A 1153433-nucleotide genomic window follows, 5' to 3' on the forward strand; every position below is an offset into this window, starting at 1 on the left:
AAACCATCTTAAAAAAATATAATAAGACTCATGGTCTGTTGGTGGTCAGAATCATTGTCGTCTTGATCATAGCTGGTTCCATGTGGGGTGTGTGTCTGTGTGTGTGTGTGTTTGTTTGTATACATAGCTTCCTTCCTTATCTCTGGGTCCTTAAACTTAAGGCTAAATGTTGGGGAGGGGTGTCAGGTTTTGAGTAAGGTCACTTCTGCTAATGGTGGGGATTGGATGGTTGAGAACAAAGATATTTCTCTTGTGGGGGTAGATTGGTTTTGAGTGAAGATATGAAGCAACCCTGGCAACAGCAGCAATTTTTTAAAAATTATTGGATATACAGATCAGCCAAGATGACAGTAGAAGGACACTCATAGCTCACCCTACTCTACAAATACACCAAGACTGACATCCACAGACCCATCCAGCCAATCAGAGAACCTGCTGAACTTTGACAGAACATTGCCTTCTTCAAAAGACAAAATACACCATGAGCCTAGTAGGAGAAAAGGAAAAATGAAAGAAGTAAAAGCAAAATAGTGCATGACCAGTCCCATGGGTAGGAAGCAGCTAAGGAGGACTAGTGTTCATTCACTGGATCTCACCCTCTCCAACAGAGAGGTCAGGGAATGAAGGGAGAACCTCCAAGTCTTGGATATGTACAGAAAAGTCCTTGACCTACATAACTAGGATAAATGGGCACAGAGGGTCTCCATGACCCCCAGCTCAAGAGGCAAAGCAGTAGGTGAAGGAATGGGACAGGCTGCCCAAGCCAGGTACAGGACTAGGGCAGGCTGTAAAGAGCAACCCCAGGGGACTGCAGTGTGCTGTGTGCCATAGCTGGGAGGGTATACAGATCAGAATAACCTGGACCCTCCATAAAATATGAAGAAAAAAAGCCACATGGCTGGTGTAACCTGGGGGGAAGGGTACCATAGACTTTGTCTCTGAAAACCCACTGAACCAGTACTGGCATGTTCTCAGGAGAAGAGAGATGGATTTCAACCACAGCCCCATATCCTCTCTGGTGCTTAGCACCCAGATGGGGGTGGGGTCAAAACCTGAATCCATACCTAGGGGCTTAGCAACCTCATAGTTGGGACTGAGACTTGTTTACAGCCCAAGACAGATAGGATCCTTCTGCCTTGGTGCCTCTGTGAACTCCCACCTCTAAGACAAATGAACAAGTAGGAGAATTCTGGCACAGGGCAGAGGTGAGTGCTGTTCCACAGTTTTCCCTGAGCCACCAAAGAAGCACAGACCCAAGGAGGAGCTGGGAGCTGTGCAGAGCAGGGGAGTGATCATGGCACTGGGAGAGGGCATCACCTGCCCGCCTAACATGAAGGAGTGCAGCACCTGACTGCAGTGTTGAGAGGGAGTGTGAACTGCCTACAGACCAGCACTGGAAGCAACAGAGACTAGGGGCGAGAATAGAGGGCTTCTGGAAACAGCGAGCCGAGTCCATGCAGCAGGGTGAGGGCAGGAGTGGTGACAACCACAAAACAAAAAGGAGGCCCAATTCAATAACATGGGCAGGCTCTGAGTATCAGGTCAATGGCCACCCTCCTAAACAAAGCAAAGTAAGACTTGGCAACCACTCATACTTAAGAAGGACCTCTTGACAAAATCGTTAAGATCACACAGTCTCCACAGGAATATATCGACTATTTTCTCTGTTCTGTTTTATTTTACTTTTTAATTTTTACTTGTTATACAATTGTATATGTCTCTATTTTTAAACAGTTTTAATTTTTTCTTTTAAAATACTTCTATTATCATTATTTTAAAAATTGGCCTCAATTTCATTTTAATTTCTCTTGGTTTTGTTCTCCTATTATTGATTATACTCAGTTTTCAAATATTTCTTTTCTCTTTTAAAGTTTTTAAAATATGTTTGAACTCGACTTTTATTTTGCTTCCATTTGTTCTTCTGTTATTGATTATATACTGTTTTCAAAACTTTTTCTTTCTTGTTTTAAATTTCTCTTTTTTAGCTTCATTTCCACATACACTGTAGATAGATGAATAAATAAACTCCTTAAGGACCACAGTAGATAACTGATACTCCATAAGCAATAGTGCCAGAGAGATATGAGCAAAATGAAGAAGCAGATGAACCATTCCCAAAAAAAGAAAAAGAGAAATTCCCTGAAGAATGATCAATGAAACAGATATTGATAGCCTACTAGATCATAATTTCAAAAAAGGAGTGATCAAAGTACAGAAGAAACTAAAATAGATTGTGTTTAGAGACAGAGAATATGTTAAAAATGTAATTGAAGCCCTAAAGAGGAGGCAATTAAAGTTGGAAAACTCATTTACTGAGATGAGAGCTGATCTAAGGGCTGTACAAAGCAGGCTAGATAATGCAGAGGAATTAATAAGAGACAGAAGACAGGACAATACAAATCACCCAATCAAAATAGCTGAGAAGAAAAAAATAAAAACCAATGAAAACAATATAAGGGGCTTATGGGTAATGTAAAGCATGCCAATCTATGCATAAGAGGGGTTCCGGGGGTGGGGAAAGAACAAAGGGGATTGAAAAGGTATTTGAAGAAATCATGACTAAAAGTATCCCAAACTTAAAAAGGAATCAGACATCCAAGTACAGGAAGCTCATACGGTTCCAAAGAGGAAGAACCCCAAACAGACCCTCAGTAAGACATATTATAATCTGGATGGCTAGGGTTAAGGATGAAGAAATTATCCTAAAGGCAGTAAGAGAAAAGCAAAGAGTAAGTTACAAGGGAACCCCCATAAGACTCTCAGCTGATTTCTCTAATCAAACAGTGCAGGCCAGAAGGGAGTAGGAAGATATATTCAAAGTACTGAATGAAAAAAAAAATCCAACCTAGGATAATTTATCCATCAGATTATCCTTTAGAATAGAAGGAGAGATAAAGAACTTCACAAACAAGCAAAACCTAGAAGACTTCATCAACACTTTATGCTAAAAGAAATATTGAAAGATCTACTCTAAGCAGAAAAGAAGCAGGATGCTACAGAAACAAGAAAACTATAACTGGAAAGATGATAACTACTGTGAATTAAAACAGAATAAACATGAAATTGTAAAAGAAGATATCTAAATCATTAAGAGTGGGAGAGGGAAGCAAGAAAATATCAAATTTTTTCTTTTTAAATTTTTTTTTGTTCTCAGTAGGATGGAATTGAACTTATATTACTATCTGTTTAACACAAACAATTATAGTAATGGGTTAATATACACAAAAATAAAAAGGGAACCACAAGCCAAAAACTTACAATTGAGTCACAAAAACTAAATAAAGTCCAAGATAATACAAAGGAAAATAATCGAACCACAAAAGAAAAAAGAAAGGAAAAAATAGGAAATGCCAAATCCACTGCAAATCTAAGTTCAAAATGGCAATAAACACAAATCTACCATTAATTACTGTAAATGTCAATTGACTAAATGCTCCAATCAAAAAACATAGAGTGAGAGACCAGAAAATAAAACAAGAACCTTCAATATGCTGTATACAAAAGACCCACTTTATGGAGAAGGACACATATAGATTGAGAGTGAAAGGATGGAAAAGGATATTCCATGCAAATGGAAAAGCCAAAAAAGCAGGTGTTGCAGTACTGATTTCAGACAAACTAGACTTTAAAACAAAATCCATAAAGAAAGAGAAAGAAACACATTTTATAATGATTAAAGGAGTAATACAAGATGAGGATATTACACTCATTAATATATAGGCACCCAATATAGGAACAACTAAGTACATCAAGCAAATACTAACAAAGAGGGGGAAATTGATGAGAATACAATCATTGCTGGAGAATTTAACACCGCATTGACATCACTGGACAGATCTTCCAGAGAGACAATAAACAAGCCAATAGAGAAATTAAATACTACAAAAGAATTAGACTTGGTTGATATTTTCAGAGTATTGCACCCCCAAAAATAGAATATACATTCTTTTCAAGTTCACATGGAATATTTTTTAGGATTGATCATGTACTGCACAAAAGAAGCCTCAGCAATTTTAAGAAGATAGAAATTAAATCAAGCATCTTTACTGACCACAATGCCATGAAACTAGAAATCAACTACAGAAAAACAAAGGAGAAAAATAATGACAGCATGGAGATTAAACAACATGCTACTAAAAAACCAAAGTGTCAACAATAAAATCAAATTTGAAATTAAAAAATACCTTGAGACAAATGAAAATGAAAACACAACTACACAAAATGTACGGGACACAGCAAAGACAGTGCTAAGAGAGAAGTTTATAGCAATGCAATTCTTCCTCAGAAAAGAAGAACAATCTCAAATAAACAATCAACTCACTGTGTCCCATAGATTTTGAGTGGTTGTGTTTTTGTGTGGTTGTGATAACTCATGAATTACAAATAAAATAAATATGAAATATAAAAGAAGACATACAAATCATTGAGAATGAGAGAGGGAGGCAGGGAAATAAAGAATTTTTTTTCTTTCTTTTTCAAATTTTTTGTTCTCGGTAGGATGGGTTTGAGATTATGTTGCTATCAGTTTAATAAAATCATTTATAGTAATGGGCTAATAGATTTATGAAAAAGGGAAACCACAAGCCAAAAACTTACAAGGGAGTCACAAAAATTAAATAAAATCCATGATAACACAAATGAAAATTACCAAACCACAAAAGGAAGAAGAAAGGAACAAAGAGGATATACCAAATCAACTGCAAATATAAGGCAAAGGCAGTGCTAAGAGGGAAGTTTATAGCAATACATGCTTTCCTCAAAAAAGAAGAACAACCTCAAATAAACAATTTAACCCACCAGCTGAATGAATTACAAAAAGAACAAAAAGCCCCAAAAGGTAGCAGAAGGAAGGAAATTAAAAAGATTAGGGGGGAAATAATACAAAAGAGATTAACAAGACCATAGAAAAAATCAACCAAACCAAAAGCTGGTTTTTTGAAAAAGTAAATAAAATCGACAAACCTCTAGACAAACTCACAAAGAAGAAAAAACAGAGAACACAAATTAGCAAAATAAGAAAGGAAAAAGGAGAAATTACAACAAATAAAATAGAAATACAAAATATCATACGAGAATATTATGAAAAACTATATGGAGCCAAACTATATAACCGAGAGGAGATGGACAAGTTTCTGGAAACATACTGTCCACTAACCCTGAATCAAGAAGAAACTGACCACTTGAAAAAAACCGATCACTACAAATGAAATAGAAATAGCAATTAAAAACCTCCCTACAAATAAAAATCCAGGACCGGATGACTTCACTGGCGAATTAAACCAAACATACAGAGAATACATACTAGTCCTTCTCAAACTCTTCCAGAAAATTGAAAAGGAGGGAATACTCCCAAACTCATTCAATGAAGCCACCATCACCCTGATACCAAAACCAGGCAAAGATACTGCCAAAAAAGAGAATTATAGGCCAATATCACTGATGAACATAGACACCAAAATCCTCACCAAAATATTAGCAAATAGTATCCAACAGCGCATTAACAAAAGTATTCATCATGACCAAGTGGATTTCATCCAAGGGACACAAGGGTGATTCAACATATGCAAATCAATCAATGTAATACATCACATCAACAAGAGAAAGGACAAAAACCACATATCATCTCAATAGATGCAGAAAAAGCACTTGATAAAATTCAACACCCATTTATGATAAAAACTCTTGCCAAAGTGGGTATAGAAGGAACATATCTCAACATAATAAAAGCTATATATGACAAACCTACAGCCAGCATAGTACTCAATGGTGAAAAAGTCAAAAGCTTCCCACTAAAATCTGGGACAAGACAAGGCTGCCCACTATCACCACTCCTATTCAACATAGTTCTGGAAGTCCTAGCTACAGCAATCAGGGAACAGAGAGAAATAAAAGGGATCCAAATTGGAAAAGAAGAGGTTAAAGTGTCACTATATGCCGACAACATGTTACAATACATAGAAAACCCTAAAAGATCCACACAAAACATACTAGAGCTGATCAACAAATTCAGCAAAGTAGCAGGTTACAAGATTAACGTTCAAAAATCAGTTGCATTTCTTTACACTAATGATGAATCAACAGAAAAAGAAAGTAAAGCAACAATCCCCTTTAAAATAGCACCCAGAGTAATAAAATACCTAGGAATAAATCTAACCAAGGAGGTGAAAGAATTATACACAGAAAACTATAAACCATTGATGAAGGAAATTAAAGAAGACTTTAAAAAATTGAAAGAAATCCCATGCTCTTGGATTGGAAGAATCAATATTGTTAAAATGGTCACATCTACAGATTTAATGTAATCCCTATCAAATTACCCAGGACATATTTCACAGAACTAGAACAAATCATAATAAAATTTATATGGAACCATCAAAGAACCGAATTGCTATGACATTCCTGAAGAGAAAGAAAGAAGCTGGAGGAATAACTCTCCCAGGCTTCAGACAATACTATAGAGCTACAGTCATCAAGACAGCATGGTACTGGTACAAAAACAGATGTATAGACCAATGGAACAGAATAGAGGGCCTGGAAATGAACCCAGAAACTTTTGGTCAACTAATCTTCGACAAAGGAAGCAAGAATATATAATGGAATAAAGACAGTCTCTTCAGCAAATGGTGTTGGGAAAACTGGACAGCAGCATGTAAAGCAATGAAGCTAGAACAGTTCCTTACACCATACACAAAAATCAGCTCAAAATGGATCAAAGACTTAAACATAAGACAAGATAAAATAAACCTCCTAGAAGAAAGTGTAGGCAAAACATTATCTGACATACATATCAAAAATATTCTCCTAGAACAGTTTACTCAAGCAATAGAAATAAAAGCAAGAATAAACAAATGGGACCTAATGAAAATTACAGGCTTCTGCACAGCAAAAGAAACCATAAGTAAAACAAAAAGACAACCTATGGAATGGAAAAAAATGTCTGCAAATGAAACCGACAAAGGCCTGATCTCCAGAATATATAAGCAGCTCATATGACTCAATAAGAAGAAAATAAACAACCTAACCCAAAAATGTGCAGAAGACCTAAACAAGCAATTCTCTGAGGAAGATATACAAATGATCAATAGACACATGAAAAAAATGCTCAATATCACTAATTATCAGAGAAATGCAAATCAAAACTACAGTGAGGTATCAACTCACACCAGTCAGAATGGCCATCATTCAAAAATCCACAAATTACAAATGCTGGAGAGGTTGTGGAGAAAATCGAACCCTCCTACACTGCTGGTGGGAATGCAGTTTGGTGCAGCCACTGTGGAAAACAGTATGGAGATTCCTCAGACGACTAGGAACAGACTTATCATATGACCCAGGATTCCCACTCCTGGGCATATATCCAGAAGGAACCCTACTTCAGGATGACACCTGCACCCCAATGTTCATAGCAGCATTATTTACAATAGCCAAGACATGGAAACAGCCTAAAGTTCCATCAACAGATGACTGGATAAAGAGGAAGTGGTATATTTATACAATGGAATACTATTCAGCCATAAAAACTGACAACATAATGCCATTTGCAGCAACATGGATGCTCCTGGAGAATGTCATTCTAAGGGAAGTAAGCCAGAAAGAGAAAGAAAAACACCATATGAGATTGCTCATATGTGTAATCTAAAACAAAGAAACAAAGCATAAATACAGAACAGAAATAAGAGTCATAGACATAGAATACAGACTTGTGGTTGCCAAGGGAGTGGGGGGTGGGAAAAGATAGACTGGGATTTCAAAATTGAATAATAGATAAACAAGATCATGCTGTATAGCACAGGGAAATATATACAAGTTCTTATGGTAGCTCACAGAGGAAGGAATATGACAATGAATATATATATGTTCATGTATATTTAAAAAATTGTCCTCTATGTTGGAATTTGACACAACATTGTAAAATGATTATAAATCAATAAAAAATGTTTAAAAAAAAACAAATCAATTCACTATCTAAAAGAATTAGAAAAAGTAGAGCAAAAAATCCCAAAATTCAGCAGAAGGAAGGAAATAATAAAGATCAGGGAGGAAATAAATAAAATGGAGATTAAAAAACAGAAAAAAATGAATCAAACCAAAAGCTGGTTTTTGGAAAGAGTAAATAAAATTGACAAACCTCCGGTGAAGCTCACAAAGAAGAGAAAAGAGAGAGCACAAATTAGCAAAATAAGAAAGGAAAATGGAGAAATTGCAACCATTAACACAGAAATACAAAATGTCATGTGAGAATACTATGAACAACCCTTTGAAAACAAAATGGATAACCTAGAAGAGATAGACATGTTTCTGGAAATGTACAGTCAATGAAGACTCAATCAGAAGAAACTGACCACTTGAACAAACCGATCACTAAAAATGAAATTAAAATAGAAATTTTAAAAAACTCCATACAAATAAAAGTCCAAGATTGGAAGGCTTCACTCAGGTATTCTAACAAACATACAAAGAAGAATACATACCAGTCTTTCTCAAACTTTTCTAGAAGACTGAAAAGGAGGGAATACTCCTAACTCATTCTATGAAGCCACCATCACTCTAATACCAAAACCAGGCAAAGACAATATCAAAAAAGAGAATTACAGACCAATATCACTGATGAACATAGATGCCAAAATCCTCACCAAAATATTAGCAAATAGAATCCAACAGCACATACACCATGATCAAGTGGGGTTCATCCCAGGGACACAAGGGTGGGTCAATATATGAAAATCAATCAATATAATATATCACATCAACAAGAGAAAGGACAAACAGCATATGATCATCTCAATAGATCCAGAAAAAGCATTTGATAAAATTCAACACCCATTTATGATAAAAATCCTCACCAAAGTGAGTATAGAGGGAACATATCTCAACATCAAAGCTATATATGACAAACCTACAGCCAGCATAGTACTCAATAGTGAAAAACTCAAAAGCTTCCCACTAAAGTCCAGGATGTACAAGGCTGTCAACTCTCACTGCTCCTACTAAATATAGTCTTGGAAGTCCTAGCCACAGCAATCAAGCAAAAAAATAATAAAAGGGATCCAAATTGGAAAAGAAGAGGTAAATTTTTCACTATATGCAGGTGACATGATGCTATATATAGAACACCCTAAAAGGTCCACACAGAAACTACTAGAACTAATCTAAGAATTCAGAATGATAGCAGGATACAAGATTAATGTTCAAAAATCAGTTGCTTTTCTTTACAGTAACAATGAATCAACAGGAAAAGAAAGTAAAGAAACAATCCCTTTAAAATAGCACCCAAAGTAATAAAATACCTAGGAATAAGTCTAGCCAAGGAAGTTAAAGACTGATACATGGAGAACTATAAAACATTGATTAAGGAAATTAAAGTAGACTTAAGAAAACTGAAAGATATCCCATCCTCCTGGATTGGAAGAATCAATATTGTTAATACGGCCTTACTGCCCAAGGCAATCTACAGATTTGATGGAATCCCTATCAAATTACCCAGAACATATTTCACAAAACTATAACAATCATAATAAGTTTTTTTATGGAACTGACCTAGAACTGACAAAGCATTACTGAAGAAAAAGTAAGAGGCCGGAGGAATAACCCTCCTAGTCTTCAGACAATACTACAGAGCTACGGTAATCAAAATATTATGGTATTGGTACAAAAACAGACATATGGAGCAATGGAACAGAATAGAGAACCCAGAAATGAACGAACAAACTTTTGGTCAACTAATCTTTGACAAAGGAGGTAAGAACATACAATCGAATAAAGACAGTTTCTTCAGCAAATGGTTTTGGGAAAACTGGACAGCAGCATGTAAAACAATGAAGCTAGAACACTCCCTTACACCATACACAAAAATAAACTCAAAATGGATCAAAGACTTAAACATAATGCAAGATACAGCAAACCTCCTAGAAGAAAACATAGGCAAAACATTACTCACATACATCTCAAAAATGTTCTCCTAGGGCAGTCTACCCAGGCAATAGAAATAAAAGCAAGAATAAACAAGTGAGACCTAATGAAACTTACAAGCTTTTGCATAGTGAAGGAAACCATAAATAAAACAAAGCAACAACCTATGGAATGGGAGAAAATATTTTCAAAAGATGCAACTAACCTAGGCTTGATCAAAGGCTTGATCTCCAGAATATATAATACATAACAGCTCATATGACTTAATAAGTAAAAGACAAACAACCCAATCCAAAAATGGGTAGAAAACCTAAACAAGCAATTCTCCAATGAAGACATATAAATGATCAATAGGCACTTGAAAAATGCTCAGTATCACTATCAGAGAAATGAAAATCAAAACTACAATATGGTAACACCTCACACCAGTCAGAACGGCCATTCACAAGTGATAAATGCTGGAGAGACTGTGGAGAAAAGGGAAACCTCGTACACTGCTGGTGGGAATACAGTTTGGTGCAGCCATTGTTGAAAACAGTATGGAGATTCTTCAGACTAGGAATAGAATTATTATATGACCCTGTAATCCCACTCCTGGGCATATATCCAGAAAGAACCCTTCTTCAAAAAAAAACCTTCACCCCAATATTCATAGCTGCACTATTTACAATAGCCAAAACATGGAAACAGTCTAAATGTCCATTGATAAATGACTGGATAAAGAAGTTGTGACATATTTATACAATGGAATACTATTCAGACATAAAAAATAACAGCATAATGTCATTTGCAGCAACATAGATGTCCCTGAAGAATGTCATTCTAAGTGAAGTAAGCCAGAAAGAGAAAGAAAAATACCATACAGGATCGCTCATATGTAGAATCTTAAAAAAAAAGAAAAAGACAATTGAACAAAAATATAAAACAGAAACAGACTCATAGACATAGAACACAAATTTGTGGTTGCCAGTGGGTAGTGGGGTGGGAAGGGACAGACTCAGAGTCAAAATTTGTAGATACTTACAGGTATATATAGAATAGATAAACAAGATTATATTGTATAACACAGGGAATATATACAAGATCTTGTGGTAGCTCAATGTGAAAAAGAATGTGACAATGAATATGTGTATGTTCATGTATAACTGAAAAATTGTGCTCTACAATGGAAATTGACACAACAGTGTAAACTGACTATAACTCAATAAAATATAATTTAAAAAATTATATATATAAGTTATTGTTATTGTATTCCCAAACTTTGAAACCTGCTTCCTAAGCCCCAGCCTGATCCCAGGGAGGGAGAAATGTGAATTATCAAACTATAAAATAAATACTTATAATATTTTTTTGTTTTCAAATTATATCTGTATACAATTAGATCTAACATATAGCACAAACCACCACATTATGCTATTTGGGCTTGCTATGTGTTTCTTCTTTATCTTTCAGAAAGAGTGGATATGTTTGCACAGCAGGCTCTCTCCCTTGTTCTTATAGTCTGTCTCTTCTCCACATAGCAGCCAATGAGATTCTTTAAAACAGTTGTTCTCAACAAGAGTCAAGTTTGCCTAGCAAGAGACATTTGGCAATGTTTGGAGACATTTTGGATTGTAACAGTGAGGGGTGGGAGTGTATGGGCATCTGGTAGGTAAAAGGCATGGATTCTGCTAAACATCCTACAATGCACAGGAATACTCTCTATAACAAAAAATTATCTGACTTTAAATGCCAATAGTACTAAAGTTGAAAAACTCTGGTATAATCATGTCACTTCTGCTCAAATCACTCCAATTGCTTTCTATAATATTAATAATGAAATCCAACTTATTTTTAAAAGAGTGGGTTTATAAATATATAAAACAAAATAGTTAATTAATTATTTAATGTTGAACAGCAAGACTTGTTTACCAACTTCCATAATCTTGTTGAAAATTATATTAAGTTTAACCAAAAGTGATGGGGATAAACATTACGTGATTTAGACAGAGAGTTCAGATGTAAAGTTTACTGGATTAATATGTGCGTTACTTATGGATGAAGGGCATTTTAGGTAGCGCCTATTGAAAAGTCAGGTGGATTTACTGTAAGGGGTTTTGAAGGTCACAATGAAGTTTTTTAGTGAGTGAAGCCATTGAATATTTTCAGGGCAGATAAATGGTTGAAATCTGTGTTTTAGATAGATTTTTCTGGCAGCACAGTACAATACAAATTAAAGGAGAATTACTGGAGACAAGAAGTATTGAAAATAAAAATAATCTGAAAGTAATGTAACTTCTAGTTGATTGAGAGTGAAGGCAGTGAGAATAGACAGAAAGGGAGCAAAATATTCTTAAAGGTAAGGATTTAACAATTCACCCAGCAACAATGAATGTGCCTAATAGGCCAGAAAAAACTTGGCACTGAAAAAAATTGAATTCCTTATTTCAAGATCTCTTCACTCAGGAACATCATGCATTCACTCATTCTTTCATCATTAAATATTTAATGGCTGCTTGTATGTACCAGGCAATATTCTAGGTCTTTGTAATTCAACAAAGAACAAAACAAATGCTCCCTCATGGAATTGATATTCTGGTGGGAAATACAAGTGGTAAACATGTATGTAATGAACTGCTAGGAGAACACAAATATTTAGTTCTATAATTTTAGTGAGTACTTGCTGACAGCCTAGAATTTATTCAGTATTCTTGAAGAGAAACAAAAATATATTTGAAACAGAAGCTTGAAGTCTTGCAGTCTTATAGAGCTAATGTATAGGACACATAAAACTATGGAAAATGTTATAGACACCATATAGTTTACAAAACTTGTGATGCTTAACTTATTTGAGGCAACTCTTTGAGGCAAGTATGTTGATGTCCCTTTTACAGAAGAAGAGAGAGAGCCTCAATGATTTAGAAATCTAAGGCCCCAGAACTCAAAAGTGGCAGAGGCAGAACTTGCATCTACCTCTCTAACCATGGAGGCTTTGTCATGCTCACACAGCAGTAGATGCCAAATACCACCTCCTGAAGCCAGATGTGTACACTGATGTGTGCTTGTTTGCTAATGCAATTTTAGTTTCAATCTGTAAATCAGGTGGGATCTAATGACATAAGGTCATTCTTAATGCAGTGCCTAATTTTGGATTCTGGTTCCCACAGTGACAGACTATTAAAAGATAATCAACTTCTGAGTTTCTATGGGTAAAGTGAGTTTGAATAGGGAGGCAGGAAAGTAACAAGCATGTGGAGGAGTAAAGATTTGCTCATTGCCTTATCATATCATCAGGGTCCACTTGGGAAACTGCCGTTTAAGGTATGGTTTCCAGACATTTATTTTAAAAGCTCAACATTCCTTTCAGAAGTGTCATTCATTGACAGAAAGATTAAAGAAGCATGCATTAGTGTGTTTAGTGCTATGTAATTGAACAGCCCAAAATTAGGATCAGAAGATCTTTATTCAAGCTTCTTCATAGTATGTGAATTTAGGAACCAAATAACCTTTATCAGCCTCAACATTATCATCTGAAAGTGAGTATTATGATAATTAAAAATCATTAAAATCATTTTCATAACAATAAAGCTGTATAACTTTACTGTTAACTTTGGTTACATTGATATTTTTCTTACAATCTCTGCATTACATGGGAAAAATAAAAAGATAAATAGAATAAAAAATGACCTATCCAGGTTGTTGAGAAGATAAAATGAGGCAAGTTTTGTAAATTATGAAAGTATGTATTTTGCGGCCACTATTGTTATTCTCTGAGAAAAAATCTGCTTCACAAGGCAGTGACACCTCTTAGGATTTTCTGTTTCCAAATACAGTGTATTTTCTCAGCACCAAAGAGTGGATATCATGAGTTTAAGCATATAGGCTTTACACTTAAAAGAACTGAGAGTTGAATTCTAGCTTTGCCCATTTCCAAGTATTTAAACTAGGGTTATCTTCTGGGAATCCCATTAGAGTTATAGTGTGATGTATTAGTCTTTCACTCATATCTATTCAACTATTTTTTGTTGCTTTGTCTCATAATCTGGAGGATTCTTTAGTTTTGTAAATTTATAGAAGATTTCTTTCTAAGTGTTTTCTTCATAAATGTCATTGATTAACATTTCTGTTCTTTTTTTTAATTTTAGAAAGTATATTCAAGATTAAATGAATTAACCATTAAACCCTCCAGGTTCATACACGTTGTTGCAAATGGCAAAATTTCATTCTTTTCTATGACTGAGTAATAGCTCATTTTGTGTGTGTGTGTGTGTATGTATACACACATATATATCATTGTACATATACATTGTATATGTACATATACATTGTGTGTATGTATGTGTGTATATGTGTATATGTGTGTGTGTATATATATATCGCACATGATCTTTATCCATTCATCTGTTGAGGGATACCTGGGTTGCTGCCATATCTTGGTTATGGTAGGTAATGCTACTATAAACATTGCTGTGCATATATCTTTTATAATTATTGTCTTCACTTTTTTCAGATATATACCCGAGAGTGGAATAGCTGGATTACATGGTAGTTCTAGTTCTAATTTTTTGAGAAATTTCCATTTTGTTTTCTCTGATTTTGTGCCAATTTATGTTTTGACTAACAGTATACTAGGGTTCTGTTTTCTCCATATCCTCCCCAAACATTATTATTTGTTGTCTTTTTGACAATAACCATTCTGATAAGTGTGGTTTTGATTTGCATTTATCTGAAGATTAGTGATATTGAGCATCTTTTAATGTGCCTGTTGGCCAGCTGGATGTCTTCCTTGGAGAAATGCCTATTTAGGTCTTCTGCTGATTTTTAATCATATTTTTTTTCTTGATGTTGAGCTGTATGAGATTTTTGTGTGTTGTAGGTATTAACCCTTTATCATAGATGCACTTTGCAAATATATTCTCCCATTCATTATGAGACCTTTTAATTTGGTTGATGGTTTCCTTCACTGTGCAAAAGCATTTAGTTTGGTCACATTTGTTTATTTTTGCATTTGTGTCCCTTGCCTGAGGAGACAGATCCAAATAAATATTATGAAGATCCATGTCAATAAGCTAATTGCTTATGCTTTCCTTTTAGGAGTTTTATGGTGTCCTGTCTTACATTTAGGTTTTTAATCCATTTTGAGTTTGTTTTTGTACATGGTGTGAGGAAATCTTCTAATTTTTTTTTTTGCAAGTATCTGTCTAGTCTTCCCAATGCCATTATCAAAGAGACTGTCTAAATTGAAGATTTGCGTGTAGGCTCATTTTTGGGGTCTCTATTGTGTTTCCATGGATCTATGTGTCTTTTGTGTTTGTGCCAGTATCATACTATTTTGATTATTGTCATTTTGTAGGATAGTCTGAAATCAGGGAACATGATACTTCCAGCTTTGTTCTTTTTGTCAAGATCCCTTTGGCTAAGCAGGGTCTTTTGTGGTTCTGTACAAATACTAGGATTATTTTGATAGGGCTTGAGTTCCATCTATAGATTGCTTTGGGTAATATGGATACTTTAAGAATAATAATTCCTCCAATTCATGAACATTGGATATCTTTCCACTTATTTATATAATCTTCAATTTACTTCATTAATGTCTTAACACTTTTCACAGTGTCAGTCTTTCAAGTCCTTGGTTAAATGTATTCCTAGGTATTAATTTTTTTGATGCAATTGTAAATGGGATAGTTGTTTTCTACTTTTGGTAGTTCATTATTAGTGTATAGAAAAGCAACAGATTTCCATATATTAATCTTTTGTCCTGAAACTTTAGTCAATTGATTAAGTGATTCTAATAGTCTTTTGGTGGGGACTTCAGAATTTACTATAGACAGTATTATGTCACCTATGAATAGTGACATTTTTACTTTTTCCTTTCAAATTCAGATGCGGTTTATTTCCTTTTCTTGTCTAATTGCTGTGGCTAGGACTCTGTTAAATAGAAATGGTAAGATTGGAAATTCTTGTCTTGTTCCTGATGTTGGAGATGAAGCTTTCAGCTTTTCATCATTAAGTACAATATTAGCTATGGGTTACTCATTAATGTCCTTTATTATGTTGAGATATGCTCCCTGTATACCAATTTTTTAGTTTTTATCTTGAATGGGAGCTGAATTTTCTCAAAAATTTTTCTGCATCTATTGAAATAATTTTGTGAATTGTATTCTCCATTTTGATAATGTAGTATATCACATTGATTTATTTGTGGATATTGAACCATCCTTGCACTCCTAGAATTAATCTCAGTTGATCATAGTATATGATTCTTTATACATATTGTTGAATTTGACTTATAGATATTTTGTTAAGAATTTTTATTTATTTATCAGGGTTATTGAACTGTAATTTTCTTTTTGTGTGGTGTTTTTGTGTTGTTTTGGTATCAGGGTAACAGTGGCTTCTTAGAATGTGTTTTGAGTGTTCCCTTATCTTTAATTTTTGAGATTATGTTGAGAAAAATAGGTATTAACTCTTTTATTAAATGTTTGGTCAAATTCCCTGTGATGCCATCTGATCCTTGGCTTTTGTTTGTTGGAAGGTTTTTGATTACCAACCCAATTTCAATACTAGTACTCAATCTGTTTATATTATCTTTTCTTCCTCATTTAGTCTTGGGAATTGTGTTTCTGAGAATTTATACTTTTTTTAGGTTGTCCAATTTGCTGGTGTACAACTGTATGTAGTATTCTCTTCTGATTGTTTGTATCCGTGATTTCATTGCAACTTCTCTTATTTTTTATTTTGTTTATTTGAGCTTATTTTTTGTTAAAGAGTCTGGTTAAAGGATTTTCTCTTTTATTCATCTTTTTAAAAAACAACTCGGTTTTATTTGTCTTCTCCATTGTTTTTTTACTCCATATTAATATTTTTCTGCTCTTATCTTTATTACTGCCTTCCTTCTGCTGACTTTGGGCTTTGTTCTTTTTCTAATTCCTTTATAGGGTACATTAGGTTATTTATTTGAGATTTTTCTTATTTCTTGAGGTAAGCGGTATTGCTAAAAATCTTCCCTCTTAGAACTGTTTTTGCTGCATCCTATAGATTTTAGAAAGTTGCGCTTCAATTTTCATTTGTTGCAAGACTTTTTTATTTCTTCTTTGATTTCTTAATTGATATATTGGTTTTTTAGTATTATATTGTTTAGCCTCCATGTGTTTTTGTTTCATTTTTCTTCCTGTAATTGATTTCTACATTCATACTGCTCTGTTTGGAAAAGACGCTTATTGTAATTTTTATCTTCTTAAATTTCTTGAGACTTGTTTTAAGGCCTAGTACATGATTTTGGAGAAGTTCATGTAAACTTGAGAAGAATGTATATTTTACTCTTTCTGAGTGAAATGTCCTTTAGTTATCTATTAAATCCAAATTGCCTAATTTGTCCTTTAAGACCACTGTTTCCTTACTGATTTTCTGTCTGGATGATCTTTTCATTGATGCAAGTGGAGAGTTAATGTCCTCTACTATTTTTATATTACTGTCAACTTCTCCATATTTGCTATTAATAGTTTCTTTACATATTTAGGAGCTCCTCTATTAACTAGGATATATGTTTATGAATATTCTATCCTCTTCTTGAATCAATCCTTTTATCATTATATAATGCTTCTTTGTCTTTTATTATAGATCTTGTTTGAGAGTTTACTTTGCTTCATATAAATATCGCTACCCCAGCTTTCTTTTCATTTACATTTACATGAAATATATTTTTCCATACTCTCACCTTCATTCTGTGTATGTCTTTAGCTCTTAAGTGAATCTTTTGTAACCAGTATATAGATAGGTCTTTTTTTTTTTTCAGTCATTGACTGTGTTTTTTAATTGTAACATTTAGTCCATTGACAAAGTGATTACTGACAGGCACTTATTGGCATTTTGTTACTTGTTTTCTGGTTGTTTTTGTAGTTCTCTGTTAATTTGTTTTCCTTTTGGTCCCATCCCTTGTGGTTGATGATTTTGTTCAGTATTATGTTTGTGTTCCTTCTTCTCTAGTTTTTGGATATCTACTGCATGTCTTTGATATGTGGTTACCATGAAGGTTATATGTGTTGACTTATGTTTTAAACTGATAGATATTTAAACTCAATGCTCAACTCAAACATACTAAATGATCGAGTTTTAATTCCCCACCTTGTTTTGTGCTTTTATATTTTACAACTTTCTCTCTTTTTTAATAGTTTAGTTATAGTTGATTTAAAAATTTTTGTCTTCTAAGCTTTGTACTAGCTTAAGTGGTTGAACCACTGCCTTTACTATATATTTGTCTTTACCAATTGAATGTTCCCCTTTCTTTGTTTTCTTATTTCTTGTTATAGTGCTTCTTTAAACTTAAATAAGACCTTTTAACACTTCTTGTAAGGTTAGTTTAGTGGTGGTGAACACTTTAAATTTTGCTTGTCTGAGAAACATTTTATCTCTTTTTCAACTATGAATGATAACCTTGCTGAGTAGGGTATTCTACATTGTAGGTTTTTCCTTTCAGCACTTTAAATATGTCATGCCACTCCCTTTTGGCCTGCACAATTTCTGCTGAAAAATCAGCTGATGTTCTTATGAGGATTCCCTTGTACATGACTTTTTGCCTTTCTCTAGTTGCCTTTAAAATTCTCTCTTAATGTTAACTTTGATATTTTAATTATACGTATTAGTGTGAGTCTCTTTGGGGTCATCGTGTTTGAGATTCTCTGTCCTTTCTGCACCTGAATATCTATTTCTTTCTTTAGGTTAGGGACATTTTCAGCCATTTCATTAAATACATATTCTGCCCTTTTGTCTCTCTCTTCTCCTTCTGACACCCCTATAATTCAAATATTAGTATGCTTACTGTTGTTGCAGAGGTCCCTTGAACTATCCTCATTTTTTAAAATTTGTTTTTCTTTTTGCTGTTCTGATTGGGTGGTGTCCACTATTCTATCTTCCAGATCACTTGTGTATTTTTCTGAATCACCTAATCTGTTGTTAATTCTTTTGAGTATATTTTTCATTTCAGTTATTGTATCCTTCAACTCTGACTGGTTCTTTTTATATTTTCTAGTTCTTTGTAAAATTCTCATTGTTTTAATCTAATCTTCTCCAAAGTTCAGTTAGGATTCTTATTATTATTGCTTTGGAATCTTATTCAGGTAAAATTTTAACTCTGCTCCACTAAAGTATTTTTCAGGGGTGTTTGCTTGTTCTTCTATTTGCAACATATTCCTCTATTTTCTCATTTTGTTTAACTTTCTCTGTCTTTATGAAATTTAGTGAAACAGTTACCTATCCTAGTCTTCAAGATGTGTCCTTGTGTAGGAGTTTCCCTACTCAATCTGCTGTTCCCTGTGGCTTTGGTGGGAGAACTGGATTTGAACTGAGCACAAACTGCATCTTCCCAGGCTTGCACTGGCAGCCACCACCTTGATGGGATGTAGTGATGAATTCAGAGAGGCTAGAGCCAAAGCCAGCTGTGAGCTGGGGCTTTTGTTGTGCTCAGTAGCAGTCACTGCAGGTCTAGGCCCAAGGGACTAGAGCAGGATCCCTGAGGGAATTGGATTTCTCCCAACTGTGATGGTAGTCTGAGCCTTTGTTGGGAGTGTAACTGGGGCCTAAGAGCTTGGGGCTGCACTTCTATGCTGGTTTCATTTTTTTCCCCAGGTGTGCACAACATAATTGGAGGCTAGGTTAGGACTAGAAGGTTTGGAGCCACACTACTGAGCTGATTTTCTCCTTCACACATCTATGCACAGATGTGCATTCCTGAAACAGTGACCCCTGTCCTATAGTTTGTTCCACTCCCTCCCATGTTTGTGAATGAATATGCATGCCAGCAATGGCAACCTCCATCCTGGAGCTGATTCACCTTTCTCCCAAGTGTGCACACAGATGTGTACAGTGGTAATGATAGCCTCCTTGGAGGCTTGGTTCCATTTCTTCCCAAGTGTGTGCATGGATGTGCCCACAGGCAGTGACTGCCTACACTCTGGTCAGAAGAAGGGCCAGGGCCTGAGCCAGATCTATTATCTCCAAGTGTGTGCATACTCTTTGGTAATGGCAGCTTCCACCTTAGTGGAGAGTAGCACTAGAGCAAGAACGGCTGGAACAGGAGCTTGATGTAAGCTAGGGGGTGCAATGAGGTGGTCCTGGCAAATTGGCCAGTTCACCAGGAAGTGTTCAGCCTGCTGTTTCTAAACTGAGACCAGAAACAAGCAAGTTTGTGCATGCACTTTTCAAGAGTGGAGTCTTGTTTTTTTTTAACATCCTTCCAATAAGCCCCACTGGTTTTCAAAGCAGCTAAAGGGGCTTATCTTCTCAGGGTTGGAACACAGGGCAGGGATGCCTAATATGTGGCTCAAACCTCTTGCTTCCCAGGGAGGATACCTGAGCCTGAAATATCTCTTCCTCTTCTGGGACACCCCCTAAGGGTATGGATCCTGACTTGATTGCTTTTACTCTACCCCTACCAGACTCTGTGTGGTTCTTTCTTTATTGTATTTGTTGTAGAAGAGCCATTCTGCTAGCCTTCAAGCCAATTTCAGCAAGAATTTCTCTCTATATAGTTGGAATTTTCATGTGTTCATGAGAGGAGGAGAGCTCAGAATTCTCTTACTCCACCATCTTGTGATTCCACCTCTCCATATCTTATTTTATCATTTGTACATTCATACATAGTTAACACCCATACTGGAATGTCCTATTTCTGAAATTCATTGCCCATGATCTCTCTACTTTGCTCTATCACTTGAGCTTTGCATAGCATTGTATGAAACTTGATCCTGGACCTCTAGTGGGTAGGGCAGTGTCTACAGGCCTTTGTGGCTTAGGAAGTCTGCTGATGGGTGGGGCTGTGTTCCCACCCTGTAACCCTGTATGTTGTTTGGACTGAGGCTTCCCTACAAGCTGTTGAGTGGGGCTAGGTCTTGGTGCTGATGATCCAATCAAGATGTCAGCCTCCAGGAAAACTCACATAGTTGAACATTCCTAGAATGTTCACCACCAGCTTTTATGTCCCGTGGGTGAACCACAGACGTCCCCTACATCCCCAGGAGATCCTCCAAAACCAGCAGTCAGGCCTGACCCAGGTTCCTTTGGACCTGGTGCACTCAAGATTCTATGTATGCTTCCCAAGAGAGTGAGATTTCTGTTTCCCCTAGTCCTGTAGTGCTTCTGGAGTTAAGCCCCACTGGCTTTCAAAACCAGATGTCTCGGGGTCTCCTCCTCCTCCCAATGCCAGATCCCAAGGCTGGGGAGACTGAAGTGGGGCTTAGAATTCTCACTCCTGTGGGAGAGCCTCTGTGACTTATTCTTAAGCTTGTGGGTTGCTTACCTAGAGGGTATGGGGTCTAGTTATATCACGAGCATTCCCCTCCTACTGTCCTGCTGTGGTTCCCTCTTTATGTTTCCAGTTGAAGATAATCTTCTTGGTTAGGTTCCAGTCTTTTTATTTCAATGGTTGTCTAGCAGTCATTTGTATTTTTGTTGTATTCATGAGGAGAAGTGAGCTCGTGGTCTTACCACTCCACCATCTTGACTGGAAATCCCTAGCCAATGATCATTTTGAAACATGGACACAGAAGTCAATGAAAAAGGAAGAATCTAATCATAGAACAGAACTTGGAGCCATCAAATTAACTGACCAAGAAATCTACTCCTTTATCAGAGATCAACATTCCTACTTTCTGACCTGCAGGATATAATTGCCATGGATGCATGACCACTGTATATTATTTATCAATAATTACTTCAAAGAGGAGTTTTACATTATCTATACCAGTTGGATGAGTTAGTTGTGGATAAATTGATAATTTAGACATATATCTAAAGACAAAGAGATACTGTATCCCAAAGTGACAAAGAGAGTTACATATCAGCTAAGGAAGAATTCTGAACTTGAGTTTTCTCCCTTTAGTGAGTTTTATGTATGGAAAAGTTGGTGTGTGGTATACTTTGAACAGTACAGGTTGTACTTTCTAGGATGCCTGTCTTTTCTAGCCCAGCATCTACTTCTCCTCCTTATGGGAAAATGATTATGAATTTCCTTGGGAAAACTACCCTACCTCCTCTCTCAGTCCTGTGGATTGGGTTAGATTGACCACATACTTGCTTAATGGGCGCTAACTAGGTTAAGTCAATCAACGAACCCTAACTTCACTAGATTTGAACTTATAATTTGATATCATTAACGCAGTATGTATCTAATGTCTATGAACTTACTTGGTGGTTTGTTTGCTCCAAGATTTACACTACAATTTAAAGAAAATATTTTGATCAATTTCCACACAAAGATGAACACTAATGTTAAGCTCAATGTGTAGCTGTCTCTGTGACATAAAACTCAGGAGCAGGTTAATCAAAGGACACCTATCTGTGACATATATGTTGGGGAGAGGGGCAATTAAGACAGTGAGAAATAAGAAAAAAAGTCTTGGTTATGAAGGCAGATTTGGTCTGTATAAGTTCTCTTCTAGTTCTGAAAATCAGTAAGTGAACATTAAGATTTTCAAATGAAGATTTGTATTAGTGTTCTTTTCTGTCAAAACAAACAGGTAGACATTTAATGGCTTAAGACTAAGCAAATTTATTATCTTCAGTCACATGTCAGCCTGTAAGTCAGAAGTTTGACATTGGTCTCATTAGGCTAAAATCATAGTATTGGCAGCCCTGTGTTTCTTCTGGAAACTCTAGGAGAGATTCCATTTCCTTAGTCATTCACATTGCTGGCAAAATTCAGTTCCTAGTTTTTTAGGATTGAGGCCCCCAGGTTTTTGCTAAGGGTCAGTTGAAAGCCATTCCAGATTTTAGTATTTGCCTGCATTCCTTGATTAGTGGTCTCTGTCTTCCATTATTAAAGCCAGCAACATTGTATTCAGTCCCTTCCCTTGCAAGTTCCCTCTTATTTTTTACATCATATCTCTCTGACTCACTTTCTGCTTTCCTCTTCCACTTTTGCTCAGATTTAGCCCATCCAGATGAGCGAGGATAATCTCCCCATCTCCAAGTCCACAACCTTATTCATACCTGCAAAGTCCCTTTTACCACATATTCACAGGTTCCAGAGATTAGCATATGGCCATATTTGAGAAGGGGCATTATTCTGCTTGCCATAGCATTGCTATAGTAATTTTTAACAGGATTTTAATGAAATTTGTTTCAGAAATAGAAATCACAGTGGCAAGAAGCAACTCAGTTCACTATCTTAAAATTAGCATGTTGCTTTTGACACTTGCAGGAAGTGAAAATACTGCTCATTACCCACACATCCACTGATGTGTGACATACACCACTTTACCTTTGAGTGCCATCTACAGTACATAGTGTTACTTGCACAGGAGAGAAGTTTTAGATTCTTCCCCTCTGTAACAAAAGGACAGTAGTTTAGGAAAACTTACAGGTTGGGTCATTGACACAGAAAATCCATGCATTATTCCTCTTTTCCTAAAAGATTGTCATATCCCAACCTCCAAGTGCTGTTTAGCTGGGCCAATGAGATTTTAAAATATATATATAAATTATCATCTCCATATTAAGGTTTGCCATAATTTGGTTTATGTTGTCTATACCAAAGCCAGATGCATTGTTTAATTTATTAAAATCCAAACACACCTACAAAGTGAGTAAGAAAAAAAAATAGCACTAGGGATTGAGAGAACAGAGTTTTAATTTCTACTCCACCTTGTGTCCTTGGGTGTGTCACTTTACTCCATGGGTTTTCTCATTCGCGGAATGAAAGAGATGAGAGAAAATAATTTCATTTTCAGTTATGTAAGTCTATATGTAGTAACTAAATCAGATATTGAATCCAGAGAGGGACCTTTGAAACTCCCACTCTCATTGAATTTACCAATTTAATCAGTACCCTATGGAAAAACTATCTTTTAATATATTAAAACACAAAATAATAAATAAAATTTTAAACATTAAAAAGGAAAAATATAATTTATGCCATTAGTTATTGAATAGTGCATTTTGTTTTTTACAGCTTAGCTTCTGGAAGTTATTTCTCTGAACTGTTGAAGAGAAGAGAGTGCATGTGTCCTTTCTACAAAAGAAGTTTTACAGTATAGTTGTCAGGTACATATGCTCTGTCTGTACCAGACTACCTGGGTTCAATTACCTGACTCAATAGCTGTATAATTATGGAAAGGTTACCTCCTAATTCTTTAGTTTCTTCATCTGTGGAATAAAAGCCATGATAATAGCCATTCCACAAGTATATGGGATGGAATAAATGAATACACAGGTCTTACTACAGAGCCTGCATATATAGCAAATCTTTGATAAATATGAGCTATTATTATTTAAAGACACACAGATTCATTTTTTTATAACTGAAAGGTCTACCTTGAAATAGTCACAAGGCCCATTTTTAAATTTGAACCATCCCCAAAAGCCTGGGATCCTCTAGCCTATGGCAAATTTTCAGGAAAAAAAAGAGAGGGAAGCCAGGGAAACACACACACACAAAGAAACATTCCTTGTACCAATAATGGTAAAACTTAATTAAGCTAAGTTTTTTTGGGTTTTTTTTTCCTGTTTGCATTTTAAACATGTACGTGATTTTAAGTAAGACTTGGATCTGACAGAACAAATTAGTGTCTGGTTCAAAAATTAAGGCCTATGATTCTATACTAACAAATAGGAGGATGAAGATGAGAATCATTGTTAAGCAGGCTCTAAAATGTTCTGGGAGTCCTTACACATTAGCCATTACTAATATTTAGGCTAGGACTAATGCTTTCTATATAAGCTCTGGAGTTTAACTGCAGCTTCTAAAAAGTCCTCATTTGTGCTTCTTTCCAGACATGGTCTAATCACTCCCATTTGTAAATGAGTGGCAACAGCAAGCTGAAAGTGCATCTCCAATTACCCTGTTCTTCAAGGGTGTTTGCTAGAGCCTAGTTCTCTGCAGAAACAGCATAGGAGCAGTTGTGATGATCAGTTCAATCCATGGTTTTTTCTGGGTCTCCTCAAAATCAATTGTCTAATAAGAAGAAGCATGGTAGTTATAGATGAAGGTGAAGAAGATGATGATACTAATAATAAGAAGAAACATTTTTATTAGGTACCAGCAGCACTTTGGACACATTTATATAGCTTGATCCCTGTAACAAATCTGTAAGTTGGGAATATCACAGTTATCTTCTGTGGAAGAAGACCAAGGCACTGGTCCAAGGTCATAGCGTTATTTAAACCTGTGTCTGTTTGAGATCAGAGTCTCTGATATTGACTACTGTATTTCATTCCCTCCATAAAGACCCCAGGGAGGCACTCATTTTCACCACATCCCCAAGGTTGTCTTTCCTTTGTCTTATTTTTCTTTAGCATCCCGTTTTACTATTTGTGTTTACTTATGAAGGGTTTTGCTCTGGTGATTAAGAACCTAAAGCAGATAATTACCACATGATTTGTAAGCAGTGCAGTGGCTGATAGTTCTCAAAGTAACATCGCCATACAAATATTACCTATATGCTGTGTCGGCCTACTGCCCACCTTGAGAGCAACTTTCCTGTTAGCTTTATGGCACATTAGGTCCCCTTTTGAAATAAACTGGGTTTGTATGTGTGGAACTGGTTACATCAGGATAAGAGAGTAAACAGTCGATGACTGAAAAGCCACATAACAGAAGCACTAGGGAAAAGGAAAGAAGAAGGTAGGATGGGGTGGAGAGGCTTTTAAAGGAGACCTTTAAAATGATAAACTAGTAGAAACTGGGTGACAGTTTAAGAAGATTATTCTTAATGCAGAGAGTGTGACTGTTGCAACAGCGAGTCAGAGGATGAAATAACAGCTCTACAGAAAGGAAATTACTCAGGGAAGGGAGAGGGAAGAAGAGAAACGTTAGGTTTATTAAATGTCTATATGTTTCTCCCTGTAACTTTAAGCCAGCTTCAGGGTGGAACTGGATTCCTCTTGAAGTCTTTTAACTTGTCTCCCATGTGCTCCACATTATCCAATGCCAACAAGTGGAACAGCAAAGGGGAAAAAAAAAAAAGAGGCTTAAGCATCAGGTGCCAAGCGTTAACACAACCATATCAATGCTAAAGGGTATATTTTCTCTGTGAGTGTTTTAACCACTTGAGGCCAGAAAACATCTTGTGTATCTTGGTATACCAAATACTGGCATGAAGCTAAGTACTTGTTTATTCAAAAGAAAATATGATTGTATTAAGCAGAAAATTCCCTCATAAAAGGGCTGACAGAACTGGATTTTTTGGTGAAAATTTCAGTAGCCATTCAAATGCAGTTTCACTTACTAATCACAGAATACTGAGAAAACAGGGTTTATATATATATAAATTATATATATATATATATATAATTATCTTTTTCTTTGATTTTTTTTCTGCGGGGGAGGTAATTAAGTTTATTTTTATTTTTAGGGGAGGTCTTGGGGATTGAACCCAGGTCCTTGTCCATGCTAAGCATGCACTCTACCACTTGAGCTATACTCTACCCCAGGGTACAGATTTTATAGTCAGAGTCCCTAACTTAGAAAATCTTTTTTTTTTTTAGATTGATTTGTGTTCCAGGTATGAAATTATTTAAAATACCTAGTATAAGAAATATAATATATCATCTGTTTATTGTTATAAAGGGGTCTTTATGATATATTATAAGTGAAAAAATGTAAGATGGAGAAAAGAAGTGTTTAAAAAGAGTGTACAAACATGTGCACTGAGTTTGCTTATTTTAAAAAATAATTGATATATTGAAAAATTGAAATGGTACCCTAAGGGAAGGAAGAAGGCTGTAGGGGACAGAGATTAAAGCTAGAAGTCTCGAACTATATCTTGTTTTATATGCTTGATCTTGGTATCAAATATTTAAAAGAATTAGAAAATAAAAATAAAACTTAAAAAAGCAGTTTCTAAAAATGGAAATCACATGAAACAAAAGAACCTAAATGTGTATTTAATTGGCCAACTCAATACAACATAGAATAATTATTTTGAGAAATTTAAAACATTTGTTATGCTGAATATCTCTAATAAAATACATCCAAGGACAGTAAGATTAATAATTAAAAAAAAATCTTTGTAACCATGCCTTCAAGGTACCATTGGTGTTGTTATTCTGAGACTGTCATAAATCTTAGAATTTAAAAAATTAGTAATTATGTTAGTGACACTAGGAACAAAAACTTTTGACATGAGAGAATGATACATATATCGTCTATCATTGTAAGATGTAACATAGATGAGATTAAGTGAAAACTTAATAGCCTAAATTTTAATTCAAATTTTCATTTTAATTGGAAGTATAAACTTATAATGTGCTTTATCTTTAAATATAAATATACAAAAATTAATACATATGTATATGTGTACAAGACACAAATGTAAATATATACATATATATCAATGTATATATGATATAAATATACTTTTATATTTCCCCCATAATTCTGTCCCTGAAAAGGCCTAGAAACAAAGGCCAATCCAGGAGCAATGAACAACCGTACCACACAGATTATGAACTTAAATACCAAAGTTCTTTAAGAAATTTTTGATTCTAGCTCTTGGATAAGTTGTATAAGATAAGCTTGTAATATCTCATTATACCAGAAATTTACCAAAGATCACATTTTTTTTACACATTTATGCTGGAAGCAAATAGAAATTTTTTTTCATTAATCACTGTTTTGTGTTTATACTAGTCTTTCTACCCATTAGTATAACACAGACAGAGACAGACAAACACTTTATGAATTTATGGTAGATAAATATACACATGATTACATTTGAAGGAAAAGAGTAAACCCGCTAAAACTTCATTTAGATAAATAAAAACTACCCTTTACATCCACATAGGGTCTCCTGAAATCTATTCTCACTTAAAATCATTGTCATATGTTTTGATTAATTCGAAGTCTTGGCCATTCACTGGCTTTGCATTTTAGTTTGTTTTCAAATAGTATTTTCAGTTTCTTCTCATTTTGTTCACATTCTATACTCTGCTTTTCACTACTTAATTAACTAAGCAATAGAGTAATTTTTATGCTTTTACAAAAATCAATAAAGGTTTATGTTGCCTTTGAATATAGAGGAAACTGAATAAAATCAGCTATTTGACTGTTTTAATTACACAATTTATAGTTACATTTAAACTTTATAATTTTTTATTTTCTGTTTTAAAAGTTACATTTAAAATACATTTGATGATTTATTAATTGGTATATAAATGTTCACAATTATTATATCTTTACTGAAGATTGTGTCTTTAGTAGTATAAAATAACCACATTTTTTGACACTTAATTTTACTTACTTTGAATTCTACTGAGCTGGAATAAAAATTTTCACCTATGCCCTTGTTTTCCTGGTGGACATTTCTTAAGCAACATAGGATTGAATTTTGCATTTTATCCAGTCAGCAAGTTTGATGATAGCGATAGTTCTCAACTGCCTGTAGAATTTCAGCAAGGAAAAATGCCCCAAATAAGAAGAATTAATAGAATCATCTCAACTATGATGCAATGAAGGGGAAGAACCTGACTACATACCCTGTTGCCTCTTAAGAGATAGATATTCAAGTGTGATCTGTGACTAACTGTATCAGATTCACCTGGGATGTTTGGTAAAAGATGAGCCGGGAGCTCCACCTTAGGCCTTAATTCTGAATCTTTGTGGGATGGAGTCATGGGGTCTGCATTTTCATCAAGTTCCATAGGTGATTCTTATGGTCATTACAGCTTGAAAACCGTTAACCAAAAGGATAACAGAAGGGTATCATCAAAATAAATTCACTTCTTATTTATTTGGTTGATTTTAAAAGGAAAGTTTACAAATGAACTTTTTTTTTCCTGTGCAGGAAGAGTGAAAGATTTAAAGAGAAGAATTTCACAAGATTCACAAATTTTTTTTGCCCAGTCTCTCTCACTAACCCAATATTGGAAGAGGTGATGTTCGAATTTGCCCTCTTTCCTGCTCTAGATTTTTCTCCCACTTTGAATGTTTCCTATTTCTCCTTCCCCTCCATCTTTAGCTATTGCTGCTTTTCTATTTATATTCCTTAATTTTGAGCTATAGACTCTTTTGTATAAACAAACCAAGATTCCTTCAGATTTTTTTTTTTTTACAAAAAGGAAAAAACATATTTGAAATGATAACAGTGTGTTAACATGCTCTGATTATACAGTCAAGGTTTACTTTTTTTTTTTTTTATTCACATGTAACAGAGTTTTAACTTACCAGGCCAAACATCTCAGTACTTCTGCCGTGAATCAATGAAGCTATAATATGTAACTCAATCGTAGTGCATTCCTTCCCCCTCTGAACAAACATTTACTGACTTTTTAGATTAATCTTTTGATTGAAGAAACTGAAAACATTGTCAAACACATACTGGTGTATAATAACTACATTGAGCTTCTTCCCTCTGCCCAAGGCGTTAGTGAGGCAAATTTCTATTTATTCACTCTGTTTTATTAGGTCAGGTCATTAAAATGAGACTCTGTGCAAGCTTTAAATGATATCTCAATTCATTGGGCGCATTCCTAATAGAATTCTATACACTTTTCTCTCAGGAAACACTTTCCATATGAAGCAAAGTCTCCCCATGTCACTAATTGGTTCAAAATATGTACTAGCAAATAAAGGTCATGTTTAATCTTTCATAACATATGCACAAGTGAAGTAAATGGACATTTAGAGGCATCTAGTTTACCCTTTAATTTTTACAGGTAAGGAAATTCAGATATTTCTTGCTTAGGGTCAACTTATAAGTGACAAGGCTCAGAAAGGTGGGTTCTTAGTCCAGTGTTGCATTTGCTATGCCATCTTGTCAATGACACGTGTCAGGATATTATTGTTCACATTAGTAAAACTTTTTTGGACCTACTGATTCTTTACCCACTTACAAAAATTGATATGCATGTCTTCCATGATGAAATTCTTAGCCGTTCTATTTCTTCCATCTTTATAACCATCAAAAAGTCCTGTAGATACTACCCTTGAAATAGATCCCAAATCTAACCACTTGCCATGGTTTAAGACTCCAACATCTTCTGCTCTGATACTGTGAGTTATAATAAGAAATATATATTTAGTATTCCTCTCCCTTCTGTCACAGAGCTCCTAAAACCCTTGAAATAATCCTGAGTGATAAGAGCAATTAAAGTGTCTTTTGTTATGTAAATGAAGTGATTTTTGGAAAACCCTTAGGTAACCTCATATGAGGACTGGTTGCCAGGGGATTAGCAGATGAGTTGGGAATTTCTGTTCACCCCTTCATCATTCAAGGTGTACAAGCACAGTCTGGACAACCACTGATGGATACAACTATAGAAAGAAATTTAGTATTAAACAGATAATGGCAGAAGGTTGTCTGAATGGTCCCTTCCAGTCCTGAGTTATTCTAATATTGAGATTCCACCCATATTATCACTATTCATAACATTTCTAAGATCTGTCCTGGAAATTGTTTCCAAAGCTAGTGATTCATTACTTAGACTATATTCATTAACAGCAAATTCAAGTTTACTGAAGAAAGTGAGTGATAAAATCTGTCGATACATTTCTTATTTTTAAAAAATGGTTGCAACTGTAAAATAGTCATTTTAGTTATAGCATGAATGTTTTTAAATCCATTTTCAAATAAGAATTGTCATCTTATTTTGCAAAATGATGGCATTGTTGAAAAAGTCCTTTTAGACGTTCTTCCTTTGAAGAACAGTTATTCTAACATGCAAATTTTGTTTTATGTGAATTAAAAAAAAAACAATGTAAGATACTAAAGTCATCAAATTACATTATATTTCACCTCTTGTGTAACAATCATTAACTTCTCTAATATATGCAAAATGCTTTTTAAAAAATCTCATTTTAATGTCTTCTTAACAATAATATTAGTGTCTCCATTTTTCTTATGTGTACATTGATGATCAGAGACGTTAGGGTATTATTCATAGTTACATAGTAAATAAAAGACAGTGTGCCAACCAGGTCCCAAACTTTCTGACACCAAGTTTATGGTCCTATTTTTCACCCATGCTCTTCTAATGTCAAGACTTTCACCAACATTGAACAATTACAGGCCCTGTCAAGGGTATATGGAAGACATAATTCTGGGAGGTTTACCTTTTCATTTCCCCTCAAGCCTCGCTATATGAGAAGCCTCCTATTCAGCCTACTTGTTGGACTTTTGCAGCTATAAAGCACAATAAAAATGTCAAAAATTATTTTCCTCTCCTGTAATGAGGAACTTTTTTGTCTCAGTGTAAAAGTAATGCTGAATTTTCCCACACGCTTTATAAATTGTCATACCCTCATTATTTTGTTTTCCAAATCTATTTACATTCCATGGCTTTATGTTAAGCTTGGGTTACTAACTCACGTATTTATTCTAAACTTAATTGAATTTGTATTACTTATGATAAAATTGATGTTTTGCAGTTTGTACAATATTTCTCTGTTATAGGCTTTCATAAGGTACAATTACACTTGAGTAAGAGCCTGGGGCAATTAATTATTAATAAATGGAATAAAGATATTAATGTCTATCTGTAGCAAATAAGAGGCTACATTTGCTTCCTTCAATCTTCACAGCAGAGCTTGAATTTTGATGCCCTTTCCTTGTATTAATTAGTAAATTCCAATCACAGGATTACCACAGACAGATTATATTAATCTAGATTATGTTAATATTAAGTCACTTCTGAAATCAAAGTGTGTGTGCGTTTGTGTGGGTGTATGTATTTATATATATATATGCCTACATATATATAGCTATACATATAAAATATGCATAGTTACATACATATACATACATGCAGATGTATACACACATACATAAAGTGTTCTGCACTGATTTTTTCATAAGCTCTACTACCCAGTAGCCCTGTGAAGTAAGGAAACTCAGTATTAATTTCTTAGTTTTAAAGGTGAAGAAACTAACACCTAGAGATTTTAACTGACTTACCCAAGATCACAGAACTGGTAAACAGCAAATCGAGGACCCAAATTTATATCTCACTGATCTGTTCACAAAAACTGAGTGCTCAGGAGCTGACAATGATGGCTCCATGCATTTAGGGCTTACTGTTATACCAGGCATTTTGTGTGTATTATCTCATCTGTTCCTTAAAAGAGCCCAGTGGGGTAGATACTAATCTACCTAATACAGTAAAATAAATAAACAAATAAAACTGTTGCAGAGTTTTTTTTAAAAAAAAAAGTCAAAATGAAATTAAAACAACAACTGAAAAACCCAGACTGGGAAAAGTTAAGTGACTTTCCCAGGTAACTTCTAAATGGCAGAGCAGTGATTTTAACCCATGTCTTCTGATTCCTATTTCAGTTCTCCTTCAAACCTTATCTTCCTGATGTTTTTCCTCCTTGATAAGAATAAGAAAAAAAAAGGTTTAGTTAGTTAGTGCCAAGTAAATATTTGTTTTTGCTTAAAATAGAAATATCTGCTTGTATGATTGTCTACTCCCCTTTACTTCACCTTCCCTAAACAACAAACCCAACCAGCTAAGCAAAGATCATTGTACTGGCTGGCAGAGGTGGGTGGTGGGAAGGACTGTAGAACAGGATGCATGAGAATCATAACTTGATATATGCTGTGTCTAGTATTTGATGTTTTAAAATTCATGGTTGGCATGTTTCATGAACCAGATATTGCATTTTCCAATTATAATTCTATATAAATTTATATTAATAATTATTAAGTACCTATCATGTGTTAAATGTTGTTATTTATACTAGCCCATGGAATTATCTCAATAATTTTATATGAAAGATGTTTTTATCCTGTTTTTGCAAAGAAATTGTGGCTTTAAGTGTTTTTGAAGTCCTTTTGAAATCCCATAGCTGATGAAAGTTATATTTCAGATTCAAACACTAGCCTTCTGATTCACGGTTCAGTGACTATCCACTGTGTTCTATGCAGTGCCTAAGTTTAGTACAGTTTTGGATTTAGGATGACTTACCTCTGCTATCAAGCTTTGCTCAACTATTATGGTTCATATTGGACATTCCTTCTCTGAGTTCCTATAAATGTCTTTAAGTCTGTAGGTCAGCTTTATTACTTCTTTAACTCAGATGACCTCAGAGTCAAGTCTCCAGACCAGAAGACATAACTTTTCTTTTTGCATCTATTTTGTTTTCTGGCAGGTTCTAGGAATATGGAATTGAGGCACCATCCTTGGTGCCTCTGGCTATTTTGGAACTGATTAATCAACTGTGATTATGAGGAGGGTTCAGCCTTCAACTATTGTGGAGCAAATGAAGGCTATGAGATGCCAAATTCAAAGGCAGGAGAAGAGACTGCAGGGTAGCCTGCTTAGTTTCATAGGGCAGTGAGAGAATAACATAGAAATGAGTTTTGGAAAGGCAAATATTTATGAAGATATGGGTAAGACAACAGAACCACTGGTGAATTACAGAGAAGAGCACTGCTTCAGTCTCATCAAGCACTGTGAAAAGCAGCTGAGAAGCAACCCTTCATTTTCAAAACCCCAGACTCTAACAACTAATGTAGTTCTACCACATTAGATAGTATTTTTTCCTCCATCAAAGTCCCGTCATTATTAGAATTAGCGGATGTGTCAGTTATTAAGCTATCATATTTTAGTTCCAAATTCTTCCATACTCTTGTGATACTGTGGCTGGGTCTTTATCAAACACATCTCTTCTGTCTCTGTTAGGTTTTGCCAACAGAGGGTTACTAGAAGGAGATTAGAAGGCAGGAGGTGGGAGAAAGGACTTGATCCATTCAGTTTTTACAAGTGTCTCCCCAGCAACAACTCTTGCTTCAGCAGGTAACCATTGGTCTGCTTTCCAGTTTCTTCCAGCAGTCTCAGAACCAGCCTTCATCAGAGCAAGTGCTGCATCAGAGATATAAGCACAAGTTGACTAACACACCCTCCTCAGAGGTACAGCCCCTCCTCTGAGCTTCTAAAGTAATAGTATCAGTGGGAAACACTTTCTTCTGAGAGGTATAGGTCCCAAATTATCAAGAACCCCTCCTTCAGGCTTCTAGGCTCTGATAACCCTAACATCTTTGCTTTGTCTTCCCAGTCATAATGGTGGTGGCTGCTTCCTACAGTTACTCTCTCTGGGTTAGACTTGCCTGTCAGCTTTTTAGTTCTCCAATACCTGTTCAACCAATTCTCTACACTAAATTCTCTCAGAAAAATAACAATTGTTTTTTTGTTTTCTTGACAGGACACTGATTGGCTGATTGGGTCTGCATTTTCTAGTTTGGGTTTCCACTAGAGTAATAAGAAATGTCCTCCCCTCAGTAGAAAATGGTTAGGTTGAGGTTCTTAAGTTCTTTTATGGCTAGATACCTTCATTTTAATTTTGGTCATTGCTTCTTCACAGGAATAAAGTATATCCAGCCTGACTCAAGGCTGTACCTGGTGGTTTAAAGTAGACAGTTGGTAGTGATAGAAGAGGCTATCCCTTGACAGAATTCAGTGGCAAACAGTTTGGTTAAAAGTCAGTCTCTGAATCATTATAGATCCAGTTTCTTTATGCCAATGGACCTTATCCAAGCTTTCCATAATTTGACTTGTGACACTATCACCCTGCACCTCCTTAAGAGTTCAAGAATATTAAAATCAATTTTCTTAAAAATATTTAGGAAACTATTGAAAGAAAATGGGGACTCTCTGGGAATGGGACTCACATTTTGCTTTATACTCCTTCTTTAGTTAAAGATGATTGTTGAAAAAAAACTAGATCAAGTAATTATGGATTGAACTAAATCCAAGAATTCAAAAATTATTATGGCAACACATCGAAAATTACCATCTTCTTCTGAAATTTACTTATACAAGAGGAAAAAAAATAGGTCTCGTTCCATTATTTTTTTTCTAACAAAAAACCTGAAGTGAAGATGGCAAGATGCCAATATATTTCATGTTTTACAGGAAGGATAGTGAGAAGCAGCCACCAGAAATTCCTGGTTTATTATGAGAGAAGTTAGTGACTTGAAATGAAAATATTTTTTTAATAGCTGATCATTTAAATATTTGATTCATATTCATTTAGTTCATCTTCCTGTAGAAATACCAACTTACCAGAGATTTAAATGAAACATATTTTCACAAGTAATGCTTATGTCTTTCTCTCTCCAAAGGGGAAATTCATCATAAGGTAATATCAGCTCATATGGGTCTTTAAAAATTCATTAAGATTCAAAGATTCATTAAGAGATAGTGTTTGAACTAGTGAGTTGAAAACCATCACTTGATTATAAGTTTGTTATATTTATAGTATCCCTGATATTTTATAATACCTGACAATAGCATGTTTATATTTCTGTAATGAAAATTCCAGTCTTACAACCCTCTTTGATCTCAACAGTTGTTAATTCTGTTGGAGAGTATGGCTACTCATACCGCTCCTGTGCTACTTGGCATGAAGTTCTTTTTAATTTAAAGAATTTTCTCTGGTCCTCTATTTAGCAGCAATCAGAGAGTAGAACTTTGTGGGTTTCCTACTTCAGTTAACTCAACTCCTGCTTTATTAAATCCACACAGTGGTATCAGGGAGAAAAATTCTTGTTGAAGTTGGATAAAAATCTGAACATCTCAATTGCAGGAGAAGAAAATAAGCTAGATGTGCAGACCCCCTACAGTAGGGTCTCACATTCTGTGTTGATTTGAAAATGGAATTACTTTTAAAGCCTTCCAGTTACAGCTTCCTCACTCTTGAACATCTTCAAGCTTTGAATCTATTCAATATTTTTCACACAAATATTTGATGTTTAATACTATTGGGTGAAGGGAGGGGGCAGCGCTATTTCCTCAAGGGTAGACCTCAGTGCTGGTGAGTGCATACCTAGGACTGAAAGTATGACCAAGGATTTAAGTGTGTGTGTAAGAAACATAGGCTTGAAGCATCTCATATAAACATGAAAGACCCCACTTGAGGCCCCTGGCAAATTGATTCAGTGCCAAGAGAAGGAGAGAGGGTCACGGGCTTGAGGATGAAAGATCCATCAGATTTACTCTTATCCTGGGCCTTCACATATTTGTGATAGGTCTGTTTGCCACATTCATTATTTGTAAATTCTCCTAATAAATAAATGGGATGTATGACTCTATAATCCAGCATGTAGAAAATGCTGAGTAGTAAACCAGAATATGTTTTTCAAGAGCAAAATAAAAAGCTAAATACTTATAATTTTAATGCTAATCATTAGGGAGGCAATGTGAAAAAAATGTTGGCCAATTATTTTTAAACCTAATGCTAACTCCAAAATTATACAAGCTGAGATGGTAGCAGACTGTTGTACTAATTAAAGCTTTTCTTTAAACCTGAGAATCATTATGGAACTAAAATCCTCTATATTGATCTATACTTGCTATTTGAAGCAGCTACTGCAGCTGGCTTAAGGAGAAAAGGAGAGGATTCTTATTGGTATAAAACTTCACTAGAAAGTGTTTAATGTAAAACCGCAAAACCAAACATACACACACACAAAGTGAAGTGGAACTGAAAGTGTTCTGGATGAAAAGCAGAAAATTTGGGTGAAGAATCTTCCCCAGAGCTGAATAATTGTGGATAATATATTTATTTCTGTATTTTAGCTGCCACAATGTATTACTCGGTAACAGCAGAAAGAATGATGGGGATGGAAGGTCCTTCGAAGAGGTAATTGAGAGGACATGACCAATAGTTGAGCTGGCAGCAGGACTTTGGCAATCAAGGCACCTCCCTGTCCTTGGAATGTTATGTTCTGCTCACCTTTCTAACAGTGGGAGCCTTTTAAAGGATGCAGTCTTGAGAGAGTAAGGTGTTGTTGAGATCAACTGGGCTGAAAATGTGACTGAACCCCAGTTAAGCCCTCTATATAAACTTGTAAGATCCTGGTTGGCAGGTATGGAGATATACTCATTTTGCAGCCACCCAAGACAAGCCTCTTACATAAGTTTCCTTGCTGATTAAAACTGCCACTTCCTAGTCTGGAGTAGCCAGCCTTTTTCTTTGTTCTCTGTGTCCAGGAACCAGTTCAGGAAGCAACACAGGTTTAAAAATAAATAGGAACGCTGGAGTCAAACTCTGCCTCTGCCTCTGCCTCTGCCTATATTTGAACTTGGACACATCATTTAAGCTTTACACCTCCCATCTTCTTACCTGAAAATTAAGGAAACTGGATTGGGTCAGGCCTGAAATTGTATTAAAGTGCACTTGAAATGTTCCATCAAATCCATGATGCAAATGCAAGAAATACGAAGTTATTTAAATAAACAAATAAACCTATTCAATTTTTCAGAAATCATCTACAGAGTGCCTGCTATTTATTCATTGCAAATAAGTCTTCCACTTGTAAAATCTCAAGTTCAGAAGGCTGGATACTTGAAAGAGAGATTAATTGTAATGAAAAGAAGAAAAGTGTAGTTATGGGTGTCACTAATTTCCAAACTGATGCCCAAATTATTGACCAAAATGCCATAAAGTTAGTATTAGTTCCTAGTCATTATTCATCTGTCAAAATTTAAATAACAAATAAGGAATAGCATTTTATAGGAATAAAATATCCACTGTCTCCTTTAACAAATAAAATTCCTCATGTTGGTTACAAATTATAGTATGGATGAAAAGAAATCCTATTTTAAAAATATGTTCTATTTCAAAAAGATGTCTACACCTTAATCCCTAGAATTTGTGAATACCTTACCTTACATGGTAAAAGGGATTCTGCACATGCAATTAATTTAAGGATTTTGAGATGGAGAGATTATCCTGGATTATACAGGGGATCCAATATAATCACAGAGATCCTTAAAAGGAAAAAAGGGAATTAGGGAGTAAAAGAAGGGGATATGATGATGGAAGCAGAGGATGCATTAAAGCCTTGCTGAAAGGCAGCCATAAGCAAAGGAATGTAGATAAACTCTAGAAGCTGGAAAAGGAAAGAAACAAATTCTCCCCTGAGACTCCAGAAACAGTGCAACCCTTCAGACTTATTTCAGAATTCTGACCTCCAGAACTGAAAGATAAAAAGTTTGTGCTGTTTTAAGCCACTAAATTTTTAATAATTTATCACAGTAGCAACAAGGAAACAAATGCACTGCTTGATGGTCTCAGCCTGCATGTTGGATAGTAAAATCCTAGTCCCCCTTTTGAGGTTCTTCCCTCCCCACTACTAACTCTTGAGGAGTCCCTGTAGGGATAACCTATCTGTAACCATAATCCATGTCATAACCAGGTTCTTCACCTGCCTCTTTCTTCCACATATCTCTCTGTTCTGCCAGTGGTATGCCTTTGTGTCACTTTCCATCACACTCTGCAGTTTGGCATACCACCAAGAGTTTGCCTCTGCTACCACCTCTACTCTGGTTTTGGATCTGCTGCAATTCCCCTTATCATTGTAGCCCAAGCGTCAGCACACAAATTTCCCCACAGTATGTTGCAGTGTTTATCAAAAGTCACTTGAAGAAACAGGAGGAAGGAAGAGCATTCAGAGATTAATTTTTAACTGGTTACTAGATAGGATTGCTTTCAGATTACAGAATTATACACCAGTCTTATTGGTTTTCCTCAGGGTATGTTCTGCCTTACTATAAGGCTTCCTCCCTGCTTAGCTCATAGCCCATATCTCAGTGCCAGGATCCAGCCATCACCATTAAACATGCTCCTGAATGTACAGAGCCCTTTGCCTCTCATCCTAACTCAGTGAAAAGAAGTATTCTTGTTCAGCTCCACTCTAAAGCTCATCTTCCACTTTTTTTTTAAATTTCTGTCCCAAGATCTGCCTCTCTCCAGGAATGACTGGATAATTTTTACTACATTTAAGAAAGATCTCCCCACCTAATGCTAGGGGAGCTTATCATATGTTCCCAACAGGACAGTTATATTTTAACATAATAGTCTATTACCTGTAAAACAGATAAAGATGCAGGTACAACATTAGAGCTACTTCTTTGAATGACAATTTCCAAATTAAAGAACAACTCCTATAACTGTCAGTATTTTTCAAAGTCTGGGTAATTTTACAGTAATATTTCACATAGAACAGCAACAGTGCACTAAAGTTGAGCTTCTCTAAGCCTAGTCCAGCCACAGCTTATTAAATACATCCATTTGATTAATTATGATTATAGTCTCTCCCTCTATTTGTGAAAGCTAATGATCCATTTTGATGGATAATCTTTAGATGTAACTAACATAAAATAAACTTCACATGTTTAGGTAATTGTCCATGGTTCCAAAAGCTCTTTGGAGGGAATCTGTTCTTCTTTGGCAAACTGCTTTCTTTTCAGTCCCTCCAACAATCCTTTTTTGGGCGGTGGACTTTCATGGCACGGAGGACCTCCCCGACCCAAGTATACTTCCCAAAAGGGCTAATTCTCACTACTTCAGATTCTTTCAATATTTTGAGGTCTCTTGTCTTTTTTGCTGAGCCTGGAAGCTCTCTACATAAGAATCCTGGATTTCCTTCATCTGGGCCTAGATTTTTTTTTTTTTTAATGTGCTGACCACCTGGAGTCCTTAGCCTTCATCTCAGAGACCAGATAGCTCAGTCACACCTGAGTTTTAAACAGTAGGCAAATCAGCCTGTGGTTCTTTTTTCGAATCCCTGAAGGCAGCAGAACTACGCAGCTGTGGCTCCTAACGTCTGCCAAGCCCAGGAAGCTCACCCGGGCATAGTCACAGTGGCTGCTCTGCTCAGTCTCCTTGCTCTCCCACCCCTCACCCAACAGCCGCTCTGCAAAAAGACCCGCGGTACTCCTGAGCGGTTGGAGTCGGTTAAAGAACCCTGGGAACCCTGCAGTATAACTCCTTTGGTTCTAACCCCGCATTCTCAGATGCCTCACAGCCTGGAAGCCTTACTAACTTGACTGTGAGGATGAACGGTACCAATTTCCCTTCCCCTTCGCCTTCTCCATTTATCCAGACTTTATGTAGTTATTTGACCGAGCCTCACACTAAAATGGCTTCTAAACAACAAAAATTAAAAAGTGCAAAAAATCCCCTGCGGGTTAGGTGTGTTTGTGTTTGTTGTGTGTCCATCCGCGCTTGTGCAAAATCTCCAAACGTCATAGTTTGCAATCTGAACAAGCTCTCCAAGATATGCAAGATCTTTCCAGGGATTTCCCCTACCCTGTCTTCTTCTTCGGCACTTCAAAAGAGGTAAGTCTGGGCTTTCTCGAACCTCTACTGCAGCCGTAGAGGTAGTGCCAATCTGCTATTTTTCCTGTCTTCTCTCGCTGCCAGCTCTTCTCAGGCGAACAGTCCCGAGCTCAGGGTTTCCTTCCGATTCCCTTGTAAACGGTTTACCAGGGCAAGTCCTTTCCTGGTCGCGGCGAGATCTCCTGCGGACCAGCGGCTCCGGCGTCGGCCTGGGACTGGGTCATGAATAGTGCTCATGCAGCCCCCACCTTTCCCCGGGGCCTTGGGGAGCCGGGCTCTGGGCGTGTGTGTGTGTGCGCGCGCGCCCGCGCGCGCGCCCGCCCGCGGTCGGTAGGGAAATCTGGGGAAGCTGCTGAGCGTTGCTGCCAGAGTGTTCTGGAGCTCAGCAAAAGCCTCCAAAGCACTTAAGCTTCCCGAAAGAAAAACGGAATAAACGAAACGAAAAGAAGGGAAGCTTGTTCCCCTAAAGCCGGGGTTTCCAGTAGTCCTGGAGAGGCGTAGTTGGCAGCGGCCCCTGCTCACACCCGGACTTGGAAAGACGGTTTTAGCCGGTTTCGGGAGGAGAGAGGTGAGGGACTTGCAGGACCTGGTCTAGGAACCTGCAGAGAGAACTCTGGGGTAAGTAGTGTTCAGGCACTGGAGCGGAAAGGGAGAAGGAGGAGGGGGCAGGAGAGGAACGACGGAGAGGGAAGGGAATGAATTATGAAGGAAAAAAAAAAAAAAAACCACCAACCAATATTCCGCAGCAGAGGGAGAGCGCAGCACAGCACTCCCAAGATGAGTCCTGCCCAGGTCTCCCGCGCCTAACCAGCTGGCGCGAAGTTCTTTTTATGGAGAAGAAAAACTCCCCAAATCCTAGAGGGTGATAGAGGCAGCCGGGGCGGGGCGGAGTGAGGAGCTGGAGCTCAGCACTGGGGCCCTGGCGGCTGCTGTGGTGGCCCGAAGCTCCGACGCTCAGCCCTCTGCTTCTCATTATGGCCGCGTTAAGCGTCACCTCCCAACCGCATCCTGCTGCCTCCGCCCCCGGGCGCGGGGCGGCTGGGTTGACACTGAGGCTCCGGGCGGCAGCGAGGACGCTTACCTGGCGTAGCCCACCTCCCTCCTCCTCCACCCCTCCCCCACCTGCCCTCCACCTCCCCTCAGAATCGGGAAGCGTCGGGATCCATAGGCGAGGCAATAACGACCCCTGCAGTTGCATTGCGGAAAATCGCGGCGGCGGCGGCGGCGGCAGTGGCAGTGGCAGTGCTAGTTGCGGACGATGGAAGCGAGGCAACTGGCGGTTCTGGGGAACCCAGGAAAATAGCAGAGGAACAGAAAGCGCGCGCGCAAGGTAGGGAGCCCGCGGGCTCCCGATGCTCCTGGGTACCCGGCTCCCCACGGTTCCGGCTCTGCGCCTTGGACGCGCCGCCAGAGCCGGGCTCCGAGGCGGCAGGCTGCGCGCGGACTTGTGTAGCAGGGAGGGTCGGCGGAGGCAGCTGGCAGCCGGCAGTTTCGGACAGTAATCCCTGCCTCTTTCTGTCTCCCTGTATTCTGTCTGCTCCTCCTCCCGGCGGAAGCAGGAGGAAAACGGCCCCGGAGCGGAACAGCCACCGTCTGACCATGCCCCGATGAGGAGGGCGGACTTCGAGGGCAACTCGTCGCGGACTGCCTGGGCTTAGCCAGCAAGCTGCGAGCTGCCAGCGGCACGGAACTGCGCGGCACGGCCCGGCGGGGTCTATCTTCTATGTCTTCTTGGGGCGCAAGGCGGATCGGGGTCTCATTTTTGCAGGAAGAGCCCTGCACTGGTGGCTTCAGGTGGCTGTCGCCGCCGCTGCTAGTGCTGTTTCTACCCCTTGTGCGAGGAGCAAAGACCGGCGAGCGGGGACACTACCCGGGCAGCGAGGCATCGGATATGTGTCAGCACATCTGGGGCGCACATCCGTCGAGCCCGAGGGGAGATTTGCTGGAACAATTCAAACTGCGATATTGATCTTGGGGGTGACTGTCCCTGGCTGGCTGTCTGGTGGGAGTGCGAGTGTGCGCTCGCTGGGAAGTGTGTGCGCGTGTGCATGTGTGTGTGCCGTGTGGGGGCCCCCCTTTCCCCCCTGTTTTCCCGTCGAGTGATGCACTTGGAATGAGAATCAGAGGATGGAAATAGTCTGGGAGGTGCTTTTTCTTCTTCAAGCCAATTTCATCGTCTGCATATCAGGTATGGGACGCGCTGGAGGCACAGGCGGGATCGGGTTATGTTGTGATCTTCGGAATGTATGAGGTTTTGTTGTGTGTAGATATTTAAGTAGCCTCTCGGGGTGGGACGGGAGAGAGGTGGTGGCAGAAACCTTTTCAGCTTTGCAGGTTTGCTACTTTCAGAATTGAAAACCTTCTAAGCCCAACAGTGTGTGTGTGTGTGTGTGTGTGTGTGTGTGTGTGTCTTGTGGGTAGTATCTGAATGGAGTCCTAGAACATAGTAGGGGTGGGGGCCCCCTGAGAAAGAAGAGGCAGATCGAGCTGATTTTCAACTGCTTTCCTGGTTGAGAACTCTGGCATGGAAATCTGATCCTTGGCAACCCCCACCACCATCCCCTGGCTTTCAGAGTTCCCAAACTCGGCGGTTCCTGTCCGAAAAAATGGATGCAGAGCCCTGCCCTGGTATCTAGGCACTTTCAGGAGACTGCAGGAGGATGCGGGGCCTGGAGAGTACCAGCAGGGACTAGAGAGATGTAGAGGTCCTCCATGCCTTCCCCAAACACATCAGGACCACCTCAAATAAAAGCAAAACTCATCTGAAACAACACAATATTATAAATACCACTTTGGATCCCAGTCTTTCCTAATTCCCAGTGGCAAGAATGTACTGGCTCAGACTTACTGACCTCAGGTTACTTGTGCCAGTCTGTGGTTTTAGGAGCCAGTGGGAAGCCAGGGCATTGAGCTGAAGGAAGTAGAGCTTGTGCCTGCCAGTGCTGTGTTTCTGTGTTGGAAAGGATTCTGATTTCCAAGCAATGTCTTCGTAAGTGCAGGGAGTTGCAGGTGTGGAGTGAAGATGTGAGAAAAAGCCCCAGGATCAGCAGTATTCTCCAGTTCAGTTCAGTGCCTCCTTTCATTGACAACGTCCATACCATTTCCCTTCACACTTGTCATTTAAGCACCCAGAGTAAGGCCCATTTGCACTACTCCCTTCTGCCTGCATTCCCTCTGCAGAATTGGGGACTCAGCCAACTTCCCATGAAGTCAACAGAAGAGGAGAGCAGAAACCTTGCCTCTGTGAGCAGGCATATTTGAGCTGTGTTGGGGTGGAGGGAGATGTTTCCTGCATCTTCCTTCAGCCCAGCCAATCCCCACCCTTTAAGCCTGACGTGATTCTGGATATTAAAATCCCTTCTCTGCCCTTATCCTGGACCCAGTTCCAAATACCATTATTCAGGGCAGGAATAGGGGAGATCTTTTATTTGAAATCATTCTGTTTGGGGCTTGACCACCTTACTTAGAAATTTGCCTCTATAATACTTTAGAGATATGTCGTGTACCAAGAAGACAATCAAAAGTGCCCTGGGGCTACCCCATATCTTCTACTCTTTTCCCCATGCTACATCTAAGAGAAAAAATCTGCAGGTGACTTGTAACGGTTTATATCAGTCATATGTCCAGGGATAGACTGGGTGGTGTCTTATATGGCCACATTTTACATCTTTCTCTTCTACTTGTTTCTTATAAACTCTCTCTTTGTTCCTTATTATTTCACCAGTTATAAAATAGCCTTTCCCTGTCTCTTTCCAGCATCATAAATAATTTTCAAATCAGACAACCAGGGTCCCTTTAAGATCTACAAAAGGTTAACATTCATTAAGGCTCTGGACCTCCCCATCCTTTGTCCCCAACCCCTATTCTGCATTTGGTCAGGCCGGCACAAAGGGAAACCAGCTGAGAATGCATTCTGGTCTTAGACTCCAAAAGAGGCATTAGTGGGATGCTTGTCACAGCTATACTTGGTTTGGTGTATTAGCAACTAAATTATATAAATAGAAGCATTAGGAAGATTTTTTTTTTTTCCGACCCAGGAGAGGTACTATGGCCTTTCACATGTATTTACTAAATAATCACCATTGCTATGTAATGAGGAGATAAAAGTGTAAGCAAAATTGCTAGCTATTAACTAAACATGGAAAACTAGGTTAGCGTTCCAGCATTAATTTTACTTTATGAAGACATTTAGGCACAGATGCAACATAATGTACTCTATATTTACACGTCCATAAACTTTAAAAGGTCATTCTTCCTCCAGGGCCAAGGTGGCCTCCTCTCTCTATAAGCAGAACTGTTCATTCAGAGATGTCCCATGTATGTCACAATTCCGATTAGTAATATATTTATGACTCACATTTGCCACAGTTTGGGGGACTTTGTTTTCCCATATGGCAGCCTTAAGGGGTATAGGAATGCAATGCACTACAGTTAAATAATTATGGCTCAGGCAGAGTTTAGTGGAACTATCATTTCTGTTTCCATGATTTGCAGTTTTAGTTTAATCATGACTTAGCTTTACCAAAAGGAATATAAGCCTGTATTCATAGAACCTACTCAACCTTAAATTAAAAGAAAAAAAAATATCTATCTGCTATTTGGGATGAATTGTCCTACCTAGTAAATGGGTACTAATTCTTACTGAATTACCAGGCATCAATGATTGATGCATTTGTAGAGTTGGTTTCATTACTGAGAAATACCAGACAAGAAAAGGTCAGCAAAAGTCTGCAGTGTAAACATTCTGCAGAAGAAAAATTTTGGAAGTAAATTTGGTCTGTAGAAGGTATATTAACCGAATTTCAATTGGCTTTCAGGAACACTCTGGTACTTTGTAACTTAGTGTTTTGTTAACCAAAGCTTCCCACTCTCATCCCACCTCACCCCCTAAATTTAAATTATACCCAAAGGAGTTTTCTCTCTGGTCTGTGTGGCAATATTGCTTAAAATACAGACACCAGGGCTTATTTGTTTGCTAGCTCTACATTAATCATTTGGTTCTGATGAAGCTGGGGGTCTGCTAGCTAGCTTAGTCAGGCTTGGGTGGATGCTGGGGAGGTAGCATGTGTGCCTTCCATTTGAGAGAATTTGGCTATTTAAACACAACACAGCTAGTCTGAAGAGGGAATGCCATGATCTGGAAGTTCTTGGGGCTCCGCGTTAGATCCAGATCTCATTTTACTGAAAACGTAAGGCAGCCAAGATCTGTGGAGATGGGGGAGGGAGAGAGAGAGAGAGAGAGAGAGAGAGAGAGAGAAAACCAGGATGATATTTCCCTGTGCTAGCAAGAGCACCACCCCTTTCTTACAAAAGCAGCTCAGATCAGCGAGAATGATACATAGCAGCACCAGGAGAGAATTTCCTGGTCCAAAGACAGCTGTCTGATTTAATTTACACAGCACATCTGACTTCCTTATAAGTAACTTTACATCCTTGTCAGTTTATTCATAATAATAACAGCAATAGTAATTAGAATTATATGGTACTTTCACATGCATTACATAATATTGAACATATTCTAACTCATATAGTCTCAGAATTTGTAGGGCGATTTTATAAATGAAGCAACCAAAGCCCACAGAGGTTCAGCTTGGAGGGTTCACACCCGGTTCTGAGTCAAAATTTAGTATATCACTTATGTTTTGGTGCAAGATTTCTTTCAAATGTTCTTATTAAGTATTTTTTATTTTGATGTCTCCAATTTAAAAAGTAGGTTGCATTTAAATGTTGTAATTCTTAGAGAGTTTGGAAGTGGAAGTTTAGTGTGATTACAGTCTAGGGCTGGAATTAAGATGGTGTTTGAGTTGTACATGACTCTGTCATTCAAACAGATGAGACTGTTAACCTGTTTGTCCCCAGTGCCCTATGATCAGCAATACCTATAGGAAAGGAATATTTCATACATTATTTCCTAATCTGAAAATTAAAATGATTTCACATCAACCTCTTTACATGGAAGAAGGGGATAATAGTACATACCTCACATGTTTGTTCTATGATAAAATGATAATATGGTTAATGCTTTTCATTTAGCACAGTGTCTCAGGAATAGTAAGCTTGCAATATATATATTTTTTTTCCTACAAACCTGGCATTGCATGAGTTTATGAGGAATAGGAATAGAACCTTTACTTCCCTCCCTAACAACTTAAGAGCAAAAAAAAAAAAAATCGTTAGTGCATTTTATAACATTGAGCACAAATCCTACTTTCAATAAGGTCTTGGCTTAACAACTTTGAAACGTCTCAATTTTCTTTCTAATATGGTAACATTAGGCTTTGGTGCATAGTTAGAGTATAACCCACTTTATCCCTGTAAGCCCAATATTGAGGTGAGGCTTGGAAAATTTCATCACCTGAGAACCTGCTTATTCCCAGGGGAGCAACAGAATTTTTTTTTTCCTCTTTTTGCTTGTAAATTATAACTCAATATAGATCCAACTTTAAAGTGCTTCCAAAATGGCAGACTACATATGCTGTCAATAGGATTTGAGATAGAAAATCCCATTAAATAAAAAAAGAGCTCCACCCCAACAAAGAATCTGATGATCTTATTGGCAGTATGGTTTCTTTGAGTCCAGTTTCCCATGTGATGTCACATAGTCTCATCATTGACAGAAATCATAGATGAGGCTCTCTTGGCTGTGAGACAAGAGGCTTCCTGAGTAATACAAAATCCCAGGGTCGGGAAAGAATTGTCAATATTGAGAAACATTTTCTTACGTGGGGAGAGGGTGTATGATTGCCACCCTAGGCAGTCAGTGCTTAACATCCCAATTTTTCACCTTAATTAAGCATTACATATTTGGGCCTGGGGTTTAGGTAAGGAAGAGATCCAGGGATCATAAATGTAAATGGTAGCAGGCCACTGTAGAAAGGAAATGGAAGTTAGAAGATCCACCCTGCAATCGAACTCTGCCTTAGTTACTTACATGACTGGGCAATTCTCTTAACCTTTTAGAGTCTCAGTTTTCTCGTCTGTGAAATGAAAAGTTATATCTTCTTTGCCTATTTCAAATAATTGTTGAGGGAAACATCAGAAAATGACCCTGAATCTTCTTTGTGTTATGTAAATGTAAAGTATCTCTCTCTTTACTGTATTATAGAATGATCCATGCTTAAGATATAGTTACAAAACTTGAGATACATACACATAATGTAGAGTGATTTAAAATAATATGAATAATGCTTAATGATTAAAATAGTTATGAAAGCAAAGTTGTCATACACAAAATGTATCATGATATAAGACAGTATGAATAATGCCTAGTTGTCTGATAAAGAACATAAATGCTGTGGAAGAGAAAGATCCAGACATGAAGGAAGAAGAGGATATTAGATAGTAGTTAGAGGTTAAGAGAGAAGAGATAGAGGGGACCACATCATTCAAAGGAGTGGAATAGGAATGAGTAAGATGTAAAGAGAAGACTGTCCTAGTTGGAAAAGAAAAAACAAATTGACTTTAGGAAATACTGGAAAGTTGGGAGGAGCCCACTTAGGGAGGTGTTGAATTGAGAGAATATGGAGTGTCCTAATATATTTAATTTCCTGGTAATTTTTATTTTTTTAATTATAGAACTTACATGAATTCAGTGGATTGAACTTGTGAAAAGTTGTTTGAAATTCTAACATTTCTTTATTTTTAAGTTTTGTTCCATGTCTCCAACTATTGCTATACTTCACATAGCTTGTAGCCTATTTGAGGTTGTGGACAGTTGAGTTTTAGGAGGACTTTAGCGTTCTCATCTGTAAAATGGAGATGATACTTATTTACCAAAGTTTTTGACCTTACAGGGTAATTGTAAGAAATAAAACAAATGCCTAGCATGGTGTCTGGAATACAGTAATCACTGGCCAAATCACACATATCGTATGAGAGTAAGCATGGGCTTTGGAACCAACATAGGCCGAAATACGAATACTCCCTTCAGCATTCACTCTCTGGTCTTGGAGAAGTTGTTTACATTCTCTGAGTCTCTGTAAAATGAACACTGGGGAAAATGTACATGAGATTCTGCCATGGTGCCTGACATGTGGTAGTCACTCAGTGGACTGGAGATACTCCCATAAAATCATCATCCTCATTGCCATCAATAATAATCCTTATTTTTGATACTTTGGGCCTGTTTTTGTAAATTACAATTATTCAGTCACTTCTTCTGTGTTCAACAAAACAGTATTGCCAGCTAACTACATGCCAAGCCTAGGAGTTACAAAAAAGAGCAAACGACACTTGGTCCTTAGAATTTACAAGATGGTATACATGTTATGTGATAGATGTGTGTGCAGAGTACTTTGGAATTATAAAGAAAGAGCAATAAATTCTGTTGTTAGAAGTTGGCAGATGCAAGTGGGGAAGGGGAAGGGTTGATGGAGGAGAAAACAATTGAACTAGGGCTAGAAGGACACATGAGATTTCAAAGGAACAGGAAAAAGAAACACACATACCTTGAGGCAAAAATACTATATTCTAGACAAGAAAGGATGGAAGAAAAATCCCCAAAGTATCAGAAGTATGCTGAAATGAGCATATAAAATAGATGGGTTGGATTAAATGACTAGATATAAGGCTAGAATTAAAACTTGGGGTTAATGTGAAGGAGCTTGCAAGCTAAGGTAAGAAGTCTAGTGTCTATCTTTTAGTTATGAGGAGCCAAGGTAGAGATAAGGAAAATGACATTCAGGTTTGTGTACAATTTAATGATACTTTTATACTTTGATTGCAATAAGCAATAACTTAGAAATGCAACTATTTGTATGCTTGTCAACCTTTATTCTTGCCCATAAAACCCATTAAAAAATTGGTCTAATAGATCAATTAGGCCATTATGGGACATTCTGAGGGAGAGACAAAAAAAAAATAAAAGACCGTTGTCCTATCTCTTATGGACCTGCTGTACCATAATCTTTGAGATTTGGTATTTTCATAATAAGTAAATGCAGATGTCTCCAATTTTGTATTTGAATAATAATAATAATAATGCCATTAGATAAAGGCTAATGAATTATCCACACACATCTTTGTGTTGTGAAGAGTAATTGTGTGCCAAGCAATAGATGAACAGTTTGGCAGGAAACAGATGCTTGAAGCATGGCAAAGCCCTGTAGGGCTGCTTTACCTTATTGTACTCTGTACAGCTCTCATTTCCAATAGATTGCATGTTCACTTAAGAGAGTATATTCATGGTCCACTGAATTATATACCCATTTTACCCTTTCAGTGGTCTAGTTAATATACAGTCCAGAGACCTAAAGTGAAATGACTTCCTTTGTTTACTTAATCATTCAAAATTTATTGAGGGTGCACTATACTTAAGGTACTGGAGATCCAACAGGAATGAGTAAGACAACTGACCTTTCTTTCCAGGAATTCATTATCTTCTAGTAAGACACTGATTTTAAACATACTAGTAGTTATAGCAGAATGTGATAAGAATTGCAGTGAAAAGAGATACAGCAGCGTGTGAGTAGGGCAGAGAAGCGGTGTCTAAGTCGTTCTGGAGGTGGGAGGAATAGAGGAAGGAGAGTAAGTAGTGTCAGAAGGTGTGTCAGATGAGTCTTAAAGGAAGCTAAAGAGTTGGCTTTGGGATATTTTTGCTGATTGACCAGGGGTTTGATGGGGGAGGGATGATCATAGGAAAAACAGCATTTTCAAAGACAAGGCAATCAGATAGGACATGATGAACTCAGAGGACGGTCAGGAGGTGGAGTCTGATGGATGAGGCTGAGCTAGAAGACCACTGAGGAAATATGATTCCAGTAACAGTAATATCTTACATATAATAATAATCAGTGAAAACTACCCATTGCTTCTCTGTGCAAGGAGGGCATCTTTTGAGGCCCAGGAGGGTAGGTCTAGTTTATACCTTTCTCTTCTTTAGGAGCAGACCAATCAGGGTTAGATCTTTTGGCTCTTGTCCAGCTATGCTCTGTTTGGCTCAGATCACTAGTTATTTTCCAGTATCATCTCTAGCTCCAGGTAGCTTTCCAGAAGCTTTTGTGATAATGTAGGTTTAGCTTACAGAATTTGTCTCCTTACTTAGCTTGTATCCATGCATTTTTACTCTAGGAAAAAGAGCCAGGACTTTGCTGGTTGACTGGATTTTGCAGCATGGCAGCTATCATCTTATTCCCTTTCATAATTGAATCTTTCCTGAAACTTTTTGCAATTTTCATTTCATGTAACCTTAAACAAAACTTTGAGGGATTTCTAGCATGTAGGGGTGGGGTGGGGTGCTGTGTATGCTAAGAAATGGTCTGGGATTGACTTTATAACAAAGCCTTAATTACTTTTATTAGCAAGATTGGACTGGTAATGGGGTAGCCAGTGTTTGGGTTTGATTTTATTTGCATTAAGGTGCTATCAGGATCAGGATAGAGGTGGAAAGATCTTTAGTGGTTGTGAAGGAGACAGCCTACAAATGCCTTTCCCTCCTAACCTGGGAGAGGTGGAGCCTTTGTCACAGTAAATGCAGAATTAATCTTTAATTTTGTCCAGTACTTCATGCCCTGAGGCCAAAGGGGCTTGCAGTAGGAAATTAAGCCTGTGCCTTTCAGGTGAGCTTTCCAGAGCCAAGTCCTGCTGTCTTCATGACACATTTGGCAGCAGTGCCAGAGTTGGAATAAACATATTTACTGAAGGATATGAGTCAACGTATTCCTCCTGTGCTCCCTCTTCCTGCTGTACACACAGCTACCTTTCACCCTCAAGGAAAACAATTTTGATGGCAGCATTTATTGAGTGAGCACAGGCCATTCCTCCTCCATGATTTTGGAATAATAATAAATACCTTATAGTATTTTTGGAAAGGACAAATACAGGTGCATGTCTATGGAAGGGCCCTCTGTCACTCTGAAAGGGTTTAATGTCTTAGTTTATCAATCCCACAAATGCTAATAAATCCCTCCTATGCATGAGGCAGTGGGCCAGACAGAAGATAAAATGTAGTAAGCCAAATGACTGTGATGTTTACCCTTGTAGAATGTATATTTAGGGATCACATTTTTTCCCCAATGCCCAGCCCAGTGCCAAGCATTTTCGTAGATACTCAATAATGAATGACTGAATTAATATATAAATGAATAACAAGGAGTGATTCAGAATGGCTTTCCTGTCTTCACAGGAGACTAGGAAACAGGATTCAGATTTTGTATAGAGGCTGAGGGAGAGAAAATGAAGAAGACATCTCTGTTCGCTGCCTTTTTGCTTCTATAGCATGGAGGTCTTTTAAGCATGCAGAGTCAGAACCTGAACCATCCCAGGGAGCAACTTATTGTAAACTTTTTTATTTCCTTCTCAATCTCAACTGTTATCTGCATTTGACAAACCAGTGTTAGTTGGAGCACTCAATAGTTGTTTAAAATGTGTTTCTGCTCCTCTGTATTTTGTGATACCACACTGTAAGACTTCAACTAGGGCAACTGAGGATCAATAGATGCATTGTTGTTCTTTGTCCATGCCATCTCTGTTCCTGTTAAAGGAGATTGCTTAGATGTGGTGTTTTCTTACTGGGTTCCAGCTGAGGAGAAGTCAGCACTTGAGAAAGTTCACTGTTCTTTAGTTAGTAATGAACTAAAATGCTTCAGGGGAAAAGCCTACCCACCCTTTAGTATTGACTGATTCGGAACAACACAGGAAACTGGTTTCTAAGGTGTTTTCAGCCTTGTGTGAGAAAACTTTACTTCTCCTCTGACCTTTTATAACAGAACTATGGTGCCCACTAGTTCTTACTATAAGGGAGAGTCAGGAGCCTAGAAATTTAAAGAACATAGTGGATTTGCTAATCTTGGCTGCATATTCTTCCTGCAATCTCTAGTTGATCTTTACAGCTTTGAGGAGATGGTCAGTTGGATGGTTTATTGTTTGTTTGTTTGCTTGTTAATTTAATTATAGAGAAAAATAAGGGGAGGTTGTAGAAGAAAGACTCCTACTGTTAATCTTGCAGTAGCTATATGGAGATTATACTGGTAGTTAGAAAGTGAGGCATCTATGAGTAATACATGTCTGTTAGATAGCCTGGATGTGAATGGAAGTATGTCACTGGCGTCTGTCTTGCAGTACGCTGTAATGGTACCAGCCCTTTGTTGTTTGCATCCTGTAGACTGAAAAATAAAGTGGTGAGATCATTATTTTCTGTGTCTGTAACAGGTTCCACCTCGGTTTCTCCACTGTGGTGAAGATGTTCTTTTAGTTTGCATCTTTGAATTTCTGTGCTGCAGTGGCTAAATGAGAGTCGTATGCAAATAAAATAGTGCATGAGTTGGTGCAGCCCCCCCCCTTTTTTTTTTCTTCCTTCTGCTCTTAGAACTGCTGAAATTAGGGCCTGATTGAGCCAGGTAAAGTTTTATAATGTGCCGTGTCTAAAGGTAAGATATGTTGAACAACTTAAAAATGAGAGTTTTATTTATGCATTTGCTATTTAGGCTAATTGTGTGTTCAATTGAAATATTCCTCCTTGATCAGTGCTCCTTGCAAGCCAAGGACTGTATGTGCATGTGTGTTACTGTCACAAACATGAGTGATACTAGAAGTCATTGAGTTAATTTTAATGCTAAATATGGAAGAATAATAATATGACAGAAAATTTAGGAAAACAGATTTCTCATAGACTAAATTTTTATTTACCAAAGTTTGCAATTATACTTTTTCCCTTAAAAAGCTTTATACTTAAAAAAAAAAAAAACCTTTTACGTTGTATCCTAAGTATTCCCCCATGTTGCTTCCTGGTTGTGTTAGATCAGGAAATCCAGGACTCTGGGACTGGTAAACCCCCCAATCTCAGTAACAACACGGTAGAAGCTTACTTCCCGCTCACATTAATTGTCTAATATGTGTGTGGGTGTGTGGTGGTGTATAGAGTCTTGGTGAGGGGGAAGGGATAAAGAGAAGGAATCCTGTCTCTGTAGTGACTTGGGAGTCTCAGGCTGATAGAGTCTCTGCTATCTCCAAGATATGCTTCCAATGTTATTCTTAGCATCAACATTAACAGTTAGAAAAGAGTATGAAGGAGGATTATGGGAGAGGTGTTTATGGGCCTAACAGGAAAATTGTGTACATCACTTCTGGCAGCATTTTATTGCAAAAGAGATTGGGAATTGTAGGCTTGTCTTGTGCCCAGAAAGAAAAGAAAAATGTTTTGGTGAACAACTGGCTACTATCTGCCACTTTAACATTTATAATTTTCATTGTAATAGTTCCATAATAATTTATTAATCTAAAATAGCATTATTTATATTTTTCCCTATTTTTGAGCATCTATGTTGTTTCTAGTTTGGCCATTTGGGGCAATTTTATTGTCTATAGTATTTATCTATATTAAATATTTATCTATAATAAATATTGATAAAAATTTTTATCAGTATTTATTTCTATTGAATTATTTCTTTAAAATAATCCCAGTGTTGTGATTACTGGGTAAAACAGTATGAAATTCTTTATTGTTTTACCATGTTATATTCATAAGTAATGTATAACCTGTTCATAATTCTCCAGAAATATGCTTGAATTCCTCAGAGTAAACAAGTATGTAGAACAGTGATTAAGCTTTCAAAGATATGTTTAAAAAGTTCAACCAAGTCAGTTTTAAAGATACTATTGGTTTTATTCAGCAGTTCATAAATTGAGCAGAATCTCATCTAGCTAATAGAAAGGAGCTGCAAAGAACTATACAAAATGGAAAACCTTTTTTTTCTGAGGTATAGTCAGTTTATAATGTTGTGTCAATTTCTGGTGTACAGCACAATGCTTCAGGCATACATGAATATACATATATTCATTTTCATATTCTTTTTCACTGTAAGCTACTACAAGATATTGAATATATTTCCCTGTGCTATACAGTATAAACTTGTTTATCTATTTTATATATACCAGACAGTATCTGCAAATCTCGAACTCCAGTTTATCCCTTCCCCTCTCTCCCCTGGCAACTACGTCTGTGAGTGTTTTTCTGTTTTATATATAAGTTCATTTGTCTTTTTTTTTTTTTTAAGATTCCACATATGAGTGATACCATATGGTATTTTTCTTTCTCTTTCTGGCTTACTTCACTTAGAATGACCTTCTCCAGGGCCACCCATGTTGCTGCAAATGGCATTATGTTATTCTTTGTTGTGGATGAATAGTATTCCATTGTATAAATTTACCACTTCTTCTTTATCCAGTCTTCTGTCGGTAGATATTTAGGTTGTTTCCATCTGTTGGCTATTGTAAATAGTGCTGCTATGAACATTGGGATGCAGGTGTCTTTTTGAATTAAGGTTCCTTCTGGATATATGTCCAGGAGTGGGATTGCTAGCTCATATGGTAAGTCTATTTTTAGTCTTTTGAGGAATCTCAATACTGTTTTCCACAATGGCTGCACCAAACTGCATTCCCATCAGCAGTATAGGTGGATTCCCTTTTCTCCACACCCGCTCCAGCATTTTTGTCTTGTGGACTTTTGAATGATGGCCACTCTGATTGGTGTGACGCGATACCTCATTGTAGTTTTGATTTGCATTTCTCTGGTAATTAGTAATGTTGAGCATTAAAATGGAAGACTTTTATAGCAGAAGGGAGTGGGACAAGAACGTTACTAGCAAACAGTTGATTGTTTCAGGCAGGGTCACCTTCCTTCTGTGGATGACAGGAGTCTACCTGGTGGATTACCTTATTAGTGCTGACCAGGAAATTCCAGAGTGACTAGTTAAGACTATATTCCTGGCAGAGACTGAAACTGCAACTAAATTAGGTGTTAAGTCTCGATTTGGTGACATGGGCCTTAGCACAAATGACTCCATTTTTGGCCTTCTATTTCTTTTGTGACAGATCCTTTCAACAGTGGTTCACTGCCAAAAACTATTAAGCAAAAACCAAATAGCCATGGCATTCAAAATGTTATTTTTGCTTGGTAAGTCAAACCAAAGACAGGAAACCATGGTTAAGAATAAGCAAGTATCTTTCCTAAGTCCAGAATTTTTAGCCTTCTTAAGTATCATTCCTAGAGCATATTTTTATTAATTACAGGAAAGAATGGCATAGGTGGTTTTCAGAAAAGATTACTGAGATGGAAATTAGAATATGTTGTAGTTAGTATTTGTTTTGCCACTGTGTTGTGTTGTGGGGGAAGTCATTTTACTGGTCTGAATCCCAATTTTCTCCTTTTAAACAGGGATATTGGACTAGGTAATTTCTAGATCCCTTTTCAACTTGGAAATTTTATAGTGTTAAGAGACTTTTAAGAAAGTTATCAAAGTTTACTGTTGATGCTAAACTTTTCCAGTTTTTGAAATGTCAAGGCAGCAATATTAAATTACAGGAAGAACTTTGGAGTCTGTGAGTGAGCAGAAAAGTGGGAAATGGCTTTTGAGATAGACAAGTATAAGGATAAGGCATAATGAGAGACTAATCCAAACTATAATTGTGGAATGATGATCTTGTAGATCTCTAGAAAGGTCCTGGGAAAGATTCCAGGGGTCACCACTGACTGTTCCATAAAAGCATTTGCTGAAAACCTTGGGGGAGCAGTGGTCTGTATATTAGAGCCTTAGAATTTTATCTCACCTCTACTGTTACTTGTGTGACCTTAAGAAGTTACTTAAAATCTCTAATCCTTAGTATCAGCTGGAGGTAGTAATATCTATCTTTTGAGTTAAGGGAGACTGAAATTTAAAAATGCGGCATAATGTTTGGCATATGTACTTGATAAATGGTGGGTTTTATATTGTGATAACTGAAGCTAAAAGAACAAAAGACATGTGGGGCAAAATTAGGAAGGAATTTGCCAATATAATGTAAAACATGAGGATTAAATGAGCCAATTCATGTGAAAATGTTTAGCACAATGCCTGTGCATAACACATAATCAGTTAAGGTTGGTTGAATCTGATTCACTAGGGGAAGCTAGGATGTTTGAGGAATATTGTAAAGATAATAAGAAAGAAGACCATCATGTCTTTTTCATAAAATGATCTTCAGAGATAATTTACTGAGTCTGGCCCACATTTTTCTTTAATAATAAAAAAAAATTAGTGACATATTTTCATTTTACAGCTAAGGTTTAGACTTATCAAGGACCCTAATATAAGCGTATGGTCTCATGTGACCCAGTAAATTCTCGACCTTGACAATGACAGCATAATCAAAATCCTGATTCAGGAATTTGCTCATCGTTTTTCTTGCTTGGTACATTAGTAAATACTGGCATATTGACCAGAACAATAAAGATAGCATCATGATCCAATCCATTTATAATAAAATATATAATATGTACATGTTCTAAAACTTGCTATTTTTTTTTCACTAGAATTTGGTTGCTCTCTTTTCTTTTCATTATTCAATCTTGCCAGCTTCCCCAAGCACTAATTTACACTCATGGTAAACTTAATCATATTTTTTTTCAGTAAATTTTCAACCTGAAAAGATAGTTTTGATTTATGTTTCATGTTCAGTTGAGCAAATGTTTTTTTAAAACATGATAATTAAATGCTAGGCCATTTGTGGGAATGCACCATGATTCCTTTTCAAATATATCTGTTCTGAGATTTTCAGCAAAACGCATAAAAGAAAAACCAACAAGAAATAGGACAGATGACAAACGCTGTGTTGATGTTAAGTAAAAACAAGCAAACTGTGACCTAAGTATGTCAGTCTCTAGGGAGCTGGCTTTGGAGCTTTACTGAGTGGGTTTTTGTGGAATTTTTTTTCCCCCAATCACTTTGGTAGAGGCTGGATTACAATTGAGAAAGCAGAGATTAATGGCCTGTTGTGACTAATCCACTAAGCCCCTACTCTTATTTCTCTTAAATTGATTGAATTTAGGGAAGCCAAAGATAGGCCCACACCAGCTACCCTGATATTAGATCCGAGTGAGTTAATGATAACTCTTAATAACTCTAAGTGCATGTAACCAAGAATCATGGAATCGTCATGGAACATAGTCACTTTTCACATTAGGGAATTCCCTTATTAGTTGCTTATTAGAGTAGATCCCAATGTGTTGTTTCATAATCTTTTGTTTTAAGAGAATATTTTCTCATGATTACATTTTAAAATTATAACACTAGTAGAATTCAATTTTAATTAATTTAGAGAATAAGAGAAAAGAAAACAGATCTCCTGTAATCATATAACTTGAATGCAACTGTTGTTAACTGTTTGTTCCCCTCTAGGTTTTGTTTATAAGCATTTCTACTTATTTTAAAATTTATTCCACTATTCTGTGTAAGCAAAAAGTCATGTGAGATAAATATATGGTTTGTGTTCATTAAAGCAAGGCTCACCTAAAATGTAGACAAAAACAAAGTGAAAATAATTATAGAGAGAGATGGATAGCTCTAGCATTGATTTTTTAAAAATCACAATTTTATGTTAAATTAGTGAGCTCAGATTGGATACAATTTCAACAGAATTAAAATTTCTAAATTTTAATTATGAATCTGCTGCTCTTTAAAAAAATAACTAAAAGGAAGATAAAAAGATGAGAAACATAATCATAATACTGGGAATTTTTGAGTAGGAGAAACACTCAAAGAGACAATTTTGAAATGAGGTTTTAAAAATGTTTTATTTAACTATTCAAACATAATATGTTTAAATGCACTGAGAATCTATTTAGGAGAATGGTTAAAAGCTTACAGGCACATAGACCTAGGTTTAAATCCCTACTCTGCCTCTTCCAAGGTGAATGGCTTTGGGTAAGTTAGCTTCTTTTGCCTCTCAGTTTTCTAATCTGTAAAATCGTGATAAAAATAACCACCTAGTGATTTTTTTGTATAAGTGTTAAATGGCATATGATAGTAAAGCACTTAGTATGTTATTATCAGGCAGATAATAATAGCTTAATAAATGTAACCCATTAGTAACATCACATTCATAACATGTAAGTTGCAGCCAGCCACATCGTCTTTCTAAAGGAGGAGGATTCCTTGAGTTGCCTGCTTTGTAAGTAACATTGTACTAGAAGCTCAGAAATATTCAATACCTCCCACTAACTACAAAAAGTTCACATGGTTTAAACTTATGTTTAAGAGTCTTCTATGATACTGCATAAACACTTTTCCAACTGTGCTGCAATCTACCTACTCACCATTCTGTGAGCACGTTTTATGAATACTTACTTATGCCTTTATTCATGTTGCATTTCTCCATCTGGTTTTCACCCACCTGAATCATACCCATCTCCCAAGTTCAGCCAGAGGTCTCCTTCTCTGTAAATGCTGTTGTGATCAGTCCAGTTAGCAGTGGTCTCTGGGTTCTCTACACCCCATTAGCTTTTACTGTATCTCATACTGCTCATCACTGACCTGTCTTTCTTCTTTTATCAAATGGAAAACTCACTGTGGTCAAGATTCATCTAGTCTACTTGTATATCCCGTTCCCACTCCTAGCACAATGTGCTGATTGGTTGGATTTTACTCCCTAATCTCTAATGATGGTTACAAGATTACCTGCAGATATTCTGAGTAATATCTGTTAACCTAAGTTTTATTTTTTCTTCCCCAATCTACCTAGTTCCACTTAGGGATACCACAGCTCAGGACAGGGCTCAGCAAACAATAGCCTATAGGTCAAATCTAGCCCACCATCTAGTTTTGTAAACAAAGCTTTCTTGGGACACAGTCATGCTCATTCAATTATACATTGTCTACAGCTGCTTTTATATGACAGTCAACACACTTGGGTAGTTACAGCAGAAACTGTATTGTCTGAAGTGCCTAAAATATTTACTATCTGACCCTTTACAGAAAAAGTTTGCAACTCCCTAATACAAATGATTGATTTAAATACTTTTATTCAATGAAAACATTTTCTTCTGTAAAAGGTAGGTTAAATTTTAGATGAAATTACTCAAAACAATTTTTTTAAAACCTTGAGGCTTTAGGAACCCCAGAATTATCTTGACTTTTGTGGAAGTCTTGGCAGTTTTTACCACCCTAAAAAAGTTCTGTAAGTTCCTATCAGTGTCGGGAACCAAAAACAACAAAACAAAACAAAAAAGAAAGAAATCTCAGTTTGTGCTGATTTGGATTTTTAAAGCTCCCTTTGTTGTCAGAGGAGCTTGAAGTAGCTCTGGACCTACCCAGCCAAATATTTTCAGAGGAAGCCTTCCCTAAGGGATGATTTGTGCTGGGGATGGCAGTGGCAGAGAAGGAGTAAGCTTTAAGAGTACTGTTCTGCTGCCAGTTCTTGAAAAAATAACCCTTCTCTTTTGGGAATGCAAAGGTCAGACCACATTCAGAAATAAGAACATCAGCTGAAAAGATAAGCAATTTTAGGAATGACAACTTAAAAAAGAAAACCTTTCCCCAGTGATTGAGATAGGCCAGACACATCACCTGAGTCATGATCAGTTGTTGCACTTGGATAGAGCATTTTCTCCCAAGTAACAAAAAGAATGAGCTTTTTGGGCCTCTGGGAGACAACTGTCCTCTCTGAACAGATGGGGAACTTGAAGGTGGGAAACAGCAACTTAGCCTAGCCACAGAGGGGGTGGGTTCTGGCAAGGACCCCACAGGTCTCACAGGAGCTAGATTCCTCAGCCTCTTAGACATGGCATTTGCACTGAGAAGCTCCTAAAGCAGATTTCAGAGTGCTGCGTGACTGACTCTTTTGAACTGTAGAGCAGGGTTTGGCAACAATGGCCCACAGACCAAATCTAGCCTGCTGCCTGTTTTCATAAGGCCAGAAGGTAAGAATGATTTTTACATTTTTCAGTGTTTGCAAAAAAAAAAAAGGAATATTTTGGAACACATGAAAATCATATGAAACCAAATTTCAGTCAAGAAACAAAATGTTACTGAAACACAGCCACACACATTCATTATTGTATTTTGTCTAGGGCTGCTTTTGAATTACAACAGAGTAGTTTTAACAGAGCCTACGGCGAGCAAAGCCTAAAATATTTACTGTCTGTCCCTTCACAGAAAAACTTTGCCAACCTCTACTCTAGTGTGCATGCAATATAATAATGAAAATCAACTTTATTGAAGTATATATAAAATGCACTTATTTTAAATCTACTGTGTGATGAATTTGGAAAAAGAATTTAGGCATGTAACAACTGCCACAGTCAAGATAGAGCATTTCCATTGTCCCCCCAGATTTCCCTGTGCCCCTTTGTAGTCAGTTCCTCTCTTCTCGAATTCAGGCAGCCATGGATCTGACCTCTGTCAGTAGTAGCAGCTTTTGAATGTTTCCTGAGTATTTTGGATCACTAGGGACTGTATTAAAGGAGGGCGATAGTGGTGGGGGCGGGGTATGAAAACATGAAGTTGATTTTATTCTCTCATTTGGTAACTTCTTAATTCACTCCAGGTACCCACTGCAAATGGCCACATAACAGTTTATAGTATTAGTAGCTAACAGGCATTGTGCAGAGAGCATGCCATCTCATTTAATCATTTAACCTTATAAGGGAATTCTTATCCATCTCCCATTTTTGTTGGGAGGAGACAGAGACAGAGACAGAGACATGCTGAAGGGCACACAGTTGTTACCTATTATTTGAACTCTGATATGTCTGAATCTAGAGCTTGAGCTTGGCTACCAAACCACACACTTACTCAGTCTTCTCTACAAGCCTGCTTAGGGGTGTAATACCAACATTTTATAGAAGAAGGAAGCTCAAAGAGATTAAGTAGCTGGTCCAAGTCACCCAGCTACTAACTGCCACAGTCAAATTTGGACTCCTCCTAACTGTAAGGAGAAAGCACAGGACACAGAGAAAATTAAAGAAAAACAAAAATGTTATTTTGAAAAATCAAAATCACTCTGTCCTACAAAGAAGTGAACTAAGGGCTTGGATAAATGAGCTGTAGATAATGCAGTGGTGAGAATGGCACTGGGTGAAAAGCAATCTTAAGTCAGATGTACTTTTGCTTTCTAAACTAATGGACATTCCAAGACTGTTTAATTTCATATAAACAACTAATGGGGTAAAGTGCTTTGAAGAACACTGAGGGATGCATCCATGCTGACCAGCATCAATAATCAAAATGTCCCTTCCTATCCCTTCACAAACAGCATTATATTTGTATTGGTCTGTTTAGATTGAGAAAGTCTGAGTAGAGCTACATAAGGTGTTCTCTTAACGTTCTCCTCCTTACTCCTACTATTACAAAGGATGGTGCATTTTACCATCCCTTAGTTTGAATGATTGCACAGCAGTTCTTCAGAGCCTTTTTACTAAGCACTTGGCATCTAAGAGGCACCCCAAAATATTGTTTGTTGTCCTGGCTTTCTAGGAGTACTCCATCAGCCTCTCTGCTGGCACTTCTTACAACTCAGGACTGGAGGCTTGTATCCACTGGGGTCCTTAGTTGTAAATAAAAGAACCCCTTCAAGAGTAATATAAGCAGAAAAGAAATTCATTAAAGCAGGTGCTCACTGCGTCTATGACAGGGACAAAGAATCAGATTTGGAGGCTACACTTATAAGATGGTTCTATAGATTGTTCTAGAAAAGACCCCTGTCTCTGCCACCATTGGGCAGAGACAACCAGATCCCATCACTGATGTGGACTGGTCACCAGACACCATTGGTGTCCAGAAAGTCGCACAATTCTGCCACCAATCTCATCAGAAAATGGATTCCATATCAGATCTACTTTCTCATGTTGTTCGCTTCAGAACTGAAGTCTCAGGCATCTCAGATTGGCCAGATTCAGTCACATGCCTGTGTCCTATCAAAAGTAGAGTTCAAGATTCTACCCAGGTGAGATTGAACACTAAATGGGAGAAACATAGTGGTTTGGCTGAATAATGCCCCACCCCCACTTAAAGGTGTCCACATCCTAATCTTGGGAACCTGTAAATATGTTACCTTGCATGATAAAAGGGACTTTGTGGGTGCAATTAAGTTAAGGCTCTTGAGATGGGAAGATGGTCCTGGATTATCCAGGTGGGCCCAATGTAATCAAATGGGTTCTTATAAGAAGGAGGCAAGGAGATCAGAGTGAGAAAAAAGACATGTGATGGCAGAAGCTGAGGTTGGAATGATTCACTTTGAAGATGGAGGAAGGAGACTGGGAGCTAAGCAATGCAAAAGGTCTCTAATAGCTGGAAAAAGCAAGGAAACAGATTTTTGCTTCTGGAGCCTCAAGAAGGGACACCAGTCTGCTGACACCTTGATCTGAGCCCCCTAAGACTCATTTTAGACTTCTAAACTTCAGAACTATTAATAGGTTTGTGTTGTTTAAAGCTACTAAGTTTGTAGTAATGTTATAACAGCAATAGGAAACTAAGACACATAGGAAAACATCCAAAATGTGATGGGACACTAGAAAGAATGAAAAATGTCCAGCACGGCAGAACTGAAGGAAAGCTAGAGAAATCGTTTCCACATCCAATTTATAGGGTTTCATCTTTCTACCCTTTGAGAGCATTTTAAGAGTCCTGAAGCTAGGTTGGGTGAACAAGCTGAGTAAATTGCTTGTCCACCTACTTTATTCATTCCATGATATATTCAACAAATGTTCTACTCATTAAATAAATATTTGCTGGGGTTAGTGTCAAGCACTGTGGAAGATATTATGGTTACAAAGAGAAATAAGAGAATAAGACTAGAGCTAACAGTCAAGAAGTTCACAGACACTGGGTTTAGATTTAACTGCTTTTCAGTTTTCTCTGTATTATCAACTCCCACCAAAAATCCACATTTAGGCCATTTGGAAGAATGGGAGTTACGATGTCCAGATGATTCCAGAAAAGGAGCTCCAATAATATAATGCCCCAATAAAGGCATTATAACTGGTGTGTTTGTGTGTGTGTGTGTGTGTGTGTGTGTGTGTGTATAATTAAATCTCTGTTATAGCAGCAGTAAACACCTGTTGACTCTTCTCTGTGTTAAAATAATGCTAAGTATTTTATATGCTTTATTTTTATATAATTATATCAACCCCATGTGGTGTGGATAGTTATTATCCCCATTTTACAGATGAAGAAACTGAGATTTAGGAAATATGACCAAATTCACTTTGCTAGGTAGCAGAGCTAGAATTTGAACATCAGATCAAATTTGAACATCAGATCAGGGTTTGAATATCTGACTCTGGATGCATATGTTTTGTCACCCTGCCTGCCTACTTGTGTACTAAGCACTGAGTTAGAGACAAAGGATTCACATGTGTAAGAGGAAAAAATCTCCAGATAAGTGAACCTCAAAACTTAGTACATAAAATAAGCTAGGGAACACAAACAAAGAATTATATAGCTTTCCAAGGTGACTGATTTATACACCCTCACTTGGATGTATAATTTCTGGTCCACCTGGTTAAAGATCATAGTGCAGCTGAGGTAGGAGCAACCCCTAAGTTGTTTTCACTAATTTAGGTACAAAATATATTTTAGATCATTTCAATTTTAAAATCATGTTCCATAAGGAATATATATGAATCATGCATTCCCCTTTCTCTTCCTTCTTTCTACCCTTAGCTGTAAACTAAGGTCAATGCTTTGGTGAATGGTATTGTTTACAGTAGTGTCCCTTGAAGCCTCTTGCCAGAAAGTGTAAGGGCCAGGGATGTAGCCCTCTAGCACCCTGTTCTAAGCCAGGTGCCTCCCCTTTGCAATGGTTCATCAAGTACTCACACAGAGAATGTTGAGAGTGGGCTGGACAGGGAGCAAAGACACACATATGTCAAGTGAAGAAAAACACACAACCTAAAAGTTGTGAGTTATGTTTTATTTGGTGACCTTACTGAGGACTATAGCCTGGGAGACAGCCTCTCAGATAGCTCTGAGGAACTGCTCTGAAGAGGTAACAGAGGAGCCAGGCTATCTAGGGGGTTTTGCTGAAGAAAAATAAAAAAAACCCCAAAAACCATGACCATGTAGTTGAACATCAAAAGATTATTGCTAATCACAAAAACCAGACACCTCAAGTTAGCGATTTTAGTGCTTTTCTATGTATAGGAAAATGCAAGAGTCTGGGTTCATTGAAATTATTCCTGGATATGTGTTTTCACTGTCTAGGGCCAGTATCTTATTTTTCTTCATTCTGAATTCCCTTTAGGGCACACCATCCAGGGTGGCTGCAGTGGCTGATGGCTGGATGGCAGACAACATTCACTGTTGACTGGAATGGCAGGCAACATCTTGTTTTTGTCCACACATATCACTTGTTGTTCCTAGGTTGAGTAGTTAGAGTGTGTAAGATCTTTTAACCACTGAGCCAAGGGCTATATCTTACCCAAATGGCACCAAAGTATTCTACTCCTTGGGTTCTTGGAGCTGAAGTTTGTAAAGCTACCACTCAGCAATCCAGTTGACAGATGGTGTGCCTTGCTCATTAAATTGGAGTTCTCTCCACTCTGAAGGCCCCAGGCATGTTGGGAGACAGACTTGGTAGTGTTTTCTAATGCTGAATGGTCTGAAGCTCAAGGGTGTGAAGATAAATATTCTACTTCATTGTGTATCCACTAACTTAAGCTTTACTCAGTCTATTCCCTTCACTTTGACAGGGCACATTTAGAAAAGTAAAATGAAGTGCTTTTAGGCACTCATCTCCTCCATCCATCACTTTCTCTTGTGCTATATCAGCTTGGCCCTTTCTTCTGAGACTTGTCTTCACACAGGGCTTAACATCAGTTACATACAGTATCCTGAACCAAAAAGAGACCCTCCTAGTCCAGAGTTCAGAGCTTAACTTTATTTTTGAGACAGTATTCTACAAAACCTGTTTCTTCAGAGAGACTGTTAGAGGAAATGATAACAGCCTAGGCAAAGAGGAGGCCCTGATAGAAACCAGTGTGGCTCCAACACAGATGTGTGGCTTTAGAGAACAACCTTGTTAACATGCTGGGTGTTTATCCTCAGAGAAATGGGAAACCATGAGAGGGCCTTAAACTGGGTGGGAGGTGTGGTCCAGATGGTCACATCTGAGTTTTAAGGAGCCCTCTCATGCTATAGAGTGGAGAAGTGAGTGGGAGTAAAGTGGGGTGAGGGAGACAGATAACCATGAGAGGGACAATCGATAAATTGGTGGCTGAGTTAGAGATGGAGGTAATCTGATGAAGGTGGTGGTGGGTATGGAGAGTAATGGAGAGAATCAGGAGCTGTTTAGGACCTGTATCAATAGAGCTTAATGAATTGCATGTGGCAAGTGGGAGGGAGAGTGGTAGGTTACAATGTGTCCCAGATTTTTGGCTGGTGAGCTGGGTGGATGGTAGTGGCATTTGTGGGTCAAGGTCACAATAGAAGAGGGGAACCATGATGCATAGCATGCCTCTGCATTGAACCACACAGAACTGAAAGACTCCTTGAAGGGGAGAGGAAGATGCAGAGTTTGGGAAGGGGGACAAAAGGAAATAATAATGAAAGAAAGAAAAGTGTCCTCTATCAGAGAATATACCAGGCCATAAACACAAACAAACCTACTATTACTACTATTTTAAACTGGTGTTGGCAATACCACTATCACTGGCTGCTACTGATTGCTTACTATATGGCTAAACCTTAAATAGCTTTCAATTTTTACAAAAAGCATGTTGATAGGCATCATTCATCATCCTATACAGCTGAACAGACTGAGGCTCAGAGATGTTAAATAGTTTAGCTGGAGTTAGAAAGCTATCAAATGGACAAGCTATGATTTGAATCCAAGTTTGTTTGGTTCTGAAGAATATACTCATAACTTTTAGGGAAAACTGACCACCCCAAGGGACAAATAAACAAGTGCAGGGTTAGAATCATGTAAATTAAGAATAAAGTACCGAGATAATAAAGAGTCTGATAGGAAGTCATTTTAGGAATGTTTCTTGGAAATGCTGAGGTCTGCTGATTTTGAATAAATATGCCAAATCTCTGGGTGCAAGTACATTAGTCTGAACTAGGGAACAAACAAATGAGGTTAATAACATGCAGGGTGAAGAGGGCATTGGAGGTAACTTTTTGAAATGTCATTCTTTCGGCTTTATTACCTTTGATTGTGCTTCTTTGCCAGTGTGATAAAGCTCCAATGTTTAGCTTGAACCACATGACTCTCAAGATGCGCTAAGATACTTTTATGGACTCACATCCTGCCTCCCCTCTGTGCACCCTGTATTTCAACTATAAAGTTGAATGAAATTTCACCTATAACTTCTTCCTCCTTTTCTCCCTCCCTCCCTCCCTTCCCTCTTTCCCACTGTTTCCTTCCTTCACTTTTTCCCTTACTCATTCTTTTTTTCATCTGTTCAGTGATCATAAATTGAGCACCCATTGTGTACAGTGCCAGGAACTGTATAAGTCTTGAGGGTCTTGGACATGTTAAGATGAATGTCCTCTAAGGAGATCATGGGTAGCTATAATACTTGGAGTTTAAACTGTACTTTGAAATACACTATTATAAACATTGGGTCATATGAAAACAGACCAGATGAGGATGTGGCTTTCTCTAAAGGAGGTGAATTTTGAGGTAGAAACACATAGAAATGGAAAATGGAGAGTAGAAAACAGTGTTCTACAAATGTAGATATGAACGGTTTCTGATTTGTAAGTTATTTTCCCCCCTTGTTACCAACCTTTGCATTTCTCTTTCAAAATCCTGAGGCCTCTTCTTCCACTGTCTTTTCTTCTTCCTTTCACCCTCACTGGCTCTTGGGATTAAACTCTTCATTGTGGACCCCTGAAAATTTCTCCTCTGCTTTGTTAACCACTTGAAAAAAATAGACATTTAAAAGCCTCTGTGTGTCTCCTGCTATGTTATGGCTCTCGTGCTGTGTGAATCGATGCTCCCCACCCAGAGGATGTGTGCCCCACAACTGGGAATCCGGAGGCTGTGAGACTTGCTGTCAAGGTTTGTTCCATGGTCTGTTCCAACTGACAGCTTGGCTTCGGTTTTCCAGTCAGTCACCTGCCATGTGCCTGCCTTCAGCAAAGGGCACAGCACCAGACAGCTTGCTCACCAACAGGGTGAGGCCTGAACAGGGCGCTGAGGCAGCCCCATTCAACATGGATCAGGTCCAGCCTGACTCCTAGCTTTTTCTTACCTTAGTGCTATATGATCCCTTCCTTCATGCTCAGCCTGCCTGGGGTTCTCAGGGCTGCTCCTGAGTGGAGATAGGGCTGATTTAATCTGCCTCACCCCATATATTGGGTTCTGCTCTAGGGCGACCTTGTTGCTGTCTCACTCTGGCCTTTGGCTCAGCTGAGCCATGATATTTCACCTGTGTCCGGAATGAATCCTCAGTTTGTGGCTCGGTTCTGATGAAAGGCTTCTCTTTTAACCAAGCAAAGGCTTATGTACCTGTCTGCCGAACAGAAAGCCAAACTCTGACAGGCGGTGTTTGCAGCAAAATAAGGATTTATTGCAGGGCACCAAGCAAGGGAGTGGGTGACAAGTCTCAGATCTATTCCCTCTTGGTATTTGAGTTAGGGGTGTTTTTAAAGGGGAAGAGCAAAGAAGGTGGAATTAATCACTGTCTTATGACATTTTTTAATTGTAGTTTCAGGGGGTCATGCTGTCTCTGGTTTACAATTCTTAGGCCAGGTGGTCCTTGGCTTGGGGCCCTGTTAGCTTATCTTGCCCTGGAGAAACAACCTGAATTTGTGCATTAATGATAATATTTACAACAGCAATTTTAGTATGTTAGCAATGTTATCGATAACAACAATCTTAGTCATCTGACTCTGGTTGATTAGTGTTCAGTTAGCACAGGATTGAGGTCAGAGGGGACAAGAAAGGGATTGAGGTCAGAGGAGACAAGCAAGGGAATACAATTTTTGATAGAGATTAATCACAAAGGGAACTTGGTTTTAAGGGGGCTCAATTTCAGTCTCCCTGTACTTGTTGCCTTCCTTTCTGCAGGCATTACACAGGGACTTTGATCTCTAGATTTAGGGCCCAGTGCCCTCCCTGAATTTGATTCTGCTACTTTTGGGCTAACCTCACTAGAACCCATTGGATTCAGGTAAAGATGCTGAATTCTGAATGTCCACCATGCCTTTATTCCCCGTTGCTGCACCCCATATACAAGTCAGGAACCCATTTATCAGAAATTGTTCTTTATTCATTATTGTGTATAATATTGCAGTTAACACATAAAGTGCTGCCCATTACTGTGCTAGACACTTGAGAAGAATTATCTCACCTGGCTTCTCAATAGCTCCATGAGAAAGACACTTCATGGCACTAGGATTCCAGTTCAGACAGCCTTGTTCCAAAGCTCAGTGCCTTAAACAGAAGGCACTTTATTGTCTGCCTCAACTGGAGTGTGTTCTCTTGTTGTCGTGCTCAGTGCTTTTCCGGCCATACCAACTTCCTGGAAGCATCTTCTTCTGGGTCTGCCTCTCCAATGGGTCAATAGATTTGGGGGGCAAATCTTGATCCAGTCTGATCCCTTCCTCCATAATTGGACAATGGCCTCTTAAGTAATTGGTCAATGTACAGTTGAGTCTTAAAATGATTATAGAGAGGACTTAAGGACACTGAAAGGACCACTAGTGCCAAATTGTATACCAAGTGTACAGTGAATTCTTGTTGGGTATTACTTCTATGCTCAACTTTTTTGGTACAAAAAGGGATCACATACAAGAAAAGATCACAGTGGTTAAGCTCATGGGCTCTAGAAACAGACTGCCCAGACCTGAATACTTGTTTCATCACATAGTATCCATGTGACCTTGAGCAAGTTACTTATCTCTGTGCCTCAGTGTTCTCATCTGCTAAATGGAGAAATTATAGCACCAGCCTCATAGGGTTCTTGTGATGATTAAATGAATCGATTTGTGTAAAGCATTTTTACACACAGCAAAGTGTTAATTAAATATTTGTTATGATGTTGATGACAGTGATTAAGGAGAATCTGGCAATATGACCCCTGTTTCAAGAAGCTTTTAGTTTAATAAGGCAGGCTGTAAATCACATTAAAAATGAGATCATATATAATTAAACATCAGAAGTTTAAGAAGTTTCTCAATAATTTGCAGGGAGGAAATTGAGAAAGGAAACATGGAGGAGGGACTTGATCATAGCTTTGGGGATTAGTCAGCTGGAGAAAGGCAGAGAGGAAAGTGGTGGTTTAGTCTTCTTGACACGAGGGTTGCTTCCTTCACTGGAGCACTGATGATCCTTGTTACCATGTTTGTTATTACCTGTTAGCCAGATTTCCATCCAAATAAACAAGAGCCCAAGATTCTTGGTGTAATCTGAAATCTTGATGGCTAGCATTCATCATGAGGGTAGGGTAGAGTGTGATTCTCCCTTGAGCAGCAGAGCATGGACTGAAAGGTGAATCAAGAGGTAGTGTCTGGGCTTGGAGCTGACCTGGAAACTGGACAGCTCCAAGTCCATCGAATTAACTTTCCACTCAGCAATTGAGTTGAAGGCAAGCTAAAGGCCTGACCCAGAAGCTTGGAAGCTGAGGATAAATGCTAGAACAAAAGGACTTGGTATGAAAGATGAAAAACAGAGCATAGAGATGGTAAGCCACAAGCTGTGATGGGCTTCAATTGATAAATTAAGGGAAATAAATTCTAATTAAGGCATTGATGAATTCACTTAAATTAGAGCATCAGCTCCTGCATCAATGGAGCCCTAGGGGAATGGGCCACAAAGCAAATGGCTCCTAATGATAGACATGGGATTAACAACAGAGAACCACGTCTAGAAATTCTGATGTGGGAATCGGCCCCAGGACAGATGTCACAGTAAGTGACCCATGAAGGCCATTGTCAGATTCAGTCTGGGGGACACTCAGTGATCTTGGATTGTAGGGGAAGAAATGTTATGATATTGAATAGTGAGTATGTCTTTCTTTCAAAATATATTTATTAACTTTCTACTGTGTTTAAGGTACTGTAGTTTTTGAAACAGTGGTGGGGATAGAGGTGACTCAACCAAGCATCTTTCCACTGAGAAGCTTACAGTCTAAAAGATGAGGTAAATCTTATTCACAAATAACTAATACGAGGTAGAAAGCAGTGGCTGATATAAAGAAGGCGGAGATAAAGAGCTTAGGAAGGCAGAGCAGGGAGTTACTGCTTGCAGTGGAGCCTGATGGATCATAGCCCAGGGCAAGCATTGGAACCATGAAGCCTGTGTCTAGATTTCCATTACACCACTTAGTAATATATGTTGTGACTCTGAATAGGTACATGTATCCTCTCTGACCACATCTTCATCTGTAAAATGTGGATCAAAGTAGTTCCTATTTGACAGTTATTTTGAGGATTAGCTACAATAGTACATGCAAAATGTGCCACTTAGTAAATGATAGTTGCTATTAATTTCAGTGGGCTGTTTCATTATGGTCATATCAAAGGGAAATATAGGTCCAGAGGATTCTGATATCAGATATCTAGGGTCAACTGAAAATGGAATAACAGGATGGAGTAGCATAAAGGAGGAATTAACTCTAGTATAATAGAAAGAGGAGAATTATCACTAGGCTGAACTCCTTCTACTCCCTCAGAATTTACCTGCTAAATGCAGGCATGGAACCCCCAGAAGTATTGCAGAAGGGCTAGAAATCACCAGTTTCTCCTTCCTTACCCATTTCCTCCCTGAATAGCACAGGGATGCCTCCTAATTGGAGTAGATCCTGGTGGTGGAAGTATGCATTAGTATTCTGTTATTGGAGAGCAAGTCTTCAGTGTCTATTAAAATTTAAATGAAGAAAAGTAATGAATGCTCCTGAAGCCACAGTTATACCTCTCAGTGTATACTCTGGAGAAATATGCACACAGGTGCACTAGGAAACATATACAAGGTATTCACTGTTGTATGGTTTGAACATAAAGACATCAGAAATAGTCCAAGTATCCATGCAGAAGGAATGAGACAAACTATGATAAACTAAGGTAAACTATGGTGGGTCCCCATCATATAATACGATGCAACATTGCAAAGTATGTGGTAGAGCTCTGTGTCCCTCTATGACAGTGTCTCCAGAACATATGTTAATAAACAGACTTGCTGGACAGTATGCACAATGTGCTATTTATATAAAAATACATGTGTATGTTTAAAATTGTATATTAAAAATTATTGAAATTATATATTAAAAAGTCGAGAAGGATACACGTTAAATTTATAACAGTGATTACCTCATGGGTGTAGTGAAGTTATGTTGGGAGTAGCGAGGTACCCTATAAATCTATATGTATCTACAGTATAGGTACCCTATAAACCTATAAAGTTACTGTCAGAATTACTCTGAGGATGTGTTCACATTTTATTGTATAATTGCAAACAAATTAACATGTATGAAAATGAAATACTAAAGAAGCCCCAGATGTTCACTCCTATTTGCTGTATCTTCACCTCACTGCTAGGCACCTTGCAAAATGGTGGATAATAAGTTCTTCATTAGCAAATGCAACATAGAAAAAGCATGTCTTAGTTTATTTTTGTGTATTAACCCCATTACAGCTAATAAAAAATAAAAGCATGTCGCCATTTTAAAAACTTTGCAAACAATTGCAAATTTAAATTTGATTCCTAAGTTTCAAGGAGAATGAATTAATGTTCTCCTGTACATTTCTGATGTGCACATATGTCCTAAATAAAAATGAGCTACATGGAAATTTAAATAACATTTGTGTGAGAAGGACAGTCTTGTTTACCTTGTTCTCCCAGACAGACATGAAAATGTCCATTTTAAATTTACATTTAGACAGGAAAATTACCATTATCTCAATAGTATAAAGAAAGATAATAATCCTAAAGGGTGATGCTTTCAAGTGCACAGCAGTAAATTCATGACTTTTCCAACCATGCAGATACAATAACCAAACATTTAGGTGAAGACTGAAGCTGTCAGCCAGACATTTGTTTATTTTAAAATATCTAAATGACTAATGGTTTTTTTTTTAAAAAAAGTGCATGTATTGGCTCTTGGAGAGGGTAAATAGAGATGACATTACAATCAAATTAAAATAACAGTAATAATAATAGCTTATACTTGGTATGGTTTCAAAAGTATCTTAATTTTCCTGTATACTTGAACTTCATAGGAACCCTACTGGTTATTTAAAGCAGATAGTGTTAGCATTATTTTACAAACTATAACATTTATTTTCAGAGAGATTTGATGAGTTCATCCAGGGTGACATAGGCAATGTCATAACTATTTTTGTCCCTTCTGGAAAATCCAGTGAGGCAAATGCAAGAGGAAGAATCTGTGGGACAGATCATCAGTTTGTTCGCCAATAGATACAAATGAATAGAGATGCTCCATAATGTCTCTTAATGATTCTTGATAAGATACCTTTTTTTTTTTTTAAAAAAAAAAAGGGCCTAAGGCTCTTTATCTATCTTAAAGGCACACTTATCCAATCTTGATACCTTTTGGAGTGCATTATTTGTTAAAAGAATGGTGATGAAATAACAAAGTCAGAACTTATATATTTATTCAATAAATATTTATTGATTCTGTCCTGGGAGGGCACTGCAGGATGTTGGGGCATACAGATGATTCCTGGAACTCAGGGAGCTTACTTACTTAGCTTATTCTAACAGATACTTTGAAAAGCATATAGAAATGGCATTTTCTTTTTTTTCTTTTTTTTTTGTGGGGGGAAGATAGTAGATTTATTTATTTACTTTTTTTTTTTAAATGGAGGTGATGGGGATTGAACCTAGGACTTTGTGCGTGCTAAGCATACACTCTACCACTGTGCTGTACCCTCCCCCCTCCCCAGGAAATGTCATTCTCATAGACATATAGCAAGCTTCAGTGTTTGGCCCCTTGTCCTGCTTACCATATAACATATTCATGGTCTTCTACTCAAGAATATTTGCTCAGAAATATCAGCTCTCTTTCAATCTTCCCCCATAGCTGGTTTGTTTTCAACATAACAGTAGCTCCACCTTGGGGGTCTTCAGGCCTTAATGAGATGAGGAAGTTGGTAATGAGATCTAGCTTCCTTTTCAAATTTTAAATAAAAACATTATGTAATTTTTTAAATTATCTCTAATTATACTACTAGTACACCAAACTATTTTTCTTTCTACATATTTATTATCTTTCTATAAACCTAGGTGAAAACATGGCTTAGCTATCACTTACATTATGCTATTACCTTTAATTAATATTTCATCATAAATTTTTGAGAACTTTTCAGAGTTTCAGAATATCTGACATAAAACTTGACACCTTTGATGAAACTGCATGGGCTAACTTGCAGGATAAGTGTCTCTCCCCTTGGTTATAATTGTGTCAACTCAGCCTGGAAATCATAGGTCATCTTCCACTGATCAGAAGATATGATTGGAAAATATAGATATCTTAGCCTATTAGAATGATGGACAGTATTTATTAATAAGTGTATTAATACATGTTTAACAAAAAACATTTTTCAAAACCCAGGGCATGGTTAGAGGTAGGGAGAAATAATTAGTCTTTAATGGTGCAAAGACTGGGAAATACTGATTTAAAAAGAACTTGTTTGCAAAGGAAGACCCATAATGGAACAGAAATGGAGAAGTAATGCTAAATTTAGGGCTTTCCAATAATAGTCTTTCTTGAACAGAAGCCATAGCATTTGAACCCCAGGGGAACGTTTAAGCTTTTTAATAATGCTTGAATAGGAACCAGCCTCCATTGCACTGTAACAATTCTGAAGCCTCTGTTTATGTTTTTTGTTTTAATGAAATGGGCATCAGGAATTTGGAAGGCTATATCAGAAGCCAATACCCTTGCTCTTCCTAGTGATACAAGGATCCTTAATAATATGGGGAAAGTCAGGATTGCAGGTAAGATAAATGATGTGTTTGCCTTGGGTGCAGATTTAAGGGGGTGCCTAAAAACTTAGAAATCAAGATAAGTAATATTTTAGTGAAATATTTTTAAGAAATCAAAATTAGTGTTAAAAAATACCCCATGATGAACAGGATATACAAATTTCTGATAAAGACAGGATTCATATTACTAATTTTTCCTTTGTCTTAGGCTTCAAGATGTTCCATAAAAGTACTGTTGATTTTTGTTCTTTTATTTTTTTAACATTAAAGCATAATTGACCTAAAGCACTATGTAACTTCCAGGTATACAACAGTATTCTATACATTACAAAATGATCATTACAGTAAGTCTAGTTACCATCTGTCACCATACAAAGTTATTACAATATTATTGACTATTTTCCTCATTCTGTACATTTCATCCCCGTGACTCATTTCTTTGTAGCTGGAAGTTTGTACCTTTTAATCTCCCTCACTTATTTAATTCATCACACCACACCTCTTCCCTCTGGCAACCACCTATTTGTTCTCTTTATCTATGAGTCTCTTTCTGGTTTGTTATGTTTATTCATTTTGGTTTTTAGAGTCTACATTTAAGTGAAATCATATGGTATTTGTCTTTTTCCATCTGTCTTACTTCACTTAGCATAATACTCTCTAGATCCATTCATGTTGTCACAAATGACAAGATTTCATTATTTTTTCGGTGGAGGAATATTCTATCATATGTATATATTCCACATACATTCATCTATCGATGGACACTTAACGTTCTTCCATATCTTGGCTATTGTAAATAATACTGAAATGAACATAGGGATGAATATATCTCTTTGAATTAGTGTTTTTGATTTCTTCAGAAAAATATATGGATTATATGGTAGTTCTCTTTCAATAATTTGAGGAGCCTCCATCCTGTTTTCCATAGTAGCTGCACCAATTTACATTCACACCAACAGTGCATGAGGGTTCCCTTTAATCCATATCCTCAGTAACACTTATTATTTGTAGTCTTTTTGATAATAGCCATTCTGACAGGTATGAGGTGATACCTTCTTGTGGTTTTGATTTTTATTTCCCTATTTCCCTTATGTGCAGTGATATTGAGCAACTTTTCATGTGTCTGGTGACCTTCTGTATATCTTGTTTGGAAAAATGTCTATTCAATCCATATGCTCATTTTTTTTTCATATTTTTCTTTTTTACTATTTTTTTAATAAATTATAGTCAGTTTATAATATTGTGTCAATTTCTGGTATACAGCAAAATAATTCAATCATACATATACATACATGTATTTGTTTTCATATTCTTTTTTGTTATAGGTTACAACAAGATATTGAATATAGTTCCCTGTGCTATACAGTAGAAACTTGTTGTTTATCTATCTTATATGTAATAGTTAAATATCTGTAAATCTGAAGCTCCCAATTTATTCCTTCCTACCCCCTTCACCCACTGGTAAACGTTAAGTTTGTTTTCTCTCTGTGAATCTGTTTCTGTTCTGTAAATAAATTCATTTGGCTTTTTTTTTAAGATTTCACATATAAGCGATATCATATTGTATTTTTCTTTCTCTTTCTGGCTTATTTCACTTAGAATGACTATCCCCAGATCCATCCATGTCGCTGAAAATGGCATTCTTTTATTATTTTTTACTGAGTAATATTCCATTGTATAAATATACCCCAAATTCTTTATCTAGGCATCTCTCAAGGGATATTTAGATTGCTTCCATGTCTTAGCTATTGTAAATAGTGCTGCTATGAACATCGGGGTGCATGTATCTCTTCACATTAGAGTTTCCTCTGGATATAGGCCCAGAAGTGGTACTGCTGGATCATATGGTAAGTCTATTTTCAGTTGTTTAAGGGATCTCTGTACTGTCTTCCATAATGGCTGCACCAAACTGCATTTTCACCAGTAGTATAGGAGGGTTCCCTTTTCTCCATACCTTCTCCAGCATTTATTGTTTGTGGACTTTTGAATGATGGCCATTCTGACTGGTGTGAAGTGATACTTCATTGTAGTTTTGATTTGCATTTCTCTGATAACTAGTGATATTGAGCATTGTGCCTATTCACCATTTGTATTTCTTCCTTGGAGACATGCTGGTTTAGGTCTTCTGCCCATTTTTGGATTGGGTTCTTTGTTTTAATGTTATCAAGTTGTATGAGCTATTTATGTACTCAGGAAATTAAGCCTTTGTTAGTCGCATCATTTGCAAATATTTTCTCCGATTCTGTTTTGCCATTTTGTTTCTGTTTGTCATTTTGTTTTGTCTGTGGTTTCCTTTGCTGTGCAAAACTTATGAGTTTAATTAGGTCCCATTAGTTTATTTTTTCTCTTACTTCCATTGCCTGAATAGACTGCTGTAGGAGAATGCTGCTAAGATTTATGTCAGAGAATGCTTTGCCTATGTGTTCTTCTAGATTTATTGTGTCTTGTCCTATATTTAAGTCTTTAAGCAATTTTGAGTTTATTTTTGTGTATGGAGTGATGGAGTGCTCTACCTTCATTGACTTACATACTGCTATCCAGTTTTACCAGCACCACTTGCTGAAGAGACTGTCTTTTCTCCATTGTGTATTCTTGCCTCCTTTGTCAAAGATTAATTGACCATAGGTCTGTGGATTTATTTCTTGGCTCTCTATTCTGTTCCATTGATCTATATTTCTGTTTCTATGCCAATATCATGCTGTTTTGATTACTGTAGCTTTATAATATTGTCTGAAGTCTGGGAGGATTATTCCTTCAGCTTCATTATTTTTCTTCAATATTGCCTTGGCAATTCTGGGTCTTTTGTGATTTCATATAAATCTTAAGACCTTAGGATCATTTATTCCAGTTCTGTAAAAATCATTTATTCCAGTCCTGGGTAATTTGATAGGGATCACATTATATCTGTAGATTGCCTTGGGAAGTATGGCCATTTTAATAATGGTTCTTCCAATCCAAGAGCATGGGATATCTTTCCATTTCTTTAAGTCATCTTTAATTTCCTTAATCAGTGTTTTGTAGTTTTCCATGTATAAGTCTTTCACCTCCTTGGTCAGATTTATTCCTAAGTATTTCATTGTTTGGGGTGCAATTTTAAAAGGGATTTTTTTTCTTTACTTTCTTTTACTGTTGATTCATTATTAGTGTAAAGAAATGCAACTGATTTTTGTACGTTAATCTTGTATCCTGCTCTCTTGCTGAATTCTTTCATTAGCTGTAGTAGTTTTTTCTGGAGCTTTTAGGGTTTTTTATGTATAGTATCATGTTGTCTGCATATAGTGACAATTTTACCTTTTCTTTTCCAATTTGGATCCCTTTTCTTTCTTTTTTTGTTTTTTGTTTTGTTTGTTTGTTTAATTGCTGTGTCTAGGACTTCCAAAACCATGCTGAATAGAAGTGGTGAGAGTGGGCAACCTTGTCTTGTTCTAGATTTTAGTGGGAAGATTTTGAGTTTTTCACCATTGAGTACTATGCTGGCTATAGGTTTGTCATAAATAGCTTTTATTATGTTGAGATATGTTTCCTTTATACCCACTTTGGTAAGAGTTTTTTTATCATAAATGGTTGTTGAATTTTATCAAATGCTCTTTCTGTATCTATTGAGAAGATCATGTGGTTTTGTCCTTTCTTTTGTGGATGTGGTGTATCACATTGATTGATTTGTATGTATTTAACTATCTTTGTACAGAGCTGCAGTAATCAAAACAGCATGGTATTGCCACATAAACAGACATATAGATCTATGGAACAGAATAGAGAGTCCAGAAATAAATCCACAGAACTATGGTCAATTAATCTTTGACAAAGGAGGCAAGAATATACAATAGAGAAAAGACCATCTCTTTAGCAAGTGGTGTTGGTAAAACTGGATAGTAGCATGTAAATCAATGAAGTTAGAGCACTCCATTATTCCATACACAAAAATAAACTCAAAATCACTTAAAGACTTAAATATAAGAATAAGGCACAATAAATCTCCTAGAAAAACACATAGGCAAAACATTCTCTGACATAAATCTTAGTAACATTCTCCTTGGGCAGTCTACCCAGGCAATGGAAATAAGAGAAAAAATAAACAAATGGGACCTAATTAAACTCATAAGCTTTCGCACAGCAAAGGAAACCATAAGCAAAACAAAATGACAGCCTACAGAATTAGAGAAAATATTTGCAAATGATGTGAGGCTTAATTTCCAGAATTCATAAATAGCTCATACAACTTAATAACAAAATACAAACAGCCCAATCCAAAAATGGGCAGAAGACCTAAACAAGCATGTCTCCAATGAAGACATACAAATGGATAATAGACATACGAACAAATGCTCAATATAATTAATTATCAGAGAAATGCAAATCAAAACTACTATGAGGTATCACCTCACACTAGTCAGAATGGCCATCATTCAAAAGTCCATACCTCATAAAAGCTGGAGAGGGTGTGGAGAATAGGGAACCCTTCTATGCTGTTTGTGGGAATGTAGTTTGTTGCAACCATTATGGAAAACAGTATGGAGATTGCTCAAAAGACTAAAAATAGACTTACTTGGGTTTTTGTATTCATTCAGCCACCCTATATCTTTTGATTGGATCATTTAGTCCATTACCATTTAAAGTAATTATTGACTGGTATGTACTTATTGCAATATTGTTGATTGTCTTGAATTTCATTTTTATTTAAAATTTGTATATATTGTTCACAATGGGTTTTTTTGCATGAAGTTTTTTTTTTTTTTTCAAAATACAGCATTAGAATATTGTTTTCCTTGTTTGCTAAGTGTTTTGGCACAACTTTTATTTTTGCCTCATCTGCTTCACTCTCATCACCTTAGTCCCCAGCACTTGTGGTTCTTTATGCAAATTTGACTCTGTAGCCCTTTGTCTTTTTAAAAAAAAATGTTTTTCTTTGTATTCTCTCTCTCTAAGTTTTAACTGCTTTGGAGTTCTGATTAAGAAGTACATAAAGGGATATTTGCTGCAGAATAAAAACCAGGAAGAAGTGTATTTGTGGAAGAGACTTTGGTTTCCTGATCTCAGTGCTAGGATAATTAGGATTATGTTTTGGGAGATGCAGCAGAGATGGGGGAGGAGTGAGTAGGTCAGGGCTCCTAATGAGCAACTTCTTGCCTATAGGCTCCTGAAGGTGGTTGGATGGGAGGGCAGCGCAAGTGTGCAATAAGGGCAGGAACATTGTTCGGGATACAGGCTTTCTTTTTACAAGAGAACTCGTGCTGTGTGTTCTGAGTTGTAACTTTCTAGAATTCAACTACTGCTGCTCATTCATGCTGACTCTTGGGGGGCTGTTCTCTGAGTTCTGCTATATTCATATACTTCAGTTTTTGAGTTCTTTAACTCTGTTCAGGACCCCATTCCATCCTCACATCCTCACTGTGGGAGCTATCCTCTTCTCAAAGCTTCACCATACCATGTGTCCTGATTTCCTTCTGAATCTCTGGGTCCAACTTACACATTTTCTCCAAAAATATTACAACTGAAGTTAGAAAACAGTGTTCAGTGGCTGGTTAACACACATTGTTACCCTGGGAAGCTAGTTAATAAATGTTTGTTTTAAACTAAAATACCTTAAATTACTCACTTGAAATACAAATGCATGTTTAATTTTGGCATTTTATATTCAGTACGAGGAAGTTGGAAGGCCATTTCCTCCTGTTTTGGTTAACAAATCGATGTGTCATGTGGATTTTATTTTCCTCTGAAATTTGCATAATTCTGTCTATCTGAAGAAAGCATTTAGCAATTGATTACTTATTACATGGTGGTATATTTACCATTGTTATCTTATACTGTCATTGAACTCATTAATTGTTATTTAACTTTTCATAGACTTGTCTTCCCAAATGGATTATTAACTCCCTGGGACAGGAATTATACCTCATGGGGTTTTTCCATGGCCCCCAGGACAGTGTCTTGCACATATGCCTGTCAGTGTAAGTTGTTTACTCACAACACTGACCTTTTTTTATTGAACACTGCCAGAAAGAGACAGGGAAATAAAGAAGGATATATAGAGAGAAAAGCAGGGAAGAAGGGAGAGGAGTGATCTACTTATCCATCAGTGTTTTTCAAGGAGGTGGTTATTCACAGCTTAGACTAATTTTACCTCCTGCCTTACATTCCTACTTCACAGAGAGGCTGGACCCTCTATGCATGTTGAACAGCGAATCTGTATGCATTAATAAGCACTCTTAGGAATTCGGAGTTGTTGTTTTAAGCCACAGTCCCTGAATCATACTGTGTCTTCAGCGTCCCTAATTGATTTTAAAGGTGAGAAAACACTGTTAGTTGGGAAAACAAACCTGTCATTTTATCAGGGTTGTTAGGCTGGCCATTGAATATTTCAGTAGGAGACAGAGGAAGGTTTCAAAATCTCTGTATGAGCTTTTAATTGAGGTCCTCTTTCAGAAATAAAGTGAGGAAAGGGAAAAAGTAGGTTCCCCTCTGCATGGCTGCTGGGAATATCTAGAAAGTGATCTGTCTGCACTCGCATTATGTCTCTGTGTGGGAAAGGACAGAAAGGTGTCTAGGTGGTTCTGCTGATAGAAGAGCCAATGATGTATAAGAGGAGAGGGAGGTTTCATCTTGTTGTTTATACTAATAACAGCTAACAGTTATTGATTCAGTAATGTATTCTAGACATTGTTCTGTGTGCTTTGAATATTTAAACTCATTCAGTCTTCACATCAACCTTATGCAGTTAGTAGTGTTAGTTTCCTCATGTTAATGATACTGAAGAAGATTCTCAGGTAACAACTAAAGTGATAGAGCCAGTATCTAACCACAGGGAGTTTGACTGTAGAACAGGAGTCAGAAAACGCTTTCTGTAAAGGACCAGAGAGTAAATGTTTTTGGCCTTGTGGGCCAAAATGGTCTCTGTCTCATCTACTCAGCATCAGCTGTGCTGTTGTGGTTTGAAAGCAGTCATAGAAAATATGTAAATGAATAGGTATGGCTGTGTTCCAACAAAACTTTATTTATAAAAGCAGAGGGCCACATTTGTCCCCCAGTTTGCCAGCCTCTACTCTAGAGCTCAACTATTTGCCCTTCCAAATATAGGGTCTGCCCTTTCTTCCCATTACTATGAGTTTCCATGTGAGGGATTCATTGTTTTGTGGATTACCCATAGAAATAGTGGGTATTCTTTTTTTTCCTTCTTCTTCCTTTCTCAAATGCCTCATGGTCCTGATTGACAGAACTAAAATGAGATCTGGTGAGTTGAGGCAAAAGATCCTCTTGTTTCACATACATGAATCTTTCCAAACTCAACAACTAGTGGTCGAGCATTCACTTCCCTGACGTAATGATGGAGAGGGTGGTGTCCAGAATCCCTATTACCTTTACATATGATTCCTATAGCCTGCTGTTAAGGGTCTTCTAACACTTGCTTGGACATGTTTTCTGAATTCAAGTTGGTTCCTGCCAATAGATTGAGTCTTAGATGAGAGTGCAAGAAAAGAGCTGAACACTCAGTCTGGTTGTGCTCCTTTTTGTTTGACCCCAAGTCACTAGAACAGAAGCAGAATCTCTGGGAGGGGCTGATTAATTCAAAGGCGATGTGAGGTCAATGGATTTAGAGGGCATTGAACATAAGGTTGAAGGTAGGAGAATTAATATTAATATTAATAGTTGACTTTTATAAAGTACCTTACAGTTTACAAAATGCTTTCTCTCCACTCCCACTGATGACCAGCCCAGCTCTCACTTCCCCTTCCCTCCTTGGGTGCTTGGGGATTTGTTCTAATGGTGTTTCAGAGTGTAAGTCTGCTGATACAATCTAATCTGAGCAGATACTGGGTTCTGAGCACATTACTTATGCATTTGCTGGCAGAGACGGAATTTCAAGCTTGACATCAGTGCCTTTACATCTTCTATCTCTTTAAATCTGGGTCCTTGCATATCAAGGAGCAGAAGTACATCATTTAAAAGTGCATCTGTCACTTATGTACTTGGGAACATGTCACAGTGAGTGGTGAAACATTGCTAATTTCTTTTGCCCTTAAAGAATAATTCATGCATTTGCAAATATAATCTGCATCACAATGGAATATTTGGATGTAAGTGTAGGTGTAATTAACATCAGAAAAATCTCTGAAACAAGGGAAACAGAGAAATTCACAGTTAAGTCAGCTTCAGAATAATCAGTGTGGCAGGGAATTTGGGGACATGCTATAAGCTGGGGAAGTCTTGGTAATTATAGGGCCAGTAAAGGGGAGAAAGGGGAGAAATGGGAGAACTGCCTCCAAAACTTTTAGACCTGTGGATGAGACTTGAGTTATGCATGCTGGTTTTGCATATGCTCCATAATTTGGATCCTTTCATTTAATTCAGAGTGATAACTATTTACTGAGTACCTGTCATAACAAAAGCTCAGATCTAGACATGAGATGATACAAATACAAAAATGACAGTGTGGTAGTGAGTGCTCCCATACGAGATTGCTGTGAATATTGGCTGCTGTCAGCTCACAGCTGTCCTTTACTCCAGAGAATTGTCCTTAGCCAAATGGGAGCTGCCTGGCCGTGGAGGATATGTCTTCCTCCTCACCCTCCGGGGGGCAGCCTGTAGCCAGTGACTGATTGACATGGAGGGCTTGGATGGCAGGAGGGTACAAAGGACTGGATCCATTCCAAGGTGGATCCAACTCTGGTGCAGTTAATGCTCTGCAGTGCTCTTCCTGCTTCCCTATCTTGCTTCCCTCACTCCCTTAATCCTGAAGTTTCTCCCTCAGTTAAATCACAGGCACCCAAATCCCTACTTCAGATTTTACCTCTGGAGAGTCCAACTAAACACACAGCGCTGTCACTTATTGCATCAGTTACTAGGGACAAGGCATTGGCTATGCAATTTACATGCATTATCTCATTTGATCTTAATAACAACTGTTTTGCTGTTGGAATTGAGGCTCAGAGAGGTTAATTAGGGGCTCAAAGTCCCACAGCTAGTGGAGCCAGCTTTCTGGGACAGATCTGTCAGACTCCATAGGTCTCATTCTATCCAGCTGCCTGATTGAGTGAGGCATACATGATCATGCATGCTCCATACCCACAGGAACTTAACGGTTCAACAGGCAGAGAAAGCAAATGCAAAAATATTATCAGAGAGATACAAGAAAGGTTATGGGGGTTCGGAGGAGAGAGAGCTCATATCCAGTTGAAGAGCATGACTGTAAAGATTTTTTCACATGCTTATACAGAGATCATGCTGATCTCCAGTTTTGCCATCTGGACTCATGCTGGTGTCCAGTCTGGTGTATTTTAAGCTTTTTACTTGAAGAACAGTCATTTGGATGAGGCTGAGTTATCGTTATATTGTATGACCCCCTTATAAGCCTGTTGCAGACTGAATTTTATGAGCATGATACCAACAGAGGCATGGCATGGTTTGCCTTCAGATTCCAGAGACCACAGGACAGAGTCTCAAAATGTTTAGTATTCAGGAAGAGGACACCACCTTGATGCTCCATTCTCTGAAACTGCCCACTTGAAAGTCATGAAACATACTTCAGTGGTCTTATCTTTTAGACCACTTGTCTAGATAGTATTAGTAGAGATGGAGAGAATGACAAGATTTGGGACATTTTGAACTAGAGGTGATAATTTTTTTAAGGACATGCTCATGGGGTTGGATGTGATTTACATTAAGTTTCTACTCCCTTATTTTCCAACCCCTGGGAACTATAAGTTGGCATTCTGTCCACAGGTCTCATAGAGAACAGAATTTAGCCTGCATTAATCTGCATAGATTATTTCCCAACTAGGCAATGAACTGGGGAGGGGTTATGGCTTCCTATGATATTCCTCACACAGAGGATGTGCCTTGTAGGTGCTCAGTCAACTTCAGGGTGAGCTTCACATTGAATAGGGCTCTTGTTTTGGAGAAGTCTGTGCATAATCAAACTCAAAAGTTTTCTTCTCCCAGCTCTATTGCTCTGGTTTTCCCCTAGTAATCTTTGATTTATTTCTCTTCTGCTCTCCTTGGAAAAGAAGATACACACACACACATACAACACTAACAACCTTAGAATGATTTACATGTTTTTCTCAGAAAATCCATTACAGCATGATTTTAAATATCTGAAAATGATACTTAATATCTGTGTGATTTGGTCTTTGTAGGCAAGGTACATAATCCCTTCAAGTTTCATCTACAAAATGGGCCTAATAATGCTCCCGTCAACCCCTTCCCTGTGTTGTTTTAACAACTGTGCAATGCAAGTGCCTGGTAGAATATATGGATAATTAAATGTAAGGAAATTATGATTTTTGGTTTTAATTCTTGTAACTTCGTGAATTTTCATTAGGTGCTGATCATTTCTGGGTCAATTAATTTTACATTGAGTAATGTGGCATTTTATTTCCCTTGCAGTAGCAAAAGAGATTCTTCTAGTGTTGCCTTGCTCTGACATTCTTAAATCCTTTCAGCATTTGCTTTAATGCTGAAGGATTACACTGTGCTTACCTTGTGTGAGCTAATGGATCCTTTGCACTGTGACCAGGTACTGGGGAGTCAAGCACAAACTGATGGAAGCAAAATGTTGCTGATCATATTGTAGGTCTACTTTGTAGGGTTAAGTAGTTGGGTTTTTTCCTAAATGTTTCTATGTGGGTACTTAGAGGCAGCTGTTCTTCCTCAAACTTGAAGGGCCTCATTACTTCATTTCTTTCAGATTATAAGAACTTGATCTAGAATCTGGCGTTGGATATTTTTTCCCTCCTCTATATTTTAGATAATAAAAACGTTAGGGTTTACGTGGAGACAACAGTTTCAGTTATAAGTGGCTATGTAAGGGATAAGCTCTGTGTTTTCTAGAGAATTTTCATAGGGGAAAAAAAAACTTAAAAGGGTTTTACTATAATTATCCTTCTGAGAATTTCTCCCTGTCATTCTTAAGCCTGAGCACATATGTTTATATGTTTATATGCGTTCAAGCTTAACTATGATTTCGGTCATAAATAACACGTTAGAACTCAAAGGAACCCTAGAGATCCCTTCCCATCCTTTGTTTACTTTACAGCAAGAATAAAAGTTAGAATCAGGACTGGACCTCAGGGCACTGCACTCCTAACCTGGCGTGTAGTCTCTATGCCACAGCAGTTGGAAAGACTGAAAAGGAGCCTCGGGTCTGTCTTACCCCAAACTGCCTTTCACAGTCGAGAAGGCAGGCCCAGGTGAACTCAGGGGCCCTTGGCTCCTGCCCATGTTTCTTCATAAATCATCAACTGCATTAGGTCAGATGACCTCCTTTCAGGAACCAGAATATTAAAAAAATAAGGCAGACGGTTTGGGGTTTAGTTTAGATGAGTCTCTCTCCTTTACTTATAATTGACCTATAGAAAGTATTTTGGAGTTTAAAAGCCTAGTATTTTCTGAAAATAGCTGTAGGACCTGTTCAAAATAAGTAGTACTTTACCTAACGGCCAGTAGAGGGCGATCAAGTTAATACAATTCTTTTGAGCTGTTGGGCTTTCAATTAAGTATGTATATGAATAGATAAAACAAAGAACCAAATTAGCCTAAATGTTTTAAAACAAACCCTTTAGTCAGTATCCGCTATGTGGAGGAAACACATTTCACTTTATATACTGTAGCCATTCATCAAGAAGTATTACAGAATTATAGAACTGCTAATAACAGTTTATTAATTAAGCCCCTGAAATCAAGGCTGCTTGCTTCTCCATCACTGTCAGCACTCTGGTGGCCCTCAGGTAGAAGACACAGGCATGGGACTTGCCATGTGTTTTTGTAACAATTTTAGAGTTTTCATATTAGCAGCAACAAACAGTTATAGTCTGCCAGAGTGAAAGAACCTCATCACAAATGTGATGGGGAGTCGTCTTTAAGTCATTCTTCATACCACCTTCTCCCTCCCTATATGATTTTCAGGGACTCAGCGATAAACAAACCAGTGGTGGAGGATTCCACCTCCCTGGCTTACTCCACAGACGGCATAAATCAGGTCTGCTCTTGATTACAGCCATGGGCCTCGTGGCAGCATTTGGAGACAGAATGAATGGCCCCACGGCCAGTGAGGTTTTTACAATCTTGAGACATGGGCAAGATCAGTTTGCGGGTGAAGGCAAATACAAATCCCCCGGTAATTCATTTCGTTCACATATTTGGGAAATATTCATTGAACCCCTGATGTGTGCCAGCCACTGTGCTAAAAGCTGGAGAAACAAGCACTGTAAGACATTTTGCTTCATTTAAGTGGCCAACCTGGACAATTTTTTTAAACATTTTTTATTGATTTATAATCATTTTACAATGTTGTGTCAAATTCCAGTGTAGAGCACAATTTTTCAGTTATACATGAACATATATATATATTCATTGTCACAATTTTTCTCTGTGAGCTACCATAAGATCTTGTATATATTTCCCTGTGCTATACAGTATAATCTTGTTTATCTATTCTACAGTTTTGAAATCCCAGTTTATCCCTTCCCACGCCCTGCCCCCTTGGCAACCACAAGTTTGTATTCTATGTCTATGAGACAATTTTTTTAAAGAAAATAAGTTTATTAAAATTATAAAGAAAAAAGCCAGAGGAATTTCAACTTTTATTAAAGTTCTACTATTATTTATAATTATAACAGCTGACATTTATTAAACATTTACTGTGTACCAGGCCTCTGCTAAACACTTTGCATGCGATGTTCCATCCTCATAATACACTTAATCTATAGATGCTGTTTATAGTCTCCTGATACACAAGGATATTAAATAACTAGCCCAAGGTCGTACAACTGGAAGTTAGTGACTATGTCATATGTATAAACAATATATATAAATTATTATAAGTATAAGCATTGCACATGTAAGCTAGGGTTTGAACCTTAGTCTGACTCCAGAGCTGGAGAGCTTAACAGGAAGCCAGTGGATTTTTAAGCTGTAGTGTTTGTGAGAATCACCTAGGAGCAGATTCCTGGACCCCGATTTTAGTGGCCTAACCGTAATCATCTATAAAAATCACTTGGAAAGCTTTTTAAACTTACCTGTTTGGCCCCACCCCAGATCAGTTGAACCAGAATCCCTGGAAGTATAGTGTAGACCCTCTTCTAGTGGGTCTAATGCACAAGCAAGGTAGCGAACAGTTGACTCTTGAACAACGTGGGGCTTAGGAGAGCTGACCCCCCACAGAGCTGAAAATCTGTGTGTAAGTTTACAATCCGCCCTCCACATCTGTGATTCCCCATCCGCAGATGCAAGCAACCATGGGATCACGTAGTATCTGTAGTAGCAATTTTTGAAAAAACTCTGCTTATACGTGGACCTGAGCAGTTCAAGCTGTGTTGTTCAAGCATCAGCTGAACTTTTTAAGGTCTGGGGTAGGGCTCAGGAACCTGTATTTTTTTAACATGTTTATTGTAGTATGGTTCCTATACAGTAAACTACACATATTTCAAATGTACAGTTTGATGAATTTTGATAGATGTATAAACCAATGAACCGCTACCACAATCAAAAGCTAACATTTCCATCATGCCCCAAAAGGTGCAATTTTCAAATTCCTGATTTATCCCTTCCCACTCTCTTTACCCCCGGTAACCATAAGTTTGTTGTCTATGTCTGTGTCTATTTTCCTTTTGTAGATAAGTTCATTTGTGTCCTTTTTTTCTTCAGATTTCACATATAAGCAATATTATATGGCTTTTTTTCTTTCTCTTTCTGGCTTACTTCACTTAGAATGATGATCTCCAAGTCCAGCCATGTTGCTGCAAATGGCATTATTTTATTCTTTTTTATGGCTGAGTAGTATTCCATTGTATGTATATTTATACCACATCTTCTTTATCCAGTCATCTGTTGATGGACATTTGGGTTATTTTCATGTCTTGGCTATTGTAAATAGCACTGCTATGAACATTGGGGTGCATGTGTTTTTTTGAATTATATTTTTCTCCAAGTATATGCCCAGGAGTGGGGTTGCTGGATCATGTGATAAATCTACTTTTAGATTTTTAAGTAACCTCCATACTGTCCACCATAGTAACTGAACCAATTTACATTCCAACCAAGAGTGTAGGAGGGTTCCCTTTTCTCCACACCCTCTCCAGCATTTGTAGACTTTTGAATGATGGCCATTCTGCCTGGTGTGAGGTGATTTCTTATTGTGCTTTTGATTTGCATTTCTCTAACAATTAATGATGTTGAGCATCTTTTCATGTGCTTGTTGGCCATCTGTCTGTCTTCTTTGGAGAGATGTCTGTTTAGGTCTTCTGCCCATTTTTTGATTGGGTTGCTTTTTTTTTATATTAAGGTGTATGTGTTGTTTGTATATTTTGGAAATCAGTCCCTTGTGAGTCACAACATTTGCAAATATTTTCTCCCATTCTGTAGGTTGTCTTTTCATTTTATTGATGGTGTCCTTAGCTGTGCAACAACTTTGAAGTTTAATTAGATCCCATTTGTTTATTTCTGTTTTTATTTCCATTACTACAGGAGCTGGTTCAGAAAATATATTGCTGTGATTTATGTCTGAGAGTGTTCTGCCTATGTTTTCCTCTAGGAGTTTTATAGTATGTGGACTTACTTTTAAGTCTTTAATCCATTTTGAGTTTATTTTTGTGTATGTTGTTATAGAATGTTCTAAATTCAGTATTTTACAGGTAGCTGTCCAGTTTTCCCAGCACCACTTATCGAAGACACTGTCTTTTCTCCATCGTATATTGTTGTCTCCTTTGTCGTAGATTAATTGACCATAAGTGCGTGGGTTTATTCCCAGACTTTCTATTGTGTTCCATTGATTTATGTGTGTGTTTTTGTGTCAGTACCATACTGTTTTGATTACTGCAGCTTTGTAGTATAGTCTGAAGTCAGTGTAATTCCCCCAGCTGCATTCTTCTTTTTCAAGATTGTTTCGGCTATTCAGAGTCTTTTGTGTTTCCATACAAATTTTAACATTTTTTGTTCCAGCTCTGTGAATAATGTCATTGGTAATTTGATAGAGATTGCACTGAATCTGTATATTGCCTTTGGTAGTACAGCTATTTTAACAATATTGATTCTTCCAATCCAAGAACACAATGTATCTTTCCATTTGTTTATGTCATCTTCAATTTCTTTCACCAGTATCTTACAGTTTTTGGAGTACAGGTATTTTGCCTCTCCTTAGGTAGGTTTATTCCTAGATATTTTATTCTTTTTGGTGTGATGGTGAATGGTATTGTTTCCTTAATTTCTTTTTCTGCTATTTTATTTTTAGTGTGTAGACATGTGACTGATTTGCATATATTAATTTTGTATCCTGCAACTTTACCAAATTCGTTGATGAGGAACCTGTATTTTTATATTCACTCCAGTGAGAAAAGTTTCCTGAGCTCTACTGTTAATTAATTTAAACTATATCTAAACTACTAGGAGAAAGGAAATGGTTGTCCTCAGTGCAGCACGTAATGAATTGAGGGAATGAAATTCCCAGCAGGTCAGGACTAGAGTGAGGTACCTTGGGAGAGCAATTTAAGGAGGCAGTTGCTCTCTGGGTTGTGTGAATGATTGAGCACCTCCTTAAATTGTGTACCCTAAACTTGCCTCACCCGAGTCCACCATCTGAGAGCTATTCAGGGGAGTCACTGAGAGAGGAACAGAGGGTAGATATAGTTGGAGATTTTAAAAAAGTTGATCTAGGGGTGGGGAAATGGATATTTAGACAAAGTTCTCTCAGTAATTCTTGTTATTTTTGCTCTCCTTTGAGGAAGAAAGATAACAAGAAGGCATGGGGTGTGATGTGGGTTCTGCCCTCCTGTGTAAGGGGAGCCAAAGGAAGAAGGAGCCTGTACTAAGTGTCATATGTGCCTAACATAATTTTGTTTAGTTCCATTAGACTCCCTCCTTAAGCAGTTATTGTTTTATTATTATCTTCATTTTATAGACACCAGATGGAATCTCAGTCGAGGGTGGTCCACGGCCACTGGCCCAAGGCCACAGAACTTTAAGTGGTAGAGCTGGGATTTGGACCCAGATCAGTCTGGCCCCAAAGTCTGAGGCCATGACACTACTTCAGGCTGGCCCCCTGCACATGTGGAGGCATTTCCTGTGTGATGCAGCATCCATACCAGTGTGAAGCCCTATCAGACTACTGACCAGGTGAGGAGACCACCTCAGGTGGTAGGGAGAAACTTGGATCACGGGACTGAAACAAATGAGACAGCCCTGGAGGAGGAAATATGCTGAGCTGCATTCTTCATTTTGTGTGTGTGTGACTCACTCACCAAGCAGTAGTCCCCAGGTCCATGGCTGAAGGAAAACTTTAAAGCTGAAATCACCACAGTCCATTTAAGCAGCACCTCACTGCCCAAACAGTCATGGTGCATCATTCCATTTGTTTATCCAGTCAGGGAGCTAACGAAGGTCGAGGTTCCCTAATTTGAGGGTCAGAGTTTCAGGCACAGGCAGGTTAACTGAGTCCCTCTGAGTAAGAAGGGGCTGACCTATTCTTACTCTTGAGCATGTGGACTAACTCCGGAGGGGCAACAAGAATGAGATTGGTGACACCTAATAAAATGACAAGCGAATATGCAGATGACCACAGACCTGGCTGTCACTGTAGACTGTGCTATGGACACCTGGGAGAGTGACTAGAAGGAAGTTGCTAAAGGAGCAAGTTGTACTTATGGTCACTGAAAAGCCTTGTCTCTACCCGATCACAGGGAGGCAGTATACTGGCACTTAAAGAAAGAAAATCATAAAGCTTTCCTCCTCTACCTCCTGTGCTGTGTAGCTTACTTGAGGCCAGGCACCAAAACTAAAACCACCTTGGGAGATGGTTTATAAAATGCAGACTTTTGGTGTCACCTCTCAGCTGCTGATTTAGAAGATCTGGGGAGGTTCCTGGGTAGTTTCAAAATCTCTCCAAGTTATTCTTATCTCCTTAGACTGAGCCCTACAATTCTAAAAGCTTAAAGTCAAGGCTAACAAAAAGAAGCGAAGAGGCTGATCCAGTAATCCTGCTTCTGGGTGTATTATCCAAAGGCAATGAAAACAGGATGTCAAAGAGATACTTGCACTCCCAAGGTTTATTGTGGCATTATTACCAACAGCTAACATGTGGGAAGCATGAAAAAGAAGGAGAGCCTGCCATTTTTGACAACATGGATGGACCTTGAGGGTTAATGCCAAGTGATATAACCCAGACAGAGACAAATACTGCATGATGCCACTTACATGTGCAATCTTAAAAAAAAAAAAAAAGTCAAACTCAGACAGTGGAAAAGTGGGAAAGTGGTTGCCAAGGGGCTGGGACTTGAGGGGAATTGGGAAAGGTTGATAAAAGGGTACAGATGTTCAGCTATAAGATGAATAAGGTCTGAGGATCTAATATATACCATGACTATAGTTGGTAACACAGTATTTTGCTAAGAGAATAGAACTTAAATGTTCTCATCAAAAAAAGAAAAAAGATAAATATGTGAGGTGATATGTTAATTAGATTGGGGGATCCTTTCACAATGCATATGCATTGATATGATATGCAAATCAAATCATCATGATGTACACTTTAAATATCTTACAATTTTGTCAACTTTATCTCTATAAGCCTGAAAATTTTTTTAAGTTTTAAAATAAACTTTTAATTTTACAATAGTTTTAGATTTACAGAATTATTGTGAAGATGGCACACAGAATTCTTATGTACACCACACTCAGAAACCTGAAATAATTTTTTAAAAAGAAGTGAAGAGGGCATGTGGATAGCAGGAAAAAAAATCTAATAAATGAAATCCCTGGAATATTTATATTGTATTCATGCCAAGAGTAAGTTTCTTCCGTATAGGGTGCAGGATAAGTGAGTGTGTATCTGGGATGACATCCATTTTGGATTTTGCTTAGGGCTTAATGATTAAGAATTGTTTCTCATTTTTAAATCTGTAATGCAGTGAGAAAATTTTATTTACCAGCATGACTCTTGAGGAGAACACTATTTGTTTTGGAAAAATGCTGAGAAAAATCGCTTTGTAAGGGGTGGGGACATGTTTCAGTGCCTTTGTTTTCCTGAAAAATCTTAGCATTTGGGTTTACAAGTTAAGAATCAAGGGAGTGGTATACTGGGAGGCAGAAAGCAAAGGAAAGTAATTTGAAATTCCACAAGAGAGGGAACAGGATCCAGGACAAAAGAGCCATATGTGGCAGGGTGGAGAAGGCGGGATTCTGGAGAACAGAATTGTCTCTGGATTTTAATTTTTAACGAAGTGCTATGAACTCCAAAATATGGTCATTCTTGATGACTCCATCACTTTTCAGTACAGACCACCAAGAAAAAAAGAGCAGAAGAGAGGGAGAGAGGGAGGTAGAGAGGGGGAGGAGAAGGAAGGAATTCATTAACTCATGTGTCTACAGATTACTTTAGAACATTCCTATTTAAATCTTGTGCTATATGTGTTTAGCTTAATTTTATCCATACCCTGGGAATAGCTAACATTTAAAATGCCTTGGAAAAGAATGCACACTCCAGGGGGTAGCATTTGAAAGACACTGACTAGGCAAAGGCAGCCAGGACAAGCAGTCAGCTCTCCGTATCTAAATCTACACCTAGACACTTTGTGGATTAGCACAAGAAATGTTAGAAATATTTTTTTTTTATTGTGAAATACATAGCATTCGAAGTTTGTGGGTTGGCTAGAAGTACCACATGGTCCCCACTGCCCTTGAGGGAATGAGCTGTGAAGATCTAGCAAGCCCCGAGGCCTCGCATTCCTTCCTAATAGTGGTGCCTTCAGCCTGGGGCTCCAGTTAAGTCCTACATCTGGCTACTTAATAAAGAATTTGGTTGCCTGATCCCAACTAGAAGATTAACCGTGTTGTGCTGCTTACAGTGTCACATTTGGCTTAAGTAACCCTTTCACACAAGGATCCTTCTGAAAGTGCCTCAAAGAACAGAGAGACGAAACTTTACCGCCTCACAAAAAGAATATCAACTTTTGTGTACATGCTCATGAATATAGGCCTGTATATGTTATAGAAATCAGTTTCTATTGCAGCATCCCATGTAGTGACCAGGTTATAGGGGAAGAGACTTAGTCCTCACCTGTATCTCATTACTGGAGGACATTGATATTCACCCAAAAATCCTGCTAACTGAATGGCAGCACTGGCTTAAACCATTCTCAGGCTTGCTGAGACTATACTTCCTGTGGGAATCTGTTGAAGATCCGAGTTTGGCAACTGTGTGTAAAGGGAACAGTTGATACTGTGACCATGAGTCAGGGTAGCAAAAAAAAAAAAAAAAAAAAGAAGGCATAGTAGGTAATCAGGAAAATTATTTCCTTCAAACAATACAAAAATATAATATAGGAAAGACTGCTAAGTGATGTTATAAGACTGAGAAATCAAAGGAGGACAAGACAGGTACCAACGATGGAGGGCACTGAGTGGACATAAGGAAAGGCTTGATGGAGGAGATACATTTGAGGTGAGCCTTGAAGGATGAGAGAGATTGTCAGCATAACCAAATGAGAGGCAGGGTATAGAGAAAAGGGCACATTTCAGGAAGGGGATATTTCAAGTGTCAGGAGTGGTAATGGGGGAAGTGGGATACAACAAGGCCTATTTCAAGAGTTTTGAGAAGTTTAAATGCTGTAGGGTTTATTACATTTCCTTTCCCCGATTACTCTCTTTAGAAGCTGCTTGCCTCTCTCTTGCTCACTTTCACATAGTGTTGTTTGTTTGCTTGTTTTCCTTTGTAGTTATGGTGGTGTCATGACCAGTGCTGGCTTGTCTGTTTCTCTTGAGAGTGCTGTTGCACTTGAGAATAGGTTATACCTTTTTGATCTCAAACATAGAGAAAATGGAGGAAGGTAGGAACCCTTCAACTTTTCAATGCCAAAACCACCCGTCTGCATCTATCTACTATCTCTTTTCTTCCCCTCCTATTTCTATGAAGACAGTGTCTATGTACCTATCAAAAACCAATCCTAATGTTTTTGATCTAGATCCCAATCTCTTTTACTTTCTCAAAGCTTTGGCTCCTGTGTTTTTATCTTTCTTCACTCATGAACCATCACATTATCTTTCTCCACTAGTTCATTCCCCTTATCATACAAATATGCTCTGGGATGTCCTTTGGAAAAAAAAAATTGATCTCTTGCTTCCCTTCAGCCATTACTCTTTGATCCCTTCACATAAAATCTTGAGCTATTTGTCTGAAATCATTATTCCCACTTCCTCACTAGCATTCTCTTCCCAACTCACCTGATAGACTTCCTTCTCCGACACTCCTCTTTAGCCACTGTTGTCAAGGTAACCAGTCTCTGTGTTGCCAAATTTGGCAGGCAGTGGATGCTCTGTTCTTTACTATGGTGACCTTACAGTAGCATCAGATATGGTCAGCTGTTACCTCCTTGAACCACTTCATATAGCTGACAAGACTCCATGTCTTTACTCTTCCTCTTCTTTAATTGGCCACTCTTCAAATTCCTTTGCTGGCCTTCTCTAATCCATCTGTAAGTGTAGCATCTCTAATGGGTCTGCCCCAGGAAACACCTCGGTTCTTTCACTCCACCTCCAGCAGCTTGCCAGTTCTCCAGGACTCTATTTCCCTTGGCTGACTTGGCATCTATGTGTGGCTGTCCAGCAGGCACCTCAAATTTACCATGGTTAAATGAAACTCTTGCCTTTCACCCTCAAACATCCTCCACATCACAACATTCCCCAGCCAAGTAAATGGCCTGGACACTCAACTGATTACTGAAGCCAAAAAATAATAATAATTCTAGATACCTAGGAATTCAGTATGAAGGCACACTTTCCAGATTCTACCTATAAAGCAAATACAATGATGTCAAGGATCTCTAATGGCTGCACATGACACTTGGGATAAAATCTAAACTCCTTACACTGCCTTATATAGCCCAGCAGGAACTAGCCCCTTCCTACCTCCCTGACGCCAGTGTGTACTGCTCCCTGTCTCACTCATTGTGCTTAGGCAGCTTATTAGCCATTTTGATATGTGAACATGTTAAACTCTTTCCTGCCTTAGGGTCCAGTACCATCTATTTTCTCTACCTGCAAAATGTAAGCTCCATGAGAGAAGGGACTTTTTCTCAGTACCCAAAACAGTGACTGACAGGTATGAGTGCTCAAAAACTCCTTGTTAAAATACTGAATGAAACATTAGTGGTTTGTCTTAGAACCTAATCTTACTTAAAGATTGCTTTAATTTAGCAATGGGCCTTTAGACAGGGTAGCAGAAGCTCAGGTGCATTGTTGGAAGCAACTTTGGGTGTACCTTCTCTATAAACTAACCTGGTTGAGTAAGAACCAGGATGCACCATCACTAGTCTCCAAATTAGTGTGAACCCTGCACAAATGAAAGATGAGAAAGAGTTGACTTTAACCTTAACCCCTTATAAAAAGACTTAGAAGACTTAGGTCAATATGTGTCCTTAGTACAACACTTGCCAGAAAGTTGACACAACATTGAGCTGGGTTGTTAGGAGTGTTGTGTCAGAATTAGGTTGGTCTTAGTCCCACTATATTCTAAGCTGGTAAAACTCTCGCTACTCAGAATGTGGTCATACCAGAAGCATTGCCATCACCTGACAAGTTGTTTGAAATACAGAATCCCAGACCTTCTGAATCATAATGTAATTTTAACAAGATCCTTAGATGTTTCATACACACAGTAAAGTTTGGCAAGTATTGTGCTTAGACCATTTCCTCATAAATTTAAGTATTGTTTTGGGTGCTATAATTTATATTTATAATTTATGAGAGATGAAGACAAGCCTGATGCCCATCAGCAGATGATTGGCTTAGGAAGATGTGAGATACATCTATTCCATATACATGTATATAGAATGGAATATTACTCACCTATAAAAAAAGAATGAAACATTGCCATTTGTAACAACATGGACGGACCTAGAGAATATTGTTTAGTGAAACAAGTTAGTGAAAGACAACTACTATTGATGCTCCTTATTTGTGGAATCTAAAAAATAATACAAATGAATCTATATACAAAACAGAAACAGACTCACAGATATAGAAAACAAATTTATGGTTACCAAAGGGAAATGGGAGGATGAAGGGATAAATTAGGAGTGTGGGATTGACAGCTAAATTACTATACATAAAATAGGTAAGCAACAAGGATTTACTGTGTAACACAGGGAATTTTATCCAGTATCTTATAATAACATATAATATGCAAATAAACAGAATCACTATGCTGTATGTCTGAAACTAACACAATATCGTAAATAAACTATACTTCAATTAAAAAAAGAAAGGACAAGCCTGAAAGAGAATAACTAGGATGGTGAAAATACCTGAAACCAGGTCACAAGAGAAGGTAGCCCCCTCCCAAAGGAGACAGTCATAAGATGTTACAGCAGGCCTAGACACCAACCATTCAGAACAGAGGTCAACTCTAGCACAGGAGCAGGGTCCTAGAGCACTCTTCACTCATGACACTCCTTCAATTAATATAGAGATGTTGGGAGGGCTATCCCTTGAAGGGGTCAGGGTGGCAAGTGATTAGGGGAGGAGATAAACAAGGGACTTGAGGCAATGGCTGTTTATCACAAATTTTATGCAAATGTCTTAATATTTATAAAATTGGTGTAGTGAAATAGTAAATATTTCTTGAAATCATCCTCTTTCTGTCCTTTGTCTCTTGTATGTGCCACTATTACTGGTCTTACCATGTTATTGTGTTATTAGTTGATTCAATGTCTGTTTCCCTACTAGAGCAGATCTCCTTGATGGCAAAACTCATGTCTTGTACCTGATCCCAGTGAGTCCTTAATTCGCTTTTGCTGAAATGCATGAATGAACAAACAAATAAGCAAGTGAATATGTAAGTCAGTCATATAAATGAAAGATCAGATAAAATTTTGTCATCCCAGAATGCAAAACCAGTGTACTGGACGGAAATAATAGTGCAGATTTGGGTTTAACCTTAAAGAAGAAACTTCTATTACAGGTTTAAGGAAATGAATTGAGCTTTTCTAGGAGTCAAATTCCCTGGCACCAAAAATATTCAAATAATCTAATAAGCCATTTGCGCACAAACTGTATAAACAAGCCTGTTTATAGATGATGAGGCTCAAATAGCTATACGTATCTGAAAAATTTGCTCAGCCTCACTGGGATTCAGGGGAAAGTAAAATTGCAGAAGCACATTTCAGACTCATCATATTGGCACATATTTTAACTTTTTGGGGGGAGGTAATTAGGTTTATTTATTTTTTATTTTTTATTTTTCATTTTATTAATAGAAGTACTGGGGATTGAACTCAGGAACTCTTGCATGCTAAGCCTATACTTTACCATTGAGCTATACCCTCCTCTCTTGGCACATGTTTTAAAATATGATTACATCAACTGTGGACATAAGGTATAGTGGTTTAACCACTTTAGAAAGACCTAATTTATTTCACAACAGGCATATTCTACAATCCAGCAATTCTACTTTTCAACATCCATCCTAGATTTTTTAAAATGGGATATCCTAGTGTATAAATAATGAAATATACAGAAGAATATTCATGGAAGCACAATTTGCAATGGCTGAAAAGGGGGGCATAATCCAACTATTTATGAATAGAGGAATGGACGAATCAATGATCATTAATACACGGGAACACTATACAACAGTTAAAATGAATTGAGTCTGCAATATGATGAATGAGAAAAGCAAGGTCAAAAGGATGGATATGATGGCTAGATACATAAATTTAACAACACCTCAAACAATAGTTTATGAGGATTATGGGTAGAAAACCAAAAAGATGCGTAACAATGATTTACATCAACTTTAGAAGTGAGGTACCTCAAAGGAGGGGGAGGTAAGGAGAAGTATGGGGAGTGGAATTTCAGTTCTACTTGTAATATTAATTTATATTTTTTTAAAGAAAGAGATCCTGGAACATTTGGCATGTCAGCTTCTCTTACAAAAGAGTGACGGAGACATTGGTGTCCATTATATTATTGCCTGGTCTTTTTGGTATTTTACAACATATAATGCATTTTAAAAAATTAAGGGGAGCCAATTGTCATGCAAGTTGAGGGGCGGAGGATAGAAGCATCAGCTGGATTCTGTTGGAAGCTTGTTCACTGGGGTGACCTGGAGCTTTTCCTCTAACGGTCGACAAAGACAGGTAGAGCTGGGGTGCTGAGTCCCCTAGTCATCGCTCAGCCAGGCCTTTTAAGATACTTTCACAGGCTTCTTGCTGAGTCCTCGGTTCCTGACAGCAGCAGCTCTGTTTTCATTAGAGGAAATACCCACCAAGTTCCAAAAAAGGAAGTGTGACAGACAGAGATCAATGAGGTCCTCAAGCTGTGGTGGGGACCCTCAGACCTGTGTCTTCACTGACCTCAGCTCAGGCACCCCTATATGGGCAGCCAGGTGAACCTTATCACCATGCCTCCTTGTACTTTTCATAAGCATTAGCCTGTCATATATTCCAGAACACCTATGAGATAAGTCATGCCTCTTGATTTCACAGGTGAGGAGGCAAAGGTTTAACAAATTAAGTGATTTGCTCACTATCAGGCAGTTAACAAAAGGAACTGTAAACTTGTACCAAAAGTTTTCTGACTGAATGTTATTCTCTTTCTACCACCTTCCAACTTCTGTCCTTAGCACCTTGTTCATTTAATATGTTGTTTGTGTTATTTCCTTATCTGCATCCAACATAGTTTTGAGGTGGTGAAAGTCATACACATAAGATATTTGTCAAAATGGGAATGGAATTTGGGGACTGAGGAGCAAAAAAAGGGAATGGAAATAAATATACTGAAACCAGGCCAGGAGAACAATTCATTTAGTATTGAATTAGTGTGTGCTTCCTGGCACAAGAGAGGTATATGGCTTTAATGTCTGATAAAGGGAAGCTTGTCATGGGGGAGGGTAAGCTCAAGAGGTAGAGCTCGTGCTTAGCATGCACAAGGCTCTGGGTTCAATAGCTGGTACCCAAAAATAGATGAATTAAGTAACCCCCCCAAAAAGTAAACAAACAAAAAATTTAATTAAAAAAATAGAAACTTGTCAGTGTGACAGGAGAGACATGTTTTCCCCTGGATCTTGATTATAAAAAGGAGAGAGAACATAAGTCCTTATACAGGAGACCATTATAGATACAAATACATGGTAAACTTCATTTACCATGTCATCCTTATCTAGAGAGAGAATATTGTTTTATTTGTTAACTGCTTTTTTATTGAGATAGAACATATGAGAGGCACAATATTAATTTTGTACACATATGTATAACCATGTTAACTACCACTCACATCAAAATATAGGGCTTCCCAGCACCCACTATGTTCTCCCCTACTCCTTCTTAGCCAGTCCTCAACCTCTCTGCTCTCGCCCCATAGTGGTAAAAACTGTTATGATTTTTATAAACATTGACTTGTTTTGCTTGTCCTTAAACTTTTATACAATATCATACAGAATATGCTCTTTGTGCCTTGGTTCCTTCACTCAAAAGTTTGTGAGATTCACCCAGGTTGTTGCTAACACCAATTTTTCATTCTTCTTAATTGATGTGTAGTATGCCAGTGTATGAATATATAAAAATATATTTATTCATTCTGCTGTCACTGAGCACGTTGGTTGTTTACAGTCTTTGGCTATGGTGAATAAAGCTGCTGTAAACATTCTGGTACAAGTCTTTTGGTATACACGAACACCAGTTTCTTTTGTACATATACCTAGGAGTGCAATTGCTGGGTTGTGGAATAGATGGAGTTTGTGGTTTTGACTCTACGAGATACTGCCAAACAATTTTCCAAAGTGGTTGTGACAATCTATACTCCCACCAGCAGCATATGAAAGTTCCGGTTGCTTAACATCCTTGCCAGTACTTGGTATTGTCAGTTGTTTTAATTTTAGCCATTCTCGGGGGTGTTTGTGGTATCTCATTGTGGTTTTACTTTGATTGGAAAGTAATGACTTTAAGCAAGCTTTCTCATGCTTACTGGCCATTTGGAAGTCCTCTTTCATGAAGGGCCTATTCAAGTCTTTTGTCCATGTGAAAAATAGGTTGGTTCTCTTCTCTCTATTGATGTGTAGGAGTATTTAATATATCCTGGATAACATCTTTTGCCTAGATGTTTCTTCTTTCAATTCATGACTTGCATTTTTGACTTTGTAATGATACTTTAGGTAAACAGAAGTTATTGGTTTTAATGAAGTTCAGTTTATCAAGCTTTCTTCTACAAGTGGTTAGAGCTATTTGTGTGTCCTGTTAAAGAAACATTGGCCTATCCCAAGGTCCTGAAGATATATTTCTATGTATTCTTGTAGAAGCTGTATTGTTTAGTGGGGCAGAATTGTAAGCATATGAATTTTCCAGTCAAATTCTGGTTTCAAGTCTCAGCTTTCCCTACTTACCAGGTAAATAACCCTGATCAAGTAATTCAGAGCTTCAGTTTCCTCATATGTAAATGAGATAAAACATACTTTATAAATCTGTTGTGAGAATTAACAACATATACATATAAAGCCTCTACCATGGACACATAGGTGAAGCTCAGCAAATTTATTTATCACCTTCCCCATTCTGCCATATAAATGTTAGTAATACTTAGGATTATTTGTCTCTTGCACTTAAAATATTAATAAATTAAATATTATTGAGTATGTACCATAAGAAAAGCCTAGTAAAGACATAAAAACTAAGGCATGCTTGGTTGAAGAGACAGTGACAAGGGAAATATGAAATAACAATACAAAAGTAATAATTAAAACACCAAAGATTATTCACAGAAGAGCACAGGGTAAACAGACAAACAGATTTAAAAAAAACTGCCATAAATATTCGAAGAGCAGTGATTGTTGGAGACTTTCAGTGGATTGTGATGATTTGAGCCAGGATATGAGCAGTATTTGTAAAGGATGGTGAAATATCTCAGATGGAGTCTGCTGGTTTAAGCAAGAAAACACATGGCCATGTAAAGGAGGCACTCTTCTGGTTGGCTGGAGTGGAAGACTTGTTGAGATGAGAATTGGGAAATAGTGCTATGATCTGGTTCATTCAAAATTCAGCAGACACTTACTGAGCATCCACTATGTGCTCAGCTTGTTGGTGCTTGAGTTTCTCATCTGTGTGCTCTCATTTAATTCCCTGACATGTTTGTGCATGTGTGCATTATCTACCTATCTATCTATGTATCTAATCTCTCTATATATACTATATATATATATATATCTTTAAAAAGGAAAAGATAGAATAATACATACATATATACACAATATACATACATATGTGTGTATATATTAAATATTATTTACCTACATATGTGTGTATATATGTGTGTGTATATATATATAATTTTACTTTTTCTTTTTTAAAAATAATAAATAGAAAGTGGTTGAATACAATACTACAGAAGCTAAGGACAAAACTAGTTAAGGTGAGCTCCATGGTGGTCAATTTTTAGAGACAGTAAGTACAGTAAAGTCTGGGTCATGGCCAGTGGGTCTTCAACATCAGAAGACTCATGGAAGGATAAGTTTAGATTGCTCTAGAAGCAAAAATCTCGTTGGAGGAAGGTTAAAGAGAGCTGATGGGAAGGCAGTGGAGGTGGAAGGGAGGGAGGGCTGATTGCTTTGCTGTCTTTCTCTGTACTTTTGGGTAGGTCAGCTCATATCTTGGGCCATAGATTTCCCAGACTGTCAATTAGGAAAAATAAGCCCATCTATCACAGAGAATGCGCTTACTCCAAGTGTATCCACAGAATAAGACCGTGTTACTCCAGAGGGTGACCACAGGGCTCACTACCGAACAGCAATTTTCATCTCCTGTGAGTAGACAGTCCACACAGACCAGAGACCAAACCCTATCTCCATCATTTACCTGCGATTTTGGACAAAATTCTTCCTGGAGCTTCAGTTTCATCCTCTTAGGTAGCTTAGGTTTAAGCTTCTTTTAGAGTGGCTTGAACAAAACAATGCACAAAAAGTGGCAAATGTTGTCCCAGGCAGACTAGGTGCTGTATTACCCCACCCCCAATTGTTTTGTTTAAATTCCATGTACAAGACAAAGGAATGTTGTACAGAGAAAGAGGCAGGAAGAAACACTGAGGAAAACACAAAGAAAAAGACAGAGACACACAGACAGAGGCAAAGTTTAAAAGATCGAGTCAGAAGGAGACAGAGAAGGGGGGAGAGAGAGGAAAAAATGTAGAGAGAGAGACAGACAAAAAGACAAAGACAGAGAGAGGGGTTGTTTCAACTCATGCCCCCATAGGGAGATATGTCGGCATATTAGAGGTTTGTGCAGTGTTTCAGAAGCACTAGGATGTGTGAAAAGCATAGACCTCATTCACATTTCACAGGTTAACATTTATCTCATTCCCCATTCATTTCTCTTCTGCACCCTTTATTCTGGAAAACTCATGAAACTTCATTCACTGGGCAGAGGGCAAGTCCTTCCAGGGTCCATTTCACTGAGCAGCTGATGTCCTGTTAGGAAGACCTCTTGTCATGGAGATGGTCTTTGGGTTTGCTAATGGTATTCAAGATTTCCTGGTAAATTGAATGCTGACATAAACCATGAGGCTCCCTACAGTGAAGTCCTGGGTCATTTATAGCAGCAAAGTGAAATTGAGTCCTAATGTAATCACATTTCCTAAGTTTAGGACTTGAAGTAATACTCTGTGTTTCCTTCGTTAATAATTGCCCTTAAGGAGCTTTCTCTGATTTGACATGTATCTTTTATGCATGAGTCAAAATAAGTAACTAAGAATGGGGGGAAATTGTTTAGCCAGCAACATAGTGGCCAATATGTGAGAGCAAGAAATTATGCTCAGGAATGATTATCCTTTGTGTTTTCTTGCTCTCTTCTGTAGGTCTGAAAATTAAATATTGATATTGGGGAAGCTTCTTATTTTAACCATAAGAAGAGAAGTTGTTAGGATCATCACTGAAATCTGGGTCACTGATTTTGGGAAGCTCATCACTCAGTGGGAGGTTATGCCTTTTACATTTTTTATAACGTTTTTTGTCCTAATCATTAAAAATAAATACATGTTGCAAAAAATGTTGTAAATGTAGGAAAATTAAAGTCAGAAAATTAACTCCACTTCATAATCTTACCACCTGGGAATAACTTTGTGTAATGTATGGCTCCATTTCCTTCTAGATTTCTTTTGTCTCTTATGAAAATTAAGATCATATTTTATATACTTTTTTTTCCCTTTGTATCCTGATTTTTTCACATAGTGTTTTTTGGTAAGGATTTTTCTATATGTTCAAACAGCCTTCAAAAAACATGACTTAATGCTCCCTTGTAGGGATGTTCCATTATATATTTAGCTAACACTCTATTCTTCAACTTTTGGTTATTTGTAAGTTTATTAATAAGAGTGTAGTCAGCACCAGTGTTCTTTGTCTTCATTGGCTCATGGTAATTTCCCCTAACAGGTTCGTTTTCTTCTTTTCTTAGGGAACCTCATCCCATCAGATAATCTATAAAGAGTCTTTAACCCAATTTTAAACCAGGTTTTTGTTCACCTTTCACAGGCGCATGACCAGCCCTTGTTTCCATTTCCCTGCATGTTCTTTGAGGGTTAGGCTGCTGATCTACCTGAAATGCATAAACAACATTTAGGTTTAGGGGAGGAAGGTGACCTATATTAACTAAAAGTGGCTTTATTTTTGAACTGGAAAAAATTTTTTGATTTTATTTACTTTTTTTTTTACATTTTATTTTACATTTAACTTTTTAATCCATCTAGAACTAGTATTGTGAAAAACATATCTGATAATCTTTTGTTACAATTAGTCAATTTTCTTATTAATTGTTGAATAACCCACTTCTTTGCAATAGATTTTGGTATTTTTATTGTTATATCTTATTAACAAATATGCTAACATTACTTCATTGATCTGTCTGCTAATTGCTTATCATATTAGTTATTGTACTTTATAAAGTTTTGATGTCTGAACATGTAAGACCTTAACAATATTCTTTTTTAGAAAGTCTTATTTGTTTATTCTTCCATACAAGCTTTGGAAACAGGTTAAGTTACTAAAAGAATATCTTGATGTTGAATTAGATTATCATTAAAACTGCACATCCCCCCATTTAGGAAAAATTGGTATCCATTCAGTTTCACTTCTGAAGCATGAAAGAATCTCACTGGTCTCTGTCTTACTAACTTGTCTATCTTACTCTCCTAAGGTTATTTATTTCCCAGCTGATTTTCAAAAATAGATGTTTTAAGTTTACCTAATAACATGTTCATTTATATTCATACCTATTTCTCCTTACCTATTTTAAAATTAGGAATTATTTTAAGTATACTAGAAAACTGCTAAGAATATGTCGAACACTAACATACCCATCATTCTGAAATAGCAAATATTAATGTTTTGCTGTATTTGCTTCAGATATTTTTAAATAAATGCAATTTGTAGTAATCTGCTTACCCCTTCTCAGTTCCATTCCCCACTCTCTCCTCTTGAGATAATCACTTTCTTGAATTTAATATGAATCCATGTTTTCAAAACTTTATATACATGTGTGTATAAAATTTTAGTTTTTATTTTGTGAGTTTTAAGATATTATGAATATCTTATATAGTTTACATTGTATATACATTTTAAATTATCAGTATCTTTTACAAGTTGCTTTTTTACTTAATATAATTTTTAGTCCATCTTAATACTTATAGACCTAATTGTTTTGTTTTAAATACTATATAGCATTTCTGCACATAAATATGACAATTAATTGACCCGTTCTTGTATTGATGAATATTTAAATTGTTCCCATTATTTACTTACAATTTTTCTGTGCCATTTTATTTTAGGCATATAATTAGAATATAGAATATCTAATTTTTTAAAAATCCAATATGAGTTTATATCTTACAATAGTTGAGTTTAAATCATTTACATTTATAGTAATAACTAATATATTTGAATTTATTTTCTCATTTTATTTTGCTTTCTATCTTTGTAATTTACCTTGCTCCTCCCTCCCTTCTTCTCTCTCTGCTCTGTGTCTTTCTCTCTCTTTCTTCCTCTCTCCTTTGTCCATTCTTGACTCTGCTGGATTTTTTTTTTTCTTTATATACACTCATATTTAAATTTTTGATCAAGGTAGTCGCTTTTTTATTTTTTAAATTTTAAATTTTAAACTGATTTTAGCCTTGCAGAAATACAAAATATGGAAATTACAAAACACAGAGTTTCCATCCATCTCTTATCCCACTTCCCTTATCATTAATGTTGTATAATTTAGTACAATTATCAAAACCAAGAAATTAACCTTGTACAACACTATTAACTAAATCAAAAAATTTATTGGTATTTCACCACTTTTCCCACTAATGTCCTTTTTCTATTCCGGAGTCCTATCCAGGATCCCAAAGTGCATTTAATTTTTATTTCTTTTTAATCGCCTGCCATCTGTAATAGTCTTCAGTCTTTCCTTATTTTTTTAATGTTTTTAACACTTTTGAGTAATATTGATCAGTTATTTTGTCAAATGTCCCTCAATTTTGATTTGATGTTTTATGATTATACAGACTACAGGTATGCATTTTGATCAAAAATACTGGAGAAATGATGCTATATCCTCAGTACATTCTGTCATGGGATTCATTATATTGATACATATTAATACTGGTGATACTGACCTTAGTCACTTGGTGAAGGTGGTTTTGGCAGGTTTCTCCATTGCAAAGTTAGTATCTCTCCCTTTATAAAAATCAATATCATGAAGGCAGATTTCAGACAATGCTAATCCTACATCACCTTAAACTTCTGCCCACTAATTTTAGCATCCACTATGGATCTTGTCTATAGCAATTATGCTTTGTAATGATTATATTCTATTTCACTCTGTTTTTCTACATTTATTAGTTGAAAATGAACTGTAACAAATGCTGCCTTTCTCCCCATTTATATACTTATTTATTAAATCAGGGTGGACTCAGGGATAGTTATTTTTAACTTACGAGATATAATTTAATATCATCATCATTCATGTTCAAACTGTTCTAGCTTTGACGTATAGGTGCATGTGTATGTGTAATTTAGCTTTGAGAGAATAAGGTGTTGATAAGACTGTCCAGACAACATGTGGCTGAATTCAGTTAAGAATTCTATATATTTTCTATATATATTATTCTATATATTTTTAAGATGCTGGCGGTAGTATGCCGAGATCTAGTTGTCTTGGAGCCACTCAAGACGAGCCTGGTGTGTAAGTTCCTTTGCTTATTATTCTTGCTGCCTGCCAATCTGGAGGGGTCTGCCTGTCCTGGCCCTTTTTCTGTGGGAGTCAGTTTCAGATTTCATCAGGAAGCTCCTTAGATTGCAACCCAACAGCAACAAGGGGTCTTTTTTTTTTTTTTTTTTTTTTTTTACTGTTTTCATAGTTTTGCCTTTTCTAGAATGTCATATAATTGGATTTATAAAATATATAGCCTTTTCAGACTAACTTCTTTCACTTAGGAATGTGCATTTAAGGTTCATCAGTGTCTTTTGTAGCTTGATAACACATTTCTTTTTATCAGTGAATAATATTACATTGTATGGATGTACCAGCTTGTTAACTCATTCACCTATTGAAGCTATCTTACTGGCTTCCAGTTTGGGCAATTATGAATAAAGCTACTATAAACATTTTTACTGAGGTTTTTGTGTGAATAAAGTTTTAAAATATGTTGGGTAAATACCTAGGAGTGAGATTGCTGGGTGATATGACTATATTTAGCTTTGTAATCAACAGCCAAATTGTCTTCCTAATTGGCCAGGCTGTTTTACATTCCCACCAGCAATGAATGAGAGTTCCTGTTGCTCGTCATCTTCTCCAAAATCAGTATTGTCAGTTTTCTGGATTTTAGCTAAGCTGGATTGTTTTTTTTTCATTGCTTTTGTTTGTTTGATTGTTTTTCTTAGCTGATTTGGAAATTATGCATTTCATTTGACAAGATACAATATACAAATAATTTTTCCCACTTTTTTCAATAATTATGGTTATTATTCCCAATCCCCTCTATTTATTGTTTAGAGCTTCCAGGCAAAATGGAGTAAAGCCCATGAGTTTTAGCATCAAACAGATTTCCTTTAGAATTCTGGCACCCACAGAAGTTGGAAGCTAGAAGAGCTTTATCCCCCGGAGCTTCCAAAGGGAATATGGCTTTGTATTTTCCTGTATCCTAGTAAGATTAACAAACTTCCACTCTCCAGAACTAGGAGAGGATAAACTTCTGATGTTGTAAGCTATCAAAAAAAAAAAAAAAAACCACAAAATAGACTTTCTTTAAATCCTACATCTGCCATTTAATAGCTTATGACCTTGGACAAGTTATAATGTTTTTGAATTTTAATCTCCACAGCATTTTATTTTGCAGATTTGTTTTGGTTGAGGGAAAGGGCATATTTGAAATGCCTAGAGAGTGCCTACAATGTAAAAGTCACTGAATAAATCGTAGCATTTACTTTTTCATCATAGTTTTAATCATCCTTGTCTTATTTCTAATTAGACTTTGAATTCTCATTGATTTAAGTTATTTCTCCCCTTTGACTCAAATAATGTGTATCCAAAAGGATTAACCACAAATGCAGTAAAGCTTTATTCACAAGAATGTCTTCGTAGTTTTCTGAGTAGTTGTGATAAACTGATCCAGCAAGAGGCGGAGGACAGTGGTGCTGGAGTGGTGATTTGATCTTTTCTCTTGAGTGTCCGTCTGAATCTATGTCTTGACATGATGAATTTTTAAACATGGCCCCTGCTGTTTGCCTGAGTCTTCTTGCTTCCTGCCTGCCCCCTTTTTAACTCTGTTTCTCCAGGCTTTCAGACCTCTTGGCTCACTTGCCATCTTGAGTCATGTTTGACCCCTTAGCACTTGGTGACCTTTTTTTATTTTTTATTTTTTTTTTTGATTTTTAAAAATTCCAGTTATCTAAAGAAAAACCTTGTATTTATACTCTGGCTCTTGTGAGGAATTAGGCATAATGGTTAAGAGCACAGTCTTGGGAGCTGTACTACCTGACTGTAAGTTTCAGCTCCACCACTTACCACCAGCGAGACCTTGGGCAGATTACTTAACGTCTCGAATCTTTGTTTCCTTCACCGACTTCCTCAAAGAGGATAATGAAAATAACACTAAGCAAGGTTTGTGTGAGTTTAATGAGTCAATATATGTAAAGTACATAGGACAGTGTCAATGTATAAAATCTTCTTACCTATTAGCTATTATTATTATTATTTCTTCTCTTTACTGACACTTGGCTGTTAAGCAGACCTTCAAATCCAACTCCAGCCCAAAACCTAATGCCAGCTAGCCCTGGTTCAGGTGAGGGCATCTTCACACATTGCTCACTCACCAAAGCCAGAATCTTTCCATTCAGCAGCCATACACGAGTACACTTGTGAAACAAAAACAGTTACACTAGTGACACAAAAACTCAGCTAAGGTCAACATTGGCATATTTCATGTGAACTTCTTTAATCTTCTAATCCTGTGTTTTTGAACTTGAATGTTTAAAGCACAGCTTTTGCTTTAGAGCACACATACTCTCTGTGTCTGGTTTTGCCTGCCTTTTGAAAGTCACAATTACGTGACCCTGGATGTTCCAAAGGAATTGGGTTTGCAGAATTGCAGAACATTAACCTAATAATGAGAGAGCATTTGCTTACTACTAAAGCAGTGGGAAACTAACTAACCTCTCTGATGCTAAAATTGTTTGCTGATTCTTTCTAAGAAATCCTGCAGTCTGCTTTCTCTCTTTCACTGCTTTTATGCTCAACAGCCCCCAAACTTCTCCCTTACATTCTTTACCAAGAATATCTTTAACCCAGAAGCTGTGCTCCAGGAAGTAGGTAATGGGCCAGTAGTTTCAGAAGAATGGACAGACTCTCCAAAGTTCGTCCATCAAGGTTAAAGAGAAATTTAGCGCACCCTGTAAAGCGCCCTGATTGTTTTCACCACTTCTGTTCCAGACAGTTTTTCTGTAAAACCTCGAGACCCCAACCCCAAGATGGGCTCACAGTCTCTAAGGCACTAGCCTGCCTTAGACTCTCTTCTGCCTGGTAAAGCAGTAATGCTGTTCTTTTCTAATGCCTCCTTCCCTGCCTCTGAGTCTCAATCCAGTTTTGGGGATACAGAGGCTGGTTTTGTGTCAACACTACTAAACAAAATATGGACTGGAGAAAATCTGGCCAGGATGATGAAGACATTTTATTGACTGAGCTGTATGCAATTCTCAGTATATTTTCCACTTTTGTGCCTGGTGATTTTTTTTTTTTTTTCCTGAAAAGCAAGGGTTCTGTGGCTTCTTCCTTTCCTGTATGATAAAATAGTATTTGTTTGTAAAGGCTTACCTTATTTTCACTTCTTGCTTTTGTTATGATTGCATGCAAAGGATGTTCTTGGCATTCCCAGAAACACCTATTGTATAAGGGGAAAAAATAGTCATTTTAAAGTACATTTGACTTTGTTCCTTTAGAGAGTAACTTTTGGAGAGAGTCTCAGAGAAAACAGGCTCCCATAGGTTCTCTTTTCCTTCATAATAATCTCTCTTTGATTTATAAGTGAGGAGACCTTGAGGGGACATTGCACAGAGTTCTGAAAGTGGATGATTGAAGAACAGAGGGAGCTTTCTGTAACTTATAACTCAGGAACTTGTCAAATTCTGTACTTCCACTCGGTTTTCCTAGGCAAAGAGTGCACATTCTGTTCCAGGATCCCTTTCCACGTGGCAACAAGGCAAAATCTCATCATTACAGATTTCTTTGGTGGAATTAGTGCATGTACTATCAGAAAACCTTGGAATTTGCTGATGATTGAATGGATAATCCCGAATAACTGAAGTTGGATAGTCTGTTTAACTGACGACTAATTTTTTTTCTTTCACAACTCATTTAAAAACATTTAAAATGTGCGTAGTTGGACAAGCAACAATTTGATCAACAGAGGCCTTAGGTCACAATATTGGCTCCATGCTGTTAGTTCTTGTGAAGGCTTTTACTCTTCTGGGTCTTAGTTCCTCCATCTGATAAATGAGGGGGACAGAAAACAGGAATTTCAAACTCCCTTCCACATCTATAATTCTGTGTAATATTTTCATTTTTCTGAACAGGCTAACCCAAGTTTAGAAGAAAATTAAATATAATTAGATAATTTATTTATAAGATAATTATAGTTCATTATATTTGATCTCTTATACTACAACTCATTCCAGCAGTGATTCTCACTGTACAGGAGTTGAAGAAAGCATTGAGGGTCATGTTGAAAACCATTAATAAAGGAAGGTTACTCAGAGAAGGGGGAACCCTCCCTCCACTCAACACCATCACGACCCAGTCTTTAATACCTTCAGTACCTTCAATAAGCTTATTTCCCTGAAATTTCCTTCTTTTCATCTAATATTTAAGTAAAACAAAAAGTATCTGGGTCATCAGGTTTCTGGTAGCTGAGTCTGGAGTCAAATAAATTGGTTTTACTGATTTACCAGCTGGCAAATGGGGATGAGAACAGCAGTGTCCACTGAAAAAAACACACAACCTGAAAGTTGAGAATTAAGTTTTATTCAGAGTAGTGCTGAGGAATAGAGCCCAAGAAAGCAGCCTCTTAGATAGCTCTGAGGAACTATTCTACAGAAGTAAAGGAGGAGCCAGATATATAGAAGTTTTTGCTGAAAAAAAAATGTAGTCAAACATCAAAAAAATTATTGCTGATCATAAAAACAGACATCTCAAGTTAGTGATTTCAGTGCTTTTTTTATGTATGTGAAGATGCAAGAATCTAAACTTATTGAAATAATTTCTTTGCTATGCATCTTAACTATCTAGGGCCAGTATCCTGTTTTTCCTCCACTCTCTATTCACCTCAGGGTGCACTATAGGGGCAGCTGCAGTGGCTGATGGCTTTATGGCAGAAACATCCTTTGTTTACTGAAATGGCAGGCAGCATTCTTTGTTCACAGCAGGTGAAAGAAAAAGAGATTATAGGAGGGGAAGGAGAAGGTACACATTCTTGATTTAAGATAGACAACACAAATATATGATGAAATATTCATTAATATGTGGCTGATCTGATATGAATCTAAGTGCCCTACAGGCAGGGTCTTCCAAATGGCTAAAGCAACATGTGGCAAAGACTGCTATGTGTGGAGATGATCATATAATTTATCATCTAAACTAGGACATTTTTGAGAGAAAAAGAGGGCCCTATTTATAATTATATTGAGACAACAGGGTAAACTGGGAATATCCAGGGAAATCAGAAGTTATAGCCACCCTGTCTTTATATTCTCCAGGACATATTTCCTCCTCTTTTTGGTCCACCCTAGAGGAATGGGAAGCTTTTAAACTTTCTTCAGTATCACTGTTACTGAACTCAGGTTTGGCTGCTCACTGCTGAAAAACCAATACTCAAGAGACAACTGTTGGTTGGAAAGAGAAGATTCCTGTCAACTGAAAAAAAAAATGTACAAACTAAAAGTTGACAATTATGTTTTATTTGGTGGATTTTCTGAGGACTTAAGCTTGGAAGACAGCCTCTCAGATCACTCTTAGTGACTGTTCCAAAGAGGTAAGGGAGGAGCCAGGATATATAGGAGTTTCGCAACAGAGCCCAGGTAGTCATGGCAAAGAATAATTAATCAGTTGATCTAAGAAATAAATGGAAAATTTTATTCAAGCAGTATTTGAGGATTATAACCTGAGAAGAACATCTCAGAAAGACAGCCAATTTGTCTCCATCCTGAGTTCCTTCAGGGCTCATCTACAGGGCTGTGGTAGTGGCTGATGGCTTGATGGCCACAGCATCCTTTGTTTGCTGATATGGCAAGCAACATTTTTCATTCACATTGCTTTATTCAGGAGACTGGCAACCTGGGAAGTTGGACCCATGTCCAAAAACCAACTCCTAAAGATTCTGTTTAACCAAAAAAGTTTTTAAAGGGTGAATCACTTGAGGATGGGGGTCAGGGTCTTCATTATCTTTCATTAGTTTTAACACAGAAAATGTGCAGACTTTCTTCTGCTTGGTTGGTGGTGACAAGGTGGTGTTCCAAGAATCTTGTACTCAGCTTGAAGTTACCATCCTCCACCTGGGTGGGGGATTTGGTTCCTGCAGAAGAACTCAAAGGTATTGCTATGTATATCCCTTGAGGAGGAAACAGGACTCTGCCCCACAGCTGCACTATTGTTTCTTGTCAAGGAGGCTAAATGAAACCTATTTCCTACAAATAAGAAATAGGGGACACAGAAAGGATTTGTACCCGATAGGTGCTCCCCAGGATCCTGCTCTGTTTCATCACTGTGGGGTGTGGAGGGTTCTGTAGACTTCTCTTTGTTCTATTCAGTCAAACACCATTGTGCAATCCGCAACTGGACAACATTCCCCTAGCTTCTTTTACATTTAAGTATATTCAGAAGACTAAGCTATAGTCAATGAAATGTGGGCAGAAGTAATGAGTATCCTTTCTAGGCTTATGCCATGAAAACAACTTACAAGAGAGTTTCCATGTTCTTTTCCCTTCTGGTCTGATGTACACAGCATAGTAGTTTGAATTTATATGTTGCAGATAGCAGAGCCACAAGACAGAAAGTCTGGGCCCTGAATTGGAAAGCTTTGTAACAGTTAGGAAAACAGTTTGGGATTTTACATATGTGAGAAATAAACTCGTACTATTCCATTGAGATTTTAGGGTTGACTTTTTATAGCCAGTAAACTAGCATTATCATCACTAGCATTATCTTAACTAATATATTGCATAAATGTTAGCCTCAAATATATTAAAGACATCGCTTTCTTCCTCATTGAACTGTGATCCTCTCCAAAATAGAATCCTAGAATAAATAGGTAGTCAAATACAGTGAGTACATTCTAAATATTATTTTTGGGTTGGATTGGATTGAGTCAAATCATGTTGAATTGGATTGAAATGAAATAGATTGTACATAAAGTGGTAATAAACCATCAGAGAAACCATCTTTATCAGAAATAATAAAGCTTTCTTCCAGCTGGAAGGACCATGGAAGTTTTCAAGCTCTTTGAAAAGTGGCCTTTGATCTGAAACTTGAAGAATTGAATTACTTTGGATATACAGTAAAGAAAATGATGTTACAGGGAAAATAAATAACATGAGCAAATGACACACGAACAAGAGAAGACAGTTTAGTCTGACTAGGACATAGGGTAAGTCAGTGAAAAAAAAAGTTTAAATTTACTTCAGTTTAGAAATATTTATTGGACACCTGTCAAGATGACAAATTCTTGAAGAGATAATTTAAGAGAATAATACATACAATAAGGAAGAAATATATAATAAATACTATGAGAGAACAAAGAAGTGACCCTCAAAGGAGACTAGAATGAGTTTTGAAAACAGGTAAGTTAACCGCATTCCACAAGCATTGAAAGCCTCAACAACAGGGAAACACATTGAAGGATTATTGCATTGATCCTTGAAACATGATCAGTGAGTCTGAATATTTTGTAAATAGTTGGAAGTTTTCAAAGAATTTTGAAGGGCCAAAGAAAGACATGAGAAAAACACTGCTTTAGGAAAAGGAATCTTAATAGTGGAGTGGTTGTAGGGACAGTAGCAGTGAGCATGGAGACTAAGAGTCCTGTTATTAGACATCTGTAATTGTCCATTTAAGTAGTTGTTGAGGGCCTGTGTCTAGGACCTGTGTTTGGGTAGTACAAATGTATAGGAAAGGATGGATTAGTGCTACAGAAGAGGTAGAATCAGTGCTTTAATTCCTTGGGTATTGGGTGTGAGTGTTTATCAGTTTGGATTAGTGTCAACTGTGACTGACAGAAAATACCAAATGAAATGAAGTTCTATTTCTCTCTTCTAAATGTAGGCATTTCAGCTCCATCTATCTTGCTGTTGGAAATGAGGTTTTTGCTTCCTGGTTCAAAATGGCTACTTGAGCTCTTGCCATCATGTCCCCATTCAAGTATCTGGAAGAGATGAAAAGCGGCACAGCGTTCCACTTTAACGTTTCTTGGATATCCTATACACTAACATATTGTTGCCAGAACATATTCATATGTCCACACCTAGCTGCTACAAGGGAGGTAGGAAAATGTAGTCTTCATTCTGAGAAGTCAGTGTGCCTTGCTAAAAACCAAGGCTTCTCTCATTAAGGAAGAAGAAGAAAATGGATTATTAATGCTGTCTTTGGCACAGGGGCAAAAGAGTGATCATGAAGTCCTGGAAAATAGTGATACCTTATCTAGTGGACTGCTGAAAAGATTGGTTAGAACTAGGATGAAAAATCCAGGTGAAAAATATAAATTTTTGAGTCATTCTCAATGAAATAGTAGCTGAGATAGGTAGAATGAGAAAATCTTCCCAGCTGTGGCTCTCCAGATAATTCAAGTTTCAAACTTTTCCTTTGTTTTTTTATTTAAATAATGAGACTCTAGTTGCCTCATCTGCACAACTCAGATATACTCATAATTCACTGGCTCCACTACTTATAAATTATGTGACAGCACCCATCATGTGAATGATCAGCAAATACTGAGTAGACCAGAATTTGAAAGGTGGACAGAAAGATGTTGAGCTGCTAGTATATGAAAAAAATTAATTAATAAAACCACCTGGCCTTTTCCTAAGACTTGCCTCTGGCCTTGTGTCCCACCACACTAATTGATTCCAATGGGTCATTTTGTCTGCTTTCCCTGCAGCCCAGTGGGCGTTGCACTTTGCCTAGGCTTTGTCCCAGCAAATAGTGCAGGTTCCCTGCATGAGTTCTCTGGATCAGTTTTCCTGTTTCAGGTCTCATGTGCTGTTCCCAAAGGTTCCTTGGTGGCTATACTTGGACTTGCAAATGTTAGGAGTGTCATCGGGGGCTTTTGAACTCTCCCTGCTGGGTCAGGGAGGGCTCTCTTTTCCCTTTCATGAGTTGGCTCAGAATGTAGAGGATGGAGTGTGCAGATCATGCTTCTTCAGACCATCTTTTTTTTTTTTTTTTTTTTTTTTAAATTTCAACCAGATTCAAGAAGAATTGTGCCAGGGCTCCTGGTTTCTTTTTCTGAGCAATTTTCTACTTTTTATCTTTGCCAGATTCCCTTTCTGCCTTTGGTTGCACATACCCTCCCCCCCAACCCAATGCACCATCACTAACATTAAATAATATAAGTAATGGATATTATATATTGAGCAAAAAGTATTGTTTTATATGCATTAACATATTTAGTCTTTTTAACAGTCTTTCAAGGAGGTTATTCCCAGTTTTCAGATAAGGACACTGAAGTGTCTTTTGTGTCTTTTTTTTTTTTTTTTGAGCATTTGAAAGATGAAATTATTTAAATTTGGGATTCAATTACAGGTTGCTGTATGTTTTCCATTATTTCACATTGCCTTTCAAAAGACAACATTTCTGCTTGTTTCCTTTCTTTTCATTTGACAGCCTTGCAGAGTTCAAGCTTAAGAGAGATACAAAGAGATTTTAGTCTCATTCAAAGCTGTCAGTTACGATTGCAAGTTTTGTGTGACATGAGATTAATCCCGTAATTGACTAACACTACTGATTTTAGAAATTATCAATTGTTTATCAACTGTGGTTTAAAAATTGATTCATTGTATCAATACCCTTTTAGTATTTTGAATACAACATGTACAGTCTCCTAATTGCTATGATTTATGGGAGGCCAAGTGACCCTGGGCATGGACTTGAGCTTTGGGGGTCTGAAGTTTCATCTATCTGTTTTAAAACATGAACAGACTCTACTACCAAGCTGCTGTATAATATTTATGGAAATTTTCTATACCTGACTGCAAGATGATAGATAATATTTTAAAAAAGTGAAATACAAGAAGTGTCCTAACTGATGAAATAGTCATCTCATAAAGTTGTGATGGGAAACATTCGTTCATCAGACATAGTTACAGTGCTTCTTCAGTGAGTTGTCTACTCGTCAGAAATCAAATTGTTTTTAAATAATTGGCATTATTCTATCATTATTTATTTGTCTTAAAGTTACCCCAATATTTTCCTTTAAAAATAATCACTTACATTACTATGGCAATGCCAATTGCCTTACATTTTTTACCAAGTAACTTAACAGATACAGTATGCTTTGTTCTTTGACCCTGATTTTGGCAAGCTGTGACTTTTAGAAAGATTCTAAAAGAGGTTAGAGCAGGGGATTCTCTGGAACTGGAGAAGTTAATTCATTGCAGTATTCAAGTAACCAAATGGCCAATAGAAAGGGAATAATTGGAAAATTATGGCATGCTTATTGAAAGGACCACTATGTGCACAGTAAAAATAAGAATGGAGAAAACAACTCAGGACATAATGTTTGGTGAAAGACGCAGAAAACAAAATATAACTACACTGTTACAACTGCACAGATTACAGCTGATCTTTTTGTCCCTTTTCTTTGTTTTCTACTGTTGCTATTATTTTAGTTACATGATTCTTGAAATCTAGGGACTATTTATCATTAAACTTATTTTAAGAAAAATGGGGAGAGGAGCCTGAAGGATGGGTATTCCTATAAAACCTGTGAATAGCATTTCTAAATGGAGCTTCACATGTCTTTCTCTCTTCATAGATTTATTGAACAAATATTTATTAAGTACTGTGCCCAGTAGACCAAGTGCCTAGTAGACAAAGCACATTTACCCTTGAGGTATTTTTAATTTAGCTAGGGAGACAAGGTTAATTGGAAAATTACAAATTTAAAATATATGAAGAGATTGTTGCAGCCACAAAAAGGCTAAGGAGACATGACAACAAAATGTAATGTGGGATCCTGGCTGAGATCCAGGAACAGAAAAAGGACATTAGGTTCAAAACATAGGAAATCTGAATAGAGTGTGGACTTAAGCTAATAATAATGTGTCAACACTGGTTCATTGTGAGAAACGTAGTAATGAAGGATGTTAACAATAAAGGGCATTGGTACTGGGATTCTATGGGGATTCTCTGTACTATATGTGTAATATTTCTATAAATCTAAAACTATTCTAAAATAAAAATAAAATAAAAAATTCGAAAGACAGAGACAGAGAAAGAATAAAGAAAGGAATGGCACCAGACTATTATTTTCTCTTCTGTTTCTTTTTATTCTCCAACTTCAGTGGCCTTTCCCTCTCCATCTCATTTTAGATTTTCCTCCTATGTTTAACCTCTAAATATTGAACACCTCAAAGCTCCATTCTGTGTCCCTTTTGGTCTCTCTCTACATACTTTCACATTCTTCTTGACCTGTTCTAAACTCATGGTTTTAAATATCACTTATATACCAAAGAATCATAAATGTATATCTCATCTTGACCTCTTCTCAAATCTCATCTTATATCCAGCTGCCTATTTAACATCTCCTCAAGTTGCTCACTAGCCATGACAAAAGGAAGTCTTCACGTTTCAAAGCTATTCCTCCCCCAGTCTCCATGCCATCTCAATAACTGTCAGCATCTAGGCAGACAGGCCAAAAAAAGGTGGTAGTTATCCTTGATCTATGGTCTTTAACTTTCCTCATCAGCAAGTTCTATTCACTCTTCCTTTAAAATATATAGGAACTATAACTATATGTATATATTTTACATTATATGTGTGTGTGTGTGTGTGTGTGTAGAGAGAGAGAGTCCACTGACTTCTACTTTCACCAATACTATGCTAGTTGAAGCCACTACCATCTTGCTCTTGGACTAGTACCTAACTTATCTGATCTCATTTTGGAACTTTCTCCCCACACATCCCCTATGGTTCACCCATAATGACCACTTTGATGTCTCTGGAGAAAGCCACTCCTGCCTGACTTCTTAGGATCTTTTAATCCACCTGAAATATTATCACTGTGATTTTCAGAAGGCCAGATCTTTTCTGTCATTTACATCTCAGATCCCAAAATTTCAAAGGCCGTCACTATTATACAATCTAATGTGTCTTTCCTGTCGTTCTCTGTTACCTCACCTTCTTTAATTATACTGCAGAGTACTTTTCTCTGTCTAAAATTCTTCTTACAGTTTAATACTTTTTTTTTTTTTTTGCTTTTTTTCTGTCTCCTTCCAGTAGAACGTAAGTTCTTGGAAAATAAGAATGTTGTATTCTTTTTTTTTAATTTTAAACACTTTTTATTGATTTATAATCATTTTACAATGTTGTGTCAAATTCCAGTGTAGAGCACAATTTTTCAGTTATACATGAACATATATATATATTCATTGTCACATTTTTTTCTCTGTGAGCTACCATAAGATCTTATATATATTTCCTTGTGCTCTACAGTATAATCTTGTTTATCTATTCGACATTTTGAAATCCCAGTCTATCCCTTCCCACCCCCTGTCCCCTTGGCAACCACAAGTTTGTATTCTATGTATATGAGTCTGTTTCTGTTTTGTATTCATGCTTTTTTTTTTTACATTCCACATATGAGCAATCTCATATGATACTTTTCTTCTTTTTCTGGCTTTCTTCACTTAGAATGACATTCTCCAGGGCCATCCATGTTGCTGCAAATGGTGTTATGTTGTCGGTTTTTATGGCTGAATAGTATTCCATTGTATAAATATACCACTTCTTCTTTATCCAGTCATCTGTTGATGGACATTTAGGCTGTTTCCATGTTTTGGCTATTGTAAATAGTGCTGCTATGAACACTGGGGTGCAGGTGTCTTTTTGAAGTAGGGTTCCTTCTGGATATAAGCCCAAGAGCAGTATTCCTGAGTCATATGGTAAGTCTATTCTTAGTCTTTTAAGGAATCTCCATACTGTTTTCCACAGTGGCTGCACCAAACTGTGTAGGAGGGTTCCCTTTTCTCCACAGCCTCTCCAGCTTTTGTCATTTGTGGACTTTTGAATGATGGCCATTCTGACTGGTGTGAGATGATACCTCATTGTAGTTTTGATTTGCATTTCTCTGATAATTAGTGATACTGAGCATTTTTTTTTCATGTGCCTATTGATCATTTGTATTTCTTCCTTAGAGAATTGCTTGTTTAGGTCTTCTGCCCATTTTTGGATTGGGTTGTTTGTTTTTTTTCTTAGTAAGTCATATGAGCTGCTTATATATTCTGGAGATCAAGCCTTTGTCAGTTTCATTTGCAAAAACTTTCTCCCATTCTGTAGGTTGCCTTTTTGTTTTACTTATGGTTTCCTTTGCTGTACAGAAGCTTGTTAAGTTTCACAGAATGTTGTATTCTTGATGCTTAGAAAACTGCCTGACAATCATAGGTACTCAATAAGTGATTGCTGAATTAATGAAAGTGACAAATAAGGAATGGGCACTAATGTTCTGATACTCAGGGAGATGAGAGATTATAGTGGAGATACAAGATCAGGTGAAGTTTCTTGAAAGGAGTAAGAATTGGTAAGGTTTGAGAATTGAGTAAGACTAGTCAATAAATAGGTAAACAGTGAATTCCAGGGGAAAAAAAGTGTAGAAAAAAGGTATGAGAGAGTAATAAACATGGTGTACTTGAGGGCAGCAGGTGGACAGAAATTTTGTAGATTATGACATCAGAATGAATGGTAAATCCAAATTGCAGAGATTCTAGAACACCAGGTTCAGAATCAGCAATGTTAAGAATGTTCCTCCTGTGATTTTCAACTCCAGCTACCTTTGAGCCTTTTAATCAACGTCTCATATTAAGCTTTTGGGTGAAAGTAACACAGGCTGCCCTACCACCAACTTGTTTTCTCTCTTCATCTCCCAGTGCAAGTATAATTTTGATGTTAGCTTGCTTGGGTCTGGCCCAGTGTATAAGGTGATTCTAGGTTATACCTATCTTCTGTGGTCGGAACAGTCATGTTGTCACCAAGTTAGCCAGGACTATCCTTGATGGTGATCTGAATGTTTTTTTCTAGTTTTTGTGGTTAAGTTGGGGGTCACATAGGGTAAAGGAATTTAAATGAGTGTCATCCTTATCTCACAACTTACAGAAAAATTAAAAAATGGCAGAGATATAAATACTCTCAAGAATAACTTCTCCCTCTATACTTTTAAATGAAACTCATTGAAATAAATAAAAGAGTTCACTATAACTTTGTTTTTCCCAGCTAGAGAAAAGCAGTTTCTTTGGAAAGCAACTGTCCGGGCCCTTACTATCACATTAAAACCAAGTAACCACAAGATCACATGGGCTCTAACTACCTTTCCCATATATTTGGCTCCATCTTTTCTTGTCATAGACCACCTGACATAATTGTTCTGACCCAGGACTTGGGAGCACATTTTTGAAATGTGTACACTTATGGTTTGGTGTATTTTAACTGATGGTGGAGTTTTGTTTAAAAACCTCCCTTCCCCTGCTGGTTCCTTTTGTGAAGCTCCTGTATTTGCTTTTCTACTGTTTCCTTCCCTACCATACCAGCACACTCTCAGTCATTTCTCTTTTTCTTTTTTTAACATATCAGTTTTGTTTAATATATATGTATTTAATTAAGTATAGTCAGTTTACAATTTTGTGTCAATTTCTGGTGTACAGCACAATACTTCAGTCATACATGAACATACATATACTCATTTTCATATTCTTTTTCACCATAAGTTACTACAAGATATTGAATATAATTTCCTATGCTATACAGTATAAACTTGTTGTTTATCTATTTTATATATATATTAATTAGTATCTGCAAATCTCTAACTCTCAATTTATCCCTCCCCACCCTTTTCCCTCCCTGGTAACTATAAGTTTGTTTTCTATGTCTGTGAGTCTGTTTCTGTTTTGTAAATAAGTTTTTTTCTTTCTTTTTTTTTATATGCCACATATAAGTGATAGCATATGATATTTTTCTTTCTCTTTCTGTATTACTTCATTTAGAATGACATCCTCCAGGTCCATCCATGTTACTGCAAATGGCATTATTTTATTATTTTTTATGGCTAAGTAGTATTCCATTTTATCAATCTACCACAGCTTCTTTATCCAGTCATCTGTCAATGGACATTTAGGCTGTTTCTGTATCTTGGCTATTGTAAATAGTGCTGCTATGAACATTGGGATGCATGTATCTTTCTGAATTAAGGTTCCCTCTGGATATATGCCCTGGAATGGGATTGCTGGAAATCCCATTCCTGGGCATATATTCATTCAGTCATTGCTCTTGAGTTTCTTTTACACCAGATCAAGAGACCACTATGATTTGCACATGGAGATGCTCTGCATTTGTGTTTTCTTTGAACCTAAGATAGTTCAGTTATATAACTCTGTCTTACAGCTAGTGATAGGGATTTTCTCCTTAAAGTAGCTCACTCCTAAACATTTGAGTAGGAAGCCGGACTAGATGGCAAAAATCCTTTCCAACTCTAAGACAGGAATCAGAAAACTGCAGCCCACAGACCAAATCTTCTGTCTGTGTTTGCAAAATAAAATTTTCTTGGCACCCGCACCCATTCATTTATAGATTGCGTGTGGCTGCTTTTGTGCTACAACGACAGTTGAGCATTTGGAACAGGGACAGTACAGCCTTCAAAGCCTACAATATTAACTGTCTGACCATTTGCAAGAAAAGTTTGTTGACTCCTGTTCTATGGCCTCACACTTTTTAAAGTGGCATCCCTTCTCTGTGCCTCAATTTCCTCATCTGTACAAGAAGAGATTGGAGCAATGAACTCTATGTCTCTTTCCAAATCCTGAGATTCTGAGTTTTCTTTTGAAACTCACAAGTTCTCAAACTGACACAACAACAACAACAAAAAAAAGGAGAATAGAAGTGAAACAGATTTTCCTTACTATCAAAAAGGAGCCTTTGCTATGTATATTTCCTCATCTGGCTGTGATGACGGCTTTTATTGTCAACATGATTTTTTTTACTAGATACCTGGATTTCTCCCAGGGACTGGTTGCACAACAAGTAAAGGGATCCCAATTCATAGGCAAAGAGAAGCAGAGAATACAGTGGAAGCTTAGGCTGCTTTCTGTTCACCTGTTTGCTCTGAGGAATTCTGAATTGGAAATCAGATGAACAACAAGATGATTGTTGAGAATCTGGCTGGGAGGCATTAAAATGGAAATCTAGCTCTTCTCTTGGTGCCCTATCTCTGATAAGCCCCTGAAGTACTATAGCAGAACTTTAAATGGGGTACCTTTTAAATGTGCTGTCCTGTCTTTCCAAATTGCCAAGCAGTATGAGGCCAGATTGGGCGTACAAGGGCATTTGAAAATATATTACATAAAATGCCTTTATTTTCTTCAACTCTAGCCTGTAGCTATCATATTTTGTAATTTATAGGCATCAAATGAGCCCTGCTCAGGCTGATTGATTTTTTTGTAGGGTGAATTTGGATTATTCACAATGCATGTCAAAGAAAGCTAACGGAAACTCTGCAGTTCCATCATTCTAATAGACTTGATTCAGATGGTCTGATTGTCTTACTGCCTGCTAAACTCTTACATAATTCCATGTCTGAATGGATAGGGTAGCTGAAGAAGCAATGATTGGAGATGAAGAGAGAGCAAAGTTTTTTGCAATTTTCTGATGGTACAGAGACTTTCAATGCCACTTTTGTCAGTTGCTGCACTCTTAATTATCCAGGGGCTTCTTTTTCTTTCTTCCTTTTAAATGATATTTATTGAATTGATGCTTCAGTCAGACTGTTAGGTCTTCCTTATAGGGATATGTGTGTATGCCTGTGTGTGTGTGTGTGTGTGTGTGTGTGTGTGTGTGTGTGTGTAACGGGCAGGTAAAGAAAAGACGTGAGTCAGAGGTAGAGATAAGTGATGGGGAATTCAAATAGGCTTAAATACATAGTTACTGTCTATTTCTCTTCAGTAGAAGTATCTTAAGTGTTTTTTTTATATTTAAAACTCTACAATAATGTCTTTTACAGGTTAATAATCTATTTGAAAATAAAGAGGAGGGAGGTTGCTGTTGCATTTTGTAGTATGACTTTTGCGTAGAAAAGAATTATTTTATGTACCGACACTCTCCTTGCTTGGACAGCCAGGACACAGTACTTCTCTGCTATCATCTTAGTCTGTTTTCTCCTTTCTTTTCCTATAGCTCAACAGAATTCACCAAAAATCCATGAAGGCTGGTGGGCATACAAGGAGGTGGTCCAGGGAAGCTTTGTACCAGGTAAATACACATATATTCTTGTCACTTTATTTTTAAGAAAAGAATTTGAATGATATATAATATTATTTCCAGAAATTTGCATTTGCTATCCGGCATTGAATGTATTGCAAAAGGCAGCAGAGTCTGACTTATATGTTTGGTGAACACTCCATTTAGAGAAAATGTATTAAATGAGTAGTAATTTAACCAAGACCATGTTTTTCCATCTGAGCTTACATCTTAAGGTCTTTCTATCTACAGGTGGCTGTCAGGGAGTGGGTAATGGAGAAGTCAGCATTGAAGTTCTATATGCTGAAATTTGGTTAAGTGACAAAGAGCCATTTTTTTTTAATGTTAATGAAACAGGAAGTCTGGAAAGACTGACCATGGCAACTGGCAACAGGCTTGCTGGGATGCATGCTGTCACTGATGTCACTTCAGTAGCTTTCATGATCAAGACTTAGCAGATTGGGCCAAGTACCAACTAAAAATAACAGGCAAAGTGGATGCTGTCAGCATGGGGAGAGAGGACTGAAAACTGGTTAGAGCCAGAAACATACCGTAACTTTAGTTCTGAGGCAAGGTAGAGGGTCCTTGTCTTCCCCCAACAGCTCTTATCCTAATCATAGTCCTCATTCTTCTTGAAAGACTTTGGAGGGAAAGAGGCAAGAGAAAGAGTGTGAATGTTAAAGCAAAGGACGGAAGGGAAGGCAGGTGAAATATTTCAAAATATTTTTAATTGCTTAGATGTGAGACGGTAAGAAATAAAGCTCTCAAAAAGAGTCAGTGTGTGGTTCCAACTCAGGCACTGAAAACGGAGGGCTCCAAGTGTCACTTGAGGTCTTTGTAGTTGGCGGCAGCTGGCAAGAGCAGTGACCCAAGGTCACCTAGTTCATTCTTGGCTGCTATGTCTCTTTTTCCTGTTTTTCTGTAGAAATCATTACATCAGCTGTGCAGAGCTAAGCAAGTCGCTAAACCCCTCTGAGCATGACTTTTCAAATTTGAATTGTGTGACACGTATATGTACTCTTGGAACTTCTCAACAGGAGGCAAGCAGGCATGGTAAGGGAAAGTGGATGACCCAGGGAAAAGCCAGCTGACTGCCATAAGTCAGCATATTAACTTGATAAATTTACTATGGTACATTTATTCCTTGGCCCAGTGGGCACAGAAACTGGGTTTGATTAATTCACTCATAAATGATCAGGTTTCTAACAACACTGTTATAATAACTTAATTGACACAGCTGTGTTCATATGGCATGATACAGATACATGACATTTTGTACTTACAAGTGGGGGCATCTCTTTCCAATGGATAGAATCCTCGTGTATTTTTTTCTCAGGAATCTGCTTATTATATTCAAGATATCCCAGAACTTACATTTATAAGTACATTTCTGTGCTTTCTGATTATTAAATTTGAGCAACGTAGGGCATTCTGTCAGATTATGATAAGTCTTGTTAAACTAGTAATATCCTCTGTAGTGACTGAAATGCTCATGGATAACACTGGATAGGTTCTGAAAAAATTTGCTTTTCTGCGCTATATTTTTTTGATGTTCCTCCCTGTTGCTGCATTCTTTTTTTACATGTATTCAAGGCCGTTTTCAGTTGATTGTTGATTCTAAGACAACCACAAGGAAGAAGTTTTATCTTTCCTTTAAGTGTTGATTTAAAATCATTTAGCTTTCCCTCAGTTCCAGTTTTAAATGAGATAATATGTATAAAACCTGCTACACGGGGAGCAGTAAGGTGTGCAGTGCTGAGCACGGACTTGAGTCTGGGCTCTATAGCTTCCCTATGGCAGAACTGTCAGCAAGTTGCCTGCCAACTCTCAGTCCCCTATGTTCTTCGTCTGTTAGAATGGAGATTAGGACCAAATAAGCCTTATGAGGTTTTCTGAGGATTAAATTGCATAATGTAGGTAGAGTGCTTACGGTAGAGTCTGGTGCATGGTGTAAGTCAGTTCATGTCGGTTCCTGTTGGCATAACTATCATTATTTTATCAGTAACAACATAACTACATATTTTATACTTCTCTTTTTGAGAAAGGCAGAGAGCTGTATATTGGAAAGGGTAATAATTCAAGTGATGGTCTCTCATGATACTAGAACATGGAAAGTGCTTAATAAATGTTCCTTGAACTTGTAAGCTCAAAAAGAGTCTCTACACAGTAGTGGCCATTGGAGAGGTAACTTACCATACTCTGGATTTAACAGCCCCAAAGCCCTTATGCTTCTTGGTTAAGAAAACTGGTAACTGATGATCTCACTTTCTAAACTTTTGGAAACTCCAATGCTCTTAAAAAATATAAGAATCATAAAAATTTGTGAATTAAGTAATTGGACCTGAGGGTCTAGCATCTGACAGACTCCAGAAGACCCACTTTATCTGAATTGTTGCAAAGGCAATGGTCCCTATAGCTCATATTATCATTACTGAATATAAGGTTAAGAATGTTCTTTGCTTTGCCACTGGGGTATTTTTTCAGGTTATGGATATGTAAAAGAGAAGAGAACCTCATATGACTGGATTATTTGGACAAGTTTTATTGTCCCATAAGTTTTTTACAAGAGTGTCCAGAAATGATTCTCACTTGGCATAAATGTTAATCTGTGATTCCAAAGAAGACTGTGGTGGATAGAAATACATGATTTCTTCAGCAGTGTCAAACACAGGTTTGATTTAGCATCAAAATCCCTGACTTTGGCCAGTTCAGTAGTGCTTAAGGAGTAGCCACCTGATACTGGGAACCATGTGTGGGACAGTTGATAAAAAGCTAATTGACACATGATTCTTATTCAAGGACAAGCCGACAGTCTAAAGAGTCATAAACCTGTAACTTAGTGTAAGGGCTCTAATAAGGCTTATGGAACATAAAAAGGAGGCCATGAAGTGTTGGGATTCAGCCTGCCAAGTGTTTAACAGATTTTGTTGTTTACCTGTGCAAATCCAACATCACCTATAACCAACAGTCTGCCTTATGAACAGAGCCCAATTTTGTTTGAGTGCTTATCCTCCACACAGCCATGTGCTCAGGAACGAGCCCCTCCCAGGCCCAGAAGGTTACCCTTGGCTAATACCTACACCAATCATGGTGATTTCAGCCTCTTTTTCTTTTCAGCTTTGTCATGATGGCTAATTTTATGTGACAACTTGGCTGGTCCACAGTACTAAGATATTTTATCAAACATTAATTTAGAAGTTTCAGGAAAGATATTTTTTATATGAGATTAACATTTACATTGGTAGACTTTGAGAAAAGCTGTTTACTCTCCATAATGTTGGTGGGCCTCATCCAATCAGTAGCAGGCCTTAAGAAAAAAAGGCTGAGGGAAATTGTGGTTCCAGAAGTTTTTGGCCTTGAGCTGCAACATCAACTGGGGCTCTAGCCTGCTGACCTACCTTACAAATTTCAGATTTGTCAGTCTCCACAACCTTATGAGCCAATTCCTTAAAATAAACTTCTTTCTCTGTATACAGACACACACACACACACACACACACATACACACACACACACACACACACACACATTCTTTTGGTTCTGTTTCTCTGGAAGACCCTAACTAATACACAAATATGGACATGAACATATGATAAACAGTTCTATCCATGGCTTGTGAGGGGAAGTCTGCTCAACAAACTCAGGAACAAAAGCCACACTAAAGATGGCAGAACAGAAAGTTGAAAAGAACACAGGTTGTTTGACCCACTTGATCACTGAATTAATCATAGAACTGCCTCATCATTTTTTTCTCAAGTGAGATAAAATATCTTGTTGTTGGAGCCACTTTGAGTCAGGTTTTCTGTTACTTGCAACCCAAAGCATTCTTCAGATTCATATTTCTCAGTACAAGGGAGAAGGAAGAAAGGAAATTGGAACTGGGTCTTAACAATCTTCAGGATTACCCAAAGTGGATAAGGAGAAGAATGTGAGGATTACCAGAGTAAACAGCACTGGCAAAGAGGAGTCAAAATGCACTTTGGGTTTGGGGTGTGCCGGTACCTCTGAGTGTCTAAAAGGCAGGATACACTATGGAGCATGATGAGTGAGGAGGCCAGCAAAGCCATCAGGGGCCAGGCTGTAAAAGTCTTTGTGTTCCATAGGCAAGAGCGTAGGCACAGTCCCTTTAAAAATAGAGGAACTATAGGACATTATTAAGCTCTGGGGAGATACAGTCAAATGCATATTTTAAAAAGCCAGCTATGGGCCAAATGGCCATGGACATGTCAAAATTACAACTATTTACAGTGCAACTATTGATGAAAAAGACTGGAAAACTAGCATAAAAGATCTACAACTAAAGCTGTAAAGAAGGAATCACAATAAGATGGGGGGGGAACCGAGATGCAGTATAGTCAAGACCCATATCCCCAGGTGGGTGACAAACAAATGGGAGGATAAAAACAATTTCAGGAGTTCTCCCTAAGGAACAAGGGGGTATGAGCCCCATGTTAGGCTCCCCAGCTTGGGGATTCTGCACCATGAAGATAAGCCTCAGAATGTTTGAAGGCCATCAGGACTTACTTTCCAGTAAGCCAACAGGCTGTGGAAAATGGAGACTCCACTCTTAAAGGGTGCACACAAAATCTCACACACTTCAGGACCCAGGCCAGAAGAGTGATTTGAAAGGAGCCTGAGTTACACCCATCCGTTGATTTAGAGACCCTCCCACAGAGGCAAGAGGAATTCACCCTGGGGATGCAGACACTAGTGGCAGTCATTTTTGGGAGCTTGTTCTACCTCAAACCATCCGGTTCTGGCAAGTTCCATTTTGGAATCCTCCCTCTAGCTTATTAGTGCTGAAACTGGCCCTGCTCACCAGCAGGGTGGCTGTCTTAAGACCCCCTGAGCCCACAGCCACCCAGCAATCTGGCTCTGACCCCAGAAGGCCCAGGACCTAGCCCAGCACACCAGTGCACTGACATTAGCTCTGGGACCAGCTTCACCAAACAGTGGGCAGGCACCAACTTCAGGATCCCCAGGGCCCTGCAGCCAGAGACACTGGGACCCAGATCCACCCACCAGTGGGCCAGCATTAGCCCAAGGAATCCCTGGGGCTCTGCACAACCACTTCATGACCTGGTCTGGCTCTGACCACCAGGGAGTGGTAGCCTCCTCACAAGGCAGGGCTGGCAATGAACCAGACTGGGGGTCAAGCACACCTACCAGACTGCCAACAGAAGGCCCGTGCAGCTCATGTAGGGGCACACCTAGAGCATATATCTCTGTTGATCAGAGGTGAGTGTACTGCTGGGATGCCTAGGACGTCTCCTACAGAAAAACCAGTTATCCATGGTCAGGAAACATAACCAACTTTCCAAATACATAAAAATTAAAAGTAGCAAATTAACTAAAATGAGTCAACAGAGAAATATGTTCCAAATGAACAAAATAAAACCACAAAGCCAAAGAACTTAGAAGAAATTTTGATGAATAGAGTGTGAAGTTAGAAGTTTTAACAAAGAGTTAGAAAATGTAAAGAAGAAACAAACAGAGTTGAAGAATACAAGAAGTGAGGTAAAAAATACACTGGAAGAAATCAGTAGTAGATTAGAGATACAGGGAAACAATTTGGTGAGATGGAAGACGGAGTAGAAGTCACTGAAGCTTAACAACAACAAAGAAGAATAAAAAGAAATGAAGAACGTTTAAGAGACTTTGGAAACAACATCAAGTGTAGTAGCATTCTCATTATAGGGATCTCAGAAGGAAAAGAGAGAGAAAAAGGGACAGAGAACATATTTGAAGGCATAAGAGCTGAAAACTTACCTAACCTGGGAAAGGAAACAGACATCAACATCCAGGAAGTGGAGACAGCCCCGAACAAGGTCAACTCAAAGAGGACCACATCAAGACACAGTGTAATTAAAATGGTAAAAATGAAAGATAGAGAATTTTAAAATCACTAAAGGAAAAGCAACAAGTTACATACAGGGAACTCCCATAAATCTATAAGCTGACTTTTCAGCAGGAACTGCAGGCCAGAAGAGAGTGGCACAATATATTTAAAATGATGAAAGGGAAAGCCTGCAGCCAGGATTACTCTGCTTGGCAAAGCCTCATTCAGATTTGATGAAGAGATCAAAAGTTTTACAGACAAGAGAAAGCCAGGAGTCCGACACCACCAAACTAGCTTTAGAAGAAATGTTAAAGGGACTTCTCTAAGCAGAAAATAAAAAACCACAACTAGAAATATGAAAATTATGAAAGTAAAAAAATCTCATTGGTAAAGGTTACCATATAGTAAATTTGATAAATCAACCTCATATAAAGCTGGTAGGACAGTTAGAAGATAAAAGTATTAAAATCATCAATATCCACAATAAGTAGTTGAGTTATTTACTACACAAAAAGATGTAAAATATGATGTTAAAACAGTAAACATGGTGGTGGTGGGGAGTGAAACTGTAGGGTTCTTATGATATATTTGAACATAAGAGTTCAGCAGCTTAAACTAATTACATCTATATGTGTGTGTGTGTGTGTGTGTGTGTATACCTCATAATAACCAGAAACAAAAATCTGTAATTGTTAGGCACACATAAAAGAAAGAGGTGTTCAAACATAACATTAAAGATAGTCATCAAATCACAAAGGAAGAAAGCAAAGAAGAAGAAAGGGGGAAAAAACTGCAAAAGACAGCTCCAAAATAAAAACAAAATGGCAATAAGTACATACCTATCAAAAATTACTTTAAATGTACATGGACTAAAAATTCCAATAAAAAAATAGAGTGAGTGAATGGATACAAAAACCAATATAGACTAATATATATGCTGAAAACAAGAGACTCACTTCACATCTAAAGATACACTCAGGCTGAAAGTGAGGGTAGGCAAAAGATATTCCATGCAAATGCAAATGAAAAGAAAGCAGGGTTAGCTATACTTATATAAGACAAAATAGACTTTAAAACAAAGACTGTAACAAGAAATAAAAAAAGACATTACATAGTGATAAAGGGATCAATCCAGCTAGAAGATAGAACATTTGTAAATATACATGCTCCCAACATAAGAGTACTTAAATACATAAAGCAAATATTAACAAACATAACAAACATAATGGTAACACAATAACAGTAGGGGACTTTAACACCCCACTTACATCAATGAACAGATTATCCAAAGAATATTAATAAGGAAACAATGGTGTCGAATGACACATTAGACCAAATGAACTTAATAAATGTGAATAGAATATTCCATCCAAAAGCAGCAGAATACACGTTCTTTTCAAGTGCACATGGAACATTTTCCAGGATAGATCACATTAGAGGTCACAAAATATGTCTAAGCAAATTCAAGAAAATTTAAATCACATTAAGCATTTTTTCTGAAATCAATGCTATATGACTAGAAATCAACTGTAAGAAGAAAAAACTGCAAAAAACACAAACACACAGAGGCTAAATAAATTCTACTGAACAACCAGTGTGTTTGTGGTGACTATAATTAACCATACAGCACTGTATACTAGAAAGTTGCTCTCATCTCACACACACACACACACACACACAATGGTTTAAAAAAAAAAGCATATATTAGCATAACGCTGGCTCTACCAGGCTCCATCTCAGTGCTTTACAGAACTGATTTAAGCCTCACACCAGACCAGCCTTATGATCACTGAATAAACCAAAGAAGTGGAAAAAAAAAAAAACCCTGAAGACAAATGAAAATGAAATCATCCAAAATCTGTGAGAGACAGCAAAAACTATTCCCAGGAGGAAGTTTGTATTGATAAAGGCATACCTCAGGAAACAAGAAAAATCTCAAATAAACAATCTAAGCTTACAACTTAAAGAACTAGAAAAAGAATAACAAATAGAACTCAATTAGTAGGAGGAAAGATCATAAAATCAGAGCAGAAATAAACGAAAGAGAGCCTATAAAAAATAAAAGATCAATGAAACTAAGAGCTGATTCTTTAAAAAGATAAACAAAATTGATAAAGTTTTAGCCAGACTTATCAAAATAAAAAAGGGAGTCTAAGTCAATAAAATCAGAAATGAAACAGAAATTACATCCAACATCACAGAAATACAAAAGGATCATAAGAGATTACTACAAACAACTATATGTCAAAAAATGAACAAAGTAGAAGAAATGGACAAATTCCTAGAAATGTACAACCTCCAAGACAGAACCAGGAAGAAATAGAAAATATGAACACACCAATTACCAATATTGAAATGAATCTGTAATTAAACAACAAACAAACAAACAAAAGTCCAGGACCAGATGGCTTCACAGTGAATTCTATCAAATATTTAAAGACCAATTAACTATTCCAAGAAACTGCAGAGGAAGGAATTCTTCTGAACTAAATCTATGAGGCCAGCATCATTCTGATACTAACATCAGACAAAGATATCACACAGAAAAGAAAATTACAGTCCATTATCACTGATTAATGTATATGCAAAACTCCTTCAATAAAATATGAGCAAACTAAATTCAACAACACATCAAAAGGATCATTCACTGTAATCAAATGAGATTTATCCCAGGGACGTAAGGAATTTTCAGTATCTGCAAACTGTTCAATGTGATACACCACATTAACAGACTGAAGAGTAAAAGTCATATTATCATCTCAATAGATGCAGAAAAAGCTTCTGGCAAAATTCAACATCCCTTTATGATTAAAATTTCTACAAAGTTGCTAGAGAAGGAATACACTCGACATAATAAAGGCCATATAACAAGCACACAGCTAACATCATACTCAATGGTGAAAAGCTGAAGAATTTCCTCTAAGATCAGGACTGAGACAAGGATGGCAACTCTCACCATTTTAATTCAGCTTATTATTGGAAGTCCTAGCCACAGCAACAGACAAGAAAAATAAACAAGGAATCCAAATTGGAAAGAAAGAAGTAAAGCTGTCACCGTTTGCAGATGACATGACACTATACATAGAAAACCCTAAAAATGCCACCAAAAACCTACTACAACTCACCAATGAATTCTATAAAGTTACAGGATACAAAATTAATATACAGAAATCTGTTGCATTTCTATACACTAACAAAAAACTATCAGAAAAAGAAAGTCAGAAATTATTCCTCTTACAATTGCTTCAAACAGGATAAAATACTTAGGAATAAATCTAATCAAAGAGGTAACAGATCTGTAGTCAGAAAATGAGACACTGATGAAAGAAATTGTAGATGACACAAACAGATGGGAAGATGTATCATCTTCATGGGTTGGAAGAGTTAATGTTGTTAAAATTACACTACTACCTATGGCAATTTTCAGATTCAGAGCAATCCCTATCAAAATACTAATGGCATTTTTCACAGAACAAGAACAAATAATTGTAAAATTTGTTTGGTAATACAGAGGACCCTGAATAGCCAAAACAGTCTTGAGAAAGAAAAACAAAGGTAAAGATACCACATTCCCTGATTTAAAACTATTCTACAAAGCTACAGTAATCAAAACAGTATGGTATATGCACACAATCAGACCCATAGATCATTGGAACAGAATAGAGATCCCAGAAATAGTCAATTAATCTATGACACAGGAGGCAATAATATACAATGAGGAAAAGACAGCTTCTTTAATAAATGACTCCGAGAAAACTAGACAGCTGCATGCAAAAGAATCATACTGAACTACTGTCTCATGTCATACACAAAAATAAACTCAAACTGGTTTAAAGACTTAAATGTAAGACCTGAAACCATAAAACTTCTGGAAGAAAACATAGACAGTAAGCCTTTTTACATTGGTCTTAATAATATTATTTTTATATGCCTCAGGGAAGGGGAAAAAAAAGCAAAAATAAACAAATGGGACTACATCAGAATGAAAAGCTTTTGTGAAGTGAGGGAAACTATCAACAAAATAAAAACTGCCTACTGAATGGAAGAAGTCATTTGCAAACAATGTGTCTGATAAATGGTTAATAGCCCAAATATACAAAGAATTCATGCAACTCAGCATCAAAAAAATGAGAACCTGATTAAAAAATGGGTAGAGGATCTGAATAGGCACTTTTTCAGAAAGACATAAGGATGGCCAACAGGCACATGAAATGATGCTCCACCTCAGCAGTCCTCGGGGATATTCAAATAAAAAACCACAATGTGTTATCACCTCACACTTGTCAGAATGACTATTATCAAAAAGACAACAAGTGTTGGCAAGGAGGAGGAGAAAATGAAACCCTCATGCATGGTGGGTGGGAATGTAAATTGGTGCCGCCACTATGGTAAACTGTTGGAGGTTCCTCGAAAAATTAAAAATAGAACTAACATTGATCCAGCAATTCCACTTCTGGGTATTTATTCAAATAAAATGAAAACACTAATTAGAAAATATATGTGCATCCCTATGTTCAGCATTATTTAGAACACCCAAGATATGAAAGCAACCTAAGTGCCCATCAATAGGTGAATGGAGGAAGAAAATGAAGTATGTTCACACACACATACACACACACAATGGAACATGACTTAGCCACTTGTGATAATGTGGATGGACCTATAGGGTATTATGTTAAGTGAAATAAGTCAGAGGAAGACAAATATTGTATGATTTGACTTATAGCTGAAAATCAAAACAAATGACCAATCATAACAAAACTGAAACAATGTTATAAATACAGAGAACAAACGGGTAGTTGCCAGAGGGCATGGGTGTGGGGTGAGGAAAGAAATGCATGACGGACATTAAGATGCATAAACTTCCAGTTGCAAAATAAATGAGTCATGAATATGAAATGTATGGTGTGAGGAATATAGTCAATAATTATGTCAATATCTCTGTATAGTGACATATAGCTAGACTTATTGTAATGATCATTTTGAAATGTATAGAAATATCAAATCACTATGTTGTGTGACACGATCAATACAGTGCTGAAGGTCAATTATATTTCAAAAACAAACAAATAAACTCACAGAAAAAGAGATCAGATTTGTGGTTACCAGAGGCGGAGATGTGGGTGGAGCGGGGATTGAATGGGTACAGTTGAAAGGTACAAATTCCAGTTATCTTATAACTGGAAGTACTAGAAGTGTCATGTATGACATGATAAATATAATTAACACTGCTGTATGTAGTATATGAAAGTTGTTAAGAGAATAAATCCTAAGATTTCTCTTCACATGGAAAAATATCTTTCTATTTCTTTAATTTTGTATCTATATGAGATGATGTATGTTCACTAGATTTATTGTGATAACTCTTTCACAATGTATATTAAGTCAGATCATTATTCTGTACACCTTAAATTTATATATTGCTGTATGTCAATTATATCTCAGGAAAACTGAAAGGAAAATAAATAAAAAGCCAGCTATGGCTGCAGTAATAGAGATGTACAGTATTTCAATGAGAATGTCAAAGGCAGAAGGATCCATGAGGTGATTTTTTAAATCATCCAGCAAGCAATGGCAAACATCTATGCTAAGACTATAAATACAAACAAACAAAAAAATTGTGTTAATCATGGATTCAGCATGACCTTTGTTTTGTGGCTATACATATATATATACACACACACACACACACACACACGTATGTAACATGTGTATTACACATGTATGTAACATATTTATAATTTGGCATAAACATATTAATAAACATATTAACATGTTTCAGAAAATTTATGTCAAATACTATCTATTCACATCTCATTTATCCAAAACATTAGAGAAATTGAGCATTCCCTTTAGAGGGGGCACTGTGCCAGGAGTTGGAAATTCAAAAAGACATGGCTTCTAACTTCTTGGAGCTTACAATCCAGTGGGAGAGACAGCCTTTAATAATGGTGAACAGCCTTTCACCCCCTGTACCTTCTTCACATAGCAATGTTTGGGCGGGGAGTTTCCTTCCTTTTCAGACTAGGACATCAAAATATGGTGGCTTGCTTCCATTTTAAATCTTTAAATCATGACTGTTGGGGTATATATTTTTCCAACTTTTTGGAAACTCTAGAGCAGGTAAAAAACCTCTCTTTCATTTTGCCACCTCGAAAAGATCACTCCCAGGTCACTGTACATGAGTTCTTGAGCTCACTCAACCAGCAAGCTCTCATGTGCTTTCAGCATCACCATACTTGGTTCTTGGTGAGTAAAGACACAAAAAAGGACCCACTGTGACCTCAAGAAGCTGAGGATAGCAGGAGAGAAACAGAGCCAAATGTCCTCAACCTTATAATGTTTCCGGGATTGCCATGAAGGATATTTGGGGCTTCCTGGTCTGAGAGAACACAGAGGACATCCCAGATAGGCAATTTTCTGGAGGCTGGGAAGAGAGAGAAGAGAGGCTACCTGGGGCAAGAAGGCTCAGGGGATTAAGGGCCAAGGAGGGCAGCATTAGTCTGAGCATGTAAGGCTATACCAGTCAGAGTTTGGATTTTACCCTAATGGCACTGGGACATCAAGGGAGGGATTGAAACTAGTACAGAATTCAGGGTGAGAGATGAAGGAGACATGAGCTAGGATAGGAGCAATGGGAAGGTCCAGTTTCTAGAAGCAGAAACTTTATCTCCTTCCACTCCTCCCCCTCCAGGTCATAGTGCAAACCTAGCATACAGTAGCAGTTCAACATTTGCTAAAGTAGTTTGGATCAGAGCAGAAGAATTATTGCCCCTTGAAGCCAGGTGTAAATGATATTAATGATAAGCAAAATAAACAACTCACTGCAAATGTCACTATGTGCTGTAAAGGGTTTTGAGAAGTACAGCAAGAATAGTCTGGAGATCAGGGAAGACCTTCCTGCAAAAGCCATGGCAAGCTGAGACTGGAAGAGTAGGAGGGACATTACCAGCAAAGAGTGGGCTTAGAAGAGGGTTCCAGGACGAGGAGTGAGCCTGAATGCATGGGTGTGACATAGATAAGAAACAGAACAAAATCCTCTGTGGCTGTAGAGTGCAAAGTGGTTTGAGATTGGAAGTGGTCAGGAGCCAGATCACACTTTGTGATGCAGTGAACACAGTTAAAGAGATCCTAGGAATAATGGGAGGTCAGTAAACAATTGTAAGCAATTTACTCTTCCTCAGGGATCTAGCAAGTATCAAGGGATCATGAAACTGAGTTTCTAACCATCTGAAAGGTTAATAGAGGAATTTGCAGCTTATTTCTGATCCAGATTGGATTAGGAGGCTGCTTGGTTCATTGTACTGGCGCCTTCTTTAAAATTGACTAGAAATGTTTCACCCAGGTGAATAAACTCTCCCAACATGCAGTTTGCACCCCTACCTTGTTGAGTTGTTTTAAAACCTCAAGATTGTTAGAAGGTGAAAGTAATATATCTATTGGCAACCACCTGTAGTTTAGCCCTAATTACCTGTGTTGTTCAAATGGCCAGTTTTCTTTGCCTAAGAATGGCTCCTATTAGACATTGGTACAAACATGAATTCCTGTCTCCCAGCAGTCCTCCTAGGAAGGAAAGCAGGCTTGATGGTGAAGATCCTTGCTGATCTAGAATGGCCTGCTTGGGATCATGCATGCCCCTCATTCCTCCATCTAGTAAATGACACCTATGTTAATTTTCTATTGCTGTGTAACAAATTACCACACATTTAGCAGTTTAAATCAATGCACATTTATTGTCTCACAATTTCCTTGGGTCAAGAATCTGGGTATGGTTTATCTGGGTCCTCTGCTTATGGTCCTCTCTCAGGGCTGCAAAAGGTGTCAGTGCAGCTGCATTCTCATCTAGGGCCAAGCTCATGCGAGTTCTTGGCAGAATTCAATTACAGTTGTATGACTGAGGCCCTCAGCTCCTATAGGTTATCCCTTGTCCACAGGCTTTCATAACATGGCTAATTGTTTCAAGGCCAACAGGTGTGTCTTGCTTTGAATCTCTTCTTTCCCTTCTGTGAAGGCCTGGACTCTCTTTTAAAATTTAGGTCTACTCAGTGTACTGTCTCTTTTGATCAGCTCAAAGTTAACTGAAGACCTCATTCATAGCTGAAAAATCCCTTCATCTTTCACATATAATGTAACCTAATCACAGGTGTAAAATTCCATCATACACACAAGTCCCATCTGTACTCAAGATGGGGGGATTATAGAAGGTGTGTACACCTGGAGGTGGGAATCCTGGGGCCATCTTAGAATTTGGCTTTCCACAGTGACTCTCATTCCTCTATATGGTAAACAGTGCCCCACGTTCTTCAGTTATAGTAAACTGCCCTTCACTCCTTCATATAGTAGGAAACCATGAAAGGCTGCTGAAATGCTCAACCCAAATCAGTCTTGGTGTGGCGTCTGAGGATGAAGTAGGCATTGTTTTAGGCTGACATTTTCAAATTGAGAAGTAGGAAGTAATATTCTTTGGATTGGATATTACTTTTGTTGTCTTTATATGAAGTAAACCAAAACCAGCTTCCCCCACCCCACCTCAGATTTCTCAGCCAATATTCCCAGATTTATAACAAATGTAAGGGGCAAGAAAGAGGGAGGGGTTTTTCCCTCTGGCTCCCTGGTTTCTAGTTTGGACAATTTATTGGAGAGTGGAGCTATTCTCCACTGTGGAGACATAGAAAATAAGCAGTTAGGTGAGTGGTACAAGGTATGTAGAAGCTACCTTTTGACAATAGCCCTCAGGGACTCACCAGATGTCACTTCAAATTGTTCTTCCAACCATTTCCCCCACCCTCGTATCCCTGGCCCTTTTATCCTCTTGCCTCGGACTCTGGCTTCTGATGCCTCTCCCTACTCAGCCCTGTGTCCTCATGTTTGGTACACTGTCTTTGGTCAGCTGGCTCAGGCTCAGTGTTTGCTTTTGTCATTATCAATCTTCTTCCTTCTTTGGGTCATAGAAACAGCAAGGAGTATTGGAAAGTGCTTACTGGCTTGGCTCATCCACTAACAAAACGTGAACTCTTAGGCAAGTTACTATCTCAAGGTCTTGATTTTCTCATGTATAAAATTGGAGTATTGAGCTGCATGATTTTCAAAGACCCATTCTGCCTCCAGTATTCTGAGAGTTTGCTAATGTGATATAAGATTGGGTTGGAGATATATTTAGCAGCATTAAGAAATAGAATATTGATTTCATTCACAGGATAATTTTATTATGTTCTCAAAATCAGTGTTTGGAAATGGAGTCAGTGATATAAATGTTTTTCTCTAGATTTCTGATACCTCATCGCTAAAAGAAAGCAAATAGAACTTAGTGGCTATATTCTTAGTATAGGAGAGTGATGTTACACTGACTAACCTTCAATTATAAATGCATTTAATTATATTTTTTACCAGAAATTGAGATGTGTAGAGATTGAAATTTACTCTGAGCCTAATAGGTGCCATACACCCTTCTTGACACTGGGAACATAAATTAAGAACAAAATAACACTTATGATCTTAAAGAGCTCAGAGACAAGTTTAGAGACAGACATGCAAATCAGGGTTTATAGTTTAGCCTGGAAAAGGAGGTGAGAGTGGAGTGGTGAGTCAAAGGACAAAGCAGCTAACTCTACCTTTGGGGTTAGAGAAGGCTTTGCAGATGAAGACTTCTTTTGAAATAAATATTAAAATATATGTAAGAATATTTCAGGTGGACAAGATGGAAAAGGACATTGCTGCTGAATTAAACATAATGGAATCTAATGTACTACTAAATACAAGATTGTAAACTTGTAAGCAATAAGCACTCCTCTTTATCATTTCATATATGACACATCTATGTTCACAAACTTTGTGAACTGCAAAGTTGATGCTTTCTGTCTCACTCTATCATGTACCAACTGTACGATGTTTGGAAATCACCTAATTTCTCAGAGTCTCAGTTTACTCACTTGTCAAATGAAGACAATAAAACCTATGTCCTCAGATATTTTTGTAAAAATGAAATTGTGTATTAGACCTAGACATGCTTTATAGACTCTGAAAATCCACAAAGGTATTACTATTTCTGTTATCATAATTTTGCTTTATGCTATTTAAGGTTGCAAGGAAAGAACCTGCTCAGTTGTACTACTACTCTGAGTTCCTTAATAGAAATCCAGGAAGGCACTGTAAGCTTGTTCAAGATATGTTAACAATAGCACGTTGTGTGCAAAGATGCAACTTAAGCACAAGTATACATAAAACATGCAGGGGTCAGGTTACTGGGGTCAGGTTGTGGTCATCCAATACGGAGTACTCCTGCTGGATGGGCTTTTGCACCAAGCCTTCTCGGAGGTACATGGCTTTCCTGGTGCCACACGTAAATCCCAATCAACACAGGTGCCCTAGCCAAAGCCTCTTGGGAAGTACATCTGGAGCTTCAGGACCTATCCAGTTGTATGAAGGGAACTCAGTGGCAATGGCCCACACTGAGTTCAGGCAGTAAGAGGGCACATTGTCTGCACAGAATTTAATAATAATAGAGAAACTCACCAAAAGTTTGATCTCCATTTATTATCCCCATGTGCTGGAAATTCTAAAAATGCCAATGATAAAATACTCCTCCTCCAAAATGTTTTATTAGCCTAAGCTCTAAACAATTCCTGTGTTTGCTGTTGTGTTTTAATAATATATGTGTAATCTTCAAATTAGCACATTTTTGCTACTTATCCTTTAATTAGCACTGTATTTTACACAGAAATTAATTGGAGGAACTCTGTTATTCCATTAGCCTCTGACACACAGGGGCTTGGATACATGTGTTTGTTTCAAGAGGACATTTCTAAGGACTCAGGATTGGAGGAGTTAACTGTAGGGCAGCCCCTGGACTCCAGTGTGTAGTACTACGTATTCTTGAGCTTAAAGAGTTAATTGAAAATAGCAATAGTACTGATTGTAAACACAAAGAAACAGAACTTGAATTATTTCAGTTATGTCCTTCTGTGTGATTATACTTCTCACAAAATTGGCCTATGTACTCCAAAAAGTGGATTGAAACTCGAAGCCAGAGTTTTGGGATGATTAGAAAAGAACAGCTTTATTACCTTGCCAGGCAAAGGGGAATCACAGCAGGTTCATGCCTTAGAGACTGTGAATCCATCTTGGGGTTGGGGTCTTGAAGTTTTATAGAAAAACTGGATGGAACAGAAAAGGTGATACAATCAGGATGCTTTACAGAGCACTGCTACATTCCTCTTAACCTGGGTGAATCTTTCTAGCATCATGGGGGAACTGTGGCAGATCTGTCCATTCTTCTGAGAGTACTAGCCCATTACCTTCCTCCTGGAGCATAGCCTCTGTGTTAAAACTATTGTAAAGAATGTGAGGGAAAAGTTTGGAGATTGCTTAGCACAAAAGCAGAATGGGAGAGAAAGTAAATTGCATGATTCATTAGACAGAAAGATTCAGCAAATAGTTTTAGTATCGAGGAAGTTAGCTCGTTTCCTACTCCTTCACTTGGAGTTTTTATTTGTACTTAAATTTTAAAATATTGAAGCTGAATCTGAACTGCAAGGTGTAATATTTTTGTTTGGTAAGTGCAGGTTTCAACTCATCCGTGGAATATTTTATTGATCTGAATAACGTCTTAACCATTGAAAACTTTAAATTTAAATTTTAAAGAAAAATTATTGTTATTGACGATTGTTTGGTTATGATTAAAATTATAGTGTTGCTTAGAGCAGTGAGTATTAAAAAATTATCTGCCCAAGTCAAATACTTTAGGTATGCCACTATATACAACCTTAGGTCAATAACTTTACATTCACTGGATAAATAACCCAAAGGCAGGGGTGGGCAACCCAAAGGCAGAGCCCATGCCTGCCTTCTGGCCATGAAACACACATGGCTTCTCTGAGTGAAGCTAACTGGATTAACATCCATAGCATTGGCCTCATCACCTCCTGGCTTCCCTGCTAGCTGAAAATTCACTCTTCTTTCCGAGCAAAGCTTCTCCTTTGAAAGACATGCCTAGGTTACCTTCACAAGGCACAGAGCTTTATTGAAAAGCAACTTGGTGAGCTGTTGGGAGGTACTTGTAAGGGTAAATACTGTTCACTGAGTTGTTGTGTGAAAGTAAGATTGTTTACAGAATCCACTTCAGGGTGCTTCACCTTCAGGTTGTATCTTTTGTCAGGTGGGAGGTAATCAAAGGCAGAAGGACTATAACCTCCAACCAGGAGTCCTACTTCTTACATCTGCAAAAGGATGACAGGGAGGTGCCTGTGGCTGTTACGGAATGTAATATTCTAGAACATTCTCAAAAAGACAAAAGCTTTCATGCAACAAGTATTCAGCAAAGGATGCTCTTACTGTGAAAATTTAGTAATAGAAAGGATCCAACTCCCATTCTCTGACCCCAGCCTGGGTTGCAGAATCCCAGTGTGAAGAAAAAGGCTTACCCCCCACATCCCACTCCATGCCTTCTTGTGACTGACCACCATGGTAGCTGTGACAATTTTTTACATTCCAACTCCAAATTTCCTCACTGAAAAAAATTGGGTCACCAGTTTATGCCAGGTTCCAAACTATTGACTCCTTTTCAGCCTGGACTCTGATCACCAATGATCCCTTTCAGACACCTCTTTCTTTTTGGAAGAGTGCACATTTCTGGACCTACAGTTTCTGGATCTGAGGGCTCTTTTGCAGCCTTCCATGGCTACTCTTCCCCATGTCACCTCCATGGATTGTGTTCCAGAACTTCTACCTTTGCCTTCTCAGCTCCTCTCACAGACTCAGCAGTCACTTGCTTTATGTGAACAGCTCCAAAATCTCTAGCACTAGTTTTAGCCTCTTCTCAGTCACGGTTTCATTTTCTAAGCTCTTGAACACCCTTACTTCCTCATCTTTTGAGCACCAGAGCTTCACAAGATGTAGCTAATATCAATTATAAACTCTATTATATTTTATTTCAGGCTGTCTGCCTTACTCCTGGAGAGCTGACTTTTTTCCTTTTGATATTTTTTTTCCCCTAGAATGATCTTTCTAACATTATAGCAGTTGCCCAGAATCATGCCTTATTTTAAAATGTTTTATAATTAGACCACACCTTTCTCTTTGTTTTTCCTAGGAAAATATTACTTTTATTTAGTTAATCAAAAGAAATTATGCCTACATCTCATCAATATAAAAATATATATGTAATACATCATATTATTAAAATGCATTATATGATATGTCATACTATATCAGTATCACAATGTATTTATACTTCCTGACTTTTAATTATACATTTTGTGTCATAGCAGCTACATTTTCTTGAGACATTCTTCTCGGAGCCCTCTAACATTCTGTTCCATTATAGACTGATTGCTTTCTAAGCTTGTTGTTCAGCTATCACACTGACTTATTTTTTTAACCTCCCTGAGTTATTTCTACTCTTTCTCATATATTGTGTTATACTTTTGAATTCACTTTATAATTTTCTGAACTCTGTATATCTAGGTTTTGCATTTTTGTTTTTTATAGAAAGAATATAAGGGAGATCAATTTTATAGGTCCTCAGATGTTCAACAAAAGGTCTTTCTTTTGCCCTTAACATTTGGATGATTGTTTGTTAATAGAATTCTAGTTTCAAAATTACCTTTGTTCAGATTTTTCTGAGTATTACTCGACTGTTAGCTTGTAAAGAGTGTCCAAAATGAGAAATCTGATGCCTTTGTATCTAATGTCTCCTACCAGCCCAAGCTCCTATCAGCTTTTAGGACATTATCTTTATCCTTGAAGTTCAGAAATGTCATGAGATGTATCTAAATGTAAATGTCTTTTTTTAATTATCTGTGCTCAGCTTACTTAAATGAAGGTTCCAATAGGGCAGATATTTTTTTTTTTCTATTTTGTTCACTGATCTATGGATGCTGAGAACAGTGCCTGACAAAAAATAAGAAGCCATGGAATCTTTTTGACTAAATGAACTAATATTCAAGTCACTTCTTATTTTAGGGAAATTTTCTTTTATTATTTCTTTTATTATCTTCTCTCATCTGTTCCCTCTGCAATTGCATACTAAGTCTATCTTCTAAGCCTTTCTTTTCTTTCCATCCACAATTTCCATATCCTTTTTTGCTCTCATAATTTCATTCTCTTTTTTCTTTTAACATTAAGTTCTAGGAGGTTTCCTTTACTTATCTTTCATATTTCTACTTTGGCCCTCAGCAACTTCTATTCTTTTATGGAGAAGTTTTATTAAACTTTTTAAACTTGATAATCATAATTTCTAAGTATTATTTTTGCTTTTTGCTCTCTATATTTGTGAGTATTAGTTTATAGACACCTTATCTCTTAAATCCCTGCAAAGATATTACTTGTATTTTTTTTAAGTTTTCTTTTGTCTTCAGTGTTCTCTCTCTTTGTTAATCTTGGTTCTTCTCTTTCATGCTGTTGATTTTCCTCAAATGTCTGGTTATCTTCGGTTGTCTGTTCAAGTTTTAAACAAAGGACTCAGTTGTTTAGTAACTGGAAGCTGGTGTGATTTCCTCTGAAGGTATGCCTATTAGTTTCTATGATAAGTCTCTTGAATGAGAGGGTGAAAAATGGAGAATGCTGATAGACCATTGTCTCTTCAAGGTCTATGAATACAAGATAAAAAAGCAAAGTGGTGAATCTCTGTCTCCAAATTAAGGAAGTCTTTTTTTTTTTGAGGAGTGGTATATATGGTTTTATTTCATTCCTCTGCAGAATTTCCCTTCTTATTCATCTCTGTTTTAGATATGTAGTTCTGAAGTTTCCTTAGGTTTGGTCAGCTTCTCTTTCTGGACCCAGGCACATACTAAGCACCACCACCCCACTACCACACACAGAAATAGTTGGTCTCTGCTTCGTTGGAAGGGGCTTCTTATGGCTTCAGAATGGGAGTAAATGCCATATCTAACCTTAGCATAAATATATGGTGGGGAAGGAAAGACAGCTCAGTGCTTCTGTAGGCTATACTGTATAATCATTACCTTATATTTGGCATGCTTCTGTTCCTTATACTTTTACCTGTAGGTTTTACCTTTCTGTTGGGAGCCAGTGAAAAGTTTGGAAGAAAGATTGTTACTACTATAAGGAGCTTATTCTCTCTTTTATTTATTTAATCTCCTATTAAATCTCATCCTATCTGCTTGATACCTCCTGAAAACTCAAAATGTCTGGCCCTGCAAATAGTACTTGTTCATATTTATCTAAGTTGTTTTATATTTATTACTTTTCTAATATATTTTCTGTACCTGTATCTGGAAAGTATGGGTGGAAGAGAGACTAAATATGTGTGCCCTGAATGATAATGAGCAAATACAGGAATAAATCCCCTTTTCCCACCAAACTAATTCTATCCTCCCCTATACCTTTATTCTTTTAATGGCTTACCAGTTAAAAGAAGCAAAAATCAATGTCCATTCCATACTTCCCAAGACAATATACAGATTCAATGCAATCCCAATCAAATTACCAATGACATTTTTCACAGAGTTGGAATAAAATTTGTATGGAAACACAAAAGACCCCAAATAGCCAAAACAATCTTTAAAAAGAAGAATGGAGCTGGGAGAATCAAGCTCCCTGACTTCAGACTGTAATACAAAGCTACAGTAATCAAAATAGTATGGTACTGGCATAAAAATACACACATAGATCAATGCAACAGGATAGAAAGTCCAGAAATAAACCCATGCACTTATGGTCAATTAATCTATGACAAAGAAGACAAGAATATATGATGAAGAAAAGACAGTCTTTTCAATAAGTGGTGCTGGGAAAAACTTGACAGCTACCTGTAAAATACTGAAATTAGAACATTCTATAACACTACATACAAAAAATTCAAAATGGATTAAAAACTTAAATGTAAGTCCAGATACTATAAAACTCCTAGAGGAAAACACAGGCAGAACCCTCTCAGACATAAATCACAGAAATATATTTTCTGAACCAGCTTCTGGAGTAATGGAAATAAAAGCAGAAATAAACAAATGAGATCTAATTAAACTTCAAAGTTTTTGCACAGATAAGGATACCATCAACAAAACAAAACAAAAAAACCCCTACAGAATGGGAGAATATATTTGCAAATGTTGCGACTCACAAGAGACTGATTTCCAAAATATACAAACAGCTCATACACCTTAATATCAAAAAAACAAGCAACCCAATCAAAAAATGGACAGAAGACCTAATTAGACATCTCTCCAAGGAAGACAGACAGATGGCCAACAAGCACATGAAAAGATGTTCAACATCACTAATTGTTAGAGAAATGCAAATCAAAACTACAATGAGCTATCAACTCACACCAGGCAGAATGGCCATCATTCAAAGGTCTACAAACAACAAATGCTGGAGATGGTGTGGAGAAAAAGGAACCCTCATACACTGTTGGTGGGAATGTAAATTGGTGCAGTTACTATGGAGGACAATACAGAGGTTCCTTAAAAAACTAAAAATAGACTCACCGTATGATCCAGCAACCCCACTCCTGGACATATACTTGGAGAAAAATATAATTCAAAAAGACGTATATACCCCAATATTCATAGCAGCACTATTTACAATAGCCAAGACATGGAAATAATCCAAATGTCCATCAACAGACGTCTGGATAAAGATGTGGTATTTATATATATATATAAAATATATTTATTTATTTATGTATTTATTTATTTATTTATTTTATCTATCTATCTATCTATCTATCTATCTATCTATCTATCTATCTATCTATCTATTTATATTCACACACAAATATACAACGGAATACTTCTCAGCCATAAAAAGGATAAAATAATGCCATTTGCAGCAACATGGATGGACTTGGAGATTGTCATTTTAAGTGAAGTAAGCCAGGAAGAGAAAGAAAAACACCATATGATATTGCTTATATGTGGAATCTAAAAAGAGAAAAGGATGCAAATGAACTTATCTGCAAAACAGAAACAGACTCACAGACATAGAGAACAAACTTATGGTTACCTAGGAGTAAAGAGGGTGGGAAGGGATAAATTGGGAATTTGAAAATTGCACTTTTTGGGGAGTGATAGAAATGTTAGCTATCTTGATTGTGGTAGTGGTTTCATTGGTGTATACATCTATCGGAATTCATCAAATTGCACATTTGAAATATGTGTAGTTTTCTGTACAGGATCCATATCACAAAAAATGTTTACAAAAATCAATGGCAATTGATCAGTGTTGGTGAATGTCATTCTCTGTCTCTCTCTTTCCTTTCCTTTCCTTCCTTCCTTCCTTCCTTCCTTCCTTCACTCCTTGCTTCCTTCCTTCCTCCCTCCTATCCTTCCTTTCCTCCCTCCCATTGTTACTTCTTTCTGTCAAAAGATATATCACAATCCAGGCACTGGAGAGGGGCTGGGTGTATACTCTTGAATAAACAAATACGGTTTTGCCCTCTCAGGAGTTACAGTCTAGTGGGGGAGGCAAATATCAAACAAATAAGCACACAATTTGAATCTATATTTACAAAGTATAGTACACTCCCTGAAGGAGGTATGAGTGAGAAGGCCTTAGTGGGGAAATGTCATTGGATGGACCCTGAAGGGTAAGTAGAGTTTGGCTAGCAGACCAGCAAGGTAAGAAGGTTGTAACAAGATGGAGTACAAACATTAGAGGTCCTTGAGGTAGGGAAGAGCTTGGCATGTGGGAGGATGGTAGAGAAATCCAGGGAAAAGACTGAAGTACCAAGTAACATGTGAAAAGAATGAGAAACTGGGATAAGGGGCCTTATAGGCCATGTAAGGAATTGAGATTTAAGCAATAGAGTATTAAACAGAGGAGTTGCATGAATGATATACGTTTTTTTTAATGATGACATTAGTTATTGTGGAGAGAACAGAGTAGAAAAAGGCAAGAAGGAACTTAGGAAACCAATTAGAAAACTGTTATTGAACTGCAGGTGAGAAATAATGCCTCTCAGGCGAACTGGAGAGGCAGGAGTGATGATGGAGGCAAGTATACTGATTGTGTATGTGTTTTTGAACTAGTATGGACAAGTCATACAATGGAAAGAGAATGATAAACGGTGAATCTTAAATGTGAAGTTTGAACAACCTGGTGAATGGTGGTGCCATTATGTGAATTGGTGAGCTGTGGCAGATGCAGGTTTGGAGTGGAGAGAGTCCAATGTTGTGTTTTAACCATGTTAATTTTGACATACTTGTGAAACATTCAAGAAGAGGCAACACATTGGCAAGAAAATTCTGGGGGATATATACATTTTCCTCCTGCCAACATATAAGCGATATTTAAAGCTACCGAGTGAATGGGATTACCTAAAGAGAAAACATAGCTCACAAATAGATTTGAAACTGAGAAATGCCAACATTTTAGGAGATGGCAGAGGTGGAACGTGTTTCACCTACTATGACGACTCATTAGTAAAGGACCACGTGAGCATTTGTATGTTTTAACAAACATTTAGACTACACTTTGAGCCAGGTATGATTCCAAATGTTCCTATGGAAATGAACTTTATAAATGTTATACCTTGTTTATTTCTCACAACCACCCCATGAAGTAGTTGTGATTATTAGTCCTTATTTACAAATAAAGAAATACATGCATGTGGAAGTTTAGTGTATTACTCAAGGTCACATAGCTAGTAAATGAAAGAGCCAGGTCTCAAACCCAGGCTGTCTGGCTCTAAAATCCATAGTCTTATGTACCCTGCTGTGGTACTTCTCAGCGTCCTGTGGTCTCACCTGGAATCAGTGAATATGGGATGTGGGAATGGAAGTATATCTGCTTTTGTTGTCCTTCTAGACCTTAATTCTTTCTAACACTTGCCACTTAAGATCAATCTACTGCCAAAACCCATAGCTTTTAACTCTAGAATAATTCTTACATCAATCATTTCATTATATCCCTTCTAGTATCTGAATTTCCGACTTTTTTTTATTGAAGTATAAAGCATAAGTATAAAGTATTGAAGTATAAGATTTACAATGTTGTGATAAATTTCTGTACAGCACAGTAATTCATTCAATATGCATATGTTCCTTCTCATATTCTTTTTCATTATAGACTACTACAAAGTATTGAATATAGTTCCCTGTGCTATACAGTAGGACCTTGTTGTTTATCTATTTTACATACAGTAGTTAGCATCTGTAAATCAAGAATGTTGTGCTAAACCCCTAAATGGTTTTTCATTTTTCCTGCTCCAATCACTTTTCCTCATTGCAACCAGTAATCAAAGCACAAACATGTCCTGTTGTCTCCTAGATCAAAAATCTTCAGTGACCTCACATTTCTTACAGAGTCATGTCTACAGTCCTTTCCTGGTATCCAAAGCCACCTATAATTTGATCTCAACTTCCAAGATCGTCAGTCACAATTCTCCAGTATATAGCTACTGCCACTGTGAACTTGGGCTAATTAACTATTCTCTGAGTATGTCATTGGCATTCTCAGCTCAGCCACTTTGTCATGCCTCTCAGCACATTTAGAATCTTTTCTTTACTCTGTCATACCCCTAAGTTTCTTATCCCTGCCTATTGGAATCTGATTCATCCCACACAACCCATCATTAGGGTCCTCCTTTTCATGATTCCTTGATTTTTAGGTGGAATTGATCCAATTCTCTTCTGAACTCAACTTTCTTTGTACTGTTTATATTAGTCATCAGATTCTAAACATTATAGGATTTTGTGTGTATAGATTGTCAGGTCCTGGAGGGGAAGTCATCTGTATCTTTTCACCCACCTTATAATGCCTATATTGTTTCTGGCAAACTGTTGCATAAAGTACTTGTGTACTCAGTAAACACATGCAGGCTCTCCCTCTCAGCTGCTTTTTCCTGTCTGATTAGTACCTGCAGAACACTGCTCCATTGTCTTGCTTTCCAGTGGAATGATTCTGCTACCCAAATGCACTTATATCTTGGAGCAAGTTATTACACGTATTTCTCAAACATACACTAAAATCAAGGATGAAAATATCTGACTCCCTAGTTAAGCCTTTTGCAGAAAGGATGAACTCTGGATAAGACATCTTTTACCCTAGTTTGGCTCTCAGCAAACTGCCTCTCAGATGCTTCAGAAAAAGAAATAAAATCCAAAAAAATAAATTTTTTTTTTTTTTTTGCCAGGATCAGTGGTGGTGTATCATTTATAAATGGGAACTGAGTACTGAAAACTCGTTTATTTTCATCTAAATAAGAACAAAGGGAATTTTATCAGGTTTCTATTTTACAATGCAATATTTTTTCACCATGAAACATATTTTCTAATTGGAATTTACTTTTAAGTTGAAGAGGGGTATTTTACAATACTTAACGAAATAGATATTTTAAGGTTTTTGACCAGCAAAATATACATCATATATATTGTCTTAACTTTACAGTTTTGGTAATAAAAGCAAGATAGTAAATCAAATATACAATATGATTCAACTTTTTATATTCTCTCATAACTATATATATTTAAAAAAAAACCTGGAAGGAAAACCAGCAAAATAAAAAAAAGCGTGTATCTCCATGTAATAGGGTTATTTAGTTTTTGTAAATTTCTCCATTTTCTAATGTTTTAATAATTAGAAGATATTATTTTTATGTTAAAACTTTATTAAAATACAGTTTTTATTTTAATAGAAGAATTATGAGAAAGGAACAGTATTGAGAGTTTTTTATAGACCCTATATGAAATTTAAGACTTGTGAGAATCTCATAGTCTTCTTAAAATACATTTTATTGAGGTATAATTTACAGTAAAATTCTCTAATTTTAAATTTATAATTCCATGAATTTTGACAAATATACATAGTCTTGTAACTAATATCACAGCCATGATATATAACATTTCTATCATTCTCCAAAGTAACTTTTGTGGTTAATTGATAAAGTTCTCCTAACCCTTGGTTCCTGAAAACCACTGGTCTGCTTTCTATCAAGATCCCATCTTCCAGAGGTTCAAATTGATGGAACTATAGGCTATATATACAGTCTTTTGTGCATGATTTTTGTCCTTTAGCGTGATGTAAAGTTCATGTTTTTGATGGTATCAGTAGTTAGTTCCTTTATATTGCTAAATACTAGGTTATTCTATACATATACCACATTCACTTACTGATGGACATTTGAGTTGTTTCCAGATTTTGGTTATTTGGAATAAAGCTGCTATGAGCTTCATGTACAAGTCCACTTGTGAACATATGTTTTTATTAATTTTAATTAAATACCTAGGAGAAGGATTACTCTGTCATTTGGTAAGTGTATTTTATTTTACAAGAAGCTGTTAAACTGTTTTCTTCTTATTTCTTTTTCTTTTTTACTATTGTACTTGACATACAGTATTTTATTATTTTTAGGTATAATGATTCAATATTTTTATACATTGTGAAATAATCACCACTGTTAAGTCCAGTTACCATCTGTCACCAAAGTTGTGACAATATTATTGACTGTGTTCCCTGTGTTTACATTATATCCTTGTGATATTTATTTTATAGCTGAAAGTTTGTAACTTTTAATCCCTTTCATCTATTTTGTTGGACCCCCCTCCTCCTGTCTGGCAACCATCAGTTTGCTCTCTGTACCTATGAGTCTTTCTGTTTTGTTTTGTTTATTTGTTTTGTTTCTTAGATTCCACATATGAGTGAAATCATACAGCATTTGTCTTTATCTCTCTGATCAAACTCTTATTTTAAATGCCTGTACCATTTTACATTCCCACCAGCAGTGTATGTGAGTTCCAGTATCTCTACATCTTCATCAACACTTGGTATTGTCAGTCTTTTTATTTTTAGTTATTCTAGTGAGTATTAGTAGTAGCTGATTATGTTTTAAATTTTTCATTTCCCTACAAGTTAATGATGTTGAGCATCTTACTTTGTCCTTATTAACCATTCATATACTTTGTTTAGTGAAGTATCTATTTGCTTATTTAAAAAGTGGATTATTTTCTCATTTTTATTGATTTTTAGATCTTTATATATTCTGGGTACAAATTGTTTATTGGATACTTTTAAAAAATATTTCTCTGATCTGTGATTTGTCTTTTCATTTACTCAGTTTTGAAGAGTAGATTTTTTAATTTTGAGAAAGTCCAACTTATCATGCTATTTATGAGCTAGATTAAAAATGTATACTTTCTTTTTGCTTTTTATGAGCTAAGAAAATTTCATTTAATCCAAGGTTAATTGTTTTGCCAATGTTTTCTTCCAAAAGTTTTATAAATGTAGATAATGTTCTGGGACTATGATATATCTTGAGTTAATTTTTATATGTTGTTCCAAGTAAGGGTGCATATGAATAGTCAGTTGTTTCAGTTTATATTGAAAACACAGTCCTTTCCCATTGAAATAACTTGGGACTTTTGTTGAAAACCAATTAACTGTATCTGTGTGTGTATATTTTTGGACTCTATGCTGGTGTACCAATGTCTCTTAATGACTGTAGCTTTATAAAAATCCTGAAATCAGGTGATGTAAATCCTGTAACTTTGTTTTTCTTTTTCAAAATTGTTTTGGCTCTTCTTAGATCTTTTCATTTCCCTAAAAGTTATATAATCAACTTGTCAATTTCTAAAAAGAAGTCTTTTGGGATTTTGATATTGATTGAATTGAATCTCTAGATCAGTTTAGTAATTTAAATCCTAATACTGTTGAGCCTTCTGGTCCATTGACATACTATATGCCTTTACATTTATTTAGGTCTTTTTTATTTTTCTTAGCAGCAAATTTGTGCTTTGCAGTGTACAAGTATTTCACATAGTTTGTTAAATTTGAACCTAAGTATTTCATATTTTTGATGTTGTAAATTGTACTCATTTTCTTATGTTTAATTTTTGGTTTTTTATACTACCTAGAAATGTAATTTTTATATGTGGACTTTTTATCCTGTGGCCTTTCTAAAGTCACTGGTTCTTAATTTTTTTTTTAACATTAAAAGATCATGTTTTTTAAAAGATAGTTTAACATTTTCCTTTCTATTGCAGATGCCTTTTATTTATTTTCCTTGCCTTTTTCATAGTCATTGCTTCCATGACAGTGTAGAATAGAAGATTTGAGAGTAGATATTGCCCTCATGTTTCCCGTATTACAATACATTCAATATTTTCCCATTAATTATAATGATGGTTAGAAGTTTTTAATAAATGCCCTTTATCAAGTTGAGGGGATTTCCTTCTATTCTGAGTGTTCTAAGAGTTTTTTTCTTGAATGATAATTGAATTATGTCAAAAGTTTTTTCCTACATCTATTAAGATGACCATATGACCTTTTCAAATAGTTAACATGGTGAATTACACTGATTGATTCTGGAATGTTGAATCCAACCTTGTATTAAGGGGATAAACCATACTTTGTCATAATCAATTATCTTTTAACATATTTTGGATTTTATTTATCAGTATTTTTCAAAGATTTTTGCTTTTTTGTTCAAGAGGTATATTGATCTAAATATTGTTTCCATATTAATGTGTTTGTATGATTTTTGACATCAGGATAATGTTGATCTGATCTTATGGAATGAGTGTTCCACCAACCTCTGTTTTCAGGAAGACTGAATATCTGGTAGAATTCATCAGTGAAGCCATCCAAGCCTAGACAATTTTTATAAAAAGGTTTTCAACTGCTAATTCAAATTCTTGAATAGTTATAGAGCTATTCAGGTTCTCTATTGCTTCTTGAGCAAGCTTTTGTAGAATGTGATTTCAGGGAATTCGTCCTTTTCATCTAAGTTGGCCAATTCATTGGCATAAAGTTACTCATCATGATCTCTTATTATACTTTTAGTGTCTGTTGGTTCTTAATGGTGACCTCCTCCCCTTTGTGCTGTAGATAATTTGTGCTTTTACTTTTTTTTTTTTTTTTCTTGGAGCAATCTGACTACAGGCTTATCAATTTTATTCATTTCTCAAAGAATTAGTTCTTGGTATCATTTGTGTTTTTCTATTTTCTGTTTCATTGATTTTTTTCCTCCAATATTTATTATTTTCTTCCTTCTCTTTAGTTTGGGCTCAATTTTCTTTCCTCTTTTTAGTTTATTTAAGGTAGAAGCTAGAAATCTTGCCTATATTCTTCTTTAATGTAAGAATATCCCCTTAGGTCTATCTTAGTGACAGTCCACAAATTTCATTATGTTGTGATTTAATTTTCATTTAATTCCAACCATTTCCTAATTTCTCTGTGATTTTTTCCTTTAACCCATCAGTTGTTTAGAAGTATGTTGTTTAATTTCTAAGTATTGTGAATATTCTTAGGTATATTCCTGTTATTGGTTTCTAGTTCATTTCTATTGTGATAAAAAATATTACTTTGTATATTTTCAACCTTTTTTAATTTATTAAAACTTATTTTACTTCTCAGAATATGGTCTACTTTGAAAATGTTCCATGTGCACTTGAACAATTTGCATTCTGCCCTTATTTGGTGGAGTGTTTTATAAATGCCACTTAGATTCCATTTGTTGAAAGTATTGTTCAAGTTTTCCATATATTAACTGATTTTGTCATTAATTGTTTATGAATTATTGAAATAAGAATGTTAAAATCTTCCATTGTAATTATGGGTTTGTGAATTTCTTCTTTCAGTTATATCAGTTTTTGCTTCATGTATTTTAAAATTATTTTATTAGTATATGAGAACCTAATAACAATATACAGCCATTTCCCTTCTCCTAGGATGATGTTTCAGACATTTCACTCCTGCATATGTTACAGACCCTGTTATACAGTGTTATTTTTGCTTTAAACAGTCAGTTATCTTTTAAATGTATTAAAAATGAGAAAATGTATTGCATGCATATCCGCCTATTTAACTTTTCTAATGTTCTTTATTCCTTTGTGCAGATCCAAATTTTCATCTGCTGTCATTTCCTTCTCATCAAGGAAGCACCTTTGGTACTTCTTTTAGTGCAGATCTCCTGGCAATGAATATTTTCATATTTTGTTTTTCTGAAAATACTTTTATCTTTTATTTATAAAATGTATTTTGACTGGGTAACAAATTACAAGTTTGCAGATTTGTTTGATTATATTTTCCTTTTAGTACCTGAAATTGCTCAACTCTTTTTTGGCTTCCATAGTTTTAAATAAGCTCAATGTCATATTTGTTTCATTGTACGCAATATATTTTTTCCTCCTCTGGCCACTTTAAGATTTTTCTTGTTATTATTGGCTCCCATCAATTTAGTTATCAGCTTTCTTACCATGGTTTTCTTTATGTTCAACTGTTCATGTTTCACTGAGCTTCTTCAATGGGTCATTGAGCTTCTTGGCCTTCATACAATTTGAAAAGTTCTAGGTCATTATTCCTTTATGTTTTTAACTACCACCGCCTCATCCATTCTACTACTTCTGGGATTCTAATTACATGTATCCTAGACTTTTGATATTATTTCATAAGTCTTTAAGATTCTGTTCAATTTTTAAAATTCTTTTTTTGTGTGTGTGCTTAATGTTTGATAGTTTCTACTGTTAATTCTTCAAGTTCATGGATTTTTTCCTTCTGCTATTAATCTCATGAAGTGAATTTTTTCATTTCAGCTATTTTATTTCTCATTTCTTGATGATCCCTTGTTGTATTTTTTAAAGCTTTCATTTCACATCATACTCATGTTTTCTTCTACTCCCTTGAACATATGGAAAATAATGATAATAGCTGCTTTAATGTTTTTGTCTGCAAATTCTACTGTTTGTGTATTTCTGAATTTGTTTCCATTGACTGACTTTTATCCAGGGTACAGGCTGTCTGTTTCTTTGCTTCTTTTTATGATTTTCTATTTTGAATTGAAGGCAGATAACTGCAAATTTTACATTTTTGATTGCTAGATTTGGTAATATTCCCTTTCTTGTGCTGGATTTTGTTCCAGCATGCAATTAGTTGCTTGCAATCTTTTGGTTCCTTTGAAGCCTTGCCAGAGAAGCCTTTATTTTAAGGCTAATTTAGCTTTACTAACAAGACTATATCCTTCTATAGGCTCTACCTGATGTTTTGTGTATCTCTAGATATGCATGTAGATTTCCACTTTGGATGTTGGGGATTCAAACTACTCCAAACCCTGTGTGAGATTAAGAAGTTGTTGTGACTTCTTTCCAGTGTTTTTCCCTGCTCTGGGTACCTTGTGATTAGTACACAGCCAAGGACTGAAGGGATCCCTCTGTACATCTCTGGAACTCCCTCTTGGTTTCCTTGTTTCCTCCTCTCAGTAAGCTAATCCACAATTTCTAGCCCCCTTAGCCTCTCCAGACTAAATTTTGTCTCCTCAACTGAGTGAAACCACCAGATTCTGTTTGAGTTCCCTCCTCCTGTTCTTTGGCCTGAAAACATCTTTCAGCTGGTTATCTGGGGCACTCGCATGACTCATCTTGTTTCTTTTCCTTCTTCTAGGGATCGCTGTCCTACACGACATGTCCAATGTCTGAAACTCATTCTTTAATGTATCTATTCCAGTTTTCTTATCATTTAAAGGCAAGAGGATAATCTGATCCCTGCCATTCCATCATGGCCTGAGATGAAAGTTTCTTTATCTATTCTCTGTTTTGAGTCTTACATTTAACATCTATAGAATAAAGAGGAGCACTGAAAGACAAAACAAGAAAGAAATTACTGTGATGGAAGAGGATCTGAGGGCCCAAGTAGCTCTAATACAAAAGACATCTTTAGTGCAAAACAAAATTATGAGTACTCATAAATAGACCAGGTGCCTGACATTAATCTGGAATTAGAATTCCATGTTTACAAATGAGCAATGAAACTCACAGTTCCTCTCCAATAGAGGTGATGATTTTTCTAAGTTATTGATTTTGAAAGTCACTTGAGAATACCTCAAAAAAGAAAATGGGTGGTGGGGAGGGAGTGTGACTCTTAATGCTAAAGCAAACTTTGTTATTTCCCAACCATATCTTATCTGATAGGCGGCCATCACTCTCTGCTTATACATGTTCTATGCCTAGTCAGTGCCACCTCTAGGAAGACCTGTTCTAATATAGGAGTGCCTGATTGTTTGGAACCTTCTCTGTATCATTCAGCCAAATAGTTCTTTATCTTCCTTCTATATTTCTATTCTGTCTACCTGAATAATATAGAATATATTGTGATAAATAATAGATGACCATAACCACCACCTCTATTGGAGAGGAACTGTGAGTTTCATTGCTCATTTGTAAACATGAAACTTTAATTCCAAATTAATGTCAGGTACCTGGTCTATTTATGAGTACTCATAATTTCATTTTTTATCTAGATTAAAATCCTCTGCTTTCTTATAAAGAGCATGGCTTTCGGACCCTCTCACCATTTTACTCATTATCCTTTAGACAAACTCTAATGTGTTACTTTTACACTTAACATGTGATTGCCAGAAAGAAATACTCTAATTTAAATACAGAGTGAGTGGGTCAGTTATTTCCCATGGCAAGGAAACTAGACTTTATTAATGCAGCTTTAGGTGGTATTAACTTTTCTCAAATGTACCATCTCTCTGAAGCCACAGGTAATTTAAAACACATTTATTTCGTACCCCATTGATAGATGGGCAGCAGAGGCGATCACAGGAAGCCCATTGGTTCATCCATTTGTCTAAGCTTTGAGTGGAGATTTGTGCTGGTTTCAGATCACTTAAAAAATTCAATGTAACTTTCATTCCCTAAATTAAAGCAAGTACCTGCTATTTAAGTTGATTATTTCTATCCTGAAATTTCTTATTAGCTGCCAGCTGACAAAAGGTGCTGTGGAGTATTTTTTTTTTTAATCCCTGTCAACAGTGATAATGTGGAATCAATCTAATATTTAGAAGTGAAAGTTGCTCATCCTGGATTTCAAAGCTGTAGTAAGGATAACCCATTGACAGAGAAAGTTGTCTACTATTCATTTCTTTTACCAGAATCATTTTAGGGGCAAGAAAGCAAAGATTTCTCCAGATACTTTGGAACTAAGTTGGAAAGAAGGAAGAATGATTAAACCATGTTTCACACATCAAGTTGATTTCAGAAGAGCAAATAATCATAAAATGCAAGATTTGGAAAAGATTTTAGAAATCATTTAATTCAAATCATTATACAAGTAAAGAAGGTGAGACCACGAGAAGGGAAATTATTTCCAAATGGTCACATAGTTGGTTTGTGGCAGAACAGGCCTTCTGACCACCGTGCTCCCAGCCAAAATTTCTACTGTGCTATTTAGGATGTTTCTCAAAAGTGACCATGTCTTTTAAATTATTTCTAAACAGGGCTCAGAAAAAACTCATGGGCTTAATTGTAATTGCATTATTGTACTTAGCACAAAAAGAGAAGGACAAAACATTTCGTAAGATAAGTGTTTCAAAGAGTGTAGGGTGGGGAAGAATTCAGGATGCTGAGAATTAATTATTCCTTGGGTACATATAACTTGTTTCAGTTTTCAAAATGATCGCAAAACATGTTGTCTTATGTGCTCCTGTCACAAGTCTGTGAGGAAAGTAGGCAGGCAGGACAGATCTAATTTCTTTCCTTTACGAGGACCTGAAGGTTCAGAATGGGTTAGTGATTTGAACAAGGTAACTCATCTATAAGTGTCAGAGACATGATCAAAGTCTAGGTGATTAAACCTTGTTCAGGGTTGTTTTCACTGCACATTTTTGTTCACACAATGATTAATCCATCTTCTAAATACCAGTTTAGATGCTCTTGTGTCGGCAGTACTGCTGACTTTTACTAGATCAAGTAGTAGATGACGAGTCTCTAGTCACAACTTGTTTAATTTTTAATTCAGTCTCCTCTTGTGCATTCTAATTCATAAAAGCAACACGGTATCATACAATGCTATGGTTCTGTAGAATAAGACTCATTTCAGTGCTGCCATTTGTTAGCTGTTTGATTTAGGCAACAAATTAGTACCCTGTCCAAGCTTCTGTGCTCTCATTCATGAAATGAGAATAACACCTACTTCATAATGTTCATGTGAGTAAAAAATTACCGATGATGAATATGTCTAGTAGGTACCTTGTTACGTCCCTCCCTTTCATAAGCCTTCCCTACTCCCATGTGTTCTCCCCAAACTTCAGTTCTGTTTATCTCACTCTACTCTCTAGTATATAGACATCACTTCTTCATGAGTTTTCTTATGCTCGTCCTAAGTTATTTCACAATGCTTTTAAAGTATGACACATTGTTCCCTTCATCCAATCAGTAACTAGTTATCGAGTGCTTTCTGTATGCCAGGCGCTTGCGTGCAATAGGTACAACTGGATAGAATTTAGACCTAGACTGGTGTGGTTCTTCACCTTGTGGTGCCACAGAAGAAACAGAGATCAGAAGTAAATAATGAAGTATAGTTTGTGAAAAAATGCTGTGAAGGAAATAAACAGAGTGTTGGGGTAGAGGATAATGGTGGGTAGGCAAGGTGAGAGGGTCTGACATGGCATAGAAATCAAGCTTAAAGTATGATTAGAATTTCTTATTTATAATTTTCATCACTTTTGGGAAAAGATGAAAGAATTCTAGGCTGAGGGAACAGAATGACCAAAGACCTGGAGACTTGAAAATTCATGGCTTGTATGAGGAAAAGACAGACTATCAGTGTGGCAGGGCAATCTTCATGGAAGGGCAGGGCCAGACTAGTGTTATCTACAGCCAGGTCACAGACAGCCTAGAATGTCACACAGGTTCTTGGGCAGAAACTGAGAGTAAAGTAATTAAATCATTATTCTTGAGGTTTCAGGAAGAGGGTTTTTGATTGTTTATAGAAAAACATTTTGGCTCTTTGACTAATTACTGTTTATCCTCTTTACCTTTTTAATGCAAACCTATAGTTCTTATAAAATGTCTGATACAGCCCACCTAGTTCAAAACAGACTTTAAATTTATATCTCCTGGTTCTAAATCCAGGTGTCACTCAATGATCCTTATCCAGCTTGATCTCGAGAGTATTCTGTATTGTTGACTGTATCTCCTTAAAACTCTTCTGTCTTAACTACTAGGATATGTTTTACAAATCTTCTCTCCCACTTCTCAGTGCTGACACTGTAAGTATTTGTGTGGACCCTTTTTTCTACATAATATCACTGGGTCATTGAATTCACATCTATGAATTCGATTTCCCACTGAGTGGTCCCAAGTTTGCATATCTTTCCAGAGAGCTCCATTTAGATATTCCACCTATTTCCAAAACTGACTTTGTCATCTTCACTTCAAAATCTGCCCCTTCCCTCTGGATTATCACATCAGCTGTCTGTATCATCTGTCCTTCCTCCAGTTATAATGCAGACCTCAGCACGTCATTCCTCTTCCTAAATTCTTCACTGGTTGCCTGTTGTCTTCATGTAAAAAGATACTGTTGCAGACAGTTTTTCATTGTCCCACTTTGCCTGCCTCTGTAACAACACCCATACCTCTTACTCCAGGTCTGTTCATGACTGTGACTGCATTGTGCTCGGACACACTGCTGCACTGTGGTAATAGTGTTAATAATAATTGCTCAGATTTATTAATGACTTAGTTGTGTTTGAGGTGCTATGCCAAACCACTTTTAATTCATTATCTTATATAATCCATACATCAACCCTGTGTGGTAGGTTCTGTTAGTGTCTCTATTTTGGAAGAGGACACTGAGGTTTGGAGGTTAAATAATGCACTCAGGCTCACAGTTAATCAGGGATAGAGCCAGAAAGCCTACTGTTCAGCATGATGCTGTGTTGCTTCTCACATGCTTTGCACAAGCTGTTATCCCTGCCTGGAATTTCCTTCTCCCACCTGCTTATTTTGACAGGTTGACTACTATTAATCCTTCAGGATGCCTAAGGTGTCACCTCCTTCAAGAAACCAGGTACTTCTTCCTGTGGTCCCATTGCTTCCTGTGGCACCAGGACTTGTAAACACTGTATCTGCTGTTATCTCATTTCTTCTGCTAGACTTCTAGCCCATGTCACATTCATCTTTTCATACCTAGAACCTAACATGGTACTCAGGATATAGTTGGAACTTCATACATAATTTTAGAATAAATAAGATTTTGATTGAAGCCCTGGTTCCCTCACTTACTGGCTGTATAAATTCATGTAAGAAACTGAATCAATATATCTGGCATTATTCTCTTCATGTATAAAATGAAGAAGTTGAATCATAGCAGTGGTTCCCCAAGTGCAGTCCCTCACCAGTAGCATCAGCACCACCTGGGAACGTGTGGAAATGCAGATTCTCGGGCTCCCAGACCTGCTGAATCAGAATCTCTGGGAGTGGGACCCTGAAACCATGTTTGTAGCAAGCCCTTTAGGTGATTCTGATACACAGCATTCTTTGAGAAATTCTAGACTGGGGTCGAAAAACTATGGCTTGGGGATCCACAGGCCAAATCCCACCCAAGGCTCGTTTTTGTACAGAAAAACCCAGCAACCTCTGCACTGAATAATGGGATCACTGAGGGCCCCTCCAGTTCTACTGGTTGTGAGTGCATTGTGACATCCCTGATTGATGGTGGACTGCCAGTCAGGAGGCCTGGGTTCTAGACCATCTGTTTCTCCATGTTGTAAGTTATTCCTGTTCTCCAAAGCTCAGTTTTCTCACCGTGAATAATGACAGTGGGGTAAGGTTGCTGAATCAGTCAGGGTCCAGTTAGGAAAAGAGAAGCCATGCCAGCTGTCTCAAAAGGAATTTAGCACAGGAAATTGGGGTACACAGATGTTTGAAAGTTGAAGGCAGAAAAAGGGAGAACAGAGGCAACTTTGCATGAATAAAACCAGAGCAACTCCCAGCCTTAGAACTTGGGGAGCAGAAAGGAAGAGGCCGCAAAGAAGAATTTGGGAATTGGAAGGTGGGTGCTAAGAGACCATAACTTAAACCTCTAAGGTGATGGCATGACAAGCTGTTGCTCACATTCCTAGGAAGGTGATTTCCTGTGGCTGGTACTCGAGGGTGCACAGCTCTATGGCTTCTTGGATTAATAAAAGCATGTAGCCCAGTAAGTGCTTGGGATGTCAAGGAAGCTGTGGCCCAGCAGATACTAGATTAGTCTTGGGGGTGCAGCTCTGAATCCAGAGGCTGCAATGGGACAGTATTTCACTGAGGCAGGTGAGGCCTTGCAAAGCTGCTCCTGGGATTTCAAGGAAAAGCTGAAAAGTAGAGTCGTAACTACCTTTTGCTGTTTCTGCAGTAAAGTTGACAGGTACTGAGGCTGGAAAGGGGCCCCCTCTCCCTTCCTCCCATCTTCCAGTTTCCCACCAGTGCCTTTCATTGGCAGAACCTAACCTGAAACCAGCCAGAAGGGAGACAGGAAATACAGCATACAGAGTCCCAGCCCCAACATCACAGAACAGAGAATAGAAAGGGGGAGGGAGGGTCTTGGAGCTAAGAGGTGGGCAAATAGCCAGCACAGTCAGTATGATGATCTTCCAGGCCCCTCTCTACTTGAAGAATTGCATTATATAAGTATATCGGTTACACATATATGCTATGGGTCAGCACATGCCATCCTCACTCACTTCAGATATTATGAGACATAACCATCCTTTAAGCATGGTATTAGTCATTAGGCTCTGAAAGGGCCTGTTTTACCGCTGGAATATTTTAGGTTGAGAGAAGAGTAAAGAAAAAAAAAATGCACTTTTTTTTTTTTGAGCAATAGTTATGGCCCAGGTACTCTTTCAATGTTAACTAATAGATTGGATTTTAGTCCTTTCAAGAATGTTCTGAGTCCAGACTCTTCTTTTGTTATCTTTATTCACCCTAGTTCCATTTGACTTCAAGGGAGGCCTACCAGCTTCTAAGGCCTTTGCTTCTGCCCTAGGATACCTCTCTCACCCCATCTTTCATCATCACTCATCCAGACTATCCTGTTCTCTACCTATTTGAGCTGTGCACTAGACTAATTTTTTTTTAACAAATATAGTTCTTACTTTGTGTTCTAAGAACTTTTCAAACACTAATTCGTTCAGTCCTCATAGGAACCTCCTGATGAGGGTGCTGTTATTAGCTGTATTTTATAAGTGACGTGTTCAGACTTGAAAAAGCAAAGTTATTTTCCTACGGTCATACACTGGTGAAATGGGATAGGCAGGATTTTGACTCAGACAGTCTGGCTTCAGACTTTTCTGATCACCACACAATATGGTGGACTCCCTTGCCCCCATCACCCAGCCCTGCCACATCTGAAAGCACTGCCATATTTGCTTCATCTCTCTCTTTCTCTTCTAAGAAATAAATCTGCAATTACTGTTAGAGGCATCTGTGTACCTCTCCTTAATCCTTTTTTATTTTCTTTCCTACCTTGAGAAAACCACTATCCAAAATTTTATATTCCCATGAAAACTTTTTACCATATACTTTTACTATATTTGTATATATGCATCCACCAAACAATTTAAAGCACTATTACCATGCTGTTAATCTTTACTGGTATGATACCCTATAATATATATACTTCTGCAGCTTTTTTTTTCCCTTTCAGCATGTTTCTGAGATTTATTTTTGTTGGTAGATGCATTGGTTTTTGTTCACTTAACTGCTGGATAGTAATTCGTCATATGAATTTACTACAGTTTACTTTTTCATTCTGCTATTGATGAACATTTAAGTTATTTCTAATTTTTCACTGTTACAAACAATGTACACTAAACATTCTTCTATATTTCTTCTTGGTCCCACATGTACATTTATGTTATTTCTGGATTATAGGGTATACGCATCTTCAATTTTACTGTATACTTCAACAGTGCTCTCCAAATTGGGTGCACTCATATATGAGGAGTTAATCCGTATCCTTACTAGGCTTTTGCATTTTCTAAGGGTGATGGGGCTGAAATGACATCTCTTGGTTGTTTTCTTTGGGTTCACACAAGTATGAGTCATACGGTGCAGTTTTGCTGCTTCACATCTTTGTGCTTGCTATTTCATTTTGCCTGGAATGTTTCCTGTTTCTCCATTTTGCAACATCTATTTTTTCCTTCATTACCCTAACTCAGAAATTTCTCTTAACCCCCTAGTGATCCACTGTCTTCCAAACACATTTTACTGCTTTCTCTTTTGTTCCACAGCACTTTGATCCTAACTAGGATAATGTTTATGGCAGTTGTTCTTGCATAATTATTAACAGTGCCATTTCTGTTCTCAAAAGTGACCTAGTTTGGACAATAAATCAATAGTGACCTTTATGTTAAGTCCATTATGACCTATAATGCAGTTTTTTGACATCCCATGTTTGCCCATTTTTTCCCCTTGCAAAAATGAACTCTCCTAGACCTCTGATATCTTCATCCAAAATGCCTGACTTCTTGTCATTTCTTAACAAATGTTCCAGCCAGCCACTCCTTTGTCATCTAGAAGGAAGGTTTTTAGTCACTCATGTTTTATTTTCTTCTAATAGGGCCTGACTTGGCCCAAACCCACCTTCTTCTTTCAGAGAAGTGAGGAGAACTGTTTCTCTGCAGCAGGCATATTCCATTTCCTTATTAGCACTCTGCCAAGAGGCAGGCATCATGAAGTCAATAACTAAAGTAAAAGAAGTCTGCTTTATGTTTTTACTTCAAGTTTTATTTAAGAGCTGAGTTTCACAAGATAATTAGAATAAACCGTTGTATTTCTAGCATGTGAAAAAAGTTACAGTCTTATGGGTTAGAATTATTCAGGGAGGTATCACATGGACCTATGCTGGAAGGGAATTTCTCTTCAAAGATGGTGTCTTGAAAAGTGAAAATAATAACAGTAAGATGATATTGATAGCCTCTGGTTGCCATGGAAACTCTAGTTCACTTGCTCCTGTTAGGTATTGGGTGGCTTCATTTCACTATGTTAGGTTCAATATAAAATCACATACCCACCTTTATTTTTTCGTGGGCTATAGCGGTAGTAGATAAGCACAGAATTACGCATTTTATTTTGTGCATTAATATGACTTCCCTGCTGCGTTTAGAAGGCATAACAGTCAGTGCTTTTAACCTAATCCTTTTTATTTGTGTGTGTGAGATTAGAGATGTTTGCTGTGTCTGTGATTGGCACCTGTAATTTTCAGAGTGCTTACAATTTTAAATTCCTTCCCTTCTGTTAAAACTCTGTATTGCAGTGAAAACGCGTTCACCGCAATTATATCACAAAGATTCCAAGGGAGTCAGACATTCTTAATTTATAACACTATGTCCTTTATAAACACATTCTCAATTTATAACACTGTTTGTTCCACCATTCAATCTGTGGTTTGAGCATAGTGCAAAGGGGGATTTTGGGGTAGGGGTGGGGAAGATAGTAGCATTTATTGAACCCATGATATGACCAAGTTCTTCTGTGTGAAGAACTTTACAATTATTTTTGTCTTCAATCATTAAGATATTAGAAACTCTTGATTTTTTAAGAAATGTTTTGTAAAACTCAGTACTAGAGAAAGGAGGTGATTTGCATACATTCTGTCAATATGATTGGTGACAGAATTCAGTGCCATTCCCAGTGTATGGTGGTGAATTGGTGAAATTTTTATATTTTTAAAAGTATAAAAATTTACATTATTGGATGCAGTTCATTAAATTTGTTTATGCTTTGCATCTCAAAGATTTGGAGTCATTGTCAGCCACCTAATTAGAAGCCAAATATTTTATTTATCTTTGATCATGCCTTAATGTATATCTGAGGAATGTGTATATGGAGTAAAGACAGAAATGGAATCCAATTTGTACCCCTTTGCTTCCGTGTGACTTCTCAGTTCCCATAGGACTAAAGCAAGTTACCTTTGCCGTTCTGAACGTCCCTTTCTCACTTCTTGCCTTTCCACTTCCATTCCCTCAGCATACACTCTTTCTTACTTCATTCCATTAATGTTATCCAACCATTTTGCAACTTATCATTAAGACAGAAAGGTCGACAGGCCCTACTGCATGATCTTTAAAGGCTGATAATGTCAAGATAAATACATTCTCTTAAATCTGTTTTTTAAGGCCAGACTCACTCATGCATTTCTGGGAGAGGATAATGACATCAAAATTATTACCACAAGCCAGTCCTTGCAATCATGGGGGCCAGCTAGGGTTCATTGCTCAACGGGGCAGAAGCCAGTTTTAGGGTGTGAAGAGGAAGCCATGACTCTGTATTCTGCAGCAATACAGTATGTACTCTGTAATGAATGGACATAAAATTTTTGCTTGATATAATAATTTTTGACTTAAAAAAAAAGTCTTTCTTTCTAAGAGTATGCATATAAAGTGTGTGAGATAAATACACATATAATACTGTGATATAGAATAAATCCACTTTTTAATTCAGCCACATGTCTTTTCCATACTTGGATATAAAATTGAACCTACAAGTAAGGAGTTGTAAGTTTTTTAGAAATATTTGTGATCAGGTTTTAGTGGCTCATTCCTCTCAGTTTTCTTGGCTTCCCTTCAGAGGTTCAGATTCAAGGTGATTGCAGTGCCCATTGTTGGCCAGACGCCATGCCAGGTCCTTTGTATGTTACTCTTCCACAATAATGACATGATTATTTACATGATAAGATAGGAATCTTTGGTATTTCATAGTTGAGAAACAGATGTGGGCTTGAGAAGTTGAGCAACTTGCCCATGGCTATGTGATTTAAGTCTTTTCATGCCCAAGTTCTGAATTCTATCATTGTACCATTGCTTCAATCTTATTGTCAAAGTAAAGCAACATCATACTCTAAAGCAGTGTTATTCATTCTAGAATCAGAAAGAGTACTTAAAAGTTGTTTGAAATGGTTGGATTTGTTGAGCAAAGGATGTTTTGAAATCATCTCTTGAAAACTTAAGCTTGAAGTGATAGTTATCCATTTCCTACTATGGTCATACCTAAATTAGGCAAAACAGGAGAACTGGCAACCTAACTGGGTCCTTTTTGTTTCTTAGGCTAGAGGAGACATGAGAGAAGGAAAGACTTAAGAGAGCAATCTCTTAGACCCTGACATGTGTAGGCTATTACAGCCCCCTCAGAAGGAATTATCCAGTGGTTCTAAAGAGTATAAATGTACAAGGTTGGGGCTGTGTGTAAAATCAAAGAAAATACGTTCTCCAGGCTGGGGAAAGTTTTAGTGACTGACAGGCTATGTGGGAAAAATGGTAACAAAATGTAAAAGTTAGCCTTAGCCACTTCATGGCCTTAAAAATCATGTCATCAAAGTAGAAGTTTCATGGGCACCCAAAAATATGGAATTTTGTGGATGCACATTAGAGAAGTGGACAGTCTATCTCATTCAAGGTTATGTCCACAGTCCTGTCTTGACTAGCAAACCCCTTGGCAATTAAGTGTCTCACAGCACAAGTGTGGTTCCCTTCTAATACCCAAGTATTAACTTTAGTTACTTTTATGGGTTCTAAAGCCAGCCTAAGGTAGCAGACGACATTTATAAGTGATGTAATTGGTTGGTAGACTCCTTCCAGGAAAGACCCACTGCTAAAATCTCAAATGGTAACTTCAGTTGTACCTTACTTTGTACCAAAGATGTGCCCTTAAAAGGCTTTGTGTCATTATTTTCAATCCCCATTTCACTGAACTGCTACAAAGCATGAAACATATCAAAGAAGAGTTTTTAATAAAATTCAGAGTAGTTGTATGAAAGCTATAAATATAAAATCACCTTTTGCTATACTTTTTTTTATTAATAGGGTTTGCATATAATATGTTTGAAAGCAGGAGCAACCTGGTTGTCAGTTTCATTATTACTAAATACTGATTCCACATCTATGCTTCCCTCTGAAAAAACTGGGGGTCTAAGATTTTGGCCAAATATAACAGCAGGCCCTGCATTTTGTTAGTAACACCATAATACCCCATAGGGCTTTTAGCACCAGTTTTAAGAGGAGCTCATCTGGTTCTCACCTTTATTACTTCATTTGTCTTCCCATCCCTGGGAGGCATGGAGTCACATATTATTACTTGCATTTATAGAGGGGAAATTCTGAAAGGTTAGCCTGAGTAAAGTGATGGTGAGCAAGAGAGTTCCAGGGAGAACTCAGGTGAGCCAAAATCAGTCCAGCCCATCAGTGTCTGTTAGAAGTCTGATCTCAAAGGCCCTTTGCATAGGGGCCCAAGGGAAATGAAGTTTTATCAGGTGATTGCCCTGGTCTTCTGCTTGTTCTCCTCTGCCACTTAGAGACACTGTGACCCGAGACAAATTACTCAACCTCTCTGAGTCACAGCTATATCACAGGAAAAGTGCATAGAATATCTGCCTCATTTCCAGGGAGTCTTTTCTAGGAAAGATTAGCACTGACTCTGGGTAAGAGTGAGGGGAAAACAGGGTGGATAGGCCTGTGCCTTGTTTTCTACACACCATGGCTAGGTCACTCCTGTGCTACCTTGGGGATTCCTTCTTGCCTTCACAGACTTTTTAAAGTTAACTTTTATGTGAGTGTCTTCTCTCCCCATTTTTATTGAGTTCCAACTTCCTCAGTATTTCACCCTAGAACCTAGAGCAACAGAACTTTGAAAATGTATGCTGGTCTAAGAAGGTTGGAGTGATTTTCAGTCTTTGTATTTAACAGGAAGACTCAGAGGAAACATGGGATCCTAGACTCCCAGAGTATCTGGCCGGGATAGACTTCAGAGAATTATAGTCCAAACTCCTCCCTTTATAGATAGAGAAAAAAACTGAGATCCAGTGAGGAGATTCCAAGAAGAAATTAATTGCAGTTAATTGCATTCCTTTCCTCAGTGAGGTTTTCTCCTTTCACCTGCTTTTATTTATGAATAATTGAGGTCACTGGAAGGATTAGAAAAAGAGGCGCAGCAGTAGGTGCTACTGAGTAGAGGACTGTGGGAGCTGTATGAAAGAGGAAGATAGAATCCCCAAGTCTGGAAAGACAGCGTGGTTTGGAGGAGACCCAGAGATGATTTAATTTCATGTAAGTGCACATTTATTGCACACTCCATGTTGTGAAGCCGGATCTTCACCTAACTCTGCTCTACTTCAGTGGGAGATCCTTTAGATTTCTACTACTGTTTCCTTAGTCTTCACTGAGATAAATTCACTCATGAATGGGAACCCATATCTGCCACAATCTTAATCTTGGCCAAATTGGAAAAAAGGTGTTGATTTCCCTCAGTTTAAGAGATATTTTCCCTTACTATATGTACATACACACTATATATACATATATGTGTGTGTGTGTGTATATATAATATTATATATACATCATATATATATATATACTTTGTATACAATATTTAAAATATTTATTTTTATGTATATCATATATACAGAAATTTTTACCTTCTACATGACTGTAAAAAAAGAACATAAAAGTACATCTGGTGAAGTTTTGATTTCTCCTTTGTTACCTGTTTCCCAGACACCTGTGTGTGTCTCACCCCTTTCCTATCATCATCCCCCTCTTTATCCACAGTTTGAAAAGCAATCATCAAATCAATTTGTCTCAACAAAGTTGCCTATCACTTTCTGAAAAGGCTGGTATGTTATGCACGTTTCACTTCTCTACAATCAAAAATATTTCAAGATAAATGAGGACAGGAAAGGTGTTCATGAATAGAAATAGCAGTGCCCTGATTTTATCTTTTCCCATCATGGTGCCTTACCTATTTGGTTTAAGTGGCAGTTAGATTTTTTTTCATTATCCCTTTTTTAAAAAATGCAGTATATTAGAAGAAAAAGACCATCTTGTCCTGTGTGAATGAGTCTTAGGAAAATTGCTTGCTATTATCGATATTTTTCAGCAAGAGCCACAATGAAGAATGTGTCCATTCTGAAGTATGTGCTGTTTCTCCTTTGAGACCTTACTTATTAATCATTGTGAAATTCTGAGCCATATAAACTAGCATTGAGTCCTTCTCTGAGCTCTATCACAATGAGTGAGGGCTTTATTCCCTTCCTGTTACTGTTAGTTATGAGGGACAGTGGGGTGGGACCATGGCTGTGACATTTCATGTGTCCCACAGAGACTGGGGTTCTGGGAGCAAGACCACTTTAAGGTAGAACAAATGTTTTAAAGGCAGCAAGTACTAGACTTCCCCTTTTGTCTTAAAAAAAAAAAAAGAAAGAAAAGCAAATTCAGCTATAAAATGTCAGGACCAGGTATTCTGATATCCTCTGACTTCTTTCTGATAATAATGATAATGATTTTCATTTCATAGTAATCATCACCACAATCAGCAATATCTTCAGCACAATCATCGTTATCACCATCATCATTACCATATCCCCGAATTGTTAAGTGATTACTGTGAAGGAGACACTAGTCTAAGCACTCCGTATATTTATTATTTCCAATCACTACAAGCCTGTAATGTAATTATTTATGATTATAGTCATTTTAAGAAACCCGAACTTTAGAGACAGGAAGCTCTCTCCTTTTAGAGGGAGTTCTGACCTTCACCTGTGGATGAAGAAATAGCTTCTAAGGATCTCAGAGTGCTTTGGGATATCTTCTGACACCTCTCCCTGCATTTCCTTTGACCCTGTTCACTTCCTCTGCTTCTCTTTGGTCTGAGAGTTCTGTCAACGGCTTTGCCACACCTGATCCCAGCTTGTGATTTGTCAGCTCCGGTGCCCACGCGGGTCATAGTGCCCTAGTCCCATGTGAATGAGCCTTAGGCAAAGTGGTGACTAGGACAGCGGACAGCCTAAATTTTATTTAATAGGCTTGATACTATTGCTTCCTTAATATTGGCTCCCATTTCACATATGTGAGCATGTCTAAGGAAGAGTAAGCAGATAGTGTGTTCAGTCTATGATTGGGGTTAGTACAGTGTAAGAAGTCATGAGGGACTGCTATCTTTCTGGCTACTGAGGATTAGCTTATATCAAATTGACGCTTTTGCTGGGAATTAGATAACATGCAAAAATATTTTTAAAACATCTCAGAAGGGATTATAGAATGACCTTAGGTCATTTGGACCTTAGGTTGCCAAGACTTAAGAGGCCAAGAGCCTTAACAGCCAGGAGAACATTACCTTTTGAGCAATTTTAAGTAATAAATACACAGAGCTGTTCACTTTGTGAAAATTCACCAGGCTGTACACTTATGTTCTATGCACTTTTCTGCACATGTGATATATATCAGTTTAAAAAAGAAAGTTAAAGTAATATAAAAGTAAAGACATATGTTTAGATTATTCCTTGCAAAAAAAAAAAAAAAAAATCCCCGAATAGATTTCAGCTGCTGAAGGCTGTTAGTGGGGATTGGCTAAGTTAAACAAACCAAAACTAACCCTTCTCTCCAGTATTCAGAATGACTAAAGCAGTGACAGGTTATCTTTTTGGCAAAAGAATCAATTCAGAAAAACATTTAAAAAAATTTTTATGAGCTACAAAATTAAAACAAAAAACTATACTGAATTTCATGAAAAAAATGTATAATTTTACAACTAAGATTACCTCCTTTATTAAAGAGAATAAAGGCATTAAGAAAATGACCCCATTTTTAAACCACTAAAATGCCCAAATGTTGGCATCTGTAAAAAAGAAAGTAGAATTAACTGTTTCCAATCAGTGTGACATTAAATAAACGGCCACTGAAATACCAGGCGCTCTGCTCTGCACTGGAAATATGGAGTAATAAAATGGTGGGGGTGGTCCTTCTTCAAAATAGTTATCCCTCTCCTGCAGTTATAACCTACATTAAGTCATGACCCAACCTCAGCATGCTGCCACTACCAAAGGAAAACGTCAGCAGCAAAAAGTAATCAAGCACTTTTCTTATTTGTCTTTAGAGACTTTTTTTAAAACAGAAAATACCATTAAACAACTAAAAACTTCTCAGTTCCATTTTCTCCCCCTTTGTCAGCAGAATAAAGCACTCCACTAAATTTGGCGCATCATTTTTATTCTTGTTACCTGTATCTGTTTATAAACATTGCATCATGTCCTTTTGCAACTTGCCTTTTTAATTCATATTATGTTTTTGAAATATATCCATGTTTATACATGAAGGTATAGTTCATAAATTTTCTCTGATCCTTAGGATTTTATTGTATGAACATACTACAATTATTTATCTACGTTCTTCTTTGAAATTTTTTGGCAGTTGATGGCAAAATTTTGCTGATGGATGTGAACTGATACATTATTGTTGTTTAAATGTGCGTTTCCCTGGTTTACTAGTGAAAGTGAGCATCTTTTCACGACTGGATATCCTGTGAATCTTAGTACAAATCTTGCCTAGTTTTTATTAGTGTGTAAGGATTCTGGATACTAATATACTAATATACTAGTATGTAGACTTCTTTCTGTACCTTGATCTAGTGGTCTACAGATTACACTTGTACAAGTCCCAGTGTCTGCCATCATTCCTTATACTTTTTGATTTGTCTTAGTACTTTACTCTTTCATATAAATTTAGGAGCTGTTATTTTATTAATTTAAAATGTATAATTTTGATTTTATAAAAAATGGTATCTTATATACTTTTTTACCATGAAAGTTTAATTCTACTTTTATTTACTATGATTACTGATATATATGGTCACATTTCTACAGCCTTCTAGTATATTTTTGCTTGTCATGAGTTATCTCTGCTTCCTCTAGTTTCTTAGAATTCTAATTTTTATTTAGTCATTATCCTCAAACTTATACCATAAATTAACAACATCTAATCAGTATACAGTATTCTACTCTTACATGTTTAAGTACCTTATACATTGCAAATGTAAAAGTGAAAGTTAGTAAAATATTTATCATCAAAGACATGAGAGGAACAAACCACAAGTATATATCCAAATAGATTATTTGTTTCTTGGAAGGTAATCTCTTTCTATCCTTTATGTCTCTGAAACTCTCTTTGTAAAATTTTTATAGTTTCTCTGTGTGCTGCATTCTATGTGACTTCATCACATCTATTTTCTAATTCTCTAATTCTCTCTTCAGCTGAGAGATCATATTTGTTTAACACATCCATTGAGTTCTAATGTTACTCATATATATTCAGTCTATCATCATTTATTTTTAAATCTGTTGTTTTTCCTTACATGGCTTCCCTACATGATTTCTATCTCTTCTTTTTCTTAATTTTTTTTTTTTTTTTGGTAATATGCTATCTCAGGATTTTATATTATTTCTAGTTCTTGCAGGACAAATTCTCACCTTCATTTTAGCTTCTGATTCTTCTCCATGTTGATTCATTTTCTCATAATGTTTCATTGAGTTTAAGAATCTTCTGTTCAGTAAATGCTCTTTTACCTGTGGGAATTTTTAGTGTGGATGGTTATAAAAGTGATTCTACAGATTTTCTTTCTTTCTTTCTTTCTTTCTTTGTTTCTTTCTTTATTTCTTTCTTTCTTTCTTCCTTCCTTCCTTCCTTCCTTCCTTCCTTCCTTCCTTCCTTCCTTCCTTTCTTTCTTTCTTTCTTTCTTTCTTTCTTTCTTTCTTTCTTTCTTTCTTTCTTTCTTTCTTTCTTTCTTTCTTTCTTTCTTTCTTTCTATTTTTCTGTTCCAGGGGTTTGTTACTTTCTCAGTTTAGCAACTCCTTACCATGCTTAGTGCAAAGTTTGGCTTAAAATTTCTTACTTGACACTGATGTCTATCCATATTCCCAGCCAGCAAACAAATTACACTGATATTTTTTCAGTTTTCCTACTTCCCTGTGTATGAGCAGAAAAAGCACTAATAGCTACTTAACTTTAAAACAGAATATTTGATAATTAATACATTCCCATTTTCTCTTTATGTTTAAACTTACCATTATTCAATATTCTGGTTTTACAAAGAAAATTCATTTGATATTGAACAATCATTAGACTATTAATAAGAAAACATTAAATTTGGTATTGTGAAACTACACATGTGGGTAGGACAGAATAGACTTCTTTGTGTGTGACTGCCATCTGTCCCTTAAACAATTATTAAACATGTTGAACATGGTTTAACTTTGAACCACTCCCTTCTTGTGGAGTATTTTCTCACTAAATAAGTAAAAATAAGTGTAAAGGATAAAAAGTATCAAAGGTCTTTTTCATCTCTAAAATTCTATAAAACCTGGGCCTTTGTGGAAGGAAGAACTCAATTAACATTTCAGCTGACATAACCACTACCATTTAGCAGCTTCTGGCATCATAAGAAGCAGTATGGTACCCAAAGTTGTAGCATACATATGTATGTGACTCTATGCTTTCTCTTTGGTCTCATGGATCTGTATTTAAATTCTGGCTCTTTTATTTATTATCCATGTGCTCTTTTATGTATTACCAATATTAAGTTACTCAGCCTCTATAAATATTGGTGTTCTCATCTGTCAATAAGATTAATAGCTTTGAACTTACAAGTTATTGTGAGAATTTGGGATTTTGAGAGAATCAGGGCAAGTTCCACTTTGTCCTTGGTTTTCTCATCTGTGAAATTGAAATAATCATCATCACAGAATTGTAAGAATTTGTAAGGATTATAAGAGACATTGTAATAAATTGCTTAGCATTTAGTTTAATAAATGACAATCTACTGTTACTAACTCAGTTCATGAAATATTGGAGCAGAAAAGTAGAAGGTCCTCCTGGCCAGCCTTCTTTCTCACCCCAGGCACATGCTTCCTGATGCAGCCCAGTGACTCACCCTAAATGTTGGCTTCCTTTCAGTTTGGTCTGTCCTCATAGGCAGTTCTGGCTTCTTGTCCATGGATGATACTGAAACACAATTGTGTTCACAGCCATACCCTGGGGGCTAGTTACCTGGGAAAACAGTTCTCACTTTTATTGAATTTCCACTTTCATTTCCATGATTCTGAAGTCATTTCTCCATCAACATGTACTTCTGGTCTCTATTCCCTTGAAAACTGTCTTCCCCACAAATCCATAGTCCCTTTTCTGTATCCTGATCCCCTGGAGCTTTTCCTGGGTCATGTCACTTACAATATATCTACTCCTTGTATAGTGTTTCATGTGTATTTCACTGTATTTCCATTATAAAGTGTGAAACTGGCTATTCCATGTTATAGACTCTTGACATATAGAGAAGGGGAGAGGATAGGAAGGAGAAGAAGGAAGGGGAAGAAAAAAAGGGGGGGGAATCTAACTGTACTTTTGCAAAGTAGTCTTTTTTTCTCATTTGCTTTAATAAAGCATCTCATGTTTTATATATTGGTTAATATAACTGAATAAAAAGTTTTAGCATTATCTTTCTTGTTATGATGAACTATTCCACTTTATCATGATCAGCTCTAAAGGAATTGAGAATGTAATATAAATTACCCAAAGAATTTGCACCAGAGCATTGTTCATGACCCTAAGGACAAACTGCTAACTTCTACTTGATCAAAGCAGAAGCTCAAGTCTAAATTTTTAGGGCTGATTCTGTGGCCTTTAAGCCTATGAGAAATTGCTGACTTAGTGAAAAATTCCCATCATCATCATCATCATCATCATCATCATCATGTAATGATAAGTGGTCATGATAATTGACTACAAATTAAACCATAAATGATGGGTGCATAATGCAGTGTTAGGAGCCATACATATTTTTCTGTAACCCTCACTAACATTCTGCAAGGTCTGAATTTCAGTTCTCAGTTGTTAGGCACAGAAAGGAAGGCTCACATGGCTAAGCGACCTTCCCTGGTGGGGAGTTAGCCACCCAGGACAGGAATCTTGGTCTTCCTGGCCCCACTGCTTGTGCATTTGTATCATCCACTCTGCATGCTGCTTCTCATCATTTTCTACAGAAAGTTTGTCGAAACTAGACTTTGTTTTCTGATCACAGAACTTAAGCTTTATTTCTGTATGTAATGGTAGAATGAATTAGGACTTCACTTGATGACATCAGCTTTGATAAATCTAACTGGAACTGGACAACATGCATTTTCTGAATAAAAATATTAATAAATACTCCTTGAACAAAATATAAAAATCATATAGCTGGTTTAACATTTTGGTTTCAAATATGAATTTTGAGTCTTAAACCTTTCTCATCCCTCTAAAATTAAACATCTCAAAATTATAAATTCAGAGGAGAAATATTCTTACAGATTACATTTGATCATTGCTTTAGAGATCCTCTAAAAGCCAGGAGATTGTGTGTATCCCTGCTACAAAGCAACTATTGAGAAGTCAGTTAGAAAACGAAAACAACATTTAACGTCCACAGGGTGTCTTTTCTCCAAGTGACATGACAAATCCATAGTTCAGGAAACTTTATGAAGGCCCTGTAAACATAGTGATTAAATAGTGAAGTGGAAAATTCTATCTTTAAAATTCATGTTTTATACTTTGTATTCAGTAAATGTTTATAATTTGCTTTGCTATGTATAAAACACAAATTAGATACTAGTATAAGTTTTATAGTCCTATAAAAAAGAGAGTCTATCTCCATAAATCACTGTCCTATAACACAGAAAATATGTGGCATAAAAGAGAGATATTAAACTGCTTTACAAATAAAAAGAGAAAAGAAATGATTTCCAGTTGGGAATATTACCCTTGATCTTAGCCAAAAGGCCGAGAAGTGATCCTTGGGAATATTGAGGGCTTAGTAATAGTGGCTGATTCCTTCAGGAGTAGGATTTAGACTTGCAGCGTGTTTATGGTCTAGTATTCATGTTTTTAGGCATGAGATAAACTAATATTGTCAATGGCCATACCACCCTGAACGCACCCAATCCTGTCTGATCTCGGAAGCTAAGCAGAGTCAGGCCTGATTAGTACTTGGATGGGAGATAGATTAATATTAGTGGCAAAAGGAAGCACTTTTATCTGTCCAAGAAATATTCATTGAACTCTGTGCTAAGAACTTTACTAGGTGCTAGAATGAAAACTATAAGAAGTACTTCCTGTCTTCTAGGAGCCCTTAGTTTAATGTTCAGGTGGGGAATTGGGGAAAGGCGAAAGAGTGTGGACACAGGCAGAAAGCGGTGTCAACTATTCTTTTTGAGAAGGGAAGGTGCTGCAAAAGTGGGAGTGAGAAATAGATAGGAAGGCTACTGCATTCATGTTTAATTTGTTTTTAATTTAGTAAGTTCAATGAGACACACATGTATATATATGTATATAGTCTAATGACTCTCAGGACTGAGAGTGTCTTTCAAAATTTCTTTAAGTGGGAGGGAGCTACTGGAAGATCTGAAATAATGTCTCCTACTTGATTTCTAGTCAAGATGGCATTGTAAGTTCATATTTTGAGCCTGCCTTCTGCTTCAAACACATGGCAGTAACACAAAAATATAAAAAGAAAAATTAGAAAGACTTAGACAAAGTCCAATCTTAAATGTTTAACATACTTAAAAAGTAAAAGCCAAAATGTGAATTGTTTAGTCTCTCTACACTGTTACCTCCAAAAAACAATTATGCATTATATTAGACACTTTTTGCACTCCCAGCTTCCTAGTTATTTTTGTTTAAAGCTTTATCTTTTCAATAAAAATAGTTCTTATGATATTTCTGATCTAGTCAAGGATTCTGAACATTCCCATTTAAAGTTTATTTTTAGTTTCCTCTATTATTTTCATTCCACATGGAATGTATTCACATCTTAATTACTAATCTTATTGACTTCCTTTCATTAACTTCCCTCAAGTGTTTTAGAACTTTGCAAAGGAATCCTCTGGAAAGAAACTAATGAAATAGGAAGCAAACAAGAGATGATCAGCAAACCAAAACTGGTCTTTTGAAAAATGAACAAGCCAGATTGGATTACAACATAAGTGAGCAAGACTGATTAACAAATAAGAAGGGCTGGACAAATAAATGGTATGAGTAATGCAAAAGTAATGTAACAGTAGGTAGAGTGAAGAGATCAGAGAAAGTTTGATATTATTTGTTCATAGAAAATTATAGAGATAAATGGATTTATGAGTAATAGATAGTTCTCATAAAATACAATACAAACTGTATCAGAGAATAGGAAAATAAGGAAAGCTGCCCAGCTTATTATATGAAGCTAATAAATATTGACACTGAAGTCAGGTTACAACAGAAGAGAAAAAAGAGTATAAACGATTCTCAAGTATGATCACATATGCAAAAGCTTAAACATTAGCAAATTAAATCCCACATAATATTTAAAATATACTGTATTATTTTTTTAAGTCACTTTTGTCCAGAAAAGTGATAATGGGCCAATATTATTAAAATCCCTCAGTATAATTCCCTACATTGATTTTAAAAAATTACATGGTCATCTCAATAGAAGCAGAAAAGAAGTCTAAATTTTAGCATTTTCATGCATATTATGGATAATAATAAAATTCTTTTTGAAATATGGATCAAAAAAACTTCCTTAATCTATTGAAAGGAATCCACCAAAACCTTGTATCAAATACCTTACTTATGAATGATATATAAAAAGCATTTCCACTGAGGGCAAGATATTCAGTGCCACTGCTAGCATTTAAATTGTTACTGGAGTTCTCAGCCATGAAAAGACAAGAAAAATAAATAAGCTGTAGAAAGATTGGGAAAGAAGAAAAAATATTATTTGAATATGATATAGCCAAACAGTTAAGAAGAGTATTTAACAGATTTATTGGATATAAGATCACTATGCAAAAATTGAAAGTAATTTTTTATATCAGCCATAGCAAAATAAAGAATATAACAGGGGAAAAATGGTATCATTCACAATAATGACCATAAGGAGCCTATAACTACATAATAACATGTGTGAAAGGCCTTTACGTCAACCAAAAAAATAACAACATATGATTGAGGGACCCAGGAGATTGGATGAAAGGGAAAGAATCACAATGTACCTGAATGGCAAGAGTTAATATAATAAAGACGTTAGTTCTCTCCAGGTGAATTAATTCAATACTATCTTAATCAAAATTCTAAAAGGGTCCAAGAACTGCCATTACATTTTTTTAAAAGACATGTTTATGCAGGAATACTTTATCACTGCACTTAAAATAAATGAACTAGATATACCCATATCAGCACATAAATCTCAACCAATCTTGTGTGAAAAAACAAATGGCAGGATAAATACTATTTGATTACACTCATGTAAAACTTCAAAAAATATTTTAAAAAATCATCATGAAGGACATAAAACAGGTCTCCAGTGAGAGAGGGGAAAAGTGGGCTTAAAAAGCAGGAAAATGAGTCTTCCACTGAATTTTTGTTTTTTCACAAAAAAATTTTGTTAATAGAATGTCAAATGTTAGCATTTGTTAAATCTGGGTGTAGGGTTATTCTCTGTGTTTTCTATAATATTTGTATTGCATATTTCATAATTTTAGGCAAAAGTATGCCCCAGTCCCTTTTTAAGTTTAGCTGTTTGGCACTAGGGAGCAGAGAATAGAGTAAGTTGTACACATGACTTCATCCTTTCTTCTATAGGGACCTACTGGTTTATTGCTATTGCATTTAAGCTCCACCAACATGGGATTTCAGGTTTAGGGGAAAGCAGACATCACATAAGGTGCTACTTCCTTCTACAGAAATAAAGACTAGGATGTCTAATCATTTTGCTGTTGATCAGGGATTTTGGAGTATGTGCTTTCTGCATCTTTTTCTCTCTGGAACTCATTACTTCACAATCTACATCAGATAATGAAAGCTGCAATCTGACTTTACCTCTAAGGCCCATGGAAACTCTGTGTGGGATAAAAAATTTTATACTTTAGGGCTATTTTTTCATCCTCTTTTCTCCTTGAACCCTGAAATCAGTTTCCCCTTATCTTTCCAATCTCTTCATTTATCACTTTTCTCCATGCCCAGATATTGAAAGTTAACCTGTTTTATGGAGCACCATTTACCAGCCCCTGGTTGTTTCTCACATGACTAGAGTATGGGCCAGGAGAGTCAAAAGATCTGTATATTTTAGAGAAAGTTTTCTGAAACCATTAATTTGTGAGGGTATAAAAGGATATTCTTGGAAAGTTTATCATTACATCAACATTGAAGATCAAATCCCCACTAGCCCCCAGTTTAGCTATTCTGTACGATGAAAGTCTGATAAAGAATTGACCTTCCATGAAATGGCTTAGACAATTGCTCTCCAAACCAGTGAAATAGAACCAAACCAGTGAAATGGAACACTCATCATGTTTACTATTAGCAAAGTGCCCTAAAAAGCCATAATGTTTGATGAGTATAATGCCAAGAAGTATGGGGTAGAAAACACACAGTGTGTATCTAGCAGTGGAGACAATCACTTGGCTAGGAAGTGGCCCTGGTAAACTGCTGGCCCTTTTCATTTCAGTGAACCTTGGAAGTTATCTATTACTTACTGCTTAGAGAATAATTCTCAATCCCTAATGGAGATAAAAAAAATTTCTTTTAAGATTCCAGTAAGTTCATAGATAATGTTAGGACGGTAGCATAGAACTATAACATAGAAGCATAATGAAGTGTAAAATTCATTTTTAAAGGAGAATTTATTTCTATGGCTTTATAAGTGATTTTATAGATGTGTTTATAGAATCATTAAGGTTCTGAACAGTTAACTAAATTGTTTTGTTATACTTTACTACATTTTATGGGGAAAAAGATGTACTGTGGCGATATTCATAGCTTTGGGGATTTATGAACATCCAGTTTCTTAGTTATACACTTCAGAGTAACTTGCTAATATACCAGTGAAGTTCAATGCATTTAAGTATTTGAGAATCTTAAGGCTTTTTTTTTAAAGACAAGTTTGGTATTTGAATAAGAAAAATAAGAGCCTTATTTTTGACCTGGCTTTGAGATGTCTGGAAGCAATTAGCAAATTTCTTCAAGACTAAAAATAAGTTAGTATTTTAATAACTTTATACTAAAAATAGAAAAATTTTCATTATTGAAGTGTTTTATTTATCTGTTATCTTGTAAAACAAGAACCAGACTGATTGACAATAAATGCTATTTTTTATCACTACCTCATTCTTGTTTCTTGAGATATTTTCCTAAAATCTTCATGCTTCAGTTTCTCTAAAATATTGGGAATATATTTATTAGTTATTGAAATATTTATATATCTTTATAGAAATAGTGTTAAAGTAATGTAAGGTGGTGGCATGTCAATTAATGCAAAATTCATAATTTTATTCTGGATCTTCATGTCACTTCATTTCAGTAGCTTTAACTTTTTTGTTAATGTCTAAGGCATAGAATGGCTAAACTAAAAACTCTATTGTCAATTTCCAAGAAAACACATACATGTGTCTTTTCCATAATATTGAAAATAAATCACAATTTTGTTAGAATCAGCAACATACTGCAATTATTTCAGAAATATACAGCTGGCTTTATTGTTAACTGGACAGGTTTCTTGTTCTGATTCTAAAATAGGTTAGATACTACTCTTTGTACCCTTTGACTTAATAAATTGTGATGTGAGAAATTTGTTTCATTAACTCTTGAAATGCATGTGCATATATAAAATTCATTGTCTGCAATTGACTGCTAAGGGATAACATAGGGAAATTATATACTAATCATGGGGATTTATTCTGGTGCTGAAAACAAGATGTTAAATTATACCATAAGAAGAAGCATAATTCAGTGAATTTTTATGATCTGTAGAGATGGGCAAATTGCATTGCAAATGATAAATGAATTTTCAGCATCGAGATCTATAAATAAATCATCATAAGTAGATATCTTGATTTATTAATATAACTAGGAAGCAGCCCTTTGGGATATGCATGTTATTTTCAGTGGTTATCCTAGTAAAAGACAGCTAACTTATTTATGTGTTGTTTTGTGTTTTTTCCCTATAAGTAACTACTCTGAATATTTTGAGGGAAGAGTTTATCCCCTTAGAAATAAGATTCCTTGCACAAGAAAGTGGGAATGGATGCTAATTTGATTAGATCAGTACTAACACATTGTTCACAATTGATAAATCCAACAGGGCGATTGGGAGGTCTTCCTCTCTGATTTATCCTTAAAGGAAGTCATTTTATCTAAATGCACCCATTTTCCTTATGAGTAAATTCTGGGTGTTTTCTTTTCTACCTGAGTTGCAACGTTCCATATCCATATCCATACTCAGTGTCATTGGAAGAATAATGAGCATTCAAATGTGTGTTTCCTTCATCAACTGCTATCCAAAACTGTGTCCTAAAAAATCATTAAACAGGAAAAGAAAAGTTTTCATTTACTCATTCTTTTAATAGATACTAACTGACTGCTTATAGGTCAGGGACTGTGCTAGAGCTTGGAGGAACAGAACAAACAAAATACAGCCCCTGCCTTCAAGGAAGTGACAGTAGAGTGAGAGAAAGAAATATCCAAACTGGCTATTATATTGTACTGTGGTGTGTGCTTGATAGAGAGAGGACAAGGCACCATGGGACAGACATGTAAACTGGAGGGCATTCTTGAGGGACTGGGGTTGTTGCCACGATTAAAAGGGTGATGAGAAAAGACTTTCAGGAAGAGATGTTGCTCAAGCTGAATCTTGAAAGATGTAAAGAGCAGTTAAGGATATCCCTGCAAAGGGAGTGGTTATGCCATGGTCCATAGGTTAAAGGGAATACATTCAGGGATCAAAAAGGAGATCAATCTATTGAATGGTCCAGAATGCAACCGGAAGAGCGAAGTGAAAGTGTCTTGGAATCTAGAAAGAACAAGAGACTAGGAGACAGCAAACCTTCCTTTTCTAACCTCTCTTTCCTTATTTTTGAAAGTAGGATAATCCTACAGCTCCTCCTTGTTCCCTATACAGGGAAAAAGGGTTGTCATATGGCAGTCAAATTCTACCTTTAGAAACATGCCCAACCTTTTCAGCCTCAGCTTTCTCATAATGTTAGAAAACAATAACAATAACTAAATACATGGCAATAAGACATAATGTTGGGATGCTGACATGAAAGAATGTGGAACTGTCTAGATAGTGCATGACACATCCAAGTTTCTTAATGCATTTTAGTTTCCTTTTATTTTTGTTTTCTGATTTCTAAAACAGAGGACTTGAGTCTTTCCCCATAGACAGATCTTGAAGATCAAGTAAAATTATGTGTGGAAAATAACCAATAAATTAACTTAGATGCATTGCATATTCATTATTTATTTATGTGTATGGGAATAAATTTAGAGCATGACAGGTAGAAGATCCCTATAAAAATCTACTCTTCTACAGTTATTTATTCTCTAATAGCTTACAGCAATGTGGGACAGCAGTAGGGTTGCTGTGGCAGAGCACATCTGGTTTCTTACTCATTTTTGTTCACTTCACTGAAAAATGCCAAACAGAGCTTTCTTCTGCCTCTTTCACTCTTCCCTTCTGCCTTCCATGATCTATTCATTCTTTAGGTTGGAGTTCCACCTTTTTTTAGAGTAAATCAATGTTGCCTTTCTGGCTCTTTCAGTTCTTTACTTCAAGGTCAAAGCAGCAGCATGATATAAGACCATGGGTTGGCAAACTTTTCTGTAAAGGGCTGGATAGTAAATATTTTAGAGTTTGTGAGCCACATAGGTCTTTGGTTGCATATTCCACATAGGTTGCATATTCTTCTTTGTTGTTGTTGTTTTTGCAATCCTTTAAAACTGTAAAAAAAAAAAATTTTATCTCATGACTCATACAGAAACAGTCCTCAGGGTGGATTTGGGACAAAGGACATAGCTTCCTAATCCCTGGTATAAGCAATGAAAGAACCACCTGCACTTAGACTGAGTATGGTCTGTTGGATGAATCTGCAGACAAAAAAGGAGTTCTCAGTATGATATAAGCATCTTACGCATATTAGCTTGTTCAGTCCTCAGAGCAACATTATGAGACAGGTTACTATACAGACACACTATTAGAAAGCTGACGCTGGGAACATCATGCCCACGCCACCCTCAGCCCTCTGGTCATCTACTGTTCAGATTTTAGTCCACATTTACTGCTTACCTGCTGTATAACATAAATTAGGTAATGAAACCTCTCATAATCTTTATATTTCAGTTTCCTAATCTGTAAATAAGGAATAATATCGTTGCCTTTCTAGGTTGTTTGTTTGTTTGTTTCTTGGTAAGTATTAAATAAGCTAATATGCATTGGCAATGTCAACACGTCATATGTGCTCCATACGTATCAACTTTCTTTATTTATACATATCAACATACATATTATCATTTCAGGAGATCAGGTCCTTGTTCTATCACTTGCTATTGGTCCTTGTGAGCACTTGGGAGCCATATGACCTTCATCAAGATATTTATATGCTTTGTGTTTATTTCCTCTTAAATAAAGTAACAATATAGCATTTCAATACCCTGAAGATCGAGTGAAGAGAGCTAGCAAATGTCAAATAAATATACAAATTTAAGAAATAAAAATTACCACTTATTCACTATTATGTGCCTAGCTTCATCCTGAGGTCTCCATATCTGTTATCAATGTGTTTCTTATAGCAATTCTATAGCAGGCATTTTGATAAATGTGAGTACTAGCTGTAAAAATACTTGAAAGAAGTGAAGTGTTAGACACATGTGTGGATTTATTGCTTTCACTGAACCTACACAAAATGAGGACACTCATCAACCACAAATCTTGCTCTCAAACTTCATCTTCATCACACACTTCTTCACACAGGTGGCACAGGGCTTGAGGACTCCCTTGAAATATTATCCACATCATGAAGTTCAAGACCTAGTTCTGAATGATTACTCTTATCATTACAATAACATCACCTTTTAATTTAGTTCATGATTATCCATAAATAAATTACCTATTTTGTGATTTATCTGTGAACAAAAACAACAACAAGAACAAACCCTGAGCACAATTCTGAGTCACTCTTTGATTTCACCATAGAGCCAGAGGGGCTATTTACTGATTAAGAAATAGTGATCTGAAGAAAGGAAGTGATTTCCCTAGGATTGTTCAGTGATTGTTCAATGATAAGAATTTGATCAAAGAAGCAGACCTAATAGAAGCTGTAGATAATAAGGGATTATTATAGGGATTGGATCTTATGAAACTATGTGGGCTGGTTAAACAGTTCATGTGCGGCTTCTGCTTCTGTGTCTGGTACTGGAGCCTAAAGTCCACATTTAAAGCAGTAGAGAAAGAAAAATGAATATGAAGTGGGGGAAGCAAGGACAAAAAGGGCGAGCTCGAACACATGAGGATAACCTGAACCCATATCAGTCTCTCACCACCACGAAGCTTTCAACTTTGATGATGGAATTGTCTGCAGGAAGAGCTGGCATTCTTCTTCATGGAGCTAAACACACATACAGTGTCCAGTAGGAACTAAGGTGGCTGCAGGTCTGTCTATCGCCCCATGCTAACAACTCAAGCCAGCAGATAAGCAAGTGTTTGAGCCACAACTGTTGCCTCATACTGTGCACTAACCCTGCCCACATAAAAAGAACATGGTTGCTGCTTCACTTCTACCTTCCACATCCCAACCAAAGTGTCCCCTGTGACCCGCGCTAACTTGGAACTCTGCAGCAAAAGGAATTTTGGGAAACAATTTAGCTCAATACATATCCTCCAATTTCAGTAAGTATATGATAATACAGAACTTGAATTCTGTTTTTTCCCTTAGTCCTGAGATTTTCCCACAATGCTCTGCTGCCTCTGAATTTCATTCTATATAAACTGGAAGTCATGATGTCATCCTCAAAGAGTGATTGGACAAGATAATATTTATAAAGTACCCCAAACAATGCCTGACATTCTAAAAAATGCTATCTCCTTTTTCTTGATGTCTACTTGGGGACCAAGAAAACATAATTAATAAGAAAGACAAATCTTTTGAGAGGGAAAAAAGTATATACTTACTGTATTCCTCAAGAAAAATATGATTGGTTTGGAACCAGTCATTGTTTTAGATTATTCCATTGATTCCCAATACTAGTAAGGATAATGGAGATTCAGGTGACAATTTCACCAGAGCAATTGAAAACCTGGCTTTCACGCCAGTTTATGTGGAGTGGAAGAAATATGTTATTCCATATGGAAGAGAGAGGAAACGGGGTGGGGGGGATAGATTCATTTGGTTACTCTCTGATTACAGAGACTACCTGACACCACTGGATAATTACTAAGAATTATTCTGTGACCAAAATAAGTTGATTAAAACCAGAACCTGCCCCTGAAGTGAAATTAAGCTACACAGTGTGATTTAATACCAGGCTCTTTCCTTGTGGTGTGTTGCATAAGAGAAACCAATAGAAAATATAGATTAGGACAAATAAACATAAATAAATTGATGCAGTGTGCAGACAGTGGCCCAGGGGTAGCCTGCAGTGAAAGGTGGTACTTTCAGGGTTGAGAGCAGTGTTTTTTAATTGATAAAAGGGAAATAGGAAGGAAGAGAAATACATCAGAGAAAGATGGGATGGTGCTGTAACTCTGTGAAGTTGGTGTTTTACGGGATAAGGAATTCCCAGGGACAGGCATTAAAAGATAGTAAAGTGAAATTTATCCTTGGCTGACTCACTCCATTAAGAAATGCAGGAGAACAAACATTTGTATCTGATCCTTTTCTGGATGTTCTTTCTGCCGTTTCTGTAGCACCTGTAATCTGTAAATGTAATTGAGTACAAAATTATTTCACTTCTTTTCTTGTTCCTTCATTTTCTCTAATGGTATATCTTCAATCCTTGTTCCTCAGAATACAGCCATCTAGGGTAGATGAACAAAAACACGGGCAGCTATATCCTCTGTAAAGAACTTAGGCTTTGACCTGAGTCTCCACCAAGAGGAAAACTGAACCTCCAAACTCCTTCTTTGTCTTTCTTCACCAGGCTGAGTGACCAGTGTGACCTACCTTTTACCTTGGCAGATATTATAGTTAACATGCTGCTCTCCAGTTTCCTATTTGGTGACCATAATCCCCAGATTCTTCTGTCCCTGTGGTTCCCACCAGGAAGGTGACCTTGGGTTTGCCACTGGAGGATGACTGTCAAAAAACTTTTACTCCCTTCTGTTTCTCTGAATGCTTCTCTCATAAAGAATTAGGTGAGATATTTCCTCAGTGGTGTCAATTTTGTTTGGGGATCCCGAAAGTATTGCCCTGTGCTTTGAGTTTCTTGGAGAATTCTGTTTTAAATATGAGAGTGTTTCTTCCATGTAGGGTCAAGTACTATTTAACTGTTGCCACATTGGTACCTCTAGAAATATTTCTTCTTCACATAAAATCAAAATGTTTTATGGAAGAAGCCAAGGCAGCTTGACTGTCTTCTACCTCAGGATGGATTTCTGTCTCTGGGAGAGTTTGGGAATTATTTTGCTGAGCTTGATTGCCAATTTCAAAGTTCTTTTGCCCTTATTTCTCTCAGGACTTCCATGGGGTCATCATACAGACAAAACTCTTGAAAAACCACTTATCTGTCCTGATTTGTGTAGATCTTCATCAAATTATTGATTTCTCCAGCAACCAGAATGTAATTGTGAGGGACATATAATCTACTTTTTATGTTTTCATGTTATCATGTTATGCATCGTGTTATCATGATGCAACATGGAATTGTAGTCATTCAACTCATATTTGTTGAGACTCTGTGCCAGGCTAGTGCTGGGTGGGTTTGGATGAGTAAAACAAAGGTAGTCCCTATCATTATGGACTTTACCAACTTGTACAGAAAAAGACAATAAATAAACAATAAATATAATGATAAATTACAGTAAGTGTTATAAAGGAAAAGAACCAGATTCTATGGAGAAAATGATAATAAGGATGACCTGAGAAGGACATTTAGAGAGATTTCTTGGTGTTTGAATATGAATTGAAATTTGAAGGATACATAGGAACTAGCCATGCAGAGGAATTGAACGTCAGGAGGTTTAGAGAATAATTCAGTCCTTGTCACCTAATAGCTCTGAAACCCCAGGATGCACCTGTTGGCTGTGAGAAAGTTACATATTTTGAAAAATGTATTAAATCCATAGAAAATAGTTGAGCATTTTATAGCAGCTGTCTTGATGATATTTTTACCACTTGTGAATGTTTTGCATTTTGCCAAAATGTGGTCCTCAGCTGTTATTTAAAAATCATGTTTTTGCCCTCATGGCCTGCAGTTGTTTGGTGAGTGGTCATCTGGTATCCCTTTGCAAGTTGGGTGCTGAAGTGCCGAGTGAGGGTGATTTTTGTTATAAGGATAAGGGTTTTCCCAGGAAGGTGGAGTCAGGAAGAAAGGTATGCCAACCAGAGGAGAGGGAATGCTCAAAGCTACAGATAATAGAGAGAACATGGCAAATTGAGAGACCAGAGAAGTTTGGTGTAGCCGGAGACTGATTATGGGATATGAGCTGGAGAAGTATGTAAGAGCCAGATTGGGAAAAGTTACATGGGCCATGCTGAAGATATTGAACTTAATTTCATGGAAAAGTCAGAGCCAATGGCAATTTTTGAATCAGTGCATGTTAAAATTAATAGTAATAATTATTGGAGGGAAGACAGTAGTGACAAAAATGTTATTGTAATTGTCCAAGCAAGCGATGTTGAGGTCCCAGTTCACTGGCAGTGAAAAGAGATGCCAGAGAGATTTCAAAAGTAGAAATTGCACTTGATATGAGAGGTTAGAAGAGAAGAGGGGTATAACTTTGAAGTGTTGGGGACAGGGTAGGTGATGACACCATGAATAAGAGTTGTGGGAGAGTCACCTCACTCCCATTTGAATGAGCTACTTCCTTTTCTATGCTCTTATAACACAAATCTTTCTCTTCAGTGAACATCTGCTTACATGTTTGCTTCTCTTGGTTGACTGGGAGCTCCTCAAGGGCAAAAATGCTTAATTACTGAATCCCCAGCACAGCTGGCAAGACATATTTGAGGAGTTCAAAACATAGTAGCAACTATTATTATTAGGCTTTTAATAGTTGTGTTTTAGTGAATGCATGACACATTTTTGACAGTATAATGGTGTATTCTGAAGGCTCCATAGAGAATGATAGGGAGTTGATTGAGAGAAATGACTTTGATTCTTTAGGTGAATTTATTTCAAGGAGAAGAAAAGTGATGACTCCTAAGGGAAGAAGAAATGTAATACATGAAGGAACATAATAGCTGACCTAGTTTGGTTCCATTGCTAAAAGGAAGCCATGGGAGAGGTTTTAAAGCAAGAATAATACAGGAAATGAGTTCTGAAAATCTGACCATCTCGGTTGGGTCATTCTTAGCCCTGGATAGGCAGAGAACCTTTTCACAAAGGACACACAACTTTCTCAGGTATTACAGAAATTTTAGAATTAACCTCAGCTACACTTTTTTCCATTTACATCCTCTTTTTGTTAGACCCAGTTCCTTTAGTTAGAGAATGACAGTGAATGTAAGGATTGAATATTACTTTAATAAAAATGTTTATTTGGTCTGCTGAGAGTTTAAATTTTTTTGAATGGACAAACAATGTCTTCTCCTAATGATCAAACTTCAATTATTCGGTTAAGCCATTATTTGCCTAAGCTTGTTGTTTTGTTGTTGTTTGAGTAAGAGAATTTACTTAAAGCTTTCACTTAAAGCAAAGCTTTTAGGAGGAACTGTTGATTATATCAAAACATAGAAGAAATCTAAAAATATTATTAGATATTCATGCTCTTATGTTTCTTTAAGAATTCTGCTGTGTTGTTCAGCTACCCTTCCTCTCTTCTTTTTCCCTTGGGAAATGAAATCTGATGGCTCTGCTTTGTTCTCCATTATTTTTTATCTCCATGCACTCCCAAATTCTTATTAAGTGAAATGTATAGGTAAATACATATACACATAAATATGTATGTGTATTTCTCTATCAACTCATAATTCATGCCATCAACACAGCATCATCTATTCCAAGAAGTTTTCTTGTATGTATATATAAATTTATTGATGTATAGTCAGTTTACAATGTTGTGTCAATTCCTAGTGTATAGCACAATACTTCAGTCATATAGAAACATATATATATATTCATTTTCATATTCTTTTTACCATAAGATACTACAAGATATTGAATATAGTTCCCTGTGCCATACAGTATAAACTTGTTTATATATTTTATATGTAGTAGTTAATATCTGCAAATCATGAACTCCCAATTTATCTTTCCATTCACTTCCCCCATTAGCCATAAGTTTGTTTTCTATGTTTGTGAGTCTGTTTCTGTTTTGTAAATAACTTTGTTTGTCTTTTTCTTTAGATTCCAAATATAAGTGATATCATATGGTATTTTTCTTTCTCCTTCTGGCTTACTTCACTTAGAATGACATTCTCCAAGGACATCCATGTTGCTGCAAAAGGCATTATGTTGTCATTTTCATGGCTGAGTAGTATTCCTTCATATAAATATACCAAAACTTCTTTACCCAGTCATCTGTCGATGGACATTGTCTTGGCTATTGTTAATAGTGCTGCTATGAACAAGGGGTGCAGGTGTCTTTTTGAACGAAGGTTTCCTCTGGATATATGCCCAGGAGTGGGATTGCTGGATCATATGGTAAGTCAATTTTTAGCCTTTCGAGGAATCTCCATACTGTTTTCCCTAACAGCTTCACCAAACCACAGTACCACCAAGAGTGTAGGAGGGTTCCCTTTTCTCTACAGCCTTTCCTGCATTTATTGCTTGTGGACTTTTGAATGATGGCCATTCTGACTGGTATGAGGTGATACCTCATTGTAGTTTTGGTTTGAATTTCTCTGATAATTAGTGATATTGATCATTTTTCCATGTGCCTATTGGCCATTTGTATGTCTTCATTGGAGAATTGCTTGTTTAGGTCTTCTGCCCATTTTTGGATTGAGTTGTTTGTTTTTTTCTTACTAAGTTTTATGAGCTGTTTATATATTCTGGAAATTAAGCCCTATTCAGTCTCATCTTTTGCAAATATTTTCTCCCATTCCATAGGTTGTCTTTTTGTTTTGCTTATGGTTTCCTTAGCTGTGCAAAAAGCTTATAAGTTTAATTAGGTCCCATTTGTTTATTCTTGCTTATATTTCTATTGCTTGGGTAGATTGCCCTAGGAGAACATTGCTGAGATTTATGTTCAGTAATGTTTTGCCTGTGTTTTCTTCTAACAGGTTTATTGTGTCTTTAAGCCATTTTGAGTTTATTTTTGTGTATGGTGTGAGGGAGTATTCTAACTGCATTGATTTACATGCAGCTGTCCAATTTCCCAACACCATTTGCTGAAGAAACTGTCTTTATTCCATTGTATGTTCTTGCCTCCTTTGTCAAAGATTAATTGAACAAAAGTTTGTGGGTTCATTTCTGGGCCATTTTGTTCCATTGATCCATATGTCTGTTTTTGTACCAAAACCATGCTGTTTCGATTGCTGTAGCTCTGTATTATTGTCTGAAGTGTGGGAGGGTTATTCCTCCAACTTAATCCTTTCTCTTCAGTAATACTTTGGCACTTCTGGGTCTTTTGTGATTTCATATATTTTAGGATTATTTGTTCCAATTCTGTGAAAAATGTCCTGAGTAACTTGATAGGGGTCACATTAAATCTGTAGATTCCTTTGGATAGTATGGCCATTTTAACAATATTAATTCTTCCAATCCAAGAACATGGGATATCTTTCCCTTTCTTTAAGTCGTCTTTAATTTCCTTAGTCAATGCTTTGTAGTTCTGCACATATAAGTTTAAATGAGATTGTTTCTTTACTTTCCTTTTCTGATATTTCATGGTTAGTGCAGAGAAAAGCCACTGATTTCTGTATGTTAATCTTGTATCCTACTACCTTGCTGAATTATTTTATTAGCTCTAGTAGTTTTTGTGTTGAGCCTTTAGGGTTTTCTATATATAGTATCATGTCATCCACATATAATGATAGTTTTACCTCTTCTCTTCCAATTTGGATCCCTTTTAATTTTTTTTTCTCATCTAATTGCTATGGCTAGGACTTCCTATTCTATACAGAATAGAAGTGGTAAGAGTGTGCATCCTTGTCTTGTTCCAGATTTTAGTAGGAAAGCTTTCAGCTTTTCACTGTTGAGTGTTATGCTGGCTGTAGGCTTTCCATAAATAGCATTTATTATGTTGAGATATGTTCCCCCTATACCCACTGTGGTTAGAATTTTTATCATAAATGGGTGTTGAATTTTATCAAATGCTTTTTCTGTCTCTATTGAAATGATCATGTGGTTTTTGTCCTTTCTCTTGTTGATGTGATAAATCACGTTCATTGATTTGTGTATGCTGAACCATCCTTGTGTCCCTGGGATGAAACCAACTTAATCATGGTGTATGATTTTTTTTATATGTTGGATGCTGTTTGCTAATGTTTTGTTGAGGATTTTTGCATCTATGTTCATCAACGATATTTTCCTGTAATTTTCTCTTTTGGTAGTGTCTTTGTCTGGATGGTGGCTTCATTGAATGAGTTTGGGAGTACCCCCCTTCTTTTCAGTCTTCTGGAAGAGTTTGAGAATGACTGGTATGAGTTCTTTGTATGTTTGAAAGAATTCCCCAGTGAAGCCATCTGGTCCTGGACTTTTGTTTGCAGGGAGGTTTTTTTTTTTATTGCTGATTCCATTTCATTTCTAGTGATTGATCTGTTCAAATGATCTATTTCTTCTTGATTCAGTTTTGGTGGAATGTATGTTTCTAGAAACTTGTCTATTTCCTCTAAGTGATCCAATTTATTGCCATATAGTTGTTCATAGTATTCTCTTATGATTTTTTTTTTTGTATTTTAGTGGTGTTGGTTGTAATCTCTCCATTTAAATTTCTTATTTTATTTGTGTTCTCTATCCTTTCTTCTTGGTAAGCCTGTCCAGAGGTTTGTCAATTTTGTTTACTCTTTCAAAAAAACAGTTCTTGGTTTGATTGCTCTTTTCTTTTATTTTTTTAATTTCTATTTTATAATTTCTTCCCTGATTTTTGTTATTTTTTTCCTTCTGCTGACTTTAGGTTTTGTTTGTTCTTCTTTTTCTAATTATTTTAGGTGGTACGTTAGATTGTTTACTGAATTGTTCTTTTTTGAGGAAGATCTGTATCACTATGATCTTCCCTCTTAGGGCTGCTTTTGTTGCATCCCATAGATTTTGTGTGGTTGTGTCTAATATTGTTTTTTTAAGCAATGCACAAACAGAATTCTTAGTTGAAAATTCAACAATTGTGTTTTGGGCAGTTTCCTGAATAATTTTATTTATTTGCAATAAGCAAAGACCTGCATAAAAGCAATTAATTTTAATTAAAGAATGACTTTTTTTCTAATAATACAAACGCTAAGTTTTTATTTTCTTCTCTTGAGGCATTGTTTATATTATTTTATGAACTTGCAATTTGAAAGCTAAAACACATTACATGATTTTACTCCTCAAAGACAGCTTTGTGTATCAGTCATGATCTTGAAGTCTTATCAGCTTTATTCCCGTTCTTTTTATATAACTATGCCTATTTATTGATTTCTGAGTTGCCACATTCAATTCTATTCAAGCATCTTCCATAGGTCTATTATTTTGCAAACCATGGGAAGATAATTTTTTATATGTGTTAGAATCCTAGTATTAGAAGATGTAGGTTGGTAAGTAGAAACAAGGAGCTTCTAAGAACTTAGCTATATTCAAAGTAAGATTGTCCTCTCCAAATTTAATTATCAAATCAACTCATGGACCATTAGAAATAGGCAGTTATCTTAAGAAGGAATGCCCCATAAAGTTGTGGAGAATTTATTGAGGGGTCATTATCTATAGACAATATATATTTACTGAGATCTATAGGAAAGAGAAATTGGTGAGTAATAAAAGTTTAGAGGAAAAGAAAGTCCGGGAGTTGAAAGTTGTCACTGACTCTTTAACATTGTGCTTAGGAAGGGATTCCTGGTCCAGCCTAACTAAACCAGTTCCCCTTGGTGCACTGAGATAGGTGCTTTCAGGACACAGTGTCATAAACATTTAAATCATTCAACTCCCTTCGCTTTGAATCCATGCTTAAATAATCTTTCATTATAATCTAGCTTTCCCAATAGTTCTCCTATGAGAAAATTTCAAGGTAGGCTGAAAAGAAGATATATTATAAATCAATAACTTTAATCTCATAAATTTAGTCTGTGTAAATCAAGTTCTCAAGTCCAAATCCCTGTAGCACTGATAAAAGGAAGTTTGTGGACTTGCAAAATGAGAAGCCAAATGCTGATCTCTAGTAAATTTGCCAAGATGGCTTCCAGCTTACCTATTCTGAAGACAGAACAACCTCATACCCCACTATTAGTCAGAATGTCTACAAACCTTCCATAGGATGTGTCCTGACCAAACTCCTTACATGAAGGTTGAAGAAAGTAAAGCCCAGACTAGGAAACTGACTTGGCTAAGGTCACATCCAAATTTGGCCTGTTGCCTTCTTCCTTCATTGTACCATGTCACCTCATAATACACCATCATCCTTGGAGAACTGATCTTATTCAGCAAATCTTATCTAAATCAGAGGGGAAAATAAACTCCTGAATTATTTATTAGTCTTATCCCCACTCCAGTACCTCAATGCATGGTGGGTCTACATGCCACTAAACTCACCCTGTACCCTTTTCCTTCCCTTTGATGGAATCAGGACCTGAAAAATTCCTACGCACATTTCAAGAGTCACCTCATTTGTCACTTCCAATTTCTAAGCCTTCTCAACTTCCCCCAGCAGGATTTGTCACTCCCTCTTCTGCACTATTCATATGTGTGCCATGAATTATCACATGAGATTAAAAAATATGTATTTTATTGCCTATTAAGATGTGAGCTTTTGTAAAAGAGTAACCACAGCTTTTCTATCTCTGTATACCAGCACCCATTACAGCATCAGGCACCTAGGAAATTTCAAAATAATAAGAGAGATGACTGAAAAGAAAAAAAGAAGGAAAGGAGGGCAGGAGAGAGGGAAGAAACTTGAATGCATCTTTTGTAGGGAGAGGCTTTGTTTCCTAACAGATGTTACTGGGATTGCATGAGAAGAAGGTGTAGAAAAATGTACACAGAACCATAAACGCAGCTCAAAAAATAATTTTCCAAACTGACTAGGAAGACCTTGAGTTATTTTCGTCCTATTATTGTACAGAATACAATTATAAATTTTAGACTTTTTCTTCACATTCTGCAATGGATTTAAATAATAATGCCCTTAGAATACTGGAAGCATTGGGGAAGATTTCTGCTCATGGTTACACAAACGCTAATAAGTAACTATCAGTTCTCCAAAGTGACCTCATGTCAGAGCTGAAGAGTATTTGGTTCCAGTAGTAACTGAGATGCTACATCAGTCAAACAGATGGAAAAGAATCAAAATGCATGCTTAAGAAGAGGTTCTTATGACATTCAGTGTCAGAGACAACAGTGGATGTTAATCCAGCAGAGCTAATTTTATAGTGGGGAGTGTAATATTATTTAATCAGCAGTGCTTCATACATAATTCAATTAACTGCCTTCACTCATCAGTATTAACGAGAATGGAAGCCTGGATTAATGTGCAAGAAACTCATAAAGGAGCTCCCAACCTACCTAAGTGCTGCCAAAACTTAATAAAGTACTGCCAATCAAATTCTGGAATCTGGACCCAATTCATCAGTGCACTGATATTACAAATTATTCTGAGCACTTCTCATTGTTTTCTAATTCTTTAATTATGCTGATCTTTTCACTAAAATGTTTAATTAGTGTATGGGGGGAATGAGTGAGAGCTTGCTGCCTTCTTGACTGTTGGTATTCAATGTCGAGTAAACAAAGGAAAATTTTATTGCAAATAATATTAAATGGCAAGTTCTGCTTTTTTGTGTCTGTAAATCTCAATAAATGAATAGGAGACAGCACATTGGGTTATAAAAAATGAAGGACCTGCTTTTATCTTAAGAGGATATTGAGACTACTGGGTGCACATCTGTTCAATACATGGTCATCTTTTAGCTCAGCTTCTGAACTTCAAGAACCTTAAATTTGTCTCATTCTCCTCTGGAGTCAGATATTGGAGAAGAATAAGTGATACTAACAAACAAGTAATCAGGAATTAAGAAAAAGAATTGAGAGATTAGCACTATCCTGGATTTCTCAAGATGAAAGAATACTAATCTTCATATTATGGTTAAATTCCTGTTTTAGACAATTGGTAAAGGACTGTGCCTAATGTGTTTTAAGGCTGCCTGAAATCTGAGAATGGATGGCCATCATTCCAGTCTTTGTAGCATTCATTTACTTTACACATTTTTTGTGCTGGCTATGTATCATGAACTGGGTTAAGCTGTGGGTATATAGGTTTTGAAAGTTCCAGATCTCAAAAAGAACCAAAACTCTACTGAAAGAGACAGATAAATTTGCAGAGAAAAGACAACAGTAGGGAATAATAGTAAAGAAGAAGGAGGAGGAGAAGAAATAAGAAAATGACAATAATGATGACAACGATGATGGTGATTATGAGAATGCTATATCTAACTTCTGCACATTTAACTCATTGTCAACCACATTATATATTTTATTTCATTCTCATAACCCTGTAAGACAAATATTATTACTAAATTTTTACACAAAGCAAAAAATGAAAGTTACAGACATTACAGGACAGTGGTTGCCTTGGGAGAAGAAGGAAGAGAAATAGGGTTAAACCTATTTAAACCAGAACTTGAATAATATATGACAAAAGGTCAACATGTATGAAATCTGAGTGGTAAAGACATGGATGTTTTACTTCTCTGTATGTTTGAAATGTTTTATAATAGCACCTGATTCACAGGAAGTAAGATGAGATCTGTGATGGAGGACAGGATGGTGGGATGAGAAGGTAGAGCTGGAGTAGTGACCAAACTGAGGGGTTCATGGAAAGTTTTCCAAAGACATTGGTGATACTTGTCATCAACAACAGGGCTTTAATAAGTGCCCATTTGTTTCTGGAATTGCATTAGATGACTAAGAAGGAAGACAAAACTGACCCAGATTCCATCCTAGATATTTCACAATATGGTTGTTACTAAGTAAATAAAGTAGAGCACTGCATACAAATATTATTTCACATGAATTGCATCTGAAAGACAAATGCATCTTGGAGGGAGGGGACATGGAAATATTTCTGTTAGCAACTGGAAGGTCTAAAAAGCTGAAGCCCCAAAACTCGTGTGGGTAAGTAGGAAAAGGATTGCAGGAGAATGATTGTATTATTTACCCCGTGCCAGGCTCCACACTATATTTTTTCATATATTTTATTCTCAGTTAGTGCTATCAGACACCCTAGGATGTAGGTTAAAATGCCACATGATTGTAGATGAAATCTGAGGTTCATAGTGTTTAAGTATATAGTCCAAGTTTACACAGTTAAGAAAAGTAAGATTGAGAGTCTGAGTAACATGCCTCTGGGAACATAGCTTTTAAGTGACAGGAAGTGTATTCACACCATAGTCATCTCTATATCTTATAAAAACAGACTCTTCTCCGTCTTGATGGAGTCACCTTTTCTTGGGGTAGATACTGGCACAATCTCTGATGGTTTTCTGACTCGGCAGCACCTCCTTGAAAAAGCAGCTGGATCTTAGCAGATAGCTTGAAAAGGTAGCAAAAGGCACAGGATTACTTCCCTACCCATGACTCCAAGTCCTTGAGAACATCCCAGCTACTGCACTGTGATCAAGTGAGAAACAGAGAGTTTAAAATTCCAAAGGAAGAAATTAGAATTGGACATTTTCCATAGGTCAGAGATGTTGACTGAGGGGAAAATAAAACATAATTAGATTGATTAACTTAGAACAAAGCAAGAGAATGGATGTGCAATAAAAGTCATCACCTAAATATCAAAAAGGCCAAGGTTGCTTGGATTCGGAATTATCCAGGCTTCTTACTTTCTCCCTTAAATCTCATTATTATTCTATGGTCATTTCATTAGTTTTCACAACTTCCTCTTAAAGAACTCAGACCTATTAGATTATCAACTAGATAAAATTTATCTTCTAAATATTTAGGTCCAGGGTGAGGGTTGAGATTGTGCGTTTCCTGCAAGTTCCTCAGTGATGCCAATGCTGCTTCTCTGTAGAGTATACTTTGAATAGCAAGGATATAGAACTACACTGTCCAATCTGGTAGCCAATATCCACATACAGCTATTGAGTATTTGAAGTGAGTATGAGTTTAGATGTGGTACGATGTGAAATACACACCAGATTCAAAGACTAAGGGAAAAAAGATGAACTAGCATAGTTATATTTTTATATTGGTTATGTGTTGAAATAATACTTTTGATGTATGGGTTAAATAAAATGTTATTAAAACTTTAATTTTATCTGTACCTTTTAATGTTTTTCAATGTGCCTACTAGGAAATTTAAAATTATATATGCTGCTTCCATTGTATTTCTATTGGGCAATGCTGCTTCATAACATTGTTGACAACAGGTTTTCCTATAATATGTGTAGCTGACACTACTACAAAGCTAGACATAAAAATGTATATTCTTGAGTAAGAGTAAAGGGTCTGATATTTTAAGAATAATGTTCATCATTTCATTTCTTATTACAATGGTGTTGCATACTTATTGCAGAACAGTTAGGAACATAGAAACAGAAAACCCAAAATTAAATTACCTATAAACCAACTGCATTGAAACAACTACTGTTAATATTCTGTTGTAGATGTATTCAACATTTTGTTTGAATTTTTAAATATACATTTTACTCTTCTTTTATGAGACTCTTCACTGGCATTTTGGAAACTGTTTTCTCTTTGTTTTTCTACCTCACTGATTGCTACTTTTCATTTTCCTTCCTGATTTCGCTTCATCTTCCCCACCTACTGGACTTGCACGTTTAAAAAGTTTCTCAAAGTTAGTGCATCTAAAACCCAGCTATTAATTCTTGATTTCTGTCATTATCCAGAAAATTTAATTTTTAAAAACTTTTTAGTAGTTGCCCTAGACTTTGCAAAATGCATTTACAATTAATCCAAGTCCACTTTCCAATAACACTTATACCACTTCATGGGTAGCGCAAGTACTTTAGAGTATTCCCAATTCCTCACTCTTATCTGTTAACATTGCTATCTGTAAAGTCACTTATCCATAAGTTATAATCATTGAATACATTATTTTATTACTCTGACCAAACTATTATCTGTTAGAGTAATTAAGAATGAGAAAAATAAAAGGTTTAATTTTGCCCTCATTTATTCCTCTCTAATGCTCTTCCTTTCTTTATGTAGGTAGATCTGAGTTTCTGACCTATATCACTTTCCTTCTTTTAAGAACTTTTAACATTTCTTGCAAGGCAGATCTGTTGGTGACAAATCCCTCAATTTTTGTTTTCCTTCTGAATTTCAGTTTTTATGTATTTATGCTTTACTTCTTCCCTTTCTTAATTAGCTTGGTGAATAGTTCATCCATTTTTGTTTTGCTGTTACTTTTTTTCTCCCTTTGAACAAAAGTCTCAGGTCTAGTCCTAAAATCTGCAATTTTTCTGTCCTCTATTTTCTTATTTTATGCTTTTGTCTGGCACATAGAAGATCCTGAATAAGCATTTATTTTATGGATTCTTAATAAATCTTTCTTCATGCTACCTATTTTTTGTTCTTTTTATATCTTCTTAGGTTGTGACTTATTGATTTAATTTTCTAAGCTTTAAGTAGATCTTAAGTTATATTTCATAGGTCAAATATGTAACATTTCAGCCATTTTATAGGTAATCTTTGATGAGTTTAATTTCCTTTTGGACACAAGAACGAGTAGAGGAATTTAATTCTAAATTGCTTGTTGTCTCTTTTAATCATTTTTTATATTAAAAAATTTTATTGATGGTGTTTGTGGTCTAAAAATATGTAAAAAATTAATTTTCTGTTGGGTACTCATAAGGTACAGTATAGAATTACACATGCAAGAAATGCAAACACAAATTAGATCAACTGTTAAAATTATGTTAGTTTGATGTTTCATTTTCTTCCTTTGCTTTGCCTTCATAATCTGTCAAAACCAGAGAAAGAAATATGAAACTCTCTTACACCAAATAGTTTCCTCAACTTTCTCCCTAAAATTTTCCTATATTATCTTTTTATCATCAGTGTTTCAATGCAATATTATTTAGTATATAAAAGTTCAGGGACAATCATGGTTCTAATTTATTATTTTACACATGAAATTATCTCCTCTTTTCAGTTGAATGCTTTTTTGCCTTGAATTCAACTTGGTTGGCTTTTCATATTGTGACACTGAATTTCTTTTTGTTTGCATTTTGCTTGTGTACTTCTGTCCATCATGTTATTCCCTAAAATTGTACACAGAATTATAGATGGGTACCTGTGCATTTTTGGTGTAAAGATGCAGTGCTTCAGTTAAATTAGCCATCTAATGAATCTAAACTCCATTATAGGTTGAGAAGTGCCACCATAATAGGAATAATTTGAGGAAAACTAATTGAAAGGCAAGAACTATGATAATGTACTATTCACAGTTAATTCTCATGTAGAAACTTCAGGTTGGGAATATTTGCCAAGAAGAACAGAAGTTAAAACACTCTTACCCAAGCAGCTGAGGAAATTCTTTCATTTCGCTATGTGGTAAACTCCCTGTCCCTTTCTGAGCCCTAGGCTTAAATAATGGGCTGTTTCTCCTGGTGTAATTGATTTCATCTTTACCCTTTCCATCAGTCCAGTTTCTTTTTAACATAGGTGGTATTTTGCTTCACCTGCACATACCCTTTTTCGCTCAATCATATTCCACTGTATTCTGTATTCCAACCACAAAGCTCCTATAATCACAGTGGTAAGGGGACCCTGTGATGAACAAATAATCCAGGGGAACATGGCAAGACAGATGCCCCCCTGAAAATTGGCCTCCAAAACATTCTTTTGCCCTTACAGAAGAGGCCCTACTATTAAATGTTCTTTATTTTTTGGCATAGCTTTTTTTTTTTAAATTAGATACAGATACATAGTACAGCTATATATATCTTCAATTATGAAGGTCTCAGTGAATAACAAGTAGTCATTGACTTCTGTTTCCATTGTTGAGTAACTAGACCATCTTATTGCTGGAGCTTTGTTTGCTGAAATTTTATCTAATTATAGTATTCTTTTCATGCTTGATACACAGCCACAAGCAGTGTCTTGTTTTGCTTTTGCCTAAGATTTTAAATCAATAAAAAGTAAACAAATAAAAGGTGAAATACACATGCAGTCATCTGGCAATAAACTAGAAGAGCTGGGATCCATGAAAACAAATAAGGCCTGTCATCCATTTCTGAAGTTAAGTAGAGTATATTATTGCTTTTGAGAGGCAAAGAGGCACTCTATGTGCAGATAATTTATTAAAATGTCCATGTTACTTTTGATGTTGCACAGTATAGTGGAAGAAATCAATCAAGAAAATCAGAAAGCCCAATGTGAGAAAGATTGTGTACATTAAACCCTAATTTGTTTTTAGGAGAGAAAGGAAAGTAATTTGTGATGGTAGAAAGCACTCTCTCTTATGAATATCCTGGATAGGAATACAACTTGAGAAGTGCTCAGGTTTCCTGATGCCCAGAAAAATGACAGGGAACATCTAACAATGAGTAATCTGGACAGAGTTAGTTTCATGGTGGATAAATGACATACACTATTAAGGGTAACCAGATATAAAACACAAAAGAGTTTGGAATCAAGAAAATAGAAAAAATATATATGTCATTTCCTTTGGTGAAAGTGAAAGCTGATTCAAAGATGTGAGACCATATTAGGCTGGAGATAAAAAGCAATATTACTAGAGGAAGACTCAATTTAAAAAGAATCCAAAACAGTTAAATATCTCGAGCTGAAAGTATCTTCATGAAGTTGACAACAAATTATAAGGGTGATGGTGTTACAAAATCTCTGCTTCAGATAAGTTCATTTTGTCCTTAGTCAAACAATTATTTAACACTTACTGTGAGCTAGACCACAAGAACACAAAGATTAATATTTCAAAGTACATTTCCTCAATGACCTCCCTCATTTTCGAGAAGAGAGAGAGATTCGAGCAATTACATTTAAAATGCCTAAAGATGGTAAGATAATTTGTTGGGCAGAGGCTGTGATATTTGCACAGCCCTGAGTGAAGAGTAGGACTTTAACCAGCAGAGAAAAGGAGAAAGAACATTCCAAGCAGAAGAAAAGAGATGAAAGAGCATAGTGAGTCTTGAATACTGTGCATAGCTTAGAATGGCCTTTGCAGTTATAAATTAATCCAAGCATTATCTTCTCTGCTTAATACTTTATCCTTGAAGGTTGACATTAATTAAGGCATTACGTTTCTTTCCCCTGAACTCTTTTAACTCATAGATGCAAGACACTTCATAACATTTGATAGCTTATAGCTGAATATATGCACAGACTCTATATGCTGTTGACAACAGTGATTTGAATCCTTCCTACTTACCTGCCTTAGGTGCCACCCCAGGGGAGGTTTGTACACAACTGATGTGCTGGTTAAATACCAGGAAAAATAATCACTGAAGGACACAATGCCTGTACTATTTATGCATTGTTTTTCATTAACGTTTACCTAAGCCACCATAGTTCAGTGTTGGAGGTAAGAGAGAGACGTAAAGCTCAAAGGAATTTTTATAGCCTACCAGTGAATTACAAGTTAATATTCATGATTGGGAATCTAGCTCTACATCAGGTATTTGTTTAATTGCTTGTAAAGCTGAATGGAAATTTTCCAAGCATGCCTTAAGTTCTAACTATCTTTACATATTGTATTCTGCTTACCTGTGGAATATGTTAGGGAAAGGAGGTGATAGAAAATTCAGTTGACTCTCTGAATTCAGCCTATTCCTTCTTAACATTTAAATGAGTTATTTTGTCTTAAGAGGTATATCCCCAGTAGGTCAGATCAATTTCAGAATTGTCATAATCTGCTATTTTTATTATCATTTGATATATATCTCAGCAACAGAAAAAAGAAAGAAGAGAAATTAAGTTCTGTCTTAGGGCAGGCAGAAGCAAATCCAGGTTCTATTATTAATCATGTGTGTAGCCTTTAAAAGAACTGAGATATAGTATACTTAATGTAAAATGCATATACCTTAGCTAAATTTCAATGAGTTGTGATAATTGTAAACACTTATATAACAAATCCCGATCAAGGTATAGAAAATTTTCATCACCCCAAAAAGTTTCTTTGTGTATCTTCCCAATATTCCCCCCTTAAGAAAGAACCTACTTTCTGAGACTTTTCTTTTTTAAAATTAAGATATAGTTGATTTAAAATATTATATTAGTTTCAGGTAAATAACATAGTATTAAGTATTTTTATAGATTATGCTGCATTTAAAGTTGTTATAAAATTTTTGCTATATTCCCTGTGTTGTTCAGCATATCCTTATATCTTATTTATTTTATACATAGTAGTCTGCACCTCTATCTTGCCCCTTCCCCCAACCCTCTCCCCGTTAGTTTGTTCTCCGTATCTGTGAGTCTGTTTCTATTTTTTGTTATATTCAGTCGTTTGATTCCTCTCATCACAGATAGTTTTGCTTCTTCTAGAACTTCATATAATGGAGTCATTTAGTAGGTACTCTTTTCTGTTTGACTTTAATATTTTTGAGATTCATCCACGTTGTTGCATGTATCAATAGTTCTTTGCTTTTTACACTTGAACAAATATCCCATTGTATGACTATGTCACAGTTTATTGATTCTCCCAACATTTGTGTACAAATCTTTGTGTTGACATATATCATTTTTCTTGGGTAAATACCCAAGAATGAAGTCCGGATCATATGGTGGATATATCTAACCTTTTAGGAAACTGACAGAACTTCTTCCAATGTGGTTGTTATATTTTATACTTACACCAGCAATGTATGGGTGTTGAGTTGTTCCACCTTCTCACCAGCATTCATTGCTGTCACAGTTTTAAATTTTATCTATTCTATCAGATGTATAGTGGTAACCCACTGTGTTTTGTATTTGCATTTCCCTGATGACTATTGATGTTTGTCATTATGATAGTCAACATCATAATGATGTTGAACTTTCATATGCTTATTGTCCATTTGTATGTCACCTTCTATGAAGAGATTATGCAGATCTTTTGCACGTTTTTTAAAATTGGGTTATTGTTTTGTACTAGTGAGTTATTTACCTATCCTGGATGCATTAATTTAATTACATTAATAGAATTTTGTATATTTAACTTACCTGGAATTTCTGGTTGAATTTCTAAATATTTCATTGAACTTAACCCTAAATGTTTTATGTTTTCAGTGATACTGCAAATGACCTTATTGTTTTTAGTTTTTCAAATGTTTATTGCCATTAAATAGGACTCTAATTGGTCTATCTATATTGGTTTTATCTGTGATATTGATAATTTTTTTAGTTTGTCAGAACTAAAAAGTCCTTTGTCAAGATATATGTTTTGCAAATATTTCCCAGTCTGTTACTTCCCTATTCATTTTCTGCCTTTTGATGAGCAGAAAATTTTTGTTTACATAAAATATAATTTATTTATTTTTTCTTTAATGATTAATTGTTATTATGGACTACTTTATGTTCAGGAAGATATTCTCCTACATTTCTTCTCTAATTTGTATAGTTTTAGCTAGTTTATGGTTCAGCTAATATTAATTTTTGTTTATGATATGATGTAGAGGTTGAAGTTTACTTATTTTTTCCCACTTGGATATCCAGTTATATCAGTACCACCTGCTTAAAAGAGTTTTTTTTCCCCACATTGTATTGTTTTAGTGCCTTTGCAAAAAAAATCAGCTGAACATAAAAATGTGCGTCTAGTTTTGGAGTCTCAATTCTGTTTCATCAATCTATTTGTTTATATTTATGTAAAAACCTCTTTATTTTTATAATTGTGGCTTTATACTAAGCTTTAAAGTTCTCTAACTTTGTTCTTTCTCAAGATTGTTCTAGTCTAGATTCTTTGCATTTCTGTATAAATTTTAGAATCACCTTGTTTATTTCTACTACAAATATTAGCCTGCTGAGACTTTTGATTAGAAATGCATTGACCTTTTTTACTGCTGCCGTGTGCCGCGTGTCTCAGCTCCTGCAATTCTTGGCCTGCTGAAGTCCACGCCCATACTCTGTCACACCCGGCCTTAGCCTCGCAGCCACCGGCGCCACATTTGGCCGGGATGCCTCCTGAGGCTGCGGGATGTTAAGCGCAGCACGGAGGACCAGGCCTGCCAGCCTGGTGGGGCCGAGGTCGGGAAGGCAACGTTGGCCGCATGCGCGGTGAGAGCAGCCCCAGCTCGTGAGGGTCGTGCCCTGCTCGCGTCTCGGCCTGGGCGGTCCTGCGCTCTCGTCTCCAGAATGTCCCAGTAGATGTATTGGTGACACGTCCTGATGCACAGGATTTAGCTGTGCCAGATGGAGAGTCCACAATGACTGAAGTTGGTATTTCTGGTGAGTGAAGACTCGTCATGACAGTGATGACAGAGACTAGAGTCTCAGGACCTGGTTCCCCCCTGGATTTTACCTGCAGTGCCTGATACTAAATGATATCAGCTTGTTTCTGGAGCTGAATCTCTAGAACAAGTGAAACTGTCTTCATCTGTGATTGTGGATGTGCAGAGTTGGGGGAGAAACACTATGGGAAGAGACAACAGGCTCTTTTAAGTGGAAACCATGACATTTTTTGGTTGATATTTGTACCTGGCATATAAGTGACCAATAAACTCCTGCATATCTTGCTGGTTTAAAATGCATGCACACCCATTCATGGAGACAATTTAAAATTAACTGGAGAGATTGAAGAAGACCTTAATAAAATATGAACACATCTCTTGTACTTGAAGACAAATACAGATGGTCCTCGATTTACGATGGTTCGTCTTAATTTTTTTTCAACTTTACAATGGTACAAAAGTGATACACATCAGTAGAAACTGTCCTTGGAATTTTGATGGTTTCCCAGGCTGCAATACGTGGTACAACACTCAAGTGACGCTGGGCGACAGCAGCTCCTGGTCAGCCACGTGGTCAGGCAGAAATTGACAAGCTGATCATAAAATATATATGGAAATACAGGGGACCCAGAATAGCCAAAACGATCTTCAAAGTTCAAGGACTCATATTTTCCCATCTCAAAACTTACTAAAGCTACAGTAACAGACTGTGGCAGTAGCCTAAGCACAGACATACAGATCAGAGGAACAAGATTAAGAATCCAAAACTAAACCTATACATTTAGAGTATATTGATTTTCAACAAGGGTACAAAGACAACTCAATTTGTAAAGAATAACTTTTTCAACAAATGGTGCCAGGACAACTGGATAACTACATGCAAAAGGATGAAGTGAGACCCTACATCACAACTTATACAAAAGTTAACTAAAAATGGATCAAAGTCCTAAATGTAAAACTATAAAACTCTTAGAACCAACAACTCAACAAAAACAAAAACAAAAAAAATAAATAAAAAAAAAAATCTCTTAGAAGAAACAGGTATAAACAGGCAATGGTTTCTTAGATATGACACCATGACCCCAAAAGAAAAAATAAGTGGACTTCACATAAATTAAAAACTTTTGTGCTTCAAAGGGTATTATCAAGAAAGTGAAATGATAATTCATAAAACTGGGGAAGTAATTTCCAAATCATATATCTGATAAGTGACTAGTATACAGAATAGAATATAAAGGATTCTTACAATTCAACAATAAAAAGACAACCCAATTTGAAAATGGGCAAAAGACTTGAATAGACATTTCTCCAAAAACATTTCTCCATACACATGGCCAATAAACATGAATGAAAAGACACTCAACATCATTAACCATCAGGGAAATGCAAATCAAAACCAGAATGAGATACATACCAGGATGGTTAAAATGTAAAATAGTAACTATTGGTGAGGATACGGAAAGACTGCCAAATGGCTCTGGCTGAGTCTGCTCACCAAGGTCCACCCTTGCTCCTAACTCACAATGGAACCCTGGGCAGATGAGGTGATGGCCAGCTCCCCATCTGTCAACTAGAGCTCCTGTATCTTGCCCAGCCCACTCCCCAAGGTCACTGCTGTTAGAATCAGAAGACAGCATGTATGTGAAAGAGCTACAAAGCAGAAAGCCTGTTCTTTCCGGGTGATGTTTCTCTGAAGGATATTTGCTTACAGATCACACTTTCCCTGTGACCTCTTGAAGAATAATTCTTAAAATAGATTTTAAACTTTGAGGCTTTTACCTGAAAGTTTTATGTACACAGAAATCAATAATGTCTGATTTTACAACAACTGTTATTTTACTTCTTTAAGACTTAACATCTGTTCAGAAACATGGTGAAAAAAAACCTTTTAATTGGTTTTTATAGTTTTTCCAAACCGTAGTGAATCCTTTAAGGTGTATGAATATCTCTTTTGGAAAAACATTAGTCTGAAGGTTAGCAATTCTTTCAGTTTTACTTTTCTTTTTCTTTAGTTAAATTCAGTAAAAATGATAAATACTTTTAATTAAAAAAAAAGAAATGCATTGAATACTTATATCTATTTGGGGAGAGAAATTTCTAATATTGAGCCTTCTAACTCCAGAGCATGGTATATCTTTCCATTTATTTAGGCCTTCTTCAGTTCCTCTCAGCAATATTTCAAGTGTCAGCATAGAACTCCTGTATAGCTTCCATTAAATTTAACCCTAAATATTTTATACTTTGTATGATATTGTAAATGGGATTTAAACTTTTTTTTAATTGTTTATTGCTAGTATATGGGAACCCAATTACTTTTTCTATATTGGTTTTTATCCATGGTATTGATGAATTCACTTTTTCTTTTGTCAGGGTTTTTTTTTTTTTTTTTTTTTGGTTTTTTGGTAGATTTCTTAGGATTTAAATACACACAATTATGATATCTACAAAGAAGGCTGGCTTTACCTCTTCCTGTACAACCCATATTGCCATTTGTTTGTCTTTATTGCATTGCGTAAGATCTGTAGTAACACGTTAAATAGAAGACCTGCCAGTGGACACCTGTTCCTCTTTATAGATCTTATGGGGAAATATTTAAATATTTCATAATTAAGTATGCTATTAATTGTAGGCTTTGAGCAGATGCATTTTGTTAGGTTGAAGACATACCCTTACACTCATAGTTTACTGAGAATTTTTCCACGATTGTGCTGAATTTTATAAAATTAGTTTTATGTGGCAATTGAAATTATTATGTACTTTTCTCTTTTAATCTTTTGATGTGAAGAATTACACTAATTGAAGTTTGTGTATTTAACCAACCTTGAATTCCTGGACTAAATGTAATTTTGTTATTACATATAACCTTTTCAAAAAATGTGTTACTATGTTTGTTTACTAATATTTGGTTAAGGACTTTTGTTTCTAGATTCATGAAAGATATTGGTCTGCATTTTTTTATAATATCCTTTTCTTAATTTCTTATTAAAGATATGCTACCATCATAAAATGAATTAGAAAGTTATCTCATATCTTCTATTTTTCTAAAAAAGTGAATGTAAAATTGATACATACAGTTTTTAAACATTTGATAGTATTCATCAGTGAAGCCATTTGTGCCTGAGTGGGAAATTTTTAATAAAACTTGTTTCATTAATAGATATAAGAATGATCACACTTTCTATTTCTTATTGTATCAGTTTTGTTTAGTGGTCTTTCATAGAATTTGTCCATTTTATATAATCGTAGAATGATTTGTTGGCACAAAGTTGTACATAACTTATCTTTATTGTCTTTATAATGTCTATGAAAATATCTCCTCTTTCATTTTTGATAAAGGTGATTTTTGCTTTCTCTTTTTTTTTCTTGATTAATCTTATGTATAAATTTTATTAACCTTTTCAAGAACCAAATTTTGATCTTTTTTATTTATCTGTCTCATTTCACTCTTACTTTTATCATTCTCTTTCACTTATTTGAGTTTAATTTGTTCTTTTTTCTATCTTCTTAAGGTAGAAGGTAGATCATTGATTTTTATGATTTTTTCTTTTCTAATGTAGGCATATAATACTATACATTTTCTCATAAGAATTGTTTTAGCTTCATCTCACAAATTTTGAAATATAGTGTTTTTATTTTTACTAAGTTCAATAATTTAAAATTTTCCCTTGGGATTTCTTCTTTGACACATTACTATTTTAAGACTATGTTGTTTAGTTTCTAAGTATGTGTGGATTTTTCTCAAAATAGCATTGCTATTAATTTTCTAGTTTAATACCACTGTAGTCGAATAACATAATCTGTACAACTTTGAGTTTTTGAAATGTATTGACACTTATTTTTAAATTAGTACACAATCTATCTTGAAAAGAATATTTTGCTGTTGTAGGATGTAATGTTTTATAAAAGTTAGTTAAGTCAAATTTATTTATAGTGCTTTTTAAATTTATATCTTATTGAATTTTGTTCTAACAAGTACTGAGTTAATGTTTCCAACTATGATTGTAGACTAGTCTAATTCTCCCTTTAGTTAAATCAATTTTTGCTTTATACATTTGAGAGATTTCTCATTAAGTGAAATATTTATAATTTATGTCTTCTTGATGAATTATCACTTTTAGTATTGTAATATTTTCCATTTTGCCTGTTACTACATTACTTGTTGAAGTCAAACTTTTTAGATACTGATGTAAGTACATTGGCTTCCTTACGATTAACTTTTGTACAATATGCTTTTCTCCATCCTTTTACTCTCAGCTTTTCTGTGTCTTTATGTTTAAAGTGATTTCTCACAAAAAGTAAATCATTTACTCTTGTTTTTTTATCCAGGCTGACAATCTTTGCCTTTTAATTATAAAATTTAGTCCCTTTACACTCAATGTAATTATTTATAAGTGTAGATTAAATACACTTTGTTTATTTTTTCTAGTTATTATTTCATGTTTGTTTTCTATTTGTCCTATCTGCTCTTTTATTTCACTTTCACCATTCCTATCTTTTTTTTTTTTTTTTTTTTGGTGAACTAAATAATCTTCAGTATTCCGTTACATTTCTTACGTTGACTTTCTTGCCATGCCTCTTTGTGTTATTGTTTAGCTGGTAATCTAGACATTATAAAATGCATCTTTAACTTCTTGCAGTATATCTTCAAAAATCTCAATTATCAAAAAGCAAAAAGTTCTATTTACCTACGTAGTTTGCCATTTCTTGTGCTCTTCACTCTTTCAACTAGATCTGTGTTCCATTATTTTTTAACACAAAAATATTTAACATTTTTTCTTTTTCAATTTTTCTTGACTAGCTTTTCTGGAAATGTCTTTGTTTCACCCTCATATTTGAATATTTGGTTAATTTTTTTTTCCTGCCCATTAAATGTGTCCCATTGTCTTCTTGCTTCCATTATTTCTAATAAGAAGTCAGCTATATTTTTTATTTTCCCTTGTATGTAATGTGTCTTAGAAAAGACCCTGACTGCTTTTAAAATCTCCTTTTTATCTTCAGTAAAATAGGTTTTCATTATCTTGACTATAGTGTGCCTATGTCAAATTTGCTTTATGTTTTTTTTAGCTGCAGTTTTATTCAGCTCATTGCATTTGTGAATTGAAGAATTTTTTAAATTAAATTTGCAAATTTTTAACCATTATTTCTCCAAACATATTTCTGCCCAACTTCTCCCTCTTCTCCTTGTGGCATTTCAGTTATACATGTTAGATGCTTGATAATGTCCAATAGGTCAATGAGGCTCTATTCCTTTTTTTAAGCTTTTTTTTTTTTTTGAGCTTTAGTTTATATAGATTCTTTCATCTTGTCTTCAAGCTCACTGATCTTTTCTTTTTCATTGTCCATCGACTATTGAGGCTATCCAATAATATTTTCATTTCAGCTATTGTAATTTTCAGTTTTAGAATTTCCATTCAGTTCTCTTTTGTAGTTTCTAATTTTTTACTGAGACTCTTTTTTCATTTATTCAGTCTTTTAAAAACATAATATATTTATAATGGCCACTTTTTAAATAATAGCCACTTTTAAAATCCTTATCAGCTAATTTCAACATTATTGTTATATCTGAGTCTATTCCTATTGACATTTTTGTTCCGAGTTATGTGTCATATTTTCCTGCTTCACATTCTAGTAATTTTTTATTGTATGTTATATATTGTGGGTAACCTCATGTTTAGAGTCTAAATGTTATTGTCTTTCTTTAAAGAGCATTGACTCTTATTTTCTGGAAAGTAGCTTTATACTGCCAAGGCTGTTTGGGGTTTTGCTAGGATGGATCTAAAGGATAATTTAGGGCTAGTGTATCCCTACTTTTATTTGAAATTTGTGTGAAATTTTAACTGAATGCTTGGGGCAGTTAGTGAAACCTTCCCACTCTGAATGACCAGAACTACCTTCAAACATTCTGTTAAGCTTCAATTTCCCAGAAGTTATTCTCTGCCAAGCCTCATGAAGTCTAACCCTTTGCATGCCTAAGTGACTCCAAAGCAAATTTCCGGGGCTCTTTATCTGCAGAACATCCTTCACTTCACCTTGCCCTAAAGATTCCAGCCTTATCATTCACGTAGACTAATTTCTCTTTCCTTCACCCAGTTGAGAGTGCTATTCTTTGCTTTGTTCCACTTCTGTATGTCAAGGCTTGGAATATGCCTTCTGACAGAAATTTTGGATAAATGTGGAGCTCACTTTGTGTCTTTTGCTTCTCTCAAAAATCACAGTCTTGGGCTCTGTATTCTCAAGGCCTGAAAATGGTTGTTTCCAGATGTATAGTTGTTTATGGCAGGAAAGTTAGATATTTATTACTCTGTCATGTCAGGAACTGAAAGTCCTGAAGCTTTATTAGATTTAGACCCTGTCGAATACTACCTCATCAGTTGGTCAGTTTTGCAGGATTTTCTATCCTATTTGGCCAGGCAGTGCTGAGCCATATCAGCCTGAAGTGAGGTGAATGAAAGTCTCTCCTTGTGATTCTTTATAGCTATATTTGCAGTTTTCTTCCTTTTTGTTTAGGTGGCATTCGGATGGTTCCTTGATTTAAACAATCACATGCCATAGATGATGTCACACACAAAAAGATTAAGCTGGTCTTCATGTTTTGACTCCTTCAGTGCTGCCTAACATGTTTTCATTTTTGTGAGAGTTTTCTTGGGTTTTTTTGTTTTCTTTCATCATTTTTTACATTTATTTTTTTCTGTTGTCTTCAGAGGTGGAAAGAGCAAACCTTATGCTAGATAATACTCTACTTTTTGATCACCTGCTTTAAGATGGTTTTCAGGAATGCATGGTAATTTCAAACAACATCCTTCTTTTGCTCCCTTAGTACCTTGTTCTCTTGTCACAGAATGTTAAGTTTATATCTGTTTATGAGCTTGTTTCCTTTAATTTATGCCAAAGAGTCTTGTCCTGTTAATCTCTATTATCATTAGCACTACTGTTGTCTTTCAGATATTTTAGCTGTTCAGCAAAGTACCTTATACAGCAATTCAGAATTTATTTATAATCTTGAATATTCAGAAGTATAGATACAGACTCTAAAGACTGAGGATTCATAAATATCAGTGAACTTAAAGAGAATAAGACAAATATGATCACAGCATTGTTTTTCAGTTGGTCTCCAGAAAGTTTTACAGCCTTCAGTATGAACCTTTCCAGGATCATGAAAAAAGAGAGGGCCCAGAGTAAATCTCACATCTTTTCTGAAACATTTCTTTTTCTCTAATTCCCCAAATAACATCCTTCTCTTATATAACTTTCATATCACCTTTTCTATAATTCCTGATTCTACTTGGTTTTATAATTGTACATGCCCATCTCTTTTTCTTCCTCCAAAACTGTAAGGTGTTTGATATAGACAATAAGCTTAGACTTTTTATTGCCCCTCTACTTTGATCAAATGTATAGTCTGAAAATCAATGGAAAGTCAATGTTACTTGGTAGAATAGGGAATAATTCATATGAACTGAGAGATAGTTTTAACTAATGAAAATTTTCAATTTAAAATACGTTTTACAATTTTTAAGAAGAAACATTTAAAATTATTTTAATATGTGTTATACTAATTTAGGATTATAAAATAGATCTATACTGGCTTTATTCTATAATAAACATGCAACAATAACTTTTTAACATAAAACTATGTAAAATATGAGTTCTTTTTAAAGTGGTAGAAGTGAAAAGCTCAAAAATACATCAATAAATCTTTTAAATTGTTCCAATACTTTGCTAAAATTCTCTGTTTTTATTAGTACTAGAAGTTAGCTAGATAACTTTCACTCCCACATCAATGTTAACTGAAATATCATAAATTCTGATAAGCAAATGTTAATTTTCTATTGTGGTTGCTGTCAAGATTGATCATCCCCAAGTAATGTTGACTAAGCTTGCTCCTACAGCAATAACAAAAAAAGGTGATAGACTTTCTGAACACTCTGTAATAAGGGGTCCATATCACAGATACATTTTTTATTTAGCATGCCCAAGGATAGATTTAAACATAACCTCACTAAGCAGTTGTGCTTCTTAAAAAGAAATTGTTTGGTAGGTAGAAGTATGGTATGTTTTTTCTGTTCCTAAGGCTGTGTAGATAATAAGCGTGATGTTGCCATCTATGGATAGGAAACTGTGAGCTCATAGCTGCCTGTAAATATGAGTATCATTATTTCTAGGTTCATTTTTAGACTCTCCTCATTATTGGTCTGAGACAAATGAACAGCTCTCTAAATCATTTATGACAATTTCCCAAATGAGTCGATAAACTTATCTAGTACTTATTTTATAGTGTATTTTTAAATCCATATTTAGATAACACCCATTAGCAAATTAACTTCAATTACCATATAATACTGTATAATACATTAACCATATAATATATTTATAATACATTTCAAATATGAAATGTTTAGAGAAATACTTCATGTGCAGGTTTATGATGTAGTCAAGTAAAGTTTCATCACTTCTTGTCCACTTTCTCTATGGCTTCTCCTCCCAGCCTCAAATCCACTTATTATTGCTGGTTGCTTCTTGACTCCTCTCTGTTTCTATTTCCTTTCTGGAATGTAGATGTTTTACCTTCCAATACATGTATTACTTTATTTTTAAAAGGATCTAGTAGCAGAGCAAATGAAACTTATTCATGACATTTGATAAGTAGAAATAAACAAAACAACGGAGACTTTTAGAACAAAATTTGAAAGAGTCTTTGAAGAATTTGCCTTAGTAACTTTGGAAAGGCTGACAAATTAGATCACAAAGAAAAAGATTATCCTATCATGCTTATCCTATGTGGGCTAATAGTTCAAATGATTCTGAATAAGCCAAATAGGCATTTTAGCATTGAGCTGTGCAATACGTCTATGATTTCTCTACAAAAAAATGATCTGGGTGATAGTAGAATCACTTTTCCTCTGTTAAAGGTACATAGCATAACACTTTTTTAAATGTGCTGCAGTGGTAGCTTTTAATTCAGATTTTAAACTTCCCATTCTTGATTCCACATACACAAGAGGGAAAAATAATAAAACTAAAAGATTCCTTTTACTTTGTGGAGGGCTTTTTCTTTCTCCCTGAAGAAAATGCTTTTCTTTGGGTAATCCCTTCTGTCTTTCATATTCATTTTAACCCATATTCCCATAAAATTAAATTGAAGAATTAAACTTTCTAGATATCATAAAAGGATATTTGAGAAGATTGTACTTTAAAAGGATTTAAGTGCAGTTAAGATTTAGCCTGGGTAGCTTGGAGGTCGACAAGTTTTGCTCAGCCTTGCACAGTAATTTTTTAAATTAAAGATGCTGGAGACATTTCATTTGAAGTAAAAAGAACTGCACTGGCCTGAGATATGTGTTCTCTCTCTCCCTTTCCCACACCTTGTGTTGGCTAGCTATTCCGTGTACTTCTATTACTCTACCAACAGCCTACTCAGTAACTCTGTGCTTTGGCTGCCTCACCACAGTTAGTTCACCCAATCCCCACTGTTGGAGACCTGGAAAGGGAAGCAAAAAGAATTTAAGTGGCAGAAAGGATAGTTTCTCAGAGCAAATATTTCTTGTTCTTTTTCCATTTCTTTGTTTACACAGTTTCCCTCTGCCTGGAATGGGCTTTTATGCTTATTCCCTACTCATTCTCTAAGATCTACACAAAAGTTCCTTAAAGATTCATTTATTCATTTTAATTTTGGGTCTAATCTTTATTGCTTGACACAATTCCTGGCTCTGAGATAATAGAAGAGAAAGGAAAGAAAGAAAGATAGAAAGAAAGAAAGAAAGAAAGAAAGAAAGAAAGAAAGAAAGAAAGAAAGAAAGAAAGAAAGAAAGAAAGAAAGAAAGAAAGAAAGAAAGAAAGAAAGAAAGAAAGAAAAGAGAGAGAGAAAGAAAGAGAAAGAAAGAAAGAGAGAGAGAGAAAGAAAGAAAGAGAAAGAAAGAAAGAGAGAGAGAGAGAGAAAGAAAGAAAGAAAGAAAGAAAGAAAGGAAGAAAGAAAGAAAGAAAGAAAGAAAGAAAGAAAGAAAGAAAGAAAGAAAGAAAGGAAGGAAGGAAGGAAGGAAGGAAGGAAGGAAGGAAAGGAAGGAAGGAAGGAAGGAAGGAAGGAAGGAAGGAAGGAAGGAAGGAAGGAAAGAAAGGAAAGAAAGGAAGGGAGGAAGGAAGGAAAGAAAGGAAAGAAAGGAAGGGAGGAAGGGAGGAAGGAAGACAGGAAGAAAGAGAGAAAGAAAAGAGAGAGAGAGAAAGAAAGAGATATAGATAGATATAGATACAGATGTAGATATAGATACAGATGTAGCTGTAGCTGTAGATGTAGATAGATAGATCTGCCCCCATTCCTGGCACAGAGCTCCTAAAACCCTTGTAAATTCTTAACTGATAAGAGCCCTGGGAGCATCTTTTGTTCAAATATTAGTCTTTGACCTTATCCACAGAGACAGAACCTCCTATGCTTCCCAGACCTTGCCCTATGTATCTCTTCATCTGATTGTTCATCTATATTCTTTCTCCCCTAATAAACTGGTAAATGTCGTAAATATTTCCCTGAGTTCTGTGAGCTAATCTAGCAAATTGATTGACCTGAAGAGAGGGTCTTGTGAACCTCCAATTTATAGCCAAATCTGACAGAAGTTGTGGGTAACCTGAGGGACCTACTATCTGTGATTGGCATCTGAAGTTGTGTGGGAATAGTCTTATGGGGCTGAGCCCTTAACTGGTGGGATCTGACAGTATGTCAGGGTAGATAATGTCAGAATTGAGTAGAATTCTAGGACGCTCAGCTGGTGTCACAGAGAACTGCTTACTGTGGTGGAAAACTACCACACATTTGGTAACCAGAGTCAAGTGTTCTGTGTGAGTAGTAAAGGAGTTACACAGGGAATAAAAACATGATAAGGAAGAACTGAATTTTTCCCTACTCAGAAGGAGGAAGACTGAGTTTTTTTCCTAATTACACTGGCATATAGTGGGTGTTCAAAAAATATCCATCTAGGTGGAAGAATAAATGTATAGTTGAGTTCAAGTAAGAACTAGGCTGTTTCTTATGGTTCAAATCTATTCTTTCATTCAAAATGCTCAGCACATTTCAGGGAAGATATTTTAGAGGGACACTGTTCTAAAATATATTTATTTTAGCCTTTCAACTAATTAACTTTCTTGCTTAAATAAAATGACTTATAGACTTGAATCATATCTACCTTGCAGCAGCATCTAGATTCATGTTTGATTAAATAATGAGGACAGTAGCCTAGCTAAGTTGACTGCATTACATGTAATGTTTTCATTTTCATTTATTCAAAATATTTTCTAATGTTCCTTGATACCCTCTTTGACCAATGTATCATTTAGAGGTGTTATTTAATTTTCAAGTATTTGGGGTTTTTTTCCCAACGTTTTCCTGTTGTTGGTTTCTAGTTTAATTCCATTATGGTCAGATTCCATACTTTGTGTTATTTCAATCACTTACAATTTGTTAAGATCCGTTTTATGACCCAAGAGATTGTCTATCTTGGTGAATGTTCCACATACATTTGAAAATACTGTATATTCTGCTGTTGTGTTGATGTTCTATACATGTCAACTCAGCTGAATATTGTTCAGATCTATATCCTTGCTGATTTTGTGTTTACTTGTTCTATTAACTACTGAGAGGGGTGTTTACAATCTAACTATAGTTTTTAATTTGTCTATTTCTTCTAGCTTCTTCAGTTTTTGCTCTGTGCATTTTGAAGGTCTGTTGTTTGGTGCGTAACATATAAGATTGTTATGTCACATATAAGATTGTTATGTCTTCTTGGTGAATTGAACTTTTCATCATTGTGTTGTGTCTTTCTTTATCCCTGATAATTCTTGTTCTGATATCTGCTTTATCTGATATTAATATAGCCACTCCAGTTTCCTTTTAACTAGTGTTTGCATGGTATACCGTTTTTCCTTCTTTTTACTTTTAACCTATCTATATAATTATATTTAAAGTTACTTTCCTATAGACAGCATATAATTGAGTCTTACTTTTTTCTCCCTCAAATTTGGTCTTCTGTCTTTTCATTTTGCCTGGTTCATTTGCTTTAATGTAATTATTGGATAGATTTAGGTCTGTAATTTTACTATTTGCTCTGATTTTTTTCCTTTGTTTATTCTTTTCTACCTTTTTTTGGTTATTTGAATATTTTTAGTATTCAATTTTAATTTATCAATTTACTTTTTGACTGTGTCTTTCTTTATAGTTTTTTTAGTGGTTGCTCAAATTATTAAAATATATATAACCTATCTTTTCATAGTCTACATACACTTAAAGAAAAATATGCAAACATTACTCCTGTAGGAGATCCTTTATGCTCCCTCATTTATGCTGTAGTTTCATCTATACAAAACTGAAAACCCCATCAAACAATGTCATAACTTTTACCTCGAACAGTCATACATACTTCAAAGAACTAAGAGAGGGGGGGAAAAGGCTATTTTTATTTACCCAGATAGTTAACATTTCTGTTGTCTTCTTTCATTCCTGGGGTTCCAGGATTCCCTGTAGTATCATTTCTCTTCTGCCTGAAGAAGTTATTTTACATTTCTTTTAGGGCAAATCTGCTGCTATGAATTCTATTAGCTTTTTTTTTTTCCACCCAAGAATGTCTTAATTTTCTGAGGGATATTTTTGGTGAATATAGAATTCTGAATTAACTATTTTTCTTTGCTTTCAGCCATTTAAATTTAAGTTATTATACTGCCTTCCTACTTCCATGATTTCCACTGAAACATGCTGTCATTTGAATTGCTCTCCTATATATAAAGTGTAGGAGTTTTTAACTTGTTGCTGTCAAGAATTTTTTCTTTATCCTGAGATTCCAGCAGTTTGTTTATGATGACTCTGTATGTTGTTTTCTTCCTTTGGGGGATTCTCTCAGCCTCTTAAGAGTGTACATTTATACTTTCACCAAATTTGAGAAGATTTCAGCGATATTTTTTCTTCATCAATCTTTTTTCTCCTCTTCTAGGACTCTAGTGACACAAATGCAAGATCTGTCCTACATGGCCCTAAGGCTTTGCTTATATTTCTTTCAAATTTTGTCTCTTTTATTCAGAAGAAATTATTTCTATTGATCTGTTTTCAAGTTCGGTGACTCTTTTTCTGCCACTTCCACTCTGCTCTTGAGCTCATCCAGTAATTTTTTTTTTCAGTTTTAATATTTTTAATCTCTAAGATGTCCATTTGGGTCTTCTTTATATCTCTTATTTTCTTTCCATTCACTTCAAGTTTTTTTTTCCTCTCACTTAGTAAGATATAGTTGAAGTATTATTTTTAAAGTTTTGTCCAGTAAAATTTCAATGTGTAGGTCATCTTAGGTATTTGTGTCAGTTGATTATCTTTTCTCTGGAAAGTTGTTGAGGTTTTCCTGGTTCTTATGTCTAGTAATTTTGGATTGTATCACAGAAATCTGGTAATAACTGGTAAAAATCTGTTAAGAAAGTGTGAGGTAATAACTCATCATGGATTTGGTTGCATTTCTCTAATAATTAGTGATCTGAGCATCTTTTCAGGTGAATGTTAGCCATCAGTATGTCTCCTTTGGAAAAATGTCTATTCAGGACTTCTGCCCATTTTTTTATTGTGTTATTTGTCTGATATTGAGTTATATTAGCCATTTATAAATTTTGGATATTAAGCTTTTGTCAGTCATATAATTTGCAAATATTTTCTCCTACTTTGTAGATTTCTTTTTGTTTTGTCAGTACTTTCCTTTGCTATGCAAAAGCTTGTAAATTTAATTAGATCCCATTTGTTTATTTTTGCTTTTATTTCTGTTGCTTGGGAGAGTGATTCAAAGAAATATTGCTAAGATTTGTGACAAAGAGTGTTCTGCCTATGTTCTCTTCTAAGAGATTTTTGTTTTCAGGTGTTGCATTTAGACCATTAATCAATTTTGAGTTTACTTTTGTATATGGTGTAAGAAAATGTTCTAATCTTATTGATTTACATGTGGCTGTTCAGTTTTCATAGCACCACTTGTGGAAGAAACTGTATTTTCTCTACTGCATATTTTTCCCTCCTTTATCATAGATTAATGACCCTAGGTGTGTGGGTTTTTTTCTGGGCTTTCTCTTCTGTTCTATTGATCTATGTGTCAGTTTTTTTGACAGTACATGGCTTTGTAGTATAGTCTGATGTCAGGGAGCATGATCTCTGTTTTTCTTTCTTGAGATTGCTTTGGCAGTTCAAGATCTTTTGTGGTTTCCATTTGAATTTTAGGATTACTTATTTTAGTTTTGTGAAAAATGTCTGGGTGTTTTGATAGAGATAGCATTGAATATGAAGATTGCTTTGGATAGTACGGACATTTTAACAACATTAATTTTTCCAATCCAAAAACATGGGATGTCTTTCCATTTTTAAATATATCTTCAGTTTCCTCTATCAGTCTTATATGGTTTTCAGAGTACGTATCTTCTACATTCTTGGTTAACTTTATTCCTAGGTATATTATTCTTTTTGATGAGATTTTAAATGAACTTTTTTGTTTTGCTTTGTTTTGTTTTTTCACTTTCTCTTTCTGATACTTCATTATTGTCTATAAAAACTATAGATTTCTGTGTATTAATCTTATATTCTGCAACTCTGCTGAATTCATTTAGTAGTTCTAATAATTTTTGGGTGGAGACTTTAGGGTTCTCTGTATATTGTGCCCTCTACAAATAGTGACAGTTTTACTTCTTCCCTTCCAATTTGCATGCCTTTTATTTCTTTTTCTTGTCTGATTGCTGTGGTTAGTTCTTCCAATATTATGTTAAGTAGAAGTGGTGAGAGTGGGCATCCTTATCTTATTCTTGAATGTAGAGGAAAGGCTTTCAGTTTTTCACCATTGAGTATGATTTTAGCTGTGAGTTTGTCATAAATAGCCTTTATTATGTTGAGATATGTCCCCTCTATATCCCTTTGATGAGGGTTTTTATCATGAATGGGTGTTGACTTTTTTCAAAAACTTTGCCTGCATCTATTGAAATGATTACATCATTTTATTTATTGTTTTGTTAGTGTGATGTATCATATTGATTGATTTGCAAATGTTGAACCATTCTTGTGTCCCTGAAATAAATCCAACTTGATCATGGTGTATAATTCTTTTTATGTAATGTTGGATTCAGCTTACTAATATTTTGTTGCGTATTTTTGCATCTATATTCATCAAAGATATTGGCCTGTAATTTTCTTCCTTTTTTTCTTTTTTTGTTTTTGTTTTTTGTTGTTGTGTCATTGGTTTTTGTATCAGAGTAATGGTGAACTCCTAGAATGAATTTGGGAGTGTTCTATGCTCTTCAGCTTTTTTGGAATAGTATAAGAAGTATAGGTATTAGTTCTTTATGTTTGGTAGAATTCCTCTAAGAAGCTGTTTGATCCTGGACTTTTGTTTGCTTGTAGTTTATTATTTTATTATAAATTCAATTTCACTACTGTGATTGGTCTATTCAAATTGTCTGTTTCTTCTTGATTCAGTCATGGTAAGTTGTATCTTTCTAGAAATGTGTCCATTTCTTCTAGGTTGTCCAATTTGTTGGCAAATAACTGGTTGTAGTATTCTCCCATTTTTTTTTTCCTATATCTGTAGCATTGTGGTTTTTACCTTTCCTTTTTCATTTTTTATTTTGTTTATTTAGGCACTCTCTCTTTTCTTCTTGGTTAGTTTAGCTAAAGGTTTGTCAATTTTGTTTACCTTTTCAGAAAAACAGCTCTTGATTTCATTAATGTTTTCTATTGTTTTATTGATCTTGATTTTATTTATTTCCTCTCTGATCTTAATTATTTTCGTTCCTCTGCTGACTTTAGGCTTTGTTTGTTTTTCTTTTTCTCATTTCTTTAGGTGGCAGATTAGGTTGTTTATTTGAGGTTTTTCTTGTTTTCTGAGGAAGGCCTATATCACTATAAACATTCCTCTTAGAATTGTTTTTGCCACATCCCATGGATTATGGAGTGATGTGTTTCCATTTTCAATTTTCTCAAGGTGTTTTTCAGTTTCTTTCTTGATTTCTTCATTGATTCATTGGGTTTTTAGTAGTGTGTTGTTTAGTCTTCTACAATTTTTCTTTCTGTAGTTGATTTCTCATTTCATGCTGTTATGGTTGGAATAAATGATTGATATGATTTCTGTCCTCTTAATTTTCTCCAAACTCTTTTTGTGGCCTAACATGTGACCTATCATGGAGAACATTCCATGTGCACTTGAAAAGAATGTGTATTCTGCTGTTTTGGGAGGTAGTATCTTGCATATATCTATTAAGTCCAACTGGTCAGTTGTGTCATTTAAAACCACTGTCCCATATTGATTTTCTATCTGGATGACCTGTTCATTGATGTAAGTGGGGTGTTAAAGTCCTCTACTGTTACTGTGTGTTTTCCAATTTCTTCCTTTATGTCTTTTAGTATTTGCTTTAGACAATTATGTGTTCCTGTATTGGATGCAAATATGTAATGAATGTAATGTCCTCTTACTGTATTGGTTCCTTTATCATTAAATAATGCCCATCTTTGTCTTTTGTTATAGCCTCTGTTTTAAAGTCTATTTTGTCTGACATGAGAGTTGCTACCCCTGCTTTCTAGAATTTTCATGTGTATGAAATATATTTTCACATCCTCTCACTTTTAGTCTGTTTCTGTCTTTAGCCTGGAAGTGGTCTCTTATTCGTGGTGTATTGAAAGGTTTTGGATTTTATCCAATCAGCCACCCTGTGTTTTGATCAGAGTATTGAGTCTGTTGATATTTAAAGTAATGATTTATATATATGTACCTGTTGCCATTTTACTACTCATTTTCCAGTTGTTTTTGTAGTTCTTCTCTGCTCATTTATTCTTATTTTTGTTTCTTGCAGTTTGATGATTTTCCTTAGTAGTATGTTTATATTCTTTCTTTTTTTTTGTTTTTCTATATCTTTTGTAGATTTTTGATTTGTGGTTAACATAGGGTTCATATTTGTTGACCTATAACTTTATTTACTTGTTTTAAACTAGTGGTTATTTAAGTTCAAACACACTCTAAGAAATCTACATTTTTATTTTACTCCCTCACATTTTGTTAAAAAATATTTTTTTTAAATTTGGTTAGGGTACAGTTAGTTACAATGTGTAAATTTCTGGTGTACAGTACAATATTCCACTCATACATATACATACATATATTCATTTTCATATTCCTTTCCATTAAGGATTATTACAACATATTGAATATAGTTCCCTGTACTATACAGAAGAAACATTTTTTTAAATCTATTTTTATATATAGTAGCTAATATTTGCAAAACTCCCAAATTTATCCCCTCCCACCCTCTTTCCCCAATAACCATAAGATTCTTTACTATGTCTGCAAGTCTGTTTCTGTTTTGTAGATGAGTTCATAGTGTCCACTTTCTTTTTTTTTTTTTTAGATTCCACAAGTGAATGATGTCATGTGGTATTTTTCTTTCTCTTTCTGGCTTACTTCATTTAGAATGACAGTCTCTAGGTCCATCCATTTTGCTGCAAAATGGAATTATTTTATTCTTTCGTTATGGCTAAGTCATATTCCATTGTATAAATATACTACAACTTCTTTATCCAGTCATCTTTTGATGGTGCTTTAGGTTGCTTACATGTCTTGGCTATTGTATACAGTGCTGCTATGAACATTGGGGTGCATGTATCTTTTTGAATTGGAGTTGCCTCCAGATATATACCCAGAAGTGGGATTGCTGGATCATATGGTAAGTCTATTTTTGGTCTTTTGAGGAATCTCCTGACTGCTTTCCAAAATGGCTACACCAACCTACATTCCCACCAGCAGCATAGGAGAGTTCCCTTTTCCCCACACCCTCTCTAGCATTTATTGTTCATGGACTTTTGAATGACGGACATTCCTACTGGTGTGAGGTAATACCTCATTATAGTTTTGATATGCATTTCTCTGATAATTAGTGATGTTGAGTATTCTTTCATGTGCCTATTGGTTATTTGTATGTCTTCATTGAAAATTGCTTGTTTAGGTGTTCTACCCATTTTTGGATTGGGTTGTTTGTTTGTTTTATTATTAAGTTGTATGAGCTGTTTATATATTCTAGAAATTAAGACTTGTCAGTTGCATCTTTTACAAATATTTTCTCCCATTCTGTAGGTTGTCTTTTTGTTTTGCTTATGGTTTTCTTTGCTGTACAGAAGCTTATATGTTTACTTAGGTCCCATTTGTTTATTTTTGCTCTTATTTTTATTGCCTTGTTAGAGATAAGTCAATTTTATTTACTGTTTCAGAAAACCAGCTCTTGGTTTGCTTAATTTTTTTTTTTTTGCTCTATTTTATTTCTTTCCTCTCTGATCTTTATTATTTCCTTCCTTCTGCTGACTTTAGGTTTTGTTTGCTCTTCTTTTTCTAATTATTTTAGGTGATAGGTTAGGTTGTTTACTTGAGATTGCTTTTTTTTTTTTTTTTTTTTTAGGAAGGGCTGTATTGCTCTGAATTTCCCTTTTAGGACTGCTTTTGCTGCATCCCATAGATTTTGTGTGGTTGTGTTTTCATTGTCATTTGTCTCAAAGTATTTTTTAATTTATTCTTTTATTTCATCATTGACCCAATGGATTTTTTTTGTAGCATGTTGTTTAATCTCCATGCTGTCATTTATTTTCTCCTTTGATTTTCTGTGGTTGATTTCTAGTCATGGCAATGTGGTCAGAAAAAATGTTTGGAATAATTTCTATCTTCTTAAATTTGTTGAAACTTCTTTCGTGCCTGAGTACATGATCTATCCTAGAGAATATTCTATGCACATTTGAAAAGAATGTATATTCTATTTTCAAGGAATGTAATGTCATAAAAATATCAACCAAGACCAACTGTTCTATTGTGTCATTTAGTCTCTCCATTTCACATTGATTTTCTGTCTTGATGATCTGTCCAGTGATGTTAATGGGGTGTTAAAGTCTCCTGCTGTGATGTGTTCTCATCAATTTCTCCCTTTGTTAGTATTTGCTTTATATATTTAGGTGCTCCTATATTTGGTGTATATATGTTAATGAGTGTAATATCCTCATTTCATATTGCTCCTTTAATCATTATATACTGTCCTTCTTTATCTTTCTTTATGGCCTTTGTTTTAAAGTCTATTTTGTCTGATATGAGTATTGCTGCTCCTGTTTTTTGGTCATTTCCATTTGCATGAAATATCTTTTTCCATCCTCTCACTTTCAATCTATGTGTGTCCTTCTGCCTAAAGTGTGTCTCTTATATACAGCGTACTGTCATTTCTTGTTTTATTATCCAATCTTCCACTCTATATCTTTTGATTAGAGCTTTCTTTTTTCATTGACATTTATGGTCATTTTTAATAGATATGTGTTTATTGCCATTTTTTAACATTTTTTATTGATTTATAATCATTTTACAATGTTGTGTCAAATTCCAGCATAGAGCACAATTTTTCAGTTATACATGAACATATATATAATTCATGCTTTAGACTGGTAGTCATATAAGTTCGAATGCATCCTAAAGAGAAAGAAAAAAAGAGAAAAAAATCTGTATTTTCTTGCTTCCCTCTCCCACCCTTAATGATTTTGATACCTTCTTTTACATCTTTATGTTTTTCTGCTGCAACTCAGTGTAGTTATCACATTTCCAGTTGTGGTTTTCTCATTTCTATATCATCATACCTCTATTCTTTTTAGGGTAGACCTTTCAGTATTTCTTTTAGCATAGGTTTTGAATTGCTAAATTCTTTTAGTTTTTGCTTGTCTGTCAAATTCTTTATCTCTCCTTCTATTCTAAAGGATAGTCTTGCTGGATACAGTATCCTAGGTTGCAGCTTTTTCTCATTCAGATCTTTGAATATATCTTGCCACTCCCTTCTGGCCTGCAATGTTTGTGCTGATAAATCAGCTGAAAGCTTTATGGGAGTTCCCTCATAACTAACTGTTTTTCTCTTGCTGCCTTTAGAATCATTCCTTTATCTTTAACATTGGACATCGTAATTATTGTATGCCTTGGTGTAGGTCTGTTTGGGTTCCTTTAGTTGGGGACCCTCTGTACTTCCTGTACTTGGATATCTGCTTCCTTCTTTAGGTTTGGAAAGTTTTCAGTCATGATTTCTTTAAATATCTTTTCAATCCCCTTTGCTCTTTCTTCTCCTTCTGTGGTCCCTATTATATATAGTTTGGTACACTTTATATTATCCCATAGGTCCCTTATATTGCTTTCATTGATTTTTACTTGCTTTTCTGTCTGCTGTTCTGATTGTGTGACTTCTGTTTTTCTGTCTTCTAAGTCATTTATTCCTCCCTCTGCATTATCTAGTAGGTTTTGACTTCCTTTAGCTTGGCTTTTATCTCGGCCATTGTTTTCTCTCTTCAATTGGCTCCTCTTTATAGTTTCCACTTCCTTTTTGTAGTATTCTCTGTCTCTATTCATATTCTCTTTTATTTGCTTCAATGCTTTTATGACCCTGTTTTTGAATTCATGATCTAGTAGACTACTGATATCTATGTCATTGATCATTCTTTCAGGGGACTTCTCTTATTCTTTTAATTGGGGATAGTTTCTTTTCTTCTTCCTTTTACTTATATCTCTCTGGCAGTTAAATTATGGAGTATCAGTTATCTACTGTGGTCCCAAAGGACTTTTTTTTGTTGTTTTAAAGAGAATGTGTTCCTGTGTAGACTATGCACCTCTAATAAATTTTGTTGTGAGGGCTGTTCTTAGTATGGATAGTTGTCACATCTTTCTTTCATGTGTGATGGATGCCATCCCTTTGATTCGGGGTATGGCCAGTATTGTGGTGATAGCCTGCCCTAGTTGTTGAGCAAGGCCTCCTTTTTTGTTCTGTGGTTGTCACAGCACTGACAGAAGCTTGGTCTATTCTTCTTTTGTTGGAATGGTGGCTTCCAGACCCATTTCTGAGCTGTGGTGCATGGTAGGTGGGGTTGGAGTGCTTTAAGTGTTCTTTGTTGACACTGTCATTGTCCCTGCTTTAGCAATGGGAATGTCATTGCTTTACGCTGGTGTTCCCCAGGTTCTCTGCCCTCAGAGCTACCAGTGCAGCTCCACCAACTTCTGGGTCACACACCTGGATCATGGGGCACTATTGGGTCAGCGCTATCCCCAGCACCAAATGCTCCTCCTGCACTCTCCCTGTGTGTACTCTTAGAGCCCTGCACTGGTAGATCCCCCAGCCCTGCAGCAACTGTACAATCATACTACCAGGTCAGTAGCATCCCCAGCACCACATCCACATTCAGAAGGAGGCTGCTGCACCAGCCCTCACCCCTGCTCTGTGCCAGAACACTGCTCTTCGCTTGTTTGTCTTAGCGGCACAGGTATACAAAGACACCCATTGAGCAAAATGGCCTCCTTGGCCTGGGGCTGTAAACAAATCTCAGTCTGCCCTATGAAGTTGCAGAGCCCCTGGGTAAGGATTCAGGTTTCAAGCCCACCTCTACCCAGGAGACTCACAGCAGTGAATATGGTGTTTATGGCCAAGCCTTACCTCTCTTCTCCTGTGAACATGCCAGTCCCATGGAGGCAGGGGCTATGGCCCAGCCACATTGTGCCCTATCCCCCAGTGTGCACCAGCAATGTTATTTTCTTTTTTTTTCCTATGGGGACTCAGGCTATTCTGTCCTGTACACACTCCCAGCCACAGTGCACAGCACACTCCAGTCTCCTGAGGCAGCCTTTGTGCAGTTGGCCTCAGCCCTCCCCCCAGCTCTGGCAGCCAATCCCAGTTCACTGCCACTAGCTCCTGTCTAGGGCTGGCAATCACAGGGATCCTTTGTGCCCATTTCTCTTAGTTCTATCAGCCAAGGGCTGCTGTGCATATATCCAAGCCTCAGAGGGACCCCTGCCTCCCCACTGATCTCTCCATTGAATAGAGTGAGTCCCAGTGTAAAAGCACTATTCTGCCTTTGCCACTCCCTTCCCATGGGACAGGTCCCTCACTGATTTATTTTTCCTAGTGTTTTTTCCCCCTACCAGATTTGTGAGGAATTTTGTCTTTTGAAGAAAGTGATTTTCTGTCAAAGTTCAGCAGGTGTTCAGAGTGAATGGGTGGGTCTTTGGATGTCTCTCTTGGTGTATTTGTGGGAGAGAGTGAGTTAAGAGCATCCTTCTACTCCACCAACTTGGCCACGCCCCACCATTTTGTGTTTTTGATATCATATTTTACGCCTTCATGCTTATTTCTTAATATTTTATTATACTTGCTTTTACAATTTTTCTCTTTTAATCTACATACTGGCTTATTTAAGTGATCGATCCTCAATCTTTATATTAGCTCAATCCTCAGTCCTATATAAATATATAGGACTTTCTAAGAGGAATTTTCCCTTTCCTATAGATGTTTAAAATTTATTTTTAATTAAGTATCATCAGTTTACAATGTTGTGTCAGTTTCCAGTATACAGCATAACTTTCAGTCTTACATATACATACATATATTTGTTGTTATATTCTTTTTCATTATAGGTTACTAAAGACATTGAATATTGTTCCCAGTGCTATACAGTATAAATCTTTTGTTTATCTATTTTATGTATAGTAGTTAGTATCTGCAAATCTTGAACTCCCAGTTTATCCCTTCTCACCACCTTCCCCTACCAGTAAGCACAAGTTTGTTTTCTATGTCTATGAGTCTTTCTATTCTGTAAATAAGTTCACTTATGTCTTCTTCTTCTTCTTCTTTTTTTTCCTTTGGAGTCCACATATAAGATATATTCTTACTTCATTTCCATTTGGAAAAGACCCTTCAACATTTATTTTAGGGTAGATTTAGCATTGACGAGTTCTTTTAGTTCTTACTTGTCTGAGAAGGTCTTTATCTCACCTTCTATTTCAAATGATAATCTTGCTGGGTAATATATCCTACATTGCAGGTTTTTCCCTTTCAGCACTTTGAATATATCATGCCGGTCCCTTCTGGCCTGCAAAATTTCTGCAGAGAAATCAACTGATAGTCTTATAGAAATCTCCTTGTATATGACTCTTTGTTTTTCTCTTGCTGCCTTTAGAATTCTCTCTTTATCTTTAACTTTTGTCATTTTAATTATGACATGTCTTGCTGTTTGTCTGTTTGGGTTCATCTTGTTTGGGACCTGCTGTGCTTCCTTTACCCAGACATCTGTTACCTTGTTCAGGTTTGGGAATTTTCAGCCATAATTTTATAAAATAAATTTTTTATCTCCTTCTTTCATTCTTCTCCTTCTGGAACCCCTATAATGTGAATGTTGGAATGCTTAATGTTATCCTAGAGATCTCATAAATTGCTTTCACTTTTTAAAATTTGTTTGTTTGTTTTTTTTCCCTGCTTTTCTGATTGGGTGATTTCCATTATTCTGTCTTCCAGATCATGTATGTGTTCTTACATATCACTCAATCTACCATTCATTCCTTCTAATTTTTTAAACTAATGAATTCTTCATGTTTTATTGGGTCTTTTTTATATTTTCGATTTCTTTGTTTTAATATTCATTGTTTACATCAATTCTTTTTTCTAATTGAGTTAACATTTTTCTTACTGTTTATAATATTAATGATATTATCATTGCTGTTTTGAATTCTTTATCTGGTAAACTGTCAATTTCTTTTCATTATTTTTTTTCTCTTGCCCTTTTAATTGAAAGTGGTTTCTCTCCCTTTTCATTTTGCTTAACTTTCTCTGCCTCTATGAATTTAGGTGAAACTGTTACCTACTGTGATCATGAAGGAGTGTTCTTATGTGGAAGCATCCTTATATAGACTGCATGTGTATGATGTCTTTGGTGGGAGAGTTGGCTTTGACATGGGTGCCAGTCACGTCTTTCCTCAGGGTGTGCTGGCAGGTATCACCTTGGTAGGTGGTGTGGCTGGAGGGGTGAGAGTTAGTGCACAATGTGAGGTGGGACTTTCTCTCTGGTCATTGGCTGTTACCACACTGTCATGGCATGATCTGATCTCAAGTTGCTGGATCAGAAGCCCTGAGGGTTGGGCTCAAGCTGGCTCTGTTCCCTTTAAGTGCTTGTTTTTCTGCCTCTTCCTGCACCAGAACTTTTGCCCCAGAAGAGGAGAGTGCCTATATAATCTCCATTTTCTTCTATAAGTCTTCTCTAGGGGTACAGGTCTGACCCAATTGCTTCTCTTCCCTTCCTACACATTTATGTGTGTATCTTTATTACAGACGTAGTTGTCCAGGAGTCCTGACAGGTTCCAGTTAGTTTTCAGTGAGGAGTGTTTCCTATATATATGTATTTTGATGTGTTCATGAGAGATAATGAGCTCCATGTCCTCTTACACCATCTCTTGATCTCACCTCTCTGCAGTATAATGATTTGACTTACATACATTGTGAAATAATTATCACAATAAATTTAGTGAACATTCATCATCTCATATAGATACATTTAAAAAAATAATTTTCCTTGTGGTGAGAACTCTTAGTATTTACTCTCTTAACAACTTTCATGTGTTACATACAGCAGTGTTGATTATATTCATCATGTTGTACATTGCATCCTAAGTGCTTGTTTATTTTATAACTAGAATTTTGTATCTTTTGACTGTCTTTATCCTGTTATCCCCTGACCCCTCACCTCTGGTAACCACAAATCTGATCCCTTTTTCTCAGTTTGTTTGTTTGCTTTTGAAGTATAATTGACCTACAACACTATTCCTGTTATACAATATAGTGATTTGATATTTCTCTTCATTTCAAAGTGATCACCTCAATAAGTCTAGCTACAATATGTCACCAAAGATACTACATAGTTATTGACTATATTCCCCACATTGTAGATTTCATACCCATGACTCATTTATTTTGCAACTAGGAGTTTATACTCCTAATCTCCCTCACCTATTTCTTCCCCCTCCCACCCCATTCCTTCTAGCAACCACCTGTTTACATGTTTATTCTCTGTATCTATAACTGTATTTCTCTTTTGTTATTTTTGTTCATTTGTTTGGATTATTAGATGCCACATACAAATGAAATCATATAGTATTTGTCTTTCTCTGTCTGACTTATTTGATTTAGCATAGCACCCTCTAGGCCCATGCTGTTGAAAATGAAAAAAAAAAAGCCCTTAAATCTGTATAAAATAGCAAGATTTCATTCTATTTTTATGGATTCCATTGTATATATACACCAAATCCTCTTTAGCCATTCATTGATTGATGGGCACCTTGGCTGTTTCCATATCTTGGCTATTGTAAATAATGCTACAATGACAAAAACAGATGGAAAGATATATCATACTCATGGATTGGAAAAGTTAATATTGTTAAAATGACCATACTACCCAAGGCAATCTACAGATTCACTGAAATCCCTATCAACATTCCAATGGCATTTTTCACAGAGCTGGAACAAATAATTAAAAAATTTGTATGGAAACACAAAAGACCCCAAATAACCAAAACAATTTGAGGAAGAAGAACAAAGCTGGAGGTATCACACTACCTGATTTTAAACTATACTACAAAGCTACAGAAATCAAAACAATATGGTACTGGCACAAAAACAGATACATAGATCACTGGAACAGAACATAATGAACTCACACTTGTAATGGCAGTTAATCTATAGCAAATGAGGCAAGAATAAACAATGGGGAAAGCCAGTCTCTTCAATAAATGATGGACAGCTACATGCAAAAGAATCAAACTGGACTAATATCTCACACCATATACAAAAATAAATTCAAAATGGATTAAAGACTCAAATGTAAGACCTTAAACTATAGAACTTCTATAATAAAACATAGTGTGCTCTTTGACATCAGTCTTATTAATATTCTTTTTGATATGTCTCCTCAAGTAAGGGAAACAAAAGCAAAAATAGACTAATGGGGCTACATCAAACTAAAAAGCTTTTGCACAGTGAAGGAAAGTATAAAAAAATTAAAAGGTTACCTATTGAATGGGAGAAGGTATTTTCAAATGGTGTATCTAATAAAGGGTTAATATCCAAAATACTCAAAGAACTCATACAACTGAACTTCAAAAAACATCAAACAACTCAATTAAAAATTAGACAGAGGATCTGAATAGACATTTTTTTTTCCTAAGAAGACAGATAGATGGCCAACAGACACATGAAAAGATGTTCAATATCACTTATCATCAGGGAAATGCAAATCAAAACCACAGTGAGCTGTCACTTCACATCTATCAGAATGACTATTATCAAAAAGACAGCAAATAACAAGAGTTGGTGCGGATGTGAGGAAAAGGGAACCCTCATGCACTGTTGTTGGGAATGTAAATTGGTGCAGCCGTTACAGCAAATGGTATGGAGATACCACAAAAAAATTCAAAATACAACTACCGTGTGATCCAGCAATTCCACTCGGGTATTTATCCAGAGAAAACAAAAACGCTAATTAGAAAAGACCAATGCCAGTTTAGTTTTAAAAGCATCCATAGTGATTTTCTGTCTACTCTATGTGTATACCATCCAGTGATCAACCTGAGCTTTTTTTTTTAAACATCATAATTCAGTTCTTGAAGTATTTGCTATGCTACCTCAGGTAAGTTCATTGCATGTGCAACTCAGTGGTGAGCCTAGGAATTTATACACACATTTAGGAGCACTTCTTCTCTATTACCTTCCTCTCCATAGCTCCTCTTCTCTCTCATGTCCCCACGGGTTCTTCTCTCAGGTCTTCTAACTTAAAAGTCAAGATTTTAGGTTTCTTATGTCATTTCATGCTTCCTATCACTTGGTTCACCCTGGGGGCAAAGCAATGAGAGAGAAGGGGTGAAAAAAATTAACAATGATTTCACACACACACACACAAACACGCACTTTGGATCACAGGGACTTAGCTTTCCAGTTCTTCTCAAAGAGAAAGAATTTCTCTCAGTTTTAGATATATGAATGGCTGCTCTATGTATAGTTTTGTGACTGAGGTTTGTCTTTGATTGAGTAAGCCAGCTGAGCAAAACAAACAAACAAAAAACAAAGGGAGGGATTTCCCTCTACAGTCTCCATCCCACATACCTTCCTTCTCAGGCCTCTGGACAGAAACGTAGAGAGTAAATTGGGGAGATTCTTTTGGAGTTTTTCCTCCCCAGACCTGATATGCAGTTCTGGAATTTGTGTGCCCTGGAATCTAAGCTGTGAGATTATGAAAAAAAAAAGAAAATATCAGTAAACTCACTGCCATATTGATCATAGTTTCAATTTTGATTTCTTTCTCCAATTCATCTGCTATTGTTTATTTTTCTGGGTCCTCAGATAAATGTCTTTATACTATGAGTAGTAATCAATGGGAGATACAGAATGTTGTATCACCAGCACTGGAACCAACCAAAATTACACGTTGCCATTCCTTCTATGGGCACTCTCATTTATCTCTTCTGATTTTGTTTTGTTTTTGCCCATCTCTTTGTTTGCTTCTTTTGCTTTGTTTTGTTTTTATATTCTGAATATATTAGCCTGATATGTTTGAATTTTAAAATAATTTTCAGCCTTCCTTGCTAAGGTATGTTTCTCTTTTCCTATAAATTTTCTAGAGAAAATAGGGGGAAAAAAACAAACAGTACTAAAGAAAAAGCCATTCACAGTTGTTTCAAGAAATGTAATAAAGCATAAAGCTGAGGGGCAAGTAATAGTCTTTAAGCTGTCTAGTGTTTATCTTCTTGCCTTTTAAATTTTCTTTGGCATACTTTTGTGCTATTTATTTACTTTAATAAAAATAAACATTTCACCATATGCTATCAAAGGAAGGGGAGGAATCCAACAGGAAATGGCCTACCCTGAACACAATTTGTAAAAGAGATCCGTGAGAAATACCCTCATACACATGCTCAAACATACACCACTTGGCTTTTGGCCCAGGGAATTGAACCTAGGACTTCTAGGTAGAGCTGAGGGACTTAGTGGCAATTATAATCAACAATAACAACAACAAAAAAATTCCACAGTTACTTTCAAAGGAATTATATCCACTTGAAGTTTAAGGCAATGGTACTACTAGGACCCACTGATTACTCTAATTCCCAATGCCAACTTTCCTTTTCAGCTATGCAGCTCATTTAATGGACTTCACATTGAACACTTGCTACATGTTGGCACTATGCCAGGTACTGAGGGGAGTACAAAGATGAATTAGTTGAATTCCTGTCTTCTCAGAGCAGAGGACACAGAGCCGCACACAATTTATGAGGCTATTTGTCAGACTGTGCTGAGTGCTGTACTTTACAGACGCAGAAGCCGCCTTCTCTGGGGGAGCGCACAGGGATGATTCACCCCCTCCAGAGGGGAGTGAAGGAGCTTTCCTAGAGAAGTGATGCTTAAAATGAACTTTAAGAATGCGTGAGGCCACAGAGAAATGGAGCACTCAGAGAATGTCATCCAAAGTTAAGGGTATAAGCAAGGCTTGGAGACTTGAAAATTCAGGGTATTCTTAGGGATAAACTGTAGCTGGTGTATGGCACACTCCATTTTGTTTTATTCTCTTGAACCAAGTTGTGTTATTTCTCCTATATCACAGTTTGGGTAGTACTGGAATTGACAAAACTATGGAAGATGGGATTTAGATTCCAAGCAGATCTACTACTGAAGGTGTTCCTTACAGGCAGTGATTGTTACTATACCACGCCTTTACTTAAATGCCCCCTCTATGTAGAATGTACTTCCTTTTCGAAAAAATAGGAAATTTCAATCCCCTGCCTCCCCATGCCATCTCGCTTTCTCTCTTTATAAAAAGAAAATTATGTTTTCACATATTCAAGGAGTGGCTAGGAGCCTCTTAAGAGCAGACACTGCCTTATTCACCCCAATGTCCCCAATCCTACCACCATGCTTATGAGATTAGATGCATTAATAATAACAAGAAAGAAAAAAGTGATAAATACAAATATTCCAGGGGAACCAAGGGGAACTCTGAGTTTATACAAGGCATATATTTTTCTGCCTGAGCACCTCGTAATAACATTTCTCACCTTCCTTGCAATTTGTATAAAGTCATTAAAAAATAAAATCTGAGTTCTGCTTTATAATTAGCTTATAAAATAGTTGAGCTGGTCTACTCCCCTCTTTTCTGTAGAATTATTTATAGACATATTTAAAACTGTTTTTGGAAAAAACAATCATATCAGGTGTATCCTGGGCTTGTTTTTTTTTTTTTTTTAAAGAGCTTATTATTTCAACAGAAGATTGAAGCAATCTGGGCCAATGTTGGATACTGGAAATTAAAATTTAGAAAGCTAATACTCCAGGTACCTTTTGGACTTAATCATATCATTGTGTATAATAGAATAAATGACATCTTCTACCCCCATTCTTGAGATTTAGAATTGCTTGGCAGAGGTTAAAGGGACCTCTGTCAGATGTGTAATTCCCTGAAAAACACTGGTGGGTTCCCGTTTGCTTTTTATGGACTAAAGAAAAAAAGGACTTTTGCTGAACCAAGAAGAACAAGAAACCTCTCACCACTGCCAAAAGTATTATTTTGATGTTTCTAATGTTTTCCTCCTGTCAGAGCTTGAATGGTGCTCCAGAGTGGGAAAGTTTAAGAGTGATGGGTTAATCCAGATCCACTTCCTGGTTTTGCTAATAAAATCAGCGTTTCAGTGTACGTTGTGTTTTTCTCTTTGTCCACACAAACAAAACAAATGGGAAACTGAAATTTCTAGCAATGAGTAGAGTAAATGGTTGTGCATTCATATAATAAAATACTATACAGAAGATTAAGTGAATGAGTTAGATCTACAAAATCACAAACACATATTAAGTGAAAAAGCAAAATATGTACAACTGATTGATGTATACAGAATGATGCCATAGATGTAAAGTTTGACAATGTACAAAGAAATCATATATATCTTCTGGGATACGTATATATGTAGTGAACATTTAAAGCATGCCAAACAATAACAAATGCCAGATAAGGAGAGTGATTAATTTTGAGGCAGAAGAAGGATTGTGATCAGGGAGAAGCACACAGAGGACTTTACAAATAACAGTGATGTTTTGTCTTTTAAAAAAAATCTGAAGCAAGATAGCAAAATGCTGAGATTTGGTGAAGATAGGAGGTGAGAAAAGTATTTGTAACACTACTCTTTATATGATCTATAAAATATTTCATAATTCTACAAAGCATTCGGTGGGGGGTCTCTGTACCGTCTCTGCAACTTTCCTGTAAATCTAAAATTAGTCCAAAATAAAAAGTTTTTTTTTTAGTTACTATATCTGGTATTGGTTTATAAATGGCTTTGTCTTTAGATCTTGTCAGAAGAACCACAGCTTAAAATAGAAGGCTCTGAGCTGAGCCATAAGGAAAGAGCTCAGGTTGGGGAGTGGTTCATTCTGACTGGAAGATTTCTCACAGAAGGAAGCTTCTGAGCTGAACTTTGATTCTCAGGAGAATTCTGATTGATGAAAGAAAGAACAAAGGATATGCCCAAGGCAGTGGCAATAAGCAACATGTTTGTTAGGTGACAAGTGGCCAAGTGTGGCTGAGACATGAGTTATCTGGAGCAGTGAAGCAGGAAATGAGGGTGGAGCAGAAGCCGGGTTTCCAAGGACCTGGCATGCCATGCTGAGGAATGCAGACTTTACAATGTGGAAGTAACAAAGGTTTCCAAGGGTGAAGACAAAGCCTAACCTGTTGAGCAGTGTGGACAATGGGTGAGAAGAGTTGAGAACATCAGGAAAACTGTCAGAGGTAGTGAGGCCCTGAGGTGAAGAGATAGCCACTTAGAGGTCCAGAAAGAGCCAGGAGCCGTGAGACCAGCTTCGCCGCCTTTTCCTTTCCTGTCTCTTTTCTACTCTTTATCCCTTTCAAGACTTCTGCCAAAGCTTTCAGTTTCTTTATGAAGGCCATCAAATGCTCCACCCAGGAGTGAGGCTATTTTTAAAAATGAGATGTAGCATATTCTGTGGGAAGGTCATCAGTAATAGAGCCTCAAACTTCCTATCTCTTTTGTGAATCTTAACAGCCAGAGAAGAGGCATACATTATCTTTCACACAGACTCCCTGGAAGGAACTGATGTTCTTTCCTCTGGAGCTATAATGGGGTCTCTGTAGAAAGAAGCCTCTCCCACGACACACGACCTCCTTTCATTCCCTTACAGAGGAGCTCTTTTGTGCATGCGAAAGGCACTGGGCCGCCAATTTAATAATTTTGAATGTCACCGTTGCATAGAATTATACTCTTTGCAATCTCTCTCGTGCATCTTTAATGACCTTTCTTGCTTTCAGAGAAAGTGGGGAGCAAGCAGTCTGATGAACACTTTCTTTCAGCCAGTCATTTTCATTGAAATGTTGACAGGTGTATAATCATCAGAACACTGGCTGAGAGGATACTGGGTTTTTAACTTGCTCTAGGACCTAAGGTTTTAGTTTCCTTATCTGTAAAACAGAGGGCATTGTTTAGAAACCCTCTAAGTTCATTCAGATCCTGAGCTTATGTGATTGTGACTCCCTCAGGTCTGAAGAGAGACTGTCATCATTTACTCACATTTTATGACCATCTTCTGAGTGCAAAGCAGTGGATGCCTCAAGTACTTGGAGGTGCTATTAAAGAAAGAGGGTTGGCCTGTGAGAAATTCTCCCAAATTTACATTTCAAAGGAGAAGTAGAAAAAAGTTGAAGGAAAATGCTAAGAATGTTATGAGCTTTAAAAAGAAAAATAAGAATTTAGTTAAAAAATAAAGCACTGGAATTTGAATCCAAACTTGAAATAACATATACGCTTCATAAAGTCAGGCTGTAATACTTTAGTTAAAAAAAAATCATTTATCTTTGAACCTCAGTTTCTCTTTCTGTCAAATAGAAATGATGCTTGTCTCTCAGAGTTTGCAGGGGACATTAGAGGTAATGGATTTGAAAGCGTTTTATGTGATAGAAGCTCTAAATGCATGTAAATAATTCTTTTCACTGCTGAAATTAGTTTAGCTTATTAATTCAGACTTTTTCGGAGTGCAGGGGAAGTGCCAGGTACCATGTCTGGCACTCAGGTTTATTTTTCAGTACTCACACCTAGCTTTTCCTGTCTTAATTTGTTCTTTATGGATGACCCTCACAAAGCAAGCTACATCAGTTTGGGGCAGGTTTTCCAGATTAGACAGGTCACTGCTGCTGCTGCTCCCCACTCTATACATGCAAAGGAGTCTCAGCTTTTGGAAGAATAAAACTAAATGCAGTGTCATGTGCTTATGAAAGCTCCAGAACCAGAGCCAGAGCCCTGTGTCCTGGGTCTATGTTACTAACTCTGCAAGAAAGCCCTGGACAAGTCACTTTATCTTTCTATTTTTCACTAAAAAATAAAGGAGTTTAATACAATGGTCTCTTAGCATCTTCTTGACCATTTGTTATGGGTTGAATTGTCTCCTTCCACCCTCCGCCAAAAAACCTCCTGTTGAAATCCTAACACCAGTGCCTCAGATTGTGACCTTATTTGGAAACAGGATCATTGCAGGTGTAGTTAGTTAAGTTGGGATGAGGTAGGGTGGGCTGTAATCCAACATGACTAAGGGAATTTATAAAACGGAGGAATTTGGACACAGATATGCACACCAGGAGAATGCTACGTGAAGGTGAAGGCACAGATAGGGATGATACAGGGAACCCAAGGAACACCAGCGGTTTCCAGCAAACCACCAGAAGCTAAGAGAGAGGCAGGGAACAGGTTTTCCTTCATAGCCCCTCATACTTTGGAAAGAACCAACCCTGCTGACATTTTGACTTCCAGCCTCCAGAGGTGTTAGGCAATACATTTCTGTTGTTTAAGCCACCCAGTTTGTGCTTTGTGGTACTTGCTACGGCCGACCTAGAAAACTAAAACACCACCGGAGAGTCAGACCACTGCTAATGGTGGGAAAATATAAATGTTGCTGAAGTTCAAGTGAGAGAAAACAATATCTTACTTTATGAGAGCTATTTGGGCAAGCTAATATATTTTGGTTGTAACAGAAAGCGGAGTTCCATTTTAATACCACTGGCAGTTAATTTTCTCTTTTTTCTAAAGACTGTTTGAACATCACAGTGTTTTGACTCACAGCTCAAGAAATTTAAAACCACATGAGAAAACTCTTACTCATGCCACTATATATAGCCAGAGATGAACACAGCATTTAAAGATGGAGCCACATGAACGTCTAAGTTATTGTGTTTACAAAATATTTCCTCCTCGATGCATGATTCAGCAGTTTCTTGCCACTTATGTTCTCCCTCCAGAGCAACCTCAGCAGGTTCCATAAGGTTGGCTTGAAGATCAGGTTCTGTTCAGTACAGTAGCGACTCTTCTTAGAACCCAGCTGCATTTATCGATTAATGCAGAGGAAGAAACTCAGGCATGTGAAAGCTGATCTGGTTTATCCAAAAGTAAAGTACTGGGCATGTTTAATAGTCATAAAGCAATTCAGTGAGAAGTCATCACAAACATTCATACTGAAGGACAAAAAGAGATTTATGTGTTTCTGATTTTTTTTTAAATCACCTTCTGTTTAATTAGCTATTCTGCTATTAGGGGTGTTGCTACTAAAGACAACTGTTAAGTCTGATCCAGGCAACTAAGCCCTAGAAGTTATAAGTTAATTAACTACTCCTGCACTGTATGCAAATTAAGTAGCCTAGTAAGGAGCAAGATATTGAGTGACTTTCTCCTGTTGTAAATCAGGAGGGAGATGGCCAAATCTGTTAACTCAAAGACATCACAGGAAGGTAAACTAATGAAGTCTTTCCCATGATTGCCTCAATATCTGTCAGGGCCATTATTATAGGAATCTTGTGGGAGGCAAGTATGATCTTCCAGGAAGATTTGATACTAAATTACATTTTTAATGATTTAAAAATAAAGCTTTGTATTTGATGGGAATTAGACAAAATTAGTCCAATAGTTAGTAAAATCAGGCCAAGAGCAGTATATATTTGAATCTTAAGCTAGTGATTTCCAAAATGGAATGTGTAAGTCAAACCATAGGAATCCAGGAGGGAAATATTATTCATTTATTTATTTGACAATTACTTGAATACCTATTATGAGCTGGAAACTGAGGGTGTAGCAGTGAACAGCAACAATAAAAACAGATGAAAAAAATCTCAACCCTCAGGAATTTTGCATTCTAATGAGAGAAAGCATATTATCAATATAAATATTGATAGTAAGGGTCCTGGAATTAATCAGTTGGCACACTCAAGTAAGTAATTGAGCAGAGTTTAAAGAAGAACAGTTTATAGAGGACTAGGCAGGGTTTAAGAGAAACCAAAAAGAAATGGTGAAACTCCCCAGGGGCTACCAAGAGTAGGAAGCTACCTCTCCCAGGGGAGAAGGAACGTCCCAAATCACCCCAACAGCTGTAGATGTAGGACACTCATTAGGAGGTGTGGCTTTGGGAAAGGAAAGTAGCCATTTCCAATGTGCAGCCCAGCAGGGATGGTTGCTGAGGGGATAAATGTCCACGCTTCTCTCTCCTCTCACCCTCAAGTCCCAGCTGGTGCCTCTCACTGGCAAAACTCAACTGGAATCCAGAGTGTGTAGGAGCCCAGTGGATGTAATCCATGAAGGACAGCCTCCCAGGTCACAGAAAAGGATGGAGAAAGGGGAAAAGGCATCCCCAGGGTAAATGGAGAACACCCAGCAAAGTGCTCTGGAGAGAAATAAAGCAAGAAGAGGGAGAAGGAAGGCAAGAGAAGCACGGGGAAAGATTTTAAATTTAAATAGGGTGGTCAGGAAAGGCCTCTGAGAGCCTGACATTTGAGCAAAGATCTGAAGTAGCTGACGGTGTGAACTGAGTGGCCCGCTGGAGAGAGGGATCAAGGGTAGAGACCGTGAGGTAAGGACATGTTTGGCAAAGTCAAGAGTCAGTTAGGAGGTTGGTGTGGCTGCAGATGAATGAGAGAGGATGTTGGCTGATATCCACTGTCTTCAGAGGTACCCAATATGTGTAATAATCAGGACCATAGCATATCTATCTAATTTATGAATAAATATAATATTTATAATTTTTCCACTGATAGGGCTCCCCAAAATTTTGGCAACCACTGCCTTAGACTAAGTTGCTTTAAGATGTTGCAGGTAAATACACTTACTATTATAATGGCAGGCTTCTGGAGGGCAACGATGTCTAGTAGTCCAATGCTCATTTTCAGATTATGATTAGCCCAATGTTACACTAAAGAGCATGGCCTTGGACTCAGGTCTCCTAAGTTCCTGTTCAGGACTTGCCTCCCTACATCATGCTTTCCTCCTGTTTTATCATGTGTTGAAGGTCAACTAACTTAATAAGGAGTTCTATTTTGGCTTACACACTAAACGAACATTCTCTGGATGTGGAATCTTGGCCACATTCAGAGACCAACCCTGTTGCTCCTGCCTTAGAGCCTCACCCACACAGCTTTAGTTGAAATTTTGACAAAGGAATCAAGATGTAGAAATTTCAAAGCTAAGTGCAAATATTCAAACACTGTCATTTTCTGACAGGTGCTTACAGCTTGATTGAAGGCAGAGGCACAGAGTTAAAATTAATTCATGAATGGGCTTGGAAATAGAAGTGTAAATGAGACCATAATTAAAGTTCCTGCTAATTTTTCTTCTCAGCTATGGACTTTAATGTGGGTTGGTTTTAGCTATATTTAGCCCCAAAGTTAAATTTTAGAAGCAGTAGCATGTATGCCTTTAAATTATTCATATTATATAAATATTTAGGGTTTCAAATTGTGGCAAAAGCATCAAAAATTGCACCTTAGTTTTTTATAGTTATTACAGTTTCAGCTAAATATGGGCAAAATATGTGTGTGTGTATGATATACACACATATATATATATATTTCTGTTCTAATTATATATGTTAAAGATATTTGAAGAGTTATTTTAACAGGAATAATATTCTCTTAGAGACCATAGAATCCTTTTTAATCATTTCCTTTATTTTTCTCTAATTATAAAATAAATGTTTGCCACTTATAAAAGCATTTGCTTTTATCACTCAGTATATCATGACTATCTTTCAGGACAGTAATAACAATCTATAATGTTCTGTTTAACAAATGCAGATTACCTGTGCAGTTTTAGCACATGAATGAATACACCTTCCAAAATATAAACATAACAGCAACAATAGAATAAGAAGCTCTGGAACTCCATTATAATTCATAAATATCAATTAGGGCCCAGTAAAGAAAATATAAACCACATAATCATTTCAATAATTTAATAAAATTATAGTTAAATTCAATTTAATAATTTAGTATAAAATAATTGTTTAATCAGAGTTGGAAAGGGGAATAAAGGAGCCCTGGTGTCTCACAGGAGTCATAATAATACAAATGAGCTAGTAACCCAGGACTAGGAGAGCAGGAGGAAGACAGGATGAGAATTTGGAAGCCTGGTGGAGGAGGCCACCTAACGGGGTTCAGAGTAGGGCAGCTGTTAAGGGCTTTGGAGCTCAGAGGAGGTCCCTGCAAACTGGGACCCCAGACCTCCAGGGAGTGCTACCAGCTGGCTGATGTTGGTGTCTCAACAGAGGTGTAATGAAGCTGGATCTGGGAGTATGGGAGGGAAGACCTGCAAAATGGAACAAATGCTGCTGCCAGAGTGAAGCCCCATCCCCGGCGTCATGCTGACAGGAACAAAATGCAAAGCAGAAGGAGCAGGTCCTCATGTCAACCTTCCAAGGTCCCTTTAGATCTCCCTATTACACTATCTATAGAAGTGAGCTGGTGAATCATCAGTGTGGCTACTGAAGCCCAGCAGTGACCCCACAAGCAGAGTGGAAGCTGCCAGAACCTCACATGGGTGGTTGTCTCATGTTAAGTCCCAGGGTTGTTGGGATTGTTGCTCAGTCCCTGCTTTAAAAGAAATTCCATTGTGCCTAAGTTCAGGCCCAGCTCAGTTTCCTGGGCCCCTTCTAGTTGAAGTTCTGAAGGACAGTTATCTGTGATCACCACTAGCAGACAGATGGATCTGTCTATTGAATGCCAAAGCCCCCAAGAATAATTCTAGATGTCTGTTTGTTGTCTAAAACCCATCCACCCATTTCTTTTTCTTTGAATTTCTTCAGCCTTCCTAATATCTTTGGAAAAGGCATGGTTTCTATTCTTCTGTGAACAGACTCCTATACAATTAAAAATAAGTCATGCTAGGTTATTCTGTAGGGATTTGCAAACAAAAGCGTTTAAAAGTTCTCAGAGAGGCTGAAAAATGTCATCACAGACACTTTCCGCATCATCTCATGATTACCAAGGTCTGCTAGGTAAACCATGGCTCGGCAAATGACATTGCCAAAAGGGGCTTGAAAGAAACAGCAGAAAGTTTTTATTCAAAAAGTGGTAATGACTTTACACTACAAAGTGCTGTATTGTTAAAATAAGCATACGTGTTTTTACTCTAGCTCGAGAAAGGACCCCCGTCTAACATTAAGAATTCAGGCTATAGTGTCATATTAAGTGAAGTTGAACATCTGTCTGTTTGCTGGGAGAATAATTTCCCTGAGTATAATGTGCCTTTACAACTGAGAATGAATATTTGCACAGCCCTAATATAGTCTGCAAAGAGACCCTCACAAGGTCATGTCTACACCGACGAGAACCTGAGCTCCATTTACAAACCTTAGGTAGGTGACCCTCCAGCAGGTTTAATGAGGTCCTCCCAGTTACCACTCTACAGCAATCTGGGCTGCTTCTTCCAGCCTTTCACCACTACACAGAAAAATGTGGCTCAGGAAGTCTAAGAAAGTCTTTGACTTACTTTATGCCATGTGAAGATGTATCCTAAAATCAAGATTTTGCAATGTAATAAGTGTCTCCCTCTGTGGAACAAGGTAGATTCTATATATAGAAATTCATAAATAATTACATTCTAAAGGCTAAGTAGAAAAAGATCTGTCCTATTTGAGAGAATGGAGCATTAATCATATGAGTTTGTTTTTACTCTTTTTCCTTCTGCTTATCAATCTTTTACTTTCCAATTAAGATATCTGAATTGTTCCTACTGGCAGAAATGATGTGTGTATATGTATGTGTGTTCATAGGGGAGCAAAAGGGAGTCAGCAAGAAAACGAGAAGGATCCATCAGTGTTGTGTGGTGGCATTCGTCATCGTTTGTGTTCAGGATTCCTCATTCATTCATCAATCAATTGATATTCCATTATCACATTATAAACTGCAGGGAGTGTTAGGACATAAAAACATAGTTTCCACCAGTATTATAAGAGATATTATAAGAAATGGTATACGAGAGACATTGGATACAACAGTAAAGAGTATAACTTCAGGAGGCATGGATGGAAATTCCGAGTCCAGCCTTGGAGAATGAGTAGGATTTTAATGAGTAGGCATACCAGGCAAAGAGCATGGTATGATGAAGAGGGGAAAGCCCCAGGACACACACAGTTCTTGCTCAGCTGAAGAGCAACATGCATGAAGAAGAACAATGGGAGATAAGCCCCAAGGACAGGCTGCCTCCAGACAGTAGAGGATCTTGAAAGCTACACTAACGAGGTCCCGGTGTGCCAGAGGCAATGAAGCATTAGACCCAATGCAGGGAAAAGGAAGCAGGGAGAAACCAAATGCCGTGCAACCTCTTAGTGGATGATTGTTTTAGATTTTCAGGAGGTTAAAAAAGATGTACAGAAGCAATGGAAGGGAGAAATATAGAGGAGACTTCATTCTTCATTTTTTATAAATCCTGGGTTCTTCCCTCTGCTGTCCTTGGAGTCCTTTCATTTGCTGTAATGGGAGAATGACTCAAGCTTTGGGGTCTTTGTCAGCCGGTTTTGAGGTCAGTGTTGATGGTATGTTACCTCTTCTTCCCATACGCTCTTTCTTTTCTTATTCTCTTCTATTTTTTCTATTTATTGATTTATTGATTTATTTATTTTACTTTTCCTGCCATCATTTTAAGATAGTTTGGATACAGTCCTTATCTGGCCTGAATTTCTGATCTAGCACCAGTTTCAAACATTCTGCCACCCCTCCTAAGAGTGTGTTTGGATGTGTCTAATAGGTGCTGAGTTGTAGTTCAGACCGTACGTAATAACTGTTATTGGGAGCTGGAGAAGTAGTCTGAAAGGAATTGAGAAAGGGAAACACAGACTGCCTGATAAGGAAACAGGGCAGAAGGAGGCTTAAAAGACGGGTGAAAACATGTGAAAAACCAGTTTAGCCTACCTCAAAATTTTGCAAAGGGGCTAGCTCCACAAAGTGATTTAATTCTGATACTTGGATGACAGTCCAGGAAATGGGATGTTAATCCCTACGTTGTATGGCAGAATTAATTGGTGTGGGGAAAGAAAGAGAAAACTCAGTTGAGATGAGCTTAACTTGCACCTTCCAGAAGGCCCTGATACTCACATGGTACAAGAGCCTCAGCCATGCTGAATATTCAGTTCCCAGCCTGGAATGACTCTGCATTTGCTTAAGCTGAATTCAGTATTGGATGACAAAATTAAGTGTGTGCCATAAGTTTCACTTTTTCTTCAAGGAGGCAGGAAAGCCTGGTGTGTTCAGCAGGACACTTACCCCTTCCTTGATGGAGCCTCCACTTTCTGGGGAGCTAATTCTCTGTGCCTAAGGACCTCTGACCTCCAGACACATAAAATACAATCTCCTTGAAACATCAATTAGCAGCTGAAACCTCCTGTTGTTTGTTTCTTCCTCTTTGGTTTTTCTTGAGATTAGAATAGATTTGTTAGCCAATTAGGATGAAAACCACTCAATTAACTAAACCCCTATTAACTTCTCATGTCTAAGGACAAGGATGAAAGGAAAGAGTTCTTGATCAATATGTTGAGATTTCTCATGTCTCCTGTTTGGCAATTGCTAAGTATGACCATTGACCATTGTTTTCTTCCTTACAAGGGGAAGGCTTATCACCTGTATTTAATTCCCAGATCATCCCAGTCAGTCAAGAAATTTGGACAGTGTGTGCATGCAGGGAGGCAGACATCATTCCCACACTGAAAACAGATGTTATAAGAAAATTAGTCTCAGTTTAACAGAATATAATTCTTCAGAGGGTTAAAATTTGGCCCAAGTAAGCAGTCTTTAAAAAAATTTTTTTTGAATTGTGAAAGTACTACCTGCTCATTGTGGAAAGCTTAGACTATATAAACACACTTGTATATACATCAGTATTTGCCGGTAATTGCATTATCCAGAGATAACTGCTGTCCACATTTTGGTTATTTTCCCTCTAGTGCTAAAACATTGTTTTATATATTTGAAACAATAGTCTATATAAAACTTTGCTTTATAGTTAAAATTAATGTTAATGACTGCACAAATATTCTTTATGTGAGTGTACCTTATTTATTAAACCATTTCTCTATTGTTGCACATTTAGGTTGCTTCATTATTATAAATTATGTTCTGGTGAACATCTTTATGCACAAATTATTTTTGCTTTTTAAATACAATTCATGGTTTCTAAAGTAATGATAAGCATGGGCTCTGTTTCAGTAAAGTGGAGGGTGGGGGTTGCTACAGATGTAGGCCATTGAAAGGTATGGTCTGGTTTCTGGCAGTGCCCGTCAGAGGCCACATGCTGGTCAAACCTTCATCATGGCCCAGTGTCTGATGCACAGATTCTCAAATCAAGAAACAGGGTGTTCTTAATATATCCACAGATGATCTGGCCCTTGGGGCTTGTTGGTTCTCATTAAAATAGCACAAGATGATGAATAAGCCATCATAGTAATTTACTTTATAATGGGGAAATTGAGAAGCCCACTCCCCAACCCCTGCCCCCAGTAGCTGAACTATTTCTGGCCTCCTTCTAAAACAACATTTTTCCTTTTTGAGATTACAATACTTGGGAATGTTTATCTGAGATTTGCTTGGTGGACAAGAATTAGAACAAAGAAGGTGAATAAAATTGAGGGCTATAGTGAGTTCTGATGAAATATTCCTACGCTTACCAAGAAGCACCTTTCTGTGCCTCTCTCATGTGACAGAGCAGGAAGCAAAATTCAGATGTTTGTTTCTCTGTTTTATTCCTTCTTATCAATTATTTGATTGATATTCTTTTTTCTTTAGATGTGTCATTATTCAGGTCATATTTCTGAACTTGTGTATCTGGGAGACCTGCTTTCTCCCAACATATGTCAGCTTTATCAGCTGTTATTTTTTAACAATTATTATGGTCTATGAGCAACCTGCACTGGAAGCACCTGGGCTACTTGTTAATAATGTAAATCCCTGGATCCCACATAGAGTTACTTAATCAGAATCTCTGGCATGGGGTCTCTAATCAGCTCTTTTGACAACCTCCCCCCATTTGATTGCTGTGTATATTTAAAGAATCGAGTTGAATAAGATCACATGGAGTTTCAGGGGTGTAAGTTCTGGAGCCAAATTGCCTGGCTTTGAATCCCAGTCTGACTTCTTACTGTCTGTGAAACTTAATATAATCTCCGTGAGCCTCAGTTTCCTCACTCATTAAATGAGGATAATATACGTGATAGGACTGTTGTGAGGATTAAACTGGAACAGGGCCTAGAATTGAGTTAACACTTAATAAAGCAGCAGGTCAATTCTCCATTTAGAACATCCTACAAAGACCTTTGACCCTTTAACTTTCTTTCCTTGATCTTTCTTTTCAGTTACTAATCCTCTCCCTCATTTCCTCACTGAACCAGTATTATCTGCATGCCTTCTATGCTCATAGCTTCTTGCTATTCTCTGAAATTAACACTTCATCACTACACTAAGCTCCACTGGTGTATGTTTATAGCTCTCAGTAATCCGTCACCTCTGATTACTTCTGGATTGTGGTTTTCTTCCTGCTTTCTATGAGATCAAAGAAATGTAAAGAGTCGCCTCCTCCTGAGAGAAGGGGGTGTACATTCTCATGTTTGGTGACCCGGATTTTGCATAAGGGATTTTTGTTGAACTGAAATTATTGATGAAATTGTGTACAGCTACATCAGAGAGCACTGGGATTGTGTGTTTGGGTGAAATGCTGTGTAAATCTTTAAGTGTTGCAAAAGTGAGGGCTTTGCCAATTTTCCTTGATTTCCCAACTCATAGACAAAGGCAGAAAGGTAGGAGGGGTGGCCAGAACTGAGAGGTGAGGCACAGGCTGCTTACAGAAGAAACTTTTAAGGATCTATTCACTATTGATTAAATTTTTGATCAGTCCTTGCTGCCTCTCCTAGGCACCTGGGCCTTTAAAACCCAAATGTTCTTTTAATCTCCTGTCACCACAAACTGGTGTTTCCTTGGGGCACTTCGAGTTCTTCTCAGCTAAGATGAGGGAAGAAAGTTCAGATTCTTGCTGTTTCAAAAAGATGCCAGACTCTAATGTCCCAAGCCATTGATTTGAGAGAGTCTTCTAAGCGGGATTAATCTCTAAAAGAATGCTTCACTTATATCAGCATGAATTTATTTTGCTGTGTTGCTGTCGATTTCCTGGGGAGGCTGAAAGTTGGAGTGTGGTTTATTAAGCACCTCTAAGACATTCCTTAAACAATGCTATCTGTTTGAGCAAGCATTACCACAGAGATCTATTCCTTGTACTTAGTACACAATCTTGAGTTGTCCTGCCAAGGGAGCAAAAATTGTACTGAAACACAGGGACCCAACTGACCAAGAAAGTACTGGTCATTGAAAGCATATTGCAACTTAAATAAGAATAATTCAAAAATTAACAATGTACAAAAAGTTTACAAAGCACTTCTACATTCATTATTATTGAATCTTTGTACAGTGCTCTATGAAAATGAGAAATATCTTTAAAAATGATAACATAAGTAACAGCATGGGTAAGCATTCTTTTATGTTCTAAAGCCATATTGACCAATTACATGGTTTTCTGTGGTGGTTTCTAGTTGTTCTATTTTACCTCTTCTTTTTTCAATATGATCATTTAATCTTCAGTGTGCCTTCCGTGGATCCAGTGTCTGCCCGGGCTATACTTTTGAAAGCTCAGAGCATACCACACTCATGGACAAAGAAATGAATAAAATGCTTCTCTGTCTCCTTACTGTCTGACTCATGAAATTCCTTTATTCCTCTTCCTACTGCCTGCTGCAAGACTCCTCATTCATCTACTTTATTCCTTTGATTTTTCATATTGAATCATTCTTTTTTCTTGATTCCATTTGGTAACCCAATTTTGGATTTTTGCACTGAGAAGAATGTCATCAAATCTCCACCTTGTCTGATAGTTTTACTTCACAACTTAGATAAATAAGACTATATATCCCTGGGGTTTGGGCCTTGTCTTCATACTTCATCTGGGGAGAGTGATCAGACATTAAATAGACATCCTGAGTAAATGCCTGATACTGGGCCTGACACAAAGTACATACTCAGTAAAAATGACAGTCCTCCCCGCTTTTGCCTCTTCTTCCACTAGTGCTTATCAAGTCTTTTATTATTATTATTATTTAAACAGCATTACTTATGAATTTATTATATACTGGGCACTGTGTGTAACAATGGTGATTTAGAGACAGAAGTCTCTTTTCAAACAATGTCCCTTGTAGCTGGGGAGACAGGCTCATACAAAAGTACACTATGTGAGCATTAGAATAGAAGCATGTCCAAGCTGCACAAGGGAGGGGCATGTGATCCATCAGAAGGAGTGGAGAGTGGAGGGAGTAGTAGTAACAGATGGGGAAGCTTCCTAGAGGGAGTCTCTTGACCTATATCTTGAAAGATGAGAATATACTTCCGCATGGACTGTTAGGAAGGGCATTCTAGGCAGTGCAACCACTGTAGGCAAGACACATTAGGGAAAATGCAAAGAGCATCATACGGCTGGGCATATGTTTGGGCACCAAGTGGTGAGAAGTGTCAAAGTATCATTAAATCCATTTCACTGCTGGTGTCTTTTCAAACGCAAATGCTTTTCTTTAAAAGCCCCTTAGATTTAATCTTGGTCAATCACTTCATGAATTATCTTTTATAGGCCGAGGCCATATAATCAGGTGCTGTGCCATGTTCAAGTCTTGGTTCTTGAGGTGCTTGCTTCTGCTTAGAAAATGATACTAGTGAATTTGCAAAACAATGAAGAATATAGCCCTGAATGATTAAATATGAAATTACATGGCATCTAACCAGCATCTCTAGAAATCCAGACAGATGACTTAACCAGTAAAGGATGACTTAACGGCTGGACTGGGATTTAAATTAGGAGTTATAGGATGTATAGGATTTGACTAGGGGAAGGTCAAGAGAGAAAAGAAGAATAAAAATGTGGAATCTAAAATTTAAAACCTATAGAACTAGAGAGTAGAATAGTAATTGCTAGGAGCTGAAGAGTGGGTGTGGGGACATGTAAGACAAAGGGTACATGCATACAGTTATAAGATGAGTAAGTTCTGGAGCTGGAATCAACAGCATGGGGATTAAGTTAATAATACTGTGTTATATACTTGAAATTTGCTGAGAAAGTAGGTCTTACGTGTTCTCACCACAAAAAGAAAAGGTAACGATGTGGTTGTGTTAGTTAACTTGGTTGTGGTAATCATTTTACAATGTATATGTATATTAAATCATCACATTGTACACCTTAAAAAATCCTGTTGTACAACATAAATGTATGAGTTTTTATTTGTCAATTATACTTCAGTGAAGGTTGGTGGGGGAAAAAATGCACGAAACTAGAAATGAGCACACTGTGTCGTTGAGAGTATGGAAATGAAACAGAAGGATGTGCATCCATCCATTCCACAAACTGTACTGAAGGGCTACAGTATGATAAGCACTGGGGAGAAAAATAGTACGCAAAGCAGACAGCATTGTCCAGCTTTCTGTCACCCATCCATCCATTTATCCTATCTACCCATTTGATAAGTAGTTGTTGAGTGCTTACTCTGTGCCAAGCACTGGAATGGTGGTATCAAACCAGAGCTCTAGGGCTATGAGGGAACCCAGGTCTAGAGTGATCTAATTCTGACCCTTTCTGTGCACCAAATTCTGCTGCAGGCCACAGATGTAGCCCACTTTTCAGTCCTGGTTCTTCCTTGCATGCTCTGTTCCCATATCATTTGCGATATGGAACTTACCCTGGAGTTGGGGGATTTATCTAAGGAGTTGTTGCAGAAACAACTGTTTGTCCTTTATGTACTTTAGTACATGGAATTGGGAATGTGGATTAGGCTAGTGGTACTGAGGTTGAACAAGAATCATTTCAAAGCAGAGACCTCACCCAGATTTGATCTTTGATAAGACTTTGAGGATGACAGAGATCTACAGTGAGTGAGATGCTGCGTGTTTTCTTGTCTGCTAATAGGAAGCATGTTGATGCAAAAGTCAAAGAGGAAAGTTAAGAGGAGAAGTTAAATGTGTTGGTAGAAGTCACTATGTCCTAGAAGCTAAATCTAGTATCTCAAGAGAAAATATGCTGCAGGCTTATTGGACAATTCACCCCAGTGCAGAATTGGGAAAAGACCAGCAGATCATTTGAGTGTGTTTGTTCCCCATTTAGTGACTGATTCTATTGTGCTTGGGCCCCAAGACTCAGTGATGGCATGAAGATTATTTTTCCTGATGTATCATGAGGATAATTGAGCCCTCAAGAAATTGCCTTAAATGCATGCCAAAAATAAGACAGACTGAAACATCTGGAGATTTCTGTGGAATTACACAAATGTGAACACACTAAGAAGTTGCAAAAGGCCAAGATGCCCACCGCTAGGATGGGCTGTGAGGCTGGGCTAAGCTGATCTCCACACACATCTGGGTGGCAGGGCTTTTTCATCATTTGTCTACTTTTGACATTCGTGTAACAGAATAATTTTGTGCACACATACAGAGGGAGTGAGAGTTAGAGGGAGAGAAGGAGGGAGATGTGTACATACTCAAATACATATGGATAAGGGACATTGTATCCCAAGCTATCCACATGTTTTGCAGGACTTTAAGTGTTTCACCAGATGTTTGAATTTATAGGTAATTGTTGCCTAATACTGTGTTGGTGAATTTTTCAGAATTTCTGAAGGCTGAAGTTCATCTACTTTCAGTGGCTATATGCTTCTTCCTTGGTGGTTGATTCTCATGCCTCAGGTGGTTTTAGCATTACTGATATGTTCTTGAATCCAAGAGAACACAGCTTTGGTGTAAACTTCAAGTAGGTTGTGTGGTTATCCAGAGGCATTAGCCTGGTCATTTTCTTCGAAGTTGAGTAGGTGGAAATAATTAATGGGCTGGTTTATTGACATGCATTGAGACATTCTTCTCTTTGTGGTTTCAGTTACCAGCTTCAATAAACTAATTTCAGATTTTATCTGAAGCACCAGTAATTACGTGGGACAAGAAAATTTTCCACCCCAATGTAATCGGATAATGCTTATCACTATTGTCAGGCTAAATCTTAAACCTAGGACTGACACACAAGGCTTAATGCCTACATAAACCAGACTGTGTTTTACGCCTTCCTGAGGGTTTTCAAAAACAAGTTATCCTGATTCACTGACAAATGAATTCTGAGAAAGCAAAATAATGAGGAGAAAATGTTAGCAGCTTAGTTAAGCTTTGTTATGTGTTGGATGTGAGGAATAGATGAGAGCAAAATGAGGATGGGAGTTAGACCTGGGTTCAAATCTCCAGCTTAGCTGCATACAAGCTAAATGTCCTTGAGGAAGTTACTCAACTCTCTGAGCTTCAATTTCTCGTCTATAAAATGGACAAATAATACTCACCTTTGAGGACTACACTTGTGAATAATTTGGTGTGAAGCTAGCCTCTTTCTATCACCATTGGCATAATCTGTGAGTTCGTCAGTAAGTGTTACTGGCTGTGATGTCTTTAACTTTTGTTGTTCTAATTTTCCCTTTCACTTAGATGTAAACAAGTATCCAGCAAATTGTATCTTTTTATGATCCTGATTTTACAGGTGAGGAGACTAAAGGTCAAGTTTGGCTCAATGCAGTGCACCAGGATAGGAAGCATAATACAGTTATTACTATTATTGAGTTAACATCAAGGATTTGGGCCAGACAGCCTAAGTATTGAATCCTTACTTCACCACTTGCCAGTTATTTTTTGTTTCTCTGTTTGTCTAAATCTTGGGCAAGTTATTTAACTTCTCTATGGCTCAGTTTCCTGTAAGAGCCTGTAAGAATCAGGATAATAACAAGATTTACCTCCTAGATGTTTAAATGAGCTAGTTAAGGGGAAATACCTAGAACAGTGGTCAGCACATGGTAAACACTCAATAAATGTGACTATTATTAGCAGAACCAGCCTGTTTCTGCCAGCTCAGGACCTAGTTCTAATGGCCCTAAATGCAATGATATTTCCAGCATTTTGCTCTGACTTCCAAGAAGTCAACTTTGGAGCTTCTCTGAGCACGCCCTTCACTCTTTCAGTGCTTTTTGAGGAAAGGGGAAAGCACCACCCTCTGTATCAAGTATGACTCAAGTACATCACTACCTGAAGATGTGAAGATGGGCCAGATAACCTCTAATGATCTGGTGTCCCAAGAATACTACATCTGTCTTAAGTTCCTAGAGTCACTAAAACTAGCAGTTTTCCTTGGAGCATTTATAGTCCCATAGCAGTAGCAGAGGAAGAGAGCAGGCTTTTTGATCAGGAAGCCTGCTCTTATAAATTAACTTAAATGCTACTATACTCAAAACAATATGGCACTGACACAGGGATATAAATATAGGCCAAGTAACCTAGAAAGCCTGGAAGCAAATCTAATGTATATGGAAATACGTGATAAAAGTAACATTCACCTTGGTGGGGAAAATGGTTTATGTAGTAAATAATAATAGCATTATTCACTTTCTATCTGGAGAAAATCTTAGACCCTTATATATATACCAATTAATCTCTGACAGATTTTGAAAGTGAAACTGTAAAAAACTGTAACAATGAAAATATTTTTAACATTTTGGAAAGTATTTATAAACCTGTAGTTAGATATGTAATATCAAATAATAGAGAAAACTCAAAAAATTTATTCACAAAAAGATCAATAAATCCAACCCCCATATAATTTGAAAATCCCTAGATAACCAAATACCAAAAATGAAGTTAAAAGCTAGATACTAGATGAGGAGGAAATGTTATAGCATGTGACAGAGGGCTAATATTTGTAGAATTCAAATGATAGCTAAAACTTACATGATAAACACAAGTAACCCAGAGAAAACTTCATGAAGATGTTCAGAATAAAAATGCAAACAGCTAATGAGCATATGAGAAGATACTCAACCTTGGCAGTAGTAAGAAATGTAAATTAAATCAGTGAAATCCCGTCTTTCCTGTTGGATCACCATAGTAAACAAACAAACAAATAAATAGCATTCAGTGCTATGGAGGTTATGGGGAAATGGACATACCACACATAGCTGGTAGGAGCATAAATATTCATAGATACTGCCAGCAGCTTTTAAAGTCACCTGGCAGCATCTATTAGAATAAAAAAATGTGCATACCTTGACTAAACAATACTACCTTTAGGAATCTTTCCTACTGAAATGAAAGCAGTATTATGAAAAGTATACATTTGAAGACATTTATTGCAAACATTTATTTTCATGGTAAAATAAGATGGAAATAACCTTAATGCTTTCATTTAGGAAATGGTTTTAAAAAGTAGGGTGAATTCAAAGTTCTGTAGCCTTACACATGAATGAGTAGCTTTATGAGGAAGTGACATGGAGGACATTTGTGGCATATTGTTACTTGAAATAAAGAGTAATTTTTATAAATAGAACTTCTCTATGTGCAAGTGTATTTGGGTGTGTTTGTATGAAAATAGTGAAAGATGTTGACTGATGCCTAATAAACTGTTCATACCAATTACCTCCTGGGTGTCACTGAAAGGAAGGAGAGTGAGAGGACTACCTCTTGCTTTATATGCCTGTGTATTGTTTCACATGTTACCACATATGCATTACTTTGTATCTTTTGTCTGTCTGGTTGTTTACTTTAAAGAAAAGAACTGATCTCAAATTCTAGTCCCTCAATTTACTGACCAAGTGACCTTGGAAAGTCACTAAACCTTTTTAAGCCTTATTTTTCTCATCTGCAAAATAATGATAATTTTATTTCACAGGACTGTGGAAAGGATTAAGCAAGATATGTCAAGTTTCTAGCACAGAGCTTATTATGGTGAATGATAGCAAATGAAAACACTCCCTTCCTTCCCTTTGCTTCACCCTCAACTGATGTGTTTGCAGGAATGCAAGCCTGTGACCATATTAGAAACAAGCCCAAACAGGAGGATGAAGCTATTGTACTAACAATCTAACAACTTCCAGAAGCTAAATTAAAATGATTTTCTTTGGAGATAAAGCATCCCGGATGACCCCATCCCAGTGCTCACTCCTTCCATGCATCCAGACATGGAAAGTTATAGATCCAAAAAATAATTCCACATGGCTCATTAAAATTTTGCATGAGTTTAGTAACCAATACTATGTCCCAGAGTGTGCCTTGCTCTGAATTCAGGTTGGGTTGTGTGGGCATCTGAAAGCTGCCTCTCCTCCCTGTCCTGCCTGGAACCTTTACACTTTCTGTCTCTGGAATCACAGTGTTGGTGGCCACACCATTCCCCAGCATCCCCTCACTGGACTCCTTCTTCAATGTTCATTGAATACTTGTTATAGAAATGACATTATGTTAGGCCTTTTATAAACCTGTTCTCACTTAAGCTTCTCAGCAACTCTGTGGAGTGTCATCTTCATTTTATAGATGGAGCAACTACAGCAAGCTACAGCTGTAGAAGGTCTAACCCACTGCTTGACTGTCTTCCCACCGTTTGAGGTGTCCGTTAGAATGGGGGCATTTTTTAAATCTAGCTCATTGGGGATGTTCCATTAATTTTTTAGACAAATGTACAAATTAATGATTATGTATTAAAAGGGATATTTGCAACTTTTTAGAGGTCCTCAAGTGAGAGAATGAGAAACCTAGTTAGAGGCCCTCCCTTTAATATACATATATCAGATTCCCAGCAACGGAAGAAGACTCCAGCATCAAAGGAGTTATTCAAAGCCAATTCCCCTTATGAAATAAATTTGAAATCAGAAAGGGGCCAAAAGCCTGCAGCAGTGGGTATTTTAAACATGCTCATTAATAATGGCTCAAACTGGAGATTTATTGCAGTTGAGAACAGGGAAAGGGACAGTAAATCAGCTTTGGTGAGGAAAAGAGCAAGGAAAAGATATGAGTTCTTATTTAAAATGTATTCATATGCTTTATAACCCTAAAGTAGAGATTGCTGTATTGAAGTGGAAGCCTTTATTTGTAGGATTGACTTCCCTGAGAATATGTTTTATGCCAATATTCATTTTCCCAGCTTTCATTTGCTTTCCTTTGGCCAGAAAGTTGGGGACTTAGTTCATTGCTTGAAAGCAAGAAAAGATTGCCTTAGCTTAGTCTCTTTATGAAAATATTCCTTGCTTCAAATGATTACTTGTCTCGCACTAGTTGGATCATAGGAAAATGCTATTTTATTGGCACATATGTTGACGAGAAGTTTTTAAAACATTCAATTAGCTGTGCCTTCAAGATAGAATTTAAACAAACCCAAAGCAATAGGATTAAATTCACATAAAAACCCACCTGTTGCTTGGAAACCAATTATTTTCCCACTCAAACTACTCCACGGGTAATCAAGCTCACTCTTGGCTGTATTCCAACCAAGACAGACTACATGCTTTTAATTCATAAATCAGACCATGGTTCTCCCTTGCCCAAAACCTTCAGTGACTTTCCAGTATATTAGAGTAAAATTCAAATGCCTTATTGTGGTCTGCAAAGCCCTGAGATATCTGTCCCTGATCAACCTGGCCAACCTCATCTCATCTCACTTTTCTTTTCATCTGCCTCATCAAGTTCAAGTTAACCGGCTTCCTCTCCATTCCTTGAACACATCAGCCTCTTCTCTGCCAAGACCTGTTCCTCTTCTCTGTGTTGGACACCCTCTTCCCTGCTGCTCTTCAAGAGAGACTCCTCCCAGTCCTTCCAGGGTGTGCTGGATGTCACATCCAGAGAAATTATCCCTGACAAATTATCCCTACCTAGGTTATCTCCCCCATCTACACTGTATTTTATAATTCATTACTGTTTAACTGTTTCTACAGCATACTTGCAAAAAGTTCTAATTACATAGATATGCATATATAAACTTGGAGATGAATAATATCTCCCATTTTCCCCACTAGACTTCAAGATCCATGAGAGCAGGAGTCACATTACTGCTTACCCAGAACTGATGACAGTGTCTGGCACCTAGAGTAGGTCCTCAGTAAATGTCTGCTGCTTGAATTCTAATGTCTGACACATCATCACATAAAATGAACACTTTTTAATTGAGTTTGTCTTGTTCCCATAGGATTGAGCAATTCACATATTGCATAAGTTAATTCCAAGTGCCAAACTCCCTGCCCACAACAGCATGGAATTTGCAAATTCTGCTGAGATGACAAATGACAATTCAGGACAAATGAATAAGTAGGATGCCTAAAAGCTCAGACTGACTTTGGAGTATCTTCTCTAGGATAAAAATGTCATCAAAAAATTTTTTAACTCAATATCAGACTTGATTCCTCTATTTTGAACTATTTCTGCCTCTTTCTCTTTCTCTCTATTTCTTCTCTCTACTTATTTGAATAAGCAGCTGATAGGTTTTGCTTTGAGTTTTCCATGGCTCATGTTTTACGCAGCTGAAGCCACAGTCACTGAGCATCTTTCATAGCTCACTGGACCCAGAGCCAAGAGACCGTTTGGGATTTGTAGTTTATGGTAACAATGACAGCATTGCTTTGGGGAAATGTTTTGGCAAAATAACACATAGCTGTGAAGCAGCAGTGAAGTTCCATTGTTTAGGCTCCATGAAAATCAATTTGCAAAAATATCCAAGTCTAGTGTGTGTTCTAGTTTATATGTAAATTAAAAGATTGTGTGGAAAGGATTCTAGAGATGATGCCATTTAAACATTTCAGAGCCATTGTCCATTAATTAGAGTAATTCTCATTCAATTTTACTTTATTTACATTTATATTTTTCTCAACAATAAGCTATATCAGTCAAGCTAGAAAGAGACACATTAGCTAATAAACCATAATGACTGATGCTTTAAAAAATGACAGAAAGTTTAAAATTTTGATTTATTTAGACAACTGTAGAAATTAAGAGAAAAATAATTCAACAATAATTCTCTAAATTTGGAAACAGAAGTAATGCCATAGCATTCTACAAAGCCACTTCTGTCTCAGGGGTGACATGAGGTGCTTATAAACCTGAAGGATCAAAAATATGGAACATAGCTAAGTATTAGAATCTTGGGGATAACTGAGAATTCTGCATAAATCCAGAGGGAGCATTTCTTACTCTAAATCTTGAAGCCTTAGCTTGCTTGTCCAGCCTTACGCTTCAGGTAAAGTCTGTTGGCTGACTCCTATGCTCCAATAACTTGGGCACCCCACACCTCTGTTTTCACAGCCTTCCTCCCATAGCATTTCCCTAGAACCTAGATTACATCACATTTATAGACTTATTCCTGTCTATTTGGCACCTGAGTTCCCTGGAGTAGCTTTGACACCTTAATTATTGTCCCAAAATGTAATAAGGATTTAAGAACATTGACTTCTTTCATCTGGACTGAAACTTGCCTAATCCAGCTCCTCACGAGCAGTCGCCCCCATTAGGTCTCCGTGGGACCCTACAGATGAGACCCAAACACATTCTCTCTTGCCTAAATTGAAGCCTTTTTCTATCTAGCCAAAGTTGAACAGCTTTTTATTTTAATCCTAACTTTATTTGGGATGATTGACATTTAAAGAAGTTTGATTTGAAACTTTGTACTTGAAATTTATTTTATCAAAGTCCTGAATGAAAAAAAAAAAGATGCAGCCTAGGATACTTTACCCAGCAAGGCTATCCTTTAAAATAGAAGGAGAGATAAAGAATTTCACAGACAAGCAAAAACTAAGAGTTTAGCAACACTAAAACCATGCTAAAAGAACTATTGAAAGTTCTACTCTAAATAGAAAAGAAGCAGGATGCTACAGAAATGAGAAACTCATAACTGGAAAGGTGGTAACTACCATGCATTACAAATAGAATAAACACAAAATTGTAAAAGAAGACATCTAAATCATTAAGAGTGGGAAAGGGAAGCAAGAAAATATAGAGGTTTTTTTTTCTTTTTTTTTAATTTGTAGATAATGTTACTCTTGATTTGCCAAAAAGAAATGGTAGCAAAAGACATTTAATGGCCATGACAACAATGTAACTCTGAAACTCCAGATCCAAAAATCTGCTCATGTATGGAGCCTGCTGGGGAGGAAGGGAATTAGAGCAGTGGGGGTGTAGTAGTACTTGGAATCTTGAGACCTGGGTATTGGGTCTTACCCTTTCCTTTCCTATATCTCCCTGGCTGTGAGGACTTGAGTACTTTTTTCTGCCTTTTAGGCTTTAGTTTCATGTATTCTATATGAATTAATGATTAGATGATCTCTAAAGTGGCCTTTGTTTCTGAAAGACTATTAATTTGTGGCTGATTTAAAATGAGTAATCTAATGGTGAATCAACTTTGATACCCCTTCCAGAGTGGAGCTAATGAGGGACACAGCTGAGCAAGAGAGAGTGTTTCTTTGTTATTCTTCAATTGGCTAAGCAGGTGGTTAGAACCAGACACCCAGGCCTCGATAGTGAAGTGGGCATATAAAAGCCCTGAAACTGTCATAAAGAATGCTATGCCCAATGAAAGCAAAGGCAGATGTTCACATAAAGTTTTTGCCGTTCATGTTTTTGTGGAGGTCCTTTTGGAGTGTGAAGTTTATTATCAATGCACAGCAGCATCTGCCTACCCATGTTGCCTTGTAATAGCAGTCTTGCAAACTATTTATAGGGTTGGAATTATTTTGTTAATAATTTTTATTGGAGTAGATGAAATGTAATATGCACCAGCTGTTACTACATTTATCATGCATCTGCCTGCCAGGGAAGGCCTCCCAGGACATCATGGATGGCCTGATTGTCAAAGAGGTTATTGTCTCGCAGGCTGTTAAAGACAAAAGGGGACTGTATTCATTTCCTATTATGATTCTAACAAATACTCTCAACTTAGTGACTTAAAACAGCACAAATGTATTATCTTAGAGTTTGGGAGGTGGTAGGTCTGGAATGAGTCTCATGGGGTTAAAATCAGTGTCAGAGCCTGGTGTTCCTTTTGGAGGCTCTAGGGGAAAAATCTGTTGCTTTGCTTATTCCAGTTTGTAGAGGCCACCTGCATTCGTTGGCTTATGTCCTCATCCTCCATCTTCAAAGCCAGGATCTTCTGTCCTCTCTGACCTCTCTTTCCAACCTTAAATATTTTCTCTGTATCTCTGACCCTCCTACACCTCTTTCTTTAAAAAGACCTTGTAATTACATTGGGCCCAGATAATCCAGGATAATCTACTCATCTCAAGATCCTTAACAATTTCTGCCCAGTACCTTTTACAATGTAAGGTAACATATTCACAGGTTCTGGGGTTAGGATGTGGACATCTCTGGAAGGGGCCATTATTCAGCATAGAGACAAACCAAGGCCCAAGAAATAAATGGCTTATCTAAGGTCACACAGCTGATTTGTGGCAGTGCCATGACTGTATCCCCGGCATCGTCATCTGCCATGTTTATGTGTCACACTGACAAAAAGAGAGGTCGGAACATGCACTAATGGAGGTGTTATTTTTATAATAAACTTGAAATGATTGAGGAATAGTATAAAATTGTCAGTTATTTTAGAGATGATAGACGTTTGTATTTTTTTAAATACATTTTAATGAGCTTTCTTAAATATTATAATTACTGCTAGGTCATGGTACCTTCTAAAGAAAAACTGACTTGCAGTGATAAAATAGCTTAACTAATGTTGGGAAATGGAAGTGCCAGGGAAGCACATGTACATATTTTTCTCTCCACTCTTCTTTCCCCTCCTTCTCTTTCTCCATGTTACAACTCTGGCCATTGCTGCCATTTTGAAAATCAGTTACAGCTGGGCAGCCAATTCAAACTTTTTAAATTAAAGAGAGTGGAACCACCAGAGGCTTATTGCCATAGGTTAAACCAAATTAGATATTTGCCATATTTCATAATGAAGCTCTCCTTATTTTGGTATTGAAATATTTTTTTAAGAATATAAGGAACTTAGTTTTAGCTCTCCCATTTTGGCTCAATAATTGCCTGTAACAATTAAAAGGGTTACAGAATTTTGGGTTTAGATGAGACTAGACATACCATCTAGCCCAATTCGTCTCTCTTTCACAGTATCCTTGGCAAGTATTTGCCATACTCCTCTCTGGCCTCAGTTTTCTCTGTCCATGACACAGGAAGGAATGATGGCTACTGTAAATTATAGGGCATATTAAGTTTGAGTTTTTGAGAGGACAGGTACATTTGAAAGTATTGTGACTTTACTGTTAAGCTCATATTCTCTAGGAATTACTCCTTGGTTCCATCTCCATTGCTGCAGAGTTTGGTGCCCCTCATCTAGAGTTTCATAGTACACTTGATTTAACCTCATCCCACACCCCACCCTCAGTGTGGTAATTATATTCCTTCCTTGAAATTCAAACCTAACTTAGTGCTGGACATACAATAGGGGCTCACTGTACTGTTGATGGATGCTGTGGATGGATGAGTGAATGATAACCATATAATCTCATAGGCATATAGAGGACACATGGATCCAAAGCCTTAATAATGATACTGAAGGGACAAGAAAAGGTTGAAGACATAGTCTCTTACCTTTATTGACATAAAATTAGTAGATTGGCTCCCCACTGCTTTGCTAACCTACTTAAAAGGAAGAAAATAGGATTAGAAATTACTTTAGAAATTTATTTTAGTAGATTCTTTAATGTGACACTGAAGACAAGTAGACATTTTCCCTTTGGATATTTATACTTAGCACTCAATGTCATCTTTTTCTGCTTATCAGTGAACACATCCTTCAGCTGCTGGTACGTTAAGTCAAGTTTCCAAGCTCCCGTCTGGCATTTGACTGGGGATCATAAAATAATTCACTCCCTCTGCTCGGTCTTGACAACCCATAGAATAATACCTTGTATATGTCAAATGCTACTTTCATTGAAAAGCTTATAATGCTTTGTATCTAGAACTAGGTTGATTCCCATATCATTCCTGACAAACAGAAAAGCAGAGCATCAACTCAGGGGTTGCTAAACATTTAGTGCACCTCAATGTGAAAAGATGATGGGGCTGGACTCTGCCATTCTTCCTGCTGAGGCATTCATCTTTAGACATTATGAAGTTAAGACTTAGAGAAATTGACCAAGATTCAGGCCAGGAAACTGCCATAGCAAGAGCCAAGGATCTCTAGGGGTGGGAAACATTAGATGGCTGTCTTTGATTTTATGACTTTTGTCCATAGCTCTTTTTATATCATTTCCCCAGCCTTCCACCCAGCCTGATTCTATAACTTCTTTTTGTTTCTAGTTCCTTCTTTCTGGGGATTGGTGAACTCAGCTTGGAATCTTTGCTCTGTGGGGAAACGGCAGTCTCCAGTGAACATTGAGACCAGTCACATGATCTTCGACCCCTTTCTGACGCCCCTTCGCATCAACACTGGGGGCAGGAAGGTAAGCAGCCATGTTACTTCCATTGTGAAGTTGAGGAAGGGAGAGATGCTGATTCTGGAAGCCAGTCGTCCAGTCCTTCATGTCTGCGATGAGTTTCTTTCCACCCAAGAGTAATATCGCAGTCTTCAGGCCTACTTCCAACAAGTATAATTATGTCTAAATCGTGCTTTTTCTGCCTACCTGGTCAAACCCTCCCTGGCAGTTGCCTGATGTCCTGCCCCTTGGTAGCCAAGAAAGGTCAGGAAACAGTGTTGCCTCCCCTGTATATCATGCTGGGAAAATTCTTCCTCTCAGAAACCCCTTTACTGTTTTTTGGGTTTTTTTAATTCCAATAAAGTAAAAAAAAAAAAATTAACAAAAGTAAAATCAAACATTTATCATCCTGGAAGGAAAAACAAATAAAAATCACAAATGATTTATAAGAAAATCAATAATTAATCTTCCTATGGTTTGCTGGCTAAGAATCCTAGCTGCACAGAGATGCTGAACTGTGCTTTAAGGTTCTCACACCAGCATCCCTGCCTCCCACTCCTTACCCTATGATGAGCTCCTTGTTAATTTGTGGAAGAGCATAATGTCCATGGGGTCTTCTCATCAGCGGAATCTAAAGTTTCTCTTGGTGGTTTATCTATACTTGGCTTGGCTACTTTTTACTGTTGAGTAGATTGTTGAAGGTGGAAAAAAACACACACAGAAAGTTGTGTTTGAAGGTGATATAGCTTTTGTGAACCAAGGAGGAATGGAAAATCATCTGTGTGCAAGAAATTGGGGTTAAAATTATGGATAACTTTTGCTGCTGTGGGCAACTGATTCTCCAGGGTTTGAGCTCCTTGGGCTCTGCTCTCTACTCTGCTTATGCAATTTGTTCACCTGAATCACCACAAGTTTGTAAGTAATCTTTTTGCCTTCTGATATATTAGAATATTTTTCTCTTATCACATAGTTTTCACCAAAAAAAGAAAAACAAAAAGAATGACTCATCAAAGTGTTGCTAGTGACTTTGACTTAGGTCACAAGGCAAGATTTAAAGGACTTTGCACATGGTTGAGACTATTTAGCTAAGTTGTGTTTGTGTACTGTTTTAAATATGACTTAGGAAGCATGTTTGTAGAAAGGTCCTATATAGCTCATGTAGTTTGTTGCTCTGATTCCATAGAAAACTAACCTACCTTACTTAATGTTTCATTTGCACTTTTACTTTTACAAACCTTAAAGGGAACTTGACTTGCAGTCTACATATACCTCCCTCCAAAAGGGTGAATCATTTAAGTCAAGTAATGAGCATGTATAGATTCACTGACCAGTATTCAAGAAGCACAAGTTGCAGTTTTGAGTATTCAGCCATTCTTTCTTTCTTGGAGACGGTGATGGAGGGAATAACTGTATTCTAGGCAAAAGGAAAAATGGTGGGGAAAAAAAAAAAAAAACACAAACTAGAAGGAAGACTGGTACCTGAATTCCAGAAATTGCCTGAAAGATGGCCAGCAAGGCTGAAGCATAGAGACCAAAGAGGATGTGGTAGGGAGATAAGAATAGAAGAAGAAGGCAGAGACCAGATCCTGAGGCCATGTTAAGGAACTGGATCTTTTTTGTAAGAGTATGGCAAGAATTTGAAACATTTTAAAGTAAATAATACATAAGGAGTTGGATGGAAAAGGAAGTAAGCTAACACAAATAACGGTTATATAAGTTTCACTTTCCATCAGACTATCATAGAAAAAAATCTTGATGTGAAAGAAATAAAATTTAAAAAAAAACTAATTTGAGCAGCTTCTCTCTAAAATTTATTGGGAAAGAAGAGAATGATAGCCTGGAGTTAAAAATCACTCAGAAGTTATATTCTTTTTTGGTGTTTTTTGTTGTTATGTGATTTAAAATATATACTTTCAATTAAGTAAAGTGTACCTGATCCAAATCAATTTTCAAATGCACTGGAGTTTTGAATTTTGGAAACATTTACTTTTGGCAAAGTAAATATTTATATCTGGCCTGGTTTGTGTTGTCAGCTGTTTGAAGAGCTGAAAACTGTCTGATGGTTTCCTTTGCATTTATGAAAGGTGGAAAATAAAATTTAGACGGTAGTAGGATAAACTAACTGGTAATAAAATGCCTAAACCTGGTAGACAATAGATAAATCATGTTTGTAATGTTCTTGAGGATAGGGTTTAATGAGTTAGACACTTATTTTGAGAGTAAGAATTCAAATCACTGACTCTGAATTTAGTTTTTCCTTGAAGAAATGCGTCTCCAACTCAAAAGGTTTAAAAACCTCCCTGAAAGACTGGGAGGTTTTGTAGAATTTGGGCAAGCTGCCATATTTTGAAATCTGACATCAACTGGGTATCAACATCTTAAATGCGTCCCAGTCATTATGTATTTTATGTCATATTTTTATCCATGAGCATTATTCTTGCTCATGTTTAATGTACCTTATTTACAAACCCTTGAAGCAGCTCTGCTGCAGTCCCTGAATGTGTAACTGTGTTGTTTGAACATATTTGACCTGGCATAGGGCTTGGATGATGAATTAGAGGCTTTTTAAAGCATGAACCAGGACTGAAATTCAATGTGAACACAAGAATACAAAGAATAGTAATAGATGAAAATAAAAACACATCGTGTTTTGGATATAAAAAATATTTATTTTACTTGAACAATATGGTTTCTTTTACCTTTTATGTTGCTTATTTGCAATGGTAAATTTTAAACGGTGTTTGTTTTTTCTTGAAGAAGAGTACTTTTTACCCAGTTGTCCATATCTGACACATAGGATTCTCATGGACAAAATCCAAAATAATTGTACTTTCAAGCAGTGCTCACTTATGGTTGGGTTGTGTAGGAATATAAGAATCCTACTTTGGGAGAAGTGTGGCCAAGATGGAGTAGGAAAACCCTGAGTTTACATCTTGCCATGGGCACACCAAAATTACAATTATTTACAGAGCAACTGTCTACAAAAATAACCTCAAGAATAGTTGAAAGACTGTCCACAACTAAAGAAGGAACTACAATGTGTTGGGTAGGAAGGGTGGAGACATGATATATAGTTAAGAAAGACACCCCTGTGTAGGCAATCACAAATGCAGAAGTTTTCCCCAGGAAGCAAAGGGGAAAAGCCCCATATTATTGGTCCTGCCCAGCTAAAGGGTCCTGCACCAGGAAGATTAGCCCTCAGGATGCCTGGCTTTGAAGGTCAGCAGGGCTTGCCTATGGGAGAGTTGGAGTGCTGTAGGAAATAGAGACTCTGCTCTTAATGGATGCATACCAAATCTCACACACTAAAGATCCAGGGAAGAAGTGGTAATTTGAAAAGAGCCTGAATCACTTGCTGATTTTGAAGAGCTTCCCAGAGAGGCAGAAGGGAACTGGGGCTCACCTTGGAGACATAGATACTGGCGGCAGCTGTTTGGGGGATCTTACTCTACCATAAGGACACTGGCACTTGCAAGCACCATTTTAGAGTTTTCATTCTATTGTATCAGTTCCAGGGTCTTAGACATCAACCAGTGGGCTAGCACCACTCTAAGAGCACCCCAGACTCCAAAATCAGCTGCCCCAGGAGCAGGTCTAGACCACCAGCAGGACAGCATCATCCCAATGACCCTCCCAGGCCGACGAAGCCAGCTGTGCTGGGACCCAGGCCAACCCACCAGAGCCAGCAGTCATCATATGAAGCAGGGCCTGGTGGCCTAGCGGGCAGAACCCAGCCCCACCTACCAGCATACCCACAGTAGTTGACCCTGCCACAAGAGAAGGGCCCACGCAGCCCACAGATGGGGCATATAGCTCTAGTTACCAATGGAGAAAGTGCTGCTGGGCCCCGTAGGACATTTCCTACATAAGGCCACTTCTCCAAAATCAGGGAATATTATGAAATTTTCTATATAAAGAGAAATAAACACAGAGAGTAGTCAAAATGGGGAGACAGAGAAATATGTACAAGAAAGGAATAAGACAAAACTGTAGGAAAAAAATTAAACAAAATGGAGATAAGCAATCTACCCAATAAAGTTTTCAAGGTAATAATCAAGATGCTTAATGAATTCAGGAGAAGAATGGAGGAACACACTACTGAAAAGTGTAACAGAGTTAGGAGATATAAAAACGAACCAAACCAAGCTGAAGAATACAATAATTGAAATTTTAAAATATACTATACTTCAATAAAAAAGATAAAAATCACAGTGGAAGGAATCACAATAGATTAAATGATACAGAGGAACAGATCAGCAAACTGGAAGAGAGCAGTGGGAATCACTCTAGCTGAAAAGAAAAGAGGGAAAATAAAGAATTTTATAAAATGAAAATAGTTTAATAGATCTCTGAGACAACATCAAGCACAATAATATTCATATTACAGAGGTCTTAGAGGAGAAAAGAGGAAGAAAGGGACAGAGAACTTATTTGAAAACATAGTAGCTGAAAACTTCCATAACCTGCAAAAGGACACAGATATCCAGGTCAAGAAGCACAGAGAGTCTCAAAGAAAATGAAGACAAAAAGGGCCACACCAAGACATTGCAATTAAAATAGCAAAAATTAAAGATAAATACAGAATATTAAAAGCAGTAAGAGAAAAGCAACTAGTTATGTACAAGGAGCACCCCATAAGTGTATCAGTGGTTTTTCAGCAGAAACCTTACAGGCTAGAAGGGAATGGCACAATATATTCAAAGTGATTAAAGGAGAAAATCTACAACCAAGAATACTCTACCTAACAAAGCTATAATTCAAATTTGAAGGAGATAATGAGTTTTAGAGACAAGAAAAACTAAGAGAGTTCAGCACCACTAAATGGCTTTATACGAAATTTTAAAGGGACTTATCTAAGCAAAAAGAAAAGGTCACAACTAGAAATATGAAAAATGTACAAGGAAAAATCTCATTGGAAAAGGCAAATATGCAGTAAAAGTAATAAATCAACCACTTATAAAGCTAGTAGAAAGGTTAAAAAACAAATGTAGTAAAATTATACCCACAATAAATAGTTAAGGAATACACAAAAGAGAAAGATGTAAAATATTAAACATTGTGGGGGAGGTGAAAAATACAGAATTGTTACAATACGTTTGAGCTTAGGAGACTATCAATTTTAAATAATCATATATTGCTATATATAAACCTTATGGTAATCACAAACCAAAAATCAATAACAGACACACACAAAAGAGAAAGGAATCCAAAAGTAGCACTAAAGATAGTCATCAAATCACAAGGAAAGAGAGCAAAAGAAGAAAGGAACAAAAAAAGGACTACACAAGACAATGCCAAAACAACTAATGGTGATAAGCACACACTTATCAATAATTACTTTAAATGTAAATGGACTAAATGTCCCAATCCAAAGACAGAGTGAGTAAACAAATAAAAAACAAGACCCATATATATGGTGCCTACAAGAGACCTACTTCAGATTTAAAAACATACACTGACTGAAAATGAGGGATGGGAAAGTTATTCCATGCAAAAGGAAATGAAAAGAAAACAGGAATGGCAACAGACAAAGTAGAGTTTAAAACAAAGACTGTAACAAGAGGCAAAGAAAGATATTATGTGATGATCAAGGGAAAAATCAATGAAGATGAAACAAAGATAAATAGAAAAACTGACAGTAACTCAACAATAAGGAACTTTAACAACCCCACTGACATCATGATAGATCATCCAGATAGGAAATCAGTAAGGAAACACTAGCCTTAAACAACACATTACATAAGACAGTACAAACAGATATATACAAAACATTTCATCTAAAAGCAGCATAATACACATTCTCTTCAGATGTATATGGAACATTATCCATGATAGATCACATACAAGGCCACAAAACAAATCTCAATAAATTTAAGAAGTTTTAAATTATATCAAGTATCATTTCTGATCACAAGGGTTTGAGACTACAAATCAACTACAAGGAAAAACTGCAAAAAACACAAACATGAGGAGTCTAAACAATACAGTACTGAACAACCAATGAGAAATCAAAGAATAAATTTAAAAAGTACCTAAAGACACATGAAAATGGAAACACGTGGTCTAAAATCTATGAGACACAACAAAAGCAGTTCTAAGAGGGAAATTTATAGTGATACAGGCCTCCCTCAGGAAACAAGAAAAATCTCAAATACACAATCTATCCTTACACTTAAAGGAATTACAAAAAGAACAAACAAAATCCAAGGTTACTTGGAAAGAAATAATAAAGACCAGAGCAGAAATAAACAAAAAGGACACTTTAAAAAATAATAGAAAAGGTCAACAAAATTGAGAACTAGTTCTTAGAAAAGATAAACAAAACTGATAAACTTTAGCAAGACTCCAAGAAAATAGAGGAGCCAAACCAATAAAATCAGAAATGTAAGAGAAGAAGTTATAACTAATACCACAGAAATACAAAGACTCATGAGAGAGCATTGTGGACAATTATATGACAAAAAAATCGACAATGTAGAAGTCGTGGATAAATTCCTAGAAACTTGCAGTCTCCCAAGATGGAATTAGGAAGAAACAGAACATATGAACAGACCAATTATCAGTAATGAAATTGAATCAGTAATGAAAAACTCCTAACAAGCAGAAGTCCAGAACTAGATGGCTTCACAAGCCATTCTACCAAACATTTAAAGAACAGTTAACAATTCTACCAAACATTTAAAGAATAGTTAACAATTATCTTCTCCAACTATTTCAAAAATTGAAGAGACAGGAAGTCTTTTGAACTCACTCTATGAGGACACCATCACCCTGATACCAAAACCAGAAACCACAAAATAGATTATTACAATCCAATGTCACTGATGAGATAAGATGCAAAAATCCTCAACAAAATATTAGCAAATCAAATTCAACAATTATTAAAAAAGGTCACACAACATGATCAAGTGAGTTCTGCCCCAAGGATGCAAGGATGCAAGGATGGTCCAATATCTGCAAATTGATTAATGTGATACACCACATTAACAAAGTGAAGAATAAAAAATCAAATGACTAACTCAATGGGTGCAGGAAAAGCTTTTGACAAAATTCAACATCCATCTACGATTAAAAAAAAACCCTCTCAGCAAAGTGTAGAGGGAATATACCTCAACATAATAAGGGCCATATATGACAAGCCCACAGTTAACATCACACTCAGTGGTGAAAAGCTGAAAGCATTTCCTTTAAGGTCAGGAACAAGACAAGAATGCCTTTTCTCACCACTTTTATTCAATACAATATTGGAAATTCTAGCCACAGCAATTAAACAAGAAAAAGAAATAAAAAGCATACAAATTGGAAGGGAAGAAGTAAAACTGTCACTATTTGCTGACGAAGTGATACTATATAGAGACAATCCTAAAGACACCAACAAAAAATATGAGAACTAATAAGTGAATTTAGTAGAGTTCCAGGATACACCATCAATGTACAGAAATCTGTTGCATTTGTCTACACTAACAAGAAACTACCATAAAGAGAAATTTTTTTAAATCTCATTTAAAATTGCCTCAAAAAATAAAATACCTAAGAATAAATTAACCAAGAGAGTGTATGACCTGTACATGGAATACTGTAAGACATTGACTTAATCCACTGAAGATGACACAAACAAATGGAAAGATATACCATGTTTATGGAGTGGGAGAAGAATTAATATTGTTATAATGACCATACTACCTAAGCAATCTACAGATTCAGTGCAATCCCTACCAAAATACCAATGTCATTTTTTTCACAGAACCAGAACAAATAATTCTAAAATTTGTATGGAAACACAGAAGACCTCAAATAGCCAAAACAATCTTGAGAAAGAAGAACAAAGCAGGAGGTATCACACTCCTTAATTTCTACCTATCATACAAAGTTACAGTAATCAAAGCAGTGTATTTCTGGCACAAAAACAGACACATAAATCAATGGAATAGAATAGAGAGCCCAAAAATAAATCCATGCACCTATAGTCAAGTAATCTATGACAAAAGTAGGCAAGAATATACAATGGAGTAAAAATATCTTCTTCAATAAATGATGTTAGGAAATTTGGATAGCTCCATACAAAAGAATCCAGGTAGACTGCTTTCTCACACCAAATACAAAAATAAACTCAAATTGGATCAAATACTTAAATGTAATAACAGAAACTATAAAACACCTAGAAGAAAACATAAGCAGTATACTCTTTGACACTGGCCTCATCAATGTATCTTTTTGGGTATGTCTCCTCAGGGAAGGGAAACAAACACAAAAATAAACAAGTGGGACTACAGCAAATTAAAAAGCTTTTGCATAGTGAAGAAAAACATCAACAAAACAAAAAGTCTGTGCACTGAATGGGAGAAGATAGTTGCATATGCTATATCTGATAAGGGTTAATATCCACAACATACAAAGAACTTACAGAATTCACCATCAAAAAATCTGACAATCCAATTTTTACAAAATGGGCAAAGGACCTGAATAGACATTCTTCCCAAGAAGACATACAAATGGCCAAGAGACACATAAAAGGATGGTCGACATCACTAATCATCAGGCAAATGCAAATCAAAAACCACAATTCCACTTCTGGGTATTTTTCTAAAGAAAACCAAAACACTAATCTGAAAAGATATATGCACCTCTATGTTCATTGCAGCATTATTTACAATAACCAAGATATTGAAGCAATCTGTTTATTGATGAATGGATAAAGAATATGTGATATATATCTACAATGGAAAGCCATAAAAAGCATGAAGTCTTGCCATTTGCAACACTGATGGACCTAGAGGTTATTAAGCAAAGTGAAATAAGTCAGAGGAAGACAAATGCCATATGATTTCACTTATCTGTGGCATCTAAAAAACAAAACAAATGACCAAACCAAGACACATGGATACAGAGAACAAACTGGTGGTTACCAGAGAACAAACAGGTTGGGGGATGAGAGGGAGATTCAAGGTACAAAATTCCATTTACAAAATAAATGAGTCATGAGATGAAATGTATAGCATGAAAAATATAGTCAATGATATTTTAATATCTTTGTATGGTGACCAATGATAACTAGACATATCATGGTGATTATTTTTAATGTATTGAAATATCAAATCAATATGTTGTACTCCTGGAACTAATACAATGTAGGTTTATTATATCTCAATTGAAAAAAAGTGTGTGACACCAGGAGGAAATGCATCAAAATCCTAATGATGTTTGTCTCTGGGGGGTGATGATTATAGGTGATAGTTTATTTTTGCTTTATGCTTTTATGTATTTCTTGTTGTCTGCATTGAAGATGCATTTCTTGTAAAATTAGAAATAAAACAATAAATGTCACTAACAAAATTTAAAGCTAAAATGAAAAGAAGTTAAATGGTAGTTACTGATTTAAATAACTATTTTGGGATAATTATGAAATAAGGAAACAGTGAAATTATTAATTATTAAATCAGTCATATTGACATTAATTTTTAATAGGGTAAAGAAGTTGATTTTTTCAAACCAGGCTTTAAGGGAGTGCTAAAATACTAGCTTGCATTGGAAAAGTAAGTGGAATGAAATAATTGTTTGCAGGAGGGTTTTTAAAATATTAGATAGTCTGGCTCCACATGTGGAAGATGGAAGAAAATGTAAACATAGATCCAATTTGTTATCTAAATATGTTGTGATTATTTTTATTGGATAACTGATACTAAATTTTCACAGGTAAGTGTACTTGCTCATTAATGGTCTTTACATACCATTGGTCTTTTCACACTGAAGTTCTGGTATGGAAATTGTATGTATAGTTTTCTTGTGTATTTGTGGGATAGAGTAGCTCTTTAAAAGCCAGTGAAGAAGTGAATGCAGTTCTTACGCATCTCTATTTTGTAGTTTGATAAATTTCTCGACTTTCCATATTGATAATACCCTTTCTCAGAAGGAAGTGATAAAGGGCCTCTCTATTTGGATCTAATTCTACTAATAAGGTAAAACTCAGGGGGAAAGTGGATATGTTATCCTGAGGTGGGAAGCCCCATAAAAAGACCAGCAGGACCCCCAAGCAGGGCCACTACTCTTGTGCGGGCACCATCCCGTTCCCTGGCCCAGAGGCTTTATCTCACTTTTCCCTCTGAAACGGCTTACTTACCCCTAAAATTCTATTGGTTCCCTGAGCTCACTTCTGATTGGTTGTTTCTTTCACTCCTGGTTGGTTATTACTCTCACTTCTGATTGATCCATTTGTAGTACTTCATTTGCATGGAGCTCACTCCTGATTGGTTATTTCTCTCACTCCTGATTGGTCTATTTCTACAAAGCTTGTTCCTGGTTGGTCAACTTCTGTTATACTTTATTTGCATATGATGTTGCAAAGTGTAAAACTGGCAGCCTATAAAGGCCTGTGTAAACCGACAGACAGGGTACAGAGCTTAGAGTGTTAACTCCTGTGGGCTTGCTGGCATAATAAACCTGAGTTCTCCAACTCTGTGAGTGCTGCTTGGTCTCTCGCCTGGATCCAGGTTGTTGTCACAACTAAGCTACAACACCGAGCTATAACACATTTTTCTGCAACAATCCTAGAAAATATGGCAGCCAAGGCCAAAAAAAAAAAAAAAAAGCTAAATGTTGTCAAACATGGATCCTAAGCCTTCACAAGACAGGCAGAGCTTTGAAATGTCATAGCTGAAATAGTTATGATCTCATTGCCTCATGGAAGATAACTCTGGAAGATCGACGAGAAACTCTTAAAAGTTAAGTTATGGTAATGCAATTACAAATGATCATACTAGGAAAGGAACTAGCAGGAGCTAAAGATATGGATGTGGTTGCACAGGGAGTTTTGGCTAGAAATATTTTAAAGTCACATATAAGAGATATGAGAGAAAGAGTTTATACCCAAGGAGAAGGACCAAAGATAAATAATCTGTAAAAATAGTTTCAGAGAGAATAAGGTCCAGAATAAATTGATACTTACAGAAGGAGAAGGTCTTTTAAAGTTCTGGTTAGAAGAAGTAGGAGGTTTAAGACAGTGAAGACCTTCATTTGGGGGAGGAAAGATGTCCATAGATGTTCTGCTTTGGGTTTGAATTTTTAGGTGCCACTGATCACCTAGATTCAAAAGTTCTAACCTTTCTAAACTTCAGTTTCTTCACTTTTCAAAGGGTGATCATAATAGTATTCATCTTGCAAGGTTGTGGTAGAGTAATTACATGAAATAATGCACCTATTAGTCAGGTTATAATGTCATTAAGCTAGTGACTGGCAAAAAAGAAAATGCTCTACAATTGTTAGCTACTGTTGTAGTCCACCCGGGCTACTATGACAAACTACCACAGACTGGGTAACTTATAATGAATGGAAAATTATTTCTCACAGTTTTGGAGGGTGGAAGTCCAAACTCAAGTTACTGGCACAGTTGCATTCTGATGAAGGCCCTCTTCCTGGCTCACAGCTAGTGCCTTCTTGTTGTGCACTCATATGGTGAAAGGGGCTAAGGAGCTCTGTGGGGCTTCTTTTACAAGGACACTAATCCCAGTCAAGAGGTTTTCTAACCTTTATGACCGAATCATCTCCCCAAAGCCCCATCTTCTAATAATACCACCTCAGGGATTAGGATTTCAATATATGAATTTGGCGAGACACAAACATTCACCCCATAGTAGCTACCATCAGAGATGTTGCTGTTAGTGAGAAAACACTTAACTCCTACTTGAGTTTCTCTGACAAAGTGATTAATACTCACATTTGAATCAATAACATATGCTGAGAGGTGAAGTGATTGCATTTCTTTGGGTGACAGAATTAGAATTCAGAATCACCTTGCCAGTCTCCCCAATGCAAAGGGCTGAAATTCAGTAGGCATATAAAGGTAAAATTTTCCTTCCAGGTATATGTTTATAAAATGCTACACAGATTCAGGCTGGGCTAATTATTTGTTGTAAAATCACTTCATGTAAAAATGTAGCAGAAGTTAATGGATAATGTGCTCACTGTGAGTAAACAGCACAGGGAAGATACCAACCTAATTATACAGGACGTAAGATACCATGCCCTTGATAAGTGAGGCCGTTGTCCTGAAGTAACCATCATTAGGAAGACAGTATCTGGGGTCAGTCAGATCCCTCAGTACTGACAGTTAGATTCATTAATGGAAAAGACATCAGCAAAGTGAAGCAAAGAAGGAGAGAACTAAAGTGGTGTTGAGAAGAACTAGATGTTCTTTGTTGAGTTTTATCTGTCTGAAAGAAAAATATTTTAAGGTGTAATACAGGGCCTTCTTATTATACCTGTCCTGTGCAGCCTCAGACGTGGAGAACTACGCCTGGTGTTTGGAAGTGGCTTAGACTAGACTTCAGTTCAAAATAAGAATTCAAGCTGTGTGAAACATGAGTGACCTCCATGTGTTTCGTTGAGAATCCCATCACAAAAAGCACTCTGACAGGCACTGAAGCCACTCGAGATTGTAGAACAAGCTCAAGCATCAAACAAGATCCTTGACTTGACCTGGAAATCCCCTTCCAAACTAGAAATTCTTTTATAAGAATAGTGGTTAGACAGGACACGTGGAATATATTTGTTTGAGGATTTAACTAGGATATAAACCCCTCTAAACGAAAACTGCTTTCAAACTTTGGTCTGGAAGAAACGCATTCTCCTCTTCTCCTCTATCAAAATTATTCCTCAAAGTTTTGGATACAGGACTCTTTCTCCTTCAGGATATTTTTCTCTGAGTAGCTAGAATGGAGGATTCAGGGTAAAATAAATGTTACAAGAAAGGACTTTGATTAAAAATTTTTGAAATGAGACCTAGATAATTGCGTTTATGCTCAGAGCAGAGCTGCTCGCAGGTAGTGGAGCGTTTCAGTGTATAGCACTGAAAAGTGATGAAAGTTAAGCAAAATGAGAAAGACTAAAATGCTGTGTTCTAAACTTGGAAATAGATTCAGAGTAAAGGTGTTCTGTTGTCAGTATCACATTCTCATCAGGTTCTCAGGCATGGTTGCCTGGCTAAGATCTGGGCTGAGAATTATTATTCACTGTCTCAGCAGTTCTTTGTAATGGGTACCGCTTGACAACACCCAGAAAATCAGTGCAGACAAGTCTCCCAAAGAAACACCTGGATGCTGAATTTAGTTTTTTATAACTGTATCTAGATCATATTCTGGTGAATATTTTTAAAAAATTGCTTTCCTTCCCTGTTTCTTGTTCTTTTGCTCTCTCTCTCCTTCTCCCTCCTCTTCTCCATCTCTTGGATTTCCTCTCCCCTCTTCACCTTTCCCTATACCTCTGTTCTCCCGTGCCTTTCTTCCCTCCTTTCTCCTGGTCCTAAGTACATATGACTGAGGAACTTGTGTCCTCTCTCTTCTGCATCACAATGGTATGGGCTTTCCCCTTTCATACATTTTAGAGGAATTGAAAATTGTATAATTTTGGTGACAATACTTAAATGAGAGAAAATTCAAGTTATCTGAGAACCAAACAATTTTTTATACAAGAATACAGAGACTTAACTGGAGGTGTTTACTGAATTTATAGGCAGATGCATTTCTAGAAGGAAGATTTTTCTCCAGTAATCTCATGAATTAAGTATCTGTCAGCTGGTCCCACCTGGTTTTCTGGTTACTTAACTCCACAGATAAAACTAACAGGCATTTTACAAATTAACCATTCTTTCAAAAATAGACAATAAAACAACTTATTCACATACACTGCTTACAACTCAGGTTTCTTGCTACCCAACTAAACATGGGGGAGAAGAGAAGGACAAAAGGAAAATAGTGACCTAATTTTTACAGACTCCTTCCCAGCTAGCCTCATCTCTCAAGCATTCCAGAATAAATCAAGAAGATAAAACTGACAGGGCACCTGGATGACACAGAAACAGCCACATACCCAAGAGAAGTTCTGAAATTTTGATATTAAAAATCTGGTATCAATTGTGCATTTTCTCCAAGAAGGATCTAAAATTGGGCAGCCTACTCTGTGTAAACCTGATCATGTGGCTGGATAAACCAGCAAAGCTCTCCCTGTATGAACTTTTAGAGGCCTTGAGTCCTTTTAAAGGTCTGTCATTGCCTAGAACCAAGTATTTTTGGTCTGAAAATAAAAATAAAAATAAATTGCCGTATCACTTCAGGAAAAAAAATGAATAGATTCTGTCTGAAGAACTTAAGAAAATGCTAATTTTCTTTAAGCTCTGTCTTCTGAAACAAAAGAACTAGATTAAAACTAGAATCAAAAATATGATTTGGGGAGTCTATACATCATAAACAATTTGAACATTTGAGCAATTATCAGACTTAATTTTTCCTTTTGAAAATTTAATGTCATATAGTGACAACTTTATTAATGTTGCATGAAGGACAAAGAATAACTAAAACAACCAGTCCATTTCTTTCCAGTATCTCATATTTTTATCATTTTAGAATGCAGGTGTTCTGATTCCTTGTTCGATGTATACTACAGCCAAGATCCAAGCAGTCTGTAATGTTAAGATTAGCCATTTCATCTTCCCACTTCTCCCACTTTCCTGCCCTAAAATTGCAGTTATTAGGCCTAAAAGTCTAGAGATCTAAAGTAAAGCGTGATGATTAATGTTAATAATACTATGCTGAGTACTGGAAATTTGCTAAGAAAGAATTTCAGGTGCTGTCACCACTAAAAAAAAAAAAAAGGTAACTATAGGAGAAGATGGATATGTTAATTAGCTTGACTATAATGATAATTACACCATGTATATGCACATCAAATCATCATGGTGTACACATTAAATACACATAATTTTTATTAAAAAGATAAATATGAAACTTTTAAAAAGATTAGCTAGTTCAGCCTAACATCTATTTAGTAATTTGTCTATTTAGTAATGTGTTTCAGTTTGTTAATGTTAACATTGCCCCCTTAATGTGATGAGCAGATTATTTTCCTGTTTTTAACTCAGATCTTCTTCAGATGTGATATTTAATATATTTAGTCAGTTCCAGCCCTTAGCCCTGAAACACACGTGCTCTGACCATACACAAACCATATTTACATATGATATCATTTTTACCAATAAGTGAACGCATACACACCTACACAGCATGGTGTGTAGTATTCAGTACAGTTCTATTAAATTAACAGCATCTCACCTGCCTGAAAATGTCTTTTCCCATCTTTGTAGCACAAATATACTTCACATCACAAAGAACAGAGATTTTTATTAATTTGTGTTTTCCTCTAAAATATATAGAAAATATTTACTTTTAATTGAGAGAAAGCTACTCTTCTTTCACTTTTTAGACAAGTCGCTATTTTTATTAATTTCTCAATATGAGCAAAAGGCATTCCTTGTGCTGTGAAGAGAAGGGATACACATTACGTACAGCATGTTGCTGCTTAGTGCTCGTTTGTTAGGTAGTCTTGAACATAGAAATCAACTCAGTGTTTGATGACTCCTCAGTTATTTATTTTGAGCTTGAGGAACTCTGATAGAAAAAGATTTTGGCAAAATAATCAGTTCAGAATAAGTGTTGCATCACCTTTTCAGAGTCTGATGCTCTCCAATCCTAGGCTTAGAGCCTGAAGTAGAGATTCCTATGCAAATAATTTGCTGAGGAAGTGTTCTCAAGTGAAAGCTGCAAAAGAATGGGGGAAGCAGGGTAAGGGGAAATGTTCAGTAAAGGAATGGGTCCAACTGGAGTCCAACTGGAGCCTGATCCCTCAGGGAACTCGAGTGCTGTCAGTCCCCCAGCTATCCCTGGGGATAGGGAAGCAGCCTGAACTGAGTCTAACCTCCTGGCATCCCCAGGCAAGGCAGCTCTTCACTGAGGTGGACGAGAGGACCTGGCTCACACTGGCTTTCAAGGGCCCATCTTGCTCATCTCTTCCCATCTTTGCATTCAGTGACACCAAGCTGATAACTTGAAATTCACTATGGTAGGAATGTTTACACCACAGAAATCTAGAAATGCTACACACCAGGAGAGCTGGTTGATAAACACTTAATAGTACATCACTGTTCTTACAGGCCAGGGGCAATTCCCAGGAGGAAGGTGAATTGATTGCAACCAATGCTCAAGGAAGCTAAAAGACCATCCACTGACCCAAAAAAGGGGGCTGGGATGGGTTGACAACAGCATCTGTTATGGCTAGTGTAGAAAAGAAAGTTTTAGATTTGTTACAAATACTTACATTGGAAATGACTCTAGTGACCATATTTTGGCCTCCTGAAGCATCATTCAAACTGAGTGGCCTGTGCCCTGTACGCAGCTGCCACTAACTGGGGAGGTGGGGGGAAGCACAGAAGTGATTATGTGGGACTCTGACTTCCTTAAGCTTCACCCAAATTCCTCTCTTAATACACCTTTTTTACTTGCTTGCCTCCTACAAGGCTACATTTCTCCTAATCACATCTTTGCAGAGGTAAGGTTGGCATATGGACATAGCCTATGCCTTGGCGATCATAAAGCAGTGTTCTCAAATTATTTTCCAGTTTTAGCCATCACTACTCCAGAACCAGGGATGTCTAAGGCTATTTCACAACCCTAGCCTCACTGCAGCTTCTCGTCAGTGACACCATGTTTCCAGCAGCATTGTAGTCACTGCATGCAACACTTTAAACCCATGCTGGGAAGCATACTGGAAAGTCCAATGAGAAGAAATAAGGAGGAGCTTGTAGACTTTTCCAGATGATTCTTGAAATTCAATGCATTGCCTTTTAATGATTATTTCACAGTTTATGAATCCAAAAGGTAAAATTAAAAAAAAAAAAAAAACTGAATAGGAGTGAGAAAATAGCCCTGTGCCAGGCAGTTTTGAGTCCATGCTATTCAATCAATTCAACGTATTACTAGCATTTTTCTCAAGAGTGTAATATGCGACAACTGCCAGGCTTTCCTTTTCTGATTACAAAAAGGATAAATACTGGAGTGAGCCATATTTCAGCACTGCAGGGGTATAAAAAATGAACTGCTCAAAACGGCCCAGGAGGAATGAATAGCAATAAGACATCAGTGTCATCTGTATACTGATTTGTGATGAATTTCCAAAAGGCTTAATGGTATGATGCTATGATCTATAGGGGCTCCCTGAAAGTTAATAACTGTAAGTTACCCACTTAGATGACTGTAATGGGTGAAAAGTGATCACAGATAATATATGAATAGGTGACTTCTCTGATATAGTCAAACTACTCTGTGTGTTCCATATTGCTACCGTGCGTGATTAGAAATATAAAATTAAAAAGATTGTGAAGACGAAAGAAGGTCAAGTGTTACACAAACACCGATAATTACACTTTTGGTAAGGCCTTTAATCTGTCCTTTCATAGACTGAGACACATATGGCTGAAAGGAAAAGTGTGTGTGTTGACCACTTTTAAGAGGTGAATTAACAACAGTCAAGCCCCTTGATCCAGATTCAAGTGGGAGCAACAAAACCTGGATGATCTTACTGTCCTTGCCAATTACCAGTGGTCTGGCATTTCCCCCATAGATTTTGTGCTTAAAGCATCAATAGATATGAGGCATAGGCTCTTGAATAACAGTGACCCCTTTCAACCTTCAGTCTGGGTTTCTTTGGCCCACTAATTTTTATGGCTATGGTGACAGCTTCTGGAGTGCAGCAAAGTACATGGCACAAAGAAAGCACTTGATAAACGTTTACTAAGTGAATTGATAAATAGATGAGTTAAAAAATGCCCCAGATCCTGGAATTACAGATAGATGAGAATAGAGAAAGTTATAAATATAGCAAGTACCTACCACATCCATTTATACATGCATATTTTATGGTTTTAATTCCCCAAACAACCCAAGATGGTCAGTTTTACAGACCAGGAAACTGAAATGTACAGTTGTTAAATAATTTACCTAGAGTCACAGGGACAACAAGAAAAAAAGCTGAGTTTCAACCTTAGGTTGTCTGACTACAACAGTGCTCTTTTCTAGAATATTGTGGTGGAGTAAAAACAGAAGGGGAGATGTTTTTAATTTGTATCAAGGGTTTAGGAAGAAGAGAGCATGAGATCAGAAGAGTCTTGACCTTCAGCCAGTTTCCTTCTCTTTTACATAATTTGAAAGGGCGAGGGAAAGTGGTGCCTTATACCATGTTCTCACCATGGTCAGGCTGTTAATTTGTCTCTGCAGCCTGCTTGTTTTGGCTCTAGCATCATACACATTTTATCCTTGGAAGTGGTGCTATAGGCCTGCCTTGTTATCTGGCTGCCACTCTTCCCTGGCAAGGTGGCAAAGCACATATTAAATGCTGTTTCTGAATAGGTAATTTTCCATATAAAATGGGCACTTTGCTACCTAAAATGCCCAAGGTACTTATTGTCATCACTGCATCAGGTCTGGCAGCTATAGAGATAGAGGAAAGACCTACAGATTTTATTTCTAGGATACAAATATGGGTGCTTTCTCTCTGTATAGAGTGGCAGTGTTTTCTATGTTTCCTCTGTCTTCTCTCTCTTCTGCTGTCTTTTACTCTGTGGTGAGGACACACTTTGGTGTTTCTACATCTGGACTATTCCCCTGAAGACATGAATTGTACTGTGGAAATCCTGGTATGCATATTTCCAAGTTCTGCAGAGCTCAGCGTAGATCAAGAAAAACTTTCAAAGTCATGAGCCTCAAAGGACTGGCCAGCGTTAAACACTGTCCCTGTTTCTCCTAGATAGTCATCCTTTAAGTCACTTCATATAATGTGCATAATTTAACAAGGAAGCTGACATATCCCTGCCATTCATTCCTCAGACTGCTTTAAGTTTTCTGTGGATAATGATGATGATAATGGATAGAAATTTTAGGTTTGTTCTTCTCCACATCCAGCGTTAAGACTGAAAGGAATTCAAAGGCGACCTCAAGTTGTCAAATCACACCAGGAAAAGTCCAGTCAAATCAAAGGCTTGCAACTCCCATGGTAGCCCAGCCTCCCCACTCACAAGCATTGCTGGGAGCTGACCCCAGCCGCCTGGACCCCTCCTTTCTGCATGTCCTGGGGTGACACATGCTTCCTGGGACCGTGAAGTGTGAAGGTGAGGTCACTTGTGCTTCTCTGACCCACCATTACTCTACATTTATTTTATATACATTGCTGAAACATGGTTCCATTACTCTCATCCTTGCAGTGGTATTTCTCCAAAGCAAGTAAAGGTCTTTTTCCCAAGCTTGAATGGTCTGACCTTGAAAGGACTTCACCATTTTTTTTGAGCATCTCAGAAAATAGCATGGCTTTTCCAATATCATAGGAGCCTCTAACAAAAAGTTTAAAACAAGATCCTGAGGACTTGCCTGGGAGCCATTTGAGTGACCATTCCTCGTGGGAATCAGAATCACTTCTCTCAGTCACCAACAAAAGAACACCTCACCCAAGACATTTGTTTTTAGAGTTTCTTCCTTAGAGTGATTCACCCAGCCTCTAATCCCTCAATTACCAAAAATTGGTACATTTTCTTTCCCTGCTTTTCTTGAGATTCTCACTCTCAGTTCTAAAGTTCCCTTTGCTGATTTCCTGAGAATGCCCTGAAACTTTATGTAAATGGGCTCTTAGAGGCTAGAATCAATACCCTCGGGATTCTAGAGGGATATGCAAATTAAATTAGTTTGTACAGTTGGTCCTTGATATTCCTGGGTGGATGGTTGTATTCATTGAACTATGCCATTTTATATTAAGGAAATTGAGCATCCGCACATTTTGTTATCCATGGGGACTCCTGGAACCAAGGGACAACTGTGCTTAACTCCCTGTGCACAAGAAATTCCTCCCCCACCATCTTGCCAATTGAGGGGAAGCCTTTCTTTATAAGTGGATGCCTTCCACTCTGCCCCTAAGCTTCTACCTGTCCCTTTCTATAAAGGCTATACAAAGTCACAGAGTTGAGCTTTTCCTCCTATAATTGCTCCTCTTGTAATAGAGGACATCTCTATTCATCCCTAGAACAGACTGGTGAGCTAGTGAATTTTTTAAACGTTATTAATGTGAATGCAGCATTATTAGAATGTACTTTGAGTTTTAGAAGGATATTTTATCCTTTTGTTACCAAGGCTTTTCAAAAGATAAAATATACATTATACTGCATGGAATATATGAAAACTCAGTAAAATATGATAATGTTGCTTCACGTGCTTTTCTCTTGGGTATGATATCAGAAAGATGTTTTCCTCTGACAGTCTCTTATAATGGATGAAAATATTTCCTCTCATTGCATGCACAGTGCAGGTTTTGAGGCATATTATTGAAGTCATGTAATCTGCCTCTGAAATACTGGTATTTGAAAAGCAAATTTAAGGCTTAGGACGTTTTTGCTTTATGATCACTGACATTGATGTTAGTAAACTCTTTCACTAGCTATGAAGAAAAGAAATGGCAGGCAAGCCCCACCCCCCCCAACTATCATTTGCTTTTTAGTGACTATACCATATGGAGCACAGTAAATAAACTATGAAGGTAGCAGGAGGCAAAGAAAAAAGAAATGTATTGGACTCTGACAGTCCTTAAGCAAGTTACTTTATCTCCTTGAACCTGTTTCCTAATCTATAAAGTGAAGTTAACATTAAAGAATTATGGTGAGGGTTCAAGATCAAGGTGGTGGAGTGGAAAGATGCTAGACTCACTTCCCTCAGGAACACATTGAAACTACAACTATGACCCTCACTGAAGCTGACCTGGGAACTATCAGAACAAATCTTCTTCAGTCAAGGCTGTAAAGAAAGATCAACTTGGAGTCTGGTAAGAGGGGTGGAAAAGCAATCCAGTCAGGACCCACATCCCTACCAGGTGACACAGAAGAGGAGGGGAATATCACAGACTCAGGGATCCTGTCTAGGGAGCAAGAAGTTTAAGCTGCATACCAGGCACCCCAGCCCTAGGATCTGACACCAGGAATATGAGCCCCTTTAGCTAGTTTGAAAACCAGTGGTGCTCACCAGAAGGCTGTAAGGAACTGAGACTCCTATCTCAAAAAGAGACCCAAACCAAGACATATCATAGTTAAAATGGCAAAAGTTAAAAACAAAGAGAGAATTCTAAAAACAGCAAGAGAAGAGTTATGTATAAGGGAACCCCAATAGACAATGCGCTAACATTTCAGAAGAAATTTTGCAGGCCAGTAGGGAGTGGCATGATGTATATAAAATGCTCAAAGGGAAAGCCCTAAAATGTAGGATGCTCTACCCAGCAAGATTACCATTTAGAATTGAAGGAAAGATAAAGAGCTTCCCAGAAAAGCAAAACCGAAGAGAGTTCATCAATACTTAACCCACAGTACAAGAAATGTTAAAGGTTAAATTAAATGTTTAAGTTTAAAGGAAAAGGCTACAATAAGAATTAAGAAATTATAGAAAGGGAAAAATCCTACTAGCAAAGGCAAATACATAGTAAGGGCAATTTGGTCAACCATTTAAATAAGCTAGCCCAAAGATTAAAAGACAAAAATTATTTTAAAAACTGTAATTACAATAAACAGTTAAGGGATGATATGAAGATGTAAAATAAGATATTAAAGCCTCAAAACATGGAGGAGGAGTAAACAAGTAGAGCTTTTAGAATGTGTTTAAACTTAAATTACTATCAGTTTAAAATAAGTAGATGTAATTTTAGGTCAATATATATGAACTTCATAGTTACCACAAATCAAAGACCTACAATAAATGTATCAAAACTAGAGGCAAAGGAACACAAGCATAACACTAAATGAAATTATCAAACCACAAGGGAAGAGACTAAAAGAAGAAGAAAAGAACAGAGAAGAACTACAAAACAACCAGAAGACAAATAACAAAATGACAATAACTAAATACCTATCAATAATCACATTAAGTGCCAGTGGACTACATGCCACAATCAAAAGACACAGGGTGATTGATTGGATTAAAAAATACCCAAGACCCAACTATATGCTGCCTACAAGAGACACACTTCAGGACTAAAGACACAAAGACTGAAAATAAGGCTCAGAAAAGATAATCTATTTTTTAGAGAAAGGGAAACAAAAAGATATCTGGGTTAGCAATACTTATATCAGACAAAGTAGACTTTACAACAAAGCTTATAATAAAAGACAAAGAAGGGCACTATATAATGATAAAGGGATCAAATAAAATTAGTGAACATAATGTTCTTAAACACATATGCACTTAATATAAGAGCAACTAAAAAATAATACAATAATTGTAGGGGGCTTTAACACCACACTTACATCAATGGACAGATGCTCCAGACAGAAAATCAATAAAGAAACAGTAGCCTTAAATGACACATTAGATGATTTGGATTTAATAGATATGTACAGGACCTTCCATCTAAAAATAACAGAATACACACTCTTTTCAAATGCACATAGAACTTTCTCCAGAATAGATCACATGCTCAGTCACAAAATGAGTCTCAACAAATTTAAGATGATAGAAATTGCACCTAGCATTTTTTCTACCACAATGGTATGAAACTAAAAATCAATTACAGGAAGCAAAGTAGAAGAAACGCAAACACCTGGAGACTAAACAACATGTTACTATGAACCAATGAGTCAATGAAGAATTCAAAGAGGAAATCAGAAAATACTGTGAGACCAATGAAAATAAAAACACAACTTCCCAAAATCTATGGGGCATAGAGGGGTTGAGACAAGACAGGGGAGTAGAGAGGCTCACAGCTCACCCTCTCCCACAAATACCAAGAATTAATCTACAAACCCACTGAATTGCATGGAACACCTACTGAACTCTGACAAAGTGTCACTTGCTTCAAAATACAGGGAGACTCTCATAATATACAGTAAGAAAAAAAGAGAAAAGAAAAAATCAGTATAGGACTGGTCCTGCAAGGAGGGAGTAGCATAGGAGAAAAGCACCATCACACTAGGACACCTCCTCTCCAGTCAGGAGGTCAGCAGGGACAGAAGTGGAGCTTCCAAGGCCCAGAGGAGAAAGAAGCAACCACTTGGCAGACAGAACTAAGATAAACTGACACAGAGGGTCCCTGTCATCCCCAGCTCTGTACACAACACAGAAGGAACAAGCTGGAACTAGCTACTGGAGACGAATGAGGAGCCTAGGCAAAGGGCTGGGACCCATTTCACAGAGGCAGCCTCAAGGGACCAGAGGGCAGTCTGAGCTCTGGCTGGGGGATGTGTGCAGAACAAAACAGCCAGGGACCCCCATAAAAAAGTACCACTGTTGATGGGGTATAGGGTGCAATGCAGCCACGACATAGCACTTTCTCTGCTTGGCTCCATTATTGTTGTGTTTTCATGAGAAGATAGGTGGGGCTTAGTCATAGCCATCACTGCTGCATGGAAGCGGAGCTGCAAGCTGAATCCATACCCAGCAGCCCTGCAATTTCACAGGTGGGACCGAGATTTGTTTACAGCCCCAGGCAGAGAGGACGGATTTGCTCTCTCTGAACACTCTGTGGACCCGCATCTCTGGGATGAATAGCCAGTGAGTGGAGTTCTGATGCATGATGGGAGCAAGTACAGGCATTTACAACAGGCTGGCATACCATACCATATTCAGATGCAGGGCTGGGATTTGTGCTGATCCTGTTGTGCACCATAGATTCAGGTGTGTGACTGCACTCTTGTTACATCAAGTCCTAGAGCCTGACATTGGCAGATGGGCAGATAGGTGGTTCTTGGGGTTCAGCACCAGAGTGAGTGGCCAACATTCCTGCAGCTAAGATGAAGACAAAGGCAGTGTCAACAAAGAGTACTTTGTCAGCCTGCATAACAAATGACAGATGATACTAGAGAGGGCATTTCCCAGTGAACATATCCTGCCTACTCTTCTACCTAGCTGAAGCGATCCAACCATGCCGACAACTCACCAGAGCTCAGAAATGAGTCTAGAAGCAATAAGAGAGTAGACCAGGCCCCTGTCAAGGCTATGACAACTACAGAACAAAAAATGAGGCTTGGCTTAACAACAACAGTCAGGACAAGCTCTGAACACCACAACACCAATCAGACTCCCAATCAAAGGGATAACATTCAATACTCACGGCACAAACCAACTGTAAGAACAGTGATTGCAATAAAACTATTAAATGCACACAGTCTATACAGGAATGCTCCCACTTTAAATAAAAACAAGGAAAAAATAAAATGGCCCTTCAAGAACATAGTAGATAACAGATACTCCTAAATTCATAGAGCTAGAGAAATATAAGCAAAATGAAGAAGCAGAGGAACCATTTCCAATTAAAAGAACATGAGAAGTCTCCTGAAAGAATGAAATATGAGATAGACCTCAACAGTCTGCTAGATCATGACTTTAAAAAGGGAATAATAAAAGCACTGAAGGAAATAAGAGAGACTACAAATAGAGACAGAGAATACTATGAAAAGGAAATTGAAACTATAAAGAAGAGCCAATTAAAAAAGAAAGTTCAATTGCTGAGATAAGAGCCAAGCTAAAGGCAATCAAATGCAGATTAGATAATGCAGAGGAATGAATAAGTGACTCAGAAGACAGGATAACAGAAGACACCCAATAAGAACAGCAGACAGGAAAGCAAATAAAAACCAATGAAACTATATAAGGGACATATAGGATAACATAAAGCATGCCAACCTACACATAATAGGGTTACAAGAAGGAGAAGAAAGAGCAAAGGGGATTGAAAAGATATTTGACGAAATCATGACTGAAACCTTTCCAAACTTAAAGAAGGAAACAGATACCCAAGTACAGGAAGCACAGAGGGTGCCAAACAAGAAGAATCCAAACAGATGTATACCAGGACATATTATAATTAAGATGGTCAAAGTTAAAGATAAAGAAATAACTCTAAAGGTAGCAAGAGAAAAACAAAGAGTTAGTTACAAGGGAACTCCTATAAGGCTTTCAGCTGATTTCTCTACACAAACACTATTGGCCAGAAGGGAGTGGTAAGATATATTCAAAATCCTGAGTGAGAAAAAGCTGTAACCTAAGATACTCTATCTGACAAGATTATCCTTTATAGTAGAAGAAGAGAAAGCATTTCAAAGACAAGGAAAAACTAAAAGAATTCAGTAACACTAAACCTATACTAAAAGAAATATTGAAAGGTCTACTCTAAATAGAAAAGAAGCAGGAAACTATAGAAATGAGAAAATCATAATTGAAAATGTGATAACTACAATGAGTTACAAGAGAATCAACATGAAGATATAAAACAAAAATAAAGAAAATGAAGAATGTCAAATCATAAAAAGTGGGAGAGGGGAGCAAGAAAATTTAGATTTTTATTCTCCTTTATTTTCCTTCATCCTTTCTAGGATGTGTTTGAGCCTACATGACTACCAGTCTAAAGCAAGCGGATATAGTAAGGGGTTAGCATACCTGAAAAACAGGGTAACCACAAATCAAAAGCATACAATAGAATCACAAAAACCAAAAAGAAACCAAGATAACACAAAAGGAAATTATCAAACCAGAAAAGAAAAACAAAAAGGAAAGGAAAGGAACAAAGAATAAATACCAAATAAACTAGAAAACAAAATTCAACATGGCAATAAATATACATCTATTAATAATTACTATAAATACCAATGAACTAAATGCTCCAGTCAAAAGAGTGGCAGATTGGATAATAAAAGAAAAGCCTACAATATGCTGCCTACAGGAGACCCACTTTAGAGTGAAGGACACATAAATTGAAAGTGAGAGGGTGAAAAAAGATATTTCATGCAAATGGAAATGACAAGAAAGCAGGATTAGCAATATTCATATCAGATGAAATAGACTTTAAAACAAAGGCCATAAAGAAAGGTAAAGAAGGACACTATGTAATGATCAAAGTAGTGATACAAGATGAAGATATTACACTTGTTAACATACATGCACCCAATTTAGGAGACCCTAAATATATAAAACAAATATTAACAGACGTAAAGGGAGAAATTGATGGGAATACAATAATAGTAGGAGATTTTAGCACTCCACTAACATCATTGGACAGGTCTTTCAGACAGAAAATCAATAAGGCAATGGAGTTACTAAATGACATAATAGAAGAGTTGGACTTGGTTGATATTTTTAGGACATTACATCCCCTCCAAAAATATACATTATTTTCAAGTGCTCATGGAACATTCTAGAGGATAGACCACATACTTAGGCACAAAAGAAGCCTCAACAAATTTAAGAGGATAGAAATTATTCCAAGCATCTTCTCTGACCACAATGCTGTGAAACTAGAAATCAATCACAGAAAAACAAATAAGAAAAAAAAAAAAAAAAACCAGCATGGAGACTAAACAACATGTTACTAAAAAACCAATGGGTCAAGGATGAAATCAAAGAAAAAATTTAAAAAATACTTTGAGACAAATGACAATGAAAACACAACCACATGAAATCTATTGGATGCAGCAAAAGCAGTCTTAAGAGGGAACTTCATAGAGATACAGGCCTTCCTCAAAAAAGAACAATCTCAAATAAACAACCTAACTTATCACCTAAAAGAATTAGAAAAAGAAGAACAAATAAAACCAAAAGTCAGCAGAAGGAAAGAAATAATGAAGATCAGGGAGGAAATAAATAAGAGATTTTAAAAAACAAAAGAAAAAAGAAGTCAAACCAAGAGCTTGTTTTTTGAAAGGGTAAACAAAATTGACAAACCTCTGGCCAGGCTCACCAAGAAGAAAAGAGAGAAGACACAAATAAACAAAATAAGAAATTAAAATGGAGAGATTACAACCAATACCACCAAAATACAAAAAAAAAAAAAAGTCATAAGAAAATGCTATGAACAACTATATGACAATAAATAAGATAACTTAGAGGAAATGGACAAGTTTCTAGACACATACATTCCACCAAAACTGAATCAAGAAGAAATAGAACAGACCAATCACTAGAAGTGAAACAGAATCAGCAATAAAAAACAAAACAAAACAAAACAAAAAAACCTCCCTGCAAACAAAAGTCCAGGACCAGATGGCTTCAATTCTATCAAACATACAAAGAAGAGATCATACCAATCCTTCTTCAACTCTTCCAAAAGATTGAAGAGGAGAGAATACTCCCAAACTCATTCTGTGAAGCAACTATTACCCTGATATCAAAACAAAACAAAGACACTGCCAAAAAAGAAAACTATTGGCCAATATCTTTGATGAACATAGATGCAAAAATCCTCAACAAAACATTACCAAACAGAAACCAGTAACACATAAGAAAGATCAGGCACCATGATTAAGTTGGGTTCATCCCAGGAAGAGAAGGATGGTTCAACATACACAAATCAATCAACATGACACACCACATCAACAAGTGGAAGGACAAAAACCACATGATCATCTCAATAGATACAGAAAAAGCATTTGATAAAATTCAACACCCATTTATGATAAAAACTCTAACCAAAGTGGGTATAAAGGGAACATATCTCAACATAATAAATGCTATTTATGACAATCCTACAGCCAGCATAATACTCAACAGTGAAAAGTTGAAAGCTTTCCCACTAAAATCTGGAACAAGACAAGGATGCCCACTCTCACCACTTCTATTCAATATAGTATTGGAAGTCCTAGCCATAGCAATTATATGAGAAAATAAATTAAAAGGGATCTAAATTGGAAGAGAAGAGGTAAAACTGTCATTATATGTGGATGATATACTATATATAGAAAACCCTAAAGGCTCCACACAAAAACTACTACAGCTAATAAAAGAATTCAGCAAGGTAGTAGGATACAAGATTAACAATATAGAAATCAGTGGCATTTCTTTACACTAACAATGAAATATCAGAAAGGAAAGTAAAGAAAAAATTCCTCTTAAAATTGTATCTAAAACGATAAAATACTTAGAAATAGATCTGACCAAAGAAGTGAAAGAATTTTATGTGGAGAACTACAAAGCATTGACTAAGGAAATTAAAGATGACTTAAAGAAAGGGAAAGAAATCCCATGTTCTTAGATTGGAAGAATTAATATTGTTAAAATGGTCATACTACCCAAAGCAATCTACAGATTTAATGTGATCCCTATCAAATTGCCCAGGACATTTTTCACAGAACTAGAACAAATATTCCTAAAATTTATATGGAATCACACACACACACACACACACACACACACACACACACAAAAACAGAATTGCTATGCAATTTTGAAGAAAAAGAATGGAGCTGGAGGAATAACCCTCCCAGACTTCAGATAATACTACAGAGCTACTGTAATCAAAACAGCATGGTATAGGTACAAAAACAGACATATGGATCAATGGAACAGAATAGAGAGCCCACAAATAAACCCACAGACTTTTGGCCAATTAATCTTTGAAAAAGGAGGCAAAAACATACAATGGAGTAAAAACAGTCTCTTCAGCAAATGGTGTTGGGATAACTGGACAGCTGTATGTAAATCAAGGAAGTTAGAATACTCCCTCAAACCATACACAAAAATAAACTCAAAATGGCTTAAAGACATAAACGTAAGAGAAGACACTATAAATCTCTTAAAAGAAAACATAGGCAAAACATTATTCAACATAAATCTCAGCATTATTCTCCTAGGGCAATCTACCCAAGCAGTAGAAATAAAATAAAAAATAAATAAATGGGACCTGTTAAACTTATAAGATTTTGCATAGCAAAGGAAACCACAAGCAAAACAAAAAGACAAAAGACAACATAAGGAATGGGAGAATATATTTGCAAAAAAATGAGATGGAGAGGGCTTAATGTCTAGAATATATAAACAGCTCATACAACTGAATAAGAAAAAAAACAAACAACCCAACCTAAAAATGGGCAGAAGACCTAAAACAGTTTTCCAGTGAAGACATACAAGTGACCAATAAGCACATGAAAAAATGTTCCATATCAATAATTATCAGAGAAATGTAAATCAAAACTACAATGATGTATCACCTCACACCAGTTAGAATGGCCATGATTTAAAAGTCCACAAATTATAAATGCTAGAGAGGGTATGAAGAAAACAGAACCCTCTTTTCTGGTCAAGATGACAATATGGTAGGACTATGAGCTTGCATCTCCTTGTGACTACAACAAAACCACAACTAACTGCTAGACAACCATTGAAAAAAAGACTTGAACCTGGAAAAGAGAATCATCTTCAACTAGAAACATAAAGAGGGGGCCACAGCAGGATAGTAGGAGGAGTGTGCTCACAATATAATTGGGCCCAATACCCACTAGGTGGGTGACCCACAAGCTGAAGAATAATTAATCACAGAGGTTCTCCCACAGGAGTGAGATGATGTGTGGAGCCCACATCAGGCTCCCCAGCCCAGGGTTCTGGCATTGGGGCGAGGAGACCCAAGGACCTATTGTTTTTAAGGCCCATGGTGCCAGGCGCCAGGAGCTCCATGGGTCTAGGGGAAACAGAGATTTCATTCTCTTGGAAAGTGTATGCAGAGTCTCAAGTGCACCAGGTCCAAAGGCAGAGGCAGTAATTTCTTAGGAACCTGGGCCAGGCCTGCCTGTTGATTTTGGAGGGTCTTCTGCAGATGTGGGGGACAGCTGCAGCTCACCTAGGGGATATAAAAGCTGATGGCAGACATTCCAGGAGTGTTCATCTACATGAGATTTCCTGGAAGCAGATCTTGATTGGATCATTAGCACCAAGACCTAGTCCAACCAACAGCCTGTGGGGAAGCCTCAGGTCAAACAACATACAGGATGGGAACACAGCCCCACCCATCAGCAGACTTCCTAAACCACAAAGGCCTCTTGAAAGGGCCCTACCCACCAGATGTCCAGGACCAAGCTTCACCCAGCAGTGGGCAGGCACCAACTCCTCCTGCCAGGAAACCTGCATAAGGCTCTAGTCCAGCTTTATCCACCAGAGGCAGATACCAGAAATAAGAAAACAACGATCTCAAAGTCTGTGGATGGAATCCACAAACATAGGACAGACTCTACATTAGGACTGGCTGGACTCTAGCCCTTGGGTGACAAGAGAGGTGTGTACTGCTGGGACACATAAGACATTTCCCATAGAGTGCTACCTCTCAAAGGTCAAGGCATATAACTAACCTGTGTAAAAATACAAGTAGAAAGATAAACAATATGAAGTGGCAGAGGAATATCACCCAAGCCTAGGCACAAGATAAAATCCCAGAAGAAATAAGTGATAAGGAGATAGACAATTTATCTGAGAAACAGTTTAAAGTAATGATGGTAAAGGAGTTCAGAGAACACAGGAGGAGTATAGATGCACAGAGTGAAGTTTTTAGCAAAGAGATGGAAAATATAAAGAATACCCAAAGTTGAAGAATAAAATCACTGAAATGAATAACACACTAGAAGGAACCCGGAATAGACTAAATGAGGCAGAAGAACAGATCAATAAGCTAGAATACAGATTAGTGGAAATTACTACTGCAGAACAGAAAAAAGAAAAAAGAATGAAAATAAATGAGGATAGTTTACTAGAACTCTGGGACAACATGAAGTGTACTAATATTCACATTATAGGAGTCCCAGAAAGAGAAGAGAGAGAGAAAGAACCAGAGAAAATTTTTGGAGACATAATAACCAAAAACTTCCCCAATTTGGGAAAGGAAGTGCAGAGAGTTTCACAAAGGATCAACCCAAACAGGAATAGACCAAGGTACATAGTCATCAGGTTGACAAAAAGTAAGGATAATGAAAAAATATTAAAATTAGCAAGAGAAAAGCAACAAATAACGTACAAAGGAACTCCCATAAAGTTATCAGCTGATTTTTCAGCAGAAACTCTACAGGCCAGAAAGGAGTGGCACGACATATTTAAAGCGATGAAAGGGAAATACCTACAACCAAGAATGCTCTATCCAGCAAGGCTCTCATTCAGATTTGATGGAGAAATCAAAAGCTTCACAGGTAAACAAAAGCTAAAAGAATTCAGCACCACCAAACCAGCTTTACAATAAATGTTAAAGGAACTTCTCTAGCCATCAAACCATAAGAAAAGAGAACAAAAAGAAGAAAGAGAGAAAAAAAAAAAAAGACCTACAAAAGATTGCTTTGGTAGTTCAGGGTCTTTTTCGTTCCATATAAATTTTGGAATTGTTTGTTCTAGTTCTGTGAAAAATGTGAATACTTTGACAGAGGTTGCATTAGATCTGTATTTTGTTTTTGGTAGTGTGGCCATTTTGATAATGTTGATTCTTCCAATCCAAAAGTACAAGATATGGTTTCATTTCTTTGTATCATCTTTCATTTCCTTCATCAATGTTTTACAATTTGTAGAGCATAGGTAACTCCTTGGTTAAGTTTATTTCTAGGTATTTTGTTGTTTTTGATGCAAGTGGAAATGTTTATGCCAGTTATAAAACTCTGGTTTTTGAAGTGGAAAAAAATAGTGAATGAATGGCTGCAAATGGCAAAATATCCTTTTTTCTTATGGCTAAGTTGTATTCCATTACATATATATTCTGCATCTTCTTTATCCATTCATCTGTTAATGTGCACTTGCAATGCTTCCATATCTTAGCAATTATAAATAATGCTGCTGTTAATAGCCAGGTGTATGTATCTTTTTAAATTAATTCTTATCTTGTTGTTGGCTTTATTCCTTTGATAAATATGTAAGTTAAAAAGCTAAAGATCTAAACGTTCTTAGAAACAATGAACAATACATATATGTAAATTTTAAAAAAGATGTGCAGTATATTTTATGTGTATTTATATGCAATATATTGTATATGTGCAGTCAAATTGTCACAATTTTACCTAATAAAACTGAACAACAACAAAAAAAAGAATAAAGAAATCAGAATCCTCCTACACTGGTGGTGGAAAGGTATCTTGGTGCAACTATTATGGAAAACAGTATAGAGATTCCTCAAAAGACTAAAAATAGACTTACCATATGATCCACCAATCCCACTCCTAGGCATATATCTGAAGGGAATCTTAATTCAAAAAGATATATGTACCCCAATGTTCATATCAGCACTATTTACAATAGCCAAGACATGGAAACAACCTAAATGTCCATCAACAGATGGTTGGATAAAGAAGTTGTGATATATTTATACAATGGAATACTACTTAACCATAGAAAATAATAAAATAATGCCAGTTACAGTAACGTGGATGGACCTGGAGAATTTCATTCTAAGTGAAGTAAGCCAGAAAGAGAAAGAAAAATACCATATGGTATCACCTATATATGGAATCTAAAAAAACAAAAAGGCAAATGAACTTATCTATAAAACATAAATAGACTCACAGATACAGAAAACAAACTTATGGTTACCAGGGAGGGAAGAGGGTGAGAAGAGATAAACTGGGAGTTTGAGATTTGCAGATACTTATATATATATATAAGTTTATTGTATAGAACATGAAACTCTATTCAATATCTTGTAGTAATTTATAGTGAAAAAGAATATGAAAATGAATATATGTATGTTCTTATATGAATGAAGCATTGTGCTACATGAGAAATTTATACAACATTATAAACTGACTATACTTCAATAAGATATATTTTAAAATTTTTAAAAATAAAAAAACTGTGGAAGAGAACAAATATGCCAATGAATTGGAAGACCTAGAAGAAATGGACACATTTCTAGAAAGATATGACCTGTCAAGACTGAATCCAGAAGAAAAAGACAATTTAAACAGATCAATTACTAGTAATGAAACTGAATTTGTAATTTTAAAAAACAGCAAATGAAAGTCCAGGAGTGGACAACTTTACAGGGGAATTCCACAAAACATATAAAGAAGAGTTAATACCTACCTTTCTCAAACTGTACCAAAAAATTGAAGAGAAGGAAACACTTACAAATTCATTCTATGTGACCACCATTACTCTGATACCAAACCAGAAAAAGAAACTACCAAAAAAAAAAGGAAACTACCAGCCAATACCCCTGATAAATAGAGATACAAAAATCCTCAACAAAATATTAGCAAACCAAATTCAAAAATACATAAAAAGGATCAAGCACTTTGATCAAGTGGGCTCTATCCCACAGATAAATGGATGTTTCAATATTCACAGATCAATCAATGGGATACAAAACATTAACAAAACAAAGAATAACTACAATGAGGTATCACCTCACACCAGTCAGAATGGCCATCATTCAAAAATCCACAAATTACAAATGCTGGAGAGGCTGTGGAGAAAAGGGAACCCTCCTACACTGCTGGTGGGAATGCATTTTGGTGCAGCCACTGTGGAAAACAGTATGGAAGTTCCTCAAAAGACTAGGAATAGACTTACCATATGACCCAGGAATCCCACTCCTGGGCTTATATCCAGAAGGAACCCTACTTCAGGATGACACCTGCTCCCCAATGTTCATATCAGCATTATTTACAATGGCCAAGACGTGGAAACAGCCTAAATGTCCATCAGCAGGTGACTGGATAAAGAAGTGGTGGTATATTTATACAATGGAATACTATTCAGCCATAAAAACTGACAACATAACGCCATTTGCAGCAACATGGATGCTCCTGGAGAATGTCATTCTAAGTGAAGTAAGCCAGAAAGAGAAAGAAAAATACCATATGAGATTGCTCATATGTGGAATCTAAAAAAAAAAAAGCATGAATACAGAATAGAAATAGACTCATAGACATAGAATACAGACTTGTGGTTGCCAAGGGGGTGGGGGTGGGAAGAGATAGACTGGGATTTCAAAATTATAGAATAGATAAACAAGATTATACTGTATAGCACAGGGAAATATAAAAAATCACATGATCATTTCAATAGATGCAGAAAAAGCATTTGACAAAATTGAACATCTATTCATGATAAAAACCCTCAATGAAGTTGTTATAGAGGGAACATAACTGAACTTAATAAATGGCATTTATGAGAAACCCTCAGCTAACATCATACTCAGTGCTGAAAAACTGAAAGTTTTTCCTCTAAAATCAGGAGCAAGACAAAGATGCTCACTCTTGTCATTTCTATTTAACGTAGCATTGGAAGTTCTAGCCACAGCCTTCAGACAAGTAAAATAAATAAAAAGCTTCAAATTGGAAGGGAAAAAGTAAAACTGCCACTATATTCTGATGACATGATCCTATATATCAAAAACCCTAAGGTTCCCCCCAAAATTTATTAGAACTAATTAATGAATTCAGTAAAATTTCTGGTTACAAGATTACTTTACAGAAATCTGTTTCTTTTCTGTACACAAATAATGAACTATCAGAAAGAGAAAATGAGAAAACAGTCACAATTACAATCACAACAAAAAGAATATACCTAAGAATAAACTTAATCAAAGAGGTGAAAGACCTATACTCTGAAAACTATAAAACACTGATGAAAGAAATTGAAGATGATACAAAGGAATGGAAAGATATCCCATGTTCATGGGTTGGAAGAATTAATGGAAAGATATTCCATGTTTATGGGTTGGAAGTTAAAATGCCTATACTACCCAAAGCAGTCAACAGATTTAATGTTATCCTTAACAAAATCACATTTTTCACTAGTCTGGAACAAATAATCTTAAAATTTGTATACATCCACAAAAGACCTTGCATTGCCAAAGCAATCTTGAGAAAAAGGACACAGCTGGAGATAACATACTCCCTGACTTCAGACTATACTACAAAACTACAATAATTAAAACAGTTATTGGCACAAAATCAGACACATAGATCAATGGAACAGAATAGAGAGCCAAGAAATAAACCCACATATGTATGGTCAATTAACCTATGACAACGGAGGCAAAAATATATAGTGGGAAAAAGATAGTCTTTTCAATAAGTGGTGTTGGAAAAATAGGGCAGGTATATGTAAAAGAAAAAAATCAGAGCATTTTCTCTCATCATATACAAAAATTATCTCAAAATGGATTAAAGACCTTAACATAAGACTGGAAAACAGAAAACTCCTAGAAGAAAACATAAATAGTACACTCTTTGACATACGTCTTAGCAAAATTTTTTTGAATCTGTCACCTCAGGCAAGGGAAGCAAAAGGAAAAATAAACAAATAGACTGAATTAAACTTAAAAACTTTGTAGAGTCAAGGAACATCAACAAAACAAAAAGATAACTTATTGAGTAGGAGAAGATATTTGCAAATGATATGTCTGATAAAGGGTTAATACTCAAATATATAAAGAGTTCATGTAACTCAATATCAAAAAAACAAACAATCCAATTAAAAAATTGATGGAAGACCTGAATAGACATTTTTCCAAAGAAGACATACAGATGGCTAACAGGCACACAAAAGATGCTCAACATCACTAATCATCAGGGAAATGCAAATCAAAACTACAATGAGATGTCACCTCACACCTGTCAGAATGGCTATCAACAAAAAATTACAAATAATAAATGTTGGTGAGGTTGTGGAGAAAAGAGAACCTTAATCCACTCTGGTAAGAATAAGAATTGATATAGCCACTATGGAAAACAGTATGAATACCTCAAAAATTAAATATAGTACTACCATATGATCCAGTAGTTCTATTCCTGGATATAATATCTGAAGAAAATGAAGACAGTAATTCAAAAGGATATATGCAGTCCAACGTTCAGAGTAGCATTATTTACAATAGCCAAACAGCCAAAGTGTCCATCAACAGATGGATGGATAAAGAAATTATATATATATAGATATGTAGATATATATCTTCGAATACTGCTCAACCATAGAAAAGAGTGAAATTTTGCTGTTTGCAACAACATGGATGAACCTGGAGGTTATTATGTTTAGTGAAGTAAGGCAAACAGAGAAAGACAAATACTGTATGTTTTCACTTATATGTGGGATCTGAAAAATAAAACAAATTAATCTTACAAAACAGAAAGACTCATAGGTATAGAGAACAAAGTTGTGGTTACCAGAGAGGAGAGGGTTGGAGGAGGGGCAAAATAGGGGAAGGAGATTAAGAGGTCCAAACTCCTAGGTATAAAGTAAATAAGATACAAGGATACAGCACAGGGAATATAAGGAATATTTTATAATAACTTTAAATGGAGTATAATCTGTAAAAATTTGAATCACTATGTTGTACACATGAATTTAACATAACATTGTAAACCAATTATAATTTATTTAAAGAAAAAGAATTGTGGTGAGGATCATAGTTTATTGGAATATTCCCATTATTGTACCTAGTACATAGTGTTCCCACAATTTAATTGTAATTTAACAGAGAAATAACAGACTCTGGAAATTATTTCAACAGAGGATACCTGTGTAATAATACACTCATAATTTGAAGTGAATGTTATTATTAATGCCATCAGTATTACTGTGCTTTTTAGTTCACAAAAGAGGTAAAAGATGCTACCTATAACATGGTGACATATATGGTAAATTATAAGCTTTGTAATGTAAGGGAGGAAAAAAACATCTTTTTCCTTCTATCCTCCTAGATTCCCCAACAGGGGACCTAAAAATTCAATTGACAAAAGACAGATTAACAAGAGAAAAACAGAAGCCTATTAACATGTGAACAGAGCCCGTTAATACATGAGAGTACCCAGAGATGCGTAACTCAAAGGGGTGGTTACAATTTGGGGGTCTATATAATTAACCTAGTAGGGAAAAAGGATGGGAAGAAAAGGCACTTAAGGAAAAATAAATGACTTTTTGGAAAGATAAATGGGTCTTTAGGAGAACAGGTGTGAGATATGGTAGTTTGTGGCCATGTCTGCCTGGGTGTGGTGCTGCCCCCAAAGGGAAGGTTAGAGTTCTAGGGGTTTTTGACAGTGGAGTTCTTTGGGGAGGCTCTGCTTTTAAGCAGATAAGAGATTTCAGGAACTCAAATACATTTAGCTCAAAATAATTCTTATGTCAAAGTGGCATACTTTAAGGTGGCATGACCTGGTCCCTATCCGTGATATTTTAGTCTTTATGAAGTACAGTCCTCATGTATTTTATAATGTGGCATCTATTTAACCATATCTGGTGGTCTACTCACTTACCCCTGAGGACACATATTATTTGGTTCAAAGTAGGTGCCCATTAAGTACACAGTGAAATTTTGGGTAGTCACTTGATAAATGTTTATTGCATTTAATTTGGGCTAGGATGACCAAAACAGTTTAATTAAGAATATCCAGAAATATGTTATCACTATAACTCATATCGTTACCTCCAAAGAAAGACAAGTAGATGATTCAGAATTTTACTGATTGAACAAAGTAATATCAATCATATCAAATGATTAGTGTTTAACAGTAGATCAGCTAGACTTCCACTTGAGTTTCCAAACTCCTTTTGGTAGCTCATTACTATTTTGTCCCAGTCTTTTAAGCTCCTTCTGGATTGTTGGTTTGCATCATTCCAACCAGAGTCTCAATTCGATCTCCCTCTCATGCATGATATACACAGCGCCTGTTGTAATGCACAGGGGTCTACATAAGATGGTAACTACAGTATCTGGTAGTGCTAGGCATAATGAACCACGCCTTCCATCATTCGCCTGCTCCAAATTTTTCATAATACTTTCATGGATCTGACTATCCCAGAATCAGTTCATTCTCCAGCAAGCAAGGCAGGTCTACTGAAAACTTATAAACCGTATATTGGAATAAGCATCAGAGAAGTGAACAATTTACCCTTTAAGTTTGAATATGCAAATAACATCCCTGATGATCCTCTCATTTAATCTTCAGAACAACTTTGTCAAGTTGAGTGAGGGTATTGGAAGGCCACTGCCACAATAATGCTATGTAACAAGTAACGACAAAATCTCAGTGTTATGAAACATAAACATGTATTTCTTGCTCACGAGTCTTCACGTCCACTAGAGCAGTTCTCATTCAAGCTTCAAGTTAAGTCAGATGTGTTCTGTGGCCGCTGAAGGGGCAGAAGCTGCCTAGAGCATGTCATTTTGTCTGAGATCAAAAGTTTTCAGAAGGGCAAGTAAAGCACACAATGCCAGATGAGCCTTGGATGCAAAATTGGCCCACTGTCACTCCCACCCATAATCCACTGGCCATGCTGCATGACCACCTGCAGCTTCCAACATAGTCTTTCCACTACCTCAATGTCATTGTCTAAGAAAACTTCACATAACAGAATCCAGCATTAACAAAGTGATAACTTGAAAGATCATAAATTACAGACCAAAATGTGTCCCCTTCCCCCCATCAGAAACACATTTAAGATTCATTTTGCTTTACAAAACTCAAATTTATGAACAGTTTGGGGAAAATATCTACCCTGTAAATTACTGTGGACATTTTGTAAAGGCCATTGTGTCATTGGGTCTTCCTGAAGGAAGCCCTAGGTAAGAAATTTCTTTAACACTAAGTGCTAGGAAAAGCTTGCTTCCTTCGTACCACTGATGTGCTTTTCTCCTCCATGAGAACTGTGTGACTGTGTTGTTCATCTTCCTTGAGTATCAAAATTTTCAGAGCCAAATTTTCACCTGTAATAAAATTTGTGACTTTATAATAAAAACCAGGACTTGATAACCTGCTGAATTACTCCCTGTATCCTGCCATTCTATTCCAATTTATCTTTTACTTGCTTTGATTCTTTTGTTAGACATAATATTATGTACATTTTTTGTAAGCCATGTTAAGTCTTTTGTGGAATGAGACAACATAGAAGGAAGAACAAAACAAATAAATAAAGCTGTGCATTGTCAAGGGTACCTAATTAAGAAGAGGGAATCCAGCTGGACTTTCTGCTTTCTGGTTTTATTACCATTGGTAGGAAGATATTTGGTTTATAATTAAAATTAAACTGGATCTTTGGGGATTAAGTTTTCTAAAAGAGCTTAAGGGTAGGATCAAAGGGGATCCAGTGCATTGTCTCCGAGGCTCCCCTCTGACACCATCCCTTCCTTCAGCCTCTCCTCTCCCTACCCTCCAGTCTGAACCTACAAAAGGATGTGAGCTTTCCTTTCTCCTGTTAATTCTTGTCACCCTGCTTCTGACTGGTGGGTCTGATTTAAATAGCTTCAGTCACCGGGATTTGAAAAGAAAGCATAACAGATATAAGTGGGAGCAGATGGATTAAGCAAAACAGTGTAACATCTTATTGTATGTCTATAACTTCAAATATAAAAGTGGAAAATATTCCAAGTTGCATATAGAGTGGAAGAAGCTGCAGCAGTTTCAAAGACCCAGGGCAGTGAAAATAGAGAAGGGGGGCTATGAGTTGGCCTGCAGGCTGTTGAGGAGAGGGGTCTTTCTTACCATTCCTGTTACCTTCCGCAGCTAACATCAGTGAGATGAACACATTGCAAAAGAGTGAATTCTGCAAATCTCAGAGGTAGTGAATAGTCTCCTAGGAGAAGAGGATGCTTTTTCTGGGAAGCCAAATTATAAAAAGCTGAGTCTCCAGTTGACTGTAAATGAAAAAGTTATCAAAAGAACATCTGCAGAAGGTTCCCTGAAATGGGCTCTTTTGTCTTTTGAATGGATGATTGGAAATTGACAGATTCGGTCTCATCTCATCACTGTCATTTGCTCTTATAAAAGGGGTTGCCTTTCGTTTCTAACATTTTCCATGTTTCTTAAGTGTCTTCCCATGTCTCAAAATAACTAAATAGAAAGAGCAGAGGACACCATGTATCCCTCTTTCTAACTGGTAGCGTTTACCTCTGAATTTCACCTGCCTTGTGTGGCTGTCATTTCCTGAAATCATGATAGGAAGCTCTGTACTCAGTCTGGAGGTAAATGACAACTAATTCTGATAGGCTGACCTCTAGTTCCAGAAAAGCTTGAGTTCCCTTCACTATAATTTTGCAGAAATAGAGATGGCACCTAGTTTTATTTGGTATTGCTTTAATTGGAAAATGAGTTTTGTTGTTGTTGTTGTTGTTGTTGTTTTTTAAACAGAGGCCAGGAAAGAGCTATCTCAGTACATCTTTTACATTCTGCCTCACTTGTGACTAGGAAATACATACTGACTGTAGGAGAGACAACATGGCTGCTCTGAAAAGTTGCATGCGCTTGTGTGTGCATTCGCTTGAGTTATGGTCTTCCCTGAAATACAAAGGCAGCTGTATCTCTGGCTTTTGCAGAGAACCTGATGAAGTCAAGTCAAGAAATGGGTTATGAAAGCCAAGGGCATTTTATTCAGTGAGAGTAACCTATTTTACTAATGTCCTTGCATCAACATCAGATTAGCATAATCAGAGTTTGATTCTCTCTGCATTTGGACAGATGTCACAGCACATAGCTTTCCTAGTGATTTGGTAAAGTAGGGTACTAAACACAACACTGGAATATGAGATGTGATGCTGCAAGTTTTAATCCAGTGGATGCAACAGGAGTCATTTGGAAGCTACAGCATCATTCCTTAACTGAATTGGCTTTTTATTTAGTAACTGAATTTGTATTTCCCAAGTAGTCTGGAATGAAGGAGGCCAATGTGCTCAACTATTTCTATTGACTGCCTCCTATTTTATTTTGGTGTAGAGCTAGCTTATACCAAAAGTCAAGAATAGGAAGATATGGAGTTGAATGCTCTCAGAGGAAAATTCAGTTTCTTGACAAAATCTAATCTAGCAGGCAGGAGCTGTCAACATGATAAATATTCTAGTCTTTAATATTGGTTTACCTACCAGGGCAGAAAAAAAAAGAGAAATTATTCACACACTCAAAATTTGTTGAAATGTTGTTGTCTGACTTCAAGTGACACAGGCCCAAGGAAATTCAAAGTTAAGATAGAAACCTCTCAGGCTGAGCTTGAGTCTGGACTCTCCAGGGTCCTTCTGATGTGTTGATACCATCTAAGTAATTACACTGCCACGCATGAGCTCTCCCAAGTTCCCCATTTCTAAGAATGAGTTCTTTCAATTAATCTCTGTGCCTTAGCTAACTGCAAGTCTCATCTGGTACCAGGTGCATGCAGAAGCAAGGGCACCATTTCAAATTGAACTGGATCTCGAGGTTGTTAGTTGGAAATGCCTTCGTGGTAGTGTGTGGGGCAGATAGCACTGGCTTTGAAATCTTGCAAAACTGGATCTGATACCAGCTCTACCATTTTATTCATTCATTTTCCAATTATTTATTGAATACCTCTGTGTTCCAAGCACTCTCCTAGGCTCTGACCACAAGCTGAAAACCAGTCCGATAAGGCCCCAGCACTGGTGGAGCTTAAATTTTAACCAAGTATTGCAGATCAGGTTCCTAAAGAAAAGACTGAGATGGACATTTGTGTCCAAGCAGTTTATTGGAGAAAGATTTCAAGCTTAACTCCTATGCAGAAAAGGAAAGAAGAAAGATTGAGCAACAGGAGAAGGTGGGCTGTGATGCAGCCTCTACAAAGGTTGAAGGTAACCCCATGGTGAATTCTGAATCCAGGTTGGCTCTTCAAAATGGTCCCCCACTAAAGTGAGGGGGCTCTCACCTTTAGTCCAGCACATGGGCCAGTCAATGACTGAGGGCTGTCTGGAGGATGACCTTGGACAGGAGGACCTCACCAACTAAAAGCAATTCTGGCAGCTGAGGACTCCCAGTTGCAATACTCATGGCAATTGCGTGTATAAGAATAGAGGACCTGGTCAGCAATAGATATTAAACAACAGTATGTGTGTGTATTATATATGTATATTATATATATATGAAGGGCAGGGCAGCCAGAGAGGAATGGAAATCAAAATAAGCCAATTTTTCAGACAGGAGATATTAGGACAAATTTGTATATTGATGGGAATAACCTAATTTGCTTGTAATGCTAAGGAAAGATAAGTTACCTGTAGGTGTCCAGTTCTCCTTTAAGCAAGAGAAAGTGGGATCCAGTGTGAAAAAAGAGGTGCTGACCATTGATATGTAAAGGGATAGTGCACCCCCATAGCTGGGGGAATGAAGAAGGTCTGGGTGTGAATGAAGCTGGGGAAGTAGTCGGGGTTATGGAAAGATGAAATAGCTCTGTATCTGATTGCATTATGTTATCAGTCATATAATCAAAGTCATAAATTGAGAGAAAAATGGGAATGTGAAATTTGAAGAGGGTGAGGAGAAGGTATAAAACATGTATCCCTGAATTCAGGATTGTGAATCAACTAAAGCAATATGATAGGATTTCTAGAGAGTGCTGAGGGAACACGAGAGTTATGGTTACAGGCGAAAATATATTGTTGTATGTTTTCATCCAAATTCATTCTCCAGTTGGGGTCAGGAACCAGGTAGGCAGAGAGCTAGTTCCAACCAACTATAGGCTATGCCAGGTGAGTTTGATAACGGGCAGGGGGAGCAAAGGAATTAAGTTGTGGGAAGTGCACTGATTATGGTGGTGCACCATGGATTCTAGGCAAGTAAGAGGGGAAGCCAAGGCATGATAGAAGTGCTACTTACTAGCTATGTAATCCTTTGATTTCCTTTGCCAAAAGGGAAAATGAATTTTGTCCAACTTAATAGTCACTGAGCGCCTACTCTGTGCCCCATGCTTTTGGATCCATTCTTAATTAATTCTCACAAAAAGTCTATGAGGTTGAAAGGAATTATCCTCACTGGAGACTCAGTGTGAGCTATTTGCCCAATCATTTCTAGCTGCATATCTAAGTCCCATTTTCCAATTCTAAAGTTGTCTCAGTGTCAAAGGGAGAGTCAACTGCAATTGCTGGGGCACTGATGAATAATCCTTTCTATTTTCAACCTTAGGATAAATCTTCAACCACTTACTTGCCTTAATTAAGAGAATATAGAGAACTTACTTGCATCTTTGATTGTTGAAATTCTGTGTTTCTCATAATTATCTATCACGCTGAGTATCAAAGCAAACAAAGCAGCCTCCTTGGAAGGTTGGGGACATGTAAATATTGCTTTTTAATGTTTTTCGATCTCTATGACAGTATAATGAATAAAGTGAAATTCAGGGAGATTGAGGAATTATTCCAGGCATATTCAACTAGAAAGTGGCAGAGCCAGGATCTAAAACTGCTCTGAAAAGGCGGAGAGCCCCAAAATCCATGTGGTTTATACTACACTCACTGCCTCCTATAGCCATGAGAAGTGGGAAAGCCTAGGCTAGAGATCTTCATTAAGCCTGCAAATAGTAGAGGCAAAGAGGGGTTCGGTGTTGGTTAGAGAAGGGGTGAACTGTGTCAGGCAAGCAATTAGTAAATAAGGAAACTAGATAGAACTTGCTCCATGTACTTCAAAAGTACATTTTTATTGTGAGATTTTTGAGGCCTTTTTAGCACTTTGAAAGTTTATAATCCATAAACATATTGAATCACTATGCTGTACACCTGAAACTAATATTGTAAATCAACTCTATTTCAATACAAACAGAAAGTTTATCTCATTTTTTTTCTTTCCCCTGGTTAAAAATTCTTAGAAAATATAAAAGGCACTCTGGGCCTGTTTCATGAACAGAGACTAGATAAGCCTGAGAGACTCTCCTCTGCTGCAGTGAACAGTTGACTCTACTCAGCCCAGAAGCAGTGAGGGTGGTAGCTAAGACACAAGAAGCAGGGCTAGAGGAGAAGAAAGATGATGAGAAAGGAGCAGGATTTGGACAGATGAGCAATTTTAGGAATAAGAAAAATCTCTATAGCCAAGACATGGAAACAACCTAAATGTCCATTGACAGCTGACTGGATAAAGAAGTTGTGGTATATTTATACAATGGAATACTATTCAGCCATAAAAACCAACAATATAATGCCATTTGCAGCAATATGGATGTCCCTGGAGAATGTCACTATAAGTGAAGTAAGCCAGAAAGAGAAAGAAAAATACCATTTGAGGTTGCTCATATGTGCAATCTAAAACAAACAAACAAACAAAATGAACATGAATACAAAACAGAAACAGACTCATAGACATAGAATACAAACTTGTGGTTGCCAAGGGGGCCAGGGGTGGGAAGGGACAGACTGGGATTTCAAAATTTGTAGATACTGACAGGCATATGCAGAACAGATAAACAAGATTATACTGTATAGCACAGGGAAATACATACAAGATCTTGTGGTAGCTCACAGTGAAAAAAAATGTGACAATGAATATATGTATGTTCATGTATAACTGAAAAATTGTGCTCTACAGGGGAATTTGACACAACATTGTAAAGTGACTATAACTCAATAAAAAATGTTAAAAAAAAAAAAAAAAAGAAAAGAAAAAGAAAAATCTCTGATGTTCCTATGAACAGTTAGCCTCTTCCTCCTCAATGGTCAAAGGGAAGAGCAGAGGAAACAGCTCTGACTTGGCCAAAATGACCATCTAAGTTTTTCTATAACCACAGTTTATTGAAGGTGATGAACAAGTCTCAGTTTGGCTGGGACTTTCCTGGTTTTAGCACTGAAACTCTAACATCTCAGAAACCCTCTGTCCCAGGCAAAGCAGAATGCTTGGTGCCCCTATGATTCATTCCAGATATACAGAAACTGTACTTCTTTCAAACATGTTAACTCCTGAGTCCCCTGTGAGTACGTACGCATGTCAGACCGTGGAATTCCCATTTTTGTGTAGAAGATATGCCAACCCTATTGTATCCAGGGAACAAATTTTTTCTCCTGCTTCCATTTATTCAAGAAAGAATTAAGGCCTTAGTAATATAAAATAGCTTGTCGCGTTATTCTCTCTCCTTTGCATTCCAGGAAATCCCTTCCAGCCAGAATATTTTGAGCTCTTTTCTCTTGCCCTTGAAAATGTAGTTTCCAACAAAATGTAGAAAGGGTACAACTGTTGGCTAATTGAGTTGTGACACATCACCATATCCTATGAGGTGGCTGTAGCATGCTTCATGTAGGAAAGGAAAAAATTAGAAAGAGAATAATCAGGTTTTCATTTCTTCTAACACAAGCATCCTGATGCCGTCTGTTACCCTCAGTGGAGGAAGTTTCAGGTTAGGAGGTAATGCTTTACTATGAATAATATGGATATAATTGCAATTTTCTCTTTAGGAGTGTGTTTGTGGCTTGTGGGGAAGAGAGGACAGTCCAGCTTTACACTCCATCCATAAACTGAGGACAACAGGATAAACATCTACTGCATGCAGTGGTGGAGAGGGAGAGAATGAAGCTGCAGTATGATAAGAAATAGTGAGTCCATCAAGTTATTATAATAAAAGTATAAGCATTATCAAATAGGTTACTTCTAATCAGCACCTGAAAATTATCCTGCGAATGTCCAAGCCTTTGAGAAGAATAGAAAATTTCTCACTTTTTATTATGGAGTTTTAAAGAGATTCTCCCTTGAATCAAAAATATAGCACATATGCTTTTTTACAACACTAATTAACTACCCTTTGCCACATTTATCACTTTTCTGTTTTAATATAGGTCTGTATAATCATTTGATTCATTCTGTCTTCTCCATTAGATGATAATCCTTGAAGATAAGGGTCAAGTGTTCTTTACTGTGTATCCCCAGACCCCAGCACAAAGCATGGCAACAAGAAGGCACTTGACGATTGCTTGAATGGACAAGTGGATGAGTGAGGAGCAGCATGTCCCTCTTTTGAGAGCCTATGACACCTCATTATGTCACTTTCACATTACTCTTCCCACTGTATTTTACTCCTAGATTTACTTGTCTGCTTCCACACTATAGGCTGCCTGAAAGCCACCATCACTGAATCCCCAGAACTTTTATCATACTTGACATTCAACAAATGAGTCTTGAACGAGTGACTAGGTAATAAAAGAATGTGATACAACTGGTATTCCTTTGATTTTGCCGAGAATTGCAGTATGCCAAATTTAGAGCTGGCATTACACAGAACCTTTATCTATCAATATTTTAGATAGCTGGTAGCCTGATAAGCTTGTCTTCCCTGCCAGGAGTAATCAGAACTCTGCAGACAGCTGTGGCCATTGAAGAGAGCACTGAATTCAGAGCTAAGATCAGGTTCCATTGTTGGATTTTTACTAGCTCATTGTGTGGTCTTGGCAGGTCACTATTCTCATTGTCTCTAATTTTCTGTAACATGGGCATTAATAATGCCTGGTATTCTAGTTTCTTAAGGCTCTTGTGAGGAACAAGTGAAAGAAAAAGATGAAAATAAAGTTACTGAGAAAAGAATAAATCCCCATGGAGACCTGAGGTGACTTATTTCCTTACTTTAGGATTCACCAGAGGCATCTTTCCATTTCTGGGACGTCCATGACTATGTTCCCCTTTTGGTGAACTATGAAGTAGTAGTACCTCCAAGAACAGAAGGAAATGATTTTTTGCCTGATGAAGAATGGAATCTAACCTAGGTTTCCTGGAGACCCCAAAAGACCTTTTGAGAACAAATATTTTCTAGCTAATCATATCCAGAAGAGGAAGTCCACATTGCTTGTTTATTTTAAATAGTTTTGTGTTTCCTTATAGTAAAAGTAACAAGGGCTCATAAGAGACAATCAAGAAATAAAGGAAAGAAAGGAGAAAAAAATACACACAGTCCCATCTTTAAGAATCAACCACCTTTAATATTATACTGTGTCTCTTTCTAGTTTCTTTCAATAAGTAGTTTTTTCTCTTGCAAAAGATAGAAGTTTATGTATTTTTTTACTTCTTCACTTTGTGATAAACTCTCAGTAACATCATCTTGTACTGACTGTGTAACTCAGCTTCATAAGATTGTTGTGAGGATAAAATGAGAGAGTGAATCTATTCCTAATGCTTAATGCGGGCTGCTTCTTTCATCAAAGATGACATCATAATTATTAAGATTACCACGGTTTATTTAATGTTTTCTTATTAAATTTTGGATGTTAGGAATATGTTCCATGCTGCTAACTCCTTCCTCCATAGCTAGTCCAAAATGCTAAGTGTCACTTAACTGTTGTTTTGTCGTGATTATTTGAAACCTCCCAAAATGCAAGGAACATAATATTTTCTAAAATCATATGATACTAATAATTCTTTTTCTTCTTTGCCTTTCTCGCTGGACCCACAAGCAATATACGTCGGTATTTTAGCTGGGATATCAGAAGACCTGTGAGAACTTACCGTTTTCTTGGTGCGTCTGCTGAATTTGTAGCTTCCAGCATTTATCCTTTTAGTCTGCCTTTACCTTCTTGTCATCATCATTTCCAAGCAACACTAAAAAGAAGCATCTCTAAGCTGAGCCCTCACTGCACATGCAGAACTGTTAGATAGTTCCTGCCTACCTGGGTCCTTTAAGATGAAAGGACCTAACAAGGCGGAATTTGGGGGACCGGACTAAGGCAGAAAGGGTGTTCATATTGGTAGTATACCAGTAGTTAAGCACATGGACTCAGGATTCGGGCCCATCCGAATCCTGTACGGCTTTAAGTAAGTTATGTGACCCTTTATTTACTGATGTCTAGGATGGGGATAAGAGCCAGGCTTCCCTCATAGGATTATGAGGATTTGTAACCACATGATGTGTGAAGTGCTCAGTGCGATGCCTGGTACAGAAATATGCTCAACAAATATTAGCCCCTGTTATTATCATCTTCGGTCTCATTCTTTCTCCTCCTTCTCCCCATCAGCTTCCTTTCTAGGTGGGCTGAGGTAGCATTCACAGGACAGTACATCACTTATGATCAAGAAGAGGAACTGAGATGTTAGTCTAGAAAGTGGCACCAACACCAAATGTGAAATCTTAAGGGTGAGATAAGGCTGATAATAAGAACATGAGTGGAGGGATCTATCATAGGATGGAGGAATAAAGAGTAGCCCAGGTTGTGGAAAGACATTTAAGAACAAGTTTATGAAAATTATGAGAACTTTACATCAAAGGTCTATTTTTATCTGGCTTTTATTTGACCCCAGACAATGGGTGAATCTACTGGTCAAAGGTGCTCTCTTTCTGGATATTGTCCATTTGTGACTTAAAAAAAAATAGAGAGAGAGAGAAAAAAGAGAGAACAAGAGCAAGTTAGAGAGTAGGGAAACGAATAGAGTTAAGGGAGATAGAGACAGAAAGACAGATGATAGATAGATAGGACTCAGAATTGGCCAAACGCAAACTGTTTCCCCAAAACATAACTAGGAAGTGATACCTTTATATGGTACATGCAGGTTAGAGCTCGTTTTGTCTTAGATTTGTAGTATAGTGTAAGTAATAATTCTATTGTTCCTTAATACATGATCTAGCCAGAGGTAGCCCATACAGCATACACATGGTGTTGTATAGGATATATCTGAGCTGTCTGGGGGAGACATCTGTTATGAGGGGCTTTATTCCAGATTGACTGAGAAAGAGAAGAATGTGTACACTGCCCCATAAACCAGAAACACAGAAGGAAAAAGTCAGTAGTGTTTCTCTCTCTTTTTTTTTTTTTTTTTTTTTTTTCTGGGTGAGGAGCAGAAACAATGAGTTGTTTCTCTCTGTATATCAAAGAGGCCCATGGAGCCCATAACTCTCTCAACCATAAAGGAAGCCAATTTGTGAAGAATAGTTTTTGCTGCTTGATTTTAACTAGACTCATTTTTTGGCGTACTTTTCATTCTTTCTTGCCATTGGATCTAGGCAAGGGCAGCCAAAGTAAATATTTGTAATCGGGGGCCCAGGTTTCCAATTTTTTAGCTCTTGTTTTTTCATTTATTACAAAAATACATGGTCGTGAACTTGATATTCTCTATGCCTTTTTCTGCTAGTGTGGAAGAGCGGAAAGAGAACAGACTGTATACTCAGACAGACCTTGGTTTAAATATCCATTCTGCTGCTTAACAGCTCTGTGACCTTGGGGAAATTTCTCAACCTCTGTAAATCTTGGTTTTGTCATCTGTACCTCGGAATGGCTGTGAGGATTAAATAAATAACAGTAATAAAGCACTTAGCAAAATGTCTGGAAAGTAATAAGCACTCATTAAAGGATAGCTTTTATTTTTACTGTTAGTATTCCTATAATTACTATCAAATTACTATCACTGTTACTTCTACTATTATTGTGCTGTATAATTCTGTGACCTGGTTCTCTGATATTTCCAAGAGATCTTATGACTACTGAAAGTGTAAGTTCTTATAGGCAGTAACCACAAAGCTCTCTTTTATATTCCTTTAGAATATCCATGACCTGTGGACTTCTTAGTAAGTGTGTTTTCTGCATAATAAAGATAACTACATTGTAACCATTTTGATAAATCCAAGAATGCAAGAAATGTCTAGGAGAGACTGGGATTCCAACTAATAGCCTTTGGAATGTTCTTGCTTACCTAGATTTGGAAATATTCATCATATCAATGTCATTCCCTTCTGTGATGTGAGCAAAGAGGACTATTTTTAGTGACTAAAAGGTGACAGAGGTGGGAAGACAGTATTTCCTGATTAGGGTGATAATTGCTCACAGTTTATTCAACATTATTATTGAATTAGTATTGAAAAGGTAATTTCATGCTTCATGAAGTGGTAAATTTGATTCATATGCTGTGAAGGCAAAGGAACAAATGTGACATTGATGGTAACAATTATATCCCACCCTAAAACGAGGCAAGGTAAACATTTCACATCACTTTGGCATGAAACATGCTTTCCCTTACCACCTTAATAGACTAAGGACAGGACAACCTAAGATAACAAAAGTTCCTTTGTTAGACTTTGTTGTCCTGATATTTTTCTAAATTATAAATTATTGCATTTTATTTGTTCTGCTAAATAACAAATTTGTCACTTGCTGAAATAAACAAATGAATTATCCATATTTATTTATATGTAGGTATGAGTAAGCTAGAAGCATTCTCCATGTTGGTCATCATGCTTTATACAACTTCAGTCATGGCTTTTATTTAAGAGCCTCAATCCTTGAGGAAGGAGTTTGTGGGAGAACAGACTTACTTCATCTTAAATGCCCCCAGGCTATAATTCTTTTATTCTTCATTTTGTACCAATGGGTAGTGAGTTTTTTTTCAATGATGCTGCTTCTGTGAGTGTTTCTACCTGAAGAACTTTACTTGGACTCACTAAATTTTTTCTCAGAGAAAGAGGATTTTGCTCTTCCTTGGGACTAAATTAATGAATGATTGTGGTCAGTTTCAGAAGTGGTCTTATGTATTAATCATGGTATTTATTGTGGGTAGGATCTTTGACGTCATTTGCACCAATGTGAAGCCCCAGGAGAAATTACTTTTAGACCAAAGTGCCTGGGGAAATGGTACCTCTCAAGAATATAGCACCTGTTTTGCATGGTTATTATGCTCTGACCCTTGGTTATTATGCTCTGACCCTTATACTAGTTATGTTTTCCTTCTTGCTTTGACCACTAGGAGGCGCAGTGCCGTATTTATAGCCCACCTAGCCCTGGCTTGATGTGAACTCATCTACCCACTCCTTAAGAGGACAGAGTAACCTTAAATCATTAATTAGTTAATTTCAGTTTTTGAATTTCAAAAGTAAGATTACATTTTTAAGTAAAACAGCAACAATAAACGGTTGTAAAAAGTTCAGGTTCAGGTGTCACTCTCTAGAGAAAGTCATTGTTGATAGTTCAGCATTGTGTATCCTTTCAGACTTTTCCGTAGACATGGTCACAGATAAATAACATACATATATATATATATAATACATGCATACATGTGTATATGTGTGTGTGTGTGTGTGTGTGTGCCCACACACATGCATACTTTTCTTAACTCAGCAATATACTTTTCTGTGGTATTTCATAAACACCTGCTGCATTATTGAAGTTATCTTCAATTTTTCTCTCTTCAAATAATCGTACATTGAGTATCCTTGCAGGATAGATTTCTAGAAGTAATATTGCTATCTCAAAGGATCTTTGTTTTAAAATTTTTGATAAGTACTTCTAAATTGCTCTCCAAAAAAAACTGAACCAGTTTAAACACCAGCCAAAAAGTATAAGAATATTTGTCTCCCTACATCTTAACCAAACTGATTATTAGAAGACATAAATTTTTTTCCAACTTAATGGACAAAGAGTGTCTCTTGTTCCAACATGCATTTCTCCCATCACCAGCATGAACATCTGTTGTGATGTTTACTGTCCATTTCTATTTTTAACTGGGTGAGTTGCCATTTCTCTATTGGCCTATTTTTCCTCCCTAATTTATAGGTTCTCTTTGTATGTTATGAGAGCTGAATCCTTATTAAATAGACCTCAAGCGCTTTTCTCCTTCATCTTTTAACCAATTGGTGACTTTTTCTACATAAAAGTTTTTTTGTCACCAAACTCAAATCTTTATGACTTTAATATCTCAGGTTTTATAAAATATTCTCACTTTCATTTCTAAAGAGTCTGAAGGGTCAATTTTAATTTTCTCTTTACATAAAATATATATATATATTTTAAGGAGATATATATATATATCTTATCTCCTTAAATATATATATATATATCTCCTTAAAAATGCCCAAGGATTTGATTCTCTTTTACTTTTTTTTTTTTTTTTTGGTTGGTTGGTGTTATAATTGCACTGTCATCAGGGAATGTAACTTGTAGGACTTGAGACTTCATGTATTTATTGAGAGTTCCTTTGTGGTCTAGTACATGATCAATTTTTGTAAATATTTCATAGTCAAATAAAAATAGGGTATAGTCTCAGGATGTCTGGAACAAAGTCTAGTTTTTTTCCCCCCTTCCTTTCTTTCTTCATCCTGTTGACTGGAATAAAATTCACAGCCTGAAAGTTGAGAGTTCTGTTTTTTCTGGTGGACAATTCTGAGGACTTAAGCCTGGGATGACAGCCTCTCAGATCTTTCTGAGGGACTGCTCCAAAGTGGCAAGGTAGAAGCCAAGATATATGAGTTTTTGCATCAAAGACCATGCAGTCGGAACATCAAAAGATTACTGTTAATAAAAGAAAACCAGATACCTCAAGTTAAGAAATTTAGTACTTTTCTATGTATGGGAAGGTACAAAGGTCTGTGCTCATTGAAATCATTTCTTTGCTGTGCACCTAGCTATCTAAGGCCAGTATCCTGCTCTTCCACATCTTGAATTCCCTCAGGGGCACTGTCGGGGGTGGTTGCAGAGGTGGGCTGACAGCTTGTCTGCATTCTGAGTTTCCTCTGCTCCCTGTTGGGTTGTCGGTGATGGATGATGACTTGTTGGCCACAGCATTCTTTGTTTACTGATATGGCTGGCCATATTTTTCATTCACAATCCCTTTTCCCTCCTCCCTGTTCCTTCTTTCCATCTCTCCCTCTCTTCTTTCCCTCTCCTCTCCTTCTCATTCTTTCTACACTTTTTTTTTTTTTGACATTTTTTTTGAGTTATAGTCATTTTACAATGTTGTGTCAAATTCCACTGTAGAGCACAATTTTTCAGTTATACATGAACATACATATATTCATTGTCACATTTTTTTTCACTGTGAGCTACCACAAGATCTTGTATATATTTCCCTGTGCTATACAGTATAATCTTATTTATTCTACATATGCCTGTCATTATCTACAAATTTTGAACTCCCATTCTGTCCCTTTCCACCCCACTCCCCCTGGGCAACCACAAGTTTGTATTCTACACTCTTAACTAAGTTATTCAAATTTTCTATATCCTTACTTTTGTGTCTACTTAAGTCAATTAAAAAAGCTCCCAGTATGTTTTTCAAATACAATTCTCCTTTCATTATCCTTTATTTTATGTATTGTCCTGGATATTACCATTCATAGGTGCTATAACATATTACTGTACATATGCTTTTATCAATAAAATTATGTCACTTTTTGTGTACAATGCTTCTTGTCTTGAATTCTGCTTTGTCTGTAACTCCCAAGTGGTTGTTACACTGGCATTGGCCTCATTGGCATTGGCCTCATAAATCTTAGCCCATTCCTTTATTTTTGAGTACTTTATGTGTTTTATTTTCTCTTTAAACAGATATGATGATTTTGATTTGTTGTCTGTTTCCCTCACTCAAAGCTGAGAGACCTTTAAGTGAAAACATTCAGCTGATGGTCATTCATTATAATATCTGATATGTTTGTTTTTTTTCCATGTGTTTCATACTTCATCATATTTTCTTGGTTATTGTTTCTTTACATTTTACATTTTAATAGTTTAAAAGTTCTGCCTTAAACTTTTGCTCTTCTACTGGTATCCTTAAACTCTTCACAAACAGAAACCATTTCCATTTCTCTATAAAAGGGAAGCCGTACGTAGAGCTGCCTTACGTACATAGAATAAGGGCTATATTATCAGGTATTTTATATCTTTCTTTTATTTTTTCCTTGCTACTTCTTATGTACTATTAAAATTATCTTGAATTTTGGTTCCAGATCATTAATTTTTTACTTTGTGCCTCTTATGTTTTATGAATATCATTTAAAAATTCCATTAAATTTCACTGCCATATTTTCAATAATTACTTAGTATTAACTATAAGTTTTAGTAATATCATTACTCATTTTATTGGTATGCCATGTATTTTTGTTTCTAAGCTTTATTTTGCTGAAGTACAACCAGAATTTTATCTTGTTTGGAGTTTTGTTTTCAGAAAGGGTTATGGGGATGATAAAATCACTGAGTTCTTGTATATCTAAGAATGTCATTTCCCCCCTGCTTCGTACTTTAATGATAGGACTCAAGCTTCAAAATGTATTTCCTTAGCTCTTTATAGGCGGTGCTTCATTGTTTCCCTGCTTTCTGGATTGTAGATGAGACGTTTGATGCTAGCAGTTAAGGTTATGGGTTTCAGAAATGGGCAACCTAGGTTTTAATTCCATTTCTACTACTTACTGTCTGTATGACTGCTTAACTTCAGTGAGGCTCTTCTTCCTCGTGTACATGTATAAAATAAGTATACGGTATAGGGTCCCTGTGTGATTAAAAATTAAAGTAAAATGCATAGCACAAATAAATAATGGACTCCGTGATCAGAATGATAATAGTTCTTTTATATCAACCATATATATATTTTTTTCTCTCTGGAAGCTTATAGAATTTTCTTTATCCTTGAAACTTACAGAATTTTCTTTATCCTTGAAGCTTATAGAATTTTCTTTATCCTTGAAGATATCAATACTTTTAAATTTTGCCTTAAAGGACTCAGTTGGCCCTTTTCTCTGAAAACTGAAGTCCCTTTTCAGCTCAGAGACATTTCTTCTATTATTTACTTGGTTACATCCTACCCTGTAAACAGATATCTTTCTTTTCTTTTTCCTACATACTTATTGTGTCTGCTGAATCTGTTCTCCATGTATATTAGTTCCCTATTGCTGCTGTAACAAATGGCAACAAACTTAGTGACTTAAGACAAAATGAATGTATTATTTTACAGTTCTGTAGGTCTGAAGTCTGAAATGGGCTTCGCTGAGCTAAGATCAAGGAGTCAGCAAGGTAGCATTTACTCTAAGGATCTACCCTTTAGTGGCCCACCATGGTAACTGAAATTACTTGGGAGCCCCACACTGCATCTTTTTGGGCCCTGGTACCCACTCTGGGAGCCCCTCATTCCCCCTGTTTAGGAAGTCACTCTTCCGGCTACTCAGGGGACAAATCCTGCATTAGAATTTTGAATGCTCCAGCTCCTTCAGGGCCCTATATTCAGTTACCTCTCAAATTCTTCCTGCTTCCTGATCTTGGGGTCCCTCCAGAATTTTTCTGAGAAAACTCATATTTTCTTGCTTCCTTCTTTTCCCCATTTTGTATTGTTCATTATTTAGCTCATTAAGATTCTTAATAAGTGATCTGTGACCATCTGCCTTATATCTCTCAGAAATTCCAAATATTCTGGTCTGCCAATAGCAAGCTCCGTATACTTTTCCAGTGATGTTATCATTTTTTCCCCCTATTTTCATATACCTTATGTCATTTGACGGGATATGAGTCAGGACACATACATAGCCAAGTATCTTGAACCATAAAACTTTTTTATCAATTGTTTATTGTATTGCTGTGTGTTTCTGTAAATTATAACAGACATTTTTAAAATGTACAAATACATAAAAATGATATCAAAATATGGTTGTTTATTTGATAAAAAATTTAATTTTTTAACCTCATGAATACAGAATCTCTGATTTTGTCTGAATGACCTTATGTGAGTCGATCATTCGTTTATTTAGCAAACGACAAAAGCCTAGGGCTATGCTGTGCACTGGAGCGTTTGCTACCGTTGTGTTTTTAAATAGCCTTTCTGTTCTCCTTGGTATATGTTGTTCACAGGATTCAATTTTGCACCTTAAGATTCATGCAAATCTGAGCATTTAACATACATTATAGACTAGTCATTTATCTCATTCAGTAGCTGGCTAGAGAATTCGGAAGGTCAGAGAATTCATTTCCATGGATCTTGGCTTCTTTAATTTCTAAATTCCTTACCAGAAACCAGTTTCCCTTTGCTAGTTTGATTTTCCTCTGTCCCCATGAAGACTACCTTTAAATCAGAGCCAGAGAGTCCATCTTCCAGAGTCAGAGCACTAATTATGTAGCCATTGCACAGAATTCTCCTGTAGAAATGCTTCCCTCCCTCCATCCCATCCAAGTGTGCTCTGTTCTGCATTGATAGAGAAAGTTATTTACAATAATCCTGGATTTGGGCTTATAGCATACATCTGTATAGGCAGTTTCCACCCCTGCAGAATCATATGGTTATATGTTATTCTCCATCCTTTGTGGTGACTTTGTTTCCATCTTTTCATGAGGATATCTCATATTTTCACTTATGTTTTGATTTTAGTCTCACTTGCAAGAGAACCTGTAGTTTGATGTTATCTACCTCTTATATTAGCAATAATATTGATAATGACAATAATAATAATAAGCATAATTTATTGTGTCAACTAGGCACAAAATGCTTTTATACACTATATCGAATTCAAGGGCCTTTAACTGAAAGTAATATAAAATGAAACCATGGTGTCATAAACAGGTGGTTTATTTTTGCCTCATAATGAGAGGTCTGGGGTTGACAGCTGCTAGTGTTGATCCAGTTGTTCATTGTTACTCATGATGATGCCTCCAGTATTCTCATGGCCTTTTCCTCATTGTGGTTAGATGACTGCATCAGCTCCAGCCATCATGCCCACCATCAGGAAGAAAGAAGGAGAAAAGGGAGAAATCTGTATCAGAAAATGAAAAGCATTCCTAAAGTTATAGCCAACTTCATTTGTGTCTGATTGGCCAAAATGGTAACACACAACCACCCTGGCTAAGAGAAGAAATTTGAGAATGCAGTTTCGACCACCTAACCCATGTAGGCTATGTGTTTGCCCCACCCACATTATCTTATTTTACAAATCTCTGTCACTGTTATTTCTCTTCCCATTTTATGTATAAGGGTATGGAAAGTCAAAGAAGTTATGTAACTAACCTAAAATCCTACCACTGGGAAGAGGAATAACTGGGGTTTGAGCCCACCTCTACCTTTCTCTGAACTCCCATTCTTCACACTTTATTACACTCTATCTCAGGATTGTTTATGAGACACCAGTAGGCATAATTCAAGCAGCATTGAAGGAATAAATGAGTGGTTGGCTTCCTGGTTTTGGTGTTTATGCACCAGACTCTATAAGAGATGATTCTGTTAAGAGCCTTATAGGCGCCCAGTCATAAGGCTCACGTCCTTAGAGTCTGCTTTCAGAAATGAGTGGAAAAGCTTGGAAGGCACCAGCCTGGGTTCAAATCCCAATTTCACCACTTAGTATTCTATTGTTATCAATCCATTGCTTAATCTCTCTGCACCCTAGAGTTATCTTTCTCTTTGCCACCATTCTCTCTAAGTGCAGTTAAGTTTTGCAGCCAAATGAATTGTCAAGAAGCACATTTTCAATTCTATTATTCCTCTGCTCAAAAATCAATATGGAGTCACTGTGAACTGGCCACTCAAAAGGGATCCCTAAATCTCTTTTCCCTTTGCTTTCTTTCCCACAGAGGCAGGAAATGTAAGATACTCAAAAATTTTCAACCTCCTTTGCACTAGGAATGGCATGACGTATTTCTAGGGAGATGTGAGTGAAAGCTTAGGAGGGGCTTGACCAGCATGTCCCTTTACCCTTAACCCTTCTTCCTGCTTGTAGCACAGACATGAGGCTAGCGGAAAAGCAGCCACATTATGACCATGAGGTGGCAGATATGAGGACAGAAGCTACCTATGGAGAATGACAGGGGTCAGGGGTCGGCAAATGAAAAGAGCTTGGGTCTCCCATGGCATCACGGAGCCACCGTACCAACTCTAGATTACTTGACCTCTGACTTCTCGTTGCATGGAATAAACAAACTCCCTCTCAGTCAAACCACTGTCTGTTATGTTTCTCTTTCATTTGCAGCTAACCACATTCTTATCTGATATAATTTCCTACCAGGTAAAGAAGTTGAAAAGCCTCTTTCAACAAGTTTTCCTCATGTTACTTGACTGGTATTATTTCTCATTCCTCAGAACTTTGAGCTTTTATAATCCATATCACTTTCTCTCTTGAGTTACAGTTATTTATGTATCTGTCTCATCTCCCCTTTTGTGAGCTCCTAAAAGCCTTACATAGACACACACACACACAAGCACCACCTCAGTGTCCACACGGCATCTGGCCTGGGTGGGTCCTCGGTGGTAATGGATGGGTGAGACATGTGATTGTTTGGGGTTCTTTCTCTTTGTGTGAAATAACAAAGATAATTATTGGCATCTCTTGTTTGTCCTGACTCTTGTTTGAATCTTTGCCAACTGAAATTTTTTTTTTAATTCACAAGTACATCTTTTCTGAACTGTTCTTGACCTATTTATGAAAACCTAGAAAAGAGGAGAAATGGCCTTGTTTGTGGTGCTTGGTTAGCAGGACTCTTTCCAAGCTGTCTGCTATGCACTGAACAGGCTCAAGCTTTCACTTCTCTCCTTGGCTGGCAGATTGATCTGTGCTGCTGTCATTACTGTCAACCAGTTCCAAATTCAACAGCCTCGGGATAAATGAAAGAAGTTTGAATACAAGGGCCCAAGTATGACTCTTGTCTTCTATGGAGCTTAGCACAGGGCCTTACAAATGCTAATGACCCAGTAAATATTTTTGATTGGTTTGGAATTGTGTTTTGAGTCCAAATTTTCAAATCGGGTTGCTTTAAATTACTGTTCACTCACTTGTTATTCATGGGTATTATTCATACCTTGCTACTTCTAAAACAGATTTGTGGTAACTGAACACTACTGGTACACATAACCATTAAGCCATTCAAGTGAAGTTAAAAGACAAAAACCAAACGACAATAATGACCCAGTTGTGGAAAGACAGAGTGGAGTCTTTTATTCCTTCCAACAAAACTGTGGACTTAGTATTTTTTTTACAAACAAGGAAGCCAAGAATCAGAGAGGTTGAGCAGATAGGAACAGGCCTAACCCTCACGAATTTCAAAGTCCAGGATCAAACTTAGCATCTGCTGATGATCTGCCTCAAATTGTAACAAAACTAGGATCCTGCTCACCCTGTCTGCTCTGTTCTCAAGAATAAACCAAAAGACAAAAAAAAAAAAAAAAGAATAATTTAGAAAATACATTACAGCAATTATAAATTAACTAAAATGTTCAATTCTGTGATGTCCCCTGCAAAATCCTAAGCCACTGGCACATTAACAGAATATCAGGAGAGAAGAGTCCCTAAAAATCATCTAGTTTTGCTGTCTTCTTTTTTCCAGATGAAGAAACTAGGTGAAGTGAGTCGCCTAAGATACTTAATGTAAATATTTCATCTATGCCAGCTGACTCCTCTGGGACTATTTAGTAACTGGAAGATTCCAACTCCCTTTTTTCTAGCGAGTGGGATCATAGTCAAATCTATCTCAAAAGATGGTTGAATCCAGTGGGCCCTCATCTAGTAAAAGAGCTTTCACAGATGATTTAGCAAGCAATGTTTGGTCATGTGTTTTGTTCTCTTTGATAGTAACTTTGCTTTCATACTTGTAGGTGAAACTTCCATTTAGATATTGTGGCTAAATGGTAAGTGAAACCATTACTGATCTTGTAAAGGTAAAAATCCTTCTGTGAGCAGCGAAGTTTGTTTTTTTTTTTTTAAATTGAAGTACAATCAATTACAATATGTCAATTTCTGGTGTACAGGACAGTCTCAGTCTTGCATTTATATACATATATTTGTTTTCATATTTTTTTCCATTGAAGGTTATTACAAGATATTGAATGTAGTTTCCTGTGCTATATAAAAGAAACTTTTTTTAAACCTATTTTTATATATAGTGGCTAACATTTGTGAATCTCAAACTCCCAAATTTATCCCTTCTCACCCCCTTTACCCAGTAACCATAAAATTGTTTACTAAGTCTGAGAGTCTGTTTCTGTTTTGTAGATTAGTTCATAGTGTCTTTTTTATTTTAAGAGTCCACATATAAATGGTATCATATGGTATTTTTTTCTTTTTTTGGCTTACTTCACTTAGAATAATGATCTCTAGATCCATCTATGTTGCTGTAAATGGTATTATTTTATTCTTTTTTATGGCAGAGTAGTATTCCATTGTATAAATATACCACATCTCCTTTATCCAGTCATCTGTCGATGGACATTTAGGTTGATTCCATGTCTTGGCTATTGTATATAGTGCTTCTCTGAACATTGGGGTGCATGTGTCTTTTCACATTAGAGTTCCCTCCAGATATATACCCAAAAATGGGATTGCTGGATCACATGGTAATTCTATTTTTAATTTTTTGAGGAATCTCCATACTGTTTTCCGTAATGATTGCACCAAACTACATTCCTACCAGCCGTGTAGGAGAGTTCCCTTTTCTCCACACCCTCTCCAGCATTTAACATTTGTGGACTTTTGAATGATGGCCATTCTGACTAGTGTGAGGTGATACCTCATTGCAGTTTTGATTTGCATTTCTCTGATAATTAATGATATTGAGCATTTTTTCATATGTCTATTGGCCATTCATATATCTTCATTGGAGAAATGCTTGTTTAGGTCTTCTGTTCATTTCTGGATTGGGTTGTTTGGTTTTTTGTTATTAAGTTGTATGAGCTGTTTATAAATTCTGGAGATTAAGCCTTTGTCACTCACATCATTTGCAAATATTTTCTCCCATTCCATAGGTTGTCATTTTGTTTTGCTTATCGTTTCCTTTGCTATGCAAAAGCCTGAGTTTAATTAGATCCCATTTGTTTATTTTTGCTCTTATTTCCATTGCTTGGGTTGACTGCTCTAGGAGAACGTTGCTAAGATTTATGTCAGATAATGTTTTGCCTATGTTTTCTTCTAGGAGGTTTATTGTGTCTTGTCTTATATTTAAGTCTTTAAGCCATTTTGAGTTTATTTTTTGTGTATGAAGTGAGGGAGTGTTCTAACTTCATTAATTTACATGCTGCTGTCCAGTTTTCCCAACATCACTTGCTGAGGAGATTGTCTTTTGTCCATTGTATATTCTTGCCTCCTCTGTTGAAGAATAATTGACCATACATCTGTGGATTTATTTCTTGGCTCTCTATTTTGTTCCATTGATCCATATGTCCATTTTTATGCCAATATCATGCTTTTTTTTATTATGGCAGCTCTGTAGTATTGTCTGAAGCCTGGGAGGGCTATTCCTCCATCTTCATTCCTTTTTTTTCAATAATGCCTTAGCAATTCTGGGTCTTTTGTGATTCTATATAAATCTTAGGATCATTTGCTCCATTTCTTTAAAAACTGTCCTAGGTAATTTGATAGGGATCATATAAAATCTGTGATTGCCTTGGGCAGTATGGCCATTTTAATGATATTGAGTCATCCAATCCAAGAGCATGGTATGCCTTTCCATTGCTTTAAGTCTTCTTTAATTTCATTTAATCAATGTTTTGTAGTTCTCCATGTATAAGCCTTTCACCTCCTTGGTCAAATTTATTCCTAAGTATTTTATTTTTTTGGGTGAAATTTTAAAAGCAATTGTTTCTTTACTTTCTTTTCCTATTTATTCATTATTAGTGTAAAAAAGTGTGACTGATTTTTGTACATTAATCTTGTACTCTGTAAGCAGTGAAGTTTAATTAGAAGGTAAGTAAATGTGAAGCTAGTCCCCAAAGGTGGCCCTCCAATGAACCACGATTCCCAGAACTCATTCTCTTTTGTACCCAGGTGCTGGTGCACTGGATTCTTGGCTGACCCCAAATGAATGTGTGACCATGAGAATGTGGTAGAAGTGGTATTGCATGGCTTTCAAAGCTAAGTCCTAAGAATCTTTGCAGTCTCCCCTTGGCTGTCTTGAAATGCTCACTCTCGGGAATTTCCATCTTAGAATCCAGCTACTATGCCCAAGAAGCTGAACCCAATGGGAGAGGCCATGTGTAAGTGTTTTCATTGACAAGCCCTGCTAAGCTCCCAGCCAAACTCTAAAATCAATTGCCAGTCCTGGGAGTGACCCATCTTAACATCTATCCCAGAGACTCTTCAGATGACTGCAACTGCAGACCACAACCACATAAATGAAACCAAGGGAGAATCTCCCAGTCAATCTACAGAACCATGAGTAATAAAAATAAATCCTTATTTTGAGCAATTGACTTTTAAGATGACTTGCTATACAGGAATAGATAATGGTAACATAGAAAACATCAAAAGATTATTTTTCTCTCCAGTTTCCACAAAACTGAGTAGAAAACATAATCAGTATCTACCAAGATCTAGATGATGGTCAAATTGAAATTTATTTAAACTCCCCTCCACCCCACCCCAGACTATGCTGTTTCCAGCTAAGTTATTTCTTTCAATCCTAAGTAAGACACTAGAGGTAGAAGAATTTTGAAAAAGGAATGAAATTTAAAAATATCTATTGAGACAGGTATTTTGACATTTGAAGGAAAAAAACACAGTTTACGATGCTTTAAAAGCTTTCTAATGTTTACTTTTGTATTATTTCACTCTGAGCTACAGAAAATAGCCCTTATTCTACCTTCTAGTTATTTGAAGCAATCTACAGTGGCAAGATGTACCTTTTGAAGGTTTTAATTGAAATGTGAAGTGAAACTTTTTGTTTACTGCACCAAGCTAATTTTCTTTTCTTTTAGTATTTTTCCATTTCTTTTTTCTTCTCTATCCTCTCTTCTTTTATTCCCCCTTCCCTTCCTTTTTATCTTCCTCCTCCTCCTCCTTCTTTTTCTTCATCAATTCCAACTTCTGATTACCTCTTACTAGGGAGAAGTGTCAAGGGTCATTCTGGGTGATCTCATGCACTTTGTTTCATTTAATCTTCACAGCAAGCCAGTCCCGTGGTGATGTTGTTCTCATTGTACAGATGAGGAAACTGAGGCTGAGAGAAATTAAATTTGCCCAAAATTCACTGAGGCAGAAATAGCTACTTAAGCAGTAATTAAAACCATGTCTCTTTCTCATTCCAAAGAACTTGCTGTACCAACCTATATCTGAAATCTATATTTAGTTCCATGGATTGCTAAAAAGTAAACAGAATGACTGACCAGAGTTTCTCCTCATCTCAGAATCCTTGTCTGTCTTTGGGTATGAATGCTAACAAGCTCTCAAGAGTCCCAGCCCTGTGGGCCTTCTTGCTTCAGCTTGTAGGTCTTTCTGGGTGCCCACCCTCTAAGAGGATTTCTATTTGAAGGCAGGGGAGTATTCAGAGAAACCCCAGTATGATTTAAAGACTTTATTTTCTTTCACTTCTTTCTGTCAAGAATAGGGTCAAGAGTAGGACTGACCATGATAGCTCATATAGATGGATTTAGAGGTGGCTTCATTTAAGGTAGAAGTCGTTGAACCTTAGGATGTGTCAGATTTTCCTGGGGCTCATTGACAATGTGGATTCTAGATACTGAATAGGCAGTAAGGTGTATAAATCTAGAATTTAGGAGGGCACTGGGCTAAAAGTTAAATATGAGGTGTGTTTAACATAGACGACATTAAAAGCCCTGATTGATGAAATCAAACTAGAGATAAAGCTCACAGACTAAGCCCTGGGGTACCTATCCTTATGATAGGGAGGAGTTGAGGCAAAATCAGAAAAGGAGACTAAGCTGAAGCTGCAGTAAAGGAGAGGAAAACTAGAAGAGCATGGGATTCTAGAAGAGTCAGGAGAGGAAAGTATTCTAAGGTGGAAGGAGCTGCTCGTGGGTCAAGAATGATGAACAATAAAACTGACCATTGGATCAGCAATATGGAGGTTGGTTTAAGGTCATTAATGATGTTGACAAGAGCAGTTGTAATGAGTGGAAGGAGGAAAACATGATTAGCATGTGTTTGTGAGAAAAAGGGAGGAAAGTTGCAAATGATACAGACAACTCTTGAGGACTTTTGCTGGAAAGAGCAACAGAGAAATAGGGCTGCAGCTCAAGGGGGAAAAGTGATCAAGAGGGGATTTTTTTAAGCTTAGGGGAATAAGAGCATGTGTGTAAGATGCTGGAAATGATCCAGATGAGAGAAAGAAACTTTTTATTATTTTAGTTGGTTTGCATATATGCAATATATATGTGCATACATGTATGTATATATACATATGTATATGTATATATAAGTTCGTTGATCTTTCTAAAGTAAAATCAAACCAAAGTTTAGTTCATTCAAACAACTATGAAATAAACATGACAGCACTTCTTTAACTTCCACTCCCCACCTTCCCACAGGCAGTGATTCACTATTAATAGTTGATGTGAGTCGTTCCAGACATGCTATGCACATTAAATCTATCCCATCAGTGAAGTGTTTCATCAATACCTTAGATGAGATGGGTCCCAGCAGAATTACATTTGCTGGGAGCACAACCTCTCCTTTCTAAGAGAGGTGCCAAACTCTTTTCCAGGAAAGAATAATGACTTCTGAAGATTTAAAAGGAAAACTTGCCTGGACCCCTTGGGGAATTCCCTAGAGAGGGAAGAGAGATGGCAACACTGGGTCTCTGAGCTGGCAGATTCCAGTCTTGACTCAGTGCTCTCTCCCTGGCAGGGGCCCTGGAAGTTGTAGGAGCTGAGAGAGCTGCTCACTGGAAAGCCACACTCTTCACTGATCTTAGCCTGAAAGGCATGGAGAGCATCCTCCTTTGAGTACCAAATACAGATGTCGAAGTCAGGGGGCATCATTACCCCAAGTATCACCATCATAAACCCCACTGTGAGAAGCCAGTCTTCACAGTCACATCTTGTGAAAGTCGGCCACATTCAGCTGCATCTTTTGAGGCTGGAAGCTGGATTGACATCCTCCCCAAACACACACAAAGATGCACACACAATAATACACAACATACACATGCACAATTCACAACTGACATTCATGAGGCTCTAAAGTTTTAGGGCAATTTTGAGGATGGGCATCTAAAAGCGAGAGATGTTGAATCTCCTTGTACTAAGGTATATGAGGGCTCAAATGATCAGCTGGGAAAAATAAAAAGGAACACAATGATGTAATATTATAAACTTATGAAATGGTTTTTACCAATTTATTTATATTTATATACATAAGTACATGTATTAATACAGACATCCTTATATATGTATATAAACATATCCATATATAAACATATATATGCACATATATAACATAGCTAATACTGTATGTGTTATATTATTTTGCAACTTTCTTTCATTCTGTTTTTCTTTTCTTTTTAGCCAACAGTATATGATAGGTACCTATTTTAAAGTCAGGCCATACACATGTCTTCTCTCTCTTTTCAGCCACCGTAAAAAGTATCCCACCGTATTCAACCATGCCCCTACTGATGAGCCTTTAGAATGCTTCTGTTTCTTTACTACAACAAACAATATTGCTTCTAATATTTTGCACAACTCTTTATGCATTTGAGCAAGCATTCTGATAGACTACGTTTCTAGAAGTGGAACTACAGACCCAAAAAGTCACAAACTTATCATTTTGATGGATACTGCCAAACTGTTCTCCCCTGAACTGTCTCCCTATCACAACAGCATAAGATGTTCCCTTTCCCCCTTAGCTTTGCCAACACAGATAGGATCGGTCTTTAAAATTGTTGCCAATCTGATAAGTAAAAAGTGTTATCTCACTGTTAACTGAATTTGCATTTTCCTGATTGCTGGTGAGGTTCATTACCTTTTCATATGTTTATTTGCCTTTTGTATCTTTATGTGAATTGTCTGTTCTTATCTCTTGCTCTTTTTTTCTATTAGATAAGCTTTTTCATAATGATTTTTATGAGTTAGTTATACATTATGAATATTAACTGTTTTTCTGTTTTAGGTGTTGCACATATTTTTCTGTTTTACCATTTGTCTTTTAAATGTGCTTACAGTGACTTTTCCTGGTGTACAGAAACTTCCATTTTTAAAGTATAAAATGTGTAAATCTTTTTCTTTGTGGTTTCTGAGTTTTGTCCTTGCTTGGGAAAGCCTTCTTTAGCATAAGATTATAAAAACATTATTCTATTAATTTAATCACTGTTTTTTCACATGTATGCCTATAATCCATCTCAGAATTATTCTTTGTCTATTTTAAGATGAAGAGATCTATCTAACATTTTCCAGTTACTCGATTTATTGAATACATCATGCATCACCACTACATAACTAAGTTCCTCCGTGTGCATGGGTCTGTACTATGCTTTCTCTTTAGTTTCTGTCTTCATCTACTCATGCACCAATACCACAAGGTTAATTGTTGCTATCTTATCAATTGATGTGTTTTCACACTTAACTTTTTTTAAATCATGCTTCTACGTAGTTCTTTCATCTACTTACTTATTTTTTATTACTTAAACCTACTGGACAGGCCAATAAGCAGGGTTTTTTTTTTGGAGGTTGAGTAGGGAGTTGGCAGTCAATTTCAGAACACTAGGAGTACCACAGTAAAAAAGTCTTCTCTCCTAAAATATAGTGCATTAACAGAAAACTTGAGGTTCAGTAAGTCCAACTGATTAGGAGACAAATGCTATCAAGAAGATAGTTTCTTATTCACAGTTCCCAAGGGGAGGAGGCATGCCACTTGGTGGGGAGCCCTACGGGGGGCCCCGAAGTCTGTCAGGAGGTAGATGGGAAGGAAGGAACTGTTGGCAAGAGCCCTTATTTAATGGTTTCCATGGGAAAGAAACAGGGAGTCAGAATAAAGTTCAGGATTCAGTAGTTTGAATAAATTCAGCAAGTTCTTGGGAATAAGGATTATTTCTAGTTGTCTGGCACCCGGGTGATTAGAGAGATGCATAGTGATCCTGAAGGTGGGAGTCCAGTGAAGGAGGTGGTAGAGGCATGGACTCTGGATTACTTGGCTTGCATATGAAAAACACACTCAGAGGCAAGTTATTTACTATCTAGGAACTGGCTAACCTTGGGGGGGGGGGGCAGTCCCTTCCAGATTAACAAGGGCCCAGATGTCAAAGCATCAGAATACAGAATACAAAATACATAGTTAATGCGCCATCACTCAAGGAGTGCTACCCTCAGTGAATTTCATTCCTCTGCGTGTTTTACTGCCTTTAAAAAAGAATTATTCTCTCTGATATGGATTTGGGGATCTTCTTTGCTTTTCACTCCTGCTCCTTATACTTGTTGATGTCCATATGGACGTTCTCCAGGATTCTATTGGGAACATTGGCTCTCCTCTCTGCAGGGAGACTTTCTTTGGTCCCCTTTGGTCCTCTGTTCTCTAGTCTTCTCTTTCTGACATACCTATCTTATTTGTTCTTTATTATTCAGAAATTCCTCAAAATTTCTGTTCATTCTTATTTTCCAGAGCTTTAGTTGATTTCATTCTTTGCTTTATACCTCTTTGCTCATTTTAATAATATTGGGAACTCTGTAATATTGTCTGAAGTCTGGGAGGGTTATTCCTCCAGCTTTGTTCTTTTTCTTCAATATTGCTTTGGCAATTCTGGGTCTTTTGTGATTCCATATAAATCTTAGGATCATTTGTTCCAGTTCTGTAAAAAATGTCCTGGGTAATTTAATAGGGATCACATTAAATCTGTAGATTGCCTTGGGCAGTATGGTCATTTTAGCAATATTGAGTCTTTCAACCCAAGAGCATGGGATATCTTTAAATTTCTTTAAATCTTCTTTAATTTCCTTGTTCAATGTTTTGTAGTTCTCCATGTATAAGTTTTTCACCTCCTTGGTCAGATTTATTCCTAAGTATTTTATTGTTTTGGATGTAATTTTAGAAGAGATTATTTCTTTACTTTCCCTTCCTGTTGATTCATTGTTAGTATAAAGAAATGCAACTAATTTTTGTACATTAATCTTGTATCCTGCTACCTTGCCGAATTCTTTATTAGCTGTAGTATTTTTTTTTTTCTGGAGTTTTTAGGGTTTTCTATATATAATATCATGTCATCTGCATATACTGACAATTTTACCTCTTCTTTTCAAATTTGGATCCTTTTTATTTCATTTTCTTGCTTGATTGCCGTGGCTAGGACTTACAAGACTAGGTTGACTAGAAGTGGTGAGAGTGGGAAACCTTATGCTAGATTTTTGGGGGATTCTTTTCAGTTTTTCACCATTAAGTACTATGCTGGTTTCTGGTTTGTCATAAATAGCTTTTGTTATGTTGAGACATGTTCCCTCTATACTCACTGTCAGAAGTGTTTTTTATCATAAGTGGGTGTTGAATTTTATCAAATGCTTTTCTGCATCTGTTGAGATTATCTTGTGGTTTTTTTCCTTTATATTGTGGATGTGGTATATCACATTGGTTGATCTGCATATGTTGAACCATCCTTGTACAGAGCTACAGTAATCAAAATAGTATGGCATTGGCATGAAAACAGACATATAGCTCAATGGGACAGAATAGAGAGTCAAGAAATAAATCCACAGACCTATGGCCAATTATTCTTCCACAAAAGAGGCAAGAATATACAATAGAGAAAAGACAGTCTCTTTAGCAAATGGTGTTGGGAAAACTAGGTAGCAGCATGTAAATCAGTGAATTAGAACACTCCCTCACTTCATACACAAAAAATAAACTCAAAATGGCTTAAAGACTTAAATATAAGGCAAGACACAATAAACCTCCTAGAAGAAAACATAGGCAAAACATTCCCTGACATAAATCTTAGCAATGTTCTTCTAGGGCAGTCTACCCAGGCAATGGAAATAAGAGGAATAAGAAACAAATGAGACCTAAACTCATAAGCTTTTGCACAGCAAAGGAAACCATAAACAAAACAAAATGACAACCTATGGAATGGGAGAAAATATTTGCAAATGATGTGAGTGACAAAGGCTTAATCTCCAGAATTTATAAACAGCTCATACAACTTAATAACAAAAAAACAAACAACCCAATCCAGAAATAAACAGACGACCTAAACAAGCATTTCTTCAATGAAGATATATGAATGGCCAATAGACATATGAAAAAATGCTCAATATCACTAATTATCAGAGAAATGCAAATCAAAACTACAATGAGGTATCACCTCACACTAGTCAGAATGGCCATCATTCAAAAGTCCACAAATGTTAAATGCTGAAGAAGATGTGGAGAAAAAGGAACTCTCCTACATGGCTGGTAGGAATGTAGTTTGGTGCAATCATTACGGAAAACAGTATGGAGATTCCTGAAAAAATTAAAAATAGACTTACCATATGATCCATCAATCCCACTTCTGGGTATATATGCAGAAGGAACTCTAATGTAAAATGATACACGCACTCCAATGTTCAGAGCAGCACTATATTACAATAGCCAAGACACGGAACCATCCTTAATGTCCATCAGCAGTTGATTGGATAAAGAAGTTGCACATTTATACAGTGGAATACTACTTAGCCATAAAAAGGATTAAATAATGCCATTTGCAGCCACATAGATGGACATAGAGATCATCATTCTAAGTGAAGTAAGCCAGAAAGAGGAAGAAAAATACCATATGATATCACTCATATGTGAAACTATCTTGTTCAGTATCTTGTAATAACCTTTAATGGAAAAAATAAGAAAACAAATGTGCATGACTGGGACACTGTGCTGCACACCAGAGATTGACACATTGTAACTAACTGTACTTCAATAAAAAATGATATTGGGAAGTTGAGAGGAGGTAAAGGTGTTCTCATTACTATCACCCTGAACACCATCCTAGGTTTAGTCAAATGGAAGAAAGAGAGGATAAAATCTATTTTTAGGAAGATAGTCTATGCAGCAGTAGAGGAAGGGAGAGACTAGAGATAGGGAGACCATTTAGAAGGCTTGTGCAACTATTTGTAATATTTGAATCCCTGATGATTCCAAATCTAGTGATTTATTCTGAAGAAGTAAGCAGAGCTACACATAAGAATATATGTAAAAAGAATACTCCTCATGGCATGAAGTTCAAGTGTGAATTAGTGAAACTCTCACTCAGACAAAGTACCCTGTTTGTCAGTGAATGAGCAGTTATAAATTTGAAAAAAACATTTATTGGGCCCATATCATGCATTAAAACCCTGGCAAAGCAGGGGGCCTTCAATTCATGTGACAATCTAGTTGGGTAATCAAATAAAGGTTTGGATTATAGAAGATATTGGTTCAAAGACTTTTGTAAGTAGAAGCTCAACTTGCACTAATTCCTAGGCCTTATCCTGGATCGTTGGCTTTAAAATCTCAATGGGATTAGGTCTTGGAATCAGAATTTTCAAATTTCTGCAGGTAATTTTGATGCACCATCAAATTTGGGAATGACTGTGCTTTTATACCTCTTTACCTCTCTGCATTCTTGGGAAATGAACAAGTAAAAAATGCGGAGGTTAGCTGGCTAATTAAAGACCTTCAAAACATACAATGGCTTGTAGGGGACAGGTTTTTAAATGACTTTATATTATTAATTGTTATTCAAAAGAATGCATTTTCAGCATCACAGTGATGCTGTGTCCTAGAACCCTGGATGGTATACCAGCACACCTGAGTGACAGGTGGCCAATGAAATGTGTGCTTGCTTCAGTCTGACTCTTTGAGACCAACCTGTTCTCAAGGTACTTTGAAGGAGCTGAAGTAGTTCTGATAATGCATTACAGAGAATAAAAGCTGTAAGTTTATAAATAGAAGAATCACCATGTGATAGTATAGTCAGGGAAGAGTAAATATTTATAATAATAGCAATCATTTACTGAGCACTTATTGCAAGCCAAGAACTGTGCTCAGATGCATGAACTGCATTTATATCATAAATGCTCACAATGAGCACATAGGAATTTGTCGCAGTCAACCTAGACTGGTTATAATGAGTTAGCAAACAATCCCAAAATAGCAGTGGCTTAAAATGAAAAAGGGTTAGTTTTGCCCATACCTCATATCCACTTGAGGTTTGGCAGGGGACTCTCTTTCCACGTCATTCTCACTTTAAGACATTGGTTGATGAACGCTCCACCATTTGAAATGTAACTGGTTGCCAAAGCCGAGAGAAGGAAAGACAGAGAAGAGTGATTCAGCTCTTCTGTGTGGCCACCCAGAAGGGACCCACCTCGCTTTCTTTTCTTGGCCAAGATAGTTCACATAAACAAATGCAACCAAGGGGAGCAGGAAATGAAATATATTCAAGCGTCAAGAGTCACAGAACTGGAAATACTAGTGAGCTGCACAATATCTGCCACAGTATTATATCATTATCCTTTATTTTAAAATGAAGAACCCAACTGTTAGAACGGCTACAATTCCAGAAACCTGCTAATACCAAGTGTTGACAAAATGTGGAGCAATTAGAACACTTATGTATTGCTGTAGGTATGCAAAATGGTACAGACACCTTGAAAAATAACTTAGCAGTTTCTTTTAAAGTTAAACATATATTTACCATATGGACCAGCAATACCTCTTCTAAGTTTTTACCCTAGAACATTGTTTTGGGAGGTAATTTTGCCCCCCAGTGGACATTTGGCAATGTAAGGAGACATTTTTGGTCTGGGTTATCACACTGGGTCAATGGATATGACTGGTATTTAATGGATAAATCCAGCAATGCTGCTAAACACCTGCAATGGACAGGACAGCCTTCTATATTAAATAATTATTCCACTTAAAAGCCCACTTAGTAATTAACAGTATGATGATTGAAATTTTCTGCACTAGAGAAATGAAAACTTATGTTCACACAAAAGCCTGTACATGAGTGCTCATAAAAGCATTATCCATAATAACTGAGAACAACCTAAGGTCCTTCAGTGGATAAATGGCCGAACAAGCTGTGGTACGCCATACAACAGAATACTAGTTGGCAGTAAGAAGGAACGGACGGCTGATGCATGCAACAACGTGGATGAATCTCAAATGTATCATACTAAGTGAAGGAAACCAGTGTCAGAAAGCCACTGCATCGCTTCATTTATATGACATCATGGAACAGACAAGACTACAGAGATGGAGAGTAATGGTTTTCAGGGGTAAAATGTGGCAGAGAGTGGAGAAGGAGAGTTTGAGTACAAAGGGGCCACATGAGGGAAGCATTGGAGGTGAGGGAATTGTGTCTCCTGATTTTAATGGTGGTTACACAAATCCACACATGTGCTAAAACTCATCGTGCTATACACCAACTCCCCCGAAAATGGAGTTTTATTGTATGTAAATTATTTTTTAAGTTGACCAAAAAATTTAAGTAAGAAAACACAAAGGAAGAAACCCTAAGAGTCTTGTTTGTGACCCAGCTCGAAGTCGCAAAGTAAGTAGAATCCAGGTCCATAGCGCACTTTTCCCTTTTGCATAAAGCTGTCTACATAGGGAGGGACAGTGAGCTATGAGCAATCTTAAACGACTTTTAGGATCAAGGGTATTTGCTGTTTAATTGCATTCAACACTGTTGTGAGTGTTAAGTTTACTCATGGTAACATGTATACCCTTGTAATAATACCATGGCTGTGTCTAAAACCCAGATGCAGATTAAAACCACTCTCCTCACTCTGACTGCCCCTCTCCTCACCCATGCAGGATGCTCAGGGGTGAGTGTGGAGACATGAGACATGCCAACCAGGGGAGAGGCAACAGTCTTAGGTATAGTGTACATGCTACAGGAGTGATAGAAGCGGACACCGAGTTTCATGTCATAGTGTTATTTCAACTCATATCTACATTTTATTTTTTCAGGCCTTCGTTTTGTAATACTCTTACAACTTTTAGCTCTAATAGTGAGCAGTTGCCTGAGGTGCCATAAACAAGACAAGGAAGAGCTGAATATCAATGTTTTCAGTGTATTTTGCATTTGGAACAAGGTTAATATAATGCATCATGTTAATAATGAGATTATACTAAAGAATCTATCTCTCTCTCATTTGAATTTTTGATGCATGTAGTCAGAGGCTATTCTAATCAGCTCTGGTCACCTCCTGACATTTTAATTGCTGAAAAAATTGTTATTGCTTAGGAAATAACTTGAAAAGGACTTGATTTAAAAAACAAAGAGAAGTGAGTTTGGGATTTTTTTTAAATAGTTACTCCCAAAGTAAGTGCTCAGATGGCAATTTTTCAAAAGAAGTAAATAAATAAACATTAGGGTTGGACACTACCTCCACTATGACTAGTCATAAATGACCACAAAACTGATTCTTGGAGTCCATGGAAAACTTTTCTGAATAATGCCATCTTCTGTCCATTTCCAAATGAAATGGTCTTACCTCCTATGTTCAGCAATTATTGTACAGTTCTGCCAATGAAAGCAAGCCACAGTCTTGTAACATTGTTTAGCACCCCTTGAGGATTTACATGTATAAAAACAGGCAGAGCAGTGGTCTGGTTTTCCAGGGAGTGAAGATACATTTTTCCCACACTCTGCAGAGAAAGGTCCTAAAACAAATTATGCTAATTACAAGCCATGGTGAGCTAGGTCTTTTTCTTCCACAGAGAAAAGAGAGTTGATGAATATGAAAAGAAAAGGGGACTCACATGTATTAAGAAACTGTTACATGCCAGACACAATACCAGATGTTTTAGACTTATTGTCCTACGTGCCTGTAAAATCCTCCTCAAACTCTGTTTATCAGTCGAGGTTCAATTGCAGAACACAAACACTACTTTGGTCACTCAAAGTTATTTAACAAAACTTAAACTTCACTGGGAGGTCTGAAGGAGGACTGCAGGCTGGACTTACAGGAATGACCCCAAGAACAACATTGTGGAAACCAGGGGAGCTGCTCTTGCTGCCACAGTCAGAATAAGTGGAATTGTGTCCCAAAACCCTCACAGACATGAACAACACTGGAACTCTGCTGCAGAAAAGTCCAGTGTCTCCACAACCGTACTTAACAGTAACACAAGCCAAGAAATCACACATTGGTCTCTGCCTTGCAACTGCATTTCAGATCCTACACAAATGCATCTTATTGATGGAATGTAATTCACTTCTAAATGCTAGCTGCAAGGGAGTTTGGGAGGTGTAGTTTCTAGAATTCCAGCTTCTGCAGTCCTAAGAAGACCAAAAGGATGCTGAATGCCAACTACCTAATTCACTACACCCTGTGAAGTAGTTAATGCTACTCCTTAAATGAAGAGAAGTTAGATAACTTTAACAAGGTTATACAAGCTAGAGAGTAGTGGTACCATCATTTGAACCAACGTTAGTCTATCACCAAAATTATTTACTGGGAGTTTACTCTACATTTTCTTTCTTACTCCCCTACTGATGAAAATCCTATTCCTCAGTCAAAGATCAAATGCCATCTTGTGTTTCCCAAAGTCTCTACAGTTGGAATTAGTCATTCTTTCCTTTGCTTATATTCTCTTTAAAATTACAATTCATTTTTACTGGCATTATCATTAGCTGCCTACACATGATTTTCTGACAGTAGATGGAGAAGTCTCTGAGGGTGGAGGTGTCAGCTCACTCATATCTGCAACCCTGCTTACATAGCAAAGGGCCTGTCACATACAAATGCCTGGTAAGAATGCTGGCACTGCTAACACAGTGTGCAGAGGAGCAACTGGTATTAGAGTGCATTTCCCCAAAATATGTGGGGGGAGTTAGAGAGGAAGAAACGAAGGAGAGGAGAAAGGAAAGGGGGAAGGATGGATGGAAGGGAGGGAGGAAAGGATCTCTACCTCACTTCCCAACTCATTCGTTGTTTGGCACAAAGGTGGGGAGTACATTTTCCCCCATGATCTGAGATTAAAAACATGGTTTTAGAGGAGGGCAAAGAATCCCTTTAGAACACCTTAGATCCCTTTAGAATATCTGCCTGAGAACCTTCTTTCATAACACAAGTGTAGACTCTCTGTATTTCCTATTTATGAGTCATCTTTCTAAGGATACACATGTTCTTCATGAGAAGTATTCATCAGAGGGATTGTCCTTGGTAAGGCCATTGATCAGAGGCTAAAACATTGTTTCAGTCAATGTGCCAATGCTCCTTGAAAATACTTCCATGATGCAAACACCTGCATCACTTTGTGTTTCTCCAAACATGTCAGTAAGTGCTCATATATAATATATGTATGCTTTCAGCATATATAATATATATGGACATATGTGATGTTTGGTATTCCATGCCTGAAAGAACAGCTGATTTATCTCCTAACTCTTATGGACTGTTTTATTATTCTCAACAACATCACATCCATTCTTTTTGCATGCATATTTTATAGCACCTTGATGGACTTATTTGATTTGGCTCAGTGTTTTAATGACAGCATGGCCATAAGAAGTGCACATTAACTTACACAAATCATTTATTCAAGTCACTTCAGAGTGTGATCCTGCCTTCAGGTGATTTGTGGACTGTCGGTCCTTTTATGATGTACAAAATAGCATAGCCTGCCCTATAAGGCCATGGCCCAAGAAAAGCTAGTGGTGATTCCTGGATCAGCAGGGCAACCACCTTGAAGGGGCTGCAAATTGTATACATATAGTCAGTCATTGCCATCAATCATCAGAAGTGCATCATTGGCTTCAATTCCATCTGATTCTTTTCTTCTGAATTTCAGTTTTCTTATAGGGAGAGTATAAGACAGATTATGGTGACAGTAGGTCAGATTCTTGGATTCTAAAAGACCATGTGGCAGTGGGTTGGTCTTAATGAATACTAACTAAAGAGTGATATGGGCAAGTAGGTCTGAGGCTTCACTTTGGTTAATACTTAACTTCTTTTTCCCTCTGAGTTTTGGAGAAACCAGTCCTAAACTCCAAGGTGTACATCCTTCTCCTTTTGGTGCCCTAGTTTTTGTCTGGTTAAGGGGAGTGATCTTGTACCCTAGGGCAAAGAATATTCATTTGTAATAGTGTCACTCATCCTTCTCACCATGGTGTCACCTCAGATGATCTTACCTGGCTTCATTTAAAAACATCTTTGATGTAGTGACAGTCTATGGAACTTTGCCTGATGCCCAGAGTAACTTGTCCTATTAAGGTCAGTGTTTTCTCTGGATTGCAGTATCTGAAACACATGGATTCATTTAGCACATGTATTCTTTTAGCACAGTTTCTAGGCAGTCTAGTACGTGCCAGGCATTTGATAAGACGTGGGCTCTGTTTTTAAAACCTCTTTAACATCAGTGCATGTCAGAATCACCAGTAGGTGACTACACATTCCTAGATATGAAAATCTCTAAATAGAGGGCTCAGGAGAGCACTAAACCTCAAGGAGCTCTGTGTTAAGAAGCTTATGATCTTTCCAGGGCTGTTAACCTGGATTCTAATTGACATCTCTCTAAAGTGCTATGGGAGCCCAAAGAGTGCAGTGGCAAACTCCATCTGGTGTAGCTGAGGCCAGTCTTCCCAAAGATTTGACACCCAGCCTCTTTCTCATCCCTTGATTTTTTTCAACTCTGTCAGATAAGCTGCTTTCTCCCCTTCCCACATCCTGAGTCAAAATAGCTCTGTCTGAGGTTCTGAAACCTGCCTTCTACGCGATCATCATATGAAATAATACCAAGGATCTGGAAGAGAGTCTTCTGTTTAAGTTCCAGGTGAGTTTTGCATTTCCTGATGATCTCTTTTATTCATCACACCTGGGGGCCAAACAAATAAATTAACACAACAGGAAACTCAGGCCCAAAAAGGCTCGGTGACTCAGCCTGGATCACAAAGTTCATGTCAGGACCAAGACCAGATTCCAGGCTTCATCATATTGAAGCAGTTAGTCTTTCCATGACAGTGGATCCCCTCTGATCTCCTCTCTTTGCTTTCAAAGATTCTCCTTGTGCATTTTAAATGATTTGTGATCATCAGAGGGGTTACACATGAAGATTCAATGTTCAGGACTGAAATTTTCACAATTTAACTTCAGTAGAGATGAACTTCTTAACCTTAAGACTGTATTTTGTGTGTGTGTCTAGCCTTAATTAACAGATAATAGTTTTCCTTTTGTATTAGAGTTTCTTGCTGACTTTTTTGACTTTGTATTTTATGTTTAAAAATTACTATATTATAAGCATCAGCATCATTCTTTGTCACTGTATTTGAATGTCTTTAGAGGTGCATAGTCTTTTTCTGAGTAATGTGCTCCTATTAAAAGTGATTAGCATAACTTAGATTAGACATTATCTTGACTTTCAATTTTATATACATGTGTGTTGTGTGTATGTATATATATAACATCTTGTAAAATTTTGTACAAAAAGACTGAGGCTTCATAGCTAACTTGAAACTCCTTCCTATAAGATTTCTTTGAGAATGATCATGAATGTCCAGCATCAGCCCTCTTGGGCAAGAACTGAGGAGGCTGAGTGACTACATAAACATTGAGTCATGCCCAACAGAGTTGCTCATGGTGTTGTTTGTAAGAGAGAGTCTTAAGGTCAAGCAGAAATATAAAAATACCAGGTGGTCAGATTGAGCCATGCTGGGTCAGGAAAAAAAGAGGAAACAGATCTTTTAGCTGGAGATTAAATAAGCAGCTAAATCAAGGCCACAACTCTCTTGAATTCATTAAAAGGGAGGCCAGAAGATCAGGAGGCATATCAACAAAAACCAGACAAAAATTGCCAGGGCTCCTAGTGTGGAATAAGGTCAGTTCCAGGCTAAATCTTGTAATCTTAGCCACTGAGTGCCTTTACTGGGGACTTGGCACCCTCATACTGGGCGGGGAAGAAGACAGCTGCTTTAGGCCATAGGCACCTTCTGAATAGTAGATCAGTTTCTTCCAGAAGCAGTGCCACAATCATGCATTTATAACCCACAGCAGTAAAAATAATTTGAGCATTATGAGAAAAAGTAGACGAGATTCTAGTGCTTTATGTAAAAACCTTTAAATTCCCATTTCATTAAAAATTCCTCTCTGCAGCTGGTAGCAGAGATTACCATGATTCACCATCTGTGCAGATTAATGTTTACTAAAAAAGAGAGAGAGGGAGAGAGCAGCAGTTAAGATGAATGCTTTCCCAGATACAACAGAAATCCAAAGTAGAATATCTTTCCCTAACTTTTTTTTCATCTCACACCTGTTTTATTTGAATCTTGATAGAATTGTTTAAGGAAAACTCTGATTTATTTGTTTTTAAAAGACTGAATAACGTAAACACTGTGGATCATCATCAGTTTGGCTTTACATTTATGCAAAATTCACATTGAAGGGCTTTTAGAATTTGCTGGAAATAATTAAGCACCTTTGGCATTTCACTTTTACATTTCCCTTTCTTGGAAGATTTCCCTGCTACTTGCATCTTGGGTTCACAAGGTAGAACCTCAGATTCTGCCTTGGGGGACCACTGATTGACAGTTGCCTCCAAATCTGAGGCTAATCAGTTACAAAAGTGCATCTCATCCACAGACTGACTTAGGTCAGTGGACCATTGGACTGTTGTCTTCTGGTAGCTGGAGTTTGTGGTGAACTAGTAGAACAATACAGGTAGTTTATGTTGTTTTAAGAGCACTTGTGCCATGAGAGATGCAGACTTTGCTTTAGTTTAATCCTCATAATCACCTAGAAAAGCAAACACTATTAGTAGAAGAGACTGAGACTTAGAGAGTTTAAGGAACTTGCTGCATGTCAACAAATGAATACATGTAAAATTGATCTCTAAAGTCAGATTTGTCTCCTTCTAAAGCCCATGCTCTTAACCATTACACTCTACAGTCTCATTCAATAGTTGTTATTTTCCATTCAATTTGGGTGCTTTTAGACCCAGTTTTAACACTGGGGATTTCATTTCCTTGCAAATCATACTTTTTCCTCCCAATGTGCCGCAAGTCATCATTACCAGCAACAGAGAGCGTCTTACTGCAATTACACTTGCTAATCAATTCTGCATCAATGCCCAGCATTATAAATGTCTAGTTACCTATATTCTATTGGCATGTAGCCTTGCTTATTACCAAAATGAGCAGTAGCCTCAATTTTAGAGGCCCTCTTCCTAGCAGCACAGGGGAGCCAAGGAAATATGTCAATTTTGTTGCTAACCAAATAGAAATAAACCATCGTGTCATTTCTCATGCTGGGGATTCATCAGCTGAGTGCAATCCAGGTATTTCTGAGTTTTCACTTTTCAGTCAAGGGGACTATTTGAGGAACTATACTTCTTACTGTTATTTTTAAAATTTCCCTTTAATTTTTCTCTTAACAGTTATCTAACTGGCAACAAAAAATATTTTCAGTGTTTCTCACGGGATTTAAAAGCCATTAGATGGGGCTACATTTCTACTAAGCTTCAAAAAGTAAACACCGTAAGTCATGTGACTGTATCGGAAGACACCCTGGGGTTGATTCCATGGCTATTTGATTGCCCATCTGGAAGGCAGTTTGACAGTGGCTGAGAAATAAATGAGCCAAACAGGGTGTCCTCCTGTTGCCTCTAAAGGAAAAGCTGCTGATCATAAAGTCCAGGGAGTATCCTGAGTGTCAGTCAATCCATCTTCAGGGTGCAGAAGGAGCGAGGTCTCTGCTTCTGCTCTAGGTCCAGAGAAGCCTCTTGCTGGAGATATGCTGGAAGCATGGTCCAATCTTGAAGAAAGACTGACAAGAGCCAGATGAAGAGGACACAGGAAAGAACTGGAGTTTAAAACTAGTTGCCAGGAGAAACAACCACACAGTGATGGGGAGGAAGAGGGAGGGTGGTTACATGGAGACGCTGTCACATGATCTCCAGCTCACCTTTAAGCAAGGCATGGAGATAGCACACTAATTTCAGGGCCTTCTCCCTGCTAGAGGAGTGCCTCATAGGGCTCAACCTAGCACCCCACTGGGGCTTTCTCAGCTCAGATCTGGAAAGGGGGTGTCTTTGAACAGGTGGAGTCAGGTTAGGATTAAGGACAGTTGAGGTGGGCCTACTGGAGCAGTCAGTAACTAGCAGGACATGATGGGGGATTTTTAAAACATTGCCTTTTGCTTACTAGGAAATAGCTACTTTTTTTTCTCCCTAGTTTTGCTACTTTGATCACTCATGGCAGTAAGTTTCTAGGGGCAGAGTCCACATAAGATTGAGGGAAGCCAATAGCTCACTCACTGCAGCATTTTTATAATCTTCCTGTCCAGCCTTCTGTGAATGGTTCAGAGGCACGTGGTCTCAACTTTATAAACCAATATGATTGATCTGTTTGTGCAGATTTGTCCACCTCAGTCTGTCAATATTTGACTGTGATTGCATCTTGTTCATTTTTTGTGTTCACCAAGACTTGGTGTAGACAGCCTAATGTCACAGGTGGGAAGAACATGGTACCTGAAGTCTATAGGTTTGTGTGGTTTTTTTTAAAGAATGTTTTTTTTTTAATTGGAATATAGCTGATTTATAATGTTATGTTAGTTTCAGGTATACAGCAAAATGATTCAGATATGTATTACATATGTATATATTCTTTTTCAGATTCTTTTCCATTATACATTATACAGGCTTGTGCTTAAAGCCCAGTTCTGACACTGAAAAGGTGTGGAACCACAGGCAAGCTTGTGACCACCCTTCATTTCCTCATTTATGAAATGAGAAGAATGACTCTTACTCACAGGGTTAAATGAGACAACACATATAAATTTCATGCTAAAGTGTCTGGCTCTGAGTGCTTATGGGCTCCCTTTTCCTCCTCTCTGTGGCCTGGACACCTCTCCATGCTTGGCAGCCGAGGTATTTAGCTGACTGGCAACCCTTTATGGAACATCTCCAGCCCATTCTAGAGAGCTGATCTTGTCATAAACATAGCTTTTAAAATTTTTCATTAGCAGAGAGAAGACTTAGCCAGTTGGGAAAAAAAAGAAGCCTCTGTTTGGTAGATTCATTCATTCATTGGAGAAATTATTATTGAACTCTTAACACATCCTAGGTATAGGTTTAAGAACTGGAGATACAGCCTTGAATAGAAATAGACAAAAATCCTCACCTCTTGAAGCTTACATTCTAGTGGGAGGAGGCAAGCAAACAAATAGCCAAATTATATAGTGTGTCAGGTAGTGATGAAGGTCATGGGAAGTGAGGTGAGAAGTGCCAAGGTCCAGTGGAATAATGGAATCTTGAATATGCCAGTCACATCGCAGAATGGGATATACAGACCCTGAGGAATATCATTTGGGTAAAGAGACCCTAAGAGGGAAAACATTCTGCCCATTTCCCATCTCCATTGTCCCCTAGACATTAGGTTCCTCAAGGCAAGGAACTGTGCTTTCTTATTACTGGTATCCACAGCCCCCAGCACAACATCTGACACATACTAGGCACTCAGTAATTTTTTTTGTTGAATCAAACTGCCCCTCGGATGTCTCTCAGCAGCCAAAGTGCCCTGTGGCACCTGAAATATCAGTCTGTGTTAACAACTCTACCTGCATGCTTCAGTTTGACAGGCAGTAAGTGCCAAGCCTGCAGGTTGCTTATTGATTTGACTAATAATAAATAATGGAGTGGAGCTGAAATGACATTAATATAACTTGGAGAAGAATGAACACCAGGATTGAAATGCTCTCGTGCATCAAGGCATCTTTGCTACTGAGAGAAGAATTTGATTTTCTTGCAGTGTTTTCTGTCTCACTTCCTCAGCAATCAGCACTGTAAAATCCCATTGATAATGTATGAAAGGCAAAGGCAGAATTTTAAGGAGGAACTTAATGTCTGTTTCACAGTAGTAAGAAATGACACTAGAGGGAAGAACTCAGTGAAAATAGGAGGAAGTAGAATAAGCGATTTGAGGGCTTCAACTGCCAGAAATAAATTTATCCCCAAACAAAGATAATTGGCCAATTCTCTCCATGTAGTTAAGACAATGACCTTGTCCCTGTGCAATAAAGAATTTGGCTGACCTTTGTCCCTGGTTTCTGGGAGATAAACACTAAACCCTTGGAATTTCCTGAGTGCCTTTTTTATTCACAGTGGGCCTTTTGGACCACACACCTGATAATGTATGCCAACAGGGTGACTCAGGATAGGAGCTAGCCAGGCCAGAAAAACCAGCCATGTGATTAGAAAGATGGACCTTTGGGCGACCTCATATCATCTTTCCACCTGTGGAGGGAAGAAGTGCTAGAAATTGAGTTCAACAATGTAGCTAATGAAGGAAGCATAATGAAGCAAAAATTCTGGCTACCAAAGCTGGGGTGAGCTCCCCTGGTTGGCTCCACTCTATGTGTTGACTCACACTGATGTGCCACGAGGGTAATGCATCCCTGAGGATGATGGAAACTTCTCACTTGGAACGCTCCCAAACTTTACCCTTTATGTCCCTTCTTGGGTTACTTCTGATTTGTATTCTAATCATAAGTGTAGCTCTTTCCTGAATTTTGTGAATTGTTCTAGTGAAATATCAAGCCTGAGGGAGTCCATAGGGACCCTTTTATTTCTAGCTGGCTAGTCAGAAGTGAGGGTGGCCCAGGGGACCCTGAATTTGTTGCTGGTATCTGAAGTAGTGAGGGCAATCTGGTGAAAGACTATGCCCTTAATTGGGAAGTTTGGTCTACCTCCAGGTAATCCCTCAAGTAGATCAGAGTCCAGCTAGAGTGGTGAAAAGAAAAATCATATTCTCAAAGCAGTGAGAAAGGTCTTTGCTCACAAACGTAAGCTTAGTCATGGAGAGCAAGGTAAGTGCCATCCAACTCATTGAGGATGATCAGATGTGGCCCTCTGGATAAAGTGAAATTTGAGCTGAATTCTAGCACAAATAGTAATTGGCAAAGCAAGATAAAAATAAAGAAGCATATGGGACAACTTTCATAATCATCCTGCACCATCTGAATTAATGATAATGGTACTAATAATAACAGCACAGTAGTAGCAACTAAAATCTCCTCGACTGTTTCTTATGTAAAAGAACTTTCTGTATGGACTCATTTAATCCCCACAACAACCTTGTAAGGAAGGTTTTGTTAGGGTTTCTGTTTTCTAGTGACGTATCTGAGACTTAAGTATACAATTTGGCCAAAATCACAGAACCACTAAGTTGGCATACTTTTGCTTCACAATTCGGTTTCTGTTTAGAACTGAATGTTTGCATTCCCCCAAAATTCCTTAGGCGGAAGCCCTAATCCCCATTATGATGGTATTTAGAGATGGGACCTTGGGCAAGTAATTATTGTCAGATGAGTACATGAGAGTGAAGCCCTCAGGATGGCATTAGTGCCCATATCAGAAGAAACACGAGAGCTTGCCTGCTCTCTCCATGCACATGTGCTGAGGAAAGCCCATGTGGGCACAGGAAGATAGCCCTCATCAGAACCCAACCAGGATGGCCACCCTGATCTTGGACCTCCTGCCTCCGAAACTGTGAGGAAATAAATTTCTATTGTTTAAGCCCCAAGTCTATGGCATTTTGTTATGACAGCCCAAGCAGATTAGGGCAGTTTCTGAACTCAGAACCCTTGTACGTAATTACTGCACTATATTTCCTTTGGAAAGAGTGCCTTAGCCTCTGAAAAATATGATCAGTGTCATGGCACACTTGGAGGTGGGGACGGTGCCAGGGTTGAGACCAACAACAACAAAAAAGAATAGAATCCTGCTGAATGCTGGTTCTGTCTGAAATCTCTCTAATTTGAGTGAATAAAGCCATAAATATCTATTGTACCATTTTCTTGATCACTGAACTAGTTGCCGAAGAATCCTATGAATCTCAGCAAGGAGGGCTCTCACATCTGATTCTAGATTCAGGTAGTCCTCCAGCTTAAGTTTGACTGCCATTCCTGGCGGATGACGTTTTCTTTATCCAGATCAGATCATCTGACTTAAGGAGCTGAAATTTACCTTTGTGTGTTTTCCACTCATTGATCCTGGCTCTCTTGTCTGTGAGAGAATTAAAGAAATAGTGTCAATAGCAAGAGGGTAGCTGCTGTATATGGTGGACGGTACAAGAAGTCTCGCAGTTGTGTTTTGGATCCTTTCTAGCCTTGCAGAGTCCATTACAGTTTGTTTTAAGAAGGTCATGGTACTGGACTTCTTTTCGGATGCAGCTTTTAGTGATTCCTCTTTCAGTCTGAGCCTTTGAAGTGTCTAGTAATATACATAAATAATCTTTTATTCAACTCTTATTTTCTCTGTGTGTTCATTGTTCACATTAGATTTCTTTTATGTAAATCAAGTCCCTCGATAAGAAGAAACAAAGCAAATCCAGATTAACTGCCTAATTTTCAAAGGTTTATTCTACATTAATTACAGCTTTTCCCCATGAATTTTTAATTATGTTCTCTCTTTGCTATGCCAAAAGTCGCATTTGAAACAACAGCATGTAAAGTTAGTATGTAGAAAGCTGACCCAAATCATATCCAAAAAAACAAAAACAAAAAACCCCACATATTGTGACCTATTTCTCATTTTTCCAATTCAGCGAGTTTAAAATATAACCAGGGGAAAAGGGGAGATTTTCACAGGTGTAACTTTTCCTAATGCCTTTCGAACTTTATGCTTTGCATCTGTCCACCTATTTTTCTCTCTCACATCCTCATTATTTTTCCACCCTTGCAATTTTAACCCATGAATTTAGTAAATTTAGACTAAAATCAGAGGATGATGTAGCGTTGGATTTGAAAAGAACTTTAACAATCACTTCCATTGCTGCTCAAAACCTCTCTTCTTTGGTCCAGCGGATGCCTGCCTCTGACTGATCACCTCATCTGATGAGGAACTCACACTGCTTCCCCAAGCAGTAAGCCTTCGGATATTTCTCACTTTTATAAAATTCCTTTTTAATCTTTAGCAAAATACTCTTTTTCTCCTGTTTTGGCTCACTAAAAACATGCGTTATTCCTTATCTACTTCAGAGCTCTGAAAATAAAGAAACTTAAGCCTTAGGACTTAAGACTTAAGTCCCCTTCGCTCCCTCCAAGCCCTCTCTTCTCTGGGCTAAAAGGAACGTCAGTAGTCTTTTTATTCTTGCTAATTTTATATGGCCAAAACAGGAAGGTGATACAGCTGCCAATTTTGTTTTTCTAAATCTCCAAAGTTAATGGTATTTTTGGTTTCTATAATAACTTTGCAGGAAACAGCACAATCACGTGTCCTGCTTTAAAAAGTATTTACACACACACACACACACACACATAAAATATGGGAGGCATTTTATGTTAAAATTTCAAAGAGTAAAGTGTCTACCCTTGATTTACTAAGAGATCAGCACAATATAGCTCACAGGTGGGGGTGGGGGGAGGGAGGAGGAATAAACCAAGTACTTAGTGCAGTGTCTCTTGATCCCATTCTTAGTCTCTTTTTTTTCCCCTAATTTCAACCCATTATATTGGCTGTCGCTGGGGTTTATATTCTGAATACCCCTAAATTTCTGTGGAGGAGAGAAACCAATAGCTGCTATGCTGTCATCGGCATATTTATTATTAAAAGTCTGTAGTGTGCTTCTGCTACATGGGTTAAAGCCTAGGAGGCAGAGAAAACCCACTCGCTACTGGTCCTCCAAGTTCAGGGTACTGGGAACTACTGGGGACTGCTAACATTGGTGGGGGGCACTCATTCTCTGGACTATTTCTCAGAGTAGTAAATGTGGACAACAGCCAAACCTCTTGCACTAGTCAGCTCTTTGCCTCAGGTAGTTATTCTTGCAGATCTGCAGCATGAAATGGCAGGCCCACCTCCTCCATGGCATCAAAATATATATATTGCACATTTGGCCACTCTCCTAGTCATTGCTTGTAGTTGTACTTCCAGCCACTCAATTTGACAGGTGTTTCAGGGAAAGAAAACAAGAGGATGCAGCAAATCAGGCCTCTTGGACTGGTGGGGCAAAGAGAATTGCAAATCTGGCTGTGCTCGAGCCTCTCCATAATTGGATGGTTCCAAATAGGAAGGACTCATTTCATGGGGTCAGTGCTGGGTCCCATAAAAGCATATGCCATTTAAAAATTAATGTTTGATGAGTGCTGAGTCCAAAGTATCTCAAGAGACCAGAAGAGAAAGAGTTTCCAGGAATGGGATTTGGAAAGAGCAAAAGGATGAAGTGGGATAAGTCTGTGTAGGGAAGAAAAAAAGGTAAAGAATTTCAGTTCTAATAAATCAGAAACCAGAAGAAATCTCTCCCTGACACAACTCACTGTCCATAGCTATGGAGCTGGTGTGGCCAGTGCAGCAACCCCTTCTTACCATTGTGCCCTTTCCTCATCCAACCCCATGGCTCTGACTCTTAATAAGAAATAGAACATTTATTTTTATGTCTACCATGACAATCTCCAGCCACAGAAACCCTCAGAATTCTCAATATAGGGAACTGATCAGACAGTGATGGCCCTGCTTACCAAAAGTAACAATAAGTAACACTTATGTAGTTCTTTACAGTTTATAATGTTCTTTTGTGTTATGTCTTTTAGTCTTCAAAAAAACTGTGAAATAAATAATAACATTATTTCCATTTTTCAGATGAGAAAACTGAGGCTCAGAGATCTTGTATAATTTGTCCAAGATTATGTCAATAGAGAGCAGAGTCGGAAATTGAACCCAGCTTTCCTGACTAATATTTTCAGCTTCTCAGTGGCCTTTGTGAAATGTGGCACAAGGAATCATGTGCCTCACTACTTGGGTGGATCTTTCAAGGTTATTTCCAGACCCAGCCAAAAGTATACTCCCAGACACCCTTCTAGGCCTAATAATTCCAGTGTGAGCAAAAAGGATAACAAACATGGTGACTGGGGCGGCACTGACATATGAGCATAGGATGCTGACAAGTATGCCAGATCCTGACTTCACTCACTCACAGACAAGGCCAGATAGGAGTGTAATCTTGCCATAGGCTGGAATCCTTCGATGAAGAAAGAGAAAGATAGAATTCATCATTATTAACTTTAAATTCTCTTAAGAAAGTGATTATAGACATTATGGAAAACAGAATGAAGGTTCCTCAAAAAATTAAAAATAGAACTACCATTTGATCCAGCAGTCCCACTTCTGGGTATTTATTCCAGGGAAATGAAAACTGGATCTCGAAGAGATTTCTGCACTCCCATGTTCATTTCAGCATTATTCACAATAGCCAAGATATGGAAACAACTGAAGTGTTGATGGATGAATGTATAAAAATAGTCACACACACACACACACACACACACACACAGAGGAATATTATTCAACTTTAAAGAAAAAGGAAATTCTCCAATTTGTGATAAGAAGGATGAACCTGGAGGACATTTTGCTAAGTGAAATAAGCCAGACACAGATAGACAAATACACGTGGACTACATTATTTATATGTGGAATCTAAGATGGTCCAATCAATAAAAGCAGAGAGTAGAATGGTTGTTACCAGGGGCCAGGGAGGAGAGAGAGGAGAAGGAAATGAGATGTTGGTCAAAGTGTACAAAATTTCAGGTATGCAGTTGAATGATTCTAGGGAGCCAATGATACAGCATGGTGACCATAGCTAACAGTAATATTTTAAATTTGCTAAGAGGATAAACCTTAAATTGAATCCTCTCAACACACACACACATACACTATATAGAGATGATGGATAAATTATTTAGCTTGACTATGGTGATCTTTTCACAATATATACATATATCAAAACATCAAGTTGAACCCCATAAATATATATATATATATATATAATTTTTATATGTCAAAGATATCTCCATAAAGTTGTTTTTAAAAGTAAGTCACTATAACAGAGGAATATGGTCACAAAATTTCAATCTTCCACAGATTCTAGTACCAGCTCTAATGCAGAAGAGAGAACGATTTTAGTTCAACAACAACATGAATACCTAACTTTTATTGGGCACTTTACTATGTGCTTTACACAACTTATTTAATTCCCACCACATCCTATCGGGCAGGTATGATTACTGTCCCCATTTTGCACAGGGGAACTCTGAGACTTTGAGAGGCTGAGTGAGCCACCATTCACACAGGAGTTAAAAGGCAGCTCTAGGATTCAAGCTTGCTCTGACTCCAGAGTTCATCCCCTCGGTCACTACATCACATGGCCTAGATTTGAAGTCTGTCCTCACCTTCCCCTTACTAGCCCCAGGGATTATTTCAATGTGACGTTTCTCTCTGTGGGCTTGCACAAATGTGCTGGCCATAACCATTTGCAGTATTCCAGCAGAGGCGGGGACCGAGACACATTGGAGCCAAGTGTTTTAATAACTTCCTGTGCTGGTAGTTATGAAAATGTAACTGTTGCTGCAGGTACAAAGAATTAAAACATGGCAAAGTAGAAGGAGCTCTAAAAGTCAGCTTTCAGAATGGCTTTGCCCTTGTAGACAACTTGTATATACCCTTTTTGGACTGTGTATAATGAAATGACTAACATTTTCAGCTGTAACCGGAGCTATTACACAGCAGTTGAGTGTTTTGTAGCTAGAAAGCTGAAAATTGGTGGAAGGGGTGAGCCGTGGGGTCTCCTTGCCTCGGCATAGGCACATTTTCACATCCTCCCAGTGGGAATGGCCTGCATAAAGCAAAACAAGGTAAGAACACCAGGTATATCTCACCTCACCTTGCCTTCTCAGTATAAAATGAAGCTTTTATCTGCGCGTTTCACTTCTGTTTGTAATGCCTTTGTCCCTTCGCTCTTGCTCATTAAAGTGGAGTATACGGTTTTCTTTATTTTTAATCTTCCCCCAAAGAAAACTGCAAGCTGAGATTCCAGGTGCCCACCTAGAATCTAGAAACTGATATGATTTGCATTTCTGATGGAGGTTCCCAGAGAGATCTTTGCTTGAGTCATTTCTTTTTCTCCTCTGTTTTGTGATTTACATAATAATGTGGCTATAGTTGCAGGTCACCGTTGTGAATATTCAGAAAAGGACAACATGAGGTTACTGAGCCCTTTCCCTGGAAATTCCAGAAGGTGGGCCTCAGCAGACTGAGTGATGGGAGCTAAAGAGAAAGTCCTGAGTTTCTCATTAAATCTTCACCTTAACTGTGCTAAAAATGAGTGTTTTCTCCAGGGGAGACACTATCACAGAATCAGAAGGACTGTTATTAAGCCAACTCCTGCAGACTAGACCAAAAATCATAGAATTATGAAAGCAGAATGGTGTGCCTGTGCTGTCCGCTGTCCTTAATAACATTCAGATAACAAAGACAGATGGCTCTAGTTTCAGCCCTTTCATATGAGAATCACTGCGGGAACAGAACGTGACAATGTTGTACCTCCCCTAAACCCAACAATAGTTTGTTTCTAGAATAGAAGAAAACTGAAACCATGTGTGACGCAGCCATATCATGGCAGGTAAATTAGGCGTGTATCATTTCCTGGATGAATTTACTGTGGAGTGCCTTATGGTATTGCACTGAGGATTCCTGAGGGTGAGCTTGACGAGCTATGCTAATGGTGGTGCTTCTCACTCAAGGCTCTTTATTAAAATACAATGTCATATTTTTTGTCTGATAAAATCAGTAGCACATGGTGAAACATGTATACTGTAGGTGGGAAAAAGCAGTCTTTAGAATCTTGTAGCTCTTTCTTTCATCCTTGCTCTGCCACGATAGGCAAATTATGTCCATTTTCAGAACCTCAGTGGCTGTATCTGTAAAATGGGCATCATAATACCTATGTAAGAAGTAGTGGTGAGGAGTAAATGGGATCACAGTTGTAAAATGCTGGCAATGTAGATGCTCAGTAAACAGTGCTGATTATTCTTATCATGGAGTAAATGGTGGCGTGGAGAAAAGCAGTGGTTTTGACCCATATGGAAGACAATACACTTTTAATCCTTTATTTAACTAATTGTCATGTTACTTCCCTTCTCAAAACAAACACATTGCTTTCTACTGCACATAGGATACAATCATTTTATCTGTGTCTGTCTTTCTGTCTCTCTCTCTTATCTCTCTGTCTGTCTGTCTCTCTCTTTTACATGAAATCCATGACTGAGTCACCATCCTCTGGATTATTGTCCTCAGTCATGGATTCTGCTCCTGATGCTCCAGTCACCCAGAATGTCAATTCCTCCTTCCTCTACCTGTTGAACTATGCTATCAACCGGTTCCACTCCATCTACCCTCCTCCATAGATCTTCTCACAAGCCCTCTAGCTTAAGTGAGGGATCTCCATTTCTCCAAGTAGCCTTTTGTTGTGCCTCTACCCCTGCAGTCTGCACAGGCAGCCTTGTAGTAAAGGTGTCTTGGTGCTTTCTCTCTGCCCCACGAGAATGTGAGAACTCACTGGGCACAGGAATTGTGGCATATTCCCCTTTTCATTCCTCCCAATTGTGGATGAAGTAAATGGATATTGATTTGAGTTGAAGTTTAGTGTTTGTGAAGCTCCTACCTCTGTTCTGAGTTTTCCTGTAGTTTATTTGTGATTTGTGTCTTGTCATCATTTCGTGCTCCTTGGTGGCCACTTACTTGACAACTATCTGCCTTTTATATTGAGCACTTCTAGACGACTTGTGCTCTCATGGTGAGTACTCAGGGATTTGGAAGTTCTCGTTGTTGTTTTGCTGAAATGTCTCTCTCGTCTGTTTTCTTGTGGGTGACCCCTTCAATAGCCAGAGTTAGCAATGGGAAACAAACTAAAACAAAGTTTGGAATGCAGCATCTCTTCCCCTGCTACTTCGTGGATGAAAGAAGGATCTCAAAACCACTAGGATTAGATCTGCTTTAGAAAGACAACTTACTCCAGCATGTTGGTTTCTTTTCAGGTAGAAAGCTCAGACAGCAAAGGGCATGGTTGTCCAGGGGACAGGTCAGAAATGCTTGAAGCATTGGAAAATTCCATTTCCCAATATCATCTTCAGTTTAACCCTTAACATTTGCGTTAGGTGAAGACATAAACCTATTCAGAGCTGGGAAAAATCATTGTTTCCTCCTTCAGCCTTTCACTGGCAGCCAGGTAACTGAGGTCCAAAAGTGAACCAACCAGCCCAAGTCCCATAGGAAATGAAGGAGGAAAGCAAGGTGAGGACAGGAGTCTTCAGACTCTTTCCTCTCCCACACTCCGTGGCCTCTTCCCATTTGTGGATTACTCACATAGTCCAAATTTTGTTATTTTAAGGATCCACTTAAGAAATTAATCACCCTCTTTGTCATCACCTCTTTTTACTTTGAGTTAGAGCCAGATCACCATTATTGAACTCTGTGGCTCCACAAATGAAGTGATTAGCCAGGCCTTTCTCCCTTCATGCCCCTCCTTCCACTGGCACCTGTGTGTGGCTCTTCCGCTTCCCTGTGGCCTGGGCACTGTGCTCCTCATAACACTGGTGCTCTGTCCTTGTTTGTTTGTGTTGTGTTGCTTTCCATCCTTGCTGTGGGTGATAGTCAGAAAGGAGGGGGTCCTAGATTCTTTTTAGGTTGTTTGCACACAAGTATATTAGGCTATATTTAGCATTTTAGCATCACTGAAATTGAGATGTTTTTTTATAATGGTGTGTGATAGTTTAATTGTCAATATTTTTTATTTTCTTAAATAATGGGGAAGATTACAACCTTGCCACTGTGGAGTTAAAAGTACATGACAGTTCAAATTTTTTTTAAAAAATACTTTCCCATATAATAATAAGAGCTAACATATATAGACTGCCCAGTGTGTGTCAGGCACCATGGGCTTGGTGGGTCACACTAATTTATCCCCTCCTCAGAATAACTTCAAGCTGGCATTATCCCCCATTTCATAGAAGAGGAAACTAAGGTAAAGTAATTTTGTCAAAGTCACAAAGCAGTAGGATGCAGAGTCATATCCAGAAAAGGGTCACAAAGCTCTTTCCTCTTCTCTGTTGAGCTTTGTTCTCAATCTCCTGCAGAGTCAAATGGGTGGCAAGATGGACAGTGTAAGAACACAGACTTTCAAATGACCTTCTGCAAGTTACTCAACCTTTCTATGCCTCAGTTTCCTCAACTGTAAAATGGGGATGAAAATAGCACCTTCCCACAGGCAGTTGTGAGGGTTGCATGAGATGAGCTGTATACAGCACTTGGAAAACTGACCCCAGCACACACCAGGTGTTCAGTAAATGTGAGTGATGTTAACCAAACTTTCAGAAATAGGCACCTGATTGAAATAAAGAGGTATCTATTTGGGATTTGTTAGGACTACAGACTGGAAGACACAGATTCAAGAAATACTTGAATTGGGTTCCACCAGACTACAAAATGTGGAAGGCTTATAAGGGCAAAAAATGCAAGGTTGCATAAACTATTTGTCAAGAGTTAGGATTGGTGCAGGTGAAAAGTAAGGGTGCTTTTTAAACAGGGATTGGTGGGGCTCAGAATGATTACATAGTTGCAAGGTGGAGGGACTCTTTGAAACTACAAGATTGTAGCTAGCAGGTGCTAGCAGATATTGTCTTGAAAATGGCTGGTGGTGTCTTTGAAATTGATACAGTTTAGAAAATTCAAGTTCTCAATGATGTAGGACTGCAAAACCACATCCACAGTGGCCACCGGGCTCCATTTTGGATACCTGAACCATAGTTTCTCCATTCTGATTTTTAAAAGATCTGAAATATGTCATCAGTGATAATGCCATTCCCTGGTTTGTTATATCCCCTGTGAGCATCATCTTAAGCTTAGAGTGGCCTTCAGCTCCTTCTGTCAGGTCATAAGCCATGTGCCCAGGAGTCTCTAAGGTGCCCTGTATTGTGTACCCCCTTCTAAGAGGGCAGGAGGGGAACCATGAACTTAATGCCTCTCCTTCCAGGGTCCATCTCAACAGCCCTAGGAAGATGGCCTGAGCAGAGCTGCCTTTATCAGATGCCACTGTCACTAGGAAGTGACTGCTCAGACAGCCCCTCCATTCATTCAAGTTCCCTAGCAAAGAAGAGCATCCCACAAGACTGGCCCCTAGAAACCACACATACTCTTGCTAATAAACCCAAGAGGTTGCCTGCTGCCATTTAAAAACTGCACTGAAATGCATATCTTTCTCCCCCAGGGGAAGATTTTCCAGCCACAACTCATATTGCCACCCACTGCAGTCCTAACCATATGTCTCCTGAATGGTTAGAGACCATCTGATCTCACTGAAAAGTAACGCCCAGCAGAGGTGAAGCTGCTGCCACCCTGCACTGTGACTCATTTACCTGGGCCTCGGTTTCATGTTCTGAACCATAGGTTGGCCAGAGTAACCTCCTGAGGAGGGAAAATGAAGGAAAAGTCCCACTGAGCAAGCAGACTGGCCCAGCATTCCCACGGAATCCTGATCAGGAAAATGTCTCTCTCATCCACGATCAGGCGCATGGGACCAGAGGATAAATATCTGAGGCGTGTCTGAGGGCAGGTGTAGAGACTGAGTCACAAAACACATTTGTGTAACAGATCACCAAAGCAGAGAAGGCCTGAGGTGGACACGAAGACCTCACAGGAGGGAGGAACCTCAGAGTGGAGTGTGGAAAGGCACACAGGCTGGAGTAAATGCATCAGGAGGTGAGCTGGGCAGGCAAGAGTCCTGGGCAAGGGCCTCTGTTAGGGTCTCTGTTGAAAGGTCTCCGTAGGACAAACACTCCTAGAAGCAGGGCTCCGGCATATGGCGGGGGGGCCACTGACCAGAACGGGATAGCAGTGGGGCTCCAGCCACTCCCCGCCTGCCCAGCTGGACCCTGGTCCCAGCAGCAACGCCATGGCTTCCAGCTTTATTAGACTGCAGCAGCATTTCATCAGCCCACACTCTATCCACTTGTTTCTGTGAGTTTTATTACACAGTTAAATATCATCAGGACCTTTTGAATATTCTCTTTTTTCTTAAACAACTAATATATTAGTATTCAGTCTAATGCCTTGAGGTAGTCTCAAGCTCTATTGAGTATCCACTTACCTGCTTTCCATTTTTCCAAAGACAAATGATAAAGCCCCATATTTCTAAATAGGAGATAGTCTCATTTAAAGAAAACAGGTGAGACAGATTAGACTTTCTAAATTAAAAATTTTGTAAAGCCATTGTTCTCTGAAGAATGAGGGGAATGGGGAACATCTGAATTATATAAAGAGCATGCTGTAGGAGTAGTAAATTTTAAAAGTAGTGATAAATGAATAAACCTGATGGCACACCTACTTTGTGGCAGACAGCGCACTAAATCAATCAGATGCCTTACTTCATTTAACCTTCAGTACAACTGCGAGGTGAATACAGCTGTCATTCTTGTTTTACCATGTGGTGAAACTGAGACTTGGAAAGTTTTAACAGCTCCCATAATACAGCACAGCTCTGGAGAGGCAGACCTAGAATTTAAATTTAGGTCCTTCTGACTCCAGAGCCCAAATGCTTACCACTGCACACAGTATTTAGATTCAGACCAGTATTTGAATTTCAGCTGTGTGACTTTGGGCAAGTTACTTAACCTCTCTGGGCCTGTAATATGGAGGTTCATCATCACTACCTTAATTTCTGTGGTGACTAAATTAAATAATCTATAAGCAAGCGCCCAGTACTATAATAATACTATAATTGGCACATACTTAGTATTTTAAAAAAATGTTACTCACTTCCCTAAATATAGTTGACCTTTGAATAACATGGGTTTGAACTACACAGGTCTACTTATACACAGATTTTTTTCAGTAGCATGTACTATATTCCTACACATGGTTGATTGAATCTGTGGATGCCAAATTACAGATATAGTGGAACCTCAGATAAAGAGGACTCACAAATAGGGCGGGCTGACTATAAATTATCCATGGATTTTTTGACTGCCAGAGGGTTGGCACCCCTGTCCCCCAAATCATTCAAGGGTCAACTGTAATTCAGAAAATCAATAGAGTTTTTTTGTTTGTTTGTTTGAACTTTCTCTGGCAATTGGTCCCCTCCACTACTGAGCTCTTCCCCTCTAATTCACTGAAGCTGGAATCTGCTCTAAGGGAACCAGGCTTGGTCATGGCTGAGGGTGCTCCCATCCCCATGCTGTCTGCAAGCATGGACACGCTCGATGCTTCATGGTCCTGACCCTAACCTAGGCCCCAGAAGGAGTAAAGTCTGCCTTACGCTGGGTCTTGGGTAGACTGTGTTGCATATATATTTCTTCTGCTTAATTGTATGACCCAAAGGAGAACAGCACATAAAAAATTCCTTTGTTAAGTGTGGATTTCTGGCTGGCAGCCAGATAGAAAGCTCCTTTAATTTCCCTCAAAATAAAAAGGATTTGAGTTGGAACTCAGGGTGGGGAAAGAAAGTTTCGTGAAATCTAAACCTTTTAACTAAGACACATTAAGAGGTTTCTGGCTCAATTTTCCCAGTCTGTGAAGCAGAAGAGGACAACTCATGATGAGACATGATCAAAGAGACTCCATTTTACTACTTGTCAACAGCTGGTTCAGATTAGTGCAGCAAATACTCATCAAGAACCCAGTTTCTGCCCAGCACCGAGAGGGTGGTGATAGACGGGTAAGTGGACACAGTCCTTGCTTTCTATGAGATTCCAGTCTAGTCAGGAAAACTGACCCTAAAATAGGTTTAATACAGAATAAAAATAGTAAAATAACATGGTACAAAAAAATAATTAACTATCTCTCAAGCACTAGCTACAAGCCTTCTAAGTATTTTACATGTATTAATTTACTTTGTCATTAAAATAACCCTATGAGGTACATACTCCTTTTGTTATCATGTGCAAGTGAGGAAACTGAGGCAAGACTGCACAGCCTGAGAGTGGTAGAGCTGATTTGAATTGGGTTTGTCTGGCTCCATTTGTGGCTTCCTTCTCCTGGGCACCACTTGTCCCTTGGTCCAGGAGCAGGGCTGCTGTGTTTACAACTCCAGAGGGCACCATTCACATCGCAGGTTACAGAGTGTGGAGTTGTGTGGTATGCAGCCTATGTAGTTGTGTAAAGATAACAAGATGGGTATTAATACAAGAAGACTGAGGTTCGGAGGGCTTAGATGGCAACTCCAAGGTCGTAACTCTAGCAATGCTTGGAATTGGGTCTTCTGCCTCTGAACGTCATGCTCTTTCTAGATTCTGCACTGCCTCTGCTTTGCTCCTCGTAAGCTACTTTCAGAGTGCAAAGAAGGGGCATTCAAGACAGCCTAACCAAGATAGATGGCCTGGGCAGGCACTGGAGACAAGAGGCAGCTGGCTCCTTAAACTTTGATTTCCCAAGAGGTTTCTGTAGCCTGTCCTCTAAGAGGCTGTGGCTCTCATCCCACCCCATGAATCCTCTCTTCTGTGCAGACAAGCTGCTTTTTTCCTCTCAGCACTGCCAAGACACTTTGGGGAGAACACCAGGCAGAGTCAGCTGAACCTGGGCTTGCCACCTTTACTCACTGTTCAATAAATATTTATTGAGCACTTACTAAGTGTCAGGCACCATTTTATGAGACGAGATTACAGGGATGTCCAAGACCCTTGCTTTCATGAGGCTTCCATTCCAGTGCAGTGTCTGCTGCCTATGTGACCTTGCTTACATGACTCACCTCTCTGGATGTCAGTTTTCTCATCTGTGAGATGGGAGCAGATGACTTATAGAGTTGCAGAGAAGCTGCAGTGAGATAATGGATGTACTGTGCTTTGTAGATCCCTGGACCATTGCAAGTGGTCAAGAAATCTTAGTCTGTTTCCCGCCCACCTGCCACCGTATAAAATGAATATGGCCAGTCCTTGGATCCTTCTAAGATGGTGATTATATTTGCTTGATCCTAAACAAGTTTGATAGATTATTCTAAGTCCTTTTGACCAGCATGGGTTAAAGCAATGAGCTGGTTCTCCACATTCCTCTACTTTATATACATTATGACTTTATATATGGACCCATGAAACTCAGGGCAGATTTATGCATATGACAAACTGCATATTTTCATAGAAATGTTTTGCCAGGCACCTGTAATATGCTGATATATGTGAGCAGTTTTCTAAAGTTTATTTCTCATAGATCTCTCTTAAATTGCATGTGAAGTGACATTTTATGGTTTAACTTTTGTTTTCATGACAGCCCCGATTTGCATCTTTGCTCCAGTGCTCAGGACTTCCCTGCTCACAGCACAAGGGTTTCTTCTGTCCTTGAAGCACTTCTTCAGGCCCACATTTCTTCAGGAAGCTACTGCTAAAGATCTCAGTTTGGCATCTTTCCTGGAGAAGTCAGTCCATTTTTGACTATCTTATAGAAATGGACTTGAATTATTCACATCCCATCTCCAACTTGTTTATGGGGTATTGATGCAAAGAAACAGACTGGTTCCATTCTTTGTGTGGTCAGAGCCCTTGGCATTACAGCTGCCATGAACTCTCACTGCCCTTTTCCCAAATGGTTTTCTTTGCCTGAGGTTGACTCAGACTTTCTGACCTGCACTTCCGTCAAATTCTGAAACAAAGTGGAAAGGAAGGAAATGCACATCTCCTGTGAACCAGACTCAAAACACTTCACAGATCTGTAATCTCACTAAAGACCTGTAAGTTTGGTGGCATTAACCTTATTCGAGGAAATAGCTTCAGAAAGATTAAGTTAATTGACCAAGGTCACACAGCTAATAAGTGGTGGAGACACGTTTCAGATTCAGATCTGTTAACTGCAAAATCTGATTCTCTCCAGTGCACCAAGCCCACCAGCCTCCAAGGCAAACAAAAGGATTCCAGGTGGGCAGAGTGTAACTTATCATCTCTGACTAACTTGCAGGAATTCATTAGTTTGAACAGTCATTTCACAAACATTTATGTATTGAGTGGGCCTTAACATGGTAGGAACTATGCTAGTTGCTGCATTTGAAGTAGCCACAGCAATTTTTGAATTCCAAAAGGACTTCTCACTACATCCTCCTGGTAGGTCACTGTAAATGGGCCTTATAAGGAAATACTGACCTACATAAAACTGATGATTCATTTCCTGAGTTCCCTGTTGTACCTGGTATATATTGGGTCCCTAGCACATACAGAGAAGATCCTCACTGAACATTTCAGGGTGAACTAATGAATGGATGCATTACAACACCCCTGAAGAATATATGGCACATATCTCTGTATATCGGTGTCTGCAGGCCAGTGCTGTGTCTCACCATTGTGTATCTCCAGTGCCTGGCACAGCAACCAGCAGAAACAACCAGTTTAGGCATATCAGACCAGCTTAGGCACAATTAGAAACAGTCTAACATCAGAAATTCAACCAGAGTTGAGACTAGGGTAAAGAAAGTGAGGCACTAAACTTCAAACCAACAGAAAGGCAGAGGATGCTTTGGAAGGAGACTGCTTCATTTGTGCTCTGGAGAGATTTCCCCAGGAGAAAAAAGATTGCAGTATTAGTCGTCTGATTATATTATTCTTGGATGGGTTAAGAATTTTATCTGCTTACAAAATTATTTGGAGCCAAGATTAAGGAGGAAAGAAATGATGCTGTACAGCTGATTTGAGACTGAATTTCCTTTTCTTAGCAGCTTCCACTTAACGTAAAACCTAAGGGGACATTAAAAAAAATTTATAAATCAAGATATATAATATTTTAATGTGATATTTTAAATAATCAAGACAGGATCCAACAGAGCAAAGATTAGGGTAAGGCAATGAGGTGTGTCATCCAAGTGAAGAGCCAGATCCTGTTTTGGCTTAAAATTTTGTTTTTGTATCCTGAATTTTTTCATTCATTTTGACTTTTTAAAAATATTGCATAAAAGTACTATTTATCTTGATCATTGAGATTTGGGCTCCCCTTAGGTTTTGCAGCCAAGGAAATGCTTCATTTGCCTCCCCCCGCCCCAGTCCTGGCTCTATTAGACCAACAGCAGTAACAAAGATTCTCTGATAACATATTATAGGAATAGTGTTTTATGTACATAAACTCATAGAAGACCCATAAAAGCCTCTCCTCAGGAAGGTGCTGTTATGATCCCTTTTACAGACAGGATGACTGAGACTTAACAAGGCAATACTGCCCTCCTAGAGTGTCACCAGTGAATCAGGCATGACTGAGATACTGAATGTCTTAGCCCCCCAGGGATGCTAACCAAACTGGGGCTACAGGAGCCCCAGACTGGCTGCTTCTAGTCAGAAGCAGCTTTATGCATTTACCCCAGTGTGCTTCACAAATACCAATTCCCATTGAATCCCAAGATTCCAGCCATTATATTAAACAGCATGATTTTATGTACTATGTCACTGATGCCACCAAGATGATAGCAATTGGAAAGTGCTAACAATTGAAAGACACATACCAACCTCAGAGATTTTATAATGCTAAAGAAACAGTGCCTCTTGGAATGGGATAAAAATACATTATTATCATATCCCAAATGGCCATGACACTGAAAAAAGTTTGAGGAGACTCTACGCCAGGGTGCCTTGCAATGGCAGACGTGAAAGGATTTTGGCGTGCTGTATATCTCTAAATATCCAGACCTCAGTTCGTTGAAAGCTGATGTCGTTCCTTCAGTGAGATCAACTTTAAACTAACAGAAAGGCAGAGGATGCTTGGAAGGAGACTGCTTCATTTGTGCTCTGGAGAGATTTCCCCAAGAGAAAAAAGACTGTGGTAGTAGTCATCTGATTATATTATTCTTGGATGGGTTAAGAATTTTATCTACTTACCACATTATTTGAAGCCAAGATTAAGGAGGAAAGAAATGATGCTCTACAGCTGATTTGAGACTGAATTTCTTTTCCTTAGCTGCTTCCACTTAAAGTAAACCTATGATGAACAGCAGAGATTCCCTAGTTGGCTCCCAGAGTCTAGGGTTTATTATATAACACTAAATAGTCCATCCTATTCCACACCCAACTGATCTGCCTACCCTTCCAGGCAATTATGAGCACACCTAATTAATTGCATTCCAAAATATTACATTAAAATTTATTTAAACTGAAAAACTACACAGCAATGCCTGGTCCAGGTCAGCACTGGCTTCCTATTTTACGGAATGGTCACAAGACACAAAACAGCTAAGGCTGTCTCCCCCTCATTTACTCTTTTTTAAACATATCTACCAAGCACAGACACAAATTAGCCTTATTTTATAATAGCAAGCTCTCCAGTGTTAGACCTATATGATTTTCTTGAAAGTCTTGAAATTCTGCCTTGTGCTGTATTTTATCAAAATTCCAAATCAGCTGTAGTAAAGACGGATTAATATGGAGGGTCATATGTCTGGAGACAGATTCTCCAGGTTTGAATCCAGCTCTGCCCCTTACTATGTCTTGGTTTCTTTATTTTTGAAATGAGGACGGTAATAGTACCTACCTCTTCGAGTTATTAGGTGGATTTAGTGAGCTAATAATTATATAGCACTTAGAACACCATGCAGTACTTGGCACACAACATTCACTGGCATTTCTGACCACAGATGCACCGGATCTCCACACACACATGATCATCAGAGTGCATTCATTCATCCCAAGGGATGAGCCTATAGTCCTGAGCCTGCATTGTAAGTGGATTTGTTTCTTCTCCTCTGTTCTTCCTCCTCCTCCTCTTTTAATATCAGATGGGTGCAGTTATGACCTTGAAGATGGTTCCCACCTAAGTTCCAATGGTGAACAAATCTACAGGCAAATACACTCTGGAGTAAAAAATGTTTGCCAAGTTCACCTCTTCTTGCTTCCTACTGAACTTTGTACGTATTTCCATTATTGTCCTCACCGTACTGAATGTGATGATCTTTTTACGGGATTGTGTTCTTGATGGACAATGCTGGGCCCTTATCTTATTTTCCCTTGTCTTCCCAGGACCTAAGATCCCATGCCTGGTACACAGCAGGTCCTGGATAAGTCTGTTACATTAGGCAATGACCAGTGCCTGACTCTGTGGACCTGTGTCACATCCTTGTGGGAGCTGTTTGCTCCATTCTTGGAGTCCTCTCCTTCTTTTGTATACTTAGCAGTAAATCTCCTGGGGTAGCAGAGCTGCCTTTGTTGAGGAATCAGGGAGACCAGAGGCCATGTATGTACATCCCTTGAACACCCTCTAAAACTTACAGAATGGAATGCCAGTGTTGGAATCTGCATTTAGGGGCATTTTCCAAGAGGACTGTGAGAAGCTTCAGATGATCTTCGAAACATCTGAGGTAATAAAACTAATAAATCTAATTCATGAAATTGGCAACCATTCTTTATTTAGAATCACTTTTATCTCAGAGATGACGGAGCTTTATGAGAGAGAGAGAGAGTTCTATGGTAGAAAGAAGCATACTTTTTAATCTCTCAGAAGTAGGAGGTGAATGAGCAGTGGAAATTATGTTATGGAAAATTGTAACAGCCTTGGGAGGAGACATCTCTGTTCAATTCTAAATGTATTTTGATTGTAGTTGCATCTTCAGGAACTTTGGAGGTGGGGAAATTAGATCTGAGGGAACATAGGATTAGCTGTTTGTTGCTACGTAAAAATTATGCCAAGGCTCAGTGGCTCAAAACATTTATTTTTTGAGCATTTATTATCACACGGTTTCTGAGGGTCAGAAATTTGGAAGCCGCTTTGCTGGGGTTCTCGCTGAGGATTTCACAGGAAGGTGCATTCAAGATGTTGGCAGGGGCTGTAGTCATGTGAAGGCTTGACTGGGGCTGGAAGGACCACTTTTAAGATGACTTACTTGGCCATTGGCAGGAGGCCTCAGTTTTTCATCACCAGGGCCTCTCCATAGGCTGCTTGAGTCTCTTCATGACACAGCAGCTAACTTGCTCTGGAGTGAGGGATACGAGAAAGAGTGAACAAAGAGGAAGCTTCAGTGCCTTTTATGATGCAGTCTCCAAAGTCATCCTAGACGAGTCTCCTGGGGCTGCTGTAGCAAAGGATCAAAAACTGGGTGGCTTAAAACTAGAGAAACTTATTCTCTCACATTTCTGGAGGCGAGAAGTTCAAAATCAAGGTGTTAGCAGGGTCATACTACCTCTGAAGAATCTAGGAGAGGCCTCCTTCCTTGTCTCTTCCTAGCTTCTGGTAGCCGCCAGCAACCCTTGGCATTTCTTGGCTTAAGAGATGTACCACTCCAGTCTCTGCCTCCATCTTCACATGACTGTCTTCCCTCTGCATGTCTGTTTTCTTATAAAGACACTGGACAGTGGATAAGAGCCTATTCCAATCCACTTTGCCCTCATCTTAATTAAATGTAATCTACACAGACTCTATGTACAAATAAGGTCACATTCTGAGGTTCTGGGTGGACATGAATTTTCTTCTGTAGGGAGGGATACTTTTGTTTTATTCTATTATTTGTTAGAAGCAAGCCATTAACCAGCTCACACTCAAGAAGAGGTAAATTGGGCTCTGCCTTTTAAAGAAAGTGTTGCGGAAAAATGTGTTACAGCTCCGTTGTGACAGCAACCTAGATCTGGGCGAGAGACCAAGCGGCATTCAGAGAGTTGGAAAACTCAGGTTTATTATGCCAGTGGGCCCAGAGGAGTTAACACTCCAAGCTCTGGACCCTGTCTGTAGGTTTACACAGGCCTTTATAGGCTGCTAGTTTTACACTTTGCAACATCATATGCAAATAAAGTATAACAGAAGTTGACCAACCAGGAACAAGCTTTCTAGAAATAGACCAATCAGGAGTGATGGAAGTAACCAATCAGGAGTGAGGGGAATGGGCCAATCAAGAGTGAGAGAAATAACCAATCAGGAGTGAAGGAAATAACCAATCAGAAGTGAGCTCAGGGAACCAATAGAATTTTAGGGCTAAGTAAGCCATTTCAGAGGCAAAAAGTGGGATAGAGCCTCTGGGCCAGGGAACCGGATGGTGCTGGCAGGAGAGTAGTGGCCCTGCTTGAGGGTCATGCCAGTCTTTTTATGGAGCTTCCCGCCTCACAAGAAGTATCCAAAAATTGATGGACATATTTTAAAATTACCACAAGGACAAAAGTACCACAAGGAAATGCTCCCATACCAAATGTCCTTTATGCTGGGCTTCTCTAGTCTTCTATGAGGTAATGTGGCCCAGTGTAAAGAAAGCATTTGCTGAAGTTCCATCTCACTTAACAATAGTGGATGCCTGGAAAGGCCATTCAAATTGAATTCTCTTAAAATGAGGATCAAAATTGCTTTTAAACAATGAATGAAAAAGTCTTTTGGATTTTATAATGAAAAATGATTAAAATAAGTGTATTTTACTTAAATTTGAAAAAAAAAAAAACACAGGTTATAAGTGTAACTGAACTAATTCTTAAAGAATGGTCTTGTTTTGTTTCCTCCTTTGATTTAATCTTTCCAACAAAAGCACATGATTTCACAACATATCCTTCACTTTAAGTTTGACTTTCTCAACATAATCATAAAAAGGGTTATTTTTGGAAAATTCAAGGATTTTATCATTATTCCCTAATTCTTTTGGTGTTCATGGAACTCTTTCCTATAATGCCTAGGCTGTCATTGTTTTGATGATTTCTTTATTCTGCTTGTGTTTCTGCCACATCATCATTCGTCAGCAATTCTGCATGTGATTCCAGCCATTCTTCAACAGCACTCTTTTTTTAACTTCATGAAACCTTCCACTTGGGGGAAAATTTTTAAATTTACCTTATAATTTACAAAGTATATTTGTAAGACTGTACATGAGTCAATGAGAGACTTATAATGACATTGACTAAGACTCTTCTTTTAAGTGGGGACTGATTTTGAATGGGGACTGATTTTTATAAGTGGTCAATTCAGTAAAGAATGTGTTCATGCAATTGTTACTACACTTCTCTCTGAAACCTTGCAAGTGGAGACTCCAATCATGAAAACCCAGATAACAAAGACTCCCTGACATTTTTCCCTTCTTTCTTCAACTCCACTCCCATCCTACAAAACACATCATTAAGATCTTTCAGTCTTCTTTAAAGCAATACTGTGAGAAAAATAAATAACATTAGATAGAATTAGTTTGGTACATTGTTGTAGTAAAAGGATGGTGTATATAATCAGAGACTCTTAGTAGGACTGAATTGCATCAAAAACTTCTTTACTGAAGATAGTCCCACATCATTTCAGATAACCAGAAGAAATGCCTAGGCTCTAAGAGAGCCTTCATGTGGCAGAAAAGTCAACCAGCATAAGATGATTCTAGTCTAACCTTCCCTGTAGCAGAGATTTGAAATTTGTATTTTGAAAGTTCCTTCCAGACAAAGTCTTGGACCAATGTACAAAGACAATTAAAGTGACAAAATAAAGGAGAGTCAGCCTTGTCTTATAAATGCAATGGTTTATTCAAAAGCTATGTGTTTAGAGGGCTGTCAATTAGAGAAGTTTTCTGAGCCAAATGTTAGGGGCCCAGCCATTGCAAGCTGTCAGTCTCTCATCTCTTCTTAAGAGAATGTCTCCTTCTTACAGCAACCCACTCCAGTCTCTACCTACCCACTTGAAATGTGCTAGATGCTTGGAATACATTTGCTGGCTTCAGGAACAGACTGCCTCAACTGTTGCAGAAGTCTCCACGGTTAATTTATTCCACAGATGTTTTTAGACCTTCACTCTAGCTTATTTCTGAATGAATTTGCTTGCACACTTTGGCATCTCCATCAATCCCAGCTTTAGTGCGTACACAGTGGATTTTCAGCAATGGACGTAGTCACAGTACTTATCATTTGCAGGTAACTTAACAAGGCTGGGCGTAAGCATCCCTCTAGCTCAACCTCTGGAAATAGCCCATTTGCAGCCCCCATTCTGCTCATTTTTCTGCAGTGGAAATAAGTTTTTGCTTCTCTTTCATAGGCTTATTTGAAAGCCAGCTGAAGATAGGGACTCAGGTTAGTTATATGGTCCTATGTACTGCAGTTCTCAGACTGAATGCTTAAACTCTAATTGCTTATTGATTTATTGATGTGACTTTTACTAAAAGCAAAAGTTGTTTAATAAGCATGAAAAATAAGTGAGTAGTTCCATGTGAGAGAGAGTTTCATACCATGATGCCTTATCTTTTACAGCAATATATTTCCAACAGGTAAATCCAGTAACTACTAACCTCTTAAAGTTACACATAGTAAAGCTCATATTAAATGTCAACTCTAACACTGCATACACTCCAAGAGTAAGAACAGAGTTGTCTGACATTGCAGCGCTCAATCACAGTTGTGTCTAATGGATACATGAGATATTTTGATATTTCTGCAGCTGCTGGTCATGGCCGCCAATTCTTTAAATCTCCAGATTTTCTTTATAATTTTGTCAGGCTGTCCAAAACCAGAATCCCTTGCCCAGAATCTGTCTTATTAAGCCTAGACCTATTCTAATAGCACTCTTTGTTTTTATTTCTGTTTTTCCTCTTTTAAAATAAAAAGTATTACATGCAGAGGATGGATGTTGAGCAGACCCTGTTAGCTGCCAAGTTGAAATCCGTCCTCCTATTCCTCTTCATTGACAGAGTACTGATTTTGTGGCCTCTCTCAGAAAACATAACTACTCAGGGGGCAAAACCCAAATAGTCTAAGGCCACCATGATCATCTCATACCCTTTATGAGTGACTGGATTAGAGACATCACATAATCATTTTCAGGCTTGTGAAATGAGAAAGTCATGGATGGCACTCATGGGAAATGTTCTCTTGCTCTTAAAAAGAGACTCAAGGGGGAGACAGTCTTATCTTTTCTCTAGTCATTCTCATACCTGAACATGAACCCTGGTAACTGCTGGTGAAGCAGGACCTACAGAGGAAGACAGGGCCACAGTGAAGTGGGGTCAGAGCCCTGATTCCTGGAGCCTTCCGCACTTATAGATGGCTTGCACTGAGAAATAATAAATCTCCTTCACTTTAAATTCATCAAGTGCAGGTTTTCTGCCAATATATTTTGACATAATGACCAAAATAATATATCAACACATCGTGTGTCCTTTGCTTGGAGGGAGCTTCTGTCCATGTTTACATGGAGATTTTGAAGACTAGCCATGGTGTTCAGTCTTCAGAATGGAATGAACCATTCCTTCATTCGACTTCTCATGAAACCTTGTGCATACATCCTGCATTTTATCCTATTTACTGAGGGGTCTTTGTAAGTTTGTCTTCTTAAATTCACATTGGAAATTTCCCTACCAAAGAGTCAGATCTGCACCAGAAATAGTAGGAGGGGCATGACTAAATAAAATATTTACCAGCAAAGAAGATGCATTCTTGTGTACATTGGTTTATTGGAGACTGTGCTGCAAAAGTTAGAGGTAGTAACAGTGGCATAGATACGTGTGGAGACCATAAACCAGAAAGGGGGACTCTGAAATCCAACTACCAGTATAAACACACAGATAAAGTCACATATGATGGTAAATATAAGTGACACCTGGACTGAAGACTCAGGGTAGGAGGGTGGAGCCTTGACTTTTCACTGCTACAAGAAAAGGAGGGGAAGGAACCAAGAGAGTGTGTTCTTCTTGAGGGCAGGCCAAAGGGATTTTGTGTCAGAAGAGAATCTGGCCCTCTCAGTGAAAGCAGGAGCCTGTCTATCTGGCTGATGGAAGTAAAAGCCAGTAGCATCTTTCTTTACTGCCCTCACTTAGTTCTTCAGAATATTAATTCACCTCTACCTCTGAGCAACCCCAGGGATCTTGTGAACTCAGCTCTGTTTTGCTTTCTGTTTCTTAACTGATAAACTGTTTTTCCTCACAAGATCTGCCTCTGCTACTGCTTTGGTTTCAATGTTGATCTGTTTCATTTAAGATATCTGGAGTAACAGCACACATTTTCCTTCGTCCTCAAATCCTCCTAGCCTTCTCGCTCAAGTAGTCAGTTCCCGTTGACACAGCGTTTATGTGCCTTTCCCATTTGTACTTTCCTCTGTACTCATGTAATGCCTGGGAATCTCAGACACCAATAGTTTCAAAACTAAAGCCATCCTTCTCCTCCTCAGGCTTAGACTTAACCTCCAAAGTCAAAAACATAAGAAAGAGCTGTAATGACTCCTTCCCTTTACCTATAATTTACCATCTCTGTATTATCATAGCCACAGGGAACTTTTATTAGGGCATTTTTGTCCCAATTTGAATTCTAAAAACCAATGAGAGATTGGGATTGGGTTCAGAGTTCAAACGGGACAGAGGTCCTAATAATGTGATCAGAAGAGCTGCAGTTTGCCATTTGGCCCATATCAGATATCTAATGAATGTATGTCAAATCACCCAGTTTGCCCAGAAAGACGTAAGTAAGAAAGAGCATGAGCTTTGGAATAAAGAGGGCTGGATATGAAACCTTGCTTGGCCCTTGCTAGCTTATGGTCTTGAACTAAAGAAACAGTCCACACATAATGGGTTCTGTATTGGACACTGGACTCTAAGTACCTCACCGGCCTCATCCGTGAGGTGGGTAGTATCATTCATTCACCCTTATGGCAGGTGAGAATCCTGAGCCTTGACATGATTTTTCCAAGGCCACACAGTTAAAGTTTGGATCCAATGTTCAAACCCAATTCTCCCAGGCTCCAAAGCTGGTTTCCTAACCATTGCACTGTATTTACTTTATCTCCATGATCCCAAGTTTTTGTCTGTAAAAGAAATCCAGTGCTCACTTTCTAGTGTTAGTGTAAGGAATAAGTTATGCTCCACAAGGAAGGTACCACACCATCTGACACTGAGCAACACTCCACCTAAATGGTAGGAACCCCATCACTCACTGACTGGCTGTGTGTTGCTGGTTCCCAGGATTGATTTTCATGTGTATTCCTCTGCCAGAGTTCTATCTGCATCTCTTTGAAGCTTTTTGATTTTCTTTCTGTTTCAGTCTTCCCTTACATTTAAGCTCTCGGTTTACTTTATTTTAGTTACTTGATTATAGTCCAGCCTATAGGCCCCTCCAGAACCCATCATTCCTTTTTATACCTAGTCATCAGTTAGTGTCTGGACAAGAGTAGCAGTCCACCTAACATCTGATGAACAAATCAATCATTTTTTTCATCATTTGAATATTAACTTACTTCTTCTATAAAATAGAGCCTTGGAAAGCACAGGATACATTCAAAGTCCGTCACTTCTTGATTCTTTACTCAACAAAGAATATGAAATTAACCAAGGACTATGAATCCCTGACTTCATGCATTTGTGTCAACAAATATTTTTGAGTGCCTGCTTTGTGTCAGGTACTGTGTTAGGCATCAAGGTTACAAATGTTAATAAAACATGATCTCTGTCTTTGGAAGGCACACAATTTCACAGGAGGGAAAAGCAACAAATGAAAACAAAATAACTATTCATGGAAGTCTATAAGGGGAACAATGATGGTAGATGGGAAGGAGTGATCCAATCTGTGATGAGGGAAGTAGAGAGAGTCAGGCAGGAGCAGGGTCACAGAAGATGTCAGCAAGCTAATCTAGAGACTTTGAGGAGAATTGTGTGTTTACCAACCATCTACTATCTGAGAAGTACAGGGTATGGATGCAAAAATGTTTACTATGTAAGGGGTAGGGGAGGGCACTTGCTCTGTCAGGGAATGTCTCATTGAATTTCTCTGATAGCTTTGACAATGCATCAAATCATTCCAGAAAATAATCATCAGCCTTCAAAGAAAATAAGAAACAAGGCTCTTTCACTCTGAGTAATAACTGCATTCAGCTCCTCGTGGCAATTAAGTAGTCCAGTCCCCTATAATTGAGTTAGCACACAAGCCACTGCATGAATTTCTCAGAATTTCTGAAGCTTCAGCAGTTCTAAGAGTTATATTTCCATAGGGATTTGGAAGCAAATGGGAGTTGATTTAGAAGGTACTGTTTCCATCAGGATCTTTCCTACAATAGAATAAATCAGCTAAGACAGCATGAATATATATCTAAAAGACCTAGACTAGAACCAAGACTCAGGGAAACAAACAAACAAAAAAAAGACAGTTAGTGAGAAATGCCCCAGATTCAGAACCCAGATTCAGGATCCCTGGTTCCCATCTATCATTAGCTTCTTCTGTTGACTCAAGAGGTATATCAACCATCTCCCAGGGACTTAGATTTTTTTTTAAATATGTTAATAAACATTTGTAAAGTGAATGAATTAATGGATGAATGTAAGATGAGGATCATAATACTTGCACCACCTACTTCATAAGAGTTTTAAACAAGGTAATTAATTATACATTGAGAAGATAAAATGCTTCAAGACACACTCTGATTTTTAAATCAGTGTTTGATAAATACCACTTAAAGTTTTCACTTAAAGAAAATTTCAGAGTCTGAAAATATACTGTTTCTTTCATCATCCAGATTTGTCCTTGGCCAGGGGAAAAGAAATATTAATCTGACGCATAGGTGTTATATTGTATTTCTATTTGATAATTAACTGGTTAGAAACTCCAAAAATCTAGCCTCCCAATGAACCAGACTCAAAAAAAAGTTCAGAAGTTGTAAATAATGGAAAGTTTTCAATAACACTGGAGTAATGACAGATAATCATAACAATCCTCATGTAGACATACTTGACATATATAAAATATCTTAGCATTCTCACGTACACATAAAAGACACGATTCTTTTTAAAGTAATGGCATTCTCTGTTTTCAGGGCAGCATTGTACAGTGGACAAAACATATGATTTGGAATAAAAGAGGCCTGACTTGTATCAGTTACAAAGGAGGACCCTGATTGCTGACTAACAGTGCCTCTTCCAAGGTGATTTTACATAGAACATCTCACTGGATTTATAAAAGGATTCTAGGATCTTGGGAAATGAGATCCTAGGAGAAGTAATGGCATTTTCCTTCTACAGTTTACCTTATTTTACCTTATTGTTCACCTTTGCCAGCAAGAATAGTAGATGACAGGTACAAAGCCAACCTCAGCCTGCAGACAGTCTGCCTTGCTTTTTGGTGAAGTCAGCAAAGGTTGCATTCAACCTACTCATGTTTGCTTTTCACAATCCCTTCCAAGTCAATGAGTGTAAAAATGTGTGTTGAAAACCTGTATTGAGATGTGTTGATGGTGGCTGGAAGTTTATATCTCTTAAATCTTTTTTTTTTCCATTCTGCTTGCCCTCTTCACCCCTCCTCCTCCTTGGGTTTTGATCACCAGCATCATCAGTACTACCATCATGACTTTGTTCATGCTCTTCCTTCCATCCCTCTTCTATCTGGCTGCTACTTACTCACTCGTCTAGCTCTAACATCCCTTCTCTTACCTTCCTCACCCCTTCTTTGTGCTCCAATAGTGTCTATCACAGTCTTATAGCCCTTAGTGCTAGCATTACACATTCAGTCAGTTGAGTGGCTGAATCCCCACCTCACTCAAAGGCAGGTGTTATACATTAGTTTTTTTTTTTTTTTTTTTTTTTTTAATAAAACACATAAAGGTCTACGGCCATACCACCCTGAATGTGCCCGATCTCATCTGATCTTGGAAGCTAAGCAGGGTTGGGCCTGGTTAGTACTTGGATGGGAGATCATAAAACCCATAAAGTACATAGAGTATTGTCTATAAGCATAAAACTCGATAACTGTTTGGAATGATTGTTATTGGTGTTAACCCCCTCCCACTGCTACATTCCCTGATGCCTAGAAGGTAGAAGAGAAAAGGTTTATTTTATTGAATTTAAAGATAGCAACAACAAAAATGCCTTTTTTTAATAAACCTAATTACATCTCACCTTATCCTAGTTTGCTCTGAGTGCCTGTGCTGGCCCATGGTGATACTGAGGAGGAAAGCCTGAGAGCATGTTGGGAATAACAGGCCATAGATACCTAGGATATTTAAGGAGTTCAGCCATATTGTCAGCAGACCATGGTTCTACTTCTGAGGGACCCCAGAGTCAAACTTGACTTGCAGAATATATGGATCAAGGGGAAGTGGCCTCTCTTCTTGAGCATCCAAACACAGCTTTAACTCCAATCCAAACCTTACCACCTTCTCCTCAAAGATCCCCCATGTCTCCAGCACATGTTCCCCTCAATGGGTGACTGTTATCTCTTCCAGTGGGAGGGGTTTAGACTTCCCATAAGTTGGAGCTGATATCATGCCAGGAATAAACACCCCCCTGAGGAACTGGTGTCAAGCAGCAAGATGTTTGTCTACAATCCTCTCGCGCAACTGGAATGCAAGATTAGATTGTTTTGCCACTCTTTTAAGAACCCTCTCACAGTCTGCCTGTAAAAGAAGAGAGTATCAGAGTGGTGGGTCCCACTCCCAGAATACAGCCTTACACTGTGTCCAGCCAGCTTGGCCCCTGGACAGCTCTCTACACAGAGGAGGGGGCTAGTCCTGCTGACTTTCTGCTTGCAAATTTCCCCCATAAAATCTGGTGCTGCATGACGCAGGGATGGTTGCTGTTACCTCCAGTCCCCATCAATGACTACCTTTAATTCCCTTGTTAACCATATGAAAGATGAGTTTCATCAGCCCTTTTCAGCAGTTGAGGAACTAACTGGAGCTCAATTAATTAAAGTAACTTTCTCAAGGACTCATAGTAGGTGCAGAAGCAAGGAATCCAGTCCAATCTTGTCAGACACCAAAGCCTTAGTGCCTTTGCTACCTGCCTCATTATCATGTGCCCCTCTCCACGAGGATGGGAAATGATGGACTACTGGAGAAAGGGATCCTCTGGCCAACCCAGATGCATATACTTCACTGGTCTCTCTGAGCCTGTGGTTAAAAAGGAAGTGAAACATTGGTAGCCCAACTTTATTATGACCCTTTGGATAGCGAGCAGTTTCCCTTTCTTCTAAGTAATTGCCATTGTATGTATAATGCTTCTGGGGGAGCATGGACAGAAAATCCAAGGAAGGAGGCACCTTCATGAAGAGTATCCATTCTCTTCCTGTTTTCCCTTGAAAATCTGGAAAGCACTATGTGTAATTTCACTTTATGAAACTGAAGTCTGAGATCATCTCTAAATCATTCTCATGTATCATATGCTGCTTTTCAAAGGGAAAGAATATGCATTAGAAAGATTTGCTCAATCTTAAGCCTGCCTCTGAGCATCCAAGATCAATGTAGTGGCTGATTAAGTTGTGCTCTATAGATTTCTGCAGCCAAGTTCATCAAGGCACCCATTTCTCTCCCTCTAACGATGCTGAACCCCAAGCTCTTCTCAGAAGTGCTTTAATTTTCACTGGGTCACTGTGAGAAGACAGTGATTTAATGAACTGCAAATAGGAGAAGAAAATTACATAAGTCATCTTTGTATTCTTTCGCATGGTCTTACCATGGCTGTCCTGTCATTATTATGGTGCCTCTAGTGGCTTCTCTGTACTCAGCAGTGGAAATTAAATTATAAACCACATTTTCAGCAATGTAGCACACCAATAAAATCATAAAATCATTAGGATAAATAACGAAGATAAATTAATGTCCATGTGGCAATATATTATTTTATCCTGTATTATAGTAACTTTCTCCCAGCTGATTCTTTTTTTTTTTTTTTTTTTTTTTTTGGATCTTTTAAAAACCAGTTGTCTTCAAATGTGTATATATTTCAGGACTACTATCTATCAATGTAGATTTTATACAGCCAATTCCAGGAAGAGGCTACTACACAGCATTCTTTTTTTATTCTCCGGCAGACAGTTCTGCCTTTCAAAATGATAAGATAATGAGTTTGAGGTTTGAACACAGCTCTGTGTTTTAAAGGTAGCCTTGAAAATTAGTGAAGTTTTAATTAAAGATTAATCAAAAGTGCCAGACCCTTAGTAAGTTCAGTGCTTTTTACTTAATTCTGAGTGGCCCAATTTGAAAGAGTCTTTCAACTCAACTAGAATTTTGATCAACTGGCTGGAAGTTGGGAGAACAAAAAAGAGAAGGAAAGAAACAATCTTGAGAGTAAATGCTTAAAAACGCATCAAAGGCTGTTGAAAAGTCAGCTCTTAATCTGTGTCATGTTGAAGGAGAGAGTGTTGACAAGAGAAGGGCAGGATGCATTGGTTTGTCTTGGCCTCTTGGGTGGTGGTAGTACTGAGACCCGCCAGTGAGAATGGTCAGCCTGCTTTCCCTTCAGAACAAGCTTCTCCTACCAATGCCCAAGGGAGAAGCCTGGATCCCCAAAGGACTTGACTGTCATCTCCCAGCAGACGCACAGAGAAATCAAGGGAAGGGCAGAGAAATCAAACCTGTTTGACTCCAGGGTTCCTGTTGAAGGTGGGCAGCTCTGAACTATGGCCCTGCTGGAAGGGTAGATTCTGCCCATCCCAGAGCCTTCCATGAGGCTGGTGTTGCCCTGCCCCTTTCTTTCACAAAATCTTGGATCTCAGAACTGAAAACGTCCTCAGAATTATCCAGCTGTGCTTCCTTGTCTCCGTTCAAATCATCTCTACTGGAAACCAGTGCTGCTTGATTACCTCTAATGACAGGAAACTCACTTCTCGCCGACACTACTCATTCCACTGTTGCTCAGCTCATACTGCATATTCTTCCTTTTGCTGTTCGTAATTTCTGTCCAGTAATATGATACTTGTTTTCAATCTCTGGAACCTAAAAAATATAAGTGAAATCACTATTCTACAAGCCAGTCTTGCTGATGTTTAAAGACAGCCAGCATAATGTTCCTGAGTTTTCTTCAGATTAATCCTCATTGGTTATCAAGCAATCTGCTATTGGCTTTACTGGTCAGCTTCCAGGTGCCAGGGTCAAATGCAAAGAGCCCAGGTAGACCTGATGACTAATTCAGCCACTGTCATTTACCAAATATACCCTCAGGTCCATCGTGAATGTCTTTAAGCTTCTGACTCTTCAACTGTTAAAAGGGATTGTGTGATGATTAGAAGAGATGACATGTATAACGTTTCCTCACAACATGCTTGTAAACACGCATTTGGCAAACACCTCACCTTGTAGTTGGTATAAAACTGTCTATTCTATAATCCCCAGGTTATACATTGTTAAATCCCCCTTCCTAGGAGGATTATGTCTTAGAACATTCCATATGAGTACTCCTCCTCCTTCTAAATTAGTTATTGTTCATCATGAGCAAGGAAATGTGTGTTACCAAGCTTCAGTCTTCCCAGCAACCCATGAGGCCATACTATTGCTGCCTCCATTTGACAGATGAAGAAAGAGAAGTGAGGAAGTCCCTGCCCAGGTCACACTGGGCATCTGACAGAGCCAGGACTCAAACCCAGGTCCCTCTGACAGTGGGTCCACTGGAAGATTCTGAAACATCTAGAAGTTGTTCTGGGGGAAATGGAACTAGAATCTGGTAGTAAAGCTTCCTCTTATAGGAGCAGATTCCCATTGTCAGTTCTGGCCAAGGAGAGAGCAAGCTTGGAATGTAACTGTGGTAGACATCAGCCACCTATCCAGCAGCCAACCCCTTCCTTCTCTCTTAATGATAGAATCTGGATTTTTCAGCCCTTGATAATAAATAAATCATGGTTGGTCTAAGCTTACAACGGCTTACATTTCTTTTAGTCAGATGCTCCTTTTGCAGGGAACATGGAGGAGCTTCTAGGAAAATATTTCATCTTTAATAAAAAAATTTTTAAAAGAGTGAAAGAAAGCTTGTTTTCTGCCCATTCATTTATCTTCAACTTGGAAAAACAAAGTGTGAAGATGTGATGTTGGGATCTGTTGGCAGTCGTCTTGGTCACTGACAATGACCATGAGACAACCAACCTTAAGGTAAAATGGAAACTCATGAAACTTAGAAAGATGGAGGCTGAATCCTTAATAATACTTTCAGCTGTTGCATGGATCCTGGAATCACCTACTCTTTGTCACTTGACAGCACTGGTCAGAGTTCTAAGTTGCAGAATCCCAGCATCCATTGTGGCTGGTTCAAGTGAAAAACAATTATTCTTAAAAGATGTTAGCCAACTCACAGACTCTGCAGGAGGACCAGAGAGCTGGGCTTTGAAACTACAGGGATAAGAATAGCATCCAACCATGTCAGGGGAGCTGCTTTAGTGACAGCATCACTGTCACAGTCATTGCCGCTCACCCCCAATGCTGCTCATGCCTAGATGCTAAAAGCTCTGAAGAAGCAGACACCTATGCCACAGTAATCACCTGCACAGAGAGTGCCGACATCTGACCCCCTCCTCACATTGCCCATTTCTGAATCCAAGTCTCACACAAGTATAGCCAGTTAGTAGAAGATGAGTCTCAGACCTGTACTCTAACTGCAAGGGAATCTGGGAATACAAGTTTGCTGGTCCCTATCCTTGAGAAGAGAGGACTTGTTATATGAAACATAACCAAAATATAGAGAGGGTATGGGGTGTCCACAAGAGACAGATATCTGCTAGAGTGAGACAGCCACGTGTCATCATCTCTTAAGCCAGTATCAGTCAAATACTCTGTTTCTTGGCATCCTTCTCACTTTCAGATGTAAAGTAAGCAGAGAGGTTGCACGTCAGCATCCTCACCGAACCAGAATGTCAGCTTTCTATCCCTGGGATGCTTGAGGCCCTGTGCACTCAGGCGTGTGCAGAAGGCGTTTAGTGAGGTGAATTCCTGAAGTTTTCAAGAGTTGCAGCTGGTTTGAGTTAGCTGATCATAAACCTTTCATGAATAAGGATAACGGGAGTTATAGCGCATAGAAGCATAGATTTGTAAGGTTGGACTGGACCTCAGAAAAATGGTTTCTTAAACAGCATAGTACACTTTGTAGATTGGGTGCATTTTAGAGAGAGAGAAAGAACGGTATCCCCCTTCTACCAGGCATACATCGCATGCATCTGGAATGAAGGGGCTGCTCAGAGACCCCAGCCTGTTTCTCATTCTCAGTTGCCAGCATGTATCCTCTTGATTTCTTTATGTCTGCATTGACCTCTTCTCCCTTTGAGTGTGGGGGGTCATTCCCAAAGTTCATAATGGAGCCTCAGTCACCTTCTATTCTAGGAATGATCAAAGGCTTGGGAATCAACTTAGCCTGGAGGCTAGTTCTATCTGAGTGAGGCCTTCAACAAGTCACTTGTCTCTAAATCATATTTTCCTGGTTTATAAAGCTGGATGATTAAAACTGCCTCCCTGGTCCACTATGAGAGTTGAAAAGCGAACCCGGTAATGAAGGCATCCAGCAGGATGCCTGGCACATACTAGGCACCTGAGCAAATGCTAGCTTCTCTTCTCCTTTCCTTTCCACTTGCAGTTCTTCTGGGATTGCATTGGTTTGCAATTTCATATATGCCCCTTGTGACTCCTTTTCCTAAGTATTAGCATGAGGCATTTAAATGTAGCTCCTTGCTGCTGCCTTTACTGGTGAGGAGCTGCCTTTGCCAGATGTCACAGGAGGAACCCTTTGACTCTCCACTGAACACGACCTCAGTAGCTCACTGCTCTCCTTTCCTGTCTCAGCCCAGCCCCAAAGAGTCAGCTCCAGGCACACAGTGCTTGAGTTTCATGGGAGCAGGAACTGAGGCTTCGGCAACCTGTGTATATAACGAATGTTTACAGTCATTGAAGCTATTAACTTGGTAAAGATTTAAAACACTTTAAAAATTAAAGGAAGCAACTGCAAGGAGGCTGCAATGGGCTCCTCGGAGGATTCAGAACACATTCATGGGGATGGTCTTTGAATAACTTGCATCTCTGCTGCCTGCAACCTTCATTCCCATCAAATCACTTAAGACCCTTGAGCAGGACCACATGTGTCAGGAAAATGAGGAAGAACCAAGAAGATCTGGAGAGCAGTTCCTGAAAGGGAGCCTGTTGGGCCATGAGATCAGGACTCCTGCTGCCCTCCCCGTCCTGGAACACCAGGGGTCTTGAACATGGGGCTTATACAGTCTCTCACAGCCCCACCCTCGCCATCAGTGGCTATGTTGTGCTGTGAATCTGCAGTTTTCCTGGTTAAAAGGAATTTTTGGATTCCTGGCCCAGTACAACAGCACTGACATGAGAGGAAAAGAAAATAGCCCTGGACTAGGCATGTTAAATACACGTTCTCATGTTTAATTCTTTAAAGAGCCTCCTGAATTAGGCATGACCCTTACTTTCAAAGATAAAATTACATTTTGGACATTATAGTGAGAAAACCGTGGCTCAGAAAAATTACATCTTTTGTCCAAGCTTATACAACCTTATACACCAAGGGTCAGGAGTTTGAATCCAATATTCATAGTGCTTTTCATTGTATCATACTACCTTTCAAGAAGAGATAACACCGTCGTTTCCACAAGTAAACAGCTGTTGCTCTAAAGCGGGGATTGGTAAATGTTTTCTATAAAGGGCCAAAGAGTAAATACTTTAGGTTCACGAGACACATATAACCCAGTGCATAGTCTGTTTTGGTTTCCTATACTTTGTTTTATACATTAAAAGCATAGCAACTATTCTTAGCTTGTAGAGCTATACAAACACAGGCAGTAAGCTGGACAGGACATGGTTTGCTAACCCAGGTGAGAACTAGACATCTCAATTAAATCAGTAAATAAAACTCCTGGCCCATGAAGTAATAAAAATAGCTAACATTTCGTGAGTCCTTACTGTGTACCACGTACTGTTTTCAGCTCTTTACATGCACTAACACTACATAATAACTATATTATCATGATTATATTATTTACATATTACAAGTGAGACAAAAGAAAAAGGATTAAGCCACTCAATGTTACACACTTGGATAGTTTCCAGAACTGCAGCTTTAAACCATGACCAACTATCTCAGGAAATTTATTTTAACAATAAAATATTTTTAAGCATTTTTTTATTGAGTTATAGTCATTTTACAATGTTGTGTCAAATTCCAGTGTAGAGCACAATTTTTCAGTTATACATGAACATACATATATTCATTGTCACATTTTTTTTTTTGCTGTGAGCTACCATAAGATCCTGTATATATTTCCCTGTGCTATAAACAATAAAATATTATTTTATTTCAAGAACAAAAGTATTTAGCTGTGAAATGGCCTTTCTGGAAAGTCTGTAGATGAAAGATTCTTTTGTTTTCAATGTTTGTTTTTCTGAAAATTTGATTCCTCTTCGAGTCTTGGGTTAGTTCAATTATATATTTGTTTTGAATGGTAGGATTTACTTAGAGATATTCCAAATATATGGGTAAGATCCCAAGATGCCTTACTTGATCATACAGAGTCCCAGTAATTCATTAATTCAATAAAGTATTTTTAAATATGCATCAAATGCCAGCCCCTATGTGGGGCATTAAGAGCAGGGACCTTAATCCATTAAGCTCCCTGATCTCATGCAACTTGTGGTAAATGAGGGAGACAAACATGGACATGGAGAGATGAAATGCAATTTTGCAAGTGTTTTAGTAAAATTATGCCTAAAGGAGCAGGAAGAGTAGGCCAGGGAGAAGCCAGCTCTGGAACATGGGGAAGACATTGGAGAAGAGAAGGCTGGGTGTGGAGGGATGTTCTGTGTTTACAGAGGCCAAGGCTATGTGCAGTTTCTAGCCACCAGCCATACGCCTAACACTAGCCACCCTCTGGTCACAAGAGGGTTGTGTTAGTTTATACAACACCAGCCACAGTATGAAGCAGATGAAGCCCACAGTCACAGGACCTTGTACAATAGGAATGTATTTCTTGCTCACTCAACGTCCAAGCAGCATCAGTGGGAGGTTGGGTGCAGAGGGAACTCATGTTGAGAAATGCAGGCTAATGATGTGTCTGCATGTTCAACTCAGGCCCTCCAAGTTTGTCCTGAGTGCTGCTATCCCGCCGGCAAGTGGGAGCAGAGAGCACGAAGGGGCGTTTTACGGGCCAAACTTGAAAAGAGCACACGTTATTTCTGACCACAGTGGATTAGGCAGGACTCGTGGGGCCATACCTGACTGTGAGGAAGGCTGAGAAATGCAGTTAAGTCATCTGCACAGGGGGAAATAGAACTGGGCTTGGTCAACAGTGAGCCAGCCTCTGCCACAGAATGCGCTCAACCACTCATAGGATATCTGGAGATGGGGTTAATACTGACTCTCTGCCAAGCAGGAAATTAACAATTTATAGATAAACAACAATTCAGTAACAAAGAAATGCACAGATCTTACATATGCTATTGGCTGATGAAAGGCACAGGCCAGGGTTTGCCAAAATATGTCCCTTAGAGTTCTATTCTGATGACACTTTTCTACCCCAAAAGGGTTCCTCAAATAAGGAAATTTGAAAGGTATGCATATTTTCATATTCTATCCATTTTAAGAACACTTTTTCACATTTGTGTCTCTGACACAGTAATATATTTCACAGCAGACGGCTTCTTACAATCATACAGTTTGTGTGTGTGTGCTTTCTGTCCTAGTGGTATATAATACACATGACAGCAAATGAAATGTTCTGAAAGGTTTTGCAGATAAAAAAGGGGTGGGGTGATGTAGTTAGGTCAACCTGTGAATCCCAAAGGTATCAGAATATGAAAAAAAAGTTTAAATTTCACTTACTAATAACCATTAGATCAAATATTCATTCCATTGTTTCCATGTTGGCAAAAATTGACATAAATAACAGGAGCATTGAGTTCAGAGCAAAGTGGATCAGCTCTCTGCTGGACTGGGGTTTGCTAGGAGAGCCTCATGAAGAAGGCAATATCTTCAGCAGGTGAGTTAATGCGGGTCCTAGAAGGAAATTATAATATCAATCAGGATAACTTGAGGAGGGTCTGGTAGAGGGACTGTGTATGTTGGTGTGGGGGGCATATAGAGGCACTATGGGGAGAATGCAGTGCCCAGCACTGGCTGTCACTGCCTTTAGACCTAAAGGGACAAGTGAAGGAGAGGGCCGGGTCGAGAGGTCTGCCTTATAGGGGGCAGTGAACTCAGCTGAGGGATGCAGCCAGACTCAATGGGGCCCTGGGGTTGCAAGGTAAACAATGGAATAAATACCCTGTCCTCTTGCTCCTTCTTTGCCCCAGTCTCCTTCCAGGGCCCCTCACTGGCCAAATCCAAGCAGAAGCCAGAGGGCAAGGGAAGCGATAATGACCATAAGGGTCATCCTCCCAGAGCAGAGATAGGTGGAAAACGGTAGAGGCGGGATCTAGGGAGAAAGCAGAGTATCCAGCACAAGCAGGGCTTTGGACGATGTGAGAATATGGATTGGGCATGATAAAATGCACCGGGGAAAACATAACTGCCTCCTAGGCCCCTCACTGCTTCAGAGATTATAAAGCCCTTTCCCATCGTTTATTTGCTGTCACAACACCTCCATGAGGTACAAAAAGTAGGAATAATTATCCACTTTCTACACATGATGAAGCTGCCTTCCCCACATCTGAGCTTCAAAAGTCTGGTTGGGACTTGAAGGTGGTACTGCCTGGAGCCAACCTGATGCTAATTTCACCACAGGCGTGGCACACCTTGCTGACGGTGTCCCAGAAGGGTCATCTCCATGAAAGGATGTTGCTAATCACTTACTGCTACACTTTTCAATAGTTAGTAACCTTCAGTTCTTCCACATTTATGTAGCAATTCATACTTTCTATCCACTGTATAGAAAGGTCATGAAAAATCCACAGAACCCTCTGACCTCCCAGGGGCCAGAGGCCATTTCTACTGGGCAGATCCCATTCTCCTGTTCCCTCTGCTGCGAGTACTTACTGCTGTGCTGTTTTGCACAATGCAAAGATGAAATCCACTAAATCCAATCAATTAAGAGACCGCATGTGTGTCGAGTAAAAGAACAATAAAGTACTTGGAGAGAGAGAAAAATAAAGTGCTGTGGGTTGTTCTGGGAAGGGTAACTATTTCCAGCCTGTCAGGGAAGGCAACATGGAAAAGGAGCTTTTTTTTTTTTTTCCTGAGCCTTGGAAAAGGCTAGGCTTAGGACCAGCAAAAATGAGAGAAGGACATGGGCAAGATATTGCTTCTATATGTAATGCTTATGGTATTAAGAATAAAAATAAATAAAAGCAAAAGTGAAATACATCCAATAGATCTACATGTTACTTAAGAGACTTGGTGTCCTTTAGGCTTGGATTCTGGAGTCAGACTACCTAGGTTCAAATAGTGGCTCTGACAGTCATTAGCTGTGTGACCTTGGGCAAATTATTTAGCATCTCTGGACTTCAGTTTCCTCATCTGTAATTAAAAAAAAAAAACAGATAAAATAGATAATATTACCACTTACTCCCTAGGGTTGTTAGGAGGATTATATGAGTTAATGACATAAAGTGCCTGGTACAGAGTACATTCTGGATGAATAAATTATAGTATTTAAGGATATTCCCAGAAAAACTAAAAAAAAAAAAAAAGGAATCAAATCTGATTAAACATCACCTTTTGACACAATCTTTGATAACGTACCTTTAACATTTTATGCATTCTTTAATTCTGTTGTTTTCTTCCGCATGTGACAGAGTCCACAGGCAAGTGCAGCAAACCTCTGAGTGATGCTCAGGAAGCATTGCTTTTGACATGCCTCCTGATTTCCAATTTTTGTTTCAATTATATTAGATTAGAGGACTTCCACTTCCTCTCACTAGACTCAGCTCTTTCATATCTGTTTTCCACTCGTGTTCACAAAATATTAAGGGAAATGCAATGAAATAATCCAGTAATTGAGCAACATGGCAGTGCAAGCAGTGGTCCTGAAAACCTGAACTAGTAGCTGGTGAGTGATGCCGCCCAACCAGGTGGCCATCGGTTAGTGAGGTGAGGAAATCAGAACTTGTGGAGTCCAAATAGCAGAGCAGCAATGCAAGAAAGATGTCACACCGTGGTATGTTACCAGTCCACTGTGGTTTGGAAAGCTCTGTAAAACATGCAAAAGTGCCAGTGGTTCAAGATGCGAATATCCCAAGGTCCAAAAGCATTTGAACAAAGGCCTGGAAGGAAGAAATGCCTGAAGAATGAGATTCTACATATAGCTATGAATAGAGGGCAGGGCAGGAATCAAAGCAATACCAGGTTTTAAATAAAGATGGATCAGTGCTGGGCTAAACTGCAATTGGAGCCTGAGGTAAAAGGAAAAATCAGTAATACTCTTCCTTTCTTTATTTATAATTTTGAAGTTTTGTTTATTGTGGGTTTTTTGGCACTAAGAGTTTGGATTCTTTTTTAAATAGTGCATTAAAACATTATTTATTTTGAATGCTGGATTTCTTTGGTGCCCCCTTAAATTTTGTACAGAGATGAGTGCCGCAGTGCCCCCCCCCAACATCAGCTACCCTAGGAGTTAGGGTGCTTGAAAAGATGTATTAAGAAAGACATCTTTGAAGTCAGCTGGCCTGGAATCAAATCCTGGCTCACCTCTACCCTCATTTCTTTAAGTCTTCTTTAATTTCCTTAATCAATGTTTTGTAGTTCTCCATGTATAAGTTTTTCACCTCCTTGGTCAGATTTATTCCTAAGTATTTTATTGTTTTGGATGAAATTTTAAAAGGGATTATTTCTTTACTTTCTCTTCCTGTTGATTCATTGTTAGTGTAAAGAAATGCAACTGATTTTTGTATGTTAATCCTGTATCCTACTAACTTGCTGAATTCCTTTATTAGTTCTAGTAGTTTTTGTATGGAGCTTTTAGGGTTTTCTATATATAGTATCATGTTGCCTGCATATAGTGACAATTTTACCTCTTATTTTTCAATTTGGATCCCTTTTATTTCTTGTTCTTGCCTGGTTGCTGTGTCTAGGGCTTCCAAATGTATGTTGAATAAAAGTGGTGAGAGTGGACAACCTTGTCTTGTCCCAGATTTTAGTGGGAAGCTTTTCAGTTTTTCACCATTGAGTACTATGCTGGCTGTAGATTTGTCAAAAATAGCTTTTATTATGTTGAGATATGTTCCCTCTATACCCACTTTGGTGAGGGTTTTTCTCACAGATCGGTGTTGAATTTTATCAAATGCTTCTTCTGCATCTATTGACATGATCAGATGATTTTTGTCCTTTATATTGTGGATGTGCTCTATCACATTGATTGATTGTATATGTTGAAACATCCTTGTCTTCCTGGGATGAACTCAACTTGATCATGGTGTGTGGTCATTTTTATGTGCTGTTGGAATCTGTTTGCTAATATTTTCGTAAGGATTTTTGCATCTATGTTCATCAGTGATATTGGTCTGTAATTTTCTTTTTCGATAGTGCCTTTGTCTGGTTTTAGTATCAGGGTGATGATGGCTTCAGAGAATGAGTTTGGGAGTACTCCCTCCTTTTCAATCTTCTGGAAGAGTTTGAGAAGGACAGGTATGAGTTCTTTGTATATTTGGTAGAATTCCCCAGTGAAGCCATCTGGTCCTCGACTTTTGTTTGTAGGGAGGTTTTTTATTGCTAATTCAATTTCATTTCTAGTGATTGGTTTGTTCAAGTGCTCAATTTCTTCTTGATTCAGTCTTGGTGGACTATATGTTTCCAGAAAATTGTTCATTTCTTCTAGGTTATCCATTTTGTTTCCATAGAGTTGTTCATAGTATTCTCATATGATATTTTGTATTTCTGTGGTAATGATTGTAATTTCTCCATTTTCCTTTCATATTTTGTTTATGTGTGCTCTCTCTTTTCTCTTCTTGGTGAGCTTGGCCAGAGATTTGTCAATCTTGTTTACTCTTTCCAAAAAACAGCTCTTGGTTATATTGATTTTTTCTATTGTTTTTAATCTCTATTTTATTCATTTCTTCCCTGATCTTTATTATTTCTTTCCTTCTGCTGACTTTTGGGTTTGTTTGCTCTTCTTTTTCTAATTCTTTTAGCTGGCAGTTTAGATTGTTTATTTGAGATTGTTCTCCCTTGTTGATGAAGATTTGTATCACTATGAACTTTCCTCTTAGAACTGCTTTTGCTGCATCCCATAGACTTTGTGTAGTTGTGTTTTCAATTTCCTATGTCTCAAACTGTTTTTTAATTTCTTCTTTGATTTCATCCTTGACCCATTGTTTTTTTAGTAGCATGTTGTTTAACCTCCATGCTGTCATTTTTTTCTTCTTTGTTTTTTCGTAGTTGATTTCTAGTTTCATGGCATTGTGGTCAGAAAAGATGCTTGAAATAATTTCAATATTCTTAAATTTGTTGAGGTTTCTTTTGTGCCTGAGTACATAATCTATCCTAGAAAATGTTCTATGTGCACTTGAAAAGAATGTATATTCTACTTTAGTGAGATGTAATGTTCTGAAAATATCAACCAAGTCTAATTGTTCTATTGTATCATTTAGTTTCTCTGTTGCCTTATTAATTTTCTGTCTGGAAGATCTGTCCAGTGATGTTAATGGGTTATTAAAGTCTCCTACTATGATTGTGATTCCCATCAATTTCTCAGTTTATATCTGTTAGTATTTGCTTTATGTATTTAGGTGCTCCTATGTTGGGTGCATATATGTTAATGAGTGTAATATGCTCATCTTGTATTGCTCCTTTAATCATTATATAATGTCCTTTATCTTTCTTTATGGCCTTTGTTTCAAAGTCTATTTTGTCTGAAATCAATATTGCTGCTCCTGCTTTCTTGTTATTTCCATTAGCATGGAATATCTTTTTCCATCCTTTTTCTCTCAATCTATGTGTGTCTTTCTCCCCAAAGTGGGTTTCTTGTATGCAGCAGATTGTAGGTTCTTGTTTTATTATCCATTCTGCCACTCTGTGTCTTTTGATTGGAGCAGTTAGTCCATTGACATTCACAGGAATTATTGATAGATGTGTGTTTATTGCCATTCTGAACTTAGCTTTACAGTTGATTTGGCATTTCCTCTTTGTTCCTTTCTTTTTCTTTTTATGGCTTGATAATTTTCCTTTGTATTACTGGTTTCTTTGTTTCTTTTTAGTTTTTGTGACTCTGTTGTAAACTTTTGGATTGTGATTACCCTGTTTTGTACGTATATTAACCCATTACTATATCTGTTTGTTTTAAACAGATGGTAATATAAGTTCAAACCCACCCTACCAAGAACAAACAAAAAAAAAGAAAAGAAAAAAGAAAAAACTCTATATTTTCTTGCTCCCCTCTCCCACCCTTAATGATTTAGATGTATTCTTTCACAATTTTGTGTTTATTCTGTTGTAATTCATTGTAGTTATCACCTTCCAATTATGGTTTTCTCTTTTCTGTAGCATCCTGCTTCTTTTCTATTTAGAGTAGACCTGTCAATATTTCTTCTAGCATGGGTTTAGTGTTGCTAAACTCTTAGTTTTTGCTTGTCTGTGAAGTTCTTTATCTCTCCTTCTCTTCTAAAGGATAGCCTTGCTGGATAGAGTATCCTATCTTTTTCTTCATTCAGGACTTTGAATATATCTTGCCACTTCCTTCTGGACTGTAGTGTTTGTGTAGAGAAATCAGCTGAGAGCCTTATGGGGGTTCCCTTGTAACTCACTCTTTGTTTTTCTCTTGCTGCCTTTAGGATAATTTCTTTATCTTTAACCCTGGCCATCCTAATTATAATATATCTTGGTGTGGGTCTGTTTGGGTTCTTCTTGTTTGGGACCCTCTGTGCTTCCTGCATTTGGATATGTGCTTCCTGCATTTGGATATGTGCTTCCTTCTTTAGGTTTGGGAAGTTTTCAGTCATGATTTCTTCAAATAACTTTTCAATCCCCTCTGATCTTTCTTCTCCTTTTGGAACCCCTATTTTGTGTAGGTTGGCACACTTTATATTGTCCCATAGGTCCCTTATATTTTTTCCTTTGGTTTTTATTGTTTTTCTCTCTGGTGATCTGATTGGTGATTTCTGTTGTCCTGTCTTCTAAGTCACTGATTTGTTCCTCTGCATTATCTAGCCTGCTTTTTGCAGCTTTAGCTCAGCTTTTAGCTCAGCAAATGAGTTTTCCAATTTTAATTGGCTCCTCTTTATACTTTCAATATCCTTTTTTACATATTCTTGGTATCTATTCACAATCTCTTCTAGTTCCTTCAGCACTTTGATCACTCCTTTTTTGAAATCATGATCTAGTAGACTATCAAGGTCTATTTCATTGATCATTCTTTCAGGGTATTTCTCTTGTTCTTTTAATTGGGAGTGGTTCCTCTGCTTCTTCATTTTACTTGTATCTCGCTGACACTACAGATTATGGAATATCAGTTATCTACTATGGTCCTGAAGGGGTTTATAAATTTATTTATTTATTTATCTAAAGTGGATGCATAAATAAAACTAAGAAATAAAACCTTTAAAATAAGAAAAAAGGTTTGAAAACAGTATAATCAATAACAGCAGAACAAAACAAAGAGAAATAAGAATCAAATTGAGGCAAATTTTAAAAATTAATTTAAAAATTTTTAAAGAAAATTTAAAAAAGGATTTAAAAGTAATTTTAAAAAATTTAAAAAAGAAAAAAAAGACGAATGTATTCCTGTGGAAGCTGTGCTCTTAATAATTTTGTCTTGAGGTCATTCTTAAGTATGGGTGGCTGCCAAGTCTCCCTTCCATGCCTTTTTTTCTGTCATCCCTTTGGTTGGGGGTGTGGCCAGTGTTGTGGTGGCCAGAGCCTGCCCTAGCTATTGAGAGGGGCCTCCTTTTTGTTCTGTGGTTGTTGCTGCTCCTGCCTTTGCCCTGCTATGTGAACTCCACTCACTGGTTCCAGAGACCCTCAGGTCGCACACCAGGTCTCTGCTGCTCCCAGTGCTGCTAGGCGGGTGGATCACGCCCCCTCCCAACACCACTTACTGGCGCCGCACTGGTTCACAGTAGGTGGGCAGGTCACTCCCCAGTTCAGTGCCTCTGCCTAGGGTCTGCACTCAGTAGGTGAGCTCAGAGAAAACAGCCACAACAGCCCTTGCCACTGCTCTGTGCCCACTTATCTTAGTTCTGTCGATCAAAGGCTATTCCATATAGATCTGAGCCTTGGAGTTTCCCCATCTGTCCCACTGACCTCTCTGTTGGAGAGGTGGAGAGCCAGCAAACGAGCACAATTCCTACTTTGCTGCTCCCTCCCCATGGGACCAGTCCCACACTATTTTCCTTTTTCTTCTTTCTTTTTTCCTTTTCTCCTACCAGATTTGTGGCATATTTTGTCTTTTGGAGAAGGTGATATTCTGCCAAAGTTCAGCAGGTGTTCTGATTGGATGAGTGGGTGAATGTCACTCTTGGTGTATTCATGGGAGAGGGTGAGCTATGAGTATCCTTCTACTCCACCGCCTTGGCCCTTCTCTAGCTAATTCCTTTGATTCTTCAAAACTCAGGGCAGGTGGCACCTCTTCCAAAAGGGATTCATGACCCCTCCCTCTGCCCTGTGAGATGCCCCTTCTCTGTGTTTCTAGGCACTGCCCTTTACATTCTATCTATTTATATTTACTGAGTACCTACTACATGACAGGCACAGTTTTATATACTAGGAAAACATCAGTGAGCCAAAAACAAACAAACAAACAAACAAACAAAAAAAACAAAAACAAAAATAAAGCTTCCATTCCATGGAGTGAAAGACAGTGAACACCCAAACAATTAAAAATGTATCCAGTGGCATTGAGTCCTCAAAAGAAAAAATAAGCAAAAGGTTGGCAATAATGGGAAAGTGTGGGGCTGTTTTACATAGGATGGTAAAAAATGGAATTTTGAATAGAACATGTGAGCAGAGGCCTGAAGAAAGTGGAGGAGCAAGCCACAGGAATATCTGCAGAAAGGATATTCTAGGCCAGGATCAGTGTCAAAGAAGAGCAACAACTCTAAGGTGGGCATGTGCTTGGAGGAGCTAAGGTAAAGCAAGGAGGCTGATATGTGGGCTGAGCTAAGAAGCAAGGAGTAGTAGTGAGCAGAGAGTAGCCAGAGCCAGATTGTGCGTGGCCTTGTAATCTGTGGTCGGAACTTCAGATTTTATTCTGAGTGAGCTAAGAAGCCACTGAAGGATTCTGAGCAGAAGAGTGACACGTTCTGAATTTCACTTTCACACGTTCTAGCTGGAGAAGGAGAGGGTGATGAGAAGGAGAGAGTGATGAGAAGTGGTCAGGTTCGTGATCTGTTTTGAGGGTAGAGCTGACATGATTTTCTGGGAGATGGGCTGTGGGATGTAAGAGAAATGGAGAAGTTAAGGATGATTCCAAGATATATACACTGGCTCTCCTTCTGTCCACTTATTTCATAAACCTTGACCTACTGCATGGTGGTTGGGGATTCACCTATCTTTATTTCCTTCTAGATTATGGGATCTATCAGAGGTAGGAGCTCTGTCTTATGTGGCTTTGCATATCTAGTATCTAGCAGCTGAATATCCAGCATTTAGCATTTACTGGCTGCATGCATTAAATACATAATAAGTATTTGCAGAAATGAATAATTTTAGAAGGAATTACTCAATCAAAGTCCCTCTACTTAGCAGTTTGACCTGGGGAAGATGTCGTCAAGACTTCTGCTGATTTTGCCTTCCAGCATGAACCAAAACTCAGTTATTCTACCAAAAGAAACACTTCTGGCACCAGCCAGTGGTCAGTAAGAGTAATAGCTGATGTGCAAGTTGATGCAGTGTATATTATCTAATTTAACCTTCATACCAGCTCTGTGAGGTGATCTGGGTGAGCAGTGCTACTATCTACATTTTAGAGATGAAAAACATTGAGGCTCAAGAATCTTGAGCCAGTCGCCAATGGTTACAGCTAATAGTCCCAACTGGGACTGAAACTTAGGTCTTCTGATTCTAAACTCCAGGCTTTTCTCCCCTGACAAGGTAGACTGGTATTAAGCAGTCTTTGGGTATAGGTGGAATTTTTCAAATATGGCTCAGACTAAAGGAAATCAGTTTAGATTGCTGTGTCAGATATTCCATCTAGATATGAGAAAGAACTTGTCTGGTATTCAGGAAGAATGGAATAGTTTCAAGCTTTGAGCTCAACATTGTGCTGGGAACTCAAGTTGGGGAGATGGGATCCCTAGATATATAAAACAAGATCATTACCTTCAAGGATTTTATAACCCATGGAGTTATGAAACAAATATTTATTGAGTGCCTACCATTGTGCCAGTTTGGGAGGTCCACTACAGATACATAGGGCAAGGATGCACTGAAGTGGGGATGGTATGGACACAGACTGAGGACATTTTTTAAGTGTTCACAGTTGAAGACAGTGTTACATGGGGGTTTCAGGTTCAGGTTGTGGTGTCAGACTTTTTGGATTCAAATTCTGGCTCTGCCACTTACTAGCTGTGGGACTTGGGGAAAGTCAATTAACCTCTCTGAGCCTCATCTATAAAACAAGAATGATGACAGTGACCACTTTATAAGATCCTTATATTAATAATTAAATGATAAAATGCATATGAGAACTCAGCATAGCATAAGTTGTCAAACAAGGACAGAAAGAAAAAGAGAGTGTGAAAGTGAGTCCACACTTCTGGCAAGGAGCAGATTTGAGCAGGGCTCTGGAGGTTGGATCTAAATGTAAAAATAAGAAAAAAAGGGAACCTCCATCTGATAAACCTCTCGACGCAAAGGAAAGAATGTACAAAGGGGTACCAGGAGCCCTTCCAAGTGTCCAGACTCCGGCTCAGCTGAGAAGGAAGACCATACCTGGACCACTTCTTCCTGGAGGAAATGTGAACACAGGACTTTAAGACCTTGAGAAACTGCTGGAAAGTTACTTTATTTTCACATTGCAAATCTGCTAAGTGATTTAGGTGACTACATTTCAGTTCTATTAGCTCATCAACAGTTTCTTAATGAGGCTAATTAACCCCAAACGGCTCCCACCACCACAGTGCTCCACTGAGAGCTTGGCTGTATGTAAACCAGTGAGCCCATGACCTCTGTCTGTGGCTGAGGCCTGGCTCCTGGGCAGCAATCTTATTAAAGCTTAATACTTACAGATACTTCACAGTTAAGTGAGGGCTTGTGGTGGCCCTGGATCCAAGGAAGCCACAAGTGCTGAAGACTAGAAGGAGGCTGCCTCATTGGGGACCCCATGTGAAGATTAAATCAAACACCAAGGGCCAACTCTTGCCTGGAGGGAAAACTCCTGTGGGAAATGGACCTCAGTGTGATTTTCTGGAATGTAATTTTTTTCAGTCATAAAAGTGGGCCAACACTCATGGCTACTAATGCTTTGTTTTTTAGCATCCTTCTTATAGACCTCCAGATGACACATCACAGCCTGCTTCCTGCTTCATGAGTGGATTGCATTAGAAAGTACTTGATGTAGGATCCTTACCTTAAGTTTCTAGAGCAGCTATAATATAGCTAGCATTTAACAAGTCTTACTATATGCCAGGGACTTCATATTATACACGCTTTATGAACATCATCTTATTTAAACTCTCCGTACCCTGTGAGGTAGGTACTACAGATCTTCCTTAACTTACAACAGGGTTACATCCTGATAAACCCATCGTAAGTTGAAAGTATCTTAAGTTGAAAATTCACTTAACACACCTTTCCTACCAAACACCTTAGCGTAGCCCAGCCTACCTTAAACATGCTCAGAACACTTACATTAGCCTACATTTGGGCAAAATCATTGAAGACAGAGCCTATTTTATAAGAAAGTTTTGAATAGCTCATATACTTTATTGAATACGGTGTTGAAAGTGAAAAACAGAATGGCTGTCAGGACTAGTTCTTTACCTGTTGATTGACCGCATGGCTGACCAAGAGCTGTGACTCACTCCCCAGCCCAGCATCACAAGAGAGTGTCATCCCAGGAAAAGATCAAAATTCAAAATTCCAAGTATGTTTTGTCCTGAACACTTATCGCTATTTTTTTTTTACATTTTTTATTGAGTTATAGTCATTTTACAATGTTGTGTCAAATTCCACTGCAGAGCACAATTTTTCAGTTACACATGAACATACAAATATTCATTGTCACTTTTTTTTGCTGTGAGCTTGTATATATTTCCCTGTGCTATACAGTATAATCTTGTTTATCTATTCTGCATATACCTGTCAGTATCTACAAATTTTGAAATCCCAGTCTGTCCCTTCCCACCCCCCGCCCCCTTGACAACCACAAGTTTGTATTACGTGTCTGAGTCTGTTTCTGTTTTGTATTTATATTCTTTTTTTTTTTTTTAAGATTCCACATATGAGAGATCTCATATGGTATTTTTCTTTCTCTTTCTGGCTTACTTCACTTAGAACAACATTCTCCAGGGACATCCATGTTGCTGCAAATGGCATTATGTTGTCATTTTATGGCTGCATAGTATTCCATTGTATAAATATACATTTACCGCTTTTTCACCATCAAAAAATCATAAGTCAGGAACTGTCTGCAGTATCATCCCTCTTTTATGAGCCATGAAAGACTGCAGAAGAGATAGGCAATGAGCCCAAGGTCTCATTTGTCAGAGGCACCATTCAAACCTAGACCTTCTCGAAGCCAAAGCTAGCAGATTTGGCATTGCACATCTATCCCCCAAAAGAAAGGGACACATCAACTCTGACTTTTAAGCTTGAATAATCATCACAAAATCGAGCACTCTGAACAGGTCCCTCCTTCAGGAGACAATATAGTAACAGTCCCCAGGAGTCAAGAACTGGAGTTCCAGCCTCAGCCCAAGTTCCTGGGAGACCCGAAGCAAATCACTTTGTCTCCTGGGACCCATGTTTCCTCAACTGTGAAAAGAAGGGTTGGCTTAGAAAGATCTCTTAAACTCCCTTCTAGCTCTGACGTTCTATCATTCTGACGTTACATCATGCCAAAGTAGTGGAATCAAATAAGATGTATTTTTAAAAAAGAAAAAGAGCCAGATGCTAAATTTGGCAGCCGTCAGTTCTGTGAGCCTTTAAATACTGTTTTTCCAGTGCTGAAATTAAAAAAAAAAAAAGAAAAATCTACTCAACTAATTTATTTCCTTTCTTCTTTCAATGAGTTCTAAATTACCCGGGGGGTAGGATAAAAACTGTAATTCTGTTTTGACAGTTGAATGAACTGAGGCTTGGAGAGGTTAAGTGACTTACTTAGGATCACACAGCAATTCAACAGTAGAGGACAAACAAGAGTTCATGTTTTATTTGAAAGACCATTCTGGACTGGCTTACGGCAGAGACCCTGTCAACGGCTGTACTCAGTAACCACATGCATCACACAAAAGTTCTTCGATAATGACGCTGCTGGCAGTGAAAATGATGGCAGAAAGCAGTGCTGGGCAGGATACACCTTGGTGGGCGTGGAACCAAGCTGGGTTAAAATCCCAGCTCTGCCACTTACTAATCACACCATCACATGATCTCCCCCATTCCCCGACCACCCACACCTGCTTCCTCACAGTAGGGTTTTAAGGGACATACGTGATCAATGAAGGCACTTGTCTGTGATATGGTAGTTCCTGTCTCACACTCCCTTAACCTTTTGTGATTCGTTTCCCTTAACTGTAAGCTGGTTGTGATCGTATATCTTCATTGCTATGTGCAGTCATACCACTGGAAGGATATGGAACAAACTGCCCTTGGTATTCTGCCTCCTGCCTTCCTCTGTATATAAGGATGTTTTTCCACCTGATCAACCCAAAGAAACAACCCAAAGTAAGCATCAACCTATTAAGCAAGTTCAAGCAAATGCCAAAGGGCTGCCGTTCTGGCTTGGAATTCAGTCAGTGCCCTTAGGTATCAGGGCCTGCTGTGTGTGCCCTTGGTACCCCAATGCCAACTTTCTAATTGGATTTGAAGAGGATAGCATCTCCCCAAGTTTTCCACTCATACAAAGAGGCTGCAGCTTTTCCCTCCCACTACCACCTAAATGGGAAAACAGGGTCCAGGGCAGAGGTTATCCAAAGAGCCAAGCAGTGAATATTTTAGGTTTGCAGGCCATATGGTCTCTGCCTCAAATATTCACCTCTGCCATAAAAACAGCCTCAGACAATAAACAAACCTGGGGCCTGTTTTCCAATAAAATGTGATTTATAACAACAGGCAGGTCATTGTTTGCTGACCCCAGCTTAGGGAAAAGCAGTCCCACTTGACAATTCATTATAACCCTTCTTCATCTGTGGCACGTGGTGCACAAATGACTCCTCTCAGACACCCTATGAATAGATGTGATTCTTTCCAAGAAGAAGTTTGGAAGCCAGACTGACAGCATTTGAGAGGCTCAGCAGGGTTAATCAGTATGGTTCAGAATAGGCTAACAGCTGGGGCAAAAACCCTTAAAATCTCAGTGGTTCAACACCAGGAAGGTTTTCCCCCTGCTTGTAGTTTGGCCCTGTGTGGGTTGGCAGGCTCCCCGGGGATGGGTGGGGGCCATGGTGGGAAGGAGGACTCTGATCCCCAGAGTCATGCAGAGAGCAGGGGCTCTGAACATTTTTGTGCACGAATCTCTTTGGCAGTTTGATATAGCCTATGGACCTTTCTCTGAATGATGTTTGTAAATGAATCACATAAAATCCATAGGATCACACAGAAAATAAATTTTGAAATAGTTATCAAAATATTAAAATTAAAAGACCCACGTTGTAATATAGTACTGTGTGTACTTCTTTATAAGTACATCATTAAATAGATCCAGCAGCCAGTCTGATAACTACTGTAATTACAAAGTAATGATGAGCAAAAATGGTATTTTGAGATGCTTATGTAATAACTGTAATGTGATATGAAAATATCTCTGATTTTTACTGGAAAAGAAGTCACAAGTACTATTAACACTACAGTGGTTTGGTGCTTGCGCTCATAATTGAAAAAAATGCTAACTTTCAATTAGAGGTTAGTGAAAATAAAAAGGTAGTGTTGCTCCTCCCAGGTTCCAGCATCCTGGGCCCTCTTGGGCACCAAAGGACCTAAGTTTTGGAATCCCTAATCCAATATCCAGGTCAGGCCTCAGAATCCTCCACCGGCTTCTCTGCTGGCAGGCAATGGAAGAGAGCCAGATGGGTAATGTCACATGCAACTTAGGGGCCAGATCCAGAAGTGGGGTTCACATCACTTCACCTCTGCCCATGACCAGGCACTAGGTCGCAAGTTTACCCATCTGTGTGGCAAAGGGCACGGAGGGCCCTGTTGTGTGAACTTGCCCTTCCCACCAGGAAGGAAAGGGGAACTACATCGCAGTGAGCCCCAGCAGGCTTTCTCACACTGGCCGAGCCAGGATTTGAACCCAGGACTTACAGGCAAGTGGCCAGTGCTCTTTCCACTCCTCTTCAGTATGTCAGTAACGGGGCACACACCCAAACCACCTCCCTCCCTGTAGTCCGGAGTTCCTCTACCTCACCACTATGGGCATTTTGATTTACTTGTTGTAGGGGTGTCCTGTGCCTCACGCATAGTTAGCAGCATCCCTGGTCTCTACCCACTAGGTGCCAGTAGCACTCCCTTAATAGGGACATCGGGAAAATGTCTCCAAATACCTTCAAGTGTCCCCTGCCAGTAGGTGCTGGGGGTGAATTTCTCCTGGGTGACAACCACCGTTTTAGTCCCTTTACCCAGCCCTTGGTCTTTGGTGTCTGGAGTATGTCTCTGGAATGATCGGAACTGCTTAGAAAGAACTGGTGAGACCCCAGAAGTTACGTTTACAATACATGATCCTTTTAGACTTGAAAGACTAGGGCACAGAAGTAGCAATATGCCTTTACAACTCCCCTACTCCAGTACTTTTAGCTGGATGTTTAAGCAGAAACATACTCCTGGACATAGGAGAAATCTGGACCAGCCTTGCAGCATGTGACGTTAGCTTGGTGCCAGCAACTCAGTATTTCAATGACAACAAGCGAAAGTCAATAGGGACTGGGTTGGTTGCCCAACCCTATTGGGCCAGACAGGAAATTGACCAACACAGGTGGTTAAATTTATTATGAAATATAACAAAGGGCTGAAATTTGTTTGTTTCTGCTAATGACCACCTCAACTGCATATTGATTAAGATAGAAGATCAGCTGTCCCCGGCATATCACCTTGATTAAATGCTTTAGTCCAGATGATGCTAAAAGTGAATTACACAGATCATGAGCTAATTAGAAACCTAGTTTCTTGAAATAATAATAGGTTTTCAGAAAGGGAGGCTATCTTTTGTGCTTATATAAGTTTCAGCAATTATTTAAGTCAAATCAATTCAATTTCCTTACACAGGACTTACCAGGTCCTTTCACAGACCTGGTACTTTTAACTTTCTAAGCAGGGGACATGGCATGCAGTATTTCCCACTCATCCCCTTTTTCATAGAGTATCTCCAGGTGTTGCAGAAAAATATGTTACAGCTTGGTGTTATAGCTGAGTTGTGACAGCAACCTGAATCCAGGCGAGAGACCAAGCAGCACTCGGAGAGTTGGAGAACTTAGGTTTATTTTACCAGTGGACCCAGAGGAGTTAACACTGCAAGCTCTGGACCCTGTCTATAGATTTACACAAGCTTTTGTAGGCTGCCAGTTTTACACTTTGCAACATCATATGCAAATAAAGTATAACAGAAGTTGACCAACCAGGAACAAGCTTTGTAGAAATAGACCAATCAGGAGTGACAGAAATAACCAATCAGGAGTGAGCTCCATGCAAATGAAGTACCACAAATGGACCAATCAGAAGTTAGGGAAGTGGACCAATCAGAAGTGAGAGTAACAACCAATCAGGAGTGAAGGAAATAACCAATCAGAAATTAGCTCAGGGAACCAATAGCATTTTAGGGACAAGTAAGCTGTTTCAGAGGGAAAAGTGAGATAGAGCCTCTGGGCCAGGGAACAGGACGATACCGGCATGGGAGTAGTGGCCCTGCTTGGGGGCCCTGCTGGTCTTTTTATGGGGCTTTCCACCTCACAGGAACTAATGTGCTCCCAAAATATACTTTATAAAATGGTGCTGGAGTCTCTCTAGGCCTTGGTTTCTTCCCCCTCACAAGGGGACAGCACAATCTCCCTCACGACCTTACAGAGCTATTGGGAATAAAAATGAGAAAACACTTGAAAAAGTTCTTTGTAAACTCTGAAGAGTTATAAAAGTTTAAGAGGTCATTATCAATGCATACTTATTAATAATTTACTAATAATAAAATCTTCCCTGCCTCACTTAGATGTTGAGTTGATGAATGTGATAATTGAGGTAACAGAGGCCCTGAGAGGTTAAGGGCCCAAAGACCCAAAAGGTTGATGGTGCAGCTAGAAATGGAGCCACAGCACAGATTAATTAGGATGACAAATACAGAAGCACTCTGAGCTTGGGAAAGCACTCTCTTCAATGCCAGTTGCTTTTGTTGTAGGGATGGTTATTATTTTGACTGCAGTGGAAAACAAGGCAGCAGGAAACCAAATAGTGGCATAAGCCACCCAGCAGTTTGGAAAGAATGAGGAAAGGGCGCTACACTGAGTTGGAACATGTCTTGAGCTCTTCTGAAAGCTACTTGACCTTTTTGAGCCTTTGTTCTCCAATCTACAAAGTGGAATTTTATATAATGCCTGTCTTCCAGAATGCTTGGAAAAATTGGAATATCCATGGGGTATCAGAATTGGTGTAGCAGGATATAGTGTGAGAGTGGAGGCCATTCAGCGGAAAAAGCTTTTGCTCTTACTCTGCAACTGCACACAGCTTTCTGGAGAATCCTCTAAGCCTGCAACTCTGTGATGGGCAGATCCTTAGCAGAGAATGCAGCAGAAGCAAAGGTCTGATTCCAGACCTTCAAGTGAAACACACATATAACTATGCAAAACAAAACATTGACCCAAGGGTGACTCAAGGGGTGGAGAGTTTCTGGGGTTCAAAGAAGAGCCTGGTGATCTATCTAGAAAGGCTCCCTGCAGAAGGTGGTGCTCTTACTGACCCTTCCCACTTCACATGTAAGAGTGGGCCTAGCCTCCTCGCACCTCTGGCCCTCCCCACAGCTGCCCAGGTGAGCAGTCTGGGTGTGGAATAGGCCATTGCCTGAGGAATCCAGTGGACTGGCACCAAGTCTGCAGCACAACTGTGAGTGTGAATAATGAAGCTCCACCCTGGGGTAACGTGTCAGTTACATCTCAGCATTGATTCAGTACTTTATGCTTTTGAAGTATTTTTGTAACCATTAATCACCTGGACTGTTACTCTGCCGGATGCCATCAATGGAGGAAACCCCTTCCTCAGAGCATGCTGCTCTTGTTCCTCTCCCAGTGGTATAATGTTTAATCTGTTATCTATGACTCTCTCTCTCTCTCTCTTTTTTTTTTTTTTTTAGTTTAAGCTAGTTTTTTTTAACATTTTTATTGAGTTATAGTCATTTTATAATGTGTCAAATTCCAGTGTAGAGCACAATTTTTCAGTTATACATAAACATACATATATTCATTGTCAAATTTTTTTCACTGTGAGCTACCACGAGATCTTATATATATTTCCCTGTGCTATACAGTATAATCTTGTTTATCTAGTCTACATTTTGAAATCCCAGTCTGTCCCTTCCCACCTCCTGCCCCCTTGGCAACCACAAGTCTATATTCTACGTCTGTGAGTCTGTTTCTGTTTTGTATTTATGTTCTTTTTTTTTTTTTTTTTTTTAGCTTCCACATATGAGAGATCTCATATGGTATTTTTCTTTCTCTTTCTGGCTTACTTCACTTAGAATGACATTCTCCAGGAGCATCCATGTTGCTGCAAATGGTGTTATGTTGTCAGTTTTTATGGCTGAATAGTATTCCATTGTATAAATATACCACTTCTTCTTTATCCAGTCATCTGTCGATGGATATTTAGGCTGTTTCCATGTCTTGGCTATTGTAAATAGTGCTGCTATGAACACTGGGGTGCAGGTGTCTATGACTCTTTTAATATATTCTATCTGCTCTGTACTTTTCTATTATCTGATCTAGTGTAAGTGAAATTTTAAAGCTGATTGAAAATTTTAAAAAGGAAACAAGTTGTATGTATCTCTATGTCTAAGTAAATAAGACACAAATGGTGCTAGTTCTCTCGGGTGACGATGAGCTACTTGAGAGACAGCTCAGCAGGGTCCCCTCAACCTGATGGCTCCTACCAGTGGTCTGAGGCCAGCAGAACTCCCAGAATGTTTTTTCCTGCCTTTCAAACCTAAAGCCAGAAATCAGCCTTGGAGCAGGCAAGGCCAAGAACAGTGTAAAGAGAATCAGGAAAGGATATCTAGGTACCTAAGGACAGGAATCCTATTAGGCAAAGAATACCCAAAGCATAATACTTTTCATACCAGAGGGTGGGAGAAAAATTCAGCTAATTAATTCCCTTTTCTGTCAGCTCTCTTGTCACCTAAGTAGTTCTTGACTCCACCCACTGGTCCCCTGCCCTGCTCTTAATGCCTTCGTGTGAGGCATCCATGGGGCGCTGTTTTACCAAACAGCTGGAGGAACGAAAGAAGCTTTGATTTGCAGTATTTGCCAATTTCCCTGGTACACATTCTTCCACTATGGCAAATCTCGAGCTAACAACATGACACCATTAAACGTGGAGTAGGGAAAAGGTGCCCCGTGGTAGCCCATCGCTTTATACCACTTCCACCAGACAGAAAAAATAGATGCTCATAATCTCCAGAGCAGCCACAAGAGTAAAGTGTAATTTTAAAAATTAGGAAGTAATGAGTTTTAAAGAGGCATTGCTGTTGTTCAATATAATTACATTTATGTATTTGAAGGTTTATAGAATTTAAATATTGATAATAATGTGTTTGACAACAAGCTTGTGAAATTCCTAAAAATTTAACAATAGGCCCTCATGAGCTGGTATGGGTGGACTCCAGTACCTTAATTGTTGCAAGCTTTTAGCTATTTCATTGCCTTCCAGCCAGAGGCCACCAGGAACACATCTTCAGTTGAACAAATCTAGTTTATTGCTCTTTTTAATGAGGCAGAACGGATAGCATGGGATTTCATGAGGCGTCTCAGTCAGAGGTGCTAGGAAGGGCCTATTATAGGATCAAAACTTGTGTTAGTTGCTTTAGAGGAAGGTTCAAGGAAGCAGGACACGGTCCAGAACTATGAGTTGTCAGGAATGGGGGTAATTCTAAGACTTAGTATCTTAGTGAATCTCATCTACAATGCTGAAAGAATGAAGCGAGGTTAAACCTGTAATTGGTAAAGCAGCATCAGCTACTGACACTGACCAATAAAGGGGGATGTTTAATCATTTTTGTTATTTGGACAATGTTTGTGCTTTTAGTCTGTGTTCAGACAGGATTATGGACTGGTCTTGTCTTTGACTTGACTCATTATAGTCACAGAGCAGCCTTGTCTGCTGTGGTCTGTGAAGGGGTTTATGGTCATCAGGGGAACACCAAGGCCTGGCTGAAAGTTCCAGACCAGCCCCTGGGGTTCAGGGGCTGCTTTTCCCTTTCCCAACTGGGATCCTCACCCCAGTCTTGTGTCACCCAAATGTGTCTTTCCATACTACCAAACTTTCTAAAGCACAGATCCAGTCGTATCCCATCTCCACTTAAAACCGTCCAATTGATCTCCTTTGTCCTCCTAATAAAATGGCAGCTTGCAAGTCCTGCTGGTCCTTGCCTTGTTTTGACCCTCATCTTAGGCACACCCTGCTTCACATTTTCCAGTTCCTCTCATGCCATTTTTCTGCACCATGCCTGCCTTGCCCATGCTGTTTCCATGCTCAGGAATGTCTTCTCCCACTTCCATCAGCCCTCCCACTCCTACTCAGACTCTGCAGGCAGCCCACCCATCGTTTAAGGCCCGTCTCAAGTGCCACCTTCCACAGAAAGCTTTCCCTGACATCCAGCCTGATTCCTGCTTAGGCTGGGAACCCTCCTTGGTGCTCTCGTAAAGTCAGTCAATTCATTCAACAAGTATTTCATGATGTTTTCTTTCCCGGGCTTTGTTCTAGGCCCTAAGAATTCAGCTAAGAATACGACAGATACAGTCCCTGTTCGTTTGGATTTCACATTCTGATGGACAGAAATAAGCAACGATTTTTTTTTAAAGCTGCAAAAGAAGAAACAAACCAATGCCAATAAATGTTCCATATAGATTTATAATTGGGTTCTATGGAAGTGACTGGCTGCTTCTTGAGATTGAGCCTTTTTGCAGAGAGGACAATCTGAGGTTGAAATCTGAGTGACTAGATAGCTTGTCCCATATTCTAGCCTCATTATCTGATTAAGGACCCATTTCCCTTACAAGAATATAAAATTATGGGATAATTCTTCCCTCCTGGCCTTTCAAGCTGCTGAGATTTCTCCCCTGTCATCTCCAAATACCCAGATCTCACCCATGGTAAGGACTGGTGAGGTCATTCTGTCCCTGAAGGCTTTGCCAGCTCCTGAAGAACTTGGCAGTCCTGAGCCTCAGTAACCTGCACCACACGGTGGTCTTCAATACCAGGATTTGCAGAGGAGCACCTGAAATTCCAGACCCAGCGCTGTCTTTCTGTGGGACATTGGACAAGTCATTTAATTTCTCTGAATGCTTTTTCCATCTGTTCAGTGGGCAAGCTCCCTTATGATAAAGGGCTATACTTTTTTCTTTACATATAATTTACATAGAGCCATAAGGACTGTATCTTATTTACCTTTGTAGCCCCAGCATTGAACACAGTGCCTGGCACACATTACGTGTTTATAAATGTCTGTAGAGTAAATTGATGGAATAATCATAATCACTTTCCTAAAGGAATGTTTTTGAGATAACTGATTTCAAGCATCTAATAGGAAATAGGCCAAAAAAAGAACTCTCTGTTTTCATTCTTACATTAGCCTCTCTTTTTCCCCTGTTGCTTTTGTTCCTTTTATTTACACTATTATATTTTCACTTTATCCCACATATGAGAAACCTTTGACACAAAGTCAGGGCTTAATAAACCTCAATTTACTGGTTTTAAACTATAATGAAATATGAGGCACTCAATGGCTCTGAAAAATGGAGAACACTCAGAATGTATGCCTCAAAGTTATTGAAAATCTATTAATTTGGTTTGCCTTCAAAGATGTCACTTTAAATGTAGTACACACTCATTAAAGAAAATTTGGGAAATACGGAGGAGTAGAAGGAAGAACGGAATACTTTAGTTCTATCTAAGCATAATCACTGTTGACATTTGAGAATATATGTTTTTTAAACATGCATAATTTTGCTTAGTTGAGTCATACTGTATATACAATTTTATTTGCTTTTTCCCCTTAACATACCTTAAGTACTTTTCAAGCTATTGTCTAATTTTAATGGCGGCACTATATTCTGCACCATAGTTCACTCAGGCATTTGCTATCATTGGACATTTATTTGCTTCCTATTAGATTCTATTATAAATAATACTGCAGTGAGTGTTTGTGTGGATATTCTTCCCCCAAAACAAAACTGTAAGTTCAAGAAACTGAGGTGTAGATGTAAATCTGGAATTGCCTCCAGAACTCTTTGCTGTAAAGCAAAGTGTATGAAATACTTTTTTAAAAAATGCCTTAGATCCTAACTTTATTGTTTCCACTGGTATAGGTTGAAAAGTCAGAAAGAGAAGATTTTAGAAGTTAATTGAGAAATAGCAAGCAAGTTGGGTAAACTGCCTAATCTAAACCCATTAGATAAGCATTTATTACAATACAGTACATTGATGATTGTAATTAGCACATTTATAGTTTTTAGGAAACATATTTCTCTCTATTGACTGAAGTCTTGAAATCAACAGCTTTTCAAGCAGGGCTGTGGCTGGGTAGCACGTTCTGTGGGCTAGGGAACTGGTCACCAAATTCCCTGAGCCTAACATTCCTGAGCTTGGCTTACCTTTCAGAGTTGTTGTGAGAGGAATAGGAGATGATGATTAGAACCATTGGTTGTTGTTATTATTGTTGTTTTCAATTCATCAAATCTCTTGAGATTTAACTTGCTTTCAGAAACATGCACCAATCTTAAGAGGACAATTTGAGTACTTCTTATATATGTTTACATCTGTGTTACCTCCAATCAGATCCAGACGCAGGACTTTTCCAGCACCCTGGAAGACTCCTTCGTGCCCCGACTCAGCCAGCAGCTCCCCATTGTAACTATTTCGCATATTCTTGAACTTCACATAAGCAAAATTGTATAGTATGGACTCGTTTTTTTTTTGGTCTAACTTATTCTACTTATCATTATATCTGTTCAGATTTCCCAATGCTCACCCTTTTTCATTGTTGTATAGTATTCCATTGTGTGACTATATTCATTCTACCACGATGGACATTTTTGTTATTTCTGCTTTTTGGCCATTATAGTTAAAGGAGTTGTGGACATTTTTATATGCCTTTTTGTGAACAACAGGTATACGCTTTTAGACATTTTACAAATTATTGGTGAGAACAATGGACCGAGAGCTAAGGAATCTGGGTTGTTTTTGGAGCTCTGCCATTTCCAAGTTGTATAATTTTATGCAAATCACTTCACATCTCTGGATCCAAATTTCCTTAGCAATAAAATGAGGAGTTTTCACTTTGAGAGTTCATGACTTTCTGACTAAATACCTGTGTAACATGAAGGGAAGTCATTTCATTTCTCTGGGTCTCAGTTTCCTGATCTATAAAATAAAGCAATTGAGCCAAATGCTACCCAAGATCCCTTCCAGCTGTAAATTCCATGTTTCAAAAGAATTCAATACTGTCTGCATCGCAGAGATAATCATTGCTTTCCACAAGGAATCACCAAAGTGTCCTGAATGTAGCAATTCTTTCCAAGAGCCACCATTCAGCAAAGGAATTTGGAGGCAGAAGACACGAGCTTGGTCAGCTCATATCTTAGAAATACACCTCAATCTGCCTCGGTTTTAGCATCTGTAAAATGGGGGTAATGAGGTTTGACTTACCCCTCTCAAGCCTATTGTATGCTACTGTGATCCTCAGCTTCTTCCAACAAGACCACAGCCCCATGCAGGGAGACCCTTACTGTCTTGTCAAACTCTGTACCACCCACTGACACACAACACAGTGCCTGGTAGGTGCTCAGCAAAGGATTTCCTGAATGAATGAAAGTGTTTTGAAAACTATACATTGTTTTATGAATGTTAACTTTCATCATTACTTCCTGTTATAGTCCATGTGCTGATGGAATCAAATCTCAAGGTGGATTCATTTATGCAATTGAAATTATACATTGCTTGTCTTGTGCATTAAATCATGCTACTTGCTAAGGGGCTTCAAAACATGAGGCATGATCTCAACCTTTGAAGATATGCATCACTCAATTCAACAAATATTTATTTCCTGAACACCTGTTATTGCACCAGGCATAGTGCCAGGTGCTGGTACTAAAAGGATAAATAACACATAATTCTTTTTGCTTTCTCATTGTTGTGTGTTATATTTTCCATTAATTTATTTATTTGCTGAGAATTTTCCCTTCCATATGATCCACCAATGGTATACATAACCTATAGGGAAGACAGACAAGTAAACAGATTATTAACAATCTTTCATAATTGGTTTTTAATGGAAGTGTGAATGGAGTTCTGTGGGAACAAAAGTGCAGACACTGAAAAAGCCACAAAAAGTAGGTCACATTCAACCAAACCTTAAAGAATGAGTAGAAGTCAGCCACACAGATGTAGCCCCCTGCCTCTCTGCTTCTCTCTTCAGCCCCTCTCTGACCTGGGCTCTGCAGAGCTGCTAGGAATCTTTCAAAGGAGAATCACAGCATGTTGCACTGCTGTGTGAATCCCTCAGTGCTCTCCCACCACTCTCTGAGGAAAACCCAGCCCCTCACTATGCACAAAGCCTGGACTGTGCTGGATCCTGCCTCCTGCTCTGCTCTCACCCTTGCCCACTGTGCACCATGGCCTCCTTTCTGCTCCCAAGCCACACCATGCTCTTTCCCTTCCCTGAGATTTCGCCTTTGCTGTTCCCTCTGCTAGGAGTGCTATTCTCCACACTCCTCATACAGATGGTTTATTTCCATACTTCTGATCTGTCTTAGCCACTCCCTCCTCTCATGTGCTCAGTCTTAGTGTTTCTCAGTCCAGATTCATATTAAAATTGTCTAGCAAATGAAGCGTCTAGAAAAGGCAATCTCTAGAAAGCAGATCAGGGGTTGCCCAAGGCTGGGGGTGGGGATAGGGAGCTACTACCAATGGGCAGGAGGGATCCTTTTAGGTGATGGAAATGTTCCAGAACTGAACTGTGGACAGCTGCACAACTTTGTAGCTGACTACACATCATCAAAACACATACTGACAATGTGTGATGTAAATTATACTTCGATAACTGTTTTAAAATTTTACCTGAGGTGCTTTTAAAAAATATTTGTACTTGGAGACGACCCCACGCCTAGAAACTCTGGGGATGAGGCCTGAGCACCTATACATTTTTAAAGCTCTCCAAGTGATTCCGATATACAGCTATAACTGAGAACCACTGCTCTATCTTATCAGCCTGTTTACTGACTCCATAGCACTGTAGTTAGCTTATTTACTGAATTGTTTACTTGATTATTGCCCTGATCACACATAGTAAGAGCTCGCTAAGGGAGAGTCTTTTACTGGATCACTTTCAGATCTCCAGCATCTAAGAACATAGTAGCTTCTTAATGTATGTTTATTAAGTAAATGAACAGAAAACCAGAGGATAGAAGGAAAGCCCTTGCTAAGGCACAGAAACACAAAGAATATGGCGTGTTAACATGGCGTGTTTGCCAAAGTGCTGCCCAGAATGGCAAACAAAACTGGAACTACATGCTGTGAGAATCATTCAGTCAGTGCTGAAAGGACCTGTGGGTGGTTGCATTAACCCTGCAAAGCAATGTGGAAAGTACCCAGACACAGAAAATAGAGGTGTTCTAAAGGAGTCCAGAAATATGGGAATAGAGAATTCAGGGAAAATATTATCTCTCACCTTCCTAACTCTGTACCCTCAGAGTAGGAAAATTTACATTTGAGAATTTTAAAGCCATGTGTCACTAACTCAAATATTACCTGTACTCCTATGTTCATTGCAGCATTATTTACAATAGCCAAAACATGGAAACAACCTAAATGTCCATCAAGAGATGAATGGATAAAGAAAATATGGAATATACATGCAAAGGATTATTATTCAGCCATAAAAAGATGGAAATCCTACCATTTAAGACAAAATGCATGAAACTTGAGGGCAATATGCTAAGTGAAATAAGTCAGACAGAGAAATACAAATACTGTATAATTTTACTTATTAGTGGAATCTAAAAAAAAACAAACAAACTCAGAAACAGAGAACACATTGGTGGTTGTCGGGAGCAGGAGATGAGGGATGGGGGAAATGGGTAAAAGTGGTCAAAAGGTACAAACTTCCAGTTAAAACATGAAAAAGTTCTGGGAATGTAACATACAGCATGGTGACTATAGTTAACAATATCATACTGTATATTTGAAAGTTATTAAGATAGTAGATTTTAAAATTTCCCACCACACACATAAAACTGTAACTATACGAGGTGATGGATGTTTTAATTAACCTTATTGATTGTGGTGATCATTTTGCAATATATACAGATATAAAATCAATATGTTATACATCTTAAACTTACACAATGTTATATGACAATTTTATTTCAATAAAACTGGGGGAAAAAGTCATTAAGGCAAAAAGAAAGTGCTCTTGCCTGTAGACCTATGCAAGTCCCTCGGGTGTTTTGCATTCATTGAGACAGAGCATCAGACAGATGACTAAATAATAAAATATAAAACATAAATGGCGGTGCATACATATTTAATTAGTAAAAATGGGCTAGAAAGTTTTCAGGCTCTCCCTCCCCTTTTTCAATTAGATGTGAGTAACTTCATTTTGCATTGTTGCAGATAATTTTCTCCTAGGAAAGCAAATTTATTTTTCCTCTTTGGCACTCCATCCAAGTTGGAAGAGAGAAGATGGAACTAAAGCCAAATCTTGGGAGGACTGGGAGTACAGATAGAAACAGAGGCTTATTTCAAGAGGGAGAAATCACAATGTCCAATCTGAGATCAAAAGTTGACTATGAACAGGCTACAGAGGCAAGTTGCAAATGGGAGTCTAGGACTGGGGAGATCTTCGGTGAAGAGCATAGGGTAAGCAAGATAGGAAAGAACTTGTGCCGAGCTCAGCAACAGAGTAAATGCCTTTCTTTCCTGTATATGATGCTCCTTAACCCAATTCCCTGCCTTAAAAATAAAAAAGTCTTTTGTGCTAGTTCATGTTACCAGAGACCACTTGGTCTGAAAATTAAGAAGCAGGAATTCAAGAAGGATAGCTAATAACAAATTGATCTATGGAACAGAGTTAATGAAAACAGTCCAGTTATGTTTTGGGGAATGTCTATGATCAATAATGATTTTAACCTTTAGTACAGTTGATAGTCAAACAAACATCTGTGTGAAGAGTTATTTAGCAAAACCATTGATTAGTTTTAGCATTTCCTAATTTGTGACATCATAGAAGACAATTCTTCAGATTTCTATGCCTGAGGAGCTTGCATGCAGGTGACTGCAAAGCTATTTAAGATCATAAGTATGTAAGCTAAAAATAGGTTTCCCAGTATAACCCTTTGTTACTAAATGTAATTAGCTGATTTCTCAATAATGGATGCACATTGGCCTTAGGTCTCCTAATGGAATTGCGATACAGATTTTGTCTATGTCGGTAACTAAGAATTTGCATTTTAAACACATACCAGGTCAAATTTAAAGGCCAAGAAGAGATCAATGAAATCTGCAAAGATTTTGTATTATTCCTGAAAAGTTTTCATAAATAATAACAAGTATAACAATTGTCGATAGAAAATTAACTTTGCCTAAAAAAGCCCATTTGTTCCTCAAGAAAAATATTAGCATAAGAAATCCTGACCCATTGTTAAGAAATAAACTGACCAAGTTTTTATGTTTTATATAGCCAAGTTTTGTGGATATGTGATATCCAACCAATTTCTTGTAGGCAATAAAAATCACACCCTTTTCAAAGATGGGTAAATTACATACCAAATCTATTCAGGTGTGATAATGCCATGGTGTTTATGAGGGTAAGCATGTTGGCGAGGGTCGAGTCTGCCAGTCAGAAAGGACTTGAACTCTTCCTGGAGCCAGGGAAGCCTTATCTGTTAATTAGATTATGCTAACAGTTTATTAATCAGCTTGTGGTATATGGATTACCAAGTAATCAGCAAACTTACACCTATGCTGGAAAGATACCTCCTAGTATATGACTAAGAATGCAGCCAGGGATGTAGTCTATGACTCTGCCTAAGGCTTCTCCCAGGGCAAGGTGGCCAAGGCCTTTGACCAACCTCACTTCCTCCACCCCCTGCCAGCTACACATCCCTCCACATTTTGAAAGCTTATGAAAATAACTGATCTATTGTGGAAGTGCCTCAATCATTTTAGATTAATAGATTTTATTTTTTTTACAGCAGTTTCAGGTTTATGGCAGAATTGAGCAGAAAATACAGAGTTCCCACATAGCCCTCCTCACCCACACACGTATACTCCCCTACCCTCAACATTCCTCATCACTGTGGCATATTTGGTACAATCAATGAACCAACGTGGACACATTATTGTTAACCGAAGTCCATAGTTTACATTAGGATTCACTCTTTTTTTTAATATTTTTAATTGAGTTATAGTCAGTTTACAATGCTGTGTCAATTTCCAGTGTAGAGCACAATTTTTCAGTTATACATGAACATACATATATTCATTGTCACATCCTTTTTCACTGTGAGCTACCACAAGATCTTGAGCAAATATCCAGAAGGAACCCTACTTCAAAAAGACACCTGCACCCCGATGTTCAGAGCAGCACTATTTACAATAGCCAAGACATGGAAAAAGCCTAAATGTCCATCAACAGATGACTGGATAAAGAAGATATGGTATATTTATACAATGGAATACTATTCAGCCATAAAAATGACAACATAACGCCATTTGCAGCAACATGGATATTCCTGGAGAATGTCATTCTAAGTGAAGTAAGCCATAAAGAGAAAGAAAAATGCCATATAAGATCGCTCATATGTGGAATCTAAAAAAAAAAAAAAAAAAAAAAAAAAAAAAGAACATAAAAAAAAAAGAACATAAATACAAAACAGAAACAGATTCAGAGACATAGAATACAAACTTGTGGTTACCAGCAGGGAGAATGGTCAGAAAGGGTAGCCTGGGAGTTCAAAATTTGTAGATACTGACAGACATACATAGAATAGATAAACAAGATTATACTGTATAGCTCAATCATTTTAGATGATAATGCTTCTATCTCCTTGTGACCTCTGTAACTGTTCTCAAGAAATGAACTTATTTACAAGGCAGAAACAGACTCACAGACATGGAAAACAATCTTATGGCTATGGGGGAGGTGGGAAGGAATAAATTAGGAGTTCAAGATTTGCAGGTACTAACTACTATATACAAAATAGATAAGTTTATACTGTATAGCACAGGGAACTATATTCAATATCTTGAAGTAAACTATAATGAAAAGAATATGAAAACAAATAGATGCATGTATATGTATGACTGAACCATTATGCTATACACCAGAAATTGATACAATGTTGTAAACTGACTATACTGCAGTTTAAAAAAAAAGGAGAAGAAGAAGACCTTTATCTGATCCGAATTAAGAAGTGAATTGGCAATTCAACCACTCGCAGAAACTTCAGCTATCAGACTGTCAAGGGGAAACCACAGAGAAACATTGGAAGCAGAAATATGGACAGTGACAGACCACAAATTAAGAAAGACTGGCTGACCCTGTGTGGCAGATGTTATCATCAATGAATTTAGGTTCTTGTTCTCTTTTTTTCCTCCAGGTCCATTACTAGATATTTGTGTTTTTGAATAGGCTTGATATTGGAAGAGATAAGTTCAGAAAGTGTAAGAATTGTTTAAAATCATTATAGATAACACTAAATTAGCATTTAGTATATGCCAGGCAACATTTTAAAATGTTTAAAAGAATTAATTTATTTATTCCTCATGATTAATATGAAGAAACCAAGATGCAGAGAAGTTTAGTAACTTGGTCAAGATCACACAGCCAGTCAGTGTCTAAGTGAAGCTTTGAACCAGACAGGCTAGCTCCTAGATCTCTATATTTAACTAGTATATGTTTCATATAAAATAAAATGTGGGAAGAAAAATCTCTTTTATTATTATTGTTTCATCTGCTTTTTATTTGCTGACAAAGGGAAAGATGCTAGAATCCTTGCAGCTTAGTAGCTTACAGCTCCATTTGTGGTGAAAAGTAAATTTAATTAGTTCACTGGTAATTATTGTCTGACTGAATTATACTTTAAAATTTAATATACCAATCACAACTTAATTAGCAAACAGAGTTGTAAAGTAACAAACTGGTGCTTAAAAATAACCATTGTGTAGATTTCTGCTTTTCCTAAAATGGGTTATTTCTTTGCTTATTCCTTCACACCATTTTCCCCCAATACCACGAAATAAACAAATAAACAAATACATGGAAAGGGGAAAAGGTAGAAGTAAACCAAAAATTTTCCATGGTTTGACATCTCCAGAAATTTTTTATTGTTAGATTAGATCATAAAGCTGGAAGAGGGATACAGAAATCAAGATTTGGGGAGAAGAGGTGGTAACAAGGACATGAGGTCTCTAACCAAGGCCTGCAATACAGGAAGACGTGGAGGGGAGAAGCAGTAGGGAAAGCTGCCCAGTTTCACCTGCTATTTTGGAGCAGAGAAGGAAGGCTCAGTGAGGGGAGGCTCAGTCCCAGGAGGATGGAGGGCAGGGCTACTTCTGCTTCAGGAAACTTGGACAGAGCTCCCTAAACTCATCAGCTTCTCAGAGCCAAACCTTAAACTCACTCTCCTGAACAGCCTTTCAGATAGACTTTCTTAGTTTCCTACCAGTCCAGAGGTTTGAGGACTATTCATTTTCTGGTACAGTTTCAAGAGATGTCAGGGAAAGTAAGGGAGAAAACTGCTTGTATTGTGACAGGCTCATTCCCCCATTCAAACTAGGAGTAGCATGTTGCTCCTCTAACCAGGAGAGTGTCTGGCAGTGTGTGGCAGGGTCCTGAGCTGAAAGGCTGAGACTTACTGTCCGCTACTCTGCACTCGGTGTCAGTGAGATAGCTGTTTCATTGTTCCTGGTGAAGGAATAGGGCAGGTAAACATGGGAAGATGCAGCAGAACCTGGAAGCAGATGTAATTTGGATACCTGAAAGTAGGCAAAAGTTGCAGAACTGTGCATAGGCTGTTAGGTATCATGTCCTAATGGGCCTGGGATAGAGGTGGTCAGGTCCTTCCTCACCTCAGCTTCCAGTGTCATCTGCATGTTAACTGAAGGTGGGGACACTCTATGGATGCCTTAGTCATCTGCCCCTCAGACGGAATCCAGACTCAGCAACTCCTTCTCACTTTAGACTTAATCCTCAAATGCCCTTTGACTCATATAGGAAGCACTTCAGGTTTTTCAGATATCAGGTAGGAGCCCTCCCTCTAAGCAGAGCCTGTAGAGTACATTAGGCTGAGTCAAAAGGCACTGAACTGAGGAGGAACAGTTTTCCCAAGTGGAAAGCATCTTTCTTCTACAATGCCAGGGGTTGATTGTGCTAGGGATTTGTGAGGACCCCATGAGCTAAAATATGTAAAGCCCTTTTGAACAGTGCATGGCACCAAGTGAATATATAAGAGATCATAATTGTTATTACTTCCCTTGGCAAATGAGAAAAAGCCTCAAGGAGATTAAATAAGTTGCCCTACTGACGTGTGACAAAAAAACAGAACCAGGATTGAGACCAGGTGTGACTGATTCCAAATCTTCCCCTTCTAGAATGTTGTCCACCTGAGGGAAACTAATGAGAAGCATATTAGCAGACCTTCCAGTCCTGCCATTGTTGCAGAAAAATCTGTTACAGCTCAGTGTTATAGCTCAGTGTTACAGCTCATTTGTGACAGCAACCTGAATCTGGGCGAGAGACCAAGCAGCACTCAGAGAGTTGAAGAACTCAGGTTTATTCCGCCACCAGGGCCAGAGGAGTTAACACTCCAACCCCTGGACCCCGTCTGTACGGTTACACAGGCCTTTATAGGCTGCCAGTTTTACACTTTGCAACATCATATGCAAATAAAGTATAACAGAAGTTGACCAACCAGGAACAAGCTTTGTAGAAATAGACCAATCAGGAGTAACAGAAATAACCAATCAGGAGTGAGCTCCATGCAAATGAAGTACTACAAATGGACCAATTTGAAGTTAGGGAAGTGGACCAATCAGAAGTGAGAGTAATAACCAATCAGGAGTGAAGGAAATAACCAATCAGAAGTGAGCTCAGGGAACCAATAGCATTTTAGGGGCAAGTAAGCTGGTTCAGAGGCAAAAAGTGAGATAGAACCTCTGGGCCAGGGAACTGGATGATGCCAGCTCAAGAGTAGTGGCCCTGCTTGGGGGCCCTGCCAGTCTTTTTATTGGGCTTCCCGCCTCCTGGTAAGACCAGCCCTACACCCAAGCCCTGATAAAAGCATAGATAGGCATGGGCTGTAATAGTGCATTTTTCCAGTTGAAGTTCCAAAGCAGCTTCTGAATCCTTCTCAACATGGCATGCCAAGCAGCCACTTCCCATCATTTAGAATCCTGATGAAAAATGAAGCTATTTGCCATCTCTGAGTTGTGGTGCCCAACTATTAGGCATGCAGACCCTGTGGACCACACCTCGTAATTCTTCCCTGAATCTTCATCGATTGTGGTCTTCTGGGCTTGTTCTCTGAGCAGTGTCTCCAGTAGGGCTGAAATTAAGATTTCAGAATGACAGTCTCACAAGTTTTAAGTACAAGTACTGTTATGAGAATTATACATCTCCAACACCATGATCAAAGCTTCCTGGTGTCACTGAGTTAGATACCTTTCATAAAACTTGGGTTGTCTGTCACTAGAATGCCTTCTTCCTATCTTACTGTAATTTTTGTGAAGTTATACCCTAAATCTGGAGTCATTCAGAACAAAATGCCAAACTCAGGAGAACTATCATAATGTACACATGGTATCCATAATGCTTCTAACTGTTCTGTCTAGATTTTGTTTCTGAGAGAGATTGCTTCTCAGTACTACTTTTTCTTAATTGTTTTTCCCCACAAGAACATTCTGTTGTTCCTACAAGATTTCTATATAACAAACATAGAACTGAAGAGCTTGGTTTTTTCTTTTTCTTTTTTTTTTTTTTAACTCTCCTGCATGAAAATTAGAAAATACACTCATGCTGTTAAGAAAGTGCAGAAAAGCCTGACTATGATGAAGCTATTCTCCTATCTGTCCTGAATGAGACTGGTAAATTGCAAGAAGGAGAAAAGAATTCTTCCCAGTTCCCAAGAGGAACTGCAGATTTACTGACAATCGAAAGATGGATGGGTAGTGCTTTTTATTCATTCCATTGTCAGTCAGTCAACAGCTCTGACTGCGCATTACCCAAACAACTGAACAGGTGTGTGGTTTTTCACTCTCTACTCAGTGGAAGCTGCCACTGGGGGCCAGATGTCTCTTGTTACAACAAAGCACTCTCCTTCTATATCTCAGTCACATCCCATCATGGGGGAGAGAAAAGATGCCTGAAGGACTTCGAAGGCAGAAATTACCTCCAGTCCCTGAGGGAAAGGTAGGCTTATTCCGTGCCCAGGCAAGGAGACAAGCAATACTCTTGTCCAGGCAGTCCAGGGACTCCTAGAACAGAGGGAACGGCAGGGTGGATTGGACCTGCAAGGGTAGGTACCACCTCATCTGGTCATGACTGCTGAAGTTGATGGAGACTGGGAGTCAAGAACAGATACCCAAAAACCATTAATCTAGGAAAGGTGTGTGAGCATAAAATTTGAATCTAGAAGAAAGATCTGTCTTTTTGTTGAATATAGTTTCAGATGCTACTAACATTTCTTCAATGTGTACCATATTTCATTGAATTTCATTCGTTCTAAAACACATATTTTTCCACAATTTAACATCTTTGAAATTAAAATACAACTTATAATTGATTATCTGTCATAGTTTACTGGGCAGCAGTTTTTCTTTCTTGGTGATACATAAAATAGCAGTGCATCTTACAATCTACAGCATAACAGATTTCATGAAGTATGGTTAACATTGCTAAGTACTATGCTGGGTACCTTCATAGAAGTTATGTCATTTAGTTCATTTTTTTCTGGTAGAAGCTCTACTGAGATACCATACAACTTTCTCAATTAGAGTGTACAATTCAATGTTTTTTTGTATATTCACAGAGTTGTACTACATCACCACAACAATTTAGAACATTTTTATCATCCTATGAAGAAATCCTATACCCATTAGATGTCACTTCCATTTCACCCAGCCCATCCAGCTCTAGGCAACAACAAATCTGCTTTTGAGCCCTATAAATTTGCCTATTTGGGACATTTCTTATGAATGGAATTATATTATACGTGGTCCTTTGTGTTCTACTTCTTCATTTAGTGTGATATTTTCAAGGCTCACCCATGTTGTAGCATGTATACTAATTAATTATTTTTCATGGACAAGTTATTCCATTGTATGAGTAGACTACATTTTATTTATCCATTCATCAATTGATGGACATTTGGATTATTTCCATCCTTTGGCTCTTATGAATAATGATGCTATGAACATTTGTGTACAAGTTCTTGGCTGGACATATGTTTTTATTTCTCTTGGGCATATACCTAGAAGTGGAATTGCTAGGTCAAATGGTAATTTTATGTTTAACTTTTTGAGAAACTACCAGACTGTTTCCCAAAGTGACTGCACCAGTTTGCATTCCTACAGTGTATGAGGGTTCTAATTTCTCCATATCCTTGCTAACACTTGTAATTATCTGAAATTTTAGTGCTAGCCACCACAAGTAGGTGTGAAGTAACATCTCACTGAGGTTTTGATTTGCGTTTCCCTAGTAGCTAATAATGTTAAGCATCTTTTCATCATGCTTACTGGACATTTGTATATCTTCTTTGAAGAACATTCATTTCTTGGGACAAACTGTTATCAAGTCTTCACTATATTCTAGGTATGTGGGAGACATTGCATTGAAAGCACCAATTCTTCACCCCTCTCTGTATCCATACCCTTTGCAAACTAATTTGGTACTCAGTAATATCGATTTGGTAGTACCTTCTCATTTGAACTCAGAACTTAGCCACATGTCTTGCTTTGTCCAGTGAGATGTTAGGAGATCACACCCAAGCTAGCCTGCTGAAGGATGAGATATGTGGTGAAGGGCTGAGTTTCTTCATCATCCCAACCAGGACTCTTCTTGATCAGCCAATAGCCAGGCAATCCCCAGATAAATAAGTGAACCCAGCAAATTTGTCAGAGCTATCTAAAGACTTGCAGCTAACCACAGACACATAAACAAATTCAGCTCAGATCACCTGAACCCCTAAGACTCATGAGCTAAATAAATGTTTATTGTTATCTTCTACTGAGAGGTTGTGATTGTTTTGCAGCGTTATTATGGGACCAGAAATAATGCAAGACAGTATCTTAAGTACAGAGGATAGAAAAATGAAAGACAGAATTCCTGCCTTCAGGAGACGTTATTGAATTAGGTAAGGCAGAAAAATGCCAGACAGTAATAATATAGTTCAATCTGTGCCATGAAAGATATTTGGACACTCATTTGACCAGGTAGCCATCACCGCCCATTTTGTAGAAGTTTTGGGAGCTGAGTGACAAAGCCTCCTAACTATTCCCATCAATTTCTCCACTTTGTGCATTTGACTGGCTCCCTTGATGTTCAGTGCAGTGTATCCTGTACTTACATCATGTTCTTCCTGGAGCCATTCAAAATATTTGGCAATGTGCAGAGTTGGCATAAAATTTTAATTGTGAATCTTGGCCACTTAAATTATTGTACTAGCATAACTCTAATTAAAAGTTACTGTTTCATATTCCTCCCAAGTTCTGACCTGATGAAAGGTCTATTATCCTTTCAAGTCTGTCTTAAGCCTTTCTGACTTCTGTTGCCTTTTCCTGAGGCATTTTGGTTTGGCCAAAATACTTTTGTTTCACATTAGTGACAATGCAACTTTAAGCCAACATTTTTTTTTTTTCTTAAGCTGCATTAGCTTTTATGATCATGTCTTCTATGTTGACACTTTATCAAACATTTTCACTATGCTTAGCACAGCTAGATGTGCCAAAAACCAGTCTGTTAAGCTGGCTCTCTAAAATAGACTTTTCTCTCTCTCTTTCTCTCTCTTTTTTAAGTTCTAAGCCATCTCCTTCAAAACATTAGGCAAACAACTTATCATGGATATTATAAACCAGAAGTTTTAGCCACTTTAGGTATATAGATAGATGCCTTTGAGCATCTGATGAAAGCTATAATCCCCTTCTTAAAAACAAGCAAAAATACTGTTGTATACACACATTTTCAGAGGCTAATCTCTAAAGCCTCAGGGTCCCTCTAAAGCCTTTCAGTTCCTGGCCTAAGAGACTCATGTTGTAAAGAGAATTTTAGCTTCCAAAGGGAGGTCAGGTTAAATTAAACATTTTTTGATCATTGAATATAGCTACCTAGCCAAGTGAGCCAAGTGTGCATATATTGCGTTGTAAACATGAGAAAAATAGGAAGAAAGGTTTGGCCATTAATAAAGGACAGGGCAGCATACATTGTTGGAAGGAGAACAAAACACAAGGAGTCCCTGATTTGCTTCTAGGCCCATCTCTGTCAAGGCTTTGCCACTTCCCAAGGCCATTGCATCCTCTTCGGTAAGAATTATAGTTTAATTAGATCCTGTTTGTTTATTTTTGCTTTTATTTCTATTGCCTTTTTAGGCTGTCCTAGAAAAACATTTATATCAGAGAACATTTTGCCTATGTTCCCTTCTAAGAGGTTTATGGTGTCTTGTTTTATGTTTAATCCTTTAAGACATTTTGAGTTTATTTTTGTGTGTGGTGTCAGGGAGTGTTCAAACTTCATTGATTGGCATGCACCTGTCCAGCTTTCCCAACACCACCTGTTGAAGAGACAGTCTTTTCTCCATTGTGTATTCTTGCCTCCTTTGTCAAAGATTAATTAACCATAGGTGTGTGGGTTTACTTCTGGGCTCTCTATTCTGTTCCACTGATCCATGTCTGTTTTTGTGCCAATACCATGCTGTTTTGATTTCTGTAGCTTTGTAGTGTTGTCTGAAATCTGGAAGGATTATTCCTCCAGATTCATTCTTTTTCTTCAGTATTGCTTTGACAATTCTGAGTCCTTTGTGATTCAATATAAATTTTGGGATTATTTGTTCTAGGTCCGTGAAAAATGCCCTAGGTAATTTGATAGGGATCACATTAAATCTCTAGATTGCTTTGGGTAGTATGACTATTTTTAACAATATATGTGCACCCAACATTCATAGCAGCACTATTTACAATAGCCAAGACATGGAAGCAATCTAAATGTTCATCAACATCAACAGATGACTGGATAAACAAGTTGTGGTATACACACACACACATACATATACATACAATGGACTACCACTCAGCCATAAAAAGAATAAAGTGATGCTATTTACAGCAACATGGATGAACCTAGAGATTGTCATACTAAGCAAAGCATGCCAGAAAAGTAAAGAAAAATACCATATGATATCATTTATATGTGGAATCTTAAAAGAGGACACGAATGAACTTATTTATAAAACAGGGACAGACTCACAGACGTAGAACATGAACTAATGGTTACCTAATGGTTACCTAATGGTTACCAGGGGGTAAAGGGAGTGCAAAGGGTTTATTAAAATTTGCAGATACTGCCCTTCGGCTGCCGCACAGACACCTCTGCAGCCACCGCCGGCCACGGGGCCAAGGCAGGCGCCGGCTGGGCCCAGCCCCTTCTCCGCCCGCCCCCTTCTCTGCGCCCAGCCCTGCGCCAACGCCGGCCGAGTGCTGTCAGCTCCCTCGGCGGCGGCAGACCGAGCCTCGGTGCATGCTGAGCTCCTGCGGCCGCTGGCTGCTGCACGTCCTAGGCCTTAGCTTCCAGCTGCTGTCGCACCGGCCACTTTTTCTCTGCCCGCACCGCCTCATGAGGCCGCAGGTCGTATCGTCCTCGGCAATCCCAGCCCCGGCAAGGGGACCCGGTGCGCCCACATCCTTGAGAAATATGGCTACACACAACTTTCTGCAGGAGAACGTCTTCGTGATGAAAGGAAGAACCCGGATTCATAGTATGGCGAACTCATTGAAAAGTACATTAAAGATGGAAAGATTGTGCCAGTTGAGATAACCATCAGTTTGCTAAGGAAGGAAATGGCTCAGACAACAGCAGCCAATGCTCAGAAGAATAAATTCTTGATTGATTTCCAAGAACTCAAGACAACCTTCAAGGTTGGAACAAGACCGTGGATGGGAAGGCTGATGTATCTTTTGTTTTGTTTCTTGACTGTAAAGATAATGAGATCAGTATTGACCGATGTCTTGAGAGAGGAGAGAGTAGTGGTAGGAGTGACGACAACAGAGAGAGCTTGGAAAAGCGAATTCAAGCCTATCTTCAGTCAACAAAGCCAATTATTGACTTACATGAAGAAATGGGGAAAGTCAAGAAAATAGATGCTTCTAAATCTGCTGATGAAGTTTTTGATGAAGTTGTGAAGATTTTTGACAAGGCTAATTCTAAACCTGAAAGTATCCTTGAAATCATGCTTGAATCTTTCTTTGATAGCTGCTATCACAACCCCCTTTTTAAGACAATTTTAATCTTTCATAATTACATCTCAATTAGTGGCTGGAAAGTACATAGTAAGACAAATTAAATTTTTTATCTTCAGTTGTTTGTTTTTTTTTTTTTTTTCTTTTTGTTGCTGGAGTAGACAGTGAATTCGGTTCTAATTTCACCTTAGCTATGGTGCTCACAAAACGAAGAAGGGTATTATCTGGTTCTTTGTGTTTATTCAAAATGAATATCCCTCTTATGGTTTGTGCCTTCTGTAAGCAAAACTTTTTAGTATACCCTTTCAATAATTACAACGTTTGGATTAGGGATTCCCCATGTCTTCTTTCTCTTGGAGGTTTTAAATTTCCAGCCTGTTAAGTGAATTTGTGGACCAAATTCCAAAGGAACTTTTTGTGTAGTTAGTTCTTGCGCAGTGTGTTTGGTAAACAGACTCATAAAGTGAATTCCTAGAAGTGTTTCACTATTTATCAAATAACTGACCGTTTCCTATAGAAAAGGAAGACAGCTTAGGCTTTGTTTCACTACAACTTGTGCGAAGTTGTGTGACAGGACAGAGTCTTTGTTTCCAGGGATTGGGGTGGGGGCCTGGGGATTCAGACCCTGGCAGAATTGTCAGCTTTATTCTGACATAAATCTGAGGGTGTGAGGGGCAAGGCTCACATCTAAGGACATGGTCCTTATGCTCTATTATATAGTGTTATTAATGATTAAACTGTTCTTAATGAAATTCCTAGCAGTGGAACCTTGAAATGCATGTATTTAGGATTATGGTAAAATGAGTCAGTTAGCGATTTAGTAATACTTCAAAGTTGTTTTGTTTGTTTTCTAGACTAAGCATAGGGTTAGTATAAAGCAGAAAAAAATCTAATGGTTAAATTTCCCATTTGAATTTTATTTTCTTGAATACTTAAAAATCATTGCACTTTGGTCAGAAAAAATAATAAATTTATCTTATAAATGTTTTTTAAAAAAAGATTTGCAGATACTAAGTACTATATATAAAATAAACAACAAGGTCCTACTGTATAGCACAGGGAACTATATTCAATATCTTGTAGTAACCTATATAAAAAAAGAATATGAAAGGGAATATATGTGTGTACGTGTATGACTGAAACATTATGCTATACTCCAGAAATTAACACAACATTTTAAGTCGACTATACTTCAATTAAAAAAAAATTATAGTGGTGGAAGGAGGGTATTTGGACTGCAAGCAGTGGCTTCCAAATTCCAATCTATGGATGCATGCTGGGCTGGCTACATCCAAATCATTTGGAAAGCTTGTTCAAATAGTTTTGTTTTGTGTTGATTTGGTTTGGTTTTGGGTTTTATTTTGCTCTGCCTCTAGATATTTTGATTCACTAGGTCAGGAGGCGGGGCCCAGGAATCTGTGATTTCTAAAAGCTCCCTAGGTGGTTAGTATGGCCAGTAGGTATGATTAAGTGTAGGTGCCACTAGATTAAATGACCCTTGGGTCACCTCTAGCACCACAACTGCATGAGTCGGTAATCGTGTGTGTGTGTGTGTGTGTTATGAATTAGGACAGGGTAGAATTTGCAGCTTGAGCCTGGGGAGTCCACAGAAACATCATAACTTCACACAGTGTAGACAAATGCACAACCATTTTCATGATGTCTGCCCTCATTAGCTATTCCATGCCCAAATTGGCGGTGTCAGCCACCAACAGCTGGGACTGTCTGTGACGGGCCTGCCTGTCCCCTCAATGCTGGGGCTGTGCAGAGGCTCTCTGGGTCCATCTTCCACCTGATGGGCAGCTGTTCTGGCAGACACAGCTGGCAGATTGTCTGTGGGTAGAAACCTTATTGTACCTGGGATGCTTCTGGGGAAAAGAATTAAAACAATGTCTTTAAAGGTGAGGATAATGACTGAATAATTGTTAGCAAGGTCACCATCCTCATCTTTAAAGACACTTATTCTATGTTTTATGGAAAAAAGTGTCAATGTCCCTGACAGCTGTGGGAGTTGGCTCTGCAGTGACCTTCCCAGGCCTTGGTGGCATTAGGGAAAGCAGCAGTGCACTTGGCATGGATGCTAGAGGACTTGGCAACAAACAGAACTTTGGGGAGTTGGAGAGGAAGGGGACAGAATGACAGATGCTACACTGTAATTAGGAGATGGCTTCCCTGATTTGAAGTGCTCCTGGCAACCCAGCTATAGGTAGTGAAAAAGCCCAGAGCAGCACAGTTTTATGATGATTGTGAGTTGAGCTTTAATCTCAAGCTAGAGTTGTCTGGATTTCATGAATTTTACTTGAATTACCCAGGAAAGTTTAAAGCAGAGGGTAGCAGTCCTCAGCTAATCTGTTGACTTAATCTCCTTCCTAGCTCCTTTACTCCAAAGAATACAACAGGTTTCTCTGCTGGGGGTCCAAGCATGTCCCCAGACATGGCCCTTGAACCTACAGTTCCTGGGAGTGGCAGGAGCATGTTGGTCCTCTTTGAAGACTGGAGATCCGTAGACTCTGCATACTGAAGTAAAAATGGTATTGGGCCTGTAACAGAGGAGGTGAGCTAGACCCATTTTCATTCTAGGCCTCAGTGCCCTCCTCTGAAAAAGAACAGAACTGGAACAAGATGTCTGTGAGGTGCCCTTCATCTGTAACATCCAACTCCGTGTTAGTGGTCCAGGGACGGCCCTAGGAAGGAAGGTCAAGGACCAGGTTGTCAGTGATGGCAGGAAGAACCTGGATGAAAAATAGCATCTTTGGGCTCCAGTCCCACTGCTGCCATTACTAGAAACCTCTGTTCCTTTCCAAACTGCAGTTTCTCATTCCATAAAGTAAACTAAAACATCTAGATAAATTGCTCTGACTTCTAAGACTTTACCAAAAAAAAAAAAAACTTTTATTTTGAGAGCAATTTCAGGCTCACAGCAAAATTGAGAGGAAGATACAGAATTTCACATGTACCTTCTGCCCCTGCAAATACATAGCCTTATCACTGTTCCCACCAGAGTGGTATATTTGTTACAATTGATGAACTTATATTAACACATCATTATTACCCAAATCCATAGTTTACATTAAGTAGGGTTCATTCTTTGTGTCGTACATTCTGTGAGTTTGGACAGATGCATAGTGACATGTATCTGTCACTGTAATATCATAAAGTATTTTCACTACCCTATACATCCTCTGTGCTCTGCCTATGCGTCTCTCTCCTCTCCAGGCCACCCCTGGCAACCATGATCCCATTATTGTCTCCATAATTTTGCCTTTTTCAGACTCTCAAATAGTTGTAATCATACAGAATGTAGCCTTTTCAGATTGTTTTCTTTCTTGCAACTTCCTTATCCTATGATTTTCTTGTGCTTTGAATTCTCCCCCATTTCCACCTACCCTCCAAATCCATTTTTGAAAAGTAGGGGGTATTGTACACATTCAGAAGCGTTAGCATACGTGCTCACCTTTCTTTCTTACAACTGCCCAGCACAGTGCTGCCCTATGACCACCGCAAGTTGGGTAAAGGCCTTGAAGAGGTCACTTTGTACCTCCCTGGGGTCAGCCCTGAGCTCTGTCAGCACTGGTCCAATCCAGGAGCGACTATTTTTAGTTAGAGCACTCAGTTTCTTTACCTCCTGAAGGAAGCTGATTCCAAGAAACAGACCTACATCCAAAGGCACCTTTATGAGATGAGTGTAAAGCAAAACCTCAGTCATCGGCAAATCTCACAGCAGCTATGTTACTTGAATCTTCTGGTTGACTTTTCAATGGCTAAAAGTCTTGCCAAAATGTGTAATTCCATGTTCTCTTTTGCTAAGTGGAAAAAATCACTGAAAACAAAATCTTCATTAGATGGTTGTGGCTGCCCCAGGGCCTTGTCACATCATTCTAAATATTGGCTCTCATTGTTCCATCTTATGAATAAGATGATACCAGACAGAGCTCTGAATATGGATCAAACCCAGGAAAGTCCTCTGGAAGCTCATTTTTAGAAGTGTGGGAAAGGAGTTGCTGTATGCCCGACTCCCGGCTGGGTGCCCTGCGTCCACTGTGTCATCTCACCCACTCAGTTAAGCCTTGCACTGGCCTTTTACAGGAGATGAAACTGAGCAGCAGAAAAGTTAAAGCTTCTGGAAAGTCTGGCTCCGAATCCAGGCCCTTTCCAGATGCCATCCCACCTGATATGTCCTTTGTGGACATATTCTTTGTGGTTTGTCTCATTCTCCCAAAGCAGAACTAGCAGCCTGGTTCTGATAAACTGAGAGTCCTGGGTAATTCTTCTCTAGTTAACTGCAATTTCACTCCAAACCCTACTTAAAGTGAGCATTTTTAGATATTTTTTAAAATTTTCAAGTATCTTGCCTTATATTTGTGGAAATATCCTTGATTTTACTGTAATCAATTCATTTCCTGGGTTGCACTCTCTACTTTTTTCTTTCCCTACATTCCTCCCCTACTTTTCACTCTATTATAAATGTCTTATAATATGTTATAAATTCCTTATATTGAAACTCTGACTATCTCTATTTCAGAGTTTTCACAAAGGTCCTAAATCAATATTTGTTGGAAGATTGGGGAAATTTATAACACTGTACATTACATTTAGCATATATATTATACATGATACTTGCTTGGTTTTATTTGTTGGTATCAATTTTTAAAGATCATACAATTGAATTTAAATTGTATATAAAAAAGAGCCCTGCCTTAGTAAGAGAGGCTTAGAGCCCAATACATAGAAATTAAATTAAAATTAATACTATAACATAATGGATGACACTTGCTGACCCAGGGGTAAATGACCTGGTCTCTACCGCCACCTCTACCACCAATTAGCTATATGAACTTGAGCCAAGCATGTAGCCTTTCTGACCTCAGTTTTCTGCTGTTGAAACAGAGACGGTCCATCCAGCAGCTGGTCTTCTAGCTCTTCCACGGTGTCTACACGAGCCAGTGCCCAGGCAGCATAATGCCATTTACACATTCATCTTGGTTAACAGTGGAACCAGAAAAAAACTAAAAATATCCCTTTCCCTTTTGTGATACTCAAGAAATTCAAGGTGACTGGTGTAATTAACTTCTCTCCTTGGGCCTTGCAAGACCTGGCAAAAACCCTGGCAGAAAAGCAGTTGTTTTAGTTTGCAAATACCTGTACTGCCTAGTTCAATTCAGCTCTCTCCCAAACAACTACCCAGCAGCTGTTGACTTTGCAGAGGTGGGTCCCACAGTCACTGTTTACAGTTTGATGCATTGTGTTCAAAGAGAAAAGGACTCTGAAAAGCGAATTCCCATCAGATTGCATCAGCCATCCAGAACCCGGCATTCCAGGGCAGATGGAGGCCCAGCAGGTAGATAAATGGTAACCCTACCCTGAATGAACACTTGACAAAGAAAGGTCGGAAATGAGGTGGTAAGGAAAGAAAGTACAAGGAACACCAAACATCTGTCTAAAAGATGCAAGGAGGAAAGAAATTGTCCTTCCTCCACAGATACCATGTGGGTCTGTGTACCAATTTACCAATCAGCAGCTGTTTGGCGTTTCCACTGTCCTTTGTACAAGGGACAAGTTTATTACCAAGCTACAACAAATTTTTCTAGCCCAACCTCTAGTCAAAAACTGTTTTTTTTTTAAACACTTTTTATTGAGTTATAGTCATTTTACAATGTTGCATCAAATTCCAGTGTAGAGCACATTTTTTAGTTATACATGAACATACATATATTCATTGTCACGGTTTTTTTTCTCTGTGAGCTATCACAAGATCTTGTATATATTTCCCTGTGCTATACAATATAATCTTGTTTATCTATTTTCTTTATGTCTTAGCCAATAGTTTTAACACAGGGCAAAACCTGATTTCTGTGGGGTACCTGGCCTCCCAGGGAATATGGTTATAAATCTGCACCAAATTTAAGATTATCCACAATATGGCTTCAATTATGGTTCAGTTTTGGTACATTCTGTAGTCTTTCCTCATTTTTCAACCAGCAGTGTCTTCTAGACCTTAATATATGTTTTTTGCATGTGACTAACCAAGGGGGGCAGGCAAGTAATCTTAGACCCACTATCATCACATGAAAGTGCAAACACATAGTTTCCATAAGAAGCATCTTGGTTTTTGCTTCTCTGAATATTTCCCCAAAATGGCCACTGATCCAAAGGAATTTGTCAGAAGATCTGGACTGCATAAGATGTTCATGGCCCAGAATTCTCTCTGCCCTCCTCTCTACCCCAAGTTTACTTTAAACCATAAAGTATCATTTCCTATTCCTTAACTCAGGTGGACTCAGATGTAAGGCATGATGTGTCCTCAGTAACATGGACCGTGGAGAAAGGTCGGCAGATGGAGCAGCATAAGATAGGAATAAAGTTCTCTCCATGGACCTCACTAAGAACAACAAAACTCTTGGAAGAAAAGTATTTTCTTGAAGGTCTGCTTTCTCTCTGTTGCTTTTTCCATTAACTATGGGCGACTTCAGGCAAGGTGCTGGAACCACTGAATCTCTGCTTCCTCCCTACAAAGCAGTGTTGATAACACATACAGTATAGTGTTGTTTGAGTATTAAAATCAATGAAGTAGTTGAGATTATGTTTAAGCTACAAATAGCCGCATAAACATAGGATATTTTTATTGCTGTAACAGTAGCATTTGGGCAAGATATTGATCATCCCTAAAGTTCACTCACATATGATTTATGGCTCCTATCTGCATAATACAGCCCAGACTCTCCATCGGATCTGTTTGTTCTGATGCTCATTTTCCTATTTTTTTTTCCTCTTTTCCAGATGCATAGAAACATAATTAATAGCTACCAGTCAATTTGCTTTTGATTTAAACATAATGAACACAATGCTGTGATGATGGCTTTGCACATATCCAGCAACTGAGGCTGAGCTGCTACACTGAGCTTCATTCAGTAATTCAGTCTTTGCTTCCTATTTAGATGAATTGGCTTCTCATAATGTAGTTACTCTGACAAACATATGCTGCCACCCATCTTCCATTGCTCAAGCACTTTGAAGCTGTTAAATGAGATTTGATTATGTTTAGCCATGATCGCATACCCTCTATCTGTTACTGGGTTTATCAGGTCGCGGTTCAACAGTTACTAAGTCTCCCTTATGTGCAAAGCATTAGGAGGGAGCTGGCAAAGTAGAAGAACAGGCTTCCAACCAACCACACAGAACAGGGCTCTATTTCTAGCCTCACTGTTTTCAGTCCTTGTTACTTGGAGCAAGTTGCTTAACCTCCCTGGGCTTGTTTTCTCTTTGGTAACATTGGAGAAATAATCTCTCTCAGGTGAGAACTACCCATAATATCTATAAAAGCATCTGGGATAATACTTAAAATAGGAATAGGTACAATGGAGTACTCTTCCACTTACTTACCTTTCCATTTCTCTCCCGTACACACCATGCATGATGTTTCTCTGTGTAGAGATGAATACGTGTTTTCAAAAATTTACCATCTAGCGGAAGAGAGAGAAATATGAGCAAGTAATTTCCACGCAAAGCAGAACTAAATACGTTCTAAAATAGAGGCTCAAACGAAGTTCCATAGCATCACAGAGGATGTGCATTAATATCCCAAATGGAAAGGCTGAAGTGTCTTCAAAGGCTAGCAGGAACCCAATCAGTGGAAAAGAGAGAAAATTCACATAGGTGGTTAACCCAGAAGAGCTGATTCTGCCATAGTGCCATGAAGAATTCATTTGGGTCTGGTCTTCTGAGTCGGTGACACCACGGTGATGAAAATTCTCAGACATAGGACTCCCATCTCCTTATGGGCCATGGATTTAGGTTCTTGATCACAGACAGTTCCCTGAACGTGAGCCAGAAAGAGTGGGATTGGATCAGGCAATCCCAAAAGTCATGCCAATAGCCCCCTGGTGTAGTCAGTGAGGAGGTCTAGCACACACAAGACAGGGAGCTAAGAATCCAATGGGGTGTTGTATTTAACAAACATTAGTTGAACACCTACTGTGTGTCAAGCCCTGTACATGTCAATCAAATAAATACATGGAAGAGATATTAATTGTACCTTTGTATATGAAGACGGAAATATGAGGAATCATGGTAATATTGTCATTTTATCACATGAATTAGTTTTGAATAGAAATTCAAAATGGCAAACTCTTCTACTAGCAACATTAGGCTCGTACAGTAGACAAATCATGAATGGAGGACATAGAGTTTAGTCTTCCTCTACTATTTACTAGGTATGTGACAACTATGCTCCTGCTGTTACAGTGTACTGAGAGAAACTGTATTCTAAGTACTTACATAATTTCACTTATTCTTCCTAAAGCTCTTTGAGGCATGTATCTTTGTATTCACTTTCCAAATATAGAAACTGAATCTGTAAGAAGTCGAGTAATTTGCCCAAAAATACACATCACGTAGCTGAGAGAGCCTGGACTTAAACCTCACTTTGTTTCACTCCAAAGCTTGTCCTCTTGACTGATACATTATGCTGCTTCCATGCAAGTTGGATAACTTTCCTTGCCCCCAAAGTGAAGATTATGTATACAAAAGTGGTGATGTGTTGGAAAACAGTATAAAGATGGTTATTATTCCAAGTGGCATTTAGTACATTGTTAACAGATGTTAATATGACTAGGCTGCAAAGGTTGTAGAGCCTTTAAATCAATCCACCTGCTCATCTAACCTTTTCATGGTAACAGAATGAATTTGAGATCAAGTTTATCTGACCACACATGGCAACACATATTCGTTAAGCCCACTATGTTCCCAGAGTGCAGGTAGACAGAGTCCCTGTCCTCAAGTTCCTCTCAACCTAGAGGGGAAGTGGGGAAGACACATTTGCAAACAAGTAAACTGCAATCCATTTTTGGTAAATTGAGGAAGAGAATTGTGTTCAAAGCAGAGAAGTAGCAGAGGAGAGAGAATGCTCACTTGAGGCTAGAGGACTCACCAGTCCTCATCCTTCAGAGAGCCATCTCCCAGATACCACCCAAGGCTAAGAACTAGAGACATTTGCTGGGATTCACAGGTAGAAGGTGAGTTTCATTTACTATTCTAGGCATTTTAAATGGAAAATGACAAGAGAGACTCTGTGTGTGGGTGTAAAGACCACCTGTGTTTGAGTGCCCAGCAATGCAGGCTTAAGGAACCATTGCAAGCTGCAGGTCAGGGTAGGCTTCCCCCAAGGAAATTTAGCCAGGTAGAAGGGGGCTAGGGGACGGGCAAAACTGGGCAGAGCAGCTGGTTTCCAAGCAGAGGAAATACCGTGTGCACACACTCAGAGGCAGAGGGTTGCAAGCTCAGGGAGCTGTAAACCAGTGTGCTGGAATGATTCGTGCAAGGACAGGATCTGAGGGGAATTTATATACTAGGCTTGTCTGCGGCACATCAAAGAAGCTAATGGCGAATGTACTGAACCTGTTCCTTTAAGCTGTGGCTTGTAATCTGATAGCAAAAAGTGGATCACAAATGGTTACACATAAATACAGCAGTGTAGCGTTACCATAAGGTTAATGTCATTTATTAGAAAACTAATTGAGAGCTAAATTGTATGACAAGTACTGTAAGTGCCAGTATTTCAGAGGAAAGGGGAAAAGAATGGGGAGAACTAGATTTATTCAGTTGTTATTCATTTATATATATTTTTAACTTTTTTTATTGAGTTATAGTCATTTTACAATGTTGTGTCAAATTCCAGTGTAGAGCACAATTTTTCAGTTATACATGAACATACATATATTCATTGTCACATTCTTTTATGCTGTGAGCTACCACAAGATCTTGTATATATTTCCCTGTGCTATAAAGTATAATCTTGTTCATCTATTCTGCATATGCCTGTCAGTACCTACAAATTTTGAATTCCCAGTCTGTCCCTCCCACCCCCCTCCCCCTTGGCAACCACAAGTTTGTATTCTATGTCTATGAGTCTATGAGTCTATGAGTCTCCATTTTGTATTTATGTTTTTTTTTTTTTAGATTCCTCATATGAGCGATCTCATGTGGTATTTTTCTTTCTCTTTCTGCTTTATGTCACTTAGAATGACGTTCTCCAGGGACATCCATGTTGCTGCAAATGACATTATGTTGTCATTTTTATGGCTGAATAGTATTCCATTGTATATATTCTGTCTAGGTAGGTTTTTTTATCCCAATTTTTCAGAGGGGAAAACTGAGGCTCAGGGAGGTAAAGTAAGTTGCCCAGAATCACACAGATAACTAGTGGTGGAGCCAGGACTGAACCCGGGTCTATTCATTTTTTATTAAGCCCCTCCAGAGTGGTCAGGGCAAAGCTTCCAGGAAGAAGAGAAGTGGGGATCCCTGGAAATTTTTCACAGGATATTTTGACAAGAGCCTTTTTAAACCAACACATTTTAAATGAAAACCTCCCTGATTTCCAGAACCATACGTGTTCCTCTTACCCCTTCCAGGACCCCAGCACTGCAGAGTCCTTCTGCTTGGGGGCTGGCTGGATTGGGGTGCTGCTTCCTGGCTGAGAAGGTAACATCACCCCCAACCCCAGCATTCATACAGCCTGGATTTTCCAGCCCCTGGGGGTCAGGCCAACTCATCCAAGATGTTATTCCAAAGTCTGCATTTGGCATCTGATCCTGAGCAACTGAAGCTGTCCAGTTTGCTTCCCTGCCTAAAAAATGGGAAAGATAATATTCAACCCACTGGGCAAGGCCAGGGGCAAGGGGAGAGAAGTGACATTGTTTACACAGTGCTGTCAGCCTGGCGAAGCTAGTCTGTCCTTGCACCACTGCCCCCGGAAACCAGCCTCCCAGGCAGGTGTGTCCTGTAGAACCTTCCCCTGCTCTCTCAAGGAACCTTCCCCTCTCAAGGAACTCAGGCTCTTAAGACAAGGATCCAGGCTAGCTTCCCAGCCTTGCTCAGACACAGCTCAGAGAACCACTGTGCTGTCAGCTCAGGGCCCCCTCCCACACTGACTCCATCTGTGCATCTTTGGAGAACATCATCCCCCAGCACAAGCTGTCCTCTCCCCTGTTTGCAAGCAGGAAAGGACACCTCTGGACATTCTCAGTTATCCCAGCAAGGGGGCTCATTCCCAAACATAACAGGGCTTTTCTTCATTCCATTGACTTCTCTTTTCTTCTCTCTTCTTTCTTTCTTTTCAGTCCTTCTCTCATTTTCCTCTCATCTTCTTAACTGCCTCAGGATGGTCAGTGGAACAGCATTGAAACAGAAAGGAAGAGGGCAGGGCACAGCCATTCAAGGAATGACCCAGCAGTTAACACAAAAATGGTGGAAGATTCAACCCTGGTCCCAAGGCTAACCACAAAAGGTCAAAGAGTGGAAAATGGGCAACTTCTTGGGAATCCTAGCCTCTTCCCCAGGGTAGCTAGACTGGTCTTTCACTTATTAGCATATGAAGCCACCAAGCCCATAAAAACTGGCAGCACATTGCCTTGTGGCCTCCTTTTTGCTCCCTCCTCTTCAGAGACAGCCCATGAGCTGTCTGCGGAGTGTGTATTAATCTGAGCATCCAACCCCCACACCTCATGGCCTTCCTCTTGAAACAGCCTACACTCTATGCAGTATGTATCTGTCTAAATAAACCAACCTTTACTCAACTGTGGCTCACTCTTGAATTCTTTCCTGCATGAAGCCAAGGACCCACACTTGGCAGGGCACATCCCAGGGGCTCAGCTGAGACCTGGGAAACAGCCCTTCTCATGCCCAATACCCGTTTTTTTCCTGCATCATCTCTCTGGTGCCCAACATGGGGCTTGAACCCATGACCCTGAGATTAAGAGTCTCATGCTCTCCCTACTGAGCCTTGGGACTGTCATGGTGCCTATGGGCATGTTATTCACCATGCTAATATGTTACAGTGAGCATATAATGAAGCTCAAAGTCTACTAGAAGTCAAATGTCCCACCATCTTGAGCCTCAAGGCCTCCTGGGGGTTGAATCTTCCACCATTTTGGTGTTAATTGCTGTGTCATTTCTTGGATGACTGTGCCCTGCCCCTTTCTTCCCTGCCTCAGCATGAACTGGATAGAATTCAATAACCCTTACAGTGAATTTCAGCTTCACTGTTAATCATCTGTTAGATCTTGCAAAAGTGAATTAACCTTGCTGAATCTGTTTTTCTATCTGTACAATGGAGATAATAATAGTTTGTATATTTTTTTGTGAAGACTAAATGGGATGTGCCTGGTGGGTAGTGTATGAGACAACACAGGTATAAAGCATTTCCATCATCCTGGAAAGTTCCTTTTTGCTCCTTCCATCTAGCACTCCCCAAGAGGTAACCATTTTTCTGAACTCTATTATCGTAGACCAAGGTTTCTTCACCTCGGCACCACTACATTTGGGACCAATTAATTCTTTGTTGCAGGGGCTGTCCTGTACACTATAGGGCATTTAACAGTGTCCCCGGGCTCTGCCCACTAGATGCCAGTAGCGAACCACCCCCCACACACACACCAGTTGTGACAACCAAAAATGTCTCCAGACGTTGCCAAATGTTCCCCTGGTTGAGAACAACTGCTCTAAATTAGTGTTACCTGTCCTGAAACTTCTTATAAATGGAATCATTACAGTAACAAAAAAGACTAAATGTAAAAAATACCCAAGTTTTTACCTAGCTGATAATAGGGACCAATTAATTAATTCATTAAGCAATCAAAATACTTATTGATTGAGTATGCAGTGTGTTCAAGGCACTGTTCTACATTTCAGGGATATGGAAGTGAGCAAAGTAAACACTAACTTTGATGCTTCTCTAATGGGTCACTTTAATAAGTATTTATTTTCAATTATGATCCTGCTTTGGGGACATCTACCTACTTATCAACACCCTGAAATATGGGAAGGAAGGAAGGCAGGAAATAAAAGTTTCCCATGAGCCAATGAAACAGCCCTGGGAAAAGAGGTTAATATTATAGAAAGCAGTTGACTGGGAGATTGTCAATAAAATTGCTTGTTCCAAACTGTGTCACTCAGGATTTGGTTGCAAGCAATAGAAACAACTCTGGTTGTCTTAAGCAAAAAGATTTGTTGGAAGAATATTAATGGGAGGCTAGAGGAGCAGACTTGGAACAGAGGATGCCAAGCATTGAAACAACCTACTTTGGTCAGAAGGCCATCAAAGACTCTGAGCTGTCACTGCTGCCATCACTGTTCCACCATCGCTGGGGCAGCTTACCTCCACCAAGTCACCATTTGCTACCGTGGTATGCAGTGTTCTACCCCCTGTCTGTACCAGGGAATACTGCAAGGATCAGAGCCCCAGACTTCTGAAGTGGGAGACAGGCACTGGGAATCGCTCCCCTGTAAAGACCATACACACTGGAGAAGAGGGAGATTCCCTCTTAGGGGGCTTGGATTTTGGACAATCAGAAAATTGTCCCATGTCCATCATGTATCCTGTTTCCATGGAAAATGGAGAGATGAAGACAGCAAGCGTGGCCTTTTCTTTTCAGGAAAGAATGGATCAGTGCTTAGCACCAACCACCATTATTAAACAGAGAATTCCAGTCCATTCAGCCTTGATTTCAGTTTAAATGAGAGTGTTTTCTCCAAGAAGATGCTTAGTATCAAGCCTGCTCCACAGAGAGAAAGCACTTCTGAGCTGACTTGTCATCTGCGATTACAACATCCAGGTGCTTGTGTGATGGATGGCAGGCCTATATTTTCAGACAGCTGTTATAATGCTGCTTAGCATATAAACAGAGAAAAACATTTCCACTCTTGCCATATGTCAAAGGAGTGGTAATTCCCAAAGGCCAAGAACAAGTTAGTAATGCATTCTTTGGAACATTCCAAATGACCATGGGGCAAAGGGCTTTTCAAGTTGTCTCCAGGCATTAATGAATGTCAACTTTCCCACCTTAGATTGGGTATTGAGAGAAAAAAATTCAGAAGCACAAGTTGGGGAAAGAGACTGGCTTACACAGGATAACTTGGACATCAGGAGATTGTGCACAAACACCACGTGTCATTCCAGGGCACAGTTGCAGGCTTGGGAATCACACAAGCCTGGTTCAAACCCCTGTCCTGCCACTTACTAGCTGTAAAATTTAGAGCATGTATTCTAAGCCCCAGTTTCCTCATCTGCAAAATAAGAGTAGTAACAACACCTACCTCACTGTTATATAGCTATATTGTTATATAATATCTATCTCATATTATATAAGATGAAAATGATGTACATAAATGTTAAGGATACTGCCTGGCATTTAGTGAGAATTTTTTTAATGTTACATTTCATATTGTCATAAGATCAAAGGTCTACACAGCATAGGAATAAAGAGAGAAGAGAAAGAAGGTGCCACATACAAATGTAATGACAGACACAAGCATCTCCATCAAACAATAATTGAGTTCTACTGCGTGCTGGGTGCTGTGGTTGCAGAGATGAATGGTCCACTTTTAAGGAGCTCACATCCAGTGAAAGAAATGAACAAAGCCAAAAGTAGATTTGTTGGAAGGATAATAGTGGCTTTCCATTAGGCTTAATGAAAACAAGTTCAGATAATAAGAGGCCATTTGATCTGGAGCCTCTGGGGAGATATCCCACTTGTTCTCTGGACTGGTGGCCAAATAGCTTCTCTCTTTATTAACCTGCTGGTGGCACTTCCCTCATTGATTCTATTCTGAACCTGTGGCAACTCTACATTCCCATCTCTATATAGTACTTATGGAGCAAAAGCAGCTAATATTTTGTAGCACCAACCAACTGGACTAGATATATCTAAGATAATATCCACAACAGTCCTTCTTGGGTATTTACTTTTATTCCCATTTCATAGATGAGGAAGCTGAGACTCAGAAAATACAAGTAACTCACCCACGCATGTCTTTACCATATATAAGTCCCTTTTTGATCTGGTTTTTACCAAGTTGACCTGATTCATCTTTTGTCATATTTTCCTCCCATTTCTTCCTCCGCCAGCTCTATATTTCAACCATTGTAGACTACTTCTGATATATACTGCAGAGCAGGGGTCAGCAAACTTTATCCCACTGGTCAAATCTGGCTCTCTGCCTAATTTTATTGGAGCACAGCCATGTCCATTTGCTTACATATTGTGACTACTTTTATGCTGTAACAGAGAAGAGTAACTGCAACAGAAAACATAGGACCCAAAGCCTAAAATCACTACTTCCTTGCTCTTCACAGAAAATGTTTGCTGACACAGGCACCAGAGTTTTCACTCCTCCAGACGCTCGCACCTGCTGTTCTTTCTGCCAAGCGTGCTATTTCTTTCATCAGGACATGATGAGCTTTAACTTTTGACTCAAAAACTTCTGAGACTTTCAGAAGTCTCAAGAAATGAGTGGCTTCCTCTCTGGGTTCTGTGTGTACTTCTACTTTGCATCTGTCCCATCACATTTCAGTTGTTCACTTATGTGTCTGTGTGGCAGCAGTCTTATTTTATGTGTCTCTGTTTCTCATCATACTATCCAGTTCCTTGAACACATTGGATTCTCATTTAATACTTACTGAAACAAGTTGAAGTTCTCCCTGCCATCCATGCTCCCTACCATGTGGTAGCCATAGCATCGGAGGACCTCAGAGGCAGTAGTTGTGCCAGAAGGAGGCACTGGCAGCCACAAGCTAATGTTCCGGAAGCACGGTGTCTCTCCTCCCATCTTTGATTCTCTCATTTCATCACCTGAGTGGACTTTGGCAGGTGCCTTCACCTCTCTGAGCCAGGATACCCTCATCTGCACTATGAAGGAGCTGGACTCCATTGTCTCCAACGTCCTTCTTGCCCTAAAAATTCCATGAGCCAGGGAGGCATGGAAGTCACAAACTCTTCTCTCTTGTCGTCAAGGGAGGTTTTATATGCAAGAATGCCAAGAATGGTCCACGTTAGGTGTCCATGATTGCCTTCACATAACTATTTATTTTTCTCTCCTGTTCATAAAAAAATAGAATTAATTAGCAAGTCATGATGCCTTCTTGTTTTCATGCTTATTGGATTAAACCACTACTCACTTAGCATCCACAGAGAGATACAGCCACTGAGACAACATATGGTAAAGTCAAACCAGAAAGGGATAGTAAATGTCCCACCATCATCCGTCCCCAAAGGTGGCGTTTCACAGCCACGATCAGCTTCAGCCTGCACTTGGAACACATTCCCCAAACTTGTCTCATGACAAGAATCACATGAGTTACTGTTCAAGCCACAGATTTCTAAGCCCCTCACCCCAACTCCTTGAACTTGAACCACCGGGAGTGGGGCTGAGGAATCTATAAATTCACAAGTGATAATTCAACAGGCAAGTCTGGGAATCCTGACTTAGAAGTCTGATTCCAAGCCTGAAGTTCTCCTGAATCCTAAGCCACAGAGATCCATCATCAGCTCCATTTGTCACCCAGAAAAAGGGTAATGTGTGGAAAGCACTTGCTGGAGGGGAGGCATTTTTCAAGCCCTGCTGAAGTGCCTTCAGGTAGGTCTCATTTGCACACCTGCATATTTTCCCCAATTTTCCAGCATAACCCTCTGTGAATAATTGCAGTTTTGCTAATTGAATCTGAGAGCACCTGTTTCTTAATCAATATTAATGCAGCTCATGGACACAGAATTTATAATGAGTCATTCTAGAGGGGGAAATGCTTAAATAAAAAAAGAATTCAGTGTTCATCTGCAGGCCAGAATCCTGCATAAGAGGGTGGAGGGCAGAAGGTGTTTGCTAGACTGGCAGGGAGCCCTGAGATGCCAATCCCCTTGGCAGGATTCCCATCCAGGCACTACCACCCACTGATCTTTCCCCCATTTTTGGAAAAGGGAAAACAGTGCCTGTGACCTACCTGCCTCTCAACCCCTCACCGTTGCCCCTCCCTGGCTCCTACCGTGGATTGCTTTTCAGTTTCCCTGTAATCCAGGTCTTGTACTTCCTTCCACAAACTCTCTCTTGTTGCTGTGGATGAAAAAGTGCCCAGCTCAACAGTCTGACATACAGTAGCAGCTTCCAGGAGTCAGGAAATGGGGGTTCCTTGGCTCCCAGGGACCCTCAAATCTTTGACTCTAGAACACGGAGGTCCAGTGCTCGTGTTCCTCAACAGTTTCATCAGAGGTCACTATCTCCAGGGAAATCACCCCATCTTCCCCCCCTGCACAGCCAGAGCTAGGAGCCTCATTTCTGTGAGCCCCTTCACTGTACCTTCCAGCACATTCCACCCTGGTTGTCTGTTTATTGACTCTCCCTCCTGAGCAGAAGCAGAAACAGCTCACCTTTGGGCTCCCATTCCTGGCACAAGGCCTAGGGAAAATGTCAGCATTTTACAACTTCAAGTTGAACAAATGATTGAGCACTGGATTATTTCCTCTCTGTAAAGGTGTTAGATGTGATTTTACAGCTCTCAGGGCTATTATTATGTGGTCAAGGCAAGTTTTCTGCAATCTCATCTAAACTGATGGAACAAAACCTTCTAACAAAGTGTGAAATCCTGTAAGACCTCATCATTTATTTCACCTAGAGTGGCCCTGTCTTTGAAAAGCTGTCCTCAAGGTCCCCAGGCAATGATTCATATCCCTGAACCCACCTACAAGCCCACAAGCCAGCCAGCCATGCCTGACTTCCATAAAACACTGGGTCTAAAAAACTTGCAGGCTGTGCCACTGGTCCTCCTCTTAGCATCAGTGGAGTCTGGGGAGAGTTGCCAGTGAGCCTAGTCCCATGAGCCAGGATGTACAGAGTTGATGGGCCAGGGAGACTCAGCTAAAAACTGACACTCAATTCAATTATCGGAAAACTTTTAAGTATGTTTGGTACAATTCAGGAGAATGAATCTGCTTTTTCAACATTAAGTTTTGTGAAATCTAAACACAGATCAAGTATTTCCAAAGACAATTTGGTGCTTGTCCAAACTGAGTGTGTAAATACACACTGGATTGTAAAGATTTAGTATTAAAAAATGCATGTAGAATATCTTTTTAATATTTTATTTTGGGTACAGTGCAGTGGTTGAGTGCATGCCTAACATGTACAATGTCCTGGGCTCAGTCCCATTGAAAAATAAATAAATGAATAAAATCCTAATTACCTCCTCCCAAAAAAAATTCTAAAAAGATAATTTTTATTTAGACTACATGTTAAATGATAATCTTTGAGATCCATTAGACTAAACAATATATATTCTTAAAACTAATTTTACCTTTTTTTTTTGTGCTTTTCTTAATATGATGACTATAAAATGTCATATTACATATGTGGCCCTCATTATATTTCTGACAGTGCTGCTGTAAGGCATGTGTCCTGGCAAGATCAAGTTCCCGTTACCAATATAGTAGCTTGGTTACTCATCTTTACTGACCTCCTTCGGTTCCTTATCTCATATGTCTTTCTTCTACAGGTGTTTGCAAATAAACACTTGCCAAACAAATTGCTGTACTGGAATCTCAGAGTTTGCTTTGGGAGCAGACCAGACTCAGACACCCAAACCACTGCAACAGGATGAGTCTCTGGTCCTAGCATCATACTTAGACTGCTGCCTTGGCCTCCTAGCTGGTTTCTGGCTTCTGTCCACGCTCTTCTTTAATCCGTTCTCCACACGGCAGCTGTAGGGTCTTAATGAAACCTAATCTCAACATACTCACTCTTGCTTAAAAACCTTTCAGTGGCTTCCTGTCTATCTTAGAAAAAAAACATAGAATATCCTAAATTGAACCCACAGGATCCTGCCCAAGTTGGCCTCCCGTACCAGCTCCATCTTGCCATGTGCCCCAGTTCCTTTCCATTTTTCTGTTTCAGCAACACCTGCCTCCCTCGAGGTTCCCAAGTGCCTTGTGCTAGATTCATTCTTCATCCCTCTTCACAGAAGTACTTCAGCCAGTCTCCTGCTTAGCCCTCAAAGTCCGGTTTATGTCCCAGGGCTCAGAGAAGACAACCTTCAACTCCCAGACCGGACTATGTCAGGCCACGCATCACACATTGTCTGAGGGTCATGTGCTTCTTTACTTCATCTTTATGACAGCGTAATCGTAGTTTTAATTGTTGGAAGCCTTTCTCTGCCGTACACACTTGACGAGAACTCTTCGTTTGAAGACCTATGCCTGGACGCCTAGTAGTCATCCAATAAATCTGTGTGGAATAAACAGAAGAACAGCCTCTCTATTTACTGTTTAATCTTGGATTTGATTTTTCTTATCTGTGATGGAGGGACTAAATAATAACATTTCCTACACCCCACCCCACCCCCATCCTGTATGGTTTAAATTAAGAGATAAACCCAGGCATCAGAGAGTGGGAGACTAAAATGTCCGCTTTCTTAATGATGAAAACTTCGTTGGAGGATGTGGCTAAGGTGAGCTGCAAAGTGATTTTGAGAACACTGAACACCAAACACCGCCCCCCCCCATTGCGTGTAAGCCTGATGTCAGTGGGGACAAGTCTTTACCATGGAAGTCCCAGCATGACCAAGAGAACCAACCAGGGTTTCCCCTCTGTGGGGGGGGGGGGCATTTTGAGTAGAGAGTAAGGCACCAAGCTTCGCAGGCCAACTTCTCTCTCTCAGACACACCAGAGAAGCCCTCTCTTCCTTGGTGAGGAGTGAGGGTGACAAAGGGACCAGAAAGGTTTTTCTGGGAAGAGTCCCGCCTCATGACTTGAGAGGCAAGGGAAACAAGAGCCCCTCAGGACCTGAGAATTTGCTTACACATCTGTAAGAGAGTGAAAATAAATGCCCATGTTGGGAGGGTCAGGGCGTGTTTAAGTGCCATGAAAATATAAGCTATTGTTAAGAAGCTTTATACACACCTAGGCTAGCTGGCATCTTGCTTCCTTTCTTCACCATTCTTTAAATAAATAAATGAATAAAATTTTTCATTGTCTGAGAAACCAGGACTCTGGCCCATGGCCTTGAGCCAGAAGGTGGCCTTGAATGAAGCGAGCTTTCCGCTCACCCCTCCCACCAACCCAGCGTTATGTTGCCACCCCACTTAACAGAAGTAATAGCCAAACAGATTGATCTGCAAGCGGGTGGGGGAAGAAAACCCCAATTAAAAATGTGCTAAAGTCCTTTGAAAATTCTTAAGTCACAGCTAAGAATCTAGTCTGGTGCCTCTATTCTGACAGTCTGACAGCTTCATTGGTCGAACGCTTTTGAAAAAGTAACTTTGAAACTTGCACAAATTGCACCTTTTCTATTTTGAGACACACAGGCATGACAACATGACTATTCATGACTTTGGAAAATGTTCTTGACGACAAGAGGACATTAATATCCACAGCCCTACACCAAATAAATAAGGAGCCCCAAGAATCAGAGAAAACAAGCAAGCAGAGCCCCCTCTCCACAGGAGGAGAGGGAAGTCTGTGTTTGAAATGTGCTGGGGCCTGGGGAGTCGCTTGTGGGAAGACAGGTGTGTGTTTCTGGCTCAGAGCTGATCAGCGTGCTCAAGCAGAAGCTGCTGAGACTCGAGTCTCTCCACCGGCAACTGAGAGGACTTGGATTTGCTTTGTGGTACAATAGCAATTGGGCCTCTGGGAGTTCTTAAATGAGGAAGAAAAGGTACCCAAGATGCCAGAGACACAGAGATGGAAAACCCAGCAGAGTAAAATAGAGGTAGAACCTAACATGACAGCTGCAGTTCAAAGAGGGTGTATGTACTACGTGCTCAACACTGTTCAGAGGACATGGAACCCTGAGGAAGGGACTGTTGTCCTCATTTTACAGAGGGGGAGGCAGAGGCCAGGGTTACACAATGTTCCCGCAGTCGCACTGATTATAAGGGACAGAACCAGGATTTGGATCCTACAATCTGGCTCCAAAGTCTCAACGAGCCACTCCTGATGCAGGGCTCTGCAGAAATCGAGTGATTCTCCACCAGGCTGTGGGGGTGTCTTTACTGAATGCCTGCTTCATCCTTCCCTCTGCTTCTCAGGCAAAAAATGACGAGCCTACAGTGCCCGAGTTTACATCCCCTTTATCTAAGAGATCAGCCCAGACTAAGTCTCCTGGTCCTAGTCCCAAATTATTGAGAAAAAAAAATCTAAACAGCCCAGCTTCAGTAAGGGGTCCAGACTTAACCAAATCACCTATGCCCAAGGGTGGGAACTTGAAGCTTAATCCTGGCTTCCAGAGGGTTCTACATATTGAGGACATTCTCAGGGGTTCTGGCTTTACTTTGGTCCAAAAGCAACTGTTGCCTCCTCCCTAGTCTTGCACACCGCAGAATTTCTCCCCCTTCACCAGGTTATTCAGTTGACACTATGCACAAGGCTGTATGCTATGCACCATGCAAATGCAGCCCTGACCATGCCTTCAAGGAACTTACAGCCTGACTGCAGAGATCACTCGCGTGTACATATAACACAATGGTGCTGTGTGTGAGTGCTGTGTGTGCAAGTGTGTGTGTAAAGATACCCCAGGCTCTAAAAATTGAGAGAGGGGATAAATCACAAGCTGCTCTTCCATGATGCTCCCTAGATTATGTTATTGTTGGTGAGACAGAAAAAGAACGGGCTTTGGAGTAAAATCTCTGTGCTGAAATTCCATTCCTTTCTCTAACAAGTTGTTTAACTTCTTTGAGTCCCAATGTCCTCATTTGTAAAATGGGGATAATTCCATATATCTCACATGACAGTTACTAGAATTAAATTGCATGATTGTGTTAGCAGGTTCAGTAAAAAGAAATTACTTCTCTTCTCTCTCTTTGCCTCACCTCCTCCTCCCTGGTTCCTTTGCATCATTTTAACCTGCTTACTTGTGTAGGTATCTGCCGCTCCAGCTTTCCCATTTGTGATTTTCCCAAAGATTTAGTCCATATTTCAGTCCCCCTTGCGGCCTTAGTTACTGAAACATAAACTGTGAGAGCTGTTCACCAAAAGCAAATTGGTGGAAACCTTTTTTCATATCACTTTTTTACCCCATATCACTCAGCACTCTCATTTTATAAGCAAGTGCTTGCGCTCATTTGCATGTGTTTGCAAGTTTATTTATAACTTTTTTATTTGTTGTGTGGGGATCATAGCAGTAGCAGTGACAGCAATATTAATAGCTAACCTTTAGTACTAACTAATACTGGTACCTAATGATTGTTAACTAATTACGGTATCAGGCACTTTTCTAAGTATTTTTACGTGTATTACCTTACTTAACTTCACAACAAACCAACAGCTACTATTGTTCTCCCCACTTTGCAGGTGAACATGAGGCACAGAGAGGTGAAGTAGCATACGGGGGTGAAAAGGAAGATAAGGAGTGATAAGACTGTAGCAGCCATGCAGAGCTCGGCGTGGCATCACATGGGTGGTATCAAACCCTGATTCTGCAAGCAGTGTGGCCATAGAAGAGTCACATAAGCTCTGTGAGAGGCTTGATCCGCATTCATGAGATGGGCTGTCTGCTCCCATTTCAGAACTTCCTGTCTGGAATCCCTAGGGAAATGGGCATGTGAATGCTGCGAATGTGCCCTGTAAATGACAAGGAGCCATAGTGACGGTCGCCAGCTCTGTACTGGTCAAGTCTCACCTCACTGGTTTCCTCCCCTCCTTGCCCACTCCCCCACCCTGGGGCCTAGGAAGACACGGACACACAGCACAGGCACATAGCATGTGCTCAATCAGTGCTTGCTGAACAAACCAGCAAAAAGCCAGGGCCGGCCAATGCTTACTTTCTTGAATGTAGGAAGACTAGGTGACAAGGCTGAGATATGGTGAGCCCGCTGCCTGTGACAAAAAAGGGAAAGTTGGAACTTCAAAGAATTCCAAGGGCATGACTTGAGTTTCATGAAAAGTCAGAGGACCCCGAATTCACCACAGCCATTACAGAGAACAGGCACTGCCGAGCCTGACAGGGGGAAACGCCCTTGACTGACTTCTGGGCCTCCCATGTGGTAGGGAGGAGGCTTTGCAGCAGGACAAGGCTGCGTTGGTGACTTTGTTCCATTACCTTCTAGCTGTGTGACTGTGGACAGGTCGGCCCACGATCCGAGTCTGAGCCTCAGTTTTCGTATCTATAAAGTAAATATAACATCGGTGCAGCTCACAGGATTGCTGTGATGAGCCAATAGGGTGTTGTGCTCAGTGCAGGGCCAGGCACATAGGAAGCATTCGATACAGTTTAGCAAGTGTTAGTATTAATATCTGTATTAGTATTTGCATTAGATTAGCATAAGCATTAGTGTTAATGTTCATATGATTTTGTGACCCTCCTAGCTCTCAAGGAGGCTTTATATCTTACTGGCTTTGGTTGTTTTCGGATTCTTTGTTCTTCCATAGTGTGCGCAAAGAACCTGGGATGTTATAGCCGCTTGGTAACTTGCTGCTTACCACAGGTAGCTATGACTCGGAGACCATGGAAGTCATACCTTGAAAGCTTCTTTATTTCTGGGGAGAAAAATTCAGTTTCACAAACTACTGTGCATGCCTATAAATTAAAAAAAAAAAAAAAAAACAGGCAGTCCTAAATGGCTCTGGGGAGATAAAAAAAAAAAACACTACCAGGGTTATTTTTTTTAAATGTTGATATATTTTATTTAATATCCAAAATATTATCATTTCAACATGTAATCAATAACATTATTGATTAGATATTTCACATTCTCTTTTTTCATTCTAAGTCATTGAAATATGGTATATATTTTAATTTACAGCATACCTCAATTCAGACACAAAATTTTCATCAGAAATAATTTGATCTGTATTTAGATTTCATGAAATTTATAGTTGAAAAATAGATTTACATACCCAAATTGTTCTAAACATGCCTAGAAGTTTTCTAGCAACTGAACTGAGTACAAAAAAAAAATTGTTCCTTTACATATTTACATACACATTTATAAACCTGGCTCATCTGTTTTAGAATAATTTATTTGACTTTGAGTTAAAGACATATCTGCCTGAAAACTATATCCAACTTAAATAAATTCACTAACTCTAATTCAGAAGGGTATTGCAAAATCGAAAAGCAGCACTAAATCTATCAATAGCAACAAAAAGTTCATCAAACTTTTCTTGTAGTTTTTACAGCCAATTTACATGCACTGTCAATTAAAACTAAAATCTTCTACATATTGACTTAAATTAGAAAAAAGTGTAGAATCAACATTGATTTGTATTGTAAAGTTTCCATTTCAATATAAATTGTCATACCTGTTAGCTAGTCACAAATATGCTATTCCCATCTCTGGAGCTTCAAATTTAGCCTGCTCATATGTAGAGTGATATTGGTGAGAAAACATTTTTGGTTATTGAGCATTTGACAGGCATTTTTTTAAACACATGTATTTTGTGGTATAGTTCCTGTACAGTAAACTACACATATTTCAGATGTATAATTTGATGAATTTTGTTCAATGTATACACCAATGAAATAACTACCACAGCCAAGATAGCTAACATTTCCATCACTCCCCAAGAGGTGCAATTTTCGACTTCCCAATTTACCCCTTCCCACCCCCTTTACCCCTGGTAATCATAAGTTTGTTCTCTATGTCTGTGAGTCTGTTTCTGTTTGTAGATAAGTTCATCTGTGTCCTTTTTTTCTGGGCTATTTTTTAAAGGTTTAACCTGAGTCCTTTAAAAGAATAGTAGAGATACAGATCTTTAGATTTGGAAGGAAGCCTCCTAGATCCCTTGTCTAGCCCTCCTGTACCAGATCCTTCAGTAATTGGCCTAAAAGAAAAAACCCCAAAGTACCAACTCATGACATCAGATTAACGTAGGATAGATCTGCTCCTTAAGCACAAATGGACCCTCAGATTTTGATCACTGCTTCACATTGCTATTTGCTTGGTGCCTGAGGGGAAGTTGTGGCTGCCACAGTTGGACAACATTATCTCCTCTTGTACCTCAACTTCAACTGGTCTGGGGGTGAGCCAGCAATTCTTTCTGGTCAACTATTTTAAGGTGCACAAGTGAGTTCCCAGGAGATAGTGCTTAACTTATTAGCTATAAATTGAATGCTTTTGCTCTCTGGTCCAGTTAAAACAGATGAAAGACTAAATGTGTAACCTTGATGACTTATACGATCCATCTGAGCCTGCACCCAACCTTCTTTTACATGTAGCTGATGTCCATCAGTTCTACTAGGCTCAGATCAGCTTTCAGCTCCTTCAGGGAAACTTTTAGACGCAAGTGTAGACTGGGTCACTTTCCATGTGCAAATTGCCCTGACTTGATGGTTTAACAGGATTTTTTTACTTTACGATGGTGCCAAATCAGTATGCATGCAGTAGCAATGATACTTGTAATTTTGAATTTTGATCTTTTCCCAGGGTAGTGATGTGCAAGACGACACTCTCTCTTGTTGCTGGGTGGGGCATCTCCGGGTTCGCCCCGCGATCACCAGGGAAAACAACCAATATGCTGACAACCACTCTGTACCCATCAGCCATTCTGTTTATCACTTTCAGTACACTATTCACTAAATTACAACAGATATTTAATACTTTATTATAAAACAGGCTTCGCATTAGATGATTCTGTCCCACTATAGGCTAACAGAACTTCTGAGCAAGTTTAAGGTAGGCTAAGCTACGATGTTCAGTAGGTTAGGCGTGCTAAATGGATTTTGACTTAACCATATCTGCAACTTGTGATGAGTTTCTCAGGATGTAACCTTGTGCTAAATTGATGAAAATCTATATTCCAATAGCATCCTTTGCAAACCTCTGTTAGGGAAGTTAACATCTCGTATATAGTTACAGATTTACTGCTTGGTCCCCACCAGCCTACAGAGACTCTCTCTTTCATCTTCGTATTTCCAATCCTAGAACACTGCCTCCCACACCATAGTTGCTTAAGAAATGTTGGGTGAAGGACCCAATTTGCCTAATAGTGGCAAAGCCCTGCCTTCAGCTCTGCCATCCCACTAGCCTGCCAGGGATCCTGAGATACTATCTCAAAGAAAGTCATCCACCCATTTAAAGACTATAACGGGCTAAATATTAGTCATCCAAATATTATTTTCTCATTGAGTTGCCTTAACAAATGGCAAGAACAGATGGCATTCAAGGCATGTTGTCATTATAAAAGTATGAAAATGTTATTTGGTTTTTTAAAAAACCTTTAGAAAGAACTCGCACATTGACTGCAGTCTATTTTGAGAGGAGCCCTAAGAAAGCTGGTGTGGGGGGAAACACTGCTTCGACTCCCCCTCCCCTCCCCCACCCCACCCTGTTCAGTCTTGCTGCATCATCGGTTTTCCACAGTGGCCCTTTCCTTTCTGTAAATATGATAAACTGTCAAAGTTGAGTTCGGAGACAAGTTTGATTTTCTTTGGTTCTAGGACGAAAGGAAGCATAGCTACCATGGAGATTCCCAGGGTTCCTCTTTTTTACAAGCGTTAATGAAATTTTACTATAAAGTTAAGGCAATGGAGAGAAGGTAGCTGTGATCAGTTTGGATTTGCTGTGGTGCCAGGAACTGAAATTTAGAGTCAGGGACCCTGACCTCATAAATGTCCCTGCCCATGGAAGTACACGACATCTTCCTTGCAGAAAAGTCCCAGCCAGCAATTTTCAGCAGAAAGCTAAGCACTAAGATCAATAGAGCAATATTTTACAAAATTCAATTTATCAGAAGATTTGACGCTTTAAAGATGATGGAATGGCTTATTTATTGGCAATCATGGAAACTTCAGGAAGGTTTGGTGCAGTGAATACTAAAGCCCGAAGTTGATTTGAAATTTCCTGTCCTTGAAAGAAGACAATGATGGAGAGTTGCTTTTGAAAGCTGAATCTCAATCCAAACCTTCCCAGCAGTGGTACAAACAAGCCAAGATTCTGAGCCAAAATGAAAGTGTCATTTGCAGTGAGTTTTAACTGCTTCTACCAAAATCAAAATCAGAAAGGAACAAACCCAAAACCAGTATATCTTTACAAGTGGGTACAGCTTACAAAAATATTAGTCTTTAAACTTTATCCCTGCCAACCTTCTCCCAAATGAAGTTGAAATAAATATCAGGTAAAACTGACAACCACTAAATGCAGTGTGGTACCCTGGATTGGATCCTGGAACAGAAAAATGACACAAGTGGAAAATCTGATGAAATCCAAATGAAGTATGAAGTTTAACAATTTCTTAATTGTGATAAATGTAGGTTGGTTATGTAAGACGTTGGCATTAGAAAAATCTGGGTGGGGGTATATAGGAACTCTCTGTACTATCTTTGCAACTTTTCTGTAAACCTAAAATGATTCCAAAATGTAAAGTTTATTTAAAAAGTGTAAGGAGATCAAATCCAGAAATCACTGAGGATGAGATGTGAAACACAAAAAGAATATGAGGAATGGAATCCATCCAAAGGCACAAATATGGAGTGCCCCTCTCCTGTTATTAGCTGTCCCTGTGGTTAAGTTCTTAACCTACTTGAACCTCAGTTTTCTCATCTCTGAAAACAGGCATAATTAAACCCTCTTCATGTAATTATCATTATGATTAAATGATCGAACATACAAAAAGAACTTGCAGATTGTAAATGTTCACTGCACACTTGTGGAATTAAGCCAAAGTCCAAGATAAAGTAAGTGTCAAAAGCCAAAGAAGAGGTTTTGTTGTTTTTTTTTAATAGTGGAAAATTCTCACCAAGCCATCTCCCCTGATTTCTGGACAACCAAAAAAGTCTCATTTCAAGGATGGGGAAAGTTGAAGGGCATTGCCAATGTTGTCCATCAGGGACCTCTGGCAAGAATTTTCATAAAGTTGAATTTGACACAATCCATTTCTCACCTTAAGTCAACACTTGCAATTAATGTATTACTATTTCAGTCCTCTGATTAATTGAAAAGTCCTTTTTAGACAAATTTATTTTCAAATTACTTAAATTAACAGCAACCTGACCTTCCTAGGTAAGTTCCTCTACAGATAAGAATTGCCTCAAGAGAAAGAATCCTGATTCTGTTTGTAACTTATTTTTTTCTTATCTTTGGTGTTGGAGAAATAAATTGAAAATAAGCAAAAAATAAGCAAACTGACATATTTCTTTATCTCCCCATCTCCTTTGAAATAGATTGTCCAGCACATTAAATGTTAGTTAAGGAAAATACAGCTCAGAGAAGTTAAGCAACCTGCCCAGCATCACTCAGCTAAGAGCAGAGGAGTCAGAACTTGAACCTGTCTCCTCTGTGTCACCTGTCTACTCCACTGGAGTCAAGGTGAAGAATATTGGTGGAACTTAACTTTCCTACCTGGTTTTTCCCTCCAAAGCCCAGCTTCCCAGCATGGTTGAGTGGTTTGTGAGGGGATCATCCACTCCTGCATGGAGACTTGTGAAATTTATTCCATCTACTTCTATATTTAAAACCAAATATGTACCTTTTTGCCCTTGAAATCAAGCAATTCCAGCAAGCCTGACTATACTCTATAACCTTGCTCTTAAAGGAGCTATCTCAAGGTTAGAGTCTATTAAAGAGACACCCCCTGGGCTGAGTTACCCTTGCCCCCATCACTGTAAAATACCTGGTTATTCCTACACGGCACAGGCAGCCCCAAGTCAGCATGAGTTCCCAGCATCCTTTCTTGCTTCCAGGCCTGGGCCCTGCACCATTTTGCTGTTTAGCTCTCCTGATTTTCTATTGAGTCCCGTTCACTATATTTAAAGGATCCCCTGCCTTTTCAGCCTGGGTTTCACACTTGGTACTGCTTACCCAGTAGAAACCTCCACTTCTCTTTTCAGGTGTGATGTCAGGGCTCTCAGACTATATACTCTTGACTTCCCCAGGTATCCATTTTTCTGTCTGGCTTGAGCCATCTTAACCCTCCAAACCATACCCCAGAGCCCTCCCAGGTTCCTGACTTTCCTGCTGGATTGCCTGAGCCTAAGACACACACACACAAACACACACACACACACACATACTCACACACACACACACACACACACACAGCTGCCTGACTTGCAAGCACTCATTAGCATTAAATGCCAAGTTTCAGGAATAACCAGCCTTCTTGTTACAAGTAAATTGGAGATTGCTGCATTAATGCAGTAATGGAAATGTAATAAAGGAATTTATTGTCCCTGAAAGACACTGTCTGCCACACAAACCCCATGGGGGATCTCCAGAGAGTAAATACAGCTCCGTGCCTCTAATTCCTCTGGTCCATGATTATCTCAGGAGGACTGTGACCCCGCAGTTCTCCCTATTAAAAGTGTATTTCCTCACAAAATGAACTGTGCTTTATTGAATTGCATCATTTTGATCACTGGAAATTGACATATTGGGCTCATTAGCCAGGAAGTTGGATAGTTAATTTATGAGGTTTCCTCAGATCCTATCCCAGACCACTGAGGGAGCTAAACAACCCATGGTGAGCTGGAAGAAAGTTACTCCGGCAGAGAGAGGTGCATTGTATACCTCTCATTACAGAGATAATGAACAGAAAACTTCCCTGGTGCAGATCCCGCTTCCCTCCCTTTCTCGCCCCTCCCACCTCAAAATGATTTTGCTTTATTGCAGCCCCATACCATTTGATGGGCACAGTCTTATTCTGCTCATTAGCACCATTTTTCGTTTAAAATGCTTCAACTGCTGAGATGAAAAGGCGATCTGAGTCTTTGCCTTTATCTTTAATATTTAAAACTGTTCACACAACCTTTTAAAAATCAAATATTGATGATGCTACCTGTTGTTCTTCAAAGTGGAGCAATTATACTGCAGGCCCTTCCCGGCGAGCCTGTCTTTATTAGAAATGAAAATGGGGATGTTAAGGAGGCATTTCTTCCCCTCTCCACGGCCTCCCCCTTCCGCCTAGGGTGGAAAAGCTGAGAAGAGCATTCGGCTCTTATTAAAGAAAAGCGCTGAGGCAGCCACCCGAAAACACCTAGTGGGCGGGCTGACAAGGGACAGGGAGATGCAAGAAGCATCCTCAAAGTCGAGTCTGCAGAGTGGTGCGGCCCCCTTGAAACTATGTAGCTTCCGAGGCTCTCAGTCAGTTTGCCCACAGGAGGCGGGCTTCCTTCAACCTACATTCCTGGGGAAGAGCGGTTCCAGGCTCGGGAGTGGTTCCACACTGCCCCCTAGTGCCTGTTCCCAGAAGCTACGAGCATCGTGCCGTCCTCACCTGCATTCAGCCTTATCTAACCTAGGACAGGCCATGTGCCAAGGACCAGGGATATTGAGGTGAACAAGACACGCAGCCTGTCTTCAAGCTCCTCACAGTCCTTGGAGGGGAGAAATACATAGGCAGATAATTACAAAGAAATGTGTATATGTTATTACGTATGAGAAATTTCATCACCAACACTGCAGAGCCTCAACAGAGAGTAAGTGATTTGGAAAGATGAGAAAGGGCTTTGCAAGCAGAGGAAAGGAGAGGAAGCGCGGGGACTGCCGTGTCACTACAAGAGTGTAGGCATGAGCAATTAGGAGACGAATGTAAGTTTAGTTGAGGTAGTGTGTATCATCAACTTTAAAGATGCACATGTCTTTTCACGTTTTAACATCTTTGGGGGGATGCCTTCTATAAATGGTGGTGAGTTATCATTTTATTCATAGTATTTTCTCTTTTCATGTTGGGACATGAAATCATGGTGCATTTTACAAATCTATGGCTTCTGAGGTTTGAGGAAATGCAGTAAAATAAGGGCTTAAATTAGTGGCTGGGGGAGGGGTGTGGAAAGGAGAGGACAGCCTAAAATAAAGGGACAGAACAAGATGAGGTAATATGTGTGGAGGCAGAGTGAAGGGGACAGTTCATAGAGGCTTTTAGGAGGTAGAATTTTCTTGTAAGTGTTGAATGGTTGCAAGTCAGAGACAAAGAAGAGGAGAGGTCCTCTGTGGAGTGTGTGTCTATAAACAACTGGAAGAAACTAGTAAAAATGGGCTTTGCTGTGAGTATTTCAGATTATTTGACTATAAAAAAGGTGGGTGGGGTTGCATAACAGAAAAGCGCCAGAGATGACCTGATTGGATGGAAATCCGCCCGGGTTTTCAACGGAATCGGATGATGCAAGCAGGACAGGGAGGGGTGTAGGAAAGAACTGGATGATTTCTTTTTGGCCTTCTGGGTTTGAGATTGTCTTCTGCTAATAGTAAACCGGAGCGCAGCATTGCCTTTCATTTGCTCTAATTCATCTGGCAAATATGCTCCTGATAACAGCTGCGTTGATTGTACAAGTAAATTTTGAGCCATTCAACACTTTTGTCATGGATGCGATTGAAGAGTACCATTTGCTTCCCCATGCTGGATACCCAGTAAGCTGATTTTAGGATCCACAATAAAACTCTCCACCCCCATGGCGCACACACCCCACCACCTTCTTTCAGTCGGCATTTCACTATATTAAGGACCCAAGTTGGCTGATGTAACTGTTGCTTTAGAACCATGAAATCGAATATCAGTTGCCTAAAACTGAGCCATGTGTTTCTGAGATTTTGGTTATTGCAGTATTTATCTTCTCATCCCTAAGGTGAGATTCTAGCTGGTGCTGCCAGCTACTTAACCATCTCTTTTGGGCTGTTATTGGTTGTTGTTTTTAGATTTTATTCCTATTAGTAAAGACTGGGAAGAGTTGGAGAAGAGGGTTGGCAGGGATGGCAATGGTGTTGGTAGTGGTGACAGGCATTACAGAGGAAGGAGAGAGCAGGGGCTTACTCTGATATAGAAATGTGGCAAATCAGAAGAATCAGAACAGTAGAACACAGCATGCCAGCAGGAAATTATTTTTTAAGAAAAGTTCATTTTTCTAACATAATTTTGCATTATAGTGAAAAGAGTGGGACAGACATGCACTCAAACCCTTCCTACTTTGCTTGCTGGCTGAGTGAGCTGGACAAGTCACTGACCCTCTTAGAGCCTGAATTTCTTTATTTGTAACACAGACAAACTCACAGCTTTTGCTAAAAAGTAAGGACCTGTCACACTCTGGCCTCAAGACACCCAGGGTCACCCCCACTTTGGTTGCTCCTGTTCCAGTCACTCCAGGAACGCTGACTTGTCCCTTCTTCCATTCCCTTTGCTTGTCTTGAGTTTTCCCATGCCCAGGGCTTCGTTATCCTAGCTCTCTCTAGATATCCACACCCTACTCATTGCCAAGGTTCGTTTTGGATGCCAGCTCCTCTGGGAAGCATTGCTGGCACTGCTGAGCAGGAATCACCATTCCCTCCTCAAAGCCAATGTAACAGCTCCGTATGCAGTCCACACGGGCCCTTTCATATAGACTGTCTCTGACACTTCCAGCTCTGCGACCTATTTACCCTCGCTGAGCCTTAGTTGCTTCATGAAAATGGCGATAATAAAAATATCTGCTTCCCAGGGCAGTGGCCGGGATCAAGTTGCTAATGCATGCACAGCAGCAGACACACAGAGCTCGACAGACAGTAGTGAGGATGATGTGGCTGAAGTAGTAGATCTAGATGTGACCTCGAGTCAGGAAAATGTCATTTCCTTGGCTACTTGCTCTAGAAAGGACGCATGCTGTTTCTAGAAATTGGTGTCTTTTTTCACAGTCACCCCTCACTTGTTAGGGGCTGCAGAAGTAAATGGCAGCAGTGATGAATCCAATAAAGTATGTGCCTCAGAGGTGGAGTCCCATTTGGGTTTCAGTTGTGGATTATATTTACTTATCAGCCAAAGACCCCAAGTCGTTCCTCCATGGCACAGGAAATCTCTGTTCCACTTGCAGAGCCACTGAAAAAAATTCAAAGCACAGGAAAACTGTGCAACAATGTGAACACACAGTCGTTAACTGAAAGACGAAGAGCTTTGATGAAGGTAGAATAAATGACCTTCGTGTTGGGAAGAGAGGATGTCTAATCCTGGGATGGCAGCACCTGGGAATTCTTCCATGAGCTCTCAACAAGCACACCTGTGAGCAAAAGTTGTCCCACCTTCATGTCATTTAATTTCTCAGCTTATTTCATGATTTTCAGATCCAGCCAGCTTCTTAGGAGGAATATTAAGAGGTTTACAGTTTAGATAATGGGACATTATATATTCTTAGTAAATAGTACGAGGCCACGCATTACTGGGTTTCAAGGTTAGTAGATTCTAAGCACCAATACCGGCAACTGTCATTTGTCTGCTCTCATGCATGGTTGCCCCATAAAATTTACTATATGAATCACAAAAAAGAAATGAGGAGGGGAGACAAAAAGAGAAAAGACAAACCTGAACAGGGAGCTGTGTATTTGGGTGGGAAACAGATCCAAGTTACTGATAATATATTCCTGATTTATTCCTGGGGTGTTTAACGGTCCTCAGAGTCTAGCATCTCCAGCATCTGCCCAGTTGGCCCACCCCCTCATACAGGAAAATGAGGGAGAACAGATTGGGAAAGAAGACTGACCAGGCCATACCGTCCAATATGGTAGTCACTCACCACATGTGGCTACTTAGTACTTGAAATATGGGGAGTACTTGAATATTCCTGAATTGGAATTTGCTTTGAGTATAAAACACATACTGATTTCAAAGACTTATTATGAAAAAGTGATGTAAAACATCTCGTTAGTAATTTTTGTTTAGGTTTCATGTTGCAGTAATATTTTAGATATATTGGGTTAAATGAAATATGTTCTTGGTGTTAACTTTACTGTCTTATATTTTTTTAATGCAACTAGTAGAAAATTTAAAGTTGCAAATGTAGCTTGCTTTCTATGTCTATGGACAGCTGCTCTAGACTAGCTCATTGGCCCATATCATAACTATTGTACCACAGCCAAGATTTAGCATCAGATGTGATTGTCCACAGAGTACCTTATTTAATTTTAAAAAGTCATTTTGTTTATTCTTAAAATTCAAACAATACAAAAGAGTACAAGATGAAAAATGAGTCTTGCATCCCCCGCCCCCTCTTTTTCTGATCCCTCTTGGTTTCTCCCCCAGAGGCAAGCATCATTCACTCTAGTGTCCTGTACACCCCTCCAGAGGCACTCAGGGCCCCACGCTCTTCACTACCCCCTGTCGTCTCGTGCCTCCCTGCCTCACTCATTTATGTTACCTGCTGACCACTGTGGGCATTTGAATATGTCCTGGATGGTGGCAGCTCAGGGTAGACAAGAGACCATGGAGGAAAGAACACTGTGGGAGATAAATGTTAAATAATTGCATACAAAGACTTGAGGAATGAGCAAAGGGACTTAGCCTCTAATTATCCTCCAAACATCTGCTCTTTCTAATTTCTCTGAAAAACTGGCATCAAGGATTCTAACATGACCGGTGGGAGCAGGAACGCCCATGTGGGGGCGTGTTAGGAAGGTGATCTATGTGCTATGCCAGTGCCTATGTGCCGCTGTGTCCCACCAGGCTCCCCTTAGAAGGCGTTTTCCTCTTTGGAGATCAAATAACTGGAGATGGAGAGTTAGTTGCCTAAAGCTTTGTGATCAAGGATTGAATTAAGTGACATGAAGGTGGAAATAACTCTTCTAAGCCAGGTTTTAATATATTAATTAAGGTGGCCTAACCTTGAATTTTCACAGTTTCAGGATAAATGGTGGCCTGAAGATGAGTCAATGTATAGCCCACTCTATATATTTAGAAAGAGCTTTTATGCTGTCATCTTTATAATTAGCAAAGTAACTCCTTAAGGCATGGAGGATGGGGAAAGGATAAAGAAAATTACTCTGTATTACCGTGCCCCCCACCCTCAGCGTTGACTGTCAGACTCCATTCAAGTAAGCATTAGGGCAGCCTGGAAGAAGACAGTGGCAGTTTCCCGAGTCCCACAGCAGACCTGCCGAGTACATCTGGGGGTGGAGCTGGGACCACATCGAGATCTAGTGCTCAAAACATCATCTCCTCCACCACTTTCCAATAAATAGAAACAGAGCATTTTTCAGGTGCTAGGGATACAACAGGAAACAGGAAAGGTAAATGCAAACTCAATCTAAGCTCGATTTGAGCTGGTACAGATAACTAAGGTGGTTTTCCATCCCACTAGAGGAGCAGATAGTTCCATAGGGGCAGTACTGCTGGTCAATCAGCTGATGCCACCTTGATTCTGGTCACTCTATCCAACTGGTCACTCATTAGAGAGTCAAAAAGGTTGGATACCAATGACAACCAACAATGAGAGGCTTAGCAAGAACTCTTCAGGCCCTCAAAAGCCTAGCAGGCTAAGGTTAGAGCAGCGTTCTCGTCCAGCTAAGGGAATGGGAGAACTAACCCTGAAGCCAAAACTGAACCGTGCTGCTGCAGACGAAGTGTTAAAGGTGCTGTTAAAGGAGACGCGAAGCACAGTGAAGCAGAAAGAGGCCAACTTTGAAATCAGACAGTTTGCACCCAAACCCTGGCCTTTTAACCCACTAGCCGTGTGACCTGGACAAGCCACACAACCCTCTGTATGTCAGCTGTCTCATCTGGAAAATGGGAAGATCACACCTACCTTGCAGATTTTGTGTATGGATTTAAAATATTCATAAATCACCTAAGGAGACATGCAAAGCAAATTATTACATTTAAATTTTGTTCATAATTTTAAACCATTAGAATAATATTAAATTAATAATGTCATTGGTTGGCATCAGTGGCTCAATAAACAAGTAATAGGTAGGACTCACATCTGGAAACCTCTATACCAGGGCTACGGTGGGAAAACTCATTCCAGACACCTCTCTCTGGTGTCCCCTCACTGGTCAGATACTGGGCAGGGCTGGGGTGTAGATGAAGGGCTTCAGTACCAACAAGTATATGAGGCAAGAACATGCCCAGCCTAATGCCAGCCACCTGCCCATGGTCCCCTTGAGAACGATGGACGGTAAAGAACATTCTCTTTATATAGCCTACACCTTTGTGCATCAGGCAACATCCTTCACACCTACTCTCAATTCCTCTTGGCATTACCATCAGCACCAGTCATGTTCAAGAGATGGTTTGCTGCAGTGGAGCTGCCTAGCACCCCTGAAGGGTTTGAACTGAAAGGTACCACCTGTTATTTGAAAAGTCAGTATTACCATACATAGGTTCAATTTTTATCTTCATAATAATAATAGGATTTGTATAATAATAAGCAGCACTTGATCATTTCATCTGGTTTTTCAACGTTGACTCCAAAATCCTAGTCTCTTCACATAGGAAGAGCAGAATGATTCAGGTGGCTGGAATAGCGAGAGATGGGTAAACTCAGCATTCCTAGGGAAGAAACCACTCCCATCCCTGCAGGATTAAGAGTAGTGGGTAAGATCTTAAAAGTACTTCCTCAACTCCTATGCAGTTCCATCTCTGACCATTCAAAGCAGATCATTCTGGTCCAGTTCCATTTTCTTCCTTACCCACATCTCAGTCACTTCCTTTGTAACTGCCCCAACCCAGGAGCTACAAATATTTATTTTCTCTTTCTTTTCAAAGCTACATTGCAAAAATGCCTGCTCCTAACCCTCCATATCTATGCTTTGCCTCCACATCGAATCCCCTCTATTTCTACTCAGTGCTCTGAAATCTGCACAGCAGAAAACATCTGGGCAAGCACTGAGAGGGGCTCTCCAGCCCAAGACGGGAATCGATGAATGACATCATGTGAGCAGCATGTCCAGATGTCAGGCTGAATTTCTCCTGGTTTTCTGTGTGTTACGGTATTTGTGCATCCACATCCTCGGTATTCCAGCAATTCTCACTCTGGAGTCAGGAACCTTGTGTTCCCTCGGTGTAAAATGATTGAAAGGATAAGCAAAAGAAAAACAGGAAGAGGAGATGTGCTTCACAGAGCAAGAAACAGAGTTAATAGGTTGATTTCTAGCCTTGGGTCTGCTGCTTACTTGTTGTACAAACTTAGATATGTCTCTCAACCTCTCTGTGTCCCTGTTTCCTGTTTTATTGAGTAAAAGACTGGGCTTGATTATCTCTGAAGTTCTTTTAACTCTAGAATCCATACCACCCTAATTTTGTCAGTCTATATATGTGCTACACTGAAGTGAGGCCAATAATTTGACTCCAGTTGTTTCTGCCACATTGTGTGTTCTTGCAATGGTGCCTCTGGAGTGCCTTTATGAGCAAGCAGGCCACTCGGTTTTTGCATTCAGCCTTTACAAATCAGCCCTTTGGCAACTTGAGCTACTACTCTGTAGGAAACCAGAATAAACGGTGTTGTTAAATCTTTTAGGCTGACTAATTACATTCAAAGAAGACCTATTACACACCTCAGCAGAGCGGTCAGAGACACATTATAGGAGAACTCCGCTGCAAAGGAAGGACACCTAATTTATATGACATGATTGTCCAACCTTCTTCACTAATCCCTCTAGGCACTGAGCCAACGTTATGAACTCGGCCACCCAGTTGCTAAGCCAACACTAGGACAGGCAGGTATGAACCACTTCTCAACAACCAGCAAGCGTGGGCTGGGATTCCTCCTGCTGCCCAGGGTCTAGAAATCCCCAAGGGTATTCAGGCCAGGCCTGGCCAAATTCAACCCAATCTGGTGCATCTGTGGGGACAACATAGTTGGGCTTTAAGAGGTTATCCCCAATCCCAAAAGCTACTTATAAGCTAAAAGATTTCCCCAACACTCTTTCTGCCAATTTCTGGCCTCTTCTCTTTTATGAGCTGTAGAATTTGGAATCAAACAGGCCAGGGCTAGATTCTGGCTCTGCTAATTTCTAACTGAAGAGCTTTAAGTAGAGCACTGTAACCTCTTTAAGCCTCCATCTCCTCCTCTGTAGAATATGAATAATAATGCCTTCCTCACATGGGCAGTGCAGGCACTAAATGAAGACCCTAAGTGCAAGGCCTCGCACCTGGCAGAGACACCATAATCGCTGCTGTGTCATAGATGTTAGGTCTGCAGCCATCAGCCCAATAAGTTCACTCAAATTATAGTAAAAGACAATCCTCTGAAGAAGACTGTATCCTAAAGGTGAGAATGCCAGCACTCCCATGTAATGAATGAGCAGGGCCTCTGCCAGCTTCATACAGAAGAATAAATTAAAAAACCACTATTGCTTTTCTAAAGATCAGAGTCACTGAGAAATGGAGTACAGCATCTTTATGGCAGCTTGGAAGTTGTCTTTTAAGACAGTGGGAAGACCATGAGTTTTGGGTCATAACGAGTTCTTTTGAGTTCTAGGCCCCTCACTTGCTCCTTTATAACCTTGAGCAGAGTCTTTAGTCTATCCGTGTAACTCATTGTCTGATCCAAAAAACTGACGTGACATCTGACACATAGTAAGTCCTCAAAATTTGTGGGTGCCCTCCACCCCGCCCCTCCCAGCCAACCGTGCTGAGAATGGAAGTAGCTCTGGTGTGTCAGGTTTCCTCTCCAAAGCTCCATTCGCAGTGCTACATTTGCATGTAAGCTGTGGGGAGTTATTTCTGAGTATTTATAGGAGATTTTGGTCAGACTGCCTTGAGAGAGAATATAGTGGAAACCTCACAGAAGCTTTGTATCACACGAAAGATGTAACTACTTATTGAATCTTTTGGAATTTCTGAAGGTAAGGTTTACTCAAGCTTAGCTGTCCACAAGAAACTTTAACCTTACAAGTGCTATCTCCATTAAACAAAAAGATGATCAGTCTGTTTATTTTGTGAATTGGGTCTTTTAAAAAAGGTACACCTCCTGTTTTGTTTTTTTTTTCCCCAATCTAGTAATAGGAAGTTTGACAACATAAGTGTCTTACAGCAGAATCATCTCTGAGGTCCCATGCAAACTCAAGGATAAATTTGCCTTTTTGTGCATATAGCTTTTGACAAAAAAAAAAATTGTTACTTTACAATTGTTCAATAACTCAGATATACATTATTTCAAACTGGCTCTCCTCCCATATGACTGAGGTTTTGAGAAAAGTTTTAGTATAGCTGACTTTTTAATTTATATGATATAGAAAATATATATATATACACCTTTTACATGTATCAACCTGTTATGAGTGGTATCAGCACAACTGGATAAGAGCTGTCTGAGCAAGATGTAGTAAAGAAAGCAAGTGGGACTTGGAGATAAGTATGATGGTTAATTTTAGGTATTAACTCAGCTGGGCCACCGTATCTGGATATTTGGCCAAATGTTATTCTGGATGTTTCTCTGAGAATATTTTTGGATAAGATAAATATTTCAATCAGTGGACTTGGAACAAAGCAGATTGCCCTTCGTAATGTCGGTGGGCCTCATCAAATCAGTGGAAAACCTGACTAGAACAAAAAGAATGGCCTTCCCAGAACAAGAAGGACTTCTGCAGTAATTGGCCTTAGGACCTGCACTACACCATCTTCCCTTCATCCACAGCCTGCCAGCACATCCTGCAGATTTTGGACTTGCCAGCCTCCATAATCATGTGAGCCAATTCCTTAAAATAAATCTCTTTCTTATGTATATACTCACCATATTTACTCTGTTTCTCGGAGAACTCTGACTAATATAATAAGTAATCTCAAACACCCTGAACTCTGAACCACTGTGGGATTCCTATACTGTCAATGTATATTTGAAGAAAACATTGAAGAAAGCATTGTTGGGTTATTAGTTATGCATCTAATAATTCCCAGTGGCTAAAAGTACAGGCTGTAGAGCCAGAGATCTGTGGGGCAGGCTCTGGCCTTCACTGATGGGATGTTTGCTTCAGGACAGGAAAGCGCCCCAAAGGCCAAGGAGGCTAGGTATGCGGCGGCGGCGGGGGGGCCTCCACTCTGTACAGGCTTAGCCCCATAGCTCCCTATCCAAGAAGAAGCAAATGGCGTGGGTCTAAGTACCACACTGGGTTTGGTGCTGGGTTTGGTGAGGGAGAAATTGTGAAGATTAATTAAGTTCAGGTTCAGTACTAAGCACCATATCTGACACCAGTTAAGGATTCAAGCCAAGATGCTGACTGTTATAAACAGGATGTTACTCATTTTTAAAGAATGAAAATTCTCCTTACCTTAAAAACACACAGGCTGAATTTATCTCCCTGTAATACAGCAGTGTCAGCAGAATGAAAGAAGAGGCGAGTCCATTAGTAAGAGGTCCCGGCTAATCACAAGCTGCCACAAAGCACTTTATCTGCTATACAAAAACAGCCAATTTTACAAAATGAATAAACTGGGGTAAAGTTTTGGCTTTGCAAAAGAACACATTGCTTTTAGACAGTTTCAAGTTACCAAGATGGTATTGATTGACATACAGTCTTGACAGGCATATCTGTCTGGAGTGTCTGTTACCACTTCCCTCAGTGCATATAGCTCTACCCAGTCTTAAACCAGGGTCAGTGTCTGCAGATGAGAAAACCAAGGGACTTCCCTAACCTCCAGGTTTCTCCAGGCCTCCTCCTGGGATGAACTTCAGCAGCCTAGTATCCTTCCTAGTTCTCTATTTTCCTGAAAAAGAACCCTGCTGCCTCTGGAACTGTCTAAGCCCTGCATCTACAGCCTGGAGAGGAAATGAAAATCCCCAACATATTTTGCATCTGAAATGAGATCACATCAAGATCATTAGACTTGGAATCTGAAGACCTGGGTTTGCCACCACTGCCAGCTGTTTGATTTTGGACAAGTCACTGAGCATTCACCAACCACGCTTTCTTCTCTCATTTGTAAATTGGGCATCACATCTCTCATCTCATTTTGCAGTGAATTAAAATATAACAAAAAGAACTGTGAGGCGCCAGAGGCAACCTGGATACCGCCCATAGCTTCAACTTCATTCAGCTCTGTTACCTGGCCTGCATAATACAACTTTTTGCAACATGCTGTGTGCCAAAGTAGTTCATTGGGAACACTGTAATTAGCATTACAGGTAGAATGACACTGCTGCAATGTTAATTACTACAGTGCAGATGTGCCATTAGATATTATACATAATGTTGTCAAGCCTTTATTTTTAAATTGAAGTGCAACAAACCATACCCTGGCTACACAGCTTTTTTTTATTAATATAAATTAATGTTATTTCGGTGTCTGGAGGAAGGGTGGAGGGGAAAGGGTTCTTCCTCTAACTGTAAGAACATTTAGGCAAATGGTGGAATTTCAGATGGATTCTCCATAACTTCCTTACCTCACTCTTGTCTCTACATAATGGAGATGTGAGCTCCAGGAGGGCATGGACCATGCCTCGTTTACTCACCACACTATCCCCAGCTCCTAGCACATAGTCAGACGAATGAATGAATGAAATCAGAGCCATGTAAGCAGAAGGAGTCTGGAAGAATGGAGCAGAAGAACTAGAAGACACAATGATTTATTCCTGATTACCCTGGTTTCGTGTTTGCTTCATGGCCTTCAAAATGACCTTGGATGCTTCCCACATCTGGAGCTTTAAAATAAGAGGCAAATGAATCATTGCAATGCAGAAGTCAGTCAAAGTTCTTTACTGTGACTTTTAGAAAGCAACACTGTATTCCACCAGGCTGTGGGAAGTGGCTGAGATCAACACAGTTCCCTCAAATTTAGCTGGGCACCTGCACATTGTTGAAAGTAAAGGAATCATTACATGTATTAATTCTCATGAAAAAAAAAACCCATGAGGGAATTTTTTCCCTAGTTTTTATGTGTGTAAAATACACATCTTAACCATTTTTTCTTGTACATTTCGGCAGGATTAAGTACATTCACATTGTTGGGTAACCACCACCCATCTCCAGAACTCTTTTCATCTTGCAAAACTGAAACTCTATACCCACTAAACAGTAGCTCCCATTCCTTTCTGTCCCCCAACCCCTGGCAACCACTATTCTATTTTCCATGTCTATGGTTTTGACGACTCTAGGTACCTCATGTAAATGGAATCCGTTTACATTTAAAGTAATGACTGACAAGGACAGATTTACTTCTATTATTTTGATATTCATTTTCTTTATGCTTTATACCTTTTTAACCCCTCATTTTCATGGGGGAAATTTTCTTACCTCTATTTTACAGTTAAGGAGACTGAGGCTTCAAGAAATTAACTGAACTACCCAAGATCACCAAGAGGCCGAATGGGACTCTTTTGACACAAGAATCCTTGATTCTTCCTTCTACTATGTGCCAGTGTGTTTTCTAAGTACTAGAATAATGCAGACAAGCATAGGACATGGTCCCTGCCTTGCTTCAGTGGGCAATAATTTTCTTAGGAACATTAGGTAGACACATTGAAAGGAGTTTTAGAAGTGCAGGGAGGCCCAATATACTTGCCCACAATATATATAATACATTTATATATATGGGGCAGAGCATATGGTCCTATAAGAATTCGAAGAAGCTCCTGGTATCCTGCCTGGCACAACGTGGGTGCCCATGAGTGTTGCTAGTTGAATCTCATGATTCCACCCTCAGTCTCAATTGAAGAGAGTTGGAGATCCAGCCCTGGTCTGTAGGACCTACTCCCCACAGCAGATGGATTTGGCAGTGGATAATAAGAACTGTAATAATGTGTACACCATTTGACCCAGAGTTTGCCTAATGAAATATCTCGAGACTAGTAAAAATGTTTATCCTTAAGAATATTCACTGCAGTATTTTTTTATTGAATGAAAGGTTTTTTAAATTCTATAGTGCTTTCCAATTTTCAGGTTTCACACGGATATTTCATATAATCCCATAATAACCTTTATTTTTTCCCTACCCCTGAATTCCCCTCCCCCTTCCCCTCTCCCCACTCGTAACCACTAGTCTGTTCTCTATATCTCATTGCAATATTGTTTAACAATAGTGAAAAAGTGGAGGGGTTGTAAAGATTCAGCAATAAGTTATGTATTTTTACAGTGGAATATTGTAAAGACGTTTCAAAGTGCTACTGCTATTCCAGATAATCTGGAAATATTCATGTGACTAAAAATATATATATTTATTATATACTACTATATAAATGGTATATAATAAACATTAAATATAGTGTGTATAATATTATTTAATATAAATAATAAATATATAAATGTGTATATATATATAAATGATTATATATAATAATACATTTGTATGTAATCATATATATGCATGTGAAAATCATTTATTACCATACAAATAAAATGATTTCATTAAAATCTGGGTATATATATTTATGAGGGCAAAGAGTTTATATATCAAATATTAGTAGTGATTATTGGCTAACTTGGAATTGTGGCTGATTTTTATTTCCTTGAGCTGTTCTGTATCTTCCTAACTACATAAAATGCCTATATATTATCTTAATAAGTAGCAAAAATAAATTTTAAAGATGAATGCAAAGTCAAACACAAACCTACCTCTAACTATTTTACTGCAAAGAAAGTCATAACTTGGGACATGAGAAGAAGACAAGCTCTCATTATCTCATACTGACTAAATATACATTTATTTGAGACTGGAGAAAAAGAGGAGAGTCTTTGATAGGGCTCATTTGATTGTAAGAAGTAAAGAGCTTAAGAAAAAATAAGTTGATTTGTAAGGTGTGAAGAAGCATCAGAGGAAGTCCAGCCCAGGCCTCACGAAGGGAGTGGAACAAAGAGGTGCAAAGGATCTCTGAGGGTGAAGTAGTTACTCTCTCCAGTTCTCTTTCTCTCTCCGCACGGTTTCCTCTGTCACTGTTGGCAGATCTGGTTCGCTCTTCTCTCTCTCTGGTGTGACTTTCCAGCTGCTTAGCAGTTTGACTGTCTGAGCCCCATGTGACTTTCTAGTTCAGGTACTCAACAAAGACTGTCCAGAATTTCTGTTCTTAGTTCCAGACTCACAGGACAGAGATGATTGACTACTGTGTATCAGTTAGCTTTGCTATATAACAAATGATTCCAAAGCTTAGGGACTTAACAACCAATTTTTTAGCTCCCCAGCCCATGGGTCTGTGGGAAGTTCTCCTAGTCTGGGCCAAGCTAAGCTGATCTTGGCTGGGCCAGTCAACTGGTGGAGCAGCCATGGAATGGCCAGTCTAGGATGGCTTCTCCTGGGATGGCTCTCCTCACTATGGTGTCATCCTCCAGCGGGCTAGCCCAGGCCTGTTTGCGTGATGATCTCGTTTCCAAAAACGAGTAAGGATGTGTGCAAGGCCTCTAGAGATTTAGCACATTGTATCCACTGTATGCTATTGGCCAAAACAAGTGACAAGACCTGTCCAGATTCAAGGAGTGGAGAAATAACCAACCCCCTATCTTGGTGGGAGCAGTTACAAAGTCACGTTAAAGTAGTGCAGTTACAGGGAGGGGAAGAACTCTAGCCATTTTTGCAATCTGCACATAGTCTGCCGGGGACCCAGGCTGACACAGGCTCCATCTTGTAGCTGCACCACGTTTGCACATTTTCACATTGCCCCCTTGATTGACGTAGCAGGGGAAGAAACAGACTGGAGAATTGTGCATAAACTTTTCACTGTTTCAGCCTGGAAGTGACACTTGTCATGTCCCCTCATAGCCCGTGGCAAACATCAGTCACACGGGCTTCACCTTACAGCCAGGTGGTGCAATAACGAGTCAATGGAGTATCTGGTGAGCATTGTTGTCTCTGCCACAGGGAGAAACCTACAGAACTAAACTAACTGATCAATCACAAGACTAGTGTCAGAAAGGTGGAGGGGCACATAGGCTAATGCTAAAGAGCAAATATATGAAAACCACGTCTGATGAAGGTATCAGAAATTATGTGAAGCCCTCAAGGAAACCGTAGGGTTGGGCCCAAAGGAGTCAGAGTAAGCAGGTAGAAAATCCAAGTAGCTCTGCAATCAGTAGTCCAGAAGCATCCCATCCAGACCCAGTCGAAGTCTTCCTTAAGCTTTCAGTCTGCTCCTGGAGCTGAGTCAACCCAGGAGACTAAGGCAATGGGGTCACAGGTAGGAATCAGCATTCTAATATCTAGTGTTGAGAGGTGCTAAGGAAATGAAACTAATCATCACGTTCAAAGAGAAAAGAAGGAAAAGAAACCCCAAGCAGTAACGTTAAATGCTTGCAGTGCCTAAAGCAAGATGGAATAGGGAGTGAGGGGCAGGTCTGGGAATCTGTGGAAGGGGGAGCTTGTATGAATCTCTTTAGCTTCACATTGAGGCCAGAAGCTGTGGAGAAGGATCAGAGCTCTCATTCTGTGCAGTGTCTGGTTGCAGGGGTGACAGAAGGACCTAAACCAAGACACACCAGACTGCATACTTGAGTCTTCAGACCCAAGCCTCAGTCTCCCACTAAGGTTTCCTCCTATTCACCCATTTTAGTTTCCTTGTCTCTCCTTTGGCCTTTGTAGCATCTCATCCCCACTAACCGCTCTTTCCAATTTCTCACACTTGAGATCTTTATATTCCAAATAATTATGATAAAAGGACAAGTTAATTTTTCATAAGATGCAATGCCCAAAATATTAGTCATAAGTGATGAGGTCTCCTTTGAGTTCCTACCTCAGATTCCTGAATGATAATGTGGCTTATGACTCACAGAAAGTACCACAGAGGCCAGGTAGAGCAGGAATGCCCTCTTCAGAGGCTGTCATTCCCTGCTCCACATGTGGAATCAAACCAATGTCTTCCTATCAAAAGGAAGCAAAAGCATTTGTCTAGGCACCAGCCAGGTTGAGTGAGAAATTGTGAGAAATGGAAAGAGGAGAGCCTTGTCTGACCTGCTTTCCATTGCCTTGTAGGTCAGTGGGACCATGTACAACACTGGAAGACACGTATCCCTGCGCCTGGACAAGGAGCACTTGGTCAACATATCAGGAGGGCCCATGACATACAGCCACCGGCTGGAGGAGATCCGACTGCACTTTGGGAGTGAGGACAGCCAAGGGTCGGAGCACCTCCTCAATGGACAAGCCTTCTCTGGGGAGGTAGGTGAGGTTATTGAAGTACTATGGGTAACTGCCAATTAATACAATTTGGTGCCAATTAATACGATTTGGTGCCTATTTATATCCAAGGTGAGATAACATATGGAAAGACTGCTCTTGAATCTATAAAATAAGAAGGTCTGTGCCTCCTTTCCCCATCTGTCTCTTGCGAGTTGACATGGAAGTTTATAATGAGGTTCCAGGGAAGACCACAATGAAACTTCATATTTCCTTCTGAGATGTTGATGCAGCTCTCTTGTGACTACTGCCCTAAGAAATCGCCAGAGCATTATTTCAACCCTAAACCCTCACCTTTCATGTACATCTTCATTTATACCTATCTGGGCAATCAGCCTCCTCTATGTCAGATATAATCACACAGATTCCGTAATTATCCCTCCTGGTAGAATGATGAGTCTAATTTGCACAAAACTTTGACTTACTGTTATATATATATCAGGCAGCTAAATAGGCTGACTGAGTTTCTACAGAATGGAAATGTCATCTTGTGCTGCCATTAATGGTGAGTGTCACTATGTGCCACCATCAACCCATACAGAACTCAGGCCAATCAGAGAGCCAAACCAGAGCTTCAGTGATGGGATAAGAGCCACAGCTTAAACAGGTATCATCTGGGTTATGACACTTGACAAGCAGAGTGTAGTTAATTTGACTTGTTTTACCTCTCTTGTATTTTGAAGGTGATTATCAAGTAAGAGTCAGCAATCCTTATATGCTAAATATCCTGCAACTAGGTTTCTGTTTAAGAGTCCTCAATAAGTCAAGAAGGCTTTGAAATAACAGAATTATGTATCTCATTATTGATTTGGTCTTTTTAACATATTTTTTAAATTTTTTATATTATTATTTTGGTGGGGGGACGTAATTAGGTTTATTTACTTTTCAATTTTTTTTTTACTAATGGAGGTACTGGGGATTGAACCCAGCACTTTGTGCATGCTAAGCATGTGCTTTACCACTAAGCCATACCCTCCCCCACTTTTTAAATGTTTTTAATCAACATCATGTTTAAACCTGGCATTATTTTTATATAATAAGGCCACACACTGAGAAAGAGATCCATAAGCCTAACGAGTCCAGTGGCCAGATTTTAATGATTGTTCAAAATACGTCAACTGAGAACCTACCTAGGCACTCTGCTAGTTACCAGGATACAGAGATTTAAAAAAAAAAAAAAAAAAGATAGAGCTCCTACTGCAGAGGAGCTCAAAGAATGCAATATCAAAATCATTAAAGTATAATGTCATGCTATAATGGAGATGTACTAAGGCCCTGGCTAACTCAAAGGAAGAAGTGACAAATTTTACTTGAAGTGTTCAGGAGAAGCTTCACAGAGGAGGTGCCCCTTTGAACTGGGCTGAGAAAAGAGCAATGCAGAACAATTTTAAGAGTGTTAGCTTTAGGGTCAAAGAACTTGAGTTAGTACTCCTACTTTGACACATACTAATTGTGTAAACTTGAGATGGTTACTTGATCCTTCTAAGGCTAAGCTTAGACACTTCTCTAGGTTGTTTCAAAAATTAAGTGGGATTAAAAATGCAAGGAGCACTGGAAGTATTCAGTAGTTGATGGACAACAAAGGTAAAACAGGAAATGAGGGACAGCAAAAACCAAGGAGTGTCAAGGGAAGCTGCACATGGATTTCATCTGTGATCTATTAGTAATGGCTGCATAGAGGGCAGGGTTGAGCAGGACTAAGAGTTTCCTTCCTGGATCTGCAGGGAAAATGCTGGGAATGATTAGGGATGTCTGCCAAAGGGACATGGAAATGTAATGGAAGATGTCAAGGAGTTGCAGACCCTGAACTAAAGTATAGCAGGGAATATGATGAAAGGAGGGGAAAAACTCATGAACTGAGAGAGACTGGGGACTGCCAGTCTGAACTAGAGACTATCCAAATTAGATAAGCTCTTCCTTTTTAAATATGTATTTTAAGATTTGTAATTATTTTCTTTGTTGACTCATTCATTTATTTGCTGTTATTTTTTGTTTGTTTGTTTCTCTCCCCTACTGAACTATTAAACTCCAATGCCTATCACAATATTGTCTCAGAATAAAAATAAATTTATGAATGAATTTATTAAATGAATGAAGAAAAATATAGATGGTCAGTAGGTTAAAATCTTAACATTGTAGAATTTCTTGAAGTTGCTTGTTTCTTCAATATGTGGTAAGGGTGCTTTGTAACTTGTATATAAACTACAATTTTGGAGTAAATGAGAGCTTCCAAAATCCTTAAGGGAAACAGATAACAATTTGATCACTTGATGTATTAATTTTCCTAGACCTACCCCAGACCACAGGTATCAGTTGTTCCAAAGAATCTGCATTTTTAAAGCTCTCAGGCGAGTATGATGGTTAGGTTTGTGAAGCACTCCCTCAGTAGTACATTATTAAGTGTTCCCAATAAAGCAAGCATTTAAACAGATTTGCAAATCAGAATTAAACGGGGAACATTGCCAAAATATTTTCATTGGAATCTTCTCCCAAAGCAACAGAATCAGTCTCCAGAGGTGGGGTCCAGGCATACACATTTGTAAAAATTTCTCCAAAAGAATTTGGTTAGTGCCCACTATGTCAATTTCAGCTCAGATTCTGCTTGAACTATCCCAGTTTTCTAAATGAGAGGACTTAATCAACAGAGCCATACTGCACAAAAATTTTAAAAGGTGCAACCAAGGTAACTGCCCCCTGGAAGTGGCAAAGCTAGGGTCCCATTTAGACTAATGGGATTTGGAGAGCAGCTTCTCAAGCAGAGTAACCATGCACCCATCTGTTGCTCCAAGACAAGACTAAGCATCAGTCTCAGCACAAGTAGTTATGCCATGCCCCGGGTAGACAGCATCAGATGTATCACATTTCTTTCCAAGCCCCTGGGTATGAGCGGTCTATAAACTGCTGTGAGTCTAGGTCCAAAAAAAAAAATAAGAAGAAGAATGTTGAAAGCACCAAAACATGTCGTGGAAAGAGTTGGATAGGCATTGGTTTTTGAGATACAGGCATACATAACTCAAAGATAATTGCAGGTTCAGTTTCAGACCACTGCAATAAAGTGAATATCACAATAAAATGAGTCACACAAATTTTTCAGTTTCCCAGTCCATATAAAAGTTATGCTTACACTACACTGCAGTCTGTTAGGTGTGCAATAGCATTATGTCTAAAAAAATGTACATACCTTAATTTAAAAATACTTTATTACTAGAAAATGTTAACCATCATCTGAGTCTTCAGTGAGTCATAATAGTAACATCTGAGAACTGATCACAGATCACCATAAAAATATAGTAATAATGACGAATTTTGAAATATTGAGAAAATTATCAAAATATGGCACAGAGACACGAGAGAGTAAATGCTATTGGAAATAATGGCACTAATAGACTTGCTTGCTGTGGCTTTGCCACAAACCTTCAATTTGTAAAAATAAAAATGCAATATCTGGGTAGTGCAGTAAAGTGCAACAAAATGAAGTATGCTCATATTTAAAGGGCAATAGTTGAGCAAGAAGAGTTTGGCATCTTCTATGTGGGATGAGGGGAAATGTAGGGTCAATGGTTGGAAGTTCTAGAAAGACAGCATTCAGCTAAATGTATGTTCTAGGAGTGAGAGCTATCCATCTATGGGATGAGTTTGCTTCTGAAAATAATGAATTTCCATCACTAAAATTATTAAGCATGGAATGGAATTTGAGGACTTCATAAAAGTGACTCATCCTGATGAGCAAGTGGACTGTGGGCTTTAATGCACTTTCTAATGCTGAAACTCTACTCAGTCCATGACTTCCTTATAGAAAATATTCTCCAGTTGGAGTCTACTGAGGGTTAAGCCACAGTTAAAGTAAATATATCCCATTCTTTAGGTTAACATTTTATTTTTATTTTGAACCATCTTCAGAGCAACTTTTGGCCTCTATTTTTGGCTGTCCTCGGAGTGGACCCAAGTAGACACTTCAGCAACAAAGCATGTGTTTATTTTGTCGACAGTGAATAATCACATTGCCATCTGCCCCATCTATCATCGCTGATAGTGATAAGTCAATTAATGCCAGGCATTCTCCTTGGCACAGTGCAGCAGTCGTTATCTGAAGAGTTGTAGATTAATTGCAGTCTTGTCTAGTGAGGTTATTGTAATTGATGGTAATCATTTGCTTTGTTTTATAAAGCTGCGTGGATGTAGGACACAGTCAGCAACTGTGTTTTTATAAAAATTATTCATGTCCTACATGAGAAACTCCTGGATGTCTTGTTGGGAGTTGGTGATAAATGAGCATATTCAGAGATTCAAATGTCTTGATTTTTTTTAAGATGGGAAAATTAACTTTTTAATATGTAAGACCTTTAGCTTGCTAATCATATCTAAGTGGTTAGATTAATGTCTAATATAAAGTAGGTTATTTATGAAAAAAAAAAAAACATTAACCAGGTAAAAGATATTATTTGAAAAGAATCCTGCCTGTGGGTTAAGTTGCAGTAGTGAGGCTAGATAAGAAGACTCGCTCTTATTAGGGGAGAAATTGGAAACAACCAGTTTAAAAATCTTCCTTAAATTCTCCTTTTCAAAGGGCTAAGGGGATACACTGAGAATTGCACACCAGCCTCCTCATGGGTTACCCGTGGCCAGATTCTCCTGTTCATTTTATCCACTATTCCCGTGGCTATTGTGCTTCTGCTGTGTGCTGAGCTCCACAGCCAAGCTCCTGCCTAGAGAAGCGTACAGTCTATTGAGGCTTACATGTGCTTATAAAACAATGAAATATGGGTTATATTTGAAGATTGTTCTAGAAAGGGAGCTATGAAATAGCCCTCTCCAGATTGTATTAAGGAGATGGATGAACAGCTGTGTGGTCTGACGCAGTTGCTGCTCCCTATGAAGGTGGGGTAGCAGTATATCAACCTTTCAAGTCTCAGCCTGTTGAATCTTTGACTCTGTTCAGACACATTTGAGGGAGGAAAAAGTCCATAGCTGTTGCTATGTAGATAAGATTTGTTTATTTAAAAGGGAACATAGAAGTCCCAGGTAAAAGACACGTATTTTTTAGTGGCTCTGAATCAGAATAGAGACAACAATTATCTCAGAGCAAACAATTGAGACTAAACAACAGAGGATGCAGACCTTGTCCTCTTAAAAAGAATCAATTATTTGCATCCTTGAGAGACTGGTTTCACAAAGCAGCACAAATTTGTAGGAATAAGCAACTAACACCGAATTGTCCTGAAGTGTGCTAGGGCATGAAAGTGCTGAGGAGCACACGACAGAGAACCAGGGCCCGGTTAGGCGCTGAACTGCTCTAGGGGGAAGTACTCTGGAAATCTAGTTAGCACTTTGCGGAAGGCTGGGACCTCCCGGTAGAGACGCTCTGTTGGCATAATTGGAGATTTGAGGGAGAATGAGAATTGGGATGTTTAAAAATAAGAGATACACCACTAATACATATGGAAGAGTGACTTGAGTGCCATGGGAAAGCTGTTCCCTCTCCCCTGAATGCTGGCTCCATCTCCCTCCCCCTGCATCTAGCACAGCCCACCTGCTCTAGCTTTCCAAGCCTTCTTCCCTCCTCCCAGCCAGTAAAGTGTTGCTGCCTCTTTTTGACTTCCAGAAAGTCCTGTGTATTCATCTATTATGAGAGTCTACACACTGTAGACTGTGAGCCAAATTCAGCTGAGGAGCTAAGGATGGTTTACATCTTTAAAGGACTGTTTTCATGAGAAAAAGACGAATATGCTACAGATACCGTGTGTGACCTGCAAAAGCCAAAATATTTACTACCTGGCCTTTTCAAGAAAAATTATGCTGACCCCAATCTACTAAATCACCCATCACTGTAGATTTTGTGACTGTTTACTATCATGTCTACTATAATCATAGTTCTTTGTTGATAGAGATTTTGTCTTGATCATCACTGTATTCCCAGATCTTTGTACATTGTTTCACACATGACAACAGAGTCAATAAATGTTTGCTGAATTAAGGAATAAATAACCTTGGTAATCCCTTTAAAGACAGGGATTTTTTGCTATTCATCTTTGTACACCAGGCACCTAGCACAGTGCCTGACATACGGTAGGTGCTTAATTGCTGTTTGTGGAGTTAATCATTCAGTCACTGAATCAGTAACTCAATCTACTACTGCCTTTTTTTCCTGGAATTTTGGGGGTATTGCATTCGTTGACTATACAGGAAATATGTAGCCTCATTTAAATTGAAGTGTTTTAATAAAGGCTGTCCAAAGCATCAAATTCCATTAGAAACTGGAAAAAGGAAGAGTGATTTAGTTCACAGTAATCACTAAGACATGTTCTGGGCTCTCTCTGAGAAAGAGGTATGCTTTGAGAAATTCAGAATGTATTTAAGAGGCACTAATCTAGCCTTATCCTAAATGCAGTAAAACACACACACACACACACACACACACAAAGGACTGAACCCTTGTCACCTTGGAGGAATTTTATATCCATCAGAGAAACAAGGCACTGACTTGAACCAATTACTATGCAGTGCAATCTAGAACTTATTCAGTCAAGCCCACAGGTGGCTGAGGAATCTCACTGCTAACATGTAGCCACTGTTCACATGCTTTGGGATTTATTTTCCTTCATTCATTTAGTTAGCAAATATTGACTGAGAGTCTCCCATGTGCTACAGTGAATGAAGTAGGCAAAAATCCTTCCTGTTAAGGTGATGAAGCCTAATGAGGGTAGACAAATAATAAATAATAAATGAGTAAATTTATATGGTATATTAGAATATGATAAATGCTATGGGAAAAGAAATGGATCAGAGTAAGGGGGATCAGAGGATGAGGAGTGCAGACAGTGAGTTACAAGGATGAATAAGGTGGGCAGTGTAGGTCTTATTGAGAGCATGATATTTGCGTGGTTACTACAGGGATGACTAAGGAAGGGCATTCCAGGCAAAGGCAAAAACCAGTTTCATGGCTTTGAAGTGGGAGAGAGCTTGAGCATCCTGGGATGATCAGGACCAGCATGTGCACATATGTAAGTGATAGGGTGTGAGAGGTCACAGAGGTAAAAGTAGGGTCAGGAGCTGCAGCAGATCATGTCCTCTTTGCATGGACTTTGCATGGACTTTGGCTTTTTCGTTGAGTGAATTCCAAAGCACATGGAGGTAAATTCTCCGATTAATCACTAAACACAAGTTCAGTGAGGTTACCCTTAGGACTTTCTCCTTCATACCTGGGGAAACTAAGCCCAGGACCAGCCTGACGATAAGTGATTGAGGTTGGACTTAATTCAGGTCTTCTGATTCATAAACTTGCTTAACATAGGCCAAGGTTTATCCATAAGCCCCATAATAATGATTGCTCACCTACTCTGGGCCCTAGTCCAGCGGGAAAATTTAAAGACATACAGGCCATGAGCTGCCATTAAGGAGTCTATGACCTAGTGGAAGACCCCATCTTCCCAAACTAACCATTACCTCCCTGCAACCACACAGTAGGTGTGCTTTTATATCTCCCCATACATGTGATGGGCACTTGGCAGGTTGAATGAGTAAATGAACATCAATTAAAAGACTGCAGCTTCCAGAGAGTCTAAACTGTGTTCAGTATATCATGAATGAAATTCTATTGTCATAATGGCAAACCAATAAAGTTAGTGTCAATATTAACAGAAGATCTAGGCATCTTATGTTAAAGTATTTACTAATATAAGGTAAGTGAATTTTCAGTGTAGCTGGGAGGAGGAGTAATGAAACCATTGATAACCAATGTGCTAGAAAAATTCATTTAGATTCCTCATTTTAGCCCTGGAATTACTCCCCAGATCAGATCAGGGAACTTGTCTTTGTCAATGCTAGAAGGCAAAGCTCTGGATTCCAGGAGCCAGTCCCACCCAGAGTGAGCAAACTGGCCTTGAAGAAGCAAAGCAAACAGAGTTCAGAAGCCCAGTTGGCAGCAGAGCAGATTATGACAATATCAGCCAGCAGATGATGACTCTGATCTAAGGATAGGAAGCTTTCCCTTTGGATATTTTTATCATTAATCCCGGGAAAGGACAGCACATTCAAGTCTGCAGTTTCCTGGATCGCCAGTTTTTGATGGACACTGTGACGCTGCCTAAGAAAGAAGACTCTACATTTGAAGAAAAGTTGCTGAGATCAACTCATTATCCCATTGATCCCATCCTAACCTGCATCATAACTCCAATCTGGTCCAGCCAGGATGGCATTATGACAGCCACCACCTTTCTCTACTTGATTCTTGTCTCTCCCTTGGTACTCCGTCTAAAGCAGGGAGGGAGGTGTTATTACAAAGACAACATTAAAGACAGGCATTAACTGTGACCTGATCAGAGTTCAGTCTAGAACCTAACTGTCATCGTGGAAGTCATAACTGTTAGGGTTCGACAAGTGTTGAATGGGATCTTCCTTCATTTAGTAACCATGACACTGAAGTTAGAGCATGGGTACTGCTTCTAACACTTTCATGAACTAGCTGTAACTTTTTTTTTTATCCATTTCCAAAGTTACAGGAATAAAATCAATTAGAAAATAAGATACAAAGTAAAAATAACTCATTCTCTACTAATCTGACCACTGTCAACATTTATTAACATTTGTAGAGGTTCCACCAGAGATCACATCTCCACTTCAAGATACAGGCCTGCTACTGGAAAGAAGAAGTCTGCTCGAAGCCTCCATCTGAAGTGTCAGTGTTAGAGGCCCCATTGAGGTCACATCTTCCAACCTACTTGTGGTACAAAGGGAAAATCAGATGCCAGAGAGGGCAAGAGAGCTACCTCAAATCCCTGAGGTTCAGTGGCAGAATTAGGACCAGAACCCAAGTTTCCTGACTCTTGCTTTGAGATTTTTAAGTTTTCAAATACAAATTTTAATTATATCAAATCCCAAGATTCAAAAGGCCCCTTTTAGTTCATTTGGTTTAGTTGCCCAGTCGAGCACATATAGCCTGACATTCAGGTTTCTTACCTTAGTGAGCAGAGCTCTGTCACAAGGGCGTTTATACAATCAGCCTCAAAGAGGCAAGATGTTGGCAGGTTATTTTACAAATATAAGCAATGATGAGTGTCCAAGAAAAATACCACCAATGTGAGAACCATTACAGTGCCTAATTGCAAGAAATGCAGAAATTAAAGTTTGGAAGACCAAAATAGAAAGTGAAATGACTTGAAGATTCTTGATTTGGTCTCAGTATGAAAATGCAGTCATACTATTATTGCATTAAAAACCCAAAGATATGAGCCATGCTTTTCCACAGTTTGAATCCTCCCTCCCACTCACTCTCCCCAATAACCACCCAGAAGAGTTCAGTAATATTAAATATAAGTAATCTAGATAATATTGCAAAATTAAATCATTAGATGTCTAGCCACCCCATGGATGTGCTGTTATACAATTCAAAATAAAGCTGTTTAAAAAACCCAGATTCATTTGCTCTGACATATCGATAAACTTTTGCAGAAACAAAGCTAATCATCTCAATAGTGCCAACTTAATTGCTCTCCAGTTGATGGATAATAAACAGACCTGAGGATTAAAATATGAACTAATTACTGTACTCAATTCCATTTACTTGATTTCATGTTTCATTAATTCTTTGCATCATTTCTGGTAGAAGCCTTAGATTTATGGCCACCTCAAATGAATTATGCCACTTAGTTTCCTTGTGGCATGCTCATGCTCAGAATTGGTTGGAAAGGGCAGAATTCTGGGCAGTTAATATTTAGCCAAAGCAGCCTAGGATATAGTAAGTGAAGGTAATTATCCATTCCCAAATACCAGCCAGAGTCAGCCTCTATAAATCTATCTCCATCTCAGCAGTAAAAGGGCAACACTAGGATTGCTCGCATGATTATTCATTGGATCGGATTGTCAGAGGCAGTCTCCAAGAACAGGGTTTGCCTTGGCCTGGAAGGGGGCTGCAGGGAAGCAGAGACAAACACCCAAGGGGAAAGGATGTTGTCCTAGGAGACAGACAGTAGGGCCACCGGACAGAGGGCAACATTTTGACTTAGAAGATCAGGCTTCAAGACCCCATTCTGTCATTTACTAGCTGTCTGATATTGGTCACTTAGCCTGCCTTAACATTTTAAGCTGTGAAATTGGACTAATGATGCCAGTTCTATATACACTACAGAGTGATAGTGCAGTACCGGAAAAAAAAAAAACCCACTCCTGGGATTGGGCTTTAGTTACTAGCCAGCCTAGACCTTAGATCTTATCTGGTCCAAAATCCTTTCAAATAAAACATATAAAGATATAATGTACTAAAAAGAAAAAAGAGAGAGAGAGAGTGGAACATGGAGGAGAGGAGGGTATAGCTCAGGGGCAGAGTACATGCTTAGCATGCATGAGGTCCTGGGTTCAACCTTCGTTTTAAATAAATAAATCTAATTACTTCCCCTTTCCAAAAAAAAGAAAGACACAATGTACTAATGTTATCACTGCCATCAGTTTTCATTTATTGAGCATGTATTGTGTTCCAGGCATTGTGCTCAGTGCCCTTTTACACCCAGTCCTCACAAGAAGCCCATGAGCTAGCACTCATTAGCATCACTTTACTAAGGAGAAAAGAAAGTTGGAGAGGTCAAAGAGCCTGCCTTCAGTCACATGGTTGGCATGGGGAAGCGCTAAGATGTGAATCCAGGTCTCTTCCTCCAGCTGTGCACTGAATGATCTTAGCCAAGTCAGAGGTCACCTCTCTGGCTGCACCTCTACGTAGTTCCTTGATCATGGGTAAGTCTGTTCTCTCTAATCACAAGTACCTTGTCTGTTACCTGAAATGATCTTTCAGCCCCTCCCAGTTCTGCATCAGCCTGAAGAATAGCCTGCACTTTTTCTGACTGTAAAGTGAGACAGGAGCCTATTTCTCCAAGTGGCACAATTGCTGTATGAAATATGACAGAGCATCATTGTGTGTGTCTGCTTCCTTCACCTTCCCCTCGCAGATGGACAGCAACTGGGAAGTTTCATACAGATGTACAGTTGCATTTGTCCTCTCACTTCTTTGAAATAAAATAAGCAAGATATTGTATATCTGTGAACTTGTTTGTGTATAAATACATCTGTTTCCTTCTGCAAAGCATGAGAAACCATATTCCTTAGTCTCGGAGGTAGCTTGGGTGAATACATTTTCTTGCTTTGGATCTATTTGCTGAGCTAGAAATTTCTGGCTTGAGCCTTGCAAATGAATCCTGCAGGAGCTATTTGGCAAAATGAGCTTAGCCAGGAGGTTTTAAATCACATTGCGAGCCAGAAGAAGGGGGAAGCCCAGGGACCATCAGATTCCTGCATCAGGACTCAGTGTCCCTAAACCAGTTTTTTCAAAGCAAGTAATTCTCTGCTTCAGGAAAGACTCATTGTGGTGGACCCAAATGGCCAGCTCAGAACAGCTGCTGTTTTCATAAGGTCCTCTGTGGAGGACATGTTTCCTCCCTGTTGCACCTGCCTCTCTAGGGCTGATGTGTTTCCCTGCCCCCAGGTGAGGAACTGTGACCTACTTTGCATACAGCAGTTAGATGCAGAGGTTAAGACTGCTGTGATTGTTCATTCCTGTGTTTGAATCCTGGCTCTGTCCCTTGTCAGCTGTGACCTTGGACAAGTTATTCAACCTCCTTGTGTCTCAGTTTTCTCATTAATAAGATGAGACTAACAAAAATGCTCACATTAAGGGTTGTTTCCCCCAGCCTTATTGAGGTATTTACATGCAATAAAATTCAGCAATTTTAACTATACAACTTGGTGCATTTGCACAAATGTCACAATTGGTCATGTAACCACCACCACAACCATGATCTAGAACACTTCCAGCACCTCCAGAAAGTTCCCTTATGTCCCTCAGTAGTCAATCCTCCCCAACCCTAACCCTTGGCGACCACTGATCTGTTATAACTATAGTTTGCGTTTTCGCAAGTTTCAATCAGTGGATTCATACAGTAGTATATAGTCCTTTTTATTGACTTTATATTTTAAATTATCATACAGTAAGATTATCTTTTTTTTCTTTTGGCACACAGTTCTCTGAATTTTAGCACAAGTATATATCTGTATGACCATCATCATAATCAGGATACAAAAACGGTTCCACAATGTAAGGTTGTTTAGAGGATTAAGAAGATCATTATATGTAAAGTGCTCAGAACAGTCCCTAGCACACTGAGGGCTCAAAAAACTGGTAGCTTTTTTTTTTTCAGCAATGGTTCTCTTCTTTGAGCTCCATCTTCCAGGGTTGGGGTCCATCCTCCATCTACAAGAATCCAGAGTGGCATCTGTGTGGGAGGTAAAATTCCTCAGAATTCCATCAGCCGTTGGTTCCAAAACCCCTTATTCTAAGAAGATGGGTCTGAGGCCCCTTCTGATTGTCATTTTCCCTGGAGTATTAGCACATACTGGAGTATTATAATTCCCTGTATCTTTGCAAAAGTCACCATCCCCCGGGTAGGGTGTTTGTCCTCCCCAAAGATCTGCACCTCTTTCTAATAGTCACACAGGCCCTGCACAGGCCAGTCAAGCCCCTGCTAACACCAGCTTAGAACTGTGGGGAAAACTCCCATCAGATTGAGCGTGTACAAGGAAGTATACTTCCTCATCCCCGCCTCCCATCCCCAGATAATTACAGGTTCTTCCAAAGCACACCAGCAGGTGGCATATTTTCTCATTCTCTGTGGGACACCCTGAGGCAGAGCCTTGAGGTGTCTAGATAGGAGGATCACATGCCCTGGCTTGCCTGGGACAGTCCAGGTTGCAGCCAATTGGTCCTGATGTTATTATAATAGCACCTCCTTTTACTCTCAAAAGTGCTCCAGTTTGCACAATGAATCAATCATATGGTCACCCTCTGTCTAGATGACCTTGATTAGGCAAGCGCTTAACCTCTCCAACTCTCCTTTTTCTCATCCAGAAATGAAAGGATGAGAGTTGCTCAGTCAGGGCCCTTCCTGCACCAAAAGGCCCATGGAAATAAAATCTTACTGCATCATCTTATCATCACACATAAACATTGATTGATGGGGTCGCTGTGCTGTCTGGAGGGTCAGAAACATTGATCTGTAATAAAAGCTTTATGTTATATTTGAGAGGTTCTCCCAGAGATTAAGTATACACTTTATAAATAGCCATCATCATGCATCCTTTAAGGTAAAAGCTTGGGAAATTAAGTCATTTGATGTGACACCAAAAATTAAAGATCAGATTGTTCTGCTCACTTGGGTATGTCACCTTTGCTTGTTATGATGCTTGAATATTGAACTTCCTCCTCATACCCATGCCACCACTAGGCTACCAGTGCATGCACGCACGCACATACACGCTCTGTCACACATCAGTCATTCAGCTACTTCCCACGTTAAATGCTCCTGTGGCTAATAAGATATTTTACTAGAAACTAGGAGTTCCCCTTGAACCATTTGCTTTGTATATTTTAATTGCAACTTAAGTGATTTCTCTACACTGATCACTCCTGAGAAGAAACCCCAGGAATTGTCATCATCATCCACTTAGGCTTTGTTTCAATCCTGGTCTTTGGAGATCCAGAACAGCAAGGAGATTCTGTCACCTTAAACTCCCCTGTGACTCCCTCTTGGTGTCGGCATTTAGTCTCCTTTGCCATCAAACAACAGGGACAGTGTTTCTGCTCCAAGAAGTAGTTGCAGGCTTTGTTTTAAAACCTCAGGGGCATCCAAACACTCCATCCCACCAAGCTCCAACGCTGCTTTTGCAGTATTCATTTAGCTTGATTTACATTATTTTAATTTTCTTAAGGGTGTCTTTACTAGCTGGAGGGTGATTTTTTTTCCCCTTAATTAAAGAACCAGTTGATTCCAAAGTACATAGAAGAAAACAAGCCCCTTTCATACCCTGCCTCGCTTGTCACTCTCTCCTGCTGTTCAGCTCTCACTGCACCTGCCTCTTCCAACTGGAAATACGGTGGAGTGACAGCAAGGTGAGGCCCACCTTTCAGTGGAATCAACTATCCCATGGTTTCAATTAATTTAATTTCCTAGAGCATATGACGATCTGGGGGGAGGATCAGGTAGTGCTACCTCTGTCTCTTAGATAAAAAGGCTGAGTTCAGTCAGTGCAATTCGAGAAAAATTCATGGAGCTGGGTCAAGAACTGTGCTAGCCTAAGGTTGCACAGATTAACAAGCCTGGCCACAGCCCACGTAGAGCTGAAATTTCTGATGGCATCTTAGGTATGGTGCTTCTGGGTACAAATAACAGAAACTCACTCAAGCTAGGTTAAGTTACAAAAGGAATTTCCTGGAAGGCTTCTGAGATATGTCAGAGGACCCAAGGGCCACCAAACCAGTGGAGAGACTGAAATCCAGGACTGAAGCAAAGCTGTGGCCCCAGGAACTATTCCCACTCCATTTCTTATCTCTGCACAGCTACTTTACTCTCATTCTTTCCATAAGCTCTCCTTTTTCCAATTCCCTGTGCACATGGAGGGCATAAATGGCCCCCCTTAAGCTCCCAAGTGTATGTCCCTTTGGATTGAGACCATCCTGAACTGACTGGCTGGCTGTCTCTTCATCCCAATTCCAAATTCTCCAGAGAAGAAACTTGATTTTCTCAACCCAGACCTGAACTCTGACCCAATCAGCTTTGTGTGTGGGGGTGAGGTCATGTAGATAAAAAGGTCTGGGGAGATCTGCTCCAGTGGTGGGGAGAGCAATTGTATGGGGAAGGCAGGCATTGTATGCTATGTAGACATCCCCAAAAATATCTACTGTGATAGTGAACATAGGCAGTTCTTTTCTGTTCAGCCCAACAAAATCCACATGCCAAAGTGCTATGAACACATCTGATTCAAATCTGGGGGTTGGAGAAGGCTTTCTGACATGAGCAAGATCTACAAAAACAGTATGAGTGTGGCAGAAATAGGATGCAAGCATCCAAGACAAATAGGAATATCACTTATAAATAGAAATAATAACTGTAGTCAATCCATAACGTGCACTCAAAGAATTTTGCATCTTGTGGTTGAGAGTCACAGCAACCTTGTTCATCACAGGGCCATCAGGAGCACATTGCAACCGTGTCGCTTGCCTTCCTGGCTGCCAGCATTGCTCTGCCTCTCCTTTCTTTCTGCCAATGCATAAACCACAGGTTGGGCTCAGATAAGTTGTCTAAGGTTAGCATCAAGGAAACACACACTCTGCCACTGATTGAGCTGACTGCGTGCCCTTTCACAAGTTAGGTAGGCTCTTCCTAAATGAGAAAAATGGCAATAACACTGTCAACCTCAGAGGGATGCTGCTTGGATAGAGCAAGAAAGTGCACGATAAAGAGTCTTAGCACTGCGTCTGGCACAGGAGTGGGTGTCAGGAATGTTTGTTTCCAGCCCTTTCCCTCTCCATCTGCAGCTGAAGAACAGTGTTGAATTTTTAAAATGCAGAGCTGGGGATGGACACGTGGGCCAACATTAGGACAGAATTGGTAAAATAAGACCCCCCCCCCAATAACAAAAGGAACATTACTAACATAACATGCCTTGAGACATGCCCTCACCTCTTGTCTCACTGTCAGTTTCCAGGACTCAGAACAAAAAGAAAAAGAATTGTATATATTGTTCACAATTACTCATTGACTAGACACCATTTTCACTTTCTGGGTATTAAGCGTTGGTGGGGAGCCATCCCGTGTGGTCAAACCCCCTAGCTCCCTGTTGCCCACCTCAGTCGGGAGCCATCTTATCTGGGCACTGATAATTAATCTATTATCTAGTATCTGTTCCTTCCAAGGCACTGCAACAACCCAAGAACTTGTTCTGTCCCTTGCGCTGACTTGACTTTGTGAGTCTCAGATGTAGGATGCTCTCCAAATATGTTCGAATATCATATCAAAGACCAGGATACCCTCACTGGGAGGTTTTTTCATTATAATATTCTGTAAAATGCCAGCAGTTTAGAAACACACAGCTTTTTTGGACTGAGACTGAGTTTGATCAACATTGCAGTTTATCTTAGTTAATTTTGGTGATCATTTTTTTGTGTGAATAAATTGATGAATTTATTGTTATTCCCATATTCCTTTTGGCTTGTATAATTTAAAATAGTATTGCTCTTTACAGGAGATCTTTAATTAGTTGTAGCTCTTAAAAAGTTTACTGATGTATTTTGATTTTAAATTGTGGGTTAGTTTCAGGTGTACAGCATAGTGACTCAGTATTTTATGAAAAGAACGTTCAGTTACAATGGACCTTTAATACTAGAGATGCATTTTTTTCATACTGGCATGTATTCATTTTTTTCAAAGGAAAAATAATGTTTGCCTGCGTTAAGAACTGGGGATCAGGGTTAAATTTACAAAACCGACTTCCTTAGCTATAGTATGATTTGCTTCACTGCAAACACATGTTAGTCCCTTTAACCTTGCTTAAGTCCCTGTTGATTTATTTTATGGCCAGATATACAAAACATTTACGTGAGGAAATAATGGCCAACGAGTTCAGAAAGAAAATCTGACTCAAGAGAATATATCCTTGCATTACAAGGCTTGACAAAAGTCTGACCAGTGTGTCTAATAACTTCTTTATCAAGGAAACAGAAGAATGACTAATCCAGAATAATGAATAATCCAAAAACTCGAATTATTTTTACTCCTCATAGACACATATTTAAGTTTCTACTGTATGAATTATTTTACCAGCCTCTATGTTCAAATATGAGTAATGCACAATCTATGTCCTTGGGGAGCTTCCTTTCTAGTAAGGAGACATTTACAGTCCTTCTTGGTGAGTTCTGTGCTAGGATAAGGCACTACCTGCAGTAGGAACACAGAGGAAAGCTTGCTACCCTCTGCACTAAAGCCACTAGCATGGGGTTATTTGACTCTCAGTTCCACTGTTGGTCCCAGCCTTGGGGCAGTTATTTATCAGTCTCTGCCTTAGTTTTCCCATCTGTAAAATGGGAATAATCATGGTACTAACTTACGCCTTACTGATTCTTCTTCTGTCCTGATTCATTGGTCATTTGCAAGAGATGCCTATTCAAGAATTATTTCCCCTTATCCGACCATATGGATTGACTTGCCTTTTGTGTTTCCTGAAAATAAATGTCACCTCAATATCCACATCCTTATAGAAAACAGATTTGCAAGATTTAGCAGAAGTGATATGACACAGTACAACACATGCCAGCTGAAGTTCTCAGTCCACCTTCCTGGTCTTTCCAATTATCCTTCCTCTACCATCACTGCATGGCCACTAACGGGACAGCTTGGTCTATCCTGCTGGAATGCCTCCAGTGAGGGCCCCAGGGGTTGGGTATTTGTTGCGTAGGCAAGAGGTGGGACCAAAAAGATTAGTGGAAAGGAAGTTTTAGAAATCTGGATTATATTTCCTTTAAAAATACTAGAAACTTCCACTTAAAATGTCAGTTTCTCCTCAAAATAGTTTTTTCATGCATAAGCTGGTGGGGAACACGATGCAGGTGCCTCTTCAGTCATCAGCAAATAAAGAGAGAACAACAGGATTCACTATTGCCTGACGTGAAGGCAGCGTCTAAAGCAAGGGAAGAGAGTTGATTGTAAACCCGGCAGTGAGAACTGTCGAAGAAATCAGCAATAAGGAGGTGGGATTTAAAGAGTCACAGTTGCCCATTGACTTGTCACGCAGGCCCAGGTAGCTAAAGAAAGTGCCCAAGATGTGGTTATACGCAAGGGACTGCCCTCTAACCCAGCGCTGATGTCCCAAGCGACGGGGGCACCCACTCACTCACTGGGTCTTGGTGCTACGCATGTGCATGGGTGCGTGCGTGTGTGGATGAGTGTTGCAAGTTAAAGGTGATACAGAAAAAGAGAGCAGATGAGGCAGCTCGGAGGTACCAGCAGTGAGGGCGTGAGGCTACTTTTGATAAGAAGGTCAAGGTAGGCACCACTGAAAATGTGACATTTGAGCCAGACCTTAAAGGAAGTCAGGGGGCTGGCCATGAGAGTAGGTGAGAGAAGAGAACTTCCCCAGAGGGAACAGCCAGTGCCGAGGCCTGAATGTGGAGCGGGCTTGGTGCGTCTGAGGAACGTCCAGGGGTCAGTGGGGTAGAGTGGAAGGGGCATGAGGTCCGAGGGGCGGGGTGGGGCGGGCAGGTGGTGCAGGCTTTGTGGGCCAGTGGCTTTCCCTCTGGATCAGAAGGGAGTCATTAGAGGGGAGTGACACGTCTGATGATGCCAGGCTTGCTCCTGCTAAGAAGCTATTCCCTCTTCCTGAAAGGTTCTTCCCCCCACCCCACCCCCTACCCCTACCCCCACACCCCACACCCCTCCCCTCCCACCCCCACCCCCAGCCACCTCACGTCTGACTCCTTGTTATTTCGATCTCAGCTGAAGTTGCCCCATCATCCTGTTTTTTGTTGTTTTAAAAAAAAAATTGAACAGTGACTTACTTATTTACTTAGAGGGGTTTTTTTTGGCGGCGGGGGGGGTGGTAATTAGGTTTAATTATTTCTTTACTTTTTCAGAGGAAGTACTGGGGATTGAACCCAGGACCTCGTGCATGCTAAGCATGGGCTCTGCCACTTTTGAGCTATACCCTCCCCCACATCACCTTGTTTTAATTCTCAGATTATTGTTTCTGACTCACTAGTAGTTTTTCTTGTTTATTCATTTACTTAAACATTTCCTATCTCCTCTCATTAAAAGGCAAGCTCTGCTAAAAATTTCTTCTCTTGAGTGTAGGCAAGACGTGGTGGCTTTCTTTCAAAGACTAGAGAATGGAAAGGGGAAGATAGTAGCTTTACAGAGAGAAACCCGAGCCAGGTGATCAAAGGAACATCAGCAGAGAAGTTGTGTGGGTCTCAGGTACCCTGAGAAGTGACGAGAGTATGTAATAACGCATCCAAAAATCCACAATCTCAGTGTAATCATGAGAGAACCTCAGACAAACCCAAACTGAGAAACACTGTGTGAAATAGCATGAAAAACAAGGGAAGACTGAAGAACGGTGACAGGTTAGAGGAGACTGAGGAGAGATGGCAACTAAATGAATGTAGGATCCAGTGTTGGTCCTGGAACAGAAAAAGAGAAACTGGTGGAATATAAACACGGTCTCTAGTTTTGTTAATAGTATCGTGCCAATGTTAATTTCTTAGTTTTAATAAAAGTATCACAGTTACATAACACTAAGGGAAGACAGGTGAAAGGTATATGCAAACTCTCTGTAGTGTCTACAACTCTTCTGAAAATATAAAATTATTTCCCCCCCAAAAAAATTTTAAAGCAATGTCTGCCATATCAGGGATGTTATCTATCTTCTTTTTCACTGCCTTGCCCCAAATGTTTAGAATGATAATAGAAGCGCAGTAAATATTCAGTAAATAAATAGGTTGGATGTTCAGCTAACTCAATAATGATGGCATAAAAAAAAATGAAGAAATTAAAATTCTTTGCCATGTGTGAAGTATTTTGAAGGTAGTGCTTTACAAATATAAGGGAATGTCATTATTATTCCATTTTGATATTTAAAATGGGGGGAAGACTGCCCACCTCCTGGGGCAGAGCTGCTAGAAGCAGCATCTTAGTCCAGGACCACTAGAAGCCACTACCTGTGACCAAGCCATTCCTGGGCATCATTAACTTGCAGCCAACTCTGTTCGTAAGTGTTCTTCAGCTCAAAGGCTCTGAGGCAAGAGAACTTCATTTAAATTTTTTTTAAATCATCACCTTGGTGACATCTTATTAATCTGGGTAAGAATGTGTGGCATACCCCTCCTACTCCACAGCTGATTTTTACTCTCAAAACGCTTGCCAAACACAAGGGAAAGACTTTTCTCTCTGAAGAACTGAAGTGAAAGCAGGAGATCATGTCTTCTTCCCTCCTTTTCCAACCCCTAAATGCCAGCTGCTCTGTGAAAGGTGTCCTTGGATGGCTCTGGTGGAAGACAGTCCATGGATGAAGAGCCTTAGCTTCTGGAAATGCGAGCTCCCCACCCCCATGATAGTGTGGGGGTACCAAGAAGAAGGGTGAAGGGGCTTAGCAAACGTCCAAAGAGTAGGAAGCACTGAGACAAGGGTGCTGTTGACACACGTCACCACACCATGATACTGGTCCACCCATCCACCCATCCATCTACTCAATAACAAGGGAAGCAGCTGATGCAATGGATAGACCACTACCTGAGAATCAGAAGACCGGAGTTCTGATCCCACGAAGTGGTTTCATAAATGTGGGCAATCCACGTCATCTTTCTGGGCCACTCATCTGTGCAAAGAGGGCAGAACTCTGGAAATCTGGTTCATTCAAAGTCCATATTAAACATTTCTACATACTCTGTGCTATGCTTGTCATAGTACAGCAACAGATAATACACAGGATATGCACTGTGCTTTCTAAAAGCTACCAGTATAGTCAGAAAAAAAAAAAAAGCATACGTTGGAAAGTTAACAACACAAGGCATTAGATGAATAAGTGTAGACAAATAATTTTATAGAATTATTTTAAAAGGAGGCTGGGTGTTTCCTAGGGTGGCCTAGGTCAGCTACTTATGTAAAGTGGGACTTATAGGGGATCTTAAAGGATGCATCACATTTACATAAACAGAGAACAAAAGCCTACTAGGTTTTCAGTCACTTCTCTGAAAACAACATGTTCCTTTGCATCTCTGGGCCTTGGCATAGGCAGCTTTTCTGCCTAGGACACTCAACTCTCCTGCCCTGCTTATCTGCCAGTCAAATCCCACTTCCCCTTCAAGATTCAATTCAGATGTCCACCTCATCTCTGAAGACCTCTCTGTTGCTCCCCACCCTACCAGCATCACCACTTCCACTCCCAGACAGGATTAACCTCCTTGGGGTTCCCACAAAATGTATAAATGTGTCCATACTGCACATCACAGCTTTTCACACCTAGAGGGTCTTTCCATCCCCAAGATTGCTCAAGGTCCTCGTCTTTTTTATCTATCTCCAGCAGAAGACACAATGCCCAGCAGAGGGTAGACGTAGTATATCTAATGAATAAATGAGTGAACAAATGTATGAACAAAGACTTTATGAACAAGCTCTGAACCAGCTACAGCTGACCATCTGTGTCTGCCTCTACTCACATCTGCGGGACAGGCATCAGGATGAATACAGAGAAGAGAAAGAGAAACTGCAAGAGAAAGAAAGATCCCTCTCAATGAGCAAGAATACCCTCTTTGATGCTGGGAAAGGAGAGAGAAACTAAAAATCACCCTTCACCTACCAACCAGCAGGTGACTACAGGGTACGTCCCATGTGCCCGTTCCCACTTGCTATGGATGGGTGGGATACACGGGCGGGCTCACTGCTGGCCTCGCCACGGAGAGGGCTGCTTGGAAAGCACTTCCCCTCCTTGCTGACGTGCTGGGTGGTTCCCTCCCTCCACGAGAAGCACGGCTTATGCAGGCAAAACCTTGACAGTGAAATTAGAAAGGCGGAAGGTATGCCTTCTATTAAAGTTAAAGCTAAAGCCATGGGAAACCCAAGAAAGTAGGCTGATTTACTGATTCCCTTCTCACGTGGGTTGTTTTCAAAAGTACTCTGATGTGCCCACGAATCACTGGCCTGTCCAGTAGAAACAGAGAGGGGCCTGCCAGCCGGCCACACTACCACGTATTCTGCCCCACACGGAAGCTACCAAGATCTCTACACGAGGGGCGGCCTTTAGTGTCCAGGAAACCTGGAACCAAGGTCCAACCCTGCCATTTACTAACTTTGAGGCCTTAGACAAGGACTTCCTCTCTTTGAGTCCAGCCTGGCCATTTGTGAAGCAGAGAACCTTTCTTGCTGGTCTGTCATGAGGACTAGAAATGATGGTGACAGAGCTGCTCCCGCCAGTGCTGGCTCCTGGTAGACACTCCACAGCACAGGCTGCTGTCACTATTTCCTGCTGTTAGCACGCCCTTCAGCTTCAGCAGTACTTCCTGAGAGACCAGTAGGCTCACGCCAGTGTGCTGGACCCTGGCAAGGCACAGAGATGTTTATGAGAGGAATTTCAGGGAGGAGATGGGATTTTCCTAGGGTCATCTGGGATAGGCACAGTTTACTTGCATTTTCAAATCAGGAAAGGAAATATTCTCTCTTATGTTGTATTTTTAATTGCAAACTTTCATTCCTTGAGAGAGCAGGTAATTGTTTTCTGTGTTACAGAAACATTATAATCATATTCTGAGAAAACAAAATAAAAGAAAGGGAAATTTTGCCCCCACTTCTCCACACAAATCACACTGTTTTTGGTTTTCCCAAGTTCAGGGAGAAAGGAGCTGCATTAGGCAAATACAGGAAGCAGGGAGAAGCATCTTACTGTGGGGTTCTTGGGTCTCTTTTGCTTCATCCCCCAAAATGGGGATGTTTGCCCATCCTACACTTTTGTTGGCAGTGGCCAGTATTTACTGAGAATAACTCCTTACCAAGTTTCACATTATTTGAAGGGGCATCCTCTAACTGGACTCTCCTAAACACATACGGGGAAAACAGCTTCCTTAGGCAGAAAATAAGCAGGCAGACCTACATAATCTAAGTACATCTCCTAACCTTGGGAAGTCCTTGATTACAATACTCTCATATTGTATCTTTACAGAGTGTGCAGGAGCGGGCATGCCTGCCTCCCTGCAAGGACAATGCACACTGCATTACCAGAAGCTCTTTCTCTCCTTTCAAGGGGCTGTTTATCTGTCACATTTTAAATTCTATCCACCAAAACCTCGTTCCTCTCCTGCCCCCTCAAAATTCCAAGCTCCCAGGCCACCTCGTACTCCTGATTACTATTCGCCAAGCCGGTCGGTCTGATGCTGCTTTTCCTGAGGCCTACACGATCCTGCAGCACCGCTGGGAGCCAGGATTCAGGGTGGAGGATGTGGGGCTGTTGGCATCTCATTCAGGTGTCCAGGGCGATGGCAGGCCGGCTGCAGCAGTGCCCAGCTGATGAGTATCAACCTTTGTATCTGTACTCGGAAATGTGGAAACAGATGGGGGAAGGGGCAGAGGGGAAAACAGCCTTACACTGAAGCCCAAATAGTATCATACCAGCACAATCATCAGACATAAAGGATTTTGATTTCAGCAAAGATAAAAGGGTCAGTAAGCACCCCACATGAATGGCAAGTAGGTTAAAAAAAAAAAAAGATTTCAGTCTGATTCTGCTGCTCTAACATCAAAGGGAGATGAACTGACTGAGTTTCAAAAACTTCCCCAGCGACCAAAAAAAAAAAAAAATGTAATTCTTTGAAATTATGACTAGTTACTTCCCTAAACTGATGTCTTTCCCACAGATGACACCCACGGGGTTGCTCAGTAGGTACCACGTCCAGTCCTGCGTGTGCAGTCCTCCAGGAGGCCCGCTTGTCCCCACACCACATCCCAGGCATGGATAGCACATAGCCATTCACATCCTTGGTTCTGAACGTTGTTCTTCATGCTGAATTCATCCTGCTATCAAACCTTCTGGCTTCAACTTCATGGAGCAGCCTCCAATTTCATCCCTAGCTTCACTCTTTGGACTTGACATTTGGCACTAATTTTTCAGCTGCAACCCTGAACCTCTCTGTCACAATCCAGGTTCTCCCATCAATGACATGTTCTGGGATAGCTTGAATGAACACATCCCCAGGATTGACTCATCCTGACATACCTCTTCCATCAGCCTATCCAATAAGTAACTTTCCAGTTTGGCCCAGTCTTACAAGTAGGAACCAGGAAGCATCTAGAAAGTTAGTATTGCTGGTCTAATTACATTTTTTCAATCAACTACCTACTCTTTATCTCAGCAGGAGGGGAACTAACTTCATGAGGAGCCTATAGTTCATAGATAGTGGTATTAGGGCAGTGGGGTTGGAGATAAGCCCTTTGTTATAAAGAAAGAGACCTAACTGTTGTAACTAAGAGAGAAATGTATCAAACTAAGAATCAAGACAGTGGGGGTTCAGTCTACCAATGACCATGTGGCATTAGGCAAGTCACTTGCTGACCCAAGCTTCATTTTCCAATCATAAAATGAAGGGGTTCTGCCTCATGATCTCCAGGGCACCCTCCAGGCTTAAAATGCTTTGATTCTTTTATTATACGCCTGTCTTTCTGAGGTTCCATTTTCTCATTTGGAAAATAGTGAGAATGCCTAGTCCAAAATTCTTCCCAGGACTATTGTGAGCATCAAATGAGAAAATGCATGAAAGAACACAGCACACTGTTAATTTTAGTAAGTGGGCAGAGAGACAGAAAGCCCGGATGCTACCCCACAGCCTAAGATTTAGCAGAGCTACTTACGTGAGCTGTGACTGGGAATGTGCATCCCTCTTCCTCATTTCTTCAACTAAACTTTCAAATCATACAAAGTAGAACTAGATTAAAAGGACATCCACATCTGTCCTGTTGGAAGGATGCTTGTTAAGGGTAAAACGTCACACACCCACAAGAGTGGAATGGGCCTTGCTGTTGGAGCAAACAGTTGGACCAGCGGAATCCAGCCAAATCACTGAAGGCGCTGGGGCAGGCTGGGGGAGTGTGAACAAGCATTTGCAGAGCCTCTGTTGTGTTCTGTTACTCTGGGTGCGTTATTATTAGCTCGGCCTTTGAAATAATTCTGTGAAGGTGTAATTGAGTATGAATATTATTACTATTAATACTACTACTACTATGATATCTCATCTCAGTGGTGGAACCCCAGGGCTCAGCGATCACAAGCCTATCACATTCCAAAGCTGAAAGCCGAACTCCAGTCTATCTGGTCTCAACACCTACCTCACTGCCTCGGTAAAAGGCTGGAATATTCAAGCTCATCTTCATCTGCACATATTTAACCCCGTAAATCATGAAAGAAAAATGTCTGCAGATGGGTCTTTTAACCTCTCTTAGCCTGAGGCAGCTCTTTTTTCCATTTAGAAACATTCAAGAAACAGTTAGTGTCCCAATCCTATATTAGGTTCTGGGACCACAGGAAGAAATACAACAGAGACATTGCCTTTAAGTCCCCACTGACTCAATTTCCCAACCTAGTTTTCAGCAATAGGCTGAGTTCGAGTGTCATCTAAGTTGAGTGGTAAGTGATGTCGTTATGGCACAAGTTTTGTGAGGACAAGCTGAAAAGAAAGAGGGGGGGAGCCATCTGGGAGTTTAAAATTTCATGGCTTCATGCCTCAATTTGCAGTCAATGTCATGCATCATTTATGTGGGGGTTTTGATGGTATTTATTTTATTCAAAGCCCGCTTATCCTGGACTTTCTCCAGTGCTGTGTGAGATTTTATGATTCATCAAATCCCTCTTCTACATAATGAAGTTCTGCACACATGCTGATGTGTGGTATGCTTAGATGAGCTCTCCAAAGGAAATAAGGACTGGAGTGAGGTCCGAAGAAAAGTTGTGACCTTTCTGCGAAATGCCTGCTGCTTCCAGTTTACGATGCTATGCTATAAAAAGAGGTGCAGAAGACTCCTCACTGAAATAAGCTTCCAAAGACGGCAGCTGAGGTTTCATAGATTACTCACGAAATGCTATAATTCATTTCTCCATGTCCGCTTTCTACTTAAGATCCCCGTGCCTGCCTGGTCAAAGCTTGAAAGACCACAAACTTTTTTTTTAATTGAAGTACTGTCAACTTACAATTGTGTCGATTTCTGGTGTACAGCACAATGTTTCAGTCATACATATTCATACATATATTCATTTTCATATTCTTTTTCATTATAGATTATTATAAGATATTGAATATAGTTCCTTGTGCTCTACAGAAGAAACTTGTTTATCTATTTTATATATAGTTAGTATTTGCAAATCTTGAACTCTCAAGTTATCCCTTCCCAGTCCCTTTCCCCTCTGGTAACCATAAATTTGTTTTCTATGTCTGTGATTCTGTTTCTGTTTTGTTAATAAGTTCATTTCTGTTGTAAGACCACAAACTTGATGAGCAAGTGCTGGGCCCAGCATGAACCTGGTGAATCTTTGGTTTTCAGTAAAGGGGAAAACCAATTTTTCAGCAGCAAGCCTTAAGGTTGAAGGATATATAAGGGAAAGGATTTTACCCTAAATTCAAGATTTATTGAGGCCTACAATTCAGTGGGTGAGATAGCATATGCTTAAATAACTCCTCTACAAAAACAAATAATATGGAGGGAATTGCAGCCAAGTGTGGCAAGATGAGGTTCCCAAATGTATACACTCAGTAAGTGGTGAGGGATTACCGTGGTTCTCACAGCTCCTGAGGGGGCAGACCTGCCATGCTCTCCAGCCAGTGTTCAATCCTGAAGGACTGAGGAGGGGACTGGGAAAGGATCCAAAGGAATGGCATCTTGATATTTTTTCCTTTTTTTTTTTTTTTTCTCTGAATAAGTGCTACTTTTTTGAGGCAAAAGAGGGAACTGTGAAAGTATTAAACAATTTTTCTTTGGGGGAAGTTTCTTACCCCAAGTGCACTTCTTCTTCCCCAAAATACACAAATCAACTTCCCTAATTTAGTCACCTCCAGGCCCAGGACTCTCCCCACACCAACCAGATTCCTCTGAAAATGATTCAAGAAGCCATCATGTGTCACTCAAACTCATTTGCTGATCAAATCTGGAGGGAGTACTCCTGAGTAAGGGGGCCCAGGGGACTGTCCTCAGATGAGGAGCAGGAAAAAGAAAAAAGTAGCCATTTTTACATTGTTTTGTATAGAATTTATTGATTCAGGAAAATGAACACAAAATTCTCAATGAAATTACTTAGAAACTTCCCCACCCAAATTGCTTTACCTGCCCCATTACTTTATTCTATTCTCTACGACAAACTTAGACACTGTGACTATGTGAAGCATCCTCACATTTCACCACTGCCTTAATTGTCTCATCCTCAGTCATCTTCCATCCATAGTTCACCCTACTTATAATTCAGATTCCTAGGAGATTGAATCTGGCCTAACTTATGAGGTAATGGATCAGGATTGACATTTTCCCAGTCACCATATGGAATGAGACAGGGGCAAAAGAAAGGGAGGATGCTATTATCAACAGACGGGAGAATAGATAGATTCTGGGCAGGATAACAACAAATATCCTGTTCTCTGCTCTAGTCGAAGTAAGCCTAGTGGTCAGGGAACCTAGCCTTTGGTTCTAGGTGTAAGTGATAGCTAGAGAGCCATATTCAGCAAGCTTATATTCTTTCAGACCCTACCCTGTTCATATGACTTACCATCACCAATGTGCTCCCCAGCTTTGATGGATTTATCTTTGATGGACATCTTTGATGGGTTCAGTCTGCAGTATTTTAAAATTGTCCTCTTATGCCTGCCTGTTAGACATCTGTTTCCTCACTTTGGTCATGACTAGGTCAAGAAATGGCCAATCATAGGCTTCTTCTTCCGTCTGACCATACCTGTTGTCCAGCCATTAGTCCTGCCCCTTAGTCAATGGTAAGAAAAATCACTTGCAGACCATTCAATGAGTATGAGAAGGGCCATTTTGAATAGCAGCTCTCAATTCTTCAGGAAGGCTAAAATAGGAAAATACTCTCTGGAGAAACAACTAAAGTCTTCATGTTTCCAAATAATTAAAAAATCCAACCTCTGATTTAGTGTTTGGCTGAGTCTCTGTACTGGCCTTCTGTTTGGACCCATTAACAGCTGTCCAGCAGGGACGGGGAAGGAGAGTCTGCAGAGGTCAAGAAAGACAGCTGGAACCCCAAGCAGCCTGCAGCACTGTGTCTTAACCTGGCAAGCCCACTGTCTCTCCTTCTGCTTTTCTGGCAGGTGGTAGGGAGAGTTTGTTTTTTGGCCACCCCAGAAAAGAAGTCACACCATGTAGTCTGAGACAGAGTAATAACTGTTGTGCGTGAAGACCCTACAAGTGGTCAGCATATAGGAAACTTATGTTTTGCTTGCAACTCACAATTTCTCTAGCTAAGAGGAGCTCAGGGCCCGAGCTGCAAACTAGGTTGGGAAATAAAACAAAGAGACTTGCTCTAGGTGTACTTGGCTTTATGTAGTAGCTTTATTCCTAAAATTGTGCTCTATAGATTAGTATCAATCCATAGATCCTATTGACTTACAACACAGCTCCAGTATTGCTTTATCTTTGCACAGTAAATTTTTATGATTAAAGCATTCTAATCCTTTAGTTTTAAGTGTCACTGTTCCACTCCAGCCTCTCTGCCAAAGGAAAGCGTTTTATGAGAAAAAGTCAAATTACCAAGCATTTTCTATTGTTGCAGAAAAACATGTTACAGCTCAGTGTTACAGCTCAGTGGTGACAGCAACCTGGATCCAGGTGAGAGACCAAGCAGCACTCAGAGAGTTGGAGAACTCAGGTTTATTATGCCAGCGGGCCGAGAGGAGTTAACACCGCAAACTCTGGACCCTGTCTGTAGGTTTACACAGGCTTTTATAGGCTGCCAGTTTTACACTTTGCAACATCATATGCAAATAAATTATAACAAAAGTTGACCTACCAGAAACAAGCTAACAAGCTTTGTAGAAATAGACCAATCAGGAGTGAGAGAAATAACCAATCAGGAGTGAGCTCCATGCAAATAAAGTACTACAAATGGACCAATCGGAAGTGAGAGTAATAACCAATCAGGAGTGAAGGAAATAACCAATCAGAAGTGAGCTCAGGGAACCAATAGAATTTTAGGGATAAGTAAGCCATTTCAGAGGCAAAAAGTGAGGTAGAGCCTCTGGGCGAGGGAACTGGATGGTGCTGGCATGAGAGCAGTGGCCCTGCTTGGGGGTCCTGCCAGTCTTTTTATGGGGCTTCCCGCCTCACTATGTGCCATTCCTTTTAATCCTCACAAGAATTCCGTAAAGTTGTATTTTTCCTATTTTAAAGATTGTACCTCGGAGCTCCAAAGCCATATACCTAATGAGAAGCTACACTAGAGCTCCCACCGATGTCTTCTGATGAGACTGAACTTAGAATATTATTATTTTATTGTTTTATCTCCCGTGGGTGTTTGTGAAATGTTTGGAAAGGGCATGGAAACAGCTCCATCTCCAGCTGACACTAAATGATCTGCTCACTGTTCATTTAACACACATTCATACGTTCAGAGGTGAACAAGACAGTGTCTGGAGCCTGAAGGAGCTCACACTTTAGAATGGGTTTGTCATCAAAGGTGACTTTCAGCCCTGCCCTTACCTAAGATCACCCAGTGATCTCTGTGAGGCAGAAGTTCTTTGATCCAGCAGAGCAGACCCTCTGCCCAGATCCCATCTGGTAGCCGCTGTGCCCATCCTCCAGTGGTTGTGACAGATCACACCTGCCAGCTGCCCGTGCTCTCGGGGGATTGCTTCTCTCTATTGCCCAGGAGACCACTCCCCAGCACTCCCACCCATCCCCAGCAGAAGCCCACAGCCAGGGACTGATGTATCCAGGGCAAGAGCATGTTAAGCTGACCCCCTTACCTCAGGTGGGGCTGATTTTGTTGTGTGACTCACTCTCCAGCACTTCCCTAAGGCTCAAACTGAAGCAGTCTCTCGCTGAGTCAACATCCTGGCTTAGACATTTGCTCCTGCTCTCTCCCACTTTCCTCTCTCCCTTTGTCTAGAGAACACATCCTCAATAAATCACTTGAACTAGACTCCTCTCAGGTTTCGTCTAAGGGAACCCAACCAAAGACAGCTAGTTTGACTTTATTTTGTAGCCGAAGACTTAAAATGTAGATCTTTGAAAAGAATGCATATACAGTTCTATTTCATTCATTCAGATTGGGCCTTCTAAAATTAAACAAACTCAGCAAGATCTATTTGCATGTGCATGGTTTTATTTGTATTGAGGGTAAGGCAGCAGTGGTATCATATGATATTCAGGACTATGTAAAAAACCAACACAATTTTTGCCAGATTCCCAAAATTGTCTCTCTAAACCAGTCCTTTATAAGAACATCACATCTACTGATAGGAGTCACGAGTATTGGCTTTTGAATGATGGTTTCAACGGAAGTGTGAGCTGCATTGAAAATTGACGCACTGCCTGATCATTTCCACAGAGCCTTTGGTGAGGTTGATGTTGAGCTTGTTGGATAATTATCTGTTTTTTAAAAATCTAAGCATCCTTTTATACATTGCGATTTCTGTTTGCAAGTTTAGCTTCAAGTTTACTGAACCATTTAATTAACTTAAGTGTTTAAACTTCTAGAGGTGTTGATTGATTCTAATCAGTATTTTCTGCTACTCTAATTGAAGGCTTCCTCTCTTGGACTATTGTCAGTGAAGCAACAAATAAAAAGGAAAGCAAAATGTTGTTTAGTCTTTTGGCGTAATCTAACACAAATTTAGTTCGGCCCATGATTGCATAAACTTAGGAGGACAGAATGGAGCCAATTTCTGTTTCCTTTGAAGCTGGAGCACCAGCCCCGGGAAGAGAGACTATGCAGCAGGCTCGGGGAGGAACCTCTTGCAGCCTCTCACCAGGACTTAGACTTCAAGCCAAGCCACTTTCAGGGTTGGCAGGTTTCACTCTTCAGGGAAACTCATTGGGGGGATGTTTTGCAGGGACACTTGCCATCCAGAGAAAGTGATTTTCTCTTTCAACAACTCTTCTTTTCTCAGAAAAATAAACAAAAAAATCACCCCCACCTACCACCTACTATAGTAACACCCCAGGCAAATGCAAACCTAACCCCTAGGCAAGAGCTGCCCGACACTGACAGGGTCTTTCTTTCGGTGGTGAGGATGGAAGTCAGACTTCTACACTCCAGGTGTTCAGACAGCCTGGGAGTGGTGTTCACCTGTCCTTCAGAGTTCCACCAGAGGAAGCTGAGGGGAGAGGCGTGTCGAAACAGCTCTGGGAAGTGCCTCCAACTAGCAGGCACCTGAGATGTGACCCCAAGAGTGCTCCCCAACTTCAGCTTTCGAAGACCCAGTTTCCTGTTGTGTCAAAAAGATTCCCTGGCAAACTGCCCTTGGTCCCTCCTGAGACGATTCTGTTCTGGTTGACTTCTGTTCCGCACAAAATAATGTATTATGGATAGTGCGTTTTTGCTAAGAAAATGCTGGCTGCTAAACTGGATCAGACCGCCCTCTAGTTCTTCAGTGCTGACTCATTTTAATTATTGTACTTCTCTCTCTGGAAAGGACTGTCTGTGCTATTTGCTGAGAAACTGGCAGTGTTAACACAATTTGGAAACTTTTCATAGATTGATCACCCCAGGAAAACAGACAGCTGATCACCAGAGAAATTCCACAGTTAAGATTAATTTGCTCTTTGGTGACACTGAAAAAGTGAAATGTGTGGGGCTTTCTCCCTATCATTCACTCTGCCTCCCTGACTGCCTTCAGAACAATACCCTCTCTACACGTAGCTAGGAACTCTTTTTCTGTGTATTTTGGGGGTCCAGTGGCCTACTTCCTTCTCCAATTCTGTCTCTTATCTCCCTCTGTTTCAGTCACTCCCTTCCAGCCACACTCACCTTCTTTTTGCTTTGGGAGCTCTCTCTAAGAATTTCCCTTCCTCAGGACCTTTGCACACGCTACTCAATCTAGTATATTTTTCATCTAGTCTAGATTCATGGTTTGCAACCCCTGGCTACACATTGGAATTCCCTTATGCCTCATCTCTAGACCAGTTAAATAAGAACCTCTGATGATGGGGGTTCACCATCAGTATTTTTTAAAAGCTACCTGTGAACCGTCACCTTAGATCTGCATGTGACTGGGTCCTCCCCATTATTTAGTTCTCAGCTCCATTATCCTTTCCCAAAGAAGCATTCCCTATCCATCCCATCTAAAGTAGCCTGAACACAAACTCCCAGAACTCTGTATCACTCACTGACTTTATTACCTTTATAATACTCATCATTATCTAAAGTTATCTCTTCTGTATTTTATTAGTTTATCTGTCTTCTCCACTATAATTTAAGCTCTAAGATAGCAGGGATCTTGTTCATCTTGTTGACTTGACCTCTATATCATAAGGACATATGCCTAATACACAGTAGGTGCTCAAAACATATTTGCTTGGTGAGTGAATAAGTGAATGAATGGATATATGAATGAGTAAATAAATGAGTACAAGAGTGAGTGAATGAATGGGCTTCTGTCCTTAGAATCCAAGTTACTATTTTTGATAGCAAACTTCACCTGATAAGAGCCCGGTTCAGTAACCCTGGGGAAAATATAGTTCTCTACCAACAGCCATCATTTTCTATTTTTTGGTCCTCTTAAACATGAGGATGCAGAAAATTTTGATGAGCAATAACAAAAAAAAATTATATAACCACAACATATCACAAGTTGCAGTATCAGTATTGGAAGTTCTGTGAAACTTGGGTTTTTAATGTCCTCTCTTTCCATATGCCCCATGCATGGCCATCAGCCCAGCAAGTCAGTACTCTGCCCTTCTGCACCTATGCCCTCCCCACTCCACTTCCATGCCACAATGGAGCATCAGAGTTCTCTTTCCCTCTCTGTTTCCTCTGCCTCCCATCTAGGCTCTCCAGAGGACCATTTGGATAACATACTGGTCCTCAGTAGAATCTGACTGGAATAATTGCTGGAGGCCACATATGATCACTGAAGCAGCAAGGAGTGATCGTGTCTTTTGGGTTCCTCTACTACTTTTAGTACCACCTTCTGCTCATCTCCAGATCTCAGCCCAGACTCCCAGGTCTTTCCTGGGTTGATGTCCTGCTATACATGTGTCTATAAATGTCTTACCCCAACAAGTGCCTTTGTCTTGAATCTCCCCAGTGCTCATCTTTTGACCAATGCATGTCCCAACATGAACAAGCCTGGTAAGTTCTTCTGGGCACCACCACCATTTACCACTTTCTTCCTCAGAGCTGTCTCTGATTTTCCTATTAAGGCTAAACCACTATTTTCCAAAACAGAAGGAAGGTGCAGCGCCACATTTAGCCAGCCAGTCTTCCAACAGAGAGTCCCTTTTTCTGTTTAAGGACTGGAGAATGAGAAACAGATATGTATATTCACCCACTTTCTTTCTCTGCTCAGTAAGCATAATGCCTGGTGACCAGACTGCTGCTTCTTTCAGTCTTGGCTATTTATGCACATCAGTGAGTGTGTTTTTGCTTCAGGGAGCTGAGGGATATTTTTGGTGACCTGAGAGAACTAATTCACCTTCAGAAGGAAAGTAGCCCAATATTTATACCATATCAGAATCTGGCTCATCCTTCACTATCGTGAAAATGTGTCACGTTGCCTGAAGTTTGACCTGGGTATCAGGGAGACCAAAGATCCGAGATTGACTCTGCAGCTCAGGGAATTCAGAACCTTAATTGCAGTACAGTCCCCCTGTAAGAAGAGGTGCAGGGAGCATGACTCACGCCAACTGTATAACCCAGGACGGTTTCTGGGTGTACACAGAAGGCATCTATTCCCCAAGAACTGAGCTGACAACTCAGTCATTCCTATATTCATCCAATAAATATTTGTGAAGCCCCTAGCATGCTGCTTCTGTAAGAGTCTACACACTGAGGCTACAAAAATGAAGGAGCAAAAGTTCCTTCATAATGGAACTCACAATCGAAAAGACAAACAATGGGCAAATATGTAAAATACAGTACATCAAATTATGTTGAGTGCTGTGGAGAAAATAAAATAGGAGATGGATTATAGGAAACATGCCCAGTGTGAGATGGGGAGCGCAGTATTAAATAAGGTGGTCAGGGAAGCCCTTACTGAGAATGTCTCCTATGAACGAAGACCTTAAGGAGAGGGGAGACCAGGTTGCAGGTTTCCAGGTGGAGAGGGTTCCAGCATGTGACATGGAGGCCACTGTAGCAGGAACCTGTCTGTTAAGGGAGTAGATGGGATCAGAAAAGTTGACTGGGGTGGATAATGAAGGTTTTGAAGGGAAGGATTTGGGTTTCATTCCAAGTGTGATGTAAGCCATCAGAGGTTTTCCAGTGGAGGTGTGGCACCACCTGGTTTAGATTTAACAGGCTTGTTCTGACTGTTGGACCAGGAAAAGACCAGAGGATAAAGGTGGAAGTAGGGAGACTGCATAGGAGGCCGCTGCAGTCATCTGGATGAGAGATGCCGATAGCTCAGACCAGAATGGGAGCAGCAGAAGGGTAGAGAAGCAGTTGGATTCTGGATACATTTTGAGAGTAGGGCCAGCTCTGGTAGCCGATGGACTTGCTGTGCTGTGGAGAGGAGAGGAGTCAACGTTTGGAGTTCTGAAGGGAACAGTTCCCACAGGAGCCCACTTCTGGCAAATGGGTCCACTCAGGAACCAAATGCAGACCAGATGGACCCGTAAGTGAGCACAGAATCACAACAAAGGGGATAACTGATGTCACTGGTAACAGCTTCCTTGTCCAGAGCACTGAGTACATGCCAGGACCTGTATTAAGCTCTTGGTCTTCATCACTCCATTTTTCTCTTCCAACAGCCCAGTGATAAACATGCCATTGTCTTCATGAGGAAACTGAGGCTTAGAGCAAAGTGGCTTGCCCAGTGCTGGAACCGTGACTCCAACCGCCCCTGTCTGGCTTCCAGACTCATGCTCTCAGTCACTGTTCCTGCTCTCATGAGGCTGAGCAGGAAGGCTGGGAGGCTGGGAGGGAGTCAAACATTAAACCAGGAGACCCCTTTGTTAAGGCTTAGGACAGGGGTAGGATTTGTGCTCTAAAGAGAAGAAACACGGTTCCATGTGTATATACTACAAAGAGCCAGGCCTCACCTGGGAGGTGAGAGAAAGTATCCCTGAAGTGAGTAAGCTGCTATCTGAAAGATGAGTGGTTCTCCCTGGGCTAAGGATGAGTAAAAGACAAGAGGCCCGTACAGAGGCCTCGTAACAAGAGGAACAAGAGTTTAAGGGGCAAAGAAAGCAAGACCAGGCTTGATGCGAAGTGAGCTGAAGAGTTAGACAAGACCACAAAGAATGTTGATCTTTAGCCTAAAAGGAGTAAGAAGTCACCCTTAGAGGGACAAATGGAAAGAGAAACAAGGCAGCTTTCCTTTAGAAAGGACCACTCTGCCTACATTATAGGAGACAGATTGGAGGGGCAAGGCAGATGAAGGGGCAGTATCTGCACTTAGGTGGTGAGCTTATTTTATACTGAATTCGCCTGGACATAGAATCTTACCATGCTGACCTGGAAGAGGGCTCAGAAAGCATTCCTCCAGTCCAGCTGTATTATTTCATGCATGAGAAAATTGGCCTGGAGAAAAGGGACTTGCCGAAGACCACATGGCCACTTAAATTACAGAATAATCCTTCACACCCAGGTCTTCTGACTTAGAACCTTGAGCTTGTAACCACTGTTTTAGTTACATGTATTTACAGAAAGGCTGAGCTCTTTCAAAGTATTATTTGTTGCACATTTAGCACTGTATTTCCCACGCTTGATGGGAGGAAGTGCTCAGCATATGTTGAATGGGTAAACACGGACAGGTGAATGGACAGATGGATGGACGTAAGGAAGGATGGAAGGATGCATGGATGGTTTTGAAAGGATGTTCTTTCTTCTACACTCCAAAAGTTTTCATAGCATCAGTTGCAAGAAAAATTATTTTTCCCTTAGTGAGAACCATGCCTCATTACTTTTCTTCTCAAAAAGCATATTCTCTGGTCATGGCCATCACTGTTGAGCCATGACATCAATGTGACCCCTCAAGACATCCTTCTCTACCCAAAACTGTGCCCAGGAAACCCAGGTCCCTGAAAGATGCCAAAGAACCCACTCCAGTTGTTTGAGATAGCAGGCAGGCCAGGAACAGTTAGATTGACTGACTCCTTATTCCTCCTGGAAGGGAGCCTAACTGCACAAATTGAATTTTTAAAACTTTAACTAGGTCACCAAAAGATTTTTCTCTTGTAATGGCAGAAAGCCCAGTTTCCTAAGTGTTAACTCAGGAGCTTGTTCTTTGCCATCCCACCACTCTGTCAACCCACACCCCGTCAGGGAGGGTTGTGATGGAAATGCTGATGAAGTATTGTCTTGAATGACAATAAGCATAGGGGTGCTTGGCTCTTGGGCTACTGCGAACATGTCCCCTCACTTCATCCTTGCAGCAGTACCGGAGAATGAAGCCTTGTCTCAGTTTTACAGATGACAACAGTGAGATTGTAGGCTCTAAGGGGCTTGCCCACCATAGGCCGATATTCAGCCTCAGCTCTACTGGGGACATTCCCAGTTTTCTTTCCATGTTGCTGATGTTCCAAATAGGCTGATTTCCTACATTTAGTTGTTTCGGATATAATCATTATAACTCATAAACAAAGAAAATGTATTTGTCATCAGCCAACATTTACTGATCACCTATTATACACAAGGTGTCTTACCAGAGGCTTATCTCAGGCCAGTTGGACATTCCTCTTTGCCCCTCAGAACACTAAACTGGAGCCCTCATTCCAGCCCCTAGTCAGCCACTTTCTCCACATGAGACCTGGAGAAAGACATGTAAACTTCCTAAGCCTCTGTCTTCTCCTCTGCCAAATGGACGCAGGAATTAGAACACAACAAATTCCCAACAGGATATATATGGCACACTCAAAATTGGATCATTTTAGGAAAGTGTGTTATAAAAGGACCATTCATAAAGGCATGAGTGTGAGGAACCACCGGGGATAATACGCTAACCCATGGATAAAGCATCCTGTGTGTTACTACCCCACGGTACAAAGGGACTAAGGGAGAGAGAAGTTACCAGAAGCTGGAAGGAGAAATTCTTATAGGGCTGGCAGCCCTGAGAGGGGCACAGCCTCTTTGGGACACAGCCAGCCCAAGACAACTTCACAGAGCAGGAACCAGGGTCCTAAGGACTTGATCTCTCTGGCCTCCTCCCTCTGATTTCCTTCCAAGGCTGCCATTGGCAGAATCCTAGGGCAGCCAGAGGGCACAGGGAGTGCAAGTTAGTCTCCTCGACCAGAGTGAAGTAGGGTGGGGAGGGAGTCTGGAAGCACAAGTGGAAGCCACTGCGCACAGCACCTGCTCTACCTGCATGAAAATGAAGTAGGTCCATGGAGAGAGGGGTACTCTGTAAAACACAGCATACCAAACTAGTTTAAAAAAAAGTTATTCGCTAACCTGGGAATAAGAACAGTCACCAGACCTCTATAGGATGTTTAGTGTGCCCCCAGGAAAGGGCTGTGAGGGCTCTAAAAGAAGAGGCAGAGTAAGATGTGCTTTTCTCCCCTTGATGGTGAGTGAGGAGGAGCTGGACTTCAAGGCAGTGCCTTTCAAAGGACTTAGATCCTGAGCATCCTGGTTTGAACCTGGATCCATCACCTACCAGATGAGTCCACAGCAAGTCCCTCAATCTCTCTCTGCCTCTGTGCCCTTGTCTGGAATGCAAGAACCGTAATGCCCACTGTGCAGGGTACTGAGAGAGTTTAAGGGGATAGAAAGGGAAACTCAATGCCTGGTACATAGCAGGTGCTCAAGAAATATAATATGAGTGAGTGAGTGAATGATTTCCAGGATCCCTTCTGGCTCTTAGACGACAGCAGTCTGATTCTCGAGACTGGTTGGCAGGTTCTGAGGAAGGACATCTGAGTGAGGAACTAACTAAGCTGGAGATGAGATTAGGGCAGGACAGGTGGGTGGAGGCGAGCACGGTGATGGCAATCTCTGTGGGAAGAAGGGGGTTCTGAATGGAGACGACACATCTGAAAAGTCTGTCTCTTGTCAAACAGCCCTCTGCGGGCTGTGACAGCCAAATGTGAGTGAAATTTGAATATAAGCTAGAAGTTTTGTAGGATTCTTCTGGCAATACATTGGAAATTACTGTGAAATTACCTTTCTTGGCCAGTTCCCAAACATGAGTGAATAACTGTGAATTAGCTATTATGAAAATTTTATTTGGGGATGTAAATAATATTTAAAAAATGAAGAACTTGAGGGAAGGAAGCTGACATTTGTTGAGTATCTTGGGATTCAACCAGTGCACAAAAAAAAAAGGCCCAAGTCTTCACAGAACTTTTCTAGCAGAGGGAAACAGACAATAAACAAGCAACATAACAGAACTTTAATTATTATAGTAGGTTGCATTGTGGCTTCCAAAAAGTTACGTCAAGTCCTGACCTCCAGTACCTGTGACTATGACCTTATCTGGAAACAGGATCTTTGTAAATATACTCAATCAAGTTAAGATGATATCATTGGAATGGGCCTTAGACCAATGACTGGGATCCTTATAAGATGATGGAAATTTGGACACAGACAGAAGACAACCATGTGAAGACAGGCATAGACTGGAATTTTGCTGCCACAAACCAAGGAACACCAAAGATTGCTGAGAGCCGCCAGAAGCTAGGAGAGAGGCATGGGACAGATTCTCCTTCACAGCCACCAGAAGAAATCAATCCTGCCAACACCTAAGTTTTGGACTTCTAGCCTCCAGAACTGTGAAGAAATAAATTATTGTTGAGTTTTTTAATTGAATAATAGTCGCTGTACAATATTGTATGCTACAGGTGTACAATATAGTGAGTCACAATTTTTAAAGGTGATAGTCCATTCATAGTTATTATAAAATATTGGTGATATTCCCCATGTTGTACAATATACTTTTGTACCTTATTTATACCTAATAGTTTGTGCCTCTTATTTCTCTACCCCTATATTGCCCTTCCCCTTCCCTCTGCCCACTGTAACCACTAGTTTGTTCTCTATATCTGTGTCTGCTTCTTTTTTGTTATAATCACAGTTTGTTACATTTTTTAGATTCCACATATAAGAGCTATCATGCAGTGTTTGTATTTCTCTGTCTAACTTAGATCGTTTAGCATAATACCCTCAAAGTTCAACCATGCTGATGCAACTGGCAAAATTCTGTTCTTTTTATGGCTGAGTAGAATTCCACTGTATGTATATATCTATATATCTATATGTATACCTTTATATATCACATCTCCTTTATCCATTCGTTTGTTGATGGACATTTAGGTTGTTTCCATGTCTTGGCAATTGTAAATAATGCTGCTATGAACACTGGAGTGCATGCATCTTTTCAAATCAGTGTTTTTGTTTTTTTCAGTTCTATACCCAGGAGCGGAATTGCAGGGTTATATGGTAGTTCTAGTTTTCGTTTTTTGAGAAACCTCCATACTGTTTTGCACAATGGCTGCACCAATTTACATTCCCACCAATAGTGTAGAAGGGTCACCTTTTCTCCACATCCTTGCCAATGTGTGTTATTTGTGTTCTTTTTGATGTCAGCCATTCTGACAGGTGTGAACTGAAATCTCATTGTGGTTTTGATGTGCATCTTCCTGATGATTAGTGATGTTGAGCATCTTTTCATGTACCAGTTGGCCATCTGCCTTTTCTCTTCAGAAAATGTCTATTTAGTTCTTCTGTGCATTTTTTATTTGGGTCGTTTGTGTTTTCACTGTTGAGTTATATATTTTTTGCTGCTTATATATGCTGGATGTTAATCCCTTATCGGTCATATCATTTGCAAATATTTCCCCCCATTCAATAGGTTGTCTTCATTTTTGTCAGTGGTTTCCTTTGCCATGCAAAAGCTTTTAAGTTTAACTAGGTCCCATTTGCTTATTTTTGCTTTTATTTCCTTTACCTTAACAGTAGGATCCAAAAAATATTGCTGCCATAAATTTTTGTCATTTTAAGCTACCAGTTTGTGGCAATTTGTTACAGCAGCCTGGGGAAACTGATGCATGCCGTGTGTTAAAAGACGGTAAGTGCCATAGAGAAAAGTAATACATACGGCAGGGTGAGAAGGATAAGGAAGGAAGGAGGCAGACGGGCGGCCAAGGTGGGTATGGAGACATCGGGGCAGGCATCAGAGCGAAGGTGAGACATGAGCAAAGCTTGGAGGCACGAGGTGAGCCAAGCGGAGGTGGGGGACTGGTGTGCCCGGCACAGGAAGCATGTGCTGGGTGGCCTTGGGGTGGCATGTGCCACAGTCGAGGAACACCAAGGAGGCCAGTGTGGTGAAAGTGTGAACAAGCTGAGATGACCGTGGGTTCAGACGGTGGCAGGGCCTTGTCAGCCATTGCCAGGAGTTCTGCTCTCACTCGGAATCGGCTAGGGAGCTGCGGGATGGTTTTGAGTGTTGCAGTGACATGGTCTGAAATAGGAATGAAAATGTTCACTTTGGCTGCTGCACTGAGAACAGATGGAAGCAGGGCGAGGGCAGAAGCAGGGGCCCGTTAGGAGGCCCCGCGGCAGCGCAGCTCAGAGCACTCCCTGCACGGGGACCTTTGCCAGCTTCCCTAAGGACACCCTGCTGGTTAGGGGGCAGAGCCAGGATTCCCTGTCGGTTCTGTCCTCAGCATCAACCAGCCTGCAGGCCCACCACACAAAGATCAGACTTCAAGCCACGGCCTTGATGCAAACTGGCTCTGAGACCTAGCAAAGAAGGAAGAGCGATCACTTGCGTGCCTCCCTGGGTTTCATCACCCTCAACTCTAATGTCTACCTTGTAGGGTTGTTGCAAGAATCAAATGAGGGAACAGCTGTGGAAACATTAAAAAGCATAAAGCACTAGATAAATACCTCTTTACCCTGCAACTGTCAACCTATAAACACCACCAAACAATGTCTTCATGAAGAGGTTGATTCCCACGTGGAGATGAAACTGGTGTACACATCTGCTGGGGATGATTTTTCACTTAATAGAACTCACTGTAAAAAGATCAGTGATGGCCTGTTACCACAGGCCATTGTTTGGGATGTGAAAGTAGCCTTTTCATGCAGAACCAGGCCTTCGGGGGAAAGAGCAGTTTACCAACAGGTAATAACTTAAGGCACTGGGTCCTTCTATAATGCTATTTTTTGATTTTATTTTTAACAATGACTAGTTTTGTTCTTGGTGCTCTGGAGAGATGGCTGAAGCTAAGTGAAAACAGCGTGTGAGGTCAGAGGACACCTGCTGGCAGACAAATGTTTATATAAATTGGGAGGCCTGGGGGCTGTGCACATCTGTGACCGAAGGAAGAGGGAGGAGGTTGGTTCAAAGAAAGCTTGGCGCAAAGACCAGAGGGAAAGCAAGACCATGGAGAGCAGGGGATCGTCTCTGTCAGGTGCTCCTCCTGAGTCCTAAGTAAACACTGAAAGGGACCATTTTGTCCTGCAACCTTGAAAGGCTTGGAGCACAAGCTGTTTTGCTTCAAGGTGCAGGTGAGCCATGGCAACAGAGGGTAGAGGAGGGAGACACTTTCTCCCTTTCTCCAATTCTGGGGAGAACGCAGCAACAGTAGTCAAAGCCAATGACAGAGCAGCAGTTGCAGCGTAGGGCCTGCTAGGTCGGGGGGAGGCAGGGCAGCAGCGTCCCATGGAGCGCTCCACGTGACTTCAAGCATCTGATGCCACTGCAAGTCTGGAGCTGGAGAACAGAAGCAGAATGGTCTCCCGAGGCCCTGTGAGGTCTTGTAAATGACGGGGGGAGACACAGGAGTGGCAGGGGAGAGGGGATGAGGTCCTGCAACTGTGCAGAGATGTAAGTAGTGAAATCGGGGCATAAAATTGTTCATAATACCAGGATGAAGAAGACTGGAGATACCCAGTTTGCAACAGTAATAGCTAACTTTATTGGAGTCCCTGAATGATTTCATTCATGTATACACTCATTCATCTATTCATTCATTCAGTGGGTATTTACAGTGTGGTTACTGTATGCCAGGCTCTCTTCTAGTTGCCAGAGACACATCAGTATGTAAAACACAAAGATCCTGGCCCACATGTGGCTTACACTCTAACAGTAGGAGATAGATCATAAATAATAAACACATTACTTTGCATGTGAGAAGATGCCGTGGGATTTGCTCTAGAAAGGAGGAAAAGCAGAGCAAGTGGTCTCAGGAGTGGCTGGAGGAGGCAACGCAACTAATTAGCAGAGTCAGCACAGACCGCACAGAGAAGGAAACATGAAGCCAAGACTTGGAGGGGTGAGTCGCTGGGCATCTGAAGGAGACACGTTCAGGCAAAAGGAAGCGCTGGTGCAAAGTCCCTGAGGCAGACACTTGCCTGATGACTTTGAAGAGTGTGCAATGGGAGGGTGTCATAGAATATAGCCCAGAGAGGAATGGGAGGTCCAGGTCACGTAGGACTTATTACACATTCAATCCTCACAACAGAACTGGAATAGACCCTGGACAAGGGTTGGAAAAACACCAGTGTAAACCATAGAGCTCAGCTACTCCAAACCATGAGACTAAGTGAGCCACGTGAAGATGAAGAAAATTGCATTCTGTGTGGATGAAATTGTTGGTGCGAGGCTCCAAAGATGAGAATGAGCTTGATGTGTTTGAGGTCAAAGTGGCTAGGCCTGATGGCTAAGGGGGGAAAGATGCAAAATGAAGTCGTAAAGATAGGATGGAAAAGGTTATGGAAGACTTCAAAAGTCGGGATAATTAGTTTGGATTTCATTCTACATGGAATGGCAGCCATTGGAAGTTTTTAAGCAGAGTATGACACAGCCTGGATTTAATTTTAAGATGACTTTGGATGCCAAAGGGAGAATAGATCAGAAAGAAGCCAAGTCTGAGCAGACGTGCAGTGGTCCAGATTAGACTGTGTAGTAGGAGGATGTTGCTGTTTTCAAGTTAGTAGTGAAGAATTTGCTGGTGGCTTAGACACAGGTTCTCAGAGAAAAAGCAAAAGCTAGAATAAAGTTTAGATTCGGGGCTTGAGCAATCAGTGAATGGGGAAGACTGGAGAGGAGCAGGTGTGGAACAGGGATAATAATTAAGTGTCTCTGGCCATGTTAAGTTTGAGATACCAGTTATACCTCCAAGTGGAGAAGTTAAACAGGCAATTGGGTAAAAAAGTCTAGAACAGTGGTTCTCAAACTTGGCACATTGGAATCACTGTTGAGTTAAAACTGATGCTAGGGTCCCATCCCAGAGATTCTGACTAATTGGTCTAGGGTGAGGTTTGGATATTGGGATTTTTTAAAAAATATCCCCAGGTGATTCCAGTGTGTAGGAAACTTTGAGACTTACTAACCTAGAGTTCTATAGAAAGGTCAATTGAAGATCTGGTTTTGTGGGTCAACAGGGTATAGACGATACTTAAAGCCAAGGGCTGGTCGAGATTCTCTGGAGAGACAGTGACACAAGAGAAGAAAAGACCAAGGTCCAAGCCCTGGCGCACCCCCAAACCATGAGGCACCTGAGTATTTGGAGGTTGACCGGAAGAGCTGGCAAAGGAGCCTGAGAAGCAGCAGCCAGAGCCTGACACACAGAGCTGAAGGCCAGCCATTTTCATGTGTCTTTGTGGAGCATCAGGTGCCTGTCAGGCAGGCGTTAACCTGGTCATTCTCCTCCCCCTGGCTTTTCTGGGGTTCTTTCCCAGCAATGGAGACTGGCCTCTCCAGCCTCTCCCTCTGTCATCTCTTTGGCTGCTGCTCAGGGCCATTTCTATTCCCCGGTCAGTGTGATGCAAACCAATTCATTTAGCAGCTGTTCCTCCTTCTGACTGTTTGTTCCAAGACATATTATTCCACATTTGTCCGCATTAAACAGCATTTTATCACCCATTATCCTGAGTCCTTCAGTGATCTGGGCCCCTCTGTGTTTGATTACAAGGCTTGGTGATTTGTGGTGCCTGCAAAAGCTGTCATTTGCAGATTTAAAATCCTTCTTGCAGGGCCATTAGGTGGGTTATTAGCATCAATAACACAGAGGGGTTGTACCTGGCAGGAAGAAGCACATCAGACACGGATTGGTTTGTTTTCTTTGCCTGGAAAACACAGTGGCACCCTCGCCCTCCCTCAGCCCCTCCCCTCATCCAGGGCTTGCCCTCCTGTCTCACACAGACCCTGAGACCGTCTCCAACAATGTGTAGACTCCAACTCTGACTCTTCATGCCATCCTCCCTGGCATCCGTAGCCTCCAGAAATCTCAATAATTTAATAGCCACTCACACCACCATGCCTCTGGCTACCTCTTATCAAGCTGGGTGTTTTCCAACCATCTCTCACCTAATTGTAAGGAACGTTTCTGGGAATCAAACATATATTTGCATTTCCAGTGTTTAAGTCTTCATGCATCATGGCTGGTAAGCAATGTGTCACTCCTGATACCCTGCCTTTGACCTGCACACGGGACCTAAAAGGAAGTTTAAGTGAGTGTTGCCTATCTAACTTTTGTAGTCAGGAATTCAAGGCCAAAAACAGGTGCTCAGATACAGGACATCAACCCCCCAATCCTTCCTATCACCCACCCCAGGTGCCTGGACATCTCTTTCTCTGCTCCTTTTAATGAGATTTTATTTCATTATTTTCAGTGTACACTTTTTAATACTTTAAGGCACAATAAATACTTCTTGGAAGCCTGAGAAATGATCAAATAACCCACTTATTTTCTTCACAAACACTTGGAGAGCACCTACTCTCAGCCAGGGGGTGGGTCCCGAGGTGCAGTGGGCACATAGGCAAGAATGAGCGTTTCCAGCAGAGTGACGAGCTGCTCATGCTAATGAAGAGTGTTGAGCTTTAACGTATTTGTTTTTTGATTCTGCTTTTCTGAAGCCTGCTCCCACGTGCACCTTTCTTCCCTAGATGCCTCAGCTGTGTAGGTTGTCCTTTTCAACCCAGGCAATGCCAGCCCCCACCATGGGGCATTTGGGAATGCGTGCATGTGTTTTGGGTGGTCACAGTGACTTGGGGGAGGGGCTGGTAGTGACTGCCTGCGTGATGCTAGGTGCCCTGCAGTACTTGGGACCAGCCTTCACAACCCGCCAATAGCACTCCACCAAAAAATCACTGACAGACAGCATTCATTAGTCTCCTATGGCTGCTCTCACACGTTACCACAAACTTAGTGACTTGAAACACAGTTCTGGAGGTCAGGAGTCCAAAATGGGTTTCTCTAGGCTACAATTCAGGTCTTGGTAGGGTTGTGAAGTTCCTTCTGGAGACTCTAGGGGAGAATCCATCTTCACAGCCAGCACTGGTTTGGTGAGGCTTTCTCACACTGGACCACCACAATGCATGCCCCCAACATCACCCCTCCTTCTCCACTCTCCTCCCTCTTTCTTTCACTTATAAGAACACTTGTGATTAAACTGGGCTCACGGGAAATCCAGGATAATCTCCCTACCTCAAGATCCTTAATTAATCACATCTGCAAAGTCCCTTTTTCCGTGGTAGCATATTCATGGGGATCAGATTCCAAGGATCAGAATGAAGACACCTCTGGGGGGCCATTATTCTTCCTGCAATGGGGCGGGGTGGGGAGTGACAAATGTTTGGGTGTCTGAAGGTGCACTGACATTCTCAGCCACTAGAGGGTGCAGGCAACACTAATTATCCTTGCTAAAGGGAGGGCTTGCTTAACACTCAGCTACCTAGACTAATCCAGAGGAGCCTTTGCTCTCACTCGTCAGGAGTTTCCGAACCAGGCACAGATGCCCGTGGAGGGTGACCTCCCCTAGGGTGGCCTCCCTGGGGTTTCTTACGTTGTGTAACAGCCTTCAATGGGGAGCACTATTCAAGCTTCATTTAATCTGTCAATAAGTATGAATTCCTTTCTCTCACTCTGACCACACAATGGGAAGTTATCAAAGGCGAGAAGGAAGGTTCAGACCTTTACAAAAGCTTTGCACAGAATAGGACCTGGTTACGCAGTTAATTGGGCCCAAGCCTAATCAGGACTCTGCGGTGTTACAACCTTGCAGACGGCTCTGCCACTTGCACCGCCATTACCTCATTTGATCCACACGATGAACCTGGAGGCAGTCAGAGCAAGTGTTATTTTTATCACCATTTTACAGATGAAAAAACTGTGACCAGGAGAACTTTAGTAACTCGCCCAAGGTTGCAGAGCTAATAAACTGCAGGGCTGGAGCTTAAGCCCTTTGACTCCAGTCCCAGATTCTGCCCTCTCCATCACACTGGCTCTCAAAGCTCTTAGGAGCTGACATGCAAAGCAGAGGCAAATTTTAAGGCCATCTTGTTTGAGTTTTAATTGGATCTGTCATTTCTAAGGAAGCAACATGAAGCCATGAAAAGGGTTTAGAATTAGGGGTCAGGCAAAGCCCAGTTTCCACATCTATACCTAAAGATAATAAGTTACAATTTACTACAATGTTTTCCAAACTAGCCTGATCACTGAAAACCCTTGATCATAAGAAACCCAGGAGGTGATGGTTAAAAATTCAGATTTTCCTTTTTCCCCAGGAAGTTGGATTCAGAAGTTCTGTGAGCAGGACTCAAATCTGGATTTGTAATAAGCATGCTTGGTGGTTCTTAAATGCAGGCAAATTTGGAAATAATTGGTCCACAGGATTTTTTTTTGTGAATTAAATAAGGTGATGTATGTACAAGCACTTGGCAGAGAGCAGCCCTTTATAAAGGTTGAATTTCTTCCCCCTGCCTTTTACAAGGAGGTGTTTTGTTTTTCCATTTCTTTACTTTTGATTATTGGTATTAAGGGGACAAGCTCCTGCTTCTGATGCTAAAGTTCTGGAACTTTCTCCTGGAGAACATGGCCTTGGGTGGGTGGGGGTAAAAGTTAGGCCTTTGGGTAGTTGAAGTGACCAATTGTTTAAGGGAGAATCCAAGTTCATATAATTCCCTTGAATAACTGTATTTCATCATTTTCTTTCACTGAGATCCAAGGAGCAGGAATACCTACCCCAGTGCCTTCATTTAGTTTACCTGCTGATTTATAAAACCTACCTCCTGCCTTGAGCTCTGAGTACATTGCACTCGTATAAACAATGTACCCCCACATAATCAGTCTTGTCAACCAAACCACATCCTCTGAGATAAATCTGGTGTCACAGTGGCAAAGGGAACTTTCATGTTGCCCGCAGGTTCAGCCTGTGCCTGAGCTCAACTTTCAGAATAAACACAAGCATAAATCCACACAACTTCCCGTGTTATCAGTTCAGCTGCCCAACCAAATGTTTTCCAGAGACCTAACGACAGGTCCTCTTGGGAAATGAATGGCTGCTTGGTGGTTACAGTTTCAAGAACTTTCTTTCCCAGATGGGATTCTGCAAAGCAGGTTGTCCTCGCCTAGAGAACAGGGGCCGTGTCTTGTGTCTGTCTGTCCCCAGGACCTAGGACAGTGTCTTTCATTGAGTGAAAACAGGGTATGTTGTGGTATTTACAGATCATAGAGTTTGAGATTTACAGTCAGAATGTTTGCTTAGACAAAAAAAGCAAAAAACTATTTTGTGAATGCATTTCTTCTGTCATCTCAAACAGCTATAATTTATTTTTCTCTCACCTTAACCACTGGTTCTCAACCACGCACAATTTTGGTCCCCTTAGGACATTTAGCAACACCTGAGACAAGTTTATTTGTCATGACTGGGGGATGCTACTAATTATTTAATAGGTAGATGAGAAAGGGATGCTGCTAAACATACTCCAATGCTCAGGACAGCCCCGCGACAAAGAATTATCAAGCCCAAAATGTCAATAGGGCTGAGATAAAGAAACCCTGACGTACACCAATCATTGCCACGCTTGGTTAAAAGCAGTTCCCCTCTGGACGGCTGCAGCTCACCCATGGGACATAAAAGCTGGTGGCGGACATTCCAGGAGTGTTCATGAGCTTTCCTGGAGGCTGACATCTTGACTGCATCATCAGCACCAAGGCCTAAACCCACCCAACAGCCTGTAGGCTTAAGGACTGGGAATCCTCAGGCCAAACAACATAGTGGGTGGGAGCACAGCCCCACCCATTAGCAGACTTCCTGAGCCACAAATGCCTCTAGAAATGGCCCTTCCCACCAAAGGTCCAGGACCAAGCTTCACCCAGCAATGGACAGACACTGACTCCTCCTGCCAGGAAACCTGCATAAGCCTCTAGTCCAGCCCTACCCACCAGGAGGTACATACCAGAAATAAGAAAGTAACAATCCCATTGCCTGTAGAAGGAATCCACAACAGAAGCCAGACCCTACACTGGGACTGGCTGGACCCTGGCCCTTGGGTGACAAAAGAGAAGTGTACTGCTGGGACACCTAGGTCATCTCCTAAAGAGGGACACTTTTCCAAGGTCAAGAAACATAACTAACCTACCTAAAAATACAAAGAGAAAGACAGAAGATGAGACAGTAGAGGAATATCTTCCAGGCCAAGGCACTAGATAAAATAAATAATAAATAATAAATTTTTTAAAATTCCCAGAAGAAGAAATAAGTGATAAGGAGATAGGCAATTTATTCAAGAAAGAGCTTAGAATAATGATGGTGAAAATGTTCAGGGAACTCAAGAGAAGTACAGATACACACAGTGAAGTTTTTAGCCATAAGTTGGAAAATATAAAGAATACCCAGAGTTGAAGAATAAAATTACTGAAATGAATAACACACTAGAAGGAACCAAGAAAAGACTAAATGAGTCATAAGAATGCATCAATGAGCTAGAAGACAGATGAGTGGAAATCACTACTGCAGAAGAGAAAACAGAAAAAAAAGAATAAAAAGAAATGAGGATAGTCTAAGAGAACTTTGGGACAACATTAAGCAAACTAATATTCCCATTACAGGGGTCCCAGAAAGCAAAGAGAGAGAGAAAGGACCTAAGAAAATTTTTGAAGAGATAATAACCGAAAAATTCCCTTTCTAGGAAAAGGAAACAGTCACCCAAGTCCAGGAAGCATAGAGTACCACACAGGATCAACCCAAAGAGGAATACATCAAGGCACAGAGTAATCTATTGAAAAAAATCAAGAATAAAGAGAGACTATTAAAATCAGCAAGAGAAAACATACAAGGGAACTCCCATAAGGTTATCAGCTGATTTTTCAGCAGAAACTCTACAGGCCAGAAAGGAATGGTACAATATATTTAAAGTGATGAAAGGGGAAAAGTTACAACCAAGAATACACTGCTTAGCAAAGCTCTCATTCAAATTTGATGGAGAAATCAAAAACTTTACATATAAACAAAAGCTAAAAGAATTTAGCACCACCAAACCAGCTTTACAACAAATGTTAAAGGAACTTCTCTAAGTACTAAATAGTGAAAAATTGAAAACCTTCCCACTAAACTCTGGAACAAGGTTGTCCACTCTGACCACTCCTATTCCACTTACTCATGGAAGCCCTAGCCACAGCAATCAGGCAAGAGAGAGAAATAAAAGGGATCCAAATTGGAAAAGAAGAAGTAAAATTGTTACTATATGCAGATGACATGATACTATATAGAGAAAACCCTAAAAGTTCCACACAAAAACTGCTAGAACTAATAAAAGAATTCAGCACAGGAGCAGGTTACAAGATTAATATACAAGAATCATTTGCATTTCTTTACACTAATGATGAATCAACAGGAAAAGAAAGTTAAGAAACAGTCCCTTTTAAAATAGCACCCAAAGTAATAAAATACCTAGAAATAAATCTAACCAATGAGGTGAAAGACTTATACACAGAGAACTATAAAACATTGATTAAGGAAATTAAAGAAGACCTTAAAAAATGGAAAGATATCCCAGGCTTCTGGATTGGAAGAATCAATACTGTTAAAATGATCATAATGCCAAAGGCAATCTACAGATTTAATGAAATTCCTATCAAATTACCCAGGACATATTTCACAGAACTAGAACAAACCATAGGAAAATTTATATGGAATCACAAAAGACCCAGAATTGCCAAAGCATTACTGAAGGAAAAGAATGAGGCTGGAGGAATAACCCTCCCAGACTACTGACAATGCTGCAGAGTTACAGTAATCAAAACAGCATGGTATTGGTACAAAAACAGACATACGGACCAAAGGAGTAGAATAGAGAGCCCAGAAATGAACCCACAAACTTTTGGTCAATTAATCTTTGACAAAAGAGGCAAGAATATACAATAGAATAAAGACAGTCTCTTCAGCAAATGGTGTTCGGAAAACTGGACAGCAGCATGTAAATCAATGAAGCTAGAACACTCCCTCACACTATACACAAAAATAAACTCAAAATGGATCAAAGGCTTAAACATAAGACAAGATACAATAAAACTCCTAGAAGAAAACATGCCAAACATTATCTCCCATACACCTCAAGAATGTTCTCTTAGTGCAGTCTACCCAAGCAATAGAAATAAAAGCAAAAATAAACAAATAAGACCTAATTAAACTCACAAGCTTTTACACAGCAAAGGAAACCATAAGCAAAACAAAATGACAACCTACGGAATGGGAGAAAATATTTGCAAAAGATGAAACTGACAAAGGCTTGATCTCCAGAATATATAAGCTTATGAGAACTTAATAAGAAAAAAAACAAGCAACCCAATCCAAAAATGGGCAGAAGACCTAAACAAGCAATTCTCCAAGGAAGACATATAAATGATCAATAGGCACATGAAAAAATGCTCAGTATCACTAATTATCAGTGAAATGCAAATCAAAACTACCATGAGGTATCACCTCACACCAGTCAGAATAGCCATCATTCAAAAATCCACAAATGATAAATTCTGGAGAGGCTGTGGAGAAAAGGGAACCCTCCTACACTGCTGGTGGGAATGCAGTTTGGTACAGCCACCGTGGAAAACAGTGTGGAGAGTCCTCAAAAGACTAGGAATAGACTTACCAAATGTCCTGTTCCTGGGCATATATCCAGAAGGAACCCTACTTCAAAAAGACACCTGCACCCCAATGTTCATAGCAGCATTATTTACAATAGCCAAGACATGGAAACAGCCTAAATGTCCATCAACAGATGACTGGATAAAGAAGATGTGATATATTTATACAATGGAATACTATTCATCCTTAAAACTGACTAAATAATGCCATTTGCAGCAACATGGATGTCCCTGGAGAATGTCATTCTAAGTGAAATAAGCCAGAAAGAGAAAGAACATTACCATATGTTATCATTCATATGTGGAATCTAAAAAAAAAAAAATAAAGAAGAAGAAGACAAATGAACTTAAATATAAAACAGAAACAGAGTCATAGACATAGAATACAAACTTGTGGTTGCCAAGGGAGAGGGTTGGGAAGGGACAGACTGGGAGTTCAAACCAGGTAGATACTGACAGGTATATATAGAATAGATAAACAAATTTATACTGTATAGCACAGGGGAAAATATACAAGATCTTGTGGTAGTTCACTGTGAAAATGAATATATGTATATTCATGTATGACTGAAAAATTGTGCTCTACACCAAAAATTGACACAATATTGTAAACTGACTATAACTCAATAAAATTAAAAAATAAATGAATAATTAAAAAGGAACTTCTCTAGTCATCAAAACACAAGAAAATAGAACAAAAAGAAGAAAGAGGAAAGAAAAAAGACCTACAAAAACAAACTCAAACAATTAACAAAATGACAGTAAGAACATACGTATTTATAATTACCTTAATTGTAAATGGAGTAAATGCTACAACCAACAGACGTGGGCTGGCTGAAAGGATACAAAAACAAGGCCCATATATATGCTGTCTACAAGAGACCCACTTCAGAGCTAGAGATACATGCAGGGTCAAAATAAAAGGATGGAAAAAGGTATTCAATGCAAACGGAAACCAAAAGAAAGCTGGAGTAGCAATACTTGTTTCAGACACAATAGATTTTAAAATAAAGACTGTTACAAGAGACAAAGGACACTACATAATGCTTAATGAATCAATCCATAAATAGGATATAATAATTGTAAATAAATATGCACCCAACCTAGGAGCACCTCAATAAATAAGCCAATTGTTCACAGACATAAAAGGAAAAATCAACAATAACACAATAATAGTGGGGGACCTTAATACCCCACTTACATCAATGGACAGATCACACAGACAGAAATCGATATAAAAATATAAGCCCTAAATAACATATTAGACCAGACAGATTTAACTGATATCTATACAGCATTCCATCTGAGAACAACAGAATACACATTCTTGCACATGGAACATTCTCCAGAATTGACCACATGCTGGCCCACAAAGCTAGCCTCAGCAAATTTAACAAAATTGAAATCATACCCAACATCTTTTCTGACCACAATGCTATAAGGTTAGAATTCAACTATCAGAAAAAAACTGCAAAAACTACAAACATGTGGAGGCTAAACAATATGCTACTAAACAACCAATGGATCATGGAAGAAATCAAAAAGGAAATCAAAAAAGTCTTTGAAATTCACAAATGACAAATATTGGAGAGGCTGTGGAGAAAAGGGAACCCTCCTACACTGCTGGTAGGATGCAGTTTGGTGCAGCCACTGTGGAAAACAGTATGGAGATTCCTCAAAAGACTAGGAATAGATTTACCATATGACCCAGGAATCCCGCTCCTGGACATATATCCAGAAGTATCCCTACTTCAGAATGGCACCTGCATCCCAATGTTCATAGCAGCACTATTTACAATAGCCAATACATGGAGACAGCCTAAATATCCATCAACAGATGACTGGATAAAGAAGTGGTGGTATATTTATACAATGGAGTACTATTCAGCCATAAAAACTGACAACATAACACCATTTGCAACAACATGGATGCTCCTGGAGAATGTCATTCTAAGTGAAGTAAGCCAGAAAGAGAAAGAAAAATACCATATGAGATCACTCATATGTGGAATCTAAAAACAAACAAACAAACAAATAAACAAAGCATAAATACAAAACAGAAATAGACTCATAGACATAGAATACAAACTTGTGGTTGCCAAGGGTGTGGGGGGTGGGAAGGGATAGACTGAGATTTCAAAATTGTAGAATAGATAAATAAGATTATACTGTATAGCACAGGGAAATATATACAAGATCTTATGGTAGCTCACAGAGGAAACAATGTGACAATGAATATATATATGTTCATGTATAACTGAAAAATTGTACCCTACACTGGAATTTGACACAACATTGTAAAATGATTATAAATCAATAAAAAATGTTTAAAAAAATTCTTTGAGACAAATGAAAATGAAAACAGTCCAAAACTTCTGGGACACAGCAAAAGCAGTTCTCAGAGGGGAATTTGGAGCAATACAAGCCTACCTCAGGAAACAAGAAAAATCTCAGTTAAAACTTAACCTTACACCTAAAGCAGCTGGAGAAAGAAGAACAAACCCCGAAGTTAGTAGAAGAAAAGAAATAATAAAGATCAGAGCAGAAATAAATGAAATAGAGACTTAAAAAAACAATAGAAAAGATCAATGAAACTAAAAGCTGGTTTTTTGAAAAGATAAACAATTGATAAACCTTTAGTCAGACTCATCAAGAAAAAAAGCAGAGGGCCCAAATATTAAAATCAGAAATGAAAAAGGAGAAGTTACAACCAACATCACAGAAATACAAGGAATCATAAGGAGCTACTATGAGCAACTATACGCCAACAAAAAGGACAATGTGGAAGAAATGGACAACTTCTTAGAAAGGTATAATTTGCTAAAACTGAACCAGGAAGAAATAGACCAATTACCAGTACTGAAATTGAATCAGGAATTAAAAACCTTCCAACAAACCGAAGTCCCAGACCAGATGGCTTCACAGGTGAATTCTACCAAACACTCAGAAAAGAACGAACACCTATCCTTCTGAAACTATTCCAAAAAATTGCAGCAGAAGGAACACTTCCAAACTCATCCTATGAAGCCATCATCACCCTGATACAAAACCACACAAAGATATCACACAAAAAAAAAAGGAAATTACGGGCCAATATCACTTATGAGTATAGATGCAAAAGTTCTCAGCAAAATACTAGCAAATCAACTCGAACAATGCATTAAAAAGATAATACACTATGATCAAGTGGGATGCATCCCAAGAATGCAAGGATTTTTCAATATCCACAAAGCAATCAATGTGATACACCACATTAACAAATTGAAGAATAAAAACCATATGATCATTTCCTTAGATACAGAAAAGGCTTTTGATAAAATTCAATATCTATTTATTATAAAAACCTCTTCAGAAACTGGATATAGATGGAGCATTACCTCAACATAATAAAAGCTATATATGACAAATCCATGGCTAACATCACACTTAATGGTAAAAGCTGAAAGTATTTCCTATAATATTAGGAACAAGACAAGGATGCCCACTCTTGCCACATTTATTCAACATAGTTTTGCAAGTCCTAGGCATAGCAATAAGAGAAGGAAAAGACAAAAAAGGGATCCAAGTTGGAAATGAAGAAGTAAAACTGTCACTATTTGCAGAGTACATGATACTATATATAGAAAATCCTAAAGAAGTGAGCAGAAAACTACTAGAACTCATCAATGAATTTGGTAAAGTTGCAGAATACAAAATTAATATATAGGAATCAGTTTCATTTCTATACACTTATAACAAAATAGCAGAAAGGGAAATTAAGGAAATGATACCTTTTACCATCACACCAAAAAGAATAAAATACCTAGGAATAAACTTACCCAAGGACACAAAAGAATTGTATGCCAAAAACTACGAGATACTGATAAAGGAAATTGAAGATGACATAAACAAATGGAAGGACAGACCATGTTCTTGGATTGGAAGACTCAGTATTGTTAAAATGGCTATACTGCCCAAGGCAATTTACAGATTCAATGCAGTCCCTATCAAATTACTAATGACATTCTCCACAGAGGTGGAACAAAAAATGTTAAAATTTGTATGGAAACACAAAAGACCTTGAATAGCCAAAACAATCTTGAAAAAGAAGAATGAAGCTGGGTGAATCACGGTCCCTGACTTCAGACTATACCACAAAGCTACAATAATCAAAACAGTATGGTACTGGCACAAAAACAGACACGTAGATCAATGCAACACAATAGAAAGTCCAGAAATAAACCCATGCATTCATGGTCAATTAATCTATGACAATGGAGGTAAGAATATACAATGGAGAAAAGACAGTCTCTTCAATAAGTGGTGCTGGGAAAACTGGACAGCTACCTGTAAAAGACTTAAAATAGAACATTCTCTAACACAATATACAAAAATAAATTCAAAATGGATTAAAGACCTAAATATATGACTAGATACTATAAAACTCCTAGAGGAAAACATAGGAAGAACACTCTCAGACATAAATCACAGCAATATATTTTTTGAATCAGCTCTTGGAGTGATAGAAACAAAAGCAAATATAAACAAATGGGATCTAAATAAACTTAAAAGCTTTTGCACAGCTAAGGATACCATCAACAAAACAAAAAGACAACCTATGTACTGGGAGCAAATATTTGCAAATGATGTGACCAACAAGGGACTAATTTGCAAAATATACAAACAGTTCATACACCTTAATATCTAAAAAACAAGCAACCAAATCCAAAATGGGCAGAAGACCTAAATAAGCATTTCTCCAGTGAAGACATACAAATGGCCAATAGGGACATGAAAAAATGCTCAGCATTGCTAATTGTCATAGAAATGCACATCAAAACTACAGTGAGATATCACCTCACACTAGCCGGAATGGCCATCATTCAAAAGTCTACAAACGATAAATGATGGAAAGGGTGTGGAGAAAAGGGAGCCCTCCTACACTGTTGGTGGGAGTGTAAATTGGTGCAGCCACTATGGAGGACAGTATGGAGATTCCTTAAAAAACTAAAAATAGACTTACCATGTAATCCAGCAATCCTACTCCTGGGCATATACCTGGAGAGTAATATAATTCAAGAAGATGCATGCACCCCAGTGTTCACAGCAGCACTATTTACAATAGCCAAGATATGAAAACAACCCAAAAGTCCATCAACAGATGAATGGATAAAGAAGAAGTGGTGTATATATATACAATGAAATACTACTCAGCCATAAAAAAGACTAAAATAATGTCATTTGCAACAACATGGATGGACCTGGAGATCATCATTCTAAGTGAAGTGGGCTGGAAAGAAAAAGAAAAATGCCATATGATATCATGCATATAAGGAATATAAAGAAAAGAACACAAATGAACTACTTATTATTTATAACTCAGATGATTGATTTCTTGAATATGTGTAAACACATTTAACTGTCCTTTATGATTGGATTACCGCATTCTGTTGATTCTTATTTTCTGGTTGGTTTGTGGTTGGCTTTATTCCTTTGACAACTATATAAGTTTAAAAAGCTAAAGCTCTAATCCGTTCTTAGAAACAGTGATATATATATATATATATATATATATATATATATATATATATATATATACTAAAAAAATGTGCAGTATATTGTATATATGTATTTACATGTAATATAATGTATATGTGTTGTCAAACTGTAATAATTCTACCTAGCAAAACTGAAAAAGGAAAAAAAAAAGTAGTTCCCCTGTATTTTTGCTGGCTACCCTTTAAGAGCAACACTGTTGGCAGCAGAAATGTGTTTGTGGTCATCAAAGAAAAGAGAGAGGGACATACATTTACTGGGCACCACTATGGACCCTAATATTGCACTAAGCCTGCCCCACAGATTATCTCAATCTTTACAACAATCCTTCACCACACCCATTTTACAGATCAGGAAACTAAGGTTCAGAAAATTATATAATTTGCCAAGGGACACCCAGCTAGGAAAGGCAAAGCCTAAATCATACCCATTTCTTTCTGATTTCAAAGCCAGCAATCCAGCCACTGTGCTGGTTGAGGCCAAAAGAGAGGTTGTGGGTAAATAGTAGTGATAGACATTCATCCACCACTCAGATCTTACCTTTCGTGGGCACTATAGACATCCCTTAAAACATAAGATCACTTTGGATTTGTACATGATGTGGCCCTCTGGCTGTCCTTGGAATCTGAGGGGAAAAATAGAAGCCTTCTTGTCTAACTACCAAGCATTAGCACCAGTATCCAAGTGGGTGGCATTTCCTTCATCCAGCCTTTTTATTCCTCAACCACGGCCATTCTGCACCACAGCAGAGTCCCGGCCTGAATTTGTTAACGGAGGTGCTATTGGCATTTGGAAGAAACAATTTATTGCCTAGAATTGCAGTCCTCTGTGCCTCATTGCAATTCCTTTTAGTGTCCCCTGGGCAGTAAATGTCAATAGATGTTCCTCAATTATTGTAACAACCCAAAATATCCTGACACGTGTCCAAAACACTCCCTTGGGGGCAGTGTCACTACCCAACTTTAAGGACCACTGGGTCCCAAGTCCTCACTCCAATATTATGCCTGCACTTCACCGGTGCTCAGTGATTCACACGTAGTTCATCACACACCTGCCTGCTGGTTTCATCTTCCCAGAGTTGAGTGGGAATGGAGTTTCACTGGGTCAGACCATTTCTCTTTCCTATTCAAATGGAAGTTTTAAGGATGCTTCCACATTGGCTCCGGACAGTGGCCTAGTTTGTTCATCCCCTGCTTTTCCCATGCCCAAGACTTTGTACCTATTGGATTTCCTTCCTCCCTAAATACTGCTGTTTACATCCTACCCACTAGTCAAGACACTCAGATGCGCTTCCTCCATGAAGTCTCTCCTGATTAATCCACTGGGAAGTGGTCTCTCCTTCTCTCCCAAAATCCCTTCTTATTTTATATGAGGGGTAAACAAGATCTTCCTGTAAAGAGCCAAAGAGTGAATCTTTCAGGTTTTACAACCCATGTGGTTTCAGCTGTGACTTCTCAACTCTGCCTTTGTAGTAAGAAAGCAGTCAGGGCCAATATGTGTGCATCTGTGTTCCACTGAAGTATTGCTTATGGCATTAAATGTTGAATCTTGCATATTTTTCCATTGTCATGAGATACATGTGTCTGTTTTTCTCCCAGCCCTTTAAAAATGTATAACGATCCTTCCTTCATAGACCATACAAGAACAGGCAGCAATCCATGTGTGGCCCACAGGCTATCATTTGCTGAAACCTACTTTACATCATTATTTCCTTTTTGCGTTTATCACATTGTAGCTCCTTGCCACACAAAGTGGGGTCCTCAGGCCAGCAGCATGAATTTCACCTCAGTACTTTGAGAAATTCAGAATCTCAGACCCTGCCCAGACATAATGAATCAGAATCTGCATTTTCATGAGACCCTCAAGTGATTCATGTGCACAATGTGAGACATGCACTGCTCTGGCTTGCTTAATTATTGTTTGTGTCCACACTCCTACCACCCCCCACAGAAGATGGGAAACTCTTTGAGGGCAGAAGATGGCAGTCATATGTATCTTTGATTCCGTACACTACACACAAACAAGGAATATAAATGTGTTTGAGAGTAAATGAGTTAATAAATGAATCAATGAATGGGGAAAGCTTGATTCACCTACTAACACATGCCTCTTAGCCTGCAGTCTGTTCTTTTCTCTCTTTCCCTTTACTCCTTTATTATCAGTCTATTCCAAAAGCTTAGTTTCCTCTTTTTCTGGATAATCCATTAGGGAAGGAGACTAAGGCTGCTTTGCTAATTAAGATAAAGAGAGATGCAGAAACTTGGAGGAGACTTCAGATCATCCCACATGGTGTAATGGACGAGAAGTGCCAATTTTATGTCCCTGATCTGTCTCTCAGGAGGGCTTGCTTGCCTGATTTTCCTTCACATTTTTCTCTTGGCTGCATTCAACCCATTCCTCTAGTCCTGTCTCAGGTGTTCACCTGTTTGAGAAGCAGCTGAGTTGATGATAATTTTCATAGTTCCTGATTTCTACCTGAAATCCCTGGACGAGCAAGGCCAAACGTGTGGCCATGGACACATGCTGGAGAGCCACTCATTCTTCACTGAGTTTCCCTTGTGGACCAAGGGATTTTCAGTGATAGCAAGAAGCAACGGAAGCAAGATCTTTCTGAATGGTTGTGTTTTTCAGTAATAACTAAATAAATCAGGCAGGCGCAACCTTTCATCTTTTATTGTTCTTTCAACATATATACATATACATCTTAATTTTTTTTCAATGTTAGTAACATTAAAATCATTTTAGAGTAAACAATTTCATGGCTCTTAATATGTTGACAATGTTGGGCAACCACCACCTTTATTTAGTTCCAAAATACTTTCATCACCCCAAAAAGAAAGCCCATGTTTATTAAACAGTTACTCCCCATTCTCCCCTCCCACCAGCCCCTAATCTGAATATTTCATATAAACGGACTCACACAACATATGACCTTTTTGGGCCCAGATAGTCAGCTTCTTTCACTTAGCATAATGTTTTCTAGGTTCATCTCCGTTGTAGCAATTATCAGTATTTTATTCCTCTTTATGGCTGAATGATACTCCATGACATGGATAGACTACAGTTTGTTTATCCATTCATCTGTTAATGGACATTTGGGTGCTTTACATATTTTGTCTATTGTGAGTAGTGTGACTATAAATATGCATGTATGGATTTTTGTTTATGTACCTATTTTCCACTCTTTTGAATATATGCCTAGGAGTGGAATTTCTGGTTTACATGGTAATTGTTATGTTTTACTTTTTGAGGTGCTGCCAAGCTGTTTTCCTATTTTACTTTTTATTGAGCACTTACCCTGTGCCAGGCATTGAGTGAAAGAGTTCACAAGATTGTGCATTTGGATGAAAACATCTAGAAACAGGAGGTGACCAGAGGAGGGGGATGAAGTATTCCGAGCAATCTTTAGGAATCCATGTCAGGTGTGTCTCTCTTGCTCTCTCTGCCCACCTTGATCATCTTCCTCTTTCCATGTATTTCTTTATTTATTATTAATAGGAGACAAGAGGGAGAGGAGGGCAGAAGCACCATGGGGAGTTCCCACATGCACCATCAGCAAGGATTAATTATAATTATATTAATTATAACCACTATTTATTGGACAAACATTATGCCATGTAATAGATATTATTAACCCATTTTGCAGGCAAGGGATTGAAGCCTCGGAAACATATTCAGATTTGAGTGACAGAACCGGGATTTGAACCCTGGTCTGTCTGACAACAAGAGGCACAGTCTTTCAATGCAATAGTACATTGCCATTTCTTGACCAGCAGAAACCTGAACAGCTCAACACAAACACCAAACATCACATGTCAAGGCTGCTCTTGGCTGTCAGGGAGTCACAGAGGGCTAATCCGAAGCAGGGACTGCACAGTGGGCCAATCGTCATACTTGCAGGCTGGCCTGGCTGCTGGCTAAGAGCCCAGTCTCAGACATTACCGGGAAGATCCTAGACTGTAACTGCCGTATGACCCAGCAACTCCCCTTCTGGGTATTTATCTGAAGGAAACAAAAAAACACTAATTTGAAGACATACCTGCACTCCCGTGTTCACTGTGGCATAATTTACAATAGACAAGATATGGAAGCTGCCTAAATGTCCATCAATGAATAAATGGATAAAGATGTGGTGTAAAAAAAATATATATATATATGTATATATATGATGAAATTTATATGTGTGTGATGGAATATTACTCAATCATAAAAAAGAATGAAATCTTGCCATTTGTGACAACATGGATGGACCTAGAAGTTATGACGTTAAGGAAATAAGTCAAACATAGAAAGACAAATACTGTGCGCTTTTACTTATATGTGGAATCTGAAATACAAAACAAATGAATAAACAAATCAGAAACAGACTTTTAGATACAGGAAAGAAATTGGTGGTCACCAGAGTGGGGAGAGGTTAAGGAGAGGGAGAAGGGGAAATCAGTGAAAGGGACTAAGAGGTACAAACTTCCAGATATAAAATAACTAAGTCATTGGATTATAATGTACAGCATAGAGAATATAGTCAATACTATTGCAATAAATTTGTATGGTGACAGACTGTAATTAGACTTATCGTGGTGACCATTTCCTAATGTATACTAATGTAAAGTCACCATGATGTACACCTGAAAGTAATAGGATATTGTATGTCAATTGCATTTCAATTAAAAAAAGAAATCTGAGAAAAGACCCTAGATCATTTCTGCAGGGACCAGTTGAGGGCTACTGACATGACATGGGGCCAAGGTGACTCTCCATGCAGACCTGCCCAGAAGGGGCTAGTGTTGTTAGTGATGTGAAGCAAGGTGCACACAATTTGCTCACAGTGAGGAGTGTTGCAGACGATTTATTCCATATAAAGTAAAGTGAACGCAAATCTATCCCTAAAGCAGTCTCTCTCTCTTGCTCACTTTGCTGTCAATAGGTTTTCTGATGGGAGAAGAGAGACAGTGGTTGTACAGCTCCCTTAAAGTCTATCTCAGAGCTTCTCAAACTTGAGAAATCATCAGAATCACCTGAATTAGTTGCTCAAAACGGATTCCTGGGCCTCAGCCCCAGAAATGCTGATGCAGTGGGTCTGGGCAGGGCCCTCGATCCTACATTTCTAACAAGCTCCTAGGTGATGCCCATGCTGGACGTGCCACTCACATGGACAGAGTGAGCAAGTGAGAGGGACAATAGGGAAAGATGCTACCAATCTGTCTGCACCACCTCAGCTTTCTGGGCCCTTCCTGTCTCTAGATGTCCGCCGTCCAAGTGCACGGTTTGCAAACTCTTTCACTCAGTGTCTGGCACAGGTAATGCTCAATTTTAAAATGTAGGAAAACAGTTTGGCAGGTCCTCAAAAGGTTAAACAGAAAACTACCATATGACTCAGCCATTCTACTCCTAGGTATATATCCAAAAGAATTGAAAATAGGTACTTCAACAAACACTTGTATACCCTCATGTTCATAGACTCCAAGTAGCACTGACCAATCTTAATTGTGCTGAAACCTCCAATAACCAGCCATCACTGACAGTGCTTTATATCCCTGCAAGATACCTGTGGGTCCTTCTCAAAAAGCAGAGTACTCCCAAGGGAGTGTGTATCACATGTGAATGTCATGTATGTCAGGTGAGAAAAAATGTAGGAACCACTGGCCCAGAGAACAGGGAGATTTAAAGAGTCACAGATCCCATTCATATTGCTCAGGCCACACAGAGAATAATGTCAATTATGCTAATTATGTCGATGACACCCCTGCAAAACCCATGGCAGGTCAGGGGGATGTGCTTACAAGGCGGAAGTAAGCCAGGTGTTCCCTCCTAGCAGCTGCCTCCATTGCAGTGTCCTCTGCAAAGCTACACTTTCTTACCCCTTGCCTCTTCAGAGCTCATCTTTTATGAAGGAGCACCCTCTTTGAGATGGTTCTCTGCTTATTTAAGGCAACTAGGGGGTAAAGGCTGTGTGCTGAAGATGAAAGGGGAGCCGTGTGAATTCCATGTTAATGGCAGCAGAGCAATTTTCTTACAGGAAATAACTAGTTGCCTTAATCATTTTAAGTAGTTATTAGCAGCAGCCTAAAAAGGATGGTTATGCTTATCACAATACATGCACAAAGGAAATGAAGACATGAATAACAAACCTTAAACAGATTTCTGGCGTCTTCTTTCTGGTTGGTATTAAATGGTATTAATCTTTTTAACTGACTTCAATTCTGAGACCATAGCCCTGTGATAAAATGTTAAGTTAACTGCTGAAAATAGAGGTGAGCCCACCAGATTTATTGTGCCAATTTACCAACAGCAGAAGTGTGTACCACTGCTGTGCAGAAGGCCATAGAAAAGAAGGAATGACAGGTAGATATATGGATTAATTAATAAAATGCAGATTATAGCACCTCTCCCAATGTTAAGACTTCTTCAGAGGCTGCTCTATATATGTCTCTGGGAGCCAAAAAAAGCTACAATGGATTATTTGTTGTTTCATCCCACCTCACCCCCCAAGATAATGATCAGAGTTTGGAAAATGAATAAAACTCAGGCAACTTATCCAGACTACAGCCACACATACACACACAAAAAGAAAAAGAAACTGCAGAAGAAGAATAAAGCAGTTGTTCAAAGGTTTTACAGTTTTAAGACAGGTCAATAATTTTTTCCCTAAGTAAGAGGATGATTTTTCTTCTCTGTGTTGGTTGTACTTTGTGAGAGAAATCAGCTTGATCAGCTTGGGGAAAATCATCCATATAAGCAAAATGTATGTAGTGCCCGTGATGCAACAGGGGCTGTGCTAGATCCCAGGGGCACCGTTTCTATCAGCCACAGTCCTGCCTTTGGCAGCTCTCGTTCTCCTGGGGAGATGCTCCTGTGAACAGTGATTGTGACTTGGAGCAAGAAAGGCCTGAGTAGAGGTATGCGGTGGGAATGAGGTTGACACAGAGGCACACGTGAGCATCCCTACCTGGAGGGTGAAGCCTGGGCAGCATTTTGAAGGATGAGTAGAAGTTTGCCAGATGGACACAGGGGTGAAGGACTTATCAGGTGGAGGGAAAGGCATATGTAAAGGTACAGATGTGCAGTGGGGTCTGTCCATCTGTCCAGGAAGCTGCAGTAGCTTAGCACTGCTACCGATTCAGGTTCTTGGGCACTTTAACCAATAGAAATTGGTAAAAGGCCAGATGAAGAATTCAGGCAAGGTTTTACTGGGACTCATGGTACAGCAGGAGGCAGCAAAAGCAAGGAACAGGTTACCTTGCTCACTCCCCTCAAATAGGGTGAGGTAGGGGCAGTGGGTGGGTCGGGCCAGCGGGGTGGCTTAGGTGGTCAGCCCACCCCCTTGTTGCTGTGTGCAGGGGTCTTGCATAGTAAGTACCCTGCTTTTGCTCCTGCACTTCAGAAATGGCACTTGCATTTTGGCCTTTTTGTATCTTATTGTTCATGATTGCCTGGACTGTGTGTGTGTGCAGATATTCTTAGTCTCTTATAGTTTCTTTGTATTCTGTTGCTGGAGATGTTTGTCCAGGTGAAATCACTCTCGCAAAGGGTCCCAGGTCTCAGCCTATCTCAGCATGGCTGGCACGTGTGGTTTGCAGGCATAGTGGAAGGTGAAGCAGGAGGTTTGCAAAGGGCCTTCAGGTGATGGAAGAACCTAGACGTTTCCCTAAGGAGTGTGAAGTGCCTCAGAAGGGCTCCCTAAGCAGGGGAGTAAAATGTTTACACTTAGAATCATCATAGTGCCCACTGTGCAGGGTTTGGACTGGAGGGACATAAGGTGGGAAGCAGCGAGCTTAGTTAGGAAGTTATGAAATAATCCAGGTAAGATTAGGCAGGGCCCTGAACTGAAGTAGTGGCACTGGGAGTAAAGAGGATGGGGACAAGTGTAAGAACTCTTAGAAATGTTACTGAAATCCACAGGACTCAGTGACTAATGGACCCACAGGAATAAGGAAGACACAAGAGTCTTCCAAAGCACCCAAGTGTACCAATGCAGTGCTGGGTGGATGCTGGCATTGTCAGAGGGGCTACAAGAGAAGTAGGTCTGGAAAGAAGTCCAGCTTGTGGGACCCCGAGCATGGATTCGTATAAGCTGAGACGTGGAGTATAAAATTTCCTGTGAACACTCAGAAGTCTCCCTTGTCTAGATGCAGTAATTTGCCACAGCCAGTTGGGGTAGCTGTGTGGGGTTGCCTTGGGTTCACCCCGTGTCTCTGTCATCTGGGGCTTTAGGTGTCCTGCTTTCCAAATGCCAAAAGATGAGAATGAGCATTAAGGCTCCAGGCCGGCACTGGGAGGCAGTGCTTGCTAACCCCTGCGCTACCCAGCTCCACACCCACAGGCCTAGAAAAGCAAGAGACGGTCCTCTCTAGTATCCTAACAGCTCAACACCCAAGCCCATTCAGCACAGAGTGACCAGCAAGAGAGATGTGCGTTTTGTGTCGGCCCAAGTTAGAGCTTAGAGTCTTGTCTCTCGGGCAGGCCTGAGGGCGTTCTCCCCAACCAAAGTTGTTGGGGTTCTCCTTCCAGGCTTCTGCTCCAGCAAAGCTTACCAGAAGTCTCCACAGTAAGCAGCTGGCCCTCGGGGAACTTATTTTAGCTACTGAAGGAGGAGATGGGAAGGCAAGGGGTCCAGCCAGGTGGGATTCACTTCTGTTCAAGTCGGGTCTACTGGGCAGAGCTAGGCAAATAGCCCCAGCAGAGGATTTGGGACCTGACTTTTTCTGAATTCCCACAGCCCTTCCTGAGGGCCTGGAGAGGAGTCTGGAAAGAATGCAGGAATTCTGCAGGGTATCCAGAATCCACTTTCATTTTGGCTTCTAGTTAAGAGCTGGGCTCTGGAATTAGGCTCTGGAGTTCAAATTTTAGCTTTTCAATGTATTAGCAAAGTGAAGTATCAGACAAGCTACTTAACTTCTTTAAGTTGTAATTTCCCACCCCAACCCCTCTATAAAGTGGGAATAATGAAAACATTATTACCTGACCTCATAGGGGATTCACTGGGAGGATCATAAGATCATGCTTGTGAACCTCCAAGTACAATGCTCGGCATATAGTAGGAAACCAATAAATGTTAGTTTTATTACTACACTAACTTAGGGCAACTAACCCCCAACCCAGGTGTTAGCTGCTCAGATGCAAAATAATGACTAAAACAATGGACTGCTAATGAACCTCGCAGCTCTGACATGCTGTAATTCCATGTACACTAGGCATAGAACCATCTCGGTGGTGGTGATGGTGGGATGGTGGCGGTGCGCATGTATGTAGCTATATGTGTATTTTGGGGAAGAGGTAATAAAGACAGTTGGGTAGGGGTAAATTGCGATTCTTGAGCTTCTAGAGTATGTCTGACATGGGCTAGGTGTTTTACATGCATTGGTTTATATAATCCTTTGCTATTAAGTTGAACAACTGGAGAAATAAGTAATAGCATCCTTATCTTAAAGATGAAGAAACTCAAGTTCAGAAAGTTTAATTCGCTGGCCCTAAGTCGCAGAGTTAGTGCCAGAGCTAGGGTTAGGTCTGTAACTCTTTCCACTACTTAGAGGCTATGAGGGAATTGATGCAAGCACACAAAAGTTGTCATTTAAAGTGAGTAAAATCCACATTTTAGTACTAAAAGAATTCAAAAGGAGGAAGAGGACAAATTCAGACAAGGAAACCCAGAAAGTCAGCATGGAGGAGATGGCAGTTAGCAGGGGCTTTCAATTGGCAGAAATGATGGCTAATAAACAAGCCCATCCTGGGGGAAGATGAACAGCATAGGCAAAGGCCAAGCTTGTGACACTGTAAGGCACATGCAGGGAGCAGTTAGGAGCCCCTAAGTGGCTAGTGGTGTGTTTTAGAGAAGTGGGAGAAAGCTGGAGAAATTGGGATCGGGCTGTGGAGGCCCTAAGGGCAAGCCAAGTATAGGGAAGTCTGGAGGAGGGGAAGAAGGAGACAGCATTAGCAGGTGGGAAAAGCTAAGAGGCTGGCCCCTGGCCAGAACTTGCAGGGGAGGGGTTAGCAGCAGCTCCTACCAGGAGGGACAGAACCTGAGACTCACAGCTGATGGACACACTGAACCGGCTCCCTCCAACCTCAGAGACAGGACCCCAGGCTGATGATGAGGAAGGAGCCCACTGGAGAACGGGCCTTGTGCCTTTTACTCCACAGCTGGTACTAACTAACACTCCAATATAAGCATTTAAACTGTGAATGAAAGTAAGAGATCTGGATTCAGGCTTAGGATCTGCCATTTACCTGCTGAGTGATTTTGGGCCCTCAGTTTCTCCTGTCCTAAAGTAGATTTCAAGACTTCTTGGCCTAAGTCACAACCGGGCTATTGTTGTTGCAAAAAAAAATGTGTTATAGCTTGGTGCTACAGCTCAGTTGTGACAGCAACCTGCATCTCAGTGAGAAACAAAGCAGCACTCAGAGAGCTCTGGACCCCACCTGCAGGTTTATGTAGGCTTTTATAGGCTGCTAGTTTACACTTTGCAACATCATATGCAAATAAGGTATAACAAAAGTTGACTAATTAGGAACAAGCTTTGTAGAAATGGAGTGAAGGAAATAACCAATCAGGAGTGAGCTCAAAGAATCAATAGAATTTTAGGGGTAAGTAAGCCATTTCAGAGGCAAAAAGTGAGATAGAGCCTCTGGGCCAGGGAACTGGGTGGAGCTGGCAGGAGAGTAGTGGCCAAGCCTGGGGGTCCTGCCAGTCTTTTTATGGGGCTTCCCACCTCATTGTGTGGGTCCATTGAGGAAATAGATGTGAAGAGGGGTCCTAAATCAGAAACCTCTCCACGTGTGGGCGGGCTTTCTCCCTCCCTGGACTGGGAGCTGCTCAAGTCCAGGACCAGGCCTTCATCCTGGAATTGCCTCCCCTGGCATAGCTCCCAGCACAGAGTGGGTGCTACCTCTCTGTGGATGTGAATCACACTGTCCTGTGCCCTCTCAGGAGTCCCCCAGACACTGGCTTTTCAAGGGACTAAGAACTTCCCTCTGACTGACCCAGTTCTATTGGACAGAACCTTTGCCCTGGCAAACGACAGATGGAACCATAATATTGGGCTAAACCCAATATCATAAACACAATGGAGTTGGGCCTGGCTTTCAGCGGGTGGGCGGGAAAGAATGGAAATGCAGTCTGCACCAGAGAGATCAGACCCAGTGGTTTCCAAGTAAATCCCCGGCGTGCTCACTTGCACACAGATATGCTTGGAATGGATGTTGAAATCTTAATATAGACTGCCCACATGCCTGTTCCCAAATGCTGTCAGCAAAACGCTGTCTCTGCCTCCCTCCCAGAGTATATTTTGGGAGCTTGGGACAAGGGCACCATCTGGGCTCCCATGTCGTACAGTGAGAGCAATTCAGCTTTCCCTTCCTCTGTCTCCTTTTCCCCACTATCAGCTCAGACCCACCCCTCAGTAACAAGATCAAAGGACCTTTCTGTAAAATAAAATCCACTGGGAAAGAATGGAACTAGCTGCAACCTGCAAAGAACTGGCATTGAATGACAATTAGACCACACACCTGGAAGGGTATTGCCACCCAAGGTCATTTTCACTTGACCCCTGAGACTCTCATGAAGAGGTAGAGCACAGATATGTATCACAAGAACGTCATCATTACTCCCAGTTTGATAGGGAAACTGATTTTCCCAGCCATAACCCTCAGTCTGGGCAGTACCACCCATCCACACCCCACCCCCCACCTCCCCATCCAGCGCTGCAGATATTTGTACTGGAGAGGTGATTTGAAAACCTCTGGGGAGCTTTTACAATTGTCACTGTGATTGGGGGAGGGGGTGACTACAAGCAATTAGTGGGAGGGGAATAAAGATTCAAAAGGCCCTGCAGTGCATGGGACAGTCACATGCAGTAAAGACTTGTCCAGACCCAGCTGTCCACAGCAACCTGGACAGCTAAATAAAACACAGCCTGGACAGCAGAGGCGGGGCTGCATTCTAAGCCTATATTAAGGTGGCAGGAAGCCCATTTCATCAGTATCACCACAGCCGCCTCCTTCTTCAGTGTGGTGTGTCTTTGTGGCTCCCTTTCTCCTGCGTGGCACATAAGTCCCCCCAAAACAGACCCCATGGTCCTCTGCCATTTGGCTTCATTTTAAATGGTAATCATAGGTCAGAACCAATGTGGCTGTCCCTGGGCCATTCAAATGAGTTCCTGAATTATTGTTTTTGTACTTTTCCACAGAAGGATTAGGGCTTTCTTGGTAATTTTTGCCATTTACTTTCTAATAATTGGACGACCTTTGGAACAAGCCAATACTTTTCTGTATTTGCCAAAAGTTGTTTTGTACTCGTTACTCATCTTTTATAATCTTCCTGAATGTTTTTCCTGATTTTTCAAGACTTATTTGGAGATCTTCCATTTCCTGTAATCTGGATTGATATGTTGTTTTCTTAACTCTCTTTTTTTTTTTAAAGAAAAGAAATCACTAAATAATTTGCAGTGCCTTTTATGACTAAAATGTTTAGGCAAATATTCAAATTACTTTTAACCTATAAAGCATCATGGCATGCTGGGTGTTACTGAATTTAGGTGAGCTGATTCCAGGATTTGGAATGCTTGGCTCACTGAGGACCTGGGCAGATTCTGCAAGGGCGAGAATAGACTTTACTCTATAGTCTTTGGCTGAGTGATCTGTGCTAAAAGCAAATCTGATACTATCCCTGCCCCTCTACACACACTCTCTCTTTCATCTTAAAACTTTTCACTGCTTTCCATTGTTTTTAGGATAAAGGCAAAATTCTTACCAGGGTCTCCAAGACTAGGCACGGTCTGGTCCCTACCTTTCACTCTTAGGTCATCCTACCTTCATCCCCCAGTGAGGCTCCAGCCTGTACTTTTTACACATGCCTGCGTTATGCCACAGGGCCTTTGCACATGTGCTTCCTTCTGCCTTTAAGATCTTCCCTCTTTTTATCACCTCATGCCCAGCATAGTGCCAGGTATATAGGAGACACAAATAAGTGTTTGTTGAAAGAATAAATGAATGAAGGCTTGGGAGTCAATTCTCAGGTTTGGGATATTTTGTTTCATTTGGGTTTGATTTGATTGGGCCTAAACACTATCAGTTGGAGAAACCAGAGGTTACAAACTGGCAGCCAGGAGGCCCAGAGACTTTTCCTAACCTGCACACATGTGTTCTTTGGCCACAGTCCCTACCTAGCACCCTTCTCTTCTCTGTGCAAACTGCCTGGCCCTAGAGTCTCTCCTCTTGCAACCCTAGCCTTAAACATGCTGTCTACTGGAAATTCCATTTAAATATTTGGCTTCAATGAATTGAATGTCATTTAAGTGACTTTGATAGAAGCTCAGGAGACAACGGCCTATACCTCCCACCAATGTGCGTTCATTTTTTTTGAAAAACAATCACCAAACTCTAACCTTGAAATCTCCATGTTTTCCAGATAAAGATCTAAAATCCAAAGGAAAGCAGGACTCACCCAGTGGGTGGCAGAGCTGTCCTTTAAAGCCCAGTCTCCTGACAGCTGGCTCAGGACTCTTTCCATTCCTCGTCCCCAGAGTCAGTCCACTCTGGATGGTGTTTACGTCCTTTAATGGCTTTGAAAGTGTGTATTTCTAGTTATTACATACCACGCTTTATGCAATTAATGTGTACAAAATCAAGCCTAGTTTCCTGAACGTTTTATCCAAATTGCTCTACAGCTTAATTTACCAAAGGAAAGAAAACCCTCCTCTCTTGCCTAATAGATGTTGTATTTCTATTTCTGTTAATATGACAGTTAGGAGAGTACTCGTTGAAAGTGACACTTCTGCATTAACACCAACCGAATACGGGGGCTTCGGCAAGTGGTTTGTGAGGATTTAATGCTTTTCTGCCTCTGTGATGGGTGTTTATGGCCTCTGCAGAAATCAGATGTGACAATAATATCTCATAAAAGTCTTGATAGTGTCATTTGTTTAAAGAGTTGAAATCTAAGAAAAATGAGGGCTGTCACTTTTTTTGGTTCAGTGGTTGCTTTGCTCTGGTATGAGACCCTGGAGTGACAGGGTCTGCCTCTGTAATTTGCTTAATTTAACCTCTGTTTTTGCCCCCAGAAGACTCTCACTATTCCTCAGATAAATTATTTTCCCTTTCTTCTAAAGAGATCATCCAAGTAGCCTCCCAATCCTCACCCTTGCTACTTCGATCAGGGTACCTGTAGGAATTATTTATTGATGTCCTAAAAAGATTGAGTATTGAGTACTTCAATTTTCAAGGAAAAAGAAAAAGAAAAAATACATTTTATTTCACATATGTTACATTACATTTGATAAAGTGTGATGGATTTTCATACATGCATTAATTCATTCAAGTATTTAAGTACTTGAATATGCCAAGCACTGGGCTACATCCTAAAAATAAAACCTAAGTATATCCTGTCCCTCAAAATCCAGGCTTTCAAATCCTTCCCCCAAAGCCTAAAAGATATAAGCTGTTAACCTCACGTTACAGATCTGGAAACTGAGAAAGATGTTAGGTGATAACCTGAGGTCACAATACAAGAAAGGAACAGAGCTTTGACTCAGTATTTGACCTTGAGACTCAATCCAGTACCATACAGGAGAGTTCAGTTTCTACTGTTTCTCTATAATTTGAATTTAGCTAATTCCAGGACTACTGAAGTACAGCTTTAAGAAAGGCTTTCTCAGTCAAACCTTTGGCTGTGTCTACTGCAAGCACCTAGTAAGGTGCTTATCACCCCTGAAGAGTTGATAAATCAGAGTTCTCTTCAGTTCAGTTATATCTAAACTAGTGAGGCCATAGACATTTACAAATAATTATGAGGATGAAAAACTTACATTGTGGTCCCTTGAAATATCATTCGCGTTGCATGCTGAGTTCCATGTTGCACTGTGAGTATCAGCCCTTAGTGACTTAGTGATGGTGAAGGAGGCTCTCAGAGTCTGTCTCAACCTCCCATGGACATGCTTTGACCCAGATTATCACGTGATCATTTGGAGGCTGCTTTCTTTGCTCATTCCCAGAGAGCAGACCTCAGGCAAAGACACACAGCATCAGATCGGGTTGAAGCATTGAATCCTTTTGTTTTGTTTTGTTTTAAGTACTGTTCAAAGCTGAAGTCGTTGTAACCAGGTCAATAAAACTGAAGTTACTTACTAATAGATTTTACTGTGTCTAAGAGATACAAGAACCAGCCACCACTTCAGTTAAGCCAGAAGAGCCAACTGTGAAAGCTTTGTTCTTCAGCTGACATGAGAAGTAATTCCACTAAGACTGGTGTTAACTTGGTATAGATGGGGCTTAAGTATAAGTAGTTCCTATTGAGATGTTCGTGGTTCTTTTTTTTTTCTACGTTCAACTAAATTGCATTAGAAGATTTTTTCCAATATTAACTTACTCTTGATGCTTGACATGAGCCTTACTTGATCATAATAAATAATAAAATAAAAATATAAGATAAAATATAAAAATTTATTAAAGAATTTTAACATAATACTGTTTTCCATTAGCTAATATTCATTTAGCCTTCTTGAATATACGATTATAAGTGACATTAGCCCATCTGCCCTTTAAAAGTCTTTGGAACGTACTTGTAAATTTAAGTTGAGGCTTTTTTGTGCGTTGAAGTTTTTGTGGGTAGTAGAAGTAGGAAAAATCATTATTCCCTTAATCAGAGGAACTATATAGCATTACATCTCTACAATAAATGAGGACAAAGTAAGCCTTTATTAATACTATTTATGTGGACTGTGAGTTTACTTAGTAAATTTAACAAAAATGACCTGAACATACTAGAATAGTGGTTGTCACCCAGGGGACATGCTCTTCCCCTGGGAGGATCATAAAGCTGAGAGAGATAGTTGGAGACAATGTGTTCAGTATATCTACTATTTTCATAATATGACTACAGAAAAAAAAAAAACTCTTCTGGATAAATGACAGAATCTTCTAGATAGATGATGATAAGACAAAATAAGATACAAAAGTTAATAACATATGACGGACTCTGTCTTCAAGAACTGTGGCCTACAAGTGTCAATGGCTTGGCTCTGCTGTTTTATGGAAACTAACAAGTCACTTTACTATCCTGGGCCTCTCATTTCCCTTGTTTGAGCCCCAGCAGTCAGACATTTCTGATAGTGGTAATCACAACTCCCATTTGATGAATGCTTGCTTTGTGTCTAAAGCCTGCTTTATCTCATTTATGCACTTTAGCTCATTTACATGTTTTGACTCATTTAATCATCCCAACAACTCGTTGAGGGGTTAGGTTGTAATCAGATTTTTTGCATGGGAAAAAAGTGAGGCTCAAAAAGACTAAATAACCTAGAACTTGAACCCAGAGCATTTGACTCCAGAGCCAATAAATGATCTTCATTCATGCCCTTTGCTATGATGCATTTAAGGTAATGGGGGTATAGGTGGGAAGTAGGTGACTGCAGAGAAAAAGAGGATGGGAGTAATGAAGTCGGGGTTGCAGGATGCCAGTGAGTCAGAGCATTAATTAAAATCAGCTGGAGTTCAAAAAGCACCTGCAGACCTCACCTTTAAATCCTGATGGGAAGCAACCATCCCTTGTTAAGTCTCTTCCTGGAGGATCTGGACCTCACTACAGAAGGTACATCCTGCTCTGGCTCGCAGCAGCTTCTTTCATGAGAAGTGGAAGGGATATAGATGCTTCGGGAAAAGGATTGTAGGAGGAAAGATTGTCTTCTAGAAACAGTTATTTCAGAACATTTTGAGGAAAATAAAAAGCATCAGGAAACAGCCTAACTCAGTGGTTCATTTTTTTTTTTACTGAAGTATAGTCAGTTACAATGTGTCAATTTCTGGTGTACAGCCTAATGTCCCAGTCATGCATATATATACATATATTCATTTTCATATTCTTTTTCATTAAAGGTTGTTATAAGATATTGAATATAGTTCCCGGTGCTATGCAGAAGAAATTTGTTTTTTTTTTATCTGTTTTTATATATAGTGGTTATCATTTGCAAATCTCAAACTCCCAAATGTATCCCTTCCCACCCACTTACCCCCAGTAACCATAGGATTGTTTACTGTGTCTGCAAATCTGTTTCTGTTTTGTAGATGAGTTCATTAGTGTTCTTTTTCTTTTTTTTCTTTAGATTCCACATATAAGTGATATCATATGGTAGTTTTCTTTCTCTTTCTGGCTTACTTCACTTTGAATGATGATCTCCAGGTCCATCCATGTTGCTGCAAATAGCATCCTTTTATTTTTTATCACTGAGAAATACACCATTGTATAAATATACCACAACTTCTTTATCCAGTGATCTGCTAATGGACATTTAGGTTGTTTCCATGTCTTGGCTGTTGTATATAGTGCTGCTATGAAAATTGGGGTGCATGTATCCTTTCGAATTAGAGTTGCCTCTGGATATACGTCCAGAAGTGGGATTGTTGAATCATATGGTAACTCTACTTTCAGTTTTTTGAGGAATCTCCATACCGTTTCCCATAATGGCTGCACCAAACTACACTCCCATCAGCAGTGTAGGAGGGTTCCCCTTTCTCAACCCCTCTCCAGCATTTATCATTTGTGGACTTCTCAGTGGTTCTTGAGAAGGGTATGAGAAGGGTCTGAGAACTCTCTAGAAGATTCTTGATATGCAGTTTGGTGACAACAAATTTCAAATTCAGAAACCAACAATAAGGAAAGTATATCCAACCTTTGCATCATGGAAAGAAAAAAAAGGAGCAGTTGATGACTACCTTTTATATGTGTGGTACTTTGTACGTGTCACCTCATTCATTGTGCTTGTTTGATTATACCCTGCCTAGCTCCTGAAAGACTGTGTAGTAAATTATCATTTCATTCTCATGACAGTCCTTAGATGACTCCCTTAGATGTTACAGATGAAGAAACTACAGCACAGAGGAGCTAAGCCTCTAACCTGAGGTTATTGGACAGAAGAAGAGGCTCTAAACATTGCCTTTCCAATGTCATCCTGCACCTAAACATATCACTCTACACTTGTGCACACTGTACAACTTCTGTGAAAAGTGCCATGCTTTAAAAATCCAAGTTTTCTTATCTTCTGGAGGGGAAAATACCATATTTCACCATGGTTTTATAGGTTGCTGTGATAGCTGGGTCACATTTGGAGGTTTTTAGTCAACAAAACTAGAGGCACTTCTTTTTATTTTTACCTAAATTGTGTTCCAAGTCTTAAAATGCAGGAAGCCACCAGTCATCAGACAGACCAGTGATAATTGTCAAACCTGAGGGTGAGAATGTGGCAGTTGCTAAATTTCAAACTGTGTTCTTCTCTGCAGACTGTGTGTGCTCTTACACTGAAAGAAACTTGCTAATGACTGTCTATAAATAAGTTCTAGCTTATAATTGTTGTTCTAGCAACAGCTGCTGAAATGTGATATAAATATATCTCAAATATAAAACACCTTTCCTTTCTTGTGGAAAGAAAATGTTATACACTTGAAAGAAAATGTTGTACACTTGAAAGGAAAAGTACATTGGCTGGGTGACCTCAGAAGAGTTGCTTAACCTCTCTGTGCCTTTGTTAGAGCCTTTGCCTATTTTAGGAACAAATGGGGTAATATGGGTGAGCTCCTCAAGGATATGGAATATATAGTGTTTATCTCTGGACTCCTGAGGTCTATCATAGGATGGGTGCTTGGGACTTGTGCACTTACTGGAATTAAATTCACTTGAGTTAAATATGCCTTGAAAGGCTTAAAGGGCTATAGAAATATGGAATAGTAATCATCATCATTTAAAAGGAAGGGAGGGGTTAATATGTATTTTTAATGTATGTTTTAATATGTATATTCTTCCTATTTTTGTAGACTACTTCCTGGAAAATGTATGCCCCTAAAGTTTTTTTATTCATCTCTCAAATATAAACTATCCAAGCTGGCCAGATACAGCCTGCCACCTGCTTTTGTAAATAAAGTTTTGTTGGACACAGCCATGACCATTCTTTTATATCGTCTATGGCTGCTTTCATATAAAAGCAGAAATGAGTAGCTGTGATGGAGACCATGTAGTTAATATGACGATATTTATTAAATGACTCTTTACAGAGAAAGTCCCCCGCCGTCTGAATCATAGTATGAGCCACTGTGGATGCATTTCTCTTTAAAAGCTCTCACCTCATCCGGTGCCGGGAACACAGCAGGCACTCCATACATGTCCAGATGGGACAAGATATGTTGGGAAATGAGCCAGCTTGTGAATAGGTAGCATTTCAAGTGAGGATCCAGAAGTGGGGGCTGCACACACCTAACCCTCGATTCTGCAGGAGCTGCTGGTCTATAGTTTATATGATAATTATAGGATAACAACAACAAGAGTAGCTAATTATTGAGTGCTTACGAGCCACGCCCTGGGCCAAATGCTTTATGCATTCTGTCTCATAAAATCACCACAGCTCTATGAAGTAGTTAGTATTATTACCCCTGTTTTTACTTTTTTAGTTCTTTTACTGAAGTATCGTTGCTGTACCATATTATATGTTACAGGCGTACAATTTTTAAAGATTATACTCCATTTATAGATACAAAATATTGGCTGTATTCCCCGTGTTGTGCAATACATCCTTTTAGCTTATTTTATACCTAATAGTGTGTACCTCTTACTCCCTTACTCCTATGTTGTCCCTCCCCTTCCCTCTCCCCACTGGTAACCACGAGTTTGTTCTCTAGATCTGTGGGTCACCAGTTTGCTGTGTTTTTTAGATTCCACGTGTGATATCATACAGTGTCTTTCTCTGTCTGACTTATTTCACTTAACATAATGCCCTCCAAGTCCATCCATGTTGCTACAAATGGCAAGATTTCATTCTTTTTTTATGGCTGAGTAGTGTTCCATTGTGTGTGTGTGTATACCACATCTTCTTTATCCAGTTATATCTTGATGGACACTTAGGTTGCTTCCATATCTTAGGTTGCTTCCATATCTTGGCAATTGTAAATAAAGCTGCTATGAATATTAGGTTGCATGTATCTTTTCAAGTTAGTGTTTTTGGTTTTTTCAGATGTATACCCAGGAGCAGAATTGCTGGGTCATATGGTAGTTCTATTTTTAGCTTTTTGAGAAACCTCCATAGTTTTCCACAGTGGCTGCATCAGTTTACATTCCCATCAAGAGTGTATGAAGGTTCCCTCTTCTTCCTGTCCTCGCCAGCGTTTGTTATTTGTGTTCTTTTTGATAATCGCTATTCTGACAGGCGTGAGCTGATATCTCATCATGGTCTTGGTGCGCATTTTCTTGATGGCTGGTAGTGCTGAGTATCTTTTCATGTGCCTGTTGGCCATCTGCATTATCCCTGTTTTTAAATGAGAAGCTTGCCTAACCCATGGGTACCCACTGACAAGGCCAGGCTTTGCAATCCACATACCCCAATGTGATATTTAGTTTCTGGGTTCCCACTAGAGCTATCCTGTAGGATTCCAGGCTGTTTCTTTACCAGCTCAGCCAAGCTTGCTCTGCCTACCCCTTAGGACATACTTTTTGTTACATTGTTGCTAGCCTGCATGGCTTTATTCATTCATTCAACAATTATTTCTACCTTCCTACTGCTCATATGTGCCAGGTACTGAGTATTGGGGACCTCACAAGGACTAATCAGATACAGTCCTTGCCTGGATGAAGCTTAAGGTCTAGTGAAAGTGATGGGCATTAATCAATCACACGATAGATATTTAAATAAAACTGTGATGTGTGTCTCAAAGGGGAAATGCACAGAGTGTCATGAGAAGGGGTTAAGGCAACCTCTCTCAAGAGGTGACCCTTGAGATGAGAACTGAAGTTGTTCAGAAAGAGGACTCAGGCACAGAGGGGAGGGAAGCGTGTTCTAAGCAGAAGGACAGTGTGTGCACAGGCTCTAGGGAAGGAGGAAGAATGATGTGTAAGGGAAACTGAAAGAAGGTCACTGTGGCCAGAGCACATCGAACAAGGAGCCGTGGTTGGAAAAGTCAAGGGCCGTGCAAGGCCTGTGCTCAGTTTGGGGTCTTTGTCTTAAAAGCAATGACAAGCCACTGAGGTGTTTGAGCTAATCAGAGTGGCGGTGTTATCCCCCAAATGCTGTGTGTGGTCCTCCAAACAAGGCTGCTCTTTCCTGAGTTCACTAAAGGGGCTTCTGCTAATGGAGCAACACACTGAGAAAGACAAACTAAGGCATATACGTTGGGGCTGGAAACACACCTGGTCGCTCTGTTGAGGTGTGAGGGGTGAGCAAGCCACAGCCTGGCACACCGTGTGAATCACCTCGTTGCTCAAAGTGAAACTTGGTTTGAGACCTTTACACCTGAGGCTGCTCCCAGCCTAACCAATGACAAGGACAGCTTGCTGTCCTCCTGGAAGCCTGCTTGCAGCAGGTCTGCTCATTTAGTAAGAATAAGTACTTATCAATAGCGTGAAGGCTGAGTTACTTGTCACCAAAGGCCAATGTTTGTCCGGCTCCTTACTTCAGTTAGGGGCAGAGAATTCTAGGACATAAGCGTAATTTTCCACCACCTTAGAATGGAATCCAGACCCCCTAGCTGGCCTGGCAGGCTCTCCACTTCCTGGTCCTGCCGCCCTGCTCAATTTTTCCTCATATTGCTCTCCCTCACTGAGTAGTTGCTCAGTAAACATTTGTTGAACAAATGGATGTATGAATGCCCACATAACCTTGGACAAGACATAGTCTCTCTCTGGTCAAAATTTTTTTTAAAAGTGAGTTCACATGGGTTTTTTCTAAGGCTCCTTTCAGGCCTAAGGCTCCATGAGATGCAGAATTGGCAGTCATTCAGCAAACACTTGTCAACATGTCCTCTAAGCCAAGATCCATGACAGGCACTGGAGATATCCCTGCCCTTGATATTCTATTCAAAAGTAGGGACAGACATAAAGAGAATAGTTTCAAAATATCATGGCTCATGAATATGAACTCTCTAGTCATAGGAACCACACACAATCCCAACTCCACCACTTTCTTAAGCAAATAATCTCTCAGTGACTCAGTGCCCCCATGAGTCAAATGGAGATGATGGCGCTAACTAACGGAATTTTGTGAGATTTAAATAAGGTGATGTCACTGCTGGCATTGTCTCTGGCACAAACCAGTGCTCAACAAATATTGGTTATGGTCGTCAACAAATGTTGGTTATGGTCGTCAACAAATGATGACAATGACTGACATCAACACAGCATTCAGTGCTCGCGTGTCTGTACCAGTTGTCAGTGGCTTGCGTCTGTTGTGATTACTCAGGACTCATGCCACCCTGGGTGTAAGCTGTTTTGAGCTTGCCTGCTGGATGAAAGCGCCCTGGGAACAGAGGGGAGCTGTACTTGATGCTTAATGTCAGTGGTTCATGGAAGGTGTTCTGGGGAATATGAGGCCAAAGCTAAGCTGTAAGGTAAAGAAGGGCAGACAAAGCCTCCCCTGTCTCCTCTTTGCCCTCTAACAGTGACCAGAGGGATTGTTCAAAAATGCACATTGGAAAAAATAAACAAAAAAGAAAAACCCAAGGCACAGCAGAGCAATTGATTTCTTCCTTAAAACCAGTGACTGTGTGTTGCACTTGGAATAAAATCAAAGCTCCTCACTGGTCTACATAAGCCCTGCATAAGAGCCCTGCATAAGCTGGTCCCATCTTGAGCCACCTTCACCCTTCCCAACCACACTCAGCTGTGTATCCCTACCTCAGGCCCTTTGCACTGGCTGTGCTCTCTGCCAGCAATGCACTTCCCTCCAATCTTCTCATACCTGGCTCCTCTTCAGCATCAGAACTCAGCTCCAATGTCACCTCTGTAGAGAGACCTTCACCAGCCACACTATCTGACATTGTCCCCACTCCTGAATGCCACTCCCAATTTTTCCCCACTGCCATTCACTTTGCAAGCCAAAACCTTGCTTGGTTTCCCTCAAAGCTCTTACCACCATCTGAAATTAGCTCTAGAAGGACAAGAACTTTACCAGTCTCATTCCAGCAGGCCTCGGCACATAGTTGGCCCTCAAAGATATTTTGAATGGACAAATTCCACATCTTTGTAAAAGGCTGAGGTGAGGCAGCATGTTCTGGGAAGTTAGTGCGAAACAATGAAGAGTCACATCAGATCACAGAGAACTTGGATAGAGAGAATGCTCTGGGTCACAGTATCTACCTTGTCTGAGCATCGTGAAAAGTCCAACAGTATCTTATTTCTTTGTCTAAGATAGCCATTTCTCCATCTTGTATTTCCAGAAAGCTTCTCTAGGAGGACACCTGTGTAAATTAATAAAAAGTCAAGATTATAAAATGATTTCCAGTAATCCAGGTTTAGCTCTCTCATGTGGTAATTTCAATGAGGCTAGCAGAAGCCCTTGAGGGTCTCTTTAATGAATAGCTAAACTTGATGTTTAATTAGCATGTCATCACTGGCCCCCAAAGAGGCTCAAACTATAGCTTAGTGCTCATCCAAATTATTCAAAAGTCTGACTTTGTAGGGTTTGGGTTTTTAAATATTACACATAAATGGCAAGAAGTTATCCACAGGCACCACAATCAGAACCCACTTGCCAATCTTATACTCTCTTCCTAGCAGGTTATGATTTGCACACAGCTGCTCCTCAATCCCAAATTAATAGCAAGACAAGCAGCAGACCCCCCCACACCCACATGCATGATGTGTGTGGTTAGCGTGTTGGATTGGTGCCACAGTGCCCGTCTGGGGGAGAACAAGTCAACAGCTGGAGGGACTGTAACTGCCACTGAAAAGGACCTGGGAGGCAGGTGAAAGGGAAGCGGTGTTTTTCACAGTTAAGCCCTGCTGTTGATGCATGAACCCCCCTCTTGCTTTTGATCCCAAAATTGTGTATTGACAGGTAGGAACAAGAAGCCTGGACCTTGCCAAGCTGCTTCCTGTGGTCTTCCGGTAGTCCTGACGGGTCTGAGGCCGGGGGGATCACTTGGTCCCCACTAGTCACACACATGCACATCCTACAAATGGCAAAGTCCTGTGGAACAGTCTCTGCCTTAACAGCTTCCATCTGAAATTAAATCCTCCCTTCCCCCAGTTTCTCCTTGCTCCAATCTCCCTCTTACAGCCCATCTCATTATCTTATCTCCTGTTCAAAACCCTTCCATGGCTCCTCTTCTAGGTCTCCTATGAACTGAACTCAGCCCCTCTTCCAACATCCATAATGCATGTGCCCCTAGACTCAGCCAAAGTGGACCAGAGGACAGTTCAGCCAGACAAACTAGGGCCCTGCTAACCAGCCAGCAGTGTCTGCAAAACCGGTACTTCTCAACTACTAATAACGTACGTTCCAACCACTGGAAATTGGTTAAAATGAAGATCTTAATTCAGGAGGTCTTGAGCAGGATTCAAGATTCTGCATTTCTCTATCAAGTTCCCAGATCCTGTGGCTGTTGCTGGTCCCCGCGCTGCATGTTGAGCAGCAAAGTACTGTGTCGCCTTTTTAATGTCTAATGTCTATGTGAGGGGTGAATGCTGCATTCAAAACAGCTTTATTATGTTAACTCTATAAAGTCATCATTTTTGTAGATCAGAAAGTCAATTTCATTTGGTTCAACCTGATCTCAGAATCCTAGGCAACATACGTTGGAGCGAGGAGGAGGCAAGACACTTCAGATCAAAATTCTAAACATGTTAAGCTTGCATCAGAGCACAGGCTCTCCCCCCATGCTTGCCAGCCTCTCTCTCACAGCGCCCGGTCCCTCTGGAATCCCACCCAGTGGAGCACCCGAGAGACATCTTCCTGCCTTTTCCAGTCTTACAAGTTGGAGAGGGGAATCACTCCATGGGATTGCCTTCCACCTCCCTGCTCTCCAAGGCCTAGTTCTCAGAACATGCTGAAATGTCAAGGCCTGCTTCAGCACTAGCACGTCCCCAGGTGGCTTTGCAAGTCACCTGATTGGAAGATCTTAGCAGATGGCAGGACGTGTTTTGGTTCTCATCAAGAAGCTTACTCAACTCAGAAAGGAGGTGTGGCAGGTGCCCCCATAGCTCCTGGTTCTCCACCTGCAGAAAGTCCTGGCTGCGTGGGCAGGAAGCAGGCAGACGAGATTGCTGAGCAGAGGCCCGATCAGCCTGCCGGGCCTGAGTCCTGCACAGGCAGAGCTAACTCACTAGCCTCTGCCTATCACTGGCTTTTTGATGGCAGAGTAGCTGCTGCATTAAACCGTCTGCCAGCACTGGAAAAACTCACAAGACGTGAAGAAGCAACAAACAAATAGGATATTTCAAGAGCAGCAACAACAAGTTCTCCCTCCATGAGCCGTGCTACTGACTCAAGATGTTCAGGATATTCTCAGACTCAGGGCACCACCCACCTGAGTGGACACTGATGGGATGCTGATGCTCATGGATAATGTCGCCCTGGTTCTCCACGCCAGCTCCTCTCTAGCTGGAGAGCTTTAAACAAGTACCAGTACCTTGTTCCCACCCCCAAATCAATCAAATCAGAATTTAGGGGGTGGAGGGTCAGGCATAGGTGGGTTTTCTAAGTACCCAGGTGAACTGGATGCACAGCAAAGGTTGAAATTCACTGTGTTAGAGATGTTTTTTTCAAAGATCAAGGAAAAGTACCTTTATTTGATCATTGACTTTCTCAGCTTCTAAAAACTTCACCTCCTTTTTAAATTCAATACAGGATGTTGGTAATAATGAATACTCTTTATACTTTCAGAGTCATAAATCACTTTTACATCCACTATCTTATTAGATTCTCAAATCAGCCTGTGGAAAATGCTAATACCATTATAGAAAGATATATGCTGGGCTTGCTGTAACATTGTTTACAAGAGACAAAAAAATGCAAACAACCTAAAAACTAGTGAGAGGGCATTCATGCATTGGAGAATTCTATGGCCATTAGAAAGACTTAGGTAAGTAGGTCTGCACACATTGACTTAGAAAGATAGCTGTAAACCATTTTTAAGTTAAAAAAGTTAAGTTCAAAATTATGATGATTCCATTTTTTTTATTTTTGACTTTTTAACAACTTTTTTGAAATATCTTTGATATATAAAGGTTATATATATTTTAGATGTACAATTTGATGTTTTGATATATGTACACATTGTGAAAAGCTCACCACAACCAAACTAAATAACATATTCTTCACCCCTGCATAGTTACTATTGTATGTGTGTGTGTGTTAAGAAGATTTAATTTAGGACCTGCATTTTTAACAAATTTCAAATATACAATACAATCTTGTTAATTATCATCACCGTGCCCATTTTTTAATCAAGATATTTGGTTTTTTGCTATTGAGTTATATGAGTTCCTTATATATTTTGGATATTAACCCCTTATCAGATACATGCTTTGCAAATATTTTATTCTTTTCTGTAGCTTGCCTTGTTTTCTTTGCTGTGCAGAAACTTTCTAGTTTGATACAATCCTGCTTGTCTATTTTTGCTTTTATTGCCTGCACTTTTTGCTGTAATAACCAAAAAAAATCATTGTCAAGACCAATGTCCAAAAAAAAAATGTTTCCTATGTTTTCCTCTTATAGTTTTATAGATTTAGGTTTTACATGTAAGTCTTTAATCCATTTGGGGTTGATTTCTGTATGTGGTATGAGATGAGGGTCCAGGATCATTCTTCTGCATGGGATATCCAGTTTTCCCAGCATCATTTGTTGGAGAGACTAACCTTTCTCCATTATGTGTTCTTGGCATCCATGTTGTAGACCATTTGACCATAAGTGTGTGGATTTATTTCAGGGTTCTCTGTTCTGTTGCATTGGTCTATATATATGTATTTATACACTATAGCTGTGAAATACCTTTTAGAACCAGGAAATGTAATGCTTCTAGCTTTGTTCATCTTGCTCAAGATTGCTTTGACTATTTCAGGGTCTTTTGTAGTCCCAAATGAATTTTAGGATTTTTTTTCTGTTTCTGTAGGATGCCATTAGAATTTTGATAGGGATTGCATTGAATCTGTAGATCACTTGTAGTAGGACAGACATTTCAGCAACATTAAGTCTTCAAACCCATGAACATGAGGCTGTCCTTCCATTTATCATCTTTAATTTCCTTCATCAGTGTTTTACAGTTTTCAGTGTACAAGTTGTTTACTTCTTTGGTTGAGGTTATTCCTAAGTATTTTATTATTTTTGCTGCTATTGTGTAAATGGAATTGTTTTCTTAATTTCCTTTTCCCATAGTCCACTGTTAGTCCATAGAAATGCCACCAATTTTTGTGTACTCAATTTGTATCCTGCAATTTTGCTGAATTCGTTTATCAGTGCCAACAGTTTTTTGTTGTGGTTGAGTGTTTAGTATGTTCTCCATATATGATTATTTCATCCACAAACAGAGACAATTTTATTTCTTCCTTTCTGATTTGTATGCCTTTTATCTCTTTGCCTTGTCTAATTGCTCTGCCTAGACTAAGTTGAATAGAAGTGGCAAGAGTGGGCATTCTTACCTTGTGCTGTATATTAGAGGAAAGCTTTTCAGTGTTTCCCCATTAATTTTGATGTTAGCTATGGAATTTTCATGTATGGCCTCTATTGTATTGATGTAAGTTCCTTCTGTTTTGTGGAGATTTTTAATCATGGATGGTCAATTTTGTCAAATGCCTCTTCTGAATATATCAAGATGGTCACGTGGGGTTTATCTTTTATTATGTTAATTTGGTATGTCACATAGATTGATTTTCGTAGGTTGAACAATCCTTGCATCCCAGGAATAAATTCTACTTGGTTATAGTATATAATCCCTTTAGCACGCTGTTGAGTTTGGTTTGCTCGTAATTTATTAAAGATTTTTGCATCTATGTTCATTAGGGATATTGGCCTTTAGTTCTCTTTTCTTGCAGTGTCTTTGTCTGGCTTTGGTATCAGGATGATGCTGGACTCATAAAATGAGTTTGGAAGTGTTCCCTCTTCTTTGATTTTTTGGAAGATTTTAAAAAGGATTGGTATGAATTCTTCTTTGAGTGATTGGTGTAATGCACCCGCAAATCCATCTGATCCAAGGCTTTTCTTTGCTGAGAGATTTTTGATTACTACTTCAATCACCTTAATTGTACTCATCTTTCAGGTTTCTGTTTCTTCGTGATTCAGTCTTGGTAGGTTGTATGTTTCTAGGAATTTATCCATTCACTTCTAGGAATTTATTCATACATGAGAATGTGTGTGTGATTTATAAGAACAGAAAAATATGTGGAAGGATGTATACCAAACTGTTAATAGTCATAATTGCTTGGGCTGGGATTATGAGAAAGAGGTGGGAAGAGGGAACTTTTTTCCAACTTCTCTTTTAGTTTGATACAAAAATTATACTTCCATACTGTTAAAAAAAAATCTATTTTAAAACCACAGCCTGAAATGAATGCACAACGGCTCAAGAGGCAGATGGCTGATCCTCACTGAATGAGAAGCACGTTAAGTCCTGCACAATCAGATGACCTGGGGAGGTTGGTCCAACAGGAGCCTAAGCCATCCACTCTCTCTCCATCCAGAGCACTGCATCTTGCAGGCTGACCGGTCTCCTCTCAGAGTCACTGAGCTGACTCAGGTCCTAGCAGTTCCCTGCTCCCCCGTGGCCATGGGGAAGATTTACTCGCTGCCAATGGCAGCTGTCGGTGCAGCCCGGAAAGCACGTCCACCCCTGTAGGGCAGTTTTGCTCCTAATAAGAAAAATTCACTTCTCCCACACTTTAGGGGAAATGTCCAGGAATGGAGCCAGAGCCAGATGGGCACCGAGCTTATTAAAGGCATGATTGTTACCAGAAAACATTTGCAAATATGTATGTGGGTATTTTCGTGTATGTGTATGTGTGCGTGCATTTTACTCAAACACACACACGCAGTATCTCTGAAATCTCTTCAATAATAAGATTGTCTTTCCAATTGTCCTACAACAGACTTTACAGTTTACCCGTGTGTGGGGTGGATATGCTGTGCCTCACATCTTTTTAATGCTAGATTGTTGTTCTTATTATTGCTTTTCCCTCCCGCCAGGTGCAGCTCATCCACTATAACCACGAGCTATATACAAATGTGACAGAAGCTGCGAAGAGCCCAAACGGATTGGTGGTAGTTTCTATATTTATAAAAGTAAGTGCATTGTGTTCCTTCATTCTGCTCTCCTCACCATTACCGTTCCAGTCAGAGTATCAGTTTACAGCCATGTTGGATCTCAGAAATAACAAAAGGACTAATGTTCCCCATGCCTAAGAAAAGCTGCAGGGTGATGATTTTTATGTCCATGAGATCCATGAAAAATGAAGTCCCTTTCAGTGAGATGCAAAAACACTGAGTTCCATTTTAGAGCACTGGGGCCTGAGGATTTGGATGGCTTTTGTCCTCGAGGAAAAAAAAAGATGCTGGGTCCAGGGCCAGGCTTTAGGTCCCACTCATGCAGAAAATTCAGAAGGAAGCAATAGAAGGTAAGGGGGGTTCTCACTGAGACCCCATGGGATTAAAGTCCTGTTCATCGGTTGACCCTCAGCAAAAGAAATAAAAGGAAAATGTGAGATATCCCTTCCCTCCAGACACTGCACTAAACAGCTCCCTTCAGCTTCCCCCAGTCGCTCTGTGTATCATCCTTCCTTCTCAGTGTCCCTCTCCCTCGTAGGCATCCCTGTGGCTAATTAAGCAAAGGTCACCTGTGCTTTCTTTATGACATTCTGGGTAAGCTCCACATATCCTTAAGAGTCATCATCAACAACAAATCTCCAACCAAGCAAATTCTCATTTATTAAAAAGTAATTACTTTTAACGGTTTGACAGATGTTAAGTGAAACAGGTATGCAAGTATAAAAAAGAAATTGTCTTTCCAACAGAAAAAACATAAAGTGGAAAAAAAAAAAAAGCAGCAGCCTGTGGCAGTTCCAACAGGTGGCATTCACTGTGCTAGCAGTGACTTCCCTTGGGAAGTTTTAGCCAGATCATTAGAGGACATATTCTTGTCAGAACTTGTTATCTGATGACAACTAATGGAAATTCAGCATTTGGCACCAGGTTGAGCTCTGGTGATGATGTCATTACCACTCAGACACACAGGGGCAAAGCCAGGCATTACTTCCTCTCCCTCCTCAAAAGCATCACCCTTTGCAACAGGTGCTTTGCCCTGCCTGGTCACCCCTCTCAAGACTCCACACTTCCTCCTAACCTCCTTTCCCTCACCTGGGTCAGGGCAGGCCTTTTTGGGGTCCCAGCAGAGCTGAACATTGGACAGGAGCATTAGTGACACATTGCTGCCACTGGCCATGAACCCCAAACTCCTCTAGCTTATCAGTGGCCAAAATAGGAAGGGGATTTTGACCAGAGAAGCATGTTTTTAGGCCATCATGCCTTCTTAATACCTGATGTGACTTCCCCCAGAGAAACTGGTCCTGGGACAGTCAGCTCCTGCCTCTTGGCATCATCACAAGCTCTGTTATGATAAACAGTAGATTCCTGAATGCCAGGCACAGAGATAGATACGTTCTTTACATGTATTTACTCACTGAACCCTGATTATAAACCTGTGGGGTGGGCATCAGTGTCCCTATCTTGCAAATAAGAAAAATGGTTCAGAGAATCTTCGGCATTCCATCCAAGCTCGTGTAGTTCATAACAGCCCATCAGGGAAGGAACCCGGGTCTTGCTTGACGTTAATACTAATGACTTATGCACATAGCTGGGAAGAAGCGAGAAAACAACCCTTAGAAACTTCTCAGGTGCGAGGGCATAGCGCAGTGGCAGAGTATGTGCTTAGCACACATAAGGTCCTGGGTTCAATCCCCAGTGCCTCCACTCAAATAAATAAATAAAAAACTAATCCCCACCTAAGAAAACAAACAAACAAAACAAAAAACCATAAAAAAAAACCCTCTTCCCTCACATCCCCACGTTGCCCACAAACACAGGACAAATACCTGTATCCCTCAACCAGCCCCAGTTATGACAGTGATAACCAACTGATGTGTTCAGCCTGGACCACACTCGTTGTTATGGAGCCTGCAGACATATCACAACACTGTGCTGTGCATGTCCAGGGGCTCCCACCCGCTGTGGCTTTCCCAGCGCCAGACTTTCCATGAGTAACTCTCGTGGCCAGTGTGAGAGCTGCCCAACAGCTCCTGACCTTCGGTGGCTGCCTCAGCCTTGTCCACTGACTAGGCTTCACTCTGCTCAGAGACCCTGAGTCAGTGAATGTCCTCCTGGAAGTGCCGGCACATTACAGCTGACGGGGTAATTGATTCGCCAGGAATTCAGCCTCCTCAACTGCAAACTACTGGTGTGTTTCACGAGCTGCTGCAGAGACACTCGCTCCACTGAGATTACTGACGCGGGTCCCGGCTGCTTCCCTGCGGGTCGTTGGGAGGAACTTACACCCCAGACCCTGAGGCCAGTGAGAGGGTGGTGACTAGCAATCCTGTATCTTCCTCGGGCCAGTCTGGCCCCTGGGGGTGCTTCCGTTCTTTCCCTGAGCAAACCTGATGCTTTCTGGCTAGATCTCAAAATAAGCCATAGCATTTCTATCTTTGTCCAACATACTCAACTCCCAGATGCTCCACCGTGAGTTATCCAAGCTGTGAGTTGTCATTCACTCATCCCCAAACACCGACTGAGCGTGGGACACGGGCCAGCCTTGTGCTGAGCACCAGTACCTACCAGAAATGACGTGAACAAAGCCCTGGGTTTTCTAAGCCACACAGTCCTCTGCTCCTTCTGATCTTTCTGCCTCCCTTTCCCAGCTCCCTGCAGGGTAGGCAGGAACAGAAAATGAGAGGCCCGATATCTAGGTCAGCTGAGCCCTAGAGATGTTGCCCTGGCCAAAAGCTGAGCCATAAAAGGGTTAGAGTTGTTGGTTAAAATAAGAGATTTGTTTATCTGTGGGTTTTACTTATCTCTGTCCCCTCCTAATCCGCCACCCTTCCTATGAGCACAGAGAACTGAGATTTGGCTATAATTGCTGCTCAATCACACACCATTAACTTCCCACTTAAGCTCACTTATACCAAGTACATATTTTATCCTCTCACCCACACAGCCAACACACTAGAGCCCACAAATCATCTGTGCACACTTTGGAAATTTTTCAATTATTTTTAATCAGCGCAAAAGGGTCCGGTCCCAACGTTAGCTCTGCCCAGACTCACCGGGTACCAGGAACCCCAGGCACCGATTAAGGGACATGGCAGATTCCTTACCTGCCACGACAGTGTATTTTTGGCTCTCCCTTCATGGGGTGTATCCGCATAAACAGGCAGCTTCAGGCTGTCTTTTAAATAGCAGAAGAGGATGTCAAAGTAGAGATTGGATTTGGCACTAAAGCTTCCAGGGAGCGGCAGTGTTTGATTTGGGACTTTTCTCTGTCTCAGGGGTGGGATTTTTACCTCCACTGAACACTGTCACTCACCAGGCTCCCCTTGGTGTATGTCTCACCACAACAACACACCCAGGAAAACGTGTGGGAAAGGAAAGACAGATGGAGGGAAAGTAAACAGTCTGCGCTTTCTCTAAACTAAAAATTACCTGTTGCTTATCTAATAATAATAATCATCTGCTCTGATTTTTCCAACCCTCCGAATAAATCAGATTTAAAATGCGGATGTGTCACAACATCCGATTAGCAGCTGAGGCGTAAATTACCGAGCAGAGCCGAGAGAGGTAGGAGAGAAATAACTAAGATGAACAGTGGCACCATGGGAAAGGCTGAGTGAAAAGAGAGTTTTTAAGAAAACAGTCTACACAGTTATGTGTGGGCACATCACAGTCTCCAAACGGTGGTTCTCTGGCTAAAGCCCCTGGAAGCTTAGTTTGTTCACAAAGAAGGAATTTAGAGACCTGAAGGCACAGACATAAGATGAGAACTGATCCCTGAACATCAAGTAAAATGTGTCACCCATAGTAGGCACTTGGGAAATATTTATCGGATGGATGGATGGATGGATGGATGGACAGATGGAAGATTGACTGGATGACATGGCTTATTATATATTTGATTCATGTAATAATGAGCAGTGATATAATAAGATTCTGTATTATTTCTTAGAGATCTTTTTCGTCTCCTGATACCACTGTTGTGGGTACTTTTTCCCTTTCATTCTCTTCTTACATAACTACCCCCCCCGATATGTCCCTCCCACTCCCTACTTAAAACTCTTTGATGGTTTCCCATCCCTACAGAATAAAGTTGAAATGCCCTAACATGACATTCAAAGTGTGACGTGACCTAGCCCTTGTCTACCTCTCTATCCTTGCCTCTCATCCCTCCCCCGTATTCTTACCTCCAACGACACTGAGATACTCAACCAAACATGACTAGTTCCTCCCATGTCCGTGAATGCCCAACCCTCCATGTGTCCTGGCTTCCCTCACCCTTCCTCCTTTTCCACACTCTACTATCAAGCACTTTGTTAACTTCCACCCATCCTTCCAGACTCAGCCCAGACCGTGGCTCCTCAGAGTCCCCAGCTGGGTGGTCTTCTACTGTCATCACACCTATAACTACCATAGCACTCTTGACACTAAATGATAACCATTGGTCTACTTACCTGTCGCCTTTCTCCAGACTGGGGTTTCTGTAAAGTAGATTCTGTATATTTGATCTCTGAATCTCCGGCCATCACAGTGTTTGGAGCATGGCAGGCACTCACTAAATATGAGTGAATAAGTAAGTGTGTGGAGACAATGTTTATCCTGTGATAGTGCCACCCAGTTATTAATATTTTCTTTTCTCCCCTAGGTTTCTGACTCATCAAACCCATTCCTTAATCGAATGCTCAACAGAGATACTATCACAAGAATAACATATAAAAGTAAGTTTGCTTCAGTTTCCTTACAGCAAGTATTCTATAAAGGTCCATCTTGTCTGAAGGCAGAAAGCCAGAACTGATGATCTCCAAGGGCCCCTTTCAGCTTCATGATCCTTTAATTCTATAGAAAGTCACTCTGGAGGGCCAGGGTTGGCTAAGAAGCAACTCATTTCAAACAGAAGTCCCCAGAGTGCCTTTGTCATCCAAGCCCGTCTAAGGCAATAATGATTATTATGATGATGGTCATCATTATCCTGTGGATTGGTAATGGGCTAGGGGACCCTACTAGCTGACAGATGCCACCATGTCAGCTGGCCACATTTGGGGCTTTGCCAATTATGTGATTGAAAAAGCACTCACCAGGTGGTTTGGATTCAACTTCAACAAATACAAAGGCCCCCAGCTGGACCACATCTCCCTCTCTGTGTCACTAGGTCTCCCTTTCAGGGAGGCAGGGTGGCATTTTTCATCATCCCCATGTGTGGTTCACTGATCTAGAGAACTCTGTCCAGTTTTCTTGGGTTTCTAGGGGTTTTATCCCCAGAATCCTTAAGCGGAAAAGACAGAACAGTGCAGAGTTGAAGGGAAATGAGAGAATGGGTGCTACTGTCTTCAGCAGCAATCCCAGAAGTTGCAGGCTTTGGGAACAGTTATAGGAAATAGCACATGCCAAGGGCTGAAAGAAAACAGTACAGGAAAAAAATTTTAACAATTAGGAGTGAGCAGGAAAGTGGAATTCAAGTCCTGACTCTGTCCTTAAGCAAGGAGCTTCCTCACTTTGACTCTGTTTCCTCATTTGTAAAGTGAAGAAGTTAAACTTCAGTTTCTTAAAGTCCTTCTAAGACTAGGATCCTGAATCTGATTATCACAAAAGTAAAAACGCAGCACACAAACCTAATATTCCACATCCTCTTGGCGTGTGCTCCACCCAGTGAGGTGGAGGACACTGCTGCTCCTGCCTCCACTGGTGATGGGGAAAGGCAGAGTGAATGCCTCCAGATCTCACCTTGGACTGCTGGAGGGAAAGTATGGAGAACCCTCCCCTCGTTCATTTATTCATTCATTCAGCCAACATTCCCTGCATGCCTGCCTCATGACAGGCACCAAGTGAGGCTCCTAGAATATAAAAATGGACCAGACACCAGCCCTTCCCACACAGCGCTTCCATATGAATTCACTCCCATGTGAAGAGGTTGGTGTGGCGGTGATGAATGAACCTGGAGAATCTCCTAGAAGAATAAATTATCTCCAGAACCATCCTGCCTATCCTCAGCAGCGCCCCCATGGGGTCCTCTCTAAGTTCAAACTTAGATTGCTCATTTCTGTCTTGTGTGTAAATACATTTTATAACTGCCCATAAAAGATTATAAGTCTTTTAGCTTTTTTGATTAAAAGAGCATAAAAATTAAATAAAATGTTTTCGAATACGCTTGATGCAGTTTAGAGACCGTGAAAAGCCATGAAATCACACATTAAGCCCCAACACGCAATCGAACAGATTGCCAGCTGCAAAGTCAATCATTAGTGGGACTTTCCTCCCCACCCTACCCCCAGCTCTGGTCTGATTAATATTAAGTGACATGGCTGCTGCCAAAGATGAAAGCATCCACGTGTGTCTGTGCGGGGGGAAGGTGGCCTTTCTTAGGACCAGGTATCGATTCTGGTGCAAATAGGGGTTGGAGAACCAAGGTGACAGATCTTGTTGGGACCAGTGATGAATAGCCATTTTGTGGCTAGGGGAAACTTCAGCTTCATCTACTTCAAGTGAGATGTCCCTGCTGACACCCCCATCAGGTCCATGAGAACCAAGGACACACCTGGGCAATAGCTGAAGTGGGTAGCAGTCTTTAAACCAAAGACCTTCATTCACTTGTTCACTCACTCACTCTGCACATTTTTACTGAGTGGCTCCGGAGTGCCAGGAGATAGACTAGTAGAACACGTTTCCTGTCCATGAGGCAGGCGCTCGCCCTCTAGTCATGGAGACAGACATACTATAGTGTTTCATGAAGATTTGTGTAACAAGTACAATGTGTGAGAAATATGAACAGAACTCTTTGAGGTCACAGAAAGTCTGCCTACAATTCATGGCAAGTTTGTACTTAGCAATTGCCTTTCAAATAAGGACTGAGTAGATGATGACCATTTGGTGAGGAAAGAAAAGAAAGAGAGAAAGAGGGAAGGGAGGGAGGGAGGGAGATGGAGGGAGGAAACAAGAAAGAAAGAAAGAGAAAGGACATTCCAAGCTAAGGAGGAGTATACACAAAAGCAAGGAAAGCATTAAAGGGCTATGAAGGGTTCAAAGGGAGGGGCTGCCTTCATCAGCTCTTCATCTCAGCGCCCCACAGCACACCTGGTAAACACTGGTGATGGCCTGAAATTGCTGGGGGAATGAACGGCCCCCTGCAGTCGCAACGACAAGGCACAGGGAGTGGCAGGAAGGACAGTCGGGACTCAGATCTGGAAGGGTCTTGATAACAGGCTGAGGAGTTTATGCAGAAGACATGTTTGAGGAAATGCCCTCACCACCTCTACGACACACTCCTAGCAGAGGGAATAGCTGTCCCTCTGTCCGTCTGTCAGGGCCAAGGGGAGCTAAAGCAAGATAACGAGACCCGGCGTGGGGGAAGGTGGTTACCTTTCAGGTAACTGTTCCAGGCCCCTGATCACAGGTGTTCTGTGCTCTCGCATTGTCGGGGAGAATGGATGTGCTCCCAGGAGCACCTTTATCACATACCTGGAGGAAGGAACACTGCAGGGATAATGACTGGCCGCGACACAGGGGAATGGCCGAGACACTGTGATGCCCAGAAGTGGGGCTGCAAGGGATGGATTTTCTCAGCAGGAAAGTGCCAGCGCTCTTCCCTCCGGTTAAACTCCCTGAGGCAGCCAGCCTGGGGAAGGTCGGCCACGCAGCAAGCAGGGGAGTTTCTGAAACAGGCGCCATTCACGAGGACACAGCCAGTGGGTGGGAAACACAAGCCTAGAAGTCTCTCAGAGGCTCTGCAGGAGGCAGCAGGTTATGCTGGCACAGGCCCACGAATTCTGGTGGAGACAAAGTCATCACGGCTCAGGGGCACCTCTCAGAGTATCCTGCTTTCATACTTCTAAGTAAGAAAGAAAGAAATGGATCCCCCCAACCACACCACCCAGGAACACCTCACCCCGACCCCCACCCACTCTCCCAACCAGCCCAGAGCTACACCCCAGCATAGCTGCAGTTTGCCGCACTCACTTAAACGTGGCACCCACCCTGCAACGTGCTCAGCACGGGAACAGGGAAGTGACGCTAACCCAGCGCTTTCCACACTGCAGGCTCGATGCTGGAGCTTTACGTGAAGCACCTTACCTGGTGCCCTTAAAGGCTCCATCCTCAAAATAAGCACAACTGCTATCCCAGTTTGCAGATGAGGAAATTAAGGCTCTAAGAAGGGAAGCCATTTGTCAAGGACACACATCAAGTAAGTGACTGTATTAGGCAGCAGCTTCTGCATAATGAACAAGCATTCAAGGGTAGGCACTGACTTCTCACTCCTGCATCTGTAGGTTGTTTGGAGCAGCTCTGTAGGTCTCAGGCCAGCTAGGACAGCTTGGCTCCACATGGCTCTCATTTTTTTGGGATCAAGAACTTCTCATGGTGGAGGTCAGAATGTGTGTTGTTGCTTAAGGCCTAGGCTTGAAACACACATTGTTGCTTCTATCCACTTTTCACTGGCCAAAGCAAGTCACACGGCCAAGACCAACATCAAAATCCTCCCATGGAGTTGGGGCGAGAGAAGGAGTGTACCTTTCCTGGACAGTAATGAACTCTTCTATAACAGAAGAGCAAGGATTCCAACATGGGTCCTCCTAGGGACCTTTCTATGCCCTTATTTTCCTGTTGTCTTCCTCCCTAAGGAGCAGGGAAAGCTTAGTTCTGAGGTCTTAACTAGCTGTAATACTGATACTTTCACATTCCATGAAACTTGTCAGCATGTTCTCTCAATTTTAACTTTAGTTCAGTTTGAAGAGCTATCTCCTTGCTTTTTGCATGTGTTTCCACTTTGGAATGGACTCAAACTAACCACAAAACTTGTGGTCACCTTGAAAGTTCAGGCCCATACTATCTTAAGCTCTCTGCAACTTTTGCCTGTCCCTTGGCATGGGACTACCAGTAGAAATCAGCATCATTTAAAGGGACACAGTGGTACTGCCATTACTGGGCACACATGGAAACCAGAGAAGGCGTAGAGATTGGTTCTAGATGGGGTCAAATCTCCCCATCAATCTTTCCCCTGGAGATCATTGTAATGAGAAGTCAATCTAAGACTCTGAGCAGAGAGTGACATGATCTCATGACCAAACGATCACTCTGCTTGGACAGACTATCAAGGGGCAAGGACAAAAGTTGGGAGAGGATTGCAGCGATCCAAATGATGAGGCTATGTTGATCGTGACCAGTACAGGGGAGGTGATGAGAAATGACGGGTGTATTTTGAAGGAAGAGCCAAGAGATTTCTCAACGCATAAGGTGTGTGATATGAGAGAGAGGAGTCAAGGATGACTGTACGGTTCTTAGCCTGAGCAACTGGGAGGAAGACTTTTCCATCAACTGAGATGGGGAAGATTATGGATGAAACATATTTATGGGTGGGAAGGGAATCCGAAATTTCAAATATGTTAAGCTTGAGATGGGCATCAAAGAAGAGGTGTGGAGTAGGCAGTTGGATACATGAGTCTGGGTTTCAGGAGAGAGAGCTAAAGATATAAATGTGGAAGTCACTGGGATCCAGATGGCATTTAAACCTGGGTTTAAATCATGAGTGAGAATAAATAGAGAAGAGAGGCGGACACGTTCTCACTTTTGAAAGAGCAGCTCAAATCCCCATGACTTAGGATTGTAAATAATTTCTAAAGATATCTTCTAAGCCCTACCCTGGAGGAGGCTCTTGTGGGTCTGTCCCACCAACCAGCTGAGGAGGTGCAAGGAGGCAGGAGTAAGCATGGAAGCATGGGGTGAAAGCACCATAAAATGGCAGCCAGTAAGCACACAACTTGCTTGATTTGAACATAACCTAGATGACTAGGGAGGAAAAAAGAAATTGTGCAAAATCATTCTGTTCAACCAGTTGAAAAACTCAGTGCTAAGGAATGCATAAAAGGAGGAAAGAAGTACAATCTGGCCAAAAGGACTGGGAATTTTGGAAACCAGCATGCTGGAAAAAGCCGCCATTCTTACGGGAAGCAAGGTGTCCTAGTGAAGAGATAGAGAACTAATAGACCTGGGCTCCTGGTTATACCACTTCCATTGCTGTGTGACTTCAGGCAAATTTCTTAACCTCTCTGAGATGGTTTCCTAATCAATAAAATGAGGATATTAATACTGATACTGAGAGGGTTGGGGTGAGGATTAAACAAGGCAATGACTCAATTGCCTGGACAATGACTGGTATAAGCTAAGTGCATAATAATGTGTTTTCTTAAGTCATCCTAAGGTATGTAATGGTCAAATCCAGCTTCCTGGAAGGGAGGAGTTTTAGGTCATTATGAATACCAAATAAAATTTATCTTCGAAGTAAACGCAAATTAGGGCACATGGGCAACAAAGTTTGCTTACTCTCATGAAACATAGCTCCTGTATGTGAACCTATATGCAGTGGAGGGAAATAGCCTAGTGAGGTTCCACTTTCCTTGAAAGCTTGGATTTCATATGTCTGAGCAAATCTTATAAAACACTCTCACTAACCCAGCCTGAAATTAATTCAGGCTGAATTTAGAAAGTCTTCTTATGAAAATTCATTCTATTAAAGTTAAATTCCCCTTCAACAGATTAAGGGTCAAGATTGAAATCATGACACTGAAAAAAATGGATTTTCTGGAGGAGATATTGGTAATTTACTTGGAGTATTTTAATATTTTAATGTAGTATATTGGAACAATGCCAATGTCCCCCCATTTTTCTTGTGTTAATTCATAAGAAGGCACAGAGCCCCAATTACATGAAAGGTAACATTCTTACCATTTTAGTATCCACCTGATCTCATGTAGTTAGTGTTATTTCTTTTAAAAGAGATGATATTTTGAAGTGGTGAAGCCAGTGACTAAGGGAGAGCAAAGAGCCTCTTAAATGGGTAAGAGGGAGTCGCCATTAGAACGTTACATATAATTGATCACTTTCTTCCTAGGTCCTAGGACAGTGGAGTAGATTCATTCTCTTTCCATTTCACATACTCCATTCATTTCATAGACAGTAAACGCAATGGTGAACTTCAGTCCAGTAAGAATCCTAAAAAGCATAGATTTCAAATTTAAACAGGTCTGGTTATCAGCTCAATATATTTCCAGCAAGGAAACAAAGGCACATGACTCAAGGTGTTCAGAGAAGGGCTTTTAAACATAGAGTTTTAAAACACAATACGAGCCCTTTAAGACATCTTTTTTCCGTCTTGCCTGTTTATAACTTTGCTTTAACCCCCTACCCCAACCCTGTCTGAAAGATGAATGTGCAGGCAAGGACAGACCAACTTGGAACTTTCTTATACTTCTCAATTCCTTGGGAAGTGTTCTGTGCGCCCGCTCCTCAGAGGAACGCGGTGTTAAATGTGATGAAATATCACCAGGGAGTTTCAGCATATTGCTCCAGGTGCCTTTCTCTATGCTTAATTGAACTTGTACTTTCATTTCAAATGAATGGCTTTGGGAATGTTTTCACAGAACGCAAAACACAGCACACCACTTCCCATGTTGCAATCTAGGTAGTAACTAGTCAGCAAGGACCAGAAAAGGAGCAGCTAACCTCCATGAATCCGGTTCTCAGAGGCCCTCTTTTTTATTTTTGTTTGTGTAAAAAGAAAAATCATATTACTTTATTCTTTTGTAATTGCCTTTTTTCATTTCAGTGGAATTTGCCTCAGATTACAGAAGGAAATGTCATTCTACATGAGAAAATTGTCAAAGAGTTCCATATCGATCAGAAGCAAGTCCAGTATTGATCTCTGGAATGCCCGTGCCTTTTTCTCACCGGCTTCATTCTCTTTGAATGGGAACTTCATAGCCAGGAAGCCGGGAGATGTTAAATCTCATCAGTGTTACATAAGTAAACACGACGCATTTACCAGAGGGCACCACTGCAGCTCAGACTCAGGGAAAGATTCCCCCACTGTGTGGTCCTAAGCATTTCATCACAGTGTGTTTCGCAGGAAGGAAGGAAGGAAGGAAGGAAGGAAGGAAGGAAGGAAGAAAGAAAGGAAGAAAGGAAGAAAGGAAGAAAGGAAGAAAGGAAGAAAGGAAGAAAGGAAGAAAGAAAGAAAGAAAGAAAGAAAGAAAGAAAGAAAGAAAGAGAGAAAGAAAGAGAGAGAGAAAGAGAGAAAGAGAGAAAGAAAGAAAGAAAGAAAGAGAGAAAGAAAAAGCCAGCTTGGGAGCTGTGTCCATAACTAAGTTCTCAGTATAAGATAAACCATAGATTCAGCAGGAGCATAGCACAAAATCAAAAGCACAGTTGTTAACATCTCCAGCCATTTGAAAGAGTGAGACAGGGATGTAAACTGTGTGTAAATACTCTATACCTATTAATTATCTTAAGCATGTATTTAAGCTAATGGTATGGACTGCAGCCTCTGTGATTTTCCCGTCCTGACAGACAACTGTTGCCTCTTCCCCCCTTAGTTTCTGCCCAGAACCACCAGCAGGTGGAGCTGCTGTCCAGAAACCATTTCCTTCAATCATGTAACCAGTGTTTAATAAGCACCCGCTATGTGGTGGGCCCCATGCTGGGGCTTCAGCACCCAGAGATAAAAGGTGAAAGCCCTTCTCTCAAAGCATCTCAGTTTCGTGGGTTATCCAAATAGGTAGATTATTATTCGTGAGCTAGCTCAGTAAATGTGGCGTAAGAGGAAGACACTAACTCAGTGAGGGAGAGCCAGGAGGCCCGGGAGGCCGAGCAGGGGTCATCCTGGGGAGCTTGGCAAGGGCACCAGCATCAGTGAGTACTGGCCACGGGCCAGGCCCTGCTTCAAGTACCTGAAAGTGTGATCTCATCTGTCCCTCAGACAACCTGTGAGGCAAGTACTCTGCCCTAGTCAGTTTGAGCTGCTATAGTAAAGTAGCCAAAGACTGGGGGGTTTATAAACAACAAAATTTGCTTCTCATAGTTCTGGCAGGATGAAAATCTGAGGTCAGGATGCCAGCATGATTGGGTTCTGGTGAAAACCCTTTCTGGGTTACAGAATTCCTGTAACCTCACATGGCGAAAAGAAAGTGGGACAGCTCTCTGGGGTAGTTTTTTTTTTTTTTTTTTTCATTTTTTAACATTTTCTTATTGAGTTATAGTCATTTTACAATGTTGTGTCAAATTCCAGTGTAGAGCACAATTTTTCAGTTATACATGAATATACATATATTCATTGTCACATTTTTTTTGCTGTGAGCTACCACAAGATCTTGTATATATTTCCCTGTGCTATATAGTATAGTCTTAACATCTATTCTGCATATGCCTATCAGTATCTACAAATTTTGAAATCCCAGTGTGTTCCCTCCCACCCCCTTCCCCTTGGCAACCACAAGTTTGTATTCTATGTCTATGAGTCTATTGCTGTTCTGTATTTATGTTCTTTTTTTTTTTAGATTCCATATATGAGTGATCTCACATGGTATTTTTCTTTCTCTTTCTGGCTTACTTCACTTAGAATGACATTCTCCAGGAGCATCCATGTTGCTGCAAATGGTGTAATGTCATTTTTATGGCTGAATAGTATTCCATTGTATAAATATACCACCTCTTCTTTATCCAGTCATCTGTTGATGGAAAGTTTCCATGTCTTGGCTATTGTAAATAGTGCTGCTATGAACATTGGGGTGCAGGTGTCATTCTGAAGTAGGGTTCCTTCTGGATGTATGCCCAGGAGCGGGATTCCTGGGTCATATGGTAAGTCTATTACTAGTCTTTTGAGGAATCTCCATACTGTTTTCCACAGTGGCTGCACCAACCTGCATTCCCACCAGCAGTGTAGGAGGGTTCCCTTTTCTCCACAGCCTCTCCAGCATTTGTCATTTGTAGATTTTTGAATGATGGCCATTCTGACTGGTGTGAGGTGATACCTCATTGTAGTTTTGATTTGCATTTCTCTGATAATTAGTGATATTGAGCATTTTTTCATGTGCCTATTGATCATTTGTATTTCTTCCTTGGAAAATTGCTTGTTTAGGTCTTCTGCCCATTTTTGGATTGGGTTGTTTGGTTTTTTCTTATTATGTCATATGAGCTGCTTATGTATTCTGGAGATCAAACCTTTGTCAGTTTCATCGTTTGCAAAAATTTTCTCCTATTCCGTAGGTTGCCTTTTTGTTTTGCTTATGGTTCCCTTTGTTGTGCAAAAGCTTGTAAGTTTAATTAGATCCCATTTGTTTATTCTTGCTTTTATTTCTATTGCTTGGGTAGTTTTTAAAAGGGCACAAATCCCATTCATGAAGGCTCCGCCCTTATGACCTAATCACCTCCCAAAGGCCCCAATTCATAATACCATCACACTGAGGGTTAGGATTTCAACATACGCATTTGGGGAGGACACAAACATTTAGTGCAGGCCTTCTCCAACCATCTGCCTACTATAGACGTGGAAACTGCGGCTCATATGGTTACCTGCATGCCCAAGGTCACACTGATGGTGAACAGCAAAGCCAGCACACAGACTCAGGTCTGAGTCCAAAGTTCACACGCTTCACACTGGGTCTTTCCAAGTTCTACAATGTGAGGAAGTAAAAAGGGCAAAAGGGGAAATGTGGGTATCAGCAGGCTAGGCAAGGACACCAGCATCAGTGAGTACTCACCACGTGGTGAACAAGGGGAAAAGAACGTGGTGAGCGAGGACTGTGGGAGCACAGGAGTTGCCAGGTTCTCTAACGACCACTGCACATCTCACAGGCGACACTGGTGGAGGAGAATCTCTTGGCAGGAGCACAGCGGCAGAGTCTGGGACATCAGCACAACAGGGTTTGGGAAGCACCTTGTTACCTTGCTATGGGTTAAACCCGTGAACATAACTTCTTGCCCCTGGCCTGCCCACCCCCCCAAAACACACACACACACACACACACACACACACACACATATATACCCCAACCCTTTCCTCAAATGTGGGTGCAACACAAAGGCTGGTTATAGTTTCAGAAGAACATAAATGTTCTTTTTCTTTACTCTAGTCATGCCTGGAATGCCTTCATTCTACCGTCTCCTTCCTTCCCTCCTCCCCACCACCCCTAATAAAATAAAATACAATAATAGCAGCATGCTAGAGTGCCCAATATGCTCCAAGTGCAGGCTTGGTTAAACAAATCACATTGACCTTTAATAACGATGTGCCAAATGCTTCCTTTTCTCATTCAGTATGTTAATCTTCAGGCCAAACCACCATCAAAGGAAGCATCATTAAGTGCGAATCTGAGCACACTACACCTCCCCTCAGTGGCTCCGTGTGGCCTGCAGGATGAAGCCCTAACTCCCAACAGCACAGAGAAAGACCTTCTGGGTGTGTCCTGTCCTGGCCCGCCAGCCTTATTTCTCACAACACCTTTCCCCTGCATCTTGCCCTCACTCTAGCCGTCCCAAGTCTACACTGCTCTTGTGTCTTTCACTTTCTCTAGCATGACTGTCTACAATGCCCTTGACAACCACCCCTTACCAGCCACACACTGATTACCTTCTTGTCATTCAAGATGCAGTTCAGGTGAGCTCCTCCAGGAATCCTCTGGAGCCCCAGCCCCAGGCAGAGCTGACAACCTCTCAGTGTAGCCAGTGCAAATACATATCACTGTCTCTGTGACTCGCTGTACTTACTGAATTACGTCCTGCTTGCCCATACCTAGCTCAGTGCCTGACACATACTAGGAGCTTAAGAAATAGAGCCAAATGATGGCTACTTCACATAAGCATATTGTGTTGGCAGCTGATCTAACTCCCAAGGACCATCACACCATTTGTCATGGAAGCGTCTGACTGCACAGGGTGCAGACCCATCCCAGCCACACTCCAGTTACCATGTCTCTTTTGGGCTTGTCCTGATTTCCTGATGTTTTGATAGAAACATTTAAAAGGGAAGAGAAAGTCCTTTCTCCTAGGGTTGGTCTCCACATCCAGCTTGACCAGTCTCTTCCACAGGCATTTTGTGGACAGAGCCCCGGAGAAGTTCAGTTGCATTTTAATTTCAAAGGTAGGCAGAGGCCAGGAGGGGAAGTTCCAGATGAAGCAGGCAAACAGTGGTTTTATTCACATCATTCCCAGCCACTGGATCAGCTGACTTGTTCTTAATTCAGTCGGCAAGCAAAGGTCCACTGAAGAGGCAAAGATGGCTCTTTCCTCCCAAAGAAAACTGAGTGAGCAGTTTCTGGAGCAAGATATGAGGAAAGTAAGGGGCTGTGCCCAGGAGAGTGGATCAGCAGCATTAATGCTCCGGATCAGCAGGCAGGTAGGGGCTGGGTCAAGGTGCACTAATTAACACCTGATACTAGAGTCTACACATATTTATTTTCCCATTCACTGTCTGCCTCTTCAACTAGAATGAGGGCAGGCATCTGTTCTTATTTACTGCTCTACTCCCAGAGCCTAACCCTGTGCCCAGCACAGAGGTGTTTAGTGAACATTTGTTGAGTGAATGAATGACTTTGCCCTGGAAGTCAGGAGAGCTGTTCCCACTCTGCAGCTACCATCTAGCGCTGTGACCTTGGGCGGTTCACGCTGCCTCTCTGATCTTCAGCTCCTTGTCAATGAAGATGTTATTCTATGCCTGACCAGTTTTGCTAGGACAGTATGAGGTTCCAGCTGTATGCAAAAGAACTTTTTTTACCATTATATGTGCACAGTACCGAATTTGAGAGGTAATGTCAACCACCAAAGAGTTAGTTCTTTCCCACTGGGAGGTGAACATGTGGATGAGAAAACGTATGTGAGCCCAGGAAAACTGGAGGAGCCAGTCTCATCCCGCTGCCAGCCAGGCTGTGGGTCCCTGCCATGTGTTCTCCAGGCTCCCTGGGCCAACCACAGTGGGGACACTCATGACAAACCAGCAAGCACAAGACCCCTGAAGACACAGATCAGGGATACTGGGGTATGGAGGGCAATGGAAGCCACGAATGTAGATGGGCTGTGATGAGAGTGTAGACTGAGGGAAAAAGAGCTTGGACAGATCTTCGGGAAATGCCAACACTGAGAAAAGCAAGTAGAAAATTAGGGTCCAGCAAGAGAACCCCAGAAGGAATGCCCAGAAAAGGAGGACTACAAAGCATGGTGCTTTGGAAGCCAGGAGAAGGGAGCAAGAGTGTGCAAAAGAAGGGGGGGGGATCATGAGGAGAGGAGGACAGAGCTTCATTGAAGTTGATTGATATTTGAAAATTACTTCATAAAAAGACAACCAATGCATTGAATTTAAAAATCAGAATGAAATACACTAAAATGTTAATGGCAGTTGTTTTATATGATCAGGGCTATTATCTTCTCTCATCTGTCTTTTTTCCATATAGTATGGTACATACTTACGTCACTTTTATAATTGAAAAAGCATATTCAGGAATAAAAGACACATGAGTGTGAACACCTCGAATAGATGTTAAGACCCAAGGCTGTCTGCATAGGCCTGATGGAGAGGGAGCCACGAAAATGAAATCAGTTGTTGAACTTAACCGTTAAATCTCATGGGAAGATTTGGCCTGCCTAACTTTCTGTCTAAAAGTATTTTCTTTATATTCTTTAACTAATCAATGTTAATAAATAAGAATGGTGACCAGGCATGTTTTAAAGGGCCCTGAAGCCTCTAACTGTGCATTTCATTATGACTATAATGCTATGTGTCCAGGTTTCAGGGGCCAGAACCAAGGACTTGGCTCTTCCTCGTGTCTTTGTAGGAGACCACATTACTGTTCGCCAATATTCATTGCCCATCCTATGGGAGGAATGTGCCTCCTTGAGTCCCTAATGTCAGCCCTGGCCATGTGACTTCTCTGGCTAACAAAATGTGAGAAGAAGTGACATGTGCCACTTCTGGGATGGAAGCTTTAAGAGCCACCGTGTGTTTCATCTGCTCGCTTTTCCTCCTATCATTGTGACTCACAAGTGCTTAGACAGCAGCTGCTCTGAGAGCCTGGGTCCCAGCATGTGGACAACAATGACACGGAGGAAGCTCTCAGCCAACCTACAATGGATCATTGTTTACAGTGATTGAGATTTGGGGGCTGTTTGTTGCTACAGCCCATCCTAACAGTTACAATCTTCTGGAATCCAAAAAGAAAAAAAAATCATCAGCAACACCAGCACTTTCTCAGTTACCTAATTCTTAAATCTTTCTTATTCTTTTTGTTCTCTAGATGATGCATACTTACTGCAGGGACTTAATATAGAGGAACTGTATCCAGAGACCTCCAGTTTCATTACATATGATGGATCGATGACTATCCCGCCCTGCTACGAGACGGCAAGCTGGATAATAATGAACAAACCCGTCTATATAACCAGGATGCAGGTGAGCATCTCGGTGGTCCTTTCACTAACGGGGAAGATGATGGGAAGACCAGCTGGATTTGTAGAGTGCCTGTTGCAGTCCCTTGCTAGGATGGCTTTAACAAAGAACCACAAATTCAGGGGCTTAAACAATAGAAACATATTGCCTCACAGTTCTGGAGGCTCTTAGTCCAAGATCAAAGTGTCTGCAGGGTTGATTCCTTCTAAGAACGTGAGGAAGAGTCTGTCCCATGCCTCCCCCCTGGTTTCTGGTAGATTTCTGACAATCTTTGGTGCTCCTTGGCTTGTAGAAGCGTCACCTCACTCTGCTTCTTCTTTACATGTAGTTCTCCCAATGTCTGTGTCTCTTTGTCCAAATCTCCCTTTTAATAAGGATATTGGTCCTATGAGATTGGGGCCTACCCCAATCAGTCATATTAGCTTAGGGCCCACCCCAAGAACCTCATCTGAGCTAATTATGTCTGTAATGACCCTGTTTCCAAATAAAGTCACATTCTGAGGTACTGAGGGCTAAGACTTTAACTTAAAGAGTCACATAGATTTCATTGTTGGGAGACTTCTCAGGGCCTTTAGAATAATGATATATGTCAGTCTCCGAGAGGAGGCAGTAGGACATGTAGTATTTTGCAAGCATATTGGACTGTGGGATTTTTGTTAAGCATGTCACAGTATCCCTAGCTGGGCCGGCTAGTGTTCTCAGAATTGAGGAGAACAAGGAGATCTGGCCTCTGAGCCAGCTTTGCTAATGTGCTCCTGGGCCCGTGGCCCCACTGCGGTGAAGTGAATTCTCCTCTTTAACGAGGTGGTGTAAATTACATGAGTCTGTTCTAGCTCTGACAGTCTATGACTGTGAGGGTCTATAAAAAGCAGAGGCGAGATAAGCGAAGAAAGCAAATCCTATCTCCTTTATAGGATGTGTATTCACAACCCAAAAACAATTTGCACAATTTGAAGTGCCTGATCCTATCTATACTGATTGGGACTCTTTTAGTGACAAGCAACCCTGTCCAGATAACTTAAACTGAGGGAAAGGATGTATTCAGGAGATAGCGGGGCATCTTACAGAATCTAAGATCAGAAATTGATGTCAGGAACTCACCGGAATTGGAACCTCAGAAGCCTTTCTCTCTGCTCTCTCCTGCTCCCTGCTGCACACTGGCTTCATTCTCCCTCCTGTTAGAGAGTCTCCCTTTGCTTCCCAGTCCTGGGGTGAAACATGGCTGCAAGCATTTCAGTCCAGCTCCTGGTCCTGATAGTCACAGACAAGGAACCAAATTAATCCAGCTTAGTTGAGCTCCAACCCCTGGACCAGTCACTATAGTTTGGATAATACCCACATAGGGGAATAATTCCCAGAATTATTAAACCCCAGGGTGTAAGAGAAAGAAGAGACCCTGGAGAATGCCCAGCCAGATTTCCTCCTTTGACAGACGACATGTCTGAGGACAGAAGGGAATCACTGGCTTGTTGAAAAGCACACATGAGCTAGTGCACTAGAAGCAAGGCTCACTCCGAGCATGGAGGCATCAGCAGGAACAGCCGCCCCCATGGCCCAGGGTCTGTGAAGGGGTCAGGGGCCCTTGCCCACGTAGCTGGCACTGCCCCGCTGGCCATGGTCTATGTGGTCTTAACCTTTTCCCTAGAGCGTTTAAGAGGACGGATGGATCTCAGAGTTATTTCTCTCTCCTCAGATGCATTCCTTACGCCTGCTCAGCCAGAACCAACCCTCTCAGATCTTTCTGAGCATGAGTGACAACTTCAGGCCCGTCCAGCCACTCAACAACCGTTGCATCCGCACGAACATCAACTTCAGTTTACAAGGGAAGGACTGTCCGAACAATCGGGCCCAGAGGCTGCAGTATAGAGGTGGGTCCAGAGGGCGGGGACACTGGCCAGAGCCCAGTCTTCCCGCTCAGACCTGCTCTGGAGGGCCTGGCACTACTTCCCATTATAGGAATCAAGATGATAAGTGACAGTAAAGCCACCACCTTCCATTTGCATGGTGCTTTTCTATTGAAAAAGCCTGTATTTCATAAGAAGAGATAGCGATCAAATCTTTAAGTCTCTTCTGGTTCAGGCAAGTCAGCCTTTTTATAGGCAAGCCCAGAGAGGCTGATTTTCCCAAGGTTATGTGTTAAAATAAGACAGCTAGAAACACTAGAGCTTTTAGTTATACACATAATAGACCCCTTTCCCCCTAGAAGGTGAGCAAGCGACTCTGGATGCCAGGCCATTGGGGCCCAGTGAGGTATGCATGTGAATACATCTTTTTCCATTGCTATGTTCCTAGAAGTGACTATAATTTCTACGAAAGGGGGCATTCAAGACACCTCTCACCTCCTGTAACACTCTGGTCCACACCCAGTTCTCTCTCTTCCCTTCTACACTCTAAGTATCTATTGATCATTGTGGTAAACCCTCAACAGGGAAAGGAAGGTGGAGGCAGGACAGTGTCACGGAGATGCCCCCAACCAGGGAGTCAGGACACCCAAGTTCCCAGCCTGGTTCTGACATTAACAAGCCGTGCAAACCCAACCAAATCGTTTAGCCCTCTGGACCTGGCTGCTTTCATGGCCGTCCCTAGACCATCTACTCCATGACTTGCTGTGAGGAGCTAATGAGAACCTGGATGGGGAAGCCCTTTGTAGTCATGATGTGCTGCCCAAATACGGGGACTGCGGCTGGCACCAGGCAACTTTTAGAAGCAGCTACCACCACTGCCTGCCACTTTATCTCTCCTGCTTCCCCCACATTTCTGTCTTTCTTTTCCTCTCAGACACACCCAGGGTGCCGAAACTGTAGTTTTCTGTTCCCTTCCAGCCAGAACTACCAGGCAAATAAATACTCAACTCATTCATTCACCAAGCTTTCTCTTTATTCAGTACCAATTTATGGTGCACCTACTATGCACCAGGCACTCAGCTAGGTGATGGGGCTATGCTGGTGATGAAGACAGACACCACCCTGCCTACAGGACTTACAGTCTAAGCGCAGGGTCAGAAAACTTCTTCTGCAAAGGGCTAGATGGTAACTATTTTAGGCTTTGTGAGCCATGCAGTCTCTGTTGCACTCTGATGTTGTAGCTGTGAAAGCAGCCATAGACAATATGCAAATGCGTGGGTGTGTCTGTGTTCCAATAAAACTTTATTTACAAAAACAAGTCACAGCTGGATTTAGCCTGTAGGCCGTCATTTGCCCACCCCCGGTCTAAAGCAGGGCCTTCCACTACAAGTTTCTGAGATGATGGAGGCATTCTATACCTGCATTGTCCAATATAGTAGCTAATAGCCACATGTGGTTATTGCACATTTGAAGTGTGATTGGTATGACAATGTAACAACATTTTTTATTGTATTTCGTTTTAATGAATTTAAATTTACAGTATAGCCACATGCAGCTAGTGACAACCATATTGAGTAGCTCAGGCCTAGAGGGTCGTAAGAAAGTGGAGTGGGTAGTTGGGACGCACACAAGCAAGCAAGAATTTACAGCACTGTCCACTCCCCTTTTAGTAAGCCCCCAAACTATGTGCAAATTAATTCAATGATGCCTTGTTTTGTGTTGTCTGTGTGTTTTGTTTTGTTTTGTTTCTTTCTCTTTCCAGTAAATGAATGGCTCCTCAAGTAGGGAACTAAGCCAAGAAGAATCCCACTTCAGTGAAATGCCACAACTGTGAACTGATGTAACCTGAAATGTCCCCCTCCTTCCTTCTCTCTCCTTCTCTCCCTCAAGCCTCATTCACTCTTTGGATTGGCCCTTTCTTCATGAAAACTGTCTGCAAAACCTTGGCAGAAGAACACATCTCTTACACACACTCACCAACACACATACAAGCACTCACACACACATACACACACAGGCAAACATATCTACACACACACACACACGCTCAGCCTCCAAGATGGGAAGTCAAGTTTCAGAAACAAAAGGCTCATTCATAAGAGGTCTTAGAAGAAAAAAGAAAAAAAAACAGTTAACCTGATTACAATTTTGATACTGTTTTCCTGAACAAATAAATCTACCCAATGAGACTGTTCAGCCTTTGTACATACAAAATTCTTCCAAAAGAGAGAGAGAAAACACAGTTCTGACAGCATCAAGTGGATTTTGTTCTTTGCTTCAAGTAATCTCGGATAGTGTCCCAGGATCCTTCGAGGGTGCTGGTGACAGGTGAACCAGGACAAAGTTGTCCAAGGACACTTATTACTAGATTATGTTTCTTCTGTTTACTCAACAATTTAAAAAGAAAAAAAAAAGAACAGACATTGAAGAGATACACATTGTATATATATATCACCACAGACTATTAAAAAATGGAACTATTTCCCCTCTTTGTCACATATCTGTAGTAGGATTTGCCAAGATCAGATTGATCCATTTGCTGTTTGTTGTTTTCCAAAGGTCATACATTGTGTTTGGTTATTGTTAACAGCTCAATATATGTGTTTAACGAGTTAATTTCATCTTTCTGGCTTTGGTCTGTTCTCCGTCCTTACAGGCTCCATGCAACTGCTTTCTTTGCTTTCACTTGCTCCTTCATTTACATGTTTTGTTCATTTGCAGCCAGTTTTTACTGAGTTTGTGGCAACTGGGAATGCATTTGCTAAGCAAGCATAACTTTAATTCCACTCCATGGCTTGATCATTCATACGAGGTGAGCTTCAGCCTGAGATAGCAGGCGACAGATTTCTTGCATTTCAAAACTGCCATTACCCACCCCACCCCTCCCTCGTGATGCTCCCTTGAAGGAATGCACTTTGCCTTGTAAATTCCTGGGAAAGGGGTGTCTTTTTCTCTCCAGGTGCAGCTGGAATCTCACAAAGTACAAATGAATGCCTTTCTTTTCTTGTTTATAATGGTCACTCACTGTGTTTGGTTACTGTCAAGAAATCAATAAATGTGTTTAACAAGTTACCCAGTACCCATGCCCGAGTTTATTGAGGAGGAGGATGCTCCCTGCCGAAGCCTCCGAGTCCTGCTGTGTCCACGAGCAATTGCATTATGGCCAGCAGGGCAGCCGGAGCCACCAGAACAGCCTGTCTGGTCATTCCCAGAGCCAGGTAATTAATACCCTGTTGAGAAAACATATAGGCTTAGCTGCTGGAAGGGAAGGCTTGGATGTGGTCAAATTAAAAATAACTTTCATCTCTCCTTTCTGTCACAGCCTCCAGAAAGTGGGAAAGCACAGGAATGCAGGGTCTGTGCAAATGGGAACATTCACAATTATGTCAAAAACTTCAGCCAAGTGGCTAGGTGTATTGACAAAAAAAAAAAATCAAGCAGCTAGATATTTCATATTTGAAACAATACACTTAATTGGATGTTTTCATTTTTTGCACCAGTATTAGTTAGGTGATGGCCTTAGCCATGATGACACATGAGCCTGTTTCTGAGTAATCATATTATTCCAGCAAACCGAATCTGTCTGCAAAGATTTAGGCTGGGCTGGTGGCAGTCTTTCTATGTATGGCTTGCTGCTTCCTCTCTGACAGAATCTTCTTTAGCCATCAAGGGCAGGTAGCGATATCGTGTGTCAACCAGTCCTGGCTTCAGATCTTCATTCTGCTTGCCTGTTTGCTGTGTGACCCTAGGCAAGTTGCTTTACTTCTCTGATCTGCACATGGGGGATGCTAATAACTAACACCATGAGGTATGAGGCTCAAATGCTATGCAGCTACTTAAAGCAGCTAGCACAATATCTGCCATGACTGTTCTGTAAATGATGCCCATGGAGCATGTGTGTGACCCACCTATCAGAGTTTTTTCTGGACCACACCATTCCTTGCTCTACAGGGAGGGCTTAGCATCAATCACAAGTGGGGCATCGAATTAATACCAAACAATAGGAACAGATGCTCAGCAGAGAGCACACAGGTAAATCCCTAAAGTATGTTGGGGCAAAGAGGAAAGAGCGCCAGCAAGGAAGGGAGACAAGGAGCTGGGCTTACAGGCCTTGTTCTGTCACCAGCATCCTCTGCGAATTTGGGCAAGTCAACGTCCCTCCCTGGAACAGCGTCCTTACCTATAAGTGACTTGGAGACAACAACCTCTCATGGCTTCTCATGGTTCCCTCACTCTGTCTCTCATTCAGTTCTCAGTCGAGGGAGAACAAAGGAAAACCAGGCTGTCACCCCTTGGAGTCCCTGGGCACAGGCAGAATTTCACTCTGGCCAAACAGAACTTGAAATGGAGTGAACTAGCCTGTCTCCCACCCCCTGGGCCCATCCCAAATATCCTTTCTCCCCACTAACTGAGTTTCCCAAACCATAAAATGGAAATGGGAGCACTTTGCCTTTACGCCACATGGAAGTAATAAAGATTAGCTAGATTTATACCACTCTTTAAAAAAAGAAGTTTTAAAAGCACCAAAAGCCTTGACAGGTGACCTGCTGAAGTCATCAAACAACAAAAATATACGCTAATATTTTGGGTCCATGGTGCTCAGGACAGGCAGGCAGCAATGCAGAACCCTGCGGAGTGTGCAGGCCAGCTGGTTCTGCCCATTAGAGCCACAGGCTTACGTGAACACCCCTTCCCCCTAGAGAGGATAACTAGACTTTGCAGGAAAATATGTGTCAAGCCTCAGCTCCCTCCTTAGTGAAATAGGGAAGGAAGGCAAACATACACAGAAGAGGGTTCTGGGCAAATTGCATGGGGGAAAAGGGAAGTCATGGTTGTGGAGACCCACGGCTCTCCTCTCAAGGACACATTTCCAGGTTTCCAAGACCATTCAGGGCCTTATTCCCACTTCCCTCAGTAGCAGTTGGGTTTCCATGGTGATGCCAGAACAGCCACAACTCACTGCACCACATGTGTCTGGAATGTGAGAGTAACTGGGAGTCTGGGCAGGAGCAGCCCAGAGCCACCCACGCCAGGCTGAAGGGTCTTGAGGGACTGAGGGTCATCAGTTAACATACACCAACACCTCCGGGGGAGCCCTCACCCAACCTACTGGACCCCAGATCACTGGTGGTTCATGAGAATGACCCACTTTTCCTGTTCCAGAAAGCCTAAAAGTAGGGTCTCAGGAGCAGGAACTCACTTGAACATCATTCACCAATTAGCACAATCGAACATAAGGAAATACATCCCGAGGCCCCAGCCTAGGTAAGGTATTAATAAAGTCCACCATGGATATCATGGATTGCACATTTCCTGGGGGCCACACCCTGTGCTAAGCAATGATATAAGTATGTTCATGTGTAGCTGAAAAATTGTGCTCTACACTGGAAATTGACACAACATTGTAAACTGACTAAAACTCAATAAATAAAATTGTTGAAAAAAAAGAAGCAACTTACAAATATCTCATTTCACCTGTGCAGCAACCCATAAGGTACTCAGCACTGCTATGTTATAAATGCAGAAACCGTATTATTAAAGAGTGGGGACATGCTCAGGGTCACATAGCTCTTAAGTGGCAAAGCCAGGCCTAGCTCTTCTAAGCCAGCGGTTCTCAATGTGTGGCTCTGACTATCAGCACCACTGGGAAACAGGATTGGAATGCAAACTCTTAGATGGCTCTGAAGACCTACTGACACTCCAGGAGCAGGGCCCAGCAATCTGTGCTTGAACAAGCTCTCACGGTGATTTTGGAGGTGTGCTCCAATGTGAGGACCAATGTCAATCAAATCCTCATTCCTACTAGCTCCTCCCCTTCACTACACATTAGAATCTCCTGGGATGTTTTAAAAATCCCAGTGTCCAGGCTGTGCCACACACCGCTGAAGTCAGAACATGTGGGGTTGTCCCGGTTTTATAAAAATCCCCAGATGATTCCAACATGCAGCAAAGTTGGGAACCACACCCCTGTCTGAAGGACCTTGTCCGAGGAGGGGTCTCCTGCAAGTTGGGAGCCTAGAGGCTGGTGTTAACTAGCAAGTCTTCAGTCCTTTCAGAATCGCATCCTGACCCCTATGCATAATTTTTTGGATGGTCTCATAATGTTCCCCAGTCCCTTCACCTTCCCCAAATCTTCAGTTAATAAGTCCAGAGTTTGAATAACAAATCTTCCTTTTTAAAATACATGAAGCAGTAGTATTTGAAACAATGGCTTGGTGTCAACCTTCCAAAATCCACCCCAAGTCATCACTCCTGATTACTCAGATTGTAACATTTCCAAGAATTCAGACTATTATGAACAAATAAAAAAAAATGCTGTGAGTCAGGAGACCAGAAGTTTGAAAAGATAGGCTGAGTCCGTAATTAAAAATCATAGGCAAATTACAGCCCTGTCAGTACCACTGTCGTGGTATCTCTTCCATGCAGTGCTCCCCCGCCCAGCCCAGCAGCCCTGTGACAAGCCCGAGTCCCCACCCTCATCAGCTCAAGCCAGACTCTAGTAATATCCATCCAGCAGAGCCTCCTGCCTCCAGTCTCCAGGTAAGTGAAAGGCCATGGGCCAAGAGCAAAAAAAATACCCAAACTTTGCTCTCAGATAAGAGGAACTTGAATCCACCCTTAGCAGAGTTTGTAGGAAGTTTAGGCTGGAGGGGCAAGTGGGTAGAGGATGATCTGAGACACCTTCCAAGGGAGAAACTAAAATGCAAAGCTAAGCAAACCATCCAAAGGGAAGCACTCCAAATCAAATGGTAGAGAAACAGACTCCAGATGCCATGCGAGAGGACAGAACCTATGTGCCATACCTGGAAAGGAGACAGGGGAGCAGAACCCAGGGATATTTCCTGAGCTGCTCTTCATAAGCTATCTGAAGTCTTGGCCATGGGCCAAGGTGAAGAGGAAGAGACTGAGAGTCTTGTCCTGATCCTGGCATTTCCAACCCATTCCCATCCCTTCACTAGAATCAATGAACCAAAACCTCCAGAAGGAGCACATCTCCCAAGATGCAAACTTCCAATGATCCTCAGTTGTTTTCAGGTTAAAGGCGCAAATCCGTTGGCAAAGCAAAGCTTCCCTTAACGGATCCCCAGCAGAGGTCTGCGAACTCACGTCCCAGCCTCCCAGTCTCAGTCAAGTCGTCCGTCAGCTTGGAATGCTCTTTCCGGCTCCTCTTCACCTGTGGAACCACACATTTTCAAACCAACACAACTCAAATGCCACCCCAGGCTTCCCTGATCTCCCTGAGGAAAATTATTTCTTCCTTGCTCTGAGCTCAAATATCATATTGATTTTGTCTTCAATTAACATTGACTTCATTTATTAGAAATATGGATAATAAAAAAATATATGCATGTTATATATATACATAGAAGTTCATTTGATTCTTTATTTTCCTGCCTGTACATGCCAATTTGAAATTCTCTGAACACTGAGATTATCTCTTCATTCATCTCTGTAGCTCTCCCTCACATGCACAGAAAGAAAAAGAAAAAGACATCATATTATAATGCCTTGCAAGTAGTAGGTACTCAAAGAATCTTGTTGATACATTAGATTTTCCTATGGAAGGGAGGATAGTGTTTGATTTTTCTTCATTTATAGTTGTTGAGCTCCTTCTTTGTAGCAGGTGTATATCAGACATAGTGCTGGGTATTTTACATATATTTTACAAATTTTTTTTATTTTATTTGGTGCTTATGACAGTTCTGCTAAGTAGTTCTTGGCTTTACTTTATAGTGATAACAAATTGAAATTATAATGGAGTTGTCACAGTCAGGTATACCAAAATGGCATTCGGCAGCCATTGAGAATCTGGTCTTAGATACATCCCTGCACCACTGAGAACTTGAACTTTCTCTGAACTGTACCAGACTCAAGAACACCACCCAAACACAGTTTGGTGCAGCCACTATGGAAAACAGTGTGGAGATTCCTCAAAAGACTGGGAATAGACTTACCGTATGACCCAGGAATCCCACTCCTGGGCTTGTATCCAGAAGGAAATCTACTTCAGGATGACACCTGCACCCCAGTGTTCATAGCAGCACTATTTACAATAGCCAAAACATGGAAACAGCCTAAATGTCCATCAGCAGGTGACTGGATAAAGAAGATGTGGTATATTTATACAATGGAATACTACTCAGCCATAAAAACCGACAACATAATGCCATCTGCAGCAACATGGATGCTCCTGGAGAATGTCATTCTAAGCGAAGTAAGCCAGAAAGAGAAAGAAAAATACCATATGAGATAGCTCATATGTGGAATCTAAAAAACAAACAAACAAACAAACAAAAACAAAGCATAAGTACAGGACAGAAATAGACTCATAGACAGAGAATACAGACTTGTGGTTGCCAGGGGGCGGAGGGTGGGAAAGGATAGACTGTGATTTCAAAATTGTAGAATAGATAAACAAGATTATACTGTATAGCACAGGGAAATATACACAAAACGTTATGGTAGCTCACAGAGAAAAAAATGTGACAATGAGTGTGTATATGTCCATGAATGACCGAAAAATTGTGCTGAACACTGGAATTTGACACAACATTGTAAAATGATTATAAATCAATAAAAAATGTAAAAAAAAAAAAAAAACACCACCAACCATATTCAGAACGACACCTGTCAGCTGCAACCTTATGGTCTCAAGGTCTTGAAACTACACAACTATTTCAGACCTCAAACAATCTTTACTTAACAAGCACCTTTACTTCTTGCCAGCTCCAGTTATAACTCTTGAAAAACAATTCAGGTAAATAACTGTTACTTTGCGGTTTTTGCCTTTATCAGCTTCCCCATCTTGTAGTCTGACAGAATACAATTCAAGGGCTTCTGGACTCTGTGTCTCTGGTGTGTAGTCCTAACAAACCCCAAATAAACATCTTTTTATTTTTCAATCAGTGCTCCATGCCTCAAACTTTGGTTAACAATATATAAAGAAGTTAACCAGAGAGGTAAAGACACTTACCCAGGATCACACAGTTGGTGAGTATCAGGGCCAGAAAGTCAAAGCAAAGGCTGATGCTAGAGAAGTGTTAGCTCTTGGCTGGTGTGAGAATGGAAGGGCTGTATGCATTGAGACTGTGGCCATTAAATCCCATTCTTTATGGTGAGCCCAAGGTGCAGGAGGCCTGCCAGTGGTTTCTAGCCCCAGACCCATTAAATCAGTCTCTGACCAAGAGTCCAGGCCATCCATACGCTTTTTTTAAAGCCACAGGTGATTCTACTCTGCCATCAGCATTGAGAACCGTTCTCCACATTGGCTGCTCACCAGAATCACCTGAGGGAACTCATGAACGTACTTAGCACTGGCAGTTCTAAAAGTTCCCCAGGTGCACCTACTGTCAGCCAAAGCAGACATTTGCCAAAGATACTTGCCAAACCATTCCAAATATGTGGAACCTACCTTCTAGGATACCTGCCCCTGGCAGAGACACTCTGATAAAGTGGTAGAATGGAGAGTCGATGGGAGAAAAGAATGGTTCACTTAGGCACCCAGGATACTGGGTTCTGACACATGAATCCAGTGAGCTGTGCTCATAGGATTTAGTTGACAGGGATACTTAACCCTCACCCCCAAGTCAGCCTCTTGACCTCAGGGCTCATACTCTGTGGGAATGCCAAGGATGGAAAGAATGGTTAGCTTCAATTAAGAGTTAAGATGATGAAACTACAGTGAGACTGTCACTGGTCCGTGGAGCTCAGGACACCCTACTGAGTGGCAGCCGTGCCCCTGTCTAACAGACAATGAGATAAGATGTCTGCCTCCTGGACTAAGGTGTCTCATGAGTGAAATGGATAGAACCATTTCTTCTCTCATAGTCTAAAGCTGTGAAAATAAAACCAGAGAAGAGGCGAGAAAAAGCTGTGGGAAAGCATTGTACATGTGTCAGGTTAGAAAGGATATAAATACCAGATAAAGACATGCTGCTGAGAAGAGTGCACAGAAAGGACCCTGGTGGCTGCTGATCCAGCAGCCATTGAGCGAGGGCCTCCCGTGTGCCAGGCATCCACCCTGACCTCAAAGAATCTCATACAGAAGAGAGATGAGGCCCCACTGTATTTTGGGACACACCTCCCTGATGTAGATTTTAGAGAGAAAAAACTTGAACTGCATCTGAAGAAGCACTTTTTTTGAGAGTCGGGAATGGTGGGTTAGAATGAAAAGACCTCCTAGGGAATTGTAAGAGCAAGAAATTGATTCCAATAGAGGCTTCTGGGAAAGGTTTTCCTGAGGGAGTGGCATTTGAGCTGACAAAACTCAAAGTGTGGTTGGGCGAGCAGGGAAGGAGTCAGCATTCCAGAGAGAAAGCAGCCTGAAGGAACAGGCTGGTTGTGTTTCAAAGCAGTGAAGTGGTCAGTGTAGCAGGAACATGACAGAGTCCTTGAGGTCACCTGTGGATGTCAGTCAAATCTTACCTGCAGAAGTTTTGCTGGGCCCCTTTAGAGCCAAGTGCTGACAACACTTGCTCTAAATCGTTAGACTGGCTGGGCACTAAGGTATTAGCACCAACAACATGGCTGGCTCTGGGCCGAGCATGGTGAGGAAAGAGAAGATATGATTCCTGCCCTCAAGAAGCTTAAAATCTAATTGGGGGAGACAATGAATGAACATGGAGCTCTTGCAATCTATGTGACTTAGGAATATTTTATACTCAGATGACAATTAGTTTTGAAACTGTCAGGTAGGTAAGTTGGCCGAGTGTGGTTGTACAGTCTGCACACTGCAGAAAAGTGTCCAGCTGAGAGAGTGACTGAGAGCATCTTTCTGTAATTCATCTGCCTGGAGGGAACATAATTCACACAAAGACAATGCTTATGCTAGCTGAGGCCCTGAGGGCAGCAACTTTAAGAATAACAGGCAGTTCAAAAATTAAGAACAACACCTTGATTGAAAAGCTCAGTGGGGAGATTTAGTGAAGGAAGAGGAATTTGGATTGAGTCTGCCATGTGGCAGGATTGGAATAGGTGGGAGGCAAGATGGTATTCCAGATAAGCAGAACAGCTAGGGCTAAGAACTGAGGCTAGAATAAGCCTGGTAGGTGCTTAAGGCATAATGTGACTCCACTGGCTTAGCACAGATCAGAAAAAAATGGACCAAAAAAAAAAAAATCAGCTGGGTTTAGGATCAGGAGGTCAGAGTGGGTGGCAGTGTGCAAACCAGAAGGAGCAGGTGCTCCTGGGCCTGGCTAGCATGTTCAGCTCTGAGCTTTACAATTTACTCGTTGGTGACACTGGCAAATATCTTATCTCTCTGAGTCTAAGGTTCCTCATCTATAAAAAATAAAAGAAACCTCATTCGCAAGCAAATCCACAGAAATAAAATGGAGAAAGAGCTACCTACTTCATAGGGTTGTAGATGGGCCGTCTCCGTGTAATAGGCGATAAGGATTTGTTGTATGTTTTGAGCAGGAATATGACAAGAAGGGGAAAAAGTATATGAGTTGACCAGCAGCTTTGAGAAAGGAGAGTAGAAAGTCACATGAGTTCTGGGCCATAGATCCAGGGGGTCCGCGGAGGGACGGAAGAGGGCAGCTTCAGATTTGGCTTTCTATTGGTCAGGCAGGAGTAAGCTCAGAGCCCAGTTCCTCTAAAGCTTCTTTCTGTTTCAGAGATCACAGTCCTCCAGGGTCCCAATGCTACCCCAAAAGGGGAAGGGAAAAGACCCCAGTTCTTGTTATACCAGAAAGGTAAGAATTCAGACAAGAAATGGAAAGTGCTGTGTAGCAAAAGATTTTAAAGGATTTATTTAGGAAAAGGAAAGTGCAGTTCCACGGATGGGAGGCAGGCTGATCCAAGGGAGGGAAAGCAGTAGTCTCTGTTCGTGCTTTCTCTTAGACCCTTGCTTAGAGGTGGTCTTTTGATTGATTGACGGCTCTCGTCCCTGGAATGCCTAGTCATGTTTGTCCTTTTTGTGCATGTCCTTACCCATGATGCAACAGAAAAACCCATGGGGGGTGCCTAAACCATAGTGCTAATTATATTACAATGAACACTGGGTCATGTCTGGGTAGGTCTTTGTCGCTACCACACAGCTGCCGCTATTAGGTTCTAACCAGTTTCTTGCTGGCACTCACTTAGAGGAAATAAAGTCCCTTTATGCTGGAGGCAGGCATAATGCCATTTTTTGGACTATCCCCCCTCTCCTCCACCTACCTGCCCAGTGCCCCCACTTAGCTACCTAACACCAAGACCAGAGAGAGCCCAGCAGCTCGGCCACTCTGGCCAAAAAGAAACTTCAGCCATTAGTTGCTCCAGGAAGTAGATAAGAGATCCTAAAACAAATGGGGATTAAAAAGGAAATTTCAGGAAGGAAGTCCTAGAAGGAAAGGGTGACAGTGTTTGCTAATGCTCACTTAGCACAGACTACATGCTTTACAGGTTTCAATCCATTTAATCATCACAATCCTCCTATAAGGTAGAAACTTGTAATGGATTCCACTTTACAGAGGGGAAAACAGAGGTACAGAGCAGTCAGGCCCCTTGCCCAATATTGCTCAACTAGTACGTAACAGAGGGGAGAGCCTGGCACCAGAGCCCTCATGCCTTACCTCTCTGTCATGGTGCCTTGCAGAAAACCTGCTGGTGAAAAACACACATGGGGATGAATTAAAATAAGTAACCAGTATAGACCCAAAATAATTGAAAATAGAAATTCAAACATGTTCAGCACCATTCACAATAGCCAAAAGGGGGATGTAGCCCAATTGTCCACCAAGGGATGAATGGATAAAGAAAATGTGGTGTATCCATACAATGGAATACTGAAATATTATTCATTCATAAAAAGGAATGAAGTATTGATATATGCTACAATGTGGTTGAACCTCAAAAACATGCTAAGTGAAAGAACCCAGACACACAAGGCTACACATTGTATGATTTCAATTGTATAAAATATTCAGTAAAGTAAATCCATAGACAGAACACAGATTGGTGGTTACCAGGAGCTGGGGGGTGAAGGGAATAGGGAGCAACTGCTAAACAGGCACAGGGTACTCCCTGAGGGTGATCAAAAGGTTTTGGAACTAGATAACAGTGGTGGTTGCACAACACTGTGAAGACACTAAGTGCCACTGAATTTTACACTTTAAAATGGTTAATGTTATGTTATGTAAATTTCAGTTTAGTTTGGAAAATAACAACAATAAGTAACCAAATCTCAAGATGGGCAAGGCTGGGGAGGGAGGCACCTGCGTGGATGGAGGGGTGCAGACTGTAGAAAGGTGTAGGATACACATTCAGCCTCTGACTCATGCATGTGTAAACCCAACTTTGTGGCATCACTTGGTTGGCAGGAAAATGTAATGAATAGCAGTGTCTGATAGTCATCAAATATCTCCCACGTTCCAGGCACTGTACTATGCATTTTACTAGTATCCTCTTATCCAATCCTCCAACAGTTATCTGTGATAAAAATACATATTGTTCCCTAGTGTGGTGAGCCAAACAGAGGCTGAAACTTGCCCAAGAGCCTAACTCTTACTGTGTGGCAGAGCCAGGATTCAAATGCAGGTCCCTTAAATTGCTAAACACTGCATTCCACCATACCTCTCCCTTCAGTCCTTCCACACGCAGGGTTACTCCAGGACTGGGAAGATCATTTCTGTGGACATCCAGCCTCACTTCTCCCAGCTTGTTACAATCCTTCGGGGAAAGAGAAATGGACTCGTTCTCCCACCAGCAGTGTGTCCCAGAACTCCCTGCCTGAGAACAGTTTGAACCAAGGGCGGGCAGCTCAGCCATGCCGTTTCTAATTTCCTTCGCCAGCCAGAGATGGACAGAAGCCATTGAAGCTCAGAGCAATTGCTTTGTTTCTAGTGAATTAAAACAACTGTTAAACCACAAGATGGCGGAATGGTAGGACCACAAGCTCGCCTCTCCTTGTAACTACAATGAAACCACAACTGAATGCTAAACAACCATTGAAAAAAGACAGGAACCCAGCAAAAAAGATCTTCTTCAACTGAAAACTTAAAGAGGGAACCACAGCAGGACGGTAGGAGAGGTGTGCTCGCCATATAATTGGGCCCCATACGCCCTGGGGTGGGCGACCCACAAGCTAAAGATTTGTTAAATTGCAGAGGCCCTACCACAGGAGTGAGAGCTCTGAGCCCCACATCAGGCTCCCCAGCTTGGGTCCTGGCACTGGGAAGAGAAGGGGACCCCAGGACATCTGGTTTTGAAGATCAGGGGGGCTTGGTCCTGGGAGCCTCATGGGACTAGGGGAAATGGAGACTCCATTCACTTGAGAAGCATACGTGGAAACTCAAGTGCACCAGGTCCAAGGGCAGAGGCAGTGACTTCAGGAACCTGGGCCAGATGTGCCTGCCAGTTTTGGAGGGTCTCCTGGGGACATAGGGGATATCTGCGGCTCACCCAGGGGACAAAAAAGCTGGTGGCAGACATTCTGGAATGTTCATCTACATGAGCTTTCCTGGAGACTGACATCTTAACTGGATCACTAGCACCAAGACCTAGCCCCACTCAACAGCCTGCAGGGAAGCCTCAGGCCAAACAATATACAGGGTGGGAACACAGCCCAACCCATCAATAGACTTCCTAAGCCACAAAGGCCTCTAGACACAGGCCTACCCCCCAGAAGTCCAGGGCCAACCTTCATCCAGCAGTGGGCAGGCACTGGCTCCTCCTGCCAGGAAACCTGCATAAGCCTCTAGTCCAGCCTCACCTACCAGGGGCAGATACTAGAAATAAGAAAACAACTATCTCAAAGCCTGTGGAAGGAATCCACAAACACACAGAAAGATAGACGATATGAGGCGGCAAAGCAATATCTCCCAGGCCAAGGCACAAGATAAAGTCCCAGTAGAAGAAATAAGTGATGAGGAGATAGATAATTTATCTGAGAGTTTAAAGTAATGATGGCCAAGATGTTTAGAGAACTCAAGGGGAGTATAGATGCACAGAGTGAAGTTTTTAGCAAAGACTTGGAAAATATACAGAACACCCAAACAGAGTTGAAGAACAAAATCATTGAAATGAACAATGCACTAGAAGGAACCAAGAATAGACTAAATGAGACAGAAGAAAAGATAAGTGAGCTAAAAGACAGATTAGTGGAAGTCACTACTTTAAAACAGAAAAAAAGAATAAAAAGGAATGAGGATAGTTTAAGATAACTCTGGGACAACATGAAGTACACTAATATTCACATTATAGGGGTCCCAGAAAGAGAAGAGAGAGAGAAATGGACCTGAGAAAATTTTTGGAGAGATAATAACTGAAAACTTCTCCAAGGGAAAGGAAACAGTCACCCAAGTCCTGGAAGAGCAGAGAGTACCACACAGAATCAACCCAAAGAGGAACACACCAAGGCACATAGTCATCAAATTGACAATTAGAATAAGGAGAAAATATTAAAATTAGCAAGAGAAAAGCAACAAATAACATACAAGGAAATTCCCATAAGATTATCAGCTGATTTTTCAGCAGAAACTCTACAGGCCAGAAGGGAGTGGCAAAGTATATTTAATGTGACACAAGGGGAAAACTTAAAACCAAGAATATTCTGTCCAGCAAGGCTCTTGTTCAGATTGGATGAAGAAATCAAAAGCTTCACAGATAAACAAAAGCTAAAAGATTTCAGCACCACCAAACCAGCTTTACAACAAATGTTAAAGGACCTTCTCTAGTCATCAAACCATAAGAAAAGAGAACAAAAAGAAGAAAGAGAAAAAAAAAAAAAAAAGGGAGAGACCTACGAAAGATTGCTTTGGCTGTTTGGGGTCTTTTGTGGTTCCTTATAAATTTTGGAATTCCTCTAGTTCTGTGAGGAATGTCACGAGTATTTTGATGGGGGTTGCATTGGATCTGTGGATTGCTTTGGGTAGTGTAATTTGATAGTGTTGATTCTTCCAGTCCAAGAGCACAAGAAATCTTTCCATTTCTTTGTGTCATTTTGGTTTTCAGAGTATAGGTAACCTCCTTGGTTAAGTTTATTTCTAGGTGTTTTGTTGTTTTTCAGGTAATGGAAATGTCTCTGCCAGTTATAAAATTCTGGTTTTTGAAGTGAAAAAAAAGTAAATGAAGGGCAACAAATGACAATATATCTTTCTTTTTTTTATGGGTGAGTTGTATCCACATATATATATATGTATATATATACTGCATCTCAATTATTTATTCAACTATTGATGTGCGCTTAGGATGCTTCCGTATCTTGGCAATTATAAATAATGTTGCTGTTAATAGCAGGGTGTGTGTATCTTTTTGAGTTAATTCTTATTTTGTAGTTGGCTTTATTCCCTTGATAACTATGTAAGTTTAAAAAGCTAAAGCTCTAAACGTTCTTAGAAACAATGAACAGTACATATATGTAAGTTTAAAAATAAATGTGCAGTAAAAAAAAAAAATGATCTATCAAGCCATGAAAGACATAGAAGAAACTTAAAAAGACATTACTAAATGAAAGAAGCCAGTCTGAAAGGCTACAAACTGTACAGTTCCAACCAAATGACATCCTGGAAAAGGCACAGCTACAGAAATAATAAAAAGATTGTGGTTTCTAGGGGTTTGGGGAGAGGGAGAGAGGGAGGAATGAATAGATGGAGCACAAGGGATTTTTAGGGCAATGAAATTATTCTGTATGATACTATAGTGGCGACTACATGTCATTATGAATTTATCAAAACCCATAGAATGTACAACATCAAGAGTGAACCCTAATGTAAACGATGGGCTTTGGTTGATAATAATGTGCCCATGTTGGTTCATTGATTGTACCAAATATGCCAGATTGATGAGGGATGTTGAGGGTAGGGGAGTATATATGTGTGGGTGGGGAGGGATCTGTGAGAACTCTGTATTTTCTGCTCAATTCTGCTGTAAACCTGATATTGCTCTAAAAAAAAAATAGTCTATTTTTAAAAGTAATTAATTTTTTAAAAAAGCAATTGTTAAACATTGAGGCCATCTTCTGCACTCCTGCTGCAGAATTATTCAGAAAAGAAGTTTGCATGACAAAGACACAAACCAATGACGGTGAAAAGCCCAGCATCCGAGAGAACCAGACTCCTTCCTAAAGTGTCCTGAAGTGTGGAAATAACGAAGGATCTGTCAAAGACTCAAGCGGAAGCAGAGGATGAAAAATGGATAATCTTTTTTAAGAAAAAACTTGTCACTGGCAAGGAGAGAGCTATAGAGTTGGCCCAAATCCAGGAACTCAGACAGTTTAACCCTCACTCAAGTGTCAAACAACCCAGGCCTCCCAGAAAAGCCAGAGTTGAGGACAATTGATGACACTCAGGAAAGTGTAGTAGGATTTTGAGGAAAAGAAGAGACATCTGGTAAGGTCTCAGTGGGTTATCTAGAAAATTAAGCAGGAATGATTCTGGAAGTTCTGATTAAACACTGGCCACTTTCTGTTTGTTTTTTGTTTTTTTGGTTTTTTTTTTGGTTGGGGGAGATAATTAGGTTTACTTATTTATTTATTCTTAGAGGAAATACTGGGGATTGAACCCAGGACCTCATGCACGCTAAACACGCACTCTACCACTTGAGCTACACCCTCTCCTGAGACTGACCACTTTCTAAGGGAACTTCACGTATCAGGAGAAGAAAAGGCGCATGGGCTTTGAGCGCGGCTCAAACCTCAGGCTTCATCTTACCAGTCAGATGACTGGCTGCGAAACTTCCCTTCTAGGACCTCCAGTTTTCTCTCCTAGGACAGTAGACTATCACCTTCTATTCTTTTTTAATTTTTTCCACTGGGAACACACATGTTCTACATGATGCTGGTGAAGCCTTCTGAATTCTCACAGCTCATTTACTCTGGTCCACTCCACATTAACAGAAAATTCCTTTCTTCCCATAACCGTGTTTTTCATAAGCCATTTTGAAAGTCTTATGTTGTTTTACCTGAAGGTCACATCTCTCCTTTCAGATTATGGCTCCCCAGCTGCAGGATAATAGGAGTTATTTAATTTCTTTGAGTCACAGTATCTTATGAAAACAGGGATAATGAATATTAAGTGACATCTAACTCTCATGATTTTCAGAGGATTAAGCAAATAAGCATGTGTGAAATGCCTAGCATATAGAAAACATGCTTATAAAAAAATGTCAGTCTCATCTTTTCCTAAGAGAGGAACCTCAAAAGAGAGATGGCATCTCTCCACACACACTAGTAAATATTTTCTCTCCGAATGGCTCCATTTCAGATCACATTAAGCACATGTTTGGGACATCACCAATAGGTACAGATGAGGGAGTGTCTAGCCAATGACTAACAGGAGGAGGGTATATTAGTGAGGCTAATTAAAGCTAGCTACTGTAGCAATCAACCCCCAAATAGCAGGAGCTTAACATAGTAAAGATTTACTTCTCTCTTGCATCACAGTTCAAGGCCAATGTCACGTTCCTGGGTAGCTCTCCTCCAAGCGGTGAGTGACTCAGGGACCCGGGGTCTTTTTACGCAGGCCAGCCTAGAACTGTCATACGTCATTCCTCCTACTGGCCAGAACAAGTCACATGGCCCCAGTCTAACTGCAAGAGAAACAGAAACATTCTTTTTGTGACCAGAGGAGCATGGACACAGTCTGACAAGCAGGCGGCATCTCCCCGACACAGCCTCGAAGGCACTGCAGGGAGGAGCGAGTGCCAGCCCACCCCACCTGTTGCCTTAAAGAAACATGAGCAACTCGGTATCCCATGACGTGAGCTTCACCAGGGCCCAGCTGCTCTTGAGAAGCTCTGCCTGTTCTTGGTCCAAGTGGAGCCTGTCCTGAGAGAAAGCTGAGGCTCCTGGGCAGAAGGTGAGAATCTCACTCAGTGCCAGGGCGACCTGGCCTTTCCCATGTGCAAGCCTGGGAAAGGGAGCCTTGACTCACCTCACAAGGAGAGAGGCACCAGTGAGTGTGAACGTCTCTGCAAGAACACACACACGTACCGGGGAAACCCAATACGGAAAGTATCCACAGGTCTTCCTCGACTTAACGATGGGGTTACATCCCAATAAACCCATCACGAGTTGAAAATATGAAAAAGTCAAAAATACATTTAATACACCTAACCTACTGCACATCATTGCTTAGCCCAACCTTAAACCCCTACCTTAAACATGCTCAGAACACCTACATTAGGGTACATTTGGGCAAAATCATCTAACACACACAGCCTATTTTAAAATAAAACATTGAATTCTCATGTAATTTAGTGAGTAGTGTTCTGAAAGTGAGAGACAGAATGGTTGTCTGGGTTCAGAATGGTTGTCAGCGTATCAGTTGTTTTCCCTGGGGATTGCGTGGCTGACCGGGAGCCGCACTGCAGAGCATCACGGAAGAGTGTCGCCCACATATCGCTAGCCCGGGAAAAGACCAAAATTCAAAATTCCAAGTACAGTTTCTACTGAATACATGCCACTTTTGCACCATCATAAAGTCAAAAAATCCAAAGCCAAACCATGTTAAGTTGGAACCATCTGTATTTAAAACTATTCTAGACCTATTTCCTGTTTTGGCAACCCACCTTCTTTCTGCCATTGTGGTCCTTGGAAAAGGGGAGAGAAAAACCAATTCAGGAATGTGAAAGACAGTGTGTAAGGAAAGATACTGTCCAACAACAAAGATTTCCCTCTAATGGGGGCCCAGGAGTGGAAGTGGAAGGACAGGACTTCAGACAAACACAAGTGCCAAGAGAAGTGCCTCACTTCCCCAGCATGCTATCAAGTCTCCTTTTGCCCTTTTGACCCTTTCACCACCCTTCATACTGCTCTGTACCCCAAGGGGCTGACGTGGTAGATCCACTAGCAGACTCCCTGGCTCTCTCACTTCCATTTGGGCTGAGCAATGGGTCCTGTTACAAGCAGGAGACTGGAGGATGGGAAAACGGTGAGGTGGAGGTATTTATTCCCACAGCTCTTTCTCCTGGGTAGCCAGCCTTCAGCATCCAGACTCTCTGTTGAAAGCCACGGCTGCAGCACTCAGCCCCTCCTGTAGCTACAGGTCTCTAAGGGCGGCTGCCCCCTCCCCTTGCCCCATGTTTCACTCGTCCACGATGCGAGTCTCCACCACGCTCCCTTGGTGAAAGCATTTACACTGTGCATGCTGAGTCCATCTCATCTGTGTAGCCAGTGGCCTGCCCAGGGAGAAAAGCTGTGTCCCGGAGGCTGAAGGAATTGCTTCTGGACCCCAAGGCTGAATGACCCAGTGACATGAAGTTTCACGGCAGCCTCACGCCCAGGAGGTCACGGGATGCTCTAGAAAGAGCCCTGAGTTCTAGAACCATTTAGGTGAATAATTTGTTTCACATATGTGGGCGGTTCCTTGGCCTCTCTGAGCCTCACTTTCCATATTTGTAAAAAACAGTGTGATACCAACTTTGTCATGAGGATTCAGGGAGCAAAGTAGATGGCGTACAGTGACAGCCACAGAGGAGTCCCAATACATGTCACCTTCCTCCCTTCCTCCCTTCTTTCCCCTCTCCCTCCCTTTCTCACTTTCTTGCTCTCTCCCTTTTAAATTTCTCACCTATAAAATAAAGAGGAATTTTAAAAACTCAGATTTGAAACAACAACCTAGTTAAGTAACCATCTACTGCACACACAACTCTGAAGCGTTGAGTAGAGACCACGAGGCTACGTGAGACTCTGTGGTGCTACTGGAGGGTTAGGAGGCTGACAAGGGAGACAGATTCCCAGCACCTGCAATGGTGGACTGACCAAAACATCAAGGGAGCACAGTGCACAGAGCAATTAATCGGACCTAGGAAATGGAAAAACACATCCTGAAGGAGTACAGTCCTGAAGTTCTGGGTTTTCAGTAAAACAGTTGGGACTGTTAATTGTGTATTCACAACAAACACACATTTCATACAGCAACCTGTCACTGTCCAGCACGCTGGGCCTGATGTCCAATTCTGCCCTTGGCAAAACATTCTTCAGAGTGTAAATGACATTTTCTTAGGGTTTTATCCAAAAAATAAAAAAGAATGCCAAAAAAAAAAAAAAAAAGAAAAGGAAAACAACACTCTACACCCTGGGCTTCTGACTGCAGAGTTACAGAGCTGGTTTGCTGAGAAAGTCACTAAGCAGCTCCCCTGCAGCCCGGGGCAGTGTCGCCCGCCCCACTTCTCACATCTTTTACATGCATGTGACTCGCCCTCTCCCAGCTCACACCCTTCAAGGTCCCCCTCTGCCCTCAGGATAAAGATGAAATCCAGGTCACTGAGCTGGTCCATGGGGCCCTTCATTATTTGACCCACCTCCCTCCCCACCACAGGATGCCTGACCCTTTTACCCTCTGCTCCTATCACGCAAATTACTCATAAAGCCTTGAACAAATCACAGTACAGTTAATCCTTGAAGAATGTGGGTTTCAACTGCAGCAGGTCCATTTATATGCGGGGTCTTTTCAACAGTAAATACTACAGTATTATGGGATCCATGGTTGGTTAAATCCTCAAAGAACCCTGGATTCAGAACTGCAGTATGGAGGGCCAAGTGTAAAGTTATAGGCAGATTTTCAACTTCACAAAAGTGGGCACCCCTAACCCCAGCATTGTTCAAGGGTCAAGTTGTGATATATGCTTTCCTCTCTGCTTGGAACATCCCGTCCCAATCTGTCCACTTCTCATCTACTTATTAAAAACTATTTTTAAAGTACCACTTCTTCCCAGAAGCCCCCCTGGCTTTCTCCTCTGAGCCACCTGCCCTTCTCTATGTGTATGACAGACATTTTGCACTGCACTGGGATTTGCTTATCTATCACCCACTAGATGAGCAACTTCTTGGAGGGAAGTACATGTCTTATTTGTAATCTGAGCACCAAGCAGAGGGTCTGGCACATAGTAGATGTCCAATTAATGTGGAATGAATTAAATAACAACGAGTGAACGCTAAGAGAAGCAATTCAGAAATCCAGCCAAAAAAAAAAAAAAATCAGAAATCCATCTAGATACATCCATTCATTCAGCAAGACGGTCCTGGAAACTCCAGGGCTGAGATGAGCATTTGGACTCATGTGAAAGCATATGGATGTGAAGGGGACACCACTCTGAAGAGAAAGTGAACGGAGCAGTCACTGGAAATTGAGCTGCAACTTCAATGAGGGAAATAGCCACAGTAGGTCCTCACCACAGTCCCGTGTCATAGATAATAAAATCTATTTCCAACCTCATGTTCCACACTAGGCAATAAACACTTGGTTATCTAGAATCTCACAGCTAATGAGTGGTGAGCCAGGATTCATACCCAGGCAGCTTGACATCTGAATCATGTGCTCAACCATCCACGATAGCCTCGCACTTGGCCACCAGTTCCTTATCACTCCCAGGTCCCAAAAGACCAGGCTCAGGTTCCCATCCTTGCCTTGAATTCCATGATGCTACCTGAACTCTTATGATCGTGCCCTGCACCCAGCCTGCAAATCAGTGTTTCCTTTGTCCCAAAAGGCCAGACTAGAGGTCCTCTGATAGAGGCCTCTGCCAAGAATGCCTAAGACAGGATCACCAGCCAGGGTGACCCATGGAAGGGACTAAAGGCAGGGAAGGGCCCAAGGAGGAAGGGGGTACAGGCTGCCTGAGCAAATGTGCCAAAGGGTAGGGCCCAGGCCAGGCATTTTAGAAAGTAAAGTTCCCCAAACTGCCCAGAGCTCTGTCCCTAAAGCTTCTCTTTATCCACGTGGCATGAATTCAGATAAGGAATCCACTCACGTTGTTTATTGTTTCCTAGATGAAATACTTCTTAGGAGCTATCAGCTTACATCTCTGAAAAGCCTAAACTAAAAATGCCAGAATTTTTAGACTCAAAGACTCCTTGATTATTAGAGCCGGAGTAATTAATGTGACAACAAAAGTTGCACTTATCACCTATGCCGGACCCTGGGATGAGCTCTTGATGTGCAGCCACCTAATTCTTAACAACAATCGTCCCTGCAAAGTGATACCATCCTAATTTTTATGGCTGAACAACCTCATGATAGGAAAGATTAATTAACTTGCCTAAAGCCAAACAATGGTGTCTAAGCCGGGGGTCAAATCCAGGTGATCTAAGCCTAATACTCAAGCCCCATCCCTTCATACCAAGGTCAGACCACTGCCTCTTTTTGTAAATAAAGTTTTATTGGAACACAGTCACACGCATTCTGTCTGTGCCTGCCAGTTGTCCCACAAGGCCTGGCTGAGCAGTTGCCATGGAGACCATATGGCCTGCAAAGCCTATTACAGGACCTAAGACCTTTACAGGAAAAGTTTCCCCACCTTGCCTTGGACTTTGCTGCTCTGGAAAGTTTTTAGTCCAACCTTTGTTTTTTAAGATTATCAAACTGATGTCCAGATATGTGAGGTGCTGTGTCAGCAGCCACAGTAGCTCTCCCTCTTATCTCACTGCTTTCATTCAATAAATATTTACTTTCTTCACTGTGTTGCTCACTCTAAGAAAGATGAATTGGTTCCAGCCCTGAGAAACTAAAATTATAGTTGTGAAAACGTATGTACATCCTAGAAAAATCCTTTAAATGCAAGTGTGCATACGCTACACACTCCCACCATGAATCTCTCCAGGCTCCCCTCCTGCTGCCTTCCCCATCTCTCCCTACCCTCTGGCCTTCCTTCTTTCCCCAGCAGGTTATTAAAGATGGACCATGAGCCAGAAAATAAGCCCTGGCATCGGAAGCTAGGAGATCAAGACAACTGGGCACAGGGAGGAAAGTAAAGTGTGAGCTATTCTGGCAAGTGGGTCAGGAGGTCAGTATGGAGGCTACAAAATGTGTGAGGGAGGCTGATAACTTCAAAGCACAGAACCCAAGCAGACCTCCCAAGTCAGAGGTTTGACAGATGTCCTGCCCTTAATAAAAATTATGCTTCCGCTCCACTTTTCACAGGAACTTAGACTGCTTTTTCAGCAGCATGGTTGGGAGAACTAAGTAAACAACACTCTCTTGGTTGCCGTTTCCAAGTGCCTTATTTGATGTACAAGGTTTGTCTGGGTTTCTCCCAGTAGAAAACTAAGAAATGTATATGAGAATCAGTTGATTGACTGCATTAGCTAACCCTGTTACCTAACCCTGTTAGGGCAAAAGCTACCTCTTGGAAACCAAAACTTATTTTGACAAGGTGAGATAAAAAGACCTCAGAGGCAGAGAAGGACTTCTCCCTCACAGGGAGTGCAAACCAGTAGGGAAGAAAGGACATGGGCTAAAAAGCAACACAATGGAATATGCTGGGCTTTAGAAGTCACCAGTTACAGATCTGTCCTTTCAGATCACACCCTCACAGGCTATGAAAGCCCAAAGTACACTTAACCCTGGAACAATTGGTGGGGGCAGGAGGCGGCGACCCTCTTCACAATGGAAAATCTGCATGTAATTCATAGTCAGCCCTCAGGACACGTGGTTGGGTTCTGCCGTGTCTGTGCTTCCTCATCTCTGGATACAACCACAGACAGTGTTTACTATTTTTAAAAATCCACATATAAGTGGAGCCACACAGATCAAACCCGTGTTGTTCATGGGTCAATTGTAATTGAGTAAACCTCTCAGATACTCAGCATCTTCATTTCCAACCTGGAGATAGTCTTACCTATGACAGAGAATTATGAGATTATTGTCAGTATTAAGAATTATTAGCTCATTCAAGTTAATAATAAAAGAAAGCCCAGTTCAAAAATGGACAGAAGACCTACACAAGCAATACTTCAGTGAAGACATACAAATGGCAATAGGCACAATGCTCAAAATCACTAGTTATCAAAGAAATGCAAACCAAAACTACAATGAGGTATCACCTCACACCAGTCAGAATGGCCATCACTCAAATGTTCACAAACAAAAAATGCTGGAGAGGGTATAGAGAACCCCCCTACACTGTTGGTGGGAATGTAGTTTGGTGCAGCCATTATGGAAAACAGTATGCAGATTCCTCAAAAGACTAAAAATAGACTTGCCATATGATCCAGCAATCTCACTTCGGGACATATACCCAGAGGGAACCTTAATTCAAAAAGATACATGTACCCCAATGTTCATAGCAGCGCTATTTACAATAGCCAAGACATGGAAACAACCTAAATGTCCATCAACAGATGACTGGATAAAGAAATTTTGGTATATTTATATAATGGCATACTACTCAGAGACCAAAAAGAATAAAATAATGCCATTTGCAGCAACATGGATGGACCTGGAGATTGTCGTCCTAAATGAAGTAAGCCAGAAAAAGAAAGAAAAATACCATATGGTATCACTTATATATGAAATCTGGAAAAAAAAAGAAAAGACAAATGAATTGATTTACAAAACAGAAACAGACTCATAGACATATAAAACAAACATATGGTTTCCAGAGGAGGAAGGGGGTGGGAAGGGATAAATTGGGAGTTCTAGACTATGTATATAAAATGAGTTCTAGACTATGTATATAAAATAGATAAACAACAAATTCATACCTTATAGCACAGGGAACTATATTCACTACCGTGTAACTTATGGTGAAAAAGAATATGAAAATGAATATGTATGTGCTCATGTATTATTGAAGCATTATGCTGTACCCCAGAAACTGACACATTATAAACTTACTATACTTCAATAAAAAAAAATATATATATATATATATATATAAAGAATTACTAACTAGCATTTGTTTAGCACTTTACAATAAATAAACCACTTTGCCTTAGTGTTTTATGAAACAGAAGAAGTGATGTGAGAATTAAACCTTTGTGGAAACATCTACCTCATACTCTTTTCCTTTTAACTATAGAGCTGCAATACAGAAGTGTCTTCCCATGAGTTCCCTACTTGATCCTAAGAGTCTGATGCCCAGGTGTTGATGCACTTGGCCTTTGGGGGGGGAAGCCCATTCTTCTAGGAGGAAATTTCAACTATATATACTGTCTTAAATAGGATCTTGGGCAAGTCACTTCTTTTTGAATTTCAGTTTTTTCTCATCCATGAGATGAAGTTATGACCACTTAGGTCATTGTGCTATCAAGAAAGAATTCTTAAGTCCAAGTACAGGAGATATATAGGAGAGAAGTGGGTTAATAATACCTCTTAACCAAAGGCAAGCTATTTCCTAAATTAGACCAGAATTCGTAATGTTTGTTTTCACCTATGATGAAGTTCCATGTCAAGAAAGAGTGGTGTGCTGGGACAACCACACAAAGTCACCGAAAGCTGATTGTTAAACATTCAAGAATTTTACAGGCCAGTTGTTATACTGCTGGTAGTTTGAAATTGACCGTGGTGAAATTATTTATACCATGGAAATCGGCAAATACTACAAGTCATGGTTCATTTGTAAAAAGAAAAAACTCACTGCTTCTCTTCTTGATACTTTCTTCTATACTCTGCTACAATACTCTACCCACAAAATACTTCATTTCTGATCACCGAATGTACAAGGGATTTTCCCACACCAAGCAATTCTCAGGAAACAGCTGAGTGTCCTACAGTTTAACTCAATTCTGACACTATCTACCTGGAGTTAGCATCAGATCCCATAGGTTAAAGGTTCAGTCACACAAGACTGTCCCCAGTTTAGAAGCCAAGCCCAAGTCCAAATTGTCACCTATGCTTCTGACTGACCAGCTATAAATCAGAGGTTCCCATGAACCTCAGATGCAGTAATTTCCTAGAATAGCTCACGGAACTCAGGAAAACTGCTTACTTACTAGATTGGTTTATGACAAAACAATATGATTCAGGAACAGCCAGATGAAGAGATGCATAGGTCAAGGTGTGGGGAAGGGGAGTGGAATTTCCATGCCCTCTCTGGTTGTACTACCCTCCCCACACCTCCACCTGCTCACCAATTGGGGAGCTCTCTGAACCCTTTAGTTAGGATCTTTATGGAGGCCTCATTACATAGGCATGATTGATTAAATCAACCGCATTTGGTGATTAGATCAACCTCCAGCCCCTCTCCCTCCCCTGGAGGCCAGGGGTTGGAGCCAAAAGTTCCAGCCCTCTAATCACATAGTTGTTTTCCTAGCAATCAGCTCCCCATTTGGGGGGCTTTTTAAAACATCACCTCATTAACATAAGCTCAGATGTGGCTGAAAAGGGCTTGTTATGAACAAAGGGTGCTCCTTTCACCATTATAGCTCTATCACAGAGGAAATTCCAAAGGTTTTAGGAGCTCTCAGCCAGGAACAGGACAAAGACCAAATGTCTCCTCTCATCTCACAATATCACAGTTTGGTTTTTTTTGTTGATGATGGTGCTGTTTTTGTTGTAGTTTTCTCCAGGTTTCTAATTTACCAGCATACCACTGACAATGTGAACAGCTTGGCAGTCACCAGAGAATCTAGATCAGTGGTTATTTCCAAGAATTTCATTCCTGGACATCAGCCAAGATGGTGGAGCAGAAAGGCCCTAAGCTTACCTCCTCTCACAGGCACATCAGTATTACAACTAATTATAGAACAACTACCAATGAAAAGGATCAGAAAAGATCTTCTACAACTAAAGATATAAAGAGAAACCACAGTGAGACAGGCAGTAGGAGCAGAGTCATGATATAGTCCCATATCCCAGGTGGGCAACCCACGAACAGGAGAATAATTACAATTAAAGAGGTTGTCCCCAAGGAGTGAGGGGTTTGCATCTCACATTGGGTTCCCCCAGCCCTGGGGTTCCTGCACTGGAAGACAAGCACCAGAATGTTTGGCTTTGAAGTCTAACAGAACTTTCAGAAGTCCCAGAGAGCTCAAGAAAATAGAGACCTCACTCTTAAAGTGTGGACACAAAATCTTACAAGCTTCGGGACATGCCAGAACCCACAGCCAACTGTGTCAAAAAACAAACAAACAAACAAACAAACAAACAAAAAACTACCCATAAGTGGTCCAAAATAAGCTTTTGGGAACCCTGGGCAGCCAGACCCCAGTACCCATTTCTGCTCACTAACAGTCCAGCAAAGCCACAGAACCTGGTGTCACCCACCAGTGAGAGGGTACCTGCCCCAGGGTCTACTGGACCCTGACTCTGTCTACCAGTGAGCCAGCGCTAACCCTGGAGCCCCCCAGGGTTCCACAGCCAGTGGCCTTGTAACCTGCCTGGCAAACAACCAGACCAGGGGCCAATCAAGCTGACCAGAAGGCCCAGAGCAGTCAGCCTGCCACGAAAGAAAGACCACACAGCCAACACAGGGGGCACCTGTGAAGAGGGGAGCAAGCTGCTGGGACACATGGGGTATCTCCTACAAAAGGCCCCTTTCCCAAGGTCAAGAAACATAACAACCTACCAGATACACAGAAATAGAAACAGCAAATTAAGCAAAATGAGGGTACAGAGGAAAGTGTTCCAACAAAAGAACATGATAAAACCCCAGAAGAAGAACTAAGTGAAGTGGAGATAGACAATCTACCCAAGAAAGAGGTAGATTGTAAAGATGATCAAAGAACTCAGAAGAAGAATGGGTTCACAGAGCGAGAAGTTAGAAGTTTTTAAGAAAGAGTTAGAAAATATAAAAAAACAAAACGAAGATGAAGAATACAAAAATTGAAATGAAAAATACACTAGAAAGAATCAAAAGTAGACTAAATGATATAGAGGAACAATTCAGCAAGCTGGAACAGAGTACTGGAAATCACTGATACTGTACATAAAAAAGAATAAAGAATAAAAGGAAGGAGGACAGTTTAAGAGACACCTGGGACAACATCAAGCTCACTAATAGTCACATTATTGGGGTCCCGTACGGAGAAGAGAAAGAGAAAGTGGCAAAAATAATATTTGAAGACTTAATAACTGAAAAGTTTCCTAACTTGGGAATGGAAACAGATATCCAAGTCCAGGAAGCACAGAAAGTCCCAAACAGGATTAACCCAAAGAGGAAGACAAAGACACACTATAATTAAAAATGACAAAATTAAAGAGAACATTAAAAGCAGCATGAGAAAAGCAACAAGTTACATACAGGGAACTTCCATAAGGCTACCAGCCAACTTTTCAGCAGAAACTCTACAGGCCAGAAGGGAGTGGTACAATATATATAAAGTGATGAGAGGGAAAAACATACAACCAAGAATATTATACTTGGCAAGTCTCTCATTCAGATTTGATTGCCTAACCTAAGAGTTCCACATCATCAAACCAGCTATACAGGAAATGTTAAAGGGACTTTTCTAAGTGGAAAAGAAAAGACCACAGCTAGAAACATCAAAATTATGAAAGGAAAATTCTCATCAGTAAAAGCAAATATACAGTAAAGGTAGTAAGAAGGTTAAAAGACAAAATCAATGAAACCATCTATATCCACAGTAAGTAGTTAAGGGAAACACAAAACAAAAATATGTAAAATATAATATCATAACAGTAATCATGAGGGGAGGAGAGTACAAATGCAAGGTTGTTAAAATACATTGAAACTAAGAGATCAGCAACTTAAAACAATCATATATATGTGTATATATATATATATATATTTATGTATATATATGTGTGTGTGTGTATATATAGATACAGAGAGAGAAAGAGAGATTGCTATATATAAATCACATGGTAACCACAAATCAAAAACTTCAAGTAGATATACATACAAAAAAGAAAAAGGAATCCAAACATAACACTAAATATAGTCACTAAATCACAGGGAAGAGATAAAAAGAAGAAAGGATAAAAAAGAACTATAGAAACAAAACAAAAAAAATTAACAAAATCGCGATACTAACATGCCTACTCATAATTACTTTAAACGTAAATGGACTAAATGCTCCAATCAAAAAGCATAGAGTGGCTGAATGTATACAAAAACAGAATCTGTATATATGCTGCCTACAAAAGATGCATTTCAGGTCTAAAGAAATACACAGACCAAGAGCAAAGGGATGGGAAAGGTATTCCACACAAATGGAAATCAACAGAAAGCCAGGGTAACAACACTTGTATCAGGCAAAATAGACTTTAAAACAAAGATTGTTACAAGAGACAAAGAACATTACATAATGATCAAGGAATCAATCCAAGAAGATATAACAATTGTAAATATATTGCACCCAATATAGAAGCACCTCAACATATAAGGCAAATACTAACACACATAAAAGGAGAAATCAACAGTAACGCAATAATAGTAGGGGACTTTAACACCCCACTTACATCAATAGGTAGATCATCCAGACAGGAAATCAGTAAGGAAACCCTGGCCTTAAACAGCACTTTAGACCATGTGCACTTTATATATATATCCCAAAACATCCAAATATACATTCTTCTCAATTGCACATGGAACATTCTCCAGGCTAGATCATGTGCTAGACCACAGAATAAGTCTCAGTAAATTTAAGAAAACTGAAATCATATCAAGCATCTTCTCCAAACACGATGATATTAGAGTACAAATTAACTACAAGAAAAAAAATTGCAAAAAACACAAACATGTGGAAGCTAAATAGTATGCCACTAAATAAGCAATGGATCACTGAAAAAAATCATCGAAGAAATTTTTAAAAATCACCCAGAGACAAATGAAAACAAAAATACAATGATCCAAAATCTATGGGATCCAGCAAAAGCAGTTCTAAGGTGAAGTTTATAGTGATACAAGCTTATCTGAGGAAACAAGAAAACATTTAAATAAACGACCTACCTTACTCCAAAAGGATCTAGGGAAAAGAAACCCAAACTGAATAGAAGGAAAAAATTATAAATATCAGAGCATAAATAAATGAAAAAGAGACTAAAAAGAAAAGATCAGAAAAATTAAGGGTAAATTCTTTGAAAAGATAAACAAAGTCAATAAACGTTTAGTCTGACTCATCAAGAAAAAAGAGAGGGCCCAAATCAATGAAATCAGAAATGAAAAAGAAGCTACAACCAACACCACAGAAATACAAAGGCTCATAAGAAATTACTATAGAACTACTATATGCTAATGAAATGGACAATCTAGAAGAAATAGAAAAATCATTAGAAATGTACAACCTCCCAAGACAGAAGCAGGGAGAAATAGAAAATGTAAAAAGACCAATTACCAGTAATGAAGTTGAATCAGTAATTTTAAAAAATTCCGAACAAATAAAAGTCAAGGACCAGATAACATCACAGGTGAATTCTACCAAACATTTAGAGAAGATGTAACATCTGTTCCTCTCAAACTACTCCCAAAAGTTGCAGAGGAAGGAACACTTCCAGAGTAATTCTATGACACCAGCATCATCTTGGTACCAGAACCAAAGATATCACAAAAAAAGAAAATGATAGGTCAATCTCACTGATGAACATAATGCAAAAATTCTCAACAAAATATTAGCAAATTGAATTCAACAATATATTAAAAGGATCATACACCATGATCAACTGGGATTTATCCCAGGGATGCAAGGAGAGGTCAATATCTGCGAATCAATCAATGTGATACACCACATTAGCAAAAAGAAGGATAAAAATCACACGATCACCTCAATAGATGCAAAAAGAAAAACACTTTTGACAACATTCAACATCCATTTATGACAAAAACTCTCAAGAAAGTGGGTATAGAGGGAACATACCTTAACATAACAAAGGCCATATATGATAAGCCCAGAGCTACCGTCATACACCAGAAAACTACTAAAGCTCACCAATGAATTTGGTAAAGTTGCAGGATACAAAATTAATACACAGAAATCTGTTACATTTCTATACACTAACATTTACTATCAGAAAGAGAAATTAAGGAAACAATCCCATTTACAGTCACATCAAAAAGATTAAAATACCTAGGAATAAACCCACCCAAGGAGGTAAAAGACCTGACTCAGCAATGCATAAGACCCTGGTGAAAGAAACTGAAGATGACACAAACAAATAGAAAGATAGACCATGTTCCTGGATTGGAAGAATAAATATTATTAAAATGACTAAACTACCCAAGGCAATCTACAGATTCAATGCAATCCCTATCAAAATACCAATGGCATTTTTCACTGAACTAAAACAAATAATTTTAAAGTTTGTATGGAAGCACAAAAGACTCCCAAAAATCCTTAAAAATCTTGAGAAAGTAGAACAGAGCTGGAGGAATTGGGCTTCCTGTTTTCAGACTATACTACAATGCTATGGTAACCAAAACAGTATGGTACTGCACAAAAACACACACATATCAATGAAACAGTATAGAAAGTCCAGAACCCCACACACTTATGGTCAATTAATCTACAACAAAGGAGGCAAGAATATACAATGGAGAAAACACAGTCTCTTCAATAAGGGGTGCTGGGGAAACTAGACAGCTACCTGTAAAAGAATGAAATTAGAATATTTTCTGACACCATACACAAAAGTAAACTCAAAATGGATTAAAGACATAAGGCTGGAAACCATAACAATCCTAGACGAAAACATAGGCAGAACATTCTTTGATATAAATTATAGAAATGTTTTTTTAGATCTGTCTCCTAAGACAAATAAAACAAATGCAAAAATAAATAAATGGTATTAATTAAACTTAAAAGCTTCTGCACAATAAAGGAAAACATCAATAAAGCAAAAAGACAATCTGCTGAATGTAAGAAAATATTTTCAAATAATATAACCAATAATGGGTTAACATCCAAAATATATAAAAAGCTCATACAACTCAACATCAAAAAATTACAAACAACCTGATTTTTTTAATGGGCCAAAGACCTGAGCAAATATTTTCTCAAAAAAAAAAAAAAAAAAGACAACAGGCACATGAACAGATGCTCAACATCGTTAATCATCAGGGAAATGCAAATCAAAACCACAATGAGATACCACCTCACACTTGTCAGAATGGCTATCATCAAAATGAACACAAATAACAAATGTCAGCAAGGATGTGGAGAAAAGGGAACACTCATACACTGCTGGTGGGAATGTTGATTGGTGCAGCCACTGTGGAAAACAGTATGGAGGTTTCTCAAAAACCTAAAAATAGAACTACCATATAATCCAGCAATTCCACTCCTGTATATATACCTAAAATAAATAAAAACACTAACTTGAAAAGATACATGCATCCCAATGGTCATAGCAGCATTATTTACAATTGCCAAGACATGGAAGAAACATAAATGTCCATCAACAGACGAATAGATAAAAGAACGTATATATGTATGTGTGTGTGTATATATATACACACACACATACAAATATAATGAATTAACAGATGAATGGATAAAGAAATATATATAATGAAACACTACTCAGCCATAAAAAAAAAAGAATAAAATCTTGCCATTTGCAGCAACATGGATGAACTTGGAGGGCATCATGCTAAGTGAAATGCCAGATAAAGAAAAACACTGTATGTGTAGAGCACAATTTTTCAATTATACGTGAACATACATATATTCATTGCCACAATTTATATGTGGAACCTAAAAAAATAAAACAAATTAGTGAATACAACAAGAAAGAAACAGACTCACAGATATAGAGAACAAACCAGTGGTTAGCATTGGGGAGAGGGAAGGGGGAAGGGCAATATAGAGGTGGGGAAAAGGAGTACAAACCATTAGGTATAAAATAAGCTACAAGGATATATTATACAGCATCAGGAATATAGCCAATAATCTACTATAAATATAAATGGAATATAATTTTTAAAATTGTGAATCACCACATTGTATACCCAAAATATATAACATTATAAATCAACTAATCCTCAATATGAAAAAATAAATAAAATTTTTAAAAATTTTAAAGAATTTCATTTCCTGGGAATAGGATGAATGGTGGAAATTTGTCAGAACAAACTCAATTCTATGGTATTTTAGATTTAAGGGGCAATTTTCCTTTCCTTGAGAGAGGGGATCTTAAAATTTTCTCCCATTCCAGCACACATGTCATAAGTAGAACATATTCCTTTGGGTTTCCTGGGCTCAGTCAGATTTCCCATCACCCTGCCTTGTATCTATCCCTTTTCTGCCACTGAAGAAAGCACAGCAGAATCCCCTGCATGAGGTGAAACTTTTATAGGCGTAATCTTGAGGTTGCTCTCTTTTTGCTAAGAAAACAATTTGCAAACATTACTACTTCATTACTATCAAAATATTGGTTGGGACAAACTTCACTAAGGAACCAAGACCTAACTGTTAGGTCATATTTACCTCCTGACTTGTGTTCAATCCAATTTCCTCATTTTCCAAGATGAGTTTAAAGCAGCTTGTAACATTCTCTGAATTGACTTGGGAAAACAGAAAAAAAAAAATTTTCAGAGTTGGTACTTGTGATTTCACGCTGGTGCTTTTCCATAAGAAATCAGTCATTTGCTCATCTATCCATTGAGTAAACTCATACTGTACACTGGTTGTGTCCCCATCCTTCAACAGCTGCCAGAAGCAGCCATTAGAATTGCACATCTGATCCCCTTTCTTCTCTTCTTAAACCCTTCAATAACTCTCAGTTGCCTACAGAATGAATTTAAACTTCAGCATGACATAAAGAGCTCTCACAGTCTGACCCGGCAGCTGTCTCCAAAAGCCTCTTTGTAATTTCTGGAATGAAACATGTGCCCTCACAACTCTGACTTTTTCTTAGAAAATAATTAAAGAACACATTCTCATCATTAAAATTTTAAGCTACAAAATTTTTTTCTTTTTATTTTGTATCTATATGAGATGAAGGATGTTAACTAAAGTTATTGTGGTAATCATTTCATGATGTGTGTAAGGCAAGTCATTATGCCATACACCTTAAACTTACACAGTGCTATATTTCAATTATAGCTCAATAAAACTGGAAGAAAAGAAAATGCAGTTTAAAACAAAGTTCCTCTTTACACTCAACTTCTGACCCCCAATTTCAACCCCCTTCTCAAGGCAAACAAATAACAATTTAAGTTCTATCTTTATAAACTTTTAAAAAATACATTTACATACATATATGGATGGTGCATATATGAATATACTATTTTCATTTTAAAAATAATAGATGAAATAATACTACATGCATTATATGCAAAATAACTTTTTTCACTTTACATCTTAGAGATCTTCTCATATCTGTACATATGGATGTCTATCTTATTCTTCCAAAGAACTGAGTTGATTTCCATATTATGAATATATCAAATTTTTTAATCAATTTCCTTGAATTGTATGGATAGGTGTTAACTGTTTTCACAATTATGAACAATTCTGCAGTGAGTATCCTTGTATATATCTAATCACGTGTGTAAATATTTTTCTAGAACAAAAATTCTGCACTGGAATTTCTGGGCTAAAGAATATGCTGTTCAAGAGGAACGAATTAGTGATCTAGAAGACAGGGCAATAGAAAGCACCCATTCAGAAGAACTACAAGAGAAGCAAATAAAAAATAATGAAAATAGCATAAGGGACCTAGGGATAATATAAAGCGTCCCAATCTTCGCATAATAGGGGTCCCAGAAGGAGAAGAAAGATCAAAGGGGATTGAAAAGGTTTTTGAAGAAATTATGACTGAAAACTTCCCAAACTTAAAGGAGGAATCAGATATCCAAGTACAGGAAGCTCAGAGGGTCCCAAACAGGAAGAACCCAAATAGACCCACACCAAGACATATCATAATCAAGATGGCCAGAGTCAAGGATAAAGAAAGGATTCTAAAGGCAGCAAGAGAAAAGCAAAGAGTAAGTTACAAGGGAACCCCCATAAGGCTCTCAGCTGATTTCTCTACACAAACACTACAGGCCAGAAGGGAGTGGCAAGATATATTCAAAGCCCTGAATGAAAAAAAGATGCAGCCTAGGATCCTTTATCCAGCAAGGCTATCCTTGAGGATAGAAGGAGAAATAAAGAGTTTCACAGACAAAAAAAAAGCTGCAGGAGTTTAGCAACACTAAACCCATGCTAAAAGAAATATTGAAAGGGCTATTCTAAATAGAAAAGCAGCAGGATGCTACAGAAATGAGAAACACACAACTGGAAAGGTGATAACTCATGAATTACAAATAAAGTAAACATGAAATTATAAAAGAAGACATACAAATCACTGAGAGTGGGAGAGGGAGGCAGGGAAATATGGAATATCTTTTTCTTTCTTCTTTAAATTTTTTTAACAGTAGGATGGGTTTGAGATCATGTTACTATCAGTTTAATAAAAACAGTTATAGTAATGGGTTGATAGATTTACAAAAAAGGGTAACCACAAGCCAAAAATTTACAAAGGAGTCACAAAAATTAAATAAAATCCATGATAATACAAAGGAAAATTACCAAACCACAAAAGGAAGAAGAAAGGAACAAAGAGGATATACCAATTCAACTGCAAAGATAAGTTCAAAATGGCAATAAACACACATCTATCATTAATTACTGTAAATGTTAACGGACTAAATGCTCCAGTCAAAAGACACAGAGTGGCAGACTGGATAATAAAGCAAGAAGCTTCAATATGCTGCATACAAGAGACCCACTTTAGGGAGAAGGACACATATAGATTGAGAGTGAAAGGATGGAAAAGGATATTCCATGCAAATGGAAAAGCCAAAAAAGCAGGTGTTGCAGTACTGATTTCAGACAAAATAGACTTTAAAACAAAGGCCATAAAGAAAGATAAAGAAGGACATTTTATAATGATTAAAGGAGTGATACAAGATGAGGATATTACACTCGTTAATATATATGCACCCAATATAGGAGCACCTAAGTACATACAAGAATTACTAACAGAGATAAAGGGGGATACTGATGGGAATACAATCATAGTTGGAGATTTTAACACTGCATTAACATCACTAGACAGATCTTCCAGACAGAAAATAAACAAGGCAACAGAGAAATTAAATACTACAATAGAAAAACTAGATTTGGTGGATATTTTCAGAGCATATTTACACCCCCCAAAAATAGGATATACATTCTTTTTAAGTGCACATGGAACATTTTCCAGGATCGATCAGGTACTTGGGCACAAAAGAAACCTCAACAATTTTAAGAAGATAGAAATTATCTCAAGCATCTTTACTGACCACAGTGCCATGAAACTGGAAATCAACAACAGAGAAACAAAGGAGAGAAAAAGGAAAGCATGGAGATTAAACAATATGTTATTGAAAAAACAATGGATCAATGAGGAAATCAAAGCTGAAATTAAAAAATACCTTGAGACAAATGATAATGAAAGCACAACCACTCAAAATCTATGGGACACAGCAAAGGCAGTGCTAAGAGGGAAGTTTATAGCGATACAGGCCTTCCTCAAAAAAGAAGAACAATCTCAAATAAACAATTTAACCCACCACCTGAATGAATTAGAAAAAGAAGAACAAAAAGCCCCAAAAAGCAGCAGAAGGAAGGAAATAATAAAGATCAGAGGGGAATTAAATACAATAGAGATTAACAAGACCATAGAAAAAATCAACCAAACCAAAAGCTGGTTTTTTGAAAAAGTAAATAAAATCGACAAACCTCTGGCCAAACTCACAAAGAAGAAAAAAGAGAGAGCACAAATTAGCAAAATAAGAAAGGAAAATGGAGAAATTACAACAAACAAAATAGAAATACAGAATATCATATGAGAATATTATGAAAAACTATATGGAACCAAACTGGATAACCTAGAGGAGATGGACAAGTTTCTGGAAACATACTGTCCACCAAAACTGAATCAAGAAGAATCTGAACACTTGAACAATCCGATCACTAGAAAGGAAATAGAAATAGCAATTAAAAACCTCCCTACAAATAAAAGTCCAGGACCGGACGGCTTCACCGGGGAATTCTACCAAACATGCAAAGAACTCATACCAGTCCTTCTCAAACTCTTCCAGACGATTGAAAAGGAGGGAATACTCCCAAACTCATTCTATGAAGCCACCATCACCCTGATACCAAAACCAGGCAAAGACACTACAAAAAAAAAAAAGAGAATTATAGGCCAATATCACTGATGAACATAGACGCCAAAATCCTCACCAAAATTTTAGCAAATAGAATCCAACAACACATAAAAAAGATTATACATCATGACCAAGTGGGGTTCATCCCAGGGACACAAGGCTGGTTCAACATATGCAAATCAATCAGTGTAATACATCACATCAACAAGAGAAAGGACAAAAACCACATGATCATCTCAATCGATGCAGAAAAAGCATTTGGTAAAATTCAACACCCATTTATGATAAAAACTCTCGCCAAAGTGGGTATAGAGGGAACATATCTCAACATAATAAAAGCTATATATGACAAACCTACAGCCAGCATAGTACTCAACGGTGAAAAACTCAAAAGCTTCCCACTAAAATCTGGGACAAGACAAGGGTGCCCACTATCACCACTCCTATTCAACATAGTCCTGGAAGTCCTAGCCACAGCAGTCAGGCAAGAGAAAGAAATAAAAGGGATCCAAATTGGAAAAGAAGAGGTAAAAGTGTCATTATATGCTGATGACATGTTACTATATACAGAAAACCCTAAAAGGTCCACACAAAAGCTACTGGAGCTGATTGAAGAATTCAGCAAGGTAGCAGGTTACAAAAGCAACGTTCAAAAATCAGTTGCATTTCTTTACACTAACGATAAATCAACAGAAGAAGAAAGTAAAGAAACAATCCCCTTTAAAATAGCACCCAAAGTAATAAAATATCTGGGAATAAATCTAACCAAGGAGGTGAAAGAATTATACACAGAAAACTATAAACCATTGATGAAGGAAATTAAAGAAGACTTTAAAAAATGGAAAGATATTCTATGCTCTTGGATTGGAAGAATCAATATTGTTAAAATGGTCACACTGCCCAAGGCAACCTACAGATTTAATGCAATCCCTATCCAATTACCCAGGACATATTTCACAGAACTAGAAAAAATCATAATAAAATTCATATGGAACCATCAAAGACCTAGAATGGCCAAAGCATTACTGAAGAGAAAGAAAGAGGCTGGAGGAATAACTCTCCCAGACTTCAGACAATACTATAGAGCTACAGTCATCAAGACAGCATGGTATTGGTACCAAAACAGACATACAGACCAATGGAACAGAATAGAAAGCCCAGAAATGAACCCACAAACTTTTGGTCAACTCATCTTTGACAAAGGAGGCAAGAATATACATTGGAATAACGACAGTCTCTTCAGCAAATGGTGTTGGGAAAACTGGACAGCAGCATGTAAAACAATGAAGCTAGAACACTCCCTTACACCATATACAAAAATCAACTCAAAATGGATTAAAGACTTAAACATAAGACAAGATACAATAAACCTCCTAGAGGAAAACATAGGCAAAACATTATCTGACATACATTTAAAAAATTTTCTCCTAGAAGAAATAAAAGCAAGAATAAACAAATGGGACCTAATGAAACTTACAAGCTTCTGCACAGCAAAGGAAACCAGAAATAAAACAAGAAGGAAACCTACGGAATGGGGGAAAATTTTTGCAAGTGAAACCGACAAAGGCTTGATCTCCAGAATATGTAAGCAGCTCATACGACTCAATAAGAAAAAAATAAACAACCCAATCCAAAAATGGGCAGAAGACCTAAACAAGCAATTCTCCAAGGAAGGCATACAAATGATCAAAAAGCACATGAAAAAATGCTCAGTATCACTAATTATCAGAGAAATGCAAATCAAAACTACAATGAGGTATCACCTCACACCAGTCAGAATGGCCGTCATTCAAAAATCCACAAATGACAAATGCTGGAGAGGCTGTGGAGAAATGGGAACCCTCCTACACTGCTGGTGGGAATGCAGTTTGGTGCAGCCACTATGGAAAACAGTGTGGAGATTCCTCAAAAGACTAGGAATAGACTTACCATATGACCCAGGAATCCCACTCCTGGGCTTGTATCCAGAAGGAAATCTACTTCAGGATGACACCTGCACCCCAATGTTCATAGCAGCACTATTTACAATAGTCAAGACATGGAAACAGCCTAAATGTCCATCAACAGGTGACTGGATAAAGAAGATGTGGTATACTTAAACAATGGAATACTACTCAGCCATAAAAACCGACAACATAATGCCATTTGCAGCAACATGGATGCTCCTGGAGAATGTCATTCTAAGTGAAGTAAGCCAGAAAGAGAAAGAAAAATACCATATGAGATCGCTCATATGTGGAATCTAAAAAACAAAAACAAAAACAAACAAACAAACAAAAACAAAGCGTAAATAAAGGACAGAAATAGACTCACAGACAGAGAATACAGACTTGTGGTTACCAGGGGGGTGGAGGGTGGGAAGGGATAGCCTGGGATTTCAAAATTGTAGAATAGACTACACTGTATATAGCACAGGGAAATATACACAAAATGTTGTGATAACTCACAGAGAAAAAAATGTGACAATGAGTGTGTATATGTCCATGAATAACTGAAAAATTGTGCTGAACACTGGAATTTGACACAACATTGTAAAATGATTATAAATCAATAAAAAATGTTAAAAAAAAAAAGACAAAAAGGCGGTCATGGTGATCACTGTCAGTATTTTTGAAACTCGTGTTTCTGAGTAAAGTTTATTTTGACATGGGTGTTCTGGTAAGTGATGTAGCTGGAGCTCAAAGCCTTTCCCACCAATTTCCATGCCATATGCACACTCTTCGGCACATTGTGTTGCATTTCAAGTGATGAAACACATTTTTCAATTTGATGGGTTTCATCTGCATTTTATTAGTCTGTTTCTGGAAAAAATACCATTCGTACATCATTCTGCTTGCAGACTTATCTTTATTATTCCTTTCCCCACCTCATGGTGTGGGTCCACGATTTGATTTTCTCTCTGCTCCTGGCACATTTCTCATTCTCTCTCAGAGCAATTTACCCTCCGTGACAGTCCATCTGTCTCTCCTGCCCCTTTTATGAATACTCTGTCTTTTCCAATTTTCCTTACTTCCTTTTTAATATCATCCACCCAGGCTTCCCTGACCTTTCCCAGCTCCTCAAATGCCCCATCGTTCCTTATCCAGGCTTTTTGATTGGCTGGAATCCTGCAGATTGCCCTGACAGCATTCCTCTCATAACTTGCCCTGTCACTCTCTCTTAACCGTCTCATCGACCTCTAGTTGTATTTTAGCAGTTTGTGTTTTTCTCTTATTATAAAGAAAACTACAAACATTAAACTTGGGGCCGTTGTCTGAATGTTACCATTTGAAAGAGCATCTAGGTGTGTGTGTATCACTCTGCTTGTGCCTGCTGGAGCTGGAGGGAAGGACCATGTGGGGCTTCTGGCCACCTCTGATGTGTGTGGGGATCCTTCGATGGGCTAATGGCTATTGATGAGTGTCACCAAGGGCAGATGTACACTTCTGTTACATCAAGTTCAGCCAATGCTTTCTGTACATGTGCAGCTTCTCGGGCCATAAAGTCTCTGTCACAGTGACTCAACCCTGCTGTTCAAGTGCAAAAGTGGTTACAGAGAATATATAAAGGAATATATTATATATATAATATATAAAGGGCTGTGTTCCAATACAAGTTTACAAAAACAAGCACTGGGCCAGATTTGGTGGCCCAACAAATTAGTTTGTTGACCTTTGTTTTAGAGTAAGTTTACCTTCTAGCTTACCTTACCTTGGATATTTGTGTATTTGTTATTTACTGAAAAGTGACTTTTCATAAATAGGCTAGCATCCTATCCAGGGATACTCTCAGAGGTCACTTTGTTAGGCAGAAAGTGGCAGGGAAAAGGGAGTTTGGTGCGTGGAGATACCATGTACTGTTTTTGGCATTGACAGAGGGACCCTTATTCAGGCTTGCTGGAGGAAGCTGGCTTCTTTACAGATTGGGTTGGGTAATTGACTGTTTAGCTCTGACTTGATATTTTTCTCGGGAACTGGGTAAACTTAGGTAAATTTCATCATGTCTTTGGATTTCAATGTTCTTCTCTGTAAAATGGGGTGGTGGTTGTTATTGTTATGATTATTATTAAATTTAATGTTCTACATTTATTTTGCTTCACATCTCTGATTATCATTTGCCAGCTGGTACAGGATTTGTAACTTAAGGGAGTTGTTGTCTCCTTTTATCTCCAGGATAATGTGGTGTATGGATTATAATGAAGCCTTCATATAACAGAAAATGCAATTATAGAGATTATGATATAGGTATTTATTTTTCTCTCAGTCAGTTGTCCAGGGCTCATATGAAAACTTCATGATGTCAACAGGGATTCAGGATTCTGCTGCCTTTCTGTCTCACTTATCTCAGTATATGGTTTCCATCCACAAAGTCCCTTTATGGTATCAATGTAGCCACTGTTGCTCCAGCCATCACATTAACATTCCAGGCACCAGATTAGAGGAAGGGGCAAAAGCAAAAGGGAGAGCTTTTAAGTAACTTTCCTGGAAAAAACCTCAAATGACTTCCATTTATGTGCCATTAGCTACCCTGATCTTCCAGGAAATGCAGTGTTTTAGCGTGGCATGTTACTGTTCTAAGGAAGAATGGATATTAGGAAGGCAAATAGCAGTTTCTACCACATGCAGAGTTTATATAGTGGCCCAAGATGAGAAGTAGACAAGTGCCCCACAGCATACCTATGGCACACCATTTCTAGGTTACTTTTGACATTTTTTTCCAACAATGAAACAGGTGAGTTTATATAATGAGTAATGCAATCATATTATGATATATTTCACTAAGAAGGAATTCTATAAGTGATCTTGTTTCCCTTAGCTTTTCTGATCCTGGTATCCATATCAGGGGTAATATTAAAAAAAAAAAGACAATTAATAGTGGGTCTATCATCAGCCCTGATCAGTCAGAACAGACACCAACTGGTAAGCCATATAGGTGTATACCAGTTTCTCTAAAGAAATGAGTGAGAAGTACTGAGACACAGCAGTGCATGAAAAGGATTTATGAGGAAAGACTGGAATCTCATTCTGGAATAAGAATCATTTGCCATACACACCTGTCAGAAATGAAGCAGAAAGATACATAAATGCCCATACCAGTTGATACTCTGTTCCCAGGAGGGGGCTGTTATTAACTGTCATTGCAGACCTAGGATGGATACTTCTCCCTCAGGTTTTAGGGATCATCTGCGTTTCCCAAGATGACTTTTTTCCTCAAAATTTTATTTATTCATTTTTCCTTTTTCAGTTTTATCAGGTAGAATTATTATAGTTTGAGTGCACATATATATATATATATTATATTGCGTGTAAATACATACATACAATACACTGAACTTATTTTTTTAATTTACAAGTTTACGTGTATGTACTGATCATTGTTTCTAAGAACAGATTAGAACTTGGCTTTTTAAACTTACATAGTTATCAAAGGAACAAAGCCAACCACAAAATAATAATCAACAGAATGCGGTAATCCAATCATAAAGGACAGTCAAATGTGCTTACACATATTCAAGAAATCAATCACCTAAGTTATAAATAATAAGTAGTTCATTTGTGTCCTTTTTTTTTTTTGAGATTCTATGTATAAGTGATATCATATAGCATTTTTTTTTCTCTTTCAGGCCCACTTCACTTAGAGTGATGATCTCCATGCTCATCCATGTTGCTACATATGGCATTATTTTATTCTTTTTTATGGTTGAGTATTGTTCCATTGTATATATGTACCACGTCTTTATCCAATCATCTGTTTATGGACATTTAGGTTGCTTCCACGTCTTGGCTCTTGTAAATAGTGCTGCTATGAACATTGGGCTGCATGTCTCTTTTTGAATTTTATTTTTCTCCAGGTGTATACCCAGGAGTGGGATTGCTAGATCACATGACAAGTCTACTTTTAGTTTTTTAAGGAATCTTCATACTGTCTTCCAGAGTGGCTGCACAATCTACACTCCCACCAACAGTGTAGGAGGGTTCCCTTTTCTCCACACCCTCTCCAGCTTTTTTTGCTTGTGGACTTTTGCATGATGGCCATTCTGGCTAGGGTGAGGTGATATCTCATTGCAGTTTTGATTTGCATTTGTCTGACAATTAGTGATGCTGAGCATTTTTTCATGTGCCTATTGGCCATTTGTATGTCTTCACTGGAGAATAGCTTATTTATGTCTTCTGCTCATTTTTGGACTGGGTTGTTTGAGTTTTTTTTTTTTTTATATATATTAAGGTGTATGAGCTGTTTGTATGTTTTGGAAATTAGTCCCTTGTCAGTTGCATCATTTGCAGATATTTTCTCCCATTCTGTAGGTTGTCTTTTTGTTTTGTTGACAGTATCTTTAGCTGTACAAAAGCTTTTAAGTTTAATAAGATCCCATTTGTTTATTTTTCCTTTTATTTCCTTTACTTCAGGAGCTGGTTCAGAAAATATATTATTGTGATTTATGTCTGAGAGTGTTCTGCCTATGTTCTCCTCTATGAGTTTTATATTATCTGGTCTTACATTTAGGTCTTTAATCTGTTTTGAATTTATGTTTTATATGGTGTTAATGTTCTAATTTCAGTCTTTTACAGGTAGCTGTCCAGTTTTCCCAATACCACTTATTAAAGAGACTGTCTTTTCTCCATTGTATATTCTTGCCTCCTTTGTCATAGATTAATTGACTATAAGTTCAAGAGTTTATTTCTGGACTTTCTATCTTGTTCCATTGATCTATGTGTGTGTTTTTGTGTCAATACCATACTGTTTTGATTACTGTAGCTTTGTAGTATAGTCTGAAATCAGGGACCAGCTCGCTTCTTCTTCAAGATTGTTTTGGCTATTCAGGGTCTTTTGTGTTTCCATATAAATTTTAACATTTTTTGTTCCAGCTCTGTGAATAATGTCATTGGTAATTTGATAGGGACCGTATTGAATCTATAAATTGCCTTAGGCATTATAGCCATTTTAACAATTTTTTCTTCAGTATTGTTTTGGTAATTCTGTGTCTTTTGTGATGCCATATAAATTTAAGGATTATTTGTTCTAGTTCTGTGAAAAATGTCCTGGGTAATGAAAAAATATATATCTAAATCATTTTGTTCTACACCCGACACTAACACAATATTGTAAATCAAGTATAATTCAATTAAAAAAGAAAACACAGATAAACTCAAAAAGAAGAAAACTTATAAGACCTATCATAATCACAATACCTCAGCATATATTTTATTTTAGATTTTCTGTTATAATTATACAACAGGGCATATTGTTTTTAAAGTGGCTGTTTTTCACCTAATAATACATTATAAATACTTTTCTTGGCAATGAATATTCACCTTAGCATCATTTGTAATGGTTGAAAACATCGTGTATATATATATACACACACACACACACACACACACACACACACACACACACGTATATATATACACATGTGTATGTGCATGTATGTATGTGTGTGTGTGTATGTATATATATATTACATCCCGAATGTGTGTAGTCATACTTTTTGCTTTATGAAGACAATTACGTTTAGAGCATATCATCCTGCTTGGCTGTGGATTGTTTGCACTGTAGGCTTTGGACTCAGGCACCCCTTGGTATTATTTCTGGATCTGCTGCTTACAAGCCATATGATTTCAGGGAAATCATTTAACTTCAATTACCTCCAAGTTTCACCAGCAGTAAAACATGTGCAATAACTTCAACTTCATAGTGCTGTTGTGAAGATTAAATTATATAAAGTGTGGAAAAATGTAGCACATGGCCTGACACAGAACAGTTATGAAGTCAAGAGTAGGTACAATAATCTTTAGTGCAACAACATGTACTGAAGAGCTGTAGCGTCTCCGTCTCTCTGACAAATGGCTAGGTTAAGAAATTTGAATCCACGTTCTCATCCTTACCCTCAGGACTCTCACAGAGAAGTAACAACATAGTTAAGAACAAAGAGGTAAGCGTGCAGTATTGAGGGAGCAATATCCCAGGGGAAATACCCTGTAGGACAGTTGGAGGTGAATCAGAGCAACTAGTTACACACATAAGATTATAATTTCTATCAGAGAAATTCCATTTGATAAGCTCCATTTCTATTTGAAAAGGAGAGAGAAGCTATAGTTATTGTTTGACAACCAAAGATGAACTGACCCACCAAGTTCAGGGGGGGATGTTGGGACAAGCTGAACATCAGAGCTGGAACATAATACCTATGTAGCCACACCTAAGGCAGGACCTCCTGACCCTCATCTAAAGAGAGCATTGAGCAAGGAGTCTTGTACTATCCTATTTCTCACGTCTCAGAAGACAGACACCAGGACTGGGACTGTTTTCTTGATATCTGCACCTAGGAGGAGCTCTGAAATATTTACCTAGAGATCAAGGACTATTGGGATGGAGCTATTTTGGACAGGGCCATCCTTAAGTGTATACCATATGTGTTTTACAGATGATGTGGCAATTAAGTTTACTCTTAAGCCAATTTCATTCTATTCAGATTTGCTATCGGGATCATTGTGTTGACAGAGATTTGAGGGCCATGTTCAGGGTCAGTGGGATTGAAAGCTATGATTGTTGGGTGAGTCTATCACAGACAGAGGAGGATGCAATAGTTGACCTATTAGGGAATGGGTAATATGGGTATAGAAGTGTTTGTAGAGATTCTTTATGTATTATGAAAAACTATCCTATATTCATTAGATATATTTTGCATATTCCAGCTCTCTGCTTGAGAAGCAAAGAGGGTGATGAATGAACATATCTAATAGACAAAGGATTATTCTTATTAATATACAAAGAACTCCTATAACTCAGTAAGAGACAACTAATGGAAAAATGCACAAAGTGCACAAACAGGTAATTCATTGGGGAAAAAAAGACCACCAATAAATATTTGAAAAATTGTGTACCCTTTCTAATAACCATGGAAATAAAATTTAAATGTGAATGAATAACATCTTTTAAAAAATTTATCAGATTAGCAAAATAAAAAAAAGTGGTAAAGTCCAGGATTGAATGAGATTATGAGGAAATAGGAACAAGTCATATATTGTAGTCAGAACTATAAATTAATGGAGTCTTTATGGAGGGCATTTTGGCAGCACTTATTATAGTTCTAAGTGAACAGCATATTCTCTTTTTTTAACATTTTTTATTGATTTATAATCATTTTACAATGTTGTGTCAAATTCCAGTGTTCAGCACAATTTTTCAGATATTCATGGACATATACACACTCATTGTCACATTTTTTTCTCTGTGAGTTATCACAACATTTTGTGTATATTTCCCTGTGCTATATACAGTGTAGTCTATTCTACAATTTTGAAATCCCAGGCTATCCCTTCCCACCCTCCACCCCCCTGGTAACCACAAGTCTGTATTCTCTGTCTGTGAGTCTATTTCTGTCCTTTATTTACGCTTTGTTTTTGTTTGTTTGTTTGTTTTTGTTTTTGTTTTTTAGATTCCACATATGAGCGATCTCATATGGTATTTTTCTTTCTCTTTCTGGCTTACTTCACTTAGAATGACATTCTCCAGGAGCATCCATGTTGCTGCAAATGGCATTATGTTGTCGGTTTTTATGGCTGAGTAGTATTCCATTGTTTAAGTATACCACATCTTCTTTATCCAGTCACCTGTTGATGGACATTTAGGCTGTTTCCATGTCTTGACTATTGTAAATAGTGCTGCTATGAACATTGGGGTGCAGGTGTCATCCTGAAGTAGATTTCCTTCTGGATACAAGCCCAGGAGTGGGATTCCTGGGTCATATGGTAAGTCTATTCCTAGTCTTTTGAGGAATCTCCACACTGTTTTCCATAGTGGCTGCACCAAACTGCATTCCCACCAGCAGTGTAGGAGGGTTCCCATTTCTCCACAGCCTCTCCAGCATTTGTCATTTGTGGATTTTTGAATGACGGCCATTCTGACTGGTGTGAGGTGATACCTCATTGTAGTTTTGATTTGCATTTCTCTGATAATTAGTGATACTGAGCATTTTTTCATGTGCTTTTTGATCATTTGTATGCCTTCCTTGGAGAATTGCTTGTTTAGGTCTTCTGCCCATTTTTGGATTGGGTTGTTTATTTTTTTCTTATTGAGTCGTATGAGCTGCTTACATATTCTGGAGATCAAGCCTTTGTCGGTTTCACTTGCAAAAATTTTCCCCCATTCCGTAGGTTTCCTTCTTGTTTTATTTCTGGTTTCCTTTGCTGTGCAGAAGCTTGTAAGTTTCATTAGGTCCCATTTGTTTATTCTTGCTTTTATTTCTTCTAGGAGAAAATTTTTTAAATGTATGTCAGATAATGTTTTGCCTATGTTTTCCTCTAGGAGGTTTATTGTATCTTGTCTTATGTTTAAGTCTTTAATCCATTTTGAGTTGATTTTTGTATATGGTGTAAGGGAGTGTTCTAGCTTCATTGTTTTACATGCTGCTGTCCAGTTTTCCCAACACCATTTGCTGAAGAGACTGTCGTTATTCCAATGTATATTCTTGCCTCCTTTGTCAAAGATGAGTTGACCAAAAGTTTGTGGGTTCATTTCTGGGCTTTCTATTCTGTTCCATTGGTCTGTATGTCTGTTTTGGTACCAATACCATGCTGTCTTGATGACTGTAGCTCTATAGTATTGTCTGAAGTCTGGGAGAGTTATTCCTCCAGCCTCTTTCTTTCTCTTCAGTAATGCTTTGGCCATTCTAGGTCTTTGATGGTTCCATATGAATTTTATTATGATTTTTTCTAGTTCTGTGAAATATGTCCTGGGTAATTGGATAGGGATTGCATTAAATCTGTAGGTTGCCTTGGGCAGTGTGACCATTTTAACAATATTGATTCTTCCAATCCAAGAGCATAGAATATCTTTCCATTTTTTAAAGTCTTCTTTAATTTCCTTCATCAATGGTTTATAGTTTTCTGTGTATAATTCTTTCACCTCCTTGGTTAGATTTATTCCCAGATATTTTATTACTTTGGGTGCTATTTTAAAGGGGATTGTTTCTTTACTTTCTTCTTCTGTTGATTTATCGTTAGTGTAAAGAAATGCAACTGATTTTTGAACGTTGCTTTTGTAACCTGCTACCTTGCTGAATTCTTCAATCAGCTCCAGTAGCTTTTGTGTGGACCTTTTAGGGTTTTCTGTATATAGTAACATGTCATCAGCATATAATGACACTTTTACCTCTTCTTTTCCAATTTGGATCCCTTTTATTTCTTTCTCTTGCCTGACTGCTGTGGCTAGGACTTCCAGGACTATGTTGAATAGGAGTGGTGATAGTGGGCACCCTTGTCTTGTCCCAGATTTTAGTGGGAAGCTTTTGAGTTTTTCACCGTTGAGTACTATGCTGGCTGTAGGTTTGTCATATATAGCTTTTATTATGTTGAGATATGTTCCCTCTATACCCACTTTGGCGAGAGTTTTTATCATAAATGGGTGTTGAATTTTACCAAATGCTTTTTCTGCATCGATTGAGATGATCATGTGGTTTTTGTCCTTTCTCTTGTTGATGTGATGTATTACACTGATTGATTTGCATATGTTGAACCAGCCTTGTGTCCCTGGGATGAACCCCACTTGGTCATGATGTATAATCTTTTTTATGTGTTGTTGGATTCTATTTGCTAAAATTTTGGTGAGGATTTTGGCGTCTATGTTCATCAGTGATATTGGCCTATAATTCTCTTTTTTTTTTTTTGTAGTGTCTTTGCCTGGTTTTGGTATCAGGGTGATGGTGGCTTCATAGAATGAGTTTGGGAGTATTCCCTCCTTTTCAATCGTCTGGAAGAGTTTGAGAAGGACTGGTATGAGTTCTTTGCATGTTTGGTAGAATTCCCCGGTGAAGCCGTCCGGTCCTGGACTTTTATTTGTAGGGAGGTTTTTAATTGCTATTTCTATTTCCTTTCTAGTGATCGGATTGTTCAAGTGTTCAGATTCTTCTTGATTCAGTTTTGGTGGACAGTATGTTTCCAGAAACTTGTCCATCTCCTCTAGGTTATCCAGTTTGGTTCCATATAGTTTTTCATAATATTCTCATATGATATTCTGTATTTCTATTTTGTTTGTTGTAATTTCTCCATTTTCCTTTCTTATTTTGCTAATTTGTGCTCTCTCTTTTTTCTTCTTTGTGAGTTTGGCCAGAGGTTTGTCGATTTTATTTACTTTTTCAAAAAACCAGCTTTTGGTTTGGTTGATTTTTTCTATGGTCTTGTTAATCTCTATTGTATTTAATTCCCCTCTGATCTTTATTATTTCCTTCCTTCTGCTGCTTTTTGGGGCTTTTTGTTCTTCTTTTTCTAATTCATTCAGGTGGTGGGTTAAATTGTTTATTTGAGATTGTTCTTCTTTTTTGAGGAAGGCCTGTATCGCTATAAACTTCCCTCTTAGCACTGCCTTTGCTGTGTCCCATAGATTTTGAGTGGTTGTGCTTTCATTATCATTTGTCTCAAGGTATTTTTTAATTTCAGCTTTGATTTCCTCATTGATCCATTGTTTTTTCAATAACATATTGTTTAATCTCCATGCTTTCCTTTTTCTCTCCTTTGTTTCTCTGTTGTTGATTTCCAGTTTCATGGCATTGTGGTCAGTAAAGATGCTTGAGATAATTTCTATCTTCTTAAAATTGTTGAGGTTTCTTTTGTGCCCAAGTACCTGATCGATCCTGGAAAATGTTCCATGTGCACTTAAAAAGAATGTATATCCTATTTTTGGGGGGTGTAAATATGCTCTGAAAATATCCACCAAATCTAGTTTTTCTATTGTAGTATTTAATTTCTCTGTTGCCTTGTTTATTTTCTGTCTGGAAGATCTGTCTAGTGATGTTAATGCAGTGTTAAAATCTCCAACTATGATTGTATTCCCATCAGTATCCCCCTTTATCTCTGTTAGTAATTCTTGTATGTACTTAGGTGCTCCTATATTGGGTGCATATATATTAACGAGTGTAATATCCTCATCTTGTATCACTCCTTTAATCATTATAAAATGTCCTTCTTTATCTTTCTTTATGGCCTTTGTTTTAAAGTCTATTTTGTCTGAAATCAGTACTGCAACACCTGCTTTTTTGGCTTTTCCATTTGCATGGAATATCCTTTTCCATCCTTTCACTCTCAATCTATATGTGTCCTTCTCCCTAAAGTGGGTCTCTTGTATGCAGCATATTGAAGCTTCTTGCTTTATTATCCAGTCTGCCACTCTGTGTCTTTTGACTGGAGCATTTAGTCCGTTAACATTTACAGTAATTAATGATAGATGTGTGTTTATTGCCATTTTGAACTTATCTTTGCAGTTGAATTGGTATATCCTCTTTGTTCCTTTCTTCTTCCTTTTGTGGTTTGGTAATTTTCCTTTGTATTATCATGGATTTTATTTAATTTTTGTGACTCCTTTGTAAATTTTTGGCTTGTGGTTACCCTTTTTTGTAAATCTATCAACCCATTACTATAACTGTTTTTATTAAACTGATAGTAACATGATCTCAAACCCATCCTACTGTTAAAAAAATTTAAAGAAGAAAGAAAAAGATATTCCATATTTCCCTGCCTCCCTCTCCCACTCTCAGTGATTTGTATGTCTTCTTTTATAATTTCATGTTTACTTTATTTGTAATTCATGAGTTATCACCTTTCCAGTTGTGTGTTTCTCATTTCTGTAGCATCCTGCTGCTTTTCTATTTAGAATAGCCCTTTCAATATTTCTTTTAGCATGGGTTTAGTGTTGCTAAACTCCTGCAGCTTTTTTTTGTCTGTGAAACTCTTTATTTCTCCTTCTATCCTCAAGGATAGCCTTGCTGGATAAAGGATCCTAGGCTGCATCTTTTTTTCATTCAGGGCTTTGAATATATCTTGCCACTCCCTTCTGGCCTGTAGTGTTTGTGTAGAGAAATCAGCTGAGAGCCTTATGGGGGTTCCCTTGTAACTTACTCTTTGCTTTTCTCTTGCTGCCTTTAGAATCCTTTCTTTATCCTTGACTCTGGCCATCTTGATTATGATATGTCTTGGTGTGGGTCTATTTGGGTTCTTCCTGTTTGGGACCCTCTGAGCTTCCTGTACTTGGATATCTGATTCCTCCTTTAAGTTTGGGAAGTTTTCAGTCATAATTTCTTCAAAAACCTTTTCAATCCCCTTTGATCTTTCTTCTCCTTCTGGGACCCCTATTATGCGAAGATTGGGACGCTTTATATTATCCCTAGGTCCCTTATGCTATTTTCATTATTTTTTATTTGCTTCTCTTGTAGTTCTTCTGAATGGGTGCTTTCTATTGCCCTGTCTTCTAGATCACTAATTCATTCCTCTGCATTATCTAGTCGGCTTTGCACAGCTATTAGATCATTCCTCATCTCTGTCAATGAGTTTACCCATTCTACTTGGCTCTTCTTTATAGCTTTAATTTCATTTTTGACATATTTTATATCTCTAAACACTATCTCTTTTAATTCCTTCAGCAATTCGATCACTCCTTTTTTGAAATCTTGATCTAGTAGGCTATCGATGTCTATTTTGTTGATCTTTCTTTCAGGGGATTTCTCTTGTTCTTTTAATTGGGAAAGGTTTTTCTGCTTCTTCATCTTGCTCATACCTCTTTGGCACTGTGGTTTATGGAGTATCAGTTGTTTATTTTGGTCCTTAAGGATTTTATCTATCTGATGCCTATTTAGGAATAGAACTTAGGAAAAAAAGAAAAAAAAGTAAGAGAGAGAGAGAAAGAATTTTAAAAGAAGGGAGAAAGAGGGTTTGAAAACAGTGTATAATGAATAATAGAAGAGTGAGTTGAAGCAGAGTATTAATCGGGTTGAGACGTCCTTTTGAAACCTTTAAAAAAAAGGAGGGGGGGAGATGAATAGATGTATTTGAAACCTGTGTCTAATCAATAGCAGGACATCAAAACCCAAGAGAAATAGAAATGAATTAAGAAGTAAAGATTAAGAGAGTAATAGAAAATAGAACAGGTAAAAACAGATTTAAAAAAAAAAGGGGGGGGGGGTGTTTGTCGGTGTTCTCCTGGAGTCTGTGTGCTTTTAATGTGAAGTCTTTCTGTCTTCGTCCTGTTTCGGAAGCTCAGCTCGCTGTTTCCAGAGGCCCTCCGTTGGCGCCCTCTTCTGTGCTGCTCCCAGCACCTGTCGGCAAGCTGATCGCGCCTCCTCCTAACACTGGGTCAGGTGCAGCTCTCTGCTGTGGGCGGGCGGGTCGCTGCCCCTCCGGATGCCGCAGTCAGATGTTGTAGACTGGCCGGGTAGGAGGGTGGGTCGTGCCCCCTCCCAGCACCTCGGTCAGGGGCTGTGTTCCTGCCCGAAAGGCGGGGGGCTGCTCTCGCTCTACCTGCGCCACCGCCGGTAGCTCCGCTGCTCTGTGCGGCTGCGCGCTCCGCCGGTGCTCCGCCCTGGTCGGCGCTCAGGGGGTGGGCTCAGGGAAGACCGAGGGACAGCCCTGTCCCTGCTCTGAGCCAAAACCCAGCTCCTTGTTTGTCTTTGTGGAGCAAGTTCTCTGAGGGACCAGGATGGAAGGATCCTATCTGCCCCAGGCTGCAGGCCAGTCTCAGTCTGGCCTTTGAGGCTGCTAAGCCTTTCGGTGCGGAAGCAGGTTTCGCCCCCGCCCCCGCCTGAGTGCTCAGCGGGGAGGATATGGCGGCTGTGCCTGAGCCCCGCCTCTCTTCCCCCGAAAACTTTCCGCGGGTTTTCAGAGATGGGGGTGTGCACCCTTCCCCCGAGAGCACATCAACTTTGCTGTTTTATGGAGGGCCCAGGTTGTTCTGCCCTGTGCACCCACAGCCATGGCGCGCAGCCCCTTGCGTTCCCCCGAGGCTGCCTCCATGCAGCCACTTCCGTCCTCTGCCCGGCTTGTGCAGCCTGGCCCTGCCCTCGGCTGCCGGCCGTGTCTCAGGCTGGGTGTCGGGGGGACGCTCTGTGCCCGTTTAACTTAGTTCTGTTAGTCAAGGGCTGCTCTGTACAGATCCGAGCCTCGGAGGCTCCCCCTCCGTCCCGCTGGCCTCTCAGTTGGAGAGGGGAGACCCAGCGAGCGAGCGCCAGTCTTCCTTTGCCGCTCCCCCCACCCCACCCCACCCCACCCCACCCCACCCCACCCCACCCCGCGGGACCCGTCCCGCGCTGCTTTGCCTTTTGTTCTTTCTTTTTTCCTTTTCTCCTACCAGATTTTTGGCGTCTTTATCTTTTGAAGAGGGCGATGTTCTGTCGGAGTTCCACAGGTGCTCTGGTTGGCTGAGTGGGTCTGTAGATGTGGGTTTTGGTGTATTTGTGGGAGAGGGTGACCTGCGAGCGTCCTTCTACTCCGCCATCTTCTCCGTCTCCCTTTTTGTCCTTATTGTGTGCCAAATATAATATTCAGCATTTTACAATCGCTCTGATTCAATCCTTACAATAAGCCTATGAGATAAGTAGTGTTGACTCCATTTCAAAGATGAGGAACTAAAGCTTAGAGAAAGGAACTGACTTGCCCACAGACACTCAAGTTTGGGGGTTGGAATTCAGACTGGGTTTGTCTGATTCTAAAGTGCACTAAAGTTCTGATAGTTCCCCTACCGCACATGTCTTTACAATGGAACTAACATGTTTTATCATATGGAGGAAAGAATCTTACAACAATTTTGCTACTTGGGAACTTCAAATTTTTAATCCAAAATGAGTTTGTGTAATCAAAATAAAATTTAGATAATTTTTAAATATTTTCAACTTGTAAACCTTTTTATTTTAAGGGTTTTTAACCACAAATTTTTTAACATTTTTTAATTGAATTATAGTCATTTTACAACGTTGTGTCAAATTCCAGTGTAGAGCACAATTTTTCATTTATACATGAACATACATACATTCATTGTCACATTTTTTTTGCTGTGAGCTACCATAAGATCTTGTATATATTTCCCTGTGCTATACAGTATAATCTTGTTTATCTATTCTACATATGCCTGTCAGTATCTACGAATTTTGAAATCCCAGTCTGAACCACACTTTCTAATAGCCAATAATTGAAGAGCACCATGAGAGGCTATATGTTTGGACAATGTTTTCTCAACTGGAAAGTAGTTTACAAATGATAGCTACACTTCTGTCTTAAAAGCACTGCCCCTGGAATGTTGTGCTTGGCATTAGAATACTGTCTGGGCACCTCAAAACCACAGACCAAACCTTAAGCTCAAGGTTTTCATCTCTTCTCTCTGTTCATTTCTTTTTCACCAAGAAGCTGTCCACTCTTCCCTCCAGGTATCTGAACATGAGGCAAAGTATTCAGCCCTTTAGCTGCTAGGGGAAAGTGGACCAACAATTTAATTTTGTTTTCCAGAGTTTAATTGGGTGAATTCAAATTAGCACGATTTACCTCTAACAGAAAATCCACCCACAGAATGCCTTGACATTTGAGGCAAAGGCAGCCTTTCTTCTAATCTCAAAAGAATAGAAAAAGGCCTTTTAAGACTGAGGTGTGGGTTGCTCCACCCACATAGCCCCACTCAGGCTCTGACATTATCCTTGACGTATCACGTTCCATACACAGACACTAGGTAAGCATCGTGAGAATCCTGGCCCACCAAGGAGACAAAGTGTATCCCCCATATATCTGGCCAGTGATAGCTATCCAGGTCCTAGAAATTAGAGACAATATGCAAGGAACAAGCTTTCTAAATGAAGCCAGATCATGTCACTCTTCTTCAGGTCTTCAGTGATGCTCCATCACCTAGGGGACACATTCCACACTGTTTAACAAAACAAAAAGGCTCTGCATAACCTGGTCCCTGCTGAGCTTTTCAGCTTCACTTCCAGGCCGTGTCCCACCCACAGACAATCCTACACTCTTATGTCACCAAACTACTTACAGATTTCAAGTGCACCATGTCTTGAGGGATTTATACATGCTATTTCTTCTGCCTGGAAAGCAAATGCTTTACTTCAACCTCTACTCTGTTGACAGAGCTAAGCTTCATGCAGCCCTTCAGACCCTGGTCAGACTTGACTCCATCCAACCATTCATTCATCCATCCATTTGCCCATTGTTACCATAACAGTTGTGTCATATATGCATCTTCACACAGACATGTGTAACCCAGAAACAGAAGGCAAAGAGAGGGCATTGCTTCTCTCTACAGCTGTTTCAGTTTCCCTTAGTCATCCCTAATCCAATATCAATGTTGAATCTCTCTTTCTCTATGATTTATACCCATAGGAGAGTATACATCTGCAGAGACTAGCCTCAGAGTGTCTGATGAGGGACCAGATAAACCAGGGTTCAAATCCTGCTATTGCCCCTTATTAGTTATTCACCTTGCATAAGTTACTTAACTGTTCTGATCATCCACTGTCCTCTTCTGTCAAATAGGGATATTAATATTCACCTTACAGAAATCTTACAGAAATTAATTGAAATAACTTGTACAAAGTACCCAGCAGGACCTGAACATAGCAGGTGCTCAACAAATGGTATTACATATTCCATATATAACAACTTAAATGTTCACATTTTAAAAAATAGAAAATCTGTATATAGGATTTTTCAAACCTAGTCTCCTTAAGAAGTGAAGCTGAAATTAGTAAAGAAAAAGTGAGTGAGTGAGTATGGAGGGCCCTGAATGAGTGGTCATTAACTGTGTCTACTTTGTAAAGCATGGTTCAGAGTGTAACAACTCTTTTATAAGAGTCCAGGGATCATTCAAACAAACTACCCAACATCATGCTTTTAAAAAAGGAATCAAAGACCCAAAGGCACTGCTGAGAATCCTTACAGGGTCTGGAAGCTTCAAAGGGCAAGGATAGAAAGCAATTAAGAGAAGTTAGCTGCTTCAAATTGGTATTGGAAGCAGGTGGGGTGTAAATAATACATAAAATAAATAAAGAAGATTAATGCTTTTCTTCTTATAGCACCAGAGACTGACTGAAGCTGATAAACCAGAAGCCAAGTGAAAAGACCCTGGAGATGAGAGGCAGATATTAGCCTCCCTTCAATCATAAAAGAGGCGCAATATTCACATGGGAAGAACAGATCATAGTAGAACGGTCTTCAAAGAAGGAGTATAAGTGACAAAATATACCTTATTTATATGCAGAAATAGAAATAATAGTGTCTTCTTAATATAGAAAGGCTTTTGTAGAACAGCATGGGGAAGCATGAAAAAAAAAGTCAAGTTATTAGAAGTTACTGCAAACAGAAAGTTCCCCAAAATGCTCAGATTATTTCTAAAAGGATCTGGGTTCCCACCTTAAGCCAACATTTTACCCCTAAATGATATTCCTCATGAAGCATTCATTTAGTCAGCAAATATTTATTGAGTACTTATTAAGTACAAGCTACTGTTTGTCTAGACACTAAGAATATACTAGCAAATAAAATAAAACAAGATTCTGATGAATAAGGAAGACAGAGAGTAAACAAACAGATAAACATGAGAAAATTTAGGGTGTGACAAATACTACAAGGAAGGTAAAACAGGGTGATGAAGAGGAGATAAAGAAATACCTGTCTGGTAAGGTGACACTTGCACTGTATGACAAAGGATTAAGCAAGTGCAAATCTGTGGACAATGTTCTAAGCAGAAGGAAACACAAATCAAAAGTTCTAAGGAATGGGCTGGGGTATTGCTCAAAGAACAAAGGAAATCAAGTGTGGCTGGAAGTGAAATTGCAAAAGGGAGAGTACAAGGAGAAGAGGTCAGAAAAGCAGAAAGAGGACAGATGGTGTAGGCAAAAATAAAAAAAAAAAAGAGAGTTTTAATTTTTTTCCACATGCAATGAGAATTCATGTAAAGGTTTAAAAATGAGAAGTGAAATTTAACACCGAGTTTTAAAATTTCAGCACCAAGTTTTAAAATCTTCAATAGAATGACAGTCTCTAAGATAGGTATCCTTAAAGAGTCTGATGCCAGTAAGTAGCAGAATTTTCCCCAGAGTGAGGCTAAAACAGCATTTTAGAGAACACGTGCATGTGACCAAAATAAATCCCAGGGCACACATGGCCAGTGTCACTATTATTCATTCATTCATTCATTCATTCCTTTGTTCATTTGTTTGCCCACTCAACAAATATTTATTGGAAACTATGTTCTAAATGCTGGACATACAGCAGTTAAAAAATGAAACAAAATGTTTTTCCTTGTGGATCTTACATTTTAGGAGAGAGACAACCAGTAAACAAATTTAAAAATTTATTGTCCTAAAAAGTACTATGAAGAAATATAAAATGAAGTGAATGACTAAAGAATACCTAGAAATAATATTTGAATTTCCCACTTTTCAGAGGGAAAATACCCCTAAGGGACTGAGATTTGAGCATAGAGCCAAATGAAACCACACAGATGACCAAGAGAAAAACACCACAAGCAAAAGATAGCAAGACAGAAGCTGAAGGGAAGGAGCACACTTGTGGTGTCCAGCAAAGTACAAAGAGGTCAGCAAGGCTGAAACACAGTACGATAAGGAATGGTGATAGGACACATCATCAGAGAGCAGCTCTATTGATTGAAAATAAATGCAAGGTCAGCATTGTCATAATTCAAGTGTCCACAAGTGGCATGGGACCATTGGGTGCTCTCTATTCTGTTCTATTCGTCTATTTGTCTGACCTTGGGCCAATACTACTGTACCAATTGAGTTATAGTCAGAAGACAGAAATCCCATCAGTAATTAGGATAGGGAAAATTTAATATTAAGAATTATTGAAGGGCTTCAAGATGGCAGAATAGAACAATACAGAGCCCACCTCCTCCCACCAATACATCAAAAATACATCTACATGTGGAGCAATTCTCACAGAATACCTACTGAACTCTGGCAAAGATCTTATACAAGAAAAGCTGCAAGAAAAATCTCCATGTAACTAGGTAGGACAACAAACAAAAGTGTCTGGACAGGACCTGCACCCCTGGGAGGAAGCAGCGAAAGAGGGAAGTCTCCCTCACCCTGGGAAACCCCTTCACTAGTACGGAGAACAGCTGGGCCAGAAAGGGAGCTTCAGAGGCTTGGAGGAGCACACAGCTGTCACTTCGCAGCAGACAGAACAAAGAGAAACCAGCACAGAGGGTCCATGCAATCCCTAGCCGAAGATGTGAGCTGACTGGTATGTACTGGTACTAGGGGCTGGAGCTCAGGCTTCAGAAGACAGATCCAGGGAGAAGCCTGTAGTTGGCTGCACAGAGATAGCCTGAAGGGGCTGGAGTGTGGTACGGGCTGAAACTGGGAGTGTGTGCAAAGGAACCCAGGATCACCATAAAAAGCCCCATTGTTAGTGAGCACAAAGGGAGAGTCAGGACCCCTCCATACAGCCTCCTTCTCAGATTGCTCATAGGGCATGGAACTGCCATAGGAGCCCCACTGGTAACCTGAGCTCACAGTGGGAGGGGCAGGATCCTGCCATAGCACTCTCCTTCTTGCCTTGCTCACAGACAGGGAGGTTCCACTTCTGGGAGCTGGAGGGAGAGGTGGGCAGGAGCTGGGGGTTTGCCTCCAAGCAGAGGCAGTTCTGAAATGTGAGCCCAAAATATAGGTATCTTTTTTCTTTTTTTTTTTCATTCTTTCTTTTTTTTTTTTTTTTTGTTCTTTTTAGGTTTTGTTTGAGCTTATATGACTATCAGTTTAAAGCAAATAGATACAGCAATAGGTTAATATACTTGAAAAACAAGGTAACCACAAATCAAAAGCATACAATAGAGTCACAAAAAAACAAAAAGAAACCAAGATAATATAAAAGAAAATTAGCAAACCATGAAAAGAACAAAGAAAAAATACCAAATTGATTGGAAAACTGAGTTCAAAGTGGCAATAAACATACATCTATCAATAATTACTGTAAATGTCAGTGGAATAAATGCTCCAATCAAAAGACATAGAGTGCAGATTGGATAATAAAACAAGAACACAAGAACCTACAATATACTGCCTACAAGTGACCCACTTTAGGGTGAAGGACACTCATAGGTAAAAAGTCAGAAGATGGAAAAAGATATTTCATGCGAATGGAAATGACAAGAAGGCAGGAGTAGCAATACTTACTTCAGACAAAATAGACTTTAGAACAAAGGCCATAAAGAAAAACAAAGGACACTATATAATGATTAAAGGATCAATACAAGATGAGGATATTACACTTATTAGCCTATACGCACCTAATATAGGAGCAACTAAATATATGAAACAAATACTAACAGACATAAAGGGAGAAATTTCTGGGAATACAATAATAGTAGGAGACGTTAACACCCTACTAACATCATTGGACAGGTCTTCCAGACAGAAAATCAATCAGGCAACAGAGATACTAAATGTCACAATAGAATAGCTGGACTTGATTGATATTTTTAGGACATTACATCTCAAAAAACCAGAATATACATTCTTGTCAAGTGCTCATGGAATATTCTCTAGGATCAACCATATACTCAGGCACAAAATAAGCCTCAACAAGTTTAAGAGGATAGAAATTATTTCAAGCATCTTTTCCGACCACGATAGCATAAAACTTGAAATCAATAACAGAAAAAGAAATGAGAAATGAAATAACAGCATAGGCTAAACAACATGTTAATAAAAAAAAAAATGGGTCAAGAATGAAATCAAAGAAGAAATTTAAAATACTTTGAGACAAATGACAATGAAAACACAATCACAAAATCTATGGGGTGCAGCAAAAACAGTCCTAAGAGAGAAGTTCATACAGGCCTTCCTCAAAAAAGAAGAATAATCTCAAATAAACCACCTACCATCTAAAAGTTTAGGGAAAAAAGAACAAAAAAAAAAAAAACTAAAGTCAGCTAAAGGAAAGAAATAATAAAGATCAGGGAGGAAATAAATAAAATAGAGATTTAAAAAAACAATAGAAAAAATCAATCAAACCAAGAGCTAGTTTTCTGAAAGAGTAAACAAAATTGACAAACCTCTGGCCAAGCTCACCAAGAAGAAAAGAGAGAGCACACAAATAAACAAAACAAGAAATGAAAATGGAGAGACTACAACCAACACCACAGAAATATAAAAAATCACAAAAGAATATAAGCAAGTATAAGGCAATAAATTGAACAACTTAGACGAAATGGACAAGTTTCTAGAAACATAAATTTCACCAAAACTGAATCAAAAAGAAATAGATCATTTGAACAGACCAATCACTAGAAGTGAAATAGAATCAGCAATAAAAAACCTCCCTGCAAAGAAAATCCAGGACCAAATGGCTTCACTGAGGATTTCTATCAAACATACAAAGAATTCATACCAATCTTTCTCAAACTGTCCCAAAAGACTGAAGAGGAGGGAATACTCCCAAACTCATTCTATGAAGCCACCAACACCATGATACCAAAGCCAAAGATACCACCAAAAAATAAAACCATAGGCCAATATCACTGATGAATATAGATGCAAAAATCCTCAACAAAATGTTAGCAAACAGCATCTAACAACATATAAAAAAGATCATACACAATGAACAAGTTGTGCTCATCCCTGGGACACAAGGATGGTTCAACATACGCAAATCAGTCAACGCGATACACCACATCAACAAGAGAAAGGACAAAAATCACATGATCATCTCAATAGATGCAGAAAAAGCATTTGATAAAATTTAACACCCATTTATGATAAGAACTCTAACCAAAGCAGGTGTAAAGGAAACATATCTCAATATAGTAAAAGCTATTTATGACAAACCTATAGCCAGCATAATACTCAATGGTGAAAGTTGAAAGACTTCACACTAAAATCTGGAACAAGAGAAGGATGCCCACTATCACCACTTCTATTCAATATAGTATTGGAAGTCCTAGCCATAGCAATTAGAGACAAAAAAGAAGCAAAAGGGATCCAAATTGGAAGAGAAGAGGTAAAATTGTCATTATATGTGGATGACATGATACTATATATAGAAAACACTAAATGCTCCACACAAAAACTGCTAGAGCTGATAAAAGAATTTAGCAAGGTAACAGGATACAAGATTAACATACACAAATCAGTGGCATTTCTTTACACTAATAATGAAATATCAGAAAAGGAAAATAAAGAAACAATTCCTTTTAAAATGGCATCCAAAAAATAAAATACTTAGGAATAAATCTGACGAGGAAATGAAAGACACATATGCAGAGAACTACAAAACATTGACTAAGAAAATTAAAGATGACTTGAAGAAATGGAAAGACTCCCGTGTTCTTGGATTAGAAGAATTAATATTGTTAAAATGGCCATACTACTCAAAGTAATCTACAGATTTAATGCAATCCTTATCAAATTACCCAGGACACTTTTCACAAAACTAGAACAAATATCCTTAAAATTTATATAGAAAGACCCAGAATTGCCAAACAATTACTGAAGAAAAATAATGAAGCTGGAGGAGTAACCCTCCCAGACTTCAGACAATACTACAGAGCTACAGTAATCAAAACAGCATGGTATTGGTACAAAAACAGACATATGAATCAAGGGAACTGAGTACAGAGCCCAGAAATAAACCCACAAACTTTTTGGTCAATTAATCTTTTTTTAATGAAGTACCATCAATTACTGGTGTACCGCATAATGTTTCAGTTTTGCATATACAGACATATATTCATTTTCATATTTTTTTCCATTAAAGGTTATTGCAAGATATTGAACATAGTTCCCTGTGCTATAGAAAAGAAACTATTTAAAATCTATTTTTATATATAGCGGCTAACATTTGTAAATATCAAACTCCCAAATTTCTCCCCTCCCACCCCCTTTCCTCGGTAATTGTAAGATTGTTTACTATGTCTGAGAGTCTGTTTCTGTTTTGTAGATGAGTTCATAGTGTCCTTTTTGTTTTTTTAGATTCCACATATAAGTGATATCATATTGTATTTTTCTTCCTTTTTCTAGCTTACTTCACTTAGAATGACTATCTCTAGGTCCATCCATGTTGCTACAAATGGCATTATTTTATTATTCTTTATGGCTGAGTGGTATTCCATTGTATAAATATGCCACAACTTCTTTATCCAGTCATCTGTCAATGGACATTTAGGTTGTTTCCATGTCTTGGCTATTGTAAATAGTGCTGCTATAAACATTGGAATGCATTTATCTTTTCACATTAGAGTTATCTCCGGATTTATACACAGAAGTGAGATTGCTGGATCATATGGTAAGTCTATTTTTAGTCTTTTGAGGACTCTCCATACTGTTTTCCATAATAGCTGCACCAAACTACATTCCCACCAGCAGTGTAGGAGGGTCCCCTTTTTTCCACACACCTTCCAGCATTTATCATTTGTGGACTTTTGAATGATTGGCCATTCTGACTAGGGTGAGGTGATACCTCATTGTAGTTTTGATTTGCATTTCTATGATAATTAGTGAAATTGAGCATTTTTCATATGTCTACTAACCATTTGTACGTCTTCACTGGAGAAATGCTTGTTTAGGTCTTCTGCCCATTTTTAGATTGAGTTGTTTGGTTTTTTGTTGTTATTAAATTGTATGAGCTGTTTATATATTCTGGAAATTAAGCCCTTCTCAGTCTCATCTTTTGCAAATATTTTTTCCCATTCCATAGGTTATTGTTTTGTTTTGCTTATGGTTTCCTTTGCTGTGTAAAATCTTATGAGTGTAATTAGGTCACATTTGTTTATTTTTGCTCTTGTTTCCATTGTCTGGGTATACTGTTCTAGGAGAACATTGCTAAGATTTATGTCAGATAATGTTCTGCCTATGTTTTCTTCTAGGAGATTTATTGTGTCTTGTCTTATATTTAAGTCTTTAAGCCATTCTGAGTTTATTTTTGTGTATGGAGTGAGGGAGTGTTCTAACTTCATTGATTTACATGCTGCTATTCAGTTTTCCCAACACCACTTGCTGAAGAGACTGTCTTTATTCCATTGTATATTCTTTCTTCCTTTGTCAAAGATTAATTGACCATAGATCTGTGGGTTTATTTTTGGGCTCTCTATTCTATTGCATCAATCCATATGTCTGTTTTTACGCCTGGTCAATTAACTTTAGACAAAGGAGGCAGGAACATAAAATGGAGTAAAGACAGTCTCTTCAGCAAATGGTGTTGGGATAACTGGACAGCTATGTGTAAATTAATGAAGTTAGAATACTCCCTCACACCATACACAAAAATAAACTCAAAATGGCTTAAAGACAAACATAAGACACTATAAACCTATTTGAAGAAAACACAGGAAAAACATTATCTGACATAAATCTTAGCAATGTTCTCCTAGGGCAGTCTACCCAGGCAATAGAAATAAAAGCAAAAATAAACAAATAGGACCTAATTAAATGTATAATCTTTTGCATAGCAAAGGAAACCATAAGCAAAACAAAAAACCTCGGAATGGGAGAAAATATTTGCAAAAGATGAGACTGACAGGGCTTAATTTCCAGAATATATAAACAGCACATACTACTTATTAAGAAAAAGACAAACAACTCAATTCACAAATGGGCAGAAGACCTACACAAGGAATTCTCCAATGAAGATATACAAATGGCCAATGGGCACATGAAAAAATGCTCAATGTTGCTAATTATCAGAGAAATGCAAATCAAAACTACAATGAGATATAACCTCACACCAGTCAGAGTGGCCATCATTCAAAAGTCCACAAATGATAAATGCTGGAAAGGGTGTGGAGAAAAGGGAACACTGTTGGTGGGAATGTAGTTTAGTGCAGCTATTATTTAAAACAGTATGCAGATTCCTCAAAAAACTAAGAATAGACTTACCATGTGATCCAGCAATCCTACTCCTAGGCATATATCCAGAGAGAACCTTAATTCAAAAAGATGCATGCACCCCAGTGTTCATAGCAGCACTATTTACAATAGCCAAGACATGGAAATAACTTAAATATCCATCCGCAGAGGACTGAATAAGAAGTTGTGATATATTTCTACAATGGAATACTACTCAGCCATAAAAAATAAAATAATGCCATTTTCAGCAACATGGATGAATCTGGATTGCCCTTCTAAGCAAAGTAAGCCAGAAAGAGAAAGAAAAATACCATATGGTATCACTTATATGTGGAATCTAAAAAAAAAAAAAAAAAAAAAAAAAAAGACAAATGAACTTATTAACAAAATAGAAACAGACTCACTGACATAGAAAACAAACTTATGGTTACCAGTGGAGGAATGGGGTGAGAAGGGATAAATTTGGAGTTTGAGATTTATAGATACTAACTACTACATATAAAATAGATAAACAATAAGTTCACGCTGTATAACATAGGGAACTATGTTCAATATCTTGTAGTAACCTATGGTGAAAAAGAGTATGAAAACGAATATATGTATGTTCATGTATGACTGAAGCATTATGCTGTACACCAGAAATTGACACAACATTGTAAGCAGACTGTACTTCAATAAAATACATTTTAAAAACTAAATCTGAGTAATTTATAAAAAAAGAAAAAAGAAATACTAAGAAACATAGGAATACGAGGCATACTACACTTACATAAATATAGTGAAACAAAGGCTTTAACAAATGTTATGCTGCCACACTGCTTATTTTCTTTTCCATTATTTTTCATTAAATATTCAATATGCTAGTCACAAGCCAGTAAATTTATTACATGATTCTGTAATTTGAAAAGCACTGGCTTACAGGGAAGTGGATAATCATATCTAGTTATATCCTTCTTCTGGGATATGGTCAATTGGACGGTTTGGAGAGATGAGGCAGGGAGCTCCTTTATGAAGGGGTTGAGGGGTGAGAGAGCATGGCCTTAACTATGCATGGAGAGTTCTGTGGTTTCCCCACATCTTAAATCATGTAAAGAGGATAAGTATTACCAAGATGCAACATTGTCTTCAAGGAAATACAGATCAGCTACCATAATCAATTCTAATCTCTACATATTTATCTCTTGGGGAAAAAATACTGAAGATCTAATTTACAGTACTAGCACTACTTCTTATCATGGATTTTAGTTCGTTTTTGTGACTCCCTTGTAAGTTTCTGGCTTTGGTTACCCTTTTTTGTAAGTCTATTAGCCCATTACTATAACTGTTTTTATTAAACTGATAGTAACATGATCTCAAACCCATCCTACCAAGACCAAAAAATTTTAAAAAGAAAGAAAAAAAAACATTCTATATTTTCCTGCCTCCCTCCCCCACTCTCAATGATTTAGATGTCTTCTTTTACAATTTCGTGTTCATTTTATTTGTAATTCATGAGTTATCACCTTTCCAGTTGTAGCACTACTTCTTAAAATCCAGTTTCTCCTAATCATCTTGATTTCCAGTTCTCTCACAAGTCACAGCCACCCTGGAACCTTCCTCCTCACCAGCCACTCACTTACCAAATTTAAACCTGATGGATTCTCAACTCTGGCTGTTTAGTTGAATCACCAAGGCAGTTTTGTGTAAATGCCAATGCCCAGACCAGCTAAGTTATGAGCCCATGCACTGGCATTTTAAAAAAGCTCCCAAGAAGGTTCTAACAAACAACTGCGGTGAGAGAAACCCTGTCTATCTCAACACACCTGCGCTCTTCCTCTCCCTCCCTTCTCTCCTTCTGCCGTTGTTGTTTTTTCTCTGAAGTAAAAGACTAGGAGCTGGATGAGGGAAGAATGGCAGTAAAGGGAGGGGAAAGAGTCAGACAGACCACACAAAAGTTTACTAACAGAGGTTTGGAGTGGAAAAGACTATAAATACTAATAGATGCATAATCTGTGCCTGTTATATATAAAACTAAAGAAGAAAGAATTTGGGTGTATTAATAAGCAAAACATTCCCAATCAACCACCATATTGGTTTGGTATAGAGTATGGGAAGGTTAATGTGGGGCTCACGTATACCTCCTGTGAACTTATATGTACCGTACAGTCTCTGGATAGAAACCTGCCCCTTTAACCGTAGGGCTACCTGGGACCAAGTAGCCAGAAGGACGGGACCAAACAGGAGAGCCGACTGGGAGTATCCAAATTGTACACATTTTGCAAGAGGACTTTTAGCAGTGTAAAATTCTCTCTGATTTAAGATTGCAATAGCAGATAATGAACCTGTATTTTTGAGTTCTGGGGAACTCTGCCGTGTTTAGAGGAGCTACCCAATGTACATAAATTGATCAATAGCTGGATGGTTTCCAAAGGAGCTTCAAACTGACTGTTCTATGGAAGAAATCCTTTTCACCAAAAAAAAAAAAAAAATACATTATTCTTATCAGAAATCAACATTTTTCCTCTATCATTTTCTACCCTCAGAAGAGACAAGTGAAGAAAACAGAGTGGGAAAGGCAAGAAATCTGAAATTAAGCACTCACAGGGCAATATAATGCCCCTGCACAAAAAGAAGATAAATGTTCAGAAAAGAAAGGAAACCTGCCCTAAAACGTGCTCTTCTACCTAAAGCTTCAATATAAAATGATGAACACAGAGGAAAATCAGGAGAAAGAAAATGTGTCAAAGCAACCGGTCTTTTAAACTTCCCCAAAGCAAAAATATTTCAAGTTGAAATTGCTGCTGCTACTCAGAGACTGGTGCATTTCTGCCTATTTCTGGTGCCTGTCCCCTCCTACTTCTTTTATTTGTATTTTCTTCTCAATTAAGATAAATGTGTACATGAATTTTAACTTGAGAAGCAAAAAGGGTAGCAACAGTGCCATGACTAACTTACTCATACTCCAGAATTTTACAAGGAAATGCCAAGATTTACAAACCTATACAAAATCCTAAATCCTGCTCAGGATTTTCCTTCATCAATAGCAGATGCTTTGTGTAATCTGCCTTTCAGTTTGGTAGTTGGTTTAACCTCTGGGTGAAATTGGACAGGCCTGGTAGCTCTCTGCTCTAACTAAGTCCAAGGGACCCCCAGTTCCTGCCTCATAGGTCTTGTGGGACAAGAAAGGGCCGAGTTTAGAGCTAGATCAGAAAGTAATCTTGGCATTGGCTGGTAGGGTCTATAACCTTCATGTTGACACTGTCTCTGTCTCCTTTGCCTGGTGGCAAGAGACCGTGGAAAGAGAAACTCAGCAAGACTGAGAACTATGTGTGGATATCGTAATGCTTTCCCCCTCGCGATTCTGCAGGTTGGCAGTTTGGTAGGGCTCCACCAGAATGGCTCTCTGCTCCATGTGGCATCGGCTGGGCTCACTCCTGGGTTTGCAGCCAGTTGGCAGGTCGGCTAGTTGCCAGCTGGTCCTGATGGCCTCACTCATTTGTCTGGAAGTCGCCTGGGGCTGCCACCTCCTTTATACAGCCTCTCTTTCTCCAGTAGTTAGATCAGGCCTTTTACATGATGGCAGATGCACTTCATAAGAATGACAGTGGCAACTGCCAGGTCCCTAAGGACAAGTCTCAGAAGCCTCAAAATGTCATTTCTTCAACATTCTTTTGGTAAAAGCATGTCACAAGGCCAGCATAGACTCGGGAGATGGAGAAATAGGTTCTATCTCTGGATGAGAAGGGAACAAAGTCATATCGCAAAGGAAGAAGACAAGATGTGATTCACTGGGGGCCATTCTTCTAATAAACCACCATGGCCCTCCCTCTGGCCCCAGTGATTCATGTGAAATACGTGAAATTCACTCCCCCACTCCCAAGATTCTCAAGTTTTATTTAATCACAGATCAGGCTCAAAGTCTATGAACTCATGGTCTATATCAGGTTCTGACATGGCTGAGCCGCTGGGTACAGTTCCTCTTGACTCAGAGAGGGTTCTGCTGGTTGGCAATTTGAGCAGGGCTCAGCTGGGTTGTCTCCACTCCATTCCATACGATGTCAGCTGAGTTCACTCATGTTTTTGTGGTCAAGCATTGGGTTGCCTGGGGGCCAGATGGTTGCAGATAGCAAACTGATAGGGCTGGTAGTGGATTCTAACTGTTGATTAAAATGCCTGCATTGTGTTTTATATAGCTTCTCAGCCTCCAGTAATTAGGCCAGGCATCTTTACGTGATGATGAAGTGCCCAACGCTGGATTTTGTCATTTGATGAGTAGCTTAAACTACCATTATTATGTAAAAATTACCAGAGTAGCATACTTGTATAGACTTGTCTGAGGCAAGATTTCCCCAGAACAGACCCTGAGAGAAGGATTTGAATGCAAGTCATTCACCTGGGATGCAGTTCCAGGCAGCACTAGTTAGGAAAGTAGAGAAAGGCTATAAGTCAATAAAGGCTGTGTTTTCAAACAGACTCCCAGTGTGGATGTCTAAGCTCAGTCCAGCTGGGGAAGCCTGAGGGGCAATATAGAACCCACCTCAGAGTTGTCCCACTCAAGGAGTAAGAAAGCAATTCTTCAATTCTCATCTTTAGTTAGCTAACAGGTACTCTCAGGGCCATTAAACACCCAGCATTTCTGGCCTGCTCCAATTACAGGCTGAAAAAAACTCTCAAGTGAAGAGTTTTAAGAGCTTGCACTGGCTGCACCAGAACATACTGGAACAATGAGTGCCACAGGAACGTGAGCAAGGCATGAACAGCATTTGTTCCAAAATTCCTATACCAGCAGATTGCAACTCAGAAAGCTGTTGTGTCTCAAAAGTTTATATGCACAATAGAGTTTTTGGAACTTAGAGTATATCTTTCTTTTAAACGTTTTAAAATTAAAAGTAAATTTTAAAAACATATATGTATTCATTATATTCAAAAGATTTTCTTAACTTTAGTCCATCAGTGGGCCCCTAGATGTTCATAAGCCCCCTGGAAGCTTTAGGTAAAATGTTGGGTGTACAACTTTCCACAGCTTACATAAAATGTTCAAAAGATCAAGGACCCCAGATAGGTCAAGAAACACAGTAGCAGAGCACAGGATTAAGATCCCTAAGTTTAAGTCTCAACTTGACCATTTGTTGTATGATTCTGAGAAAATTTCTTACCTTCTTTGTGTCTCTTATGCCCTCACCTTCAAAAATAAGGGAACAGTAGTCCCGACTTCATAGAATTACTGTGAGAGTTAAGCTAATGAATATAGTGCCGTCTGGCACCAGAATAATACAGCCAGGATAACGTAAGTGTGGCTAATAGTAATCTGAGCTCCAAGAAACATCCAAGGTTGCCAAAATTTCCAGCTCTGATCAAGGAATATTGTGGAAATTCCTGTGGTTTTTAATTACATGTTACTGCTCTAATATCTCAAACTTTCCCTTCCCCAACAGCATATTCAGAAAACCATACAAATATTGCCTCCTCTCAAGTATTTACTTCACTCAATCTTCCAACTTTCCAAGATTTTTAAGTAAGAAATCTTAAAATCAGGAAGACACTTAACAGCTGCAATGCCCTTAAACCTCATCACTGAGACTGACTTTACATGTTCCTTTGATGTAGAACTTTTCCACTCAGATTCACTAGACGATCTCCAGACCATCAGTGCAGCACCAAATAAGTTGTCTAAGGCACACTGGCCCAGCCCAATCTTGCCAATGTGTATTTTGACTTAATAAAATGAAATTAAGTCTAAAATTTGCCACTCCAGAATTAGTCCAAGGAACATCTTTCTCACTAATTCCAATCTGTTATTCCCCATTTTCATATCTTACCGCTTTCTGACCCCCATTTGATTCTGAACCTTGGGCCCAAGATTGATGATTTTTCATTAACTACTCACTTAAGACCTGCTGGAACTCCATAGTCACTGGGGACACAAATTTGGTTCATTGTTACCCAGTCCCATGCAGGGACCAAGTACTGGGCCTACTTCCTGTCCACCTCCACCTGGGGAGAGAAGAATTATACGTGGCCAACTACATCAGGGGCTGGAGCCTAATGCTCATGGTCAGCTCATGCCCCTCTCCACCTGATGTCCACCCATGGAGTTGGGCTGAGGGTAATAGGAGTTGTCCATAAGGGTAATAGGCAAGTATCGAAAGACCTAAGCATATGCCAATCAAGAGGCTTACTACTGGTGATAAGTTCACATGAAGGGAAGAAATATTGCAGGACAGCAGGGAACAAAGCCAGGGTGGACACAGAGCACTACTAGGTGAAGGATTTAGGTAGAAGAGAGACTTGACAATAGAAAAGGCAGACACGGGAAGATCACAATTTGGAGAAAGATACACATAACGTAGTTCTGTGTTTTATTAGAATAAGATGGAACATCTACAAGCAACATCACGGTCCAGGATAGTCCTTGAAGGAAAATCAAGCCAACACTGTCCCTGCTTGCAATCAAACATCACTAACAAACCAGCCGTCTGCACTCACCTTTTCTAAAGCTACTCTTCCGGAAGTGGAGGCGCCAGGCTGCGGGTTCCAGCCGGGCTGGACTTGCGGAGGTAGAGGCAGCACCCAGAGGAGCCTTTTGCCGCCGGTCCGGATCGGGAATGTCGAAGAACATGGTGTCATCGGCCCGGTTCCGGAAGGTGGACATGGATGAGTACGGCGAGAACAAGTTCGTGGACGAGGAAGACGGGGGCGACGGGCAGGCTGGGCCCGACGAGGGCGAGGTGGAGTCCTGCCTGCGGCAAGGAAGCATGACAGCTGCCCTGCAAGCGGCTCTGAAAAGCCCCGCTATCAACACCAAGAGTCAGGCGGTGAAGGATCGAGCAGGCAGCATTGTCTTGAAGGTGCCCATCTCTTTTAAAGCTAACGACATTGAAAAGGCAGTTCAATCTCTGGACAAGAATGGTGTGGATCTCCTAATGAAGTACATTTATAAAGGCTTCGAGAGCCCCTCTGACAATAGCAGTGCTGTGTTATCGCAGTGGCATGAAAAGGCACTCGCTGCTGGAGGAGTGGGATCCATTGTTCGAGTCCTGACTGCGAGCGGGAACTGGATATCTCCCGTGGGGTGGGAGTTGCTGGTACAAAGACCAAAACAACCAAATGCCACCGCTGCTCTTTGGGTAGCATCCGTTTCTCTCAGCTTTGCCTTCTTGCTTCCTTTTCATATCTATAAAGAAGAAAATTACGTATCAGTTTTCATTTAATGAAAATCGGGATATAGTACAGGCAATGTTTCAACAGGAGTGTTTCATGCTCTCAAAATTACTCCAGTCGTGTGTATAACAGTCTGTATATAGCATAATTCAAGTTTAATTGTGCAATTTTTAACCCCTATTGGCTGATGTGAGTTTTTTTGTTTTTTGTCTGTTGGAAGGGTTTTGGGTTTTGGGTTTTTTGTTTTTGTTTTTGTTTTTTGGTTTTGGTTTTGATTGATAGTGAGAAATTTGATCAGAATTTGAGGCCACTTTCCTAACTTATTGCTAGCCAGGAAATGATTTTTATTAAAAACAAAGATGTTTGAGAGACTGGCAGCTATTAACATTGCAAAACAGGACCATACTTCCCTTATTTAAGCAAAATGTGTTTCTGGAACCAATGGCGGCTGAACACCACCACCAGGTTCCAGCTCGGTTTCTGCTTGCCTCCGGAATCTGAGTTTAAGTATGCATCTTCCTCTCAGCATCCAATAATCGTGGCCTCTTGATTCTTTTGTGGTCACCCAGGGTATAGAGCAAGGAGTCTTGCTCTACACAACGTGTCTTACAGATTTATAAAATACACTTTGTGTTTCATAAATGCCAGAGCCTGTTTGGTATTAGCATAAAACTTTTGCTCCAATAATATGGCCCTATTTGGGGTACCTACTCCAAATCAGAAAGGACATAGAATCTTTGATGTAGTTCAAACTCTGGGCAGCCTCGGAATGAAATACTGTTTTCTTTGGAATTATAGTGGTTGTCTTTGACATTATGATGTATGTAACTAGTATTTAATATGTCCTATAAATGTCCTCAGTGTTCTTCAGGGTAATTGGGATCTCATAAGATTTGGTTCAGATTCAGACACATACACATTCTGTATTTTAGCTCATTGTTTTTTAAAAAAAGATAATGCCACACATCAAAAAAGTGTTTACTTTGTTGGACAAACCAAATCAGTTCTCAAAAAAATGACCAGTGCTTTTGAAAAGTTATCATTCAGTAGCTCTAAAAGAAACCACCTGAATGCTTATGACCAAGAGAGACAGCAGACTATATTTAGTATTTCTTATATCACTGACTTATATGAAAACTGGTACAGAAATTCTGTAAACTCTTTGCTGCTTTTGATACCTGCTTTTTGTTCTGTTTTATAAAAATGATAAAGTTTATAAAATAAAATGTCAGTGTTGAATAATTAAAAAAATAAAAAATAAAGCTACTCTTCCTATTAGAGGCAGCATGATACAAGTGATGTGAACTCATAACTAGGAGAAATTGAGTTTTTTCTCTGTTTTTTAGCCCAGTTTTCTCTCATTTTTCCAAGGATCTTCTAGTCAAACTCTCATCAGGAGACTGCAAACAGAATTCTTTTCTCAGGATGGTTGTCTCCATGAAACTCAACCATCTCTTCTAGTGTAGGAAACAGATCAACTAGGGTGGGTTGCTTTATTCTGAGATTTTTGTTTTGATTTGGGTTTTTTCTCACTTCTCAATACTCAAGTAAGAAGCAATCTTCAGAGTTGGTTTGGTTCCAGAAATGAAGTGTCACATGAAAATAAAAATATAAAAACTTCCTCCTTTAGTGTAAATAGATATCTCAGCAGACCTTCCACCTGTCTGTGATTGCAAAGAAAGTGCAGATATGATATCATGTAAGACACTAATATCTGTATTTAGAATTGATTAAGACTGTATGAGGATCAGATGACTGGATAAAGAAGATGTGGTATATTTATACAGTGGAATACTATTCAGCCATAAAAACCGACAACATAACGCCATTTGCAGCAACATGGATGCTCCTGGAGAATGTCATTCTAAGTGAAGTAAGCCAGAAAGAGAAAGAAAAATACCATATGAGATCACTTATATGTGGAATCTAAAACAAACAAACAAACCATAAATACAAAACTGAAATAGACTCACAGACATAGAATACAAACTTGTAGTTGCCAAGGGGGCGGAGGGTGGGAAGGGATAGACTGGGATTTCAAACTTGTAGAATAGATAAACAAGATTATACTGTATAGCACAGGGAAATATATACAAGATTGTGGTAGCTCATGGCAAAAAAAAAAATGTGACAATGAATATATGTATGTTCATGTATAACTGAAAAATTGTGCTCTACACTGGAATTTGACACAACATTGTAAAATGATTATAAATCAATAAAAAATGTTTATAAAATAAAACATATTCTCAAAAAAAAAACAGTATGAGGAAAAAATAGAACCCTATGGTATGGAAGTCAGACAACTCCTTGGCTACAGAGTCAAAATTAAAATCATTAATGAGGAGCAGATGGATGTTGGGTCCCTCCAGATGTGATACCTTGAGAGAGACATGCAATCACTTATATTCAAGCCAGGATACATAATCTAACCATGAGGAAACATTGGGCAAACCCCCGAATGAGGAACTTCCTATAAAACACAAAAAAGGATTGTACCTTCAAAAATGTCACAAATGACAAAGAAAAGCTGCAAAATGTTCCAGATTAAAGAAGACTAGGGAGGCATGACAACTAAATTAAATACTTGATCCTACATTTTTTTTTCCTATACTGGAGGGGAAAGGGGAAATGCTATAAAGGACATTATTGAGTCTACTGACAAAATTGGAATATGCATTGTAGATTAGATAAAAGTATTGTATTGATGTTAAATTACTGAAGTTGACATATAAGAGAATATTTCTATTCTTAGGAGATGCACATTGAAGTATTTAGGGGTAAAAAGGCATGATGTATGCAACCTAGTATCAAATGGTTCAGAAAAAAATTTGTGTATGTATGTGAGACAGAAAGAGAAAATGTAGAAATTATAAAGCAAATGGGGTTAATAATAGGTAATCTTGATAAAGGGTATATTGGTGGTCTTTGTACTATTCTATTTCTTGTAGCTTTTCTGTAAGTTTATTTCCAAATAAAATGTGGTTTCTTTTTTTTTTTTTTTTTTTTTCCATGAATGCTTATAGAGTTGTCTGACTTCATTTGCCCTGAATTTTACACACAAAAGCCTTGGAGCTGTTCTTCTTTTGAGAGAAACCAAAGCAACAATAGTCTGGTAAATTCTGACGTTAGTGAAAACTGATCATAGAAAACAGTAAACCTGTGCTCTCTTTCTGCTTCCTTTGTCAGTTAGTCCTTATTAACCTAAACATTCAAGCACACATATGGAACAAGATGTCATCCTGTCCTTAGAGATTTTTTAATTGATTTATTCCTCTATCCATGTCTGATGAGAGAGTCCAGTGACCTTTCCAAGATATCAGAAAACCCTGAATTTCCTCATTCCAGCATCACTTAGAGGATGTCCGATCAACCCAATTTGTCTGGGACTGAGGATTTTCTGGGACATGGACTTACAGTGCTAACTAAACCTGAGACAGTCTCAATAGTCACCCACTTCGGGGGTTCTTGGTTCTGTCTCCAGATGGAAGTCTGGTTTCACTCCCACCGCCTACATCATCTCTTTTTTCTCTGCCCCTTACTGACGTGGATTTGGAACTCAGCCCCTCTTCTGTGGTGACAACTGCCATCTGCCCCAGTATGAAAACTACTCTCTCAAGTCATTTGAGGTGGAAATAAACGTGCTCAGTGAAGCGTCACATATCACCAGGTTGTCTAGCTCCCCTCTCCCCAAAGACTCCCTGCTTCTTTATGTGTGGACTCCCTTCCTTCTCTGTCTCCTTCAACACTCAACTCCTCTCACTTTATTGTGCAAACATTTCACCTCTGAAACCTTTACTTCTTCTGCATGATCTTAATGTGTTTCACTAAATAGGCAGTCAACTCCAGATTTTTCACTTTAGAGGCCAGAACTCTGAACAGTGGCTTTGAATTCCTGCATTTACTCCCTCTACCATTGCCTTCTCTCCATGAAACTCCATGAGAGAGAATAAAATCTATTGTGTGTAGTTTGAAATTTATGTGTACTGTGTTCTAACTAGCAATGCATGGCTCGTGTATGTGAGAATATTATCACATCTTCAACATGTATACTGCAATATAATTTTCAGAGCACTCCTACTTATGTCACCTCATTTGATCCCTGTATCATCCCTGACAGACAAGGCAGGACAGGTGTAAGACACCAATTTAACAGATTCAAAACCTGAAGTTTGGATAATTGATGTTACTCACTATAAATTACTATCTATGTCTTTTGACTCTAAGCCCAGGGCTCTTGCCACCAATCCACAGAGTCTCCTGTTAAATTCTTTATTAACTAAAATGTCCAATTAACCCCCAGAAATGATTCTTCAGTCTGAAGTGTATCAATCTGAAGCTTGCCTAAGAAGATAATAGGGTAGATCTGAATGGATGAGATGAAAGTCCTTCTGGCCTTCTTTAGATCAGTTGGTTTTGCAGAGGGAGATAGGTGCTACCCTGCAGGAGTCTTTTACCTCCTGACCATGGGCTAACTTGGCCCTAGACAGCCAGTGCTGATTCTCTGCTTCCCTAGTAAAGTGTTAGAGGGTGTCTAGGGAAGGCTTTCAAAGCCCTCTGTCGCCTCTGCTCTCTCAGTTTCCTTGGCTTTCCCCTCTGCCCCACCTTCCACTTTCTGGGCAGTGTTACAGCCTGAGCAATGTGGAAGTTTAACTTAGCCTCCTACAAAGCCACCCTAACTGGGTTCTTTGCATGCTGCTTTGTATCAATTACCCTTTATTGTTCAGCTTTAGTAGCCACTCACCCACCTCCAGTTCTTTCCTGTAACAAGCCTTCTAGCCTGACACAGACAAGCTCCTATTTCACCTCTACTGCTTAAACAGGACTATTCTATGCTTTATCTTAGTGGTTTCTGTCTTAGCCTCTTTCTCCCTGGGCTTGCTTGGAAAATAAGACAACATTGTTTGGCACACCCCATTCCTATCTGAGTCCCTTTTCCAAGATTGAGGTTAGTGAGAACAATGACCACACAATGTAGAGTCAGGGCTACATTTAATAGGATCCCTCAAGGCCAGGAGCTATTGGGGACAGAAGTTAAGTGTTAGCTAAGAGCTAGCCAAGGGCTTAAACCAAAATGGATGCTGGTGACATATTAGGTTGGATAATTATTTTTATGGGAGGAGAGTCTATGCACTGGAAGGTGTTCGTCAGTAATTCTGCCCTCTGCTCACTGCATGCCACCAGCCTGTAGCACTCCCTTCAAGTTGTGACAACCAAAAATATCTCCAGATGTTGCCAAATGTCCCCATGGTGGGGGCAGGCAAAGTAATCCCTATTGAGAACCACTGGCCAAAGCTGTGAGCACGGGGTGGAAAAAGGCAGACTAAGTCAGAACGTTAGGGTCAGGTAGGTGAGGAGCATAGAAGAAAGCAAGTTACAAAACTGAGTGAAGTAAGAGTAAGAATTTTTACCATGACTGGGAGAGGAATGCCCCATGTTTACCCTTCCCAGAAGCTAGGCATGAGTTATAAGGTTTAAGGGAGCAGAATCTAAGTGACCTCGTGTTTGCCTAAGGCTGTTCCCCTTTTTCATCCTTGGGTACCCTGTGATCAATGCACAATATGTTAGGTGTGCTAATCAGGATGTGTAGCCTGCAGGGTTGGGCAGCTGCCTAACATGCTGCATTTAAGAGAATGTTATTAGTGGTCTAATCCAAGAGAGATGATTGTTTTCATGTAACAAGAAGTCCAGAGGAGAATGGACTAGGGCTGGTGCAGCTACTGAAGAAAGTCAACAAGGACATGGGCTCCTTCCAGCTTCCAGCTGCATTGCACTTGGCATGTGGCTTTTCCTTTTGTGGTTACAACTTAGCTACACTTATTTTACATTTCTTTTAATTAAAACAATAGCAAACAATGTAGGGGTTTTTTTTAAGTAAATAGTACAGAAAAGTACAAAGAAGGAAGCTTAAAAATGACTCCAAATCTAATCACCATTGTTGTTTGGTAACTATCCTTCCCAGTAATGACCATGCATATATATGGTAAAAAGTGTGGATGGATAGGCAGATAGACAGACAGAATAGATAAACAGGTAAACAGATAAATAAAATATTATATTATACAAACTATTTTTAGTTAAAATAATTACACCTTTTTTAAAAAAAAAAAAGAATAGAGAGAGACTATACCTGAGTTCTTTCAGGCTTTACATGTTTGTATGTGATCTTTTGTCTATTATCTTTACCCCTGAAAGAAATCTTCACTGAGACACATAAAATTCTGGGATCACTCATGTCTTGCCTCAGATCTCTATAGACATTCCTCCACTGTCTTCTGCCATCAAGCGTGGTGCGGAGAAATGTAAACCTCAAGACTGCAATCAAATTACTAGAGAAGCATCTTTCAAAACTCTGATTCCTACTTTTAGGGAAATTTTTTTCTACTTGAGATCTGAGGGAAAAGTGTCGGATCACTGCATCTCCTCTCATATTGGTTCAGATTGCTCAATTTAAGGCATGAATGCTTGACAGTTCATAGTCTGGGGCTGTGGCCTTTGCTTGTTTCAATCAAAGATAGTGTTTTACAGTGTTTTACAATTTTTGTTTGTTTTTTGTTCTTTTCCCAAGTATGGAGCAAAGGAATTGGGATAAAAAATGACTTTACTTCATCTCTAATCACAAACTTTACCCTTATTTTTTGGTGAGTTAAACAATGAATAGAAAAAGAGTACATGGAAACAAAATCTTTGTTCTTCGCCCACCTAGTTTTGCCTCATACCACATCCCATCCATCAGTGCATCTCCTCATTCTCTTCCAGAACACACCACAAGTTCATACACTTTTCCCCATCTCTACTCTTTGTTCCCTGTTATGAGCACTATCATGTGTGTCTGCACAACTGCCCCAGTTCCCTAGCTGGTCTTCCTGGTTTCCACTGCTGCTTCTCTTCATTCTATCCTTGATACAACAACTGTGGTGATCTCCCTACATGTAAATCAGATCATGTCACTCATTCCCTGAAAATATGATTCCTTTTACATAGATGATCCCATAAAGGCAAAATCTATAAGGACAGAAAGTAGACGAATAGTTGCCAAGAGCTGAGGGTGGGAATGGGGTATGAGTACAAAGTAGTAGGACAGATCTTTTGGGGATAATAAACATCTAAAACTGGATTGTGCTGTTGGTTGTATGCCTCTGCAAGTTTACTAAAAAGCATTTAATTGAAATTTTTAATTGGGTGAATTTTATGTTATGTAAATTACACCTTAATAAAGCTGTTTTTTAAAAAGGGATGCCTCCAAGGGTATTCACAATACTTAGAATAATCTTCCCTGACTTACAAAGCCCTATATGATGTGGCCCTACCAACATTTCTGACCCTGTCATCTTTTACTCTTCCTCTTCCACTGTGCCCCAGCCATAGTGGCTTTCTTTCTGGCCCTTGAGTATATATTATGTTTGCTTCTGTCTTAGGCCCTTTGCACTCCTCTGAACTCCACATAGTTGAGTCTTCCTTGAAATTCAGATATTGGTCAAATGCCAACTTCTTAGAGTGGCCTTCCCTGGCTATCCAATCAAAAATAGCTACCCAATCAAAAATAGCTACCCACTAATTATATCACCTTGTTTTCATTTTCTGCGTTGCCTTATTTCTGCCTGATATTTTTCTTGCAGTTTATTATATGTCATTATCCACCAGAATGTCCCTGCGAACTGGAACTTTTTCAAGAGGGTATCCCTAGTTTCATAACATTTTTTTGAACTCATAGATAGTACCAAAAGGTAGTCATTGAATGAATAGAGGATTGAATGAAAGAATAGTTAGATAGTTGGAAAGTCATGAAGATATAAATGCTGATCTTCATTCTCCCCAAGGAAGAAAGCAGAGAAGCTTCAAGCGCCTGCCTTGAATGGTAGAAAAGATGCATCACAAAAAGTGCTAGATAACTTCTCTTTGGCCTGAATAATACTGGTAATAAGACCATCTGCTCCTAGTACCAGTGAAACCTCCTTTAAACACAGAGGAGCTCTGAAATTAACTATGTGTTACTTGGAACAATGTTGATTGCTCTGCTCAGGGCACATGGAGGGTCAAAGAACAAATCATTTCAAATGTCAAGGTAAAGGGGACTTTATTCTAAAGATACAAACAACAATTAGAAATCTAATGCTTCACTGAGTCAGAAACCACAACTATACTCTCTATCTCTCAGGAGCTCTGTGGTTCCATCTTAACTTCTGTTAGCTACTAGCAACTGAGTTCCTTCCAGTTTTCCATTTCCCTCACCAAAACTTGTCCTTGAACAAATGTAACATAAGGGAGATAAGAGTTAAAGGGAGAAGAAGACCAGAGAAGTGCTTGAGTTGAGTGTCCTGAAGAAATGTAAAGGGTACTTAAGGCTATGGACATATTAGAGTTGAAAAGAATGCACAAGAGGATGAAAACTCTAAGACATTGATGAAATAAACAGAAGACAATGCAAATAAATGGAAAGATATCCCATGCTCATGGACTGGAAGAATTAATGTTGTTAAAATGACTACTGCCTAAAGCAAGCTACAGATATAATGCAATCCTTATCAAAATTCCATTGACATTTTTCACAGAAATAGAACAAATAATTCTAAAATTGACATGGAATCAAAAAAGATACCAAATAGCCAAAAAATCTTGAAGTAACAAAGTCAGAGTTATCACACTCTCTCATTTCTAACTATACTATGAAGCTATGGTAATCAAAACAGAACAGTACTGGCCCAAAAACAGACACACAGACCAATGAAACAGAATTGAGAGCCCAGAAATATACTCCCACATATGTGGGCAGTTAATTTATGACAAAGGAGAAAAGAATATGCAATGAAGAAAGGATAGTCCTTCAATAAATCACATTGGGAAAACTGGACAGCAACATGCAAAAGAACAAAATTAAGTCACTACCTTTTACACCATACACAAAAATTAACTCAAAACATTGAAAACTTGAATGTAAAAATCTGAAATCATAAAATTTCTAAAAGAAATGTAGGGGGCAACTTAATTGACATTGGATTTAGGGATTTGTGTGTGTGTGTGCATCTGACTCCAAAGACAAGGGAAACAAAAGCAAAACTAAACAAATGGGACTGCGTCAAACTAAAAAGCTTCTGCACAACAAAAGAAACCATCATCAATACAAAAAGGCAACTTACTAAATGGGAGAACATATTTGCAAATCATTTATCCAATAAGGGGTTAATATCCAAAATATATGTAGAATTCATACATCTCAATAACCAAAAAAACCAAACAACCCAATTAAAAAGTAGGCAGAAGATCTGAATAGGTATTTTTCCAAAGATATACAGATGTCCAACAGGCATGTGAAAAGATGTTCAATATCACTCATTATTAGGGAAATGGAAATCAAAACCACAATGAGATATCACCTCACACCTGTTAGAATGGCTATTATTGAAAAGACAAGAAAAAACAAATGTTGGAAAGTATGTGGAGAAAAGGGAATCCTTAAACACTGTTGGTGGGAATGTACATTGGTGAAGTCACTATGGAGAACAGTATGGAGATTTCTCAAAAAATTAAGAAGAGAACTAACATATGACCCAGCTATTCCACTTCTGGCTATTCTTCCAGAGAACATGAAAAGACTAATTTAAAAAGATACATGCATGCTATGCTCATTGCAGCATTATTTACAATAACCAAGATATGGAAACTGCTTAGGTGTCCATCAATGGATGAATGGGTAAAGAAGATGTGAGATGATTAGAAAGATAGATAGATAGATAGATGATAGATAATAAATAGATACATACAATGTAATATTACTCAGCCATAAAAAGAATGAAATGCTCTCATTTCCAGCACGGATGGAACTTAAAGGTATTATGCTAAGTGAAATAACAGGTGTCAGATAGAGAAAGACAAATAGTGTATGATTTCACTCGCATGTGGAATGTGAAAAACCAAATAAACAAACAAACAAACAAAAAATAGGTACAGAAAACACATTAGCAGTTACCAGATGGAAAGGGGGTTGTAGAGTGGGCAAAGTGGGTGAAGGGGGTCAACTATGCGGTGATGAATGGCAACTAAACTTGTGGTTGTGATACTTCATAGTGTATACAGATGTTGAATTATAATGCGATATGCCTGAAACTTAGACAATAAAAAAAGAAGAAGAACACACAAAGGGAGAAAGAAGGTGGAGTATGAGGAAGGTACAACAAAGCTGGATGTGGGCAATTTCAGTTTATTGGCTGGGTCACCAAGTCTAGAGGGGGAGAGAGATTCACATATATATTTATATTTACATAAAAATATATATTTTATATATATATGAGTGCTTCTATATGGACTGGCACAGTGCTACCAAACACATGTACCAAGTTAAAACAGCGCAGCTTCCAACCTTCAAGAGCTCACTGTCATGCTTGTCAGAATCTTGAACCAAACTTGTGCCTACCACTGGCATTCGGATGAGCCCAGGCAAGTTAACTGAACTGGTGGAAAAGACTCACCCGAAGGCTTTTTAAATTAAGACCTAAAAATTTCTCCCAAGAAAGAACTCATTCTATAAAAATAAAACCAGGGGGTAGAGCCAGGCCTAGTTACAAATTCTTAGGTCTAGAATCCAGGATAAGATAGAAAGAGGAGTGAGCCAGTTCTAGGATAGGGTCCAGGAGTCAGTGGTCAGGACAGCGGAAAGGTCCAAAATAAGAATACTCTAGAGCAGGATTTATAAGCTTTACCTGCAAAAGGCCAAATAGCAAATATTTTCAGCTTTGTGAGTCTTAGTTGCCACCACTGAATTCTGCCACTGTAGCATGAAAGCAGCCGTATACCATACATAAAAGAATAACTGGGACAATGTCCCAATAAAGTTTTACTTAGGAAAACTGAAACTTGAATTTCACGTACTTTTCATAAAATATTCTTCTTTTGATTTTTTTTTTCTACCCTGTATAAAAATGCAAAACCCATTCTTAGCGCATGGGCCATACAAAACCAGGCAGAGGTCCAGATTTGGCTCATGAGCGCTTTCCAGCCACCAGTCTAGAGCCATACCATCCAACAGAAATATAATATGAACCATAAACACAAAGCAGCCATGTAAAAAGCTACATTTTAAACAGTAAAAAGAAACAATGATTAAGAAATTATCCTAACCTCTTTGGGTCTTGGTTTCCTTAACTGTAAAATATTGCTAATAATATTAACTCATGGGACTGTTGCAAACATTAACTACTTAAACCACATGACATGCCTAGAACAATGCTTAGCACATGCTAAGTCCCCAGTAAACTTAGTTTCATTGCTACCATTTCAAAAAAAAAAAAGAAAAAAAATTAATTTTAATAATACATTTAACTCAAAACATATTATCATTTCAATATGTGATCAATATAAGAAAATTAATAAGATCTTTTACATTTTTATTTATACTAAATTTTTGAAATTCAATATGTATTTTATACTTACATGACATTTCAAGTGCCTAGCAGCTGCATGTATCTAGTGGCTACATATAAGACAGCACAGATGTACAGCAAAGATGAATCCACGTATCAAAGTTCAAGGCAATACCTCAGATCCAGGTAGATCAGGAAGAGGCAGGCTATATCATACAGAAAAGACAAAGTCCAAAGTCAGGGAGGTAGGTGACTTAAGGGCACTTGTGCAAGTCCCAGAGTGGACCACAGTACAGGATTCAGGAGAACATTTGGGCAGCAAAGATAAGCTGTGGTGCAACTATTTATTTAGGATTTTCTGGGGCAGGCACCATAGGTGACATTCACTCACATTCATTCTCATTTAATCTTCACAACAACCTTGTGAGGCCAGTACTCTTACCCTTGCATTAGAAGTGAGACTCAGAAGAAAATGAAGTGATTTGCTCAAAATCGTACAGCTGGTATGATATAATCATACAGTGGTAGAGGCAGGATTTGAACCTGCGTCTGGCTCTTCATTACACTGCATCATGCATAGCCAAGGCAGTGAGGGTGCATAAAAGATCAAAATCCAGGGAAACACACTGAGCAATGATGTCTCTTGAATCCATCCACTCCCCTCCATCCCCACTGCTGGCTTAGTTCATTCTCTCTTCAGCTATTACCTGAACTAGTGCAGCAGCATCACCCATGGTCTCCCTGCTCCCAGTCTTCTTGGCTCCAATTTTTTCAGCATTTAACTAATAAAATAATTTGCTTAAAGTCCAATTCTGGACATATCCCTTTCTGGCTCAAAAACCTCCACTGGCTCCTCTTGCCTACAGGATAAAACCTCAAGTTCAGGAAACATGAGTCCTAGACTATCCATGCTATTCTAATTACCTCTCACTGACTTCTAAGCATGGCATTCCAGAACCTCAACATTCTGTCCTATCATGTTGCCTTCATCATCCTTGATCTGTCCGTATATATTTTGGGCAGATGTTCTAACATCCAGTTCTAACATCCAGTCTAACATCTAACATGGACTCTCTAACAATGACTTTCCCCTGAACACAACCTATGATTTTTTTCATCAGTGCCCTGTGTCACATTGTTCTTCAATTTCATATGCTCTTTCCTCCAATGCTCCTCCCACCACCTCTACTTGCACAGACCCTAACGCTCCCAATCGTATCCCTCCATGAAACTTTGGCTCTCCAGTCCCTCTTCTGGATGCTACCAGCACCATGTTCATGCCACTTTCATAGTTTTCATTATTTTCTACTTTGTTTTGTAGTCATATGGGTGTGTCTCTCATCTACCCTTCTACACCACTAGCTACAAGGAAAGCTCCTGTATCTTTCTATCTTCCATAGCACAATGTTTCCTGCTAACTGATTAGGTACTCAGTAAGCTTGTTTAATTAAAAAATACATCAATATCATGTTCCCACTCAAGACGGCAGAGTGGTAGGACCACGAGCTTGCTTCTCCTCATGACTACAACAAAACAATGACTGCTAAACAAACATCAAAAAAAAAAAAAAAGACTGGAATCTAGCAAAAAAAAGAGCCTCTTCAACTGGAAACATAAAGAGGGAGCCACAGTAGGACAGTAGCAGGGGCATGCTCATGATATAATTGGGCCCTATAACCCCGATGTGGGCAACCCAAAAGCTGAAGGATAATTCAGTCATAGAGACCCTCCCATGAAAGTGAGAGTTCTAAGCCCCTTGTCAGTCTCCCCAGCCCAGGGTTCTGGCATTGGGAGGAGGAGGAGACCCTAGGACATTTGGTTTGGAAGGCCAGTGAGGCTTAGCTCTAGGAGCCCCACAGAACTAGGGGAAACAGAGACTTCATTCTCTTGGGAAGCATACAGAATCTCGAGGGCACCAGGTTCAAGGGCAGAAGCAGTGATTTCATAGGAACCTAGGCCAGACCTGCCTGCTGGTTTTGGAAGGTCTCTTGGGGACATAGAGGATGACTGTGGCTCACCCAATGGTCATAAAAGCTGGTGGTGGACATTCTGTAAGTGCTCATCTACAAGAGCTTTCCTGGAGATGACACTTTGATTGGATCATTAGCACCACTACCTAGCCCCACCCAACAGCCTGTAGGGAAGCCTCAGGCCAAACAGCATACTGAGTGGGAACACAGCTGCACCATTCAGCAGAACTCCAGAGCCACAAACACAGCCCTACCCACCAGAGGTCCAGGACCAAGCTTCACCCAGCAGTGGGCAGGCACCGCCTCCTCCTGTCAGGAAATCTGCATAGTCCAGCATCATCTACCAGGGACAAATACCAGAAATAAGAAAACAACTATCCCAAAGCCTGTGGAAGGAATTCACAAACACAGGCCAGACACAGCACTGGGAGCAGCTGGACCCTGACCCTCAGGTGACAAGAAAGGAGTGTACTGCTGAGATGCATAGGATGTCTCCCACAGAGGGCCACCTCCCCAAGGTCGAGAAATGTAACTAACCTACCTAAAAATATAAATAGAAATACAATATAAGGTGGCAGAGGAATATCTCCCAGGCCAAGGCACATGATAAAATCCTAGAAGAAGAAATAAGTGATGAGGAAATCAGAAGTTTATCTGAGAAAGAGTTTAAAGTAATGATGGTGAACATGTTCAGAGAACTCAAGAGGAGTAGAGATACAAAGTCTTTAGCAAGGAGCTGGAAAAATATAAAGAATACCTAAACAAAGTTGAATAATAAAATCACTGAAATGAATAACGCACTAGATGGAACCAAGAATAGACTAAATGAGGCAGAAGAATGGGTCAATGAGCTAGAAGACAGATTAGTGTAAATCACTACTGCAGAACAGGAAAAAGAAAAAGAATGAAAAGAAATAAGGATAGCTTAAGAGACTCTGGGACAACATGAAGGGCACTAATATTCACATTACAGGGATCCTAGAAAGAGAAGAGAGAGAGAAAGGACGTGAGAAAATTTTTGAAGAGACAATAACTGAAAACTTCCCTAACTTGGGAAAGGAAGTCCAGGAAGTGCAGAGAGTCCCACCAAGGATCAACCCAAAGAGGAACACACCAAGGCACATAGTCATCAAATTGACAAAAATTAAGGATAAGGAGAAAATATTAAAATCAGCAAGACAAAAGCAACAAATAACATATAAAGGAACTCCCATAAGTCTATCAGCTGATTTTTCAGCACAAACTCTACAGGCTAGAAGGGACTAGCACAGTATATTTAAAGTGATGAAAGGGGGAAACTTACAACCAAGAATACTCTATCCAGCAAGGCTCTCATTCAGATTTGATGGAGAAATCAAAACCTTCACAGATAAACAAAAGCTAAAAGATTTCAGCACCTCCAAACCAGCTTTACAACTAATGTTAAAGGAAGTTCTCTAGTCATCAAACCATAAGAAAAGAGAACAAAAAGAAGAAAGAGAGAAAAACAAAAAAAGACCTACAAAAGATTGCTTTGGCAGTCCGAGATCTTTTACGGTCCCATATAAATTTTGGAATTGTTTGTTCTATTTCTATGAAGAAAGTCGTGAGTATTTTGACAGGGGTTGCAGTGGATCTGCAGATTGCTTTGGGTAGTACAGCCATTTTGATAATGTTGACTCTTCCAGTCTAAGAACACAAGATATCTTTCCATTCCTTGTATCATCTTCACTTTCCTTCAACAATGTTTTACAGTTTTTAGAGTATAGGTAACCTCCTTGATTAAGCTTATTTCTAGGTAATTTTTTGTTTTTTATGCAATGGAAATGTGTATTCCAGTTATAAAATTCTGATTTTTGAAGTGAAAAAAAAAATTTAATGAAGGGCTGCAAGAGGCAAAATATCCTTCTTTCTTATGGGTGAATTTTATTCCATTATATATATGCATCTTCTTTATCCATTCATCTATTAATATGCACTTAGCATGCTACCATATCTTGGCAATTATAACGAATGTTGCTGTTAATAGTGGGGTGTAAGTATTCTCATTTTGTGATTGGCTTTATTCCTTTGATACCTATGTAAGTTTAAAAAGCTAAAGCTCTAAATGTTCTTAGAAACAATGAACAATACATATATATAAAATTTTTAAATATATGTGCAGTATATTGTGTATGTATATTAACATGCAATATATTGTATATGTGCAGTAAAATTTTAACAATTCTACCTAATAAAACTGAAAAGTGAAAAAAAAGGATGATGTTAAACTGATTAGTATTATCTGATATGTTAAATGATGTGGGAAGCATTATCAACTAAGTGATGCTAAACCTTCTGTATTATATTTGTGTGAATATGTGTTATTAGTATACGTGTTCTAGAAATTATATAAAATTCCTAAAAATCTGATTTGTTCTGGCACAATGTTTTCCCTTATGATTCTAGTTACTATCTTAAAATGTTTGGTGTCACAGGAATAACTAAATTTCCTTGTCAATTGTATTGTAATAAACTCTAATTGAATCCTATAAATTAATTAATTAATTAATTAATGTTCGTTGAATTGATCTATCCTGATTCTTAAAAATCTTATTCCAATTTATCCCGTAAAAAAGTCCGGGAAATTTTACAAAGCAAAGTTTTTAGCAAAGAGCTGGAAAATGTAAAAAATACCCAAACAGAGTTGAAGAATAAAATTACTGAAATGAATAACACACTAGAAGGAACCAAGAATAGACTGAGGCAAAAGAACAGATTAGGGAACTAGAAGATATATTGGTGGAAATCATTACTGCAGAATAGAAAAAAGAGGAAAAAAATTAAAACAGATGAGGATAGTTTAAGAGAACTCTGGGACAATATGAAGCATGCTAATATTTGCATTATAAAGGTCCCAGAAAGCGAAGAGAGAGAGAAAGGGCATGAGAAAAATTTTGAAGAGATGATAACTGAAAACTTCCCTAACTTGGGAAAGGAAACAGCTATCCAAGTCCAGGAAGCTCAGAGAGTCCCACAAAGGATCAACCCAAAGATAAATACACTGAGGCACATATCAATTCATAAAAATTAAGGATCAGGAGAAAATATTAAAATCAGCAAGACAAAAGGAACAAATAACATACAAAGGAACTCCCATAAGGTTATCAGCTGATTTTCAGCAGAAACTCTACAGGCTAGAAGGGAGTGGCATGATATATTTAAAGTGCTGAAAGGGAAAAACTTACAGCCAAGAATACTCTAACCAGCAAGGCTCTCATTCATACTTCATGAAGAAATCAAAAGCTTTGCAGATAATAAAAGCTAAAAGAATTCAGCATCTCCAAACCAGCTTTACAACTAATGTTAAAGGAGCTTCTAGTCACCAAAGCACAAGAAAAGAGAACAAAAAGAAGAAATAGAAAGAAAAGACCTACAAAAGTAAATTCAAAACAATTAATGAAATGGCTGTAAGAACACACCTGTCAATAATTACCTTAAATGTAAATGGATTAAATGATCCAACCAAAAGACATAAGCTGGCTGAATGGATACAAAAACAAGACTCATATATATGCTGTCTACAAGAGACCCATTTCAGAGCTAGAGACACATGCAGGTTAAAAGTAAGGGGGTGGAAAAACATTCCATGCAAACAGAAACCAAAAGAAAGCTGGAGTAGCATACTTATATCAGACAAAATAGATTTTCAAATAAAGACTGTTAGAAGAGGCAAAGAAGAACAAAGACTACATAATGCTTAAGGGATCAGTCCAAGAAGATGATATAACAATTGTAAATATATATGCACCCAACATAAAAACACCTCAATATATAAGGCAATTGTTAACAGACATAAAAGGAGAAATCAACAATAACACAATAATAGTGGGGGACCTTAACACCCCACTAACATCAATGGACAGATCATCCACATAGAAGATCAATAAGAAAATGCAGGCCCTAAATAACACATTAGACCAGATGGACCTAATTGATATCTATAGAGCATTCCATCCAAAAACAACAGAATACACATTCTTCTCAGGTGCACATGGAATATTCTCCAGAATCGCTAGCCTCAAAGCTAGCCTCAGCAAATTTAACAAAACTGAAATCATACCAAGCATATTTTCTAACCACAATGCTATAAGGTTAGAAACCAACTACAAGAAAAAAACTGCAAAAACTGCAGAAGTGTGGAGGCTAAACAATATGCTACTAAACAACCAATAGATCATGGAAGAAATCAAAGAGGAAATCAAAAAATACTTTGAGACAAATGAAAATGAAACACAATAATCCAAAGCCTCTGGGACACAGCAAAAGCAGTTCTCAGAGGGAAGTTTATGCTGATAAAAGTCTACCTTAGGAAACAAGGAAAATCTCAAGGAAACAACCTAATCATACACCTAAAGTAGCTGGAGAAAGAAGAACAAACAAATCCTAAAGTTATTAGAAGAAAATAAACCATAAAGATTAGAGCAGAAATAAATGAATTAGAGACTAAAAAACACAGTAGAAAACATCAATGAAACTAAGAGCTGGTTCTTTGACAAGATAAACAAAACTGATAAGCCTTTAGTCAGACTCAACAAGAAAAAGGGGAGAGGGCCCAAATTAATAAAATCAGAAATGAAAAAGAAGACATTACAACTAACACCACAGAAATACAAGGGATCTTAAGAGGATACTATGAGCAACTACATGCCAACAAAATGACAATGCAGAAGAAATGAACATTATCTTAGAAAGGAACAACTTGCCAAGACTGAACCAGGAAAATATAACAATATGAAGAGACCAATTACCAGTACTGAAATTGAATTAGGAATTTAAAAACTCCTAACAAACAAAAGTCCAGGACCAGATGACTTCAAAGGTGAATTCTACCAAACATTTATAAAAGAGTTAACACCTATTCTTTTGAAGCTATTTCAAAAAATTACAGAGGAAGGAACACTTCTAAACTCATTCTATGAGGCCATCATCACCCTGATACCAAAACCAGACAAAGATATCACAAAAAAAGAAAATTATAGGCCCATATCACTTATGAATATAGGTGCAAAAATCCTCAACAAAATAGTAGCAAATTGACTCCAATAATATATTAGAAGGATCATATACCATGATCAAGTGAGATTTATCCCAAGGACACAGGTAGTTTTTAATATACACAAATCAATCAACATGATACACCACATTAACAAACTGAAGAGTAAAAACCATATAATCATCTCAATATATTCAGAAAAAGCTTTTGATAAAATTCAACATCTATTTATGATCAAAATCTCCAGAAAGTGAGCATAGATGTACCATACCTTAACATAATAAAAGCCATACATGACAAACCCACAGCTAACATCTCACCTGATGGCAAAAAGCTGAAAGCATTTCCTCTAAGATCAGGGACAAGACAAGGATGCCCACTCTCACCACTTTTATTCAACATAGTTTTGGAAGTCTTAGCCATAGCTATCAGAGAAGAAAAAGAAATAAAAGGAATCCAAATTGAAAACAAAGAAGTAAAACAGTCACTGTTTGCAGATGACATGATACTATATATATAAAACCCTAAAGAAGTGACCAGTAAACTACTAGAACCCATCAATGAATTTCATAAAGTTGCAGGATACAAAATTAATATACAGAAGTCAGTTGCATTTCTTTTTTTAAATTTTTTATTGATTTATAATCACTTTACAATGTTGTATCAAATTCCAGTGTAGAGCACAATTTTTCAATTACACATGAACATATATATATTCATTGTCACATTTTTTTCTCCATGGGCTACCATAAGATCTTGTATATATTTCCCTGTGCTATACAGTATAAACTTGTTTATCTATTCTGCAATTTTGAAATCCCATCTATCCCTTCCCACCCTCTGCCCCCTTGGCAACCACAAGTTTGTATTCTATGTCTATGAGTCTATTTCTGTTTTGTATTTATGCTTTGTTTTTGTTTTTGTTTTTGTTTTTAGATTCCACATATGAGCGATCTCATATGGTATTTTTCTTTCTCTTTCTGGCTTACTTCACTTAGAATGACATTTTCCAGGGACATCCATGTTGCTGCAAATGGCATTATGTTGTCGGTTTTAATGGCTGAGTAGTATTCCATTGTATAAATATATCACCTCTTCTTTATCCAGTCATACGTTGATGAACATTTAGGCTGTCTCCATGTCTTGGCTATTGTAAATAGTGCTGCTATGAACATTGGGGTGCAGGTGTCATCCTGAAGTAGGGTTCCTTCTGGATATATGCCCAAGAGTGGGATTCCTGGGTCATATGGTAAGTCTATTCCTAGTCTTTTGAGGAATCTCCATACTGTTTTCCACAGTGGCTGCACCAAACTGCATTCCCACCAGCAGTGTAGGAGGGTTCCCCTTTCTCCACAGCCTCTCCAGCATTTGTCATTTGTGGATTTTTGAATGATGGCCATTAGATGTCAATTGCATTTCTATACACTAACAATGAAAAAGCAGAAAGGGATAGTAAGGAAATGATATCATTTACCATCAAGCCAAAAAGAATACAATACCTAGGAACCTAGGAATAAACCTACCCAAGGAGGCAAAAGACCTGTATGCCAAAAGCTATAAGACACTGATGAAGGAAACTGAAGACAACATAAACAAATAGAAAGATATATGGTGTTCTTGGATTAGATATTATTAAAATGGCCATATTGCCCAAGGCAATTTAGATTCAGTGCAGTCCTTATCAAATTACCAATGACATCCTTCACAGACTTGGAACAAAAAAATGTTAAAATTTGTTGGAAAACAAAAAAGACCTTGAACAGCCAAAACAATCTTGAAAAAAATGGACAGAGCTCAGGGAATCACATTTCCTGACTTCAGACTATACTACATAGCTACTGTTATCAAAACAGTATGGCACTGGCACAAAACACACACAGATCAATGGAACAGGATAGAAAGTTCAGAAATAAGCCCATGAATCTATGGTCAATTAATCTATGACAAAGGAAGCAAGAATATACAGTGGAGAAAAGACAATCTCTTCAATAACTGGTGCTGGGAAAACTGGACAGCTACTTGTAAAAGACTTAAAATAGAACATTTTCTAACACCATATACAAAAATAAGCTCAAAGTGGATTGAAGACCTAAATGTAAGACCAGATACTATAAACTCCCAGAGGAAAACATAGGCAGAAAACTTACAGACATACATTACAGCAATATATTTTTTGAACCAGCTCTTGGAGTAATGGAATAAAAGGAAAAATAAACAAATGGGATCTAATTAAAGTTACAAGCTTTTGCACAGCTAAAGATACCATAAACAAAATGAAAAGACAGCCTACAGAAGGGGAAAAAACACTTGCAATGATGCAATCAACAAGGGACTAATTTCCAAAATATACAAACAGCTCATACACCTAAATACCAAAGAAACAAGAAACCCAATCCAAAAATGGGCAGAAGACCTAAACAAGCAATTTTCCAATGAAGACATACAAATGGCCAACAGGCACATGAAAAAATGCTCAGCATCGCTAATTGTCAGAGAAATGCAGATCAAAACTACAATGATATATCACCCCACACCAGCCAGAATGGCCACCATTAAAAAGTATACAAACGATAAATGCTGGAGAGGGTGTGGAGAAAAGGAAACCCTCCTACACTGTTGGTGGGAGTGTAGATTGGTGCAGCCACTATGGAGGACAGTATGGAGGTTCCTTAAAAAACTGAAAATAGACTTACCATGTGATCTAGCAATCCCACTCCTTGGCATATATCCAGAGAAAAATAAAATTCAAAAAGACACATGCACCCCAATGTTCACAGCAGCACTATTTACAATAGCCAAGACATGGAAACAACCCAAATGTCCATCAACAGATGACTGGATAAAAAAGATGCAGTACATATATACAATGGAACACTACTCAGCCATTAAAAAGAATAAAATAATGTCATTTGCAGCAACATGGATGGACCTGAAGATTGTCATTCTAAGTGAAGTGGGCTGGAAAGAGAAAGATAAATGCCATATGACATCACTTATATGCAGAACCTATAATAATAATAATAATAATAATAATAATAATAATAATAATAATAATAATAATGACACAAATGAACTACTTATTATTTATAACTTAGATGATTGATTTCTTGAATATGTGTAAGCACATTCAACTTTCCTTTATGATTGGATTACCACATTCTCTTGATTCTTATTTTGTAGTTGGCTTTATTCCTTTGATAACTATATAAGTGTAAAAAGCTAAAGATCTAATCTGTTCTTAGAAAAAATAATTAGTACATATATGAAAGCTAAAAAATGTGCAGTATATTGTTTATACGTATTTACATGCAGTATAACGTGTATATATAGTCAAATTGTAATAATTCTACATAATAAAACTGAAAAAAAACTATACAGAAAACACATATTCATTAACAAAATTGTAGAAATGGCTATATCACTGACTCTTAAACATTTAATGTATTTACCAAAAGCAAAATAAGATTACTTAAATATCAGCCTCCACAGTCACATTTGGAATGACTTAGTACTTTTTCAATAGGCTTTACATGCAAAGAAGGTTCATTAATCTATGTCTAAATCATGGAGGAAATCTGACACTTAGGGATCACTTTATAGAATCTTAATACTCTCTTACAGTAAATGAAGTTTCATTTGTTCATTTAAAATGCTGATTTTTTAATATGTCCCTCTGCTCTTCCTCTGCCTCCTTTTCCCTTTAGCCCAGAGAGTCCAGTTCTAAAAACCCATTAACTTGCACAACATGCCACAGAATAGGAACGGTTTTGGCAGGAGGCAGGAATAAGGAATTCTTGCCCTACCACTGACCTTTGTGCCAAATGTAAAGATAACTTCACAATTTCATCCTTTCTCACCATGTTTATGTCACATGATTTAAGTTCACTCATATGTTACCTTTACTTTTTCCAAATAAAAGTTTGAGTTTAACCTGGAAAAAAAAAGCTCTAATCTATTCTTAGAAACAATGATCAGTACATATATGTAAATTAAAAAAAAGTGCAGTATGCTGTATATATTTACATGCAACATAATGAATATGTGCAGTCAAACTGTAATAATTCTACCTAATAAAACTGAAAAAGGAAAAAAAAAGAATGTCCAGGAAACTTTAACTGAGTGTATTATATCATATATCACTAAAAATATAAAATTAAACACTTGCAGGATCTTAGTGTGCCACCATTAGCTGGAAAAAACTCATCATATTTTCTTTTTTGCTTTGGTGGCTAGAAAACTCAATTGAAAAGTTGGTGCTCAAGCACAAAAATATCCTTAAACTGGAATTCTAGTGTCCCTCTGACTTCTGTCCTCCATTTAGTGATTCAATCTTTTGTTTTTGTTACAAAGAATTTTAGACTATTTTAAGTATTGTTTATTGAAGGCTGCCTTTTGAAAGTATGTGTAAAAGGGAGTGGATACAAATCATAAATCAATACAATTGGCAGGACATGTTTCTGAACTTACTCACGAGGTATGGGCATGAGGCATTCTGGGCTCATAGCCCCATGAACATGTGGTCAGAGGGAAGCCAAGATGAAAAGGCCTGGAACTGAAAGTAGTGACTCAGCATTAGAGCTGGCCCCTGAGGGGAAACCATTAGTGGGAAGCCACAATTCAGCAGGACCTGGTGGTCCCAGGCTTGATTGGCTGGAGCTGCAATGCAAGGGACCAGCCCAGAGCATGGGGCATGGAACAGACAGCAGCAATACACAGGGCCTGGGAGTGAGTCCCTTAGGAACACAACTCATCTGATGGTGAGTTGTTAGGAAGAGAACCCGACTTTCAGGGGAAGAGGTTGACAAGATCCAGAAAGGAATCAGAGCCCCTGCTTAAGGACTGGAATCCAGAACCAGAAAGCAGTAGCCCCAGCGTGTAACACTGGAGATGGACATGAAACCAACACAGTGACAGCTATGAAGAGTGAGCAGTGGTGCTGAGATGAGAGGAAGTTTCTGCCTCTGAACGTCATGGACCCCAGACCGTCAGTACATCCTGCCTGACAGTCAGTGGGCTCAGAGCCACCCACAAGCCAATGCAGACTTAGATGAGTATCACGTAACCTTTAGCCTAAAGATTGAAGTCTTCACTCCTTATAGGAAAATGTAATAAGAGACATGGGATGACAATTTCCGGTTTTGACTAAGGTCCTGAGAGAATGCAAGATATGATACGTCAGCATCGATGGGGGCAGTAGGAAGGAGAGCTCCACAGAGGAGGCCAGGAGCCCGAGAAGGTGCCTGAACAGGCAGAAAACAACACGGAGTACAGGACACCTGTCAGCAAGAAGGCAGAAGCCTGCCAAACAGCACCTCCCCAGTGAGCCAGCTCTGGTAACAAGACATGTAAGATGAGAAAGGGGACACCACTTCCTCCCTGCCCATCACAACCAATGCACTTTCCCTTCTCATCTTTTTCTCCCCATTTTACAGATGAGGAAACTAAAACTCAAGAGTGCTACATACCCAAGTCATCCCACTTCACATGGCAGAGCCAGGATTCAAATCCAAGTCCATCTGACACTGAGCTGGTGACCTTACCACACACTGGGCCTTCATGGTATAAGAGGTGATGAAAAGTAAATGAAACTATCAGCCCTCACTAAAGACCCCAGCTGGCCCGAGGTCAGGCCAACCCTCTTCTGCTCCAGGACTTCAGGATGAAAGCACCTTCTCCCTGGAGGGCACGTGATTCCCTGGAGGCTGCATTCCCGTCCTGCATAGAGAAGTTCCAGTCCCCACAGGTGCCCTCCCCCACTTCAGTTCATGGAGCAGATTAGGCTGGCCAGCTCCTCGGGCAGAGGGTTCTGTGGCAGCACAGAAGGGTCAGGGTGCTGTTCCTGATCACCTGACGGCCGGGCCAGGCGGGCAGCCAGAGGCTCCAATTTGGACAATTATACTGCTAATGCACAGGATCCCTTGGGCCCGCCCAGCTTGACACTTCCTCTTCAATTGCCAAACTTGCTATCTGTCTCTCTTTCAGGAGCTGATTCGCCTTTTCAAGATACATAGCTGGCATTTGGGGTTCTCTGGATTCTCACACAGGCTGAGAGTTTTCTCAAGCAGTGTGTAATTGGGAAAAGCTCAGGCCTAAATCAGATGCCTTTCACATGTATTTATTTTTTGATGTCTTTCTCACACAAGTAACTGTGCAGGCATTATAGTGTACACAGAGTTCCCCATCCAAAGAAAAGGCAAAAACATACATCACTAATTATGATGCCAAACTTGCTTAAGAAATCTCTAGAAGCCATGGTTAAATTTTTTTTTTTAAGCAGTCCAATAGGACCTTAAGCCCTCACCCCATACAATCTCTGAGATCCTTTCGTCTAGCAAGTTCTGGGAAGATTGCATCCCCTCCTGGCCTCTGAAATTCTCTGCCTTGTGTTGTGGGTCCCCCTCCCTGTCCTGCTGATGCTGCTACTCACACGAGGAAATCTTTGCCCAAGTTGTTAGTCCAACATGCCTATGTTCCCACAAAAATGCAGGAGGAAGAGCCTTCTCTCCACCAGGTTTAAGACAGTTTTACTCTATGCCCAAGAAGGCAGCCTCAAGTTTCCCTCCAAAGCAGGGTTGGAAGATATCTGAGTGTCACCATCCCAAAGTCTCTCTCCTTGTTAATAATCAATTTGTGTCTCCATGGAGCTCAGATTATTTCAACACAATTTTTATGCTTTATCCACTAAATTTCCTTGCATCTTTGCTGAAATATGTTATCCATAAATGTGTAAGCCTATTAATAGAAGTAGAATTCCTCTCTTTTTAATTATTTTTTCTGTCTGTGTTTTCTATTGTATAATTATATAGCTATCTCTTAAATTCACTGATTTTTTTCCTGCAATATCAAACCTGCTGTTTTTTTCCAACCAGTGTATTTGTCAACTCCTGTATTGTAGTTTTATTTCTAGAAGCTTGATTTGGATCTTTGTAAAATATTTTTCCTGTTTCTATTTTTGAACATAAAATACATGTTTTATTGTCTATTTTCAAAAAATAAATAATCAATATGTGTCTCAAGACAGGAGGAGACTCACTTTCAAGGGGAAATTCTAACCAATGCCAAGAACTTCCCCCAGGGGTGGGTTTAGTTTTCCCCCTCTCTTTGCTGGTGAGACTTGATTTTGGTTTCCCAAGAGTCAACGGTCAATTTCAAAATACTCTTCTCTGACATCCCAAAGTCCATGCCATCCCAGGTAAATAGTCCTCCTGGCAACCTGCTCCCCTGGAGCCAAAATCCTCACTAGAGCAAATGGACCAGGCTTCTTCCTCAAAACCCTATTGCACTGATAGAGCTACACACACACACACACACACACACACACACACACACACGCACACACCCCTATTTATAGTTATTTATTTAGGATCACACAAAGAAAAACCTAGAGGCACTGGTCTCAAAAACAGTGAGAGGCAATTTCCAAGTCAAGTCTACGAATGAGGCAGTACTCAAATCAGAAGTCAGGAAGACTGGCAGCAAGTTGTTATGAGATGTGTTGCCACAGGTGTTTCAGAAGTATGGCCGTGAATGGTGAGAAGGTCCTGGAAGTGCACTTTTACATGCTGCTGACCGCGTGACCTGGGGCAGGCCCAACCACCTGAAGGGTCAGTGCAGAGTCAGACAGGGTGGCTGGGAAGGGACAGGCCAGCTAGCCACCAGTGGCCATGGATGTGATGGTTAAGTGTTCCCAGCTCCACACTGAACTGAATCAAGAGCCACTTTCTTTTTCTTTTTTTTCCTTTACATTTTTTTAATTGAGTTAAAGTCATTTTACAATGTTATGTCAATTTCCAGTGTAGAGCACAATTTTTCAGTTATACGTGAACATACATATATTCGTTGTAGCATTCTTTTTCTCTGTGAGCTACCACAAGATCTTGTATATATTTCCCTGTGCTATACAGTATAATCTTGTTTATCTATTCTACATATGCCTGTTAGCATCTACAAATTTCGAACTTCCAGTCTGTCCCTTCCACCCCCACCCCCTTCTTTCTCTGCCTGTGCTTACACAGAGCTCTGTTTCAGAACCGCCCTGAAGGAGGCAGGGACTGGGAGGGATTTGGGGCAGAGGCACTTTGGATGAATTGGTTGTCCCTGAAGTTCACCTTGGTTGATGCTAATTGAATTCTAATTGAAACCACCTATCCAGGTCCCAAGTGCACCTGAAAGAAACTTCAATATTCGGAAGCCACACCCCAGAGAGTCTGCAAGCGTCTCTCTCATTGCACAATTTTACCAAGTAAGTTATTTGTCTATTAAACCTTGATACACCTTTGGAGATTCTGTGGATTGCCTACTAAAGACAAAAAGAGCACAGCGTCTATTTTAGGCTGCCCCACACAAGCTGGGTTTTAACCCGATAGGACTATTACAGTTCATTTAGCATCATCGCCATCCACCATGCTAATTAGGACTTGGGGACTCTTAAAATCACTGGATTACACAGTGTTTCCTCCTAAGCCTTTCTGTGTGTGGTCCAAATCCTTATGAAATTTGTATTCAAAGAGTAAATTGGAGACAGGGAAAGCATGGACTCGAGAGGAATAATTAGAGGTGAACAGGAATCTTGCATTGCTTTATAGGGTAAACAGGCTCTTCAAATAGCCTTTGTTCATTCACTCCACAAACATATACTGAGCCCCCTACTATGTGCAAGGTGTTAATTATCCCAACACTTAGGATACAGCCTCTCAAAAGTATGTATTTCAGTGGAGGAAAGCAAATTCCCAACACATGAAAATGAATAAATGAAATACTCTTGGGTGCTAAGTGCAATCAAGAAAACAGCATAGAGTAATAGGGAAAAGAGTAGACTGGAAAAAGAGGAGGTTAACCGAGGCTGATGGAAAAGGCCCCTCAAAGGAGGTGACATTTGGGTTAAGAGCTGAAGGCTGGGAAGGGATCTGTGAAAAGATCTGAGAGAAGGGTATTTCAGAGGAGGCATAGCCATATAAATAAACCAAGTCAGGAGAGAACTTGGCATGTTTGAGGGTCAGAAAGAAAGCCACTCTGGATAAAGAAGGACAAAATAGAGACAGGTGAGACTAGAGAGGTGGGCAGGGACCAGATCCCATATGGCCCGGTAGGACGTGGAAGAGAATTTGGAGGGTGTGTATGTGTGTGTGTGTGCGTGTGTGTGCGCACGCACACGCGCGCATGCAAGCAAGCATGTGTACACGCTCTAACCAAGTCTCTCACTGCCTTTCAGAACCCAAATTAAAAATCACCCTCCAGGAAATCTTTCCTGGATTCTCAGTATATATCCTGTACATTATTTAGTAAAGGAAGGGTGATACTATTTACCTGGCAGGAGAGTCACAGGGATTGAAAATGAAATACAAACGTGGTTGGCACTTAGGTCCTCATTATTACCTATAATAATAATAGTTTTTATTGTTATTATCATTACTCTGGCTTTCGTACTATTGATCTTAGTATGGCATCAGTTGCCAAAGGCTGTCTCAGACGTGGTTTTATTCCTCCTGCCTCCCTTCACCCTAAGATACGTGGACCACAACAGAAAAGAAAAACAATGCAGATAACACTCATTTACACACAAGTAACCAAACCCTTTCCTACAGCCAGCAATCTTGTAAAGCTCGTTCATAATGCAAAGGTACAACAAATTCCATTCACATCACAGCTTTCCATTTTCCCCAGCTCATTGCTCGGAGTCACACATTATAAATTGCTTTTTATGTTATCTCTCTATTCCAGTAAACCCTTCCCTTAATCCTTTCACCCTGCCCAGAGCCTGCACTCCTGGGCTGCCTGCAGCAGCCTGCCAGCAACTGGATGGGCTGCTCTTTGTAAAGCTATTGATCCCTATAAACTTCTTTATTAGTGGTCATTACTACTGCGTTTCTAATCACCACTTTAATTAAAGTTTTATCATCCACGTTAAAGAGGGTGTATGACTTTTAATAGGCTAGATGGTTTTGCCTCAGCCATGAAGCAGTCCAGTGAAAGCAGCCAGCAAACTCCTAGTTTCAAGGACTTTCTGAGGCTCCTCTCCCTTCAGGACACAGGCGTGACTGTCTATGAGCGAGAACGGGGACACGATGCATGGACAGAGTCCCCTCCACGGCAGCCCTCTGGCTCCCTGACTCCCAGGCAGGAAGGAAATGCCAAACTCAGCTGTCACAGCAGTGGAACTACCTCCTCACATTACTACAGCTACCCACCTAACTTGAATGGTCTGTAAATTCAGAAGCGGATATTGATTGAGACTCCAAAATCTCCTTTCAGTTCACATTTCTTATAATACCCACTCTAGCTAAACCTGCTCCCCTTACAGAAGTTATCCATTCATTCAAGGACCAAAATAATAAACAGAAGCAATTGCTTCTCATACCAAATCTAGATACAAGTAGAATCATTTGCTGATGAATCTGCCCCCACACTAAGGGGAGTTCTTTGAGGGGAAGGACATGTCTAGGCTGATTGTGCATCTGCAACACCAAACAAAGTACCTGGAACACAACAGGTCCTCCAAGTGTACAAAGGGAAGTTGCCAGCCCTGTCCAGGAGGCCAAGCCTGCAAGGAAGAGTAAAGCTGAATCAGCGAAGGTATCACTCTGCCGAGGCCTCTTTCCTTTTTATTTCTCCAAGAGAAAGAAGTTGGAGTTTGTTCAAAGCAGCATTATTCACAACAACGAAAAGGTGGGAGCAACCCAAACGTCCATCGGCAGATGAGGGGATAAACAAAATGTGGCATATACATCCAGTAGAATAGTATTCAGGCCTTATAGAGGAAGGAAATTCTGACAAGGGCTACCACAGGGATGCACTTTGAAGATGCTATGCTAAGGGAGCCTGTCACAAAAGGGCAAATGCCACACAATCCCACTTATTATGAGGCGCCTATGGAATGGTCAGCTTCATAGAGACAGAAGTAGAATGGTGGTTTCCAGGGCAGAGAGGAGAATGGGGAGTTACTGTTTAAGGAGGACAGAGTTTCAGTTGGGGAAGATGAAAATGTTCTAGAGGGGAGAGTATGGCTCACTGGTAGAGGTCATGTCTAGCACACACGAGGTCCTAGGTTCAAGCCCCAAGACCTCCATTTAAATAAACAAACAAACAAACCTAGTTACCACCCCCATAAAAAAAAAAAAGAAGAAGTTCTGGAGATGTGTGGTGGTGATAGTTGCTTAATAATATGAATGTACCTACATGTCCCTGGAACTGTACACCTAAAAGTTGTTAAAATGTGAATGTTACATTATGTATATTTTACCAGAACAAACAAAAATAGTGGGAGAGCACTTTCTGTGCTTGAGGGGCTGGGAGACATGCTGTTTTTGCAGTTAGCTGGATCTCTGCCAAGTCTCCTCCTCGGGTGCCAGGAGGTCTCCCACATCACAGTCCATATCACAAACTGCATTCATTCTTTCGCTCAGTGGACACTGCGTGCCCACTATGTTTTTAAGAACTACAGCTATATAAACTGCACAGTCTGCATGAGGGCCGTGCTTCAAGGAGGCTGCCCTCCCAAAGCTGCCACCCTTCAGGGCCTGCATGCTCTTGTGTCCCCTTCAGTTCCTACCACACAGAGTCACCCTGGCTCCCTCCAGAGAGGGCGAAATGCCCCTCGCCCAATGCTCCATCACACATTATCCCTGGTCCTGAAGCTGCTCTGCTTCCCAAATCCTACAAGATCCCATTAAAAACAGTCCCTCCTCATTAAAAACAGTCCCTCCTCTGCAACCTGACACTTCTCATTCCAGAACACCACGTCTATGGGGCCACCCTAAGGACAAATACCATCTATCTGCCCCAATGGGGCTAAGGCTGGCCTTGGAAGCAAATTTTAATAGGATGCCTAAAAAACTCAGTAAATAAGTTAAATAATGCAATATTTTTTAAAATGAAAATTAATGCAAAAATACTAAGATGACAAAATTTTAAACAAAGACAGGCTCAGTAAGAATGCCATCTACGCCACCTTAAAGCCCGAGGACTGAGAACAAACCAGGAATCACTGACCCTGTCTTTATTTAAACATTTCATAGTTTGTTCCTTATGCTTTTTTGCATTGGTTTTTATATTTTTAAATACTGCATTACAATGTTATTTATCTCAATTACTGGGGTTTTTGGCACCCCCTTTAAGTGTTGTGAATGAGGTGCACACCTCACTGCCTCACCTTAGTCTGAGTCCTGCTTCTACATGTCATTCTTCTTTCTCCTCAAAACAACCAGCACTCAAAACCTCTCATATCTGTAGCAGCTCCTTCCAGATACCCAGGGACCCACCTGTTCACCAGAGAGAATGCAGCCTGAATCAGCCCAGGCTCACGCCTGCGGGGGCAGGGGAGTGGGGACATCTCTCCCACTAGTCGGAAAGTGCTTGAGGGCAGATCTGTGCTTTCCTCATTCGCATCGTATCCCTAGCACCTAGCACAGTACCCAGAGCAGGGCAAGGTCTCAAGAAGTGATGTCGAGCTTAATTTAATTCCTCTAAGAGCCCCTGGGAAAACATTCAGACAAGCACTTTTACTAGCACACTCTCTGATTTGCCTCATGGCGTTTCAGGGAAGCTCTGTAGTTTCAGTTTTGTTTTGTTTTGCTTTTTCTTTCATTTCAAGCTTCTTCCAGAGGTTAAGCTGCTTTTTAATCAAATGCATTTCCCTTGCAACCTGTTCCTCACATCTTCTCTATTGAGCAGGTCACAGACTTTCACCTGTAATTTCCCCTATTTTCAGCTTTGCCTTCTAAGCCTTCACTGTGGAGTTCATCTCCTGTGGGTAATTTTCAGCTATTCTGTGAGCTCAAGCTAATCCCCATCCCAACCCCCAACAACTTCTCATAAGCGCTTCAACGTTCACTATTTTATTTCTTTAATTGGATTTTAATGTGTCTCACTAAACCCAGATTTACTTGGAAATTCCTCATCTCATGTTGAAATTGCAAATTGAAGTGACAAACAGCTCACAGAAGGAAGAAGAAACAGGATACAGGCTGGGACAATTACAAAGGGCTGAAACAGAATCAAAAAAGAAAGTGCTCAGAGATGACCCTCTGCTCAGTTCTGGGATCTTCCTGCACTAGGAGAATGTTCCAGGAAGCCCACCTCATGTGCTAGTAACCAAGGGGGCACAGGGCTTGCCCTGGCTGGCCCAGCTACGGCAATCAGACCACACTCCCATTGAACACTGTCATGATAAGGAAATATGTTTTCCTACAAAATAGCCTTTATCACCAGGCACTACCACCTCCACACTGGGAGCTGGACATCAACCAGGACCAACTTTCTCAGGAAGTTAGCATGGGGTATACATTCTTCTATAGCAATACGGTCCACCTGGCCTGTCATAGGTTGGGTTCTCCAGAAGCAGATGCTGGGGCAAAAGTTGTTGGTTGGGGTTTATCACCTACAAAAGCGAAGGAGGAAGATGCAGTATTGGACAGAGGAAAAGGCCAGTCTGCAATGTAGGTGGTGATAAGTCCTTCCTGCGTGGTATCCACGTCAGGCCAAAATGTCCAAGCTCACCTCTCACAGTCACCAGATACAGCCTGCCTCAGGTGAGATGGCTGGCCTGCAGTGGCAGAGCCTGAAGAGGCTGACAGCCAGAGGCAAGTCCTTCTTTGAAGGGCATCTGAGTAAGGTAGTGTCTACCACACAGTGGAAACAGACATGCGTTTTAACAGTCAATGGATTGGGCTCCGTATGGTTCCGAACCCTTCGGTATGGAAGTTAAACTCCCTAGGGCACTAAACTCCTGGAACACCCCTTCCTTGTCTAGAGGTCCATTATAGGGTCAGAGACTAGGGGGAAATGGGAGATGAACTTCAGAGAGTATGGATAAGCAGATCTGGGGAGAAGGGACTTCCAATCTGAAAAAAATTCCTTGAGGAATATTGAATAGGTGTCTGGACTAGACAGATCTGGCCACAAACTCATCTTGTGTAACTCGGAAAATTAGGTTCTCAGGACTTCTGCTGTCATGGACAATTCATGATTTTTCTGACAAGTGGCTCAGCCAAGTACAGCCCCAAAACATGTTTGAAGCTGTTCTCAAGATAAACAGTGGAGTCCCAGCACCTAAAGGTCATGCTGGATCCTGTTCATCAGCTATGGTCAGGCTGAGGACATGTACCAAATGGCATCACTGGCTATTAGACAGGCAAACCATCTTCAAGCCTGTCTTTTATTCATCATTCATCTCTGTCCACAACCTAGATTAAGTTGTAGAAGCTCTCATAGTTCTGCTTCAACCTGAACACCAGAGGATAGTTATTTTTAATTTAATAAAGTTCTATTTTTCAAAGTGTAAGTTGGTGGGACCTGTTCATGCATCTTCACCAGCAGCTGGGACATCTCTACTCTTGGTGTTCCTGGTGTAAATTACTTGAGCTCTGGGTTTTGAAACCAGTTTACGTCCTCTACTAAGGCAATAAAATCAAGGTATCAGGATCCTAGCATGGACAATACCTCTGTTTTTCTTTTCAATCAAGAGCCAACACCTCCCAGTATTCCAGGGATAGCTGGAGTGTGGCGTGCTGGGGATGTAACCTCACTGGCAGCCTTAAACTTCAAATATATAAAGGGCTTCTCAGAAATGGAAAGGTCATGGGTCTCAAACTAGGAACAGATCGAGACCAGGGGAAGTAAATGTGAATCGTTAATAGAGGTGCTTCAGCCTTTCGTTCTGATTCCCCTCCCCTTTGTAGCACCCCATTTCCCCAACCAACCCAACCAACTGTCCATCAAACAGGGCTACTGTGTGAGTGACTGGGCCTCCTGGATCTGTAAGTCCAGTCCATCATCCACCTGCACGGGAGCGAGTTCAAGGTAAGAAGATGAGAGGACCAGGACTTGGGTCACAAAACCATCTCAACTGTGAGTACAACAGGACCAACTACTGGCCATTATACAATGTTACAGTCAAATAAAATTCCAATCTGTAGTCCAGAAAAGTACACACAGTGAAAAATAACATGCCTTTACCTTGCTCATCACTGCTGTCCCTCACTACTACACTCTCCTGGTAAATCCCAGGACTCTTCAGCCTCCTTCTAATCTCTCCAACCTCTACCCTAATCAGCACAACAAAAAGGCCAGGATCTATGCAAGTGACTATGAATACTAGGCACTGTATTATTTTCATCTCTGTCGTGTACCTGATGCCTCTGAATCTGTTGCAAGGTGAGTCACATACACATAGCTGAGGGACAGGATGCGGGCCAAATGCTCAATAAGCAGTGTAGGTTTCACTTCCACCCTAGCTCTTGAGAATGCATCACTGCGTCCCAAGTCATATCTCCATCCTGCACTCAACTTCAGCACATCTTTAGGGTTAGGTTTCCCATATTAACTGGCATCTTTGCATATATGGTTAACATATAACCTGGCATCTTGCCCACACTGGGCCTGGGCTAGTGTTTCCAAACTGCCCCAATAATAAGCATCACATGGGATACTTGTTAAAATTGTGAATCCCAGCCAAATCCCAGACCCAATTCCTGAGACTCATCCATGGAAGGGCCTGGGGAGCTCTATGATTAACAAGTACTCCAGGGAGTTCTTAACACCAGGAAAACTGGGAAACATTTAGTTATGCTTGGACTCTGCCCTCAGAAATTCCAGGGCAGAGTTCCCCAACTTTGGTATTATTAGCATTTTGGAATGGATAATTTTTTGTTTTGACGGACTATCCTGTACACTGAAAGAAGTTTATCAGCATCCCTGGCTTCTACCCACTAGATACCAATAGAGCTCACAACCCAGTTGTAACAACCAAAATTATTCCCAGACATTGGGAAATGTGGGGAGTGAAGAAGACAAAATCAATATAGTTGAAACCACTGGTCTAGAGTGTGACCTGAATACTGTGGGGGTTTTTTCTAAAGTTCTCCCAATGATTTAATGTACAGCGAAGTTGTTTTAGACTAGAGCTTCTCAAATCTTCATCTGCATGGCAGTCACCTGCGGGGCTTGTGAAAAATGCAGATTCTGACTCTGTAGGTCTAGGCGGGACCTGAGAATCTGTGTTTCCAACAAGCCCTGGGGGCTGCTGATGCTGCCGGTCAGCACTGTGATAGGAAGGCTGAAGATCACCCTTAAATTGGGCCAATCATAAGGGCCATTGTATCCAACTGTTTTTATAACAAATCAGGTTTTCCCTGAGTCAGCAAAGAAGAGATCACCATGTTGCAAGGGTCAAACTTGCTAACATGGTCCATGTGGGTAGTATACAGCAAGGCTCCATAAGGAGGCCTCAGTTTATAGAAGATAGGTTTCCCACTATTCTGTCTCCCAGAAAATGATTTATAGGAAAAGCCACCTGCACAGTTCCCCTGAACACCACACTGTTAGCCCTGGGTGCACAAATCACCCAATGGTATGAGGGGTCTCCAGCACTGGCTAGAATCACCCAACTCCCTCCAGGGGAAAGACAGAAAGGGTGAGCACAGCCATAGGTGAATCTCATGTTACCTGTGTCAGCTGAGATAAAAGCAGTTCTCTGCCCCTGTAGTTCTTTATTTTTCTTCCTTAGTACCAATCTTTCCAGGGACAGCAAATGGAAAATGACAGAATTCTTCCAGAGAGAGCGGGAGAACAAAAAGGAAGCTGGGAGCAATAAGTTCAAAGCGAAATGATTCAGTCTCCCTGCCTTTCCTGGAGGATGTGGGCTCTGGCCTAGCCAGGTGCTAGGATTCTGTCAGCCTGGAATTCTTCACTTAAAGCTTCAGGAAGCCAGGGAGACAAGCACAGGAAGAGTCAAAAATTCTTAGTAAACTAGCACAAGAAAGGTGCTTCCTTAACATAATAAACCAAGAGCAACTTAAACATTAAGTTTAACTAAAACAATAAAAACATTCCCATTAAAGTGAGGAATGAAATGAGGATGTCCACTAACACCACCATTATTTATCTTTTTTATTTATGGTTATTAGTCAAGTCATTTTAGCCAGTGATAAGGAAAATGAGAAGAAAAAAATGGTATAAATAGTAGAGGAAAGGGAAAACATGATTATTTATCTGGAAATCCCAGAAGAATTAACTAAAAACTTTTTGATCCAATAAGAGTTTAGCAAGCTGGCTAATTACAAAATGCAAACACAGAAATCAATAACTTTCCTGTCCATGATAAGCATGGGAAAATAGCCTATAATAATTCACATCCTTTCCCAACGCACTATAAGAAAAGATGCATGATGGTTTTAAAGATATTCCACAATTCTTTGACACCTCTTCTCTCAAGAGACAAGGCTTAATTCCACTTCTCTTATCCTCCAACTTGGGACCTCACTCTCTCTCTCTCTGCGTCTATGGAGATGCCCACCTAGTACCCAACACCTGTCAGCAGCCACATGAGAGAACATGGAAGCAGTTCCTCTTCCTAATTGAATCAGAAAATGACCAGAGCCCCAGTCAACAGCTAGACTGCAACCTCATGAGAAAGCCTGGACCAGAAACACACAGCTAAACTGCTTTGATTCCTGACCCACAGAAACCGTTAAGATAAACAATGTGTGAAGGTGCTACATTTGGGGTCATTAGTCACAAGTAATAGATAACTAATGTAGGATTTTTTTGTCACTCCAGTAACCAAGGGTCTCAGCTCCGTTGGTGCTGATCAGAGTAAAGGATAGACAGACAATTAAAATAAACCTAGAAATACTAGTTTGGGTGACAGTAAAAGGACTTGGAGCCACCCTAGGAAAAGCAGAATAGGTCTGGAAAGGAGGAATGGAGAAAGTGAAGCACAGCTGGCCTGATGGGTAAGATAGACCTGATGTAATGTTCCCCTTGCACCATTCTGTGAGCCTTCAGGAAAGATTTCAATTGCTTTTCATACTTCTGAATAGTACGCTTGGTTCTGCTCAGTGTGGCACTGCTGAGACCTTTCCTGTGGTGGTTCAGTTGTATTTGCATGTCAAAAATACTAGTAGTAAACAATTGGAGGTATAATGGACTAATAGGGGGAAATATTTCATTTATAAAATTAACCAAAAATTTTTAAACGTCCAAGAATACAGTAAACATGCAGGATTCATGTGACGTGAGAGATGAGTTGTTACTATGGGACATACAAGCAGATTTGAATAAAAGATAGTCATTCATTCATTAAGTCAACAAACCCTTGGCTGCAAAATTATCACAGAAAATAAAGGGGGAGAAATTTGAAGGGTTATATTGTTTATATGTTAATATGTATTATAAAACAAGTATTGAGTATGACAGCTGTGGGCTTATCATCTATGGCCTTTATTATGTTGAGGTTAAGTTCCCTCTATCCCCACTTTCTGGGAATTTTTTTTTATCACAAATGAATATTGAATTTTGTCAAAAGCTTTTTCTGCATCTATTGAAATGATCACATGGTTTTTATTCTTCAATGTGTTGATGTGGTGAATCACACTGATTGATTTGCAGATAGTGAACCATCTTGCATCCCTTAGATAAATCCCAATTGTTCATGGAGTATGATCCTTTTCTTTTTTTATGATCCTTTTCATGTGGTTGAATTCAGTTTGCTGATCATTTGTTGAGGATTTTTTCATCTGTGTTCATCAGTGATATTGATCTGTAATTTTCTTTTCTTTTCTTTTCTTTTCTTTTTTTCTTTTTTTTTTTTTTTTTTTTTTTTTTTTTTTTGTGGTGTCCTTGTGGTGTTTGTGTAGTATCAGGGTAGTGCTGGCCTCAGAGAATGAGTTCAGAAGTATTTCTTCCTCTTCAATTTTTGGGAAAAGTTTGATAAGAATAGATGTTAACTCTTTTCTAAGTGTTTCGTAGAATTGACCTGGGAAGCCATCTGGTCCTAGACTTTGTTTGTTGGGAGATTTTTTTAAATTACTGATTCAGTTTCATTACTGGTAACTGTCCTGTTAATATTTTTTATTTCTTCCTGATTCAGTCTTGGGAAATTGAACACTGGTAGGACTCTGTCCATTTCTTCTAGGTTGCCCATTTTATTGGCATCTAGTTGTTTGTAGTAGTCTCTTATGATCCTTTGTATTTCTATGGTGTCACTTGTAACTTCTTTGTCATTTCTGATTTTATTGATTTGGGCCCTCTCTCTTCTGCCTTGATGAGTCTGGATAAATGCTTATCAGGTTTTTTTTTTTTTATCTTTTTAAAGAACCAGCTCTTAGTTTTATTGATCTTTTCTATTGCTTTTTTAGTCTATTTCATTTATTTCTGCTCCATTCTTTATGATTTTTTCCTTCTACTGACTTTAGGTTTTGTTTTTTCTTTTTCTTAGTTCCTTTAGGTATAAGGTTAGATTGTTTTTTCGAGATTTTTCTTGTTTCCTGAGGTAGGCTTTTATCAGTATAAACTTCCTCTTAGAAATCCTTTTACTTTGTTCCATATATTTTTGGATCATTGGATCACTGTGTTTCCATTTTCTTTTGTCTCCAGGTGTTTTTTTAATTTCCTCCTTGATCTCTTCACTGATCCATTGGTTGTTGACTAGTGTATTGTTTAGCCTCCATGTGTTTGTTTTCTTCAGTTTTTTCTTATAGTTGATTTCTAGTCACATGTCTTTGTGGTTAGAAAGGATCCTTGATATGATTTCATCTTCTTAAATTTATTAAGAATTGCTTTGTGACCTAGCAAGTAATGTATTCTGGAGGATGCTCCAGACGCACTTGAAAAGAATGTGCATTCTGCTGCTTTTTGATGGAATATTTTATGAATACATATATTCCATCTGGATAATCTCTCATTTAAGGCCAGTGTTTCTTGTTGATTTTCTTCTGAATGATCTGACCATTGATGTGAGTGTGGAGTTAATGTCCCCTACTATTATTGTATGACTATCAATTTCTCCCTTTATATTGGTTAATATTTCTTCTACGTATTTAGCTGCTCCTATTTTGGGTACGTATATATCACAATTATTATATCTTCTTGTTGGATTGATCCCTTTATTAATCTGGAATGTTCTTCTTTGTCTCCTGTTACCATTTTTGTCTTACAGTCTGTTATATCTGATATAGGTATCGCTACCCCAGCTTTCTCTTCATTTCCATTTACATGAAATACCTTTTTTCATCTCCTCTATTTCAGTCTCTGTGTGTCTTTAGGTCTGAAGTGAGTCTCTTTTAGGAAGAATATACATGGTCTTATTTTTTATGCATTCAGCCACTCTGTATCTTCTGATTGGAGCACTTAGTCCATTTACATTTATAGTAATTTTTGATAGGTATGTACTTATTCTATTTGGTTAATTGTTTGGGGATTGTTTTGTTGTTCTTTTTTGTTGTTTTCTTCTTTTACCCTCTTCTCTTGTGATTTGTTGACTATCTTTATTGTTATACTTGGATTCCTTTCTTTTTTGTGTGTGTGAATCTATTACAGATTTTTGGTTTGTGGTTACCATAGGTTCATACACAGCAATAAATATATGATTGTTTTAAGCTGCTGATTTATGGTTTCAAATGCATTTTAACAACTGGGCATTTTCACTCCCCACCCCAGTGTTCAATGTTTTTGAAGTCATCTTTTTGCTTTCTGTATCCCTTAACTACTTATTATAGATATAGATTATTTTACTATTTTTGTCTTTAACCTTCCTATCAGCTTATAGTGTCAACCTAGCATCACTGTACTTTATTATATTTTTGTCTTTACCAGTAAGATCTTCCCTTTCATAATTTTTATACTTATAGTTACGGTCATTTCTTTTCCACTTAGAGAAATTTCTTTCAGGTTTCTTGTAAAGCCAGTTTAGTGGAGCTGAACTCTTTTAGCTTTTGTTTATCTGTAAAACCTTTTATATCCTTCAAATCTGAAGGATGACATTGCTGGGTAGATTATTCCTGGTTGTAGGATTTTTTTACTTTCATCACTTTGAATATATCATGCCACTCCTTTCTCACCTGCTAAGTTTCTGCTGAAAAGACAGCTACTTGTTTTATGATTTGAATGTAACAGGTTGTTTTTCTGTCACTGCTTTTAAGATTCTCTCTTTATCTAACTTTTGCCATTTTAACTATAACGTATCTTGGCGTGGACCTCTTTGAGTTCATCTTGTTTAGGACTCTCTGTTCTTCCCTAGATATCTATTCCCTTCCTCACTTTAGAAAAGTTTTCAGCTATTATTTCTTCAAATAAGTTCTCTGGGATGAAGTGATACCTCATTGTAGTTTTGATTTGTCATCACCACTTTGACACAAAGTGACACACGCAGGGACTGCTTCTAATCAGTGACCAAGCATGGCAGCAGTACTAAGGCAGGATTGTTTCTGGGAGATGCTGGACTCTTCTCATGGGCAACTTTGACTTGAGATTCCCCATCAACCTGGTTGAAATGTCTTTAGAACTGTACTGCAGTCTTCTTCCTCCCTCTCTTTTCCTCTCTCTCTCATAGAGGTCAGACCTACACCACAGTCTAATGGCTCTCCCAGCCTCCTCTGGCTCCTTTCCCATTTTCCCTCATCAGTGGTTCCCTCAGTGAATCTCTTTCATGTCTAAGTTATCTTGGCATCTGCTTCCTGAACGATCCAAACTAACACATCTTACTCTAGAAGCAAAGATCTTACAAGCTTTGCAACAAGAAAGCAAGCCAAGTCTTAGACAGGACAGTACCAAATGGTTGTTGTAAAAATTAAGCTCCCTGAGACAGACGAATCACCACTGGATACCCATCACCTGGCTTACAGTGTATTAATAACTCAATAGTTATTGGATGAATTAAATGAAATAGTTTGTATGATTATTAGTTAGAATGGTTTATTCATTAAGATGGTTTATTCATTAGGATGATTAGTCATTAAGATAAAGGCTTGTTTCCTTCTGGTAGTGAAAGAGAATAGAGGAGGGAACAGAAAGCAGATTCTCTCCAGGCATCTGGCAGCCCCCACCCTTCTGTCCATAGGACCACACCACTACCAGCCTCTTTCTCCCCTCAAACCCAGCAGGACAGAAACAGGCCTGGCTGCCTCTTCCCATTCCTATCAGCTTTTTATCCAAAGAAGAGTTTTCATGCTGACATCCCAGCTGGCCCCCATACCTCATAAAAGTTACTTCCATGGGCTGAAAAATCTCTTTCTGAAAGAATTACCCTCATAAAATGCTGTGAATTGGATGACCTGGAGCAGACCAGAGGAATTCTTCAATACCTACTTTTATATATAAAATTTGTAACCTTTCTCTTCTAATTGAAACTAGGTGCTATTGACTGAGCAAAAATTTCAGTAAAGTGTGCTTGGGGCTTAATAGGAGTGAGCCCTTGGTAATCACAGTTACCAGCAGTTCAATTAAGATTCCTAACCAGAAGGAGAAAATAAAATCAGAATCGATACTTACACAGGCACCCAGTTTAAGAACTTTGTGGTGATTTGAACAGAGCCTCCTTCAGCCACAGGCAGCTCCAATTCCCACCATGTACCTGTTTCTCCATCATTTGTCAATCAGAGAACAAAGAAAGAACTTAAGAGGGAAGAGATGGAGAGTCCAGCAGAGAAACAAGAAATCCATCCCAGCAACAACAAGAGAATGAGAGCAGAACTAAGAACCAAACAGAGAGCAAAATAAGTGCCTCCATATAACAGAGCACTAAGTCTTGCCAGTCAATAGTGGGCAAGAGTCCTCGTCTCTAAAACTTGTGAAGAAGTTAGAAAATATCAGGAGTTCTGAAGATTTTTGGTTTGCAAATGAAACTGAGGCACTGAGAGACAAAGCAACTTGTCCAGGATCTTGAAACAGATGAAGAAGGGACTAGAATCCATGCAACGCCTAACAGGTTGATGTCAAGTCCTGATACACAGTGGGAGGGGGAGTTGCGACTTCCTGTTATGGAGCCCTCTTCCTTAGGTAGACCCAAGAAGTTAGCTCCTACTCCAATCAAAGCTTCCATATTTTACCCTGAGTCACCCTCTTCACTGCTGATTGTACCCTCTTCTGATAATGCATGACTAAAAATTCTAAAGAACTGAGATCCCCTCTCATCTGTCCTGTTCTGATTACGCAGAATCTAATGTAGAGGCGGGGTGGTGGGCTAGATGAATTGACCTTTTGCTAATCAAAAAAAAAGGCCAACTCTTCAGAACAACATTATCTTCTCCCTCCCATGATTCCTTTCTTCACAGTGCAATTTCTGGATTCTTTGGGTCATCTGGCATCCTGTACAAAGCTTATCACTCAGTAGGAGGCACTCAGGAGCTGTGCTAACTGAGTGCGTAACTGGGTGAGTGACCAAGAAAGGAATGCAGTGCTGCTCAAGCAGTGACTTCAAAGACAAAAGTTCCTTATGAGGAAATGAGAGCCTGGGAATTCTGGTGGCTGCTTTCAAAAGCAATCACACTTACAAACGCAAAGAGAAAGACAAAAAGAGCACAGACTTTGGAGCTAGATAAACCTCACTCTGAAGTCCAATTTCTCAACAACCAGCTGTGTGACCTCAGTTAAATTACTTACCTCTCTGAGCTCCTAGAAATCATCTATAAGGAGTACATACTTCTCACAGTTGTCACATAGTAAATGTGTTAGCATGTGTGTAATTAAATGAATGATAATGATATATTTTAAACCACTTAAATAAATGAAGTCTTGCCTGCAGAGAAGAATCCATGAGCTGGCAGGCGGCTATGTGCAGCGTGACCTGGCTTAGCTAACAACCTCATAATCATAGCTAACAGAAACACAAAAATAGGCAAATCTAATTGTAAATTTCAGGTGGGCTTACACTTATGGGATATAACTCTTCTCTCTCTCTCCTCAACTTTCAGTAAAGTCTTCTGTGCATACAGAAATTCCCTTCATAACTGGAAAGTGGAAAGAAGACTATGGAATCAGCTAACTTCAAGTTACATGTAAAAACCTGACATTATAAACCCTTAATAAATACTAGTTTCTTTCTCCTGTTTTTAAGAGACTGTTGATGAACTGCATTTCTTGAATGGCTTGTTTCACTCTAACCTCCAGCAATTTGGAATAAACAGAAAACAAGGGAATAAGTGAACAATTACCACAAAGAAAAGCACTGTCTTGTTCCACTAGGCTGCACATGTCCAGCAAATGAAAGCACACAATAGTTTGCCCATCAATTTCCAGTAACACAACATTTTTAAAAGGCTCTTTGAAACAGATGGCTCTCAAATAGCTTAGCTAAAGCCTTGTGTCTATCCTCTCACAGTAACTGCTTGGGAACAAGTGAAATACTTACTTTACTAAAAGCAAGGAAGAAAAAACAGGAAAAACAGAAAACATTTATTTATTTGAGGGATAGCTCATGCAACCCTCTGGAAATCCTAAAGCTATTTTTATGAAACTGAAATTATACAAATCATGTGATGATCTGAAGCGCAGTAGTGCATTACTTGGAGATATGTGGTTTGTGAGAACCCCTCACATCCATGTCTGGTGTGAGGAGGTCCCTACACAACCTTTTGTACCCTTAGATGCTGCTAGTGATAACTGGATCTTCTCAAATTGGAAATGAAAAAAAAGGCTTCTTAGCAGTCCACTTTCTCTTCCCCTTGTACCACCACCTCTAACAACAACAACAACAACCCTGAGCTTCCAATTGTTGGGGAAAAGGACAGCAAGAGAGACATTTTCCTTCCCTAGCTGTATGGGCTGGAGTGTGGTCTTTCTCCTAAGAAGGTCTCAAGGTCAACTTCTCCTTTCTCACAGCCCCATTTTCTTTGCATTCCACTCATCCATTCTACAAATATTGATTGATTGAGCACCTTCTATGTACCAATAACTGTACTGGCATATAGGGATACAATAGCTATCAAAAAATAAGACTCTGTCCCTCCTGTTATGAAACTTAATAGAGAGAAAAATGAAAGATTTCTTGACATGGGAGAAACCATAAAGCTGTAAATTGGGATTCATTTTACTAGCTATATCATTGCTGATAAAACATATGCACTACTCTGCACATAGGACTTTCCACATAAGACCACTACTTTGCAGAACTTTTGTGGAAATACTTTCTTCCCATGCCCTTGGAAGATAGCACAGAGATAGTAACCTCTCCCTTCACAGAAATCATGCTTCCATATGCAAGCAATGTCAACATTTTATGGATCTGACTAGGTGCATCCATGAAGTGTGGTTGTCCTTTCTCAATGCATACTATGTATCAGACACAAAAATGGGTGTTTGCATATATGTCCTTAATGAGTCCTCACAACACTGTGAGGTAGGAACTACAAACACATTTGAAAGATGAGGAAACTCAGGTTATGAACACATGAGTAAATTTGCTGAAGATCACACACCAAAAAACCAAAAAATTAGAAAAACAGTCTCACTTACATTTACATCAAAAAGAATAAAGTACCTAGAAATACATTTAACCAAGGAGGTGAAAGATCTATACAATGAAAACTCTTACACTGATGAGAGAAATTGAAGAAGACACAAATAAATGGAAATATATTCCATACTCATGGATTGGTAGAATTAGTATTGCTAAAATGGCCATGCTGCCCAAAGCATTCTACAGATTGAATGCAATCCCTATCAAAATTCCATTTGCATTCTTCACAGAAATAGAACAACAAAAATTCTAAAATTTGCATGAAACAGTAACAGAATTCTTGAGAAAAAAAGAACAAATCTGAAACATCACACTTTCTGATTTCAAACTATATTACAAAGTTATAGTAATCAAAAGTGTGAAATTGGCATAAAAACATACACATAGGTAAGAGGAACAGAATAAAGTGCCCAGAAATAAACTCACAGAAATGTGGTCCATTAGTTTACACAAGGAGCCAAGAATATACAATGGAGAAAGAACAGTCTCTTCAATAAATAGAGTTGGGAGTACTGGACAGCCACATGCAAAAGAATGAAACCAAACCATTATCATACACTATATGTAAAAACTATATTTTGTAATTGGATTAAAGACTTGAATGTAAGGCCTGAAACCATAAAACTCCTGGAATAAAGCAGGTGATAAGCTCTTAACATTAGTCTTGGCAATGGTTTTTTAGATTTGACACCAAAAGCAAACATAAACAAGTAGGACTACATCCAACTAAAAAGCTTCTGCTCAGGGAAAGAGATAATCAGTAAAATGAAAAGGCAACCTACTGAATAAAAGAAAGTATTTATAAATCATATACCTGATAAGGAGTTAATATCTAAAATATATAAAAAAGCCAGACAACTCAATAGCAAAAAAATCTGTTTAAAAAATGAAGAGGGTCTGAATAGACACTTTTCCAAAGAAGACATACAGATGGCCAACAAGTACATGAAAATGTGCTCAACATCACTAATCATCAGGGAAATGCAAATCAAAACCACAATGAGATATGACCTCACATCTGTCAGAATGGCTATCATCAAAAAGACAACAAATAACAAGTGTTGGCAAGGATCAGGAAAAAACAAAACGCTGATGCACCCTTGGTGATAATGTAAATTGGTGCAGCCACAATGGAAAACAGTGTAGAGTTTCCTCAGAAAATTAGAACTAGAACTGCTATATAATCCAGCCAATTCTGGGTATTACTTGAAGAAAACAAAAACACTAATTCAGAAATATATATGTACTTCTATGTTCATTGCAGCATTTTTTTTACAATAGCCAAGATATGGAAGTAATCTAAGGGTCCATCAATGGACAAATGGGTAAAAACTTTATATATATATGTATGTATATATACACATACACACACACACACACACACATATATACACACATATACACACAATGGAATATTATTCAGCCATAAAAAAGAAGTAGATCCTGCCATTTGTGACAACATGGATGGATCTTGAGGGCATTATGCTAACTGAAAATAACTCAGAGAGAAAAAGACAAATTACCACATGATCTCACTTTACGTGGAATCTAAAAAAAAAAAAAAAGGAGGTGAAGGCAATAGAGGAAAACTGTTACTAGGCTGTTGACGATAAATCTTGGACAAAGCTATTAAAAAGTCATAGTAGTGGTACAAGAAGACTCTGCTGCTCTCTTCTTGGGAAGGGGCTTCACAGAAAGGGGAGAAGGGAGACAGGGACTCAAGGTAAAAGGAAAAGCTACTGCACCTACTCTATTCCCTACATTGAGGTTTGTTGAGAGGGAGAGAAAAGATGTCTGCAGCCCACGGTAAAGACAATTCAATCACAGCTCTTCTTTATTGGGTACGTGTTAGGTGCTGAGCACATTACTTATTTTAATCATCACAATATCTGTGGAAGTTAGGTAACATTATCTCTATTTTTTAAATAAGCTTTCAATTTCAGAATGGTTTTAATTTTACAGAAAGTTTGCAAAGATAGTGCAGAGATTTCTAGTATATTCTTCACCCATTTTAAGTCTCTTACATTAGCAGGTGCATTCGTCAAAACTAAGCAATTGACATTGTTAGGTTACTTTTAACAAATTTCAGATTTTATTTGGATTTCATCAGTTTTCCCATTAATGTCCTTGTCTTAGACAATTCGGGCTCCTGTAACAAAAATACCACAGACTGGGTGGCTTAAACAACAGATATTTATTACTTACAGTTCTGGAGATTGGGAATTAAATTAAATGATGAAGATGTGGGCAGATTTGGTGTCTGGTGAGAGCCACAACTGTCTTCTCACTGTGTCCTCAACACGTCAGAAGGGGTAAAGGAATTCTCTGGAGTCTCTTTTATAAGAACACACAAAAAAATCATAAACATGTGAGGGAATAGAGGTGTTAACTAACCTTATTGTAGTAAACATTCTGCAATATATACATATGTGTAATCATCACATTGTATAGCTTAACTTATGTATGTTATATGTCAATAATATCCAAAAAAAGATGGAAAAAATAAAAAATAAATTTAAAAAATTCTCCACAACTTAGTGAACTCTGCATAGTTTCTAATTCTTGAGCTAAATAGAATAATTTATATTTGCTGAGTAAATCATGTATTACTTTTAATTTCTAATTTGTTCCTATGTAATCTACAGATTCAATGCAATCCCTATCAAATTACCAATTGCATTTTTCACAAAACTGGAAAAAAATTAATTTGTATGGAAACACAAAAGACCCCAAGTAGCCAAAACAATCTTGAGAAAGAAGAATGGAACTGGAAGAATCACGCTCCTTGACTTCAGACAATACAACAAAGCTATAGTAATCAACACAGTATAGTACTGTCACAAAAATAGACACATAGATCAATGGAACAGGATGGAAAGCCCCGAAATAAACCCATGCACTTATAGTCAATTAATCTATGACAAAGGAGGCAAGAATACACAATGGAGAAAAGACAGTCTATTTAATAGGTGGTGCTGGGGAGACTGGACAGCTACAAGTAAAAGAATAAAATTAGAACATTCTCTAAAACCATAGACAAAAATAAACTCAAAATGGATAAAAGATCTAAATGTAAGATGAGATACTTTAAAACTCCTAGAGGAAAACATAGGCAGAACACCCTTTGATATAAATTGCAGCAATATTTTGGAGAATTCATCTCTTAGAGTAATGGAAACAAAAGAAAAAATAAATAAATGAGGCCTAATTAAACTTAAAAGCTTTTGCACAGCAAAGGAAACCATAAACAAAATGAAAATACATCATTTGTAATGGGAGAAAATATTTGCAAATGATGCAACTGATAAGGCCTTAAATTCCAAAATATACAAACAGCTCATACAGCTCAATATCAGTAAAAGACAAATAACTCAATCAAAAAATAGGCAAAAGACCTAAACAGATTTCTCCAAAGAAGACATACAGATAGCCAACAGTCACATGAAAAGATGCTCAACATCACTACTTATTAGAGAAATGCAAATCAAAACTACAATGAGATACCACCTCACACTTGTCAGAATGGCCATCATCAAAAAAAAATCTATAAATAATAAATGCTGGAGAGGATGTGGGGAAAAGGGAACTCTCCTACACTGTTGGTGGGAATGTAAATTATTGCAGCCTCTATGGAGAACAGTAGGAGGTTTCTTAAAAAACTAAAAATAGAGTTACCATATGGCCTGGCAATCCCATTCTTGGGCATATATCTGGAAAGGATGAAAACTCTAACTTGAAAAGACACATGCACCCCAATGTTCATAGCAACACTATTTACAATAGCCAAGACATGGAAGCAACCTAAATGTCCATCCACAGATAACTGGATAAAGAAGATGAGGTGTGTATATACAATGGAATATTACTCAGCCCTAGAAAAGAATAAAATAATGCCTTTTGCAGCAATGTGGGTGGATCTAAAGATTATCATAATAAGTGAAGTAAGTCAGATAGAGAAAGACAAATATCACATGATATCACTTATGTGTGTAATCTTTAAAAAATGATACAAATAAACCTATTTACAAAGCAGAAATAGACTCAGGCAGAGAAAACAAATTTATGATTATCAAAGGGAGGGGGAGAGATAAATTGGGAATTGGAGATTAACAGATATACACTACATGTGCAAAATACATAAGCAATAAGGACCTACCATATATCACAAGGAACTATATTCAATATCTTGTAATAACCTATAATTTAAAAATTTATAAAAGAATAGATATATTTAGATAGAAATAGATATACATGAACACATGTATACCTGAGTTTCTTTACAGTGAATGTGAAGTATTATATATCAACTCTACTTCAATAAAAAAGGAAAATAATTTGTTGCTATGTAGTGGAAATTTTTAACTCTTTAATATCTATTATTATATCCTCTTTCTGATTCCTCATGTTGTGTACTTATGTTTTCTCCTATTCTTTTTAACTTTATTTATTTATTAAGAAGTATAGTTCATTTATAACATTATATTAATTTCAGGTGTAGAACATAGAAGTTCAATATTTTTATAGACTATGTTCCATTTTAAATTATTACAAAATAATAAATATATTACCCTGTACTGTACAATATATTCTTGTTGCTTCTCTTTTATATATAGCAATTTGTATCTCTTAATCCCTACACCTATCTTGCCCCTCCTCCCTTTCCTTCCCCCACTGGAAACCACTAGTTTGTCCTCTATATCTGTGAGTCTGTTTCTGTTATTTCATTCATTTGTTATATTTTTAGATTCCACATGTAAGTGATATTATACAGTATTTGTCTTTCTCTAACATTTCACTTAGCATAATACTCTTCTAGATACAACCACACAGTTGCAAGTGGCAGAATTTCATTCTTTTTCATGACTGGGTAATATTCCTGTGGGGGTGTGTGTCTGTGTGTCTGTGTGTGTATCACATCTTCTTAACCATTCATTTGTTGATGAACATTTAGGTAGCTTCTATACAATGACTATTGTAAATAATGCTGCTATGAACATCAGGGTATATGTATCTTTCTCTATTGTTTTTTATTTCATTGGATATACACCCAGGAGTGGAATTGCTAGACCACATGGTAGTTCTATTTTTAGTTTTTTAAGGAACTTCCATACTGTTTTCCATAGTGACTTCACCAATTTACATTCCTATCAACAATACACAAGTGTTCCCTTTTCTCCACTTCCCTGCCAATATATTATTTGTACACTTTTTGATGATAGACATTCTGATGTGCATGTGGTGATATTTCATTGTGGTTTCAATTTGCATTTCCCTCATTAGCAATGTTGAGGATTTTTTTTCTTGTACCTAATAACCATCTATATATCTTCTGTGAAAAAATGTTTATTCACATCTTCTGCCCATTTTTAACTGAGTTGTGTGTTTTTTATATTGAGATGTATGAGTTATACATTAACCATATGTAGTCATATCAGTTACAAAATTATCTCCAATTCAGTAAGTTGTCTTTTTGTTTTATTGATGGTTTCCTTTGCTATGCAAGAGATTTTAAGTTGAATGAGGTCTCATTTGTTTATTTTTGCTTTTGTTTCTTTTGCCTTAGGAGACAGATCCAAAAAAAATATTGCTATGATTTATGTCAAAGGGTGATGTTCTGCCAGTATTTTCCTGAGGAGTTCTATGGCTTCACACTTACATTTATGTCTTTAATGCATTTTGAGTTTATTTTGGTATGTGCTTTTACAAAATGTTCAAATTTCATTCATTTACAGGTAGCTGTTTTGTTTTCCCAGCACCAATAATTGCAAAGACCATCTTTTCTCCATTGCATATTCTTGCCTCCTTTGATGTAGACAAAATGACCATAAGTGAGTGGGTTTACTTATGGAATTTCAATCCTGTTTTATTGAGCTATATATCTGCTTTTGTGCCAGTGCCATACTGTTTTGATTGCTGTAGCTTTGTGATATAGTCTGAAATCAGGGAGCATAATACCTCCAGTTTTGTTCTTTTTATTCAAGATTGCTTTGGCAATTCAGGGACTTTTATGGTTCCTTATGAATTTTAGGATTATTAGCTCTACTTCTGTGAAAAATGCCATCTGTATTTTGATAGGGATTGCATTAAATCTGTAGATTGCCTTAAGTTATATGGTCATTTTAACAACATTCATTATTCCAGCACAATAGCATGGGATATCTTTCTAGTTCTTTGTATCCTCTTCAATTTCCTTTATTAATGTTTTATAGTTTTCAGAGCATAGGTCTTTCACCTCCTTGGCTAAGTTTGTTACTAGATATTTTATTATTTTTGATGTGATTTTAAGTAGATTTATTTACTTACTTTCTCTTTCTGATAATTCATTATTAGTGTTTAGGAAAGCAACATATATCTGTGTATTAATCTTATACCCTGCAACTTTACTGAATTCTTTTACTTATTCTCACAGTTTTTTGGTGGAGACATTATATTTTTCTATATATAGTATCAGATCATCTGCAAATAGTGACAATTTTACATCTTCCCTACCACCTTGGATGCATTTGATTTATTACTCTCATCTCATTGCTGTGGCTAGGACTTCCAATGTTATGTTTTTTAATATATTTTTATTGAAGTGTAGTCAGTTTACAATATTCTCTCAATTTCTGGTGTACAGCATAATACTTCAATCATATAGGAACATACATATATTCACTTTCATATGCTTTTTAACCATAAGTTACTATAAGGTATTGAATGTAGTTCCTTGTGCTATACAGTATAAACTTGTCATTTATCTATTTTATACATAGTAGTTAGTATCTGCAAATCTCAAACTCCCAATTTATCCCTTCCCACCCCCTTCCCTCCGAGATAACCATTAGTTTGTTTTCTATGTCTGTGAGTGTGTTTCTGTTTTGTAAATAAGTTTATCTGTTTTTTTTTTTTTTACATTTCACATATAACTAATAACAGATGGTATTTTTCAACCTATTTCTGGATTACTTCATTTAGAATGACATTCTCCAGGTCCATCCAAGTTGCTGCAAATGGCATTATTTTATTATTTTTTATTGCTGAGTAGTACTTCATTGTATAAATATACCACATCTTCTTTATTCAGTCATCTGTCAATGGACACTTAGGTTGTTTCCATGTTTTGGCTAAGGTATACAGTGCTGCTGTGAATATTGGGGTGCATGTATCTTTTTGAATTAAGTTTCCATCTTGATATATGCCCAGGAGTGTGATTGCTGGATAATATGGTAAGTCTATTTTTAGACTTTTGAGGAATCTACATACTGTTTTCCATAATGGCTACACCAAACTACATTCCCATCAACAGTGTAGGAGTGTTCCCTTTTCTCCACACCCTCTCAAGCATTTATTGTTTGTGGGCTTTCGAATGATGGCCATTTTGACTGGTGTGAGGTGATATATCATTGTAGTTTTGATTTGCATTTCTCTGATAATTAGTGATACTGAGCATTTTTTTCATGTGCATTTTGACCATTTGTATGTCTGCATTGGAGAATTGCTTGTGTAGGTTTTCTGCACATTTTTGGATTGAGTTGTTTGGGGGGTTTTTTGTTATTAATTTTTATGAGCTGTTTGTGTATTCTGGAAATTAAGCCCTTGTCAGCCTCATCTTTTGCAAATATTTTCTCCCATTTCATATGTTGTCTTTTTATTTTGCTATGGTTTCCTTTGTGGTGCAAAAGCCTATAAGTTTAATTAGGTCACATTTGTTTATTTTTGCTCTTATTTCTATTACCAGGGTAGACTGCCCTAGGAGAACACTGCTAAGATTTACATCAGATGATGTTTTGCCTATGTTTTCTTCTAGGAGATTTATTGTATCTTGCCTTTAAGATTTTCAGCCACTTTGAGTTTATTTTTGTGTATGGTGTGAGGGAGTATTCTAACTTCATTGATTTACATGCTGCTATCCAGTTTTCCCAACACCATTTGCTAAAGAGACTGTCTTTTCTCCAGCATATATTCTTGCCTTCTTTGTCAAAAATTAATTGACCATAGGTCTGTGGGTTTATTTCTGGGCTCTCTATTCTGTTCCATTGATCCATATGTCTGTTTTTATGCCAATACCATGCTGTTTTGATTACTGTAGCTCTGTAGTATTTTCTGAAGTCTGGGAGGGCTATTCCTCCAGCTTTGTTCTTTTTTTTTTTTTTTTTTTTTCAATATTGTTTTGGCAATTCTGGGTCTTTTGTGATGCCATATAAATTTTAGGGTTGTTTATTCTAGTTCTGTGAAAAATGTCCTGGTTAATTTGATAAGGATTGCATTAAAACTGTAGATTGCCTTGGGCATTATGGTCATTTTAATGATATTGATTCTTCCAATCCAAGAACATGGGATATCTTTCCATTTATTTAAGTCATCTTTAATTTCCTTAATCAATGTTTTGTAGTTCTCCATGTATAAGTCTTTCATATCCTTGATGAGATTTGTTCTTAAATATTTTATTGTTTTGGACGTAATTTTAAAGGAGATTGTTTCTTTTCTTTCTTTTCCTGCTGATTCATTGTTAGTGTAAAGAAATACAACTAATTTTTTATGTTAATCTTGTATCCTGCTCCTTGTAGTTTATTTTATACCTGATAATTTTTACCTCTTAATCCTCCACCTCCATCTTATCACTCTCCTTTCTCTCTCCCCACTGGTAACCACTAGTTTCTTCTCTACATCTGTGAGCCTGTTTCTTTTCTGTTATATTCTTGTATTTTTTAGCTTCCACATGTAAGTGATATCTTACAGTATTTGTCTTTTTCTGTCTGACTTATTTCACTTAGCATAATGCCTCCTAGTCCATCCATGCTGTACACCAGAAACTAATACAATATTTTAAATCAACTGTACTTCAATTAAAAAACAAACCAACAACCCAACTAAAATATGGGCAGAACTGAACAGACACCTCTCCAAAAGAGGGAATGCAGATGGTCAAAAAACATGAAAAGCTGCCCAGCATCACCAATATCAGGGAAATGCAAATCAAAATCACAATGAGACACCATCTCACACCAGTCAAAATGGTCATCATCAAAAAGAACACAAATAACAAATGTTAGCAAGGATATGAAGAAAAGGGAACCCTCATACACTGTTGGTGCGAATGTAAACTGGTGCAGCCAACATGGAAAACAATATGGAAGTTTCTCGAAAACAGAACCACGATATGGCCCAGCAATTCCACTCCTAGGCATACATCTGAGAAAAAAAAAATATTAATTCAAAAAGATACATACACTCCACTATTAACAGCAGCATTATTTAAAATTGCCAGGACATGGAAGCACCCCAAGTACAGATCAACAGATGAATGGATAAAGAAGATGGAGCACATACACACAATGGAATACAACTCACCCATAAAAAAGAGGGATATTTTGCTATCTGCAGCCCTTGATTCACTTTCTTTTTTTTTTTTTTGCACTTCAAAAACCAGAATTTTATAACTTACATAAATATTTCTACTGCATCAAAAACAACAAAATACTTAGAAATAAAGGGGTATAACTCAGTGGTAGAGTGCATGCTTAGCATGTATGAGATCCTGGGTTCAATCCCCAGTATGTTCATTTAAAAAATAATAATAAAAATTTTTAAAAACTTGGAAATACATTTAACCAAGGAGGTTACCTATACTCTGAAAACTGTAAATCGTTGATGAAGGAAATTTAAGATGATACAAAGAAATGAAAAGGTATTTTGTGCTCTTAGTTTGGAAGATTCAACATTATTAAAATGGCCATATGACCCAAAGAAATCTACAGATCCAGTGTAACCCTGTGAAAATATGACATTTTTCACAGAACTAGAACAAACAATTCCAAAATTTATATGGAACCATAAAAGACCCCAAATTGCCAAAGCAATCTTTTGTAGGTCTTTTTTTTCTCTTTATTTTTTTGTTTGTTTGTTTATTTGTTTTCTTTTCTTATGGTTTGATGACTAGAGAAGTTCCTTTAACATTTGTTGCAAAGCTGATTTGGTGATGCTGAATTCTTTTAGTTTTTGTTTACCTGCCTAATTCTGTTAACACTGTTATTACTAATGCTTTGAACACTTTAACTCATAAATTACTTATTTCTGTTTTATTAATTGTTTTTCAGGAGTATTTTCTTATTCTTTCAATTGAAAAAAAGTCCTATGTCTTCTTATTTTGCCTAACTTTCTCTGTCTCTATGAAATTAGATGAAACAGTTACCTATTCTTGTTTTGAAGGGCTCCATTGTGCCCAGTGGCTTTGGTGGGAGAGCTGGATCTGACATGAGCCTGGGTCACATCTTTCTCCAGGTTATTCTGGTATCTATCACTTTGGGAGGTGGTAGAACTGGAGGTGGAGAGACTAAATCTGGAAGCAGGTGTTAGCTAGGGTTTCTTCTCTGCTCAGTGGCAACACTACCCTGTTAGGGATAGGGGTGGGCCCCAAGTTGACGGAGCAGAAGCTCTGAGGGTCAGATTCAAGCTTGCTGCATTCCCTTTACATGTGTGTGCTGCCCCTTCTCAGCACTGGCACCCTTGCTGCAGAGCAGAGTGGTGCTGGAGAAAGAGGGGCTGGAGCAGGCACTCGTCATGGGTCTGGGCACAGGCTGTGGTGGTCCCAGCCCATCAGATTTCCAGGTTGCTCCCAATGCATTGCTTCCATAAGTACCAGTAATGGCTGCACCAGCCCCATTCAGATGCCATTCTGGATCCAGGCCAGCTCCATTCATCACAAATGAGCACTCCCCTCAGCCATGGCAGCCCTTGCCCTAGTGTGGAGCTGTACTGTGAAGCAAGCAGGGCTTGAGTGGCTGCTCAGCTCAGGCTGGGACCTGCGCTGGAGTAGTCACACCTAATTCTTGATTGGAATTGCTTGCAACTTGTCTATTATATTACAAAATTTTCAAGTTTTGTTATAACATTTGTTTACTTTACATTAGGTCTATTTTGGTTTCCTAATTATTAAATTGTTAATTAATTGAGAGATTTGTATGTAGTTTATTCCTTGCTTAAAAGCAAGGTATGCATTTTCTCTGAGTGCAATTTTGGCCATGGCCTATAAGTTTCATATCTCGTATCCTCAATGTCATTATTGGCTAATTTGAGTCTAACTATACTTTTTATATCCTTCTTAATCTAAGAATTATTTAGGTAAATGGTTTGCATTTGTTACATTTTATTTTTAATTTTCAAGTGGTTGGAGTTTTATTTCAACTTTTTATATAGTACTGCACTTGTGCCAGTGTTGAATATGACCTGTGCAATTTTCCTGTTTTGTGATTTGAGAGTTTTATAGCCCAGTTTTTACCCTATCTTTTAACCCTAATGAAAGGAATAGATAAAAATTTAGATCTACTGCTGAATTTCAGAATCTAGCAGACTGAATGAAGGAGCTAAAACTGTAAGATTTTCTTTGCCATACTAGAGTGGTCACCAAAAGCTGGCTGGGGAGGTGCCCCCCATGTTTTGCCTGACAGAGACATCCACACCAAGTGCAATTGGTGAGTACATACCATGCTGACACAGGACACTTAATGGGCTTCTTATTGCGGGATTTAGCTATGCCTCTCTGCCTGCAGTCAACCCTTGCCTCCACTTGTCATCCCTCAGAATGAAAGGATATCACTGATATCTGATAAAGTCCTTCCTACTCTTTACCCAGGCAACTTGGTTTTAAGCATAAAAGGAGTCATGAGTCCAATCAGACTTTTGTTTGATCCATATTTGGCAGAAAGTCTATGGTTTCTCACATATATATGGCTATAAGCATTCCTAGTGCTCAGTGCAGGTTTTTCCTACTTTTTATACCTTTGGCCATTTCCATGAAGCTGTCCAATGATTGAAACTAGATCTAGGTGCTAAAATTACTAACATGCTTAGACATCCTCCTTGTCTTTTTTTCTTTATCTTTTTCTTTTTTCAGCCACTCAGAACAAAAGCCTATTGGTGAAGTGCTCATTAAGGTAGAGGTTATATTTCCTCTTCAGACATGTACTTATAGTCTAAGGATATGAAACTAAAGGCATTAAAAGCATAAAATAGATAAACAAGGACCTACTGTATAGTACAGGGAACTATATTCAATTTCTTATAATAACATATAATAGAAAAGAATCTGAAAAGAAAATATATATATATGTAAATCATCTTGCTGTACACCTGAAACTAACATTGTAAATCAACTACACTTCAATAAAAAAAAAATTAAATAAATAAATAAATAAATATAAGCATTGAAAGCAACTCCATTACATAGTACAGAATGTGCTCTGCCTAAGAGCCTGGTTTTAGTTGAGCTTCAAGATCACACTCCATTCCTACCAGAACAGCAGGTGCCCCTTAGTCACCAGAGCTCACTGTCAGTAATATCTCACATCTGAAAATAAATCTAGCTTTCAGCAGCTGACCACATATGTGTCTCTGAAACTATGGCAACAGAAAGTCTTTTTACCTCTGTGTCCCAGTTAAAAGTGTTCTGTTGGCTCTAATTGGGGTGTTGGTCTCCAAAACTAACACATTCAAGCAATCATGTAAGCCTCAAATGTCACCATTACATAATTTGATATGTCCTATGCAAGTGGTTAATGAGTGGCCAAACCGAACAGTGTGTGAGGTTAAGGTTACAGAACACAGCTAGATAAATCCACTTTTGGATCCTTTTTCTCTTTACAAGTTTTGACAACTGATTCAATGTTGGGGGGAGGGAGAAAAATGATGGAGATGTCAAGTATGAGTTTCTAGGAGGATAGAGGAGCTTTTAATAGAAATGGGGAGAAAATACTTGAAGAGTAATTTTCATGAAAAGAATGACACATGAGGGGAAATGTGTTCAACTCTACCTTATTAAGATAGCCAGATGACTGGCATTGAACCAGAACATATAATGTTTGAGTTTCCTGCCTGGTCGAGGAGAAGGCAGAAAGAGAAGGAGAAAAAGAAGAAGGGAAAGACTAAAGAGAGGAAGAAGAAGAAGAAGAAGCCAGAAGGGAAGTAGGAGGAGGAGAGGGGAGACAGAAAAGGAAAAGGGAAGGAGAAGAAGGAGAAAGGGGAGGAGGAGAAGAAAGAAGAAGGAAAATAATTAAGTAGTAATATGAATGTCTTTTTTGATCATTATACATTCAAGTTTGTTTTATCTTGGTTTCTGATTGATTCTTAATCAGCAATAGTATGGAACAACTCAGCTTTTAGTTTCTCCTCTGCTAAGTATCAAATGATCTCTAAACAAAAACTTAAAATATGCACTTGAAAAGATCCTGGATCCTTTGGTAATGTGGAATATCCTCTGGGAACATGAATAATTTCACCCTCTAATAATCTGTATACTAACATATTCAAAACTGTTTTATAATGCAAGTGGCAATTTTCTGGGGAATTAGGGGATATTGATATAGAATTCTTTTTGGATAATATCAGAGAAATATATCTGACTACAAATAACATGAACATCAACTTACACTGGCTTATTCAAGTCAAGAAATTAGGCTGTGGCTGACATGAATTCAGTAGCTCAAGTGTGCCAAAGCCAAAGCCCTTGCAATTCTCATGGCCTAATGGGCACCTCATGGTGACAAGAAGGCTATTCTACCTCCTACGTGGGATCCAAATGCTACACAAAAAGAATAGATTGAAGAGAGAAATGGCACATTATTGGGTCTACCCTGCTGTTATGGAAATTTCTCAGAGGCCCCATCCAACGACTTCCACTTATAGAACCGTATCACATGATCATTTCATCTGCAAAGAAACTTGGGAAATGTTGGGGGGTGTTGTATATTTTTTTTTGAAGCATAGTCAGTTTACAATGTTCTGTCAATTTCTAGTATACAGCACAATGCCCCTACCACACATGAACATACATATATTTCTTTCCATATTTTTTCACCAAAAGTTACTACAAGACATTGAATATAGTTCCCTGTTCCACACAGTATGAACTTGTTGTTTATTGGATTTTGCAAGAATCCTCCTGTATTTCAAAGCAAGGGGCACTCTGCCAGAGTTCAGCAGGTGTTCTGTGCTATTCAGTGGTTTGTAGATGTAATTCTTGGTGTATTTGTTGGAGAGGGTGAGCCATGAGTCTCTCTACTCTGCCATCTTAGCATCTCCAGAAATGTGAACTTTTAGTGGACACATCACTACATTTTAGCTGGAGTTCTGTTAATAATAAAGAAGGGAAAATGAATATTGGGTAAGCAACCATCATCTCTCCTCCCCATCCAACACACCTAAAAGGTCTGGCATCTTTATGTCAGCCATCAGGCAACTTTCAATCCAGGTTTTCAAGAGGCCAGCCATGCATAATCTATCATTAGAACAAAGAAATTCAATTCAAAACCCCTGATATCAAATCCTGGCTCTGCTACTAGCTCTGTGATTTAGGGCAACTAAGTTATTTACTTCTATTTCTCATCAGTAAAATGAGAGAGCTTAAATGAATCATTGTAAAGATCCTGAAATTTTATGCTTCTATTTTATAGCTTTACCCGGTATCTAGCCAAGTTACATAATATTGTTCTCCTGGACCCTATTCCTCACACTTTGTTAGAGGCAGATAGGAGAACACTACTTGGTCTTCTACCAAGGACCTATGAGCAGCACTGCTTCAGGAATCATATTGCTTTGGAGAAATAAAAATAGCTCCTTCTAAGTAGGAGGCTGGGTGTCATAGGGGTGCTATGGTCTGAATGTTTGTGTTTCCTCCAAATTCATATATTGAAATTCTAATGCCCAATATGATGGGGGGCAGGTCCTTTGGAAGGTGATTAGATCAGCAGAGCCCTCATGAATGGGATCGATGTTTATAAAAGAGGCTCCAGAGAGGTGCTTTGTCCCTTTCATGTGACAATATAATGAAAAGTCTGCAAGCCCAAAGCGGACCTTCACCTGACCTTGAGCTTGAGTCTCCAAAACTGTGAGAAACAAATTTTCATTGTTTATGAGGAAAAAAAAAAAAAAAAAACCTCCTTATGTTCCCAGTAAAGAGAAAGGTGGAAGGCAGTTGTAGTTCTAAGGTGACATAACTTATTCACTCCAGCAAGGTCCCTGAGCTGTGTGTGACCAGCACACCTGTGTCTAATGTGAGAGGCCACTCATGGAAGTCAAAGATAAGATTAACTCTACTAAGAGGAAGAAAGGCAGGATTAGCTTCTGCCACCACCATTGCACACAGACTGCCAGGAAGACTGCTAGAAGAGAAGAAAAAGTACAGGGAGAGAGAAGGGAAGAGTGAGAAAAGCTTAGGGTAAGGTGTAGTCTTGCTCAGTTATACAACACTGTGAGGGTCCACAATGTTTTCTTTGGTAAATTTATACACCAAAGGGGGAAAATTCACTTTCCTCCCACTCCTTTCACTCAGAAACCTCATCTTCAAGTAGCTAAACACACTTTCCAGTAAGCTGGTAAAAGGAAGAGTGTTCCATTTGTTATTTGCAAGAGGGACCAATTAATTACACTCTGCATCAGGGACCTGTTTTACAAGTTACACTGTTGTGGGTGAACCTCATTCAATCCAGAGGAATTTCACCCTCTACCTCTCTCTCCCAGCTCCACCTATCCACTCTCACTGCATCCAATTTACTGGTGAATAGAGACTTTTAGTAGCTGCCTCTGGTTAGCTCATAAATTAGGCTTTGAAATGCATCTATGACTTTATATCACCATTTTTTTTAGTTAAGGAATAGTAGAGAAACTTGGCCTCTGTTGGAAATAATTCTCAAAGGAATACTGCAAATAAAAGAATGAAAAGTGCCCCTTTCCCATGTAAACTACACAAGCTAGAACTAGACCTACCAAAGAGTCTGAGAGCTCTCTTGAGTTTCTAAAAACAGAAAGATTGCTTAGACCTCTGAAGAGTCATAAAAGAAGAAATAACCGAAACTTCATCTAGATGCAGAGAGCTTCTTCATTCTTTTGGACCTGTATTTCGCATCTCACATCAAAGTGAAACCACAAAAGTCTCCTAAGAATCCATGTGAGAAAATAAGAATTGCACAAAAAGCCTGGGAGTTTTAACTTCATTAAAAATGCTTCTAAATCTTTGAAACATAGCCAAGTTAAAAGACAAATTATAAACCAGGAGGGAAATGTAAATGATATTACAGATAAAGGCATAATTCCTTTAACATATAACTAGCACTGGCAAAATCAATAAGAAAAATACCAACAATCCAGCAAAGGAAAAAACATGGCAAAGAATAAGAACATGACTCTTCACTGACTAGGTAATACAAATGAATAACAAACATACGAAATGCTCAAATATGAGGACTCAGCTCTGCTGGGAGGAACAGAGACACTGACACTTGCCCTCCCTAAGCCCAACTTTGCCTTCAGGATTAAGTTTTGATATGTAGAGTCATTTTGGTTAAAAAAAAAAAAAAAATACGACTCCACACTATCCTGCCTCCAAATCACATATGGAAAATACGAGCTAGAAATTGTACAGCGTATTTGCTGTGATTCCGGGGTTACTAAGGCTCAGCAAAGTGTTTCCCAGGTTGCCCACCCATGTGTGAACTCCGACCTGCTCATGTGGCTTACAGACTTCCCTGCTGAAAGGAAACAGGTGGGAGATAAATAGCCACTGAGCCTTCTAGTTGTTCTTTGGTGTGGGGGTCAATAATGGCAACGTTGTAGGCTGCACCCTGCTAAGCCATTTACAATATACTATCGCAACAGCATATATTTGATCTTGTCAATAACTCAGTAGCGTAAGAAAAGGGGCTATGAGTCCAATTTCATAGCTACCCCTTGAGTGGTGGAGTCACTACTTAAGTCCAAGTTCTGTGATTCTAAATCTTGACCATTTTCCAGCACCCTACACTCTATGTATGTAAATCTGTAAGGTCCTTTCCTGAGACGGCATTCTGGCAGCAGGAGTGGAATGATAGCATAAGGCCATGAACTCCTGGTGTTGCTAGGATTGAAGGGAGGTGAAAGGAAAAGTGCCACCATTGACAAAACAGTGCTGCGGCAGTGATCAGCCATGCTAGAGACACATTAAACTTGACCTACAATTTCATTTGCTAATCTGAAAATAAACATGGACATTTCTAATGCCTCCTCACCTCCCAGGTATACTGTGAAAAGAAAGTAAACACCTCAGTGTTTCACAAAGAGGGATCGCTGGAAGTTTCTGTGCATCCATTGATTACAAGTATTTGAGTTCACTCATGTTCTCACCCTCGTGGTGAATCCACTCTTTACCCTGCCCACTGAGTTTTCATTTCAATGACTGCATTTTCATTTCTACAAGTTCTCTTTGGCTACCCTGTTTCATTCTTTCCACTTCTTTCTATCATAATTTTGATGATTTCTGAGTATACTCATGTCACAGTCTTCATCTGACAACTCTGAAAGTAGAAGCTCTTGAGGCTGCAGTCTTGCTGTATGTTTTGCCTGAGGACTCTTAGATATGGCAGGTGATTTCCTCGTGCATTTTGTAATTCAGCTGTTGAGCTCAGTTCTAGTGGGGCTTTGTCTGAGTGAAGGGTCCATCCATCGTTCTAAGGTAGTTTTGTATTTGCTTCTGTTGTCATTCCAGCAGTATCACCTGCCTGCCACCAGGGGCATGTTCATTTCTCAGCTTAGCAGCCCCAAAGACCATACAGTTAGAATGACTTAGAATGTCAAACTTGTGCAAGGAGTTCAGAACTCAGGAGGAGACAGATAAACTTCACTACAGGGTCTCTACCAGTGGGTGGGATTTTTTTCTACCTAACCATTTGCACAAGTGCATAGCCTTTCAAGTACCTCAAATTTTTTTCAGTGGCCATAGTTCCAACTCCCTGCTGCACAAGGGCCAAAGACCTCATGTCTATGTGAGTTTAAAAAGCCAAATTCTTACTCTCACATCCCCAAGGTTGCTGGACCATTAGCACTTGCCTTCAGTTCCCTGTTCTTAGCCCTGGGGATTCCCCTAACTTTCAAGGTATTTAAAAAAGTGTTCATTATATTCTATTCAGCATTTCTAGGTGTTTTCTAGTGGAAGGTTTCAGGCTACTCAAACTGTGATATTACTGGAAGTGAAACCACCAGTCACTTTGGACACATTATCCAATTTAATCGTCACCCGATTCCTGTAAGACAAATAGTCATAGTCTCATTTCATAAATGAGGAAATTGAGACTCAGAGAAGTTAAATAATTTTTTCAAGGTCACCCAACTAATCCTGACCTTGAAAACCATATTCTTTTCTCTGTACCATATTACCTCTCTGAAAAGCTAGCCTATTTCCTCTACTGTGTCTGAAAGGAGTCCAGAGCTTGTGAGGACTATGTTCCAAAGAGTTCCTTTGAATACTCTCCTTGAAGAACACTATTTTTAAAAAATAGTTTCTGGCAGGGTTTCATTATTAATTATAAAGGTGAATGGTAAGCCAAAGAATTATGAAGCCTGAATGTGGCTTGACACCACCTTGGGGGAAAACATCAAGAATCACTGAATAAGTTTATGTCTGAGCATACTGAGCATGCGAGAGAGATAGACCTTCCCTCCCCAGGCAGCTGGCCTCATTTTATACAAAGGTGGGTCAGCAGAAGTTCTAGAGGATTGGCTCTGCCTCAAATCTGTAGCAGTAAGTGGATACAGGAGAGGTTAATGTCCATGCTGTAGAATCACAAAACCAATGAAAACCTGGATCACTGGGTTAGAAACTGGCCCAAGGCCAAATACAAAATATAGTCATAACTGGAGTCTTTCCAAGTAGAAAAAGGTTATTAGTGGAATCACATTAATCACAATGATTAATGTTGAAACCCAAGCTTTTTATTATGTAAAAGACTCAGAAGAGAACATTGACAGGAGGAACTAAAAGGTTCCAATTTTGCAGGAAATAGTGAACCAAAGAGGGACAGTAAATATTCAGGATGTGATCTGAAAATCAGAAACCTGGATGAGTCACACAAATCATGCTTAAAAGCTGCTTATGTGAAGAAGTGTGCCAGAAAGCAAATGTGCCTACAGATGGCCCATCAGGAGGCAGTTCGGTAGCCCCCGAGTGCTGCAAGGGCAGACAGACCGAGGGACAGGGCAAGGGGAGTGGAGAGCATGAGCCCAGAACAGGGACCTGGCCATTCACCAGACTCCAGAGTCCACAGTCTTCCCAACTCTGTTCCCCAGACTGGCCATCTTGGAATTCTAGAGTTTGAAAATCTCTTACCCCAGATGTGTAGAAGCGGAGGGATGGTGCTAGGAGAAACTGCAAGAAACAGTGCTGGATCAAAACAAAATTCACAGACCAAAGCTTCATCCCTGAATCCCAACCAAGCTAGATGACAGGTTGGTGAATGCTGAAGGAAATGTAGAAGAATGAGGCCATTTGAAAACAAAGAAGAAAATTGACCCTGGAGAAAATCTAAACTGGAATTAGGTGCTCAGAAGGTTTTTGATGATCTGACCATTAACACTGGTGTGAGCCCAAAATGATGGGCTCCTCAAATTGAGAACAAAGCATTAAATAATTTTCCCTGCCTTATATTTTATAGCAAAAAAAATCTGGAAGAAGAGAGGCAGACTGTGTCTTTTTTTTTTTTTTTTGCTTTTTGCATATCTTTTTTTATTGAGTTATAGTCAGTTTACAATGCTGTGTCAATTTCCAGTTAGAGCACAATTGTTCAGCCATACATGATCATTTCATTGTCACATTCCCTTTCACTGTGAGCTACCACAAAATCTTGTATATATTTCCCTGTGCTATATAGTATAATCTTGTTTATCTATTCTACATATGCCTGTCAGCATCTACAAATTTTGAACTCCCAGTACGTCCCTTCCCATCCCCCTCCCTCCTGGCAACCACAAGTATGTACTCTATGTCTATGAGTCTGTTTCTGTTTTGTATTTATGTTCTTTTGTTTTTTGTTTTTTTAGATTCCACATATGAGTGATCTCATGTGGTATTTTTCTTTCTCTTTCTGTCTTACTTCACTTAGAATTACATTTTCCAGGGACATCCATGTTGCTGCAAATAGCATTATGTTGTCGTTTTCAGTATTCCTTTGTGTAAATATACCACTTCTTTATCCAGTCATCTGTTTATGGACATTTAAGCTGTTTCCATGTCTTGGCTATTGTAAATAGTGCTGCTATGAACATTGGGGTGCAGGTGTCATTCTGAAGTAGGGTTCCTTCTGGATGTATGCCCAGGAGCGGGATTCCTGGGTCATATGGTAAGTCTATTCCTAGTCTTTTGAGGAATCTCCATACTGTTTTCCACAGTGGCTGCACCAACCTGCATTCCCACCAGCAGTGTAGGAGGGGTCCCTTTTCTCCACACCCTCTCCAGCATTTGTCTTGTGGACTTTTGAGTGATGGCCATTCTGACTGGTGTGAGGTGATACCTCATTGTAGTTTTGATTTGCATTTCTCTGATAATTAGTGATATTGAGCTTTTTTTCATTTGTCTATTGATCATTTGTATGTCTTCCTTAGAGAATTGCTTGTTTAGGTCTTCAGCCCATTTTTGGATTGGGTTGTTTGTTTTTTTCTTATTATGTCATATGAGCTGCTTATACATTCTGGAGATCAAGCCTTTGTCAGTTCATGATTTGTAAAATTTTTCTCCCATTTCGTAGGTTGCTGTGCAGAAGCTTGTAAGTTTAATTAGGTCCCATATGTTTATTCTTGCTTTTATTTCTATTGCTTGGGTAGACTGCCCTAGGGGAACATTTTTGAGATGTATGTGAAATAAAGTTTTGCCTACGCTTTTTTCTAGGAGGTTTATTGTATTTTGTCTTATGTTTAAGTCTTTGATCCATTTTGAGTTCATTTTTGTGTATGGTGTAAGGGAGTGTTCTAGCATCATTGATTTACATGCTGCTGTCCAGTTTTCCCAACACCATTTGCTGAAGAGACTGTCTTTATTCCATTGTATATTCTTGCCTTCTTTGTTGAAGATTAGTTGACCAAAAGTTTGTGGGTTCATTTCTGGGCTCTCTATTCTGTTTCATTGGTTCATATGTCTGTTTTTATACCAATACCATGCTGTTTTGATTACTGTAGCTCTATAGTATAGTGTCTTTTAAAATTAATTTAATCATGCTTGTTTCAAAAAGGATCTAAAGTAAGTCACAGTAGTAAAACACATGCACTAGGCAGTTAAGTAAAGATGCTTGGCAAAGCCTGGCTTGCTTGTGATTAAACTCATTTCCTCTTCTTTCTGAGTATAAACTAGACCACATTTCCCAGCCTCCTTTGCAATTAGGTATGACCTTCTATGCAAATAGGAATGACTGTGATCCAGCCAACAAAATGTGAATAGAAGTATGTGTGCCATTTCCAGGGGCTGGCCTATAAACACCACCAGGTATGGATGGTTTTTTTCATCTTCTGGCTAAATGCAGGATTCTCTGAAGCCCAAAAGTAGAATGACTCTAGGTCCCTGGTCTCTGCTTGTGGGACAACTACCCTGTGATTTGGAATACCCATTTGAACTTTACATGAGAAAGAAAGAAATTCCCACTATGATGAGCCACTGGAATTTGGAGGATTATTTGTTATAGCTGCTAGCATTGCTCTACATGATGCAGAAGTTGATAACTTGAAGAGAAATACTTATGTAATAAAAATGTAAAACACACAGCATTGACTTAGCAATCAGTTGACAGGTAGAGAGGAATCTGTGAGGCCCATAATATTATGTGGTAAAACATTAAAACTGGTACCTGCCATAACTTGGAAAGCAGACGATGTGCCCACTGAGCCTGTAGCTCTAGATAAGTGGTTGATAAAAGACCCAGATATTTTTCTGCTTTTAATAAGGAGAGAGAGAAAAGAGGTGGAAAGAAAGAGATATTGAATACGGGACTTTTAAAGATTGGAAAAGCCTACTATTTTAAGGTCCCAGACAGTAATAGATAAGAACTAAAGGCATTTTTAAGGAAAATGACATGGCAAGTTTTGCCCTAGGACAAAGACAAGGAGAGGCCTTCTCACCAATGCTTATTGTTGCAGATGGTATCAAACTGGGATAAGGATGCAGAGAAATAAACCACATTTGAGAGCTGCGACCAGGAAAAGATTTGGAGTATGGTTCCTGGTACTTGGGACTATCTGGAAGCAGAGAGACAAAAAGAGAATTGAGTTTTTGAGATTTTTTTTTCTTTTGGCCAAAGAAGCCCATATTTGAATGATTAGGTACCAGGCCAAAAAATTTCTACAGCCTCCCAAGAAGAGGCATTCTTCAAAAGCCCACTTCAGAGGGCTGTGGAGGAAAGGAGACAAGGTAGCCACTCACAGTGGGTAGAGGAGAGATCACAGAGCACAGTGAACAGGGAAATTCTTCTTCCAAAGCAAAGTCAATTCAACTCAAGGAACCTCCTCACGGCCAGGACAGAGGGACATCACCCCACCTCCCCAACAAGATCTCCTTATCACTCTGGACCAACCACAATTGTTTCCCCCCTTTCTCTTTTACAAATGGGAGTTTTGGTGAGTTATCCAGTGCCTGTTGCCCTTTGTATGTTGGGATTTTGGAGGGAGCATGACAATCGCCTTTTCTGTTTATCGTCGCAGGTCACAGGAGCCCCCTCCAGACCTAACAGAAAAATGCATATCATCAACCAGAGATCCTGCACATGGAGCAGGAGGACGTGACTTAGCGAGGCTTTGGGTGGCCTCTCTTGGAAAGAATGTCTTCTACTTGAGGGAAGAACAAAATGGGCTTCAGGATGGATAATGCAGACGTCTTAGCTCAGGCTGCTATAACAAAATACCATAAAATAGCTGGCTTAAACAATGGAAAATTGAATTTATTTTTCACAGTTCTGGACAGCTGGAAAGTCAAAGATCAAGATGCTGGCTGATTCAATCCTGGCTTCTGGTGGAAGCTCTTTTCCTGCCTTGCAGACCACCCTCTTCTTGCTGTACCTTCACATGGTGGGGAGAGAGAGAGAGAGCACTCTCTGGTCTCTTTTTATAAGGACACCAATCTCATTGTGAGGACCCCACTCTCCTGACCTCATCCAAACTAAATCACCTCCCAGAAGCCCCACCTCCTAATACCATCACACTGGGAAGTTAGAGCTGCAACATAAATATTTGTGAGGACACAAACATTCAGTCCATAACAGCAGAGACTGACTAACTCTTTACCAAGTAAGTTTCTTTTTCTTCCCAATGCATAATTTGTCTGCATCTCCCAGCTTCCCTTGTTGCTAGGAGGAGGTGCTTTAGGTGATTGAATTCTATCCAATGAAATGTGCATAGAAATTATGTGCATGACTTCCTGGTCTAGCCCAAACACAATCCGTCATTCTCATTCCTCATCTGCCACTAGAATTCAGAGTACTCCATAGACCTACATGAGGGGAGACTCTCAAGAAAGGAGGATCCTGGGTTCCTAAATCACTATTTGAAAGGATTTGGAATCAGGAATACCTGTGTGTAAACTTTTATGTGAGATTGACAGAAATTTCCACTGTGTTTAACCCCCTATTATTTGAGGGCAAGTGGTAATTTTTAGCAGCTAGCAGTACTCCTAACTAATAGAAACATAAAAGGAAAGTTGGATGTCACTTGGAGTTAGGAAATATATAAATGTACCAGACAGGGAAAAAAGGCATTACAGCAAGTTAGCATATGGCTCTGAGCTTCATGGAAGACAAAGAAGCCAAAATAGAAAAACAACCAAACAAAAACCACTAGACAATACAGGTTAGGGTGCCTAAGTTAGAAAGCATACAAATGTCAAGAGACAAGTTTTTGGCACAAATGCAGGGAACATTTGTCACATGGATCCACATCTTTGGGAAACTACAAAATGGGCTTCCTCAACTACATTTTGGTAAATCATGTAGAGTCATACTGGACAACTCCAATAAAAGTCAAGAGCATACAATCAAAGATTGCCTGAGTGAGGGGAACAAAATGATTTAATGACCATATATCTTTACATGTTTATTTGTGGTCCTTCCCTACCCCTGCCCCATGCAAGCTTTCCATGTATCTCCATTGCCTTCTGTCTAAACCTATGTCACTAACCAGGTGTCCCTTACCTTCCCCCCACAAGTACCCTCTGCTGCCATCACCTGCCCTGTATTCTGTTCTTCACTTTCCCATATCTGAACCTTTATCTGCATTTCTCTTTTGCTTAGAATTCAGTCCCCTCTCCTCCTAACTTTGCTAAGCTCTACCTTTCCTTCAAAAAAGTAGTTAAATTGCTACCTCTTCCTTAAAGTCCTCAGCCAGCCAGGTGCCTGCTGCTTTAAGGTCCTGCGTGTGGCCTTGTAGGGAGAACAACGTCTTCCCCCAAGGATACTAATGCAACATCCAACTGTGGGAGTAGATGAGGTGCTTGTGGTCACAATCCTGCAGACCGACATTCACTTCCAAACCAACTTTATTTTGCACCTGTGTACTTCTCCTCTCCAGCCCCTCGCTTTATATGACTCCTGTGTTCTTCAGCCCCTTCCTCTGTCCTCTTGTTCTAGGCCCCCAACTAATGGGAACCTATCATAGTATCTTCTAGCTCAGGGCTTGTCTCTTATTTCTAGCTTGTGCATTGCTGTAACTACGAATGTGATGAATGTGATGCTCTTACAAACAGCTGACTTGGTCTGGCACCGAGTATTGTGCTGGTATCCACCACAGTGTGACTAATTCTGCCCAGTTCACTGGGGGCATGCCAGTGGCATCCACAGCTGAGGATATGGCCTCCCTGTCCCAACATCAGGCCTCCTCAACCCATCACTCCTCAAGCACTTGTATACCCTACATTGAGGCACCCAGGAACATCTGATTCCCTGGACAGTATTCGCAGACACTAAAAAGCTGAAAAGCTGCCTCAGGCCCAGCTGCATGCACACTTCCTCAGTCATTTCTGATCTACATCCCTCCCCCAGCTAACACGTGTTATCAGACACCATAGTGAAAGGGCAGCATCTCTAGGGGGCGTCTCACAATTGTTTTTTCAGACTATGGCCTGAGAAATGTGGAATAAGGTAGAAGTTTCCAACAGCAGATTGTCCCCAAACCTGTCTGGGTGCTCCTGCTAGCCCTTGATTCTTGTCTCTGCTCCTAATCCTTTCCTCTCATCCCAGAGGGGCTCTTTCATCCTCCTCTGACTATATGAAAGGAGCTATCTCTAAGGAAGGTCTCTCAAAAGTACTGGTTCTCCTCCACTTATACCTAGCTAGACTGTAAGGACCCTGATAGCAAGAATTCACCTTCATGTCTTCAGTCCCTACCCAGTGTCTGACACGCAGTAGGCACTGATGTATGTATGTTTGGTAAAATAAACTGAACTACATTGAATTGAGGGATGGTGATAAAGGCCTGAAAGCCAGACATGGAACAGAAGCTTCAGGGTCTCAAGCTAATGAGTGTGTCAGGGCAAGGGGGTTGCAGCCTATATCTGCTGCCTGAGACAAACTTCCCAAGAGGGCCTGTGAATTCAACTTGTTGTTACTCCTTCCCTCCTGCAGACCCCCAGGCAGCTGTATAGGCATGACTGCATTCACTTACAGAGGTCCAGCTTAAAACCCTAAGCTGCATTTATTATGACTCAAGCACCTCTGGATATGAGTAGAAGGCTGGTGGGGCCAAACTTCCAAGGGTCAGTTGGCATGAAGCACCAAGGAGTCTCCTGGGACATAATCCATCCCAAGGGAAGAAAGAGTTGAAGTTTACAAGTCTGGACCATAGAGAGTAATGAGTCAGGAGTGGAGAGGCATTCCTGAGCCCAGCATAATGGCTGTCTTTCAGCAACTTGTATAGTTCAGTCCTTGTTCATTCATGCCAAAAGCCAGGATGAAGGATACTGCACACTGCATTAAAGAATAATTTTTAAAGGGAGTTTTTTTATTTTAAAAAATTATATATATATGTATACACACACACATCCATACGCATGTGTGCGCACACAAACACATACACACGCACACACACATATATATATATTTGAAGTTGGTACTCTAGAGAGTAAAAGAAAGTTTGACTTCATACAGGGTGATCATATGTCCCAGTTTTCCCAGGACAGTCCCAATTTACACCTATTGTCTCAACATATAACCCTCTTCCCTCTTTCAGCTTACTTTTGAAACGTCCCAGTTCAGATAATAAATTATATGGTCATCTTAGCTCTAAGGATCTTTTCAGAATAAATCTAGGTAACTCACACATTCATTTTCTTACATATAATGTCTTTGTGTTCATAAAGGGAGCCTTTATTAAAAAAAAAAAAAAAAAAAAAAAAAACACTGTAAAATAAGGAGAACAAGAAGAAAGTACCCAGACTCCATTTTTGTGAGACTAGGAGATATCTGTAACTCAGAAGTACAATAGATGAATCCAGAAAGCAGAGGGAGAAGTGGTAAATAACTGAGTAGCTCTCAGTAAAGTAAAACCCAAATGCCTAGAAGGCAAGAGTATGACCATCACTGTGTCCTGCAAAGCAGTGACCCTCATTTATCCCATGGGGAGATAGGATATAGATTCTCTGGGTGAACTGAAACAGAACAGCTCTGTCTCAGGGACACCAGGCACAGAGGAGGGAGTGCATGAGGTGTCAAACTCAAATCAGGAATAATTAACTGAACACTGTATTGTGAAGGTGAGACCTCCAACCTTCCTTATTCCAGCTTTAAAACACTGCTACCTAGCCTTATGTTCCTCAAGAAAATTTAAGAAAATAAACAACTTCGGAGGGGGGAGAAGACCTACAAATAATGACACTTGGGGACAATCTGGCCAGACAACAAATTTCCCTACATAAAAGCCATGTAAGTCAACAGGACCAGTCCAAGTCTAATTACCTTTTTAGTGCCTCACTCTTAACTATAAATGGACACCAGGCATTCAGGGGCAGCTGGAAACTTGAAAGAGGCTAAAACATACAGGGAAAAAGGAATCAGAAAAAGAAAAAAATCAGAAAAAAGCAAGAGAAAATTTCAAGAAAATTATAATTAGAGCCAATAAAGAAAAATAAGCCACCATCTTCTTAAAGAAAACAATCAAAGAACAATAATAAGCTCCTAATATTTGAATATTATATCTAGTTTTCATAAATTATTCAATAGAAAAGATAAAGAGATGGACATTAGGAAAGGAAAGATAATATAAGTAGAGTATAAGTTCTAAGACCTAATATCTGCCTAATATGAATTCCAAAAAGAGAGAAAAGGAAAAAGTAGTGGGAAGAACATTTTCAACGAAATCCTACAAGTAGAACCTTGAAAACATTAGGCTATGGGAACTGGCACAGAAAGACAAATACTGCATGATTCCACCTGTGTGAAGTACCTAGAATAGGCAAATTCATAGGGATTGAATGTAGAGTTGTGGAGGCTGGGGAGCCGTGGGGTGGAAGTGAGGAATTAATGTTTAATAAGAAGAGTTTCAGTCTGGGATGATGGGAAGTCCTGTAACTGGATGGTGGTCATATACATATAACGTTGTGAAGGTACTTAATGCCACTGAATTGCACACTTTAAAATGATTTAAATGTTAAAATTTAAAAAAAAAAAAAAGAAAACTACTACAAGTAAATTTCCTAGGACTGAAGAACACAACTGTTTAGATTAAAAGAACCGACCACGTATACAATACTTAATGAATAAAAGCACATCATAAGTGAAATTTCAGAATACTATGGATAAAGGGAAGATTTCAAAGGATCTTAAAAGCTTCCAGAGGGTAAAAACGTCACACAAAAAAATCAGGAATGAGATAAACAACAAGTTTCTACTGCATAGCACAGGGAACTATATTCAATATTTTGTAGTAACCTATAATGAAAAAGAATATGAAAACAAATGCATGTATGTAGATATATGATTGAAACATGCTGTACACCAGAATCTGACACAACATTGTAAACTGACTATACTTCCATTTTTTAAAAAAAAGAAAACAAAGAGAAAAAATCAGTAATGAGATGCCATCAGATTTTTAAACAGCAATACTAGAAACTAGAAGAAAGTAGAATACCTTAAAAATGAGTAAAAATGGTTTCTGACATAAATTTTAAACATATTTAACTATCAACCAGTTTTGAAAATAACTATCAACCAGTTTTGAAAGTAGAGTAAGTCAGGGTCTCACATAATTTATTTCTCATGCCTACTTTTCTCAGAATACTACAGGAGAATGAGCTCCACCAAGATGATGGGGTTAACTGAGAAAAAAAGAGTACATGGGATCCAGGCAATAGGAGATTCAACATAGAAGAAAAGCAAAAGGAATGTTCAGGATGGGAAACCATCCAGGGAGCAAAATAGTTATGACTGAGACACGAGAAGGAGGGCTCAAGTGGCTAAAGAAATGTGAAAAGGTTAGCTGATAGATTATATGATAGGTGTGTGGTGTGGTGTGTGTGTGTGTGTGTGTAGAAAATTGAGTGGAATTTTGTACAATCATGGGAAGATGTGGGAAGATTTAGCCAGAGAGTCCAGAAAGTAAAAGACGTGAAAATAAATGAGAAAACTATTCTTTAAAAACAACTTGTTCAAATAGGAAGTAAAATAGTATACTCTTTTATTAAAATAGTATTCAGGGATCCAAATTGGAAAAGAAGAGGTAAAAGTGCCACTATATTCAGATGACATGATACTATATATAGAAAACCCTAAAAGGTCAACACAAAGACTACGAGAACTAATCGAAGAATTCAGCAGGGTAGCAGGTTACAAGATTAACGTACAAAAATCAGAAGTGGGCAATTTTAAACAGTTATACTAAAAACAGTAAATATGGACTTCACTGTAGTTATATGGCGCTCGAATTATATTGGAAGTGCGGCAAGAGAGAAAGTAGGAGAGATTTAAAATTCTCATCTCCCCATAGTAGGAAAGCAATAAATAATGTCTAAAGGTGATTAATCAAGACAGATCCACATTATTTAGAAATATAGAGGCAAATATCAGAGGAAAAAAAGACAAAGTTAAAAGAGATTGCTTCTGGAGAGATGGAGGAGAGCTGTTAAGCAAGGGGCAGCTGGGTATTTTTTAAATAAGACTTCTAGCACTACTTGACATTTTAAAATCATGGGTATGTACTTTTTAAACAAAAATAAAAATACTCTTAAAAAGTAGTGCCTCTTTGTAGGCTCTTTTTCTTCCATCTAGTAATTTTTTTTAATTATAATAATAAATCTATGTAAGATGATGGGAGTCTAAGGCACTAATGAGGGGTGAAAGGCATTATCTCCATTTCAAAGTCATTGCTGAAGTGCAGGACAGACTCAGCAGTGTGAACAGTGAGTACCAAGGATATTTTTCATAATTTCTGGCACCCAGTACTATTTGAATGGCTTTCCTGAGTTTAGGAAGTTTTCCACGTAGGACGAACGCCTCCCCAAGGAAGAAGTCAGAACCTTGCTTTGCAGCCTTCCTTGGCAGCCAGGACAGGGCCATGACAACTCAGTATGGAAGAAACTGATCTCCCCAGGATTTGAAGAGTTGACTTCATACCAAGGATTTGAAGAGTTGACTTCATACCAAGCTTTAATTACCACTAATATCCAAATTCGTGCATGAGATGAGAATGGAATCTTCCTTGTGCAGAGTCCCACTCACTTTAACATTTCCAGCAGTGCCCACATTTGGAAGTGAAGAGTGAATTAAGTGCTGCCAGAGGCCTGCTGGGTGCTCTTGAGGAGGATTCAGATGAGCACGTGCTCCACCACTGCCCTCAACTCATGTTCACGAGCTGTCTTGTGCCAAGGTCACTGGAACCCACAAGCATCTGCAAGGTCACTTAGGGTATCTAGCTCCCTCCCAGACAAGAGGACCCCGACTCCGGCTGAGACTGCAAAAGCATGCTGTGGAGTGAGAGGGCAAGGCTGATCCACGTGGTGAGATGCAGAGCAAAGGGAAATGGGGAAGCACGCCAAGGACAAAGAGCATGCAGAAACAGGGAAACTTCTGAATCATCATTTCTAAGGAAGCAGGCAGAGCGGCCAGAACAGAAGCAAGGCTAGTGGTCTCTACCCAAATGCAGGCCAGACGCAGCAGGCAGGCTCAGCCAGCGCCAAGAGGAGTCCACTATGTGCCAGGGCACAGAGGAGGAGAACTTTTAGAGAGCCCCCACGGTCTCACTCTTGAACAGGAAGAAGGTCACTGAGGGTGCTGAGTCACACTGGACTCAGGGGGAACAGAGGCGCTGAAGAGGCAGATGGCATTATTGTCACTGAGCTGATTGAGTGTAGAGGCCCATCTGGACCACGATGCAGTAGTCGCGAGCACCAGCCTGTGATCTGGGGGCAGAGAAGGACACTGAGTAAGCCTGTGCTGGACCCAACATGCAAGGTTTGTCACTAAAAAGGTGTTCAAAATCAATTTTTGTTAAGCCAGAACTTAAGTATATTGAGCAATGAATTTTTTTTTGGAATAATAGCTTTTAAAGGAGCCTCTTGCAATATAAATAATCTTTGAACTATCTGTAACTTTAAGCCTCTAGATATTTGAATTTCTTGAAGCAAGCCAAACAAGTACACAAATAGAAAGGACTTCTAGTGTTTGTATCCTGCCTGCCATTGGGAGGGTAAATGCAATAGCTGGGCCTTCCAGACAGAAAATAAAGAAAACAAAACAAACAAACAAACAAAAAAAAACCTTCACTGAAGCAGAATATTTGGTCCTTGTGAGGATCAGAATCTTAACTATAACAATCATTTTTTCTTTACTCAGCTTGGGCATCTGCATAAAGTACCTGCAGAGATTCTTTAACCTGAAACTCGGTGAAGGTGACAAAATAATTTTTTGAGAATGCCCAGGTTCCTTTTCTATAGTGAGGACACTGTCCAGGTTACTCTGTTTATCAATGCATAACCAATGACAGAGGACATACAGCCTGTTCACATCCTGCATTTCCCATTTTCCACACACTGCAAAGCAGTCAAGCAGTGGCTCAAGGGCATTTACATCTGCCCCAAGTGCTTTAGTTTCTATTTCAAATTGTTTGGCAAATCCTGCTTTTATTTATCCTCTACCTTTGCAGCCATTCAACATACAATTTTTAAGTTCAGAAGATTTTTGTCATCTATGAGCCTTTTGTATTTAGCATTCACAGTTTTGACCATTCTAGAATGACACTGAAGGTCCATGGCATGTACTATTTTTCAGCGTCTTAAGACATAAATTTCAGTCCAAGATTCTGCAGGATCAGTGGTCTAAACAAATTCTCCTGCTTAGCTAGTGAATAACCTGAGCCAGATCTCTGATTCTGGACCTCAACATGATTCAGTCATTCTCTACTTTGTTGTCTTATATGCTACAAATTTTATGAAGTGTCTAAACTTTTGTTTCTATGTGAAAAAATGGCCCCCAAAAGAAAGTCAGCTGCTGATGCTGATGATAAAAGTGAAGACATCTGAGAAAGTAATGGTTCTTACCAGAGAATCAAAACACTGGATACATTCAGGGTAGGATGTCAAGTTGGCAGCATCTGTAACCTGAAGGGTTCCACCATGCCTTCTATATAAAAACAATGCAGTTTGTAAAACTGCTTCAAGACTTGTTACAGCCAGTGTAAAAATAGCTCATTGAGAGAGCAATAAATCATTTTCATAAGCGCCATTTAAATTTTTCAATTATACTTACAGGGAAAAGTATATACTATAATAGTGGAGTTACATTTTGTCTCTGAGACATACCTTGAGTAGCAAAAACATATCTCAAACATCAGTTCTATTAGGTCTTTATCAACTTGCAATTGCAAAAGGTTTTGCTTTCCCCAGCTCCCTCTGCCATGTGATAGCCACTTCTGTGATATTGCAGGTCTTTGTCCCTCCAATCCAAGGATGCTATGCTAATGTAGGCCTTGCACTTGATCACCCTCATTTACTCAGGTGATGGGTAGTGTCTAGTCCACTCCGGCTGCTACAACAAATAGCATAGACTGAATTGCTTAGACAATAAAAATTTCTTTTTTATAGTTCTGGGGTTAGAAGCACGGACTTGCTAACAAGATGCCGGCATGGTGGGTTTTAGTGAAAGCCCTCTTATGGGCTTGTAGGTGGCTGTCTTCCTAATGCGTCCTCACATGGAAGACAGAAGGATCATCTCTCTCATGCCTCTTCTTAAAAGAGTACCAATCCCATTCATGAGTGCTCCATCCTCATAATCAAATTAACTCCCAAAGAACTTATCTTTGAATACCATCAGATATTAATTTGAGAGAGACATAAACATTCAGTCCATAACAGGGGAAAGTGTTCCCTTGCTGGGGAACTCTGAAAATATCTCCCTCTTGGGGATAGAAAGATCCGTGTCCTGACATTCCCTAGGTAACACCACGGAAGAATCCCCAGGATTAACAGTAACTATGCAAACACTTCGGGCTTACCAACATTTCCTCCTAGTGTTAAGTCCTTAAAACTAAACAGCATAGCTCTTCATCATCTTGAAAAGCACACCTCTTTATAATATTGGCCATCAACCACTTTTAATACACATACACGCGTTATTGCCTGGGGAAGGTAAAATCTGCAAATTTGGTGAGCTAAAAGCTTAACTCCCTGAGACCCACCAAACTGCTTAGATTTTCATCGGTCTTCAGAGGAAACTTTCGCCTCCTTTTCACATTTTTTTGCACACAATGGGCAGTGGTTCACTAGTTCCACTGTCTCTGATGTGGGGCATGCTTAGCATATTTGATACCTGGGGCAGATTTTTTTTAACACCACCCTTCTTCTATATAAAAAAGAGAAATGATTTCCAGTAATAATCATAAAATAAGACAAGTAACAATAATAACCAGGAAAATACAGACAGTAATAAGTTTCTTCTATTGAATTACATATATATATAAAATATGTCAGCAAAATTAATAATAATAATAACAGATTAAAAGTATTTTAGTATTAAAAAGAAATAGAGGAAAGATTCTTAATCACTCGTACTCCCTTCCCCAATCTGTGTGCCCCCAAAGCCTGGAAAAAGGCCAGAGAGGCTGCAAAGAAATGCCACAAATGGGCGCTGAGGCAAGCAGCTGTCTTAAGATCATAAGATGAATTTCTTTGGCCATATCATTCTTGGCTCAGTTTAGGAAGGAATTCAGGCTTTTACATGTTTATTCCACATATTCTTTTTCTCTCATCCAGAGCATCTAATATGTTCAGAACTGTTGTATTAAGTGTGTGCCCAAGATTTATCCTGGGACAACACTGTCCTTTTAGATCTTGTCTGCTTTGGGGCCAGATTAGTTCAGATTCATGTCTAGTTCTCTAGTTACTATGGATAATTTCCTAAAAACATATAATGACTTATAAAGTATTCCCATATTGTGTTAGTTATTATCCTGGCTGTTTTATCTTTTTTTGAAATATGCCTGTGCATAAAATTCAAACTTCTCAAGTCAGAAAATCCATTCACACCCATGTGAGGCACATAGCCTCTTAGTCCATTCCTTCAGCTGCCCTCCAGTCCAGGCATTTAACTTTGCACCTTATGCACAACTGTTGATACCTCTATTTCATATGCGTTGCTATTCCTGGACAGTAAAGTTGGTCTCCTGACAATTTGCTTAATAAATATTTACTGAGTCCCTACTCTGTGCCAAGCACAGAGAATACAAACAAACCAAATACAGTCCCTGCCTTCAAGGAATTTAAGTCTAATAAATATCCAGATAGCAGTTAATTACAATATAGGGGCCTTTGATGAAGCCTGACTCTTTGCCACAAGACAGTACTTCTTTCTTCTAGGTACTTGGTAAACATTCACTAGAACACCAAAAAATGAGTTAAATTATAGAGATTACTGCAGGGAAGTGAATGGAGTTCCACACTCTTTCTTTTGAGAACTTGTTAATTTGTAAAAAATCTCTGATAGAGAATTTAGAAATAGCAATTCTCAGTACCCAAAAGGAGAAAGGAAAAGCTGTAACTGGATAATATCATTGCCATTCACCCTGCCTATAAAACAGGCAAACTATATGAAGAAGGAGCAGCAGTGACTTGGTCATGTCAGCAGAACTTAATGGTGGACTGCCCTTTTATGTGCCCCTCAAAAAATGGACTGGGCTAGGCTGCTTTTTAGCTCTGTGCAGATACTGAAAACAGTTTAAGGATATCCTACTGATAGAGAGCTGATAATGGGCTGTTGCCAAACTGAGATTGTTATTTAATGTTATCTTAAGCCAAAAGTGAAGAAAATGTTTCAAAACACTTATGATGAATGTCTGTATCTTAGAATTCTGAGCCATTCACTCATTGCTTTATTTCAATAATCTATTACTGAGCTTGAGGCCTATAAAGGAGAAAATAATGTCCACTGCTCTTTGGCCAAAATTTTTCCCAATACAGGTTGGTAGGATATTGAAAGTTACAAGAAACCTTTGCTTTTACCATAACAAGGAGAAAACACCCTTTAGAACATTCAAATCACTATTAATGCAAAGAAGACTAAATGCATTTATATTAGATTTAGATTAAATTTCTTCCAGAGAAGAGCAAAGATGAGTAAAACTGGCAACCACTTTTGTCTCTGGAGGCATCTACCAAGTCGAGGCAAGGCAGGAGAGGATCAGATTTGCCAGAGATTTAGGAACTTTGCTGGGGTAAGGAAAAAACAGCCAAATGACCACATATGAGCTGATAGAGCATATGGAGGAATTCCAAATACTAATCTAGTTCTCTGTGCCAGCCAACTTTCCTCATGGGAATTTTGCTTAGAAAGTAGCGGTGCAGCACCAGGGGCTGGGTTAGAAAGAGGAAAAGATGTTTAATGAAATCAAAGTATTTAGATCCCAAACCTCTGAAGGAGGGAAGAACTTGATCCCATTGTCAAGACATTTGAAACCAGAGGAGACTTGAAGCTATTCTAAGCAACAAATCAGCCCCAACTCAGCTCAACTCTTGAGCGGATAAAAAAGCTGTTTTCCCCTGTCCATTTGATGGGTGATCTCTTTCTGGGGAAAAAATATTATCAGATTCTATTATTTTCTTTTATAAAATGTGGCCCATAATCAAGAGAAAAAGCAATCAACACAAAGAGACCCACAGATAACTGAGATGCTAGAATAAGCAGAAAGTGTCTTTAAAATAACTGTTATACATATGACAAATAAATTATAAGAAAACACCAACTGGGTAAAAATATAGATAATTTCTACAGATAAATAGAAACTGAAAAATAACTAAACAAAAAATAAAATATATGAATTGAAGAACTCATTGGGTGGGCTTCATAACAGATTGGACACTGCAGAAGATAAAATTGAACTTAAAGACAGGTCAATAGAAATCATCCAAGCTTCAGCATAGAGAGAGAAAAAACAACATGAGGAAGTGGGGAGAAAAAAGCATCAGAGACCTTTAGGACAATATGATACGTAACTGGAGTCCTATAAATATAGAAAACAGAAAATATTTGAATGTTGAAAATGTTTGAAGAGATAATAACCAAGAATTTTCCAAAACTGATTAAAGTTATCATCCTGAAGATTCAAGAAGCTCTAAAAATCCTAAGCAAGGTTTGTGAAAAGAATTCTGCACCTAATATATCACAGTCAAAATGATGAAAAGCAGATAGAAAGAAAATCTTAAAAGAAGTCAGAAGGAAAAAGATACATTGCATTCAGGAGAATAACAACAATGAACAACTTCTCTTTGGGAACAGTGGAAGCCAGAGAACAATGGAATTACATATTTTCAAATACTTAAAAAGAAAAAATGTAAACTTGAATTCTGTATACAGCAAAAATATGCTTCAAACATGAAGGAAAAATAAAATTTCCACTTCCAAGAAGGTGAAGTACTTTCCACATACTTTCAAAATCTCTTCTAAGTATATCTTTAAAATATTATATATTATGTATAAAACAAATAGAAGATTCTGAAAGATGAGATGGAAACAGACTAGCTAGGGATCTCAGGAGCTAAGGCATGACACCCAAATGGTGAGTTCTCTAGCTTTTCAAACCTCATATATCCAGACTTGGAACCATAGAACTGGCAGCCTCAAATGCCAACAGGCATAAACAACAAAAGTCCTAGCAAAAACCTGGCCTCTGTAACCAAAGGAGCAGGAAATAGTCATGTTCAGAAAAACAGAAAAATTGTAGACAATAATCATTCTACTTCAACCCAACACAACAGAAAAAAAAAAAAAAACTGTAGCCCCACCCCACCCACATCAGTGAAGACCAAGGGGGAAGCCTAGGCCTTCACACTTAGGAGATTTTAACAAAACACTTTGGAGTAACCCTCCGGGGTAGAGTCAGATAAGGCCAAGAAAGAATCCAGAACCTTCAACCCTGCCAACTAGCAATGAGCCACCCCTACCACAATGTCAGTGAGTACTGGGCAGGAAGCCTACACTTCCATTTCTACTCATTAGTAACAAGGAGCCTCCCACCCAACTGGGTGTCAACAGACATTATATGGGGAACCTGGTGTTATACTTTCACCTGTCAATATGATGTGGCAACTCCCCATCCCCTGCCAGAGCAGTGTCAGATAAAGCCATTTAAAGAGTTCAAATATGATCCAGAGTCTTAGAACGTAATATGAAAATGTCCACATTTCAACAGAAAATCGCACATCATGTTAAGAACCAGAAATATCTCAAAATGAATGGATAAAAAAGAAATCAACATATTTCAATGCAGAGATGTTAGAATAGCAGAGATTTTAGAACTGAAGAATGCAACAATGAAAACATAAAGCTCAGTCAATGGGCTCAACAGTAGAATGAAGACAGAGAAAAGAGTCAGTGAACAAGATGATAGTACAATGAAAATTACACAATCTGAACAACAGAGATAAAAACAGATTTTAAAAATGAGCAGAATGTCAACACCTATAGGACTTAAGAAAAGATCTAACCCTTGGGTCACTGGAGTCCTAAAAAGAGAGGAGAAAGAAGGCAGGGCTGAAAAAGTATTTAAAGAAATAATGGCTGAAAACTTCCCAGATTTTTCAAGAGACAGAAACCTACAGATTCAAGAAGAGAAGTAGATCCCAAATAGATAAACTCCAGGAAATCCACTCTGAGACACATCATAATTAAATCTATGAAAACTAAAAACAAGGAAAAAAATCTTGAAGCAGCCAGGAAATAACACCTTGCCTAAAGGGGTAAATCAATTCAAATTACAGCAGATTTTTTTTTCACCATAAGAATGGTTACTTCTGATATGATATCAACTAGAAAGGGGCACCAGGGAACTTTCTGGGGTGATGACAATATTCCATATCTTCATCTGAGTGACGGTCACTGATAAAAACTCATCTAGCTGTACATTTAAGATGTGTAGATTTGGGGTATGGAAATTTTTCCTCAATAAGGTACTATAGAAAGGGGGTGACTAAATGTTGGTATGAAACAAGAAGGAGAGACAGGGAATAAATATTACAGCAGAAAATATATTATAGAAGACTGCTCTGTAGCGTGGCCTTGGATGGTTGTACCACAGCCTGTTCTCCTGTCACTCAGCCTATTGGTGGGAGAATAAAATAAAACTTAATTCTAATAAGTTTGGCTGTGTTTCAGATGGGTCCCTCTCCATATTAGGATGATCAAATTATCAGGGTCAATGCCTCATTTCATACCTTCTTTTTGTCATATAATTAACTCCAGCCCTTGTCAGAACTAATCACTGTTTTCAAAGCCTAATAACTCAGAGATTCTCAACCAGATTCTCAACCCTAGTATACATTAGACTTATCTGTGAAGTTTTTAAAAAAAAATACCTAGAAGAAATGGACAAATTTCTAGAAACATACAACCTGCCAATACTGAATCAAGAACAAAACAGACAATTTGAACAAACAGATCACTGGTAGTGAATTTTAATTTGCAATTTTAAAAAACTCCCAGCAAACAAGAGTCCAAGACTGGACAGCTTCACAGGAGAATTCTACCAAACATATAAAATAGCACTAATACCTATCTTCTCAAGTTATTCCAAAAAATTGAACAGGATGGGAGACTCACAAATTTATTCTACAATGCCACCATTACCCTGATATCAAAAGACACTACAAAAAAAAAAGGAAATTACAGACCAATATATTTGATGAATATAGATGCAAAAATTCTCAACAAAATATTAACAAACTGAATCCAACAATATATGAAAAGGATCAGACACCAAGATCAAGTTGTATTTATTCTAGGGATGCAAGAATAGTTCAATATTCACAAATCAATCGATGCGATACACCACATTAATGAAAGGAAGGATAAAAACCACAGGATCATCTCGATAGATGCAGAAAAAGCATTTAACAAAATTCAACATCCATTTATGATAAAAATTCTCATCAAAGTGAATATAGAGGGCACATATTTCAACATAATCAAGGCCATTTGTGACAAACTCACAGCTAACATCATACTCAATGGTGAAAAGCTAAAAGCTTTTCCTCTAAATTCAGGAACAAGACAAGGATGTGTACTCTCACCACTTCTATTTAACATAATATTGGAAGTCCTAGCATGGCAATCAAATAAGAAGAAGAAATAAAAGACATCAAAATTGGAAGGGAAAATTTAAGCTGTCCCTATTTGCAGATGACATAATACTTTATATAGATAACCCTGAAGTCTCCACCAAAAAACTGTTAGAACCAATAAATGAATTTAGCAAAGTTGCAGGATACAAGATTAATATACAGAAATCTGTTGCTTTTCTATACACTAATAATGAGCTGTTAGAAAGAGAAAGTTTTAAAAATCCTGATCAAAATTGCATCAAAAAGAATAAAATATCTAGTAATAAACTTAACTAGGGAGATGAAAGACCCATACTCTGAAAAATATAAACCACTGATGAAGGAAATTGAAGATGATACAAAAAACTAGAAAGATGTTCCATGCTCTTGAATTGGAAGAATGAATACACATCAAACGGTAGCATTAGGCAACTGGCTACCTGGCTACAAGTCTCCCCAAAGTGACTAGCCTTCCTGAGGGGTCTTGGTGACCCAGAAAGATAAGATGAATAATGACAGTAAATAAAGGGGGCCCAGGGTTCTTAATAGTCTTAGAGACCCCCAATAACTAGTTTCTTGGGACCCCTGGGTACAACTAACAGTACAGTCTCAATTAGTGGATTTCTTAGTGGACACTGGGGCCACCTACTCTGTTCTAAATTGTAATTAACCCCTTCAAGCAAGACCACCATTCCTTTAGTAGGGGTATTTGGGCAATCACAACACCGAGGTATCTTTAATACAAAGGGCTTTAAATGACAGCCAGTGGAGTCTGTCTCTGCTGAATACTAAGATCTCTTTAAGGAGGAAAGCAGTATTACAAAACTGAATTGCTTTAGATATTTCGCTTGCCTCTCAAGGGGGAGCTGGTGACGTGATTCTCACTGCCTATTATACTTTTATACCTGATGAATCTAGAAATGTAATCTTACTTTCAAATGGTATGAGATCTCAAATTCAGGACAAAGGAGACGCAGAGGACTATGCATCAGAAGTGAATACCAAAGAATCTAACTAGTTTTCAGGTGCCCCAGACGATGCTCCGATTCAGCAGGAAGCAGCTAGAGGAGAGTAATGCCCATTTCCCTACTCCCATAGAAATGGAAGGAATTAACTAACAGTGGGGATTTGAAAGAGTGGGAAACTAACAAGATGGCTATTGAGTTGTTCAGGCCTGTACTTCTAGCTAAACTGATCTTATGACTAACATGCTCCCCTCCCTGTGTATACTTGACTTAGAATAACTTATCCTTTTACCCTAGAGGTCTTGAAAGAAGATCATGGACTGAACTTCAAGAAATTAGGCAGACCCTCCTAGATTACTCCATGACAGCAAGTTCTTATCAAGATGAAAATAATGTAGCTCCCGCTCACACCCTGATTATCACCTTCTCTGTTCCACCCAGTTTTTCTATAAAACTTCAAGACCCAAACCCCAAGATGGGTTCACAGTAGTTTAAGGCATTAGCCTGCTATGACTCCCTTTGCCTGGCAAAGCAATAAAGCTGTTCTTTTCTATCTGAAAGAAAGAAAGAAAGAAAGAAAGAAAGAAAGAAAGAAAGAAAGAAAGAAAGAAAGAAAGAAAGAAAGAAAGAAAGAAAAGGAAGAAAGAGGAAGGAAGGAAGAAAAAGGAAGGAAGAAAAAAGAACACTGTTAAAATGGCTATACTATCCAAAGCAATCTACAAATTCAATACAATTCCTATCAAAATACTCATGAAATTTTTCACTGGACTAGAACAAATAATCCTAAAATTTATATGAAACCACAAAAGACCCCAAATTACTAAAGCAATCTTGAGAGAAAAGAACAAAGCTAGAGGCACCACCTTTCCAGACTTCAAACTACACTACAAATCTATAGCAATCAAAACAGCATGGTATTGTAACAAAACTAGACATATGAGTCAGTGGAACAGAATAGAAAGCCCAGAAATAAACACACACACTTGTGTTCAATTAAGCTACAACAAAGGAGGCAAGAATACACAGTGGAGAAGATTGCTCCTTCAATAACTGGTACTGGGAAACCTGGACAGCCACATGTAAAACAATAAAATTAGAACATTTCCTCACATCACATACAAAATACACTCAAAATGGATTAAGGAGCTAAATGTAAGACCTAAAGCCATAAAACTCCTAGAAAAGAACGTAGGCAAAACATTCTCCAATATAAATCATAGCAATTTTTTCCCAGGTCACTCTCCCAAAGCAACAGAAATAAAAGCAAAAATAAACAAATGGGACATAATCAAACTTACAAGCTTTTGTACAGTAAAGAAAAGCATAAACAAAATGAAAAGACAACCTACAGACTGGGAGAAAATATTTGCAAATGATGTGACTGACAAGAGATTAATTTCCAAAATATAACAGCTCATACAACTCAATAACAAAAAAACAAATAACCCAATTAAGAAATGGGCAGAAGACCTAAATAGACATTTCTCCAAAGGACACATACAGATGATCAATAGGCACGTGGAAAGATGCTCAAAGTCACTAATTATCAGAGAAATGCAAAACAAAACTACAATGAAGTGTCACCTCACACAGGCCAGAATGGCTATCATTAAAAAATCCACAAGCAATAAATGCTGAAGAGGGTGTGGAGAAAATGAAACCTTTTCACACTGTTGGTGGGAATGTAAATCGGTGCAGCCACTATGGAAAACAATATGGAGGTTCCTTAAAAAACTAAAAGTAAAGTTGCCACATGATCCAGCAATCCCACTCTTGGGTATACCCAGAGAAGACAAAAACTCTAATGGAAAAGATACATGCACACCAATGTTCACAGCACTATTTACAATAGCCAAGATAGGGAAGCAACCTAAATGTCCATCCATAGAAAATGGATAAATATAGGTAGGTAGGTAGGTAGGTAGATAGATAGATAGATAGATAGATAGATAGATAGATAGATAGATAGATAGATAGATAGATAGATAGATACAACAAATGAACTTATTTATAAAACAGAAATAGACTTACACGTAGAAAACAAACTTATGGTTACCAAACAGGAAAGGGGCAAGAGGGATAAAATGGAAGTTTGAGATACAAACTACTATATATAAAATAGATAACCAAAAAGGCCCTACTGTATAGCACAGAGAACTATATTCAATATATTATAATAACTTATAATAAAAAATAATATGAAAACAATATATATAACTGAATCACTTTACTGTACACTAGAAACTAACACAATATTGTAAATCAACTATACTTCAATAATTAATTAATTAATAAAATGAGCTTCTTGTAGAAAATAAAGTAGATAAGCAACAATATATTTTATTTATGTCCATTATCTTGTAATAACTTTTAATGGAATATACTCTGTAAAAATGCTGAACCATTATGCTGCAACCTGAAACTAATATAATACTATAAATCAATTGAAGTATATTTCAAAAAAAAATTATCCCTGGGGTTCTCATTAATCAAATTATAGAAGTTGAAGCAAGGGGAACAAGAGATCACTTCCACTATATGATTGTTTTTTAAAGCTTGTCCAGTGCTTATAAATATGCAGCCAGGAATGAGGTTTGCTGCACTAAGTACCTTGATACTGAAACCTGACCCCTGAGTAGGTGCAGATCTGATTGCAAACAGACCCGAGACATACAGCACCAAATTGGGCCCAAAGAATGAAGATGAGTCCTTTTCCCAATTCAGGCCATGGTACGGGAAAGGGTTTTCCTCTGTTAACTGGCACTGATTATGAAAGAACTTGTCAAACTGCCTAAGTTTTCTGGGCATCTGCATATCCACTATGAGACCTTTAATTGAACTTAGTCCCCAGGACATGTCAAGAGACAGCTAGGGAAAGAATACCACCATCCAGTCTCCCTATCAAATTCAATCTCCTACTCGATTCAATCAAAGAATTTTTCCCACAAGATTTATGAGTTAATTGTCCTCAGTCTTCAGCATCTCTGAAATAGCTTGGGAAGACCCTTCCACCCCAAATGCCAGTCACTGAGAGAGCTGGCTATACTGCAGGATATGTTTGCAAGTGAGGCAGAACTTGGTTTATGTGCACACACTCCTGGGTCATGAGTGCTGTAAAATCCTTGCCAAAGATGGTGACAGCCCTAGCATTCTCCAGACTCTTCATGTAGAATCTAACATCAAGTGTAGCATCTCAGCCCTGGCCTTGGTACTTAATGTGCTAGGGTAAGCCCTGAGTTCCTGTATTTGCATGAGATTGCAGCTTTTCCTTTTTAGCTCCCCATCTCAACCCTAACCCTCACTCAAGCGCATCCTTTTTGGCTAGGGGGTCTAACAACTCCTTTGTATTTGCAAACCCTCCAGCACTGGAAGCTAAATCTTATTCTCTGTGCTCTGTGCCCCTGTTCACTAGCTGAAAATTTACTGTGAAGGGATGTGAAAATGGGCACCTTATCCTCTTAAATATCACTGGTCTTCTGCTTACATGCCCACTATCAAACCCTGAACTAGACTCTCTGAATTCCAACATCTGCTCCAACAAACTGGACTATTTCACAGCTATTTTAACATTGGATGTTGGTTTTCTAAGCCACTCTAACGGGATCTATTGACTACAGTTTTGTCAGTGTCCTTGAATTCTGTCTTCCTCTTCCTTTTTTCCCAGCTTTATTGAGATATATTTGACATATAACATTGTGTAAGTTAAGGTATATGACATGATGATTTGATATATGCATCCAGTGCCAAATGATTACCACATTAAAGTTAGTAAACACATCCATCACCTCACGTAGTTTCCTTTTTAGTATGTGGTGACAACATTTAGATCTAATCTTTTAGCTTCTTTCAAATATATGATACAGTAATGTTGATGATAGTCACCATGCCATACATTACATCCCCATAACTTATTTATCTTATAACTGGAAGTTTTTACCCTTTGACCACCATCACCCATTCCCTCGACCCCCAGCCCCTGGCAACCACCAATCTACTCTGTTTCTATGAGTTCAGGTTTTTAGATTTTTAGATTCCATGTATAATTGGAATCATATAGTATTTGTCTTTCTCCTCTGGCTTATTTCACTTAGCATAATGTCCTCAGGGTCTATCCATGCTATCACAAATGGCAGGATTCAGTTCTTTTTTATGGGTGAATAATATTCCAGTGTGTGTATGTGTGTACGTGTGTACACATATAATAGTATAAAACATTTTCTTTTTCCATACATCCATCAGCAGACACTTAGGCTGTTTCCGTGTCTTGACTATTGTAAATAATGCTGCAGTGAACATGGGACTGTAGAAATCTCTTTAAGATAGTGATTTCATTTCCTTAAAATATATACCCAGATGTGGGGTTGCAGATTATATGGTAACTCCAGGTTTAATTTTTTGAAACTCCATATTGGTATTCATAGTGGCTGCACCAATTTACATCCCTACCAATAGTGCATAAGAGTTCCCTTTCCTCCACATCCTTTTCAATACTTGTTATTTCTTATCTTTTTGATGATAGCCATCCTAACAGGTGTGAGGTGACATCTCGTAGTTTTGATTTGCATTTCCCTGATAATTAGTGGTGTTGAGCACCTTTTCAAGTATCTGTTGGCCATTTGTATGTCTGCTTTTGAAAAATGTCTATTCAGGTCTTTTACCCCCTTTTTAATCAGAGTATGTAGTTTTTTGCAGTTGAGTTTTATGAGTTCTGTCTCTATTTTGGATATTAACCCCTTATCAGATACATTGTTTGCAAATATTTTCTCCCATTCCATAGGGTGTCTTTTTATTTTGTTATTTCTTTTGCTGTGTAGGTTTTTTTTAAATTTTATATGATCCTATTTGTTTATTTTTTCTTTTGTTGTTTGTGCTTTTCATGTTATAGCCCAAAAGTTATTGCCAAGATCAATGTCAAGGACCTTTTTCCCTATGTTTTCTTAGGAGTTTTACACTTTCAGTTCTTATGTTTACGTCGTTAATATATTTCAAGTTGATTTTTGAAAGTGGTGTAAGATAGAGGTCCAACTTCATTCTTCTGCATGTCAATATCCAGTTTTCCCAACACCATTGATTGAAGAGACTATCCTTCCCCATTGAATAATATTGGCTCCTTTATCAAATATTATTTCACCATATTTGCATGGGTTTATTTTTGAGTTCTCAATTCTGTAGTTTTATTAGTTTCCTTTGATGGTGTCATATTTGCCTGATTCTTCATGATTCATGTAGCTTTGCATTAATGTCTATGCATCGGAAGGACACCTTGCCCAGTCTTTACACACTAGTTCTGGCAGTTCCCCAGGCTGATGGGATTACCTCTGGGATCATGCTCATACTGCACTGGAGCTGTTATGAGGCTGTTGCTGGGTCTACTGTGGGGTGTGCAGTTGGCGGCTTGTCACCAGAGGTTCAGGAGGGCATGGAACCTGTCTGCTCCCTGGATGGATGGCATTGCCTCCAGGACCCTGTTCAGCAGGGTGGCACTAGGACAAGGGTCCATTTGAGGGTCCACAGTTGAGTCCTCAGACAGCTCACCCATTACCAGGTACATGGGCTGCTATGGCTCCTTCCAGGTCACTGGGTGTGTCTCTGGGTGAGCAGGCCTAGCCCAGGTCCATGGCTGAGAGAGGCTGGAACCATGTCTCAGGGCTGTTTCAGGGTCCACAACCATGATTGAGGTCTACAGACCTGACTTTGGAGGCACAGGTGGGTACATCTCCCACCAGGTTCTCGGGCAGGCTGGACTGCTCCCTGACCATAGCTGGAAGGGCTGATTATAGGACCATTTCAGAATCTCCTGAGGCTCAGACAGGAGTGTATCCCATCGGATCCCAATACCAGCAGGACCACTCACAGACTGTGACTGCAAGGGACTGGAGTACACGGCCCTTTCAGAGTCTCCAGGATTGCAGATGAGAATGTCTCCCACAGGGTGGCTGGACCAGCAAGACTGCTGGCAGACTGTGTCAACCTCTGTTTTACTCAGCCCTGACTTCCTGCAGCACCTCCCCAGGATCCAGGTTCCTGAGGTTCTAGTACATTCCATGAAGACCCTATCAGAATTGTGACTCTTGAAGATTTAGATTTCTTCAAATGGAAAGAAATGGTATTTTTTTTATAACTTTGTCTTTTTCAGGAAAAAAAAAAAACAGACTTTGATTGCACACCATACACCACAATAGAATTTTGGAAGGAAAAAATTGCTATGCCCTTGAGCAGCCAATAATTTTCATCTCTGGTAGTCCTAATCAGTTAGCAGGGGCTGCCTTGAGAACTAGCCTGAGGAGAATTCTGAGGCTGTCTCTGGGCTTGGCTAGAAATCTTAGCTTGATCTATTAGCAATGTCTGTCGTGGACAAGGAGAGGAAGTAGGAGGATATATGTCAAATATCTTCAGATGTTTTATTTTCTTTCAAGTTAGCCATAGTTAGGCCCCAAACCTAGGTTTCCTAACACCCAGTTGTTTACACATTCCATTGAAAAACATCCAAGAAACATACATCTGAGTTAATCAAATAGAAATTAGGTATAATCTGTTGCATTACAAAACAGCTCTTTGCCTTGAAATTTTTTCGCATGGAAAATATCAAGTGTTTAGTAAATTAAAGGATGGTTTGCAGATCAGTAAGTACTTGACTGTGAATCCTGGGAGCAGATCATTGGGACTCTCACTAAATGACCATCAGAGAGAAATTAAGCTTAAAATATAAGCTCAGAGATGATCATGTAAACTAGCAGTGAAATAAGACAGAGTTTATAAGAATTCCATTTATCCTGAGCTTTTCAGAATCATAGCTCCTAAGGGGATAAATATATACTCAAATTTCAAGGGAAAATGGAGACATAATATTTTACTTTTAGGTCTTCATAAGGTGTGCAAATGATTCTTTTTGGTATACATGACTTATGTAGTTAAACATTCATTTTAAAAAAAGAAAAAGAAGAGTTTTAAAGTTTAAATACTCTTTGAGATAGCAATTTTGCTTGAGTTGATGAATTAGCCAGATGTCATATGAAAAGACATAATACCCCTTTTCTGGGAAAATAAACCTCCAAGTAACTTTGCTAATTGTAACTGACTTGTAATGAGACATGATAAAATAAACAGTAGATTAAGAGAGGATATCCAGGGACTGGGACTTGATAGACATAAGTCTCCTAGGAAGGAGTTGAATGAAGGAGGAAGGAAGGAACTCTGGCCCTAAAGACTCAATAAAACTGACTCCCCATTGGTCACTGAGCTCTGCTGGGCCAGCACTGGCTATGGCCCCTGGAAACACAGGTTTCTCAGAGGAGTAAAGTGAAAGGAGCTCTTCCTCCAAGAAGACGTTAGCTCCCTTGTAGACTTGCTGGTTAACTGTCTTTCTGGTTGATTTGATGGCATGCCAGTGAGCTGGTGCCCTGCAGCACTATACTTGACTCAAGCTTACAGGCCAGGATTTAGGTAACAAGGCCCCACACTTGCCCCAGTGAGGGTTCAGAGCCAGCTGCCTGCCCCTGGTCAAGTCCCTATTTCACCATCACCTTCAAATCTGCTGTAGCATCTTGGAAGAATAAAGATCCCTAACAATGAATGAAATGGAGTTCTACTTCCATTGCAGCAAGAGAAGTAAATCAACATTTTTTTAAGATTCAAGCTGCAATCTGTATTACACCAATAAACTTCAGGAATTGAGACTGCATTGTACAAGTACACAGGAAAAGCTCACTGATTTTTTAACCTACTTTTTTTAATAAAAGAAGGCAAAACAAAATTATATCAATATTTTTATGTACTAAAACTATATATCTATGTCAAGTGGCTGCCTTTGACAATTTTTTTAACTGCATAATTACAAATCTGCAAGATGCATGATATATAATGAAATCGCTGGTGTAACCTTAACTGATTTGATGTTCATAGGTGTCTCTCTTGTTTTGCAAATTATAACCTGCAAAATGATGGCATGCCTGGAAAGCAGTGATCAGAACTCACAAAGCTTAGCACCAAGAGTCAGAAAACGCCCATGAGAAACCACCACAGACAGATTTATGATGACATTAGACAATACGCATATGGCATTAATTATACCCTCTGTGTTTTGCTAGATTGCAGCCCCAGACAGTGTGTCAGGCAGTAACACCGCATCCACAATGTTTCTCAGCCACTTACCAGTGACATCTTGACATCTTTGTCAAAAACAACTTGCATACTAGAAGCCACAGGCTCAGACCAAGAAATTGAAGACTCTAAATGGTCAATCCTGACTCCAACTGGTGGGCAGACAGGTGAACCTAGGCTAATAAAGAGAAAGTATAACTTCTCACCCATAAGACAAATCTCAGGATTTAAGGGGGAAATGACAGAATGACTGAGAAACTGGAGACAGGACTAGAGAAGTAGGGAGAAATTTTTCGAATATTTTTAACTAGGGCAAGAGAAGTTTAGAGATGGGAATAAGAAAAGGGAGGGGGGAGGGAATGTTAATGTCTATCTTTATATTTTTGAATTATTGATCCTCATGACCAGAAAGGACCTACAACTTCTAGCCAACTCTTTATCCTTAAACCCTGATATAACATCCCATCAAAAGGCCATCCTAAACCTCCCAGCAGAATTCCAACCACAAAAACTCACTACCTCCCAAAGGAACCCATTTGATCTTTGGACAACTTTGATGATTAGCAAGTTCACCTTCCTGTTTCCCTACAACTGACAACTGCTAAAGGAAACATGGAATGACTCTGCTCCTCCTTCAAGTGACAGCCCTTCAAGTATTTCATAGAGGCTATTTTATAAAAGCTACAGACAACCCTTCCTCATTTGTCATATATCTGTCTCTAACCCACTGGGACATTATCGTAAGAAGCAATAAAAAGAAAGTATTTAAATAAAGCATTGTATGAAAAACACATGGAAGTATTTGATAATAAAGAACTGTTAAGGGATGATTTTTCACCAAAAAAAAATAAGCATGATTCTCCTACAAATAAAAAATAGACACACGTTAAAGATTTTAACTCATTATTAAATAAGGGAACCAGTAAAATGTTACAACCAGTTCAAAGGGCAAACCAAAGAATAGACACACATAAAAAATGAAGAATGGTTGAAATGAACATGCAAATAGGAACAAAACTAGCTTCTTTCACAGTAGGGGAAGGAAGCCAATTAAACCGCTACTTGGACAGGACAAAATTTACACATCTGTAGACAAGGATTATTTTGCTTTGCTATCAGTTATCTACAATTCATAGAGTTTAAAAAGCTCAAAGGCAATGAAAGATGTATTAGTTTTCTAGGGCTGCATTAACAAAGTACCACAAACTGGGTGGCTTAAAAAAAGAATTTATTGTCTCACAGTTCTGCAGGTCTCTTTTTTTTATGTTTTCAATTGAAGTACAGTTGATTTACAATGTTGTGTTAGTTTTAAGAGTATAGCAAATTGATTCAGTTATACACTTAAATATACACATATATTTTTTCAGATTTTGTCCATTATAGGTTATTACAAGATATTGAATATAGATCCCTGTGCTATAGAGTAGGTCTTTCTTGGTTATCTATTTTATATATAGTAGTTTGTATCTGTTAATCCCAAACTCCTAATTTATCCCTCTCCCAACATTCCCCTTTGGTAACTGTAAGTTTGTTTTCTATATCTGTGAGTCTCTTTCTGTTTTTTAAATAAGCTCATTTGTATCTTTTTTAGATTCCCCATATAAGGGCTATCACATGACATTAGTCTTTTTCTGTCTGACTTACTTCACTTAGTACGATAATCTCTAGGTCCATCCATGTTGCTGCAAATAGTATTATCTCATTTTTTTATTTTTTATTGAAGTGTAGTTGATTTACAATGTTAGTTTCAGGTACACAGCAAAGTGATTCAGTTATATATATACATACATACATTTTTTTCTTTTCAGATTCTTTTCCATTATATATTATTACAAGAAATTAAATATAGTTCCCTGTGTTATACAGTTCATTTATTTTATATATAGTAATATGTATCTGTTACTCTCCAACCCCTAATTTATACATCCCCACTCTTTCCCCTTTGCTGACCATAGTGTGTTTTCTCTGTCTGTGAGTCTGTTTTTGGTTTGTAAGTAGAATTTGTATCATTTTTTTCCCTTCCACATATAAGCAATATCATATATTTGTCTTCCTCTCTCTGACTTACTTCACTCAGTATGATCATCTCTAGGTCCATTCATGCTGCTGCAAATGGCATCATTTCATTCTTTTTTATGGCTGAGTAATATTCCACTGTGTATACACACCACATCTTTATCCAATCATCTGTTGATGGATGTTTAGGTTGTTTCCTTGTTTTGGTTATTGTAAGTAGTACTGCTATGAACATCGGTGTGCATATATCTTTTCAAATTATAGTTTTCTCTGGATATATGCCCAGAAGTGGGACTGCTGGATGATATGCTAAGTCTATTTTTAGTTTTTTAAGGAACCTCCATACTGTTACCCATAGTGGCTACACCAGTTTACATTCCCAAAGAGCAATAGAAGCAGACTTCCCTGCATTGTACTTCAGACAAGTGAGACAAGTGAGATGGGCACTTTTTGTGGCCTTCTTAATGTACCCCCACCTTGTATTGATTCATTTTTGCCAGTAGACCAATGTTCTGATGCATGTACAGTGATGAGGAGTGGGAATTGTAGAGTCTCTAGGACTAGATTGTTATTTGGTCCAAACTGGAGCTTCTCTTTTTATCAAACCAACATGTATTGAATTTCCAATCTTCTTTTTCCCTTTTCTGAGGCCAAATGTTGGGCTTCTCTAGCTAATTTTCATAAGTTATCATTTGGGGAAATATCCCTTTGGACCATGACAGACAGTTTGGCTGCTGTTGGTTCCTTTAACAGCAACATTCCTTAAAGAAATGCCCTCAAAGTGAATTTCCTTAGCTTCCAGATAGTCAAGTTTAGAATGCCCCAAAATCTTAATAATAGCTAAAGTGGTATGTAAAAACATCTAGTAATTTCTGAACATCAGAGCCATTATTTTTATTTCTGCTGGAAGTAAGGAAGCCATGCTGCTTCCACAACATTCCAAAGTCATGAGCTCCTCTGAAAGCATATCCACTGTCAGTATAAATGTTGGCAGTTTTGCCCTTGGCTAAAATGTAAGCTCATGTAAGAGCATGTAATTCAGTCTATTAGGCTGAAGTAGCCATAGGTAAAGATGCTTCCTGAACGACATCTTTTTTTTAATTTTTGCAATAGCATACCCAGCACAATATTTGCCATTGTCATCTTTTAAATAAGAACAATCAGCGAATGATGAGAAGTCAGCATTACCCAAAGTAATTTCCTGCAGATCATCACCAGGAACCAGGAGGTGATCCATTACCACCAAGCAAGCATAAGGGAACTCATCAGAGAAGGAAGGGAGAAGCGTAGCAGGGTTAATATTATTACAAAGTGAAAGAGTTTTGTGAAGAGCAGTTAATAAGAGAACTTCATAGAAGGTGAAGTAGCTGACTGAGAAATGTTGAGTGTGATGAAAATTCAGGAGGCTTCTACAGGAGGCACAAAAATGGTTAAAGGAGATCCCACAATTTTCTCAATGATCTTAACCAAAAGGGTAGTGGCAGCAGTGGCTCTAAGGCAAGGGGGTATCCCTATGCCATAGGGTCCAGTTGTTGGTTAAAATATCCTGTGAGTATGGTGGTCCTCATGTTTTTGGGTGAGTACCCCAACAGCATTCCTATCCCTTGCATATACAGAAAAAGGAAAGAGGGAATCTGATATTTCTGAGTGAATATATTAAATTCCTCAGCATATCAATAAGGATATTCGGTTACTTTGGGAAAACTTTTGACTGTGACTCTCAGTTCAGCTTTTATCCAGGAAATATATAAAAGTAAAGGTTCAGCTTCTAGATCCTCAGAAGGCTTAATTTTAATGGGAGAGATTCTGACAGGTTTAGAGGAAAAAGGAGTGGGAAGAGCTTCAAAGAAAAAGGGAAATTCAGTGACAGAATTAGTATGGGGGAGCTGAGGGAATAGAGGAAGTGTAGGCAGCACAGAAGGGGACAGGCAAGATGGCACTGGAGGTGGAGCCTGAGACAAAGGAGGCAGGGGGGAGGAGCACGAGGCTTCAGAAGCTGTTTTATCTTCCTTTAAGTGTTTGCCTCAGTTAATCTTAAAATGTTATTTGGCAGAGAAGCAATTTAGGCTCCTGATAATGTTTTTGAAAGTCTCAAAAAATCAATCAAAATAGGAATTCCATTCAATTTTGGAAATTTTAGAGTTATAGTGGTCCAATTTGGTTTTAAGAAAAGTAAGTTTGGAGATTTCAAAAGTTCCCCTTAATGACCATTAATGTTCTAAATTGCCTTTGATTAGGTCAGCCCATCTAATTAGAAATGCTCATGATGAAGAACCGTGGTTTTCAAACATAAAATTGTCCAGGATCCCTGCCAGGGAGGCAGTCTCAAGATATTTAGATAACTGGGATCCCATTTTGAGGTTTTTCTTTGGAGTAAGATAATAATTTTTTTATTGTACACCTGTAATTTATTTTTAATTTTTTTAAACTTTTTTTTGATTTATAATCATTTTATAATGTGTCAAATTCCAGTGTTCAGCACAATTTTTCAGTCATTCATGGACATTTACACACTCATTGTCACATTTTTTTCTCTGTGAGTTATCATAACATTTTGTGTATATTTCCCTGTGCTATACAGTGTAATCTTGTTTATCTATTCTACAATTTTGAAATCCCAGTCTATCCCTTCCCACCCTCCACCCCCCTGGCAACCACAAGTCTGTATTCTCTGTCTATGAGTCTATTTCTGTCCTGTATTTATGCTTTGTTTTTGTCTGTTTGTTTGTTTGTTTTTGGTTTTGTTTTTTAGATTCCACATATGAGCAATCTCATATGGTATTTTTCTTTCTCTACCTGGCATACTTCACTTAGAATGACATTCTCCAGGAGCATCCATGTTGCTGCAAATGGCGTTATGTTGTCGGTTTTTATGGCTGAGTAGTATTCCATTGTATAAATATACCACATCTTCTTTATCCAGTCACCTGTTGATGGACATTTAGGCTGTTTCCATGTTTTGGCTATTGTAAATAGTGCAGCTATGAACATTGGGGTGCAGGTGTCATCCTGAAGTAGGGTTCCTTCTGGATACAAGCCCAGGAGTGGGATTCCTGGGTCATATGGTAAGTCTATTCCTAGTCTTTTGAGGAATCTCCACACTGTTAAGATAATAATTTTTGAACAGCCTGAATGCCTCAAACAGGTTGCAGGATTAATACCAGCCATTTCTAAAGAAACAATCTGGTCCCAGAGGAGCCAGGCTGAAAGCAGCTCAGAACAGTCCCAATAGAACAGGCTTTATTCCAGAGGGAATTGGGCTGAAGCTTGAACCAGCACATCTCCAAACAAACAGCCTCTGGGAGAAAAGGGAACCCTCCTTCACTGCTGGTGGGAATGCAGTTTGGTGCAGCCACTGTGGAAAACAGTATGGAGATTCCTCAAAAGACTAGGAATAGACTTACCATATGACTCAGGAATCCTGCTCCTGGGCATATATCCAGAAGGAACTATACTTCAGGATGACACCTGCACCCCAATGTTCATAGAAGCATTATTTACAGTAGCCAAGACATGGAAACAGCCTAAATGTCCATCAACAGGTGACTGGATAAAGAAGATGGGGTATATTTATACAATGGAATACTACTCAGCCATAAAAACCGACAACATAACACCATTTGCAGCAACATGGATGCTCCTGGAGAAGGTCATTCTAAGTGAAGTAAGCCAGAATGAGAAAGAAAAATACCATATGAGATTGCTCATATGTGGAATCTAAAAAACAAACAAACAAAACAAAGCATAAATACAAAACAGAAATAGACTCACAGACATAGAATACAAACTTGTGGTTGCCAAGGGGGCGGGAGGTGGGAAGAGATAGACTGGGATTTCAAAATTGTATAATAGATAAACAAGATTATACTGTATAGCACAGGGAAATATATACAAGATCTTATGGTAGCTCACAGAGAAAAAAATGTGACAATGAATATATATGTTCATGTATAACTAAAAAATTGTGCTCTACACTGGAATTTGACACAGCATTGTAAAATGATTATAAATCAATAAAAAATATTAAAAAAAAAAAAAAGAAAAGAAAGAAAGAATGAAACAGCCTCTGTGGCCTAAAAACTAGTCAGTTCTAGTTGGGACAGTCTGATTTCAGAACCAGGCCAAAGTGCCAAACAGGTAGTCACATAAAGGGCAAGGCCCTAAAAGAAAGGACAAAACCTTAAAATAGATCCCAAAGAAAGCCTGTAGAGCTTCCAATTGGAAAAATGGCAGAAGCTTGGATCCAGGAGAAATACTTACCCTCAAACCCCAGGACCAGTGAGAAAAGCACTGAGGAACCAGTCCTGGGATTATCAGGGGTATTCTCTTGATTCCTATACAGGCCACCAAAATGTTTGCCTAAAGCAAATAGATTTCCAGTTATTTCTCCAGCAAAAATGGGTTTATTTGGGCTCAGCAAAGAATTACAGTTTGGAATCTGCAACCATGGCAAGCCACGTGTAAATCCCCAGCCAAAAAAAAAAAAAAATGGAGAGGAGGGTTCTTTTATAAAGGGGAAAAGGAAATTGAGAGGATTTTAGTAAACAAACAGCCCATGGCTTTTCATTGGCTGGGTGTGACAGTCTCTTATCAGCTGAGCTCTTGACAGGAGAGAAGAGAAAATCTTTCTTCTTCCTGTTGGGCTCTGCTGTGGTCATAGGGTATGAGAGTTCCCTCTTCTTCCCAGCTCTATTGAACTGAGGTTTCTGTTTATTAATTTTTTACAATTTTATCTTATTGTCCTGTCTTCTTTTTCCCAGTGTCTAACTTTCCCTGTTGATTATTTAAACTGATGATTACTATTTGTTTTGCATGCTATTTCCAATGTTTTATTGAAATGGGGCAAGGAATAAATAAGCTAAAAGTCAGATAACCAGGATTTGAATGCAGTGCCTCTGCCTACATCAACATAGATACTAAAACAGTAAGCCTGGCTCCCCAACCACCTCTCCTACCCTCAGCCCAAACTCCTCTGTCAGTGGGGCTGGTGAACAGGGCTGGTGGGCAAAACTGATGCTCAGAACGCTGCAGAAAACTAACAAGTGTCCCATATTCTATGTACCACACAGATAGCTTTAGCAAAAAAATCATACAAAAAATTACAGCCCCCAGTAGCATCTGCATGTCAACAAGATTGAGAAAAATGACAAGTATATAATCTCAGAATGGCAAAGTACCTGGATATGTTGTGTGACAGGGACTGGCACCCATAAGGTGCTCAATAAATATTCAGTTAATATCCTCCCTTTCCATCCCTTGAGTAATATGAGACCTATATAGCTTGTGGTCTTAACTCATCCACTTCAGAACATGTTTTTCTTATATTTTTCAGAGTTCAAAAGAGAAAATATAAAGTTTCAGTTTTACAAGGTGAAAAAGTTCTGGAGCTCTGTTACACAAAGATATGAATATATTTAACACAACTGAACTGCACAGTTGAAAATGGTTAAGATGGGCTGTTCGCTTGCACCGCGCCCCGAGCTGCGGAAGGACCCAGAGCCCCCGCACCTGCCTGGCCGCTCGCCCGCCGCCATGCCTTTCTCCAATAGCCACAACACGCTGAAGCTGCGCTTCCCGGCCGAGGACGAGTTCCCCGACCTCAGCAGCCACAACAACCACATGGCCAAGGTGCTGACCCCCGAGCTGTACGCCGAGCTGCACGCCAAGAGCACACCAAGCGGCTTCACACTGGACGATGTCATCCAAACCGGCGTGGACAACCCAGGCCACCCCTATATCATGACTGTGGGCTGCGTGGCTGGCGACGAAAAGTCGTACGACGTGTTCAAGGAGCTCTTTGACCCCATAATTGAGGACTGGCACGGCGGCTACAAATCCAGCGACGAGCACAAGACCGACCTCAACCCCGAAAATCTGCAGGGCGGCGACAACCTGGACCCCAACTAAGTGCTGAGCTCGCGGGTGCGCACGGGCCGCAGCATCCGCGGCTTCTGCCTTCCCCAGCACTGCAGCCGCGGGGAGCGCCGCGCCATCGAGAAGCTCGCCGTCGAAGCCGTGTCGAGCCTGGACGGTGACCTGGCGGGGAGATACTATGCGCTCAAAAGCATGACTGAGGCGGAACAGCAGCAGCTCATCGACTACCACTTCCTTTTTGACAAGCCTGTATCGCCCCAGCTGCTGGCCTCGGGCATGGCCCGCGACTGGCCGGATGCCCGCGGCATCTGGCACAATGACAAGACCTTCCTGGTGTGGATCAACGAGGAGGACCACCTACGGGTCACCTCCATGCAGAAGGGGGGCAACATGAAGGAGGTGTTCACCCATTTCTGCAGTGGCCTCGCCCAAACTGAAATGCTCTTCAAGTCTAAGAACTACGAGTCAATGTGGAACCCTTACCTGGGCTACATTCTCACCTGACCATCCAACCTGGGCACAGGGCTGCGGGCAGGTGTGCACATCAAGTTGCCCCACCCGGACAAGCACGAGAAGTTCGCGGAGGTGCTCAAGCGGCTGCGGCTTCATAAGCGAGGCACCAGAGGTGTGGACACGGCCGTCATGGTGGTGTCTTTGACGTCTCCAACGCAGATCGTCTGGGATTCTCAGAGGTAGAGCTGGTGCAGATGGCGGTGGACGGTGTGAAGTTGCTCATTGAGATGGAGCGGCGGCTGGAGCAGGGCCAGGCCATCGATGACCTTGTGCCTGCCCAGAAGTGAAGCCTGCCTGCACCTGCGCCACTGCCAGCCCCACTGTTTCCTAACTTATTGCCCAGGCAATGCCCACTATGCACTCTTGAGGCTCGCTGATTGGCAGCTGAGCCTTTAGCCTCGCTGTAGAGACCTCCTGCCCTTGGTAGAGTTTATTTTTGTGATGGCTAAGATATTGCTGATGCTGAAATAAACTAGGGTTTTCCGCCTGCAAAAAAAAAAAAAAAAAGGTTAAGATGTTTAAATTTTGTTACATGTTTTACCGAAATTTTTAAAAAGTAAAGTTGAAGGGAGATCTTTTCAGTGGGAGATTGGGCTTCCCCCCACCCAATTATAATCAAAATTGACAGGTGACTGGGAAAGGGAGCATTCCACTTTGTTTTAATAAAATACCTAGTGTTGGTGATACCTGTTTCATTCCGCAATGGTGGTATGTACATGTTAACTGCAAAAAATGAGGACAAAAAGTGAGAAAGCCATTTTAAATGGGTCTGCTTTATCTAGGCAACTTTGGGGAGGAGGCTGCTTTTTACGAGATCCTCAAAATAACCACTTCCTTTCTCAGATTGATGGTCATTTGGATTTTCCAAGAAACCCTGTGTATGAATTCTAACCCCCCCCAACTCCCTGCACCCACCCTCACCCCACCCCCAAGAATACCTGTTTCCTCAATCTCTCCCTCTGTGAGTGAAAGGCAGCAGCAAGCAGTAATGTCTATTAGTCAAATATAAATTGCATTGTGACAGCATAGACAGCATTTCTCTACCCAGGCAGAGGAAGGAGAATCCTCAAAGTAACTCCAAATGGGTCTTTTAGTCATCAGATATTTACTGAGCACCTGCAATTGTGATCATTTCTGCAGACTATAATTCTATGATGTGGCACACATTTCCAGGCAGAGTTACCACATTGCATAGTGGGTGGGAAATACTAACTCCTGTGAGCAAGTCATTAGCTGATCCCCTGCACATACCAGTGTCACAGTAGAGTTCAAATCCTTCTTCCTCCAGCTTAGAAGTGCTTTTACATTTCCTACAGCTCCACACTAAATACTTTTTCTTGCAAAGAATCCATGTGAATCAAAGGCTTTACCTTGCTTCATAAACCTTTCACAAATAAAATTTAATACAGCAGGAAGCAGGCATCGCCCTGCTCAGGTGATACCCATATTAATAGGTGAGTGCAGGGCCAATCCTTTCACTCAGGCCTCCTCTTGGATCTGAGAAACAATCAGGACAAGAGCTGGGGAGAATCTCAGGAACAGTCCACGCTCACCTCTTCTAGTTACAATGGGGGAACCTGAGACCCAGAGAAGTTAAGCAACTTGCCACAAGCAACTTGTCACACAGCTGAAGCCAGGACACAGATCTGACCTCAGACCAGGGACTTTTCCAACACACATGAAAGGTCTTGGTTTGAATTTAAAACACTCACTCTTTCTCCTCCCATGATTTTTATGTATTTCCTTGCTGTACAGTTTGTATTACTGAGGCTTTTTTAGTAAAATAAGGAAATATTGATTTGAGGACTGCTTTTGAAATTTCTTGATCTCTCTTAAGATCACTGGAGAATTTCAGTCTGTAGTTTTTAACCACATGACCTACTAACTCCCTGGACCTGCTAACACTGAACCTTAAGGATGACATCCAGCATCTATATGTTTTAAGCTGCACAAAAGATTCTGAAGGTTGGAAACCGCAGCTCCAGGTTGTTACAGAGTCACTTGTAGGAATGATTCTTCACAAGGCACATTTGTTCAGCACAATCATTTGACTAAGAAAATAACACTGATTGATAGTGGCCAAGATGGTGGATTCGGAAGACCCTGAGCTCACTTTCCTCCTGTGGGCACACCAAAATTATAACTATCTACAAACAACTATTGATGACAAAGATGGGAATCTAGCAGAAAAGATCTTCTACAACTAAAGATACAAAGAAGGAACCACAATGAGAAGGGTAGGAGAGGCAGAGAAGTGGTATAAAGACCCATACCCACCAGGTGGGCAACCCACAAACAGGAGGATAATCACAATTGCAGACGTCCTCCCCAAGGACCAGTGGGTCTGAGACCCACATTAGGCTCCTCAGCCCAGGGATTCTGCACCAGGAAGACAAGCCCTCAGAACATTTGACTTTGAAGGTCATCAGGGCTTACTTTTGGGAGAGCCAGGGGGATGTGGGAAATAGAGACTTCACTCTTAAAGGGCCCACGCAAAATCTTACATGCTCCAGGAGAAAGGGAAGAAGCAGTCATTTGAAAGGAGCCTGGGTCAGACCTACCTACTGATCTTGGAGAGCCTCCCAGAGAGACAGGAGGCAACTGGAGCTCACAGACACTGATGGCACCAATTTGGAGAAGTTCATTCTACCACAAGGATGCTGGAAAGCACCATTTTGGAATCCTTGCTCTAGACTATTAGCCCTGGAACTGGCCACACCCACCAGCCAGCCAACACCAATTCTGGAATGCCCCAGGCCAAGTAGCTAGCTGGTTGGAGACACAGCCCCACTCACCACCTGTCAGGCTACCTTAAGGTGTCCTGAGCCTACATCTGCTCCAAGACATGGCTCTGGGGCACAGGACCTGGATCCACCTACCAGTTTGGCACTAGCTTCAGGACCTGAGGACCTGGCTGCAGGCACCAGTGGGAAGGCACCAGCCCCAAGACCATCTGGGGCCCAGCCCTGCCTACCAGTGAGCTGACACACCAACTTTAGGACCTTCACAGCCTGAAGCTAGAGACACTAAGAACCATTTCCAAACTCCAGTGGGCCAGCACTAGCCTCAGGATCAGCCTCACCCACTGGCGAGCTGGCATTAGTCCCAGGATCCACTAGGCACAGCCCTGCCCACCAGCAGGCAAACACCAACTCTAGGACATAGTGGGCCCCACAGCCAGTGGCCTCAGGATCTGGCCCCATCCACCAGTAGATGGACAACAGCTTCAGGACCCCCAGGGCACTGCAGCCAGAGACCCTAACAGCTCTACCCACATGTGGGCCAGCACTAGTCCTAGGACCCCTGGGCCACAACCCTGCCAACCAGCAGGCCAACACAAGCTCCAAGACACCTTTGGCCTCTCAGCCAGCAACACTAGGATACAGCCCCACTCACCAGTGGGCCAGCATCAGCTTTGGGACACCCCAGAACCTGTATCCAGTTATGTCAGGAAGTGGCCCCATCCACTAGCAGACCAGCGCTAGATCCAGGAACTCCAGTCCCACAACCACGCACTCTAGAACCCAGCTTCACTCAACAGAGGGCAAGCACTAGTCCTAGGACCCCCCAGGGATATGCAGCCACCCAACTCATGACCCAGCCCCACCAAAGAACAGCCACCATACAAAGAAGGATCAGCCAGACCAGGAGTCAGCCATACCTACAACAGTAGTCAGCCTTCCACAACAGAAGTACCCATACAGACCACAAAGGAGGTACCCCCAAGAGCATATAGTTCTGGTGATCAGTGGAGCATGAGCAGCTGGGATACAAAGGACATCTCCTACAAAAGGCCACTTAACCAAGCAAGCAGGAAACAAAAACAACCTACTAGAGACATAAAAATAAAAATAACAAATTAGACAAAATGAAGTGACAAAGGGGCATATTCCGTATGAAAGGATCATGTAAAACCCCAGAAGAACTAAGTAAAGTGGAGATAGGAAATCTACCCAATAAAGAGTTCAAGGTAATGATTGTAAAAATGATCAGAGAACTTAGGGGGAGATTAGATGAACAGCATGAGAAGTTAGAAATTTGTAACAAAGCATTAAAAAACATAATGAAGAACCAGAGATAAAGAATACAATAACTGAAATAAAAAGACTCTAGAAGGAATCAACTATGAGATATCAATTAGATGATACAGAGGAACACATCAGGGAGCTGGAAGAGAGAGTAGTAGAAATCACTGAAGCTGAACAGAAAAAAAAGAAGAAAAAGAAATGAGGACAGTTTAAGAAAACTCTGGGTCGCAGAAACAAAAGAGAGAAAGAAGAGGAGGCCATATTTGAAGACATAACAGCTGAAAACCTCTAACCTGAGAAAGAAAACAGACATCCAAATCCAAGAAGTTCAGAGAGTATCGAACAGGTTCAACCCAAAAAGGAAAACACCAAGACACATTATAATTAAGATGGCATAAATTAAAGGTAATATTAAAAGCAATAAGGGAAAAGCAACACATTACATACAAGGGAATTTCCATAAGGCTATCAGCTGACTTTTCAGCAGAAACTCTGTAGGCCAGAAGGGAGAGTCATAATATATTTAAAGTGATGAAAGGGGAAACTACAGCCAAGAATATTCTACCCTGCAAGGCTTTCATTCAGATTTGATGGAGAGATCAAAAGTTTTACAGAAAATCAAAAGCCAAAAAGTTCAGCATCTCAAAATCAGCTTTACAAGAAATGTTAAAGTGACTTCTCTAGGTGAAGCAGAAAAGGCCACAACTAGAAATATAAAAATTATTAAAAAAAAAAGCACATTAGTAAAGGCAAATGTACAGTAAAGGGAGTAAATCAACCAATACAAAGCTAGTAGGAAGATTAAAAGACTAAAGTAGTAAAATCATTTATATCCACAATAAGAAGATAAAAGACACACAAAACAAAAAGATGTAGAATAAGATGTCAGTAATTGTGGGGAATGGAGAGTAAAAAGGCAAGGTTGTGAAAATGTGTTTGAAATTAAGAAATTAGCAACTTAATCATGTATAAATATAGATTGTGATAACCACAAACCAAAAATCTATAATAGATACACCACACACACACAAAGAGAAAGAAATCCAAACGTGACTCTAAATATAATCATCAAATCACAAGGAAGAGGACAAAAGAAGAAATGGCCTCCAAAAACAACCAAAAAACAATTTTAAAAATGCCAATAAGTACATACCTATCAACAATTACTTTAAATTTAAATGGACTAAATCAAAAAACATAGAGTGTCTCTGCGGTATAGCTTTTTATTCCTTCTCTTTCATTTCTTATTTTGTTTACTTGGGTCCTCTCTCTTTTCTTCTTGATGAGCCTGACTAAGGGTGTATCAATTTTGTTTATAATTAAGAAAAAAAAACAGATCTTGGTTTCATAGATCTTTTCTATTGGATTTTTTAGTCTCTATTTAATTTATTTCTTCTCTGATTTTTCAAATTTACATCCTTCTGCTGACTTTGGGCTTTGCTTGTTCTTCTTTTTATAATTCCTTTAGAGGGAAGGTTAGGATGTTTATTTGAGATTATTCTTGTTTCCTAGGAAAGGCCTGTACCACTATAAACTTCCTTCTTAGAACTGATTTTGCCATTTCCCCTTAGATTTTGGAAAATCATATTTCCGTTTTCACTTGTCTTGAGGTATTTTCTTATTTCTTCTTGATTTCTACATTGACCCATTTGCTTTTTAGTAGCATGTTCATGCTTTTCTCATTTTTCTTCCTGTAATTGATTTCTAGTTTCATACCCTTATGGTTTGGGAAAATGTTTGATATAATTTCTATACTCTTAAATTTGTTGAGACTTGTTTTATGGCCTAGCACATGATCTCTCATGGAGAACACTATGAGAATAATATGGACAGTTATATACCAACTAATTGAACAAAATAGAAGAAATGGATGTTACTAGAAACATACTACCTGTCAAGACTGAATCAGGAAGAAACAGACAATGTGAACTGTGATTACTAGTAGTGAAATTGAACTTACAATTTTAAAAACTCACAGCAAACAAAATCCTAGTACCAGATGGCTGCACACAGAAACTCTACCAAATGTATAGAGAAGAGTTAACACCTAACTTTCTAAAACTATTTCAAAAAGTTACAGAGGAAGGAACACTCTCGAACTCATTCTGTGAAGCCAGACAGACCAAAATAAAAAAGATATCACAAAAAAGAAAATTGCAGGTGATGGACACGGGAAAAAAATCTTTAACAAAGAAATTAACAAACCAAATTCAACAATACATTAAAAGGATAATGCACCAAGATCAAGTTAGTTTTATCCCAGGGATGCAAGAATGGTTCAGTATCTGAAAATCAATCAATGTGATATACACGTTAATAAATTGCAGTAAAAAAATCATATGATCATATTAATACAGACAGAAAAGCTTTACACAAATTTCAACATTCATTTATGATAAAAAGTTCTCCACAAAATGGGTACGGAGGGAACATACCTCAACATAAAAAGGCCATATAAGCTTACAGATAACATTATACTCAGTGGTGAAAAGCTGAAAACATTTCTTTAAGATCAGAACAAGACAAAGATGTCCACTTTTGCCACTTTTATTCAACATACTATTTGAAGTCTTTAGCCACAGCAAAAGACAAGAAAAAGAAATAAAAGGAATTCAAATTTGATAGGAAGAGTAAAACTGTCACTGTTTGCAGATGACATACTACTATACAAAGAAAATCCTAAAGATGTCATCAAAAAAACTGCTAGAGGTCCTCAAAGATTTCAGTAAAGTTGCAGGATACAGAATTAATATACAGAAATCTGTTGCATTTTTATACACTAACAACAAGCTACCAGGAAGAGAAATTTTAAAAACAATCACATTTACCATAACATCAAAAAGAATAAAACACATCAGTATAAATCTAACTAAGGAAGCAAAAGATCTGACTTAGCAATATATAAGACACTAATGAAAGAAACTGAAGATGACACAAACAGACAGAAAGATATACCATGCTCCTGGATTGGAAGAATTCATATTAAAATGACCACATTATCCAAAGAAATCTACAGATTCAATGCAATTCCTATCAAAATTCCAATGGCATTTTTCACAGAACTAGAAAAAATAAAGATCTAATCTGTTCTTAGAAACAATAATTAATACATATATGAAAACTTGAAAAATGTGCAGTATACTGTATATATGTATTTACTTGCAATATAATGTGTATGTGCAGTTGAATTGTAATAATTCTACATAATAAAACTGAAAAAGGGGGGGGGGAGAAAAATAATTCTAAAATTTGTATGAAAACATAAAAGACCCTAAATAGCCAAAACAATTTTGAGGAGAAAGAACAAAGTTGGAGGTATCATACTCTCTGATTTGAAACTACAATACAAAACTAAAGTAAAGAAAATGTACAGTACTCGCACAAAAACAGACACATAGATCAATGGAACAGAATAGAGAGTCTAGAAATGAACCTACATTTTTATAGGCAATTAAACTATGACAAAGGAGGCAAGAATATACAATGAGGAAAAGACGGCCTCTTCAACACATGGTGTGGGGATAAGTGGACAGCTACATGCAAAAGAATCAAACTGGAATACTTTTTCATGTAATGCACAAAGATAAATTCAAAATGGATTAAAGACTAAAATGTAAAACCTGAAACCATAAAACTTATTTTAAAAAACATAGGTAGTACATTCAGGACATTTTCTGACATCAGTATTTGTAATTTGGGGGGGGGGGCAGGGGGAGGATATGTCTCCTCAGGCAAGGAAAACAAAAGCAAAAATAAGCAAATGGGATTATAACAAACTGAAAAGTTTTTGAACAGTAAAGGAAACTAACAATGAAGTGAAAAAGCCATCTACTAAATGGGAGAAAATATTTGCAAGTATAGACTTGATAAAGATACATCCAATAAAAGTTAATGTACAAAATATACCCCAAAAAGTACACAAATCAGTATCAAAAAAAAAAAAAACCTTATTTTAAAATGGGCAGATGACTTAATAGGGAAAAGCTGAAAGCATTTCCTCTAAGATTGGGAACAAGACAAGGATGCCAGCTCCACTACTTGTATTCAACATAGTTTTGGAAGTCCTAGCTATAGCAATCAAAGAAGGAAAAGAAATAAAAGGAATCCAAATTGGAAATGAAGAAGTAAAACTGTCACTATTTGTAGATGACATGATACTATACATAGAAAAGCCTGAAGAAGTGATCAGAAAACTACTAGAACTCATCAATAAACTTGGTAAAGTTCCAGGATTCAAAATTAATGTACAGAAATACTTGCATTTCTATACACTAACAACAAAACAACAGTAATTAAGGAAACAATACCATTTATGACCACATGAAAAAGAATAAACCTAGGAATAAATTCTTTAGGAAACCTAGGGAAAAGAATTTACCTAGGAATAAACTTACCCAAGGAGGCAAAAGACCTGTATGCAGAAAACTATGAGACACTCATGAAGGAAATTGAAGATGACATAAACAAATGGAAAGATATACTTGGATTGGAAGAATCAATATGTTAAAATGGCCATGCTACCTAAGACAATCTACAGATTCAATAAAATCCTTATCAAAGTACCAATGACATTTTTCACAGAGCTGGAATAAAAAATGTTAAAATTTGTATGGAAACACAAAAGATGCCGAATATCAAAAAAAAAAAAAAAAAACTTGAAAAAGAATAGAGCTGGGGGAATCATGCTCCCTGGCTTCAGACTATACTACAAAGCTATAGTAATCAAAACAGTATGGTATTGGCACAAAAACACACACATAGATCAATGGAAAAAGATAGAAAGTTCAGAAATAAACCCATGCATTTATGGTCAATTAAACTATGACAAAGAAGGCAAGAATATACAATGGAGAAAAGGCAGTCTCTTCAATAAGTAGTGCTGGGAAAACTGGACAGCTACCTGTAAAAGACTGAAATTAGTACATTTTCTAACAGTATATACAAAAATAAACTCAAAATGGATTAAACACTTAAATGTAAGACCAGATAGTATAAAACTCCAAAAGGAAAACATAGGCAGAACATTCTTGGAAATTAATAATAGCAATGTTTTTTTGAACCAGTTCCTGGAATAATGGAAACAAAAGCAAATATAAATGAATGGGATCCAATTAAACTTAAAAGTTTCTGCACAGCTATGGATATCATCAACAAAGTGAAAAGACAATCTATGGACTGAGGAAAATATTTGCAAATGATGTGACCAACAAGGGACTAATTTCCAAAATATATAAACAATTTACAGAACTTAATGTTAAAAAACAAGCAACTCAATCAAAAAAATGGGCAGAAGACCTAGACAGACATTTACCCAAAGAAGATATCCAGAGTGCTAACAAGCACATGAAAAGATGCTCAACATCACCAACTGAGAAATGCAAATCAAAACTACAATGAGATATCACCTCAAACCAGCTAGGATGGCCACCATTAAAAAGTCTACAAATGGTAAATACTGGAGAGGCTGTGGAGAAAAGGGAACACTCCTATATTGTTGGTGGAAATATAGTTTGGTGCAGCCATTATGGAAAACAGTATGGACGTTCCACAAAAAACTAAAAATAAACTTACCACATGATCCAGCAATCCCACTCCTGGGCATATACCCAGAGAAAAATATAATTCAAAAAGACACATGCACCGCAATGTGCATAGCAGCACTATTTACAACAGCTAAGACATGTAAACAACCCAAATGTCCATCAACAGATGACTTACCATATAACCCAGGAAGGGACAAATGAACATAAATACAAAACAGAAACAGACTCATAGACATAAGATACAAACTTGTGGTTGCCAGGGGGGAGGAGGGTGGGAAGGGACAGACTGGGAGTTCGAAATTTGTAGATGCTGACAGGCATATGTAGAATAGATAAACAAGATTATACTGTATAGCACAGGGAAATATATACAAGATCTTGTGGTAGCTCACAGCGAAATGTAAACTGATTATAACTCAGTAAAAAAAAAGAAAAACCATAAAATAAAATGATAATAAATAAAAAATAAAAGAATACTATATGCAACAACATGGGTGAACCTGGAGATCATCATTCTAAGTGAAGTAACCCAGAAAGAGAAAGAAAAATGCCATATGATATCGCTTATATGTGGAATCTTTTTTAAAAAAAGGACACAATTTAACTACTTATTATTTACAACTTAGATGATTGATTTCTTGAATATGTGTAAGCACATTTGACTGTCCTTTATGATTGGATTACCACATTCCAAATTTATCCCTCCCCACCCCTTTCCCCTTTGGTAAACATAAGATTGTTTTCTATGTCTGTGAGTCTATTTCTGTTTTGTAAATAAGTTCATTTGTGTCATTTTTTAGATTCTACATATAAGTGATATCATATATTTGTCTTTCTCTATCTGATTTACTTCACTGAGTAGGATCACCCCTAGGTCCACTCGTGTTGCTGCAAATGGCATTTCATTCTTTTTTATGGCTAGTAATATCCCATTGTTATATATACACCATCTTCTTTATCCATTCATCTGTGGATGGATGGACATTCAGGTTGTTTCATGTCTTGGTTATTGTAAATAGTGCTGCTATGAACTTTTGGGTGCGTGTAGCTTTTCAAATTAAGAGTTTTTGTCTTTTCCAGATATATGCCCAAGAGTGGGATTGCTGGATCATATGGTAACTCTATTTTTAGTATTTTAAGGAACCTCCATATTGTTTTCCATAGTGGCTGCACCAATTTGCATTCCACCAACAGTATAGTACTCTCTAAATCTGACTGTTAGAGGCATTCTTTCTCAAACATGCACATTCAAGAAGCTTTTAAATGAAAGGACATTTGTGTGGATATATGTGTGTGTGTGCATGTGTGTCTGTTGTGTGTTAATTTTGTTACACTTTGTAGTACTTGCATTTTATATTCAATTTGGGATGTTAATGGGCTCCCTTTAGTCACTCAGATGGAAAGATGAGCCACAGTTCCCCCTCTGAATAATGTTTTATATCTTAGTTTCCTCATCTGTAAAATGAATTGATTGAACCAATTGACCTGTAAGTTCCCTTCATTCTTTCAGGAAACTGATCAGCTATTTTTTGAGTTCTCACCACTTGCCAAGTTCTGACCTGTCAATTGAAAAAATGCACAATGTGAGAGTTGTGAGTTAAGTTTTATTGCAGGCAAAATGAGGACTATAGCCCAGGAGACAGCATCTCAGATAGCTCTGAAGAACTGCTTCAAAGAGGTAGGGGGGAAGGTCAGTATTATATGTGATTTTAGTAAAGGGGTTACATGAAGTCAAGCACACATTTAGGCAGAAACTTGCTGCTAGTCACAAGAAGCAGATGTCTCCATTAATGATTTTACTGCTTTTCTAGTTATGAGGAGACACAAGAATTTGGGCTCATAAAGTCTTCTCCTGAAAATATGTAACTATCTGAAGGCCCATCTGCCAGTTTTTCCCAGAGCACAGAGTGCCTCATTCCTGACCTCCACCCTGAACTCCTGTAAGGGTGTGTTGAAGGTCAGTGATCGCAATGGCTAGTGGCTTAATCCTTGTTGAGGTAGGTGGCAAGTTCCAATTTTTAGTTGGCAAACCCTACATCTCCGTCAGGTCTCATGGGCCATGGACAAACTTATTCAATCATTTATTCATTACATTATTTATTGAGCCTCCCCAAAAGTCAAGCTCTGTGCCAGGCACTGGCCGACAAAGATGAGAGAGGAGCTGTGGGCACTACTGGCCCATAGGCCAGAGCATGTGTGAACTGGACAGGAACTCCTCCAGTCCAGCCCCATCTTTTCACAGGTGAGGGACGAGAGATCCCACCAAGGGATATGACTACCCCAAAGTCAGGTAACTGATTAGAGGGAAAGCCATGGAGAAACCCTGATCTAGCTGACTCCAGACTAGGGTTATCGCTATTTCCATCCCAGCATCTTGCCAAGAGCCTTTAGGGTTCTTTCAGTGGAAGACTGTGGTTTTGAATGTGATTTCTGGATGGCTCTCTCCTTGGCTTATTTGATTGGATCAAGACATCTTGAAACTAAAACTTTAAGGCCTGTCTCCTTGATAAAGTAATAAACTCAAGGAATTGTGTCTGTTTTCCCTATTATCTCACCAGCATCTACAATACTAGACATATACAGGCATTCAATAACTATTAGTTGTATAAATGAATGAATGATCAGTCTGACTTCAAAAAACTTATATGGCAATTATTCAAATAAAGAAAAAAAGTAACAGAATAGTGCACCATGGGCAAGTACTACCTCTTACAATTTTTATGAATCATAATATAAAATGTATTTCTTACTATGGGTCTCATTCAAAGAAGTCTGAAAGTCCTCTGCTAGAAAATGGAGATGTCCTTATCAGAAACTGGAAATATGGGACGATGGAGAAGTTTGGAGCTGAGATGATGAATTGAATTGAGAACTTGCTGCTTCAGAAGTGTGGATGAAGACACTTAGCAGCCAATTGAACTTGAGGCTCTAACAACAGAGAGATGTGAGGCAGCATTACCCAAATGAGGGTGGTGGCAGTTCAAGTAGACAATAGAATGATTTTCAAGAGCAGTGCATATTTAAATGCCAAGTTAATTTCACACTTCACAATGATAATGGTTACAGGAGCCAAAGCAGGGAGGCACAGCTTCAACTAGGGTAGAGAGGAAAGCTTAAAGGACAGGTAGCATTTGAAACAGGTGAGAAAAGCAAGAGCAAGCCAGCCAGGACAAAGAGAAGATGCCCAGAGGAAAAAATCTTAAAGCACTAGAAATAGTGAGGAAACTAGCTTGGCTTGAACAGAGAATACAGGAAGTAAGTGGATGTAGCACTGGGAAATGACAACTATTTGTAAGTTATTCTGATGGATTTGGATCTTTGTGGACCTGGTATTGTGGCAAGAGCACTGGAAAGAATCAGATAACCCAATCCTTCATTCAAAAAAACCAATTGAGCAGCTTCTGTTGAGTTCCAGGCTCTGTACTAGTCCACTGGTGCTCAGCTATGACTACACATTCACATTACTTGGGGAGTTTATTAGTCAGCTCAGCTACATAACAAAGTACCATGGACTGGTGGCTTATGCAACAGAAACTTATTTCCTCACAATTCTGGAGGCTAAAATTCTGAGATCAAGGGTTGGTTTCTTCCTGATGGAATATTACTCAACCATATAAAAGAATGAAATATTGCCATTTGCAGCAACATGGATGGACCTAGAGAATATTATATGTAGTGAAACAAGTCAGACAAAGAAAGACAAATATGTGATATCATTTATATGTAGAATCTAAAAAATGACACAAATGAACTTATTTACAAAACAGAAACAGACTCAGAGACAGAGAAGACAAACTTATGGTTACCAAAGGGGAGAGGGCGGGGAGGGGGACAAGTTAGGAGCATGGGATTAACAGATACAAACTATAATGCTTAAAATAGAAGAGCAACAAGGATTTACTGTATAACACAGGGAATTATATTCAACATCTTGTAAAATGGAATATAATCTGAAATGGAATATTATCATTAAAAAATAACTAATCACCAAGCTACACACCTGAGACTAACACAATTTTATAAATCAACTATAGTTCAGTAAAAATTAACTAATTAATTAATTTAAAAACTAAGGTCCATTTTCAGCATTGAAATTTTCACAGCACAAAGGAAAGAAAATAGTCCACAGTCTAATTCTTCTTTTCATCCTAGGCACTGCTACCTTTCACAGCATCCTGATAAGAAGTGGCACATCTGAGGTTCAAAAAGTAAATGCAAAGAAACTCAGAAAAGTTATAGGAGGATCAACTTCTGGCCAATCAAGTGTTCCCCAGTAACACAGTTGGGCAAGATGCTCATGGCATTCTGCCCAAATGCTTTTGCAGCTAAAAGCTATCGAGAAAACATCAAGGGGCCCTGTCATTAGCATCACCACACAGTTGCAGTGGGACTCTTCTGAGAGCAAATTTGCACAAAGACTGTGGTATGCTAATTAAAATGGAATTCTGTGTGGGCTTTTCACTTGTGGATTACTTAAATGCAATTAGCATCTGGGGCAGAAAGGGTACTGTGGGAAAGAGGCAGAGCTGGATACTTTTTTGGTTGGAATGGAAGGGTTAGGCTTTGGCTAGAGTGCTTGAGGGTGCTTACTGCACTCTCCTTGAGGGCTCTGTCACAGTGAGATGAAATCCAAAAAGCAGGCTGGGAGAATCTAAATGCCAGGCCATGTGACAGATTTGTTGGGTTCTTGAGCTTACATCATTCTACTTTCTACTTTCTGCCTGACACACCACCATTAGAAGCATAATATAATAAAGATTAATACATGGCATATTCATTTGTAGCCAGCTGGTAATTTGAGACATTAAATAGCATGTTTCCAGAAAACCCGTTCAAAGAACCTTTTCTAAGGAAGGGCTGGAGGTAGGCCCCAAGGTGCTAGGTACAGTGGACAGTGGGCCAAATGAGGCAAATCACTGGAGGGCATGTATGAATTGAGAGGACTGATTTTTCTTCTCTCTGACTAAAGGCAAGATAAAGAGGCCTGGAAATGAGAGACAAGAGTTGACAGAATATGAAACATGTAAGAGGGTTGAGAGTCCTCCGATTAATGAGAGTAAAGCAAGGGCAAGGGAAGAAAATATGAGAGGATCCCCCAGGAGTTTGGGTATATCTGTAAGCAGGTGGACCGATGTGCTTTTTTTTTTTAATTGAGTTATAGTCAGTTTACAATGTGTCAATTTCCAGTGTAGAGCGCACTTTTTCAGTCATACACGAACATACATATATTCATTGTCTCATTCTTTTTCACCATGAGCTACCGCCAGATCTTGTATATATTTCCCTGTGCTATACAGTATAATCCTGTTTATGTATTCTGCATATGCCTTTCAGTATCTACAAATTTTGAAATCCCAGTCTGATTGATTGATGTTAGAAATTGAGAATCCCACCTATGTCACACACAGCACAAGACATGGGCAGGACAGTAAAGAGACAGCAGCAGGGGTTCCAGACAGAAAATGGCAAAGAATGTCCCCTGGTTCCTTGCAGATTACACTTGACATGGTGGAGACCCAGAAGGTTCCCCGTGCCCAGTGGAAAAAAGGAGAGAGAGTCAGAGAAGCTGAGAGTCTTGGTTAGTGTGACTGACCAGGAATTTCCATGGCTGGAAACAACATGACCCTGGAATGGAAGGCTTGAAAGGCAGTCTGTCCCAGCCCCAGAGGATCCTCAATTCCAGCCAGAAACAAGCCTAAAGTTCCCCCAAAAAAGATTACTAGCTACCAGACAGGGTCCAGTCAGGAGACACAAACCATAGCAGTTATTTGTGAAAAAGAGGAACTTACTATAAAAACTTATAACTAAGTATTTGGAAATTTCAAGATATGGAAGTAGCAACTGCAGTAAGAGCCCTAACCCTTCAAAACTGAGAGAACAGGAAAGAGATTGGGTAACTTGGGTGGGTTCAACCACAGAATTCTGGCTAACAAATCTTTCCACCTTTGAACTGGATGCCCTCTCACTTGTCAATCAATTCTTCTCACCCTCTTGGAACCTACAATTAATCTCTTCTCTCCCTCTCTCCCTCTCTCCCTCTCTCCTCTCTCTCTCTCTCTCTCTCTCTCTCTCTCTCTCTCTCTCTCTCTCTCTCTCTCTCTCTCTCTCTCTCTCTCTCTCTCTCTCTCTCTCTCTCTCTCTCTTTCTGACTTCCTTCACATCTACAGTTAAGTGAACTTAGGTCTACTTAATCTTTAAAAATCCTGCCTCCTCCTAGAATTCCCCTCCAAAGGTGCCCTTACTTTTCCCCTCTGGACTTCCTCAAACCTCTTAGAAGAGCTGTCTACTGGGTCTCCCCTTCCATTAAATCCTCAACACATTCGCTAGTCCCATCATTCACCTAACACGGTTATCACAAAGCCTCCTCTCAGAGGAAACCTTCCAAGCTCTCAGCAATCATAGCATCTTATACCCCTCACAGAGCTACATTTATTCCCTATTTTCCTCCACTAGACTATAAGTTTCCCACACAGAGCTACATTTATTCCCTATTTTCCTCCACTAGACTATAAGTTTCCCAAAGGCAAGGACTTTCTATCTAGTTCACATCAGAACCTTTAGCACCTAGCATAGTGCATGACCTACAGTGGATGGTCAGTGATTGTTGAAAAAAATGTTTAGAGAGATTTTTAAAATCATGAATCTTATCACTTGGTGAAAAGTCAGCATTAGAATTTACAGTATTCCCTTGAAGTTTTATGCTCATTTACATTTTCATCATTGTGTGTGTCTGATTAGTTTTAATATATCACCATGTTTTGCCATTTTTCCTCACGCTTCTGTTGAATGTCTTAGATTTTAGCCCTGAATGATTTTACTAAGAGGGAGTTTAATAAAAACAGTCTGAAAATTGATAAGGGCCACTTATACAAAATTGTATATTTGGTCACTAATTGTGTCTTAAATTGATATAGCTATTGCATTCAAATAAAGAGTTCTCAACACCCTGACTTTTAGGAACTTCAATCATACCTGTTTACCAGATGGTTCCCTTGAGAAGCCTCAGGGACTGAGCAGAGAGGAGAGTCTGTGTGATTAATATAGAGGTGTCATTTTAAGTCCAGGCAGATGTCATGGACAGGCCTTAACAGGTACAGAGCAAATTTTTTTTTCCTTTTTTCTTTTTTTATGGAAATATAATTGACTTAAAACATTGCTAGTTGCATGTGCACAACATAGTGATTTGATATTTCTACACAAAATGAACATCTTGATATGTCTAGCTACCATCTGTCACCATGCAAAGATATTACATTATTATTGACTATATTCCTCATGCTGTACATTTCAACCACATCACGCACTTAATTTGTAACTGGAAGTTTGTACCTCTTAATCTCCCTCACCTATTTCACTTATCCCTCACATACATCTTCCCCTCTGGCAACCACCTGTTTGTTCTCTGTATCTATGACTCTGTTTCTGTTTTGTTAAGTTTATTCACTTGTTTTGTTTTTTAGAATCCACATATAAATGAAAACATACTGTATTTGTCTTTCTCTGTATGATTCATTTCACTTAGCTTAATACCCTCTAGGTTCATCCAAGTTGTTACAAATGGCAACATTTCATTCTGTTTTATGGCCGAGCAATATTCCACTACACACACACAAACACACACACATTATAGTTGTGATAGTACCTGGTGCGCTGCACAATGATTCAGTTTATATGTGTATATATAGTTCCTTGTGCTTGATAGATACGTATATAGATGAATGAATAAAGCAGTTATACCACACCTTCTTTATCCATTCATCTACCAGTGGACTCTTAAAACTGCTTCTACATCTTGGCTATTGTGAATAATGCTGCAATGAACATAGGAATGGATATATCTATTCAAATTAGTGTTGTTTTCCTCAGAAGAATACCCAAAAGTGAAATTGCTGGATCATATGGAAGTTCTATTTTTAATATTTTGAGGAATTTCCATCATGGTAGCTGCACCAATGTACATTCTCACCAATAGTGCACAAGGTTTCCCTTTTCTCTATACCCCCACCAAAACTTGTTATTTCTTGTCTTTTTGAAAATAGCCATTCTGAAGGTGTAGGTAAGATCTCTTGTGGTTTTGATTTGCATTTCCCTGATGAACAATGGTGTTGAGCATCTTTTTATGTGTCGTCCATCTCATGTCTTCTTTGGAAAAAAATGTATACAGTCCCTCTGCACATTTTTTAATCAAGTTTATTCTTTTGATATTGAGTCATGAGTTCTTTGTATATTTTGGATATTAATCCATAGTCAGATATATGATTTGCAAATATCTTCTCCTATTGAGTAGGTAGTCTTTTACTTTCTTGATCGTTTCTTTTGCCATGCAAAGGCTTTTTAGTTTAATATAGTCCCAATTGTTTAATTGTTTTCTTCCAGTTTTATTGAGATATAACTGCCATACAGTACTGTACAAGTTTAAGGTATAAAGCATAATGGTTTGGCTTACATATATGATGAAATGATTACCACAATAAGTTTAGTGAAAATCCATCATTTCATATAGATACTACATTAAAGAAAGAGAGAAAAATTTTACCAGGTGATGAGACCCTTAAGATTTACTCTGTTAACAACGTTCATATATAACATACAGCAGTGTTCATTATATTTAGCATGTTGTTACAGTACATCCCTATCAATTATCTCTCTTATAACTGCAAGTTTGACATTTTGACTCCCTTCATCCAATCTCTCCTCCCCACATCTCCCCACCTCTGGTAAACACAGATCTTATCTCTTCCTCTGGAATTCGTTTGGTTGTTTCTGAGGTATAATTTACCTACAATACTTTGTTAGTTCCAGGTACAAAACATAGTGTCTCAGTGTTCCTATACATTTCAAAATGATCACCATGATAAGTCTAATGACCATCTGTCACCATACAAAGAGATCACATAACTATTGGCTCTATTTCCCACACTAAATTTCATAACCATGACTCATTTATCTTGTAACTGAATATTTGTCCCTCTTAATTTCCCTCCTCTATTTCTCTCCTTCCCACACCCAGCTCCCTTTTGGCAACAACCTGTTTTTTCCTGTAGCTATGAATGTTTCTGCATTGTTATGTTTGTTCTTTTGTTTTGTTTTTTTTTTTACATTCCACATATAAGTGAAATCATACGTATTTGTCTTTGTCTGTCTAACTTACTTCACCTAATATAATACCCTCTGGGCTCATCTAAATTTTCACAAGTGGCAAAATTTCATTCTTTTTATGGTTGAGTAATATTTCTATATATATATATATATGTATGTGTCTACACATATATACATGTCTATATATGTGTGTATATGTATATATGTTTATATACATATGTGTATACATATATATGTATATCACATTATCTTCATTTATCTATTTCTAGGCACTGAGGTTGCTGCCATACCATGGCTATTGTAAATAATGTTGCAATGAACATAGTGGTGCATATATCTTTTTAAGACAGTGATGCTGTTTTCTTCAAATACCCAAGAGTGGAATTGCTAGATCTTATGGTAGTTCTGTTTAATTTTTTGAGGGACTCCATACCATTCTCCATAGTGGCTGCACCAATTTACATTCTCATCACAAGGGTTCCCTTTCCTCCACATCCTCACCAACACTTGTTATTTGTTGTCTTTTAATAATAGCCATTCTGACTAGTATAAGGAGATATCACATTGTGGTTTTGATTTGCATTTCCCTGATGATTAGTGATGCTGAGCATCAATTCATGTATCTGTTGTCCATTGGTATGTCTTCTTTGGAAAAAAGTCTGTTCAATTCTTCTGCCCATTTTTAAATTGGGTTGTTTGAATTTTTTTTTTTTGATATTGAGTTGTAGATTTTTGTTGAAGTATAGTTGATTTACAAAGTTGTGATAGTTTCAGGTGCACAGCAAAGTGATTCAGTTTGTATGTGTATATATAGTTCCTTGTGATATACAGTAGGACCTTGTTGTTTATCTATTTTATATATAGTAGTTTGTATCTGCTAAACGCAAACTCCTAATTTATCCTTCCTCCCTCTTTCTCCTTTGGTAACCACAGGTTTGTTTCTATGTCTGTGAGTCTGTTTCTGTTTTGTAAATAAGTTCATTTGTGTCCTTTTTAGATTCCACATATAAGTGATATCATATGACATTTGTCTTTCTCTGTCTGACTTACTTCACTGAATATGATAATCTTTAGGTTCATCCACGTTGCTGAAATGGCATTATTTCATTCTTTTTATGACTAAGTAATATTCCATTTGACATATATATATATATATATATATGATATATATATATATGATATATATATATATATACATACATATATATCACATCTTCTTTATTCAATCATTTGTCAGTGACCATTAAGTTTGCTTTCATGTCTTGGCTATTGTAAGTAGTCCTGCTATGAACATTGGGGTGCATGAATCTTTTTGAATTCGAGTTTTCTCTGGCTATATGCCCAGACTGCTAGATATTATGGTAACTCTATTTTTAGTTTTTTTAAGACCCTCCATACTGTTTTCCATAGTGGCTACACCAATTTACTTTCCCAGCAGTAGTGAAGAAAAGGTCCCCTTTTCTCCATACCATTTCCAACATTTATTGTTTTTGGACATTTTAATGATGGCTATTTAGATGGTGTGAAGTGATACTTCATTGTAGTTTCAATTGCATTTCTCTGATAATTAGTGATATTGATCATCTTTTCATGTGTCTATTGGCCATCTGTATGTCTTCTTTGGAGAAATGCCTATTTAGGTCTTTTGCTCATTTTTTGATCGGGTTGTTTGCTTTTTTGTTATTGAGTTGTATGAGTTGTTTGTATATTCTGGAAATTAAGCCCTTGTCAGTTACATCATTTGCAAATACTTTCTCTCAGTCTGTAGGTTGTCTTTTTGTTTTGTGTATCATTTCCTTTGCTGTGCAAAAGCTTATAAATTTGATTTGGTCCCATTTGTTTATATTTGCTTTTATTTCTATTGCCTTGGGTGACTGACCTAGGAAAACATTGCTACAGTTTATGTTAGAGAATGCTTTCCTATGTTCTATTCTAGGAGATTTATGGTGTCCCATCTCATATTTAAGTCTTCGGGCCATTGTGAGTTTATTTTTGTGGGTGGTGTGAGGGAGCATTCTAACTTCATTGATATACATGCAGCTACCTAGCTTTCCCAACATCATTTGTCAAAGAGACTTCTTTTCTCCATTGTATATTCTTGCCTCCTTTGTTGAAGAGTAATTGACCAAAGGTGTGTGGGCTTATTTCTGGACTCTCTGTTATGTTCCATTGATCCATATATCTTTTTTGTGCCAATTGCCATACTGTTTTGGTTATTTTAGCTTTGTAGAATAGTTTGAAGTTAAGAAGTGTAATAGCTCCAGGTTTGTTCTCTCTCAGGATTGTTTGGTTATTTGGGGTCTTTTGTGTTTCCATACAAATTTTAGAATTATTTGTTCTAGTAATGTGAAAAGTGAAAATTTTCATTTCTATTTTGATAGGCATTGCACTGTATCTATAGATTGCCTTGAATAGTATGGTCATTTTAGCAATATTGATTCTTCCAGTCCATGAACATGATATATCTTTCCATCTGTTTGTGTCATCTTCAATTTCTTTCATCGGTGTCATATTTTTCTGAGTATATATCCTTATAACATGGGTAAATTTATTCCTAGGTATTTTATTATTTTTGCTGCAGTTGTAAATGGGTTTGTTTTCTTAATTTCTCTCTCTGGTATCCCATTGTAAAGATATAGAAATGCAACATATTTTTTATATTAACTTTATATCCTGCAACTTTACTGAATTCATTTATTAGCTTCTCATAGTTTGCAGTGGCATCTTTAGGATTTTCTGTATATAGTATCATGCTATCTGTAAACAGTGAAGTTTTCCTTCTTCCTTTCCAGTTTGGATTCCTTTTATTTCCTTTTCTTGTCTGAATGCTGTGTGTAGGTCTTGCAAAACTATTTTGAATACAGTGGCAAGAGTGGACATCCTTATTTTGTTCCTGACCTGAAAGGAAACACTTTCAGCTTTTCAACGTTAAGTATAATGTTAGTTGTGTGGTTATCATATATGGCCTTTATTATGTTGAGGTATGTTTTTCTCTCTAACAACTTTATTACAATTTTATCATAAATGTATGTTGAATTTTGTCAAAAGCTTCTTCTGTATCTATTCAGATAATCATATGATTTTTATTCTTCAGTTTATTAATGTGTGTGTCACATTGACCGATTTGCAAATACTAAACCAGCACTGTATACCTGGGATAAAACCCACTTGATTATGGCATATGATCCTTTTCATGTATTGTTGAATTTGGTTTGCTAATAGATTGCTGAAGTCTTTGCATCTATATTCATCAGAGATATTTGCCTGTAATTTTATTTGTGGTGCCTTTGTCTAATTTTGGTAGCAGGGTGATGCTAGACCCAGAGAATGTGTTCAGGAGTGTTACCTTCTCTGCAATTTTCTGGAATAGTTTAGGAAGGATATGTGTTAACTATTCCTTAAATGTTTGGTAGACTTTACCTGTGAAACCATCTGGTCCTGGACTTTTATTTTTGGAGAGTTTTTTTTTTATCATTATTACTGGTTCAACTTTGTTACTGATCACTGTTGTTCTTTTTTTTTTTTTTTTTTTTTTTTTCTTGAGTTTTCCAAAGATTTATTGAAGCGGAAACAAGTTGGATCAGATACTTGTTGGGAAAAAGCAGTTTTAATGGTATTCAAAAATACTTTTTAAAAAGTATTCTAGCACAAGGCTCCTTCAGTAAACTAGATTATGTTGTAAACTTTTTTCTAAATCTCTTACAAGTGTTTGTTCTTAAGAAATAGAGCTTATTCCTATTCCAAATCTATCTTGTGCTCCTGAAAAAACTGCAGAAAGGCACTTGAAAGCTGTTTCTCTAAGGTATGAATTTCTTTTTTTATTCTTGCTGGTCGTATTTTGCTGCACCGAGTATGTGCAGTTTTTATTCCAGATCATCATGATGCTGGGAAGTTTCACTGATAACCTGTCCATCTCTGGTTTCCACTGTCTTAATCAGAAGTGTCCTTTTGGGATGGGTGTCAACCAGAGGAAGTGAATCCAGATTGGTTTCCCTCAGGTTCAGGGAAGAAAAGTTTGGAAGAAGCAGAGAAATCCTGCTCTCCTCTCCTTCCAGCAGCTTCCTGTAGGTGGCAATCTCAATGTCGAGAGCCACCTTGACATTCAGCAGGTCTTGGTATTCGCGAAGGTGACGCGCCATCTCTTCCTTCATGTTCTGAATCTCATCCTGCAGGCGGCCAATAGTGTCTTGGTAGTTAGCAGCTTCCACAGCAAAGTTCTCTTCCATTTCACGCATCTGGCGTTCCAGAGACTCGTTAGTCCCTTTGAGCACATCCACTTCACGGTCAGAGACTGCACCTGTCTCAGGTACTCATTGGACTCCTGCTTCGCCTGGCGCGGGGCATCGTTGTTGCGGTTAGCAGCCTCAGAGAGGTCGGCAAACTTGGGCTTGTACCATTCCTCGGCCTCCTGAAGGTTCTTGGCGGCCACGCTCTCGTACTGCTAACGGACGTCACGGAGGGCAGCCACGAGGTCAGGCTTGGAGACGTCCACATCGATTTGGACGTGCTGTTCCTGAATCTGGGTCTGCAGCTCCTGGATTTCCTCATAGTGGAGTTTCTTCAAGAAGGCAATCTCCTCTTGCAAGGATTCCACTTTACTCTCCAGGTCAAGACGTGCCAGAGAAGCAATGTCAACATCCTGTCTGAAAGACTGTAAGGTGCTCTCGGCCTCCTCCCTCTGGACCATCTCCTCCTGCAATTTCTCCCGGAACCGCATGATGTCCTCTGCCAGGGTGTTGCGCTCCACCTCGACGCGGGCCTTGTCGTTGGTGAGCTGATCCACCTGCCGGCGCAGCTCGTGCATCTCCTCTTCCTAGAGGTCCCCCAGGCACGACTTTCTCTGGTTCTTGAGCTGCTCGAGCTCGGCCAGCAGGATCTTGTTCTGCTGCTCCAGGAAGCGCATCTTGTCGATGTAGTTAGTGAAGCGGTCATTCAGTTCCTGCAGCTCCACCTTCTCGTTGGTGTGGGTGTTCTTGAACTCGGTGTTGATGGCGTCGGCCAGCGAGAAGTCCACCGAGTCCTGCAGCAGCCGCACGCCGGGCACACTGCTCCGAAGGCACACGGCCGAGGAGCGTGTGGCATACAAGCTCCCCGGGGACAAGGTGTAGAGGGTGCGGCTGGTGCTGGGGTGCAGCGCACTGCCCAGGCTATAGGTGCGGGTGGACGTGGTCACGTAGCTCCGGCTGGAGCTCGGCCGGCTCGCTGTGCCCAAGCCGCCAAACATCCTGCGGTAAGAGGACGAGGACACGGACCTGGTGGACATGGTTGCAGAGGGTGGCGGTGGTCTGGGCGGCTGCGGTGGCGCGGACCGGCTCCGGGAGGAGAGGCGAGCAAGGGCGCGGTGGGCGTGGGCGAAGGGAGTGCTGCTGCGTCTCTGGAGCGAGAGTCGCAGAGCTCATTGCTGTTCTTACGTTCTATTTCTTTCTGGTTCAGTCTTGGGAAAATGTATGCTTGTAGGAATATATCTATTTCTTCCAGGTTACTTATTATATTGGCATATAAGTGTCTATAGTAATCTGTTAAAATTTTTTGTATTTATGTGGTGTTGGTTGTACTTACTTTTCACTTCTGATTTTATTTATTTGGGCCCTCTCTCTTTTTCTCTTAATGAGTGTGGATAAAGATTTATCAATTTTGTTTATCTTTTCAAAGAATTAGCTCTTCATTATTGATCTTTTCTTTTTTCTAGTTTCCATTTCATTTATTTGTGCTCTGATCTTTACTGTTTCTTTCTACTAACTTTGGGTTTTGCTTGTTCCTCTTTCTTAGTTACTTTAGCTGTAAGTTTAGGTTGTTAATTTGAGATTTTTCTTATTTCCTGTGATAGATTGTATTGCTATAAACTTCTCTCTTAGAACTGCTTTTGCTATATCCCATATATTTTGGATTATTGTGCTTTCATTTTCATTTGTCTCCAAGTATTTTTTTATTTCCTCTTTGATTACTTCAGTAACCCACTGCTCACTGGTTGTTTAGTAGCATATTGTTTAACCTGTGGGGGGGTGTTTTTTGGGGTTTTTTTTGCTGTTTTCCTATTGTTGATTTCCACTCTTACAGCATTGTGGTCAGAAAAAATGCTTGGCATTTCAGTCTTCTTAAATTTACTCAGACTTGTTTTGTGGCCTAGCATGTGACTTATCTTGGAAACTGTTCTGTGTGCACTGGAAAAGAATATTTGGCTGAAAAAAATGTTCTATATATATCTATGAAATCTAACTGGTCCAATATGTCATTTAAGGTCAGTGATTCCTTTTGATTCTATATCTGGATGATGTGCCAATTGATGTAAGCAGGGTGCTAAAGTTCCCGACTATTATTGTGTCTGTCAATTTCTCCTTTTATGTCTGCTAATATTTGCTTTAGGTATTTAGGTGCTCCTATATTGGTTGCATATATATCTACAATTGTTATATATTCTTGTTATAATAATCACTTTATCATCATGTAATCTTCTTTGTCTCTTTTCACAGTCTTGGTTTTAAAGTCTGTTTTGTCCAGAGAAAGACAAATACTATGTGTTGTCACTTATATGTGGAATCTAAAAAATAAAAGAAGTGAATGAATATAGTAAAACAGAAACAAGCCCACAGATATAGAGAACAAACTAGTGGTTACCAATGAGGAGAGGGAAAGGGGAAGGGCAATATAGGGGTAGGGGATTAAGAGTTACAAGCTACAGGGGAGGGTATAGCTCAAGCAATAAATTGCATGCTTAGCATGTACAAGGTCCTGGATTCAAACCCCAGTACTGCCTCCACATATAAATAAATAAACTCAATTACCCTACCTCATTAAAAAAAAGAGAAAAATAATAATGATAATGATAATAAAGAGTTACAAGCTACTACTTATAAAATAAATAAGCTATATTGCACAGCACAGGGAATACAACCAATATTTTATAACAACTTTAAACAGGATATAATCTATAAAATTTTGAATAGCTATGTTGTACATCTGAGATTAATATAATATTATAAAGCAATTATACCTCAGTTTAAAAATAAATAAACAAATTTTCATAAATAAATATACAAAGTCAATTTTGTCTGATGTAAGTTTTGCTACCCCAGCTTTCTTTTCATTTCCATTTGCATGTAGTATCTTTTCCCATCCCTCAGTTTCAGTTTGTATGGGTCTTTACGTCTGAAGTGAGTCTCGTAGGCAATATATACATATATGTGTGTGTATGTCTCTGTGTGTGTCTCACTCTCTTTTTTCCCATTCAGCCACTCTATGTCCTTTGATTGGAGCATTTAGTCCATTTAAAGTAATTATTATTAAGTATGTGCTTGGTGAAGTTTGGTTAATTGTTTTCAGGTTATTTTTACAGTTCTTTTTTGTTCCTTTCTTCTTCTTTTGCTCTCTTCCCTTGTGATTTGACAACTATCTTAGGTGTTGTGCTTGGATTCCTTTCTCTTTTTTGTGTTGTGGTTACCATGTAGTTAATAGATAGATGGATAGATAGATATGATTTATACATATATACATATATGATTATGTTAATGATCTCTTAAGTTCAAATTCATTCTCATAGCCCTTTATTTTTACTCCCACTCCCATAGTCAATGTTTTTTACATCATATTTTACTTTTTTGTTTGTTTGTTTCGTGTGTCCCTTAACTACTTACTTTGGATATAGATAATGTTACTACTTTCATATTTTAACCTTCTTACTAGATTTATAAGTGGTTGGTCTACTACCTTTACTGTATATTTGCCTTTACCAATGAGATTTTTCCTTTGCTAAATCTTATACTTCTAGTTATGGTCTTTTCTTTACTGTTTAAAGAAGTCCCTACAACATTTTTTGTAAAAACAGTTTAGTGGAGCTGTACCTTTGCTTATCTGTGAAATTCTTGATCTCTCCTTCAAATCTATATGATAGCATTGCAGGGGAGAGTATTCTTGGTTGTAGGGTTTTCCTTTCATCACTTTAAATATATTGTGCCACTCCTTTCTGGCCTACAGAGTTTCTGTTGAAAATGAGCTATAGTCTTATCTGAGTTCCCTTGTATGTACCTAGTTGCTCTTTCCTTACTGATTTTAAGATACTGTCTTTATGTTTAATTTTTGCCATTTTAATTACAGTGTGTCTCGGTGTGATCTTCTTTGGGTTGATCTTTTTTGGGGACGCTCTGTGCTTTCTGGACCTGGATGTCTATTTCCTTTCCCAAGTTAGAAATTTTTTTTGAGCTATTATGTCTTCAAATAAGTTCTCTGCTCCTTCCTCTCTCTCTTCTTCTCTGAGACCGCTATAATGAAAATGTTAGTATTCTTGATGTTGTCCCATAGGTCTCTAAAACTATCTTCATTTTTTTAAATTCTTCTTTCTATTCAGCTTGGGTAATTTCCACTAGTCTGTGCTCTAGTTCACTGATCTGTTTCTTTGTATCACGTAATCTACTGATGATTCTCTGTGGTATATTTTTTATTTCAGTTATTATATAGTCTTCACTCTGTTTGGTTCTTCTTTATATTTTCTAAATCTTTGTTAAACTTCCCACTGTGTTCATCCCTTCTTCTCCCAAGTTCATTGAGCATCTTTATGATCATTTCCTTGAACTCTTTGTCAGACAAATTGCCTACCTCCACTTCATTTAGTTATTCTTCTGGGGTTTTATCTTATTCTTTCATTTGGAACACATTTCTCTGTCACTTCATTTTGTCTAATTCTCTGCTTTTAAGCATTAAATAGGTCACTTACATTTCCCAATCTTAGAGAAGTGACTTTATGTAGGAGACATCCTATGGGATCTGGCAGCATACTCCCTTCTGGTCACCAGAGCTACATGCTTTAGGGGTGCCCCTTATGTGGGCTGCATGAGCCCTTCTGTTGTGGCATAGTCGACTATTTGTGCAAGCTGATAGATGGGGCTGGCCCCCAGCCCCATTCACTACCAGGCACTGCCTCATGCTGAGGCAGCTGCTAGTGGGCTGGGCCAGGTCCCAGGGTGGCTGACTGGGAGCTCATGGGGCCCCCTGATGAATAAGCCATAAGCACTAGTAGGTTAAAGGGACAACTCCAAAATGGCACTTGTCAGCACCTGTGTCCTTGTGGTGGAATGAGCTCCCTGAAATGGCTCCCACTATCATCTCTCTTCCTACAGGGAGTCCCTGTTGCATCCTCTCTCTCTGTGAAGATTTCTAAGATCAGAAAGTGGGTATGACCCTGGATCCTTGCAAATTACTGCCCCTGTGCTGGGACTTGGAGCAAGTGAGATTTTTGAGTGCCCTTTAAGACTGGATTTTATTCCCTACTGCCCTCTAGCTGTCATATATGCAGGCCCCACTGGCCTTCAAAGCCAGACCTATGGGGACTTGCCTTCCCATTGCAGGACCCCCATGCTGGGAAGCCTGCTCTGAGGCTCAAACCTCCTGCTCCTTGGGGAGGACCTCTGCAGTTGCAAGTATTCTTTTGTTTATGGGTTAACCACCTGGGGTGTAGGTCTTGACTACACCACATTTCTACCCCTGCTACCTATCTCATTTCATCCCTTCTTTATATCTGTAGTTATGGAGAATCTTTTCTACTAGTCTTCAATTTGTTCTCATCAATAGTTGCTCTGTAAATAGTTGTTATTTTGGTGTGGGAGAAGGTGAGCTCAGCATATTACTACTCCACATCTTCGCCACTCCCCTGTAGAGGAAAACTTGGTTCCCTCTAAGACCACAGTTTTGTTGACCGTGTCTGACAAACAGTTCAGCTTCTCTTTTCCCCCTGAACTTCATGCAAACATAGAGGGAAGTAGAGATGTTTATGTAGCAGGTCGTGATTTCTGTCATAAATCACAAGCATGAACAGCAGGCTCTGGACTGGCAGTTTTAAGGTTCATTATGTTCTGACTCACATAGTCACGAATGACATCAGCAAGAGCTCAGTTTTGAAATATAAGGTGACAGCAACCCTGACTGATGCCCATTTTTAGTTTCCTATTTTTTGAAAGCCTAAATGAGTCCTTTCTCCTTCCAGATACAGTAAATTCATGATGGCTTAGGAGATGCCTTCCCAAGTAAGATGTCAAACTGTATCTAAGGGATTCCTCTTGGACAGTGGATGCTACCACTGGCTCAGCTGGCTGCTCTGCCATGCAGAATCCTTCAGGGTCACTGAGGCGAGGGCCCCCTTCTTAGTAGTTGTGGCTCTTGTTCTAGGGACGCTTAAAAATAGACAGAAACCAGTCTGATTACCATTTACCAGAGAGGCTTGGTCACCTTCTTAGAGCCAAAGGGTCTGAAAGAGGTTAATACAGTCCCCAGGCCTCTGTCAAAAGTGCCCATTTTTTTTATCAAGACTGCAGTTGCTTCACTCCAAAGTGGCCACCATCAATTCTTTCCTCCCTGTACACACACTCCACCCTTCTATTGAGAGGCAGAGCCTGTTTCCGAGTGCAGTAATAAGTGGGAAATGTTCCCCTGGGCATTAGCCCCTAGGCAAAGCTTTGCTGAGTCCTCCAGGTGGCTGTGAGCTTCCTCCTCTCAGTACCCATTGCACTGTGTACATTCCTTTATGACAGCACTTACCTTACTATGTGTGACTGTACTATACCCATCAGACTATAAGGCCCTTAAGATTTTCAAGAGCAAGCTCTAGCAGGGAGTGGGCAGCTTACCACAGTGATTAACTCCAGTGGTTTTGAAGTCATTCGATACCAGATTTAAAGTCTGATTTCCCCACTTACTTAGATGTGTGACTTTTGACAGTTTCTTAACTTCTCTGATTCTTAGTTTCTTTACTCCCAAAAGGGGATAGAGATGTGTTGTCTGAGCATTCAAATGAGATAATGTGTGTAAATCACTCAGCACAGGGCCTGACAGAGTAAAGCCTTCAATAGCTGGTATATTATTATTATTATTATTATTATTATTATTATTATTATTATTATTATTATTATTATTATTATCATTAGGCACTCTGCAAATGTTATAGAAAAAAATGAAAACACTCCTAAATTCTCACCTGCTCTACCGAGATAACTCCTTCTCTTACTCCCCTTCTGTAATCACTTCAATCAATAGCCCTCTATGATAGTCTCACAGTATAATTACCTGGAGAGCTCTAAAATGTCTGATACCAGGTCAATGAAATCAGACTATCTGGGGATAAGACCTAGGCGTCAGGAGCTCTTATGGTCTCCAGGTGCTCTAGCATGGGGCCGAGTTTGAGAGCCACTCCCCTAAATGGAGGCACTTCTTAAGGACCAGCCTTTGTCCTCTGCTCTCCCTGCTCTGGGTGTTCTCCCTGCTTCAGAGCTGTCGCCCAAGCTGGTGTCTCTCAGGAGTCTCCTTCCAGACTACGTTCTCTCCCTAGCTCCAAACATGCATTTCCTTCTGCTGCTTTGTTCTTTTATCTGGGTATCTCACAAAGCTTTAAATCAACAAATCCAAAACAGAAGTCTCTAACTTTCATCCTAATATTCAATCTATCTTCCTCCTGGGTTTTCCATCTCAGTTAAGGACAGGAGCAGCTTCCCAAATACTCAGGCTGAAAAATCACAAAATCATATTTTCTCCTTATGTGCTCTCCCTCCAGCCCCACAAAATTCAGCCATGCAAACGTCTCAGTTTCATCTTCGCATTGACTTTCCATTATTCCTATCTTTATGCTCAAATTACCTCTGCCTTAAATCAAACACCAACTGCCTCTAGCTCAGACCATTGCAGAGATCTCCCATCTAGTCTGCCTATCCTCCCATAAATCTTTCCATGCTTCCTGCAAGATATTCCTAAGGCACAGCTCTGCTCAAGTCACTTCTCTGCTTTAAAATATCATGGCTTCCCATCATCCCTAGTCCAACTCCTTGCCTGGGCTCAGAGCTTTCCAAGATTTGAAACCAGCTATCTTTCCCATCTCCCACCTAACCTCATCTGCAACTTGCTCTATAGTCATGGTTTACTACTCACTACCAGGACAACCCAACAACACACCCTCATGCCCTGTACTCTGGCCTTTTGACCTCTGTTCAAGCTGGAGTTTCCATTTAACTCTCTCTCTCTCTCTCTCCCCGCCCCTCCCAACTTTCCTTCTTCCTCAGAGTCAATGCATCGCTCATACCTCCAAAAACAGTTCCAGCTTCCTAGGTCAGCTGTAAGGCCTCAGCTAGTTATCTATCCCTGGGTCTCCTCCAATGATAGCCTTGAAATGGAAATTCCAGGAAAAACTCCATGATCCTTACTCCTCTGTTCTATCTGCAACTGCCCAGACTAGGACAGTTGAGCCCCTTGAGGGTCCTTCACCCCTAACCCTAAAAGGATAGTCCTGGGCAGATGGAAGCCAATCTCTCTGTTAGTTCCATGATTGAATGCAGGGTGTCCAAGACACTGTTCTGCTATCTTGGTGCTGAGAGGCCTATTACCTGTTGTGCACGGGATTAAGGGCACAGATTCCAGAGCTATGTTTGACTCCTGGCTCTACCACTTATCACCCATAAGACCTTAAACAAGTTACTTCTTTGCTTCAGCTTTTTCATTTGTAAAAGGGAAATAGTAATAGTACTGACTTACAGGGTTGTCATGAAGATTAAATGACAATATTATAAGATCCTTAGAAAACTATCTGGCACATGGTAAGCATTGTGTAAGGGCTTGCTAAATAAATAGGAAATCTTAGTATGTGTTAACCAGTCATCTAATAGAATGTAAACCCCCTCAGGGCAAAACTAACTTCTATTTGTCTGGAACAGAGTAAGTGTTCAAAAAATATGTGAGTGCTGATACCTCCTGGTACTGGAAATTGGTATATTCCTGGAGGCTTATTGGATAATACGTACCAAAATTTTCAATATGACTTCTCTTTCATCCAATAATTCTACCTCTCAGAATGTTTTCTATAGACATAACTTTAAAAATGTGAAAAGATGCATCTGTGGGGATATTAATTGTATGTAGTAGGAAAAAGATGGAAACAAATTTAATGTTCTTAAAGTCAGTTACATCAGCCATGGGACACATACACAATGGAGTACCACGTGTCTATTAAAAGATTATAGTGTGTATCTATATTTTGAGGACATGAAAAGATGTCTAAGATATAGTATTAGGTTTCAAAAGCTGCACAACAAGTATAGTATGATCTCATTTTTTACACACACATGTATATGTATTTCCATATGGGTAGAAACATCAGGAAGAATATACATCAAATGTTAACATTATCACATCTGAGCGATGAGCTTGTGGGTAGTTTGCACATTTTTTTCATTTTTAAATTGTGAAGTATTACACTTTTAATTAACATGTTTTTATTGAAATAATACTGAAGCATATGTAGAGAAAAAAGTGAAGGTGTCTTCAACTTCCCAATCACTCAGCATAAAGTAACACTCCCTAGATGCAGCTGAACAGTTCAGTATGGTCTTCCTGAACTTTTTCTTCCTGACCTTTAGCTATGTGCATCCAAATATACTCAGGTATAGGTGAGATTTTTATAAGCTTTAGGATTTAAATAAAATTGGCACCAAAAATTGGTGCCAGTGCCTCTGCCCACATTCTGCGGGAAATCCAATGCTCTCCTGAATCATTCTATGAATCGCCAAAGGCATACGTTCTGCTAACCTCCGCTGGCTTCCAATCTGCTCCTACCAAATTCTCTGTCTCATTTATGAATTCCCTTACCTGCCTCTTCTTTCTTCTACCCTTACCAATCCTAATGTACACCAGAGTTACTTTCTCCTGACTGCCCAAAACCATGCCCCAAGCCATAGGTCTAGAAGAATTTACTGAGAGTTTATTCCAAAGAAAAACAACTTGCAATTTAACATCACAAATCCCCATTCTTGAAAATCCCCTCATGCCTCCTTCCCCCAAGCAATGGGAATTTCTCCCCACCATCTTCCTCAGCAGACTCAAGACTCCAGCCAGTTCTCTTAAACTTTTCATATCTCCCAAGACCCTCTTCATGTTTACTTTTGCACATTTGAGAACTTATGAACTCTGCTCAACAAAATGCCATGCTCTCTGGGTTTCATCCTTACAGTGAGACACTGGGGACCCCAGAACACACTGTACAGCAGAAGCATCCAGATATTCCCCCAGATGGCATCCAAAGGTGGAAGCAGGGGCTCACCACATTCCACAGAGCACTGACCCACACGGGCGAGGACTTTGTCTCGTACTCCAGGGGCTCTGGAAATGATCCTAGAGAAAGGATGAATTTCTAACTCTCTCTGTAGAGACATCCCTCCTGTTTCATTTCTTTTAGAGGGGTTTCTTCCTGCCACTGACAGTGTATGTTACTTCACCTGCTCAGAACCCTCGGTTCAGTGAACTGATTTGAGGGGCCCCATATTTAGCTGCAGATCCTAGTGTGGTCAGGAGGTGTGATTCTACCTTCCAGGGCATCATCTGTCCCACTGTCAGCCTCAGACTCACTATCCACCGCATCTTCCTTTCTTCCTAACACTTTAGAAAACCTCCTTAGAATATCTCCCAAAAGTCAGAAGGAAGTTTGGAAATTCCTTTGAGGTCAACCTTACAACTTGGAGTTGGGTGCAAGTAACCTGTCAGAGAACCTGTAATGCATAGGATGAGGTCCAGAAATTTCTCTGGATAAAAGCAAGTAAAGGAGGCCCCCATAAGCTGGTCATAAAATATCATCTTCAGACACAGGATTTCTTTAAAAACTGAAGTCTTTTTTGAAAGACAGGCTTGGACTGATCAAAAATCTCTACCCAGCTCTCCCTGCCAAGGTACAAGTCTGAGGAGACTGACTGATGCAGTGCAGGAAGAAATTAGGTCCACAATGGACTCCCCAGTAAACCTATGTGCTGTAGGCACAGGGAAGTTCTAAGAAAAGGCAGTGCTGAGTCTGAAGAGGATTGTTGCAATGTGTGGTTAGACACGCTCTGCAGATGTTGTTACAATACTGGCAGAGCCTCAGAGCAGAGGGGTGGAGTCGACAGAAAGTCTCCAAGTCCCAGCTTAAAAGCTTCAAACGCCTCAGTCCCCATGGCTGACTGCCTAACAAAATTCAAACAGGTGGTTGGAAATGCAGAGGGAAGCAGGAGCCCAGACGCTAACATTTTGACTGCATATCAACAAAAAAGGAGAAAAGATGTCTTCATATGTGTGTGCTGAGGACAGCATGGGAGTGGCGAGCTGGCTGCAGAAAAAGGCCCATCCCTGGCTGCCATCGAGGTGGTGACCCCGGGCCTCTGGGGCTCTGCCCTCGACATTCAACATTTGTGGAAGTGGGACAGATCCCCAGCTCTGTCAGAGGGCTCCCAGCATATACATAGAAAGAGTCAGTGATCCTGACCACTATTTGGCCACCAACAGAGATGCCCACAAACATGTTCATTCTGATCAAGAGGTAAATTACCACCCAGGGCTCAGCAAAGAAAATGTGGCAGATCCAGGAAGTAGCAAAGTATGTTAGCAATCCAGCCTTGGGGACTCAGGTTCTGTGAAATGTCCCTGAGTTGGCTGCAGGCACCTTAGCTTTGGAAGTGGAGCTTAGAATTGGAAACACCTTGCATGTAACATGGTGATGTTGCGGAAAAATGTGTTACAGCTCGGTGTTGTGACAGCAACCTTGATCCGGGCGAGAGACCAAGCAGCACTGGGAGAGCTGGAGAACTCAGGTTTATTACACCCGTGGGCCCAGAGGAGTTAACACTCCAAGCTCTGGACCCTGTCTGTAGGTTTACACAGGCCTGTATAGGCTGCCAGTTTTACACTTAGCAACATCATATGCAAATAAAGTATAACAGAAGTTGACCAACTAGGAACAAGCTTTGTAGAAATAGACCAATCAGGAGTGAGAGAAATAACCAATCAGGGGTGAGCTCCATGCAAATAAAGTACTACAAATGGACCAATCAGAAGTTAGGGAAGTGGACCAATCAGGAGTGAAGGAAATAACCAATCAGAAGTGAGCTCAGAGAACCAATAGAATTTTAGGGGTAAGTAAGCCGTTTCAGAGGCAAAAACTGAGATAGAGCCTGTGGGCCAGGGAACTGGATGGTGCTGGCAGGAGAGTAGTGGCCCTGCTTGGAGGTCCTGCCGGTCTTTTTATGGGGCTTCCCACCTCAGTGACAGGAGAGTTTCAAGTTTCAAAAGTTCAGGTAGGGGGACAGGGAAGCCAGTAAGCAACAAGCTTCAAGCATGAATCCAAGACTTGTTAGCCCCTTGTCCTTTTGACCACAGTAGACCCACCTGTATCAGGCTTCAGAGACAATTTTTACTCTGTTTTGAGGGTATTAAATGTACTTCTCAGCATGTCAACAAGCGACCTCTCTTCCAACTATAAGGCATCGTAAGTTGGTTAAGGAGTGAAATCCATACTCTTACAACACTGATGCCTGAACTTTCCAAATCAGCTGACAGGTATTGGGATCTAAGTAGCACTGGTGCATGTGCCAGACAGGCTTGAGTGTCACCACTCAGTTAAATATTAACTTATATGTAGTAGCTGCATTTATTGACATCTTCCCATGTGTCACCCACAGTGACAGTGCTGAGTGCTTTACACAGATCATCTTCACAGTACCCATTGTTGTTCTCCCCATTTTCCAGATGAGGAACTTGAAGCTCAGAGAGATTAATTAACTTTCCCCAAGTCACACAGCAAATAAGGAACTGAGGCTCCAAGAGTCATGCTCTTAACCATGCCTCTACACTGCCCCCAGAGAGGGAGCAGAAAGGAGCAGGCATTCATTGGGCTACCACTATGTGCCAAGCGCCGTTCTAAGGGCTGGAGAGACAAAATTGAAAAGAAATACTCTCTCTGCTCTTGAAGAAGCATAAGGTCTCCTGAGGAGTGAGTTACACAATGCAAGTTATAAAACAGTGATATGAAGTCAGCAGGTTTTCATGGCTTCTCTGGGAGCCCTTCCAGGCCTGAGTTGGGTGCTCACCTTAAGGCCCATGGCACCCTCTGCTTGCTCTCCAAATCACTGCCCATCTCTGCCTCTGTCTCTCCCACTGAGCATGGAAGAGTCGGTGCCATGGCTTGGTCAACCCCATGTCCCTGCTTGCAGCTCTGTGCTCACAAAAGCAAATGCACTTCAAGTGAAAGATTCATGTACTAAAATGAAAATTAATACTGAATGTGCGTTAATTAGAGTGTAAAAATTGAAATATTCACACCCTCGTGAAACAGAGTGCATAGAAGGGAGATAGAAACGAGAGCAGAGAGACACCAGACAGGCTCAGTGTGCAGACCGAGAGCTCCCCTCTCACAGGAAGCTGGGAGCCCACAGTAGGAAGAAACCTAGGCGAGGGCCAGAGGGCTGGGGTTCTGGTTTCGCTGGGCCTCTAGAAAGTATGTGGTCACTGGGTCAACCTCCAAGCCCCCCACTTCCATTGTCTCTAAAATAGGAATATCACATCGGCTTAGCCTACCTCATGAAGCTGTGGCAAGGATCACACAGTCGGTGAAGAAGCAGAATGTTAAGGAGAATGTTTCTAAACTATCAAGAGCTACCCAAGAGTCAGGGGCTGAAGTGGTTCCCATGTTTCCCACCGGATGGGCATGAAGGTCACTCCAGGCCAGCAGGGGAAGTGGCATCTCAGGGCCAGAAGAGAAAAAAGTCCTGACCAGACCCCCTCCCAACCTCCTTCAGTAGCACCCAACTCATACTGGCTTCAAGGACGTTCCCCAGCACCCTTCCTCCCCGGGGGCCTGGGCCCCATGGACAAATCAGCAGACCAGCAGCATCTCTTTCCCCAGGAGAGAGACTTGTGCAGGCCCTTACCGGCCTGGGCAATTTAAGCTGAGGGACACTGGACCCCTCCCTTTCATCAGAAACCCCTTCCTGCACCACTTGACCGAGCCCATGCAGCCCAGTGTAAATATCACTCACCTGCGGAGGGGCAGCAAATCTCGGCTCTGGGCTCATCTCTGCCTCACAGGAGCTGTGCTTCCTGGGGGAGGGCTCCTGACCTCTCAGAACCCTGTTTACACACCTGTAAGTGCAGGATTACCCAGATCAGTCTTGGCACCACTGACGCTTTAGGTCAGATGATTCTGGGATGTGGGCCTTGCAGGACGCTCAGCAGCATTCCTGCCCTCCACCCACTAGAGGCTAGTAGCACCCCCACTCCCACCACGACAACCAAAGATATTTTCGGTCATTACTAAAACCATTACCTACTGCCAGTGGAGGGCCACTGACCCAACAGTTTCTAAGGCCCTCCAACCTGCCTCAGCTACTCCAGCACAGGCCTCTCATGCTTTAGACAAACACCCCCTCATGTCAATTGTCACCTCCTCTTCAAAACCATAGCCCAAACAAAGGCATTCACATATACCCAGGATTTTATCAATTATCTGCATTCTTGTATTTCATTTAAATGATGGCCAGAGATGGAACTATCAACAAAAAGAGCCCAAAGGGAGATTTCTGGAATGACCTCGGAGTCAAGCAAATCTGAATTTGAATCCTGGCTCTGCTAAGCATCCTGCCCAGCTCCAGTTTCCCGTCCAAAAGGTGGGGTAATGAAACAACGTTGGAGGGTTGGCATGGTGATTAAGTGAGACAGGCACTGAATGGGCCTTTCGCTGTGTCTCCCCCATGGCAGACTCTGAATGTGTGGTCACTCTTTCCTGGAGGAACTCACTGAAGGGAAGTCCCTCCGGCTCTTTGACCAGACTCCTTGTGCAGCCTTCACTGACACCCCATGGCTTTGCTCCAACTCTGGGCTGTGTCGGCATGTGGCCAGAACACTGGCCAGTCTTCCCTCCGGCCTCAGCAGCAGATGTCTAATCCCCAGCCTTCCAAGCCGCAACTAGGGCAGAGCAACGAAGGCCTTCTTCACACCCTATCAGGACATCCGGACTAAGCAGGGACGGCTGCCAGGGAATTCATTACTTGCTGAAGACAGTCCTCTTTTTACCCTGCTTCACCTCCCTTCCTGCTAGCCCTCCCCCATCCTTGAAGTTCAGTAACTTAATGGGAAGGAAATCCAGCCAGCAGGAAACAGAGCTGCCTGTCTGTTTGCAGTAAACACAGTGAGGTCTCACTTCAAGAGCAAATCCAGGAGCACAGGCTGTGAGTCGTGCCTACCTACCGATGGCGCCATCTCCCTCCCCGACTGCAGTGCCTGCCCTGAGACCAGGAGAGGCATGCAGGGAAAGCACACGGAGCTGTGCAATGCATGTATGCTGCCAGCCTGTCTGCCTTGCCTTCTCTCTGTCAGGAAACATCAGAGCAGATCAAGTGCTTCTGGAGGCCTTGGAAAGTTATTTAACTGCTCTGTGCCTAAACTCCTCATTTGTAAAGTGATGGTGTCAATAGTACCCTACCGTATAAGGTGGTTGTGAGGATTAAGCAAGTTAATTATAAAGCACTCAGAACAGTAGCTGTAACATAGTAAGTGCTTATATAAGTGTACATCGTCACTACTGCTCCTGCTGCTGCTGCTGCCGCTGCTATTGTTGTTGTTGTTGTTGTTGTTAGTCTCTGTTTCTAGTTATTTTGGGCCCGCAGAGACAGATGAGATCCAACACAGAACCATGATCCATTCAAGTTTTCATGACTGCAATCACAATCAGATTCAATGTTTATTGAGAACTTACTATGAATTTTTTTAAATCTTTATAACAATTCTATGTGGCTTGTATTATTATTATCCCCATGAAATAGACAAGAAGACTGTGGCATAAGGAACTTCAGAAAGTTATCTGAGGACGGCAGTAACCAAAGAAGCCCTCGGACATCACATTTGATTTGGCTTAGGTCTGTTTCATTCCAGAGTCTGCATATCACAGGGTGACATGACCCATACTTTCCAGAACTCTGGAAATATCTGAAATGTCGAGCAAACATTCTCTCCACAAGTTCACATTTAAGAAGTTTAGCAGAAATTTTCTCAATATTTACAAACCTATGGTTGCAAATAACAGAATCTGATTTTGCCTAACTTAAGCAGAAAGGGATAACAACATCAAAGGAGACTGGGGCTCTCAGAATCTACCAGAAGGCTGGGACCCAGGCCGGGACACTGCTAGGGCATAGACAGCTCCTGGAAGCAGGAAGTATAGGAAGGTCCTGCTGCAGGAGTGGCTGGATCCAGATGCCGAATGGAGTGGGCAACACCAGGCATTTGCAGCCTTCTCCTATTTATTTGCTCAAGATTCAAATTCCAGGAAAGAAACATCTGACTGGCCCAGTTTGGGTAATGTGTCCCTATGTTTATAGAAGGACAGGACCTCACCAGACTAAAGCCACCAAGGAAGAGGTAATTGCCCACTGGGGTGCTGTTAGGAATGGGAAATGGATGTGGGTTGGCCAAAAGAACACTCTCCATTACCGTGATGCTTTACAAAGTTCTCACATTGTGGCACTCAAAGAAAAGGGAGTCCTCTGGTGAGGGATGAGTCAAGCTATTTTGGGTATGACAGTGCTGGATAAGAATCATAATTTGCTAGACTTTGAAGGAAAGGGAACTTAGAATTATCTAATCCACTCCCTCTTTTTTATAAACAAGAACACTAAAGATAGTGAGTTACCCTAAATCTCACCACTGATTAGTAGCCAAGCCAAGACTCTCCAGCCTACCCAGTGCTTATTCCACTACAAATGAAAGATCTGTCGCTATCCAGAAGTAATATGTTGGATTTGAAACCCCTAGTCAGGACTCCATGCAGCCCCAGAGATCTTTCTGGGGTTGGGAAAACCAGGTCAATCATCCCACTCTGGACTTTGCAGGACCTCCCTCCCCTAAGGAGCCAGCCATTGACGTGTGTAGGGAGAACAGAACCGCATAGAATGGGGAACTTTGGCCAGTCATGGGGCAGCCCTACTCACACGTAGGATCTGAAAAGGGAGAAGAGTTGCTCCTTGTTCATTTCTCCTTCTCCATACCCCTCCCAGGTTTACATGGTCCTTCTTTGCTATATCCTTTCAACCTTTCCTTGATATTCTCTTTAACCAGATTTCCTGATGGGGAGGGTCTGGGGGTGCCTTGGTGAGACAACCCCAGATGCCACCCTCAGATAAAGATAGAATTGTTGGTCTTGGTCTTTTGGGTTATGAAGTCTGGGTCGCAGTTGCTTGTTGCCCTAACTTAGACTCTGCTTTCCCACAGAGGGAGAGGTAAGGGGAGACAGAGAGGATAGTGTCCCCAGACACCAGGGGGGTTGGTCCCTGCAAAGATGTTAGTCTTTGCAAATTCTAGCCTAGCGATACAGCCTATCAGGAGAGTGGGCACATCAGCCAGGGGCATCATTAACCTGTCAACTCCATGCCTTCCCCGTTCATATACTAAGCCAGGGTCATGGAGGTAAAAAAAAATAAATACTGCCCAGTCAAACTTTGGGATAGGGAAGAAAACTCATTGCCCCAAATGCTTTTTTAATAATATAAGAATGTTGATGCTGCTACCAGAAAAAATGGCTTAGATGAGAGCAAATTTCCACCGTGAAGGCAGAAAATAATAAATTGTTCTTCCTCCTTTTCAAATGCAAGGGAACTTGCATTCCTCTGAATTAAAATGGAGTACTCTTCAAAACTTTCAGGAAAACCAATAAAAGACTGATATACTATCACAGATGGAAGGAGGTTAAGGGCCTGTGACAACTAAATGTAACATGGGATCCTGAATTTGGTCTTAGAATATAAAAAAGACATTAGGGGAAACCCTGGAGAATTCTGAAGTCTGTAGTTTTGTTAATAGTATTGGACCAAAAGTTGTTGATATTAAGGGAAGCTGCGTGAAGGGTATTTAAGAACTCTCTGAGATACTAAATACTATATATAAAATAGATAAACAAGTTTATACTGTATAGCACAGGGAACTATATTCAATATCTTGTAGTAACTTACAATGAAAAAGAATATGTATGTATATGTATGACTGAATTATTGTGCTGTACATCAGAAATTGACACAACATTGTTAACTGACTATACCTAAATTAAAACAAACAAACAAAAAAACTCTGCAACTTTTGTGACCATCCAAAACAAAAAGCTAATTAAAGGGAAGGGGGTCCTCAAGTCATCATCATTTGGTACCAGCCCAGCATTGGTAAATGGGAGCCTTGAGTGAAGCACAGTTAAGAGCAAATCTATCTTCAAGTCACTCAGGCCCTCAGCATTTGGAGATACTGGAGTTAACAAGCAACACCAGCAAAAAATAGCAAGGAGAGGTCAGTTGGCCTTCTCTTCCCTGCCATGGGGACTTTGCTCATCCTTGTTAAAAAAAAAAAAAAAAAAGAAAGAAAGAAAGAAAGAAAGCAAATAAACATTGAGCTGGGCCAGCTTGGGTGCTCAGCTCCCAGATTTAAAATTATATAAATATATATATAATTTTATATATATGTATGTATATATGTGTATACACACACTGTGCTTTGTAATAAAGGAAAATATTAAAAATTTTAAAGTAGCATTAAAAAGGGAGTCAAGGGTTCAGGCAAACAAATGGTGGGGAGGGGAGAAAGATGAACACCAAGTCTCCTCAGGTCACAGGGGAGCAGAAATCAATCTGAGTGAACAAACAAACCCGCTGGAAACCCAGCACGCCCTTGCCAAGCCTCCAGGTCACCCTTCTGAAGCCCTCTGCCAGGTTGACTCCTGGTAAATAGCAGGACAGCACAGGCTGGCACCCCACGTGGTGAGCAGATTGAGTTTCACACAGGGGCCCAACTGGCTGTACGTATGGGCTTGGGAAGCCACAAAGCCCCACAACCTTGCCAGCACTCCCACCTGCATTCTGCAGCCACCCCTTGGCCAAGCTCGCTGAAAACACTTTCAGCTGAAAAGCAAAGGCAGCAAGGACTCCAGGTCACAGTCTTCATGTCCAGAATACATTTCAGAGTCTGTGGGGCTTTGACTCTCTGTTTCTCTTCACTTTGCATACATCCATCTGTTCATCCAGAAATTGTGCACCATGGTTCTCAGAATTCTTGTAGATTTGATCCTCTTAACTTTGATAATTAACCTACCAAGTTATTCCCATCTTAGAGTTGAGGAAGCTGAGAGTCAGGATGTTAGTTGTTTACTTAAGCTCATGTCACTGACAAGTGGCAGAGCTAGGACAAACACAGGTCAAACTTCAGGGCCAATTCTGTGTGTCCTACATCACACTACCATCATGATTTGGTTACCATGTGTGAGGCTCTGGGGAACATAAGGAATTGGGTTTTTTTAACGGTCCCTGTCCTCAAGCTAGTGAACAAAGAGACCAAAAATGCCTCTTACAATTCAATTGAATAAACATTTATTAATAATTAAATCTAAGTAAATGATAAAAATGTAACTTAAAACTGCAATGCAAGTGTTAATGGATTATTGAAATATGAGGCATATCCTAAGAAAAACAGTTAATGCCATAAAACTAAAATCCTTTTAATTATTTCAATAAAACTGTAGGGACATGGTCATTATTTCATTTTTGTAATTGTAAGAGAAATGTAAGTTTAAATATATATTAAATATTTAAATGTAAACACTAGTAGAATATAAATGCATAGTAGAACTGCCAATTCACTGGAAAGAAAAAGAAAGAAAGAAAATTTCTTCAATTTAACAAATGTAAATAAAGGGAAAATGACAAAACAAATAGAAAGGATAATAGAAATAAAATATAAAATTAAATGGCAGGAATAAGACCAAACATCTTGAGTGCTAAATAAATGTAAGAGTCTTGAATTTGGCTATGAAAAGACAGATTCTTAGAATGAGTCTGCAAAACAAAAACCCAATTATATGTTATCTTAAAGGGATGAACTTAAAATGACATAGGGAAGTTGAAAAAAATTAGATGAGCAAACAGATACAGAAATATTACGGGTTAAAGATAGAATGTTAGGTCAAATTTTTAAACAGTTTAAAGAAGAACATTCTAAATGACAAAAGGACACTCCTTGAACAAGTAGGCCTGAACATTTACACACTAAACAATAGCTAAGAGCAAAGACTCTTAGAAATGCAAAGAGAATTCAATGAATTCAGTGGAAAAAGAAAAAGAAAAGCATAATGAGAGAGGTCTAAAACACCTTTCTTCAATTTTTTTAATTAAACAGACAAAAAAAGAATAAGTATATAAATGATTTTGACAACATAATTATCAATCTTGATTTAATAGATACGCACAAAGAAAACCATGTTCACTGACTATACTGTCATAAGTTCAGAGATAGGCAAGCAAAAAGTTTTAACGATTGAGGAAACTTGGAAATTATCTTTTATTACTTAGGAATTTAAATAATTATTAGAAATAAAGTGACAAAATTATTTAGAACTAAAAAAAATTTAAAGTCTTTGCAAACCTTTTGGAATATGGCTAAACCGACACTCAGAGGAAAATTCATAATCTTGAATTATTTATTATTTAATTATAAGAAAGATATTTAAATGAATTACACACAAATAACAAGCACATAAAAATACATTAGTCTTCAGGGAGATTAAAACCATGATGAAATATCACTACATACTTGTTAAAATTGATAAAGTGAAAAATAGACAACATCTAATGTTGGAGAGGATGTTCAGTAACCAGGACTCTCATACATTTCTGATAGGAATGTAGAATAGCGTAAGGAGTTTGGAAAACTTGTTGGCAGTTTCTTAAAAAGTTAAATATACATCTACCCTCTAATCTAGAAATTCCACCTCTAGGCATCTATCTGAGATTTCATTAATTAATCCCTAAAAAGACTTTAGAATGATGCCTGGCACAGCACATGGTCAATAAATGTTAGTTATTATTATTTCAAAAGAAAGGAGCCAGTGGCTGAGAGGCCAAATGATTTGAAGCCTTCTTTCCCTATTAGAATGTCTCATCTTTTAATAATGTACAATTGTATAGCAGATCAAATAGTGCAATCATGCTCCTTACCAAGGGATTTCTCGCCTTTTTCTATGGACCATAGCAGAAAACATCTGAATAAGGATAATACCTGCTACGTCACTTCAGTCAAAAACTAAGAGTGTGAACTGTAAAACCCTGCTGCCATTTCCTCCCAACTCCTTTCATGAGAAGCAGAGGCCAGCTAAGAGCGTAAGATCAATGCAAGCGGCGTTGGCAAGTCGCTCGCTCAGTTCTGCTCAAAACAACGTCTCGCCTGTGCCGCTGTCTACAGAGGCTCCGTTCGCCGAGAGCAGCGGCGTGTGGAGGAAGCACCCGGCGCGCACGCCGCCCCGCCTGCCTCCCACTCGGCGAGCAGGGCGGGCGCGGGCCGCCTTTCCCCGAGAGCCGCGCGGAGGCCATCCTATGGGCGTGCGGGGAGGTTCAGCTGTGACACTCCCAAGCAGCACCGGGACAGCCGTGTTGGGTACATTTTAATTCTCTTCTTCGCTGAAGGCCTTTCTTGGTCACAAGCGCCCCTTCTGAAAATTTAATTGCCTGAATTGTTTGAATTTTGTTTATAATGAGCATGTCTCACTATGTAATCAGAAGAAACAACAAAGGCATTCCTTCCACAGATTTAAAAAAAAAAAAAAAAAGCTGTAACTCTGAACAATTAACCTTCTAAGCATTTATTACCTAATCTCTGAACAAGGCAGATTGGACGAAGGGAGCAGGGAGTGGGGTGGGCAGCCGACCAGCCAACAAGGATAATAATGACAACAGGCTGCAGTCACGCAGCAGTTCTCCACTAACAATTTTGCTTTCACATGCGACTTTGCTTCATTCGTTCGTGAAAGCAGTGCAGGTACCTGGTATCCCTCCCTGCAGTCCTGACACCCTAACAGAGAAGCTGCCCGTGACCACACCAGTAGACACACCTCTCTCTCCACTGCACTGTCCCCTGTCCTGCTCTGTGCGACTACAGAGCAGACCACACCCTGACTCTAAAAACAGATAGACCTGTATCTACTTCTCTAGACAGACACAGAGAGATAGATTAAGATTTTCTTCTACATGTATGTCTGTGTCTACTATATCCTGATCTAATTCTCTAGATAGAGAGAGATCTAGATCTACGTATACTGTGTGCGTGCGTATCTGTATCTACTTCTCCAGACAGATCTAGATCTACAACTTGTACACACATAGCTGTATTCAGAGAAGTAGGTACAGATACACATATAGATATAGATGTACGGCCTCTCTCTCCTACCAGAATGCACGCTCTAGGAGGTACAGAATCTTGTCTGATTTGCTGTTGCATCACCAGGGGCACACAGCAGGCACGTGGTAAACTTTTGTCATAATGGATAAATGACTGCGATAGGCAGCCTGTAAGGTGGCCCAGTGATTCCTCCTCCTGGTATGCGTGCCCTTAGGTAATTTCCCCTCCTTGAGTGTGGTCTGAAATGAGTGACTTGGTTCTAAAAGTCAAGAGACGCCAGAAGTGACAGGAGGTCATTTCCAAGATTAGGTTACACAAAGACTGTGTCTGGGGAGAGTTTTCTGACTCTCTAGGACTGCCACCCATCATGTAGTAAGGACACTGAGACAGCTCATGGAGTGTCCCATGTGGTGAGGAAGTGTTAGGGACTCAGCTGTGTCCCCCCGAAATTCATGCATAGAAGCCCTAACCCCCCAATATGATTACATTTGGAGAAAGGGCCTTTAAAGAAAGGTCATTTAGGCTAAATGAGGACATAAGGGTGGAGTCCTAATTCATTATGTCCACTGTCCTGTAAGAAGTGAGAGGGACCCCAGGGACTGAATGCACATAGAAAGACACAGCAAGAAGCAGCCATCTGCAAACCAAGGACAGAGGCCTCAGAAGAAACTACACTCATCAGCACCTTGATCTTGGGCCTCCAGTCTGCAAAACTATGAGAACACTAATTTCTGTCACTTAAGCCACCCAGCCTGTGGTATTTACTTATGGCAGCCCTAGCAGACTAAGACAGGAACCAAGGACATGTAAGTGATCATAAAGTCAGATTCTCCAGCCCCACTTGAGCTTTGAGATGACCATAGCCTTGGCCCACAGCTTGATAAAAACCTCATGGGAGACCCAAAGCCACAGGTACCCCACTAAGCTGGGCCTAGCTTCCTGACAAACAGAAACCAAGAGAGAATAAATATTTGCTGATTTAAGCCACTGAGTTGTGGTATAATTCGTTGCTGCAGCATTAGGTAACAAATCAATGGACAATCCTCTGAGTTAGATAAAGGCAGTGTTATCATTATCCCCTGTTTATGGGTGAGGAAGCCAGTGCCTGGCCTAAGGTCAAAGAGCCTGGCAGGCCCTCTTGCGGGAGTGTAAGAGGAAGCCAGAGATAAGCTTGGGCCTCGTACAAGTTTTGCCTTGGGCTACCCTGCTAGACCTGTCCAGCTGGGGGCACCAGGACACAGAGAATGTTCCTGGAAGACCCCAGAGTGTCACTTTAATGGTCTCCTTGGAGTCTTTGCTGCCAAGCAGGGTTTGTTCCTTGGAGTCTTTGCTGCCAAGCAGGGTTTTAAAAGAACTGGTATTTTAACAAGGTCCACCTTGGTAACCTTACCACCAGCGGTAATGAGGTCCCTTGGACAGGGTCTAAGAGAGCCATCTCCCTCACACGAAAATGTGCTTCTGAGAGTCATGTTTAAAAGGACTCCAATGTGTGGGATCTTATCAGAAAGTATAATAGCAAAGACTTTTAGAACAGTAGCTGTATTCTAGGCAGTGTTCTAAGCATTTTATTATATTTATTTAACTCTCTGAAGCAATACTGTTGTTATCCCCATTTTACAGAGGAGGAAACTAAGGCACCAAAGAGTCGAACAATTTGCCCAAGGTCATACAGCTAAGCAAATGGTAGAACTAAGATTTAAAGCCAGACATTTTAGGTCCAGAGTTAACGCTTTGACATTTTTCTCTAGTTTTTTAATATCCACAATGTAATAGTAACTTGTTGGCAAGTCTCTATCCCATAGTCTCCCTAAGTGTTAAGATAGTGAAAAGTAATCGCAGCCTGTGAAGGCTACATTGCCATGCCCATGGAAGCCTTTTAGGGGCCCCCTGCTGCCCGGGGTGTGACTGATGAGGCCTCCAGGCTCTGACTCCTGTTTGTCCCCAGCCTGAGCCCACGACTCCTTCTCCCACCCCCATGGCCGCCTTTCCTCTTTGCTGTGAGCAGTCAGCCAGCTCCCATGTCTCCCTGCCTTTGCACAGGCTCTGCCTGGGAAACTGCCCTCACTCTCCCCTCTTCCTGCCAGTCAGTCACTCTTCATCCTCACCTCCCCTGGGAAGTCCCGCTGCCACCTAGACAACAGTCAGGCACCTTGGCCCTGCCGCCACCACACCGTGACTGCCCTGGCCCAGCACTGGATCTTACCCACTTCTCTCCCTTTGCCACTGGACTACGGTTTCTGCAAGAGCAGAAACAGCTCGTCTTTATATTCCCCCCCAGTGAGCACAGCCACACCTGGCACCCACCAGTTTTTCGACTGAGCACAAACCCTCCAAAGAACCTAGCAACATTTTTAGTTATTCACTCCAGTTGTCTCCACTCAACAGTCCTGGAGTCACAAAAGTCACACTGGAAGGGACCCAGGAGAGATCCTGGTCTAGTTCAATACCTTCAATAAACAGGTGAAAAAAATGAGTTTAGTGAAAAGAATCTAGTCAGGGCAGCCATGAAAGCACAGTGGGGTCGTTTCCAGGCATCTGATCCCCCCATCGCCACCTCACTGCAAACCCTCAACGGTATCTGTATTGTTTCCTATTGCTGCTATGACAAATTATCATAAACTTAGTAGGTAAAAAGCAATACAAATGTATTATCTAACAGTTCTAGAGGTGAGAAGTCCAAAATGACTCTCACTAACCTAAAATCAAGGTGTCCTTTGCAGCGGGGCAAGCGGGGTGGGTTGAAGGGGGGTGGCTGGCTTCCTCTTGGAGGCTCCAGGAAAGGTTGGTTCCCAGACCATGGCCACTGCACTCTTGCTTGACTTGTGACCCCTTTATTCTTCAGAACCAGCATCGTAGCACCTTCATATCTCCCTCCTCTCTAGTCTCTGCTTCTGTCCTGTCCTCTCCTGCCTCCCTTTTTCCCTTATATGGACCCTGCTGACAATCCAGGACAATCTACTCATCTCAAGATCCTTACCCTATTCACATCTGCAAAATTCCTCTTACCATGCAAAGAAACATATTCACAGATTCTAGGGACTAGATGTGGACATCTTTGAAGAACTACTCTTCTGTCTATCACAGCATCCTAATGTTTCTGATACAAAAACAGATTCATGTCGTGTACCTGAAACTAATATAATGTTACATGTCAATGTACTTCAACTTAAAAATTTAAAAATGAGTAAAATAATGCTGATTCATTCTCTGACAGCATCCCCTATACACAGGGTGGCCAAAAAAAAAAAAAAAAAACCTTTACCAATAGTCAAGCATATTTTATTCTCTTTTTTCATTTCTAAATGTCTAGTTTTGAAGAACTGGTGGGAGACATGGTTCTCAATATATTTGTATAAAATATGGTATTTTGAACAACTATAGCATACTCCTCTGTAATGCTTGTGGTTTAGTCAAGGATATCTAATTTGCAAAGAGAAATAGTGGAAAGAAGTAACAGGTATTGCCATGTGCCTAGCACTCTGGGCCTTACTTAATTTAAACCTCACAGTAGCCTTCTGAGCTTGGCTCTGTTATGTCCTGTTTCACAGATGAAGAAACTGACTCTTAGATGATGTCACTCATCTAAGTCATAGAGCCAGTAAGTGGCAGGATGGGTTTGAAATACATATTTATTTGACTCTAGAACTCATGCTCTTTCCACTAGCCCTGGTGCTTCCCCAAAGTTCAACTTTCTCTTAGCTGCGTGGTTGACTGACTGATGCAGAGAAGCAGAGGAAATGGGGGAGGAGAAAGAAAGCCAGAGACTGAGAGAGACCACCAGGATGGATAAATTTGCTTGAAAATTTCCATGAGCAAGCAAGTTCATACTGAAGACAGTATGGATGCCTCCATCAAAATCTGCAGTGAGGTCCAGGAGGGTGCTGGTTGCTAGGTAACTCTTCAGCAACCACTCTCCACACTAATCTAATTAGCAGATTTCACCTGAATTCCAACTGTTGCTAAGTAACTCTTAGACTGGGGCCTTTTCCCCTCCCCTTCAAGTCAACACTGATCCCAAAGGAAAAGCAGTGGCTGTTTATAAAAAGAAAATTCACTGACAAGATTTTTATATTTATATATATTTTTATATATATGTGTGTATACACACACACACACACACACATATATATATAACTTCCCGTTGTGGCTTCACTATATCCACCAAGAGTAAGCAAATCCAGGATGTATAATTCAGGGACACCGGTATTGATTCTTCAGAGGGGCAAGAGACTCATGGGACCAAAAAAGACCAGAGACAGACAGAACTATCTTTGGAAACCACTTCAGACAAGAACTCTTAGTGCAGATTCCAAAGGCACTGATTCTTTGGAACGTTCTGAGCAGGAGGAAAGAAGACTAATACATATGGAAGACCTGTTATTACCTGGCAACAGGTTAGATGCTTTCCTAAACATCTCATTGAGTCTTCGCAAAATCCCTGTCAATGGGTATCGCCGTCTACATTTTACCAATGAGAAATTGCAGTTCAGAAATAGTAAGTACTTTGAGCCCACACACTTGCCCAGAGGAACCGGAAGTTAAAGCTGGGGCAGCCTGACTAAATTTCATGCATGATCGGTCCACTACTCCCTGTATGGGGCTCTCTCCGCAGGATGACATGTATTGTCATTCACTCAGTATAACCTCAGTATTAAAACAGACAACCGCCAACAAGCATGCAAGCTAGGAAAACATGAATTCCCTTCCCCAGTCCGCTGCTAGGAATTTACCACTACCTTAAGCAATGGTTCTCAAAGTTTTTGGTCCCAGGACCCCTTTACATTCTTAAAATTTAATGAGGGCTCCAAAGAGCTTTTGTTTATGTGGGTTACATCTATTAGTATTTACCATATTAGAAATTAAAACTGAAAAAATGTTAAAATATTTACATATTAATCTCAAAAACAACAATAAACCCATTGCACAGTTAACATAAATAATTTATTTTTATGTAAAATAACTACTTTCAGAAAAACAGTGGTGAGGAGAGGGGCACTGTTTTACATTTTTACAGACCTCTTTGATGTCTGGCTTCATAGAAGATCTGGATTCTCACGCCTGCTTCTGCATTCAGTCTGTAACATTATCACAGGCCGTACAGTCCCTGGAAGATTTCACTTCCTTCTCCACCATGTACTCGTGAGCAAATGAGCGTGAAACAAGCAAATAACATCCTATATTATTATGAAAATAGTTTTGACCTTAAAGCCCCACTGGAAGGGTCTTAGAGTCCCCCAGGGATTCCCCAGGCCATACTTTGAGAAACATTGCCCTAAGGCATAATACTTTGAATGCCCAGAATGCATTCAGAGCTTGACTCTGTTCCTTCTATTTTTCCAGCCAATTGTTTAAGAATATCCCACGTCTTTCTTGCCTGTAGCATTTTATGGTCCCTTAGAATCCCAGACTACCCACTCTGGTATAGGATTTTTGCATGCTATCTGCAAAAAACAAGAAGAGATACCGGCTACCTGAAACAGTTAGAAACATTAGAAGATGTGGTTTCTGTCTTCCCAGCAGCCTTTCCCCCACCTCTTCTGGTAACTGGTGCGAAAGAAGCATGAGACCTCCTGGCCTCTGCGATTAGTACAAGGGATGGGCGTTAGACCCAGCCAGGCTCATCAGAACCCTTCCTTGAATTTTTTAACCTGACTTGGGATTTCTTTTTCTCCTGAGGTGTTGGCATCTCATACTGACTCATCAACTTCATGTGCTGTAGAGGCATCACCCACCTCCCACCCCAGCACCACGCTGACAGCTCCAGGTGCCGGGGTTCTATCAGATGATTTCTGTTGGCTCTTTTACCACTGATGTACTGTTCCAGTTTTTCTTGCTGAGCACCTTATTGCCCCTATGAAATTCCACCTCAGCTGTCCTGCCCTTCCGAGTCCACGGTGCCTGAATTACTCCCCATAGCCTGAAACACTGCTGTTTCACACACTTGCCCAAATTCCTCTTTAGGGAGCTCAAGTCTTCTCTGCTTTCACAGCAGGGCTGAAGCAGCCCAGGATGCCCCCTCAGCATGCAACTAAGGGCCACTCACTGCACACCTACATTTACGGATGTCGACGTCTGCCGTGGCAGGGCATGCCTGTGTCTGCGCGTGAGCCATTCCCGCTGCCTGCAAGCATTTACTGAGCGTCTGCTTTGTGCTAGACACTCCACTGAGAATACAGAAAAGCATAAAGGACAGTCCCCACCCTCAAAGAGGTCACATCTAGTACAGAAGATGAGATATAACCAATAACTAAAATAAGAGCTGGCTGGTAAGATTATGTTGCTCACAGGACTCTGGCAGAACAAATCAGAGAACTGCCATCCGAAACTGGCTCACGCAGAAAGGATGGTCGGGTCTCCTAACTAACAAATGTAACGGGGCATCAAGCGCAGCTCTGTGCTGCTTTTCTCCATTTACCTGCCCCACTTCAGATCCGTTCTCTGCCCTTCTCTACCCTGCACTGCCCTGGGCTTGCTCTCTGGCTTTAATTGCATCCAGCCTGTGCAAGAACCAGCAGAAGACCAGAAGACTAGAGGAGGGCAAGGTCAAAGTGTTTATTGCACCCCCCAGCCCACCCCACTCCCTCTCTGCCCTGACAGTCTGGCAACAGCTGTTTTCCTCTTCCAGCTCTTGTCAGGCTCTGGTAACCCTGTCCCCTCCATCCCTCTCTTCAGGACTAAGGGTACCAAAGCCTCTCACTGTTGCTAGCCCCTGGGCCCTTCACTATAATTCTGTGTTCCCTAAATCCTCCCCGATGACTCTGTAAACACTTCTGAATTAACCTCTCTTCACTTAAGCCCTCTTGAGTATTCCATCTCTCCGCATTGAGAGTGGGGTGAGGGGAGGGCAAGGTGGCTGCTGGCATCTAGAGTCTCCCATTCTCACTTGGTCAAGGTCCAAGGGAGCAAAAAGAGAATGCCTCGCCTTCCTGTAGTGCCCACTAAGTCCTGGTCATGTGCCCACCCTGAACCAGTCACTGAGGCTAGAGGAATTCAGTGTTCTGATTGGCCAGATGTGGTCACATGATCCACCCCCAAAGCCAGCAATGGAGCTATTTTCACCCAAAGCTGTTGCCTACATCATTAAAAGTCCACAAACAATAAATGCTGAAGAAGGTGTGGAGAAAAGGGAACGCTCCTACATTGTTGATGGGAGTGTAGTTTGGTGCAGACATTATGGAAAACAGTATGGAGATTCCTTAAAAAACCTAAAATAGACTTACCATGTGATCCAGCAATCCCACTCCTGGGCATACATCCAGAGGAAATGCTAATTCAAAAAGAGAAATGCACCCCGATGTTCATAGCAGCACTATTTATGACAGCCAAGACATGGAAGCAACCTAAGTGTCCATCAACAGATGACTGGAGAAAAAAGTTGTGATATATTTCTACAATGGGATACTATTCAGACATAAAAAATAATAAAATAATGCCATTTACAGTAACATGGATGGACCTGGAGACTATCATTTTAAGTGAAGTAAGCCAGAAAGAGAAAGAAATATACCATATATCACTTATATGTGGAATCTTAAAAAATGACACAAATGAACTTATTTACAAAATAGAAACAGACTCACAGACATAGAAAACAAATTTAGGGTTAGCAAGGGGGGAAGTGGGGGTGTAGGGATAAATTGGCAGTTCTAGATATACAGATACTAACTACTATGTAAAAAATCGATAACAACAAAGTCCTACTATACAGGGAACTATGTTCAATATCTTGTAATAGCCTCTAATGAAAAAGAATATGAAAAGGAAATACTATATATATATATATACACACACACATATATGTATATATATATCTGTATATATATTACTGAATCACTATGCTGTTCTCCAGAAATTAACACATTCTTTTTTTCTTGTTTTTGTTTTTGTTTTATTGAGTTATAGTCAGTTTACAATGTTGTGTCAATTTCCAGTGTAGAGCACAATTTTTCAGTTATACATGAACATACTATATTCACTGTCTCATTCTTTTTCAATGTGAGCTACCACAAGAGCTTGTATATTTCCCTGTGCTATACAGTATAATCTTGTCTATCTATTCTACATATGCCTGTCAGTATCTACAAATTTCAGACTCCCAGTCTGTCCCTTCCCACCCTCCTCCCCGCTGGCAAACACAAGTTTGTATTCTATGTCTATGAGTCTGTTTCTGTGTTTTGTATTTTTGTTCTTCTTTTTTTTCAGATTCCACATATGAGAAATCTCATATGGTATTTTTCTTTCTCTTTCTGGCCCACTTCACTTAGAATGACATTCTCCAAGGACACCCATGTTGCTGCAAATGGTGTTATGTTGTCGTTTTTATGGCTGAATAGTATTCCATTGTATAAATATACCACTTCTTCTTTATCCAGTCATCTGTTGATGGACATTTAGGCTGTTTCCATGTCTTGGCTATTGTAAATAATGCTGCTATGAACATTGGGGTGCAGGTGTCTTTTTGAAGTAGGGTTCCTTCTGGATATATGCCCAGGAGCAGGATTACTGGGTCATATGGTGAGTCTATTCTTAGTCTTTTGAGGAATCTCCATACTGTTTTCCACAGTGGCTGTACCAACCTGCATTCCCACCAGCAGTGTAGGATGGTTCCCTTTTCTCCACAGCCTCTCCAGCATTTGTCATTTGTGGACTTTTGAATGATGGCCATTCTGGCTGGTGTGAGGTGATACCTCACTGTAGTTTTGACTTGCATTTCTCTGATAATTAGTGATACTGAGCATTTTTTCACGTGCCTATTGATCATTTGTATTTCTTCCTTGGAGAATTGCTTGGTTTTGTTTTAACATTTTTTATTGATTTATAATCATTTTACAATGTTGTGTCAAATTCCAGTGTACAGCACAATTTTTCAATTACACATGAACATATATATATTCATTGTCACATTCCTTTCTCTGTGAGCTACCATAAGATCTTGTATATATTTCCCTGTGCTATACAGTATAATCTTGTTTATCTATTATACAATTTTGAAATCCCAGTCTATCTCTTCCCACTCTCCAACCCCTTGGCAGCCACAAGTCTGTATTCTATGTCTATGAGTCTATTTCTGTTCTGTATTTATGCTTTGTTTGTTTGTTTGTTTGTTTATTTTTTAGATTCCACATATGAGCGATCTCATATGGTATTTTTTTTTCTCTTTCTGGCTTACTTCACTTAGAATGACATTCTCCAGGAGCATCCATCTTGCTGTAAATGGCATTATGTTGTCGGTTTTTATGGCTGAGTAGTATTCCATTGTGTAAATATACCACTTCTTCTTTATCCAGTCATCTGTTGATGGACATTTAAGCTGTTTCCATGTCTTGGCTATTGTAAATAATGCTGCTATGAACATTGGGGTGCAGGTGTCTTTTTGAAGTAGGGTTCCTTCTGGATACAAGCCCAGGGTTGGGATTCCTGGGTCATATGGTAAGTCTATTCCTAGTCTTTTGAGGAATCTCCACACTGTTTTCCACAGTGGCTGTACCAAACTGCATTCCCACCAGCAGTGTAGGAGGGTTCCCTTTTCTCCACAGCCTCTCCAGCATTTGTCATTTGTGGACTTTTGAATGATGGCCATTCTGACTGGTGTGAGGTGATACCTCATTGTAGTTTTGATTTGCATTTCTCTGATAATTAGTGATATTGAGCATTTTTTCATGTGTCTATTGATCGTTTGTATGTCTTCCTTGGAGAATTGCTTGTTTAGGTCTTCTGCCCATTTTTGAATTGGGTTGTTTATTTTCTTCTTATTGAGTAGTATGAGCTGCTTATATATTCTGGAGACCAAGCCTTTGTCAGTTTCATTTGCAAAAATTTTTTCCCATTCCGTAGGTTGTCTTTTTGTTTTACTTATGGTTTCCTTTGCTGTGCAGAAGCTTGTAAGTTTCATTAGGTCCCATTTGTTTATTCTTGCTTTTATTTCTTCTAGGAGAAAATTTTTGAGATGTATGTCAGGTAATGTTTTGCCTATATTTTCCTCTAGGAGGTTTATTGTATCTTGTCTTATGTTTAAGTCTTTGATCCATTTTGAGTTGATTTTTGTGTATGGTGTAAGGGAGTGTTCTAGCTTCATTGTTTTACATGCTGCTGTCTAGTTTTTCCAACACCATTTGCTGAAGAGACTGTCTTTATTCCATTGTATATTCTTGCCTCCTTTGTCGAAGATGAGTTGACCAAAAGTTTGTGGGTTCATTTCTGGGCTCTCTATTCTGTTCCATTGGTCTATATGTCTGTTTTTGTACCAATACCATGCTGTCTTGATGACTGTAGCTCTATAGTATTGTCTGAAGTCTGGGAGAGTTATTCTTCCAGCCTCTTTCTTTCTCTTCAGTAATGTTTTGGCAATTCTAGGTCTTTGATGGTTCCATATAAATTTTATTATGATTTGTTTTAGTTCTGTGAAATATGTCCTGGGTAATTTGATAGGGATTGCATTAAATCTGTAGATTGCCTTGGGCAGTGTGACCATTTTAACAATATTGATTCTTCCAGAGAATTACTTGTTTAGGTCTTCTGCCAAACCAGCTATACTTATATAAAGTGTGTGTGTGTGTGTGTGTGTACACAAAGCTGTGACCTGAGAGTGAGACAGAAGGGGTTGCCCAAAGGAAATTCTGGATGCCATTACCAAAACAAGGAATTGGCCTGGGTGACCCCAAAACAAGGAATTTCTACTTCAGCATGTCACAGGAGAGGGAACCACATGAAAACTGGTGGAGTTAGAGATGAGAGAGGTTGCCAGTGGCAAGGATTGTCCCTCTGCTGACTACCTGTGCCAGGAAGTTCTTGTCCCCTTTTTACTTCTAAAGTAATTCTCAGCTCCATTCTCTTCTGTCACTCATGGAGAGGGAGCCAGGCTTAGCATGTTCCTCTGGGGTTCTCAAGGCAGTCACAGGAACATACCTGCTCTCATTTTGTTTCAAGATAATAAGCTACCCAAAAAGTTGAAGTCAAGGTATGTGCCAAACCCCACCAGAGCCAATGCTTTCTTCTAAAATTATCATAGCGTACACGGACACATTTGAACTTCCAAGTAATAATTTGTAACAGAGATTTCCCATTTATTCAGTTTAACTCAGCAAATACATTGCATGCTGATGTAGAAGTAATTTAGAAATTGAAAAGCATCATACAAACAGCAGGCATAATTAAGGCCATGTTTAAGGCATCGTCCTGGGCCCTGTCCACCTGCTCAGCCCTTTCAGGAGCAATCCCATCCCCCATGTCATGCAGCCAGTACCATCAAAAGCAGATCTTTCCCTCTACTTTCCATTCATAACCTCATAACTTCCTGCTCCACCCACACCACATCCCAGCCCCCTCCAAATCCTAAGGCCTCTGTGACCTAACTGTTTTTTCTCTCCTCCATCTTCAGACTTGAAACCTTCCTGGCTATGATCTTGCCTCTCTCCTGCACCATGAAGTCTCCCCTCTGCTACACTGTCTCAGTATGCATGATACAGATCCTGCCTCTGATCCAGGATGGTCACACATTCCTGTCAAGATGCTATTAGTTGTGGTGTCCTCTTGATCATTAAGAAAGTAGATGACTCTGAAGAATTCTAAGCCATGACCTCTGAGAATACACTTTCCAGGGAGCTCATGAAGCCAAGTGGTGGAAGAGGGTGATGAAATACAACAAGCCACTAGGAAGAGTTCCTTGATGGTGAGACTTTGGCACACTTGTCCATCAGTGCACTCAGAGAGTCTAAAATGATGACTAATAATCTTGTAGCCACTTAAATCCGATCCGTCTCTGAGCAACTTATTGCCCTTCTGCACTTCCTTCCCCTCAATCTGGATGTCTATATTTATAGCCACACGGCATAGACATTAGAAACAAAAGTAACAGGATTGCACAACCTCTTTTCAAATGTAAGCAATGTCCCTAAACAGGTGTGTGACCTCAGAAAATTAACTTAACCTCTTTGAACTTCAGTGGTACAATTAGGATAACCCTTCTGCCCTGCCCACCTCCTAAATGTCTGAGTATTCATTAAGACAGTGGAAAGAACCCAGTAAGTGCTCAAAAAATGTGAGTTATTATTACTTCATTATTATTATTATTACTTTATTATTATTATTACTATTAATAAAACTCAAGGGGAAATAAATTCTGTTTATCTCCCCTTCCCATCACCACACCCCTCAAATTTCCATTTGAATGCATCCAGCTACTCCACCCTAGCCCCAAGTTCCTCCTTGACCACCAGGAAACTACTTTCCTCATATATCTCTTTTTAAGAAGAGAACCTCTTAGAGCTCATCTCTCCATAGAAACCCAGAGAATAAATAGAAGCAGCAGATTTGCTGCCATTTCCACTCTGACTGCTTCAATTAAATTGCACTCCACACAAGTCTTCCATTAGCATGTGGGTGGAGAAGACAGAGCTGTCTCAGTGACCCTGGCTCCATGGTTGGCTTAGATCTTCCAATTATTCTCAGCCAACATCTCATCTCCTTGACCGTTATTGTTACACATAACCTGCACTGATGTCTGTGTGAAGAAATGTGGTTGGGACAAATCTGCTGTAACTTTAACATCTTTTTCAAGTGCTTAAATTATAAATATGTTTTTTCCAGACCATGAAATTCTTTATCAAGTACTATTCTTTTTTTCTCCCAGTGGGTTTACTCTCCAATAAATGCCTTTCCTCTGTTAGCAGACTCTGAGATTTATGAAAAAGTAAGTGATAAATGGAAACAGGACTGTTCAGTTCAGAAGAAAATGTACCAGATAAAGTGTGTCTATTCAGAGTCTCGTGGCTGTGAGGGCACATCACAAATCCATGTGCCATATGCAGGATTCCCAACCCTTTCCTCCATGAAGGCTTTCTTGGAGAACAGGGATGCAAACAGCAAGCTCTCTTGCTCCCAACAGATAGAGCCAAGTGGCCTCTCAAACATGTGGTGTGGCCAGCTGCCTGGAAGAGGTTTAACTGAAGTGAGATGAAGATCCTGGGGAACAAGACAGGACACCCTGGCTTGGTGTCAGAAGGAGATATGGGATGAGGCTGTTCATGGGCCCCATCTGGTGCAAGGGAAGGAGTTCTACATTTGTATTAGCCTTGAGCATGAAATAGAAAAGTGGCAGCTCCATTTCAAGGAAAAGACAGCAATTTAAAAGAATAAGTCAGCATCCTGATTTCAAACCATATCACAAAGCCACAGTAATCAAAACAGTGTAGTACTGGCACAGAAACAGATACATAGATCTATAGAACAGAAAAAAGAATCCAGAAATGAACCCACATTTACATGGCCAAATAATCTATGACAAAGGAGGCAAGAATATACAATAGAGTAAAGACAGCTACTTCAATAAATAATGTGGGGAAAACTGGACAGCTGCATTCAAAAGAATGGACTGCTCTCTCACACCATACACAAAAAATAAACTCAAAATGGATTAGACTTAAATGTACATCCTGAAGCCATAAAACTCCTAGAAGAAAACATAGGCAGTATGCTCTTTGACACTGATCTTAACAAGGTTTTTTGGATATGTCTCCTCAGGAAAGGGAAACAAAAGCAAAAATAAACAAATGGGACTTCATCAAACTAAAAAGCTTTTGTACAACAACAAAAAAACTCAACAAAATAAGAAGGCCACCTACTGAATGGGAGAAAATATTTGCAAATGATATATTTGACAAGTGGTTAATATCCAAAGTATTTTTTAAAACTCATATAACTCAGCATCAAGAAAACAAACAACCCAATTTAAAAATGCACAGAGATTTGAAACAACATTGCAAAATTATTATAAATCAATAAAAAAAAATGTTTAAAAAATGCACAGAGGACCTGAATAGACATTTTTCTAAAGAAGACATACAGATGGCCAACAGACACATGAAAAGATGCTCAACATCATCAGGGAAATGCAAATCAAAACCACAATGAGATATCACCATATACCCAACAGAATGGCTATCATCAAAAAGACAAGAAATAACAAGTGTTGGCAAGGACGTGGAGGAAGGGGAACCCTCATGTACTGTTGGTAGGAATGTAAATTGGTGCAGCTACTATGGGAAACAGTGTGGATTTTCCTCAACAACCTAAAAATAGAATTACCATGTGATCCAACAATTCTGCTTCTGGGTATTTTTCCAAAGAGAACAAGGACACTAATTATAAAAGATATATGCACCCTATATTCATTGCAGCATTATTCACAATAGCCAAGATATGAATGCAGCCTAATTGACCATGGATAGATGAATGGACAAAGATGTTCTATATATGTATGGGGGGTGGAATATTACTCAGCCATAAAAAAGAATGAAATCTTGCTGTTTGTGATAACATAAATGGATGTAGAGGGTCCATAAGTGAAATAAGTCAGACAGAGAAAGACAAATACTGTATGATTTCACTTATATGTGGAATCTGAAAAACAAAGCAAATGAACAAATATAATAAAACAAAAACAGAGTCATAGATACAGAGAACAAACATGTGGTTGCCAGAGGGGAAAGGGGCAAGGGGATGAGTGAAATAAGTGAGGGAAATTAAGAGGTACAAACTTTCAGTTACCAAATAAATGAGTCACAAGGATGAAATGTGCAGTGTGGGGAATACAGTCAATAATGATGTAATATCTTTGTATGGTGACAAACGGTAACTAGACTTAGCTTGATGATCATTTTGTAATGCGTAGAAATATTGAATGCCTAGGTTGTGTAACAATCTAATTTAGTACTGTAGGTAAATCACACTTCAAAAAACAAGCAAACTCAGATGAATGGATAAAGTTGTAATATAGATAAACAGTGGAATGTGATTCATCAAAAAAAACAAATTCTTGCCATTTGCGACAACATGGATGGACGTTGAGGGCCTTATGCTAAGTTAAATAGGTCCGAGAAAGACAAATACTTCACAATAGAAAGACAAATGGGCTCACTTATATGTAGATCTGAAAAAAAACAAGCTCATAGGAAGAGAACAGATTGGTGGTTGCCAGAGGCGAGGGTTGGTGGGTGGGTGAAATGGGTGAAGTTGGTCAAAAGGTATAGACTTCCCGTTACAAAACAAATCAGTCCTGAGGATGTAATGTACAGCAGGATGGCTATGGTCAACAATACTGAATTGTGTATTTGAAGATTGCTAAGAGAGTGGATCTTAAAAGTTCTCATCACAAGAAAAAAATTGTAACTCTGTGAGGTGTTGCATGCTAACTAGACTTGTTGTGGTAATCATTTTGCAATATATACATATATCAAATCATTATGTTGTATACCTTAAGTTTATAAAATGTAATATGTCAATTACCTCTCAATGAAATTGGGGGGAAATTTTTTAAAAAGAAAATTCCTTAAATTATCCACATAAAGAAAAACACATGCATATGCAAAATAAAACTATATACTTCCATAGAATTACATTATGTACACATACATGTACAGGAGACAATCTGAAAGTTAAACACCAAACTTTTCAGCACAGATACCTCCTAAGAGACTGGGCTGTTGGTGGGGAAGAGAACCCAAACCCCACCACTTGGGAACTTCTGCATTAGACTCACTCTGATTTTCTCCACTCTGTGCATGATTTTCTCCACTCTCTGGCCTTTTCTGTAAACACTGAACAACCTCCATTTTATAAGTGAAGGTGATGTCCTCTGCTCCTTAATACACACGTTGTGCACATGCCTCCTACTGGCTGGTGATTCTCAGACACTGTCATCTATGTGCCTCACCCTCAAGGACTATTCCATTTAACCTAGACACTGAAATGGAGGCTGGCTATTGAGTTCTGTCCGCTTAGAATCACTCTGCTGCCTACAGTATCTTCCAAAGACCATTACCCCCAATTTATTTTACCCTACTCACAACCCCCATCAGTCAAGCAAGCCCATGCTTGTTGCCTTTTTTAAAACCAGAGTGAGCTGTTTAGGCCTTGCGTGAGTGGTCAGTGCTTACCCACAGTCTGCCTCTCTGGCCATATCCGTGTGTCTCTGCATCCTGGCCACCCTACTGTCATCAAGTCATATTCAACCTCCACCAGGATTATTTCAAGAGACTCCTACATAGTCTCCCTACTTTGATCTAATCTAACTTAAACTACATTCCAGGCAAGTCAGCTAAATCACGGATTCAACATCACCGCTTGAACCTCTTACTTGACTCTTGTCTCGTGAAGTGGCAGCTCCAAGCTTCTGTGTACACCAGAATCACCTGGGAGGTTCTCTAAAATCAGATTTCTGGCACCTACTCCAAAGGCTCTGTTTCAGCAAATTCTGAATTTATCACAAGCTCCTAAGATGATTCTGATGCCAAGAGTACGGTGATCAAATTTGAAAAACACTAACCTTACACTAATGGCAGCCCTAGTTCCTTACAGTGGCAATCTGGTCTCTCGTAACACGATTCTTATCTCTCCAGCCTCACCTTGCCCCTCTCCCGCCTCACCTTGCCCCTCTCACCACCTCACACGTTTCCTTCCAGCAACACAGACCAGCATCTTGACCCTGACCCAGTGTTTTGCACCTCAGGGCTATTGTTCTCATCTACACTGTTACTGGTCCCCTGGGTCATCTGCCAACACACTTCATCTGGCTAATGGCTACTCATCCTTCAAAACCCAGCTCAGGCATCACCTCCCTGAGGAAGCTTTCCCTCGGGGTTATGTGATGCCCCCATCCTGTCCTTCTAATACCCAAGCTTTATCAGATAGAGTTCTTACTCCAGTCCCTAGATTTTCTAGATACCTTGGATTCTGAGGTCCTTGCCAGAAGGCCACAACTTATTCATCCTCCAAAATCCCCAGGAGCTACCACAGAGCCTGACACAGTGTAGACAGTTACAGTGGTTGGGTGTAGACAGTTACAGTGGTGCACTATAGGTAGTTAGACAGGTATACCGTAGGGGGTTGCACTAGTGCCCTGTAGGAGTTACACTTGTGCACTGAAGGGAGTTTGCTGATGGTTGGATAGGCTACAAGAGAAAACTTTTTAGTTGACACCTTTCTGGATCCACAAAAGCAAGTTGGTCAGGGGATAGTATATATGCTCCCTCCTTCCTCTTCAGCCAAGGGGGTGTTGGCCCACCTTAAAGGTTGCTTTTTTTTTTTCCCAACGCTAGGGAATCAAAAAAAAGGTTATGGCTCAATGCTTTCTAACAAAAATTTGACTCTAAAAATTCAACACCCAAGGTGACATCCACCAAGCTCATGCCACTTATGTTGCTTCTGAGAAAGAAAATTTTGTCTGGCCCCTTCAGCAAGATAGACAACCACATACTGGTGCAGTCTTTATTCATCCCACAACTTTCTTTTGCTACCATTCCATCCTGGACCACATCCTCACTACCAAGTGATTTCTGAATTAGTGCTCATGAAGACTCTATTCCCTGAAGAACAATGCCTACCCTTAGGGGTTAAAGTGAAAAACAAACCATTAGCTCCCTCCTCCCACAGCATGGGTCTGGAGGCCAGTGAGGAGTGACTTCATGAACGTTCCTCTCATTCCTGGAAGATCTGCACTACTAGATCGTAACCCTTTTCATCTCTGGGCCACAATTCTTGAGCTTGCTGCTGTACATTGGACATCTCTAAAGGGGGACAGGGAATGCATTTCCCAAACTTTCTTGACAGAATACCTTATAGGATTAGTGTTCCCTGAAACATGTTTTGGTAAATGCTGCCTGAGAAACTAGTCTATTTTAAGATGTGTTCAGGTAAACAAACATCTTAATACTTAAACATATGTCTCAAGATCCATGCTTCATTCCATTTCTAGGGAAAGCTATGGATCTGGGGTAGAGGAAAGAGTTGACCTCATTGGATTGGGATGATACCATTTCTCTGAGACTCCTGAAGGAACAGAGTCCCTTAGAAAAGGTAAAAACCAGGAGGCATCCTAGAGATTGTATCATCCAATGGTCTTGTTTCCCAGTCCAGGATCCTGAGGCCCAGAAAGCTGAAGGAATGTGTCTAAGTTCATAACCACTCAGTTATGGAGCTGAGTTCCAGGACAGGTTCTGGTGAAAACCCAGACATCTTTCCACTACACCGTGCTGCCTTCCAATCATGTTTCTACCTGTAAGGTATGCTTTCAGCTCTACAGTAGAATAACAGTCTGTGGTAATGCCATCAGCATTATGACTAAAGCATCATAAATGGAAAATGTATTTCTGCAAGATTCTCCTACATCTTTCCTCTCTGTTTCAAAGACTTTCTCACAATCATCCCTTCCTTCCATCTCAAACCCAGTACCAAACAATTTTTAAATTCTAGTAATTATACACTTTGGGGGGAGGCAATGCCTACCCTTTGAGGAAAAGTCAAACAACAAAGCCTCCCTCTCACTCCTTGCCTAGCACATGGCTTTCAAAATACCTGAGATTTGAATCTGGCCAGTTCTGAAAATGTCTCCCTCAAAGCTGTTTCTGACCCATGGAACTGACCGGTCTCAGTCCTTCCTTCCACAGCCAAATTTCCCCCAAAAATGATGTAGTATCTATCACTTTCTCACAATTCACTCACCCTTTTTAGTCCAATCTGGCTGTCTATCACTTAGCTGGCGAGTTTAACCCATTTATGTTTGTTGTCATTTTGTATACGAACTGAGCTTCTGCCATCTTACTTTGTGCTTTCTACTTTACATTTATTTTTTCTTTGCCTCCGCTTTCTCTTGTACTACATTATTGAAGACATAGGATCAGGGAGATAACTACATTTGTTACTGGAAAAAGGAGGAAAGGATATGAGTAGAAAAAATGGGAATTTTGCTACATGCTGTTCAAATAATTTAAAACTAACGTTGCATACTAAAAATATACAAAAGAATAGATGCATGTAAAAAATAGACCAAAATGCACCAAGGAGTTGGACTGAGGTGATGAAATTAACCATGACTTTATAATGTATTTTTTCTATTTTTTATTTTTTAATCTATTTTTCATAATGAGGTTATAAAAACATTCTCAACTAAAAAACAAATTTATTTATTAAAATTAAAATTCTGATGGGGTCTCATCACCTATAGCACAAGTTTCTAAAGTGTGTTGGGATGTTAACAGGTCTTATGTGAAAAAAGGAAAACTTAATGATCAAGTAAATTTTGGATGTATTTAATTAAACAAAGTTAAACAGATCTCTTTACTTCAGGACTTCTTGGAGCTTTTAAATTATTAATGTCAATTATGAATTTTCAAATGAGGACTAGAATATGCAATGATATTCAAACTTATTTGACTTTTTGACCCTGTTTTGCAGAACATATCAAGGGACAGGACACTATTTTGGAATCTCTGTCCTACAGTGAAAGAGAGTGCAACCTATGAAGATTTGCAAAGTCTTTCAGACTCCTCTCCTTCCTTCTCTCTTCCTGATCTGTACCACTTTGCTACTGCTACTGTAACAAATTACAACGACCTTGGTAGGTTAAACAACACAATTTTATTATCTTACAGTTCTGGAAGTTGGAAGTCCAACACAGGTCTCACTGAACGAAAATCAAGGTGTCAGCAGGGCTGTGTTTGTTTCTGGAGAGTCTGAGGGAGAATTCATTTTCTTTCCTTTTACAGCTAGAGGCCAACTACATTCCTTGGCTCATGGCTCCTTCCTCCATCCCCAAAGCCAAATTAGGTCAAAGACAGTGGAGTCCTTTTCACATTGCATTACTTTAATTCCTTCTTCTGCCTCCCTTTTTCACTTTTAAGGACACGTGATTACACTGAGGCCATCCAAGATAACCTCCCTATTTTAAGGTAAACTGATTAGCAACCTTAATTTCACTTACAACTTTAATTTCCTTTGCATTAGAAGGTAACGTGCTCACAAGTACAAGGGATGTGGGCATTTGGCAGGGATTGGGGAGGAGGAATACATATTCTGCCTGCTACACCATCTTTTTCATTTCGCTTCTCTCTCCTGTATTACCCACTACACTTGTTACCAAATTTTCTGTTACACTCAGAGAAAAAAGTTACTTGCATACCCCTAGTGTCCTCTGCTTCAAATGCCCATCCCCACCCTCACCATTGTCTTACCTATCTGAAGCAGTCCTACTCATTCATCAGAGTCTTGTTAGAATCTTACTTCTTCAGTTAACATCTCCCTGAATTCCCCAGGAAGAACTAGATACTCTGTGCTTCAAAGGTATTTTTTACACATCACTGAGATAACACTCATTACATTGTATTGTATTCATAATAATAAAACAGCTAAAACTTACTGAGCACTTACAATGTGTCTGACATTGTGCTATGTGCTGTACCTGCTGCACCATCTCATTCACTCCTCCCTGCAGCCCTACCAAGTAGGCATTATTGATAATCTGTCTCCTTCAGCTTCAGACTGTGAGCACTTACAATTCATGAACAATACATGGCTTATTCATCTCCACATTATCAACACCTCACCCAAGGATTAGCACATAATTCAGACTCAATTCATTTAAATCAATTTAACTGCACTGCTGGTTTCTAAACCAAAAGTTACAGTTGGCCACCCTATTAAATGATGGAATCTAAGCTTTCCCAAAGGTCAAATTAAAGGCATATGACACCTGACCTGTCTCAAGTCTTGGGGTCAAGAGCAAACTTGTCTGAGCTAGCACATGACAAATCACAATGCAGCCCAGCTGTTGGAAGATCATCACTTCTCATGATGATCAAGACAGAGCAGCATGCAAAGCAAGTGGTTTTTCAAAAGCAGATTTCTCCTGCAGCAACTGCAGATACCACTGGAATGTCCAGCTGGTTGTGGGTTCCTTCTAAAAGAATGAGCCATCCATCACTGACTGATGGCTCAGTTCTCAAACCAACTGGGAAATAAATATTTGTTGAGCATTATGGATCAGTATAAAATAAACTTACTGATCAATTAATATACTGAATGGCAACGTCTCTTCATACAATTAATAGCTCCTGAGGACATGGCATTTTCAAGCACAGGTGAATAAAAGTAGGCTCCTGCCTGTGAGGAGCTCAGACTGGAAAGAAATCAGTACAATTAACTGCAATATAATGATAAAGCCTTTGGACATTTTCTCTATCTTATAAACTTCAGGTTCCTAATCTTTGAATCAGGGATAATAACAGTACTTACTTCACAGAGGATCATCAAGGGGTAATGGAGGTAAAGAGCTCAGAACGGGGTCTGGCACAAAGAAAAATCTGCTCAATATTAACCATAGACAAAATGCTGTGGAAGCAGAGAGGGCCTGGGGCTCACATAGGACTAGGAAAGTCTACTCAGTTAATGAACTGGGCCAGAAATGATGCAAGGTCTGGCTCCTAGCACTTCCTGGGTAGCACCCCCTGCACTCTCATCCTCTCATCTGCTAGCTGGATGACTCCAGGATGAGCTTGCCGTCCTTTTAAAGATGGAGGGAGCCTGGATCACTGAGTTATTGCTTGGAGGAAAGCCACTCAAGAAAACTGCCCAACTAGGAACATCACACTGGACTATATATAAGCAATATATAACATTTTATTGTGTTAAAGTGCTGAGATTTCAGGATTTATTTGTTACCTCAGCAGATGCTAAGTATTTTATCATTTTTGATTTTTTTTTTACTTTCCTTTTCTGATATTTCACTGTTGGTGTAAAGAAATGCAACTGATTTCTGTATGTTAATCTTGTGTCCTGCTATCTTGCCAAGTTCTTTTATCAGTTCTAGTAGTTTTTGTGTGGAGACTTTAGGGTTTTCTATATATAGTATCATGTCATCCACATATAGTGACAATTTTATCTCTTCTCTTCCAGTTTGGATCCCTTTTATTTCTTTTTCTTGTCTTATTGCTATGGCTAGGACTACAGCAGATCCTAGCAATACTGACCCTGACTAATGCAATATGAACTTCATATTGAACTTAAACTAGGAATTGGAATTAGGAGTTGTTTGCTAAAATTTAGATTTGTGAGAGAAAAAGTTGGGAAGTTGAATGGGGATCAATTGGCAAAGGAGTCTAAATACCTCACTAATGACTTTGGCTTTGCTTTATAGGCAATGGGAAGTTATTAAGGGTTTTAACTAGGGGAATAACAAAATCAAATGCATATTTTCAAAAGAGTACCCTGCAAACAAGGAGGGAGGAGAACCTGGGTGGAGGTGAAGCTAGAAGTGGAATTTTAGTTATTAAAGATCATTAGCACATAAATGAACTTATATACAAAAGAGAAACAGACTCAGAGGCATTGAAAAAATATTTATGGTTATTGGTGGGAGCAGAGGGGAAGGGATAAATCGGGAGTTTGGGATTTGTAGATACTACTACTATATATGAAATAGATAAACAGCAAGGTCCTACTATATAGCACAGGGAACTATATTCAATATCTTGTAGTAACATATAATAGAAAGAATGTGTGTGTGTGTGTGTGTGCACGTGTGTGTGTGTGTATAATTGAATCACCATGCTGTACACCAGAAATTAACACAGTATTGTTAATTGACTATACATCAATCTAAAAAAAAGGATAATTAGCTAATAAGTCTTAAGGCAAAGACTGTATTATGCTCAGCATTGTGTACCCAGGCTTAGCCCAGCACGTGGCACATGGCATGTACTCAGTACAACTGGACGGATGTGAGATAGGCTGAGACCTGGCAACTTCTATCCAAGTGCTTGCACTTGCTCCTGGACAAATGTCTCCTTGAGCAACAGAACACAAAATACTGAATACAAAGAAACTATAAGGGACTAAAAATAAGTGCAGCCATGTGAAGTTGAAGCAATTAAAAGCCAAAAAATACAAAAAGACCACAAACCAACTGCCATTTCTGAGACACCAGGAGCAAAAGGAGAGTATAGTGCATGATCCCCACATACAGCACCACAAAACAGGTGGGCAGATCACCTAAGCCACCCTTCCAGCCTGACCCATCAATTCACCCTTACTTTCACCCCATCTAAGGAACCAGCCCTCCCTCCTCGGAGAGCAAGCAAGGGTTTGTGTTATTTCTTTCCGCTGCCTCGTGCTGCAGCATGAGTCCCTGTAAAGCCTTGCCTCGGTCTCATCTGGCTTCTTATCAATTTCTATTGAGTAAAGAGTCCAAGGACCTGGGTCAGTATTAAATGGGTCGATGGTCAGATGGAAAGATGGATGAATCAATGAAATGATTTTATTACAATAATCCTAGTAAGAGATGATGAGATGCAAACTAGAACTGTGGAGATGGAAAGGAAGGGACAGATTGAGGTATCAGAGTAGACAGGTCTTCAAGACCAATTAGCTATAGAGGTTAATGGATTTTCAAGAAACATCAAGTTCCAGGTCCTGAAATCACAGCCCAGAGGCAGGGAAAACAAATAGTAGATGAGAGCCCTATTGCCAGCCTTTCAGAAGGACCATCTCAAGACCTGGCCTTTAGCCAGACATTCAACACATATTTTCTCATAAGGTCTACAAATGGTTTTGCATCCCAACCAGAGACAAAGGAGTTAAAGGGAGCAGATTTATCAATTTTCTAACAGTTCCTGTCTTAGGGAGCTATTGCCAAGTCTGCTGAAGGTCTATATTCTCCCCTCATCCACCTCCATCTTTTCCCTAGAACCTGGTGTTTTATCCCAAATCTTTCTCTTCTTGAACCTTTTGAGGGTCTCCTCAATTTCCTGATTCTGTGATTCCCCATTCTGAAATTCCTTCCACCTAAGACGGTAACAACATTCTACACCAGGGATGGGCAAACTTTCTCTGTAAAGGACCAGATAAGAAACATCTTAGGTTATGTGGGTCATGAAGACTCAGCTCTAATGTTGAGTCATAGACAATATGTAAATGATGAGTATGGCTATTTTCCAATAAACTTTACTCAACAAAAACAGGCAGTGGGCTCTAGTTTGATTTGGTTTGATTTGACCCATGGGCTATAGTTTGCCAGCTCCTGCTCTTGACTGACCCAAGGCCCTACTGGAGTGGAAGCCACAGCAGGCAAGGAGAAGACCTGAGCTGTGGGCTGGTGTTATGGTGTCAACATGAGTGAAGCATGTAATCTCTCTGGACCTAAGATCAGGGACAACAGGGATATTGTGGTCTGTTATTCCAGCCCTCCCTGATATTGCAGATAAACAAAGAGAAGGGAACTAATTGCCACTACATTGTCAACCAGGTGCCAGAAATTATACATTCCATATTTTATTCATTCTCCTGAGGAACTTCAGAAAGTATTCTTATGCCCACTTCTCAGGTGAGAAAGGCAAGTCTCAGTTAAATAAGCAAGCTCAATACTCATTGCTAAGAAATGACCAAGCAATGACTATGGGTCCACCCAGTTCCCAGTTCAAGCCCTGTCCAGCAGATCACACCCTCTCCCAACAATAGAGGTTGCCAGGGAAAGGCCAGGTGACCAGCTCTGGCCAGAGGGGCCCTCAGTTTCACCAGCCCATCCCTGGTTCAGGTCCTCAGCTTGCAAGCACAAGAGCTAATTAAACAACTACTCTGGACAGACTCCCATTAACCAGGCTCACAAGAAGCTAGTTATAATAAGAATGCCAAAAGTCCTGTTTCTCATGCAGGACACCATTCCTCTTTTTTTGTAACTAGAATGTTCTAGTCTGTTAACTAGCATACACCCCTTCCTGATGTCAGGGCACACTAAGTTCAAATTAAAAATCCCAGTGAATATATAAAAATAGATTTTTTTAAAGCTTCTTTTGTATAACACAGGGAACTATGTTCAATATCTTGTAATAACTTTAAATGGAAAAAATATGAAATGCATATATATATATATATATATATATACATAAATCCCTGACTGGGATATTGTGCTGTACACCAGAGATAGACACACTGTAATTGATTTACTTCAATAAAAAAAAAAATCCCAGTGAGTGTGGAGTCAGAGACAGGGGAGGTGGGAAGCCAAGGTGAGGCCCTGCTTACAGTCCCTCTCCAGATACAACGGGGCCTAGAGGTCTCATGGTCCCAAATTCAGGTCTCGATGACCAGGATACTGCTGCAAACTGTACCCTTCTGTTCTCTCACTGGCTCCCCATTTTCCTGGGCTTGACACTAAATACCTCCCTGTGAATGGATTGTCCTTTCTTCCTTTCATAAATGTTTATCTTATTCCAAATACAGTTTCATTATTAAAAACTTCAAAAGTAGTAAAGAAAAAAGATCTAAATCATCCACAATCTTACCACTCTGAGATAACCACAGTCAAGTTTTAGAATATAAACATCCAACCTTTTTTCGTACATGGTAAAACATGTACATATATACACTTTTGTGACTTGATAAGAATGAGCACATTGTACCTACTTTCTGGTGACTTTTTCTTCCCTAAATAATACATATATTATACAACCAACTTTTCACGCTGTGAAATATTCTTTTCAATCATTGATGATTCTATGGTAGCCCACTATACATATGTCATCATTCATTTAACTTGTCCCCTACTTTTGGACTCATTCTTCCTTTAGCTGCATTAATATTCACCAATTTGACTCTAGCATGGCCTGGGAACCACTGGGTCTCTTGGCTTCTTTGTATCAGTCATGCTTCCTGCCTCCCCCATGAGCCGGCTCCTCCCTCTCAGCATGCTCTGAGGTCTCAGTGAGGTGCGTGTACTAAAGCCCCGCATGGCTGCAGATCGGGGTCCCCAAGGGGGGCGCTAATCAAACCTGCGGAGGAGGAGCCTGCAGGACGCTGGGGCTAGCACCTGAGAGGAAGGTGCGAGCTGGGAATGACCCTGAGCCTGCTGCCCTGGCCTCTCGGTCCAAAGGAGCTCCAGAAACCCACACTAGAGAGCGAGAACATGGGGTCGGGTAGGCAAAGACGGAGATGCGTCGGTACCCAGCAGTCTCAACTGGGATGGCCCAGGACACCCCCGCGCCGGCTGCAGCTGCCCCTGCACACACACGCACACACGCACGCACACACAAGTCAGAGCGCACTGAGAGTAAGACGCCCCTCGATGTCAGTGTCAACGTGAGATGTCCCCTTCTACCTGTAGCTGCAGCAGAACAGCGCCAAATGCAAGCAGCGATGGTGACGGCCCCTCTGGTTGAGGAGCAGCCCGTGTTCTCATTTCAGTAATCTCTATTTACCTCCACAAAGGAGCAAACAAAGCACTCAGAATTAATGCCCATAAAAAAAATAAAAATTAAATCAAATTAAAAACCCTGGATTCAGGCTGTCTGGGTCTGAATTGCCAGCTCAAATCCTGTCAACTATGTGCCCCCGGGGACACCACCTAACCTCAATGTGCCTTCTGTTGCCTCTCCAATAAATTAGTGATTGAATAATGTCTACTTTACAAGACCATTTGAGGAGCATGGAATAATGTTGGCTGAGTGTTAACATACATTACAGGCACACAGTAAAGGCTTAGCAGGCAATGAGCTATTTTTATTATTATTATTATTATTATTATTATTATTATTATTATTATTATTATTATTATTACTATTACTATTACTATTACTATTATTGTTGTTAACAGAGGCTAAGTGATATCTTAGAGCCAGCTCCACGGGGAAGAACCTGGGCCATGATAAATTCCAGCTCACTAGGGCCGTAACAACTCCATTATCACAGCCATAAACCACTGGGGCACCTTCAGCCTACTGGCTGATAGAATGCTGTACTCTGGGCAAAAGGGGCCAGCCCATAAATAAATCAGACCAAGCTTCTAAGCCACGGTATTCAGACTCCTAAAATTTAGTGGTATGCTTCTCATCACAGCTTACACCATTTTCCCATCAGCAGGATCCGAGTTTTCCATCACCACTCACTGGTCTAATTAGGAAGGGAGGTGGAAGGGACCGCGGTGAAAGGGAGGGCATGAGCAGAAGGACCAGAAGGTGTGGGGGCCTAATGTTACCGGCAGTGGATGTGTCTAGGGATGGACAGACCACAAGTCAACCACTACCAAGCCTTTAAAAGGTTCCTGTTTCTGGCCTCTGCAATTTGAAGCTAATAGAAACAGACCTAGAGCACAGCATGTGGATGCAAGGCAGACCTAGGGCACAACTTTGTGGCTAAAACAACAGTTAAAGCAGAAGCCTGAGGAGCCAAAGTTAGTTTAGCGTAACTTTCTCTGGGGTATCATTAAAAAGGAAGACAGACTGGTTCTCACTGGGTCAGGATAGGGGAGAAGAGGGTGAGGTGGGGAAGAGAAGGCAGTGAACAAAATGTCAGACAGACAACCTTCGTCACATTCTCACCTTGCTCAGAGATCAATTAGATAACAAGTTTCAATCATGACATTAATTCCAAAATGAGATTTATTTCCTCACCTGAGTTGGAAGTCCCATATTGACACATGTCTGCTACTTGGCACCCTTCTTGTAAATTAATGCCTCTTTCTATCAGGGTCTGCATGGTGATGAGAGCAGGTGGTTTTTAGTAGCAGAGTCATGCTCCAGCTGCAGTTTGAAATTAAACTCTAGGATGCAGCTTGATCACAAGCAATTCACTTGCTCCAGGCTGATGGCATCCCCACCCCCACCCCAGAAAAGGTGATCTATGAGGTGCTCCCTCATTTTCCACTTCCCACACTCACCCCATCCTGGGTGGAGGTCCTTGGTAAGGTAGAAAAAGAGGCACTTTGCTAGAATAATAATGCCCCCAGGTTTTCCTGTAAGAGGCTGTCAATAATGGCGAAGCACATGTTTTTGGTTTTAGGTCTCACTCTGACAGTTCCGCAGGACCTGGGGTTCTGGTTGGGGCAATGGTGAGCTCAGCAGGATGGGCTCAGCAGGAAAAAGTGAGAACCTAGAAGGACCAAAAGAATCCCAGAGCGGGAAGTGGTCAGAGAGAAAAGGGCCTCCACGGCATCCAGCAACAAGAGCTCAACATGGATTCAAAGGGGATCAGTTGGAGCAGCAAAGAAACAGCTTTTACCCCCTGGACTCCATGTACTTTTCTTGGTCAGCGGTAGGTAAGACTTTCTTTCTGGCCATAGTTCACATCAGCACACTGCTACAGACGGCACGGGCATTACCAAGGGTCCCACCCTGTGCTGAGACTCTGTCCTTCTCTGACAGCCCATTGAGAGCCCAGGTGGAACAGCACGAGAGCAGCAATCACAGCAGACAGGCATGCAGTGCCTGTTTCATGTCCCGCACTGGTCTAAGCACATATTTGCCCATCTAATCCTCTCAGTAGTCTTCTGAGGGGCGCAGCTATTATCCTCATTTCACCAGTGAGGGGACTGAGGAGCAGAGGGGTTGTGGAATTCGCCCAAGGCCACACAGCTAGACAGTGAGTGAATCAAATTCAAACTCAGGCACTCTGGCTCCGAGAAAAGACCATGGGCCAGGATCAAAGCAGAGGACGAGAGCTTGTGGCCAGAACAAGGAGACGAAATGAAAGGGAGAGAAGGTCAGAGGCAAAAATGAATACTGAGGGAGGGTTTGAGTGATTGCCTGGAACATTCTCTGGCATTCAGGACCTGTTTGGGAAATATAAAGGAGTAAGGGGCATGGTGTGTGGATGACCCCACCTGGCTCCGTGGGCCAAGGAGTACAGGTAAAACTCGATAAGCAGCACGTTAGGGAGTGAGGTACTAACTGCCCAGGTCCCACCTCTCCACCCACTGCACCTGCACATGACCTTTCACCCCTCTCTGACCCGCTCACCAATTTTATTGACTAGGAAGAGCCCACCAGTTAAACAACAAATATAAATTGAGAGCCTCCCCTGAGCTAGCGCTGTCCAACGTGCCGGAGCATATAGTAGTGAGGAAGACAGAGCCCTGCCCTTAAGGTGCGTGCGTTCAAACAGGCCCAGAGGAATACATTCTGAGCCAGAAAACAAATGAGTGAATGGGGAGAACACATCCAAAGGGAGGCTTTGAAAATAAAAGTCTGAATACACTCTGGAACAAAACAATGTTTTTACCGCCCTTCTGTGCCAGTTTGCAGGGAAGGTCAGCATTAAGGAAGCCAATTTGATGATTTCAGGGAATTTTCTTGCATGTGGTACAAAAAGCCACTTAAGGTTTAGCTGAACACCAATAAGCTGTTTTAATAAACTCATTATAATCAGTCATTTGTATCACCCTTCATGAATCCCGCATTTTTAAGTGATAGTATCTGAACACACTTTGTAAACTATGGTGCCTCCCACAGATACTATCTTAAAGTTCATGATAATTTTCAATGACAGCATTTGTGTGAGTGTGTGTTTCATTCACTCACGCACAGATTCAACAAACAATCATTGGGCGCCGGCCCTGTACTGGGCAGTTGGCATGCAGTGGTGAAAAGACAAAGGCTTTGCCCTCATGGATCCATGGTCCAGTGGGGACACAAATAAGGAGCAGACAGTTACAATACAGTGTGAAACATGGCACTGGGTGGACAAGTACCCAGTTCTAAGGATGACCTGGACTTGAGTGTAAGGAAGACAGTGTGAAAAAAATGACATCTGAGCTGAGACTGCAGGATATACAGGAGCAGACAGTAAAATACACAAATAAAAAACAAGCTATCACAGGGAACTATATTCAATATCTTATAATAACTTGTAATGGAAAAGAATCTGAAAATGGACAGATAGATAGATAGATAACTGAATCACTTTGCTGTACATCTGAAACTAACATAATATTATAAAGCAACTATACTTCAATTTTTAAAAATCTAAAAAAAATACAAAAAACAAAACAAACAAACAAAACATTCTATCACTTGTGGAAACAATAAACACTCCAGATTCTTTAAAAGCCTAGGTTTGAATCTTAGCTGACCAATTGGGTGTTGCTTGGCAAATTCCTTCATTTATCTGAGCCTCTGCTTCCCAGTTTATGAGATGAGCAAAGTAACATTTACTTGGCAGGCTCAGTTTAAGGATTACTTGTAAATTGCCTAGCACAGCGCCTGGCACACAGTAAGTGCTTAATAGATGGGAACCACGGTTTTTATGTTAGTGGGAAGTCAATAAACATGCATTCCTTTCAGCAGAGCAGGAGTAACCCTGAGCTGACTGACAGGCACGAGGCAGTTAGGCAAAATACAATAAAAACATTGCCGTATTTCCTCATTAAAATCTGGCTTCGCTTTGGAAACAGGCAGGTTTTTCCTCCCTCTTCTCCCACAAGCAGTGATTAACTAAGCTACTCTAAAGGAGGAGAAATTCCATTTTCTCCTCCAATAAATAATAAGGTAAAATTTTCCTACCAGCTTCAGGCCACCCCCGGTCTCATCTCTGTGAGCCAGCAGGAAACCTCTCCTGAATGCTGGGGGTAACTGTAACCGAATCATTTGGCATGAAATTGGGCAATGCATCATAATAAATCAGACCTACTCCTGCATCTTCAAAGAAATGGACATTTGCAAGACCCCAGTGCCAGGTCTAGCTGGGAGGACCCAGCCGCTGAGGCCACAGGAGGTTACATGCACATCTGCACGGTTGGCAAAAATATACCTCCTGGCACTGCTGAAAGGAGTGATATTGAGAGGACATCACACCCATACTCTGGCCCCAGGTAGCCCTGCATTAACCTGTTGGACACAGTTAGAGCCTTTATTTTGTTCAAAGATGTGCTTAGGAAAGGAGCTTCCTCAGGCAGCAAAGTCAGATAGTAGGAAAGGCAGAGGTTCTGAGTCTGACAGTCTCGGACCAAAGCTATGCTGCACCTCTCGCTAGCTGTGTGTCCTTGGGCAAGTTATCAACCCCACTGAGCTTCCCTGTTTGTAAAGATGGGGATTACAAGAATAATACTGTATTCTTGTAATTCTGTTTTACTGCTGCTATAACAAATTACCACAAACTTAGTGGTTTAAAATAACACAGATTTATTCTCTCACAGTTCTGGAGGTCAGAAGTCTGAATTCTAATTTACTGGGCTAGAGTCCAGGTATTGACAGGACTGGTTCCTTCTGGAGGTTCTAAGGGGAAGATCCATTTTCTTGCTTTTTTCAGCTTTTAGTGTCCACCCGTATTCCTTGTCTTGTGCCCCCCACCACCACCACCACTTTCAAAGTGCGTCATTCCAATCTCCACTTCATCACATTGCCTTCTCCTCTGCCTCTGACCCTCGTGTCTCTCTCTTATGAGGACCCTTGTAATTACATCAGATGCACCTGGATAATCCAGAAGAGTCTTCGTCTCAAGATTTTTAGCTCAGCCACATTTGCAAAGTCCCTTTTGCCATATAAAATTCCATTCAGAAGTTCTGGGAATTAGGAGGTAGACACATTTGGGAGTCCATTATTCTACCTACTACAGCTTCCAAAGGACAAAAGAAGACATGCGTTTACAGCACCTAACCAGTGCCTGGAAGCCACTGGGTCTTCAGGCTTCCATTGTTTTCTCTTACCCGCTTTTGCCAGGACACCTGTGCCCAGAGAGACCGCTGCACAGCAGCCCTGCCTGGTATAAACGGCACACTCTGGCTCCCAGGCCGACTCTTCTGGCCCACATGGAACCTGCAAATCTTCACACTGACACTCTGACTATTCCTAGCCCTGTGACCTGTGGTCACCTCCAGCCACCAGAGGCCATTCTTCTGGTCAGGGATTGTTTGTTCGCAAGGAGGAGAAACCCACTCAAACTAGATGGAGGTGAGCAGCTGTGCACCCAGGAAACTGGGCGACAGTGGACTGAGGATACTCCCGCAGCCCCTCTCTGGACCATGCACCCCCAAACCTCTGCTTCTCTCCACTCGTGTTCTCCCAAGACCAGCTTCTAGGCAAGGCTCCAGAGTCCCTTCAACTTGCCCACAGGACTGGCTGGCCTTGGCACAATCTCTGGCCCCAACGTTGTGTGACCTTTCCTTGTCCAGTATCATCTCATCCAGCCACTTTCTACAGCCTTTTATTCAGTTTACCAGCAGAAACCATCAATTGGCTTCATGCGTCGTAGATCCCTGTGTTAGTCAGTCAGGGCTGCTGCAGCAAAGTGCCACAGACTGCGTGGCATATAACAACACAAAATTATTTCTCACAGTTCTGGAAGCTGGAAGTGCAAGTTCAAGGTGCCAGCATGGTTGGGTTCTGGTGAGAACCCTCTTCTGGGCCGTAGACTGCTGGCTACTCATTGTCTCCTCACAAGGTGGGAAGAGAAAGAGGAAGCAAAGCCCCTTGCAACTCTTACATGGGCACTAGTCCCACTCACTAGGGCTCCATGCTCATGACCTCACCTCATCCTAACTACCTCCCAGAGGCCCTGCCTCCTGGTGCCGTCACATTAGGGTTTCAACATATGAAGCACGGGGGAACACAAACACTTGGTTCATAACAGCCTCCCTGAGTCGGGTGTCCAGCCTTGGCTCATTCAGCTGTGTGTGGTTAAGGGGCCAAGAGCATGCAGCACAGACATAGGCTTTTAGGGGTCCACACCTGGGGGGAAAGCACATTTACCAAAACATGCTTGGGCATGGGCTGGACACTCACTCTGAAACACATGCACTTGATAACCACACATCTCTAAAAGGGATACAGAGCTCTGCTAAAATTCAAAAGTAATGATTAGTTTTATTAGTGCTTAAGGTACTCAAGAATCATGAATAATAAACTGCCTAATCATTAAGAATGAGAACTATATCAACTGCTAATCACAAAGTCCCACTTCCTTGACCTACAGCTGCCGGCTGCATATAGTAAAGACGCCTACAGGGCCCAGACTCTAAGCAAAGCTGTCCATTTCCTCTAAGGGTCCAGGAAGCTCAGAACATGAACAAGAGCACCTATGCTTAGGACTTTAGGAATGTCCTTTTATGCCCTCAGACCTAAGATACTCACTGTCTGGCAAGAAAAGTAACCTAAGTCCTGCTGTCTGGCATTTCAATAATTAATGCAAAGTGTTCCCATTTAAGGAAATATGGAACTGAGTCTTGACCTCAAAAAGCCAAGGATTAAAAGGCAGGCAGAGAAAGAGAGAGATTCTGATCAATGAAAGACCTCAGAACTGTGGGGGATGGAGTCACCATGCCCTGGGGATATAAATGTTGTCATTTCTCACTCAGAGCCTGGGGGCCTTGTGACCACATAGCTGCTCCTGAAAGCGACATCAGTGTGTAGGCAAGCCTCCCCCGCGTTCTCCCAGTCCCTGGAAAGGCAGCAAAATAAGCGTGAGCTTGCTCCCATCTGGCCCCCTCTAGACCTCATTTGTTTCAAACACAGTGGAGAAACGGGGATAGTTTAGAAGTTTCTTTTTTTTTTTTTGGATATATGTTTTTTATTGACCCTTGATAGAGACAATGAGACTCCTGCCCATCAGGGAGGAAAGAGGGGATCCTTCCAGGCCAGAGTTGACAGGGTTCTGCCTCTCTGCCGAGCCCAGCTTAACAGAACACAGAAGCAATGGGAGTAGGATGCATGCTGCATGTGTTTATCAGCCAGTTTCCAATTTCTGTGTCCGAAATCAAACAGCCAAGGATCTGTATGCCTTGAATTTTAATCTGTCCCTTTAGGGCAGTCATAGGTTATGAATACAGAACTTGTTCTGTATTCTGGGTAGAGTGAGCCAGCTATGTACCTACATTCATCCCTTGTGCTTCCCTTTACCAAGACCTCAGCATAAAGGTCCTCCTGGTCTTATTTTAGCCAAAATTCTTGTGCCTAGATAGATAGATGGATAGATAGATAGATAGATAGATAGACAGACAGACAGACAGATAGACAGACATTTTTATTTCCATCCAATAAAAACCATCTGACCATGCTCTGGAGGTAACAGGGTAGCTGACGAAATCTCATTTCTCTCTCCGTTACCTACTCTGACATCTCAGTCCCCAGGTCACCCAGTTAGGAAAGGACTTTGTTTACCACTGGAGCTTGGCCACTTGGAAAGCAGTTTCTTAGTTTTTAAAATATCTCCACGGTGGCAAAAAGAAACCAAATATTTGTTCTGTGGGTTCTCAAATTTTGAAATGGAAGTTAAAATAAATATCAGAAAATAAATCAGTAGAACTTTGTGAGTCACCATTGATTTTAGATATTTTGAATTTATGTATTCCTTTTATGTGGCCTTATGCTATGCATTCCAATATCTCTGGCCATGCTCTGCATTCTCAAAAGTTATATGCTGTCTTTAGACATGAGAGATGGCGTTCTAAATTATGAGAGGGGGAAAAAAGACACATTTTTCTGAGCAGGAAAAAATGATACCACAAGCAGCTCCCAAAGTTCCCTGTAAATCAAAGCACCTGACACTCAATTTGGCCATGAGGCTATCTGACTCTCAGCCAAGTCTAAGTCTACATATTTGGCAAGTGTATAATGAATGGCTGATTAGGATTTAATCCTATTTAACTTGAAAATATGAAAGGAGAAAGAAGTTGAGATAAGTTTTTTCAAGGCAAATTAGTTTTATTTTTGCAGAATCAGAGAGCAGCACTGCTCTCTTTTCCCATTTCAGACTCTATTCAAGATGTCTGTTTAAATCTGATCAAAGGCCTCTCTTGCCTACCACATAGTATCTCTGAAATTATGGGTGATCAACCACTGTACAACTCAAAAACTGTGAAACTGCGTTGCTGTTGTTGTTTTTTAAATTTAGGATCTGCTTTGGGAAATGGGCTAAACTATTAAGTGAACCAATAAATTTCATGTCAATTATACTGCCTCTGGGATAAGTAAAGGAAAAAAAAAGAAACTCAACCTTCTCTAGAGGGAAGTCTTTGGCCATGAGTCATTCATGCAAACACAATTGAAGAAAAGATCCCCAATTTGCATAGACATTTATCCTTGTACTTTCTCACTTTAAATTGGCCTCAATGCTAAATGGACCCTTCAGTTCATTGATTTCTTTCTCTGTTGCCTGCAAGGACAAAATTTCTAGAAACAAGACTAATAAGAGACTTAACTCTGCGAAGTAATTGGGAAAGCCAGAATAGCAGGTGTCCTCCCAGGGGATGGCCAGGAGGGCATTCTTCTGAGCCAGGAGGGTAGTCTCAGTGGAAACCAAGGGAAACTAATAAAGACTGTGACTGAGGCTCTCCCCTTGTTCCAGCCCTTCTGCCTCCTGATCGATGCTGGTGCTTCCCCGTGTGACCCTGCATGGAATGCCGTGCATCCTGTTTCTAGGACCTGTGAGGATAACAAACTGTGTTTTCCTGAGCCTCTGAGTGTCTCCTCCTCTAGTGGCTGCACCTGATGGATCGTCACCTAAAAGAACACAGAGCAAGCCCTGACGCATACAACATAGATGCCGGAAGACATTGCTTTCCCCCAACAGTTCTGCACGCCCTGAGGCTGGACCACTGTGTCCTGCCTTCACTATCACTGCAACATGATAAGGCTCTGCCTTCTCTGCACTGGCTGTTATCTGTATTTTCCCCACACTCCTTCATTCCCTACTCCTGGATTATATCTAATCTGCAGCCAAAAAAGAATCACATATCCTTCAACAAATGTGACCTGAGCTGGGGCAATGAGGGTCTTTTTACACTGGAGATGACAAGATACATACTCTTGCTTTGGGGGTCATGGAAAATGAAATGAAATTAAACGAAACCAAGCAGAGAGAGTTAGAGATGAGACAGACACCACGAGACAGACAGAGACAAACACACAGGGACTCAGCTCCCAGTGCCCTTCCTCTCATTCTGTGTGCACGAGCCACCCTGTATTCTTTGAAAAACAAAAGCAAACAACTGTTCTTTTTACCCAGCTCCACCTCCTCCCCTAGACACCCGCCACCACATGCTCCTGATTTTCATCGTTATCAGCCACATCAAACTGTAGACATGGTACAGGGTCATCCGTCTTCTCAGCTGTGGCCTGTTTATTTTGCTTCTCAAAAGCACCATTTCCTACTAAGATGGGGAAACACTGACTATTATGGGCGGAATTGTGTCTTCCCCCACCCAAAAAAAAAATTCCCATGTGGATGCCCTAACCCCCAGTCCCTCAGAGTATGACTGTATTTGGAGACAGAGCTTTTCAGGCATGTAAGTGAAGCCTTTAGATTGTGCCCTAATCTAATCTGACTGGTGTCCTTATAAGAAAAGGAAATTGGATACACAGAGAGACACCAGGGAGGCACTCACATGAAGAAAAGGCCGTGTGAAGAAAGATACAGCGAGAAGGCAGCCCTCTGAAAGGCAAGGCCTCAGAAGGAATCACCCCTGCCAAAAACTAACCTCAGACTTCCAGCCTCCAGAGCTACAAGAAAATAAATTTCTGCTGTTGAAGCCACCTTGTGGTGTTTTTTGCTATGGCAGCCTTAGCAAACTAACACACTGACCACACGTCTCCCTGAAGAGCTACAATGCAGGCTAATGAAGTAAAGGCTCTGTGAAGTCCTGTTATAATGACGACCGTTTGCCTTTAAGCTGGGCTCCCCGAACTTCTGTACTTATTCCCTTCACAGAAGTGCCATTATCAAGGCTGTTCACAGAGAAAATCCGTCTGGAAAAAATCATGTTCTTGTTCTTCAGAAATAAAGAGGTGGATTGATTATTGTTAAAAACATTATCCAACTTATAAAAAAACAAAAAAAGGAGGGCTGTCATAAGAATGTAGAAGGCGTCGTGGTACAATGATAAAAGCACCAAAGTTAAAACCGAAGTTTGGGCTCCATCTCTGCTCTTAACTGGCTTAGTGACTTTGGTCAAGCCCTGTTCCTCCTCTGACCTCAGTTTCCCCATCTGTAAAGTGGGCTGCCTACATGACCTCGTTAGCTAGATTTTGCCCGTGTCATCAGATGCTGGTGCCTGGGTTTCTTGGAGTTCATCTACTTAACCTGCCAAGGTTGTCTCTTCTTGGTTTCCAGCCCTCAGGCTGGAGTTTCCTTGTGGTTGCCACTTTCAACTTGAAAGCACACGTCATGGCCCAGCACCCAACTCCTCTCTCATGCTTCCGGTGTTCCTGATCTTTAATTTTTCTGGTTTTTATCTATTGTAGCAGAATAACATTTTGATAAGTTATCAGGGTGTCTCACCTGCATACATTTCCTCTATCCTTTGTCCTTCTCAGTCCACCAGTCTGAGCAGTCTTTCCACGCTAGCCATCTTAGGGAAGGGATCACATAACAAAATACGGAAGATAAGTGAGTCAGTTCTTGGTTCTTGAACTGAAAGTCGTTAAGACCTGAGTGGACTGAGAGCACAGGAGATACATGAAGAAGAGCAAAGCTGCACTGACTAGCTGGAGATTCCCTGGAAAGACTTCTGCTTCCAAAATGGAAAGCGGGATGATGGGCACTCAGAAGCCTAGGGAGCTGGAGCAGGAGGACTCCAAGAGGAGTGTCTCCAGAGGGGAGACATGAAAATTTGTACCAAAAACTGTTACACTGACTCTTTGGAGGATGTGAGGAGAAATGCAAAGAAAACAGGAAACAATATGTCACAATCACTAACTTTTTAAGAGTTGTTCAAGAAAGGACCTAGGATCATAGTGCATTCAACAGTGAACAATAATAGTATAGTTATAATAATAAAATATTTTCTATTGCCAAAAAACTATAATATAACTGAATTGAAAGGATAAAAGAGTTGAAGGGGGCAAACAAAAATTTTTTAAATCTCATCTGCCAGAACAGGAAGGAAGTAGAGAATGTTTAAAGTAGACAAACCAAAAGAGAGACATAGACACACATTATTTATGAACCTGGAGAAACAGCTTTTTAAAATGGAAAGGGGTCCCTCTGGGGAATGAAAGGGAGTCGGGGAGGCGGAGAGGGAGGCCGGAGTTACACCTTTTCATTATGAGACTGTCAGCACTGTTGTCCTTCATGGGCTGATGCCTGGATGAGGAGGAGGAAGTCTTGGGAATAACAGGGTGTCTGGCACTAAGTCCCCACCTGAGACCTTGGCATTACACAAGACTCCTAGCATGTGTCCCGCCCCAGGAAAAGGGAGAAGGACCCCAAATAGACCCAGCAGAATAGGGCCTTGAAATAGAAAGTAAATTCAGTCATGGAAAAGTGAAATGACATTGCTTAACCACCAAAGTGAATGAACCAACAGCACAGCCCAGGAGAACTTTCCACAGTGGTGGACACGTTATGCACTGTCCAGCACAGCCGCCATTACCCACACATGGCTACCGAGCACTTGAACTCTGACTGGTGTGCCTGAGGAATGGAGTTTTTAATTTAATTTAATTTAATTTAATTTAATTTTAAATAGCCGCACGTGGCCAGCCAGTGGCTATCGTACTGGACGGCAGGGTAGGGTGTCCTTCTTTGTCAGTCTGTCATTCAATAAAACAGCCCTTGTCCCTTTCCTCACAGTGTGCAGGCAAGTCGGTGAACAGTCATCATCCAGTTAGTATGTTACCGCAAATCATGGTAAGTGCATTGAAGGAAAAGGATGGAGTAGCAGAAGAGAGTGTAACTGTGGCCCCTAACTTAGATTGAAGTGGCCTCTCTGGAAAGAAAAAAAAAAAAGGCAGGAATAAAAATCTGACTGAAAGCCAGGGCGTCTGCAGCGCAGAGCTGAATTGAGCCTGGAGATGTGAGCAAAGACCGCATTGTAAGCGACTCACGGGCGGAGTTGGGGTCTCAAATTTTATTCTACGTGAATGAGCCGGAAAGCTTTCAATGGAAGCGGCAGGAGCACATTTCCACTTGTAAAAGACCGCGCAGCAGCTGTGGCAGGGCATGGCGAGCGGGAGACTTGCACGGGGCTGTCCCCGGCGGGGGGTCTCGGGAGAGGTTGCAGTGACAGTGACTCGACCAAGTGGGCGGCAGCTGGAGTGGACGGCCAGCAGGTCCTGCGCGTTTTGGAGGAAGAGCCCATGGAGAGAAGGATTAGGTGAGGGAGGGGTGCGGGAGCGGGTCAAGGAGACGCCCCGCCCCGGCACTCGCCGGCGGGCGTGGTCCCTGCGGAGCCCGAGCGGGTCCGGAGCCGGCGAGAGGGGAGAGGTCAGCAGCTGATCCTTCCGGGGGCCTCCTCGGCGGGTGTTAACGGTCTCCAATGTGCCGGCCGCCACCCAGTCCGGGAGGGCCGGGGGAGGCGGCGCGGGAGCCTCCCCGAGGCGCGGCCTGAGCATCCCGGGAGGCTGAGTCCTCCTCAACCACACGCTCTGCCGCCCAGCTCCCTCCCGCTCCCGCTCCCACACTCCCGCCTCCTGCCCCAGGCTGGGTTCTCACAGCACTTCCATATTTCACTAGGGGTTCTTGCCTGTGCTGAGAGGGTAGGAGGGGTCCCGAGGAACCTGTCCCAAGCTTTCCAGAGCAAGGACCCCATGTTCAGGGCGGAGGGGGTTGGGGGTGCTCAGCATGAGGGTCTGGGCACGGGAGCAGGCTGGATTCAGAGTCAGGGGCCTCGAGTCCGCTTCCAGGACAAAAGCACGACTGGAAATCCAGGGAAGAGCCAGATCAACAGGGTCAGGGAGGAGGAACAGAGCCCAGGCAGAATGGAAGGTGAGGGGAGGCACCAAGGCAGGGAGCCCCTTTGGGAGGGGGTCTTTGGACAGACACCCCCACAGGCAGTGAGATGCAAAGCCAGGGGGCCTTCTGTGGCCTGCCTGCCTGCAAAGGAGTCCTGAGGTGATTCAGCCAGCATTTCCTGGTTAACTCTGAAATGCTGGGCCCGTTCTTCTCAGGCACCGTACTTGGCAAAAACCTCATCACCAAGTGATACCAAGCAGGACCCTTGAAGCAGGATTCTTGGGGGGGGGGGGTGCCAACCCCTGCTTCTTGTTTACAGAAAAGCTGAAGTCTCTCAGGCATCTGTCAACAAATGTAATCAATAAACAATCAATAATAAAAATAGAAAAGAGTTTTATTTGAGCCAAACTGAGGACTAGCCCGGAAGCCCTCTTCCCAGATTACTCTGAGGCGCTGCTCCGGAGAAGCATGGCTTCCCGCACAGTTTTATATGTTGTCAGAACACAGCAGCATTAACAAGTCAGGGATACATTTCTTCAAGGTTTAAAAAAAAAAAAAAAAAAAAAAGAACAGATCAGCATGTACACAGTGAGTCAGTATGGCCCTGGCCCCTGGGAAGGGAGTCTTATCATCGAGAGGGGACTAGTATTGTCTTCCTGGGAAGAGAGGCATTTAATCTTTATTTTTAACGTGGACACTCTTTCCTCTGGTCAATGTGCCCTTTTCTTTAATAATTAAAGCAGATGTGAAATGTATGTTTGATAGGCCACAAACAGGCTATTTTTGTTAACATGAAATTCAAGTGAACTCGTGTATAAGCCAGAATAACTTTTCTACATCTGAATATGTGAAAATTTTATCACCTCCCCGAGTCATAAAAGAGTAGGCTTAAGCAGTTAATGATTGGGACAGTGACGTCACAGACTCACTGTCTGATGCATGTTCCTGAGCTTTTTTAAAGATACCTGCATGATGACCAGATCTCTTCCCCAGCCTCACCTTCAGTAATCTTGCAAACTGTTACCCAGGCTGTTGGCCCCGGGATCATACCCCTGCCCCTCCCTCAAACAGAAATCAATTACTCTTACCTAAGTCTCAGGAGGCAGCTACAAAGAGAGGAAACAAGAACTGGTAGAACTAACCAAGCCCAAGATAGGGAAGGATTTGACTTCTAGTGGTCCTTGAGCCTTGTTATATGCTCATTGTAATGTATCAAAATGACATATCCACTAGCGTCATGACAGTAGACAATTGCCATGACAACAGCTGGAAAAGCCCATACAAGGACAGAAGACAAGGTGATTGGCTCTGTCATACCCAGAAGGAAGACATGATAGCAGAGGCCTCCCATGAAAGTCCATGTAGCCCCACCCAGAGTTGGAGCCATCTCCACCAGCCATCTTGGCTGAGGGCTCCTGGCTTGGGCACTTTCCTTTTCCCAGCTCCACCACTTTCTTTCCTTTTCCTTTGCTGAGCAATAAAGCAGCTTTTCACTCTGTCCCTCTGCCACTGCTGTGAGTCCTTTCACAGCCAGCAGCGAGGACCCACTCTTTGGTGGGCTTCCTAATTTAGAGACCACCTGGACACAGCATCTGCACCCTGACCAGGCTCAGCCTGCTGGGACTCTAGGGTCTTGTGGCTCTGACCATCTCTCTCAGGTCCAGCCAGTCCACAGTCCTGGTCATGACCCCAAGCACACCCAAGGCTTTGCTCAGGGCCAGCCTACGCCCCTGATGAGCTTGTGTTGGTCCTTTTTATGTCCTATAAGCTAACTCTTAAAACAGTCTGAGCTCTCGTACATAGCCTTCCTCCATCTGGGATGAGGGTCTAAGGTGAGGGGCCCCTAGAATTTAGGCTTGTCTGGGAGATCTGAAGCCAGTAAGACCACCCCCCAGCAGTGATCCTTGTACAGAGAGGAAGCAGGGGCCTCCTGGGAGAGGAATCTAAGGGAAGAGGAGAGGAAAGGCAGTCTATACATTTTTTAGAAAGGTTCCTGTGGGTGGGCATGATTCTGGCCACAGCCCTGGGAAGACAAGTTGGCTGGATAAAAGCAACCACGACAGCCTCTACAAGGTGGTGTGAGCAGAAGCCAGCCCCACTTCATAGCCTGCTCCATGCTTCCAGGTGATACATACAAGTCTCTGCATAAATGGCACCTCTTCCAGGAAGGCCTCCCAGCACTCCAGACTAGTTAAGTTTCTCCTGCCATACATCCCCGTGAGGCCCTATGCTCCCCTCTCTCAGTGTTTATCAACTTTCTAGCAACTGCCTGTTGACTGACCTCTTTTCTCCTACCATGAGCTCAGGGACCACATCTGTCTTGCTTACTGTTTATGCCCAGCCTCTGCCACAGTGCCTGGCACAGAACCTGGTATGTCATGGTGCAAGTGCACATACTTTCCCCGTTTCAATAAAGGACCCAGTTTCTTCCTCAGGGAAGACATCTCAACACCCACTGCCCTCCAGTGCCAGAGCCCTAGCCCTCCTCAAGAAGCTGGTAGAAACTCAGAAGATGCTGCAGTTTCCTAAAAGCATAGAAATCCTGCATTAGTGTGCCAGCACCATAGACTGGCCTAGCCAGGGAACAAATGGTGCACACACTTGAACATCCTAAGGAAAGGATGCCAAAGTCAGGCACATCTCTCCCGTCACAGGTTAAAACCTTTGGACTAAGGAGTTGCAGATGAATGTATATTAAAGCAAAAGTTCTAATAAAAGCTACAACATCACTTCGACTTTACAGAAGCCGTCAGATGACACTACAATATTCATCGTCTTGTCTCCAGACTTAAATCATTTCCACAGCCACAGGGACCATCAGTTTAGAATCTGATGTACAGCTATCAGAGAGAATAACAGACACTTGCTGCTCCAACCTTGACTCCTAAAATTAGATAATAACTCTTTTGACACCTCAGAGAATATACTATCAGTTGGTCAGAAAACGGATGAAGTCATCTAACTGTATTTTCAGGACCCAGTAGCAGTTGATTTAAGCACATTTGTTTTAAAGATTTGAAGGTGGGGGGAGAAAATTGCTGATTCTCAAATCTAGAAAACTCGGATTTACTACTTGGCCGCAGGCTAAGACCATATTAATTTAATTTCAAATGTATGTATCCAAGCTTAGAGGTTGTCATAAGGGGTTTAAATCTTAAATGTTCTTTCCAATAAGGTCATTAGTGGCAGGCCGAAATGTTGCAAGAGATATATTACATGATGGATGTTTGTCATTTATTCAAAGAAAAATGCTACAGTGAGCCTAAAGGATCATTTCCCAAACCACAAGGTATTCTCAAGAGGCAAGGCTGCCAAGGGATGAAATCCAAATTGCTCCCCCGCCTCCTCTCACCACGTTAATTACTCCTGCACTTTGCAAGGACAAGCATCCTGCCAGAGTTCCACCATGTCCCCATGTCACATGGCTAAGGAACTTAGATCAACACTTTGAACAATGCTCTTCCGCAGACCACCAAACCCCAGGAAAGGGAGGAGGGGAACCCTGTGCCATTAGAGAGGCCCAGACGTTATGATGCGTGATGTTTATGGACATTTCTGGATGTTCGTATTTGGGGATAACCAAAGTAACCAAGGATACACTGAGCCAGGTGTGGATATGGATTCAAATTCCACCTGTTGATACAAGATCTGTCACTGGGACACTAAGTAATAATCCCACTGCTACCTCCTCAGCATCTGCAACAGTGACAATCAGACATTTGCAGAATCCCTGAAATCTCTACAAGCAATCTAAGGTTCTACAGAGCATTGTTCAAAAACCACTGGGGAATCTGAGTTTGCATGAGTATAGGCAAGGTCAAAGCCTGACCCCACCACTTCCTAGCGGGGTGACCATGTATAAATGGTGTAACAAAGTAAACAGGTTTCCCTAGAGTCCCCTAAGTCCTCTCTGAATCGTGTCTTTCACCCCAAAGGCTGATTCTCATTGACAAGTACCTATAATAATCAATTAGCAACAGTGGTTGCAATAAGCAGAATATCTCTCATATATTGTTGTCCAAGGTGCTTTACAGAGCGCAAAGCATTTTTAGCATATGTTATCTCACACACCCCTTCTGATAATTTTACAGGGAGGGAGCACAGGGCTGTGTCCCTATGTTATAGACCAAGAAACTGGAGCTCAGAGAGATGAAACATCTGGCCCCAAACCGCACAGAAGAGAAGGAGACATGCCAGGACTGAGCCTGCGGGTTTCTGTCTCCAGCTCCAGTGTTCTCTCCCCTACACAGTGCAGGCTCTAAAGGCACCCATCATTCAGCACACACACGTGGGTCCATCCCCATGCACAGACCACTCCAAGAGGCCTGCAGTCAGCCTGTGGGCCCAAGAAAAATGTCTGATCATTGTCACATGACTACCCTGGGCTGAACTTTATAAGCAATGAAAAAATAAATTGGCTCTTGTATAATACCCAAACCCCTTTCTTGAGATTTACAAGCAAGGGTTCGTGGATGTCCATAGAAATAGCCATCTTATGGTGATACTGACGCTCTGGCTCCTCTGGTCAACTATCTTCCATAATACTGGATTTTCTGTTGAAAAACTACATAGAAGCCATTATAAAAGGATAATTCTCTGCGCTAGTTGTAAATTGCCAGATGAACAAGTCATCTTTGAAATCATATTCAAGAGCACTTGGTATTGAGAAACTATTTGTAGTTCACAAGTCTTCCTGGACTGGCAACTTCAGGCTATAATAGGAAAGCCCAAGATATGGAAAGTCAAATGGCAGGGCAGCCTCTTTGCTTCATACACAGTGAGAAAAATCCTCCCTCGCTGCTTGGGTCTTTCCACACTACTGGCTTCAGAGGGGGGCACCCTCTGTTTCTAGCAGTCTTGTAAGTGGTCAGCCTTGACGAGGCTTTGGGGGACTCTTGCCCTTTACCCAGAGGACCCCATGTACCTGTCCTCCCTGCCAGGAGGGACCTTGGAAATGATCTTAGCCTATAACTTTTTCTTTTTCTTTCCTGTGTCATTTGGGGCCAGTTGTTCCAGCTTTCTGAGCTTCAGCTTCTGGAGACAGCCCTGTGCTCTCTCTCTCCCTGTAAAATTGTCAGAAGGGGTGTGTGAGGAGGGACCTTAGAGATGATCTTATCTTACAACCCATTTTACAGGTCAGGAAACTGAGGCCAAAAGAGTTGTAACCTCTTGCCCAGAAACAATCAGCAATTTTAGGTATGAACTAGGACACAGATAAAGAGAGACAGTGAATAAACCAAAGCATGGGTGTTGCTCCTAACTGACTGTGTGATGTCTTTGTTTCTTTAGGGTAAACATAACTCCTTCGTTCCACCCAGCTAAGCTCTGTGCCTCATGATTCTTACAGCAATAGAACAAAAAATATACATTATTAGCCTCATTTTGTAGACAAGGGAGCTGAGACTGAGTTGTCCAAGGTCACACAACTAGCAAGAATCAGAACTGGAACGCAAACAGAGTTTTGCCTGGCTCCAGGGTGGGTGCTCATTCTCCATCCTCCACCTGGGGAGTCGATAGGGACACCCAGTTGGGTTGGGCTGGAGGCTGGAGCTCACCTGGATTTTGGACACACAGTTCCAGGTAGGCTGCTGGGCACCTGGTCCTTGCTCTTGCAGCAAAGTCTTTCTGCTTAGCTGTCAGTGGCACCTGCAGCAGCCAGATGTTCACTGCCGACCTGAAGATCTGGGAGCCATTCTCCTGACCACTGCCCACAGTGTGCCTTTTATGAATGGAGGAGCTGAGAGACCCCACCTTTACTTGTCACCACCAAGCCTGAACCCCAGGTGCACAGCCTTTCCTCCTCTAGCACTAGGAAGCCAGCCAACGTCAAAGACTTCCATCAGGAAAAGTAGAAAACCTGCTGGACCAAGAAATAGAGCAAATGCTTAGGAGAGTCATGCAAGTCAGACCCCCATGATTCAGAATGCCACCTGAAACCTGCCCCACACTGGCACGAACGCCCTCCTGCCTGCCTCCCCTGGGCCCTGGGCTCCACGCTCCAGGGGTCTGCTTACTCAGAGGAACAGCACACTGCCTCTGTATGCTGGTCGAAAAGAAAAGAAACTGATTTTGTTTGGGAGAATTTTATGTTAGTCCTTTTTATTATCTCAAGAAGGGTCATGAAATTCTCTAAAGCGAAATCGATTACAGCCATGCTCAGGGAGGCCAGAGCAGCCCTTTGGCTTATAAGCAACAGGCAGGTCTCCAGAGGAGAAGCCCCAGCCTTTGGGTAGCTGCTGGTCCCACCACTGCGGGCTTGGATCCATGTCACCTTCCGCCCTCCATAGAGCAATTTCATCAGCCCACCAGATGGCCCTGCCCTGAGACCCCCCAGTAGCTGATGGGGCCATGGGGACACCTTGTCCAAGCTGGACCAATTGATTCCCCCTCCCAGAAATTGGGGAGTGGATCCAGAGCCTCTGAATGTGGAGAGAACCGAAGGGATATTCACCTGGCATTTGGAGAGAGGCCATCTTCTGACACATGCTCTGAGAAGCAGAGAAAACCCACCTGAGCAGATAAAGAAGCCATTGATGAGTAGAAAGAAGTTGAAAGAAAAGACAAATTTTGGCAAGCCTTCCGACCCTGGCACCAGACCCTCTGACTGGGCTTGACTTCCAGAAGGAACTCAGGTGGATCTGTAATCCCCTTTTCTCAGTTAAATTGCCTCAAGCTGGTTTATGCGGTTTGCAACCAAATATTAGAAATAATATTTTCCCTTCAGTTTGTTTGGTAAATATTTTTTAAATACCCCACAAATTTGTTTAGTTGTTTTCATTAAGAAACACGATGTTGTCCCACTTCATGTTTCACTGTTATTCTCTTCTGGCTACATTGTTCTTTTTAAAAGTGGCTTTATACGTACAAAACGATCTTTTCATTTCTTTATTCTTTTGATTTACCTTCTCATCCTGATTCATGGTTTTCCCTCCTATATTTTAACTATACTGTGTCATCCTCTACCTGATTTTCTTTAGCTGATTAAGAGCAAGGACTATGCATATCCACTGAGTCTCTTTTATTTTTAAAACACACACACATAGATAGATAGATAGATAGATAGATAGATAGATAGATAGATAGATAGATAGATAGATAGATATACATATACATACACACATAATGGAATACCATTCAAACATAAAAAAAGAATGAAATAATTCCATTTGCATCACCATGGATGGACCTAGAGATTATTATACTAAGTGAACTAACTCAGACAGAGAAGACAAATAACATGATATCACTTACGTGGAATCTAAAAAAATGATACAAGTGAACTTATTTACAAAACAGAGACTCACACTCACGTAGAAAACAAACTTATAGTTACCAAGAGGAAAGGTAGGGGGAGGGATAAATTGGGAATTCGGGATTAGCAGATACAAACTACTATATACAGACTAGATAACAAGGTCCTGTTGTATAGCACAGGAAACTATATTCAATATCCTGTAATAAACTATGATGGCAAAGAACATGAAAAAGAATATGTCTATATATGTATAACTGAATCACTCTGCTGTACGTCAGAAAGTAACACAACATTGTAAGTCAAGTATACTGCAATAAAAATAAATAAAGCCAACACGTTGAAATCAGCCAAGAAAAGATGAAGTAAGTATAACTATGAGCACTTAATTTGAATTTCTTACTAAAAATAAAGGGAAAAGGCAGAAATGAGTTTAATTATTCCAAAAATTAAAAATAGAACTACCATATGACCCAGCAATTCCACTCTTGAGTATATATCTGAAGAAAACAAAAACACTAATTCAAAAAGATACAAGCACCTCTCTGTTCATAGCAGCATTGTTTACAACAGCCAAGATATGGAAGCAGTCTAAGTGTCCATCAATAGATGAATGGATACAGAAGATGTGATACAGATATATAGATATAGATATACAGGCACATACGATGGACTATTACTCAGCTATAAAAAAAAGAGTTATATTTTGCCATTTGCAGCAATATAGATGGACCTGGAAGATATTATGCTTAGTAAAATAAGAGAAAGACAAATACTGTATGTTTTCACTTACATGTGAAATCTAAAACATAAAACAAAGAAATGAATGTAACAAAACAGAAACAGACTCGCAGATGCAAAGAACAAATTAAATTACTGTTTACCAGTGGGGAGAAAGGTGAAGGGAGGCGCAAAAGAGGGGAAGGGCATTAAGAGGTACAAACTACAAGATATAAAATAAATAAGTTTACAAGGATACAATGTACAGCACAGGGAACACAACCAATATTTTATAATAGCTTTATATGGAGTATAATCTGTAAAAAATATCAAAGCACTGTGTTGTATGCCTGAAACTAATATAATATTGTAAGTCAACTATACTTAAATAAAAAAATTTTTTTAATTGTTTAATTGTTTAAAAAATTTTTTTGCACGGAAGATAAATGCTTTAAGAGGGGAAATGCTTGGACCTGGTACCACAGACGCTCATAGCAGGACCGTCACAGGTTAATTTACATGCATATTCTAGATTTCAGAGTTGGCTATTGAACATTTGTGTTCAAATTGCTGTTGCTGTATATTGCTACATGATGATTTCTAAAATGTTTTGTGGTCATCGATGCTTGGGAAACACTATACCACAACATACTATCTCTAAGCTCTTGGAAAATTGTCTGTAAGGGAGATCCTTCTGGGGTCTCTGTGTTTCCAGAGCACCGAGAGAAGAGCAGGCTGAAGTGGTCCTGGCGGTGCACAGGGAACTCTCAGTCGCTGGCAGCTCAGAAGAGCCTGAATTGATCATGAATATTTGGCATCCTGCATCACATCCTTCATCCCAGCAGGACTGAGGCTGGTTCCCTAGCAACCCTGCTCCCTTCCTGTCCATCCACCCAGAATTGCAGTCCATTCTTCTTCCGTAGGCTACTGGAATCACTCCCTGATGGTCTGATTCTCAAAGTCTCAGAGGAACTACCTCTTCTCTCCCTTAACTGGCCTCCAGGGAGAGAACTGTCACTGTTCATCACACATGGCAGCCACATACAGCTTTAACGGTTATAGCACGTTTCCACTTACCTTTCTCCATCAGATGCTCACTGCCACCCCATGATGTAGGAGTTTTACAGATAAGGAAACTGAGGCTCAGAGAGGCTGAGTAACTTGCCTAAGGTCACACAGCTAGCAAATGAAGGTAAGATATGTTAAGATAGTTAAAGAAGGCATCACCCCATCACAACAGATTGCATTCCACATGAATACTCATAAACCAAACACTCTTCTACCCAGGCTTCTGGACTTTTCCAGGTCTTTCTATCATCAGCCTCATTGAAACTTTATGCCTCCTGCTGTTTTACTGACAAGGGCCCTGAACCTACTCTTCCAGCCTGGGTGGGGTTTTCACACTCTGCCACATTCTCAGGGACATCTAGCCTCTTACTGTTTTCCTTCTTGCTCACTGACATCTCAGGATGTCACAGGGTCAGCGGGCACAGGACAATGATTGAAAAGCACCAAATCCAGGTGAACTTTTGACAACCAGGTTTTGGGTGCCCCCCAGACAGTTACAGCCAACATGTAAGTTGACTATAGCAATTCACAAAATAATTCAAAGTGTGGCTTTCATCTCCAAAACTACCGTGAGCTTTACAGCAAAGAGAACTTGACCCCAGCAAAATTACTGGATCCCTGAGACAGGCCTGGGGGGCCCATTCCACCAAGGGTGGGGGCATTTTTTGGAGAAATCAGAAGCAACACAGTTTCTCCAGAAGAAGGCACAGAGTAAGCCAAGGAGATTGGGCAAACTTGTTCAGTTCAATTTAAAATTCTGAGAAAAACTCCAGATGCCCTGTCACAGTGTCAGTGACAGCAGTTATCTGTGGCAGGCCTGGCCTTTCAGAGCCTGTTTGCCAACCCCTGGTAATGAAAGCCTGTCTGTACCCAGCAGTACCCGTTCACGTGCATCTGTGTATGTGTGTAGTTTTACGATTATGACCTGCAACTTGCTGTTTTTGTAGATCCAAAGCAGAGAAGTGTTGGGAATTACACTTGGTTTGACCTAATGTTTTGAAAAATGGAAAATTCCACATTCATAGATGATTTGTTCACACCCTCTTTTGAAGATTTGCTTTTGAAAACCAACAGACAACCCAAAAGAACTATTTGGTGTGTATTTGACAAGTGTTAGAGACAGGGGCCTGGGAGAGGGCGGCCGTGCTCCCATGTGCACCCAGGACCTGCAGGACGGCTCACAGCTGGCCCTTTCATAGGCATCGTCTGCTGAGTCAAGTCAGCCCCTCCTGTGTTCTGCTCTGAACCCTAGTCTGCCTCATTTGCTGGCGAGATTATCCTGTTCTCTGCTTCTGTCTCCTCACCATGGATTCAAACACTTTCTATTCTTCTGAGCCTGAAGGCTTCCAAGACTTCAGCCCAGCCTGCAGCTCCACCCCTCGCTTCTCCGACTGGAAGTGCTTTCTCTTGCTTCTATCCCTCCCCACAGACCCTCTCCCCTCACTCATTCCCTTGCAAGGCCCCACTCAGTGCCAGCACAACACAAGACAGCCTTTGCAAGTGTTTAAAAATCTAGGAAAGATATTACAATGAAAACGCTCATCATTTTTATTCAGGTCTGTTCCCCTAAATAAGTGGGCAGACGAGAAAAGCTTTAAAATGCAGTGCGCTGCTTTCAGGGAGAAGAGGCTCAGGGAGAAGCTGGGGGTCTTACAGCCTTGCTGAGAACCTGGAGGAAGAGAGACCTGGGGCCAGAAAGGGGCTGCCAAAGGGGGCAAGCCCAGAAAAGGCACCCAGAGGAGTCGGCAGAGTCTCACTCACCCCAGGAGGGCTTTTCCAGGCAAAGCACCCTGCAGTAACACACCGGAGGCTGGCTACACAGCCCTGGGCTTGGACACCACTGCGGGCAGTCCTGGAAGAGGAAGGCAGAGGCTGGGAAGAGGGAAAGGAGGTGGGCAAAGGGAGTCAGGGCTTGGGGGTCTGACCGCGATGGGTCTTATACAACTCCCTCACTTCTTACAAAGCAGCCCACTCCACCAAAACAAGGCTCTTGAGCTTGGCAGAGTTATATTGAAAGGTGTAATATTTGGGACATATTTACACTAAACAATAACTTGTTTATTGGAAATTCAAATTTAACTGGCATCCTGTATTTCATCTGGCCACCCTGGTGCAGTGAGGAAGCGCCCAGAAGGAATGCAGAACCAGCTGCCCAGCCTGGAATGGCATCTCCCCCAATGCCATCCCTCTCCCCAGAGGCACAGATGAGGGACCTGCTCACACTGCAAGAGGGCTCGTCAGGAAGGTCTCAGGATGAGTAAATACCCAGGAGACAGGTGCCAGCTCCCCGCCAGTCCCCTGCCTCCATGCTCCCCAGCTCCTCACACGGGGGCTGGGCTCTGCCTCAGCTCCCAGACGAAGGGTCTGAGCATAAATGATTTAAGTAGCTCCCCGCACCTCACCCATCATTGCCAGGAAGTACTGGGGACAGACTCAGAGAATCCAGTTCTGGTCCCTACAGCAGCCTTTTTTAAGAACAACTGTTTCTTTTAGTCTTGATTATGCAAATGATAGATGTGAATGGTTATGCAAATGAGTTGCTGTAAAAAATGGAAAACAGAGAAGATTCTAAATAAAAGGACATGACCCAGTGCTATTGTGCTGATATGTTCTCTTGCAGTCTTTTTATACGCCTCCATGAACTTCTTTTTACATAGCGGGCATCATACTAAATGTTTGGGGTTTTACTTGCTTGTTTCAGTCAAGTTGTTTTATCCTTTAATGTCACAACATTCAATTCAACTTTGTCAATAAAGATTTACCAAAGCCTACTATCGGCCGGCACTGGGTATAGAGCAGTAAACAGACCTACCACAGTCTCTGCCCTGTGAGGCTTACAGCTCCAGGAGCCAGGGAAGGGTGAGACATTGAACCCGGGTAAAAAGAGCGAATGAAAATCTCCTACAAAGTTTGCAGTAAAATCCAATCGTACCTTTTGCTTTTGAAGAAATATGTTCCTAAAAATACAGAGAAAATATTTTAAAGAGTTATATCTAAATATTTTGTATATGACTTTAAGGCGCAGAACATTTAAAGGAAACACCTAATGCCTGATTGCATTTTATTCTTGGCTCACATGAGTCCTGGGGCTCCCTAGGATTACTCCTGAAGAAAGCACTCTCATGATTGTGGGGCCAAAACACATCCTTCGACAGCACAACTTTTAGTGGCAGCATAGATTTCTTTTGTGTGAATAGGTCATAAATTCCTTAATCCCTTTTTGCTAAATATTTTAATTGATCTAAATATTTACTTTGATAATATGAGAGCAATGAACATCTTTGTGCATGAATATCTGTGTGTGCAAATTCTTTCTCTGGGATAAACTCTATAGTCTATTTCAGTAATAAGCCTTGGGGCAGAAACTGGCTAGTCACACACAAAACCCCTTTCTCCTGAGCACACACTAACCACATCTCCCAGGCTCCTTTGTAGTCAGGCGTGGCTGTGAGATGCATTTCTGGCCATTGGGATAGAGCTGGGAGCAATGTTTCCACCTATGCTGAGCCCAGCCCATAAATCCTCCCATGCATGCTCTTCTGTGCTCTTTCCCCTTCTTCTAAGAGTCCTCAGAAGCCACATGTTGAAAATGGTAGAACCACAAGATAGAAGGAGCCTGGCCACTGAATCACCACTTGGAGAAGAGCTGCCTGCTTGCTGGTCAGTGTCACCCATTTTCAACATTACATGATGAGAAAATGAACTTCTGTTGCACTAAAGTCACTGAAATTTGAAGTGGCGTCTGTTACAGCAGCTAGTGTTAACTGAGTCCTACCCCAGTTTCCCACACCGGAATGCAGTCCCTACTGGGTATCTCAAGTGGAGGACATGCAGCGGTCCCACTCCAAGTTTCCCTCCCCGGTCACCTGGGCACTTCCCCAATTCCACCACAGGGACCAGAGTCCATCTTTTTCTTGGCAATCTTCCTCCCTGGGAATTGGACCAAAATCTGGGCCTCAGCTGCAGCTATTGTCCCAGCCACTTACCAGGAAAGACCTCAGGGAAGGCTGCCAGTTTCCTGTCCTGGGACTTGCCTTGTAGCCTCTGCACCCAGAAGGCTAACACAAATCTCACTCCATGGAGCAAAAAGAGTCCACACGAGTCACAGGATAAACAACCCATTCAAGTAACAGCTTACAAATAACCCATTCTCCAGGCTTGCCAATGCTCATTCCACGCCCAGAAACCTCTATCTCATTTTGTCTCTGTTTCTTTCATCAGAAAATAAAATGGATAATGCAGTTCCGTTCTGGGGAGAGTGGTGGGTTACTACAAACGGAAGCATCCGAATACGACTGCCCGGCTGCCTAGGGTTTGGGTCAACAGGGGCACCGGCTTTGCAGCCCTCCTCTGACAGCCCCTTCCTCCCACTGTACACTGGGGAAGCATCTGTAGTTGGGAGACAGATGCTCCAGTGTTTCTTTGCAGAGGATGCAGGTTGGTCTTTCATGTGCCAAGATTGCCATCTTGTGGCCAAGAGAGGGCAAGGCAGGGAAGTGTCCCAAGGTTGGCATCAAGACCCATCTGACGATAATCAGCCTCCAAAGAACACCAGAAGATGATGCTCAGGACCAAAGTTACTTCCTCACACTGCCTCTCAAAGCCCTTTCCTTTGTCTGACCCAAAAAAGCCTCCTGCAAATTGTATGGTTCAGGGATTATCTCCAACTAGCTCTTATGGTATATTGCATTATTATGAAAAATTATACACACAGATCATTTAAAAATTAAGACACTACTGAAGACTTTAGAGTCACAAATGACCCTAAATCAAACCCCTCATAATCAGCCAGTGATAGCAAGTGGGGCAAGTCGCTGTGGGCATCTATCTCTCTGTGCCACCTACAAGCAGAGAAGCAGTGTGGCTTCTAGGGGTTCAGGGCTTGGGCTCTGGCACCAGGCTGCAGGGGCTTCTGGCTGGCTCTGGGCGAGTTACTTAATATAGCTCATTTCTCATCTTAAAAACAGGGATGAGAGTGGCGTCTCCCTCACAGTATTACTGTGAGGACTTAACTCTGAGCTGTTCAGCACAGTGCCTGGCACAGGGAAAACCTTCACATGTTGGCCTTTATTGTAAAGGACAGATGAACAGGCAGACAGTAAGATACACACTTAGGAGAATATTTAACTATGCGTGTTACTCTTTACATTAAAAAAAAAGCAGAATTACCAAAGTAGCAATTTCAGTTCTGAGTATTTATCCAAAGAAAACAAAAAGATAAACGCACCCCCACGTCCACAGCAGCATTATACACAATAGTCAAGATATGGAAACAACCTAAGTGTCTGTCAATAGACAAACAAAGAAAATGTGGTAGAAATATACAATGTAATGTTATTCAGCCATAAAAAAAAAAAAGGAAATCTTTCCATTTGCCACAATATGGATGGTTCTTGAGGGCATTATGTTAAGTTAAATAAGTTAGACAAAGACAAATACAATATGATCTCACTTACATGTGGAATCTAAAAAAAATTTTTTTAATTGTTTTTAATTTTTTTGAAGGGAGAGGTAATTAGGTTTATTCATTTATTTATTTGTAGTGGAGGTACTGGGGATTGAACCCAGGACTTCATGCATGCTAAGCATGCACTCTACCACTTAAGCTATACCCTCCCCCCTTAAAAATCTTTTTTTAATAAATAGCAAAACCAAGCTGATAGGTACAGAGAATAGACTGGTGGTTGCCAGAGGCACGGGGTGGGTGAAATGGGTGAAGTTGTTCAAAAGGTCCAAATTTCCAGTTATAAAATAAATAGTAAGTCATGGGGAAGGGTGACTATAGTTGATAATACTATATTGCATATTTGAAAGTTGCTCAGAGTAGATCTTAAAAGTTCTCATGACACACAAAATAAAACATTTACTTATGGTAACAGAAGTTAACTAGACTTTTTGTGACCACTTCGCAGTATATACAAATATCGAATCATTATGTGGTGTACCGGAAACTAATACAATGCTATATGCAAATTATGCCTCAGTTTTTAAAAGTTTGGACTGTGATAAGAACAGGCATAGGGAATCTATAATTGGATAGACTAGGAACTGAGTAACTGAATCCCCCGAGGTCCACAGGCGATCAACGTGTCTCTCCTGACTGGTTCTTAATCCCCTGCTGCCAGCACGCCCCAGGGAAGCTGCTGTGAGCAGGAGCGGCTCCCACTTAAGCAGTCCCCACTCAGGAGGAGCAAAAAGTGCTAACAATCAACCAGGGAGAAACAGAATTAGGAGAGAAAAGCTGTCCTCTGCTGGCACAAATCTGTGAGTTCCCTGAGGGTGGATGCTGCCTCTCACACACTGGGTGGGCCCCGCTTCCCCTTCCACACCTGGCTGGCCAAGGATGCTCAGTCACATGCACTGAAGGAATGAGGGGCTGACAGGTGGGCCTGGAAGGCTGGGCCTAGAACCACTCCCAGGAGATGCCGCACACTGAGAAGTCATTGTGGCAGAATCCCTGCTCCCCATCCACAGACGTGGTCCGTGATGGAGAGCTCCCACCCAACGCCCCCTGCAAGTACCTTAGACACACCTTCACCTCATCCTCTGGATTAGATATTATTATCTCCATTTTTCAGTTAGGTAAACCGAGAGTCAGGAAGATAAAGAAATCTCTCTAGGGGCTTGTTACTGGTAAGTAGCTGAGCTGGGATTTAAATTCGGGATCCACGATGTCGGACCCCAACACTTTCAGCTGGTCCTGTTATCGTAAAGGGAAACAATAATCAACCCGTTTTCCTGTTACTTCCAAAGAACTTCAGGAAGTTTCCACATCTGGCCACAACTCATATTTAGTCTAGCCAAGGAACCCCAGAGGTGATTAGAAGCTTGCTGTTTAATCCTGAGCCCTTTAACAAGCACCAGGTGGAGTAAAATCTTGGCCGTCTAGAATCCCTATGAAATTGGGGTGGGGCGGGGGAGGGGAGGTTGGTTGGTTGGCTCATTCCGAAGACATAAGTCTAACTTCTTCAGAGTCATACCGAAAAAGAGTCATCACAGATCATCCAGAAAACTGTGATGAATGCAGGGGTGATCCTCTCCCTCGGGTCTCTTCTCTGCGATCTATTACCAACACGGCCGCTGTCAGTCAGCTCAGGCTGCTGTAACAAAGTGCTGCAGACCGGGTGGCTTGTAAACAGCAGAAGTTTACTCCCAACAGTTCTGGAGGCTCAAAGTCTGAGATCGGGATGTCCTGATGAGAGCTCGCCCCCTCTTTCATAGACGGCCGTCTTCTCACTGTGTCCTCACACGGCTGAAGGCGCAGGGAACTCTCTGGGATCTCTTTTATAAGGACACTAATCCCTTCATGAAATTACCTGATCACCACCCACCAAAGGCCCCACTTCCAAACACCACCGCACTGGAGATTTGTCTTCAGCATATGAATTTTGGGCAGGACACAAACATTCAGCCTACAGAAGGCCCCAAAATGACAGAATTCTCTCAAAAACTGCACCTTGCTTGCTCTCTCACTTACAACCCTTGCCTGCTCCCCATCACTAAAGAAAAAGCCTGAGACCCCCTTGCATGACGTACAGGGGCCAGTACCATCTGGCCTTAGCCACCCCGCTCTGCACGCCCTCCTCTGAATAAGCCCTTATGAGAGCTGTTCCCTCTACCTAGACATTCTTTTCCATTTTTTTATATCAAGAATTCCTTGAGAAACACCAAAGCCCAAAGAAAAAGGAAATGAAATCATTGCCTCTGGAAAGCTCTCTCTAATATCCCTCAGACAAAATGAGTAACACTGTCCTTGGGTTCAGCTCAAACCACTGGCATTGCTTGGGTCGCCTTCATGGGTGCTCAGTAGGTGCTCAGCAAACACCTGTGCAGAGCAGATACAGAGTAACCGACATGATGGGAGACGAGCCTTTATGGAATCATGCTCTGGTGCAAAGTCTACCACTGCCCATGCCTTGCTCCATCCAGGGGCTTCAAAGCCGGTGAGGAGGAGGAAAGAAATCAAGGGTGATTCCTGTCCTTGTAAAAGGCGTCTCATGTACCACACCTCCTCAGCGCCCCCATCCACCACCCAGTGCTTGATGTGTTGCAGACCTCCTCCCAGTCCAGAGCAGAACATGAACTTGCCCTGGCTCTAACCACCCCAGAACCCAGAGGCAGGCAGTTGGACCCATTTCCCACTCTGATCTGGGGGTGAGACACCAAGCGGGGCAGAGCTGAAAGTCGGGGCCGGCATGCTTTCCAGCTCCCTAGCTTCCCCATCCAGAAATTGAGAAATATACATAGAGCTTCCAACGCATGGAAGGGAGACGCTGAGAACAGTCACAAGGATGGAAGGAAAGCTCCTAGTGGAGTTGTTCTCCCTTATCTCTGGGATTGGCCTCCTAGGAACAGGGCATGAAGTCTATGCCCAATTTCCCCTGGGAGCCAAGAAGCCATGTGGGGAAAAAAGGCTGACAGGCTGGAAATGTGCTCCCAATAACGGTCAGAGCCCCAGGGGGCTGAGGGCAGGGTAGGGGCACACACCCTGGGGCCACTATTCCCTTCCTTCCTTGCCTCCCCTCCTCCAGTGAGTGGAAGGCCACCTACATGTGAGGCACTGGGAAAGGGGAACACAGCATTCCCAGAAATGTGTCCCAGGATCCCACAGAGTTGTCCCATTTGGGTAGTCCTGAGAGGGCCCCGAGATCTCCTGCTGTACAAGTTTGACTTTGTAAGTATACATTGGATTTGGAGTCTGTAAACCTGGGTTCAAGTCTAAATCCAGGCACTTACTAGCCACATGACCCTGTGTAAGGCACTTCCCATCTCTGGGCCTCAGTTTGCTCAGGAACAAGAGGAAGTGAACTAAGGGAAAGAGAAGGTGAACCTCTGTGGTCTCTTGCAGTTCTGACTCTACAGCCCTCGGCGGTGCCAAAGTGGGGGAAAGGAGAGGAGGGGGAGTTACATGCGAGGTTCCTGCTCAGCTTAGCTCTTCCCCGGATGTAGCAAATGAATGACTGACTGGCTGTGTTAGCACTTCACCCTGTCCACCCAAGATGTGCCCGCACCGTGACTGAGGAAGGAGATTCCTGATCTTCATCTTGACTTCATATAAGAAAGATATAAGCAAGAAGACCCACAGAAGTTCAGGGGAGACTCAGAGACCATCTGGGCAATCCCCACAGTTTACAGGCAAGGGAGCTAAAGCCCGGGGAGACAGAGGCAGAGCCCAGGATGCTGGGTCTACCTTCACTGAATGACTGCAGGCTTCAGGGCCATCCTTTGCCTCTGACTCAGGGTGCCCAGAGCCACTGGGGCCAAAATGGTGTGACATGCTGAGATGCCCCTTAAGGTCAGGCCCACCCAGGTTCGGCAGGCTAGTGCATTGAAAGCACTTCCATGTTTACATATGCAAACAATGTCCTAAGATATTTTCCGTAAGTCACCCTATTCAATCCTCACTGTCCCTGTGAGATAGATACTACCACTAGCTCCATTTTACAGATGAGGAAACCAAAACACAGGCTTAAAATCCCCCAAGACCACAAGCTAGATAGAAAGAGGCAGAGCTATGCCAGAAACCAAGACTGGTCTGAGGCCAAAGCACTTAACTGCTGCTCTAAACTATTTCCCACTACAGGGTCCCATAAACAGCTTTAGTATAACATGATGGTTGAGATCAGAGGCTTTGGGGTCAAATCCAGGTTAAAAAGTGGGGGGATGTTAGGGAGAAGGGTTCAATAAACACAATTCATGTACTGCACATGGGAGCTGACTCTACAGAGCAACTGCTTGGGTCTAGGGGGCTCATCAGAGAAGCCGCCCAAAGGCGGAGTCAGAAGTGAGCTGGTAAATGTGAGAGCAGACGGATGGTGGGCAGGGCAGGCGATACTTTAAAAGAGAAAATCAGGGGGGAGGGTATAGCTCAAGTGGTAGAACCCATGCTTGGCATGCATCAGGTCCTGGGTTCAATCCCCAGTACTTCCTCTAAAAATTAAGAAATAAATAAACCTAATTACCTCCCCCCGCCAAAAATGGTTAATAAAAATAGAAAATCAGGGATCTGAACTCCACCTGGAAAATAACAATGTTCTGAGTTTCAGGGCCCCTGGGAAAACTCAGCTTGCTCCTTGCGGTCTCGTGTAAACACCAGCAGGGCACAGAAACAGCCCCTCACCCCACCCCTTCCAACCAGGTGAACCAGCTCTGACTTTGGACTCAAGATGAGCAGTGGCAAGTCAGTGGTGTGAGACGGAGACTTTCCAAAGGAAGAAGTGCAGGGCAATAAAAAAGCTGACCCCGCTTCTGCACGTGCGGTCTCATGCCCCTCGGCAGCTTTAAAATAGCGGCCACACAATGGAACTACCTGAGGAGCTTTTACAAAATATCAGTATCCTCTAGGGATGGGACCTGGAGACTGGTATGAAAAATTCACCAAGGGTCTGAATGTGCAGCCAGAATGGAGAACCCATACTTGGTTCATCGTCCACTGTGTCTCACCTAAAACTGCCTCTTAGACCCCCCACCAAGAAAGGTCCAGGGACCCGCAGCATCAGCATCGCCTGGGAGCTTGTTAAAAATGCAGAAACAGACTTCCAATGACAAGATAAATAAGCGGTAGGGATGTAACTGCAACATTATAAATATAATTAACACTGCTATATGTTTTATGCGAAAGTTGTTAAGAGTTCTCAGCACAAATAAAAAGATATTTTTTCTTTCTTTAACTGTATCTATATGAATGATGGATGTTCACTAAACTTATTGATAATTTGCAAGTCAAGTCATTGTGCATTAAATTTACGCAGTGCTGTATGTCAGTTATATCTCAATAAAACTGGAAGACAAACGAGGGGGAATGCCATATAATGACAGAAGCAGAGATTGAAGTGATGCAGCTGCAGACCAAGGAAGACAAAGGAGTGCCAGCAACCACCAGAAGCTAGGAAGAGGCAAAGGGGGATTCTCCCCAACAGGTTTCAGAGCGTATGGCCCTGTGATACACTGATATCTGTTCTTTTAAGCCACCCAGTTTGAGGTGCTTTGTTAGCACTCCTAGGAAACGAATACAAAGTAGGCTGAAGGATTAAGGCTCTAATGTGAGAGTTCCTACAAATAGGATGTTCCCACCTCCTATTCTCCGGTTTCTGATCGTCCAGTCCCTTGTCAGCACTCAAACACAACAGCCTTATAGCTGTCCATCCCTTCAAGGACTTTAGGATCCAGCGTGAAGTGGCAAGGAAAATTCTCTGCAGGGTGATACATGAAGAAACTCAGAGCCCTTGTCCCATGAACAGCCTGACAACAGCTCTCAAACCAGACACATATGATCAAAACCTAACTCTGCCTCCGCAGAAAGAGCGGCGACACGGATTACCCCAGTGTGGCCACAGCAACCGTCAGCGGCCCAGAAGGAAGTCTGCTCCCCTCCCACCCACACTGCCAAAGACAAACACAAAGGCTGGATCAAAGAGCAAGTCAGCCTTGGAAAACAATTTCAGAAAAGTCATAAAATCTTAAAAGGATCTTTGAGTGATGCCAACTGGATGCGGGTAAAAAAGAGATGCGAGGGCCAGGCTGTTTGGATATGAAAACAGTTGCTTTTAACAGGGAGTGAAGAACTATAAGGCATCCTCAGCAAAGGGGACACAACCACCTCCCTGTCTGCACCCCATGTTCACTGCAGCACCATTCACCATAGCCAAGATAGGAAACAATGTGTCTGTCAAGAAATGAATGGACAAATAAGATACAGTGTGTGTGTGTGTGTGTGTGTGTGTGTACACAGTGAAATATCATTCAGCCACAAGAAAGAAGGAAATCCTGCCATTTGCAACAACATGGATGGACCTGAGGGCATTATGTTAAGTGAAATAAACCAGACAGAGACAGACAAATACTGCATGATCTCATTTACATGTAGAATCTAAAAAAGCCAAACTCAGAGAAACAGAGACTAGAATGGTGGATACCAGGGGCCAGGGGCTGGGGATATGGGGAGATGTTGGTCAAAGGATATAAACTCCCAGTTCTAAGATGATCCTTGTTTTTTGTTGTTGTTGTTTTGTTTTAGAGGTGAGGGAATTAGGTTTATTTATTTATTTAATGGAGGTACTGGGGGTTGAACCCAGGACCTTGTGCATGCTAGGCATGCCCTCTACCACTGAGCTATACCTCAACCCCCAAGATATACTTCTTTTTACTGCCAAAAATTATAACATAAAATTTCATTTTTTGATATTACACTATCAAAGAAACCCATCAGTGTGAGGCTTTAAATTCAGCAGGACTGCCTGAAGTAGAGTTCAAATATTTAAGAATTTTTTAAATAGCCATTGTATAAAATTCAGTTTCACATGTTGATGGAAATGGACCTCAAGGTGAAGGCTGATGAGTTTTCCCAGGGGCCCTGAAACTCAGAATATTGTTGTTTTCCAGGTGGAGTTCAGATCCCTGATTTTCTATTTTAATTAACCATTTTTGGCGGGGGGAGGTAACCCATTCACCCCAGAGTATCCTGGGAGCACGCAGGGAAGCAGAGAAACTGCAGATCCCAGGGCACAAGCAGCTTGTCTTGCCTTCTTCTTGCTGGGCCACAAAGAGAGGCAGATCAGTGCATGGACAGGGTTCCAGGACCTCCCTACTCCAAGCCTGCTGATTGGAGTCAGGAACGTATATCCAGTAACAACGTGGAAGACCAGAGATGAGCTGATCAAGGATGAGCAATGGTCCCCAAGCCCTCACCTGGGGTCTAAGGCGCAAGACCCAGAGGCCTGCCTGTGGGCCCTCAGGAGGGATCGTGAGCAGCGGCCACCACGGCGACTCCTGACCCTGTCTCATCTTGGGATCCTTGGGTGGCCACCCTCCTTTCTTCAACCTTATAAATCTGCCCTCTAGATTGGAGGGCTAGATGTGGAGTCAAAACCCCAGTCAACATAAGTCTGCTTTTCTTCTTCTCTGAATCCGACACTGACAAGAAGAAAACATTTTATGAGAAAAAAAGAGAAGCTATAAATTCAGACGAGGTTTGAGATTAACTGAATTCTCCCTTTTTGCTATCACCCTCTTTGGTTTCCATGACTGGGAAAGCATGAGTAGTCTACATCCCTTAGCCAAGTATCTGAACCTTTCCTAACTCAGAGCCACGGCACACCCAGAGGAATAGGTGATAGTTAGATGGATAAGTGGCTTAATTAATGGATGGATGAACTGGTAGACAGGAAATGCTGTAAGGAGAGTGGGACAGAGGCAGAGACAGAGAGAATAAACTACTAACAGACAGCCAGTAAGGCCAGAGCTGGAACTGTCTCTTTAGAAATGTCAGGAAAAAGAGTGTGACTTCCAGGAGGCTGCCTGGGTGTACATTGAACAATATTCAAATGGCCAGAAAAAGCAACAACAAAAAATCATTGTCACTGAACTACAAAAGAGAAAATGAAATAATTATGAACTTCAGTCATTAGAAATAGAAGAGGAAATCAAATGGAAAGAGAGACCAATGAAAAAACTTAAACTCTGTCTACAACCAGGTTCAAAGTCAGGTTCAAACCAATCAGCAAAACTCCTGAGAGAAGCCATGGGCTCTTCTTGTGGCTGCAAGAAATCTGCAAATAGCAGATTTGTCCCTGCAGCCAAGATGTCCTCTGTAGTTTAGGAAATCAGAGCCCAGGGAAGAAACCAGAGCCAAGGTCACTGCTGCACATCGCCGGGGAGGAGGGAGGATGGAGAAAGAGGTCATCTGTTTTGAGTAGGGATGGCAGGGAAGCAGTACAGAGAAGGGGAGGGGAACACACACAGGCCTTTGGGTTTGCATCTCTGCCAGCTGGCACCTGTGCCGGTAAGCAAGTTGCCTCCTTTCTCTGAACCTCTGCTTCCTCACTTATGAAGAGTGCCTTTCTCCTGATGCTGTTTCACGGTTACAGATTCTGTGTAAAGGGGCCTGTCCTGCGATCAGTGAATGCTGTCGTCACGGATGTCCAGCCCTGCAGCCCTGCTCAGCCTGGCCCAGGCTGGGGCCTCTGACCCCATGTGCAGGCTCTGAGCCCCTCTCACACCCAGAGCAAAGGCAGCTCCAGATGGAAACTGGAAACCAAGCCTGCCTTGCGCTGTCCCACCCTCATGGGGTTGCCCCAGCATTAGAGGTGGGCCTTGGCCCTGGTATCTGCCTCTAATGCCTTGTTCTCAAAAATGGCTCCATAGTCTTTGCTGAATGTGTACTGAACACCTGTTAGCTCAGGTCCCTCCTCCAACAGACGTCCTGCCTGGCTGCCACCTTGCTCTCACGGGCTCTTTCCCAGGGACAGGAACCCCGGTTTGGTGGCAGAGGCTGTGTTTTTCAGAAAGAGACGCCCAAGCCAACAGAATCCTAAGTTCAGGCACACCTCGTTTTACTGACCTTCGCTTTCTTGTGCTTCACAGATTGTACGTTTTTTACGAATTAAAGGTTTGTGGCAACCCTGAGTTGTATGATGATTAGAATTTTTAGCCATAAAGTGTTTTTAGTTAAGATATATCTACATTGTTTCTTTAGACATACTGGTACTGCACATTTAATAGACTACAGTATAGTGTAAACATAGCTTTTACACGCACTGAGAAACAAAAAAATGTATACGCCTCACTTGGTTGTGATGTTCCCTTTACTTTGGTGCAATATCTCCAAGGTCTGCTCTGTTTCCTACATCAGGGTTCCTGCAGGTGACTTCTGCCCACTTCAGCCCCCATCACTTCATTCCAGGCCCACCCCAGCTTCAGGCTGCCTGCCAGAGCTCGCCAGACACCTCCTGCCTGCCTGCCACATCTTTCTCCCTCTGCAGCATCAGACCGCCCTGCACATCTGCTGTGTGATCTTGGGCAAGTTCCTTCACCTCTCTGAACCTCTTCTGTAGAATGAGGATAATAACAACTTCACCAGACCATGGAGGAAATTCAAGGGATGCGAGGGATGGTGTGCGTCCTGAGCCTAGCACAGTAATCTGGCACAAAAGGATTGTTCCCGAAAGACCAGCTCCCTCCCTTTTGCCTCCTCGCATCCAGATGGCCTGCTACCAGTCATGCCTAGCTAAATCCAGAGATGTGACAGCGGTCATTAAAACAAATTTGTCACTCAATTCTGTAGCCAGGTGGCACATGACAGCTTTTAATTTTTCACATGAAAAATGGCTCTGCTAATTGAAAAACATCAAAAAGACTGAGGTTTACACAAATGTTCAGCTCTGTTTATTTTTTCTAATTTACTTTTCAGCAGTCAGTAAGAACCTAATGAGCTCTCATTTACGCTTCCTCCCTATTTACAGATATTAGTGCCTGTGGTGTTCTAGATGTGTGTACAGTCGTCCTTTAGTGCCCGCAGGGGATTAGTTCCAGGGTCCACCTGCACCCCCGCCCTTCCCTGCAGATACCAAAATCCTCGGCTGCTCCAGTCCCTCACAAAAAACAGCACAGTATTTGCATATAACCTACTCACATCCTTCCGTATACTTTAAACTGTTTCTAGATTACTTTTAATACCTAATGCAAGGTGGGTGCTATGTGATAGTTGTAAATGCAAGGTAAATGTTATGTAGATGGTTACTAGGGGGCGGAAAATTCAAGTTTGATTTTTGGAACTTTCTGGAATTTTTTTTCAAATATTTTTGATCTGCCGTTGGTTGAACAGATACAGTGAGTCGACTGCACTGAGAGCATTCAGCCTGGGCTGCACAGCCAGCAGGGAACATTTACAACACCCAAGTGAATTCCAGATGGGAATCACTGCTCCTAGCAACTGGTTGATACACTCACTGTTCATCAGGAAAACACCTCTGCTGGTTCCTGACATCAGCTGGACTCTGTTTTTCCTTTTTCTTGGCAAAGATTTTTCTATCTCAGAAAGTCTTTTTATTCTTTCAGTTGGTATGAAATAAAAACAGGGAACATTTACTGAGCAGTTACCCTGTGTGGGGCACGGTGCTGTGCACTTTACATGGATCATCTCATTGCACACTCATCACAACACTATGAGGAAGGCTCCACCATTAACCCTGTGTTCCGATGAGGGAAATGAGACACAGAGGGAGATTATAAATCCAGACACTCAGGTCTCTCTGGGTCCAGAGCCCATTTTTTCTCACTGCATTCTTTTCAACAAGCACTCTCTTTTCAACAACCACTGGTGACCTCTGCTCTTTGAGGAGAGAGAGACGTGGAGGAAACAGTACTGGGTCAGGTGAGGAGACCACAGTTCAAGTCCCACATCTGCCAAGAGCCCCCATGACCTTGAGCAAGCCCTTTGCCTCTAAGTTTAGAGGTCTGGGTAGGGGGGCAGTGAGAACGCTGACACTTGTGTCTCTTCCCCTCCAGCTGACCAGCCACCAAAATAATCAGAGTTATCATTTTTATTCGTGTCCAGCTTTGCACCCAATATCCCCCGGAAGGAAGATCCCTCTGGCAAAGCTAGAAGGCCAAACACAAATTGGACTGAAGCCCCAAAATTAGACCTTCGAACCCCCAGGACCATGAAGACGTCCTTGGTGCGGAACAGAGCTCTTTCAATCCAGGGGCAAACAGGTCAAAAAGACAGAGTGGAGACACCAGGAACCATGCCTGCCAGTAAGACATGACTTAAACCATTCCTCTGGTTTAAAGGAAGCAGAGGATTGAAACAAGAAGGCGGAGAGGAGTAAGCTTACCCTGCAGCATTTCCCTGAGCAGAGAGCTGTAATAGCAAAAGTTCCCTCCTCTACAGGCCAAGGTGAGCGCCTGGGGAGAGAAGGAGGAAGAACCCCTTAAATTTCTTCTCCTGTAAAGGAAAGGGCTGGACCACTGAGTGGATGAACTGGAGTCACGTCAGCAGTTATGGGAAGTGATGGACACAGGAGGTGTGGTTGTACCTGGTGCAGGCTGCAGGTGCAGTAGGGGAGAGGTTGGAGTTTCTGAATCAGAAAAATGGAAGATAATGCCCTTGGGGGTAAGGACCCTGTCTCATTCATTTGTGAATTCACTGAACCCAGCAGGGATGGGGTCTGGCTCAGGGTCAGACTCCATCAGTATCCATTAAAGGAACAACAGAATGAATAGGACTGTGGCTTGAGCACCGTCCTGAGACAGTGGGCTCACAGGGCTGCTCTGAGACTTGATTCATGCGCCTTGTGGTTCTGCAGGGATATTAGCTTGTGCTGTACCTGTTTATTTTGACTCCCAATCACTAATTAACGGCCAAGGTGGCAGCAGTCTCTGAAACAGTTGTTTGTGGGGAAACTCACTCAGGAGATCAGTGTGCTACAGCTCAATCAATTGCATAGTCGCTGACCTTAGGCCTTGAGAAGGTGTTGGGAATTCAGCCTGGAACCCTGGGCCCCTGACCCCCGCTCTGCTCCAGAGTTCTGTCGCTGTGCCGTGGGGCAGGGGAGGGGGCTGCCACGGAGGCCGAGCCACACCAGCACAGGGCTCTGTGAGGACCCCCGCTGTGGCCCACAGTCAGATGCCTTCTTATGAACTGGGTTTGTCAACCACTCCTTGCCTACAAGCACTGAATCACCACCCTCTTCTTGGATTTCAAACACAAATGCCAAGCACATACAAAAATAATACACATAGGCTATCTCTTGCTCTTTCTCATTTTAAAATTTATTTCCCAACTTTATTGAGGAATAAATAAACAATTGACAAATATAATTATATAGATTTAAAATTTGATGATTCAATATACATATACATTGTGAAATGATTACAAAGATAAAGATCATTAATACATCTCGATCTTGACAACTGAACCAGCGAGTTCACACAGCTCAGTAAGTACCTAAGCCCCGTGTGACCTGTCCCAGATCCCCCCTGGGCAGAGGGAGTTAGAGCTTTGCGGAGGATGTGATGTTCAAGCTGAGCCCTGAAAGCTGAGTGAGCAGGAGAGGGCTGAGGGGAGGGGAAGGTGACTCGCTACAGGGAGAGGACCCAGCACTTTTGAAGTCTTTGAAGTGAGCGAACTTAATGATACTACCTTTCGCCCTGCAAACCCCATTCACATGGATGCAAGGGGATTTCTCCAGAACAATGATCTTTGATCATCTAAGGGAGCTCAGGACCAGAAAAAAACTCACTCCACTTCCTAAAGGCATACTCCCCTCCAGTTGTGTGTGTTGTGGGGGGGGGGGGAGGCGGGGGGGAGGTGGGCGGAGAGGAGAAGACGATGGGCAGGGGATGTGAGGGGAAGAACAGGAGAAGAGATCTATTCCTTCCCCTTTCCAATATTCCAAAATCTGTTCTGCAGGTCACTCATCATGAGAGATGCTCCATGAAAGGAGTTCTGAGCCCAAATAAATTTGGGGAATACCACATGCTATGTCCTCCTCTTGACAATGCACACAGCTTGTTAACAATTTAAGACCTCAAGAAGACTTGTGTTAAAGAATACAGGTTCTCCAAACTCATCTGACTACTTTTTCATGCAATACCTATTTAACAATCCACAGAAACTGCATCAGGGAAAGACGGCCATAAATTAACTTAAACAGCCACGTGGAAAGTGCCAGCTCTGACATCAGCCCCAAGGACCAAAGGCTCTTTAATAGAACAGTCTATTGTTAGAAGTTCCCTACGTAGCCCCACAAGCATTGCAAATGTCCCGGTCAAGCCCCAGGCTTAAGGAGCCCATCCCAAGATGAGCGGGCCTGGAATGAGGCACACGCGCACCATTTGATCCCTGGGAAGAAGGAGGAAGAGGCATGACGCGGCCTGGCTTAACAGAGATTTACTTCCTCAGCATCCTTTGGAATGGATAGACTGCATGACTGAGCCAGGCTTTGTTCAATCTCACAGCAATTTGCCAGGAGTGAGAGGAAGCGCTTAGTAGAGCAAGTTGGTCAGTCCTGGATGATTACTTCTTATTCCAGAACACTTACGATAGAGGTAAAATGGGTTATGCTGCTGTAAAAAATATGACTCTCTCCAAACAGTAACACATGAATTCCCAACCAGAGCCATCAAGGCCAGAGCCAAAAGCAGGCCAGGCATAGGAGCTATGCGGAGGGCATTTCTGCCCTGTCAGACAGCACTGTCTTCAAACAGAATTGAAACAGACAAGAAAGGGCTAGATAAGTGGGGAGTGATGGGATGCCCTGGGGACAAGTACCTACTTAGCAGTCTGAGTTCATCCCAAAAGAATAACCTGAGGGGGTGACAGAGACAACCGCACATCTGCCTTCTACCTGGAGCCCCGGTACCACTGGCATTCCTAAAAGAACAAGGACCTCTGAACCTTAGCACTGCTGACACTTCAGGTGGCTCATTCTTCCCTGTGGGGGCGTCCTGGGCACAGTAGGGGGTTTAGCAGCATCCTTGACCTCTACCCAGTAGAGGCCAGTAACAATGGTTCCCCTCCTCCAAGTTGTGGCAACCCTGTCTCCAGACTTTGCCAAATGTCCCCAGGGTGTAGGAAGTGGGGGCAAAGTCACTGCTAATTGAGAACCACAAGACTAAAGCAATATGGATGTTGGAGGGGTCCCACCAGGTCCCTGAATCAGCCCATCTCCAAGAGAACACTGTGCTCAAGACTGGCCTCTCCCAGAAAGCAAAGTGTTCGGAGACGGTCACTGTTGCCCTCTTCTGGATGCTGAGGGAGTAGGAGTGGCCTGACTCCCTGGACATGCCGTCCAGTGGCTGGCACCACAGCAATGTGCCCCTCCTGCTCTGCAGAGGACAGCCAGCACAGGGGATAGAAGCCAGCATGGGGGATAGAAGCCAACAGATGTCAGAGAGCTTTCCTGATGAACCAGGGAGCCATTCCAGGCAGCCCTTCCTTTTCCCCTCCCTGGCTTCCAGATGGTTTAAAATAAAAAGATGTCTTGTAAGATTCAAGGAGGCCCAGTAGAAAAAGTTTAAGAACTCTTCCTCAAAATAAAGCTGCTCATTGTTCCTCCCATGGCAACCAACAGGTGACATTGCTATACAGGGGCCTGAGCCGGCTTCCTACAATTTGCTAATAACCTCCTGTTGATAGCCACCGCCTGTGCACGACAGAGCAGGAGGAATGCCTTGGCTTGGAGTTGGATGCTGTGGCAGAGGTTCGGACGCTGACATCTGCTCAAGGCTTCTTCATTTCAGTAGCCCCTGGTTTTCTCTCCACCATAAACGAAGAAAATACCAGTACCCACCTCACTGGTTTGTTTCAAGGTTTAAATGGGAAATGTGTGTGAACACTGCAAACCTGGAGCATGAGGTTGTTTTTACTAACTTAAGAAGTATCACAAAAGTTTTAAAGCAAATCAATTTAACTTTTCTTTCTTTTCTTTTCTTTTCTTTTTTTTTTTTTTTTTTTTTTTTGGAGGTGGGGATTGTTAGGTTTATTTTTAATGGAGGTGCTGAGGGTTGAACCCAGGACCTCGTGCATGCTAAGCATGTGCTCTACCACTTGAGCTGCACCCTCCCCCACGAATCAATTTTAATTCACTCACAAGTAGATGCTGTGAAGACATTTGCAGAGAAGACGGGGAAGGAATGCCTACTTTGAATATAGTGAGTAAGAGCAGCTAAGATGGTAGGAAAAATGTAGGACAGTGTTCCTAAGATTTTAAGAGTGAATGCTTAGAGTTCCCAAGATGGCAGAGGAGGAAGACCCTGAGCGCACCTCCTCCCATGGGCACACCAAAATCACGCTTACAGAACAGCTATTTACGAAAAAGGCCTGGACCTACCAGAAAATATCTTCTACAACTAAAGATAGAAAGAGGGAACCACAGTGAGGCAGGCAGGAGGGGCAGAGTCACAGCACAGCCAAGACCCGCATCCCAGAGCGGGCAACCCACAAATGGGAGATCAGTTACAACTACACAGGTTGCTCCCCAGGAGTGAAGGTTCTGAGCCCCACATCGGGTCCCGCAGCCCGGGGGTCCTTTGCCATGAAGATGAGCCCCCAGAACTGGCTTTGAAGGCCAGTGGGCTTCACTTTGGGGAGACCCAGCAGGCTGTGGGAAATAGTGACTCCACTTTTAAAGGACACACACAATATCTCACACACTCCAGGACCCAGAGAAGAAGCAGTCATTTGAAAGGATGCTGGGTCAGACCTACTTGCTGATCTTCGAGAGTCTCCCAGAGAGGCAAGACGTGACTGCAGCTCACCCTAGGGCACAGCCCAGAGTGGCAGCCATTTTGGAGAGCTTGCTCTATCACGTGGACACCAGTGGCACCGGCAAGTGTCATTCTGGAATCCTCCCTCGAGCTAAGCCTTGGGACCCAGCCCTACCCTTCAGACCAGTTTAAAAGCACAAGTAATGGGAAGCCTTAGGCCAAGCAACTAACTGGGCAGAGACACAGCCCCACCCACTAGCAGACAGGCTGCTTGAAGTTCCCTTGATCCCACAGCTAACCCTAGACACAGATCTGCCCACTAGAGGGCCCAGGGCCCAACCCCACATACCAGTGCACAGGCACTAGGAATGGCACCTGCAAGAGCCCTGCAGCTAGAGATCCTGGGACCCAGCTCCACCCACAAGAAGGCAGGCACCAGGCCCAGAATCCCCTGGGCCCCAGTCCCACCCACCAGCAAGCCTGCTCTAGCCTCAGGACCAGCCTCACCCACCAGTGGGCAGACACCAGCTTTAAGATGCTTTAAGCCCCTTAGTCAGCCACCCTGGGATCTGATTCCACACACCAGTGGACCAACACAAGCTTCAGGATCCAAGGGCCCTACAGCCAAAGACCCCAGGACCAGGCTTTGCATACCAGTGAGCCAGCACTTCCCCTAAGACATGCTGGGCCTTAGTCCTACCCACCATCAGGCTTAAACAACCCCAGGACCCCAGGAGACCCAGCCCAACTCACCAACAGGCCAACACTAGCTCCAAGACAAAACAGATCCCTCAGCCAGTTGCCCTAGGATCCAGCCCCACTCACCAGCAGACTAGCAGCAGGTATGGAACACCCCAGAACCCACAGGCAGTCATATGAGGAACTGGACCCACCCACCAGCAGGCTGACACTAGACCCAAGAACTCTGGCCCTGCAACCACCCACCTAGCTCTGCCCATCAGTAGAACACCACTAGCCCCGGGACACCACGAAGCTCCACAGCCAGTTGCTTATCATCCAGCCCATCACCAATCAGCAGCTGGAAGCCTCTGCGCAAGGCAGGCTCTGGAAACCGACTGGACCAGGGGGGCAGCCATGCCTACCAGAGCACACATAGCAGTCTGCCTGCCACAAGAGAAGGACCCAGACAGCCTACAATCAGGGCACCCCTAAAGCATATAACTCTGGTGACCAGAGGGGTTTGTGCTGCTGGGACAGATAGGACATCTCCTACAAAAGGCCACTTCTCCAAGGTCAGGAAATATAACCAACCACCAGATACACAGCAATAGAAACAGCAAATTAAGCAAAATGAGGTGACAGAGGAACATGTTCCAAAGGAACAAGATAAAAGCCCAGAAGAAAAACTAAGTGAAGAGAAGACAGGCAATCTACCTGATACAGAGTTCAAGGTTAGATGATCAAAGAGCTCAGGAGGAGACTGGATGAACAGAGTGAGAAGTTGGAAGTTATTAACAAAGAGCTAAATGTACATGTGTGTGTGTGTGTGTGTGTGTGTGTGTGTGTGTGTGTGTGTAACTGAATCACTGTGCTGTACACCAGAAACTAACACTGAAAATCAACTATACTTCAAATAAATAAATAAATAAGAACCAAAAAGAGATGAAGAATACAAAAACTAAAATGAAAAATACACTAGAAGGAATCAACACTAGATGAAATGATACAGAGGAACATATCAGCAAGCTGGAAGACAGAGTGATGGAAAGCACTGATGCAGAACAGAAAAAAGATAAATATATCTATAATGACAGTTTAGGAGTCCTCTAGGATAACATTCACATTACAGGGAGAAGAGAAGAGAGGAAAAGAGAAAGGGGCAGAGAACTTGAAACTTGAAAACTTCCCTAACCCAGGAAAGGAAACAGACATTCAAGTCCAGTCATCACAGAAAGTCCCAAGAGGATCAACCCAAAGAGGACCACACCAAAATATACTGTAATTAAAATGGCAAAAAACTAAAGGTAAAGAGAGACTATTAAAAGTGGTGAGGAAAAGCAACAAGTTACTTCCAAGGGAACTCCCATAAGGCTACAGCCTGACTTCTCAGCAGAAACGCTGAAGACCAGAAGGAGATGGCATGATATGTTTAAAATGATAAAGGGGGAAAACCTTCAATAAGAACACTCTCCCCAGCAAGGATCTCATTCAGATTTGATGGAGAGATCAAAAGTTTTATAGAAAAGCAAAATCTGAAAGAGTTCAGCACCATCAAACCAGCTTTACAATAAATGTTAAAGGAACTTCTCTAAGTGAAAAAGAAAAGGCCACATCTAGAAACGTGAAGATTATGAAAGGAAAACTCTCATCAGTAAAGGCAAATATGTAGTAAATCAACCACGTACAGAGCTAAAAGACAAAGGTTAAAAAGACAAAAGTAGTAAAATCATCTACATCTACAATAAGCAGTTAAGGGATAAACAAAACAGATGTAAAATATAATATCAAAAGCAGTAATCATGCAGGGAGGGGAGTAAAAATGCAGGGTGGTTAAAATGCATTTAAATTAAGAGATCAGGAACTTAAAATAATCATTTTTTATATATGTATAAAACACTACATATAAACCTCATGGTAACCAAAAATCCGTAATAGATGCACACGAAAAGGAATCCAAACATAACACTAAAGATAGTCATCAAATCACAAGGGAAGAGAACAAAAGAAGAAAGGAAGAAAAAGAACTACAAAAACAATTAACAAAGTGGCAATAAATACATACCTATCCATGACTACTTGAAATTTAAATGGACTAAGTGCCTCAATCAAAAGACACAAATCTGTATCCAGTGGATGAATGGATACAGAAACAAGACCCATACATATGCTGCCTACAAGACTCACTTCAGATACAAAGACATACGTGGATTGTTAGTGAGGGGGTGGAAACAGGTATTCCCTTCAAACGGAAGTCGTAAGACAAAACAGACTTAAACAAAGACTGTTACAAGAGACAAAGAAGGACATCACATAATGGTCAAGGGACCAATCCCAGAAGACGATATAACAATTGTAAATATATATGGCCCAACACAGGACCACCTAAATGCACAAAGCAGATATTAACAGACATGAAGGGAGAAAACGGCAGTGACACAGTAACAGTAGGGGACTTCAGCGCTCCACTTACATCAGTAGACAGAGCACCCAGACAGGAAGTCAGTAAGGAAACACAGGCCTTAAACAACACTTTAGACCAAGAGCACTTTCAGGGGTGGGGGATTAAGTGGTGCTATTAAATATAAAATAAGCTACAAGGATATATTGTGCAATACAGACAATATCGCCAATATTTTATAGTAACTATAAATGGAGTATAACCTTTAAAAATTGTGAATCACTATATTGTACACCTGTAACTTATGTAATATTGTACATCAACTATACTTCAGTTAAAAAAATGACCGCACGTAATAAGCGTTGGTGAGGATGCAAAGAAAAGGAAACCTGGTGCACTGTTGTTGGGAATGTAAATTGGTGCAGCCCCTATACAGCACAGTATGGAGCGTCCTCAAAAAACTAAAACTAGAACTTTACCGTACGATCCAGCAATTCCAATTCTGAGTATATATCCGAAGAAAATGAAAGCATTAATTCAAAAAGATACATGCACCCATTGTTCATAGAAGCATTATTTAAATAGCCAAGACATTAAAGTAACCTAAGTGCCCATCAGTAGATGAATAGATAAAAAAGATGTGATTGAGATACAAACATGCACACAATAGAATACTACTCAGCCACAAAACAGAATTAAATTTCACCATTTGCAACAATATGAATGGACTTGGAGGGTATTAGACGTAGTGAAATAAGTTAGAGAAAGGCAAATACTGTGTGTTATCACTTATATGTGGGATCTAAAAAATACCACAAGCGAATGAATATAACAGGAAAGAAACAGACTCACAGTACAGAGAGCAGAACAGTGGTTGTCAGTGGGGAGAAGGAAGGGGAGAGGGGCAAAATCGGGGTAGGAGATTAAGAGGTGCAAACTACGTGTGTAAAGTAAATAAGCTACAGGGATATATTGTACATCACAGGGAATATAGCCAATATTTTATAATCACTATAAATAGAGTATAATCTATGAAATTTTGAACCACTGTTTTACACCTGAAACTAATATAATATTGTAAATCAACTATACTTCAATGAAAAAAATATTTTAAGAATGAATATTAAAACAGCTCAGATTCTTAGGTACACTGAGAAAATATAGCATTCATCGCTCTTCAGAGTGGTCCTTTCTGTCCCATTTTTTCCACTTCTTCAGACGTTTATTCTCTGTTCCCCTCTTTCACCTCATTTCTCTTGTTGCTCGGGCCCCTTGAGCATACTTAATCATCTTTGCCAGCCTCATCCAGAGCCCCTGTGAAGCACACACCAGTCATTGTACCAAGAAGATGACTACGGGTGTAGGAGGGAGAGAGGAAGAGGGAAACCGCACCCAGTCTCTCTGGAGCTTTAAACCTCAGACTGGACACACAAACCTGCAAGTGGGAAGGAGAGCTGACATCTCGCGGGGACCCAGCACGTTCCAGGAACCGTGCTTCTCACAGCTCCTCATCTCTCATCCGTGCAGCGCTCCTAAGGAGGGCAGCCTTTCCCAAAGGGTGCGTTCCGTGTGACTCGAGTCTGTTCCTTCATTCATTCATTCAGCCACTGTTTACTGTGTTTTCTCTAGGTGCCAGACACCGGTCTTGGTAGAGATAAAAGCAAATATATAGAAGCAGTGACTGCTATTTGCCAGATACTTCTTTCTGCATGTTAACACATTTAATCATAACTTTATAAAGAAGATATTATCATTGTCAGCTCAATGGTACAGATGATAAGACTGAGGCACAGAGTTAACTTATTGCCCAAAGTCACACAACAGGTGTAACAGGCAGGCTCTCCGATGGCCCCCTCGTTACCCCTGTCCCCTAGTGCTCATGCCTTAGCAGGTCTCTCCCCTTGAGTGTGGGCTGGACAAGTGGCTGCTTCCAACCAAGAGAATATGGCAAAGGGGCCAGGCAGGCTGTCATTTCCGTGATTCAGCTATGTAAGGTGGTAACTTCCACCCTGTTAGCGGATTTGATCCCTTGCTGGATCTGAGGAAGCAGGCTGCCATGTTGGAGAGGCACACACAGCAAGAAACTGGGGGCAGCTTCCAGCCAACAGCCCACAGGAAACTCAATCCTGCCGACAACCACGTGGGCTTGGAACACATCCTCCTCTAGCAGACGCTTCAACTGGGATCCCAACCCTGGTCCAACACCTTGATTGCAGCCTTGTGAGAGACACTGAAGCAATGGCCCAGCTAAGCTTTCCTGGATTCCTGATCCACAGGAACTGTGAGATAATTAAGTGTGCACTGTTTTCAGCCTCGAGGTCTGTGGTGTTTTGCTACACAGCAGTAAATAACTAATACAACTAGTAAGCGGCAAAGGTCTTGTACTCCGGCAATCTGGCTCCCAAGTCTGTGTCCTCACCCACCGCACTACATCACCTTTCATGTCTAAGGGGATATTCTGTTTGCAAGAAAAAGGTGGTAAAATACATTTGGAAATGTTGACAATCATACTCCCACCCCTTGAAGATTCACATGAAGAGAAGTCCTAAAGTAGAAAAGAGTCTTTATCTTCACTTGACTTAACACTGCCCACACTTTATCTGATCACATAACTCTCTGTTTTGTGTGACACCAGTAGCATCCTCCCAAACCAGGATTCCAAAGAAGACTTTTGGAAAATGCTGAGACAAGCATAATTCCCTTATTTTGCAGACGAGGAAACGGAGACTCAAAAAGGTTAAATAATGTCAAAAATCACCCATGAAGGTGCAGAGCCTGAATGTGAGGTCTGACTCGAAGACATGTTTTTCCCACTAACCCACTTGAAAAGGGAAGGGCAGACAAAATGGCCTGGGTGGAGGGGGCACTGGAGATGAAGTAGCCTGATTGTTATGCACTGCTTACACCTCAGCCAATCAGAAGTCAGCCAGCCCCAACCCCGGAAGCCCTCGGTGCCCAAACGATGTTACATATGGTGGGAAAGAAGGCAGTCTCGTCCCCAGCCGCCACAACTGCAACCTGACTGCGGTGAGATAGGCTGGGTGAAAGGTGCAGCCGAGTGAGCAGGTGAGGGAGCGCCATGGGGCCTGTGTCCAGACAGGCAATCACTGCTTCCCTACATCCCTTGCTTTGTTTGGTCAAACAGGCCCCGCCCGAGTGTGGCCCTGAGAGTGCCGCCCAGAAGTGAGCTGGAGACCTGCTGGCGTCTTAGGTGAGGTGGCCATCTAAAGTCATCCTCTGTCTGAGGGAGCTTAGTATTATCATACCTACTTAGCTCTCCTTTGGAACAGACTCCAAGGGAAATAAGGGGAAGGAGAGAGGAGCATCGCCATGTGGCTACGTTGCTCCCCGTGAGACGCTGAACCTACATTACAGCGTTCAACTTCCTAACAACTTTAGGAGGGGCTGACTCTCCTCCCTCCCCCATTCTACAGGTGAGAAAGATGAGGTTCACAAAGAGTAAAACACCTGCTCAAGGTAAGTCAATGGCAGAGCCAGGATCTAAACGCAGGTGGGTCTGACTCCAAAGCCCAGGTTTCATTTAAATGCAGTCTGGGGCAGGCAGACATCTGGTAGAAATGTCCCTTCCCTGTCCCTTCTCTCTGCTTTTCACATAAAAGTGACGAAAACTTGACGACTTGGGAGCTTCTGGAGAACTAGCAGTCCCCTTGCTCTGTTTCCAGAAAATTTCACTGCTAAGAACACTTCTAGAAAGGGGACATTTTACCTCACCTGTGGCAAATACAGAAAACCGCTCTCAGAGCTGCCTTAGGATGTGAGGGCTTGGTTTCCTTTTAGTGGCCATTTTATACACGAACTGAAAGGAGCTGCACTTCCTGCAATAGCAGAAGGGAGTTTTGCCATCAAGACATCTTGGACGCCACAGGGCTCAGACAGAGCTGAGTCCATCCATGGCAGAAGTTTCGCCCTGTACAGCTGCATGATTTTGGTACACGATTGGCATACCAGTGCCAGCAGACCCACAAACAGCCCTTTGTGCAGACAGGCGGTGAAAGCAGACGGCACAGTTAATTTTCTGTAGGGCTACTCCTGGGCTCGCATTTCCTTCAGAGAGAGAGAATGAGTCTTGTAAGACTCCGTCCCTCCTCGATGGGCAGATAACCATCAATCCACAAGGGAACCTGGCAGAGGAAATCTGCATGTAGTGAATCCCCCCACCTCCGCTCCAGGCACTGTGCATGCATTATCTCATGAAAGCCTCAACGTGTGAGGAGGGCCCTCCCCCACCTGCTGCCCCCAGTTTACAGATGAGGAAAGGGAGGCTCTGGGAGGTTAAGTTACCTGTGCAGGACCATGCAGCTAGTCCATGGCCGAGCCAGGATTTCAGCCAGGTCTGTCTGACTACAAAAGTCGCACTCATTCTCTGCACCATGCTACTGCCCACAGGAAGGAACGAAAGGGAAGGCAGAAAACCCTACTGAGTCCCAACTGTGTGCACAGTGTCTGCGCTGCCACCTTCACATTCATTGCTTACAGTGACCTGCAAGGAGGATATTATTAATTGCTTTTCACAGGTAAGAAAGTGAAAGCTCAGAAAGGTTTAGTAAATTGCTACAAGATGGGCTGTGATCTGGGCCTAGGTCTGTCTGACGCCAAATCCTGGAATCTTCCCGCTACACCATCAGTACTCACTGACACATTCTGCCCCCCTCCCTGCAGCCCTCCACCTCCACTCTCCCACCCCTCCCCACCCTGCTCCTGAAGCACTGGCTCAGAGGAGCTTAGAAACAGGGACTGGGGGCTAGACTGGTCTTTTGGGCACCAACACGCAGAGCGGAGTTGGGGGGTAAGTGTCTCCACCAGCTATGGTGAGAAATGATGGATCCAGGCCACAGCTAAGAGTGGATTTTCACTCATGGAGTGACATGGATGCACCCGATGAAGGAGGGGTTTGGGCTACAGAGAAAGCGTGTATTTGTCGCCTCTGGCCTAGTTATTGTGCTCACTTAGCTTCAGTGGTCCCATCTTTCAAGTGTGGTCAATTCAGCTGTCCCTGGAGGCAATTAAACCTGCAGATGCACAAGCAGAGGAAGAGGTGGTTTCTGGAGAGAAAGGTTCAGTGAGGCAAGAGGTCCAAAGCCAAAATCATTCAAGCCCCAAGTGGCTAAGGGAAATTCATCTCAGATGGTACAAGCTCATCTTATATTCTTGCCTTTCCTTCTCCACTCGCCCCTCCTCTTGCTGCTGGTAGATGCAACTGGCATTACCACGTTCTTGTCCCATCCCAGAAAAAATTCGGAGACAATACGTAGTGGTTGAAAAAGTAGTGAGGATTCAGGTGAGCGGCTGCCCTGAGTTTTTTTAGCAAGTTAGTCACATAGGGTGTAAAAATGAATGGGCAGAATATTCATTGGGGAGGGAAGGGTTTGGGGTCGTATGCCCTGGTTATCATCCTAACTCCACCTTCCCAAAAGGAGGAGGGATTTTTTATTTAGTCTGGATTAGAATTGTTTGTCATGGGGTCAGTGCATGATGGGTATTTCTGATCTGCAAGGCTAATTTTACTGAAATGAGGGCATAATGAGCAAAAGGTTACATTCAGACACTGGAAAGTCCTGCGTTTTCTCACCTTTCTTTGTCTCCAGGCCACTCATCACCCCAAAAGGCATTTTCCCTTATCAGCTCAAAGGTTCCTGCTTTTCTTTCTCTGCCCAGGGACCCCTGGTGCTTACATGATGTGTGGTTTCCTGCATTTGGCCTGTGCCCCTCCTTTCTGCCCAATTCCTGCCATTTGGTCTGTGTCCCCATTTCTCTGCTCATATCTAGCTATCTGCCTGCTCTAACACTCTCAGTGCTAAAAGACGCATGAACGTCATAATTTCTAGTCTGTTTATTTTTGCCTCGCCTGGCGAGGAACCAATTTGCTTCATTTTTGTGTGTCAGATTACATTATGTGATTCCCACTTTTAGTTCACTACATCCATTTAGGGAAGCATCTGAAAATAATGAAACATGTTTTTAAGTAAGTGTTTCAAAAATGAGTATCTTCTTGTGGGAGGCAAGAGGTCTCGGCCTGTGGTTCTGTCTTGTTCTTTTGTCCATTTGATCCCTGCACAGCAGGCTGTCTTGAGTCGTGACTCCCTGTCACATCATCCACCCATTTGTTTGTTAATCCCCTCATTCACTAAAATGTATTTATACATTTATTTCTTTATTTAACAATCACCAAGTCATAGACTGGGCTGGTTGCTTGGGAAACACGATCACAGATGAGCAAAAAATAGACACAGACCTTCTCCGTATGGAATTTAAAGTCTAGTGGAGGAGAAAGAAATTAATCACATGCCAAAAAATATATAATTAAAAACTCTGATAAGGGCTTGGAAGGAATAGTACCTGATGCTTTAAGAGCAAATAATAGAAGGACCTCACCTGATTGAAGAAAGTGACATTTGAGATGAGATCTAAAGAATGGGGCGTAAGTTGAGGGGCTAGGGGCCCCTAGGACATGATCAGATTTGCATTTTGAGAGGGTCCCTGGCTACAGGGTAGAGAACAGGCTGGGAATGGTGGCAGTAGGAGAAGGCGCAGGTCCCAGGGAATGAGAGAGAGCAGGACTCCAGAGAAATGTGACGTTACCTCGGACTAGGGCGAGGCCACAGGGGAGAACAATGGGCAGTTAGGAGCTCTCACAGCACCAGCATTGGCCAGAGGGTGGAAGGAGGAGGGGCCGAGACAGACACTGGGGGTCTGGGGAACTGGACGGCTGGTGGGGCCATTCATTAAGCCTGGCACCGCCATTCATTAAGCCTGGCACCCATTGTGCGCCCAGCATGGTACCCAGGGATCCAGAGGGAGCAGTGGTCCTGGACTTCCCGTGTCCCTGCCAGACAAAGGCCAGGTTCCACAACCTCTCACAGAAACCCCACCCAAGTCTTTCGGTGCAATTTGAACCCTATAACTGCTCCCCTGACTGTGCTCCAAACCCTGGCCACATCCTCTCTGTCCAAGAAGGTGCCAGGCCCAATTCTAGATTCCATAGAAACGAGACATGCGCAGGCTCCTGCGCTGGTGCGGAGGCGACCCTTCCCCCCAACGCGGACCCGCAGCCCCACTAGCAGCCCTGCAGGTCCACGTGGGAGGGTCTGGCTGGGTTGTGACCTCACTTTCCATGTCCACTCTGTCCCAGTTCCCAGCAGCTTCTCAGGCACTGCCCCCATCTCAGCTGCTTGTCTAGTGCCTGCACCTGATGACTGAATTTGGCTCTCCTGGCGTTAATCTTTCTGCGCCCTGAAGTCAGAACGCTCTTTACCCTCCTAGTTCTTTCCACCATCCCTGCAGGGCAGGCCTCTATAATTAAAACAATTGTGAACTGTTAAATGTATAATTTACTATTAAAATTACATTTAAAACTAAATTTATATTTAAAAGTCCTGTGACAAAGAGCACGAGAGCATCAGGTTTGGATTTTGTTTTGTTTTGGGGGAGAACAGTAAATATTTATAGGATGAATGAACGGATAAGGTGGGGGTAGGGTGGGCCTTGCCACTGGGCTGAAATTCTGGGACTGGAAAGCGTCACTTCTTTCTCCTCTGGATAAGAGAGAAGGGACAGTATTTATCAGGCCTCTGAGGAGGTCTTCTGCTGACCACAGTGCCCCTTTGAACAGAGGAGAGAGGAAACATCTAAAAAGGTGAATGTGAGGATAGAGGCTTAAAATAAGCCTGCAAACCCACTGGGAGTAACAAGACGCACTTGCATTCAGTGCCTTATGGTCGCCACAGCCCCACCTGGGCTTCGTAATGACCCCGTCAGGTGGGTGTTCTTTCCTCTTTTACAGGGGAAAAAAACTCAGAAAGATTGTCTAAACTGTCTGACATGTAATTAATCAGCTAAGTGGGAGCTCAAACTTAGACTTCTCTCTAAAACCTGCAAGAACAGATATTCCTTCTCGAGATCTACCTCTCTCTATAGTGGTGACTTCAGAGAAAAATCTAAACACTTTCCATTCTTGCCGACTCATAATCTTGAATCATGCAGATAATCACCACATTCTCACACATTTACTGTTCCCCCTACCCAAAACAAAAGAAGACAACACAAAAAAATGGAGGCACTCACTCTCTTTGTCACTGCGCCACTGTTTGGGTTCTTGGGGTACAGAAGTAAAAAAATAAAAAAGCAGCTCCCAAGAAGCCCATGGTCGGGGGGGAATTAGCAAGATGAACATGTCCTGTGATAGGACATGTGCCTTACGATAAGGCAGGAGGGTGTTAGGATAGAATGGCAACAGTGAGAAGGAAGATTTAACCAGGAGTCCAGGAGGTTGACAGGAGAGGTGAAGTTTAAAGAGGGCAGGGGGCAAAAGCAGTCTAACTGTGATCTTCCTGGGGACCATGAGCAGGAAAGAGATGTTGAGGATGGAGGACTTTCTTGAATCAAAAGAAGCCACATTGGAAAAGAAAAAGAGAAAGAACCTTCCTCTCTCCCCTTGCTCTTCTCTGGGTGTTTTCCTGTCAGGCCAGGGAATTTTTCACCACAGAGGAATCAAACATTCTTGGATTGCAGAGTGAGACAACCCGCTCTTGCATGTTCTTTTAAAAGCATGTTGCAACAAAACTGGTGACCTGGTAAGAACCCACAATGGGTTGTCTTTTTTTTTTTTTTTTTTTTTTTCCTTTGCTTCCCCTCTTACCTGAAATGGACAAATGTGACATATACCACCAACACTGATAAATTAGACAGCCACAAAGCCTGAGCCGAGCAACTTTGGAGAAAGTAAATATTTTTGTAGAAATCACACATGCGCAATAATCAAAGGACAAAGAAATTAGCAAAGTCTTTAAGTTACATTCAGAGCCCTATCCCTGGTATTTACTTGAAAATTTTAAGTACCTTCAAGGCAAATCACTGAAGTGGCTGAACAATCTCTACTGCAATATTTAATGATGCTTATAAATCCTAAAACCCTCACGGGGCCATTGCTGGCTGGCAGTGGAAGAGCGATGTTTCTGAAATTGCGAGTGCTTAATTATATCTAACAAAGTCAGTTATCAATAAAGTGTGCATCCATGTCTGAATCCAATTTGTCTCTTTCTCTGTCATTCAGGACTCCAGGAATCTGTATGAACAGAGTTGGCAAACTCTCGCTGTAGAAGTCCAGACAGTAAATATTTTCGGTTTTGCTGGCCAGGGTGTCTTTGTTGCAACTACTCAGCTCTGTCACAGAAGGCAAAGAGCAGCTACAAATAATCTGTAAACAAATGCAGGTCTGTGTTCCAACAAAACTTTATTTATGGACACCAAACTTTGAATTTCATGTAATTTTTAAGTGGCATAAAATACTGTTCTTCTTTTGATTTTCTTTAAACCATTTAAAAATGTAAAACCTATTCTTAGATCGTCGCCACACAGAAACAGGCAGTGGGGTGGATTCAGCCTGTGCCATCGTCTGCCCACCTCTGATTTTGAATAATGGGTTGGGCTATGTGGGAACAGAACAAAGAACACAAACTTTGCCTTTCCACAGTCCTTAGATCCAGGCCACTGGGCGAGATCCTTAACTTCCTGGGCCTCTGTTTCTGCTCTCTAAAATGAAGACAATCAAAGGGCCTTGGTGAGGATTAAATGAGGTGACGGGTCGGTCTCGACAGAAATTCCTGAAGAATCCAGATAGTTGAGTTCAGGAGGGATCTGAGTGCTCCTTAAATGCCAGCTCTCTTTCTTTCCCTGACTTGCCAGTTGTCTTTTGACCTGTGTTTGTTGTTTACTTCTTTTTCTTTATATTTAATATATATCTTTCCTTGTAGCAACAGATTCAGTACAGAAGTGTGAGAATAGATTTGCTCCTGATGGGAAGAAAATCAGCCTCCTCCCTGTTGACTTGGGCCCTTGCAGCCTGACTCGTTTCCTTTTGGTGTTGGTGCCTGAACTGGCCCCTGAAGGGCAGGTATCAGCTACCATTAAATATCAGGGAGAGGGTAATGAAGCCACAGCTGATTGATCAAGTCGGATGCCATCTCCCCATGAAGGCATCCCCACAGGGATGTGGGGTCTCTTTGAGAGGATTTACAGCAGTGTCAAATGTCAGTGGGAATTATATGCATCTCATCTTTCTTAGCAGAGCTGTCACCCACTACCCACCTCCCTCAGGCTCCCCACAGTTGGCAATAATCAGTTACCAATCACAAAAATCACAGGTCAGAGCATCTTCCCTCAAGTTCAGTGTGTCTCACAGGCTGGATGGATGTGGGGAGGCATCCCTGCCCATCATAGATGCAAAAAGTGAACAATAAGCCCCGGGAAGAAATCATCTTCCTGAGAGCTAGAGAATGGAATCCCAGTGGGATCTTCAGAATCATCAATAGTTGATCCTTTCCAACTATGAAAATATCTGGAAGTTATTTTAAAGAGATACTCTCAGACTTACTGCTTCTTGAGGAATGGGATCAGAAATCCTTCCATATCAAATGCTTCATACCAGATCTTGAGAATCCCCAAAGACATCTATTCCAACTGGCGAAGATTCCAGAGTTGAACAGGTGTCATCAGAGAGAGCTGAAATGTACTAGGCATGATACAGCTTCAGAATTAAGAGTCAACGTCCAGAGTGCCTCGCCCACAGCTGCCGGACAAAAAGTGACGTCCAGACCCGGAGACACGAGGCGGCTGAGCCGGGCTTGGTGGCAATTGGGAGCCCAGAGCCACCGTTGGGGAAAGAGGAAAGGGCTGGCCCGAACTCAGGCCCGGAGCGTGACTCTGCAGGCTCCTTGTCGACTCCTGAGGCCCCACTACCTGTTCCTGAGTCCTCCAGCCCCAACGGCCGCGGTCCCCGAAGCAAATCCTACGCCTCCTGCGGCGGCCTCCGCGGCCCTGGAGCTGACCCTCGGGCCCGCACCGCTGGGCTCCGCGCCACTTGCCGAAGCCGCTCTACATTCTCCGCCAGGCCCTGGCGGCTCCTGGCCCGGCCCAGAGACGTTCCGCCAGCGATTCCAGCAGTTCCGCTACCAGGACACGGCAGGCCCGAGGGAGGCATTCCGGCAGCTGCGGGAGCTCTCCCGCCAGTGGCTGAGGCCCGACATCCGCACGAAGAGCAGATCGTGAGGATGTTGGTGCAGGAGCGGCTGCTCGCCATCCTACCCGAGGCGGCGCGGGCCCGGCGGCTTAGCTGCCGCACAGACGTGCGCATCACAGGCTGAGCTGTGCGCGGCCTGGCCCGGGCCTCTCTGGACTGGAGCCATGATCGAGCCTCTCTTCACAACGCTTTAATGAAAAACGAGTTTTGGCAACTCGTGTGTCCTTTTCGTTCGTCCTTTTACCATGTTTATTTTCCCGAGCCTGTTTCCAGCCTCCTTTCTGGCCGGTGGCGAAATTAAGTTGAGAACCCATGAGAATAAAGCCTTTGTTTCTTATTCAAAAAAAAAAAAAAAAAAAAAAAGAGTCATTTTCCAAATCTCTGCCACTTACTGGCTTGGGATCCTGAACTTACCTCTCTGATTCTTAGTACTTGACTCTCTAAGCAAAAGGAAGATGCAGATCATAATTTCTAATGTTTCTGTGGTGATTAAATGAGATAACCAATGAGACAGCCATCTGCTGAGTTGCTGGGTTTTCCTATTAATATTTCTTCCAGGAAGATACTTCTGATCATAAATTCCTCACCAAAGGTTTATACCTTCAGTGAGACCCTTAAGGACAGAAAATCCCTCCTATTCCTCACCATCCTGAGCAACTAACAGTGTCCCTGGACCCAGCAAGTGTGTAAGAAGCCCAAAGTCTAACCACTGAGTTGGGAGTTTTATAAAGAGGGAAGAGAAACAAGAGGGGATGAAATTATCAATGAAATAGTTCAAGATAATTCCCAGAGTTAATGTTTCCAGATGGAAAGTTCCAAGCACCCAGAACATGGGATACAAAAAACCACATATCTAGGCACATCACTGTAATAAAGTCTTGTTTTACCAGGAAAAAAAAATTGATTCTAAAAGCTTCTAAAGGAAAAGATTTTTTAAAGTAAGTCGAATTAGAATATTATCAGATTTCTCACTGATAGGAACACAATCATAGTAGGAGACTTTAACACACCATTAACATCAATGGACAGATCTTCCAGACAGAAAATTAACAAGGCAACAGAGGAACTAAATGACACAACAGAACAATTGAACTTGGTTGATAATTTCAGAACAATACATCCCCCTAAAAGATAGAACATACATTCTTTTCAAGTGCACATGGAACATTTTCTAGGACAGATCATGTACTTGGGCAACAAAGAAGCCTCAATAAATTTAAGAGGATAGAAATTATTTCAAGCATCTTTTCTGAACACAATGCCATGAAACTAGAAATCAACCAGAGAAAAACAGAGGAGAAAAAAAACAACAGCATGGAGATTAAACAATATGCTACTAAAAAACCAATGGATCAATGATGAAATCAAAGAAAAAATTAAAAAATACTTTGAGACAAACAACAATGAAAACACAACCACACAAAATCTATGGGTTGCAGCAAAAGCAGTCCTAAGAGGGGAAGTTCATAGTGATACAGGCCTTCCTCAAAAAAGAACCACCTCAAATAAACAATCTAACCTACCAGCTAAAAGAATTAGAAAAAGAAGAGCAAACAAAACCAAAAGTCAGCAGAAGGAAGGAAATAATAAAGATCAGGAAGGAAATAAATAAAATAGAGAGGAAAAAAAGACAATAGAAAAAGTCAATCAAACCAAGAGCTAGCTTTTTGAAAGAGTAAACAAAATTGACAGACCTCTGGCCAGGCTCAGCAAGAAGAAAAGACAGAGCACACAAATAAACAAAGTAAGAAAGGAAAATAGAGAAATTACAACCAATACCACAGAAATACAAAATATCATAAGAGAATACTATGAACAACTATATGGAAACAAAATGGATAACCTGGGAGAAATGGACTAGTTTCTGGAAACACACAGTCCACCAAGACTGAATCAAGAAGAAATAGACCACTTGAACAGACTGGTCACTAGAAATGAAATAGAATTAGCAATAAAAAACTTCATTGCAAACAAAAGTCCAGGACTAGATGCCTTCACTGGAGAATTCTACCAAACATACAAAGAACTCATACTGGTCCTTCTCAAACTCTTTCAAAAGATTGAAAAGGACGGAGTACTCCCAAACTCATTCTATGAAGCCACCATCACCCTAATACCAAAACCAAAGACACTACCAAAAAAGAAAATTACAGACCAATATCACTGATGAACATAGATGCAGAAATCCTCAACAAAATATTAGGAAACAGACTCCTACAGCACATAAAAAAGATCATACACCATGATCAAGTTGGGTTCATCCCCAGGACAACAAGGATGGTTCAGGATACACAAATCAATCAATGTGATACACCACATCAGCAAGAGAAAGGACAAAAACTACATGATCATCTCAATAAATGCAGAAAAATCATTTGATAAAATTCAATACCCATTTATGATAAAAAAAACTCTCACCAAAGTGGGTATAGAGGGAACATATCTCAACATAATAACAGCTATTTATGACAAACCTACAGCCCGCATAGTGCTCAATGGTGAAAAGCTTAAAGCCTTCCTACTAAAATCTGGAACAAGACAAGGTTGCTCACTCACCACTCCTATTCAACATAGACTTGGAAGTCCTAGTCACAGCAATCAGGCAGGAAAAAGAAATAAAAGTGATCAAAATTAGACAAGAAAAGGTAAAATTGTCACTATATGCAGATGACATGATACTATATATGGAAAACCCTGAAAGCGCCACACAAAAACTACTAGAGCTGATAAAAGACTTTGGCAAGGTAGCAAGGTACAAGATTAACATGCAAAAATCAGTTGCATTTCTTTACACTAATAATGAATCAAAAGGAAAAGAAAGTAAGGAAACAATCCCTTTTAAAATAAACAATAAAATACTTAGGAATAAATCTGACCAAGGAGGTGTAAGACACATACATGGAGAACTACAAAACACTGATTAAGGAAATTAAAGAAGACTTAAAGAAATGGAAAGATAGCCCATGCTCCTGGACTGGAAGAATAAATATCATTAAAATAACCATACTGCCCAAGGCAATCTACAGATTTAATGCAATACCTATCAAATTACCCAGGACATTTTTTACAGAACTGGAACAAATGATCCTAAGATGTATATGGAATCACAAAAGACCCACAATTTCCAAAGCATTATTGAAGAAAAAGAATGAAGCTGCAGGAATAACCCTCCCAGACTTCAGACAATATTACAGAGCTACAGTAATCAAAACAGCATGGTATTGGCATAAAAACAGACATATGGATCAATGGAACAGAATAGAGAGCCCAGAAATAAATCCACAGACCAATTGTCAATTAATCTTGACAAAGGAGGCAAGAATATACAATAGACAAAAGACAGTCTCTTCAGCAAGTAGTGTTGGGAAAACTGGATAGCAGCATGTAAATCAATGAAGTTAGAATACTCCTTCATTCTATACACAAAAATAAACTCAAAATGGCTTAAAGACTTAAATATAAGACAAGACAGAATAAATCTCCTAGAATAACACATAGGCAAAACATTCTCTGACATAAATCTAAGCAACATTCTCCTAGAACAGTCTACCCAGGCAATGTAAATAAGAGCAAAAATAAACAAATGGGACCTAATTAAACTCATAAGCTTTTCCACAGCAAAGGAAACCATAAGCAAAACAAAATGACAACCTATGGAATGGGAGAAAATATTTGCAAATGATGCGACTGACAGAGGCTTAATTTCCAGAATATATAAACAGCTCATACAACTTAATAAGGAAAAAACAAAGAACCCAATCCAAAAATGGGGAGAAGACCTAAACAAGCATTTCTCCAATGAAGACATACAAATGGTCAATAGACATATGAAAAAATGCTCAGTATCACTAACTATCAGAGAAATGCAAATCAAAACTACAATGGGGTATCACCTCACACCAGTCAGAATGGCCATCATTCAAAAGCCCACAAACAATAAATGCTGGAGAGGGTGTGAAGAAAAGGGAACCCTACTACACTGCTGTTGGGAATGTAGTTTGGTGCAACCATTATGGAAAACAGCATGGAGATTTCTCAAAAAACTAAAAATAGATTTACCAGGTGATCTAGCAATTCCACTTCTGGGTATATATCCGGAGGGAATTCTAATGAGAAAAGACACATGCACCCCAATGTTCATAGCAGCACTGTTTACAATAGCCAAGACATGGAAGTAACCTAAATGTCCATCGACAAATAACTGGATAAAGAAGCTGTGGTGTATTTATACAATGGAATACTACTCTGCCATAAAAAACAATAAAGTAATGCCATTTGCAGCAACATGGATGGACCTAGAGATCATCATTCTAAGTGAAGTAAGCCAGAAAGAGAAAGAAAAATACCATATGATATCACTTATATGTGGAATCTAAAATAAAAAGAAAAGAAAAAGGGAAAAAAAGGACACGATGAACTCACCTACAAAACAGAAACAGACTCTCAGACATAGTAAACAATCTTATGGTTACCAGGGAAAGGGGTTGGGAAGGGATAAATTTGGGAGTTTGAGATTTGCAAATGTTAGCCACTATATATAAAAATAGATTTTCTTTTTGAAGTTTCTTTTGTATAGCACAAGGAACTATGCTCAATATCTTGAAATAACCTTTAATGGAAAAATAAAATGAAAATGAATATATGTATGTATATGCAAGACTGGGATAGCAGAAATTGATACACTGTAATTAACTGTACTTCAATAAAAATAAATAAACAAATAAATTTTTAAAAGAATATTATCAGATTTCTCAACAGACAACACTGCAAAATGACTGTAACTCAATAAAAAATGTTTAAAAAAAGATTTCTCAACAGTAACACTGTATGTCAGAAGAACAATGCCTCTGAATTCTAAGGGTATTAATTTTTGGACTCAAGTAGATATTTTCTTATATACAAGTTCTTAAGAAATTTGTCTCCAATACACCTTATTTTAGGAAGTTATTTGAGAATGTGCCAGAGCGAAACAAAGAACTAAACCAAGAAAATGGAAGATGAGGGACCAGAAAAGAGGATAACAACCAAGAGAGCAGTCAAGCCAAATCCCAGAGTCCAGACAGGGCAGCAAGAAAGGTTCCAGGAAACAGACACCTGATCTAATGGCACAGCTTGGGCTGGGGGTAGAGAAGATGGATATAAAGGAAGGCAATACAATAACTTAAATGCAATCAAAATACACTGCTGCTTTTTCTTGTCCATAATTTCTACTCAGCCATAATAATGGAAACACCATGTAACTGAAAATAAGTAAATTACTGTATTGGGAGGATTGAGTTGGGGAGGGGAGACTGGTGCAACAGACATGATCCTTATTCGTTACAGCAGGAAGTAAAGGAAAAGGTCTAAAGGGGACAGACCACGGAATAGTAGCCTGATATTACTTACAGCTATGGAAGCCATTACCAGAAGAAAGGGCTAGAGGGATTCCTCTAAGAAGTAGGACTGAGGGCTAGGAAAAGTGAGGCAGGGACTGTTTCTTCACTGTAGACCTTTCATACCACTTGATTTCTTAACCATGCACATTATTGCTTTGACAAAAATTTTTAAATCTAAGGGAAGTATGATACAAAACAATAAATCTGATGGACAAAGGAAGAATGTAAAACAGGTAATGCGTTGAGGGTTTGGGGTAATTGTTTTCTCTCTCTTTGTTACATTTAGTTGTAGTGGTGGATTATATATTTGTATACAAATGTACATTTATTATATGATTATATATTATATTTTATTATTATATAGTTTATAAATATTGACATATTTTATATCTATTATGTACATTTATATATTAGGCCTAATTTCAGCATATGCTATAGCACAACAATTTTAATATTGTTATAGAGAGGATTCTAGGAAGATGGACAGCAGTGGGATGATAATTTCTCATATCTGTAAATCAAAAAAAAAAAAAGAGCAACGAGATAACAAAACCAAAAAATGGGCAGAAATGGTCAAAATGTGGCAAGGTATACTCATAAACCCCAAAATACAAATGAGTGGGGACAAACCACCAACAGCCACAAGACCTGAGCACTAGCAGCATCCATATAGGAGGAAGCAGAGAGAAGCAACGGGGCAGCATCTGAGATCAGCAGAACCCTGAACAGCCCACAGGTATTCACTAGGAAACATGGAGGGCCAATTGGAAAACAGCAGCCAAAATGGGGAAGGGGTTGGCCGTCTCCAATACTGCATGAGGATAAAGGGTCTGTGGTGAATACTGAGGGCTTACTGCTAGGACTGGGCCCCACACACAGGAGAAAGTACACACCAAAAAGGACATGTCCATAAAACAAAATAAAACTATGACTGTTCAAATCAAGCTCAAACAGGGGGAAGGGTATAGCTCAGTGACAGAGAACGTGCTTAGCATTTCACAAGGTTCTGGGTTCAATCCCCAGTCCCTCCATTAAAAATTAATTAATTAATTAAATCTAATTATCTCCTCACCACAAAAAAAAAAAAAGAAAGAAAGACATCAATGTATTGTTTAAAAAAAAAAAAGCTCAAACATATTTTTTGAAATTGAAAGGACATTCTAATTCAGAATTAGAAAAACTCAGAGGTGAGGTGACAGAATTCAGGAAAGAACTGAAAATAAAAGAAAAAAATCATTTCAGAAATAAAGTTTGGACTAGATAAAACACAAGATCAAATAAACACAGCATGTTTTTACCCATTCATCTACTGATGTGCCCTTAGGATGCTACCATATCTTGGCAATTATAAAGAATGTTGCTGTTAATAGCAGAGAGTATGTATCTTTTTGAATTAATTCTTATTTTGTGATTGGCTTTATTCCTTTGATAACTATGTAAGTTTAAAAAGCTAAAGCTCTAAACATTCTTAGAAATAATGAATAGTAAATATATGTAAATTTTTAAAATATGTGCAGTATATTGTGTACATGTATTTACAAGCAATATGTTGTATATGTGCAGTCAAATTGTAACAATTCTACCTAATAAAACTGAAAAATGAAAAAAAATTCAAAATAAACACAACATGTTTCTTAAGAGGAATAGAAGGTGAAAATGGGGAAATTTTTAAATAAAAAATGAAGAACAGATAAAAAAAGATCAAGAGAAATTGACAAATACTGAAGATAGGCAAAGAAGATCATGATAACAGAGTCTCTAAGGAAGAAAACCACAAGGGACTAGAACAGGCACAAAAACCTGTGATTCAAGAGTACTTTCCTGAAATTAAAAAAAAAACGATTTGAAACTTTATATTCAAAGAGTAGACCCCAAACCTAAGAATACTGATCCAGAATGACCAGCACCAAGGCATTCTAGAAAAATTACTAGACTTCTAAGAAAAAGAAAAAATCCTTGAAAATATGAGTATATGACTTAATAAGGGAAAGAAATTCAAATTATTATCAGACTTTTCAACAGCAATACTTTATGCTAAAAAGGAAACAGAATAACATATTTAAGATACTCAAGGAAAGAAAGTATGAGCCAAAGATTTTACATCTAGGAAAACCGACCTTCCAGTGTAAAAGGCTGTTGTTTGCAATCTCAGGAGTTCCCCAGGTGAAATCTGAAACCGACCTCCACTCACGGAGAGCAAGGAGAGTTGGTAGAAAGAGACAGACCTTCCAGATTGGGAGGTGGCAGTTTTAATAAGCAGGGAACTTACCTACAAGGCATGTCTTTTAAGTAAGATGAGCAGATCTCTCACCTGCCTGCCAAAATCCTAAAGTTTATATAGACGCCTTAACTAGTTCAGTCACGTAGTTAGTCTAGTTGGTTTCAGCAACTCTTACTCTCTCAAGGCTGCATCCTTGAGGCAGCTTCTAACGCGGAGGAGGTAGGTGGAATGCAAGTCCCAAGCACGAGGAAGGGGTGAGGGGCCTCCTATTGCCCAAGTCCCGCTCACAGGTCAACTGGCGGTCATGTCCTCCTGATGACCTCCTCCTTCAAAGACATAGACAAATGTTATCAACATGCAATAAATTTCCCAAGCCAGCTCCACTTCTGTCTACTGAAAAGGTCTAGATACAATAAGCAACTTCAGTAGCAGTGATCATCACCAGAAAGTGTGGTCTTGAAATGCAATTTCTCATTCAAAGAAAACAGTGATCTCAGAGAAATGGCTCGTTCCTGGTCTGGGAGAGAAAATATGCAAGATGAGCCTGGAACATTTTGCCATACTGAATTGTAAGGAAACTATAAAAACCACTAGAGTCATGTCAAAGGACTCAGGAACAAATCTGAATAAGTTTCCACTGGTCAAAGATAGGACAACTTGAACTTCTATGACAATAACTGCAGCAGATTAAAAGCCATCAAATATATTTAAACCTGTAGGTTTTTTAAAAATTCTAATGGAGGTACTAATGGGAATTTAACCTAGGACCTCGTGCATGCTAAGCCTGGGCTCTACCCACCCCATCCCCTCCAACAGATTTGTGACTATGTTTTTTTTTAAAAAGGTTGGTCACCCTCAGAAAGGATAGGAAACTAACTCATCCTGAAAACTATTAAGTCATGAGATCAACAGATACAAACAACTATACATAAAATAGATAAGCAACAGGGATATACTGTACAGCACAGGGAATTATAGCCATTCATTTATAATAACCTATAATGGAATATAATCTGCAAAAATACTAAATCACTATTCTGTATACCAGAAACTCACACAATATTGTAAATCAACTATATTTCAATTTTTTTAAAAAGCTGGTAAGTAAAGAGAAATTATCTGGCATTTATCCCACCTGTCCTGTATGATTTCACCACTGGGTAACCAAATAATAAATGAGGGTATCTCTTTATAAAAGTATTCCAACTAATAAGTGAAAAGGAAATGGTAGAATTAGAATACCACCATTCTGCAACCCCTGATGGACTTCAGCATAAAAAGACCACCAGACATTACACAGCATCTATAGTCATGCCTAAGACCATCTGTGGTTTTGCCAAAGGGATTGACCTTGATTTCTGATCCTGTTTCTGATCTATCTGCCAATTTGTGAAACGCAGAGGACTGAGGAGTTTGCCTAACTGCACCATGAGATTGCAGTCAGCAAAACCCAGACTGCAGGAAACTACAAGTCAAATGGTTTGAATTCTTCAACAGAGAAATTGTAAAGAAAAAGAAAGGCTGGAGGAGGAACTTACAGATTAAAAGGGACTAAAAAGAATTATCACACTTTTTTCAAATGGGTAAGACTAAATGATACTTTTTCAGGACACACACTTGCATAATAAAACTAAAAAAGCAAAGAAGTGATTACCATAAAAGTCAGGAGAGTGGTTATTTATAGGAACAGAGGGCACTGGACAGGGACAGGACAAGTGGAGGGGTTCCTGCAGTAGATGGCAAAGTTGTATTTCTTGACCTGGGTGGTGTTTGCCTTATAATAATTCAGTAAGATGTACATCTGTTATGTGTGAGTTTTGGTATCTGTGCTTTATTTTTCAATTTTAAAAAATGTGTGATATGCTTAAGTAAAGACGATAAATTAGGAGGGGAGGGTATAACTCAGTGGTGGAGTGTGTGCTTAGCATTCACAAGGTCCTGGGTTCAATCCCCAGTACCTCCATTTAAAAAATAATAATAATAAATAAATTAAAATACAAAAAAACATAAATCAGGGGTTTTCACATAGGGGCAGCTGAAGTATAAAATGATAAATTTAGCCATACCTATCTATATTTCAAGATAATATTGGTCTCATGTGCTTCACAGGGTCAGAAGAAAACAAAACAATGAATTTGACTATGGATGAGTAAGTGTGAAGGACTATAGAAACACAAGGTAAAGATAAACTTAGGCTGACCAAACACCCGATAAATGTCAGAGACAGTGCTAATGAAGCCCTTTGTAAGTACAATTGAACCCTTTACACATCTCTGTCAGATAATTAGCATCATTTCAGATGTGGCAGCTAAGTCTCAGAGAGGTTCAGGAACTTACCAGTGTCACTGGGCTAATAAGTAAAAGAGCTTTTTTCACTTCATAAATTCATCTTCCAGAGGTAAGAGAATAAAGAAGCAACAGCACCTACCCTGACAACGGGGTGAACAACAAAGAAAGGAACCCAATGCTTTTACTGAACAAAATGGAATGTTCTTGGTGATATGCAAAAGCAAGAAGCCCAGGAAAAGGGCGAGGAACGTCGCCACCGCCGCCACCACCACCGCCACTGCGCTGAAGCCGAGGAGACCCGGCCGCCACCCCGCCGCGGCTTCCGCCGCCGGCTCTCGAGTTCTAGGCATGCAGAGACATGCCCCAGCCGAGGACATTAAAAAGGCATATCGGAAACTGGCCCTGAAATGGCATCCAGATAAAAATCCTGAGAATAAAGAAGAAGCGGAGAGAAAATTCAAGCAAGTGGCTGAGGCGTATGAGGTGTTATCAGATGCTAACAAACGGGACATCTACGACAGATACGGCAAAGAAGGGTTAAACGGTGGTGGTGGAGGTGGAAGTCACTTTGACAGTCCATTTGAGTTTGGCTTCACATTCCGAAACCCAGATGACGTCTTCAGGGAATTTTTTGGTGGAAGGGACCCATTTGCATTCGACTTCTTCGACCCATTTGAGGACTTATTCGGGAATCAAAGAGGCCCCCGTGGGAGCCGGAACCGAGGCACACGGTTGTTCTTCTCTGCTTTCAGTGGATTTCCTGCCTTTGGAGGGGGGTTTTCTAGTGGCGGTGGAATGGGCAACTACAAATCTGTATCAACTTCTGCTAAGATGGTTAACGGCAGAAAAATCACTACAAAGAGGATTGTCGAGAACGATCAGGAAAGAGTGGAAGTTGAAGAGAACGGCCAGTTAAAGTCCTTGACAATAAATGGTAACGAGCAGCTGCTGCGCTTGGAGAACAAGTAGCTCCCGGCCCGCGCGGCACAGGAACGTGCCATGTAGCAGGCGCCCCGAGGCCTGGTAGGTTTCAGACGAACTCACCTTTTCGTATAACTGTACCTGATCTAACGTATTTATACACAGCTCATCGGAGCCCTGTTTGTCATAGACTTTTGAGTTTATTGTTGGGACCACATGATAGGACCTTTTTTTTGTCTTTAATATTGTTGTAAATCTCTGTATGCACTTTGCTTTTTTATTAAACATAACTTAAGGCGGCCTTGACTCTTTCGTACACTGACACTAGCACGGGTCTGCTTCCCATTGTGCTTGCAGCGTGAGCCAAGTAGTGTCAGCCTGCTGTGAAGTTAACATTGCCAGGACGAACCTTCAACAAAAGTAATTCCAGTTTTCTTCAGTATTTTCAGTAGTGAAAGACATTCATGCGTTAATGGTAACACATTTCTGGTTTAATATAAATTGAGGATGTTTTCTAGTTGTGCATGAATGTTGGCAACTTAGTAAGTTTTGAAAATTGTTTAGATATGTAATGTTAAGCTTAGGTTTAAAAAAGTAAAGGTGGTAAACTGGGTCTTTGTTATTTGCTTAAAAAAAGAAAATAAATGCAAATGTGTTTGGTGCAAAAAAAAAAAAAAAAAAAAAAAAAGAAGCCCAGAAGCGGTGGATGAGAAACTATCCTTTGTAGAAAGCGCAACAGTGTAAAAACGCACTGGTATCCTTTCAGCAATATCATATTACAATACCTGTGATAAGAATTAAGTGCTTCTGCAGTTTTCTAATGCATAAATAGATAATAGGTCTTATTTCAAGTTGGAGGGACTCAAAGTAATTCCACTCAATAGACATCTAAGTGAACACCCCACTGAAGGCTCAGTGCACCCCCTGCACGGATGAACCCACCAGCTTCACAGCCGCTGCACGCCCTTCCTCGTCCCTCCTGAGACAGACCTGCATCCCGGTGCCTCTGAGCAACAGAAGTTTGGCCCATGGGTTTACGGAGAATTGCACCAGGCAGAATTCTGGCACAGGGAGGAGCAGTTGGAAGGAGAGAGAATTTACAAACGTGAGTCAGGCAGGTCCCCAAGGGAAACAGCACTCATTCCAGAGGCCACTCTGAGAGTGGAAGGAGCCCTGGACTCAGAGGCAGGACACCTGAGGTCCTGACTGCTATTTGCTGGATTTGGGACCTCAGACCAAGTCATTTAACATTTCTGAAACTCAGCCTTCCCAGGGGTATAAAAGGGTTAATAACAACTGCCCTGCCAACCTCACAAGACTGCCCATGGTCAGATGAGACAATAATGACAGCTGGCATTTATTGAATGCTTGCCACATGCCAGGCAACAGGCCACGTACTTTATATGCTGCAGTGCTTCTTAATTTCCCATCAACCCTCTGGAGGGGTCTCTATTATTGCCCTTCTTTTACAGGTGAAGAAACTGAGACTTAAAGAGTACAAATAATTTTCCCAAGTTAGGGCTGACATTTAAAGCAAGCAGATTGACTCCAGGTTCTGTGCTCTTAACTGTGATGCTGTGCTGCCTCCTGGAGTTCATCTCTAAGGGACACTGTGTCCTTAAAACCGTACAACAGGAAGACACACAGTAGGTACCAACTGCCACCTGTAATGTAATGCCTCCCCAAGCAAAGCAGAAGGGATGCTTCAAGGACACCTCCAAGCAAAAACTGAGGAATGTAGGGAAATTTGGGAATATGTCATTCAAAACCCTCAAGACAGGACAGACTCAGAAATAGCAGGAGGGGGCAATGTATCCTCTCCTGCCCCACCCCTCCCTCTGAGCCAGCCAGAGGAGAGTTCCTGGGAGTTTCCAGGGTTGCACAGGACAGTCCACTTTGTGCAGGGGAGACAAGAGGAGCCTTCTGAGCACAGACTCAAGGCTTTCCAGCGAAGAGACAGCAAGCCCCACTGAGCATCCCCATGGAGAGAGGAGAGCATGGGGTACAGTAGTAGAAAGAGCATTAAAATGCAAGTCAGGACACTTGGGTTGGAGTATCAAGACCTGGATCCCAGGTCTAGTGCTGACATTAACAAGCTGTGTGCCCTCGGATAAACTACTCCACAGTCAGGACCAGATGACCTCTAAGGTAATCCCTACCAAACACGATTCCTTCTCTGCCCAGCCTGGGTCATGGGGCCCTTGGATGCAGGAGGGGGCTCAGCACGTATGAAGTGCTTGTTATGGGCACTACACTGTCAGAGTCTGTTTTAAATTACAATAGCATTATAACATATATCAAGAGTTTACTCATGCTGGACCTAGTACTAAAGTGCCTTATGTTACGGAAAGAAAAGTTATCCAGACTTGGAAATAAGACAAAATGATTACTCTATGTCCTTATTAGAGCATTATCTAAGAAGAAAGAGAAACTAGCATTTTCTTTCACCAAACTGAGAGGGGAAGGAGGTGGATGGGCAGAGCCATCAAAGAGGAGAAAGAGGTCCGCAGGAGACCCAGGACCTTCAGGGAGGACCCAGGGTTCCAAACAAAAAGAAGCAGTCAGAGAATGCACAGGGAGTCTTCCCTACAGGATGGGGAATCCCACAGATGGAGGAGGGCAGGCCTCGGGGAGAAATGGGGTGAGGCGGCAGGGAGGGACGAGGCTAACTCCCACTCACTTTTCCTAACTCAGCTTAAGCATGGCTTCCTCAGGGAGCCCTCCAGGACCCTTTGGACCAGGTCAAGTTTCCCTGCTGCTTCATGTCCCAAAGCACTCTGCCCGTCCCCTTCAAACACACTTGCTGAACTTGCAATTACCTGTCTGACGTGTGACTTCCCCTCCTTGAGGGAAGGCCTGTATCTGTCCGCAAGTACTGGGAATCCAGCATGAACAACACAGTACCTGACATCCATCCACAGGAGCTCAGCCAATGTTCAGTGGGTGGATGGATGGGGGAAGGATGAATGAATGATCTAAAAATCCAGATGAGGGCAAAAGGCGGAAGATGTTACAGTTGAGGAAGCAAGGGTTTGAGGTAGAACAGAGGCATATAAAAATAACAGTATTTCACCTTACTTTCGAGAATTTGATTTCCTTTCACTATGCCATGTCCATATATGCTTTCTGAAGGGAGGCAGGCCCTACAATGAGGGAATTTTATCACCACTCAGCTGTCAAGGAGAAAATGCATCTGCCAACTGCCAGCTGATCCAAAGCTTCACAGTTTATTTTCAACTCATTACCTATTTTTAAAACTGACTTGCGTTTCGCCTCCAGCTATCTACAGTTCATCTCTCCTATGCCTCAGCATTCTCTCGTAAGCTCTTTTCCACAACTTAACCTCCAAAATAGTCCCAATTCCAGATATTCTGATCTGCTGTCTGTATAAACCGTCAAGACAGCTCAGAAGTTTCGTCATTTCTACGTTCATACTGTATCCCCAAGACGCCTTCTCACATCTGAAAGTGGCACGTTAGTCCTCAGTAAATCCATGCATCTTGATTTGGGATTCAGAAAATGTGCTTTTAGTCATTATTACCTTATATTTACCCTTTGTTCTCTCTGTAATCAAGTCAGATTTTCTTACTCATAAAATTATATGTCTAATATATGGAACAAGCACTGAACTAAATGCTGGATACAAAGATTAATAAAGTACTAGCAGGAGAGAAATATTTTAACAAATGCATGTCAAGAATGAGTTGCGGGAAGCTAGTATTAACTACTTATGGACAATGCGAATCATAGAATTGTCTTTAATGGAATCAAAATCACAGCATAAGCAAACTAAAATAGCATTTTTTTCTTCATTAGATTATGAACAGTAGTACCTAGTGGTGTCTCTCCTCCCTGCTCAGCTGTCAGAGGAGGGAGGGACGCTCAGCCACACTGGCAGGAACGTCGCTGCCATAGTCTTTCTGGAAAACAATGTTTATCAAACTTTCAAATCAAAATTTTAAATGTCTCTACCTAGCAGTTCCACCTGCAGGTATCTCTCATGGAGAAACACACACGTGTACAAAGAGACCTGAATAGGAAAGTTAATTGCAGCCCTGTTCGCAGTAGTAAAGGACAGGAAACGACTCCGAAGTTCCTCAGTCAGAGACACTGTGTAGTGAAGTTGGAGAGGAGGTAAATCCATATGCATGGCTACATCTGCTGAATTAAGTGAAATTAAGTGAAAATAGTGAGTTGGAGAAATTAAAACTTGGGTCCAGTGATGTTAAAAAAAAATTTTTAAACATGCACACATGTACCTGTGGCAAGCACTGCTGGTTTTCTCCCAATAGTCATTCCCTCCTCCCGCTTCCTCCTTGTACCCACAGGCAGATGCTCTCTGTGCTCAGGGGCACCGGCCCCACTGCCAACCCCTGGGATGAAGCGTGCTTGGTTTTATGGAAAAACCAGTTCTTTGACAGCAGTTGCTCTAGAGGTGGGCCTGTGACCCTGTTCTGCCAAGGAAACATGAGGGAAAGTCTGCAGGGACACTTCTAGGAAAGCCTTTCTCCTTCGATCAAGAAGAAAAGCCCTTGGCAAGGATGTGGAGAAAAGGGAACCTTTGTGCACTGTTGGTGGGAATGTAAATTGGTGCAGCCACTGTGGAGAACATTGTGGAGGATCCTCAGAAGGCGAAAAGTAGAACTACTGTATGTTATCCAGCAAATCCACTTCTGGGAGTATAGCCAAGGTAAGAAAACACTAACTCAGAAAGATATCTGCACTTCCATGTGCATTACATTATTTACAAAAGCCAAGACATGGAAACAACCTGTGTCCACTGACGGATGAATGGATAAAGAAGTTGTATATATATACGTGTATATAAATACACACACACACACACACACACGGGAATGTTACTCTACCATAAAAAAGTGAGGAAATCCTACCATTTGCAATAAAATGTATGGACCTTGAAGGCACTATGCTAAGTCAAATAAGTCAAGACAGAGAAAAACAAATACTGTATGACCTCACTTATATGTGGAATCTAAAAATAAAATAACCAAGCTCACAGAAAGAGATCAGACTGTGGTTACCAGAGTAGGGGGTGAGGGGTGGAGAGGGGGAATTGGAGGAAGGTGGGCAAAAGGTTCAAACTTAGTTATAAATATGTACTAGGGATGTAATGTGCAACACGAGGAGTAGAGCGAACACTGCTATATGGTATATAGGAGAGAGAGTAAATCCCAAGGGTTCTCATCACAATTTCTCGTTTGTTTCCTTCTTTTCTTTTTACTGTACTACATGGGAAGATGAATGTTTGCTGAACCTATCGTGATAATCATTTCACAATATATGTAAGTCAAACCATCATGGCCATGTGCCTTAAACTTATACAGTGATGTATGTCAATTATTTCTGAATAAAACTGTAAAAAAAAAAAAAAGAAAGAGGAAAGCCCTGCCAGGGAAGAGGCCGTTTTCTCCCTATCGCCTTCCTTCCAGCTTGGAATGCTCTTGGGCTGTGTGATGATGTTAAGAAATGAGGTACAGCAGCCATTTTGCAGCCATGAGAAATGGTCAGAGAAAACCACAGACACACAGACCAGAGATGTGCTCAGCCACCAAATGGATTCTTTAGCCAGTCTGCAATTTCTAGACTTAAACAATATATGTCCCTGTGATTTAAGCCACTATTTTGTTTCTTGCATCTGAACACAAAACTGACTCAATGACCAAAAAAGAAAAAAATATATATACATTTTTTTTTCTATCAAACTGTTAATAGAGGTTTCCTTGGATAGGAAAGGAATAGAGGACTTTCATTTTTTCTTGAAATATATTTTCCCTCCGAATTTATGAGTACTGTTTAGGTCAAAATTGAAAAAATAAAATAACAGTTCATATTTAGTAACCACATACAACCTACATACTGAAATTCTGATTTCTCCCATCTTTTTCTTCATTTTCCCAGGCGCTGGTTCCTATTTTCCCCCTTTACTGTGCATTTTGGAGAGCCACTTCAAATCTTCCGTTGAAAGACTGTGTAAAAAAACAAAAGCAACAAGGGGTATAGGAACTGTAACAGAAGTCCACCTCAGCCTTGTTAGATGTGCAGAGTGTGAAAGGCAGAAAAAGTGAAGACATGGAGGAAGCATCGGCAGGAACAAAGGCATGGGGGAGAAAAACAGCTCGGCTTATTCAGGGAAATATCTCAAGTAGTTCAAGATTTCTGGAGCATAAGGTAAGTGAGAAAGCTGGAGAGATGGGAAGAGGCTGGAATAATGGGCCTTTCTCCCAAGCATGGGAGCTTGAAAGCCATCTCAAACCTGACTGTGGTCAAGATGATTACAATGCCAGCAGCTAACATTCACTGAGAGTATGCTCCGGACCAGGTGCTGTTCAGACTCTTAACAGCTAGTCCTACAAAGCAGGTCAATTTGCAAGGCCTTTCCATAGACGGAAATACTCAAAGCGTTTAGGAGAGATGAGCTGTTGAAGGATTTTAAGCAAGAGTAGCAGATTTATATTTTTAAAACACATCTCTATAGATACTCAAATATTTACAGATGAAACGAGACATCTTGGCCTTACTTCAAAATAACCAGTTTGTGGGTGGGAATATAAAAATTCCCAGGATCTGATCTTTGCTGTAGCTGAGTGGTGATTATAAGAGGTATAATACTAATCTCTTTTCTTTTGTATATGTTTGAAGTTTTCATAATAAATGTTCTTTAAAAAAATCTCTGGCTGCAATGTGGAGATCCAAATGAAAATGTGAAGCTAAAGTATTAACAGGTGAGAGCTGATGAGAGCTTGTGAAGTGGCAGTTTAGAAAAAAGAACTTTTTGAGAGGAAAAAAATTGCTTGGTAACTAGTCTGTGGTAGGGGATGGAGTCGAGAAAATTCTCAGGTTTAAAGTCAGTTTTAGGGAACTAGCTTAAGTGACTCAGTTAACAGAGGAACTGTTAACATAGGGAATACAAAAGCAGGTTTGGGAAACAGGGACAGGAAGGGTGTGGAAATGTGTTCAGTTTTGGACGTGTCACGTTTGGTGTGGCAGTAGGCTCGGCATCTGAGTCAGTGGCCCCTTCAGAGAACATACCTTCAATTTAAACATATTTGTTTATAAACTGTCTACATGATCTATAGTAGAAATACATCATGAAACGAAAAACACTCTGGCACGTAAGTTCTAGTATTTCCTACTCACAATCTAATGTGCTGTTACCTCACACTGTTAAGAGTACGCACACTCTCCCCTTTGAGGACCACTGATCTATGTAAAGGTGATGGTTTTAGGATTGTGATGTCCAACTTCTCTGAACCTCAGTTTACGTCCACGCTAAAAGAAAATACTACCTTCCTTATAGAGGAATGAGAATGTCATGAGCTTCTGTACAGAGATATAGATTATAGAGAGAGATATAGCTAGAGATACAGAGAGAGACACATACAGATATAGGCATGAGGCCAAGTGCAGTGCCAGGGGCTCAGAAAAGCTGTTTCCACCCCACATTCTACCTTCTCCCCACACCTCTTGGCCCAGCCTCCATTTCCTCCAGATTAGAACACCAGAACAGACATTTCTTGTTTCTTGTACAGTGAATCCAGACACACTTAAGTGGAATCCCAAGTGGCTCAGAAGCTGACTGCAGGCGTGTGCAAGCACTTCGTTTCATGGGCATCTGCTTGCTTCCATACCATCTCCAAGCTGAAGTGCAGAAGTGCTGGTCACAACCCCTGCAGCTGGTCACTTCATCCTGTGCAGGCTTAGAAAAGGTTACATACCCTCACCAGAAACACACACCAAGCCACATTTAACAGGCGCACAGGTAAAGCAAGAGATTTCTCACCTGTAATTTGTTCAAACAACTGAAGAAATTTCAAGAGACTAGTAATTCTTTAGTTCATTGAATACAAGCAGGGAAAGGGAGAGAGACGAGCAGGATACACTAAAGATTTCAACTTGGCTATTCATCACTCCAAATAAATCCTCTATAGCTCTTGATGGCAAAATATTGCCTCATAGCCCAGAACAGTCCCCCCTAAAACAGATATAAGCTATATTCATACTGTCTTAGCAACTGTCAATAGAGAACTGGGTGAGTAAGTTCATGACTGTGGCTTTCATCTCCTTGAAGAGTTAGGTTGGCACTGGTTACAAAGAGAAGAAATGAGAGCCCGACTCTAATCCTTACTTCCCATCAAAGGGACATAAATAAAAAAATTAAAAGACAAGACACAGGATTGGTAGTAGCCTCTCTGTCTGGAGAACAAATAGCACATACATCTATCTTGGAGATTAGAAATAGGAATTCTTTATTCTGCCCCTAGTATAAATATGATCCAGAAATGTTAACAAAGTACAGTTAAAATTTAAACTCTTGCTTCCATCATTTTTTTCTAGAACGATAAATTCTATAAATCTTTCACACTCTGAAACCCATATGCAAAATAAGCACATATACAGCTTGGTGTCCACTTCTCAGTCATTTCGCTGAAGCTAAAGACAATGTGATGATAAAAAACTACAAAAGCATCGCCTTCAATTACTTACATAATTCATTGCTGCCCTCTAGCAACTCCAGAGAGAAATACTACTAACAAACCAACTGGGTTCAAGACTCTGAAATTTTTAGCATTATTATTATTTACTATGGAAGCTGCTGCAGAAAAAGGCAAGCACATAGGAAGGGTCTCCATAACATACAGCAATAGCCCGTCTTAATAGAAAATGTTCTTTTAGAAAGACACTAGGATGTATTTCCACAATCCACACCTACGGGGCTGCTCGAGTCATCGTGTGTAGACTTGGAAGGGCCTTGAAGACACTGAAGATTCCCTGCACTGACCTGTTTGTACAAGTAAGTGGGGTCTATTACCTCTGTGGGCAGAGCCAGAACTATTTTGTTCACTGAAAAAACTTCCTTTTCTAACGTGACTTTTCTTTTCCATGTTTTAGTAAGGAGGTGGGGTAAAACACATAACGTAGAATCAGTTTTTCCTAAGACATGTAGGGACTAATCTAAAGCAAGATTATACCATGATTAAAGAATTACAGAACCAATTTCAAACTTGGAACCTAAATCAGACGAAACTTTTAAGATGGTGTGATAAATATTTCCAGGAAGGGGAGTGGCTAATAATTAGCAGGGCAAGTGCACCACATGTTCATATGCCCCCCTTCCCACAAAGCAACGATGACAACCATTCAGAGTACTAAGCCCAGGAGTCTTTTCGTTTCCACAACTATCTTTCTAGGGGAACCTAGAAGTTCAAAATCCATTCCATTGGCTCTCATCACTCTCATAAATGTCGCCTGACCTCCATAACTCATCATCTGTTAGCTGATACACAGCAACACGGAGAGATCTATACTGGGAAAGGGGGAAATAGTAATCAAGGTTAACTGTGAAATTTAAGACTATCTGCCTGTATTGTTTTTGGCTAGGACAGGTGCTTCCAATCTCTCATGTTTAGTCTTAAAAGAAATACACCCAAATTAGCATGTGTGTAGGTGGAGAGGGAAGAACCACATACACTTAGTTTCAAACAAAAGTTGCTACGGGTTTATTAAAACATTTCTCTTAACTTAAATATGCATAGCTGGCTCAATACATCATTATCCATATATTATCACGCATTCAGGGAAGTTTCTGAGAAGATTTATCAGGACCAGCTTCTCTTGCGGCTCAAGTCGATCTAAGGAAAGAACAGAAGAAATTATATACTTGATTTACAGCCACTGGTCATCGACAAACAACATGTACTGGCAGTGTCATTTTCGGAGGCTGGACAGCTGGACTGCTTTCCCCTCCTGGCTAATGTTTTGCTCAAAATTCTGCTACCTTCGAAGATGTTTTTTCCTAATTAAATCTATATACACTCCCAGAGTCTCTCCTCAACATTTATGAATCTCAGAGAAGACCAAATTAGCCAACTGTGATGAACAGGCCAATTGCAAAGCTCAATCTCAGAACCACCACCACATCTCAGGTAAAAAATCAAGCCGTGGGAAGAGAAGCACATCCTACTGTTTTAAATATTGGGCAGCAATTGGCTGAAGGCTGTCAAAAGGTACAACTTCAAGTTACAAGATAAATAAGTACAAGGGATGTGATGCACAACATGATAAATACAACTAACACTGTTGCATGTTATATGTGAAAGCTGTTAAAAGAGTGAGTCCTAAGAGTTCTCATCATAAGAAAAAAAGGTTTTTTCGATTTAATTTTGTATCTACATGAGATGAGGGATGTTCACTAAACTTACTGTGACAATCATTTCATGATATATGTAAGTCAAGTCATTATGCTGTACACTTTATAGTGCTGTATGCCAATTATATCTCAATAAAACTGGGAGAAAAAGACATATATATGGTGTGTGTGTGTGTGTGTGTGTGTGTGTGTGTGTGTATATGCATATATGTATATGGCAGCAAAACTAACGACCAGACATTTAACTGGCTCTGTGACAAGCCACCATTAACGAGCTACAAAGCAAGTCACTCATAATCTCTCAAGAAACATACAAAATAAAAGGGTTTGAGCTCATGGAAGCTATGATTATGTCTAAAAATACTTAACTCTCTCAGTTAAGTCTAATCTCCTTTATGGCTTAAATATTCAGTAATTAAAATTCTGATGACCATTATGGACACAGAATTAGCATAAGAACAGAGCCAGATTGTTATGATTTGCGATAAGAAATTCCCAAGGGAGGTTCAAGTCCAGATAGGCTCTTCCTGATCTACTTCCAACCCACTCCCTTAACTGACGATGCAGCAACCCAGAGGCAAAGAAACAAAGATCAGTCAGTGTGGTCACTCTGCCAGTTGATAGTGATGGGTGTAACCATTCAACTTTGTAGAATCGATTTAAAAAAAAAATTTTTCTTACTTCAAATAATCTCTTTAAAAGTCTGAGTAATGATGCAACCTGAAAAAGTAAAAGACAAATCATCAAAACTTTGTGATTACCCAGAGTATCGTCAATCAGATCACAGAATGGCACTTAGGAAGACTGTAGGTATAGAAATGTAATCACAATCATTCTCATAAGACTCTTCAAGCTGACATTCTGAAGGATTCTAATGCTAATAAGTCAGATTTTAGATAAAAGTCTTCAGCTTGTTCCAAAGCATTAAGTCAGGCTCTGATCAACCACATCCAACAGTAATGTCAGTCCAACCCACTTGCTAGACAGTCTCACTAGAGATCAATGCTCTGGTGGAAACTCTAATGGCCTTTGGGGCTTACAGGAAAAGAAAAAAATTCTGTTGTTATAATAAATCAAAGCTATGGAAAAGAATTTCTAAGTGTAGTAAGAATCTGCATCCTTTTATAAAATCTAAACTGAAAAAAATCACTCCAAAAATGACCTGAAATGAAAAGGATCGAATTACCAGTTTTCCTGGTTTCACCCATTTTCCTTTCAAAGTAAAACTATAAACCATGTTGTTGTTTGCTATGTTCTCTTTTCACAACTATCTCCTCAAAACCAATTTATATTCCTCCTCTTCTTCACCCCAGTTTTCAGTTTCTTTTAAAGCAGACCTTCCCTGAAGCATACAAACATAAGCACAGGTTCTATGTAACATTCACTGCCAACACTGGGAGCAAGGAAAGGGGGCTGTGATTTAAGTCACAAGTTCTCCCCGAAGAGCCACCTTGTCATTAGATTTTATTTGTTCCTGCTTTACAGCCAAGTATGTTGAGCGCAGAAAAGATGCTGGACAGAGCATAACTTTTGGATGTCTTTGTAGTTAACATCCTTATTTACAGCTTACAGCTGTAGGAAAAGAAATACCTTTTAAAAATCACTTAAATCCAGTGGAATAAACAGAGCACTGTTGAATCAACAGAGGTTAATCTAAACATAAGGCACCAAGAAAGGAGCAGTATTATTAAAGCAGCAATGTTTCCTCAATTTGACATTTTCAAAATACAGCTTAACACCCTCCCACACAAAAAAATTCCCAGGTAAACTTACTGCTAGTGACATTTTGCAGTAGAAACATGCAATTTTGTTAGATATGAAGATGACAGTCAGAATAAACACTCTACAATTTATAAATTAATAATTACAATTAATAAATTACAGATTTAATAAATTATACATAACTGCAGAATTGGGAATGTAGCAACTGTATCTTCACATTTTCAAAAGAGGCTGAGAGGTATTTCTGACTTTTAAGCATAAATATTACCTACCTATACATCAGGGCTTTGCCCTTTTCATTCCCCAAGGCAAAATATCCACTTCTGGGAGAAAAATCCATGGTATGAACAAGAGAAATATTCTTCTTTTTAACTGGGAAGTTTGAAAATACTGTACAGGAAGGAAGGTGGACCTGCAGGAAATAATTAAAAGCTTTAAATGGCAACAACTGGGAACTCATCTTTCTTAACACTTAGTCTTCATTCTTTTTGCCAGAACAGAAAGTTCGTTTTGACTGTAGCACACATGAAGTACAGTGATCCAAAATTAAAATTTGATTTTCGGTGTGCTATTAACTGTGAAGGAAGGGAGGGAAGAGAATAAAAGTGTTTTCTTGATGCTTTTAATGCAGTACCTAGCATGGTGCCTGGGAGAGTCAAATGAATAAATGAATGAATAAAGTGGAAAGTACCCATCAATACCAGTACCCATTAATGCTCTAACTTAGTAACACGGTAAAGAATACTAGAATCTGATCACAACGAAGATACTCTAAACATTATGAAGAGTCTGAAGCCAAGACAGCGTCACACCAAATCTTCCAGTATCATATAACTGCCTTTTTTCACTTTTCAATTTTTTCAACCATGTGGTATATTCTTCGCCTTTTGCAATCTCGCTTCAAGGAAGGCTAAATCATGAAAACCTGGTTCACAGTGAAACTGTGTTCTGACTGAGAAAGAGGCAGGTCTCTCTCTCCAGGAAAGTCTACTTCCGAGGAAAACGTGCCTAAATCCAAGATAGGCAAGACAAGTCCTCACCTGGTTTGTGGATGAATGAAAGCCACGCACAGAAGCAGTTGCCTTAAGCAGACTAGGACTTTAACAATGCTCATTTTCACATATTCTCACACAAGAAATACAGCACCTCACACTCAAATACATATAGAATTATCATCCTGCTATTTATCTTGGTAGTCTACCATCCTTCACATTTTTAGATGAGACTTTAAACCACTCAAAGTGATTTTCATAGACAAGAACCTGGCAAAACCCGCAGTTAGATACATCTGTCTTTTATACAGGTTTCAGTCAGTGACTAGGCCCTACTCCCCCTGATATATACATATTGACCATTTTGTCAAGAAAGGAAAGTTTACAGTAAATCTCTAAGCCATTTTCAATTATTCTCAACTTCTCCAGGAAGCAGGCCCTGCTTGCATGGCATGGCATCAATGCAAAGGTATTAGTGCCAATGAGAAGTGGTCTTGACCCATTAAAACTAAGAAGTTGACAACCGGGGCACAAGACACACAGCAATTTTTTAAAGCCCACTTTTATCAAAAGGTAGCTGTGTATTTTTCTAGCTAAATAAACAGAACAATTCTGTTACCCAAATTACCATAAATACTGCAATATATACAAACACAAAAGTTTATGATGTAAATGGTATCCCTTTAGATGTGGTGCCCTTGTGCACCACACACCTACACAACCATACAGAATGGCCATGGCTTCACACAACAAGCTGGTGTGTCCTTTCTGATGGAGGATAAACACCAACTTATCGACAATTTATTTTTAAATTTAATCTCCCCTACTGACTTCGATACCAGGGGCAAAAACACATGTTTACAATGTCCTCCTAAAAGACTCAACTGGATGCACCTGCCAAGTTCCCCGGTGTAACCTCTCACTGTGGTAGTACGTCCTCCCTTAGACCAATGATCCTCACCTGGACAGAACTCAGCTGTGCTCCAACCTCTCTTTATGACCCCTGTATTAAAAGCTATAATTGAACTAATAAGAAAAAAAAACATAAAAACCCAACTTCTTTAACTAAGAAAGTTACCTTTATCTCCAGCATAATTTCTGTCATTACATTTAAGGGACCAGATATCAAAATTCAACAAATAAAATTCTCTCATCCTTAATTTAATGAATAAGAAGTTCCACAACTTTCTACAACATCCAAGGTTGTAAATGGAACAACAATTTAACTTCTGGGTCTCTTCCTCAAGCAATGGCTTAGATTTCTATTCAATGCTCTGTGCTGGGATAACAGAACTGTTTGGATCACTATAAAAGACTGCATTTAGGATACTAACACTGCTTCACGGAGGCATTCTGAAGCTGCTATGCTTGGCTTCTTTCCATTAGATATTATGGTTGACTACCATTTAAAAAATGGGATTTGGCTGTTACTAATGAATTCCTTGTGTGATTTTGCCAAAATAAAAAACCATAAATGCTGCTGTGATCACTGAAGCAAACTAGGCAGAACTAACTACCAGGCATCTTGCAGAATACATTATGTCAACGGAGAGAGACCCTATGGTTTTCTAACACAATTTACTAACATTAAAATGATAAAAGGTTAATATGTACTAGTCCACCACTCCCATTGGAGGAGAGAGGATTTTGAAGCTGACTTGAATTAGAAACCTCTCATTTATCAAATGATTCATTCAATGAGAGGCAATAAAACACAATGCTGTATTTTTCAAACTCCTTTTCTAGCAGAACCTGTTCTTCCCTCAAAGAAAATCTTCTGCAGAATGCCAATATATACCACAAGTAACAGTGAAGTTGCTCTATATGATACAGGTAGGAGCTGAGCCTCTTACTTGTCCCACTTCCCATCTGAAGTCCTATACACATTCTAAGGCTCTAAGGAACTTAGCTGGAAAACCATTAAAATGCTAGAATATGGAATCAAGCATCACAGTTCACTGCGCTTTACCAGCTGTTGACAACTTGGGGTGAGCTGATCCTCTGAGGACTATTATTTCGCTCAAGAATTTTGGGGGAATTTTTTTTAAATTCAAGTATAGTTGATTTATAATGTTTCTGGGGTATAGCCGAGTGATAATATTATGTTATTTTTTTCTGATTCTTTTCCATTATAGGTTATTATAAGTTGAATATAGTTCCCTGTGCTGTACAGTAGGTCCTTTTGGTTGTCTATTTTATATATAGTACTGTGTATCTGTTAATCTCAAATTTCCAATTTATCCCTCCCCACCATTTCCCTTTTGGTAACCATAGTTTGTTTTCTATGACCGTGAGTTGATTTCTGTTTTGTAAATAAGTTCACTTGTATCATTTTTTTTAGTTTCTACATATAAGTAAGATATTTGTCTTTCTCTATCGTACTTCACTGAGTATGATAATCTCTGGGACCATCCATGTTGCTGCAAGTGACATTATTTCATTCTTTTTTATGGCTGAGTGATATTCCATTATATACTGTAGAATTCTTTATAAATCTTTGTAAACTATACACTATTAAAGCTGATGAAATACGTGTGACTGCACTAGGGAGAGGACTCTTGGAAGCCTGTGCCTGGCTTCTTCCAGGCTTCACTCCAGTCACCTTTTCCTTTGGATGATTTTGCTTTGTATCTTTTCCCTGCAATAATTCTAAGCCATGAGTATGACCATATACTGCATCCTCCAGTCTTCCTATTTATTGTTGTATTCACCAAAGCTCGGGGAGATCCTGGGGACCCCTGGCACAGAGCTACGTTTCTAAGTACTATCCAGCTATTTAAATTGCAATCTTTTTACACAATTTATTTTCAAAATTTAAGAACTGCCTCCACTCCATTTTGACAAAAGGCCTTAAAAAGGCAGATCCTGGGGACCCCTGGCACAGAGCTACGTTTCTAAGTACTATCCAGCTATTTAAATTGCAATCTTTTTACACAATTTATTTTCAAAATTTAAGAACTGCCTCCACTCCATTTTGACAAAAGGCCTTAAAAAGGCAGATGAAAGAAAATTATAGAGGAATAAAGTGTTTGCTTTAAATACATTCCTTCATACATGTGCTGAAAGCTCTGAAAATGAAGATCACCACTTAAGGAATGCTGGGAATAGACACAGCCTTCCAAAAAGAACAGATATTAATACAAAGATGGTGGCCACTGCGCATCATTTCTACAATCACACCCAAAAGCTGCAATACTAACAATTTCTATACCAAAAGAGGCTACTCTTTTTAAAATAATCCAACACTTTTCTATTATCTTTCTGTGTTTTCAACTTAAATTTTAAAATTCCAACTTAAAATTTAAAATGCTAAAAGGAAAGGGTAAAAAAATATTACCAATCTGACTGCTTCTTTCATTTTTTCTGAAGCAATTGCCAAGATTTCTGTAGTAGGATTGAAGGTCAGAGACGTAACACCTGTAACCAAGTTCATTATAGCTTTTATCGGCTTTGGGTTTGTTTCTTGGAGACAAGAATCTTGACTGTATATGTTTACCACTCCGCAATTGGAACTGCAAAGAGAAACAGGCATGTAACAGATTAAAAGCAAGCAAAAGGGCTTTCACAACCTAAGTGAACACAGATTTAATCCCACAAACTGGTATTTACAGGAAGTATAACCTGTTACACAGGGACCATGGGTTAGAGTTCATCCCAAGGCAAAAGCCAGACACATTCTATCAGTTCAACCTCAGTCTTGCTCAGCTCTTCTTAACTCCGGCAGCTTTTCAATTACTAGAGTAGCTAGAAAATCCAAGAAGGCACAGAATCTTTATTATTCATTCCGTCAATAAATTATTTATTGAATTTCAACTCTATGCTAGGCACTATTTAAGTGCTTGGGTTGCAAAGATCAACAAGACTGACACTTTCATGGCATTTATGGCCAACCTAACATTCTAATATGTCAATGAGAGCTGCCCTTCAGCTACTTAGACCTCCTCCTTTCTTTTTTTTATGTATTATATTTATCAGAACTTTCAAAACAGTGCTGAACAACAGCTGTAACAGCACATATCTAAGTTTCTTGCTATATCAGGAATATCTACAAGCCAAGAGTTATGCAAATGATCGTCCACTCCAAGTTTACTGAAATATTTACCAGCAATGAATTACACCCAATACTTGTAAAAAGTAAATCTTACTGACCTTGTAATTAACAGAAACATTCACAGACAAGAACTTTCAGTAAACATCTTAGACCTCAATGTTCAGATCACCTAATGTTATAAGCATCATTTATAAGGAACAGGAATAAGGTCCTTGTAATTCAAAATATTTAATTCAAACTTAATTAGCAAATGCAGTATAAACCAGAAAGATGTGAGAAATTAAGCCTCAAATTCACAAGGGTAACACACATGTATTCCACTAAGTGTCCTCTCACTCTTACCAGTCAAACATTCTCACTTACTCACTTAATACTTACTGCCTACAATGAACAAGGAACAATGCATAAAAACAAGACAAATTCAGTGCACACACAAGATTCCACAGCTTGAAATTATAGCCAACACACAAACAGTATGCTAAATTATTTACTGCTTTAAGTCTTCAAAATAACTATGTATACATTTTCTCACATACATTTCATATACATTAAGAACCCCGTAACTGGCCGGAAGCCAAGATGGCAGATTAGAAGGAGCTAGAGCTTACCTCCTCTCTCAAACACACCAAAATCATTATCTGCAGAACAACTACTGATTAAAAAGATTGGAAGCTACCAAAAAAGTCCTTCCATAACTAAAGACACAAAGAAAATACCATGAGAAGGCAGCAGGGAAACACTCGTGATATAATCAAATCGCATAGTCCCCTGCTCCAAGTTGCATGATCCACAAACTAGAGAGTAACTATACTGCAGAGGTTCTCCCACAGGAGTGAGAGTTCTGAGCCCTGTCTATAGACATGGCCCTGCCCACCAGAGGGCCAAAACCCAGCTCTATACACCAGTGGGCAGGCACCAGACCCTTCCACCAAGAAGCCTGCACAAGCCTCTAGGACACCCTCACCTACCATGGGGCAGACACCAGGAGCAAGAAAACTATGGATCCTGCAGCCTGTGGAATGAGTCCATAAACACAGGCTAGACCCTACCCTGGGCCCAGCTCCCTCTGGCCCTTGGGTGATGAGAGGGGAGAGCACTGCTGAGAACTGAGATGCACAGGACAACTCCTACAGAGGCTCACTTCTCCCAAGGTCGAGAAACATAACCAACCTACCACATACATAAAAATACAAATAGAAATTCAGACAAAATGAGGAGGTAGAAGAATATGTTCCAGATAAAGCAACAAAGTAAAATCACAGAAGAACTAAATGACGCAGAGACAGTCAATCTACCCAAGAAAGAGTTTAGAGTAATGATCATCGTAAGATGATCCAAGAACTTGGGAAGACTTGCACAGAGTGAGATGTTAGAAGTTTTTAACAAGGAGCTTAAAATATAAAGAACCAAACAGAGTTGAAGAAAACTAACTGAAATGAAAAATACACAAGAAGGAATAAACAGTAGACTAAATGAGGCAGAAGAATGGATCAGTGAACTAGAAGGCTGAAAACTTACCTAACCTGGGAAAAGAAACAGTCACCCAGGCCCAGGAAGCAGAGTCCTATACATAATTAACCCTACCTAAGAGGAACACAACTAGGAACATTGTAATTAAAATGATAAAAAATAAAGAGAATATTAAAAGCAACAAGGGAAAAGAAGAAATAACATACAAGGATTCCCATAAGGCTATCAGCTGATTTTTCAGCAGAAATTCTTCAGGCCAGAAGGGGGTGGCATGATATATTTGAAGTGATGAAAGGGGAAAACATACAGCCAAGAATATTCTACCCAGCAAGGCTCTTGTTCAGATTTGATGGAGAAAGCAAAAGCTTTACAGACAAGCAAAAGCGAAAAAAATCAGCACCACCAAACCAGCTTTACAACAAATCCTAAAGGAATTTCTCTAGACAAAAAAGAAAAGGCCACCACTAGAAACAAGAAAACTACAAAATGGAAAAGCTCACTAGCAAAGGCAAACATTCCGTAAAGGTAGGAAATTATCCACACACAAACTAGTAAGAAGGTTAAAAGACAAAAGTAGTAAAATCATCACAATAAGCAGTTAATGGATACACAAAACAATTAAATGTAAAATATGATACCAAAAAGAGTAATCGTGAGGTAGGAGAGTACAAACGGAGGGTTTTTTAAATGCATTTGAAATTAAGAGATCAGCAACTTAAAGCAATCACACACACACACACACACACACACACACACTCACACACACAAATATACGGCTATACTAAAATCTCATGGTAACCACAAACCAAAAATCTATAACAGAGAAACACACAAAAAGAGAAAAAGGAATTCAAACATAACAGTCACTAAATCACAAGAGAACAAAAAGAATAAGTGGGAAAAAAACCTAAAAGATAAATCCAAAACAACTAATAAAATGGCAGTAAGAACATACATATCAATAATTACCTTAAATGTAAATGGATTAAACGCTCCAACCAAAAGACAGAGTGGCTGAACGCATACAAAAGCAAGGCCCATATACGCTGCCTACAATGGACTCACTTCTGATCTGAGACACATACAGCGTGAAAGTGAGAGGATGGAAAAAGGTATTCCACGCAAACAGAAATCAAAAGAAAGCCAGAGTAACAATACTGGTATCAGACAGACTTGTATCAGCCTTAAAACAGACTTGGAAATGAAGACTGTTATAAGAGACAAAGAAGGACACTATACAATGATCAAGGGATCAATCCAAGAAGGTATAACCATCATAAATATATATGCACCAAAAACAGGAGCACAATATATAAGGCAAATATTAACAAACATAAAAGGAGAAGTTGACAGTAACACAATAATAGTAGAAGGACTTTAACACCCCTCTTACATCAATGGACGGCTCATCCAGACAGAAAATCAATAAGAAAACAGGCCTTAAATTACACATTAGACCAGATGGACTTAACTGATTTATAAATAACATTCCATCATAAAGCAGTGGAATATACATTGTTTTCAAGTGCACATGGAACATTCTCTAGGATGGACCGTACGCTAGGCCACAAAACAAGCCTCAATAAATTTAAGACAACTGAAATCATATCAAGCATCTTTTCCAACCACAACATTATGAGACTTGAAATCTATGAGAAAAAAACTTCAAAAAACAAACACATTGAGGCTAAACAATATGCTACAAAACAACCCATGAATCACTGAAGAAATCAAAGAAAAAATTAGAAAGAACCAACAGACAAATGAAAATGAAAACACAACAATGCAAAACTTACGGGACAGAGTAAAAACAACGGAATTTTATAGTGATACAAGCTTACCTCAGGAAAAAAGGAAAGTGACAAATAAACAACCTAACCTCACACCTAAAGGAACTAGAAATAAAATAACAAACAAAACCCAAAGTCAGTAGAAGGGAAGGAATCATAAAGATCAGAGCAGAAATAAACAACAGACTAAAAAAAAAAAAAAAAAAAAACCCAATAGAAAAGATCAATGATCTAAAAGCTTGTTCTTTGAAAAGATAAACAAAAAAAATAAAGCTTTAGCCAGACGCATCAAGAAAATCAGAAATGAAAAAAGTTACAATCTATACCACAGAAATACAAAGGATCTTAAGAGACTACTTGAGCAACTATATGCCAATAAAATGGACAATCTAGAAGAAATGAACAAACTCTTAGAAAGTACAATCTCCCAAGACTGAACCAGGAAGAAACAGAAAAGATGAACAGAACAATTATCAGTACTGAAACTGAATCAGTAATTTAAAAACTGCCAAGAAACAGAAGTCCAGGACCAGATGGCATCACACGTGAATTCTACCAAACAATTAGAGAGGAGTTAACACTTATTTTTCTCAAACTATCTCAAAAAAAAATGGCAGAGGAAGGAACACTTCCAAACTCATTCTATAAGGCCACCATTATTCTGATACCAAAACCAAACAAAGATATCACACAAAGAAAGAAAATTATAGGCCAGTATCATTGATGAACACAGATGAAAAAATCCTCAACAATATATTAGCAAAATGACTCTAACAACACATCAAAAGGAGCACATACACCATGATCAAGTAGGATTTATTCCAGGGATGCAAGGATTTTTCAATATCACAAATCAATCAAAGTGATACACCACACTAACAAACTGAAGAATAAAAACCACCTCAACAGATGCAGAAAAGGCTTTTGATAAAATTCACCATCTACTTATGATAAGAACTCTCCAGAAAGTGGGCACAGAGGGACATATCTCTACATAATAAGGGCCATTATATGACAAACCCACAGCTAACATGATACTCAATGGTGAAAAGCTGAAAGCATTCCCTCCAAGATGAGAAACAAGACAAGGATATCCACTCTTGCCACTTCTATTCAACACAGTTTTGGAAGCCCTAGCCACAGCAATCAGACAAGGAGAAGAAGGAAAAGGAATCCAAATTGGAAAAGAGGAAATAAAACTATCACTGTTTGCAGATAACATGATACTATACATAGAAATTCCTAGGCACCACCAGAAAATTACTAGAGCTCATCAATGAATTTGGTAAAGCTGCAGCTTACAAAATAAATATACAGAAATCTGTTCCATTTCTATACACAAACAACAAAATATCAGAAAGAGAAATTCAGGAAATTAAGGAAACAATCCCATTTACCATTCCATCAAAAAGAATAAAATACCTAGGAATAAACCTACTTAAGAAGGTAAAAAGACCTGTATTCTGAAAACTATAAGACACTGTTGAAAGAAACTGAAGATGGCACAGATGGAAAGATATACTATGTTCTTGGATTAGAAGAATCAATATTGTTAAAATGACCATACTACCCAAAGCGATCTACAGATTTAATGCAATCCCTACCAAAATACCAATGGCATTTTTCACAGAACTAGAACAAATTAAAATTTTGTAACGAAACACAAAAGATCCAAACAGCCAAAACAATCTTGAGGAAGAACAGAGCTGGAGGAATTATACTCCCTGACTTCAGACTATACTACAAAGCTGCAGTTATCAAAACAGTATGGTACTGGCACAAAAACAGACACATATATCAATGGAACGGGATAGAAAGCCTAGAAATAAACCCAAGAACTTATGGTCAATTAATCTATAACAAAGGAGGAAAGAATATACAATGGAGATAAGACAGTCTCTTCAATAAGCGGTGCTGGGAAAACTGCACAGCTTTATGTAAAAGAATAAAATTAGAACATTTTCTAACACCATATACAAAATAAACTCAAAATAGATTAACGATTTAAATGTAAGACTGGGCACTATAAAACTCCTAGAGGAAAACAGGAAGAACACTCTTTACCACAAATCAAAGCACTATTTTTTTGGATCAATCTCCTAAAGTAGAGGAAATAAAAGCAAATAAACAAATGGGAACCTAATAAATTTAAAAGCTTTTGCACACCAAAGGCAACCATCAACAGAATAAAAAGACAACCTACTAAATGGAAGAAAATATTTGCAAATAATATGGCTGTAAGGGGTTAATATCCAACATATATAAAGAGCTCATACAATTGAGCATCAAAAAAACAAACAACCCAATTAAAAAATGTGAAGAACTGAATAGACATTTTCCCAAAGTAGAAATGCAGATGGCCAACAGGTACATAAAAAGACTCAAAATCACTAATCATCAGGGAAATGCACAATGAGATATCACCTCACACCTGTCAGAATGGCTACTATCAAAAAGTCTAAAAATAACAAATGTTGGCAAGGATATGGATCAAAGAGAAATCTTGTACACTGCTGGTGGGAACGTATACAGCCATGTGCAGCCACTGTGGAAAACAGTACAGAAGTGTCTTAAAAACACTAAAAACAGAGCTAACCATATGACCCAGCAATTTCACTCCTGGTTATATATCCAAAAAAACCCAAAAACATTAATTTGAAAAAACACACACACCACAATTTACAATTATTTACAATCGCCAAGACACTAAACTAACCTAAGTGTCCATCAACAGATGAATAGATAAAGAAAACACGGTGTATATATACAATAGAATACTATTCAGCCATAAAAAGAAATTCTGCCATTTGCAGCAACATGGATGGATTTGGAGGGCATTATGCTAAGTAAAATAAGTCAGACAGAGAAAGATACTGTACAACATCACCTATGAGTGGAATTTAAACAATACCACAAACTAGTGAATATAACAAAAAAGAAGCAGACTCACAGATCTAGAGAACAAAATAGTGGTTACCAGTAGAGGGGTGAGGCAGTGCGGGGGGACAATTAAAAGTGTGGGGAATGGGAGGTACAAACTATTGGGTGTAGGATAAGCTGAAGGATGTATTACACAATACAGGGAATACAGCCAACATTCTGTAGTAACTGTAAATTGAAAATAATTTTATAAAAACTAAAGATAATTTTTTTAAAAGCATGTATGTCCTGCAGAATCTCTAGATGAAGCAAAATGAAACCCACTTTATAGGTTCAATGAGAGCACTAAAATTAAGGGACTATCAATTCCAGGCCCCAAATCATAATGAATTTCATACTTTTCTTTAACCTTGAATTATTCAGTATTCTTTTAAAATAAAAACAAAATATTTGGGGGGTGGCAGTGTGGAAAGAATACAGAACTGTAAACCACACAATATGAGGTCAAAATCTAGCTCTGCTAATAACCGGTTTGATGAGTAACAACCAATAAACAACACTTACATTACTTAACTCTTACACCTCAGTTTCCCTATCAATAAAATAATTGGATTAGACTAGTACTACTCAGTACACCTCTCTGCGGTTATGGAAATGCTCCAAATCTGTGCTGCCCCATATGACAGTCACTAGACACATCTGGCTACTGAACACTTAAAGTGTGACTAGTGTCACCAAGAAACAGGTTTGTTTTTTTTTTTAATTAAATTCAAATAGCACATGTAGCTGGTAGTTACTGTGATGGGCATGCAGGGTTAGACTAAGAGACCACCCAGAAATTAAAAATAGAGACGTAATATTCAATTTCTTGTAGTAACATATAATGGAAAAGAACCTGAAAAGAAAAAATATATATGTATACATATATATATACATAAATGAATCACTTTCCTGTATATCTGAAATTAACCTTGTAAATCAGCTACACTTCAATAAAATTTGTTTTTAAAAAGGAAAAAAATAAAAAACAAATACAAACAAGTGGAGAGAGAACATCATCATCAGAATAAACTAACAATGAAAACACCCTGCATACAAAGATGAAAGAGAAACTTGTTGTGTGTTAGCTTTCTAAGTTACAGAAGACCAGTTTCCATGTTCTCCAAATCCACATAGGTTACTGAAATCACAAAAATCCTGAAGCAAAGTTTATGTTAAGGGTATAAAACCCAGATTTAACTAGCAACAAATAGCAATCCAAGGTATATTTAGAGATTTAAAAAGATTGAAGATAAAGCTACATAAAAACTAAAGCACAGAATGTTTGAAGCTGATTTTCCAAACGGATTATACAGGATGGCACAAAAGGATTCATACTCAAGAGAAACTGGACTAAACATTCTTTACTTCGTGTAAGACTCCTTAATTTGCAAAACTCCTCCTAATTGTACCATGTACTTATCTAAAAGCACAAATACACAGAGATGTACCTTTAAAAAGGCAGCAGAACTCAGTCATAAAAAAGAACGAAATTTTGCCATTTTGCAGCAACATGGATGGACTTTGAAGGCAATATGCTAAGGGAAATAAGTCAGAGAGAGGAAGACAAATACTGTATGACATCACTTACATGTGCAATCTAAAAAGCAGTTAATGAATATAACAAAAAAGAAGCAAACTCACAGATACAGAGAAGAAATTAGAGGTTACCAGTGGGGAGAGGGAAAGGAGGAGGGGCAATACCAGGGGAGGGGATTAAGAGATACAAACTATTATGTAGAAAATAAGCTAAGAGATATATTGTACAACATGGGGAATATGGCCAATATTTTATAATAACTATAAATGGAACGTAATTTTTAAAAATTGTGAATAACTATACTGTACACCTGTAACTTACATAATATTGTACATCAATTATACTTCAATAAAATAAAAAACAAAAATAAAAAAGTTTAAAAAAGCAATAGAATGGTTAAAGCTCAGGCTTTGGAGCCAGACTATTTGGGTTGTAATCTTGGCTCTGCCATCTACCATGTAACCCTAACCAACATACTTAAATCACAGTGCCTCAGCTTCCCCACCTGTCAAGTGGGGATCAGGGTACCAATATCATGGAGTAGGATATGAGGATTAGGTTAGACTATATATGAAAAATATCTATATACATGTTTATATAAGTACATATATACATATTTAACATATACACACATACATATATATAGATATATATGAAAAACAACAGTTGCTTGGCACATAGTAAAAGCTGAAAGAATTTGCTATTAACACTATAAATCTTTTCATTGTAATTATTATTCAGAGCACAGTCTGAAACTAGATGGAAACTAGTAAAAAGACAATTTGTATATTTTTAAGAAGCTAATGAAGACAAAAGTCAACAAATATCTAACTACCTGATAGAACTTTGATTAGTAAATACAAAAATGGGTTTTATGGCTTTGACCAACAGTTCTCAAAATGGAAAGACCTCAAAGGGGTTTATAGCTTGCACATCCCCAGTAAAGGCAGGAGCCCAAGCTAGTGACCTGTTCCATGGCTGCACAGCAAGACATTCTTAACTAAGCAGAGAAAATAAAGAAACAGCAACAAAACAAAGGGGATTCTCTAAGCCACCTTATGGGGCCACCTGAATGTGGTGAGCTACCTTCTGAGGTCTATGTATTCAAAGAGCTGTCACGTGCAAAGGAGAGAATACGCCATGTCTCAGCTCTTCCCCATTCTTCAGCAGTGCTTTGTACATAACCTGCATTCCAACGTTTTTTTTTTAACTGACTGGCCTCCAGATCAGCTAAGAAATCACAAAACAAAACCCACTACTGCATTTACAGAAGATGCAGCAAAGGTACAACTTAACTAGATTCCACCCAATAAAGTGAGAAGGGCACTGCACCTGGAAAAGTAAGACCGAGTTCAAGACCCTACCTGACCAATGATTTCAACTGTGTCTTACAGAACTCTGGCACATCAGCCGCCATCTATAAGGAAGGGTTACTCCAGAATGATTTCCCAAGTACATCCTAATACTATCATTGTACGAATTGAAATGAAAATCTTCTAAAATTATGTAGCAATCCTTAGATTAACCAAAGCCATAAAAAAAGACACTACAAACTAAAAGACTTCACCATTTACAATATTCTTAGCTTCCCTATTTCCCTATCAGAGAAAACCTGTAAACAGAAAGCATCCACTTTATGCCAGGACACTGAGAAGAGTTAACTGATACCAGCAGACAAATCCTGAGATCAAAGGAGGAGTTAATTCCCAGCAGCAGAGGCTAGGACAGAGGGGTTTCACACCAGCACATGGAAAGGGGAAAGAGAGGGAGGAGGGAGGAAGGGAAGGAGCAGCCAGCCAACCAGCTAAGTGGGTTCAGTTTCTCCTACCTCTGCCCTGACTTCACAGTAACTCTTCCCCACCTGCCTGATAACATGAGAAATTCCTCTAAGAGTTAAGGTCTTTCTTTACAGGTTTAAGAATAAAAACCTAATAATGGTCTTTGACCAAGCACATCAGAATTCAATTACACTGAAAGGCAATTAAAATCAAATGAGTTTAAACTACTAACATCAGATTCTTTCCTCTTTGAGCCCTTCAAAGTGGATTAACAAAAAGTGATACAAAAAAAGAGAGGCAAGGATCAGAAAAAGATTAACCTCACAAATTTAAGTGAAGGTTATTTTTGTGCAGTTGTTCTTGTCCCATATAAAGGCAAAAGCAGTTCTGCTTAAATTACTTATAATTAGTTTAAATACCAGTCTTCATTTTAAAAGAGCTTTATTCTCACATCTGCTCATCATGAATTGCTGCCATGTGCACACTACTCTGCAAATGCTGGGCTCACGCTGTCCCACTGCCCACAGCAGATCCACATGATGTTAGCCTGGCCTCCAATTGCCACTGCCTGGTTCCCAGGCCCCAAGGAAGCAGCTGACCAATTTCCAAAGGTGGCAGGGATATTTATAAGCAGTTTCCCCAACTTTAACCTTTGAAGGAGGGAGTGAAGAAAGAGTGGTGAGTTATGCTTTTGGACAGCAAGACCCACTGGACCCTCCAACCAAGCAAGAATTTGACTGAAATCTCTTCATGGATCAACTGTGCTTAACCTAAGAAAGTCATAAAGATTCACTTCTGGAAGTTCTAAAATTATAGGTGCTGATTAGTGATCTGGTAGGTAAAATAGTTTGTATCCAATACCTCCTCCTCCCACTCTGCATCTTTAGAATAAAGCCATCTTTTTCCCAGTGCAATAAACATTTTTCTCAACAATGACACAGTAACATGTTCTAGAAAATACTTTCAAAGTCTCTAAAATACTAACAGTATTCCCAAGGAACATGTTTTTGGTTTTATCACCTCGCTAGATGAAGGGAAAATGCTTTAAGTATCTGTAAGACTTAAACCCTAAGTTTAACTTATTCTACTTCCTCATCAATGACAAGGTAAAATAGTAAACAGGAACATTCAATGTAATCAAATGAGCATTTCAAACATAAGAAAAAAATACAATCGTGTACTAAGGTAGTCTGGTATTTTCTTTGCTAAAGAACTAAAACACTGCCATTAATATTATTAAACACAAATATTAACAAACATTATTAAGATGATAAAATGTAACAGACCTCGGTTTATCAATTTCATATTACTGAACAGTTTATAAACAGAACTACTCAAGCACCAAATAGGATACTCAATTCTTCAGTATCTTCTCATTGGCAAAAAAGGTAATTAAAGCTTACCAGAAATCTCTTTTTACTTACCCACAAGCCACATACTGTCCATTCCTAGATGTGGCAATGCTTAATCCATATAAACTGCCTTCATCAACAAATCTGTTAAGGCACTTCCTAGAGTTCACATCCCAAACATAAACTTCCCCATCCCCTGAATGAAAGAGTCAAGAAAGGGTCTGGTTAATTTTGCTTTAAACTTGAACGGCAACTGAACTGACCATTCTTAGTCCCTCTTCAGTAGTACAAGGGACTACAAATAAAGACCTACATATAAATGTCCAAGGTCTGGAAAACTGGCCTAAAAATACTTCTTGAGTACATTCCCAGATACAGAAAAACTGCATCCTCATTTGTCATTAATAAACAGTATTTTTAGGTTTAGAAGTGAAAATCACAAACTCTTGGCTTGAGTTGAGCTTTTAAAGACGTGTCTACATTTCACTCAGAAAAACTGCTGGACAAAACTTGAAAAAGCAAAAACCAAACTACCCACCAGCACAGGTCTGCCAATATCTATCAATAGGTATTAGAGCACCTTATACGTAAGACTAGGTGATTTAGATACCAAACTAACGATGAACGTGATAACGGAGAAGGAAGTGAAAGAATGAACTGATCAAGGCCATAAGGAACTTACAATTTAATTAGGAAGGTGTGCACAAGTTATCTATCACCAAGTCATTTAAATAATAAGAAATGCTAAATGTGAGTGATAAGCACAAACAGTATAGAGAAGGGAGAATGTATGAAAGATAAAGGATATTAAATCTGAAGAGAACACAAATATTTTCATGAAACGGCCATTTAATTGCCAGAAGTAGTCCTTATTCTTTTCTCTCCTTTGGACTCCATATTGATGATCACCCTCCTTCTCACACCCATCACCTGTACAATGTTCCTTTACCCACCTCAAAGGTGCTCCCTCACTCATCTCCTTCATCTTTCTTTTCTGTGGATACTGCTCTAAGGTTCACCCTTCAATACCCTTCTAGACTACTATCTTTCCAATGAGAATTCAATGAATCTCACTGTTTCAACTACTTCATGAACAAATAAAATGTCCAAAGCTGGCATAAGGGTTTAGGTTAGCTGAAAGTGAAATATGTAATTTGAAAAAAATTTAGTAGGGTCAAAATTTAAAACCTTTATGTCTGTCTGCAGGTAATGGTTCAATACAGGAAGGTATTTAAAGATTAGCTAGCTAGCAACAGACTGAAGTGGGAAGGGAATAGATCAAGGGCAGAATATCACCTAAAGTAAGTACATTAAATGGTCATGAGTTGATGATGACTTACAGCAAAAGCAGCAATGATTAATCCATAAGGAAACAAAGCTATGCTGAGCTTGTGATGGCCCCTTTAGGAAAAGGGTTAGATGACATGGGACAGCCTGAAAGGCCAGCAGAAAAGCACAAGATTAGAAACCATCAGGGGTAATAAAGAGGGTCAACAGTACTACAGAAATGTCAGGATGAGATCGGAACTGTTTTCAGGCAATAATGAAGAAAATTCCAAATATTACTCAAGTCAAAAGGGGCTAAATGAAAAGGGGTGATGATTCTAAGCAACTTTCAAAAAGAAAGTAAGAAAGTCATAGAATGAATCATCGTCTAAATATGCATTTTCTTCCTATCTTTTCCCCAAACAGCGCACATTAAGTGGTTAACCCTTCACTATTACTAGCTGGAAAGTGAGAAGGCAAACGGCAACAAAAAATAAATTCCTAAAATAAAAATGACTTTCTTACTAGCAAAAAAAAAGTCTAAAATCAAGAACAGTTTTGGTGAAATCTGACAGTTAAACACATCTGAAGCTTCTTGGAAGCTTGTCATTAACTTACCTGAAGAGGCATATACTTTCTTACTGTCTGAAGAGAATGTGGATGCTGCAATCCTTCCATTAATTTTCATGCTACCAATTAGTTCTTTAGTCTGAAAGAATGATAAATACTACTTATCAAATTGTTAGGAGGTTCACAGGAGAATCACAATGTGTCAAATACAATCTAGTTCTCTATTTTGTGGCACGTATTCAACTTTGTTTTTCCTTATACTCTAAAATTCTCCCCCAAATGCCACAACTTCTCCCCAAGTTCCCCTATGTTCCTCTACTGGAGATGCTGACTTAAGGACACCATGAGTGATGGTTTAAGACTCTCCCAACACTAAAATCTTATCCTAAAGAACAAGCAACAACCAATAATGGTTCACCTTCATTGACAACAAATGTAAATATCCAGCAACACCATTTATAAGCAAGAAGGACCCATCTGGGGAGACTTCAAAGCTCCTCACTATCTTCTCCTTCAAACCTAAGAAGAGAGATGAATTAATAAGGATTAATATGATTTGCAGTAAAGCTACTTTTCACTCACAATTGAGAGTTTCTTACTTTTTTAAAACATCTTAACAGCCTCACATTAAATAAAACCTAGGCTCAGACTCTGAATAGATCTGACCCCATGCATCATCAAGTATGACCCAAACATAAGGTCACCACAAAATGCTTAGCAACCTTCTGTTCTTTGTCTTGCTTAACATTCACCATTTTAATTGCAGGCCAGAGATCCAGCTCTCCAAACAGAAAACTTATTGACTAATTTTCCAAATGTAAACAGTAATACCTGTAATTAACTAAAAGGATAAATTATACTTCTCTGTCACAACATTCATTACCAGAAGGGAAATACACTGCCAATACAGACAGCTAAAACATGATAATATGCAGAAATTAGCTGCTGGCCACCTACTAAACATCCCATGATGAATGGGACGCTAATTCTTAATTCTGTGGATCCAAAAAGAAAAAACAAAACAAAACCACGTGTCAGTGTATTCAAGAGTTGATTAGCTTCTCAAAACGTGACTCATGTAACCAAATCACACGAGCTAAGTATGTAGACCAGACAGTCAATTTACTTACTTATGAAAGGACTTTTTTTTTTATGCCTAAAAGGTTCATACTGACTATGCAGGAGACTCCTTCTAATGCTTATAGAGCCAACTTACTTATTAAAGAGTTGCCTGATAGAAAGGATACATAAACAAAGGCTGTAAGTGGCTACACTTCCAGGGAAGGGAAGTAGGTAGTCAAGGTGACAGCAGAAGAGAATTTTCACTATCCCATGTACGCACTGGGTTCTTTATACAATGTGAATGTAAGGCCCAGTCAAAAATAATGGATTAAAAAATTTTAAGTTTCTAAGTTAAAATATTAATCAGAAAAAAGAAAATTTAGAAAAATTCAGTGATGAACACTTGTTCCCCTCCCCCAAAGGAAAGTGATGGTTAAAGGTCCCACAGACATACTCTGTGCCTCTAACAGTCTTTAGATGGTTCACAGCACTGCAAAACTGGGCCTCCCATGCTAGCCCCCCCTCCAGAGCCTACACCCTAGGTTTCTTGATTGGAATCAATCCAGACATGTATTTCCAATTACTGGCGTTACTTCTGCAGGATGACCAATCCTCTTCACAGTGATTCTATTCCTACTAAGGGAAATATTCATCCCAAATTTGGGGCACATATTACGTAGTGACTGCAGTATACAGAAACAACTCCAACTGTAAGGAAAGGATCATGCATGATGAAGCAGGGAAAGGAGGCTCATCCAGCACAGTGCGAGGTTACAGCTGCAAACCCCTCCAGACCTAATCCTAATGGCACAGCACCAGGCAGTGGGAACACGAGACAGAACTAAGTGTTCACCTTGGAGCCTACAGCTGGGCACCACCATGGTCCTGGAGGACTGCAGACGGCACAGATACCGTAAGGACAACAGTAAACAAAGATCCCTCACATTGTGCAGGACCAGTGTGAACACAGAACCAGTGTGGCAGCAACAGAGGCAAAATGCCAGAGGACTCATCACACAGTCCACTGCTCTCTGCCTTCAGTGAAAGACCTTGTCCTTTTGGCCTGAGTAAGCCCGTTGTTTTTGGGCAATTCAGGAGAGGGAGTTGTCTTCAAGAAGAAAATACCAGACTTCCAACAAATAAGGACAGGTAGTTGCTTTAGCAATTAATTGGAAAAATAAGAAAGATACCCATATTTTCATCCAAAGCTTGCAGTGTATTTTACTAGTTATGTGTATATAGCATTTTGCTTTTAACCTCACAAAAAATAGTGATAATAAATGCTAATATCAATATTATAAGTGCTTTTTATAAATGCTGGACCCTTCAAAATAGAAGTAAGATAAAATTTACAATATGGCCTTGAGAAACAAGAGACAGAATTTTAAAGATGTCAGATACAAATGTTTTTATAGATTAGGAAATGAGATTTTTAGGTCAACAGCTGAGCAACTGATAAGAAAAAGAATGGCCAATTTAATTAAAATAGAGTCAAATTCCACAGGATGGGAAGCGGACTGACTATCATCAGATAGACTATACGCTGTTCTTAACAATGACAGTAGTTACCCATGGTGGAATATTTACCATGGGGCAGGTGCTTAGCTTAGGAGCTCTCAAAAATTCTCTTTTAATATTTATGACCCTCGACTTTACAGAAAGAAAGCTGAAGCTCAGTGATGACCATACCAAAATGCCTAGAAATCATAATGGCTGCCTGACCAAAAACTTTATTCCCCAACCATCAAATTCTTTATGTTTACCCAGAACAAGAGAGCTCTCTTGAGAACTGTCTTTCTAAATGAGGGAACAGACACCGCTTCTGGAGTTTGAACTGGTAATTTGTGCTTCTTAACCTTTCTGGGTACCAGTCTGGTGAAGCGTTCTGATCCCGTTCTCAAACCAACAGTTGTTTAAAACTTTCATAACTGAAGCAAATGCTAAATTTCAGTTAGAGGTTAGTGAAAATAAAGATGTAATGTTTTTCTTATCCAACTTCACAGACCCTTGAATTTTAAAGAGTCCATGAACCCCACTTTATGAACTCTGACAGGTTAATGGAATGAATCATCAGTTTACAATTCTTCAGAATGCATCAACTCTATACTCTTCATTTTTCAGATTTGCATTTATGACAGCCAAGAGTTTGCATACATATAAGGCTTGTATATCCTAACTTGTCAGCAACTTTCCCCCCTTGTTCTGCTGTCCTTAATTTCTTGAATTAGTGTTTTATAACAAGAAACTGCGATTATATTCAATAACGTATCACCAAAAAAGAAATACATTTGATTTATCATTACTATTATTATCATCATCATTATTACCAAGTTATGCTTATTGAGGGAAGAAAAGAAAAAACATTAGAAGGGAAAGATAACTGCCATGTCTTAGAAGAAGCTGGTGGTCAAATACACACCCCTGCACATTCGTGAATCCACAGTGGACACCGGTAACTACCAGATTTCAGCCATCTCTGGTCTGCTTTTCCCAGGAAGATGCAATGCAGGAAGGACCAAAGCCCATTCCTCTTGATTAGTGGAATAATATTTAAGAATGATAACTACTACATGTTGTCTTCTGTTTCATAATGAGATGGTTTAAGGTAGTAAACTCAAAGGGAGGTCCGTGGCTCAGCAGCATCAGCACCATCCGAGAGCTTGTTAGAAACGCAGAATCAGGCCCCCCTCAGAACAACGGAATCAAAACCTGCACCTTAACAAGAGCCCCAGGTGATTTATATGCACATTCATGTTTGAAAAGCACTAGTTTAAAGCATAAATAGATAAATTAAGAACCTACTTCAAAAGGATCACTAAAAGTGTCAGGAACACAGGAAAGAAAAGACCACAAACACTGAAAATAAACAGCATAAATGTTTCTAAACTTGGCCTTACTCACTTAAACCACTAGTAGAACAAAGGCTGTACAGAGCAAGTCCTGTCCTTTACCGCCCCACACATGTGCAGTTCAACAGGGACACTGCCAGGGAGCCGCAGCCCATGCCGACGCCAGCGCCCTGATTTATAACGTTAACCCAACCAACTTCATTACAGTGACTCTGTTTCCCAAAGGATTCATGAAGGTGTCTCTATATTTTGTGGTAAAAGCGGTAGGAGAACACAAGGGAAAGATAAATTTTCATCTGATAAAAAAAGGTTTTTTTTAAGTAGCTCATTGTTTAAAACACGTTACAACCTCCAAAAGCAGTGCTTTACTTCCTTTAAATGTAAACCAAAATTCTATTAGAACAAACATAGAACTGGAGGTTTCCAAATTTCCTGAAGATGAGAAAAGTGAAATGATTAGAACCCAGGTCTTCTAACTCCCAGGCTCATGCTCTTTCTGGTATAGCAATTTGCTAATTTACAGCCAAGTATTTGCAACTGCTTTTCTGGTCTAGGAGAATATTTATCTTCAAATTATGGTTTTCTCCTAAGAGCTTAATAAAAAGGGGAAGGATATAGCTCAGTGGTAGAGTATGTGCTTAGCAGGCACAATTACAAGGTCCTGGGTTCAATCCCCAGGACCGCCATAAAAATGAGTAAATAAATAAACCTAATCACCCCCACCAAAATAAATGTTTAAAAAAAAAAGTCAGTTCACTGTTTTCATTCAACCATATTATATCAATAACAGAATATTTTCCAAATACTAAAACCAAAGAAACTTATTTTTAAGAATTCTATGGGGAGGGAAAAAAAAGTGGTTGTAAGTACTGTTAAATGAACTCAGCTGTGGGCTGGAGGGTGGGGACAGGTGAGGACTCAGCTACGTGTTCAATAGAAACCTTACCTCTTACTTGATGCACAGGAATTAGCTTTCCAGCCAGCATATCATAGACATAAAGAACTTTGCTGTGAGTGCTCGTGGCTAAAACCTCTTCTCCATTAGCACTGAAACAAGCCTTAAAGATTGGAAACTTTTCCAAATAGATGCTCTGAATTTTAGGATTTGTTTTTCCATCAACCTATAAGGAAGTACAAAATGTTTCTTTTGGTTACTTCCATAAACCCTGTATGCTGACTATAAACACTTCTCACTACAAGTCTTCATTTAAAAATGCCCACCTGAAAGAGTGATACAGCGTTATCTAGTCCAGCGACCATCACAACCTGTGCACAGGGATGGAACTGCACAGACGAGACCCGAGCAGTGGTAGGACGTTCAGCGTTAGCGTGTTGGCAGTTCTTCATCTACAGAAAAATAAAACTGGAATTTTATCAATTCAAACGGGTTAATATTATTTTCTTTAAAGCATGAAGAAAAAACATTATAAAGTAGTTTGCAATGCAGAACAAAGTGCACTGCAATGGTAACCAGAAGACCACAGCTCTGCTACCAACCAGCAAGTCATTCTGCTATAAAAGAATCCATTTTGACCATCTTTCAAAGAAAGGGATTAAATCATTAAGGCCTTAGAACACCAGAATATAGTTACAATATAGTTACTTCCCCACCATACATCCATTCGGGTTAGGAGACTTTTATGCCCAGAGAAATTTTATTTAAAACTCCTACTCTGGCATCTGTGCATTCATGGTACAGAGGTAAGAGGCACTGGGTAGGCATCCCCACAGTTCTACGGTTGGCAATTCCTTGTGTTCTTCTCTCAGGGTACATGGTTGCCAGTTTAAAGTAGTGATGAGTTCATGCATCATTTGGACTATTTTCAGTTATTTTTCTGTTTTTACATGTCTTCCCCTCTGCATTAAAAATTCACTAATATAAAAAAACTTATGTGTGTTTTGTTGGAAACCACCAAAGTTAAATTTTATGGTGATTATTATTTTCTTTTTTAGCTCACTCTAATTCTTATTTTTTATTGACATGTAGTCAATTTACAAATGGTGACTGCATTTTTAACAGGGGTGAATTCACCCTATATGGAATTAAGCGAGTTATCTTCATAGGATGAGCAAAATAACTCTAACAGTTTACTATAATAGGGTCCCATCTCCACCAATACACATGCCACCATTTTATAATGAGGAAAAATACCTATGTCAGAGAGAAATCTGGTCATTGATATTATATCAAAGCAAGTGCTGAGTAGGCACTTGGTTACCACAATAAACAAGAGAGACAGTGATGAAGTAGAAAGTAACTAGTAGGCCACTTTAGATAGGATGGCCAGGAAAGACGTTTCCAGGTGTCATCTGAGCAGAAAGGTAAGAATGAGTTGGCCACTGGCAGTGTTTGAAGAACAGACAAGCAGAAGAATGAGCAAGAGGAAAAGTTCAGAGGGAAAAAGGGGTCGGCATGTACAAGAAACAGAAAGAAGGCCTGTGTGGCCTGAGTAAGGAATGAGGAAAGGGATGAGGCAGAAGCCAGATCGTGTGAAAGGCAGTGTAGACTAGAGTACAGAATTCACAAATTTTCAAAGAGCAGTGAAAAGTGACACAACATGATGTTTTATTTTTCAAAGACCCCTCAGGTTACTGTAGAAAGACCAGTTTGGAAATGGAGAGTTTAGTCACACAGCTGCAGTGCACTGGGTGAGAGATGACAGCAGTAGGAACTAGGCTGGTACTAACAGAAAGGACAAGAAATGCAAAAGGAAAAATCAAATCAGATTCCCAAGATTCCTGAGGACATAATTTAACCTTACCCATCACTTCTGCAAAAGGAAAAAACCTAACATAAATATTTACCAAGGCAAAAATGACAGCAAGCACATTTAATTCCCCAGAAAAAGGGAGTCAACACATTTGTAACTGGGAAGCATATTGGATTTCAAAGTTAGTTAGCTAGAGAGGTCCAATTTCACTGACTCTCACCTTTAAGATGCCTTTAGGAAGAGTGGCTGATGTGGATAGGAAATTCCCAGTCCTTTGCAACAAATCATCTTCATCCTCTTCACTTTCATCTAAGTCAAACAAATCCACAGGCTGATCTTTAGAATCAATGAGATGGCCATTACCTACACCAAACATCTGTAACTAAAACTTCACCTCCCCTCCGAGTCTCCCAACCTTAATCATTTTATTTCATCTGCAATTGGTAAAAGTAAAACAGCAAAAGAAATCTGAAGGAGAGGAAATGATGACAAAGACCTCAATATACATGGTTAAAATCAAAGCCTAACTCTGGAACCAAAGATGCACATTCACAGATGGTGACTAAAACAACATGAAACGAAATAAAGTTGTAATAAGAGTCAGCATTTAATTTAAAAAGCATTTAATTTAAAAGTGTGGCAAAATTGGCAACAGGGTGAACAGCAGATCTAGCTTAACAATTCACATGGAAAAGAACTAGAACTTCTAGCTGACTGAGAGCTCAAAGTCAGCAAACCGTGTATCTGAACTCCAACGAGAGGTAACAGGGCTGCTTTTCCCCTGGAGACGACTGATGGTTCCAATAAAGAAAGCTGAGACGCTAAGCAGAGGTTTTAAAACACCTGTAGTGTTAAGGAGGCAAAAACTAGCATCAAAAGCCCTCTAAGGTCTGTAAAGGGTCTGGCAAACCACTAGGCTTTGGACTGTTGCCACAAAAGGGTAACATAAAATTAAAGGTGAAATCAAAGAATTATGAGAAAATCTCCCAGCAGCTGAAACCCAACTATGAATCCTCACACTCCCTCACTAGAATAAGATGCTCAGGGATTGCTAGTGCTCCTTGGCCACCTACCCATAAACAAACACACAAATCCTCTGGCCAAAGACATCACTGTCCTAGACCTCTAATTAATCAGCAGTATTTTTCTCCAATGAAATATAACCAGGTCAATAATGACAGGGTAAGATAACCTGACCTAAAACTTAAGGGAAAATACACAATTTTCATAGATCTAGATAATGGAATTACCAGACACAAAGATCTTTAAAAAGATTATGTTTAAAATTCATAGAAAAAGAGATCAGACTTGTGGTTACCAGAGGCTAGGGGGTAAAGTGAGGGGGAACTGCATGAAGGCAGTCAAAAGGTACAACTTCCAGTTATAGGATAAATAATTACTAGGAATATAATGTACAACATGGTAAGTATAACTGCTGTACATTATATATGAAAGTTGTTAAGACAGTAAATCCTAAGACTTCTCATCAAGAGGAAAAATTTTTTTTTCTATTTCTTTAATTTCGTATGTATGTGAGATGACAGATGTTCAAAGAACTTATTGTGGGAATCACTTCATGATATATATAAGTCATCATCATGCTATACACCTTAAACTTATAATACAGTGCTGTATGTCAATTATATCTTAATAAATTTGGAAGGAAAAATAATAAAAAATAATTTTATGTTTAAAATTTTTGTTTAACATATTCAAGATAATTAGAGACAAGACTCAGAACTGAGCCAGAGAACTAGACTATTTAAAAAAAGCACCAAATGGATACTTTAGAACTGAAAATACAGTAATTAAGCTTAACACCAGTTGGATGTTTTTAACAGGATATCAAAATTACCTGAAGTGTAAATTAATGGTCTGAAAAAAGGATCCAAAAAAAAAAAAATCCAGACTGAAGTACAGAAAGCAAAAAGATAGCTAATACAGAAAAGAACACAGGATATACATATTTTTTTAAATTTAACATATGTGTAACTGGTATCTCAGAAGGAAAGAAAAAACAAAAACAATATTTGAAGACATAATGGACAAGAATTTCCAAAACTTCAAAGAGCACGATAAAGACCAAGCAGAATACAATGCAAACTAAAAAGACTGAGGCGGGATTGGAGGGAGGATTAAATTAACAAAACAGCAACACTAAAACAATCCACAATATTAAGAAATTACTACTGATTTCTGACAGTGTATGACGAAAGCATTATAATTATGTTTAAAGGGGAAGTACTTCTCTTTTTAAAGATACTCAGTGTAGTATTTATAGGTAAAAATACCAACATGTTGGAGTTAACTGTGAAGCGGGGTGGTAGTCACCACCCTGCTGTAAGTACACCCTGGACAAGTCGCTTCGAGTTTTTTGAACCTGACTCCCCTCATCTGTACGATTAAGGTATTAGACTTGAGGGGAAGGGTGTAGCTCAAGTCGCAGAGTGCATGCTTAGCATGCACAAGGTCCTGGGTTCAATCCCCAGCCCCTCCTCTAAAAAGAAATAAACCTAATTACCTCCCCCTAAAAATAAATAAAATAAGGTATTAGACTTGATATCCCAGATAGTAACAGACTGGCTCACTGTTGACCTAATCCATTTCCTTTTTCTCCTGGGCACAAAGACAAACTATATTTCTTGGTATTCCATGCAGTTAGTGTGGCTTCGTGACTGAGTTCTGGCCAATAAACGCAGGTGAAACTATCATGCACCACCACCAGGACAGGCCAGTGAAGACCTCCCTTGGTGAGCCCCTCTGTCTTCTCCTGTAGTCACATCTCGGGCAACTGTGGACAACCCAGCCTGAAGAGGGCAGAACCTTTGTGAACCTGGGTCCCTGACACAGAGCATCACCCTCCCACCACTCCAATTTTATGGTTACTCACAGAAAAAAAAAATTATCCTGGGATCTAAGGTTTTCTGCTTCAACAACAAGCATAAACCTATCTTTAATTAAACAGATCTAAAATATTGTTGTTCTATGAATGCAGTATTCTAAAATGAATAATAAAATTATATTTCATCTAGGAGAGCAAATTGGTGACCAAGGTTTGAAAATTGTGTCAAGTAAAAACAGGTTAAAAGACAAGAAATGATTAATATACTAAAAAATGAACTTGGAAAGACATTTCTCAAATAACAAACAGTTTATATGAAAGAGAGGTAAGATTATACCTCTTCAAAAGGTAGGACTACAGAATGTAGGGAGATTAAATTTCAAAACAGTAAAAAAAAAAATTAGAACAACTAGTTCTTAAAGTAAAGAGGAGAAGGGGAAGAGATACTTCAATAAAGAGTACAATATTATTTGAAATATTTACGCAGAGGCTAAATTATCATGTGACAGATGTTGCAGAAGAGGTTCTTGCAGTGTCAGGCCACAGCACGAAGAGTCCCTCAACCTCTAAAAGTATCTGGTTGGAAACCAGAAAGTAAAGTTCTACCTAATAACAAATTGAGTTTTCTAACAGAATTCTATAAAACAACTGGCTCCTCGTAAGGGCTTCCTGTACTTGAACACCATGAGGACTGACAGTGGTAGGGATAAAGGAGGGAGAGGTAATGGTGGAAATCAAACAGAAGTTCATCAGGTATCAACGGTGCTAAGAAAGGAGCTCCTTCATTACATGGGAAGATATACTCTAGAGTTCCTCAAGAATCTCAAGGTCAATTCCAAGTCTAAAATTTGTAACTCCAAGCACTCAAATCAGATCTTGGCTAAATCATCCATATTTAAAATATCTAAAGTCAAAGATCTAAAAAGCAGAAAACAGTTTTGGAATAAGACAAACTTAAAATCTAGAGTTTAAAGACAGGTTTTTATAAAGTGAGTAATCATCTTGGTCTGACGTGACATATACTCCTTTGAAAGACATTCCATTTCCTAGAGGACAGCTACATTAGCTGCCATGTATGTCTTCAGAAGGGGCTCTGAATCAAGAAATACTACTACTATTCATTTTTACTTAATCCTATGCCATAATGCAACATAGTTCTGTTAAGAAAAAAAAATCATAAAATTCATCCATTATTGTCTTTACAGTGGATAATATGGTATTAAAAGCCTTACAGTATTGTGAAAGGGCTTCCCACAAATGAATGGTAGACTATAAAACCAGACATTAAAAAAAAAAAAAGACATATTTCAAACACTAGGTATCAATGAGCCTCGTAAGAAAGCTCAAATTCACAACAGAACAGGAATAAGGATCTATTTACCAACTTAAAAGTGTCAACACTCACCATCTGAAGATGTTTTCCGTTTATTGGTCTCTGCCCAGGCAGGTACACCCCCCATGGCATGCTGGAATCTAAGCAAAGACATTAAAAAAAAATTTTTTTTTTGTAGTAACCACTGTATTTTCAGAGAGCTTGATACATTTAAAGAGTACAGGACAGATCACCCTCAAAAGTATGTACAGAATCTCTTTCAAAAAAGTTATTATCTTTGAGAACAGAAAAGTTACTCACACAAGGTAGTTCCAAATTCCCTGTCATGAACTTCTAACCATTGAAACTAGCCCTGCATACATATTTGTTGTTAATTATTTACATCTAGTTATATACCTGCCTTATTTGTGTATATCAACACACCAGATCTTGGCACTGTAAAGAAACCTCTTTGTAATTATACATCAGTGCTATAGCACACAGAGTACACAACAGAACACTACAACATGTCTGAAAGAAAATGACTAGATGAGTAAAAGACACAGAACTTCACCATATATCCTTTGAATATGTGGGAGCATTTCACCCCAGAAAAAGTAACCTTCAGGAGAAGTATGACAGTTAGGTTCCACAGGGCTGGCCTATGGAAGAGCGCCAACAGTCATTTTCACTGTTTAACACAGAAATACAGACAAGTCCACCAAACTAAGACCACTAGCTGTAACTAACTAGAAAGCTGAACAAAATATACGAAACTATTCTCAGAAACTGGACAACAGGCAACACAGGACTATGATTCATAAAAGAAAGGAAATAAGGTGAGCCCTGCCATCACTGGGACTTTCCCCTCAAGGAGTTCCAAGCACCCCTCAAGGTACTGGGAATTGAACCCAAGACCTCGTGCACGGTAAGCATGTGCTCCACCACTGAGCTATACCACTCCCCAACCCAAGGCAATTTTATAAGACCCTGACAGAAACAAAGGAGAAAAAGATCAGACTTGAAAGAGGGTGAGACAACAGGAATTTGAGGGACAGTCAACTGCAGAGAGAAAGAGCTCCAGAAATCTGTATAGGGGTCCACAGACACTTCTGCAGAATACTAAGCTGCACTCTTACGGGATGAAATTCCATGAGATCAAGTGAAGAACTACTAGGGAGCTGTAAGTTGCACAGAATCTAACCTCAGACACTTGAGTTCAACCTGTCAGAAGGAAGGTCCTTACTGAACACTCAGGGCATTCAGAAGAGATCCCAGAAAGGTCATACCCTAATAATGGGGTTAAACCAACCTAAAATAAATGCTACTCTAGAAGAAAGCTAAAAATAAATCTTGAAAAGATCAAACTGATCTCTGAATCAATTAACTGCCTGCCAAGACAAAGTTCAACACCAAAAGCAAAAAACAAAATCAACACTGAACAACATTCACGCTGCCCAGAATCCAATCAAAATTACTAGATATGCAGAGAAGTGGAAAAACATGAGCCATAATCAGAAGAAAAAGCAGCCAATAGAAACACAGAAGTGACAGACCTTACAGAATTAGCACACAAGGACTTTAAAATAGCTAATACAAATACTCAAAGGAAGTACGAACATAAGAAATAATAAAAGGAAAATAAGAACTAAACAAAACAAAAGATCTAGTTGGAAAGATTTCCTAAAGCTAGAAGATATCTGAAATAATAAGTGCACTAAATGGGTTCAACAGATTCAAAAGACTACATATTATATTACTGTATTTAAATAGCATTCTGGAAAAGGCAAATCTGTAAGAACGGAAAACACATCAGTTGTTGTCAGGGGCTAAAGGGGTTAGAAGATGAGAAGGGCTGACTACCACAGGGTATAAGAAAACATTTTGGGTGAAGGCAATGTTCTATGTCTTGATCCCGTGTGTTAACTGTCCTGGTGCTTACATGACTGTATGTGCTGAACAAAATTCACTGACTGATACTTCAAAAGGGTGAATTTCACTGTATGTAAACTATACCTCAACGAACCTTCTTTAAAAATGCAAGAAATATAAAAAATATTCTCAATACAAACAAAAATAAAAATAATTTTAAATAATTTTAAAGATTTGTAAGTCTGAATTAAAAGTATCAATATAAAATCATTATTTTGAAATATGTATTTCCCAGCTCTGTTCAACTAAAAGAGCCTAGAAGTTGTGGAATAGAGATGGTTTACCAAATGCCAATGAACAAGTAAGTAAAAAAGTGTTATTGATTATATTTGGATGGTGGGATTACAAGTTTTTTCCCAAAAATTTTTTATACATCCTTCCCAATACTAAAATGTAATCATGTTTCCAAATGCACTTAATGTTTCAGTGGAAACCTGACTACCCAAGAAGCTGTTACGGCCAAAGATTGAGCAAATCAAAATAAGCTACTGGTTACAAATACCTCTTGTTAAAACAAATGGAAAAGGACACTTACTCTTCTTTAAGTCTCTTTTGTAGCTCGTCTTTTGAAAGTTTACTTTCAGTAGCATTTTTCATCATATCTTTCCGAAAACGATTGTTCATCATGTCAATCCTATAAAAAAACAGAACAGCATGCTTTAAATGACTTTTAAAGATTCAACATAAAACTTGTTGCCTTTCGTATTTTGAGGAAACAATAAAATAAAGTGAACAGATACCTTTCCTTGGGAAGGTAAACTGGTAAAACCTCAGGTTCAGCCTGGCCGTCTTTACCAAGAACCTTAAAATTGCTCTTTGAGTAACTCTACCTCAAAGAAACTTTCTTAAATAATTTAAAAAGTGGGAAAAAGTTTATGCATGAAGATCCTCAATACCAATTTACTAAAAAGAAAAATAAGATGCTTGCAATACAATACATTCTCCTCTATTAAAGTACACACTGTGCAGGCTGGCTAACTTTTTTTTTTTAGCCTTTTCTCAATTTCAGACACTGTGTTAAGAGGTCTACATATACTATTTCATTTCATCTTGAGATTCTTGATATAGCTACTGTATTTCCATCTTACAAACAAGAAAAGGTAGGTTCTAAACTTGCCCAGGGTGTAGGAACTAGCCAAATTAGGTGGCAAACTCACGTCTGACCCCAGACACTGTGCTCACAGCTTTTCTATACAGCGTAAGAGAGAGATGTATGCCAACATGGCAACAATGGTTGGGACTATGAATAACTTTTCCAGTATTCTTCAAATCTTCACATAATCATATATTCAAAAAAAGAATTTTCTTAAAACTACAAAATCACTTTTAAAGTATCCGGAGAGATTCCAAGAAAAAACTTAGGCAACCTACATCTCCTCGTCTTCATCTTCTTCATCCAGCCAAACTGGCTTCTTTTGAGGTGGAAAATCATCTTTTGCTTCATTCTCCACTTCTGAGTCACCTGAGTCTTCCCGTACTTGAACCTAGGGAAGACAAAATGCCCACAAGCACTGAGTTTCTCATACCCCGTGGTGGCAGACACACACCTTGTAGTTATTATACGGCTTGCAGCATGCTTTGTTTTCATAGCCCTCTGAGGAAACAATGGGATTCAATGCTAACACAGCAAATGCTGGAGACGGAAAAGAAAAGTAAATTAAAGAACGGCACTACATGCTGGACAGGGAAGGGAAGATGGAACTGCCAAGGAGGGAAAGTCAACTTGCTGAAAAGAAAAGACCAAGTAAGACAAGAACAAGAGGTAAGCTGACGCTGGGGGGGGGCCCACAGGAAAAATCACAGAACTACAGAAATCATGGGACCAGAGACAGACTGGCATCAAATACAAAATAACATGACTGTCATAATTAAATCGTATTTCACATACTTAAAATATCTCTTCTCCACTTTTCTAAACTGTTCTTGACCCCCTACCTCCTTAAGAAACTACACAATCAAAACTGAATCCAGACCACAGAATACCCCCTGACAGAACTGGACCTTGAGTGAAGTCAACTTAACCTTTCCCAGAACTATACAACAGAAATGTCCAAATGATTTCTATTTGCTCCACTACTGGCCTATAAGCCCAACAAACCCCACCTCACTTAGACTGGCTTTTTTCCTGACTAGGAAACTTGTCACACAGTTCAGCGTTTTTCCAGTCGTATTTCTCTCTCCCAATTAAATTCTGCAACCTCTCCCATAAGCACCCAAAGGTAGTCTTGCAATCAAATGATACTTCGGTAAATATTCACTTACCAAACTGAATATTCTCAGTAAGGCTACGCTTGGCAACCCTACGAAAAATTTCACAGGCCATACCTCTACACAAACTTATCTCCCTTTCTCAAATGCCTTTTTTTTTTTTCTCTTCAGCCCTTCACTAACAAACTTGAACTTTATCTTCTGCCTCTGCTATTAGAACATAACCTCCAAAACGGCAGGGATTTTTTCAGTTTTCATCCATTGCTGTTTCTTCTCTAGTGCCTAGAACAATGCCTGGAATTCCCCATCGTGGAAGAAAATCCAAGTATAAGAAAGAAAAAAGGGAGCAAAAAAATTATAATCAATCACGCAGGGATTTCATTGCCAGGAATGAAATCTGGCACTAAGAAGGCTCACAAATATTTGTTGAACACAGTCGTTCTCAAAAGCTAGCCAGTCAACTACTTTAAGAGACTGTTAAAACAGACTCCCAGGCCCGTGCCCACGAATTCTGATTCCACAAACCAAGTAGAACCCCTGAATCACGGCAAGGTTTTGAGGCAGGCAACTGAACGACCAAAAGGGAAGAAACACTGAGCCTGGAGAGAAGACTGTGAAGCTGAGCCACGAAAAAATGCTCACAACTACATTTCGGTAAATAAATATGTTGAGCGCCTGCTGCATACGAGGCTTAGCCGCTCCCTCGGGGGCGGAGAAAGGCGCGGCCTCCACCCTCCGGAGACTTTCGACCTGGCACCCCTCGACTCCCCCGTTCCCCGCTCTCTCCCACCTGAGCGCTCCAGGGCGCCGCAGGTCGCCCGGGCTCCGCCCCGGAGGCTCGCCGCCCACCTGGCACCCAGTCCGCACGCCGCGACCTCCCTCACCCGCGGGCCCTGCAGACGCCGCAGCAGCGCGTCCTCGTCTTCCTCGACGTCGCCGAAGACCAGCTCCTCCAGACACCGCTCCACAGCCGGCTTGTCCTCCTCCAGCGTCAGGCGGTTCCGCTGCCGGAGCCGTCTCTCCTCCTCCGCCGCTACTGCCATCGCAGCGGCCGCTGCCCGCCGTGGGGCCGGTGGTTTCCGCTGGGACGAAAGAGCAGACTTTCGGGCCCGCCCGCCTGGCCCCACTCCGGCTCTCCGGTCCAGCTTCGTTTGGGTCTTCCGGGCTGGTCTCGCTCTGGCTCGTCGGTCCAGTCTCATTCGGCTCCTCCGATCCGGCGGCATCTCTCGGCTTGAGAAGGAACGCAAGCGCTCACGTGGAACCTCACTGCGCGTGCGCCGAAGCCCTGGCTTTCCACCGCGTAGGAGGCCGCAGGAGGCTGGAAGGAGCCTGCGCAGCCTATGAGCCGGATACCGGCACTCGCTCCCTGCGTAATGCCCACTCCCCTCACGAGCCTCTCCCCGTGTGGGAGTTCCTCCGGCAGGACCAATACTCCGGGTGGTTCTTCCTGACCCCTTAACCACTCGACTTACACGAGACCCAGTTGCCTTTTCTCCACCCCCTTCGTCTTGGTACGGCCCTTGGAGTACGGAGCCTGCAGAGGGTCCCACGCTGGAAACAGATAGGAGGGTAAGTAGGGAAGTGGGCCAATCGGGGCGCGGGTCACGGCGCAGGCGCGCTGGGGAGGGAGGGCTATGCTAATGTTGATATCCTGGGGCCACCCGAGTTAAAGCGGGGAAATCCGGGGCTGCCGCAGCCGCCACCGGTCTGGGCCCAGCTGGGGCCCCCGTGTAATCGCCGTAGTCCCGAGGCGCCTGCCCCCAGCTCGGGGAGGGGGCGCCGCGGGCCCGGGGAGCACGGACAACCCCTACCCATGAGGCCCTGATGGAAAACACAAAGTATCTGGCGAGAGCCGAGCGCGGCAGCTGCTTTGTGTGCCAGGTGGCGGGGTGGCGCCTGCAGCTCCCCGACCCCAGGAACCCCTGCAGCTCCCTGACCCCGCTCCCAGGCCTGCTTCTCCACCCCACGCCCCCTCAATCTCCGGAATCACCCCCCCGGCAACCGTTAAGCGATTTGGAAGTTCTCCTCCTCCCACCCTCCTCAGTCCCCGACTCACCGGGATTCTCGCTGCCCCTCCGCTTTCTGAAAGAAAAATTTTAGAAGAAAGTTTTTCTCTGCGTCCTGCCCTCCCCACACCCCCAGCTCTGGCTGCGGTGGAAAGGCTGGATTTAAGACTTCCTTTTTTGGCCGCCCAGGGTTGGGGAGTGGAGTCCTCGCCTCTCCCAAGGGGGCAGAGTTTTGGTGCTTTGCAGGGGAAGGCGCCTATCCGCTGTGGGGCGACTGCCGAGAGGCGTTTCGCACGTGGAGGTGGAAAAATGGAAAGGGGGCGGGGTGGGCACGTGTGGGAGGGAGAGGTGGGAGTGGTGGTTGGGAGGCAGCAGCCAGGGCTGCCTATTTAAAAGGACTGTAAGGCGGTGGGTTTTATGACTTTTGCTTTCGCTTTTATGAAATAAGAATCTGGACATTTCAGAATCGGAAGAGACATTAGAGGTCACCCAAAGCGGCCGTCCCCTCTACAACCTCTCTGACAAGTGGTAGGTAGCCTGGCCTCTGCCTAAACCCCTGCAAATACTGAGCGCTCACTGCTGCCCAAGGAAGCCCTTTCTGTTTAGCCATTGTGATTGTTGTTTGCCTACCTTTATTGGACTCTTCCGTCTCATTCATGTCGTTGTTCAGTTGATTCCCTTTTTTCTTCTCAAATTTTCTCTCACATCCTCCTCACCCATCCACCGCTCATTGGCCTATATTTTGTGTGCCAGGAAAGAACAGCAGGGAAGTGGAGGAAGGACGATTTAAGAGACAGTGAGGGCCAGCTGAAAACTTTGCTGGGTCACTTCAAATGTGCTGGCTTCTATGTCTGAGGATGGTTGATATTTTTCTACAGGAAGCTTGGGAATTAAGGTCTGGGGATTTCATGGCTGTCTTTTTGAAGTTAGAAATTTCAGTATTATCTCTGTAGTACTCCTGTCTCAAAGCACATTTCTTGTTTCTTGAATCAGTCTGCTTGAGGATGCCTGAAATTGTCTCCTGGAGATTGTACTGAAGCTGTTAGAAGCACCTCCTGGTAGGGGGATGATCAGAAGAACTGCACTACCTCCCCCTCCCCCCCACTTTTGACCTATGTTTTTCTGACTAGCTGGACTTCCTTCTCAGTGCCCCTCCTTTGCAATGTTTTCATTTATTTCTCTTTTTTCTTTCAGCTTTTTTGTGAAAGTTGAAATTTTTGCAACACTTTATATTTAGAGTTTGCAGTATTTTTCATGCTCCTTACATTACTGTGCACCTATAGTTATCACTCGGTAGTGGAGATAATTCAGTCCTTTTGTTACTTAGTGTTTTACCAATGTTCTCCTTCATTTGGTGAGCTATGGTGCTTCCAAAAGTAATTTTATTTGGCATAGGAATCTTGGGGGCACATGTTTTCCTCTTCCTAATATGGTGAAGTGGGAGTCAAGACAAAGCAGATAAAATGTGGAAGTGATGAATCTGGTATAAAAGCCAGAGAACCAATTTCATTTCAAACCCCCAGCCCTCTATTTAAAATGTTAGAACACAGACATTTTTTTCTCCCCCACCTTTTATCACTTAGAGACTGTTGCTCTGCTCTGATGTGCTTACACTGTGCTTTTTGTTTGTTTGTTTACCTCAACACCAATGAGTGTTTAGAAAGAAAATAGCTGTCTTTTTTCGCACCACCTTCTTCTCTGAATAACAAGTAGCTTCTATTTACATAGAACCCCATACTCCAGGCTTCTGGGTGCCTTGCAAATTATAGCAGAAACTGTCTTGAATAAGTATCTGTTTATAAGTACCTTATGTTGGACCATATTTTTTAACTTCTCCAATTTTTAATTTTATACAAACTTTGACATACGATATTTTCTGTAAATCTAGTCACTAAAGTTTAACATGGGAATGAATACTAGGTACTGGTAAAACTTAATAGAGCTGTGTGGTTGTCTTGACAGTTTTATTTAATGTTTAGTTCCAAATCCCTGCTCCCTTTAAACATGAACTGTCATGACTTAAGTTGACTGACTTTGGAGACTTTTGCACTCTAAACATACTAGACAGGAATGACTGGTTTTATTTTTAAAGAAGACACTATTACATACTTTTATGGCCAGTTGTATGTCGACCTGATTAGTGTCTAAACCTTAGATGTTCAGATGCTTTGAATCCTCAGTTACATTGGAAATTAAAATAAAACAATTTAAATTGTTTTAAACATAACATAGTAGTCAAAGGAAGGTAAAACTATAGCTTAAAAGTGAAAACAACATATTAATGTCATAAATACTAAACCACAAGGTTACTAAAAGCCAAGAATGCTCAGTGCTTTGAGTGACCACATCCTAAATTAGACAAGTCACTCTTCTTTTGGCTGCTCCTTGTTTCTGTTTTTATCTTTAAAATGTTCGGTAAATAAGATTTAACTTTTTCACAATTAAAATGTTAAGGTAAGCCATTTAAAATATACCATTAGTTTCAGGGTTTCAAATCCAAAAGAAAGATTAAAACATCAAGATAAAAGACGAGAAGAGACTTATAATTACTTAAAACAATTTAAGATATGCTTCCTAACACTAGGGGATTCTCGACCATCAAAGGCTACTTTTAACTTTATACAAGAACTCTTTTCTGTTCGTGGAGTATTTCAAGCTCTTGTATCCCCAGTGTTTTCACACAGGCTCCTCCTTCTGCCTGGAGGGATCTCCCTCCAGACTTCACCTTGCTACCTGTTATTTACGGGTCAGTCTTAATAGAGCACTTTCCCTACTATGACTGAACCCCAGTCTAAGCTGGCCCCTCTCTGCCTTCCCAGTATATTCTTTTAAATCTTATGATATATTTGTAATTACACTCATCACATAGTTTAATGATTTTCCATTAATTAGTGTATTTCCTTGATGCATCTTCTCCACCAGACTGGGAACTTCAAGAGATCAAAGACCACATGTGTCTAGCTTAACACCGTGTTCGTACAAGTTAGCACTGTGACTGACGTAGGGTAGAGACATAAAAGCTGTATTTTGCTAAGGAATGATCACGCGTTTATTGACTTTTTACTCTAAGACAGGTATTGTACTAGCCATAATTCTGCAGTGAAGAAAACAGACCATCCTTTTGGTTTTTCATAAGTGCATTGTCTTCCCTCTGTCCATCTGTTTGTCCCTCCCTCCCTCCTTCCTCCTTTCCTTCCTTCCTTCTTTCCTCCCTTCCCAGTTTTCCATGAGTCAGGTGATTTTTGTCAACAGGCTTTCTTCTTTAAGCCTCAAGATGATGTCTAGAACACAAATAAACTCTAATTCAGGAGGAGAGCTTGTGATCTCCACCCCTACCCTATCTGAGCTCAGTCTTCCATCAGTCTTCTTCATACCCATGCATGCCCACCATTTGTTTCTCTCACTTCAGCCGTGGCCCTCTCTGTAATTCACCTCGTGTGTTTAATCCGGTCCCACTCCCTGAAGCACTTCGACTCCATTTATCAGCCAGTATACTGTTTCCTTCCCCTCAGCTACGTGCCCCCACCCCGACACTCCTGATTTAGCTCTGCCAACCCCTCCGCGTCGTAAACCGCGCAGAGCCCAACTTCATCTGTTGGTTCAGGATCAGTTACCAGGTGAAGGTCAATCTTGAAGCTTTTCCTTTTTATTGTGGGTGTCTCTAAAATGCATCACTGGAAATATTTCTTTTACTGCTGTTTCTTTGACACAGAAACCTCTCCTTGCTGTAAATTCAAATTCTTTTCTCTAACACTTACTAGTTGGCTAATTTTATCGATTCACCAACTCTCTTGAGCCTTAATTTTTTTTTTCTTCCCTATAAGCGGGGTGCTGGGTATAAATGGAAGAACCCAGTACTCTCTGGGACACAGCAGGTCCTCAGTAACAGTGGTTTGTTTCCACCTCCAAACGTCTCTTCACTTGGTCCTTCTGTGACCTCTCTCTTTGCTTTCATCCTTCCATTTCTCATCTCCCATTTCCACCATATCTCATTTAGAGCAAATTTTAACCATTATCTCAAACTTCTTCGTGAAAAATGAAAGAATATTTTTAATCACCCTTGTCTTTCTTCATTTCAACTTCCATCTGTTTGACTGATTTCTGCTTCAGCTCTGTACTTCTCTGACTCTTTCCCTTAACAATTCTCAAATTTTATTATCTTTTTTCTCCAGCTCATACTTTTCACTACCTCCCACATTCCCTGTCTCTGGTCCTCTAAATCAACCCCTTCTTGTTCCATGATTTACTACAGTCATTTCATAGCCTTCTTACACCATCTAGTCAAAATCCTCGCAATGCTCCTTGAAAGTATCTCTCTTTCCTCATTTATCCTTTTGCAATTCTTTTTCAAGTTCACTCATCTTTAATTCATCCCCATCATTCATTTGCTTGTGCCCAGATCACTGTACCTCTTTGCCTACTTAATCATTTCACCTTTTCGTGTTTCCTTCTTCCGTTGTTACATTCGTCATCTTTCATCATTAACACATATTAATGGGTGATGTTCCTTTGGATCTTTTTTCTTCTAAATCTTACTACTGGTGTGTTTTCAGGATCCTCTTTCTGGGTCCCACTGGCTCTTTCTGTCTAGAATTCTTTCTTTCTGGGACCCTGCTTCAGTTGGGGGAAAAAAAAGCCTTGCAGTGTCTGCTCTATATTTATCCAAGCTGAACCGCTAACCTGGTGCATTAGAATGTATATTACTAATGAAAAGTGTAAGCTTTATTGTCTGCTAGCGAGTACTAGGTCCTTTTCCTTTCTGCAGCACATCATTTGTACTATTATATTTTGAACTGGGGAAGGGGATGGCAGCATAGAGTGACTATTTCTACAACATTTTCTGGGGGCCTACTATGAGTAAAGCACAAAACACATTTTCTTACTTAAGGAGGTTGGAATTGTTAATCCCAGAACTCTGGCCAAATACACAGGGCAGGAGAGGCTGCCAAAACAGGGAGGCAAGAGAGCCAACTGAGTGAGGAAGTGAGGTCCTGGGCTACTGCCCTCTGCCTGCTGGAATGAGCTCCCCGGAGAAGGGAGACTGACTCGGTGAGTCTGGCCCATCCTATCAGGCACCCTTTCCCATCCGCAGCCAAGGCCATCTGCCCTCTTCCCCATCCAGACCCGCGCTCCGTCATAGAGGTTCTGGGGAAGAGGTGACTGGCCCTCCCCGAAGGTCAGGATCTCTGGCCATTCTCAGGGTATCAGGCCACCAGGTACCATGATCTTAGTGACACACCTTCCATCGTGGCCACAGCAGGACAAACGCTCAACCCACCTTGGAAGGGCAAAGATTCCGTTACACATTAATGACTGTTTCATGAAAAATCCATGTGAGAGTTTTAAGTCACAAGACAACATAATCCCCACCGACTGCAGCTTCTGTATATTCAGGGCTCAACTCTCCAGAGAGCCCAGGAAGGGACATGAGGCCCCAGGAGCCAGCACTTCCCAACTCACATCCGCGTGTGTCCAAGAGTGGGGCTCTAACATACTAGCAGTGGCAAAGGTTGGCTGGTGACTGATAGCATCACCCCCAGACCTGACCACCCACACCCACGCCAGGCCTCCTCCGTGTGAGGTGTGAGGCGTCCTCTTCCTCCAACCCCAGGAAGGAAGAGGAGTTTGAAATGTGGGAGATATGACCCTTACCGCACTGGAGCTGGTATGGCTGAGCTTATCAAAGCAGAATTTCAGGTTTGACCTCGGGGAGTTTCTGCTTTTGACGTCTAGGAAAAAGAAGAATGCCCTTGAAATGAGGGTGGGGCTGCAAGGGACCCAGGGGCTGCGGAGGGGGGCCGTGGACAGGGAGGCCAGGAGAAGGCGGTCTCATCTCCACTAGGCACTCTGGCTGACCTGGCCCGATTCCTGAGAGCCAACTCTTAAATTTTTAGGAATCTCTTATACACAGTCATTTTAAAAAACAGATAAGCTTACAATGAAATGAATTATATTCATCAAAGGTAATAAATTCTCAGAGTCATCACTTCCTAGTTATTTACTACATCTCACTATTACCTATTCTCCTAAGGTGACTTACATCCTTTATTTTATCTGACTGGTAGTTCTTCCCAACCCTACGCCACATATATGTTATGTCTCTAGCCACTGCATTGCGAAGGGCACAAAAAACTGAGACAATCCCCTTCCAGTATTTGAAAACTATTACCTGATTCAGCAAAGAAGTTGCTCACGTCACTGACAAAATAATAACCAATCCTCATTCGTGCTGGAACTACAGGTGTTCATCATCTGGAACCTCCTGCTGCCTATAGATACAGAGGTCGGACAAATGCCAAGAAAAGCCTTTTTTGAGAACCAATGGGCTCTGTGGGATTTATAAGTAAAGAATATTAGATATTTTATCATAAGTTGTGTGCTTCAGATCCTTTACATCAGTAAATTTACAGTAAACATATACGTACGTACGTGTGTGTTTGTGTGTGTTTGTGTGTGTGTGGTGAGAGCTAAATGTTAAATATTTACTAGCTCTCCACTGGCAGGGGGGCCACTTAGCTTTCTGGCCCAGGGGTCTACAGCTCAGTATACTCCACCTGGAGGCTGCTGACTTACTCTTGGAACTTGAATCACAGGGTTCCACTCAGTGCTAATGAATACCTCTTGGTGTGACCTTACAGTCCCCCCTCAGGGCCCCAGGGAGCCCAGGTGTGAAATGACCAATGACCAGGGCACCTGAAATAATGGAAGACCAGACCCTCCAGGCCACCTCCCTCTCCTCAGCCCTGTCTCAACCCAGATGCAGCTGAACAGCCTAAAACCGAGGAGTTTCCAGATCTCCACAAGCCCACCGTGGCCCTGAGGGTGCCCAGCACAACTCCTGTGGGGCTGGGGATGAGATGTGGCCCCTCAGGATTAAATACTCCATGGAGTCGGGCAAAGTGGTGGTGGTAATAAGCACCGGGCAGGAGTTACAGGCCTGTTGCATGTCCCTGTCTGCCTGGGGGACCTTCAGCAAGTCATACTCTCAACTTCCTTATTTATTTTGATATTCATTTAACACCAACCAAGGAGGACCGAGGCTTGATTACAGATTCTTTCATTCACCCCTTCAATGTTTAATTAAGCCTTGTTAAAAAAAAATAATCATCAGGGAATTTGTATTACTACCCCGCTTTACAGATGAGGAAACTGAGGCTCAGAGAGGTGTGAGCCTGCCAACCCTGCACAGGGATCAGAACCCAGCCCCACAGCTGCCCTGCCACAGGGGCTGCCCCACTAACACGGGCGTGTTTGCTTGTGAAGCGTGATCCTCCCGTACCCCCAGCATCACTGTCCTCTTTTGCCAACATTCCTTCACCACGAGAACCCCAGAGGCATTGTGGCTGAAACCACCTCGTTGGCCCACTGGCCCTTTCTTTGTTTCTGTCATCTAGACTAGAGTTCCTCAACCTCAGCCTACGGACACTTTGGGCCACATAACTCTTCATTGTGGGGGCTGCCCTGTACCCTGTGGGATGTTTAGCAGCATCCCTGACCTCGGTCCAGTAGATGCCAGCAGCACACTCGCTTCCCATGAAAATCAAAAATTCCCCAGAAGTTGCCAAATGTGCCCTAGGGAGCAGCACTGCCCCCAGTTGAGAACCACTGATTACACTATTGTTTTATTCTGTTATTTAACAAACACTTAGGTTAACAGTTCTAGGTCTCTGATAAGCTAACGCATTCACTCTTCACCAGCCAACCACATGAGGTAGAAACTATTCCCCTCCTTCCATTTGTCACTTGGGGAAACTGAGGCACAGAGAGAGACTCAGAACCTTGCCCAATGGCACATCACTAGTGAGAGGAAGATCCAGGATTTGGACCCAGACTCCAGTCTGCCCTGCACCAGGCTGCCCTCCAGGGCAGGACCAAAGCTCTGATTTCCAGGCACCCACAGCACCCCTGGTGTCTACCGCACACAACCGCTTGGATGTCCCTCGGGCTCCAACCCTTCACCCTCTCCCCAGAGCTGGCTCCTCCTTCTCTGCCCAACTGCAGGGATCACAGAACCCTGAAAAGCCCCAACTCCTTGCCTTCCCTGAGCTCCCACTACTGAGCCTGGCCCTCCCTTGAATCCATGCCTTCTCCCATTGCCCCAGACAGCCCAGATCCATGGCCCCATCACCCCTCACCACCCACCATGATCTCCCTTCCTGTGCCCACTCCCCAGCAATCCTTTTGCTCAGCCAAGCACCTGCAGCTGCCAAAACGGTCTCTCTCGTCCAGATGAGTCTTCTCTACTTAAGAACCTACAAAGACTTAAGACCCTCCAGTGGCTTCCACTGCCAGCAGGATAATACAGAATCCTCACCAGGGTCCAGTGGTGGCCCCAGCCAGTTACTCTAACCACTGTCATCCATCCCCTCCATGTACTCCAGCCTCACTGAACCATGTGCGGGTCCAGAACATGGTCTCTGGATCTTCCAGGGCTTTCCACTGCTGTTCCATCCACCCACATCACTTTCTCACCCCCTATCTCTGTATTAGGATGGTCACTGTGACCAAGGGGCCCTGGGTCGGTGATGGGGTGGGGCGAGAGGTCAGGGGAAAGAGCCTCAGTTTTTGAATCACACAATCCCAACTCCTCCAGCAAATCACTGAGCTCTCAGCCTCAGTTTCCCCATAAATAAGGAGGGAATAAGAACACAGGCCTCCGAAAGATGATGAACAGATGCGGCGGGCTGGCACAGCTGAAGGCCCAAACACTTTGGGGTTGGAATGGAAACAGGCCAGTTTAGCGTCCCTGGGACATGTGTGCCCCACGAAGTAGTCAGGCCACTGCCCCGCCCCCACTGAGTATGCCACAAACAAGATGCCACTGACCCATGGGACTCTGGCTCATGATGATGGGGGTGGCGGCTGCCCCCAGGCTAGGGCTCTCACTGCTGGGGGAAGGGCTGTAGACAAACACCTCCTGCTTGAAGGGCGAGGTTATGGATGGCTGGCTGCTCTGGAGAGAGAGGCCAGGTGAGCGAGGCCAGCCCCACCCTTGGCAGGCCTGAGACAGGTCCCCCCAGAGGCCCAGGGCAGCCACTGCCTCCCTCTCCCAACTTAGACCTGCTCTTTCCTTCTGTGGCCTCCAACCCTGGCTCCAGCCTCTCCCCCTGCCCCTGAGGAAGTGCCCTGACCCAGCCCCATAGACAGGGCTGACCGCACTCCTCTCCAGCCCAAAACCCCAGGGCAGGGACACCATTCAGTGTGGCCCCTGACCCTGCTGCTGCTCCTGTGCCACTCCCAGGGAGACCACACCCCGCCACACTGAACCACTGCTCCCAGAGGGTGGGGATGGCTGTCCAGGCCCCTGGTTTCCATGCTTCCTCTTTTACCTGCAAAGCCTGCGTGGGGCTCTACCCCCAGTAGCTATTTTAATGATGAAGCTGTGTCTGGCTGGGCCCAGGGTGCCTCTCCCTACTCCCCAGGGTTGGACAGGGCCACACCAACTCCACTGTCACACTCCTCCATGGCCTCGCCCTCCCCTCCCGTGCTGCTGAAGCTGCTGGTGCTGGAGGACAAGCGGGAGATGTTGGCTCGGCCATTCTCCTTCAATTTTATTAAGGCTCTGCAGGGAACAGGAAGACAGGCAGGCCCTGGTCACATAGAGACACACCCCGGCCCCGCCCAGGACTTCCTTGGGACTAAGGGCAAGGCAGGCCTAGCAGACATGAGCTTGCCCACCAACAGTGCCCCCAGGCCCCTGCTGGTTGGCTTCTGTGTTCCAGAGAGTTCCCAAGGCAAGAGATGCTGGCTCTCAGCTTGCCTGGAGATGAGAACACAACCCAAGGCCCCAGGCAGTGAAAGCCAGCCCCTCCCCTACCCCTACTCTCTTACTTCTCCTTGTTGGGGCAGATTTCCGGAGTGCTGGGATTGGATGAGGTGTCAGAATTTATCTCCTGAGAAGAGTGTCCGCCATCCAGGGTCTTGGGGTTGTTGGATGCACTTACTGTCACTGAGGAGAGGAGGACGAATTAAACCACAAGTGGGCTCATTGATGAAAGGATCAGAAAGACCAACCATTAGCAGGAACAGGTTAAGTATGATGCCATATGAGAGTTGCTTTAAAAAAAAAAAAAAAGAAAGAAAGAAAGAAAAAAGAAAAGAATGAAAGAAAGAAACAACAGTGTAGAAGCCCAGAGGAAGGTTTGCTGAACTCCACCTGGTAGAAGTAGGGAAGGCGTCCATCAGAGCGGACACTTGAGTAAGTATTGAAAGGGAGATAAAAGAATCCAAGCAACATCTCTAGTTTGGGTCAAAATGCGACAATTTTGGGAACTCCCATGCACAGACCAGCCAGATCTGCCTGTGTGGATACAGAGCTCAGTGGGTGATAGGGACGTTCAGGTGCCTGAAGTGGGGACCAGGGTCAGAAGGAAGCCCTCCTCAAGGTCAGCATCTGGTGGGTGCAGCACTGGGGGGAGCTGACGAACCCCACACTGGACAATTACCGTAGTGTCCGGCTGTCCCCTTGGCCTTCAGATCCCGTGTGCAGACGGGGGAAGAGCCCCTACCTCCGCTTGATGGGGCTCAGCGACTGGTTCTTCACCGTTGCCGCTGCCACTGGAGGCTGCCGATGAAACTGCCAGAATGAGTCCCGACACCCCAAAGCCAGCGCCTCTTCCCCTCACCCTCTTTTCTGGTCCACAAATAGCTCCTGCAACCCCCCAGCTGGCCTGGAGGAGATCCCAGAAGAGAGTGAGCCAGCCAGGAAGGTTGGGATCTCGTAACCGGAGCTGACAGCCTGAGACTCAAGCCACCTGCAGCCTGTTGCCTGGTGTTTTAAGCCGAACCTGGGGCCCCAGGTAATGATCTACCAAGAACCAGGATCCTTGGTGGAACATAGGGTCAGGGCCACCCTAAGGAGAGCCCCGCATACTTAGAAGGACAGGGTGACTCAGGGGTCACAGACTGAGAACCACAAAGCCAAGAGCCCTGGGAGAGACCTGGTCTGACCTCTCGCTTTACTGATGAAGAAGCTGAATGGAGGGGCGAGATCTGGCCAAGGTCACAGAGCAAATCACCAGCAGGGGAGCCCAGGGCTCCTGACTCTCCACCCACTGCTCACAAAGAAACGGGTCCAAGCTGGTGTCACAATAATAAGAAAGACTGAGAGCAGCCCACGCAGGGGGAGCCCACCAAGAACATGGCTCTGCTTTAGTCACACACGGGGGGACCATGGAGGGGTGGGAGACTGAGGAGGGGGAGACGAGAGCCTACAGCCACTCTTTAGAGCCACCCCCGCCACTGATCTGGCCCCAACTTCTGACATTTACATGCTGGGCAGCCTTGGGCCAGTGACAAAACCCTCTGGGTCTCAGTCTCCTCATCCACAGAATGGGGATAATTGCCCTGCCCCGCTCACTTCACAGACCTTCGTTGGGGAACAAGATAATAACTATCAAAATCTTTGGTAAATTAAATGAATGATGCAAGACCATTTATAATAATAATCGTTAGTATCATGGTGAGTGTGTTCTGCTATGAAGTGGTGGGGAGGGGAGGAGAGAAAAGAGAAAAAAGAGGAAAGGAAACGCTAGTCTACACAAATCCAAAGTCATTTTGCTTTTTAAAGGACTAAGTCTGTGGGTCCCTCTTTGGCCAACCCCTGATGTGAGCAGCCAGACTCAAACCCACAGACCTGCCAGGCTCTTTCCCTGGAAACTGTTTACACAGTGACTAAGAGCTAAGACTTTGGATTCAAACCACAGCTCTTCCGCTTGGCTGGGGGACCTGTAGCAAGTCACTTAACCCCTCTGGGCCTCCTTTTCCTCAAATGAAACATGGAGAACAAACCCATGAGTACCTACCTCGACAACTGTCATGGGATCGGATGAGATAATGTGCACAAACTCCCTAGCTCGGTGCCCGGTGTGCAGCAAGGGGAGGGGGGCGGGCAGCTACTGCTATCATTAATAATAACAAAGCGAGGACTCTCACAGTCACGGGTCCTAAGCCCCTGGGGCAGAGAAACTCATCCCAGGACTATTTTGCAGGATTGGCCCTGAGAAGGAGGCCCAATTGTTGAGCAAACTCAGAGAACAGGATGACAGGAGAGCATCTAGTCTGGGCCAACCCCAGGTGCTGCCTGGGAGGGAGGCACCATTTCAGAGGGCCGGGCCTGGGCTCACCCCTCGAACAGCCTCAGTTTCCCTCTGTCATCCCTGCTCTAGTCACCTGGCCCCAGCCTCCCCCACTGAAGCCTGAGGGACCCTCCAGGGACCCACATGCTGCCCCCAGGCCTGCAGCACTCACCGAGAAGGCGGTCTAGGTGACCCCCACGCTGTTATGGGACGTGCCCCCACTGTGCTGAGTTTTCTGGCTGCTCACCATGGTCTCCTCGAGTGGCTGTGCAAGCGGATGGCCCTCTGCAGGGACAGCAGGGTACAGTGGCCTGAGGGCTGGAGTCTGGCCCCTCCAGATGACCCCACCTGCTTGACGGGGTCTGCAGACATGGCCCTTGGCAGGTGCACACACATTCACACGTACTCCATCTCTCTCTCTTTGTCTCTCTCTCTTTCTCTCTCTCTGTGGCCCACACTATAATCACTACAATTAGCAGGGAAATTTAACATATTTTGTCTCATGCTTCTTGCGGGCAGAGTGGCTCCGTGCAGGCAGAGGTGAGGGAGGACACTGGCCAGAGGGAGTCTGAGGGGTTAGGGCCCCAGCTCCCTGCAAGGTGGACAGAGGTTGTTATCCCCGATGCCCCAGGTAAGGAAAGTGAGGCTTGGACAGCTCCCCAAACCCGGGTGACCCTGGTCTAGCTACCACCTCTCTAAGCTACAGCTTCCTCATCTGTAAAACGGGAATGATGTGTTCCATGCAGGATCACATGGGAATTAAACACAGTCATGTGCCTGACCCCAAGTGGACTCTTTTTTTGCAGGAAGCTAAGTGTGCATCTATATTTAAAGACTAGTCTCCCTTCTGCCATCATCCCAAAGTGTGCTTTGCACAACGTAGAATACGTTCGCCTCACTGAGCTGGGTAAGGAGCTCTCGCTCATCCTCACATTGAGCCTCCCTCATGCTCTCAGGGGCTTAAGACGTCAAGACAAACCCGCAGCCTGGAACAGCTGCTGGAGGGGGAGACGCCCGCTCAGGCCTGGCAGAGGTGCCGGGTCCAGGAGGCACAGAACCGCTCAGCCCACTTAGGGCCACTGAAGAGCAAAGGGCACATGGGCAAAGAGTGAAATGGTGGATGGTCAAGAGCTTGTCACAGCGCATGCGTGGATGAGAAGAACGGCTAAAATCAAGACTGCTGAGGCCTCGGCGGGGATGGACCTGGGAGGTGATGACCGCTCTGTCAGGTGGTTCTGCAGGTCCACATGGCCCTGGAACAGGACCCAGGGGCAGTGGTCCTAGCGAGGCGGCTCTCACTCGACCTAAGGGAGGACTTCCTGACAAGGGAGGTCCCAGAGGATCCCACCTACCACGAGAACGATGCTCCCTGGTTCTGGAGGCCTTCAGAGATGACCTGAGGCTCTAGGAAGGGAGGTTTCTCTCCAGTTACCGCCAAACCCTCCCATCACTTCACTTTAATCATTCATTCAGTCACTCGATAATACGGCCAGGTGACAATGCAGCTTAGCGGTCACAAGCATGGGGTGTCAGGGTCTGACTGCCAGGATTTCTATCCAGGCTCTCTGTTCCACCACCCACTAGCTGGGTGCCCCTGGTAGGTCACGCAGCTTTTCTGAGACTTACTGATGAAATGGGATGGAGGAGCTCTACACCATGGGGATGGGGTGAGCTTACATAGAAAGTTCTTAGCAGAGGACCCAGCACATGATAACCACGCATAAATGTGGCTACTCTGATTGTTAATCATAAGCATTTACTGTGTGCAGGTACTTTGCGGGGGATTTCTGCAGCCTGGCGCCCTCTCTGGCCACCAGGGGTCAGGTCAGACCAGTGCATAACCATCACAGTCCCTCAGAGCCTGAGAAATTTACCTGACAACCCCCTGCTCACTGTGGTCCTAGTTCCAACGACACTGGCCTCATCCTCCCTGGTCCTCCATCACCCCTTCTGCATGATGAAGTCAGAGGGCAGGGCTCGTTCAGTGCTTCCTAGACCTCGGCTCACACGTGCTTTAGGTACATAGCATGTGGATACATCAGGTAACATCACTCTTTTTCACTTCATTATGGACCAACTCAAACTTCCTCAAGAGCTGGCAGTGGCTGAGAATGGCATTTGAGAACAACAGTCTAGAAATGGGTATTTTTCAAAGGTGGGTAATGTATACACTCCTTTATAAAGGAAACTCTCCTTGCAAGACTCCAAGAGTATGTCCACAGACTCCCAACCACCAGTGGTCCCCATGGACAGCACCTGCAATATACCTACTTATTCCATAGAAATGTCTTTTAATTGTGAGTTTAGTCTGTATAATTTTATATATATATATATATATATATATATATATATATACATATATATATATTTAGATTATATCTGCAAGCGCCTCTGTTTGAGAAGTGGGTCTAGATGTCCATTAAGCACCTGTTCTGTTTCTCATGGGAGAAAAGCTTAAATGAAAGCCAGTGGGATTGAAGCAAGTTGTGAAGGAGAGCTAGTCTCAGTGGTGTGAGATGCCAGGCAGCACAGCCCAGGGCAGTGACGGGTCTGCTCCTTAGGAGAAGGACAAGGGTTCACCGCTGTGTAGGAAGAACAGTCTCAGGGGCAAGGGGACAGATGGCAGAGATGGCTTTAAGCTCTAGGAATTCTCAACTCTGTTTCCCTGTGTCTGTGAGATGAGAACTTTGACAATGAGATGAAACATGCAACTTTTCTTCTGGAGTCATTTCACACACCCCTACTTTCAAAAGAAATTCCTTGGAGGTCTGGGGAGGAACTCCAAGGGAATGCCAATAATTGTGACACCACAGCACTGCCCTAGTGACCTGTGAAGAAATATCAAAGCTAGAGATGGTTTCCTGAGCTGGATCAGACCACCGGCCTGGCTACAGGCACGGCCCACACATCAGAGTCCCCTAGGCCGCTGGGCTCCATGCTGCTGCACCCAGCCTCCTCAGCTTGGGAGACAAGGGGGAATGACAGGGCCAGAGAGCTTGTGTGCCCAGCGGGGCATTGCAAAAAAGCTGATCACAACTGGCAGAGCTCTGAAGTCCACAGCTGCTGGGCCATTTTATCCGTTGAGCACCATGGGCATGGTTTCCACTGCCTACCAGCTTCCCCAGGTTATAAAGATATTTGAAATCCCCCCAAAATTATTAACTCCAAAATACAGAAAGAAACCTGCAAAGCTAAAAGCAACAGACACTTCATCACCTGTCTACAGAATAGAACAGGATGTTAGCTAGTCAGCTGCAGCTCAAGTCCGACACAAATTATACTGACTGCAGGATGTGGGAGGAGTCTGATGGGCTCACTACGATGTGGGGCAAAGCCTATGAATTTACCAGGTCTCACATTCACCCCTCTCTCGGCTGTGCTAGCCATCCTGGCTCCCTCTTTCCTCCCTTTTCTTCTCGTCTCTTCTTGATCTCCCAATTTCTATTTCACCCTGGCTGCCACTGTCCATCAGGCCTGAAATAGAGGCCCCAGGAATCTGCCATCAGTCTAGGCAAGCAGTTCAGCTCCTACCCCCACCCCCGTGAGGCATCTCGGGAGCCGGCCCGCACTAGGGCCAGCAGAGCCCTGCCCTGCGCTGCGGTCCAGCCTGGCAGTGAGGGACGGACCCCAGGCTTGCCTGGGCCGGGCTATTGTGGGTGGAATCTTAGTTGAGTCAGGAACCAGGAGGCGGTGTCACATGGCTGTTAAGAACACGGGCTTTGGAATCTGGCAGACCCGAATTCAACTCCCATGTCTACTGGGTGACTCGAGACAAATTACTTTTGTCTCTTTGAGACTTAGTTTCCTCACTTGTAAAATCACACCCGTCGTTATTAAAATTGGGTATGAATTATCATGTGAAAAGTATTGTGCCCATAGCAACAGTCTTCCTTAGGGGCACAGAGGGCAGCTGTGAGGCTTTAGACGGGATGATACATGCTAAGCTTTCACTTTCCATGAGAACAACAATAACCACTTCTACAGAGCATTTCTGGTGTTCCAGCCACGCGCACTTTCCCCGGCTTTATTTCAGTGAGGTCTCCCATCTACTGCAGGCTGAGGTTCTGTTGATCGTCCCTGTGTTGCTGATAAGCAAACTGTAGCTCAGAAACTTCAAAGACCATGCCCAGGACCGCACAGAGCTGGGATTCTAGTACAGGCGGGTCTAACTCTAACTCTGCACACACCGCCCCCAAACAGTAGCTTTACAAATCGTTCTGCAACGGGCAATCTAGCAGAACATTGACCTAAAACCCAGAAAACCTGGCTTTGAAACAAGGCTCTACCTCTCCTGTAGGTGTAAGAGTTTTAAGCAGCCTTCCAGCCTCTCTCAGCCGGTCCCCTCACGTGTGAGTGGAAATAACAAGGCCCCCCAGGTTCTGCCGACGGGATAGGATTACAGCCAGGCTCAAATCAGATGCTGGATGCAAGTGTTGGGTGGACCAGCAATCCCTTGGCAAGCACATCGTGATGACCCTTCTTTACCCCCTGTCAGCTAAGTGTCTGTCCAAGCTCCCCTTGAATACTTCCGGGGACAGGATGCTCACTTCTTATTCTAGTAGCTCATTCTGGTTACAAAGTTCTTCCCTTTGCAAAGTCCACAAGGACTTGCCTGTAACTCCATCCCACCAGCCCTGGCCAGGACCTCCTCTGCCCTGCCAGCTGGAAGAACCCTCGCAGTCTCCCACACTGGAGGCTGAAGACCCCCACGGCTGTGTCCTTGCTCCTGCCATCCTGCTCTGGGCTCCCCAACCACAGGAAGAGGCAGATGAAAGCAGGCATGTTCTCGGTTTGCATGGGCTCCTCTCCTGCTACTAACTCTTTCCCTGTCCCTGCTTACCAGACTCCCAGGCCAGAGACAGTACAGAGCAAAGAAGGATGTGGAAGACACCAGACGCCGATGGCTGCTCTGACCACTCACACTTCCTGACGCCCCTGCCCTCTGCAAACACCTGCAATGCCCCGGCTGGTCCTGCCACCTTGGCTGGCACTTGGACTCTGGGCTCAGGATCATGTGGACTTTGTCATGTTGGTTTCCCATGTTTGTCCCACTCTCCTTCCCCTGGCACTCCCCAGCCACCCTTGTGCTCGTACCTTGAGACTCCAGGAATCCCCCGTGGCCCCCATTCTCAAACTTGTCCTCTTCTGGGCCCAGTACCAGCATGGCTTGCGTGTGGGCATGGAGTTCACCGTGAAGGTTGTCCAGGAGGGCCCCCCTCGTCTGGTCCTGGAAAGGAGAAGGGTGGGGGTAGCTAAGCTGGCACTGAGAGCAGAGATGTGCCCTCCCCCAGGAGGCTCCAGACACCTGGCCCAAGGGCTGTGAATCTGGCCAACTGCATCCAAGCAACAGTGTGGACCTACATCCAGGCTGGGCTCCAAGCTCACAAATGCTGCAGCTAACACTACAGTTCCGTGCCCAGCCCCCTGTTCCCTTCTCTCTGTCCCTTCTCCCTGGGCCATCCTGCCCTCCCATGGCTCTGCCCTGATGACTCCCAGCCCAGATCTCTGCCCCAGGCACCACCTCCATGTACCCAACTGCTCATAGCTCCTCTCCATCCAGGTGTGCATCCAGAGCCAAGTCTACAGCCGCCAGGGGGCGCCATTCACACAGGCCAGGACCAGCCCTTTCAGCAACCCAGCCTTTGCCGGTACCTCCAAATAGCAGATCCAGACAGAATTCAACTCCAGTGGTCCCATGTCAGCAAAGAGCCCAAGCCAAAGGCCCAGGAGGCTCCCCACAATTCCACTTCTCCCCACTCTTATATACAAGAGTCCATCAAGTCTTCCTGACTGAGCACTTCTTGTGCCTGGTGGAAGCAAGCTGTCACTGTGTCTCTTGGACTCCTGTAATAGCTTCTAGCTGGCCCCCTTCCTGCCCTCCTTCCTGCCCTCCTGCTTTCAGTCTACCCGCCGCCTCTACCACCTCCTCCTGTACTTTATTAGGGCCTTATCACCTCTAGCTCAAAGCCTGATCTGACCCAACCAGCATCTGCAGCTGGTCCTCCCACCATTCCATCCCTGCCATGAACCCTTCTCTCAAGGCCACATCCAACCCTCTGGAGCTCCCTCACGAAGTCATGCTCTGAATCTGCCCGGCCTTTGTTCATGCTGTTTCCCACGCCTGGAATAATGCTCCCCAATCTTTCCCCCTGGCAAAAGTCTCACCAGATATCCAGATTTGGCAGCTCCAAGGCCACCTCCTCCAAAAAGCCTCCCCTGAACACACCTTCCATTCCCCACAGGCAGAAGCAGACACTACCCTGAGCCACAGCCTCTACTGGCCTCCGTCATAGTCCAGGGCACTCTATCGTACCTGTCTCCACCAGCCTGTGAGCTCTGTAGGGGCAGAAACTGTGTCTCACTTTTCCCAGTATCCCAGGGAACAGAACAGAGCCCAGTACACAGCAGGTGCTCAATAAATGATCAACGAATGGTTGATTAGACCTAAAGTTTGGATGGAGTTCCCACAAGAAGAAAGAGCTCCACATCAACACAATGCTGAAGGCTTAGAGGGGCAAAGATGGTGCTTCCCACCTTAAATAGCCCCCAAGAATAGACCCTCGAGAAAGGCTGGCCCAGTGGGCAGGAGGAAGACCAGAAACCTCGTGCTCACCTCCAGCTTCAAAGTTTGTCTGACTTGCAGCAAGCGCTCTCTGCATTGGTGAGCTTGGTGAGCAGAAACTCCCTGAACTCTGGGCCCTGGAACAGACAAGATGCTCCATCCTTAGCTGCTACCACAGGGCTTTAACCACAGTAAGAGGCAGGCAGTTCAGGGGGCCTGGGGGGAGGGTCTACTTCTGACACTGCATCACTTTTAGCCCAGCCCAAGCCCACCTGCTAAGATGCCAACATGGAAACCAGCTGCCCTGGTGCTGGCAAATCCACCTTCCACACCCGCCATAGCACTTCTGGGAGGGGAGGCCACTTGTGCCCAAGGCACCTGGGACTGGCGTACAGCATAAAACCCTCCTTTGAGCAGAAAGACAACCCCAGTGTCAAACACCCTGACAAGAGGCCTTGTGCTGGGCCAGGCTGGCAGTACAAGGAGAGGTGGGGACAGACACCAAGTAAAGGAGGTTCTCAAGCTCCCAGCCCAATTCGGCCCCCCTGCAACCATTGCCACTCAGGCATGGCAACCTGGAGTCTCAAACATGAGAGAGGCAGGAGAGTTTCTTAACTTCTGGAAAACAGGGGGGCTAGGCAGAGGTGGGCCGAAGACAGGTACATCTTCCCTGGCAGTGACAACGACCTGAAACACAGAGGCTCAGCATGGGCCAGCAGCGGGGAGACACAAGCTGAGGATGAGGAGCGTTCTGAGCCCTGGCCCTGGGGGAGCCCCCTCCCCATGCAGATCTACTCCCCTTCCCCCTCCTCCCCTTCTGAGAATACAAAGAAAGTGCCCCCTGGGCCAGCGCCAGTGAACCCAAGTCACTGTTCCTAGAAGTGGGGCTGGACTGCCCAGAGCCATCCACATGCCCTCCTTGACATTCCTGGAGGCCGGAAGCGAGTTTGGCAAGATGACGGGGCGGGGCTGAGGAGCAGCCTGGAACCCTAACTCTAATGCAGTACCAAGAGCCCAGGAGATGCTATCTCTTCACCTCATCTGACGGGATGCTCATCCTACAGAGAAGGCGCAGGGAGAATGGTCAGCCCTGTACTCCTGATGAGGATACAGACGCCCAGAGCCATGGAGCCCTCCCTCCAACAGCACACAGGAGATTAGCCCCGGAGATAAGCAGACGATCCAGAGCTCTCCAACCCTGCTCAGGGGTTCTCTCCCACAACACTGACTCCCACGACTGGCCATACATCAGAATCACTTCAAGTACTTAAAAATAAATACCAGTTACATGGGCTCCACCCTAAGCCTATTGAATCAGCAGCTCTGGGGTGGAGTCAGGACTCTGCAACTGTTTGAGGCTTCCGAGAGCATCTGTGTAGTCAGTAGACTGGTATTTGGGAGCCCTGGCCCCACACATTGGGTCGGTCTGGGTGAGGCTTGAACTCACTGAGCACCAGGGCCCAGGGTGGGAACTGGGAGCGGGGGGCACATGCAGGTGTTCTGCATGGGCATGCAGGTTCAGAGTGGGGTGTGCACCTCTGGCAAGTCTGGTGAGGCAGGAACTAATGGAGAGAGGGCACCAAGGTGTTCTTCGTGGGGTCTCCCAGGCTCAGGACAGGTCCCGCACCTCCATCTCCCCTCTCTGCCTGGAGATGCCCTGGTTTCACCTGTTCTCAGCCCACGAGGCTGCAGGCCTCTCTGGAGACTCTGCCCTCTCCCTTCCCAGGGAGGCTGCTGACGTAAGCCCAGACCTGGCGCACTGCCAGCCTCCCGGGCCCAGCCCGTGAAGTAGGGCAGATGCAGAGAGTCTGCCAGAGCAGGTGAGCAGGCACCTCAGAGCCAGGCCAGGCCGAAAGGGCCCTGCCGGGATCTGGAGTGGAGAGGAGTGGGAGAGGGCTGGTCAGTACGGCTTTCTCTTCCCAAGCCCAGGGCTGTCCACACGGCCCACACTGTGGTGCCCAGAGTCGGGAAAAGGCTGATGTGATTTCTGGCTGCTTCCAGCTGCCACACTGTCCCCCTCCACCACCCACCGTGCACCCTCGGCATAAGTCAAGAGTTCCACCCACAGAGCCAAAATCAGGAGGAGGGGGTGGCCATGGAAAGGCTGTTGATGGGACGAGGCCAGAGGCCAGGTTTACCTCCCCACTCTTCCCATCCCGAAGCCCCCTTCTCAGGCTTGCACTTGAGTGTTCTGTGCTGGCTGGGTGAGTGGCTTTGATATGCTCTGAAATTGGCTTGAGTCTCCCAGCTGGATGAGCCCTCGAGCCCACTGCCCCGCAGCAGCCAGGTCAGAAAGGCCGCGGACGGGATCTTCCCTTTGCTGGCCGTTCTCTAACCCCACGTGCTCCCTCCCATCCAAATGCCCAGGCCTTTGTGGTTCCCTCCTCTTGGGAACTGTTGGGTTGCTGGGCTGAAAGCAGAAACTGCCCAAACACAAACTCCCCTTCCTACTTTCTAAACCCAGCCAGGGCCTCCCAGCAGGGTCTGGGAAGGAGAGAGGCAGCAGGTGACTCTGGGACAGAGGCTCTTCAAGACTGGAAAGTGGAAGGAGGCACGGGTGTGTGAGGAAGAAGGATGTTCCAGGAGCGGGGGCGCCTCCAAGGACTCCAGACTTGATAAGGTCCCCACGCCTGCCCAAGGGTGGCCTGGAAGCCCTGGAGGACCACGGGGTCAGTCAAGCAACAGATCAGCAGTGAGGGGAAGGGGACACACAGCCAGGAGATGGCCCCCTGGTCAGCTTCGTGTAAGACTCCTGACACCTTTGCAGGACTTCAGGAGTCGGGGCAGGGTGAGCTCAGACAGGGAGGGAGGGGCGTCCTGGTGAAGGCTTAGCTGGAACTTCCTTCCAGTCTGGCAGGATGTGGATGAAATGTGTGTCTGAAACATAATTTGATGTGATGTTTCATGCACACCCCAGATGATGGGTCCAAGTTTCCATCTGCTGTGACAGCATCCACTGGGGGTCTTGGAACATACCCTTGCAGATGAGGGGGAGCTACTGTAATACACAGTTTTAGGCATCCACTGGGTCTTGCAACATATCCCTGTGGATAAGGGGGAGCTACTATAATACATTTCTGTTATTTTAAGCCATCCACTTTATGGCACTTATTACAGAAGCCTGAGGAAATGGATACAAGTTATACGGGCTCTTCACCTGTTCTGAACACTAGGCCTTTATCAGATGCATGATTCACAAATAACTTTGTAATAGAGGAAAGCAGATCTGACTATGTTGGATCAGTTCCTTTAGTTTTAACCACTGTGCCCTGCTTTCTAGGCTTAGTCTTGCTGGCTCTGCACCTTTTGTGAAACTATGTTGCCTTTAGCCTGAAATATACAGGAGAGCCTATTCTCAGGATCTGACCTTTAAGGAAGTTAGCACTTCTGCACCTATGTAGAGTTGGCAAGTTGCAAAATGGAGAATAACCTTTGTTTTGTTGGAGGTTTACAGGGACACCATGGCCTGACCCACAGGAATGGCTGCAAGAACAAAGAATTCTTGCAGGAAGAAGCATGCAACAACCAACCACACCCCCTCCCCCATTTTTTGTGTGTAAAAGGAGCCTGTGTTCTGACTGGGGGAGGGTGATTCTCCAAGACACTAGTCTGCCATCCTCTCGGTTGGTCTTCCTGCTTTCTGAATAAAGTCACTATTCCTTGCCCCAACACCTCATCTCCTGATTTATTGGCCTGTCGTGTGGCGAGCAGAACAAGTTTGGACTCAGTAACACCCAGACCCCTCCTGCCTGTTTCTGGGTCTCTGGACCACAGGATGATGGTGCTGCAGCTGCTGACAGCCTGCCCTCCTCCCCATGCCCCCCAACCCAGTCTCCTGAAGGAGAAGAGTCCAGCTCTTCCTAGTTGGGGTCTCAGCCTGAACTGAAGAGACAGCAGAGGGCCTACTGACATCAGAAGAGCACTGGGCTAGGAGTCCAGAGGTTCCTGGCACACTGGCAGTGGGTGCTCAATAAACATTTCTTGTTGGGAGAATCACAGCATTGGGGTCTGGTCTCCCCTGGGTGGCGTGGTGAGGGTGCAGGTCCTTCCCTCCCTCTGCACCCATCTCCTCTCATCAGTAAGTGCAGAGGTGGGCGAGGGGCCATGGTTTGGCCTCTAAACCCTGAGTGTTTGTGAACGGAGGAGCAGCAGCCTGAAATTGCAGTCTGCCGCCAGAGGGCGTGAGTCCTGGGAAGATGGTGGTTTCAGATTTCTAAGATGGGATGTCCTGTATTTTCCTAGGTCAACATCGCTTCCCACAGGGACTGGGGGAGGGGGACCAAGAACATTTACTTCCGGTTTTTACTTTACCCAGGTTCCTTCCAGTCAGAGCGAGCATGTCCTGCCCTGTCCTGCCTTCTCTGCCCGTTCTCCCATTCATTCCACAGTAGGGAACTGCCTTCTCAGGACCCAGAAGGGCCCTAGGGATACGGCTTGATAACAGGAGACTTCACAGTGGCAGTGGGACTGCCAGACTGTCTTGCCCAATCTTGCACTGCTTCTAGGGGGCAGAGTCTGGAGGTGGGGTGAGGGTGATGCCAGGTGGCTACCACCCTGTCCCCAACAATGTTCCAGAGTGGGCAGATGGGGGCAAAGGAGTCTCTAGGGAGGGACCCTTGGCCAAGGCCAGCTAGGTGACAGCACTGCCCCACTGCCCACGTTTCTGGTCTCCTGGGGACAGGGTGGTAGAGGCTTCTCTTACCACGGGTGGAGCTGAAGCTGGTAAGCCCAGTTCTCACCATCCACACCCCTGCCCAGATGTGCTAGGTTACCTGGTCTGGGTCCTGCCCATCTCTGTGCCCAGGGCTCCCTGCCCCACCCCACGCGCTTCCCAGGCCTCTGGTGAAGGAAAGCCACAGTCTAAGTCTACAGCACTGGCAGGTCAAGGCTGAGGGCGTGGGTGATCTCACTCTTCCCTCCCTCCTATAGGTGGGTCTGCAGTGGTGGCATCTCCAGAGAGCTCTCAGGTGCCAGGCTGGCCCTGCCCCACCCCAGCACTCTCATGCTGCTGTGTTGTCAGCTTCCCCCAAACCCCGCCCCCTGTCTCTGGGAGGGGCTGGCCCTTCGGAGGGTGGGGAGCGGGGACGTGCTAGAGCGTGCCTGCGTGAGTAGAAGCTTTGGAATCTGGACGGCTGGGTGTGAGTCTGAAAGCGCCTGTATGCCTGAACGAGGAGGGCTGTGGGCTTCTGTCTTGTGGCGATGTGCGGGTCTGGGTGAGGGCGTGTGCCTGTGTGCACGCATCTGAGAACGTCCGTGGCAGCGTCGGGGGCGACTGAGCATGTTTGCACACGCGTCCCGGAGGGTGCGCGCATTCGTGACTGTGATTCCAAAGGTTCTGTTCTTTCGCTCAGCACGTTTTCTATTTGAGCGCCTACCCAAGCACCCTGCCTTCCTGGAGCTTGTATTCCAGCAAGGAGACAGGCAATAAACAATGTTATGTTATCTGGCTATGATAGATAAGTGAGATGTAAAAATAGAGCAGGGTGAGAAGACCAGGAGAGCTGGTGCAGTTTAAGAAGTGTGTTGATGTGTGTGTCCAAGTGTGCATCTGAGAGTGGCATCTGAGTGTGAGGGTGTGTGTCAGAGGGTGTCCCCTAGGAGCAGGAGGCTGCCCCTCTCTAGGCATTCACGTCCATCCCGCCGGTTAGGCCAGGCCCTCCCCTTCCAGCGTCCCTTACACCCAGCTCCTCTATCCCTGGCAGCCACCAGCCCCTCCCACATCTCCCTGATGCCAGCGTCTCCCCATTGCCTGGTCAGCTCCCCCAACCAGTGAGACCGAGTTCCAGCGAGTCCCAGCGTGCGCCCTCTGGGGACCTCCAGCCCATTGTCCCAACCCCACCCAACCCAGACGCCCTTGCCTCCTCCACATCTGCCTCACTGGGCCCTCTCCTTACCCCGCCCCCAACTCCCCCACCCAGCATCTCAGCAGTCCTACATAGTCTGTAGCATAATAAGTAGATTAGGGACAGCGAAAACGGCACTGGGGATGATTTCCTAACACAGAAAGCCCAGACTCAGATGCCATAGAGGTGTCCTGGACCCAGAAAGACTGCATCCTGAGGAAAGCATCACTGCTACAATGTATTGAATGCCTACCATGTGCAGGCACTCGACAGGTTCTTTACCTCAAAACAGTCTTGCAACCTAGATAGCAATTCCCTTCTGCAACAGGTGAGGCTGATAAATGAGAAGCAACCTGTCCAAGTTTCCTCAAGGTGGTTCCCGAGCTGGGTTTGAAACTTTTCTTTCTAAATCAGTGCTGCTCAGAGAAGGGAGAGAAAGCACAGAACTCCCTGGTCTCCTCTCTCCAGTCTCTGGAGTTGGCTTTGTCCCTTTAGGATGTCAGGTGGGGCCTTGGGGGAGGAAGGTGAGGGCTAGATGTGGAGACAAAGCCCCCACATTGCAACAGCTCACCAAGGGAGGCAGAGAGTTCCAGAAGGGATAGAAGGAAGGAGGGAGGAGGAGAGAGGAAAGGAGAAAAAGAGAAAGGAAAGGAAGAGCAAGCAGTCAAGACTCACTCTCGGGTCTGATTCCACAGCCTGGTCCCACCTCCCATTGTCAGCTCCCTGGGGCTGGACCAGATATTAGAGGGCCTGGGGACAGACTTGCTGGGGTCGTTTAGACCAGCCTCTTCTTGATCCTGAGGAGTGATGGCCAAAGGGAGAGTCCTATGGGATCACCCAAAATTCCAATGGAAGAAATTCCTCCTGAGATTTGAGAAATAGTTCTTGAAGTCTCACCCTAGTGTTCCCCGTCTCTGGGAGAGTAGGGTTCCCCTGGGGACAAAGAGTAACCCCTTCCTGTGTCAGAAGGCTGTGTCCAGTTGGCACTGGGGCCAACTTCATAACCTTACTTGAGGGGGTCGTGTTCTGGCAGCTGCAGGGCCCAAGGCTCACACAGCTTCCCCACTCAGGGGCCTCCATCCAGGCCTTCTTTTCCAACTTCTCTCCAAGGACAGCTCCAGCAGATGGCCCCAATTTCATGGATGGGGAAACTGAGGCCCAGGGAGGCTAGATTGGGGCCCAATGCCAGGGCTCACTCTAAACTAGGCTGGTGCAGCCCTGTCTGGCTTCTTCCCATGACCAAATTCCCAGATGACTTGGGGATCCGATGCGAGTATGCTGAGGGCACCACAGCTAGCCCCAGCCCAAATGCCAGGCCCAACCTGTGGACACATCATCCCATAATCACCACGTGCCTCTGTCCCAGCTGGTGCCGGGGTGCCTGGATAGCATCTCTTCTGACCCCCAAACAGCCTTTGGGGTGGGGGCATCTCTCACACCCATGACTCAAATGGAGAAACTGAGGTAAGAGGAGGACATGGCTGCCTGTTTACCCCCCACCCCACATATTTGATCCTCTAAATCTGCGGAGGAACTCACTCAGGTAGGTCAATTGGCAAAGAAGAGGCCAAAGAGAACTTGACATTTTCTATTTTGGGTCACCTTTTCCACCTTTCTTTTAATAAGAAGAGTGTAATGTTGTATGCCTGGAGCAGAGTAAGTGGTGGCCATTCCGGATTCCTTCCTTTTCTCTTGACCATCTGGCTAAATCCTGGTGGCCTTCTTGGAGGAGGAAGCTAGGAAGGAGCAAGGTTTAGTCAATCTAAGTTGGGAGTCTAGCCTCATTCCCAGGCCCCAGGTGGTGTGGGAAGCAGGGAGCTTTATGGAGGCTTCACAGTCATGAAGGACATCCCATTAAAATTTGTTATCTCCACGTGAGGTTATGCACACAGTTACAGAGACACCGGCACAAGGATTGAAGTCAGAAAATGCTTGTCATGTAACTTTAACCTTTAGTGCAATTATTTTGAAAACCCTTTTTTGATTTTGGTAATACCTTGGTATCCTCAAAAATGGAAATGTCCCTAGCCTTGGAACTCCTCCCCTGCCCCAACACACCCTCTGGAAGGAGCTGGCTCCTCACCCCTCATCAACAGCCAGCTCCAGGCTTCACCAGCCCCCACGCTCCCTGCCCCTCCCCCCACGACTTCCAGGTTCTCCGCTAGGGCCATAAATTATCCATGAGCTGTACGTTGGCTGCTTCTTCAGCTGGAGCCTGAAGTGCTGATGAAATATGCAGAGATCTCAACTCTCAAATTCCCTGGGGGGCGCGGGACAGGACTAGGGAATCTGGGATTAAAGTACAAGGCTGGGGGCTTCCAAAGCCTGGCCCCAGTTCCCACCGAGGTGGAGTCTGGGACAGGGAGAAAGGCCAGAGGGCGGGAGGAGGTGGGGGAAGTCTCTTTGCACAATTGATCGCTGTGGGTCTGTGTAGTGCCCTCCTGGCTTAGAGGAAGTGAGGGGAGCTTACAGATTTAGACCCCAGAGGAGGGCTGGCCAGCCCCTCCCCCAGCCCTGGCTCTCTAATCTGGAGGTTTGCCTGAAGTCACACCTCCAGCTGACTTCTCACAAAGTTGGTTCTCATCTGCCTCCCCACCCCCACTGCCAGGAGTGTGCTTGTGTGACCTTGGGGAAATTCCTGTCCTGGCTCCAGACTCAGTTTCCCCACATATACAAAGAAGGGGGCCCTGATTAGACTACTCCTCCTTCTTCACAAGGGCTCTCAACAGGTGGGGTAGAAATTCCTGCCGTGCGTGCGTGCGTGTGTGTGCACGTGTGTGCACACGCGCATGCATGGGTTCACACAGGCTGGCGTACAGGCAGGGGAGGGGTGGCCTCTCCGTGAGAAGGGCGCCTGTCAGGACAGGCACCTCTCCTGGCTTGCTGAGGGAGGGAGGGGCAGGCAGGCTGGAGGGCAGCGGGGTGGGGGGGGCCCAGCTGTGTCAGCCTGTGGGTGGAGTCACCCAGGCCAGGAGCAGGAAGCGAGATGACTCAAGTGGCAGAGCCTCGCCATCCCCTCAAGCCACTCAGGGCAGGGCAGGGCAGGGGTTGCTCGGAGACCCAGCTCCAGAATACAAGAATCGTGATGCTTGGGGCCCACCCTGATGGGCTCCTGAAGCTCTGAGATGGAACCCTTGGGGGCTGGGTGCAGGTAAGGGGTGGGGTGACCAGGGAATAGACATTCTCTGGAGAGGTCCTGACCCTCCTCCCCCTCCCCCACCACGGGCCCCTGGTATCTTACCCTGGCCCATGCTATTTCTGGCCCATTCTATCTCTGTTTTCTTGTCTCCCTGTTTTCCCTTTGACATTCCATCCCCGCCCACATGCCTTGCAGTGAAGTGTAGCTGGAGCTGCCTCTGTAATTAAGAGCCCCCCCCCCCACCAGGCTGGCCGGGCACACACCCACAGGACCAGGCTGTGGGCAGCCTCTGGTGTCGAGGCTCCTCCCCTGGACAAAGGGCGGCAAAAAATGGCAAGAGCACCCCCTCCCTCACTCCAGGGCCTGCACCGTCCTGCCCTGCTCCTGCTCCCACTGATGCCAGGGCCCACTCCAGCCACAAGCCCTTGGGAGGCACTTCTGCCACCAATATCCTCTCCCCAGGCCTGAAGGGGACTCCCAGAGAAAGTCCCCCCACCCAAGCACTGGGAGGGACAGCCCAAGAGCAAGAGCAGCCTAGAGTGGGTGTGGAGGGTTCAGCCTGGCTGTGCTCGGGTGCAGGCAGAGACACCTGGCTGACAGCTGGGAACCAGGCTGTGCTTGGGAATGAGATGCAGGTTGAGAGAGAGGCCCAGGTGGTGCCAGGAGCGTGGGTCTCCACGCAGGTCCTCAGGCTCCCAGTGACATCTTACAACATCCCCACTTCCCACTGAGGACTGTTCTTGAATTGGGGCTGGGGAGGGGGAAGAAGGGGCAGGAAGCTCTGCAGTGAGCACCTGAAGAAACCAGTGAAGGCTGAGGGTAGAGGGGATAAGGCAGTGCCGGGAACCAGGGATGGCATGATCCCCTTGGTGATGGAATCCTTCCTTTAGCTGTAGCAGAGGGCCTCAGGAATCATCTAGATGATCAGATCCTCACATCTTAAAGATGGGGAAGCTGAGTCTCGGATGGGTAGAATGAACTGCCTGAAACTGCCCCCTTAAGTTTCTCCCACTCTGAGTTGGGGAGGTGACTGCAGATTTACTTTTGATTTACGCACAATCTAACCATTTCCACAGAACCTGGAACCCTACACCCCCACCAGCCTGAGTGACAGAGGAGAAAGCCAGAGCCCGGGTCAAAGGGGAGGTGTTTGGGGGAGGCCTGGAGACCTCTGAGGCTCTCCCTTCCCCACCTACAGAAGTCTCCCTCTCCCTGGAGAGCACCACTCAGCAGTCCACTCTGCATGGCTGGTGCCAGGTCCCTTCAATGGAAATGAAGCACGTCCCAGAACAGCACATCCAACTGTCTTTGAGGGTCTATACCTAGCCCCCAGTCCTCCGGGCTCCAGCCCCTCCCCATCTCCTCCCTGCCCCTCCACCCCACCTCAGAGGGCCCAGTGAGTCAGAGCCCTCCTCAGGGCTTCCTCAACACTTCCCAGACCCCATGTGTGTGGGTTTTTTTTCCCACATGGTCTTTTAAAAGCTGAAGATTTTTGTGTATTCAACAATACTGGGGTGGTGTAATTTTCATGATTTTTCCTCTCCGTTTTATGTAAAGAGTTATTTGTGTGTGGTATCCAATTAGAGTGAAATATTGTCATCACTCCTGGCCGTGACTGCATTTCTGAGGGAGCAAGAAAGGGTCCTATGTGAGGGCATCCTCCCGGGGGACGGGGGTTGGGTGTGATTATGACAGCCACTCACATTTGCACAAGTCCTGAGGTGCTTTTCTGTGTGGCTTTCAAACATGAGAGGTTCCCCCACATCCATTTAGCAGAGGAGGAAACTGAAGCAGATGGATTGTTCGAGGCCACAGAATTGGCAGGAGTGACAGAGCTGAGACCTAAAGCCTCCTGATTCTCAAGATCAAGGTCTTTTCCCTACAACAGAGTTGCCCCCTTTATATGATCTGTGACATGTTTGCTTATGACCTGAGGCTGGGTGACCTGGAGAGAATGGATTCACAGGACTGACTTGGACCCAAGTCCAACCCACTCTCCCCTCTTCTTCTTCCCTTTTCCTTCCTCCTTCCAACAAATTCTGCACTCTGTGCATCAGGCATTAGACTCTGAAGGTCAGATCACATGTTGTCACTTATCCTGAGCACTGGCACCGGCACGTGCTGGGCACACAGTTGTGCTGTGTTGGAGAAAGGGACACTAGGCCCTAGGCCACTGCCAGGGAGGCCTCTGTGGACTTAACATAGGCCCAGGGCCCTGGGATGCTCAGGACAGTGTGTCCCCACTCTGGGTGTGTTGGATGCTGGGTGGGGAGAGGGAAGGACAATATTGTTACCAAAGTCCCTTGAGAGCTAGGACCACAAGGAAGGGTTGGACTTAAAGAGGCTGCAGTTTTGCCACAACCAGAAACACAGCCTAAAGCAAGGGAGAAGCAAGGAAGAAATACTTCCATTTCTTTCCCACTCCATCTTCTACCAGTGCCTCTCATTGGCCTAATGTGGCTCGAAGTCGCTGGCAAGTGAGCGGGGTTGATGCGGGCCAAAGGACTGGCCTCCCCACCTACAGGGCAGGACAGAGAATGGATCTGGGGATCTGGGGTTAAACTAAGCTGGGCCAGCACGTTCATATACACTTAGTATTATTCCCGGGGTCTAACATAGCGCCTGATACCTAGCGGGCACTCGAGAAATACTTAAGTGAATACAAAGACTAGGATAGGTAATAATATCTATCCAGTGAGGTGTTAGATGTAAATAATAACCCCTAACATTTGCTGAGTGCCAATTCTCTGCTAGGGAAACCACAGACGAGATTTAAAATGATCTAGCATGTGCCTGGACACAGAGGGCGCTCATCAACCAGCCTCCCTCCCCTCTTCCCTCCTGATTGAGTTCAGTTCAATCAAGCCCGGGCCTGGGGAGCATCGCCTCAAGCCCAGCATGGTCTGGGCACAGGGGGCTCAGAGGTGAATCAGCGTGGCCTCCAGAGGTTTCAGGGCGAGGGGGCCAAACAAACCCAAACAGAAGTGATCCAGGGCTAAGGCAGCTCCGATCCGTGGGGAAGGCACGGCACTTCAGAATTCACTGCAGCAGAGAAGACAGGTGAGTGGGAGAGGAGGAGCAGGAGACAGGGTCTGGGCATCCCCATCAGTGAGATTGGAGAGCTGTTGCTGAGGAATGCCCAGCTGCCAAAAGCATCAGGACAGGAAGAGACCCGGGCCCGCCCCCTTCCCAAAGACCCCCAGACCGGTCTCCCCGTGCCTGACTGCCCACTTCACCCCCATCCCCACCAGAAGTCACCCCGTGTCACTCTGACTCTCATCCCTCTGCCCACCTCCAACCTGCCCCAAACCCCAGCCCTCCCAGCCTTTGCACAGGGTCCACTGGTGTCCCCAGCCTGTGACTGGCAGGCTCCCTCCTATCTTCCCCTCTATCGGAACACCCACCCCACCTGGCAGCCTCTCCTGAAACCTGTTCAATTGAAGGCTTTCCTTCTCTCGCACCCTGAGCACCTTGGGGCTTAGAGAAGGGCTAAGAGTCTTCCTTGCTTCCCATCTCTTTTTCCTTCTTCTTCCCTTCTTTAAAAATCTCAGGTCCTTTGAAGCTCTCGTGATCCATGTACCTTCTCCCCAGCTCGTTACACCTGTTTCTTGACCCCCCCCCCACTCCCTCGACCTCATCCTCCCCGGAAACTACACCTCCTCTGAAATCTCTAACTCCAAATACCACCCCTGAGTCCCACCTCCTGTCCTTCCAACTTGCTTGCTCAGGTCCTCCTGCGGCCACACCTCTGCAAGCTCACGGAGACCTCCTTGTGGGGTACCACTTTCTCACCAGCCCTCAGCCCTTCCTGACTCTCCCCTTCTCACCTAGCCTAGATTCTAAGGTCTACCCCTTGCGATCCCTCCACCCTTCTCCTCTTTCTGTTGTCATAACCCACCTGGCAAAACCCCAACCCTGGATGCAGTCAACCATCCGCATTCTCCAAGCCTGGCCTGAGTAGCCGGCCATGGCTGGAGAGAATCCCAAGGCTGACCAGGGTCACCAGGTACTGACACTCACAGACTCCGCCCAGCAGTCCTGCTGTGTTTCTCTGGTAGTCTTGCTTCCACTCCACAAGACATCTCATGCCTCCCCCTCTGCCTTCCTCTCAACCGATGACCTTACACGTACTTAACTGAGAAACCGCCTGACGTGACTCTGCCTTTCCCACAACACCCTAACGGCCCTGCACAGCCCCATCCTTCCTTCCTTTCTCCTCTCGCGATGGTGATGCCTCCACTTACACCCAAAGCCATGTACTTGGTGCTAATTAATCCCCACACTCTCCGACAGAGATTAAAATCTCCTCTCAGTATTTTTCAAACAAAAAATTTTTTTTCTCCACAACATTCTCCCTAGATCACTGCTCCCATCTGGTCTGGGTGCTTCCTGGGCTCCTGTCAGCTTCCTTGAACAGGATTCCAGAGATCCCTTTTGCCTCTCTTGTGGTTGGATCTCCTATTTCCTGAATTCTTAAAAAAAAAAAAAAAAAAAAAAGAAGTCTCCTTTTGCTGCAGCTCATCCTTAAGTAGCTTCCTGAGCAGTGGTGCACGGGAGGGAAACGCCTTGATTTCCGACAGGATCAGTCGGCTGGGTGTAGAACACTAGGTAGCAAACCAGTTTCCCTTAGAATCGGAAGTCATTGCTCCTTTGTGCTCTAAGTCCCGCTGGGGCTGGCAAGACGTCCAGACCACCCATTCGAGTTTGTTTCTCTCTGGGACCATTTCGAATCTTTTTGTCCCCATTGTTCTGAAAGTTCCTGTTGATGAGTCTAGGTGTCAGTCTTTTTTATTTGTTGTGCTCTACTTGTGTTGTGTGATCTTTTAATCTGAAACTCAAGTCCTTCAGTTCACTGTATTATCTATTTTTTAAAAATTTCATTGAAGTATAGTGAGTTTACAATGCTGTGTCAATTTCTGGTGTACAGCATAATAGTTCAGTCATACATATACATACATATATTCATTTTCATATTCTTTTTCACTATAGGTTACTAGAAGATATTGAATACAGTTCCCTGTACTATACAGTAGAACCTTGTTGTTTAATTTATACACAGTAGTTACTGTCTGCAAATCTAGAACTCCCAATTTATCCCTTCCCACCCCCTTCCCCCAGTGGTAACCATAAGTTTGTTTTCTATGTCTGTGAGTCTGTTTCTATTTTGTAAATAAGTTCATTTGTGTCTTTGTTTTAGATCCCATATATGAGTGATATCATATGGTATTTTTCTTTCTCTTTCTGGCTTACTTCACTTGGAATGACAATCTCCAGGTCCACTTATGTTGCTACAAATGGCATTATTTTATTCTTTTTTATGGCTGAGTAATATTCCATTGTATAAATATACCACAACTTCTTTATCCAGTCATCTGCCGATGGACATTTAGGTTGTTTCCATGTCTTGGCTATTGTAAATAGTGCTGCTATGAGCATTGGTGTGCTTGTATCTTTTTAAATTAAACTTCTGGATATATGCCCAAGAGTGGGATTGCTGGATCTTATGGTAAGTCTATTTTTAGTTTCTTGAGTGTGTGTAATCATATCTTCCTCCTCTGTTTACTCTGTTCTTATTTTATGCAAATCCTATTAGTGGATGTCAGACCTGAATTGATTCTCTCATCTTTTCTCTCCTATTATCCATCTCTTTTATTTTTTTTTTCCTGGGGGTAATTTTATCTCCCAGTCCTTCTATTGAATTTTTTATTTTAAATTTTATCTCAAAATTTTAATCTCCTAGAGCTTTTTAATGTTTTCAGTAATTCGCTCAACAAATACTTACAGAGTAACTACTACATACAGGTGATACGGATATAACAGTGAAGAAAGACAAAAACCTCTGCCCTTAAGAGCTTATTTATTCTCTACTTCCTTTTTTCTTTTTTTTTCAAATTAACTTGATTGAGGTGTAGTTTACATGCAATAAAACGAACTTAAGGAGGAGGGTATAGCTCAGTGGTAGAGTGTGTGCTTAGCATCCTGGGTTCAATCCCCAATACCTCTATTAAAATAAATAAGTAAATAAATAAACCTAATTGCTTCCCCTGAAAACAATAAATAAATTTTAAAACTATTTTTAAATAAATAAATAAAACCTAATTACCTCCCCCTGCAAAAGACAAACAAAATTAAAACCTCAATAAACAAAAATAAATTTAAAAAAATAAAGTGAACCTATTTAAGTAGGTTAAAATTTGACAAATTAATACACCCATGTAACCACCACCACAATCAAAATACAGAAAATTCTTATCACCCCAGAAAGTTCCCTTGAGCCACCTTTGCAAGTAGTCACCCCCTTATCCTGATCACAAGTACTCAGCAATCTGCTTTTTTGACACTACAGATTAGACCTCTCTTTTCTGGAGTTTCATATAAATGGAATCGTACAATTTTCATTCTTTTGCACTTGGCTTCTTTCACGCAGAATAATGGTTTTGAGATTCTTTCATACCATTGCTGTGTCACAATTTCTTCTCATTGCTCAGTGGTATTCCACAGCACACCACACAGACTTCTGTCTGTTCACCTCACAACAGACATTGGGATTGCTTCCAGTTTGGCGTTATTAGGAAGAAGTTGCTGTGAACATTTGTATATAAGTCTTTGTATGAACATAGGTTGTCATTTCTCTGGGATAAATAGAATGAAGTTGCTGAATTGTATAGTAAATATATGTTTAATTTTATAAGTAAATGCCAAACAGCTTTCCAAAGTGGTTGTGCTATTTTAGAGTCCCACCAGCAACGTCCCAGTTATGCTACATTCTTACAAAAGTTGATATTTTTAGGCTTTTCATTTTAATCATTTTAGAGGATGTATAGTAGTAACTCATTATGTTTTGGGGGTTTTTTAAACATTTTTTATTGAAATGTAGTTGGTTTATAATGCTAGTTTCAGGTGTACAGCAAAGTGATTCAGTTATGCATATACATACGTATATTTTTTTTCTTTTCAGATTTTTTTCCCATTATATATTATTACAAGAAATCATTATGGTTTTAATTCACATTTCCTTGATGACTAACGCTGTTGAGCATTTCACATGGGTTTGTTAGTCATTCTTTGATGAAGAGTCTGCTCAAATGTTTTGTCTATTTAAAAAAAAATTTAATTGGGTTTTTATGTTTGTTATTCAGTTGTAAGAGTTCTTTACATGCACTGGATACAAGTCCTTTGTCATATAAGTACATTGCAGGTATTTTTTCCCAGTTTGTAGCTTAAATTTTTTTTCTTAACAGTGTTTCAAAGAGCAGAGTTTGAATTTTAATGGAGTCTAATTTGTCAATGTTTTTTCTTCTATGATTTGTGCTTTTTGTGTCCTATGTAAGAAATCCTTACCATGGTCATGAAGATTCTCTCCTGCTTTTCTCTTTTCTTCTAGAAGTTTTATAGTTTTAGACTTTATGTTTGGGTCCATGATCCATTTCAGACTAACTTTTGTGTATGGAGTAGGATAAGGGTCAAGTACTTTTGTTTTTCCACATGGATAGCCACTTACTCCTATGCCACTTTTTGAAAAGATCATCCATTTGCCATTAAATAACATTGTCATCTTTGTAACAAACAAACAAACAAAACTGACCACAGATGTGTGGCTTTATTTCTGGATTATCTATCTGTTCCACTGAGAATCAATACCACTTTCTAGATTACTGTCACTGTGTGGACACCACATCCTTCACATACACTAAAACTTCCCACCTTGTTATCTTCTTCAAAATTGTCTTTTTGCCAATTCTAGGTCCTTTGCAATTCCATATAAACTTTAGAATTAGCTTGTCAGTTTTTGCCCCCCAAAAAAGCTTGCTGGAATCTTGCTTGGGATTGCTTTGAATTTATAGATTAATGTGAGGAGAACTGACATTTTAAGAACATTGAATTTACTCTTTAATGAGTATGGTATATCTCTCCTTTTTTTTTTTTTTTTTTTTTTTTTGGTCCTCTTTAAATTTTGTTAGCAATATTTGTAAGTGTAATCATACAGGTGGTATTGAATTTATTGCTGAGTATTTCATGTTTTTGATGCTTTTGTAAAAGGTATTTTTACTTTCAAATTCCATCTTTCAGTTTGTTGCTGATTTTTGTATATGGAGCTTATGTTTTGCATCCTTGCTAAACACACTTACTGGTCATAACAGCTTCTTTTAAAATTTTTTAGGATTTTCTACAGACACAATAAATAAAAGCAGTTTTACTCCATCTTTTCTGCTCTGTATACCTGTGTATGTGTGTGTATGTGTGTGTCTGCCCGTTGTAGCTGTTGTCCTGGCAAAGATCTCCTAGTGTTGAACAGAAGTGATGGGAGTGGGCATCTTTGCCCTGTTCTTGATTTTAGGTGAAAACATCTTTTATTTCCACCTATTTTTCTTAATAACATCTTGTTTTAGTTTCATGAATGGTAGGGTCTTTCTCTTTATCTGAGGATATCAATTATAGGATTGGTTGGTTCCTTGGTTTAGATTTTCCATGCTCTTTGCCTTGTCTCTGGTTCTGCCAACTTTTTTGTTTGTGTTTTGTTTTGCTTAGTTGTTTTTGTTTGTTTTGTTTTTCTTTCATGTTATGGCTTTTTTCAAACGGACTTAACATCACTTGTCTGTTCATGTTTGAAAGTGAGGTACGGCAGACTGCTGGTTAGCCCCCAAATCCTTTCTTCCTGGGTACTTGGCAGCGCAGCTAAAGAATACATTTTCTAGCCTCTTCTGGGACCAGATGAGGTCATGCAACCAAGTTTTCACCAATAAAATGAAGTGGAATTTATATGTGCTGCTTCTGCCTCATTTGCTTATGGCAAGATTGCTGCCCTGATTTTCCTGTTTTCCCCTCCTGCAAGCTGGAATGCAGATGGCCCATGATTAAACAAGGAAAAAATTTTAGGGAATGACAAACCAATGAAAGGAAACTAGGTCTGTGAATGATTTGTGGAATACAGAGAAATTAAATTCTGTCTTCTTTAGTCCATTGTATTTTGGGCTCTCCTTGGTACAGCAAATTAGACTTTGCTCTAATATCTCAACTAATACAAGCACAGAGAAGTTGGTTGGAAGCTTCATATGAGTGTCCAGTGGTGAGTTTCACTCTAAGGTAGTGGCTTTCCAGGTGTGGCCCAGGTAACCCTGGGGGTCCTAGAGACCCTTTCAGGGGATACTTGAAGTCAAAGTTATTTTCATGATAATACTAAGTCATTATTTACCTTTTTCACTCTCATTCTCTCCTGAGTATCAGTACAGTTTTCCAGAGGCTACAAGACCTTTGATAGGACAACTCGAGAATGAATGAAGGACTGGAGACTTGCAAAAATGTAAAACAATGCCACTCTTATCACTAAATATTTCTATTTGGGAAAATATAGTTTTCTGCAAAAATATATTAACATACAACAAGTTTATTATTGTTATTTTAAAATGAGTAGGTAAATACTTTTAGGTTGTTTTATTCTAATTTTGACATATATTCCATATTTTAAAAGCTCTTTAGGGTGCTTAGTAACTTTGAAGAACATAAAAGGGACCCAAGATCAAAAGGTTTAAGAACCAATGTGCAAGGAAAGCGCCTGCTGGGGCTCTTCCCTTGGGGATTTTCTGTCAAGATCAGTCGAGTTTTCTCCTGCTTAGAGACTTTCAGGGATTTCTCATTGCACTTAAAAATCTTTAGCAAAGCCCACATCTGGCACTTGCCTATTTCACCACTGTCATCTTGGGTAACTCTCCCATCCTATTCACTCTGTATGCTTGGTCACATTCAGTTCCTTCAGTAGATAAAGGTCCGGCCCACCTCGAGGTCTTTGCACTGTCGGGAAACGGTGCCACCATGGCACCATGGCGACCTTACACATCTCAGCGTTGTCCATATCGGCAAGCCCGGAACCTTGGCTGAATCTGTCTTGCAGAACACTTTGTGATCCTCCTGGAACAAAAGGGGGACTTGTGAGGAGCTACTACAAGGGCCTCTCTCTCTCGCTTCCCTGTCTACCAGGAAAGTTGTCATGAGACAGCTTCTCATAGGCTCCGGGTTCTGATGAGGTCTGAAGCTTTCTGTCCCTGCCCCCACCCTCAAGGATATAGCAACAAACCAAGGATACAGCAACTAACTATAATACAGCTTAGCTGCAGCAGGGCACTGGCTCCTTAGGAACAGGGTGTGTGTTGCAGTCATTTGGCCCCATTAGTTTCAGTGTCACCCTACACAGGGGTCACTAGGAGCTGCCACCTTTGGCTACTCTTCTTTCGCTGTCTGCGTTATGTAACAAACTGTCTGAATCTAAAAAGGGCTCCTCATCTCTTTACCAGCCAAATCTATAAGTCATGCCTCGCGTCCTGCTGGCCATGCACGTGCTGTTCCCTCTGCTTGAATGCTCTCCTCCCACCTCACCCCACCCCACCTTTCATGTCTAACTTCTTTACATCTTGCCTTAAATGTCATCTCCTCATGGAGGCCTCCTTGACCAGCTTACCAAAACAGACCCCTTGTGTCAGACACTATTGGTTGTAATTCCAACATCCATTCTCCCTTGCATCCTGTTCCTTGCTAACTAGAACCCCAATTTTGATTTGTTAGTGTGTTAGGCAGTCATGTGATTGAGGAATCAACCTCCCCAGTCCCAGAGGTTGACTCTTGGCTCATCAGATTCCAACACGGCAATGCCATTCCTTTGCCAATGACTGGTTTATGGCAGATGATACAATTCTGCCCAATAACACATAGAGGGATGTCTGATGGGGTGCTTCTAGGAAACTTTACCTCACTCATAAAGGGGCCCAAAAACATGACATGCCCTTTCCCTGCCTCCTGGCCTTTGGTTATTGCTGTGTGAGAACATTAAACTTGGACCTTCTACAGTCATCTTGTGACCTTGTGGGGGCAAGCATGAGGACAAAAGTCAACATCTGAAGATGGGAAAGCTGAAAGATGGAAAGAGTCTGCATCACTGATGGCCTTGTGAGCCACTAAATTAACCAGCCCCAGGACTTGTTATTTGATATATAAAGATATATCTCTTTATTGTTCAAGTCAGTTGAGTCCACATTTCTATTACCTGCAGTCAAAATCTTCCTTCCTGGTTCACTGTCTTCCTATTGCCTATTTTTTTCCTTTATGAAGTTTGTCAATATTTCATATCATTTATTCCTTTGTGTACTTGTCTTTTGTCTGTATATACCACCCTCCTGTCATCCCAGAATGTAAACTCCATGAGGACAGGGGCCTTCTCCATCTTCTTCATCACTGTATCCCCAATGTCTAGCATGACACAACAGGCCTCCAATGTATATGTGTTAAATGAATGAAGAAAAAAGGATGTTCGTCTATAATTATTTGCTATAATTACCACCCCTCCCATGTTGGCTCTGAGCCTTGAAGTAGAATCAACCTTTGTTTAAATATTACTTACAGGTCACACATTCCCACACCTTGGAAAAGCACAGTCTATGATATTAGCCATACCTGCCATTTATCAGCTGTGTGACTGTGAGCAAGTTACTTGACTTCTCTGAATCTCCATTTCTTCATTTCAAAAATGATAATATGAGAATAGGATTAAATAAAATTATGCATTTATGAAACAACTGGTCCACAGTCAGAGTTCAAGATGTATTTGTTCTCATCTCCAATCTGCACACCTGGCTGGAAGGGAAAATGCTCTGTGTAGCAACAAATTGGGTCCACTCCTGAAGCTGGTGTACCAGTGCTGCTCTGCCCCTCATCTTTGCCTCAGCACAATTAAATTCTTCCTAGATACCTTCTTCAGTATCCTTATCCTTCATCCTCACCATCTCTCTGACTACAAGTAGCCCAGGTCCACAGGATGCCCTCATGTCACGTGTCTCCCGGTCTGCACTTCCATTCGCATGGAGTTTGGGCGGTCGGGGTGCATGGGTGGGTCCACCTCGGGCCGGAGGGGTAGGGAGTGAGCCCGGGAGGAGCCAGGGGTTGCGTAGAGTAAGGTAGGTGTATATGGGGGCAGGGTAAGGAATAATCCAGAAGCTGTGTTAAAAAAGGAAAGGCTGATGGGGACTCGGTGTTCTGGTCTCTGGAAAGGAATATTTAAGTGCACGGGGAGAGATCAAGGTAGCCTGAGAAGTTGCGGTCTGGGGAGGAGAAGCGGGGAGACCGAAGTGGACGCAGACGACGGGGCGGGGCAAGACAAAGTTAAGTGCAGGGGTGGATTCTAGCGAGGTTAGCGGTGCTCCCGCCCACCCACCCCCGCTCCAGGGCTCTCCCTCCCGGTGCCGCTATTGAGAGCCTTTCTCGCCCATTTGTTCTTTTTTTTTTTAATAGTTAAATGCTTAAACTTTACTTTTAAAAAATTTCTTCTTAATTGAAGTATAGTCGGTTTACAAGGTTGTGTTAATTTCTGGCGTACAGCATAATGTTTCAGTATACATATATATACATATATATATTCCTTTTATTATTCTTTCACTAGCTCCCTGTGCTGTACAGTAGGACCTTGGTGTTTATTTTATATTTAATAGTGTGTATCTGCAAATCCTGAACTCCCAATTTATCCCCCTACTCGCTCCCCGCCCCCCTTGTCCGGTAACCGTAAGTTTGTTTTCCGTGTCTGTGAGTCGCCCGATTCATTCTTGGTATGATGGCCCCAGAACGTCATCCAGCTCCTGCTTCCATGATAACAGGTCATTCTTATACCTGATGTGAGAAGCAGTGTGGTGAGGAGTTGAGCTGTGCTTCCAGAATTTGACCTTCAGGTTCTAATCCTGGTTGCTCACTCATAACTGTGTGATCTTAGGTTCCTCAGGTTACCTCTCTGTGTGCCTCAGTTTCCTCATCTGCAGTAATCTTCATAACGGTTGGTGTGAGGATTAAATACACAAATTGCTGTTAGAAGACTGCCTAGTATAAAGGTTAGCTATTTTGCTGTTGGAGTCACATTGTTCTCTGAACCAAAATCACCCAGAACTAACCACACAGCCTCTCCCAGAGCTTACCTGTCCAGGAGGTGGGAAGGTGGTTTGGTTTGGTGCTAAGTTCTCTCTGGGTATCAAGTCCATGCCTTCTCCCCCTTTTGAACTAAGTGCCCCAGACCCCTTTTCTCAAGTGGTAGAAAAAGAAGAAAGCAGAGGAATTGATAATACACGTTTACAGGCCGCAGACTGTTATTTATGAAATGTCCTTCAGTGGATGATTCAGAGCCCTCAAGAGTGGGGGAAGAAATAGCCAGCAGAGAGAGAGGGCTTTCTCTGAGGAGTTTGGGATCAAGTTGTTTTGTTTGTTTTTCCCCCTTTAGGTGTGAGTGGGTCCAGCAGGAGACATGGCTGCCAAAGTGTTTGAGTCCATCGGCAAGTTCGGCCTGGCCTTAGCCATTGCAGGAGGCATGGTGATCTCTGCCTTGTATAATGGTAAGGTCACTGCCCTTTGCCTGGGGATTTCTATTGGTCTGCAGAGCCCATGTGACACTCCTGTTGGCAGCAGCTGTTTGTGAATGTGTTTGTGACCAAGAGGGCTCACCTACTGCCCTCCTGCGCCATGTGGTTGCCTGGTCATCAGAGCCTCTGTCCTTGTAGCCATAGGTTCACTCAGAGCCTTTATTCACAAAGAGCCTCCCAGCCTACTTGGATGTTTCCAGCTGCTCTTGTTAATTTAAAGTCATGCTGCACCCCCCAAATGCTGCAGGTGGGAGCCAGAATTTGACTGGCCAGCTGAAATGGAGATCTCGTTTGTTCTCTCCTGCCTGTGTTTGGAGCAGCAGGGGCTTTAGACCTTTGGTGACTTTGTCCTGAGTGGGCGCTTTGGTTCTGCTGTGGTTGGGTTGTTCCAGAGCAAATATCTTTGAGATGCACTGCCCAGCTTTTACCAGTGTGGCAGCGGTTCAGGCCGGCTTTTCTTCTACTTCTGTGTGTGACCTCAGGCAAGTTGCTTCCCCCTCCCTATGCCTCAGCTTTCTCATTGGTCAGGCAATGGGTTGCACTTGTTTTTTGTCTGAGACTCCCTCTAACTTTGATGGTCTCTGACCTTCACTGTTGGAAAGCAGCAGTAGATTGACCCACCTCGAGTGTGACTCTGACAAGAGGAGGATTACTTTCAGTGGGAAGATAATTTGGACCAACTATAAAGTCCAAAAGGGCAGAGAAAGAAAGCAGTTGGTCAGAAAAGCCTGCTTGGCTCCTGTGGCACAGGTTTATACTCTGATCTTTTTGGCCACCCCTGCATAGCTGGACAGTAATCACCATCACTAATTCCTCTCTGGATCAACAAGACAGCTCCATAGCCCCTTAAAACCTTAGAGAAACCAGGCTATTGGGAAGAAAGAGTGGGGCCTTCCAAATTTTAGGATTGCCATTGTGAGGGTGCTGCTTCTGGGAACACTGGGTTAAACTGGAACCGGGAAGGGATGTGGTAAGAATGAAGACCTTGGTGGGTTTAGAAAGAAGTTTGAGGAGGTGATTCCTGGAAATGTGTTGGTGGGAGTTTGGGGATGGGGTGGTTAATCAGAAAACTAGCAGCCAATTGTTTCAAGGAGAAAGATGCTGAAGATCCTGTGACCAGAGTCCTTGGGAAGACACATGGGACGGGAAGTGGTGGCTTAGTTCTGTACCTGTTTAGAAGCCTCTAGAGACCAGAAGTGTGAGAAGACATCAGGAGAGGGGAGACTTAATAAGTAAACAGAAAGCATCAGGGATCTTCTAAAGACACGGTCATTTTGGTTAAAGAGTGAGGGGATTTTTCTGACCCATCATTATCCTTTGTTCCTAGTGGATGCTGGACACAGAGCTGTCATCTCTGACCTAGTGGAGTGCAGGACATTGTCGTAGGGGAAGGGACTCACTTCCTCATCGCTTGGGTACAGAAACCAATTATCTTTGACTGCCGCTCTCGACCACGTAATGTGCCGGTGATCACTGGTAGCAAAGGTAAGGCTTGCCTGTGGGTCAGGTCAAGTAGAGAGGGTGGAAGGGGTGCTGTGGGATCCAGAAGGAGTTGAACTTCAGGTAGTAATAATTCCTGGCATATTTTCCCTGAAGAGTTTTATGTGGCTTCAGAGAAAGAAATATACAGGCATGCCTCAGGGGTACTGTGGGTTCAGTTCCAGACCACCGCGGAAAAACAGATACTGTGATGAGGCAACTCACGTGAATTTTTTGGTTCCCAGCGCACACAGAGGTTCTGTTGACCCTATACTGTAGCCTATTAAGTCTGTAGTAGCATTATTTCTAAAGAAACAATGTACATACCTTAATCAAAAAAACTTTTTGGCAAAGAATGAAATAATGCCATTTGCGGCTTCATGGGTGGACCTAGAGATTATCATACTAAGTGCAGTAAGTCAGAGAAAGACAAATATCATATGATATTACCTGTATGTGGAATCTTTAAAAAATGATATAAATGAACTTTATGAAACAGAAGCAGACTCACTGACATAGAAAACGAACTTACGGCCACCGAAGGGGAGAGGAGGAGGGATAAATTAGGAGTCTGGGATTAACAGATGTACACTACTATATATAAAACAGATAACAAGAACGTACTGTACAGCACAGGGAACTATATTCAGTATTTTTTAATAACCTATAATGGAAAAGAACCTGAAAAGGAATGTGCATATGTATAACTGAATCACTTTGCTATACACCGGAAACCAACAGCAGTGTAAATCAACTGTACTTCAATTTTTAAAAATTACTTTGTGGCTACATATGCTAACCATCACCTGAGCCTTCAGTGAATTGTAGTAGTAACATCGTAGATCGCTGGTCACAGAACACTGTAACAAGTATAATAATAATAGAAAAGTTTGAAATAGAGCAAGAATTACCAAAATGTGACACAGAGACATGAAATGAGCAAATGCTGTTGGGAAAATGGCACCAATAAATTTGCTTGATGCAGGGTTGCCACAAGCCTTCAGTTTGTAAAAATGCAGAGTCTGTGAAGCTCAATACAAGGTGTGCCTGTGTTCTTAAGACACACACACAGTGTACAAATTTGGAGAAAGGCACAAAGCTGTCTTTCCAGAGTTACGTAGTGATCCAGTTTTAAATAAATCTCAACGTGCCTCGCTCCCTCGGTGGACTCTTCCCAGCACTTCTTGGTCCCCAGGGTGACTGGAAGCCAATCTGTAGCCGTCCTGTTTGCCTTCATGGCTGATTTACCCTTTGCCTTCTTCCCAAGGCCTCTGTTTCCAGCCATGCTGTCCTCACACTGTTATCTCCCAGGCCGAGGCCCACATCCCTGAGGGCAGTCTGGTGTCTGATGCATCACTCGATGCCCAGTTAGAGCCTCACATGAATCACTGTTCTCCCCTACCCTGCACAGAGGGTGCACGGGCAGTGAATGGAACGGCAGGTGCTGGCTCCGCGGTGCGAGAGGAGGGGTGCGTGGATGTTGCTGCTTCTTAGCAGATGTTTGCTTTCTGTGATGGTGCCAGGCTTTGTGCGGGGTCAGGGGGTGGGGTAGGTCAAAGATGGCTAAATTGGGAGCCTCTCGGGGCTCGGTCTAGCTAGGGAGAGAGACGTGTGACCAGGCAGTTAGCGGGGAGTGAGATGAGGAAGGAAGCCAGGGTCGTATGGCGTGTAGGGGAGCAGAGGAACATGTGGCACTTGAGAGTGAGAAGTGCTTTGGGCCGAGGAGGGGAAGGGTCCTTTGGCATTGCCTGGTCTGTCCTGTCACTCTTGGCCAGGGACAGGAAGGAGCCTCCTGTGAAAGCTCTGGCTTGCCTACTGCATCAGAGGAAATCAACAGGTTTCCCAGAAAAACCTGCCTGCCCCTGGCCTGAAGCAGTTTCCCACAGACCCATCTGTCTGGTCAGTGTGACGTCCAGGTGCTCTGCCTGTGTCAATACCAATCTGAATTCAAGTCCTGGCTGGGCCACAGATTAACTCACCGTAGGACTCTGGGCAAGTTTCATTTGGTTTTTAACTTCTTTGAGTTCCCTTCCTCACCTGCCCCTAAACTTTCCAAGGTTCCCCCTTGCTCACTGAAGAGAAACCCTGAATCTCGTGGTCCAGCATGTGGCTGTTGAGAGTCTGGTTCAAATGCATTTTTCCAACCCCATTCTTCTTTACCCTCTAGGTTCAAGGAGCGTGATTCCTCCAGTTCCATTCTTCTTTCTCAAGATTGCTTTGGCTACTTGGGGTCTTTTGTGTTTCCATACAAATTAATTTTTTTCCAGTTTTGTGAAAAAATGCAATTGGTAATTTGATAGGGATTGCATTGAATCTGTAGATTACATAGGAACAAATTGGAAATTAAAAGTAATACATGATTTACTCAGCAAATATAAATTATTCTATTTAGCTCAAGGATTAGAAACTATGCAGAGTTCACTAATTTGGGGAGAATTTTTTAAATTTATTTTTTCCATCTTTTTTTGGATATTATTGACATATAACATACATAAGTTAAGCTATACAATGTGATGATTACATATATGTATATATTGCAGAATGTTTACTACAATAAGGTTAGTTAACACCTCTATCCCCTCACATGTTTATGTTTTTTTGTGTGCTCTTATAAAAGAGACTCCAGAGAATTCCCTTACCCCTTCTGACATGTTGAGGACACAGTGAGAAGACAGTTGTGGCTCTCACCAGACACCAAATCTGCCCACACCTTCCCCTGCTGCTGGCTTGGGTCTTGTCAAGCTCAGTCTTCCCATGGAACCTGGGTGATGGATGAGCCGGTGGCTGGACTGCAGTCCTTGGGAACCCAGATGGGTTGGGCTGGGAATGGCTGAGTGTGGGATCGCTTCAGTAAAACGACGGGAGAGGAGCCCTCGGAGTGTCCTGGGGTGTGGGGCACTTAGGGCGTGGGGCCTTGCATTCCTGGATGGTTGAGATGACACAGCTGATGATTATCATTATTATTCCTGCTCTGGCTTCTCTGAGCTTTCATCCTCCAGGACCCTGCCTTGCTGGCCGGGGCGTCACCAGCTAGCAAGGCCTCCTGGGGTGGGGTGGGGCAGGGCGGGCGGCTCCTGGTTGCAAAGGAACACACATGATGGTGGGTTTCCTCCCCAGTCAGCTCAGGGACTTTCCTAACCCTGGAAGCATGGGCAGAATTTCTCAAGGGGGAAACTGAGGCACAGAGCCAGGGCATGACTTGACCGAGGTCCTGGAGGACCTCCGTCTCCTGCCAACCCCTACTCACTAGACCACGTTTATCCTTCCCCAATTGGGGAAGATCTTGTTGGCCTGGAAGAGAGCCAGGGAAGGTATGGATCATAGAAGAGAAAACTGGGTTGGGTCCAGGATGACAGAACTGGTACCCTCCTTGCCAGGTGCTTCGGGCATCATGAGGTCAGGCTGCTGGTTTCGCATCTCTCTGGATGGTCCTTCCTCATGGGTGGAGCTTCCCCAAGCCCCTGAGGGAGGCCAGTGCCACAGACGCAGCTGTGCAAAATGTCCCACTGTCTCCCATCAGAGGCAGAGGCTGCATTCAGCACCCCGGAGAGGATGAGCCAAGCCAGGCGCAGAGGGCCAGATGATGGCTCAGAGACAGGGGAAAGGGGGTGTGTGCGCGTGCGCGTGCGCGTGCGTGCGCGCTTGTGTGTACATTTGCTAACGCCAGGCTTTCGTTGGTGACATGTCCCTGCCTGCCCAGATGAGATCAAAGAAAGACTGACAAGGAGGAGATATGAATGACAACCTGATGACTGGGGCTGGAGTAGGGCAGGGGGGCCACTGAGTAGATGCCTGCGGGCAGTGGGGAACCCAAGGAGAAGGGAGGGAGTGGCCCCACCAGCTGAGGCTGAGACCCAGCTGGTAGGTGCTAGACTCATGTTCCCCATTTGCGCTGTCCATCTAGAGAGTAGAGATCTTTGACTGCATCTTCTGGCTTCAAGCTGAGGTGGGACAACATGGAAGAGAGGCTGAGGACGTTGGAGGAGAGAAGTCAGTCAACAGGGCTTCGGGGACCTCCGCAAGTTCTCACCTCCTCAGTGCCTCCCAGAGCCGGCCAACCAGCCAAGCTCTCAATTTATCAAGAATTTAATAAGTAGCTACTCTGCTCAAGGTGCTGTGCTTGGAGCCTTGGGTGGAGATGCCTCAGACATGGCGCTGCCCTCAGGAGGCGCTCTCTGGAGAAAGACACATTTTCCTGTTTGGTTTCGGCCCCACTTTACACAGGGCAACGCCAGCATCCTGGGCTGAGTCCCGAGGCATCTTCTTCCTCCCTGGCCATTTGTGGCCGTGAGCTCAGGCCCTCGCTTCTGTTCCAACCACCAGCTCTGAGTTCACACAGGATCAATGCTCCTGGAATTCTTGCTGCTTTAAAAAAAAAATCTTTTTTAATTGAAGTGTAATTAATTTACAATGTTAGTTTCAGGTGTACAGCAAAGTGATTCAGTTATACATATACATACATATATACATTTTCTTTTCAGATTCTTTTCCACTATATTTTATTACAAGAAATTGAATATGGTTCCCTGTGCTATACAGCAGATCCTTTCTTACCACTTTCTTGATACTCACCTGGCTGAAACATTCACCCTTCAGCCACCTAAGACATTTTTTGAGCTTGCCACTGGGATTAGGCTGCTCCAGGATGCACTGTTTTTCCAGGGACCCTACCCTGTTCCAGACCAAATACACCCTGTAACACCCCCGCCTGCCTGTCTCCTCCTGTCCGTGAGCTGAAGAATCTGCAGTGTCCCCTGTTGCTTGGCAGACACACCTGGAATTTGGGGGCTATTTTCCAGAGCCCTCCCACGCATTTCTAGCTCTTTTTATTATTACCTACCAGTGTCCCCTCCCGTGCCCCCATCTAATAGTGTAACTCTACATCTGAACCAGAGCAGAGAGCTCTTTAAGGGAATCACTTTCACATTTATAGTTGGTTTATTCAACATATATTTACTACCAGCTGCTGTGTATCAGACACTGTGACAGGGACTGAGATGGCTCTGATGGTGACAAGGGCAGACAGGCCTCCTTTCCTGGGGGAGCCCATGAACCAACAGGCAGGACAGACACTAATGATGAAAATGGGGCATGTGGTCTGACTGGACAACCACCTAGGGTCCCTGGGAGTCTGGGCATTTCCACAGTGTCCTCAAATACTTCTTTTACTTCCTGCCTGGATTCTTTGCAGAGCGTGCCATGCTGGGGAGGAGTGGAGACTGTTCCAACAGGATGTCCACATGGTAAGACCTACAAGGCACCAGCTCCCAATCTGTTCTCCCCCGAGATGGAGGCAGGGGAGCGAGGCCCCACCCTTCTTGAATTCAGTCTCTTAAGGAAGTGGACACAGGAAGCAGGGACAGAATTAAGAGCCTAAAACTCCATGTACAAACCATTTGGGCAATGAAGCTGAGAAGGTCTGCCAAAGGCATTTCCCAATTTCACTGTGCTGGGAAGTACCAGATTCCACCACCTCTCCAGAAAGCAGCCGCCTTGTTAAGGATGAAATCCACACTCTGCTCTGTCCTCTGACTACATTGCCCATGAGAAGTGGTGCCCCTGTGTTTCATTTTGAAACTTGTCCTTGAATGAAGGCTCTAACCCCTCACGCAGTTGTTGGATGTTGAGTCAGTGTTTAAGCACTGTAATTGGCAGAAAAGTCCTCCAACTGTCTAACCAAGACGAGACACTGCAAGTTCCACCCTCTGGCTCATCTGCCGCCCTCTGTGGAATGGGGAAAACAAGAAAACTCTGAGTGTTTCCACAAAACTTCTATAAAACTGACATGAGTGAAAGGCCTTCGGATCTGATGGCCCTCATTCTAAGTGTCAGTATCCCATATGGAAATTTTTTTAGAGGAAGTGATGGTGGGGGTGCGGGGGTGGGGTGGAGGACAGAGAGCTCCCACCTGCTCGAATATAAGCCTCTCGGGTGCTTTCCTGGAACCCTCACCTAGGTGGGGTTCTCTCCCCACTTTGGTGCCTCTGTCACCCTGGGGGGTGACACTCCTGGCTGTGGAAGTGGAATGGGCCCCAAGAATGCTGTGGGGGTGGCGGGTGGGGCGGAGCTGGCATATAAAATGCAGTGATGGAGCTTTCCCTTTTAGGTGTGCCTGGTAGAAATGAAAGTGGCTTGAGCGCTAAAACAAGAAAAGCACTAGAGAAGCACAGTTTTCAAAGGCTGTTGCCTTAAATTTGTGGTAGTTTCCTAAATCAAGGGGCAAATTCCTACATTTGAGTGTCTTTCCCTTCCTTCTTCCTCCCTCCCTCCCTTCCTTCCTTTGTCCTTCTTCCACCCTCCACCTTTCAATGGGAACACCTTCCTCTTCTCTCTTCCAGCCTCAATTCTACCATTTCTTTTTTTTTTAATTGAAGTATAGTCAGTTACAATGTGTCAATTTCTGATATGTCAATTCTACCATTTCTACCATCCTTTCAGGTCGAGCTACAGGCTCACCTCTTCCATGCATGTTTCCCATCTGGTCAGTCTCCAGTTGTCTGCTTCTTTCTTTGAATTCCCATTGAATTCTGCTAAATTCTACAGCTTGGCACGACTACACAATGTCTTGTGTTCCCCAGCTGTTTCATGTACGTGAATCTTGTCCCCCAAGTCAGTTGGCGAGTGTCTAAAGGGCAGAGGCCATTCTTTATATCTTGGAGCCCCTCAGCCCAGGGCTGGAGATGTAATAGGACTTTATTGAGACCTCCATTAGCCATTTACTTCTCATTACACATCAGAGAATTCAAACAGGAAAGAACATTCGTAAGTGTAATAAATGTGAATAAGCCTTCCTTTATACACCATCTTTATGCAACCACCTTACACAACGTCAGAGAATTCCTGCCGGAGGGAAACCTGTATCTGACGTCCATGGGAGAACCCTCAGGTGAGTCTGGAGGCTTGGAAGGCACATGTGACTCAGTGTCACAGAGCTCTGTTACAGAGAAGGTGACTGTGGGGAACTCTCTGCTCAAGACAATACCCAATATCGGCGTGTACATTAGACAGAACCATGAATCCGAAGAATGTGGAGAAACTTCCCTCAGGGTCTTCACCAACCAACATCAGAGAATTCACCCGAGAGTAAAGAGCAGTGTAGATGGGGATACAGTAGGGAGGGGAAGCGGCCACAGTTCCTGTCTTTAGTGCAGCTTGCCTCTAGACCCATTTCCCAGCTGAAGAAATTGAGACTTGGAGAGGAAGCATGGTACACTGCAGGTACAAATGGAATATTACAAAACTTTGATTAGCACCTTTTCTTTTTGAATTTGAAACACTTCCATGTCTGTTTTCCTTTGTCTTCATCTCTCAGTAGAGAAGGGAAGGGATGATGTCCCCAGTGCTTGTTATCGATGGAGAAATGGGGCTGGGGAAGCTGCATCACTGGTCCAGGGCACAGGTCACAAAAGGAGCTCTAGTCTCTGGAGACCTTTATTTGATGTGCTGGGCACCTTGCTAGGTGCTGGGGACCCTGCTAGGTGCTAAGGGAGAATAAAGGTGGAAAGAGAGGTCCTGTGCCCTCAAATAGCTTATAATTCAGGAAGGGAACAGATGGGCCCTTAAAATACGGCTTTGATGGGAGTGCACATGAAATGAGGCAGAGGCATGAAATGCAGGAAAGGAGCCCTACGTTCCTTTGGGGGAAGGAGGAAAAGCTTCACAGAGGAGGTATTGTTTTAGCTGAGACATAAAGGATGAGGAGTTTGCCAGGCAAACAAGTGAGAAGAGGGTGTTCCAGGTGGAAGAGACAGCACAAGCGAAGGCATTGACGTAAGAAAGGACACGGCCTGCTGAGGATCCTGACGAAGTTCAGTGTGTAGAGCGTGGTGGGGGTGGGAGTGGGGTGGCCATGAGCTAACAGCTAGGCAGTCAGCCAAGGGGAAGAGAACACGGGGCCCTTGATTGCCTTGCAAAGCAGTTCAGATTTCCCTTTAAGCAAGGGGAGCTGTATTAGTTTCTGGCTGCTGCTGTAACAAATAACCACAAACCTAGTGGCTTCAGACAACACAGGTTTACTGACAGTTCTGGAGGTCAGAAGTTGCACTGGGCCAACATCAGGGCATCAGTAGGATGTGTTCCTCCTGGAGGCTCTTGGGGAGAGTCAGTTCTACACCCGCTCCAGTTTCTAGAAACTGCCCACATTTCTTGGCTCATGTTCTTCTCCCATCTTCAAAGCCAGCAGCCACACCATTCTGCCCTCTGCTTCCATGGTCACATCTCCTTCTCAGACTCTAATGCTCCTGCCTCTCTTTGGATGACCTTTGTGGTTAGATTGGACTCATCGGATAATCCAGGCTAAGGTCCAAATTTCAAGATCCTTAACTTAATCCCAGCTGCAAAGTCCCTTTCACCAAGGTAAGGTAACATATTCACAGGTTCCAGGGTTTAGGATGTGGACATCTTTAGGGCTCCATTAACCTGTTTATCACAGGATAAGCCACTCAAGAATTCTTTATTTTTTTAATGGAGGTACTGGGGATTGAACCCAGGACCTTGTGCATGCCAGGCATGCACACTACCACTGAGCTATACCCTCCCCACCTCAAGAATTCTGAGCAGGAGAGTGCGGTGACGGAATTGGAGTTCTGGGCAGTATAGCATTATGGTTAAAAGAGCAGGCTTAGGAGTCTGACTACCTGGGTTCAATCCTGAGCCTGCCACGTGAGACTTAATGTGACCTTACATCGTTTCCTACTTCATTTCTCTCTCTCTCGGTTTCCTCATCTGTGAAATGGAGATACCTACTCAAAGAGCAGTTGGAAGGACTGCGTGGGATAAGAGGTAAAACAGGACAGTGGAAAGTACTCAATAAATTGGGAACATCTTGGTGCCCAGTACGTGCTGAGAACACAACCCAGTCAGGAAAAAGACATTCGTGGTCAACGCCACACAGAGCAGAACCTAGCTTCATAGGGGGTCCATTTCCACAGGACCATCAACACCCAACATGATAGGGAAGGAGGTCCCCAGGCACCAGGGGATTCTCTGGCACAGGAGGAACACGCAGCCCCTCTGAACGGCACGATGTTTCTCAATGGAGCACTCACCTCTTCCTCTCTGCTGGCGAAATGAAACGAGGGACGGAAGTTGCCCCTGTCTGTTCCCACTCTCAGCTGGGGGTCCATCTGAGTGTTGGATAATATTAGAGAGTAGGTAATGTTCTGTCTTAGGCTTTCTTCCCTGAGATCTCTGTAAAAAAAAAAAAAAAAAAAAAAAGAACTGTTTAGTTTGATGTGGGGCCAAAGACTCCGCCACATCTAGTGTGATGGTAAGTGTGCTTCTCAGAGTCAACGGGCGCCTGGTCTGGGGTTTCTTGCTCCCCTATCCTTTCTGTCCCTGATTCCTAGTTCCAATGAATGCAGGCTACCAAAGTATCTCTCTCCTTCCTGCTGCTTTTTTCTCTAAGGAGCTCCAAAAAAGTGGCTATGGATCTCTTTGAGATTTACCAGCAAGTAGATAAAATACAGGACACTCAGTTAAATTTGAATTTCAGATAAGTGATGAACAATTTTAGTATGTCTCAAATGTTACTGTATGTTTAGTGCTACTTTCAAAACCAGATTATTTGACTAACCAGAACATCCCATTCCCTAAATTCACCGTGTAACACTATGTATGTTCTTTGAGGCAATTAACAAGGTCAATTGGTATTCAAGCCCTGAAAGTTCGAGGACCTTCTTACAGGTGACTTTCTTTGTAGTAACACAGGGAAGGGAGGGAAGGCTATGGTTCTCGAGGGACGGCAAGGGTCAGAATAGTGAGGACGGGTCCCTCTTATTTCCTTCACGTGAATGGTGATGGCACTTCAGCTGTGACAATTTCTTCTCCTGCCCACCTCTGAGATTCAAAGACATTCAGCTCCTCTTCATGAATGGGGCACATAATCCCTGCTACTCCACAACCTAATGGTGACCAGCATACCCGTTCTATTTAACTATATTGAGATCTCTTTGATCTTGACTAGGATAACGATGCTGACTCTTACCATCTATGGGATATGAAGGAAAGTCTGTCTTCAGATTGGGTGTGTATAATTTGCAGTCATTGTTACATGAAACACACACAGGAAAAAACGGTTGAAATCTGCCAGGCTAGTCACTGTTGGTACTAAGGTTTGCTCGAGGTCTGGCTCCCAGGCACCATCCCATGTGACCGCTCCAATCTAGAATGACCCTCCTCTTCTTACTCACCTCCAGCCCTCACTCCAAACTTCCCTCCTTGTTCTGTGGGGGGTAAACACCTGAAGTCCTCCAATTTACCTTGTCTGCTGGTTGAGGCTCAGCCCTGCCACCAGTTAGGGGTTCCAGCAGATGGTCACTTCCAGGTCACTTCCTGGTCATCTCCAGGCCTCTCTCCACTGCAGCATATTGTGCAGTCTGGTGCTGTCAGGTGGGACTTGAGATCTCCCATCGAAGTGGTTTAGCCATCTAGTAGTGGTGGACTCCTACATTTCTGTACTCACCCCTTTTAAGCATTATTTTAGAGACTCTAAATAAAGGCAAAAGATGATACCAGTTTATGAAAACGTAAAGGAGCCCTGGATTTTACCCCTCTGTGTGTGAACTAACCTGCCAGCCGATGGCAAGAATCCGAACTGCACAAGGATGAACTGTGTCCTCTTTCACCTCCGTTACTTCTAGAAAAATGTGGCCCTGAGGGGCCAGGAGAATTAATGACTTAATGCCTAACAAATCTCCAGGAACAACCTGCTGCAGATAAGGTCTCATTATGGTTAATTGCTGTTATTATTATTGTTATTGTTGTTCTTAGCCCAGCTCCTGTGAAAAGCTGCCACAGCTTTGTTGACCTTAGGTCAGGGGTTTAATTAATACCTCTTCTGAATGCCAGAGGCCCCAGGCACCACATTCCCGCCCCAACATGCAGGCTCCACCTCCTCTGAGCCCCGCTCACAGGGTCTCCTCCACCACCAGATCTTCCCAGTCCCTCCCTGGAGCGGCTCCATCATTCTTCAATCCTGCTAGCAACGCCAGCTCCCATTCCAGCCCCCTCACTCCAGATATCCTCCCCCTCCCCCTTGCCGCCCCTCCCTGTACCTTCCCTTTTCTGCCGTTTCCCAGCCCCCCAACACAGTTTTTGGCCCAAATAGTTCTCCAGGGCTGAGCCTTTTGCAGGGTCATAAAAGCTAAGAGAGGGTTCCCTGAACCTCGTCCTTTCCCCTTGCAGCCCCCATGTCTTGCACTGCACCCCAGGTCTCCGATCCCACCTCTGTGAGAACTTTGGGCCTGTTCTTCAGGTGGCGAGGCCGGTTGGGTGGGTTGGCTGGTTTAGGGTTACGGAGTTTGGCACTAGCTCACAGTCCCATGCAGCTGCCTTCTTTAATTAATTAATTCCAATTTTTAAAAAACCATCTCTTCAATTGGACCTCAGTGCATGCCTCTGGGGCATATGTCACATCAATTAAAGACAACAATTAATCGTGCTGCCTAAAAGAATCTCTGAGCCTCTTTAAAGACTCAAACACAATTCGGGCCTAACTGCCTTAGATCACTCTGCTGTAGACAGACCCTGAGGCAGCACCCCCAGGGTAGGAACTGGGTGGCAACAGTCCACTTAGAGATGGGAGATGCTCTCCTGTTGTGGGTGCCTCCCTCAGCGCCCACGCTCCCTAACCCCAGGGGTCCTCTCCGCCTTTGCTTAGATATCCAGGAAGCTAAGCTATTGCAGGTGGTGTGGTGCCCTGGTTTCTCTGGGGTAGGACCGACATCCCTCAAATTCCAAAGCCCACCTCTCCACTGTCCTAACTGACCATCTTGCATCGATAATGATGAATTGCAGGACCTCTAACAACATGACAGGGACTGAGTTGATCTGTCCTTCCATCCATAGAGATGGTTGATGTAGGGTTAGCGAAAGCTTTCACAGTGGTTTGAATTGGGAAAATGGTTAAAGATGTTGCTTGAGGGCTGAGATGATTTTGCATTTTTTTCAAAGAAAATATATTTCTTTTTGAGGGGGTAGTTAAACATCCACTAGCAACCTTCCTGATCTCTGAACACTTCATATTTGCTCATGCTAAAATGAGTCTATAAGCTTACGGTGAGGGGGTTGCATTTTCCTGCCTACCCTGGGTGGGTGGGTGGGAGACAGGCAGCCACCCGCTCGAGGCTCAGGGCTGGGCAGAAGGGCGCGAGGGAGCCAGCATGCTCTATTGGAGGAAGTTTTATCAATTCCTTACATCTGTTAGTGGACACTCGTCCCACTTAGAAGTGGAATTACCACTCAGGACTCTTGGAAAAGGTGGGGGTAGTGGGAGGGGGTTTAAAGGAGCAAAACCCATCCTTCGGAGGCCTGCATCTTTGGCAGACCGAGGGACCCAGGGATGCAGCGTGGAGGAAGCTCTCCCTCGTTTTGAGGCCACCATCTTGCCCCCAGGCCCCACCCCGCCCTCCAGAAATGATTTCTTAATGGTCTTTGATTCCCACCTTGCTCGACAGACACTTGGTAGAAGCTTCAGGAAGGTTGATAGAACATTGAAGACAAGGAGGGGAAGAGACATGCAGTGCAGCTACAAATAGTTTTCCATGTGCAAAGCAAGTAGGTAGATGGGACTGGACCAAAACCTTAGCCTCACTAACACTGTCCTTTCTACTCAATTGGAATTAAAAAAAAATTAGTAGGCCAGGTAAACATGACTTTCCTTATCTATTTAACTCATTTATTTATTGGCATAGGTGAGTTGACTGTGAGTCACTTTTGTCCCTTTATGTTTGCCAGAATCATGGCTGTCCATTTGAGTCCAAACTTCCAGAGAACAGAGACCACATCTGTTCAATTTGCTTTGTATGGTGTCCAGCAAAGGGCTGCAGTATCGTGTCACAGAGAAGTGCTGGACTTGGACTGCGGGGACCCAGATTTTAGTTCTGGCCATGCTGCCCTTAAAATCTGGACCTTGGTTTTAATTCGCTGTTAAAAAATAGCGGGAAGAACATTTCCTGCCCTTCCTACCTCCCAGGGTTGAGGGAAGGAGTAAATGAACTACTGGAGAAGAAAGACTCGTACAAATGGTCACAGACCTGTTGTTTTGAAAAAATTATAAAATGCATTTTGATGACAAGGACACCAGAGTGATCATACTCCAAACTCTGAGATGTTTCAAATAGAAGAGGTGATGTACAGAGACCACAGCTATAGGGAGCTGTGAACCAAGTGTTGGGTCCAGGTTACAGCCAAAACCAAGCTTGAGACGGAAGTGACACTGGCTGTCTCAGTAGCCTCCCTCATCTCTATCCCCAAAGCAAAACAGCTCTACTCACAGATCTGGTCTTTTAGTGAATCCTCTTTTTTTCTTCTAGAGCACCTTGGCATTCATTTTAACTTTTCACTGGAATTTAAGTAGGGGTGGTGGGAGCTGAGGGGGCACAGAATGAAAGTGCCCATGGACCACATTCCTTTAAGACTGGAAATATGCATATACACATGAGCGCATGTGTGCGTCTACAGACAAGCCCTGTGGCAGACAAGCCAAGAGTCCAGCTCTCTGGGCTGTCTCTAAACACTATCACTTAGAGACATGAGGGGGGGAAAGTGAATACGAAAGGAGAGACCAGGACAGCTTTATCCACTCTGTAGAAGGGGCAGTTTCCTATAGGAAGGGCTTAGAGATGAGAATTGGATAGTAACTCTTAGGAAAAGAATGGAATTGCAAGGTATTAACAAACACAGTCAGCTTTCTAGAGTAGAATCCTAGGTATCAGATCTGGAAGGTTCTAAGAATCATATAATCCCCTCTTTTCACAAAGCCTCAAAGATGAAGTGATTGAACAAAGGTCACAACACTACAAGTATGAGGACCCAGAAGGTCATGACCAAGCTCTGGCCCCAAGTCTGGGGCAGCAGGACAGGGTTATATTAGTTAATGAGTTGGTAGGGAGCCACGGCCACTGCCCCTCCATAAGTACATGTGTTAAGAACTATTATTGACTAGGGGTACACCCCTGGAAACTTGGGGAGCAAAGAAATGCAGTGAATAGGGAGCTTGTACCAGGTCATCAAGCTCACCTTATAGAAACCAGATAGCTCTGCTGCTGTTTCAGTTAAATCTGTGAAGTTTTCAGAGCTGTCAAAGTATACAGAACTTTTTACTAAAACTTTTAAATTTAAAAAAAAAAAAAAGGGTCCTGTTGATTTCTGCCCACACTTACTGAAAAAGCTGGTGAGGAACTATCCGGGGCCGGGAAACCAGGATGAGAGAAGCCTTGTCTTTCAACAAGGCCAGTGTGGGTGCTAAGCCCTGCCTGCCATGACTGCTAAGCTGTAGTGCCCGCAGCTGAAGAAGGCAGGCTGACTGAGAGCAAACGCCCTCTTCTTGTGACATGTCAAGGGATGACGCCCTTCTCTTGGTAGGTTCTTGAAGGGTAAGAGTTAAGGGGGGAGCAGAGGAACTGGGATCGCCTTGCCAGGCCCAAGGCCTTCCAGAGAACCAGTCACCAAGGCTTCAGATACATCGGGCAAGTCCCAGGGTCCTGGAGAGAGAAAGGAGGGGGGAAAAACATGAAATAAAGGAGATGCAGTCTTAGAACTGAATATTAGAATTATTCTCCCTCACATGCCAAGACTACTTGTTTTCACTCCACAGGAATATGCAGTCATTTTCTAGAGCCTTTCAAACCCTCTGAGAGGACAGCACCCTGGGAGTTGGAAGACCGGGTCCTGTTCTGCCTCCACAGTTGACTGGACTGGGTGACTTGGGCTGAGCCCATACACCTACCTTGGCCTGAACTTCCTTCATTGGGAATACCACCTGTCCTGCCTGCTTTGTGGGGGTGTTGGATGATCTGATGAGATAATGGACAGAACCTCTCTGCAAAAGCCATAAAGCACTCCTCAAAGGGCAGGTAATCATATTACTATTCTAATTACTAGGAGCCCTTCAGAGGGTTGGCCTGTGGGTGAAGAGTCCCAGAGATTTGGAAGATCACCTTGTTTCCTTAGTCATCACTCTGCATACCTTCCTTCCAAGCAGGATGGCCCTCACAATCAGAGGGTGGGGAATGGATCAAATGTCCGAGAAGGCAAAGCTAGACATCTCAGATGTTCTGGGCTCACTGGCCCCCATAGATGCCAAGTTCTTTTTCACATTGAATTAAGTTTTTCCTTGTACTACTTTATGCTTATTTCCTCCTCTTCTGCCTGAAGATTTTCTCTCTACCTGCTGAAATATGGTATCATTTTTAGTGTTTATCCATGGAAGACACTCACTATTGAAGAACATGACCCACAGTTGCTAAATTGCAATTCCTGGGGTCTGGAGTCCAAGTGTAATTAAATCCAAGCATCAGTTTTTGGAAGGAGCCAAGAATAGAGTCAGTCCTTGAATCCCTTTATAAAGTTTCAGTCTCATCCCTAACCTTTTCCCAGACTCAGGTTATTTTACTTCCCACAGGAATTTCTTTTGGGGGGTGCTATTTTGGGGAGAATTACCTGCATCTGAATAGAAAATGTTTAGAGAGGTCTGCCTCAGTGCAGGAACACTTGTTAAGTGTGCTTTTAATAATGGAGGGAGAATAAGGAGTTCCAATTACGATAAGATTCGGAAAACATCAGGGAAATTTGGTTTATGATGGGAAAGGTCGTGCCTTGGTTCTACTCCACCCTAGGCCTTCACCTTGCCTTGTTCATTTCCCCTCTCGGTACTCCAAGCCCTTTCAATTATGGACACCCTCTCTTGGCTCTGAACTTGGATAAATGTTAACTTGTTAGCTAATAGGACCATTAATTATATTAATGATTAATTGCTAATTAGTCATAAAGCTGTAATACTTAAATGGAGGCTTTGAGCAGCTCTGGCTCAAGCGCGCGCGCATGAGCACGCACCCCCCCCCCTTCCTGGCCACAGAACAAGTGCGGCTCTAAATTTGTTTTTCTGACCACTTTGGCAATCTTTAAATTTCTCCAGTTTTTATTAGCTGTCCCATTCATCTGGCGAGTGACCACACTGCTTATATTTTGCCTCTTTTATTTCTGTCCTCTGTCACTCACACTGCCTTCCAGTAACGAGATCAGGAGTCAAGATTTTTTTTTTATACCGTATTTCATAAACCAAAAAATCTCTTTTACTTTCTAAATATCACTTGGGCCTACTTTTCTACTTTGGCCCCCCTTCCTCACCTCACCTTTCCCGAATCCTAAACTGCCCCCTACTTTGTGGAATCCTACCCTACAGCCAGCCCAAAGCTCCCTCGCACTCTACGGTTTGGCTTCCTTTCAGCAACCACGCCCCCAGACCCCAGGAGAGCGGTGCGCACGCGCATTCCATGCCTTTACCTGGGCGCTCGGGTGTTGGCTTAGGGGAGGCGGGGGTGGAGCGGGAGTCGGCGGTTACAAGGGCGGCAGAGCTCTCACGAAGTGGCAGGAAGGAGAAAAGGTGCGCCGGGGACGGCCCCGAGAGCTCCGCATGCGAGCCGCCGCGCCCAGCGGCCGAGATGCCAGGGGGGCGGGCGGAGGGAGGTATCGGGCTCCCTGTTGGGCGGGGGGGCCGGCGAGGGAAGGGGCCGCGGGCGCGCGCGCGCTCTCGCCGCCTCTCGTCCTCCCTCCCTGCCCCCCTCTCCGCACACAGAACCACACACGCACACCCCCTCCCCCGCCTCCCTCCCCGCGCGCCTCCCGCCCCGCCGGCCCCGCTCGCCCTCGCGCGCTCGAAAGGCAGTGGCGAGACGTCGGAGCGGCGGCCACGTAGCGCCGCGGCGGCGGCGGCGGCGGTCGCCGAGGCCGGGTCTGCGGAGCGGCCCTCTCAGGACAGACATTGGGCGGGGTGAGGGGCCGGCCCGGCCGGCGGTTGTTACTCGAGCGCCGCGGCTACAGGCCCCCCGCCGCAGGGATGGACCCCCGAGGCGGCGGTCGGGAAGGCGGAGGCGGAGGCGACCGGCCCGGGTGAGTAGGGGCCCCTGCCCCCCACGCACACGCCACAGTCGCTGCTGCGCGCCTGGCAGCGGCCCTTCCTCTCCGCCACCCGCCGAGCCGACCGGGGCTCTGGGTGCCGGGTTAACCCTTCGCCGAGGCAGCTGCGTGCGCTAGGCCGAAGCAGCCCCCATTCGGAGGGGAGGCCCCGGGCGCTGCGCTCTTCTAGTCCCGAGCCTGGGTCGGGGTCGCCCGCTTCTGCCCCTTCGTCCCCTCCTTCCCGGACTCGAGCTAGGCTCCAGTTTTGCAGAGTCCGCTCGCCCCGATGCCCAGGGGGAGGCCGGGGTCGCACGGGTTAGCGGGCCCAGGGGAGGTTTGCACCGGTCGTCCTGCGAGCATTCTCCTGCCCTGCAGCTAGTGGCTTGCACCCACTGCCTCCCCTGCCCTGCGGTTGCGCCCAAACCTCCAACCCCCGGGAGTATTGTGCCGCCCGAGATAAAATGCGTCCAGTGTACACCCGCCTAACACTCATCCAGAGGGTAATGCAGACCTTTGTCCACCCGCCCGCCTCCTCTTCCCCTCCAATCAGGCTCTGCTTAAGATTCTTAGTTGGGAGCCACTAAAGGTAGTGACACCCCAGTTACATCTGCACAGAACATGTCCATTGTCGAGGGATGTCTCCTGTAGAAATGATAAATGCTCCTACCTCACCCTCGAAGACCGTCTTCACGATTTAAGATCTCATATGCTCTTCTTGGAGAGGGCCAGTCTTTGATCACATCTAGCACATCCCTCCCCCACAACACACACACACACCCCCACACCCACCCACCCACCCTCATTGCCGAACAGTGTCTCTCATCGCGGATGCATTGTCAGAAATGGCTTGTGCCAATCAAAGGAATATGTTTTTGCCTTTGGAGAAGGGTGCTTTCCACAACCATGTTATCAGGACGTTGCTGTGTGAGTCTGTCTTTGATTGTCCGCAGATTGTCCCCGTGTTCAAGCATCATTATTGTAGTTGTTTCCCTTATATGCATCTCTTGTGACCCTGAGTAATACCTGAGTGATGCTTTTTTCCCAGTTAATTATATACATATGCTGTGTGGGAATTTCACTTATTTTGTTGTAATGTTTAACATCTATGGTCAAGGCATGATAAATACATAGGGTAGTATTTTGGGAAGAATATCTGTGTATTTTTTTCCAGAGATGGCTAGGTCCGTGTTGTTCTGGGAATGGGAACTAGCACATGCTTTGTTGACAACATGTGTATGCTTAGGGAATGAAGAGCTGCTGTGGCTGGCATGTGTGAGTGTATGCCCTGAATGCAGGTGATGTTCCCATATAGGGCTGATTTGAGAGTGGTGTACTGTGATAGGGCTGGCAGGTATCTTGGCTGTTTGTATCAGGACCTGTGCACATGTATTCGGGTAGATACTACCTTTAGTGTAATTCTGTTTAAAGTGTTCACTGCTGAGTTTTAGGGATCCTGGAAATATCTAGTTCAGTGATTCTTAACCTTCCTTTGGGGTCATGGACACCTTTAGGGCCCTCTTCTCAATAAAACAGACACACATAAATTTGTATGCAATTACAGTCATCTTGAGCCTGGTCCTGGGACCTCAGCTTAAGATCTATATTATGCAAAAGTGAAAGGAATTTGAATTTCGTGTTTTGCTTTGTTTTGTTTTTCTGTTAAGGATTGGCATTACTCTGGTCCTGAGCAGTAAGCAGCAAAGTAGATTAACTATGTATCCTTATGTTTTGTTCTTTGATTACAGTTAGACATTTGTAAGGCACCATTTTCCTGTCTTCCAGTAGAAAGATGTATGTGAAAGTTTCAGAAAAAGTTAAAACTGGAGTCAAAATAACTTGGTCTAAATCTGACCAATTGATAATGTATGTTCCTTGCACTATATTCTAAATGAAGCAGATTTCAGCAGGGGTGTCAGTGGTCTGTTTTATGGTGCCTATCTGGAATCGTTCCGTGTTGTTTGAGGTTGATCTGATCTCTTAAGGCTTTATCATTCCTGTAGTAGAGTACCTGCTCCTTGAAGATTTTTCAGCTTTATTAAATATGATTTCATTTCTTTGTTCAGGGTGATATTACCATCAGAATCATCCATTTAAAATGTTTGTTTTAATGGAAGAATTTTAATTATAACTAGGGAAGTCAGTCTCCATGTTTGAAATCTAGAAGTAGGCATGAATGTTGCACCATTCTATCAGTAAGCAGGGGATAAATGTCAGCTATTCGTTAAATCCCTCTGCATCCAGCCTTTGCCTTTTGATCATATTTAAATCAAGAGACATTTCTTCCAGTGTGTGATAGTGTTGTGATGGACAGTGATATAAAAGCAGCACAGTCGCCAGCTCTCCAGGAGCTTATAGTTCTGATGATACTTTTCACTTAAAGAATCCCTTGGCGACTTCATTTTTTTTTTTTTTTCATATTTTGAGACTTCTGAGAAACCAAGGAGTTTATGGCATTAACAGATTTTTGGAAGGCAAGGGAGCTTTGGAATCTTGCATAGAACGTGTTTTATACACCTGAAGAATAGCATTTATTGTAATAATTATGCAGTGGACCTGTGAACTTTGAAAGCACGCTGAGATGGCAAATATTGCATTTTTTATTATCTAATAAACATGACTGAACTGGCTTATATTATAGGTTATATTTTTTGTTCATGTAGTGCCTAAGGTTTTACTGTCAGAAGTTATTTGTGAATCCTAAACCCAAACTGTTTCAAAGTTGCAAAAATGTTACTTTTCTTTGTCAGCATAGTATAGTGACAGATTGTTAAAATCTCAGGGGACAGCGTACTTCCTTGATTTAGTATTGCAGAACCTCTTGTAACCAGTCACTTACCTAGGTCAACACCCACACACCACAGAGCAGCTGATCATATAACTCGTATGACTGTGAGAACAGCATTCTCTCTGCCAGATTCAGAGCTTGGAAGCTGGAAAACAATTGCAAAGCAGTGAAACACTTAAGGAGTAGTGGTGCCAGCCACCACTACTGTTTGTACATTAGTACAAACAGCTTGCTTTAGTTTTTTTCAGTGCTCTTCTTCAGACACCCTTCCCTTAGGAGGTTTCAGATCAGCAGCTCCTACTCAAGGGAAACAGCACTTTCTGCAACTGTGGCCTCAAGATCTGATTTGTGACAACCAGAGCTGTTTCCATTTCTGCTCTCAGTACAGGAAGTAATCTTGTAGTGTGGTAAGAAAATACTTTTCAAGTCCGTAGAAGAAAGTTGATCAGTAATGCTGCTGATTCAACTTTCAACAGTAATGCTGCTGCTGGTTTGTTTTTGAATGTCTGGAGCCTATCAAAGTAAACTGTAAAGGTAAACTGTTTTTAAAAATCACTCTTTTCTCGAGAGTTTTAGAAAATTTCGCCAAAAGTGTGAATATACTTTTGCGTTTCACTTCCCTTGTTCTAAAAAGTCAGTTGAGAGACAGCCAACAACAAAAAAAAACCCAACTGTGGATTGTCTTCTATTTTGAGCCATAGCCTTTGGAATTAGTTATGCTAAAGAAGGTGACTGCATTTCCTCGCTAGGAAATCCTGGGTCTTGTGCTATGGTTTAAGGTATATTTTTCTCATCTCTTGTCATCATTTCAGACTGTTAGCACTTGGATTTACTTTGATGAAGGTGAGCCGGTGTTGCAGTTAGTGACGATAGCTGAAGGGGGATCTGGGAAACAACCCATCTCCCTAGAGCCAGGCAGAGCCGGGTTTGACTAAAGCTCCACTGGCTTTCTGGCATTGGTTAAGTCATCTTGACCTCTCTAGCCTCAGTTTCCTGATCAGCAGAGTGGGATTTGTTATGAGGAGTAAATATAATATATGCAAACTGCTGGAACAATTCCTGTCGCATATACATGTTAAGGAGTCAGTAAAAGGTAGCATGTGTGTGACATGGGAGTGAAACTACAGATCATTTTGGCTTACAGGACTTAGAGGTCTGGTGCTGCGAGCTGCATACTCTCATTTGTGCAGATTTGGGATGAAAAAATTGCAAATATTTGACTTGGAGCACACCTAAGTCCTGCAGATGCAGTGTGCTTGTTGGAACTTTGATTTGTTGCTCTGTGGCTGGCTGAACTTGGTGGAGACAATAAAACTTAGCTCCAAATTCTACAGTGTTACCCACAGGCTGTGCTTGTTTTGAGCCTATTCAGAGCTTATGCGGTGAAAGGGGTGTTTTAGGACATTAACGTAGCTCAGTGAGTTCTGTGTCCAGGGTTGAATCATGTGCAAAGCCTTGTGTAAATTTTCATGGTTAGTGCAAGCCATGAAGTGCTTGGTAGAATCAGTGAAGACATCAGATGCTTCTTTTAGTTAATCTGTTTCTTTATACAGCAGGTATCTTTGACTTTTGAAAACACTTATGAACATTTTTTTCTTAAAGAATTCCCGTTTCTCTTCTGATCATAAACTGCTATTAGGGCTATAAGTTTGAGTGCGTTAGGCATTTTTGCTTTGGTGGGTGAAGGGAAGAAAAGCAAGTTCCCTTTACCTGTCAGATTTTATCAGCTCTCCACTTTGGGCCTATACCTTTAAATTGTGTCTGTAGTTCCTAGCCCTGTTTTTACTCAAAAAGGCAGTTTTATGGTGAAATATGACATTATCTTTTTCCTCTTTTAAACATATTTCAATAGAGTGGTTACTTTGAGAAGTAGATTCAAGGACATATATATAGGTTTATTCAGTACATAGAGCTTTTAAAATAGGACTTCTTGGGCTCTATAGAATTAAGTTACTCTTGTCATTTTTGCAAAATACCATTTTGCAGTGATAAGTCCATGAACCCACAATAGTTAGCTAGAGACTTTTCAGGTAAGGTAGACACATCAGTAATGCATTAGGATTTACCTCAAGGGAATCTGCTAAGCCTTATTTTCTTTTATTATTGAGCCACCTAAGGGCTTGCCTGTCAGTGGAATCAGTATTGGATTGCAGTATTGGATGGTTCCAAGCATCATATCTAGAGAAGACAACATCCAGCAGAAGGTGGTGGTTAGTGCTTTCTTATGCTTTTTAAGATTTTCGGAATCTTTCTCAGAAGCCTTCCAGCTGACTTCCACTTAAGTCTCACTGTCCAAAACTTAATCATGGGCCCACCTCTAAACCAATCACTTGCAACGGGTATGTGGACATATAAATAATTTTTATACAGTATAGGATGAAATAAACATAATAAAACCAGGAGAAGTATGGTGGAAATACACACAGGAAAAGTGATGGAGCTGGGGAATTTCAGGAAGTGTAAGTGGTGTTTGAACTGCATATTGAGAGATTCGTGAGATTCAGTTGATATTGAGGGAGATGAAAGCATTCTCGGCTGACAGGACAGTATACAGTGACTGGCATGAGAGTTATATGGCTTGCTCAGGGGACACTGAGTAGACAGACCCTAATAGGGTTTGTGGAAGGATGTGGAGGAAAATGAGGTTAGAAAGGTAAAGTGAGGAGTCTAATCTTGAAGGAGGTTTGGACTTAATTTTTTGGCAGTGCTTGTCGTTGTAAAGGAATTTGAGGAATATTTAGCAAAAAAAAAAAAAAAAAGAAAGAAAAGAAAAAGAAAGAACCTATTCACTGTGCAAAAGATAGAACCAGATAAGGTCTCTGAATTTGATTGTCTTAACAGTAATAAAAATATGTACTTTCCCACGTGTATTTTTCTGTTAGATATAGGAATGGAAATTCAGATTGAATCATCTCTGATACTTTTTTTTCTTTGTCCTTCTCATCTAAAGAGGAAAATCTGTTGATTTCACTTTTTGGCTCTCTCTGCCACTGTTAGTGATGCCAATCTCTCTCGCTCTCCAATCAAACCCCTCCATTTTCTGTCCCTACTCTCCATTTATAACCTTACCACCGACTAACCCCCCGGGAAGATCCCTCTGGCTGCACCCGTGTCTTTACCTCTTAGTATGCTCTGCTTATTCACAATGACAGCCCTACTCACATAGCCCTCTCCTCAGCCTGTCTTCTCAGTTCCTCCCTGCTTTTTCAGACCCCTCCATCCTTCAGGACCTGGCTCAGCTCTCATGCTCTTCACAGGGCCTTCCATAGCCTGTCCCTTCTACATCTTTCTTGCTCTTTTAAATAATTACATGGCACCTTTAAAAAATAACATTTGTTTTATTTGCAAATTGTAACATTATTTGTGTATAATTCTTGCTCCCCAAACAGGTTTGAAGCTTGTGAAGATTGGGGCCAATACAATCATTATATTTGAGGGAATAAATAAATAAATGAATATCTTCTCCTTATGTTAGATGGTAGTCAAAGCTTATGAAGAGTAGAGTGCAGGAATTGGACAGAAAACACTTACAGTGTAAACTTTTTTGACCTATGAACTTCACCTTTATTAATCAGGAAAAAAAAAAGCTGTTTCTCCCTTTGGAGAAGAAAGACCTGGACGTTCATAAAAAAAAAAACTGCATGTTTGAGTAGCAGCAGTTTTAGTAAACAGAGTCCCATCACTTCCAAGACTGTGGTAGATAACTTAGCCTTAACTCAGTGTGGTTAGGGTTACCACCCGGACCCCGGTATCAACCTCTTCTTTATGTTCAGCTGTACATCCCGAGAGAGGGAGGAGCCATTGGCTCAGTTTGCCAACATCCAGCATAGAACGCCCCTGTGGGGTAGAGTTCTCTCCACCACCTACAGAGTAGTTGGGCACTTTTGCCTTTAGTTTTGACACAGTTGTGGCATTGCTGCCTGGTTTTGTTTCACTCAACCTACAACTTACTTTTTTTAAAGGACCATTAAAAAAAAAAGTGAGATAGCAGTGGATATGGCAGGTATCTGAGGCTTCATAGATTTATTCTACATACAGTTTGGCATCTTAAGTGCGTTATGACTGAGGCAGAAGAATGAATAGAATCATCGAAGGAATCGTGTTAAGTGTGGTCATGTCTCTCCTCTGAGAAAGTCTTGTGGACCCAGTGTTGTTTTTGGAAAAAGTTACTGATACTAGAGTTTAGGCTATGGGCTCAGTCCCATTTAGTGTCCATACTCATTTGGAGATTGTAGGTGATACGTTCCCTTAACCCAGGTGTCCCCGACCTGAGAATAACAAGCTCATTTTAGTGTTCAGGAAGTCAAATAGGAATTCTGGTAAAAGTTAGACAGTTTAACCAAAAAGTTATGATAGACAGCTTCTTTGTATTTGGCTAGTAAAAAATAAAAAAAAATTATGACCTAAATGCAAATTCTTAGCCACAACTTTTAAAAACAGTGCTCCATGGGAACATGGCAGGGGCGTGGGGAGAGGGGAGTGTACAATAGCCCTTAATGTTGAAAAGGCTGGGAATACTGTGTGACAGGAGGTAACCAGATGAACTAGGCAAGAGAATGAAAATAAATAATCAGCACAAACAGTAAATGTCCGTGGTGGAAGGGAATCCCCTAATTGTACAGTAAAGAAAACTGGGAGTTTAAAAGGTAAAATAACTTGCTAAGCAGTATGGAAGAGCCCCAGATAGAGCCGGCCTAGATCCATGGACTCTCAGCACTGTGGATGGTTGTAAAATTTCCAGTCTCACTGCATCACTGCTGTTAGAGCCCAGTTCATCACTTATGACCTAACCAGTAAATCAGTAATGTCATTTTAATATAAAGTACCTGATTTTCAGATAATCTTTCATTTCATATTGTCTTCGGACTACTAGTGTCCTGATAGCCTATTTCATTTCATTTACTTACATATTTATTTATTTATATTGGTCATCTACCATATAATTCACCATTTTAAAGTGTACAGTTCAGTGTTTTTTAGTATGTTCAGAAGGTTGTGCAACCATCACCAGTATCTGTTTCCAAAACATTTTCTGCAGCCCAAAAAGAAACATGGAACCTGTTAGCAGTCACTCCCTGCTCTTCCCTAATCCTAGATCCTCTCAACCACTAATTTATTTTGTCTCCAGGGATTTGTTTATTCTGACCTTTTCATATAAAAGGAATCATACAGTGTATAGACTTTGGAGTCTGGCATCTTTCACTTAGCATAATGTTTTCAGGATTCATCCATATTGTACAACGTATCAGTACTTAATTCCTTTTTATGACCCGATAGTGTTCTGTTGTGTGGATATACATTTTATGTATATACATTCATTACCAATTGATGTATATTTGGATTGCTTCCACGTTTTGGCTGTTCTGAACAATGCTGCTGTGAACATTTATGTACAGGTTTTTGTATGACCATATATTTTCAGTTCTCTTGAGTACATACCTAGGAGTGGAATGCTGGGTCGTATGGTAACTCTGTGTTTGACATTTTGAGGAACTGCCAAAGTATCTTCAAAAATATTCCCATCAGTAATGTATGAAGCTTCCAATGTCTCCACATCCTGGCAAACACTTGCTTCTTTCCAGTTTTTATTATAACCATCCTGTAGGTGTGAAGTGGTACCTTACTGTGGCTTTGATTTGCTTTTTTCAAATGGCTAAAGATACTGAGCATCCTTTTCTGTACATATTGGCCATTTGTGTATCTTCTTTGGAGAAATGTTTATTCAAGTGCTTTGCCCATTTAAAAATAAGGTTATCTTTTTATTGTTGAGTTGTAAGAGTTCTTTATATATTCTGAATACTAGACCTTTGTTGGATCTATGATTTGCAAATATTTTTTCCCCGTTCTGTGGGTTATGTCTTTACTTTCCAGATAGTGTCCTTTGACACACAAAAGTTTTGTATTTTGATAAAGTTCAGTTTATATTCTTACTTTAGTAGCTTGTAGCCTGTTTCATTTTTTAAACTTTCCCTTCCCCATCTTTTCCTTTCTTTCATCTTCACTACATCACATTCACTAGAAAAAATACATGCAACAAACTCTAAAATTACGTAAGTCTCTGCTCTGCTCTGCTATCCATAATCTGTAAATTCTTTACGGATGATCCTCTCAAATAGGAAGAAGGAGCCAGCACTGAAAGCCCCCTGTGTGCTGGGAACTTTGCCTCTGTTATCAGATTAAATAGGCAAGGGTACTGTTATTCTGGTATTATAGGGGAACACATTGAGATCAAGTGAGATTAACTGACTTGTCTGAGGTCATACATCTGGTTAAGTAGCATATTGGGGTTCCCACTTGGATCTTTTATTCTACATTTAATGATGTTACTCAACACTGTTTTTTCATTCAACTGTGAATTCATTCATGAGCATAGGTATGCTAGAGAGATTGGGAGGAAAAGGGGTAGGAAGAAGAGCAAGGGAGGTAGAGAAAATTTTAATTTACAAACCTAACCTAAGTGTATATTACAAATACAGAAAAGTAAAATCTGCTATATGGCAGGAGTTCTTAGACTGGGGCTTTTGGGTCCCTATGGGATGCTTGGATGGGTTTCCAGAAATGGGCAAACTCTTTGAAATTGCATGTAAAATTTTGTGTGTTCATTTTTGGGGGAGAGAGGATTTGTAGTTTTCCAAAAATTCTTTAAAATTTAAGAATTACAGTTACTGCTAAGGAGAGGAACATACAGACTTAGGGGAATGAAAAGACAGGTTGTATGTTAGCAGTTTGTCTTTTTCCATTGGACATGTTTGGGTATGTCATGGTTTGGGTAAACCTTCCCATCAGGTTTCAAATATTTTTGTTTTAGATTATTTGTTTATACTTGGTTTAAGACCAGTTCAGTTAAACTTTTTCTCTAAGTGTTAAGTTTTGAAGCGTCAGAGTTTTTTAGTGAGAAAAGAGTAACAGTCCTTTGTCTCTTGGTAGGTCAAATATATAAATTAAATTCCAACATTTCCTGATGTTCATACATCTAAAATACTTGCAATTTTTATTTTTGTAAAATACAGGAATATAATGAGGGCGTTTCTCAGTTATTTTCATTTTCTAAATGAGCTTTAAATTCAGATTCACAATGACCTAGTCAAATTGACATGTACATAGGCCTCTAATAACGGCTAACATCATAGGTAGCCACGATGTGAACATCTGTACCTGGTAAGTATATCTCAGTTCTAATTTAAGGTGTTACCTTTAGGAGTTTAAGAAAAGAAAGATTCACAAGGCCTTTTAAGTCTCTAATTTTTCTTAATAAAGTTAATAGGCAGGCTATCACCTAATAATGATCAAGGTACTCACATTGATAGCCATTTTGAAAATGGACTAGTGCATTAGATAATTGCATACCATAAAACAACCTTTGGTCAAAGCTGGACAAGGCTTTCTGAGATTATCTTGTCCATATGCTCTTCTGATTGTTTTTAAGGGCAGTGAATGTTTTTATACTGTCCTGTATCTTTTATTTAATATATACTTGGGTTTAATACTATATAACATAGTATATATTATTTAATAATGTATTTAAATACCCTTTTATAGTTAAAACAAGTAGTTGTACCTCATTTTTTTTCATTTCTCCACTTTATTAGGTAGAATTTTTACAGTTTGACTGCACATATACAATATATTGCATGTAAATACATATACACAATATACTGCACATATTTTTTAATTTACATATATGTACTGTTCATTGTTTCTAAGAACAGTTTAGAGCTTTAGCTTTATAAACTTACATAGTTATCAAAGGAATAAAGCCAACTACAAAATAAGAATCAAGAGGATGCAGTAATCCAATCATAAAGGACAGTCAAATGTTAAGGGTCATATTCTCAGGCAGGAGCTACAGGATGACAGGACTAAAACAATTTACTTCCTTTGCATACCCACAAGCCTGTAATAGGCTTCTGCAGGACTTCCTTGGTTGCTTTCATCACCTTCACCACCAGAGGTCAGGGAGACCTTCTGATTAATCAGAGGCCCTGAAAGTGATACAGCAAAGTATTGATTTAACAGCAGTAATATTTACTTAGGGCTTCCTGTGAACTCATTGCTTAAACTGTGGTCCTATTTAATCTTCACAACCACTCTTATGAAATTGGTATTGATAAATCTCAGGTGTATCCAGAATAAGTCTCTGTGTGAAGTTGTGGTATTTTTAGGCCTCACGTCTTTAGGTTCATCTAAGCACCAGACATAAGGCAGTTCAACCTAATGCCCTTGCCCTAAGCAGCTCCAGATGCCAAGAATTGGCCAATTACTACTTTGGATTCACTGGATGGTCAAAAAGGGTCATAAAGGTAAACTGTAGATTTTCTTTGACTAAGCAGACTCCTTTCAACATTGAAATCCTAAACTTCAGAGAGAAGACTAGAACTGGGTTGTGGGGAGATATTAGAGACAAGTTTCTGAGCACTGACCTGCCACGTAGTATTAACGATAATCTCAGTGACTTGGTGGTGGTGTTCATAATTTTCTCCAGTATGTGTGTGGTATGTAATAAAAAACAGTTGTCCATATCTAGTAATTCATCTGTGAGTCTTACTTAATTTTGAAGCAACAGGACACCTCAACTATTAAGTGGGCTTGCTGGAGTTTAGTTTTTACTTCTAATAACAAAATATTTTGAAGTCTTGCCTTTAATTCAGAGTCCTAGGTAGGGGGTACCTCAGTGGTAGAGCATGTGCTTGGCATGGATGAGGTCCCGGGTTCAATCCCCAGTACGTCCATTAAAGAAAACCCAAAAAACAAAACAAAACAAAAACTCATCACTAAAATTCTACCAGCTTCAGGATCTTTCTGACCTTGAAGAAAGCAAAAATGAAGATATTGTGGCACGACATCAGAAGCAAGGCCTGAAGTTCCGTGCTTTAGAGGTGGTGTTGCCGTCCTGTGAGGGCAGGAGTCCTGGAACTGGCATGGCTGAGGAACCCTTGCACAAGCTGGAGGAAGGTCTGTTTTCCAGTGTGTGGTGGGTAGTGAGGGGATGGGATTTTTCCTTTTTCCTTTCTTTCTAAAACCTTTTTTCAGTTACATCATCACCCTGGCTAAGCAACTAAAGCCCTGGGCAGAGTTTCTCAGCCTTGCCATATGGGTTCTTATCTTAGGCGATGCCTGATAGAACCTTTAACTCAAATTTTAGAGCTGATGACCTGTCAAGCTTAGGAGGGAACATTTTTTTCCCCATTTTTGGCTAATAATTTGTCTTGTGCTAAAATAGTCCTTTCAATACAGATTTCTTGTAGCCTTAGTTATCCTAACAGAATCATCATCTAAAGATTTAAATTCTTGTGTAAATGTTCAGTTCTTTGCTTCCTATACAAGGACTTGAGTGGATAAAGTCCAATGTAGATCCCTAGAAAGATTTTTCCAGCTGGTACTGAGTTTTTTTCCCTAGAACCTGTGGTATTTGGGGTTAGGGTTTTAAGTCAGAGGCAGGTCTGTTAGTTAATGGAGTGGGGGAGGCTCCACCATCCACCCGAGTGGCTGATGCCCTGGGAGAGGCCAGATCATCTGCACTATCACCAAATCTGTCTCATTGTGTGGTTACAGCCACTTATGCACGGGAGAGCAGGAGTGTAGCTTCAGCTTATCCATTTGGAATCTGAGTGATGTGAGATTTGTGCTGCATTTTTGGCTTGCATCTCCTGTCTAGTACTTCAGAAACTTCCAGAATTGATCTGGGCAGTAAAAATGTGGCCTGCCAGGATATATCTACAACAGAGCCATTCAGCCACACGCTTGTGTTGTGCCTGCTCTTCATTGCTACAATAATGATCTAAGAATCACAGATGCATTTTTCTTTTTAAATGTGTAACAGAAATCAGTTATTCAGATAGGCATTTTAAATCCATTTGTTTTTCTTGGATTTAGGGCCATTATCATTCCTTATGAAAAGGAAGATAACCCAGAAGCTTGCTATTCAAAAGTCTATGACAGATGCATTCCAGAAACTGCTGGTTGTGGTTTTAGGTAAGACTTTTTTTTTTTTTTTTTTTTTTTTTTTTTTTTTTTTGAGGAGGGCGATAATTAGGTTTACTCATTTATTGTTTTTAGAGGAGGTGCTGGGGGTAGAACCCAGGACCTCGTGCTTGCTAAGCATGTTCTCTGCCACTTGAACTATATCCTCCCCACTTAAGACTTTCTTGGTTATCCTTACCCTTGGCTCTGACCCCTTATTTGAAATTTGGAGAGCAGGAACGAGGGCCATCAGTGTGCTTCTACAGTTGTGGACACAGAAGACACAGGCCTTTTAAAACTCCCCTCAAGCAGAATCCCAAGCATTTAGGAATCAAGTAAATACCTTGAGTGGGATTTTGCTGCAGCATTTGAAAACTGTGAATGCCTTTCAAATAAGGTGTATTGTTATCCAGATCTCAGCATCTCATATATATTTTATGTGAAGTATTTTACTGAAAAACCTTTCTATAAATTAACTATATGGATGTCCTGAATTAGGGATTAAGTTGTCAAGGTAATTTCTAAAAGAAAATAATAATGAACTGCATGTAAGACTTTTTTAAGGAGTAAAAATGTGTTTCATGTCATTGAGAACTTAATTTGCAGCTAGATTTCTAATTATGTAACTCACCCCAGCATTTTCAAGTTTGTTATGAAGGGAACAAAGTAGAGAAAGAGACAATGGTTATGTTCTGAAAAAGTATTTGAAGTTTCTTCTAAACAAGATAATTATTTTAATTCAATTTATACCAAATTACTTTAAATTAAGTTTAAACCAGGGACACTTCAATCATATCCATGTTTGGGCTTTAAGAAGTCTAGCTGCTTGTGAAATGTGAGAGGAAGGGATTCAGTATCGATGCTAAAATTTTCAGAAAGCTGATTATAACAACAGACCCATTCCTCATTGGCCAATCTTGGAATCAGTTCCACTTAAAATCCATTATGTGCTTAATGCTAGGAGTAAGATGAAGCTCCTCCATGAAGTTTAGTGGCCAGAGGGTGTGCCAGACAATTAAAAAGGAGTAAAATTAGATGATTGTAAGGGCTGTGAAGGAAGTAAACTGGGTGCTAGTTGCTGTATTTCAAGAAAGTTATTTAACATGCTCACTTTGTTTTTTGAGAGGGAGGAGGTAACCACATTTTTATTTATTTACTTACATATATTCTATTTCTTAAAAATACATTTTTATTGAACTATAGTTACGTTACAATGTTGTGTCAATTTCTGGTGTACAGCACAACACACAGTCATATAGGAACATACATAGATTTGTTTTCTTATTTTTTAACCATAAGTTACTAGAAGATACTGAATATAGTTCCCTGTGGTATACAGTATAAACTTGTTTATTTTATTTATAGTGGTTAGTATCTGCAAGTCTCCAATGCCCAATTTATCCCTTCCCACCCCTTTCCCCACTATTTTTAATGGAGGTACTGGGATTGAATCCAGGACCTTGTGCGTGCTAGGTACACACTAACCACAAAGCTATACCTCCCCCCAACATGCTGACTTTAACAACCTAGGTGTCTTCTCTGTGTGTGCACACAGGGTAGACCTCTGAAAAGGGGCATTGTAATTGCTTCTAGACTAATGGCTGTGCTGAGACAAGGTGAGATGGGGAAATTTTCCCATGCTAATGTAAAGGGCTGTTCACTTGGTTTCGAACACTTTCTCAGAATGAATTGCTCACCTACTCTAAAACCCTTCCTGCAGAAATCTTGGAGTCATCCCTGATTCAGTGGTAACCCCTAATAATAGAGTGGTGAATTTTATAATCAGACATGGATGCTGAGAGTTTAGAGGACATGGCAACATTTTAGAATATCTAACTGTAAGGTGTATTCTCCTCCCACCACCCTAACTGGTGCTCATTTGTAGGTCAGCTACTTTTCTTGGAAGCAGTGTGGCCAAGGGGTGGAAGAATGTCTCTCAGATGTCAGCTTTGAGGAGGAGGAGTTCAGATGCCCAGAACTGGGCTAGCACTTTTGAATTTCCAGGAAGTCCGGGCCCTGTGACTTCCTTGGGAAGCTCTGCACCACCTCACCCCCACCCCTGCGCTGCTGGAGTCTGGGGCCACTCTGGTCTGCAGCCCAAATCCTGCCTTGTTGTGCCAGGGGGCCAGGCTGGGGTTGGAGAGAGGGCCCGGCAGGAGGTAAGTGTCACATTTGCTGGGGGAAGGATGGCTTGGGCCCTGGGAAAAAGTCTGACTGTGGTTCCATCTCCACTCTGACCTAATAAAGGAGGTGTCACTACAGGGTGGGGCATGAGGCAGGGGAGGGGCGCACGTGTAGCCAAGCTGCCATTTCACTTCGGTGTCTGTTCAGTGTGCTTGGCCAGTGCCCTACTGGCCTGTGTCGCTGTGCCCGAATCGTTTTTGGATTATGCTTCGCCAGTATTTTTGGTTGCTGAAGCTCTTTGCTTGGCAACCACTCTGGCTTCTGGTCCAGGGATGGCCCCTGGGGTGGTCCCTGGGCTCTGTCCAGCAGACCCCTGACTCACAGTCAGGGGACTTTAATTTTGTTACCCAGATGTCAGCTGAGACTTTGCTTTTGTACCCAGACATGAAGTCAAATGGAGAGCTGCCTGCAGGGCCATATGAAGATGCTGCTGTTCCACGTCAAGGTGAGAATGACAAGCTAACCCAGCGTCAAAAGCTCCCAGAGGAGGTTCCAGTGCTAGGCTGGGATCAGAATCAGGCCCCAGCTGTGTCTTGACCTAAAGGTAATGAGATCAAAGCTGTAGATATAGATCTACCTTTGGATTTTCTGGGAAGCCCAGATCAGCCTCTAGAGCCCCCTGAGGAGGCTGAAATGTCCTCATCCCCGCATGAGGCCCAGGCTCAGCGTCCAGAGCCCCCTCAGGAGGTCGAGTCTCCACCCCAGCAGTTGGCTCCTGCTCAAAATCCACAGACCCCTGAGAAGGCTGAATCTTTCCCGCCCCAGGCAGAGGCCCAGGCTCAGTGTCCAGAGGCCACTGAAGAGACATAACCACCTCCACTTCAGCAGGGGGCTCTGTCCCAGCCTTCAGAGGGCCCTAAGTAGGCACTGCCATCCCTTGGGGGGAGGGAGGGCTTCAGGAGGTTTTAGCTGAACAGTTAAGGCCTCATGGGGTAAATGGTCCCAATGAGAATGGAGCTCAGCAGTCAGGCCTGCATAGTGTCACTGTTAACCCTGTGGATCTGGCACTTACTGTAACTCCAGAGGTCACTAATGTGGTTGAAACTTCTCCAGTTCTGCAGGAGGCCCCCTCTCAGCCTCCAGAGAGCCCTGAGGAGGTGGAACCGTCTCCAGTCCAGGAGGAAGCTGCGTCTCAGCCTCCAGAGAGCCCCGAGGAAGTGCAACCTTCACTTGAGCAGGAGGCCCAGGCTCAGCCTGCAGAGCATCCTGAGGAGGCGGAACCTCCTCCATTCCCTCAGGAGGCCCAGGCTCAGCCTGCAGAGCACCCTGAGTATGACTCTGCCCCACTCCAGCAAGAGTCCCCATCGCAAGTTCCAGGGTTCCCTGGTGAGAATGTACCTCAGTTTCCAGTGAGTGATGAGGCAGCAGCTCGACCTGGAAGTAAGTATCCAGTTCACTCCAACCCATCCAGTGTTAGATTTAAACCGGTGGATTTGGAACTTACGGTCACTCCAGAGCCTGCTAAGGAAGGCGAGTTTACCGCAGCCCAGCAGGAGGCCCTGCCTCAGCCTCTTGAGTATTCTGTGGAGGCAGAACCTTCTCCAACCCCGCAGGATGCCACAGGTCCACCTCCAGAGCCTCCTGAGGAAGCTGAGCCTTCTCCGGGTGGAGAGGGACAACTGGCTCAGCCTTATGAGCCTAATGGGGAAGTTGTACCCTTTTCAACCCAGCAGGAGAGCCCAGCTCAGCCCACAGAGCATCCTGAGGTGGTGAAACCAGCCACCCAGCAGGAGAGCCCAGCTCAGTCTCCAGCAGAGATAGAGCCTTCCGCAACCCAGCAGGAAAGCACAGCTCAGCGTCCAGAGTCTCCTGCTGAGTTCGAACCCTCGCCAGCTCATTCTCAAGAGCCTGATGTGACAGCAGCTTCTCCGCCAGGCCAGGATCAAGCTCAGTCTCTGCAGCAGCCCAGTGTCACTGTGAAACCTGTGGACCTTGCACTCACCATAACTCCAGGGCCCACAGGTGAAGCTGAACCTTCTCCGCCCCAACAAGAGGCCTCAGCTCAGTCTGCAGGGTTCCCTGAGCAGTTGGAACCATTATTGGTCCAGCAGGAGGCTCCAGATCAGCCTCCAGCCCCCTCGGGAAGTGGTGAACCTTCTCCAGTCCAGCTTGAGCCCCCAGCTCAGCCTCCAGAGACCTCTACAGCTGCCACAGCTCAACCTCCAATCCATAACGAGGTGACGTTCTCACCTGCAGGTCCAGGTGAAGCTCAGCGTCCAGTGATGCCTGGTACCACAGGTGAACCCCTGGATCTGGCAGTTGTCATCACTCCAGAGCCTGCTAAGGAGGCTGAAAGTTCTCCAGAGCAGCAGGAGGGTTCTGCTTATTTTCCCATTTCCCCCGAGCAGGCTGAATTTTCTCCAGTCCAGTCCAAGCCTCTGTCTCCATCTCCAGAGCCCCCTGGGAAGATTGACTCTTTTCCAGGCCAACAAGAGGCCACAGCTCAGACTGCAGGTCCCCCTGAGGGGGTGGGGCTTTCTTCGGTCCAGGAGGAGGCCCTGGCTCAGCCTCCAGAGCCACCTAAGGAGGCTGAGATGACAGTTGGAACACCAGGACAGAATCAAGCTCAGCATTCCAGCTCACCCAGTGTCACTGATAAACCTTTGGACCTGGGGCTTACCGTGACTCCAGGGTCTCTTACAGCGGCTGGACACTCTGCATCCCTGCAGCAGACATCTCATCCAACATACATGGAGGTGACACCTCCACAGGTAGAGCAGGTACTGGCTCAGCATCCATCCATGACTGAGTTCACAGTTCAACCTCTGGATCTGGAAGTTACACTAAGTCCAGAACCTAATACAGAGGCTCAACCTTCTCCAGCCATGCAGGGGACCCCAACTTGGCCTCCAGAGCCCCATCAGCCTTCATTGTATCAGGAGGTGACAGTTCCCACACCAGACCAGGATCACCTTGAGCATCTAATGTCATCTAGTGTCATAGATAAACCTTTGGATCTGGAGCTTACCGTGACTTCAGAACCTACTACAGAAGCTGAACATTCCACATCTCCTCCTCCAGAACACCCTGAGGTGACACTCTCCCCTTCAAGCATCACTCCAGTCACAGTTCACACTGTGGACCTGGAAGTTACTGTAACTGGAGCATCCAGTGTGGATGTTGAACCTTCTCCAACCAAGCAAGAGACCCCAACTCAGCCTCCAGAGCCACCAAAGGAGGTTGTCGTTCAATATCCACCCCATCAGGTGGTGACCATTGCAACTCCAAGTAAGGGTCATGGTCAGCACACACCATCCAGTGTCACACCTCATCATGTAGACCTGGAGCTAACCATGACTTCAGAACCTGCTATGGAGGCTCAACATTCTACAGTCCTCCGGAAGACTACAGCTCCTTCTCCTGAGGTGGCACTTGCACACCCAGACCTGACTCGAGTCACAGTTCCACCTGTAGACCAGGAATTTACCACAACTCGGCACCCAGGGTCACTGAAGACACCTGCTTCGACTGAGCCTTCAGTGGTACAGTCTGTAACATACACCTCAGAAAAGGAGCAACCGGAACAGAGCGCTCCCACAAGCGTGAACATCTGTCAGCTCTGCACCTGCAGTAATGAGACCTTGTCCTGCGTTGGTCTCAGCCCAAAGGAGAGGCTCCGCAGAGTGCCCGTGCCAGAGCGCAACAGCTACAATGGCACCTTCACTGTCCTGTAAGAATTGCTTTTCCTCGTTTGTTCTCTGCATCCTGCCTGACCTGGCAGCCTTTGGGGTCTTCCTGGGTCTTCCTCATCTCCCCAGCTCATGTTGACTGACTGTTTTTATGTTCTTTTTGTCTTATAAGCGATTTCTTATCTTCATTTGCTTTCTTACTATCATTCCTTCTTCTCCCGTCTTTTACTTATAATTGCTCTTATTCTTTTTGTCTTCTCTGTTTTTTAGTTTCTCCATTATTTAGTTTCTTAACATCTTCTCTTCTCCCGGTTTTGCTCCATCCTCGTTGCAGCAACACGTCCCTCTCCCCACCTCATTGGTGGTAATACAACAAAGTGGTTAAGAGTAGAGATTCTGGAGTCAGACTACCTGGGTTTGAATCCAGGTCTGCCATTTATTAGCTTTGTGACTCAGTTTCCTCATCTGGAAAGTGGGGATTATCATAGTCACCATCTTGTAGGATTATTGTGAGATTTAGATGAGTTAATGCATGTGAAGCTCTTATATCAGTGCCTAGCATATATTTGAGTGTTAGCCATTATTTTTAGTCAACCCCTCAGTTATACTGATTACTTACCTTTGCCCCCAGGGTTTCTATATATAGCACCCATTTTAAGCCCAACCCACGGCTAAGTACTGTGGGAGCCACAGAAGTATGGCATTGTCTCCAGAACATCACAGTGATAGGTGGGAAGAATGAGACTACACCTTAAAAGGGAGGTGATGTGTAATTGAGTATTAAAAGATACAGAGAGGTGCTGGAATTAACCAGAACCTGGAATCACTGGGGTGTGGAGGTCAGGGGAAACTGCATGGATTAGCTAAAACTGTCACTGGAATGTAAAGACTGGCTGTGATTTGTTAGAGTGAAAATAGGGAGTACAGTCGAGGGAAAGGCGTGGCTGCAGGAATCAGGATTTAAGAGATCAGTCTAGCTGTGAAGAACTGGGTTAAGCACCAATGAAAGATACGCTATGAAAAACCTTGACTGTTAAAAATGGGGGTTTCAAAAATATGGTATAAGACGTGGGGAGCCATTGAAAGTTTTCAAGGAAAAGTGAGAAATGATGAAAACAAGAAGCTTATTTTAGATTCCATATGTAGTGTGATCTAGAGAGGAAGGTTGGATTCAGGGAGACCAAACAGAATGCTGTAGCAAAACCTAGGAGAGCGAGAATGGGCTGAACTAGCGTGGTTGTGATGGGGAGAAGGAAGTCCTGAGAGCATGACAAAGGGAAGCCGACAAGGTTTTGTAACTGCCTAGAGTCAGGGGATGAGGGGTACAAGAGAGAAAAATCAAGTATGTTGATGAGAACGATGGTGGTACAACAGGTGGAAATACAATTGGGAAGGAGAGCCAGTTTGAGGGAAATGGATTCAGTTTTATTGATGAACATAAAGCAACCAGAAGGCTTCTGTTTGAGTGGAAATGTCCCGTAGGCAGGTGGCCAGACAGGTATCTGTTTTGACTTATTTCTGATCCCCCTGAAAAATGTGCATATAAGCTAAATCGTTGTTGCTGAGGGAAGAGGACAAAGCTAAAGGTAAAGATTCAACGCCATCCACAGTCAGTGGTTGAAACTGAACCTCAGGCATTTAACAGCTTCTTTTAAATGTGTAAGTCATGGATACATTCTCACTGTTTAAAAGAAAATGTCATAGAAGTATATACAGGATAAAATGTGAAATTCTCTCCCCACCCTCCCTCCCACCCATAAGATAATTATGTTACTATTTTGATGTGTGTCTTTCTTTCCAGTCTCTTTGCATTTTTTCCCCTAATGAGGTAATAACTTTACTCCTTGTTCAGCGGTCTGTGCTTTTCCTTTTGCAATATGTCTGAGAGAGAGTTTTCCATATTAGTCTCTAATTTCTAACTGCCCCTATCCTTCCAATACCTGGAGAGAGTTAGAGGGCACTGAGCCAAAGCTTTGGTGTTACCTGGCATAAGATTTCTTTACTTGCTGATAATGATACATTCTTGCCATTTTTATCATTGATTTGCAGGAGTCGTTTTAGACACATAAGTGACTTTGGGAGAAAAAAGACTTACATTCAAAACAATTGGCAATATATATCCAAGAAATTGGACAGACAGGAAGGTCAGGTTCTGAGGAGATGCCTCATTGCTTGTGCAAGTGGCGTCACATTATATCTTTATTATATCTTTAGGAATTGTGCCCACTGGGAAGCTGAGAAGCTGTGGGAGTTAGAAAGCTGGTCTTTTCTGCATTTGAGTATTCCCCACAAGGTTGCCATGATTGTCTCACTTACTCTGCTCATTCTCTTCTTACCTATTTAAGGATATGAACTGTGTTTCTTCACAGAGATTTCCAAGGAAACTCTATTTCTTACATTGATGAAAATACATGGAAGCCTTACCGCTGGACTGAGAAACTGTGAGTATATTCTCTCTAAATATGCATACAAAACACTAACTGCCTTGTCAGATTCTTCTTGGTCCAGAATTCCAAGGTCAACAGCCGTGTTAAAAGGTATTTCCCCCTTCACATTCCAAACAAACCTATTGATTGAAATTCTGTGTTTATTTAAAAAATTAAACTTGGCAGGCCCTCATTCAAATAAGCAAGAACCAATTTAAACTTATTTTCCATTATACCAGTAATACATGATTATATCCTCCATATAGGAAAATGAAATAACAGGTTTAGTGAAAACCCTCCTTGTGCCTTAATCCCCCACCCACACAATTTTGAGTTTAGTAAAACAGTCCTTCCAGACTCTTTTCCATGTATTTGACTACATACATATTTACAGATAACAATAAGTTAGTTGTGTGACTTTATTATACCTTTTTACATAAGTGGTAAAATCTTGCAACTTGATTCTTTAATGTCACAATACATCTTAGATTTCTTTACTTCCCAGTACATAGAGGGTTGCCCCATTCATTTAAACTCCTGCATAATATTCCATAGTATGGACATATCAGTTTAATAATGCCCGTATTGAAAGGTGTTTAGATTATGTCCAGTTTTCTTGTTACAAACACTGCTGCAATGAACATCCTTGTACATGCATCTTTGTGAGCCTGTGAGGTATTTCTGTAGAATAGATACCTAGAAATGGGATTGTTGGGGTGAAGACTATGTAGATATAAACTTCTAATTGCCCTCAAGCAACTTGTGCCAGTTTGCAATCCAGTCAGCACTCCCTGACAGCCTTTACTTCCCCACAGCCTTCCACTGCTGGATATTCTCCATATTTTTGGCTGATCTGAAGGGTGAATAAAAGGGGTTCCATCTGAATTTGAATTTTTCTGAGTACCTGTGAATTTAAATATTTTATATGTGTGCTGAGCATTTGTATTTCATCTCTGAATTATCTGTCCTTTACTCATTTTTCTATTTTTTTATACTGACTTGTAGACAAGTCAGGTTAGATAAAATAAGTGATTTTAGGGGGAAAGCTATATTCAAAGCAGTTAACTGGCATTTTTCATGGCAGTTTGTATTATTCAACTTGAATAGACAAATCATAAATATAACTCCCAAATTACATTGTTGATAAGATGTTCTACATCTTTTTGCGTTGTCTTCAGAAATATCCAAAGTATTGTCATATCTACCTGTAATCAGTATAAAAATTAATGAGAGAGTCTCCATAGTTTTTGTCCGTACTGTTTGAAATCTCAATTTTGTTGCTAAATTTTATTTGTATTTAACTTTCTTAAAACTTACAGTTGAAAAGTTGTATCACATACCCAAATTGTTGCAAACACACTTAAAGTTTTCCAGTAATTACATTGAGTATCAGTTTTTACATTTTAATTTTAAAAATAATTAAATTAAATTAGAATTCAACTCCTTAGGCACATTAGCCACTCAAGTACTCAGTAGCCACATGTTGCTAGAAATGCAGCACTACATGCTACATGCAAGAATAAAATAAATTTACAAAATATTGTTGAATGAAAGAACATAGAGAATAATACACAAATGATTCCAGTCACATAAATTTCAAGAAGCAAGAATAAATTATATTCTTTGTGGATGATGTATAAAAGGCAAAACTACATGTGAAAAAGGAGGAAAGTAGTATTAAAGTCAGGATAGTGGTTCCCTCTAGGGAGAGGGCTGTAAGGAAAGGAGCACAGCGGGGGCTCCGGGGGCGCTGGCTGTGTTCTTTCTTGATGTGAATGGTGTTACATGCGGATTTCTAATTATTAAAGTGAACAGGTATGTATATTTTACGTACATTTTAATTTTGAAAAAAAAATTTTCCGTGGGGGAAAAAATCAAAAGACTTCATTTCCATCCCTCATATACTCTGTCTGGGACTTCCAGGTACGGTTTGGGAAAAGAGAGAAAGGAGTGGCAGCTCTGCAGCATCAGTGCTGCCCAGAGCTGGGTTCTAACCAAGGACTTGTGATCAGAAGAATAGGCATTAAATACATGATTTGCTGAGGAAGAGTGGATAGGGGTGTGCGTGTGTGTGCGTGTGTGTGTGTGTGTGTGATGAAAAGACGTGGACACAAAGGAAGATGTGAGAAGAAATGATTAAATGAAACCAGAGTGGAGATCACCATGTCTAAAATAAGAATTAGGGTATTTAGGTGGCACCATTACCCAGATTTCCCCTACATATGGGAGTTAGTCCTATGTAGTAAATAATTGTAGTTGTTTTGCATTTTGATCCAAAAATAACCTTTTCATTTTTCAGAATTCTCAGAGATAATTCTTTGACTGAGTTACATAAGGATTCATTTAAAGGCTTGCTAGTCCTCCGGTATTTGTAAGTTAATTAGTTAATCATTTATTTACAAGTTCTTAGTTATATTATTGATAAAGTAATTAAGGAGTTTAAATTAAATAATCTCTACAGTTTTTTTGAGCAATAAAATTCTGTAATTCTCTAGGTCTGTAGGGCCCCAGCCCATCTCTAGCATCAAATACCTTCTATTCATTTTTAATTTTTAAATTTATATAGACAAGATATAGATAGAAAAACACCTTTTAGTTGTAGAGGAAAAGTGGTAATGTGGTCTGAGCAATTATGGACACCCATATGAACCTTATTATATAAGTTTCATATACCATCCACTTATTTTTAGTTTATGGCCCACAGATCAGATCCATCCCATGATCTGTATTTGCACAGCACACAAGTTAAGGATGATGTTTAAAGGGCTGTAAGTGGGAAAACGGAGGGAAAAAACAAAGGAAGACACACAGCAGAGACTGTGTGTGGCCTGCACAGCCTCACGGACTCACTGTGTGACCTTCACAGAAAAGGTGTGAAAAAGGTGCTTTAGTAGAATGAGAGAAATTAAAGCTCAGATTATCACCTACAGGACCAGAAAATATAGAACACTTACATTAATATGAATGCCATTAACTCATAATTTTAATCTAAATTAAATTCACGTTTAAATGTTAAATATTAAAGTAGATGAATTATGTAAACAGTATTGTCCAGAACGTATCAAGTTACCAAGAGAACAGACTGGTGTTAAGGATTCAGTGCAGGAACTGTTATACCAATATTAAAAATGTTTAAGGTGATGGTTAAAGTGGTATAGTTATAATTGTTTACAGCAAATAAGCATATTAGAAGTGTCCCTAACTTCACTAATTACAAAATGAAAAACTCTGCAGTGTCATTATACAAGGAAAGAAATGCTTGCATAGTAGTTTTGTTAATTTAGCGATAAGGAGATACTGTGTTCTCTGCTATAAAACATCAATTTTTATCTTTTGTCTGTGGCATCCAGAGCTGTGTATGTCATTAATCCTTACTAAGCTAACTAATGATGCTCTTTGGCAAAGAGATTCTTCTTGCAAATATAGAAGGCTGAGGGAAGTGGGTATAAGGAGCCTCACATGACCCTAAAAATAGTCCTTTTAACTATCAAACCATCCAAGCCTTAAGGGGCAACCACTTTTGTATTAGTCTTCTTGGGTCCCTCTGTCATCTGGGCTCCAAACCTTAGAAACACAGTTTGGAAAAAAATGAGATAACTGCTCAATGGATTAGGCCATTAATTACTTCTACTATGAAATACCCTCTTAGCAGATTATTTCATGTTAGCATAAGTTATTCTCACTCATTTAAAAAAAAGTCAATCAGTAAAAAAGAATATGCCAAGCAGTGTGCCTAGTGTTGTAAACACAATGATAGGTAAAACAGTTCCTTCTAGGAAATCCTGATCTTACAGGGAAAAAAAAACATAAGCTCAAACCGTCATGCAGAAACACTAAGTGGATGACAGAGTGCTGTAGAGGCATAGAAAATGGAGTGTTTCTTCTAACACAGTTGTTTTCTTCCTCCTGTTCACTCCCCAGCTAATTATTTTAAAAACTATCTGACTTTGCTTTGTGTCCACCATTGGCTTTAAACATGATAGACAACGCACATGAGTGGGTCTAGTCCATACATTCAAGGAGTTTATACTCAGAGGAAATGGGCTGCAAAAATAGCTATATAAGAAAATAAGTGGAGGGGGCAATGAGAGTTCTAAGTTGGTTTTGGAGCTCAGAAGAGGGAAGACTCCAAACGGGATCAGGGAAAATGTTACAGCAGTGCTGTTTGAACAAGACCTTAAAGGGCCACTGTATGTCATCAGACAGACATCTTGGGAAGAGTAAATTTGCAAAAAGAAGGTAGGAGAGAGGCAAAACACAGGAAACATGCTTTGAGTACCTGTAGAGTACAAGTAAGAAGAGTAGGAGATTAGGGCCAGGTCATCTAGGGCTTTGAAGGCCACACCAAGGGTAACATGCCAAGCTGCCCCGTTCCCACAGCAGTGCTCTTGGACAGACTCGAGCCTGCAGCAGAATCAGTCACTTGGAGGGCTTGTTAAAGCACAAGTTCTGCCCCACAATTGCTGATTCAGTTGGTCCAGAGCTGAGCATTTCTTCAGTAAGTTCACAAGTGATGGTGGTATTTGAGAACCACGTCTGGAGAGTTAATGACTTGGCTGTACAGGATGGCTGAGAAAGGACTGTACAGGATGGCTGAGAAAGGAAGAGACTACAGGTGCAAACACCAGTCAGAAGACAGTTACACCCACCCAGGAGAAAGGAGAGACTGAGTTAGAATCAGTGGAAGTAAGATAGCCAGCTATAGTCAAGTGTGGGTGTTTCAAATAAAAGTCAGTATTTTAGTATAATGCTGAATTAGTTCAAATTACCCATTAATAAGAGGAGTAATCCCTTTCAAGTCGTGTGAAAGCCTATCTTTTATTCTGGTATTGAGTTGGCGTAGAAAAACAGAATTAAACTGAGAGTTGTATAAATAGGAGAGTATTGCTTTTCATATTAAACATTATAATTATATATTGAGGTAAAAACTTCTAGCTTATAATCTAGAATTTGTTGAGACCACAAAAGGTTATCTAATCAATTCTTCTGCTCTGAGGAAAGATTACCTCCAAAATCTACCCAGATCTATACAGGTGTATGTTTTATTAGTGAACATCATGAAAGTGAGATTCTTAAGACAGGTGAGGGCAGGGTTAGGGGCTCTGGAAGGTTTAAATAACAATTCATAAGGTTTAGAGGTTATATAGAAGCTGCAATTATTCATTGTTATTATTCTAACCTCTAGTAGTTATTCCTACTAATTAGATATCTAGTAGCTAATTGAGGCAATATTTTCCTTTTCCTAGAGATTTATCTTGCAATAAAATACAGTTTATTGAAAGCGGTACATTTGAATCACTACCTTTTCTGCAGTTTGTGTAAGTTACAAATATAACTTCATTATGTTTGGAATTTTTATAAAACTTAATTTTTTATAAGAATAATTTGCTACTGATTTTGAAACTTTAAAATTTTAGTGTAGAAAGCTACTAGAATTATGTAGCTAATCCTTTTTGTCTCACAAAGATTTGCACTCAGATGACATTTGGCAATATCTGGAGACATTTTTGGTTATCAGAACTATAGTTACGCTGCTGCCATCTGGTGGACAGAGGCCAGAGATGCTGCTAAACCCCCCTACAGGGTACTAGAGAGCCCCCCACAACAAAGAGTTGTCCGGCCCAAAATGTCAGTAGTACTGCCCTTCGCTAGAGAAGAAAGGATCACTTATCGCAAATATTTATTGAGGATTTACCGTTTTGTATCTAATGCACCATGTATATAATCATGAAGCTATAAATCACAAGCAACTATTTTCCACAGTGAGATTTCTTTAGTGTATGGAAGGGATAATGAGGTCATGTTTCATTGTATATAAATTAGAATTACTGCCAAAAGATAATGTTCTGAAAGAATACTTTTTTCTTTTGCTTGTGGTTTTTTTTTTTTTTCTTTTTTCTTTTTTGTAGCAATCTTGGTTGTAATTCAGTCACAGACCTGAGCTTTGGAACGTTCCGGGCCGCACATGGAATGCAGTTTCTACAGAAGGTGTAAGTGAAATAGATGAATACATGTAAAAAACTATGTTTTGGTTATTGGTAATTGGTTATCTGGGTGTAAGCTCACTGTGGATTCCAGAAATTATGTCTTGAGATCGATTCTTTTTTTTTTTTTTCTTCTTCTTCTTCTTCTTTTTTTTTTAAATGAGAAAACTAAGGTACAAAGAGGCCATGCGACTTGTCTAACTCATATATGGAGCACTTGGCTCTCCCTAGTACTGATGTTTGGCACGAGCAATAAAATAAAAGGCACCCAACAGAAACACTCAAATTAGCATTGTCATGGAATCCCATTGTTGTTGCTCCAGTATGCGAATATTACTTGAAATTCCACTTTTGAATTTAATCCCTGCTCATGTGCAAAATTCCTAAATACTTAAAACTTACGCAGCACAGAGCTGCAAAGAACTAAGTTTAGCCCAGAATTCTTCAGGGAGCAAAAGGTATGGGTGCCTTCTCAAGTATTAGCTTCCTTTAAATGGTAAAGCAGAAAGAATTCTTGAACATCCACTTCTCTCCCCAACCATCCAAAACATTATTTTTCAAAAAGTCTATATTAGTCTGAAGTGAATTGTCTGTGGCCAGTAGGAACCTTTGAGGTATGATGTTTGTGTTAAGCTGTAGTGTGAAAAATACGAAGAACATACATTGCCATCACTGAATTCTCTATACTGTCTTTTCTGACTACTTCTAATAAGAAGTGTGGGTTTTTCAGAACCTTGAAAATTCTGTGACTTCTTCATGTCACAAGCAGATCACAGCAGGTAGGTTTAGTGCTCTGAAGGGGATTTTAGACTCAAGGTGAAGAGTCTCCTCTAAATCAGGCTCTGGAAAAGACTTCTGTTTGTCTTGTGGTTCAGAAATCCAGTTTCACACAGATTTCTTTGGGTTAATGAAGGTGTCGAGGGTGCATCTGGAGCTGGACTAACAGTTCTGCAGATGCCCACCAGTGGCAGCCTCCCTCCCCTCCTCATTAGTTTGCTGGTATCTAACTTGTGGAAAGAGAACAAAGGGTCAGTTTTTCTCTTGCCAGCACACCGGAGAGGGGGCTCGTTAGGTCCCTCCGCCAAGAGGTTTTAGTAGCATTGGTACCATGTCTTAAACTCATGACCTTTCCTAAACATTTTATAACACCAAGAGTCTCTTTTAGAATCTAAGTTTCCTTATGGTTATGTAGGCGAGCCAGGAGAGGAAGAATTGTGGAATCACAGTAGATAAAAATGAATGAATTTATTGGAAAACACTCACTGAGTGCCATGTGCACTGTGTGTCTGCACTTCACTAAGTGCTGGTGTTACAGAGAAGAATAGGCCAAAGATTTTGTCCCCAAGAACCTTTCATACTGGAAGAAAACTGATGGTAAAACTTACGAGAGCCATGCTAGCATCTCTGCAGCAGGGGCCAAGTAGGGAGGCAAGGAAGTAGAAAATGACTGGTGGGTTAGAAAAGATGGTCAAGCAAGAGGCACGAGCCTGATCTTGAATTTCTGTGTTCTTCTGAAATGGCAGCAAAAGTTAATGAAAGAATCAGAGCTGCTGTTGGAAATAAATTAATAGCTTTCCTAAAATTCATTCACAGTTACTTTCAAAAGATTGTGAAAATACAGTGTGTGTTGGGGGCTGGGCTCCTCCTTTGTTTTGTGCCAAATCTGGAAAGTCTAAAATGTGCCACCCCTCAAGTTGTCATTTTGTTGCCTATTACATTACTGAGGTGTTTGTAAGTTCAAATAATTGTTTACCCCTGCATTAGATAAGTCTGGAAAAGGGCCCCAGCTGAGGTGGATTTATCATCAACTAAATGAAGCTGAAGCTGCAGGGCTCCCCACTTGCCTAGGTCCCTTCCAAGGTCTTGGCAGGGGTTCTAGCAATTTTAGTGTTGATAACTTTGCATGTTTTTATTAGACAGGATTTTTCCAAAGTAGGTGAGGTTCAAGACCCACAAAGCCTGGGTTTCGGGTAATTATAACTCAGTTTCTTGAATGAAACCTCTATGTTATTGACAAACCCCAGGTGAACAAGTGAGAGGTGTGCTAGAGTCTATTTTGAATGTGAAGTCAACCTCAAAGACAAGCCAAGAACTAATTAATTAAGCAGTGTTCTTAACTTTGTGTTTTGTTTTGGTGGTGGGAGGTAACTCTTAATTATTTATTCTCCGAGGAGATACTGGTACTGCTAAGTTTAATATTTTCTCCTTGTCCTTAATTTTTGTCACTTTGATTACTACGTGACTTGGTGTGCTCCTCTTTGGGTGGATCCTGTGTGGAACTCTCTGTGCTTCCTTGACGTGGGTGACTGTCTCCTTTCCCAAGTTGGGGAAGGTTTTGGTTATTAGGATGTGGGCTGTGTTTGAAGGCTCCCACTGTCATGGAGAGCAAAGGTCTAGGACTAGCTAAAGCAATGCAGATCTCACTGTCCTGACAGAAGTTAATGTGTTTTTCTTAAATAAATTGCTCCCCAGATTGCCACAAGCCCATTGGTTAAATTTCCAGAGTTCTGAGAAAGTTGATTCTGACCATTTTTGCAAGTTTTTTTGTTGTTGTTTTATGGAGGGATGAATTTTCAGATGTCCTCACTCCACCTTTTAGTGATTAGCCTGCAATATGGTTTAAAATCTCTAAAGCCTCAGTGACCAGAGGCTAATTAAATATTTAATCATGGGAGGTAATTGAAGAAAAGAAATAAAAGAGAAAGTGTGATTCTCATAGAGGCTCTCCCAGATTGGGAGATGAAATTTGAAAAGGTATTTCTATATTTAGTGCTCTCAAAATTAAGGTTAAAGTAATAAATTATTTTAAACACACTCCTTTTATTATTTTTTTCTTCTTTTTTAAAATACAGGTTAAACACAGGATTTGGAGTCAGAACTGAGTTCAAATTCCAGCTCTGCTCTTACTAGCTTGATGAGTTAGGACAAGTTATATAACTTCTCTGTGCCTTGGTTTCCTCATTTGTAGAATGGGATAATAATATCTATCACATAAGGTTACTGTGAGGATTAAATATTAAATGCTGATCATAGGTACCTGGCAATCCAAAAGGTGTTAGTTGTGATGATCTTTATAATATTCTGCAAAAGTACACTAATGATTCTTGAATAGAGTTAATTAACCTAAAGGCAAATTTTCTTCTTGTTTCTTTTGGGTTTTTAAAATTATTTTCTTTTTCTTGTTTGTTTCAAAGAATTGAGAAGAAAATCTATTCCAGCATTTTGGAATAAAAATTTGTTCAGAAAATGAATTTGCCACTTTGTTGATATATAAACAAAATGGTATTTATTCAACAAACATTTCTTAAGTACCTGATAAATACTAGGTAGGCACTGTGTCAGGCACAGAGATGGCAATGACAAAGTATAGTCCTTGCTCTCATGGAGCTAACAATCTAGGAGACTGACAAGTAAGCAGGTGATCCCACACACAGTAGCAAAGGGTGTGATAGAAGAACACACATGGGAGTGTGCGGTGGGAGTGTGGGTCTCCCCAGTTCCTCTTGTATTTTTCTCTTCAGCTCCAGAAGCAAGGGATTGGTCCCACTTTTGTCTTTAACTGGGTAGTTTAAAACATGCAATTTAAAAAATTTCTAGAGATGAAAGAAAAATGCCTTCATTTATGGAGGACACTAGAAATAGTATTTCTTACAGAGGAAGGGCTTCCTACCAGCATAGTCCCTTCTAGGGCTTTTGACCTAAAAAGTTCTTTGGCATATGTTTTTCTTTGCTATCCACTTCCCCCTCTATTTTTTTCTCTTTCTATTCTCTACTTTATCATCTAGACACCTGGGTAGTTCCCAAATGAAGAATGTTTTACAAATTCTAAGGGTGATTTATAGGTAAATTCAGAAAATGACCTTTTTTTTTTTTACCTTTAAGTTTCATACCAAAAAATGAATATAAAGTTTCATGGACATTACTGAAAATGCAGATAATTTTACTGTCATTCTATTTTTCAGAATTCTTAGTCATAATCCTTTGACAACAGTTGAAGATTCTTATCTTTTTAAATTGCCAGCATTAAGATATTTGTAAGTATTGCAGCAGTCTTATGGCTCTTGAGTTGATTTCTGCTCTTTTTTGCTTTCATCAGAGATTGAGGATTTTGGCTAAGAAGTCATAATTTAAATTTTAACTGGGTTATTGAGGTAAGAGTTATTGGTAAAGAAAAGGATTAAGAAAGGATGTATATGGGTAAGACAGCCAGCAGAGGAAGAAAATTGTGTTGAAAAACACTTACAGAGATCAGACATGTAAAAATAAGATTTATCCCAGAAAGCAAAATGGAATAAGGTGTACATTATTTTAAAAAAAAAAAAAAGTAATCAAGAGAGGTGGATGCAGTTGAGATTGAGAGGTAGGATAATGGTAAAAAAAAAGAAAAAAGAAAAAGATGGTCCTGTTCAGCACCAAGGTCAGTAATTTAATGATGCAAATAAATTTAAATTTTTTCAATAAGAGCTCCCTGGGGTTATTGTCTATGGCAAGTAAGAAGCCAGGATTGAAATAATCACATATTATCTTCTTAAGTGTAGAATTTTTGTCTTTGGGTTTATATCATGCCTGTGTGGGCTTTTCCTTCAGAGACCTGGGAAAAACAGAAGTCTCGCTTACAACAATTGAAAGAATCCTCATGATGAGCCTTGAATTAGAAAAACTGTAAGTTGATTTTTATTACATTTATTTTCAGTTAATTGTTTTTTTTAAGTTTTATTATTTCCTTAAGTCAAGTTTATTGTATAAGTTTCATAATTTTCATATAGTAGAATTCACTCTTTTTATAGAGTTTGCTGTGTTTTGACAAACGTGTAGTTATATAGCCACCCCCACATCTGAGATATAGAAAACTTCTGCAGCCCCAAAAGTCACCTCATGTCCCTCTGAGGTCACTCCCCTCCTCCCACCACCAGCCCTGGCAACCAGCAGTCTGATTGTTGTCCCTATAACTTTGCCGTTTCCAGAATGCCTTGTAAGTTAAGTCATAGGATATGTGGCCTTTTGTTCTTGGCTTCTTTCACTTAGCCAGTCTCTGGAGATTCATCCATGCTGTTGCACCTGTCCATAGTTCATTTCTCTTTATTGCTGAGTAGTGGTCCAGTTGTGTGGATATACAGTTGTTTATGCATTCATCAGGGGATGAACATTTGAACGGATGAACATTTGAATTGGATGAACTTTGTTTCTAGTTTTTTTGGCTGTTATGAATAAAGCTGCTAAAACCCCTCATGTATGTGTAAACACACATTGTGTGAATATATGTTTTCATTTCTTTGGGACAAAATACCTAAAGATGGGATTGCTGCATCCTATGCTAAGTGCATGTTTAACTTTTTAAGAAACTGCTAAACTATTTTCTACAGTGACCGTACCATTTTGCATTCCCATTAGCAGTGTACGAGAGTTCCATTTTCTTCACATTTTTGCCAACAGTTGCTATGATCATTATTTTTAACTTTAGATAGTTTAATAGTTACGTAGTGGCATCTCAGTGTAGCATGTCTAGTGATTAATCATGTCAAACATCTTTACATATGCTTCTTTTCCATCTGTGTATCTTTGAATTTTTTATCTATATTTTTGATTGAGTTTTGAGTGTTCTTTATACATTCTGGAAACAAATCCTTTATTCAATATGTAATTTGCTAAGTATTCTGTGATTTAACTTCATTCTCTCAAGAGTCTTTCACAGGGCTGAAATTCTTAAATGATCATGTCTTATTTGTCTGTTTTTTTTTTTTAATGGACAATGCTTTTGGTGTTGTGTCTAAGAAATCTTGTTTAAGTCAAGGTCATAAAAATTTTCCTATTTCTCAAAGTTTTATACTTTTAGGCTTTATGTAAAGATCTTTGAACCAATTTGAGTTCATTTATGTATATGGTTTGGATTGAATTTTTTTTTTATGTGGATATTCAATTGTTTCAGCAAAATTTGTTCAAAAGACTATTCCTTCTCTACTCAACTGCCTTTGAAGCTAAAAGTCAATCTGTCCATATCGCTCTAGTTTTGGACTTTATATTTTGTTCCTTTGATCTTTTTGTCTATCTTTCCACTCATATCAGAATATCTTGAAAATGTAGCTTCGTAAGTCTTGAAATCAAGGTGGTGTTAGTTCTCCAACTTTGCTCTTTTTCATAGTTGTTTCAGTTATTCCAGGAATTTCCATGTGAAGTTTAGAATTAGCCTGTCACTTTCTATTGAAAAGCCTACTGGGATTTAGATCTGTAAGTCAATTTGGGAAGAATTGACGTCTTAACAATATTGAATCATCTGACCCATGAACACGTTATACCTCTCCATTTACTTAGGTCTTCCTTAACTTTTCCCAGCAATATTTTGTAATTTTCAGTGTGCAGATGTTCTACATCTTTTGTCAGAGTTTTTCTTAAGTATTTTATACTTTTAATGCTACTGTAAGTAGTGTTTTAAAACTTTAATTTCTGATTATTTGTTGAGAGAAATTAGTTTTTGGTATATTGGTCTTGCAGTCTGCAAATTTACTAACTCATTTATTAGTTTCAGTAGTTTTTTTGTAGACCAACACTGTGTCACATCCAGTTATTATCATTAATCCTTTCATGTGGTTCTTTTCCTGGCCTCAAGTAACTCCTCACACACATGCACTGACTAGTACTTTGTTGAATACTCAAGAGATCCCTCTGCATATCTCCAGAGTTCTTTGTCTGTGCACCTCTTTTCTCTCTAGTGCTGTGCTTTGTGAACTCTAGTCACCTTGATTTTCCTGGACTCTTCCAATTCCTCAGTCAGGGAGTCCTCCAGTTTCTGTCTGAGTCTCTCCTCCCTGTACCATGACCTGGAAACTCTGAAAGAAGTAAACTAGGGGAGTCATAGGGATCACTTCATTTTTATTTCCCGTCTCTTGGGGATGACTGAACTTTATTGCAAGAGGTCCAATTTCTTGAGAACTGTTGTTTCATATATTTAATCTTTTTTCCCCCCACATTGTTTCAGATAGGTTAAATATTTCTGTTACTTCATCTGGGCCAGAAGTCAGTAACATTCTTAAATCTGTTTAGATACAGGGTCCAATCAAAGATTAGGTATTGCATGTCATGTCTTTGTTTCCTTTAACCTAGAACATTTCTCTACTGGTTTTTTGTCGTTGTTGTTGGTCTTCTACGACATTGGCATTTTTGCAGAGCCTAAGCCAGTTTTTTAAAATTGCCCCACAATCTGAATTTGTCTATGTCTTAATTAGATTCAAAGCAAGCATTCTGAGGAAGAATAGATATCCTGGTGATATATCCTTCCTACTTCATCTCTTCAGGTTGCCTGATGCTAAGTTTGACCACTTGATTAAAGTATCTTTGTATCTCTCCATTGTACAGTTATCTTTTCCCTTGGTAAGTAATAAATATTCTATGCGGTGATAGTTTGGAATCAGTGAAGATCCTACTTTCACTCTTCACCCAAGTCTGCATCAATGATAATTTCATTCTGAATTGAGTGTCACACTGGTAGTTGCAAAATGGCACTTCCCTAATTCTCTCTGTCCTTCTACATTATTAGCTAGCATTGTTCTGTAAAGAAGTGCTCCCCCAACTTTGAGTATTATTATGAACTCACATGCTTTTCTTTAATATAATTGTTTTACCTCATTGTTTTTCTCCTGAATGTTTAGGTTATCCAGAGTTGGTGAATGTGATCTGTTATTATTTAACCATAGTGTTTTTTTAATCCCCAGAGTAATTTCTAATACATTTCCTACTCACAACTAGGAATTGAGAAAGGGACTCCAGAAGTTGGGGACTTACTCAGACTCTTCCTGGAAGTCTGCCCTCTTCCTGTGCACTCTCAACCCAAAGTGAGACTTTAGGGTTGGGAGGAGATACTTCTGAATTAAACTACAGATCAGTGTCACCCAATTCTAATCCCTGTCACCTTCTTCCTAGGCTCACCAACACCCACTGCCATCCTTACGCTTCTGTTGGACACTTCTGTCTCTGTATTTATTTACAACAGTTAAGAGCAGCAGTTGGCCAACTGGTGCCTGTGCAGTTCTCCAGGCCATGTGCCCTAAGAACTCCTTTCTTCACTGCCCTGTGGTGGCCTTGGCCTGCCTCCCTACTCAAGTCACTCCTTTACCACTAATTTAATTCTGTTTCCATTTATAGAATCTTACCTAGCCGTCGGACCTGCTGCCTCTGCCAATTTAAAAATACTATTGAAGTTGTCTGCAAGACAGTCAAACTGCACTGTGACAGGGACTGCCTGACAGAGACCACACATTGTGGTGAGTCTGCACTGCCTGATAATAAATTTTTAATCTTTTTAAATTTGTTTTTAATCAGTGATGATAAAATGTTTAAACAATTGATGTAATAGAATTTTTTTTTATTTTTATCCATTCAGAGTTTCAATTCCCTAAATTTCTAAGACCCCCCTCCCTTGCTAAAAGTTAGATTCTTAGTTACATTACGAAACTCATAATACCTCAGTTACATTGTTAGCTTAGTAATGTAACTGATTCACATACATAGAGGAACAAGAGAAAGGCATGGAAGCGGGAAGGGAATTAACATTCATGGCCACATACTGTATATTGTGCTCTCTGTTGGATGCGTTATCCCCAAATGAGAACTTTTTCATACACTGCATCACAGTTTGTAAACCGATTTGATATCCATTAGTTTTCAAGTACCCTTTGTCTTTGGGGCAAGTGTAAATATATTTTTGTTTATTTTGTTTACTTTTGCAGTTTTATAAAAGAATACAAGTGGTGGTGTTTTATGTTTTATTTGGAGCCTGAGAGTTTCTGGTTCCGTAACCAGAAGCTGCTACCTAGCCCTTCCAGTGGATGGGGTGGCTCTTTTATTCTTAGACTGTCCAGCTCTGAATCTCAAGCATTCCTATACACAAAACACTAAGATGCTTTCAAAGATTTTTGTATACATTAGATTTACTGGCACTTAACTTAATGACTTCCAAAATATGCTTTCATGCCCAGATAGCTTGAATACTGGTCCCTAAGAATGAGCTGGAGCACATTATAAATAATAACATTTTGCTACTGACAGAAAAACGTTCCTTATTTTCCAAACTTTTTTTTTTTTTACTGATTATATTATTCCCTTCTCCCTCAGAAGTGGTCAGAACAGGCATTTTAAATCTCCTCTCACGGTGAGCAAAAGCAAGATCAGAGGCGTTAAGTGCTGTGGCCTAGTGCCTAGATCTTCTGTGCCTGGTTTCGGGCTGTCTGTGACCTCTTGTTCCTCCTTTCTCATGAACCTTCACCTCTTCCTCTGACCCTAACCACCGCCACCAAAAATACTTCTAATCCTGGAAGAGAGACCCAGCTGCACAGGGGTACACATGACCTTCAGAAAGTTGGAAGCTTTTTTTTTAATGTTTTTATTTTTAGAGGGGAAGTAATTAAGCTCCTCTATTTTTAACGGAGGTGCTGGTGATTGAACCCAGGACCTCATGTATGGTAAGCAGGCACTCTACCCCTGAGCTATACCCTCCACCCCAAGTCAGAAGCTCTTGATGGGTCCCCAGGTAAGGCTGGGAATACTAGGAGTGAAATGAAATGAAACCAAAGTAGGCATCTGACAACAGTTGCTTTTTCCCATCCGCATTTTAGGACTTCAGGTATTCCATTGATTTGTTGAACATTCCACATTTGCATACAGCCTGGCAAATCTCTTAACCTGCACTCCAGATCCCTGCCCACATGTTAGCGGAAAGCCAGGGTGGACATGGTGTTTCTCTCTGTATAGAGCCTCCTGTCATGGGGACTGGGATATATGGGAGCAGGAACCAAGAAGTGGAATTGGGGGGTAAGCAGAAAAGATCACATCAAAATGAGGACCTGTTAGCAGCGGGTGTTGTTGTGATCACCTGTGAGGGGAGCAGGACACGAGCACACTGCGGAGGCGGAGAGCAGAAGCCTTGCACTCCTCTGCGTCTGAGGCAGGGTGGGGTAGGGTGTATGGAAGTGAGGAGTCACAGTGGGTCTGCAGAGCATCCTGCTGAGTGGGGAACAGCTGTCTTCCAGCCTTGACTTCTCGAGTGCTGGGCAGTTGGCCCCTGGAAACCAGTGGAATAATCCTAAGCACTGTTACTCTGTTTCACACCATGGGATTTTCTGAGTAGATAGCCAGTTTTTCAAAATATATCTTTTTCACCTTCTGTTGTGAGGTTTCTTTTTCACTCTGTAAGTGGCACCCAGATGTTTGCTGATTTCTAATTTATTTGACTGGGATATGTGGCTGTGGATTGGCAAAAAGCTGTCCATCAGCCTTCAGTTATCAAAAAGACTCTTTTTTGACAGGTGAAGGAGCAGCTGTAGGGAACATAGAAGGATTGTTCATGAAGGTGTTAGAAGCCCGGAAAAATAATACCAGCACCGAGCTGATTATTGAGTCAGAGAAGGCGTCCTCAGACAAACATGATGTCAGCTTCTCAGCCTTCGTCGATGAACAGCTAGACTTTAATGATGAAACTGATGTTATCAGTGCACTAAATTATGTACTGCCTTATTTCTCGGAGGGAAATCTAGAAGATTTAGAGACAGCATTTTTACCATTCATTAAACTTCTTTTTTTACACCTACAAGATGGAGATAAGCCCCTGGGTTATTTGGGAAAAAACACAAGGAACCGTTTTGTTAAACCTAAATCCAACAATTTACTTTATAAAAATAAGTTGCAGACATTCTATCATCTGAAAAAATGGGCAGGTTCACAAATGCAAAAAAAAATCGAAGTTAAAAAGAAGGAAAAAACTGCCAGGCATGTACATGCCGATCCTTTGGGTCACAAATTATGGCAGACCTTTCAAAAGGAATTGGACACTGCCCAACCACAGGAAAACAGCCCAGCAAAGACTGAGAGTGTAGGGGAAAGGCTGCAGGGAGTGGACTGGGTCCTCAAGGACCCAGATGTCATCATCAAAGGAAGTGTCAATGAACTGAAGCATTGGGGGAAACAGAATGCCCAGCCAGCTGCGGAGAACACTGCCAAGGAAGAGGCGCTCAGGAGGCTGGCCCCAGGAGCCAGGGGGCAGCTTCACATGCGGAGGCCCCGGAAGTTAGTGGGAAGCTCTTTCAACACAAAACCTTCGTTTATAAATGAAGATAAAGCAGCAGTCTCTTCTTCCCTGCCTCCTGCCTCCACCCTTCCTAAATCTGAGGTTCAACAGGAATCAAAAGACTTATCCTACACTATTTTAGAAGATGCAGAAAGTATAGTTAGAAATATGGAAGCTTCTAAACCAACCTCGCGTCCCAGAAAAAAACACATGTTTCTTGGTCCTCGCTCTCGTGCGATGCACAGAGCATTCCAGGCTGAAAGGAATCACCATTTGAAAAGGGAAGAGCTACTCAGAATATCTGCAGGTGGGCCTCCATCCTCTGCAGTGAGGAGCCTCATAAACCCTCCTTCACGAGAAGCTATTTCTTCAGAGGAACAACTGAATTCTCAGGAAAATCCTCTGGAAGAATTTTCTCCTTCAGACCCTCTTGTAGGAAAGGTGACTCTGCCAGAAGGAGCTATGTCTGAAGTCGCTGCCCGTACGGATATTCCCAGCACATATTCTGTTACTGCAGGCAACTTTATGCCAACTGTTGAACACACGGACGAAACACAACAGGAATACCACAACGTGGGTACTGAATTACCCTCTAAACCCACCGGCTTCACTTCCCCAGGGCCTTCATCCTTGGGTGATCAGTTTGAAATCCAGGTAAACCAGCAGCTACGGTCCATCATCCCGAATGATTATATGAGAAGCCTTATTTCACACATGATCCGGACTCTGAAACTGGACTGCACTGAGATGCACGTGAAGCTGTCCTGTGCCAAGTTCTTCACCAGAACAGGCCTCCTGATAAAGCTGCTCAGTGAACAGCAAAAAGCAAAGATGTCCAAGGCAGAGGGGAATACCGACCTATGGAAAGCTGAGAACTATATCAGTGAGAGCACAGAAGACCGGAGTGAACAGACAAGGATGGAGTCAAATGAGGTGAGGACAGTGCCTGAAACAGGGGACCTGGACTTTTACTCAGTGTAGGACATGCCATTAAAGTGCCAAAGCAGGAAGACCAGGGGCTCCTGGTCTGTATCTTACCCATGAAACTGGCTAAGACAGCGATCTCCCACTGTGCTCATTTAGAGAATGGTGCCACTATTCCTAGGGGAGCCTTAACACACAAGGTGAATTGTTAGGAGAAAATGCTGATGATAAGATCAGTAACACATGAGATCTGGTATGTTGTTTAAGAACCTATAAGCTACTCACTTGAAAGGATGGGGTTTAGAGTAGTTTAAGAATAGTTTGCTAAGGGGGAGGGTATACCTCAAGTGGTAGAGCACATGCTTAGCATGCACGAGGTCCTGGGTCCAATTCCCAGCACTTCCTCTAAAAATAAACAAACCTAATTACCTCCCATCCCCCACCCACAAAAAAGGAAGAGTGAGCTAGTGTCTGAATAGTTTTAAGAATAGTTAGAGTTCATCTTTTCTCTTTGTTTTTAAAAGAAATTACTCTTTACTTTTTTAGCTCACAGAAGAAGTTCCGGGGTCCAGCTATACCAACAAACTCATCTTCACAATATCACTATCTGTGACAGTAACTGCAGTAGTGGCAGTCTTGGTTATAAATTTCTGCCTTTTTGAGGTAAGGACAATTGAGATTCAGAGCCCTACTCCATAGTCCTCTTCATTCACAAGGACTGAGATAGGCTTTGGTCTTTTATGGAAGTTATATGCCTGGGATTCTTAAAGGAGCTCCAGTCCCAGGGGGTCTCTGTGGAACTGAACCCAAGGTAACAAGCCATTAGGCTATTTTGAAAAGTCAAGTTTATAAGAAGGCCAGAGTTGACATGGTAGTAAAATTTCTTCAACTCAAAACACTGCACCTCACCAGTCACTCTCATTCCTTCACTGCTTTCTTTCCTTGTTGGGTGAAATGATAAGGTACATCATCTCCACCCTCCTGGAGCCTTCAGTCACTGTGGGAGGGCTAAAAGGACATGGCTGAGAGAAGTGTGATCTTGTCGATTCATTAGATTTACTTCCAGCTTTCTTCTCTGGTGTGTAAGATATTGTGCAGGTAGGTTCCATCAAAATATTGTTAATAAAATCCTGCCTCAGGCTCCTCTGAAGTGTGTCCTTTTGTTGTAGTTCTGTTCTCAAACCGTAGCCTGCTGACTGCCATGGAGGCCTGTCTCTGCAGGAGGACGTCCTCTGCTTGTGTGGACACAGAAGCCCTGTCTGTAGAACAGATGGTTTCTCACTGACAAGTAATAATTTTGCGTTCTGATTTCTGATCAATACTGTGATACCGATAAAGGGAGACTGCCTCGATAGGAAGATGTGAGATCCCTCTTGGTGAAGAGAGTCTGATTTCTGAGTCTAGGAACCTGAGGACTAGCATGGGGTCAGCTTGCTAGTCATTATTGGCCATTGCCCAGACTGTGCCCCCTGCATTTCCAGGTGGCATATGGCCTTGAGCTTTTGTAGAATTTCTATAAACTCCTTTTTTGTTGCTTTAATTGCTATGTAGTTTAAACTTGCATAAACTTTGTATTTATTTATATCACTTCATTATTTCCTCTCCACTTAGATGATTAGTTTTTTCAGGACAGGGACCATGCAGTGTTTTTCCTAAAGTTGACAAAAATGATGTTCAGTGGAAGAGAGATGACGCATTATGTCAATTCCACAATGAGAAGTAATGCAACATATTTATTTGAAGTAGCTAGAGAGCCCAGCAATCAACAGACCCATGTGTTCTTTGAATTTTATTTATTTATTTTTTTTTTGTGTAGTTGAGGTAGGGGATCTAACTTCTTCCCCCTGCATGAAAATCGAATTGTTTCAAAGTTTTCTACTGAATGTTTCATTCTTCCTTCACTAATCTAAAAATACTGTCTTTATCTGGACACTGTTCTATTGATCCAGTTATCTTTTCCTATACCGGTACCAGTACCACACCACCTAATTCCAGTTGCTCTGGAACATACTGTATAAATGGTAGGGTAAGCTCCTGCTCTTTGACCATCTTTTTCATACTATTCTTGCACAGTTTCTCTACCAAATGTCAACTAGCCAGGTTTTGTTGAAAATTTATCTTGGATTTAAATAGGACTGCATTGAATTTGTAGGTTAATTTGAGGAGACTTGATATCTTTACAACATTTTAGGAAGATGGTATCCCATGCCATGTATACATTTTTCACTTTAATGTCCTTCAGAAGAGTTTTAACGTTTTCATCACAGAGATCTTATACACTCTCAGTTAAGTTTATCCCTAGGTACTTTATGCAGTTTTATTGATATTGTAAATGGGGTATTTCTTCTACTTGTTAGTCATTTGTGTTACATAGGAAAGTTTTTGAGGTTTATATGTTGATCTCTTGATTTTGTATGTAGCCATCTTCCTGAATTCTCATATTGCCTCCAACCTAAAGGATGTCCGTCATTTCATATGCAAACATGCTCGTCTCTTCCTTTCCAGTGTTTTTCTTACTGCAGTGATGAGGACCTCCTCAACAGTGACCAGTCATGGCCATATGATAGGCATCCTACTCTTATTGGCTTTAAAACCATGCTTAGGTTTCTGGTAGATATTTTTGTTTCCCTACTTCTAAGAATTTTTATTAGGAATTATCTGTTACCTAAAACAATCAATAAAATGTATTGCCAGCTGCACACAAGATCCTAAGTTGGGTACTGTGAAAGAGGCAAAAGGATTATTAAACAAGATCGCATTCCTTCCACAAAAAAGTCTTCGTCTCCCTGGATAGATAAGACTTAAAATAAAAAGGAATGAATAAAGATTTGGAGATAGTCATTGTGATGAATAATTCTGATCATGTTTCTTCCAAAACAGATTTATTCTCACAGAACAGCAGCAAAGGGCCATAAAAAAAGCATAAGGTAAATACTACTCTGGTAACTTTTTATTTTTCATTTTACCTTTGTGGGGGAGGTAATTAGGTTTATTTATTTTTAACGGAGGTACCGAGGATTGAACCCAGGGCCTCGTGCATGCTGAGCAGCTCGCTCTACCACTGAGCTGTACCCTCCCCCTAGTCTGGTAATTTTTGAAGTAGGATTTTAGAACTAGAGGAGAACTTAGACCTCATCTATTTCAATCTTTTCAGTTTATAGTGAAGAAAGCACAAAAGGCAGGAAGAATATTTATCATAATGCTTTACCTGAATTTATTTACCAGCAAAACTAGCTCCCCAGCCAAAGCTGAGTTGGAAAGGGACAGGCCCAGATGCTCTGCTTTTCCTAGTCCTTTAAGGGAAGAAGGGGGAGGGGGAGAGGTTTGGGTTGTTACCTGTTCCTGCTGGTGGTGGCCATCAGGCTGGGCTGGGCCAGTGGCCTTGGAGGTCCTGCAGTAGGGAAGGCCGCATGGTTCTAGGGTTTGAGGACCAGCCTCACTCAAAGTTGTTGGAAGGGAGAATATATGAGTCCTTCCTAGAAAGTGACAGGAAAACTCCCCCTGTCATCTTGCTGGTTTTTCAGGCCCTTACTCTATTCCCTTTGTCCAAACCTCTTAGAATTTTAAGTGGGAGAAACTTTAGACAGTCGTTTATTTCTTCCTTTTATATTAAGGAAATGGAGAAAGAGAAAGGGAAAAGGTCTTGCCCCATGGCCATACTGCTAGTGAGTATCAAACAGATGGTTCTTTTCCACTGAGGACTTCATTGATCACACTGCTTGGGCTGTGAGCTACATTTTATGTCACAAATCAGCAACACATACTATAGGACACAAGGAGTTTCTAGAACAAACTTACTATGCAGTCTGATTTTTTTCCTATTGTATGTATATTCCAAAAGGAATATTTTGTGTTTTAGTGCTGGTCATGGCCTTTAAACTGATTTCACAATTCACTTAGCATTGGGGACAGCCTTCGGTGTGAAAGTCAGTGAGTCAGATAACTGCTAGTTGGACTCGGGTTTACTTGGTGTGATTCAGCTTACAGGACAAAGCAGCTAGGAAAATAGGGGCTCCCCCCACCCAGCCCCCAGCACGTGCTGCCTGTGAGACTGCGTCTGCAGAGGGCTGGGGTGAACACTTCGAGTCACATGCTTCTGCCCCGCACGGCTATGCAGGGTCTTCCCTGCACGAGGGCACTTGGCAGGGCCGAGCAGGCGAGTGGGGCTAGAAAGTCTGGCCGAACTCTGTGCCCGGCCACACGCAGAGGCCTGTCCAGGGACACTGGGGGCCCATCTCAGACAGGCATGTAGAGCTTCTGGGAGCCCAGTGTGCATGGAATTATCATCAGGGTCCAGGTGTGTGGTGCCTTTGCTGGTGGTGAGTGTTCACTGAGGTGCCCATTTAGTCCTAATAAGACGAGACAGACACTGTGAGGTGTGGAAAGTGGCACGCATCACTAATTGTGTGTGTTTTCTTCCAAGGGGCTTCTTTCAGTTTGTGCTGCGTAGAAAATGCCCAGAGGAAAGCGAGAGTCAGGTAAATCTCAGGAGGATAAAGCATTGTTGCCAGCAAAAGCAGGGGAGACGCAGAACAAATGTCCCCCTTTTTCTGTTCTAGGAGGACTTCTGGAGGATGCAGCCGCTCTGGCTCAGGGACTTGTACAGACCTCTCAGTGCCACACGCAAGAAAAATATGGCACAGAAACTACATGATGAGTCTTCTGATGAAGAGATTTTCAGTAGGGTTGTGAGGTAAGTGATCTGGGATAACTTATACTTCTCATCCAAGTGAGGAAATAATGAAAATTTTAACTGTCCCTTTCAAGAGTAAAGGCCCTCAGCACTGTTGTTCTTACCCCAGGGCACCCAGAGATGGCGCAGCTGACGTGGTTCTGACCATTGAGCCGGAAGAGCCGGATGAGGAGAGTGAGACGGCACCGGGGAGCAACGCGGTGTGAGCCCCGTCCCGCCTCAGGCTGCCTGTGCATTTTATTTTCTAGAAATAATAACCTTTACAGTAATTTTTGGTCCTTACATATTTTTTCCCAATTAATATCTACTAAAGGTATAACTATTATCATGAGGAGGTCTAAAGACCATCCGTCTTTAAATATTGGTTAGGGATTCTTAACTGGGATGTGCTCCAGCAAAGATAGTAAAGAAAGCAAGAAGAGAAGGGAGCCAGGAAAAGGCCCAACCCGGGAAGCAGGGAGGGGCAGTTCCAGGATGGCAGCTGTGTGACCGGCCGAGGAGGTGACTAGCACACACTGGAGCACAGAACCTGGAGGAGGGGTCTCTGAGGGAAGTGGGCGCTGCTAAGCCCCAGAGCTCTGGAGCGCTGAGGACACGGCATGGCAGAGAGTGCAGAGAGGGACGGAGAGGGCACTGAGCACCTGGCTCTCAGGAGGGGACGCGAACGTAATCTATTATTAAGTTCTATGGGGAACAATATTTACACAGTCACAATTCTGTAAAAAGTACCAATTATCTGGAAGTAGTGACGTAACTAAACCTCAAGAATGGACTGGGAGGGGGCTGCAAAAGAACTAACAAGTCAATGTTATCAGGAATCCAATAGACAGTGTTTAAGATGGATAAATCAAGAACCAGATGTGCAAAGAGATGCGAAGGAAGGCACCAGAAAATTCAGCTAAAACCTGCTCCTAGAAGGAAGCTGCCCCGTGCGCTGGCTCAGGAAGGCAGGCGAGGAGCCCATCAGGGGCAAGGCACTGCGGCGGGCAGTGTTGTTTCACTTAATACTATTTGAACTGTACACTATGCATATCATACAGTTTTTGGTTCATTGTTTTGTGATTCCCCCTCCAGCTTTACTGAGGTATAATTGACAAATAATTTTAAAATGCAAATCCATTTTTTAAAAAAGAGAGGAACCAGCTTCCAGAAGCCAGGAGAGCACAAGCTATTGCAGTGTTGAGAGGGGCAGCTGCATTAATACTACTTTGATGATTTCAATCAGTTGCCAAGTAAAGATGTATCTGGGGTCCAGTCAAGAAAAGATCTCACTCCATTGCTCAGAAGAGCAGTGGAAGGCAGGAACTTGATGGGATTGGGACGTGAGAAATAGTCAGACTGCAATAATAACACCTAGTCATCATCCAGTGTTCACTACAAACCAGAAACTGTCCTAACAATATTATCCTATTTAATCTGACGTTTTTCTGAATTTACAGATGAGGAACTGAGGCTCAGTGAGGTATTGGGACTTCCCTGATGTCACACACTCTGGCCCCTCTGACTGAGGCTAAAGAACCAGATGATGATGTAACTACTTTTCTGAACATCAGTAAAATTCAACTTAGTTTCTGTCTTCAGTGCTCTCTCAAGGGGCCTGTGAAAAACACTGACACTGTGGCAGTTGTCTTAGCCCCACATTTGCTGGGTTGCCCTGGGCCCCCACTGTGTTGGGGAAGGCCCGGCAAACATCATGGAGTAGAGCTGGGATTCAGATTTAAGCATTTCTGGATCCAGAGCTCACTTGCTGGGCCACTGAATGACTTCACTTCTCGTTACCTCTCCAGCTAGAATCAGAAAGAGCTGAATGGGAATCCTACCATTCATTAGTTGTGTGGACTTGGGCCCCCAAGTCACTGAACCTCTCTTATCTCTGTCCTGTGGGGTAGTAAGGGGACTACCTTCCAGCTGGTTGGTAAGGACAAGTCACAATTCCAACCTGGCAAACGGTAGGAGCTTCTGTCTCCTACCAAATGCCAAACCCTTACCCTCATCTCCTAGGTTAGGACAGAGTGTCGCATTTTATTATGCTTCAGATCCACTGGTGTAGGGGACAGGGGGCTGGTTAAACCCAAGGTTTTGGACCCCATCTCAAAGTGACTCTTTAGGGTAGGGGTGGGGTTTAGGAAACTGCTTCTCGGACCTGTCCCCAGGGACACTGCATGCCTTCGGTTTTCTATCTGGCTTCAGATCACTTTGGATAGTGCTTGAAATCAAAGCTTTCAGACCAGTGGGATGTGAACCGCCTTTGCCAATGTTTTTGAGCCTTCAACTGTGTGTGTATCCTCCCTTTCCCTCCGGCCTAATCTGTCTTTATCTCCCTGTTGGTGTCGTGGTATCATGTACACATACACACCGTATGCGGAGAGAGCTGATGGCTACTCTTACTGATTTTTGTGAAAGGGTTTATGTAGGACATGCATGATGCCTCACGTACCATCTAAGTTATAACAATGTTAATAATCTTAAGCTATTTAGGTTCCCAGGCTCCAGGTTCCCAGGCTCCTGCAGTAAGCACAGGACTTACATGATCAAGGACAGGTTGTTTTAAAGTTCATCACAAAACTTCATTAAGTAGGCCATCTCTTATCCAGCTGGCTGTGCCTTCTTAGGTTGTCCTCCTCTGAGGATCTTACCCATCACTGGTTATCCAGCCATCCATACTGGATACATTACTTAGGCCATTTCTTATCCAGCCGGCTACCTGACATTTCTCAGCTTGTTTATCAGTTCAGCCTATGGCTTATTCTCTAGAGCCTTCAGACGGGGGCCTACACTCCCCATTCATTCTGACCCCCTGCCCTTGCTCTTCCCTTCTCTGACTTCCTAGCTTCCCTTCCACCTCTAGGTGCATTCTTCCTGGAGCTCAGCCTGCATTCCTACCCACCAGCCAGTTCTCTGCCATCCCTTCCTCTGCAATGCCATTTCTTCCATTGACTGGGAAGCTCATCAAATCACCAAACTTTTTTTTGATTTGATGACCAAAAGTGATCAAATCAAAAGTCACCACAAACTGGAAAAAATGGTCAGAATCAACATTCTCAGAATGCTAGAAATTTACCCAATGGGCTTGTGGCAAACTGGGGAGCAATTTACTTAAGAAAAGCACATTTAACTTCTGTCAGGACAGTGAGATCTGTGCTGCTTTAACTTGTCCTAGACCTTTGCTCTCCATGAAAGTTTCTTGGGGACAAAGTCTTTGTCCTATTCTTTGTAACCCCAGCACTTAGTGCAGGGCAAACACACAGTGTGCATGGCACTCAGTGAGTGTTTTCCAATAAATTCATTTTTGTCAGCTGTGATTCCACAATCCGCCACCCCACCCCCCTCGGCCACTTCCCAGGGTCGCTTACATGACCATAATGAGACTCAGATTCTTGTTGGAGACTCTTGGTGTTATAAGATGTTCAGAAAAGGTCACAAGTTTAAGACATGGTACCAATGCTACTAAAACCTCTTGGTGGAGGGACCTAATGAGCCCACTCTCTGGTGCTCTGGCAGGAGAAAAACTGACCCTCTGTTCTCTTTCCACAAGTTAGGCACCAGCAAACTGAGGGGGAGAGAGATGCCACTGGTGGGCATCTGCAGAACTGTTAGTCCAGCTCCAGATGCACCCTTTACACTCATTAACCCAAAGTGAACTGTGTGAAACTGGATTTCTGAAGCACAAGACAAATAGGAGTCTTTTCCAAAGCCTGATTTAGAGGAGGCTCTTCACCTTGAGTCTAAAATCCCCTTCAGGCCACTGAACCTACCTGCTGTGATCTGCTTGTGAAATGGAGAAATTACAGAATCTTCAAGGTTCTAAAAAACCCACACTTCTTATTAGTAGAAGTCAGGAAAGAAAGTATAGTGAATTAGGCAGTAGCAATGTATGTTCTTTGTATTTTTCACACTACAGCTTAACACAAACATCCACACCTCAAAGGCTCCTACTGGCCACAGACAATTCACTTCAGACATACAGACTTTTTGAAAAATAATGTTTTGGGTGGTTGGGGAGAGAAGTGCCCAGTGGTGGGTGTACAGGAATTCTTTCTGCTTCACCATTTAAAAGAAGCTAATAGCTAAGGAAGCACCCATACCTTTTGCTCCCTGAAGAATTTTGGGCTAAACTTAGTTCTTTGCAGCTCTGTGCTGCATACATTTTAAGTAGTTAGGAATTTTGCACATGAGCAGGAATTAAATTCAAAAGTGGAATTTCTAGCACCATTTGCATATTGGAGCAACAACAATGGGATTCCATGACAATGCTAATTAACAGTATCAATAATATACGAATGATTGTCCTGAAATATCATTATTTCCAAATAGGGTAACATTTTGAAGAGGTGAATTGAATGTATCTTGGAAGAGTGTGCAAATTGTTTCATTATCTACTATTTTTTACTGCCAGTAAAAATATAAAATTGTTCTCTTCTATAGATAGTTCAGAGTGCCAAGAATTTGACCAGAGCTGATGGAAAAGTGACATTATTCACCTTTTAATGCTTCTGGGTCTCTAAAACACCAAGAATGAGAACTACCCCAATTGTCTTTTTAACCAAAGAGGATATGATTACAAATGCATATGTATCTGTGTGAATGAATGACCAAATCATGGAGGGAATGAAGGTATTTCATGTAGGGAATTTTCAAGGTTGGCCAGTAAAAACATTACATAAACTTGAAGATTTGAGATCTATTCTGTTCACTGTTGTACCTTCAGTGCTTAGACAGGGCTGACAGTGACAACTTAATAAATTTCTATCAAATGAATAAATCCTGCAATATCATGTTTAACCAGTGAATGCAACAATTTTGATGATTGCCTAATTTTGCTGTTATGGGTAAACTCAAGAAGGCCAAATAGTATGCAATATTTCAAATATTTTCTATAGTGAAATATTAAGTACCAAAGAAGATAGAATCAAAGAAAAGCTAAGGCTGTAGACTTTTGGGAGAACTCCGTGCCACTTAACTGCTCTCACGTTACTCCTCTGAATCTGAAGTCAAGGAAAGTTGACCTCCCCTACTCAATTTCTTACAACATTCCTAAGGATCTATGTGTATATTGATAACTTTCAATGCAAATAAAAATCACTGCACCAGTATGTCAAGCCATTGTTGCACCCATCCCCCTTTGCTTCTGTCAAACAAGCTGTCCTAGGGTAATTTTCACATTGTAATTTAAATTACTTCATGTACCAATGACCTGAGATTGACTCTCTGGAAAAGGCTGTCTAGTTGGCATGTCAATTTTAACACAGCTGGGGCCCATTCAGGAAACAAAAATCCCATCTGGTATTTCTGAACCAAGAAGATTTAAAACAGGGAAATAGATACATAGGTACATACTGAAAAAGACTAAAGGAGAAAAAAAGATGGATGCCAAGGTAACCCAGAGATTATTAACTGCACGAAGAAGTAACTTCCCATAGGACGAGGGGAATAGAAGGGGAAGGCAATGTTACCGGGATCTAGGAGCTCACAAGATGGTATGACCACATATCTGATGCTCAGATCTCTGGGGGAAGCACTGAACATCGCTGCCTCTTGGTCCTCAGCCAAGGTGACCCAGAATTTCATTCCTGAAGGGTCTGAGTCTTCAAAAGTACTGCCCTTTGTTTTTGGTTGCTGGGGTTGCTATTAAATCTCTGCTATTGGACTTACAAATACAAAAGGCATCCCAGACAGAGTTCCAGACATGGCCCTCCTTGCCCCCCATTGTGGAGCAGTGACACAAAGTCCTTGCTATTTGGGTTAGTCACTCCAGCCAGCAGAGAAATCCCTCTTTTGTCTGAATGGCCCACAGAGATATACTACAATTTGGCTGGATCTTAGCAACTTAGTAGTAATATTTAAAAATGTAAATCCCCAAAGATTATTATTGATACCCTTTTATAAGATTATTAACAGTTAAATAAACCATAAAATAAGCCAAAAAAAATTTTCTGGGAATAGGTACATATGCAATAAAAATGTATTAAAAAAACAAAAGCTGGGGGTGGGGGTAGAGCTCAGTGGTAGAGCATGTGCGTGAAGTCCTGGGTTCAATCCCCAGTACCTGTATTTTAATAATAGAAAAGAACATTTAAAACAAAAGGAAAGCAAAAATGAGCCGAAGACACAAGATCAGAGAAAATTCAAGAGGGGAAAGTCAGAAAAATGCAAGTGGGTGTACCCTGGAGTAAGATGTAAGTTACTACTGAAGTCCTAACTTTCAGGTCGCCTGGTGGGCCTAGGAGTATTTATAATATTAGAGAGATAATAAAAGCTCTGCATGAAGCAATGGTGAGAGTTCCTTTTTTTTTCCTTTTTTTTTTTTTTTTTAAGTATTGTTTTGGGGGAGGTAATCAAGTTTGTTTATTTTAATGGAGGTACTGGGGATTGAACCCAGGACCTCATGCAGCCTAGGTATGCGCTCTACCACTGAGCTTTACCCAACCCCCGAGTTTGTCTTGAATTAAGAGTGCATTAAGAGAAGTAAGAGAACAGGGAGGAGTGGTGAGTCCAAAAGTTTAATTAGGCAGCTCCTAAAGCAATCTACAGGAGAGACAGTTAAGATACAGATGAAGGAGCTAAATGTAAAGGTAATGTGGAAACAGAAATAGAATGTGGTAATTTTTACGAAAGTAGTAAGGAGATGTCTTAAGTTTGAGCAACTAAAAGAAAATGATGCCTTTAATGAAATTAATTAACAAGGGAGTAATTTAAGAAAAATTAGTCCATTTTGGGTGTGTTTTCAAGGGTTCCTGTGGGACATTTTTGTGTTTGATTTTGTTTTATGTTTTTATTGAAGTATGGTCAGTTCACAATATTGTGTCAATTTCTAGTGTACAGCACAATGCTTCAGTCATATAGGTACATACATATATTTGTTTTCATATTCCTTTTCACCATAAGTTACTACAAGATATTGAATATAGTTCCATGTGCTATACATTATAAACTTGATGTTTATTATTTTTATATTAGAATTTGCAAATCTCGAACTTTGGGACATTTTTGGGAAAAAAAAGAAATAATAGACAACACAAGGAAGAAAATGGTTAAGTTCTACCAAGGAAATTCAAACCAAGCCATGTAGCTTTAGAGAAAGATGTTTCATTAAATATTAAATATACATATTTGTATGCTCATGTATATTTACTCTATTATGTATTTTACTATATTTATTCTATTACTATATTATTAGTATATTATTCTTTCTTAATTTTCAAAATAGCCCAGTGACATAGATGGAAATAGCCCTCCTTTACAGGAAGAAAAACCGTATCTCTGAAGGGTGAAGTGACTTATTAAATGTCTTTTAATTAGTTAGATGCTGGTCTAGGATTAGACTCAGTTTCCTCATGCCTAACGCTCTTCCCTCGACTCCACAGCTGACCCCAGGGGAGATATAAAATACTCCTCCTGGAGGGATATCTAAGTCAGTCAGGATGTCTGCACTCATGGGAGACATGGCTGGAACTTTGAGAAGCAGAACAACTCTGTCCTCAGTACAGCATGAGCTGTAGGGCAGAGAGGGGAACATGGGCTCATAGAGAAGTTACCAAACTTTGAGGCAAAAGAGAGAAATGATCCTTCACCGTTTCCAACCTCACCACTTTCAGTCAGTCAGTCTGAATGTATGCAGTGCAGACTGAAGTAGATGCCAAAGAGCTCCGCAAGTAGCACATGATAGAAACGTAAATCACAGCTGTCATACTCCATTCCTGCTTCTGGTTCTCCAAGACGTCATGGGAAAGTTTTAAAGGATGTGCTATTGGGCTATTAACCTGAGACAAACAGACCACCAGATGTTTCTCCAACAAAGACGGGTTTATCTGGGATTGGCAGAGAATTGCAATCTGGGGCCTGCAACCATGGTGAGCCATGTCCAAGTCCCCACATGACAAGGGATGGAGAACACTTTTATAGAGAGGAAAAGGAAGTCGGGAGGGCTATAGAGAGCAAAGAGTCCGTGGCTTTTCACTGGCTGAGCTCTTGGCTGGAAAGAAGAGAAGTCTCTTTTTCCTGGTTAGGCTCCGCTATCATGGCAGGGGAAGAGAGCGCCCCCTTCTGTTCTCTTGACTCTATTTAGTTGAGGTTTCCCTTTATTAATTTTTTTCATGCTTTAAAAATATTAGTTTCCCTTGTTGGTATTATTGTTATCCTGATTTTATACATGAGGAACCGTAGACCTAGGAAAGTTAAACAGCTGCCCGTGGTCACACAGTTAGTAGTGATGCTACGATTCAAATCCAGGTGGTCTGGCTCCAGAATCTATGCTCTCAACCACAATGGTCCGCTGCCTATCGAGCTCAGACTGAAAGGGACCAGTTCCTGGATCCTTTACCAACTTCTGGCTATTCATTTCCCATCACCTACAGATGCAAATGAAAGCATCTGACCAGCAACTCAAACAGATGCAAACAATGAGGAAAATCTGGGTGATAGAAGGGGCAACAGGTTCTCTGAGACATACATATCCATCTCTCCTCCAATGGTTCCTGTTCAAAAGCAACAATCACAGAAATATGTGATGGTTGTGATTTTTTAATATTTAGAATCGTCCCAATATCAAAGGGATTATATTTATCCTGAGTAGCTCCAGAGGGCAGGCTGATGACTAATTCCACTTCAGCAGTTTTTTGCAGTCTATCAGGTCCTATGCTGTGCTATGGGGTTTACCTCCAGGATGCCACCCAATAATGGAAGCTAAAACCATAAAGACCAGCATATTTTTATTCCAAACAATTATAATTTTCAGTGCTGTAAATTCTATTTTTTTTATTTTTTAGTTTTAATTTTTCTGCTGAGATTCTATATAATTTTACTCATTGGTTGCATGTTTTCCTGTATTTCATGGAACAGAGTTATAACAACTCTTTAAAATCCTTCTCTGGTGAGGCAGGATCAATATGGCAGAGGAGGAAGACCCTGAGCTCACCTCCCCCATCAATCAATCAAAACTACAAATACATATAAAGCAGGTCTCAGTGATAATGATCCAAAAATGAGCAGAATGACTCTTCTACCACCAAGGCTGTAAGGAAAGAACCACATGGAGTCTGACAGGAGGGGAAGAGAAGCAATCTATTAAGAACCCACACCCCTGGTGGGTGAGCCAGAGAGGAGCGGCTCAGGGATCCTCTCTGGGGATCAATGGGTTCAAGCCACATATTAGGCAAACCAAGCCTTAGGGTCCAACATCAGGAAGATAAGCCCCTTTATCTGGTTTGAAAACCAAGAAGGGCTTACCAGAGGGCTGGAATAAACTGAGACTGCTCTTGAAGGACTTACACACACACCTGCTGGATCCCAGACCCAGCATGGAGGTAGCAGATAGAAAACTGCCTTGTGCTCTGGCCAGCCTGCCAGGACCACCCCAGCAGGTCCCTCAGCACACACCAGGCTCTGGCTCCAGCACCTCCTGCTCCACCACTGCCCCCCACTGAGAAGAAGGCCATCATTGCCAATGCACACGTGCTCACCAGGAAAGGAGCACAGCCAGGTCAGGCCCCAGCCCTGCCTCTAGCCAGAGCAGAGCCCACAATTGCCAGTGTATGTGCGTACCATGGAGGGAGCAGAGCTGGCTCGGCCAGGCCCTGCCACTAGCCAGGGTGGAGATCGCCGTTCCCAGCATGCACATGCATGTGCACACTGGGGAAGAAGCAGAGCCAGCTCAGGCCCAGCCATGCCTCTAGCCGAGGAGGAGACCACCATTACCATGATGCACGTGCAGGCATGCACCAGGGAACAAGACAGCTCAGTAATGCAGCTCCAACATCTCAGCCCTGACTGCACCATAACCAAGGCATCCACGTGGCAGGGACAGGTAGAACCAGCACAGAAGTATAGCCCCAAGGCCTCTGGCCCGGGCCACACCCCCACCAAGTCAGAGACTGCCATCACTCTGGGGAGAAGCCCAACTCCCACAGGGCTCCTGCTCCAGCCCCGTGGGCTCTGGGCCCATCCCTGATAGGACTACAAGCCAGGAGAAGCCACAGCTCACATCTGGCTCTGCTCTCCCCTCCAACTCCAGCCTTACCCCCCATCAAGGCAGCGGCTGCCAGCACACCCCAGGAGAAGCTATGGCCCCTGCTTACTTCAGATCCAGTTCTCACACCAAAGCCTCTGGGCACAGGCAGGCTGCACAGGGATGTTCCCACACAAGGACAAGCCTTCAGGACCAGGATAGGCAGCTGTTTCACCCGATTTCATAAATACAAAATACAGAGAAAGTTAAACAAAATGAGAAAACAGAAGAATATGTTTCAAATGAAAGAACAAGACAAAACCCAGGAAAAAAAAACACCTAATTTGAAGCAGAAATAATTTACCTGATAAATAGTTCAAAGCAATTGTAATAAAAATGCTAACTGAAAGGAAGAAAAGGATAGGTGAACACAGTGAGAATTTCAACAGAGAACTACAAAATATTTAAAAAAAGAATCAGACAGAGCTGAAGAATACAGTAACAAAAACAAAAAATACACTAAATGAATTAACAGCAGATTAGGTGACACAGATGAATGCATAAGTGATCCGAAAGACAGAAAAATGTAAATCACCCATTCAGAGCTGCAAAAAGAAAAACAAATGTTAAAAAATAAGGATAGTCTAAGGGACCTCTGGGACAACATCAGGCATGCTAACATTGACATTATAAGGGTCCCAGAGGAGAAGAGAGAAAGAAAGGGGTCCAAAATGTATCTGATGAAATCATGGCCGACAATTTCTCTAACCCAAAGGAGGAAACAGATATCCAGGTACAGGAAGCACAGAGAGTCCCAAATAAGATGAACTCAAAGAGACCCACACCAAAACATACCATAATTAAAATGGTAAAAGTTAAAAATTAAAAGAGAATTTTCAGGGCAGCAAGAGATAAACAGAGTCACATCCATAAGGCTATCAGCTGAGTTTTCAGCAGAAACTTTGCAAGCCAGAAAGCAGTGGCATAATGTATTTAGAATGCTAAAAATAAACAAACAAACAAACAAACAAACACCTTCAACTTAGGATACACTATCAAGAGAGTTTACCATTCAGAATTGAGGGAGGGATAAAGAGTTTCCCAGACCTCAAAAACTAAGAGTTCATCACCACTAAACTGACCTTATAAGAAACGTTAAAGGGTCTTCTTTAAGTGAAAAAGAGAAGGCTATAACAAGAAGTAAGAAAATATAGAAAAAGAAAAATCTGAATGGTAAAGGCAAATATATAAGAAAAGCAGTGGATTAATCATTTAAATAAGCTAGTATGATGGTTAAAAAACCAAAACTGTAATATCAACTATAACCACAATAACAGGTAAGGGGTGGGCACCAAGATTCTGTTTGCCATCACACGGACATGTTATATATGACATCAAAGACACAAACTGTGGTTGGGGGGTGAACATGTAGACCTTTTAGAATGTGCCTGAACTTAAATGATTATCCATTTAAAGCAAGTAGATATAGTTATAGGTAGACACATAAGAACTCCATGGTAAACACAAATCAAAAACCTACAATAGATACACAAAAATTAGACAGAAAGGAACCCAAACATAACACTAAAGAAATAAACTGTAAGTAATGAAACTAAAAGAAAAAGAAATTAACAGGGAAGAAACACAAAAACAACCAGAAAGCAACAACATGGCAATAAGCACATACCTATCAATAATCACTTTAAATGTGTGATTTACATATACAACATTAATATATAGTAATCTTTTGCTTTTCTATACACTAATAATGAACTATCCAAAAAAGAAATCAAGAAAACAATTCTATTTACAATCACATCAAAAAGAATAAAATACCTAAGAATAAATTTAACCAATGAGATGAAATTTAACCTCTACTTTGAAAACTCTAAGACATCAATGAAGGAAATGGAAATTGAGGATGGTATAAATACATGAGAAGATATCCCATGTCCACAAATTAGAAGAATTAATATTGTTAAATTGTCCAAACTACCCAAAACAATCTACAGATTTAATCCAATCCCTATCAAAATATCCATGACATTTTTCATAGAACTAGAGCAAAGAATCCTAACATTTGAATGGAACCACAAAAGACCCCAAACAGGCAAAGCAATCATGAGAAAAAAGAAGAGATGGAGGTATCACAGTCCCTGACTTCAGACTATGCCACAAAGCTACAGAAAGCTGCAGGGTACAGCTCACTGGCAGAGCGCATACTTAGCATGCACAAGGTCCCGGGTTCCACTCATCTCCATTAAAAACAAAAAACAAAACAAAACAAAAAACAGTATAATACTGGCACAAAAAAGGACACCTAGATCAATGGAACAGAATAGAGAGCCCAGAAATAAACCCATGCACAAATATGGCAAATCTGACAAAGGAGGCAGGAATACACAATGGGGGAAAGACAATCTCTTCAATACGCGGTGCTGGGAAAACCGGACAGCTTCATGGAAAAGGATGACATTAGAACATTTTCTTACATCATCTTCAAAAATAAATCCAAACTGGATTAAAGTCCTAAATGTAAGACCTGAAACCATAAAACTCCCAGAAGAAAACACAGACAGTACACTATTTGACACTGGTCTTAGCCAGCAATTCTTTTTTGGGTATGTCTCAAGTAAGGACAACAAAAGCAAAAATAAACAAATGGCACCTAATGAAACTTAAAAGTTTTTTCAGAGTGAAGGAAACCATCAACAAAATGAAAAGGCAACCTACTGAACGGGAGGATATATTTGCAAATGGTATGTCTGATAAGGGGTTAATATCTAAAATACATAAATAATGCACAAAATTCAATACGAAAAGTTCCAGAAAAAAATAATCACAAGGCTAAATGAAGCAACCAAAGCTATTTAGCTGCTTTGCTGGTGAATGGAAAGCTAGGATCCTTCTGGGACCACAGAAGTGTCACCGACAGATCCCTAATGCTTTAGTTTCTCTTGGGCCAGTTCACATCAGGGACACAGCAGTAGATTCTCAATCCTTTGGGGGTTTGAGATTAGTCCAACCAACTGGTCCAACAACAACACATTAATTAAAAGGGTGCTGATTAAATTGCAAGGGCACATTCCTCATGAGTTCTATAAAAAAGTAAAGGAGCAAACATTAGCAACAAATTCTGAGATAAAAAGAAAAGGGACGCTATGTGGTTGTGGTTATTAGGCTCTACGTGCTGTTCTCTGAATGCAGCTTCCTGGGATAACATATACTGGCATGATCATAATCTTGACCTGGAGTTCTTGTCCCTTTTTCTCAGAATGGACAAAAATTAGAAGTTCTTTGATGCCGTGAGACAAAAGGAAAAATATGAGCAGATGCAGCGATGGCAAGAATCATCATTCAGCACGTCCAGCGCATGAAGCACATTTCCTTTTGGTGCCTAAAAGAGGAGTTTCTGGTATCTTCTTTCTGATCGTCCACAGTGGGAGAGATGTATGGGAAGCAGACAGAAGGCTGCCAGTAACACCCTCACTGACCGGCAAGAACAGCCAGGTAAGGACTAGAAGAAGACGATAATGTTGCTTCTTTCTTCTCTCCTTTCTCCTCTGCCTATCCCACCCTACGATAAGCTCAGTTGGGAGCTTCTCTCTCACAAACAGTCCTGAAACAATGATGATACTGTGCTGTTTTACTGGCCAAAAGGGGCAGAGACCTGAGTCCTTACTTAAAATCTTACAGACAATAAGAGTCATTGATAAAAATACACCAAAAATTGTAAGACACAAGAAGAACAGAGCATAGGAATCAATGGCGACGTCTCTCCAAATAATTCCATGATGGTCCCTTTTACTCAACCTCCAGCCTCTGTAGGAGACACTCATGCACTCACACACCCACACACATGCACAAACACACAAACATGCACACTTATGCCCATATACTGCATTAAGGCATTAAGAGGACATGGCTCCAACCAAACAAGTTTCTCAGCTGTTCATGGAATCTCCATCAAAAAGCAGCTGCATCATACTGCACTGTATTTCATTTTATAATTTTTTGGTTTGGTTTGGGGGAAAGTTTCCTTAATTAATTTATTTACTCACCATAAGTGGTACATTCATATGGTTCAAACTCCAAAATACGCTAAAATGTACACATGCACTCAATTCCCATACCTCCAACAAGTAATCACTGTTATTGGTCTCCTGTTTATCTTTCTAAGGATTTTTAACAAACATACTAGACAACAAAATATATTATTTTCGGAGGGCTGGACTCCGGGCCCACTGCCCTCGCACCCACAGCGTCCTGCACCCCCACACCCCACACCGCAGCTGGATGACCTCGACGTGCCGGACGAGCTCGTGGCCTTCCAGAATGAGGGCGAGGAGCAGGACCACAAGAGCCGGGATAGCGCCACAGGCCCCAGAGCGCGACCTGGCCGAGCTCAAGTCGTCCCTTGTCCATGAGTCTGAGGGTGCAGCCAGCGGTGCGGGGAAGGGGGGCTGTGTCCCAGGGGAGGGCACCGGGCCTGTGAGGCCGAGGTCTGGAAGGTGGGGCCCCAAGGTTCTTGGGAAGGAACACACTTCGCAAAGACTTTTCCCCGACAGACTTACAGGGTCTCCGGAAGGCCCCGGAGTGCCCCAGCAGCATGTACAAAGATGCCGTCTACTCCGCCTTCAATCTGCTCATGCACTACCCACCAGCCTCGGGAGCAGGGCAACACCCGCAGCCACAGCCACCGCTGCACAACAAGGGCAGTCAGCCTTCCCACGGCGTTCCCCAACTTTCTGCTCTCTATGAACACTTCAGCAGCCCACACCGCACACCTGCACCCACTGACATCAGCCAGAAGCAAGGAGTTCACAGGCCTCAGCAGACCCCTGACCTCTCTGGCTTCTGCTCTCTGACCTCGGCAGCATGGGCAGCTCCCCCACACAGTGAGCTGGTTCACCCACCCATCCCTGATGTTAGGCTCCAGTGTACCTGGCCACCCTGCAGCCATCCCCCACCCAGCCATTGTGCCCCCTTCAGGGAAGCAGGAGCTGCAGCCCTATGACCGCAGCCTGAAGCACAGGCAGAATCCAAGGCATTGAAGGAGGCCAAGAAGCCAACCATCAAGAAACCACTCAATGCCTTCATGCTGTACATGAAGGAGATGAGAGCCAAGGTCACTGCAGAATGCACGCTCAAGGAGACCGCTGCCATCAGCCAAATCCTGGGCCGCAGGTGGCACGCGCTGTCGCAAGAAGAGTGGGCCAGGTATTATGAGCTGGCCCGCAAGGAGAGGCAGCCACACATGCAGCTAAACCCAGGCTGGTTGGGGCGGGACAACTATGGGAAGAAGAAGAGGTGGTCAAGGGAGAAGCACCAAGAATCCAACAGAGACCCTGGCTCGCCTAAACATGCCGTGCTCGCTTTGGCCTCAGTCAGCAGACGGATTGGTGTGGTCCATGCAGATAACTCTCTTCACTACTCCTAGGAGGAAAAAGAAATGCACTCGGTACCTACCCGGAGAAGGCCGCTGCCCCAGCCCCGTTCCTCCCGATGACAGTGCTCTTGGCTGCCCCGGGTCCCCGGCCCCCCAGGACTCGCCCTCACACCTCCTGCTGTCCCACTTTCCCACAGAACTGCCTGCTGGCCCTGCCAAGCCAGCGGCTGCATTACCAGGTCTCTCGGCCGCTCTCAGCCTCCCAGCTCCCTGGGCCCTCCTCCGGCCCTTCACAGTGGCCTGCAGAGCACACAGGGACAGCAACAGGAGCCTCAGAGACAGGCAGCCTAGCATGCAAAGGACACACAGCCTCCCCCGGGGTCTGCCCTCTGAGAGGGGACAGCAGAGCCCCAAAGCCTGTGGAAACCAGCCAGGGCCCCTATTAGTTCCCACTCAGGGTCCAGGCCCTGGAGATTTCAGAGGCTGCACAACTTCTGCCTGAAACTGGGTCCATCAATTCAAACTGCTCCAGATGGTGGGAATCAGATCTGCGTTGTGCCATCTGATTAAGGGCATCCTTAATGCCTATGGCAGCCTGCTTCTATTCTTTTCTCACATCTGTCCGGCTAGCCAGATGCCCCTGCCTCCCTTGCTTTTCTGCTAAGGGCTGTAGGTGGGCTGGACTGAACTCAACTGCTCTCCCCACCCCACCTCCCCAACCCCACCACTGCCAGGCCCTCCCCATACCAGATACTTCACGGACCAAGAATGAGCTGGTTTATCAAACAACATGTGAGCATGGTCACAACCTCAAAGCTCAAGACAACAATGCTTTGCTCTTAAGGGCCTGGAAAAGCCATTTACAGAAAACCAGCTGCTAACTCTATGATGGACCAGAGGAAACCTCTTGCCACATTCTCAGGAAGTTATAAGAAAAGAAGCAAAAGGAATAGGTTAGGTTTAGGCCTGTCACCCCAGGCAACAAGAATAACCTGACGCTACCTTATCAGGCAAGTGTGTGTGTGTGGAGGGGGGCGGTATATAGCTCTAGTTCAAATTACTTGGAAATGTTTCCTGAGAAATTCAACCACCTAAGACACCCTGATACCAAAGGCCTCAGTCATTACTGGCTGCAATCAAAGGTTCAAGTAAGTAATGGCTCAAAATCCAGTGTGCATCCCTCCCTCTTTTGAGAGCCTTTTTCACAGCTCCAATTCCTGCTTAGCCATGCAAGTCTAGCCTGCTCTCAGTTGTAAGACAGGGCAAACCAAACCAAGCCAGTGTCTATCTTCCAGCATGCAACTAGGCCAGCTTCAGTTTCCCTATGGGGCTGCAGGAAGGAGGACCATTAAACCAAAGCAAGGAGCCCAGAAATCCTCTCGTGGTGGACAGCGGGTTTTCACCACAGCCTACATTAACCCATTTCTGAGCCAAGTTTCAAATGAGCCTTAAAATAAGTCTTTTTTTAAAAATTTAACTTAGTTGGGTTTTTTTGCCTCCTCTTCACTGTATAGCCTGAATCCAAATAAAAAGGGCTGTCCCTGTACCCACACACACCCCTCAACAAAAGCCTTTAGTTCCTACTTTACATACTGGCTTCTCAGACTCCAAAGATCTATATTCTAGTGCAGTGTAGTAGTGTAGTGTTGTGTGGTAGTGATTCCACATCCAATACGGGAGTCCCCATGCAATTACATTCACCAAAAGCAAGCAGTGAAGAATGAGAGAGGGGAAAAAAAGTGGAGACCTCACTTCCAGGACCTGTGATCTGAACTTGAAATATTCATGCCTAAGCTACAGGACTGCATCAGAACAAACCCAGCATCAGGTCAATATCATTAGCTTCAGTTCTTATAACCATAATGTTCTAAAATTATAGCCATCCAGAATTATAGAATAGTAAAGGATGTGCTTGGATCTTCTGAAATAACCTGGGATAGCACATGACCCAAACATGGGAGTATCTGGTTGTGCTACTGTATGTAGCCGAGAATAAACTCCAGGGCAAGATAACTTCCTGCCACCACCACTGTGACCTTGGTGACCTGGATCCCTACCAACAGTATTTTAACACTGGGACTCCCCAGGTCTGTGAAACCCCCCAGGCTGAAAGAAGGCTGGGGCTAGGAAGGGTTTGATGGGGTGGATTCTTTAGATAGACCTACTGTAATATTCTACCAGGCATCTAAAGTCTTCATTCCTCCTAACACACCTTTTCACTTGAAACCTTCATTTTTATCTTTGGGGAAATTTTTTCCAAGTCGATCTCATCCTTGCAGCACTGAAGCTTACCACTTGGCATAATGCCCGGCACCATTAAGATGCGCTAAAACCCACTGGCACGGTGGCAATCATAAAAGTTAGGGGTCAGGAAAAGATGACTTTATGAGCACTTCAAATCTCTTACTGAATGACTGAAATGCTCCTAAATATTCTTCCACTCCAGTCACACCATTCCATCTATTCTGCACACCACAATCAGGTTAATCTTCATAAAATATGATGATATCGCCATGATCACAACCCCATTAGAAATCTCCAGTGGTTTTCTACTGCCTGCAGAATGAAGCTCAAACTATTTATCCTGGGACTTACGCCCACCATCACCAGTTCATAATTTATATGGCCCACAGGTAGCCCACACTGTCCTATATATCTCCCAAGATCAACTCCGGCCAATGTTTGCACAATACATTGATTATCGTTGACGGTTACTAAAAAGTTAAGTCAATAAAAGTTGGGGCAAATACACGTACAGTGAGGTACACCAAAACCAGTTAGATTTTATAGGAAAATGAAAAGTGTGATATACAGGGTGATATTTTTCATTCTTGTCTGTTTCCCTCTAGGTATCTGGCTGTAAACTTCGATAACATTAGATTGTGATTCCTGTAGAAAATGTCTTCTCCAGTGGAAATCAGTTGTTGCTAGCTCACCTGCTCCCTATGTGCCTTACAGTAAGCTGAACTGCCTTCTGTCGCGGAAAGATAATACAGCAAAGTGGCAGGCAGCATTAGCTCTGGAGTTAGACCGAAGCAAGTTCAAACCTTGGTTTTGCCACCTGTAAGCTGTGTGGCCCTGGGAAACTACTTAACCTTTCAAAGCGAGTATAACCTACCTTATGGTGTCACTGGGAAATTTGAATGGGATGATGTATGTAACACCTTGTTTGTGATAAATTAGATATGCATGTGAGCGTGTAAAGGTTAATTCCTAGACTGTAGTACATTTTCAATAAATGTTAGCTATTGTGGTGGTAGTTCTTGTTGAAACTGAAGGTAAAGAAGTGGCAGATAATGTGAATTCATTCTCAAGCACTGCTGATAAGAAATCGCCTACATCACTTAGAATGACATTCTCCAGGAGCATCCATGTTGCTGCAAATGGCGTTATGTTGTCGGTTTTTATGGCTGGAGTATTCTAAGTGAAGTAAGCCAGAAAGAGAAAGAAAAATACCATATGAGATTGCTCATATGTGGAATCTAAAAACAAACAAACAAACAAAGCGTAAATACAAAAAAAGAAATAGACTCATAGACATAGAATACAAACTTGTGGTTGCCAAGGGGGCAGAGGGTGGGAAGGGATAGACGGGATTTCAAAATTGTAGAACAGATAAACAAGATTATACTGTATAGCACAGGGAAATATACACAAGATCTTATGGTAGCTCACAGAGAAAAAAAATGTGACAATGAATATATATATGTTCATGTATAACTGAAAAATTGTGCCTTATACTGGAATTTGACACAACATTGTAAAATGATTATAAATCAATAAAAAAAAGTCAAAAAAAAAAAAAAAAGAAATTGCCTACAGTTTGCACTGTGAGACTAGGAGGCATCCTGTGTTTAAATCGTTCTTTTGGAGAACATTGCGGGATTTAAGGTAGGATCGCCTACTTACTGGGATTCATGTGCAGGGAAGGTTTCAGTCTACTTTTGATACCATGCTTACTGGGTGCTTAAATGTGATTTACCTACTTAAATATCCAGATTTGTGTCATCCCATGTTCCCTCCTAATTCACTGCTGTCAATGTCATGCATCTTTCACTGTCTAATATTCACCAATAATTTTAGTTCTACCTTTTAAATTATGTGTTACCCTTTCATATTTATATTTTGTATATGTAATTTCCACTTAAGAACACAATTTTCACACTTGTCGTAATTATACATTTTAAGGTGTGCCAGTACACCCCGCCACATAGTTTTGTCAAAAACTGTTCCACTGTACTGTTTGAAGATTAAATCACACTTTTTAGTGTTTGCTTTAGGGTCTACCATGCACATCTTAACATATTGGAAGTGGCTTCAGATTTATACTCGCTTAATCACAGTGATACATAATAACATGATTCCTACGTAGGCCTATTCTCTTTCCTCCCTTTTTTGTGCCATTATTATTATAGATATGAAATCTATTAATTCACAAATCCAACAATATATTATGGTTTTTACTTCACTATCTGAAACATTTTCGTAGACAACACAACTTTGCTCCCATTCACTCCATTGATGCTCTCTGACAAACACCTAGATGTGTTATAGGCTCAATAATTCATCATATACATATTTCATACACTTGGTTTGAAAATCAGTTAAGACAAAAAAAGGAGAAACTAAGTACTTAAATTGTATTTTATATTTACATAATTACCTTTACCACTGTTTTTTTGGGGGGTTTTTGAGTGAACTACCATCTGGAACATTTGCTTTCAGTCCAAAGAAACTCCGTTACTATTTTTTAAGTCAGGACTACTAGGAACAAATTCTCTTAGTTGCTTATCTGGGAAAGATTTTATACTGCCTTCATTTTGGAAAGTAGCTTCACTGGACGTAGGATTCTTGTTTGATGGATTTGGGGGGTTTTTTGTTTTTGTTTTTGTTTTTTAACATTTTGAATATGTTGTCCCGCTCCCTTCTGGCCTCCACTGTTTCTGCTAAGAAGTCTGCTGTTAATGTTACTATGGTTTCTGTGTAAGAGTCATTTGCTCCTTGCTGCTTTCAAGATTTTCTCCTTGTCTTTGCCTTTCAGCATTTTTACCATGAAGGTGTAAGTTTGTGGATCTCTCTCTGTTTATCTTACTTGGGAGTTTGCTGAGATTCTAAATGTGTAAGTATTTTCCAATAAATTTGAAGAGTTTTTAATTAGTATTTCTTCAAATATTTTTCTGCCCCCCACCTCTCTTGTTTCTGACAATCCCACTGTACATGTGTTGGTGTGCTTCATGGTGTCCCACATTTCTCTTCATGTCTCATCATTCATTTTCTCTCTCTTTTTTTTTCCCTTGTATCAATCTATCTACAAGTTTACTAATTCTTCTGCCACTTCTAACCATACTGTTGAGGTCTTCTAGTGAATTTTTTATTTTAACTATTTTACTTTTCAACTCCACAATTTCCACGTGGTTATATTTCAAAATTCCCTTCCTCCTATTGATAGTCTTGATTTGATATGGCACTGTCATTATATCTTCTTTCACTTTTTAATTAATTAATTCATTTATTTATTACTATTTTTTAATAGAGGGACTGGGGAATCAAACCCAGGACCTCGTGTATGCTAAGCACACACTCTACCACTGAGCTATACCCTCCCCACTTCTTTTACTTCTTCTTTTTTTCTTTTTTTTAATGGAAGTACTGGGGATTGAACCCAGGACCTCATGCATGCTAGGCATGCACACTGCTACTGAGTTACACCCAGCCCCCTTCCTTCACTTCTTTAATAATCATGTTTTCCTTTAATTCTATGAACATATGTTAATGATTACTTTGAAGTTTTTTTCTGTTAAGCCTGTCATCTGGTCACTCTTCCAGGTGGTTTCTCTTGCTTTTTATCCTGATGTATGGGTCATATTTTCCTATTCATTTCTACAACATAAAAATTTGTTGGAAATGGGACATTTTAGACAAGACACTGTAGCAACTGTGGGTACTGGACCTCCCTTCTGGATCTTGTTATTATTATTTACTTACTTATTTGTTTAGTGTTGGCTGGATTATTTTATGGCAATCAGTTTTACCTCCACAGTGTTAAGCCTCTGGTGCTGCTCCTAGGGCAGCCTAATCTTGGGTGTGCCTACAGTCACTGTGAACTGATAGTAATATTGCTAGGGCTCTTCGTCTCTTTCCTCAAAATACTCAGCTGTTCAACTCCACTAATTGGCAGCTGGTTGCTCTATGACTTTCAACAATTCTATGGGGCAGAAATTGTCCTACAAACTAATCCAATCAAATTTTGACTCCTTTGAAGGAGTAATGTTTTAGGTCAATGTTTAATATTTGTTCTGTCCCCAGCAGAACTCCTTCCCACTCTTATTCCTCAGTTTTCTAATGCACATGAGCTGGCCTACAGTCTAAACTGTATCAGTCTTACATCCATGAATATCCTCTCAATTGCCTTTTTCAACAAACTCAATTGTACCTGAGAGCATCTTTTGGCTTGATCTGCCATGTTATGTTGCAAGTACAGTTGGTTCCTGGGAGAAGAGATTAAGAGCTATTTTTGGGGGCTGGGGAGGGGCTGCTTCTATACCGAGGCAAAATCTCTAAGCCATGGCTCTGGAGCTAGGGGTGAGGAGATTTGCAATCTTCTCTCTGAGTGTCCCCCAAAGCCCCGGAAGCTGAGCACTTTGTTGAAGTATGATGAGATTATTTCACATTTATTATTCTTATACATAATAACATATATATATATAATTATAAATATATGTGCACCCAAGATCAGAGCACCTAAGTATATAAAATAATATTGACAGATCTGAAGGTAAAAACAGACAGCAAGATAATAATAGGAGGAAACTTCAATACCCCACTTTCAACAATGGATAGATCACCCAGGCAGGAAGTCAGTAAGGAAACAGCAGGTTTGAAAAACACCACAGACCAGATGGGCCTAACAGACACACACAGAACATTCCCTCCAACAGCAGCAAACACACCCCCCTCTGCAGCGCAGTGAGCATTCTCCAAGACAGAGTACACACGAGGTCATTGGGCCTTAACAAATGTAAAGAAACTGAAATCATTGCAAGTATCTTTTCCAAGTACAATGAAATGAAACTAGAAATCAGTAACAAAATGAACACTATCCACAAATCCATGGTAATTAACATTCTTGAATAACCATGGGGACAAAGAAGAAATCCAAAGGAAAGTGGAAAATATCACAAGTAAAATGAAAACATAACATACCAAAACTTAGGAAATACAGCAAAAGCAGTTCTAAGAACTTCGTAGTGATAACCACCTACATTAAGAAAGAAAGACCTAAAAAAACTTTATTATGTACCTCAAGGAACTAGAAAAAGAACCAATGAAGTCCACGATGAGCAGAAGGAAGGAAATAATTAAGATATAGTAGAAAGAAGTGAAATAGAGAATAGAAAACAAATTGAAAAAATTGAAACTCAGAATTCATTTTTTAAAAAGATAAACATTAATTAACCAACACTTGGAAAGACTAAGGAAAGAGAGAAAAGGTGTAAATAAATAAATCAGAAACAGCAGAGGAGACTATCGATGTCACAGACATAGAAAAACAAGTTCATAAAGAACTATTATAAAAAATTATACACAAACAATTGGACACCCTGGAAGAAATGGACAAATTCCTTGAAAGATACAACTTTTACCACGACTGAATTAAGAAAAAACAGGAAGTATGAACACAGCAATGACAAACAAGGAGATTGAATCAATAATAAAAAAAATTACCACTATCACCACCAACAACAAAAACCAGGGCCAGATGGCTTCATTAGTGAATTCTACCAAATATTTAAAGAATTAATATCAATCATTTTTAAACTCTTCCCTTCTCCCCCCACCCCCCACAAAAAAAGAGAGAGAACACTTCCAAACTCATTTTACAAGGCCAGCATCATTCTGTGGCTGAGTAGCATCTTGTCCCTCTGGACAAGGCATAAACTCCCCAGTTCCCAGCCTTTACTGGTGCCCTTTTGGTATTGAGTCTCAGAAGTAGGCAACATTTACTGGATTCATGCAAATATAACAAACAGAAAAAACAAACAAAACAATTATGTTTTTCAGGGAAAAGTGAGTGGCAAGACTTTCCGCACCCACTCACCATCTGCCAAGGGGAACATCCCCAAGGGCAGCAGGTCAGGGACTCAGGACACCGCTGAGCTTTCTGAAAGGAAAGGAGACGCAGCTCTCAGCCCCTCGGGGATCCTGACCCAAGTCACCACCCCATCTTGCTAACCCCAGTGCCCGGCGCTAAGACCCAAAGGGCGGGCCGGGCCCTGAGTCGGCCCGCCCAGCGGGGACGCCAGCTCGGCGGGGAGAGCCGGCGGGCGCGGAGTGGGCAGCGGAGGGGGCCTGGCTCCGGCGGCGTGGTGGCTGCTGTGGCTGCTGCTGGGCAGCGGCGGGGCGCAGTAGGAGTACAGCTTCCAGGGCTTCCCGCCCGAGGACCTGATGCCCCTGGCCGTGGCCCACGGGCACGCGCTGGAGCAGGATGAGGGCGAGAGCTGCCGCAAGAGCGTGCATTACCTCGAGGTGGCGCTTCGAAGGCACCGGCTTCTGCGGGACAGGCCTTCCCCGCCAATTGCAGCGGCTCCGAGCCCTCAGCCACCGCGCCCCCGGGCGGCGGCGGCGGCGGCGGCGGCGGCGGGTGGGCCGGCCCGGGAGCTGCGGCTCTTCAGCCATGTCCTGGAGCGCGCTGCCTGCCTGGGCGCTGTAAGCGTTCTCCTCCCGCCTTCCAGGTGCCCTACCCGCCACGCCAGCTGCTGCGTGACTTCCAGAGCCACCTGCCCTACCAGTACCTGCACTACGCACAGTTCAAGGTGAGCACCCCGTCCGGTCGGCAGGAGCGCGGCTCTCACCCAGCACCCTGACTTCCGAGTCCTCCCGAGCGCTCGGGGCTGCGGGCTCTGGCCTCGCTGACCAGCTCTGTCCCCACCCCGCAGGCTAACCGGCTGGAGAAGGCGGTGGCCGCCGCCTACACCTTCCTCCAGAAGAACCCGAAGCATGCGATCACCACCGACGGGCTCCTCCCGAACTTGGAGGCCCAGCCCGAGGAGGCCGTCTTCCTCCGGGCTGCGAAGCTCTACAACAGCGGGGTTTCCGGAGCAGCACGGAGGACAGGGAGCGGGCCCTGGCCGAGTACCTGGCCATCTTTGCCCGGTGTCTGGCTGGCTGCGAGGGGGCCCACGAGCAGGCGGACTTCAAGGACTTCTACCCAGCCAGAGCAGGTATGCCCTCACCCAGACTCCTGTGGGCACCCCTCTCACCCACAGGCCCTGCTTCCCAGAATTCCTAAGTTCCCTTAACGCAAATATTCATTCCATACACATTTATGGAGCCCCTACTAAGTGCTTGGGAGGCGGACCAGAATACCGTGTCATCCCAGCCGTCAGAGCCTTTAGGCACTAACAGGTCACCTGCCACTGGGCGCAGAGGGCTACAGTGGGGAGGATCCAAAGTGCTGGGCATTGGTGCAGAGAGGATGTGATATCCCAAAAGGGTCTGGGGAGGTTGGGGTCACAGGCCTGCCACGCAGAGGGCAATGCAGATGCCAAGGTGCCGAGGTGGGAAGCAGCCCAGCAGGTGTGTGCAGAAAGGAGTTTGTGGCCAGAAATCACCCCTGGGGATTCTGAAAGGCAGAGTCCCTCAGCAACGGCAGAAAGGACTGTCCTGAGGTTCTCTCACTGGGCTTCGGTCCTACTTCCAAACCTCACCTGCCATTTTCCCAGAATGCCCTGGCTCCCTCTGGCTTGGGGGTGGCAGGTGAGCTGTGGGGGTGGTGCCCAGCCCACAGCAGTCTTCCCCAGCATCACCTGTCACTTTACACACATTATCTTATGTGATCAGAAGGCAGAGCTGGGATTGGAAGTCATCTCTGTCATCCTCACTGCTGCCAGCCACTCCTCTCCTCCCCTCCTTGAGTTGCCATCCCTATACCTGTCTCTACCAAGGTTCCACACCAGTTCCTCCAGCTGGGCCGGGACACATGGCCACTTCATTCCTTCCCTTCTCCTCCTCTCTCTCCTGGATTTTCTACTATGCGTGTGTGTGTGTGCATGTGTGCTCATGCACAGTGGCACATGCTCCATGAGAGAAGGTATGTTTTGCCCATTTTATTCACCATTGTATCTATTGTCCAGATCAGTACGTAGCACATAATAGATGCTCAAGAAACTTTATAGCATGAATGAAAAAAAGTGAGTCCAAGAAATCCTCCTGCCCCCTCCTTCAGCACAAAAGCCCATGCCCCCATGTGTATCATTTCAGACAGAAGCAGCCCACAGGGTCCCTAGTCCACCAATTTCACAGCTCAGCTAGAATCAGCCAGGTCCCCCAGCTATATGAGGATGCTGCAATCAGAGCTGTGTTATCAGCACACCCTGGCCTCAGCAGCCTGGGCCCACAAAATGCACACAAGTCACAGGGGCTCCAGTTCCATCCCATTCAACCCTAGGAAGTCCAACCTTCCCAAGCACTCCGAGGATCCACGGGGGCTATTGCCATGTTTCCTTCTGCCGTCCTGTGCCCCTTGCCGCCTCACCTAGCCTTCTGCCCCTCCTGCTGCTCTGCTCTATTCACCCACTGCCCCTCTGTCACAGCCTGTCCCCAGCCTCCCTCAAGCTAACCCTCCTCATCCCCGACACTGGCCCAGACCCTTCCAGGACTTCTACGCACTAGTAGGAGACTAGGTTCCAACTGCTAAAGGTTTTACTGGAAGTTTGAGGGGAGAGAAGAAAAGGAGAAGATAGAGAAACACTTTCTACTGCCTCTCACTGACCCTGGACCCATCATCCAGGGCCTCTGACGTCTCTTTGACCACTCCCACTGGTTGCCACAGACAGGGCAGCTGCCCTCGGGCACATGGCCTGGCCTTGGCCACCACTCCTACCTCGTCTCCCCTCCTTGCTCATCAACTTGCAGCCCTTGGAGCCTTCACTCTGTGCCAAGAATGCAGTCAGCTCACTCCTGCTGCAGGACTTCTGCTCGTCCTGGGACACTCACCCTCAGGATCTTTGAGGATAACTGACTTCCTGGCTGACTCCTTCTGACCTGTACTGCCTTTCCTAACGTTGCTCCAGGAGGCCTTCCCCAAACATACCCTGTACAAGAGCCACCCAGCCCCTCACTGTCACCTCAGCCAGTTTTATGATCCTTGTAACACCTATCACTGTCTAAATCGCTCCTGTTCATTTATCTGCTTGTGTATCATGTAGCTCTCTTCAGTAGACTGTCAGCCCCATGACAGCAAGGGCGTGGTGCTCTGATTTGTGGGCATGTGAACCACACACACATACATACAAGACACAGACCATCAAAAATCCATTCTGAGAAGCTGTGAGTCTGTAGACCGAGGTCCAGTTCTACCCAAATGTGCACCTCAGTAATATTTGGAAGTAGACCACCTACTTCACCTCTGGGCATGGACTGGTCAGTGACTCCAGGGTCCTCCCCAGAAAGGACAAGTGGGAGCTTGCTGGTCGTCACAGAACTCACGTCTTCTCCTGGTGTTTTGACTGAAATAACAATCAGCCTTGGCACAAAGGTGAATTCAAGTGTCCACCACAAAACTGCTTCTACTTTTTAAAAGGCAGTGTGTTCAGGTCTGGTCATCAAGGTTTCCCAAGGCCTCCTGGCCTCCACACACCCGCTTACAGCCCTGCCCTGGGCCTTCTTGTTGGCTCTTCTTCTGCATCATCTCTGGTGCAAACACCTGGGGGGGGGGGTGGGCTTGATTACCTGGGAATGGCTTTAGCTGTGCTAGCCCCTCTGTGATAGTTTTTTAAATGTTAAAAGCACAGAAGGTGACTCTTTATGTGTTTTCACAATCAGAAAGGGGGAGAGGAAGCCTTTAAAGTCTGAGTAGGCCAAGAACGGAGCACTTGCCAGCAAATGAGGAGTAAGGAGGGGGAGGCTGAGGGATGTGAAGGAGGCGGGCGGGGGAGGGGGAGGGCCCAGGTGATCATGTGCCCACCTCTGCCCACAGAGGGGAGGGCCCAAGTAGTGTTCACCAGTTACCCAGACCCGTGTCTCTTCCATCCGACACTATTATGCAGAAGTCTCTGCCTTCAGTGCCTTTAATCACTGGAAAATTATATCATGGTAACTGGGATAAAAGAGATCCCAAAAGCCTGGAATGTAGCCCAAGAGTAGGAAAAAAAATGAGTTTCCCTGTTTTCAAGTATTCAAGTGGACACAAAAATTGTGAATAAGTGAGCAAAACCCAGCTGGGAATTCCCGCAGGAGGGAGGCATACACAGCACTCTCTGGATATTATTCTTGTCTTCCCTCCCTCCTGGGAACAAAACACCCCGGAAATGGCCATCAGAAAAGGGGACGATATTGACCATCCACACCAGGGAAACTCGAGGACCCTCTGCCAGACTGCACCTTATGGGACCAAACAAGGCATCTTCGAAAGAAGGCAGCCTGGTACCCCATCGGGCAGGGGCCACGTGTTCAGGACAAAGTGGGGATGCTAGCTACCCAGGGAGTCCCCTTCATACATCAGGTAGGGCTGGAGGCCAGGGTGGCCCAGGGATGATGGGGTGAGGGTGCATACCTGCAGCTCTCACACCACCCCCAGTGCACTCTGGGAGCTTGGCTGGTCACACCTGGGCCCAGTCACAGAGGAGCCCTGAGGAGCAGCTGGTGGCTCCATGAAGCAGAAAAGCAGGCAGGCACCCTGCCTGGAATTCCCTAAAGCCTTTGATTAACTTATTTGCAGTGGTTATGTCTTCCTGAAAACTTAAAAGTAATAAAACTTGCCGTCAGCCCCTGATACACTGCCCCCTACAGGGCCAAGCCAATTATTACCAGGCAAAGAGTAGCCAGAAAACACGCTGAGGACCTGATTTGCCAATCAGATTCCTCTGAGAGTGGGTGGCAGGCACGGCCCACCACCCGCAACTTTAATCTCAACCCCACGTGGAAAAATAAAACCAGGGAAATCAAGGTTCCACCCTGACAGTCACACTGGGTAGACTGACTTTCCTCTGTGAGGATGAGGCAAAGAAAACTCATAGAATCTGGGAAGATTCTGCAGCTCAAAATAAACATCCCCCAAAGGTTCGAGGAAGCTGCCTCCTGGGGGAAAACAAAAAAGGTTTACTGCAACACACATTTTTAAAAAACATCAGAATATCTGATTCGAATTCTCAGTAAGATTCCAAGGTGCTTTGGAAAAGATCTAGAAACTAGAAAAGATCATGATAAAGAGGCAGAAATCTGAGAGCAGGAAGTGTAGCAGGGAGACAGAAACCACAATAGCTGGGTTCAAACCCATGATGAAGGCTGTAAATAGCAGGCAAGACACTGCAGAAAATAAAATTAACATGGTCAAGGGTAAAATGGTAAAGAGATGAAAAGGAAAGAGGCAGGCAGGCAGACACAGGGGATGTAACCTGGGAATAAGAGGAATTCCGGAGAGAAAAGAATAGATGAAGCAAAAACAGTAATCAAAGACATGAGAGGAGGAAACTTTTCTGGGACACAGAAAGAACTCAGTTGGAAATGAGAGTATGTTCTGAGTCCTGAGCAAAGTTAATAAAAAGATTACCACATTTAGACACAACTATGGTAGAATTCTCAAAGAAAAAAAGTTAAGAAAATTTCTGGAACACACACACACACACACACACACACACACACACACACACACCCTTGGAACAGGAAACTGAAGAGGGAGAGAGATTTTATTTTCTTTATATCCTCAGTTCTATTGTTTGTTTTTTAAAATGTGCATTAAAAATAATTTTAAAAATAAGTTTACATTAGGGAGAGGAGTGATAAATAAGGATCTTACAGACTAGGAAATAAAAACAAAGAGCCTAAATTAAAATGGTCTCAGACTTCTCACAACATCCAGGGAAGTAAATGGCCATTTTTTAACCTCAATTTGTTAGAACTACACTTTACTTTGTTAACATATATAAATATTATATATAGTATTTGTAGCAGGATAAAGGATATCAAAATTTAAATCTTCTTACTTAGAACTTCAGACATTCATGATGCAATAACTATCTTTACTACATTCAATGCACTTTAATATTTTCTATTCTTGTCTATATCATTTTATGTTTCTTAAAATGCACTCTTAGTGTTTCAAATTGAGGGGTTGTGCCCTGTAGTTTGAAATATACTGATCCAGAAAAACCTAAAGGAAAAGCCATGTTGTCATTCATGATGAAGGCAACAAAAAGGCCTTTTCGGATGTGGAAGTTTTTAAAAAAACATAATCCCCTCGAATACTCTTCTTGAATAAATCACATACTCTTCTTGAAAATATATTCTAGGACACTAGAAAAAAAATCAGATGCAAAAACTCATGAATAAGAAAAAAGAATCCAGCTTGAATCACCTGCTTAGAGGTTTAGGGAAAGGAAGACTTTCATACATTTCCCCCCCAAAATATGAATTGCTAGCATCTTTTTTTGCAATCTTTGGCAATATCTTTATTTGCTTATATATATATATATTTAATAGACTTTATTCTTTTAGAGCAGTTTCAGGTTCACAACAGAATTGAGCAGGAAATACAGAGTGTTCACACATAGCCTTTCCCACCTACACATATATACTCCCCTACCCTCAACATCCCTCATCAGTGTGGCGTATTTGGTACAATCGATGAACCAACATGGGCACATTATTATCAACCAAAGTCCATAGTTTACATTAGGGTTCACTCTTGATGTTGTACGTTCTATGGGCTTTGACAAATGCATAATGACATGTAGCCACCACTATAGTATCATACAGAATAATTTCATTGTTTGGCAATATCTTTAAAAAATTAGTATGTACATACTCATCTCAATCTTGGAAACCTATCACATACAAACAAAGACACCAGTATATAAAGATATATGAACTACAGTTCTTCTTGCAGCAATATGTATGGTGGCAAAATAACTAGCGATGACCTACCTGCCCAATAACAAGTTCATGGTTTAATAAATTGTGGTGCATCTATATGAAAGTAATAACCATCATGTAGCTATTTCTAAAGAATAAGCTATATATGTATTAACCTGTAAGACTGTCCATGATAAAACAAACCTAGAGGAGTGTCTATGATAAAATGGTTATTTTAAAACGCAAGCAATTGAATAATTTCTGTGTGATCCCATTTCTGTAAAACATAGAGGGGGAGCCTATCAAAGGGTTTGCATCTGCATGTATTTATGTGAGTAGAGAGAAAAATGTGGAAGGAACAAAGCAAATCGGCAAGGCTGGTTAATGCTAAAGCATCGGAGTAGTGGGGAAAGAAAGGGAGATCATTGCCTGTTCTGAAACACTTTTGAACTGACTTGTTGCAGTAAATATGCCTTACTTTGAAAAATTTAATCCAGTTTTTAAAATTATCCTCTTGGCAAAGGGCAACTTTAGTTACACAACTTAAAGTTACTATATGTGCATTACTCTAAATAATTGTTTTTTTAAGTTTCACGTTGAAGAGTCAAAAAAGTATTTTTCCTTCAAAGATGTTAGCTATTATAAATAAAAATAATGAAGTTTATGATCTCAGATAAAATGAAGAAAAAGTGGGAATGAATTGGGGACAACTTATTTTTCACAACAGGGAGCAAAGAGTACACTTCTATATGGACTCTATTTCTATATGATCTTTGAATGCCATATCAAAAACCTCTGAAAATCTTTAAGGCAAACCAAGTAGAATTAATAAAGAATTCTAATTCTTTTTTTTTTTTTAGAACATCTTTATTGTGGTATGGTTCCTGTACAAGAACTCTAACTCTTGCTTTCTAAATTATTCAGGATTATAGTAAGCAGTCTACACAGCACTAAAAAGAAAATTAACAGCAAAGTGTGTGTTAGGCCTAAAGCTAAGGCCCAGTATTAAGTGCTGCCTTGACACGTGGTGAAACTGGGAGGGCCTTGAATGGCCTAGCTATAACTTCCCCTCCCCACGCTGCTCCCTCCAGTAAAGCCCCCCAGCCAAACAACCCTCCCCATCAAGGGGACCAGCAGCAGGTCCTGCTTACTCCAGAGAAGTGGGTTTCAATTCCCTGCTAGCCTGCACAATTATTACAATAAGCCAATAACATCCTCCCATGAAGACCAGGGTTCATCTCACTCTTTTGATACTGTAATCCCTGCCTCCTACAGTCCCTGGTGGTTCACTCTCCTCCTGAGTGCAACCCCATATGGCCCTGCACAGTATGCTATGACTTCTTCCCCTGGACAGTGAGTTTATGTGACTAATAAACTTCCCAGAATTGAGTGTCATGTGTTCAGCCATCCCCATAATTCTAGGGCGGTAATCCTTCCCTCACCAATGGGGTGAAAAGGTGATTAAAACACAAGAAGGTATAAAAAAAGCAGAAGGCATCAAATAAGTTGACAAAAGCTGTACCAAACCTGATATTACTGGGAGAGAAATGGGAAATAGAAGATTTTATCAATTCAATAGAAGGTAGAAAAGGAGAAGGAAAAAAAAGTGAAGAATAAGGATGGTGAGCAGAAAATACAGCATAATAGTAAAAGAAAGTCCAACTAAATAGTTAATAGTAATAAATGTGAACTGTTTAAACACACTTCGAGAGACACAGATTATCAGATTGGGTAAAAATAAAAATCCTATTGTATTATTAATTTTTTTCTACAATTCTGGAATAATCTCAGCTATCATATCTTCAATATTATTTCCCTGACATTTTCTTTATTCTTTTCTTCTGAAAATCCTATCAGACATATTTTGGAGTCTCTCAAGCTGTTCTCTTGCTCTGCTCTTTGAACTGTTCTTTTTTATTTTTAATCTCTTTTATCTTTAATCTCTTTCCCCTTGCTGCATTCTGTGTAGATTCTTCAGAACTGTCTTCCAATTCACTGATTTTATCTTCAACTATATCCAGTCTAAAATTCATCCCATCTTTTGAGACATTTTCAAATTTCATGACTGTATTTTTTTTACTGAAATTTATAATTGCTTTAATTTCATACCTATATATTCATTTCATTTTCATCGGCATTGTTTCATGATTCTTGTTTATCATGAAACATTTATCTCTTTGAGCATCCTTATTTTCAGGACTTTGCTAGATTAGTCCAAAAAAATCAGTTTCTTCATCTGTGAGTTCATATTTCATTTGTTGAGTTGGTCATCTTTTTTGGCATTTGATCTCTTCATGTGCTCATGTCCTTTGGAATTTTGGCTTACAGTCTCATTATGGCTGGGAATTTTTGCTTTTGCTTTGCGCTCTGTTTTTCTCTTTCTTCTTTCTTGTCTGGTGGATTTAGTTTTGTGGTTGCATCCACAAGACTAGTCCAGAGCTGGTCTTTTGATGGCAGCTGTGAACTTGTGCTCTTCATTGATTTGGGGGTATTGCAGACTCAGTCATAGAGTTGGAAGATGGTTTGACCTAATTCTTGGTTGTGAGGCTGTCTTTGTTCTGCCACCTCCTTAGGCCTACAGTTTTGGCCATAGTTCCTGAGAGCTGGTCAGTTGTCCTTTTTGTCAGCCTCACTCTTGTCTCTGGCTTCACTCTAGTCTCTGTCTTCAACCAAGAAAGGGCCTCACTCTAGTCTCTGGCTTCAACCAAGAGAGTCTGATTTTATCCTCTATTCCTTGTGCAACATTTTAGCTCCCATTACCCCAAAGCCTTTGGCTTTGGCCTTACCACTTTGCCTCCCAGTTACTTTTCTTTCTTGTCTGCTGATATATTTATCCTGTCTTCCAGCCTGTTTATGTCCTATTAATGTCTTTAAATTTCTTTTCTCTCATTGTTAATTGTTTGGAATATAGAGAGTATGTCAAAGCATGAACTTTCCAACCTTCCTCTTGTTAAAGTTGAAGTCCCTTGGAGATGGAATTTCTACTTCTCACAATGGAAATGTACTAGTTGGTAGAGTTTGGGGGTGAAAGAGCTGAGCACAGAGACTGCAACCCTGGGAGTTCAAGTAATGCGCATTTTGTCTGGGCTTAGTGAGCCAGGCAGGGGTGTGCAACAGACCAGGAAAAGCCCATCTAGGCAGCTTCCTACAGTGACTCCATGTGACAGTAAGATGATTTGCAGGAGCAGAACGTTCCACTCAAAGTGCTTTCCGACTTCCATGCTTGGAGGTGGGAGTCTCATTGACACCCCTTTTGTGAACAAACAGCATGCTCCCCCCACACGGCTTTTAAACAACTCAGAGGACCAAAGAGAAAGCTAATACTACATATGGGCTCTCAGCTGGCTAAATAGAAAAATGAAAGCACTATGACCATTTCATTTTGGAATAATTGATACTGTTGACATACAATATATACAAAATAACAGAGAAAGAAAAATAAGAGAGATGTAATGGAGCATTTAAATTCTTCTCCAGAAAAAGATTAATAAATTTCAATATTGACCCAAAAAAGAGCACAAAATTCTGAATACATCAATAACCAGGAGGAAAAAAAAAATAGGAGTTACTGAAGAATTAGCTCCCTAAAGGACTCCTGGGTTATGTGCTTTTGTTGGCAAAGTTTTTCTAATGTTCAAGGGACAGCAGTGTCTATTATTGTTATTATACATCAATTCCCATTGTTGTATAAATTATTTCAATACACAGAATAAAGAAAGAATGCTCCTCAATTTGTGTTGTAAATTATGATTCTGAAGTCTACTAAAAAAAAAAAATAAGAAAATAAAAAAAGAGCAAAGAAAACCATAGACCAGGTACTATAAACTCAAGTGTCTGTAAGAGCCAGAAAGTAACATAACTGGGTGAAGTTGACTGGTGTATGAAATGACAGGGATAAGCTGGCAGGGAGCTACAGGAACTGCAGAGTGTGTGCCCCTTACTCAGGAATTTAAAATCAAATGCTTCAGAGTCCTCTGCTGGTCACATAAACAAGTCCCATGAGTCACCAGTTTGCAGCCTCTGCATAGGTCAATCTCTGTTATAAAAATCCTAAATAAAATACTAGCAAGTCAAATTCAACCTGTACTGCAATTTTGTAAAAAAAAAAAAAAAAAAAAAAAAAAAAATCTAATACCAAGTTACATTTACTGTAACAGATGCAAAAATATTTTAATATGTGGAAATTATTTTTAAAATAATCCATCACCTCACATTAGAAAAGCCCATACAATCATTTCAAAAGATGTTGTAACTTAATACCTGATAAGCAGAAGCCCAGGGATCCAGAGGTGGGTTGAGCGTGGGCTGGAAAAGGGTGTCCCAGAGGTAGCATCTAGGGGTATCACCAGGGCCAGCAGACAGAGAGCCAGGAAGTGGACAGAGAAGCAGAAATTAGATAAAGGCAAGAAGATAGGGCCTGGGGAGATGCCTGGGAAGCACAGCCTGGGGACTGTACTGCAGTGGCCTCCATGTCCTCTGATCCCGAGCCAAGTCTGAACTCTGGCTGCTGAAACACATTTGAAAACATTCACCATCCATGTCTCATAACGTTTCTTCTAAAATTAAGGCTCTAAGGATAATGCTGTCACATGAGAAAGGATATATCCCACTTAAAACTAAAAAAATGCTTTCCCACTCTACTTTTCTGAGGAGCCATTTTGTATTTTCAAGACTTTCTATAATGAAAGCAAAAAAAAAAAAAAAAAGCACAATGGAAGTTACAGGGGAAACTGAGGGAAGAGGAGACCGGGGGGATCAATGAACCTTGCATCTTATATAGTCAGTCTAAATCAGTCGAGGTATGTTATTGCTACACCTCAATAACTAATTTGTTTTATTTATTTATTTATTTAATTTAGTTATTTTTTTAGGGAGGGAGATAATTAGGTTTATTTACTTATTTCTAGAGGAGGTACTGGGGATTAAACCCAGGACCTTGTGCATGCTAGGCATGTGCTCTACCACTTGAGCTATAGCCTCCCCTTAATTTGTTTTAAAAAACAGTAAAGTCTAAATCAATAGTGGTAGAGTGACAGGGCGTAAGTGCAAAATAGAGACTGCACACCCCCACCTCACACCACACAGACACAAATTCAGGTGGATTAAAGACTTAAATGTAAAATGTAAAATAAATACTATAGGAGAAAATGTATGAGACTATATAGCTCATCAAGGATCAGGGAGATCTACTTAACCAGAACAGAAAATGAGAAGCCATAAAACAAGAGGAACGTGAAACTGATTACACACAAAAAAATTTTAAAGTGTAAAAAGATCTTAAAATGTCAAAGTGCAGTGATAAGTGGAAAGAAACTTTCAATTTTAAAAACTCCTAAAATTGTGAAGAAAAAGACAAATAATGCAATAGCAATAGACAAACTCATGAAGATTGTGAAGAGGCAATTCTGGGAAAAGAAAATCCAGAAACCAATTAAGAGACACTCCTCTGCAGAAAATCACAAATTAAAAACCAAGGTGTTCACTTATCTGCTGTTAGATTAGCAAAAATTAAACAGCAATCATACCTGCTGCTGGAAGGGATGTGGGAAAACCATCCTCTCATACATTGCTATTGGAAAAATGAATTCTAACAGCAATTTGGAAATAGCTATTAAAATTTAAAATTCCCTAGTAATCCGATTCCTGGGAAGCTCTACCATAGAAATGAATGCATCAGTGCATAGGTGTAGAACCATGTTTATCATAGCCTTGTGGTAGTTGCAAAAACTGAAAACCAAATGAATGCCCATTCAAGAAAGGAGTGGCGTATTACGCAGCCATTAGAAAAGAATGGGTGAGACATGTCCCATCTGTCTTGGAGGAACTTCTATTATGTATTTACCCTTAAGGTAGAAAATCAAGATGCAAAGTGTATGTGAAATGATTTAGCTTTTAAAAATGTGACACCCCTCACCCCACCCCACCCAAAAAAACCTGCATCTGTATGTGTGTGTGGGAATTGTTACAGAGCTGGAAGGAAGGAAGGTAGGAAGGAAGGATACCAAGCTGTTAACCTGGAGGGAAATGGGAGAGAAATACTTAAAAGCAAGTTTCTATATTTAAAAGCCATGTGTGTAGTGTAAGGCCATCCTTACACATGGAGATGGGGAAAGGATCATCACCAAAATATTAATGATGATTATATCAGGAATGGGATTACAAGTAACTTTTACTTTTTTCCTTATTTTTTCCATTTTAAAGGTTATATGAGTATGTTATTATTAAGTATATATATGAGTATATATTATGACTGTATGTTATTATTAAAATCAGTGGAAAATAAAGCTATTTGCATTGTTAGGTGCGGGGGAGGGAGGAGTATTGGCAGGTAGGCAGTCCCTGGGGGCCTAATTTAATGAGCACACAAGATCGATATTTCATTAACATATCAATTGCTGGCAGGCCAACTAAGGTTTTCCAAAATCTTGAAATGTAGGTTCTCTTAAGTAGCCAAACTGTCATCTGAAACATTGTTTACAATTCTCCCACTTAACTAATGCTGAAGAATGGAATGACTACAAATACCAAAGGGGCAGGAGATGATTAAAGGAGGTTTTATTTAAGTGCCATCAAATAACTGCATCTCCTGTACTCAACACAGTTTAGAATTCCTTCACCTAAGCTCATCTCCTAGCAATTTCCAAACCCTTTTATCATTGCTTTCAAATCCCCCCCCAACCATTTCTTTTTCCATATCTCTTGTGTATGGTTCTTAAATCTTCATTATAAATCTTAAATCTTGGCTTTGCTCTTTTTATTGGTTCCTTCTTCACGGTTGGGCGTGCACCTGGCTGTCCTGCGCACGGCTCTTCCTCTTCTCCCCTTCCGTCTCTCAGTGGTCCTGCTAGGTTCGGGGGAGGGCAGCAGGGGTTCAGATCTTGTCTATGCGGTGCTTGAACACGCCAGGCTTTCCAAAAATGTTGGGGTCAGCTGGTGCAACAGGAAGTTGGGCTTCACCTGCTCTTTATTTCCACATTTATTGAGCATTGCTGGGTGTCCGTTGCCCGGCTAAGTATTCAAAGGTGAAGAAGGCACGATGCCAGAGGAATCACAATTAGATATGTGATCAGTTCTGGACTGTCCAGTGCTGCGTAAGCATTGAGGGAGGAGGCCACTGATGGGGAGGGGGAGTGAAGTAGGGGAGGAGTTGCTAGGGCTGGGCGGAGGGAATAGACAGCATGCGCAAAGGTCTAGTTCTCCAAGTGTGCCCCCAGACTAGCAACATCAACATCATCTGGGACTTATTGCAAATTCTAATTCTCAGCCCCCCACCCCCCACTCCCCATCTATCAAAGCAGAAACTCTGAGAGTGGGGACCAGCAATCTGTTTTACCAAGTCCTCCAGGCGATTCTGATGTATCCTGGAGTCCGAGAACCAAGGCTCTAGCAGAAGATGTTTAGGATAAGAGGGAAGGAGAGGAAACAAGGCTTTGAGAAGGGCCTCAGATGCCAGTTAAAGGAGTTAGGCTTTGCCCGGCAGGTGCGGCCTGCAGGGTTTTTAAGCAGGGACTGTGGCACTTACACAATTTCTCGCAACTCAACTCGTTTCTGAAAGTTCTAGCATTTTCTGTGCGCCCGAGGGCCGAGAGAGTTGATCCGCTCCGCATGGGGCTGAGTTCCCCCACCTGACGCGACACCAGGCGGCGAGCCAGAGAGGTCGGGCCGCAGACCTCTCCGCACCCTGGATCAGCGGGCTTGCCGTCCAGGAGGAGGTGGGCATACGCAGGGGCTGGGGCACGGACTGAGGCCGGGAAGGCACCGCCCGGGAAGCTGACCCAGCGCAGGAGGCCAACGCCGGGACCCAAGGACGGGGCAGAGGCGGCGAAAGTCTCTCCGAGCCCCGGATCAGCAGGCCCAGGCTCAGCCAGCGGCCTGCGGGGCGTGGCGTTTCGGGCCCGCGGGCCCCGCCCCCGGCCCCGCCCCGACGCGCGCCAGGCCCGCCTCCCTTGGGGGAAGCCGTCTCGGCCCGCGCCCGTGCGCGCGCCCGCGGCCGGGTTGCAGGGCTGGGCGCGTGCCCCGCGTCCCGGGCAGGAAGATGGTGGCGAGCGCGCGGGTGCAGAAGCTGGTGCGGCGCTACAAGCTGGCGATCGCCACGGCGCTGGCCATTCTGCTGCTTCAGGGCCTGGTGGTGTGGAGCTTCAGCGTCCTGGAGGAGGACGAGCCGGGCGAGGTGCTCCGACAGCCGGGCGGGCAGGCGGGGAGGCCGAGCTCGGGGGCGCGCGGGGTCCTCGCAGGGCTGCGGGCGGCCCCGGCCGGAGAAGTGGGACACCGGCCGCCTGCGTGCCGCGCGCGGGCGGCCGACTGAAGCAGGGCATCAGACTCCTGGCGCCCCCTTCCCGGACGGTCCTGGGGGCCTGCGCGCGGGGGCGGTGCGTGGCCCCGAGGCCCGGATCGCAGGCCTGCAAGGGCCCGGGGCGGGAGGAGTGGGTCTTGTTGGGATGGTCTCCAGCCCGGGGAGCAATGAAGGTCAGACGCGGGTGGCTGGGAGCCGGGCCGGGAGGCGGGGCTGGGCCCGAGCCTGCTCGAGGGTGGGGAGCCCCAGGCCAAACTTTCTGAAGTTGGGAGGGGGCAGGGGTGTGCGCGCCGTGGGCTGAGGAATGGGGATGAGGGACCCTGGGCATCGGCGCCCAGCTGCGCCCGAGGGGCAGCTGCCGGTTAGGAAGTGGAGCCTGGGGGTGGAACTCAGTCCTGACACTGAGGGAAGAGCGAGTGAAGAGTGACCCTAAGGGAGAGAACTGGAGAATCCCTGAGGCGTGGCTTCCACAGCCAGGGGTCTGAAGAGCCTGCATGGGTCTTCTGGAGAGGACGGCAGGGGAACTGAGCTGGTGAGTTGGCCTCAGACCATTAGGGAATTGGGGACCGGCCACCTCTGACTCTAAGGGAATGGTGACAGCAGCAGCTGGTTTAGTAGAGCCCCAGCCCCTGGAGCAGGGGCAAACCCCGTCCTGCTCTGTCCCCAGGGCCTTGCCTCGAAGGCCTCACTCACTCTCGGCCGATGTGGTTTCCGCTGGAGGCCCAGGCATGTGTTCCCCGGTGTGGTCAGGAGGGTCCAGTGGGGTCTGAGACCATCCTGAAAGGTAGAGGAGGATAGGCCAAACTCTGGCACTAAGCAGCGATCCAGAGGGCAGGGCTTCCCCACCCCCACTTCTTGGTCCTGGTTCCTCGCGCTCTGAGTCAGACACTGTGCTTGCTGTGTCCCCATGGGCCTCTCCACCTGGCAAGGTGAAGGCCAAGGGAGCCCTGGTGTCCACTTTCCTTTCCTGCATCTGGGCAGTCTGGGTGGCCCGCGGTGGAGACTGGGAGAAGAGCTGCCCCTGCCTTTTTTTGGGAGAACCAAGAGACTGGGATGGTGAGGGGAGCTGGGACAGAGTCACAGTGAGACCATAACTCCAAAAGGAGCTGAGGGTGGGGGTGGGGGAGGCTGGTTCTGTGACATCTGAAGGGAGTGAGCTTGTTCTTTGTGGTCCAGTAAGTAGGAAGAAGGGGAAAAGAGTGTTCTGGGCTCAGTGTATGATGATTCTTTGGGCAGATGGAACGTTGTAAGATAGGATGGGCTGCTGAGGAGTTAGGGAGCCCTCTGTCCCTGGAGTATGTGAGCAGAGGTTGGTGACCACACTGGGAGGGGCCTGGCAAAGCACTGGAGGCTTCTCAGAAACAAACAGCCCTGGACTGCATGGCTCTGTGAATCTCCGGGTGGGCTGAGAGGTTGTCCAGGCCTCCAGGTTCCTGCTGCCCTGCCCCCATCCCGGGGTGGACAACTGCCCCAAGTAAAACACTCGGGATCCCACCTCTCCACCCCCTCCTCCAGCTTCCTAGCAGAACCTGCTAGGGGAATCCCTGGACTAGAATGGAAGGAAGATCCTTAATGACCTAAAGGTTGTGCCGTCAAGCAGCCATTGGTGCTTGGACTCCTTGAGCAGCCACCTCAGGGTTGCCAGGCAGCGTAACATTATACTTGGGAAGGTGAGCACTGAAGTTGGACCACCCCCCTTCTCCGTCCTGTGTCCTAGTCCAGCGCTGCTACTAGTAAGTGATGTGACCACTGGCAGGTCACCGAACCTCTTCTCATGTCCTCGTCGGTATCCCCTCCCCAAGATGAGGGTAATAACAGCACCTCTCTCTTTCTGTGATGCCTGTGAAGTGTTTGTGGGAGCTGCTGGCACATGCTAAACGGTCAGTAAATAACTCTTATTTTTATCTCAATACTGCACAGTGGTAATAGGGATTTATTCGTTCATTCAGTCAGTCAGTCAGTAACAAATATTTATTAAGCCTTACTTCATACCGGGCACTGTGCTGACACTGGGGATACAGAAATAAATAAAATAGAAGAGGTCTCGGCCCTCCTGGGCAGGCAATCTGCAGGGAGAGACTGACAGTGAAAAGGAAACTCAAACACAAGGGGGCTGGTTTAGATAGGTGGTTGGGGAAGCTTCTGCAGGAAGTGGCCTGTGAGCTGAAAGACCCAGTCAGCCTGGGGAAGAGGTAGGCAGAGTTCAGGCAGAAGGCCCTGAGGAGAATGGGCTCAGCTGGGTGCCTTCGAGGAATGGAAAGGATGTGCGGTGTGTTCCCTGGAAGAAGGTTCAAGAGTTAGTCCAGGGCACATCCTAGAGACCACAGTGAGGGGCTGAGGTTTGATTCTAAGTGCAGTGGGAGAGCGCTTACACCGAAGGGGTTTAAGCAGCGATGGGATGAGAGGTGCATTTAAGACGCACACTCTGCCCGTCTGTGAGGGGCTAGAGTGGAGACCAGAGATGACCATTAACATCCAGAGAGCCATTTTAATGGTTTTCAAACCTTTCACAAACATTGTCTCACAACTTACTTTAAATGCAGTCTGGGAAGTCCAAAGGTGTGGAATAAGAATTGCTTCTCTGTCTCCGTAGCTCAGAGAAGGATTCCAAGGAGAAGCTGCAGAGCCAGGAAATGGCAGAGGACTTTGAATTCCTCCTCAGTGGAGAGGAGGGGGCCACCTGGGAGGCCAGAATGCATCCAGACAGATGTCAGAGGGCCAGTTCCCATCCTTAGTAATTAGAGGGGACTCTGCCCCCAGGAGCTACTAGGGGCAACTCCTCTAGGGGGCACAAGTATGGGGCCCTGCTGATGCCCATATAAAGATGCCTGGGATGGGGCAGTGGCTGGGGCTGCTTCCCAGTAGGGGACGACCCCTTGCTGTTCCTCACTGCTGCCTTCTGGTCCCCCAGCTGCCTCTGGGACTGTCCTTCTCAGGGTCAGCCAGTTCCCTGCTGCAGTGCAAGGCACCAGCATGCCCATCTCCTCCCACATCCTGTCCCCCACCACAGCCAGCCTGGCCCTGTGCCCCTTGCCTTGCCCTCCCGACCAGCTTCCTGACTCGCAGATACTGGCTTCCACCCTGAGAGCCCACAGCTCCTCTGCTGTCTCTATCCACCTCAGCTTGAGAATGTCTTTCTCTGCCCACTGTGTGGCCAGGTCTGACATCACCAGCTTCATGTACACTCGGTTCAGTGGGGCTGCAGCCACCTTTCCTGGGGGCTGCCCAGTCCAGGGTGCCCTCCCCAGTGTGGGTACAGAATGGGGTCTGCTGCCTCCTCTCCACCCTGCCCTCCCTCTTGCAGGTGTCTCTTCTCAGATAGGGGTAGACACCCCCACTCTCACTGGGCACCTCCCAAGAGATCAGAGGGCTGGCTGGATGCCAGGCACTGAAGGCTTGGGTACCAAGATGTAGAGGTGGGGCCCTGGCCCTAAGGTGGCTGTCCGTCTGACATGTGAGATGACTGCCCTGCTCTGACAGGGGAGGGGAGGGGCAGGGAAAACTCAGCCCAATAGTCCAAAGTATCTGAAGGCCTTGGCTTCTCTCCTGCTTTACGTGTGACCATTTCCTAGTCCCCTTCCATGAATAATAATAATAAGGATGACAGCATTTACTGAATGCTGAGCCTATGCCAAGAGCTTTTCATTCATTCATTCATTCACCAAACATTTATTGACATTCTTCTGGGCTCTGGGAATACATCCGTGAGCAAAACAACAAAACGCTTTGTCCTCATGGACATGACATTTCTTAAGGGGAGAAACACAGAAGAACACAGTATACACGTAGACACAGAAGTACATTTCAGGACGAGAGGTGGTAATAAGTGCTGTGGGAGAAACTAAGTGGAGGATGAGGGACGGCTGGAGTTTTAAATACAGTGGCCAAGCTGGCCTTCCTGAGAAGATGCCACCTGAACAAGGAATTGGAGGCAGGGAATTCCAGGCGCAGGGGACAGTGAATGCCAGCTGGGATGGAAGGACCTTGAGAAGGCCCTGGTGGCTGGAGGAGAGTGAGCATGAGGAGACGCTAGTAGGAGATGAGGTCAGAGACTGGAGGGGCAGGGAGTGGGCAGCCAGACGCTGCTCACATAGCCTTCCTAGGTTCATGCTAGGGCTTTGTCCTCAGAGAGGGAACCATGGGTGGCTTCAGGCAGAGCTGAGGTGAGATGGGACTGGTTTTAACAGGAATACTGGCTACTGTAATGAGAAGGGATGATGGGAATCCAGAGTAAGAGCAGGGATTCCAGGCAGGGGTGGTGGTGATGGAGGTAGTGAGAAGTGGTCAAATTCTAGAGGTATTTTGAAGGTAGTCCCAACAGGATTTACTGATGATGGAGTATGAGGAAAACATGACAAAGTGTTTTGTCGGAGTGACTTGAAGAATGGAGTCGCTATTAACTGAGATGGGGAAGACTGAGGTAGGAGCCGGCTGCGGGGAGATCAGGAACTCGCTGTTGGATTTGTGGGGTTGGTAGCAAGCTCCCAAGGGAGGCATCAAGGAGGCTGGCAGCTAAATACATGAAGGTTCAAGGAAGAGAGAGAAACCTGGGAGTGGATGGGGTTAAGAGACTGAGTGAGGTCACCTGGGAAGCTCAGACAAGGACAGCCCCAGGGTGGCCTTGGGAGATAAGGAAGGGTCAGTCTAGAAGGCTGATAAGGAGTGGTCATGGAGGCAAGGGGCATGAGAAGCACCAGGAGGGCATCCTAGAAGCCAGGGGGGAGGGTGCTTCAGAGGCTGTGGTCCAGCGAGTCATGCTGCTAGGCCAGGCCAGAAGAGGACTTGCACAGAGAGTGGAGAGAGGAAGGGGACAGCTGGTGGAGACAGCTCTTCCTAGCTGCATTATCTCATGCTCTATCTCACCGGACACTCACACTTCCCTCCTGTGTTTTATAGCTGAGGGAACCCGCTCAGGGAATGTAGGTAACTGGGGGAATGGCAGAGCTGGGCAGGGGGCCCTGGTGATAGTCACACAGTGCCTCTCGCTCCTCCATCCCTTCTGTGTCTCATCTTCCAGACACCAGCCAGACGTCCTATGTGCCACCTACACCGCCGGGCACTGAGGAGATGGTGCTGATGTGACAGCTTCTCCCCAAGGAGTGTGGTGTGCTAGAACATCCGACTCCCAGGCAATCAGGGTGGCTTCACACATGAGGACTCAGGGCTGGGTCTTGGAGGATGGATGGGATTTGGTCAGGCAAGGAAGGTCACAAAAGGGGGACAGGGAAAGCTGGGAAGAGGGTGGGCATATACACTTTCAAGTGTAATGGGACCATCTAGGGAAGTGTCTGGGTGTGACGAAGAGGATGCAGGAGCCAGAGAGCAGGGCTGTGGAGGCACAGCGCTCAGCTTTCCCTTCGAGAGAGACCCTGCCACAAGGAGCAGTGAGTTGCCAGCCTGCAGCTGCAGGTGGTGCCTTCAGGCTCTGCCTCAGCCTCCCAGCCATGGCCAAGCACCTCCTGGGCCACCCCCAGCTCTGGTATCAGAGCTCCCATCTCCAGGCTGTCTCTGCCCTGGAGCTTCCCGTTAGCTGGCCAAGGTCCTCTCCAAGCTGAGCTGTTGTCTGAAGCTCTTCCTTCCTCTTCCTTGCACGGATGTCAGGCCAACTTGGTGGTCTGAAGTCTTTCCCTGCTGGCTCCTACTCCTGCCTCCTTATTGTCCAGAAGTGTGACCCCCCCGGTGAATCTCTTGCACTCTGACTTTCTCTTGGTCTTTGCTTCCCAGAGAACCGGACCAATAACGAGGTCTTAGATTTCACCTCTGTCCTCCCCACTGGGCAAGACCCCTTTGCTCTGTTGCGGCCTCAGCACACCCACGTGGAAATACTGTATCGGCGGAATGCTTTCCCTCTGATGAACACTGTCTTCCCAGCCAGGCCCGGTGGGAGTGCTGGGTGGACACTCTTGTGTCGTCTGCAGGGTCTTTGCACACTTCTAATAAATGTGGATGTTGATTTTCATATTTGCTGAAAAAGAAAGTGGTATCTGAATCCAAAGCACAAAAGAGATACAGTGCCCTGTGATATGTGTGGCAGCGGGAACGTGGGTGCGATGGTGCCACAGGGGAGGGCGACATTTCCTCCCTGGCCGGTTAGGGAGGCCTCCCGGCAGAAGTACTGTTTGTGCAGAGTCCTCGGGTGAACAATGCTTTTCTAGACAAAGGGTGTTAGGGGCTTCTAAGCCTGAGGCCAACAGGGAGCTAAAAGCAGGAGAGTGATTGTCCCAGTGACCTGTCTGCCTATCTTTTACAGAAAGGAAGGCAGAAGAAGCCACGGCCGCTAGACCCCGGCGAGGGCTCCAAGGACACAGACAGCTCAGCTGGGCGGAGGGGCAGTGCAGGCAGAAGGCATGGGCGCTGGCGGGGCCGCACTGAGAGCCCCGGCGTGCCCGTGGCCAAGGTGGTGCGGGCGGTAACCAGCCGGCACAGGGCCAGCCGGCGGATCCTGCCCACCCCACCCCCAGAGGCCCCGGGCCGCCAGAACCTGAGTGGGGCAGCCGCTGGGGAGGCGCTGGTTGGGGCAGCTGGCTTCCCACATGGAGACACAGGGAGTGTGGAGGGTGCCCCCCAGCCCACAGACAATGGCTTCACGCCCAAGTGCGAGATCGTGGGCAAGGATGCGCTGTCTGCACTGGCTCGGGCCAGCTCCAAGCAGTGCCAGCAGGAGATCGCCAACGTGGTGTGTCTGCACCAGGCCGGGGGCCTCATGCCCAAGGCTGTACCCCGGCACTGCCAGCGGGCTGGTAAGAGATGGGCATGGGCGGAGAGGTAGCAGCGTGGGAGGGGGCGTGGCAGGGATCCTCACCCCCATTTCTCTGGGATAAAAGCTCGGAGGGGCCCATCTCCCAGCCCAAGTCGGTGATGAGTGCGCTAAGTGGCAGAGATGGAGCTGGGGCCCAGGACCATGGGGCACCAGGTCCAGAGTTCTTCCTTCAGAAGACGGGCAGCCCCCTCTTCCCATCTCGCCTCCCGCCGGTGACCTAGGAAGGGGCCTCACCGATGCCCCTGTTCTCTGCTCTCAGGGAAGATAAGCCCCGGCATCCAGTGGGATGAGGTCCGGGCCCAGCAGCCCGTGGATGGCCCCCCAGTACGAGTCGCCTACATGCTGGTGGTTCATGGCCGTGCCATCCGCCAGCTGAAGCGTCTCCTCAAGGCTGTCTACCACGAGCAGCACTTCTTCTACATCCACGTGGACAAGGTACTGTGGCCGGGGGAGACCAAGGGCAGCTGAGTGAGCAGAGCAGAGACCCAGAAGGTCATGGACAGACAGTGTCTCCAACCTGCTCAGGTGGCCCAGAGGGGAACAGGCTTGGAATGGGGGACAGCCAGCACCAGGTGACTCGGCCGCTTTGGAGCTGGAGCCCTGGCCTGTGCTGTCTCCATTCCACGTCACTTGTACTCTGCCCCAGTACAAGGGTGGGGTGGGGAGGTTGTAATGCTGGGGAGCTCTTTCTGCAGCTGCTGAGTTTCCCCTCTTCCCCGCACCTCCCACAGCGCTCCAACTACCTGCACCGTGAGGTGGTGGAGCTGGCTCGGCAATATGATAATGTGCGGGTGACGCCCTGGCGCATGGTCACCATCTGGGGTGGGGCCAGCCTGCTGAGGATGTATCTGCGGAGCATGCGGGACCTGTTGGAGGTGCCTGGCTGGGCGTGGGACTTCTTCATCAACCTCAGTGCCACCGACTACCCGACCAGGTACAGGGTGGTGATCTGAACCCTCTGGATGGGAGGGTGCCCATCTGGGCACTCGGGGCTCGAAGGTCCTGAGGGACTCTTTCCCTCCACCAGGCCCCATTATGGGATCGCACAGCCCAGACACGGTCCCTTGGCCCCAGCCATGTCTTAGGGAGGGGGTTAGTGAAAGATGATTATGTGAGGATTGAGAGGGACAAGAGATGGGGAGGAGGAGCCTGTACTGGGGAGCCTGGGTCAGACAGCAAGGGGTGGAGGAAGGAGTGGTCTTCCTTGGGGGCCTCAGGTGCTTACCACCCCAGAGCATCAATCTGGGGTCGGGCATGTGGCCAGGATGGCTCTCCGTGAGAAAGGAAGTGGCCATGGTGTGAAGATGAGGAGTGCTGGAGGGGCTCTGCTCTGGGCCAGTGACAGCCACCTCACACACGCTGTCCACACTCCATTCCCTCTTCAGGACCAATGAGGAGCTCGTGGCTTTCCTGTCCAAGAACCGGGACAAGAATTTCCTGAAGTCGCATGGCCGGGACAACTCCAGGTGAGGGGGTGTGGGAGGCCCTAGGGTCTTGCCACACACCCGCATAGGGGGCTCGGTGGCCCCAGCCCTGGGTTACAAAGCCACCAAACCAATCACAGATTGAGGAATGCCAGTTCCTGGAATGATGAGCACCTGGGTCCCACCTTGCAAAACCCTCAGCCACGGCCCGTCTGCCTCCCACAGGTTCATCAAGAAACAGGGCCTGGACCGGCTCTTCCATGAGTGTGACTCCCACATGTGGCGCCTGGGCGAGCGGCAGATCCCCGCAGGCATCGTGGTGGACGGCGGCTCTGATTGGTTCGTGCTGACGCGCAGCTTTGTGGAGTATGTGGTGTACACAGACGACCCACTGGTGGCCCAGCTACGTCAGTTCTACATGTACACACTGCTCCCAGCTGAGGTGGGTGACCGGGGCCCGCACCAGGCCAGGGAGGGTGCAGTCCGGGTGCCCGCAGCTCACCCTCTGCCCACCCTGCCACCCACAGTCCTTCTTCCACACGGTGCTGGAGAACAGCCCGGCCTGCGAGAGCCTCGTGGACAACAACCTGCGGGTCACCAACTGGAACCGCAAGCTGGGCTGCAAGTGCCAGTACAAGCACATCGTGGACTGGTGCGGCTGCTCCCCCAACGACTTCAAGCCGCAGGACTTCCTTCGGCTGCAGGTGCTTCCCTACGGCCCCCAGTCTCTGCCCCTTGACAGGGCGTCACCCCAGCTTTTTGCCATGTGCTTTCCAGGGTCAGAAGTAATCCAGGGCGGTCCAGTCAGAATTTGCAGTCCCTTCACTGGGCGCAGTCCTCAGGGATCTGGGGCTACACTGGCAGCAGGAAAAGCACTGGGAGGCTGGGCTCTCGGCAGCGCTGGGCAGGCCCCTCCCCTGCCGTGCTCTTTGGAACTTCCAGACCCCTTCACCCTCCTTGCCTCTCCTGCTCCAGCAAGTCTCCAGACCCACCTTCTTCGCCCGGAAGTTTGAGTCGACTGTGAACCAGGAGGTACTGGAAATCCTGGATTTCCACCTGTATGGCAGCTACCCCCCCGGCACCCCGGCCCTCAAGGCCTACTGGGAGAACACCTATGACGTGGCCGACGGCCCCAGTGGGCTCAGTGATGTCATGCTCACCGCTTACACTGCCTTTGCCCGCCTCAGCCTGCGCCATGCCACCACCGCTGCATCCCCACTGGCCAACCCACTCTGCAGGTGAGACCTCCTGACGTTTTGCAGACTCCCAAGGTGTGGTGCCCTATGGGGAGGCCAATCAGAAAGAGATAGCCCCTGCCCCCCAGGGAGCCCCCAGTCTGAGGCAGGGAAAAATGCAAATAAAACAGATACAGCAAGAGCCAGGCACATAGGTGCTGTGGGTGTGAGATTTGGGACAAAGGAAGCGTCTGGGGATGGGACTCCCCAGAGCCCCCTCCCTGAGACTCCAGGCCAAGTTGGGTGTGCTGATGGCATCTCCCTTTCTCCCTGCTGGAACCTTCTTAGGTTTGAGCCCAGGGGCTTGCCGTCCAGCGTGCACCTGTATTTCTATGACGACCATTTCCAGGGCTACCTGGTGACGCAGGCGGTGCAGCCCTCAGCCCAGGGGCCGGCAGAGACGCTTGAGATGTGGCTGATGCCCCAGGGGTTGCTGAAGCTGTTGGGGCGCAGTGACCAGGCCAGCCGGCTCCAGAGTTTGGAGGTGGGACAGGCCCTCCCCTTGCTTTTTCCTGACCCCCAGCAAGACTCAGGGCAGCGGGGGGAGAGGGATAGACACCAAGGGAGGGCTAAGGACTGGGCTAGGTCTTTCAGGACTGGATTCATGGGTCTTCTTTCCCAGTGATGGCAACCTTGGGATGCACAGAGGACATGCAGTCAGCAGGGAGGGGACTGTGGTTCCACTACAACGCAAGCCCAGTCTTCTACACTCCAGGGATTTTCTTCTAAAGGGACTTGGACATTCCAGTCGGGCCAGAAGGTTAGGCTTTTGAGTGTCTCCTCAGTCTCTTTCTCAGAGGCCTTGGCTCCATGTGGGGATGGTCTCTGGGCAGGGCTTTGAAACTTATCTCTGCCTTACTGCCCCCAGCACTGCAGAACAGGAGCCTAGACTGATTCTCAGAGCTTAGAGAGATATTAAAGAAATCCTGAAAAAAAAAAAAATCCTAGTCTGAGCCCATTATTTTGCAGATGGGGAAACTGAGGCCCAAAAAGAGACAGTAACTGGCCTGAGGTCACAGGAGTTAGAGGCAGCAGCAGGTAGAAAGAAGGACTTTCCCCTGGCCCCTGCCCAGCTGCCTCCCTCCCTACAGGTTGGCACCGAGTGGGACCCCAAAGAGCGTCTTTTCCGGAACTTTGGGGGGTTGCTGGGGCCCCTGGATGAGCCTGTGGCCATGCAGCGCTGGGCCCGAGGCCCCAACCTCACAGCCACCGTGGTGTGGATCGACCCCACCTATGTGGTGGCCACGTCTTACGACATTGCAGTAGATGCGGAAACCGAGGTCACGCAGTACAAGCCCCCACTGAGCCGGCCCCTGCGGCCAGGGGCCTGGACTGTTCGACTGCTTCAGTTCTGGGAGCCACTGGGTGAGACCCGCTTCCTCGTGCTGCCCTTGACCTTCAATCGCAAACTACCTCTCAGGAAAGGTAAGGATCTAGTTCCTAAATGATGCCCAGGAGCCAGACAGAATAGGATTTGCCAGGAAGGTGACCCCCAGAAGCTAACCATTAGAGTAGGGAAGGAGGAAGGTTGCAGCCTTGATCATCCAACCCTAAGCATGCCAGGGCCCTGCACTGTGGTCTGTATGGTGCTTGGGTGTCAGGCAGACTTGGCTCTGAAACTTTAGCTGGGCTGTTATCCTTGGCAAATTACTTGGCCTTCCTGAGCCTCAAGTCTTCCTACACGTACAGTAAGAGTTCTACAATTGCTAGAGACCTGAGTTCAATGGACACAAATCCACTCAAACTAGCTCCAGTGAAAAAGAGGAAATTATTGGGAAAATGCAGGGCTCTCCCCCACAGAACCCAGGAATGTTCTCACTGGGAACCAGAGGTACTTTCTCAGTCTCTCTGGGGCCACTTTGTCCCTCATCCTGTGCTCTGTGTTTATCAGCCTCAGGGTCTGGCTCCTCAATACATGATACATGGCCTCTCAGTGTAACAGAGACTGACCAGGGCCTCTTGGTCCCCAAGTTCCACATTCTTGGGACAGCAAGTCTGACTGGCCATCCTCCCAGTCCATTGTGTGGCCAGGTGGGCAGTGCCACATGGCCCTCTGCCCACTGGGCTGAGGCTAAGAGAGCAGACTCTGACCATAGGCCTAGACTGCAGGTTCCTGCAAGGGGGTTCTAACACAAGTAACTACCCCCTGGGAGATATTACGGATGAGTATGTGGGTAAAAATGGCTGGTATACAGTAGGTGCTCAGTAAGTAGATAGAAGTTTCCTTCCTCCAGTCACATCCTATTGCAGAGAAGGTGGGTCAGAGCAGGGATAACCCAGAGGATGACAGGGTACTGGGATGGGGCAGCGGCTGTGGCAGATTAGAGGGGTAAGCCACACCCCTGCTCTCCTAGGACTCCGAGCCTGATGGAGGAGACGGAGCAAGGAGGGGGTGAGAATGGAGGCAAGCTTTATAGCAGGCGGGTATTGGAGCTGAGCTTTGAATGAGCTGGACTTCTATAGACAGAGAAGGGAATTCTAAACTGAGGGAACGAAGTTGGCAGGTGTCTGGTGCATGAGGGGAGCAGGGGAGTAGGCAGGCGGTGGTGGGAAGGGAGGCTGACAAAGTGAATAGGGCCCCACAGCTGGGAGGCCTGGGTACTAGGCCTCTGATGGCTCTGGGAACCACTGGAGGGGGTTGAGAAGGTGCATGGGTGACACAGACCAGAACATTACCAGAAAGTAACCTTACTTTCTAAAGTGCCTTAAGCCCACTGTTTTATTTAATCCTTAAGTTGGGAATCAAGGGATCACTGTCTTGATTTTATAAAACTAACAGTTTTACAGGCACAGAAAGTTCTGCAGATTAGCCCAAGGTCACTCAGCAAGATGAGACTCGGTTAGTAGAATTAGGACAGGAACTAGGGTGCCCAGACCTGACTCCCATGGTTTGGCCTTCGTGGAATCGCTGGGGCGGGGCATGCTCACTCCCTGCTCTGCACCCCCAGATGATGCCAGCTGGCTGCATGCCGGGCCACCCCACAACGAGTATATGGAGCAGAGTTTCCAGGGCCTGAGTGGCATCCTGAACCTGCCTCAGCCAGAGCCTGCGGAGGAGGCCGCCCGGCTGCATGCAGAGCTCACGGGCCCCGCGCTGGAGGCCTGGGCAGATGGGGAACTGAGCAGCTTTTGGTCTGTGGCTGGACTGTGTGCCATAGGCCCCTCCGCCTGTCCCTCCCTGGAGCTCTGCAGACTGACCAGCTGGAGCTCTCTGTTCCCTGACCCCAAATCGGAGCTGGGGCCTGTCAAAGCAGATGGGCGACTCAGGTAGCAGGGCCCCAGCCAGCGCCCCCGGATGACCTGGGGAATTGCACCTTACAAACAGTGGAGGGGCGTCCTCCTCACAGGCAAGAACCAGAGGCCCAGGCAGTGCACCCATGTCAACCATCAAGAACGCATGTGGACGGCAGGGAAGGTGGCCATAATACTACTGCTGACGGCTCTGCTAGGGACCAGACATTGGCAGGAACATGGGCTCCAGCTTCCAGGGCCCACTCTTCCTCACCTTCCCCTCTGATTTTTTTTTTAAAGGAAAATGGGTGGTGGAGGATGAACTGGAAACAAAAGATGTGCAATAGGGCTCAGAGCAGCCCCAGGAAGTGGGCCATGGCCCTGGGGAGCAGGGGCCTGACGAGCCCGTCTGCTGTTGCTCCGGGGGTGGCTGGGCCTGCCTTGCTCTCCAGGACCTCATTCCCCAGCCTTGGCCTGTGGTGCTCACGGCCGAGGCTCTGTGGGGTGCAAGTGTGGTGCCAGGCTCTGAGGGCCAGAGAACAGGCGATTTAGGGGAGCACTGTGGAGCTGGATGCTAATGGGTCAGCCTCTCCTCTTGCAGCCAGGGGACCACAGAAGAAGGGGTGGGGCTGGCTCCAGGGCTTTCCAGCATACCCTGCCCCTGATGAGAATGGCAGGGCACTGGGACCTACTGGGACTACGGCAGAGTCTCCCAGGTACCCTGAACTGCAAGCAGGGCTGGGGCTCCCGCCCTGCAGGGGCAAGCCCTCGTGAGCAGCATGGGAAGAAGACTCTGCTGGGGCTCTCAGAAGAACCTGGAGCAGCATTGTGCCTGAAGCTCAGTGTCGAGTCTGAAATATGCAACAGAAGAAATATATCTATCTCTCTAAACCAAGCCTCTGTTTTTCCTCCTGGCTGACAAGTGAGCCATCACTGTTGGGCCTTCTCCTGAAAGTCTTGGCTGGTGCTTTGGCAGAAGGTGGAGGTCTCATGCCCCCAGAGTGGGAGCAGTTTAGAATCCATTCAAGAGCCAGAAGGGACACAAGAAACCATCCAATCCAGATCCCTCTTTTTCTGAGGGGTAAACAAACAGGCCCAGAGATGCTCAGAGACTTCCTCATTGCCACCCAGCAGGCCAGCAGGAGAGCCAGTTCAGTTTGTCAGGGTCCCAACCCAGCGCTTGTTCCCTTGCAGCCAGAGGCTGGCTTCTCTGCGTTTGGCGTCACCAGGGCCCGTGAGTTATCAGGCACCCTCAAGAACAGAGGCCATCCCAGCCAGGGCCTGGTGGTTTTCATTGCCCCTTTAGAGGCAGAAGCAGTGGTAGTTTGGGTTCCTAGCCATTGCTTTAGGACCTGGGAGGGCCACATGGGAAGGTTTGTCCGACCTCCCTCTTTTTCTCAAGCCCTTTCTCCCCTCCGACTCTCCTGCCATTGTTAGCAAGGGGTATCATTCCTTACTTTACGTGGGAGCAAGGGTGAAGGTTTCTCAGACCTTTAAAATCACCCTGTCAGCCAGTCACCAGGGCCTGGTCAGCTCAGCCTGGGGAACAAAAGGTCCTGAACATGTCAAGTTTTTCAAGTTGCCAGGAGAGGGCACCCCTGACCACCAGTAGCAGCCTTTGGCTTTCTGCTTGTTCAGCCACTGTGCTGACCCTGCATGCAGTATCTCATTTAATCCTCAGAACCCTGTGGGGCGGGCACTTCTATTATCTTCGTTTAGCACATCAGGAACCTGAAATGATGAACCCAAAGTCAAAATGATTAGGTGGTGGCTGCGGGCTTCAGATGGAAGCAGGAGGACTCCACACCCCTCTGCCACCACATTCTCCTGCTCTAAGGGCCGGTAACAGCAAAAACTCCCAAGGAAATAGTGCTTGGGTTCAGGGCCTGAGATGATTGCTTTTTTCTGGCTCCAATTTTAGTCGAGCTTCCTATCTGAAGCTCTACTCTGGTTCTCTAAAACTTTTTTTTACATCAACCTTTACGTCAATGAAAAGAAAAATTAGTAATGGGTTTAGCATATTAGGCACAGGCAGTAAATATCAGAACATTTAGAGTCTGCTGCCTAAGGGTTCACAGGCCAGCCTGCAGGCTTAACCCAGGCTACGGCTATGCTATGGACTAGCGCACCTTTTTCCAGTCTTATTTTTTGAACTTGGGTGGGACATGCAGTCTGTTTCAGCCCCAGCCCCTGCCAGGTTCTAGTTACTGTCACTGCTGTGAACACTTTGAGCTTGCACTTTTAGCCCAGTGGATTGGGATCCTGACTGAGGGTTCTGCGTTAATTGGTCTGAGGTGGCAACCCACCCTTGCTATGGATTCGAAGCTCCCCCAGGCAATGCTGATTCACAAAGCCCAGCCCCACCCCCACTGCTCTGGCCGGCTCATCTTGGCCCTGTGAGTGAGAAGTGTCTGTGGGACTGGAGTGGTCAGAGTGTGGGGCTGGCGTGCAGGCCCTCCTCTCCTGTCCTCTCCCCCATCCAGATCACTGAAGCAAGTGCGAGTGCAGCTTCTCTGCCTGAATTCCTGGTCAACAGTGTTTTCCACCTTTATCTTTCCATAGGGTTGAGCTTTTTTAGGCTTTGAAATCCTCCCCTGGCTGGGCCCCTGGGGCAAAATCGGGAGACTGGCTAGGCTAAGGTGGGGTGGGCTGGGCCCCTGGAGCTGCACAAGAATTCCTTTGGAAGGAGAGGGCCTGGGGAGAGAGACTTGTATTTTGTGCACAGTTTCCAGGACAACTATGGACACCTCAGTTCCATTAGAGATGGATGCAAAGACCAGAGGACAGCCAACTGGCATGTGGCGCCCAGTTATCTGGGCCAATGGGAAGTAGAGGAGGGGCCAGGGGCAGAGTCAGGCTAGAAGGGGATTGGGACTGAGAAGCATAGACATCTGGGTGAGTTGGAGCTCCCCTGGCTGTCTTCTGGGTTTAGCAGAGGCTGAGTCTTCCTGCCCACCCTGTCCCCTGCCAGTTGTTGAGGGACCCTTATGTCTGCCAGGCCTGCAAAGTGGAGTGCCTTCCCATCTATAGGACATCTATAGGTCCTGGCATGGTATCGACCAGGACAAGCAGAGGCAGAAGCTGAGAACCTGTAGAGCTGCTCAGATACCCTGGCTCTGAATGAAGTTGCTTCTCTGGGCCAGGGTCCCTGAGTTGGAAGGTTGCCCGGTGGGGACAGAGGAGAGAGCCAGTCCTGTGGCCCTGCTGGCTGTCTACAGGGTCATCCAAGGCCGATGCCCTTACTTGGCACTCCTCTGCCACTGCTGCTCACTGTGGACGACAGCCTCCTAGCCACAGTTGTGGCCACTGGTGAGTATCTATTACTGGCCCAAGCCCCAGGGTTGGGGCAGATGCACCCTTGGCCCCTACCAGAGGCCAGAAGCCCAGCCTCTTTATCTATAGGGTCACCTGGAGCAAGCCACTTGGGAAGAATGCTATGTGTGGTTGGTCTCTGAACCCTGGGGTTCCTTCCCTGCTGAGTTCTATGATGCCACAGTCCGTGACAGTGGAAGAAGAGCTGGGCACCAGGAGTCTGAGTTCAGACTGTTCAGTCCTACCCTACGTCCTCAGATCCAGTTTCTAAGGATATCTGCCCCTGCCACAAACTCCTTCTCCTCCCTAAGTCTGTCCCTCTGTATACTCCCTTTCATACACCACCCCTTCCTTGGGCTGAGCAGGATAAAGCTGCTCTGTCCTCCCTCCTCCCTCTGCCACAGGGAACTGACACACAGCAGCAAAGGGGAGCTGTCTGCCCCTCAGTTTCCCCTGCATGTCAAGCTGATACTAGTTCCAGCCAGGTCATTCCTACCCAACTCCTGGAGTGGAATTCCAACCTGGAAAGGTGAGATGGGACCGTGCATGCCAGGTCCAGGCTGAACCCGGGACATTGCCTCCGGGGAAAGGATCGTTTCATCCCAGTGTTCATCATGGCTGTTCTGCTGCTGTACCAGTGCAAGCCCCACTACTGCCACGTCCTCTGCTCCTGCCACTTCTTCTGGGGCCCCAGCTAATATGTAAGCACCGTGACCCATCAACCCCTTCCCTTCAGGGCCCCCTACTCCAATCCCAACAAAAGGACACCTGCTCTCTGCTTAGTATGGAGGGGGCCTTTGAATCTACTCTATGCTCTCTGCATCTTCCAGTCTGGGTTCCCTCTGGGCTAAGGAAGCAGTATGGAAAGGGTTAACAACATCCTGGCTAGCCTCCCTGGCCATTGTGAAACAGGACCCAGTGCTGTGAGCTGCTGGTGAAGAAAATGGTCTCAGCTCTCCAAGCCAACTGGAGGCCCACATTCTCCCTGGCTCCCAGGGGAAAGCCCAGAGCCAAATTCTGTGGGAGGAGGTAGGTGGTGACTAAGGTATTGCCAGTCCTCTCCCCAGGGACAGGGCCCCACATGGGATGCTGGGTACAAAAAGCAAAAGAAATCTTGGGACCTGCAGCTTCCCCAGGCTCTGACTCCAGCCGTGAGCACCAGACAGGTTGGAGAGGTGGGGACGGATAAAGTGTTCTCTGACTCTCCCACGAAGGTCATCAGAGCTGGCTGCCACATCATGAGAGACTGAACAAGTGGCCAGAAAAGGGTGGAATTTCTTCACAGCTGAGTGCATTTCAGAATGCTGAGGGGCCGAGCTTTGTGCCTCGGACTGGTGGGAAGAGAAGTAACGAGATGAGGAGAGGGACATGGGGACAAGAAAGGTTTTGCGTTCTGCTCTCTTGCTCACTGGCTGAACCCTGAGCTTCACGCTGACGTCCCAGGCTAGCCCTTGGTCACAGGGCTACTCCAGGGCGGGTGAGGTATTCTGTGCAGGGCTGCCCAACGGCTATCAGCCACCCCTATGGAAACCGCTCCCCTGCCCAGCTATGAGTGTTCAAAGGGACAGGCAGCAGCTGACTGCACAGCACTTCTGGCTCTGGGCCTGAGAGGTGAATGTTCAGCCCTCCCACCCTTGAGTGCCCTGGAGAGCTGAGCTTTTTTCCCTGTATTACTTTTTTACACACAATGCCCAATTAGAGCCCCTGGAACAAGGAAAGGACCAAGGATGGAGAGTTCCAGGATTTGGCTAGAGATGCCACTTCACCTCTCTGGGTAGAGGATAGGATGGCAGACCCCAGTACAGGGAAGCCACTTAGGATGGGCTTCGCAGAAGAGCTACCCATAGAAATGGAGCCAACAGCTCTAAGATCTATGTAGTTCCCAGGAAGGACCATCACTGCAGGAGAGGAGACGCAGAAAACAAAGACCAAAGAGCATATGTGAACGGAGGCTGTAAGGGAATGGCTAATGTCTTTGCTCTCCTACCTTTCCCAGCTGCCAGCCAGCTAGGCCTTCAGGCCACTGCCTGCACTACCACCCATCCACGGCTCTGCTTACCCACCCCAGGAAGCCACCGTCTGCCCCACTCAGGAAACACTGTGTAAGAGGGAGCAAGCTCCTCCATCCTGTCCCCTCCTGCTTCTCCAGGGGCCTGGCAGGGACAGCACTGAGCCTACAGAGATGCCTCCACCAACCTCCCCCAGCTGGGCCTCAGTACATGAGACCCTACAAGAAGGAAGTCAAAGTGTACCTCAACAAACCCTGGGTCACCTTTGCAGGAGGCAGGAAATCTGGGGTCATGCCCTGAGAAAACAAGGTGACAAGTTCAAAGCAGACCTCTACAATGAGGAGACTTCTCTGTCCTTAATCCCTGGAGCTCCTGCCTTCAGGGCAGAGGAGTCCTTGGGAGGAGGAAGTCACTAACTCTGGAGCTCAGCCCTCTATGGAGCTCAGCCAACACTGCCTACCTCCAGCCAGGAGGACCCTCCACCCCAGCAAAGACTTCCTTCCCCGCCCTTCCACCTGAAGCCAAGTTTCTAAAGGTCTTGGGTTGACAATGAAGACCTGCCCCCAGCCCACTCTAGGCCCAGACTGAGTATTCCTGAAGCCAGATTCTTTGCTGCTGTTTATGGCTTGAGATAAACCAAGAATCAGAAAAGAATGTAAACTTGTGTCTCTGATGCCCATCTGTCACCGATTCTGCCTTATCTTTGGAAGGACCCTGGTATTCCAGGCCACACAGGGCCTCTATGCCCTGGACACCCGGGGCCTGTCATGTGGCCATTTCTGGGGCTGCTGTCCAGCTCCCTCTGAATGTGCTCCAGGGGAGGAATCTGACGCTGTTGGCTTTCTCTATTGGCCTCTCCACCCACTCTCTCCAGGGCCCTGTCACCTGTGGGATCCCGGAGGGGATGGAGCAGTGATGGCCTCAAGCACAAGCTCTCCCCTACATCCCTCTCTGGAGGATGGTGCTACAGCAACCTCCTCTCCTCAAAATGAAGTCCTCTCTTCTTATTCCTCACTCTGACAGGGCTCTTTCCTGCTTTGAGGGTCCCCCTGGGTGTGCACTAGAGAACATGGGTAAACAAATCAGTAAGCCACTCCATCCAGGTTTGCCCCCAAAACAGCACAGACTCATGACTCCAACTAACTTTATTATTGATCCCTAGTCAGGTCTCCCAAAGGGCTTCCCAGCCAGTCACTTCACAGTCTCCTGCAGTCACCATCAAGCAGACTTCTTCCTTGGGAGGCCTTGTCATCACTCTAACCCTTGACAACTTCTGATACCTCTCTCCTGTCATCTGTGTTCCAGTTTCCGTCCAAAGGCCTCAACCAGGAGCTCAAAGCATAGCCACCAGTTTGAAGGTGCCCTCAGGCTTGGCAGGAACCACGTGGACAAAAGTCTTATAGAGCACAGCGCCCTTGGGCAGCCTGGTGACCAGATCTACAGCCTCCGAGTTGCTGGGACTGGGCACGTAGACCTCCTTAGTGTAGCGGACTACCCCCTCCTCCAGGGCATACAGGCACTTCTTCTTTCCCAGCCCCACCTGCAACACACAGACCTAGTCAGCTGGACAGCCAGGTGGTCATCCCGCGGCTTCAGGACAGACTTTTCACAAGGATTCAGGCCTAAGGCTAAAGGGGAGGATTCAAAAAGCTCCATTTCAGGCTTCCTTCCCCAGTGCTTTAGTAGTTACTCCATGACAAAGGCAGGACAAGAAAATTCCAACAGTCAATCGTGGTGGTTACTCAGTTCCTTAGGACTGATACCTGGACTCGTGTCTGTGCAGCTAGTCAGAAGCCACAGCGGTCATATTCCCCAACCAGGCCCTGGAAAATGCCTCTAATTACTGCCCTTGAGAGCTTGCTTCAGTTAGGCTTAACACAACACTAGTTTGATACACATTTTCATCTATATGGTGATCTATAAAGTTTAGGCTCAAAGCTATATGGATAATGCATATGCTAATTAAATAATAATAATATCAGTTAATAATTATGTAATACTCACTGTGTGTAACCACTTTTCCAAGCCCTATTATATACATTAACTCATTTAATTCTTACCTTGTAAAGTAGTTACTATTTCTAACCTTGTTTTTCATAATAAATAAATATGAGCAAAGAGATTAAATAATTATGTATCATATATGTAGTTTTTTAACCATCCATATTTTAGCTTTTTTCTTTTAGAACTTGAGATTGGATGTGTGCACCCAGGCAGTCTAGCATTATTCAATATTTCTCTGATTAAAAGAACAGACTGGTTCAAATCCTAGCACTACTACTTACTGTAGGGTGATCTGGGCAAGTTAACTTACTTCACTATGTCTCAGTTTTTTCATCTGCAAAATGGGGATAAATATTAACTATTCTATGGGATCATCCTGAGGATGAGATGAGTTAGCAATCATAAAGAGCTTAGAACACTGCCCAGGTCAAAACATGTTAACTTTTTAAATTATTGTTATCATTATTTTATTAAGTCCCAAGAGTTAACAGAGCCACATAGTAAATGTCTTAAGTTCTAAAAAAAAAAAAAAAAGCTACTACAGATACAATCAATTCACATAGAAATCAGCATTTAAAAAATAATTATAGGTTACTATCAGTCTTTCTGTGCCTACTAAAATGCCAAGAAAATAGTAAGAAGGGAGAAGGAAACTGATTACAGAGGAAACAAAACTAATATTTAAATTAATGTAATAATTAAATTAATGTAATGTAATATTTAAATTAATGTAATGTAATTTTAAAAAAAAAGAATATATAATATAAGCCTGTGTTAAAGACCCTTCCTACCTCAGAAAGTAATACCAACTTACTGAAACTGAAATCCCTGCTTGGTACGGACCCAATTTCTGATTCACACACTAAATTCTATTTTATTAAACTTAAGCTGTCTTTCAGCCATCTAAGAATAACTCTATGTAAAGGAGGAATTCTTAAAAATAAGAGAAAGTGAATAAATTGAAAAGGTTAAAAAAAATATCTTAAATCACTAGAAATCTCCTCTTCTAAGAACTGGAGGTTAGAAAAGACACCCAAGAGAACCAGGCTAATGTTATTACCAAGGCAAAAAAGTGATTTGGTAGTCAGGCAGACCTGGTTCAAATCCCAGCTCTGTCACTTGCCCCCCCACCCCGCGCCCCATTCCCCACCTTTCTAAGTTTCTGGCATCTTACCTGTAAACAAGAGGTGATATCTACCTACCCTAGGGATGGAGGTATGGATGAATGGAGATAATGTAGGCCCAGGAATCAACATGACACTTGGCATTTAATAAGCACTCAATTTAAATGCAACTGTAAAAATTACTATGCTTAGGAGCATGGAGAGCTCATTTTAGAGAAGAAAAAGTGAGGCAGGAGGGTACAGAGCAACTCACATGAGCACCTGGGTGCCAGCGGAAGTGGCGCTGTGTTGCAAGGATGTTGCCAGCATGAACGTAGTGACCTAGAAGAAAAGTCCACAAGTGCACTAACTAACTCTGGGCCCCCAGGATGAGGCAGGCACAGCAAACTGGTAAGAAAACATGGCAGCCCTCGCTTTCCTAGCCCAAATGCTGTACACCACCCTCTAGGCCTGCCCCTGGATAAGACCAACTCCCAAAAGTCTGACATAAGCAGCTCCCTGTCCCCCACCTGGCAGCCCCCTCTCCTGTTGCATGGCCAAGCTTCCCACTTATCTGCTCTTCCTCAGGCCCCCCACCCCACCTCAGTTCTAATCTGCCTCTTTAATCAGGAGCCAAATGTTCTGGTAAGCAAAATGGAGAGTACAGGGCTGGGCCCTTGCGTGTTTTTCCTGCTCTTCATAGGAACGCCAGGGGTAGCAGGGTAGGTGCTAACTGGGAAGTGGAAACCAAGCCACACCCTCACCCTCCATTTTCTTGACGCCAAAGCGTTTGCCTGGTGACTTTCCACCCAGGTTCTTGGAGCTGCCACCTGTCTTCTTGGATGCATATCTGACAGCAAGAGCTGCAGCCTGAGGGGGGTTCAGCAGGGCTGTAACTGCAGAGAGAACAGAAATGTTGTTCAAACAGGGAGGCTCCCAATCAGACTCTCTTTCTGTCTCAATGGGCCATCTGCTAAGCTGAGAGGTGGCAGTGGGTAGTGGCAGGGGAGGTGAGGAAGATACGTGAGCAGAAATGCCACTTGACTGTGTGGGCTTTCAGGGAGTGTCTGAAGTCCTTGGCCTTCTCCCATGACAGGGGACAAGTCATTCCTTGTATTGTCCAGGGTGTAAGCACTGCATGAAATGTGCATGTGTGTGTGTGTGGCTTTGGGTGGGTAGGGGGTTAGGAGAGGGGGGGACGGAATAACATATTAATGGAAAAAAATAAACACCATGTGCCCTAGGTCCTGACACATCCAGTCCTAATGAGGAGAAACAAACACCACAGAAACAGAAGCCCGCAAGCAAGAGGACACCACAGAGCTGCCTGTTTCAGCCTCACTCACCATCATGCCCTCAAGGCTCCATGCACTGTGTAGGGGCCAGACCACAGAGCTCAGCACAGGACACCCAGGGAGAGGCGCCTGCTTTGACCTCACCCACCACTTTCTCAGCCATCCATCCAACCATCCATCCATGGCACACCATACACTTGTAAACAAAAAGGGCAGCCTTTCTGAGGGAGGCTACCACAGGCTCCTGTCCATTTCAGAAGGCTGGGCCCTTTCTTCATTCGGCAAGCCCACCAAGTACAAGTCCAACCAAGAAGGCTGACACCCTGCCCTTGTTAATCTGATGTCTCCATTTTCATTCCAAAGTGGTCAACGGCATTTATTTTAAAAAGGAAAGGGAACTAAAATTCATACTAACCAGGATGGAAGCCTTGTGCCCCACGTAAAGCCGAGGAATGGCAGTCCCTGCCCTCAGGTCTGCAGATACAGCTATGCTTAGTCAGGGTGATGCCAGGATCTTTAGAGCCTTTGTGGGTCCCTGGAGCCCGTAAATTCAGATTTCCTAAAACCTAGGTTTCTGAAGTTTTAATGAGAACACAGACTAGCTGGGGCAAAGGATCAAAGATAAGGACTTAGAGCACAGCACCAGGATCTCCCTACCTTTAAACACCTATTTATTCATTCATTCACTTTCTTACTAAGGTCAGGAACTAGACTTGCTTTATCTACCTTATCTCATTCACAAACCTTTGCCCTTCACCCTATTTACCATCCTCCTCCTTAAACAATGCTCAAAGGAAATGCAGTTGCTCAAGCAGAAATCAAGGAATCACTGCTGATTCCTTCCCTTTGCTCACCTCACATATCTAGTTCACCAGCAAGTCCTGTGGATTCTAACTCCAAATGGATCTCAAATCCACCCAGTTCCCTCCAAGTTCACTGACAGTACTAACATCTCGGCTAAATCATCTCTCATCAGGGCTACTATTAAAGCTTCCCATCTGGTTTCCTCATTTCCACTGCTATTCCCTTTAAATTCACATAAAAACAAGTTTACTTCTCAAGATGTAAAACTGGGTCAAGTCACTCTCTTGCCTCTCTTACAAAGCCAGGCCTCCTGTCATCCTTTAGGTCTTAACTTACATGTTACCTCCTCAGAGGGCTCCCCTGACCACTCACCTTAAAAAAGAGAAACAGACACATTTTTTCCTTTCTTTCACAGTACTTGTTACAATTTACAACTATTTTATTTATGTGCTTCTTAACTGACTTATCCATTAGAAAGGACCAGCCTTGGGGGAGAGACTACGTCTTTATTTTCTCTGCTGAAATCCTCAACACCTACCACTGTGTCTGGCACAAAGACAGACCTCAGTCTGTTGAACGGACGGATTCGTTTTTTGGGCTCCAATGAGCCTGAGGTAATAACTCATGTTTACAGATGAAGGAACCCAAACAAAGCCAGACAGGAGAAGCGGGGAACTTAAGTCACCAACCGCTAAGGGAGCTGTACTTGCAAGCCAGGCAGGGATGGTCACCTGACCCTCGCCCCAGATGTCATGTGATCGGCGACTGCCGCCCCTCAAACCTCTTGGACCCCGCACTATCCCCCAACCCTCCCGCCCCCAGGGTCCCCCGCGGGGAACGGCCTCCATCCCCCGGCTCCCGGCAAGGTCTCCATCCCGCCTCCACCCCTCGCCCCGCGACGGCGACGGCGTCCCGCTACCAGCTGTCCGCGTCCTCAGCGTCAGCGCCGCCAACGCCATGCTTGCTGTACGCGCGCTTTCGGTCTCCGAAACCTTCCGTTTCCGCTACGGGAAGATCTACTTCCGGGTCCTACGTGGCGGTTGAAAGAGTGGCGCGAGAAGTTGCTGGTGAGTACAGCCCGGCCTGCAGGCAAGCTGGCAGGCGGGCGAGGTAGGACCTCCCTCTTGAGCTCTGCTCCGTAGCGGCTTTGTGGCCGGGGCGTCCGGGGCCTCTGCTGCGGCGTGTGGACGAGCTGCCTGCCCTGATGCCGGCTGGAAAGGCGTGGAATATGCCTGGCAGGGGCCGGCTTGTCCGATCTCCGTATTCTGCCAGTCAGCAGAGGCCCGGACGGGGACAGGGGTGAGGTCCCTCTCTAGTCGTTAAGCTTACTTTACTGAACTCTTGGTGATTGCTGGGTACTGTACAGAGTGCTGTTGATGCATTAAATTTTTTTTTAAACTCTCATAACCTTGTAGTTATTTTTATTATCCCAAATTTACTGAAAATGAAGGCGAGGCCCCCAGGAGTTACATGGCTCATCCCGGGTCACACAGTGTTAGTGAATATTTGTTCAAAGAGTGACTCTTGTGCACGACCCAGCAACATGTCCTCACAAAAATTTGGACATGGTGTTCATGCAGCATTATTCATAGTGGCCAAAAAATGGAAACAAGCCGAATGTCCACCAAGTGATGAATGGATAAACAAAATGTAGTATATGCATACATTGGAGTATTATTCAGCCATTAAAAGCAATGAAGTGCTGACACGTGTTATAACATAAATGAACCTTGAAAACATGCTAAGTAAAAGAAGCCTTTCACAAAAGAGCACATGCTATGAGTCCATTTATATGAAATATCCAGAATAGGCAGATCCATAGAGACTGAAGATTTATGGTTGCCAGGGGCTGGTGGGGGAAGGGAAATGGATTGACTGCCTAATGGCTGTGGCATTTCTTTTTGGGGTGATGAGAATGTTCTGGAATTAGATGGTAGTGATGGTTATCCAGCCTTGCAAATATACTGAAACATACTGAACTGTACACTTTAAAAGGGTGAATTTTATAGGATGCAAATTATATCTCAATTTTTAATGACTCGGTACTTCCATTTTAAATGCAGAGATCAACAAAGGGGTGGTGTGGAATCTCGCTTCTACTCCATTAAGACTTTTTAATAGTAGCATCCACTTTGTTTATACTTCACCTTGACCTAGAAAGGATTTGAGGAGGGTTCCTGTTAGATTACAGACAAAGCTGTTCTGAGTTCCAGGCTGACCTTGCTGGGACCATGCCCTATTTCTCTATTTCTCCATTTCTCTGTGTATCATATTTATTTCTATAAAGCTTGGCTGTAGAACACATCTAGTGGACTGAATTCAATGCTACAGTCTGTGTCTTATCTTTTCCTTTTAGGGAATTAATCGGATAGCATTTTTGATGGCTCTAAAGAAGTCATCACTCTCACTGGATTCCAGTGAGAGTGACTCTGAGGAGTTGCCAACATTTGCCTTCCTGAAGAAGGAACCATCTTCAGCAAAGAGGAGGGAGCCTCAGAAAGAGGAGGAGATTGTAGTGGTTGACATCTCAGATTCTGAGGCCTCCTGTCCTCCATCACCAAAATGGAAAGATCCACCACCTGTCCCAGACACAGCTCAAACTGTCTCACAAACAGAGCCAGTTAGGGTGCTAAGCAGTGGAAGTGACGATGAGGAGGAATTTATTCCCCTGGCTGAGAGACTTACTTGTAGATTTTTGACCCACAAGCAGCTGAGCCCTGAGGACTCCAGCTCCCCAGCTAAAAGTGTTTTGGCTCATCAGACTAATGAAGGAGCATCATGTGACTGGCAAAACCAGCCCTTTCCAAGGATCACTTATATTCCCCCCCATGACACCTTAGCAAGGCGTGCATCCAAGTGCAAGGACCCTATGTTAGACCATCCATGCCATCGGCTTCCAGCCTGCCCAACTACCTGCTGTGTCCAGAGCAACAGCTTGACAGTAGCCCAAACAAATGAAGAGGTACCCCCGCCTCAGAAGAGAACCAAGCATAATCAGAAGGTCCAGAAGAGAGACTCCCAGAGATGCCAGCAGCGGGGACTAGCAAGCCAGAAGGAAAGCACCCTGAGGCAACAGGAAAGGAAGAAGAAGGCAGCCCTGGTCAACAGGCTGAAAGCTCAGAGGCCAGAGGAATGCTTAAAGCACATCGTTGTGCTGCTGGATCCAGGTCCTCCAGGCAGCCTTCTTTACCCTGTGCTGTGTGAACTGCTTCCTGGGCCCCACTGACAACCCCTTTCCCCTCTGTTGCAGTGCTCTTACAGATGGAAGGTGGGGGCCAGCTCCTCGGTGCACTGCAGTCCATGGAGTGCTCCTGTGTGATTGAGGCGCAGGCCGTGCCTCGCAGCATCTCCTGGAGGAGAAGGGCTGGGCCCGCTGAGGTAGGGCTTTTCTGGCTGCTGTCTCTCCTCCTCCTGAGAGTCACAGAATAAATATGCTTTTATTCTAAGGGACATATAGCAGTCAGGGCCCCAGCAGGAAAGCAGATGGCACACTCAGGATTTAATAAAGGGACTGTTTTCCAAGGCAGGAGTGGGACACAAGGAAACTACAAGGGACAGCGCAGTACCTCAAGGTAATAATGATGTTAACTCGCTTTCTCCTCCTCAGGGACTGTTGCCATTTCAGATTGGTTAGTTCCCTGTTGTGCCAGCCTGTCCTGTGCATTGTAGGACATTTAGCAGTGTCCCTGGCCTCCACACCCTAGATTTCAGTAGTCCACCTCCGAGTGGACTCCAGATATTGTCAGGCATCCCTTGTGGTGGGGAAAGATCGCCCCTGTTTCTCTCACAGTTATCCTATAAGGAAGGAATTCTCATCCCCACATCACAGGGGGGAAAATGAGAAGTTGGAAAGCCTTGTTAAGGATCACAGCTGAGTGGTGGCGGCGGTGGGCGGGGACTATAACCCAGAGCTCTTCCCACTTGTGCTTTGCTATATTGTGGGACTTGGCTTTTTCTTATTATAGGGACCTAATCAGAAAACTGCACTCTGTAATACTGTACTGCTGTAGGATTGTGGACCACAAGGCGGCCCTGGCTCTGTTTGATTACGCCCTAGTATGGCAAAGAGGTGCTCTCACAGACTGAAGTTTCCCTAGTGGTTCTTTGTCACACAAAACCTGTGTGTTTGTATGGGCCGCTCAGCTCATACTTAGCATCTACCCTCAAAGCCCAAGTTACTTATTTGTTCCAAATCTTTTGGAAGAGTTTCCTTCTCTCTGTCTCCCTGTTCAAAATGCATAGAAATATTGGCAGTTATTTCTCAATCCATTTCAATTCACTAATGTTCTTTTCTTATTCACTGCCTCTGAGATGCAGTACACCAAGGTTGAACAGTTGAGACTGGGAGGGACAGGATCATGGATCACTGTTTCTTGTAACTGTGACTTCATTTCAGAAGAAAAAGGGTAATGCAAAATGGACTAGGCTGATGGGGATGTGTTCATTCACCCAAAAGGCCTGGGTCACTCTCACAGGTGCTGAGCACCTGCTGACCTGCCTCCCTCTGCTGGGTTCCATGTCCTTTGACAGGATGGAGAGGACTGGGTGGAGGAGCCAATGATCCTGGTGTTGCTCTTGGCAGAGGCATTTGTACCTATGATCTACAATTTCAAACAGGTGGGCAGAGCCAGAGGGGTTGGTGCCGAGGCATGGGACAGAGGGATGACCCTAGGGAGCAGGCATTCATGCAGTTTCTGCCCATTTATACAGAGAACTCTGGGCAGCACCGAGGAAGGGAAGGAAACGCTTCAGAGCTTTGTAACTGACATCACGGCAAGGACAGCTGGGAAAGCTGTGTCACTGGTGGTTGTGGATCAGGAGAACTGTTTCAGGTTTGGATTTGTCCTTGAGACTTGGCGTTAAAAGGGGCAGCTCTTGGGCCAACAGGGTTGAATTTATTTATCCCAGATCTAGGTCCCTCTGCAAACTAGTGTCCCTGACCAGCCCTGTGGGACTCTCTGCTCTAAGCTTTGCATACCTCTTCTGCCTGAGCTCAGCCTGGAGGTGTCACTCTTTGATTTCCTCCCCTGCTCCAGTGCTCCGAATCCTCCGAGGAGAAGGAAACAGGGAGTGGCCACCAGAGAACAGGCCAAGGAGAAGAGGAAGGAAAGACAACTAGAGGCCAACACAGCGGCCGGGGTGACCAGGGTAGACATAGAAGAGGTAAGAACTTCTGTTGCCTGAGTCAGCGTGGGTGCCCACTCTCATCTAACCCAATTTGCTGCTGATAAAGAGTAAAATGCCTGCTGGACACTACTTTATGCCTTGGCACTAAGAAGGGGCCAAACAGGGAGCCAAGGGGCTGGGGTGCAGCTTCACTGAACAGGGAGAGGAGAGCAGTTTCAAACTAGTCTCTCTGTGCCCTTCCAGTCCATTCTGCTTTTGGGTTTCTAGGCACTGGTGGATCTGCAGCTACACACAGAAGCCCAGGCTCGAATTGTGCAGAGCTGGAAAGAGCTGGCCAACTTTGCATGCACGTTCACAAAGGCTGTGGCTGAAGCACCCTTCAAGTGAGTGCCCCATCAAGTCCTGGCTCCGTCGCTGGGCCCTGTCCTTTACAGTGGTTCTGGTACCCAAAGATATCCCTTTCCTCTGAACTCTGCTGCTAGTCTGTGGTCACTCAAGCTAGAAGCAGAAGGAGCTGACCTAACCCTGGGCATTCTTGGAAAGAGCCCTCTAGTCCCCTTAAAATGTTCTCCTTTACCTTATGTGTAAGTTTGTGTCCTGCAAGGTGGTACTGGGTCACCAGTGGGCCAAGTTACCAGGACTCACTGTAGATCAGGTCACAATGTAATAAGCCCTTGTCAAACACAATTCTAGCCTAGCTAGCTCAAGGACTATTCATAGCCAGAATTTAAAATTAATGAGACCTCAGAGACAATCCAGTCCAAGTCCCTCATTTTATACCTGAGGGAACCGAGGCCTGGAGAGACCAACTTGTCAAAGTTCCTAGCAAATTAGAACCAGAACCAGACTCCAAATGGCCTGATACTCAGTCCCTTGTGCCTACCCTGTGCACATGGCCTCTCTGATCAATACAACCCTATCTCAATATAAGCAAGGGTCTCATAGTTCTCTGGTACCTTCTCTTTTAATGAAAAGGAATAGATGTTTTAAGAGGAATCATCAACTGGCACTGCTTGGGAACAGTGAGCGTTTAACTAGGCCAGATAGACCATTGTGCCCACCTCTTCTGAGGTCAGTGGAGGAATTATTAGTTAAGGGGACAGGTGCAGCAGAGTAACAAGTGACTCGTAGCTCCTCAACTGTGCTGTTTTCAGAAAGCTCCGAGATCAAACTAGTTTCTCCTTCTGCCTGGAGAGTGACTGGGCTGGAGGGGCAAAGGTGGACCGCTGTGGCAGGGGGCTCGCGCTGGTCTGGAAGAGACAGATTCAGCAGCTGAACCGAGTCAGCCTGGAAATGGCCAGTGCTGTTGTGGACACCTATCCCTCCCCGCAGCTCCTGATCCAGGTATGCTGTTCCAGGCGTCACTGCCTAGTGCACTGTGGCCTTAGTGGGGTGCCAGTTTCCAGGACCACACCAGTGAGGGCCCAAGAATACCTTGTATGTCACCAGTGTGGGTCTACTGAGATCAGAGTCAACACTGACCAGGGAGGGAGGATGGGTTCTTACCCCCCAACCCTTATTCATGAGGAATGGCTGTGTATGGTGTGGTATTAACAGGTCATTTACCATTTTCAGGCTTATAAGCGGTGTATTTCTGAGCAAGAACGCCAGAATTTGCTCGCAGACATACAGGTGCGCCGTGGAGAAGGTGTGACAGCCACCTCCCGCCGTATTGGGCCAGAGCTCTCCAGGCGCATCTACCTTCAGATGACAGCTTTGCAGCCAGATCTCTCTTTAGACACTGCAGACTGATGCCAGCCCTCAGGGACAAGGATGAAAAGCTGGAGATTTCCACCTCCCCCACCTGGAAGCATGACTGCAACGCAGGGATTGAAAACGTCACCCGCAGCACAGGCCTGGGTCCTGCCTACAGCAGGCTTTCGTGGGCGTCACTATTTGCAGTTATCTCCGTACCTGTCGACGTACGGGTGAAGGCTGAGGTGCTTGCATTTGTGCTCACAGGCATTTAACATTCCTCTCCTAGCTGCCATGCAGAACCCCCTACCCCAGCCAGCCCTCAGAACACAAAGGAACAAAGACAGACCACTCAGACACGTATTTAATAACAGGAGAAATCCAAAAGAACCTCAGCATCAAATCTCGAGGTCATGAGTGAACTGCCCTTGGTGAGCTGCTCGACAGGACTGAGTGGGCCCCAGCCTTCCCCCACCCACTGAAGCTGCCTCCCCCAGCCAGGGAACGGGGTCTGGTCACTGTGCTGACTGCTGTATGCTCTTAATCTCATTTTATGTACTATGTGTTTAGTTTCAGTGAAGCATATACGCCAACGGCTCTGGAGCTTGGAGGAAGACTAAAGGAATGTGTAGTGATTCTGAGTGAGGTGTGGGCCTGCGCGGCAGAGCTGTCCTTGAGGGAGAACAAGTCCTCTCTTCCACTGTCAGGACAGTTGTGTGTCAGTCCTATCCAAATGGGCCACTAGTGCTGAAAAGCTGGATCCCGTTCTGACTGAACATGGCAGGTTCTTGCTCTCCCTGGGGAGAGGCAAAGAGCTCGCAATCCGGAGTTTTCTAAGAATGAGCACCATGACATGGCCATTTCTGATCCCTCCGTCCAGCTGTTGTGAAAAGAGGCAAAGGAGGCCACAGAGCAAGAAAATGCTTAACCTGGCAGATGAGAACAGACAGTTCCCCCCTTATTTGTGCTAGTCCTTAATGTGTCACTTTTAAACTCCACGATGCTACTTGTTTCCCTTCGTTGTATACATGTAGTGATGTCTACAGTCAAAACAGTTCTACACCTCATTGTCTATGAAGCTTGAGTTTCCAGGTTGCTCTGAGGTATTTAATCACACCAGTTACTTAACAGAGCTGTCACAGACAGTGTGGCTTTGCAAGGGTCCACCTTGTTTACTGGCAGTCAGGGAGTTCATGCTCTCAAACTGACGCCAGGAGCCTGGACCATCCCCGTTTTATAGAAACCACATAAGCTGCGGCAGGACTTCGCAGGAGCTGCCCAAGACCCTCGTAGCTATGAGATTTGTTTGTGAGTCATAAATCTGTTTCCCAGGAAAGAGTCTATACTCCAGCCAAGAGATACACAATTCTAGTGTAAGTTTTGTTTTCTCAGGACATTATAAAGGAGGCAAAATGATGAAAAGGAAAGGAAGGACACCAGGGTGGAAATCCAGTTCTGCCTCAAACTGAGACTGCAGGCAAGTCATGGAAGGCCTCAGTTTCCCCATCTACAAGTGTTATATTGGACTGGATGGTCTTGAAGTCCCTTTCACAGCCTGAGATTTTGTATGATCATTTAAAATACCTGAAATGTCTGAGGTCCTTAAAAATAGGTATGTCCCTCCCCCCAAATTTAGGCTAGATTTGCTGAGTATAGTGTTCCCCCTAGTCCCCAATAACACACTGCCTCCTGATCTGCCCTGGCTCCCCAGGGAGGAATGAAAAAAAGGGTCTGTGACATACAAAAGTATAAATGGAGTGACAGCTGACCTTTAGTAGAAATGAGTCTTGCCTTTACACAGCTTCGTATAACAACTAGAAAAGGCTGTTTTTTCCTCTCCCCACCTCAAGCCTATTCTTTTAAGCATGCAGGTTACTGTCCCTACCTCTTACTTCTCCCTATTCAACCAGGGAACCCTGACTGAGGAACAAGGAGGTCTTACAAAGAGGAGGTCTAAAGTACCAAATGGCAGCCATTTGATGATGGCAGGTAGGTCTGACACTAAAAACAGGTTGTGTCCAGCAGAACCCAATTCCATAGGAATCCAAGCTCCAAGGCTGGGAGGCAGCAGGTGATGAGGACAAGCTCACTGCTGAGAATCGGTCTGCAGGACCCACCGGAGGATGTCATGGCTGCGCAGGCCCCGGACCGCATTGTCATAGATGGTGTTCACGCTGGTGCAGAGGGGCTGCTGCTGCAGCTCTGTCACCCGACAAGCAACCAGCCCGCCAGCTGCACACAGCAGCAGCAGCAGCAGCAGCTTCAGCACAGCCCAGGACCGGGTGTGTTTCCGGGGGGGCGGCTTACGGGGCCGAGAGCCGGACTTGGATTCTGGAGGGACAAAGTCATGGGAGACAAAAGGTCCAGTCAGTCTGAGGAGACCCACACGCTACCAATCAATGCTCGTCTCCTCTGTGCAGATCCACTTACACCCCAGTTCTGCTGAAAACTCCCCAGGCCCTGAGGAGAAAACGGTTTTAAGAATGTCTGAGCTCTTAAAAATGTTGCTATGCAGAGACTAAAACACAAACTCCTTCTCCCTTGGATCTTGAGGAGTAGATTCAAAACTGGACTCATTCTGCCTCACATAGCGCATAGTCCCGAGGGTCCTAAGTTCTCCTTCATAACATGGCGATGATCTGGGCCCCTCGGGATCAAGGGAGGTGCTCACCAGGAAGCATCTAGCATGGATAGAGCGTCTCCCATTTGGGGAAACAGGTTTGAAATGTATTAATACTGTTAATGTCATTATTATTATATAAGATGCATATAAAAAGAAAGCCTGGAAAACGGTGCACCATATTGGTAACAACGGCTGCTGCTGGGAATCGGGGGGTTACAGGCAATCGCCATTTCCTGATATATACAGAAATTATTTGCAATGAACAAATGTATGTATAATTAGAAAAAAAATTGGCTTGGGGACTTTTAGGCAACATTTTAAAAAACTCGACTGAGCACCCACAGGCCAAGAACTACATGATTCTGTCAAGTAGCTTTTTTCACTTCCTATCACTACCCTATAAGGAGGTATGATCCTCATTTACACAGAGGAAACAAAAAGGTGTGAGGGGGTGACTTGCTCAAGGCCAGTGGGGATGAGCAGGGACAGGTACAGGCCTCCACTCCCTACAGAGCTTCTTCCCTGCTCAAGCGCCTCTCCCTCAGGGGTCCCTTTTGGCCCAGAGGATACATGGTCCTCCCTCATCCGTGGATCCACACCACTACACAAATCCAACAGGACATATTCAGGTAAAACACTAGTGAGTATTTTTTATACAACATGGTTCCCTGAACACAGATTAAATGATTCCCCTGGTGCTCACCAAAGAGAGTGACCTGGTCCAACTTGTAAAGAAAATCTCAGGCAGTGCAGGTGGTACCGAGATGGCACCACACACTCAAAGCCCAGTACACCTCATGGGTGACATCAGGGACTTTTTCTTTCTTTTTTTTTTTAATAGAGAGACTGGGGATTGAACCCAGGACTTCCTGCATGCTAGGCACGCACTCTACCAGAGCTATACCCTCCCCACCTGACATCAGGGACTTTTAAGAGTAATGTGAACATATGCAGTCTTCACCATTCTGGGTGACTTCAGACTATAACCCTTACAAAAAGGGCAACACCCTGTTCTGGGAATGTTCTAAGCCACATCTGACCCAAACATCTGCACATAAGCATGTGACACTGGGGAAACAAACCAGCCAGGGCACTTGGAGGGTCCCCTTGCTCCCTGCAAGCAGACCCTCCAAGTTACTCCCAGGCCTTAGAGTATATTGCATCTGACAAGGTTTACAAGCTCATTCTCTCACTCGCTCATCTATCCTGAAAACACAGGCAAGTCCCCCCACTGCACTCCTGCTGGAACCCTGCAACTGAGAGGAAAACGTACTCGGGGCCTGGTTTGTTTCCTTCTTAGGTTTCTTCTCCTGCTCCCGCTTGGCTGCTTTGAGGGCGTCGTACTCCTTTCTCCGGCGCTCCTTCTCTTCCGCCTTCTCCCGCTTCCGCAGCTCCCGCTCCTGAGCCTCCTTAGCTCGCTGCTTGGCCTCCCACTTCTTCTCGGCCTCTACGAGAAAGGAGATCCAAAAGTGGCTTCTCCCACAGACCTCCAGCTTGCTTTCCCAAGTGATTAAAAGTGTGGATTCAGGCTCTTTCCCTTATGCCGTGGCTCACATAAGGTGTATTAGAAGGCAATCTCAGGGAAGTAAGCCCTCCCTAAAATACAATAAGCTGCTCTCAGGGTTTATCGAATGGATCCTTATTAAGGGGTTCCTAGCCACAAGCAGCAGAGATTAGGGGGATGTAACTAGCAGGGAATAAGAAAGGCGGAGGTGATGAATCTGGTGCTCCTTTAGAATTAGGTACTGATTCAGAAGACACAGCCATTGACAGCCTTGCACAACGCCAACTATGAAGAGAAGAAATAATGGAGGTGTTGATTCCTGTCTTCGCAAGCTTCAGAAAGGAACGTGGCATGGAGAGGGCTAGCAGGAAGAAAACTGAGCACTCAGTTCGGGGTTAGAGAGGATGGAAATGTTCTCCTGAAAAAGCAAGACTAACACTTTGTCAGAGGGTGCTCTCTCGACTCCAACTTGGGAGCCTATGTCACGCTCAGATTTACTTCACAGCCCAAGTATGTTTACACAGTAGCCAACTTACAAATTACTGGGTTCCAAAAATGCATTTCCAAATTAGTTATCTGGAAGGCTGCATTTTTCCAAAGCCAGAATGCCACAAATGGTGGTTACATGTCCTTTTAGGGCTCAAAAGCCTCTTTGAACTATCCTGTAGCTGAAAAGTAGCACTCTTAGTACTGTAGCTTTCCACTGCTTCTCTACAGACAAACAAGCTCCAAGTTCCAGCTGGGCACTGAGAATGCCAAGAACACACTCCATGCAGCCTCGGGACGACACGTGCCATCCAGAAGCAAAAGCAGCAGCGGTCAGAGTAAACACAGGCGGTACAGCAGCCACGTGTGTACAGGGATGGTCATGAGGTTCCGATCTCAGGGTCCGCCTGTGATCAGTACTGTGTATGTCCCTCCAAGCACAGGAGTCCTCCAGTAGGCAGGCTCAGAAGTCAGCCAGCTGGCCGACATAGCGCCTGCTGTGTGCCAGGCCTTGTTCTAAGTGCCTGAGATACGGCAGTGAAAAAAAGTCAGGCTGCAGTGCCTAAATCGTCTGCCTTCTCGAGGAGGAGACAAACAATAAATAAAGTGAACAAAGAAAGACAGTGATGTGAGCCATCGAGGAAATAACTGAGGATATGACAGTGACAGATGCACTGGCCATTCTAGTCTGGGTGGTTGTGAAAGGGTTAAGGTTAACCTAAGGCAACATATGAGCAGAGACAGGAGGGACTACACGAAGCTGAAGCCGGAAGCCAGGGAAAGGAAACCAAGCAAAGCCCCTAAGATGAGACTGTGCTTGGTGTGTTCAGGCTCGTGTGGCTCAAGTCGACTGCATCCTCTCACTGGTGTGTGGAGTGAGGCCAGAGAAGCAAACAGGTGTGTGCCACAGTGGCCTTGTCAGCCATGTGACTGAGTTTGAATTTCATTCTAAGTTCAGTCGGAAGCCATGAGAGGGTTTTAAGCAAATGGCAGCAGAACTGACTTATGTTTTAAAAAGACCTCCCTGGCTGTTGTGTGGAAAATGGCTTTGTGGAGAGGGCACAGGTGTGGAGCCAGGACATTGTGCTAGGAGGTCCTGTGGCAGTCCATGAGGTGGTGGCCCTGAGGAGCCACTGCTGACAGGTGGGATGGGAGAGAATCAGAAGAAAGGAATCGTGGACAGCTTTCCAATTTCAGGACTGAGTAACCACAGGGATGGTGATTTCTCATTACTGGGGAACACAGGGAGATGCTGAAGAGGACCCGGCTTAGCCATGTTTAATTTGAGATACTTATTAACCCTCCCAGCAGGCAGAAAGACAAGCAGTTGACTCTGACCGCAGGGCCAGTGAGGAAGCCAGGCCTGGAGAGAGATCTGTCAAAGAAGATGTCGTCTCTTACCACACTGTTCCCCACTGCTCAGCATGGCTCCTCTGCTGGCTCCGAGCTCCAGAAGCTGACGGCCAGTTGGCTGGGATAAGGACCCGGCAGAGACCAGAAAAGAGATGGCTACCTACCTCGGTCTATTTCCAGCCGCCGCTGCCTCTCTCGTTCCTGATCCACCTGCACGGCCTTCATGTGCTGTAACACCTGCAAAGGGAGAGGAGGGCGCTAGACTCAAAGAGTCATTTTCCTGGGGGAGTCTCAAAAAAAGAGACTGCTTTATTCAGGAGCCCAGATCACCAGAGGCCCTGGAAGCAGGGCGGAGCTAATGGAATCTATCTTTGTATCTTCACTGTTCCAACCTTGGCTGGGTAAGAGTCATATGCGCCCGGTTCAGGGCTGTCAGGAAAGAAGTCTGTGAAACACAATGCCAACTGGAACCTGCAAGAGTCCTGCCGTTTACAATCACTTCATGTAAGTCCCCCAGCAACTTTCTGTGATGAGCAGGGACAGCACTTATTCTGAGACACTTCCCTGACCTTCCCCTCCTCTGGCTGCCTCAGCCCCCACCCCCTCCGGGGGAGTTTTCTTATCCATCTCAGTCCTAGACTGTGTGTTCCCTCGGGGTAGGGACTACTGCCATTATAGCTCTGTAGAGGAACACTGGGCTTAGCTAATTACAAGTACTCAATACAGGTGTGATGAACAATGGACTGGATTCCCATTTTAAAAATAAGAAAACTGAGGCTCTGATGTCACAGCTAGAGAGCAGCACAGCTGAGAGGGCAGGTCTCCTGAGTTCTTAGGCCAAAGCTTGTCCCTCTTATTTCTAGGGCACAGCGGCAGAACTCCAAGAGAAAGGCATTATGTGTGCTTAATAAACACTGTTGCTTTTTTACCTTATCTTCTTGACTGCATTAGTAAGATAAGAAAACCTTAAGTATTCTAAATTAAGACAGCAAGTTGTCTTAACTGTCTCTTTCACTGCTGTACTAGACAACCTGCAGGACAGACGTATATTCAAATGCAATTATTTTACTTTGTGGAAACTTCAGATATGCATACATCTATCATATGAGGGCTCAGGAGTTGGCCTACAAAAGCTGCTCCCCCTGAGAGCCTAGTTTAAAGCCACAAGGAACCATGTCCTGAGTAACCCAGGACCTGCACCTGCTGGCACCTCTCCAAAGGGTTAAGGTAACTAACAAATGGCAGCTCAACAAGGAGCTGCAGGATCTGGAGGAAGGCCCAGCGCGGTGGAGAGGCAGCCCAAGTTCCAAGTCCCTGCCTCATGCTGATCTCTGAATTTTAAATAAGCACCAACCATTCAGTTGATTTTAGCGGGTAAAAGCTGGCTAAATGAAGAGCTGGAACATTTAAGAGCCGCCCTTTTAGCTTGGATACAATACATCAGGAGTTAAGTTTTCTGAAAACACAGCAAATTCAGAAATGGGAGTGGCTCTTCTAGATGAGCTGTGAGCTTCTGGAGGGGAGATCTTGTCTACCTATTCCAGTCCATAGCACGTAGTAGGCACTGCTGAACTAACAAATTTATTTTTAAAAGGTGCTAAGGTATTTTATTATGCGCCGAGCTGATCCGTTACTATGCATCCACAGGGTCAGGGCTGGTGAGATGTAAACTAACTCCTGGAGACAAGTGACCTCATTCTGACTGGCCCACGTCACGTGCTTCAAGGTGCAGCAGGAGACAGCTCTGGGCAGCGGTGCTGGGAGCGTGGCTGACTCACCACTTTCACAATGCACTCTGCTCCCTGGAGCTTTGCCTGGAAGGTATATGTGAATGCCAAAGACCTCTGCACTCAATAAAAGTTATTTTTGTAAGTCAAACACTGGAATATCAGCAACTTCACATGGTTCAACATACTATTAGTTGAATGAACAAGGGCTAAATGAAAGGTGCTGTGCACTGAGGTCTCTCACATCAGAAGTAGGGGAGTCATACCCACTTCCCAGGGTTACGAGGATTATGAGATGAAACGTGCAGAGCTAGTGCGACAGAGGAAGAGTCCGTGGTAGCTACTGTCAGTCTTCAGAACAGACATTACTCTGAAAGCACCAAGTTTTCCAAACAAGATTTCACTGATCACTTGTACAGTTCTAGCCTTGGGCAAACTGTTGTCTTGGCTTCTTGGATGCACTGACCTTGTGCTGGGTTTCTGGTAACAGTGGATGTTACAGATATTGAGATTATGTAAGCAGCCCTGAGCTAATGATGGGCACTATGCCCATCTCTCAGAACCTCTAGCCATAGTCATTTGTTCCCTTCAGCGTTAGAACAGATTGCTGCTTCTTTGGCTGAGTGACAGATGACTTATTTGGCTTTGTTTAGGGGTGTTGTGAACCAAAAAGACTTAACTTTAAATGCTAGAAACAATTCTTAAGAAACAGTATAAATCATCTTCAATGTTACTGGTGATGTTTGCTTTCCAGGCTGCCAGTTAGTTGCTTCCTCCAGATGATGTGACTAAAACCAAATGCCAGATCTGTCCAGGATATGTCTGCTTACAGGTATAAACTTAACAAATATTAACACCTTCATTATCAAAATTCCTACAATAACCATGAAGAAGAAAGGTCACAGCCCCCAACCCTCTTGTTCCATACAGACAACTGTCAACAGTGCAACGTTGGATCACGCAAGGTCCTGGTTTCTTAAGCACGGAAGTACCACAGTAGAAGAGACAACAGTATTATTCCATTACTTGTAAAGTAAACAGAAACAAAGGTGCCCTTGCTTGACAGGCTCAGAGATTTGTGCCTCAATCATCACACAGTTGCAGATGCCCTAGGAGGGAAAACCAAGAGGCAGCAGAGGCAAGTCCCAGGGGACTGTGTGAAGGAGCCACCTGCTTACCTTGTTGGCACACTGCTTACACTGCTTCTCATCCAAGCAATCCCCTGCCACCTTGGCCAGGACAGGATCCAGGGGGTTATCCTTCAGGTCCAGCCACTTCAGGCTCTAAAGAGATGGGCGGAGAGGCTGGTAAGCCCAAGTGCACGTAAAGAGCCCTTCAAAGTGGAACCAAATGAGCAGGAAGAAAGCCCCTCTGTGTTCCAGCTGCAGGGAAAGCCATCTGAGGGTGTGGTAACAGGTGACATTTCTGGCAGCCTTTCTCACAGCCACGCTCTCTCAGTCCCCAAGCCCTCTGCCACACCTGGCCATGAAACATTGGTTCAGTCGTTACCTTGAGCTGAGCGAAGCTGACAGGCAGGGTGACCAGCCTGTTGTTGAGGAGGTCCAGGTGCTGGAGGTTGACCAGTCGGCCAAAGTCCACTGGCAGCTGCCGCAGCTTGTTCTTACTCAGATCCAGCTTCACCAGGTGCGTGAGGCCGCAGAAGTCCGCCTAGGACCCAAAGAGAGAAGACCTAAGCCTTGGGCTCACACACTGTGATGTAAGCGTCCAGAAGCCCCCAAGTCAGAGAGCACCTCTGAGCAAACCCCGACTCTACCTTTTACCAGCTATTCCACCTCAAATAAAAATAGGGATGTGCAGCCTTGCTCCTGGTAAGTGGTGAGATGTGTATGCAAAAGGGCATAGCTTGAACTAGGCAGAGAGAAGGTGTGGTTTCCCTCTCCCTCGGACCTATCCTCCATGCTGCCCCCGGAGTGACTCCGTCCTCCCACAGCACCCTACATTCACCTTCCGTGGAAGCTGTCAAAACATGGTGCTACCATCCACTTTCCCCAGAAGATCAAGCGCCCTTTGAGTTCCCAGTGTTATTCTTCCTTTATTTTTTGGAGCACCTATGATATGGTAGTCCCGCAAAACTCAAGGAGTGGTCTTTGACTGACTGGGCCCATCCCACCTATATCCTGGCTCTTCTTTAGCACAGTTCAAAACATCCCTTTTGTCATTAAGCCTTTGCTCAGCACCCATCTGCAGTGATGCTCCAACCTCAGCTAATGAAGCGCTATGTGTGTTCTCTGGGGGCCTGTGGATCTGCACTGCAGAGGAAGGCAAGACAACTGAACACTCAGACTGAAAAGTGCACTTAGGGGTGTCCAGTGACAATCTGACAAAGTGTATAGCAGGGGTCAGGGTCAGGCTGCAAGGAACTGCTACCCGTCTTTAACTGGAGACAAAATACTTCCTGGAAAAAGTGGGATCTCAGATGCTTTTTCCCAAGAAATGGAAAATGGTTCTTTTGTTTTTGCTTTTTTGTTTTGTTTTTCAGGAGGGGAGGTAATTAGGTGTATTTATTTTTTTAGTGGTGGTGCTAGGGATTGAACCCAAGACCTTATGCATGCTAGGCATGGCATGCACTCTACCACTGAGCTATACCTTCTCCCCCTACAAATGGTTCTTGATGAGCTGCAGGAAGATGCTATAAACAATAAGTGAGGCTCAGAAGAATGTTGAGACAGAAATGAACTAATGAGCCAATGAAGAAACCGCCAACTTCTGAGATTTGATCCCTGAGCCAGAGCCCAACAGAGTATGGCAAGGAGTGATGAGGCCAGACTAATGGATGGAAAAGGCAACAAGGACAACAAACTTAGGCCTGACAGTGAAGGAGCACTGCCACGGAGAGACCAGCCATTGCCCAGAGAGGCTGAGGGACTGAATGATTCCTGTGTTATCACAGCTGAAGCAAAAGGAGAACTGGGAGAAGTCGCAAAAGAAAAATCAAAAGGACTAGATCGGACATGCTAAACAAAACGTATCTTAAATAATTCAAGTACTGGGAGGATAATGATATGGCAGTCCCGCAAAACCATGCTTTTTCCCATACTCCATCAGAAGATGCACAAGGAGGCTGTTCAGAAACAGCTTTCTCTCTGGAATACAGAGCAACTTAAAAAATGGTCTTTAGCCTCCTCTATTGTAATAGGGAGATAAATTATTTTTCAAAGGAATAAAATAGGCAGAAAAAAAGATGAGACCAATAAGTGTCTAAGCCAGCATCCTGCTGACTTTAGTTTTCTGGGACCTGGCTTTCCCAATGTTCTAAAGAATGAGGCCTTTCTTCCCCTCCCACTAAGACAAACCACCTCCCTCTAACCCCAACTCACTCCAATCTAGTGGTGGCCTGCCTGCAGGTCTATCCTGAAATTATGCCTTTGACACAACTCCCCCAAACAGGAAAGAGAAGCACTGTGGCTCTAGAAGGAATTGTGCTTGCTTGCCAGTCTTACCGGTAGAGTTGTCAGTTTATTGCAGGACAGATCCAGGATGGTGGCCTTTGGGAGGGCAGCCTAGGAAAGGGAATGGGAACAAAATGTCAGATCAACACATGGAATGATTCAGTAACATCTGAGTTTCTGGAGAAAGCTCTCACAATTAGAAAAGGCCTTAAAAAAAAAAAAAAAAAAAAAAGCTCTAAAGTATAATATTCCTGGAGACAGGAAAGAAAAAATGAGCCAGTCAACCACGACCCAGAGAAGAATGCAAAGAGTAGAGACTTGGCTGTGGAACATTCAAGAAAGGAAAACAGATTCTTAGGAATTCTCCATAGCACATTTAAGTTCTCTCTAGCATCACTCCTTATTAGGTTTTAGGGCAGGGACTGTGTCTGATATGGCTTTGTGATTTCCATAGTCCCCATTCAGTGCCTTCTAGGCACTCAATATATCCGTTGGCTGATTCATGACTGAATGAGTGAGTAAATGAGTGAATGCAGAGTGAACACAAGACCCTCATAGCCCACCTCTACTTCCCCCATGGGATTTGGGCTGGAGAGGCTCAGCAAGACTGACCCTTCTGTCTCCCAGGGGCAATGCTGACCAGATGCCTAGAGAAATGTTTTCAAATAGCAGTCCTAGGGCCTGGCTGAAACATGGTTGGCCATCTTCCTGGGGTGGGGAAGAAAGCAAATATTCAGTTAAGGACACTGGACCAACCTGCACTTTCCAACGGTCAGGAAGTCCCCAAAATTAAGTTTGACCACCTAAAAAAGTTTGAGGTTTTACAGTGGGAAGAACACTGGTAATAGCTACATGCCTCAGCATTTGTCTGCCAAGTAGTCTACATTACAATCTTATCTAATCCTCCCAACAACCCTGTGAGATGGAACAATCATCACTATTTTATAAGTGAAGAAATCTAGACATAAAGGTTAACTAGCCGGCCAGGGGCACCCAATTCATAAATCAGCAATGGAGCTGGTTTATGAATTGGGAATCCTGTTCGAACCTCCATGCTACACAACCAAGAAAGGAAGACTGGGCCAAGTGCCAAAGGTAAATGTAATTCGTTAAAGGCAGTGAGGGAAGTGCAGGTTATCCAAAGTGAGGCTACTGTGGGGGGTGCGGGACCAGGTGGGCAAAGGAGGGATTTAGGGTCTAACTCCACTTTGGCAACATACTCCTAATGTCCCTGGGGCCTCAGGCCTGTATCCCGGTTGCGGGTGTGGGAGTAGGTGGATGGAGGGATAGGTGCAGGATTCACACCTGTTTCACAGTTAGGGAGAGACTTTGCCAATCAAGCAGTGAGATTTCACATTCTTCAAGGAAGGACGCCTCAGGGCTGGGGCAGTGAGCTTCCTAAATTGCTTCCTGGGATTGCTGGCTTCCTAGAAAAGCCAGGTTCTGGGCCACACCCAGGTCTACCTGGAGGCCTTCTTGGACAGTCATTCATTCATTTCTTCATTCATTCTCCGAATACACAGTAACTGCTCCGTGGGGGCCTACTTTGGGTCCTGCACAGAGCTGAGCGCGGTGAAAGCCCTTGAAATGAGGGCAGATCACGCCTGACCCGTAAAAAGCCCATGGCCGGACAAGCAGCTCCTCCCCATCTTCTGGAACTGCGCCAAAGTGACACGTGTACTTCCCAGAAAGAACACTGGGGCCGGACGCGGCCTCTCCAAGGGCTTAGTCCCATTCCCCCGACCTTGTTTTAAGTTATGGAAACTGAGGCAAGGAAAAGGAGGAGACCCACGCAGGGGCCAGCGCCAACCGCGGGTGGGCGCCTGGGCCTCGCGGGACTATACTGACCAGCTCCTTGACTGGGACCTCATTCAGGTCGCTGAGGCTCAGGTCTAGCTCATTGCCGTCCAGCTTGTCGCGGAGGTTCCCGCCCTTGCTACCGGTCTTGGTCATGGTGACGCCGGCCGAACGGGTCCCGGCTCCGGGGCTCCGACTGGCAGGAGAAGGGCTGAGAAGCCGCTCGTCGGCTCGGCGAACTCGCACTCAACCGACAACGCTTGCGTCCTCTGCCGCCGCAAATGCGAGACCGCCGCTACCCGTCCGCCCACCGGCTGTACTCTGAGCTCCGCGCCCCGCTCCCACCGGTGCCGCCGCGACGACGACCACTTCCGTGTCCACGTCACCTTCCGCGGCCACTGAGACGAGCCGGGCCAGAGCGGCCCGAGCGTGTGCGGGGGCGCCCTCTGGCGCCCAGGACAGCGCACTGCTGTTGTCGCCACTGCCAGGGGCGTGGGGTTACGGCTCTGAGTTCCGGTATCCCGCGGAGCAGCCGCGTTCCCCCGTGACCGCGAAGACAGCTGTCGCTGGCAGCACCAGGAGGTGAAAAGACTAGGGGCCAGAAGACCAGAACTCGCATCCAAAACTGACCTTATTTGATCTCCCATTCCCCTGGATTAGGAGCAGAAACTGGGTGCCCTTCAAAATTGCTCTCCGTCCTCTGTTTAACAATCCTGAAATCATCAGCCGGAAAACTGCCTCTCTCTCTTATTCCTCTGTCCCAGCCTTTATTCAGGCGACCATCAGCTCGCGCCTGGATTACTACTTTTAGTCTGTCTTCTCCTATCCACCTTCACCCAGCTGCCCAGATGATCTTTCTAAAAATCTAGCCAACACTCCCTTCTGCTTAAAACCCTTCAAACCTCTGGCTACCTATAGGATGTGAACCACTCTTTCTTCTAGACAAAGTCCCGCGTGCTCCTGCAGCGTCCTGACAAGCCCTGGCCTGTGTAGACTTCCAGTAGATGGTCTCCACACCTTTCCCTCTCCAGGAGGCCCTGCCTTCCCCACTCACCTTCTCTGCCTAGCTAATTCCTAGTCCTTGAGGAAACCTTTGCTGAGGTTTATGGAAACCTTAAGTAATCACCACACTTTATCTGTGGACACATGAGAAACATAATAATGGTACCTGGCTGGTAGTTCAGAGAGGATTGAATGAGTAAGACACAAAGAGCTCACAGCAATGTGTGACACTTAGTAAGTTCCCAATAAATACTAGCTATCACTCATAATCCATCTTGTGTTATACTTACCTTTATGTGTCTTTCCTACACTCTGGACTGTGATGGCCGAGATTTTATCTTTGTATCCCCAGTGTCTGATGCAAGGTAGTTGCTCATTCAGGGGTATGCTGAACGAATGAAACACTTTACCCAATCTAAGTCTCAGTTTGCTTATCTTTGAAATGGGGATATTAAAGATTATCTCAGAGGGGAACTCTGAAGACCAAATGAAGTCAGTGCAGTGGCCTAACTCATTTAACAAATCACTGTGTGCACCCCTTCCCATCCCCAGCAAGGCGCTGTGCTCTGGGCTCCTGGGAAATAGACAAGAGCAATCAAGTATCGATATGTTAGCACTTCGCAATCTCTAAAGCCCTTGAGCATCCATTCTCTTATTTTGATAATGTACAGGAAGAGACTGTGAGGCACATTGTTATTGTCATCTATCTTTTATGAAGGAAGAAACTCAGGGAGAAGTCATTTGACCTCAGTCATGTAGCTGGTTGAGGGGAAGACCCCAATTTTTTATTGCAAATCCTGTTTCTTTTTACTACACCCTATTTTCCCTACCCTCCACCCCAACCTGAGCCTACACAAGCAATTATTAAAGAAGGTAGAGATAATAAGGGCCCTAACAAATACAGATAAAATCTATGTGTGTATATTTGAATGTGATAACAACAAACTAACATGTGTAAGAGCATCCTGTGTGCCTAAGACTGTGCTTTACATATAGTCTTTCTTTTAACTCACAGCAACCTTATAAGGCAGATATTATTTCAGTTTTACAAAGAAAGTAATTGAGGCTCAGAGAGATCAACTATTTAAATAGTTAAGGATAATCACAGGAAATAAATGAGTGTATTCTGAGGAAGGTGGGTCACACTCAGCATGGCAGAAAGGAGGAGACTGGGAGGAAGGAATAAATCAGAAAAGGCTCTGTGGAGGAGATGGCATTTAAGTTAGGCTTTGAAGAACAGATAAGATTCAGACAGGCAGAGATGCACCCCAGGGAAGCAGGGCAGCTGAATGAGGAACTGACAACAGCTCTTCACTTGGAGAAGGATTTTTTAATTCCCTGATGCTGGAAATCCACAGCTTCATTAGAAAGTGAAGCTTGAGAGGGGAAGGTAGAGCTCAGTGGTAGAGTGCATGCTTAGCATGCACGAGGTTCTGGATTCAATCCCCAGTACTGCCATTAACTAAATAAATAAATGAATACCAAATTACCCTTCCCCACCATACCAAAAACAAAACAAAACAAAATGCTGTTTTAAGAAAAACGTGAAGCCTGTTGTCTGTTGGCAGTTTTCCCTCAGGAACAACATACTGGCCTTGTGCTGCAGCCCCTCAGACCAAGTGCCACCTTGTACCTGAATGTCAAGGTGGTTTAAGCAGCTGCCAAAGAGAACACTGGTACCACAGCCCTTGAGAAGCCAAAGATCCGGACCAGGACAGGAGGCAGCACCTCCCCGGACAAACCTTGGGCATCACTACTAGGTCCAGCGTGATCCTGGCAAGTCACTCCAGCTCTCCCAGCTTCTGTTTCCCCTTCTGTCAAATTGGGATAATAAAATGGGAAAGTGTGTCAAGGACCCACAGAAAGACACATGTAAGAAAGAGCGGAATGGTACCATGCCTTTCTGAGCACGGCTGGCCCCCTTCATCCTTTGTCCGGTAGCCAGAGATGGACTGAAAAAAAGGCAGACTCAGAGAGCCCTTGAAGATTGGAAGCCCCAAAATACCTTTTTAATGCAAATGATCTCTGCTTATATAGTTTACTTATTTACATAGATTTGCTTTAAATGCTTTCACATGTATAGAGATACACTATGTTGCTATAAATGAGTCCGTCCCAAGGTAAACTTCAAATTTAAAGCAATTGCAATTAGAAATCTCGGCAAGATTTTTGTCTTATATTTAGAACTAGGTAAAAATGGTCTTAAAATGAGCATAAGAGGGAAAAAAAATCTAACATGGGAGGATAAATGTATGAGAATTGCCAAGAAAACTTCATGAAATTAAAAATAGCCATGAGGCTCTTGTTCAACCTGATATTAGACATTACAAGAAAATTAAAAACAGTCTAGCATGATCATGGGCAGGTATCAGTGAAACAAAATAGAAAGTCTGGAAACAGATACAGATTTTCAGGAGTCCTTAATATATAATTAACATTGCATTTAAAGTCAAATCCATCATAAAGAGAGTAGTTGAACAAATTAGACTGTATTTATACAATGGAACTTTTCTGTAGAACATTATGCAATCATTAAAGAGAATACATAGAACTATATATATTGACCTGGAAAAAAAATGTTTGTTGTATATGCTCAAGCAAAAAATGCAAGTCACTGAGTAGATGCCTGGCATGATCTCATTTTTTAAAAAGTTTAAATTTTGACATTGTTTCAGACTTACAAAAAAGTTGCAAGAATTGAAGGAAGAATTATTGCATACCCTTTAGCCAGATTTCTGAACTGTTAACATTTTACTACAGAAATACATATATATTTGAACTATTTAAGAGTGTGTTGCAGACATGATACCCTTTTATCCATATATACATCAGTATTTCCCTCCCAACACAAGGAAATCTCTTCTATAACCATAGGATAGTTATAAAAATCAGTTAAGTTAATACTGATGAATACTATTATCAATCTATGGACCTTATTCAGATTTCATCAATTGTCCAGCATGATTTCATTTTTTTGAAAAAAAATATATAAAGGTAGAGGTGAAAAAAATTTATATGTGTCTACATGTTTGTATAAGCTTAGGAAAGGTATGGAATATCCACACTTTTAACTTTGCTTACCTTTTTATTTGCTACAAGGTGCACGTATTACTTCTGTAATAAATTATAATGAAGAAGAGTTTAATATAAACAATGAATGAATGAATGAAATCACTGTATGTTGGAGACAAACTTGAGCTCAAATCCTATTTTGGACACATCACCTAATCTCTCCAATCCTGGATTTCCCCAATCATAAATTTCCATCTATAGAGGAAGCTCTATTTTTTCAATAAGAATTAAATGGGGGGAAAAATATAAACTTCTCAGTCCCTAGAAGGCACTTAAAAAAATAATTCTTATAAAACCAATCAACTCATCTCCTCTTGTATGTTCCCACCTCCTCCTCTTTTCTCATGCCGTTCAGCTTAGAATGCCTTTCCCCTGCATTCCATTGTTACCATCCTGCTAATCCTTCAAGGTCAAGTCTCGATATCACCTCCTCCAGAAATACTTGCCTGATCACCCTGAACAAACGTGAGCTATTTTATGCCCTATGGCTACCTCATGCCCTTAGCATAACATCTGCTTTGCATTAGAACTGTTGGCTGGGATAACACTGACTGAACCCCAGACAGTCTGCTAGGGAGCTCAAGAGAAAGGCTTTCCTTGTTAAGCAAAGGCTGTCATGCTTCTTTCCTTGCTCTGTTTGTGCCATGGTGAGACCACGAGGGAAGACACTAACTGTACACTGAGAATGGTACAGTGACAAGATGGATTAACTTAGGTCATGGTACCAGCATCTGGAAGCATCCTGACACAGTGCCCAGGCCTTGAAAGACCTCACTTCTTGGTCATAGGGTTTGAATACTTTTTCTATTTATATCTCCAACAAATGGATAGCAGGCATTCTAAGAATATTACTTGTTTGAGTCATTCATTTGACTCAAATCACTGAAAATATATTGAATACTTACCACATGACACATGTTAGCTAAGGGCTTACTAGAAATAAAATCTGTAATCATTATACACTCTGCTCCTGAGAGAGGAGGATTAGGCAGGCTTGCTGACCCACATGTTTGTGGGCTTTCCAATTTGGGGAAGATCCCTCTCTATCCGCTAACAAATGGCGCCCAATGTGGGGCACTTGTGAATGCTGAATACTCGGGGTTCCCTGAGACTGGACATCGCAGACTGGACTGAATAGTATGCCTGCCTTTAGGACTCCATTTTGTCCTTTTTGTTCTGTCTTGATGCAACTCATGGATGCTTACTCAACTTAGGTAAGCATACAGCTGCTATATTTGCTCTCCTAGTCTTCTGTACTTCTTGCAGGCCCCTATACCTGTCCCCTCCTACTTCTATTTTTGGTTTCTCATCTTCTTTTTTTTCTCTTTTTCAAAGTCCTGGACACAGGACACAGGTGAAGGTCTTCAGTAGATACGTGGGTTTGATTCCCACCAGAGCCAAGGAATTAGGGCCTGATCAATCCCAATGGGCAGAGGACTTGTTTTTGTATACTTTCTGATCTGTTGGGCCAAGTCCACATACCACTGCAAAAAGGGCCTGGGGAAAAGTCCCATAACGCCTGTGCACCTGGTGTGGTATGGAGACATCAGTAAGGCCACCATCTTCTTTCCTCTTCCCTCCCCCTCAAACTGGCTCACTCTCCTCTCTCTCTCCTTCTCTCCCTCTCCCCCCAACCCAGCTCTCTTTCTCTCTCTGTCTCTCTTTCTCTCTCCTTCTATCTTTCTTCCCTCCTCCACAGAGCGACAGAGCTCACAGGGCATAACCTTGATCTGCCTATTGGGCTATGGCTCCCCTCCATAGTGGGTGGCTGGGACTCATCCTGAGTTGTGTAGATTCAAGTAGCTCTTTGGATAGTGGCTGAAGCTACCTTCAAGATTTGGGAGAGAACACCCCTCTAGCTGTGAAGGAGCCCACCAAATCTGAAACTCTACTCATCTCTTTTTTTTTTTTTTTTTCTCTTTTTTGCCTTTCTCTAGTCAACAGACTTGTGATATCAACTGTTTCTTATCTCCCTTCTTTCCAAGACCACAGTTCCAACTATTTCTATTTTCTGTGAGTCAGTCCTGGAACAAAATATCTTGCACTTCTGCATACAAAAAAATGAACAGGGATGGTTAGCTCAGATCAAAGAAACAAAAATGGAGAATAAATAATTAACAGATGACAAGATCTCTTCCCATATATGGAAAAGTCAGCTTCAGAAAAACATCTTTTTAGAATTCTGATCTTACAGAAGCAAAGGCCCTTCTAGGAGGAACTTGCATTTCTCTTCCTGTGCCTTTGTAATACAAATGTTCTACCTGATCCTCTTTGGGTGTTTGTCTAGATGTATTTGTGTGTGTATGTTAAAAAACAAAACAAAACAAAAAACTTGGTCTCTGCCATCCAAAAGGTACTAATATGGTGTACATTTGGCAGCCAAGCAAATAGATTGGTATTCTAAACAATCCTTTGATTGTATCAACTCTAAGACTTTTTGCCATCTTAACGTTCGTTACATAAGCCTGTACCACAAAGGCTTTTACTTTTGGTGAGTGAACTTTCTGAATCTTATTTAGGCAGCATCCTCCTCACTCTCTTACAGGGAAGGCTCTTCACCTTATTGATTTAAATCACCATTAATACAAATCTCACTGATGGCCAGATGATGAATCCTATAAACTGAAGAAATTTCTAAACTGGTAAAATTTTAGAGAACTCTGATTGTAAATGGCTGTTCTTTGATACCTATAAAAAATCAAATTAAAAAGTGAAAAAAATATACAGTTAACCTAAAAATACCCCTTAGTTTAAAACAGACAAGAAAAACCCATTTGGGTGGCATGATTTGTGTTCTCTCCTTTTCCTCAATGGGTCTTACAGAAGCTAATAAGATCATTAGAATAACTGATGTTAATTAGGCTGATTAACTGGAGAGAAAAAGAATTAGACAGAGATACCTGACCAACATTTACTTGGAGCAACACTTAGACCAACTAATCAAGTCTAAAGATTGACAAAGGGCCAGAGTCCCTTGGTTCAAACCCTCTCTGGGGATCCCAGAGCCTTTTATAAAAAATTAGACAAAATAGACATGGGAAAAAAGAAAGAAAAGCTTCTAGGACTCCTCCTATAAGATCAAAACGTGTTTATTAAGTCCTAATAAAAACTAAAATTTAAAGTATACAGTTGATAGGATTGAAATAAAAGCTTATAAAAATTGTGATATTTAAAACCAATGTAAATGTCCATTGACAGATGAATGGATAAAGAAGATGTGGTATATATACAATGGAATACTACTCAACCATTAAAAAAGAATGAAATAGCACCATTTGCAGCAACATGGATGGACCTAGAGATTATCATATTAAGTGAAATAAGTCAGACGGAGAAAGACAAATATCATATGATATCACTTATGTGTGGAATCTTTAAAAATGATATAAATGAACTTATTATAAACCAGAAATAGACTCATAGATATAGGGGGAAAAAGCTATGGTTACCAAAAAGGAAAGAGGTGGGGGAAGGGAGAAATTAGGAGTTTGAGATGAACATATATACACTACTATATATAGAATAGATAAACAACAAGGACATACCATACAGCACAGGGAACTATAGTCAATATCTTGTAATAACCTATAAATAAAAAGAATCTGAAAAGGCATAGATAGATAGATAGATAGATAGATAGATAGATAGATGGTATATTCAATTGAACCATTTTGCTGTACACCTGAAACTAACACAACATTGTAAATCAACTATATTTCAATTAAAAATTGGTGTATTTAAATAAGTTTTTATGTAAGATGGTTACATTATTTGCTTAATTATATCATGGGATAAGCAAGTTTCACTGGGGAATACTTCCCTTGCTTGGTGTTATTAGACAGGGCAATAAATCTGCCCCTCAGGAAACATTAAACATACTAAAGAAAACCAATAGTGTTACGTGAGCCATACAATATAAAGTAAAACTGGGGACTAATATTCAAGGGCCAATAATAATAATAGAGATTTGCTCTGGGTTTAACTTGTGAACTCAGAAAGAGGGCCCTTGTTGAATGCCTCATGCAAACTTTGAAGGTATGATAAATTAAATCCTAAAGTCAGAACACAAAACTCTTACATTTCAGTTTAAAATTTTCTCACTGATATAGAAAAGCATATTTACAAATATAGTTGGTCATACCAATCTTTTTTTCTCATTTAAAAAAAAATATAATTTATCTTGCTAAGACAGCAAGCCAAGTTTATAAAGAAAATGCAATTAAGAATAATCCTAAAAGATAAAGTAGGCTTACAACACTGCACTGCATAGGACATATCAATCATTCAAATATCCTTTAGGTGACAGACCAGTTCATGGGGAATTAAAAGCAATGTCTATCCCACAAATCTCTCTAAGTCAGAAATGTAAATACAACAATGACCTAAGACTGAGCCCAATTATCTCAATCAGGTAGAACCAGAAACCAAGAGGAAATTTTTGGCATCTTAAAACTCAAACCACTAAAAAGCCTCCCTCCATTAAAAATCTAATTCATAGCCTCAAATATAAATCTTAAAGGTATTTTTTCACAAATAGTAAGGCCTTAGTCCTCTGAGCAAGCAACTGTTATTTTTGGCTAGTAAGTTTATATTGTAATACCTGATTCAAAACCAGGTTTTAAAGTGAAGTTATGGGATCTCTAGTTTTGTCTGTTTACATATCTGTGTACATATCAGATGTCTCTATCTCTGGAAAATATGATCAAAGACCTCTATTTAATTTACTTAAAGGTAAGGGCTTATAAACTAAATATTTCTAAAAGGAGCTAGACAAAATTACTTTCAGATGCACATGAACTGGGAAATATTCAATATTAAGTTAGTACCAGGTATTAAAGTTGGTTTAAGTTTGTTGATCTAATTAATATAGACATGTCTTTAGAGTCATCAAAATCAAGTATAATACTTTCATTGCACCTAGGTTTAATAGAAATCAAATAAGATCTTGTTGTACCTGTGGCAAATTTGTCAGCAAGAAAAATAATTTAGTGAAATGAAATTCTTATAAGTAAATCAAAAGCAGGTGAGATAAGAGCTTTTGGATGAACACTTCAGGAATAATTATATTTTAGAAACACATACTTAAGAATAATCTCTCCAGATATTTGGCACTTTGAATCTAGAATTGTGCTAAATTAAATTAAATGATGAAAGTTTATGGAATAGCTAGGTCATTCCCAAATAAAATAAGATACAGAAACATTAATTGCTGAAAATTGGCTCCCCTTTGCAGAGAAACTGAAAGTATTTAGGACTATTGATGAATATGTCTGGTGCCACCCTGAGATATTTTCTTTAAGAAAGCACATGTTTTTAGATACTACTGGTATTTGTGCTTGCCAATTTCAGAATGCTAATGTAAAAAGATAATTGCTTACTTAGTTTTCACTAGAAATAAGGGTTTTTTTAGAGTTGAGGATTCTAATTTAAACATGTTATTAAAGCTAATAGAAATAATAAACACTTCAGTATATAGTAGAAATGTAGGCTGTGTGTCTTGAAAAAAAAAAAAAGAAGGTATAAGGAATGGAATTGCAGTTTGTTAAGGGAAAATAAAGTGATTTTTGTCCTAGAGCTGATTATTTCTAGATGGGAAAACTAGGGGACAAAATAATATGGATACAGAAAATGGGAAGGTTTATGAAAAAGGAATCCAGAGAAAAAAGCTTTGTGCATGGTCAGGATTGACTAAGTTTATATTGAATTTAATCAAGTAAATGAATTTTGTTGTTCAAAGTAAGCTGGTACGTAACTACGTTTGGTTTTCTCTCTCTGTTAAGAGGACAAATTTTCTTAAACTGTTAATCTGCTTTTGATAACAGATTGTAAAGCTTTTTTACCTTTTAATTCTTTTAATTCACCCAAACCTATAAGGCAAAATCTATGACAAGCTGTTGGCATGGCTTTCCTGGCTCTGAGAGGCCTTTTAAAATTTCAGTCTAAGGTTTCTTCTGAAAAGTTCCAGCACAGCCAATTTAAAGAGCCAATATGATCAATTAATCAGACTTGTTTTACAAATTAGTCTTAATTTGGGTATGTTTGGTAAAAATGAAGGTAATTTTAGAGAAAAAGAGATTCAGTGGATAGTAAATTCTAGTTTTGTTAATTGGGATCTGTATTTACAAAGACTCACTTCCCGGATAGTTCCTTGCTGTTGCCTTATATTGTTGAAATGTTTAATTGAATTATTTTTAATTGAATTATTAAAGGGCAATCTAAGTTTGTTTCTGGAGCTTAGCTCGGTAATCTATCTTCCAATGGATGCCCCATCCAAATACCCCACGGCCTGCAGGCAGGAGATTTTGCATACTGGAAAAGACAGCATGTGAGGTAGACAGCTGAGCTAAGACACTGGACCAGGACTATATGTCAATTACTTTGATAATTGTTCACACATTTGCTTATGAACCAAATATATTTCACAATCTTATGTAGAGTTAAAGTTAATCCAATTGTTAAGTTTATGGTCAGTTACCTATATCTAGCACTTCTGGGTTACCTAGGTGGATTTCTCCACTCTAAGTCTCTAGTTGGATGGCCCTTAGGAAATTTATTCTGGAAAAAAGAAATTATAGTCCTGTTCAGGCCACTGTTGGTATTACTAGGTGAGATCCTTTCACCTGGCCAATTAATAATACCTGGTCTGACCCTACTCATAAATATGAGTTTTCTTCTAAAGTTATTCAAGCTCAGTCAGAGCAAAAATTAAAACTTCAGCCAACAGTATAACCTCCTACGATTGTGGGATGGATTTCTGTGGTTAACACCAGGCTATGGTCATTTAAGTTTAAAGGCTCTCTTATGTTGAGAAGCATACTAAGTATAACTAGTCTAGTAACACTAGGAAATTAGGCTGGCTGCCTTATGGACAATGCCAATATATAACTTCCCTTAAAGATAAGGACTGGTATAGAATGGACTAAGTCAGACAACCTGGGGATATACTGGACTGCACCCAGTGGAAGCTCTTGTCTCAAATTCTTTCTTATGACCTTTCTTATGACCTTGCTAGCTATATTATTTGTATGTTGCCTATTTTACAAAATTATTGTTTCTTATATTCCCAAATTGTGACTGAACCGCTGATAAAGATAGTGACAACTAGGCAACTTGAAACAGTTGACCAGATATATAGTTCTAAACAAGATCAGTGATAAATAATAATATAAAAAGAAACAAGAGGGAACTTTCTCCTGGACCAAAACAGACTAGAAAGACAGGTGGTCCAGAGACTTTCGGCTACTGTTAATAAGGCCCAGTCCAGTAATAGCATATTGAGTAGCCTACCAACAAAATCTTTGCCTAACTCCGGAATGAGCATTCCTAGCACTGTGGGATGAAATGCCTCCCAAATCATGGTGGAATATATAACAATGAGGGAACCCTGCCAACTAAAAATTGGCTCTTATTATCTGCCTCTACCAGGATTAAGTCATAAGGCACTACTGTGGCTGACTTTCAACACACCCTGAAAGGAGTTCAGGGTGGAGATTAGGAATAAGGCGTTCAGTTCTCTGAGAAAAACCGGCAGAGCAGGCCTTCAGTTAGATATTTTCAGGAGAGGATTTTATGAGCCCAAGTTCTTACATCTCCTCAAATCTAAAAAAGTACTAAAATCATTAACAGTGGCATCTGCTTTGGCCATTAAGTAGAGATATGCACTTGAAAATCAAAACAGAGTAGCTGTGGTTCTCACATCAAAGGTAATACTAGGTGGCCATGATGGGTAAGGCTTCAGATATGTTCCTGTCTTAATGAGGACTTTAATTTTCTCAACTGTATCAGACTCAAGGACACCTCTAGCCACTCTCAAAGCAGCTGCAACTTTGTGGTTGCAAGGCTTCCTTAGATCCTCTCACTGAAAGTCAAGGAGGGATCTGTGTCTATCTAAGGGAGGAATGTCATTTTTTTCTACAACCAGTCAGGCCTGGTGCAGGAGAAGATCAAAGGCTTACTGGAGCAGGCAAGAAACATAACAGACAGGGCAAAGAATTCAGTTGGCAATCGCCCCATGTCTACCTTGGCTCTTGTCCTTTCTAGGCCCCATTATAACTATCCTGTTGGCCCTATTTTTTAAAAAATTCAAATACTTTCTCGCTTTATTTCAAATCATCTCCAGCTGTTTCAAAGTAAATTCTACTGCTTGGCTGAAGCCTATCCTGAGGTCATATAATCTAGATTTAGATAAGGTAAAGAGAGACTTCTACTCAGGCCAACGCCCTTTTTCAGTAGGAAGTAGCTATAGAAGACAGTGACCTTTGTCCATTTCCCCAAGAAGAATCTTGAGTATGAAGTCTCTCAGGGCCGAGTTGAGAGAGGTGATTAGGCAGGCTTGCTGACTCTGGCTAATCATGAAAAATGGGATGCTTTAATACCTGGCCTAGAAAACTAAGATGCTTTTTTCCGCAGCTGGTGCTTTGATCCTAAGGACATAACCCAGCATTTCTTTCTTTGTTCTCTTTCCTGCCAAAGCTTCTGTTTTAGGACCGAGCTCAACAAAAGGAAAAAAGCCTGTAATAGGAAGAAGGTTATTGGCTTCAGCACCACCAGAATGAAGATATGATGGCAGAACCCTCCAACAGAAGCCCTGCGGCCCAGCCAGGAGGTGGAGCTGTCTCAACCAGCCACCTGGCCGGTGGCTCCCTGCTTGAGCACTTAACCTTTTCTTTTCCTCTTTTGAGCAGTAAAACAGGTTTTCCCTTTGTCCCTCTGCCTCTGCTGAGAATTCTTTCTCAACTGGCAGGCAAGGGCCCACACATTTGGTGGGCTTTCTAATTGGGGGGGAATCTCTCTATCCACTAACACCTCCTTCCTCATAAGGTCCTGCCTTGCCTCCCACGACTCCCATAAAAAGCACTCCCAAAACAATACTAGCAACTTCCAGAGTGTATGTGATCCCTGCCTTCACATATACTTTCTCCATATTCCCATTGTATATAACACTCCACTGGCCATCCAGTTTCCCTTCCCAGTCCTATCTGGGGTGGGCTGCCTAATGGCTCCCAAATTTATCTGTGTCCTTATCCCTGGAACCTGTGTATATGTTACTTTACATGGCAAAAGGGACTTTTCACATGTAACTAAATTAAAGATCTTGAGATGGAGATCCAGGATCATCCAGGTGGGCCCTACACGTAATCATAAGTGTCCTTATAAAAAAGGCAGAGGGAGATTGGACATAGAAGAGGAGGAGGCAATGTGGCCAAGGAGGCAGAGATGAGTGTGATGTAACCACAAGCCAAGGAATTCCTGGAGCCACTAGAAGCTGGAAGAGACAAGGAACAAGTATCCCCTGGAGCCTCCAGGAAGGACTAGCCCTGTCTTGCTTACAATCCCATAAGACTCACTTCAGACTTCTGGCTTCCAAAACTGCAAGAGGACACCACACATTTCTGTTGTTTTAAGCCATTTAACTTATGTAATTTATTCCAGCAGTTTTAGGAAACTAATACACTACTCACCCAGCTCAAACCTCTAAGAGACCTTTGATGATATGTCTAAAGTATGTTCCTGTCCTGTCCCCCTTCTCCCACAGCTCTGGCCACACCACAGGCCATCATCAGTCTCAGGGTTGGTGTTCTATACTAGACAGTGAGCTGCCAGAGCGCAGATACCTGTCCTATTCATAACTGTAGCCTGAGAACCCAGCCTTGTGCCTGGTACCACATGGGGGCTCAATAAATGTCCCTTGAACCAATGAATGAATAAAGGAAGATAAAATAGATTTGGTTTATAACACTGGGTCTTATTCAATAACTTTAGCCCTTAACTTAGACCCAAGAAAAGTTAAAAGTTACATCATCTAAAGAAGGAGTTTTGTCCTGCACTCTTTGTGAAAGCCAGGCTTTCACAAAATTTGGCAGCTGCTGGTATTGCAGCTGATCTCATTCTTTCAATTTTGAGCTGTCAGCAAGGAGATACTGATCATTTAAGATCACGTCTGCCTGTGTCTGCCATTAATTCTTAGCTGTGATCAAAATAATTTTACTTTACATGGCAGTTCAGAACAAGTTCCTTATTTCCACTTTCAGTTTGAAACTCAGAAACATCGTTTTTAGAACAAGTTTTATCAGCCTTGTTTTTTTTCCTTGGATGTTTTATTTTTGGTATTGGCTACTGGATCTGACTGGAGTATAAGCATTATGTATCAGATCACGTCATCTTTTCTTTCAAAATTAAAACTCCTTTCCTCATCTTCCTCTTTGTTCTTGATGTGGCTGGCTGCCAGCAGTCTATCCCTTTTTTCCACCTTTCCTTCATGACTGCTGCATTTCTTGTTAGACAGCTCCCTTCTCAGACATACAGTGAAGATATTTCTTTAAAAGAGATTTTTTTTTCCCTAAAGGAGACATTTTTCCTCCTACTTAGAAGCAGTCATTTACAACAGAGAGCTCTGAAAAATTACACCACAAAAAAAGAACTCTGCTCAAGGTCATTGAGAGGAAAAGCAGCAGAGCTGGATTCTTCCCAAATCTGACTCTGAGACTGCCTGCAACCCTGTAGTAACCCCTTGGCACTCACTGAAAACCTCATGAAACACGCTCTCTGTAAATGATCAGTGACACTAAGGATTCCTCCCTTGGGCTATTAATTTAAAATTTTATTAAGATAAAACATATACATTGTCTCAGGAAAATAAAACAAGAAAAATCTTTTTGACAAAAAGCAGTACTTCTCTGCTTCACCCCTCCTCCCAATCACATGTTCCAAAGAGAACCACTTTTGTGTGTGTGTGTGGTGAAGTAGATACAAATAAAATTTAACCATTTTTAGGGATACAGTTCAGTGGCATTAAGTACATTCATATTGTTTGTAAGCATCACCGGCACCGGCCTCCAGAACACTTCCATCTTCTGAAACTAAAACTCTGTACCCACAGAAGAGTAAGTCCCTCTCCCCCACTCTCCGCAGCCCCTGGCAACCATCATTTGACTTCCTGTCTCTGTGAATTTGACTACTGGAGAGTCCTCATATAAGTGAAATCATACAGTACTTGTCCTTTTCTCACTTAGAATAATGCCTTCAAGATTGCTACAAGGATGACCCTTGTCGCATGAGCCATAATTTCCTTTCTTTATAAGGCTGAATAATATTCCATTGTCTGCATATATCACATTTTGTTTATCCATTCATCTGTCCACGGACATTTGAGTTGTTTCTGCCTTTTGGCTATTGTGAATAAGACTGCAATGAACGTTGATGTAAAAATGTCTGCTCAAGTCTGTACTTTCAAATCTTTTAGGTGGATACCCAGAAATGGAATTGCTGGATCATGTGATAATTGTTTTCAATTTTTTGAGGAACTGCCATACTATTTTCCACAGCCGCTGTACCATTTTACATTCCCACTAGCAATGCACAGTTGTTCCAATTTCTCTACACCTTCCCCAACTCTTGTTCTGTTTTTTTGATAGTAGCCATCCTAACAGGTGTGAGGTGCTAACTTATTGTGGTTTTGACTTGTATTTCCCTAATGACTAGTGATGTTGAGCCCTTTTTTCACATGCTTATTGGCCATTTATACACCTTCTTTGGAGAAATGTCTCTTCAGGTATAAAGGGAATCATTTTGAATTATTTTAAAGGTTTCTGGGTTTTTTTCCCCTGTTATTTACCTCTAAACAATATTCTTAGCCATTTCTTGATCTTCTGTTTGATAGGTAAGGATTTGCACTCCCACCTTTCCTCCTCAAGTTCTTCCAGTATAGTTTTATTGTTATTTTTGTACATACACTGGTTGCTTTGTAACTTTAAATGGCATACCCCTTCATTTCATGTTCCATCATCGATAAACAGGATCTCTTGACACCTCAGTTTATAAGGTAAGAATATCTGCCTCCTGTCCCTTACCTCTTAGCTACTGTCAAGTGTGACTTCCAAGGTTTGTAGCATTTACATTCTGTTCCCTAACTTAAGTCTTCTGGGCTTTTTCACAGGTGATGCTAAGATTTAAAAAAATCAGTAAGTGGTGTTTACAGTTTGAGAGCGGGTTTGAAGCACAGAACGGAAGGATACTGGTAAAGGGGAGGGACTAAGAGCTTTCTCAGTGTATCCAATGGCAAGACCAAAATCACAGGGGCCATAAATTGCTCAAGTCACATGCAGCACATAGCACATGTGCTCGGCTCAGGCAGAAAGCCCCTTGGGGAGCTATGAGGAACTGAGTTGGTTGAAGGAAGAGGGAGGAAAGTTGGAAGGTGTGGACAGCCAGTGTGCCCTGCTCCCTACTCCCTCAGAGTGACACATGATCCACTACCCAGACTCAGGAACTCTCAAATTACTCATTTCTGGCTTCCTTTCTCCCAGCCCTCCTCTCCTCTCTTGGAACCAGTGCTGACCACAGCTATCAAGGCTTTGCAGAGATGAAAAGTAACTCTTCCTCCTAGAAAAAAAAAACAGTTTACAATACCTCACACAGAGGGAGGTCTCAGAGTGTAGACACAGAAGGAGAGGATGGAGAAAGAAACTAACAATCACTGAAAACTGGTTGAGTACCAGTTCTGTGCCTCTGTACCCAATCCTTACCCCAGCCCCCTGTGTGAGGCTGGTATTATCCCCATTTTCAAGATGACTGAGGCTGGAGAGGTGTTGTGACGTGCCTAAAGCTGCAAGGCTAGTATGGGCAGAGCTTTGGCCTCTGCTCACTGTGCCCACCTTGACCTTGGGCAAGTAGCTGAACCTCTCTGGGTCTCAGTTTCTTTATCCATAAAAACAGAGACACATTCCAGAGCATGCCTGCTACTTGCAGGTTGATTGTGAGGCCAGAGATAACATCCTTGAGCCTGGCACATGGGAAATACCTTGCAACTGGTAGCTGTGTCCATGGCATCTATGGGAAGTTAGGAGAGCCCAGTGTGCCGAAAGCAGAGGGTGGAGCAAAGTTCAGAGGAACTCATTCCTCCCCTTCCCCTCAGGACCCTCAAACTAGCAAGGAAAGTGCAAGGGCCTGCGAGATCAGTATCCACCCTCACTTCACAGGCCCAGAGAGGAGAAATGACTTACCCAGGGTCACCCAGCAATCTAGGAGCAGAGCTTGCTAAAGCACAGCGCGTGTCCAGACTTGGCACGCTCCCCAGTGCCCCACATTCCACGGGGCAGGCTATCAGAGTCTGCGAGTTAGTCTATTAGGACGGCATGCCCTTGGAAGCCCAGCTCCCCATGATCTCTGCTCCTGTCTTCCTTACTATCCCATCTCCACACAACCGAAGTGTGGAGACCCTCCCCCAGAGCCAGGGTTTCAGCGGGATCCGAAGTCAGCCTCAAAATCATGAAGAGAAGCAGTGTAGTTTTCTTCTCACCACCTCAGTTGAGCCAGAGTTCCCAGATCAAGGCAAAGGTCTTCTCAGGCCAAGCCCCACCCTCCACGCCAGCTCTGCTTGGCCCAGTGAGTGTCACTGCCTCCAGGTCAGGAAAGGAGAGGTCACTCTTCCAGGACCTTTCCCCCATTGTTCTCCTCCTTCTCCTCTGGAGGAAAGGTCACGGCTATACTGAGACACTGTGGACCGGGCTCACGTGCCACTCCGGTGCCCAGTGCCACTTCCTAGCAGGACCAGAGACCCGCGCCCGCAGAGGGCTCGCCCTCGGCACCCTTTGTCCCAGCTGCCTCCCCATCCCCACGCGCCCTCTGCTCCGGCTGGCACGTCAAGGGGCGCTTCGAACCGGCTCCCATGGTCTCCGGCTGGCAACCCGAGGGGCCAGCACGTGACGCGCGCGCTAACTCCGCTCCGGGGAAGGTGGCGTCTGGCTTCGCCGCGCCGCTGGCTCCCGGTCTACGAAATCAACAAGTTCTTGCGCCCCCAAACCGAGGCCCCTGTGGGGAGACCTGCCTCGGGCTGCAGCCGGGAACTGCGGATCCAGGGGAAAACCAGGGCAATTCTTCGAGGGTAGGAGGAGGAGGGCGGTGGGTCCTGGAGACGGTGGCCCGCGCGTTGGCGCTTCCTCCAAGTCTGGCTGGGCCTCACCTCGCCCCGCCCCGCCCGGCCGGCTCCGCTTCCTCCGCACCCCATAGGCAGAGGCGACCCTCCCGCCTCCCCGCCTGCTCCGCGCTCGCCCCGCCTCGGCGCACTTTAAAAGTTTACTCGGGTCGGGACTCGGGCGTCGCGAACAATGGCTGTCTACATTGGGATGCTGCGCCTCGGGAGGCTGTGCGCCGGGAGTCCGGGGGTGCTGGGGGCCCGGGTTGGCCTCTCCCGGGTCTGGCAGGAAGCAAAGCTGTGGGGCGTCCGTCCCCTCAGGTACGCGGCCCAGAAAGAGAGGGGACGGGTCAGTCCCTTGGGAGGGGACCTTGGGGGTCTTGCAGAGCCTCGCTGGGGGCCAGCTGCACTCGGGCTGGGAGGCCCGCGGCTGCTGCTTCTCTGGATGGCACTCGTAGGGAAGTAGGTACCCCGCACCTTGGCACCTAAACAACAGGAAATGCTGGCCTGGCCCGCACAGACGGGCTGAGGCTGGTGGCAGGCAGTGACCCAGCACTGACCCCGGGTTCTGGTCCAGGACTCTAGGTTTTTTATCCATTCAGGGGCACACAGAGGGCCAGGACGGGGGCCCTTTAGCAGTTTAGCCCTAGGGGGATGGGCAGGAGTAAGGCCTGGATTCTGTCCCCAGGACACTTGCCTCTAAGCTGGCTGGACCCCTTTCTGGGATAAACTTGGGGCTCTTCCACCTGGTCTTGTGCACCCCAGGCCAGGAGGCTCAGCAGTCTTCCCTCTCCTCACCGGCTGCTAACAAACACTGCTCAGCTCCTTGCTACCTACTGGGCCTGTTTTCTTCTGTCCTCAGTGAAAAGTGTGGAATGGGGCTGGCATATGGAGGATGTGCGCTTCCTGTAGCTTAGCTGCCTCTGCAACAGCATAGTAAGTAATGCTGCCTTCCTGTAAGACTGCAGATGTGAGAGAGGATTGGTTAAGCAGAGCTGGCCTTCTACTGATGTTATGAGTGGCGGTTTCTACCTCAGCACCCAGCACGGGGAGGCCTGGGCACCACTGAGCCTGCCCTGCCAGCCAGCTAGGCCAGGTACCAAGTCTGGAGTCAGGACACGGTGTTGGATACCAGATGGAGTGTAGGCCCGGGTGTGGAAATGGGAAAAGAAGCCTGAAGTGGTTTCTTGTCTGAGAAAACTGGTTGAAAAACAAAAAGCAAAAATAAAACGGATGAAGGGAGTTGGAGGGAGTTGCAAACTCCTCTTTTGGCTAGAACTCCGAGATCACAAAGTTTTGAACTTGCTGGTTTCTGAAAATAGAAAGCATGCAATGCTTTCAGATCGCTAGGCCTAATTTTCTGGGAAAACCCAGTGGCTCAAGGTGTGTCAGTAGATGGGATTCTGATGAAGAGAACTGTTCTCCTCTGCCCAATCACTCACTAACTCCTGGTGCCTCCCTAGGCAAACTCAGCCTTTGCTCCCCCATAGCCCCCAAGCCTCACCTCTGGACTCCTGGGTGCTCCCTTAGACTGTGAGGGCTCTAGGGAAGGTTACCCCCCAAAGTGTACATATTTCCTGTTGCTAAATCAGGCCACCTTTAGCCACATGGCATTATTCCTGATCTTTGACTTTTTTTTTTGGTGGGGGGATGTAATTAGGTTTGTTTGTTTGTTTGTTTATATGAAGGTACTGGAGATTAAACCCAGGACCTCATGCATGCTAAGCGCTCTCTACTACTGAGCTACCATCCTCCCTGGCTGTCCTTTGACTTTTTTATGTGTAAACAAAGCAGGTCTCTTACCTGCTGCAGGCCTACAACCTCAGGGTAGGGGCACCAGGCCTCAGAGAAATCCTGACTCTGTGTCAGGAGGAGATCCATGTGTCCAGAGAAAGATTTCCTGATCATCTGGCCTAATTCCATCCCATCCCTTCCACTCCCTGTATTTGAGCCCTTACCACTGATTTTGCTCCTATTTTCCCCTTCAGAAACCCTCAAGAGTCTCAAGCATTCAATATTACTGAGAAAATATGTCATGTCAAGTACCTGGTGGGTGCTGTGGGTATAAAAGCCACAGAACCCAGTCCTCGAGGAACTTGTAGTGTAGTGAGGGAGAAGATAAATCAAGATGATCTCTAAGGGCCATGTCCTAAGTGTTCTAAGTGCTATGGTGCAGAAAGCTCCCAGACTTCTGTCCTCTGCTCTTTCTCACTTGGTCACATACAGCCTGCTGTGTTGCTGCTCAATACCCCATGCCTGTTACTTACCAGATGCGCAGGGTTGCCTGTCAGGAATAAGCAAGAACTTTGAAACCAGACTGCTTTGGGTTATAGTCCTGGCTCTTCCACCTACTTGCTGTGTGACCTTGAGTACACTTACCTAACCTCTGAGCCTGTTGAGTTTGTCACCAATGCTCCCAACTTGCTGGACTGACAACGGCTTGCTCTTTTCAGCCTTTGCTTTGGGGCAGTGTTGCTCCCTGAGAACCTCCCAATGGTGTCCAGGTAAGAATTCTAACTGATTTGAAGGTAGGGGAGGATCCCCTCCTCAGTGGCCTCTTTCTTGCATCTTGTTCTCTCTCCTGGCCAGGTGCCAAGATATTAGCCTCTGCCCGGCCCCAAGTCTAGTCCCTAGAACTGCTGGACACTCCCTTATCTATCAAAGTCAGGGCTGTCTGGAGCCTTTTCCCCACACAGAAAGAAGAAGCTGTTCATTGCTCTCCAGATCTCCTGAATCACCCACTCTTTCCCCTTGTCCACACACTCCCATCCCCAAGGAAGGCAGATGGTCTAGCCTGGGGTTTTAGGGAGTCTTGGAGGGAGGAATCTGATACTGATTCCTGGATGAACCCAAGATGAGCAGACTTCCTCCAGACCTCTAAAGCTGGTCTGGCACAAGCTGTGAGGCAGCTGCATCCAGGGTGTTGGGAGCACTGGAGGTGGGAAGGACAGAACAGTGGCTTAAGCCTCTCAGAATTGAGTGTGATGCTCAGAGCAGGGGCTGTAGTGACTCAGTGCTGATGGTAGGGGCAGAGGGGTGAGTAGGCTTTCTGGATCACCCTCCCAGGGGTTGGCTATAATCAGGTAGGGCCAGTATTGGAAACTATAAAATGCTGTCCCTATATAAAGGGATTGTATTAAGCCTGGAAGTGTTTTGAGTGGAAACCATAACAGTTACAAAAGGTAGACTCTTCCCATGATCTCCCAAAGATGTTTAACAAGTGATTTGGTAATGATATCCCTACACATTACACAGGGGCTCCTCCAATGTAAATGTAACAATAGAAAATAAACTATAAACTTGGACATGGTAATCAGTGAATGGTACACGCCAGTTTTAGTTACCCTCTCCTGCCTTACATACAGAAGGTATCCGGTCTACTGTGGAGGGTGCGGTGGGGGATACAAGGATGCGTGAGCTTGTTTGCAATGACTTCTTTGCCTAAATGGGATCTACAGGGAAGTTCATAGGCCCACTAGTTCAAGACGGAAAGCCTGCTATGTCATTCGAAGCCTTTGGTGTCAATCAAAGCAGGGAGGAATCTGATTGGTGGGAATGGGATTAGGCGGGCCTTGCTGAAGAGGCTGGGGTTTGAGGCTGATAGGGCTGTAGTTTGAAGGATGAAGCCTGCATACTGGTACGAACTCTTGCTTGTGCTTGAACTCTTTTGAACCCTGGGTGTGAGGCCCACCTAACAGCCCCCTACATTGTTTATTTATTCAATCTACAGACAAAAACATTGGAGTCAGATAGATCTTTCTGGCTGGTTGCTTTGCGACTAAATCGAACTTGAGACTTTTGTTTTGTGTAAATCATATTTTTGTGAGATTTAAAGGAGGTCATGTAAGAAAATTCTTAATCCATAGCCCGGTGCCAAGGAGATCTTCAACCCATTGCTTTGATGAGCCATGATACAGGAAGTGCTGTGTAACAATGGCTTTGCACTTTACTACAATGCCCCAAGGCTCACAGTTTAGTAACCTTGTCTGGAGAGCAGGAGGGAGACAGTTCTGACAGAGGCAACTGCTTAAACCAAGCTGGAGCTGCTAAGGCTTGTCTGGGCTTAACACTGAGTGTTGGGATAAAGGGCTGCTTTATTATTATTTTTTTTTTCTTTCTGATAATATGTTGAACAAACCAAAGTACAGGATGTAATTTTATCTCTTGAGTGAGCCTTGCTGGGGGTGTGTCCTGATAAATGACAGGTACCAGTAATCCTGCCAGGCACCTCTCCCTTCAGAAATAAACAAGCTGTATTTCTAGCTTATGAGTAACGTTCTGTGAACCTCGTTGGCATGCGTGTGTTTCTCGATTTGGGAATCAGGTGACAGGAAAGCAAATCGCAGCCCTACCACTTCTAGTTCAGTACGGCTTTAGGCAAGTCACTCAACCTCTCTGAACCGTGGTTTCTTTGTAAAATAGGCCACTTGGACGAGAAGCACTCTATGTTTCTGTGGACATTCTGTGATTCCTAAGGAGGCTGGGCTTTGAGCCTGATCGCTGCATCCAAGAGGGCTGTGGTTGAAGTATGAAGCCTGCGTACTTATATGAAGTCTTACTTGTGCTTAAACCCTTATGGACTGCTCCTAACTTCCAGACTCTGGGATTTTCTCTAGTCCTCTGTGAGTGAACAGAAAACATTGAGAGTTTTGACCCTAGAAAGCTAAGAGCCAGATGTTGTATATACCATGGTGATCCCATCAAGGGCAAATGTTGAGTCAGCTTCCACCCCAACTCCTGTGTGCTTTTCCCGGGAGCTTAGAACAGTGGCCCAAGTGGAAGTCTGCAGCATGGATGCCTCCTTACCCCAAGTGTTTCAGGCTTTCAGAAATGCCCTCTGTATTCTTGAGTTTACTGGACTCAAATAATTTTCTGTTTACTTTCTTTACATGGGCACAAACACACATACATCATCAATTTTATTCACGCTGAAAATGGAAGCTTCCACCAATATAGAGTACCCTGCTCAAAATCTTTATTGTAACTCGTACTACGTGGGGATTCTCTGTAGTCTGTGTTCTTTGTAGGCTGTAGACTCCTTCAGGAAGGTTGTGTTGGGTGGTGGAAGGATCATGGGGCTTTATGGTTGTATTATAGACAGTAAAATGCACAAAAGTGTACAGTTTGATAATTTTAACAAGTGTATACACTCATTACTCAACACCCCAAGATACAGACCTTGTTCATCACTCTAAAACAGTCCTGTTCAAAAGAAATACAATGTGAGCCACATATGTGATGTTAAGTTTTCTAGTGGTCATATTAAAAAAGTAATAAGAAATAAACAATATTAACTTTAATGATATGTTTTCTTTAACTTAGTATAGCTAAAATATCTTTTCAGCATGTAATCAATCTTTTAAGAACTTCAAAGGAGGTATTTTATATTCTTTATTTCGTAAAGTCTTCCGAATCTGGTGTGTATTTAACACATATAGAACATTTCAGTTCAGAGTAGCCACGTCTCACGTGTTCAGAGCCACATGTGACAAGGCTACTATACAGGCCACACAGCGCTAGAAATTTCCCTAGTGCCCCTTTCCAGTCAGTTCCTTCTCTTAGCCAGAGACTACCACTGTTCTGATTTCTAAGCTCCATAGGTTAATTTTGTCTATTCTTGAATCTTAGAGTATATACTCTCGTGTCTGGCTCTTTTTTGCTCAAAAACCAAGGAATGCTTTTGGGAGGAGTGACTTACTAATCTTGACAAATTATGAGAGTGTGTATTATACATTAAACAGTTTAGCTTTCCTTGGTAATCATGGGGAAGGGGGTATGATCTCATTTGCCCAACATTTCACCTCTTGGGTGTAGCAGCAGAAAGGCAAACTGAGAAGTGGGGGCCCCAGGATAGGTCTTACAGATGTGTCGAGGGGCTATCCCAGCAGAGAGTGGTGGAGACAGTGTGGCTTCTAGACCCACTGAACTGGGCAGCCCAGTTACACCTTGTGGTCCCCAATATTATATCATCTAAGAACTTTTTTTAATTAAAACTTTTGTTTTTATTTTGGGTTTTTTAGAGAGGGGGGAGGTAATTATGTTTATTTATTTATTTAAATGGAGGTACTGGGGATTGAACCCAGGATCTCGTGCATGCTGGGCACTCTACCACTGAGCTATACCCTCCCCCTAAAACTTTTATTTTGAGATAATTTTACTTTCACATGCAATTGTAAGAAATAATACAAACAGATCCCAAATACCCTTTATCCAGTTTCCCCCAATGATAACATCTTGCAAAACTGTAGTTTGGTGTCACAGCCAGGATATTCATGGTGGGACAGTGTCACCACCACGAGTTTCTCTTTTATAGCCACACCTACTTCTCTCCCACCTCCACCTCCCCCTTAACCTCTAGCAATCTGCTATCAGTTATCTGTTTTCCATTAGCATGATTTTGTAATTTCAAGGTGTTATGTAAGTGGAGTCATACTGTATGTAAACTTTTGGGATTAGGTTTTTTTTCCACTCAGCCTAATTCTCTCTCTGGAGATTCATTCATATTGTTTTGTGTATCAGTAGTTCCCTTCTTTTTATTACTAAATAGTATTCCTTAATATGGATTTAACCATGTTGGTTTCACAGTGGCTTAACCATTCACCCACTGAAGGACATTTGGGTTGTTTCCAGTTTTTTCAAATAAGGCTGTTATATATAATTATTCATGTACAGGTTTTTGTGTGACTGTGTCTTCGTTTCTCTGGGAACATAATTGTTTACTGCCCTCCTTGGTATCCTCAGGAGTTTGGTTCCAGGCCAATACCCAAATCTCTGATGGTCAAGTCCCTTACACAAAATGGCTATAGTACAGTCAACCCTCCATATCTACCGGTTCCACACCTGCATATGGAGCCTGTGGATAATGAAGGCCAACTCTATGTATCTCTTTGGGAAAACTGCCCAGAAGTGCAATTGCTGGCTTATATGGTAATTACTTGTTTAGCTTATACGGAAACTGTCTGTTTTCCAGAATGACTGTACCATTTTACATTCTCACCAACAATGTGTGAGTGATCAGCATCCTCACCAGCATTTGGTATTGTCACTATTTTTCATTTTTGCCACTCTTTTAAGTGGATAGTGATATCTTATTGTGGTTTTGATATGCATTTTCCTAATGACGAATGACATTGAATAACATAACTTTTTGGGTGTTTATTTGCCACCTGTGTATCTTCTTCGGTGAACTATCTCTTCATGTCTTTTGCCCATTTTCTAGTTGGGTTGTTTGGTTTTTTTTACTCTTGAGTTTTCAGAGTTCTTTTTGCATTCTAGATAATAGCTCTTTGTCAGATACGTGGTTTGCAAATATTTTCTCTGACTCGGTAGGTCATCTTTTTGTCCTCTTAATAAATAGGGTCTTTTACAGAGCAAAAAGCTTTTGTTTTGATGAGGTCCAGTTTATTAATTTTATGGATGGGGCTTGTAGTGTCAAGTTTTAAAACTTTTTGCCCGTCTCTAGGTGCCAAAGATTTTCTCCCATGTCTTCTTCTGAATGTGTTTTAGTTTTAAAAACTACAGTTTTGCAAGATGTTATGATCTATTTTGAGTAATTTTTTTCTAAGAGACTTGGGTCAACATTCTTCCTCCCCCACTGGAGGACCTTTTTTAAACATCATAGTCATTTTTGTGCTTTTAGTGGCCACCATGCATTAAAATGGCCATCAATTAAGAAAATGACCATCCAGTAGCGCTCTTTGGACTGTACTTCTCACAACAGTACCCTCATTTTCTTGAACGATAGTTGTATGTTGTAGCTAGTATAAATGTGTCACTTATCTGTGTGTACATAAAAATTATCATCTTATTTCAGGATAAAACAGCTATTACAGGTTAAAAGTTGTCCCCCTCCTGCCCAAACATCTGCCATCTCTATTCCAATATCAAGTGTCACTCCCAGATCAACCACCAGCCTAGTGTCTTTGTGCAAATTAGGGAAAGGAGCCCCTCCTCTCCTTGAGCCCCATAGTGCATGCATCAGTGAGCGGTACGTGGGCTCCTGTGTTGAATAATGAATCTTGGAGCGATGTGCAAGGGAGATGGAAGAGGAGAGCCTGCCTCTCATCTACCATGCACTCAAAGGTACATTGGCACATTTAGGTGGAACCATGTCTCGTAGAAGAGTGAAGGTGTTGACTGAGGACTGAGGCTTGCCCACAAGAACAGCTCATGAACTTCAGGGACAGACTAGGGGCTCTTCTTCACTGAGTAAAAGTTAGTCTTGCCTGGCCCTTCACACGACGGGTCCTGTGGGTCATTCTGTCTGTGCCAGGGAGTTGCTCCATCTTTCGAACGTTGAAGTACCCTTCTTAGGAGATCATCAAGCCTCTTGTATTTTCCTTCTTAAAATTGTCACATGGGAAAAAAAAAACTTTAAACTCATCACATGATAAAATAACAGACATCTGTGTAACCAAGACTCCAAATTAAAATATAGCCATACTTGTTATAAAAACTATAAAATAAATATAATATTATGGATCAAGTTGATGTCCCTTTTGTACCTCCTCCATCCCACCCCTCACCAGAGAGCCACTGTCGTAAATTTCATGTATGTCATGACAGAGCATGTTTTTTGCTTTTAACATGTCTCTGAGTCGATACACAGTATATCATATCGTTTGTGAAGCACTTAGAATCATGGCCAGCAAGGAATAAGCGCTCTTAGTTCTCCTATTTTTTGTACCCATAAACAATATATATGCTTTCATAATTTTAGCAGAAGTATCCTTGTGCCATTCTTTTCTCACCCGACAGTATGTTTCTGTGATCTATTTATATTGACACCTGTAGATCTAGATTAGTCTTTTTACCTGCTGTTTAGATGTCCATCATATGACTGTGTCTCCAGCAGTGCAAATGCTGTGTTAAAGGGTTGACATTTTCAGCTCTTCTTGAAATTGTCCTGGAGAGGCTGTGCTGCCGTGACCACCTGTAGCGACCGAGAGTTGCTGTTTCCCCACAAGCTGGCAAATACTTAGCACTGAGGAAAGTTAACGTGTTTGCCGGTCTGGTAGGGGCTGAAGGGTAGCTCACTGTGGGGTTTGATTTACATTTCCCTGATTACCAGAGAGATTGGGCATCTTTTGAAACATCTTCAGTGAATACTCATATTCTTTGCCCATTTATTGTGTCAGATTACTTGTCTTTATTGATTCGTGGGTTTTCTTTTTTTTCCTTTTAATTCAGGCGAAATGCTTTGTCTCATATACATAAAATGAAATTTGTGAACCCAGGCGGTTGCTGTCTTTTAGCTTTGTTGGTGATATATGGTTTTCCTAGAGTCTGAGGGCCAGCCTGGCATCACATGCCTGTTGGGGGAGGGCCGAGGCCGTGTTCCATGACTTGGAACAAAAGCAGGCTGTGGCTTTAAATTTCCTTTCTCAAGCCTCCTTGCTAGTGCCTGGCATGGCATCTTGCCCAGGGGAGCAGTGGTTGGCCGGAGTGTGGGGGATGTTCCTGCAGCTCCACGGGCCTCTCCCATCTAGCCTCCCTCCCTCCCTGGTGGCTTCTGAAAGGATTCAGAGGCTTTGCCTGGGGTAATTCCGGCCTTGGGCAGAAGCTGGGTCCACCTAGCCCAGGCCCTAGGAACCTCTGGTCAGCAGGTAATATGTAACAGGAAGCGAAACAAACAGCTTCTCCCCCGAGTAGCTTCGGCAGACCTGTGTTCTCAGGCGACGTGGTCGTCTCTGCTTCCCGTGGCTCCTTCGGAGTCCAGCTCTGCCTGTGGTCTCTGCCTGGCTCTGTCACGACCTGTGATCCTTGGTGCCCTCTATCCCTGACTTTCATCACCAGCCCTGGCGTGTCACAGAATGCTACAGTTGGTCACAGGCTTTCCCTGAGCCAGCCAACCCATGTTTTCCGTCCAGGTTCTGCTGGAAAGCTAAGTTGCCCTGGGCAGGGCTGACACTGGGACACAAGACTTTCCAGGATGGTGTAGCAGCTGACTAAGGTGCAAAGCCACTGTGCTAGGAGAGGTGAGCTGTAACCATGCTATCAGAGGCAGCAAAGAAGAGGAATCAGATACCACAAATAAATCATGGAAAAGGGCCCATGTGTGCTTGAGGGCTGCGAGGTGGGGGCCCAGTGGGGGTGGTTCTCCATGGGCCTGTGGCATCCTCAGCTTCAGGTTTGCTGCTCCAGCCCCTGTGCAGCCCCCAGAGGAGGCTGTGGATGGGCTGCGATGTAAAGAGCGGTACACGCAGAAAGGGGCCCAGGGCTGCCACCCACCAGATTTGGAAATTTAAGAAAAAGAACCTCTTGCTTCATCCATAAGAAGGAATAATCCTTTTCATAGGTCCAAGATTGGTATGAGGAACAGCAGTTCTTTTCCGTTTGTTTATGTGTTTTGGCTTTGGGCGGGAAGGTAGTTAGGTTTATTTGTATATTTTTAATGGCGGTACTAGGGACCGAACCTGCACTTGCACGCGCTAACCCACTCTACCACTGAGCTATACCCTCCCCGCACAAGACTGGTGTGAGGACCATATGACTCATGTGGAAGCCCTCTGTAAGCCACAGGACTCTACAAAGCTTCATTTCATTTTGTATTGTATTGAGGCCTTGGAAGCCAGAGTCCTGGGTTTAAAGCCCAGCTTGGCTTGTGACCTGCATTTCTTTGAGCCCCATTCCCTTGTCTGTAAGTGGGTATGTATCTTGGTCAGGGAGTGGTTATGACCATCACAGGAGATCATGTGTATGGAGTGTTTAGAAGGAGCTGCATGAGGAAACACCAGTAAATGTCAGGTCACGTTATTCCAAAAGGGGCTTTTTCACCTAAAATATATTAGACATTTTCCATGTCATTAAATATATAGTGTCTTCCTTTTTAAAAATGGCATATTATTCCATTTGCTTAGATGCCACGTAATTTAGTTATCTAATCCCTTACTTACAGAAATAAAGTTTTTTTCTCAATTCTTGGCTAAACAGCAATTAACGTCCTCATTCACACCTTTAGGCATTTCTAAGATTTTGTTTCTTGTTTTTAGTATATATTCCTAAAAGTAGAATTTCTGGTCAAAGGACATGCATATTCCAGCATTGATAGATATGACTAAATCAGAAAGGATCCAGATTTGGGGGTTTTGAAGCTTATACTTGTTGGGGTGCCCTCTTTGTTAAAAAAAATACAGAATTACAAGGACCAAATTTAATGCAAATTGATTATTTATTTAGAATAAGAAAATAATTTGCTACAAATTGTGGGGCCTTGAAGATCCAGGTCCTCTTCTTTTGAGATTTCATAGGCATTTTGGCAGCGACGCTGACATATAAAAATGCTTCTTGATTTGCAATCCACCTGCCCTCTCCAGTTGCCTGGAACCCCCAGCACTTGGTGGGGTGAGGGGTCTTGAAGCTTGAACTTCATAGGCTTTGTGGCTTCTGTACTCATTGTCCTCTAAAAATCCTGTACCGATTTAGCCTCTGGCCCATTTCTCCACATCCTTGTCGACATTCTGTATTAATCATTCTTGTCTTTGTGTTGAAATTAATAGTCATTTTATTAGTCTTCTCTAATTAGGGACCTTTATTTAGGCAGCATAGAGGCCAGAGTTATAACCCATGTGCTCCACTGAGTCCTCCACCTCCTTATCCTAATAAGCTCTCTTACTGGTTGCCTGAAGCCAAGGAGACCAGAACCTGGCTCCAGTGGCTAGGACAGACTCTCACCAGCTGAAACTGCTTTCCAGTATTGCCCGTGAGTACTCTGTGACAAGAATACGTGTCCTGGAATTTGGAAATTCAACATAGACTTTTCTAGATAGACAGCAATCTTTGGTTTGGGCAGAGGATTACTGATTTGTTATACTTTTCCTTATAGTGACCTTCCATTTATTACGGTATAGACAGACTGAACTACTTTCAACAAGTATATATAGTTTGTAGAATAATAGCTTTTTGGACCCAGTGGCATGATAATCTAGGTGAATGATGGAAAAGACTGAGTTTTAAATATCAGCTGCTAAAGGGTCAGAGAGTAGGTCTCTCCCTCTACCCCGCCCTCTCTGCAAACACACACACACATAACCCATGCACACATATATCTTGCTATCATTTGAAAATAAGTTGCATACATCATGATATCAGTATTTCCCGTCTTTGCTGACCTCTCATAGTTATGTTGCTTTGATGTGTGACATGGGCATCTTTTCCTGTGCTTATTGGCCACTTGCCTTCCTTCTGCTGTAAGTTTGCAGCAGATTTGGTTATTATTGTGTTTCATATGTCAGTGTCACGTGTCTGTTTTAGTGGAAAGCTGTTTGGGATGGAATAATGAGGCTGTTTTTGATCAACTTTTTATTGCAGCATCTTGAACAAGCTGCTTGACTTCTCTCTCAGTTTTTTGCCTGAGAAAACCTGCATGACAGCGTTGCAGGGGAGAAGCCCACTCTTCCCTCTCTCCCTTCACTTCACATCCCTGCGGGAGATTTACCCATCTCCACCCTTCCCCATGAGAGTGCCCATCTTTTTCATAAATCAGAATCATTACACTCCTGACTTGTCATTAAACGTCTCTGCAGACATTCCTGGAAATTACATTGTCAAGCAGATAGCAATGGGTCCTGTTTCCCACTAGAGCAGTATTCCAGTTGGAGGCTGCTTTCTGGACCAAAGCCTTGAATACAGTACAGTAAGCCATATTCTAAACATTGAGCAACATGTCCTGAGCTGCTCTGTGCTCCTGGACCTGGGGAACATGCATCCGTGCAGGAAAAATAGGTTGGCTGGGCCAGCAGTCACCGTGTACCAGGAATTGCATAGAGGGCACACAAAATGCCTTATCATCTGTTGGAACTATTGGAAAGGAGAGTCCTGCCACATTCAGAATTGAGCTTATTTCTTTCCTTGAGTAATTTCTAAGATGGAGATGATGAACAGATGCGTTTCCTTGGCTTGCCAAGGATTATTTATTAGTGTATGCATGTATTTTGCACAGATGTGATTCGTGCTGGTGTTATTTTCCTGACAGGATAGTAAATAGATGCAACAGGCTATCACTAAATTTAGTTTGTGAGTTGTGTCTATATCAACGCTGGCTTAAGCCCTAGAAGGGTTTTCTTTTACACTCTGTATTGAGGGATAACATAGATTCAGAAAAGTATACATGTTTTATGTGCTTGCTTGATCAATCTTTGATAAACTGAACACACGCATAGAACCAGCACCCAGCTGACTGCTCCTCTGATTTCGAACAGCATAGATTGGTTTTGTCTGTTTTGTATGTATACATGGAATCAGATGGTATAGATATGTATTTTTTTTCTATCTGACTTCTTTCATGTAACATTTTTAAATGAGTTTCATTCACACTGTTGAGTATCACTGTAATTCATTTGCTCTTATTACTATATAGCATTGCAAATAGCAATTCACTGTTTATTTATCTATTCTACTGTTGATGACTATTTGGGTAGTTTTCATATGGGAGAGAATGCAAATGTCCTCATGCTTGTCTTTGGGTGAGCATGTGTATGGTTTCAGTTGGATATATACCTAGGAATAGAATTTTGTGCATTTTTGGGGGTCTTTTTTGGGTTTGAGGGGAGGGGTAATTAAGTTTGTTTGTTTATTTATTGTTAACAGAGTTACTGGGGCGGGAACCCAGAACTTTGTGTGTACTAAGCATGCACTCTACCACTGAGCTATTCCCTCCCAGCTTGAGCATTATTTTTTAAAATGTACAATTCAGTCATTTTTAGTATTTTCAGGGATATGTGCAACCACCACCACAGTCAATTTTAGAACATCTTCATTGTCTCAAAGAGAAACCCCTCTCCCCTTAGCTATCACCTCTCCATCTTCCCATCCCCTCAGCCCTGAGCAACTAGTTACTCTACTTTCTGTCTCTACATATTTGCCTAACCTCAACATTTCACATCAAGGGAATTATACAACATGTGGTTTTCCGAGTCTGGCTTCTTTCACTTCTGTATTTTCAAGCTTCATCCATGTTGTAGTATGTATTGGTACGTCATTCCTTTTTTTTTTTTATTGTTTTATTGCTTATTTTTCTTGACTTATTTTTTGTTGTTGTTGTTAGCTTTTTTTAAAACATTTTTTATTGATTTATAATCATTTTACAATGTTGTGTCAAGTTCCAGTGTTCAGCACAATTTTTCAGCTATACATGAACATACATATATTCATTGTCACATTTTTTTCTCTGTGAGCTACCAGAAGATTTTGTGTATATTTCCCTGTGCTATACAGTATAATCTTGTTTATCTATTCTACAATTTTGAAATCCCGTCTATCCCTTCCCACCCTCTGCCCCCTTGGCAACCACAAGTTTGCATTCTATGTCTATGAGTCTATTTCTGTTTTGTATTTACACTTTGTTTTTTTTGTTGTTGTTGTGGGTTTTTGTTTCTGTTTTTTAGATTCCACATATGAGCGATCTCATATGGTATTTAAACAAGCAATTCTCCAAGGAAGACATACAAATGATCAAAAGGCACATGAAAAAATGCTCAATATCACTAATTATCAGAGAAATGCAAATCAAAACTACAATGAGGTATCACTTCACACCAGTCAGAACGGCCGTTATTCAAAAATCCACAAATGACAAATGCTGGAGAGGCTGTGGAGAAAGGGGAACCTTCCTACACTGCTGGTGGGAATGCAGTTTGGTGCAGCCACTATGGAAAACAGTGTGGAGATTCCTCAAAAGACTAGGAATAGACTTACCATATGACCCAGGAATCCCACTCCTGGGCTTATATCCAGAAGGACCCCTACTTCAGGATGACACCTGCACCCCAATGTTCATAGAAGCATTATTTACAATAGCCAAGACATGGAAACAGCCTAAATGTCCATCAACAGATGACTGGATAAAGAAGGTATGGTATATTTATACAATGGAATACTACTCAGCCATAAAACCCGACAACATAATGCCATTTGCAGCAACATGGATGCTCCTGGAGAATGTCATTCTAAGTGAAGTAAGCCAGAAAGAGAAAGAAAAAAATTTTTTCATTCCTTTTTATGGCTGAGTAATATTCCATTGTAGGGCTGCTCCACATGTTGTTTATCCACTTATCCATTGCTGGATATTTGGGTTGTTTTCACCTTTTGGCTGTTGTGGATAGTACTCCTTTGAACATTTGTGTACAAATACTTGAACAGTTGTTTTCTCTTCTTTTGGGTATATGCTTAGGAGTAGACTTGCCAGGTCAAATGGTAACTTTATGTTTAACTTTTTGGAGAACCACTAAACTTTTTTCCTCAGCAGCTTCACTATTTTACATTCCCATCAGCAATGCATAAGAGTTCCAATTTCTCCACATGCTTACGTACACTTGTAATTTTTTTTTCTAGCCTTCTTAGTGGTTGTGAAGTGGTATCTCATTGTGGTTTCAATTTGCATTTCATATGCTTGTTGGCCATTCATATATTTTCTTTGGAAAAATGCCTACTCAAGTCCTTTGCTTATTTTTCAAGTGGGTTGCCATGTGCATTGTTTATAATTCATTCTTTTGGTCATTCAAGCACCTCTTGCATCCCAGGCCCTGTGAGGCACTGGGGATAAAACAGTGAGCACATTAATTGCCAAAGTGAAAAGTCAAAATAATTCTTTAAAATAAAAAAAAATCCTTGTTTCCTGACTTCTCTTATGAAATTGGATCTGGCAGCAGATGTGGGCCTGAGCTCTCATGTGCCAACTCTCAGGACACCTTTAGGTGGGGCTGCGCTTTGTCTGCAGTCCCATCACAGCTCCCAGCTGGCTGACTTACTCCTACCTGGTGTTTTACAACACCCAGTCCAAGGAGCCAAAGATTCACTCTAGTAGTTTGAACTGGGAGCAGCTGGGACTGCTGGCTGTCCTCCAACTCAGTGAACACCCCACTACAAACAAACAAACAAACAAACAAACAAATAAAACTTTCCCTGAAACGAAATTTCTTGATTGTGTTTTTCCGGTTGAAGTGGGATATCTGCCACTTTGTTTCAGAATAGAAAAAGAAGTGGCTGCCGTCTTGGCCAAGGTGTTCTGGGTGTGTTTGAGGAAGGAGGGAAGTAGAATCAATGGTGTTTGCACTGAGGCCTGTGAAATGACAGGTGGTTCTTGAGTTTATGACCAAATCACATTGATAGGAATTTCTAGAACTCTTAAGTCCTTTGAAGGGGCAACCTGTTTCCACCTCAACCCTGCCCTATCCCATTGCCAATTTCTTGGGTTCATTTAATGAACAACTGTGGAAACAATAAAACTGAGATTAGTCAGTTGCTGGTGATCAGATAGGGACTAAATCCAAAGCCTGAAAAAGAGAATTAGCCATCCCATCCTTTCTCCCCGGACCCAGCTGTGTGTGGCAGGCATGGCTGTAACTTTGGGGCAAGGGCACTGGATTCTCCACTTCAGGGGCAGCTGTTTAGCAGCTGGGCAGCCCACTTGGCCTCTTGGCGCTTCCGTTTCTTCACCTGTAGAATGAGCATTCATAGGGGGAGGGTTTAGCTCAGTGGTAGAGCAAGTGCTTAGCATGCATCAAGGTTCTGGGTTCAATCCCAAGTCCCTCCATTAAAAAAAAAAAAAAAAAAAGAACAAGTTCCTAATTCCCACCTGTATGTTTTAGGATTGGCTCAGTGTGTATCAGAGAAACCCCGTCTCACTGTGGTTTTAGGAGACAGCAGTTTCTTCTGGGAGAGGCCAGTCTGTGGCTACACTCTGCTGTCAGGCTCCAGGCCCCTTATGTCTTGTTGCTCTGTGGACCAGGCTCACTGTGTGGTCCAAGAGAACTGTCACAGGCAGCATTCCGGCCAGTAGGAAGGAAAACGAGATGTCCTTTCCCTTTATGGATTCTTCTCAGAAGCTGCACACACTACCTCCCATTAAATCTCGTTGGCCAGAACTTCACTTTTGGACCAGACCACCTGCTGGGAAGGCTGGAAATGTGGTCTCCATTCCACATGGCCATAGCCACATCTGAGGGTGTGTTATTAAGGGAGAAGGGGCTGTTGGGAGTCTCTGTCCCAGCACCTATCAGAGCTGCTGTGAAGATAAAGGAGCTAATACCCAGGGCACTGGATTTTTGGTGGGAGGGGCACATAAATCAACCTGTTGATTTGCCAACTCAACATTTCAAGAGGCCACTGAAAATCACGGTGAATGAACAGAAAATCAGATTCCAGCGGGAGGGTATAGCTCAGTAGTAGAGTGTGTGCCTAGCATGTACAAGGTCCTGGGTTCAATCCCCAGCACTTCCATTTAAAAAATAAATAGAAACCTAATTACCCCCCCCAAATAAAACAAACAAACAAAAAAATCAGATTCCAAACCAAATAGGACTCTGGGTCATTGTGAGAATAGGAGGGTCCCTGTTGTCAGACAGATCTCTGCCCCACCCCCACCTCTTTAATGCTCTGTTGACAATAAAGCCATTAAACTGGCTGAGATTTGTATTTCTCTGCCTCCTAGTCCAGATGCTGGCCTGTGGGAGGTGATCTCCAGGCATTCAAGGGCACTGGTTATCCACCGAATATAGTTAGGATTCACCAGTTGTGAGCAATAGAAACCCAACTCAGTCTGGCTTAAATTTGTTTGTTCATATATTGTTTTCTTTAGTTTTCATTTATTTAAATGTTTTGTTGTTTTTTGTTTTGGGGGAGGTAGTTAGGTTATTTCTTTTGATGGAGATACTGGGGATTGAACCCAGGACCTTGTGCATGCTAGGTACACATCCTATCACTCAGCTGTACCCTCTGTTCACGTTTTAGATTCTACGTATAAGTGAGATCACACAGTATTAGTCTTTCTGTGTCTGGTTTATTTCCCTCAGCATAATGACCTTCAGGTTCATCCATGTGGCTGCAAATGGAGTTGAGCTTTTTTTTTCTTCCCAAACTAGCTTAAATTTAAAGGGGGAATTTGTTTGTTTGTTTTGGGGGGATAACTAGGTTTACTTATTTATTCATTTTTTAGAGGGGGTACTGGGGACTGAGCCCAGGACCTCGTGCATGCTACAGATGCTCTCCACCGCTTGAGTTATACCCTCCCCGCTTAAAGAGGGAATTTGTCGGCTGTTAACAGTGAAACACCCAGACGCAGGTAGACTTAACACATGACTGGGTCTAGGGATTCAACAACCTCAAGATTCAGTCTGTCCCTGGGTCTTCCTGTCTCTGTCTCTGTCTCTCTCTCCATCTCTTTGTCTCTGTCTCACTGTCTCTTTCCATCTCCCCTACTTTCCCCCATGTTGACTTTCTTCTTAAGCAGGTGTTTTCCCACATGTTTACAACTATCACTTTGGCAAACCCAAAGAAAGGGCATGTCTGTTCTGTAGTGGGCAGAAATGGCTGCCCTCTACAGTGGGCCTGTGAGGGAGAGATTTGGGCACACAGTCCCCCTGAGAGGTGTGATGGTGCCTATGGGGAACTACCTCAGCAGCTCTTTAGGTTTTTCAACCTATGAGTGGTCGGGTGTGGGGGTTGCCAGGACTTCAGAGCCCTGCGACTCTTGGCTGTTTTCTGCCCCAGCACACTTGAGGGAACCACTGGGTTTAGGTGGCTCGCTACAACCCTTTGAGAAGATTGCCCAGGTAGGTAATCTAGATAGCATTCCCTGAGGATAACCACTGATCCGGTCCCCAAGCTTTAGAGGTGGGGAAGCAGAGACCTAGCCCTGAGGAGAAGACACAAATGTCCTAACTTGGGTTCCCCCAAGAACAAGGACTTGGGTGCGGGTGGTTTATTTGTGATCCTGGAAAGTGGGAATGAGGCCGTATGGGGGAGGAGACAGGAAGAGAAGCCAGTGTAGGGTGTGTGAGGGTAACCAGGGTCTTTCCCCCAGAACCTGTGGGAAGATACAGATGCCTCCCAGAAGGTACAGCTGCAGCGGGGAGACTTGAGGGAGTCCCTGAGCAGACAGAACCTCAAGGAACTGTCCCAACAGCTGAAACCAGAGATGTGCCAAGGAGACATGACAAGGGACACCAAAGGTGTCTGCTATGGCCACCCACGCAGCCGTGGCATGCCTGGGATGAGACCTCACGCTCCCCACTGTGTGACTCATCCTCATGGAAGTCAGGACAGCCTCCCCATCAGCCCACACTGGGACCTACCCTCCTGTGAGATGGTCTCCTCTCCCATTTACAGGGAGACCCAGTTTTGCTCCCCGCTGCCCTGCCTGCCTTGTTCTTCCCAGAAATTCTTCTCCACAAGCCGTAAGTGGCCACACAATGAAAACTAGGCTTGGTCTTCACAGCTTAGCAGCGGCAAGACTGAATCATCAGGATGGGCCCTCGGGGCCTATACCATCTAGGGGGCCTGGAGGAGTTCTGGGAGGCCTGGATCCCGGATCGCGCATCCCGTCCATCTGCGGGGTGGGTGGGTTGGGGACTGAAAGCTGTCACCCTCCCGCCTGGGCCTAGGTGGGAGCCCAGCAGCTGTCACCTGGGGCGGCAGGTGGGCACCTGCAGGCAGGCCTACGCCTGTGGTACTTGGACTGCCGGGAGCTGTGTTTTGCTTTTTCTTTTTTAATAATTCATAGACTTCAGACAGTTTTAATAATTAATAGACAGTTTTAGAGTTACAGAATAACTGAGCGGATTGTATGGAGGGTTCCTTATACCCAAGTCCCACCCCACCCGGGCAGTTTCCTGATTGCTAACATCTGCATTCGTGTTACAGTTAGTGAACCGATATGGTGCGGTATTATTAACTCCCATCCATACTTTACATTACTATTTAGGCCTTGTGTTGGACTATTCTGTGGGTTTTGATTAAACCACCAGGGGTTTTTTTTTTTTCATCAGGATTAGTGGTGTCTAGGATGAGGTTGTTCCCAGCCCTCCCAGGCCACCTCTCTTCTTAGTCAAAGCAGTGTAATTAACCTCAGTTTCCCTTTCCAGGGTTTTGGCACCAAGGCTGTAGGCTACTGGCACTGAGTGGAAACGGAGGAGCAGGTTGGGGAAAAGAACCTTCTGTCTGATTAAGGACAGGGGGTCAGCCTCCATGTTCAGATTTCTCATAGGTGAAACAGCTCCTAAATTCAGTCGTGATGGTCCCTGGGGGTGGGGCGGATCAGATAGTTTCTGGAGTGTCCTGAGCACGGTGTAAACAGCCCACCTCCCAGCAGGTGTGCCAGGCCGTTGGTGCCACGGAGACCTGGCCTGGGGCGGTTGAGCCCATAGCCCCTTTCCCCACAGTTCCAGAGAGGTGGCTCGCACCGCCCCCCTGCCCGTCGGAGGCCTCAGCTTCGTCCAGGGCCACACCGAAGTGCGTCTTATTAACAAGACTGTGGGGCAGTGCCTGGATGCCGCAGCACAGAGGGTCCCAGACCAAGAGGCCCTGGTTGTCCTCCACGAAAACATGAGGTTGACCTTTGCCCAACTCAAGCAGCAGGTGGGTCCTGACTTTGGATCCTCAAAGAGGGCAGGTGCTGGCTCCCAGGCTCCCCTGGCTGGGTGGAGTCACCCTGCCTCGCTGTGGGGCTGGGTGCTGGGGCTGCCTGAGAACCCCCAGGGGTGTCAGGAGAGGAGGGCAGGACTGAGGCAGAGGTGGCCCAGATGCATCCTGCATGTTGTTCCTGGATCTCACTCCACATCTGCTGAGGCCTGGGTATCTGCCTGCCCCTTGTTCCCAGGTGGTTCTGATGTGAACCCCTGGGCCAAGGGCTGAGATGGGAGTCATGGGCCCCTTACTGCTTGCCTGCAACTCACCCCTTTGTGCCCCCTCTGTTTACACCAGGTGGACAAAGCTGCTTCTGGGCTCCTGAGTATCGGCCTCTGCAAGGGTGACCGGCTGGGCATGTGGGGACCCAACTCCTACGCATGGGTACTCATGCAGCTAGCCACGGCCCAGGCAGGCATCATTCTGGTGAGGAAGGGCTTGCCTGGCACAGCTGGGTGTGCGGGGGTGGGCACCATTCAGGGGAGCCCCCTCTTGGCCCCAGAATCACACCAGTGCCGGGCTGGGTTCAGACTAGGTGGTACTTTCTCCCGAAGCCCACCAAGGAGGCCTGAAGGTACAGGGCGCTGCCTCTGAGGGTGAAGGGGCATGGAGACGGACAGGGTCTGACCAGGACACTTGACGTATGCTCTCTGTCTCTACCAGGTGTCTGTGAACCCAGCCTACCAAGCTATGGAACTAGAGTACGCCCTCAAGAAGGTAGGCCCTGTTTTGGGGAAGGGGCCTTGCTGGTGCCTGGCCTGGGGGCTTCTAGTTGTCACACAGGGCTGACCAGGGTGGGAGGGCGTGCACAGGCAGGTGACACCCAGAGTCTGTCCTTCCTCAGGCTACGAGTGGGTGGGAGGAAGGGGTATTTGTTCAGACAGGCTAGTGAGTGTGTTGGGGGTGTGTGTGTGTGTGTGTTAGAGGGTATTGTATGTGTATGTCATGGTGGGGGTTGTGGTGGTCGGTGTGTGTGGTTTGGGGGTAGCGTATGTGTGTGTCATGATGGTGGTGGTGATGATGTGTGTGTATATTAGAGGGTATTGCATGTGTGTCGTGGTGGTGGGTGTGTATGTTGGGGGTGGTGCATGTGTATGTCGTGGTGGTGGTGGTAGTGTGTGTGTGTGGGTTGGGGGTAGTATATGTGTGTCATGGTGTATGTGTCAGGGTAGTGGTGTGTGTGGGAGAGAGCAATGGTTAGGACTCCACCAGATCCCTAGGCTGGCGCTTCCTGATGACCGTGGCCGGGGCTCACCTTCCACAGGTGGGCTGCAAAGCCCTCGTGTTCCCCAAGCAATTCAAGACCCAGCAATACTACAACATCCTGAAGCAGATCTGTCCAGAGGTGGAGAAGGCCCAGCCAGGGGCCTTGAAGAGTCAGAGGTGGGGGTGTCCCTGGTTGGGAGGGGTGCACATGGCAGCATCCTGGCCCCTTCATCCCTTTCCCACATCCAAGGATGAGGCTGGCATCTCCTGGGCCCTCCCTTGGCCCCTGACTCTCACCACACTCCCTGCCCCAGGCTCCCAGATCTGAGCACAGTCATCTCGTTGGACGCCCCTCTGCCTGGGACGCTGCTCCTGGATGAGGTGGTGGCAGCTGGCGATCAAGAACAGCATCTGGCCCGGCTCCGGCACACACAGCAGTTCCTGTCCTGCCATGACCCCATCAACATCCAGTTCACCTCGGTAGGGCAGAGGTCTCCCGGTCCCAAGCCCCGGCTGGCACACTAACCCCTGCCTGCCCTGTGACCCTCCCCGGAGAATGAGACAGCAGAGGTCAGAAGTGCAAACACTCTTCTGGGACTGGCCCTCGCCGTCCCCGCGGCCCTGGAAAATATCAGCAACTAGTGTTCTTGTCACGTGCCCTGGCCCTCTCGTCCCCAGTACAGGGGCAGATGCACTGAACCATGCAGGTCAGAGCCCCCTCATTTAGCAGATGGGAAAACTAAGATCCAGAGAGGGCATGTGCTGGTGAGCCAGAGTCCTCTGAGCCACCTTATAAGTGGCATGAGGACAGACCTTACCTTCCAAATTTCTGGATCCTGACCCCTGGCACCATGCAGGCTGGTGGTCAACCTCTGTGACTACGTATTGAATGAACAGATGGATCTGGGGCCACAGTCCTGGTCTCCTGACTCCCAGTCCAGTGCTCTTCCATGCAGTGGCCCAGGGTGGGAAGGAAATGGAAAGAAAGGGGCCAAGCCATCACCTGCTTGTCTTGTCAGGGGACAACCGGCAGCCCAAAGGGGGCCACGCTTTCCCACTACAACATTGTCAACAACTCCAACATGATAGGGGAGCGCCTGAGGCTGCACCAGAAGGTGAGGCGCCCTGGCCCAGCAAGGGCTTCCTGGCACCCGGTGGGGGTGGGGCTTGCTGGGCTCCCTCTGCGGCCTAGAGGAACTGGCTTCTGGCTCTGCAGCAGACCCAGCCTCCTGCCTCCATCTCCAGGCACCAGACGAGTCGCGGGTGGTCCTGCCCAACCCATTGTACCACTGCCTGGGTTCCGTAGGGGGCACAATGGTGAGCTTGATGCACGGGGTCACCCTCGTCCTGTCCTCTCCGGTCTTTGATGGCAAGAAGGCGCTGGAGGCCATCAGCAGAGAGAGGTGGGCATCAGTGGGGCAGCTACCTGTGGGCTGATAAGACCCGTCTATTCCTCAGTCCTGGGCCCTGATCCCTTTCCAAGATGTCTCTTCCCTCCAACCAGGAGAAGTGGAGACGAGGTAGTGGGGGACCCCCAGGAGAGGACCCGTTCCTCTCTCCAAGGAGCTTCTCGCACCTGTTCCCCAGTTTCAGCCTTGGCCCTTACTGCAGGGTCGGGTGGGGTGGGTGAGAAGAGGAAGCGCCCTTCTACTTCCAAGCCTGATTTTGAGATGCACCTCCCCCCTTATACAGAGGCTCCTTCCTGTATGGCACCCCCACAATGTTCGTGGACATTCTGAACCAACCAGACTTCTCCAGTTATGACATCTCAGCCATGTGTGGAGGTGCGACGGGGCCAAGGGTGGCCAGGCTGGGACTGGCCCAGTGAACTACATATTCACCCAATCTTTCATTTAGGGGGCAAGAAGGCCACTGTAGAAACATGGCGGGGAGGGGGGCAAATCCTTAGTGTCCCTAGACACCAGCCCAAGGTCAGCTGCCAGGTCTAGGAACAGGTCCAGGGTCAGGGGAGAGAAGGGAATGTTATTCCCCACAAAGAGCCATAAGTGGAGGGGGTCCACTGGGCTTGGAGAAGGTGGGAGCCCTCTCTCTGAGTTAGCCCTCTGTCTGATTCAGGTGTGATCGCGGGGTCCCCTGCACCCCCAGAGCTGATCCGAGCCATCATCAACAAGCTGAACATGAAGGATCTGGTGGTGAGTGGAGGCCGGGCCCGAGGTTGGGGTCGGGGGCAGGCCAGGCCTGGGCAGGAATAGTGATGGGAGTGGAGAGGAGCCCCGGCCAGGTCTCAAGGAAGACCCTTTGGCTGGCTCTCATTCCCGAAAGCAGATGTGAGAAAATGCAGTCCAACCTCAGCAGCAGCTGGCAAGTCACAGAGATAGGTGACAGGGGAGTAAATATTATACATACATAAATTTATATTTATAGAAATCTGGGGAAGAAATGCAGCATGGGAGGATGTGGCAAAGCACCGGTGTCCTGTTAGAGTGTCCTGGCAGGTGGGGGCTGGCAGAGTTGGGGTACAGGCTTAAGACCCTTTCTGGAAACAAGGGATGGGGCAAGGATCTGATGTTTGTTTCCAAATGGCAGGGAAAGGGGAGCAGAGAGGAGGATTCTGGAAGGGTGGCCATCCTGATGGCCACCCTGTTCCAGTTCTAAAGGCCTTAGGGGTCTCAGCAACAGCTTCTCTGAGAGGAGCCACGGCGGTGGCACCAGGTGTGATGAGCTCTCACCGTCAGGTGGAGCTGGGTTTGTGCTCGAGTGCCCGGGTCCCCCTGCCAGGACGTGTCTAGGTATGGACAGCTCTGTGCATCAGCAGAGGCTGTGGGGAGAGGGTCGGGGACACAGGTGGGAGGGTCAGTAGTTTCTCCGGCAGAAGGCAGAGGCCAGTCACCAGGACCGGCTGGGTCAGGACCTGCAGTGAAGCAAGGAGTGGTGTCAGGATTCCAACAACCCAGACGATGTTTGGAGAGAATGGTGAGAGTCTTGGGCAGTATCATTTTCCACCTTAGAGGGGAGCCCCAGCCCTCCCCTCCTCTCCCTGCAAAAATGGAGGGTCTCCTTGCCCTTCTGTGGGGCAGGAGGACCATCCTGGGACACCCTCCTCACTTCCAGAATCTCCAGAGAGGGAATGGGGGAACTGCCCGCGCAGCCCCACCTGTTTAATGGCGGCCGGCTTTCTTGGACCTCTTAGTGGGGAACTTGCAGCTGCGGAAGGCGTCTGTGTCACGGATGTGCTGGCCCCTGAACTTGGTGGGCGATGCGCAAGTGGCATCAGGGCGGGAGGTCTTGGCTTCCAGCCACCTGGAGAGATAGAAAGTTGCCAGGGTTGCAGGAGAGATGTAAGAGTACTGGGGGAAGGGACAGTGAGCCATGGACATGGCCAGGACTGACTTGGCTTCAGGGTAGTCTGGAACTATCATCTTCATTTTACAGATGGGGAAACTCCCAGGGTCCCACATCTATTAGGTAACAGATGTAGGATCTATGCCCAGGATGTTTTAGTGCAGGGCCAGTGTGTCTCCACTCCATCACGTGATGGCGGGTTTTGGGGGAGCCATGAGGGTGCTCTTACCTCCGAAGGCCCCGGAGCTGGCAGGTACACTTCCAGGGGTTGTTGGTGAGGGTGAGGGTCTCCAGGCTGTCAAAGGGGAAGTTGGAGGGCAGCTGGTTCAGGCGGTTGTTCTCCAAATGGACATGTTTCAGCGTGGTCACACCCAGGAAGGCACCGTCAGAGAACTGGGGAGCGAGGTAGGCACGAGTGAGCACCCCAGCCCCAGGATCCGGCCTCTCCAAGCTCTGTGGCCCCAGAGGGACAGGGTCCTTCCCTGGACATAAGCAGTGGCACCTTGAGAAATTTTACAATGTGACTAGTTTGTCTCAGATGATCTAATCCATTATAACCACCTTTTGAGATAGGAGGTATTATTTCCAGTACGTAGATGGGGGGGAAGGTGGTTAAGTCCCTTGCCCGGGGTGGCACTAAGGAGTAAACAGTAGCTACAGGACCACACCCAGCTCCTCTTCCCCTGGCACCATGCTCCGTGCACAAACACTGGCACTGGGGAGGCAGCCAGAGTTTGGTCCCAGGAGCCCACGCTGGCACACAGTGAAGCTGATCAGTGTTTGGTGGGATGGGCAGTGTGCCCAGGCTCCCCACAGCCCACGGGGTCCTGGGATGTCCCCCGGCTCTGTCCTCACAGCTCCCTCACCGTCTGCCAGACACTATTTGTGGAGCCACCTTAATGCAGCCTTTGGACAGGTCTACTGGCTCCAGAGGAAACATTCTATTGGGGCCCACATCTTGGCCCAGGCGTCACAGTTCCTGCCTGGTCTCCTCTGCGCCAGATGAACCCCTGCTGCCCTGATCTACCTCCCATTGAAAGGCCACTCTGGCAATGGTAGGCCATGGTGGGCTCTGACTTCAGCTGGGGCTGAAGAAGATCAGACTCAGGCAGGCTCTGTCCACCCAGACAGAGGCTGGTTGCCATCCAGGTATGATTCTGCTCGCATTTCTGTGCCTGTGTCCCAGGGAGGGGTGTGAAGTTCCCTGGTAATCAGAATGTTCTGATGACCATCTCCCCCACCTTGTTCTGGTCGCTGCCCAAACCTCCTGGCCAAAGGCCCTGTACCGGAGTGATTTTCCAGTCCCAAGAAGGGATTCCATCCTGACCCAAGGCAGCCCCACCTGGCCAGTCACTGGGCATCACAGGGGAGGAAGGACTGGGCAAGGATGCATCCAGGAGGTGGGTCTGGTGACTGGGGTAGGCAAAGGGCAGCGAGTGGTCTGAGGCACAGTGAGGCATAGCCATCCTTCCCTATGGGGAGACACCTGGAGTCCTGTGCCAAAGATCGACAATATATGTGGCTCTTGCATTCGTCCCTTCACGGAGCCCGGGGGTGCTATGCCTGCACCCAAGGGGAAGCCCCTGGTCCCCTCTCAGCTGAAATGGACCTGAGAATGCAGTGGAATGTGTGTGTATGTGGACTGGGGGTGGGAGGCATCCATGGAGGCCTCTGGAAGGCATGGAGGAGGTCTTCCTCAGGTATGTGCTCCCCACTTCCCAGCCCCCTACCCCACCTTAGCACACATGCACACTCCCACCAGGAACAGGGTCTCTTTGTGGGCCTGATTTGCCCGGCTCGTCTGTAAGGCTTCTCAATAAACAAACCTTCCTTTATGGGGTGGTAGGTTTACTGGAGACAGGGAAAAAAACAGCAGAGGAGGGGTGGAAGGCCCAGCGGAAGAGGTGGCTGCTGCCCACAGCAGGGGGTTTGGGAGCACTAGCCATGCCTCTTAGGAGCCATTGGTGGGGCCAGGGTAGCCCCAGCTCCATTTATAAGTATGAATCGTAGGAGGGCAGCGGCTAAGACTAGGAACACGGGCAGCAGGGCAAGTTTTAGGGTGGAGACAGATGTGGCAGAGCTCCTCACCTTGGAGAGGGCCACAGAAAGGGTAATTTTAGGAGAGAGGGGATGGTGCCCAGCTTTGGCCCTAGATCCCTGGGCCTCCTGGCAGAGAAGGAGCCAGGGCAGAGCTCTGCAGCCAGGAGCTCACCTTCTCCAGGTTGGTGTTGTCCAGCCAGAGGGTCTCCAGGTATCTGCCGAAAGACTGGAAGGCATTGTCTGGAATGCTTTTCAGGGGGTTGTGGGACAGCTTCAGCTCCTCCACCACCCGCAGCTTGTTTAGAGCAGCCGAGGGGTAGCTGGACAGCTGGTTCTTGTCCAGGTAGAACTTGGCGAGGTTCTCCACGTCGTCCAGAGCGCCAGGCTGCAGGGAGCTGAGTGCGTTTTCGGACAGATAGAGCCAGCGCAGGTCTTTGGCACCCTGGAAGGCGCCTGCGCGCAGCTCGCGGATCTTGTTGTTATTGAGCTGCAAGATGAAGAGGTTGACCAGCGGGGAGAGCAGCCCCCGGGGCAGTTCTGTCACCTTGTTGTGGTCCAGGTAGAGGTAGGTGAGCTCCGTCAGGTCATCGAAGGCGCCGGCGCGCAGCACGCGGATGTCGTTGTGGGACAGGTACAGGTAGATGAGCTGCTTGAGGCCGCGGAAAGCGCCGGCGGCCACCTCGCGGATCTGGCAGTGCTGCAGGTGCAGCGACACGAGGTTCGGCATGGCCCGAAACGAGTTGGCAGCCAGCACTGGGAAGTTGTTGCGCTGTAGGTTGAGCAGCTTGGTCTTCTCTGACACCTTGGGGATCTTATGCAGCCCCACCTTGTCGCAGATGACGTGCTGCAGGTCGCCGTGGCAGTGGCAGTTCTGGGGGCAGGCGGCCAGCGCCGGCAGCAGGCCGGCCAGGAGGCCGAGGCTGAGCAAGAGCATCGGGCGGGCCATGGCGGGGACGCCTGGGGCCGGGGCTAGGGGCAGAGGCAAGTCCTCGGCGCTCGGTCTCCCGCCCTATTTATACGGTGGCCCTGACCGCAGCCGGCACCCGGAGCCAGCTCCTACGTGGAGCCGCGAGGCCACCGGGTTAACTCCCTCCCGCCCGGAGCTTCGCCCCCGCCCTCGACGGGGAGGCCATTCCCCGCCGCCCCCCGCGCTGGCTAACGTGCGGGGCTGGACCGGGGTCCCCAAACCTCCGCCCCCATCCCAGCTCTCCTTCTCCCTGCCCTCGGATCCTGCTCCCTCCCCACCTCGACCTCCTTTCCCCCTGCTTTTCTGGGGGTGGGTATGGGTGTGTCCAGAGCCCCGAGTTTACACCACAGAGAAAGGAGGCGTTCCCTGAACTTATTTGTTTGCTCAAGTTGGAGCCTCCACGCCACTCGGCGCCCCCGCCATACACGCTCGGCCGCGTGCCCTGGACCCAGCGAGGGAGGAAGCGGGGCCGGCCAGCCGGACGCGAGTCTCGCCGCGGTCGGCCGGCCGGCGGCGCTTTAATGGGGCTCTTGTGCGGCGCTGGCCGAGCGTGAGAGCCACTCTGGCGTCGGGCTCCCCCTTCCGGCTGCACACCGCAGCCAACCCTCTGGAGGTGGGCGATCCTTCCCGCCCTTGACTTGCCTCTGGCCCCTCTCTCCCAGCCCCAGGCTCCAGTTTCTGTCCCCTGCACCCCTTATACCCCTTTCCAGGGCTGAAGGCGACCAGAAAAGTGGGAATGGGGGCGAGGGGAGACACCGGGCTCTGCAAACACAGCGGAAGACCCCAGGCACAGTTATACCTCCCCCCCAACCCATAATCTCCCTAAAATGTCCCTATCTCCTCATCTCCACCGGCAGTGGTCAGGACTGCCCTTACCCCCCTGGGTCTCTTAGGGTGGCGGCCAGAGTGGCGCCAAGGTGTACTTGGCAGAAGTCATACCTAGGCAGTGGCCCCAGGACTGTGAGGGTGGGTGAGGAGGCCGGGTCCTGGCTACAAGGGACCAGCTCGGGACAGCTCAGGCTTCCAGACCTTGGGTCCTGTGGGCAGCCCTGC

At 40.9% G+C, this 1153433-nt stretch overlaps 10 protein-coding genes, 5 long non-coding RNA genes and 7 pseudogenes across 33 annotated transcripts in view; 14 read left to right on the forward strand and 8 right to left on the reverse strand.

Moving 5' to 3' along the window:
- Positions 1-37612: 37612 nt before the first annotated feature.
- CA10 (carbonic anhydrase 10) lies at positions 37613-568988 on the forward strand. 5 transcript variants are annotated; one of them, XM_010955755.3, is made up of 10 exons: positions 37613-40561; positions 41503-42131; positions 122500-122574; positions 259659-259801; positions 460829-461014; positions 545802-545897; positions 550519-550591; positions 563921-564075; positions 565766-565940; positions 567679-568988. In XM_010955755.3, the coding sequence occupies exons 2-10, from the start codon at positions 42071-42073 to the stop codon at positions 567699-567701; spliced, it is 987 nt and encodes a 328-aa protein (XP_010954057.1). In that variant the 5' UTR covers positions 37613-40561; positions 41503-42070; the 3' UTR covers positions 567702-568988. The 5 variants fall into 5 exon arrangements, with proteins under 5 accessions (XP_010954057.1, XP_045373157.1, XP_045373156.1 ...); XM_045517201.2 differs by having other exon boundaries at positions 37613-40511; XM_045517200.2 differs by lacking the exon at positions 37613-40561 and adding an exon at positions 41138-41273.
- LOC105069600 (UMP-CMP kinase-like) lies at positions 414587-415809 on the forward strand (annotated as a pseudogene).
- Positions 568989-636729: 67741 nt separating the features above from the next.
- Positions 636730-637463, forward strand: LOC105081154 (actin-related protein 2/3 complex subunit 5 pseudogene; annotated as a pseudogene).
- A 98390-nt stretch (positions 637464-735853) lies between these two features.
- Positions 735854-737267, forward strand: LOC105081155 (creatine kinase B-type pseudogene; annotated as a pseudogene).
- Positions 737268-758941: 21674 nt separating this feature from the next.
- On the reverse strand, positions 758942-760795 carry LOC105081156 (vimentin pseudogene; annotated as a pseudogene).
- A 59654-nt stretch (positions 760796-820449) lies between these two features.
- LOC141573534 (SCAN domain-containing protein 1-like) lies at positions 820450-865262 on the forward strand (annotated as a pseudogene).
- Positions 865263-874968: 9706 nt separating this feature from the next.
- On the forward strand, positions 874969-875593 carry LOC105081159 (dnaJ homolog subfamily B member 6 pseudogene; annotated as a pseudogene).
- A 9446-nt stretch (positions 875594-885039) lies between these two features.
- UTP18 (UTP18 small subunit processome component) lies at positions 885040-922758 on the reverse strand. Of its 2 annotated transcripts, XM_074342775.1 has the most exons (15): positions 922716-922758; positions 922136-922161; positions 919243-919355; positions 918407-918505; positions 916033-916100; positions 912006-912094; positions 910296-910421; positions 910021-910195; positions 905582-905682; positions 905212-905302; positions 903400-903523; positions 891765-891939; positions 887708-887847; positions 886395-886433; positions 885040-885195 (listed from the first exon to the last, which is right to left on the reverse strand). In XM_074342775.1, exons 1-14 carry the CDS (start codon positions 922741-922743, stop codon positions 886409-886411), a joined length of 1380 nt encoding a protein of 459 aa, XP_074198876.1. In that variant the 5' UTR covers positions 922744-922758; the 3' UTR covers positions 885040-885195; positions 886395-886408. The 2 variants fall into 2 exon arrangements, with proteins under 2 accessions (XP_074198876.1, XP_074198875.1); XM_074342774.1 differs by lacking the exons at positions 922136-922161; positions 922716-922758 and adding an exon at positions 920964-921302.
- On the forward strand, positions 921516-944385 carry LOC141573601 (uncharacterized). Its single transcript, XR_012499477.1, has 3 exons — positions 921516-921648; positions 932734-932884; positions 939006-944385. It is a non-coding gene; the product is annotated as an uncharacterized LOC141573601 (long non-coding RNA).
- A 5117-nt stretch (positions 944386-949502) lies between these two features.
- On the forward strand, positions 949503-970264 carry LOC141573602 (uncharacterized). The gene is made up of 4 exons (XR_012499480.1): positions 949503-949718; positions 962953-963064; positions 964419-964576; positions 969762-970264. It is a non-coding gene; the product is annotated as an uncharacterized LOC141573602 (long non-coding RNA).
- On the reverse strand, positions 967005-981025 carry LOC123612904 (uncharacterized). Of its 2 annotated transcripts, XR_012499479.1 has the most exons (6): positions 980855-981025; positions 978733-979053; positions 975139-975222; positions 974830-975058; positions 973618-973759; positions 967005-968935 (listed from the first exon to the last, which is right to left on the reverse strand). It is a non-coding gene; the product is annotated as an uncharacterized LOC123612904 (long non-coding RNA). The 2 variants fall into 2 exon arrangements; XR_012499478.1 differs by lacking the exon at positions 967005-968935 and having other exon boundaries at positions 970480-973759.
- Positions 980849-1045455, forward strand: LOC105081158 (leucine-rich repeat-containing protein 37A2-like). Of its 9 annotated transcripts, none has more exons than XM_074342777.1 (21): positions 980849-980954; positions 993038-993203; positions 994125-994223; positions 996097-996370; positions 996778-996840; positions 997449-1000065; positions 1002394-1002465; positions 1004750-1004821; positions 1007697-1007768; positions 1008360-1008440; positions 1012397-1012468; positions 1013022-1013096; positions 1016571-1016689; positions 1018730-1020420; positions 1020958-1021074; positions 1023292-1023338; positions 1024835-1024889; positions 1024971-1025104; positions 1025214-1025306; positions 1038322-1038557; positions 1043286-1045454. In XM_074342777.1, exons 5-20 carry the CDS (start codon positions 996780-996782, stop codon positions 1038335-1038337), a joined length of 5394 nt encoding a protein of 1797 aa, XP_074198878.1. In that variant the 5' UTR covers positions 980849-980954; positions 993038-993203; positions 994125-994223; positions 996097-996370; positions 996778-996779; the 3' UTR covers positions 1038338-1038557; positions 1043286-1045454. The 9 variants fall into 9 exon arrangements, with proteins under 9 accessions (XP_074198878.1, XP_074198885.1, XP_074198884.1 ...); XM_074342776.1 differs by lacking the exon at positions 980849-980954 and adding an exon at positions 981229-981460; XM_074342781.1 differs by lacking the exons at positions 980849-980954; positions 1004750-1004821 and adding an exon at positions 981230-981460.
- LOC105064606 (transcription factor 7 pseudogene) lies at positions 1038564-1040620 on the forward strand (annotated as a pseudogene).
- Positions 1045456-1047268: 1813 nt separating the features above from the next.
- On the forward strand, positions 1047269-1056002 carry LOC123615210 (uncharacterized). Its single transcript, XM_074341902.1, has 4 exons — positions 1047269-1047296; positions 1048927-1049249; positions 1049373-1049657; positions 1051351-1056002. Exons 1-4 carry the CDS (start codon positions 1047269-1047271, stop codon positions 1051444-1051446), a joined length of 732 nt encoding a protein of 243 aa, XP_074198003.1. The 3' UTR covers positions 1051447-1056002.
- Positions 1056003-1061819: 5817 nt separating this feature from the next.
- Positions 1061820-1063180, reverse strand: LOC123615211 (uncharacterized). 2 transcript variants are annotated; one of them, XR_006722775.2, is made up of 2 exons: positions 1062809-1063180; positions 1061820-1062294 (listed from the first exon to the last, which is right to left on the reverse strand). It is a non-coding gene; the product is annotated as an uncharacterized LOC123615211 (long non-coding RNA). The 2 variants fall into 2 exon arrangements; XR_006722776.2 differs by having other exon boundaries at positions 1062620-1063110.
- A 51-nt stretch (positions 1063181-1063231) lies between these two features.
- Positions 1063232-1077124, forward strand: XYLT2 (xylosyltransferase 2). 2 transcript variants are annotated; one of them, XM_074342843.1, is made up of 11 exons: positions 1063233-1063456; positions 1069830-1070319; positions 1070599-1070774; positions 1071071-1071273; positions 1071725-1071805; positions 1071989-1072205; positions 1072291-1072467; positions 1072739-1073001; positions 1073287-1073482; positions 1074090-1074423; positions 1075947-1077124. In XM_074342843.1, exons 1-11 carry the CDS (start codon positions 1063322-1063324, stop codon positions 1076267-1076269), a joined length of 2595 nt encoding a protein of 864 aa, XP_074198944.1. In that variant the 5' UTR covers positions 1063233-1063321; the 3' UTR covers positions 1076270-1077124. The 2 variants fall into 2 exon arrangements, with proteins under 2 accessions (XP_074198945.1, XP_074198944.1); XM_074342844.1 differs by lacking the exons at positions 1074090-1074423; positions 1075947-1077124 and adding an exon at positions 1073621-1073945 and having other exon boundaries at positions 1063232-1063456.
- Positions 1077125-1082677: 5553 nt separating this feature from the next.
- MRPL27 (mitochondrial ribosomal protein L27) lies at positions 1082678-1087808 on the reverse strand. The gene is made up of 4 exons (XM_010949589.3): positions 1087676-1087808; positions 1085422-1085553; positions 1084932-1084999; positions 1082678-1083090 (listed from the first exon to the last, which is right to left on the reverse strand). Exons 1-4 carry the CDS (start codon positions 1087713-1087715, stop codon positions 1082884-1082886), a joined length of 447 nt encoding a protein of 148 aa, XP_010947891.2. The 5' UTR covers positions 1087716-1087808; the 3' UTR covers positions 1082678-1082883.
- Positions 1087761-1093777, forward strand: EME1 (essential meiotic structure-specific endonuclease 1). The gene is made up of 9 exons (XM_010949590.3): positions 1087761-1087823; positions 1089113-1089923; positions 1090007-1090134; positions 1091287-1091373; positions 1091467-1091588; positions 1091793-1091919; positions 1092151-1092266; positions 1093038-1093227; positions 1093459-1093777. Exons 2-9 carry the CDS (start codon positions 1089137-1089139, stop codon positions 1093633-1093635), a joined length of 1734 nt encoding a protein of 577 aa, XP_010947892.1. The 5' UTR covers positions 1087761-1087823; positions 1089113-1089136; the 3' UTR covers positions 1093636-1093777.
- Positions 1093778-1093924: 147 nt separating this feature from the next.
- Positions 1093925-1106845, reverse strand: LRRC59 (leucine rich repeat containing 59). The gene is made up of 7 exons (XM_010949591.3): positions 1106530-1106845; positions 1104733-1104792; positions 1102781-1102939; positions 1102450-1102554; positions 1099709-1099781; positions 1097475-1097648; positions 1093925-1095909 (listed from the first exon to the last, which is right to left on the reverse strand). The coding sequence occupies exons 1-7, from the start codon at positions 1106632-1106634 to the stop codon at positions 1095665-1095667; spliced, it is 921 nt and encodes a 306-aa protein (XP_010947893.1). The 5' UTR covers positions 1106635-1106845; the 3' UTR covers positions 1093925-1095664.
- A 14278-nt stretch (positions 1106846-1121123) lies between these two features.
- LOC123615212 (uncharacterized) lies at positions 1121124-1124490 on the reverse strand. The gene is made up of 2 exons (XR_006722777.2): positions 1123554-1124490; positions 1121124-1122933 (listed from the first exon to the last, which is right to left on the reverse strand). It is a non-coding gene; the product is annotated as an uncharacterized LOC123615212 (long non-coding RNA).
- Positions 1124491-1124524: 34 nt separating this feature from the next.
- Positions 1124525-1153433, forward strand: part of ACSF2 (acyl-CoA synthetase family member 2) — a 33211-nt gene continuing 4302 nt past the window's right edge. Inside the window, exons 1-10 of one of the 3 annotated variants that reach the window (XM_045512575.2) lie at positions 1124525-1124785; positions 1144621-1144816; positions 1145162-1145290; positions 1145528-1145581; positions 1146129-1146247; positions 1146385-1146550; positions 1147090-1147185; positions 1147316-1147473; positions 1147763-1147854; positions 1148147-1148223. In XM_045512575.2, the coding sequence (XP_045368531.1) occupies positions 1124658-1124785; positions 1144621-1144816; positions 1145162-1145290; positions 1145528-1145581; positions 1146129-1146247; positions 1146385-1146550; positions 1147090-1147185; positions 1147316-1147473; positions 1147763-1147854; positions 1148147-1148223 (1215 nt within the window). In that variant the 5' untranslated portion in view covers positions 1124525-1124657. The remainder of the gene's footprint in view (positions 1124786-1144620; positions 1144817-1145161; positions 1145291-1145527; positions 1145582-1146128; positions 1146248-1146384; positions 1146551-1147089; positions 1147186-1147315; positions 1147474-1147762; positions 1147855-1148146; positions 1148224-1153433) is intronic. The other 2 variants (XM_045512573.2, XM_010949593.2) reach the window with 2 other exon arrangements.
- On the reverse strand, positions 1148422-1152533 carry CHAD (chondroadherin). Its single transcript, XM_010949592.3, has 4 exons — positions 1151586-1152533; positions 1149603-1149766; positions 1149186-1149331; positions 1148422-1148942 (listed from the first exon to the last, which is right to left on the reverse strand). The coding sequence occupies exons 1-3, from the start codon at positions 1152357-1152359 to the stop codon at positions 1149190-1149192; spliced, it is 1080 nt and encodes a 359-aa protein (XP_010947894.1). The 5' UTR covers positions 1152360-1152533; the 3' UTR covers positions 1148422-1148942; positions 1149186-1149189.

The sequence above is a fragment of the Camelus bactrianus genome, chromosome 16 (genome assembly GCF_048773025.1).
Source record: "Camelus bactrianus isolate YW-2024 breed Bactrian camel chromosome 16, ASM4877302v1, whole genome shotgun sequence".
NCBI lineage: Eukaryota > Metazoa > Chordata > Mammalia > Artiodactyla > Camelidae > Camelus > Camelus bactrianus.

Bases quoted from the DNA above. Each gene is read 5' to 3' on its own strand.
- CA10 (XM_010955755.3), top strand. From the start codon at position 42,071: ATGGAAATAGTCTGGGAGGTGCTTTTTCTTCTTCAAGCCAATTTCATC. The intron at 550,592-563,920 runs GTAAGTTTGCTT...TTTGTTCTCTAG, and splicing joins CACAAGAATAACATATAAAA to ATGATGCATACTTACTGCAG. The intron at 565,941-567,678 runs GTGGGTCCAGAG...TTCTCTTTCCAG, and splicing joins CCAGAGGCTGCAGTATAGAG to TAAATGAATGGCTCCTCAAG.
- UTP18 (XM_074342774.1), bottom strand. From the start codon at position 921,302: ATGCCGCCGGATCGGAGGAGCCGAATGAGACTGGACCGACGAGCCAGA. The intron at 919,356-920,963 runs GTGAGGGAGGTC...TGTCTTCCCTAG, and splicing joins GGCGTCTGCAGGGCCCGCGG to GTTCAAGTACGGGAAGACTC. The intron at 912,095-916,032 runs GTGAGTGTTGAC...TGTTTGACTTAG, and splicing joins ACGGAAAACATCTTCAGATG to ATGAAAGTGAAGAGGATGAA.
- LOC105081158 (XM_074342777.1), top strand. From the start codon at position 996,780: ATGAAGTCAAATGGAGAGCTGCCTGCAGGGCCATATGAAGATGCTGCT. The intron at 1,012,469-1,013,021 runs GTAAGTATTGCA...CTTTTCCTTCAG, and splicing joins TTGCCAGCATTAAGATATTT to AGACCTGGGAAAAACAGAAG. The intron at 1,016,690-1,018,729 runs GTGAGTCTGCAC...CTTTTTTGACAG, and splicing joins GACAGAGACCACACATTGTG to GTGAAGGAGCAGCTGTAGGG.
- LOC123615210 (XM_074341902.1), top strand. From the start codon at position 1,047,269: ATGGATAGATCACCCAGGCAGGAAGTCA. The intron at 1,049,250-1,049,372 runs GTGAGCACCCCG...CCCACCCCGCAG, and splicing joins TGCACTACGCACAGTTCAAG to GCTAACCGGCTGGAGAAGGC. The intron at 1,049,658-1,051,350 runs GTATGCCCTCAC...ATCAACTTGCAG, and splicing joins CTTCTACCCAGCCAGAGCAG to CCCTTGGAGCCTTCACTCTG.
- XYLT2 (XM_074342843.1), top strand. From the start codon at position 1,063,322: ATGGTGGCGAGCGCGCGGGTGCAGAAGCTGGTGCGGCGCTACAAGCTG. The intron at 1,071,806-1,071,988 runs GTGAGGGGGTGT...TGCCTCCCACAG, and splicing joins CATGGCCGGGACAACTCCAG to GTTCATCAAGAAACAGGGCC. The intron at 1,073,002-1,073,286 runs GTGAGACCTCCT...GAACCTTCTTAG, and splicing joins CTGGCCAACCCACTCTGCAG to GTTTGAGCCCAGGGGCTTGC.
- MRPL27 (XM_010949589.3), bottom strand. From the start codon at position 1,087,715: ATGGCGTTGGCGGCGCTGACGCTGAGGACGCGGACAGCTG. The intron at 1,085,000-1,085,421 runs GTGAGGGTGTGG...CTTTTCTTCTAG, and splicing joins TGGCGTCAAGAAAATGGAGG to GTCACTACGTTCATGCTGGC. The intron at 1,083,091-1,084,931 runs GTGAGTTGCTCT...TGTGTGTTGCAG, and splicing joins GCTGGCACCCAGGTGCTCAT to GTGGGGCTGGGAAAGAAGAA.
- EME1 (XM_010949590.3), top strand. From the start codon at position 1,089,137: ATGGCTCTAAAGAAGTCATCACTCTCACTGGATTCCAGTGAGAGTGAC. The intron at 1,089,924-1,090,006 runs GTCCTCCAGGCA...CCTCTGTTGCAG, and splicing joins CGTTGTGCTGCTGGATCCAG to TGCTCTTACAGATGGAAGGT. The intron at 1,093,228-1,093,458 runs GTATGCTGTTCC...TACCATTTTCAG, and splicing joins CCCCGCAGCTCCTGATCCAG to GCTTATAAGCGGTGTATTTC.
- LRRC59 (XM_010949591.3), bottom strand. From the start codon at position 1,106,634: ATGACCAAGACCGGTAGCAAGGGCGGGAACCTCCGCGACAAGCTGGAC. The intron at 1,102,555-1,102,780 runs GTAACGACTGAA...CCATCTCTTTAG, and splicing joins TCAGCTTCGCTCAGCTCAAG to AGCCTGAAGTGGCTGGACCT. The intron at 1,097,649-1,099,708 runs GTAGGTAGCCAT...CCTTTCTCGTAG, and splicing joins GCGGCTGGAAATAGACCGAG to AGGCCGAGAAGAAGTGGGAG.
- CHAD (XM_010949592.3), bottom strand. From the start codon at position 1,152,359: ATGGCCCGCCCGATGCTCTTGCTCAGCCTCGGCCTCCTGGCCGGCCTG. The intron at 1,149,767-1,151,585 runs GTGAGCTCCTGG...CTCGCTCCCCAG, and splicing joins ACAACACCAACCTGGAGAAG to TTCTCTGACGGTGCCTTCCT. The intron at 1,149,332-1,149,602 runs GTAAGAGCACCC...CTATCTCTCCAG, and splicing joins CAGCTCCGGGGCCTTCGGAG to GTGGCTGGAAGCCAAGACCT.